The sequence below is a fragment of the Crinia signifera genome, chromosome 7, assembly GCF_055691185.1.
Source record: "Crinia signifera chromosome 7, ASM5569118v1, whole genome shotgun sequence".
Taxonomy (NCBI): Eukaryota; Metazoa; Chordata; class Amphibia; order Anura; family Myobatrachidae; genus Crinia; species Crinia signifera.
In genome coordinates, this window is record NC_139223.1 from 51,517,405 (window position 1) to 52,634,119 (window position 1,116,715).

The window sequence follows — 1,116,715 nt, forward strand, 5'->3', positions numbered from 1 at the left end:
CTGTATGTTCCCCACTCTGCACCCCTTCTCTTAATGTCCATCAGTGTCTCCATTCATTGTATGTACCCAAGCCTGACCCTCCTTCATTGTATGACTCCCATTCACTGTATAACCCCCATTCACTATGTTCCCCACTCTGCCCCATTCGCTGTATGTCCCCCAGCCTGCCCCTGCTCTCCCTTCTCTGAATGGCCATCACTGCCTCCATTCACTGTATGTCCCCCAGCCTGACCCTCCTTCACTGTATGTCCCCCACTCTGCCCCCTCCCTTCTCTGTATGTTTCCCAGACCCTTGTGTGAGCCAGAGGAAGGAGAGGCAAAGCAGGCACTGCAAGGACAGGAGATGCTTGGGCTCCTGCTGCTGCCCTCCTCCGCATGTTACGGGAGCAAGCTTCCCCCTTGCTGCACCCCCTCCCCAAACACTGCTGTCATTGTGATTGTGGAGTAAGGTGATATATGATTGCAGCAGCAGGGGTAGGACGCCAAACACATCTGACTGCAGCAGACAGCAAGGTAAAGGCGCGCTCGCAGGGGCCCCACCTTTAGTGTCCTGTGCTGTGCTTTCCACATCTGATGCACTGCCCGCTTCCAGCTGGAGGATGCGGGCCGCTTGAAATGACAGCACGGGCCGCAATTAGCCCCTGGGCCTGACTTTGGACATGCCTGCTGTAATGTATTACGCAGTACCTTGTGTAGTGTATTGTGATACTGTAGCTACTATGCACAAACATTGTTTAAAAACAATTACAATATCTCCCTACAGATTCACAATTTAACCCTTAAAATTCTGGAAACCAACTGCAGAGGCTCCAGAGAGGCTATATTTTTTTTATAAGTAAATTTAGTTTATTTTCTATAGCTTGAGTTACTATGTATTTTAATGTGTATGTGTATTATATGTGTTATTTATTTTTAATTACAGTTATGTTTAAAAAGGAGTTGATTGGCTGGTGAGTTATCACTTTCCACTTTATCTCATCTTTATCTCCACTTTTTCTCTTCATCATGCCCCCAATGAGAGGTATATTTTTTTATATCTACAGTGCCAGACTGGGGCATGAGGGCCCACTGGGGGAATACAGTGGTAGGGGCATATGTTTAAGGGTGTGGTTAGTGTCCAGAGAATGTGTGGTCTGGACCATTTTATAAATATATATAGTAACTATAACAGATTTCCCCTGTTCCAGGACACACCACAAATAGTATTTTAGTTTGTCATTGTTACTTCCAGTTGCTGAAGTAGTCACACTGTGTCTGTTTCACACTGGCTTTGTGTTCTGATTATTGTGTGCTAGATCTTAATGCTATAGATTTGTTTGTTAGTGCTCTGATTCAGACGCCCCAGATTGAGGTGGAATGCCAATTTCTCAAAAGAGGCAGGTGTTGAGATTGATTTGGCAGCCCCCTCCTTATCTTGTCACTCATTGTTTTACAGGGTTTAGTGGCTGATGTGTGTGTACAAGCAGATCCTGTATATTAAAGGGCCATTATAGCATCCTGATTGCAACAAGCTCTCTTCACAGCACTCACATCTCCTGGAACACCTTCACTAGTCACATCCGTTTCCTTAAAATAAGTAACACACACACACAAACACACACACACACAATACATACTAGCATATCCACAATTCACTGTAGCATGTACTTTTGAAAACTAGTTTGAGGTAGATTATAGTTGGTAGTAGAATTTTGCATAGCGCCCCATTGAGGGGACGTGTCATGCTCCACTTAAAGGGCGTGTCTAGTTCCATATATGGAGAAATTGTGAAAAGAGCTTGTGAACGTGGCAACTAGAAGTGTGGGTGTGTAATTTAAAAGGACTTATACCCAAATGTAGTTAATAAGAGCTACTATACTTGGTAAAGTGCTGGGAAATGGCGCTGATGATTCAATGTAAATGTATCTGTCTCTCATTCCTTTTTTCCCAAAAAATGTAACCGTGTAATGTGGGTTAGGGGACATGAGGGAGATTGCTAGACTAATGAGGGAGAGAGGGAGATTGCTGATATTTCAGGGAGTCTCCTGCAGAATGCAGGAGGGTAGGCAACTATGATGTAAAGTGCTTTTCTTATTGAACTTACATAAAAAAAACTGTCTACAATCTGCACTGAGCATACATTACGCACACAAACTGTATGTGGTATGATAAAGAAACACATACACTGGACTCCAATGAAGTCTTTGGTCTTTATTTTCAGTAGCAGGAAACAGTTTACCAGGTCAGTTTTCAGGCAAATATAGTTATAGCAAACAGCATACAGGTAATCACAGCATAATACATACTTTTCCAAAATGCTCCAGTTGTCCCTAGCCTAGCCCCATACCCCAGCCTATCACTTGGGCAGCTAATCCACCATCAGGAGCATTTACTCTCTGCCCTGGAAACTCTTATATCAGGAGATCACAGGTGCTGCTGATTGCACAACCTTGCTTCTGCTACTGCTCCAAAACCTGGTGTCACGGACCCACCGGTCGCCTGCTCCGATACGTCAATCTGAGCAGCTCCGGCCGTGACTGGGGTTCACTCAGGACACTCGGGTCCTTTCCTTGAGGTACACTGCCACCAGCCAAAACCTGATTTTAGCGCCTGAAACTGCGCAAGGGGCGGCTTGGCTCGCCCCTGACCACACAATACAAGATAACAATGGTAACGTTTTCCAGCCTTTCTCTCCTGAGGCTAATGAGTCTTAAGAACACAGAACCAGAACTGGGAATATGTATTATTTATTCCTAGAAATACTACAGAACTTTAAACAAAATGGTTACAAGACATTACAATGATTTTAAAAGTACACACAACGATTTTTAAATGCAAATTTCAGAAATAAAATAAAAAGGGAAAAAAGACAGAACCGTATCTTACAATCCTGAAGAGGGGGGGTTCTCCACAAGAAATCTCTCGTCGCCTAGAGCCTGATTGCTAGACCCCCAGGTAGTGACACTGACTATAGGGAGAAAGGTCTTAGTTATACCTTGCAGACTCCCTCATCCCTCCCACCCTTGGGATTTTTAACCATTCCCTTGCTGAGCCTAGTGAAGGTCCCTAGATATAGGATCTTTCCCATAAAGAATTTGTCCCTGCTTTGAAGTAGATTTTCTACATTCCTCAAGTGATAAGAGGTGATTTAGTGCAGGGCCAGAGCACCTTTTGGCCTGTTGGCTGGACACTATTGCTCTCCCCCCCAATCTGGTTTATGAGGGGTCTCAGATCTTATCTTACATCCTAACTCCAGAGGAGTCCACAGATGGCTACACTCCCTGGGTCACCAATAGTCCACACACATAATACATGACATGTTCTGATCTCCCACATAATAATCACAGGCGGCATGATTTTACCAAACATACCAGCCATACATTGATTGAACAGATAATCATAACAGGAGGCATACGTTAATTTGATCGATCACCTGATCTGATCGTTACACCTCCCCCTTTTAAAATGGCGCACAGAGGCGGTGACCCACGTCACCATCTCATCAGTGCGCTATTAACTACATCACCTGGACAGGTAGCAGTGGTCTCTGTGCTGAGACAGACTGCCACTGATTCTGCGGGATCTGTACTAACACTTCACTATACTTGACGTCTGTCATGGCACCACCTGACACCATAGCCGTGGCTAGGGTGGGCAATGGGCATAGTCCCTGTCCCTCTCGCAGGAGCTGGCAAACTAAAAGCACACAGGTGTCCTCGAACCCATAGTCTGTGAGCACACTGATATAGTGGGAGCTGTGTCCATCCCGGCTGATATTGACACAGCCCACCACAGCTGTGCGTCGTACTCCTGGGCACGGATTCTCCCCTGCAGCTGGCAGTTTGGCCTTACTCACTGAGATCAGTACCAGACCATTCCGCCACACCCCAAACACCCATCCCCCTGGGACTCGTAACTCAGCACGTTTAACTATACCACAGGTGTGGGGCATTCTCCCAGCACTATATACAGACTTAAAAATGTCTTCCCAGCACCTCTCCTGAGCTGACTGACCCCCCCTCCCCTTCACTGGGGGGAAGGTCCACTCACTCAACACCTCACACCTCATCCTTTTGTGAGGAGATTCGCCCTCTGTGTCTGTGTGTGTGAATTGTGAAGGGGGGCACGTTTCTGCAAGGGGGAATACCAGCAGGTCCTTGTCCCCTGTCTTGGGAACATCCCAGCTCAGCTTTTCTGAGGTTAATGGAGCTGAGTCTACCTGTGCTTCGCGGGCCCTCCCACCCTTCTGGTTGCACACAGCAGCTTCCCTACTAGCCACTGGCTCTATTCCTGAAACAACCCTCTCACTGTACCCAGGGGTATCTTTCCCACTTCCCAGGTATGGGGCAGCCTGTGCCGGGTTGATTCTCAGTTCTGCGTGGAAAGCCAAGCTTTCCATGTCAGTCCAGGACACCTTCCTGAGCCTGACCTTCTCTCCCAGACCCGCAGGTTCTGTGCCTGGGGTGGTGCCACTGAGGTTCTCAGGAGAGGCATCCGTTATCCAGTGATGCTGGAAAAATGCACTCTCTGGAGGATTCTCAGTGTCTGGAGGGAACCCCTGCTGTGTTCCTGTATCTGTTCTTGTGTGGCTACAGTAAGGAGGGGGGTTTGGGGGGAAAGCTGCAGTAAGGGACACTCTCTCCCTATCTGACAGGTCTACAGTGCACACAGGACCCACCGGGTCACTTATTATACCTGGTACCACATTTCCCACAGTAGCGCAAGACATCACATTATCAACAGTAACATCAATATCATAACCTGGGGAGACATCCTGCAATACCTGCAAATTAGCCTGTGCATCTTCCACAACACATGGGGCCCATCCTGCTGGCTTACAATTGCACCGTGGCAAAAACGCTATATCTGGATCCCATTGTCTCTGAGCAGGAATGGGGTTATCTGAGCATGTTGTCACCAGTAACTTATTGGCAGGTACATGCTCTGCCTGCAACCAACTCAGATCTGTCCCATTTGTGCAGTTAGCGTCCCCTGGCACGATGTCACAACCAGACATCACTGGAAGAACAGGGTTAACGTCTGGCACAGCAACCTTAATGACATCACCATCAGCACTCCTACCACTGATGAGTGAGGGTGTCTCATTCCCAACCAGATTAGGGCATTCGTTTAACCCCACAAACTGGCAAGGATTACCCACTATACCTGTCTCTAACTCACCCTCCACCGAAGGTACGGCACTATCACAGATCATCCCAGGGGCTTCACACAAAATAACAACATTGCAATGTTCCGCATGGTTACATACTACCTGAGATGCATCATATGGTTCAGAAGGGTTAGCGACAGATATGTGTGGAGTTAATAAAAGTCCCACATCAGTAGTCCCACACATACTTGTGTGCATACAGTCAGAAAGTCCCATTCCTATTTCCGACATAGTCTCTTCCCTGCATACTTTCACTATGCAGTCAGAATACTCACTGGGCTCTTCTGGTGCTGTAGGGGATTGGTACTCTGCAGTCTCCCTGACTGCCACACATCCTACAGTCTCCCTGGTGCTAGCAGAGATGTCAGCTCTCTGAGCATCGGCTGTAGTGTCCAGGGCCAGCTCATTACTCACAACCAAGCTGACACTCACTTGGCTTCCTCTGTCTGCTTCCAAGACAGGGAACTGTGCATGACACGGTCCGGTGAAATTCGCGTCAGCGGTGATTTGGGACCTCTGTCCCTTGTTAGGCTCCCCATGATTGATAACAGAGTCCACATCATGATCCAACACATTATTTACTTCCGCAGACAGTAAAAGTTCAGTACGAAGCCCATCTCCTGCTAACTCAGTAGCCACGGCAGATAAAGTCTCACGTAAAGGTTCGCCATCATGATGCCCTGTATCATCCTCCACTGGTTCACCAACAGCGATCAGCCCCCTGAGCCTCACCAGTTCCAACTGGTACTCACGCTCAGCCTGACGCTCTGCAGCCTCCCGTACGGCTTTGCGCTCCGCAGCCTCTCTGTCCACAGTGGCTTTGCGCTCCGCAGCCTCTCTGTCCACAGTGGCTTTGCGCTCCGCAGCCTCTCTGTCGACGATGCCTTGGCAGAACTGCACCATCTGCAAAGCGAATACGGGGTTCACATTCTTCAATTGCCTGCTAGCAGCTAGAAGGTCGCTCTGCAGTGTAGACTTGCTGGGTCCAGCAGAAGTGTCTGACCCTGGCACGGCATCGTTTGTACTGTCCAGTGCTGACTGAGCCCCTGGGGTAGGATTGTCCATGGACTGGTTTCCTCCAGCAGCTAGAGTCCGATCGGCATCCACTAGTGCCTGAATCATACGTTTTCTACTCTGGCCAGACCAAGGGATATTCCTCTGCACACACACGACCGCCAGGTCATCTCTCCTCATCTGCTGGTAATCAGCCATCCTGAGTCTCACACTTGTCAAATAAAATGATAGGAAAGAAAAACAAGAGAAGGGAGGGAACAGAAATTGCATCCACTGTGTGACTTTTAAAACTATAGTAAAGCTCTGAGTTCTGATTCTGGTGATGTGGGTATTTCTCACAAAATTCTACCCACACTCACTTAAGTTCTTAAAGAGAAAAATGAATTCTCCACCCCACTGCTTGCCACCAAATGTCACGGACCCACCGGTCGCCTGCTCCGATACGTCAATCTGAGCAGCTCCGGCCGTGACTGGGGTTCACTCAGGACACTCGGGTCCTTTCCTTGAGGTACACTGCCACCAGCCAAAACCTGATTTTAGCGCCTGAAACTGCGCAAGGGGCGGCTTGGCTCGCCCCTGACCACACAATACAAGATAACAATGGTAACGTTTTCCAGCCTTTCTCTCCTGAGGCTAATGAGTCTTAAGAACACAGAACCAGAACTGGGAATATGTATTATTTATTCCTAGAAATACTACAGAACTTTAAACAAAATGGTTACAAGACATTACAATGATTTTAAAAGTACACACAACGATTTTTAAATGCAAATTTCAGAAATAAAATAAAAAGGGAAAAAAGACAGAACCGTATCTTACAATCCTGAAGAGGGGGGGTTCTCCACAAGAAATCTCTCGTCGCCTAGAGCCTGATTGCTAGACCCCCAGGTAGTGACACTGACTATAGGGAGAAAGGTCTTAGTTATACCTTGCAGACTCCCTCATCCCTCCCACCCTTGGGATTTTTAACCATTCCCTTGCTGAGCCTAGTGAAGGTCCCTAGATATAGGATCTTTCCCATAAAGAATTTGTCCCTGCTTTGAAGTAGATTTTCTACATTCCTCAAGTGATAAGAGGTGATTTAGTGCAGGGCCAGAGCACCTTTTGGCCTGTTGGCTGGACACTATTGCTCTCCCCCCCAATCTGGTTTATGAGGGGTCTCAGATCTTATCTTACATCCTAACTCCAGAGGAGTCCACAGATGGCTACACTCCCTGGGTCACCAATAGTCCACACACATAATACATGACATGTTCTGATCTCCCACATAATAATCACAGGCGGCATGATTTTACCAAACATACCAGCCATACATTGATTGAACAGATAATCATAACAGGAGGCATACGTTAATTTGATCGATCACCTGATCTGATCGTTACACCTGGTCTGGATCCTCCACATTACTCTCTTGCCGAGAGATGCTGTCTCTGCCACAGTAGTTTCTATAAGTCGTTTCACACACCCCTGCCACGCACAGTGCCATGGCAAGATTCACAGCATTCTGCAGCAGTGGTTCGGGCCATAAATACGTGATTCGCTGCAAATGTGTCACTGGGCCACCAGTTTGCCCAGTTCCATGGGAAAGTGGTGCAAATCCAGGTGCTTCATTGCCACTAATACCCACTTTCTAGCCCCTCAAGTGAAAGTGTGGAGATGGCATCTTAGAAATTCCACAGTTGGAACCTGTATTAAGTACAAAAAGGATGTCTTCCTCATAGGCATCCTTTGTTTTGTGATAGACAGACTTGGTGGTGCCCCTCAAGATCCCAGCACCTGCCTAAAGCTGCCTAATGGTAGAGCCACCCCCGGGTTCAGGGCAATATGGACTGTACTATACATGAATCCAGGTTTTATTGTAATATCATGCTAGTAGGTCTACTGACTCCAGACAGACTGAAGATACCATGAGCTGTATTGACCACCGTCCAGCCACAATAATTATATTCGATACTGGTGTAGTTTAACTGCAGCAGTAAATTCGCATCACATCACATGCGATCCGATCGCATGCGATGCGATGGTACTTTTGTAGTTTCAAGTTCCCCTGCCCGCCGATCACATCGCATTGCATGTGATCACATCGCATGTGCGATCGGATCACATGTGCGATCTGATGCGATAAAGCACATTTACCACACCCCCACTATCCATGCCACCTCGAAGCGTGACGAGCGTAGCGAGCCCCGTGAGGGGACTTGTTCCTACCCCCACTATCCATGTCGAGTGCAGCAAGCCACCGAGCCCGAAGCGTGGCGAGGGGCCGCGGAATACAAGTCAAGTAATCCGCGTCCCCTCACGGGGCTCGCTGCACCCTTCGGGCTCGGTGGTGATGCGATTTCCCATGCGATATGAATCGATTTCCCTGCCACCGTGAAACTATACAAATGTTACGAACTGGAAGATGGCACTACCATCTCAGGAATTGGCTCGACCTAACACAGGGACGAGGAGTCTAAACGTGCCGTTGGTTTTCTGCCAGTGACCCCTCCAAGCGGGATTTGGGCTTTGGTGGTGCCTGACACATCGGTCGCGGTTCCCTGGTCAGGTTTCCCGTATGAGTTGGAAGTAGCAGTGGGAATATGGGAGAGTGGTCGGCTATCCGGGTCATCAACAAGCAAGCAGATAAGGTACTAAAGGACGGGACGGTCGGAGAGTCAAGTTCAGTCCGGGTCAATTCACAAGGAAGCATGGTGGAGGTACAGAAGGAGTTAAACGTAAGAGTGATCAGGAACTATCATGAGTCAGCAGTAATACACCAAATAACACTAGGAACACTTGAGTAGGCAATGTGAACCTACTAATTGGAAAAAAATGGGATATAGACAAACTGGCGCAGTGAAAATACTTGAAGATCTTCAAGTATTTTCACTGCGCCAGTTTGTCTATATCCCATTTTTTTTCCAATTTCCATGTTTTGAAGTAAGGGTGTATCTTCAGGGATTGTGATTTTTTAGGCAGCATTGCGCCACGTATTACCTGTCAATTCTTTTGTGCAATGTGAACCTACTGTATACTCTGGCAGGGATTGCCTGCCAGAGACTTCCTTTTATACTTGCAGGGTGACTATGTCACATCCTGCATGGCCCTTTAAATTCTTAACAGTGTGGCGTGTGTGCCCCTAGAGAAGCGTGCCCACCGACCCGGATGCCGCATGCCTGTCTGCACTCCACGCCGGTGCTGCAGGGAGACTCCTGCAGGCACCAGAGAAAGACGCCGCTCAGCCCTCCACTGCCCGGGACCGTCCAGACTTAGCCACTAACCTTCGAACCTGCCGCCCGGACCCCCAGCGCTGCCTCCCGCAGACTCCACGCCCCTGGACCCAGTAAGAGACTCAACTGGTCCTGGAGGTTGTGACAACAAGTACCTTATATTCCTTATTGCCATTGGATTTTCAATTGTGTCATGTTCTCTTTGGACAAAGGATATTACCTCCAACCTTAATTCTATCGGCCAAATTCAATTAGCAGTGAAATCACAGTCATTTTCTGCAATTCCTGTGTTTGCAGCTCTTGTGGCTTTTTTGCTGTGAAAATAGGCTTTCCACAGGTATGCACACTCCCACTATTGGCCTATTCAATTGCAAGGAGTACCTATAGACTGTAGAACAGGACTGGCCAACCTGTGGCTCTCCAGATGTTGTGAAACTACAAAGCACGCATACCCAGCATGCATTGCCACAAATTTAACACTACCTTATAGCAATCCTGGAATCACCAGATTCCCTGAGCTGGCACAGGATGGCAGAGAGACTTTCCATCTGATGGAAGCACACACCTTCCCATCAGCATGGCGCAGCATGGGGGCCGGGAGCAGTTTTCCTGCCTGTCTCCACTTCAGGGAGATGGGTAGGGAATGAGGGGAGCCGGTGGGGGCTGTGGGGAAGTTCAGGGGAACAACGGCCTGTGGTTGAGGGCTCCGACAGAATGGCGCGCGCAAGTGTCTCGTGGGATTCTATTGAAGATGGGATGTTGCTATGTGCAATCAATAAGATTATATCTATTATTTTTTAGATGAAGGTGCTAAATAAATAAGAATAATGTATAATCCTCTTAGTGAATAAACCCCACCATTGGCCGCACCATCGGCACTTATGCCAGCCCTGTGGAAGGGACAGTCACCAATGTGAGCAGTTCAGCATCTATGAATGCAATTGCTTTCCACGACACACTGGTGACATGCCTACACGGTCAGAGGGTTTTATATATAAATTTGTTTCTATCTTGATCTATAACAAGATAGAAACAAATTTATATATAAAACCCACTGACCACAATACACTTTCACCCGATTGGCACTGTATATTGTCTTCCATATTCCCAGTTCCTTAGAGCAAAATAATTGTCCGTAATCCAGTGTCTCTTGAGAAAATCCTCGATGAGATGTCTGAAAAGTTTTTGGTGCGGGGCTATTGACCTATTACTTTAAAAGCCGCTAGGTCTAAATTAGATCAAATTGATAGAAAACAAACCCTGATGCTATCTGTTAAAAAACTACCCATGATACTATACATTGGGTACAACAATTCAGCGTAGCCAATAAAAGTACACAACAGCAAACCAAACAACTATGGCCCATGATTACAACAGATAAGGACCAACACCAAAATGATGTCCAGTTACAAAAGGGGAAAGAACTTAAGGGATTGGTTAGTACGTACAGATATTACTGCTTTGGCCCAATATGATCCATTGGTACAACATAAGAGTCCTGGGTGTTATAAATGTACAGGCTGTACGACTTGTGGCCATATGATTGCATCCCGATGGTTCTTTCACCCTTATACAGGCAAGAGATTTCCAATCCGATATCCTTTAGGATGTGACAGCTCGTTTGTTGTATACATGGTCAAGTGCCCGTGTGGGCTTTGTTATATAGGGAAGACAGTCAGGGCCTTCAAAGAAAGGATGACCATGCACCGAACTTCAATCAGGTCTGCTTTAAAGGGAAAACCATCTGACCAACCGCTAGCCAGACATTTTTTCGAGGCAAAACATAATATGGCTAATTTTAGACATATAATAATTGACCACGTGCCTCCCAACAAAAGGAGAAGGAGATAGACACAAGCAGTTACTTCGCCTTGAATCCAAATGGATCTTCACCCTTGATACAGTCAAACCGAAAGGGCTGAATGATCACTTAAATTCAAATATCTTCCTTACATAAGTTAGATCAATGGATAGTATTATATGTAAAATACGTGATAATTGGTTTAGAATGATGCCTTTTTTAACAACTGTATATGATAAGGTATCATATTTCATATATTACACTTCTGATTCTGCTTTTATATCCTGGATGTTTTCCAAATGTACATATCTGTATTCTCATTTTATGTTTTCTTTGTTGGTTAGATAAGAACGGAAGTTGTAGCCGGTTTGCTATGGTGATGACAAGCCGTGCCGCTACCCGGAAGTAACTGACGGGGATTGCCCGGAAGTGCTCTGCGGTTCAGCGTCCGGAAGTCAAGCCTGCACCAGGCTGCATGCCGGCTTCACTTGTACGGTATTTAAGGTGAGCACCTTGTCAATGTGATTTGTATGTGTTTCTTGTATGCTGCCTGAAGAAGGGGAATAAAGTACACGAAAGCTTGCACAACATGGTGTTTGTGTGAAATTTTCTTTGCTAAAACCGATAGGTGCCGCCTATTGGACTTACCTATATATTTTTATACAGTTTATGCCAATACTTTTTTTCTGTACCACTTTTTAGCCATGCCCCTGATGAAGTCGTGCAGACGAAACGCGTTGGGCTTCTAATGAAGAATTGCTTTTATAATCGAGGTCTTCGTCGTCATTTTCAAATCTTTGAAATCTCTTTTGGAGTGGATACAAGTGGTGTTTGAACCACGTCGATTCGATACTACAAGTTTGTGGCTAGGTGGTATTACAAGAGCGCACTTTGGACACCCCCCTTTTTTTGCATATATAGTGATTAATAGCAAGTTTGGCACATCAACTGTCGTTCTGTGTTGGAGCTTTGAACACAGAATTTCTCCTGTTTCTTCTCTCCACTCTACTACCCTGTGGGTGTGGGTTAACCCTCTATCTACTGGGCTTTCCAAGGATGGAGCCCTCACCGGATACCCCAATACCAGAAGTCCTGGGCTTCAGCAATATCTCTCTACAAAAGGGAGAGATTGTCAACATCTCTGAGTCGGAGGCAGAAGAAATCCTCTGCAAAGAAAATTTGGCAACCGCTGCGGGAAGAGAATTACCTGATCATCTGTTCAACCAGCTATTAAAACTCAAAAAACGTGAACTGGACTTTCACCTCCATGCCATAACCCTGTCTGATTATTTTCGGAGTAAAATGATACCTAGGGGTTTCAGGGTTCGAAACATCCCCACAATTGGGCGGTATAACCCTGAGTTCTGCCACAAATGGGCAGGTGTGCTAAATAAGTGCTCCTTTGACTTACTTCTCCTGGTAGTGGCAGAATCCAGGAGAGAAAAGGATCTACTTACACAGCAAATAGCGGCATTCAAGAGTATACATGTCCCTACACTGCAGACTGATTCTAGCACAAATTGGTTGGAAAAATTAAGTGACCAAATGGATCGATATAAGACCGAATTGGTCAAATTTAAAAGATCCAAACTAGAGACGGTGACTAAAGACTACGCTGAGCAGAGAGTGTATAGCTGGGTGAACAACAAGAATGTACATATGGCACGGCAACAGAGAGCCCGCAAATTCAGGAAAACCCAATTTGAAACCGATACCTCTAGCGGAGCAGCCTCTAGTGCTAGTGACAATGAGTATAGAGGTGATAAGAGACCTGGCTCTTCCAAAAAAAACCCCGCAGGGGTGGCAACCAGAGCCCAGAAAGTCGGCACCCCCGTCCCTGCACCAGACGTGCAGGCCAAAACGAAAGGCAGAGGAAGAAGCAAGACAACTCAGTGAATTTGGTGTTTAATCTCTCAGACAGACATCTCTCTGTACATGAGCTGTCTGTTCTGAATAGAGGTTTAACTTTTGTACCTACGAATGTCACCAACTCCTTTAATGATAAAGTCGACATCTACAAATTCTGTCGACAACTCAGAATAAAAGAACATTTTGCTAACAGTACCACACTGACCGATGATTGCCCGAAACCTGTCTCGCTTGGAATATAAAGCTCTAAAAGATCAGCAAAGATCAGCAAAGATCAGAGTATTACAATTCGCCCCGCCGATAAAGGTGTGGGCATTGTAGTCCAGAATCTGGATGACTACACCAAGGAAGCCTACAAGCAATTGGAGGACCCAATGGTGTATGAAAAATTAAGTAAAGACCCCACTCGACGATTTAAATCGGAACTTGATGAAATCCTGATGAAAGCCAGCGAGAATAATCTCATCTCCAAAAAACCTATGACGCTCTGACTTCTGCCTTTCCTAGGATACCTGTGTTTTATTTGATCTCCAAATTGCATAAAGACCCCCTGAATCCCCCAGGGTGACCTATTATCGCCGCCAATGACTCTCTACTATGTGGTGTCACAGTTTCTGGATCATTATCTCCAACCAGTCATACAAATTAAACCAACCTTCCTAAAAGATACAGGTTCCCTGTTGGAAAAATTAAAAGCGATATCCACGTTTGAAGGTACCCTGCTTCTAGCCACTATCGATGTGGTTAGCCTTTATACTACAATACCCCATCAGAGAGGACTAGCTGCGACATTTCAACTATTATCCAACAATCCTGAGTACAAAGGACCGGATATTCAGCTGTTCATGTCCCTTTTAGAACTCACGCTCACCCGAAACTATTTCCTCTTTAATGGGGAGATATATACACAAAAGCAGGGGTGTGCGATGGGTTCTTGTGTAGCTCCTAGCTACGCTAATGCGTATATCTTTAGTGTTGAACAGTCCGTTTTCTTCTCCAACCCTAACATCGCCAAACATCTGAAGATGTTTTGTCAATATATCGACGATATTTGTATTGTGTGGTCTGGGGACCGGGCGACACTGGAAGACTTTTTATCCAACCTGAACGATAAAGACATGGACACCAAGTTTACCTTTGAACTCAGTGAGACTCAAGTGCACTTTATAGATGTACTTATTAGTATTGATAATTCAGAAATTAAAACTGCTCTGTATCACAAAAAAGTTGAGAGGAATACATTGTTACAAGGAGGTAGTCATCATCCCCCTGCACTTAAAAAGGGATTACCCTATTCTCAATTTTTGAGAATTTGGCAGATCTGCACTGACCCTAAAACAGCAGAGATTGAAATGGATGCTCTCATGACAAAATTCTTGCAAAGAGGCTACAGTAAAGTGAGTCTCTTACAGGCTTGAGATAAAATACGCTGCCTGTCTCTCACGAGTACAGCCACTAACAAGGGGTCAGATAAGCAAGAGAATAAAATTATTTTCCCTATACATTTTTCTACCAAGTCAGATCAATTGGTTAATAAAGCCAAATCTGTGTGGCCCATAGTCAGCACAGACTCTACCTTAAAAATCTTAAAAAATAAGAGAATTATGCCTGCTTACCGCAGGGGTAAAAACCTTAAACAATGGTTGGTACACACTGATATATCAAACTTCAAAATGATAAAAACACCGGCACACTTCCTCTCCCGCAAACCAGGCAATTATCGTTGTCTGGGTTGTATCACCTGTCATGTGATGGAGGTAGGAGATACGTTCACCCATCCCCACTCTGGCAAAAAATATTCTATTCGATACCCACTGACCTATACCAGTTATTGGTACTTGTGAGTTATCCGGGCTGCCGATTTTTTCATCGCGCCCGAAATCGTGGGCATCGCGTCGGTCGTGGCCGTTATAAGGAGCCGCGACGCGATGCCCACGATTTCCCATTAACAGTAATGTTAAAAGACACGATGGACCCGATTTCCGACCCGATTTCCCATAGACAGTAATGTTAAAAGACGCGATGGACCCGATTTCCCGTAGACAACAATGTTAAAATAAAATGACAATGTGAAATTGGCCAATATGGGCATTTCACATTGGAGTTATTTTGTGATATACTATTTAAAATGCCCCTGCGGCAAATTGTATGTGGGGAAAACAATCCGTACGTTCAAGGAACGTTTTGCCCTGCACAGATCAAACATCAGAAAAGCCTTAGAAGGCTCTACCAATGACCAACCAGTGGCCAGACACTGCAGGGAGTACAATCATTCCATTGCTTCCCTTAGATGTAAGATCATAGATTGGATACCACCTTCTGTAAGGGGAGGTGATCGCAATAAAATATTGCTACAACGCGAAGCCCAATGGATAGACAGGCTCCAAACTGTCCACCCTGGGGGGATGAATGAGCTCTTGTCTCTTAGATGTTTTTTGTAACACTGTGAGCCTATTACCATATGTATCTATTTTTCTTCATGTACGCATTCTGCTTTACTGTTGTTGATTGCCAAATTTAATTATTGATTCTTTTCATATATTGATACAATGTAAATGTAACATGAAGCAACTTCTTATAGTGTGTATTCGTTCTGTTTCAAGGTGGTTTCTATAGCCCCCGGGGCAGTCTGCTGACTGACAAAAGCGTGCTGCACTGTTATGATGTCAGCGGGACAACCGCCGTGAGCGGCGTGGACGCACGTGGGAGGTGACTGTGTGTCGGGTAAGCTATTTAATGTGTGGTTTTCTTTTGTACACTGTATGTCCTGACGAAAGAGGCACTAAATCGCCTCAGAAACCTTGACCACACCGGCCATGGTGTAGTGTCTTTATTTAATTGGTTGTGAGTCTCCTGAGTGCCGGCCTGGTCATATTCCATGACCCATTGTCCATATATATATATATATATACTGTATATATATATATATTGTAAAAAGTATCACATACACAGGGATTCATATGAAGTCTTTATTTTGCAAAGCAGGTCACAGCATACCAGATCAATTCCACAGGCAAGCATAGTACAGGCAGCAGCATACAGGTAATCACAGCATAGAACAGACTATTGCAAACGCCCCAGTTGTCCCTACCATAGCTCACACCCCGGTCTATCGCTTGGGAAGCTAATCCGCCATCAAGAGCATTTACCCTTTGCCCTGGAAACACTGATATCAGGAAATTGCTGCTGATTACACACCTGGCTTCTGCTAATGCTCCAAAACCTGGTCTGGATCCTCCACACTACTCTCATGGGGGAGATTCTCTAAGCTAAAAATGCGGTAAAAACCCCGTTATCGGGTTTTTACCGCATTTTGGGATACACTAAGCATCCCTCACCGGGTTACCGCGGTGGGGGGCATCGCCAGATTCACCGCAAAGGACAGCTCTTAATGCTCGAGCTGTCCTTTGCCATAATTGTCGCCAATGTTACAGCATATGAGATAATTATGAATGCGGTAGCCGGTGATAGAGGGCGGTAAGGGGGCGCGGATGTTAGAGCATTCCCCCCATGTGGAGATATACTGTCTCTGCCGATCCATAGATAGATAGATAGATAGATAGATAGATAGATAGATCACATCATCTGTATTTATTTAACTGTTACCATTTTCTCAATTTGTATTTTAACCGGTGTAGCTGTAACAGACATATGTTAAGTATAGTTAGATTAGTTAGATAGCATCTGACCTGTACTATAGAAAATAGTATGGTTTTGTGCTGTACATTTTTCTCTGTTTGTAGCATCACGCAGAACAATTCTCTAGGAGTTCATAGTGCACCGCGGCCAGGACAGGAATATTGTGTAATTAAATTTCCAAGATCTGGTATTGTATCTGGTACTAACTTGGATAGGTCACTGCAACTATTACCTACAATTACATCTCTATTATTCATGATTCGGGTCCCATTATCCTTTGTATTAATGTAATAATGTCAATTACTGGTATATTAGCATTACAAAAGACTTTCCGAATTACTACAGCAATCAGACTCAGCACAATTAACTCTTCAGTGCTGGCTAGGTAAGTTTTATGTGTTGTGTACTGTGCAAGTGCCTATTATTAGGTTTGCAGAATACTAAATTATCCCCTTTCTGATATGTTTCTACTTAGAACATCGGCAAAACAGTGACTCGAGTCTAACCCATCCAGAAAGACATGGATATTGCTGTTTGTGTGCAACATGACCCTCGCACTTGGTGATATAGTGAGAGGAAAACACTGTATATAATCAATTGTTGCCAATGTGAATGCTGGCAGACAGAGAGAAATAGCATATACTGTAATAGCAGTAACCATAAAACAAGCTGCACAGTGACAGGACTAGGGGTGGTGTCTTATTAAGGGGCTTATTCATCAATGTGAGAGAGAGATAAAGTACCATCCAATCAGCTCCTGATTGGTACAATCTGTGTTTGAAAAAGTAGCCGATTGGCTCACACATTAAAGCGGGGTACACACTAATAGATATATCTGCAAATCAATCCATCTGCAGATATATCTATGGCCGGACTTAGTGGTCAGGCCACCCACAGAGATAGAGACAGCAGCGGCACCCCTTATCCATTGCAGAACACATTGGTATGCTGGCTGCAGTGGCTGACTATTTCACCCCCCCGCAACCTCCACCCTCCCGCTCCCCACCAACAGGGCACCAACTGCAGCTGTGGAATATTAAGCCTGATCCATCCATGCCCATCACACAGAGCCGCGGCTGCAACACATACCGATTCTTCCTCAGTCCGCCTCAATACAATGCCAGCTCCTCAGTCAGGGCTTGTCACTTACAAATGAAGCCAACATTGAGCCCAGGTCACTGAGCAGGATCGCCAGTTATACTGATTGGCGCTCTGCTCTGGGGCTCCTTTACTGTCTCCATCAACACGCAATGGGGAACAATGGCTTACAGGCCTGGAGGAGCTTGGCACCAAATGACTCAGTTGTCTCCTGGTCTGACTGCTGCCCCTAATAGGTGCCGCCCCTAGGCCCGCGCCTTATGGGCCTAGTGACAAATCTGGCCCTGGATATATCTACAGATGGATCGGGCAGCATGTTCTTATACTTGCTGCTTGATCTGTCAAGACTGACATCACAAATGAACTGTCAGCACACCAGGTTCCAATCTCCTGATCTGACAGTTTATGTGCTCAAGGTGAGTGCACACTGGCCGATATATCGATGCACCATTGGCCAGTGTGTACAAGCGATATATCTGTGAACTGTGTCGTTCACAAATATATATCTAAACATATATCGGTGCATCATTCTTTGCGTATGGACGATCTGCCAACCGCCCGTACAGCCACGCTGGGAGCCGCCAGGGATTGACAGCTCAATTGTGATGTCAGTCTTGACAGATCGTGCAGCATGTATGGAGAACACGCTGCCCGATCCGTCTGTAGATATATCTCCCAGTGTGCACCCAGCTTAACTCTCCTGCATAAGCTTAAACCAATATTTGGGCCAATCAGTCATTTATCAGCTGATCTGCTTGATCATTTTGCATACAGTGCCTGACTATGCTGACTACCTAAAGTCAGTAAGCTTTGTGTCCACTATAGTCTAATGGGCAACAGTAAAATTGGGGTGGGGCCATTTTTATAAATTAACAGGTAGTTCTGAGCTTATAGATTTGCACCCCTCTTTCATGGACGTATTCTATAATGCATGATATCTTTTTTTGAATTCTAGATTTGTGATTTTATTTTTATTTTAAAAAACTGTATTTTATATTTCTATGGTTGACTTTTTCACAGTAGGTTCCACTGCAATTAGAAATATTGAAAGGTTGAACTTGACGGCCTTGTGTCTTATTTTCAATCTTTCCAACTTGGTAACTATATAGCGACGGGGGAAAAAAAGTTTGCTAATGTTCTAAAAGTACAAGTCTTCTTCCCTATAGAAGGAGTCCTACTGTTCCTCACTTGTATTAGCAGTTCCATTTACTTTCTAACGGAAGAAAAATAAATTGCAAATGTGAAAAGCTGCCAGAGCACATATAAAATATTCACCATTCTGAAGTATTCCACTGGGCTCTGCAGCGTTCCTGTGGCTCTGACGCGCGCCTGTGGAAAACACTGAGAGGGGAAGATACTCCGGTCGATTTTTAGACATGTGTGATTTTTTGGACATAAACATCCAAATTCACATGTTTTCTGAAAATCGCACATGTAATAATGTACAGATTGCAGTAAAATTTGCACTCTTTCATCTGTCTAAAAAATTGCACATTCGAAATCGCATCCAGATGTTTTCTCATAGAAAACATCAAAATTACAATTGTAATAGTGTGAGAACTTTGAACTTAAACTGACAAAAATCGCACAACAAATAGACCAGGTCTAGCCCGGCAAATTTCACAGAACCATGCACAGATAGATCAGTGAGATCTGTGTATGGCTCTGTCCAATAAAATGTTCTAAAGTTAAAATAAAAAAAAATAAAAAATTACATGGTGCCCCCCCTTCCGAGCATAACCAGCCCACTGAGTCAATCCTGGTTCCCCAAATAGAGAGAGAATTGTGGGGTTCCCCTGTATTTAAGAACCCTGCTTGGAACTAGCACCGGGCTCCAACAGCCAGAGGTGTCATGCCACGGCTGGGGAACACTTTTTAAACAAGTGTCGAAACATGATGATCGTGGCTGGTCAGCCCACAATAAAGGCCCCCCCCCAGGCTTTACCCACCCAGGGCTGAAGCCCGGGGCTGTCCCCAGAGTCCCTGAGCGGTGGATGCCAGGCTGATAAAATAAGTGTAAAAATTAGATTAAAAAATCATTGCTTTTTACATTAGGACTAGAAGTCCCAGTAGGCCTCCCCCGCAAGCTGGGACTTGGCGAACCACAAGGCCCCCTTAGATTTGTAGTTCATATGCAAAAATAATGTTCAAATAAAGACACACACCTAGAAAATGTACAACTTTATTACGTACATTTTACACCAATGAATTCACACATACATTACCCATCTTGGCTCCCACGAAGCTGGTCCTCCGTCACATCTCACCCAACACTGACAGCCGAGTGAGCCCTGACTGGCTGAAAGCATCTCCATAGAGACGTCTACAGCCAATCAGGGATCATCTCAGGGCTGGACATTGTAGCAGGGCCTGGTTGCGACACTGCCTCTGGAATGTGTTGAACATTCCTGAGAGTTTTTTATGTATTGTAAACTATTGGGGGGGAGGGGTTATGACAGTGTCAGGCTGCAGGAGGTACAGATAGAGCACCTCTCATTAGGCACCAGCAACTGCGAGATCCCCTGTGCTGGTGATCGCTCCATCTGACTGGGACGCGTGAGCATCTCACATGCACGTGTGGCCCAGTCACTTGGCGGCTGTGGACGAAAACCCGGCCTGACTCTGCTTCAAGAGACATGAAGGGTTGGGGGGTTCGGGGGACTGTGGGCACTGACGGGGGTGCGGTGGAGATCTCCGTGGGAAGGGGACGAGAGAGCATCTTGTGCACGCGTGTCCCATTCTGGCAGCTGGCGGGTCCTGGCGGTTGGCGATGGAATTGCCAGGACCTGCAAAGTGAGATTATAATAGTGTGCCAAGCAGAGCAAGGCACCGTGCCCAAAGTAACGCGACGTGATACACTTCTATGATGTCAATGTCAACTTTTGTTGACAGTCGGGATCCCGGCGTCGGGTAAACGACTGTCGGGATCCCGGCTGTCGGCAACCCGTCCGGCATGCCTATGACCCATACCAGCAGAGAATACTGGGTACCTCTGGAGTGGTGGCTCCTGTGGCACATCCTCTCTTTCTGGGGTCTCCATTGGGAGGAGCCATAAATGCTGCAGGGAATGCTGGGCAGAGGCGTAGCGAGCCCGGAGCCGGCGGAGCACACGCTCCGGGCGCAGGAACATAGCATGGTGCCGGAGCTGTGCCGCCAGCTCGCTCGCCCGCTCCCCTGCCTGCTGTGTGCGGGAGAGACGTCAGTGCTGCTATGTAACATTCATTCATAGCTCCCGCTGGACCGCTAGCCAATAGTTCTGTCCCCCTTGGCATCGAGCACGACGCCCTTTGGCATCGAGCATGAAGCCCCTTGAATTGAGCATGTAGGTAAGTGGCACTTATGTGTCAAATGTGTAATGGGCATTATGGTGTGTTATATAGTATGTCATGGGCATTGCGGAGTGTTATATGGTATGTCATGGGCATTGCGGAGTGTTATATAGTATGTCGTGGGCATTGCGAAGTGTTATATAGTATGTCGTGGGCATTGCGGAGTGTTATATAGTATGTCGTGGGCATCATGTGTGGGCTTATGCAAAGTTCACTAATGTGCAATGGGCATTACGGTGTGCGGTATAATGTTGGTCCGTGCCCACTTTTCACTGCGCAGGAGCCTCACCTACTACGGGACGGCGAACTAGCAGGGGTGTAGGTGTTTTCTGGGTGTGTTTATGACAACGCAGGCGTGCCACAGTGTTCCACTCTGACCTTAGTGATTACACTTGTCCAGCCGGATTGTTTAGCAGATAGTAAATGGCCTAGACTTACTCATATAGAAAAAACTGTTCAATGGTTTAGTTTCTGCCAATGGATCTGCAAATGCATTTTCAATTTTGCACAGGACGGTTATTCCCTCTATCTGGGCGGTGACTTTGTGATAGTAGGCAACAATAAGCAATCCATGCTGAATCAGGCCCATAAACACACTTGCATATGACAGGGATAGCAAGAACCCATTGCGCAGCCCACTAGCTGGATATATAATTTATTATCATGTAGAATGTATCATCACTGTGGTTCAATGGGAATTCAACCATTACAAAAAAAAAAGAATTATCAATATCTGGACCTTTGGGTCTCCAGGGTTTCCTGTGATTAAGTTGCACACAGCTCTTACACCCATATTGTGTGGAATGCATGTATACAGGCGTGTACCATCAATACTAGCCAATATCAATCCATGTCAATCAGTTTCCTAATTAAACAAGACGTGTCTGTTAAGTGTGTGGCGGTCCCTGTATACAGGGTTGGAGAAATGAATCAAGGTACACTGTGATTGGCGCACACAGAGACCCCTGGCCGGAATAATAGGTCTTCCAGTGGGCCTCTGTGCGTCCTTATGTATCTTGGGAATTGCATAAAAGCAAGAAACAATGGGATGTAATCTTAGCAAAACCCTTTTAATCTCGGAATCAATAATCCCATTAGAAACAACTTCTTGCAATATAACCCCAAGCTCCTGTAGGAACATCACAGTGGGTTCCTGCCTGAGCAAACCGTACGTCTCATCATCAGATAACAACCGGGTATATTCTGTTCTATATACAGTACATCAATGTCCACAATTACTATCAAACCCTCCTTAAGGTTTTTGTACACTAGATAAATATGTATTTATAGGACACAATGTAGGTTCATTGGTCCTAGTGATCTCATTGTAGAGTATTATAAAGTTGTTATTTCATTATTGATCTCACATCATGTTTATAGTCTACACAGTATCTTATATACAGAGTTGTGATTACTTATTAATATTATTGCTATGTTTAAGTGGTGGCCCGGACAATCTAGATTCTCTCCCCCTTATGTATCCAGTATTATGTGTATATACTGTATGTACACTTGTAAGTGAGCTTTGAAGCTGTGCTCCACTAGGCTTCCGGTTATTGTTCAGTACCTGCATTTACTGAGTTCTCCTATTTCTTCCTACAATACCAACTGCACTTCCTGGGAATCGCCTAGTGTTATCATTCTGGATTCAGGGGGGTTATTCAGACCTGATTGATGCTGCACAAAATAGCAGCGTCCTGTGATCAGTTCTCCGCCGCCCCACCAGAGTGTAATTCCGCCCCGTGCAAGTGTGCGAATGGCTTGTAAATATCGATGATAGCTGCACAGCTGCAAACCCATCCATCAAATGATTTTTCTACTGTGTGCAGTCTGTGCATAACTCTAACAGGCTGATCGAGGCCGGAGCTGACATCACTCGCCATCCTTGAAAACGACTGGGCATGCCTGCAGTTTTTCCTGACACACACACCCTGAAAATGGCCGATTACCACCCACAAATGCTGGCTTCCTGTCAATCAAACTGCAGCTAGGTTGTGAATAAAAAAAGTCACTGGTTTTAGTCGCCGTGTGCGCAGATGCATGCGAAGTCATTCGATAATCAGGTGTTGTGCGAATTCACACAACAGAGATCAGGTCTTAATATCCCCATCAGTCTGGTCAGCACTCCACTGTCATCATTCCAGAATCATCCCAGTCAGCACTACAGTTCCATTGCAGTTCACCATTGGTTCCAGTCCATTAATACTCTCCGTCGGTTCCAGTCTGATATCTCACCATCAGTTCCATTTCCATAGCTCAAGTCACCACCGGTTCCACTCCGATATACCTAGTCACCATTGGTTCGAGTATGACATTTCAATCTCCATCAGCTCTAGTTTATTACCACTCCTGATACCAGAAGTCCTGGTCTCCAGCCTCAGCCCCGGTGACCCAGTCCGAGGTCAGTAACCGGCCTACCGGGTGCAGTGAAACCCAAATCCCCTTGTGGGGTTCCCTGGAGAAAACCACCTATGGGGAAATATTCTGTTCTGGGTCTAGTCAAATACCTGGTGCTGGTGTTGGTACTCGGGTTATTCATCCTTTCATATCTTTTAGGTGCTACCTCAAGCTTTCAGTACAGCATTAGCTTAGTCGCAGGCACTCCTAACACAGGTCCGAAGACATCCACACCTCAAATCTATACAAGAGGATTGACCGGAACGAGGCATGAGAGCACAGGCAGGAGAGGCAGGAGTAGTAGTGAAAGGCATGAGAGGTATAGTAACAGAGATGAAGCATGAGAGGAGTAGTGAGAGGAATGTGGCATGAGAGAAGTAGAGGCAGCAGGAATGTGGCATGAGAGGAGTAGTGACAGAATATGTAGGCTGGGATGTAGTCTGGATCCTGGTAGTCACTTTATCCCACCAGATGCTAACGATGAGTATTAGGGGATGGTCAGGGTTATAATACTCACTAAAATTCATTGGGATTGCGACTATTCGAATTCCGCTGTCAAAATTCTACCAGTTAAGATTATGACCGCTGAGATGTCGCACAGAATCTGACAGGATAAAACTGTTCTAGATGGATGTGTATATTACTGTATACTCCTACTATTTATTCTACCTTGCTACTTGGGAGTCTAGCACTGGGCCAGAGTCTCCCAATCTCACACTTCTATACATTGCATCCAGACTGACTTCCATTATGACATTGACATCCCCATGTTTATTACTCGTAGTGGAGGCATTTCGTCAAGCTTGAATATGATCTCATTAGTCAGGTCTAGCTATAACAGAGGACAGTACTCATTAATCAGCAGAAATTCAATACCATTAATATTACATTCAATTATTATTATATATCTGCCAGTGCAGTCCAATTTAATAACTACTCCACATTAGAGAAGGATATTTGCTCGTTAGGAATGACACAGATAGGTGGATGGATTGATGTGTATCCCACCTATCTGTTCACATCCGTTTGCAGCCCAGTGTCGATAACATGCTGGCTGGTACAGACAGCTGGCTCTGGTTCAAAATGAGGGAACAGGTGTACTGTAGGTATTACACATACCAATACCATGTGAGAATGTTTATACCTAAACATAAAAAAAATGATAAAACAGTCATGAATTTCTCCAGTACAGTATATCCCCCAGCAATAAAAAAAATAGATTTTTCATAATTTGCTATCCCAGTTTATTCCATTATTGTTGTTGTTTCTTGTTCACCCACAGGCTGACCCCCTCTTACCTGGTGCTGGCTAACCCTCTTTGCCCAATATGTTACAAAGTAAGATAAAATCCACACATTACTGTGCGGTTCCAATCCCTTACAACATAACATGGGCTGATGCAGAGTTTGCATATTTTGGCACATTTGCCTCTTTGTCTTCTGCTAGTGCTTATTTTCAAACAATTGAGTTGCCCCCCGTACAGCGTTGTATTTCCATAAGTTGTACGATCAAAACTTGTACTAGCTCTATGGCGGGTTCTCCGTTTGAGCATAGCCTCCTAGAGATGGGTCGTTCGCGAACAAAGCGAATCATTGAGACGGATCTCATTCAAGAACGACTGAGCCGCCGATCCCAAAAAGGTGATCCGTCGTTCTTTTACTTTCAGTTTTGTTGTTAATTACAGATGTACTGACTCCGGAGACTGAGTTCAGTGCTGTGACTGCAAGTAAAAGAAAGATTAATAAGGCTGCTGCTGCTAGGGATGGCCATCGGTGCAGACGCCATCGATGGCGATTCTGCACCCAGCCATCGATCAGTGTTTTACTCGGTAATGTGTGTTCGGTACTTGTGTATTTTGGCGGCGCCCACGATGAGGATCGCGTCCATCGTGTGTGAAAAATCGGGTCCATCGCGTCCATCGCGTCGCGTCGTGTGCATTAACATGGCACACGACGCGACCGACGCGATGGACGCGATTTCTCCATAGGCTTCAATGTTAAAATATTTAAACATTGAAATCGTGTCGGTCGCGTCGGTCTTGTGCCATTATAATGGCACAAGATAAGATGGACTTGATAAAGTCCATTTTACATGGAATAAAATGGGAAATGGGCCAATATGGCCCATTTCTCATTGTATATGTCCCCGTCATGTCCAAATATAACTGCCCCCCCATTGTGAGCGGCACCCCAGTATTGACGTCAACCCGAAGCGTGGCGAGCGCAGCGAGCCCGCGAGGGGCGGCGGTGCGCGTCCTCCGACCTTTTCATACCCCTACTATCCACGTCGGCGTGGAGTTGAGAATAGAATAGTGTGGCGAGCGCAGCCCATTTCCCATTGTTTTCTATGTTAGATGGACTTTATCAACTACATTTGATCTTGTGCCATTATAATGGCACAAGTCCGACGCGACCGACAGTATTTCAATGTTAAAAATATTTTAACATTGAAGCCTATGGAGAAATCGTGTCGGTCGCGTCGGTCGCGTCGTGTGCCTTAACTTTAAGGCACACGACGCGACGCGATGGACCCGATTTCTCCATCGGGTTCAATGTTAAAAATATTTTAACATTGAACCCTATGGAGAAATCGCGTCCATCGCGTCGCGTCGTGTGCCTTAAAGTTAAGGCACACGATGCCCGCGACGGGCGCCGCCAAAATACACAAGTACCGTGTGTTCTTATTTGTTCAGCTCAATGTTTTTTTTTTTAAAGTAAAAAATAATGGGAATAAATGATTGTAAGACCAAAGTATGCTTCGTTATTAACAGATTACCCCTTCTTTTAAAGTGAACCGTCGACCCGCCTAAAAGATACGGATCTTTCACCGACTGATCTGCTGGATCCCAGCTCTCGCTAGTGACCCGTTTTGCCCATCTCAAGCCTCCTTTGTGAGTGACTGGGAGAGCCCGTGTCGACCTTGCCCCACCTCCTCTGGGTACGCCCAGTGAAATCCACAGACCCTTTCTGAGTGGTGACGGTCAGGACACATGCGCTGTGTGACTCATATGCATGAACAGATATACATCATTGGTTAGCTGAGTGCGGCAACCACACTGCAATGCTTCTGAGGAAGTTGTGGGAACTTTCCTCAATGAATCGGGTTAAGCTGCAGTAGTAGGCCCTCTGGTTACCATGTGGACCCTTTTGCATGTTCTTTCAGGACCAGTACTTTGATTCCAGCTCAGCAACCACTGTCCACTGCATTATTGTTGCAAAAACTTCTTTGTTTACAGACAGACATCCAGAGCGTTCACTTATCATTGCTGGGTATTACTATACTTCTGGGACTTTTATCAAACATTGGAGCAGATGTATTAAGCCTAGTGAAGAGATAAAGTGGAGATAAAGTGGAACGCACTAGTCAATCAGCTATGTTAGGAGTTGATTGGCTGGTGCGTTATCTCCTTCCACTTTATCTCCACTTTTTCTCTTCACAAGGCTTAATACATCTGCCTCATTATCCTGTGGAGTCTCATAAACTTTGACTCTCAGAGACCCCAATCCATGAGGTATCTTATTTATGCTATGAACATGTTTATTTTTTATTTACTTTTTATTTCTTATACTGTACTAGACCTATGCCCATTTTGTGCAGCTGATAAATTGTTCAACTTTTAAGCCAATCTGTATCTCGAAAGTTTTATGTAGTTTTTTTTACACAATTTGATATTGTATTGGGCTATAATAATACTATCACTCTTTGTATTGATGCACATCTAGCGCTGTTCATACTTTTATTTTGGTTTGCCTTGTATGTATTGGATTCCGACTCTGTCCCTGAACCAATATATGGTACTTGTTTCCTAGCACGGACACAATCGCGTCCATCGTGTACCTTAAAGTTAAGGTACACGATGGACGCGATGGACCCGATTTCCTTTGAAATCAGGTCCATTTTGCCGGCAAAGGCAAAATCTGGGACATCGCGTCGGTCGCGTGCATTAACATGGCCCCCGATGCGACCGACGCGATGGACACGATTTAGCCATAGGCTTCAATGTTAAAATATTTTTAACATTGAAATCGGGAGCATCGCGTCGGTCTTGTGCCATTATAATGGCACAAGATGAGATGGACTTGATTAAGTCCATTTTACATAGGAAACAATGTGAAATGGGCCAATATGACCCATTTCACATTGTATATGGCCCCGTCATGGTCAAAAAGTTACGCAACCCCATTGTGAGCGTCACCCCACAATTGACGCCAACTCGAAGCGTGGCGAGCGCAGCGAGCTCGCGAGGGGCGGCGGTGCGCGTCCTCCGACCTTTTCATACCCCTACTATAATAGTTGAGAAACTAAAGTGTGGGGAGCGCAGCGAGCCACCGAGCCCAAAGCGTGGCGTGCGCAGAGCGCCCCGCGAGGTGATGCGTATACCTGTGAAGTTATACGCGTCCCCGCGCGGGGCGCGCTGCGCTCGCCACGCTTCGGGCTCGGTGGCTCACTGCGCTTGCCACACTTTATATTCTCAACTCCACACCGACGTGGATAGTAGGGGTATGAAAAGGTCGGGGGACGCGCACCGCCGCCCCTCGTGGGCTCGCTGCGCTCGCCACGCTTCAGGTTGGCGTCAATCGTGGGGTGCCATTGAGGGGCTAAAATTGGGGGTCTGGGGAATACTTTACATTGAATCCAATGTAAAATAGGGCCCCAGGGGCCCTATTCACATTTGATTCAATGTAAAAATCGGGTCGATCGCGTCGGTCGCATCGCATGCGACTTGGTCGCATGCGATGCAACCGACGCGATTTTTCCGACACGATCACCCTGATACAAATTGGTGTGGCCGTGCTAGGAAACAAGTACCATATATATATATATATATATCCTAATATCTCGCTGTACAGATGGCGCCGGGCTTGTCTTTGCTGGGGATGGCGGAGGACTCGCCACCCGCCATCCCCCGCCCCGCGCCATCTGTATGTCGGAAGGGGACGCGCGTGCACGAGGTGCACTCGCGTCCCGTTCCGACGGTGCTTTTGCCCGGGTCCCCGCCGGCTTCCCCGGGTCCCCGCCGGTCCACACCGCCCCCCCGTAGCCCCCCGCAGCCCTGCCCGTCTCCCTGAAGCTGGAGACGGGCAGGACTGCACCCGCCGCGCCGCCTCGCCGCCCGGCTATTGAGACGCTCGTGCGTGGGAGACGCACGAGCGTCTCATTCAGCCAGAGCGCCAGATTGCTGGCGGATCGCCAGGGACACGGTCCTGGCGCTCCGCCAGCAATAATAAGGCCAGCTCCATCTGTATATATCAGTAAGTGAATTAGGCCGCCTTTTGTCCTACAGATTCCCTGTTGGTGGGACTCAAATGAAACTAGATGCACAAAAATGGAGGACAGGCGCCAATACGGCGGTCACTACTTAGTGGCCAATATGGGTCTGTTTAGAAAAACACATATAAAATTACAATAAAGTCCATTTATTAAAAGTCCATAAGAGAGTGTGGTTGTTACACTTCAGATTTTTAGAAGTCATTTTTCTTTATATTCAGTAAAACAGAATTGCAATGGTACAAGTACCCTGTACTACAACTGAGATTTAGTTTTACTGAATATGAAGAAAAATTATTCTGAAAATCTGAAGTGTAACAACCTCACTCTCTTATGGACTTTTAATAAATGGACTTAATTTTATATGTGTTTTTCTGAACAGTCCCATATTGGCCACTAAGTAGTGATTCAAACACTAGCCCCAGCCTGAATGAGATGTATCAGCATAAGTGGTGCAGTATAAGCCAATCACAAACTTTTCAACAGTGATGTCCTTATTGTTGTGTAATAGCACCTGCCCCCCAACTAGCTGAATATGGTACAGCTTTCACAGACATATGCTCGTCTTCCAGGGCCCATCTCCCGCACCGAAACTCTGTAAACCGCTCATACACAGTGATCCGGCACAGTGCTTCCTCGCCATAAGCAGCTCGCAGTCGCACAAACGCTCCTGCTGTAACATATCTCTCTTGGAGTTGGCTCTCCAATGGGCTTTTTTGAGCTCCCAAATGAGTACATGAAGGCAGTGAACATGCTGACTTCTGCGTTGTGCAGTGCTGCGTACATACAGGGCTGTGCCTTGGCATTACACAAGAACCAGACCTTCAGATTGTGTCTACTCTACCTAAGCACTGCAAATCCAGATATTTATCCCACACCCCATTATAATACACATATCACAGCTGGATTAACATGCTGAGGTTAAGTAAGGTTTCCTGCCATTGTAGCTGACTAACGTCTAACCTTAGGGAGATATATCACCTATATTCCCTTCAAAAATGAAACAGCACATGACGTTAATATTGCTAAGCAACGAAGGCAGAGTGAAGGCGCTCTGTAATCTGTGTCCAGTCTGATACAATGAATAATGTAGATAAAGGACAAGGTGAAAAGCACAAATGACTATTTTATCCGAAGACAGTTGAATTTTCATCATTTATACATAAATGGCAGAGCGTATGCACTGGTTTTCACGATATCTGAAACTATATTATACAGGGTATCCCAATATGTAAATAAGGGTATCCTTGCTCTGCGCAACATTCATTTGCATAATTTTGCACTTTTTGATCCAAAAATGATGTCATTATTAGTCAATTAATAATAATGAAAACATCTAACATATTATACCTTAAAATAGGGACTATTTACATGGCCTTATGCACTTCATGGCATAAGGCCATACCCTATTTCCTATACACCCACAAATGCTGGCATAACACTGTAATGCACTGATGCTAGGAGACGGACAGGTAGTAGGGTGCAGAGTGGGCAAAGCCAGGCTGAGCCATGGCAGTGTTTAGTGCAGCGTGGGGGCCCACAATATGTGGGAGCTCCTGGGAACTGCCCCATCCACCCTGGCGATTCACTGAACACTGCCTGCTCCTGTTCACACTGTTTCTAAACAGAGAGCGAGAATCAGGGGGACTCCCAACCAGAGAGCACTGCGGCCCAGAAGTGGTACAGCAGGACAGTGCCTGGTAAGTGGGACTGCCTGGCCAAAATGGGACAGTGAGTTCTATGTTCATCAGACCTCCTGGGGGAAATTTACTAAGAAGGTTGATTATGGCCAATCCCTTGTACGAACCGGTACGACTGGAATCAGCCGTAATCGGACAGAAAATATGAATGGAGAATACGCTAATTTACATAGCTGCTGGATTTGTATTTTCCGATGGTGAAGTGATACATATTTGGAGTTTCCCAGCAGCCAAATACGGTTGAGCACGATACATCGTGTCAGTCGTGTCGTGTCATGGATCAGTCAGGTCCATGCAATGCTTCTCTGTGTAAAAAAAAAATCTAAATAAATAAATAATAAAAAAAAAATGGCGTGGGGTTCCCCCCCCCCCACGAGCATAACTAGCCCTGGGCTCATTGAGCTGGTCTTGGTTGCAGAAATACAGGTCGAAATATGAAATGGGATCCCCCTTCTATAACCAGCACCAGGCTCTTGGCCCAGTTCTGGTTTCCAAATATGGGGGACAAAAGGAGTAGGGCCCCTCGTATTTGGGAAACCAGCACCCTGCTCAAACAGCCAGCAGTTTATGCCACAGCCGATGGACACTTTTCACATAAGGTCCCCCGGCCAAAGCATGAGCTTTTTTTTACACAATCAGCCTGACGTCCACCGCCCAGGGCTTCAGGCAGGGCCGGGGGTCCCCTGGAGTGGGGGACCCCATTATTAAAGGGTTCCCACTCCCCCAGCCGAGGCATAGTGCTTTGGCCGCGGGACCTTATATAATAAGTGTCCCACGGCTGTGGCATTACCCTAATGGCCGTTTGAGCCTTGTGCTGGTTTAAAAAATACAGGGGACCCCTACTCATTGTTGTCCCCCATATTTTGGGAACCATGACCATTCCATGAGCCTGGTGCTGGTTATAGAAATATAGGGGGACACCATTTAATTTTTACCCATGTATTTCTGCAACCAGGACCGGCTCAATGAGCCCGAGGCTGGTTATACTCGGGGAGGGGGACCCCACACTGCTATATTAATTTATTTATTTTTAATTACACAGAGAAGCATCGCACGTATCTGACTGATCCATACCGGCTTCAGCCAAATACGCCTGGGAAAATGAGGAGCATTTTCCAATCATATTTTCTACCGAATTACCGGCCAAATTCAGCCCTACGAATATTAGAAATCATGGCCATACACGGCCAAGTTCTTCCAATGGGGTATTCACCCGTAAACCAGAATTCGTCTGAGCTTCCCATAAATAAATCAGCCGAATTTGGATAATAGCAAATTAGCAGATGCTAAGTTACCAGCCGAAATTGACAGTGAATGGGTACGAATACGTTCATTCGTATCAATTCGATCTTAGTACCTCCCCCCCCCATGTATCTAAAATACAGTTTGAATGTAAAAATAAATCAGACTTAATAAATAAATAGAGCAAATATATAGCAGTATGAGATACTGTACAGGAATTTGTCTCTGTTTTTCGACTCTGTTGCTCATAAGGGTCGCTGTGACTTAATACCTTAGTGTTGACGCTGCTGAATAACCAGAGCATGCAATGAGAAGTGTACGTACTGCAGAAGGCCGCACCGGTCATGCAAATGCTCAGACCACCTGATGTGATGTGATATGATATTTAATGTGATGATTTACGGTCAGATCCCTACAAGGATTCTGTGGCTGATCCTGACACCTCTGACCAGTCAAACGGCAAATTACTTCGGAGACTATAAAACGTGTCTCCCATGTGAACAGTTCTGAGTTCCTGACGGCTCCCAACTTGAAAATTCATAATGAGACTTTTTTTCATCTTCATCTTTTCATTTGATCTCTTCCTCTCGCCATGATTGTAACCTTGGAGACTTTACTATAGAACGGTAATAGTCAACTTAGAGTTCTAGTTGTAGAACTACAAGACTCAGCATGCTCATCCAGCTTCCATTTTCTGTGGCCGGAATGTAATGGCAGGCTAGTAAGTAAGTCTCACACAAAACAGCTCTACAAAGTTCGACATACTGTAAATAGAGATGGTTTTTGGACACGTTTTCGGCAATGTTGAAAATCAATTCCAAGTACAGGTTGAGTATCCCGTATCCGAATATCCCTTATCCGAATTATTCCGAAAACCATACATTCCAGAAAGTGGGAAAATTTTTTTTTTTTTGCTAAAAACTCACTAGGGACATTTGTAACAGCATCACTGGGGACATGATATGTAACTGGCACTATATATGTACAAGAAAATGATTGCTTGGCATTCAAATTCAATATCTGAGATAGAACACAAATTTTGTTTCATGTTTTAAAACCTTGTTTTTTTTGAACAAATAAAATATATTTGTGTGCATTTCATGTGTTTGATGTGTTTATACAGCATAAATGCAAGATACATCAAAATACATAATTGAAATATTTAAATTTTCCAAAATACGGAATAATCCGTTATCCAAAATTCTCCAGGTCCCGAGCATTTTGGATACGGGATACTCAACCTGTACAAAATTAGAGAACATTTGTAACACATAAACATTTTAAAAATGATTTCTAACCTTAAAAATTAAATATATACTATCTGTGAAAATAGTTCATGTACTGTACATGTAATTTTCCATTTTCCCCCCATCAAATGCATCTTATGTGAATGCAAATCGGACGCACAAGCAGCTTCTGCTGATTAAAATATGCAGCTTTCAGATGGAGCGCCTCTCGTTCAGCGCCGGGGATTGGCAGACTGTCCCCGCTTGCGATCATCTGACTGGGATGCACAAGCATCTCACACGCATGCGCGTCCCTGTCTTTTGGCGGGGTGGGATGCAAGGAGACGGCAGGGCTGTCGGGGAATGGCAAGTAGGTGGCGGGGACCAACAGGGAGCTCCGCCGGAAAGGGACGCGTGAGCGTCTTGAGCGCACGCATTCCCTTTCGGCGGCTGGCGGTTGGCGATCTGACCGCCAGACCCCCGCTAGACGAGCTGCACCTCCATCTGTACTTATAGTCTGTGTTTATTTGCAACTGAATCTGCATAAAACATGTTATGCTACAGTGTTTCCAAGCAAACCAGTGGCGTAACTATAGCACCCATCCCCCGCAGGCTTACCTGTCCCGGCTCCCCTCCTGGCTTCAATCAATGCTATGGAGACGGACCACGATAAAATGGCCGCCCCATAAAGAAGACTGTTCTCTGAAACTGTCTGCGGTATGGGGGCGGCCATTTTATCGTGGTCCGTCTGCATAGAATTAATTGAAGCCAGGAGGGGAGCCGGGCAGCGCGGACAGGTAAGCATGCGACAATGGGGGGAGGAGGCACGGGGGGCACGGGCGGCCGGGCGGGGGGGCCCGGGCGGACGGGCGGGGAGAGGGGGGGGGTGCCCCAAACAAAGCTACGCCACTGAAGCAAACAGTTTAACATTATTTGGTGTGCAGACAGTTGCATACAATGATATATGGCTTGCCTATATTTTGTGCGCAATTGCGACTGTATCTGTATACCAAATTATATTACACTGTCCGGCTTTATAGAAATGTTTTGCGTCTGACTTCTAACTCAGCTCCCATTACATCGGCATAGCTGTACGTTTAACTTGGGCAAAACATCTGGATCTGACTTTTTTACTGGCCACACTTACTTGGTGACTAAAGCAACCAACTTTTATGCACTCGGAAGCTATTACATTTGCCCGACTTCTGCAGAGCACAAGAAGTACCACTGCCCGTGAATGTTTCTGCTGGAAGAAGTGCGGAAAGACCCTGGGGGCAAGTTTCTACTGGATAGAGGAGCACAGAAAGACCCTGGGGCCTTCTAAAAAAATACTGCATCATTCTGACTTTAAATGTCAAAATCTGAAATTAAGAGTCAAGATTTTCCGATGATTTACTTTGAATTCTTACTTAGTGACTTTTATCTCACAGTTCAGACCTTTAAAGTCAAATTTCTGACTCGTATCTCAGCCATATTTATTTTGTTGGGTGCTTCAGGACTTTAGCATTGCTTTCACTCGAAATGTGACAAGAGTGTTAAGTCAGATAAAAAGAAATAGTAACAACTGAGACATTTTAATCTCTGAATTTAAATTTTTTTTAATAAAAATCTTTTATCTCAGTTTTCTGATTTCAAGCCCTTTGCTGTTGAGATAGTCACTCCTTCGATGAGTGTAGTTACTCCTGTATCAGAATTTTAGCATATTTAGAAAGCATTTTTTTCGTATATCCATTAACTAAATGCAAAGCCCTTTATGAAAATGGGGCTATTATTGATAAGAACACATTTTACAGTAATATACTAACATAAAATGGGGAAACGGTCAAACAGGAAGGGGTTTTCATAAGCTTCCTAATAGCTGGAGAGCAGGGTTGTGGGCTCACTGGAACATATGACCTTATAGTGTTCACTCTAGAAATTTTTTAGGGTAGTTCCCCTAGTTCCCACCCGCTGCAGGGATTGTCTAGTTCTCATCTACTGCAGGGACTCCGCCGCTGATTGTCCATACGCTGCAGGGACCCCCTGCCCGCTGGCGCTGCCTGGACCCCGCTGCCCAGGCACCCAGGTACCACCTACTCTCCATCATTTGGCAATTTACTGTGCAGGGCGGCAAAAAATGGGCAGGTTGGAATTCGGCGGCTTTCAAAGGGGCAGGGCGCAGCGCAATGTGAAATAAGCCTAGCGGGAACACTAACCTTACAATCCCTTCCTTTATACCATGCAGCCCATTCACAGCACCATCCACCCTCCCTCAATCAGCATTTAGCTCCTGCTCACTTTACCAGGCTGTAAGTTATCGCCCTCTCCAGCCCTTCCTGCCCACCCCAAACCCCCTATGGGGTGTTGCACTCATCTGTGAGTGTGAAAGGGTGTAATGCACATCATGGCCATGCTGCCAGGGACCTGTGCTGTGATACACTACTGGAGTGAGAGGAGATGCATACTCTGCTATGATGGCAACTGCTTGTTCCTTATTGGTGTGAGTCTTCTACACAATGCACAACTATACATTGTTATGTCGCACTCACACGCAGGGAGGGCTTTCTGAGTACCTAGAAACGCATCTCTCTGCCAATATATTGTGCAGCCTCTGACAATCTTCTTCTTTTCCCCATTATGTGGATGGAGCTGACTATTTGGCAGTGTGTCACCCTGTGTGGCTACAGCAGCTGAGATGTACAGAGTAGGGATGGCCATCAACCATCGATGATTCCTAATCATCAATGGTTTATGGCTGATCTGGAATCGTTTTGCCATTGATGGGGGAGAACCAGATGGTTTCCCTTCATCGATGGCGAGCATAACCGAATAGTTTTTTTTTCTCCCCCAATGGGCTGGGACATGAAGTGCAGTTCCGCCTCTGGCACCCATGAAACCCCACCCCTAGGTTCTGATTGGCCCATAGGCCAATCAGTCAAATAAAATGTATGACCATCAATAGGTAAAACCATCGATGGTCATCCATTGCATACTATGCCACCATTGATGGCAACCATCGATGGCAATGACAACGATGGCAATCCCTAGCACAGAGAGGCTGGCTGCGGACATGAAGGGAGAGCAGCTTGCGTGGCTTTAGAGTTAGGGATGGCTATCAGATGGTTGCTATCAATAGCACCATTTATGGAGATCTTGAATGGCTTCACCAATCGATGGTCACCCCTGCTTTAATGTTCAGTGAATTGCGGACCAATTCTGGGGCGTAGTTTCACACATAGGTGTCTTATAGTTCCACAACATTACAAAATAGTTTAATCTTTTTTTTTGTACCATTTATCAGCCCTATGCCCACCGCCCAGGGTGCATTGAGGACAGCACCAGGCTTCAGCCTGGGCAGGGGTCACTCTGGAGGGGGGACCCCTTTATTGGGGGGTCCCCATTCCTCTAGAGTCCCTATCCAGGCTGATCAGCCACAGGAATCAATGCTTTGGCCAGGGGGAACAATCTTAAAAAGTTTCCCCCGGCAGTGGCATTAACGTGTTGGCTGTTTGGGCCCGGTGCTGGTTGCCAAAATACAGGGGACCCCTACTCATTTTGTCCACCGTATTATGCTGGTTTTAGAAATCCTGGGGATTCCCTATGTTTTTGCTCCCCTGAATTTCTAAAACCAGGACCTGTTCTTTAAGCCCTGGGCTGGTTATGTTTCCGGAAAATGTGCGATTTCAGAACCTTACTAAAAATCGCATCCCATTAACTATCACCCCACATGTGTTATGTCTACTAAATTAATGTTTGGCAAAGAGTTGATAGTCTCATACCTTTCTGTAGAGGTCTTCTCCCAATAGTAATGGAATTTCCTTCATAACAGCTGACAATTGGGGGGACTAAAAGTACAAATGTGCTGATCAAAGATGTTTATTAAACATTAAATAAAAAATAATCCAGCATATTTATTGAACTACTGCAGTATCTATTTGCTAATGCAACATACCGCAGTTTAATAAATGTAAAATGTTACGATGACAAGAACACTGTGATTGGCAAACTAGTAGGGGTTGGGGGTTATACTTTTACTTCAGGGCAGGTGGTATAACACAGGCAGATGAGAAGAGCAATTTCTGGGATTTTGGAACTAGGCAGAACAAAATGTAAATTGCATAGTCAAAATCGAATCACATCTTGTGTATGCCCCTTATGAAAGATGGCTACCATGAGTAAGCTTAGATTCCTGCTCAGAAACAAGCACTATTGAAGTGGTATCTGAAATAATGATGTAAGGTGAATTCCATTTGGATGAAACCACAGGTATCGGTGTCACCAGTACTATTTTTCGGGAAAAATAGGTCCAGAACTCCAGGTCTGTGGGTCGATCAATTAAATAAAAATTGTATTTAGAAATAAAGACACTCAAAGTCGACTTTAAAATAAAACTTATATTATGGAAAGTACATTTTTCAGTTCCTGATGGTGTCGTATTTAATTAGAGGTTCAGGAACTGAGTTCCTGCTGGTTCCTGCTGAAAAATAGCACTGGGTGTCACTCAAATAATGCCTAAACCTGAAACCACTGTTCTCCTACCATTCTCAATATGTCACCTTTCCTCAGGTAGCTGCTTTTCCATCCACCTCCGCTGTATAAAAGATGGTGCCTCCTCTTCTAATGGTTCTGGAGCTCCTGTGGCTTACAGTATTTGCCGATTAACTCACATTTGTACAGAGAACAGTGAAGCGGCACCAAATGTCAGCAGTCTAAGGTGAAGCTCTTTACCTTAGACTGCTGACATTTGGTGCCGCTTCACTGTCCTCTGTCCAAATGTGAGTTCTTTGCACCCCAGAGGATTGTGGGTACTGTAGTCTCCTGCATCATTGCAGCTCCCATACAAAAGTGATACCCTGCAACTGGGAGGTATCACAGATGTGATTTTATACAGATAAGAAATAATGAGGGAGATGTATGAAACCTTCTAAATGATGGAGAAGTGGTCAATCAGCCACTTTTACCCATCATTTTATAGAACCCAATCCGCTTTTACTCATCATTTTGTAGAACCATTTTCGCTTTTACCCATCATTTTGTAGAACCCAATACGCTTTTACCCATCATTTTATAGAACCCGATCCGCTTTTACCCCTCATTTTATAGAACCCAATCCGCTTTTACCCATCATTTTATAGAACCCGATCCGCTTTTACCCATCATTTTATAGAACCCAATCCGCTTTTACTCATCATTTTATAGAACCCAATCCACTTTTACCCATCATTTTATAGAACCCAATCCGCTTTTACTCATCATTTGTAGGACCCGATCCGCTTTTACTCATCATTTTATAGAACCCAATCTGCTTTTACTCATCATTTGTAGAACCCAATCCGCTTTTACTCATCATTTTATAGAACCCAATCCGCTTTTACCCATCATTTTATAGAACCCAATCCGCTTTTACCCATCATTTTATAGAACCCAATCCGCTTTTACTCATCATTTTGTAGAACCCGATCCGCTTTTACTCATCATTTTATGAAACCCAATCCGCTTTTACCCATCATTTTATAGAACCCAATCCGCTTTTACCCATCATTTTATAGAACCCAATCCGCTTTTACTCATCATTTTATAGAACCCAATCCGCTTTTACCCATCATTTTATAGAACCCAATCCGCTTTTACCCATCATTTTATAGAACCCAATCCGCTTTTACTCATCATTTTGTAGAACCCGATCCGCTTTTACTCATCATTTTATGAAACCCAATCCGCTTTTACTCATCATTTTTTTAGAACCAAATCAGCTGGGTGCTATAGGCAATGTCTCTACCTATACATTGCTTAGGAGGTTTATTACATCTCCCACAATGCTTTTGAAAACTATGGGCTTAATTCAGACCTGCTTGCATATATTTGCTGCCTAGTGAACAGGTAAACGCCGCTCACCACCCCTCCGAATGCCGCCCGCCGGCTGAATCCACTCATTAGCATGCAAGCGGATGCATGTGCATTCACATCCGCTCACATATGGCCACATGAAAGAAAAATCATACAATGGTCGCTCACCAAATAGAAGTCAGTCTAGAATGGTTTTTATTCAGGCCCCAAGCAGGCATCAACACGCCTGCATTTACAGGGGTACACCCAGCATTTCTATGGGCCTGCCCACCGTTTTTGTGGGCACGCCCATGAAACACAGAGTGGTCCTCTGCGCCCGCCCCCTGCGCAAACCCCAGCGATCAGACAAGGCAGCAAATTCGTCCCGCACTTAACGGTGTCTGAATGGCCCCCTATATCAGAATTTTAAAATTGCACAATAAAATCTCTTAATTACTTTAGCTCTTTTTAACAATTTTTTTATGCTTGTTTTTCTGTTTACTCTCCTTTTAAGTGTTTTCTCCCTCTTTCACAGTCTACTTTTCAGTGTCTTTGTGTCTCTCTGCTCTATGTACACCGAGGGAGTACAGCAGGCTACAGCTCTGCCGCATTTCACAGCATTATATGAATGCCATAATACTTTATTCCTTTGTTTTATTCCCTTGCTTTACATATCTCTGAATGTTCACCCACCACAACAAATCAACTCTCACTTTCTTGGGACCCAGCAAACCTGGTGCACTCTTTTATTACTGTGCCATTTGATTTCCCTAGACTGCAGTAAGTTTAATCTGAAACTTCCACCAATTCTGATTTCTCTTCCCATACAACTTCGACCATCCATACTGTTCAGTGGGAAAAATTGCCTATGCTTAGCCTTAAGGGGGTATAACCTTGCAAAGTTGGGTGTAGGGCTTTGTTTATCTAATTCTAGCCTACAGTAGTTGGATCTGAGTCTCCCTAACTCTCACTTGTGTCTGCTACAACCTGTCCTTGTCTTCCTCTCCAAGTGCACTAAATCTGCCTCCCCTCCCAAACAAGCCTTATCCTGGCTCCTTTTCCCCTTTATAAGTGAATTCAAGCTTCTGACAATCACTTACTATGCCAAGCCCTAACCCAATCTTCTCCTATGTATATTGTGACCTCCTCTCCATTGACATTCCTGCCTACTTTGCTCCACCCATGAATGCTGCCTCTCCTCCCAATTGATAACTTCCTCTCACTTGCGGTTCTAAGATCTCACCTGTTCAGCTCCTTACCTCTGGAACTCTCTCACTCACCTATCAGACTCCCACCTCTCTACAAAATGTCAAACAGGTTCTCAATACCCACTTCTTCATAAAAGCCTTCCATCTCTCACAATAACCCGCTGCTCCTTGTCACTGATTCGCCCTTCTGTGGCACTCTTCCATCATGTACTTTTATTCTTTCACTTATACCATCATCTCCTCCCCACTCCCCACTAATAATAATAATAAAGAGACCTCAGTGGAAATGTTAGAATGTAAAATGTATTGGTCTGTGCTGACCAGCAACTTAATAAAATCCAACAGTGGACAAGTTTCTTCAGCTTCACACTCTAGGATCTCTCCTGCTTCATGGACCACTGTGTTTCATGGCATCCTATAGAGTAGCATGCATATATCGTATCTTAAGGCCCAAACACACTGGGAGACTTTGAGCTGAAAACAGCTGAAAACAGCAAGTTTGAGTGGCTTTCAGCTCAAAGCCACCCAGTGTGTATGGTCCGGCGATGAGCGGTGAACGCCGGGAAAGCCGCTCATCTGCTGGTATTACCAGCAGATGAGCGGCTTTGAGGACGGCTTTGCATAGCTGTCCATACACAGGCATAATCGCCCAGTGTGTGTGTGTATGGACCTTTACTAAGTAGTCTAAAGATATAGAAGAAAAGAGAATATTCCATGGACATTAGTGTAAAGTGTGAAAACAGCTCAAACCGAATGGCAAATAATGATTGGAATTACCTGTATGTTGCAGTCTACAACCATTTAAATATGATAAAACCAAGGTATAGTAGTATCCATTCTAAAACTTATTTGTCTCAGGCCAGTCGTCTGACAAAGGAGCATTGAGGGTCCCCTCCCCCCCACCAGGGGATTGGTAACATGCAGGTACGGACCTCAGACATTAGAGATGATCAATCTTTGGGCATTTATAAAGGTGGCCTTTATTGCTCAGGTTTGATTCCCTGATACTTGACACACTCCATTGTGCCTTCCACAATGCTTTCCAGTGCCAGACTAATCACTTGGTATCTCCATAATGACATGTGTGACATTACTTACCTTTATGTTGAGTTATTCCTCAAAAAGGGACATTGGCCCATAATTGTAGCTAAAACTATAAACGCTCTCACAAGGAGTAAATCCCTGTTTCTACTAACACTTTAAGAAGTAATTAATCCATATTCTACAACCATATTTGATCCACTAGACCTCCATACACAGGTGTACCTTGAAGGACATGTGTTGTGGCCTGAAGTAACTGTGCACCTATTTGACCACCACCTTGAACAGCAAAATTGCTGATGCTGCATTCTTTTCTTGCATACTCACCATGCACACAAAATAATTTGATTCAAATTAGTGGTGGAATGTATCCCTTTATATTATGTACGTCATGGTTGCCTACCTGACCCTCTCCTTCAGGGAGCAAATGCTCTGTTCCTGGACTTCCCTGGAAATGTATGATTGCCATCACCTGTGGTGAGCCAGGTAATTGATAAGAAAGGTGCTTCACCACAGGTGCTGGCAATCATACATTACAAGGGACGTCCAGGAACAGAGCATTTTCTCCCTGAAGGAGAGGGTCAGGTAGACAACCCTGATGTACGTGGAGCATGACATGGCAGTGGTTAGGCCCACAGAACTCTCTAACCAGGCCGGAAAGTATGCAAGTTTCTTTGCAAAATGTCTAAGTATACTAGATAAAAGAGATTTATGTACGTTTGGGTGGATGTGCATAACACAACGTCTACACAGAATACCTGGCTCCTTGTCTTTGATGAATTAATAAAAGGCAGACAAACATGACCTCTTCCATCAAAAATATAAATCCCTGCTCCTGGACTACCCTCTTCATTTAGGATTGTCATCATCTGTGTTGAACTGTTTAAATCAGACATGTCCAAACTATGGCCCGCCAGCTGTTGTGAAACTACACATCCCAGCATGCCTTGCCATAGTATTAGCATTCCCTGATAGAAAAACTGTGGGATGTGTAGTTTCACACATTGGACATGCCTGGTTTAAATTATGCGAAAGGTGTTTCAACACAGGTGACAGCAATCATAAATTAAGAGGGAAGTCCAGCAGCAGAGCATTTTGTATTTGATGGAAGATGTTTGAACTAGGTGGCAACTTTTAGGCCTTTGGATTTTGTATGTATCTTTAATGGACAAAACCATGTGCACTGCAGGTGCGGCAGATGTAACATGTGCAGAGAGAATTAGATTTGGGTGAGTTATTTTGTGTCTGCACAGAGTAAATACTGGCTGCTTTATTCTTACACTGCAATACAGATTTCAGTTTGAACACACCCCACCCGAATGTAACTCTCTCTGCACGTTACATGATCATCAGCCCCACCTGTAGTGCAGCATGGTTTTGTCCATTACAGAAGGAGTTTGCTTTTGCAAACCAATCACACCCAAAGAAAGGAAGCCTGTGTCTGACAGATGCATTGAATTGAGCATGGGGCTGTTTGGTGCAAGTCCAGGAACTAATGATAGTTACAGCAGCCGAATAAAATCAATGCTTCATATGTGAAGAAATGCAGTATTATCCCTTATTGAGATTCATATTAGCAGGGCCACCGACAGAGGGGTGCCAGGGGTACAGCTGTCCCAGGCCCCGGCCTCTGGAGTGGCACGGCACCACCCCCCACACCCGCACAATGCATCCCCCACCCGGCGCTGGCGGCCAGGCACGCACAATACACAGTGCAGCCTGCAGAGCGCCGAGCCTAGGATGCAGAGGGGCTCAGAGCTCTGCAGGCTGCACTGTGCAGTGAGTGATCCGAGCCCTGAGTCCCGACTCCCGGAGGGAGAAGATGCTGCCCTGCCTCTGCTGAGCCTGGGAGATGTTGTGCCGCTGGAAAGTAATAGTAATGTGGAAAGGGGGTGCCGGCGTGTGCGAGGGGGGTGCCGCTGGGGGCCCAGGCTGAAGGTCAGTCCCGGGCCCCAACATTACTAGTGGCGGCCCTGCATATTAGCATACTGTATGTAAGTAAGGCTTCTGCGAGCGAGCATGTTTATTATATAAAATGATTCAGATTTGCCAAAGGAATAAGGTATTGGTGGTACGGGACACTGATGCAGATGTATTAAGTCTGGTGAAGTGATAAAGTGGAGATAAAGTAGAAAGTGATAGCACACCAGCCAATCATCTGTGTTTGAAAAATGATAGTTTTAGGAGTTGATTGGCTGGTGGTTTATCACCTTCCACTTTATCTACACTTGGGGCCTTATTCTGGTCGATGCGTAAATTTCCGAATTCTTTTGGATGGCGTTTTTTAGCCGTCTGCGCATGCGTGGGCAACGCTATGCGCATGTGCCACGCACGTTCTCCGTACTCGTTCTCACTAATACCGTACAGAAATGTGCACCGCATTTACTCGGGAAATATGGGCGTCATTCGGAACTACACCGGGGCGTAGTTTCAAAGTGGGCTAAACTGGGCGTAAACATGGGCGTACACGAGGGAGTGCACTAATTCTGGTAGATGTGCATTCGGACAGAACACCGACTGCAAACGAACCAACAGGCAGGAAATATGCGGTCTTCATAAGCAAGTTTCACTTTGCGGACACCACTCGGTCATGCGCTAGGCATTCGGATCGCCCAATTAGTACGGCCACACCTGAACCACTGTCAGCTGAACACAATACAATCCACTCCTCTACTCATTACTCATTAATTACACTCTTTTCATTGCTTCAATTGGAACCATTGCAGCCTAAATGGACCATTACTAAACACACAAATATATGCTGAAAGCACGGCTGCATTTTTTACACACATTTACACTGCAATTGATGACCAATAAAAACAATCCCTTTTTAATGAGGTAGCCTAATTGCATAAGTGTGTCATGTGTGTGATGTATGACTTCCGATGATAGTAGTATGTTTTGCGGAAATACACCGCATCGGTGCGTACGGGCAGGTTCCCGTCCATTCTGACGCTGTAAGACCGTGCAGACGCTGTAAGACCGTGCAGAATATGTGTGTGTCCACCGCACACGCAAGGTTTGGATGTCGTCCGTAAACACGCCCTCTTGTTAAAGAGTGAGTCCGTCCGAATGCGGAGGACCGGTGGGCGTTTCTTCGTACGATGTCCGCACAGCGTGGCGTGCGTTCCGCTCCGAGAGAATTCGGAAATTTACGCACCAACCAGAATAACCTCCTTGATCTCTTCACCAGGCTTAGTACATCTGCCCCATTGTTGGATACTGGCTGTGGTAAATATTCTTGTTAAAGTGTATCAGCTATAGTACCTACTCTGAGTAGTGGTGGTATCCATTAGAATGTAGAACATGTTATCGGTTCACATGTTATCATGTTTGACGGTTCATCGGTCATACAGGAATTCCAGTTAAGAACAATATTTTGTTCTATGCTTACTGATACAAATCGAAGTTGTGTATTTGACTGCGAGCCTACTCCCACTTGTTAATTTTGGTGTATTCTTGTTTATTTAAATTTGATGTGAAACAAAAAAACCCTGAAGTTGTGTCGTTATATAGAGTTACAACATATCTGCATTCAGATCCTACAGTTTTCTGCTTGCAAGTTGGCGGTTATATCCAGTTGTGCTCCTTGATACGAGAACTTGTGCCCAGGTGTTTAGTACAGTCAAAGTAAGAGTGTTTGTAGAATGGTAGAGGTTTGCCCAGGGCGAATGCGGGATGTGGGCGGAATAAGGACGTTACCAAGTAACGCTTGGTTATAGAAAAATTTGATTCGTTACCAAGTAAGTATGGAATGGGCACTCTGGTGCACCAACTTAGTACAACAACCAATCAAATATCGGATTTTTAGGGAGCAACGGGCAAATGGTGCTAACTGCTGTGCAGACTGTAGTATGGACAACTTCACTTATTAAAAGGGTTTGTGCTAATTGAGATGTTTCTTCTCATATTTTTTATGGGATTTACGGATATGTCCTAACTTGTAACAACATTTCATATACCAGCCATGTAAATGTCTGGCTGAAACGATGGGTAGATGAGGACATGTATGTATCCTGTGCTTCCATGTTGTACTTCAGACAATTACATTTTTGGAGCAATCAGAGCAATGTCCTTTAGAGCTTCACAGAATGGAAAATTCACATTGATATTAAAATGGTGCTGAAGCCGATGTTATGTGCCAGTAAGGCCATCGAGGTAGAACTCTAATCTATAATAGGTGACAGCAACATAAGTGGTTGAGGACAGTGGTAGGGAGTAGGACTTTCGTGAGACATTTATACTATTACACTCATCCTTTGAGAACTTCCAATGCAGGTGCATCTTGCTGTGTATTAGGTGGACTATACAGGTATGGGTCAACCAATATTAGGTTGACAAGCATTAGGTCCACCACAGAAGGTTGACATAGCTTAGGTCGACAAGGTTGGAAGGTCAACACAAGCATTAGGTTGACAATGGCTAGGTCGTCAGTCAAAAGGTCGACTTGAGTTTTTCAGGGTTTTTTTGTCCCAAATGTTGACATGGTCAACATAGACACCATCAAAGTGTACCGCTTCACTTGCCATGGGCATGGTGTCTCACCATTCTTTGGGCACGGTGCCTCGCTATGCTCGGCACACTGATCTATTCTCCCTCCACGCCCTAGTGCAGGCATGTCCAACGTTGGCCCTCCAGATGTTTTGAAACTACACATCCCAGCATGCTTTGCCACAGTTTTGCTAATAGAGAATTCTAAAACTATTGCAAAGCATGCTGGGATGTGTAGTTTCAAAACATCTGGAGGGCCAACGTTGGACATGACTGCCCTAGTGGATGGTAGGGCATTAAATACCTAATGACCGTATACCGATCATACGAATGCTAAACGTATGGACCTTTAAGCGCACATCCAGTAAATTCTGTAAATGAGCCCCAGAGACATAATGTAGTCTTCAATGAAGGTGAGACAGAAACGTTTGGTTCAATCTTTGAAGGGAGTTGCCCTTAATCCAGCACCACATTGAGTATATGGGAGGTGTTATAAATGTCAATTTCTAAACCCACCGACAGGAACTCCAACCCTGCTTATAGATTTGATGGATTGCAAAGCAACCCTTATATCAGCGCATAGATCACATAGCCCCGCGGCCTGCTCTGGCACCCTCTAGTGGCCACAACCATTGCATTTCCTGTAGTCCTTCAAGCCATTAATCCATCTACTACCTTAATGAGCCTTTCATTAAAAAAAAAAACCACACAGACAACAAAGCAGTTTTTTGTAAGAGTGTCATCTTTTCTTTTTCTCATTGCAGTTTGCCTCTTTCAGAAAACAGCCGTTCAGCGAAGAGATAAAGAAACCAACTCAGAAAACAACAAACATATAATTCATTTTTTTTTAAACAAAATAAAGTGAAATAATAAAAAACAACATTTTTTTGTTTCTAAAACCCAGGATTAAAACCTGATACAAACAGGGTATTTTTTATTTAACCCTTTAGCATTGACCGGTAAGATGTTTCGCAATGCACATCCCACAGGCTGAAAGGGGGTTAAGCTATTTTATATATATATATATATATATATATATATATATATATATATATATATATTTATATTTATTTATTTCATTTGTCTCTCTCTTTACAGCAAACGTTGCAAATATAGAAATTTGTATCTGTACAATGTAGTAGTGTGATCACAGTTTTGAATGCAGCTGTACGTGTTATATGAGAGCCTCCTTGTAGGCAAAGTCTGCACTGGAAGACTCAGTTAAAATACAAATTAACATTAACGAAAGGAATTATACCGTCTATTCCAGTCTTGTTGCTGTTTTATTTTGTTGTCCTGCAGTGATGGAGGGAAATAACAAAATTTCACACGAGTCAAACCACGCAAGTCAGAATATGAAATAACATGCAGTAATGCGTACACCGAGTTCAGGCCGCTCCCGGAATCCCACTCTTTTGCTCACGCTTTTTTTTTTAGTTTTTTCTCTTCTTTTGTTAAAAAATATTAATTCCTCTTCACAGTTTTAGCGTAATTTAGTTTTTTCGGATTTGGTGCATATGCTCATGTCTATGAGTTGTTTATTTATTTAGATTTTTTTTTAAGCAATTTTAGTTTTCTATGATATATATATATATTTTTTATATAATTCTCTTATTCATTCTTAAGACAGTTTTGAATAAAAATTAGCTGCTGCTAGTTTGAGTTTGGTCCTGTTAACCCTTTTTTTTCCCCGCTAAAGAGACCTGCAGAGTTTGTGCTGCCACAGTGCTCTGCTGGGTTCTCTGACTGGGACAGGGTCAAGGGTTATGAAAGGAAAAAGTTAAGTCATGAGGAACTGGAGGCAAAGGGAAGAGGTGAGGACTCAGGACTTGTGCTGGGCTGAGACGCCCTTCCAGTAGTCGAGGATGTCATGGAGATCCTCATCTTTGGCGAACTGGACCTTTTTACGCAGGGCGTGGCCGGCTGCCATGTAATCCTCCTCTTTGTGGCGTTTGCGGTGCAGTTTGAATCGCTCCCAGATGCTGTGGGAGGGTTTGCACGTGTACTCTGGGCTAGAGGTGTAGCTCAAGTTGTGGTAGTGAGGTGAGAGTTGGGAGTAAGCCAGTTCCCTAGGACGGGGCCGGGTTAAAGGTTCCAGTATGGAAGTTTTGCGTCCTCCCATATTATCGTGCTGAGGAAGTTGCTGCTGCTGCTGCTGCTCACCTTGATGTGAGCCTGGATAGGAATGCCGATGCTCTGTATACTGGCGAATCTTTTCAGCTTCTGCCCTTAATATGGCAGCAGCCGGGGTCACAGTGAGGATGGTGTCTGCAGTTGGGGAGGTCTTCTCAATGTATTTTGTTTCAGACTTGTGTGTCGACCCCTCAGAACGATAAGATCGCGGACTGCGGATAGACCCACTAGAAGATGTGCTAGAGCGTTTTGGGGGTACTTCCATGCTGTGGTGCCTCTGCAAGGGGTGGGTGTAACTCTCCTTATATACAGGGGAAAGGAAGCCATGTTTGCTGGGAATCTGCTCTGATATCAGTACCAGCTGGGGCTCTGCTGTAGACACAGCTCCTGACTTCACCCCCTGGAATGAAGTTGTCTCTGACTTCAAGGCATCTATACAATTGTTAATGATCTGGTTGACTTTGTCCACCTCCTTAGCAATAGTGGATATCTCAGCCACAGAACTCTGACTGTCTGGTTGCATGGAGAGCTCGCAATCTCTTCTCTCCTGTTGTTCTCCGGTTCGCACCTCCATGTAGTTCCCTTTAGTCGCTTTAGGAGTCTCACTAGTTTCTATCAGTTTATACTGTTCTACTTCCCCCACTGATGGCAAGTAGGGAATCCGTGATATTGACTCTGGACCCATCATCTGCCCTTGAGATAGCTGACTGATACTAGGTGTCTCCATTTCGGGACCATATTTTAGTTCAATGATTGTTTTCTTCATACTACCACCTGCTTTTTTGTGCTTTTCCTCTTTTTGGCGCTTTTTGCGCAGGCAGTAATACACAATACCAAGGATGATAACCATACCAAACAGGCAGCCAAGAATAGTCATTATATAGTGAGTGGCGGTAGATGGAGTAGGCACATGTTCTTGTTTGGTATGGCTGCGAGTGTAAAAGGCTATGCAGGTGTGATTGAACCTGAGAGAATTGCGAATAGAGGCAACACAGTAAGTATAATTTGTATTGGGTTTCAACCCATCCAACTTTATGGACTCTTTCTCTGCCTTCAGGTTCCGAATGTCAGTAAAGAAGCTATTATTGTATTGAACCAAGATGTACATCTTACTGTAAGGGTATGGTATTTCTGCCACTAGAACCGCATCTGAGTGTGTTTCTGTATTTAAGTTCACACTCAGGCTGACTTTGGAGTTGGCAGGAGGTGTGTAGACATTAATGAGAGGTGTAGTCCCATCTCCGGAAAAACAGTCTTCTTCTGAGCAAGGGCTTTCAGGAGGTCCCGTGGTGGCTTGGTACCTCGGCGACATCAAATGCGGCATCATTGTATAAGGCCCATCTGTGCAGAGAGAGGACAGCATGCCGAGAGCATTGCGATAGCTGGATCGGCCCTGACCTAGCAAAAAGTACCCAGTATAGTCCGGTGGAGAGTCGCATTGCATGCGGTCAAAAGTACGTGTCATATTGGTAAATATATCCAACCACTTTAGGAAGCCCAGAAGCTCGCATGAGCAATAAAAAGGGTTACTATACAGTTCACACACAGTCAGCTTACTGAGGCCCACAAATGTATTACTGTCCAGCCTCTGGATTCGGTTCATGGACAAGTCAATGTTCATAATGTTTGGGCACTCCCAAAAGGCATTAGGAGTCACAGTTTCAATGAGGTTTGCTTGGAGGTAGAGATACTCCAACTTGCCCAGTCCCCTAAGAATTCCCTCGGTGAGATTTCTTAACCTGTTGTAACCAAGCTGGAGCACCTGCAAATTAAACTGACCAGCAAAAGCTCCATCTTCGATGTAAGATACCTCATTCTTGGTGAGGTTGAGGTACGTCAGGTTGCCAAAACGGCTGAGTGATGAGTAGTGGACACTCTTTATCTTATTCTCATTGAGCCGCAGGTCCACTATGGTGCTATTGATGTGCTGTGGTATAGACTCGTATGGTGGCTGGTTCTGACTGCAGATAGCAAGCCACACAAACCCCTTGTCGCCTTCAATCAGCCAGCAGTCTGCCTGCACTTTGCCTGTGTAGAAAAGCGCAAACAGAACAAACATCCATAAGCAGAGAGCTGGCATGACTATTCCTCTGTGACCAGTCATGTTGAGCGATGCGCGGAGTGCTTGGTACGCTCTGGTATTATGAAATATAGTAAGTTATATTATGAAGGAGATACCTCCTTCTTTCACTTTTCTCCGCATGGGTACAACAAAAAGCGCTCTAAGCGCGGATTCCAAGTCTTTGCCAGGGGAAGACCTTGAAGAGTGGTTGAACAAGTCTACTCTGCGTAAGTGATGGAAGAAGATTCCTTGTGCATATTGTAGGGTGAATTCCGAGTCAGTGAAGATAAAGAAACGTCTGCTGGTCAAGTTTTCCTCCGAAGAACAAAAGTTACTCTCTGCTGTTCATTCCCAAGTTTTCATGTTTCTTATTAGTCGTTTAGGATATTGTAGGCTCCACAAGTTTTACTAAAGGCAAAAAAAGAACAAAAGAAATATATTAGGACAAATATACATATTATTTTTTTAATGTGTATGTGCTGTTTTTGAGCCTAATTCAGCATGGATTGCTAATCAGAAATATGACATTAGGCTGCGAGCAGAAAGCCGCGGCCCAGATGGAATTGAGAATGTATCGCAAATAGCGATGTACAGATGGAACGGGCTCCCTCTTGCTGGCGAATCGCCAGACTGTCTCCGCTGGCGATCCGCCAGCAGCCCGGAGCTCCATCTGACTGAGACGCGCGTGCGTGTTACGCGCGTCTCAGTTTTTGGGCGGCGGGGCAACGGGAACCTGTCTGTCTCCGCTTCAGGGAGACGGACAGGCTTGGGGGGGGGGGTGCGGGAGGCGGTGGGGACCCCGGGTGACTGCCGACCAGCCGGCGGGGACCCGGAGGAAGCGCCGTCGGAAGGGGACACACGTGCATCTCGTGCACGCGCATCCCCTTTGGCAGATACAGATGGCGGCTGGCGGGGGATGGCGGCTGACGATTCTGCCACCATCCCCTGCAAAGACAAGCCCGGCTCCATCTGTATTTGCAGATTCTTTTGCAAAAAAAGACAAACCATCGAACAATCTTTCCATCTGTGCCAGTCTAGGGCATCCACTGAAAAAATTAGGTTGGAAGAGGTCATCAGTGAACCTACAAAAATAAAATAATCTTTTCACGCCTGCGTTTTCACGAATGCACCCAGAAAATGCCATATATATGCCCCTAAATGTCAGCAAACTGTGACTACTCTAGGACATCTATATTTTTTTGCTTTTTGGTCCCGGGCATGCGCGATGCGAGCGCTGCACATGCACAGTCATCCGATACTTTTTGGATTTTTGAACTCTCTGATTAGTGATCGTTGCTGATTTAGGCCCCTTGTATGGTAAGATTTTGCATTTACTTTACAGCAATAACATTTCAAGCTAAAATTGTTCTCTCAGTTTTATTGATTTGAAATCACAGTGTGAAAAAAACATAGCACTACATCTCACTATGATATCTCTTACTAGATTCATGCATGTGTCCAGACCCTATGGTATAAATATTGAATATCTCGCTTCCAGTGTAGTAAAGCACAGGGTGTGAAACCACAGTAAGAACAAACAAGAAAAAGGTGCTTTACTGTATCTCAACCAACAGAATCAAATAACACAAAATGGCTTTTAGCTATAGACTTCAAACATAGATTTAAAACCTACAGTTCTGATGATAGTGCCCCTGTAAAGGTAAGCTAGCGGTAAAAGCTGTATTTATATACTGATAAAAGGTGTATTTATATAATGTAGAGCTTGCTGGCTGGTTGTTTTCATTGAAAGTAGATTTATTTCTGTAAACATTATTGGGGAGATTTATCAAAGCTGAGAGAAAGAGGCCAATTCAGACCCAGTAGCAAACGCAGGATTTTTAGATGGGGGGGGGGGGGGGGGGGAGAAAGTAAGAGTAAGGCCCTTATTCAGAGTAACGCCCTTATGCATTGGAGTAAGGCCCTTATTCAGATCTGATCACAGTACACATTTGTTCTCAAAATGGGCAAAAAAAATGTGCATTGCAGGTGGGGCACATGTAACATGTATAGAGAGAGAGTTAGATTTGGGTGAGTTATTTTGTTTCTGTGCAGGGTATATACCGGCTGCGTTATTTTAACACTGCGATTTAGATTTCAGTTTCAACACACCCCAACCAGATTTAACTCTCTCTGCATGTTATATCTGCCCCACCTGCAGTGCACATGGTTTTGCCCATTTTGAGAACAAAATTTGTACTGCAATCATATCTGAATAAGGGCCTAAGTACAGGAGTCTGGGGGAGCAGTAACAGCCCTGCAAATTGGTCTTTTTGTACACTGGATACAGTATGGAATACAGTATTAATATTTAACAGTACAAAATATAAAAAATGTATAGGGAGCGCACTATATTGATCTAGTATAATTTATTCAATATAAAAACATATACTGTATATATATGAACCAATTACATACACATAAAAATAATAGAAGTACTGTTTCAAAAGTTGCAATTAGTAATTCAATGGTTAATATAGGTCAACAGTATCCACTATTATCTAGATAATAGTGGATACTGTTGACCTATATTAACCATTGAATTAACCATTGAATTTTATATATATATATATATATATATATATATATATATATATATATATATGTTTTTATATTGAAGAAATTAAAATATATCAAATAGATCAATACAGTGCGCTCTCTATATATTTTTTATATTCTTTGGTCCAGATTTATTTCTGTTCTGGGAGCAGCATTACAGCTGTGTCTATCAATTATTACATTTTATTTTTTATAATTATCAGTTGCGCCTGATTATACTTTTCAAGTATTTTTTCCTTTTTTATTTAACAGTACAGATGGTCTATATAGTATAGGCTGTTTCAAACATTTAAATAAGATAAGTGGTCAGGAAAAGGTTAATCATATCATAATAAATAAATACACAAACATAATAGAACCAGTACTGCACTTTCTAAGCTCACAATCTCCCACTTCATGGTAAGGCTCCTGTCTCTTCCTCCTGGTAGCTACTCTCTGGTCTATTGCAATGTTTGCGGGCTCAGATCCACACATACAGTAAATGTGGAAGAAAAAGCTGCTTCTATTGGTCATGTGCAGCAGCTCTGCTCTGTCCCTTACACTGCATGATGTGGGGGCATCGCTGTTGATCATATTATATACAGTACCAGTGCTATTGTTGTTATCATTTAAAGCCAAGAGGAGGGGGTTTCCAGGCAACCAGACCCCCCCCCTCCTCTGCTTTGCCTATGAAACCTGCATGTGCAAACCCTGGGAACGAACGGCTTTGCCAAGTTTCACATTTGCTGAGTCGTTAGCTCAATATTGGGATGGCATGAGGTGGGCAAGGAGTGGGTGCAGTGAACCACCCAGCATTTCATGGGTGTATCTACAAAAACAGTATGTATATGTTGCTTATTGCATGATTGTCCCCAATCCTTGCTTAACATATGTAACCAAGCTATGCAATACACCTAATTCTGCGCTAAGGAAGCAGGTAGGTTTCAAAGCTGAGTCTGCAAATCAGAAATTAGGCAAGGCTCTGGCCCCTGGAAAGGGATAACTATGTACGCTGCATCCTGAATCTCACCAGAACATACATGAAACAGTGATAAGAGTGGGTGAGTGAGCCAGTGGAGAAGCTGCACATGGCAACCAATCAGCCGCTACATACAATTTTATAAAAAGTGCTTGATAAATTTTACTTCAAACCTGATTGGTTGCCATGGGCCACTTCTCCACTAGCACATTTCTCCACTTTTATCACTTCCTCATACTTCTCTCCTCCAGTGTGTTGTAGGGCTTGCTGTACCAGATCAATGAAGGCATTCGCCTTGTACCGTGTTTCCAGGATAATGTTACCCAGCCAATCTTGTTCAAAGGAACATTACTTTGCGGTCTGCCCTCACCCAGGGCCAGATTCTCTAAGCTTCAAAAGTGATAAAATGGAGAGTTATAAACAGCCAGCCAATCAGCTCCTACCTGCCATGTCCCAGCTTGTGTTTGAAAAATGTCCTTTCCATTCTTTGGATATTTATACAGCAGCACCTGATCGCCATCTAATCCCCATGGAAACCCCAAATATGAAAAAAAAAACCAGTATATTTTCATGGCTGGTGGTGAGCTTCAACTCTATTACCCCTCGGATCTATACCGCATGTGGATAATCCTGCCCTGCTCCATGGAATGAGGCAGGAGCTAATCACAATACTACAGTAGGCTTCCATAGTGGATTATGGAGCTTGTTAAAATGTTGGGTTGACTATGACCTATTTGTGTTTGCACAGGTCTGTTTCCTCATAACTGGCCCATCCCCAGATATCAACTACAATCATTGGAGTACTAAGGAAGCAGCAGTGATAGCAACTCCAACCACACCTTAATCAGGCCCCTGCTGACAGCGATGCTGGCCCCTTCTTTTCCCCATAAGGTACACGTGGAGAAGGATGAGCTTGAAGATGCTGAACTGGGGCAGGAGCATCTTCTCTGAGCCTCACTCTGGGAAGCACCTGCGTGTGAATGGGTAGTGCTATGCCTATGGTGATGCTACAGGTCCGTACAAACCCTGAAAGATGTTTTGGGACGGGATTCTCTGACAGAGGATTCCCATCCACCTGCTTTTCACCACTCTGCCCACCCTTGTGATGCCTCAACAACCAATGACTACCGGCTCAGGACAATATATGGAACCATGAACACTGTCTCGGGGGTTGCATTCAGGGCACATCTGTCTTACCAAAACATTTTTAGCCTGCTCTCTGCTCTATCAGTCTCTCATTTGGATGGCAGTATTGTACTGAATTCCATATAAAATACTTCTACTTACACATAAGCCAGTCCTAGGCTATTTTATTATTCCCGTGATTCAGGGATTGGCCTACTGACAGCGGAGAGGGTGGGCAGATGTGCGGGGGAAGGACGACCAAATGGAGTGGGCATACAGGGACCGGTGGGTGCGGTGGAGTGGGCAGGACCCAACAAAGGGACATGCAATAAAGAGGGCACGCCGGGGGGGGGGGGGGGGGGGGGTTGGGGGCACAGATGCAGCGGAGGGAATGGGCAGTTGCGTGCTTGAATGTTTTCCGGGTAGTGCCTGAGCAAGGTTCGGGATCCCACTGTTCCGAGAACTGATGTCCCTACCCGTACGGCTATTAAACAAACTAAAACAACTTACATCTCTTCCATTATCTGAAATTATCTTCTAGCTCAACCTCTCCGCTCTGCACAAGATCTTCTTCTCTCATCTAAACTCTATGTTAATGTTAATAAAGGTAAGAAATTAAATGGGTGGTCCACAGTTGATATTAAATAGGATTATTACGAAATATTGTTTCCTTTTTCTCCAATTTCCTATCAAAGACCACAATACAAAAATGCCTCTGCGCCTCTACACTTTAACGTGAGGACTACATGCATGCCCCTGTAACTGCATAGCAGGACAACAAGTGCTCTCAACCTTAGCAATGTTCTGCTCATAAATAACCCCACGCATTTTATGCTGGCATGATACAGTGCACATCTGGTAATACTTTATCTTAAAACCTTCCAGGGCCACCATTTATACAGCAGGACAGCCTATTTACTCCACCAGTTTATATAGTCAAGATCATTTTGTGTCTGTCCACAGCATTATAATTCCATCCATTGTACAGTCTCATGTGGGAAGTCTAGCACCTGGCACATTAAAATAAAATTACATTATACAGCATGTGGTTAATGAATAGCGAGCACTGAGCAGCTTGACCTTGGCAGTGACCTATAATGTTCCCTAAATGCATCTAATCCCTAACAGAACACGATTGAATTGGGCAGCTCGCCCATCTTTGCACCGCATTTCTCGTTTTCTCTTTCTCCCAAAATGACTTTTTTTTTTTCTTGTCATGAAGAGAACCGTAATAAACACGTTTTATCTGGACCAAAGTTTAATTTCGTCTCATTAGAGCAAAGCAATTTGATGGCTATTTGCTCTCCAAAGTGTGAATGAAACTGTGGAATTAAGAAAGAAGACACAGTTATTGGATGGATGTGGCATGTCTGGGGAGATGTGACATTGTTTCAGACCCAAGGATGTTTTTCTCATATTTCTGTTTTGTGGAGAAATAAATACATTCTGGAGAGCTTAAAGCCATTGTATGGGAAATCCAGGCAGCCAACAGCTCTCGCTGCTTCCACTGATGTAAACAGAGGAATACCACATGTAATCTCTTTAAGGCTGCATTCTGAAAGGGCGACAATGTATGCCAATTCAATATGCTGTTTATTATTTAAATGAGCATTCAGAGGTGGATAAGGCCATTGCTGGGATAAGGCCATTGGTGGAGTAGCCCCTTGAATTTGGGTGAGCCTGATGTCCCAGTATTAATTAAAGAAAACACGGGCCTAGGCCTAGCAGCATTTATCTACTCAATAATAATGTGCGAGGGCCGGATGTACTAAGTTTGAAAAGTGATAAAATGGAGAGTGATAAACGACCATCCAATCAGCTCTTACCTGCCATGTCACAGGCTGTGTTTGAAAAATAACAGGTAGGAGCTGATTCAGACCGGATCGCTGGGCAGCTATTTTTTTTGGAGGCCTGCTTTCAGGTATATGCCGCCCTGCCAGAGTAATATCCCGCCCCGTGCAAGCATGTGAATTGCTCAGCACAGCATGGCTTGTGGAAATTAGCTGGAGCTGCGATTAGCTGTAAAACTATTTGCAAGCCGCTCACCATGGAATGATCAGAGGCGTAACTATAGCACCGCAGCCCCCGTGGCCGCTGGGGGGGCGCTGTGCATGTGTGGGCGCCGGGGGGCTGTGGTGCTATAGTTAGCCCCCTCCCGTCCGCCCATCTGCCGCCCGCCAATCCGCCGCCCGCAGCCTTACCCGGCTCCCTTGCTGGCTTCATTCTTCTGCTAGTGAGACGGACCACAATAAAATGTCCGCCCCATATAGCAGACAGTTCTCTGAAACTGTCTGCTGTATGGGGGCGGACATTTTGTGTTGGTCCATCTCACTAGCAGAAGAATGAAGCCAGCAAGGGAGCCGGGACGGAACCAGCAAGACAGATATGGCTGCGGGCGGGGGGTGCGGCGGGGTGCGCCCCTCATTAACGGTGGGGGGGCGCCCAATTCGTAGTTACGCCACTGGGAATGATTGTCCACTGCGTGCTGTCTATGTGTAGCCCAGGACATACAGATGGAGCTGCTCCTGGCGATCAAATCGGCAACCTCCGCAAGGGGGGTGCGCACATGAGACGCTCCTGTGCCCTGTTCTGTTGAAGCCTTCCGCCGCCCACTGCAGCTGCCCGATGCCCCCAGCAGCTGCCCCCAACTCCCCCCAATCCCTTTTCGTCTCCCTGAAGCAGAGACGGCAGAGGCATTCCCCGCCGCCGTGTTGATGGGAACATGCGTGCGTGTGAGACAGTTGCGCATCTCCGTCAGATAGAGCGCCTCTCCACTGCCGATCGCCAGCTAAGGGAATCTGGAATTCCCAGCACTGGCTGAGAGGCGCTCCATCTGTACTTGTAATCGACAGCCAGAGCTGACGTCAAATGACTTTCCCTCAAATGCCTGGGCACTACTGTTCCCTAACACGTCCTAAAACAAATGCCCAGATGCCACCCCCAAACGCCAGATTTCTGTCAATCAACTTGCATACGGCCAGCAAACAAAAATTTAGCAGGATTTTATGTCAGGGTGTCCATGAATATGCGTACTACATTATGAGCCATATGTGTGCGCAGTCATCCGATAATCGCAACTGTGCAATCAGGTCTGATTTAGGGCCATAGACCAAAGCTAGCGCTATTCCATGCCATTGTGATGCAATAAATACAATGTACATATAATGTAAACAGCAGTTTTGTGAATTCGTTCATCATTCTCATGATGCTGCGTACCTAATGAATGTTAGCTTAGTGGTCAGCATTGCGTTCTCCCAGCACTGGTGTCATGAGCTTAATTCATGACCAAGGGCCTAACAGCTGGAAGCTTGTATGTTCTTCCCTACTCAGTGTGGGTCACTCCAGGGTGCTCCAGACTGCTCCCTCATTCCAAAAGCCATGTGGGGGTGTGTATGCTTGTATGATTGGGAATCCAATGAGGCACAAACCAATACAAATGTTAACTATTCTCTGAACAGGACTAGATAATTGGTGGCATTATATAAAGAACATTAATAATAGGCTGCATTCCGAGAATAATTATACATTCTCATCTCTACTAAAAGAATGTCTTTCTCCATTGTGTACAGAAAACAGGCATACAGTACCATAGGGGAACCCAGTTCCGGCAAATAAATCCCTACTGCAAATCTGTTACCCTTAGAACAGTTCTCAAACTCGGTCCTAGAGGACCCCACACCGTTCACGTTTTCCATGTCACCGACAGGTGCATTTATTACACAGTGGAACTAATTTATAACTATATAACTATTTTACTTGATTCTGTGTTGAGACCTGGAAAACATGCACTGTGTGGGCTCCCAAGGACCGAGTTTGAGAACCTGTGCCTTAGAAGGGTTACTTTCTTTTTGGTTCTTTATTTGCAAAAAGACAAAGTTGGGCTCGTCGCACTAGGTACTGATAATGTAAATATCAGAAGAGGCCCCCAGTATTTATTACGGTACTTATGTATTATCTGGGCTCCCATGTTAAATGCACCCCATTTTTTCATACCCCTACTATCCAACTACGCATGGAGTTGATTTTATATAGTGTGGCGAGCGCAGCGAGCCACCGTGCCCGAAGCGTGGTGAGCGCAGCGAGCCCCGCGAGGGGACGCGGTCTCATAAGAAAAACGGGAGCCCAGATATTACATAAGTACCTTTATTACACTTAAATCAGTGATATTGGCGGGGTGTGCTACCTTTTGACAAGAAATTTGAATACATCAAGGGGAGAAGGAAAGACTAGGCTTGTCGTTATTGTGGTGCACCGTAAGGAGGTATTTTATATAAAATATAACTTTTATTCAGTTATTCACTTAAAAAGCGACATATAAAACCAAAGACATACAAAATAGACAATTAACACAAAAGTTTTAAAATTGAGGAAAAGATTCCTCATGTAGTGAGACCCCAATGTCACAGTATCCTGTGGTTTTTGTTTGTCACAGCAGTGCGTCTTACTATATAGGGAGTAGTCTGCAGACCTGAACAGATCAGTGAATTCTACCCATGTGATAGTGTTATATTTGAGTAGCCTTTAAGTTACAATGATGAGTACTAATCCTCTAATTGCTAGGGTACTCCAACACTAGTTGTTTTAAATATGGTTATAGTGGGGAGATATAGTGATCTGATCGAGTTTTTAGAGGCAGTATTACATGTGTGCTAGATGGCAGTATAACTGTCTGGAGGGTAATCAGCTGGTGTGGTGAATATATCACCTTTTCAATTCACAGGTGCCACCCAGCTGACCTTCCAACTGACTGAGTTATAGATAAATCAAGAGATCCAAATTTGTAGCATATTCATGGTGCACATAGAATGAATTAGCATCAGAGGGGCTAAATGCTAATGGTCTCTCTGTATGGGTGATAGGTAGTGTTAGGTGATGATATAACTGTCTGGAGGGTAATCAGCTGGTGTGGTGAATATATCACCTTATCAATTCATAGGTGCCACCCAGCTGACCTTCCAACAGACTGAGTTATAGATAAATCAGAGATCCCAATTTTATAGCATATTCATGGTGCACATAGAATGAATTAGCATCATCAGGGTTAAATGCTTGCGGTCTCTCTATATAAGTGCACACTTGCAATACCCTAAACAATACTAGAATACTAGCCCTGTCACCCCCAAGTATTCACCATTTGTATCTGGACATAGGTGGAATGGGGGGAGGGGAGGCACAGTTTAACAATGAACCATGTGCCATTTACCGCCCACTGGACAGTGCCGGAGGGCTGCGCACACTGTTGTGACAAAACAATGTTCAATGACAAATCATAAAGGAGGACAATGGGGTGCAGTCACTAGGTGAACACGGTTAACGCGCGTGTCGCTGCTCGCTTCATCAGCACATGGTTCATTGTTAAACTGTGCCTCCCCTCCCCCCATTCCACCTATGTCCAGATACAAATGGTGAATACTTACCTAGTTCTGCAGATTAGGGACAGTTACACCCGCCATCAGACCGAAGGCGTTACCCTTCCTCCTCCTCCTCCTCCAGGACATCTGTCAGCATCAAGGGTGCGCTGTAATCCGGATCTGTCGGGGGTGACAGGGCTAGTATTCTAGTATTGTTTAGGGTATTGCAAGTGTGCACTTATATAGAGACCGCAAGCATTTAACCCCGATGATGCTAATTCATTCTATGTGCATCATGAATATGCTATAAAATTGGGATCTCTGATTTATCTATAACTCAGTCTGTTGGAAGGTCAGCTGGGTGGCACCTATGAATTGATAAGGTGATATATTCACCACACCAGCTGATTACCCTCCAGACAGTTATATCATCACCTAACACTACCTATCACCCATACAGAGAGACCATTAGCATTTAACCCCTCTGATGCTAATTCATTCTATGTGCACCATGAATATGATACAAATTTGGATCTCTTGATTTATCTATAACTCAGTCTGTTGGAAGGTCAGCTGGGTGGCACCTACAGTATGAATTGATAAGGTGATATATTCACCACACCAGCTGATTACCCTCCAGACAGTTATATCATCACCTAACACTACCTATCACCCATACAGAGAGACCATTAGCATTTAACCCCTCTGATGCTAATTCATTCTATGTGCACCATGAATATGCTACAAATTTGGATCTCTTGATTTATCTATAACTCAGTCAGTTGGAAGGTCAGCTGGGTGGCACCTGTGAATTGAAAAGGTGATATATTCACCACACCAGCTGATTACTCTCCAGACAGTTATACTGCCATCTAGCACACATGTAATACTGCCTCTAAAAACTCGGCAGACCTAGACCTATCAGATCACTATATCTCCCCACTATAACCATATTTAAAACAACTAGTGTTGGAGTACCCTAGCAATTAGAGGATTAGTACTCATCATTGTAACTTAAAGGCTACTCAGATATAACACTATCACATGGGTAGAATTCACTGATCTGTTCATGTCTGCAGACTACTCCCTATATAGTAAGACGCACTGCTGTGACAAACAAAAACCACAGGATACTGTGACATTGGGGTCTCACTACGTGAGGAATCTTTTCCTCAATTTTAAAACTTTTGTGTTAATTGTCTATTTTGTATGTCTTTGGTTTTATATGTCGCTTTTTAAGTGAATAATTGAATAAAAGTTATATTTTATATAAAATACCTCCTTACGGTGCACCACAATAACGACAAGCCTAGTCTTTCCTTCTCCCCTTGATGTATTCTTTATTTGCAAGTTTAGTCTGCAGAAATTCCCGTTCAGCAGGTGGATGGTTAATAATAAGCCCATTGCCTGACCCAGGCGCTGTTTGCCATTAGAAACAGAATTGTGGAGTCACCCAAGCAGAGTAACAGAGAAATTAAAATGATGAATTACAAATTATAAATGTTTAATCAGGCATAGACAAAGAGAGGGGATTTGTATATTGTTTTATTGGTACAAGGTACCAAATGTTAAAACGAGCACAGGCTATCCATTTGCCTGCAATAATTCAAGCAGACAGCTCTAAGATGGCACAGAAAACATTTATTAATGATTACATTTACCCAGAATGGCTCAGTGTACATTCATCAGCTGTCAGGTCCGAAGACAGGGGCTGGAATCTAGATTCAAAATAGGCTGTTGAAAATATGGAATGCTATTGTGCTGTCATTTGCCTTTAAACGTGATACCAACTATAATAAATTATTAACTTTAAGATTTGAATCTAAGCGTTTTTGCTCATCAAGCATCTAGCATCCTCAAAAACAGTCTGGTGTTAGGGGGCGGCCATTTTGTGAGGTCCATTTTTATTAACAGAAGCCTGAAAGGAGGAGAGCCGGGACCGAGACAAGAGACAAGTAGATCTGCAGTCCCGACGGCGGCGGTGAACAAAGGGGCCAAGTTGGACACGGGTCCCAGCGGCGACGGCGAACAGAGGGGAAAGGTTGGTCAGCAGTGCAGCGCATAATAGCCCCACAAATCCCCGGCGTCCACAGTTAATCAGAGCCTCCCCGTGACCGCGGGGTCTGCGGGGCTAGTGTTATGCCACTGCCTGCTGGGTGACTTGGAAAATGTACACTGTTGGCGGGTACTTGAGGACCAGGGTTGAGAACCATTGTACCATACATGCTACTTGACCCTCTCCATGAGGGAGAAAATGCTCTGTTCCTGGACTTCCTGTCTTGATCTAGATAATTGATAAGAAACGTGTTCACCACAGGTGATCGCAATCATACATTACCAGGAAAGTCCAGGAATAGAAGAGAGCAGAGGGTCAGGTAGGCAAGTATGCACTGTATTATATCATACCTCCCATGATAATAGCGAGACAGGCTTGCTAATTGGACACTGTCCCACCCGTGGGAAGCAGTGTCCCGTGGGTGGGGGAAGTGTTTGACCACATGCTGCTCTGCAAAGCAGTGAGTGATCCCAGAATAGATGCCATGTGCACGGTATCTATTTAGTGCAGGGAGGTGGGCGGAGGATGATAGGCACCACAATGCTAAAACCCAGTGTTGAGCTGCAAGGCCACATTATGCCACCTGATGCCCCACCTCCTCCCATTATAGGCCACACCTTCTTTTTGGTGTACACAGCTCCTGATTGGTAGCACAGCAAAAAAAAAAATCTGCACCCGGCTAAACCATTTTGCATAATTCCAGTCTTTTTCCTAAATGTAGAATCAGTGGTCTTCTCCCACAGGCATATATATAATATTAATACATACTGTATATATTTAGAAAAATCCTGTTTTTGTCCCTTAAGTAGTAGTAACAAATGGCAATATATTGTTTATGCCTCTTCAGAAAATCAATGGTGTCATCATAGTAAGAAAAATTGACAGCCTCCCTGTTTTTGGGCAGTTAAAGTCATCAGGCAAAGGCTGAAAGCTGCCAATGGGGAAAGGGCTCTCATCCAATGAGGATCTGGTAAATTTTGAGCCGATAACAGTAGCGAACGCTCAGGATAACACATGTGCCGTCAGGGCTTCTGGATTTTGTGCATGCCCAGAAGTAAGTAATCACTCAACTGCGTGACCATTGGTGTTGTGTGTGGTTTGCATCTGACCCATAGAGGCTGAAATGAGTAGAGTTGGGTAATGCAGTGCCTGGTATAATTGACTTTCAGACACTGCGCAGTAACTGGTACAGAATGAGTCTGTTACAACTCAAGATAACTTTTCAGGCTAATGATCTCTTGCTCAATGCACTTGGCCAAGATGTAGAGAGCTCAAGGAGTTATAAAGTATTTACTGACGACACTAAACATGGGCCCTTATTCTGATCAGTGCGGATATATCCGCGTGCGTTCGGCCCGCCGATGTTTTGTGTCTGCGCATGTGCAGAGGCGTCTCTGCGCATGTGCGAGCGGGGCGTACGGCCAAATCCCGCATGATATGTGAACACTCCGAACAGGGGGTGGAGAGGGGCGTGAAGGGCTATTTGGGCTCATTTCATATGCATACGCCCCGCGTTTCATGGGTGTTCCCATGAAAACGCTGGGCGTACGTATGGTAATGAGGCGGTGACGCACGTGTAGGGAGCGGATATATGACATCGCCGGATGTCAGCTGCCCGTCCAGATCCCTGCTTTTGCACGGAAAAATGTCCGTGTGGTCTGAGGTTGCGGGTGCTGGTGGAGCACTCGGTCCTGCATTCGATGGTCTGCGACCATCGAATGATGGGGGAGGTTCCCTTAGATGGAGGAGGCGTATTCCGTGAAAAATACACGTGCGGTCCGTTCGGACAGCTTCTTACCGCATACGGACGGAGTTGGCGATCCGTATGGAAGGCGGGGTTTCGCACGCACGGTCCTGGCCGCATAATCGGCTCCGGCCGCATGGATTAGAATAAGGCCCATGGTGATGAGATGTTCTGGAGTCCTCTAGATCAGGATGGCATATTGCTGTGTGTGAGAGTGGATTCGTCATCCTGAAACTGACATCCGCAAAGGCCGCCATAATTAGATTTACAGTACAGCATGTTACAACTTGTCACTGATTCCGTTTCCCCATCTTCCACTGTCATTATATACTCATCATCCAGTCATTTCACTGCCTACCAAAAAGTCACCCGTTGCTAATGGATTTCACAGCACATCACTATCCCATATCTCCTTTCAAATACAGTGCTATAGTGGAGGCGATTGCTGGGCCAAGGGCCCCCCAATTCCCATATTCCCCCAAGAGACTTCCAGTCCTAAAATATGAACTGTTGGGCCTGATTCAGACCTTATCGCTGCAGTGCAAATTTGCACAGCTGCCAATTTTCAATACACTGAGCATGCACAATGCCAGCAAGCGAAAAAATCCTGCTACTTTTTTTTTTTGACAGATCCACTCACATGCGCCCGCACAGAGGAAAAATCATTCAATCGTTATTCACCATCGAATTTTTTGTCCTCTGCTCGCTTTTGAAAGTAAGCCAGGACTTACTTTTTAGATGGACGGTCTTCGTCGAATTACCCACTTTTCTTGTGGACACATCCATGAAACACTGGGTGCCCACCCCGAATCACCCCCCCTCCCCCCGCGTGCCGCCTGTCAATCAGGCAGCCAGTCTCTCGGTAGATATCAATTCCACCAAAAGCGCACGCTGCGGGGGACTGCACGTGTGCAATAGCTCCTATACCAGGGGTGGGGAACCTTTTTTGTGCCAAGGGCCGTTTGTATGGAGAAAAACCCTTTGGGGGCCACGCTCCGGTGGCTGCCGCTAATAGGACTGACAGCCTCCCGCTGCTGTTGATTACGGGAAATCTTGCGAGAACTACCGACCTCTCACGAGGATTCCCCTGTACTTGACTCCCGGCAAAGCCACCGGGCAGGTGGGCGGGCCACTCAGAACGGCTACGGGGCCTGAGGTTCCCCACCCCTGGCCTATACAGTTCCCCACCATCGGGGATGGGGCCCCATTAGACAGGTTAAATGAAAGTACTGGCGACAGCACTGCTCACTCCCTGTTTATCACCCTGTTTGGAACAATCAGGCTGTTCAGCCCCCGACTACAGCCCAAACATAAAATAAATACAACTATAACTACAAGCTGTTTTTTTCTAGACATCTTTTTAAAACTACTGTAGCAATGTAAAATTACAGGGTATTAACGGACAGTCATAATACACGTGTAATAAGATGACGACAATCACACATATAATTTTATTTTGATGCAAATGTATTAATGATATTAGAACTGTCTCTCAGTTCCATATGAGAACATATTTTTGTGTGGAAAAGATCACAATATTTTGACAATGCATACTTAATTTCAGGCCTGCCTGGAAATTGTAATGGAATTTTTATGAAGCTTTTGGCAGGTATATGGAAATATATTAAATTCTTGGTAGGTTGCTGTAAAAATATATTTTTGTTTTTGCATTTCCTATGTCTGTTGCTATATTATTATGTTATTATATGCAAATTGTTTCACCGGCAAACCTGATTTAGAGTTGGAATATGGAAACAGAGCTTTGTAGATTTGTAAAGATTTTATTGAAAAGTTTGATGTGGGGTAAACCATCAGGTTTTAGGGTTGTCATCCATAAACAAGTTATTAAAAATATCCATTAAAATATTATGGATTTATATTTTAGCTTTATTATGGATTATTAAATATTATGGATTTATATTTTTAGCTTTCTGTATAAAGTACAGTAAGGGGTCTCTTATGTTTGCAGATAATTTTTTTGCAAATAATAAAAGGTTTTATTTGTAAATTGATTATTGTCTACCTTAATTATATCATAAAACTATAGTTATTGTAAGCATAGCACTACAGTAGACCAAAGCAAGCACAGAAAATGGTTGAGTCAAAGAGGTCTTAAGTGTTTTTACCCAACATCTTTCTCATCTGTGATTTTTTAAACAACTATATTTATTCCGTAACATTTAAAAAAAATTAGAAAAAAAAATGACTGATCCACCATGTGTGCAGCCCTCCTGTAATATACCCATATATTCAAGTCAAATTACAAATTGTCATTTGTGTCATTGTTCAAACAAGTGTTTTCCATAATTATGTGGACATAGTAGTATCAACCACACAAGTTACATTCTTGCCACTTGACCTAGGCGCCTTGTGACAGGATCTGCAAATAAATTAGGCCAAGATTGGTTCAGTGCAAGTGGTTGGATATCTCACAGATTCTTTGGGGCCTGCTAGTGGGGTTGAATAATGACCCTCAACACTAGTAGATTAACTTGTAGGCCTTTTTATGACTGCATTGGTAAGCTGTTTTGTGAGTACACTGGTAGGCCGTTTTATGACTACACTGGTTTCCCGTTTTACGACTACACTGGTAGGCCATTTTATGACTACACTGGTTTCCCATTTTACGACTACACTGGTAGGCCGGTTTATGACTGCACTGTTAGGCCGGTTTATGACTACACTGGTAGGCCGTTTTATGACTACACTGGTTTGCCATTTTATAACTACACTGGTTGGCCGGTTCATGAGTACACTGGTAGGCCATTTTATGACTAAACTGGTTTCCCGTTTTACGACTACACTGGTAGGCCGTTTTATGACTACACTGGTTTCCCGTTTTACGACTACACTGGTAGGCCATTTTATGACTACACTGGTTTGCCATTTTATGACTACAGTGGTAGGCTGTTTTATGACTACACTGGTAGGCCATTTTAGGACTATACTGGTAAAGCATTTTAGGACTACACTGGTAGGCTGTCATGATAATAACTTCATCAAATAATTTGATTTATTACTGCTCATTGTGGGCCTGAAAATGAGTGTACACTAATTCCAACAAAGCTGTTGATTCCATATGCTGTGGATGTGTGGAAAATTGCTAATGCTGTAGCCACTTGGAAATGTACTGAGACTCCCACAGTTGGCATTACAAATCCAAACAATGCAGTGGTGGTTGCAGATCCTTCATATCAACTCCCTCTATAGTAATGCTGCAAGGCAGAGGATATTAAGAGTGGACACTGGTACCATGTCTTGTGGAATCGCAGTTGAAGCCTGAGCCAGGTTCCCTTAAAAATGGTTGACCCATTTTCCCGCCACTTCCTGCTACTGCCCACAAATGGTCCCTGACTGTCATTCAATTTTAGAATGAATTGTCACATCAAATGAAGTTACCACAGTGCGACCAAGAGGCATGCACAGTTTACTGATAATCAGAAATATCAGCGTTACGTCCATGTCTTGATCAGACCCTGTTGGAGCATGTTGTTGAGATTGCCTACTTGCTTACTAAATTGCTAACATCGCAGAAAATCGCCATGTTAACTCTGAGATTGTTTTAATGTAAGTTTCAGTAATAGATGCATTACCAATGCTCACTTCGTAGCAGCGTTTTTCTCACAGGTGGGGGGAGATTTATATAGTAGAGGCTAACTCAGACATCCCATCCTAGCATCCAGAAATATCCATGTGCAGCAAATGTCTCCTAATCCCTAGATTAGTGGAGGTAATTAAATTTATAACCAAATGTTTATAATTCAGTATTAAAAGGGTAAAGCCATGTTTAATCCAAGATGCAGTGGTGTAATCTCTTTATATTAAATTTAAAGACTAATATTTAAGTTTCCTGAGGAAAATGTCAAGATACGTGGTCTTGTTTCTGCAACATTCTTATGGTGGCATACAAATGATGTTACATTTCCTCAGGTGCATTTCTGTATCTGTCAGAAATAAAGCTGCTTGTTCAGTAATGGAAGAAGAGACATTTTGATGTTAAGTTCACTCAGTAGTAGTAGTAGAGACAGCCATTTTGTAGAAGTCACATAACTAGGAAAAGGTGCTTCCACAATGTCATCGATTTCCATGACTTCTTTTCTTACATATTGATCATCCTTTATTTACATGGCGCCACAAGGATTCAGCAGCACTAAAACGAAATATTAGTTTAATATTTAAAGTTTATGTAATTTCCGGTGACCATCGAATGATCTTTCCACTGTTTGCAAATATAAGTCAGTCTTGACTATCTATATTTGCGTTGTCCGAGTACGAGAACAGGGCGGGCGCCTGCGTTCGCATAGGGATGCACAGCTTTTTCCTCGGTGTACACAGTGTTTTTGTGGGTACACCCAGGAAATGCTGGGCATCCCCATGCGAACGACCCCTGCCTGCCTCCATCCCACCCCCCATGCGAACAGCATGGTGACTGTGCAAGTCACCAAAGGCTTCCGCACAGCAGCACTGCACATGCTTTCGCAAGCCTCAAGACCATTCCGGAAGTGTAGGCAAGCATGGATCAAGGTTATATGACATCAGTGTGACCTGTGTATAGAGTGTATTAGAGTTTTTTAGGATAGAATGGCATGGATAGATAGAGTGCTGGGGGCTCTAAAACTATATTTTACCTACGTCATGTCCCTACTAAGCTTAAGCCCCATACACACTAGACCAGTGGTTCCCAACCTTGGGCTACAATTATACCCAACAGGTCATGTTTTCCAGATCTGCTTACAGAATCACAAGTGAAAAAATTAGCTCCACATGTGGATCATTTAAAATGAGTCAGTGAATAATGAGTGCACTTGTGCACCTGCCAGGTATCCTGAAAAACATGAACTGTTGGGGGTACTTAAGGAACCACTGAACTAGACAATCATGGCCGCAGCCAAATTGACTGCACACACACTGAACGATATCGGTAAACTATATTGTTCAGTGATGGCACTGGTACCCGCTGAACATGTGGTTCATTGGCTATACGGTATAGCCAACATCGACCCACAAGTTCAGTAGAAAGGATCGGTGGTTAATGATGCGCGGGAGCTCCAGCCAGTACCATCAGCGACACAGACACACACTGTTGACAATCCTTTCCGTTGAACATGAAAACCATAGAAAAGCTCAACACAGGCATTCACTGCACCTAACATAGGATAAATAAGAACTTTTGATGAATGTTCTCATGTGGCTCTGAAAAAAATGGAAGTGTTTGGTGTTTTTAAATTACACAGTAATAATGTTTCGTTCCTCAGTTTGAACACCTATAAAGCGTGCCTTTCTCAGTGGCAAACACCTGAAATATTCCACTAACACGTTGATATATTTTCAGCAGTGTGTTGCTCATTTCAGTGATAAAATGTTATTTAATATCTGTATGACGTGCCAAGAACATTTTGCTTGCAAGATCTATTGGAGGGAAAGCCATACTCGGCACAGATTTATAAAGTATTGCTATACGGGTATACAGGAAGAATTGATTTGCTGAGTCGCTAGCCCATCCTTGGTACCAAGCGCTGCCTTTAATAATTGCATCTCAGGTTTTCTAGCTGCTGTTGATATATCTTCCTATGCAGGTGTGCCTAATCAAAATGCTAATGAACATGCAAATTAAGTCAACTCAAATGCATATATTATGACAATATTCAGTACAGAGACTACTGAAATTATGCTATTTGCATCAAGCTGTTAAAAAAAATTAAATACACATTTCAATGCCCCCCCCCCCACCTCTAGGAAATATCGCTTATAGCGTGTCTGTCATCTACACACTATGAAGGTGCATAGCCATCCTCACCTACCAAGCTCTGATCCAAAACTGTTCTCACTATAATCTCCAAACTCATTTTAAGAAGCCCTTTGCAGGGCAGGATTAACAATGGGGCAGATGGAGATGCAGCTCCAGGACTCCACCTAAAAACAGGCCCATTATCATGGCAGTGTGATGATCACCAGCTGGCCACATGGTCTGCCATAAATCAGTGTATGGGTTCTAGCTGTCTACATGACATTGGCATCACCTCCTTCACTTAGACCCTTGAACATTTTGTATTCCAGGGCCATTAGGCCCTTATTATGGCCAAGCTTGGTAGTGTTCACTATTGATGGCAGGCAGTCATTGATTTTTAAACCACCGCCCATCACTAGTATTTGGGGACAGTGCTATGCAGGCCAGTCCAAGGGTAAAGTTAAACCTTGGACATCTTGCACTGGTGTAGTAAAAAATTGGCATCCTATGGGGAATAGAATAACCATTTGGTTTTCCACCAAAAAAACATCAAACATTGGCAAAACAATGGTTACTAACATTTGATGTCTGAAAACAATTCCCACCTCATTGACACCTACAGTCAATCTTACTCTTTCTCCAATCAGCTGTCACTTCCCACCACACGAATTACAGTACATCTATACACTCCTGCCTCTATGACTCCTCCCGTAACCTGGACATAGTTATGATGAAGTAGCCAATCTAGGACAAGCTAGTGACATCACTGAAGGATGAGGCATCCCATGGGTTTGGACTGAATGTTTGCATATACTGCAATGTGTTACCTGATTTGTCACCTGAAAAAATTGTCACGTATGATTAATGTGGGATTGGGGATACCTTCTGCAACCTTTTCTACCTGTCGACTTTTACCACTGTCTACCTCATCCATGTTCGCCTTTTGACCCATCTACCTAATGCACATTTACTATATGGGGTTGACCGAATGATTGTCTATCTAATTACTGTAGATTACATCAAAATATTTAATAAAGAAGGGTAAGGATGTCAGGGCCGTCCCTACCATGAGGCAGCTGTACAGGGGCTCCATAATCTGGGGGAGCGCCCCTGAGTATGACTATCACAAAGTAAAAAGGTGACACTGAGAGTGACATCATTGTTGAACCTAATGCAAACGGCAGGTTCTGAACGTCTAAAATGCTACCTCCACAACTGAGATTCTGGATAGTCAGTGTTGGTGTGTGGGTGGGAGTGGAAGCAGTAAGCTAAAGTTTTGCATAAGGTGCAGAAAAACCTATGATTTGGGTGCCCCCCCCCCCGCAACTAAAATGTGTGCATCCTCCCCCTTCTCACCTCCACCTCCCCTTCTCACCTCCGCCTCCCGGTCCATTGCTGGCCGCCGGGACCAGCAGATCCTCTTGTCTGCGGTCCCGGTGCTCCTCCTGTTAGAATGTCACCTGCAAAATGTCCGCCGTCTTAAAAAAGACCATTATTTAGGATGCAAGAGGAGATCGCAATTTTGCAAGTGACGATCCAACAGGAGGAGCGCCGGGACTGCCGTCCTCCCCCTCCTCACTGCTGCCCACCAGGACCAGCAGATCCTCCTGTCTGCAGTCCTGGCGCTCATCCTGTTGGATTGTCACTTGCAAATTGTCCTCCCTCTCACAGCAGACAGTTACTAAGGATGCTAGAGGAGGCGGCCAGTTTGCAAGTGACAATCCAACAGGAGGAGCACCGGTACTGCAGACCGGAGGATCTGCTGGTCCTGGCGGGCAGCAGTGAGAAGGGAGAGGGCGGCAGATTTGGCAGCAGTGGCAGCCCCAGCAATAGCTTCCACAGCCACCACGGGGTTGTTACGCCACTGACACCGGCAATGACCATTGTTGCATTAGTTAACAAAAAAGCCCCTTTGCGTGTTTCCAGTGTGCTGTCCCTTTAACAACAATCTGTTACATCGCCTTTTGCTTTCCTGAAATATGACGGTAGTACATCAAATGGGTTTTGTAGCAATTTTATGGAATTTTCCAAGATAATGTTTCTTAAATGTTCTACTAAGCTCTCTGTGTTAGGACAGTGCCAGGTTTTAGTCTCTATGCTTGTAAGGCATCTATTTATGGAACACAGTCAGCCGTCAGCAATGCTTCAACCTGTAACGGATTGTTTTTCCCTTACTGAAAAATGTTACCTTGGAAAAAGTTGGGCTTTTCTCTGAAGAAAGGTGAAATCAATGACACATTGTGAGAATTGTGCATTTTTACACAGCGTTTAAAAAGCTTTAAAAAGTCATATTTTTGTGCACAGTACTGATTCATTTCAAAGGCTCTGATTTAACGAACAGTGCCAAGTTTATGAATAAAGCACCAAGTTGCATGCATTTGGGAGTACAAAGGAGTTAGCTAGGATTTAAGAATAAAAGTACAATATTGGAGTGTTATTGTGCCATACAGTTCAAAAGGGATGATTCAGCCTGCAAATGAGGGGGCAAAAATGCTTAATTCATAGTTTGATTATTTTGCTGTCAAATCAACATATCCCCAAAGTGTATCTTATTATTATGTCTCACACAAATACACACACGGCCACATTCTAACACACTATTTTTAGATATGGGCAATATTGCAATGGAGTAGAAAAAGTAAGCAAGTAATAGCGCAGTTCAGTAGCTTGCATATTTAGTTTTAGATTTCAGCTACAAACTGTGCTAAACTCTAAATGTAACAAGTTTGCACCATGGCAAGACCACTTTTGTGCTGCAGGATGCAACAAAATCAGTTTGTACAGTATCACGAGATGCATAATGATGTGAAAATCAACCAAGACAAAGTTTGCTTTGTGTTTTGTTTCTTAACCCTTTGAGTATCAAGTGAATTTGTCAAAATTGGTGTGAAAATTGCCAAGCAAACATTTTTATTAATCATAATGACCTCTAAAGTTGTACCTTATATAGTAAATTTCCCCCAGAGAGTCTAAACCCCATACACATTAAGCAATATTATAAACTATATAATCTATATAAAGGCCATTGCTCAGTAGAGGATACTTGATAAGCAATATCATTAAAATATCACTTACTGTATAACCCTTTTACACTTAAAAGCCATGTCGCACCTGGGTTTTTGAATCTGGTTCCAACCCAAGTGCGACACAGCTTTTTTACCCCTTTTACAAGGCGTCCCCATCCGGCATAATGCTGGGCGGGTGACATCACCAGAGGTGGGGTCTGAGCCGGCGCTGGGAGATGACAGCATCTCCCAGTGGCAAATTTTCCATTGCAGTGAACGGGTCCCGGGTCGCATCGACCTGGTTACCCGTTTACACTACACCCCGATCCGGGTTGAACCCGTGTTCAACTTGGAACATTTGCCAGGTTGAAATCATGGGTCTCAAAGCCCAGTTTAGAGCGTTTACACCACCTGCAAACCCATATTTTTGCGCACTCCTATGCAAAAACCCAGGTTATTAGTCCTAGTGTGAAAGGGGTATTAATGTGTATGGGGTGTTAGACACAGCATGTGCACTGACTGATTTTCAGCAGTCTATTACACACTTCTACAATCAAATAGGAAGAACTTTAAGAAGAACAATATAAAAAACCAACTGAAACATAGAAACATAGAATTTGATGGCATTCAGAGGAAACCCATGCAAACATGGGTAGAATATTAAAACTGTAGACAGTAAGGGCCATGGATGGACTCAAACACATGGCCCCAGTTCTATGTGACATGGCTGGATAAAACCTTGAGGGTGCCTGGGGCATTTAAGACATGGAAAGGTGGTGGTTGTGTTGGGTTATGATAGATACTCTTGTATCTCTGCTGTCCTGTTAGCATTCTGACTGCCTGGTTCTGCTGCTGCATAAGAGAGATAGCTCATGATATCACTGTGCTCCAGCTGAGGGGCCCCCTGGCATCTAGGGGCCTAGGTACAGTATGCCCTGTGCCCCCTTAATCTGACTATGCCATGTAGTAATAATTAAAGAAGACATTTGTGCAAGTATTATTTTGGCCCGCCCCCTCCAGATAGGCCAGCAAATTGCAAGTTATGCTGTAAGGGGGCAGGGTTTAGCAAAATTGTGCTGTTCTCCCCCCCCCCCATCTACAACATGCTGCGGCTGTAGGTAGGGGAGTCTATGCTTGTATACAGTACATACAGTATATGATTCATAAAATCATATATGAATCATAATTAAAATAACAAAACAGCCTTGTATCACCAGTATAACATGCTTTTTAGCAGTGGCTGCTTGAGTAGGGTCAAGAACCTGTTACAGTACATTTATTACCATTTAGGGACACGCAGATATTTAAGAAATATTCTGGAAAAGGTTTAAATGCCCCGCAGTCCGGTGATTTTAACATGGAGAGCAGCACCAAGTATTTCAGCACAAATGACTCACTTTAACAGTAGCTGTGATAGTGAAGTGATCCATCTGTCAAAGGAAAATTGTGCTGTCAACTGCACATCAATATGTAATGAAGTTCCTTCATTGAATCTGTTCTACGTCAGATCCATTTTATTAGTAAATGTAAATAAGCTGAGAAATTGATACTCTTGATATTTTTACAGATTATAGAATAAATTAGAAAAATGCATAAGAAATGATTTCAGCAGTGAATAGTATTTAGTATCATTCAGGAAAATGAACAATAGGGCTTAATGGCGTAACAATAGTGCCGCAGACCCCGCGGGGGCTATTGTTACGCTGCCGCCTGCCAGGACCTGCCTTACCCCGCCGCTGTGTCTGTGGCCAGGAGTCGGGACCCGCATATCTGCTTGTCTGCTTCCCGGCGATCCTCCTGGCTCCTTATGAAAAATGTCCCTCCCAAAATGGCCACCCCCTTACAGCAGAAATGGTCTGCTGTAAGGGGGCGGCCATTTTGTGAGGGAAATTATTTCATAAGGAGCCAGGAGGAGCGCCGGGACGCAGAGAAGTAGATCTGCGGGTCCATGCCACAGATACGGAGGTCGGTAAGGCAGGGCGGGGGAGGTTCTTAACTTTACTGGAGGGGAGGGGGCACCGAAATTTGTGTGTGTGTGCAAAATTTGTCATTACGCCACTCATAATGTAGGCCTGATTCAGATCCCTTCGCTAGGCAGCGGATATTCTCTAAGTAGCCACCCCAACGAACACCCGCCCCCACAGCTCAAGCAGCCCGCAGGAGATGTGTACAAGAACACATCCCCTCGCATGCGGACAGATTCCCCCCCCCCCCTTCGTTTTCACACGGAGATTACCCTACAGCGGGCAGATGCTGACGTCATATGACGTCAGATGTATGCCCAACGCAGGCATCTGTCCGGCTGTGTTCCCAGGGGAACACCCAGCATTTTTATGGTGCCCATAAAACAATGGGTGTTCCCCTGCTCCGGCGTATGACTCGCCCAAGCTGTTTGCTCCAGGGGTCTGCTTATGCGCATAAACGCACATGCGCAAAACCCAAACATCAGGCAAGAGGCCAAATTTGTCCCGCTACGTGCAAGTCTAAATTGGCCCGAATGTAACCATAACACTTGTTTTAAAGATCAAAGAGCTACAAATACAGTTATTGTGTCCGGATAAATATTCACGTTTTAGGGTTTATTTACAAAACATATGTGGAATAACTCCGACATATTTTTTCCTTGGAGATTTCTTAAGGGCATATTGAAATACGAAGAAAAAAAGCCCGACACTTCTCTAGGGGGATCGAGTTTATCGTTAATAATCGACCGCTAAAAGGGTAACATCTGTTTTGGACAAATTGTAATGAGATTTAATCCCCAGGTGGGGAATACGATGTAGTAATGAATGAATTGCTCTGCATCTCAATAGTTTTAATTTTTGTTTTGGCAGAAATAGCTGCTTTTTTTTTCTCATCAGGAATCTTTTAGCCAGCTCACTTTGTTTAATGATCGCTATTAATTTCCAGAGTGGCAGATGGATTTAAGCCTAGACAAGTTGATAGAGACAATGTTAGCCTTAGGAAGCAATGACACTGATGTGAGTCTGATAGTCTGCTCTGGGTAAGCTTCTGGATGATGTATGCATTGGGATATGTGGTTGGCTGCTGAGCTATGTATAGCATCAGCCAATGTGGTCTCAGAGGTGGAAGGCAGTGGTCAATGACAGTGCAAGGTTCATTTGCCGTGGCTTGGAACTATTCCCTGCCCTTCTGACCATAGAAGACCATGAATGCTGGGTTAAATGAATGTAGTAGTAATGCATTTATACATTATCAGTTTGCGTCATAGGAATACTTGGACGGCTGATGGAGCAGGGGAGGCCAGGATTCAGGGCCTGTTTCAACCTGATCGCTAGGCTGTGTATACTCTTAGCCTAGGTAAGTGCCGCCACTCCGAACAACCGCCCACTGCCTGAACCGCCTCGTTGGCATGCGAAGGGATGTGCACGCGAAGACAACCCTTCACATGCGGCCACCTGGGAGAGAATTAATTTGATGATTGCTGACCATCGAATGATTTCTGCAGCCTTTGGTCTGAAAGGTAAGTCAATACTTACTTTTCATATTTAGGAGTCTGAATTTGGGGTGGGCGCTGACGTTCCTAGGAAACGAACAGCACTTTTATGTCAGGGGTTCCCATGCTGCTTCCCCATGCCCTACCGTTACTGTACAAATGCATTGGCCAGTGCAGTGGCGTAACTATAGAGGGTGCAGGGGATGCAGTTGCTATGGGGCCCGGCGGCTTGGGGGGCCCCAAGGGAACCCACTGCACCCTCTATAGTTGGGATCATCATCTGGCATGCTACTTATTGCACGGAGGTAGGAGGCGGAGCCGAAGCCCATGCATTGTGTGCAGAGTCAGACTCCAGTGTCCGGAAGCTACTGTAGCAGCAGTTGCGCTGCAGCGGTGCGAGTATGACAAACTATACAAGCACTGTCGGCACCCCTGCTAGTTTACGGACTCCGGAGTCTGCAGTCTGCACATGAAGTGGCTTTGGCTCCGTCCTTTATCCTTCGTCCCCCGTCCTTCATCTCCCAGTAAGTAACATGATGGGCTCACAGCTGGCTTGTATCAGCCGGGATGTGAGCCCTGTATTTTACTTACTGTGAGATGGTTCTGTGAATCTGTCAGAAATTAGGATGATTTCTGCCTGCAGTCCCCCTGTCATACTATGTTGTGTAGCACAGAAGCTCCTGCACGACACCAGGAAGAGTCAGCAATAACCTGTGACCCGTCCACAGAAGCCCCGCCCCCGCCCTAGCAAAGCACTTCCCTCCAGCCAGCTAGATCCTTCACAATCACATGGCTGTGGCTCTGCTCATGGTCGTTGGACAAGGGGCAGACACAAGTAGACGGAGTGTGATTACTGCTATACAGAAGGTGAGAGTGCTGTCAGTGCCAGGTGCAGGCTGATCTCCCTTTCCCCCTGGTTTTTCATTCTTCTTCCTCCTCCCAGGGCTTCCTCATGATAGTGTTTTGTTTTTTTACCAGGCACAGCACAATACTGCAGGCTGTACAGGGAGCTCAGATGATTGTATCTCTTTACCCCCCTCTCTTTCATCTATTGCCATTATACCACACAGTGTCTCTCTCCCCTCTCCATACCACCCTGTGTCTCATCATTCCCTCCCTGCCGCCCTGCGTCTCACCATCCCCTGCCTCCTGCATCTCTCCATCCCCTGCCTCCTGCCCTTCGTCTGTCCATCCCCTCCCTGCCACCCTGCGTCTCCCCATCTCCCCCCTACCATCCTGCATCTCCCCATCCCCTCCCTGCGTCTCACTATCCCCTCCCTGCCACCCTGCATCTCTCCATCCCCTGCCTCCTGCCACCCTGCGTCTCTCCACCACCTCCCTGCCACCCTGCATCTCTCCATCCCCTGCCTCCTGCCACCCTGCGTCTCTCCATCACCTCCCTGCCAACCTGCATCTCTCCATCCCCTGCCTCCTGCCACCCTGCGTCTCTCCATCACCTCCCTGCCACCCTGCATCTCTCCATCCCCTGCCTCCTGCCACCCTGCGTCTCTCCATCCCCTGCCTTCTGCCAACCTGCATCTCTCCATCCCCTGCCTCCTGCCACCCTGTGTCTCTCCATCCCCTGCCTCCTGCCCTGCATCCCCTCCCTGCTGCCCTGCGTCTCTTCATCCCCTGCCTCCTTCCCTGAGTCTCCTTATCCCCTCCCTGCCGCCCTGTGTATCTTTATCCCCTGCCCTGTGCCTCTCCATCCCCCCACTGCCACCCTGCATCTCCCTATCTCGTCCCTATCGCCCTGCGTCTCACTATCCCCTCCCTGCATCTCACTGTCACCTCCTTGCTGCTCTGCATCTTGCTATCCTCTCCCTGCTGCCCTGCTTCTCACTATCCCCTCCCTGCCACCCAGCGTCTCACTATCCCTGCCGCCCAGCATCTCTCTATCCCCTCCCTGCCACCCAGCATCTCACTATCCCCTCCCTGCCGCCCAGCTTCTCACTATCCCCTCCCTGCCGCCCTGCTTCTCACTATCCCCTCCCTGCCTCCCAGCGTCTCACTATCCCCTCCCTGCCTCCCAGCATCTCACTATCCCCTCCCTGCTGCCCTGCATCTTACTATCCCCTCCCTGTGTATCGTGATCTCCTCCCTGCCACCCTGAATCTTGCTATCCCCTCCTTGCAGCCCTGCGTCTCTCCATCCCCTCCCTGACGCCCTGCGTCTCTCCATCCCCTCCCTGCGTCTCTCCATCCCCTCCCTGCGTCTCTCCATCCCCTCCTTGCTGCCCTGCGTCTCTCCATCCCCTTCCTGCATCTCCCCATCCCCTCCCTACAGCCCTACATCTATCATTCTTTACTATCCCCTCCCTACATCTCCCCCTACTGCCCTGTGTATCTTTACTCCCTCCGTACCGCCCCGCACCTCCTTATCTATTTCAGCTAGTAAAACTTGCTGTGCACCACAGTGTGGGTTGAGTCTGCAGTGCTGAGTATAGTTTTTATTTTTAAGTGTAGGCCAATGTGTTTTCTCATGTTGGGGGGGCGGGGGGCCCTTCCAAGATTTTGCTATGGGGCCCTCAATCTTCTAGTTACGCCTCTGGGCCAGTGTTATACTCGCCGATGGTGTTTGCACAGGGGATTTGCTGATGTGCAGACCCCCCACCATCTAAAATGGGGACCCGTACTAATGGGTCTGAATTGGTCCCTAAATCAGCTGCATATCAACATTGACGGCACTAGTATAAACTGGTATGCAACTACTGTGCTATACACTAATGTGCTATACACTACTGTACTATACACTAATGTACTATTACACTACTGTACTATATACTACTGTACTATTACACTACTGTACTATACACTACTGTACTATTACACTACTGTACTATACACTAATGTACTATACACTACTGTACTATTACACTACTGTACTATACACTACACTCCAACCAGCACACCACTCGCCACCAATTGCCTGCCTATCTTACTGGACCCAAACCAGCCGTTACCAGAAATTCAACTTCAATCTCCTATCCGCACAATTGTTAATCCGTGGGGAATTCGCCTCACCAAGTGATGGACTTCGCAGAATTGCTTTCCTGAAAAGGATTAAAATCCACATTTGGACGGACCGGCGGTAAATATACATCCTAAGGAGACATTATTTGATATCTCTGGCTAAATACTCCTACGGCATACTAGGAATGGATCCAGTCTAAGCAGCTACAATTTGCATATAAATGGTGTTCCTGCTGGTTTCTTATTGTTGATTTTATTGTGTACCCCCCCTTTTTTTATATACAATTAAATTTTATAATTCAATTTCTAGCGCTACTATTGTATATTTTTTACACTACTGTACTATTACACTACTGTACTATACACTACTGTACTATTACACTACTGTACTATACACTAATGCACTATTACACTACTGTACTATACACTACTGTACTATTACACTACTGTACTATACACTAATGTACTATACACTACTGTACTATTACACTACTGTACTATACACTACTGTACTATTACACTACTGTACTATACACTAATGTACTATTACACTACTGTAATATACACTAATGTACTATTACACTACTGTACTATACACTACTGTACTATTACACTAATGTACTATTACACTACTGTACTATTACACTACTGTACTATATACTAATGTACTATTACACTAATGTACTGTACTATACACTACTGTACTATACACTAATGTACTATACACTACTGTACTATTACACTACTGTACTATACACTACTGTACTATTACACTACTGTACTATACACTACTGTACTATACACTTATGTACTATACACTACTGTACTATTACACTACTGTACTATACACTACTGTACTATTACACTACTGTACTATACACTAATGTACTATTAAACTACTGTACTATACACTACTGTACTATACACTACTGTACTATATACTAATGTACTATTACACTAATGTACTGTACTATACACTACTGTACTACACACTAATGTACTATACACTACTGTACTATTACACTACTGTACTATACAGATGGAGCACCTCTGATCCTTGGTGGGGGATCGCCAGCATGCCTGCGCTGGCGATCGCCGGCGCAGAGGCTCTCCATCTGACTGGGATGCGCGTGCGTCTCACACGCAAGTCCCAGTTTCAGGGTGGTGCCACGGCAGCATCCTGCCCGTCTCCTCCTCAGGGAGACAGGCAGGGATAGGGGAGATGGCGGGGTGGCGAGGTGCACCGGGGGAGGTGGCGGGCGGCCGAGCCAGCTCCATAGCCACGGAGCGCGTGCATGCCCCTGGCGAGAGCCGGCTGCTGCCCGCCTCTGCTCACCAGCCCCCACAAAGATGGAGCCTACGCCATCTGTATACTAATGTACTATACACTACTGTACTATTACACTACTGTACTATACAATAATGGCAGGCAACATGCAGTATTCCAGTTGCTGTGGAACTACACATCCCAGCATGCCCTTTCATCGCCTTAACATTCCCTAGCAGACAAATAGTGGAAAGTAGGTGTAGTCCTACAGCACTTGGGGGTGTCGCTCATTGCCTACCCCTGCTGTACTCTGCTATACGTGTGCTGTGCAGCCAGGATTCATATGATTTCCCGGTACTGGGGATGCCGGTGTTCAAAAGATCGAAACAGACATCCGATAACGGAGAATTCCAATATGGGCTCCATTAGTTACCTAACCCCTGCTCCACGCCGACTATACCTACCCTATGCCGAGGCCATCTGTTGGTCTGTATTACAGGCCGAGTGAACCGCGTTCCCTAGTCTCCTGCTAAGGAAAGTGGTCCCTCCCACCCCCCTGTGGAAATCACTGGGCGGGTGATAATCGTTAGTGTGTATGCAATAAGCCAGTTATTTTCATAACATCACTCATGGGCAGAAATGCCCAGTGTGTACACACCTTAGGAGGCACAGAAATCAAATGGGACCTATGTATGGTAAAAGCGCCTTTATGTACAGTTTATAGTGATTCTACTCTGATCCGACTTCTCAAGTTATCTCACTACTAAAAAACACAATGATTAAAACGTGCTCTGAGCTATGTACTGTAAGTGTTTGGTGACCTTAATTATTATGTCATCTTTATGGATTAACAAACATTTTCAGTTTACTTGGCCACTCTACTAACAGACAAGGCATGTCACTGATAGCGATGACGCCTTGTAACCCCATTAACCTAACAGCGATATGTGATGGGAAATGTGCTTTCTATGACACTGCTGCTGCTTTGCTCTGATAGGAAAGTATTTTTCAAAAACACTGCAAGGAAGACAGAATGGAGGGGTCCATAAATAAGCCAAGTCTTATGTAGGGTTCACACCAGAACGACCATGATCGTGCAACGATCATGAAACTATCGTACGATGGTCGCGCAATCTGTTGGAGCACACGGTCTGCACACGATCTGTATTCAATCCAATGGAGATGACAAATCTTTTCTTAAACAAAAAGTTATGCTGGGAAGGGTTTTGCTTGTGTAATATCATTGCCAAACGCAGGGGTTATAAGGATCTGATCCCAGGGTTTCTAATGTGCAGTGCCCTGCGATCATGTATAAGCCGCCCAGCCAGAGAGAAATCCAGCCCTGTGCAAGGCCTGCGATTAGCTGTCCATTCGCAATCCCTAACTATCGAATGATTTTTCCACTGTGTGCAGTCTGTCCATAGCCCAGGACTTACTCGGCGGCTGCAATAGAAACAGGCTGTTCGGGGCTGAAGCTGACGTGACGCACCCTCCTATCAAACGTCTGGCCACGCCCGCATTTTCCCTGACATTCCCAGGAAACGTCCAGGTGACACCCACAAATCTGTCTTTCTGTCAATCAGCTTGCAAACGGCCAGCGATAAAACAGTGGCAGGATTTTATCGCAGATTGGCCTTGCGCTTGCGTACTATGATCCGCACGCATGTGCAGTCTATTGATTATTGCCTGGCCTGCAATCAGGTCTCAATAACTACCACAAACCAAACAAGTGACCGTTCTCTGATCAGCACCATGGACAGCAGCATTAGCAGCTGCAACTCTGAGCAGCTGCCTGAGATGAGCACCATGGACAGCAGCATTAGCAGCTGCAACTCTGAGCAGCTGACTGAGATGAGCACCATGGACAGCAGCATTAGCAGCTGCAACTCTGAGCAGCTGACTGAGATGAGCACCATGGACCACAGCATTAACAGCTGCAACTCTGAGCAGCTGCCTGAGATGAGCACCATGGACAGCAGCATTAGCAGCTGCAACTCTGAGCAGCTGACTGAGATGAGCACCATGGACAGCAGCATTAACAGCTGCAACTCTGAGCAGCTGACTGAGATGAGCAGTAGCAGCTACTACTTTGGGTGCCCAGGGGGTCCTGTAAATCAGTCATTTGTTTAGATGTTCCAGTCAGCAGCGTCCTCACAAAGATGGCCAGGGCTCTGAGATGAGACAAAAGAGTTTCTGGAGAGTTACCTTAATATCCCGCCAGCCCTGGAAGAGCCAGAACACACAACCTCATTTGCGCTGTCCACAAGCTCTCCCCGAGGCAGAGAAAGCTGTGTGGGTTTGTTCAGTCACTCTCCTCTTTGGTCTCACTGAAATGATCAATGCCCGGCCTAGTCTGCAAGGTGACAGAAACACACGTGCAGGTAAAGTAATGTTAGCTACAGCCCTTTGTGCCATAATACACAGCCCTGGGTCTACCCTAAAACATAACTCAGTGACCTGTTCAGCAATTGACTAAAGGAGTATGTCAATTTTAGACACTGACATAACAAATACATGTATATTACATAAAGGGGCCTATGTATCATTCAACTCCTCTTGTATCTGCCATTGTCCCTCTATTTGCACCAGCAACCAACAAGGTTTGCCATTTGCCCCTTAATGGCATCCGCAGATGGCATTGATTGGCTGTAGCTTATAGGCTACAGATCGCATAAAACCCCCTGTATTGGCCACTACAAATGAACAGTCCATAGACTGTTTTCAGTGAGATCAGTGGAGGGCAAAGACAAGGTGGGTGGGGCAGAGGTCTGAGGCTAGGAATGGCATAATTGCATCCTCACCATCCATGATGTTTTGCTCCAATTCACTATACCTTGTGTTATCATTCACCTTGCCCCACCCACTTTATAGGAGTAGTGGACAGTAGGCAGTAGAGTTGCCCTGCTGGGAGTTGGGATGAACTCTCCCAAATTCTGGAGTCATGCTTACACACAGAAAATACAGCAAAAATTGTGTAACATATACATTGAGGCTAAAATAGGCAATAGCTTAGGAGACACAAAATAAAATGTAATGGAAGACTGTATGTTGGGCTTGGAGTTTTCACCTTTATGCCGTGTGCCTCTGAATATTTCCCTGCATCTTAGTAATGTACGGGGAGGCTAGGAGTGCACCTGTATATGTCCTGGGAGTACCATCCGGCCTCATCCATGCAAGACCAGCACAAATAACAGCCCCACACAAGCTGCATGTAAGAGAGTACATTATCAGGGACTAATTCTAGTTTTAATCCATAATTGAGTGGCCACTATCTACTGCCTTAATATATCCAATGCTTACGGCATTAATCATTTGACGTTGTTCCTTGCCTCAAAATCCACCCCCTAAAAACAAACCTCTTCTTCCCAGGACCAGATGGATGGGACTCCGCTGTGAGCTAGTACTGCTGCTGCAGCTCAAACATCTAACTTGCTGATACATTATGTCCTTGGCAGTGCTGTTATTGCAGCTATACTTTTTCTTAAAAAAAAAAAAACTGTCCCAAAGTATAAGCAGACACAGAAAACGCCTGTTTGCAAGGACTTTCCTATCTGCCCTGATAAGACCCCTGTGCCCAAGTAACATTGGTAATCACCTTTAATCTCTTGCTCCACGTGGCCCAGCCCCAGGTAAAGGCCGGATTACAATGTCTGAGCCTCTGTTATCACCTGCGTGTCACAAGAACAGTTGGCCAGAGGAGGGGGGTTTGCAGTAAGGGAGGAGGGAGAGAGGATGTTATTCTACAGCTAGAATAACTTGGACGTTGTAATTCTCCACTCTGCAAAATTTAGAAACATCGTTTTATTCCCTCTCAGAATTGATTTTCATTAGGCCTGTATTATTTTATATTAGGGGTATGGCTATCTGTGGGCCCTGCCTGTGCTAAAGTGCTTAATGCTGGATTATTATTGGAAAGGGTAATGGCAGCCATTCCTTACAATATCTCTCAGTACTAATTCGTCAATAGCAATCAGCCACAGCACTCAAGCACCCATATGTCCACTTTATTATGATGTATTTATTATATACATACATCAATAATACTGCACCCTAGCATTGCAGTTTAATAAAGTGCTGACTGTAACGGTTTTGCTGAGCAAATGGAAAATGTTCACCTGAAACAGCAGAGCAGTCATAGCTCTTTATGTCCAAGCGCCAGATCATACTGCAACAGTTCTACCGGAGTAATGTCCTGGATATATACTGTATGGCTGCGTGACTAGATGTGGACTGAGCACCGCCTGACAGGACGTAGATAAATGGTTTGTTTTCGGCAATCGGTTAAATGAAAATGCCTTACATTTAGTACTGGTTATTATCACTAATTAACTGATAATGATATAATGCATAGAAAACCCAGCTTGTGTTTCAGGCCTTGTCTATGGAAAAGTGAGACCCCATGGCAGCAGACAGTGTTTGACGCATCCGATCCGCACGCCAGTCACTAGAGAATGACCATTTAGCATTTCATTTGCCTATGCATTTACAACCGCACAGCACAGTATACAGCAGACATTACTGGAGTGATAGTGTCCATTAAATGGTTTTGCTTGGCAGTGAATGTTGTATGATAACTACTGCATACTTACCTAATTTCTATTATTCCCTCCAGGGGGAGTGACAGTGATAGCAACTCAGTGAAAGGAGGAGGGGTGAGGGGCAGGGCATTCACATCATTGTGGACCTGCCCTTAAGCTGCAATTCCCAGCATTTTACAGCAGGGGTGGGACATACATGTCACTGTTGACTAGGTGGGACTAAGATAACACGATTCAATGAGAATCCGTCAGTTGGGAATTGTGTGTGTGTGTATGTGTGTGTGCGTGTGGGGGAGCACTGGGATATTGCCCAGGAGAGCACCCTAAATTTGGGACTTTTGCAGACCTTTCTAAAGTGTTGACAATTACGCAACTACTGATTCCGAATAAGCACCAGGAAGAATCCCTCCTGCTGCTTGGATATGTGCCTGGTGCTCTACTGTCCATCGCTCCTCATTCAGTTTCAGTTGATAATAACCAAAAATCATTATTTTTGCCAACCTGCGAATGCGTGCACCCTAGAACGTGCATGAGCAAGCCCTGAAACTGCGGCTGCATTGCTAAAAATGTAACTGCTGTCTAAGGGATGGGGGCAGCAATGGACTGGGGACAGGGTGGTGATGCAGCGTTTTTGGGGTGCAGTCTGGACAACTCAGGCATTTCTAGTCTGTCTCGGGGGGGGGGGGGGTGTAATATCACATGTTGACAGCTGCAAACCAATAGATGCCGGTCCTGCGATTGGGTTCTGCACAGCCAGGGGGCTATTTTTATTGTCTGAGAGCTTTGCTAGATAGCTAAGCACTCACACAAAAGCAATGCGCCTACAAAGTCATGCAATCGCATCCAAATCCGGTATGTGGGACGGCCTTGTTGTTACACTACCGTTTAAAGGTTTGGAGTCACTTACAAAGTTTCTTATTTTTGAAAGAAAAGCACTGTTTGTTTTTTTTCCAATGAAGATAACATCAAATAAATTAAATATACACTCTATACATTGTTAATGTGGTAAATGACTATACTAGCTGCAAACATCTGGTTATTAAAGGAATATCGACATAGGTGTATAGAGGCCCATTTCCAGCATCCATCACTCCAGCGTTCTAATGGAACATTGAGTTTGCTAATCACGTTATAAGACTAATGGATGATTAGAAAACACTTGTGCAATTATGTTAGCACAGCTGAAAACAGGTTTGCTTGTTAGAGAAGCCGTAAAACTGGCCTTCCTTTGAGCTATTTGAGTATCTGGAGGTTCACATTTGTTGTTTGATTATACTCTCAAAATTGCCAGAAATGAAGGCTGTTCCATGTGAGAAATTGCCAAGAAACTGAACATTTCCTACAACGGTGTGCACTACTTCCTTCAGAGAACAGCACAAACAGGCTCTAACCAGAGTACAGGTTGAGTATCCCTTATCCAAATATCCGTTATCCAAAATATTCCAAAAACCATAGTTTCTAAAATGTACTTTTTTTTTTGCTAAAAAACAACTGGATACATCTGTAACTGGCATTACTGGGGAAATGTTATGTAACCGGCACTAAATATGTGCAAGAAAATAATTACTTGGCATTCAAATTCAGTGTCTGGGATTGTACACAAACTTTGTTTCATATTTAAAATTTTGTTTCATGCACAAATAAAATCTTTTTGTGTGCATTTCATGTGTTTAATGTCTTTATACAACATAAATGCAAGATACCTTTATTCAAATATAAAAATATTCCAAACTTCCAAATATTTCATTATCTAAAATGCTTCTGGTCCAGAGCATTTTGGATAAGCGATATCATTCAGTTTTGTGTAAAACTAAACGATATAGAGAGAGTTTTTTTCCCGGTGGCAATCCGTACTTTAAATACTTAGTGGGAATATTGAATTCACGTATAACCTTGTACTCTGAGGTCACTTTCTTTTATTGTCTTTTATTCTGTATTGCTCACACTTGAATTTCGTTAAATGTTCATTGTATGTGGGCATTTGATGATAATAAAGATATATTATTATTAATGAGGTATACTCAAACTGTAGAAAGAGAAGTGGGAGGCCCTGCTGCACAACTGAGCAAGAAGACAAGTACATTAGAGTCTCACAGGTCCTCAACTGGCAGCTTCATTAAATGGTACCTGCAAAATGCCAGTGTCAACGTCTACAGTGAAGAGGCGACTCTGGGAAGCTGGCCTTCTAGGCAGAGTGGCAAAGAAAAAGCCATATCTGAGACTAGCCAATAAAAGGAAAAGATTAATATAAGCAAAAGAACACAGACATTGGACAGAGGAAGTGTTATGGAAAGACGAATCAAAGTTTGAGGTGTTTGGATCACACAGAAGAACATTTGTGAGACACAAGAGTGCCTGACGCGATCTGTCAATCATGGTGGAGGTAATGTGATAATCTGGGGCTGCTTTGGTGCTGGAAAAGTGAGAGATTTGTACAAGGTTAAAGGGATTTTGAATAAGGAAGGCAATCACTCCATTTTGCAACGCCATGCCATACCCTTTGGATGGTGCTTGATTGAAGCTGATTGGAGCTAATTTCCTCCTCCAACAGGACACTGAGCCACAGCACACCTCCAAATTTTGCAAGAACTATTTAGGGAAGAAGCAGACAGCTGGTATTCTGTCTGTAATGGAGCGGCCAGCGCAGTCACCAGATCTCAACCCCATTCAGCTGTTGTGGGATCAGCTTGTCTGTATGGTACACAAGAAGTGCCCATCAAGCCAATCCAACTTGTGGGAGGTGCTTCAGGAAGGGTGGGGTGAAATTTCTTCAGATTACCTCTATAAATGAACAGCTAGAATCCCAAAGGTCTGCAATGCTGTAATTGCTGCAAAAGGAGCATTCTTTGACGAAAGCAAAGTTTGAGGGACAAAATTGTTATTACAAATAAAAATCATTATTTCTAACCTTGCCAATGTCTTCCCAATGTCTATATGCTTTATACCAGGCCTGTCCAACGTTGGCCCTCCAGATGTTGTGAAACTACACATCCCAGCATTCTTTGCAATAGTTTTAACATTCTCTAATAGCAAAACTGTGGCAAAGCATGCTGGGATGTGTAGTTTCAAAACATCTGGGGGGCCAACGTTGGACATGCCTGTTTTATACGCTCTACTGTATATGCCATGTCTATATGTGTCTACAGGTATATGTCCTATTCATTTTGCAGCTCATTTGATAAATAAAAGTACGTTTTCATGGAAAACACAAAATTGTCTGAGTGACCCCAAACTTTTGAACGGTAGTGTACATTTATTGGGAATACCTACCTTCATTTTTACACATCGGAGGAGCGCATTGAACAGTTTTTGTATAAATTGTAATAACCTGTAAATTATTACCTTAAATTGCAACATCAATGCTATATAAAGTTATTGCAGTTACTACTGGGAAACGGAATAAGCAATTATCAAACTGTGAGTAGGAGTCAGTATGGCAGGTATGAAAAGGTACCACTAGTACATTAGAATCAATCAAAGACCACCCACTGTGTATCCAGGCACAAACTACCATAAAATGCATCTTACCGGTAATAGTAACAAAACACACAATGCGCTAAAACATAACACTCAGAATTTTACTTACATTTCTAAGCATACTGTATATATCATTACCATATCATTACCATACAAATGTGCTCTTAAAATAAGTAGCGTGTCACAGCTGGACACAGTTGCTGATCCTTCTAAAGAAAGGATCTTTTCTATCACCATATAATATTGTAAAATAAGACTTTATCATTTATATTTAGAAATTAGTCAGACACTCATAAACCAATGGAGGAGACATAAATAAAAAAAAAATCAATATACAGTAATGCAGTTGAAAAAAAAAAGCATTTTGAAAGGAATAATCGCCTTTATAATAACAGTACTACTAATAGTTGTTTAGCTTGTTAAGTCAGGATTGACATTTAAATGGCATTTCCCAGAAGTCTGTTATCGCGAACAGGAGCGGTTTATTTGCATATTGACTCTAAAAAGTAACTTAAAGGAGAATTACATCTAAACTTACAATAATTGGTTTGTGTGCATTTCAATGTTATTCTTCAATACAGAATTGTAATTACGGGATGCAGTTCAAATCCCGGCGGTCGGAATCCCGGCGTTCAAAATCCTGACGCCGGAATCCCGACTGCCAAAATCCCGACATTTTCTCCCTCCGTGGGTGTCCACGGCACCCATAGAGGGAGAATAAATTAGTGTGCCGCAAGGGGGGGCGATCCACGTCCCCCTCTGTCGGGATTTCGGCGGTCGGGATTCCAGCGTCGGGATTTTGAACGCCGGGATTCCTACCGCTGGGATTTCATATCAATCCTGTAATTACACCTGGTCCAGCATTCTCACAGAAACAATAGGATTGACCAAGGTTCTAGTGCCCCCTCTCTCCTGCTGCTTGTGGTATTGATGCCCCTCATGTGTAAAATTTAGTATGCAGTTATGTTGCTGAATTTAATTCAGAATACTAATGTACGATGGTTCAGAATGATGAAATTCAAAATATTGCCAAATTTGTTCAGATTATGCTCTTAATATTTGTGCACGTCCAGTGGCGAAATAGACAGTGCTGCACCCTGCAGTGGCTTCAGCTTGCACATGTGCTGATGTCCCAATGACTCACCAATTAAACATCAATTACATCTTATTGTAGCTAATTGTGGCGATAATGAATCACTATTTTCAGCTGCTGCCTGCAAATAATATTTAATAGAGCTTTGAGTTTTTTTTTTTACTTAAAGATAAAATTGTGAGAGATAAAGTCCAGGCCAATCAGTTTCTGCCTTACACGTTACTAGTTGTTTTGAAAAATGAGATTTAGGAGCGGATTGATTGGTACATTATCTTTCACAGTCACTCTCCGAGCTTTGATAACCCCCAAAAACGCTTTATTATAATAATTAGTACATTTCCTTAAACCAACTTCTGCTGTCTTTTCTTTAAGACACAGCAGCAAAGCAGTAGATCACTATATATACACTTTGATCTGTTATCTCACATTCCAAGACTTTTCATTTCAAGGATCTTCAAAGGTGGTTTGTGAGCCAGCAGTGACTGTAGCTGATCTCTATAAAATGAGTGGAAAAAGATCTGTCCTAGTTCAGCTGCCCCACTAGGGCCACTTAACAGATGGAGCCCAGTGGCCACTGCCTCCAATGTCTCTGGGAGTTACATCACTGTGCACATCATTAATTGCAGTCTGTAAAGTGGTGCACACACTCAGATGTCTCCGGGAGATGCCTGGATACCATTGTTTCAGTCTGCTAGCCCAATCACTAAATTAATAACAAAAGGTTTTTTTTTTTTTTTGGGGGGGGGGGGGGGGGTAATGTTGGGAGCTATATGTCATTATGCTGAGAAAAACTTTATTGTTTTAAATTGATTGTACAAACAATGCTCATTTCCCCGCCACACATCCCTCCCACACTTTTTTCTCATTAAATTCTAGATGTTAGTTCGGAAGCTTAAACTTTTAAACTGAACACTTGACATTTTTTAATCCATCTTTCGCATGTTCCCTATTTTGACAGGTGGCGGAGGTGAGGCGGAAGCTCACGTAGAGAGCAAGCATTGATCTCTTGGGGGAGATGCACACGGCACCTTGCCAAAGAGGATGACAAAACCGTGATGGGAAGAAGTACAGTACAGCATGCTCCATTTTCCCTTGTCTGGGTTCCAGCCTACGCTTTGGTAAATGTGTGTGCACTGCATTGCTATCTCTCCATACAGATCAATGATGACAAAATACGGAACAGAAGACAGATGGGTTCTCTGACGCCGAATTGCACAAGGCAAAAGAAATAAAATAATTATCTCCATTTAATGCATCTTCTCTGGTTTTTATTTTACTATATGCAAAGCTGTTCTTTTAAGATAAATAAATATAGTGTTTTCTGCACATATATCAAATCTACAAGCATTGAGAGCTCAGATAAAGTCATTTTACAATATTAAAAAAATACATTACATATATATATATATATATCCTCACACATCATTACTGCACTCATGCCAAACAGTTCCTCCTGCCTGGCACACTAGTTCCCATGAGACACTGCTAGCACTGGCGTAAATGCCGAAAGTGCATTAGTCCCTATGCAATGATACTAGGATGCATTGGTGCCAGAGCTGAATTAAGGGGGGGCTCAGGGGGTAAGTACCCCTGGGCCCCCTCTAGCTAGGGCCCCCTGTGGTCGGCATTTATCGTAAAAAATATATATATAATTTTTAAGCTAAAGGCTTTGTGCATGGGAGTGGGGTAGTGCTGCAGCTACACCTATCTGCAAATGTGACAATGATTAATGGTGCTGAGCATCGGGAGCCAAGGTACACTGACTGCTCAAGTGTGCAGTGCATTACTGGGAGTTGACTAAGTCCCATGAGACTTTGCACAAGAGGTCAGAAGCTGAGAGGCTTGTGATGAGCTCTGATTGGTGGAATTCACAGCTTGCTTCTCATGCACATGGAGGACAGCAGCAGCATCATCGTCATGGGAGGGTTTTTAATCAGAGGCAGCACTCAATCTGTGAGGTCTCCTACAGAGTAAGATACAGAGGGACAAACACAGGATTTTCATATATATATATATATATATATATATATTTATGAATCCCCCCCCCCCCCCCCGCAGTTACCCATTCACTAAGTTTATAGTGGGAGGGGGCCCCCCTGTCTAAAGTGACCCGGGCCCCCCGAAGGCTTAATTCGGCCCTGGTCTGTGCACATTAACTTGACATTGACTTTTGTATATACAGTATGTGTGCAACTAAGTCTCACACAGTCTCCTGGTGCTTCCCAGTCACATCACATTGCGACCACAGCACATTTTTGCAAATAAGGACATCTAACACTTGCAGAGTTGTGCAGGACCTGGCAGCGCCCTCACATATAAGGCTAACTACTTTTCACCTCTATGAGGTGAAGTATTGCCAATAACCACTAGAGGCCACTCGACGGAGCAAATAAAGCAATTTTTGCAGGGACACTGATCTTTTTCAAACATGCTGGATATGGAGAGAGAGATGTGAAGACAGAGATTGGAGGTAGGAGCAGATATGGACTGGGGGTGGAGAAATTGTGGGCCAAAAACTGTCAAAGCTCAAAGTAAAAACTGTCACAGCTCAAAGTGAAAATAAATTGCAACAGCCGTAATTTTGACCGTCTTTTTACTCGTATACGTATAAATAATTAAAATAAATATATATGTAATTATGCATATGTATAAACACATACATGCTAGAAAATGGTAAACTTAGCCCAACCCCATTTAAGCTTTCTCTGCTATACTGAACCCCAGTTACTGACCGTCACAAGGGGGGGCTGGCGCGTGCCCACTGTGATTGCGCATGATGGAGATGGCACTGATCATAACGGAGTACTATAAAATTATACACACTTACCAATAGAACTCACATCGTCAGGGATGGGACTCATTTTGTTGATAATGAATCAATAAGAGATCCCAATTACAGCTTTATATCCATACAATGTATTGCTGACAATATATTACTCAACTACTGTATTGGTGAAAGGGTTACTCCATTCCAGAAGGAATGGACAGAAGGCGCCGTTTATGAAAAACAAATGTCCGCCATCTGTATTTAGAAACCGTTCTTGACTATTAGTTTCTGGAAACCACTTATTAGTGTCAGACTGGCAGCCCCTGTACTGTCTCAGTTCCAGTTTAAGGAAATTAGCTGCAGGGGGCATGTAAGACTTCAATCAATTAGGTTCAGTGTTGTTTATAATAGTCTAGAACCAGTGCTGCTTATTACTACATAGCTGTTAATTATATTGATACTGTAGATATGTAATAAGACAAAATAAGGACTTCTCCATAAAAAAAAATATGCAATAGCACTCTTATTTATAATGGCCGCCAGCATGATATCCACCAATTTGCCCTGTAAGGCGAATTGAATGACAGGTTCCGTCTGTGTCAGAATGCTAAATATCATCCAGCATCTCCGTCTATGTTCTATGTTTCACCCGATATGCCAAGGACCGCGCCATCTATGGTATGATGGGCAGTTGTCATCTCTCCGGCCTGCATTCTAAACACATGGCATCCCTTCTAATAAAGGCTAGAGGAGCGGGAACGGCTTACAGTGCGTAAAACACAGGAAGACGGGATGAATTCATTATAATTAAAAAGCTCAGACTCCAAGGAAATGAAGGGAGCCTGCCACAGGCCTTTAATAAATCAGGCCGCATAGATTTAATCAAGAATGTAAGAATACTTTTGCATGCAGGATGAGAAAATTAAATAGTCCCTGATATTTAAATGGATTGTAATTTATGGATATTTCAAAATGATTGGATGCAAAGGCTTGTAACACGATCCCCGGAATGCTGCTTGGGAAATGACAACAGCATTGATTGTGAGAAGGGACGCTGCTGTACTCGGCTGGATGTTAGCAAACAATCACTGTGCGCTGTTGCAGGCATGCTCAGGCAGATTCATGGGCAACAAGTGGATGTATGGTAGTAATGGAACCAACGGCTGTATACTGTAACAATGGTAAATCTAAGTGTTTCTCTCTGTGCATTGTAGAGCATTTGTACAGGTTTTATACCACTCCCAAGCACTGTGAATGTGAAAATACCAGTGCAGTGACCGGCAATGCTGGTCAGGGGCATGCATGCCGCCAGCCTGCGTGAGTACTTTGTCTCGATCAGCACAATGAGGGTGGCAGCAGGAACTTTGCGGCCCAACACCATCAAAGCATTCCTATAAAACGTACGGGTTCTAAATTACTGTGGTGCCGCTGCTTCTCTCTACTTCCTCCTCCTTCTCCGTCACCAATGTTACTCTGAGTTCACATACATGAAGGTTGTATCTAGGACAGTATAGTAGAAATAGGGGTGTGGTAAAGAACATCTACAGGTACCACATAGACAGTCAATAGGTCAGTGTCCAATGGTTGATAAGCATTCGGGTCAAAAGGGTCAAAATGTCATGAGGGTCAAAAAGTTGACAGGTAAAAGTTAAACAGTACAAAAGGCTAGTAGGGTCAAAAATACAACATGGAAATGGTAAACACAAAAATATTTAATAATGTCCTGTCTACCATTTACCTGTCAATATCTTGATTGTGCTGACCTTTTTACCTAATGCCTGTCAACCAGAAAATGCTGACCCACTGATTTTATGGGCGGAATGTAATGCCGCATGAGTACGGAGGCAGTTTGGGATGCAGGCTGAACTTGGGCGGTTTTTTAAAGGGGCAATCACTTACATGGCATGGTTTTGCCTTGTAAGTGATTGCCCCTTTTAAATAAGTCAGCGTTCGGCCAACATCTCGCACTGCCATCAAACTCGGGTGGCATTACATTCCGCCCATAAAACCAGTGGGTCAACATCATTTGGCCCTATATCTAGAGTGTGTCTATCCGTGATCCATAAAAAGATTACCTGGCCCACAGTATGTATGACGCTGCAGTGAGAAGGTTGATTTTCAATTGACACTCAAGTCAATTTACTAAGAAAACGTTAATCCTTGGCTTGCAGAGGCAAGGCTGACGGTAATACTGCGATAGCCAATTTAGATACATCAGGGCATGCTGGCTTTGTGACTTTACACACTTAACTGGCAGACTGGCTATAGTTCATTTTGTCGGCATCAGGAACAGCCATGCTTATGGTATTTGCCAAACTTTACTGTTCGTGTGAGAGAAAAGAAACACACATGAGCAAAATCTCCTATTTGTGCACAATGGGGGTTATTCTAGTTCATTCTTTCTGACAAAATCCTTCTTAGATGGACAAAACCATGTGCACTGCGGGTGGGGCAGATGTAACTTGTGCAGAGAGAATTAGATTTGGGTGGGGTTTTACTTCAAAGTGAGAGCTATATTGCAGTGTAAAATCATGCAGTCAGTATTTTCCCTGCACAGAAACAAAAAAATTAACCCAAATCTAATTCTCTCTGCACATGTTACATCTGCCCCCCTGCAGTGCACATGGTTTTGTCCATGTAAGAAGGATTTTGTCAGAAAGAATGAACTAGAATAAACCCCAATGTAACACAAACACAGAACATCCAGGACCAGGGGGCTTGTGTTGGGCACTTGCTAACAAGGCTCTGCTGATCAACATCAGAGGTAGGAAGAGCAAGGATCTTCAACGATGCTAACACAATGATAACAAACACAGATTTTTAAAGTTCAACCAATAAAATAAATCTATCCACATTTGACAAGGCATCATTAAATCCCATTATACTATAGGTCTAGATCAAGATTTAATGACATACAGTATCATGGTTCTGCATATAGGAAGATGACAGATTTCGATTGTCATCTTCATACAGAGGGCACCCTCTCCAGGATTAACGGCACCGAGCGGCCAGATGATGGGGCAGACCATTCTGCAAAGGGCTGCGTCATTTAATAACATAAAACAGAAGAATGTAAGTGATGAGGGTGAATGTGAAATTTAAAGGTTGCAAGTGACTCGCGGCCACAGGATAAGATCTTGTTCCATATTAAAAATGAATTACCCTGCTATACATTGGTGCCAGACAGGAACTCATCTAAACAGATTTATGGTAGATGGCCCCGTTATGGTGGTGATGTACAGTACCGGGGCGGCTATTAGAGAGTAGACATCTATTACCCATCAGGCATTGGCAGTATACTATTTTTTAAATGACACAGAAGCTAACAGTTAATATCCAGAGCCAATGAGAGTCGTGTGTTCCTCCTAAGGGGCCATATTGATTAATTTGTGTTCTCCACAACAACAGTAAACATTTAGCGATTGTTGCAATTTGCAGTAATAAGGAATCGTTATTTGCAGGAATGTATTATTTTTGAATTGGTGGAACAGGGAACCAATTGGTAAGATCGGTACCTTTAGGGGGTTAATATGGTCCATCCGCACAGATCAGAACATTCGCACGGGACCGATGGTGGGCGTATGCTCCTGCGCAGGGTCATTTCTGTGCATGTGCATATGCCAGGTGCGTGCGGCCATGGCGACAGACTGTTTGGTGGGTGCGCGCACCCAAGGCTGTGGCCGGGGGGCATGGGGCGGTAGCAGATAGTAGCGCCCATGAGAACGCCCAGCGTTTCATGGGTGTTCACATGTAAATGCTGGGCATTGCCATGGTAATCGGGCCGTGGCGTTGGTGCCCACCCACTGGTGACCTGAGAGTCACTTAGATATGCGTGCATGTTCCACATCATTTGATGGTAGGCGACCATCGAATAATGTGGGTGTTCACCCACAGCCTACAAATGGATGTTTATGTTAAAGCAGCCAGAATAAGCCCTTTACTCCCCTATGTGGCCCCTGCTGCTCTACTGCACATGCGTTTGTTAGCGGGCATGCAGACAGGCAGGCAGCACTAGGGAGGGATTCTTTACATCTCTGTCCTGGAAAACTCTGCAAACCATAGCCCATATGCTACAACGTCTATGGTCATCTTTAAAGTGTAAATGGTGCTACTGCAGCTCCAGAATGCGTTAGTCCAACAGCATAGCAGCTAGAGAACTATGAGGACTGCTTGGCAGTCAGAAGTGGAGGGACCACGGTAAAAGCCAGAGATACAGGTACAGGTATGCCGGATCTTACAAAGAAGTCCTGTACACTACAAATATATACATGTATGTATAATTCCCCATACCTTGACAAAAATGATTTGAGAGGGTGCTGATCCTTTGGTAGACAATGTCTAGGTTGACGGTCAATAAGTCAATAAGACTTTTGATCGACAGGCAGAAGGTCGACACATGATAAATGTCGACAGGCAGAAGGTTGACGGAGTCAAAAGGTCAAAATGGAAAAAGGTTGAAATTTGCGTTTGGATCGCTGCAACAATGAGCGGCGATACATCCGTACTAATTACGTTAACCTAAATTCAAGTTTCTGTTGTCTACCTCAATAATAGTTAAATAATTATTAATAATGTGTTTTGTTGCCATGATTGCAAATATTAAATAAATAAATAATCACAGTACTAACAGTAGCAGCTATTGCCAGACTGGGGACTGCAGTGGTATTGGCTCATGCTTAAGGGGGTGTGGTCATCAACCAGAGGATTGTGGTCAATCTTGGTGTCGTTTCTGTAGAAGTGCACCAAGAACCCACATTTATTAGAAGTCCTGTTCCGTTAGGTAACTGCCCCTCTGACAGAGGGAGGGTCCAGGGCTCTGGGTGCAAGCAGTCACTCAGTCGCTGACACGGATTGTCATCATCATCCTAAAGAGGTGTAAACACAAAGGGGTTTCTTTACTAAGATGGGGATCTTTTGAAGATAGGATGTTGCCCATAGCAACCACTCAGAATAAACTTCTTATTTATTTAGCACCTTCTAGAAGAAAATAGATAGAATCTTATTGGTTGATACGGGCCGCATCCCATCTTCAATAGAGCTCCCATCTTAGTATATAAACCGGAACATGTCTACAAATGGACATAGGGGTGAATGCAGAACAATTCTTGTGCACCCCAATGTCTGAATGTCTACTCCTTACAGTTACAGCTGCAACAAAATGATGCACCCTGGTCTCCCCATCACCTTAGGAGAATTAGGGGGTTATTCTGATTCACTCCTTCTGGCAAATTCCTTCTCAAATGGACAAAACCAGGTGCCCTGCAGGTGGGGTAGATGTTACTTGTACAGAGAGAGTTAGATAGAATCAAAATATCTCACCCAAATCTAATTCTCTCTGCACATTTTACATCTGCCCCCCTGCAGTAAACATGGTTTGGTCCATTTAAGAAGGAATTTGCCAGAAGGAGTGAACCATACTTACTGAATCTGATATGTATGAAACACAGGGTACCTATCCCCATCAAGTTATGTGCAAGGTGATAATGCACCAGCCAATAAGCTCCAATATGTAAATTGACAGTAAGGAGCTGATTGGCTGGAGCATTTTCACCTTGCACATAACATTCTTTATAGGGATAGATACCACTCCTCCAAGCTTCATACATTTACCCCACAGTGCAGTGTTCTGCTCATGTTGGCGAGCCCTAATGATGTGCCAGTGTAAGGGGAGAGACGGGTGCGCTATCGATTGCTGTCTCAAGCAGGATGAGTCGTTCCATCACTAAAACAATGCAGTTTTACTATTCCACATAACATTGGAGCTATATACTGTACTTTATGTGAAGATAAACTGTACTTTTAAATAGAAAATAAATGACTTTTAATAATTTACAGCCCATCATTCACCCATTTTACTGCTTATTTAATGTTTTACAGGCAAGAAGCAGCTTTAGCTGAGGGCTGCAGGAATGGGTTGCTTGCTGTTGCACATTCAGTGTGAGCAATATTAATTATATTACCACTCACATTTAATTTGGAGAACAGTCATTTCATACATTTAAGAGAATTGTAGAAAGAATTTCAGTCTGCTTAAATCAAAATTGGATTTAATTATGTATCATTTAGATTTAAATGTGACGTTTAAAAGAGCATCTATTTTATTGGTTTTGATTTTTTTGGGGATGAAGTTTTGTTCCGATGTCTTCTTACTGTTACACATACAGTATTGCACTTGTCAACTCTTGTCTTATCTCATATTAATTATTCCTTTCCAAGGGTTAATTTAGAACATTTGTGCCCGATTGGCTTGCCTTTTTAGCCTAAGTTTGACTTGTGGAGACTCCCTGAAATACTAGCGATCTCCCTAACTCCCTGAACAGTCTAACCATCTCCATGATTCCACCTTACTGTCATTATGTAGCGGTTATATCCTTGGAGGAAAAAAATAAATCAGAGATATACAGTATACAGATGGGTCAGGTCCCATCCTTGCTGGCAGGTCGCCATGGCGTCTGCGCTGGCGACCCGCCAGCAGCCACGCCAGCGAATGCACTGAGACGCGCGTGCGTCTCACGCGCACGCGCGTCTCAGTCTCCGTCGCCAGCGCGACGGAAACCCTGTCCGTCTCCGCCTCAGGGAGACGGACAGGGTTAGGGGGGGTTAGGGGGGGATGCGGGCAGGCGGCGGGGACCCCGGGTTACCGCCGGCAAGCCGGCGGGGACCCGGGGGAACGGATGGAAGCACCGTCGGAAGGGGACGCGCGCGCCTCTCGTGCGCGCGCGTCCCCTTCTCACCATCGCCATGGCGCTGGCGGGGGATGGCGGCTGGCGACGCCAGCGCCATCCCCTGCCAAGATGGGACAAGACCCATCTGTACACTTAAATGGGGTCATCAGCATAATGGAATAGATGTATTAACCCCTTCAGTGGCATGCCACATCTCCCAGGGTGGGTTTTTTTTTTGCCCCAGAAATACACACCTTTGTGGGGCTGCTGCTGCTTTCCTGCTGTTTCTACCCTGGTCGGGTGTTCGGGCGTGTTCAGGTGGTCAGGCACTCGTGTGTGTGTGTGTGTGTGTGGGGCCGTGCCATTTGCAGGGGAGGGATCAAAGGTGAAGGGAAGTGATGGAGGGGGAGCATCTTCACTTGGGTGGTGCTTCCAAATGGTGCACCACTGAAGGCACCACTGGCGCACACCTACAGTAGGTATCAGCGGCATGCATGTATATTTTCTGGGGTAACCAGCACCAGCAATACAGCTCAATTTTCAGGCATACTGTAGGACTGAAGGTGTTAAGCCTGGCAAAGTGATGGAACATGATAACTCACCAGCCAATCAATTCCTGTCATTTTTCAAACACAGCTGATTGGCTGTTGCGTTAGCACCTTCCACTTTAACACTTTTCCAGGCTTAATAAATCTGCCCCAGTGATACTTACGGCTACCTGCATTTTAAATAAGGTTTCGCATGGCCACTTATATGGAACCATGTGTAAAAAACAATACACGGGCGAGCCCTGAAAAGTATAGCTTTAGATCTTAGTATCTGCTCTGAGATATGGCAGTACACGTAGCATCTGATAGGTGTCATTTTTACACTCTCCCTAACATGCTTTCTCAAAAGTAGGCCTGTATGCTGATGCATTGCCGAAATAAAGGAGATCTGCTCTTTAGCTGCATCTAATACCACTGAGTAACATTCTGCTACAGAAACTCTGGAGCTGTATACAAAAAGTTTGATTACCCTTTGGAGTTGTGCTAGACACCAGTAACACGATGGCACTGCTGGGATCAGGGCAGCCGAGAGGAATGCCACGCCCCGGTAACATTTTGGGGGTGTGGCCTAAGTGTGGGAGGTGTGGCCACCTCCTTGCTTAGGCCACGCCCCCAAATTGTTTAGAGGGGTGAAAAGGGGGGGGGGGGGGCACGGGTTAGGTGTTGCTTATAGCCATCCTAGGTCATCTGATACTGTATCAAGCCATACCCCTCAGTGTGGCAGTATTATAATATTATGATAATTTAGAGTTATAAATATACGATAACCCCCCCCGCAGGGAATGGCCGTGCAAGTGTATAACCAGTACTATTTTTCTGGAAAAATAGGTCCAGGAACTCAGGAACTCCAGGTCTGGGGGTGGATCAATTAGTGTGACTGTGTCCTGTGATCCGTCCTACCCATAGTGCTGGCATCTTGGCCAGTAAATCCAGGCATTTCTTTACAAAACAGAGAGAATACAGTATCTGCACCACAGTTTTCCACCATTTATTTTTCAGAAATGGACCGAAAGGATTAAAAGAAAGGCAGAAATATTATGTCGACATTTGCTTTGTATAACAGTGATTAGAGAACAAAGTGTAGAACACATTATAATAGTTTTTTCAGATGAATAAAATATAAATACTGGTCCCTGTAGCGACTGTACTCCAAAAAGAATGATACTGTTACTAATACCCCTTTTACACCAAAAATCCTGCATCCGACCTGGCATTTGGAAGAAGGATCCAAGCCGGGTCAGATCTGGGATTAACTCCATTTACACTGCGGTGCCCACCCGCAGTGTAGACGGAGGCGGTGCTTGGAGATGACATCATCTCCAAGCGCCGGGACCGTGGTGATCCCCAACGGATACACCGATCGCTGTGCTGGAGGCAGCCCAGCACCAAGGTAAGCTGCTGGGCTACCCCCAGCCCCCGTGCACCCCCCCAGCCGCCATCCGAGAGGTGAATGGATGCCGCACACAGGCATCTATTCACCTCCTCCGCTGCCGCCGCTGCTGTCTGCAGGGTATAGCAGACAGCAGCGCAGCATGTCTGTGCCCCCCGTCCAACCTGCGGACGCTGCGGTCCGCAAGTTGGACGTCCCCCATTCATGTAAATGGGAACCGGGTCATCCGACTCGGTGTACCCATTTATACCGCCCTCTACCCAGTTCCTAGCCGTGTTCTACCCAGGTCAGGACCGGGTAGAAGTCCCGTGTAAAGGGACACGGCGTGACAGATTTACACTGCCTCTGACACGGGTCTGACCCGCTGAAGACCCAGAGTTTTGAGGCGGTGTAAAAGGGGTATAATATGGATACTATACACATACTTTTCAAACACAGCAGCTGTGATAATTGCTAAGTAAGTCTATGTAGAGCCAGACTCCATCTATACTCCTGGGCCTAGAAGTTGTATTGGCTATTAATTGGCTTGCTTGAGCCCGGTTCAACCGTAATTAGCCTCTAAACATAAAGAATTATTATTATGTATTCTAGATAATTTAATTTGCCTGGAAACCATTGTTTCACTTCCCTTACTTCACTAAATTGTATCTATCTGTGAAACTACAACCACGTGTCAGTTATTTAATTACTAAAAGATTATAGAGCAAAAATTTTTAATTATTGTCATCCTGTGATGTGTGTCCATATGTACAGCCTAATGGCTTTTTCCAATAGAATTTTAATCACTGAAGTATTCTTCATATTTTATTATTTTTGTGTTCTATTAGTATAAAGAATGCCTGAGGCTGTGATAATTAATTAAATAAGAGAAATAGTTAAACATATAAGACCAAATATAAGACACAAAGGCGCTGATTTTGCACCCAATAAATTAATTTGATCTTGACACTAAGGGCGGTATTCAATGCCGCCGGTGAGGTGGTTTGTGTGGCAAGGATCCTCGCCGTCAAACCCCCTTGCCGGCCACTTGCTGTATTCAGTGTTCCAGGGAAATCCTCGCCATCAGAGGATTTGTGTCGCTGCATTTGAGGCGAACCTCGCCGTTTAAGGGAATCCTCACCGTTTTGATGGCTGCACCTGCTGTTTCCACCTCGCTTAAAAGATCTAGCGAGATGGAAATGGCGAGTGAAGTGGGGTTTGTTGAATACTGATGGCAAGCTATGACGGCGAGCTATCGGCACTGCTCGCCATCAGGGCATTGAGTATATCCCCTAACTCAACCCCAAAGAGTCAAAATGCATACTTTGGCGTCCATCTTGTCAGAGTGCTCACTAGGAGACACATTTTTGAAAGAAACACAGCTATTACTTTCACTGACACGGTTATAATGGGCAGTAAAGTCCATAAACAACAATATCAATTTTATTAAAAAACTGTATATATATTTTTATCCAAACTTAATTTCCTATTCAGGATGAATTTGGTGGAAGCCATTATAGATCAAGGAAAGAGGGTTCAAATTTTTTTTCAAGTGTATGGGATTCCTACATTAACTCCCTCTGGCTCATAACACCCCAATAAATATACAACAGCCTCAAAAATACCATTTGATATTTAACTAGGATGGCGGCGCAAGATCATATTATATTGTCTTAGATTTGGAGTGGCCAACTACTGTTTATGCATTTGTGAAAAAAAAAAAAAAACATGTACATTATGTTAGATAGATTGCAGAGGATAACTAGTTTATCTGAAGCAACATAAGCTTACCAGCATGGGCATGTAACAAGGAATCATATACACTGGCATGTGGGGGTTGAGCTTTTAAGGGGAGGAACGTTGTGTGAAGGGAGTACTGATTTGATTGGTTGATGGAATATCAGGGGAGTGGCTCTACATCTGATATATGCCTATGATCTAGAAGGTTCCATCTCTTTTCAGTCAGATTCGTTGGAGGAGATAAGTGCAGTCTCTCAGACTCATATTCATCAGCTTTATCTGTACCTTATCCTTCTTTTCTCTCTCCATATTTCCCTTCTGTCTAGCTTCTTTTTCTCTCTGTTTTTCTCTCATAGTGATAGTCAGTCAGATGAGCTGGATGATATTCCTGAGTCATATTACTTTTACTATGTCTATCTTCCTTCTTTCATTTCTGGCCTTTATCTTTATTTGCTGTCCTTCTTTTCCCCCTTTATGCTGCCCCTTTTGTTCTGGTAATTTCAGGGGGCTTATGAATATTTGGTTATAGCAGGAGATATTTACTTCCCTCCCCCCCCTCTAACAGTGGGCTATAATGGTACAGGCCTCCATCCCAGTCAGCATTACATCCACCTGTTGTTTCCTTATTAGGCTATTGTGCCAGAAGCCCTGCTGCCATTGCCTCAGCTTACTACAGTCAGGATTATAGTGGCAGTACAGTGTAAGAGCTCAGCCAGCTCAGGTAGAGCTGCAGGGGATGGGCTGTTATGGGTACAAAGTGTAGGAGAGGTCAGCACCATTTTACCTCCAACCTCTAACAGTGGGCTATAATGGTACAGGCCTCCATCCCAGTCAGGATTTCACCCCCCTGTTGTTTCCTTATAGGCTGCTGCCACTGCCTCACCTTACTACAGTCAGGATTATAGTGGCAGTACAGTGTAAGAGCTCAGCCAGCTCAGGTAGAGCTGCAGGGGATGGGCTGTTATGGGTACAAAGTGTAGGAGAGGTCAGCACCATTTTACCTCCCCCCTCTAACAGTGGGCTATAATGGTACAGGCCTCCATCCCAGTCAGGATTTCACCCCCCTGTTGTTTCCTTATAGGCTGCTGCCACTGCCTCACCTTACTACAGTCAGGATTATAGTGGCCAGTACAGTGTCAGGGCTCAGCCAGCTCAGGTAGAGCTGCAGGGGATGGGCTGTTATGGGCATACAGTATAGGAGGCATCCTTATAGCTCCCTGGCTGCTTTGGCTGTTCAGGGATTTCAGAGTATAAAGTGATTCTTATATGTCCCCTGCTGGGAGCATGTGTAGGGATGGAAGCACAGCACTCCAAATCTAATTCCTATTATACTCAAGTATACCTGGCAATATAAAGCAATATTATTTATATACACCGAACAGATAGCTGTCAGTTCACCAACAGTACCGGTTTTGCTCACCCTTAGTGTATTATGTTAAAGGAAAATATGTGACAGTGATTATTTTTATTTATTAATTTATTAACAGCTATTATGTAGCGCACTTAACCCACGGCGCTTTGCGGGGAGTGGTGTAGCATTCACACCAGCCCTGAGCCAGTGTAGCTTGCAATCTACACACACACATTCATTCTAGGGTTAATATTGTTGGCATCGATTTTGCCTAATGTGTAGTTTTGCAGTGTGGGTGGAGTACCTGATTGCAAGGAGGTGGTACAGGCTTCGTACGTTGGAGCATTGTTTGTCGTCGGGCCCGTGATCTCAGTGCAATCAGTGTGATCTCAGAGCTCGGTTCCCTCTCTATATCTGCCATTCCTTTGTTCTGGGAACAGTAATCCATATTTATTTACTAGGGTACGCAATTATACCTGACAATTTGTAGCTGATTCTTATTGGTATTCATTTATATTTACTGTACAGTTATGTTTCAATAGAACAACAGTGCCTATTTTGCCCACTATTAGTACAGTTAGTGTTGGGTGACCAATTTCTATTAGTTAATTTCTTAGCAAATCTTAGAGCGCACTTTACTCACAACTTTACTTTGCAAGGATGCTTGTAACATTCACACAGTCCCTGTGCAAAGGTAGCTGGCACTCTACACACATATATTAGATCTAGGGTTAATATTTTTGAGATTGAACATATTTTGTACCGTGGGTTTCGTCATATGTAATCATATGTAATGACATCTGTCTGGTTCAAAGGCCTCGCAGCGCATTTCCCTCTTTAGATCGGCCCAGTTCCTAGTTTTCTAAGCACAGCAATCCAAACCTTTTTTCAAGTATACACAGGTATACCCATTTGAATTAACTGATTTTTATTATTAGTATTTGTTGTCAGTTAATTTTATAGCGCACACATGGTCCGCGCACTTTGCATAGATATGTTTGGGCATTCTTGTTGGGCCCTGCCCCAGTGGGGCCTGTAGGCTGTGTTCTCTGCCGTATGTCTACGCACACGTATTTCATTTGGGGTTTAGATTTGTTGGAAGCCAATTAACCTATCAGTGTATTTTAAAGCTGCATATATTTGCAAGGCACTTAATCCTTTAATTATTGTTATGGCCTTTTCAGCTATTTAGTTTTATTTATAAATTATATAATTATTTATAAATTATTGTTATCAGACAGGATATTTAGTTAATCACAGGCATTTTACAACCGTGCTCTTGGGTTTTTCGATGTATAGGTGGGGCCACGCTGTATGCAATTCGTGGGCATAGCTTCGCCGCACATCAGCATTTCATAGAAAGGGTTGTTGCCAGGACTGTTCATTTTTTGGAAGGAAGTGCGTGTTTTTGTGTCCCCTGTTTTTTTTTTTTTTTTTTTTTTTTTTTTTTTTTTCAGATGCTGTACACATGATGAAGAATAACAGACATTGGTGGTCGAGGTGATGGTCGCGGTCCGGATGGATGTATCAGCTTATGATCTCGATGGTTCTTCTCTTACTGCTAGGATGAAGGCAGAGTCCACGAATTGTAGATTCCCATTTGTTACCGATCCTGGTACCCAGTGAGGGGGAAATTTACACTGAGAATTTGTACGCTGTTTTGATTTATATTTCGGTTTTGGCACTCAAGGCGGCTAGTTACGTATAAGCATGTCAACTAATTATAATTTGTTTAATGAACAGGCTCAGTTACTTCTGCGGGCACAGAGTACGTAGCCCATAGTCGATAGAATGGCAGCGAGTCTTAAGCGGCTTCATTATAGTTGCCATATAGTCCTGGCAGATGTTTTCTTGGCATGCATGGTTGGGAGACATAACTCCTTCTTGGTCCTAATTTGAAACTATGTAGTTATATCTGGCCTATATATATATATATATATATATATATATATATATATATATATATATATCTGCGGGTTAGGAGGCACTCGCTAATCCAATCCACTTTTGCTGGGGTGTACACTCAGAAATTCATTGATGGAAACTATTATATACATGAGTACCGTAAGAGGCCTCCAGCCTGAAGATAATAAATCTGGGCTTTATTCAATCACGCTGCCACATCATAGGTCAACATTTCGGCTAGTATCAGAGCCTTTATTAAGACTTTTAGACAGCCAAAAGCATGTACATTAGTGCCATAACACCTCATGATGTCCACATGAAGTGCACGCCATACTATATATATGTATTTCCGATCCTAAGTTTAATTAATAAGCTAAGACAAGTTGTCTAATAGGCTCGATTATCACTATCACCTTGTGAGCCGAGTGTGTGGCATTTGCATTTTAGCGCATATGATGTTTGCGCGATAGTCTGCCGATGTTCTTTGCATGCATGGTCAAGAGGCATACCCTAGCTACGCAGTTATCTCTGGATTGCATATTGCGAGACTCTGCATGTTCACCGCTGGCGTACTGCAGCAATTGCCCTTAATAGTATCTTTGGAAATTGTTAAATAGATGCACCCTCTCCAAAGGAGCAATACACGTGGCGGGTTTATCATCCGTGTATATATGTGGGCGCATAGGTACATAGAGCCTGCTAGTGGGGTAGCATTCGGTCTTGCAGGAATTTTAGGCTCAGTTTCCCATTTGGAAAAAGCAAGCAGAGATAGTGGTGAGACTTACTTAATTCTGCTCTTGGGTGATACCCTTAATGCTGCTGGGAAATAGCACTCCTGCTTCTGACAGCTGTGGGTGCGCTTATCCTGATTATCAGTATTCACATGACAAAGAGCATTACCATGTCTTTCTTTTTCAGGATATCTACAGGGCTCTCCAAGATAGCTCCATCTTGCCTGGAGTAGGACTACCTGATGTCAGCCTTGTTGCTAAAATATATATTCCAAGGAGCATTTACTTTTTAGCCAGGCGTAGTTCGTCTTTTTGAGTGAACTCCGTTTTGGCTTTATATGGTACACTCAGGATGGGTGAGCTGCTGTCTAATTCTAGTACAGCAGCGTTGCCCATGTGGGCGTGCTTTGTCGTCGTTTGCCCCGTCGAATTGTTATGATGTTGGATGCAGCGTCCCGGGACTGGCATAGTTGGCGGGGGGGCATTGGGTCTGGAGGGGTCCCTGTCATGGGCGCCGAGTTTGTCTGGTGGTGATGGCTGGGGCTCATTTGGATTTGGTGTCCTTGTTTGCCATGGTGAACTCATTTCTTTAAATGGTTCACGTTTTGGTTACTAGTTCAATCAGGTTGGTTTCGGAGCGCGGCATCCGGCATCTGGGTCTTATACCGGATGACTGCTGGGCACACCCGTTTGTATTGTTGCTGTTTAGGTGACCGTGGCACGGGTTGGCCTTAAGTCGTAATCCGGTCACTGAGTAGCCGGAGGTCTGGTGCGTTTCTACGTTTCAGCGGACCTCCGTCTGTCAGTGTACCCCCTTGAGGAGTTATCCGCTCGTCGCAAACGCCTTTTGCCTTTGCGGGGGCCTTGAGGAATTTTTGGGTTACCGTCAGTTTTAAGTTTGGCTGGCGGAGCCTTTTTTGCCTTAAGTCAAGCTGGGTGACCCCCCCCCCCCTCATTCATCATGCAGGTTATAATTTTTACAATCCCCTTTTTATAAATGTTATCGTCAATACAAAATTCTAGCATGAGCGAGGGTTATGGCCGCTAACATTTTTGGGCTCATAGACCATCTATACATTGGTTGTTTATGGCCCTGGTATGCTCAATGTAACATCCTTAACAGAATTATGGCTTTTACGTGGATGGGTTGGTAGACCCTTCGTTTGCAATGAACTGCGGAACATTATGTATGCTTTATGGGAAATTTGAGTTCCCGTATTTTTGAATTTTCAATTACTGGGCAACGATACTATTGTTCAAATATTGGTTTAGGAGCAGTGATAGGTGAGGACAATACGTTTGATGGCCTATCTTGCTTTTTGATTGTATTTTCAATAGCTACGTTTAGGAGTTGCTGTTCTTTTTAAGTTAAGGTTTGGTTGTGGTGGCGGTGCAGGTTTTGAGGAACCTGGCAGTTGGCCGGTTCAGAATGGTTATATGTTTTGCTTATATTTAAAATATTGGTTGAAGGACAGTTTAGTCATATAAGTGGCTAGGCATGTATATCAGCTCACGAAGGTGGGCATCACCGGTCCAGGTGGGTCCACGCACCACTTTATGATTGACTGTCGTAATTATATGAATAGGGCAGTTGGCCCAATTATTATTCCCGTAGGCGGCAGAGTAATCAGCTTTGCCATTTGTGCCGTGGTCAGGGATAGTGGCAGATGGTCGATCCCTGACCATTGACGGGTAGTTGGCCCAATTATTGGGGTGGAGTAATCAGCTCTGCCATTACCGATTGGGTCATGGTCAGGGATAGTGGCAGATGGTCGATCCCTGACCATTGTGGGGCAGTTGGCCCATTAGTAGATTGAATTTAATGTTGGTGTTATTTTCTCGTTTGAAAAGGATAGTGGCAGAAGGCCGATCCTTAATTTTAGGGTGGCCAAGGATAGTGGCAGATGGTCAATCCTTGGCCATCAGGGCAGTTGGTCCCCCTTTTTCTTATTTGAATTATATAATCTTTTGCATAAATTTTTGTCCATATTTTAACCATTCTTCTCACCGCCACCTTAGTTTAGAGGAAGGGACCTTTTATTAAGAGTTAGTTATAAATAGGCCTTCCTCTTCAAATAAATAAAAAGCCGACCCCTTTCATGCCAAATGCAGTTGTCCGAGTCTTTATTTTTAGATAAGTGGGTATGAATGACGCGTGCATGCATCTGACTGTGTAACGCTTAAGATTGCAGAGGATAACTAGTTTATCTGAAGCAACATAAGCTTACCAGCATGGGCATGTAACAAGGAATCATATACACTGGCATGTGGGGGTTGAGCTTTTAAGGGGAGGAACGTTGTGTGAAGGGAGTACTGATTTGATTGGTTGATGGAATATCAGGGGAGTGGCTCTACATCTGATATATGCCTATGATCTAGAAGGTTCCATCTCTTTTCAGTCAGATTCGTTGCCCACCCTCCCGCCCTAAGTGGTTGGGTTTTTTACATTGGAATCATTGTGTCGGCTTTATTGGTGGCCGGTTCAGAATGGTTATATGTTTTGCTTATATTTAAAATATTGGTTGAAGGACAGTTTAGTCATATAAGTGGCTAGGCATGTATATCAGCTCACGAAGGTGGGCATCACCGGTCCAGGTGGGTCCACGCACCACTTTATGATTGACTGTCGTAATTATATGAATAGGGCAGTTGGCCCAATTATTATTCCCGTAGGCGGCAGAGTAATCAGCTTTGCCATTTGTGCCGTGGTCAGGGATAGTGGCAGATGGTCGATCCCTGACCATTGACGGGTAGTTGGCCCAATTATTGGGGTGGAGTAATCAGCTCTGCCATTACCGATTGGGTCATGGTCAGGGATAGTGGCAGATGGTCGATCCCTGACCATTGTGGGGCAGTTGGCCCATTAGTAGATTGAATTTAATGTTGGTGTTATTTTCTCGTTTGAAAAGGATAGTGGCAGAAGGCCGATCCTTAATTTTAGGGTGGCCAAGGATAGTGGCAGATGGTCAATCCTTGGCCATCAGGGCAGTTGGTCCCCCTTTTTCTTATTTGAATTATATAATCTTTTGCATAAATTTTTGTCCATATTTTAACCATTCTTCTCACCGCCACCTTAGTTTAGAGGAAGGGACCTTTTATTAAGAGTTAGTTATAAATAGGCCTTCCTCTTCAAATAAATAAAAAGCCGACCCCTTTCATGCCAAATGCAGTTGTCCGAGTCTTTATTTTTAGATAAGTGGGTATGAATGACGCGTGCATGCATCTGACTGTGTAACGCTTATTGTACAGTTACTTTTTTCCTGGAAGCTTCTGAAAGAATTACTCTGTAAAGGTAAACCACCGCGTCTCTTTATTCCTCAAAAACAAAAACAACAAAAAAAGACGTTCTGTCGCTTCCATTTCATGTTGCATTATTTTATTGGTCTTTTGTTCCCTGGATTACAAAGCCTTTTTGCCTTTGCTGGGAGGAGGTTGTGTTGCACTGACTGAGACAGTTGCACACTGCAGGCAGGGCACTACAGTGTACAGTTCAGAGCACAAGATGGCTTCTGTGGCATCAGGGACCTGTTCCCGTGGGGATCACATGTCAAAAGGAATTCTCAGGTACATAATGTGAAACATGAATGGTTTCAGGGAACGCTGCCTGTCTTCTACTGGAAAACAGCTCTTTTCATTAATTTCTTTTGCATTTTTCTGTATAGCAGGATGTGTAACCGATTCACCACCAAACACAAAAGACCTCACTGGGCACAAGAACTGAATAAAGGACAAAAAATACACTAATTGGCCAAATATATACTAGCTTTCAGTGGGTGAGAGCCCTTTCACTCCTGCATAATATACCTAAATATAAATCTGTGTGCAGTATGTGTGAAAGGGTTAGAGAACATATTTAAAACAATGTTGCTGACATTTTTATTGTGAACGTAACGCTATCACTGCTAAGTAACTATATTATATACTGTGTAAGAAATTATGTGTATCAATCAGTCTGCTTCCTATTTAAAGACTGTAAGGGAGGGGCCAACATGAAAACTGTTAGAAATTAGGGTTGAACATTGAAAGCCCACCATAAAATGATAGCTGGGCTTTCGCCATCTAATATTTTTGCGGCCACCGCTTACACAAGTAATGTTAGGCGCTACGTGAATCGCGATTGGCCCCTCGCTTCGCTCGCCACAACATTTCTAAAGGTAATAGATGGTGGTGTGGACACAGGAGGGTGGCGTGGACCACAAAAATAACCTTCACGGCTTGCTGTACACTACGTAAGTTCCGTAGCATAAGCGGTGGCCGTAAAGATGAGGAAGTACTGCACCAAAAATCCCTTTTTTGTGCTCATGTGCAACCATCTTCAGTGCAGCTACAGTATGCATGTGCAGAATCACTGCAGCGCGGCTGGCTGGGGGGCAGGACCACTGGAACACCATCAAATGTTTACCATTTGATGGCGGCAAACATCGGAATGCCGCCATCGAATGGTAAAATCACTACTATAAAAAAACAACATCGATAGTAGTGAAACATCGCAATGTGATATCCATCCCCAATATAAAGTACCATCTAATTAGCTGCCATTTTACAGGTTGTGTTTGAAAAATGAAAGGAGCCGATTGGTTGGTATTTTATTACACTCCACTTTATCAGGTTTAGTACACCTGGCCCTCAGGCTCAAGAGGAAAAAATCAATAAAGGAAGGTGCAGGGTGACCCAATTAAATACATAATTGTGGCCTTGTTCCCCACTGTGCTATGCTCATACCTTCCTTTGGAAGCGTGGCTGCATCTAAAAGGGGCGTGGCTACACATGAAAGGTCGACATGGAAAAAGGTCAACATGAGTTTTTTGGTATCTATGTCAACATAGGTCGTGGTATTAGTGTGTCCATTCGCATGGCTCTCTGCACTCGCCATGCTTCGGGCAATAATCATGAAAAAATCATGTAGACTTTTCCCAGGTCGACACTTTTCATGTCAACATTTTGCTGGTGTCTTTTTTATATGTCAGCCTTCTGCCTGTTGGCCAATAAGGATACTGTCGACCTAATGACCCATACCGCTGAATGTAATACAAACAGCAGGTGTTCTACTAAGATGCCACCTCCACACGTTTACCTGAGGTGATGGTAAATGGCAATGGTAACGGAAAGTCAGTATTGTGGTGTGTGGTGGTGGGGAGTAAGCTGAAGTTTGCCTAAAGTGACAAAAAACTTGCATCGGCCCTGGGAGGGGCAGTGACAGAGGGGGAAATGTACTAAACATGAATGGTGAGAAATTGGAGAGTGATAAACCACCAACAAACCAGCTCATAACGGGTGCCGGACGGGGTCCCGTCAGTCGGGATCCCGACAGTCATTAACCCGACGTCGGGATCCCGACTGTTAAAACACAGATGGCCGGGCTCCCGACGGCCGTCGGCTGTTTTCCCTTGTGGGGGCCCACGACCCCCATAGAGGGAGAATAGAATAGGTGGCAAGCATAGCTCGCCACCGAGCCCGCAAGGGGCTTTGTTGCGCTGGCCACGCTGTCTGAGACCAGGCAGTCGGGATCCCAACGTCGGGATAATGACTGGCGGGATCTCGACTGTCGGTGATTCATACCACACCCCTCATAACTGTCACTTTTAAAACACAGCCTGTAACATGGCAGTTAGATGCTGATTGGCTAGCACTTTATCACTCTTCATTTTATCCCTTTTCAAGCTAAGTACATCTGGACCAAAGTGATTTACATAGTTTCCATCATGAAGCCCCTAGGCTGGCCATTACATTGAGGAATTTGAGGTGTCCAAATGGCTGGTCTCAGAGGCCGAACTACATTGGTGCAGTGCACGGGGGCCCGTGAGGACTAAGGGGTCGACTGCTGCCTATATCATTCATTCCATCCACTGTTATTTTTTTCCTGTCACACTCCTGCTTTATCTCCCTGTCACCCACTGCTTGGGTTGGGGTAGAGGAGGGTACCCAAATAAGGGTTGCCTACCCTCCCGGAATGGCTGGAAGGATACCGGAAATGGGGTCCCCCTCCCAGACCCCCCGGAAAGAGGGGCAGCCCTCCCGGAAAGCCGCCTGCGACCCCCCACCAACTCTGCGTGGGTCAAATGACGTGAATCGCACCATTTTAGCCCCGCCCACTGCAGTGCAATGTCTTTAAAACAGCATAGCATGTTGGGGGCGTGGCTAAAACGGCACAATCACTCTGGCCATGCCCCAAAGCAAGTAGCCACTCATGTGGCTCCACCCCCGCCCCACCCCTTTTCACTCCTGGCGGCTCCCAAAAATGGCAGCCAGAAAGTAGGTAAGTATGGCCCAAATTATATTTTTGCCCCTGGGGTCGCCACTGGCTGGTCTGCTCTCTATGGAGTGCTGCAGTCTCCAACATTGTGGAGTCTCCCAGACATTCTATAAGAAACTATAATAAAGCTAGTGTATACACATTTTTTTTACAGCCTGCATGTTAAATGCCCAAATCTGACTTTGACAAGCGGGCGTCTTATAAAAGAAAGAACCCGGCATTTCTGTTACACCTCATTGACATATCCAGCTGCTGTAACACGTGGGACTGTTTAACTGTCATTACAAGTGTGCATGTGTGACAACGGCATATTTATCAGACATCCTCAGTTATGCACGTATGAAAGCGCTCTCAGTGAGACGTGATTACAAGGGAAGCACATCGTACATTATAGGCCCATTGAGCACTGGTTACTTATTAAGCTACAGTGCTCCGCTCTTTTGCTCGGTGTGTGTTTTATATTCTGCTATCATGGGTTTTTATTACAATGTTGTTTTTCACTTACATGCAATTGATTTCTCAATAGGATTACAAAAAAAACAAAACAAAAAAACAAAACAAGCCATTTGAACCAATCGATAAACCTACAGTAACTTCACATCAGGTAGGGCAATTAATCACACAGGTGCATTGTATGATGTCACATTACACCCAGCGTACTCCACAAGCTTTCTATTATTTCATGTACAATTTGAAGAATTATTTAATAAAAATGTTTCCTAACATCTAATGCCCTCTTGTGTATATATTTCTACAGTTATCCATGTGCATCTGTATACTCATACTATATACTGTATACTCATACTTACATTCCCTCCAGGAATGGCCGGGAGGGTCCCGAAAATAGGGACCCCCTCCCGGCCCACCAGAAGCATGGGCAAGCCTCCCACATTTAGCGGGGCTCCCGCATCATCAGCCCCCACACCCCCTCCCTCTGTCGGCCAATACTGCCAATCGCAGCTCTTTGAGGAGGGGGGGGGCTAAAATGATGTATATTGTGTTATTTAGTACAACCCCCTCCCTGAAGAGCCACGAATCACGGCATTTACATGAATGGGGGGGGCTTAATGACATCAAGCCCTGTTCCCCGGAAAATCTACAGAGAGTCTCCTCTCCAGGCTTCACTTAGGGTATTAGCTGGCACTTTGGGTTGTGTAGGGCATCACTGGGGGCCTATGCAAAGATAGGAGTAAATATAGGTAGATGCCGTGTTGTGCTGCACAGAGCATATTCAAAATGCACAGACAAGCTTAGAGTTGGGACGGGGCTCATCAATCCACAGATCTATAACACCGTACGGTATATAAATCAGCAGTGTTTGTGTGCAAGACAGATAGCATTCTCCCTGAAAGCAGAAATCCCATCCGCATCCCTGGAAATGCAACATGCTCTTTCTGGGTATAAATTTTCACCCCTTAAGTGGATTTACTCCTGTTTCTAAATGAGGAACTATATAAGCCAGAGAATGGATCAAATAACCTCAGACTGCAAACCTAATAACATCAGACCCTCCACCTGCCATTAGGTTAAACTCACTAAATTCATTACCATCCGCATGCCAATGTATTGTGAGAGGATGATCACATTTAAACATGTTTGGCAGTAGGACGTTGGGAAGAGATTGTGTGACATAGGATAAAAGGCCTTTTAGTGAATGCTGTGATTTCTAGAAGACTTAACCCTATCAAGCAGAGAGTCATGGATTCCTGCTCAGGGCCGGATTATAATGGGGGCACAAGGGGTCAGTGCCCCTGGGCCCCCTCTAGCTAGGGGCCCCCTGTGGTTGGCATGTATTTAAAAAAAAAAAAAAGATTAATGGTGCTGAGCATTGGGAGCCAAGTGTGCAGTGCATTACTGGGAGTTGACTCAAGTCCCATGACACTTTGCACCAGAGGGCAGAGACTGAGACGTTTGTGCTGAGCTCTGATTGGTGGAGCTCATTACATGCTTCTCAGGCCCATGGATAACAGCAGCAGCAGCCTAGTCATGGGAGGGTTTTTAATTAGAGGCAGCACTGGGACTGTGAGGTCTTCTACAGAGTAAGGTGCAGAGGGACAAACACAGGCTTTTCATGTGGTATGTATGTATGTATGTATGTATGTGTGTGTGTATGTGTGTATGTGTGTGTGTGTGTATATATATATATATATATATATATATATATATATATCCCCTGCAGTTACCCATTGACCAAGTTTATACTGCCTTTACTCTGTGTTTTGACAGTGTAATATTCCCCCATGCAGTTTGTGGCCAGTAATGACAAGTGCAAGGGGGCCCCCCAGTCTAAAGTGCCCCGGGCCCCCCGAAGGCTTAATCTGGCACTGTTCCTGCTGTGCTGCTTTATATGTTATGACTATGTTTTCACATCTTAACAAAAGCATATTTTGTGTGTGTGTGTCAATGAATATGTATAAACATACATCATCTTTTATGCACAAGCATTACATTTGAATTTTCCTCTCTTGAAGAAGCCCGGAGGGGAGAATCAGGTGGACAGTGAAGGGGGAGTGTCATTAGGCTCCACCCCTCATGGAAAAATGTCATGGGGGTGGGGTAAAATTATGCATTTAGAAATACATCAGCAGGCCCCACCCACTCTCCATGGACCAAAGATGCAACTTATTTATCTCCACCACCTAACCCACCTCATGGCTTTGCATAGAGCAGCGCTGTTTTGGGCCTTTGGGCCACTGTATGGGCCTTTACACAGGAATATTGTGACGGACTTATCAGACAATGTTAGTTTGGGGTCACTTTACATGAACTGTTTCAGATGTGCTGTTACCTGTTTCCCATTTATTGTCTGGCGTAAGTGCAATGCTATGTACGTCACATGCAGTATAAGAAGGAAAGGCTTATTGCTGCATACAGCCAGGTGTCACTGTACAGACAGTGCCCGATAGAGTTATAGGGCAAAGCCCTGCTGCTTGCTACGCACAATAGAACGCTACATATGTGCTGCATCCACTACGTTTCATACACAGCTGAGAACAGTTGTACAACATTGCTTCTGATTGACAAAAAGCCTTTGGCTTTGAATGCTGCACTGCTACAATAATGTCACAATAATGCTGGGAGGGGGGACGCAGCGAGCTGTGAATACAATTTGGGGATTTGAAGTCAGACAACAAACAATGAACCCGTTCTAGTTCCCTACTGCTCGTACTCTCAGGCAGCCCAGTGATATGAATGGAGGAGAACAAAAAGCCTGTGCTCCTATACCTTATCTGCCAATGGTATTTACCAAGCTCACACACTGTGCACCTCAGCCTGACTGTGACCCTGTACCCTGACTGTATGAGTAGGCCCATTAGGTTGATGGGTCGCCTGCTGTTGCAACTTGCCTGCTTGTTAACAGTGGCAGATCCGCTGCTGTCAGCTCTAGTGTTCTGATGCAAGAACAGGACAGCTGTAGGTTGGTGGGAAGTGGTACAGACAGTACATGTGGGTTATTGGAGTTGTGCGATTAATTCCCGCCCCATCCACCCAAGGGTCCGCCCCCTACAAACGAGTCCATTCCTTTCTTCCGACTTGCCAGTGGAGAAACGTTGGGAGGTAGTACAAAATAAGCTTAAAGGTTAAAGCTTTTACAATGACCTTCAGAAGGGGCCTTCATACAAAAGGAAATAAATAAAATACAAGAGGTATCTTTGAATAAACAAGACAGATCCACATTTGCAATGTTTTCATCTGTAAGAGGGCACAAGCTTATTTCCGCACATTTACCTGCAACCCCCTATTTATTAATCCGGTACAAAATTTCAAATCACTTTGGAACATTGGGTCTCAAACTCGGGAGTAGATTTATTAAACTCAGTGAAGTGATAAAGTAGCTGGTATTTTATCACCGGCCAATCAGCTGGGTTTGAAAAATTAAAGTTAGGACCTGATTGGCTGGTGATAAAGTACCAGACACATTACCACTTCACCGGGCTTAATAAGTCTGCCTCTCGGACCTCTGGGACCCTCACATTCCACGTTTTCCAGGTCACCTGGCAGGGGCACAGGTACATTTATTACTCACTGACATATTTTAAAAGATTCATTGGTGGAGCTGAGTATTCCACTTGTGGTTCTATGAGGAGACCTGTAAAACATGCACTGTCTGGGGTCCTGCGGACCGAGTTTGAGAACTTGGGTTTTAGGAACTCCCCTTTCAGCATTTCTCATGGTGGCCCTTCTCTGGGCAATAATTGTCTGTTTATGTTCCGTTTTGGAAGTTCCTCATATATCTTTGTACACACACTGTCAGTTCAGAGGCCGGATATGGGGGGTCATTCTGATCTGTTCGATCACCCCCATGGTGCCTATAATATTATGTTTATGACTGAGCTCCCAACTTGTTGATACAATACTCATATTATATGCAGACAACAGGAAGAATCTGTATCCAGCCACCTGCCCCTCTCTTCCACCCCAGCTTGTCTCCGCTGCTAAATTACTTCCATTTCGTGTCATTACTGAAGGAATCTCAGTAAACACAATTAATCCATTTAAAAACAAACTGATATGGAAAGGCCGTATTTAGAGCTGATATTTCCCCTCACTTGTGTGGTGCTTACAGTAGGGCCTAGATGTAGTTGCGCTGAGAAGACCAGATTGATGCCACTGACCTTTCACTGCTAAACATCAGAAGAAAAAATGTGAAAACAGATTAAAATGACATGGAACGTCTCTATTCCTGCTACTGATGATAAACAACGAAGCAGCTCTCTATACACATACATGCAGTCACAGTGCGCAATACAATACATACATACAGTCACAGTGCGCAATACAATACATACATACAGTCACAGTGCGCAATACAATACATACATACAGTCACAGTGCGCAAATATAAATGTATTTTATGCAAGCAGAAATTCAAATAAGAGACATAGGGGGAAATTTAATGTGAAGTAGAATACACATCTTAGTAAATTTCCCCGATAGAATTTGAGTTTCTCAATTAACCTACCAGTATATTTTTGTGTTGTAGGAGTAAACTTGGAGTACCTGGAACAAACCCGCGCAAGTATAGGGAGAATAGACCTTACTGTATTTTGAACACTTCACGCTCCCTTGCTTGTTTGCACAGTGGCGATGTTTAGCAACTGCATGTGCAGTCGCTTTGTGCATGCAGTACTTTGCATGAGGTCCTTTCACATATGATGTATTGCATGCGACTCCTGTTCCCCAATGGCAGGAGGGGGGTCCGATTCGGAAGTCAGTCCTGCATGCAGGTCATCACATGTTCATCACATGCTTCTCAGGCCCATGGAAGGCAGCAGCAGTGGCCTCATCATGGGAGGGTTTTTAATCAAAGGCAGCGCTGAGCCTGTGAGGTCTCCTACAGAGTAATGTACAGAGTTACAAACACAGGCTATTCATGTGGTATATATAAATATATATTAATACCCCACCCTGCAGTTACCCATTGACCAAGTTTATACTGCCTTTCCTATGTGTTTTGCCAGTGTAATATTCTCCCATGCAGTTTGAGACCAGTAATGACAAGTGGGAGGAGGCCCCCGTGTCTAAAGTGACTCGGGCCCACCAAATACTTAATCCGCCCCTGGTGCCGACACACAGTCTGCACATCCCTACTTATGGCCCTGTTATGCAGTCTACCCCAAATGTTTAACACCTCCTATGGAATTTGCATTGCTATGGATCACATTTGCCTGAGCTGCTATGAGCTGCTTTACAAATGTGATCCATACCGCATGAGGGCTTTAGTTTATATAGTTTCAGCAACATATAAAGAAGCAAATAAAAAAAATATATCTGCTCCATATCTCACTTGGCCCAAAGGTCGCAAAAAGAGGGGCCCAGTAAACGTTGAGGCTGAAAAGCAATAATCCTTGGCACCATGAGTGATAATCAAACAGTGGATGTTGAAGGCAACAACAAATTACCCCTACTAAAATATGGATCGGGATCAGGCAGTGCACATGGCAGAGATTTTGCAAGAAGACTCTTTTGGCTCTCCCTGTTCTGCGCTCCTAACAATCCCCAGAAGTAATCACCCATCTTGTTCAATTACACGGGAACAGCCTTTACAATGGCCTGAATTGCTCTATTCTGTATTTTTAAATCTGTCTTGTATTTATTTAAATGTAATAAAGGAATATGAGGTTTCTAGACTTTTACACATTTTATGGATCTAATTTGCATAGTGGAAGAGATTCAGCTTTTTAAATCAAATATCTTAAAATACTGTACAGTTTTTATCTCCTCCTTTACATCCCTCCTCCCTCCTGAGGCTGCCCAATCCCTGTAATGGAACCGATCCGATGGGCTGGGGGAATTCTGCTGATGGCAGGCAGAGCCTGAATGGAAATGTCGACGTAGGTTGACATGGACACCATATACTGTAAGTGTGCAGCGTCCGCTCGCTTCAGACGCTACTATATTCCCCTGCTTCCACGTCCACTGGGATGGTAAAGGAACAAGTCCTTTTTTTTTGGGGGGGGGGGGGGGACATGAATTTGATTTTAAACTCATGACGACCTTTTCATGTTAACCTTTTTCATGTTGACCATTTGCTTGTGTCGACCTTTGACCATACCGACCTAATGCATGTCTTTTTTAATGTGTCCACATTTTCGCTGTCAACCGATAGTGGTCCACCTTTTGACTGTCGATCTAACGGCATCATGGAGTTGGTTGAGATCAGCAGCCGGGCATTAGTCAGCATCTAAGAGCTTGGCTTAAAGTTCCCTGAGAATATGATTCAGGGCTCCTGGTCGTTGGTATAGAGTAAGGGTGCCAATATTAGGAGGGTCCACTGTTCCACTTACATTGGCCGTGGTTGAAGGGGAAACCCAGCTGTGATTGCTTTATTCTAAGGGCACTACCTGTAATTAGGGTGGCCAATCCCAAGATCGGTTGGCTCCCAGGATTTGAATTCTAGGATGGGAGTTTCCAATCCTGGGATTTCAGGATTAGATTGTGCATGCGCAGTCTGGTGCCAGGCACCGTCTGAACACTCGCTCAGACACTGACCGGCTGCTCCTGTCCCTGCTGTGCGGCTCTCCACAGCGTGACACGATCAGAGGTCGCGCTGCACAGCCCGCCGTCCGCACCCCTACATGGCCGCTCTTCAGTTACTGCCACTCTTCAGTTCCAGCCTCACAGTGGGGGATTCCCGGACCCTCTCGGATGTAAAATCACTTCCGAACACTCTGCACAGCTTAAAGCTAACCCCTCCCCCACACAGTCTAAACCTAACGATCAGCATGCTGGCAGTAAGAACTCTGGTGCAAGTTTTTTCTGGCCCCTAGTAGGGATGCTGGCATCGATTTTCTAATGGCTAGTATCCTGACCGCATCCAAATTGCAGGAATTTTTCAAAGTATCAATATGGAGTATACAGATGTGTCCCTGTACAGTGTTGCTGCGATGTTCAGTATATGCCTCGCAGCACAATGATCACGGCAAAGTCTACCGTAGCAGACTGCGAAGAGCCATGCCAGGCTGTATTGGCATGGGATCCCGCTACATCTGTATTTCTATATACGTCTGTGTGTAAGCTTATATACAGTATTATATGCATTATATCATATTTGCTGCATAATATATACACGCACAAACAAAGGAAATTTAACAGCTTGCTCTTTTGTTCCTTAGAATTTTTACCTATTGATATTGTCATGGAGTAAAAACATGAACTGCTGTTTGTGCAGCATGGGGTTAGTTTGTACAGAAATTCCCAGTTTCCATGAGTTAGATTGTAGCCCGAAAGGTTAAGCACACAGCGAGATCTACAGTATGAGAAGATCTTTAGCGCAGACTCTCCTGGCATACATTAAAGCAAATTATTATTTTTAAATGTCCCTTTGTCTGCGATTGGCTTGAGATAATTTGTTCTCTAGATGACAGAAGGAGCACAGTTGTGGCAGTACTGGCTTTTTTTTCCTACAGATTATTCTTGTCTTTGACTTCAATTTTTTTTTTCAAAGTAGAAATAATTATTTCACAGGAACACTGTGTTAGAGTCTATACCAAGTACAAAGCTGTTTCCCAGCATCCCCGCACATCCTAAATTCCCCTTTCACACCGCAAATACCTGGTCGCACACTGGATTTGTAAACGGGTCTGTCCCGGGAGTGACCCGGCAATTTGCCGTGTGAAAGCTAGCACAGCAACGGCAATAAGCCGACAGATTGGGCGAGGGAGGAGGCAGCTATTGGAGCTGCTTCAGCCATAGTGTGAACGGAACCTGGGTCGCTCAACTCGGGTTACCATTTCACACTGCACATGTTGTGGTTGTGACCAGGGTTACAATGCTGGGTTGCTCGACCCAGGAATTTGGTTAGTGGTGCTTTCACACCACAGATCAACCTGGGTTGACAGTGACACGGCAATAACCTGGGTTGCTTTGGCTGTGTGAAATGGGTATTAATTATATACATGATACACTAACCAACTACCAGATGTAGGCACATAATTTAGGTGTGTGTGTGTGCATGACCATTTATATAATTAGTAAAATATATTATGTGTATCATCTGAAACATGAGAGGTCCCTCCGCCTCTTTATAGACACATCCACCCACCTCTGTTTATCTCGGTACACACTGGCGGATATATCAGCCATTCAATTTAAAGGGCAATATATTGGTAGGTGTGTACCAGCGGGTGCTGGACGGGGTCCCGACAGGCATTTACCCGACGTCGGGATCCCGACTGACAAAACACAGACAGCCGGGTTCCCGACGGCCAACTGCTATTTTCCCTCGTGGGGGTCCACGACCCCCATAGAGGCAGAATAGAATAGGTGGCGAGCACAGCGAGCCCGCAAGGGGCTTTGTTGCGCTCACCATGCTGTCTGAGTCCGGCCAGTCGGGATCCCGACATCGGGGTAATGACTGTTGGGATCCCGACTGTCGGACCCCTATACCACACCCGTACCAGCTATATGTCTGTGTACAAGGTCGTTCACAAACATATCGCATCAGCACTGCTACACACTTTAACAATCATTTGCAATTGCATACGTACAAAAAGTTATGAAAATCCCTTCAACGCCGTGTTACACAAAGTGTATGCACAAAGATGTCACATACAGGTCAGACGGTATCGGGGAGGTGCTGGGAAAGTGGTGGGTATTCCTGGGTGGTGACAACATGCAAAATGGTCTGTTCAGTGGCTATATTGTGGGATATCTCCAGGGATGTCTATGGAAGCGGCTGCATTCCCTGATGCACAGTTACATGGCATTGCATGCCATAGAAACATTGCACTTACCATCGGGGCCATGGAGATTGGCCAGGTTATGGTACATTGTGGTGGAGGTGGCCTAATCACTGATGTGTTTACAGGGGGGTATCCCCAGAGGCAGGGGCTGATCAGGCAGAACAGTACTCTGCACTCAGCAGCCTCCCTGGACCCACTGCAGCCCACCATATAGCAAGGTGCACTGGGCTGGGAAGAGAGGCAGCTGTGGCTGGCTAACAAAGAAGAAGGAGGCTCAGCGTGGAAACTCTACCGAGACTGGGGAATTTATTATCCACCCCTGTGGTCAGGGAGATTCGGGGGGTTCAGACGGTATCCAGGAGGGTTTCTCACCTTTCTGGGGGGCGGGAGGGGGACCCTATTTTCTGGAACCTCCCAGCCATTCCGAGAGGAGAGGCAACCCTGAATTAGTGTATGACTCTGAGAAGCAGAAACATACAAAATATGTATTATAAAGGGTACAAACAATATTAATAGTATAGTAGGCCTTGGGCAAGGCAATCCCCTGTGGCCCCTGCCCACCCATTTAAGCGAACAAATTTACAAAAAGTAGATAGGATAGGGTTATTTATAGCTGATCTGAATATGAGTATGGAATATGATAATTTAGGTGCTTGGAAGCCTACCCACCCTCCCTTTCAGTTCCTGCTGATTTGGCTAATTATTTCAATTAGAAATTAATTTCATATTTTTGGCAGGAAGGCGCTTTTGACCAGCAGCCACATGGGGCTTAAGTGGTCGTTGAGGGGCACCCACCCTTTTCCAAGGACGGTTATTAAAACCTGCCCTCACGGGTGGCCGATGGGCATTTCTATTGGAAATGGTCACACAATGCCAGAGCATTTGTTATTGTTTTTCGTTCGTCCACCCACCTCCTTTTAGTCTGTTAACTCTTATGAGTAGGGCCCTCCTTCCTCACGTACTCACCCTACCTCTGAGTCACTGCCATAGGTAGTATCACCTTAACTGGCTAGAGCTGGTCATAAAGCGTTTTCCTTGCCATCCCTTACCAGAGGGGTCAGTCCAGGTAAATAAATGCTTAATGACCTTTTGAAAATTATGCAGTGATTGTCCGTGTGTTTATTTTGGTCTGTGTCCTTTATTATAGCAATATGGTATCTTAAAAATGGTTATTAAAGGGCTTCCGCAATAAATCAATAGGCAACTTATGCTGACATTCATACACTGTCTGGCTGCAGGCGGAGGCAGGTAGAGAATGGCTCACCCCTCAGCTTCCCAGTGTGCCGAAACATTAACATGGGCCTGAAAACCACCTCACAATTCAAATTCTAGTGATATTTACTAAAAAGCAGTTCATCACAATACACTTAATAGGTGACAACGATCCTTTTTTTTTATAGAATTTGCTGTGCCAGCACTGATAAATTGTTATGTATTCATTAGACAATCATTTCACATCGGTGCTGCTTTAAAAACAGAGAAGCCGCCGAAATGACATTTTTTAGATATTTTCCTGGATATTATTAGACCACTGATACACAGCCTTTGGTGTCTCCCGAGCTTATAAATGATGGTAACGGCTGTATGTGAGGGATGTAGCTATCAGGAAATCTCCAGCTAAATGGGACTGATGCTTTAGTCTACGCAGGCCGCCAAAGGAGGCGCAGACAGAAAATAATATTACATTCCAAATATGTACTGCAGCGCAGGCTGAATTTTAATTCCAGAAATTGCAGAATAACATCTGCAATACAAAGCAGCCACATTATACACACACACAATACACAGCAGTCACCATGTTTATTACAAAACGAGCAGTAATAATAGCACACAGTAATTATTTTAATATGGGGGAATATTCATAGATCCAGGTGCGGGCAGAAAGGCGTTGTGTACTTTTTACACTTGGGGGTCATTCTGTCATGATATCAGACACAACTGTTGTCGTAGTGGAAAGTCGGCTGCAAACATGAGAGTCATATATCCGTCAGCATAGACACAGCAAGTCATTGAATGACTAAGAAATCTAATTGAATCACCCCCCTTCTGGGAAACGTCCTTTCTTTCTAATGAAGTCTGTTTCTTCTCTTCCTTTGACCAAATGTTTTACAGCATCATCCTTCGGAACCATCCACCGCGGGTGTGTGTGCAGACAACTCGTATTAGTGGCTTTGCATGAGGTGTAACACCTATTATTATCCTCTGCTAATCTGTCATTCTCTTTGTATTCTATTAACTTCCCCACTTGCGCAATTACTTGACTTGAAAATTGTACGGTACAACGTTGTGCGAGAGCTCTGTCCACAGTTTTTTTTGCAAACAAAATAATAATTATGATAAGGCTGCTTTGCAATTTGTTTACATTTTCTTTGTAATTAAAATGTTCCTAGCATCAGCAATTAGTAAATATTATGATTATGTCCAATAGTCTGATCATGTTCACTCTGTTGCTATGTCTGTAGTGTTGTGATATGTTTGTACCGGCCGCGGTGGTATGGTTGAGTGAACGTACACAGCAGCGGATGCCCCCGTTCTTTACCAGTGAGATGGTTTATTGAAGTGGCAATGTGAATGTACAGCTGTACTCACTGTTATGCATTCGCAGAGGCGTAGCATGGAGCTAATTGGAAGATGTAACTGTGCCGCACATGTGCAGTAGTAGATTTCGTGGCCATTTTGGTTAGGGAATGAAGCCTCCCTATGGGAGCCAATATGGAGTATATATACTAAATCCAACATGTTAGAATATGTGGAGTATCAAGTTAGCAACCTGCACCAATTCAATTCAGCACCGTAGTAGATATACGCATACTAATGACTAGTCAATTATTACACAGTGAGTAAATATTATTAAGCACGAAGTAGCACTGTGATACACCTATTCAAGTCCAATACAATGGGCCTTATTTTGGTTCATTCTTTCTAACAAAATCCTTCTTAGATGGACAAAACCATGTGCACTGCAGGGGGGGCAGATGTAACATGTGCAGAGAGAATTAGATTTGGGTGAGTAATTTTGTTTCTGTGCAGGGAAAATACTGACTGCTTTATTTTTACACTGCAATATAGATCTCACTTTGAAGTAAAACCCCACCCAAATCTAATTCTCTCTGCACATGTTACATCTGCCCCACCTGCAGTGCACATGGTTTTGTCCATCTAAGAAGGATTTTGTCAGAAAGAATGAACCAAAATAAGGCCCAATGTCCGAGACAATCCAAAACTAAGTGTAAACTCAATCGGAATTAGTAATCGATTAAAACTACACGTATACTGTAACCACTTATTACGGAGTAATGCCTGCCTTAACCAACGTTACCATCCAGGGACATAGACAAACCCCGACACTGGAACCATGACTCCCCCCCACCTACTACTGAGAGGCCTGTTAGAGGGCCAAAATAGAGGGTGGCTAGACAGATAAAATGCTTGGGCCCCTCGACCGAATAAAATCTGTTTGAAATGATATGTATAAATGAATATAAAGTCTTGTAAAAAAAAGAATTGTAAATTGTATTACCTACATTTGATGTTGTTTTAAATGTTTGTATTGTTATTGTCTTTTGCCAAAAGTAAATAAAGATATAAAGAGCAAAAAAAAAAATCCAACATGTGCAAAGTGTAATAGTATTGTAATATGATCCGATCTGTGGGTAAAGGTGTCTGTGGATGGTGTAATACAATACTATTATTACCATGTACAGTGGCCAGGTCATGTTGGAGTTGGTAGTGTCCTATGCCTGAATAGAACAGTATTATTGTGTATTGTAGTGTAGTATAATAGGTTTTGTTATATGTAGTGTACCATGCCCGTGCAGACTGTAAGGCTACTGTAGAGTACTGTACTGTATACCTAGTTTAACTATTTTTAACTCTTTTTAACTATTCACCCAATATGTTTATAGGTTGTAAAGGCAAAATATACACTTTATCGAAAGAGCAATGACAATCGGATTCGGGGAATCAGGATGGTTATACATATTTTGTATTCCCGCTTCCCCAACCCAGCCACCAGGGGACGGGGAATTGCAGATGCACGGTGGCCTTAGTATGCGGAAAACCTTTCTGAAAACACCAGATGTCGATTTCCTAGAGAGACTAATCCAAAGAAGATGATACCATAGCTGAGCAATTGATCCAGGATATATTAGCACCTGTATAGCTATCATAACACTTGCAGGTGAAGTACAAATGGAATACTACTGTACTTATATTTGTCATATATGTCTTTTATATAATAAAATGCTCTAAGGCAAGACTTAAAGTTGTCCAGGAGAGGTGGTGGAACTCATTTCCACCCTGACAGACCTTAGCCAGAGGTGATGGGAAGGAGGCAGCAGTATGGAGCTGAAACAAGCATGGTCGAGGCAATGGAAGGTCCAAGGATACCAGGCTATTCCCGTCACTATACTAGTCATTTTATTATGTGGCTCCCCAGTTACAGTTATGGTTTGTTTTGCAGAATCTGCTTATCCAGATGAATGTTAGTTATTTTAGTATTGGGGGCTCGAACAAAAGCTGTAAAATAGGAGACATCTCAGCAATCCCACAGAACATTGTGATCCGGTCCAATTTGACAAGCTCTAAAAAAATTCTAAACAATTCCAAATAATATACTGCAATGGTCACGCTCTACTGACGTTACTAAAGATTTGGATATTATAAGTTGTACAACTGACTGTACAACTTACATGGTGGGCTGTGGCGGCGATGGGGCATGGGAACGTCCTCATGAAAATGCTGGGTGTCCCCATGCAAATGCGGGCGGGACGCAGTGTGCTGGGGGCAGGTGCTGATGTCACATGACGTCAGCCGCCCACTCTGTCTTAGTCCTGGATCCCGCAAATATAAGTCAGTCTCCACTGATTTATATTTGCGAGCCCAGGAGAAATTATTCGAACGTCATTGACCATTGAATGATTTCTCCTGCTGCGGGCACATGCAATGCGTTTTCTTAATACATCTCCTCACATGGTTGCTAGGGGAAATGGCGGCGGGGGGCCGTGTATTCTGCAGGGCGCCGTCACAAGGACACGGTAAGTTGCGAGCTTCGCAGCTCACTGAGTCAGTTAGAATTGGGCCCAGTATCTCAACGTATGCTGGTGCATAGTTTTGTACTTACATAAATATTAGCGGCCCTGTCTGTTTGCTAGCACTGTAATTTGGAACACTTTAGAATGACTTTAATATGGACAGTAACCACTAGTTTGTACATGCTGCTTTCTACTTCTCTCCCTACAGTATGTAATTTATATCTATAAATATTAGGCGCCACAGGCCTGATTCATGCTTGTAAGTAAAGAAAAAGAAAAAAAAGTATCTGTGTCTGAAGTTTCAATGCAAAGGGAACAAATACATGTATATTTTTTTCTGTGCAGGGCAAAAACGATCTGCTTTTGCCTGTAGCCACAAATTTTAACTTTATATTTACACTGTGATCTAGATTTCATGAACACACCCCACACACCTCCAAATCTCTCTGCCCCCCCCCCCCTGCAATGCAACATGGTTTTTCCCGGTTTTTTTTTTTTGCTTTACTACAAACATAAATAATGACTTAATGCTGCTACATTTGGGGCTGTATAACAATTCTGCAACTACATGGTTAGATACTGATGAGGCATGTAAGATCTGGTAGTTCTATAGCAGTTAAAGATCTGCAATAAATAATATTTGTATGTTACACAAACATAGAATCCCTATTTTGTAGAGGTCTATAATGCTGTTCCAATAACCAGGATACTGTAGGTTCCTCCATATCCTCCACTGATACAGACTACAATGTCTCCCCTTAATAACTTAGCCCACATGTACCGAATCATCGCCAATTTGGTTGCTGTGTTACACAAGCTAAAACAATGGGGATAATAATACATTGAATACAAAGCCATCGTCTTTCACCCTGGGAGAGCACAGCTTTTCCGCTAGCATAAAATGGATTTCTAAGCAGCATATTCTCTCAGCCTGCTGACTCGGTCAGATTACTCTAATTTGTCCTCTCCCGCTGCAATCTGAGCTCCTGTCTTAACTTTTTTTTATTCCTACCGGGGAGAGGAGGTCGCCCATGCTGTGTGTGTGTGTCATAGGCGTAAGGCGAGACGTTTGACTTTATTTTTTTCCAGACGTGCGTTCTGCAACTTAATGAGGCACAGGCGGCCGTGTGTTACAGTACGTAGTAGGGCTATCTTCAATGCAGAACATTGTATTATATCACCATCATTATGACTCCAATGATAACAATTCCACACTATCAGGCCTTCAAGTGTATGCAAACTCTGTTACGCGCTATTCTGCAGGCCTGCTGCCTGCTCTCCGACAAGCGATAAAGATTTATATTTGTAAATGTAGAAAATTCCTTTTGTTATTAACCTAGTGTACAGTTATTTATTTCACCAAACTTTCAAGGACAGCCATGGTCACAGTACAGATCAGTCCACTCTGGTGATTCGCAAACTTTCGTGATCATAGCGCCCTCAAGTATCAGCACATCTAGGATAAAACATTTATAAGTTATGTCGGTTATGATCAGTTACGTGGTAGTGCACCAGTGAGCTTCTGTTTGTCCGCAGGTTTTATGATTGGCAGACACTACTCTGAATTTGCATATTACTTTGACTATAAATAATTTGATTTGTTCTTGCACCACCAGTGGCAGCCACGGAGGTGGGGCTGAAGCACAGTCCAAAATTTAAATACGGGAGCCACACCAACTGCCACCCCAAACACCATATTAGCATTTTGGACTGTGCTCCTGTCCCACTTCTAGAGCCATATTCACAGTGCTATTTTTCAGCAGGAACCAGCAGGAACTCAGTTCCTGAACCACTAATTAAATATGACATCATCAGGAACTAAAAATGTACTTTTCATAAGATAAGTTTTATTTTAAAGTCACCTGTGAGTGCCTTTATTTCTAAACACAATATATACATCTATCTCTCCCTCACTCTTTATTATATATATTATTTTTTATTTCATTGATCCACCCCCAGACCTGGAGTTCCTGAACCTATTTTTCCAGAAAAATAGTACTGCATATTCATATTTTGGACTGTGCTCCTGCCCCACTTCTGGAGCCATATTAGAATTTTGGACATTGCTCCTGTCCCACTTCTGGAGCCATATTAGAATTTTGGACATTGCTCCTGTCCCACTTCTGGAGCCATATCAGAATTTTGGACTGTGTTGCTACCCCACTCTGGCACCATATTAGAATTTTGGACTGTGCTCCTGCCCCACTTCTGGAGCCATATGAGAATTTTGGACTGTGCTCCTGCCCCACTTCTGGAGCCATATCAGAATTTTGGACTGTGTTGCTACCCCACTCTGGCACCATATTAGAATTTTGGACTGTGCTCCTGCCCCACTTCTGGAGCCATATCAGAATTTTGGACTGTGTTGCTACCCCACTCTGGCACCATATTAGAATTTTGGACTGTGCTCCTGCACCACTTCTGGAGCCATATTAGAATTTTGGACTGTGCTCCTACACCACTTCTCGAGCCATATTAGAATTTTGGACTGTGCTCCTGCCCCACTTCTGGAGCCATATCAGAATTTTGGACTGTGTTGCTACCCCACTCTGGCACCATATTAGACTTTTGGCCTGTGCTCCTGCCCCACTTCTGGAGCCATATCAGAATTTTGGACTGTGTTGCTACCCCACTCTGGCACCATATTAGAATTTTGGACTGTGCTCCTGCACCACTTCTGGAGCCATATTAGAATTTTGGACTGTGCTCCTGCACCACTTCTCGAGCCATATTAGAATTTTGGATTGTGCTCCTGCCCACTTCTGGAGCCATATTCCAATTTTGGATTGTGCTCCGTCCCCACTTCAGGAGCCATATTAGCATTTTCGACTGTGTTCGGTCACCATTTCTGGGGCCATATCAGAATCTTCGACTGTGCTCCTGCCCCACTTTTGGAGCCACATTGGAATTTTGGACTGTGCTCCGTCCCCACTTCTGGATCTATATTAGAATTTTGGACTGTGTTGATGCCCAACTTCTGGAGCCATAGTTACAACTTCAATAATATAACAGTATAAAGGAGACTTTTTGTAAACAAAATTGTATGCATCATTAGGTCTCTGCTTATATAGCAATGTTCCGATATACTTTACATTGTGAATTAGCAAACAGCTGCTATTTGGATAGTTGTAAAGATGTTTTGTATCATACTTTGCAATCTATGATGAGGTCTATTGTTGTTATCATTTCGGCCAGCATTAAAGTCTTTTTTCCATGTATACTGTACTTTGACAGCTTTCAATCTCAGGGACCCCTATATCTACAATTAATTTGGGCTAATCTTTGTTTTCCATTGTCTGAGTTGGGTCATCGATATTTTGGATATCTTCAGTACACACAAATTTCAACCCCCCAAAAAGTCAGAATAGTTGATTCTGGGATTTTTGCCTAGGGGGTGAGGTGAGTCTTTGTGTCAGTAAAGGAGACGCTACAGTTGTCTACATCAAAAAGGACTAGATCCGAGTTTCCAGCATCTCCTGGACACCTTTCTCTCAGGTTAATCGATAATTGGTTATAATAAACCAATGGTGCTCTTAGTGTTAAGCTTATTATGCTTTGCAACAGAACCTGTCAGCCTGATTGGACAGATTAACTTTTAAGTGTGTACCCAGGTTCAGTACATTCTCCTGGTACTAAGAAATTTCTTACTTGCATCTCAATGGGACTAAGAAGCATTTTCAGGTAATAGTATGAAAAAAAGACACCAAGCAATAGAAATAACCATTTTTTACAATTATAAAGCCAATTAAATAGATAACTGTATTACGTGCAATTCTTGGGCCATAAAACAGTTGAGCTAAATATACTGTGGCTCTTTCTGCCCTCCAATTAAACCTTGCTATGATGCTAAAGGGACCAACCAAAGTGACATACGCTATCAGAAGCCCATTTGAGACTTTAAGGCTTCCAACCCAATTTCAATAACCAGGCTTGGCTACATCTGTCTCTTTGAAATCGGTTCCAAATGGCGAGTGTTCTAATCCTAAATCCTTTAATACGAGTACAACATGCGCTGGAATATTTCCTCTCTTGGTGTAAATAACCCTTCCTCTGATATAGGAATGTTCTTCCCAGGCTACGCTCCAGCATAAATCATAAGATAAATGGCTCTCCTATTTCTCTAGTCTTCTTTTAATGTGGTTTTGAGCGATCTCACTCGGAGAACGTGGGATGGGTTTACAAACAGACTATGCGTCTAGAATATGTTGTGCTCAGATTGGGAAGCTGATTCTCCATTGCAATTCTCAGCGGAATGAGTAACTTTGGGAGAATCTTTATTCTGAATTTAATATAGGACTAGTCATTTGTAACGTTCAGGAGGGGACGACTGTCCTTGGGCTTCGGCTTTAGAAATCCATCCATCTTTTCTTAAAGTACAGGGGTTCATAGAAAAGTCCCCCCCCCCCCATTGCGCACAAAATTGCTTTTTTTCTTTTTAATATATTTAACTATGTCCTGTATTTTTTAACCTCACCAGTTCTGAAATCTAAGGTAACAGAAAGCACATCCTTACTGTACACATCAATTTCCGGCAATTGTTAGCATGGTTCAGCATACGTGTTCATTAGCACATGAAACATCTACGCCAAATTTATCATTCTAAGAGGGATATTCAATCCCGGGTCATGACTGTCGGGCTGACCCTGTCCCATTCTCGGCTGGCTCGACAGGGATTCCACAGGTAGGAGTCAATGTCCCGCCTGCCAAGCAGCAAAAAGGGGGCGTGTCCACGAGAAACGGACGGAAAATGTCGAGTTGCGGCCGGGAGCTCGACAATTCCCGGCCGTTCTCGGCAGAATGGGCCCGACTGCTTGTAAAGTTGGGCTCGTTCAGCCGAGATCCCTGTTCAATGCTGTCAGGGAAGACAGCATTGAATAGGGCCCCACCGCTATTTCCCCCGTCAGGAATAGCAGCGGGAGATTGAATACCCCCCTATAAGTCTTCTGTGGTAATTGGCATTCAATTAATTGGAACAGCAACCCCAATTTAACAATTTGTCAAGGTTGTACCTGAACCAATGTGTTTATTTCTGAACAGTTATTTATATAGTATCCATATAATCTACAGTGCTTTACAGATATTTGATAATTCGGTACTTATGTAGTATCTGGGCTGCCGATTTTTTGATTGTATGCCTTAAGTTAAGGCATACAATCAGATGCGATGCGATGCGATATCCAGGGCTGGCGCTACCCACTCAGCAGCTCCTGCAAAGCAGGGAGGCGCCATGCTGAAAAGGCGCCGTCTCCCTCCATGCTCTGCTAAAGCTGCCTCAGTCCTCACTGTCAGTGCCTCCTGCATGCCGCCCGCAGCGCCTGTCTGACAGCGGGCGGCAGTATAAAGAGCTGCTCCCTGCACCGCGCACACACTGTCCTCCTCCTGCAACCTGCCCCCTCTTCCTCATGGACACTTGCGTGTAGCGCTGTCTGTGAATGCCTGGATAACATGTCATGTCCGGATCCGCCCCCTACCCATTGCTCCCTGTGCCTGTCAGCTGTCAATCAAATGACAAACAGGCAGCAGCGCCGCCTCCCCTTCCTTCCCTCTCCTCAGTGTGCTGTGCCAGTGCCACTGCCAGTCCTAAACACTCCGCCCACTCTATCTCTTCCCCTCTTTTTCCATATCCTCCTTCTCTCCCCTTCTTTCCCTCTCAGTCACGAGTGCTGCACATCCTTTGTACTGCTTTCGGATCACATCGCACACACATTGCATGCATGCCATGCGATGCGATCTAGCCCATAACGTATGCGATTCTCGCAGCGTGTATGGGCACCTTTAGTGCCTGCAACATTTTGCCGACACAGCACTGAGATGGTGTATGCATATATGTACATGTACCCGAGATCCTCCATAGGATCGCATGTTGCATACGCTCCCACAATCTGGCTGCAGCTTCTTGCATTGGCAATGTGAAAGGGCGCAAAATTTATGGTTTGCAGGAGGGCGCCGGACACCCTAGCACCGGCCCTGGCGATATCGCATCGCATCGCATACGACCATGCGATGCGATGCGATGCGATGACCCGATTTTTCCATAGGATTCAATGTTAAAATGGACTGAGTCCATTTTAACATGGAATTCAATGGGAAAAAGGGGTCCTTTTCATACCCCTACTATCCAAGTGGGCATGGAGTTGGATATAAACCTGTGGCGAGCGTAGCGAGCCACCGAGCCCGAAGCGTGGCGAGCGAAGCGAGCCCCGCGAGGGGACGGTATTCTGTGTCCCCTCGCGGGGCTCGCTACGCTCGCCACGCTTCGGGCTCGGTGGCTCGCTACGCTCGCCACAGGTTTATATCCAACTCCATGCCCACTTGGATAGTAGGGGTATGAAAAGGACCCCTTTTCCCATTGAATTCTATGTTAAAATGGACAGAGTCCATTTTAACATTGAATCCTATGGAAAAATCGGGTCCATCGCATCGCATCGCATCGCATGCGATATGGTCGGGTGCGATGCGATGCGATGGACCCGATTTCAAAATCGGCAGCCCAGTTACTACATAAGTACCGATAATTCACCTAAGGTGCTGCCACATGAAGCTTACAATCTACATTCTCTACCACACACCCAATATGATTCATTTTTATCAGCAGTCGGCAGGGATGTTGTACAGCCCTGGAATGTTAGTGTGCGTTAAGTGCTGTGTGACCATGGCTCATGGGGGCATGTTGGGAATCCTGGGGGCCTGGCTTCGTGGTGCACCTCCATCTATTTCTGTGGCATGCACAAGTGGGTGGTGAGGGTGGCACATAGAGATAAGGAAACTGTACTGCGCTTGCATGGCCAACCTGGTTCTCTGTGTGGCAGGACAGACCTAACAATCTATCGCTCTTTCTGCCATGTGCCATATGGCCATTCTGACCTTGGCAGCTGGTACAGAATGTGGGAGGAAACCCTTGCAAAGAACATATGGCTCCACTACTGTGGTGGCAGCAATGCTAAACACTGTCACAATGCTGAATATTACTTGTCCAGGACACTTTGGGCCCTGGTCACTGGGCTGCCACCCTACTCTGTGTGATAATTCGCAACTGCAGTAGGGCGATGCCGGATGATGGCCCAACAGTCGGGATCCCGACAGTCAGTATACCGACATCGGAATCCCGACTGTTTCAATGCCCGACAGTCGGGATCCTGACTGACAGGGGCTTTTCTCACTTGTGGGGCACTACAACCCCAATAGATGAATAACGGAGTGCCTGTATAGGCATGCAGAGGGTTAAACATCCATCAGCTGCGTGTCAGAGAGCAGGTGACTCGGGGACCCTATGGGAAAGGGAGGTTTGGTCAGAGGAAGAAGGATCATAGGGGCAGGAAGGGGAGGAGGCTTCCTCTTCTTCCTGCAGAATTTCCCGCCCGCCCTCCCCTTTTTTGGGTTTGGGTGGGGGACAGTGGTTGTTTAATCGCGTTAGCTGATAGGCGGGAAAGAACGGCAGTTTTTCAATAAATTAGTTAGATATCAGTTATTGAGTTTACGTACATGGCTTGTTTTCGGTGCACTCATCTCTCATTCATTTAGGCCTGTTGCTGTAACACCCGTGTCGGGGTCAGCAACCTCACCCGGAGGGGTGGGTAGTAAAGGGGGCGAGGTTGAGTTGGATACCGCTTGTTATGAGTTAGGCCTGTTACGTGGGTAGTTGGGTGGAGTTTAGTTAGTAGCCGTTCTTTCTTGGCCACCATTAATTAATAAATTAATAAAATAATAAAAATAAATAATCAAAAATTTTACAAAAATAAATCAGTTAACAAGTTCTGCCAAACCTAAGTCTCCGAGTCATTATTTCAGGTATTATATTAAGGAAATGTTTATATGTTTAAGTGACACACGCTGGAGAAGGACATGTAAGGTGATGGGATGTTTAGGAGAATAGAACCTATGGCGAGCGCAGCAAGCCACCAAGCCATCAAGGGGCTTCTTTTCGCTCACCCCCCTGTCAGAGTACTGGTGGTCAGAATGCCAATATGTGCTTGAATTATATTGGTCATCTAATACCGTTAGCCCAACACATATATTAATAGCCAAAATAAATGCATACCTTAACATATCAAATAACCAAATTACAGTACATGTGAACACAGACACATTTGCAAATTCACTAAAGCATCTAAAAATCAAAAGAGGTGATGTTGCACATAGAAACCAATCATATTCGTTCTATCAATTCTATATTGCATCCTAGAAAATGATAGACAGAATCTTATTGGTTGATTTTAGAAGCTTTACTAACTTTACCCATATGTGACAATCTTGCACCCAAGCAAAACATCCTAACATTGAATTCAGCTTGATGTAAACAGTCAGATAATATGCAATACTAAATAAATATCATAATAAAAGACACTAGCAGAATTCACCTAGTTAATGCCTAGTGAAAAGGCCTAGTGTAAATGTATGGTAATATTTACGGTCATCTAATATTATCAAACATTTAACCGTAAAGGCCCATACACACTGAGGCCCTTATTCTGATTGATGGCTGCATGTTCGGTCGGACGGCCGATGTATTGTGTTTGCACATGTGCAGAGGTGTTTCTGCGCATGTGCGGACGCCGTGCAGATCCGAATACGTCGTGAATTCCGTACAGAAAATTTTTGGTCAAAACAATCCAAGCAGGGGGTGGAGAGGGGCGTGAAGGGCTGCTTGGGCTCACTACCATATGCATATCCCCTGCGTTTCATTGGAGTTCCCATGAAAACGCTGGGCGTACAGCTGACATAGGCGTACAGTATGTCAGCTGGCCGCCCATATCCCTTCTTTCGCATGGAGAAATGTCCGAGTGGTCTGGAGCACTCTGAAGTTTGAGCGCTCGGTCCATCATTCGATGGTCGGCGACCATCGGAGGATGGGGAAGGTTCCCACAGATGGGGGAGTTGTTCACATGAAACATCCACTCGCGGACCGTTCACTCTGCGTCTTACCGCATTCAGATGGTGTGAGCGATCCGTACGGTAGGCGGAGCTAAGAACACTGGGTGGCCATCCAAAATACGCATCCGTCCGAGTCAACTAGAATAAGGGCCTGAGTGACTTTGAGCTGAAAGCCACTCAGTTTTGTTGTTTGAACTTTCAGCTCAAAAGCCGCCCAATGTGTACGGGGCAGTGCCCTCCCACACCACTGCTGGCCACCACCACTCATTTGCTGGTATTACCAGCAGATGAACGACAGGGTGGATAGCTTTCCATAGCATCCTGCTATGGAAAGTTTTCCACCCCCCTGTGAAAATCGTTGGCCAGGGAGAAAATCACTCAGTGTGTATGCAGTGAGCAATTTTCAGGCCAGTAGTTTTCCCATCATCGCTGTCCGCACTTGCTGGGCAAAATCGCCAAGTGTGTATGGACCTTTACTGTGATGTATATTAGGTGAATGTTCAGTAACTTTAGCAATCTAGTGATGGGAAGTAAAAGACACAAACTAGTGGGAATTACAGGATGTTCTGTTCTTGATTCATTCATTTTTTTGTATGAACTCTCATGTGGGATTTTTTTTTAACTTAAAATATATATTTTATCAGTAGTAACACAAATTTGTAAAAATATGTTTATTTTATAGTCCAGGAATAAAAGCTATTTGTTTAACCAAGCAAAATAATGCAGTGGGTTCAGGCTTGAATTTTAAACCTCCTGGGTCCAGAAAAAAGTCTAAGACCTCTTAAACCCAAGCCCTAAACCCAGGATACAGTAGTAGAATACCAGTGCACAGAATATAGTAGTGGTAGATCGCTCAAGCATATGGAAAAGTTGTAGAACACCTGAACTTAGGATATATCCCAAGTCCAAGATAAAGTGGTCGATCTCACAAGCCCAGGAAAGAGAAGATCTTTTTAGTCCAGAAAAACTGTCAGACCTGCTGATCCTATTATAGATTGGTAGGTCACCAAGATAGAGAAAAAGACCTCTTGAGCCGCGAATATAGTAGTAGACCTGCTAAGCCCAGGAAAGAGCCGGAAGACCTCTTCAGCCAATTAAACTTAAATTGGTAGAACTCTCTCTTCCCCATTATAGCATGTCAGACGTCTAAGTCCCATATGGGGTCTTAGGCTTCCTGAGTCCAAATAGAGTGATCGACTTCCTTAACTAGTGATAGAACATCAGTATATAGTAGTGGTAGATTGTCCAAGGCAGTCCACAGTAGATATTTCCCAAGCCCAAAATATAAAATTAGATATCCACAACCCAGACAAGTATAATAGACCTGTTGAGCCTATTTAGATGTATAGGGCTCACAAATCAAGGCTAGAGTGGTAGATATCCAAGTCCTGGGTAGGGTAATACACTTCCCTTGATCCCGGATTCAGTTTAACTACCCACATGTATATTCATAAGAATGCATATTTTTTAATGAGATATAGGGGGACATTTAATAGGGTGAGAGATTCAGAAAGTGAGATATTTGGTAAGATTTTGCAGTGTAAATGATTGCTGCTTTAAAAAACCTGGAGATTTCTTACCAAATCTCTCACTTTCTGCATCTCTCATCGTATTAAATTGCACCCATGCTGTCTATTTATAAATATCTAAAAGAACAACTAAGAATGTAGTTAAAATTCTCTTTTAATAGTCAGGATGGTTATAAACAAATAACTTGAAGTATTTTGGACCACTTAAAAATGTAATGAATGGCTGAAATTCAGTCCGGAGAGTAATTAAATTTAAGTTACTCACAATGGATAATTTTATGAATCCTGGTGCTGTGAAATTATTGTTATAGATCATTTAATTTCAAGTGTACAGAAAGAAGCCAGAATAAGACTCATTTTATGGGCAGCTTTTTTAAACACTTGTTTAACTGTTTGTTATATGCCTGATATTCCATTTACTACCATCAAGTGTTTATAATATATCATATCAGAAACTACTATTTAAATTGAACATGGGCCCTTATTCTGGTTGGTGCGGTAATATCCGCGTGCGTTCGTGCCGCCGATGTTTTGTGTCTGCGCATGTGCAGAGGCGTCTCTGCGCATGTGCGAGCGGGACGCACGGCCACATTCCGCATGAAATGTGTACACTACGAACAGGGGGTGGAGAGGGGAGTGAAGGGCTGTTTGGGCTCATTACCATATGTGTACACCCCACGTTTCATGGGCGTTCCCATGCAAACGCTGGGCGTACGTATGGTAATGCGGCCGTGACGCACGTGTAGGGGGCGGACATATGACATTGCCGGATGTCAGCTGCCCGCCCAGATCCCTGCTTTTGCACAGAGAAATGCCCGTGTGGTCTGAAGTTGCGGGAGCTGCCTGGCCACTCGGTCCTGCATTCGATGGTCTGCGACCATCGAATGATGGGGGAGCAGGTTCCCTGAGATGGAGGAGGTGTATTCATGAGAAATACACGTGCGGTCCGTTCGGACAGCTTCTTACCGCGTACGGACGGAGTTGGCGATCCGTATGGAAGGCGGGGTTTAGGAAGCACGGTGCTGGCCGCATATTCGGATCCGGCCGCACCGATCAGAATAAGGGCCATTATCCCAATGATACAATCATAATCTAAAAAGATAGATATTTTTCCAACAATTTCATAAAGGAGGCTTCTGTTAATAATAACTCAACCTTTATCTTTTCCAAAGTGCACCAGACACTGGGGCCTGTTAATGCTCAGGGTTTGAGAGAGACCATCTTTGCCCTTGGAGCTTCCATGGTCCTTCAGATCACAAGAAGTTTAAATAAGAATTGTTCTATTCTATAAATGGTTGCTGACTGAAATATGATTGTATGCAGCGCTGGATTTAGACCTCGTGGGGCCTTAGGCAAGATGCCAGTTTGGGGCACCACTCTTATCGGAGCTTACACTGTCCCCAACCCCCTTTCCTACCTTTGGGCTCATGCATCCTCCACCCTCAATGTTTTCTTATCCTCTGCAAGGTTGACGTATCCCTACTTCGAACACAGACTCCCTCCAAAGAACACTAGCCTGTTCAACAATGGAATCATCCCCCACAAGGCACTAGTGTACCTCCTTCTCAAAGATGGCCTGGTGCTTTTTGGAGAGCTAGTCCGTCTCTGCGACTACACATCCCAGCATGCCTTGTCATAGTTTTAGCATTCCCTAGTAGCAAAACTGCGGCAAGGCATGATGGGACTTGTAGTTTCACAACAGCTGGATGGCCATAGTTTGGCCATGCCTTGTTTAGACATTTTAACAAATCTACCACTACAGTATGGTTCATTTAAGGATTATTCAGAAAGCCGGGATCATGTATTACTGTTATAAGGGAGTGCATTCATGCTGAAAGAACTCCATTAACATATATGTGACAGGCTGAACAAATGCTGCTAAATGTGTAAAAAAATGTAAATTTATAAAAAAAAATTTTTTTTATAACACTCACCAAGAGATTCATCCCATTAAATCTGGGATTAACTGGAAATATTACAATTTTTTATACATTACTGGGATCAATAATGACTGTCAATGGAATAAAAAAATGTCACATTATACATAGTCAAAGACTGCGGCTATTTGACAAATCCTCGGCAATAGAGTCACAAAAAATGTATGCAGAAACCGTTTAACATGTCATGAAGAGGGAACAATCCACTGGAAATAAAACCAGATGGAAATACAGACTGTATGAATTCTTCATTGTGATTCTCCATCCCAGTTATGGGACCCCACCCTGCGCCGCTGCCTGTGCAAACACTGGGATAAGTAGTAGGTGGGTAGATGAACGGAACAAGTGATTTTCATTTGATGTTAAATGACAGGATGAGTTCTCCCTCCATTTACATATAATTCATATGCGTGTAAATCATGCAGGCACCATCCTTACATATTGAATGATTCTAAAGGAACCGCAGTGCAGATAAATATTTATGACTTCGTGCAATTGTACTGGATACTATGTTCAGTCATTAAGTCATGGATTCCCATTCCTTTTAAGCATTCAGCTCGCGATTGCAACGACTGGTTTTTCCCTATACATATTAAACCTGTACAAGTTTAAGAAGCAACTCATGCTATGTGCTTAGCAAGGTCTTAAGTTGTTACATTTAAACTTTAAAGGGACAAGTGAAGCAGTGCACTATATACAGTATAATTAATTATATATATTATATATATATATATATATATATATATATATATATATATATATATATACATACATACATACATACATACAGAGCCAGATTAAGGTCTAAATGGGCCTGGAGCTGAAAATGATCAAGGGCCTATTATGCGCAATAATAGGGGTTGCGGCCAGCACCTAATAATGTGGGTGGCATGACCAGTGTTCTGTTTATATATTTATATTATATTTATATAGCCTGGAAAAAGCAGGGGGCTGGCATAAGAAAAATGCAGGGAGATATATTGGCGGGTGCACTCCAAAGGTGCACCCGCAGGACGCCGATGTCCTAAGATACTTGCGGGGTGAAGTGGCACTCCAGTCATAAAACAATACTGAAAGCCGAAACTTGGTAGACAATATGTCAGCACCTTTTATGTGGTCACCTAAGTTTACCACACCATATACCCCTTACACAAATCATGCAACACAATAGTAACCCCTTATACTGTACTTGCTTCTTACACATTATGCCACATGGAATGAGACAAAATTCACACCGATTGAGCAAAAATTCACACTATGGCACACAGATTAAGGCAAAATTCACATTTTGCCATATGGATTGAGCCAAAATACACACTATACCAGGCATGTTGAAACAGTGGCCCTCCAGCTGTTGTGAACCTACACATCCCAGCATGCCTTGACATAGTTTTAGCATTCCCTAATTGCAAAACTGTGGCAATGCATGATGGGACTTGTAGTTTCACAGTTGGAGGGCCATAGTTTGGACATGCCTGCACTATACCAAACAGATTGAGCAATAATGCACAATATGCTTCATAAATAGGGGCATTGCGCGCCAAAGGCGCACATTAAAAATTTACACCATAATGCCCATTACATGTTAAGCCTCACACCATAATCTCCATTACGTATTATGCCAAACAACATAATGCCTATTAAAAATTATGCTACGTAAGTGTTGCATACCTACATGTTCATTGCCAGGGGTTCCATGTTCATTGCCATGGGTTCCATGCTCATTGCCAGGGGTTCCATGCTTGTTGCCATGTGGGATAACATGCTCATTGCCAAGGAGGAATACATGCTAGCGGTAACTGGGGGACAGTCGCCGCCGGGCAAAAATGACAGCCATTAACAGCCGGGCAGAGAGCAGGGGGCTGCCCGGCTGTAGTCAGAGCACTGCATGTCCCGGCTATTTGAAATAATACCTCTTTCATACCAGAAAATGCAGGGAATATGGTCCCAGGATCATGCAGGGACATTCTCGGACTGGCCCCTTTTACACCAGCCTAGTCCCTGCGTTTTCTGGTATGAGGGGGGACAGAAAACCACCTTGCCCCCTTTTAAACAACCAGCTATATCTTCGGAACCAATTGACCCATTTACATGTAGGCTTCGAATGATTTTGGTCCCGTGAAACTGGGCCGTTTGGTTCCAGAGAAATCTGTCCTCAAACAGCCATGAAATTACATTCCAGAAATGAAAAAAAAAAAAATAGTTTTACCTGCAATATCTCTAGAACCAATGAACCCATATGGACCAGGTATCAGATTGAAGGCCCAGCGATTTGGGTTTGACTGAGATCAACCTCGAGTTTCTGTGAAGCTGTAGGGGGAAATGGCAGCCGTTGGAACCGGATGGAGGTCGGAATTAGCGGGTCCCATGTTATCCTATGGGAAAAATGTTCCAGGTTTGCCTGGCGGTATCTCCGGTTCCCGGGGGGCTAGCGACGCAGGGCTGGTCTCGTTGGAAAGCCCTGGCCCTCAGCTACAAAATGGGTCTATTTGGAGAGTGGGCCTGGAGCTATAGCTCCATCAGGCCCATTGTTAATCCGGCTCTGCATACATACATACATACACACACACACACACACACACACACACACACACACACACATCATATGATGCAATATAATAGAGTTTTTTGATGGTTTTCATGATGACATGTTGGCAGAATGGTCAGCACCACTGTGGCTGAGCGTTTGGTCTTTCTCAGTGCTTCTTGGGTATTATATTATATGCTCCACTAGTGCAGACACCAATGGCGAATTTAGGGGTCAGGCCGCCCCTAGGCACAACATTTTTGTGTCCGCCCCCCCCCCCATCCCTTCTATTTTAATGTAATCATATATGTATATACATTGTTATTTATATATTTCATTAAAATTGAACTGAGTGTAGCCCACCTTAATATTTTTTTAAGCACTCTGGACTGCTCACTGTATGGAGGACCCGGAGGGAGGGAGGCACTTATTAGTACAGTGATTAGCACAGTGTCTCTGTCAGTCTCTCGCACTGTGACTGACTGAGCGCAGGGCGGATCTGCGCGCCGCTCTGCTCAGCTGCTGGATACACAGCAGCCAATAGACTGTGTGTGTGTGTATAGAGTAGCCAATGGGCGGGAGCCGGCAGCAGTGAGCCTGAGCCATTTCCGGACGCGCAGGGGGACCAACGGACCCAGCCACTAAGTGGTGATGTAATGTGCATGGCAGAGTGGGTGGGCAGTGGCGGGTGATGAGCGGCGCTGCCGCCAACATATGATAATTCATGTCTGCGGCGGCGACGCTCGTCACTTGCCGCTGCCCACCCGCTGTGCCATGCTGCTATTTAACAGAATGTCAGCCTGCCTGCCACCCTTAATTGGTGCCGCCCTGAGGCCGGTGCCTCATGGGCCTAGGCACAAATCCGGCCCTGGCAGACACTCATGTCTCTTGATACAAATCTCTGGTTGCACGGTGCTAAGGATTATGTTGGTGCTATAATTCATTGCATCCAGGGCCGGCACTAAAAATATTGGGGCCCGGGACTGACCTACAGTCTGGGCTCCCAGCGGCACAGCGCCATACCTCCGGCCGCACCCCCCCCGCGCACGCGCCCCGCCTCAGCCTGCCAGCACCCCGCCTCTCCCTACCCCGTCCCCATGACTTACTATCATGTCACTGCAAGGTCCTCCTGCTCCTTCAGATTCCCCTGTCAGGTCCGGAGCGCACACTGCACAGTGCAGCCTGCAGAGCGCCGAGCCCCTCTGTGTCCTAGGCTCGGTGCTCTGCAGGCTACACTGTGTATTGTGCCTGCCTGGCCGCCGGCGCCATGTGAGGGAGGCTGGGTGCAGGTGTGGGGGGGTGGGGATGTGGGCAGCTGCTCGGGGCCCTCCAGAGCCCGGGGCCTGGGACAGCTGTACCCAGGGCACCCCCCTGTCGGCAGCCCTGATTGCATCCCTACATTCAGTAGATAAATGTGATGGGAAGTTCTTGGCTATGACTAATACCCCTTTCACAGTGAACATCACATTAGGAATGAAGCAGTTCTACCCGGTAAATTTGTTCAGTGTGAAAGCGTCAACCCGGGACTTAAATTTTGCGACCCGGGTTGACCCTTTTCGCTCTGAAGAAAAACCCATGTAATTCAACAAATTACTTGGTTGACATTTTTAAACTGGTAATTTGCTACTCGGTGTGAAAGGAGGTCAGATTGCACCCGGCAAAATGACCCGGCACTCAAAATTGCCGGGTCGCATGTCTGAAAGTGGAAAGTGGTTCCCTTATGCACTTTGAATTGTATTAGATAGGTAGTAAACATATCTAAAACACAATATAGGTACTAGGTATTTTTTTTATGCCTTACCATGCATTGAATATTACAAACGTGTGCTTTTATCTTTTCTTATCAATTTTTAATCGCATTTTCTATTCAAAGGTTCCTCATAAATAAAATGCTCATCTAAATTAATTTATTTAATGCAGTTTAAATCTGTCACCACTGTCAGCACCAGTAAAATCGCAGGAGTCTGTAGGCTCAGATAGTTTGAGTGTCCTACTCCCATTCATATCCCACAGAACATCCTGTTAGCCATGCCTCTTTTCCACCCACTGCGCCATCGAGTTACTACATTGTGCCAATTTCTTCCATTGCTTTTTGATCCCCTTATTGAACTTCTGTAAAGTTCGTCCTTAAAGAGGACTGTCACATGGCTAGTATTGCTATGGTCCTATTAGTTGTGCATTAAGAGGCTCATTCGGATGCAGTCACGCAGCGGGTACCAGACGCACGTTGGTCAATGTTTTTATACTGCGCTTACATCTAAGCCACAGTGTCCACGTGCAGCTAATGAATTGTGATTACAAGTGCACTGAGGAATCAGGAGCAAATTGAGTGACAGGAAGACAGCATTTGGTGGTGGTAAAGGGGAGTAACTGGTCAGCGAAATGCAGGCGTGTCATGGTTGTTACCCAGAGTTTCTGGGTTGCATAAATTAGCAGTTGCAGTCTCACTTGCTACTGGATAGTTCTCAGCATCCCAGGAGACCAGCTCAGACTGCGCACCTAAACAGGCACTATAGACTCTCCAACAAGACCCAATGTGTGACGATGGTACCGGTCTATCAGCAATTATACACTGGTAGATGAAACTGATGCAATCTCAGTGGGAGCATCTGTTCATATTATAATACTGTATAATCACAATTGCATATGTCAAAAGATATCAACAGCAATCACAAGAACAGCAGCTCCTGAATAAAACCCTGAGTGTATTATTCAGCCTTGATTTTTTCAAGTATAGTTATTGTTTATTAGATATTAAAACTGCTTCTTCACCAGCTTTGCCTCGCAGCTCCAAGGTAAATATGCATGTACTATAGCTATGGCCATACCCATGTATGTTTTGAAAAAAAAAAAGCTGTTCGCTTGGTATTCTGGGAATAATATTATACAGCATGTGCTGAGGAACACATGCTGCGGACGCAGCTCAAGTGCACGGCCCTGGGAACAAGACCATTATGAAGTGCCATATCCACGGGCTCAGTAGCTGAATCTCGGTATTAGAGCACAGCCAGATACCACTATATGGCAATATTTTAACTTGCTTACATTTGAACACTCACAGCTGGTTTTAGTATAATTGTATAAATATGACTTTCCATGATTTAATAGACTCGCTGCACTTCCCTACCGTGCCATTTTAGTGAGGATACTCAAACACGCTGACAGCCATGAGGTTTAAACACAGCATTTTTATGTGGGGATGGAATAGTTTTGTAAAGAACTGTGCTGTGCTGAAAGCCTGGATCCACATACCACATACTTACCGACTTTTTTGAAGGAGCGGGAGGCCTGGTCGTTTCTCCAACAGTGAAATCCCGACTGTCAGGAGCCCGAGTGGCTAGTGTATTCAAGCACCTTGTGAGCTAGCTGGGGTCGCCACGCTGCAGGCTTGGTGGCTTACTGCGCTGGTCACCTATTCTATTCTCCCTCTATGGGGGTTGTGGACCTACATGACAAACGTTGGAGAATCATCCGGCACATGGTCATTGTATAGGGGCATGGCCAGCAGAAGGAGGACTGTTAGGGTGGTGTTGACACATGACTGAGCATTGTGGCTCTGCCCCCTTGCTGTGCAGTGCCGTAAAGACAGGCATTGTATAGCGGGGTGGGGCTATTCAGCGCGAATTGCATCATTGGGTCACTCTTGGTCCACCCACTTTTGCTCTATAAGGTGGTGCATGGGGATGCTGGAGACATGCCCAACTTACAGGGGGCTGGGAGCCTCAAGGGCCATCCTGCGACAGCTTCCATTGCTCCGCCTCTTGTTCCATCTGTCCATGAGTGATCATGGCTGCTTCTTCTAACCCAACAATTTTCATTCTCATTTCTAGAGGGCGTGATAGAAGATCTGTGATGTTGGTGGCTGCAATTTGCTAGTGTTCTAACAACACGTTTAACAAATCTCCTGCCATTGGATTTCCTCCAATATATGTTTTTGATCAGTTTTGTAACCTGGTGTTGGGGTTACTACATTACTGCGAGGTGTTGCATGCCTCCCTTGCATGCGATACCCCACTGACTGGCAACCTGGGAGCCTCTGATCCGATGCGCACTGTACTATCTATCGGATCAGAATCGGAGGTTAGGCAAATACTACTTGGACCCTTTTCACCTGTTTTTTGGCCCGATGTGTCAGTATCAGGTGAAAAGTGGCCAAATCGTATAAGTGTATTGGGGCCTTAACCCTCCATGAACATCTCTGTGAACTGTCTACTCTACACTCTTAACCTATAGCGCAACATCAATCAAGCTAATCCCTGTAGCCAGTTGGGTCCTTGCCTTCACTTGTCTTGTGTCAGCTCTGACTGGGTCCCGGTGGTCCGCTACAGCCCACTTGTGCCATTAGGATGTAAAAGATAATCTTGCCCAATTTTAAAATCTTTGTGTTCCATTTAAAATGTCAGTTTTGCATCCAAAGCCTTAAATCTGTCAGGTTTATGCATCTGGCTCTGCACAGATATTAGGCTAATGTGTACATTTGTTGTAGCTGGAATATTCACCTTCTATTACACTGACAAGAAATACTCACTTAATATGCTCCCTCTCTGACTGCATTGCAGGCTTGCACTGTCCCTCCCCGTACTTCTACATTGGCACTCGTCCTTGTTATATGGATCCCCTCTTATCTACAGTATGTTGTAAATCTCCAGATAGGGACATAAGGCCAGAAGTCCAATCTATACTAATGAAAAGAAGGAAACATGGTGTTTGAAGAATGTATGGATCTACAGTACCTCTGGCATTGAGGAAATGTTGGCTTGTCAGATGAACCAAGTCGTTTTACAGGCACAGAGGAACAGACCTGGCTGTTAATCCATACTCCTTCCTCTTAGCTGCAGAACTGTTATACACAGTGGAAGCTGGGTGGGTGGCCATGGGGGCATGTACCCCTACGTCTGTTCTATAGTAACTGTCTGGGACAAACTAAGCCATTTTGGATCCACACTGAACATTGGTGATTCACCATTTTGATTCGTAGCAGGTATAGGCTGGGCAGCATAGTCATTGCTGCAGTTTCTGGTGGTTTTACACTGATCCTCTCATTTCCATTGCTTCCTTCTTTCAATCAATCGAAATATTTTTTCTTTTTCATTCTTTTATTTTTTTGTCGATGTTGATCGACCTTAATCAATGTCATACTTCCAGGGCTAGAACACCAGTTACCAAAATTTAAAAATAAGCAAAATACATCAACAGTAAATGTGTCTTCTAGACCTGGAAGCTCAAAATCGATTAAGATCTATTTTCACCATTGACCAAAAATGACCTTTAGTAAATATACCCCTCAGCAGAGGCACCACTGGTTGCAGTGATCCCCGAAGCGCACTCTTCAATGTCACCCCATAGCTTGCCTTAAAAGGGGTGGTGCCTATTTCAAAGGGAAGTGGTCTTGCATATAACTCGCTTTCCCAACTCCGGGGGTGTGGCAGCATCCCCAGACATGCTGGCTGCTGACGGAGACAGGGCTGCCTTCAGTGGCAGCATTTTGGTGTCATCCCTTTCGAGGGTGACATCTGGGTTTGGACTGGAATGCCCCCCACCCCGCACCTGGGTAGCACCAGTTGGTGATGTATAAGGTTATTGGGTGTCTCTAGGTATAACGTGGTACACATCCATGTGCCACTGTGGAGCTTTAACACATGACTATATGGCATTGTACATGCACAGAAGACCAAATGGTGGCCATCTTGTAATGTACTGATGTCGTTCTAATGGAGCATCATGGAGCATTCTCATCCTTTCTTTTATCTTCCTCATCTGGGTTCCTATGGTAACTACTGTATATAACTGCCAGGAGAGAGGTGGTACATGTGTTGGGCCGGATATTACTATAATGTGGGGATGGTTGGGGAAAGGACATTATGGTCTTGATATAAATGTATATCATCACTTGTATTCAAAGTAGGCTGCAGCTATGCCCCATCCATACACTGGTGAAAGTAGCCATTACTATCATCATCATCATCATCATCATCATCTACATTTAAACCAGCCCCATCCTTGGCCTTGGGTATAAAATATCTGTCTGAAGCAGTGGTTCCCAAACCTTTTTGAATCACGGCACCCTAGAGCATCAAAATATTTTCAAGGCACCCCTAGGCCAAATGCTGCTTATCGAGAAATTCAGAAAAAAAATATATAAACGTAAGTACATTGTGTTTATATGTCACAGTTATCTGGTGAGGGACAGGATTTGCTTCTGTTTGTCCACATATATTATGGTTGGCAGCCACAAGCTGAATTGATCCTGGTCCACCAACCCAAGGCACCCCTGCAAGTGTCCTGGGGCACCCCAGGGTGCCTAGGCACACAGTTTGGGAACCACTGGTCTGAAGGATAGATATCTGCGTACTCTCACATCTGAATGGTCATGTCCACAACAAGTCCATGTCATACTTATCCTACGAAGGAACCTTCTATTGCCGCCCGGTTACACCTATTACACCTACATTTATTCAGTTTTAATGCTATTAATAAAATGTATGTGCTTCTTGGAGAGATGCTAGTTCTAAAACAAATTATATTGATTTAATCTTGGGGCTAGCTGGGGGGGGGGGTATGCATCACTATGTCAGTAATCAATACAGGTAACGTGTTATCTGTGGACATTTAACCTTTTTTTAAGTTATTATATTGATGTGGAGACTGCGGAACTAACATGCTAAACCCAGAAGGATACATAACTGTTAAACAGGAATGCTGGTGGTTTAATGTTGGGGGTGGTTGGGAGAAGGGAGTTGTGCATGAAGGGTCCACCATGGGAATGTAATCATACAGTGTTGGCAGCCAACTATCAGAGAGGGAGAGAGAGGTCCAATTTGTAAGGTAGTTCTGAGGTATTAGGTATATGACAGAAGTTTTGATTTATGTATACTATGCGGCTGTCTGCATACCTATTTAACCTATGGCTCTACAGAAATATTGGAAAGATATGAAGTGTTCTGTAGGTCCACACCTCTGAAGAACCAAAGGTGCTGTTATGAGTACATTCTCATTTATCGAAGGTTCACCCACCTTGCAGATTGTATTCTGGCCAGTCTGCTTCTTCTCTGTACCTTCTCCAGAGTAGTGAACGGGAGCAGGATCCATCCACGCGGGAAGCTTGTATTTCTATACAAAGTAAATATGGATATATGTCATTGCAAGTGGTAAATACAAAGAACTCCTGTTATGATCTGAACCAGTATTTAAGAGAATGTAACATATAACTTAGGTACTTCAAGGAGGCAGTCATGTTGTGGGCACATAGAACTTATGCCATACATGGGGCACCTGGAGGTATCTTATAGTATATGAGGGCATGTAGAGGAGTCTTATGGAATATAAGGGGCATGTGAAGGTATTTGATGGCATATAAGGGGCATGTGAAGGTGTCTAATGCTATATAAGGGGCATGTGAAGGTGTCTTTTGGCATATAAATGGCATGTGAAGGTGCCTAATGGCATATGAAGGTGTTCTATGGCATATACATGGCATGTGAAGGTGTATTATGGCATATAAGGGGCATGTGAAGGTGTCTGATGGCATATAAGGGGCATGTGAAGGTGCCTGATGGCAGAGGAGGGGCATGTGAAGGTGTCTGATGGCATATAAGGAGCATGTGAAGGTGTATGATGGCATATAAGGACATGTGAAGGTGTATGATGGCATATAAGGGGCATGTGAAGGTGCCTGATGGAAGATGAGTGGCATGTGAAGGTGTCTGATGGCATATAAGGGCATGCAAAGGTATCTGATGGCATATTAGGGGCATGTGTTGGTGTCTGATGGCATATAAGGGGAATATGAAGGTGTCTTATGGCATGTAAGGGGCATGTGAAGGTGTCTGATGGCATATAAGGGTCACGTGAAGGTGTCTGATGGCATATAAGGGTCACGTGAAGGTGTCTGATGGCATATAAGGGGCATTTGAATGAGTCAAATGACTTGCAGTATATTGGAAATATGCACAATTCAAATGATGGACACCAGAAATGAACACATAATATAACATAATGTGAATGCATGCCTATACAACAACAAGGTACATTTTTAGGATTGTTCCTTTATTTTCATTTGCAACAGTAATACAACAGAGATTTATTTTCAAATATTGTAATATTCTAGCCAAACTGATTGCTTCACATTAATTATTATAATGGTTATTGTAATGGTTAATAATAATGCAAACACTTAACACCATATAGAGGAGAATGAGCTACTGTATGCAGAGAGGAGAAAATATGGCAGATCATTAAAGTATGCATATGTGGGCGACAATAGAAGCAGCTCAGGATATTATCAGAGGATGCCAGGGAACAGAGATCAAATGGAGCGGGAGATTATTTTATGCCAAAACTCTTTACCAAGAAGCATGTAAAGTATGACAGTATAATTGTACTTTCTCTTCTTTAATACACCAAAATGTAAATCAAATCTGTTACAAGAAGCCTCAAGTATTATCCCATAGGTTATACCATCTGCAGGGGTTCCAATCTTTGCATGTCCTGATGGATGTATCTGGGCCATATTTTCCTACATCCAGGGTTAAAGTGTGTATGGTGTGTGTATGTGTATGTGTGTGTGGGGGTGGGAGGAATGGGGTGGAACTGAGATCTACCAACTGTAATGGTTCCAGGAACTCAGTTTCACCTCCACCACAGCCTTGCACGGAATTCCAACAGAAAAGCCTGTCCCGGAGACCTTTTTTTTCAGCTCATCATATGTGATGTCATGCCATCACAATTGCTGAAGTTAAGAAGAGAGGAGAGGAATCTGCTGGAGGGATAGACACAGTTATGTGTATAAAGGGCACTTACTGTGGATATTTTATGCAATAGGTACTACTGCTGTGGGTATTATGTGTATAAGCAATAATTATGCGGGCATAATGTGTATGCAACACTACTTTGTGGCATTCATTAATAAGGAGTACTACTGTGCAGTGTAACTTGAATAAGTGGCACTATTGTGTGTCATAACGTGAATAAGGGGCACAACTACTACTGAAGTTCAATGTGAATATCTTTGTGCTACTGTGAGGCATAATTCTAATTGGGGGTGAGACAACTGTCCCTTTATAAAGTAATGCACAAAATGTATAGTTTGCATGGGCTGCTGAAAGTCCAGGTTCTGTCCGGAGCTCCTCCTAGTGAAAAGAAAGGGGGGAGGGGGGATGAGATCCACCACCTCTCCAAGATCATTATAAGCCTTGCCTACTTTAGAATACTCCTCTTCCAAAGGAGCCCGGAAAGGATAGGCAGCAAGGGACAATGGCTGGCATGGCCGAACTTTTGTATCATTTGGCTATAATGATGGAATTCTCATGTTTATTTCAGACCTCTTCCATACAGAACTCAATTACCAGCATTATCTTCTTATCCTGCCCACTTCACTAGCAAGCAAGTGGGATGCAGCACGAGTACTCTTATGGGGGTCCAGGGCACTTCCCAAAAGTCTCCCACAATTTCCAGAAGAGTTGGCAGATCAAGTAATTATAGACTAAATCATAAGGAGACTCCACATCCTGACTTCCCGCATGAAGTGTGCTATGTAGGGGCAGTGATGATGCAATCTCATGCGGTTTGCAGCATTACAAGCCCTCCCACTGCTGTGCAATGTGGCAAATTATATCACTTTGCAGCTGCGGATCGGTGGCATAATGACACTAATTGTATCTCTAAATTTCCATACTTTCCCCTGGTCCTAAAAAGTAGACAAGAAAGAACTAAATGCACCTTAAATTGCATTCACAATTTAATTTTTTAACTGATTTCTCATTATAGATATTAAAATGATATGTATTAGGTGCATTTACAGGGCCATCACATTAGTTTTATTTTAGCTGTTGATGTTTTTTTTTTTCATGCACACAAATTGGAGCTTGGTTATTCCTCTTCTTCAGGCCAAAGGCCACACTGGACACCTTCAGTGGACTATCCTCCTGCGTTAAAAGCTGCCAGGCTGTTCCTGGATACAGTATGCAAACCAAAACAAGTTCCAATTCTACGACCATCAGGAGGCCACATGACCATGTACAATAATACTTTTGCCTCCTGCAAGTGTTCCTGTCACTCATATACTATAGAGAAGTACATTGGGGGTTATTCTGATTCACTCAGAAAGGCACAATCACTCTCTAGAGGACAAAACCATGCTGCACTGCAGGTGGGGCTGATGTAACATGTGCAGAGAGAGTTAGATTTGGGTGTTTTATTGTTTCTATGCAGGGTAAATACTGGCTGCTTTATTTTTACACTGCAATATAGATATCAATTTGAAGTACACCCCCCACCCAAATCTAACTTTCTCTGCACGTGGTACATCTGCCTCACCTGCAGTGCACATGGTATTGTCCATTACAAAGTGATTGTGCCTTTCCAAGTGAATCAGAATAACCCCCATTGTTGAGCATTTGATGTCAAGTGGTATTGTTGGTGTGTAAACCCTTTCATCTACCGGTCAAGATGATCGTAGATGAAGACACATTTTAACTGAGAATAGATTGATACATTATCCCCTATATCCACGAAGTAGGTTCTCCAAATAAATTGATAGATGTCTTATAGCATGCTCCTTAAAGATATTACCCAATGACTCATACTCGTACTGAGTTCCCCTGTTCTAAACTCCGGCCTACGCTGCACGGAATTAATGCCCACCCGCATTAACTTGAATCCTACGTGTTTTTTTGTGCAACCAGACCTTTCAGTAGTAGTTTTGCAGTCTTCTTCCACTAATTAGGTTTTGCAAAGCCTTAAGACTATGGGACATTTGCACACACATTACAAGGCAAAAGGTTGATTTCTATTACTTCAGCCAAACTCTGTTTTTGCAGGTTGACGTGAGTTTAATGAAGCGCGAGTTTCAGCAGGGATTGAGTTAGCTCAGAAAATTACAAAGGAAAAAGTCTACGAGAAAAGATTTCACATTTTCCTTCCGCAGAATAATGTCACACAGGAGAAATATTTGTCAGCAGTTCTTTAGACGCCCTATGCAGGGGCCACCTGTAATTACATTCCAATGCAAGGGCATTCCCTGAGCCCCTGCCCTTTCTCCCCGTACAGAGTAGTTATGTACCTATTCATACGCTGCAGTACGGATTGCTTCTGACATTGTAGAATACAGAGAATATCTATCACAGGGTGAAAAAAGCCATATTGCCAGCAAAACAGGTGACCAGTGACTGTTTGCCATGACTTTACATGGGGAACTCATTCATCAAGTGTTATGTCGGTACTTGTAATATCCTGCTCTACCAGTGGTGAAGCTAGGCTTTCCGTCATCGGAGGCAAAGATTCAGCTCGGTGATGCCTCACCCCAGCACTACTAGGCTTTCTGTCATCGGAGGCAAAGATTCAGCCCGGTGATGCCTCACCCCAGCTCTACTAGGCTTTCCGTCATCGGAGGCAAAGATTCAGCTCGCTGATGCCTCACCCCAGCACTACTAGGCTTTCCGTCATCGGAGGCAAAGATTCAGCTCGGTGATGCCTCACCCCAGCACTACTAGGCTTTCTGTCATCGGAGGCAGAGATTCAGCTCAGTGATGCCTCACCCCAGCGCTACTAGGCTTTCCATCATCGGAGGCAAAGATTCAGCTCGGTGATGCCTCACCCCAGCACTACTAGGCTTTCCATCATCGGAGGCAAAGATTCAGCTCGGTGATGCCTCACCCCAGCACTACTAGGCTTTCTGTCATCGGAGGCAAAGATTCAGCTCGGTGATGCCTCACCCCAGCGCTACCAGGCTTTCTGTCATCGGAGGCAAAGATTCAGCTCGGTAGTGCCTCACCCCAGCACTACTAGGCTTTCTGTCATCGGAGGCAAAGATTCAGCTCAGTAGTGCCTCACCCCAGCACTACTAGGCTTTCTGTCATCGGAGGCAAAGATTCAGCTCGGTGATGCCTCACCCCAGCGCTACTAGGCTTTCTGTCATCTGAGGCAAGGATTCAGCTCGGTGATGCCTCACCCCAGCGCTACTAGGCTTTCTGTCATCGGAGGCAAAGATTCAGCTCGGTGATGCCTCACCCCAGCACTGCTAGGCTCTCTGTCATCGGAGGCAAAGATTCAGCTTGCGATGCCTCACCCCAGCGCTGCTAGGCTTTCCGTCATCGGAGGCAAAGATTCAGCTCGGTGATACCTCACCCCGGCGCTACTAGGCTTTCTGTCATCGGAGGCAAAGATTCAGCTCGGTGATGCCTCACCGCAGCACTACTAGGCTTTCTGTCATCGGAGGCAAAGGTTCAGCTCGGTGATGCCTCACCCTGGCACTACTAGGCTTTCTGTCATTGGAGGCAAAGATTCAGCTCGGTGATGACTCAACCCGGCGCTACTAGGCTTTCTGTCATCGGAGGCAGAGATTCAGCTCAGTGATGCCTCACCCCAGCACTACTAGGCTTTTTTGTCATCGGAGGCAAAGATTCAGCTCGGTGATGACTCACCCCGGCACTACTAGGCTTTCTGTCATCGGAGGCAAAGATTCAGCTCGGTGATGCCTCATCCCAGCGCTACTAGGCTTTCTGTCATCGGAGGCAAAGATTCAGCTCGGTGATACCTCATCCCAGCACTGCTAGGCTTTCTGTCATCGGAGGCAAAGATTCAGCTCGGTAGTGCCTCACCCCAGCACTACTAGGCTTTCTGTCATCGGAGGCAAAGATTCAGCTCGGTAGTGCCTCACCCCAGCACTACTAGGCTTTCTGTCATCGGAGGCAAAGATTCAGCTCGGGGATACCTCACTCCAACAGTAAATAGTAGTCATCGTTGGCTTGTTTAAATACAGATGTCAAGATTCTAAATAGTGAAATGACTGTAGATTTTTTTTTCTCATTACATTAAGATTCCAGTGACTGCTTAATTTATTAAGTGGTATTGCAATGTCTTCCTTTTTGAATATAGCGTGCATGCTTTACTGTCTCAAGAAACAAAGGTAAGTGCCACTCAGGGCTACCACTATAAATGATGGGGCCGGGACTGATTTCTAGACTCAACCCCCCATGCCCCCTCACTCACCACCTGTCCCCCCCTTCCTCTGCACTGCCCCCGCTTAATCTCACTGCTCCCAAATTGCTTTTATAGGAGCACAGTCTTCTCCTCCCCCTCCAGACGCTGGTAGCCATCTAAAATATGGCGCTGAATTGTGAGCCAATCAGAGCTTGTGGCCAGGCAGCCAATCATAGCAGCTGGCGATATGCAAGCTCTGATTGGCTCACCAGTCAGTACCGCATTTTAAATTGCCGCCAGTATCCGTAGGTGAAGGAGAAGCACTCCAGGAGCAGTGGGCTTCAGTGGGGGCAGCTCAGCGGAGGCAGTTGGGCATGACTGTGGGGGTGCGGTGAGTGGAATGAGTGGCCCGGGCCCTTCTCCCTCTGTCAGAGTGGCCGGGCCTGGGACAGCTGTGCCCACAGTACCCCCTTGATGGTGGCCCTGGTGCCATTGCCTGTAATACAAACACTACCTCACCCACCACAGAGCATTGCAGTGACAGCCATACTATATACTGTAAAAGTGACTGCCATTTATGGCAGAGAACATCACAGTGACTGATATATAATACAGAGAACCATTACGGGATATGCTCAACATGTATAAATATATTAGGGGCCAATATAAGGAACTGTCAAACACCTTTTTTCTACTAGAAAGGAATCTAGGACGCGAGGACACGAGTTTAGATTAGAGGAAAAAAGATTTTGTTCATCTGTAAGAAAACATTTCTTTACAGTCAGAACAGTCAAACTTTGGAACTCTCTTCCTGGAGAAGTGGTGTCGGCAGACACTATAAATATGTTTAAAATAAGGTTGGATAAACATTTATTGGTTAAAAACATCCATGGGTACGAATAAGTAACATAATCTGTCTTTAAAATATCAGAACATACTATACAACAAGGGATAAGCTACTATAAACATACTGTAGGTTGAACTAGATGGACGCAAGTCTTTATTCAGCCTTATCTACTATGTAACTATGTAACTACAGTATGCAAATATTACAGAGATCCCCATATAAGAAACAGAACTTGACTGTGAACATCCTACAATACAGAGTGTATCACAATGTCCAGAATATAAACAGAGCATCACAGTGACCTCCATATAACTCACTGTGTATCAGTGACCATGACATCATACAGAAAGCATCAGTGAGAGACATATAATGCAGAGAGCATCAGTGAGTTCCATATAGTGCATAAAGCATTAGCGGCAGTGATGATGCAATCTCATGCAGTGCATTGACCACCATATGATAGAGAAGGCATCAGTGCCCACCATACAGTACATACTGTACAGTACCAACTCCTCAGAGGACAGGACTTCTCTCCTGTCCTCCCACAAACTCTACAAGACACTCACCCAGCCTCCCACGTTTCGCATGTGCCCTCAAAACCCAATTCTTCACCAAAACCTACCACCCCCTAAGCCTATATGTTCTGCATTGATCAACACCCAAATATGGATTGATAACAGGACCACCGCGGCACAATATGATAAATGAAATCGAATACTAATAGAATAGAAAGTGAAGTCATTTTAGCCCTTATTCAGTACCGCTCGCTAAGCAGCGGTCATTTGGTGCTTAGTGAGTGGCTTATCGTTGCAGGCCGAAGGGTAGAGAAATCATTCGATGGTCACCGACCATCGAATGATTTCTCTCCCCTTCGGAAATAAAAGTCAGTCTAAAGTCAGACTTTTATTTCCGTTGGAGTCTGCCGAAGAGGGGGGGCGGCTGACGTCATGTGACAATAGCCATCATGTGACGTGAGCTGCCTGCCTGCGTTCCCAGGGAAACACCAAACACTTTCAAGGGGGCGCCCATAAAACGCTGGGCCTTCCCCTGCTCCAGCATCTTCCCGCCCCCCTCCCACCCATACCAGTGCATATGCCTTGGTGACTGTGATAGTCGCCGAAGGCGTTCACACAGCGGCCCTGCACATGAGTATAATCAGCCATACGCATGTGAAGAGCCGCACCATTGGTCCCCAGGCCAGAGCGAATACGCCGGGGACCGATCCAAACAGAATCAGGCCCTTAATTCCACAGGCTGGGATATATGGAAGCTTGTACCGCCATAAACCACAGCTGTCTGTCCCAGCAAGCACGACCTGTATATTTTATATACTGTATGATCCATAAAACATACGCTTTTAATTAATAATATCTTAATTAGTAATTGTGCACCTAATGTTCTTCTCATGCTCGGCAGTCACATGTTTCTTTCTGTATGCCAAGTGTTAGTGACATGTGCTAGAACATGTATAATGTAATAAAGTAATAAGTACTGGCCTATAGCTGAAAGCTTATCTTACATGAGTGCTATTGTTATATAACTGCCTTAAGCTTGAATATACCAGTAAGGGAAATAGGCTAGTATTGTACATTGTTCTACACACACTGGGAAAATACTTAGAGGTCAATTCAATTAGCAGCAAATCGGGTCCTTCGCTCCTTTTCAAGTTAAAATGGTGCCATGGGTACTTGTTTCCTAGCACGGCGCCACTGATGTAGATTGTATGACATCGGGTGTGTAAAATCAGTCGCATTGCATGCGACCAGATGGCATGTGATGCGACCGATTTTACCAGATTTTTAATTGTACAGCCACCCTGATGGCTGATTTCAATGTTAAATGCCCCCCCAGAGCCGATTTTTAATTGTATACCGACCCTGTAATTACTATGTCAAATGCCCCCCCCCCCCATTGTTAACGGCACGCCATGATCAATGCCAACCCGAAGCGTGGTGAGTGCAGCGAGCCCGCGTGGGGTGGTGGTACAGGTCCTCCGACCTTTTCATACTCCCACTATCCACGTCGGCGTGGAGTTGATTTTATATAGTGTGGTGAGCGCAGCAAGCCACCTAGCCCAAAGCGTGGCGAGCGCAGCGAGCCCCGCGAGGGGACGCGCATTACTTCACATCACAAAACGTACCAGGAAAGACTAAAAGATCTTAATATGTATACTTTATAGCAGAGAAGGGAAAGGGGGGACATGATAGAAACTTTCAAATATATCAAGGGTTTTAACAAGGTACAGGTGGGAGACATTCTTCACAGTAAGAGGAGCAACAGAACATGAGGACATGCACTGAAACTAGAGGGAGAAAGATTTAGGGGAAATGTGAGGAAGAATTACTTCACAGAAAGAGTAGTAGATAAGTGGAATAGCCTACCATCAGAGGTGGTAGAGGCAAATACAGTAGTACAATTTAAATATGCTTGGGATAAGCATATTGATATCCTTACAAAAAAATAAGGATCAAATATGGTTTGAGGTAACATGTTTAAAAAAAGGGGCAGACTAGATGGGCCAAGTGGTTCTTATCTGCCGTCATATTCTATGTTTCTATGTATTCCACTCACCCCGCTTCGGGTTGGCGTTGATTGTGGCGTGGCGCTAAAAAAGGGGGGGCATTTGACATACTAATTAACCATCATGGTGGGTATACAATTAAAAATGGGGTCTGGGGGGCATTTTACATTGCAATCTGCCATCAGGGTGGCTGTACAATGTAAAATCGAGTTGGTCGCGTCGCATCGCATGCCATTGTAATGGCATGAGATGCGACCGATTTTAAAATTGTAGGGGAACGTCTTTAAACACCGAAAATCGGGTCAGTCGGGTCTGATCGGGTCCCATCGCATACCTTAAGTTATGGTATGCGATGGGACCCGACGGGCGCCGTGCTAGGAAACAAGTACCGTGCCATGATTTGCATTTGCGATTCAATTGCAGACATATTAAACTAATTTTCCCAGTAAATGTGTGGTTCCTGTGTGCACTCTTCAGCAGGCGTAGAAGGGAAATTGCTTGGAAATTGAGAACCGCTGGTATACCCCAACTAAAGAATAATAATGTAGGGAGGGGTTTAAATACAACTGGGCAATAAAGACGTATTTAAGAAATATCTCAGCATGCCTTGCCATAGGTTTAGTAATCCCTAATAGCAAAACTGTGGCAAGGCATGATGGGACTTGTAGTTTCACAACAGCTGGAGAGCCATAGTTTGGACATGACTGGTTTAAATGATGTAAGACAGGTATGTAAACAAGCAGGTGGGAGTTATAAGTGTTTTTTACAACATTTTCCAAGCTGGTATGAAAACACTGAAATGTAACAAGGGTGGGTCAGATTAAGGGCCATATGGGTTTGGGGTAAACATTTTCAAAGTCCTATACCGAGAAGAGGAGGATGAGATGGGACCAGTGATGTGTTGGCGTATTGTTGGGTGTGGTATGCGGCTCCGACAGTCGGGATTCCAACGGTCATTATACCAACATTGGAATCCCGACCGCCGGGATTCCGACATGGGGGCAAGTGCAGAGAATCCCTTGCGGGCTCGGTGGCTCGCCACAGGTTTTATTCTCCCTCTATGAAGGAGAATAGCCTGTGCAAGTCGGGATCCTGACTGTCGGGCATTTTACAGTTGGGATGCCAATGTCGGTTACTAACAGTCAAAATTTCAACTGTGGGATTTTCATCCAGCACCAGTATTGTTATGTGGATGCCTGGAGCTCCATCTGCCCCATTGTTAAATTGGAGAATTTTGCAGTCTATATGGCTGATAACCACAGAAACTGCTGTGGCGCAGCTGTGCTCAATCATACGAATGCCAAATGGGGTATATGAATATATGAAAATTTATTAAAACATAATAATAGACAAAAAATTCATATTCTCAAAGTGCACTTTGTAATAACACACAGACAAACAAGACTCACAACATATAACAATTAAAAATCACTGGCTTCAATGGCTAGGCTATGAGGCTAAAGATGGCTCATATTCCTTTGGGCATAGATGTGCAAATTTGTTGAGGTGTAAAACACCTTATAGTTACCAGTCCCGATCTTGGTGGATACTCCTTGGCACTTATTTATAATCCTTTAGATGGAAAGGTATTTGCCAGGTTTGCAGTTTCCCTTTACCAGAGTTGCACTCTGGACAGTTGTAATTTGGGAGGTACTCCTGCACCAATCAGAGTCCAGCAAGCCACACTTGGGTATTGTAATAGCGGTATTCTGGGCACAGATACAGTTCAAAACGCGTTTCTCCGCCTATGTAGAACACATCAGCGGCTGGCCCCATTGTTAATCTTCCCCTGGGCCCCTGTGTAGAGGAGCCTATGGATATTCTATCTTGCAGACCTTTATGTGATGTTTCATCCACTCTAAGACCATGCTGCGTGGACATAAACCTAATATTATGGCTACCCATCCCTATGTCCGAAAGTCTGGAGGGACTCTATTCCCCTGCTACCTTGACCCGCTGTCTTAAGGAGTTCCATAAAAAAGGTCCTTGCCTACATTTCCCATTTGCATACATTTAATTGAATTGACTCCTAGGTGGGACGTTTTACAGGGAAAAAGCATTAGTGACTGCTGGATAAATAACAAGAAAAAACATCTGTAGACATTTAATCTAAGAGTTAGCAATCTATAGAGCTTACAAAAAGCTATCTTGGAAATAGCCTGGGGAAGTGATAGATGCATGGATTCTACAATTGCATAGGAGCCTGCAGGAGTATCTCTCTGACCCTGACATACACCCCCACAAAAAAAAAAAACCCCTCTTTCTCTCCGTCTTTGCATTCTCAGCATCTGTCCCGCTGCATTTAGTCCATAAATTCTCTTCCTCTTGCACAGTACATAAAAAATCAATCTAATTATACAGGGAACATTAATTACAGCTGAAAGACCATTGAAAAGGATTGATTTTAAGGGAAAGGGAACTGGTGCCTGGCTCCATTCTACAGAATGACTGAATCATCATCTTTGTCAGGACAAGGGTGAGAGTTCATCCGCCTCTTTGGGACAATGAGGTGCTGTGTTCTATGGGGTCGCAGTATATTGTCACTTTGCTACAGAACATCACAGTCATGTTGCGGTTAAATCCCATCAGCCGTACTGTATCATCTATGTCAGGTTTTGTTTAGAGAGATGAGTAAAATCATTGAGATCTAGCACAAATCTAGTTTTGCATCGCAACATGCCGTGTCAACATTCTATGGGCAACCAACCAGAATCTACTTCTTATTTATTTACATTTATTTAGCACCTTCTAGAAGATAATAGATAGAATCTTATTGGTTGTCCATAGCCACATCCCGTCTTCAATAGAACTTCCATCTTATTAATCAAACCCCTATGTCTACTGTATGGTATGGTTGTGGCTGGAGCAGGAACGATTTTCACCCAGTTCCATTGGAGAACATGTTCCAGGCCGGATCTGGAAAGAATTTCACTGATCTGTAGCTGAGTGTATAATTTATATATGTGATGGGGAACAGGGGGCTTAGTGATCCTTCCACTGCGGTCCCCAGCTCCTGCACTCATTATTCCATTGGTCCCCTGTATTCCCAAGGGAATGGCCAGCATTTTCATGGGGACACCCAAAAAACACTGGGAATTCCCCTGAAGCCACCCCTGTGGGGTGGCGGGTACGCAAAAGTAGGGCAATGCAAATAAAACGTAAACTTCTTGGTCTTCTCTTTTTCAACAGAGTGGGGTTTATTTTAAAAGTTCCCAGTTCATCGCAGAATAATGTTCAGTTCCTTTTCTTCTTCACAAACACAATTCTAACATTGTTATACACGACCACAGCTCGTGCTCCCTCCAGCACAATGTATACGTCAATTACAGCAGTGCAGCAATTCGATTCCTTTACTTCAGTGGCAACAACAGCATGAACAATGGTGGGACAGTATCACATCACCTACCCCTACCTACCATGCACTTTTCTCTACAGTCTACTGGGATCTCTTCAAACATGGGGCCCTCAGGGCCAAATGTGGTTCCTCCACTCACCCACGCCATCCTGCTTCCCACAACTCACACCTCCCCCATTCTGTTGCTATGCTGCTACCTTTCTCATGCTGTGGCTGCTGCTGCTGTATTTACCCTGCAAATCCTGCTGCATACATCCCTATGACTCTGGTTGCTGCTGTGTCTGACTTTCCCTTTATCCATGGCTTGGGGCAGTGGACTGTTATCCACAGGCCTAGGACCCATAACTGGCCCATCTTGTCCTCTGAGTGTCTGTTATCCTTTGTTCTAAGGTTCTTTTTTCTGTCCTCAAATCCTCACATCCTGTCCATTCCCCTTACCTGTCCTCAAATCCTCACATCCTGTCCATTCCCCTTACCTGTCCTCAAATCCTCACATCCTGTCCATCCCTGTCAACCCCAGGAATGTGGTTCTGCAAGGTAATAAAACTCCCCCACTAACTGCTTTTTGGAACTTTCCAATATCTCTTAACCCCTGCAATCCCTGCAGCTCAGCCAAAAGCCTGAGCATCACACCTGATCAAACCCCCTCCCACCCCTACCCGTGCGAACACCTTGGCAAGTGTGATATTCGCCAAATGCATTCCCACAGGGGGTCTACACATGCACAAAAACACACTTCGGAATGGGGCCAAATTCAGACCCTTCCAATCAAACTTGAATAAGACCCTGTATTCTCTATACCAGACTTATACATCCCATACCTTCCTCAGCACACAGCACTAGTGCGAGGTGCCAGAAGGCAATCGGAGGTATTTTATTTTAGGAGTGTGAGGGAATTTGAGGGGTGCTTTGAAAGAAGTAGGGAGTTTGAGATTTAGGGAGGTTCTTTTGACAGTTCGATGGATGCATGCAGTCATTGAAGTGCATAAAATGACACATGACTGATTTATGTACTATTTCCAATGTAGAATGACCGAGAGGAAAAGTAGCCATCCCACTGACAGAGAGTGGGTAACCGTTTTACAAGCAACACAAAAATACGCACGTCTCTGAATCAGATCAGGTACATGTACTTATCGGACACAGTTTGACTTCCCATTTTCTTATAGCAAAAATAGTTTTAGCAAATGTATTCGCAGAACAACATTGCAAACATTTTTGTATGTTCTACTGAGGCACACTGTGTAAGACAGCTTGCTTTGTGAGCAAGAGTTAAAAAAGAAAATTGCATTTTGCAATTCTCTAGAAAAACATTTACAGCGCAGAACTTTTAATTTAAAGAAACCTTGTTTATTGGTGTTCCGCTATTAAAAAAATCTATGGGGTATTGACAGGCAAAATTCCCTCCACCTTTGCACTGGAGGGACTCCAAGAATTGCAAGAAGAATAGGCTCTGTTGGGTAAAATATAAATTTTACTTGCTTTCTTTTTGGAAACAACCTGCTGAAAATAAATTACTTTTGTGTCAAGTGCTAGCTAGTGTTTGCACTCATAGCCCTTTAAACCTGCATTAAAGATTATGTCTGGGTTTATAGTACACTTGATGTAATTCACCTTGTACAAGGTATATTCAATACTTGCACTTTATTAACATGTAAAGAGTCAATTTCTAGCAGCGGTAGTACACACTTACTGTCACTAAGCACAAATAACATCATGGGATGGGAATGTTCTGAATATTGAGCACATTCAAACAGATAAATAGTACAAGTAATACTTTTTTCCCCCTCATAGCCCTCAAAGACTTCTTCTGTACTGCTCCACACTAATGGAATTCCCTACACCAACTAACCAGGGTCTCCCCAGTCTGTTTTGAAATGCCTGTACAATTAAATAAGACCCCTAGAATCACTCTAGTGAGGTCTACCTACAACAACCACCCTTGGTTTCCTTATACGTACGACACACTCTGGTACTTCGGATGCCTCCAGGTCTTACAAAATACAACACAAAGGGTTTATGTACTTTAACTGGTGGGTGATGATCACTGTAAAGTAGCAGGAGCAGGTTAAGACTAAGATAATACTCATTGGAAAGGGTTTGATGATAAGTAACAGACTGGCACAGCAATGCATGATGGAACTCCTGCTGTGGTCACTAGTGGGAGAATGGAAAGGATAGGTGACCCCAGTAGCACAAAGAATTTATTTAACAAACAGGTGGTGAGTTGCCGCAGTGCATGGGGTGAACAGGACTTTCAAATGCCAAGAACACTGGAGGAAGCAGGTGAGGAGAAGCTCTAACAATCATGGCTAGGCAATATGCTGGAACTAAGGACTAGGGCTTCTGGGCTCACAAACAGGAGCAGGTAGCAATTGGCAAAGTGAAGCTAGTAGCAGGAAACTCTTACCTGCAACCCTGTGTGACACCCAACCAGTAACCAATGTAGAGCCCAGCCTCTTAATGAAAAATCTAATGCAGCTTAAGGATGCATGTACACATAGCAATGTCCCAGATGCTAGTCTACAGCTGGGACCAGGAACCAACACAGCCACCAAGATCCCTGGCTACCTAGCAACACCCGGGATCACAATACTTAGAAGCTGACATGATGCAGGATCTCAGTCGCCTAGCAATGGCTGGGACTGGTACAGAGATGAGCCATGGTAGTGGCTCATAACACAACCTGTAAGTTATTATTAAGTCCATTTTGAGTCCACAAAGAAGGGACAGGGCTTAAATGATGCAAGTCACAACATTTTAGACCCAGCGAATCACCATGTTTTCCCATGATAAAGCAGGGCCTTATTATAATAGATTCTTTCACCACCCTTCAGATCGATCTGCTGCATTTTCTCTCTGGGATTCTCCCAAAATGGAGTAAAAGAGAGTCGTCAAGTTTTCTATACAGTTGATGTGTGTTGAAACATCATATTTACAATTCCGAAAAGCTTGGCGTTGCTTGTGGTTGCATCAACACATCGGGGCTGATTCAGGCCTGATAGCACAGCTGCAAATCGCAGACAAGGTGATTATTGATAGACTGCACATGCGTACGGACCGTTGTACGAATGCGCGAGGCCATCCTGCAATAAAATCCTGCTCAATTTTTTATCGCTGGCCGTACGCAGGAAGCAGCATTTGTGGGTGTGTCTTCGTGTTGGCGGGGAAGTCATGTGTCAACCGCTCTGGGTCAGATCAGCCTCTTCCTATCGCAGACACCGAGTAAGTCCTGGGTTACGCAAAGACTGCCACACTAGGAAAAAACATTCCATGGTGAGCGGCTTGTGAATGGATTTGCAGCTACAGATGGAGCGCCTCTCAATCAGCACGGTGGCAGGGAGACGGGCAGGGTTATTGGGGGCTGTGGGCGGCAACGGAGAGCAGCGGGGAGCCGGTGGAGGTCTCACACGGAATGGGGCACGTGAAAATCTTGTGCGTGCACTCCCCCTTTCATTAGCTGGCGGCAGGTAGCAGGACCTGGCGAATGGTGTTAGAATCGCCAGCAGCAGCTCCAATGTGAGCTGCTCCATCTGTATATGCCAATTTTCGCATGCCGCGAACAATTCGAAGGCTTGCACAGGACGGAATTTCATGTGGCATATACATAGGTTCCAAAAATTAGCAGCCTGAATTAGGCCCATGCTCACTAACCTTTGCCTACTTGAGATCCCCCCATTAAAGCAGAGTAGCGCTTCTTGATTTATATGTAAGTATACATGGGACTGGAATGCAGGCACACCGAGTGAACTAAGGGCCTGATTCAGCAAGGCTCATTAAGTAGAGATTGTTCGCTCGCTAGCAATGTCGCTGAAGGGGAGATAAATCATAGGCCGATCATCAACTGATTTCCCTCCCCTTCGGAAATAAAAGTCCATCTAAAACTGAGGTACTTGTGTATTATCACGGCGCCCATCGCACATCGATGCGATGCGATTTAAGCCCCTATACGATGTTAAATTGTGAAAGCACCCTAATGGGTGTTTTTAAGCACCCTAATGGGTGCTTACAATGTTAAATTCACCCCCACACCACATATAGTGTGGCGAGCCCGAAGCATGGCGAGCGCAGCGAGCCCCGTGAGGGGACGCGTATTACTTTACATGTATTCCACGTTCCCTCGCGGGGCTCGCTGCGCTCGCCACGCTTCGGGCTCCACGTGGATAGTGGGGGTATGAAAAGGTCGGAGGACGCATACCGCCGCCCCTTACGGGCTTGCTGCGCTCGCCACGCTTCGGGTTAATGTTCACAGTGGGGGTGGCGTGGGGGTCCATTTAACATTGTAAGCCCCCATTAGGGTGCTTATACAATGTATAATCGCATCGCATTGTATGGCATTGTATACCATATACAATGCCATACAATTTTAACATTGTGTGACATCGGGGGACATCACGGAACATCGCGAAACATCGCGGAACATCGCAAAACATGCCTTATGGTCTGCGATGCGATGGGCGCCGTGATAATACACAAGTACCAAAACTGAATTTACTTTCCATCAGTGTCCGCTAAAGAGGGGGCCGGCATTGATGTCATGTGACATCTGCAGCCCGCCCCTGGCAGGACTCTCATAAAACGCTAAATGTTCCTCTGCTCCAGCCCCATTTCAGCTTGGCATCCATGATTCAAAGTAACAGCAGTGTACTGTAAATGTAAATTCATCAACGGTAAATTTGCAAGTACAGACCCAGTACAGAGCTGATGTTGCTTTTGTTATGAAACAATTTCTGAATCTGTTACTATAAATTCATTTTTTTTTCCAACAGTTGCAATGATTTGAATTTTAATATCTATTCAACATAGTGGAAGATTTGCAGCAGAGACAAAACTTTAAATAGGTATATTAGAGTCAGCTGAAATTTATCAAAATGGATATGAACAAAACAGTTCTTTGAAAAATAATCTCGTGGGTGACAGAAGCATTGAAATCACAACATCAATCAGATCAACCCACTTAAAAGGCCTGTGGAACAGAGTCCCAACGCTGGGCTTCCCACATAGCATCACACAGTGCAGGACTGGAGCATAAATAACAGGCAGTTGTTAGTGATGAAGTATAATGTGTAGTAACATTACAGAGGGATACAATCATTAGAGACCTCTATTAGACGGATATTATAGCTGTGTATATAACGTTATGATTATTAAGTCTTAGATAAGCTAGACAGTAGACACTGGGTTAAGAATTTAAGTATGGTTTGCCTGTCGCAGTCCCATGTGTATATTGTATTCAACGGATGGTGGAATTAGATATTTGTGGGTCCTGTGGCAAATTGGAAACAGTGATAGAAGTCGGACGTTCTAGACAGTCATAGCGATGAATAGATGCTGTGTGAGGTGAAAGCGGGCAGATGGACTGATAGGCCTGGCTAGCAGCTCACAGAGCACTGGGCTTGCCCTCAAAGTAACGGAAATGGATTTCCTGTGAGGCCACGCCCCCTCTGCCAAGGTCATACCCCTGTTTGGGAGTCCCACCTCGTCAGTTTGTATATATGTTTTATAATTTGTCCATTAATTGTTTTGAATTAATTTGTATCTGTTCTTGTTCTGGCAGCACTTTCAAAGACCCCCATATTCCCTTCTAGCCCCCTAACCTCCCTTTAATTATTATAGAGGAAGGTCCAAGCATGGATTTGACACCAGGATCCAGAATCCTCTGGGGGACCTGATTCTGGTTCACTCGCAAAAGCAAATTATCTCACTAATGGACAAAACCATGTGCACTGTAGAGGGGAGGGGAGGGGGCGGATGAAACGTGCATAGAGAGCTAGATCTGGGTGGGGTTTGTACTTCAAACTGATACCTATATTGCAGTGTAAAAATAAAGCAGCCAGTATTTACCCTGCACAGAAACAAAATAACACACAAATCTAAAGGGGTGTACAAATGCTTAGATTTTGAGAGGTTTTCGATTAGATTTTGCTACAGAAGCAAAATCAAATCAAAATCAAACTTTTTTTAGAAGCTTTTGATCCACATACGATTCGATGTGCGCTCCCATTTTCTCTATATCGAAAAGAAATATAGGGGGGGGGGGGTATTTAATCCCCCGCCGCTATTTCCGACAGGGGAGGCAGGAGCCTATTCAATGCTGTTTCCTGACAGCATTAAACAGGCATCTCGGTAAGGCAAGCCCGACTTTAAATAGTAGTTGGGCTCTTTTTGCCGAGAACAGACGCGATCTCGTCGACCCACAGCCGTTTCTCACGGCCACGCCCCCTTTTCGGCACTTGCATGCGGGACATTGAATCCCATCTGCCTAGATGCGGTTCGAGAACGGGACGGGGTAACAACTGGCCTGACAGTCGTGACCCAGGATTGAATACCGTCCATAGACTTGGCAGGCAAGGAAATATCGAATTTGATCCAATAAATCAAATGTGTACACTGTGCCTTAAATGCAAATCAAAATCTATACCGAATGCAAAAGTGCAGATTGAATATGAAACCGAGTGGAAAGCAAAGGCCAAATCGAAAGGTGGTGGAATTGGGGAAATCGAAGCAAATTGAATCGAAATCCAATCGAAAGTAAATCGATGCGTGTGTACACACCATAACTCTCTCTGCACATGTTACATCTGCCCCCCCCCCCCCCCCTGCAGTGCACATGGTTTGTCCCTTATAGAGAGAATTTGCTTTTGCAAGTGAACCAGAATCAGGCCCTGAATCCGGACTTCTCGTTTCCCATGAATAAACAGCCTAATAATGATCATTGGACTACATTATGATCAGCATTTTCAGAAACAAAAAAGCCTAATGTTTCCCATAAAATGTCATCTCGAGATTTGATACTAGCAAACAAAGCACTTTTAATAACCAGACGTGTTTGAGGTTTAATCATTTATCCTTGGAAATGATGTTATACTGAATTAATCTTTACAGAGCTAAACTATTATAATGCTATAAAGCAAATAGCGGCAATTAATTTGCATATCTCCAGCACTAAAATTGACAGGTAGGGAAAAAAATAAGTTTCCTTTTTATAGTTACTGTTTGTGTTCTCTACAATTCATGTTTAAAACCTCTAAAAAGTAAATTTTATAGTATGCGAGTCCATTAAAACAGTATTTCAGTCTGTTAGAAATGTTTTACTGTAATCCATTTGCTAAGGTTAAAAAGACATTCTAATTGAAATTTGTGTTATTGCCGGAGAGTTTAGCATGAATTAATTCTCTAATAAAGGAATTTCTTATAATATTTCTGCAGTTAAAGGTTCTGGGTTGGATTCAAAGGTGAAGGCTACTGCATCCGCAATAGCGGCCGGTTAGTGCAGCCTTCTCCTTGTGCACCAGTGTGCGGTGGAACGTACAAGCTCTGATACTGTATGTCCACTTTTAGGGTTCGCAGACAGTGCAACTGCATCAGTGTTTCTGAACCATGTGTGTCCACCATCAGCTCACCATCAGGTATCTTGCATGCTATACCGCCCAACTCAGCAGGATCGCATGTGATACTGTACATTGTATGCGGTCAGGGCCGCCACCAGGGAGGTGCTATGGGTACATTTGTCCCGGGCCCAGCCTCTCTGACGGAGAGGGAATGGCCCGGTCCACTCATTCTGCCCACTGCACCCCCATAACCTCACCGTCTACAGACTTACTGAGTGACACAGATCTTCCGGGATTAACCATGGGCGCAGCCGCCAGATAGAGTGTACTCCTCCGTAGCCAAACAGACCTGGTGTCAGACTTAGGCTCAGCCTCCGGAGACAGCATTCCTCCATGGCTGCGGTGGCACAAACTCGCTGGGAACAATTGCAGATGCAGCCGCTGGGGACAGTATATTCCCCGCGGCCATGGGCTTGCCCCTTTCTTCTGCAGCTGAAATCCACTTCTGGCACCATTTTCAGTGGTTGTCTCTCTCACACATTTCTCCTTTTCTCTTCCTGACACCCTCTCTCATTCTTTCTCTCTCCCTGTCTTTGCCCATTTCTCTCCATGACACTCTCACTTTCTTGCTCCCCTCTTTCTCTCTCCCTCCCTGATATTCTATCTCCCACTACTGCTCTCACCCCTCCCTCTTTCTCTCGCTACTCTTTCTCTCCTTCCCTTTTTTCCATGAAGCCCTCTTTTTCCCCCTAACCACCCCCAGTGCTTAAAGTGGCCCTGGTGAGGTGTTGGAACTCATATGCCATGGCCAGGGTGGGCGCTAGGGTGTTCGGCGCCCCCCTGCAAGCTCTATCTCACATACCCATGAAAAGAATAATGTGGACCACATAATGTCACCCAATGCAAATGATGCCCCACAGTGCAAAACAACCCAACCCCCCAAAAAACGGGACAGTGCCGACGGCGCGCCGCAAAAATTTAGGACATGGCTTTGTTGGACAGGGCATTATGCACACCGTAATGCCCATTACACATTATGCCACACACGGGTGTGGTACAGGGGTGCGATAGTCGGGATCCCGGCAGTCATTAGCCCGACGTCGGACCCAGATAGCATGGTGAGTGCAACTAAGCCCCTCGCTGCGCTCGCCATGCTGCGGGCACGGTGGCTTGCTAAGGGAGCCACTTATTCTATTCTGCCTCTATGGGGGTCGTGGACCCCCACGAGGAAAAATAGCAGGTGGCCGTCGGAAACCCGGCTGTTGGTGTTTTGACAGTCGGGATCCCGACGTCGGGTAAGTGCCTGTCGGGATCCTGACTGTCGGGACCCCGTCCAGCACCCGCCACACACATAATGGCCATTACACAATATGCCACACACAGTAATGCCCCTTACATATTATGCCACATAAGTGGCAATTACCTACATGCTCATTGCTAGGGTTTTCCTGCTTGATGCCAGGGGTTACTTGCTCGATGCCAGGGGTTTTTATGCACAGTACCAGGGGTAACATGCACAGTGCCAGGGGTAACCCCCCCTTCCCCGATATCTGCTGAGTTTGGCACTAATTGGACAGTAAAAAAAAAAAATTATATATACGTATATATACTTTCATTGTATTTTTATATTTTTTGTATTGTTAATTTTTTGGACTCATCTACCACTGGAAGCCTGAGAGCAAGTTCCAGGTGCGCACACGCGTCCTGCCAATGCTCCGAGGGACTCTGATTGGCTGGGCATGCGATACGCTACTGGACAATTATCACCGGGAATCTGAAGGTGACTCATCTGCTCTGATGATTCATTTTATCTTAAAAAAATTGCTCATTAGACACCTTAAAGTACCAGTTAAGATCCATTATAGTCCCTTTACCGCTCACAAGCAGCTACACTAATTAATCACAAGTATCTCCCAATCATAAAACAAGGCTCTTTCAACTATCAAGAGGCGTATCAAACTTTCATTAATAGGTCCGAAAATGAGGTTTATGTGTTCCATTTATACTTGTGTGATATCTTGTGCGATAATAACACAGCTGTCAGTTGTGAATGTGTGTGAGATCTGTCAGTTGTGAATTCGTCTGTGAATCACCTGTCTTAAATATTATATATAATGTTCCTTCTCTTCCTGGGAACATACTCATTGTATCAATGATCTTGCACATTCTGACAGGTGCTCCTCTGAGTTTGTCATAACCTCCTTTAAATTTATTTATATTTTCATTACTGATATATATATTTCATTTAAAACCCTCCACACAGAAGGAAAGTTATTTTGTTCCCATGGATTATGTGCGTTATATTTCTCAGGTTTTCAGATTTGGAAAAGATCAGCATGTGAAGCTCATCCCTAAAATCCTTACACATTGGCAGTGATGTCACAACACTGTATTATTCATGTTCCAAGTTCAGACTAGGTCACATCTATTAAAAATAGTGTTTTTCTCTGTAAGACAGTTATATTATTGCTGATGATGACTCTCTTGCCTGCATCAGCTATTGTGCTTTTCTAGACCATAAGAGTTATAATTAGTTTCTTCTTCATTAGATTTTAAGCTCTCATGAGTAGGGACAGCTCTATTCTTTCCTTTAAATGTCTGTGTTTGGGGCAGATTCCGCCCCTTCCCCAATATTTAGGGTTTGCGCATGAGCGTTTTGTGCCAGGACGTTTGCTCTAAAGGGGGCGGGCAGGGGCGGAGCTGGAGCAGGAGAACCCCCAGCTTTTTATTGGCTTCCCCTTGAAAACCCTGGGCGTTCACCTGGGTAGGCAGGCGGATCGATGGCTGCCCGGAGCTGGCGGCTGACGTCACACATGACAGTCCCCTCCGGCCACATGCGTGGGTATGTGTTTCTTAAGCTGGCCATACATCTACAGATCGATTGTCAGATTGGGCTGGTTGGAACAAAATCCTGGTAATGGATGAAAGCAGATGAGAGTTGACCATTTGCTTTGAAATGCTGAAAAACTGACAAAAACTGTCATTCAGAAAGTACCAGGTGTTTGGCCAGCTTAAGACACATCCCTTTGCAAGCTAGTAAGGGGATTGTGAGCTGTGGGGATGGTGGCCGGCGCTGACATGTTCACTAGACTGCGAGTATAGGCAGTATAGTGATCAGGTCTGAATCAGACCTTTAATGTCTACCTCGTATGTCCCCATTTTATATATAACGAGTTCTACCCACTGCACAGCCCTACCAAACAGTATGTAGTCATTAGGTCCACAGTGTCTAGATCGACAGTCAAAAGGTCAACCACTATTAGTCAACAGAGAAAGGTCGACTTATGAAAATGGTTGACATGCCTTAGGTCACCATAGTCAAAAGGCCAAAACAAGCAAAAGATCGACATGGAAAAGGGTCATCATGAGCTTTTTCACGATTTATTTTTAAAACCGACTTGTTCATACTTTACCTTCCAAGTGGGCAAAGAGGGAGAAGATATTAGTGTGTTTTTTTGCATTTAGGAAAGGGGCGTTGGTCAAGCCTGATGGGGGTGTGGCAAGAATCTCAGAGGTGTGGCCTTAATGCAACCATGGCAATGGGACCGTCCATCCTGGTCATTGGCCCTTCTGGCGTTTGCTTTGATGCCATTAAACTGGCATCTAAAATCATGTACCCGTGCAGAACAACACCAGAAGCAAAATATGTTGGGTTCATAGTAAGGGCGAGATGTACTAAGCTTGAAAAGTGATACAATGGAGAGTGATAAACAACCAGCCAATCAGCTACTACCTGACAATTTTCAAACACAGCCTATGAGATCACAGGTAGGAGCTAATTGGCTGGCTGTTTATCACTCTCCATTTGATCACTTTACAAGTTTAGTACATCTGGCCGTCTATGTTGAATGGCGTAACAGTAGTCAATGATTACATTTCTGCCCAGATGTCCAGTTTGCCCTGTCTCAGAAGAGAGAATGTGACTTATTTTGTCTTCATGACTAATTAATCCAGGCAGTTATGAGACCTGGAATATAATGAGGATGAAATGACTGTAGCTATAGTTCAGACTACAGTGCCAGATTGCTACTAATGCAATTAGTAATCAATAAATCTGCATTATTGGATAATATTGGGGTTGGAGCAGACATTCTGGTCAGTATAACTGTATGGTGGCGTGTAAGTGTAAGCTATGACAATCTAACTGGGATGTAGACATCTCTAGTGACACCGCATGTGACGGACACGGTTGTCAAAGGCTGAATAACTGATTTCACAAAGACTGGTTCCTTTTTCATACAGTATCTCCACCTTCCTCTGCCAGTCATCATTCCAACTGTACCACACAACCAGTAGCAGAAATGGCAGTCACCAATCGCTGGTTTACTGTTTTATTAGTGACTGGTTAGTGCTTTATAAATAAAGCATAATAATAATAATTATTATTATTATTAATATCCTTTATAAAGTACCAACATATTATGCAGCCCTGTACAATGAGTGGATCATGATATATATATATATATATATATATATATATATATATATATATATATATATATATATATATATATAGTTTTCATGCGGACGGCACATTTCCATGGGGATGCCACCCCCCCACCCCTGCGCTACCCATGCAAACACCTGGGCGAGTTTCATTCGCACAGGGGTCTACACATGTGCAAATACGAATTTGGCCCCTTCCGAGCCATACTGAATCACCCCCATACCTCCGAACTTCTTCCTCTGTTGAAGAGGGAAACTCGCACGACGGAAAGGAGGTGGGATCTATGCAAATGAGGGTGTGTCCTATGCAAATGAGGGCGCAATCTGGCCACATCCCCGATTCTCGCCCCCGCGTGGGTCACTGCCAGCCAGGGCGGTACACAGGACCATCCCAAAAAAACAGGACGGCCCCGCGAGAAATGGGACATTTGGGAGGTATGCACCTCCAAGGTTCACACAATTCTTGTAGGAGCTCACCTATAACCAGCATAGAGTTGCCTTGTTTACCTATGGGACAGGAAAACAGAGGCAGAATAATTACTTTTCAATCCGCCCTATTACATAACAATAGAGGTTCTTACTGCCAAATGGCTTAGCACTATATGTTCTAGTGAACTTTAACAGAAACTTGAAGCCCTTTGTGAATCTTTCATTTAAAAAAATAAAAAAAGGAAACGTCTTGCAAACCCACAAGTGGGTGCATCTGGGTAGTGCCCTTCTTAATCCTGAGGAAGCATGAAAAAAAAAAAAAAGTCATAATTTTAGTACCAGCTGGAGTGGTGACGTTTCTCTGCCCTCCCTCTTTACCGTCACAGCCTTAAATACCTAAATATCACTGCACAGTAAGAGAAGTGAACATAATTATATCCTAATTAATTTTAATGATGGGAATGCAGTTAGCTTACTGAGGGACGGCATTGGAAACAAGGTATGCAACTTCAAGAGGACATCTGGCAAAGCTAGCAAATAATACAGAATTCCAATTACACATAACGGCTAGTTTACAGTGTTGACAACATTAGAGCACTACAATTATAATATTATTGCTGGTAATGAAAAATAACAATAAGAGGACCGATAAGCAGAAGGCTACGTTTATGAAATTTTGAGTAAATAAATAATGGCATTGATAAAGTCGATAGAGCATCTCCAAAAATCGATGAAGAAAAGTTCTTATTTTGCCGTAAAATGTAAATGTAGCTCCGCCCAAGGGCATATCCAATATAGGTGCAGGCAGTACTGCTGGTATGGGGCCCAGTGTTAAGAGGGGCTTATGTTTCAAGTCAAAGTTACATGTGTTATATACATTTTCCCCATTAAGAAGTAAATAGGGTCTCTTACAAACTTTTGCCTTGGGGCCTGTAATATATTTAATTTTGTCCCTGGACCTGCTCATGTAATGTGGTACAAAATGAACTTGAGGGCAGTATAATGTGATATAATATACACTGGTACTTTGCGCATGTAAGGTCTTGTTCGGGTCATAAGACATAGAATGCAGAGAAGCAGCAGTGATTGACAGTCAGAGGAGGCAATGGTCGCTGTTTTTTAAACGGAGGGCTGTTGCTGCTGTTTAGGGGTAATAAGGGAATCTCCACCGTGTACGACAGAGACTTCCTGGTCTCTGTGACAGGTGGTTTGCATGGCACCTTGGGTGTTGTAAGCGTCCCAGTGGTTACAGAGTGATTCAGATGCTACGGTTGGTGTGGAGCAGCGCTCACATGGCTCCAAGTGTGTGTGTGTGTGGGGGGGGGGGGGGTGCTCCCATGTCGCCCTCCAGTGGCCGGCGCCCTAGGCAAATGCCTAAGGCTGCCTAGTGGTGGCGCCAGCCCTGATTAAGTCGAATATGAACTGGGGGCACAGTAATGTGACATATTGTAATATGAACTGGTGACACTGAGTGGGAAATTTACTAAGATGTGTATTCTACTTTACATGTGATGTTGCTATGGGCGACCAATCAGAATCTACTTCTTATTTATATAGCACCCTAATAGATAATAATAGACAGGATCTGATTTGTTGCCCTTAGCAACATCACATGTGAAGTAGAATACACATCTTAGTAAATTTTCCCCTGAATGTCATAATGTGAAATGAGGGTACTGTGTTGCATAATGTGTACTGGGAGCTCCACAGCGTGATATAATGTGAACAAGGGCATAACATCAACTAAGGAACTAAGGGGGGTATTCAATCTAGGATCATGGCTGTTGATCCCTGCCGACTGCCGTGATCCTGGCCCGTTTGCGGTCAGCCCGGCAGCTGAACAACAGACTGGATTCAAAGTCCTGCCTGCCGATTGACGCAAAGGGGATGTGGCCGTAAAAATGGCCATTGATTGCCGATCTGCGGCCGGGATCGCGACAATCCACAGCTGTTATCGGCAGAATGGGCCCGACAGCTTCAAAAGTTGGGCCCGTTCTGCAATGATCCCGCTTTAATGCTGTCGCTAAAGACAGCATTTAATAGGGAGCCGACGCTATTTCGCCCGTCGGAAATAGCGGTGGCACATTGAATTCCCCCTTATATGGTTCAGAAAATGTATTAGGATACTATTATGGGGCAAAAAACTAACACACGGCCACAGTGAAATGTATCTCTGTAGGATAGGGGCCCCTTCAGAATGTTGCTATGGGGCCCACTAAGTTCTGGCTCCACCTAAATTGCTACACAACAGATTGGATGACCAGTAACATACCATACTTCATAGTAAACATTGATGCCACTTTTGATGTTTCTCCCTGGCGCAACATTAATATAAACAGCGAACGGGCATATTGTTCTTTAGGTGGAAAACATTTGCAATCTTTATCCAACACGGCATGTTTGCAAAGCTTGCCTGCCAGCGACGGAGGGCACAGTCTGTTATGCCAATGTCCTGCTCTTCCGTGGGACTGCATCACTGTAACTTGGCAGAAAAGCTGTGGTATGGGCACTACATTATCTGTAACAGTGCTGCCAACATATATTTTTCTTAATTTGTTGTATCAATTTTACAATCTTACCTATGACAATAATCTTATACTAGAGTAAGTAATTTACCATATTCCTGCCAAGCTAGCTGCCCACGGGAAAGAGTGGGAAGGTTTGTTAGTTACTTACAGAATGAAATAAAACACAAATGAGATAAAATAGCTAACCGATTCATATTGCATTCAGACAGCAGTCCCACACAACTATCTCCTGAAATTGCAGGGAATGTAAGGCAATTTGCAATATAACATTGCTATGGTTATTTCATAGACCTGCTGTCTGGAAAAATTACGAAATCGAGCATTACACTTTTGCTTTGTGCCGGCTAAAAGCACACATGGACTGTTTGAGCGGCAGACAGCGAGATTAGAAGCCTACGTGTCCACGGGACAGCATTCTTCCAAAGGGAAAAATATACTTTTTTTTCAGCACAAAATCTTTGTCAAAGCTCAACACCTTTTAATTAGTGTGACTATGCTGAAAATAATGAATGAAATTCTAATGTCATTCGTGATGGGTCTCAAACAATGCTGCTGCAAAACGCTGGTGTTCCACTGTTAAAAAATACATATTGTGGTTTTCATTTTGATGAAGGCCTAAGTAACACCATCAGTGGCACCCCTCCCACCTGCCCTGAATGCTTTTAACTAGTATTGGACTGGCAGTCTGGATGCTGGCATTCAGTATACTGACATCGGGATCTCGACTGCGATGCGAAGAACGGAGCTGGAACTTTAAAAACATGAGGATGCCAACACCGGAATACCGACAGTCGGAATCCCAAATGTAAGCATGCCGGAGCGGGTAAGTGTCAAGACGGGTGGCGGTGTTAGGCACTAGTGCAAGGGGGGGGGGGGGGGGTTAGGGTTAGGATGTGGGGAGAGGGGTTTAGGTTGTGGGCTATGGGGGTAAGGAATATTTGGCGAAGTGTTGGAGGAAGGTTTAAGTAATAGTGGGGAGGGTTGCGAGTGGGCAGAGGGTTCGGCAGCTGCAAAGGAGGGTTTGGGTTAGGGGGGTAGGGGAAGAGAGTTAGGGTATGTAAGCAAGCGATCAGCATAATATGCCGGTCCTATCGATCCATATCACCCATTGTGTACAGGGCTTAAGGTACAGCACCTAGATGTTGGTTGGTGGTCTGGTATTTCCTGGCCAACAATATGCCAAGAACTGGTTCACTCGCAACGGCAAACTCCTTCTCAAATGGACAAAACCATATGCACTGCAGGTGCGGCAGATATAACATGTTCAGAGAGAATTATATTTACAGTAAATGGGGTTTTACTTCAAAGTGAGAAGTATTGCTGTGTAAAAATAAAGCAGTCAGTATTTTCCCTGCACAGAAACAAAATAACTCACCAAAATGTACTCTGCACATGTTACATCTGCCCCACCTGCAGTGCACATGGTTTTGTCCATTTGAGAAGGTATTTGCCTTTGTGAGTGAACCAGAGTAAGGGCCTCTAACATAATTCATAATCTAAAACTCACCTTATACTGAAAGTTGAAAACGTACACAGCATAACCTCTATGAGCATGTACTGCTCTGTTGAAAACCGTCCATAAATACTGTTAGAAAGGCTTTCTGTACCTTCCAGTGCTGTCTTAACGGCATTGTTGGCCCTAGGCAAAAAAATGCACAGGGGCCCCTACTTAAGAAAAGTCATAACTTCCATTGTCCACCCCTTGCTCTCAGCCATCCAGCAAATAGCATGCTTACAGCCAGTGACGGTTTGGCTGCAGGCCGGTAGAGAATGTTTTCCAGCAGCTCTGTGTAATTCACAACCAACTGGGCAGCAGTCTCTTCTAGCCTCTCAAGAAACTCCAAAGGAACCAGCAAACCCCTGCTCAAAGGCCCCTAGAATTGTGTCCCCAGTAAGCCCATGCGTGAAGATAGCCCAGGTACCTTCCTTGGTAGCAGTAAACAACCCATTTGAAGCACCTCCATTGTTCTAAAGCTCTATCCAGATAAGACTTCCCCTAAATCAGTGGTTCCTAAACATACTGTACTGTATGGGGACAAGTAGAAGTGAATTTGGTCCCTCACCACATAACTCACCCTAAAGATGGCATAGAGACTCATTTTATTTCTCAATAATAAACTTTTGTCATAGAGGTGCCATAAAAGAAATTATAATACTCTAGGGTGTCGTAATTCAAAAAAGTCTGGGAACCCCTGCCCTGAATGTTTGGAATGATTTCATTATTAGACATACATTTGGAATGGAGATAAAAATATACAGAACTCCTACTGTAGGCTCCCAAAAAAGTAGGCCAATTTCTCTGAGCCATTCACTTTCCCAGTCTAATGGGTGGTGCGGGAGCTTGATCACGCGAATTGTATCAACCCCTTGCTCCCTGCTGCAGTTCAGGACAGTGAGGGCGGGGCCCTGGTGATGTAATTAATTGTAACAAATATAACTCTCTCTGCACAAGTTGCATCTGCCCCACCCTGCCCTGCACATGGTTTTGTCCATTTGAGAAGGAATTTGCCTTTGCGAGTGAACAAGAATAAGGGCCTAGGTGTATCCACAGTGAAAAAACATAGAGCCCCTTTCATGAAACAGCAGCATTCCATCTGCATCTGAATCAGGTACCATGAGCTGACATTGGGTACACTGTCATTTCTTGTTGATCATAAATTCAATGGTGATCAATCCCAACCTGTTTTCCATAATTGATCAAACTGTGATTAGGAAGCGACAGGGGAGAATTATAGCTAGAAAGCACAATGGGTTTTTATTTATTAACATTAAACAGAGCAGTGATTTTCCTGCTAGAACTCTGGCTTTGGTTTAAAGTAATATGTAAAACTTCTATCATACCCTCCAATGGTCCATTCACTTCTAAATAAGAATTCAAACTGAGGTTTAGCAGCATGTACTCATCTGAGTCTGAGATGTTTCCATGACGACCACTAAGGATCAATTGAAAAAATATCCCCGCTTTCCCCTGGTTATACAAAATAAAAAGTTTTGGGAGTGATTTATTTTCATCACAAAGTTACCACCCCCCCCCCCCCCCCCCAAGCTACACAACTGAGGGAATTTAATGTACCGAATCAAGCTATTTCAGTCACCAAGTGCTTTTTCTTTAGCAAACCGCCAAGCACATTTTCATCAAATAGTTATTTTATAAAGCTGTCCTTTTCAAAGCATCATTGGAGGGCAGATAAGCATGGCTGTCAGTCATACAAACACAGGAAAAGGGGTAGAAAATGAAGATAAACCTAAATGGGTGTTCCAGTCTCTCTGTTCACTCTATCATGTGCCATGTAACTGTGGTTGCCATGGTAGTCTCATGACACTGTAGAAAATGGCAAAATTATAATTCGTCAATAGGCTGAAGAGGGGTAGAAGATTACGATAAACCTAAATGGATGTTTCAGTCTCTCTGTTCACTGCATCATGTTCCATGTACAGTAACTGTGGTTGCCATGATAGTCACATGACACTGTAGAAACTGCTAAATTATAATGAATCCATAAGCTGAAGAAATAAACAAAGGAAAAGTAAACAATTACGATTAACAATTTAATTATCCTATTGCGGTTTTAAGTAATACCTAAACAATTAATAATCTTTATTTCCCAGACTGCTCTTTTATATTTAATTTATAAAAGCACTAAATGATGAGTTTAATAAAGATAACAAAGAAATAAGAACAATAAACACTTCCTAGCAGGTGTCTTATAATGAGTATAGGTACAATCTATTTTTTTTACCCAAAATATTAAAATCAAATCTTTTCTTATCAAATCAATTTCAGAAAAATTCTAATTATCAGGAAAAGTCTTATTAGGTTTAGATTTAATTTATTTTGGATGTGAATGGGAATTATACAGTGGATTTTATGTAATGTAATTTTTAATTTCAAACTTATAGGAGCCGTACACTAATACAAGAAGAAAAGACCCAGGAACAATAACTATGGATAACTGAAATGAGTGGGAAAATTAGGTAAAAACTAGAATTGTTTGGAAGCCCTACACCCCCCCCCCCCCCCCTCACCTTCACCTGGACAGCCTTCCAGTAAATTACACCACCCCGCTCAGTTTCAGTAAAGCCAGATGAAGCCAATGAGTCTGCACTGGCTTCACTATGACTGTCAGTGACTTCCTATTGGAAGGCCTACCTGACAGTGAAAGACACTATGGGGGAAATTTACCAAAATGGATTCGTAAAAAATAGGTGTATTCGTAGGCAGAAATACACCTATTTTTTACACATTTGTATTTTTGGGATTTACAATCCCGAAAATACAACAATTCGTATTCCTAATGATGGGACATTCGTATTTGTATTTACAAATACGAATGTCTACACCATCGATAGAATACGACAGAAATCACCATTCAAAAGAATGGTGGTTCCTGATTTACTAAGCAGCCGTATTGATAATACGGCTGCTACTTGGTGTAAAACAGGCACCAAAATACGACAGGAAAATACACCTTGATGTTCCTGTCGTATTTGGCCTTAGCCTGCACGGATCAGTCGACTTTCCTGGCTCCTGATTGGCCGCTAGGCGGCTTCTGATTGGCCAGAATTCAGTCTTAGTCCAGACGCCGAGGAGGAAGGATCTCTGCGGCTCTGACAGTCGGGGAGCTTTGCTGGAGTCGCCGGCAGCGTGAATAAGAAGCCAGAAGATGGAAGAAGATGCAAGAAGCCCTGGACAACGTCGGACCAAGCCAGAAGGACTTCCATGGAGGACCTGGGTGAGTTGGATTTCCTTCCACAGGTCCACCATGGATTTCTTCGGACCCGGACCTGACGCCGACATGAAGATCGACATGATGAAGAATGACGACATGATCCGGAACCAGGACAAGGCACCGGATCAAGACTCTGGGACCTACCTACGGGATCAAGATAGGTAAGTATCAGTGTGTGTGTGATGTATGTATTAAACTTTTATTTTTAAGGTGTCAGTGTGTATTTATTTAACTATTTTTTTTACTGTGGAACTACAAGTGCCAGCGGGTCCTTTAATGCCCCGCAGGCTGGGACTTGTGGTTCTCCAAGTCCCAGCTTGCAGGGGAGGCTTGCTGGGACTCATAGTTCCACAGTTTAAAACAATAGTTTATTAATCTTTTTTTTACACCAAGATCAGCCCAGTGGCCACCACACAGGGCCACCGGGGACAGCACCAGGCTTCAGCCTGGTCAGGTAAGTCCTGGAGGGGGGGACCCCTTTATTGGGGGGGTCCCCACTCCCCCAGGGCCCCTGGCCAGGCTGACTGGTCGGTAGGGCTGAATGCTTTGGCCGGGGGGACTTGTATAAAAAGTCTCCCCCCGGCTGTGGCATTACCCTGCTGGCTGGTTTGGCCTGAGGCTGGTTCTTAAAATACGGGGGACCCCTAGTCATTTTGTCCCCCGTATTTTGGGAACCAGCCCCGGACCTGGAGCCTGGGGCTGGTTGTTAAAAATCGGGGAACCCCTATTTGTCGGGTTCCCTGATTTTTAATTACCGGCTCCGGCTCTTTCAGCCTGGTGCTGGTTTCAGCTGTGGGGGGGACCCCACGCCAGTTTTTTTTTTAATTTAATTTTCTATTTTTTTTAACACTCTGCAGCCTGCACGGATCTGACTGATCCGTGCAGACTGCCTACACTAATTCGTATTAGCGGCCGTATATATGGCCAGCTAATACGAATGGTTACACCATCGGAGGGTTACAAAGCAGTCGTATCTGACTGCTTTGTACATTCCCCTCCGGAACACGACTTTGCATACAACTGAAACAGTCGTATGCAGTCGTAGGGAAAATACTAATACGAAAAACTAGGTTTTTCATATTGGTAAATTTCCCCCTATGTTCACTCCCTCTGGCACTGCCAGTCCAGGCTGCTGTAAGCAAAGAGCTTGCTTCCTGTAGGAAGCCACTCCCTGGCTTTCATGTAGCCCAATTTGACTTCTGCAGGCTGCACATGTGCCGTCACACAGTGGTGACTACGCATGCACCAGCACTGACACCTGCCACAGATATTGCGCAGGTGCCAGCACCCAGCGGCTGTCTCCTCTCCAAGCGAGTAACAGGGGTCTCAATGACAACTAATGTGTCAATAAAAAAGTCACAAGAAAGTCTTAGAATTTTGGAACATGTATAGTACAGTTAGGGGCCACAACAAATCCAAAGTTGGATAGTCTGATAAAATAAAAGTCATCTATTTTCCTGGAACACTGTTATGCATCCTTGATATTCTAGAGTCCATTGCATTATTAGCGATTATATTACATTTAAAATATTCATGTTGTAATAAAATTTGCCCAGGAGCAACAAGTCGCTGTAGATATATTTCACTGCTTGTTTATTAAAACTGTTTAGTAAATGGAATTTTTACATACTCAACATTCTGTTCCTTATGAGTAGACACAATAATGGGCTAAGAAAATAATGGGGCCCAGGACAGAATGTACAGTATCAACATAGTGGTTTGCTGAATGAATCCTACATTTTCAATACGCTTATGTATAAATGCAGGCGTTATCTGGAGTACAGTGAAGATGAGTATGTGGTGTCATAAACAAGCACGGGAGACTCATCAGTCAACGCTGTCTAATTCCAGGAGGAATTCACTTTATTAAAAATAAACGCTGTGGGACAATTTGGCAAAGGCGCTTTGGTAAAGTTGCAAAATTTTTGGCGATTTTTCCAGGCGGTTTTAAAACTGTGATACTGTACCTGGTAACTCTGTGTGATGAGAAACAGACAGAGGCGGAACTACTATTGGTGCAGCAGGTGCATTGCACTGGGGCCCCGGTCAGGGCATATTGTGAACTTTGGTTGGAGTGGAGGAAGGGGGCCCAAATTATATTTTTGCACTTGGTCCACCCACTCACACAAGTTCCACCACTGTTAACAGGGTATTAATGTAGTGTTCCAATGAAAACCCACACCTTGATACGTTTACTGGTCAGACTTTTTCTGTGCAGTTTTGCCGTATTTTCGGGATAGTAAATGTCAAAAATAAGTGTATTTCTGGATACAAATACACCTATTTTTTTTACAAATTTCCTATAGTAAATTTCCCCCAAAGCCTCAAACGGTCATTCACTTGTATATACAAGGCTTATTTACCTCACAAGCAGACATTGGTGTTGAATTCACTACCATATGTTGCTCCCAGTTCCAGTACATGTGAAAAGTAAGTTCATAGGCAAGGGGAAAAAAAACTACGGTCTAAAAAAATGCAAATAGAAAGTACAAAGAGGAGGGGCCTCAACAACACAGCTGCCTGCAGTAATAACTAGAAAAGCAGCAGCTTCTCCCTGAGAGGAAGACAAGGAAGTAGCCAAAATGGTTTAAACCAGGGAAGGATATGTAGAGGTATTTGCGCACAGTTGCAAAAGGAATAATGGCAAAAGTCACACAGATGTAATTTGCTTTCTCCCACAAAAGTACCAGGAGATACCCAAAGCCTTGAAACTGAACCCACTTTTGTGGGGTATGGGTCATTGGTTTGACCAGATTTCAGCGACATGCATTGGGTTGACTAATGAAGGTCAACACCTGAAATAGGTTGACATGGCTAAGTTCAACAGGGTCGTAAGGTCAACACAAGCATTAGCTCGACAATTGGAAGGTCATCAGTCAGGTCGACATGTGTTTTTCACATTTTTTGTTCCGAATGTCGACACATGCCGCAATGGACACCGTCTAAGTGCACAGCGTCCCCTCGCATGGCTTGCTGCGCTCAGCACACTATTTTATTCTTCCACCACGCTGTAGTGTATGGTAGGTTATGAAATACCACCTGTCGGCACATGTCGGCTCCCCCCAAAAAAGTGAAAAACTCATGTCGACCTTTTGACTGTTGACCTTCCTATTGTTGACCTAATGCTTGTGTGCCAGAATGGACCATGGAAGATCAGGAATGTCATGGAGCAACACGGGCTCCCTTGGGTGGTGTGGGCGTAAAGCATTGAAGGGTTCACAAAACAGCACGGTCAATGTCACCGTACATGGAGGGCCAGAACGCAGTTTCACATGCCCTACGCTTGGTGGCCTCCAGGCCGGCATGGCCCTGGTGCATCTGCTGGGTGTAGGACATTTGAAGGACAGCCGGGATAACAAAGCAGTGACCCCGCAGGATGATACCATCAGACACGGTGAGCTCATCTCTCATACAGTAGAAGGGGCGAGGACAGTGCGGCAGTTCCTTAGAAGAGGATGGCCAGCCATTAAGGATCATGGCAGAGAGATGCTGGGAAATATCATCCGCAAGAGTGGCAGCAAACAGCTCTTCCAGCCGCTTGGTAGCTCCCTCCACAGCCATGACCTCATAGTCATCCTCTGCATTGTTCACGTCAGTAGTCAAAAGGAAGGCTCTAGATAAAGCATCAGCAACGTATATTTCCTTGCCTGGCTTGTATACAACATCCAGGTTGTATGGCTGCAGCTTGAACATCATGCCCTGAATACGGGAGGAGGCGGAGTGGATAGGCTTCTCCAGTATAGGGCTGATCAGTCAGTTTCCACTGTGACAGGACGGCCATAGATGAAGTCATGGAAAAGGTTGCAGGCGAACACCAGTGCCAACAATTTTTTCTCAATTAGTGCATAGTAAATTACAGGGATTCCTAACAGTGATTTAACCTGCTGATCCACAATGTGGAATAGCAAGTCAGCACCGGTAAACTGTATCTGTGCAGTACCCAGTGCGGTGATGATTTGGCCACCTTATGTTATCAAGTTGATCTTATCTTGTGGGTTTATCTGTGCAGTTGGATCTAGTTGTTTGTAGGACATGACATTGCACTTTGCTCCTGAGTCTATTTTGACTGTGGCCACCTTGTTCATATGCTTTGCTTTCAGCTTGATAAATATTTTGCCCTTCTCATCCAAGTAGTCTACACTGTCACAGACTGTCATGCGAATTGTGTCACACCCTGGCTCCGTTTCAACCTGGTTAATCGGCCGGGGTAGGCGGCTACAGCGTGACTCAGACTGTCGCTTTATGGAAGTTTGATCTTTGGAGTGGCAGCACCTTGCAATATGATTCCACTTGCCACATGCATTACATCATTTATCATATGAAGGCCAGCTTTGCCTGCCAGGAGGGTGCTGTGCAGTTCCCACATGTGGAGGATCGGTGTGGAACGGCCGCCATGACACACACCTCAGCATCCTTTTTTAGCTCCCTTGTGCCCTTTTCAGACTGTTCATGGAGCATACAGATGCTTATGGCAGTTTCTTAAGTGAGGCCCTTCTCCCGCAGCAGCTGTGCATGTACCTTGTCGCTGCGTATGCCGCGTACGATTCTGTCACGGATGAGCTCGTCTGTGAGGATACCGAAATTGCACTTCTTTGTCGGCAGCTTTAGCGTGGAAACGTAGGACTGTATAGTGTCATCACCCTTTTAGATTGTGCTGTTGAAGATCTGTCTGTCCATAATGACATTCTTTACAGGCATGCAGACCTCTTCAAACTTTGCAAGAAGGATGTCAGGATCATCTCTGTGTTCTCCATCATTGTATACAAAAGCATCTGACTTGCCACAGCATCGGTGCCTGCGAGGTTCAGCAGCGTGTATGCCTGGACTTTTTTTTATTTGTCTGAGAAACCGGCCATGCAGTACACGTGCCATTTCCTTTAAAACCTCAGCCAGTTGTCAGCAACGTTTTCATCAAATATCAGCGGATCTATTCTTCTCAGACCATGTGCCAAGTGAATCCCTCTTCTGACACCAAGTAGATGTGTATAGTAACAGAATCATGAGCACACCTGCAGCATAGATGTAACACAGGTCTTTCTTCCCCATGAGGCAGACACTAAGTGAAAGTACTGTAAGTGAGACTAACCAGGAAGTAAGTCCCCTCAGCATGACATCATCTCCCAGGATGCACAGCAGGCATTTACAATGTCAACCTACTTCAGGTGTTGTCCTAAGGCACATGTCGAATTTAATAGGTTAGACTTATTGTCCTTAACCCCTTTTGTGGACAAACAAAAATATCATAACGCTGGCTTGAACCCATATCAGTCATATCATTTACCCCTAATTTGGACAGTACAGATGGTATTCTCCCTGTACCTGCGTGGGTTTCCTCCGGGTACTCAGGTCTCCTCCCACAATCCAAAAATATACTGGTAGGCAAATTGGCTCCCAACAATTTAACCCTAGAATGTCTGTGTTCTGCGCTTCAGAATATGTAGGCGCTATATAAGAAACTGTTAATAATAATAATAACTTCCCTGACGACATGGGAACTCAAATTATCTGAAGTTTTCCGATAAATACATTTAAAAAAAAAAGGAGTCAGAATTTTATTCTCAGTGTCAAAACACTTATCTTATCTTTTGACAGTCACCTAGATTTTCCCTACCCGACACAATAAACATTCCACACGTTACTAGCATTTACTGTTTGCAGCTGCTGTCAAACAATTGTAATACTGTTATTCAGAGAAGAAATGAATCTCACTTAATCTAAAACAGCTACAGTACATATCTGTTGTCTCCCAAAGAGTAAAATGTACCCACGTCTATAAAGAGTATCTCTGCATGCTTAGTTATATAAATCCATTGCCAGAGAGGAGGGAGTCATTTCGCGAGGCAACCCCAGTTCTTTGCTGGCTGCTGCCTTGTAAGATTCTAGTTGTGTATGAGCAGATAGACAGGGTATACACAGAAGGGTAGCCAAACTTTGACACAGATACTCAGATTTTAGGTTCCCCGAGGAACCCCTGCCAAGATTTGCTCCTGACAAAGCATCCTTGGGGAACTAAAACATTGAGTAAACATCTTTAATGCTGGATTGAGGTCTAGTGTATACGTTACAGTAGGTTTCAGCTTTTCTGAACATGACTGTTAAAGGGCAACTAGATACAGAAATTGACATTTTTTGAATCAGCATTCCAACATGAGCCGAATCACCAATTTCCCTGTCCTGCGTTCCATCCTACGTATATATATATATATATTTTTCGGTACTTGTGTATTTTGGCGGCGCCCATCGCATCGCATACCATAAGGCATATGATGGTATGCGATGCGACGCGATATCGCGCGATATTGTACAATGCCATACAATTTTAAAATTGTATGACCTTGTATATGGCATACAATGCCATACAATGCGATGAGATGCGATTAAACATTGTATAAGCACCCTAATGGGTGCATACAATGTTAAATGCACCCCCACGCCACCCCCCCACTATAAACGTGAACCCGAAGCGTGGCGAGCGCAGCGAGCCCGCGAGGGGCGGTGGTACGCGTCCTCCGACCTTTTCATACCCCCACTATCCACGTCGGCGTGGAGTTGAGAATAGAAAGTGTGTGGCGAGCGCAGCGAGCCACCGAGCCCGAAGTGTGGCGAGCGCAGCGAGCCCCGCGAGGGGACGTGGATACCTTCACAGGTATCGGAGTCCCCTCGCGGGCTTCACAGGTATCCGCGTCCCCTCGCGGGGCACGCTGCGCTCGCCACGCTTCGGGCTCGGTGGCTCGCTGCGCTCGCTACACTTTCTATTCTCAACTCCACACCGACGTGGATAGTGGGGGTATGAAAAGGTCGGAGGACGCGTACCGCCGCCCCTCGCGGGCTCGCTGCGCTCGCCATGCTTCGGGTTCATGTTTATAGTGGGGGGGTGGCGTGGGGGTGCATTTAACATTGTAAGCACCCATTACGGTGCTTAAAAGCACCCTTTAGGGTGCTTATACAATCTTTCATCATATAGGGGCCAAAAATCGCATCGCATGCCATCGGGTGCATGGCATGCGATGCAACGTGATTAAAACATCGCGCGATGGAAATCGGGGGCGCCGCTATAATACACAAGTACCTATTTTTCTAATTGTTCCGTGCTGAAAATTTAGTCAAGGTACAAAGAAATTGAGAAAAACAAAAGTAGAGCCACTGGCATATCTATAATAAGTGCAAAGTGCACACAGGGCCCTGGAGGGCCCACACCACACTCCCTGCTGCCATTTATTTATGCTCACTTCTCCGCCGGACCGGTAGCGCAGCAGAAGAATCACTGGGAACTGGGACGCCATGTTCTTGGAGACCTGCACATGCTAAGTAAACTCTGGTACAATGCCAGGACAGGGCCTGCAAATGAGCCTCTCTTAAAGCGCTTCTGAGTAAAGCATTATGGGCCTAATTCTGGGTGACTTGATCCCCAGTATATACATGCGGGGGACCGATGTTGCAGGTCTGCGGATGCTAATGGGCGAAAATATGCATGTACAGACCCCATATGCGAGTGCCTTTGGTGAGTATTACACTCGCCGGGTGTTCATGTAAACTTACATATCTAAGGTGAAGATTTGGCAAAGCTTGAAGACAGATAAAGTACTAACTGGGCCCCCTTCTAGTTGTCATGTTACAGGCTGTGTGAATACTGACAGTTAGGAGCTGAGTGTTGGTACTTTATCTCTGCACTTTATCTCCCCCAAGGTTTGATAAATCTTGCCCTGTGGGTATTACTGATCACCTATAAAAACAATAGTAAGGATGTCAGAAAGGGACTGGAGGGTGGCTTCCTCATCCAGTCTGTTTTTGCTGTTCTGCGATTGGCTGTTCGGCAGCCATTCGAACTCTGACCTTTTTGTAAAGGAGCAATCATTTACAAAGGATCCAAAACAGTCACTGAACTCGGACTTCATTACATCATTCCCTATATTTGTATTTGCACCCTGGGGCCATATTTTGAGCTGGATAGCTGAAATCAATGATTCCTGTATAAATGTATAAATCTTTTGTTTTTCTAATCCCTTTAATTTGTTCAACACACACACACACACACACACACACACACACACACACACACACACACACACACACACACACATATATATTTATACATATTACTAGTCACAAGTGGTTACAAGTGGTTCTTTGACCAGTGTAAGGACATTGGGCCTGTGGCCTTGTGACTATACATGGTCACAGACAGGCTAAGGGCATTATTCATTCTGGGATTCCGACTGTTGGAACATCGTGACAGTCGAAATCACAGGCCATTTTCTCTCAGCTAAACAGGAACTCAACTGTTCTAAAGTCCTTATCTTTCTAAATTTCCTAATAAATACAAATATTTGTATCTATAGGAACTATTGTTTTAGCCCATGCTGGCAACAATCCATGTGGTTCCCACCAAATCTGGTGACCATTTCCGTTTGTTGGTCAATAAAGTTTTTGAACAATAAAGTTTTTTCCTCATAAAAAGAAAAAAACTAGCAGCAGAAAATCATCTTGAAAAAGTGCGCCACGCGCAAAATGCGTCGTTCCCGCTGCTTCTGTGGACTGCCTGTCATCCTCCAACCTGCCTGACTCCAAAGCCCTAGCTGCGGCTTGTGAGTTATGTCATCATCGGATGGATGGCGGGCGGACAGAGAAGAGGAAGAAGTGTCTTTTACACAGCTGCCGCCAGAACCTCCCGCTGCTCCCCGGTGTCTCCCCTTAATAGAGGTAAGGTTACAGGCCCATGGACTTTTAACCACTCTATTAAGAGTGTAAACATTATCATTTTTAACCCTTTTATTTTTTCAGATGCTTTCTCTACTCTTCTTTCCTTTCTCTTAGACTTCGCCTATATATACAAACTCTTTACTTAGTGCTCATTTTCAACTTTTATATAAAAAAGTGGGCATGTCTGTGAAAATGGCCGCAGATTGATGAAAAATGGCAGTGAATTTGAGAATCCACGGCCGTTTCCCACAAATCAGATCCGACTTGTTTTAAAGCCAGATCTGTTTTGTCGGAATCTGCCATCAATGTTGTTGAAAATGGCAGCATTGCATAGGTGGGGGCCGCTATATCTCCTGTCGGAAATAATGGCCGGCATTGAATAACCCCCTAAGGTTTCTAGGTGCCCCCCTCCCCCCAGACCCCCGCACCCTCTAGCTGCATAATGGTAGTTCCAGCATTGGTCACAGAATCATACCTGCCAACTGTCCCGCTGAACGCGGGAACGTCCCAGTTTTTGGGGATGTTCCCATGGCCGGCAGTGTCTCTCTGCGGGGGGGGGGGGGGGAGTTGGGAGTCCCCCCCAATCTGACAGAATAGGGTCGACAGCGTCCATTCAGCGGCACGGTGGATGAAAATGGGGGTGCGGCCTAATGTGCATACGCCACACCCTCATTTGCATATGCCAAGACCCTGAAAAAGTTGGGAGATATGCAGAATGCCTTTCTTTATCTGATATAGTTTCATTTATATGAGATCTGGGGGCTACACTATTCCACACATGATACTGTACCTACTACTCATGCATTATATCAAGTGATTTATTTTATATACTTATATTCCAATTATTTTGTTGGGAAGAAAGACACAACAAGACTTTTCAATGTAACAATCGAAGTCTGGCAATACTAATAGGTGGGATTTGTATATCAATCGCGCAGCTTGTTCTTAATGTGCCCTCCAAACAAAGATTCTGCACAAACCCCGCTCTAATTGGTTTACTATCCCGAGTTCCCTTTCACTTTTCTCCATCTGCTTTTATTTTTTATTTTTTCAAGGACCCAATTTGCCTGACGGTTTTGTTTGAAGTTCTGCAGGTCTTTCACTTACTCTATGTGGAACGTGTTCTCATAAGAAGAAACATAACCGGGATGCTATTAATTTGTTCTCTAGTGATTTTCTCAAAGGATTCTGGGATCAGTGTCATTGCTGTCTCTGGTCCCTATGTGAATAGACTGCTTATACTGGAGGATTAACAGAAAGAAGAAGAAAATGGTATTTTTGGATGTTTTGTTACATTTATGTCTTATTGGCAATGGATTTAGCAAGGATTAGAGCGTGGTTCTGCATAAGATTTCGGTTGAATATGTTATATTATAAATAAAGCTGGTAGAGAAACAAATTTGTGTTTAATTTGAATACTCTGCATGGTTCTGTAGAGGAAACGGTTTGTCATGCTCGTCTCAGACAGGTGCAAAAGGTAGAACTTTGAAGGGTATCTCTGATTGGGAGCAGCTGGTGTATTTTACAGTAAATGAAGACCTGAGTGACCCAAACATGTTCAGGCATTTTAATATGCTGGTAACTAGCAGTGCTCGGATTATCTGAACAACCTGTCATTGGCAATGGATCAAGACAATATGGATGTCAAAAGAATTTTCAAGTTATGCTTCTATTGAGTGAACCTAATTTTTTTCAGAAGTGATAGACGATATAGCACTCAGTTATAACCATGATATTGCTTCTAAAAGAAATTATAGGCACAAAAAAACAAATAAACATAGTCGTAAAATAGAGGCGCATAACCGGTATTTCATGGGAAGCATTGCATATGTCATAGGTATATAATCAGTGGCGGTTTTTACCTATGGGCTGCAGGGCTGCAGCCCCCCCAGGTAAAATCCGCCACTGTAGTGAAGCCAGATGCAGTCTGTGAGACTGCACTGGCTTCACTGTGACTGGCACTGACTTCCAATTGGAAGTCCGACCTCATAAAGGCAGTCCCATTGGGAGGTGTTCCCTCCCTCCAGGACGCCTTGCGGGTTGCCGTGCAAAAACAGCAATTGTGCATGCGCAGTACCTACATCGGTACTGCGCACGCACTGGTCCCGGTGCCTGTCATTTGTATTGAACAGGCGCCGGGACCAAGATAGCTTCTATGGGCTGTTGCCCAAGCAGCCCATAGAAGCTGGCCGCATGCGCAGTACACATGTTTGTACTGCGCATGCGCCAGTCATCACAGCACAGGCGCTGGGGACGGGACCAAAGGAAGCAGCGGCAGCGGCAACAGGGGGAGGGGGGTGCCTGAATCACGGTACCCCCGCTGCGGCCAGAGGCAGCCCCCCTCCCCCAATAAGGTACGAGCTGCCACTGTATATAGTATATACAGTTCTGTTCCACAGCATGGTAAATGGTATTTTAGCATGAAGCATGGCACACGGCATAGTAAATAGCATACTACATAGTTGCCTTCCCTCCTGCATTCTGCAGGAGACTCCCTGAAATAGCAGCAATCTCCCTCTCTCCCTCATTAGTCTAGCAATTTCCCTCATTTCACCTAGCCCATATTACACTGTTACATTTTTGGGGAAAAAGGAATAAGAGATAGATACATTTACATTGAATCATCAGCGCCATTTCCCAGCACTTTACCAAGTATAGTATCTCTAAAGGTGCCCACAGACGCATCAATTATCGAATGCGTTTTGTACTTTTTAAGTACAAAACGCATCTTATGTACAATTATCTGGTGGTGTTTATGGGCTGGTGCGATGCGATGCGCGTTCCCGGGAGCCCGATATTGTATGTCTAAAAAAGTACGTGCTGCACGTACTTTTTAGACTACATCTGAAATTTAACATTACAAACATGGGTTCATCACATCGCATCGCATGCATCCAAGTGCACATCGCATTGCAAGCTGGAAGAAAAATTGTATAGAACCATTGTACAGTCAAAAACGCATAGCACAGTAAAATTGATGCGTCTGTGGGCACCTTTACTAACTGTTTTGGGGCTTATCTAGTCCTTTTAGAAGATTCCTCGCAGATGTAGCAGTACACACAAAAATTCTGCTACCAACTATAATCTTCCTGAAACTAGTTTTCAAAAGTATGGCATACTAGCACACAGCATGGCACACGGGATGGTAAATGGCATGGCACACTGCAGCATGGCACATGGCATAGGGAATAGTATAACCATATATTGGTATGGTTGCCATAATATCCTATGAATCTGGGACACCTGTACACTGTTCTGTGGCTGATTAAAACCAGGTAAATGCAGGCTTAAAATTAGCATCACAGAACCTGTGTAATTCATGTGTGCAGGACAGAGCCAGATGATACATATGTTGATACAGGTGGTCGCCTAGGGCCCAATAGGACATAAGGTGGTCATACACTACTTTGATTTCTTCAGCAGTGTATGGTCATCTGATCCCCCTTAAGCCGCCCAGGGATCAGGAACCCATGCGATACGTGTATGCTCCCCATGCAGCAGGTGCAGCCGTTGATCTCCCATCTGATGTGCACGAGACCGGGCATCAGATCAGATTGGATGGCAAACACATATGATTTGGCCAGTTTTCACCCGATCCATCAGAATCGGGTGAAAAGTGTCCAAATGGGACTAGTGTATGGGGGCCTTTCAGCCCATCTGTCACTGAACAGGGGGGGTCTGGCAACAAGTGGAGGATAGTGGCAGAAGACCAAAAGCAGGGGAGAGGAGGTCTGAGAGAGAGGGGGTGACCATGAGTGCGTAAGTTGGCATAAGTGTAGGACCTGATTAAAGGTACCACGTGTCCTAGGGTCAGAGCCGGCCCTAGCCTAAATGATGCCCTAGGCAAGATTTTGGCTGGTGCCCCCTAGCACCGCCACTAGTTCCGCCTCTGACACTGCTCCCCTTTCCCAGCACCATCAACCCTCATCATAGCAGTCATCATTTTGGTGCTCCTACCTGCAATATTTTAAATAGAAACAGTGCACACATTTGGTGCGCAGCCCAAATAGGGGTGCGTTCTTGCTGGGAAGGGGCATGGCCACACAATTTTACCCCAAATTCAAATTATGCCACACAGTAGTGCAACTTTATTCACATTATATCATGTGAGAGTGTCCCTTATTCATGTTACATCACATTGTAGTACCACTTTACCTTATATACATTACTCATCAAATTATACCCTTAGAAAAAAATCCTGAGAAAATATTGTACTTTAACCACCTCCATGGCCACACTGCAACCCAGCACAAAGCAGTGTGTGCTGGGCAGAGGAGAAGAGCTGCAGCTGCTGCTGTCACTTAAGGGGAGGGGGCCCAGGGCCCCCACTGGGCCCTCCCATCAGGCTTTGGCCTGGGTAATTTGTACCCCCTACCCCTTTCTCTCGGCACCCCTGATAATACCACACAGTAATGCCCCTTACACATGACACACATTATTTATGTCCTTATAACCGTAATGCCCCTTACACATTATGCCAACCTTTATTAATGCCCTTCATACACATGACACACATAATGCCCCTTACACATATGTTTCACATTATTAATGCCCTTATACACATGACACACAAAATGCCCATTACACGTCGCACATTATTAATGCCCTTATACACATGACACACATAATGCTTGTTACACATATGTCGCACATTATTAATGCATTTATACATGACACACATAATGCCCCTTACGCATATGCCGAACACTATTGCACAACCAACCCACCCGCAGACAGCACTCGCACAGCCGCTAATACTGTGACCTCTGCCTCTGCTTGGATTCAGATGTTTCCTCATACATCTTGTCTCAATAGGCCATGCAGCTCCTGGCCCTTCTGCTAACGTTGGGTGCCTTTTTTGCTGAAAATTCGTCTTATTTGCATTGTTATGACCAGCACACACAAGGAGCTTCCGATGATTAAAATGATATGCGGCATGCCTATATTTTGTGTGCGACTGTGGCTGTACCTGCATACAGAATGCTATGTTACAGTGATTTCCATGAATACACTATTTCATATGCAGATACTGCCTCACTCACACAGAATATAGGCATGCTGCATATCATTTTAATCAGCAGAAGCTGCTGATGCCCCTAGGAATTCCAAATGCCCTAGGCAATTGCCTAGTGTGCCTATGCCTAAGGCCGGCCCTGCCTAGGGTAATACACATGTAGCTCCCCTTGAAATGCTGCTGAACACACATATATGGGCGCTCAGGGACTTGCCAGTCATACTGCCCATGTGCATGTAACGGAGGTTATACAACTGGCATGTAGGATCTAATTCTTGTGGCACACTATGACACACACACATTGGGGCCAATTCTGGATCACACATAGTGATACGAATTCGGACCCTGCCCCAATGGTCGAGGTTTGCGCATGTGCAAATCCCTACTGTGAATGACTGTGGGATGGGGGTGGACAGTGACGGATGGGCCGATGCCTGCCGTGGGCGGGCGGCTGATGTCACATGTCATCAGCCGCCCACACTGTCTTCATCCCGGCGGTCACAAATACTGTATAAGTCAATTGAGATTTACAGTATATTTGCAAAGGCAGGAGTAAATGGTATACTAGCACACACAGTAACCTAGTAAATGGCATACTGGTAATAGAAAGTCAGACGCACCTCAGACAATACAAACAGATATTGTATTACACTTTCATTTTAAGCATATGCTCTACGATGGATGAAAGTGGAAAAAACAGAATCCATATGGGTGGAACTCATGTTAGAGAGAATTCGCACCTATTTCACCCATCATTGAACTGCTTAAAAGAGCTATGGATTTTTTATGGCCATGCACCATCCCTGGGGATCAGGTTGTGAACATTTTAAACGATTCTTGTATTCAGCATCATAATTCTCATAGTGTGGGTTGGAAAGCGATTAAGCGCCTGATGCTGCACGCTACACCCTCTGAGAAAGATATATACGCATATATCTCGGTGATGCACCATATGCACAGAACCACAGCCTATAGCACGAAGCCTGCATCTACACATTTGTGTATGAAAACCCGGTAATAGCATTCCTTCACACCCGTGTAGGCAGATTTACATAGCTAATGTCATTTTTCTGCAGCCGAATGCTACCATGTGAGAAGCAAATTCATGTTCTTTCTGTAAAACAAATACATAATAAAAGCAGATGGCGGGGGTAAGTGTGACAATGAGAGCGCACAAGGGGCCTAATTCAGCACAGGGCAAGGCTGCCCAGCATGCAACCTCCCTTCCCATGATGCGATTGCAATGTACTTATGCAGAAATGTGATTGCATTGCAGTAGTGCGATGTGATCACATTTCTATAGTAGTTCCCCTCCTGTCTGGCTGGGAAGGCAGGCACAAGGCCACCATGTTTTGGCTTGCAGCATCTACGAGTGACATCGTGCAGCCGCACCGAACCACCCCTAAAATGGTCCGGACACTTTGACCAGTGCTGAAAAGGGTCCATTTGCAAAAAGGGTGTAAATGAGAAAATGAGGGTCTCAATTCGTCCTCCGAGTCCTGGCCCCAACACAACAATGCGTATTCATAAAATACTCTGTATAAGCAATGCCCCTCACTGCTTAGGTCTTACCCTTGACTTAGAACTGTCCTGTTCCCCAGAGCCCATTCATATCCATATCTTGCTATATACATCTAAGTACCTCTATAGAATACACACATACATAATACTGCAAAAAACTTTATTTCATCCACTTTTTGGGGGCGATTCGGGGGGAAGGTTCTACGTCTTTCATAACAGCAGATCTGAGCAGTTATGTAAATGTCTTACCTAAGTTCGGCGACTTGCATAATCAGTGTGCCGCCCACAAATTGGTAGGGATGGGGTGGGATGGAGGTGGGCAGGGGGTGGTCGCATGCGAACTAGGCATACCCACTTAATTTCCTAGGCATTTCCTAGGCATACCCACTAAAACGCTAAGTGCGACCAGAAATACACTGAGCGTCGCCATGCGAACGCAGGAGGGCAGCTGCCAGCTGGGGGCGGCCAGCTGACATTACAGGATGTGACACCTCAACCAATGCACTCTGCATATGGCCTTTGTCCCACCTGCACACACATTACCTGCTCCTATTACCTGCTACAGCACTTGTTGGGCTGCATCACTCCGAGGGTTTAGTCTCCAAACTTTCAAGTGTTCCCAGAACGTCACCTCTTCAGACATGCTTGTAAAATTCCTGAGCTTTCATTTACTCTCCCATACTATATTATCAGTTCACACACAGCTTATACTGAATGTATGCTTATTAAGTATTCAAACGATCCTATGACTCCCAGGCCAATATTTACTTATGAACAGATTTTTATATCACTCTCACATATTGTACAGCGCTTTACAGAGAATTCTTATTCATTAGCATAACTCCCTGTCCGAGTGGACCTTGTAAACCATTGGCCTAATAAGGGCTGCAACCAGGGAGGGGGCTGGGGGGTAAACATGCCCCTTATAAACCATTGGCCTAATAAGGGCTGCAACCAGGGGGGAGGGCTGGGGGGTACATATGCTGGATGCATAGCTGCCAACTTTGGTAATCCCCAAATGAAAAGCACGGGACAGTTGGGAGAGATGTGGATGTGATACCTAGAAGTGTTTGCAGGGGGAGAGGCTGCAAAAAGTAGCAGCCCAGAGATCAGGCCTGAATCAGACCCAAAAGGGGGAAATTGAGCCCATTAACAAACCAGTAGTCATAATATTAAGACCTACAGGCCAGGAGGGGCTCAATACAACTTGGCATTGTTCCATGGATATCCATCTGGATCATGATTCCCAATCAGAACTGCCCCAAATGCCCTCTGACCTCCCATGCGTCGTTCCTTACACTTTCCTTGTTCCCAGCTGGGGAACTCTGGGCACAGACAGACAGAGGAGCATTGCCCATCCCTGTGCATATCTGTAGTGGGACTGTTCAGCCAGGGGAATGATTTTTGCCTACTCTCACCCTTGGTAAATTTCTGGGAGTAAAGCCCATAGCCTGCTATAGGGTAACGCCAGCTAGCGTTACCATCCACAACGGAGCCCCGACTTGTAGTTTTGGGGCATACAGAAATGCAGTAAAAATCCCGAAAACTGGGGTTTTACCGCAGTTCTTCTCACCTTGTGGGAGCCAACGGGTTACAATAATAATCAATAATAAGCTGATTATTATTGTAACCCGTCAACTTCTGTAGTTATTAGTCTGGATGAGGTCCAGTTCTTTCCCATCATAGAGTAATGGGGCCTACACACGGAGCAATCTCAGCACTGTAGATTGCTCAGCAAAATCACACAGCGCTGCACAGCGATGTGTTCTAAACGATCTGTCAGGACCAGTGTTCTCCAGTGAGACTGGCGATCGGACTAGATTTATCTTGCATGCAGGATCTAAAACGCCTGGCGATAGTGACGCACTGTGATGCGCATCGCTGTGGTCCCTACACATGAAGCGATGTGGCTGAAATCACCCCATGTGTAGGCCCCCATAAGGAGCAGCTGCATTACTGAATAAACTCATCAAATGTGATTACCTGTACACAGTTCTAGGAAATTAAAACCTTCTGTTATCATGGGGCAAAAACCAATACTGTATAATATCTTCCATTCATTTACTTTCAATATTTTCCTTCCATGTTACCTGATACCATTGTGTTGTTTGTAATGTCAATCTTCTATATGTTATCGGAGGCGCTTCATTTGTCAGCGGAGCATCTAATCTTGTCTGAATCTTAATACTGTTTTTATGTATACTAAGCGGGTTATAAATGATGAGATCGTCTCAATGCTCCAGACAACTGAATGCAATGACTACTTAACAGAAGACCATAAATGACCAAAAAGACCAAGGTGTTCCTACAGTAATCTCCTGCTCGCGAAGCCATAATTCCTGTTTTTTTATTGCATTGCGCAAAATTACATTGAGACAGCTCTGAAATCATTCTGCAAAATACAGTAACCGAGGAAATAAGTAATAATAAAAAACTATAATTACATAGTGCATATGTGCTACCAGGGTAGGGAAATGTTAAATTAACCAGCTGGCGGGCATGCATGATTTAACCGTATTGAGGATTAAATCTGAAAGGGATTCAATACATTCTCTGCGACAGGACCAGTAGGGGGACAGAATGTGCCATGTGAATGAGGTGTGACTAATGAATAGAGAGCCAAGGTTTGTAAGCCTATTCCACTGCTACCGGCTCTAATGAGGTCATTCAAGACCTGCAGTTGAACTATTATTATAACCTGTTGTCTTGCTGGCTGGTTAGTGCTAATTGTGTTATAATTGATGAGCTGTGCTGCCATGTTAATCTTATAATTTAATATTTTGTTATACGAGAATGTTGTATATTCAAAGAACTTTGCCAGTAGGGTGTTTGACCCATCAAAGGAAGTCCTGAGGCTCTAGAACAGGCATGTCCGAACTATGGCCCTCCAACTGTTGTGAAACTACAAGTCACATCATGCCTTGCCACAGTTTTGCTATTAGGGAATGCTAAAACTATGGCATGGCATGCTGGGATGTGTAGTAGTTTCACAACAGCTGGAGGGCCATAGTTTGGGCATGCTTGCTCTAGAGCAGACTCATCATTGAACCCATGACCCGAGCGGAAGAGACAGCAATGCTAGCCTCTGTGCAACCCATTATCATTGTGCTAATTGCTACTGCTTTCTAGAATAAATCGGCCTCCAGCAGCCTAACCAATCCAATCATGCTTTGGAGAATATTGGATGATATTGATATTTCTGTTATTGACTACATTCCCACTGGTTGCTACAATGAACTATTAGCGCTAATACATTAATCTACAGCTATTGATACTTGGTCTACAGTTATTTGGCTTAAACACTTCTCGTATCTTTTATTTTTTATTGAAAAAATATATTTAGTAGTGTTAAAAAAACAATTTGTCTGTGCCAGGCTGCCATTAGAAATTGCCTATGCCAGGCTGCCATTAGAAATTGTGAAGCCCAGGACTGACCAAATAATTCCATACATTCTAAATGGGAATCTTAATGTCAAATCACAGGGAAAATTGCCAAGCAAACTTTTTTATTAAACCTTTGATTGCCAATGTTGCTGTGAGAGATCCTCAAAATGGGCGGGATGCACTAAAGGAAAAATTTGCTAAAAACTCGTTATCGGCAAAAGCTGGTGATACCCCACAGAAGCCTATAGGCTTGTTACCGCAACCCCTTACCCCTCCCTCACTTGAGTCCGGGCAGCACAGTGCTGTGCTGCCCAGACCAGTGTCCTCCTCCTCCCTAGCCCCTATGTCCCCTTCCGGGTGCAGGAAGGAGGAGGCGGAGTCCCTCTGAGCAGCAACAGCCCCGGGTAAGTGGGGAGGTGGAACTGCCGGGGAGCTGCTGCACATTGCAGGGTGCATCGCAAAGGGCAGCTCTTAATGCGAGAGCTGTCCTTTGCAGTAACATATGCGATAATTATCTATGCGGTCGCTGGCGATGTGCGGCAGTGAAGGACTGTGGATCTTAGTGCATCCTGCCCAATATCTGTTAAAAATGCGCATTTTTTTAAACTATTTTTTAGGGGTGCAATATTTAACTAAGCTTCAATTAATTGACTTGGCTATATTTTTATTTATTTATACAAAAAAAACAGTCGCTGTGAGAATGCTGGCCTTTTTAGCGGATATTTTGAGGTTCGCTCACTGCAATGTTGGCACTCAAAGGGTAAAAGTTGCCACATAATATGAGAGATATCCAATTTTAATTCTCTGGCAATTTGAAATGACAGGCCTGTGTTAGACCCTCCTCTGATTTTAACGATAATATCCGATGTATTTCTACTGCAATATTATCATTTCTTCCAACAAAGATCCATACAAGTAGAATCTTAACTGCTCAACAAAAAGGCTGTTTGATCAGATCTTTACATTGGCACAATGTGCCAATTATCAGTGGCCCAAGGCCTCCAGATTGGAGGTACAGATTGGGCACTGAATATAACCTGTGCTGGGGGCATATGTACTTGTGTAGAGGCCATACCAGTCTGCTGCTGCAATGTTGCACATGGTTTAGTTTTTATTTTTATTTTCTGTTTGGTAACTACTACTACTTTAGAGCAATGATATTCCACACACTATTCGTAGTACATATATGTGTTGGATCGTTTTCTATTGAAAGTACTTGCAAGTTTGTTCGATTGTTTATTGCGTAAACATTACTAATTTGCAAAACATTTTTGAACAGAAATAACTGCCGTGTGTTTGTGCTGCTGCTCTGTTGCTTAGGGCCTTATTCTAGTTCACTCTTTCTGACAAAATCCTTCTTAGATGGACAAAACCATGTGCACTGCAGGTGGGGCAGATGTTACTTGTGCAGAGAGAATTAGATTTGGGTGGGATTTTACTTCAAAATGAGATCTATATTGCAGTGTAAAAATAAAGCAGTCAGTATTTACCCTGCACAGAAACAAAATAACTCAAATCTAATTCTCTCTGCACATGTTACATCTGCCCCCCTGCAGTGCACATGGTTTTGTCCACCTAAGAAGGATTTTGTCAGAAAGAGTGAACTAGAATAAGGCCCTTAGTGTAGCCAGCCTGCCTGCCTGCATGCCTTTGGCCTATGTTGGTGAACAATATTGTTAGGTTGTCAAAATTGAGTAGAAATGACTGGAAATTAATGTCATTGAGGTTATTAACACTCTAGGAACAAAAAAAGCCTAGATTATGTGAAAAAAGCTTTTTTTTTTCAATACTGTGAAAAATACAAACCAAAATCAGTCACCGCTAAGATAATAACTGAGCGATGCGAAAACTGTGCAGTGCAAATCCCTACTTATAACATGAAATTGCTGATTAAGCACCAAATATACAGTATATACTGTAGGTGATTACAACACGTATGGACAGTTTTCAGCTATAATGAACAGGAGCCTACATTAATGCTGTTTTATGATAAAGTTTTGATTAATTAGGCCTGTGATACCAACTGTATATGAATGTCACCTGCTATGCTGTACCTGCTGATGAGAATAACCAATTATCATCTGAGACCCTGTGCTTGTGATCTTCATCACAATATATATATATATATATATATATATATATATATATATAGTCTAAGAAAAGCACATGAGGACAGAGGGCCCTGCTCGTGGGAGCCTACATTCTAAAGGGGAAAGTTCTAATCAAACACAAAGGGGAATACAGTATTTGAACGATGAAGCCCTCTGGAACAATTTGAAGGCAAGCTGCTATGATTTGTATGACCAGACTGGCAACAGGCCCAGTATGTGATTTCTTTGTTATCACCCACAGTCCTCTCTGGCAATAGGAGCTGTATGCAGAAATATAGCATTGTGAGTTCCAAACATTGTTTATTCTTTTGGAGATATCAAGAATGCTTGCAATTCATTTATACACTTTGCAAAGAGCCACACATTCTACATTTACCATGGCTGAGTAGAGTTTCTCAGTTATTCCCTAGTATAATTAATGCTTCTTGTGTTGAGCTGATGTAACTGTTGTCGCTATTATATTCGGTCTATTATTGTACGAAAGAAAAAGGTTAAACAGAAGACGTGAACTTCGATCCCTGGGATTAAGCAGCTGCAAGATGCTCTATAAAATCTTCATCATACCAATATGAGGAGCGGTAACACATAGGCGGGGGGCTGATCTCGCTGGGCTGTATTCATTTTTACATTATTCCTTTGGTGAGTAGGGATGCACAATTTATTAGTGCTGTCTGCACAGGTCAAACTGATTCACCCACACTTGTATGATATGTCTGCGTTATACTTGACTGGCTCTATTGCTTAAATTACTTGACCTTCATTGCAAAGCTAAGTATAGAAACTTCAGGCATCCTGTGAAACTACAATTACCAGCATTGCATGCATTTCCTATGCGGTCAGATTGCCACAAGTTGCCTGACCTTCGTTTGCTCCACCATCAAATTGGTGTTAGATTTACCTTGACTACATTATGGGTCAGATGTATCAAGCTTCAAATTGAAAAATGGACAGTGATAAACAACCAGCCAATCAGCTCCTGCCTGTCATGTTACAGTCTGGGTTTGAAAGATGACAGGTAGCAGCTGATTGGCTGGTTGTTTCTCACTCTCCATTTTCTCACTTTTTGAAGCTTGATACTGGCCCAATATCAGTTACAGGGATTTAGGTTGCCTGTGGTGTTTAGCCCCCTACATGGGCACACCAATATTCACTGTTCAAAGTATAACCAGTGGCTGGTTGTTTCTCACTCTCCATTTTCTCACTTTTTGAAGCTTGATACTGGCCCAATATCAGTTACAGGGATTTAGGTTGCCTGTGGTGTTTAGCCCCCTACATGGGCACACCAATATTCACTGTTCAAAGTATAACCAGTGGCAGAGTTAATGGGCAGGGCTGAGTACCGAGGGCAAGGGAGGGGATGTGACTTTGCCTGTTGGGGGAAGATGACTGCGGGGACTCCAGTCCCGGCCCAGACAGAAAGGAGGTCCTGAACTGGAGTTTATAAAGTATAATTTGTCATAAACAAAGTTCATATTTTCCTTGAAGAAATGTAAAGGTTGAGTAATGCAGCCAGTGCTGCAGACACAGGACCCAGGCATTCCTGGTGTTCGAGAAAGGGAAGGGAGGCCCTGCCTATTTGGAAGCCCCGGGCACCACAGTTTGTGATCGCAGCCCTGGTCAGGACTTATATACTGGCAGTACTGAATGGCTCCTTCAGCCTTGAGAAGTACAGGAGACCATTATAGGCCCGATTCTTGGTTGCATGTGGAACGTTGCTAATTTGCTAATGACATGCCAGTGCAGCTATTTCTTCGACTCCCAGCATTTGCATTTTGCTGCAAGCATGTTTTCTGCCAGCAGTTACACCTGCTATCACTAATATCAGGACTTACACCAACACAGGAGAGATCCGTCTGCGAGAGGCGTCCCCTCGGCATACACATGGGTCATAATAGGACAAGGTTCTGGCTACGTGGCCAGGAGGTGGTTCCCCCATGCATCCTCTGTGATCTAGCATTAGGATTGATTGTAAAATCGAGATGCTGCTGGAGATTTACTGATCTGAACACCACTAACTCCACTGCGCTTGCAAGACGCATCCTGACTCCTCCCACTGTGCATGTGAGCCACATCCTGACCCCTCCCACTGTGCATGTGAGACGCATCCAGACTCCTCCTAATCCTACATTATATACAGCACAAAGCTACTGTAAGAGGGCAAGACTGGAGAGAATGAGGATGAATGAATAAGAGGGGGCAGGACCAGCAGCCCCATCTCAGGTCCCTATTTACATCAGTGTGGGCCCCTGGGCAAAACATTGCACTGGGCACCTACTCACCCATTCATGGGAATTTTGAATACATTTTCTGTATTTTCTATGTCTTGTTAGCACCAAATAATTTGACATTTGTATAAAGTAACGCAATAAACTGCAAACAATGTAGGTGTAAAGCTTGGTACACACTGGCCGTTATATCATGGGGCATCGGTGGATATATACTGTACCAGTGATATGTTTCTGAACAATGTCGGTCACAAGCATATTGCATTGGACCCGCAGTAGAGCCAATGACCGATATTTCTGCAGATATATCATTGCATCGTCCGATGAGTGCGAGCCGTCAGCTGAAAGCCCATACACTTGCTACAGAGGCCGCTGGTGACTAAAATTACAACTGAGCAGGCAATGGTGCAGAGAGGGGGGGGGGGGTACTAATTATCTGGGCCCAGGTCTGATGGCCCCCACTACCTGGCAGCCGCTGCTTTTCTCACCCAAGCACATGCTCTTGTCTGCAGGGCTGCAGCGTGGCCAGGGAGGTGAAGTATTTTATTTTTCTGTATTTTATTTTTAAAAGTGCATGGCCACACCTCCCATGATTAGGCCCCACCCCCGGAAAAGTACCTGGTCCCGACCAGGCTCTTTACTGCCCTGTGTTAGAGGCACATCACATTGGGCCGATGATGATGATTGTAAGTGTGCATGTACTGCACATCCTGCACCTATTATAAATAACCCTGTGATCAGACAAATAGTACAGTCTAAGCAAGAACAACTCTTAAAGAGGGTGTATTCATCTGCTACCAATGCGGTATTGGCTAGTGGTAACTCTCAAGAAACCACGACCAGTCCTTGCTGTATTCTGCCTCATGAACTCTGATCAACTTTTAAATAACAGCTCAAATCTAGATGCATACCCTCCAACTGTACCGGATTTGCCGGTACAGTACCGTTTTTTAACGGTCTGTACCGGCAAATAAAACCTGTACCGAATGTACCGGTTTTTGTGCCCAAAGCCGCTGTCAGTGGTGCGCCAAGCACCCGACTCGCCCAGGCTTCCCAAGCACCCGTTCCCAAGGGTGCATTCATTGCGGGTACCGACTCCCGGACCAGCATGTGCGGCGTCGTCATCATGATGCACACAGGGGACACAGGACTCCGGCCGCGCGAAGTGCAGCAGAGATAGCTGCTTTAGGCTGAGGACTCCCGGACCAGCGTGTGGACGCGGCGCGTCATAACATCATGACGCGTCGCGCACAGGGGACAGGACCCAGGACTCCCTGAGCGAAGAGAAAGCTACTTCAATCAGCTATCACTGACTGCACACAGCGTGGAATACAACGGCCGCGGGACCCGGGTCATCAGGTGCAGCCAGCGGCGGCCGGAGGCTGGAGTTAATAGGTTAAACTTTTTTTTTTTAATTAATCTCTTCTCATTCTAGTTACGTGCTGCAGCTTAGTCCTATGACATGTGATGGCTGCTGACATATTAAATAATGCATTTATTTTCAATCTTCTGCCTACAATATTATGAATAATCTGAAATGTAAAAAAAAGATTATTCATAAGTTATTGTAGGCAGAACATTGAAAATAAATTCATTATTTAATATGCCAGCAGCCATCACATGTCATAGGACTGAGCTGCAGCGTCACATTAAAGGAATTTAAGTGCTCCTAAAGTTAAGAGTATCCCCTTATTAAAAAAAAAAAAAAAAAGCCCAGTACACATTTGGAACGGAGGCATGACCACACCCCCATTTACCCATGACCACGCCCCGTTTACATGTGGCCACACCCCCTTTCTAAATGTGTACCGATTTCTGCCCTTCAGATGTTGGAGGGTATGTAGATGTTGAATAATAATGTCATTAACATCACAGAAGCAGCTGTTGACTCTTATTTTCCGAAAACGATACTGTATATTGTACCCTTCACGCTGCACCGGCTTGCCTGCTGATCGCACATCCGCATTGTCAGCTAAGAACACCCTGTCTGTGCAGCAGAGCCGGGCATGTTCAGCCAAGCGTACCATCTATCAACTTTCACATCTTTAATGGCCAACATAAACCAAAAATAAGAGTGCTAATGTTCCAACATCTTCTCCAGCATCCTGTTACATCCCGTCATATACTATATGGATTGCATTAAGTTTATATAAGCTTTCTGTGCTAAATTTGCAAATCATTCCCACTGTGGCTATTAGGAACCCGATTTGCGCAATAAGGACAAACGTTCGAAGCCTACTCGTTCCATTTTTGAGCTAATAAAAATACATGGAGGCTATTTACAGGCAGAGAAATTTAAGAGACCAGGTTGAGCTATAAATATAGTTTAGATTTTGCTACGGCATTAAATTTTATACTTAATAGTTTCTTGCTGTGTGCCTTACCCCATTTGAAGCAAACGTAATAATGTTCATATATTAATCCACACTGACTTCCGCTGGCAGGATAAAGGATTAATGATGAAATTATAGAGAGGATTCAGAAGACCCTGAAGGAACAATATAGGAAATGTATTATATGTGTATGGGGAAGCAGCCATTTTTCGGAGGCGGCAGAAGAAAATGCGCCATCGGAGGACTCACAAAGACAAACTGCTTCCCCCGTGGCATTTTAAACCGCAATTCAAAATACAGTTATGCAAATAAGTATGTATTTGTAAATACTGCAAAAGGGAAGCGACATTATTTTAGCAGCAATTTTCCCTAGAGAGATTCCTAGCAATTATGAAACGTGTTTGCATTATCCAAAATAGCACGCACATTTAGTGTATATTAATCCCACTAATGGTCAGACTCCGTTATTCTAGTGAAATTGCTGTGTCAGCGTTGTCTGTGGTTCTAGTCTCAGGATACAGTAGTATTCTGTCCCGCTGCCAATTGGATGTAAGTGGCTGTTCCATAGATTTATTGTGTAACGCTTAATATTCTAGGGGAGTGTAACTGGGAAAGGGACAGACATTGTATACTAAGCATACGGTATGTAATATTTCTGCGGGGCTTACTGAACTCGGTTGCCCTGCTGAATCATACCTGGAGATATGATTGAAGCCTCTAATGAATCTTAGCACCTTGATAAGCACATCTACCGATTGATCCCTCTCTCTGGCCCTTATTCTGATCGGTGCGGATATTCCCGCATTCTTACGGTGCGGTCCGCACGCCACGGTGTTTTGCCGCGTGCGGCCATCGTCCGTAGAAACGCCCACGGGTCCTCCGCATTCGGACGGACTCACTCTTTAAGAACAGGGCGTGTTTACGGACGACATACAAAGCATGCGTGTGCGGGAGAAACACTCCGATTCGGCACGGTATTACAGAGTATTACAGAGTATGCTCGGGAATACCGCATCCGAACGGGAGCCAAGCGGTGCTACCGCACGTAAGCGGAGTATTTACGCCAAACAACCCACTATGAAGTATCTTCTGCTATACATCACATGACCCACTTATTCAATTACCTATCCTGATAAAAAAATGCTTATTTGGAATTGGAATCAATTAGATTCCAATATATCCTTACAAGCATGCCTAACACATGCATTGCACACATTAACCCTTACAGCAATTGAAGTGCAATGGTTTCAATTAAAGCACTGACAAGCGTCCTATTAGTGAGTAATGAGTAAAGGAGTCGATTCTATTGGGTTCAGGTGTTAATGCTTGTAGTCATTAGGCGTACGTTCGCCTACCGCATGAACGAGTGGTGTCCGCAAAGCAATAGTACACTTGTGGACACCGCACATTTCTGCCCTTTTTGATCGCGTGCATTCGGAGTGGTTTCCGAATGTACGCCCCCCAACATAAGTGTACTCCCCCGTGTCCGCCCATGTTTCCGCCCCGTTTTGCCCACTTTGAAACTACGCCCATGTGTCATTCCGCATGACGCCCATAATACGCCCCTATTTCCCGACTGATAGCGGTGAACAGTTTTGGACGGGATTTGCCCGACCTGGTACCGAGTCAAGGCGTGGCACATGCGCGTAGCGTTCTCCACGCATGCGCAGACGCCATAAAGACGCGATCCGTAAGTACGCGGTAAAGTCCGCGTCAATCAGAATAAGGGCCTCTGTAATCTGATCCTTCAGCAAAGAGCAGACCAACATTGTGTTTCATTTAGATCCCAACATTAGATAGCTGTGTGTGTAAGAGTCTGATAAAGCCTTAGGGTCAGCTTTCTGCAAGGGTTTTGTACAAATCCAAGCAGCCGGCAGTCACGCTGTCTATAATATTTTGAAAGATTTTAAATACGGTAAATCTTCTCTGGGCATTTTCTAGATCAATAGATTGTCATATAGAACTAAGTTACGATACCCACGCATGTTGAAAGACCAACTACAACATTTTATATCTAGTTTACCAGAAATAGCAGCAAAGAATATCTTCAATAAACTGTACCAAGGTGGGGACCACCCCCCATTTGTAAACAGTATCACCCATGTTAATGAAGGACTGTGGCTATTGAATTTATTTTAGTTATTTTGTTATTTGAGCCTGTCTGCATCCTTAAGGTGCCCATACACTAGTGCGATTTATCTGACCTTAAAGTCAGATAAAATGGGTGTGGTATGGGACTCCGACAGTGGGGATCCCGACAGTCATTATCCCGACTGGCCGGAGTCAGACAGCATGGCGAGCACAAAAAAACCCCTTGCGGGCTCGCTGCGCTCACCATGCTGCAGGCGCGGTGGCTCGCTACGCGAGCCACCTATTCTATTCTCCCTCTATGGGGGTCATGGACCCCCACGAGGGAAAATAGTGGGTGGCCGTCGGGCACCCAGCTGTCTGCGTTTTGACAGTCGGGATCCTGACGTCGGGTAAACGACTGTCGGGATCCCGACTGTCGGGAACCCGTCCGGCACCCGACAAAATATCCCTTGAAGTTTCCTTGCAGCTCTCCTGAAGGTTCATATCCGATTTGGCACTTGATGTGCCACTTTACACAAGTGTTTTGCATCGGCTAAATTGCATGCAAGTTATCCAATGCACATCGCATGTACCATCAGATTTATATCTTGTTTGGGTGGATGAGTGGGTGGGTCCAGGAATATGTCAGTCAAGTACATCAGATAAACTGCATGCAATTTATTTGATGTGCTTAAAATAGGCACCTGACGAGTACAATTCTGATCAATTTTATATGCAGCACGTTCAATCTGTTAGGTCCAATCTGATGTGCTCCGGAGCACGCATCAGATTGGATGTACTGTCAAACACATGCAATTTGGTCCAATTTATTGGCTCGATACATTGGAATCGGCCCAAATTGGACTAAATCGCACTAGTGTATGGGCACCTTTTGCTGCTAATTATTCTATTGCTGGCTGTTTAAATATATCATGGGTCTTCAAACTGCAGCCCTCCAGATGTCGTGGAACTACATGTCCCGGCATGCCCTGACAGTTTTGGCATGCTCTTATACGAAAAAATGTGGCAATGCATGTTGGAACATGTAGTTTCACAACATCTGGAGGGCCACAGTTTGAAGACCCATGATATATATGGTCGGTAATCATTATCTATGCTAAATCACTTTATTGGGAACAGCTTTGAGTGCAGTGGATAAGCCTCCGATTCACTTTGACAGTCTCCAATTGGCCAGTAACAAGTGGTAACATTGTTAATTTGACTTTGCCAATTCATGACAAAATTACATCTTATTCAACACCTTCTGCATCTGGTCCTGCAATAAAAGACTCTGAAGATGCATAAGGACTGATGTATAGTTTGTTCTTAATCAATTACCACCAAAGCATGCCTTTTTTACAACCACTTCAAAAAGGACACAATCAGTGGTAGATTTCACCCCCCACCACACACACACACACGTACACACAAACAGCCCCCTCAGCTAAGTGACAGTGAGCCAGATGCAGTCCTTGAGATTGCACATCTTGGCTGGTAGTGATTTCCTATTGGAAGCCCTATCTGCCAGTCACCCACATGACAGGTAGTCTTGTTAGGAGCTGTTTTCTCCATCTGGGACTGCCAGATCAGGCTGCGATAAGCAGAGAGTTGGCCTTCTGTATGAAGCCACTCCTTGCTTCATCGTCAGCTCTACCTGGCTTCTACGGGCTGCAGCTGATGCAATAAAATTGTGTAGATGCCAAAATCCTGTCAGTGGTGATCGCTTGGCAGTGGGGGCATGGTGCCAATGATCAGTGGCTGCCCACCTTCGGGACCGTAACGACTCAGTCTCCTTTGTCTTGAGCCCTTGGGGTGGCAAATGTCCAACACACCACACAATGGCAATGATACCAATGACAATGGCAATGATACCAACTGCTGAGCAACATTATTCTTATTGAATGTATCCCATTATATCTGCTATGGGAAGGATCACAGGTTCTTGATAAGGCTATACATACAGTACTGTATACAGTACTGTATATATGTATATAGAAAAAAGCAAGGAGATGACAGACAGTTTAGAATAATAAACTCTGGTTATTTGACAAAGAGGAAGAAGAATGTCCTGGGCCCTTATTCTGATTGACGCGTACTTTACCGCATACTTTCGGATCGCGTCTTTACGGCGTCTGCGCATGCGTGGCAAACGCCACGCGCATGTGCCACGCATTGACTCCGTACCTGTTCGGCCAAATCCCGTACAAAACTGTGCACCGCAATCAGTCGGGAAATATGGGCGTATTATGGGCGTCATGCGGAATGACACATGGGCGTAGTTTCAAAGTGGGCAAAACGGGGCGGAAACATGGGCGGACACGGGGGAGTACACTTATGTTGGGGGGCGTACATTCGGATAGCACTCCGAATGCACGCGAACAAAAAGGGAAGAAATGTGCGGTGTCCAAAAGGCCACTATTGCTTTGCGGACACCACTCGTTCCTGCGGGAGGCGAACGGACCGCCTAATGACTACAAGCATTAACACCTGAACCCAATAGAATCGACTCCTTTACTCATTACTCACTAATAGGACGCTTGTCAGTGCTTTAATTGAAACCATTGCTGCTTCAATTGCTGTAAGGGTTAATGTGTGCAATGCATGTGTTAGGCATGCTTGTAAGGATATATTGGCATCTAATTGATTCCAATTCCAAATAAGCAGTTTTTTATGAGGATAGGTAATTGAATAAGTGGGTCATGTGATGTATTGCAGAAGATACATAATAGTGGGTTGTTTGGCGTAAATACTCCGCTTACGGGCGGTAGCACCGCTTGGCTCCCGTTCGGATGCGGTATTCCCGAGCATACTCTGTAATACTCTGTAATACCGTGCAGAATCTGAGTGTTTCTCCCGCACACGCATGGTTTGTATGTCGTCCGTAAACACGCCCTGTTCTTAAAGAGTGAGTCCGTCCGAATGCGGAGGACACGTGGGCGTTTCTACGGACGATGGCCGCACGCGGCAAAACACCGTGGCGTGCGGACCGCTCCGTAAGAATGCGGGAATATCCGCACCGATCAGAAGAAGGGCCCTGGTGTGGTGCACCTTAGAAAGATTTCAAACTAATAAAAATTAACTTTTATTGACAATTTTAAGAGAGCGAAATATAAAAAAACACAAACAAGACATAAATGTGTTTAAAAAACGGCGGCTCTCCGACTCCACACTGTTTTTGACTGTGTATCAAATATAAAGATTAATGACTTTTTTACAGGTATTAATAGCCGACACTCTTAACCGTAATAGGTTTTATTTTAATATCCTGGTGTCATAATGGCTGAGTATCGCTATGCGTAAGTGCCAGAACCTGACAAGGGTGTGGTGGTTAGTGTGATTTGTCAAATTGTACATTTTTGTGTCCAGTGGTAGCACACCCCTGACAAACTTTACGTAGAAACACCTACAGTATACATTACCTGGGGGTCCACCCATCATCCTCAATATTTATGAGGGTCCTGTGCGAGTAGCAACCTTCTCTCTCTTCTTAAACTCTGGTTATACTAAGTTCCTACCAGATCTGTAGATGGTATACACCAATAGCTGTACATCTATAGCTGTTTATCAGCTTCTTGCCCCCCAACATAGGGTACTGTTTCCAATAAAAACAACACTGGCCCATGACCGCCAAGGCTTTCTAGTCAGTCATGGTACTTTTTAGTGTTTTGAAGGAGCAATATAAAATTGCAATAAAATTACAGTCTAACCATGTTTGCCCACATCAAAGAGCCTCCATCACACTGAGTTATCAATCTTAGTGTCCTTCGACTCATGCATAAACATTTATTGTCAGTTGTTGTAACAGTCCGAATTCTCATTACAGATCTGGAGATGCTGATGTGACTATAAAATCTACAAGCCCTAGCATGTTGCAGATGTAAATTGCCTCTGCTGTGGAATTAGCTTCACACCAGAGTCCAATAGAACATACAGAGCATAGTGTGTACAGTACATATACATATCTATGTAATAGATCTATTTGATACAAGGTTAGAATATCTTTAGAGCGCTTTAGAGAGGTCTTATGAGTGTGGGCGTATGGAAGAGATTTTATGTCTGATCCTCCATAGACTCTGGTTTATGTGGAGGTTATTCTCACAGCTCCTTTGTACATACGCAGATTGTGTTGCCATCTTCCCAGCTGTGTTTGTTCCTTCATCCTGAATAAGAGCTGGAAGCAGGGGCACAGTTTATGCAAGCACCCTTTCACCATAACCTTGGATAATCAATGACCAGCTACAATCAGAGTCAGACTGGCCCACATGGGCACTCGGGAAATCACTTGTGGGCCCATCTGCCTGAGGGCCCAACTCCTCCTCTAGATGTCAGACTGTGGACTTGAATGATACATTATTTCTAGAGGGTCAATTATCTAGCGGGATAGAACTACTGATAAATATGGATTATTGGTGTGTAATTGGCCTGAGCATTCTTTGTCACATTTGTGATTATACGGCTGCTCATTATCATTGGTTACTATAAGTGGCTTGTAGCTGCACCTGAGGGTAGGTCTGCAGGCCGCTAATAACTCCTTTACTATTTCCCCCGGTGTTAAGGTAACATGTCTCAGTGGTCAGTTTTTTATTTGCCTATTCATTGGCGTAACAATATCTCCGCGGCGACGGGGAAGGTGCTGAGTAAGTGTGGGCACCGTGGGCCTGTGGGGGCTATCGCTCCGCTGCTGCTTGCCTTACCCGTCTGTAACCAGGACACACAGATCTACTTGTCTGCAGTCCTGGCGCTCCTCCTGGATCGGCTCCTGCTGCAATAAAAAATTTCCCTCACAAAATGTACGCACCATTACAGCAGACCGTTTTTTAGGATGCTAGAGGAGGGGGCAGCCTCCTCTTGCAACTTTTCTTGGGGGTTGGCACTGCCAAAAATTCCCGGCGGGGTGTGTGTGTGCTATTTTTGTAGTTACGCCACTGTACCTATTAGTTAAGTAACTAAAGTATAACAATATGCCTCTTAGGCAATGTGAAGGTCTTTCACAATATAGATTATATAAAGATACTGTAGAAGCAAATGACGCATTATGGCATAGAAATTTTTTTTTTCAATTAAGTGAAAATCTATTCATAACTAATTAAAGATCTGCCACAAAACAGAATGGGGGCTCAACTGTCGTATGAGGTTTCCTGTTACTACGTAACACTACAACCATTGCTTTTATCACTTTAATTAACAGCTGCGTCACACATAATAACAAACAAAAGAACGGCAATAATATCAGTGACAAAAACATTTCATAAATATAAAACAATTTATGGTAATGTCGAATAGTATTGGAATCAAATTATACATGGTGGTTTTCTATAGAGAGAATAGAAATAAAATCATGTTTGCTAACTGAAATAATTACCATTAGAACAGCCCGGAGCGGACACATGTATACGAATACAAATATAGATAATGCTCCGCCATCCACTTTTATACGCACAGTAGCTGAATGCATTCCCTAGATTGACCTCTCTCTACGTTTTATTCTCGATCGTTCTTTTAAGCGATGAATATTTTCATATTCATTGAATTAAATATTTATTCATTGCTGAGTGCAAGAATGTGTTGAGTTCAATGGAGGCTATTATTGCCTGGTAATGAAATGATGTCAGAATATGGCAATGGCCTCACGCTTCTAACACCCAACCAAGTGCACGCAATTAGCCGAACAATGCTCAGTGCGTTCCTATAGAGAGATGGCATGAAAAGACTAATACACAATCCTGAGCATTAGTATGATCAACAAATAAGTACCTGAAAGGCAAAAAGAATTACTGCGAGCGACTGTGAAAAGCAAAATAATATTAACTTGAATTGAACAGACAGGTCTAGGGTCAAGAATAAATCTAATCTAGTACTCTATTTATTTCCAACATTACTAGTACTATTCGCACTATTTTACAGCTACATTCATTGTCCATAAAAGCTTCATTTGCTTATACAAAGCATTGTAGTCACGTGCAGTGACTGTAAGTATTTAGTGTACATTTGTAGAGCCTATTATCATTTATATTTTTTACACAGTATAATCTTTTTAGTTAGTATAATACCTCTTTACAATAGGGAACAAGCATAGTAATATACTAGACTGGGTCAAGGCAGGCTCTACCATTAGGCAGCTTTAGGAAGCTGCCTAGGACGCCAGGATCTTGGGGGGGGGGGGGGGGGGGGGGGGGGGGGGGTGCCACCAAGTCTGCACATCAAAAAATCAAGGATGTCCATGTGGATCTTTGTTGTACTTAATGCTAGTGGCTGCTGTTGAACATCTAAGGCCTCACCGCCATACTTGCCCTTGAGGCATACATCCCTTCTTTGCTGCCCCCTCCTCTTTGTACTCTGGATGGCAGTAGGTTGAATTTTTGCCTAAGGTGCTGAGAAGCCTTACACCGGCCCTGGACTGGGTATAAATAGCAGACCCCCCAACTGTACCGATTACCCAGTACAGTACCATTTTTTTACGGTCTATACTGGCTAAAAAAAAGTGTACCGATTGTATAGTGTTTATTTGTGGCTCCTCCTTCTTGGCCTGCAACAGGCGTTTGGGACGGATGGGTAGAGAGTCTGTAATCCGGCCCTTACACCTTTTTTGCACCTGTTCCCAGTGGTGCATTGCGGGTTCCGGCCAGCGGGCATCACGTCATGGATGGCATGTAAAAGTAAAGTGATCACAAAAAAGATTATCTCCGGCTTTGCAGGTGTGTTTGACTACTGTGCATGTGCTGCTATCTGATCGTGTGTGTGTGTGTGAATTCACAATGTTGGGAAGGGATTTCATGGGAAAACTATGTGGAATTTAAGCCCATAGGCTACAGTGGCAAATGTAGACTAAAGCTTCTAAAAAATGAAAAGAATTTATGTTGCCCAGAGAAACCAATCAGATACTGTCTATCATTTCTCTATTGCATCCTAGAAAATGATAGAATCTGATTGGGCAACATCACCTCTTTTCACTTGTATCAAGCTTGAAAAGGTGATAAAATGGATAGTGATAAACAGCCAGCCAATCAGCTCCAACCTGCCATGCTACTGCCTGGGTTTGAAAAACGACAGGTACAGTAGGAGCTGATTGGCTGGTTATTTGTCACTCTGCACTTTATCACTTTTTGAAGCTTGATACATTTGGCCCTTAGAAGCTTTATTAAATATACCACTAAGGCTCCTTGTTGCTTTACATATCCGACAAATTCAAAAAGGAAATGAATGCATTTGGTGTGTTTTTATTTTCTCAGCATAAACCGACATACAGTTTTGGAACCACAGAGCTAGAGCTCGATTCAGATTTGTACACAATGCCGATGTTCACGTGGCTTAGCATTTATCGGTAGACTGCGCACGCGCCAAAGATTCCATCTGCAATCAGCAGCAAAAATATAGTGCTATGGATTGTTTGAGGAGGACCCCAACCGGTAGGGCCCCATGTCTTTCCTCAGTCACTCATTCATATATTACATCTAAAAATGTGACTGAATTATTAATGTATTTAATGATATTGCAATGGTTGCTATGAAGCCAATGTATTAGTCCTCAGGCACGTTTCAACCCAATAAGGTCTATGGAAAGGAGAGGGAAAAAAACATTAATTATTGATTGCTTCGCCTGAAATGCCTGGAGATTTATTAAAAAGAGGTTTAACTTTTACTTATAACTTAGCATGAGGTGACCGCTGCATATACACCAGGAAAGGTCACGTCTAGTACTGCTACCGAGAATCAGAGGATAATAATAGGAAATTAAGTAACAGCTATGTAAGTGATGATAATAATGTGTTTAAGGGCTGTGTTTCTAATTGCCCTAAAGGGCACCCATTACCTGCATGCAGGGTAGGCAGCCATTTTGTGGCAGTATTAATGACAATATAACAATATACCAGGAGTAAAGGTAGTCATTAGAACACTTTCTGACCTATGTCCCGGAGACACTAATGGGGCCTACACACAGGGAGATGTGCTGCGAGAGAAATCTCCAGAAATAATTGCTCCGTTGGGCACAAATTATCACAAGATGCAAAACAGTAGAATTCCACCCTAATGGTGTGTACACACTTGTACAATCATGACTATATTACAATTTAGACTATCTGCATACAATTTAGACTATATAGTGCAGATCTGCACAATATAGTCTATGCAGCCAAGACTTTCTGGCTGCGATATGGGAGCGCGCATCGGGATCGCATCGGGACGCAATTGTACAATGTGCAAATCTCATGCACATTGTACAAGTGTGTACACACCATAAGAGTTACCAATAGTGCATGCCCAACACACCCACACCACCTCGCTGCCGCCATGTCTGGCCTCCAACCCACACACAATCTGTCCGCAGCGACCCCTCCAATGGTGCACCCCTAAGAAAATGGGCTGCGCACACCTGTGAGTGCATTTATGTGCTTAAGTGAAGAAAATACCTGCAAAATGTTATCAGCCGCTGGTGTATTATAGATGTTCTGCAGCAGATATCGGAGATTTCTGGACCATGGCCCTAGTGGCTAATGTAGTCTATAGGCTACAGGACACAAACTTTACAGGACTATGGAGACGCACATGCAGAATCACTTTACGTTACACATTGTAAGGAAAGTCTTGGTTCCTGTGCGTTATTATTAATACATTCCTGTGGTGCATAATGTTTTACTGCAGTGCATAGTGGAGATAACAAATGATAATGATCTAAAACACAATAACTAATATATATATAAAAACAGCAAATGGCTGGTGACCACCCACAAATGGTGAATTCCTGTCACTCAAACTGTGGCCGGTTTATGTTTTAAAAAAATTCACTGATTTTTGTCATTAATAGGTGTCTCGCATGCCTTTGATAATCGTTCGATAATCGATCGGCTTGCAAAAATGCACAACAGCGATCAGGTCTGAATAATTCCATTATTGCTGTCTTAGGTGCTCTGATTTTGTGAACACCGCCCACCCCAACTCAGAGGCTCCTAGAATTGTGAGGCTCTGGGCAGCTGCCCAGTGTGCCTATATGTTAAGATGTCCCGGGGTGGGTATAAAGATGCCCATCCACTAGTGCGAGTTGGGACTTTTTCTCACAATTTCGATGGATTGGAGAAAACCACGCAAAGAGTGTCAAATTGCACGTGTTTTACTTCTGAATAAGATCCAATGTGCAGACCAGGAGATCGTCATGGCTGCCACAAGGATTTCACACATCCCACAGCCATGACTGGGATTGCGTACGATCCACTGTATGCAAAAGGTGTATCCTGGGTGGTGTATCGCATGCAATCCTGCCACCCGGAAAGCTGCAGGTGAATTTAAGGGAATGTGACTTGAAGCCTCCAATAAGCCGCATTAGTAGATGGACACCTGAAGTGCTCCTGATAGTGATGCTGTGAATGGGAAAACAGGGGGCAGGCCGGGTTTCCCGCATGAAGGCAGATGGGTAATTAGCATAGATGGGCGACTTCTAGCATTAGCATACACACGCATAGAGGTCAGTAGCGCACGCAGGGGGGGTTCTGAGTACCCAGAAACCCCCCCAGGAGTCTGAGGGCCCTAGGCTGAAAGCTGAGGGTCCCCTCTTTCCATGGGTATAAGTATTTTAAAAATCGGCCCTTGGGAACCGGAGATATCTGACTTCAAAGCAGTGGTCCCCATCCAAACCTGTAATTTGCTCTTCCCAGTCAGATATTTTGGGTTCTGTCTGACTTAGAGTTTTTCTGAGGGTATATTCCAAAAGCTGGGACTCTCCCCCTTTGATGGGCACTAGTAGCTTGTCTCTACTGTGCCCAGAACCAGAGATATCTGCCTTCAAGCAGCTGGTTACTACTCCAGCTCCACACACCTGGTATGTAGTTTTATATTCTCGTTGGCAGATTGCTCTGCCTCCTGAACACTGATCCCCTAGTCCCCAATACCATTTGGTAGGTGTGATTCTCTAGTTTTTAATTCCACATCTTAGAAATCTATTTCTAGGAACTGGAGATATCTGCAGTCAAGCAAGCTTTCCTCTCACCAGAAAATTATGGATAATAAGACCACTACACTATACACCCCTTCTCTGCATATTAAACATCCTCCACCACCCTGGAAGTTATGTATCAGGGCCCCTTCATTCAGCCCAATGCCCCCTTCTCCCACCATCTGTGCAGTAAAGGGGTAATTAGTGGAAATTACTGATCCAGGCCCTACATGCTGAGCGGTTGATATAATACCCCCTACCACCCGGGGGACATCAAAGCTTCCCCCACCCCTACCGCTGGAGGATAGGTAGGGACCCCAATACACTGCTATGTCCAGGGGTCTACACTGCTGTTGATGCCCCTGTATGTGTATATATATGTATATATATATATGTGTGTGTGTGTGTGTGTGTATGTATATATATATATATATATATATATATAATTATTATTATTATTTATATACATTTGGTCTATCTATAATACTTTAACTGACCCGGCATATACTGGGTCACCTAAGTGTCCATCTCCGTGCTTTGCTCAGCCCCTCTGGAAACCCCCTTCTGAAAATCCTGCGTTTGCCACTGGAGGTGGCTCAGATTGCGGCCAATACATAAAAACCAGCCCCTAAAACTTCCCTTCTCTCAACTGCACTATTTGCTAATCTGGCCAATCTATTGTACAGAGTTATTTCTTCTTCAAAAACCAGTGCGTTCCGTGACAGCCTGAGTCCATCTATTTTAATTTGTGTTATTATCACCAGTTTGATATGTTTCTTGTTTCTCAATATAAACTCTATGACCGCCGGCGTTCTCAGCTCAAATCTATCCTCCAAAAATGTCAGGGTTTCACAAGCCGTATCTCTGATCTTCTTTCTAAAATCCTGAGGAGCAGATCGGCCGGCAAAGGCATTTTACTGCGGCAGGTGAGGCTATCACACCTGATGTTACAGTGCGCAGGAAAATGAGATTTCAGCCAAGTCCCCGAGCTCAGAGCGTACAGCGGGAATGTTAATTATTTTCTAGAACTCGCTTTCAGAAGCAGCCTGATGCTAAGTCCCGGCCTCGTCGTATCGGTCTTGAAACTGAATGAAGCGGAGGATCGTTTAACTACAGAGAGATGTACAAAAGTGTAGTTTGTTGTAGGACTGTACTGTCTTTGCATTGCAAGCTCCTATAGGCAAAATCTTTAGAAAAAGATCCCAGGATTTGGCCCCAAAATTGCCGGGATTTGAATCCCGGGATTGGAGCTTCCAATTCCGGGATTTCGGGATTAGACTAGTCTAATGCTGGGCAGCGTCTGAGCACTCGCTCAGACGCTGCCCGGCTGCTTCTGTCCCATGTGCAGCTCAGATGCGCAGTGTGATGTGGTCAGAGGTCACACTGCACCTCACACTGTGCAGCCAACTGAACAGGCCCCCGCACCGCCGCTTCCTACTACCGGAGGCTCTTCCCTGAGAAGAACTCCATGTCGCTGTGACCAGGTTAGGCGTGACTGTGTGGCCGGGACAGGTCGGGCAGCGAGCGAGTTGTGACATCGGAGGTGTAGCGCAGCTTGACCTAAGGGTCACACTGCGCAGGCCGCTGTACTGAACCCACTCGCCGCCTGACTTCTCCCGGCTGCACAGTCCTGTGACACACTAACCTCCCTCCGGCGTCACACCAGCAGCCTGCCTCCATTCTGCTGCCGCCTTCCCCGCTCAAAGTAAGGCAATGTGGGGGAGAGGGGGGTGGTTTTCTTTTAGGGATGCCAATCCCGGTATCCCGGTATCCCGGAAATCCTGGTATTGAGCATTTTTCAATCCCCATTCCCGGGATTGAAAGAATGCTCCGGGATTGGCACCCATACTCTGTACAGAAACAAAATAACTCACCCCAAATCTAACTCTCTCTGCACATGTTACATCTCTGCCCATCTGCAGTGCACATGGTTTTGTCATTGTATGGTTTACAAATATGGATGGTTCTACCTGTATCGTTAAGCAGTTACCATTTCATTTAATTCCAAGTTTTAGGCACTCAAAAAATGTTCTTATTGTTAGAATTAATGATGCATATGTGGAATGTGTGGACAGCATATTAAATCTTAAAGCATGAATTCCGTATAGAATGTCTGACGTAGGTGTGTGATTATGTGAACACGTTTGCAAGGGTTAAGAACCGATGTGCTGCTGCCTTGGTACACTGACAGGAAGGTAGGCAGCTGGAACATTACTTTATGCCGCTGTGAGAATCCCACTTGCCAAGCAGAAGGGCACCACTGCACGGAATCTAACTTTATTGGAAATTACCTGGGGCAGTCCCCATATTGTGCCGCTGTGAAGCTGTTCTCACTTCTCCTTAGCAGCAATTGATGGCATCCCTAAACTGGAAGGGTGAACAGCTGAATTATAAACTGGCACTGACTAGAAGCAGCTGAGGGGAAGCTCCGACGACGGAAATTTCACAAAGCACCAACTGTGCCCTGTGGTGGGAAAGCTGCAGCTCCTGGCACCTTTCAATCATGTTGATACAACCGATAAAACAGGATTATTTACCAGCGCAAGGCGGCGTATGAAGCGTATACTGGCATTACCAGGAATTCAGCTGAGAGCTGGCACAGAGAGCACCAACAAAACTAGCGCCAAGCAGATGCTCAGCAAGAGAATCTAGTAACACAAGTAAGATAGTAGAGGTTCTGCAGCTATCTGTGATACATGAGGCATTACACAATGAAGACACCTTTCTTTGTTCTATACACAATGGGCCTTATTCTAGTTCACTCTTTCTGACAAAATCCTTCTTAGATGGACAAAACCATGTGCACTGCAGGTGGGTCAGATGTTACTTGTGCAGAGAGAATTAGATTTGTGTGAGTTATTTTGTTTCTGTGCAGGGAAAATATTGACTGCTTTATTTTTACACTGCAATATACTGTAAAACTCCACCCAAATCTAATTCTCTCTGCACAAATGACATCTGCCCCACCCGCAGTGCACATGGTTTTGTCCATCTAAGAAGGATTTTGTCAGTAAGAGTGAACTAGAATAAGGCCCAATGTAACACACAACTCTGGAACTGTAAGGATGCAAGCCCATTAACACATGACACATACAAATAGTACACTGCTGGTAAATATACCGGAGATAAGTCTAATAACTTCCAGTTATTAAAAAATAGTAAATTACAGCAGATGGAATATTCCCATTTAAGGGGTAAATTTACTAAGATGGGAGTTCTGATGAAGATGGGATGTTGCCCGTAGCAACCAAATTCTATCTATTATCTTCTCGAAGTTGCTAAATAAATAAGTAGAATCGGATTGGTTGCAATGCAATGGTCCTGGGGCTTGTGGGAGGTTTGGTCACAGTGGTGGTTTTTACCTATGGTCTACAGGGCTGCAGTCCCCCCCCCCCCTCCCACCCCAGGTAAAATCCGCCACTGTGTGAAGCCAGATGCAGTATGTGAGACTGCACTGGCTTCACTGTGACTGGCAGTGACTTCCTATTGGAAGTCTAACCTGCCAGTCACCCATGGCAGACCCATTGGGAGGTGTTCCCTCCCTCCAGGATGCCTCTGGGTTACTGCTGAGCAGCCCATAAAAAACTGGTTCTGTGCATGTGCAGTATCGAGGATGATACTGCGCATGTGCCAGACCCGGGACCGTGAATATGCGTCTATGATCTGTTCCTGAAGCAGCCCATAAAGGTGGCAGGCCAGCACTTGAGCAGTTATGACGAAAGCTACTGCGCAGGCGCCGGTCCCTCAACGGGGGTCGTGAAAAGCAACGGGGACCAAAAGGTGGCAGGGAAGCATGGGGACCAGTAGCACCGAAAGAGGGGGGGGGGGGGTCCTCCATCGGGGCAGCCCCCTCCTCCAGAGAGGTAAGAGCCACCACTGATTGCTCACCCTTCCTGGGGGCCAGGAGGGGGACCCAATTTTTGCTACAGCAGTTCTCCATTAAGCCATCTTATTTGTTTCAGCCAGGTGTACGGTCATTGGGTCGACACATGATATAGATCAACATGCATTGTGTCGACATGGATGGAAGGTCGACACAAACATGGATACAATTTTGGCCACTAAGGGATTACTTTAGATGTGACTTACTCAAGTCAGTAGTTACAAGTCAAATAGGTTGAACTCGATGGACTAACGTCTTTTTTCATCCTTAATTACTATGTTGCTAAATTAATCCCTTAGGTCAACTATGGCTAGGTCGACATGGGTATTTCATGCCCTACCATCCACTAGGGTGTGGATGGAGAATAGAAAATTGTGTTGAGCGCAGCGGAGGGACCCGATACACCGATGTCCATGTTGACCATGTCGACATTCGATCCCAATAAAAAAGTCCTGTCGACCTTGTGACTTTTGACCTAGCCATTGTAGACCTTACACTTTTGTAGACCTTCCATCCAGCATACCGACCTATTTTGTGTGTCGACCTAAGCCATGTCGACCTTCAGGGTCAACCTAATATTGGTTGACACAATGACCCTTACCCATGAACACTTACATAGAAAGTCATTATTTACAGCAGATCTGACTCCTTCCAATACTCTGAAATGAATCTGTCCAAAGAAGTGATTGGATTGTATGATTGGCTGGTGGCATAATCCGTTCACCCAGTTATCATTAGAATGTACAGTGAGCTCCACCAGCACCGAATTAGCCCAATTCAGGCAAATCATTTTGGTTAAATTTTCTAATTCAATCACCACAAAGTGGCTGATCTGTAATTGCATTATTCACATTTTACAAAAGGTAGGGATAATGGCACTACTGGTCTGTCTGTTACTGGTCTGGCGATTCTCTGCAGAAGCCTATGGGCTTCTTACCGCAGCGCTGTGTGAGGGATCCGTCACGGATCCCTCCCAGCATGCCCTGCGGCCGGCGCCGTGCTCTGCACATGCGCAGATGAACTCCTGGGTCACATACAAAATGGTATGGGGAGGAGGGGATGGAGAGTCCATGAAGAAAAATCCAAAGATATTGTTTGGGTTAAATGCTGAGATCCAATATAGGATCAGCCTACACTACTTTCTTGTTATATTCTTATCCTCATTCACTGTAGGGATCTTACCTAAATTAAAAGTGACCCTTTGAACACTGTATTGGTCACAGACCTTTTCACATCGCGGCTTTTTCTTCCTCTCATCTTCTCTTCACACCACCTCGTTTTTTCATCATGGACTCTCCATCTCCTCCTCCCCATACCATTTTTTCTCATATTGGTTGACTAAAATGCATCCAAGGGACTTAGGAAGCACTAGAGCTATAATATTACCCTAAAAATTAAACCTGAATGATAACTTGACTTACGGCATATTATTTCATCATCCAGATCCATATCACCCCTGATGAAGTCCTAACGGATGAAACGCGTAGGGTTTGGTAACAAAGAAAATTGCTCTTTGATGTTGGATCGCCTTTTGGATCAGTTGATACTCATCTGAACAAAGTGTATCTAGATGTTGGATTACCCATTGAATTATGTACCAAGTCTTTATTAAATGAATTTTGTCTATGTAAAGAATCAATACAGAATAAATACAGTTTTTTATATACTTGTATTATTATTGAAATTTTAAAGTGGTGGAACCTATAGAGCGCACTTCTATTTCTTCCTCTTTTCATATATATATATATATATATATATATATATATATATATATATATATATATATATATATATATATATATATATATAGCGCGCAACATGGTTTTGCTAACAAAGCTGAAACAGGCCGTATGTACCGCTATAGAGCTTATTTAATAATAGCAGCAATGTATATGGCAGTGGAACCTTGAACTGTCACCCTCCTAGTGAAACAGTGAAACAAATCTAAACATATTCAATTCTACAGCAAAAAAAGATCTTCTAACCCCTTGTGACTGCACAGAAAAATATCTCTGAGATTATTAATTAGATTTTAAAGGCGTTTGGACAGTGCTGTGTACACAGTCAGCACTGTAGAATAAAGTACATTATTTACAACGATTCCCATAGCCATTAGAAATAGAAGGAGGCAGGAATGTAATGTAATAATGAATATATTCTGCAGCCCCTGTCATGCCACGCGCCCACTGGCATAGATCCACAGCCATACATCAAACAGAAATGAAAAGTTTGACTCTTGCAGATGAAGGCTAGACCGAAGAGCGCTGCCAAGGGGGCATTAATACGCAGAGAGACGTTTGGGATCTGCTCCAGGTGTATTGGCTACAGCCACGAGAAAATTTTATGCAGCGATTGTCAATGGAGAGTGAGGCGCTGCATACCAAAGACAACAGGCCCACATTGTGCACTATTATAGAGAAAAGAAAGATTCCTGGGTCTGTTCATCAAAATTCCTCATTATCTCTCTTTATAGAAAGAATATGGTGTTCTCTGAGATATTATAAAACTTACGCCCCATCGAAATAAATAGCAAGGCTTCTTATTTCCGTCACGTGACATATATACAAGCGGCTTTGAGAAAGGACCCCTACGTGTTTTTCAATCATGGGCTCAGTGGATTGCAGCACGGCAGGCAGAACATTTTATTTAAAAGCATGATTCACAAAGAGGAATAGAGGTATGTTAACAGTATTATTTTATATAGCAATTGTGTAGGAGATATCGGTCTGCGAGAGGGCCCTTATCTGCAGAATGCACCCTCTAAATACCAGCAGTGCCATTGTTCAAATAAATCAACCCTTATATACAGTAGGTTCACTTAAAGAGACGCTTTCAGTTTTGCAGAAATAGAGAACTACATTTTCAAATTTAATCTTTAAAAAAAAAAAATATTATATATATATATATATATATTTCCGATGTCGCCCGGCACTCCACGGAGGATATCTTGTGGTAATTACCCAGTGCCTTCCTCTCTGGACCCGTGGGTCCCGGTATGTAGGAGGTATAGATCAGGCGACACTCTCGGATTTTAGTGAAATCAGGAAACGTGGTTTATTACTCCAACATGTTTCGGGCTATTGCCCGTCCTCAGGGAATAGCCCGAAACATGTTGGAGTAATAAACCACGTTTCCTGATTTCACTAAAATCCGAGAGTGCCGCCTGATCTATACCTCATATATATATATATATATATAAATATATATATATATATATATATATATATATATATTTGGTACTTGTGTACTAGCACGGCGCCCACGATATTTGGTCGCACACCATATAATCGCATCGTGATGCGATTTAAAATTGTATAAGCCCCCTATACGATGTTTAATTGTATAAGCACCCTAATGGGGGCTTACAATGTTAAATGCACCCCCACGCCACCCCCACTATGAACGTGAACCCGAAGCGTGGCGATCGGCGGCGGTGCGCGTCCTCGACCTTTTCATACCCCACTATCCACGTCAGCGTGGAGTTGAATTCATATAGTATGGCGAGCGTAGCGAGCCTCCAAGCCTCAAGCCTGAAGCGTGGCGAGCGCACGCGTATTACTTTATATGTATTCCGCGTCCCGCTGCGCTCGCCATGCTTCAGGCACAGTGGCTCCCTGCACTCGCCACACTATATAAAATCAACTCCACACCGACGTGGATAATGGGGGTATGAAAAGGTCGGAGGACGCGTACCGCCGCCCTTTGCGGGCTCGCTTCGCTCGCCACGCTTCGGGTTCACTTTCATAGTGGGGGTGGCGTGGGGGTGCATTTAACATTGTAAGCCCCCATTAGGGTGCTTATACAATTTAAAATGCATCGCATATCATTGTATGCCATATACAATGGTATACAATTTTAAATTGTAGGTACTTGTTTCCTAGCACGGCCACAATCGCGGGCATCGTGTGTCATTTTTAGTGGTATACGACGCGACCGACGCGATGCCCCCGATTTTCCCATTGAAATGCATTGAAAACAGTGAAAATCGTGTCGGTCGCGTCGTATGCGGCTAAAAAAGGCTTAAATGGTGCAGACGCGATGCCCACGATTTCCCCATAGGAAACAATGTTAAATGGCTCAATGTACCCGCGATGCCCCCGATTTCCCATAGGGAACAATGTTAAATGACTCAATTTCACCAAATCATCATAGGGACCAATGGTAAATGGCCCAGAAACCCCCCAAAACACCCCTGAACAGTGAAATTTCCCCCCAAAAGTATTTTACGCCACCCCACGATCAACGCGAACCCGAAGCGTGGCGAGCGCAGCGAGCCCGCGAGGGGCGGCGGTATGCGTCCTCCGACCTTTTCATACCCCCACTATCCACGTCGGCGTGGAGTTGAGAATAGAATAGTGTGGCGAGCGCAGCGAGCCACCGAGCCCAAAGCGTGGCGAGCGTAGCGAGCCCCGCGAGGGGACGCGGATACCTTCACAGGTAAACGCGTCCCTTCGCGGGCTTCACAGGTATCCGCGTCCCCTCGCGGGGCGCTGCGCTCGCCACGCTTCGGGCTCGGTGGCTCGCTGCGCTCGCCACACTATTCTATTCTCAACTCCACGCCGACGTGGACAGTGGGGGTATGAAAAGGTCAGAGGACGCGTACCGCCACCGCTCGCCACGCTTCGGGTTCGCGTTGATCGTGGGGTGGCGTAAAATACTTTTGGGGGGACATTTCACTGTTCAGGGGTGTTTTGGGGGGTTTCTGGGCCATTTACCATTGTTTCCTATGGGAAATCGGGGGCATCGCGGCTAAATTGAGGCATTTAACATTGTTCCCTATGCGGAAATCGCGGGCATCGCGTCGCGGCCATCGCACCCGATTTTTTTAGTGCATGCGATGGCCGCGATGCCCACGATGCCCCCGATTTTCCCTTACGATGCCCACGATCATGATCGTTGTGGCCGTGCTAGGAAACAAGTACCAAATTGTATACCATCGGGTGCCAATCGCGTCGCATCGCATACCATCGCATGCCTTATGGTCGGCGATGCGATGGGCACTGTGATAGTACACAAGTACCATATATTTAATTGTCTCTGAAACACTGCCATCTGTTGGCAGCGAGTGAAACTATATCTCTTTCTCTCTCACACATGCACAAACACAGAGGCAATCACAAGGTAGCAGATTAGCTTTCAAAGCATTTGCTTTGAGCGGGTTCACTAGTATATATACTGTACATCTCCTTCTTCTGATGAAGTCCAGACCCACCTGGTGGGCACTTTAGAGACAAATCGTGTAGAGATATTATTGGCACTACCAACACTTTACTCCAATATTACTGCTGCTACATGTAAGCTATCTTTTTGTTATATTTTATTTGTGTGGTATTTATGTTAAATAAACTGCTGATTATTAATGCTTATGGGACTGTATGCATTTTTATACCCACATACTACATAAACGTCGGCGGGTGACCCGAGCTGACGAAAAGTAGACCAGACCATATGAAAATCTAAATTGCGGTATGCATATTTTTATCTTGTATAACTGACTATGAAGTTAATACACTAGAGAGCGCTGTTTTCTCATCATTTTAGACATACCCATCAAACACTACACAACAAGTTCTCTGCAGAACATTAGCTGCCCCATGTATCTGGGAAGTGTATTTGAGACCAAGTCGCAAAGCACGGACATAACACTTTAGCTGGACTAAAATACGGACTTGGGAACTGAAGCGCCACAACAGTACTTTTTATTCATATATTCATATATACGTTTGTCAGTGATGCAGGCAGAAAGGCCGGAGTCTACTGTGCTACCAGAGAGGAGAGGTCTCACACGGGAACTCTTCTCTCTTAAACTGCCCCTGGTAAGACGTTGGGGGAAGAAAATGGGTACTTGTGAGTTATCCGGGCTGCCGATTTTTTCATCGCGCCCGAAATCGTGGGCATCGCGTCGGTCGTGGCCGTTATAAGGAGCCGCGACGCGATGCCCACGATTTCCCATAGACAGTAATGTTAAAAGACACGATGGACCCGATTTCCGACCCGATTTCCCATAGACCGTAATGTTAAAAGACGCGATGGACCCGATTTCCCATAGACAGCAATGTTAAAATAAAATGACCATGTGAAATTGGCCAATATGGCCATTTCACATTGGATATGTTTTAAAAAAAAAGGTTTCATGGCCCCCCACCACCGTTAACGCCACCCCGCTATTGACGCCAACCCGAAGCGTGGCGAGCGCAGCGAGCCCGCGAGGGGCGGCGGTACGCGTCCTCCGACCTTTTCATACCCCTACTATCCACTAGGGCGTGGAGTGAGAATAGAATAGTGTGGCGAGCGCAGCGAGCCACCGAGCCCGAAGCGTAGCGAGCGCAGCGAGCCCGCGTGGGGACGCGGACACCTTCACAGGTATCCGCGTGCCCTTGCGGGCTTCACAGGTGTCACTGCGCTCGCCACACTATTCTATTCTCACTCCACGCCCTAGTGCATAGTAGGGCATGAAAAGGTCGGAGGACGCGTACCGCCGCCCCTCGCGGGCTCGCTGCGCTCGCCACGCTTCGGGTTGGCGTCAATAGCGGGGTGGCGTTAACGGTGGTGGGGGGCCATGAAACATTTTTTTTTAAAACATATTGGCCAATTTCACATGGTCATTTTATTTTAACATTGCTGTCTATGGGAAATCGGGTCCATCGCGTCTTTTAACATTACTGTCTATGGGAAATCGGGTCCATCGTGTCTTTTAACATTACTGTCTATGGGAAATCGTGGGCATCGCGTCGCGGCCCCTTATAACGGCCACGACCGACGCGATGCCCCCGATTTGGGGCTAAATCGCGGGCATCGCGTCGGTCGGGTGTCCTTAAGTTAACCAAACTTAAGGACAAAATCGGCAGCCCGGATAACTCACAAGTACCAGAAAATGGTTAATGGTGTTGCCCAGGGGCGCTGGAACGTTTTTAGGTTGGGGGGGGGCAAGATATAATCTCATTTTGGCGCCCCCTAAACTGCTATATGTTACCCCCGGGCACTATACACACTGGCAGCGGCATATACACGTGGGCATTATACACAGGGCAGCGGCATATATGCATGGGCATTATACACAGGGCAGCGGCATATATGCGTGGGCATTATACACAAGGCAGCGGCATTTACGCATGGGCATTATACACAGGGCAGCGGCATATACACGTGGGCATTATACACCGGGCAGCGGCATATACATGTGGCCAGAGACACCAGGACTGACATTAATCCAGGGGTTGTCATTTACTCGTAAAAAGTGGAAAAAGTGGCAGTGTCACCCCCAAACAGATTTATGTGATTATGTCTGATTATGATAATCAGACATAATTACATAAACCTGTTTGGGTGTGAATCCAGGGGTAAATGACAACCCCTGGATCTGTCAGTCACTGGGGAAGGGAGGGTGAGAGGAGCAGCATTTACCTTTAAGTTTTAGTTGTGGCAGCACAGCGTGATGGCTGCTGCTGCGGCTGTTGTAGGATGCTCCCGCGGCTCCCGCCCATGCACTGATCCACGCGACCAGTCTCCCTCCCTACGGCCCGCATCACGCCCGCCAATCACTGTGGACGCATCACATCCACAGCCACTGTGATTGGTGGGCGCTGGTTCTCAACATCTCCCCGCAGCAGTCATCCATGTGGGCGGACGGCTGCGAATAGGAATCGGATTCTTGCTCGGCGGGCGGCTGCGATTAATCAGTAATATAGGCGGACGGGCGGGAGGCTGGATCAAGCTTAATCAGCCCACCGCCCGCCCGCCTATATTACTGATTAATCAGCCGCCCGCCCGCCTATATTACTGATTAATCAGCCGCCCGCCCGCACAGCTATATTACTGCAGTAATATAGCCAGGCGGGCGGGCGGCTGTTAAACAATAAAATATGCAGCTGGACGGGTGGGCCGGACAAGCACCCCTGCTTTAGCGCCTCAGTAATTTTGGGGGGGGGGGGCAAGCTGCCCCCTCGCCCCCCCCGTTCCGGCGCCACTGGTGTTGCCCCTTCTGTACACCTCAGTTGCACCACTTGTAGACCCAGCTCCTCGTATCTTTTGGCATTGCCTTGCAGATATACAGTATTTCCCTGTTTCTGACAAGTTTGACATACTAACAATGAAGGTATGTCCTATTCACACAGCCCCGGCCGGGATGCAGTTAAAATCCCGGCGGTCGGGATCCCGGCGTTCAGAATCCCGACGCCGGAATCCCGACCGCCGAAATACCGACCGCTGAAATCCCGACACTTTCTCCCTCCGTGGGTGTCCATGACTCCCTGGAGGGAGAATAAATTAGTGTGCCGAGCGTAGCGAGGCACCGGGCCCGCTGCGTGGCGAGCGCAGCGAGCCCGCAAGGGGGGGGGCGATCCACGTCCCCCCCTTGTCGGGATTTTGGCGGTCGGGATTCCGGCGTCGGGATTTTGAACGCCGGGATCCCGACCGCCGGGATTTCATACTGAATCCCCCCGGCCTACTACTATGGATGCACCCAGCCATAGGCGTGCGCAGCCCATTGTCTTAGGGGGTGCACCATTGGATTGGTGTGTCCATCACCGCCTTCTGGGCGTGTCCATCACCGCCTTCTGGGCATGTCTATAAACATCTAATGGGCATCAATGCAAACAAAATAGAAGGCAACTTATTTATGTATATGCACTTCAGAATGAATTATACCCCTCAAATACACTAGAAATCTGGACAGTGCATGCCAAAAGCATGCTGCAAAAATGTACAATGTAATCTCCATTCCATATAATTCTATACACTGTAATGCCCATCACACATTAAAGCCCATCTCACATAATGCCGCACACCATGATGCTTATTCCAAATAGTACCACACATCATAATGCCCATTGCACATAATGCCGTACACAGTAATGCCCATTGCACATAATGCCACAAACCATAATGCCCATTCCACATAATGCCGCACCCCGTAATGCCCATTCCACATAATGCTCATTCCACATAATGCCGCACACCATAATGCCCATTCCACATAATGCTGCACCCCGTAATGCCCATTCCATATACTGACACACACCTTAATGCCCATCAAGCATAATGCCACCTACCATAATGTCCAAGAAATATTATACCACCCAATGAAATACCCATTACACATCATTCCACTCACTGTAATATCTTTGCAGATGGGACTTACATGTTGCTGCCAAGATGGGGAGGTGATACATGTTAGTTGCCCAGGGTGTTAATTTTTAAAAAGCAATCTTCCTCCACCTAGGATAGCACTGGCTGCAGCTGGCTCCTGTTGTGCTGGCACACTTGCAGGCAGAACTTGCAGGTCACGGAGAGGAGAAGTGACCTGACTCCGAGCAGGAGGGAGACCAGGCGGGTGGGAGGTGGGACGGTGCAGGTAGGAGACCAGGCGGGTTGGAGGTGGGACGGTGCAGGTAGGAGACCAGGCGGGAGACCAGGTGGGTGGGAGGTGGGACGGAGCAGGTGGGAGATTAGGCAGGCGGGAGGTGGGACAGAGCGGGTGTGCTGTGTGCGCCGTGAGCCCGTGACGTCTAAAGGTCAGAGCGCAGCAGCAATACCCGTTACGCACCCGGCCCCCGTGATCTATCTTTGTGTGCACTCATGTGGGGGGTGCCGGGCCGGCGGTCATTAGGAGGTGCCTGTGTACCCCTGGCACCCCCCGTGCGCACGCCTATGCACCCAGCAATGACTGTGAAGGGAAGAAGAAGGAACTATTGGGCAGGCTATTGCTATGCATGATCAGGGGTGAGGCCATGCTCTCCTTGCATAGTGGCCACACCCATAAGCGGCTTTCTTGAATTCCAAAGGTTGGAGTACAGGGCATACTAACATATGGGGCAAATGTCTCAAACATCTTAAAGAGAGAAAAAGTGGGCAAGTGCAGAAGTTGCCCATAGCAACCCATCATTTAGAGAATGTAAATGATAAATGCTTACTAGAAGCTGATTGCTATTGCACTCTTCCTCCAGATGGACAAGTTACTGCCTCCCACAAGATCTGCACTTTCACCTGAAATATTCTGTGCATTTTCAATGAACTACTGTCACTACCCACTCACTGCTCATAAATTAGTTTTAACTGCGCCACCACAATTTTTTTTTTTTTTTTTAAGTAAATATTCTGTGCTATTCACTTGTGTCTACCCTTATCGCTTAGAGTTAGGATCCTAACCAACCCCCCCCCCCCCCACCCCCATGAAGTGTATACAGGGAAAGTGTATCTAAACTTAGAGATAGAGTGATAAAGTAGAGAAGTTGCCCATAAGCCTCCCTTGAGCCACCACCCTGCAATGCAGCTGTCATTGTGGTCCAGTCTGCCAGCAGCAAAAATGTCCCTCCCGAAATGGCTGCCGCTTCATAGGAGATTATTATTATGGATACTAAATGGAGGTGGCAGCCATTTTGGGAGGGACATTGTTAATGGTGACAGACGTGATATACAGAGGTGGTAGAGGGAATCCCCCACAACTAGCAGGGGGGGGGAGAGTGACAAACTTTTGCTGTCGGAAGGGGGCATCCTATTTCAAATTACGCTACTGGCCTGGTGTAACACATCCATAGAGTATATGGAATATAATATTATAGCACTTATTACCCCGGACACAGAAACCTACATAAGGAAGACCTGAAGCTCGTCACTTCTATACGCAAATCAACAATACAAAAAAAAAAAAAAAGTACAGAATTGCTATAGCTTATGTATTGACTGTGAACAGAATCTGGGTCATGATTTAAAACTAGTGCTTTAGATATCCGACGAAGGAAACAAGGCTTATGTAATCCAACATGTATTAGTTCAGGGCAGATAAAGTGGTATGGACAGATCTAATTTGCGGCTCAGGAATGATGTAAGCTTGTTATGGCTAAGCCAGTCCGTCATGTGACATAGCTCTACACAAACAGTCACGATTATTTGCATTTCCTCCCTTGTACGTGTCTATCCTCTTTAAGCTGCATTTTATTGCCTAATGTTAATGTTTAATGCTTTAAGGTTACGATCGCGCAGCTGACATAAATTGTAATTAAATTAAAAGGCAAATGAGAAGCCAAAAACAGATTAAGATGATGGGCCTCCGGCATGAGGGAACTGAGGTGAAATGATTGGAGGAGTCTGGAACGCTAGACCCAAGACATAAGCAGAGATATATAGGATTCTGCAGCGCCGTAAAGCTCTAGTACAAACGTGCTGCAACCCAAAGGAACTATTACCAAATATTAGCTCTCATAGTAACATTTCAAAGACTGCTCAAAGTTAATATCTCATTGGCCGGTGTGAGTTACGGCAGTCTGGAGTGTAAGCTCATTAGGACGGGGAAGAACAGAACATTACAACAGAGTAGAATGGAGATGTCAAATATTACCACCTGTTAGCACATAACCTGAACGTCACTTTAACGAGCCAACAATGAGAGTGTCAATAATATATGATTCAGTAGCATTATACTGTAATAGTAGGGCTGAGAAATGAACACAGTTAAGGTGCATACACACTGTACAATATTTTGGACCAATTTCACTGAAAGACCTTGATGGCCAATTTCCCTTGAACCCAGTGTCCTGGATGAAAGATGTTGACGAAAGACGAAAGATCTAGCTACAGTTTATAGGCTTTTTTTGAAAGATATCCAAATATGCACAGTTGACGAACAACCATGATGAACACATCATCATTAGTCATTCCCTGCATTCACTCTGAAAGATATTTTGACCAATTTTGTTCAAAATGGCCGAAATGAACAAAATTGGTCAAAATAATTGTACAGTTTGTATGCACCTTTAGCATTGCTCTTGGATTTTTAGATGTAGCAGTGATACAAATAAAATGGTAATGCTACAGGAGGTACCAGAAATAAAAAGCCTCCTGCCGCGGCGATCATTGCACCCATGCCTTGGTATGGCCATTTTTAGAATGAGTCCTGACACAGAGATTATCCCTCTCACCGCCCAGCAGCCCCGGCACCTCCACCCTCCAGCAGCTGCACCGTGTGTGAGCATAAGCAGCGCTTGTCCTGCTTTCTTCTCCCACATGGGAGTAACTTCCCCATGCTTCCAGCCTGGCGGCCATCGCAGTTCATCCTGGATTCCCATTCAAGATTTCCCCTTTAGCCTCGGCCCCGCCCCCTGACATGTAGTATCAGGTCTCCTCTCCGGGCTTCTCCCAGGGAGGATAAAACAAAAGTAGGCAGTACATGTGCAGCCCCCCCCATGATCAGAGAAATATGCAAACCATCAGATTTGTGTAGTACTTCGGTGGAGGGTGCACCCCTGTCCAGTTGTTCTAGGTAGGTGGAACACGTCACATCGATACAAGCAATAATAGAATGTTATGCTCATGCCCGGGCAGTGGTCAGGCCATGTTGGGTAGGTCGTGTAGTGTCCTATGTCTGTATATACTGTAAATATTGTAAAATAATAGTATTATAAATTAAATCCAGTGATCAGGTCATGTACTGTACATGTTTACGTGTATACTAATGAGTATGGGTCATTGAGTCGACATGAAAAAGGTCAACATGCATTTGGCCAACATTGTCAAAAGGTCGACACAGGCAATATATCGACATGATATCGGGCATATGTAATGACCTAGGACCTGATTGGTGTTTGCAAGTAAAGCAAAAAAAGAAAGCAACTGAGCAAAAAAACATGTTGCACTGCAGGCGGGGCAGATGTAACGTGTGCAAACTGAAATCTGCTGCTCCCTCCTGTACCCAGTTACACTGCACTGCAGAAAAGGGCACTGGCATTGTTAATCTGAAGATCTCTCCTCCTGGGAACTGGAGACCTGAGCTACTCTAACACATCGAACCCCCCCCACGGAGTGAGGATGCTGGAGATCCGCCCTCTCCCCGCCGAGCAGACCCGGCACCTCCACCCTCCAGCAGCTGCACAGTGTGTGAGGAGAAGCAGTGCTTGTCCTGCCTCCTGCTCCCACATGGGGGTGACTTCCCCATGCTTACAGACTGTCGCCCATTGTATTTTGCAGCAGTTCATCCTGGATTCCCATTCAGGATGTGTGTGTGTGTGTGTGACCCCCTCAAACCCCAGTCATCCCTGCTGTATGCCCTATACCCCCTAACCCCATGTGTATTACACCTTGTTCTCCCTCTAAACTCTGGTGTGTGGCCCACAACACCTGTGTGTGCGTGAAGCCTTGTCCTCCCACTTCTTTCCTCTGTACAGTTGATGTTGGACCCCCTGTACTCCTATCCCTGTGTGAAACCTTGTCACCCCTAATCCCTAATCCACAGTGTGTGTGACAATCTGTATCCCCCTATCCCTATGTGGGACCCCCCCCCCATGTAGCCCACTACCCATGTGTGTGTCGCCCTGTTCAAGGGGTCACTTTTTACATGTTGCTATGGGGCCCAGAGAGTTCTAGTTATTCCCCTGATTGCAGTATAAAAATAAAGCTGTCTAACATCTGTGGGACACATTCAAAAGCAGTGATTATTTACACTGCACAGTAACAATATAAATGTATCTGCTCCTTTTGCATGGCAACATGGTTTGTTCCAGACACAAAGTTTTTGCTTTACTTGAATCAGGCCCTTATATCTATAGATACAACATAAAAATATGTAGGGGTTAATTTACTGAGACGGGAGGTCTATTGAAGATGGGATGTTGCTATTGGCAACCAATCAAATCTATTATCTTCTAGTAGATGCTAAATAAATAAGAGGTAGATTTTGATTGGTTGCTGTGGGCAACATCCCATCTTTAGCAGAACTTACATCTTAGAAAATAAATAATATTAACATCAAAGTATCCCTGGAAATGATTTACAAATATTGACTTCTATAAAGCAAAGGAATAATCGTCTTTTAGCAGTGGAAACGTAGGCTTTTTTTTAAAAATATATGCCTTCTGCCAAACTCATGTTTCCTCCATAATAATGTGTAATATGGGCCTAATTCTTTACGGGTCGGTCACCAGCATATTCACGCTGGGGACCGATGGTGCAGGGCTACGCGTGCACATATTTACACTTACCGCTGTATGAACGCCTATGGCGACTATCAAAGACTATCAAAGTGTTCGTGTACATCCCCTCGCATGTCACAGAGGGATTTGGTGTGTGTATGTGTGGGGCAGACGTTCGTCCGGCTGCGTTTCAGGGCTCGCTAAGCTGTGAACGGCCATTGCCTAGTGAGCCTTGCCTTGAATCAGGCCCTATGTTGTTACAATCACTGTTAAAGTTATTTCATTATTTTGACAAAATTGATTTTGCCTCCAACGTTTTTTTTCCAAGTTCCCAAATTGTCAAAGATGAATTAAAAAGAAAAATCCAGAACATTGACTGAACAGGTTTATCACAGTGATTGATATATAAAGGAGTCTATCGGTAAATGTGAACGCCACATAAATCACAGTATTACAAAACGGGACTAAATACATTGTGATGTTTTAATGCCTATTGGGAAATTGGATAAGCATAGAGAATGTTATGCACTTTTGAAATAGGATTTTTCTACATCACGTAAAGGGCGCAGGGAACATTGCAATCCTGGCCTTGCATGAGATGAGTGATGGATAAAGAAATGAGAAATTCCTCTTAGTGTGTGCTACATTCATACATATATACAACACTTGTTCCTTTGGGGAAAACAGCCGACAAATGTTGAATAAGCTACAGAGAGAGCAAACAAGCCAGAATCTCTGTTACACAAAAGTTAAACAGAATGGAAAACAAATAATTGAACAGATCAGGTAAAGGAGCTGTAATCTCTGACAGTGAATAATATTATAGGTTGTATTCCCCGGCAGAACAAAGAATGTGATTTGGTCTGTAGTACTCGGTACCCTAGAAGACCCACATAAAACCAGGGCATGCGGGATCAGATCTGAGGAGCTTATCTACTAGAATATCGCGTTGAATGTGCCCTTATATGCTGTTCCGAGAGAGCAAAAAAGAATAAAATGCAGCTAAATCATAATACAGTACACAATAGTACTGTGGTTCTCAAACTTTTTGAATCACGGGACCCTAGAGTATCAAAAAATTTTCACGCCACCCCCAGGTCAAATAAAATACAGAAAATGAATATAAAACTAAGTAGATTGCGTTTATATGTCATCCTTAGGGTTAGTTATTTTATGATTGGCAGCCACAAGCACTGGTTTTGTCTATAACATTGACCACAACATTTTTTGGTCCTGGACCACCAACCCAGGGCACCCCTGCAAGTGTTCCAGGGCCCCCAGGGTGCCACGGCACATGGTTTGGGAACCACTGCAATAGTAGAAATGTATAACTACAAGGAAAGTTATTATTACATTAAACTAGTTCTGCAATGTACTTTAACTCATAGTTGCTGCCTACTTTCTGGCTGTCTTTACCGGGAGAAAACGGTCAGTTCAGTGAGGGGGGGCACTGATAGGGTGGGAAAGGGTTTGGGCAGCTGATGGATCAGCCTGTATGGGATGTGGCCAGCGTGATTGCATCATGGCCACGCCTCCTCTTATGCAGTGCTGGAATTTCAGGCATTGCACAGCAGGGGTGTAGGGCTACAAAACAATGTTATTCGCAGCATTTGCTCCCACTAACCACCTGTCGGGAGAGGGACTCGATTTCCGGCTAGACAACCCTGCTTTAACTTTGAAAGTTGTTACTTTCACTTTGAGCTGTGACAGTTTGTAGCCCACAATCTCTCCACCCCACCTCCAGTCCCCATCTGCTCCTACCTCCAATCTCTGTCTTCCCAGCTTCCTTTCTCCATGTCCAGTTAGTTTGACACAGATCAGTCTCTGCAATAATTACTTTCCCTTTCTGTTATGACATATTTGAGCACACAAAGGAGTAATTTGGTCCGTCGAGTGGCCTCTAGTGGTCAGTGGCGGTAGTTGGCATTCTTATATATATAATAGATGAACTGAAGCATTTTTTTTGCTAGAAGCAGAGTCGAAATTTGTTAAACGGTAAGAAAAAAACACTCTAGAAAATATGCTGCACAGAACCTTTACTGGACAAATGCCCCATGATTGTCTCATGACATTATTAATGAAATCACATGACACAATGATGTTACTGATTACATCACATGACCATTATAACATAAGGGTGACAGAAACCTTACATGTAATTGCACAGTAGAAGCCCATGCCAACCCCCTCGCCCCCCGTCATTTTCTTCTGCCTCCTCCCCTGTCTCCCAACCTACCGACAGCTTACAACAGTGGCTCTCGGCCTCACGTTTTCCAGGAGCGCTGTGTATTACCAACTATCCCATTTTAAATATCTGCAGGTGACTGGAAAACATGAGTCTGAGAACCGGCGACTTAGACAAAGGCGCCGCTTCTCTTCCCTGCAGAGCTGATACCAGCACCACCAAAATCGGGACTATCCAACCTAAATCAGGATCTGTACGATTACAAAGGGACAGATCGGCAGTCTCTTTAAAGAGCAAGGTTCCCTCCTGTCTCAGAAGAGTTGTCTCTTATGCCTTCCAAGCAATTTAACATAAAAACCTAATAAGCACAACGTTCCATTTCAGTGCATAATAGTTTTAACAAAAAGCAGGAGTCTGGGTCTGTTCACAAAATCAGAAAAACACATTAAAATGTAATGTAATGATAAATTAAAAATAAGACAGATGTTTTTGTTTGGATATTCGGGGCTCGGCGGTACAATAAATCTCGCCATGCATTTAAAGATGTGCTGGTATAAAATGACTTCATATCGGGAACACAGTGGGGGAAGCTACTTTAGGTCCATCTGATAATTGTATTGTAAACAAAATATTGGACTTCGTGTCCAGCCAGCTATTCAGCCGCAGCTTGTTTGTCTCTCTGGCTGTTTTCCATTAAATGAAACATAATTGAAACAAACCTTAAGAACTGTGAATCTGCAACAATCACTTTTGTTTCAGTATTTTATCAGTCAAAAATTATCGTTCTGCATAATTCAGTGGCTGCGAGATCCTATCATCTAACCATGTATAAAGGATGTAAGGTTTTCGTTCATTATTGCAATTAACAAAATAGAGAAAAACCCCTTATGACTGTAATTGAAATAACCACACGGGCAGCAACTGTAGCTTTTATTAATTATGACCACATTAGAATTTCTCAAAGGTGGCTAGGAAAGGCGGCCCAAAATCCGCTCTGTCCGAATGATGAGAACTTTAGGTGATGGCCGGATACAATACTTCACTGTGGAGGTCTTCACCCATTCCCGACGGAACGGGAGGAGAAATTGGAACAGGTCCAATGCGTTTTCCCGTGTGTATCGGACCTAAGACAGAGGTTGGATCAGCATGCAGGTCCGACCTCGGACTTCTCTCCCGGCAGTGGGGAACAGGTGTTGTATGGGATCCATCACAAGTTAAAGGACCACATACAGTGGGCCGCATGCCACCCTCCCGCCCAGAAAGTCTCAGGCGTCTCGCGGGTGATCGGCATACACTGCTGCAAGAAATCGCAGTAGTGTATGCCCAGCTTAAGACTGGGTGCCTCCGCAAACAAAATCCCAGGTTGCTCTCCTATCTGTGCATAGGAGGGGGGCTGCCACTGACCACGTTGCCTGGTCTCTGCTGCCTTTGTCCCTGCCACCGGGCTATGTCTGGGTACCTGTACAATTCAACTAACAGGCGCTGGTTATGGTACTGCATATGTGCAAAAGCCTGGTTTTTATGAGCTGCATCTGCTGCAGCTCATAGCAGCCAGCTAGGGCTGCGTGAGAGGCATACCTACCGACTTTTTGAAACTCCTCTCTGGGAGAAGCCCGGAGAGGAGTGAAAGGGGGCGGGAAGAGGCTTCGTTTTGGGGGGCGGGGTGAGGCTGACGTCACCATGCCCCGCCACCATGACAGGCACCCAAATCAATTTGCAGGCCTGTGGATGGGGGGAGTGGCTAAAATGACACGGAATTATGCAAATTGCATCATTTTAGCCCCATCCCCTCCCCGCGGACCCGCAAAATTTTTAGTTTTATACCGCGGGGAAGGGGGGAGCAGGGACTGTGGGGAAAATGCAGGAGACTTGCCCACCTTCCCGGGGGGGGGCCAGGAGGGGGACCCGATTTGTGGGACCCTCCCGGCCATTCCGGGAGGGTAGGCAAGTATGGCAGGGAGTGGCTTCCCATAGGAAAAACCTCCCAATGGGACTGCCTGTTATGCGTGTAACCGGCAGGTTGGACTTCCAATAGGAAGTCACTGCCAGTCACAGAGAAGCCAGCCCAGTCTTACGGATAGCATCTGGCTTCATTAACGCGGATTGGCAGATTTTACTGTGCACAGCTACAGTCCTGTAGCCCATAGATTAAAACTGTAACTGGCTAAACCTACTAAGTTTATATAGGCCAACATGAATCAATAAAATTATATATATAATAATAAATCTACCTAGCAACTGGGTTCCTATCATCAGCCAATCACAAAAATTCAGGACTCTTATTTAGTGTCAAGCTTAAATAGCTCTCGTCTACCTTTAGGGTCAAGGACCATGGTACAAGAGAGCCTGCATGGCTCACACGCTGCACCCAGAACAGACGTACTCTGTGCCCTAATGACTTCACAGAGATGGTGAAGCCAGGCACAGGAGAAAGCAAAACCTCAGCCATTGCGGCTCTTTTTTTGGTGCTGCTGGCTTCAGGGTGGCCGAGGGGGGAGTTGGTGCACACCAGGCCCCACTTGTGTAACTAAAAATGCCTCTAGATCACAGAAGCCAATCTCTTTACTTTGATTGTTTTAAAAGTCTGATTATTTTTTTTAAAACAAGTTCCAGGAGCTTCCTTATCGGGATTTGTAAACTGTACTATCAGAATCCATTAAAGCTCCATAAAGAGACAAAAGATCACTCATTTAGTATTTTGAATTGTCCATTAGGGGCCAGACACTTTACAGCTGCTGACATAGAGAAGCGTCTTACATGCGAGGCTCCTAATACCCCTTCACACCAGAAAATGCAGGGACCCACCTGGGAATTCGGCCCAGGGATCATGCAGGGACATCCCTTGGTTGGCCCCTTTCACACCAGAAAAGTCCCTTCATTTTCTGGTGTAGGAAGGAGGCGGGGAGGAGGTCAAGAGGTGGGCAGGAGCTTGGATGGTGGCGTAGGCAGGTGAACAATACTCACCCTGGGTTGCTGGTCCTCTGTGCAGGCCAGTGGTCCACACAGGCGGCAGGCGCAGATGACAGGTCAGACGGCGGGTGAAGATGACGCAGCTGTGTCATCTTCAACCGCCGCCTATCCTGTCATCTGCGCCCGCCGCCTGACCACCCGCACTGTTGACCGGCAACCCGGGTTAGTACCCCCTACCCCTTTCACATCAGCCAGGACCCCAGGAACAACCCTGCTCCATAGCAGGGTTGACATCCTGGCAAATTTTCCTGGAATTTTGGCCCTGGAACCTTACAAACCAGCGCTAGTCACGGGTTGTTCCCAGGCCCAACCTGGGAAATTAGGCTGGTGTGAAAGGGGTATTACTGATGGCCGTGTACAGTGATAAAGTATTCAAGGTGGGTAGGCACCCTGGAGCTTCTGCCCGTCCTAACAGGTCTTTTATAGGCAGAGGCTTTTTCCTTAACTCAGAGAGGCACCTTCTGGCACTCAAGCTGTCATTTGCCCTAAGCCTGGCAAGGCCAAACTGTGGCCCCCCAGCTGTTGTGAAACTACAAATCCCAGCATGCCTTGCCATAGTTTTTGCATTCCCTAATAAAAAAACTGTGGCAAGACATGATGGGACTTGTAGTTTCCCAACAGCTGGAGGGCCATAGTTTGGTCATGCCTGCCCTAAGCTGTCATATGCCCCGAAATGCCCGGCAGCAGAACATTCTGAGACTTGTAGTTCCAAAGCATTTGGAGAGCCAAGAGATGAACCTCTACGATAAGTGCTTCCAGTTCCAGCCAAAGACTAGAGATTTCACCTTGCATGGCACACATTTTGTGTTGGGCTTCATTTTCTCCATTGCATTTTTATTTTCTGATCCATTTATTTTATATCCATGTTAAAATTTCATTGGCGCTGAACCACAAACCACATAAAATGCACTATTACCTCTCTTCTTTCCTGTCAGTACCTGATGATTTATTACAGATCTGGGTGATTGTTTCACAGAAAAAAATGCAGTTTAATCCTCTGATCTGCAAAGCACTAAAAATACTTTTATAATGAAAGAGTATTATTTATTTGACTGCATTACAGCTTGAGCTTGTCAGGTCTAGACTGGCAGTGTGGTGTCTGACTATGTAATTGTAGATAAGCGCCACACTTAGGGCCTTATTCTAGTTCACTCTTTCTGACAAAATCCTTCTTAGATGGACAAAACCATGTGCACTGCAGGGGGGCAGATGTAACATGTGCAGAGAGAATTAGATTTGGGAGGAGTTATTTTGTTTCTGTGCAGGGTAAATACTGTCTGCTTTATTTTTACACTGCAATATAGATCTCACTTTGAAGTAAAACCCCACCCAAATCTAATTCTCTCTGCACAAGTTACATCTGCCCCACCTGCAGTGCACATGGTTTTGTCCATCTAAGAAGGATTTTGTAAGAAAGAGGGAACTAGAATAAGGCCCTTAATGTAATACTGATAGTAGGTACATGCAGCCGGCAGTAACACATGTAACACTATGCTAATGCTAACCTCTCATCCTCTACAGGCCGGAGGCCAGCACATGATGCTGCCAAACTATTGGCACCTATGTCAACCAACTGGGTCTTTCATATGGCAGAGTCAACCTTGTAAAAGAACATATGTAAGTACTATACACAACTGGAAATTATAGTTAGACTGTATGGCACGAAATACATATGCGTGCGGCCAACCTGCAATAGAATAATTGACCGTACAAAAGTGTATTGGCAGGAAGCCGGCGTTTGGGGGTGGTAACCGGATGGTTTCTGGGCGTGTCAGGGAGTGTCAGTGTCCGGGCACAAACAGTGCATTTCTATCTACTGAGTAAGTCCTGGGATGCACACAAACAGCAAACACTGGGAAAATCATTTGAAGCAATACGCAGGCTTACACAGGGATTTCACTCTGGCGGGGCGGCGTATACCTGATCGCAGGGCTCCAAAAATTATCAGCCCAGCGATCATATCTGAATTAAGCCTATAGCTCATACATACAAAATATAACTGTAATAGAGTGTGACTTTTCGTTAACTTGGGGTTGTGCCCAGAGCTCCCCCAGCAGCTGGGCAGCCCATCTGGCTCCCTCCCTGCACTGAAGAGATCCCAGCTCCGACCCATGATCAAATCCCTGGTCTGACCCAGGATGTACACAATGCACCAGGTAGAGCTGCCTAGACACACTGCACCAGTATTACGCACACCGTAATGCCCATTACATATTATCACACACCGTAATGCCTATTACACATTGTCACACATTGTATTGTCAATTACACATACTGTAGTCACACAATGCAGTGCCCATTATACATTATGCCGCAAACCGTAATGCCCATTACACATTGTCACACCCAGCAGTGCCCATTACACATTATGCTGCACACCACAGTGCCCATTTCACATTATGCCACCCACCATAGTGCCCATTGAACATTGTACCACACACTCTAATGCCCATTACACATTATGCCACACACCAAATTGCACATCACATATTGGGTGAAATTAAACAGTTTATGATCATCACATCAACCAATCAAATCATGCTGGGTCTAAATTTTAACTGGGAGTCTGGGATTCTTTTGACTTGAAGAATTTATAAGGGTTGTTCTAGTATAAGCGGTGACTACTGTTACTCACTGCAAGAAAATCAGATCCACAGATCTCAATGTATTAAACAGACAATGTCACAAAGACCAGACAGACATGTCACCTCCACTGTACATTCATCTATTTGCATCAGTTGAACAGGTGCTTTACATCAATAGATTGTGCAGATAAAGAGATCCTGCTCCCTCCATTATCTCTCAGTCTGTGGCTTCTTGTATGTCCCCATTCTCCTCCACAGATCATGATACTTCCCCTGTCACAAACAGCCTCGTTATAACTAAAATTAAAGTACAGGATAGATAACTGGCTCCCACGGGATCGCACACTCACTGCCTCTGTCACTCCAAGCTGCTGTGAACATTTGGATACTTTGAATGGTGATGATGTAAAAATGTCAATGTTTAAATCAGCTAATAAACTGGTTAAATAATATGGAATGAAAACGGAAAAATACAAAAAAATATAAAGAGACGACTCTGACTTTTATTCCTGGTACAATATATACTGTAATAATCATACATAGAATGTTAGAGATTCCTGTAATGCAGAACCTAGCAACATGAACACATCACAAAAATATCTAGTGGTTACTTCATGAATACAAATTAAAGGCTTTTATATATAGTTACAGCAAATGTGCAAAATGTAGGGGCGGTTTGGGTTTGAAAACCAGTGAGGGAAATTTATTTAAGAAGACCTGATGATGGCGGAATTTGTTGATGGGTGGAGCATGTTGAGGGGCGGTGAATCTCGCTGTCTGAATGACAGCTGTTCTGGAATATATATATATATATATATATATATATATATATATATATATATATCAGGCTTGCCTACCCTCCCGGAATGGCCGGGAGCCTCCTGGAAATCGTGTCCTTCTCCCGGTTCCCCGGGAAGGTGGGCAATAGCCCCCGCTCCCCCCCATGCTTGCTGGTTTAATTACCGGAAATTGCGGGTCCACGGAGAGGGGACGGGGCCAAAATGACGCGCGCGCAGCATTTCGCGTCAATTAAGCCCTACCCCTCTCCGCGGCACGCAAATCACAGAGTTTTTCGGCATGGGGGCGGGGCCAAGTGATGTCAGACGATGAGGCAACACTCCAAGAAATTGCACAATGTACGCAGGGCAGAACAACGTTTCGGGGTATCTTTATTTCACCCCTTTATCAGGATACAAATATACATCACTTAACATCCATAGGGTAGCTCCTCAGTATCTTTGGCGCCAAGACAGCCGGTGAACATCCGCCAATGCATCCTCCTCCGTCATCACTGAGCGTCACACAGCCCAGGCAACCAAGGAAGCCAGAGACAGACAAGACGTCTGGCCCAGTTCACATGGCAACACCCAAGCTACCAGACTGCCCGGGCGTGATAGAGGGGAGCATGGAGAAGGGTCCTACAACAGGCATTCACTGACTGTTTTGGTGCCAAAGATGCTGGTGAGTTATTTATAGGGATGTTATGTGATGTATAGTTGTATCCTGATGAAGGGGTGAAAAAAAGATACCCCGAAACGTTGAAACTCCCCTGCGGACATTGTGCAATTTCTTTTGGAAAGCTACCTCATCGTCTCTGTATTTTGATCTCCCTTGTGAGTACCTGGAGGGCACCTGCTATTTGAATAAAGTTGTGCTACCCTCCACTGGACTCTATCTCTCTCTCACTCTGCCATTTTCCTTTAGCGATGCTCTACTGAATACCTGCCCCCCCTCCATGCCAATGCCCGCATCTGCATGTGAGGGGATGTTTACGCTCACACATCCCCTCACATTCGGCCACATGGGTGAAAAATCATTTGATCATTCGATGGTCGCTGACTGACTTGTATTTCAGACAGAGATGGTCGAAAAGGGGGCGGGCGCTGACGTCATGTGATATCAGCCTCCCACCCTGAGCAGGCGTTGAACCGCCCGCATTCCTAGGGGAACGCCCAGCATTTTCACGGGTACGCCCATAAAACGCTGGCCGTTCCCCTGCTCCAGCCCTCTGTCCGCCCCCTTCCCTCCCCAGCCCATGTGAACACCTCGGCAAGGTGTTGCTCACCGAAAGCATTCGCACAGGGGGGCGGCACATGCACATATTCGCCCATGCTCATGCACAGACCCGCACAATTCGGAAACGGGGCCAAATTTGTCCCTGACCGATTAAACCTGAATCAGGCCCTTTTTTAAACCGGTTGAGTTGTGGGTAGGTGGGTAGGATGTTCTGCCCCAGAAATACTCACCACTCAAGCTGCCGCCACTACCTTCTGCAAATAGTGCTGCAGCTAGAAGTAGCAGCTGCCCCGAGCGGCCACTCAGGAAAGTTCAGGCCCGTTCTGGGGGGTTGGGGGATCGTGCGCCCGAGCACACGAACGCCAGAGGGCTCCAGAGTGGCCATGTGCGACAATGGGGGGGGGGGCAAGGGATGTGTGTGTATCTGTGCGCCAGTGGTGCACAGCTGGAGGCACCACTGGTACACTCTTACAAGTCAGTGGCATGCCCGGAAATTTTCCGGTACAGCCGGATGCGGCAGCGCAGCTCAGCCTGGAATATTTCCGGGCATGCCACAGAAGAGGTTAATGTGCATTTATGTACAATAATCCTGAGGCCACAGGGGAAAAGAATATGTTTCTTTTATATATCTATGGTTTAGGACAGTGGTAGCCAACCCTAGCCCTCGAGAGCTACCAACAGTTCACATTTTCCAGACAACCTAGCTGCTGCACAGCTGCACTCATTAATCACTGACACATTTTAAAAGATACACAGATGGAGCTAATTAGCTCACTTGTGATTCTGTGAGGAGACCTGCAAAACATGCACTGTTGGTAGCTCTCGAGGACTAGGGTTGGCTACCCCAGGTTTAGGAAATGATATATCCAAGTGAGTAAGGTAGCATCTGTGAGATAGTAATGCTGGCTAGTTGTAGACACAGTTCCTTATCAATAAGTACATAATTAACTATGTTATTCAGCAAGCAATTCTATTTACCACCAGCTGGGTGGATTTTCAAGTTCTATAAAATAACTGCTTCTCAGATAAATCAATAGGCAGCCAATGTTAATATGCAAAAGTAGACACAAAACCAGGTTCCTTCAAGCAATCCAATAAATTGGATCTTATTACTAATGAAACAGCCACTCATTAGCAACCAGTGTGCAGTCTTACTTCTTTATTTATTACCAGCTATTTGTATAGCGCCAGCATATTCCATCACACTTCCAACACAACTGTTATGTGTTCCGAATATGAATAAAACTTTCCAGCCACTTTGCCATGGTAAATAAACAGCTTCACTATGTATACAGCAGCCAAAAAGCCCAGCAGAAGTCTGTTTCCCCAATATCCAAACTTACAGTACACAATTATGAAGACCTGTTTAAAAAGGCAATGTTGGCAATATCAGTACTGACGCGTTTCTCCTCCTCAGAGGAATTAGTCTCAGATATATAGTCATGGGCCTATTCCAAGAGATGCCTTTTATATTTTAAGCATATATACCCACTCTCATAGAATGTCCTGAAGATTCCACGGGCTTTATGGCAAAATTGTGTTGCAATTTGTATCAATGTGGGTCTGTAATGAAGGCCTTAGGCTGAGAACACATTTAAACAATGTGTACCTGGACGATCTATTGGGCAAAGGAACCCTTTATCGGCAAATGCGAACAAACTTGCACTATGCATGGACGATGTAGGCTGCAAGCATTTCAATGTACACAATATCTACTATGTGTATTGAACTGTGGCGCTATTTATTTGTAGTCTATTTTTGTTATTTATTCAATGTTATGCCAAGTTTTGTCTCCCTGTACTGTTCCTTTGTACGGCACTGCGAAACACTTGTGGCGCTTATAAATAAAATTATAATAATAATCTATTGCAGCACAACCAGGAAATATGGCATGGAGCACACAATTGAGCATAGAGAAATGACAAATCAGGCCGATATCATTTAAGTGTGTACTCACCCTAAGTGATCCCAGTCAGCAGACCGGATGTACTAAAGCAAAAAAAGCAGTAAAAACCGTGAAAACAGGGTTTTTCCGCATTTCTAAATGTACTAAAGCCCCAATGGTGGAGAGCCAATTGAGAGGGTAACGTCATCCATAGAACAATCTGATTGGATCCTTCCCAGTATGCCCTGCGGCCACCTGCGTAAGTCTGAGCATGTGCAGAGGGACTCCCAGGACACAAACTCATAAATCCTGGCACAGGAACTCTTATTGGGAGTGGTTCCCTTTGCGTTACTGTAAAGTAATTGTACAGTTATTATATTATAGCATAAAGAAGAGATGATGCTAGATAATTTAATAAAATAATAAAAGAGCCACTAACTATGACATTTTTTTTAAAAATTTTAACATGCATAGATATTTACTAAGGAGGATGGCTTACAAGGCATGTCCTCCGCGTTTGCTGGTACATTCTCAGCTTAGAGTACCAACACATGCATCCAAGTGCTGCCCTAGGCATGCGCCTCACGTGCCTAATGGGAAATTCCCTGCTAACTCCAGTAACTTCTTGAAGTTCCCCCAACAGATGCTTAGAAGAGAGTTTACAGTGATGTTCTACTACTGAAGGATGCATGGCCACAGCATACTGGGGAGAAAGTGTCTAATGCCTTAGAAGAGAGAAGTGTTAGGCCAGCCACTACTGTATGACTGGAGCGTGCAACGTTGGCACAATCAGAATCAGCTTTATTGGCCAGGTATCCTTGCATATACTAAGAATTTGTTTTCAGTTTGCTGTGCAACAGCCAGGATGGTAACAAGTAAACAGGCAAACAGTATACAATATAAACAATATAAACAGGTGGGGGAACACATACAGTCATACAGATATTCCATGGGAACACAGTGTTAAATTATGTGCAGAGAGTTATGGCGTAACTGGCGCGAGACGTTCCGGAGTTCACATGTCGGCAGGTGAACCGCTTGAGGGAGGAAACTTTTAGGCTTCTGGTGGACCTGATGGGAATGGCCCTGTAGCATCTGCCTGGTGGCAGTAGGTTAAACAAGCCATGGTGAGGATGTAGTTGGTCCATGGCTATCTTCGTTGCCTGCTTTTTTGCTCTGGACGGGTACAGGTCCTGAACAGAGGGAAGGTCCGCCCTGATGATCTTCTCCGCAGTTCTGACTACATTTTGTAGTCTGCATTTGACTCTCTCGCTGGCGGAGCCATACCAGACCAGTAGCGAGGAGCACAGCACAGACTCCAAAGAGGAGCAGAAACTTCTGTGAGAAGTTGAGCCTCCTCAGTTCCTAAGGAAGAACAGCCTCTGCTAACAATAGTATTAGCGTTGGGTAAGGTCCCAGGAGATTGTGGTCCCCAGATACTTGAAGGAGTTCACTAGCGACACGACACTAGGGCCCATACTTCCATACGTGTAATAACATACTGTCTTCTATTCTTACTGATTAGCAGGCAGAGGAGTAGAGTTGCAGAATTATTAATTTAAGACAAAACGAGTGGCCGAGAGCAGCATGAATTTTAAACACGGCGCTGCAAAGGTTCAGCAGGAATCAAGAGAAAATGAACCTTTAAGTAAATTTTATCATATAAGTCCTGTCGCCACAGTCATTTGAAATGATGAAATGACTTTGGCACCTTAGGGAGAAATCCGCATCTCTCAATTTTATTCTGAAACTAATAAATGTTTTTTATTCAGCAAGACAGAAAGATGGGGAGGGGGGCGCTGGTAATGTAACATTTCTGATTTTAGAAGGTGAAACTACTTTGAAGTTGAAGAGGGCATTGATTAGGGGAAAAGAGCGGAACTTGTCAGTAACTGGAACTACTCAGACCTTTAGTATTGATGTTTCAGCTCCGCATGTTGGGGGCTCCTACTGTTCTACCAGTGAGGCTGATGTTCTCAGAAATATGCACAGAGAAAAACTATTAAGAACACTGTTTTCCTGCTCGATATCTGCTCCTGCTGGATGGTAAATTCTGACAATAAGAGTATAAAGTCTATAAAGTTTTCCTCTGCTCATTAGAGTATTACACCAACTGGACCTGAGACACAACAAGCCCCCTCCACCCCATCACCCCGATCAATTATATTTTACACAAGACACCTCTGAAGTAATGAAGACACACAGCAGGAGCATGATAAATGAGATGCTGTCTCTCCCTTTGAAGCGGGACTGACTTTTTAGACACCAGTTTTAGAGACAGCCTCGGGTGTTACCCAGAATGCCCTGCACCAATTAAAATGTGAGTTCCTGCTTTATTTCGTACTGGGGAAGAAGATAGGAATTGACATTTTTCCGATCCAGACATATAAATTGAAAAGGCAGATCAGTGCAGCTCACTGTTCTTAACCTTTCAAACTTGTCTTAATGTCATATTCCGGTGTCTATTCAATTCTCGTCTTTAGAATATGCTCCATATTCAAAGATCTATGGCGGTCTCATAGGATACCGGGTGACATCTCAGTTCATGTTTCAAGGATACGGAGCACGTTACAGTCAGACAGCACAAGCAGGATTAAACTAAGGAAACATTGTAATGGCTAGATAAGCACAAGTCAGCATTACCATAGTCCGTGAAGTAAAATTAGACACCGACGTCTTTAGCGTATTCATTTGCGCATAAACTGATACGCCTACTTTTTTAATATTTAAATCCATTTTAACCTCATGAAATTATACCCTTAGTTGTTCCTGAGAGGGGAAAGCATATTCTAAGTATACATGTATTATGGCCCTTATTCAGATCTGATTGCAGTACAAAAGTTTTGGAAAATGGGCAAAACCATGTGCACTGCAGGTGGGGCAGATGTAACATGTGCAGAGAGAGTTCAATTTGGGTAGGGTGTGTTGAAACTGAAATCTAAATCGCAGTGTAAAAATAATGCAGCCAGTATTTACCCTGCACAGAAACAAACAAACTCACCCAAATCTAACTCTCTCTGCATATGTTATATTTGCCCCACCTGCAGTGCACATTCCACCACCTACTGCACAACAATTTGAATATCCATTGAAAATGTCAGCGTCGCTCACAGCGACTGTTTTTTTCCCCCGGTGCAATATTTAACTAATTTCAATAATTTGACTTGGCTGTATTTATATTTATTTATACTAAAAAAAAGGTACTTGTTTCTTAGCACGGCGCCCAGATTTTCTACGTACGGCACCATAAGGAAATCGCATCGCATCGCATGGTCATTGTAGCGGCATGCGATGCGATTTTTTCATGTATTTTTTCTCCTCATTTTACACCACAATATCGCATTGCATGTCCTGCAAAATCGCATGCGATCGCATGCGATTTTATAGGGTGTGCAATGCCATGACATTAAGTATACAATAATATTATTGTATGTCCCAAAAATAGATTTAACGCACCCCCCTCCCCCACTAACCACGCCAACCCGGAGCATGGCGAGCGGCGGCGGAATGCGTCCTCCGGCTTTTTCATTACCCCACTATCCACGTCGGCGTGGAGTTGATTTTACAAAGTGTGGCGAGCGGACGCGGATTACTTTACATGTATTGCGTGTCCCCTTTGGGGGCTCGCTGCGCTCGCCACGCTTCATGCTCGGTGGCGCGCTGCACTCGCCACACTATGTAAAATCAACTCCACGCCAACGTGGATAGTGGGGTAATGAAAAAGTCGGAGGACGCGTTCCGCCGCCACTCGCCACACTTCGGGGTCTCGTGGATAGTGGGGGGTGAGCACAATCATATTATTGTATACCTAATGTCATTGCATCACACACCCTATAAAATCACATGCGATCGCATGCGATTTTGCGGCGGAGATGCGATGTGATGGGATGGTCCGGGGCTGAGAGAGCAGTGAATAAATTACATAGGAAAATCGCATCGAATGGCCCATGCGATGTGATTTCACCATGCAGAATAACCCACTAAGCAAATTGCTTAGTGGGCGCCGTGCTAGGAAACAAGTACCAAAAAAACTGTAGCTGTGAGCGATGCTGGATATTTTAAGAATCTTGTTAAACCCTTATACACGTGGATAAGAAAGAAAAAAACACAATATCATACTTTCCAATTGTTCCATTTTTCGCGGGACCATCCCGTTTCTTTTGGGATGGCAGTGACCCGCTGTGGGAGGGGGGGGGGGTTGGGAGTCCCCCCCAGCCTGAAGGTTATAGATGCTGTGCGCATACGCACAGCATCTATTTAGTGCCGCAGAGGGTGAAAAACAGGGGTGTGGCCAGATGATGCCTTCATTTACATAGACCACGCCCTGCTTGCTTAGTCCACTCCCCTTTTCGTCGTGCGAGTGTCCCTCTTCAGAGGGTTCAGAAGTTGGAGGTATGCAATATGATTTATTTACTAAGATGGGAGTTGTTTCTTACTTAAACAATCAGTTTCTTCTATCTAGTATCATCTAGAAGGTGCTAAATAAATAAGGATAGGATTGGTTGCTATGGACAACATACCATCCTCAATAGAAGTCTTAACAGTAAATTTTCCCCAAGCTGTTTAATTGAATAATTTCTCAGATTTGAGCCATTTCTGGGATCACAAAACCAATTATTTTATTCATCGGCTGATTGAGACCAAATGCATATTAAAAGCACCAGCAGCAAATATAATTTAAATATACCGAGCCAGCTGCAGAAAATGACTGCAGTTACCAACAGAAGCTTAATGCACCCGCGGGTCTTCTATCCACTCGTGTTGTCCTTTACCCTAAGGCGTGATTAGCCGCCTCTGATTACATTATGAATGAGAACATCATATATTTTTCTTACTTCAATGCCCAGTTTAATAGAATGCAAATTAGTGTTATTCAGCTTTTTTTGCTATATTTTCTATAGAGAAACATATGGAAATGTTTAGATATCCTATTTACTTGTGAGCTGAAAACTGGGAGGATATTTAAGTTTTAAAAGTTAGCCTGAAGTTGAGAAGAAAACAACCGATATATATATATCTCAGATATATCGCTACATCTGCCAGTGTGGCTAACTGGCCATCTGACCTATTATGCTGGCGCTATAAACCATCGACAATGACATCACAAACTGGGTGGGCAAATATAAATGACATCACAACTTGGGGGACAAATATAAATCCCTGCCAGTAGTTATGATGTCTGGTCAGTAAGTGTGTGCTTACCAAATTGGTCAGCGGAACGGATGGATGGATGATGGATAATTGTTGTGTTGGTCGGTCATGTGTGTCCGTCATGGTGGGTACACACTAGACGATATATTCCTAATGATAGGGATGATTTTGTTATTGTTGACAATATAGCATGCATATCAGCCAGTGTGTACGCTCAATATCATTAATGAAGCATGCTCACATGCATCGTTAATGCCCCCCCCCCCCCATTGTCTGTACGTGCAGCTCAGTCTTGACTATCTAGTCAACGATTGCATGTACGGAGTGGGGGTGGGTGCATTATATCGTCACTCCAGCGGCAATGCCGATATGGTTAATAATATCGGCGGTGTCGGGAATCGCTGAGTGTGTACCCAGCATGTGGGCTCTTAGAACATGCTCTAGCATTGCTAACCTAAAAACCATGTAGGCAAAGGGAATGGTGATGAATGTCCATTTCATTTTGCTTCATGTCAATCCCGCCAATGCCTGCAGAACTGAGTAATGCTCAATAAAATTCTATGGCGTTCTATAGGTGCACTTCATTAAGTACATAGTACATTACGCTGCAGGGAGGTTTCAGACAGGTTAATCAATGTTCTGTAAGGCAAAGTACTACGTTTTTGTCTACTCCTCTATGTGTCACGTACGTGCCAGTAGCTGCACAGAAAGTGATGCTGTTACACCTTGTGTTCAACCACATGATGGCTTTATACTATGCAAAATATCTGCAATTCATTTTACTGCAGTATCAAATGGAGAACATCTATTTAAGTTAAACAATTTAAAATTGACCATTGGCGTATCTATAATTGGTGCACTGTGCACAGTGCACACAGGCCCCTAATCCGAGCTGGCCCACACCAAACACACTGTACCCATTTTTGTAATACATACCCTACGGAGTCCAGTGAGAAAGCTGCTGAAATCACTGGGAAAATGGTGCGGCGGCCATTTTTCAGGCGATCTGCACATGCGCAGTGTAGACTTTACAACGCAGTGGCGGCAGCAGCACTGGAAAAACCTCTGGAAACATGGCCACCGTGACTTTTTTTCAGAGGTTTTGCTCAGACCCTACTAATCCTAGCGCTGCTTCCGGGATGCATATAGGGATCCTCCACTCTTATGGGCTTGCATTCCTTATCCTGGGCAGTTATTTTTGTCCTTTTATACTGCAAACACATCAACTAATCCAGCCAGAAAGTTATTCTGCAAAATCACAAACTCTACTTTAAAGTAATACTTTGTCGGATTTCCCCCCAGAGTCTGTCATATTCAAAGCTACAATGTGTGACCTTTCATGACAGCTCTTGTACTGCATTGATACATGTTTCCCTCTGGCACTTCGCTGTACTCTTCAATGTGTCCAAAAATTAAAATGTCTATTTCTTTTGAACGGGTTTCGTGTTATGATTGTTATTTTCGTTAAAGTTGTTCCTGAGATTTGGGAGACGGAGTATTGGATGTCAATGGCCAAAACACGGGAAGCCGGAGCAGCTCCGCACTGTGAGCTCTCAGCTTCAAACATACAGTATGTGACCTCCACACACTCTGTGACCTAGTGACAGCTCCCCTCCCTGAACCAACACACCGGCCTCATCCTGGTAAAATCTATCTATCTATCTATCTATCTATCTATCTATCTATCTATCTATCTATCTATGTTACGGACTTGGCGGTTACCCACCGTGGAAACCCGGAGACAGTACGTGAGGATGCAGGAGGCAGGGAGCTGGAGATCAGGCGTGAGCCCGTAGCCGGGACCGCTGGTTAGAACGGCCACAGCGAAACCCTACACTGACTCTGTTGAGTCCCCCGGGCAGATGGAATACCCCTGCGGTAGTGCTAGGCTTCGCCTGTAGCCGCCGCGTTCGAAGGAGCCGGTTAAGCCTGCTCCGACCCCGATGCAGCCAGGTGTTATGTGGTGACAAGGGGTGAGCGATCGCCAGGGGGTATCTCAAAAGGCAGATCTAACTAACGGGCCTACCTGAAAAAACCCCTGACTAACCGGCACCAGGCCAAGGACGGGACAGCGCGACTGAGTCGCAAACACCAGTACAAAGCAACAATAGGGTGCCACCAAACCAAACACACGCCAACATAAAAATAGTACTCTTTAAGTGACGGTACCCCGAAACAGACGTAAACCCACAGTTGTGGGCCTCTCCGAACCACGGAGAGCAGAACCAGGATAATAATGATTATAACTAAGGAGGAAGGGCCGCTTGCCCGTAGGAATAAAGAATAAGGAACCAGGCTCCACTGGAGCACTTACGTGACCGGCCCAAGACTGGACACTGACCGCAGCAATCGGGCGGCTGGATAACGGCTGGACTACGGCTGCACAGTGACCGCAGTGAGACGGCAGCTGGACAATGGCTGCACCACGGCTGGAGGTCCCTGGACTAGGACAGCAAGGGGACAATGATATTTGATCCAGACTGCAGCAGGATAGGACACTTGACTGGACCCAGACGACACAGGACAAGACTGTAAACAGGACCCAGACTGAAGTGAGAAGGACTCCGACAGAATCCAGACTGAATGGAACAGGAGCAGGACCTAGGACCAGAGAGCAGTATATCTGCAGCTAACAGCAAGCTATCACTGGCACAGATCCCCAGGAGAGCATGGCTTATAAAGGCCTCAGGTGATTGAAACAGCTGGTGAATCTCCAGGCTGCTCCTGATTAACGAGCTAATACCTCACAGCCTGTGAATAATAGCTCAAAGAACACAGGGCTGTAATGGCAACAGACCTACCACTGGAGGCCACCAGTGAGTCAAAAGCCAAACAGAAACAAAACAGATAGAACCATAAAACCTGGCTCCTGACAGTACCCCCCCCCCCTTGAGGAGGGGTCAACAGACCCCAAAATCCAGACCTCCAAAAAATAATGAGCATCTGGACCCTGGAAAGAAGGGGCAAAAGCAAAACTAAAACAGACACAAGCTGTAACCACAGCTTTGACAGTGCCCTCCTGAGGGTGACCACAGGGCACAACAGAAAAAAAAAAAAAATGATCCAGGAGAAAGATTAATGTTTCTTTCTTCTCTTTTTCCTAGACTTCAAAGGAAAAAACAATTTCAGACCCCACACATTATCAGATCTGATGGTACCCTCTCCCAAGATACCGCTATGGGTTACCAAATCAGAATCAGAGTTGAAGTCTCGATCTGAGGAGATCATGAGAGTCTTTTTAACAGATGGAATCTCAGAAAGGGAAGAATGTCTTAATTGGCCATAGGCAGAACTCTTATTGGATTCCCTAGACCCAGAATTACGGGTACCAGATGTGTCCAAAAAATTTTTGTCAGGAGTCAGTGAGACAAAACCAATAGCTAAACTCCTGGATTCGGGACCAAGCGATGAGGCAGAAGAATGAACAAACAGAGACTGTGAGTCTCCAGAAGCCAGGTCCTTAAGCCCCTGGCTTATGCTGGGCACCACATTTCCAGGAGCTGGTGGAACCCCATCCTTCTTTTTGGGACTGAACTTCTTAATAACAGCATCACAAAAAGAGGAGAGATCCTGAAGGCAAGGGTCACAACACCTGATCAGCTTGTAAGCCCATGTCTGAGGTCTACCCCTAAAGGCAGAAATGAGGAGGTATATAATATTAGTCCAAGTGACCCCTGAAGCTGGTCCTGATTCAAAAAGGGAAGTATAGTGTTTAACCAGGGCAATAAAATGGGCAAGATCTCCATCAAAAATGATGGACGTAGGGACATCCACCTCTGGGACCTCAGAACTGGAATTCTCTATGGGAACAACAACCTTTGGGTCTAAGATTTCTGAAGCCTCCCGAGAAGCTGGCAAGACAGAAATGCTCACTGGGTTTGCGGCCCTCAAGAGCCTCGCTGAGGCTGTGGTCTTTGGGACCTCAGACAAGGATATGGCCACCCCTTCCGGGGACACAGCTTCTATGATACCACTTGAAACTAGATGGACTGAGCCCCCCTCAGGGCCCGGACTGACAGAGTCCCCTTCAGGGACCGGACTGGCAGAGTCCCCCTCAGGGACCGGACTGGCAGAGTCCCCCTCAGGGACCGGACTGACTTGCCCCCCTTCTGGGGCGAAACAGACTTGCCCCCCTTCTTGGGCGAAATAGACTTTTGGGCCCCCACTCGGGGCTACGGCCTTTGGGCCCCCACTCGGGGCTACGGCCTTTGGGCCCCCACTCGGGGCTAGGGCCTTTGGGCCCCCACTCGGGGCTACGGCCTTTGGGCCCCCACTCGGGGCTACGGCCTTTGGGCTGAACACTTTCCGCACGGTTTTTAGGAAACCTGGAAGATCCCTTAGGATGGGATCGTCAGCCTCTATGAGAGGTTTAACCCACTCCAAAGCTCCTCCTCTAAAGCATGATAAGAGATAACGGACAGCAGAAGCAGGAGTCATCTTCACATTATGTGAGAAGTCCATTCCAGCGAGGAATTGCTGAGCAATTGGTCGGAGCTGGGCCAAATCTCCATCGAAGTATGGAGTGTTAGGAGTATCATCAGACACGCCCGGCGGGCCTTGGGCATCAAATTGGCTCGACTTACCTCGAGCACCACAAACGTTCAATGAGCCCCAAGCGCCCTTGCGGCTAGATGAGCCCCCGGCATCGGACTCGCCTAAGGAGACCGGGACTCCTGGATCCACAACCTCAGAGGCAACTCCGAGAACCCCAAGATGGGGGAAGATGTCACTAGAAATCCCGGCTGAGACTGAGTTCAGGGATTCTTTTTTCGGAGTTATGCCTCCCAAGGCCTCATCAGGAGCAATGACCTCCATAACTCCATGTGGGGTTAAGTTCCCCAAGACCCTCTTAGGGGTGATGGCTTCAAGGACCCCCTCTGGGATTATGCCACTTGAAGCCCCTTTTGAGGGAAAAACCTGATACTCCTCTACGGGACTTAACAGTTCCAATGTTGAAAGAACGTTGATCTCCCTGACTGGAAGATTAGTATCTAACGTCTTTCTGTCTGGAATCTTTGTGGATGAATTCCACATTCCCGTCTGATTCCGTACCTCAACATGGGGCGCTCTAGTCTTAGGACCCCAGTTGTAAGTCGGAGCGTTACGTATGTGGGGTGTGTGGTCAGGCTCCTCCTGCTTAGAGGAGATAGGCATAGATGTAATCTCCTGATACCACTTGGATTGAGGAAAACCCTTCCCAGTACCACCACCAGGTCTGCGCAATTCGCAATACTGGAGAAAGTGGCCTGATTCCCCACAATACAGACATAGGTTAAAGTCTTTACGCCGTCGCCGCTCTTCTGGTGTGAGCCTTGGCCGTAAAAACTTCTATGTCCCTTCTGAATCTCCTGATCTGAAGTTTGACTGACTACCCCCTTAGCCAGGGTCTCCCTAGGAGCTGGTTGAGCCCCAAAAACCTCAGACAGATCCAGGAAAATTTGGGTTAACAGATCTTGCAATTGCAGAAATGACTGCTGCAGACCCTTAACCCGCTCAGGTTTTAATTCTGTAAAGGCCGTATTTAAGGCCATCAAGGAAGCTTGCAAGGCCTGCATGATTAAGTACAGCAATGAAACAAACAGACCAGACCAACTGGGCAAGCTGAATAAAGTAAAACCCCGTAACGGGCAAAATGCGGGAAGAAAAAAAAAATCTTAATATGGACAAATCTATAAGTCCCGCTACCAATCAAAAACACCCAAATCACCGTGAAACAAAATTTTATATATGCATGTATACCTATGACTACTGTGAACACATGCATATATCGGTATGGCCAGTGATAATGTTACGGACTTGGGGGTTACCCACCGTGGAAATCCGGAGACAGTACGTGAGGATGCAGGAGGCAGGGAGCTGGAGATCAGGCGTGAGCCCGTAGCCGGGACCGCTGGTTAGAACGGCCACAGCGAAACCCTACACTGACTCTGTTGAGTCCCCCGGGCAGATGGAATACCCCTGCGGTAGTGCTAGGCTTCGCCTGTAGCCGCCGCGTTCGAAGGAGCCGGTTAAGCCTGCTCCGACCCCGATGCAGCCAGGTGTTATGTGGTGACAAGGGGTGAGCGATCGCCAGGGGGTATCTCAAAAGGCAGATCTAACTAACGGGCCTACCTGAAAAAAACCCTGACTAACCGGCACCAGGCCAAGGACGGGACAGCGCGACCGAGTCGCAAACACCAGTACAAAGCAACAATAGGGTGCCACCAAACCAAACACACGCCAACATAAAAATAGTACTCTTAAAGTGACGGTACCCCAAAACAGACGTAAACCCACAGTTGTGGGCCTCTCCGAACCACGGAGAGCAGAACCAGGATAATAATGATTATAACTAAGGAGGAAGGGCCGCTTGCCCGTAGGAATAAAGAATAAGGAACCAGGCTCCACTGGAGCACTTACGTGACCGGCCCAAGACTGGACACTGACCGCAGCAATCGGGCGGCTGGATAACGGCTGGACTACGGCTGCACAGTGACCGCAGTGAGACGGCAGCTGGACAATGGCTGCACCACGGCTGGAGGTCCCTGGACTAGGACAGCAAGGGGACAATGATATTTGATCCAGACTGCAGCAGGATAGGACACTTCACTGGACCCAGACGACACAGGACAAGACTGTAAACAGGACCCAGACTGAAGTGAGAAGGACTCCGACAGAATCCAGACTGAATGGAACAGGAGCAGGACCTAGGACCAGAGAGCAGTATATCTGCAGCTAACAGCAAGCTATCACTGGCACAGATCCCCAGGAGAGCATGGCTTATAAAGGCCTCAGGTGATTGAAACAGCTGGTGAATCTCCAGGCTGCTCCTGATTAACGAGCTAATACCTCACAGCCTGTGAATAATAGCTCAAAGAACACAGGGCTGTAATGGCAACAGACCTACCACTGGAGGCTACCAGTGAGTCAAAAGCCAAACAGAAACAAAACAGATAGAACCATAAAACCTGGCTCCTGACATCTATCTATCTATCTATCTATCTATCTATCTATCTATCTATCATTATCTCTGTTGACAGTGTGATTACAGCATACTTGCCTACCCTCCCGGGTCCCCCTTTCCAGCCCCCCGGGAAGGTGGGCAAGTCTGCCGCATCACCGCTGCAGCCCCCGCACCCCCCTTCCCCGCTGCATAAAATGTCTAATTTCGAGGGTCCACGGGGAGGGGGCTGGGCTAAAATGATGTGGACCCGGGAATTGACGCTGGTGACTTTGACGGGGCGAGGTTGGTGATGTCAGACTCGCCCCACCCCCTGGCACTAGCCTCATCCCGCTCCCTCCCCCCGGCTCGAATTTGCACAAATATCAAGAGACTGCAAGGCAGTGCTGCCATGAAAACCTGCTGCTTTTATTTATTTTTTATTCTCTGCCTGTTCGCAAGATGATTGAAAGGAAGTAGACATCTGGGGTGGTAACTGGCCATTTCATGGGAGCGCCAAGAAAAATACCAGGCAACAGACCACATATGCCTGTATTCATCGTAGCCGCAGAGTAAGTCTCTGGCTACTGTAAAGGCCCATACACACTGGGCGACTTTGAGCTGAAAGCTTGAAAGCCGCCCAGTGTGTACGGGGCAGCGGTGATCGCTGATGCACAGTCCCACATCATCGCTGCCCAGGACACTCATCTGCCCAATGTAAAAAATGATTCAATGGTGAGCGGTTTACGAATGGTTTTGACCATATTTGCACGGCTGCGAATAGATTTGCAGCCGTACACATCTTTTTGCACAGCGATCACATTCATTCGCAAGGTGGGATTTCACCAGTGGCGTAGCTAGAGATTTCCCCCCCCCCCCCCCTGCCAAAAAAAATTCCGGCGCCCCCCCTCAAGAAGGGGTGAGGCGATGGACTACGGGTGCCGCTCATTCAATATGCACTGCACTTGGTCCACGCTCATTAGATATGTACAGGGCGGGACCAGCTCAGGGTGCCATAGTTACATATGCACGGGCAGGGACCCGCTCATTCAATATGCACTGCACTTGGTCCACGCTCATTAGATATGTACAGGGCGGGACCAGCTCAGGGCTCACTGCTGCCTGGGTCACCTGTCATTTCAGCCAGCGGCGCCCACCACAGACCCTGCTGGTGCTGCTCCCCCAAGCCACCGCAGGGTCTGCCACATATGTAGCTACACCACTGGATTTCGCTCAAGCAAGGCGGCATTTACCTGAACGCTGGCCACTGCATATTCGCAGCCTTGCGATCCGGTCTGAATTTCCCCTATATCAAGAGTGCAGTTCCATTATACATACATACACTATACTCGTGGTAGGAAGGTGGTTACTGCAACAATTTGAAGTCAGTTCTGGATTCAGACTTCGGATTCAGGAATCCCAAATGTGCTTATTCAAACGTTCATTCTAGAAGCAACAGTTCAGACATCATAGTGTCCTTTAACCTGCTTAATATATCAAACGCAAGCTGATTGGTTTGATCTTACTCGTCTAACTGAACCATAGTATATTGGACCAGCCAGGTTGAAATCCTAAAGATCTGATCATTATTGCTAGCGACTCTCATATTATTCTAGAAACGTTTTCCATGACACAATGCTTGCAATAAATCAAAGGGAAACAAACAGTAACATAATGTAAAAGTCTCGTTTTCATAATGTTTCTGCAAAACTAAAGCCAGCTCCTTGTATCTTGCTGCGCTTCGTATGCCCGGAAGCATAAAGCAATTGAGTCATCCGAATCAAGCTCGGTAAGATCATGTAATTGTGATCAATAAGTCCCGGCACTCCTGAGGCTGTTTAAGTTGAAGCGTCCAAGAAACTTGTACAGATTGTAGTTTTCAGCAAATATCAATTAACCCTCTTCTACATTTTGGAACCGGTTGTCAAACTTATTTAAATTTGACGTGGGACCAGAATGAGACAAGTTAAATTATTTGATTTTAAATTACTTTTAAAACCATTTAATTTAACTCTTCACAAGGGAAATGTAAATCATTGGTCACAAGTATATGGTAACCACCCAAACTGCCCTAGCAGATATTGTAGCGGCAATCTAACTGTACAAGTCGTTTTGCACTAACCTGTATTCATTTATTAGATCATTACATTTATTGGAAAACACATTTGAAGAAAGCAGGGCCAGATTAAGGGATTTCGGTGGCCCCTGGGGATCAAACTTGTGGGGGCCCTTTTCAAATACTACAGCAGGGCTGGCCATTTTGGTCCTCAAGATCTACTGAAAGTTCATATTGACCATACCACGTAGCTGGAGCACAGGTGAAGTCATTACTAACTGGTACAATTTCAAACATGTGCTGTATTCATTCCTAACCGACACATTTTACAGACCCACAGGACCAGCTTGGCCACCATTGCATTACAGTATATTATAGGGTTTATTGGTCCTCTCCCAGTCCCCAGTTCTCTATCCCCCTGCTGTCTGCAAAGGAAAGAGGGGGGGCACACTATCTGGCCCTGATAAAAAGTAGTCTCTTTCCCTTTCTGTGCCACCGGGTGGCTGGAGAGTGTGGTGACTATCTCGGTGGTCAGGTGGGCTCAGGACTTGCAGGAGCCTGGTGCCAGACGGCTGTAGCTCCCTAATGGGGGATCTGATGCCATGATGCAAGTCTCCAACGGCAGAAAGGAGAAGAGGTGGAAAGAAAGATGCGGGGCTTTCACCTTCATTGTACTGTTAATGCAGCTGGCACCATATTCACCACTAACAGATCTGATACTAAATTGAGAGTCTGGGTAACAGTGCTTGGGGGCTCCTAATGTGTGGGGGCCAGTCCCTGTTGCCCATCCTGTAATTCGTCCCTGGGTGTAAAGGTGGACTGGCCTTTAAAGTACAGATTTTTGGCCCAGTTGTGCAAGCGTAATATTTGTTGGAGGAGCAGCACTCTGCATACCTCCTATGCTGCATAAACTCAGAGCACTAGGACCCAGAGCCTGCAGGGAGGTGTGACCTCCGAAATCATATGCAAATGTACATAGATTGCAGCCATATTTACTGTGTAAGTCGAGTGTCACAGTATCTAGCTCCTGAGATTAGACACCCATTGGCTACAATACCATGTATTTGTTACCACTGCAGGTAACCCCTGCCTTACCACTGCATTCCAGCATTAACCCAGTACCTTCTGTTTACCAATAAACCTAGCAATCTGATTAAGGACTAAGTTGTTCCCCTATTGTTACCACCACCACCACCATAATAAGCTATATATCATTAATATCCCATGTAAATATGGGTAGCCATCTGTGGGGCATTTGTAAATGCACCTGCCCAATCACTGGGGGTAATTTACTAAGATGTGTATTCTACTTCACATGTGATGTTGCTATGGGCAACCAATCAGAATCTACTTATTTATTTAGCACCCTGAGTCTAGAAGATAGTAGACACGATCTCATTGGTTGCCCATAGCAACATCACATGTGAAGTAGAAAACACATCTTAGTAAATTTCCCCCACTGTCTATTATAAGGAGACTATGGGCCTGATTCAGTATCAGTTGCAGTTTTGATAAAATAGCAAAACTGCAACTGCTTTCTATTGCATGCTGGGGGCCCCCCAGAACAGGGCAATGCCAACCAGCATTCCAAGTTCCTGCCCGCAAAAATAATTGGAATCGCATCTCAGAAATGCGATGCATACACATATCAATGGTAGTCTCCTGCTTGTGCATGTTTTGGCTTGCAGTGGGTGCGTGTGACCACAATATGCCCCAAAATTGGTCTGGACAGCCACCTAGTGCCACGTTACTGTCTCCCCACTGTTGCTTAGACTGCGGTTGCATTGTTCCTGAATGCAGTTTGAGAATTTGCAATTTTTACACAATAGCTTGTCCTGCTGAATCAGCCTCTATATTCATTAAAGCTGGGAACAATGTTTTGGCAGGCGGCTCTTACCTGTTACTCGCAGCCTACAAGGACCTACAAATATTTTATTCATCATTAACACAAGGTAAACACAAATGGCCAGATGCACTAAGCTTCAAAAGTGATCAAATGGAGAGTGATAAACAGCCAACCAATCAGCTCCTACCTGACATCTCACAGACTGTGTTGAAAAATGTCAGACGAGCTGATTGGTTGATTGTTTATTACTCTCCATTTGATCACTTTTTGAAGCTTAGTGCATCTGGCCCAAAGCCTCTCAGTATTTCTGTGCTTTTTGCAAAAGCAGACACTCTTTTAGTTTACCTGCGTGCAAAATCATTAAATAAATGCATTCGTACCCATGGCAATGCAGAAAATTGGCTCTTTGGTTCTTTGGCTTTCCTCCTAACCATAAATGAGGCCCATAGTGACTCCAGATACCGTTGACTACAATTATATCACAAAAATAGTCTGCAACTAACACTATAAATCATATATCTGCAACTGGAGATGTCTGGATTTTGCAGAACCACATCTCCCCAATGCATCAGTAGCCAGAATGCCTTATGGCATATTATTGCTCATGATGCTGGACGTTGGGGGACATGTAGTTCAGTGAGAGGCTGCTGAGACCCTGCTCACTGGGTTACAGGAAGAATGCTTACCACAGAGGTATACAGAATGAAATAAAGAAAACTCAGGGCTTAATCAGATGTACTGTGGGATTTTGTGTCTGCACGGTTAGCACTGACATTTCCTGATTCACATGCCTGAATGCATAGCTCATTCTTAATCTGCTGGAAACCAAGGAAAGTCTCATGTTGGACACTTAGAGGATGTTGCATTTAAATGATGTGAAATTGCCCCTGTGTATCTAGGGGAGCCGGCAGTATTGGATGTGACAGAGATGTCACAGTGCTATGGAAAGCAGAGAAAGGGTCTCTGGGTAAATGTCAGGTTTGTGAATCTCCATCACACTCTGTTTCCTCGCGGGCTCGCTCGATGTCACTCCTCTTGCTCTCTTTTCCACTCTTTTTCATCTCCTCCTGACTTTTACCAGCAGTTTCTGCCATGTTTGTTTCCATGGATACGCGACTGATACCAGGACAGTGTTCTGTGGTCATGTATGGTATATATAATCTGGCAGACAGATAAAATGTATGCATATTCTGTAACATGCAGCATGACCATAGGGAAAATGTCTGATGGTGAGAGAGATATATTGCAAACACCCCGGGGCAGTTGGAATCAATGAACGACCTTGGGCCTTTGCACATGGAAATAGTTATTATTACTGCCTTAACCATTCTGCTTGCTGGCCACCTATAGCTAGGCAGACATACTGCATAGGAACGCAGCCTGACATTTCTGACAGGCATACCTACAGTATGTGCTAAAATTGGCAAAAAGAAATGACATGTAACCAATCAGTAATTCACATCCATTGTTATTGTCATGCATCATCGAGCAATGGCGATAAGTTATTTTCTGTATCGGAATCTATTGTCCGAATATATGGTGTGGAATAATGACCAATTTAAGGAATTTTCTGGGACAATCCCAATTTTTTGTGCCCCTGAAAATAGGGACCAAAGAATTTTATTTGTAAATGGTAGAAATGTTTTTGGAATGTAGGTTTATGAACAGTGGCATAACTACCTAACTACCTATGTGCGCCCGCCCCACCGCAAATTTTTTGCCCCCCCCCGCATTATGCCCATACCAGGCCTGCCGCATCTGTGGTCACGGTCCTGTCTCTCCCGGTGCCGGCTCCTGCTGCTATAATGAAAAGTGACACTTAGAAAATGGCTGCCCCCATACTGCAGACAGTTTTTGAGGATGCTAGAGGATACTGTCTGCAGTATGGGGGCAGCCATTTTCAAAGTGTCACTTTCCATTACAGCAGCAGGAGCCGGGAGAGACGGGACCGTGACGGCAGGCCAGGTACCGGCAGACAGCAGCGGGTAACTATAGCCCCGCAGACCCCCCGGCGCCCACACTTTCTCTGCGCCTCCCCGGGGGCTGCTGAGCTATAGTTATGCCACTGTTTATGTTAAGTATTGTTATTTATATTATTATTGATATTAATCTGTGTTTTACAGATACTAGGGGTCATTCAGACCTGTTCGCTAGGCTGCGTGTATTCACAACCTAGTGAGCAAGTAAGCTTAATTATTCAAATATATGCTAATTGTCTAATATTAGCCCTGTCTGTATGCTCAATTTGGCCAATTGCTTCATGTTCCTTGGGGGTGGGAAATAATGCCCCCCTGCTTATCCTCTCCTGGCAGAAGAAGAAAATGTAGGCAAGTATTATGCACCTTATTGCTTATTTTCTCTCAAACACACATCCTATATAATAGAAGGCTAATGCTGTTCCTCACCTCTATAGGAAGAATTAAAGTGTTTTGCGTGCCGGTGGCCACTAGCTGGTGCCCGACAGAGCAATTTAAATGTTACTCCGCTTGGGCGCGCACAGCTGTGGGCACAGATACGAGTGTTATTCTGCAAATAAAAAAATATATATAAAAAAGCTAATTTGCCACAGTGACGTAATTATATTGACTTAGTCGATATACAATATGAAAATAAAATTAAATAGAGTAGCAAAAATATTTAATATTAAATTAATTTATGAAAGAGCAGCAAATATACTTTTATGTTTTGCATTAATTATGTGCCTAGCAACAGCATAGAAAGGCGGCTAGCGTCTGCAAAAGGTTAAAGGAAAAGCAAACGTTCCGGTGTGGAAAACAAAACCTGCTATTGCATTAGAAACACTGAAGTGCGGTTCTTTTCTTCTGCTAGAAAATAACGGGTTTCTGAAGTGTCATGTTTAAAAATCTTTGTTGGTAACAGTCATGCTCCACTTTAGGAAATAAATGTTAAATAATACACCTATTATGCAATTATTATTCAGCAGAACGCTAAGAGAAGCACTACATTTGTAGGGCTCCTGGCTCATTCTTATGTAGACTACTCTTGGCGGCAGAAGAGACTTAAACAGGTATTAAAAAATTATAGCTTTAAAATATAAATATGTTCAAGACGCACAAATATCTCCTGACTTACAGCCATTGTACACATGTACTAATGGGTAGCCAGCCTATACATTTTTTTTTTACTATTGTATAAAATACCCCAAGTCCCCAAGACTCCTAGATCCTTTGTCCAGTTCTGATATAGAACTAGCTTATTAAGATCGCTCTGAAGCAATGTTCCCTCTAACTTTACGAAGGCTGTGTGCGGCAAAAGATTTTGGCTGTGCAACTTTTGAAGGAAATTTAAATTTTTGTGCGGCACATATATAACTGGAAAATTACGTTCAGCATTTGGGTTAACTTTACTTCAATATGATATTAAACATTTAAACACAGCACACAATGTAGTTAATGGGTGAAACAAACATTAATTGAGTCCACAACTGCAAAAAGGGACCACTGCTGCTTTGTGCGCTCTGTTGTAATGTCTGTGCGCATGATCGTCGAGTTGTGTGCGTGCGCACGCGCGCACAGCTTAGAGGGAACACTGCTCTGAAGCCATCCTCAACTGTTCTAATTACTGTGCTCAGTTTGTGTCATCAGCAAAGATGGAAACTTGGAGTATACCCACCCCATTATCGTTAATAAATATGTTAATTAAAAGGGGCCATAACACCGACCCCTGTGGCACTCCACTTAGTACTAGTATCATACTAAATACTGCACCGTTAAAAAACACTCTCTGTTTTCTATTGTGCAGCCAGTTCCCTACCCATCTACAAATTTTTACCCCTAGTCGCAAATCTTCCATTTTGTCAACCTCTTATGTGGCACCGTATCAAAATCCAGGAAGACCACATCTACAGCATTTCCATTATCAAGGTTGTTGCTGTCATCGTCATGAAAGCCTTATAAATATGTTTGGCATGAGCGATTTTTCACAAACCCATGTTGGTTAATAATGATTAAACTATGAAGCTCTAAATATTTTTGGATACCATCCCTTAAAAATCCCTCAAATAATTTACCCACTATTGATGTTAAGCTCACAGGTTCCAACTCGCAATGCACTAATTGAGTACATGGCATGGTTGTATCAAATACAACATGCAGGGACACTATCGGGGTATCATGAAAAATACCCTGATGCTGCGCTGTATTGCCCCCGTCAACATCGCCGTTCAGCTGCCTCTTTGCAGCATCACTTTACTGCACGTCAGCCATCACTGGAGCACCGATCCGGCGCATGCACAGTAACAGAATGTCTATGGCAAATGCAATAGACTAGTGTTACTGCAGGGAGAAGGATTCGCCAAGACAGGGCATTAATGCTAGCCAAGTCCCAGCACCCGAATGTTAATACGTTTAAGTGAGCAACTCCATTATTGCAATGCAAGTTGATTTTCTATTTACACTGCCTAAACACAATTAATTTCCGGATTTTAATAAATCGCCCCTATATGTTAGGAGGCAGTCTGCAAACAAGAAAGGCTGCAGATCAGTATTTTGAAGCAACTGGAAATGTGAGCTGAAATAAGTATCTCACCGATGAGAACTGCAGGCGGCTTCTCTAATACAGCACACTGTCTAACTGAGACAGGAACCCTGGGATAGTTTCCACCAGGTTCCATGTAGACAATAATTGAATTCTATTCCTGCTGATGGCCCTGGAAAGACGAATAGCTTGCTCTGTGAGTTTTATCCAGCAACAGTTGAGACTTGTCATTTATTTTAAAGGTAATTTAACACACATAAAGTGCATTCAAGTTTAGACAAATATCTCTCTGCAGTGATGGATTATTCTCAAAAACTTAAAGGTTCTGCTTTTGTTATTCCAGGATATAAACCGATCTTATTTTACCTATGGAGAGTGATATTATTTAACTATATACCTGTATCACGCATAGTTCCGGATGTAATATGATACAATAAAGGGGTTCTGCTTTAATATAATGACATTATACATTATGACATTATAGGTCATATGTAATGCAGTGCGTGTCGGACGGCTGTGCGGGATGTCGACAAAACTCAGAATTGGTTTTTTAACAAGGTATGGGTTTGCCTTGTACTGTATGTGACTGTCCCTTTAAAAAAAAAAAAAACCTCAGTTCAGATGGCATCCTGTATGGCTGGCCGACTCACACCGCATAATATCTGTCCCATAATGTCATAGATTCCATTAAAGTCGAACCCCTTTATTGCTTTGCAAAATTATTGTTTGGGGATTTATTGACGTAGCTACTGTAAAGTGTGTGCATGGGATGCCATTGCTATGGGGCCAAGGGGTTTAGAGGGCCATGGGCATATAGTTGTCTTCCAAGCTCCAAAGAATTGCCTGCTAAGCACCTGGTTCTGACCATTGTCTGGCTTGAATGGGATGACATTCCATTTTCAGTGCGCATCGGTGAGGTGGAACTTTAATGAGGCTTTATCTGAACTGGGCACTGTAATGTTTTACATTATATGAACTAGAGGAACTTTAATGTTGCACAGTATGAGCTGCACTAAAGTGAGACATAAAACTTTATGGAAGAACTACAATGTGGCATAATATAAACTGGGCAAATCTAATGGGGCATTACAGTAAGTGAGGGCACTACAATGTGGCATCTTATGAACTGGGGCAATAAAATGTGGTATATTATGAACTGGGGAAGTAGAATGTGGCATCTTATGAACTAGGGGCATTACAATGTGGCATAATATGTTCTGGGACAATATGGCTTGATGTGAATTAGGAGCACTGTGTGGTATAATATGTACTGGCAGCAGAACAATGTGGTATACCTTGGTTCATAAAATGAACAGCTGGTGTCCCCTCCTGCAGCCTAACCCTTACCCACCCCTCTGGCTGCCTAACCCTTACCCACCCTTCTGGCTGCCTAACCCATCCCTCTGGCTGCCTAACCCTAACCCATCCCACTGGCTGCCTAACCCTAACCCACCCCTCTGGCTGTCTAACCCTGACCCACCTCTCTGGCTGCCTAACTCACCCCTCTGGCTGCCTAACCCTAACCCACCCCTTTGGCTACCAAACCTTAACCCATGACTATGGCTGCCTAACCGTTACCCACCCTTCTGGCTGCCTAACCATAACCCACCCCTCTGACTACCTAACCCTAACCCATGCCTCTGGCTGCCTAAACGTTACCCACCCTTCTGGCTGCCTAACCCTAACCCATGGCTCTGGCTGCCTAATCTTTACCCACCCCTCTGGCTGCCTAACCCTAAGCCCCCCTCTGGCTGCCTAACCATAACCCATGCTTCTGGCTGCCTTACCCTAACCCATGCCTCTGGCTGCTCAATCGTAACCCACACCTCTGGATGCCTAACCCTAACCCACCCCTCTGGCTACCTAACCCTATCTCCAACCACATTCTAAATCCCCATGCACAACCCCTTTCTTAGCTTCACTCTAAAACATGGGCATCGGTGTAGAAGAGACAGACATGTAGGTTGGACAAGGTGGTTGGTGTTCAATCACGTCATCTAGTGGGTGAACTTATACATTGATCATCCACCTCTGCTCTCTGAAAAGGACAACTTAGCAAGAGCAAGGTGAACCTGTCACACCAGAGGCGGAAGTACCATTGGTGCAGCAGGTGACTGGAGGAGGAGGGCCCAAATTATGCACTTGGGCCCACAATTCACAAGTTTCCCCAATGTCTCACACTCTCTTGTAAGCCCAGTTCCTTTATCGGGATAGTCTTTGTATTATCCACTTGGCAACCCTCTCCGGGGGGCAAGTGCAAGTCGCCTGTAGGTAATGTTTTTGGTACCACATTTAAATGCACTACTAATATTGTTACAATAATGATCACAATATCAACAACTACTCAAGGTTCTAAGAGTTTGCAAATAATTAACTTTAAGTGGATGTAAGCCACAAATTTGGAAATCTGCTGGTTCGACACGTGTAAAGAAGAATACGGCTAACAGGAACAATAGGAAATAACATGTTGGAGAAAAAAAATAAACATCATGGGGCAAAAGAAGAAAAATGGGTATTTGTTTACCTCTTTTACGTTGCTCTGTTAGCAGATACTGTATTACAAAATAATACTTCCAATATTAAATATGATTCCTTCTGGCAATTATTAAAGTCTTCCTTTAAGAGTCTGTTGTTGTGTTGAGAAGTCTACAGTGTCTAAGAGCCTTCTCAGATAAAACTCCAACTCCAGAATGCCAACTACAAAATAAAACGAGACAAAAAACATAATCATGTCAGGGTATTAGCAAATCAAACTGTTCGCTAGGCTTAGGACAGCCATAATCACTGTTCTCTGCAGCGGTCTGCTAGCAGGAACTGCACAGGGCAATGGGGATTAGGCAGCTCCATAGAAGGGCAACTAAAGAGTAATGCAGAATAGTACATCCACATTAATACTATCAGACATCAAAACATCTAATCAGACAACAGGCAGATGGATCTGACAATAGGAGAGATAGCAGGCAACTAGGACAGTAGGTGCACTGCCAAGACGTAAGAAATAAATCAAAGAGATGGAAGAGATTTGAGGGACTCACTTCAAAACACTGAATTATACATCTGAGAATAGCATTTCTGATCTGGGACAGGTGTCAGAAAAAGGGCTGTATACTGATACACAGATGCCAGGAGACAGGACGATACAGGGATACACAGATGCCAGGAGAGAGTGTGATACAGTGATACACAGAATCCAGGAGATAGGGTGATACAGTGATACACAGGTGCCAGGAGACGGGATGATACAGTGATACACAGAAGCCAGGAGATAGGGTGATACAGTGATACACAGAAGCCAGGAGATAGGGTTATACAGTGATACACAGAAGCCAGGAGATGGGGTGATACAGTGATACACAGATGCCAGGAGACGGGGTGATACAGTGATACACAGATGTCAGGAGACGGGGTGATACAGTGATACACAGATGCCAGGAGAGAGGGTGATACAGTGATAAACAGATGCCAGGAGATGGGGTGATACAGTGATACACAGATGCCAGGAGACGGGGTGATACAGTGATACACAGATGCCAGGAGAGAGTTTGATACAGTGATAAACAGATGCCAGGAGACGGGGTGATACAGTGATACACAGATGCCAGGAGACGGGGTGATACAGTGATACACAGATGCCAGGAGAGAGGGTGATACAGTGATAAACAGATGCCAGGAGATGGGGTGATACAGTGATACACAGATGCCAGGAGACGGGGTGATACAGTGATACACAGATGCCAGGAGAGAGTTTGATACAGTGATAAACAGATGCCAGGAGACGGGGTGATACAGTGATACACAGAAGCCAGGAGACGGGGTGATACAGTGATGCACAGATGCCAGGAGACGGGGTGATACAGTGATACACAGATTCCAGGAGACGGGTGTGAATCAGTGATACACGGATGCTAGGAGAGATGACAATATAGTGATACACAGATACCAGGAGAGACAACAATATAGTGATACACAGATGACAGTAGAGGGGGCTATAAACTGATAAACGTTTGCCATATTTTTGATAAGTAACAATCACATCTGCTGTGCAGCTTAAGGTCCATATAAGCTGGGTGATTTTGCCCAGCGTGTATGGAAAGCGATGATCTTAAAATCGCCTGAAAATTGCTTAGTGCATACACAATGAGCGATTTTTTCTCCCCTGGCCAGGGATTTCACAGGGTGGATGACTTTCCATAGCAGGAAAGCTGGTACAGTTGAGTCTCCCTTATCTGTATGTCTTACTTACCTCGATCCCTGGTGTCCAAGGTGGCCAACGGAATCCTCTTCAGCGGCATCCCCGGTCCCAAGGATGCATTGCACGGGTGTGTCAGTGACGTCACCAGCGCACCCCCGCAATGCGTCCTTGGGACCAGGGATGCTGCTGGAGAGGATTCAGATGGCTGCCGTGGACACCAGGCGACACTGTGGATATTTTGGGGACCACTAGGCACTGCCAGGAGACCAGGTAGGTATTAAAAAAAGAATATTCCAAAATCTGCAAAAATCCCGTATCCAAAATGCTTGTGATCCCGAGCATTTTGGATAAGGGATACTCAACCTGTAAAACCAACAGATGAGCGGCACCGGTGGATGGCCATGATGCAGAAGCTGTACACACTGTACAATACCTTTGAGCTCAAAGTTGCCCATTGTGTATGGGCCTTTAATTTTGACTGTATCATAATCAAAAGAAGGGGGTGATTAAAAATTAGATGAGCCACCTGTCAGGGACATGCCCGAAGCCAGGTACAGGTAATTCAGGTACAGTATCACTATAGGATAAAATGAGAAGGTTCCTGCAGCAAAAGATGGGGGACAAGACTAGTACAAGCTAGACAAAACTGGTAACAATAACACGTTGTATTCAATACAGAATACCATCAAAAGTGAACACTGGTTCGGCTGTTCCCTACCTACAGTATTGCCGTTCTGCTCTTTCTATGCCCTAGACCTTGCAAAACTGTTTTTCCGATAATCTGATTTCCACATCGGCTGCCATTTGTTGTCTTGTAGAAGTGAGAGGATACATGTATTTGTAAATGCCTAAGGACTAGTCTCTGGAGTCTGCTCACACTTAAAGACCTATCTGTATAACATACCAGCTCCAAGAACTTTCGCAAAGGTTATTAAAAGACAATGTAAAGCAAATAACATTGTGCCCCAAGCATGCGCGTCATGAAGTTCTTCTGTTAAGTCAGAAGTCTCATGCAAGCATCGATCAAGAGGAAAGCGATGGACCCAGAACACTTCTTTCCTGCCTGAAAGTATTGAGTAGGTACCTGGGCTCTAGCACTGGGAGCAATGTACAGTCCAGAAATCCTCGGTCAATCAGAAATATATAGTTCAGCCATATAAATTAAGTGTTTTGTTTGGGTGATGTACTTCTTCAACTATCTCCTAATATTTAGTATATTGATAATTAACGTTCTTTAGATGCCTTTTGTATACGTGTTACCAGCAATGCGTGAAACTTCGGCGATGTATAAAATCCCTAGGCATTGTATCGAATGCCGAAGGTTTTTAGACAAGTGTGAAACTTGGGTTTTTGGCCCATTCCTTAAACACTTTACCTAGGCATTACATACAATACATAGGCATTGTAAAGAATTACAAGTAGAGAATACCTAGGACATGTGTTTAATGATCATCATATCATACTTTACCGACCGCTTTTAAGGCAATGTATACAATGCCTAGGTATTGTATACATTGACGACTTTCACACATTGCCGGTAACATATGCACTATTTTCATGGGTCCCCAGGAACATTGTATACATTGCAACTGATACTAAGTTGGAAGCAAAACAATACAACAAGTAATTGTGAGACCTGGAACAAACCATGTTGATATGCAAGGGGTCAGAATAGAAGCACATATGGATGACTGGCAGACGGGATGCCGGCAGTCAGAATACTGACGCCAGCATCCCAATAGATGGAATCCCAATGGGTCCGGTAAAATACTAGCTCCCCTTTGCCCACTCCTCTAACTCTAACCCTACCTATCCACAACCTAATCCCCCCCACCTACATCTTGATCCACCTCAAAATACTGTACATCCTAAACTGTCAATCAGGATTCTCCTAATTGATGTTGGGATAATGGCACCGGTCTTCATGGCGCAAGTCAGGATACTAGCATTGGTATTCTAACTGCCAGGGTCCCAACAGCCGACATCTTAACCATACAGTATCCCTGCAAATATATGCACCTTTTTGCATGCAGGGTAAATACTGGCTGCTTTTGCATGTAGCCCACACATGCTGAACAGTTTTTACACTGTTATTCAGATTTGATTTTGGAGACAAATCTCTAAACTATTCATCTGTGTATTTTAAATGTACCCCAACCCAAGGCAGCAGCAGTTGTACAGAGTACCCAGAAACCTTCACCGATGGGTGAAATCTTTTTTTTTTGGGGCGGGGGGGGGGGGGGGGGGGCAAGACGTGTCCTGCAGACTGCTATCAGTGCCTCACCACCTTACTGCTAATATTGGTGTGTCTGTGGGTAGGGAGTGTTGTTATTATGACAAGGTTCTTATACAAAGTGACATGCACGGTGGCACTGTGCCATTCCCCCTTTCAGTAAACACCATTACCGTCACCAAAAGACTAATCCCAATGCAAACAAAAAGTTCCAATAAATGATATACTGTTTCTCAAATATGTTTTCAGGATTCTTGCAAAGCCTCCTTTCATATCACCTTTTTTTTATTTTTTATTCTAATTTTCTTTCAAGATGTGTTTGTTTGAAGACACAGAGTGTGTTCCCTACGGTACCTGCGTCAGGAGAATTTATTGCTTCTTGGCTGTAAGTATATTAAAAGCCGTATAATAATTACTGTCATTACTAAAATGTATCCACAAAACACTAACAGAAAAATAACATAAAGGTAATTTTCTAAATGATGTTAAATACAGCTGTAAAATGTATTTGCTTTTATATATAAAACATTTTACAATAACAGCACTCAGCACCTCTATTACACGGATTTAAAGGTTCTGTAATGTACCTTTCAGGTCGGATGGAGTCTGGTATTTACAGGTTTCAACCAAGCAAAAAGTAGAATTTTGTTGCATGTTAAATTATATATTTTAGGCCCACAGTTGATTTACATATATATGGAAATTGTGTAGTGTGTACATAAAATGAAGTGTAGGCGCTGACGGCACTGTATTGTGGCACAATATAAAAGGGAAGTACTAGTGACATAATACTGTGGCATAATATGAATAAGGGGCACTGTAATATGTCATAACATGAGATGGGGATACTTTTGGGTTTATTTACCAAGATGGGAGTTCTATGGAAGATGGAATGTTGCCTATAGCACCCAATCAGAGTACACTTATTTATTTAGCATCTTCGAGAAGATAATAGATAGTTTCTAATTGGTTGCCCATAGCAACATCCTATTTGCAATATAACTCTCATTTTAGTAAATAATCTGCTTTGTGGCACAATGTGTACTGGGAACCCTACAATGTGACATAATAAACTAGGGCACTACTGTGGTTCATAAAATAAATTATGGCACTACTACGGGGCATAACACTATCTAAGGCACGACTATGGTTCAGAATGAACTAGGTCATTATCATGCGGTATAAAATAAACAACTGCTTCGGAGAGGTGTCTGTCTTGAAGCAATGAGCCAGGGGCTCCTTCAAAATGTTGCTAGGGTACCCACAACGTTCTGTTCATGCCCCTGCTGATGTCCATGGGATCTAGAGAACCCTAGCTACCGATAAGAAAAGCTGAGTGGGTGCTGCAATCACAGGTGCTGAGAACAGGAAGTTGGTTATCGGCTGCAGAGAGAAGTACAAGGAGTACGGCTACAGGGAGACGCTGATCAAAAACTTCATGAGGTGCGGAAACAAAATGGAATAGGTCTGTTCAGGTGTTATGCCCAGTGTAACTACTTATAGAGACACTCAGTCAATACTGAGTCTTCTAACATACAGTTGCCTACTAACCCCCACTTTTATGAGACTTAAGGTCTAGCCAGGAAGGACTCTGAGGTTAATCTATCATATATCAGGATTTATCTTGCAAAAGATTAGGAAACTGCATACCCTCCAACAATTTGCTAATTAAAAGCGTAGCAGGGGGTGTGGCCATGGTCATGGGGGCGTGTCCACTGGTATAAGGGGTGTGGACACTAATGTTCATCCAGCAGCAGCTCCTACAGTGAGTGAAGTGAAGGCAGTACTCGGGCCAGTGATGATAGACCCGGTGTGGGGAGTTTAATAGGATGCACGACCCCCAGCCCAGGTAGCGCTCCTCCTCCAGGTTTCCCTCACCTCCTTATAGCTCTGCCTCCATTCCCACACAACACAGCCACTGAGCGCAGACAGGGTGGGTGAAGGGGAACTGCTGCTATATAATGAAGGGGAGCCGCCTGCATCAAAAACCGGTACAATCGGTACAGTTGATTTTAGCCGGTACAGACCGTTAAAAAACGGTACTGTGCCGGCTAAATCGGTACAGTTGGAGCCTATGAAACTGTATGGCACTTATTGCACTTATAGCACTGCCAGATTTATATAGGGTACACACCAGAACGACCATGATCGTGCAATGATCATAAAACAACCGTAAGATGGTCGCACGATCTGTTGGAGTACACGATCTGCACACGATCTGTACCCAATCAAGTGTAGATGATAAATCTTTAGTGCAGCAGGTAAAGGGGGTTATACTGGTTGGTTTGCTAAAGCAAACTCCTTCTTTAATGGACAAAACCATGCAGCACTGCAGGTGGGGCAGATGTAACATGTGCAGACAGAGTTACATATGGGTGGGGTGTGTTCAAACTGAAAGTGTAAGAATAAAGCAGCCAGTATTTACTCTGCACAGAAACAAAATAACTCACCCAAATCTAACTCTCTCTGCACATGTTACATCTGCCCCACCTGCAGTGCATATGGTTTTGTCCAATAAAGGAGTTTTCTTTTGCAAACCAATCAGAATCACCCCCAAAATCTCCAAAGCGACCAAAAGGCCGGCGGGGACAGGCATTGGATCGAAATCGCATTGAAAACATGCACAATTCTGCTCTATTTACATACAATCGGTCATAAGATGTGTCAAAATTGGGGGAATTGAGCCCAAATTGTTCTGGTATGTACCCAGCATTACTGTGATTATTGTTTGCCTTACATTGCATTATTGTCTGTAAATGTTATTTAGGATATATTGTGAAATTTCTTGAATTATTACAATCACATGTATTTTTCGGTTATTACATGATAATGTAACAATTTACTGAAGAACTTACTGAAGTACCAGAAGTATCATTAAATACAATGGTATTACTGTGAAGTACAATGGTATTGAGCTCATTTAATAATATATTGAAGTGTTTACATGAAGTGTTCTTGACTAGAGATGGGTCGTTCGTGAACGAAACAGTTCTTTTGGACGGAGCCCATAAAAGAGTGAGTGAGCCGCCGATCCCAAAAAGGTGAACCGTCATTCTTTTACTTTCAGTTTCGTTTTTCATTACAATGCATTAGCCTGAGCTCAGCACTGCCACCTGTGGCAGCTGAGATGTACTAACTCTGAAGACTGAGCTCAGTGCTGGGACTTCAAGTGAAAGAAAGAATAACAAGGCTGCTACTGCTGCTAGGGATGGTCATCGGTGCCAACGCCATCGATGGTTACCATCGATGGCGATTCTTCACCCAACCACCGAGTGTTTTATGTATGTTCTTATTTGTTCAGCTCACTGTTAAAAAAAATAAATAAAAGTGTAAAAAAAATGATGATTTTACCGTTTATGGCAAAAATTGTTGTAAAACAAATTATGCTTTGTTATGATCAAATTACCCCTTTTTTCAAAGCAAGTTGATGATTCGTCTAAAAGATCCGGTTCTTTTCACGGATCGATCACTCGATCCCAGCTCTTTTTAGTGACCCGTTTTGCCCATCTCTATTCTTGACATTGCACTGTTTATTTGGAACAAGGGCCACTATCGTTGCCTGCAGCAATGGCCACGGTTTAAACCACTCTTGTATTATAGTTGACGTATTGTGTTCCAGCTTATTACGTCGTTTTCCACCATAACCTTTGAGTTCAAACGTTGCTTTGAGGGATACTCAAAATATCCACTAAAATGCCGGCGCCGCTCACAGAGACTGTTCTTTTTTTGGGGTGCAATATTTAACTAAACTTCAATTCATTGCCTTGGCTGTATTTGTATTTATTTGTACTAAGATCAGTTTATATTTTGATATTTTAAGAATCTCTCTCTTAAATACTTTTCCTGGTGTCTGCCTTGTGTTTTAGATTTGGGGGTTCTCGGTTCTTCTGTATATTTAACAAACCTTAGTTTTGTTCACTTTAAAGAATAAAATCGGATTATATAGGCAAAAGACCATTTTTAGTGCAGTGGTTTCTCCACAAGTCAAATTCTTCTGAACAGATAATGTTCAGAGGTTTTTTTTTATACATCTTTTTATTCTGATCTTTTTGGTAGCAATTGTATGAAAATACAATCCAGTAAAATCACTTCATAATACTGTAGAGGTCATGTTGGGCAGTGCGGTGTCCTATGGTCTGCGCAGCAGGCATGGTGTACTCTGGGTATGGAGTGCAGTGTCTTGACTCCCGGTAAGCTCTAGTTAATAATATCCATGCATATATGAATGCCCGCACCGGAGTACAATGAGAAGAGAACACTGAAATGTAACTAATTATCTCCTTCTGACATGAGATTTGAGGATACGCGCTGGGCACATAGCCACCGTTATCCCAAAGAAAATAATTACAGTAGATATTTTTCACTACAAAGTCAAGCCTAAAAAGTCACTTACTCCGGAGGCTCGATACTAGTATGTTACAGATCTATGGGAGACAGATAATCTCTGTATCAAGCACAATGCAACTTTACGTGCCTGGTGCCATGTTATCACTGACTTGTGTCCTTTGCTGCAAGAAAGCGGACAAGATTAGAAATCTACTCAGGAGTATAGAGAACATCATCAGCAGAGCCACAGTGGCATAAAGTACAGTAAAAAGTCTATGGCTTTATTCAATGGAGGAAAAGTTTTAACATTGTCCTTTCTACTCTATACTCTATAATCTTGCATCATAACGCCCTCTGATACTCTGTAATGTTACATCACCACTTCCTCCTATACTCTCTAAGGTACTCTTTACCTAGATGGGCGCCCGCGATTGAAATCGCGGGCGTCGGGGGTAAAAATCGCGGTCATCGCGGGCATCGCGGGTAAATCGCGGGTACATAAAAATCGGTACTTATGTAGTAACTGGGCTGCCGATTTTGAAATCGGGTCCATCGCATCGCATCGCACCCGACCATATCGCATGCGATGCGATGCGATGCGATGGACCCGATTTTTCCATAGGATTCAATGTTAAAATGGACTCTGTCCATTTTAACATAGAATTCAATGGGAAAAGGGGTCCTTTTCATACCCCTACTATCCAAGTGGGCATGGAGTTGGATATAAACCTGTGGCGAGCGTAGCGAGCCACCGAGCCCGAAGCGTGGCGAGCGTAGCGAGCCCCGCGAGGGGACACAGAATACCGTCCCCTCGCGGGGCTCGCTTCGCTCGCCACGCTTCGGGCTCGGTGGCTCGCTACGCTCGCCACAGGTTTATATCCAACTCCATGCCCACTTGGATAGTAGGGGTATGAAAAGGACCCCTTTTTCCCATTGAATTCCATGTTAAAATGGACTCAGTCCATTTTAACATTGAATCCTATGGTAAAATCGGGTCATCGCATCGCATCGCATCGCATGGTCGTATGCGATGCGATGCGATATCGCATCGCATCGCATCTGATTGTATGCCTTAACTTAAGGCATACAATCAAAAAATCGGCAGCCCAGATACTACATAAGTACCTAAAAATCTGCTACCCGCGATGACCGCGATTTTCCCATACGGAACAATGTTAAAAAGGCTGATTGAGCGCGATTTTCATGTAAAATGCCTCAATGCCCGCGATTTGCCCATAGGAATCAATGTTAAATGGGCTACAGAGCCCAAATAGGCACAATTAACCCTTAAATGTCCCCCCACATTTTTAACGCCACCCCGCGATCCACGCCAACCCGAAGCGTGGCGAGCGCAGCGAGCCCGCGAGGGGCGGCGGTACGCGTCCTCCGACCTTTTCATGCCCTACTATCCACTAGGGCGTGGAGTGAGAATAGAATAGTGTGGCGAGCGCAGCGAGCCACCGAGCCCGAAGCGTGGCGAGCGCAGCGAGCCCCGCGAGGGGACGCGGATACCTTCACAGGTAGACGCGTCCCCTCGCGGGCTTCACAGGTGTCTGCATCGCCACGGACACCTGTGAAGCCCGCGAGGGGACGCGTATAACTGTGAAAGTATCCGCGTCCCCTCGCGGGGCTCGCTGCGCTCGCCACGCTTCGGGCTCGGTGGCTTGCTGCGCTCGCCACACTATTCTATTCTCACTCCACGCCCTAGTGGATAGTAGGGCATGAAAAGGTCGGAGGACGCGTACCGCCGCCCCTCGCGGGCTCGCTGCGCTCGCCACGCTTCGGGTTGGCGTGGATCGTGGGGTGGCGTTAAAAATTTGGGGGGACATTTAAGGGTTAATTGTGCTTATTTGGGCTCTGTGGCCCATTTAACATTGATTCCTATGGCCAAATCGGGTCCATTGAGGCATTTAACAGTAAAATCGTGTCCATCGGGCCTTTTAACATTGATTCCTATGGCAAATCGGGAGCATCGCGTCGCGGGCATCGCGGGTACATTTATGGCCGGCCGCGACGCGACCGACACAATTTCCATGTTTAACATGGGTTTCAATGGGAAATCGCGGGCATCGCGTCGGTCGCGTCGCGGCCAGACATAAATGTACCCGCGATCACCACGACGGGCGCCCATCTAGGTAAAGAGTACCCTCTCTAACATTACATCACCACTTCCTCCTATACTCTCTAATGTTACATCACCACTTCCTCCTATACTCTAACGTTACATCACCACTTCCTCCTATACTCTCTAACGTTACATCACCACTTCCTCCTATATTCTGTAACGTTACATAAACACTTCCTCCTATACTCTAACGTTACATCACCACTTCCTCCTATATTCTGTAACGTTACATAAACACTTCCTCCTATACTCTGTAATGTTACATTACAGAGGAGAATAGGAGGAGGGAGAGGACTACTTTGTCCATTCTCTCTACCTGCTGCCTCATGTTCTGACCATCTCTGCCATGCTCACTTCTTGCCTCAGGTCTCCTTACCAGCACCTCATGTCACCTGTCTGTCATTCTGCAATGTTTCATCAATACATCCTTATATACTGTATTTTGTCACTTTACATCATTACCTCCTCTTATGTTCTATAACTTTACATTACCACTTCCACCCATATTCTGAACACTACGCTGATTCTGACAGGGACACTATGCTGACTACACTGGAAGGGGCGTAACTAGAACTTTGTGGGCCCCATAGCAAAAATTTATAATGGGCTCCCCCCCCCAACTCAGGTCTCTACAAGTGCGCACCAGTAGTGCGAACAGTAAAAATGTGCACCTCCAATAGATATTTTAAAAATAAAGAACGCACACATTTAAAAAAAAAAAAAAGGTGTGTGGCCCCACTTCAAAAGGAAATGTCCCTCACACATTATACCACACACCGCAAAGCCCATTACACATTATGCGACACACCCATTACACATTATGCGACACACCGCAAAGCCCATTACACGTTATGCAGCACACCGCAAAGCCCATTACACGTTACGTGACACACCGCAAAGCCCATTACACAATTTGGAACACACCGCACAGTCCATTAAACAATATGGAACACACCGGCAAGCACATTACACAATATGGAACACACCACAAAGCCCATTACACGTTATGCGACACACCCTACAGCGTCCTTCTGCCTCATAAAGCAATTACAAACTTACCCTTCTTCTTTCTTCTTCTGTTCCACACTGCTCCTCTCTGCTTCACAGATGCAGAATTACGAGAGGCCTGTGGACTATCGCGTTCCTGCTGGGCAGTACATGTGGGAGCATGGGAGTCCATTTACTCATGCAACAATAGCAGGAGTGGGGGGGGGCAGGCGGGCATGCTGCTGCAGGGCCACCATCAGGAGGTGGACAATTGAGACTGGTGTCTCAGGCCCAGGGCCGGACTGGGACCAAAAATCGGCCCTGGCATTTTGAGCACACAGGCCCACCATTAGTAGGCGGAACCCTTGCGCGGCGAAGCCGCGCAGTGAAAAGGGGGTGTGGCCTCATGGAAAGGAGGCGTGGCATCACAAAAAGGAGGCATTACACATTATGGAACAAACCGTTATGCCCATTACACATTATGGAACACACTATTATGCCATTACACATTGCTGCACACTATATTGCCCATTACATATTATGACACACACCTTAATGCCCATTACACATTATGCCACAGCTTGACAAATTTTTGTAAAATAGGGACAATGACAGTACGCGCCAAAACTTTACACCGCAATGCCTTTTACATGTCACACAGCCATAGTATACCACATGCCCTAATGCCCATTACACATTATACCACACACTGTAATGCCTCAAATCCTAATAAAAGGACCCCATATAAAGTATACTTAAACTAGGACCTGAAACTTTAAATGCAGAAATAGAATGCTTACTCTGAGAGCACAGCATCAGGCACTCTTGTCCTTGTCACCTTCCTCTGTTTCCAGGGCAGCGGGAGCAGTACTGAGTGTGTACTGTGCAAAGGCTGCTGTCTCTGCACCAACAGGCCAGCCAGATACAGACAGTGATCACAACAAACTGACAGCTCTTCCTCCCTCCATGGTCTGTTATGGTCTGCTCCCTCACAGAGCAGCCCACTGTGTCCAGCAGCAGCCCTACTGCGGTAGAGTGACTGACATTGACAGCCGGGAAGCAGGCAGAGGATCCTTCCCACAGTACAGCTACGGCCCCGGTGCTGCATAACAGCAATGACCTGCGGGCACTTGGCACTCTGCCCAGCCTGCCACTGTATGGAGGTGATGGACGGCGGGGGGAAGGAGCTCCTCGTGCGGCTGGGCAGAGGAGGAACAATGTATTAGCTGCCGCGCAGAGGGGCGGAAGGAGGCGCCGGGCAGTATCCGGGCAGCATCCGGCCAGCGTAGGGCAGGGGGCGGCGGCGCGTCATCAGTAGGTGCCTGTGCACCCCCGTGCGCACGCCTATGATGCCGTCAATATGCTAATGATGCGCGCGGGGGGGACGCCATGCAGCGCAGCGCACAGTGAAGCCCAGGAGGCTTCAGCAGCACTATGGCTACTGCAGTGCAGCTAAAATCGGCCCACAAGGCCATCGGCCCTTCTGGCATTTGCCAGAAGTGCCAGATGGCCAGTCCGGCCCTGCTCAGGCCCAAAGACAGGCATGGCAGGAGACTGTGGATCAATATATAAAGCTCCAGAGATGCAGGAGACTGCTGCTTCTAGGACTCTGAGACAGTCGAGCAGATTTGGGACTGGAAGCCAAACTTGTAGAGAAAGCGCAGTGGCATTTTGAATTTGCCGCTCTCCTGAAGCAAATCAGAGCTCTCACGGACCATCAGCCAATCAGGAGCGACTGCCGGTCAATGATTAGTATATAGATAGCGGCAAATTCAAAATGCAGCTGTGTTTTCTCTACAAGTTTACAAGGGGGCGGGGGTTATCTGCGGCAGCCGGTGGGGGGGTATCATCAGCAGGGGGCTGGGTTATCTGCGGCAGCCGGTGGGGGGTATCATCAGCAGAGGGCGGGGGGTATCATCATCAGCCAGCGGAGAGTATCTGTGGCAGCCGGCGGGGGCGGGGGGTATCTGCGGCAGCCAGCGGGGGGAGGGGGGTATCGAGGGGTATCATCGGCGGGGGTATCTGCGGCAGCTGACGGCGGGCTGTGCCTCTCTGGACACAGCCACCTCCGCGCACGTCACTGGTAGGAGTCTTCCCTTGCCGCACACTGCCGTGCCAAAGGTCAGAGACTCCCTCATAGCAGGCAGCGTGGGTGCATCTCTTTCATAGTCCCGGGCCTGCCTGGCACGGTGGACCCCCCACCCCCGCTCTCCAGGCTCTACTATCCCGCGAGCCTTCCTACAGGCTGCCGCGGCACTCTTACAAAATAAAATACTAAGCATGGTGCAGGGGTGTGCCTGCTGTCCGTCGGGCCCCCCTATCCGCCGGGCCCCATAGCAGCTGCACCCCCTGCACCCATGGTAGTTCCGCCACTGTACACTGGCTGCGGGAACACTACACTGAGTCTGACAGGGACACTACGCTGACTACACTGGCTGCGGGAACACTACACTGATTCTGACAGGGACACTACACTGACTACGTAACTGCCGCCGTGAAACTACACAAGTACCATATAAAGTTACAATGCCACGTCCTCCTATATTCTACAATGTGACATTTCAGCTTGTTGTTGTTAACACTTTAATACATCTCTTCACAGAATGCAGCCTAACATTTTTAACATTCCTTTTATGATGGAAACAGAATCCACATTACAAATAGTTGAAAACAGTCCTGGAGAAAATAGCAAACAGTTATAAAAAGTCTCAGTGTTTAAGAAAGCAGGGAGAAATGCCTTTGTAATCAGATAATGATTGTTGTAAATCCTCAGCAGATACAAGATGAACAGAATGGGGCCTTGTTCTATTTGAGACATTTTTAAGAACATTTTTCAATTTCTCCATTCTTGTAGGATCCCTCCCTAAGTGCTTGAACAATGTGTGTTTTCTATGATTTGGGATACGGAACATTAAACGTGTCTGCTCCTAATGGGAACTGTGCAATGATCCAATATGATGGAAATTCGCAGCAGTTATACTTATTAGTGACGGAACAAGGAGGCAACGCAAGTGTAGACAGAAACACCCACCAAAGTCAATGCATCGTGGGTACTTATGTAATATCTGGGCTCCCGTTTTTCTTATGAGACCGTGTCCCATCGCGGGGCTCGCTGCGCTCGCCACACTATATAAAATCAACTCCATGCGTAGTGGGATAGTAGGGGTATGAAAAAATTGGGTGCATTTAACATGGGAGTCCAGATAATACATAAGTACCGCATCGTGCTCAGCAACTGGGTACTTCACAGCAATTGCATCACAATTGCGAAGGACATTGTCTCCCTCAATGGCCGCACAGAATAGCTGGGAGCTGCGTTTCCGGCAACATGTTTCTGCATGTAAGATTTCAGTGGCACACCAAGACATGCTTCCAGGGCCGGTGTAAGGCTTCTCATCACCCTAGGCAAAACTACAACCTACTGCCACTCCCCCCCCCCCCCCCCCCCCCCATAATGCCACCAATAACCATATTCCAACATCAATGCATACTTGCCTAACATTCTGGAATGGCAGGGAGCCTCCCAAAATTGAGTGGTCTTCCCAGCCCCTCAGGTAGGTGGGAAAGACCCCTGCTTTCTCTGGAGGCCCCCAGCACCCTCCCCTTTGCCACCCACAACAGAGTACAGGAAGAGAAGGCAGCAAAATAGTAAAGTATGCCTCAAGAGGAAGTATGGAGGTGAGATCGTAGAGGTTCCACAGCAACCACCTGCATTAAGTACAACAAGGATCCTCACAGACATCCTTGATTTTTTGCTAGGCAGACTTGGTGGTGCCCCCCTAGATCCTGGTGCCCTAGGCAGCTGCCTAAAGCTGCCTAGTGGTAGAGCCGGCCCTGCATGCTTCCAAAACAGTCCCAACACTCCTACGTTTTTGCAGACACTTCACATTACCTTCCACCAAATGGCCTCTACCTGTCCATAACTCTGCATCTGATTCCTCACTGCAAGTGGCATTGCAAAGGTACCTTGGTGTGTCATGATACATGTGCAGTCTGATTATAATATCTTAGTTGCAATGCCATCAAAGTTGCGACCACATCTAAATTGGGCCCAGTGTGTACACAGCGCAGCACGGGACACTGCTGGCTGCAAGTGGGATGTGGGACATTCCCCAAAAACAGGACTGTCCATGAAAATTTGGACAGTTGGGAGGTATGCTGGGGACCCCCTTTTTTACCCACAAATTAATTAGGTCTTCTATCAAAAGACATGAAGATCTGCACAGGGGCAAACACAGGATTTTCAGAAGGGGGTTTCCAGAGGGGCGGAGCAAAGCACGGAGATGGACCCTTATGTGACCCAGTATATGCCGGGTCATTTAAAGTATTATAGATAGACCAAATGTATATAAATAATAATAATAATAAATATATATATATATATATATATATATACACACACACACATATATATATAATATATACATACAGGGGCATCAACAGCAGTGTAGACCCCTGGGCATAGTAATGTATTGGGGCACCTACCGATCCTCCAGCGGTAGGAGTGGGGGAAGCTTTGATGTCCCGCAGGTGGTAGGGGGTCAGGGGCGTAACTATAGCACCACAGCCCCCGCCACCGCGGGGGGGCGCTGTGCATGTGGGGGCGCCGGGGGCTGCGGTGGTATAGTTACCCCCCCCCCAATCCCCTGCAGACTTACGTAACTTGCTGGTCCCGTCGGCTCCGTTCTTCCGATGAGGACCACAACAAAATGGCCGCCCCCATATAGCAAACAGTTCTCTGAAACTGTCTGCTGTACGGGGGCGGCCATTTTGTGGTGGTCCTCAGCAGATGAACGGACGGAGCCGCCGGGACCAGCGCGATAGGTAAGACTGCGGGGGAGGGGGTTAGCATGGGCGGTGGGGGGGGGGGGGGGTGGGGGGGTGCTCGACGGGGCGGCGGGGGGTGGGTATGGGCGCCCCCCCGCCGTTAGGGCCCCTTTATTGGGGGAGTCCCCGCTCCTCCAGGTACCCCGTCCAAGGCTGACCAGCCACGGTGCTCATGGTACGGCCGGGGGACCTTATGTAAAAAGTGTCCCCCGCTTGTGGCATGACACTGCGGGCTGTTGGAGCCCGGTGCTGGTTTCAAAATACAGGGGACCCCCAGATTTTTTGTCTCCCGTATTTTTGGAACCAGGACTGGTCCAAGAGTCCGGGGCTGGTTTCAGAAATACGGGGGACCCCTACGCTTTTTGTCCCCCGTATTTCTGGAACCAGGTCCGGCTCAATGAGACCGGGGCTGGTTATGCTCAGGAGGGGGGACCCCACGCAATTTTTTTTATACAAACCCAAAATCGCACATAAGCTCAAATTCACACATTTTCCTACCGAAAATTCGCCCATTATCGCACTCAATCACACTTTTCTTGCCGGAACACGCACCTCATTAAATATGCGAATCCAAGGCAAAAATGCGATTTGAAAAAAGTGCGATAATGGGCGAAAAACTGACGTGCGAAAAACTCTCATCCCATAGAATGTTACCCGAAATATCTGACTGGGAAGAGCAATTAACAGGCTTGGATGGGGACCACTGCTTTGAAGTCAGATATCTCTGGTTCCCAAGGGCAGATTTTTTTAAAAAAATTCAGCCTAGGGTCCTTAGCCTCCTGGGGGGGGGGGGGGGGGGGGGTTCTGGGTACTCAGAAACCACCCCTGCGTGCGCTACTGTTGCATGTGCATGTGTTAATTTCTTGTGCAAAATCATGCAAGATAAGCTACACCAACTGGCAGAGTGCTCAATAGCGCAGCGCTATGCAAAGCAGTTCCCGAAGCCGTTCATCTGCTGGTAATACCATCAGGTGAGCGGCTTTCCCGGTGATGATGCGGGAGCGTGCACCACACTCACTGCTCATCACCGGGCTGTACACACTGGCGGCTTTGAGCTGAAAGCAGCTCAAACTGGGTGCTTTGAGAGGCTTTCAGCTCAAAATCGCCCAGTGTGTATGGGCCTTAAGTCTTTCCTCTCCAGGTGAAGCCTGTAGAGGAGACTCTCTGTTGCATTTTGAGGGAGGGGCCATCATCAAGCCCTGCCCCCAGTATATCAGCATTCAAAACAGTGGAGAAGTGGACCAATGGAATATCGGCTTCTACCTGTCATTATATAGAATTAACTTGATACATGCTTCCTCAAAGCTGATTGGTTATTATCAGGGCTGCTTTTCAGAAATTTTGGGGCCCAGGACTAACAAAATAGGCAGGGCCCTCCTTCCTTGCCAATCTTGTGTCTGCAGCACTGTCCGCACTACTCGACCTCTACATTGCTTTAAGGGAAGTGTGAACTTTGTTTATGAAAAATTACACTTTATAAACTGTAGTCCTGGGCCCCCTTTCCGTCTGGGTCCTTACCTGGAGTCCCCGCAGTCCCCTCCCCCCCTAATGGCTGGGGGGGGGGGGGACTAGTTGATATTTGATATGTCTCTTCCTCTGGCTGCCTCAGTCAGCCCCAATCCCCCACTAGTCACCAGGTTTATTCAGCCTTGTCGGTAACAGTAAATGTGAACTTATGCCGCAAACTACAGTAGAAATGGGTTCCCTAAGTATAACAATTTATCAAGTCGAATTACATCTATGTCATTGTAATAAAGGGAAAAAAAAATATTTTATAAGAACCAACCCATAACACAGTGCTTTCTGTTTACTATATAATGTGATATTAACAATTCAGTGTACCTCACGGTATTTAATATTCTTCATTTCATTGGCTAACCTCTGACTCTAGTAGAAGGTATTAGCATAGAATTTTAAGCAAACGCCATTCATCACGCCAGACTCTCAGCAATGGGCCTGATTCCTGTACTGCGCTGTACTACTGCTGCATTATACATTTGATGATGCAAATGTTATCATAAGCAGTGGAATAATTTACTGATATCTGTATGTAAATGCCTTGTGTGTTTGGTTTTGTCCTTCTGGTTCTGCAATCCTCTTCTATGATAAAACATCAATGCATCAGGTTTAAGCATCAGGTGTCGGTATGGATATCTCGTTGAATTTGAGATAGAAAAGTGAATTTTCCAGTAACTTGCTCTGGACACAAATTTATCAGGTGTGTCAGATTGTAATTCTACGGCAAACTGACTATGTTTTCTAATGTGCTTTCTGCAACCCACATCACTGATCAGCGGCATACAGTATGTACTGCTGGCTGCTCAGCAGTCCTGGGTCTGTGCACATGCCCAGCCAGGGGCAAACGCAGGATGGGGGAGGGGGGGGGGGGGTTCCGTTACATACACACACACACACACACACACACATACACACACACATACACACATTCTTCTGTACATACACCAGGGACGTGCTGTCTGGGTAGGCAGTGACTCTCCTGTCATTTATAAAATAACATAAAAAATACAAAGATGATATTTCTAACACATATACTGTGTTATAAATATCTTATTAGTATTTTTTTATTTACAGTGTATGGGGTGACATGCTGTGTGGGAGGGTGGGAGGCAGCGGGAGCTGTGCCTCCTGCTGACAATGAAAGTCTGTTAGCAGCAGGGGGTGTTGCTAATTGCGGGCACAAAAAGAGGCTGAAAAGCCCATTGAAAAATAATGGGGAAGCGGCACCTGCACATCTGCCTCAGTGACAGGGATGGGTCAGTCCACATCACTGAGACAGATGTGATAGGGTCAGGGTCGAAGGGAGGGCGGTTCTAGTAGAGCGTGAGCTCCAGGAGACGGGGGAGAGAGAGAACATTGCTGCCGCTGCTGCAGGTAGGCAGAGCCCCTGCTCTGGGACGTGGCAGCATGGAGGAGACCAGCAGGGATTAGTGTGCAGGCTGGCTGTCCGGCAGCGCGGAGGTGACCAGGGTGGATTTGCTCACCTTGCGCCATGCTGTGGGATGTTTCTGTGGGGAGTAGTGTGGAGGCTGCCCGGCTCTTGCTCGTCCTGAAATGCTGCCGATCAGTTCCATTGGTGTGCTGTGTTAGGTCGAGAGGCATTGTAAGTATGCTCCCGGCTTCTCTGGCGTGCAGCGACCATAGCATCCGGCAGTGGCGTAGCTAAGTTTTGGGCTCCCCCCACCCCCGCCCCGGCCAGGCACCACACCCCCCCCCCCGCGCCGCCCCGCCGCCCATGCAAACCCCCCCCCGCAGCCTTACCTATCGCTCTGGTCCCGGCGGTTCTGTTCTTCTGCTGAGGACCACCACAAAATGGTGGTCCTCAGCAGCAGACAGTTTCAGAGAGCAGTGTGCTATATGGGGCGGCCATTTTGTGGTGGTCCTCAGCAGAAGAACGGAGCCACTGAGACCAGCGAGATCGGTAAGTCTGCGGGGGATTGGGGGGGGGGGGGGGTGTAATTATAGCACCGCAGCCCCCGGCGCCCTCACATGCACAGCGCCCCCCTGCGGCGCTATAGTTACGCCGCTGGCATCCGGTCTGACTGTGCTGAGTTTACAGAGGCGTAGTCTGCTTTCTCTGCGTGTAACCAGGTCTAAACAGCTGCACAGTACTATGAATGGGGCCAGCCACAAACGAGCTGTTCGCTTTTGCAGCCGGAGGTACTTGTGGAGTATCACCGCTCCCACGACCTTGATCGTATGCTGATCGTATGCAAAAAAATCGCAACGCATCGCATACGATCAAATCGCATGCGATGCGATCGCACCCGATTTTGCACTGAAATGCATCAAAATGCATTGAAATGTGTAGTAAACATGTGAATTGGCCCCCAACTGTCATTTTTCACTGTGTACTACCCCCAATATCAACGCCAACCTGAAGCGTGGCGAGTGCAGCGAGGGGCGGCGGTACGCGTCCTACGACCTTTTTATACCCCCACTATACGCGTCCCCTCTCGGGCTTCACAGGTATCCGCTGCGCTCGCCACGCTTCGGGCTCGGTGGCTCGCTGCGCTCGCCACACTTTCTATTCTCAACTCCACGCCGACGTGGATAGTGGGGGTATGAAAAGGTCGTAGGACGCGTACCGCCGCCCCTCGCGGGCTCGCTGCGCTCGCCACGCTTCGGGTTGGCGTTGATATTGGGGGTGGTACACAGTGAAAAATGACAGTTGGGGGCCAATTAACATGTTTACTACACATTTCAATGCATTTTGATGCATTTCAGTGCAAAATGGGGTGCCATCAAAAATGCTCAAAAATCTGTAAAAATCGCATTGCATCGTATACCATCGTATGCCATCGTATGCCACTACATATGGCATACGATGCCATACGATGGGAGCCGTGATACTCCACAAGTACCCAGCCGGACCCTCCTGTCTCTCAAATATCAAATGCTAAAGACTAAGCTGTTTTCCAGCCTTCAGGATCCATGTGAGTGCCTGTCACTATGTCCCCCCGCTGTCACTGTCCCCGCATCCCTCTGTTGTCACTGTTCCAGAGTCCCCCCACTATCACTGTCCCCACCTCCTCCCTGCTGTCACTGTCCTGCGTCCCCTGCTGTCACTGTCCCCGCATCCCCCCACTGTCACTGTCCACGCATCCCCCCACTGTCCCTGTCCCCCCTGCTGTCACTGTCCCTACTGTCTCCAAAAGCAGCTGCCTCACCTGACACTAACCTCACTGCACGTCACTGACATACACACATATAGCATGCATACACACTGCAGACACAAACACACATACTATAGCAACATTCACACACATAGCATACATAAACAGCATGTACCCACAGATACACATAGCATACAAAAACACAGATACACATATATTACCTACACACAAGTACGCAGACACACATAGGCCCTTTTCTGGTTCACTCGTAAAGGCCAATTCCTTCTCAAACGGACAAAAACATGGGCACTGCAGGTGGGGCAGATGTAACATGTGCAGAGAGATTTAGATTTGCGGATTTACTTTAAAGTGAGCTCTATATTGCAGTGTAAAAATAAAGCAGTCAGTATTTTCCCTGCACAGAAACAAAATAACCCACCCAAATCTATCTCTCTGCACGTTACATCTGCCCCACCTGCAGTCAGGGCCGCCAAGAGAAATCTTGGGCCCCGGTACAACAACTTCCTGGGGCCCCCACAGACGGAGCTCCCCGCACACTCTGTTGACCCTTGTAAGTTCCACTTACCTAAATGCTCATTGCTATGGGCTTCATGCTTGATGCCAGGGGTTAACATTCTCTAACAGGGATTAACATGCTCGTTGCCATGGGATTAACCTGCTCTGACAGGGGTTACATGCTCTGTCCGGAGTTACATGCTCTGCCCGGAGTTACATGCTCTGCCAGGGGTTACATGCTCTACCCGGAGTTACATGCTCTGCCCAGAGTTACATGCTCTGCCAGGGGTTACATGCTCTGCCCGAAGTTACATGCTCTGCCAGGGGGTTAACATGCTCTTTGCCATGGGATTAACCTGCTCTGCCAGGGATTACCCTGCTCTGCCAGGGGTTACATGCTCTGCCAGGAGTAAACTCCCAAATCACGTGGTGGGCTCTCAGCAGGCCCTGGAGTCGGAGAGAAGAAGGACCTCTGTGATGCTGCTGCCCCCATGCCGGCCCACCTCTGCACTCTCAGTACTATATTATATTTCACTACAAAAAGCATGTCAAGTCCAGGTGCCAGAATAAAAGGTTAATACAGTATAATCCAAGGAATAGATATTGCAGTAAGAAAGTGCAATCAACATATGAGTTTACCTATTTGCAGAAGTTATGTTTCGGATCCGATGTGATCCTCTGCAAAAGGCAAGGCCAAATGATGGCCCTCCAGCTGTTGTGAAACTACAAGTCCCATCATGCCTTGCCACTGTTTTGCTATTAAGGAATGCTAAAATTGTGGCAAGGCATGCTGGGATGTGTAGTTTCACAACAGCTGGAGGGGCCACAGTTTGGCCATGGCTGCTCTACAGCTAAAGAATACAAACTTGGTTACTTTGAAAAAGCTTTTCAAGGAGATATTGAAAAAGTAAAACCCAAAGGCAATAGAAGAGAGGAGGAAGCCCGAATGCAGGGTCCGATCATGCCCCATTCTATACGATGGTGCACATAGAGAAAATGGTGACCGTGCCTTGTTCCCAGGGAGATTTCAATTGTGGAAAGTAGAAAATGGCCTCAAACACCATTTTTCCAGTGTCCATTTTGCAGCCAGTGCGGACAATGATGTACCGGTAAGTATAATTATCTGGGTGCAAGGTGCTGGGTGTGTGGGCCCCTGGCATATCTTGTACCCATCATAGACACACCAGTGGCAACACCTATACGATCTACTATATGGGGGTAATTCAGACCTTATTGCATGGTGATTATTGATACACTGCACATGTGTACAGCCCATAGTACACATTCATGAGGCAGTCCTGCGATTAAATCCTTCTACTGTTCTATTCGCTAGCCAATCGCAAGGTGAGTGAGAGGACGTAGGCATCTGGGGGTGGAATCTGGCTGTTTATTGGGAGTGTAAAGAAAAATGCAAGCGTGCCTAGGAAAATGCTGAGAGTGTCTGGGAAAGCTATAGGTGCGCCTGAGCGTTATAGGGCAGGGTGTGTGACCCCAGCTCCGGGCAGTATATGCCTTTTTGTATGGTACTGCCCAGTAAGTCCCTGGCTACATGGAGCCTGCAATGACTAGTGCCCAGTGGTTAGCCTGTTACCATGGGTTGTGGACATATTTGCACTGCTGCGAATGGATTTGTAGCCATAGTTACATATCCATTGGCACAGCAGGCACATTAATTCACAAGGCGGGATATCACTGTAGCGGGTTTAACCACGCCAATCCGCAGCCGTGCAGTCAGGTCTGATTCCACCCGTATGTTACATTGGACAGTGGACATGGACTGCGGCACCTGAGCTCAGTAACATCTACGTTGACGAAAAGACACTGAAACATTTCAGGGCTTCTTTATATAATGTGTTCTACTAACAAGTTCCATAGATGTAGCAAAGAGAAAACTTATTTGAAAATGCATAGGGATCATTGCCTTCTAACCAATGCAGGGAAATGGAACTGTTGATCCCATTTCATACTTGCCGGCTCGGGGGGCTCCTAAAAATTGTGTGGCACCCCCCCCCCCCGGCTTCCTGGAAGAGTGGGAAAGTCTGCCAGCCAAATATCACCCATCCGCAGGTCATTCCCTGCAGCCGCCAACAACCCACAATAGAAAGGTTCTACCAGGACTTGCAGTTATTTAAAGTTAAGTAGGAAATTAATTCAACATTATGGCCATAGATTTGAAAAAGGGCTAAATGATACCCCTTCCACATCGCAAAAATTACCAGAGTTGTTGTCAGGTTGACCCGGGTCTCTGTGCGATCTGAAAGGGCCTTTTTAAATTTTACCGGGTCCTGCAACTCGGCATTCCAATCTGGGTTAAAATAATGGTTAATCCTGGGTTGCTGTGCAGTGTGATTGGGTAACCTGGGTTGAGTGACTTTATGTCCCGTTAATGCTATGGAGGAGACAGAACTTGAAGACAGCATCAGCTCCAATCGCTGCCTTCTCCTCCACCCCTGATGTGCGCCGCCACACGTCAGTGACCCGGGTTTTTGCCGGGTTGCTGTGAGGAGCTTAACATTGGATGCGACCTGGCATTTGCAATGTGAAAGGGGTATGAGTTTCCCTGTCTTCTGATGCCGAGAAGGAGCCTAGGAAGCTTACACTATGGGCCTTATTCTAGTTCACTCTTTCTGACAAAATCCTTTTTAGATGGACAAAAGGGGGGCAGATGTAAAATGTGCAGAGAGAATCAGATTTGGGTGAGTTATTTTGTTTCTGTGCAGGGTAAATACTTGCTGCTTTATTTTTACACTGCAATATAGATCTCACTTTGAAGTAAAACCCCACCCAAATCTAATTCTCTCTGCACAAGTAACATCTGCCCCACCTGCAGTGCACATGGTTTTGTCCAACCCAGAAGGAATTTGTCAGGAAGAGTGAACCAAAATAACCCCTATGTGCTTTTCCTTGGCCAACTTCATTCATGACAAATTCAATAACTTGCAATTTTTATGCTCCCCTTCATATTTTGATAATACATGCTGGCCCCACTAAAATGAATCACTTGGACAGCGCTGAGTTAATGAGTTTTGTGCGCAGAGAGTTCCAGCCTTTACTTAGAATTCATTGGGGCATTTAGAGTGACAGCAAGAGTGCTTACATGGGAAAGCATGGCAAGAAAATTCATGGTCTTAAAGAGATGGGGCGAAGCCGGGTGACAGACAGAAATGACAATGTTTATGCACCACTTGCTCAAAGCGCACATGTCAATTTGCAAAAAACATAACCTTTTAAGCAGAAATAAGAGATGTCTTCCTTTCTGGACAAGAGATTCCTAAGATTGTCCAAGTGTTGTGAGCTACAACTGACAGCTGGTCAACAAAATTTCGGGATTTACTATTCCACGGATCTAAAAATATATGTTGTTTATATCAAGGAAACTCGCTGCATTGTTACCAGCCTGCATTGTCCACAGTATTCAACAGTTTTCTATTAGATAATGCCCCTTTCCCACTGCAGGTCTAAAACGGTAAATTGCCGATTTTTCAGCGCAATTTACCGTTTAAGGCTGCAGTGGGAAAGTGCCAGAGTTGAAATACCGGTTAAAGATAATCGGTATTTCAACCCGTTTTAAAAGCAGAGTCCTACACGGTTATATACCGTTTTTGAGGCAGTGGGAATGCCTCTGAAACGGTATTTAGTTAAAAAAAAAAAACGGTGTGGGGTCCCCTCCACTGTCGTAACCAGCACCAGGCTGAAGAGCCGGGGCTGGCATTAGAAAATCAGGAAACCCGACAAATAGGGCTTCACTGATTTTTTAAAACCAGCCCCAGGCTCAAGGGCCGGGGCTGGTTCCCAAAATACGGGGGACAAAATGAGTAGGGGTCCCCCGTATTTTAAGAACCAGCCCCAGGCACAACCAGCCAGCAGGGTAATGCCACAGCCGGGGGACACTTATTATATAAGGTCCCGCAGCCAAAGCATTAACCCTACCGACCAGTCAGCCTGGCCAGGGGTCCTGGGGGAGTGGGGACCCCCCCAATAAAGGGGTCCCCCCTCTCCAGGACTTACCTGACCAGGCTGAAGCCTGGTGCTGTCCCTGGTGGCCCTGTGCGGTGGCCACCGGGCTGATCATTGTGTAAAAAAATAGATGAAAAACCTATTGTTTTAAACTGTGGAACTATGAGTCCCAGCAAGCCTCCCCCGCAAGCTGGGACTTGGAGAACCACAAGTCCCAGCCTGCGGGGCATTAAAGGGCACGCTGGGTCTTGTAGTTCCACAGTAAAAAAATAGATAAATAAATTCACACTGACACATTATAAAAATAAAAGTTTAATACATACATTACACAAACACACTGATACTTACCTATCTTGAGCCCGTAGGTAGGTCCCAGGGTCCGGTCCGGTGCCTTGGTTCCGGGGCCTTGGTTCCGGGGCTGGTCCGGGTCCGGGGCTCCAGGGCTGAAGAGTCCGGGGTCCTGGATCCGTAGTAATCCAAAGGGGTACCTGGGGAAAGAAATCCTACTCACCTGTCCTCTGGCGTCCACCCTGGCATCTTCACTTCAAGACGCGCTGCTCCCGGCTGCTGGTACCCGCTCCGCTGTATACTAGAGACGCAGAGATCCTTCTTTCTCGGCGTCTCTGCTCAGAATGATTTCTGGCCAATCAGGAGCCGACTTTCTCTCGCAGAGGAAGAAGGATCTCTGCGTCTCTAGTGTATAGCGGAGCGGGTACCAGCAGCCGGGAGCAGCGCGTCTTGAAGTGAAGATGCCAGGGTGGACGCCAGAGGACAGGTGAGTAGGATTTCTTTCCCCAGGTACCCCTTTGGATTACTACGGACCCAGGACCCCGGACTCTTCAGCCCTGGAGCCCCGGACCCGGACCAGCCCCGGAACCAAGGCCCCGGAACCAAGGCACCGGACCGGACCCTGGGACCTACCTACGGGCTCAAGATAGGTAAGTATCAGTGTGTTTGTGTAATGTATGTATTAAACTTTTATTTTTATTATGTGTCAGTGTGTATTTATTTATCTATTTTTTTTACTGTGGAACTACAAGACCCAGCGGGCCCTTTAATGCCCCGCAGGCTGGGATTTGTGGTTCTTCAAGTCCCAGCTTGCGGGGGAGGCTTGCTGGGACTCATAGTTCCACAGTTTAAAACAATAGGTTTTTCATCTATTTTTTTACACAATGATCAGCCCGGTGGCCACCGCACAGGGCCACCGGGGACAGCACCAGGCTTCAGCCTGGTCAGGTAAGTCCTGGAGGGGGGGGACCCCTTTATTGGGGGGGGTCCCCACTCCCCCAGGGCCCCTGGCCAGGCTGACTGGTCGGTAGGGATGAATGCTTTGGCCGAGGGGACTTGTATAAAAAGTCTCCCCCCCCGGCTGTGGCATTACCCTGCTGGCTGGTTGTGCCTGGGGCTGGTTCTTAAAATACGGGGGACCCCTACTAATTTTGTCCCCCGTATTTTTGGAACTAGCCCCGGACCTGGAGCCTGGGGCTGGTTGTTAAAAATCGGGGAACCCCTATTTGTTGGGTTCCCTGATTTTTAATTACCGGCCCCGGCTCTTTCAGCCTGGTGCTGGTTACAGCTGTGGGGGGGACCCCACACTGTTTTTTTTTAATCCCCCCCTCATATTTTTTTATGGGTTAAACGGGTTTTTAAACGGCAGTGTGAATGTGCCAAAAACGGCTTTTAAACGGTAATTTACCGTTTAAAAGCTGCAGTGTGAAAGGGTCTTTATGGCTCTTGCCGTTTAAAAACCCGTTTAAAAAAAAAAACGGGTAATGACCCGTTTCAGCAGTGGGAAAGCAGCATGACTAACATAATCTGGCAAATTTAGTTTGTTTGGTACCACACAGTAGCTAACACAAACCTGATTCTAACAGCTGCATGTCTCATTTACAGGTCGCTGTTTATGTGGTGATGCAACAGCGGTCATAGCATTTGCAGAGTCTTATGATAGCGTCTTAAAATGTTGCTGGGTCATTTAAGTATAGGGCAAATGCAGCATCTGCCAAGAGCAGGAGCAGTTTAACTGAGGAGGGGGCGCCCTTGTATAGATTCCAGGTGGGCTCCCTTCTCTCTATGGCTGTTTGTTCCAGCATCTACTGTGCATGCTCAGGTCTCCAGAAACATGGCACCTAACATGGTCTGGGGACAAAATGTCTACTATTCATGTGAATTACGGCGCCGACTGAGCTTTAAGAAGAGTGTAACATTCTATAGGTAGCATTCACCTGTGTTGTGTGACCCAGTGGACAAAGTATTCACTGAAAGTCTGCAATGCAGGTGATACTTTTCAAAAGTCAGATATATCTTACTTATTGGCTTTCATGAATTCTAAACCAAGTACATTTGCTGTTGTCACTGAAATCCCAACATCAACCCAAGATATCACCTGAAATATACAACATTAGGGGAGGGTGTGTGACAGCTCCAGGCCATATAACTATATAACCCCAGCCCCATATCTCCCCTTTGCAGCCACCGCCTACACTGGAGTGAATATCATTACAAGGGTGTGACTGTTGGTGACTAGGTGAGTGGGCTGGACCACCATAACTGTGATGCTTTGTACAGCCTGCAGGGTGCAGGGCCGGTATGCCTGTATGATGGCACTGATTGCACGTCCTTCCTTACAGCCCGGTTTAGCCCAAAAACTAGTCTAATGATAAATCTTAGCCCCAAATCTTGGCCACATTATTTATACCATCATTTCTATCCCTAAAAGAGCTCCCCCACAGATCAACATTTACAGTAATGGTAACAAAATTAATATAGTTTGTGTTGTACACTGAGAGCAGAAAAGGGCAAGAATGTCAACTACTATTATTAACAATTAGTCACGGCTCCAGAGGTCCAAAATTCAAATACGGGAGCCACACCAACTGTCAGTCAGTCAGTTTGGAATGACAGTTGTTGACAGTTGCTGTGCCTCCCTTACTTGAATTTTGAACTGGGCTGCAGCCCCTCCTCTGCAGCCTTCCCTGCTCACAATTCAGTACAATTTATAGGTCCACTAGCAACAGACGCTTCTAGTTTAGTGCCACCAAGGATGTAACAATTATTGCCAGTTTGCGTTCAAGCCTGCCTGGTCGCCATATCTTTCTTACACATATTGGGAGTAATTCTGCAACAATCGGATGGGGGCCAAATGCGACCCCGTTCCGAAGGTGGGGGGTCTGTGCATGCATATGTTTGCACATGTGCAGACCCCGGGAGAGCGAACGGCTTTGGCGAGTTACACACAACGAATCAGTTTAGACTTTTATTTCCGAAAGGGAGAGAAATCATTCGATGATCAGTGGCCAAGTAAGGATTTCTTTCCCCTTTCGGCCACACGCAAGGGGGTGTGTTCATGTACATCCCCTCGCATGTTACCAAGGGGATTCGGCTGGGTGGCGGGCGGTATTTCAGGGCTCGCTAAGCAGCGAACGACCGTTCCTTTGCGAGCCTTGTTGAATCAGGCCCATTATTATACAATGTCTTCAAACAACGGGAAACGCTACATAATTTAAATAGCGGTATCTGTTTAAATCAGCACTTGTGCTAAAATTGAAAATAAAAATAAAACCAGCAGACCTTTTAATATACATAAAAGCGGACCTTTCAACATGCCAAAGCTGCCTGCGAGTGCTGCAATAAATCAAAATAAGTCCTCACTTGCATCACCGTGGAGCAGATTACGGAGAAGAGAGCGGGATGCATAAATATATATATGCTAAAGTCAAAGACGAATGAGGGAAGAAGAGAGGATAAAAATCAACCGTCGCTGAGACAAAACTGATATCGTACCAGATATAAGCGTGAGGGGGCGGATGTCAGAGGAATTGAATAAACACCAATCATTCCTCAAAAGATGGGTGCCCTAACTCTGTTTAGTAGCAAATTGCTACTTTCGATGTCATATTGAGTTATATGCTGATTTATACGTTATGCCTGTGGGGTTTTTATTTTTTTATCTTTTTTTATCACATCCTACCTTTTCTTGTAATGCTCAGAATTTATGAAACCAGCCATTTGCAATAAGAGATAGAGAGTAATCGTTTCATCACGCACCTCGCTTGAAAAAGAACTAGGCGAGAACAGAAAGGATTTCTTTTATTCAGATCTCTGAAAGAAAAACAATCATTTATTCTGTATTTAAGCTTCGCTGAACAGCTCTTTTAATTCCGGCATTCTCCTGGGCACAATCATTGTGGGAGAGTATTTAGATCCTTGTCGATGCACCAGTTAATACCGTGGGTGCAGAGAGACACCATGAAGGTAGATTTTCCGTAACTCCCAATACATCTACGTGGTCTTCTCGGAGCTGGGACACCTCTTGTTCCGCTTTGAGACATATTACCCGGCAATTAAAGTTCCCGGTCATTTTGCCGGTCCCAGCCTCACCCCCTTTCACACTGAACAGCAAATTACCGGGTTAAAAATGTAATCCCGGTAATTTGCTGAATTACAGGGGTATTTCTTATGTGTGAAAGGGTCAACATGGGCCATAAATCCCGGGTTCCTTGACCCTGGTAAGTTCCAGGGTCGGTGACCAAATTTGGTTTTCTGTGTGAAAGGTGTCAGTAAGATGGGAGGGATAGCCAATGTCATCATTAGGGCCCCTAAGTTCGATGACATGATAAAGAGCATTGTGCAAGTGTATGATGAAGCAGTCTGCACCATCCCACCTCCATCACTAAAAAGGCAACTATAAATTAGGCAACTAGGCTTTAAGGCTTACTGTAAATTAGAAAAAAATATATGTAAGACTTTAACAGAGTAGAACAATTGGGGGTATTAATGTGCCTAACATTACTCCTTATAGGGGCGCCTAATTCAGTATGGATCGCTAACCAGACAATTCACAATCTGTTGAATTATCAAATGACTGCACATCGGTAATTCGCAAATACATATACCGATGCATAGATGTCGCAGATAGCCACTGTTTAGCAGCAGAAACTTAGACAGGAAGCCGCCATTTAGTGGAGGAAACATTTACATTTGTGGGTGTGATTGTGAAATCACAGGCGTGCCCAGGCATTTTTTTGGGGTGGGTCTCCGATGTCAGTGATGACCACTTACAGCCTGGTTCTCAAGCAGATTTGAGGAAGCCCTAGACTAACGCAGATGAAAAACAATGTCCGATGGCTGTACAGAATTCCACCCTATACATGTTTTGACCATAGCTCTGGTAAAATTGTATTATATGCTACTGCTATTGTGGTCATGACTTCAGCCGCTGGTAAGGAAAAGGCAGCTTTCTAGACATATGACCCACCCAACCCCCCACCCCCCTTGTGTCTTCTGTAGTAAAAGTGCACCACCATAATTATCCACCAGGGGCACTGCGTCATTGAAGTTTGGTTGTAGGCTTGTAGCAATTTTGAGTTCCTAACAAAGATTTAAATTGAAAGAAGACAAGTTTTCTATTTGCAATGAGTTACTATATGTACACATGTCTGTGAAAGTGAAAATTAACTTTGTTTTGTAAAAATATGTTGTGACAAGGAATCACATACACTGGATAAGATAAAGTCTTGGTCTTTATTTTGTAGCAGATAAACAGCATACCAGGTAAACAGCACAGGCAAAGAAGGTCACAGCATTGCAGAATACAGATATCACAGCATAGTACAAACTCTTCGGTGGTACCTACCATGGCCCAAACCCTCGGCCTATCACCTGGGTAGCTATTTCACCATCAGAAACATTGACCTCCTGCCCTGACTTATATCAGGAAAGGACAGTTACTGCTAATCAGCATAACCCTGATCACATCAGTTAGGAAACCTGGACTGGATCTAATTGTCCTGCTCCTCTAAAGGGTGTTGTATTATGGGCCCCATACTGTACATCAGCAATCACAATTTATGGATTTCCAGATACAGGGATTTTTTGGCCAGATAAATGGATTTTACAATCTATCTGACTTTGCCCACACATTACAGATTTATTTCAGTGATCGGCAGATTTTTCCATCTAAAGATTGCATCTTCATATCTGGAAATTGCCCAATCGATTGTCATTTCAGCTGTTCATAATGTAAATAGATGAAGAAGACGAATTGGGAATGCCCACACATATAAAAAAGATCTGCAGATAATACCAGATTATTAAACATGTTTAAAAACCTGATTAAGCAATCGATTGGCGATTTTGATTGGGATTGCCAAAAGAGGGAGCCCACACATCTAAAATTAATTGTGGCAATCATCTCCATATCTGAAAATTGTCACAATTAATTGCTGATGTATGGGGCCCTTAACACACCGACAGTCGAGATTCCAACAGTCATTAGCCCAACGTCAGAATCCCAAGTGCACAGCGGGGGAGCGCAAGAAAGCCCCTTGCGGGCTCGCTGCGCTGGCCACACTGCGGGCACAGTGGCTCGCTGTGCTCGCCACCTATTTTATTCTCCCTCTATGGGGGTCGTGGACCCCCACGAGGGAGCAGTCGGGGTAATGACTGTCAGAATCCGGACTGTCGTGAGTCGTCCGGCACCCGCTCTAAAACCTGGTCTAGATTTTCCACATTATCCTCCTGTGGAAATATGCTGTATCTGCCACACTATGTTTTCTTTAAATATTTATTGCGTTACACTCCATGTGTGGGCTACAAATCATATACCAGTAATGAAGTAATAAAGGTTAATTTAGCGATATAGTAGACTACTGTGTGATCAATTAGTTACATTATTAAATGTATTAATCGTTGCAAGCTACAATAATAATGTGTGTTTACATACAGTGGCTCCCTACACAGTCTGACTTGTGACACCATCACGGTATTTATAGAACTGTTAAAACGCTGAGTGAGTCCAAGGAACATATACATGCAGATTAGTCTGCATTAACCCACGAGGGGCCCTAGATTAGCGCTCTCCTTGGCAATAGGATGATGTTTATGAGTCACAGCTGTTGGGCTGAAAATGAAATTAAATGTTTCTGGGTAAAAATAGTGCAAACAGTCTGTTACCTTACAACCTACATATGGCAAATAATGAAAGCGTCTGGATTTAATGATGTCTTCACTGTCTAATGAGGGAGGCAGAATGTGGTGTGCCGAATGCTGTCAAGTCCATCCTCAGCAAGCTAAGATAAAACTTCATGAGTGACATGTGAGTATCAAATGCTTACAAAATATGTTTTACTACTGTCTGTGAATTTCAATATTTATTCACTGAAACCAACTGTATTCTTCACCACAATCTTATACTCTAAATCAGTGAAATTCAAACTTTTCACCTTGCGGCACACTAAATAAGATTTTAAAATTGCCAAGGCACACCATGAGATCCCCACAGGGCAAAACACATTGCCAGCCATGAGGGGCAGCGGTACGCATCCTCCCAACCTTTTCATACCCCCACTATCCACGTCGGCATGGAGTTGATTTTATAAAGTGTGACGAGCGCAGCGAGCCACCGAGCCCGAAGCGTGGCGAGTGGATGCAGAATAAATGTGAAGTAATCTGCGTCCGCTCGCGGGGCTCGCGGGGCTCGCTGCGCTCACCACACTTTATAAAATCAACTCCACGCCGATGTGGATAGTGGGGGTATGAAAAGGTCGGGAGGATTCGTAACATGTCCCCTCGCGGGGCTCACCACACTTCAGGCTGGCGTGGATGGTGTAATAAACAAGGTTGACAATTATCACCAAGTGTCATTGTCGACCGCTTTAATAGTGTTTTTTACGCTGCACCCCTATGTACCCCTCTACCCAACAAAATTTAGACGCTAAAGTGTCTAAATTTAGATACACCATTGTTAGTGGTTTGCAGAGCGTCAAAATTTAGATGCTAGAACATCTAAATTTATATGCCCCCTTTGTTAGTGTCTAAATTAAGACGCTACAGCGTCTACATTTTGACAACCCCTTTGTTAGCGGTGTGCCGGGGTGTCTACTTTAGATGCCCCCTTTGTTAGCGGTGTGCCAGGCTGTATATTTCTCTGTGGAGCTACAAGTGTCACAATGACCTGTCACCGCAGGGCTGCCGCTGTGAAACTACACAAGAAAGCCAGCCTAAGAGCTACGCTGATAACGTGGCGTCAAATTAACTACCGAAGTGAGGCAGCCATTGGACTACGCTGATAACGTAGATTCAAACAAACTTAGCGTAGCGCTGCTGCCGGGGCAACCGTTGGCGTACAGCTGCTGGGATTCAAACTTAGTGTAGAGCTGCCGCCGTGAAACTACACAAGCACTCAAAAATAAAATGCATTGGCCCTTTACATGAAAACAAGAGACCAGTAAATAACAGTTGAACTGGTGGTGGCTATAATCTGGTTAGGGGGCACACTTGAGAACAGCTCAAGGCACACTAGTGTGCCACGGCACAGTGGTTGAGGTAGATTTCTCTAAATGTAGGTGTTTCTAAGCATTAGCAACGGCTAATAATATAGTCAGCAGGACCATATTAATAATGGGGCAAAAGAGCCTCAGCTAAAGGGATCCCCATAAAAACCAGGAGTACTTATGTAATATCTGGGCGCTCGATTTTTTCATTGTGTCGGAAAAATCAGTCGCATCGCATCGCATGCAACCAAATCGCATGTGAACAAATCGCATGCGACCAAATCGCATGCGAACAAATCGCATGCGACCAAATCGCATGCGATGTGATGGACCTGATTTTTACATAGGATCCAATGTCAAATGGTCCCTGAGACCCGATTTTTAATTGTATACCCACCCTGATGGTTAATCACTATCAAATGCCCCCCATTGTTAACACCACGGCAAGTGCGGCGAGTGCAGCGAGCCCGCGAGGGGCGGCGGTACGGGTCCTCCGACCTTTTCATACCCCCACTATCCACATCGGCGTGGAGTTGACTTTATACAGTGTGGCGAGCGCAGCGAGCCCCGTGCGGGGACACGGAATACGAGGCCGAAGCGTGGCAAGCGGCCGCAGATTACTTAACATGTATTCCGCGTCCCTTCACGGGGCTCGCTGCGCTCGCCACGCTTCGGCCTCGTATTAATCGTGCGCTCGCCATGCTTCGGGCTCGTATTCTGTGTTCCCTCGTGGGGCGCGCTGCGCTCGCCACGCTTCGGGCGCGCTGCGCTCGCCACACTATATAAAATCAGCTCCATGGCGACATCAGTCATGCCATATACACATCATTAGTGACTGCCATATAATAATGACAATATGACTGCCATATGCTACATACAGTATAACATTAGTGACCACCATTAAATGTAGGTACTGTAGCATTAGGGACTGCCATATACTACTCACAGCATTAGTGACCTCCACATACTAAAGACAGCATTGATGAATCCCACATATTATAGATGGAATTAGTGATAGTAATAAAGAATATTACTCTGCAAAACTCCTAATTACATCTCTCTGTATAATTAAATAGACCCTTAATCTAATTCTCCATTAAATTTTTAATCTTTATCCCCCCCTTATTCTGAGTATTATCTACCATCCACCAACTAGGGATGCCAATCCCGGGAAATGTTTTTTAATCAATTAAAAAATGCTCATTCCCGATATTCCCGGGATTGGCATCCCTAAAAGAAAAATGCCCCTGTCCAGAGCCAGATTAAGGTCTAAATGGGCCTGGAGCTGAAAATGATCAAGGGCCTATTATGCGCAATAATAGGGGTTGTGGCCAGCACCTAATAATGTGGGGGGCGTGACCAGTGTTCTGTTTGGGTGGTCTACTCATGGGTGTGTCTCTATTTGTGTAAATACTTTCAACTAGTTATATATGCCTGGAAAAGGCAGGGGGCTGGCATAGGAAAAATGCAGGGAGATATATTGGCGGGTGCACTCCAAAGGTGCACCCGCAGTACCCCGATGTCCTAACATACTTGCGGGGTGAGGTGGCACTCCAGTCATAAAAAAAATACTGAAAGCCGAAACTTTGTAGACAACATTTTAGCACCTTTTATGTGGTCACCTAAATTTACCACACCATATACCCCTTGTACAAATCATGCAACACAATAGTAACCCCCTTATACTGTACTTGCCTCTTACACATTATGCCACATGGAATGAGCCAAAATTCACACCGATTGAGCCAAAATTCACACAGATTGAGCCAAACTTCACACTATGGCACACAGATTGAGTCAAAATTCACGTTATGCCACACAGATTAAGGCAAAATTCACATTTTGCCACATGGATTGAGCCATACACACTATACCAGGCATGTCCAAATAGTGGCCCTCCAGCTGTTGTGAATCTACACGTCCCAGCATGCCTTGCCATAGTTTTAGAATTCTCTAATAGCAAAACTGTGTAAATGCATGATGGGACTTGTAGTTTCACAACAGCATGTCCATAGTTTGGACATGCCTGCACTATACCAAACAGATTGAGCAATAATGCACAATATGCTTCATAAATAGGGGCAACGGCACACATTAAAAATGTACACCATAATGCCCATTACATGTTAAGCCACACACCATAATCTCCATTCGGATTATACCAAACACCATAATGCCTATTAAAATTTATGCTACATAAGTGTTGCTTACCTACATGTTCATTGTCAGGGGTTCCATGTTTATTGCCAGGGGTTCCATGCTCATTGCCAGGGGTTCCATGCTCATTGCCATGTGGGATTACATGCTCATTACCAAGGGGGAATACATGCTCACGGTAACTGGGGGACAGCCACCGCCGGGCAGAAATGACAGCCATTGACAAACAGGCAGAGAGCAGGGGCTGCCCGGCTGTATTCAGAGCACGGCTATTTGAAATAATACCCCTTTCACTCCAGAAAATGCAGGGACTTACCCGGGAATATGGTCCCAGGATCATGCAGGGACCAGTGTTCCCTCTAAGCTGTGAGCACGTGCGCGCGCACACAACTCGACAAGTGTGCGCACAGACATTACAACAGAGCGCACAAAGCAGCAGTGGTCCCTTTTTGCAGTTGTGGACTCAATTAATGTGTGTTTCACCCATTAACTACATTGTGTGCTGTGTTTTGAATGTTTAATATCATTTTGAAGTAAAGTTATTACAAATGCTGAACGTCATTTTCCAGTTATATATAGAAGTGACGCACAAAAATGTTAATTTCCTTCCAAAGTTGCACAGCCAAAATCTTTTGCCGCACACAGCCTTCGTAAAATTAGAGGGAACATTGGCAGGGACATTCCCAGACTGGTCCCTTTTACACCAGCCTAGTCTCTGCATTTTCTGGTGTGAGGGGGAGAGAAAACCACCCCTGCCCCCCTTTAAACAACCAGCTATATCTTCGGAACCAACTGACAGATTTACATGTAGGCTTTGAATGATTTTCATCCCGTGAAACTGGGCCGTTTGGTTTCAGTGAAATCTGTCCTCAAACAACATGAACAGCCATGAAATTACATTTCAGGAAAAAAAAAATGGTTTACCCGCAATATCTCTAGAACCAATGAACCCATATAGACCATGTATCAGATTGAAGGCCCAGTGATTTGGGTTCGACTGAGATCAACCTCGAGCTTCTGTGATGCCGGAGGGGGAACTGGCAGCCGTTGGAACCAGGTGGAGGTCGGAATTAGTGGGTCCCATGTTATCCTATGCTCCAGCTTTGCCTGGCGGTATTTCCGGTTCCCGGGGGGCTAGCGTCGCGGGGCTGGGCTCGTTGGAAAGCCCTGGCCCTCAGCTACAAAATGGGCCTATTTGGAGAGTGGGCCTGGAGCTGTAGCTCCGTCAGGCCCATTGTTAATCCGGCCCTGCCCCTGTCCTCCACATTTACTTACTTGGTGGAGAGGTGCAGGTAGCGGCATTGCAGCAGAACCGCAAGGAGGGGCAGTCAGTGGGTGTTACGAGTGCCGGGATTGGTCATCGGGAGGCAGTCAGTAACTGTTGTGTGTTGTCGGGAGTGCTGGTCGGGAGGGGGAGTGTTCCAGTGACTGAGGTGGTCGGGGTCAAAATGACATTTTGAGGACAAATATATCTATATCCCTACAACCCCCCCTCCTCCCCCAATTACCATTGACACCTTCTACGCTCCGGCGTGCTCTAACTTACTGGTCTGAGTTTTGTTGCCTCAGTTGTTTGTAAACATGTGAATATAGACCCTTATTTACATTATAATTTGTGAGATACCAATGACATTTGTATTTTACATATTGTCATTGTCATAATTAACACATTGGGTGAAATGTAATAGGGTGAGAGAATCAGAAAGTGAGAGCTTTGGTAAGAAATCTCCAGTTTTTTTAAAGCGGCAATCATTTACACTGCAAAACCAATTTGATTTTGCAGTGTAAATGATTGCCGCTTTAAAAAAACTGGAGATTTCTTACCATATGTCTCACTTACTGAATCTCTCATCCTATTACATTTCACCCATTATTTATTTTACTTTAAGTGTTCTCATGCTTCATTTAAACAAACCCTACTACAAATCAACTGTTTAGTACTGTGTACTTAGTACTGCCTAAAGGTCTATACACACAGGGAGATTATGCCCAGCGTGTATGGACAGTGATGACCACTGTCATCGCTGGGAGGAAAGCTGCTGAGTGCATACACACTGAGCGGCTTTCCCCCTGCCCGGCGCTATCAGCGTGGGGGATGGGGTGCGGCTTTGCGTAGTGCAGCGGTATGCAAAGCCGTCCACAAAGCCACTCATCTGCTGGTAATACCAGCAGATGAGAGGCTTTCCCGGTGATGATGCAGGAGCGTGCATCACTGCTCATCACCGGTCTGCACACACTTGGGGGGAAATTTACTAAGAAAAATTCATGAAAAAAAATAGTATTTACAAATACGAATGATTACACCCTCGATAGAATAGGACACAAATCACCATTCAAAATAATTTATAGTAGACCTTATATAATAAATGTCCCCCGGCTGTGGCATTACCCTGCTCGCTGGTTGGGCCTGGGGCTGGTTCTTAAAATACAGGGGACCCCTACTCATTTTGTCCCCCGTATTTTGGGAACCAGCCCTGGCCCTGGGGCTGGTTTTAAAAAACAGGGAACCCCTATTTGCCGGGTTTCCTGATGTTTTATTACCGGCCCTGGCTCTTTCAGCCTGGTGCTGGTTACGACTGTGGGGGGGACCCCACGCCGTTTTTTAAATATATTTAACCATTTTTTTTTACACAATGCAGCCTGCACGGATCTGATTGATCCGTGCAGACTGCCTGTACGAATTCGTATTAGCGGCGGTATATACGGCCAGCTAATACGAATCATTACGCCATCGGAGGATTACAAAGCAGTTGTATTTTACTGCTTTGTAAATTCCCCTACGGAACACGACTTTGCATACGGCTGAAACAGCCGTATGCAGTTGTATTGATTCATATTAAGAATACGAATACGATTTTTTTGTATTCGTATTCTTAGTAAATTTCCCGTTTGGTGTTTTAAGCGGCTTTCAGCTCAAAATTGCCCAGTGTGTATGGGCCTAAAGCCTTGCTGTATAAATATAATATACTTTGCTGTGCCGCATAGATATGCATATACATACAGTATACATATATTTAGATATATTATACATTGCAAGGCAATACAATAGTTGTTTGTATAAGGCAGCATGAACTACCAACGTATCAAAGAACTAATCTAGCAGTCTCAATAAACATGTCTTGTCTAATATCTCAAGTATGTTATGCTTTATGTAATAATAACATGATACCTTATCTGCGTAGCTGGAATCTTTTCTCACCCGCAAAGAACATTTGTTCATAATCCAATCAGTTTAACATGTGCTCCGATCTATTTTACAGCACAGGAATGTGACAAGAGGGCAAAGCTCTGAATATATCCTGTAACCGCATTAAGCTATAATCCGTTCTAATGTTTGTTGTGATTTATACAAGATTACTCAATGTGTTTTATGACAAGTTAAATGGTACTGACTGCTGGGAGGATTTATTTTACTAAATTAGACAGGTATGCGGGGCACACATGACATTTCCCTAACCTTCTCATCAAATTGTGCAATTGTTGATTCACCGGCAAAGCCCAGAAATGTTTAATTCTTCCTGCTCCCTCCTCCTACGCATTGTACTAAAGAGTCCACCTCGGTGAGTCTAATCTCTTCTTGCCAATGGCACTGCCTGCACCTCTTCCTCCCACAAGAGAAATTAAAAGCATCAGTCTTCGTTACCTATTGCCATAGATGAATGCAAAACCCTTAATCAAATACTATGTTTGCCTGTATCTCCAAGGCTGGGTACCTATGGATGATGCATTGTACAGTATATGCATCTTAAACCTAAAACCATTTATTCTAGTAGCAAGACATGTGGAATAAACGCCAGCGGGTGTCAGGCTATGAGAAAAGAATGTAAACTAAAAAAAAAATATTTGTACTCATTTTAAACCACTTAATGGCTACTATTTTTCCCAACGCTCAGAAATTGTTGTATTTTTTATGATTGAATTAAGTTAAAAACGTATATTTGAAACAACTCTTGAAAAAGTTTCCGGTTGTCAAGGAGACGAAACGCGTTGACATGTCACTTCCGCCCATTTTTAGCCTGACTTCCGCCCATACTACCAGTGCAGTTGCCCTTCCAACTAACCAGCGCCTCTCTGTTCAGCGTTTGTCAGCGTTCCACCAGACCATCTACTGTGAGCTGCCAAACTAGTGTGTGCACCATGACCCCAAGGCCGCCATCCTTCACACAGCATGCTATCTTCAACATCCCCTTGGGATGGTGCGGGTCGCTTTATTCACAGTGCAACATAGCACACAAACCCCCTTGGGTGAGCTTTTCCATATACATCTGCTTACTGTCTGAGGTTCTTCTGCCCTAACATGAATAACTGTTGACATTATCAGGATATTGTTGCGTGTCCGCTTACATGCTAAATGGGCATGCTGCTGTTTGTTTCTTATTAACACAACTTTAATACAAATATTCTGCTGGCTATAGAGTGGGCTACTAACTTACACTGCAAAACCGCTGAATTGCTGGGACGCCAGCTAAATCCTTCTGCATAACGATGTCGGTGATCATGGCTATAATAGCTAGTTCATGCTACTAATTATTATTCAGTGATACAATTTCTGTATATATTTTTATTCTGTTGTTATGCTGTTTTTTCTTTTATTTAAGTGCAGCACTGTGTTATGGGACAGGGATGTATATTAGATTGTATATATTACATTTTAGGGGAGTGCAAGACAAGGATCTTTGACAGATGACATATTTTCTGGCCTCTTAGCGGTGGCGCACAGTTTGCGTGACCCCATGGGTCACACAGCCAGACGATGGTGTTGCAAGTGATCAATGCAGTGTCCTAGGATGCAGAACTGGATCACACATGCAAGCAGGAGGCTTCTGTTTATATATGACACCTGCATTGGATTCCAGATGGACAACATCTAGTCAGTCAATAGGTCGATGCTAAAAGTTAGACATGCATTAGTTAGACATTGACAAAAGTTAGACATGCATTAGTTAGACATTGACAAAAGTTAGACATGCATTAGTTAGACATTGACAAAGTTAGACATGCAACAGGTAGATATTGACAAAAGTTAGACATCTATTAGACATTGACAAAGTTAGACATGCATTAGTTAGACATTGACAAAAGTTAGACATGCAACAGCTAGACACTGACAAAGTTAGACATGCAATAGTTAGACACTGACAAAAGATAGACACGCATTAGTTAGACATTGGCAAAAGGTAGACATTCATTAGTTAGACATGCCAACGCACTCAATATCCTGACAACTGACTTTTTTTAAACCAACTTGTTCATACTTTACCATCCCAGTGGGCTTAGAGGGAGAATAGAATAGTATGCTGAGCGCAGCGAGCGAGGCACCGTGCCCAAAGCTTGTGTATATGGACATATGTGTCCATATACACATATTGATTTCCCATGTTAACATTTACTTGTGTCGTTACTTTTGTCAATGTGTAACTACTGCATTTTTAACTTTGCCCGTGTCTACCTAATGCAGGTCTAACTTTTGTCAATGTCTAATACATGTGTAACTTTTGTCAGTGTCTAACTAATATGCATGTCTAACTTTTGCCAATGTCTAACTTTTGGCAATGTCTAACTAATGCATGTCTAACTTTGTTAAAAATCGACCTTTTTTTTTTTTGCCGTTTTCTGAGGATAAACCAGAGTCCTATGTTCAGCAGTTGTTTCATTTCTGAGTTTGCTGTTTCACTTAACCAACAGCAGAAAGTATTGATTGTTCAAATGCAAAAGAAGTTGGATAAAGCAGCGGTGTCTCATCTATATTCAGTGAATAAGATCTGCCTACGCAACTATGAACTTTAGCACGCCAAGGACAGAACGTGACTTTCTGAGATTATGAGACATGCCCCTATGTGAAAGCACTATCTGAATAGGAGATGTTAGTAATAGGATTGGCATATGTTAATGTAACCCTAGTAAAAAATGGATACCCTAGCACTTACACCCACTTGGAGCATGGACAAGCCCCCTGATGTGGACTGGGCACAGAGCTGGCCCTAAACCAACTTGATGCACTATGAAATATTATCCCTTTAACCCCTTCCCGCCCGCGGACGTACCTGTACGTCACGGCAGCGGGGTAGTTCGCGCACCTTGCCGTACAGGTACGTCCCCGCTGTGTCATGTCGCCTTGTCAAGTGACAAGGCGACATAGTATAGATGGCTGCTGTCATCAACAGCAGCCGATCGTGTCAGTGCGCCCGCGGACCAATCAGAGTGGTCCCGCCCCGCCTATCGCTGTGATTGGTCAGTCAGTCCTGACTACACCAATCACAGCCTTTCTATTGTAAAAGGGGTGTTTTGCTTCTCTTCCCGGGCTCTAACCCTCTCACTGTGTTAGAGCCTTGGAAGGAGAAGCTGTGTCAGAGCTGTGGCAGAGTTTAGGCTGTGTTTAGGCTGTGTAAAATTGCGCTGATCACCACAATACCCCTGCCTATATCACCCTCCCTGTGGTCATCTGTGCAGGGATCACCCTCCCTGTGGTCACCCCTGCCTATATCACCCTCCCTGTGGTCATCTGTGCAGGGAGTAACCCCTGCCTATATCACCCTCCCTGTGGTCATCTGTGCAGGGATCACCCTCCCTGAGGTCACCCCTGCCTATATCACCCTCCCTGTGGTCATCTGTGCTGGGATCACCCTCCCTGTGGTCACCCCTGCCTATATCACCCTCCCTGTGGTCATCTGTGCAGGGATCACCCTCCCTGTGGTAACCCCTGCCTATATCACCCTCCCTGTGGTCATCTGTGCAGGGATCACCCTCCCTGTGGTCACCCCTGCCTATATCACCCTCCCTGTGGTCATCTGTGCAGGGATCACCCTCCCTGTGGTCATCTGTGCTGTGATCACCCTCCCTGTGGTCATCTGTGCTGGGATCACCCTCCCTGTGGTCATCTGTGCTGTGATCACCCTCCCTGTAGTCACCACCTAATTTTGTGTGTTGTGATCCGTATAATTTTTCTGTACCTTATCCGTACACCATAATTTTTCTGTGCGTTATTCGTACCCCATAATTTTTCGGTGCATTTGTACCCCATAATTTTTTATGTGCGTTACTCGTACCCCATAATTTTTCTGTGCATTTGTACCCCATAATTTTTTCTGTGCGTTATTCGTACCCCATAATTTTTCGATGCATTTGTACCCCATAATTTTTTCTGTGCGTTACTCGTACCCCATAATTTTTCGGTGCATTTGTACCCCATAATTTTTTCTGTGCGTTACTCGTACCCCATAATTTTTCGGTGCATTTGTACCCCATAATTTTTTCTGTGCGTTATTCGTACCCCATAATTTTTCGGTGCATTTGTACCCCATAATTTTTTCTGTGCGTTACTTGTACACCATAATTTTTCAGTGCATTTGTACCCCATAATTTTTCAGTGCATTCGCACACCATAATTTTTGCAGTGCATTTGCACATTGTCAGTGCTACAAAACCCCACACGTGTTGAAGCACCTCATAAATACATACACCAATAAAACTATGGCCCAACGAACATATACTGCCGAGGAGGCATACGCGTTTCTGGCCTCTGAAACTGAGTCTGCTAGCGAGGATGAGACAAATTTCCGTTTGTCATCCTCTTCATCATCTAGTGACTCTGATGAACCCCCGAGGAGGCAACGCAGGACTCCCACTGCAGTAGTCGAGTCCTCTGACCCCACATGGACAACCCCTGAAAACTACGTACCCCAGGTCCCTGAGTTCACAGGGAATCCAGGAATACAATTTAATTCAGCAGGGTTCAGAGAGCTGGACTTTTTTAAATTTTTTTTTAGTGATGATTTAGTTGATCTAATGGTCACCCAGACTAATGTTTATGCCCAACAATTTATTGAGCAAAACCCCACCTCTAATTATGCCCAGCCCCGCAAGTGGACCCCTGTACATAAAAATGAAATGGTTATATTTTGGGGCCTTGTACTGTGCATGGGGCTAGTGAAGAAGCCCACGATTAGGTCCTACTGGAGCACAGACATCTTATACAATACACCAATGTTCCGTGTGGCTATGTCAAGGACCCGCTTCGAAGCGATCCTTAGGTTTCTCCATTATAGGGATAATGCACAGTGCCCACCCTGGGATGACCCCAATTATGACCGGTTATATAAACTTAGACCCCTAATAGACCATTTTAGTACCAAGTTTGCCCAGGCATACATCCCCGAGAAGCACATTTCAATAGATGAGTCCCTGGTACATTTCAAAGGGAGGCTCCAATTCCGCCAGTACCTGCCAAGTAAGAGGGCAAGGTATGGCGTGAAGATGTACAAGCTGTGTGAGAGTACATCAGGGTACACACACAAATTTAGGATATATGAAGGTAGAGACACAAAAATAGACCCCCCACAATGCCCCCCCTTACTCGGAATTAGTGGGAAGATAGTGTGGGATTTGGTGCACCCACTGCTGGACCAGGGATACCACCTGTACCTGGATAATTTCTATACCAGCGTCCCACTATTCAAAAGCCTCGCTTCCAGAAGTACTGTGGCATGCGGCACTGCACGTAAAAATAATAGAAGCCTCCCTAGGTCGCTGCTTGGGCAAACACTTAGAAGGGGCGAGAGCAGGGCATTATGCAGCGACAATGTACTGTGTGTCAAGTATAGGGACAAGAGAGATGTCCTTATCTTGACAACAGTGCATGGCCATAGCAGCACCCCTGTCCCAGTGCGGGGCACAAGTACCGAAACTACAAAACCCAACTGCATTTTGGATTATAATAGGTACATGGGGGGGGTCGACCTGTCAGATCAAGTGCTGAAGCCTTACAGTGCTATGAGAAAAACAAGGTTCTGGTATAAAAAATTAGCTGTACACATAGTACAAATGGCACTGTACAACGCATTTGTACTACATCGATGTGCAGGCCAAAGGGGGACATTCCTGGAGTACCAAGAGGCAGTAATAAAGGCCCTTATTTTTGGCAACCAGGAACAGGGGGGCCCTAGTACTTCTGGAAGCGAGGCCTCGCGAATTGTACCAGGGCAACATTTTCCGAGTGAAGTCCCCCACACTGGAAAGAAAGGAAGGTCCCAGAAACGATGTAGAGTATGCTACAAAAAGGGGATAAGAAAGGACACAACTTACCATTGTGAAACCTGCCCCACACAACCAGGCTTGTGTATCAAAGATTGTTTTAAGATATATCACACTTCCCTTGAATTTTAATGTACTCCACACAGCTTGTACAAAGAGCCGCATGCCATTACCTTCCCTTCTGAGTCTTGCCATGTGTCCAAACAGAAATTTACAAACACATATATGCTATTGCCATACTCAGGAGAAAAAGCACCCCATAATATGTTACACAATTTCTCCTATTAACCCTTGTGAAAATGGCACATTTTGATCTAAAGTTACATATTAATGTAAAAAATTAGTTTTTTTTTTTATTTTCACAGCCCATAACAATTTGACAAAACACCAGTGGGGTCAAAATGCTCACTACGGCCGTAAGTGAGTTCCATGAGGGGGGCTAGTAACAAAAAGGTATCACTTGCTTGGGATTTCCACTGCACAGGTACAATATGGGCTCTGCAAATGCAAGATGGCGCCCGAAAACCATTCTAGCAAACTCTGTGATAAAATGGCACTCCTTCCCTTCTGAAGCCTGCTGTCTGCCCAAATAGCGTTTTACAACCATATATGGGGTATTGCCATACTCAGGAGAAATTGTGTAACAAATTTTGGGGTGTTTTTTCTACTATTGCCCTTTGTGGAAGTATAAAATTATGGGGTGAATCTACAAATTAATGGAAAAAATGACATTTTTCATTTTCAAGTATCGATGCCTAACAATTTGACAAAACACCAGTGGGGTCAAAGTACTCACTATACCCATAGATGAGTTCCTTGAGGGGTGTAGTTTACAAAATGGTATCACTTGTTGGGGTTTTTGACTGCTCTGATACAACAGGGGTTCTGCAAATGCAACATGGCGCATGAAAACCATTCCAGCAAAATCTGCGCCAAAAACGCCAAATGGTGCACCTTCCCTTCTGAAGCCTGCTGTCTGCCCAAATAGCGTTTTACAACCATATATGGGGTATTGCCATACTCAGGAGAAATTGTGTAACAAATTTTGGGGTGCTTTTTCTACTATTGCCCTTTGTGGAAGTATAAAATTATGGGGTGAATCTACAAATTAATGGAAAAAATGACATTTTTCATTTTCACGTATCGATGCCTAACAATTTGACAAAACACCAGTGGGGTCAAAGTACTCACTATACCCATAGATGAATTCCCTGAGGGGTGTAGTTTGCAAAATGGGGTCACTTGTGGGGGGTTCCACTGTATTGGTGCTTCGGGGGTCTTGCTAATGCGACATAGCACCCACCAACATTCCACCAGAATCTGAGCTGCAAAATCCAAAAATCACTCCTTCCCTTCTGAGTCCTGCCATGCACCCAACTGGTATTTTTTGGTCACATGTGAGGCATTGCCGTACTCGGGAGAAATTGGGGCACATATTTTGGGGTGCTTTGTCTCCTTCATTCCTTGTGAAAATGAAAATTTTTGAGCCAGAAGTACATTTTTGTGTAAAAAAATGTAATTTTTCATTTTCACTGCCCAGTTGTATCAAAATTGGTGAAACCCCTGGGGGTTTGAAATGTACACTATACCCCTAGATGAATTCCCTGAGGGGTGTACTTTGCAAAATGGGGTGACTTGTGGGGGGGTTCCACTGTATTGGTGCAACATAGCACCCACCATTCATTCCACCAAAATCTGTGCTGCAAAATCCAAAAATCACTCCTTCCCTTCTGAGTCCTGCCATGCACCCAACTGGTATTTTTTGGTCACATGTGAGGCATTGCCGTACTCTGGAGAAATGGGGGCACAGATTTTGGGGTGCTTTGTCTCCTTCATTCCTTGTGAAAATGAAAATTTTTGAGCCAGAAGTACATTTTTGTGTAAAAAAATGTAATTTTTCATTTTCACAGCCCAGTTGTACCAAAATTGGTGAAACCCCTGGGGGTTTGAAATGTACACTATACCCCTAGATGAATTCCCTGAGGGGTGTACTTTGCAAAATGGGGTGACTTGTGGGGGGGTTCCACTGTATTGGTGCTTTGGGAGTCTTGCTAATGCAACATGGCACCCACTATTCATTCCACCAAAATCTGTGCTGCCAAATCCAAAAATCACTCCTTCCCTTCTGAGTCCTGCCATGCACCCAACTGGTATTTTTTGGTCACATGTGAGGCATTGCCGTACACGGGAGAAATTGGGGCACAGATTTTGGGGTGCTTTGTCTCCTTCATTCCTTGTGAAAATGAAAAATTTTGAGCCAGAACTGCATTTTTGTGTAAAAAAATGTAATTTTTCATTTTCACTGCCCAGTTGTATCAAAATTGGTGAAACCCCTGGGGGTTTGAAATGTACACTATACCCCTAGATGAATTCCCTGAGGGGTGTACTTTGCAAAATGGGGTGACTTGTGGGGGGGTTCCACTGTATTGGTGCTTTGGGAGTCTTGCTAATGCAACATGGCACCCACCATTCATTCCACCAAAATCTGTGCTGCCAAATCCAAAAATCACTCCTTCCCTTCTGAGTCCTGCCATGCGCCCAACTGGTATTTTTTGGTCACATGTGAGGCATTGCCGTACTCGGGAGAATTGGGGGAATCAATTTTTAGTCACATTTCTCTAGTAAAATCTACTGTATTCGTTAGAAAAATGTATTAAAATTGAAACTCTGCAAAAAAAAAGAAATTTTGAAATTTCACCTACACTTTGTTTTAATTCCTGTGAAACACCTAAAGGGTTAACAAACTTCCAAAATGCTGTTTTGAATACTGTGAGGGGTGCAGTTTTTGAAATGGCATCATTTATGGGGGTGTCTCACATACAAGTCCCTCAAAGTCACATCAGAACTGAACTGGTCCCTAAAAAAATCAGTGTTTGAAATTTTCTTGAAAATTTGAGAATTTGCTATTCATATTGTAAGCCTCCTAGTGTCCAAAAAAATTAAAAGGAAGTTGAAATAATGATGGAAACATAAAGTAGACATATGGTCTATGTTAGTTATTAACTATTTTGAGTGGTATGATTATTTGTCTCACAAGCAGAAAATTTAACATTTTGCAAATTGCTAAATTTTCCATTTTTTTACGACATTTTGGTATTTTTCACAAAAAAACACAGACTGTATCGACCCAAATTTACCACTAATTTGAAGTACAATGTGTCACGAAAAAACAATCTCAAAATCACTGGGATAAGTAAAAGCAAAAAAAAGTTATCCCCACTTAAGTGAGACATGTCAGATTTGAAAAAAAGGGCTCTGTCATGAAGGCACAAACTGGCTCTGTCATGAAGGGGTTAAACAGTAGCCAATCACCAAGTCTTGTATTGCCTTCTGCATCTTCCCCATGCTCCATACATGGAGCAGAAACATCATAGGCATTCACCTATATGGCCTATGCCATTCACCTAAATGGCCTATGCCCTGGTGGGATCTGTATGGGAATGCTCACATTAATACTCAGACATACAGTACAGTAGCACAACATTACTGATTTTCCTGTCAACCTCTATGGGGTGCAAGGAAAACTGCTATTTAGGGTCTCGTGAGTTGTCGTCAAAATGGCAGAATATTGACAGATAGCCAACAATTACGTTCCTGTCCTGTCATGTCCAAATTTTCCTGGGGGCAAGGTACGCAAACTTTTACCTTGCTAAACTTTGCACCCAATTGAAATACTCTGTTACAGTACATTTTAGACCATGATTGACCTTATTGCTGTTCTCCAGAGATAACTGTTTCATGTTAAGCTGGACTTGTTTCTGAGTTACTGGTGGGATTTTGTTCATCTGAAATCTATCTGCAACAGGCTCTATCTCACAATGAAGGGAAGTAGCTTTTGCATGGAGAAGCCTATACACTTATATCCCACTTGTTTTTGCCGGTTTGAGTATGACATCCTGGACCCTTAACATGCCAATGGTCAGAATCCCATCGCTGGAATCCCAATGTGCAAAACGCAGATTAATTTTCAGATGTAATTGTAACCCTATTTGTAACCCTAACTTTCACCTCCTGCAGCCTATCCTCCTCCTCTCCCACAGTCTACCCCCAGTAGCGCACGCAGGGGGGGTTTCTGAGTACCCAAAAACCCGCCCAGTAATCTAAGGGCACTAGTCTGAATGCTGAGGGTCTCCTCTTTCCATGGGTACAAGAATTTTTTTTAAATCGGCCCCGGGGAACCAGAGATATCTGACTTCAAAGCAGTGGTCCCCGTCCAAGCCTGTTAATTGCTATTTCCAGTCAGATATTTCAGGTTCTGTCAGGCTTACAGTTTTTCTGAGGGTATATTCCAAAAGCTCGGGCTCTCCCCCTTTGATGGATACTAGCAGCTTGTCTCTACTATTCATAGAACCAGAGATATCAGCCTTCCAGCAGCTGGTTACTGCTCCAGCTCCACACACCTGGTATGTAGTTTTATATTCTCGTTGGCAGATTGCTCTGTCTCCTGAAATCTGATCCCCTAGTCGCCAGTACCATTTGGTAGGTGGGATTCTAGTTTTTAATTCCATTAAAATCTAAGAAATCTATTTCCGGGAACTGGAGATATCTGCAGTCAAGTAAGCTATCCTCCCACCAGAAAATTATGAATAATAAGCCCACTCCACTATTCACCCCTCCTCTGCGTATTAAACATCCTCTACCACCCTGGAAGTTATGTATCAGGGCCCTTAAATTCAGCCCAATGCCTCCTTCTCCCACCCCATCTCCCACCATGTGTGCAGTAAAGGGGTAATTAGTGGAAATTACTGATCCAGGCCCTACATGCTGAGCGGTTGATATAATATCCCCTACAACCCGCGGGACATCAAAGCTTCCCCCACCCCTACCGCTGGAGGATCGGTAGGGGCCCCAATACATTGCTATGCCCAGGGGTCTACACTTCTGTTAAATATAAATATATGTATATATATATATATATATATATATATATATATAGGGATTGGGTAACAGGGCGGCACTCCAATCATTTAAACAGTAGAATTCAGTGCCTGGTCCATAATAGTAATACAGTACACTTACCCCCCCACTGCGGAAGGAGTCCAAACCGGCACACGAGTAGTGAAGAAAAAAGATGTGGTTTATTCCATAAAGCGGGACCGCTGTTATAACTCTTGTACTTATGGAATAAACCACATCTTTTTTCTTCACTACTCGTGTGCCGGTTTGGACTCCTTCCGCAGTGGGGGGGGGGTAAGTGTACTATATATATATATATATTATATATTAATTATTATTATTTATATACATTTGGTCTATCTATAATACTTTAAATGACTCGGCATATACTGGGTCATCTAAGGGTCCATCTGCGTGCTTTGCGCCGCCCCTCTCTGGAAACCCCCTTCTGAAAATCCTGTGTTTGCCCCCGACCCCTATGTTGCCCTCTAGTGCCTAACCCTAATTACAATCTTTACTGTCTGCCAAGGTTTTGGAGTATTAAGATTCCACTGCTGGAATTCTGACCCTCCGCATGCTGACCACTGATCTATTGATACATACCATTATAATGAACTCAGACATTGTCCCCATTGATGTGACTAAGGTGGTAATTAATTTCTGATTGCATGTCTCTGACTTTGCAGAGCGACCAATTATCGAAAGACTGCACATCCATGACGATCATAGCGCGCATGCGTGAGGCCATTTTTGCAATACAATCCTGCTATTTTTTCAAATTGGTATATGGGTGTATTGATGTAACCTGGTCATTTTCTAGGAGTGTCAGGAAAAACACACAGGTATGTCCAGGCGCTTGATATGAGGGTCTGTGGCGTCAGCACTGGCCTCGATCCACTTCCGGCGGCTGGCAGGGGTTCCATCTGTAGATCGACCATGTTATGGTCAACCACGCTTAGTCAAACCCGTCTAGTTAGACGCCTAAAGATAGTCAACATTAACGGAAGTTGGATGTAAGCGTTATATCGACAGTAGCATACACGTATACAATGTCCACGGGGACCCCTGTGACCAGGGCTATTTTTCAGTAGGCTCCAGCAGGAACTGAGGCCCTTATTCTAGTTCACTCTTTCTGACAAAATATTTCTTAGATGGACAAAACCATGGCCCTTATTGTGATCGGTGCGGATTTTTCCGCATGCAGTCGGACCGCCGATGGTTTCCGACTGCGCATGTGCAGAGGTCACTCTGCGCATGTGCAGGCGGTTTCGCCGTACCTATTCTTTAGACGCCGCACAGGGGGCGGAGAGGGGCGTGAAGGGCTACTTAGCCTCATTACCCTATGCATACGCCCCGCGTTTCATGGGCGTTCCCATGCAAACGCAGGGCGTATGCATGGTAATGAAGCCGAGACGCATGTGTAGGGGGCGGGCATCTGACATCGCCGGATGTCAGCTGCCCGCCCCCATACATGATTTCATACGGACAAGTGTCCGTGTGGTCTAGGGTGGCGGGCGCTGGTGGAGCGTGCGGCCCTGCATTCGATGTTCGGCGACCATCGAATGCAGGGGCTACTCCCAAGATGGAGGAGGCGTATCCCCGTCCACTTTCATGCGGACCGCCACATATCCGCGTACGGACGGAGGTGGCGATCCGTATGGAAGGCGGGGATTCGCCTGCACGGTCCTGGCCGCATATTCTGATCTGGCCGCACAGATCAGAATAAGGGCCCATGTGCACTGCAGGTGAGGCAGGTGTTACTTGTGCAGAGATAATTAGATTTGGGTGGGGTTTTACACCTGCCTCACCTGCAGTGCACATGGGCCCTTATTCTGATTGATGCGGACTTTACCGCGTTCTTACGGATAGCGTCTTTACGGCGTCTGCGCATGCGTGGAGAACGCTACGCGCATGTGCCACGCCTTGACTCGGTACCAGTTCGGACAAAGCCCGTCCAAAACTGGTCCCCGCAATCAGTCGGGAAATAGGGGCGTATTATGGGCGTCATGCGGAATGACACATGGGCGTAGTTTCAAAGTGGGCAAAACGGGGCGGAAACATGGGCGGACACGGGGGAGTACACTTATGTTGGGGGGCGTACATTCGGAAACCACTCCGAATGCACGCGAGCAAAAAGGGCTGAAATGTGCGGTGTCCACAAGTGTACTATTGCTTTGCGGACACCACTCGTTCATGCGGTAGGCGAACGTACGCCTAATGACTACAACCATTAACACCTGAACCCAATACAATCTACTCCTTTACTCATTACTCACTAATAGGACGCTTGTCAGTGCTTTAATTGAAACCATTGCACTTCAATTGCTGTAAGGGTTAATGTGTGCAATGCATGTGTTAGGCATGCTTGTAAGGATATATTGGAATCTAATTGATTCCATTTCCAAATAAGCAGTTTTTTATGAGGATAGGTAATTGAATAAGTGGGTCATGTGATGTCTTGCAGAAGATACTTCATAGTGGGTTGTTTGGCGTAAATACTCCGCTTACGTGCGGTAGCACCGCTTGGCTCCCGGTCGGATGCGGTATTCCCGAGCATACTCTGTAATACTCTGTAATACCGTGCCGAATCGGAGTGTTTCTCCCGCACACGCATGGTTTGTATGTCGTCCGTAAACACGCCCTGTTCTTAAAGAGTGAGTCCGTCCGAATGCGGAGGACACGTGGGCGTTTCTACGGACGATGGCCGCACGCGGCAAAACACCGTGGCGTGCGGACCGCTCCGTAAGAATGCGGGAATTTCCGCACAGATCAGAATAAGGGCCCCGGTTTTGTCCATCTAAGAAATATTTTGTCAGAAAGAGTGAACTAGAATAAGGGCCACAGTTCCTGCTGGAGCCTACTGAAAAATAGCCCTGCCTGTGACATTCGGAACCAAAAAAACTTGAAAAACTCATGTTGATCATGTGATCATCAATCTAACGCTGGCGTTACTGTTGATCTAGACGCGGTCAACTACCTTTGGGCATCTTACTAGATGGGTCCGACTAAGGGTGGTCGACCATGACATGGTTGACCTAGACTGCGGACTGCATTGATCCGCTTTACCATAACCGCCTGAATAACCCCTTAAAGCCATGTGCCAACTTTCTAACCTTGTGTTGGCCTCGCCAGGAAGCCATTGGTAGAATTTCTCTCCCACTTTAACTTATTGGAAATACCCACGTACGAAAACCTTCCCAGTATGCACGTACAATATAAACACTGCAATGCATAGAACTCATTTTCTAGGTGAGTAATAAATCATGTTGTAATAGACTATTATATACTTTGTCTAAGGCTAGACAGAATGTAACATTATAATGACATTAAATAAATTTTAATGACATAAATGCCTGTGAGGATATAATCACAGCGATATGCTATCCATCCCCGCTTCTCCACAATAACTGTTGTAGTGACATTCGCTCTTCAGCGTGTTACAAAGAGAAATGTCTTTTCCAGTTCACTGATTAAACATTAAAACTTATTTTGTAGGCAGATATGCTGAACGTGTGACTGGAGTTAATAATACTTATTGGCAGATTCCCTAATTTTTACAGAAAAATGCTGAAAATGTAACACATGGGTAAATGGAAATGGAATAAAAAAAAAAAATTACGGATCGTGTTTTTTCCTATATACTAATCAAGCTGAAAGCATATGTCTATAGTCTTTATTCACATATGCATTTACTAAATAATTGGTTTGTTTAATGCCATTATCTGCCTGTTTAAAGTTTAGGGTTAGGCACTAGCAGGGAGGCTTAGGATCAGGCAGGTGGATGGTGTGTACATTCCTGAATTAGGCCCTATGCCTCCCCTTCCCCATCCGTTTTATACCCTGTCTGTAGATGTCCATGGGGCCTGATTCAGACCTGAGCTTTTTTCTGACACACCTGTGTTTTTTTTTAACACTCCCACTAAATGGCCGGTTTCCACCCCCAGATGCCTTTCTGTCAATGACCATGCGATTGGCTAGTGAAGGAAAAAGAGTAGCAGCCCATATGCAGGTGCAGTTTATTGATAATTAGGGGCTTGGTCACCTGCTGGGTGCCAGATGAGATTCCAGTGATTGTTTCTCCGCAGGGCTGGTGCAAGGCACCGGAGCGCCACAGGCGAGTCGGGGTGGGGGCGCCCCGGTGCCGGGAGGAAGGAGGGGGGGGGGGGGTGGTACCTGTATAAAAAATTGCTGCCCCGGCGTCCCTGCAGTGCTGGGGTGGTCAGGGGAGTCCGTGCCGTAGGGGTACCCCTACGGCACGGACACCCCTGACCGCCCCAGCACTGCAGGGACGCCGGGGCAGCAATTTTTTTACACAGTTCGCTGGGGGTGAGGGGCGAACTGCCGCCCTCCAGGTGCCGGCGCCCTAGGCAAATGCCTAGAGCTGCCTAGTGGTGGCGCCGGCCCTGTTTCTCCGATATCAGAATCCCAAATGTCAGTAGCCCGACATTCGGAATCCAGACTTCTTCTGTGTACACACAGTGAGATTTGACATTAGACTACATAGTCAAAATTGCATGCAGATTGCACAGGTTTTTTACCTTGCGATCCCGATGCGCGCTCCCGTGACAGCACAAATCGAAACCCAGACAGACAGGGCAGCAATGACTTTATAGTGCAAATCTAATGCTGATTGTATGAAGTGTATGTAAATAGTACAGAGTTAGCAAAGATTGCATAGCACTCAAATCTTAATGGTGTGTACACACGGTGAGATTCCCTTGCTATTCGAACTGTACACGCCATTAAGATTTGAGTGCTATGCAATCTTTGCTAACGCTGTACTATTTACATACAATTCATACAATATGCATTAGATTTGCACTATATAGTCATTGCTGCCCTGTCTATCTGGGTTTCCATTTGTGCTGTCACGGGATCGCAAGGTAAAAAACCCGTGCGATCTGCATACGATCTGCATGCGATTTTGACTATATAGTCAAAATCTCATTCTGGATTGTACCATGTGTACGCAGCATAAGTCAAATAGCAAGGGAATCTCACCGTGTGTACAAGGGCTATTTTTCTTCATGGGGGACCAGGACCCCAATAGAAGGACGATAGAATAAGTGGCGAGCACAACAAGCCCACAAGGGGCTTCCATGTGCTCACCCCCCTTTCAAGTTCCTGACAATCGGAATTTTGATGTCAGAGAAACCGACTGTCAGTAATTTATACTATACCCCACCTGGCTAGGTGCACCATGCAAGATGTGTGGCAGGAAGTGTTGCGCCAAGCTTTTTTTTTTTTTTTTTACTTTTTTATTGAGACATTCCGTGCACAGTACATAGTATACATGTTGTATGTGTTGTGCCAAGCTTAAGTTCTAAAGATGAGAACAGTTTTCTACAATACAATCGTAGCTTCCCAACAACATAGATTAAGCATATAATAACTCCGATTTAGGCAGCCTATAGTTGCTAGTTGTTCTCGAATCACCACCAATAGAGCGCTATAAATACTAATATCTTAACGCCAAGCTGAGAAAGCTAGGAATCTAATATTTCAACAATGCGAACAGAGTGATACTATAGTTTGTATTTAGAAAGTCGCACTTGCAGATCAATAACGGAGATATATCTCATGCCGCTTTCTGTAGAACTGTGAAGTCTGTGAAATGTATACTTCTATTACTTTTATTTTAACATATTCAGAGTTCCGTTTCTCAATTCTCGATTTTGCTAAAAAACCTTTTGCCATTCCAATTATACCTTTCAAAACAAAAGAAGTACAAAAAATATATAGCAAAATAAAAAAGAAACAAAATTACACTTTGAGAAGAAATAACGTATCTGATTAGTGGAAATGTTCGGCTCTCTGCGGCACAGACACCGGTCTTTGGTAAAGAGGACAATTATACAAAGGAATTCAAAAGGCTCTTTGAAATAATAAAGGAATATGTCTTATTGCTGATATACGTGCGTATGCTGGCAATGACTGGCATGCAATCATCATAGAACAGCACCGTTACTTAGCAGATAATGCTAGCGCTGCTGAAAGAGGATAAAAAAAAAAAGAAAATGAATTACGGCGCTTTAATTAACTTCTAATTAAATTAAGAATGGGTAGCATTTAAATACCTTGCACTAATAATGCTAAAGGTGCCTCTAAAAGATAATTTGAATAAACATGTGCAGATTATAAATAAAATGCCCAATATTTTACTCTGAATATTTTCTGGGGTATAAGGGTGATAAATGAAATCGCTTGATATAATATAACTATACCACCTTACAGTCATGGGTGATCAAAAATGGTTCAGACTCCTGCTAAAGGTATGTGGATTGCCAGGTCAGGGCCATAGCTAAGGTTATGTGAGAGGGGGCTCTGGAGGCAGTACCGGCCCTGCCTCACAGTCCCAGCATCGGGGACTGTCTGGAGCCTGATACTTAAAAGAAGAAGGCAGGCCCCAGGCAGTGGAACCCACAAGAGCTTTCCCTTGTACATCTGTGGGCCAGTGCAAACCTACTTTATATGATAAGTTAAATAGCCATCATAATTATAATGGCACAATTATACCAGACCTATTTTTATGTATGAGATGCCTCAGAAATCAGGCAGATCTCTGTATTCACACAGCTCGCCCAGCACACAGTTCCATGATGTTCACACACTCACTCTACTTAGCCTACATGAAAGCGACTTGCTTCCTCATGGATACACTATTGCAACTGAGACTTGTACTCAGGGCCGAATCTACCATAAAGGCTGCTGCCTAGAGTGCCGGGATCTGGGGGGACCACCGATTCTGCCTATCACAACATTAAGGATGTCTATGAGAAAGACAACCTTGTTGTACTTAATGCTGGTGGCGGCTGTTGTACTTCTAAGATGCCACCTCCACCTAAGTCTATGGTATATTGCCACCTTCTGTAGTTGTCCACTGACCGGATTGATAAAACACCCTACACATAGGGCGTTTTAACAGAGGAAAGGGCCTGTGTACGGGCTCTGGGTGGGGCCTCTCTCCACAGTTCAGTAAACTCTGGCATTGTTTGCATTTAGGGGTACACTATGTCAGAATACAATTTTGATAAGCTATGGGGGATTTTCTGTTGTAGGCCCCCGCCCTACTGTACATACTATTTTCATGGCCGTTGCCCACCAAAATATTCACACTTCTTCATAATTCCCTACTGAACTTGAGTTAATTTTGTATTTAATTAAAGCACAGAATAAGCCGCAGCTCCCTGGCGTTTTCCTACGCACTGCGAAGCTCATGTTCTAACAGAAACAAACGAGCATTAGCATCTTCCCAGATGTACTGGAATGCAGAGCTAGCACCACAAATGTCCCACATGCTCCTATGATAATATATCATTGAGAATATTCTGGGGATTTAATAGTTTTGCTGCTTTAGGCCAAATACTATCAACCTGACTTCTCCTTCACGCGTGGCAATTCCCTAGGTTGAGAGAGCATGCTATGCCAATAGCTGCCCAGTGGCGTAACTAGAATGTTGTGCACCCTGCCAAAAAAAAAAAAAAAATGTGGGTGCCCCATCCATACATTTATTACATTTTTTTTACCAAATGCTTGTTGCCAGGGGTATTAATCTCATTAACATGAGATACATGTTCATTGCCAGGGGGTTCCTGTTCATTGCCAGTAGTTTCATGCTCATTGTCAGGGGTTTCATGCTCATTGCCAGGGGTTCCATGCCGTTTGCCAGGGATTTCGTATTCATTGCCAGTGTTTTTTTGTTGTTACCAGGGGGTTACATGCTTATTGCCAGGGAGTTACATGGCCATTGCCAGGGGCTTACATGCTTGTTGCCAGGGGTTAACATGCTCATTGCCAGGGGAAAAATATATATTCCAGGGGCTATAAATATAAAATCCGTATCTTCCGGGTAGCAATATATGCTACCCAGTAGGACCTCTGGCATCTATCCATCTGTCCATTAGGACATCTAGCTTCTGTCTCCTTGAAGGCGGTTGTCAGTTTTGGAGGGACATTTTCAGCAGATACAACATTGACGACCCATTGAAATCTGCAGTGACCATGGGCCCCCACAGCGTTCCTAAGCCACCACCTGGGCTGCAGTGCCATTGTTACTTCAATGTAGTGGCCTCTTTAGCTTTACATGCTAAGCAGTGCAGGAGTGAACAGCTCATAGAAAGTGCAGCGATGAATACATAATCTCAACAGCGTGTCTTGACCAATAGAACCATTACACCACTCAAACAATGCTGTCACTAATACGGTAATTCAGTGGCGTAAGTTCATCCCAGTTGCCTGGATGGAAGATAAATATTGGTCGTCCACCCCCCACACACACACACATACCACCTTATATAAATATATCTTATGTACATTATGTTTAAAATGAATAGAGTGTGACATCTATGGTCCTGCTAATAGGGGGAGTCAGCCACAGAACCGTTATCAATGTATTTCAATTAAGTGATTCAAACTTGCAGGGCAGGAAAAGGTGCCCCCTTTGGAGCAGAAGCCTGGCGGCAGATGACTACATTGCCTCCTAGAGTTTTGTCTCTGCTGTAATTGCTGATTACTTCTGTCATTTAGATATACTGTACAGTAGTTATTTTTGTTTGGCTCTTGACCCATCTTTGTTGTCAGTCCCACTCTAAAGTCTCAGGCCCACTGGGGCTAATTCAGAGTTGGATGCTAATTGCACAGTAATGATAAATTATGCAGAAGCTGCAAGAGGCGTCTTGTGTAGATGGACACCCTCTCAGAGGCATCTCTATGTCTCCCTGTAACATCAGAAGCATGTGTGTGTCCAAAAAGGGTGTGTGGCCCTCAAGAATCCTGATGACATCACTCTAGGGGCAGCACGGCAATTCCGGAGACACTGGGCTTCCCTCAGAGACATGCCTGCCTTCACTGTCAGCTCCTCCTCTACAACAGGAGCCAGGTGCAGCAGGAAAATGTCACCCTGCAGCAACCAGCTTCTATCACTGTGGAGAGGCCGGCATTTTGGTGTCACGTCACTGGGCCCACTGCACACTTCTGTGATCTGCTGCTGTATCCAAAGATGCAGCATCTGATCAGCCAGCATGAACATTTGTCATTTAAGTATCCATCAGGTTACTCAGGATGTCCCACAAAACCACACTGCAGGAGCCAGTGGAGTTATGTCTAAGAAACCACTGGCTTTGGTACGCCCAGAAAACTGACATGACCCCCTTTTCTGTAACGCTCCTCATCGCTGCCCCCCAAGAAACTGATCTGCACATACGCCGTGCTGCTCCGTTGCATCTGCATACAAAAACATTGGAGATTTAAGTAATTATTGAATTTATGTCAGTCTCTGAATTAGGCCATCTATGTAGGTAAGAATTAACAGACAGACTCTGCATTATTGGTTCAGATAAACAGTTTTACCAATGTTACCAATGTTCTAAAACCACAAATAATTGTACTAAACATTGTGATTCGTAAACTCTGTGGCACAAAAAAAAATGTTTTTCACAACGTTAACATTTCTTTCACTATAAATTTGCTTTGTATTCCATACATTGGAGGTTTCCTGTTTTTTTTTTTTTTTTTGCTATTCATTTATTTTTATCTCCTTGACATTTAAATGTTATCTTTTCAAACTACGGCTAAGGTATGAATTACACTATTGGTCGTTTTCCAAGGAATTTGTATAATAGTATGGAGCAAAGGGCAATGGCATTTTTACTGCCATTTTCTGCTGCTTTTCATCTACTGTACCAACGTTTTTGTGGTACCCACAGAAAGATTCCTTTAAAGGAACAGAGTTAGTGAAACCAATACTGGGATTGGGATCAGTGGGATCTGTGGGATCCCAGAAATTTGTTCTAAAATCACTGGGATATGAATCCCGATATTCTTCTAATCCTGAGATTTCAGGATTGGTCGGAACACGTGTAATTTTACTTTTTTAACCCTTTGAGTGCCACATGAATTTGTTGAACTAGGTGTGAAAATTGCCAAGCAAATCTTTTCATTCATTATAATGACCTCAAATGTTTACCTTATATAGGAAATATAAACTTTTTTTTAAACAACATTATTTATTTGCATTGATATAACAAATCTGACTGACGCTGGCATTTTTAGCAGATATTTTGAACATCTTTCACAGAGATGTTGGCATTCAAAGGGTTAATGCCGGGCTGCGCTAAGCACCTGCAGTAAACGGCTCTGATGCTGCCTGTGACATGATGTCAGAGGTCACCCTGCACAGCCCGCTCACTCTACCACTCCTGCCCTCTGTACCGCTCCTGTTCGTCAACCCGCTCCAGCTGCCACACCACTCCCGTCGAAGAAGACGAAGAAAGGTCCTTTTACTGCCAGCCACCAGTGCCCAGCCCCATGTAAGTGATAGTGCAAAGTGAGGGGTTTGGGGACAGGTCGTTCCTCTTTTCATTGAGAAACTCAATCCCAGGTGTCCCACGAATCCCAGGATTGAGCAATTTGCAATCCTGAATCCCAGAATTGAAAAAATGCCCAGTATTGGCATCCCTATTCAGAGCTATTGTCCATCTATGAGACAGCTTGTGCCACTGTGCTTGCCAACGGCCGAGTGCAACTATGTTCAAAGTTTCAGCTGATCATTTTTTTACTGGCAGATTTTTTTCATTAAAAAAATGTGCGAGGAAGAGAAAGACAGAGAAGAAGCGGCTCCACGAACTGACAACAGGGATCTCAGAATGCTCAGGTTTATGATGACGTTTTTACGTACTGATTTTGTTGATGGGCAAACGTGATTGATTGAATGATTGATTGATTCATTAATTAATTATTTACTGACTGTCAGTTATTTTACTGATAGTTATCAACCATGAGTAAGAGGTTCTAAATTAATATTTTCTGAAATTCTGCCAGAAGTCTATTCTCTCAAAACCTTTTTTGTCCTAAGTGCTGGTGCTGAATAAAATGATCCCAGCCAGCATTCAGACAGATAGGGCTTGTTAGGGTTGCATTGTTAGGGTGGTTACTGCTGTCCTTAGGACAATACACGTAAAAGCACATGTGAAACGCATCACACATGTGGCATAATGTGTAATGGACATTACGGTGTGTGGCATAATGTGTAAGGGTGTGTGGCATAATGTGTAAGGGGCATTATGGCGTGTGCCATAATGTGTAAGGGGCATTAATAGAAGGAGAAAAATGACAAAAAAGGAAAAAGGTATAAGGTGGTCTTTTCCTGAAAGCCACACCCTTTGCAGTGAGGCCACACATCCTTATTGAAAATTATTTATTATTAAAATGCCAATGGCAGGGGGAGGGGGGGGTGTTACATTTTTACTCTGCACATGGGCTGCCCTATTGATTAGAAATATCCCTGTTGTTTTACCAAAATGCTATGCGGTGGGTGCTAAAAACTTTTTCAGTAGGGGGGGAGCAAAATTTATAGTTATGCCCCCTGTACTGCACACAGTTAAACTGGATAAGGATCAAATATTTTGATATGTAGAAATGAATTAATATAATCATATACTCAATTTAGCTGATCTACTCATAAGATCTCTCCCAAATTCTGGTGACAAAATCCAGAGAAGTTTGATGAAAGGGGAGGAGACTTTCTGACTTTATATACAGTACACAGGATAGTGGCAGGAGACAGGCGTAACACTATAACATTATGTGCAGCATCTGACTCCTTTCAGTGTATAGAAGCTGGAACTTGCAGCCATAGCTCACAGGGAGTCCCGCAAACATGAGTTGGGCCACGCGACCATGCCCCCTCCTGGTGAGGCCATGCCTCTCCTGATGAGATCACACCCCTTTTTATAAACACGCACCTTTGGGGCACCAGCTGTCACAGAGGCTAGTGAGGTCTCTGCCTTCAGTTCCTACTTGCTGTCTATGTTTTTCTCCAGTCTGGACCAGACAAGCCACTGGCTAAAGATGGGGCAGGGCCAGGTGCTAAAAATAATTAGGCCCTGCCCCCTAGCAGTTTAATTGCACAAACTGCAGGACTACAGGGAGAAGATGGGGTTAAAATACTGCAGTTCTTATAGAAATGTATCATATTGGTCTCGCCCCCTTCTCCTTGGATCCACAAATTGTGGCAATATGCCCCCCCCCCCCCCCCTCCCCCTTCACTAGGGACTCGACGGGGTCTGGGAGGGTCACCTATTCTTCCAGAAGGCCAGGAGATTAATGAAAGTTTGGGATTAGCTAAGTATAATTAAGTTAAAGTATTCAGGACTCTTACTTACAGTTGGTAAAAAAAAAACATTAGAAAAACCTCCTCGTCCCTTGAGAAACTAAAAGTAATCTAAAAAAAGAAACCAAAAAGGGTAGACAGCACGGACCTGAATTTTCAGTGTTATTTATTTCACCATGATATAAAAAAAACTGATATCCTGAATAAATGTCCTGCATTACGGTACACAAATACAGTAAGTTATAACCAGTATTTTATTTCTTTGAAATACTGTTACTACTGTCTCATTACTATGAGAAAATGTTAGTGGTACTGTCCTAAACAGCTGAAGGTCATGTGACCAAGTAAGTGGCCCTGGTCCATGATTTACTGCATGTAAAAGGACTCCCGGGAGCTGCCAGGGGAGGTCAAGGGAGTAAAAGTATCTCCAATTATCTAACCATGGGCCAGATTCTCTAAGCTTCAAATTGATAAAATGGAGAGTGATAAACAGCCAGCCAATCAGCTCCTGCCTGACATTTTTCAAACACAGTCTGTGAAATGGCAGGTAGGAGCTGATTGGCTGGCTGTTTATTACTCTCCATTTTATCACTTTTGAAGCTTAGAGAATCTGGCCCCATGCCTTTTGGTCAGCTAAATTGCCCTCCATATTGCAGGATATGGCATCTGTTGGCGAGTACGCTGCAGTCGTCCAAAATCTAAATAGCCAAGTTTCCAGGTGCCACACAGGACAATGAAAGGACTAAGCTGCATGGTATATAATATATTTCGTTTTGGGGCTTTCATATGGCAGAATATTTCTATGGCACAAATCATTTTTTGCAACAATGTCTTCCACACACGGCCATGAGATGTTCCTCCACTATTCCATCCTCTGACAACATAAATTGTGGGTTACATGGAAGACAAATGGGTCTCACCACCTACTCTTTTCATTGTTTGCACCACCTGCTAGTAGAGATTTATTAACAACCTTTCCGTACTAAGAAGACGTTCCTCTTTGATGTTCACACAATTTGTGTAATTTATCATGGACATAAATGATAGATTAATATTCAGTAGCCAGACAAAGAATCAACTTTAATTCCCTGATGAAAGAATGTTTTTAATTATCGGAATCTATTACAGAGGTTGCCAATATCACAATATGATGCTATAATAAATATATAATAATCAGCCCCATTGGTGACACTTTTTAAGTAATGACATTTTCCTTACGGCAGAACTAAGAGTTAAGCTTACATTATTAACCCTTTCAGTCCCAACATCTGTGAGAGATGTGCAAAATATCCACTAAAAATGACATTTGTTATACAAATTCAAATGAAACAATGTTGTGTATAAAAGACTATGGGGCAGATGTATTAAGCCTTAACAATAGATAAATGCAAGGGTGATAAAGAGAGATAAAGATCCAGCCGGATTCAGTATTGAATCCCGGCGGTCGGGATCCCGGCGTTCAGAATCCCGACAGCCGAAATGCCGACAAGGGGGGGACGTGGATCGCCCCCCCCTTGCGGGCTTGCTGCGCTCGCCACGCAGCGGGCCCGGTGCCTCGCTACGCTCGGCACACTAATTTATTCTCCCTCCAGGGGTGTCGTGGACACCCACGGAGGGAGAATGTGTCGGCATTTCGGCGGTCGGGATTCCGGCGTCGGGATTCTGAACGCCGGGATCCCGACCGCCGGGATTGTAACTGCATCCCATCCAGCCAATCACATCCTACCTGCCATGTGACAGGCTGAAACAAGTCAGTAAGGAGCTGATTTGCTGGACGTTTATCTCTCTTTATCACCCTTGCATTTATCTCTTGTTAAGGCTTAATACATCTGCCCCTATATTTCCTATATAAGGTAAACATTACAGGTCATTATGATAAATAAAACTGTTAGGCAATTTTCACGCCTATTTTGACAAATTCACTTGCCACTCAAGGGGTTAAAAGACCCCAAAGTCTACCTTCTCCTGACCCGTCCAGCTCCCACCCCTCTCTTTAACTGCTATGCACCCTCTGTCCTCTGCTCGACTGTCCCACTCCACTGCGAGGTGTCAGCGATGTGTGCCCTACAATCACCCCGTTTGTAGGCCCCAATAGACAGGACCTGGTACTACACATAATGAAATCTTTGTATACTCCATGCTGTTGCTATAGTTTTACCATGATCTATGACCTTCCTATGATCTGTGACCTTCCTACCTAGTAATCTACCTAGCAATCATCATTCAGAAGTTATGCAATCAGACAAAACTAATATTTTGCAACATCTTTACAAACTATTATGCTGTGTATACACGGTGAGATTCCCATGCTATTCAACTTAAGTTTCGAGTGCTATGCAATCTTTGCTAACTCTGTACTATTTACATACAATTCATACAATCTCCATTAGATTTGCACTATATAGTCATTGCAGCCCTGTCTGTCTGGGTTTCGATTTGTGCTGTCACGGGAGCGCGCATCGGGATGGCAAGGTCAAAAACCTGTGCGATCTGCATGCGATCTACATATTATCTGCATGCGATCTGCATATTATCTGCATGCGATTTTGATTATATAGTCAAAATCTAATGTCAAATCTCACCGTGTGTACACAGCATAAGAAGTGAGCTTCCCCCCTAACCTACCATCCTGCAGCCTTACCCTAACCTCTCTCTTCCTGCAGCCTTACCCTAAACTCTACCCTAACCTCCCCTCCTGCAGCCTTACCCTAACCTATCCCCTAACCTACCCTCCTGCAGCCTTACCATATCCTCTCACCTCCTGCAGCCTTACCCTAACCTCTTCCCTCCTGCAGCCTTACCTTAACCTCTCCCCTAACCTCCCCACCTGCAGCCTTACCCTAACATCTCCCCTAACCTCCCCACCTGCAGCCTTACCCTAACCTATCCCCTAACCTCTCTCCTAACCTCTAATCATGTAGCCTTACCCTAACTTATCCCCTAATCTCCCCACCTGCAGCCTTACCCTAACCTCTCCCCTAACCTCTCCCTTCCTGCAGCCTTACCCTAACCTCTCTCCTAACCTCTAATCATGCAGCCTTACCCTAACTTTCCCCTAACCTCCCCACCTGCAGCCTTACCCTAACCTCTCCCCTAACCTCTCCCTTCCTGCAGCCTTACCCTAACCTATCCCCTAACTTCCCCACCTGCAGCCTTACCCTAACCTCTCTCCTAACCTCTAATCATGCAGCCTTACCCTAACCTATCCCCTAACCTCCCCACCTGCAGCCTTACCCTAACCTCTCCCCTAACCACTCCCTTCCTGCAGCCTTACCCTAACCTATCCCCTAACTTCCCCACCTGCAGCCTTACCCTAACCTCTCCCCTAACCTCTCCCTTCCTGCAGCCTTACCCCAACCTCTTTTCTAACCTCTAATCCTGCAGCCTTACCCTAACATCTCCCCTAACCTCCCAACCTGCATCCTTACCCTAACCTCTCCCTTCCTGCAGCCTTACCTTAACCTCTTTTCTAACCTCTAATCCTGCAGCCTTACCCTAACCTCTCCCCTAACCTCTCCACCTGCAGCCTTACCCTAACCTCTCCCCTAACCTCCCCACCTGCATCCTTACCCTAACCTCTCCCTTCCTGCAGCCTTACCCCAACCTCTTTTCTAACCTCTAATCCTGTAGCCTTACCCTAACTTCTTACCTCCTGCAGCCTTACCATAACCTATCCCCTAACCTCCCATCCACTAGGGACACAGCAGTCAGCTCTTAGGAGCTTATGCACCAATACCAGCTAGCCAAATCAATAATATTGCTGAAAGGGCTGCCCACTGCACTATCTATCGATGACGTAGGCACCAACATTTATCTTGCCTCCGGGTGACTGGGACGAACTTACAGCACACGTGATTATGTTGTACCATATCATTTAAGGGCGGACACAAACCCAAGCTGAATGTTTGTAGCTATCACAACTGGTCAAAGAACTTGTCAGTGAAATGTCTTACATAACTAGAGAATGTCCTCCCAAGACTGTACTGTATATTGGCAACCCAGCGCACACAGTGTACCATGGTTCCTTCTTCAGTCATCTGTGTTGTGCTACTGAGTATTCTGGCACAGACGTAAAAGCGCCTCCTTTGTATAAGAGCCAAAAGATATGAACATACTATAGCCCATCAATTTATTTTTGGAAGCCAATCCGTATGTAATCCCATGACGCAGAATTGCTGAGCCTGTCACTTTTAAAAATAAATTGTAATAATAACGCCAAATTAATTGTATGATTTACTGTCTCCACGAGATGAAATTTAAATTGACACTTAAGGGACTAGTACAGGATCTGGAGAACCAGATTGCTGAATAAAGCACTCAGCATTTTGTTAGCTCACCCGATGAGAACAAATGGCTTAATGATCTTATCCACACATAAATATACACCTAGGCATCTCCGCCTGACCCAACGCTGTTCCCGCCGCTACATATGCAATGCGCCAGTTACTTATCGGCAGCAGCAAGTGACTTTCATGCTTATGGGCTCGTGTTTTCCAAATACAGCAATCTTAAAATTTCATTCCATTCATTCCTGAATTCTCAATGATTCATTTTATTTTATACTCGCTGCTCGTAGGACTGTGACAATTTCAGAGTCTCTTCAGAGTGAAATTGTCTGATGTTATCCTTGTGTTGTGCTTATAGGAATGCTAATTCTCCGTAGCCGGGCCGCGTGCTTTTGGCATCATCATTGACGGAAAGATGATTTCTCCACACAATAAGAAGGATGTATGTGATGATCGAAGTACTGACCTTGTAGGTGGGGCTGTGCGTAATAAGCTGTGCGAGCACATAACACAATTTCTAATGACAGAAGTCATTGAGTCGGCTGTAAGGCTGTCATACTAAATGGTGCAGCTGGAAAAAATGAGCCACTTTAAAAGAAATATGAAGCAAAAATTAGGAACCACATTGGTTCAGCTGATGGTAACGATCAGAAATAACCCTAGCGATGACAGATGACAGACATGCTCCGAAGCGTGTCTTAGTTGGGGTCTCGGCGGGATTGGCAAAGGCGCAGCTTGCGGCTTTTTTAAGCTTGGCTGGAGTATGCTGGTCAGCTTGCTGGGTTTTTTTTATATTCAGTGAGACTTTATGATTGGCCAAGATACTGGTCTGTTGGCCATTGTGACCCTCATTGAGATGAAGCAGCGCTAAAATGGTAATGCAGCAGGGAGTGTCACTCCTCCCATTTTTTTAAAACACTTCCCTCCCTTGATGACAGCAGCAACGCTGTGGAAATTGCCTGAAAAATATCCACCGTTCCATTTTCCTGGAGATCTGCTCATGAGCATAATGCTGTGTACACACCGTACGATTCAGTGTAATTTCCGATTCACTTTTGCAATATATAGCCCAAATCGAATCAAAAAATGACATTGAACCGCACTGTGGAATGCCCCGCAGCATGGGGATCGAAGTAGAAATAGACTTGGCAGGCAAGTCTATTTCTGCTTTGATATGCTCGATCGAAAGCAGTTCCATGCTGCTCAATGCAGCACTCCCTCTACCACCACCCCGCACGCCATCCTCCCGCTGACCCTCCCTCCTTTCTGGCCGATGCGTCAACCCGCCAAGTTGTCAATATCCAATCGGTATGGTCGGCCTATGGGTGTACACCCCATTAGAGTCTGTGCCTTCTAGTGCAAATGCCAGCAGAGTGGAGGGGTCCAGACAGGCACATGGGCCTCCACCCCTCTATTAAAACGCCTGTGGCTGTGTGGCACATGGCATTGCACATGCTGGCTGTCACATGACCTCTTTCCACTCCCACACAGCAGCGACATGTTACCACCCCTTCATGGGCACACAGTGGCCCTGATTCTAATCCATACGCTCCCCTGCACGTTCGCACAGGGGTGTGCTGGTTTGGGACTGCGCATGTGCATAGACATGTATGCGCATGTGCAGCCACTTGTTCTGAGTGTGTGCGGCAAATTGCTGGGCGTTCCCATGAAAATGCGCCCATGACATGGGTGTTGGGGGCGGGCAGCTGACGTCAGTGAGTGTCAGCTGCCCGCCTGCTTCATGCACAGGGATGCTGCAGATCTAGGACACCAGAGAGGTCTGCGAGCGCTGTACAAATCATTCAATGGTCGGTGACCATCGAATGATTTTGGCCATGCATGCAAGGCTGAGAATGGATGTTTATGCTTAACATCCATTCGCATGCATGCAGAAAATCAGGCATGCAAGGGGAAGCGGGCATTCATGCGGATGGCATGCGGCGTTCACCCGAATTCACAGCTTTGCGGGTCAACCAGAATACCCCCCACAGTGGTGCATGGATGGACATGCGCAGAAATGCGCATGTGTAGAATGGAAGCATTGCGCACCCATGCAAATTTGCATGGGTGCGCATCAATCAGAATAACCTCTGGTATGCGGATATCTGCAAAACCAATCCACGTTTCCACCTGCATCCAACCATATCAGGACTTTCGGTACTTGTTTCCTAGCATGGCCACAACGATCATAATCGCGGTCATTGGGGGTAAAATCGGGGCCATCGCGGGCATCGCATGCGCAAAAAAATCGGGTGCGATGGGCCAGACGCGATGCCCGCGATTTCCCCAGAGAGAACAATGTTAAATGCCTCAATTTACCCGCGATGACCACGATTTCCCATAGGAAACAATGTGAAATGGCTCAATTTACCCAAATTATCATAGGAACAATGGTAAATGGGCCAAAAACACCCCTGAACATTGAAATGTCCCCCCAAAAGTAGTTTACGCCACCACGTGATCAACGTGAACCCGAAGCGTGGCGAGTGCAGCATACCCGCGAGGGGCGGCGGTACGCGTCCTCCGACCTTTTCATACCCCTACTATCCAATAGGCCGTGGAGTGAGAATAGAATAGTGTGGCGAGCGCAGCGAGCCACCGAGCCCGAAGCGTGGCGAGCGCAGCGGATACCTGTGAAGCCCGCAAAGGGACGCGTTTACCTGTGAAGGTATCCGCGCTCGCCACGCTTCGGGCTCGGTGGCTCGCTGCGCTCGCCACACTATTCTATTCTCACTCCACGCCCTAGTGGATAGTGGGGGTATGAAAAGGTCGGAGGACGCGTACCGCCGCCCCTCGCGGACTCGCTGCGCTTACCACGCTTCGGGTTCACGTTCATCGCGGGGTGGCGTGAACTACTTTTGGGGGGACATTTCACTGGTCAGGGGGGTTTTTGGGGCTTTCTGGCCCATTTACCATTCTTCCCTATGATGATTTGGGTAAATTGACCCATTTAACATTGTTTCCTATGGGAAATCGGGGTCATCGCGGGTAAATTGAGGCATTTAACATTGTTCCCTATGGGGAAATCGCGGCCATCGCGGGTGGACCATTTAAGCATTTTTAGGCGCACACGACGCGACCGACCCGATTTTTCACTGTTTTCAATGCATTTCAATGGAAAAATCGGGGGCATCGCGTCGGTCGCGTCGCAGGCCACTAAAATTACCCCCGATGGCCAAGATTTGTGGCCGTGCTAGGAAACAAGTACCGGACTTTCATCTGTTACAGTGTTGCAATTGTGTTTATTACACAGATGTTAGTGGAAGAACTACAGCACAAGTATCGCAGAGACATTGAGAACAGAAATTGGTTTGTGTCATTTTTAAATGGACCTTATTCCTTTTTGCAAAGAATTGAGCAGTACAAATCATTAACATTGTAATGCAGCAGGTGGCATCTTTTGGAGATAGGCGCCTTATGTTAGCATTAGCGATGATCCGAGTGCTGCGTCCCTCTAAGACCCAGCCTTGGATCATCAGTCTGGAGTCCCGATGATTTTAGGCATTGACCAGCCTGCATAAGATCCAGAAACCTGGGTCCAGTAAGTCTGTGTCTGAAGACGCAGACCCTATTTTGCAGCATGGCCTTCATTAACAAAGCCCTCTGTTGTCTGTACATGCAGGACGAGAGAGGAGATCATTAACAACCCACGGGAGCAAAAGTTGTTAATAATATTGGGCCTGATTCAGACATGACTGCAAATTAGCATGGCGGTAGATTATCGATACACTGCGCATGGGCTGTGCTGTGATAAAAACCTGCTACTTTTACTAGTTGGAAACCGGACGTTTATTGGGAGTGCAAAAAAAAAAACTGCATGTGTGCTAGGCGTGTCTGGAAATAACGCTAGGCGTGTCTGAGCATTTTAGCGGAGGGTGTGTGACATCAGCTTCAGACTAGATACTGTATGCCTTTTTCTATCGCACTGCCAAGTGCTATATGGAGCCTGCAATGACTTGTGCCCAATGTAAAAATCAGTCGATGGTGAGCCTGTTATGAGTTTTGGACACATTCGCACGTCTGTTCGCAAATCTATTTAAAAAAAAAACATTTATTTGCAAGGTGGGATTTCACTCTAGCTTAACTGAATGCTGGCTGTGCGATCAGGTCTGAATTAGACCCATAGAGCGTACACAATAGACAATACAATATCGTTATCATGCATATACATAACTTTTATCATCTAGAGTGTATAAAGCTTTAGGCAGCTGTAATGGGTTATTCACTACAATAGATAAAGTTTAGGCATCTGCTGTTGGCTGGGATTGGTCCCTTTTATGGTATTATATGTTTTTTTATCGCTGTACCTACTTGAATAACTTGTTAAGATTCCATTTACTTTTTGAAAATTATTTTATAAAGTGACGGGAGTGAAATGGAGCAAAAAATGTGCCGTGAGTCATGTACTCTAAACATTTACACCCATTTACAGAGCCATTTTGAGTCATGTACAGTATATTAAAATGTTTGCTGATGAGGACAAATTAGCTCGGTTTATATTAACATTTTAATCAAAGCAATTTAAAAAAAAAAATTGGCATAGCTAATGGAAAAAAAAATACATAAAATGACACCAAAAATGATACTCCGTAATCACAGTGGCATTCACAGTTGAGAAAGTGATTAAAAAAATTATGTAATTTTTGTAAAATGTCAGAAAATTACGAAACTATGTTAAGCTTAAAACATTTTTATTATTAATAAAAATATTTAAACCAAATGTTTGTTATTCATTTTAAACTTATGTTGCACTTTTCTTTAATTAAAAAAAAAGTTTTAAATGCTAAAGTGTAAGTATTTTTTTTTATAGAATTTCACATATTTTTTGTCAGCCCAAAAATGTTATCTAAATTGATTATATGGAATGACCACCTTTGTTTCGATGGTTATTCTGTTACTGTATGCTTGTGTATGCTATATTCAGATAAAGCACACCAACTTTGAGAAGCTAGGCAGGCCCATGAGAAGACTTATGGGGTATTAAATTAATTGGCTCTTTTTCGGCTAATAGGCCCCCATGGTATTCAATAGAGGGCATTTTTAACCATTTTTCACCTGTGCTTTTTCACTTTTTGGGTGGAATGGGGGGGGGGGGGGGAATTGTCATGGGCGAAAAAGTCTATAAACTCTGTGGTCAAAAGCAGGTGGATCATGGCAAATATGCCAATTCACTTGGTGTAAGCCCGTACTGGATTTTTTCTAACAGTTGAATAGGGCATTGAATAGGGTGATTCCAATTTGCCCTAAAAACGGACTGAAATGTCCAATTTTTCGATCAGCGAAAAATCCGTAAATAATTGAATCCCCCCTTAGGGTTAAATTTACTAAGGCGTCTAAAAATTAAAAGAGGCCGTTAGCATCCAATTATATTCCGTCTATCATTTTGTATGGTGCAATCGAGAAATGATAGATAGAAATTGTTTGCTTGCTACAGGCAACACCACCTCTTTTAATTTTTAGAAGCTTTAGTAAAATTACCCCTCGGACACAAACAATCCAAAATTAAGAATACTTGAAAAAAAAAAAAAAACAACAACAGCTAAATAATAGTAATTAACACACATTAACCCTGTACTAGTATTGGGTCAGTGTGAGCTGAATATTCCAATCATGTGATCATTCAGAGCCAATGTACTGACAGCTAGCAACTTAATGAAATCCCTGGATATTAATATATTTGAAACACTCCTGTAGGCTTTTTAAAATATAATTAACAGCTATGTATATCCATAGCTGGCCAGAAGATGGGGAACTTTATGTTTTTATGTAAATATGTGAATGAAAAAGACACTATAAAAACAGCTAAAATCACTGAATTTGGGCGTGGTACATCTAAGAGTGGCACTGCAGCGGCAGACAGGATCAGATTTAAGGCTGCCATACATCTACAGATCGGTTGTCAGATTGGGCTGGTTGGAACAAAACCTGATAATGGACAGTTTTTCCAGCATTTCAAAGCAAATGGTCAACTGTCATTTACTCTCATCCATAACCAGGTTTTTGTTCCAACCAGCCCAATCTGACACTCGATCTGTAGATATATGGCAGCCTTATGCCTAAAAAAAAAGGTTCCAAAGAGAACATAATGCAAAGAAAAGAGGTGCAAGATGGAATTGTCCTTGGGCCATCCGACCCACCCTTATGTTGTATATACAGAACATACACACTTTAACAAACCAATATTTTTAATGATGGGAACTGCCACACTTGATGGCTGAAATGTTTAGTTTGTTTGGGCCCCCACTAAATAAGCTGCCAATTACCTTTCCCTTCACAAACTGTCTCTACAGGTATGATGTCGACATCATCCTATGATTCCTTATACCATCAGTGAATGGAATGATACGATGAACATAGCAGAACCCCTGGAATTATAGAGCAGACTTAGCAGCACCCCTGGTTTGACACGGCAGACTAAGCAGAACCCATGGAATTACAGAGCAGACTTAGCAGCACCCCTGGTTTGACACGGCAGACTAAGCAGTACCCCTGGAATTATACAGAAGACTTAGCAGCACCCCTTGACTGATACAGCAGACTTAGCAGCAGACTGCAGCACCTGCAGCACCTCTGGATTGATATGACAGATTTAACAGTACCCCTGGAATAATGCAGCAGACTTGGCAGCAACCCTTGACTGAGACGGCAGACTTAGCAGCACCCTTTGACTGAGACGGCAGACTTAGAAGCACTCCTGGAATGATACAGCAGACTTAGCAGCAGTGGCGGTTTTTACCTATGGGCTGCAGCCCCCCCAGGTAAAATCCGCCACTGTCTCTACCTAAATTAAGCCAGATGCATGTGAGACTGCTCTGGCTTCAATATGACTGTCAGTGACTTCCTATTGGAAGTCCGACCTGCCAGTCAATCAAGGCAGTCCCATTAGGAGGTATTCCCTCCCTCCGGGATGCCTCTCTGTGCTCAAATGTGGGGCAGCCCCCAAAACGGGTTCTGCGCATGCAAAGTACCGGGTATGACACTGCTCATGCGCTGGACCCGGGAACCTGATTAAGCCTCCGGGGGCTGCTGCAAAGGCAGACCATGGAGGCTTGGGCCAGCGCATGCGCAGTATGTATGAAGTTACTGCGCAGGACAGCAGGTATTTTTCAGTGTGCCCTGAGACCACTGGCTCTCCCAAGCCACAGCTGGGGCTGCCACACCTTAGTTACGTCACTGGCTACAAGTTCACAAAGTCAAGTAAAAGATTCAGGAGCTTATTGGAATTTAGGATATTTGAGATAAATCACAGAGGAGAACTTTTTTTCCTAGCCTTCCTGACAGTAATCTCAGTGAAGAACATGATCTTTTTTGATTTCCAGAAAATTGCTGATAACTGATAACAGTAACTCAACTGCACAACTGCTCAGCAAATGTAAAAAGAATGTCACAGTGGCATAACGACAAATTTTGCTCCCCCCGTCGGAAAATTCCGGTGCCCCCCCCCCACCCTGCCTTACCCCTCCATGTCTGGTCTGTGTCCCGGGTCACGCAGATCTACTAGTCTGTGTCCCGGCGCGCCTCCTGGCTACTTATGAGAAATAACCCTCACAAAATGGCCACCTCCTCATCTAGCATCCTCAAAAACTGTCTGCTGTAAGTGGGCTTCCATTTCGTGAAGGACATTTTTCATACAGAGTAGCGAGGAGCACCAGGATGCAGACTAGTAGATCTGCGTGTACCGACTACCGGCCACAGATGTGGCGGACAATAACCATGTGCATTGCAGGTGGGGCAGATGTATCATGTATAGAGAGAGTTAGATTTGTGTGAGTTATTTTGTTTCTGTGCAGAGTAAATAGTGGCTGCATTATTTTTAAACTGCAGTTTAGATTTCAGTTTGAATACACCCCCCCTAAATCTAACGCTCTCTGCACATGTTACATCTGCCCCACCTGCAGTGCACATGGTTTTGCCCATTTTGAGAACAAATTTGTACTGGGATCAGATCTAAATAAGGACCTTAGTCAGCGCCTCCCTGCCGTTGTGGGGTCTGCGGCGCTAGTGTTATGCCACTGGAATGTCAGCCATCCCCAGCTCTACCACAGTGGAAGACTTTACAGACTTTAAGATTCTGGGAGGGGGTTATTTACTAAGTTGGGAGTTCTATTGAAGATGGGATGTTTTCAATAGAAACCAATCAATCAGAATCTACTTCTTATTTATTTTGCACCTTCTAGAAGATAATAGAATCTGATTGGTTGCCGATAGCAACATCCCACCTTCAATAGAACTCCCATCTTTGTAAATATACCCCAGTGATTCTTTTAAAAACTTTAGTCGCAATTATAAATATAATAAAATATAATCTTATATAAGGAAAGACCGTGAAAGTATGGTGGCCCCAAAAGAACGGCCCAACAACGCAAGAGTAACACCTGCACACTCCGCATACCTATCTTCAAAATGGGAGGTAACCAGCCACCGTATTACCACGGCTAAGGTATCCTCCTCCCACACCAATGACACAACATGAGGCCCACGTTAGAATCAGTCTAAGCCATATATTGCGGGGAGAGCACCTCAAGTTGGGGAGACAGTGACTACAATAGTTTTCCTGCCACTACCAAAGTTCACATCAAATAAATAAACCAAGGAGCAAGGCAGGCAACAGGTGACCAGGATGTTATGGTCACAGAGCGCTGGCCCTGCCCCCAATGTGGGAGTGGCTTACATGAGCATCATTCCCACAGAGCGATGCCCCCTATTGAGGTCCAGATTCACAGAGCTGTAATGTCGGGAGGTATGCAGCGGTGTCTATTGGAAATCGGACGTAAACTCCTTCCCTTGGGTACATTCATGCGGCCAGGACTGAGGCGCTGAATGTTAACACCCAGGATTGGTGGCCATATATGCCACCATCGGTCGCACCATGGAAAACGGCATCATCCCTATGGCAGGTGCAGCCTCTCTGTCTGGCCATGGCCATGCTTGTGGCTGTGTGTCTGGAAACGCAGCTGCTTGCATTGTTAGGCCTGTGACACTCCCACAACACCCCACTGAACAGACCACAGCAATTTGTGCATACACTCAGGGCAGTCAGCAAGAAGAAGCAGGGGTCGGCCTGGTGGGCATGCCACAAAAGGGGTGGGACTGAAGGTGGAGCTAAACCACTGATCCTTGTGTGGGGGTGTGGCCATAACGATCGCATCATCATGGCCATGCACCCGCTGTGTAATACCAGAATTACAAGCATTACACAGCGGGAGTCATGATTAAGTGATTCACGCCATCTGGTCTCCACGATGGGGACTTGACCACCTTTCCAGGGGCCAGTAGACGGTCCTAATTTTCGGGAGCCACCTAGTTGCCTCCGTGAATATTAGTGTGCCCCCCCCCCCCCGCCCGCACACACACAAACACACACCACCTTATATAAATATATGAATGCATAACATACATACACACACACATGCATGTATGCATGTGTGTATATATGTTATGTATTTTTTTTCTAATAAAGAGAGTGTAATATCTATGGTCCTGCTAGGAGGAGGAGTCAGCCACTAATGCGATATCAACGGCATTCAAACTTGCAGGGGAGGAGAGGTGCCTCCTTGAGAGCAGGAGCCCGGCGGCAGATGACTCCATTGCCACCTAGAGTTACGCCTCTGGGTATACATAGCACCACTACTAATCACATATGTACTATCATATGTAATTAGTATTGCAAAAGACAGTAGTCCGATGGTTTTCAGAATCTCATCCCTGTACCAAATAACCACCATCACTAGGACCGGGTCTGAGAAATATCTATGTTTTTGTCCATTCTATGAAACGAGTCAGCGAAGGCATTGAGGAGACTCATCTCAGCTCCGCAGTCTCCAAGGCCTATTATAAAAACAGACAGGGCAACAATGTGGACTCTTTTTTACACTTTAATTTTTAACAACAGACTCTCAGATGGAAGTCAGAGCCGTTCTCTGGGTGATTTCTGTGCTCCATAAGCAGTAACTGGCCGGCAGAGACTATAAAAACTATATCAAGTATAATTTCATTAGGTTTCAGGTTTCTCATGCTAGCCCATAAAAACTCTTAAACTGCTGAGAATCATTTCTGCTCGGAACACATGCAACTTCTATTGATTTTAGCCCATTTTTGGCAAATGAGGTAGCTGGAGTATTAAAGAGATTGTGTCATTTAAAATATGTGTATTATATATACATCCCGCAGGATCTGTCAGATGCAGACTGACAGTAAATGGGTGCGTTCTGATTCATAACAGCATATACAGGACAGGGAAGGCAGCTGGCACAGATTGTTTTATTCATGCCATATATCTGATTCTCATCCCGAATAAAAGACATTGCAGTGGAGGCATAAAAAAACAACAACTTACATTATATTAAGAAAAACAACAATATTAATAGTTATATATATTTACGCACACACACACACACACACACACACACACACACACACACACACACACACACACACACACACACACACATATATATATATTTACACAGTACTTACATATATTCTGGGCTGGTCTGGCATTCCTAATAACAGAAAGCTGACTGCGGCCGGTGCCTTTACGGAAATAACATATAGTAGTTGGAGGTGCGGCACTAAACGCTATGAACATTGGATGTGATATACTGTAGCAACCTTTCAGTTATAATTAACTGTCTTCAGGTTATATAAACACCTGAAGACAGTTAATTATAACTGAAACTTTGCCAAATCACATTTAGTGTTATCTGACCTGTGTGCCGCACCTCCATCTACTATACAGATGGAGCAGATCTCATTCGAGCTACTCCTGGCGATTCTTTCGCCAATCGCCATCCGCCGTCCTCTGACAGAAGGGGTGCCTTGCACACGAGACGCTCTCACGTCCCGTTCTGCCAGAGCCATCCGTCTTCCTCCCTCCCTGCCTGTCCCTGCTCCCTGCCCATCTCCCTGAAGTGGAGATGGGCAGGAAAGCCACCAATCACATCTCCCCGATGTTCCCCAACATTTTACTGGGAAGCGCTAGTGAGTGAGACACTTGCGTGTGCCAGTCTACCGGTTTGCCAGCCTGCATGTGCTGGCATGCGTGGCAGGCTGGCTGACGGCGATTCCATATATATATATATATATATATATATATATATGTGTAGCAGGAGATTGAAGGAGGCAGTCTTCTTATATGCAGAAAAATATCTTTATTCCGACATCTTTCGGGAGGCGCACTCACGTCGCCAGGAGTGCAAGCTTACAATGTGTAACAGGTAATAGTTGCGGGGAAGATGGCCATACTGTAATCTAATTTTGCTTGATATTATTTTTCAGCCATTAGTTACTATGAGCACAGCTGCAATCATGTAACATTATTATATTACAAAAAAAAACAACCTAAAATGACGTGAAAGCAGCGATGACTACACATATCAATCATGCTATCGTAGCAGTAGGGTATACCAAACATATTTACATAATATGAACCATAATACTACCATAGGCGGCTGAACACTAAAACTAAATTAAATTAACAGTAGGATTAAACACAGGTGTTCTCCCATTTTTGGCTCGGAGGGGGGTAAAAGATCCATAGAGATTGTTTTCTAATCTTCTAAAATCTGTTTACAGAAGCCTGGAGTCTGGGAAAACTGAACATTGGGCGGCCGTACAATCCTTCACTGCTGGTTTAGATATGCAATATACAGGAAGGTAATGTATACAAGATGCATTTTTTTTTTTTAAAGGGACAATCATTTACTAAGCACTGTTTAGCCCTGTAAATAATTGCCCCTTTAAAAAAAAACTCAGATTTCGGCCAGCATCCTGGGATCCCATAAAGATATAATGGACATCCAAAATGCTCCCAGAGAAGCATTGCACGTCTACCGCGTGACATCACATGGACCCGCCCACGCTCTGATGTTCCCTTTGATGTTCTTTGATAGGATAAAATATGTTTGTAAAGTAAAGCAGGCATTAAGCCTACTTCCAAAAGACCTTAAGCCTAATTCAGATTTGTACGCAATGCCGATGTTATTTATTGGTAAACTGCGCACATGCCAAATTAATCTATTGATGCCGGCTGCATTTAGCAGCAACAATATAGTGCTATGGATGGTTGGAGGGAGGGCCCTGGAGCCCCATGAGATCTAAATCCACCTCTGGGGCAGATAGTTGCATAGGGGGTTGGGGACAGGGAGAGATGGAGAGAGTTGGGTACAGGGGGAGATGAGAGATGGGGGAGTTAGATAAATGCAGGGCAGATAGCAATGAGGAGTTGTGGAAAAGAGGGGGGAGGAGCTGGGGACAGGGAGAGATGAAGAGAGGGGGTTTGGATAAAGGCAGAGGCTTATAGTGAAGGGGTGTTCGAGAAAGGAGGAGGAAGTTGGGGACAGGGGAGATAAGAGGAGTTGGGTAAATGCAGTGGTAGATAGTTACTGGGGGAGTTGCGGAAAGGAGGGGGAGTTAGAGGCAAGGAGATATGAGATAGATTGGGAGAGTATGTGGCAGGGGGAGGTGAGAGAGTTGGGGGCAGTTAGTGGCATTGGGAGATGACAGAGATGGGCAGAGTTGGTGGCAGGGGGAGATGACAGAGATAGGAAGAGTTGGTGGCAGGGGGAGATGAGATAGATTGGGAGAGTTAGGGACATGGTGAGATGAGAGAGATTGGTAGAGTTGGTAGTAGGGGAGATGGGGAGAGTTGGTGGTCGGGGAGGTGAGAGAGATTGTGATAGTTGGTGGCAAAGGGAGATGAGAGAGATGGGGAGAGTTGGTGGCAAAGGGAGATGAGAGAGATGGGGAGAGTTGGTGGCCAGAGGAGATGAGCAAGATGGGGGAGTTAAGAGAGATGGGGAGGGTTGGTGGTAGGGAAAGATGAGAGAGATGGGGAGTTGAGATTACCTGAAGGATAAAAAAGAGGCAGACTAGATTGGCCAAATGGTTCTTATCTGCCGTCAAATTCTATGTTCCTATGTTCAAATTCTGTGTTGGTGGCAGGGGGAGATGAGAGAGATGGGTGAGTTGAGGGCACATGAAATTGAGGAGAGGTTAAGGACCTGGGGAAATTGAGAGATCAGAGAGGTTCTGAGTGCCTGGTCAGGTCCTGACGCCTAGAGTTAGAAGTAGGGTCCTTCTGGTGATTTCTCCAGCACACCTGTGGACATGTCTGACCCAAAGTATTTTCTACCTTCTTCCAAATATTGAGTAGCAGTAATAAAAACTTTTTAACTGGATTACATATGACTTAGCCATCATATAGTACACCTAATAACATGCATGGAAATCACAGAAGAAGCAGAATTCAGTTCACATTCTGCTGTTCCCTGCACTGGAGATGCCACAGAATTTGACATCTGTAACAACTACAACAAATATCAAAGTCATTCATTGGTGCCGGTTGACAAAACACATGAACTATTGCTTTCAATAAAGTCTGCTCCATCTGTGAAGCATAAACGGTAGTATGTTCAGTAAGACCAATAAACTGCCAGCATGCAGCAAGCTGGCAGAATTATCTGGGAGACACTGTACTCACCAGCTGGAGAAACAACATTGTCCACAGAGCAGCGATTAGTAAAAGTGATATTCTGAAGTGGAACTATATCTAAAATCCTGAAAGATTCTATTACCTGAATTCATTTCCAGATAGCGGCAAATATATCTATGGTATTTTGCCCAACAGGAAACTCATTGCCCTTATCTGAGAGTGTGAAGTTGTCTCATATATATCTTTCATCATGTGTATCCAGCAGCCTCAGAGCCTATTCGGGACTATTTATTGGATGATTATATGCTCCAAGATTTAAGGAGTATTGTTATCTTCAGGAAGCCGAGTTTTCAGATGCATTATTTATGATCTGGCTTCTAAATGAGATTGAGGCTGCAGAGGAACTAACACAATGGGACATATATTTCTAAGCCAGCATCCAGCATAGAGGAAGTAGAATGCCAATTGGTCCTTATTGCTGGGTATACTGGTACCTATAATGATGAAGGGGGGGGGGGGGGAAGCACTTGCAGTGTTGTACCACAAAGCGAGAAGGGTGTATTAATATATAAAGACGAATGGAGCATAAGTGAATAAATAGAGTGTACTGTATTATTCACTGGGAAGGTAGGATTACAGAACTGGAGATTATGCCTAATACACTTGTATCCCGTCTTCACCTGTTGGGATTTCCAGTTGTGATCTGAAAATGTAATTCCATGATAACTGCATAGTTGCCTACCCTCCTGCATTCTGCAGGAGACTCCCTGAAATAGCAGCAATCTCCCTCTCTCCCTCATTAGTCTAGCAATCTCCCTCATGTCACCTAGCCCACATTACACTGTTACATCAAAGTTACCTCTCCTCCTGCATTCGGCAGCAGACTCCCTGAAATAGCAATCTCCCTCTCTCCCTCATTAGTCTAGCAATCTCCATGATTTCACCTAACCCACATAATACTGTTACATTTTGGGGGGGGGGGGGAGGAATAAGAGATACAGTAGATACATGAATCATCAGCACCATTTCCCAGCACTTTACCAAGTATTGTAGCTCTTACTAACTGCTTTGGGGCTCATCTACATTTGGATATAAGTCATTTTAAAAGATTGCTCTCAGATGTAGTAGTACACATCTACAATCTCTTTTCATAATCTCTCCAAATATGGAACTAGACACGCCCTTTAATTGGAGCATGGCACGCCCCCTCAATGGGGCGCTGTGCAAAATTCTGCTGTCAACTATAATCTCCCTTAATCTAGTTTTCAAAAGTATGGATAACTGTCCCCCCCTGGAGGTTTGTGCTCATAAGAAATGCTAAAGCAGGGTTCACAGTCTATGTAAAAGTTTCTAAACATAATACTCTCTAACATGGTTCTTTATAAAGAGGGTATAAGTCTTTCATGAACGCGACACTTGATTATATTTTTTCAAATCTGATGTTTATAAAAAATAAACAATATACAGTATAGTAGGTTACACAATATAATCCTGACGCCTCATGAGAGAGATGGGGGTCCCCTTTCAGGTGGATGTCTGCCATGACAGTACGAATGGTATAATGGTTAGCATTACTGCCTCACAGCACTGAGGTCATGGGTTCCATTCCCACCATGGTGCAGAGTTTGTATATTCTCTCAGTACTTACGTGGGTTTCCTCTGGGTACTCCGGATTTCTCCCACAATTCAAAAATATACTGGTAGGCTAACAAAATTAACCCCAGAATGTCTGTGTGTGTGTATGTGACTGATGTGAATGTTAAAATATTCTCTGTAAAGTGCTGCTGAATATGTGTGCGCTATATAAGAAACTGGTAATAAAATAAATCATACTGTACATCTATTTTCCCTGCCAAAAAAAAGCCTACTTCTTAAAGTAACCAAATCTTTTTTTTCCACCACATTCATTAATGAGCCTCACATATTCTATAATAGTGTAAAAAAAAAAAAAAAGTAAAGTGCAGTCGACTGGGGTCAGATTCAATCTGCTATCTCTGGACAAGCAGGAGAAGCAGTGGGTAGGGTTGGAGCATCCTGTGGCCATTATGAGCATTAGAAGGTTAACAGCAGCACAGAGTGTCTCAGCTCATCTATTGCTGTCTGTTACTGTGTAGGCAAGTGTGAAGCTGGAAAATCTAGACTGGCAGATTGCCAATCCGACTATCGCAGATTAACATATTGAGGATCTTGTCATATTGTCATGGCAAGAATTCTATATACATCTGACTTGTATATTTATGCTTATTTATACTTATCTTGCTCATGATCCAGCAATTGTCAAGCACCCTGCTAATTCCCATACTCTAAGCATGTATGGCCACTGAATTAATAGGGCTGTGTGGGTGTTTATTGTACATCTTATATACTGTCATATGTTGATTGTTATACTGTACTGCAGGAAATTTGTCATTGTAATGAGCTATTGCACATTAGAGTCTATAAGACAGTCATAGATGTTGGAAATAGAATAAAGATAACTACTGTATATACAGCAGGTAAATATAATAAGTCATTTAATATTGTGAGGTGTCTTATAAATGGTGAGGGGGGTGTTAACTGGGGGGGGCATAATATTGATTTAATTACGTGATGTTATATGTTTGCATGCCAGGCTACCGTTTATGAATGTTTTTAAATTAACAGGGAAGATTATTTATTTCATATTTTAGATGTTTTTCCCAGTAGAATGTGCTCACAGTAATATGCATTGTATCAAGCACACCCCATATGATTCCCATAATTTGAATTGCCTTAGATTAACAAATGAAAAAGGTCGACATGGCTTTAGTTCGACGTGGTCATTAGGGTCAAAACAAGTATAAGGTCGATTTTTGGGAAGGTCGACAGTCAAATGGTTGACATGGGTTTTTCACTTTTTTTTGTCCCAGATGTCGACACGGACACCAAAAAAGTGCACCGTATCTACTTGCATGGCTCGTGGTTCTTTATCCACGGCATAGTGGAAGGTAGGGCTTGACATACCGTCTGTCGGCACATATCGGCTCAAAAAATGTGAAAACCCCATATCGACCTTTTGACTGTTGAGCTTCCCAATGTCAACATAATGTTTGGGTCGACCTAATGACCCTCTCGACCTAAAAAGATGTCAACTTTTTTCATGTGTCGACTTAAGGCCTGTTGACCTTCAGTGGTTGACCTGTCCAAGGTCTCCGAATGCCTCACGGCCATCTCAGCCTGGATGACCCAACGCTTCCTGAAACTAAACATGGCTAAACCTGAACTTCTAATCTTCTATCCCCCGAACATCCCCTCTTCTCCCACTATCTCCATCAGCATTGGTGAAACCGAGATCACCTCCACCGACCAAACGCGCTGCCTCGGTGTCATCATTGACTCCTCCCTCTCTTTCAGCCCCCACATTCGTGCTCTCTCACAGTCTTGCCGCTTTCACCTACGCAACATCTCACGCATCAGACCATTCCTCTCCACTGACGTGACCAAAATTCTCATTCACTCTCTTGTCATCTCCCGCATTGACTATTGCAACATCCTTCTCTCCAGGCTACCTCTCGCCCGCCTTTTCCAATCCATTCTTAACGCCACTGCTAGGCTCATCTTCCTCTCCCGCTGCTCTACCTCCGCCTCCCCCCTCTGTCTATCTCTTCACTGGCTCCCCATTCCTTTCCCAGTTCTCTGTAAACTCCTCACCACCACCTACAAGGCTCTCTCCTCCTCCACTGCTCCTTACCTCTCTTCACTGATCTCTATCCACACTGCCTCCCGTCCTCTTTGCTCAGCCGCCGACCGCCGCCTGAACTCTCACCTCATCACCTCCTCCAACTCCCGTGTCCAAGACTTCTCTCGCGCTGCCCCCCTGCACTGAAACAACCTCCCACCACCCATCAGGCTTTCTGATTCCCTTACCTCCTTCAAGCGCTCCCTCAAAACCCACTTCTTCTGACTAGCATATCCCTCCCCCTCCTCTTTTGCTCCTCCTATCCTGCCTACTCTACTCCTCCATCCATTCCCATCCGTTCCTACTTATCTTATTGTTTTTCATTCGTCCACCCACCTCCTTTTAGTCTGTTAACTCTTATGAGTAGGGTCCTCCTTCCTCACGTACTCACCCTACCTCTTTACCTCACCAGTGCTCCTGCCCTGTTCTTCCCTTCCTCTACTTCATCTTCAGTTTTGACAATTTCGACACCTACTTCTGAACTGATGCTGATTATAGTTCTACCAGCTATACCCCTATTTATGCTGTATTTTATCAAAACACCCTGTACGTTACCTTGTAATTTGTTTTTTATTTGCTATGTACGGCGCGGCGGACACCTTGTGGCACCTTATAAATAAACTAACTATTACTACTACTACTACTACTAATACATATCGACCTTTTGTATATCGACCTACTGGCCATATACCCATTGCTCAGTGTGTACTGTGTGCTCCAGCGGTTGCTAGCGATGGTCGCCATGTTTGATGTGCTGCAAACCTCACAATATCCCTAATGAACATGTTTACATTTATGAAGGATGGAACATGATCATTCCGTATTTCATAAAACACATTCTAACGTGTAAATAGAATCGGGGTAAAGGGTTCTGAGCTGCATCATCTCCCAGCGCTGGCTGTTTCATTGCTGTAAATGAGTTCTGGGTCATATTGATTTGGGTTACCCATTTACACTGCACCAAGAGCTTGAATCCATGTTCCACCCTACACCGGGCAATCTGCCGGTCGGGCCCTCTGCGGTGCCTACGTGACTTGGGAAAGCTTTGTTGTCTGTGAGGTGAATGGATGATGCACTCATGCGCACAGAGGGGGTTATTCAGGTTGAATTCGCAGCCTTGCGAGTCCACCAAACCCCGCCCGGCGAACGACCCCCCCCCCCCCCCCGCCACCCCCTCAAAGTGTGGCTTCGCCCGAACAGCTGCGAATGGATGTTTTGCATAAACATCCATTCGCATGGCTCGGATAACAGCCCACATCTTTAGATGGTCACCGACCATCGAATGATGTTTAGCGTGCACGCATATATAAGTGACTTTTCAGTTACTTACATTTGCGTGCACGCTGGTGTGGATATAGGCGGGCAGCTGACATCCGGTGATGTCAGCTACCCACCCCCCACACTCGCATCACTGCCTCATTACCATAAGAACGCCCAGCGTTCTCATGGGAACGCCCATGGAACGCTGGGCATTCCCATATGGTAATGGGGCAGCCCGGCGCCCCCCGCCCATCTCCGCCCCCCCCACGCCACCATGGGTGCGTGCACCCGGTGAACCGAAAAGTTGTGCATGTGCAGATACCCAGCCTGCGCATGCACAGACGCGCAGACATCTGAATGAGGCCCAGAATCCGTTCACCTTCTCCCTGACACCGCTGCTGTCTGCATAGTTGGATCACCCGTGTTACCCGATTACACGGCCCCTAAGCACATGTCCTATCCGTGTTCAAACCAGGACTTTCCTGGGATGGATTGCCGGATCTTTGGACCAGGGTTAGGGCCATTTACACTGAGGCTTGACCCGGGTTGACCCAGAATTAACCCAGGAAATTGCTTGATTTAAAAGGGGAATAACAGGGGCCCATGCTCAGGCGAGTCAGGGATCTGCACCATTTGTGAAATAATGATGCCCAGTTCCCTCCCCAGCTCCTAATCCGTGATCAGTTCCCCTGCTGGAGGAATCAGGGGAAATACAGTACTCTATGACATTTAGAAGTTTGACACTTCAGGTGTCGAGAGCACCGATTGGATAGCTGCCCAGCCAACCAATTAGCCCTCTCCCAAAAGGACAGCGCTGACATGTTTGTGCACCTGACTACAAACTTCTGTGCACATCTTGTTCCCATTGATTCCTCAGCATTGTGCTATAGGCCAGTTACAGTATATGGTTTACAACCTCTGTTCTGTGAAAAAGTAAAGCAGTCCTTATAAATAAGAAAGGGAGCTTCATAATGTTTTAGCATCACAAAATTGGATCCATGATATCACACGCATCTTCCACTTCACAGAATGTCCACGTTAAGTCTACTGCTTTTAGTTTCTGTAGAAAGTGAGAGATTCATCAATTTGGTGAGTAAATGAGCTGAATGCTGCATCAGAGGCTTAGGGAGTATAGGGCCCGGTTCTGGTTCACTTGCAAAAACAAATTCTCTCTCTAATGCACAAAACCCTGTGGGATGATGGGGGAAGCGGGGAGGGGGGGGGGGGGTATTGCAGATCTAATGTGCAGAGAGAGTTATATTTGGGTGGGGTTTGTACTTCAAAGTTCAAACTGATATCTATAATACAGTGTAAATATAAGTCAGCCAATATTTAGGAACAACACAGCCAACACAGGAACAAAAACACCCAAATCTAACTCTCTCTGCACATGTTACATCAGCACCACCTGCAGTGCACATGGTTTTGTCCGTTAGAGAGAGAATTTACGGTACTTGTTTCCTAGCACGGCCACAATCGCGGGCATCGTGTGCCTTAACTTTAAGGCACACGATGCCCGCGATGGCCGCAATTTCCTTTGAAAAAAGCACAACTCGGGTACATCGCGTCGGTCGTGTGCCTTAAGAAGGCACACGACGCGACCGACGCGATGCCCACGATTTCCCCATAGGCTTCAATGTTAAAATATTTTAACATTGAAGCCTATGCGCGCCCGACGCGATGCCCCCGATTTCTCCATAGGCTTCAATGTTAAAATATTTACCATTGAAGCCTATGCGATGGACCCGATTTGTCCATAGGCTTCAATGTTAAATTATTTTAACATTGAAACTGAGTCCATTTAACATAGGAAAAAATGGGAAAAGGCAGAATATGGGCCATTTCTCATTGGGTATGGCCCCGTCATGTGTGTAAAAAATAATGGCCCCCCATTGTGGCCGCCACCCCCACGATTGACGCAAACCCGAAGCGTGGCGAGCGCAGCGAGCCCGCGAGGGGCGGCGGTGCGCGTCCTCCGACCTTTTCATTCCCCTACTATCCACGTCGGCGTGGAGTTGAGAATAGATTAGTGTGGCGAGCGCAGCGAGCCTCCGAGCCCGAAGCGTGGCGAGCGCAGCGAGCCCCGCGACCTTGACAGGTCCCTCGCGGCCTTGACAGGTATCCGCGTCCCCTCGCGGGGTTTGCTGCGCTCGCCACGCTTCGGGCTCGGAGGCTCGCTGCGCTCGCCACACTAATCTATTCTCAACTCCACGCCGACGTGGATAGTAGGGGAATGAAAAGGTCGGAGGACGCGCACCGCCGTCCCTCGCGGGCTCGCTGCGCTCGCCACGCTTCGGGTTCGCGTCAATCGTGGGGGTGGCGGCCACAATGGGGGGCCATTATTTTTTACACACATGACGGGGCCATACCCAATGAGAAATGGCCCATATTGGCCCTTTTCCCATTTTTTACTATGTTAAATGGACTCAGTTTCAATGTTAAAATAATTTAACATTGAAGCCTATGGACACGATGGACCCGATTTCTCCATAGGCTTCAATGTTAAATTATTTTAACATTGAAGCCTATGGAGAAATCGGGTACATTGCGTCGGTCGCGTCGTGTGCGTTTTGGTATGCACCCGACGCGACCGACACGATTTTTTCCGACACGACCACCACGATAGAAATCGTGGTGGCCGTGCTAGGAAACAAGTACCGAATTTACTTTTGCGAGTGAACCAGAGTCAGGCCCATAGTTTGTTCAAGTGAATGTGCAACATAATTCTCCCTGTGTGTTTGTGTATGTGTGTGTGTGCATGCGTGCGTGTATAAATAAGGGGGCAGAGATAAAGTACCAACCAATAAGCTACTAATTGCCATGTTACAGACTGTGGCGCAGATGTATTATAGCGCCACTTATCACACCGCTATAATACTTCCTGCTTTGCCTCATTAACAAGGCAAAGCAGGAAATGACATCAACAAGATGTATTAACATCTTGCCTGCCAAAGCGGGGGAGCACAAACGGTACTGTTTTGATCGCAGGGCATTGTACGATGAAAAATCGCGTCACATCGCATTTTTAATTAAATGTCCAGATTTTTTATTGTATACCCACCCTCATGGGTCATGAGTATGTGAAATGCCCCCCATTGTTAACGCCACCCCACTATGAACGCCAACCCGAAGCGTGGCAAGCACAGATAGCCCGCGAGGGGCGGCGGTATGCATCCTCCGACCTTTTCATACCCCCACTATCCACGTCGGCGTGGAGTTGATTTTATAAAGTGTGGTGAGCGCAGCGAGCCACCGAGCCTGAAGCGTGGCGAGCGTAGCGTGGCGAGCGGATGCGTATACCTGTGAAGTAATGCGCGTCCGCTCGCCACGCTTCAGGCTCAGTGGCTCGCTGCGCTCGCCACACTTTATATAATCAACTCAACGCCGACAATGTGGGGGCATTTTACATATTTATTACCCATCAGGGTGGGTATACAATTGAAAATCGGGTCTGGGGGTGCCATTTAACATGGAACTCAATGGCAAATCACGTATCGCATCGCATGCCATTGTAATGGCATGCAATGTGACCCGATTTTAAAATTGTATACTCAGCCCGGGAAAAGGCTGAAATCGGGTCCATCGCATACCTTAATTAATGGTATGCGATAGGCGCCTTGATAATACACAAGTACCGCACAAACTCTCCCCTCCAGTGATGTCCCCTCTTGGAGACAGCGCATCAGTTTACAATGACACGCTGTCTCCTTCCCCCGGCCAGCTGAACTGGGCATGTGCGGGATCTCGCTACTCACGCTAGATCTCCAGCACAGCTCAGAGTCTGTCCCTGCTGTGGAGATAGGGCTTCGCCCCCCTGCTGCTGGCGAATCAGATAGCGGCAGTGGGCGGAACATTCAGCGCTGCTGACAGTTCATACATTCACCCTGTTATCATTTAGCATTTATGGACTATGCGCCCCTGTCATTTAGCGCTTACCGGCTGCTTCATACAAGGGCAAGAAGCGGTATCAATGCACATAACGTGCGCTGATACCCCTTCTCCCCCATAAGGACTCTTCATACATCTGCCCCTTTGTTTGAAAAAGGGCAGTTAGGAGCTGATTGAATGGTACTTCATCACTTCCCACTTATCTCTCTCCAAGGATAAATGGGCCTACACACGAGGCGGCACTGCTGAGCAATCTGAGCAATGTAGATTGCTCAGCAAGATCACTCAGCACACAGTGCTGCACAGCAATGTGCCAGCGCTGTGTGCTGAGTGATCTGTAACTAGATTTATCCTGCATTCTGGACATTAATCCCCAGGTGATAGCGACGCGCGGGGTCGCGCATCACTATCACTATGGTCCCTACACACAGAGCGATGTAGGGGCATTTTCTAAACGATCTAGTGAGCTTGTTTAAAAAAATGCCCTGTAAATGCCCCATTTATAGGCCCCATAATTAAATAGATCCCTAAATGTCAATCAGTATGATTGACAGCGATTGGACGGAAATGGATAATAAGCGGGGAGAATACATTGCTGGAGTGGACAGTTTGTATGGTCGGAATTGGTATGCTTTATTATAAGTTATCAGTTTCACAAATCTTTGCGTTTTTGTTCCTATTGATCAAAAGCTGTATGAAACAAATCTTCTGCGAGGATCATATCTGTCAGATGCAGGGAATTGACTTACTGTATTGTGTGTGCATTCTGATTAGTACAAATCTGTCTTAATCCAAGATAAACCTGACAACTTCAAATGAAAACTATAGAAGGATCTGGACTACAATGCAGAATGAAAGGAACGCTGTGACAACATAGAGAATAATCTTTTTAAGAATATATTTTGCAGGGTCACTGAAAAGGAAAAAATATATTATACAGACCAACAGAAAGCAAGAACATGTACTGTATATTGTTGGGAGGACTATGCCTGTGTGCCAACTCCAGGGGGCGCTGTAGGAGCCCTACTCTGATTATTTCCTAAACCGATAACAAGGTGAAACGGTATAATTATACAAATTATGTGACTAGATCCAGTCACACCCTACACTTATGAAGCAAGAGGATGACACCTTGTTGTAAACAGTATGACAGAAGAAGCCTTATAACACACATATATTTATAAATATAATATTTAACATTGAACATATAAATTATTGAGGACATTTAGGGTGGACACTAACAAGCCAGGATGAGAACCAAGAAGGAGATTGGCTAATTAGGAGGGGGTGGGTTGTTGATTGGTGAGTCACGAGGAGGACTGGGATAGAAATTGGTAAGAAATGTAATAGGGTGGAGACTGGTGACTGGGGAGAAGAACCATCATGAAGATTGCTGAGCCATGAGGAGGAGAATGATGGACATTATTAATTAGGAAGGAAGCCTAGGATGGAAAGTAAAGTGCTATGAGATGGATTGCAAGGTAAACTGGCATATCGGGAGGACATCTGCAATCAAGATTAGCTAGTATTGACAAGGATAGAGGAGATGGTTGGATAGCCAAGAGGACCAAGGTGAAGATGGACATCCTTGGATTTCCTGATCTAGAAGGTCAAACATTTAAATGCATCTTTATTCTGATAGAAACCTCTCAGACAGGAGATCCTGTTATACAGCTTTAGCTAAGTTACAGTATACTCCCTATAAAGGCAACATACCTGTTCCCTGCAACTAGGTGTCAAAAAGAAGTTAGTGCACATTTTTTTTATTTTACTAGTGATCTTTTTTTCATTTTGAGATTCAATTTAAAACTCTTTAAACATTAACAATTTAGTAAAATAGAAGACGCACTCTCTCATCCCTTGGTTGGAATGAAAAATAATTAAGGCGCTGTAGTGGGCATCAAGCCAGTACCGTATTTGGAAATATTTGTATGGCCACAGTCCTTCCTACTACAAATCTTGTCATATTCCTGATGACTACCGACCAGAATAGGTCATTTTAAGAATATGTAAAGGTTTTGAGGCCTTGAGGAAGGATGGGCTCATTAGACATCTTACAACAATAGTCTCCTCAGTCAGCACAGCATGAAATTAGATGGAAGAACATTCTGTCATACTGTAATTCAAGGGAACATGTTCATCCGACAAACCCAGATGATACATTTCTGGGGGAGTGAATCATGGGAAAGGAGAAGTCAGTGATGAAAACCGTAAAAGTGGATTTCCAGGAATATTACACAAGGGCACAGTCAGATCAGATGTAAAATAAATGTTTCTCATGACCACATCTGAAACACAAATCTGAGTTTAAAAAGCCCATTTGATACACTATTATTGGATTTCAGTTTGCTGCATGATCAAAGTGGATTTGGATCGACATATCCTTTGATAAGAGTAAGTAGCTGTATTTCTCTCGATAAAGTTTTCAATTCCCCTATTGCTAGGCCTGGAGTGGAATATGTTCAATAAAGTTTTTACACCAGCTACTGCTAGGCCTCGAGTGAATTAGTCTCAATAAAGTTTTTCTTACACCTATTGCTAGGGCCAAGTGGAACTGCATGAAGCATATGATATATATTCTATAATGTAGAATAATTTACTAAAAATATAACCTAATTCAGTGCTCAAAGTGGGCCGGTATACCATAGTATGGTATACCGGCATTTTACTTCAAGCACTGATTTTTTTTTCTCCCGATCATTGTGATCAGCAGTGATCAGAGGGACTGCGGGACCTGTTCTGCTCTATAGAGCGGTAGTCGCCTTTACTATGTCCCACTGACCCAAACCATGCACCCGGGGGCCCCCTTCTCACTTGCACTCTAAGTTGCCCGCAAAGGTTTGCCTGCTCCAGCCCCCTGCCCGTACCCTCACATTCTCATGCTGCAGGGCATCTGTATCTCCAATCCCCCTATGACGCCACCCGCCCATCGATGTTTGACTGCACCGACCTACAGCCCAACACCTGTACCCTCACCCCCTCACGCAGCCGGGCCTATGTGTCTCCAATCCCTTTATGCCACTCACCCATCTGCCGATGTCTGCCTGCACCAACCTCCACCCGGCACCTGTATCCTCATCCCCTAACATTCTCAAGCAGCCGGGCCTATGTGTCTCCAATCCCGGTATGCCCGCACACCTGCCCGCCGATGTCTGCCTGCACTAGTCTCCCCGGCCCCTGTTCCCTCACCGTTTAGCATGGCCTGGGATAAATATGAAAATTGCATTCTGTAAGATAAATAAAACTAGATTTTAAATATATATGCTTTATGTTTGGCTGTATGGCCAACTATGTATCTAGACATCTATTTTTATGTGGAGGCCTGGAACTACTCTGTCAATCTGGTTCTGTATTATCCCTCTTACACCGATATGCCGGGTCGTCACTTTCACTCTGAACCTGGGTTGCTCATTATACAGAAAGTGACCTGAGTCTAACCCTTCTAATAAAATTGTTGGAATTCCTGGGTTGGTCGACCCCTGCTTTTACACCTCACCTCGACCCATTTGAGTTGAGCAAGGAACGACTTCTGGGGAAATTTTGGGGTGTGGCATATATATCAGGGCTTGGCCTCACACCCTCGAGGCCACACGCCCATATTGCCCCTAAAGGTCAGCGGCTCTGTGAGCTGCTAGCCAAGCCCCCAGCCCCTCTGTCTCCGGGGGCACACAGCATCTTTTCACCGCTGCTCAGAGCAGCGGGTAGCAGAAGCAGAACTTTGGGAGGCAATGGAGTCATCAGCCGCCAAGCTCCTGTTCCCGAGGGGGGCACCTCTCATCCCTTGCAAGTTTAAATCAGTTCATTGAAAGCTGTCGATATCGCTTTTGTGGCTGATTCTTCCTCCATAGACATCACATTCTCTTTATTTTAAACATAATATACAGTACATAACATAAATACGTGCGTACACACATGCACATACATATATTTATATTAATGGCGGGGGCACCAATATTTATTTTGCCTCCGGGCAACTGGGAAGAACTTATGCCACTGGCGGGCAGCAGGGGGGACTCCCAACTGCCCCCCACGACATTGTTGGCCCTCAAAAGAACTGGGACGGTCCCGCGAAAATAGGGACAGTTGGGAGGTATGTACTACAACTGACTTTTCAACTGAAGGCAGTAACTTTTATGTCTCAAACTTCACGGGGACAGCGTGACCTCATCTCCGAGTTAGTGACTCAGCAATATTTGACTCAACCTCATATTAAATAAAAAAATTTACCAGCATGTCTGGAATTTGAACAAAAGCTGTCTCCGGGGCGCAGAAGTGGCTGGCTACACTACTTGCTATGAGGAATGTGTCTTCCACAGTATAATCCCTGAACTGCCGGACAGCCCAAACAAAGAACAAGCTTCTGACTGTCCAGCGTCCACTGACTAGACAGAGTAATCCGTATAGTGATCTAGTCTCCATTATTCCGAGTGCTTACAAATCTCTTTTATTTACTATATTTGCTTTATACAAAGCAAACAGCTGATGGATTGCTGTGGGCTAGAACACGGAGCTATTACTACCAATTATTTCCACAAGATAACTTCTTAAAGTGATGCTAGGCTGCTGTGAATGGCCTACTAACCTGTGCACAAGCACCGCCAATAGGATGACATTGCTAAGCATCGGAGATGAATGACATAAAATGGATGTTAAACATATGTTTATTGCACAGAATTCACATCAAGAACGATCTATAATTGCCCATCAACGCGTTCCACGGTTTATTGTGCAGTACACGTACACAATGCCAATTCCAGAAGGATAACACTCCATCACACAATAATTGTCCACAGACAAAGTTTAATGAACTTATTATAAGTCAAACTTATTGACTCCAGATTGGTAAATCCCAATTGCACCAATTATATTAGTCTGCGTAGGCATGACATTTGCTGTAAGTCATCTGATTTTCCCACTCTGCAATTAAGATAACATCTCAGTTTCCATTACCCGGAGTTTGATCATTCTCAACACAATTCTGCATTCCGACGAGGACCAATAGGAGCGTGCTTGTGGCAGAATGAGATGTTTATCCTGGAATACAATGTAACTACATGTATTGAATGATACAAGCTGGTAAAGGAGTCCCAAGTGTACCCATAGAGATGTTCATCTGCTGTATAAATGCCTATGGGTGATTACGGTCTGAGAATTAAGGGATTATAAGGACATCATAATGTGCAGAGCAGTTTGTTACATTATCAGGCTGAATGCATAGCATATAAAGCTGTCTTGTACATAGGGGTCATGGTCAGAGATGATCAACTACAGGAGAGTGTTATGGCACCGGCTCAGGGATTTTTTTAAGTAAAAGTGGACAGGTGATATAATGGGGGGTGGGGAGTGTATTTAGAGGGTACTTCTACACAAATCTTTTATTGGTAATATTAGTATACTAATTAAAATCCCATCAAAATTACGGTTGCTGCTGTGTACTTTTTGACCTGTGACAGTCATTACTTTCACTTTGAGCTGTGACAGTTTTAGACCACAATATCTCTACCCCACCCCCTGTCCCTGTCTGCTCCTACCTCCAATCTCTGTCTTCACAGCTCCCTTTCTCCATATCCAGCAACTTTGAAACAGATCAGTGTCCCTGCACAAATTGCTTTCATTTTCTGTTATGTCATCTTTTGACACACAAAGGGGTCATATGCTATGTTAAGTGGCCTCTAGTGGTCAGTGACGGTATTTCACCTCATAGAAGTGAGGAGTAGTTAGCCTTTTATATAACTAGAGATGGATGGAGCAGGGTATGTAAAATATGAATGCTCTCCTTTCTCGCTGGTCCGCATCTGTGGCCTCTATCAGGGTCTATCATTGGGATAAAAGCGGACCCCAGGAAACATGAACTACTTACTGCATTCCACCGTGTATAATGCTCACATCGCCGATGTTTATGAGCAATTCATGAAGAAGCCCAGCAGGGGGCAGCTTAACGGTGATACATTTTATTATGAATGCTGCATTAATTAAAGCAATTAAAACAATAAAACATTTGTATGGAGAAACCCTGTAGTTATTTTAGGTTTTCTTAGACTAATGCCCTGTTTCCCTTTTTTTATTCCATATCTAAGTTGTAAGTTGCCTGTTTTATGCTGTATAGCCTATTAAGATGGGGGTCACAGTAGGTGGGAAGCAAAATGTGGAAGTGACGCGGTGCACTTATACGGTTTCCATGACGACGTATGTCAACACAGACACCAAAAACCATGTAAACCTTTTCCATGTCAAGCTTTTCGTTGTGTCAACCTTTCGACTCTGTTGACCTAAGCCATGTCAGCCTTTTTCATATGTTGACCTTTGGCCTGTTGACCAATAGTGGTCGACCTATTGACTGTCCTTACATCCTTATCCTTATCATCTTACTGTCGACACTATGACCTATGACCTATACCAGCACACTGAATGACATCAGTAACCAGATTTAAATACTACAAGATAATAAAATTCAGATATCCGGGTTACATATATATTATTGCAAATATACAGATAAACCCGCAAGCTATCCGTCAAGACTTGTCTGAGTATTGGGGGTCCCTATTGCTATATCTAGGTGCAGGGTGCTGGACCTTTCCTAAATCATCATAAGCCAGAAAGCCCAGAGCAGCACACCAGTGAGAAAACGATAGTGTTAATAAGTGTAACATGGGGCCTGTGACTAGATTGCTTAGAAATGATTGCTCGATGTGTATGCCCCATAGTAATGTGCCATCCCACATGTCGCCAGCGCCCGCAGAGATAGATAGTGCAGCTCTATACTGCTAGATTGCACTGTTTTGCCTAGCACAAGTTATGCACCTGTGATGTGTGCTGAGCAATCTCTCTCTCTCAGCAGGCCACGCCCCTACGCGTTTCATCATGGACTTCGTCACTGACGAAGTCCATGACGAAACGTGTAGGGGTGTGTCCTAACTGACGCTATTCTGGAAGCAGGAGACGCGAGCTGACAAGCCGCGGTGCTGACCGCCGGATCCCTCTGTAAGTGCCGCTAGCGGGGGAGACTTTGCAGTGGTATCCGTGAGTGTTCTGCTGTCTAAAAGCGCATCTGTTCCTGCATTGTTGCCAGTGTGGATTGTTTTTATACCATGTGGTTTTAAGTCCACCACTGAGGACTTTTATGGTACGCTGAAAGTGATAGTGATATATCTCGCTTTTATTAAATAAATACACTGTCAATTTGACAGTACTGCACTATTAGGCGCCCCTCTTTCATCTTGTTATATATATATATATATATATATATATATATATATACAGACAATATACCAATCTGCGCAAAGTCCAAATGCAATAGGTTCCATCCAAAATGAGGTAATAAGGGCAGCTCAACTCCAATAGAGGCTAGCTCGTGCCTCACACAGCAAAGAACATGGAAGAAAAAATATTAGGAGCGCACCAGTAAGTATCACAGTTTGACTTTACTACAAGAAGGTAATACAAGCACATACATATAAGTAAAAGGTAATCAGCATATCCACCGTATCATATTGCACAAGCCATGTCTGGACAAGAGCAGCAGAGTTCCCGGCACGGGCGAGGTGGTCACAGCGTGTACCACAGATGGAAAGCAACCCGGCGGTGGAGCGGTGTCAGCGTGTCAAACAACAGGATGAAGACCGGACGGAACAGCTGATGGATTAGTAGACACGTCTGGAAACCACGCCCCAACGCTTTTCGTCACTACGGACACCATAAGTTCCACCCACATCTTTCCTACTGGGCAGGCAAAGAATGAATGCACAACTGAACCGAACCCCCAAAAAACTGCAACTATCCTTCTGCCCTGTCTTAAATGAATAGTCACAAAAATGAATGGTTCTTATATGGCTTTGTGCCTATGCAGCCCTCAGCCAGTTTTATGTTAGGAGGTTTTCCTAGATGGGCCTAATAATACTGTAGATATTGCGGTGTCCACATAACAGGAGAATCATTCTGTTGCTCCGACTGAACATACGACCTATCCCCATCTGACAATACAGCAGATATCTCCAGCAGGAGAATATGCAGCATTAGTATGAGGATCATGTAGGCACTTCTCTCTCTCTTTTCCTAAAGCTTTTTGTACAAGTACAGTTTGATCATTAAATATATCAAAATGTCATAATTTTCATGCAGGCCAAAGATTTAATAGAGATTAAAATAAGTTATTAAATGTAAAAGGTTGTATATAAATAAGGCAGAGCAGCGTCTGGTATGTAATGACAGGTTTCATAATACGTATAAATAATCCATTAATGACATGCTGTTACCTCATATAGCAGGGTGCAGCGAAGCAAGATCTAAGATATAATGTTATGCTATAAATATAATTAATTTTGAAGCCAAGAGGTAAATAATAATTTTAATAAAATTTTATGTTTTATATAAATAATTTACAATGATTAAATCTGCATATATATGCATGGGGAGTAGATGAGGGCAATATGGCTCCTATATGGCTCCAAGTGACCCCCAGCTATCAATAAACACAGAAATCTGTAGCACAGGAAAACTGATGTGAGTGTCAAATATACTCCCCACTAGTGAGGGGCTCCAGAGATGGGGCTGCAGCACAGTTCAAAATTCAAATAGGGAAGCCCCACCCACTGTAAGTGAGTCAGTTTCAATTGGCAGTTGGTGGCATTTGGTGTGGCTCCCCTATTTGAATTTTGAACTGTGCTTCAGCCCTTTTTCTGGAGTCGTCCCTGCTCCCTACCCTACAGCGACATCACAAGCAGACATGCCTTCCCATACAGGGCTGCCACCAGGAATTTTGGGGCCCTGGACTGATTTCCAGTCCGGACCCCGTGGGCCCCCCCCGCCACGGACCCCATCATCCTTCACTTACCACCCGACACAGCACGTCCCGAAGCACAGCGTAGCTTCTTCAAAACAGGATGCAGCGGCCAATTAAAATGCAGCACTGACGGGTGAGCCAATCAGAGCTCGTGTACCGGCAGCTGCTCTGATTGGCTAATGGTACACAAGCTCTGATTGGCTCAAAAGCTGAGGCAGCAATTTAATTGGCCGCTGCCTTTTTGTATTGAAGAAGCCAAGCTGTGCTTCGGGACCAGCTGAGGACCGAGCACATCACAGACAGCACACAGTGGAGGGTTGCTGTGCATAAAATGAGCTGCCCGGGCCCTTCCAGAGGCCGGGGCCCAGGACAGCTGTACAAACCGCACCCCCCTGATGGCAGCCCTGCTCCCATAAGTCCCCATCCATTTATGTGAAACCACACCCCTTTCCATGAAATGCGCCTGCACAGCTTGTCATTGGCCACAAGTGATGCCCCTGCCTCCCTCCATTCTTATAGTTGGTTTTCTGACATATCTTATTTTATTTCTCTTCTCAATTACTCTTAAAACTGCCCAGAAAATCTCTCAGATAAAACGCATAATAAACCGTCAGAGCAAACATATGGGAGAAAAACGATTTGTAGAGATTTCAATCTCACTAAGCTTTTTGGAAGTTTATAGACTGTTAATAAGGACTTGGAAACGACTGATACATAAATTAGGTTTGAAAAATAAAATGATTATTTAAGTAAGGCAAATAAACGTACAAGGATTTTCCATTAAATACACTTTAAGCCTACAGTTTATGCACAGGAAGATTGCATTTTATATTGTAATGTTCTCTTCCGTCTTCTGTAGCGACATAAATTGCGAGAAGGCCGGGAGGGGGCTGCGTTTATACGCAGTCCTTGTTCTGCTCTGAGAGTTATTGTAGGGGAGTCATTCTTTCCGCTAATTCTGTAGTGTAGGTTCCATTACATGGGAAGAACCTTCTATGGCATAGCAATAAAAATGTGTGTACAATTTGTAAATTATTACTTAGAAACAGCTCTACCACCTCTCTTATCTAATCCTCTCATTTAATTGCTTGTGTGAAAGATAGGGGTCATTTATTAATCTAATTGCATCGCCTTTCTTTGTCAATCAAAAAGACTGACAGTCAGCCAAGACCATGTATCTGCCTTGCTTCATGTTGGTCACCACTCTCACCATTACATAAATGACAGTAATTCACTTTGACCATGTATGACACAGAATCCCTTACAGCGTAGACGGGAAGTAAAAACCAGACAACAACAACAAAAAAACGTTACGTGACTTTGAATAAATATAAATGTTCAATAGGGACAAATGAAAGGAAACTGCGGAAATGAAAATAAACACTTTTATGGGTCAGACAAAAATCAGTCCCCGGTTCAGTAATTGGAAAACCTACAGTATTTTTTCAGGTTATATTTTCCTTTAGATATTCATAGAAAAACATGGGAAATGTAATGGTAAAAACATAAAATACTTTTTTTAAAAATATAGTAAAAGATGATGCGTAAATGTGCGTAAATTCATTAATTATGCTCCCTTTTCTCCAACCCCTTCATGCCAGCTCCCTTTGACCAGTAAAATGAAAACTCTATTTGATCAGTGCAACATTTAATTTTTAATTTTCTTAACAGAGATTCAGGCAGTTGCTGATGACAGCTCTAGCTATCTATCCTGTTACTAGAGGGGTTCTCAAGTGTACCCACCAGAGACTGAGGATGTAAAACAACAGTGGCCTTGAACTGTGGTCATGACGCAAGAGGGTATGGTCATGACTCAAGGGGGGCATGCCTCGAGTTGTGGGGGCCTGGCCTTGTGGCACGCACCTGTCTATCTGTATGCCGTGTGACCAAGCAGAGCCCAGAAATGTGCTATCAATACGAATACGAATTGCCGTATTTTCGGGATAGTAAATGTCAAAAATAAGTGTATTTCTAGATACAAATACACCTATTTTTTTTTTTTTTACAAATTTCCTTTAGTAAATTTCCCCCTTAATGTTTTTACATTTTTTTTTGTAGGGGCTACACCTTTCCTTATTTGGTAAAACCCCTCCCCCTAGTACCCAGGCCTGTCACCACTATCTATTTATCAAAGAATATTAGAAGCATATCCTCAGTTTTCAGGGTGTTCATGCAAATACTAAGGGTCTGCATATCTGCTGAGGTCCAGTCATTTCCAACAGCAGCTGCAACCCACATAGGTCTCTATGGAAGATACAAAGCTGGCATCATTACCAAGCACCAAAATGTGAAGCATTCTGCAGACTGGCCCCAGCAGCTAATGTCAACTGAAGATGGCATTATGGCATTAGCCTGTTGTAGCCTATTGGCTACAGAACACAGAAATTACTGGTAATCGCCACCACACGAATGAAAAATAATTAAACTGATTGCTTTTGCAGTTATTACACATCGCAAGGACGGGATCCCTACAGAGCCCCTCTATCTCAGTGGTCAGGGAACTCGGTCCTCATTACCCCACACAGTGCATGTTTTTCTGGTAACCCAGCAGGTGCACAGGTGTACTAATTACTCACAGACACATTTTATAAGGTCCGCAGGTGGAGTTAATTATTTCACTTGTGATTCTGTGAGGAGACCTGCAAAACATGCACTGCGTGGCGTAATGAGGACCGAGTTCCCTGACCACTGCTCTATCTGGATGTGATTAATAGTATTAATATGTGATTATTCTGGGTGATCTATAATTTCTTACTGTTGCCGCAGCATAGCACATACAGTAATAGATATTGGGTCTACACCCTATAACCAGTAAATATGTTCCATAGTATTGTTTATGGGCAGGATACAGAAAAATATACAAGTCATTATTTTGTGTACTTGCCATAATTAACAACAGATTTATGCCTATTACATACATCCATGCCCACTGTATACGACTCTGTGCCCAGAATAGGAGCCTGCATCCACAATAGTCCAGCACCTACTATATATAACAGAACAACTGCTAGACCAAGAACTACAGTAAATGCCCACAGCACTTTCTTTTGCCCACTCTACCAGCAAGTACTTCATACATTACTGCACCCACCATAATAGCAATTTACAGATTTAAAGATTGCTGCTAATATAAGAGGTTTGAGCGTGCAGTGTGCTGTCTTCGCACATACGCATTGCGAACGGTATGCATGAGCACTAGGAAACCGAACGCGGTCACAATCAATCCAACCAGAATAACCCCCTAAAGGAGGATGGTTGGCAACCTTATCATACTGTATATATGCCTTCCACCATAGATAGCGGTGCAAGTAGTAATTGTTTCTTACAGGTACAATAAAAAGGCACGGTCACAGGGGTGTGGTCATATGGCACTAGGGGTGTGGCCACACAACATGGCCCTTTTCTTTGAACTTTGGGGGCACATCAGGGCTGGATTAAGCCTTTGGGTGCCCGGGGCACTCTAGTCAGGGGGCCCCCTCCCACTTGTACTTACTGGCCGCAAACTGCATGGGAGAAGATTACACTGTTAAAACACAGAGTAAAGGCAGTATAAACTTGGCCAATGGGTAACTGCAGGGGGGATGAATACAAACCGCCAAGCAGAGCTCAGCACAAGCCTCTCAGCCTCTGGCCTCTTGTGCAAAGTCTTGTGGGACTCTTAAAGCAACTCCCAGTAATGCACGGCAAATGGTGTGCCTTGGCTTCCAATGCTCAGCACCATTAGTAATTGTCACATTGGCAGATAGGTAAAGCAGCAGCACTACCCCACTTCCATGCACGAAACCTTTAGCTAAAAATATATATTTTTTAAATACATGCCAACCACTGACCTCCTGTGCCCCCCCATTATTCCAGCCCTGGGGCACATACTGTGACCTCATACCCTCCAACAGAACAGATTTAGCCGGTACAGTACCGTTTTTTAACGGTACCGATTGTACCGGTTTTTAGCTGCACTGCAGCGCTTGATAGGCACCTCCTCCCTCCTTCACCCCTCTCTCAGCTGTCGAGGACGCGGGGACTCTGGGAGGTGTATGAGCAGGCTTTCTAAATGCCACTCTCTGTGGGTGGAGCCAGGCTGCGTAACATCACATGTCTTGAAGACAAGGGGGCTGGTCTCACAGCTCTGCAGGGTGAAGTGGAAGCGGGGATATGCATGGAGGAGTCGGGGAGTGCGTGAGCCAGGCAAGTCACAAGGATACTGGTGGGATGCATTGAATCGGTTTAGATGTGAATGGACTGTGTGTGCATTGTTGTTGTTTGGCTGCAGTGCAGAGCCGGCACAGAATCGGTGCTCACTGTCCTATGTCCCTGGTTCATGATCACTCCGCATTGCCTGATTACCTTTAATAGAGGTACTATTAGCCTGGGAGTTTGCACTGCAGTGCCAGGACTCCCCTTTAAATGCTCTGCTGCTGTGACCTCCACATTGAGCAGTCACTACTGGTCGGTCCCATTCACAGAGCAAGATCATGCTCAGCAGCATCACTGTGCAGGGTTGCCAATGTGCACTGTAATGATGAGCATGTTATTGCAGTCGTGTGTCACATTCCGATAGCCGGGTCACTAGCTGGTTTGTCATATGCAGGGAAACCATTGATGATTGTCACATACAATTGTCATATATGGAACTGACTGTACCATTGAAAGTATAGGAAAGGGGGGTTGGTCACGCCCCCTTTCCCAGTGGTCATGCCCCCTTTATGATTGTGTACCGATTTCTTCCCCTCAGATGTTGGAGGGTATGTGACCTGCTCTACAGTGCAGCTCAGACTGGCAGTAACTGAACTCTGTACCACCATACTTTTGTGACTTTTGTTCATAGTCATAAATATCACTATCAGACAGAGATACAGGATTACATAACAGTTCATTTCTTTCCCCAGAAATCATTAAAAATAATAAAAGCTGCATTTTCTGAAGGAAATGTTATTACTGTCAATTTTTTTGATTTGGATGACTATTGAATTCACTTATACATTGTTTTGCTATTTAATTTATTAACGCATTATTATTTTAAACAAGATAAATAAGAAAATTATAGAAAATGGTTTCAGTTGTTAATAATAAATGTCAGTCTTCCCATGATAAAATAACATCTAAAAATAGAGCTCTGTATTCTTTGGCTAGGCCCAAACATTAAATCCCGCATCTTGAAACACTATAATAAAATAAACATGTAATTATCAAATGAGCGATATCACTCATTGTGGCACTTCTGAGAAGTAGCTCATTATATCGCCCAGCTTATATGCCTGTACCGACGGATGATGTGCAGTCCTGTGGGTCATTAAAGATCCCCTCTGGCGCCTGTACCCCCACCTCAACCATCGCTCACCCCTGCTGGCATTGGCAAGTGTTTATGCACTTTCCAATGCCAGCACCCTGCTGGTTCACAGCTGCCGCCGGCAGGGATGCCGAGATGTATACCGGGCCCTGGTAAAAAAAACGGTGGGCTGCTGCTGCTGTCCAGGAGAGTTGGAGGTGGGTCAGACCAGAGCCCCCGCCAGGCCCCTCTAGCAAGCCTCGGCCCAGGTAATTATTACCCGCTCCCCCCCCTCTTGGAGGCCCTGGCCGCCAGTATCGGAGGTGGCGGGGATCGTATAGTGCTGGGGTAGCCAACCCTAGTCCTAGAGAGCTACCAATAGTGCATGTTTTGCAGGTCTCCTCACAGAATCACAAGTGAGCTAATTAGCTTCATCTGTGTATCTTTTAAAATGTTTCAGTGATTAATGAGTGCAGCTGTGCAGCAGCTACAGTAGGTTGCCTGGAAAATGTGAACTGTTGTTAGCTCTCGTAGGCTAGGTTTGGCTATCACTGGTATAGTGTGTATGGTGCTTGAGTTTGAATGCTTCTCATTACTTTAAGTCTTAATCTCTCTCTGAAAGTTTGAAGGGTTTATACACAACAGTAAAGCCAGGTCGGACAATATTTGTGAACAACTGGCGCAGGCACTGTGCCACACACTGACAGGAGTAGGATGGTGCAGCAGCTGCATGCCAGCAAAGGATGCAATGGAAAGTGTGACCAGCCCCCAGGCTCCTATGTGCACCAGTGGCGTAGCTACATTTTGGGCGCCCCCCGCCGTTAGGGGGGGCGCCCCCCCCCCCGTCGCCGCCCCGCCGAGCACCCCTACCCCGCCGAGCACCCCTACCCCGCCTCCCCGCCGCCCATGCAAACCCCCCCTCAATCCCCCACAGCCTTACCTATCGCGCTGGTCCCGGCGGCTCCGTTCTTCTGCTGAGGACCACCAGAAAATGGCCGCCCCCATACAGCAGGCAGTTTCAGAGAACTGTGTGCTATATGGGGGCGGCCATTTTGTGGTGGTCCTCAGAAGAAGAACGGAGCCGCCGGGACAAGCGCGATAGGTAAGTCAGCGGGGGATTGAGGGGGGGTTTAACTACAGCACCGCAGCCCCCGGCGCCCCCACATGCACAGCGCCCCCCCGCGGTTGCGGGGGCTGCGGTGCTATAGTTACGCCCCTGATGTGCACCTATGTGCACCGCACAGTGAAAGCAAAGACTCTGGCTATGTGCCAGTCTTTCCTTTCTAGTGCACATGCGCCATCTTCCTGAACATCTATTGGAAAACAAACACACCCATCTAAATGGCAGTCCCCTTGTAGAGTGTGCGGCCATGTGGATTATTATTTTTTTTTTTTTTATGGAAATGGATTAGGGGTCATGGACACAACCACTTTATAGGTCACACCCAATGTTCCCTCTAATTTTACGAAGGCTGTGTGTGGCACTCATTCCAGTACCGGGTACCCAACCTGGATCTCTACGCCCCTAACTTTTTTCACCCTATTCAGATTGTTGTTCATCCAAATTAACAGGAACAACAGGAAAAGGTTCTTACAGTATGTGCTGCAAGTTTATATTCTTTTGGTCACTTCTATGCCTGCATTTTCTCTACAAACATTAGACAATTTATTCCGGAAGTCTCTGGCGCATGCTGAAAGGTAGGTGTGTTGTAGCGACGCGATTCGCATTATCGTGGGCTCTGCTGCGTCATAACAACCTACCACTATATAATGAATGTATTTTAGGTATGTGTGTGTGTTGGGTTGTGGGCGTTGGTACAACATCGCCGCAGACCGCCACCTCTGTGTAATGATGCATTCTGGCTTAGAAGACAAGCATTTCGTGAATGAAAAAGTGAAAATAAATGGACTGTAATTTTCTTCCAATCTACTCCCCCATAGCATTAAGCATTGCTTCTAGTGCAGTAATAACATCACTAAGCCCACAGGACTCCTTATTCTCCGGTCTTTCTTATTCATATAGAAAGGAAAAAGGACTCAAAATGGCCGTAAAGAGATAGAACATGTTTCAAAGCAATATCAACTGAACGATAACATACTGTAAGACAATGTTTTATTTCTTTAATTGTTTTTAGCATTAATCTAATATATTAATATGTAGGATTTTTATACACAGCATCACCAATGCATTTGTCTGTTTAATAAATAATTCCCCTTGGCTTATTGTAAAAGCAAAAACTGGATGCTGTTGATAGATCTCACAATCTACACATTACTATGAACTAATAAAGGGATGCAGGAAATACTAATATTGTACTACTACATTATGGCTCTAGAGATGTAGGATGAGATATACTAAACTTTGAAAAGTGATAAAATCAGCTCCTACCTATCAATTTTCAAACACAGCCTGTGGCATGAAAGGTGGTAGCTTATTGGCTGGTGATTTATCACTCTCCATTTTATAACTTTTCAAGCTTAGTACATCTGGCTCTTATTGGACAGTACAGTACAAGCAGAAATAACCCCATTTTCTGCATACAGATAGAGTGCCTCTCAGTCAACACTGGGAATCAACAGATTCCCTTAGCTGGCATTTGCCAAACGGAGAGGCGCTACATCTGATGGGGACTCACGAGCATGTCACAAAGAAAGAATGGGAGGCATAATAGAGAGGAGAAAGAGAATGGAGGAAGTGTAAGAGAAAACATTGGGGAGAGAGAAAGAAAACAGAAATAATTGGGAGAGAAAAAAAGGGGGGGGGAGAGAAAAGAGGAGAAGAGAAGATGGGGTTGGCAAAGCGACAGGAAAAAAGAAGGGGGAAAGATAGATAGGGGGTAGACAATGTGAATCAAGGGAAGAGGAGCACAGGTAGAGAGTTATGGAAGAGATATAAGGTAAAGAGGGGGAGAGAGAAGAGAAACAGGGAAATATGTCAGAGATAGGGAGAGGGAGAATGTGACATAGAGATGGGGAGAAAGTTGGGGAGATGAAGACAGGGAGATGGTACGAGAGAGGATGAGAAGAGGCAAAGAGAATGGAGCAAGAGCACAGGTTCTCAAAGTCGGTCCTTGGGACCCCACACAGTGCATGTTTTGTACGTCTTCTCACAGAATCAAGTGAAATAATCAGCTCCACCTGTGAATCTTTTACAAAGTATCAGTGAGTAATGATTGAACCTCTGGGGTGACCTGGAAAACATAAACTGTGTAGGGTCCTGAGGACCAAGTTTGAGAACCACCAGGGAAGAGGGACAGATAAAAAGGGGTAGGGCTAAGAGGAAAATATCCAGCAATGCTGCTTAATAATGTAATGAAGAAACATAAGAACTAGTTATATATTTTTCTATGAAAATTAAATATATATATATATATATATATATATATATATATATATATATATATATATATATATATATAAAACATATGAATGACTGCACTAATGCATAATGCATAAGGAAAATAGCAGGTCACTGGGGACAGTTTCTGTGTAGGGAAAATATTGACTGCTTTATTTTTACACTGCAATATAGATCTCACTTTGAATTAACACCCCACACAATTCTAACTCTCTCTGCACATGTTACATCTGCCCTCCTGCAGTGCACATGTTTTTTTCAAATGAGCAGGAATTTGCCTCTGCGAGTGAACCAAAATAAGGACCTAAGTGTATTCCCCTGAGAGGGATGAAATCCTATGCCTCCCAGCACCTGCCACAGAGCATGCATCGTTTGCAGGTCCTACACTCAGAAATCCTTCTATTGCATATATATATAGGTCTTACTGGGAGAGATTTACTTCAAGCATAGATATGGCATTAATAAACGTTGTTATGCAACTCCCTAATTTTCTGCCCCTCCAGCAGGGAGTCAGGATGTGTGGCTGAGCAGGAAGGTGGTGTGGGTCCAGGATCCCATCATCGCGTGACTCTGTTACTCACTAGACAGTGCCAAAAAGCAGGCACTGTATAGCGGGATTTACGTGCTAAGTTGACGCAATTGAGCTCAAATCTCGTAAACAGGTGCCCCTCGGACCGCCCACTTTTATGTGGGTAGTCAAGGAGGGTGCAGGGGGCCTCTGGGAAAAGTGGTGGACTTGCCCACCTGAAGAACACTCCATTACCTTGCCACCCTATGTATTAATGCAGGAAGTACTTAGAATGACAAGATTGCAGACTATCACATACACTATGTGAGATTCATTATTCACTGTATTTCAGTGCTGATAATTATAATATCTAATTGGAGGACTGATGGCATTTGTAGACCTTATAAATCCTCCCTTAGGGCTTTGCTACAAGACGGTGCTAAATCTTCTCCTCCTCGCGTAATGTAAATATATCATTGGGGAGGGGGCATTAAGGTAAAAGCTGTTTGTAATCTCTATCACCTTTAAATTAAATGTGTGACCTTCTGCTAAATCCGCAGGTTATATCTAGCACTATATTGCTATTTTAAATAGTGTTAAACTAATGTCTTTAGTATAAGGTGTGTGCGTGTGTGTGTGTGTGTGTGTGTGTGGGTGTGTGTGTGTGTGTACAGATGGTGATAACAGCAGTTTTACTATTATTTTATAACACTGGTAAAATACATAAAAACTGCCTGATCCTAGAAACTCATTTTTCTAGACTCACTGATCTTTACACTGGGGTTATGGGTTATTGGGTGGACCAAATTATGGTCGACATGCATTGGATCCACGTCTTAGGGTCATTAGGGCTTAGGTCGACACATAAAAAGTCAACATGGCTAAGGTCGACAGAGTCGAAAGGTCGACACAAGCATTAGGTCAAAATTGGGAAGGTTTGGGACAGTCAAAATGTCGACATGTTGACCTTAAAAGTGTTGACCACGGTTATTAACCCTTGTATTACAGAAAGCATAGGGCTCTAGCCGCATACGTACACTCACCACTGCTTGGGCACTAGACTAGTGAAAACACTGGGGTTGTTTGTTAAGAGGGTGTTCTGACTTTAAAACCTATATAAAGTGCTTTTTCTACACAGTGTTTTTTGCATGATGATATACAATGGTGTCTACATTTTTTAATCCCCCCTGTCTGGAACTGGTAACACTAGCTTTCTCTATTACGGCTCCTTATGCACCTACCCACCAAATAATGCGTCTCAAGCCCATAACTCTGCCAATCATTCTCCAAGTATACCTCTCAGATATCCCTCTCCAAGTGTGCTCTGCCACTCCCTCTCCAAGTATACCACTCACAGATCCCTCCCCAAGTGTGCTCTGCCACTCCCTCTCCAAGTATACCGCTCACAGATCCCTCCCCAAGTGTGCTCTGCCACTCCCTCTCCAAGTATACCGCTCACAGATCCCTCCCCAAGTGTGCTCTGCCACTCCCTCTCCAAGTATACCGCTCACAGATCCCTCCCCAAGTGTGCTCTGCCACTCCCTCTCCAAGTATACCGCTCACAGATCCCTCCCCAAGTGTGCTCTGCCACTCCCTCTCCAAGTATACCGCTCACAGATCCCTCTCCAAGTGTGCTCTGCCACTCCCTCTCCAAGTATACCGCTCACAGATCCCTCCCCAAGTGTGCTCTGCCACTCCCTCTCCAAGGATACCACTCACAGATCCCTCCCCAAGTGTGCTCTGCCACTCCCTCTCCAAGTATACCACTCACAGATCCCTCCCCAAGTGTGCTCTGCCACTCCCTCTCCAAGTATACCACTCACAGATCCCTCTCCAAGTGTGCTTTGCCACTCCCTCTCCAAGTATACCTCTCAGATATCCCTCTCCAAGTGTGCTCTGCCACTCCCTCTCCAAGTATACCGCTCACATATCCCTCTCCAAGTGTGCTCTGCCACTCCCTCTCCAAGTATACCACTCACAGATCCCTCCCCAAGTGTGCTCTGCCACTCCCTCTCCAAGTATACCACTCACAGATCCCTCTCCAAGTGTGCTCTGCCACTCCCTCTCCAAGTATACCGCTCACATATCCCTCTCCAAGTGTGCTCTGCCACTCCCTCTCCAAGTATACCGCTCACAGATCCCTCCCCAAGTGTGCTCTGCCACTCCCTCTCCAAGTATACCACTCACAGATCCCTCCCCAAGTGTGCTCTGCCACTCCCTCTCCAAGTATACCACTCACAGATCCCTCTCCAAGTGTGCTCTGCCACTCCCTCTCCAAGTATACCGCTCACAGATCCCTCCCCAAGTGTGCTCTGCCACTCCCTCTCCAAGTATACCACTCACAGATCCCTCTCCAAGTGTGCTCTGCCACTCCCTCTCCAAGCATACCGCTCACATATCCCTCTCCAAGTGTGCTCTGCCACTCCCTCTCCAAGTATACCACTCACAGATCCCTCCCCAAGTGTGCTCTGCCACTCCCTCTCCAAGTATACCGCTCACAGATCCCTCCCCAAGTGTGCTCTGCCACTCCCTCTCCAAGTATACCGCTCACAGATCCCTCCCCAAGTGTGCTCTGCCACTCCCTCTCCAAATATACCACTCACAGATCCCTCCCCAAGTGTGCTCTGCCACTCCCTCTCCAAGTATACCGCTCACAGATCCCTCCCCAAGTGTGCTCTGCCGCTCCCTTTCCAAGTATACCGCTCACATATATATAATGTTCCATCGGGTGGCGATACTTAGTCCCATGGCTGGAGATATACACTTGCCGCATGTGGGACCTACATGAAATGATCTTATCGCAAGTAGGTAAGTGCGGTAATAACATCAGCAGAGCGCTGCATTAGCTCTTCAGGCCGGACAGAAAGTGAATTATTCCTACTGTATGTGTCCAAGAAGCTTTACCTTAAAGAGGTTAAAAAAATCTTAATTGCGTACTATGCTGATTAGTTTAGGCATTTAGCCAAAGGCCTTCTTTTAAACATTAGTTTCAGTGAGTGATCACAAATAAATGAAAGGTGAAGTGGGGATAGTTTTCTAGAGATATATTATCTAATATGGTTTCCAAAAGGGAAGTAAGAGCAGATTTTATGGCATGAGCAAAATTCACATTAAGGTCTCTCTAAATCTCTAAATCTTTGGGTGAGATTTAACATATTGTCTCGGATCACAGACAACAGAAGCCGGAACACATTTTTGTCCTGCCTTATGCCGATTTGGAAATATCAAAACCACCAGGCTACCTATAGTGTCGGACAGAAATCTCCCTAGCTCCGCCTTAAAACGCTATTGGTATCTCCTTCCTGGCTGTCTTACCCGCCTGTGCTTCCCAGCATCGGTTCCCAGAGTGCTATCTGTTGAGCCCTCTCTACTTGCTCCTTGCCACAGCTTTACTCCTTACTCCTTGCCACCGCTTTTTCTGAGATTGCTGCTCCACTCGGAGCACAATGGACGCCGGCGCCATCTTGAAGCTGGCTGGTGTATTCTGCGTGTGTGTATGTGATTCATTATTCATTCTTTTACATTTCTATATAGACTGCTCTACAAACCTATCTCACTAGCTCTGAACTAAACCGCACCGCCTGTATTGCTGACATAGCTGCCACCTTCCAGGGGGTCAGCAAGTATGTGTAGAGATGCACACCAATGTAATAGAAGGATGACAACACAACCCTGTGATGTCCAAGCCTCACAATAGCCTCCAAGGCCACATGGATGAACAATTTTATTTTGCAACTGTAGATGTGCAAAAAATCCTTCAAATGGTTTCAGACATGATGTGGAAAAGTCTTGAATGTTCTTGGGCAGTGACTAAGAGGTGGCCAAAAGTTCCTGCAGAAATGGTCTGTGACAGGGGCATGTTGGAAGTGGCTTCATTCCCAGACATACTGTAGGATGTCAGAGTCAGGGGCAGGGGTTAAAGTGAGGGGGAACGGGTGGGACTGAGTTCCACCACCTCTAATGGTGAGGTGGAACATTTTAACCTCCACATTGGCCCTGAACAGTAATTCTCACAAAAAAAGCATTGTAGTTTGCAGGGGGATGCCAAAACCCCTATCACTGGCCCTGTCTCTGCCTAATGGGGGGAGGGGATGTAATTAGGTGCCATAGAGAAATGAGTTCCCCCACCTCTGCATGGCCACTTTAAGCCCTGGTCAGGAGTAGGAAATGCAACTGTCATAGGGCTGAAGTGCCAATGGTGGCATCTAAAGATGCACCTGCTGCATTACAACATCCTCAGATGCTTAAAGTTGCACATTCAGATGCACTTGTGTGCACTTGGGGAAGGGCTGATACTGCAATTAGCAACTTCTCATATCTGCGACTCCATCAGCAAAAGCAGGTACAGAAGCATCCACCCATCTCTGACTCACGCCCCATGTCACATGATTTGCCCAGAAGACCAAATCAATCAACTTCTGAAATACACTGAAGTGTTTTGAACATTCTTTCCTACAGTTTGATCTGATTGGCTAATACATGGTGGATATTTTTTGGGGGGATGATCATGAAATGGATTCTGAATACTCTTACCGAAGTCAGATGCACCTTGAACATACAGTATGTTAAATATAAAGTAGTGCTATCATTTTGGAAAGCATCACACCCTAAGCCGTTGTGTTATCCCTCCTGGTATTATTCCTGGTTGACCTAACCACTAATGTCCGTAGCAAGAGTCTCACTGACACCCGGTGCTGATAAGTGCACAGCACATGACTCTTAGGTAGGGAGCTGGCCTGGTTTCACTCAGCTTAATGCAAAGAACGTCTCCGTAAAGAAGTGGTTAACCGGGACTCAAGTAAAGGCTGTACGAGGGATGAAACTGACACAAGACAGCTAAGAAGGGAACAGATGTTTGTGCTCTCCCCTGGTCCACACTGTTACACAAAATGGTGATGAGATTAAACTAATTCCTAGCATGTAGAGACATCTGAACATTTGGTTGGGGGTTGGAGCAGGTTGTTCCTGGTTTAGAATTTTACCTTAGGGTCTTCAAGCAAACTTTAGCAACATTCATAGGCTGGGTATAGAACACTGGTGATCACTCATATCAAGCATGGCTAAGTGATAGGTGCTTAGTGAGACATTAATATCATCATAAAGTCAGACATTCCCTATTACATCGTGTTACTGGCAAAAATGACCTGTAGTTGTGGAGCAGCATCTGCTGTAACAGGCTTAGGAGGGAGATTAGAGGAGAGGCAGGCATTGCTTGCCCAGCCTGAGTGGCAGCTGCACCCGCTGCAGCTTCTGTACTATGGCATACAGTGATGCAGATTATGCAGCTGTGCGGTACACTAACACTCCGATACTTCACTTTATATTCTTATTTGTGTGGTGCCCTGGGGTGGATTGGATGGGGCGGTTTGGGGTTGGCATGTGCCCCAGAGGTGAACCCCATAATGTTGGGGACCTGTCCGATAATGTTATTGATGAGCGATGCGAGGTGTGTTCCCGTGTGTATCGCATCGCAATCACAAATCTCCAGTGTTGGACTGGCCCACAGGGGTACAGGGGAAACCCCCGGTGGGCCCCACTGCTTGGGGGCCCACCTTCAATTATATGGTTAAGGTTCTAGACTGTGGACATGAATTATACATTATACATATGTTATATTATACTGCACAGCACTATGGTGTATTATGTACAGTACATTGCTGTATATAATTATACCCCCCGAACTGCGGCTGAAAGTCTCCTCTCCGGGCTTCTCCTGGAGAGGAGACTCTAAAAGTTGGCAACCCTGCATTAAAATGAGGGGAATCAAATTGGGTACACACAAAATCTCTTTTGTGCATATCTTTTGCCTTGATGGCATAGTCTGTACGGGGCTCAACTGTAAACAGTCTCATGAGTGTTTAGAATAATGTTTTCAGTATAACGAACGGATAGCCTTCCATCAGTGTGTACAGAGGCTATAGAGTGTTGCTTCATGTTATGGTGATTGATCCCCAGACAAAGGAGCCTACTTAGAAAGGGAACAGTAAGCTTTCAAACAAGAGTCTCTCCTTTACTTAAAGCGCGGGAAATGGGTTAAAAAAATATGAATTACATTAAGGGGAGGACGCTAACTTAAATTGTTGGACAGTCTTTTTTTAAATGATTGGTGCCATTTAACATATGTACCAATTCATGTAGCAAAACATACAACATACATCGACTTGCATTAAGTAAGTAGGTTAACTGTACTGTATATTAATATGTAAGGAGACTTTAAGATACAGTAAATAGCAATTTCATGACAAGTGCATGGAGGGGGCATGATATTTTGGGGGAGTAACTAAATCAGGAGCGTGGCATCACACTGTCAGGTGCTGACTGACCAAGCTATGTGCCATTGCAAGTCGACGTTCATAGGCAAACGCAAGGGGGGGGGGGGGGTTCTTGTTGCTCAGAAACCCCCCTCCTCTTGGCAAATGCCTTAAAGCTGCTGCACATGCCTAGTGTACCAGATTATTCTACCACATTTACTGTATGTGTGGATTTGAGCCCTAAAACATTGCAATGAACCAGAGAGCAGCTACCAGGAGGAAGAGACAGGAGCCTTACCATGAGGTGGGAGAATGTGAGCTTAGAAAGTACTAGTGTATTATGTTTGTGTATTTATATATTTATCATGATGGTTAACCTTTTCCTGACTGCTTATCTTATCTAAATATGTTTGATACAGCCTATACTAGAGACCATCTGTACTGTTAAATATTATTACTGTATTCTGTACACTATCCAGTGTATAAAAAGATCAATTTTATGGGCTTTTACCGCTCCCCCAGACTCCTTTACTTACTCCAATGTGCTGCAGAGTGGGAGATTTTGGGTTACATTTGGAAACCCCTATAAAATCCTGCGTTTGCCACTGGCGTTGTCCCCCTAATGGACATGGCCATGCCATCTTGTGAGTTGTGGCCCTACAGGGGCCGGGGCCCTGCTGCTATGTACATAAAGTAATGGTTCCATCAGTGATTTACATTGGCACAGCCATCTGGCAGTCATCTTAAGAACTTTACCCCCCACAGTACATCAGGACGAGCGATGGATAACAAGCACGGAATAAATATTCACATTGTTCATTGGCTGTCACCTGCAAGGCCACGCCCCCCAGTCCTGTTGCCCTAGGCTGCAGCCTAATCAGCCTATTGGTTAATCAGGCACTGGGACAGACACACCCAATAGCATGCAAACTTTGTTGTAATGGCCTGCCATATTATCAGTGGCTCCCCCCTGCCAAAAAATTTGTGCCCCCCCCCCCCCCGGGCTCCCCTCCAGCGTGTGACGTGATGTCATCACACGCATAACGGAGAAGCTGAAGCAGGATAGAGGAAGAGAGACCATCAGACACTGCTGCTTCCCTTGGCTCCGACGCATCCCAGCCTGCCCTAGCACGCCCATCCGCCCGCCCATCCTGTACAAAGTAGCCAATAGCCGGCTCAGTGTACAGTCAATTGAATCAGTGGGGGGATTTGTCGTCTCTGCCATGGCCACACCCGCACTGCAGCAGACTCGCCTCCGGTGCTCAGCCAGTGGGCAGCGGCAGACAGCAGCATGTCAGTGCGTTGAGCGGGTGCCGGCACCCACTCACTTGCTCCCCCAAGCGGCAGATGGGGCTGCCTTACAGTAGTTACGCCACTGCATATCATTTATTATATAATACTTTTATAGGTACTTGCAGCTTATATTTAGTACTGATCTTGATATTTATTGCCAAGCAAAAATAATGGCATGGTGCTTTGAACCAATGAAATATTTGATTGATAGCTGACACGTGATTAGTTGCCCTGGGCAACACTCATTTTTTATTACTTTGAGCTCGTTGTATAACTTGTTCCCTTCAATCGGCAGAGAGCAGGGTGACTGGCCTTGCCTTGTTATCACAGGTCATTACTGAGAGGGTGACACCACCTGAGGGAGGGATGTGTGGAAGAATCAGTTACACGTATGAGAATTGCCTGTCACGAGGACACACATCGCCTGCTCCGGGTAATTCCCAATGAGCAGCCTTTTAAGTGAAATGTTTGCACATTTATCCCTAGGACGTAGGCTGGTACACGCAGAAGAGAAATGTGACACTAGCATTACATAGACATACACCTGAATTACACAAGTGACCAATTACTGATGATTACAGGGGATTCTCTCCGTGTCTGCATTCACAGTACGAACAAGGCACATTTTATAATGCAAGTATCAATCCTCCATCTAATGATAGCCTGTGAATTGCTGATGTAACTGTAATATTGGTCAGAGCTATTTCCCATTTACCGTACTGCTGAGTCTGAGAATCTGTGAGCTAGACACACAATCACAAAACACCCACACAATTTCACACGTACGCATGCTGCAAGTCCCCCCCCCCTCCTTTTACCACCGCATATTGCGAGTCTGTAAATTGACCATTATTGCAATGGCTGATTCCTCCCGTCCCGCGGGACGTTAGAACATGATGAATGCCTGAATTAAGGTGCCCTGACAGTTCCCTTTTGCTCGATCAAGCTAATTACAGTCTCATGAGCAGCATAAGATGGGCCCTATTTGAACCTGTCTTAGGTAATGTGAACTTAGGCAACTGTTGCAAATTTAATATTTAATGTATTTAATTATCTCGGCATATGATGGACTGGTTAAATGATAGACCTCCAGTGCAATCGCCTTGTCTCATTTACAGTATAGCGCTCCGTTGGCCTTCTGTAGGTGGAACGAGATCTGCAACAGGCCCTACTGCCTTATCTGTCTGTTTATCCAATCAATCCTGTGTGGCCTAATGTTTATATCTTAAGCAGACGCAAAATGCCTGTCTGTAAATGACTATTAGTGCAGTCTATACACATACAGCTGCTAAAAGAACCTGTTAATTATGTTAACTCCTCTGCTGCCCTCTGTCAAATCTCAAACCTGTATAAAAGCCGTTTCTAACCTATCAGTAATTTTATGCAATGTTATCTCTCTCTCCCTTTTCTATGCAGAAATGAATACCAGCACATGGTTTGTGCACCAAAGTGTTAATGAAGAAGTCATTTGTGTGTCTAATTTGGTATATGAGTTGCTATACTGGATTATTCTGGTGCATACTTGCCTACTTTTGAAAACTAGTTTCAGGGAGATTATAGTTGGTAATAGAATTTTGCAAAGCACCCCATCGAGGGGGTGTGTCATGCTCCTCCCAAAGGGCGTGTGTAGTTCCAAATATGGAGAGATTGTGAATATGGCATCTAGAATCGTGGATGTGCACTGCTACATCTGAGAGGAATATTTTAAAATGACATATCCAAATGTAGATGAGCCCCAAAGCAGTTAGTAAGAGATACAATACTTGGTAAAGAGCTGGGAAATGGTGCTGATGATTCAATGTAAATGTATCTGTCTCTCATTCCTTTTTTACCCAAAAATGTAACTGTGTAATGTGGGCTAGGTGAAATGAGGGAGATTGCTAGACTAATGAGGGAGAGAGGGAGATTGCTGCTATTTCAGGGAGTCTCCTGCAGATTGCAGGAGGGTAGGCAACTATGTTCTGGTGGTGCCTGGTGCATGCTCTATTGCTGCTTCTGTTGTTCCTAACTTAACCCACAACATTGCTAAATATAGCAAGATGGTCCATGTTTTTTGTAACGATTTCCTAGCAATTATACCATTATAATAAATGTCATATCCTGAACATGGATATACCACATATTCAGTTATCCAAATTTTTAAATATTCTTATAGTATTGATGCAAAAAAAAAAACCCAGCGAGCTATCATCTTCAGTAAATCTTCCGAATATACATTACTATAACTGTATCATTCACCAAGTTTCTTAACCCTTTGAGCGCCAAGTGAATTTGTCAAAATAGGTGTGAAAATTGCCAAGCAAACAGTTTTATTCATCATAATGACCTGTAATGTTTATCTTATACAGGAAATATAATCTTTTTTTTACACAACATGTTTTATTTGAATTTATATAACAAATGTGAGCGACGCTGGAATTGTTTGCTGATATTTTGAACATAGAGATGTTGCCACTCAAAGGGTTGAGCCCCATACACAGTAAAATCAATACGGTAGTATTCAATCCTGCCCGACATTTTCGACAGTCGGAAATATCGGCTATTAGTATTCACTTATGCAGATTTTACTTTGTTAAAAGTCAAATCTTTTTACCCCTAAAAGTATAAGCACATAGTTTTTATTAACGTATATATTAATTGCCTTAAGTGCCACATAAATTGTGTTATCAGACATTTTGGAGACTAAGGGGGATAGTCAATCTCCCGCCACCATTCCCGATGGGTCAAATGTCAGCGGGCCCTACTCAATGCTGTCTTCCCCGACAGCATTGAACAGGGATCTCGGCAGAACGTGCCCGACTTCACAAGCAGTCAAGCACGTTCTGCCGAGAACTTCCAGGAATTGATGAGCTCCCGGCCGCAACTCGCCGATTTCCAGCCACTTCTCGTGGCCACACCCCCTTCTCGGGGCTCAGCAGGCGGGACATTGAATCCCGCCTGCATAATCCCTGTCGAGCCGGCCAGGAACGGGACAGGGTCACGGTTGTCGGGCCAGCCCGACAGTCGTGACAATACATTGAACACCCCTAAATCACTGTTCAGACTAACTAATTGGCTAGGAACTTCTGACATCTCTGAGGCATGAGGCATTTTGTGTCTCATGCATCAACGGTGCATTATCATAACGTACCTCAGACAATTATCAGCTAAATAAGAGAGCAAATAGAGAAGACGGGTTATATTAATAATATATATGGGGAGGAGTCACTGGCAAATGGGAGGGGGTAGATGCAAATGAGCAATGGTGATGTCACATGGGTGCATTGTAATGCTCTCATATTTCATATAGACAATCTTAACAATGGTTTTTGAAAACAGGAAATTGAAACAAAAATAATCATTCATAAACATAATTTTCTCTGTAGAGAACTTCTGATTGCAGTAACCCAGGACATGCCGTCTCATTCCAGCCAAGTCAGTATCCGCATGATGTTCACTAACTTGTTAGATGATGACTTCCTCTGCCATTGTGAAAAGAAATGATTCACTCTTGTCAGCTCCGAGTGGACGGAGGCCTGTGCCTGAAATAATTGGGTACTTTGTCATAGGTCTAAATAAAAGTCCTTCACCCATCGCAGCATTAACTCTCTTCTTATTGTCCTACAGGGTGTGAGAGAATTTCCTGGTGACTGATTGCAGACGCACGGAATAACTCCCGCTTGTACCGAGAGAGATGAGAGCTAGAGGCAGCCCGAGTTAATAGAACGTGTATCTCCATAGACCGACCGGGGATCAAAAATACCCAAAAAACATTTTTACAAAAACACCACACTTGGAAATGAAACCCGGCAGTTCCTCGGAAATGGTGACCAGGGTAGTTTAACCCATTCAGTGCTGGAGAGGCCTACAACGCCTTACAAAATAATGCATTGATGTCCACTCCAGCAGTGAAGGAGTTAATGGTCTGCTTCTGGGAGAGTTCCACCCCTTCTGCCTCCTCACACACCCGGCTCAAAAATATTAGTAACATTTGTTTTTTATTTATTTATTTTGGTCACTTCGGTCGTCGACGGTTGTTTGTTGTGGAGGCGGCCGCCTGTGGTCCAGCCTCCGGTTGTCCCAAAGTGGTTTGCAGCTGAAGTTCGTATCCCTGCACAGAATAATGCACAGCAGAACAGCCGCCGGATACTTCTTGGTCCAATCTTAGAGTAGAATTCAGATAATATTTGTATGTTCTCACATCTGGTCACTGATTCCCCACCCCCACAACCACCACCATGGCCACACCGGCCATCCTCCCTCCACTTCTTCCACGTTGAATCCTTTTTAACAGCGCAACAATACAATCTCAATTGCCCTCCATATTTGAAGTTGAAACACAATGCTTCGTATCTCCCCACTTAGACATTCGTTATCTCCTGTTCCTGACAGAGCAAGGATGTTACATAGCTGGAGTCAAGTTAAGATGTTAAGGAAACATTGGGTCACAGGGTGTGATAGTGAATTATGTGGAGAGAAGGTGACGTCAAGTGATCATGATGCTGGGCTGCAGAATATAAATACATATGAAATATGTAAGTAGTATGGGGTCATTAAGAAACTGGTGATGCTTATGCTTGAGATGTTAAGATGGATAAAGCAGGAATGGCGGCATTTAAACTATACCAAGTTTTTGTTACATTTTTTGGTAAAATCAGTTAACCAATGGTATCAGGAAACGCTGAAAGTTTCTTTAAAGTCTGAGTTCCAGGCAAGTTTGCTGTGGTAAATGTAATTCATACGTGTAAGATGCAGGGAACTCTTGATTCTTTGGCCATGAAAGAGTAACTGCATCTCCTGCCCTCCACCCGCTTCCTAGTGCAGCTGGCAGGATAATTAGATTATGCATGAATATGGGGTGTCCTATGGAGGGGGGACTCAATTTAGCATCATTTAACTGTTTAAGTATGCCGCATTGCATGCAGGGGACTAGGGGTCAGATGTACTAAGCTTAAGGGACAGAAGTATCAAGCTTCAAAAAGTGATAAAATGGAGAGTGATAAACAACCAGCGAATCAGCTCTTACCTGCCTTTTTTTAAAATCCAGCCTGTAACATGGCAGTTAGAGAGTGATAAAGGGGAAGGAGATAAAGTATCAGCCAATAAGCTCCAATCTGCCATGTTACAGACTTGAAACATGCCAGGAGCTGGTTTGTTGGTATTTTATGTCTACTTTATCTCTCTCCAAAACGTAGCACAGAGACCCCTAATGGTCTATTTCAGAGCGGCATGCAATGTTCAAGTTCACAGAGTTCAGCAACCTCTTGCTACAAAAACTCCCTTACAACTGTTACGGCGCATGTGTTACACAGTCGTGACCCTGTCCCGTTCTCGGCCGGCTTGACTAAGAATCGGCAGGCAGGATTCAAAGTCCCGCCTGCCGAACGCGGAAAAGGGGGCTTGGCCGCGACATACAGCCGGATCGCTGAGCTATGGCCAACAATCCACGGACGTTCTAGGCAGAATGGGCCCGACTGCTTCTAAAGTCGGGTCCGTTCTGCCGAGATCCCTGTTCAATGCTGTCGGGAAAGACAGCATTGAATAGGGCCCTGTCGGGAATAGCGGCGGGGAATTGAATATCCCTCATAGTGGGTGTCTCAGTCCTCACACAGTTAAACACACAGATGCACAACAGGTAAGGCATTTGCAGTTGCATTTGCATAAATGGCCCCATTCAGGTTTGTTCAGATGGGCACATGTATACAGCGGACCCTGAGCCTGTGCTCACAAGCCACTCACTGTTTGATTGACAGCGGGCAGCCATTTGGGGTATGCTGCCGGCATTTTCTTGATGTTCCCCAGAAAATGCAGGCGTTACCTGGCCGTTGGAATTGAGGGCCGCTGATGCTTTTCTCTCCCCAAGGCCTTCGCAGTGCTGAGTGAGTCCTGGCTCACTCAGCGCTGCAAGCAGGGGTAAAATCATATGATGGTAAATGATTTCCCCCCTGTGTGCAGAGATGTGCACGCTTGCAGCCATGCGTACGGGGAGGGGAAGGGCAGGGGGCGTGGCATCCGTTCAAACACTCTTAGGCCAGCAAGCAGGTCTTAATAGGGCTCAAAGTCTCAGGCAGCCACTCCAATGTGCGCCCAGCTTTAGTTAACTCAACAGATCTTTGCACCTGCCCCACTCCGCATAGCCCGCAGTTCCAGCTACACACACTCACAGACCTTGGCCTTGGATATTGGAATCCTGACTGCTGCTACTCTGACAGGGGGGGGGAGTTGCACACGGAATCCCCTTGCGGGCTCGGTGGCTCGCTGCACTGGCCACAGGATCTATTCTTGCTCTGATTCGGGGAGTCATGGACCCCTATGAGGGAGAATAGCCCCTGTCATTCAGGATCCCAACTGTCGGGCATTTACAGTCCAGGTCCCAATGCCGGTATACTGACCATCAGAATCCTGACTGTCGTGACAGCATTTGGCACCCTTTTGCCCCACTAGTATCTCAGTGTATTGGTCCCGTAGAGTTAAAGTTGTTTAAATCCTGACATATACCCCATGTTGTTACCTATCAGCTCTGTGATAGGTATGTTAAGGATTAACTGTCCGAGCCCATCAACAGCTGGAATGTCCTTTATTTTGTCATCGATACTTCCTGTATACTGTATTCATGCCTCCAGGCCTCTGTCTGCTGGCTGTGTCTGTAGAACTGGGAGGCTCACTGCTGTCTCTTTTCCCCTTTCTTAGGGTTTAAAAGGTGGATCGGAGACAGAGCCATGGAATATTTTCACACCTGGCTGAAACCAGGTCAGGCAGCTAATGTGTTTTCCAAGCTCAGCGGCTGCTTGTTGGAGACAGAGAAACACTGCTCAGCTATGGAAGCGCTGCAGGCACAAACCCCAACAGGAGTCATGTATGTTATACTATGCTGAGCGTGATATTATGCAAAGTACAAAAAATGGAGGTGAGGAAAGTAAGAGTTCAAAATATACGTGTAATATTATCACGTGTTACCTCTATTCGTAGCTGTGACGGTACACATCTAGCACATGTCAGGACATGTGACCTGACAGGCTGCATGATCTATAGCAGTATGCCTAATGTTGTGACTTGGTTGAGATGTATCAAACTTTGGAGAGAGATAAAGTAACCAGTCAGCCTCTCTGGGGTAAATGTACTAAGATGGGAGTTCCATTGAAGATGGGATGTTGTTCGCAGCAACCAATCAGATCCTACCTCTTATTTATTTAGCACCTTATAATATATAACCAATTTGATTAGGTTGCTATGGGCAACATCTCGTGGAGAGGTGACATTTAAAGTAGAAATAAGCAGTGTGCCTCGTGTGTTGTGGGACCATCAAATGATTTCTCTCCCCTTTCGGAAATAAAAGACAGTCTATACCAGTGATGGCTAACCTTGACACTCCAGTTGTTGTTGAACTACACATCCCAGCATGCCCCGCTACAGTTTTTCTATTTGGCTATGCTAAAACTGATGCAGGGCATGCTGGGATGTTTAGTTCAACAACAGCTGGAGTGTCAAGGTTAGCCACCACTGGCAGTGGCATAACTCTGAAAATCGCGCCCACTCACCGAAAATTTCGGCAGCGCCCCCAGTAAAGATAACAACACCATCACAAAATATCCGCCCCCATACAGCAGACAGTTTCAGAGAACTGTCTGCTGTATGGGGGCGGACATTTTATGATGGTCCGTTTTCATTTCAGCAGAAGCCAGGGCAGGACTGGAGCCGGGACCGCTGCGCAGACAGCTACATCTGTGGGTCCCGGCCGCAGCACAGCGGCATTACAATAGCCCTGCAGACCCCCGGCGCCTATACTTACACAGCACCTCCCCGTGACCGCAGGGTCTGTGGGGCTATTGTTACGCCACTGATCACTGGTCTATACTGACTTTCAATTCCGTCGGAGTCTGCCAAGAGGGGGTGGGCGATACCGTCATATGACTTCAGCTGTCCACCCCGAGCATGCATAACACTCAGCATTTTCATTGGGACGTGCATAAAACGCTGGGCATTCCTCTTCTCCGGGCCTGTGTCCACCCCTGCCTGGGCCCTCTTCATTCCATACATGTGCGAACACCTTGGCGAGTGCTTGGTGAACACATTCGCACATGATACAAATACGAGCCAAATTCGGCCCCCTACGATCACTACAGAATCAGCCCCTGTGTTTGATCTCTGGAAAAGTTTTTAAGTGCAAATAGTTCAACATTTCAGAAAATGTTAAAAGTTTTTTTTTTCCCCTTAATTCATTCATAACCAACGTAAGGAAAAAAAATATTAATTTGAATTTTTCATGAGATCAGACCTTGTGGAGGGGAGAACGCATTTTATGAAGAGTTTTACTCACTCATAGCTAAAAAAAACTCCTTGGTACATATTTCTATGAATTTTTTATGAGACCTTGGAGCATGCAGTTCCAATTTTAGGAAGTTATTTTCTATTTGTACATAACTATAAAATAAAGTTAAACATTAATTTGATTTTATTTTAGCTATGAGCTATAATTAATATTTTAAATATCAACGCAATTTATATTCTTTGAAGTATTGTATAATGCTATTTTAAGAATTTAGCTCTTTATATGTATATATATATATATATGTATATATATATATATATATATATATATATATATATATATATATATATATATATATATATATATATGAACAGGTAAGGTAGACGGCACTCTGGAGATTTGGTAGAAGCTGCACGGCGGCAGATCAAACAGTAAATCAAGAGGACAAAAGTCGGTCTGTGCGTCAACGTTTCGGGTATTCACCCTTTATCAAGACATTGACGCACAGACCGACTTTTGTCCTCTTGATTTACTGTTTGATCTGCCGCCGTGCAGCTTCTACCAAATCTCCAGAGTGCCGTCTACCTTACCTGTTCATATCTTTCCCCTCTCGTGGGAAAAAAATATGAACAGGTATATATATATATATATATATATATATATATATATATATATATATATATATATATATATATATATATATATATATAGTCAAATTTAGTTATTGATCAATATTAGTATTTGATGGTACTTAAAATGTGTCTGGACCAGGCTACTGATGAATCCCATCTTATAAGGTTGTGGTTCGGCCACCTTGATGGTAAGATGTAACATCACTTGTCTCACCTTCACTGAGCGCTCTCTTCTAGAGCAGGCAGGGAGCTTGGGAATACATCTCAACCAGTGGATTTTGAAACATGAGTGCAGCCTTGTGGGGGTAGGGATGGGGGGTTATGAAGGGTGTAAACTATGGGTGGTATTCAATCTGTGCCGCTATCTCCGCGGGCAGAAATATTCAGCCTTGAAGGCAGTCAGACCTGACCTTGTTTTTTTAAAGTTAGATCTGCTTTGTTGGAAACTGCCGCGGATTGTCGAATTTACTGGTGCTTTTCGCCAAACCGCAGCTGTTTTGGCCTATCCACGTACTTTCCGACACTGGACAGTCGGAACATTAAATTCCAAGAGTGTAGAGTTACTGTCAGATCAGACGGAAACAGCCCAGGTTGAATGCTCCCCTTCGAATCAAATGTCTCACCTAGGGTTGTTATGAGTTGAAGTATTGGAATACACGTACTGTAGTTGAACGGCAGAAGGGATGTCAGTGGTCAGAATACCAATGTTTTACCAATGTTACCAAAATATTTTCATCTATAGAATCCAACATCATCGATTATTTTTAATTTTTGGGGGAGGGTTCCTTCGGATCCCATTACCGTACATGCACAGTAACTTTTCCCGGCAATTTTTTATCTTTATAGGCAAAGCCTCTTATTGAATATATTTACTGGATAAAAAAAAATTATGGGTCATATTCTGCCAAAAATACACTAATAATCTGGCTCTAACTAAATTGAGATATATAACTGACGATTATATAAATGTGAACAGAGATGAACTGTATGAGAAGATAAATAGGTTTTTTTTGCAATCCCCATCCCTACTGCCAAGAAGGCTTTAAACGCCTTTATTCCTGAATATAAAATATTTCTGTCTGAAACTTGGAGATTGTATAGTGGGATTACAACTTCCCCTTCTCTGATCCTTCATAAGAGAAGCACTTACTAAACACTTGGTTTTGATGTCGTTCTCCACCTAGAGAAATCTATTTTCAGCGTTGCTCCTTAAAAAAGACTCATGTGTGCCATCTACTCTAAAGGGTACTAGAGAACGGTGAGATCAGACTCGAGAGAGCCCATCGGAGGTACCTGGCAGTATGTACTTTGTGGGGTTATGTTACAGTAGAATCCGTTTTAGAACAAGATATTAGCAGCTCACAGATCTCAGAATGAAAGATTTAACATTAGGGAATTGTGAGGGAAACACGCAAATCATTGAAACTTTATTTAGTATTTTATCATAGCTGTGTTATGGTAAGTAGCCTGTTATTTCATTACATAATCCTTCCCAGAATCAGCTAGCAAGCATGTATTGTGTATACCTGCTGTAAGTAACCTATGACGGGGCACGCTTGGAAAAGTAACATATGTTTTACAGAAGGAGCAAGCCTTGGGGGCCAATGACTCATCTTTAATGGGTCCGTTACACATCTGGAAATGCCAGTTCCTGCATATTTTACGTATCGGACCCATTCATCATTAGGGGCTGTGATGATAATTAGGATGGCGAGCACAGGGTTAGATTCACGGATGTGCGCAAATGCTGTACTCAGCGACTTTGTGAAAATTTATGGATGACACAGCTGCTGGGATTTGTATTGAGATGCCGAATGGAGGTGTCTGAGATCCATTCCTTGTGTATGAAGAAGACACAGACATTGGACACACACTGATCAGTGACACCCTTCTGTGTAACCCTATGGTCATGTATCATGGCATTCTATTAGTAATGTCTTAGAATAGAGCACTGGTTCTACTGCACTGAGATTGGATTGTATCGGGATCCAGCGCTTGGCATGACGGAGTCAGAAGACCGACACTCCAAGCGGCATTCCAATGGTCGGTATCCCTACACTTTTTAGGTAGTATGCTAACCCTCCCCACGTAACCCTAACCCTCCCCCTTAATGCCTAACCCTCCCTATCCCTCCTGCAGCCTTACCCTAAACCACGCTCCACCAACAGCAGCATAGCCCACTCTGTAGAGCCTAAACCTTCCCCCCAATCCTGAATGCTGGTATGTTAACTGGACCCCATTGGGGTACCCATGTGGTTCCTCTCACACAGGTGGGATGCATGAATGCGACATATGCCACCACTGGTCACGGTTTATTAATCCGTATGCATGGAGATTTTAGTAAAGGACAGCTCTCCCAATAAGAGCTGTACTTTGTGGTGTGCGGACTTCTACACATGGGTCATATGACGTAGACTCCCCTGAGGGATGATGGGAGGGATCTGCTTGGATACCTCTCTGTTCAAAATGTGAAAAGATGTCCAACTGGTGCATGTGCAAAATGTGGACAATCCACCAAAAATGGATTATCTGTGGTTTGACTGCAATAAAGTGCTTAAATGCATCATACCCATATTCTTGATCAAACAGCTTGTGCAAAATAATTAAAATGTGGCGTAAATCCATTTGTAAGTACTCACCATTAAATGGATTTCCGCCCACCATGTGCAGCAGCCGCGTAAACCAAGACTGACTCGGTGCTGTGATGGCCGTGGGGAGATCGGGGCCACTGATGTCAGCTGAGTTTGTCCGCCCACAATTGCCCGCCAACTGTCAATCAACTTGTGAACCACCAGCGACAGCAAGCCCTTGCTGACTTTGTTCGGAGGGGGACCTCGCACATGTGCACAGCGTACCGTGCACACGCACCGTCTTTTGATAATTCCCAGCCCTGCATACGGTTTCTGAATCAGCCCCTTAGTGTGAACCTGCATCTCCTCTCTTTTTTTCAGAGTAAGAGGGCACCTTAAGTTCTTATCTGCAAATCCATTCCCAGTATTTTTAATCCACCATCTCAATTTGGCTTTGACTGTATAAACACAAATAAAATCCAGTAAATAGCAAAATATAAGCTTTCATAGCTGCTAATTATTCAGTATAAAACTAGTTGCTGAGAAATAATGTACTCGTCAGTACCTGCCAATCACAGCCATTCCTCAGGGAACAGGTACTTGTAGTAAGACAAAACCATAGTGGAGGCAATGAAATTGTTTCAGGAAAAAAACTTTATTCCCTGTTGTCTCTTAGCTGTCATATCTACAGAGGAGAAATGGTTTGACAAGATCTAATACAGCATCTTTAGAAATAATTCAGCAAGTCATATCTCACTCAATAAATAATTAACAGTGTGACTGGCTTGTGTACGAGCAGAGTTACTTGCCGGTTTCTACTCAATATTGTGGGAATTTGATAATGCCCAGCTCCAACACATACAGTAGTGCTGACTATTTGTATACTGGGCCACAATGCACTAGATGGCAGCCAGTCTAGTTACATCAGGTACTTATATACTTGTGCAAGGAATCGCATACTAGCATCCAATGCAATAACCAGGCAAGTGACCCGGCAGCTCCCCTGTGGCTGGATCACACGCGATAAAACCGATGACCACCATATGCTATAAAAGGCATTGGTTACTACCATATAATAAAGACAGTATAGTGACTTCTATATACAACACACAGCATTAATGACTGCCATATAGTACAGACAGTATTAGTGACTGCTATATCCCACAGACAGCATAATGGCTACCATATAGTACAGACAGTATAGTGACTGTTATATCCTACAGAAAGCCTAGTGACTGCCATATACTACAGACAGCATTAGTGACTGCCATATAGTAAAGACAGTATTAGTGACTGCCATATCCTACAGACAGCATAATGACTGCCATATAGTACAGACAATATAGTGACTGCCATATACTACAGATTGCATTAGTGACCGCCATACACTACAGACAGTATTAGTGACTGACATATACTACAGACAGCATAATGACTGCCATATAGTACAGACAGTATAGTGAGTGCCATATACTACAGACAGTATTAGTGACTGCCATATACTCAGGGCTATTTTTGTGCAGGCTCCAGCAGGAACTGTGGCCCTTATTCAAGTTCACTCTTTCTGACAAAATATTTCTTAGATGGACAAAACCATGTGCACTGCAGGTGAGGCAGGTGTTACTTGTGCAGAGATAATTAGATTTGGGTGGGGTTTTACACCTGCCTCACCTGCAGTGCAAATGGTTTTGTCCATCTAAGAAATATTTTGTCAGAAAGAGTGAACTAGAATAAGGGCCACAGTTCCTGCTGGAGCCTGCACAAAAATAGCCCTGCATATACTACAGACAGCATTAGTGACTGCCATATAGTACAGACAGTATTAGTGACTGCTATATCCCACAGACAGCATAATGACTGCCCTATAGTACAGACAGTATAGTGACTGTTATATACTACAGACAGCCTAGTGACTGCCATATACTACAGATTGCATTAGTGACCGCCATACACTACAGACAGTATTAGTGACTGACATATACTACAGACAGCATAATGACTGCCATACAGTACAGACAGTATAGTGACTGCTATATACTACAGACATTATTAGTGACTGCCATATACTACAGACAGCCTAGTGACTGCCATATCCTACAGACAGCCTAGTGACTGCTATATACTACAGACAGCATTAGTGACTGCTATATACTGTACTACAGACAGCATAGTGACCACCATATACTACATACAGCATTAGTGACTGCTATATACTACAGACAACATAATGACTGCCATATTCTATAGACAGCATTAGTGACCGCCATATACTACATACAGAATTAGTGACTGCTTTATACTACAGACAGCTTAGTGACTGCCATATACTACAGACAGCATTAGTGACTGACATATACTACAGACAGCATAGTGCAGGGGTGTCAAACTTAAATTCATCGGGGGCCGCATCAGCAGTTTGGTCACCCTCAAAGGGCCGGTTGTAATCGTAGGTCCCCCTGTATAATTATAATGCCATGACACCACAGGCTGCTCCCCCTGTATATTATAAAATGAATGCCATGACACTACAGGCTGCTCCCCCTGTATAATAATAATGCCATGACACCACAGACTGCTCCCCCTGTATAATATAATAAAAGTAGTGCCATGACACATAAATGATTATACAGGAGGAGCAGCCTGTGGTGTCATGGCATTATTATTATTATTATACACGGGGACACCTCAGGAAACAGCAGATATATATATATATTTTTATTGTGAGTGTGATCCTCATCCTCACTTACTGTTTCTCCGTCTGTCCTGCAGCTGCTGCGGCTTCCAGCTTTTCTTCACTGCTTGCTGCGGCCACACTGTCCCCGACTCCCGGTCCAGCTTCCCTGCCTGCTCCTACTTCTCTACAGACGCATGGGCGGGCTGCGTCATCGTCATGACATCCCCACCCAGTGTCTGTCACTGCCGGGCATCAGAGGGAACAGGCGGCCGGGCCCTCCTCCACGTAGCCGTGGAGGCCGGCGGCAATGTTTCTGTAGCCGCATACATATGTGCCTACAGGAACATGGCCGCCGACAGTGGAGGAACAGGTAAGGCGGCCGCGGACGTGAACGCGGCCCGCAGCACTCCTGTTTTAGACACACTGCCCCTGCGTGCTATCTCCTCGCGCGGGCCACATGACGAGGTCCGGCGGGCCGGATTTGGCCCACGGGCCTTGTGTTTGACACCCGTGGCATAGTGACTGCCATATTCTACACAAAGTATAGTGAAGTGTGAAATACCATCAAATAATGTATATAAATACAAGGCTTCTTTGGCCGGAAGTATCCCATTGAACCTAAAATATAGTGAATCAGGAAAGATTGCTGTAAGATGGTTATACCTTTTTGTGACATTTTAATTACGCATTGAATATGACAAAAGTTACCCTAATGGTGCTCATGACAGTCCTTTCCCCTGCCTAGGCTCAGAGGCTCGGGACCTGTTAAGGATTTTGAGGGGGACATCATGCTCGGTTTTATCATTACAGTATGTCACACCTTTTTAAAAAGATGAATGAAAGGAAGGCTGCAAAAATCATACGTTTCATAGCGCTCTCCCGCTGTGGACACCCCCTTGTTGGATGAATCACTTCTGCGCTGCATCTGGTTTGGCAATACAATTAGTTATCTGCCTAGGGGGCCATGCAATATGAAGCAGAGATTTTTATGCTTTCATTATATTTTTTCCCTTTGATTTAAACTAGATACTTTTTATTTATTGTTTTTTTTTTTAATATTTATATCATTTTACAGGGCCCTTAAACAAGTTAATGATATATCGGCACAGACTTAAACAAATCGTCACAGAAAAAGGTAATTTTTGGGGCTTATTGGGAAACGTTTTATTTTGTTTTGTGTGTTCTAAAAATCTTACATTTGGACCCTATAGAAATCTTGTTTTTCCCTCCTGGGCAGCAGTGCAGCCTGCACAGCATCCTGCATCAGACATCCATGTATACAATCTTGCCATAAATTACAGCTGAGTAAGTAGCTCAGAAGTGGGGATTGTGAAGGATGGGAGGGTGGGGGGTGATCCGGAAAACACAGCAGCACTGAATGGGCACCAGGCACATCTGTCACACACCTTATTTGTCACAATGGCCCTTATTCTGGTTCACTCACAATGCAAATTCCTTCTCAAATGGACAGAACCATGTGCACTGCAGTGGGGAAGATATAACCTGTGCAGAGAGATTTAGATTTAAGTGAGTTATTTTATTTCTGTGCAGGGAAAATACTGGCTGCTTTCTTTTTACACTGCAATATAGATCTCACTTTGAAGTAAAACACTCAAATCTAACTCTCTCTTCACATGTTACATCTGCTCCCCCCTGCACCGCACATGTTTTGTCCATTTGAGAAGGAATTTGCCTTTGCGAGTGAACCAGAATAAGGGCCAATAATAATATTACAGACATTTGTATATATACATTATTGATGGTAAGCTGCAGGTAACCACTACTGCAGTGATGTGTATGCCCTTGGCAGGTGATGTCAAGACTCTGTGCTCCTTTTTTCTTTTACTAATAACTTTGTTTTTATACAATTTCCTTGACAATTTATCGTTTCTCAAAAATGTCCCAAAAAAAGAGCTGCACCTCTGGGAGTTTTTCCTGGTCTTCTAGGCGCCATTATACTACAGTGCTGGAAATTTGCATACAAGCGGACAGTCCTATTTCCCATGGACTGTCCCACCTGGTGGAGAAACATATATTTACAGTACATAGAGCCTGGGGCTGCCTAGCAACTCGGAGACAATTGGGCATGCCTCCTACAGTGACATGTACAGGGTCCATACTTGTTCTACAGAAGACAATGTTTTCCTCACTCAACACACATCGCAGGTGCACTGCATGTGTGCCGCGATGTGTGCGGAGCAATCTTACATAAGCAAAACGCTCAGCAAAAGCTCCCCCCCCCCCCCCCCCAGTGTATACGGGGCTTAACATAGCTGTACCAAAATACTGTACAATACCATACCTCCCAAATGTCCCGCTCTGGGCAGGACAGTCCTGTTTTCCAGGAACTGTCACACTGTCTCACCCACTGCGTACAGCCCAATACTGGCAGACAGTGGAGCAAAAAGGGGCGAGGCCTCATGCTTTTGGAGGCCTCGCCCTGTGTCATCCATGTTTTGTTGGTCTGGGGCAGGCATGGGGAACCTTTGGCCCTCCAGCTGTTGTTGAACTACATATCCTAGCATGCTTTGCAACAGTTTTAGCATGGCCAAATAGCAAAACTGTAGCAGGGCATGCTAAGATATGTAGTTCCCCCAGACCAACAAAACATGGATGATAAGAGGTCACGCCCCCTTCAGGAGCCTTCATACGCATGAGGCCTCGCCCCTTTTTGCTCCACTGTCCACCAATATTGGTCTGTATGCAGTACAGTACATACATTAAGTCTGATGCATTGCATGTTTATAATTATATAATCGTTCTCCTGCATTTGTGATTCTCCCTACATGATGCCTGGCGTTTACTGGCCAATTAAACAGTGATTTTGGATAGTGCAGTTAGCAGCTATTGTCAGTTTTCTGTGTCTGGGAATAAGCTTTTCAAAGTCTGTTATTGCTGTATGGCTATCTTTCTGTAATTGACACATAATGCATACTGCTCTTTTCAGAGTCTCAATAATAAAAAGCCCTTTATCTTTTAGCATTTTGCTCTAAATGTACTCTTAAATTTAATGGAAATCAAAGTCTAATTACTCACAATACAGTGCAGGCGAGCCATCTGCTCTGGAACATAAATGGGACTGTGTTAAGTCGTGTTGTCTTACAAATTGTTAAATACGAGAGACCTGGGTCTTTTGATTTCATTGGCTGCACTTTAGCACCTTTTCGGAGTAAACACCGGTATGTTAGTGCCAGTAGTTGTCATTTTTATGGCATTGTAACAAAGTTATTGGATTTAAATATCTTTTCTTCCAGGTCTGTCATTGCAGAAACAAACCTTTCATTTGATGCTTTACTGTATTTCAAGAGGAACTACTGTACTGTACATTGTTACATTTTAGGTCAAGTTAACTAACAATAAGGTGTATATTTTCTTGTTAACTCCAATTGACTCAAAACTTGTCAGCCAATCATTGAAATAAGCTTCCTTGAGTAGACGGCTCTGTTTAACAGAAGACCAATTAGCCATTGTAAAGTCTTGAACCTGCTGCTTCTTATTTGATGTTCTCAATACTGGCAGCTTTTTCTTCTGGAAAAATGGGGTTGTTTAACTTTTTATTTACACACAAGTCCCATACATGTACTGTTCTTACCATGCCATGCAAACACTTGGATCTTCATCAGTTTAGGTGCAGTGAATAATGTATAATTCAAGTGCGCAACCTGGAACCTGATCGCTGGAGGAGGCGGGCCTCCAGACAGGGGGGTTCACCTGGGGTTTTAGGGGTGCCCATGTGGGCCAGTCTGACCTAGTTTAGGTGCGGCTGAGGTATGGTTGTATTCGGATCATGGTTTTTAGATTCATGTATTATGATTTTGAGACAGATTGTATGTGGGGAACAAACGACAGTTCAGAGTCAAGGATGACACCTAGGCAGCGAGCATACTGGGGGAGGTGCACAGATTGCTGGGGGTTGCTCTGGTTGACACTGCTGCAGTGAGGCATCCTGCAAGCCAGATGCAGCAACAAAGGGGCAGTGCTCTATTGTGCTGATTCTGGTGGGATAAGTAAGCCACAAGGATCGCAGATTACCAAGCACCAGAGACGCCGCCTGCTGCCTGTCCGGTCACCACTCCCCACCCATGACGATTCCCCTCTTTAATGTATGAGGGGAAGTGTACCAAAAATACACACCCTTGCTTGTCCCCACAGCAGGAGAAATCATTTGATGGTCGAATGATTTCTCTTGCCTTCACAAATACTGTAAAAGTCAGCAGTATCTGACTTCTATTTGTGGCCACCGGGACGAAGACATCCTGTGACGTCAGTCATCCGCCCTCTGCAAGCATTGGCCTGCCCTCGTACCAAGAGAATGCTCAGCATTTTCATGGGGACACCCATAAAATGCTGGGTGTTCCCATGAGTGACCCCAGTCCCAGCTGCCGTCCACCCCTGGGCCGCCCTGATCCTTGTGAATGGCTTGACGACTATGCCAGTTGAAGGGGACCTGCACATGCACATAATATACCAAGCACATGCGCAGAGCCCCAAACATCGGAATGGGACGAATTTGGCCTCGTCCGATTAAACCACAATGCGGGCCTATGTGTAGTGTTACCTCTAGTTACATCCTTGCAAGCTCTGAATTTCCTAGTCCAAGTCCAACTTGCTTCTTACCTACAGATGGAGCAGCTCTAGATGCTTGCATGCCCTGTTCTGTCTGAGCCCGCCGCCACCCTTCCCTGGCAACACCCTGCTCCCCTGTAGCCCCCACAGCCCCAACTCACCCTGCCCATCTCCCAGAAGTGGAGATGGGCAGGGAATCCCCTCCCCGCCGTCGGGCTGACTGGGACACGTGAGCGTGTGAGATGCTGGCGCGTCCCAGTATGATGGAGCACCTGTCCTCCAGCCTGAGCCAGTTAAGGAGATCTGGCGATTCTTCAGGCTGGCTGACCGGCGCTCCATCTGTACCACCATATACATAAACAGATAATGGGATAATACATGTGGAACATGAGATACAGGAGACAGATAAGCAGTAAATAAAAAAAACAGCATTTATGGAACAGGTGATTACTGCTTGAATTCTCTTTTCTGGAAGCTTTAACTACAACCAGTGATCATTATTCCTCATGAAAGGATAACTTTAAGGCAAATTAGCATTAAAAGTACCAAATAGTTTTCCATTAAGGTGTCTAATGCTGTACATGACATATATGGGCCAGCGGCGTAACTATAGCACCGCAGCCCCCGCCACTGCGGGGGGCGCTGTGCATGTGGGGGCTCCGGGGGCTGCGGTGCTATAGTTAAACCCCCCCCCCCAATCCCCTGCAGACTTACCTATCTCGCTGGTCCCGGCGGCTCTGTTCTTCTGCTGAGGACCACCACAAAATGGCCACCCCCATATAGCACACAGTTCCCTGAAACTGTCTGCTGTATGGGGGTGGCCATTTTGTGGTGGTCCTCAGCAGAAGAACGGAGCCGCCGGGACCAGCGCGATAGGTAAGGCTGTGGGGGATTGGGGGGGGGTTTGCATAGGCGGCGAGGCGGCAGGGCAGGGGGGTAGTGGTGCTTGGCGGGGTAGCGGCGATGGGGGGCGCCCCCCTAACGGCGGGGGGGGGGCGCCCAAAACGTAGCTCTGCCACTGATATGGGCCATTCCATCAAGTAGATACACAAACTGAAAATTCGGGTCTTTCATCACTGTGCCCTAATATGTCTATTTGCTTGATACTAATGGATCTAATTATCAGGAGTCTGAATGACATCTCTATTTAACAAAATGCATACTATGGAGAAATGAGCAATGTACTGCAGAACTTACTATGGGGACAGTACATAGATCCCATGTATCTTACTGCTGCTAGGTAGAAATGATCAAACTGTGATTTATGTACTTTAGCTGTTTGTAACATAGTTGCTGACATTCCGGTTCCTTTTCCAGGAGCGTCCCCGGTCAGCGTAGCACAGCATGCTTTAAGTCAATGTGACTGGTTCAGGGGTGTGGTTTCTGTAATTGTGTCATTGTGGCCACTGTAAATGGCTGAGAATAAGGGCACAGTGGGGGAGTGGGTGTTGCATTGAAGGTAAGTAGTGGGGGCAGACAGATTCTCAGAGACTTGTCCACTTCTCCAGATGGCCAGGAGGGCCACATTATTTTTTGGGATTCCTGGAAAGTAGTTTTGTAATTCAAACCATAAGACCATTTCAGGATTTTACACATACACAGATGATGCACAGTACTTTAATAAATTGTGGCAGTACAACATTCTGTATGGATACAGCAAACAGAAATTCAAAATATCAAGTAAAATGGCAAACAATGGGGACAATGATAAATAGACCCCTTAGACTGAGCATATCCAAACTTTGGCCTTCCAGCTGTTGTGAATCTACACATCCCAGCATGCTTTGCCATAGTTTTAGCATTCCCTAATAGCAAAAATGTGGCAAGGCATGATGGGACTTGTAGGTTTATAACAGCTGGAGGGCCATCGTTTGGACATGCCTGCCTTAGGCAGAAAAAAACTACATTATCTGTTAGAAAAGTTTCCTGGAATACTACCAAAGTCCTGTACTTGCCCCTTGCGGGCCAGAAATACCCCAATTTGACAATCTCACTTTATTACCATGTTTTTTTGTCACTGTACATTCTGCCTCTACAGTATCTAAACATTTACACTGTGGGGCTGTTCTGTAGGCTGCTTGCATCACAGTAACTGCAACATTGCCCCATCCCAAACACTAGCGTTTCCCAAATGTGTTTTTTACAGTCCAGGTTTTCATATTTTATGCTTGAGCACAGGTGACTTAATCAGTACCCAAGCCATTTTGACTTAACCATCAGAACTTCAGCATTAAAAGGGGAATGCCAATGTGATAGTGCCTCTTTACAAGGCATTGGTGAGATCACACTTGGAATACTGTGTTCAGTTCTGTGCACCGCACCTTAAATAGGAAATAAATGAATTGGAACAGGTACAGAGAAGGGCGACTAAACTAGTAAAAAGTCTCGAATCACTAGAATACAAAGACCGATCTTTGTATTCTAGTGATTCAAGACTTTTTACTAGTTTAGTTCACTCTGTTTCTCCAGTGAAAACATATTCAGCCTGGTTAATGGATTAACCAGGCTGAATATGTTGTCACTGGAGAAACGGAGGTTTAGAGGTGATATGATTAGTATGTTCGAATACAGGATTGGGAATCATATGGAACTGGGAGATGATTGGTCACTAACAGGCCTATACTTAGGACACGCGGGCATGTACTGAGGCTCGAGGAAAAGAAATTCCGCACTGAAGTAAGAAGAGGATTCTTCACCATTAGAACAGTAACACTCTGGAACTCATTGCCGGTGCGGTGGTTACAGCAACTACTGTTAATTAATTTATATCAAAACTGGATGCATTCTTGACCACTAAGGGAATCCTATAGATATGACTTACATAACTCAGTAGTTACAAGTTAGATAAGTTCAACTCGATGGACTCACGTCTTTTTTCAGCCTTAATTACTATGATACTATGGATATCTTTAAAACCTGGACTGCAGTGGCATAATTTGGGAAATGCTGTATACATGTTTGTTATCGCTTGATTCTGCACTCAAATATCTCCAAGTGAATTAGGTCTTGTATGGAAAACAGCAGAGCACCTGTTGCCTAAAACAATGGAGGTAGTCATAGCAAGAATATAATCAATATTCATGAGGATGGCTGCCAATTCAGTCTTGGGGAATATTCATGAGGCATGACCAGTATTCAAGACATCCCTAGTGAATTAATAGACCGCATTCTCATGAATACTTTGTCATTGGCTGCATCCATCGTACGTAGGCGATGATGATGATGATGCTGATGAACAGTGCTTTGTAAAGCCATTGTCTTAAGTCTCCTAACTGCAAAATACAGCATCCGAAGCCACACAGAATCTCCCCGTTCACCCATCTCTCCTGTCTTCTGTCTCCGTCCCAACAGGCTTTATACTACTTGCTGACCCCCTCGAATCTGGCCTTCTGACAGTATTATACACTGCATTAGTTGTGTTTGCTATCCGCCTTTCTGAATGAGTAATACACCGGCACTCACATTTCTATTACTTATTCTGTACAAAAGCTATTGTCAAGCATTTTATAATGAAGTGTTGGCCACTAGTTTATTGGAGCTTATGGATGACATTTAATTTTGCCTTGGCGGAGCAATATAAGCAATGCAGTTTATATTAATAAAGACAAATACTGCTCGAAGAGAAGCCTTCTTTGCATCATACTGTTTTTTGCATACTAAAAACAAAGTCAAATTAAATAGGTTTTGCTGACAAGTGATTGGTGGATCTGTGACCCACCAGTTATTGTATATAGATGAACACTGACAAAAGAAGTATAAGGATAAATGTTGCCCAGCTGCAGTAAACTCTCCATAGAAAACACCAGCCAGGACATACTTTATGCAGACCATGGGCCTGATTCAGTTGTTACTCTGGTGTGTGCTGCATGGTACTGATGCTTGGTACTTTGCACATGTGCCTTAACCATTTTGCCTGTAGGCAGTGCTGTTCTACAATGTAGGATGCCCTGCGGCAGCAGACTTTCAGTGATTGGCTTATGCCATTTGGGAGCAGGGAAGCACCGCTGTTGTAGGAGAGTGTTGAGATCAGGATCTTCTTCAGAAGGCAGGGACATCCTGGCCTCTTTGTTGCAAATGGGCATCCCGACAAATACATAAGTGCACCAGTGTGCTGCAAACCCCACTCCCCCTCCACCAGGAGCCGCAACTGATGGAAATCAACATTATGGTTATTTGGAATTATATTGGTCATGTCCTGACAGGTGTGTATATATGGGAGTGGCTGTGGTGGCATATGATAATGTGCGGATCTATGGTGGACATTCAAGTGTTGTGTGCGCCTGACAGAACAATATTGTAAACTTGAGCCCTTTGCCTTATCATTTGTTTTTCCCAACACAAAAAATGAGCGAATGAAGTTGTGATCATGCTCATGTTTATCACACCCTTCCAAAGCTCTCATTTTTAAAGCAGGCACAATGAGTGCGGATTCGGTACTTATGAGTTATCTGGGCGCCCGATTTTTTGATTGTATGCCTTAAGTTAAGGCATACAATCAGATGCGATGCGATGCGATATCGCATCGCATGCGACCATCGGATGCGATGACCCGATTTTTCCATAGGAATCAATGTTAAAATGGACTGAGTCCATTTTAACATGGAATTCAATGGGAAAAGGGGTCCTTTTCATACCCCTACTATCCAAGTGGGCATGGAGTTGGATATAAACCTGTGGCGAGCGTAGCGAGCCACCGAGCCCGAAGCGTGGCGAGCGAAGCGAGCCCCGCGAGGGGACGGTATTCTGTGTCCCCTCGCGGGGCTCGCTACGCTCGCCACGCTTCGGGCTCGGTGGCTCGCTACGCTCGCCACAGGTTTATATCCAACTCCATGCCCACTTGGATAGTAGGGGTATGAAAAGGACCCCTTTTTCCCATTGAATTCCATGTTAAAATGGACTCAGTCCATTTTAACATTGATTCCTATGGAAAAATCGGGTCATCGCATCGCATCGCATCGCATCCGATGGTCGCATGCGATGCGATGCGATGTGCCCGATCCGACCCGATTTAGAAAACGGGCGCCCAGATAACTCACAAGTACCCGGATTCTATTTGGTAGCGCTAATGATGTGCAATTGTCTGTGAAACCATTAGAAATCTCTGCATATAAACACGTGCAAAATGCCAGAAAAAAAAAAAAACTAAAACTGGGGACATTTGATGCATCTGTCGTTCATTTGCAGACTCAGATCCACCTAACATCAGGTATGAGCAACCATTCAGAATAAATGCTGTTATGTGACTATGGAAGTATTACAGATGCATGCACCAGATTTTTCTCTTCTGTCTGCTTTCTGATAGGCTTAGACTCAGGGCCGTATTAAGAAGGTATGTGGGGGTCCTGGACGGAGGCAGCCAAACCTCCCTCCCCCGCACGGAGGCAGCCAAACCTCCCTCCCCCGCACGGAGGCAGCCAAACCTCCCTCCCCCGCACGGAGGCAGACATAAATTGTTTTGTTCATGCATTATATGCATGGAAATGTGTAACTCTGCCCACATGAAGTCATGAAAGTATCTTGTGGTGCATCCAACCCAGGGCCTGGTTAATCAAAAGGCTGACTAGTACCCCACTCACACCAGCCTTTTCACATGGGTTGGCCCTGGGAACAACACAGGTGTAGTACTGGTGTGAATGGGTCCAGGCCCAAAATCCAGGGAGCAATGCACCAGCATTAAAACTCTACTAGCTACCAGGATTGCTCCCGGGATCTTCCTGTAGCATGGTGCTGTGTGAACGGGTAACCGGGTCAAGTGACCCGGGTCCCATTCAAAGTATGGAGGAGGCAGTGCTGTCAGCTCCAAGCACTGCCTCCTTCCCCGCCCCTCGATGATGCACCATCGCTCCGCCCCCTGTGACATCACCAACCCCACTATAAGGCAGGTCACACAGGGAGCTTGCAGACCGCAAATGTGGGGGTCATTCTTGGAATGGATCCATGTTCTAATCCCGGGAGCGACCCCAGCATTTGCGGTGTGAATGGGGTATACTGTAGGCTGTAGCTTAGGGTGCCAGATTGGTTGGTTGTTTATCACTCTCCATTTTATCGCTTCTGAAGCTTAGTGCATCTGGCCCTATATTTGGTGTGCAAGATCTCCCTTAAATTGTGCTGATGTGTGCTTCCATCCAACCCTGCACACTCCTGTCAACAAGCCAGTACTGAACCGTGCCTGTGTGATAATACTCCATTACGGCCCTGTGCAACTCTCCAGTAGCAAGCGAAGATAATATTGCTTTCTAACTTACGCTCAGCTCCTATGCAAGCGTAATTCATAAACAGGTCCGATGTACTCCGCAAACTGGCGTCCATTTTACTCTGCCTCAGCCCCAGTGTACACAGTGTGGATATTGCCATATTCCTCTGCATACACAGTCACAGGCTGTCTGCTTTTGTAAACCATGATGATGAGGACGATAATAAACACTGAAGGTGTCGCGCTTTCCTAGATGTTTTTATGTGACGACTGGTCTAGCATTGCAAGAAAAGAAATGACTAATACAGACTAAGCCCAGCCTGTCCCATGGGACACGTCTGCGCGGGGGGATGTATGAAATATTAAACACAAGCTTTTCATTATATCACAGGATTCATTTCTCTGTAAAAAAAAAAAAAAAAACACATACACACACTCACAAAGAAACGCAGCCTGACATGAACTTCTCTGGAGCTTAGCGATTATTTTAAAGGTGAAGCTTTCCCACTCTCCTGCATGTAACCACACATAAGTGGGAATAATATGCAGCAACAAGAGTCACAGGAAAGGAAAATTCAAATGGAACATTGCATGATCTTAGAAAGAAAATTTATCATGGTGGTCAGAAAAAATAAAAATAGTAATATATATATATATATATATATATATATATATATATATATATATATATATATATATATATATATAGAACTCCAACACAGCAGCGGCACTCTGAGTCTTGTAAACGGTGAAAATCAGTGAAATGTTATTGTCTACATGTTTCGGGTACTTCCCCGTCTTCAGGAGTACCCCGAAACATGTAGACAATAAAATTTCACTGATTTTCACCGTTTACAAGTCTCAGAGTGACGCTGCTGTGTTGGAGTTCTATACATCGGGCAAATTGCTTGTACAGAAGGCACTTGAGCAGGGTAACCCCAAGGGGGGTCCGAGTGCCAGGTTCATGAGGCTACTATATATATATATATATATATATATATATATATATATATATATATATATATATATATATACACACACACACACATACACAGCCATACATGGTAATCATCATCATCATCATTATCAATGGCTGCCAGGCTGTGTGTGGTATATCCATTGATAATGTGACATTCAGGCAACTAGATTTATGTGTCTCATCTACACTCATTACTCGCTCCTATTCCTGATTGCAGGACTTCTGTGGAATGCTCTCCCACGCACAAGGAGTCTATCCTCCAGTCTCCAAACCTACAAGCGTTCCCTGAAAACTCACCACATCAGGCAAGCTTATCAAATTCCAGAACCAACCACTTCCTATCTAATCACATCCCCACTATACAGTCCACACATATCCACTCTCTTTCTTTTTCACATTTTCCATCCCCCTGACCCCTGGCCAAACTGCTGGGTCAGCTTGCGAACAGGGCCCTCATACCTTTGACTGTCTGTAAATACCCAGTTTGTTGTATCACTGTCTACACTGTTGTATTCTGCACTACATAAGACACAAAACTGTTAATAAATGAATAAACAAATAACTACTGTATTAGTGTCGGTATTTCAAGATGACATAGTGACAATCTGTGCAATGTTTTCCCCCCTGTACCGTGACAGGAGCCTATAACCAGGCAAAGAAACTCGGTGCCGCAGCGGCAGCACAGACTACAGCAACTAGTTGACTCTACTGAAGAAGCAGGCAGATTTGGAGGCAGGCCCCGGGGCATCACCCAGGTAAGCGTGTTATACATAAGGGCCTGATGCACTGCATCAGGTCCTTGTACACTACAGTACTGTAACACACACAGCCGGACATGCATATAGAATCTATATATAGATTCTATATGCAATTAAATGAAATTCCTGGGGGTAATGGATGGTTGTGTTACCGAGACACGGCCGGGCATGCATATAGATTCATATGCATGCCTGGCTGTGTCTCGGTAGTGTGACTGTCCATTACCCCCAGGAATTTCATTTTTACCCCACTGCCATAGGATGCTCAAATGGTAATACTACATTCAAAATGTAAATATTTATTATGGGGGAACGTATGCTACCAGTTGCAGTTGTGTATATTGTACTGGTCAAAGGTCAGTGTATGAAATCAGATGGAATATAGGTTATAAAGGAATGACAAACACATGTACAGTATTACAGGATGTTACATTTATTTGTATCCATTTTACCAGTGCACCTATTCATTCTTAAAGCCACATTGTAGCATTGTAACATTGACATCTTTACAAACTTAAACAGAAATTGTAAGCAACCAAAAACATCTAAGTTGAATGATACTGTATACAGAATCACATGCACACCACAATATTAGTATTACATATGACATCACCAAATGATTACACACCACACCAACACTAACACACTACAATCTCTGTATATTATTACACAAATCAACACCACACAGAATTACACAGTAACAAAGAATTATTACACACCACACCAACACTAACACACTACAATCTCTGTATATTATTACGCACATCAACACCACACAGAATTACACAGTAACAAATAATTATTACACACCATAATATTAGTATTACATATGACATCACCAAATGATTACACACCACACCAACACTAACACACTACAATCTCTGTATATTATTACACACCTCAACACCACAGAGAATTACACAGTAACAAAGAATTATTGCACACCACAATATCATAATCTTAATACACATCACAACATTATACAATATCACACACGACTACATCAGCAGCAGCAATAAATTACACAGCACAACCTAATAAGATATATTACACATCACAACATCATTGAAGTATTACGTAGAGCGTTGGACTGGCCCACAGTAGTACAGGGGAAACCCACAGTGGGCCCCACTGCCTGGGGCCCTACCTCCTCTTGACGCAATGGTGCATTCTTTACAGTGCATTTCCATTATTAATCTGGTACATTATTATGCATAAACTAGAAGTATTTAATATGTACTCATTGATATTACACTCTCTAATGATTTGCCAAACCTCTGTGGCAGCTGGTCACACCCCCTTTTGAGATCAGCCACACCCCTAAAGAGGGGCCACTAACACTGCATTTACTGGTGGGCCCTTTATGTCTCAGTCCAACACTGATTACATACCACAACACCAAGTTAATACACACAACAACAACAAATAGTCTCATAATTTTATTTAACCTCACAACATCATAGTGCCATTAGACACACAACATTTTAGACTTTTTCCACCCCACAAAATATATCTTTTACACATATAACCATAGCGTTAGTACCAATAACGACATCATAGTTATTACACAACACAGCAACGTACAACCCACTACAACATTGTAGAGTTCTCACACACCCAAACATCACAATGTTTATTGCAGACAAAGTTACAATGTTAGTGCACACTTCAGTATCATAGTGTTTTTACACCCATTGACTTCACAGAGTTAGTGCAATCACTACAACATCATAGAATCCTTATACACCACATCATCATAGCATTATTACACACCACACAACACTATTGAGGGATTACACACCATAACATTATCGTTATTACATGCACTACAACATTATAAAGGGCCTTATTCTACTTCACTCTTTCTGACAAAATCCTTCTTAGATGGACAAAACCATGTGCACTGCAGGGGGGGCAGATGTAAAATGTGCAGAGAGAATTAGATTTGGGTGAGTTATTTTGTTTCTGTGCAGGGTAAATACTGGCTGCTTTATGTTTACACTGCAATTTAGATCTCACTTTGAAGTAAAACCCCACCCAAATCGAATTCTCTCTGCACATTTTATATCTGTCCCACCTGCAGTGCACATGGTTTTGTCCATCTAAGAAGGATTTTGTCAGAAAGAGTGAACTAGAATAACCCCCAAAGTTATTACACACTACACAATATTATAGAGGGATTACACACCACAACATTATAGTTATTACACACCACACAACACTATAGAGGGATTAAACACCACTACATTATGCACTACCACATCAAACAGTTATTATACACCACACAACACTATAGAGGGATTACACACCACAACATTATGCACTACAACATCAAACCGTTATTATACACAGAGCCGGTGCTAGGGTGTTTGGCGCCCTCCTGCAGACTAAAAATGTGCTCCATCACTCCCATACCTTTGGCATGCACAGTGAAAGGAGTATGGCCACAGAATTTTTTAAATAACACTATACCATGCTTCCTAACTTAGAAACCATAGACAGAGGGACCCTTGTGCGTGTCAAAGGCGCGCAGCTGAAATTTGCTGCCACCCCCCCATTTTGCTGCTGTGGGGGCATAGTCAGCACTCTGAGAGCACCTGTCAGGGAAGAGGAGTCGAAGGAGTTGGGATGCTGTGGAAGTGAGGTGAGTGCCATGTGCCGGAAGTGGGAAGGAGATAGGGACGGTGAGTGGACGGTGGGGGGGAAGAGTGGGTGGGGGTGGTGCCATGAGGGGAAGAGAGAGAGGGTAGCCACTTTTCAAGCTGCCGGTGCTTCTGTGCTGTCATACAGTTTTACACTGACAGGCACAGAGCAGCCGGCAGCAACCACGGACCTGCAGCAGGGTCAGCAGAGCAGGTACGGCGCCTCTCCTAACCTGCGCCTTCCTGCTTTGCAGTCTCTGCTGAGCGCCTAGCGCCGGCTCTGATTATACACCACACAGCATTATAGAGGGATTACATACCACAACATTATAGTTATAACACACACGACAACACCACCACCACTATTACACACCACACAATATTATTACACACCAGAACATTATAGTTAATACACACCACAATAGTTATTACACAACACAATATTGTAGTTATTACACACCACAACATTAAAGCATTATTACACACAACATAACATTATCAAACCTCGCAACTGTCCCAATTACAGCAGGACAGTCCAGGTAATTGGAGACTGTACCGCTGTCCCTCCCACGGGTCGCAATGTCCCATGGGTGGGGGGCAGTTGTAGGGAGCCGGAGATCACCGCTGCAGTGATTGCTGAAGAGATGCTGTACACATGTGCATGGCATCTCTCCAGTGTAAGGAGGAAGCAGGGGAAGCTGTCTAGCTGCTCGGGGAGCAAATGGGTGGGACGACGCTAAGCTACGCCCCCTCTGCATGAGGTCACGCCCACACTGCCGGTAGATCATCCGCCCTTCTTGTGTAGGTCCCGATTTCCTAACAAGAAAGTTGGGAGGTACAGTATGCTTAGAAAATGCCCCATACATCGATACGTGTGTAGGCCCCGCACGTCGCTATTGCCGGGTAATCAATACCCTGCATGCTGGATAACTCTAGTCAGATCGCCCTTCAGGGCCAGTGTTCTCCCTGGAGAACACTGACCCTGACAGATTGCTCAGCACACATCACTGACACATCGCTGTGCAGTGCTCTCTGCTGAGTTATCTTGCTGTGCGATCTGAGTGATCTGGCATCACTCAGATTTCTCAACACAGTCGCTCCGTGTGTAGGCCCCATTAGATTCACTATAATTACAACGAGGATCATAAAACATTTAAAGATTTTTATCTGAGTCTCTAAGCTGTGAACTTGGTGATAATTGTGAGGACAGCTACAAGGTCACTTGCTGTGTATGGGATTATGAAAAGAAATCCATCATAGCCGTTAAATAAAGTATAAAATAAATATAATAAAATATAGTAACTCAAAAAATACTGAGATAAGCCAAATAACAAAAGGTTATATAAAGCTTTTCTAGTTCACCTAAAATGAATGAGAGCTGCTACTTCTAATGTACAAAGTAGTATAATGAAAGCCATGGTATTGTGAATGCACAGTAGTTGTGTGTGCAAATGTTAGCCAGGAATGCACATTGGCTTCTGCAGTTTTCATGGGCGGATGTTACTGCAGGTGCTGAAGAACCAAAAGTCTGATGTTGATATAGTGCCTGATTCAGGTTTGCTCGGTAAGCCGCAAACATCGCAGGAGACGCCACCCTGCTGAATGCCCAACCCCCCCCCCCGCGCTGATTCCCCCCGATTCCATGCGAGGGGATGTGTAACAAGAAACCCCCCCCCTTGCATGCCTCCGCACGTGCGCGGGCCGAGTTCTGATCACTGTGATCCAGAATCAGCCCCATAGTACAGTAGTTCAAATATCTATTAAAGGTCAGTTACAGAAGGGTAGAACATAAAATGTGATGGCAGAAAAGAATCGGGCCCACCTAGTCTGTCTGCCCATGTACATACTGTACACGCTAGGATTCAGTTAGGTTGGGATCCAGTTGTAGGAGGAAACCGGAGAAAACCCACTCAAGCACGGGGAGAATAAACAAACTCCAAACAGGTCCATGATGTGAATGGAACCCATGACCTCAGAGCTGGGAGGCAGTAGTGCAACCATTACACCATACAAACTTCCCAATAGCATATATATATATATATATATATATATATATATATATATATATATATATATATATATACACATTCTTATCAGTGGATACAAATGATTGTGTCCCCTAAACACTGGGTCTGATTCTGAGTCAGACAGTACAATAGCAGGGGGTTAACAGGTGGCTATAAGCATACACAGAGGTGTTGTGCTTTATGGCAATGTTGCATACCTGTACAATTTGGTTGTATGACAAGCTGCTTGTACCTTTTGCTTTTATACATTACAACAGTTCCAATCCACTGCAGAATGCACATTTTTACACTAAGTTAATTGCTTTTATAGACTCCATGAAAGATACATATGTGTAATAACTACACTAGCACATATCTCTCTGTGTGTAATTAACACATTTTTGCTTATGTCCGTCCTATACTAAGCAAAACGGAACATGGCCTGACCTGTCTAACCGTAAATAGGGAGTTTCAGGGTAAACTGGACAGTCACAATGCAATTCTACATATGCACCCTGACTTGTGGGGGTGTGTCATGGGAGTGTCATAGGCGTATTGTGGGTGAGTGGCTGTGTCATGGGTGTGTAGCTACTGCTCAGTACAATTCATGTGTAAGTGGAAGGAAAGCCAGTGTCTTATAGATCTCCTGCATCTACATGTGCTATAAATGATGGGCGACATACAATCCATGTACGGTGCTGGTTTCCCCTCTCACATGCACAATCCCCCGCATCAGCTAAACCGATGCTCAGAATGTTTCATCTGACTTAAGTCTGACTAAAATATAATTGGCTGCCCATGAGTTGTTTATATTATGTTAATAAATAAGCCCCCAAACCACACCATGTCACATATCCTTCATCTTCAGTCCTACAAGTTGCCGTTTGTTTGTGCGCTTACCTTTTTTAGCTGTCTTCTTCCTCTTCTTTGCTTGTTGACTCTCAAATTCACTTGACATTCTCTGGAAAAGGCAAGGAGGAGACAGGTTCAGTAAGAATTCCAATAGTATAAAAAACAAATACATATATATTCAAACACTTACAGGTACAAGTCAATACAAAAAAAAAAACGTCTGGTAAATTATTGCAACATATCTATTTTGAACCTTTAATCTGTTTCCTTAAGTAAAAAAAATGAACAAATGAAGCAGTAATCATTGGTTATTATAAGACTAAGAATGCCATGTGCTTATGGGTATAAGGTTCTAGTTTTACAACTGACTTTGCTAACTCTTCAGCTTGATAACTCTTCGGCAGGAAGTTGCCGTCATAACTCACCCTACTCTGTGTATGGTGCACATGTACATGTATTACCGTAAAATAAAATAAACAAGGCCTCCATCTTTCCACGCTTGAGTTGCCTGGTGTAGCCACATTTAAATAGCTTAGTTGCTGCTGACTTCACGAACCCCACAGCACCAGATGGCAGATGGGCTATACAGATTCCTAACACTGCCATAAATTGGGTTGTTCATCAGGGGAGTTAAAGTTCAGTTGCAGGTACTGAAGAAAAGCGACATGAATTATTGATCGCTTTCAACTGCAGATCCACACTTTTAATATCACCAAAGAGATCTAAAGTTTCAGGCCAAGTATCTTTCACCCCTCCGAGCTACTCCTGACCTAGAGGTTTTGCGTTTGATCTCATTGTTCATTGAAATCACACTCCCATCTCATGAAACAGGCATACTGGTCACGGTGCCATAAAGCAGTAATTGCCGGTAGTGCCTGGCTTTTAGGTTGATTACACCACAAAAGTGGCCAGATAGTTCCTGCGGAATCTAGGTGTACCGAATGCATTTTTGCTTTCTTGTCCATAAGAAAAAAACATAAATGACAGAATGAACAGCATAAAAAAAAAATATTCTTGCTAAATTACAATAAAAAAACTAAATAAATAACTAAATAAAATAATACAACACAATGACATAGAAAGTGGATACACATAACAGTTAATAAAAAAAAAACAATATCAAATAAATATATAAATAAATGAGAAATGGAAAAAACCCTGCGTTCATGATAGCATGAAACATGTATTGATTTGCCCGTACTGACATATTTTTCCATCAGTGATCATTGAATTTTTAACAGCAACCTCTGTCCTCCCTCCAATATTGTATTCATTAGATCTAGTCATCGATTTGGTATGCAGTGAAAGACCAGCGTATCTCATACCTAATAAACTGGTTCACATAGATGAGATCATCAGAATGGATTGAGGACTGTTACATGGGACATGCCGGAGAAGAAGTAAAATAGCTGACTCAATGAGATAAATTAATTAAGCCAACAGTAGCAATTAAGTAGCGCGCGCTTTGTTCATTTCAATAGTTTCACCCCGTAAATATGAGATTCCATTTTGTTGTGGCCTAAGTGACCTTTCGTGTAATTTATATATTGTGCTGGCAAAACTCAAGTCTAGCATTGGCAGCAGAAACGAAAATGTTGGGGCCACGCACCGCTTTCCAAATCAATATTATTTGCAGATGAACGTAATTGGCTAGGAATAATTTGTTAATATGTATTTATGAGATGCATCTGGTAAAGTGAAATAATCAGACTGGATGGAAATTGTGACTTAGATTAATCGGTCTGTAAATTAAATGTTGCATGCATGTGTGGGGAAATACAGTACACGTCACTGGATGTTACTTGTATACAGGGCTTAAAGTGGTCACGCAGAGGTGGGATGAACTCAATTCTCGATGCCACCTAATTATCCCCCCTCCCCTACCCCCATTAGGCAGAGACAGGGCCAACGGTAGGGTTTTTGGCATCTCCCTGCAGAATGCTTTTTGTGAGAATTACTGTTCAGGGCCAATGTGGAGGTAAAAATGTTCCACCTCACCATTCCCCCCATTCCCCCTCACTTTAACACCTGCTGGTATAACACATTTATACTTTCCATAGATTCCTGGATAAAGATAATATAAATCACAGTGGGGCAGATTATAGTTGATGACTGTCTGGCTTTCAGAGGGAGGAGTCAGCCAGGTTGGCCCAGAAGGGGGGTGGTGATTTATATAGGGGTGGGGCAGTGCAGGGTGTAATGCGGTGTAGAAGACTGTGTAGCGGTTGTTGTCGGATCTATTAAGGTCGACATCCATTGGTTGACCACTGAAGGTCAACGGTCTTAGGTCAACACATGAAAAGGGCGAAATGTCAAAGGTCGACATGGTCAAAAGGTCGATGCAAGCATTAGGTCAATATTGAGAAGGTAGACAGTTAAAAGGTCAACATAGGTTTTTCACTTTTTTTGGCCTGAGTGTCAACATGGACACCTTATCGATGCACCACGTCCCCTCGCATGGGGGCCTCTTGACCTTCAGTGGTCAACTTTAATAGTGGCAACCCAATGACCCATATCCCTCTGGTATACAGTGCTCAGATTATTGACATTGTAGAGTGGGTTATGGTTGCGATGATATATATCTGCATTGTCCCCTGCTGAGGTGGAGGCTGGATCCAATTCAGGAGACTTGTTCACTGTTCTGTATGGCGGGGAGCACCACATGATTTGTAGGTGCCTTCCTCCCATTCAGGGCATGTACACAAGTATTCAGCAGATTCAAGACTATTTTGCAGCCTGTGATTTGTAGCCAAGTGTAAGCATCTGTGGCAGTCACACGCCTCCCAGGCTCATCTCCACTTGAGTCTGCATGGGCATAACTGTATAGTAAGTGGAATGAGGGTGTGCTGGCCTGAGGGGTTGTAAAAGGAATGGTGGCTTAAGTAGGGTTGGAGACTAGTGCACATACTGTAGATCCATCTGATTTCAAGGATAGTAAGGACAGCGATGAAACTAACGGTTACATTTTCTAAAGCTTCTAAAAATGAAAAAGAGGTTATGTTGCCCCTAGCAACCAATCAGATTATGTCTATTTTTTTCTATATTGCATCCTAGAAAAAGATAGACAACATCTGATTGGTTTCTATAAGCAACATCACCTATATTTAGTTTTAGAAGCTTTAGAAAACTGACCTCTAAGTGTATGTATAGGAGTGCCAAGGCCGAATAGCGTTATATATATCTGGATATTGGCAAACTTCTGCAATAATTAAAATAAGGGACGTTTCAGAGATGTACACATTGTCAATGTTTTGGTGCCCACACACGCACCGATTTCAGTGCTATGCGTTTTTGGCTGTACAATGGTTCTTTACAATTTTTCTGCCAGAATTAAGCATGACCCGATGTGATGGTTATTTTGCTGTCTGCGATGCGATGCTGTGCTATTTAAGCACATTTTTTCACTGGCTTTTTCTGACCTTTATTTTGTTCGAGTTCACATGTTTTAAACCTGCAATAAAGTTGTTGATAACAATTTGTATGTAATTATTTCCCTCAAAAAAAAAAAAACCCCGTTGTATAGCATCGGCTCGTATGCCTGTATAATGCTGAGCCCGATGCTATGCGATAATGTCCAAAAAAGTACCTGCTGCACATACTTTTTTGGACATCTTAAATCGGCCCCCGGGAACGCGCATAGCACAGCATCGCATCGCACACGCCGCACGAATACACCCCGATAATTGTACGCACGATGCGTTTTGTACTTTAAAAGTACAAAACGCGTTCTAAAATCGATGCGTGTGTGGGCTGCATTAGAGAGGATCTGCCCACCCAGAGCTGCACTGCATTGAATTGCGAGTTTGCATACACAGAGGATTTATTGGCAAAGTGGGTGGCAGGTAGTCAGAGTTTACGGGAAGTGACATCGGGTGGCTCGTGAAATGCTAATGTGTTGGGGCTGTTTACTGGGTGTTTCCTTGTCAGCCACTGAGAATCCGACGTTTGAAGAGTCCTCAGCGGCTTTGGAAAACTGCACTGTTTGAGGCAGCCAAGACTTACTCAGAAGCTTGATGGCCGACCACAGTACATCCTGATATTTTCGCTTTTGGATGCAAGTGGAGGATGTGAGTGCCAGCAATGGGTGTCTCTGTACACAAGATGCCATCTGAGCCATAAGCCTTTTTTCCACAATTATGCAGCAAGCAAAATCTCATCCGCAATTTAATTCTGCACACATCTTTGAATCAGTAATTATGGTGTACACGATGCATGTATAATTGTGGACTACAACCGCAGAACTCTGAACAAATGCGCTAAGGGCCTAGTTGAGTCCTGATTGCAGAACAAATTTGTTCTCAAAATGGGTAAAACCATTGCTGCGCTGCAGGTGGGGCAGATGTGCAGAGAGAGTTAGATTTGGGTGAGTTATATTGTTTCTGTGTAGAGTAAATACTGGCTGCTTTAATTTTACACTGCAATTTAGATTTCAGTTGTAACACACCCCACCCAAATCTAACTTTCTCTGCACATCTGCCCCACCTGCAGTGCAGCATGATTTTGCCCATCTGCACTGAATTATGTCCTAAATACATTTCTTTCTATATTTTTTATTTTCCTTTTTTTTGAGGAGATCTTGTTTAATAGAACAGAGGCGTATGCACTACTGAGCCCTATGGACAGCCCTGTAATGCGACGGCCCTGTAATGCGACGGCCCTGTATGGTGATAGCCCTGCAATGTGACAGCCCTGCAACGTGACATGCTTCGCCGGCATCTGCTAGGAATACTAGCACAGTATTGTGTCATTCATTTCTCAGCCGAGTGTTCCAGAAGGTGGAATGGCTGTGGGCGGGGAACTGTCCTATCAATGAATGAAATAAATGAACTTTAGTACAATGATCTCCATAGCCTTCAAGTTATCGTGAGTCATAAAATGAGTCATCCGTTGATCACCTCTACAGCTTGTACTTCCACTTGTGTTTGATGTAGATCTCCCACAGCTCGACAAGCAATAGAACTAATAAAAAATAATCCGCACAACTGATTTCGATTCACAATTGCTCCATGCGAAGATGAACGAGAGCACACAAGGTCGGCAGGAACGAATAGAACAGACAAATCGCGGCACATTCTGTATCTGCTGTCAGTGTTAGCTGTAGCATGCTGGAATTACTTCTGGCTGACACACTCACAGATGAGTGTGAAACATTTGGACAGTTCCATAGTGGGGTGACTGTTACATTCTCAATTTTCAGGCACTGCCTAGGGGTTTAGGGCCCAATTATTTGCACTTGGCAAATTATCGCCCATGCATCTAAGTTGCATGTGCAGCATTGGTCTTGCGACGGCAGAGAGGATTGATTGGCAAACAGAATTGATATTCACATACCTTCCCAATACTCCGGGTACTCCGGTTTCCTCCCACATTCCAAAAATATACTGGTAGGTTAATTGGATTCGGTATGGAATCCCGGTGGTCGAAATCCTGACAAGGGGGGGACGTGGATCGCCCCCCTTGCGGGCTCGCTGTGCTTGCCACGCAGCAGGCCCGGTGCCTCGCTACGCTCGGCGTGCTAATTTATTTTCCCTCTATGGGTGTCGTGGACACCCATGGAGGGAGAAAGTGTCGGGATTTCAGCGGTCGGGATTCCAGCGTCGGGATTTTGGCCGCCGGGATTCCAACCACCAGGAAATTGACTGCATCCCGGTTAATTGGCTCCCAACAAAATTAACCCTAGAATGTCCGTGTGCATGTACATGTGATAGGGAACATAGATTGTAAGGTCCACTGGGGCAGGGACTGATGTGAATGTTCAAAATATTCTCTGTAAAGCGCTGCGGAATATGTGTGCGCTATATAAGAAACTGGTAATAAATAATCATAGAGCTATGTCTACACAGCATGTGGGACTTACAAACCCACCAGTGGACATGCTTGATGCAAATACAGGTGGCTGCAACATTAACATACCCTCCAACATCTGAAGGACAGAAACCGGTTCACATTCGAGAAGGGGGAGTGGTCACGGGTAAAGTAGGGCAGGGTCACAGGGAAGTCCTGGGGTGAGCTATTTCCCACCACCCAGACCATCTGTTAAGGTTGCGGACAGATGAAATGTTACACCCGTGACCAGACACTAGAGCCCCCGTAGTCAGCATCACGCAGCGGGAGCAACAGTGCACGTTGTTAAAACTCCGCTCCTTCTTTCTTTGACCCCAAGCACATGGGGCCGGACTCCGGAGACAATGGGGAAGTGACGACTCCATTGCCTCTGGCAGATGTGCCACGGGTACAATTGGTACTTCCGTTTTTAGCCCTTAAAAAACATTACTGTACCAGCTAAATCAGCACAGTTGGAGGGTATGCCTTAGCATATTTTTACAAGATTCCACATTCAAATTTTCAGCTGTGAATGCATTTGCTGACGTCTCTATCAGTTCCATAATACTTGATCTGGCTTCATCCTGCAAGTTCCTCCCCACCTGCATGACCTGTGTGGCTGCACAGTGTAATGCAACAGAATTTGCTACAACAAAGCACAACTGTGATGATTACAGAACTGGCTGTAATCTCTCCGTTATGAATAGCAGCGTGTCTCGTTGTCTCTGTAGGTGATTCTCTATCTCTAAGCAGTTTAGAAAAGACATCAGATTGGTATCTCCTGTGGTTCAGCGTCTCTGACCTTCATTAACAGCCGGCAGACTTCACCCTGATTGTAATGACTTCATTATTGTTTTTTGAAGAAGGTCAGATAGCAGCAACTGGGGTCTGTGGGTCGGCTGCTGCAATTATATTTGAAAGCAAAGATAACCCGATTTCAGCACTCTGTGGGTCTCTCTTAAGAGGAGCCTTTAAGCTGGTGTAAATGTGGATCGTTAGGTCACATGACAGCAATTAGCATATAAGGTAAGGCAAAAAGTAGTCCTGGTTTGTGAAAAACACATTTCCATTATCTAATTTACAGTAAGTGATCATATAAGTAAGTAGAAGGGACACTTTTCGGGTTTTGTGCTTTGGTTTTGGATCTGGATCTCTGTTCTTGTTTTGAATCTGGATTGGTTTGCCAAAACCACCCTTCCAGGATTTGGTTTTGGATCTGTAATTTTTGGGAAAAAATCATAAAAACTGCTAAAATCACAGAATTTATTTTTTTTGTTCCTACACTATTAATAACCTCAATAACATTAATTTCCACTTATTTCCACTCTATTCTGATCGCCTCACAGCTCAAAATATTGTTTTTAGGCCAAAAGGTTGCACAGATGTAGCTGGATGACTAAACTAATCGACACAAGTTGGTGGCACAGACACTGGACTGATACAGAACACTTAGTATCACCCCTGGACTGATATGGCACAGTTATCAGCAGCCCTGAACTGATACAGCACTCTTAGAAGCACCCCTGGACTGATACTGCGCACTTAGAGACACACCTTGACTGATACGGCATACTTAACAGCACTCTAGCAGTAAAAGGAAAAAAAAGTTTTTTCTTTTAATAAAAAAAGGGTAGCTCCCTGGACTGATACGGCACACATTCAGGATGGAATAATACTGCACACGTCAGCACCTGTGGAATTATATGGCACATACAGAATGGCGGCACCCCTGGACTGATACAGCACACATGGCGGGACCCCTGAAATTATATGGCACACATGATGGCAGCCCTGGAATTATATGGCGCACATGACGGAACCCCTGGAATTAAACGGCACACATGGCGGCACCCCTGGTCTGATAAGACATACTTAACAGCAATAAATACAATACAAAAAAGGTATGCTCCCCTGAACTGATACAGCACACATGGCGGCGCCTTTGGAATGATAAAGCAGCACACATGACGGCACCCCAGGATTTATACAGCAGACAACTGCAGGAAAACACTGAGAAAATGAAATATCCAGTATGCCATTTTCTCAGAGACCAGCGTATGCACAGTAGACTATGACACAGAGCAAGAGTCTCCTCACTGGTGCTATTGGCTAGAGAGGAGATGGAAAATCCTCCTTTATTTTGCAATTGTACATTTGTGGTGTCTTTATAGCATACTTGCCTACTTTTGAAAACTAGTTTCAGGCAGATTATGGTTGGTAGTAGAATTTTGCACAGCACCCATTGAGGGGGTGTGTCGTGCTCCACCCAAAGGGCGTGTCTAGTTCCATATTTGAAGATATTGTGAACGTGGCACCTAGAAGCGCGGGTGAGGTTTACTACATCTGAGAGGAATCTATTAAAATTACATATCCAAATGTAGATGATCCCCAAAGCAGTTAGTAAGAGCTACTATACTTGCTAAAGAAGAGTCACTAGTACGTGTCAGGGATTGTTCATCTACTGAGTTTTACAGGTGGTTCCATATAAATGGGCATAATACATGCGTGTAGCCATAGGGATCATTGTGTTTTATCACCAACGCTGGGAAATGGCGCTAATAATTCAATGTAAATGTATCTATCTATTGTTCCTTTTTTCGCCAAAAAATGTAACAGCTACATAATGTGGGCTATGTGAAATGAGGGAGATTGCTACACTAATCAGGGAGAGAGGGAGATGGCTGCTCTTTCAGGGAGTCTCCTGCAGAATGTAGGATAGAATGCAACTATGCTTTATAGGTTTTGTTATAAAGAAACATAAGACAAAAAAAAAAATAAAACAAATTCCCCATCTTTTATATTTTTATGTCATTAAATGGCAGAGTGGACAGTTTAATAAACTGTTCTGCACCATCCGGAGACAAATGGCCGGAGAGTAATTGATCAATTTTACCGATTGTCTTGAGGACGGAAGCAATGTGGATGTACGCGTCTTTATTTTGCCCAGTTCAGGCCTGTTAAATGGATCTATAAATAACACTTGTTGCCGATCTCATTCAGCATTCAGCATGCCTTGCTATGCAAAATCTAGCTTTATAAAACTGAAATTATCCACATCTCTGATACGCATAACTCAACATAACAAACACGCTTCAAGAAATAAACAAAATGCGTAAGCGCCGTTATTTCCCTTTCGGAGAATGACTTTAATAAGCCTAGGGTTTTTTTTTTCCACCCCCAGAATAAATGTTTGTCCTTCAAAGCGATAACTCCCCGTGACGTGAACGCAGACACCGTCTCGCAGATTTTAAAACCCACTGTCATTTGCTCAGAGAAAACAAAATAGGGTGTCATTAAAATCATCACACAGCCAGATATTTACGGTGAAGGGTCTGAAGATTTCAGGTTAAGGCACAGAGAAATGTACAAGTTGTTATTATTTCAATCAGACGGAGTGAGACTTGAATATGAGAAGAGATTTCTGCAGATTTATCTAATCACAAGCTCAGCGGCGGCGAATTGGAATGCCGGAGACTACCCCTTGAAAGCAGACAGCTGGGAATTGTCTTCTTCGGACCGGATCTCCTGACAGATAACAGGCAATGTGTAAATAGATTTTTTTTTTAAATATAATATAGACTTGGTGAGAGAGAGCATTTTCTAGCTTGCTAATGGTATTTATTAGGTAAGAGAAAATAGCAATTTTACCATCTGCCTGAACACAAAAAACAAATCCTCATTAAGCTTCTCCAATGTGCAGCTGCTGAGCAAAGTTCCTCAGATAAAATTCTGGTTCATTTAATGCTCAAAATGACAAGTAAAACCTTTTGTGTGTGGTTTTATGGGAGCGTCTGCAAACAAACTGCACTTTTTAATTGCAGGGGATCAATAATATGGCAGCCCAAATTCACCGTTCCCATGAATTAGAGAAGACAATTAGTTCATCACTAAAGAGCTTTTTTCCACGTATTTGAATTGGCAAAAACACTGCGGTTGTACACAGCTGGGTGTATTACTAGGTGGCACGCTGGCAGCATAGACCAATCACCCATTAGGAGCCATGGGCTTGGTCAGTCTGTGGTAAGGGATGACCATAGCTGCAATTGCCAATGATGGTTGTTATCGATGGCAATAGTGCAAACGGTCATTGATGGTTGCATACTATGTGATGAATGACCATCAATGGTTTTATCTGGGGGCATGGCTTCATGGGTGTTGGGGTTGGAGCTGTGTCCCCGCACCTTGGGGAAAATATAAACAAAACTATTCGGTTATGCTGAGCCATCGGCAGAGGGAAAGCAATCTGGTTCTCCCACATCGATGGCAAGACTACTATACATCGGTCAAAAATGATCAATAATTCTGAATCATGGATGGCCGATGGCCATACCTAGTCTGTGAGTCTCCGGCTGTTGTGAAACTACAAGTGCCACCATGCCCTAACACAGTTTTTTTGTTTTGTGACAAATGAGGATAGGAAACTATAAATGTGTGCCCTCCTATACCTTACAAAGAGACAGCATGAAGGTGCCCGATAAAAAAAGAGGGTATAATGCCCGTAGTAGTAGTGCCTCTTATACACATTGCACCAGCTAGAGCCCCTCAGACACATTGTGCCAGTTTGAGTCCCTTGGACTCACTGTGCCAGGACTATGCGCATCTTAATGTCTATTACACAATATGCCACACACCGCAGTGCCCATTACACATTATTCCACACACCATAATGCCCATTACACATTATGCCAGACACTGTAATGCCCATTACATATTATACCACACACCATATAATGGCCATTATATATTATACCACATAACATAATTCCCATGACATATTATACCATCAGACCGTAATACCCCACTATCCCTATTTATACACACAATACCCCCAGTAGTGCCAATGCCTCAAAAATTGCCACTTAGTCTATACCTCAAATGCTGCTCACCGTTCAGTCCAGTTCGGCATTTGTCGCCACCACTGTTGCTGAAGCCGCACACTGTTGCTGGAGCCCAGAGCACACTTAAGCTCCCCTCTAGATGAGTCTGGCGAACATTTCAAATATGTCATAGGCTTGAGAGTCAATCTGAGCTCGCGGTTTGGCAGACATTTGCTAACTGCGGATGCCGATCTGCAAGCTCTGATTGTCTGTCAGCCCACCCCATATTTCAAATATCTGTCATCCTTACTACACCAATAGCCCATGTTATGTCTCTGCTGCTTAAGCAGGCTGGCCGCACCCGCCCGCCCATCAGTGCAGCATCAGCATACCAGCTCACCGAACAGACTTCCGAGCTCTGGCAGTGGGGTCTGCGGGACCATGGCTACACCAGTGGAAGCAGCAGCAGCAGCTGTGCTTAGATGCATTAGACCCATCAGCTCCTCATTGCCTAGTGGAGGAAGGTCTTTTGGCATGAGTCATATGACTGGTAAATGGGAGGGAAAGTAGGGGAAGGTGAGCTGCTGCAGATTCACAAAGGCTTCTGTCTGCACGCATCAGTCAGTTATTGCTCAATGACCAATGGCAGTCCCTCCCCCCACTAGTAGCCCCTTTTTTTAAATGCACTGCAGCTTCACCTCTAAAGCCCCCGCAGATTGCCATAAACATGTGTCTAACAACACAGACTCAGGAGAACACTTACTTGACTGGGTTACATTGAACTTACCTTCCTCAATACAGGAAGGCCCCATAGATAATTGGCCAAAGAAGTTATTCTTTCTTAACCCCATGACCAGCAAAACACAAATGGCATTTATGAAGGCAATTCTTTTCCTGCAACTCTTGGAGTAAGCGTAGGACAGGCAGGGGTGCAGACCGGCTGAAGCATTTTACATTTTTAGAAACCCTGCTATCAATGATTAATATACTATTGAATCAGTTCTTATACCTGGTCTTCCTTCCTCAGTGGAGGCACAATGTCCATCTATATACAAAAACGAGCAGGATTAAGGGAAGGGTGACAGGGGGCAGCCATTCTGTAGCACCTACACCTTCTGGGACCTCCACATACTGTTGTTAGAATGTCCTTTGGAGGCCCAGCTGTTTATTAACAGCGGCCATCAAGGACCTCCTTCATCACTGTAGAGCAGACGCAGGCAGCTCAGGGGTAGTGTCTCACGGGATTTCACTTGACTACAACCTGAGAAATTGACCCTGAGTGGCCAACGTCTGCAGTCCCAGTATCCCTGGGGTGATGGCCAGGTCAGGGGTAAGCATGTATGTGTGTCAGGTAGTCAATCAATCACAGGCGGTGGTGGTGTTTGGCAGTGATTTTGCAACGCTATTGCCCCTGGGCCCCCACCAGCATTGATCCAGCCCTGATTGTTTAATATAACTGTCTAAACATGACCTGTGTTTGATCCTGAGGACTCAGTCAGAACCACAGCTCTAGACAACAAGCTCCAAAACCATCACTCACAGCCACAGTCATAAAGAAACACAGGTGAACACGGCAGATTACTGCCCTCATTAGTATGGCCTGGAATACAGAGTTTCATGGCAAGCCGGAAATGTATGATTGTTCTACAAACACCAATTCTGAAAACAATTGATTGCTGTGGTCCCCCATTTATAGATCTACCTAGCCTAATAAAGCATTGTTTATGAATATGCCATATCTGTAATGGTCTAACAATGTATTTGGTTCAGGGGATTCCTACACAGGAAAAATAGCAAGTCTTCATTTCCCAGCCTAGAAGCCTGGCTATGTTTAACCACAACACTAGAAAGGTCACCCACATCCCCACAGTAATACTTTAACACCGTTTCCCAACAATTACAATCCGTTTTATAGTCTTATGTAAACCTTCCTCGGCTTTTATTTTATAATTAACTGGCAAGTGTCCCTTTTTGTACGCCGACGACAGCTCTTCCTACAATATTTGCGTGCCCTCATTATATTTACTGTGACACCGCGGTGAATTAGAAACATGTTACCTTGGCAGACGCAGTTATATATAGACAATGTATAATTGTATCTAATGTAAATTGGGATCTGAAATTGCCATTTGCACTTACAGCAGAATATTTTTCCATATTGTAGGGAATGATATCTGTGATTAGACAAACATCATTGTAATTAAGATAATCTTGTAGGTATTTTTTTTTTCAAAGGTGCCACAAGGCTGTTTCCTGGTTTCCGAGTGAAAATAATATGTGGGTTACATTTAATTATTGCATTAACGAGATTTAAGAATAAACAAAGTCAGACTTTCAACTGAAGATAAAGGTGTTAATGTAAATAACTGTTTTCCCTTTGTACAAAGACTCCGGGCCAGATGTTTCAAGCTTCATAAAGTGATACAGTGGAGAGTGATAACCAACCAGCCAATCAGCCCATCACTGTAATTTTTCCCCCAAACCCAGCCGGTAACATGGCAGTTAGGGGCTTATTGGCCGTTTGTTTATGACTCCCCGTTTTATCATCTTTTGAAGCTCCTCCTTGCCTGCCACTGCTCTGCTCTGAGAGACAGAGGGGCTGGGGGCCTGGCCAGCAACTTACACTGTGCTGGCCATGCCTCCATAGTGACAAAAACCAGGGGGTTGTAAATCAGCCTCATTTTTGTTTTAGATGGTTGGGTACCAAAATCGTTTTGCACCTTTGACTTCATGTGGACTAGGTGCCTGATTATCCAATAGGCTCATTAGGCTGCAGTCTAGAGCACCAAGTCAAATGATCGTTACTGTGTGTAATATATTAGCATTTACTTTATATTGCTTTGATGTTACATTTGAACATGTCATAATATGGTTAATTCATAATCAACGAATGGTAGTATGATTAATGGTAATATGTTTATTCTAAAATGCAGTTGAAGTATTAAAATGATCCATTCCAACGTTAGTTGAAGCACTGTGTGAATCGTTTAAGATACGAGGTGGTTAGAAAAAAATAAAGCATTTTGGCTTCTGGATTTAATTGATATTGTAATTGTGAGGTGGCAACAGGAGTGACTATCATCTTACTACCATATACAAAAGCTGAAGAGTTCCTATTGTGTGACATAATGATTGGTGCAAGAGCATGAAAGGTTTACAGGTAAGATAGTCTAGAAAAGCAATATACTTTATCTCCAAAGGTTTAGCCGGTCACTTGTTTTCTATTTGATCAAACAATTGGGTTCTATTCCGGTCACCCAACGGCACAAAGACAGTTTTACAGCACAGATTCTTATGCTGCGTCTTTGTCAGTGTATAATGAAAAATGTGTAAAGTCTGAGATGCAAAAGTGCGGAGATGTCTTTTATTTTACAGATGGTTCCAACTTCCTCAGGATATGTTTAACGGCGTAATGGAGGAATTATACTTTTCTGCTGATATATTAACCAGCTATTTAGACACTAGTAATCAAATGTAACTGTAATAATTACTCATTATGCCCCATTCTAGAACCAGGGCGATGGTGCACTTAAGCCTTTCTCCCTAGCAATTGTGCCTTGACAGGCTACCGGCTGGATGCCCGGCCTTACCAGTTGTCTTTATAAGTATGGTTAATTTACATCAGGGGTGGCAAACCAGTTCTCGAAATCTACTAACAGTTCAGGTTTCCAGACCACATAGCTGGTGCACAGGTGCAGTCATTATTACCAACTGTCACAGTTTCCAACATGTGCTGTATTCATTCGTAACCAACACGTTCTACAGATCCACAGGTGGCCTGCAAAACATGAATTGGTGGATTTCTCATGGTTTGGCCACTCAATAAACACTAGCTATTGCATACATATAACTTGAATTTATTCCATAGTTATTTCCACTGATTAACAGCCATTTTTTTTTCTTTGTCCAAGGTAAAATTAAACAGTTGCGATAATTTCAATTAAATTAAACATACCCTTTAAAAATTAAAATGTACCCTTCGCCTACCCATAGTAGGGGCAGACATTTTTGGCTCAGGGACATTACCGAAGCAGCCATTTTGTGGGCTTCACCAATATATGTGAATTCAGTGTACTAACTTGACAGGAAAATGTGATAGCACTATGAGGCCGTTGTGTTGGTTGACCAAATATGTAAGATGAACGAAACCTACAAGCTCATTGTAGCCTGTAATATCAATTAGGAAGAAATATAACAGATATTCATGAGAACCAATTCACTAAATACCAACAGCAGTAGCAAGGAAGATGTTTTAAATGCTAAACGAGTGGTGAGTGTAAAAGATACACTAATGTAAATTAGGTAAATCAAAGTTTTCCAAACTCGACCAGGTTTTAACCATAACCATGCTTGAGCACAGGTGAAGGTGTAAGTTTTTTTTTTTTTTAACCATCTGGACCCAAGCATGGATATTTTTAAATCCTAGCTGGACTGTAATGGTGGCGTTTGGGAATTTCTGAGTTAACCGGTTTGGTTGATATTTCTGTTTTGTGCAAATCTAATTTCCTATCTCTAAATCATTAAGGGAAACTGCAAACTACCCCTCCAGACCTAATCTGACAGACAAAAATGAGGCCTCATACAATTTTAACCATCTTATGGGACCTATTTATTATTTACCTTAGTTTTTCCTAGATAAATAATGGATTCATTTGCATTGTTTAATGCAGATTGATCTTAGCTATTTAACCATGCTTGAATGCTCACTCAGGATTTTTGGGAGACTCACGAATATGGGGGATAGTAGGCACGCTCCCTGTATTCTGGCATTTTCCAGGTAAAGTCAGTAGGGCAAGGGACCTGATGATTAGATAATCTATAAATCGCATCATCGTGATCCCAATGACTTGAGATGACTCAATTTGCCACTCCCCCAACACACCCACCTGGACCTCTGTCTCCGGGAGTAGGACTTGCATGTGTTTAACGATACCTGCAATCCAGGATAACACATCTGAAAAGAGTCCACATAAAGCACTTTCCATTTGAAAAGTCTGTCACTGCTAGCCACTAGAGCAGGCATGTCCAAACTATGGCCCTCCAGATGTTGTAAAACTACAAGTCCCATCATGCCTTGCCACGGTTTGCTATTAGGGAATGCTAAAATGATTGCAAGGCATGCTGGGATGTGTAGTTTCACAACAGCTGGAGGGCCGCAGTTTGGACATGCCTGCACTAGAGACTTTACTCCCTGACAGACACTGCTGGGCGTTAAAGCGCCATTCACAAATGGAATAGTAAATCTCACTGTTGCCAAATGTCAAAATAACTTTTTCCATTTGAAGATGGTGGAGCTGCCTGATCTTGATAAGTTTGGTATCTGGTATACTTTTTTTTTTTTTTATTAACAGTTTCTTATATAGCGCACACATATTCCGCAGCGCTTTACAGAGAATATTTGAACATTCACACCGGTCCCTGCCCCAGTGGAGCTTCCCATCTATATTCCTCACCACATGTACAAGCACACAGACATTCTAGGGTTAATTTTGTTAGGAGCCAAACTACCTACCAGTATATTTTTGGATTGTGGGAGGAAACCCATGCAAACACGGGGAGGATATACAATCTCTCGCACAGCTAAGGTCATGGTGGGAATCAAACCCATGACCTCAGTGCTGTGAGGCAGTAATGCTAACCATTACACCATCCGCACTGCCTGATAATGCCGGTATATCTATACAGAGAACTTTGGGGATGTTCGTATTCATCGGTTTATATTTAAGTAATTGCAGAAATCAGTGATTTATCATTAGTAGGTATATTTATTAAAGCAAATTTATGGGATACCCCTGAAAACATCTGTAGTCACAAATTTGCAGGATCCCGCCTTGACAATACATGCCAATAATTGATAAACAGAATTCAATCTTGGTTGGCGTTAGTGTTAGAGGCCACTAATCTCGTTAACTATTGCAAATTAATTTGCTAATTTTACAAGTAACATTTTCATAGTGAATCTGTAACATTAGGCTCAGTATTCCTGTAATTACACTCTGCAGCCCACATATTAATCATACAGTATGGGAATACTAGCGTATATAATTGAAATTGTGTGTACAGTACAGTACACTGTACAAATCTGCTCCAAGCAATTCATATCACCTGTCATACAAAAACGATGGCTTATTGTGTCTATCTGCAATAATTAATGCACAATTCACTCATTTGTTTGTGTTATGTCTGTTTTATCTACCCGTTCAATTGAGATTTATCAATTCACAGTAGGCCTGCCAAAGCTTAGATGAAAGGGAAGGTTTTTTTGTGAATGCTTTGATTAGGGTTGAGGACATGGTGGAGTTGGACACTTGTGTCTAATGATCTGTGAAAGTTTGCCTGCTGTGACCGTCCTCTTTCGGAGTGTCTGTAGGAGAAGCTACATCAAGATCAGAGAGGGATGCAGATCATTTGGAATGATTGCACCAGAGCATGCAGCTTTTCTAAGAAGGAAACGGGAGAGTTTGTAATTCAAATGGGGGAATCGTATTTTCTTGGGTTTTAGTCAGTTAGCGATAGATGAAAGGAATAACACCGTAGGCCTCGAGAAGCACGGCGTTCATTATTTGGGCAATCAGAGACATCTTGATACATCTACTGCACTTGTATGACAGTGAAGCATAGAGGTTTTAGAAACCCTATAACAATATGTATCACGTCTACAAGAAATTTCGCCTTCCCACTAAGATGTTGTAAGAACACAAAATAATTGAAAGAAATCAAGACTCTTGATATGTACAAAGGGGCTACTGTCATTCAGTTCAATAAACCTACCCTTACTGTTACCACATATACCCCTTTCACATTGCAAAATGCAGGGTCGCACCGGGACTTTTAAATGGTTCAGTCCCAGTGTGACCCTGCATTTTGGTCTTTTCACATCCCCTCTGAGAACCAGCAATATTGTCATCCGGTAGCACGGCAGATCAGAGGAGCATTATCGGGGGCGGGGGAGGAGGCAGCACTTACAGCTGTAACTTCTCCAACCACTGCTTCCTCCATTGGCGTGAACGGAAAATGGGTCGCTCGACCTGATTAACTCGTTGACACCGCAAAGCAACACGTCATCGAACTGGTAAGAACCCTTTTTTACCGTTTGTATTGTTGCTATTGGTTTGTGGGACATTCTGTAGTTACGGCATATACAGAAGACAGAGGGGGCCAATAACGCCCAATGGGGGCCCGCTTCATTAACGATATACTGCATACGCACTATACGATATGCATGAAAATAATTGACAATATTGTTTTTGTGCATATCATTTTAAAAGAATAGTCTAATGTGTATCCAACTTTACTGAGCTGTATTGATCCCCACTACGCTGAAGCTTAGATCCATAAGAAACAGTTTGTTCACCACAGTGAGTACGAGTGAACCTGTTATACTTCAATAAACCAAACTCACTTGTTAAGTCAATAACTGGGCTGAAATAGTTCGAGTCATCCACTAGTGTGTGTATCTCCCAACAGCAACACCGGCACACACATCATACCCAACAGATATAACACCTATACGAACAAGGTAGCAATTGCACCTACAATCTCAGTCCAGCAACAGCAATCCACCGATTGCACAGTCAGCTGATGCGTTTTGTCCTATATGCTCAAAGAGCACTATCATCATGACTTCATCAGGGTAGCCCTCGTGAAGTTGTAACATTGTTTAATGATCTTATCGGACACATCTATTCTTAATACAAATATACTGTACCTGTTAGGATCATGCCTTAAGTCTGATCATGCTAAGTGCAGACGTGATTAATTTATAAACAACTCATAATCTTACACTTCTCATCATGATCATGGCAAGGCTTTGAGACCTTTTTTGTTGCAATGATGGAACTCTGCCTAACCTATCTACTTAACCTGCCCTCTGCCATGCACAACAACCATGGAATCTACCAGCCAATCAGAAACAAAGAGTAAGGAAACCTGTCTTCTGTCTACTCTTATTCCCACTTCAGTGGACTCCGACTCCAATTTTAAACAGTCCCTGATCTATGTGTTATAAATGTGAGCCCAGCTGAGGCTTGCCTGGGAGTACAGTATGTTTCTGAAGCACACGGGTTCCTTTGAGAGAATACACAACAAAAGTCATACGAGACAGTGATGAGTAAGGGGGAGGACTGTCTTTGGTGCAAGATATGACCCTGTTGCTGACATTGGTTGTTCTTAGTTGTTAATCCTGCTTTAGATGGATTTTAGCAGATCCCATTTAATCACTACATTCACCTCGTTTCCTCAGCCATGGCACACGGAGGAGGATGAATAATTTACAATCTTGTAGCAGGTATCAAATGAGACAATTAGACCATTGCTCTAAGACCTGGCACAGTGATTTGAATCTTACCAGTGAGTCAAGTTAATCAATATCATACAATAACATAAGGAAGTCTTGGGTGTCTCATCCACTTGGTACAGATTCCCGCTGTTAGTAAATAAAGTTATTATCAAATATTCACAGGCACAGAAGAGAGTAGGAACAGTGAAAAAATACCAGCAACAGAATAAACTGCTTTGTTTTCTATAACTCAAGTCTATGACATGAGGTAATGTTATACAGCTTATAACTGATAAGTTATATTGCCAGTGAGGTTGTATTTCAGCTGTTTACACAGTAGACAGAAAATACGTCATACATACAAGGAACAGTCAAAGCCATTGGGATGTTCTTTTAATAACTCCTTTATAGGCAATTCCAGAAACAAACTGATAATCAGATGAATGATCAATATACCTTAAAAGGGTGTATGAATCCCAAATTGGTACACTGGGAATGCCTACTGTCTTTTCCGCTGGAGGAGGAGGTAAGGGTTAGGCTGCGGGAGGAGGAGATTAGGGTTAGGCTGCATGAGGAGGAGGTTAGGTTAGGGTGCCGGAGGAGGAGGTTAGGGTTAGGCTGCGTAAGGAGGAGGAGGTTAGGGTTAGGCTGCGTGAGGAGGAGGTTAGGCTTAGGCTGCGTGAGGAGGAGGTTAGGGTTAGGCTACTGGAGGAGGAGGTTAGGCAGTAGGAGAAGGAGGTTAGGGCTAGGATGCGTGAGGAGGAGATTAGGTTAGGCTGCTGGAGGATGAGGTAAGGGTTAGGCTGCAGGAGAAGGAGGTTAGGGTGCTGGAGGAGGAGGTTAGAGTTAGGCTGCGTGAGGAGGAGGTTAGTTTAGGCTGCAGGAGAAGGAGGTTAGGGTTAGGGTGCTGGAGGATGAGGTTAGAGTTAGGCTGCAGGAGGAGGAGGTTAAGGTTAGGATGCGTGAGGAGGTTAGGTTAGGCTGCAGGAGAAGGAGGTTAGGATTAGGGTGCTGGAGGATGAGGTTACAGTTGGACTGCACGAGGAGGAAGTTAATTTAGGCTGCAGGAGAAGGAGGTTAGGGATAGGCTATGGGAGGGGTGGGTTAAAGTTATAATTAGGGTATTACAGCTATCTGTCTGCATTTTGGTCATCAGGATTCTGTTGTCCTTTTTCTGTCACGATTCTAACTGCCAGGATTTTGTACCCAACTTCATCCAAGGAATTTTAGCGAGTGGTGGAATCTGAAACTTGTATGGAAGTCGAGTTACACACACGCCATTTTAGGATAGTATGGCCGCCATTTTGGTTCGCAGAGTTGCGCAAATAAAGTTTCCATACCCGAGTATGCGTGGCAAAGTGGACCAGAAGAGTAGCCATACTATCACACATAAATTCATAAATACATACTGACACTAAGTAAAATATAGTTAAAGGTTTAGAACGCCACAAATAGCTTAGTTAGCCCTGCATACATCTGTCTGTATCGTGTTTAGTACCGTTCCGTTCAGTTCATTATGCGAAGTATTCCGGTCATTGCGAATATTTCGCAATATACACTGCCCGATAGTTATGGACATAATCCATAATCCAGGGACAGTTTCTGTTGAAAGAATGTAACAAAGAAATCCAGATGAAACCAGTTCTTATCACTGCTGACGCCGAAACCACCGAACAAAGGACTCTTAAAGTTCACTCCCCTGGACCTAGCCAAACCAGGTGTATCAGCTTACCCCCCAATCACAGCTGACCGGACATTCGACCCCTGACCAATGAGAACGGCCTTTGACCTGCCCTTTCTGACCCTATAAGATAGGCGACCCAGAGCAGCCAAAGTCTCTTCGGCACATCTACCTTTCCCTGACCTGACCACCGGACTATAGTTCATCCCTGAACGATAGTGAGCTCTGACCGGACTACACTTCGCATATTTGATGAGAACGGTAACGGTTGCATTAACGGTATTTATCCTTATTGTATTGATTGGCTGATTGTGTCTTGTATCTGTTTTCTTTCCCCTTAGCAGAGTCTGTTTAGTATTCATTGTTAGTATATTGTATTACTTGTTATACCTGTTTATTCTTATTTCTGTAACCCCCTTTTGTCCATTAGGGACTTAAATACAACCTTTTACGGAGTTCTTATCTCCTTATTTCTATACAGTGGTCGTGTCTGTTTATTCGCATAATAGCGACAAGGTATATTACGGACACTGTCCGATAAGGTATATTCGCAGTTTAGAGACAAAATACTGCGAAGGAATCTCTGATTAAGGTACTGGTTCTCTGTGTACATAATACAATAAAAGGTACACTACGCTGCGCTACGCTTTGTACGCACGTAGTTAGGTATAAAGGGTACGTTGGTTGCGGACTTATTACGTAACCTGCGCTTTTCACTTATTGTCTCTCTGGTCATATTTAATCAATTCCACAATTGGGGGCACGTCCGTCCGCTCCACATCCCAGAACTCAGTACCAGGCGTGCGACCCGACCTATACCAGCAAAAGGGTGGAAGTATTATCCATTGCTGGATAGGCCAGGTCCGCGGCGGTGCGGGGTTCGGGAAGTGCTAGCGCTGAACCCGGAGTACAATAAGTGAAAGCCACGTGTTTTAAAGTATATCATACCTAAGTGTTTAGTAAACTGTACTTCTGCCTGCCACAAGTAGTTTAACGGGGTATAGTGTCTTGGGTTGCTTGTTTATTACAGTATATGTACCACGTGCGATAAGGTTCGCACACGTGGAATCTGTGTTTATTATAGTACATAGAGGATCCCCTCTGTGCAAAACTATAACTTTTATTGTTAGTTACTGTAAAACCAGAGACTCCGCCACGTGGCGACAAGCCCTGGGCCTTTTGCAGTAACGTAAAGCGTCTATTGTGTATTACGCAAGGTGCGCGCGCACGTGCCCATATCGGGAAATTTTCGCATCTTTGTACGTGATTTACGGATTAAGTGTGGGATTTATTTCGCATCTTGATACGTAACTTTCGGACGGAGTTAAGGGATTTATTCCACATTTAGGCGCAATTACTGCGTATAGCGAAACCCGAGTGCAACCTTGCAAATACACTATAGAACACGTGGGTGGCCGATTCATCGGCGGCCTGGGAACAGCGCATGTACACACGTGGCTGTTCATTGGTACTGCACATGCAGCACACATAGGAACTCAAAGGTGAACAGTATTAAACCACTAGCCTTATTTAAAACAGTATAGTAATATACTGTGGATGGGGCGGTGATTTAATAAAGAGAAAAATAAGTTTTTTTTTTTCTTTTGTTCATTTTTTCATAAGCAAGCAACTCAAGCATTATTTTAATAGATTCCTATAGCGTATAATAAGGGATTTATACCTGCATAAGTATCTAGTGAAAAGCTACCGGCCTGGGAAGATTTTCTGTACAGAAATATTTCAAATATATGCATAAGACCAAGGTGTAACCAGCGCCCAGTGTGAAAAATAACTGAGGCGAACGGGTGTGTGACGACACGACTCAAGCGCAGTGTAGTCCAGTGTAGGACAGTCCAGGTAGGACAGGGTTCACGTGACGACGTGCCCATAGGAACTGCCCCTTCAGTGGAATTGATTCCGCTAGGAGGGTACAAGAAGATACATCGGAACGCACTTGTTTCCGATTAGCTACTTTAGAAATCCAATTTTTGGGGGTATAGGAAAACAAGTTTGTTATACCCTGGAAAAATTGTGCCGCACCAAGCAAGTTGGCTAGAAGTTCGCTGCTAGTTGAAAGACTTGGTGATTGAGTATCGTACCTCGTATCCTTCGCACCTGCTTGACTGTGGGATGTTCTAGGAAGCTGTAGAAGTGAGTGTTTGGGGAGCTCTCAGATAAGTAATAACCCACCGATATCTATTAAGCTGTGAACGTTTATTCCTGTAATTATGGGTAATAACGGGTCACGCTGTGATAACGTGCATGTTAGGGAGGAAGCAAGCCGGCCAAAAGGATCGGCTGCTTTTATTATGTGCAGGAAGCACGGTGAACTCGCAGTTGTTTACCAAAATAAATGGAGAAAAATGACACAAGGCAGCAAGTTAGAATTTCCCAGTGTTGGTAGCTTCGATCCGGAAATCTTATCGGCAGTAAAAGATGAAATATGCCTACTCTCCAGTCGTAAGGAGAGAGTGAAGCATATAGATATTCTTAAATTGTGGCAGAAGGAAGGACAGGAACAATGGGGAAGCAGAGGTCTGGCAATACCTGACACAATCAGCCAAAATATAAATGCAACCGCTGCCATAATAGAATCAGCTCCCCCACCCCCATATGTGCCGAAGGGGATAATGACTCATAAGAAAGGTATAAGTAATAATGTATCCGTTGCTAACCTGTACCCTGTCTTATCCCCTTACAAGGAAACCCGAGAGGAAAACGAGCAGCTGTTGGCACTGGCCGTCTCTCATGCAATTAATATGATTGAGGGAAAAGCTCAACCCGCTGTTGAGGCCCCAGCACAGGAGGAGGAGACGGCTGATGCCAACAGCATAGTATTGGACTCAGGTAATGATGCACCACACAGCACAGACACAAATGACTCCCAAGCAGGTCCCAGTAATGCGAATGTGGTACAAACATATCCTATGCGCACACTGGAGGTTCCCTATGGTAAGGCAGACAGAGAGGGTGTGATACCTACCAGAAAGATGACCATGCTCAACCCATGGACACGGTTAGAGCTGCGGTCCATCATTACAGATTTCCCTGACCCAAGGAAAGATCTGGCATTGTGCCGGAAATTTGTAAGGGATCTAGGAAACTCTGATGAGCCCACCAACAAGGATTGGAGAATCATGTTGAGGGCCTGTCTCCCCACTCACATTGACATCCCGAAATTCATTCAGGATAGTGGATTGAAAGTGGACAAGGAGATAAATGATGAGATCAACCAGGAGAATATACGCCTGATTAACTTACAGTTGGGAGTATATTTTCCTGCGGCAGTAGAATATAGCAAGATTTTCACCATCAAACAGAAAGATGGCGAAACTGCTGCTGATTATTTTACAAAGGCCTTACTGGAGGTATCAAAGTACACTGGTGTCTCCGAGCCTAAGGACGACCCCCACCTGAGGGAGATGATTGTCTCTGTGCTGGTGGAAGGGCTTAGGGAAAACCTGAGAGCCAGAGTCCAAACTTCTTTTCCAAATTGGCGTGGAATGACAGTGGATGCCCTACGGGAATCTGCTGTGGACCACGACCGCAACATTAAGAAGCACAGGGAACTGCAAACTGACAAACTGATGATGGTTAGCATCCAAGCCCTTACTAATGCCCCAAACAAAGCTGCATACCAACGAAACACCAGGGACACAGGTAGAAAGCCAATTATCTGTTACAACTGCAATAAGGAGGGACACATTGCAGCTCATTGTAGGTTAGGAAACCACAGGAGTTATCAGACACATAAGCGAGAATGGGAATCTCACAAAGGTGAGACACGGAGATACCCAGCCCCTAGACAATGGGAGGAGACAGACAGGTCACGCAACATGCCTCCTCCCCATCTGATGGCTGACACTGTGCTAAGGGCAACCCAGGTCAGACAATAGGAAACAGGTCATACCTGTATCCTACAGCCAGTTAGATTAACTCAACACCTTAGAGAGGAACCTCAGGTGAAGGTTGATATAGCTGGAGTAAGGCAAACCTTTTTGGTTGATACAGGGGCGGCCAGATCTGTTCTCAACACTCCTCTTCACTTGGGTTTCACTAACCAATCAGTAGCGGCAATTGGGGTAACAGGAAAAATACAACATTACCCACTGACGAAACCAGCGGAGGTTACAATCGGGCCTCTGCATACCAAACACTCTTTTCTGTTGGCTGCAGCGGCCCCGACTAACCTCCTAGGTAGAGATTTACTATGTAAAATGGGATGTGTCATCTATTGCACTCCCGATGGGGTATTCCTAGACACTCCTAAAAATCTTACACAAGAAGTGCAAGATATGCTGGACAGTCCTCAGAGGCTAATGTTGTACTATACTGTTGTAGAATCAAATCCATCTAGGGTAGCTGAAATTACAGCACAAATACCGGGTTCCCTTTGGACTAAAGATGGACAAGACGCTGGGCTAATGGCAAATGTAGCTCCAGTAGAAATCCGCTTAAAAGAAGGCAGGATAGCCCCAAAAATACCGCAGTACCCTTTAAAACCTGAAGTTGAGCTAGGAGTATTCCCAGTGATCCAACGATTGCTCCAACAGGAAATCCTAGTTAGAACTTCCAGCACGGCCAATAGTCCCATCTTTCCTGTGAAAAAGAGCGGGGGGAGGGGCTACAGACTAGTGCAGGATTTAAGAGGGGTAAACAAAGTAGTTGAGAGCCAATTCCCCGTAGTGCCAAACCCAGCTGTCATCCTAATGCAAATCCCACCTCACTGTACTCATTTCACAGTCATTGATTTGTGTTCAGCGTTCTTCTCCGTCCCTTTGCACCCTGACAGCCAGTATCTGTTCGCCTTTACTTACAGAGGAGTACAGTATACCTGGACACGACTCCCCCAAGGATTCATAGACAGCCCCAGCATCTTCTCCCAGGCCTTGCATGATTGTTTACAATCCTTTCAACCCATGATTTCGGTTCGATACTGATACAATATGTCGATGACTTATTGTTGTGTTCTGGGTCACTGGAGTCATCAGTGGATGACACTAGACAGCTACTGATGCATCTCTCAGAGACAGGACATAAAGTATCAAAGGATAAGCTGCAATTATGCCAGACCAGGGTTAAGTATCTGGGCCACTGCCTTACCCAAGGGCTGAGACACCTCACCGACGACAGAATCCAAGCGATTCAGAACATGGTACTGCCACAGACCCAGCATCAGATCCGTACGTTCCTAGGCATGTGTGGATACTGTCGCAATTGGATCCCAGGATTCTCTATTCTGGCATTACCATTGCAAGAGATGGTTTCCTCAACTAAGCCAGATCGGGTCTCTCATACTGAGGAATCTGAGCTGGCTTTCGAGGAACTAAAGGTGAGCCTAACAAAGGCCCCAGCACTGGGAATGCCAGATTATGGGAAACCCTTTGAACTGTACGGAACTGAATCAGGTGGGTGTGCGGCAGGAGTACTTGTACAAAAACATGGTGATGCCAACCGACCAATAGCGTACTACAGTGGCCAGCTGGACACAGTAGCACGCTCACTCCCAACTTGCTTACGAAGTGTGGCTGCAATAGCACAACTAGTAAGTAAGAGTGAGGACGTAGTGTTGGGACACGATTTAACTGTTCATGCTCCCCATGCTGTCTCTGCCCTCCTAAATTCTGCCCAAACACGTCATGTGTCCTCAGCACGGTTCACTAAGTGGGAACTGGCGCTGATGGCCCCAGTAAATATTACCATCAAAAGATGCAACACACTAAACCCAGCCACATTCCTTCCTCATGTGCCTTCCAAGGCACAAAGGGTGGAGGGTGATGGGAATGTTGCTGAATATGGTAAAGCAGAGTTTAGTGAGAGTGAGGACAAACATGATTGCATGTCCTACCTGAATCAGACCTTCACAGCACGTCCTGACATAAGCGACAGCCCATTAAGTGAGGTAGACATAACCTTATTCACAGATGGTAGCTGTCATAGACAGACGGACACGGGAGAGCTGTGCACAGGCTACGCGGTAGTAGATGGAGAAGGTATTGTGGAAGCTGAACCCTTGGGACCACCTCACTCAGCACAAGTAGCGGAACTGGTGGCACTGACCAGAGCATGTGAACTGGCCCAGGGAAAAGCAGTTAACATATATACCGACTCCAGATATGCTTTCGGAGTAGTCCATGATTTTGGAGCCCTATGGCGCCTCCGAAATTTCATGACGGCGGCTGGCACACCAGTGGCGCATGCGACATATATTAGGAGACTTCTGGGAGCTATTCAGCTTCCAGACAGAGTGGCTGTTATCAAGTGCAAAGCACACACATCAGAGAAGGACCCGGTGTCACTTGGTAACAGCCGCGCTGATGAGGCAGCGAAAAGGGCAGCATGCCCTGTAAATATTTTCACCCATCCTACCAACCTTTGTACACTGAACATAGTATCCACATCCAAACTGATAGACATGCAGAATTTGTGTTCCCCACAGGAAAGAGCAGTATGGAAGTCGAAGGGATGTGGCCAAGAGTCTACCGGACTTTGGAGAGATGGACACGGGAAACCAGTGGCCCCCAGAGCATACCTTCCTAGTCTAGCCGAGGCGGCCCATGGGCTGACACATCTTGGGAAGGAAGGTATGTGCAAGCTGGTAAAGGCCTACTGGTGTGCACCAGGGTTCGCTTCTCAAGCAGGTAGAGTGGCAATGTCATGCCTCACCTGTTTGAGGAAGAACGTTGGAAAAGCCATCCCAACAGAGCCATCCCACATCCCTCCTACAGAAGGCCCTTTCCAGGCAATACAAATCGACTTCATACAGTTACCACCCTGTAGAAATTTGAAATATGTATTAGTTTGTGTTGACATGTTTTCCAGCTGGGTGGAGGCTTTCCCCGCTGCCTCCAACACTGCTACCTTTACAGCAAAGAAAATATGTCAGGAGTTTGTCTGTAGGTATGGTATCCCAAAGGTCATTGAGAGTGACAGAGGCACTCATTTCACAGGAGAGGTCTTCCAAATCATGTGTAAACTCCTGGGGATTAATAGTAAACTTCATACTCCATATCGTCCCCAGGCGAGCGCCAAAGTTGAGAGAATGAATGGTACTATTAAGAACAAATTGGGTAAAGTTATGGCTGAAACAGGGTTGTTATGGCCAGAGGCACTGCCTATTGTGTTGTATAGCATTAGGACCACTCCCAGGACTCCGCTCAACTTGTCCCCCTTCGAGATATTGTTTGGTCGGCAGCCACACATTATGATAGACCCACAGGATGATCTCAAATGTAACAATGAGCTAACTGTACAGTATCTCCTAAAGCTAAACAAACAGCTAAGGGAGCAACAAAAGCAGCTGAAGTTACTGAACCCTGATATGCCTACAGAGAATTGTCATAATCTTAAACCAGGAGACTTTGTTATGATCCGAAATTTTTTACGCTCAGGTTGTTTGATAGACCGTTGGGAAGGACCGTACCAAGTTTTGTTGACCAGCACTACATCAATTAAAGTCGCAGAGAGAGAGACTTGGATACATTCGTCCCACTGCAAGAAAGCCAGTAACCCAGAATCCCAGTGTGCAGAGAGCGAAAGAGAAGAAGTGTCGCTAGAAGCATTGTTTCGGGAACACTGAGAAGCAGCCAAGGTCGAGCAACCTGAGCGAACAAAGGTCCCAGAGCAGAGCAAAATAAAAGTCTCCTGGGTAGAGATGATGGAAGGACTCCAAGCAACAGGTTCACAGTTATGCATATATTTCTTTGTCTTCTTTCTGTGTTCTTTTCTTCATCCCAAGATACTCGGTGGCTGCCACATTCTAGAGCGATCGGAGCGGAGTTCTGACAGTGTAATAATGGACCCAGATATGGGTGAGGTAGAATCCCTAAACCAGCTTGACACTTTGCCCATGACAGGAGAAGGTAAAAGGTATGAGGGAAACGTAGTTCAAGGGCTATGTGATGAGTTATTGTCTGGTGAGTACTGTGTCTGTAGATATTGTCAACCTAAAATGGAAGAAGAATGCATCCAGCGATGTCAGTCGACAAGTAAGGCAACTACCGGCCGACATCCCTTGAGTGATTACCACTCACTAGTGGGTAAGGTTTTAAACCAAACAGAATGCTGGGTGTGTTCACAAGTGCTACATAAAAGGAGTAGTGTAGGCCTAGTCCCATACCCGCTTAATATTTCAGAGATAAGCGTATTAAATAAGGGGAGGCCATTGGATAAGAGATACCTGTATACCAGGTCCCCTAGTCTTAGATTACACCCATACCAAGTGGATAAATCCCTGGTATGTATGAACTTCTCGAGTTCCAGAGCGATTGGTACTTGGGAAGTGACATGGCATAACCAGACAATAACTTACTCCCAGCGTCCAGATGGAGAGCCTATTGATAAAGAATTGTTGTTAAAAATCCGAACCAGTGGGAGACATTATAAATATGTCTACACGGTGAAGAGAAGTAAAATGATGGCCGGCAGAGTATCAGCCGGCTACTGTAATGTAACCCTACAGCCAGAAATCTGTGAGGAACAAGTCAGGGAACAGGGGACGGGGATGTTCTTATGGATAATGTGTGACAAGATCATGAAATACTCTGTCCCTTATTTTCTCCCTGACGATGTTTATTATATTTGTGGTAGAAGGGCGTACAAATGGCTCTCCATGGACTACGTTGGTATTTGTTATCTAGGCAGAGTGTTACCTGAAGTGATGACCCTCACACATGATGAGATGGTGGGCATACACAGAGGTATACCTCCTCCTTACACTCATACCCATTATGATCAAATCCATAAAAGGGATTTAACAATCAAGAAAGAACCCCTAGCTTCTGAAATGATACACGAGTCGTTCGGTATCCAAATCCTCATTGCTTTAGATATCACCCATACCGCCAGAGGAGTCATAAATTTTAAATATATACAAGCATTAGCTAGCTTGGTAGATAACATCACAGAGATTTATGATGACACCTTTAGATACACTGGGAAGGAGTTGCAAGCATATAAAAGAGAGCTAGTCCAACATCGGATGGTGCTGAACTATCTGACAGCTATGACAGGAGGATATTGTGTCACCCTCTCTACACAGTTTGGGGTGAAGTGTTGTACATATATCACCAACAATACTGAAGACCCAGAAGAAATCATCGATCATCGGATGGATGAGATTCTTCAGCTTAAATGGGAATTTAGAAGGGAACATAATATCAGCCTGGCAGAAATAGGTAACAAAGTTAGTGAATGGACCTCCTGGTTGAATCCAATGCACTGGTTCTCTGGTTTAGGAGAATGGGCGCAAGGGATCATAGCTAGCATAGGAAAACTACTTCTCTGTATCGGTGGTGCCATCATAGTCTTTGTGCTATTGTTCAAATGTTTAAAGGTGGTGACCCGGGGAAAGACAAAACGTACCGAAATCATGAGTGTAAGAACGAGAGATACAGAGGAAGACCAGGGTTTGGTATATGACCCTAAAATCGAAACCACCTCCCTTTAAAGAAACCATATTTGTGAACGTGTATATGTTGTAACCACCCCTGTTTTTATTTTTATCCCAAAATTGTACATTATCCTTCGTGACCCTGAGTAGGTTGTTCGATAAATGCGGCCCATCGTTTATCCATGATCCTGGATCGGCCGAGAGCAGATGGTTTACTCCCCTTATATGTTTAATTCATGTATCCCAATTTCTCTGTTAGGATTATGAATTTCTGTATTGTCGTGTGAAATGTTTTGTATTGTAACAGTTTTATAATTACTGTTAAAGGGTGGACTATGGAAGTCGAGTTACACACACGCCATTTTAGGATAGTATGGCCGCCATTTTGGTTCGCAGAGTTGCGCAAATAAAGTTTCCATACCCGAGTATGCGTGGCAAAGTGGACCAGAAGAGTAGCCATACTATCACACATAAATTCATAAATACATACTGACACTAAGTAAAATATAGTTAAAGGTTTAGAACGCCACACATAGCTTAGTTAGCCCTGCATACATCTGTCTGTATCGTGTTTAGTACCGTTCCGTTCAGTTCATTATGCGAAGTATTCCGGTCATTGCGAATATTTCGCAATATACACTGCCCGATAGTTATGGACATAATCCATAATCCAGGGACAGTTTCTGTTGAAAGAATGTAACAAAGAAATCCAGATGAAACCAGTTCTTATCACTGCTGACGCCGAAACCACCGAACAAAGGACTCTTAAAGTTCACTCCCCTGGACCTAGCCAAACCAGGTGTATCAGCTTACCCCCCAATCACAGCTGACCTGACATTCGACCCCTGACCAATGAGAACGGCCTTTGACCTCCCCTTTCTGACCCTATAAGATAGGCGACCCAGAGCAGCCAAAGTCTCTTCGGCACATCTACCTTTCCCTGACCTGACCACCGGACTATAGTTCATCCCTGAACGATAGTGAGCTCTGACCGGACTACACTTCGCATATTTGATGAGAACGGTAACGGTTGCATTAACGGTATTTATCCTTATTGTATTGATTGGCTGATTGTGTCTTGTATCTGTTTTCTTTCCCCTTAGCAGAGTCTGTTTAGTATTCATTGTTAGTATATTGTATTACTTGTTATACCTGTTTATTCTTATTTCTGTAACCCCCTTTTGTCCATTAGGGACTTAAATACAACCTTTTACGGAGTTCTTATCTCCTTATTTCTATACAGTGGTCGTGTCTGTTTATTCGCATAATAGCGACAAGGTATATTACGGACACTGTCCGATAAGGTATATTCGCAGTTTAGAGACAAAATACTGCGAAGGAATCTCTGATTAAGGTACTGGTTCTCTGTGTACATAATACAATAAAAGGTACACTACGCTGCGCTACGCTTTGTTCGCACGTAGTTAGGTATAAAGAGTACGTTGGTTGCGGACTTATTACGTAACCTGCGCTTTTCACTTATTGTCTCTCTGGTCATATTTAATCACCATTAACACTTGCAATTGAGTGTGCTCAGGAATCGAATTGCAAACTCATTGACATTGAAACATCAATGGTTGCCAACAACCAGTTCCCAACTAGGCCACCCCTAGTTTTACTACAGAACAGCAAGTGTAGAATTACAGCTGTTGTTGACTTGCAGATGTTTACTGCATACATTTTATCATATGTGCAGTGTTGCAATTGGGGTTGGCGACACCCACTATGGCCAACTGCCCCCCAAAAGGTGGCATGATCACAAGGGAAGGGGCCTTGTTTTGCAGAAAGTCAACCTCTGACATCACTACAGGAAGTGGCCTTGCAAGGTATCCACCTTTAACATAATTCCTGCTGCATGCCTAGCAACCCCAGCACATTCATGTCTACCCTCCTGGAAGATACGGTAGGCTCCCGGTTTTTGGGGAAGTCCCCCACAACCACGGAAGTGTAAGAATAAAACCAGTAAAGACTCGCTGGCTAAATGAAGGAGGCAGGGCTAAAAGACATGATCCTGCATTTTAGCCCCACTTCTTACCAGTGAACTCACAAATTGCAGACATGTTCCCATCTCTGGGCGAGGCCTGATGGCATCATTTGCCAACAATATATTCACCCATGGAACAATATTGGATATACAGTATGTCGTTTTTTATAGATAAAAATGTGACACTGCAACAAGCCTGTTGCGAACATTGAGACTCTGAGATCCGCTGTGCATTCTAGCACCTCCCCCATTTCTAATTAGGATACACGGTAACTAGCTGATCTTAAATAATTTGTGATGCTTTTAAGAGCCTAATGCTGTGATTGGCTTAATTAAACGTTCGGTACTTATGTATTATCTGGGCTCCCATGTTAAATGCACCCCATTTTTTCATACCCCTACTATCCAATTACGCATGGAGTTGATTTTATATAGTGTGGCGAGCGCAGCGAGCCACCGTGCCCGAAGCGTGGCGAGCGCAGCGAGCCCCGCGAGGGTACGCGGTGTCATAAGAAAAACGGGAGCCCAGATATTACATAAGTACCAAACGTTCTAACCCTGTCCTTTTAATTTTGTCTGCATGGGACCATTTTGTTTTGGGAAGAATGAATGCAATAAGCAGTTCAAATTATTTAAATTATTCATGTGTAAAACACCCTAAAGTGGACCTGTCAGCATGAATTAACTGTTTGTTTTTTTTAAACAATTTTGCAAAAGAATTGCCAATGCTTATAAATTGTTTTTCTTATTCGAATCCTAGTCCCAGCAGGAGGATGTATATTGTCTGTGCTTCAGTGGATTGAATGTTCTGCATTAGTCTCTCCTGGACAAGTTCAGTCAGCGGTTGTAAAATAAATACATTCCAAGCGGTAAGTGGATATGCTGTTTCTGTGCTTCCCTCGCCTCCGTAGTGATGTTTGGTCAGCAAGTCTTATAAATCACAACCAGAGCACGCAATATTCATTAATTCATTGCTCCGAAACCCCACAATCGCCACCCTTGCCCTCTCTCTGTGTATAAATAGACAGTAATTACATATTTGTGCAATTTATTTCCATTTTGTGTGAGCAAACAGACAGCGGCGAGAATTCGAAGTGTAACCGTAACATGACAGTATGGAAGTAGAGTGAAATATACAGGCTTATTGAGCCAGCCAGGAAGGAAAATCAGAGCAGTGGACGATTCCGAGGTTATCCAGTAAGTAGCTCAGGGTCAGATCTTTCAAGCTTCAACCTAATATTGCAGCCAGCTCAGGCGTTCCATAAACCAAGCTGGGGTCACGGAGGTTAAAATGTCTCCTCTCTCTCAGGGACTTTAAAAATGAGTTGCCATTGTGAGTTCTAGAATCTGTTCGACGCCCTGGCCCTGATCCCATTTTTCTGTCGCCAGCAACGGATTTTTAATTTCCCCCATTGAAAACCCAAGGCATTTGTCATGTTGTGTTTTCAGCAGAAAAGGCTTTTTAGTACATGAAGAATTCACGCTATGTAGTCTGTACAGCTACATAAGATGACACACAAAGTACAGCGAACGTAGTACAATGTACTGAGCGGGCAATTTTGATACAACGGGGGAAATTTATTATGATGGAAGATCCATTTCACTTGGGATGTTGCTATGGTGGTTATAGTGGATATTTTTTAGAATCTCTCAAAGAGATGTAGGGACTGAAAGGTTTAAGGGATTTTGGAACAGTTTTCTTGAAAAACTGCTCCAAACCCTGAATTTACTGTACATAGACTTTAAAAAACAAACAAACAAAAAAACACTGCAGTGAGCCCTGTGATAATAACACCATCTACAGATAGCTGCGTGGCTCCCAGTGCAATGCAGCTCACTTTACAACAGCCGGTGGCACAGCAATAAGAGGATCTGTTGACTGGCACCCCTCCCAGAGCACTGGTCACTGGTTCTTGAGTGGAGGTGAGTATGAGCAGCGGTGGGGGAGGTCACAACGTGTATATGTGTGTGTGATGTGGGGGGGGGGGGTAGTCGCAATGGGGGTATTGGTGGAAGATGATAAACAGGCTTGTATATCTTCTATTTCTTTTAAAATAAATTTACATTTGAAAGTAAATGTTGCAGAAATTTTAATTGTGCGCTAGCAGAAAACAAAGACGACAGCAGGAAAGCTTAGCATTAATAACATGAGGTTCACAGTTCTTGTTCCTCTTTAAGTTCTGTACAGCTGACATTTCCTGCAGGTGAGCCTTTCATTTGCCGCCAATACTTCTGCTGTGCAAAGCATTAAATATTTAGACCCTTGTCAAAATGTTGTGATGATTCTTTCCTCTAGCTCCCTCTATTAACTATGTTTCCAAAGGTCCATGCCGTTCTAGATGTTTCACCCTAAGTCCCCTGCCTGTTATGTTGTTCCTTTAGTCTTCCACAAACATGTCAGCTCTTAAGAGAAAGATAAGGCATAGGAAATTGACGGCTGATAAGCACACTGGGGCTCCCCTGATCTGCTTGTCACACAGACACTTATCTGCTGGTTGCTGCTGTGGAAGGTCAATGTTGTGATTGAAATATAGAGAGGCATATCAGGCATCTCCTGCATCATATCTGTGTGTCTGCTCTGTCAACCTTGTTTATATTTTGACTTATTTTTTTCTATCCTACGAGGAAAAACCATTCGATATCAATCCTGTTCCCCAACCGATCATTTATCCCCGGTGACTTTTTGTACCCGATGGTGGGAAAGGATATGGATCACTGGTTCAACCTATATTACGTCAACAGTCGATTGGTCGGTCCTCTATGGTTATCAGGAACTGGATCGAGAGGATCAAAAGTTCTACAGGATAGTTAGGCCGATATGTAATATGGTTGATGGGGACAAAAAAATCAACATCACAATGGTCGATACAAAAAAAAAAAATGGACCCACCAATTTTATGATTTATTATTTAAAAATCAATTTTTCACAGTGCAACTACCCCGATAATTGTACCGACTCTGCACGCAACAATCTGGGCGTGAGGCCTCTCTCTCCTATCGCAACGCAAGGGAAACATTATTATTCCCAATTCTAATGTGGATGTTAAAGTAAGGAAATAAAAAAAAAACACATAAAAAATTTGTGTCGGCCATTGTGATGTCGGCCATTTGCACCTGTCAATCCTTTGTGCCTGTCGACCTAAAATACAGTTGACCATTTAAATGTCAACCTCATTACCATTTTGACCTTTTGTACCTGTAGACCTTAGATACTGTTGACCTTTTATCTGTCGACCAAATGGCCATGTCGAGTTTTTCGTACCAATGTGTGTCAACCATATGGTGTCATCCTATTGACTGTCGGTCTAAGAGTATCGGTGGAAGAATAGTTGCGATGTGTCAATACAGTGTAAGCAGTGGCGTAAGTTTGTCCCAGTTGCCCGGAGGCAGGATAAATATTGGTGCCCCCAAATACCTCAATCAGTACGGTGTCTGTCACCTGTAAGACAGGTGACGGGTCTAAAAGAGGGTGTGACACTTGCAAAAATGATGTTTGGAGGGGAAGTCAGCCACAGAAGTGATATCAATAGCTTTCAATTAACTAATTCAGACTTTCAGGTCATGGGAGGTGCCCCCTTGGGGGCAGGAGCCCGGTGGAAGATGACTCCCTTGCCTCCCAGAGTTACGCCTCTGAGTGTAAGGTAATCCGGGTTCTCATACCCCACCTTGACATCCTCCCCTCTGTCTTATTCACTACAACAGAAAGGGTATGGATCATTATGTCGACAGTTTCGAGGTTGACAGTCAATAGGTCGACCAATATTGTTCGACAGGCAAAAGGTTGACGCATACAGATAGAGCCATCCTAATCTATCCCTTTAATAGGATTAAGGGATACAGAGCTGTCGGACTCAATCCTCTGCTAATCCCCTATTGTATTGTACTATGTATTGTATTGCAGATGAGAATAATAAATGATAATAAGCCATGGCTCTTCAGAGAAGGCTAGTTGAAGAAGGCTCCATCTGTAAATAAGGTCGACATGTAATAAGTCAAAAAGGGTAAAAACAAAAGGGGTTGACACACACAAAAGGTCAACATGGAAGTGGTCAACACAGGAAAAGGTTGAAATAAGTTTTTTGTTGTCAGAATTAGGATCAGAATCACTTTATTGGCAAGTATATCAATGTACAGCAGGCATGTCCAACGTTGGCCCTCCAGATGTTTTGAAACTACATATCCCAGCATGCTTTGCCACAGTTTTGCTATTAGAGAATGCTAAAACTATTGCAAAGCATGCTGGGATGTGTAGTTTCAAAACATCTGGAGGGCCAACGTTGGACATGCCTGATGTACAGCATACATAATACTCAATTCAGCCAATCAGCATCCGGCAAGTCTTTTTAAAGTCATTATCGCTTCCCGCCGCCAGGCAAATAGCGCTAGTAGGAGACGGAGTGAAAGCAAGCTGCCGCTACAGCGGCTACACCAGTCCCCGGACCCCCCGCTGCCAGTCCCCGGACCCCCGCTGGCTGCACACAGGTATGTTGTCAGCGGGGGGGGGTCGCCCAGCCTCCGGCGCCAGGGGCAAGGCGGTCATTTGGTCCGTCCCCCCCTGTCAGGGGAAGGGGGGGGGGGGGGGGGCGACCAAACGACTGCCTTGCCCCGGGCGCCGGAAACCCTAGTTTCGGCGCTGACATACATAACAGACCAATACAAAACAGGATCATTACATGGGGAGGGCATCAGGGTTGTATTTAGTTTCATATGTCGAGTGCTGAGATTAGCGCAATGGGGTGGAACCGCTGACCTTTTAACTTTGAGTTTATTATGGAAGTTGCTTGAGGAAAAAAACTGTTTTGTCTATGTCGAAATGGACCCCCAATGAGATGCTGCGCTCGCCATGCTTGGGGCTCACTATTATATTCTCCCTCTGTGCCAACATGGATGGAAAAGTAAGAACAAGTCAGTTACAAGAAATCCGGAACCACAACAGAACAGCTTGTTACTTTGTGGTGATGGTGTTGAAGCAGTTTGGAACAGCTGTACTATATTTAATATTTTTATGTTTCATCCATATATGCAGGGGCTCCGAAAGGTCAGCCTGGCCCTGGTAAAATGGAGGGGGTGTGGTCACTGGACGGAGGCGTGGCTACAGGAGGAGCAGAAAAAATCTTTAAACATTTGAAGATCATTTTATTAGTTATTATACTGCTGTGTCAGCATTTCCTAATATTGATCCTTTCATGTTCTATAACAAAAAGATCTTTATGAAATATGCTGCTCCGGAATGTGGCAAAGTATTGGTCTAATCTTGTGTAAAGTGTTTTTGTTTTTTTAAATTGAAAATAGTATTTACACAAGTACAAGTGATAATCTGGATCAGCTTAAAGCAGCTATTTACTGGCTATTCTAAGCTCTCTACAAGTGTGCTTACAAACAGTGTTTGTCTGGTCATATCTGCTGCAGCCTTGGAGTAAGATAAAGTGGAGAAAGGTAATGTACAAACCAGCTTCTGCCATGTTACAGGCTGTGTTTGAAAAATGAGGAATACAAAACAGAAAAAAACAGCGATCCAAAACAATATATATGACAAGTGTTTGATTATATGAAACACAATTTAATATCAACTTGCATATAATCTCAAGGGAAATATAAATAATAAACATAAAAACAATGCTTGGGACCCTAGTGGGGAGTGGGTGGTGGACCTGCACTTAATCGATGAATGGAATTCCCAATTGGTGGATTCCAATTTTTCGTAAGTCCACTTGGTGCTGTTGGAGGATTGCGGCCCCGGAGGGGAGGCTGTATGGCATCCAGTGAGTCCTCTCTAGTAGACGGCTAATGTCCAAGGTTGTGGATACTCCAGATGGAAATACATTGGGCAAGAGTCCAGAATAATAAGCAGGTAAGTGTCCCAATAGTACTGAAGTTTCCTGTGCAGAAGCATGGACCTCCGTAATACCTGGACTGTAAGGGTGCCTTAAGGACTGGGTTTGGGAACCACTGCTTTAATGGCTGTTGCATGTTAATAGCTAGCAAGCAATGTTCATTCCGCTCTCCTGTCTTCTCTCCTCTCATGCTGCCAAGCACTGCACTGTAATGATTGCAGGAAGGTGTTTAGGAGAAGCATGCCACCCAGTGCTCCTTCCACAATTAATTACTGCAGAAGCAGAGCACTGGAGGATGTGGGAAGATGCAGACCGTGGCCAGGAGGCAGGTTGAGAACATTCACTTGTGAATAATAAAAAGAAAAGTGTTCTTCCTGCAACATGCATATTACCAAATTGGATAATTAGCCTGGCCACAAAGGGGAAACCATCCCATCATGGGTGGTTAAAGGTTTTTGGTTTCACCTTCTCAAAAGAGTGTTAACCCTTCCCTTGTAATGCATAGTAATATGGGGGAGAAGGAGCCACTTCATCTGCCATACCTCCCAACTTTGCTTCATGACCCCCTGTTATCAGTGTTCACCAGCTGCTTTGCCGAGCAGGGAAGCGGTGACCACAGACTCCCGCTCCCTGCGAATTGATGCCCTAAAGATCAGACCTGTTTAAAAAAAAAAATCTGAGCATAAGCTGTCCAAGGACCAAGGCTATGACTGGCTGGTTGGGGGGTGTGGTGCTACCCCTCGACCGCCATGGGTGGTATGTGTATTATGCAGTATGCTAATATTGATCAAGATTCTAATGTATAATTATCATTATCCGGTAAATAAGCTAATGTACTAATTTACTGCTGAAACAGTGGATGACATCACATTTCTCACTTGTGGGTTTATCTTCCTTTTTTATCCCTATTTTAATTAAGCAACAGTCTCTAGTGAGTTAGTCTATTAACTATAAATTGCTATTGTGCTAAAGTAAGCTGGTTCTGCTGCTGTAAGAAATTGTCTCATCCGACTGAGTCAAACTGTTCTTCAGAATTAAGCTGTAGGAAATTCCTTGCCTGGCAACAGTATATATTCACATGTGGCAATTTGGGCTTTTCATTTACATGTGTGGCTGAATATGCGTTCAGTTGTCAAATGACTGCGTTGTGTAGATGAAGCAACAATGTAATGGGGTTGCTGGAGGCTATAGACATACTGTATATGAATGTACGATCCGCCCAGGATAGGTAAGGGCTAGATGACAAACAGACTGACTGGAAACACTGCAGATAAAGGCTTGGAGACACCGATGATATTACCAGGCCTCAGTGGAACATGAGCGATATCAGAAAACATGTGACAACTGCAGCTGCTAAGTTCTTATACTGTAGCTCATTTTGTGGTCATGGTATAAAATATATGTTTTTGCTCCCCTATGAAAATGCTCCTACTTGTCTAATGATAGGATATCTGTTATCAAACATTAATCTAAAAAAAAATACTGAATGTAATTTACTTATTATGGATAAGTAACATGGTTGCTATGAAGGTCTATGAAAAGCTTTGATATTTAGAATTGTTTCAATAGGGTGTCATTGTGAATGTGATGTCCATTGTATACCTTATTTTATTCAGGAGCATATGAAATTAAGAAACTTTGAAGTGAGCAGGGAAACATCTGCTTTCTATAGCCCATTGGTGCACATTTGAAGATTATCAAGACTAGTCCAACCTGCAGCCAATCAGAGCATTATAGGACTCACAAGACTAGTCCAACCTGCAGCCAATCAGAGCATTATAGGACTCACAAGACTAGTCCAACCTGCAGCCAATTAGAGCATTATAGGACTCACAAGACTAGTCCAACCTGCAGCCAATCAGAGCATTATAGGACTCACAAGACTAGTCCAACCTGCAGCCAATCAGAGCATTATAGGACTCACAAGACTAGACCAACCTGCAGCCAATCAGAGCATTATAGGACTCACAAGACTAGTCCAACCTGCAGCCAATCAGAGCATTATAGGACTCACAAGACTAGTCCAACCTGCAGCCAATCAGAGCATTATAGGACTCACAAGACTAGTCCAACCTGCAGCCAATCAGAGCATTATAGGACACACAGGACTAGTCTGACCTGCAACCAATTGGAGCTTTAAAAGGCTCACAGAACTAATACATCCTGCAGCCAATCCGAGCATTTTAGGACTCACAGGACTAGTCCATCCTGCAGCCGATCAGAGCATTATGGGGTTCATGGGACTAGTCCATCCTGCAGCTGTTCAGAGCATTATAGGGCTCACAGAACTAGTCTAAAGCTGCAGCCAATCAGAGCATTATAGGTCTCACCGGACTAGTCCATCCTGCAGCCAATCAGAGCACAGGTCTAGTCCATCAGAGCATTTGACGGTTAACAATCTTGCAACCAGTAACAGTATAGGTATTATAGGGCTAAAAGGACTAGTCCAATCAGTTACATATTAAAATCTTCACAACCTGCAGTGGTGAATCAAAACATTACAGTGTACACAGGACTAGTACAAGCATCAGCCAATCAGAACTAAAAAATGTACACAGGACTAGTGAAATATCTACAACCAGGATACTAAAGGGGGTTATTCAATTATGTGCCAGATTTTTTTAGGTCAATTTTACATTTGACCTACAGTATTCAAATAAAGTGGCCATTCTTCAACTGTCGAAAACTCTGGCACTGTCGATACAAGTGAGTTACTTGTGATCCACCTGTTTTTGTCAAACCTGCATCTGTTTTCAACTAAACTTTAGCCATATTTCGCCAATGCCATTTTGAATCTGCATAATCGAAACATCACTTAAAACCGTCCCAAAAGGGCCACAATTGAATAGGAAAGTGGAATAAAAACAACCAGACTAAATTAAATAACCCCTAAGACATTCAAACTCACTCTAGCACTTTTTTAGCACCTAAATTAATTTTTTTTCACACCGTTACTATTAACCTATGTAACACTCTATAAAAATAGCTGCTGCTTCCTTGTAACGTAAAGGCCCATACACACTGGGCGATTTTGAGCTGAAAGCATTTCACTTTTAGCGTATGCCCTGACAATGACCGGTGATCGCTGATGTGCGCTCTCGTATAATCACCTGCCGCCGTTCATCTGCTGGAGCATGCGGGGTGGTCGGCTTTCCATGTCGTCCTGCTTTGGAAAGTCATCCACCCTTGCGAAAATCGCTTGCACGGGCATGTGTGTATGTACTGAGCGATCTTCAGCCCCGCAATTAGACCTTAGAGAATGCCCCTACATTCTTTCTTTTTCTATATCCATCTATGATAAATAAACCCTGGTTATTATGGATAGGATCTCTACATAACTCTAGATCCCCGTAAAGTAAGGACAGAAAAATGCGTGTTACTAATATCACAGATATCATGAGCAAGAAAAAAAAGAAAACTTGGAATGAGAAATTAATGAAAGGGTTACATTTTATTGGGTATTTTAGAAGACAGATTAGGAAATTATTGCTATATAATGCTCTGCAAATTACATTTGTATTGCCATCAGGATAAAGGGTCCCATAATTTTTTTTATTCCAGTGCAGGTGAATGATGGAATATGAAATATTGGGAAGTGAAAGCTTTTAAATTAATCATTTGCAGATATTAAAGGCAGTCCATAACTCAAGAGCAATGTATTACAAGTTTCACATTATCCGGTCTGGGAGAACAGAGTTTCTATCAGCAGTGCTATTATACCATTCTCTATTTGTCATTATGTATTGTACAGGAAAATAGAGCCAGTGTTTAATCAAGCCCAGGAGAGTTAAAGGGACATTAAATGCATAATAGCACTTTTTTCCTTGAAATAAATGATTCACTCCCTTTTCAAAGTTTTAGTCTTCATGGGTTCTGGAATTTGGAAGCGGCGTTCTCCTGGTCAGTCTTTTAGCTGGTGTGTATATGCGCTATTTGGCTCATGAATCATTATATACTTTAACAATTGTATTTACAATTTTTGAAAGTCCGGCAATCATTAATAGGTTTAATATTTATTTGCATTATTTAACCCATTTCTCAATTCTGTAATGGTCATATAATCATAGAAACTTTGGTGTTAAGGTGGCCATACACATGCAGATTTATCTGCAGATCTGTCTGGTTGGAACAAAAACATGGTTATGGATGAGAGCAAATGACAGTTGACCATTTGCTTGGAAATGCTGGAAAACTGACAAACTGTCACTCATCCATAACCATGTTTTTGTTCCAACCAGCCAGATCTGCAAAACCTTACTAGTGTATGGGCACCTTAACAAGAGATAAATGCAAGGTTGATAAAGAGAGAAAAACGTCCAGCCAATCATATCCTAACTGCCATGTTACAGGCTGTGTTTGAAAAAAGTCAGTAAGGAGCTGATTGGCTGGACGTTTATCTCTCTTTATCACCCTTGCATTTATCTCTTGTTAAGGCTTAATACATCTGCCCCACAGACTGTAACATGGCAGTTAGGACAGGAGGTGATTGGCTGGTGCTTTATCTTCAGCCAATTTATATCCCACAAGGCTTTGTACATAGGGGTATAAAACTATCCTAATAAACTGTCCTAGTAAACTGTCCTGTCCTTTACTGTATATAGACAATATGTGCTAAAATGCATTCAATTACACTCATGAGTCATACTGTACATACCAATTTTTATTGACTAGGCCCTTAGGGTTTTGGCGCCATGTGACTTGGGGCCTATTTCTATTACTGTTTTAAAAAAATAGTTTTACTGTTTTTTTTCTGGAATTCTATGGTATGTTAGCCTTAGCCCAGGCTCCTCATCTGTCTGCTTCAGCACTTGCACTTGGGTCTTTCCTGATGGCTGATCCTTACCGCAGGCACTAGGCAATACCCTAATTATTCTATACATGTTGGGGATCAGCAGCTTGCCCTGACTCTCTTACTTTGCTGGGAACATAATTTGGCAGATGGTAGGATCTATTTATTTAAATTTGGGCTACAAATGTAATGGGGTTTGTGGTGGGGCTTATACAGTAATGCAATGTGCAGTCTATGTATTAAATATGAGGCTAGCACCCATCATGTACACGGCTTGGGTAACATAGGTTTATTTGTTAAATGTGTATAACATTGGGAGGGCAATATGCGTTCCACCAGCCGTCATTGAACTACACATCCCAGAGTGCTCTGCCACAATTTTAGCATTCCCTGATAGCAACACGGTGGCAGGACATGCTGGGATGTGTGGTCCACTTACTGGCCACCCTTAATCTACTAGTTGGCGGGTGCATTTTGTGTGTGTTTATGTTTAGGAAAACACTATTTAATGTGAAAAATTGTATAGTCTTCATACCTGGACAGACATATTTATTTGACTGCAGTATTATGTTTTGTACTATAGAAATAAATTGTTGAACCGGAGTAGTACTTTAGCTTTTGTTCCTAAAGATTTGGATACCCATAAAAAGACTGGACCCAGTTGTTGAGTGGTTGGGGCCCATGTTTAAAGGGGTGGCCCCCTACCACAGTGGCTCCCCAACCATTATAGAGGACGTAGTTTGCATACATGTATACAACAGCTCATGCTCTGTTCGTCTATGTTCGAGAGTCAGGTAAATGACTCTGTAATATGGTAGCAATGTATGATTCCAGTGTACTGTCTAAAACCTGACATTAGAAAAGGAGGAGAGCCCCTTGGCAGTGGGGGCCCACCAGGAAACTCCTCTGTACCCCTGTGGCCAATCTGACCCTTGTCCAGAATGATTGCTGAGCTTGGATCTGAGTCCAGTTTAGCTATAATTATGCCCAACCAGAATTGGAAACCAGACAGAAGGGGTGAGTTTATAAAAGCAAACTCCTTCTTTAATGGACAAAACCATGTGCCCTGCAGGTGGGGCTGATGTAACATGTACAAATAGAGTTACATATGGGTGAGTTATTTTGTTTCTGTGCAGGGTAAATACTGGCTGCTTTATTCTTACACTGCAATTTAGATTTCAGTTTGAAAACACCCCACCCAGACCCTAACTCTTTCTGCGCATGCTACATCTGCCCCACCTGCAGTGAACATGGTTTTGTCCATTAAAGGAGTTTGTTTTTGCAAACCAACCTGAATCACCCCCCGAGTGCTAGGTGAATGTACCTTTAAAAACCTTCCAAATGGTAATGCTGCATATGTGTATTGCTGACGTATGAATAAAAATCAGGTTTATGTACAAACATTTTTCATAGAAGGTGCACAACATTCTTTAGGACATCATTCAAGAATAATGACGCCCCGACTTGTGACAATGACCCTATTACTATTATTACTAGTGGACATAAAGTTTCCACGAAGATAAAATGTCATATTCCTTTTGTTATAAAATAATAGCTTTTACTCTGCTCTGCTCCGAACCATCAGCAGAATCAGATTTCACTCATTAGCGCCTGCAAAACCTTTGGATCTTGCCAATTCCTGAATGCTGCGCACATCAATATGATTAAAGTCTAGTGTCCACTTGCATCTTTTCCCATCTTTGATATTAGATAAAAAGCAGACAACGCTGACATGGCTTCCCTACTGTAGTGGAAATGTTAACTTCCGCAAGGGTTAGAAGAATATCAAAACCGTGTCGTATCCATGTGTTTATGTAGATCAAACTCATCTTACTGTATTTAGCTTTGTTAAATGTATTTGTTTTAAGGGTTTTTTTTTTACTTTTCTTTTATAACTGTATATGATTCATCTTGTTCTTTTAGTACATTTTGTATTGTGTAATATCATATCTGAATGTGTTATACCTCTATTGTATTCATTACTCATGCATTGTTAAGATGTTAAAAGAAAGATCTGAATGCGAGCAGATCAAACTCTTCTTACATCTATCTAATTTAAATTAGTTTAAAAATTTCCCCAGGCAAGAAGTATATTACTCGGAAAATGTCAACAGAATTTCATTTTTTTTTTACTGTTTAAATCTTTCTGTAACTATCTAGGGCAGAGATAATAAAGTATTTAGCTATAGCGGAACTACAAGGACTAGCAATCCCTGCCTGACAAGACATGTCTCTGATTCCAGAACAACTGGACATTTTTTATGGTAAACCACTTAACACAGGGGTGTGGAGCCTTCAGCCCTCCAGTTGTTGTTGAACTGCACATTCCAGCATGCCCTGCTACAATTTTGCTATTTGCCCATACTAAAACTGTTGCAGGGCATGCTGGGATGTGTAGTTTAACAACAGCTGGAGTGCCGGAGGTTCCCCATCCCTGCCTTAACAAAAACAAAATGATGATTAACTTTTTGTATACTAGTATGTCCCCTTTCACACCGCACCTCGGACCTGGGATATTGATGGGTTGCTGACATAACGAACCGAGCCAAGGTGTGGTGTGAAAGCACCAATCCTTATAACCTGGGTGGAGCAACCCAGCAATTTGACCCGGGGTATAAGAAGGGTTAAACCTGGGTCATGGGTGTTTGATATGAATGCACCGAACACAAGAAAAATGTCGCCAGTTTTTCACAATTTTTTTTTAAACCAACTTGTTTAGACTTCACGATCTATGTCAACAACTAGTGAGACCGGTAAAGGGCCAAATGTATTAGGGCGTGAGAATCAGAAAGTGAGAGATTTTGGGAGAGTTCTCCAATTTTTTTTAAAGCAGCAATCATTTACGTGAACAAATGAACCTGGTTTTTCAGTGTAAATGATTGCCGCTTTTAAAAGAAAATGGGAAAACGCTTCCAAAATCTCTCACTCTTTGATTCTCACTCCCTATTACATTTGGCCCTTTATCGTTCTCACTAGTAGTTGACACGGATTGTGAAGTTTCAACAAGTCGGTTAAAAGAAAAAATTTAGAAACTCACCTTTTCATATGTCAACCTTTCGCTTGTGTCAACCTTTTGCGAATGTTGACCTAGTGCATGTCAACCTTTTTCATGTTTCGGCTTTATTCATGTCCACCAATAGTGGTCAACCGATTGACTTTCGATCTAGACACTTTCGACCTATCAACCAGAACCAGCCGCAAACACTTGCCACTTGTGCATGCAGCATAACAAGGGTCATCAGAAAGTAAGGCGAGAGGGATGAGTGGAAGCCTTGTGCTTTCCATGCCAGGAACACCCCCTCTGTGATGCAGACAAGCCCCCTCCTCAACGTGGCAATGCCGATGATTTCAATTAGCTTATACCCTATGTTTTCTGATAAGATCTAGTTTTCTACTAACAACTAAAAACAACATTGTGAATTATGTCATGTACAAGTCCCTAATCTCATATCCATTTATTATCAAAATAATGCTGTTTAGAGACAGCAATAATCTTATTAAAAGAAGACGATTATTTATTTGCTGTCTATAGCATTTTGATAATGCAGAAATAAAATAACAACAATGAACTTTTTGGTTTGTGAAGTGTTCCTAGTCAGCCGCTGGCAGCCTTCAGAAGACAATGGTACAATCTCACAATGATTTTATCCCAGCTTAACCTACTCTTATAGCCGCAGCGTTTAGTTCCCGCAATATCATTCCTGGCCAGATACTAAAAGCTCCATTGACAAAGCATTGGTTTTCCAGAGTGCACTTTCTTATGCAAACACTAATTGCTGCGCTCCGTACGTCTAGTGCTTATTTAAATCGTTTCCCCTTAACAAACATGTCTAATAGGAACTGAGAAGGAGTTTTATTTTCTGGGAGTATGGTACTTACATTTAGTTGTGTTTCTATAGGCAAAGCTGCAATCAGGGTAGTCGAGAACTGCGACGGGCCTAGGCATAGGAAAACTAGGCGAATGCCTAGGGGCATGCAGCTCATACAACAGTGCCAGCAGCAGCAGGTGTGCCAGTGTGCGGAGCAGAAACAGTGGTGGCAGCAGTTGGCAGTCACAAAAATAGCCACCTTCCCTGTGCATGCCCAGCAACTGCCTTTATGCAGTCCATGAGTTTGCAATGACTAACTTTCTGCAACAAGCACAGGCTTCAATATATTATATACTTTGCAGAGTCTAGGCTGGGTGGATGCTGGGCAAAGTAGGGGGTATTGGGTTGTAATAATGTGTGGCATATGTGTAAGTGGCATTACTGTGTGACATTATGTGTATAAGAAGCACTACTGTGTGGCATAAAGTCTATAAAGGACTCTACTGTGTGGTGCACTGTGAATAAGGAGCAATACAGTGTGGTGTAATGTGAATAAGGAGCAATACAGTGTGGTTTAATGTAAATAAGGAACAATACAGTGTGGTTTAATGTAAATAAGGAACAATACAGTGTTGTTTAATGTGAATAAGGAGCAATGGGACAGGGGCAGAATTAGTGACAGGTGAATTAGTGACTATGGGGCACCAACCAAAATCTTGCCTAGGGCATCAAATTAGCTAGGTCAGCTCTGGGCCTGGGTACTAAAGAGTCTGTGGATAAATGTATTATTTATTAACAGTTTCTTATATAGCGCACACATATTCTGCAGCGCTGTACAGAGAATATTTGAACATTCGATCAGTCCCTGCCCCATGGAGTTTACAATCTATAATCCCTACCACATGTATACGCACACACACACACACACACACACACACACACACACACAGACATTCTAGGGTTAATTTGTTGTACCAGTATATTTTTGGATTGTAGGAGGAAACCGGAGTACCCAGAGGAAACCCACACAAGTACGGGGAGAATATACAAACTCCGCACAGTTAGGGCCAAGGTGGGAATCAAACCCATGACCTCAGCGCTGTGAGGCAGTAATGCTAATCATTACATCATCCGTACGGCCTCAATTCTGGGGAGACATGGCCATACACCCTTATAATAAAATAGAAGAATAACTTTCCTAACAGCAGGTACACAGGGGGATGTTTGTCCCCCTCAGCAGTGCTGTAGAGGGTATTATGTCGCCAGTAGCAGCTGGCTCTGGCCTGGCCTCTTTCTATGATAAATCATATCTGCCCCACCCTCTCGATGGCACTGACTCTACTATGTGCAGGGAAAATCCTTTTATTTTTCACATGGCAAATAGGAAGTAATTGGTGGACGGGTCTGTGGGGACCTGATGACATGAATTGCATCATCGTGGCTATGGCCCCCACATTGTACAATGCCTGTAAAACTGGCATTATACAGCGCAGGGGGGGGTGTCCATGATGGTGCAATCACAGTAGCCACAGCCCCACCCAATTGCTCTGGTATTGCGCTCCGACTCTTACACTCCCACCGGTCCCGCATCTTATTCCATATGCAACTTGTTGTTACATATGCCCCTAGAGAGAGATGTCCCTATGGGAATGGGGGGAGGGGGGATCCTACATGGAGGGGTTCATACCAAACTGCCATCTCCTTTGAAATGATAGGGAGCCAGGAGCTACACTGTGACATTCTCATGCAAACCCTGCTCCTGGCACTGCGGATGTCAGCTGTGCATCTGGGGAATGCAAAGCATGCACCTATAGTGAAGAAGGGGGTGTGGCACAGTGCAATACCCACTTCTCATGAGGCCAAACCCTGTTTCGCTGCAGGGGAGGGGCTATAATCTGTGCTCTGGATGTCACGAGACCCAGTGACCCTTCTTCCTTAGATTATGTTTTTTTTTTTTATTTCTGTGCAGATGAATCAGTAAATAAATGATCAGACTATAGATAGGTAAGGTTATTATCTCCTCTGCTCTTGTTGAAAATACTCACTAGAGCCCTGAGAAGACAAACAGCTATTAAACCCATTCATTTGTATTGTAGCAATGACAGGCAGGTACTTCCACGCATATGTCCTTAATTGCTGAACAGAGGAGAAATGACAAAGAGATTGATTCAATGGTATAATATTCATATAACTGACACTGATCAATTAGTTTCGTCTTTATTGTTTTAATAACAGTGCTGTATTTTAGCATGTCTGTGATCCTGGGAATATTATCTAAGGACTATATGGGCCAGTGGTATGGAACACAAATCTCATGACAATTAAGAGTCATTAAAAATAAAATACTGATTCTGCCACATACAATTTACTGGAGACGGCATCACAGCTGACATGGAACAATACAGGGAGTGAGTCACTGATAGCAAAAGCAGAACTGGTGCCAGCGTTTCAATGAGCTGATATATTACACATTATACACTTTATCATGTTGTACCACCCATGGGTAGAGTATATGGTTATACTGTATGTTATCTGACTCCATGTACTATGCGGCCGATTCATGATCTCTCACAGTGATGCGAATTCGCCCCCAGCCCTGATGGTTGGGGTTTATGCATGCACACAGCGACATAAATCAGCAACATTTTGATTGGTAGGAAGTCACGGTTTGTGGGTGGTAACCGCCCATAATCAGGGAGTGTCAGGAAAAATTCAGACGTGCCCAGGTGTTTTCATGGAGGGTGTGTGACGTATCTATCTCAGAGCTGCGGAAGGATAAGATTTATGCACAGGCTGGAGCAGCAATCAGCACTGGCGCTGAGAGGGGGAGGGTACTTTTTACCCGAGCCCGGGTCTGATGGAGGGTACCGGGTCCTGCTCCCCCCTCCCCTGTTGCAGGGAGCCAGGCAGTGGGGAGAGAGATGACAGGCTGCACAGCCTCTCCCCCCAGCTCAGCACACGCTGCTCAGTGCTGTGTGATGAGCTGGGGACAGACTCGGAGGCAGCTGCAGGGGCAGCCTGTCCTCGCTATCCCTCCTCCTCCCTGCACCGGTGGTGTGTGCATTCTCACCCACACCCCCACCAGCCCCCACCTGCCCGCAAAAACAAAGTGACCACGCCCCCTCCCACTGGAGGCTCCCAGAGGCTGCACTCCATTAAATTTACAGGGGCCCAGCCGACCTGTCGACGCCCCTGGCAATCAGCTCTGAATAACCCCCTATGAATAGCAGAGGCACATTCTCAAGAAATATTACAGCATTGTGACCTGGTGAGAACCCTCTCTCTAGACAAAGGTTAACTCCATACAGCATAATTTTCCTTTATTCCTCTTCATAATACACCTGCATTTGTCTTGCTCATGATTGCAGCAGCTTTGCTCTGATTTGTGATGTAGCATATAAATTCTCAATTGATTTTTAAAGTAATTTTCAAACCAATATACTAATGCATATTTCCACCCCATTGCTGGCAGAGAAAGTGATTGTATTTCTGCAGTCTCCTACCAGGGTGTGCAATCTGCAAAGCTGTAATTTAAGCAGTTAATATGGCATTATGCAGACATTAAAGATAGACATATAATAAACCAACGTACAAAGTGATATAATAACCATGCATTCGGGGGTAGAGCCAGAACTTTGTGGGCACCATAGTGACATTATGGAGGGGCCCCTGTCCCAAAGCTCTAGAGATACACCTCACTGCAGCAGGAACGCACAGTGCTGACAATGCGTATTATGATTCCACATCGCAGTGCCCCCCATTCATATTATGCCATATTACAGTGCTGCCCCCAGTTCATATTATGCCTCACTTTAGTTCTTTCACTTCATAGTGTGCCACATTACAGTGCCCCAGTTCATATTATGTAACATTATAATGCCCTCCAGCTTATGCTGTACCACATTACAATGAGCAAGTCCTAGGGCACATTTAGATATAATGTAGGCCCAAAAAGTTTGTAAGGGCCCCTATGCACCACAGAGTGGACCTAATAAGGAGGAGTATTATTTGTAGATTCCACACAGCCCTGAAGAAGAGTATTTGACTCAAAACACATTGTCAGCTTTTGGCTTTAACTTAACTGTATCACTGGGATGCAGTTAGTATCCCGGCGGTCGAAAACCCGACGCCGGAATCCCGACTGACAAAATCCCGGCACTTTGTCCATCTATGGGTGTCCACGACACCTATAGAGGGAGAATAAATTAGTGTGCCGAGCGTAGCGATCCACGTACCCCCCTTGTCGGGATTTCGGCGTCCTTGTCCTGATGACTTGGTATCCCCCTTTATCAAAGCGATTTGGTTTGGGTGGGGTGTGTTCAAACTGATATCTATATTGCAGTGTAAAAATAAAGCAGCCAGTATTTACCCTGCACAGAAACAAAATAACTCACCCAAATTTAACTCTCTCACATGGTTTTGCTCATTTTGATAACAAATTTGTCCTGAGATCAGGTCTGAATTAGGCACTTTGTTCTCATCTGGGACTGCTTATATGTACTGCCAGGGCTGCATACAGCCATTTATACGCAGAGCCGTACTGGCCATCTGCCCCTCTGCCCCTCCTGCAAATGCCAGAGGGACCAATGGCCAGGTGGCCAGATTTTTCACTCCAGGGTGGAGGCACCGCCTCCCAATCGGCACACAGAAAGAGCCCCCAGGCTCGTTGCGGGTTCTGCGGCTCTCTCTGTACACCGATCGGTTCCAGGAGAGAGGAATGCGGTTCTTCCCCTCTCTCCTGCAAGCTGGGATCAGCAGTGCACGCATGCCAAGAGTGTGCGTTCGCGAGCGTGCACAAATGCCAGGGCCGATTCAGCGGCCCAATCCGTCCCTGTTTATAAGTCTGTGTGGTAGATCAGTGGTTCTCAACCTCCGTCCTCAAGTACCCCCACACAGTGCATGTTTTCCAGGTCTCCACACAGAATCACAAATGAAATAATTAGCTCCACCTGTGGATCTTTTTAAATGTGTGAGTAATGAGTGCACCTGTGCACCAGCTGGGTGACCTGGAAAACGTGAACTGTCGGGGGTACTTCAGGACCGAGGTTGAGAACCACTGTGGTAGATCATAGCTATTAATTCAATCGGTTCTGAACTTAATCTGTAAAACCTCCATCTCTTGATATCACTATATTACATTTCACTGCAGCCAGTGCTGCAGAAACCATGCATTTGGCTGTCAGAAAGCGAGAGAGAATAGGACAGGAGAGTATAATGAGAAACGCAGGTCCTAACGAAGCTCGTTAGGACTCCTTGGATTTGCGGAACGCCAGAAAATAGGGTCCCTTTTGTTTACACAATCTACATATAATTGCACATTTCCAACCCTCTAGATACACATACCTCCATAATGTTACCATTGTTCTATAGTTCCCTACACGGATTTACATTTTCTATTACTAAATTATTTCACGCATTTCCCTTACTGTCTTAATTTATCTACAAATTAGTACATAAAAGCCTGAATTAAAATGTGATCTCTTTATAACTGGGCCTTTATTTAAAACATTCCTTTAAATATGCAATATATTTTAATTTGCTGTCGTCGTAACTGCTATTAATTAAAATTCTTTGTGGGAATTTCCATGTAACCTATGCGATGACTTGCAAACGTCTTTATACCAAATGATACATAAATTATTTAGGTCTTTTTCTGTACTATTGTTATTCTTAATTAATGTTATTAGCAGTTTTACAGTGATTAATAAATATTTTCTTCTTAGTTTAATCATTTTTTAATTTGGGTTAACTTAATTATTCGCAACTGAGCAGTGATATTAAATCTAGGCTTTTATATTAAACAATCTCGGACTTGATATTGTTACATAAAGGGAGAAATGTACTAATCCCTGGAAAGAGAGCCAACCAACCAGCTCCTGACATTTTCCAAATACAGCCTGTGGCATGACAGTTAGGAGCTGATTGGTTGGCACATTATCTCCCTCTACTATTTCTCTCCAAATTATAGTTTCAGTCAATCAGCTTCTGCCATGTTACACACACAATGTGCTTGAAAAATTACAGTTAAGAGCTGATTGGTTGGTAGTTTATCTCCCACCACTTTAACATACTTGCCTACCCTCCTGTAATGGCCGTGAGTATGCACTTTAACACTCACCAAGGTTTAGTACATCTGCCCCATAGAGGCAGTGGCGTCACTTGTTACCTAGTGTAGTAAGTCATGGTGTCAAACCCCCCCATCCCCCTCCCACGCCCCGAATCATACCACACGGAAACTTAGTAATTTTATGTTATGTTTTTGTACTGGTTTTATTTCCTGTATATCAAGATATGGAATGGCGCACAGACAATAGGCAACTTGGAGAGCGTTTTTATTTGCAGATTTAGCTGATCTGTCACAGCAGCTTCCAGGCAGAGCACAGAGGACAGTGCCCCCTACAGGGCCATCACCAGCACACAGACCACTCTTCCAGCAAGGGTACAGTAGGACACTACAGTGGTGAGATACCAGACCATTGCAATGGTGAGATGTAGACATTGCTTAGGGAAATCTGAACTTATCGGGGCCCACTGTGCTGTAGGAAATGGGTATGGTTGTATAAGGTATGATCTTGCTATGGGCCCAACACAGAAGCGGCCCCATCACCTGCCTTGTACACATTCCTGCATTACTTTTGTAATGAATGGCCTTGAGACCTCAGTTCTACAAATGTTTACATTTCGTTAAAATGAATAGACCCCAATAAGAGAACAGATCTATGAGGCACTGAACCGGGATCGTACCACAAAAATAAAACTTTTTTTAGTTAAGTAAAAAAAGAAGCATTTATTCTAATGGGCCCATATGCATGCAGCGATTTTGTGTCATTTTCTAAGCGATCTGACTTAGTTTGACTAGACCGTTTAGGAAATGCAGCTACATCGTTCCATGTGTAGGGGCCATAGCGATAGCAATGTGCGGCCTCACGCATCGCTATCCCCGGGCGATGTAGGTCATGCATCAGAATCAGCTTTATTGGCCAGGTATACTTGCGTATACTTGGAATTTGTTTTCGGTTTGCTGTGCAGCAGCCAGGTGGGTAACAAGTAAACAGCATACAGTATAAACAATATAAACAGGTGGGGGAACATGTACAGTCATATAGAAAGTTATTCCGAGGGGACACCGTGTTAGATTATGTACAAAGGGTTATGGCGTGACTAGACAGTGAGTAGTTCATGTGTCAACAGGTGAACCGCTTGAGGGAAGAAACTTTTTAGGCTTCTGGTGGACCTGGTGGGAATAGCCCTGTAGCGTCTGCCTGATGGCAGCAGGTTAAACAAGCCATGGCCAGGATGTCATTGATAAATCGAGCCAGACCGCCGGTGTTCTCACCGGAGCTTTCTGAGCGATCTAGCATCGCTCTGCAACATCGCCACATATGTATGCCCCTTAACATGCCAATGCCTGTCACTTGACAAGTGGATTCCAGATACAATGTAACATAAAATATGGTGTCTCTGATATTGTCTAATATTCACATCCTGGAACAGAAGTCATGATCTCTTGTGTCACGATCACTGATTATCTTGTGTCCATAGGACATCAGCTTGAGGCTCACACCTATTTCTCTTCAGTATCTCAGAACTGTCTGTTCCAGGCACAGACTGTTTGTGATGGAAATTCAATATTGTTTATGGATGTCATTATAAATGATGAAGTCAGTAATTAAATATATGGAGACATAAATGTGGAACACAAATACTGTAATAATTCCTCTACACAACATGGTCTAATGCTGTTAGAGAAATGTGTCGCTGTGTCCCGATGGATCATGGCCAACCCTTTAGCTGTCTATACTATATAATATATGGCTGCTGAAGCACTTGATGTGCTGTTCTATGTCATAATGCTTTTGTAAGCCAATCCTATGAGTTCTGAGCTACAAAATGCCTGTACAAACCTGATAGCAGAACTTCTTCAGAACGGCACTGGCAATCTCTGCAGTGATTGGCATTTTGATTGGCCGCCGCACAACAGGGAGCTGTGATTTGTGGAGGTAATCAATGCCAAAGGGTGGTTGATAAATTGTGGGTTCTGCAGAGTTGCTATAATAAAGAGTTTTTTTAGCCCATGTGTAGCAGTGGTGGGTGGGGAGTGTGTGGTGTAGGTACTCCAACCTATGAGCCTGTGTGCACCATATACCCTGCATCCTTAATATATACACCCATAGGGTTCCTCTTTTAAATATATGCTTTGCAGTTGGTGGTATTTTTGCAGCTTATGGCTGGTAATCGTGAGATCTATGGGCCTGATTCTGACCTGCTCGCTAGGCTGCGAGTGTTCGCAGTCCAGCAAGCGGGTTAACGCCACCCTGCCGCATGCACTCCTCCTGCCCCTGTCCACGGCTTCGAGCACGGGCACACCGGTAGAAGATCATTCACCATGGAATGGTTTTCCACCTGCTCGTGGCGCCAAGTAAGTCTAGACTCACTCGGTGCTGCGAAGGCCGCGGGGAGAAGGAGGCCTCCCTCTAAATGGCTATGGAATTCCTGCTTTTTAGGGGACACTCCCGGAAAACATTGGTGTAATGCTCGCTGCTTTTGGATGGATAGCTCACACTTGCATGCTGCGTACCGTGCGCATGCACGTCGTCCGACACTCGCAAATTCGCAGCCCAGCCAAAGTGTCTGAATCAGGTCCTATGTGCAGTATATGGCGGCCAAGTGAGTAAGTCTGTGCAGAATAAGGCTGGTAATAGGGGGTATGTGGGTAAGTTGTAGCTGCAATCAGTGGTGATTTCCCCATTAGTCACGTAAGGCACATGCCTAGGGGCGGCACTGGTTGCGAGACGGCACTTACCGGCTGACAGAAGTTGTCTATAGCTAATTGGGGTAAATTTACTAATATATTTATATTTCAGATGGGATGTTTCTATGGGCAACTAATCTGATTCTATCTATTATCTTCTAGAAGGTGCTAAATAAATTAATTGTAGATTCTGATTGGTTTCCCAAAGCAACATCCCATCTGGAACAGAACTCCCATCTTAGTAAATTTAGCCGGCTGTCTCTGGAACATACCGTGTAGCTATCCATTTGCTGGTTAGAAGATTGCCAGTTATTCTGTGCGGTGTTCATTGGCTGAGCAGAGACAGTGGGCAGGCAGGGCAATGACATCATCAAGCATTGTCCCCACCTAAGGAAAAAGCTACAAATCATGGGTCTGTTAGGCAAGGGGCGTGGCTATATGATGTGTTTGGTCACATTTTAGCCCCTCCCCATGCAAATGCTGGCGATCTGCCTGCTCTTCCCCAAAATTGGGGAACCTCCTGCAACTTTTGGGAGACTTGGCAAGTATGAGTTACATTTTTGGTGTCCTGATATAATGCAAATCAATAAAATATTGGTTTTAATTTGTTTTACTGTTAAAATAAATTATTTTAGTACTGTGGAAGAATATTAAAATATTTCTGATTAATACAATGGGGGATATTTATCCATGCTTGGGGACGTACGGTGGAGATAAAATACCAACGAATCAGCTCCTTCCATTTTTTCAAACACTGCCTGTAAAATGACAGTTAGATCCTCTATCCTTTGAAAACCAAAATAATTATTTGTATTACTGTGATGTATATGTTGAAACCAATGACAGCAATATCTAGTGTAAGCCCAAAAATGAGCTTGGGAATAGCATTTACATCATTTCTTTCCCTTTCATCCTTTCATGATTTATGGCCTAATATTGTCCAGTTTCAGCAACTTCCATACCCCCTGACAATCCTTGTTCAGCACACCCTGTATAATGGATGATAGTATAAAATGAGGGCTCATTTATCACAAAATGGACATAGAGACTGGAGAATTCATTTGTCCGATTCTGAGATCCAGGCGAATTTCAGAGACTCATTGTGGGCTAGTTCATTTGCGATTTATTCACAATGGAGAATTGGGCCAAGCTCAGTAAATGGAGGTACCGGTGGTGACATTGCTGCAACATTTGGTGGTGAATGAGTATTTTTCGTGGTCAAAGTGAAACAGGGCCTTATTCAGATCTGATCGCTGAGCTGCAAATCTTTGGAATCAGTTAAACGCTGCCCCGCCAGAGTGTCTCTCCCCGCCTCTGTGCCCAGCTGTGAATACAATCGCAACCATTCACATAGGGAGAAATCCATTCACAATCACTTACCATCAAAGGGATTTCCAAGTAGTCTACATTTACTTTGCACTGCGAAGGCCGTGGGGAGATCGGAACCGATGCTGACGTCAGCATCCCTCCATCCCAACAACCAGGCTCAACCAGAAAACGCAGGTGCGCAGCCCACAAATGCTGGCTGCATGTCAATCAAGTTGCAAACGTCCAGCAATGACAATCCCTCGCTGGCTTCGTTCCCATGGGCACTATGATCCATGCACAGTACGGTCATTTGATAATTGCGTTCAGACTCAACCTGACCCCATAATCTTTTCTTTGGCTTTTAGATTGGCTTGTAGATTAATCTCTGATAAATATATCTGATAGAAATTTGAGATACAGTATATTTAAAACTTACATCATGTCACCTTTACGTATTTGGCAAAACTTTAGCACATTTTTCTGGCAGAATTTGGAGCCGCAAACGGAGTTCCTACATCATACAGCCCATAAAATTAATTCTCATCAGTGGGTCGATTTTACCTATGGCTACCTCAGTCAAATCTTACCAGTATGCCCCCCAGTCTCCTAGTCTATGCACTTGCAGCTGGCAGGCTTCCCATTGGGAGCGATGTCTGTTAGTCACACACCAAACTTTTATTCCCAGGGGCGAAAATGTATCCCCCTGGGACTGCCAGTACAGATTGCCATTAGCAGAAAGCTCTTCCAATGGGAAGCCACTTCTGCATTTACATACCCTCCAACTGTACCGATTTTGCCGGTACAGTACCGTTTTTTAACAGTCTGTACCGGCAAAATCACTTTGTACCGAATGTACCTTTTTTTAGTGCTTGGCCCCGGCGCTGCTTGCTTGTGGTGCTTGCACTTGTGGTACTTGTGGTGCGCCGGCTCTCCCCTCCTAGGCTCCGTTCCCATGAGTGCATTGCGGCGGGCAGGCATTGCATGATGTCATAACGTCACGTGCCGCCAGCGCCGCTCCATGCCGCGCACTCAGGGGACGGATGAGAGACTCTGTCCTCACTGGCGCCAATCATGTGAGGCCAGAGAGGGTGCGGTGGCCAGCCGGGGCGCGCAAGAGGGGGGATCTCAACAGGAGGATGCAGCGGGTCCCGGTCCGGCGCCGCTGCCTGCCACACAGCTCGATCCGGATCATCCTCCAGAGAGCCAGTGACTCTACAGCAAGTAGGTGGCTGTGTAAATTTAATTATCACGCCAGCTGAGTGACTCTCATAGTATAATACAGCATCGTGTTCCTCCTGTTTTGTGCAGTGTTCATGTGACATGGCTTAGTAGTGGGCTGCTGGCATATTAAATCAGTATATTTAATATACTTATTTAAAAAATAAGTATATTAAATATATTGATTTAATATGCCAGCAGCCCATCAGCTTCCTTAGGTGCTCCGCCAGGGGGCAGGGTCAGTGCCATATGCCCCCCAGGGCCACTATATTACTTCACACTGTATTCAAGACTTCAAGGATAATGTGGGGGAAAAAATGCTCATTACACATTCGGAAAGGGGACGTGACACTCCCACTTTGCCCGTGGCCCCACCCACTTTACCCATGGCCACACCCACTTTGCCCGTGGCCACGCCCCCTTTCTAAATGTGTACCGATTTCTGCCCCTCAAATGTTGGAGGGTATGCATTTATTACGCCAGTGCTATCTGGCCTCTTGGGGCTGCAGCTGATGCAGTCATTAGAGCCTGAGTTTTGTGCACATTCCCTAATTCCTGTTTCTTCATGCATAATGGATGCACCCAACAGGTCAGCACCAAACATTCAACATGCATAAGATCGACATTGACAAAACGTTTACACAAGCATAAGATCAACAAGGAAAATGTTTACCTATTAAAGGTCGACATATGAAAAAGTCAACATGAATTTTTCATGATTTTTTGGTACTTGTTTCCTAGCACGGCCACACCGATTTACATCGGGGTTGTCGTGTCGGAAAAATCGCGTCGATCACATCGCATGCGATTTGGTTGCATGCGATGCGATCGACGCGACCGACCCGATTTTTTGATTGAATCCAATGTAAATCGGGTCCCTGGGACCCGATTTTACATTGGATTCAATGTAAAATATTCCCTAGACCCCCAAATTTTACGACGTAAACCCCACCCCACGATAGACGCCAACCCGAAGCGTGGCGAGCGAGCCCTCGAGGGCGGCGGTGCGCGTCCTCCGACCTTTTCATTCCCCTACTATCCATGTCGGCGTGGAGTCGAGAATATATAACTTCACAGGTATACGCGTTCCCTCGCGGGGCTCGCTGCGCTCGCCACACTATATATTCTCAACTCCACGCCGACGTGGACAGTAGGGGAATGAAAAGGTCGGAGGACGCGCACCGCCGCCCCTCGCGGGCTCGCTGCGCTCGCCACGCTTCGGTTTGGCGTCTATCGTGGGGTGACGACGGGGACATCTATAATGTGAAATGGGTCATATTGGCCCATTTCACATTTTTCACATTTTTTTCAATGTGAGATGGACTTAATCAAGTCCATCTCATCTTGTGCCATTATAATGGCACAAGACCGACGCGATCCTCACGATTTCAATGTTCAAAAATATTTTAACATTGAAGCCTATGGCAAAATCGGGGGCATCGCGTCGGTCGCGTCGGGACCAATGTTAATGGTCCCGACCGACGCGATGCCGCCAATTTTGTACCTTTGCCGGCAAAATGGACCTGATTTAAAAGGAAATCGGGTCCATCGTGTGGATCGTGTACCTTAACTTAAAAGTACACGATTCCCACGATTGTGGCCGTGCTAGGAAACAAGTACCGATTTTTTTTCTTCCCTTTTTGGACTTTTTCACACTTTATCATCCAAGTGGACTCTGATTGGGAGTGATAAAGTCTGCCGAACGCAGGTGTAGAAGATCCAGTCACCTGGTTCAAAGCATGGTGAGCTAAACAAGCCACATGAGGGAAAGCAGTACACTGTTTGTGAGTCCACATGTTCAGGTGTCGACATTGACACCAAGACAACGTGAAAAAAATCATGTACATGTCGACTTTTTGTTGACCTAGGCATTGTCTGTGAGCTTATACCACACCCCTGTTTAACAGCCTGAACTATTGCAAAACATTTAAAAGATGGGTATGGTCATTAGGAGTACCATTATTAGGTCGACATGCATTGAGTCAACCACTAAAGGTCGACATTGCTTAGGTCGACACATGAAATAGGTCGACATCACTACGGTCGACATGGCATTAGGTAGAGAATGGCAAGATCGACAGTCAAAAGGTCAACCTGATTTTTTTTTATTACCCAAATGTCGACGTACAGTAGTCGCCATGGACACCGTGTACCGTGTCCCCTCGCATGGCTCGCTACGCTTGCCATGCTTTAGGCACGGTGCCTGTCTATGCTTAGTACACTATTTTATTCTCCCACCACGCCCTTGTGGATGGTAGAGCATAAAATAATCCCTGTTGGCACATGTCGGCTGCAAAAAAAGTTAAAAATTCATGTCAACCTTTTGACTGTCGACCTAATGCATGCATCGACCTTCCAACCGTGTGGACATTAAGCGTGTCGACCTTTAGTTGTCAACTCAATGCATGTCGACCTTTCCGATCTAATGACGTATCCCTAAAAGATATACATAGAACAGTACAACAACTTGCTCATCTTTTCTCTATGCATAGAACTTGAACAACGTTCACAGAACATTTTTGGAAAATGAAATTGTATAAGTGTCTTTTTTTTAATTAGCTTCAATTCCATTCTAAAAGCAAATAATAAAAGAAAAACAGTAGCTGTAATGCTAATGTACTTTGGCACACACTGTTCCAATAAAGAACAAGCAATACTAAAAACGCTTCCTATAAATAATACTAATAAGTAGTATTTTTACTTTTCAGAACAAAAATATAAAAATAAATCTAAGAGAATATGCACATTCCGTATTTTATTATGTAAATGATCTCTACCCCTGCCTCGCAGCTGCTCACACCTTTGATTCATGCCACTAACATCATCACATATAATAACTACATAAGTAAAACTCTGTACAATCATTTCCCAGAGAGCAGATGGTCTTATAATCAACATTATTGCAGCATTTTCTTTAAATTATAATTAGATTTACTTATTATTTACTGGTGTTGTTTATAAAACTGGGGAAAACTGATTCAGCGTACGCAATAAAAGTTTTACAGAAGTAAATGTATTTTATGGTCCCATCACTACTTATTTATTTGTTTCGAGCTACGGTAAATAAATGAAAATGACCATTATATAATGCTCCGTTTGCTCTTGAAGTTGTGTTGTCCTCTGTCCATGATCTATCGGGTTAGGGTCTGGTTATTTGCCCGATGTCGGGATCCCGACTGCCCAGACAGCGGGGGGAGCGCAACAAAGCCCCTTACTCTGCGCTTGCCACGCTGCGGGCACAGTGGCTCGCTATGCTCGGCACCTATTCTATTCTCCCTCATCCCCCATGAGGGAGAATATCGTGGATCCCCATGAGGGAGAATAGGCAGTGGCCGTTGGGACCCCAATTGTCGGGGTTTTAACAGTAGGGATTCCAACATCGGTGTAATGACTGTCGGAAACCCGACTGTCAGTCATCCGGCACCCTTGGGGTATTGGTACAATTTTGTAAGAGGGCTGCAATATGTACCTCCATAGGTCTACAGTATGCCGTGGGGCAGAAGGGTACTAAGAGTGGCCCAGGAATATTTTGTATAAGTGACCCTACATGTGTAGAACCAGCAGTACTGTACAACATGCCATGTAGCCGTGGAAGGAACATTGGATGAGTTAGTGTACTGCGGAGATGGAATAACAGAATGAATGGGGACAATGCAGTGTCATGGGTATGATGGGGTGTCTCTGGGGGTGAGGTCACATTTCAGCAAAAAAAACAGGCCACAGATATACGTCAACCCACTGGGAGACTTTTCTGTTTGCCCTATGACCAATCCTACCCTGGTCTGCTGTTCCGTTCTGGAACGCAGAGACCAAACAAGGGCCGTTATTCTGATCCGTAGGCATGGATCAGAATCTTCGCAAGGGCATCAATGGTGGGCATTTGTGCATGCGCTCTCATGCTGTGCATTCTCATGCTAATGGGGGATGACGCTTGTGGGGGGGGGGGGTCCGCGAGGTCCGGTGATGTCAGCTGCCCACCCACCTTCAGAGTGCACACACACATCTAAGGTTGCTGTGTGCAACCTTAGATGTGCATGTGCCTTTTCACATCAATCGCAGCCTTGCGAATCAACCAGAATAATCCCCAAGGTTTCTATGATCCTGTGCATCTTCTGACCATCCAGCGTAGATGCAGCATGTCAGTAAAGCCCAATTTGGGTCTGTATTCTGGAGCAGAAAGTACACAATACAAAAATAATGCGATGGTAGGTTATTAAGGCAAGAATAGTAGCGCTGATGCATCTTAATCCAATTTATTATAAATAAAAACAGTGTAAGGGGTGGCGAATATCTATCCTGTATCTGCAATTCAAAGCATTGTTTGCCACGTCTGTTGACAGCCTTCCAATGAAATAACTTTAGACAACTTATTTTAAGAAACTGACTGTAAAGTTGGCATAGTAAGGAATACATGCGACTAGCCACTACAAAGGCACTTTATAAGCCTAAAAGGATTGACTGCCCCACAAATCACACACAAAAAAACATTATACTGTGAAGAGAAGAGCAATTAATCATAGACTAAGTGAAGTCGGTAACATAATACCAGACTGAAGCTGCTGACAAACAAGCTTTAATAAAGTTCCCGATTCAAGAAGAAAAAAAATCATACATTATATAAAAATCAAGTGATTTTGAAAATGGTCAAGTGCGTAGTACATGCGTGAAGGATTGGTCAAGGTCACCATAGTACAAAGTTCGAAATATCAGACCAACAAATAAAAGGCCTCGTACTTTCCTGTGGGAGAAACGCGTAAGTCCTGACACACCAGATGGCAGTTCCAAACTTACAATTGAATGTGTTAAACCTACAATTAAAATTGATGTCCCCAGTGATGATGATGATGAGGGTAATGAAGAGGATGTCCATATTGATCATTGTGTAACTGGAATTGCACAATGACAATTGGTCAGAGAAAAATTCCTGATTTTATATCTTTCAACATAACTGATGACAACATTGTGACATGGAGCATTTGGGCCAGGCAGTAAGATCCCTATTTCTAAGCAATATTGTTGGGTAAATACCAATGTGCTTTATAACACAGAGGCAGGAAGTATTATTATTGTGAAATACATCACGTAAAGCATTGCAAAGAAACTTATCACATATGTATTAAGACATGCTATATGTATCACAAAGGACAGCTCTTGCCAAAAGAGCTGCCCTATGCAAAGCCAACAGTGCCAGGTGAGATAGACTCCACAGGTCTACCTCACCTCTTAATTCCAGGAGCCTCCTGCTGTTGACGGCTGCAGTGACTCCTGGGTCCTCATCCTCCCTGCACAATTAGGTTGAATTCAGTGTTGCTAGGGAGGAGAAGGTAACTGGGTCTGGGGAGCACATATGGAGGTTTCCAGGTCATGAAGTTAGGGTGGCTGGTGTGGGTTGGCGGCAGGGCTTAAAGTTGTCCTGCAGAGGTGGTGGAACTCATTTCCACTGCCAGCTAATCCCCCCCCCTTCCCGCATTAGGCAGAACCATGGCCAGTGTTAGAGATTTCGGATGAAAGGTTTCCAAGGTTTGTGACCTACCTCCCATACTTTATAAAGGGATAATGGTCTCACAAGGAAGGGGCATGGTCACACAATAGTATGCCCAGTTCAAATTATGCCAGTATGCCCAGTTCAAATTATGCCACACAAGAGCAAAATCTTATTTACATTACACCACATATTATTGGCCCTTATTGACGTTACAACACTCAGCTGTGTCTCTTATTCCCATTATGCTACAGAGTAGTAACCCTTATACATATTATTCCACACAGTAGTGCCCCTTACCCAATGCCCAAAGCAGTAGTGCCCCTTATACACATAATACTCAAAGTAGTGCCCCTTATACACATTATGCCCAAAGTAGTACCCCTTATACACATAGGGCCTTATTCTGGTTGGAGCGGCCGGGCCGTACGCGTACGTCCCGGTTTTTTTTATGATCTGCGCATGCGTACATTCGCTAATGCGCAGGCGCGACCACTCACCAACGCTTACGGACGGGTCTCTACGTGCGAAAAAACCTGTACGCGAGTGTACGGGTATTGGGGGCGGCATAGGGGCGTGAAGAGGGGAGCGGCCGAAATAATGAGGGAAAATGGGCGTAAATATGGGCGTACACGGGGGTGTGCACCAAAAATGAGCGGTGCTACTACCGCACGATCGACTAAGGCACCGTTCATTTCGGACACAAAACAGGCGGCCGCCAACCGCCATCTCAAACCACCCCTACAGATACCGCATGCCAGCGTGCGCCTGAGTTTGCTAATTAACGCTGATTCCTACTCAAACACATACACCTGAATGTAATAAGCAATGCGGCAGTCTATTAAGTCCAAACCATGATTTCACTACCTGCAAGCCACACACAGCACTCAAACACATTGGAAGCTTATCTTTCTATACTTCTCTACATGTAAAGGTTTGTTTAATTTAAGGTAAGAATCTTTTTAAGACCTGCTTATATATGCTAAGGTAGGTATTTGCTAAACAGTTAGACACATTCACTACGTGCTTTCATAGACTTTACACAGTAGCACACTCAATCTACACAAGTCGACATGTGTCAACGTGTTCACTCTAATACAAACATAGGTTTTGTATTTAGGATACAATAACATAAACCACATCTAACACCTACAAAGGATGTTTCAGCAATGTTTTAAGCCCATTACCACTATTTTGCACATTAATTAATTCAATCAATTAATTAATTTTCATAATTATAGTTGAAAGGCAAGATTTGCAGGTCCATATATATGAAGGGTATGTTAGCGTACACGGACGTACGCTCACTCTCACGAGCGGTGACATAAGCTGACTTTTCTATTGAAAACAATAGGGACCCGTCCGTGCAAGCTGGCGTACGCTCAGATCTCCGCAAGAAGGCGGTGGGAAGACGGACGAGAGACGTCCGTAAACGGCGGCGTACGCTCAGTTGTACGCCAGTTGTCGGAGTGTAAGGGCTGGCCCGTCCGTGTACGTTGGTGTACGCTCATTTGTACGCCACTCCCCTTCTACGTTGTTTATGCCCGTACGTATGCGGCTGAGTTGTGGGTGGACTTAACCCCAACGGCCGCGTGCGGCTAGCGTACGTTAATAGCGAACGTACGCACGTTTGGCCGCTCCAACCAGAATAAGGCCCATAATGTCCACAGTAGCAGTGCATACACAGTGCCATAAAAAGAATACCATGGGGCAGGCTTTTCTGTTGCAATTATTTTGCAAGGTTGTGATGGAGGTGGAACTGAGTTCCACCTACCATTACTGGAGCTAGAACTCCACGTTCCACCCTATTCTCCCCCACCTAATTATTGGTCTGCGGAATGAGAAAAGAAGCACAGTAGGCTTCTATAGCGTAAAAAAAAAGGGAAAAATCTGGCGTTACCCTCTGCATCCAAAACTCAATGGCAGACAAATGATAAATTCGAAAATAATTTCAAACCCCCGAAATCTGTGTTTCTACCGCAGTTCTCATTCAGTAGCGCACGCAGGGGGGGTTTCTGAGTACCCAGAAACCCCCCCAGGAGTCTAAGGGCCCTGGGCTGAAAGCTGAGGGTCCCCTCTTTCCATAGGTACAAGAATTTTAAAAATCGGCCCTCGGGAACCGGAGATATCTGACTTCAAAGCAGTGGTCCCCATCCAAGCCTGTTAATTGCTCTGCCCAGTCAGATATTTCAGGGCCTGTCTGACTTAGAGTTTTTCTGAGGGTATATTCCAAACCTGGGACTCTCCCCCTTTGATGAACACTAGTAGCTTGTCTCTACTGTTCCCAGAACCAGAGATATCAGCCTTCCAGCAGCTGGTTACTGCTCCAGCTCCACACACCTGGTATGTAGTTTTATATACTCGTTGGCAGATTGCTCTGCCTCCTGAACTCTGATCCCCTAGTCCCCAACACCATTTGGTAGTTGGGATTCTCTAGTTTTTAATTCCATTAAAATCTAAGAAATCTATTTCTGGGAACTGGAGATATCTGCAGTCAAGCAAGCTAAAAATTATGAATAATAAGCCCACTCCACTATACACCCCTCCTCTGCGTATTAAACATCCTCTATCACCCTGGAAGTTATGTATCAGGGCCCCTTCATTCAGCCCAATGCCCCCTTCTCCCACCCCATCTCCCAACATCTGTGCATTAAAATTACTGATCCAGGCCCTACATGCTGAGCGGTTGATATAATACCCCCTACCACCCGTGGGACATCAAAGCTTCCCCCACCCCTACCGCTGGAGGATCGGTAGGTGCCCCAATACATTGCTATGCCCAGGGGTCTACACTGCTGTTGACACCCCTGTATGTATGTATGTATGTAATTATGTATATACATTTGGTCTATCTATAATACTTTAACTGACCCGGCATATACTCGGTCACCTAAGTGTCCATCTCCGTGCTTTGCTCCGCCCCTCTGGAAACCCCCTTCTGAAAATCCTGCGTTTGCCCCTGTCATTTAATACAACCCTTCCAGAATAGTACAGGCAACAAATACACATTATTAGACAGGGCCTGATGTTTATGTTATGAATGTTAGCACTTCGCAGTATGGTATCTGCTATATCTGAAAGTCAGTTGACATTTACACTAATTGTCTCCCTTTGGTGTTTTTATATATTAAATATGTATATACGATGTGCACCAACCTTTGTGCACAATTTCTTTTTAAGGATTCGGTAGTTAAACCATTAAACACATCAATGTCATTAATGTACTTCGGTTCTACAGCGGTTTGATCCGTCAAGCAGCTTTCACAAATGAGTGAATCATGCTCTCGTCAGCTGGCAGCAGGTGCATTTCGCAGATTAAATAGTGGATTTCTGGAGAGAAAAAAAAGCTTCCAAAAAATAAATAGCAAATTGGGCAATTTTATATTGGTGAAATGAAGAAGCAACTGATCTCTTCTAAGCATATTAGTCTGACATCCATTATACAGGATTGTTATTTTCTATATGATCCTTGTACTGTTGTTAAACTTGCCAATTCCTGAGGTGAAATATGAGTTCACCTCACTAATTACTGATGGAAGAGCTGTAGAAATAAACATTATTATTTACTGATATTAGAAGTGTACTGATACTGTCTATATTCATACAGCCATATATATATATATATATATATATATATATATATATATATATATATATGATAATTTGATAATTTTTGTGTGATTTTGTTGTCAGCACATTCAACTATGTAAAGAACAAAGTGTTTATATATATACACACAAACAATATCCTAATTTCTTGATAGTTTTAAGGCCCCCATACATTAGGCCGACTTGTCCTTAGGACAAGTCGGACCCAATTCTCCTGTGAGCCGCCCGGCAGCTCCCCGGGAGGCTCACCTACAATTTGGCACTTGATGAGCCAAATTTTACATGTGATAAATCGCTTGCTATTTATCACATGTAACTGGGAGCAGGAGGTGGGCGGTGAGGAGCAGGGGGCGGGCGGTGAGGGGCATGGGGCCGGCGGTGATCCTCTTCATGGGGAGCAGTGGGGCGGGCAGCGGGGGTACTGAGCGCTGACCTGGCCGGGTGGTGTGGTCAGCAGCAGCGCTCATCAGGGGGACGCCGGAGCAGGCAGCGGGTCCTGGCGGTTTAACTAGCTGGCGGCGCCGGTGTGTGATGACCTGGCCGGGCACTGTGATCATTCACAGATATCATTCAGCAGCGCTGTGGGACGGGGCCGGGCAGTGCAGTGGCGGACTGGCGGGTATTAGATTTTTAAAACACCTGTCAAATGACTAGCCGTTCTCTGATTGGCTGAGAGCTCTCAGCCAATCAGGGAATGGCTAGTCATTTGACAGGTGTTTTAAAAATCTAATACCCGCCACTGTACTGCCCGGCCCCATCCGTCCCGCAGCGCTGCTGAATGATATCTGTGAATGATCACAGTGCCCGGCCAGGTCATCACACACCGGCGCCGCCAGCTAGTTAAACCGTCAGGACCCGCTGCCCGCTCCGGCGTTGCCCTGATGAGCGCTGCTGCTGACCACACTGCCCGCCCAGGTCAGCACTCACCGGCGCCGCCAGCTAACAGGGAGGTCGGACGTGATCTTATGTGCTGACCGTCCGACCTCCCTGATCCGATGCGCACGGGACCGCGCATCGGATCGGATCAGATGTCACACTCCTGCGATTTTGGGCCGATTTCACCCGGTTATCGGCCCAAAGTGCCGAAATCGGATGAAATCGTCCCAAAATCGCATAGTGTATGGGGGCCTTTAGAAGTTAGTTTGTCAGTGTCTAATGTGTCATACAAATTCCCTTTTGGTAGGAATGAAACAAGCACAAATATACAACACTGAAGGACAGGCGCCAATAAAAAGGTTGCAACTTTGTGACCCGAATAGGTCTGTTCAGGAAAACACAAATGAGGTATCACTTGAATCCACTTATTAAAATTCCATAAAAGAGTGTAATTGTTACACGTCAAATTCCAAAGATTCTTCACAGTTGTACAAGTACTAACGCGTTTCATGGTTGGAAACATGATGATATCGTACCTTATGACAATTCAAACCAAGAAAAGTCCTACGGATACGGATTGCATGCGATGCGATGAGATGCAGTATGATGAACATCGTGGGCGCCGTGATAATACACAAGTACCATATATTGTTCCAAAGCTCTATATATACACATATATATATATATATATATATATATATATATATTTGTTAAGTATGTTGGATGTTCTAGAAACATTTTTCAGGTAGAGAATACGGTACTTGTGTAATATCTGGGCGCCCGATTCTTTTATCGCATGCCACTACTTATGGCATGCGATGCGATGAGACACAATTTTTTTTTTATAAATCGCATTGTATGCCATTGTATGACATACAATGCGATGCGATGCGATTTTTAATTTATTTCACCTAATTTTTGTTCCACCCTCTGCCACAGCTGGCAAAAAATTACTCAGAGGGTATTTATTGAAGACAGGAAAAAAAAATTAACTTTGAGGGTTTTCAGTGAGGAGAGAGAAAGTGTGAGTTGTTTGTTCTGAGAGGTGTTGCGAAGATATTGAATGATATTATGGCTACATCATCTATGGCTTCCATGTCGTCATCATTGATGTCTCTATTCACCTTGCCACAGACAGTGGAGGGAGCTATACAGTTTCTACAGGAAAATTCTTTGCTTCCTGCAATGGCCACATGCCTAAATGGGCATCCGTCTGTCGCTGAAGGAGCAGAAATGGCGGTGCTACATTAAAAGTTGCAGCAAGAAAGAAAGTCTGCGGGCTTCGCTGTTTAATCCGGGGTGCAGACTTCCCTTTGTTACTATTGTGATGTTTGTGTACTCCTGGAGTGAAGAGCTGACTTCAATTGATTTCTGTGATAAGGAGCTCAAAATCTCCAAAAAAACAGCCATCACATATAATGCGCTGATGCGGGAGGCATGTGACTAGATTTATTGGCCCAGCCACAACAACGCATTGGTGGTCCTGATAAAATTGTGGAGGTTGATAAAACTCTATTTGTACGCCGACAAGCAAATGCAGGCCGAATTCTCCCACAGAAGTGGGTGTTTGGGGGAATATGCCGCGAAACAGGCCAATGTTTTATGCTGCCAGTGGCACAAAGGGATGCAAGCACATTAATGTCAGCAATTGTGGACCACATTCAGCCTGGCACCACGATTATCAGTGACTGCTGGCGTGCGTACAACACAGCTGATTTGGAGCTGATGGGGTATATACATGCATGTGTAAACCACAAATATAATTTTGTGGACCCGGCAGTGGTGCACATACCCAAAATATTGAAAGGTTGTGGGGTTGTGCGAAGTGGCGGAATAATTGTCAACGGGGCACAGTTTGCCAAAATCTACAAAGCTACATGCAAGAATTTGTATGGCGAAAGTGCCTTGCAGGCGACAATGCATTTAGCCGAATATTACATGCCATAACTTTGCTAAATAAGTCATAATGTATCATTCTCATTATTTTGGTTATTGTGTTTCTTTAATTTGTATTATATGTCATCATTATGTTGTATATAATGTCTTTATTCATGTGTATTGTTCATTTTCTTCTTTCAAATAATACAGTTATACGTTAACTCCTGTTGCCATTAATGTCTCAGATATGAATGATGTTGGATGTTGTAAATGTGTCCACAGTGGTACACATTGGCCGACCTTTTCATACCCCCACTATCCAACTATGCATGGAGTTGATTTTATATAGTGTGGCGAGCGCAGCGAGCCACCGAGCCCGAAGCGTGGCGAGCGCAGCGAACACCACGAGGGGACACAGAATACATATAAAGTAATCTGCACCCCCTCGCGGGGCTCACTGCGCTCGCCACACTATATAAATTCAGCTCCATGCGTAGTTGGATAGTGGGGGTATGAAAAGGTTGGCCCATGTGTACTGCTGTCCCTTGCTGGATTGCTGCACTTGCATACTTTAGGTTGACATTGATAGTGGGGGTACTATAAAATATGGGGGTTGCATTTACTATGGTCATCACCCATGGGTGACTATACAATTTAAAATCAGGTCATAATAATGAAAAATCGCATCGCATGCATCGTATGCCCAAAAATTGCATGCGATGCGATGTAATACGACTAAAAAATCGGGCGCCCAGATATTAAACAAGTACCGAGAATACATATACAAAAGACAAATGAAATAAACACATCTATTGATTTCCCATTTAAAATCATAGGGAATACTTTCTGCTTCCACAGTCCAAAAGGAAAGGTCAATTTAGCCATCTGAGTCGAAGGCTGTAACTATCAATTAAGGATTGTCAGCTCAAGAGATCATTTTACACAATTAGCCAATCACAAGCTGTTACATAGTGCTGTTGACCATCACCATTGTGTATCACTGCACCAGCCCCCACAAAAGATACTACTCCTGACAGGTACTGCATATATAGAAAACTGAATATCTTCATATCCTGTAATGTGTACTCACTATATTGCTGATGATGCTCACTCTTGCACAACTGCGAATCCTCTGTTGTCTGTACATGCAAGACGGTGGAGGTCATTGCAAACATTGCTGATACCAGCTCCCTTGCCGTGTTCCCCACAGATCCCCACACCATGATGTGGCTGGATACACACATTGCGCAGTGTGTACCTATCATTATCCTTCTCATATGCACAGTCTCAGTCCTGCTTCCTTCAGGGTAACACAAACTCCAGACAGGAGCCCACGAGTGGTCTGTCTCAACATGGCAGCATACATAAGTCCCAGGCTGTCCTAACTGACTCTCTTCCGCAGCAGTTAGGTGTTCTCACACCTGCCTTATCTTACCTCGCAATTATGGGACCATCCCCATACTCTACTGGTTGTCTGTTTCCTTTGCCTGCTCTGTTGGAAATATGTGTGTAAAGGCTTGAAGATGTAACAGAGTTTCTGAACACAACAGCGGACAGCTTACAACAATAACATAACCAATTGTGTGGTATTACTGAAGATAAACAAGGTACAGCCGTACTCACTGTTATATATACTGGTAGAGACAGCAGAGCTTTAAGAGAAAGAGAGGGATGTTATACAGCTCACTAGCTGTATGTATGATGTGGGTAACGGCATAGGATGCTGAAACAGCATCTAAGGCAACAGGTAATCTCTTGTCTCACTATTGCCTAGTGGAAAACGACTGTCTTCCATCGTGCCACTCCAAGATGGCTACCCTCATGCTCACTAATAGCCTTGGTGGCCATTTTGGTGCACGGAATGAAGCTTCCATGGAGTCGTGTATTCCACTTTCAACCAGTTCAAGTGTTGGAAATGTAACTGTGGATGGGATGCAGGTGTTGTTCTGGATTCCTGGAATTACATACCAAGTCTCTTTGTGGGACTTTGTGGGACAATAGTCAAGTACGGCAAAAATGTAATAATAATAATAATAATAATAATAATAATATTAATAAGATAAAAAGAGAATCTTTCTGAACAACAGTTTATATGGTGCTGAATTACAGAAGAATAATTCTGCAATATCTGTACAGGGGTCTCCAGTGGAAAACTCCCATCTGATGGATAGGAACCTGCATGGTAAGCGTGCTGATAAGTATTTCATTTTGACGAGTACAGAAAGAAAATCATCTCTTTATGTTCACTCAGCTCCTCTGTTCGCTTTGGTCTGAGTTTGAGTAATGCTGCTCGCAATTCCCATTTGCTTCAGGCTTCTATTTTCTCAGGCTGCTGGTAGCATGCACCAGTGCATCCTCTATGATACATCATATTACAGCAAGCACTATTCACTTCAAGCTGAACGCCGCCTGAGTGACAAATATACTGTACAAGGGCTCTCTCCCCACGCTGATGCTATGCAGGTCACAGGAAGAGTTCATTAATAAACAGGTTTTGACTGCAATCGTTTCACTATGTAAAATGGGTTAAGAAATTTGTTTTGTGCAGATAATTAATTAATTAGTCATCATTGCGACCCTTTCACTTTTCCACAATTTCATAATTTTTATGTGTACGTGTGTGTCAGATATTCATCTGTCCATCCGTCCGTCCATCCTGTCTATCTCTTACCTAGCAGGGATCTGTTTCTGTGGACATGGAAATGAGTGCACAGTATACAGTATTAAACACTGTTCAGTATACACTATGAATGGCATGTTCTAGCTATAGGATACAATTCCTGGTTCTGTCTTTGATTGTGGCGGAGCATAGCGACTGTTGGGTGCTTTGCTGTATGGGCCCCATCCAGGATAAGGGTCAGATAGAATTCATGTCAGATTGACTGTAATCATGTGACATTCATAGTGTCAACATCACAATGTCAACATCCGAACTGTCGCTATGTGAAATTTTGACAGTCTGAGGATATTGATGGTTAGGGTTAGGTGCCAGTGACGGATTGGGGCAGGAAGGACCCAACAGGGTCAGTGATAGGGGCCCATGTTTAGGGGTGTCTACAGTGAGGGTCTGGACAGCTGCCACACAGGTTTGGCTAACCAACAGAGAGTACATAGTATAGTAATCTAGTCTTAAGGCCTGTCTGACAGACAGGTGAAAGTTTATGCAATTTTTGCTCCACCAACCCTTCCCAACCACAGTAGGGCAAAAGTTGCTGCAGCAGCCAGAGAAGGTCTTCAAGTATCCACCTACCCTAACTAACCACGGCAGAGCAACAGCTGCTGCAGCAGGCACAGCAAGTCTCCCAACTATTCACCTTTCCTTCCCAACCACAGCGGAGCAGAAACTGCTGCAGCAGGCACAGCAAGTCTCCAACTATTCACCTTTCCTTCCCAACCACAGCGGAGCAGAAACTGCTGCAGCAGGCACGGCAAGTCTCCCAACTATTCACCTTTCCTTCCCAACCACAGCGGAGCAGAAACTGCTGCAGCAGGCACGGCAAGTCTCCCAACTATTCACCTTTCCTTCCCAACCACAGCGGAGCAGAAACTGCTGCAGCAGGCACAGCAAGTCTCCAACTATTCGACTTCCCTTCCCAACCACAGCAGGGCAGAAGCTGCTGCAGCAGGCACAGCAAGTCTCCAACTATCCACCTACTCTTGCCAACAACAGTAGGGCAGGAACCGAAGATCCCGATAACCCTCAATGAATAAGCAATCAAAAGAAAAAAATAACTGACTGGGGATCGATCTCACATGGATTTCACAATGATATCTACAGTGTTGGATTCACAGACCACTCTGCCGATGAGTCGCTTATTCATTTCAGTTTGTCAAAAGTTTTGTAAAGTGAAAATGTTTTTCATTTAATGGACCCTTATAGGCATTTAAGGGTCCACTTAAGGAAGTCTGTTTATTGTGTTGTATTCAGAAAGTCATAAGCTTTCCAACAACATGTCACAATGCATGAAAACAACAGAAATAGCATGGACCCTTATGACAGCACACACACACACACACACACACACACACACACACACACACACACACACACACACACACATTGTTCAATTATACTTATGTAGATACTGCTAATGCATGTATTATAAGGTATCAGATTAATATAATTATAAGGTAACATATACTGTATATATAATGTGTAATTCAAGCACAGTCTGGAACCTCATCCCTAGAGGAAGAAGTGGGCCTCCAGACAGTGGGCCCCCCCAGGGGTTTCCCCCTGTTAGCCAGACCACCCTGTTAGGTGCCCTTGGGGGGGAGGGGGGGGGGGGGTTAGGGTTAGGTTGGGGGGGAAGGGGGGGTTAGGGTAAGGCACTAGGGGTAGGATAAGGATTTAGGATCAAGGATAGCACAGAGTATACTCAACAGAACATAGGTACCAGAACAAAGGTAAGATGTTGCCGCTGAATGACTGCAGCCAACAGGACAAGGGGAGACACAGCTAGAACACCATGGTTTGTATGTTGACAGTTCATCTTCCTAAAATATCATCCATGTAGATATGGTGAATATACACATGGTCATCATTTATCATGCTGAGCATGTCAACAGTCTGGCCAGTGGCGTAACAACAAATGGTGCGCCCCCCGCCGGAAAATGTCAGCGCCTCCCACCACCATAGCTGGGACAGACATAGGCAGGGGGAGGCAAGGTGTACCTGTCCTGGGCAGCATGAAGTGCAGGCACCCGAGTGCTGTGGGTGCAGCGGTGGGAACTGAAGGGTGCTGTAGGAACTGAAGCGCTGAGAGCAGTCACTGCGGACGGACAGCGGTGGCAGAGTTTGAAAATTCAAAAGATACGGCTGTGCGCGCTCTCTCTCAACCAATCAGCGGCCTCATCCGCCGCTGTCCATCCGCTCTCAGCGCTTCAGTTCCCGGACACTGCGGCACTGTATCTTCAGGCTGCCCAGGTACGGGGGGGAGGGGGGTGCGTAGCAATTGTGCCCGCAGACCCCAGCTCCCACACTTAGTCAGCGCTTCCCTGCTGTCGCGGGGTCTGTGGTGCTATAGTTACGTCACTGAGTCCGGCCATGTCAACATTGTCATATTGACATTTTTACATTGACATGATAACTGTTGACTAGTCATGCCTTTACTGCATGTACAGTATACATTCCCCTTACCCCAGTAGCTGTCAAGTTTGATGTCTGCATACTACAGATGGAGCGCCTCTCATTTAGTGGGGATCTGGCTGTCGGATCGCCAACCGCTCGAGCATCCCCTTCCAACGGAGCTCCCAGTCGGTCCCCGCCACCTACTCGCCATTCCTTGACAGTCCCTGCTGCCTCCCCGCACCCCCCCTAACCCTGCCCATCTCCCTGAAGTAGAGATGGGCAGGGTTCCCTTCCCCCACTGCAGCAAAACTGGGACACGCGTGCATGTGAGACACTCGCCCATCCCAGTCAGATGGAGCGCCACTCGGCTGGCAATTGCCAGCGGGGACATTCTGGCGATCCCCGGCGCTGAACGAGAGGCGCTCCATCTGTATAGTTGAGTCAACATGCACATGTTCTGTGTTATGTATTTTCCTCATGGTACAGTGCCCCTTATTCCATACCTCCCAACTTTGCAGCATCTTGAAGAGGGACACTGGCGCGTGGCCGAAAATTAGGGGGCGTGGGATATAATTGCATCTTCCCACGAGGCCATGCCCCCATTTTGTCACTGTGGGGGCATGGCCTAGAATCTCTGTGAGCCTCTAGCCATGCCCCCAGCCCCTGGGAAAAGACGCTGTGCGTTTATTAACCGCTGCTCACCAGCTGTCAGGGGGGACTCTCAACAGCCCCCCCCCCCCGCCATGAGACACTGCCGGCCTATTCTGCCAAGAGCCACTGCAGATGCCTGCTATAACCATAGTTTTGTCCTTGTTCCTACGTCTCAGATGAGCACTGTCACTCCAGCACTCTCTGCCCTAGTCAGCAGACCATTCCCATTCACACTGTTGCATTCAGATTGACTATAGCTGTTCAGTTAATTACACTCTATATTTTATCCCATTATCCTGGTAGAGAACATTACATTATTCTCCATGTGAGATAAGGCGGCTCTCACCGCTGCTATGCATGTCACGACCCTTCCACTCATTACAGCACACTTCGCATAAGCAGCTGTAAAACTTTGTGAAAGTTTTAATGAGCCAGTAACGGCAATGATTTTCTATTTGATCGTTTACTGGAACACTTCATTTTACTATCAACTGGCATCAATGCTGCCAGGTACAAGCAAGTTAGGACAGTGCTTATATCTTAGGTCTGTTTTGTACTAATACAATTCAACTGGAAGTCCTAATGCCTGGATGGTGCACACTCGGGGGGGGGGGGGGGGGGGGGGATTTACTAAGATAGGAGTTTTATTTTAGATGGGATGTTGCTATGGGCAACCAGTCAGTTTCTATTATCATCTAGAAGGTGCTAAATAAGTATTAGCAACATCCCATCTGCAATAGAGCTCCTATGTTAGTAATTGTACCCTTCAGATTGCAGCTGTCGGAATAGAAATGGGTCACCAGCGGATGGTATACCTGTGGTCAGAATACCGATAGAGGGAACACTGGCAGCCATCCAGTAAGTATATTTGCCTCCCCCCTGACCCTTCCTTCCCACAGCCCAAACTTCCCCCTTATGCAGCTTAATCTAAGTACCCCACTAGTGCCGAAACCTAACCGCCCCCAGCCTACGCTACATACTTACCATAAGGATGCCGACAGTCGGGATTCTGTCCTTGGCATCCTAATTGATGCCGGGACTCTGGTGCCGGTCTTGTGGCTGCAAGTTGGGATGCCGGTGTCTGTATTCTGACTGCCAGCATCATGCCCGCCTGGGATGTTCACCGAAACACGCATCCTTGACCTGAATGCAGGTGTTAGCTGTTGAATGGCTGCCACCTTCTCCTGAGGGGCTGTAAGGGATTAGTGGTCTAGAGTTGCAGTAGGCTAAAATTTTGGCTGGCCTTCGTTATGTTTGCCCGGTAGCATGGGGAAGCTGAAAACTAGGATACTGATGAGTAGGACAAAGTGGCATAAATAGGAATATTGCACCCCCAGCCCAAAAAGTGTCTGGCACCCCCCACCCAACATTAATTATAATTTTATTTTACCTACTTTATTATCCCCCCCCCCCCCCCCCTCATTGTCACTAGAATGGCCCTTAGGGGAGCAAGAGAGATAGTTAGGGTAATGAAAGACATAGATGATTTTAAGGGGAGACAGAGAGAGAAAGAGAGAGAGAGAGGAAGAGAGAGTGCAATGGGGGGGGGGGGGGGTGGTTCAGGGAGGGGGAAAGAGAGGTAGCACCAGGGCAAGAAAGAGAGACAGGGAGAGAGAGAGACAGTGTCAGGAAGAGACAATGAATAAGACAACAAAACAAGAGAGTGGCCAGGGAAGAGTGAGGGAAAGAATAAGAGGGGAGAGAGGGGAAGAGATAGCTTTTGGAGAGACACTGTCAGAGAGAAAGAGACAATGCCATGGGGGAGAGAGAGAGGGGCAAAGAAAGAAAGTGTCAGAAAGAGTGATGTAAAGAGACCTTAGGGAGAGAGTGCATCAGGGAGAAAAAGAAAGTGTTTGGGAGAGAGAGACTATGTCAGGGAGAGAGAGAGAGAGACAATGTCAGTGGGGTGTGATTTTTATCTTGTAGCACATGGACCCAAAATAAGTGTACTATGTTCCGTCACATGGCTCGCTTCACTCGTTCCTACTCATAGTCCACGTGGATGGTAAAGAATGGATAAGTTAAAAAAATAGAATAGAACTGTAAAAAACTAAGTTCATTTTCGACCAAATGTGTTGACCATTATCATATTGACCTTTTGACCATGTTGATCTAATGCATGTCGACCAATAGGGGTCAATCTGTTGACTGTCAACCTAGAATCTGGATACTGTCTGGACTCTGGATACGCATGAGAGTGTGTTACTTAAATCAGCCAACACACTGTGTAAATATTTTTCTTTCATTTATTTTGCACATTTTTCTGAAGCTCCTGTTTGTCCAGTTTCATTTAAGAAACCGCTAGCAGCAGATTACTGTAATTATGTACAATTCATTTTCAAGTCCTTTTGTACATTTACATATTGTTCCATTGTTGGGGGTGTAAGTACATAGTTTTGTGCAAGAATTGAGTGCACAGACAATTGTACCTTAAGGAATTTTAGGGTGAAGCAGGGTCTTCAGTCTGAGTGCCAGTAATTCAGTTTATTTTACAGGCCTTGCTAACATTTTTGTGACAGAAAATTGTGACAAACAAAACAAATGGAGTTTTCGGCTGTAACTTTCTATTGTAATTTAAAAAGAAAGTGGAAGCATACGCCTTATTGGTTACCACTGCCTATAACGGGTGAAAGGTATGCAGTGCACACAGGCCTGGGTCTATAGGGGCTCACATACCACACACCTTGCACCCATTTAATCACACTCATCTCTCCGTTAGTCCGACGCTAGCAGCGCAGCAGCAAAAATCACTGGAAAGATGTCAGAGGCAGCCATTTTACAGTGTCTTCATGGAGTCGGTGGCAGCCATTTTACGGTGTCTTCATGGTGTCAGTGGCAGCCATTTTACGTGTCTTCATGGTGTCGGTGGCAACCAATGAGGTGTATCTTTCCACTTTTTCTATTTATTTATTAACAGTATTTATGTAGCGCACATACTGTGCATTATGCAGAGCTTTACAGAGAATACTAGGTGATTCATTGTGCCCTACGGGCGCTCATCACACCGTTAAAATGACAACAAAATATTTGAAGGGACAGGCTCCTTTAGGAGCGGTATCCCTGCGGGCAGCAGGTTAAAGATTTTTGCAAAATGTTAGCATTTTACAATGCAATTGGAGGCATTGCAGGCCGGGCCTATGGGCATTTTGGGATGGGGATAGGCAATTGTAGGCTATGGCTACACATGGCAGTAGGCAAGGGGCAGTGCGGTGAGGGTGTTTTGAGGAAGTGGTGTGGCTGAGCGCGTAACGGCGCATACACAGAGGCCCATGCTCCGTGCATCGCAAGGAGAGGCTCCTTTAGGAGGCCTGTCCCTGCGTCCATCAGGTTACACATTGGTGCTCAATGTCTTGCTTTTACAAAGCAATTATGGGCGTTAATGGGGGCGGTGGTGGTGTGGTGTTGTGGGGTGGGGTTATGCAGTGTTATGGATGTTATTGCTGTGCTGTAAGTGTAGGTAGGTGTAAAGTGCATGGGGTGGTATAGTTGTGGCAAGAAAGTGTGTGTGTGTATTTGTGAGCATGAAGGGGTGTTACAGTGGAGTGTGAAAAGTACCTTTTATCCGTTGGTGGTATAGTGCTGACCTGGTGTTGGCAGACATGCAGTTTAGAGATGAGTGGCCTGTTGGTGTCCACGGCGGGCAATGGTGGCAGGCATCGGCCACAGTAGTTGTGAGGCAGGAGGGGGTGGTAGGCAGCTGGCTCAGGCGGCCGGTGGTGGCATGCATCGGCCAGAGTATTTTTGCATCAGAAGGGGGTGCCAGGCAGCAGGTGCAGGCAGCCGGTGGTGGCAGGCATCAGCCACAGTAGTTGTGCATGCGGAAGGTGTGCCAGGCGGCGTCTGCTGGCTAGCGGGGTGGCAGGCTGTGCTGGCAGGAGGGAGTGTGAGGCAGCGGGCGCAGGCTAAAGTCTGCTTGTGGGGCTGAGCGCAGGGTTGGCAGCAGGAGGCAACGGGCGCAGTGTAAAGTTGTCTTGCGGGGCTGAGCGCAGGGTTAGCAGCAGGAGTCAGCGGGCGCACGGCTTTCTCGGCACAGTGTGCAGAGCGTGTTCCCGTGAGAGTTTGATTGTGATGCGACACTGACTTCCCTGAGCGCAGGAGCCGGGGCACAGGGACCGGGACCGTGCTGGTGTTTTAAGGTGCATTGCTGGTGTTTGAAGGTGTGCATTATTGCGGGGGTTAGGTGGGCAAAGTTGTGTGGTGTGCAGGGTTCTCTCTTATATATTTGGCTACGATTTTGCAGGCTGGGTGATGTGTGACCCCGCCCAGCGTTAGAGACGCAGATGATTGACAGATGTAGCCAAATATATAAGAGATTACACATCATGCCCTGCTCTACATTCCCTACCGCATAGACATACACTCACAGGCAGGGCGTAACTAGAACTTTGATGGTCCCATAGTAAAGACAGTGTCTGAAAGGGAGATACAGTGTCAGGGAGAAAGAGACAGTGTTATGGAGAGAGGGATAGAGTGTGTTAGGGAGAGAGAGAGACACCAGTCATGAGAGACATTATCAGGGGAGATCGAGAGAGGTACAGCGTCATAAAAAGAGAGAGAGAGCTGGAGAGAGACAGTGTTAGATATAGAAAGACAGTGTCAAAGTAGGCAATAGTTAAAAGAGAAACAGTGTCAGGTAGATAGAGAGGGGAGAGGGGGAGAGAGTGTGTGCCAGGAAGTAAAAGAGAGAAAGACAGTGTTAGGGGGAGATAGGTGGAGAGAGGGAGAGAGAAAATGTCAGAGAGAGAGCTAAAGAAAGTAACAGGGAGGGAGAGAAAGGAAGAGAGAAATGTGGAGAAACAGCAATAGAGAGAGAGAGAGAGTGTCAGAAAGGGAGAGAGAGACAGTGTAAGAGAAAGACATTGTCAGGGAGAGACAGTGTAAGAGAGAGTGTGTTTTGAGGGGGAAGAGAGAATAACAGCATCACAGAGAAAGCAAGAGGAGCAAAAGCATATCAGAAAGAGAGAGAGGGGGAGAGAGGGAGGGAAGAAGCAGGTAGGAAACACATGTAAGATGCCCATACACAGTGCATTTTGCTGGTGCGATGCAATGATTGCTCCTGCACACATCCCATCGTACAGTTTCTTATTTAGCGCATACATATTCCGCAACACTTGCAATTTGTGTGCGATGCAATGCAATCTAGACCAAAATGCATGCAATGATGTGTATGGGCACCTTTATTACTACAGCACAGGTCTTTGATGAGAGTGGGCAGTTGGCTTTAGACCCCACCCCCTAAATATCCATGAATCACAGCACTGTACTGCCTGCTGCTGGGAGTTCCCAAGGAAGAGGCAGTGTGGGAGGCCAGGCTGGGGTAATTGCCACTTTATGCCCCTCACTACATCCTCCATAGCCAAGCCATTGGGGGAATTTTTTCTGTCCGACAGCCAGTGGTGAAGGGAGATTGGTGGGCTTTGTGTCAGGCCATGGCTGAGTGCAGGGGAAGCAGTCGCACCTAGAAGCAGCTTGGGCACCATAGCAGCTGCCCCCACAGTAGTTAAGCCAGTGCACATAGGGACAGACTGGCCATCTGGCACTCTTGTCTTAAGGCTCATGGGTTGTTTCAGTCCATAAGCCTGGCTAAGCAGCTCTGTCATCCAGCTTGTGAGAGATGGGGGGGGGGGGGGTGCCGCAAGGCCCCCTGGACACCCATGTACACTATATTTTTTAAGAAGCCAATTAACCTATCAGTATGTTTTTGGAATGTTGGGAGAAACCTGAGCAGGGATATGAGGCAGTCAGGCCCAACTAGCACACGGATATAAGGAACCTTTGAAATGAATGTCATTCCTGAGCTGCAGTACACTTTCCATCATGATTACATGCCGTATCTGGACAACGACAGCTATAACATCAATCGGTAATACACTTTACGTTCATCCAGAGATAAGCGCATTATAGATGAGCTATTATACACGACACTGCCTTTTCACAGTCATAGGAGCAGTCATATTTCCATGTTTGTAGCAGTGTCCTCTAATAACATAATTCAATAGACAACCTTTGGCGCAGTGACATTATTTAACGTTTCCGTCTGTGTCAGCGGATCTCCTCTGTGTACAGCAACCCGGGGTTAAGCACAATATCTGATAAAGACTTCTCTTCATTCTAGAAATGTGATTTAGCGAAACATTACTCAGAAAGCCCAGAGAAGTCTACAAAGTGCCCTCAGACCCCATCCTGCATTATAGCTCTTGAACTTTACAGAATCCAATTTTAGAAACATCACAAGACATTTCTCAAAACAGTCTCAAAAAAATGTACTTGTGTTCTCAACCGCAGAGGCAAAAAAGTTAAGCAGAATATAATACATTTAATGCCAAAGGGCCCAGTTGCTGCCCTCCTTTATCTGTGTAATATAGAGCAGTAGTGAGTATTACTTTTGCATAATATTAAGCGCATTTATGTTTGACATTAGATAGATGGTGATATTTTGATAAGTCGTTGGTAGATGTGCGCCTTTGTACCTGGAATAGACTCTAGCTTGTATTCTTTTATGCATTCAACCGTTAATGAACTAATGCCTGTAAGCTCCAATGACTTAGAACAAACCTTCTAAAATGGTCAATTATTGTAAAAGGGTTTCCCATAATATCGAAGCAGATTATAGTTATCACTTAACATGCATATAGTCGAAATGGTCAAAAAAGTTGACATGGCCAATTGTCAACACATATGGTTGACAACAGTGGCGTAACTATAGCCCCACAGCCCCCGCTGTGGCGGGGAGGCGCTGAGGGACTGTGGGTGCCGATCTGCGGGGCTATATACAACTTGTCTGTGGCCGGATCGGGGCATATCGGCAGCGCCGCCCCCCACTAGAAAAGTAAACTTACACATCCCCCTTACCCCTCCGCATGCCGCCGCCGCATTCAGGGTCCCGGCCGCAGCGCAGATCTTGTCCTGGCTCTGTCTCCTCCTGCAGTTCTAATGAAAAATAACTATCGGAAAATGGCTGCCCCCATACAGCAGACAGTTTTTTGGGATGCTAGAGGAGGCGCGGGCCTCCTCTAGCATCCTTAAAAACTGTCTGCGGTTAGGGGGCAACCATTTTGTGATGGCCATTATAGAACTGCAGGAGGAGACGGAGCCCGGAAGAAGATCAGCGCTGCGGGACCATGAATTAGGCGGCGGCATGCGGAGGGGTAAGGGGGGTGTTTAACTTCACTTGGGAAAGTGGGTGGGAGGGCTAGGGGGAGGGGGGCGGCGCTGCCGATATTGGCGGGGGGGGCGCAAAAATTCTAGTTACGCCACTGGTTGACAAGCCCCCTTTTTTAAACTTTTTTATACTTTACCATCCACATGGACTCTGATTGGAAATGGTAAAGTGTGCAGGGGCAGGGCTGGCGGACCCTGGTTTAACCCTTCTTATCAATCTGGTCGAAATTGCCGGATTGGTCGACTTGGGTTATAAACTGTGGAGACCTGGGTCCATACGGTACCAACCTGGCAATAACCTGGGTCCCAGGTGCGTTGTGAAAGGGGTATAAGTCTCAAGAAGCTGGTTGGTCATCAGGCTATGAGGTGATAATTGCTTAGTGTGTGATCTGTTCTTCAAACATCTAAGGAAATAAATAGTTGGCACTAATTCATTTCCCTAATTAATTGCAGCTATATATCTTGTTAAAGGAGCACTCCTGATTACACATAAAAGTTTAAAACTGCTTCAGGGTGCAGTTCCAGCGGCTACGCTTAGGGGAAGGAACAGATCGGTTAAGCTTTATCGCTTAGCTGTGAGTGTTCCATCACATGACTCTGGTGAGATTCTGCCACACAAAGCTTATGTCATCCAAACTCTAACTACAACCCGTATAACTAAGAAGCCACAAGGTGGCGCTTTACTTGTACTTACCTCCATAATCCACAATAACAGTTAGATAATTGCATTAGGAAATCTGCGTATTAAATGAAAGCGCTCATAAAAAACATGATATTCAAATATGCAGTGCTACACTTTAAAGGATCGTTAAACTTAAAAGACAATTTGCCTTAGGAGGAGCTGGGAACGGTTTCACAGAAATACTAGCAGCTTATCAGGATGGGAAAATATCAAAGATAAGGTTGTTATCATAGTGAAGGAGGAGAGAGGCAATTATGCAAACTTGTAGATTCATTCATTTCAATGATTTACCATCAGTGTGCTCAGTGCTGAGGAGAATCTATGAGAGCAGGGACTGCAATTACTAAACGGACGAGGCTCTGGCTTTTGCTGCTTCCGTCATGTCTGTACCTTTGGAGATTTTTCTGGTTGACTCGCAAATTTGCAGCCTTGCAAGTCCACCAGACGTCGCCTGCACGGCCGCTCCACCCTCCTCCTGTGCCCTGTCTTGTCAGCTCCTCCTCCTCCCTGCACCTGAAAGGAGAAGTATGTTGCTAGGCGGGAGGAGGTCACTGGTCCAGGTAGCACAGCCGATTCGGTATGGAATCCTGGCGGTCGGAATCCCGGCAGTCAAAATCCCGACGCCGAAATCCCAACAAGGGGGGGATGTGGATCGCACCCCCCCCCCCCTTGCGAGCTCACTGCGCTCACCACGCAGCGGGCCTGGTGCCTCGCTACGCCCGGTGCCTCCACCCACGGAGGGATAAAGTTTCGGGATTTCGGCGGTCGGGATTTCGGCAGTCGGGATTTTGACTGCTGGGATTCTGACCGCCAGGAAATTGACCGCATCCCAGCACAGCAGGCGGATGCCAGGACACAGGTGAGGGCGGGCTGCAGGCACCGCTGCAAGGTTGGGGGTTTTGCGATAAGAAGCCTATAGGCTTCTATGGGGTATCACCAGGTTTTGCTGGCAATACCCGCCATCATGGTTGTGAGGTTATCAGACTCACTGTAAATCTGTAATTACTATATTTTATTAGGTGTAGTAATTAATGTACTATTTGAGTCCGTCGGTACCCTCTTGTTCTCCATATATGTCTATATTCCCCATATCTGTGTGTACCATAGTATTAGACTGTGTATTGCCCCATATGATCAGACAGGAAATGTTCACAGGGGGTAATCAGGACATAACCAAATTACCTTAATTGTATTTACACTCCTTTGTGCCTTTCTGGACTCTAGTAGACTCTTTGGGGCCTGACCCAGCAGGGGGGCAGCAGCAGATGGCCAGCTGGATATTACCTGGGGGGATGTGTCTGACTCTTGAATCCACCAATCAAGATCCACTGCAAGCCCACTTTTGGTTTGTGAACCGTGGGAAATTGGAAGTTTTTAAAATGACTTGTACAACTGCCAGCTCAGTATGTTAGTCGCAATCCGGTCTCAGGGGTCCTACCCTTCACTGGATCTTGTGGAACACATCGTTTGCCCGGGAAGGGGGCATCCTACCAAGCTCTGGTGTGGAGCGTCTGTGTTGTGTGGATTTACACAGGTTTCGGCTATCACTGCTGTGTGGATTAAGTGATAGTTTTGTGCTTTGGACTGTGATGCTACAAGGACTTTGCTACCCGGATGTTTTTATGCTACCATTTGAATCTTTTTCCTGTCTTCATCTACATGTGTGTGCTGTGATAAAAATAAACCATATTTTGGTTTTATCTGCTCGGTGTCTGAGTGATTGAGGAACCTCGTATCTTCACATTTGGCGGCAGCAACAGTGGGATCATTCAGACACAAACCATCAAGCACAGAAAGCACAGAGGACAGAGGATCAGACCATATGAAAGGAAACGGAAAATGCAATAAGGTGATGTTCAGCAAGTGAGCAGGTGTCATTCCTGTGGAAAGGGAAAATGTTTCCAAGGAAAGAAAATCGATGCCTCAAGACCCCTGGAGCGGAGGAGCTCAGGGATGGAGGTTCTTCAGTGTATCGGCAGGCTGGGAAGCCGGATCTGTTATTTATTGTCAGGAAAATGCAGTATATCTGGGAGTACTGGCAAGAAGCTCAGCAGATGGTCAGCGGGTGGAGAGTATCCAGCATACAGGACAAGTTGTGTTACCTGGGGGATGCATTCCTGCACTGTAAAGGTCAGGCCACCTCATGGAATCTGCTGGGGGAGCCAGAGTTTGTAGAATTTACAGAGGAAGTGATTGCTACAGTTACCCAGATGCTACAAAGAGGACAATATTCTGAGGCTGAAGGACAAGTCCAGAATAAATTGATGCCCCAGATAGAACCAGAGGAAGGGTCTAGAAGGGGGCTACTGCAATCTGGGCAGACAACCGAGGGGTCTGCCACGGAATTAATTGTTACCGCAAGAGAAGGGTCGTTGTCAGGGGGGCCCCTAACTGCCCTTGAAGAAATGAGTATGGAGGAGCTGATAGCAGAATGTCAGCTGCGAGGTATACCCATCCAATCCTGCACTCGCGGGGAAATCCTTCAGCAGATCCTTCACGATCAGGGAGATCCTACAAAAGCATTTACCGATTATCGGGCATGTATCCTCCATTTCGGTGCACAGCTGAGTGTGTGGGAACAATTGGAGTGTCTGGAGGAGTGCTTTATTGTGGCAGAGGAAGAGGCGATTGATCGCGGGCTCCTGGATACCCCAGCATGGCAAGATCAGTGTCGCAGGGGGCGTGATGAAAGGCACCGTTTGCAACTGCTTCTCCCCCATCCTAGGGAGGAAGCTGCTCAGTGTTCTCTGCAGGGGGAGGTTATCCCCAAAGTGAAGGAGGTTATTCAGGAGGAGCTGCACTACAGCTTCCCTTTTGCTGAGATGGAAGATGAAGAGCTATTATCCTGCTGCCAGGGGATCTATGAGGACTGCGTCCAAGAGGAGATCACCGTGGTTAGAGGAGTATCCGACAACATCCAGGCCACAAGCATACCAGTCGCAGATGATGTCGTGCTTCAGGCTGCCCAGCATATTCAGCTGGGGAAGGAGGTGATCCTGGAGACTGAGGACTGCGCAGAGGAAGCGGCAGGTGAGACCCAGGCTTTTGAGGGGGTAGTACTGGCCGTGGACCAGCTTGCCCTGCAGCCACCAGCGGAATTGTTCCTGATGGAGGGTCCCTTCTCAGCCCTGGGCATTGAGACCAAACGCTGTACTGAAATTTGCCATGCCCCTAGTTTGGGTTTGAGGGAGGAAGGACTTGACAGAGTGGCGGAAGTGCCAGGGCCAGAGCTCCGATATTGGGCTGCCGTTGGGCAGATGTTCCTTGGGCAAGAGGGGGAGGTGGAAACTGCTCCCTGCCCCATTGTGCCAGAGGCAAAAGTATTAGCACACCCTATAGGTGTGCCCGGTGTGAAAGTTTACGATGTTGCAGAGGGGGGGTACCCAACATTTGAAGACGGGGGATTGCTAACTCACTTGTTAGTTAACATGCGTAACTTATATTGTGATATTGCCCTTGCTGATTCTGCAAACCAGCCGCCTCTTCCAAGATGGGTTTGGTATGATGTCACTCTGTGGGACTCAGGTGGTGCGCCTCTAGCCCAGATTCTCTGCTCTAAATCACACTACAGGTTGTTATTGGTCCCAGAACAGCTTGGTACCGGGACTACAATAGTAGGGGAAGGAATGTGAGGTTATCAGACTCACTGTAAATCTGTAATTACTATATTTTATTAGGTGTAGTAATTAATGTACTATTTGAGTCCGTCGGTACCCTCTTGTTCTCCATATATGTCTATATTCCCCATATCTGTGTGTACCATAGTATTAGACTGTGTATTGCCCCATATGATCAGACAGGAAATGTTCACAGGGGGTAATCAGGACATAACCAAATTACCTTAATTGTATTTACACTCCTTTGTGCCTTTCTGGACTCTAGTAGACTCTTTGGGGCCTGACCCAGCAGGGGGGCAGCAGCAGATGGCCAGCTGGATATTACCTGGGGGGATGTGTCTGACTCTTGAATCCACCAATCAAGATCCACTGCAAGCCCACTTTTGGTTTGTGAACCGTGGGAAATTGGAAGTTTTTAAAATGACTTGTACAACTGCCAGCTCAGTATGTTAGTCGCAATCCGGTCTCAGGGGTCCTACCCTTCACTGGATCTTGTGGAACACATCGTTTGCCCGGGAAGGGGGCATCCTACCAAGCTCTGGTGTGGAGCGTCTGTGTTGTGTGGATTTACACAGGTTTCGGCTATCACTGCTGTGTGGATTAAGTGATAGTTTTGTGCTTTGGACTGTGATGCTACAAGGACTTTGCTACCCGGATGTTTTTATGCTACCATTTGAATCTTTTTCTTGTCTTCATCTACATGTGTGTGCTGTGATAAAAATAAACCATATTTTGGTTTCATCTGCTCGGTGTCTGAGTGATTGAGGAACCTCGTATCTTCACAATGGTAACCCGGGGTTTTAGTTCATACCAATATGCATTTTTGCTTTAGTGCATCCCGTCCAAAAAGAGAAAATATAGGTGTACACTCTAACTACTAATCTAAGGTAATCAGAATGATAATAAACTCTACAATAGAACCCAGAGTAAATTTGAGGTTCTTTTATAATTTTGGGCCCACCAACTGCAATTATCTGGAGAATACCTAACACTAAGATCAAGCCCAGGGCACAAGATGCGCCAGGCCAGCACAAGCCAACTGCACCAAAGCACCCTTTGAGTGCCAACATCTGTGAGAGTTGTGCAAAATATCTGCTAAAAATGCCAACCCCACTCACATTTGTTATATAAATTCAAATAAATGATGTTGTGTAAAAAAATTATATATCCTATATAAGGTAAAAATGACAGGTCATTACGATGACTAAAAATGTTTGCTTGGCCATTTTCCACCTATTTTGACAAACTCACTCGGCACTCAAAGGGTTAAAGGCCCCCCATAACACTTTTGCAATTTGGGCCATGTGTTTGACAACCCATCCGATCCGATGCATGGCCCCGTGTGCATCGGATCCAGAGGTCGAACTTGCTCGCACATCAGACCTCCGAATCGGACACCCTCCTGGTGGCGGGAAACAGGGTTGCGTGTGATACATCACATGCAAAAGTAATGCATGTCCTGCCACCAGAGAAGGTTCCGGGCATCTCAAGGTGGGATCGGATGGCCATACACTGCTGCAAGAAGTCGCAGTAGAGTGTGGCCGCCTTATGTGTTAAAAGGTGTTACATTAGTAAGACGCAGCAAAGGTAGTAAGTGTTGGGAAGTGTTGCATTGGTTCACTTAAATACACCCAGCAGTTTAGGTTTGCAGAATTTCTTTTATCATGTGCAGACTCTACTTGCCCGGGCCAGTAATTATCTCACCTGTATCCACAGACAGCAATCCTCACAGCATGAGGACGGGCGGTAGGAAACACTGCGCAGGATTACAATAAACAGGAGAAGCGGACCTCTCCATTTAATCAGAAAATAAGCTTCAAACACTCTTATATTACATCTCAGAAATTCTAATAATATGTTGATGATTTATTTAATGGAAAAAGTAGATTATCACCAGTTGATTAAATCTAAGCCAGGCATAGCAGATAGTATTTATTTTAAAGTCATAGCCTACCATTGCAATTGCTTATCACTTATTTCAGCCAAGAAAATACACCAAAAGCAATGAAGCAGAGGCGTAACTGAGTCATCTGTCGTCGGGCTCCTGCTCCCAAGGGGGCACCTCTTCTCCTCCCTTGCAGGTTTGAAAGCCATTGATATTGCTTCTGTGGCTGACTCCGCCTACTAGCAGGACCGTAGACGTCATACTCTCTTTATTCTAAACATAACATATGTATATAACATACATACATGCATACATACAGTATATTTATATAAGGCGGTGCCTGTGGGAGGGCGGGGGACGACAACCAATATTTATCTAGCCTCCAAGATGAACTTAAGTAGTTGCTATGAACTATAATAAGGCCCATAAAGAAATAACAAAGTTACTGCTTGGGACCCGCTTGAAGATAATGTAAATATTTGGTAATTTTTCTTCACCGTTATTGTGTAAGGGGGCTGCACATCCACCCAGGGTATGCAGTGTACCCATCTAAATGTCAACCAGCGTTATATGGACCTGACAAAGACAGGTGCTGGGATGTTGCCAAGTGTAAAATTCTAGTTATAGCATAGCATGCTCCACTGGGATGTATTCACTATAGGGTAAGTGCCGCTAAATGACACTGGGGCAGAGAGAGATGGATGGGCCACCGTTCCCATGCCTGTGTCACTATGCAGGCCCAGCTGTGCAGGGGAGGTTCCTCTCAGTAATGCCACAACCACACCCCCACAGAGCACAAGCCACCAATCATGGAATTACATACCAGGACAGAATGTAGCACAACACCCTCCCTTGGCCAAGCCCAGGCCAATCCAATGTCTCTTTGGCCCTGTCTATATACACTATTTGAGCAATGTATTTACTGTCTGCACTTAAACAGGATGGAAAAAAAGTGCTTGGAGTGAGTATGCACAAAATATTTCTCATATGCTGGCCCAACTCATTATACATTAATAGTATATGGCTATATAATTAACCAAGAGCTTAAGTCCTATACCCAACCCAACTGACTAAAAATATATATTGGGTCTGATTCCAGTGGCAAACGCAGGATTTTCAGAAGGGGGTTTCCAGAGGTGCGGAGCAAAGCACGGAGATGGACACTTAGGTGACCCAGTATATGTATTATAGATAGACCAAATGTATATAAATAATAATAATAATAATAAATAATACACACACACATACACATACATAACAGCAATGTAGACCCCTGGGCATAGCAATGTATTGGGGCCCCTACCGATCCTCCAGGGGTAGGGGTGGGGGAAGCTTTGATGTCCTGCGGGTGGCAGGGGGTATTTTATCAACCGCTCAGCATGTAGGGCCTGGATCAGTAATTTCCACTAATTAACCCTTTACCGCACAGATGGTGGGAGATGGGATGGGAGAAGGGGGCATTGGGCTGAATGAAGGGGCCCTGATACATAACTTCCATGGTGGTAGAGGATGTTTAATATGCAGAGGAGGGGTGTATAGTGGAGTGGGCTTATTATTCATAATTTTCTGGTGGGAGGACAGCTTGCTTGACTGCAGATATCTCCAGTTCCCAGAAATAGATTTCTTAGATTTTAATGGATATAAAAACTAGAGAATCTCACCTACCAAATGGTATTGGGGACTAGGGGATCAGAATTCAGGAGGCAGAGCAATCTGCCAATGAGTACTGTATATAAAACTACATACCAGGTGTGTGGAGATGGAGCAGTAACCAGCTGCTGGAAGGCTGATATCTCTGGTTCTGGGAACAGTAGAGACAAGCTACTAGTGTCCATCAAAGGGGGAGAGTCCCAGCTTTTGGAATATACCCTCAGAGGGTAAGTCAGACAGAACCTGAAATATCTGACTGGGAAGAGCAATTAACAGGCTTGGATGGGGACCACTGTTTTGAAGTCAGATATCTCCGGTTCCCAAGGACCGATTTTTAAAATTCTTGTACCCATGGAAAGAGGGGACCCTCAGCTTTCATCATAGGGCCCTTAGAATTCTGGGGGGGTTTCTGGGTACTCAGAAACCCCCCCTGCGTGCGCTACTGGATTCAGTCGTGTCTGTGTCTTTTGAAGACAGGCTCTCACTGGTGGCCTCTGTGTTCTGCTGCTTATTTCCGAAGACACAGCCCACAAACCTCAGGAGACAACTGCGTTATCAATGTCTGATTAACCAATAGGCTGATTAGGCTGCAGCCTAGGGCACCAGGACTGGGGAGGCAGCTAAGGGCTAAAATTAGGGGCCTACTTTATTCCATGCTTGTTAGCCATCACCTGTCCCGATGTACTGTGGGGGGTAAAGTTCTTAAGGTGACTGTCAGGTGACTGTGCCAATGTAACTGATGGAACCATTACTTTATGTAGAGCCGCTGGCTGTCAATCACTGTCTACAAGCACTCAGTGACCACCATCGCAGAATATGTTCGGGTTGCGAAAGACTCAAAACTGCACCAACCTCCGTATCAGGCCCATTGTCCCACACCATATCCCACCCCACATTCTCAGATTTGTAATTACTTCTAAGTTATCCTACAACAAGATAACACAAAATAAACAGTATGTAAAACGGTTACTCCTTTGCTTTTGTAATAAATTGCGGGTAATTGTACTCAGCATTTCATTTTAATACGGTCGAATAAATATGAATTACAAAGCTGTATATTGCCCTATTCTCCAGTTACAGCAGTAAGTTGTCCTAATTACCATGTAGCCAATTCACATTAAGAGCGTGAATGCTGAGACAGCACTGTAATTGTTAGGATGGATCCTGTTTGATGTCCCTTGGATTGAGAACCCTGCTGTTCTAACATCCCTCTGTCCCTGTGTTCGCTCTATGAGTGGTTGTAATCAGAGCAAATGTATTCAGAGCAATCTTAATGCAATGGACGACTACATGAAGCCGTTGTACGTGACCGTGGTACCATATGCAGCCTAAGCAAGAGAGGAATTAGTCTTGTTCTTAAGTTACAAAAACAGTACAGGATACCCCTACCCTTATACATACTGTTCCGACAATGCCAGTGTATCATTTGTCAGTGAGTGCATAGTATACAGTATCTCTAAAAAGCAAAATGATTATTAGCTTTTAAAGCCATATTACTGTCTATGTGCATGACAATGCCTAAGTGGCGTTGAAACGTGCTACAGGCAGAATAAATTGTTAACCGGACCCCCGTGACTGGAGTTTATTTTGGAGTGCCGCACCATATACAGGGACAAATATATATATATATCTGTTGGCAGCGAGTGAATCTACATCTCTTTCTCTCTCACACATGCACAAACAAAAAGGCAATCACAAGGTAGCAGACTAGCTTTCGAAGCATTTGCTTTGAGCGGGCTTACTAGTATATATATATATATATATATATATATATATATATATATTTATATATATTTACATCTCCACAAGAGAGTAAAGTGGAGGATCCAGACCAGGGTTTGGAGCAATAGCAGAAGCAAGGTTGGTTAATCAGCAGCACCTGTGATCTCCTGATATAAGTGTTTCCAGGGCAAAGGGTAAATGCTCTTGATGGTGGATCAGCTGCACAAGCAATAGGCCTGGGTGAGGGCTATGGTAGGGACCACTGGAGAGTTTGCAAGAGTCTGTTCTATGCTGTGATTACCTGCATGCTGCTGCCTGTACTATGCCTGCCAGGGCCGCCAAGAGAAATCCTGGGCCCCGGTACAACAACTTCCTGGGGCCCCCATGGACGGAGATCCCCGCACACTCTGCGGACCCGGTGTTACACCACTGCTTCCAAGGTGGATACATGTGCAAAAATTTACACTGTAATATCTATTACACATGTCACACACCCATTACATATTATACCACATGCCATAATGCTCATTACACGTTATGCCACACACCGTAATGCTCATTGCATATTAAGAAGTTAACATGCTCTACCAGGGGTTAACATTCTGTGCCAGGGATTAACCTGTCTGCCCTGATTTACATGCTCTGCCAGGCATTACATGCTCTTTGCAAAGGATTTACACATACCCTCCAACATGGCCCATTTCATTAGGTACAAAATGCTCTGTTCCTGGACTTCCTTACCAGTGGCAATTACAGATGTGAGCCTGCAGCACAGTCCAATATTCAAAAGGGGGGGGGGGTCACATATACTGCCACCCCAAGCATCACTGTCCTGGACACACTGGCAGTTGATGTGACACCCCTCTTTGAATTTTGGACTGTGCTGGAGTCCAACCTCTGTAACTACCACTGGCAGGGAAGTCCAGGAACAGAGCATTTTGTACCTAATGGAATGGGTCATGTTGGGGGTACCTGCCACCAAATAAAAAAAAAACCTGTGTGTCCAGACCAGGGCCCCCCTGACAGGCCTGGGCCCGGGTAAATTGTACCTGCTCCCCCCCTCTCTCGGCACCCCTGATGCCTGCCTGTGGAATTAATCTGGTATGCTGTGACCTGCTGTACAAAATAAAGATCAAAGTCTTCCTTGGAATCCCTGTGTACTGTATGTGATCCTTCTCACAATATGCATTAGAATGTATGTCACTAGAATTAAGTGTAATGTATAGCTGTCACAACAAAGGTTTCTACATTGTACATAAGTCACAAAAAAATGTTCTCTGTATTGTAGAGGTTACCACATTTGCATAGAAGTTCCTAAAATGATCTGTATTGTACAGTATGTATGTCACTGGAGTGGCTTCTAAATTAAATAGAAGTTTCTAGAATGCTCTCTGTGTTGTATATACAGTATGCCACTATATTGGTACTGGCATTGCATAAAGGTTACTAAAATGCTATCTGTATTGTATAGGTTTCTACATTATTTATAGGGCACTAGAATGTTCACTGTATTGTCTGTTTCACTAGTGTAGGCTGTGCATTGAATACTGCTCAGAGGGGCTGTGTTGTGTCTGAGTATTGTGCTTTGAAATAAATAAGTTCTATCATCTCATCAGCTACTCAAAGGAAAAACGTGGGGGTTGCCTGGATAACTTAGTCTACCCTGTGGCTCTGCTGTGGGCCATGCCATTGAGGTAACTTGCTAAGAACACGCTGGATCTTTTATGTGATTTCCTGTACTCTTGATCTTATTGCATTACTTCTAAAGCTTGGAAGCCATTCTTCCTGTTATCTTTAGGACTTGATGTATCTGACATACTGGACTCCTATTATACTGTAGTCCTGATTTATATCATGTCCTGAACTTCTATGGTATTATATTCATGATTTGTCTGACAGAATTGTATGGTGCTGCTGGTTCTTGGTACTTATGATCTTTGAATATCCTTTTATGTGCCCTCTCACTGAGGATGCCTACTGAATGAATAAGGAAAACATCTGCATGATAAAAGCAATATCTAGAAATCAAATGTTAGCTGCAAATGAATCTAACAAAAGCTTCAGCAAATTGCTTTCAAGTTACTTCCATGACCTGGTCCCAAATGTAGCCACAGCTAAGATTATTCTGGCCTTTACCCTATAGAAGTCTATGGGCTTCTTTCCGCATACCGCTGCCCCACGCCACTCATTCCACCCGCCCCTACGTCACGTCCTATCCTGACAGCCGTTGTGCTCCCAGGATGCAGTGACCTCCTCCTCCCTAGCAACAGCTACTTCACCTTCTGGGTGCAGGTAGGAAGAGGAGGAGTCTGGGAGTCACTTCAGCCATCGGCAGCAGGAAGCTCCCGGGCATAGGAGGTGGGGGAGACCCCCCTACACCCTCTAACCCAGCAGTGGCAAAGGGCAGCTCTTTTCGGAAGAGCTGTCCTTAGTGTTACCTATGTATTTCTAACTGTTAATACATCCCAGCCAAAATATTTTAGTCTACTTTATTTGGATTCGGAATGCTTGCCGCCAGTCTCTGCATGCATACCGTTGTCAAGTAACACTGAATGCATGAAGAATTTGGCAAAGGACGGCTCTTGCCATAAGAACTGTCCTATGAATGATAGGTCTTCCCGGTTCTGATGAAATATAAGACGATACTGTAGATTAATCAACGTATATCTGCTAAAAGTTAACAGCATTAAGGAATTCAATATTAACAAATACATGGACATGTTATGAGAAAGTTATTAATAACTGGATCCATGAATGCAGTATAAACCCAGCGGTCAGAACGTCTATATAACATAATGTTTTAACGTTATGTCATTTTATTGAGAAGATATTGGCATATATTGGACATTTCATTTATAGATTTTGATTTGATTTATTAAAAGTTTATTGAAAAATTATATATTATTCCAAACAACGCCAATTCATTCTTTTTTCCACCACAGCTAATTGAATATTAAGGGTTGGGTACTCCCTTGGGAGTGGTAGATGATTGGAATAATTTAGGTTATTAGATCAACATTCAATCACCACATTCAAATCCCGGTCAAAAATGCCCTAAATCCCAGGAACCAGCCGATCCAGATCGCGGGATTGCCTTCCCTAGTGGAAAGGGATCAAGGATCTCCATCATAGGACAGAGATTTTCCGGCCCGTGCGTATACTGCGTATATATGTGTATGCCCATATACTGGATACTGTATTTGCAGAGTTTGCAAATAAATTGTTTATTAATATTTTGGTCAAGTGAAGTAATCCTGCTGTGCTGCCATAATTACAATGATCCCATATGGCAGGAGAACAACATAGAAAACATATGGAATGTTACGTTAAAATACAAGAATAACAATGTACTTGAAGATAAGCAAAATGTTACTATATGCTGTAACAAGTAACAAGAACCGGACAGATCAGTAAAATGCTGCTACAGTATATAACAATGGAGGATCATGTAAGATGAGTAGCCTGATACTACAGTATATAACAATGGAGGATCATGTAAGATGAGTAGCCTGGTACTACAGTATATAACAATGGAGGATCATGTAAGATGAGTAGCCTGATACTACAGTATATAACAATGGAGGATCATGTAAGATGAGTAGCCTGATACTACAGTATATAACAATGGAGGATCATGTAAGATGAGTAGCCTGATACTACAGTATATAACAATGGAGGATCATGTAAGATGAGTAGCCTGGTACTAAAGTATATAACAATGGAGGATCATGTAAGATGAGCAGCCTGGTACTAAAGTATATAACAATGGAGGATCATGTAAGATGAGCAGCCTGGTACTAAAGTATATAACAATGGAGGACCATGTAAGATGAGCAGCCTGATACTACAGTATATAACAAGAGGAGAATCTGGAACAACAAGAAAATGTTGTAACGTAACAAGAGCAAGGGCGTAACTAACTACAATAGGTGCTGGGAGGACAGCTGCTATGGGGCCCAGAGCTCAAAGGGGCCCACCTTCCCTGTCAAAGATACATGCTATATATATAGTTTCAACATTGGATGGTACATGGGGGCCCTTACAAACATATGCTATGGGGACTACAGATATCTAATAAGAGAATATAATGGCACATCAGTTGAATGTTATAACAAGAAAATAACCTGGCAAATCAGTACAATAATATAGTTGAGCCTTTGAGAGGCAACGTTGCGGTGAGAGATCTTCAAAATATCCGCTAAAAATGGCAGCGCCGTTCACAGCTTTTTTTGGGTAAAATATTTAACTAAACTTCAATTAATTGACATGGCTGTATTTGTATTTATACTAAAAGGACAGTCACTATGGATTATGGCAACACACACACACACACACACACACACACACACACACACATATACATACTTCAGGAAAAACGGGCAATCAGGGGCTCCAATCAGCAGTGTAGCAAGACCAAACTTTATTCAAACATTGGTCTATCTAGTCAATGTTTCGGGGGCCGGACCTCCGTCGTCAGGACAAAGTTGCGAAACGTTGATTGGATAGACCAATGTTTGAATAACGTTTGGTCTTGCTACACCGCTGATTGGAGTTCCTGTGTGCCCGTTTTTCCTGAAGTATATGTTGTGGGCTGTGTGGAGACGCTGCCCTCATTGGTTGGCACCACGGCAAGATATTGACTTTCTGCAGCTATCATAAGTCCTGAATGACGGTTCTCTCTCTGCAATATATATATATATATATATATATATATATATATATATATATATTTATATATATATATATAGACAAACTCCGACACTCGCTTCTGATAAAAAACTCACAGGCTCAGGTTTTTGCATTATTGCAACATTTCGGACCCGTTTATTGTGGTCTGTCGTCAGGCAGTACAGTATCCTATCCTGTACTGCCTGACGAAGGGCCGCAATAAACGGGCCCGAAATGTTGCAATAATGCAAAAACCTGAGCCTGTGAGTTTTTTTATCAGAAGCAAGTGCTGGGGTTTGTCTATATATTTACAAGATTGTCTTGTCCGCTCCACCGCCACGTTGAAAAAAGTGAGTGCAAGTGCCAATTATTCGCATTATATATATATATATATATATATATATATATATATATATATATATATATATATATATATATAAAATGTTTTTATGGGTTAAGAGACGCTTTGAAGGAAATTGTTTCTCAGATCATTTACATAACCAGAGTAGCAGCAGTTTAACTGCACACATCTAGCATAAAGAGCTCGCTAAGTGGCTGACTGGTGCGTTACCCCAGGAGGCTATTATATAGCACAGCAAGAGGTTACTTGGATGTTGGTTGTGGAATAACAAAGTTAGCCAGGTAGCGTAAAAGCAAAGTATTTCCACAAACTGGGAACAATGCACATATGGCTGCATAAATCTTACACTGATCACAGTATGTAAACCAACATCACAACATGGTCCTCATTTAAGTTTTAGTATGGGTGAGTAGCAATGGGGTTTCCCACAAAGTACAAATAAATACTGTATAACTTATTTCTCTCAAGGATTTGTTTATGGTTTTTTGTTAGAATAAATATATAAATGCATAAATAAGTGGAATACATTACAGGATAAGAAGTGCTGTGCCTGATTTTATGCCGGAAGGCAAAGCAGTCGCACATATTTATTTATTACCAGTTACGTATATAGCGCACACATATTCTGCAGCGCTTTACAGAGAATAATTGACCATTCACATCAGTCCCTGCCCCAGTGGAGTTTACAATCTATATTCCCTACCACATGTACACGGGCAAACATTCATTTAACGGTTCATTTTGTAGGAGACAATCAACTTACCAGTATATTTTTGGCACCTGGAGGAAACCCACGCAAATATGGGAAGAATATACAAACTCTGCACAGTTATGGCCATGATGGGAATCGTACTCATGAACTTAGTGCATAATGCAGTAATGCATTGCTAACATTACACTGTCCGTGCTGCCCTAGCATGCAATTACTACCTTATGCTAACGCAGGTTTCCTTACATTTGATGCATACAGTTACACTGCCCACTGTTTCAGCACTTAAGGTCCATACACACTGGGCGATTTTGCCCAGCGTGTATGATGACTGATGATGGGGAAAATCACTGGGCTGTAAGACACACAGTACATACACACTGAGCGGTTTTTGCCCATTTTAGCGATTTTCCCCCAGGTGGATGACTTTCCGTAGCAGGACACTGAGGAAAGCCGTCCACCCCGTCGCTCACCTGCTGGTAATACCAGCAGATAAGCGGCCGGAACATCGATGATGTGGGAGCACGCATCAGCACCTACCGCTGCCACATACACACTGAAAGCAGCTCAAACTAGTAAACTGAGCTACTTTTAGCTCAAACACACCCAGTGTGTATGCGACTGTACTCCTAGCCCTTATCTATAGGCGTGTGAGCATTGCCATTCTCCAGGGTGCGTGGCACCGCTGCAGAACCGCTGCTGCCCAATGGTAACACTATTTGGCTTGCAGGATGCGTAGAATCACCAGAAGATGTCACCATGCTTCAAAATGATCTTGCAATTCTAGATGAGTGGGCTAAAAAATGGAAGATGAGGTTCAATGTAGATAAATGTAAGGTTATGCACCTTGGGAGACACAACCAGTGTGCAAGTTACAACCTTAGCGGAGAGGAACTGGGTAATTCCATACTTGAAAAGGATCTAGGAGTCCAAATAGACAGCAATCTAGGATGTAGTGCCCATTGTAATGTAGCTACAAAAAAGGCCAACAAAATTCTGGCATGTATCAAGAGGGGAATTGAAACTAGGGACTCAAGGGTAATTATGCCACTATATAAAGCATTGGTGAGACCTCACCTAGAGTATGGAGTACAGTTCTGCGCCCCACACTATAAAAAGGACATCATAGAATTAGAAAAAGTCCAAAGGCGAGCAACAAAGCTTATTAGGGGAATGGAGAATTTAAGCTACGGGGAGAGATTAAGCAATTTGGGACTATTTACATTAGAAAAGAGACGTTTAAGGGGGGACATGCTCAACATGTACAAGTATATCAAGGGCCAATATAAGGAACTGTCACACACCCTCTTTTCTACTAGAACGGAATCTAGGACGCGAGGGCATGAGTATAGATTAGAAGAAAAAAGATTTCATTCAGCTAGTAGAAAGAATTTCTTTACGGTCAGAACAGTCAAACTCTGGAACTCTCTTCCCAGAGAGGTGGTAGCGGCTGGCTCATTAAATGCGTTCAAGGCAAAGTTGGACAAACATTTACTGGAGAAAAACATCCATGGGTACAAATAAGAAATATAATTTGTCTGTAAAATACCAGAACCTACCAAATCAGCAATGGATATCTATACCAGGTTGAACTAGATGGACGCAAGTCTTTTTTCAGCCTTACCTACTATGTAACTATGTAATGGTATATGGGATCATTTAGGATGGATGGTGTAATAGTCAGTACCTCACAGCACTGAGGTCCTGGGTTCAATTCCCCGCACAGCCCTTACTGTGTGTAGTATATGTAGTCTCCTCATGCTTGCATGAATTTCTTCTAGATCAGTGGTTCTCAACCTCGGTCCTCAGGACCGCCCAACAGTGCACATTTTCCAGGTCACCCGGGAGGTGCACAGGTGCACTCAATACTCACTGACACATTTTAAAAGATCCACAGGTGAAGCTAATTATTTCACTTGTGATTCTGTGTGGAGACCTGGAAAACCAGGGCTGTGGAGTCGGTAGATAAATGTTCCGACCCCGACTCCGACTCCTCGTACTTCTGACCCCGACTCCTCGACTCCGACTCCTCTGTATTAATATGCGAATGTATTTGATACATTCCTTGAAGGAAAGAAAGGCAACATACATATTATTACTACAGAAACTAGAGGCTGGGAAGCTTCTTTACCGAATCGTTACTGGCGTAGAAAAATGGTGCCTGTACATCAATATGAACCAGCGTAAGGAATGGCTTAGCCAAAGTAAACAAACGACCCCGCGCATGAAACAAGATCTTCATCCGCGCAAAAAGATGTTGTGCGTATGGTGGGAGAGCTTGGTTGAATGTATTTTTCGAGTCTACACCAGGTGATTTCTACCAACGAGGTATTGAAAACCTTATTGAACATTGGAAATAAGTTGTAAACTACAAGGGAGAATACATTTATAAGTATTGGGGCTCCGAATTGTGCGTTGCGTGCCATATAGTGAAGCACATGAAAAGCATGCTTTTTCATGGTCACTTAACGTGTTCGTTTTGAGGTTACGTGAGGCACTGCATGCATTGGTCTTTATTCTTACAGTAGAGAAGTCATTAATTATAATTTTCGGAGTCGGTGCATTGTTTGCTGACTCCGACTCCAGGTACTCGAAATTTCCTCCGACTCCACAGCCCTGTGGAAAACGTGCACTGTTGGGGGGGGTCCTGAGGACCGAGGCTGAGAACCACTGTTCTAGGTCTTCTGATTTTCTCCCACACTCCAAAAAATACAGTGGAATATCTATGCGCAATATAAATAATATATGAATATATGTATGTAATAATAATATAAAAAAACAAACCTAAAATAAAAATTACATATATCAAAAGAAAAAGCAGCATCACTCAGAGCCTATATAATTGTTCAATACATATACTTGCATGAGCAAAATAGGTAAACAGATCTTTCGAGGTTCACAGACCCCTTTTTCAAGGTGCTTAAACCATATACATATGTAACATACACATACTCCATTGCATTGCAAGTATGTCGTTACAGTACTACTTGACCAGAAAAATCTCTCTTTTTTTTATCAATTGACTCAATTGCAATGTAGCTTTCAGCCGTACAGTGAGAGAGCTGGCATTAGTGGATTATTCAGTAGAATGTAGTCATTTCTCTGCCACAAAGGGTTTTTTCTCAGCAATACATTATTTTCTGACTTTTGTATCATCCTAAATTACACATTTAACTTTCATGTTGGGGTTTCTGCCAGGCGGATATTAAAAAGTCTCCTATCTGAGTCAGGCTGTAGAAGGGATAACTGACAGGACATTATGAAATTCTGATCTAGAATTTCCTGCCAATTGTTGGATTTCCTCTACTGCTGTTCTTCCAGTGAAAGCTGTATTAAATGAGAGAATATGCAGCACTATAATTCTTCATAATCTTTTGTATGTTTTGTGGTGAGTTATTACAAAGTCCATTCAATGGCCCTATATTTTCCTTCATGTACTGTCTCCGTGAATTAACCTTACCGTATTAAAAGTATTATACTTGCGATGGCAGATATTTAAATATGACAATATTTAAATATGTAATAAAAAAAGAAAAAGAAAAAGGAACGTAGCAGTTTGACAGGAGAATAATAAATGATTTTGAATGATCAAAAATTACTTCATTTTGAAATCATTTACATTCATTTTACTGTAGGAATGAAGCACTTACTGTATCTCTTCTTACATTTCAGTTTGTCTTCAGGAGAAACTAGCCTATGGTTACTATGGTTACTATGCTGGCCCACATGTCCCTTATCAAGGCAACATTGGACAGAACCAGATACTGTACTTGCTGGATGAGTGTGGTTGACCAAAGGAAGGTCGGCATCGTTAGCATACCCTCCAACATGACCCATTCCATTAGGTACAAAGGGGCAGATGTGCCTTACCAAGAGATAAATGCAAGTGTGATAAGGAGAGATAAACGTTTAGCCAATCACCTGCTAACTTCCATGTTACAGGCTGTGGTTGAAAAAAGTCAGTAAGGAGCTGATTGGCTGGACGTTTATCTCTCCTTATCACCCTTACATTTATCTCTTGTTAAGGCTTAATACATCTGCCCCAAAATGCTCTGTTGCTGGACTTCCCTGCCAGTGCCAGTTGCAGATGTGAGCCTGCAGCATAGTCCAATATTCAAAAAGGGGAGCCACAGCTAATGCCACCCCAAACATCACTGTCCTGGACTCATTGACAGTTGATGTGACCCCCCCTCTTTGAATTTTGGACAGTGCTGAGTCCAACCTCTGTAACTGCCACTGGCAGGGAAGTCCAGGAACAGAGCATTTTGTACCTAATGGAATGGGCCATGTTGGAGGGTATGCATTAGGTTGACATGTATTTATGTCGACATGGTCATTAGGTCAACACACTCATTCAGTCAACATTGAGATAATGCATGTCGACCTTTTGACTGTTAACCTAGTGTCTGTATACCGACTCCATTAGTCACAGCCAATGTGTCTGTTTTATGCTTGTGCATTGCCGACAGTTCTAGAATAGCCTCCAACCCGCCGAATAGTCAACACAACACTTATAGTAACATTCACCCTCGGATATAATTAATGGATGTTAGCAGCCAACGTATAGGCACACTAAAACAAAAATCAGGAGTACTTCCCTTCCATATATTTCAATGGGTAAAAGGTAAGTGTATCGGTCCCTTTTCGATGAATAGTTCTGAGAATGTGAAATCCGTTCTCTTCATACGTATCTCAGAGTGGTTATGAAAATGAAAAAAACATACATAGTGTAAACAAGTGAAATGTAATAATAAAGTGATTCAGGGCCTTATTTTGGTTCATTATTTCTGACAAAATCCTTCTTAGATGGGCAAAACCATGTGCACTGCAGGGGGGCAGATGTAACATGTGCAAAGAGAATTAGATTTGGGTGAGTAATTTTGTTTCTGTGCAGGGAAAATACTGGCTGCTTTATTTTTACACTGCAATATAGATCTCACTTTGAAGTAAAACCCCACCCAAATCTAATTCTCTCTGCACATGTTACATCTGCCCCACCTGCAGTGCACATGGTTTTGCCCATCTAAGAAGGATTTTGTCAGAAAGAATTAACCAAAATAAGGCCCTCAGTTCGAAAGTGCTTTGAAGTTGGGGTGTTCTTTTTTTGCACAGGTGTCTATGGGCGATTTGCTTGTCCCTGGTTATGTATTTAACAGGAAGTCTGCTCCGGAAGCATACCTCCACTCACATAAAAATTATATGTTGTAATCCCATAAAGGTTTCTTTTTGTTATTAAGGCCCCTTCTATTGGTTTAGTCAGGAAGGACTTTTTCATTTTTTATTTTTATCCATTTTTTACCTTGAATGTTTTTTATCCAATTTTATATGAGATCCAAACTCCCCTTTTTTGAAAAATATAAAGGCCTGTTTGGATATCCGAAAGAAACCTTGATGCGTCTGGCTCCATTCTGAAACTCTGTGAGTGTGGTACGCCATTCCTTATCAAAAAAACATCTTGAATTAATTACAGAAAGATACCTTTATGTGTTTCCATCCACCTGGATGTGAGTAGGGGTACGCCAACATAAAATTCATTGTTTGAAGTATAACTTTGAAAAAACCTCTACAAAAGATACCTTGATGAGAGTTACCCCACCTAGTAACCAGTGAGTGGGGGTACGCTTATCTATCCTTCCTGTCTAAACCAATAGAAGGGGCCTTAATAACAAAAATAAACCTTTATGGGATTACAACATATAATTTTTATGTGAGTGGAGGTACGCTTCCGGAGCAGTCTTCCTGTTAGATACATAACCAGGGACAAGCAAATCGCCCATAGACACCTGTGCAAAAAAAGAACACCCCAACTTCAAAGCACTTTCGAACTGAATCACTTTATTATTACATTTCACTTGTTTACACTATGTATGTTTTTTTCATTTTCATAACCACTCTGAGATACGTATGAAGAGAACGGATTTCACATTCTAAGAACTATTCATCGAAAAGGGACCGATACACTTAACTTTTACCCATTGAAATATATGGAAGGGAAGTACTCCTGATTTTTGATTTTTTGTGCACATTGATTTGTCCACTATTGATTTTGTATTTTAGTTCTAGTGCTGTGTACTGTTTCTGGATCTCAAAACTTCTTTTCCATTTGTCCAATTCTAAGGACCTCTCGTGTAGGTCCTATTAAGTTCCAGAGACCATTCACAGCTGCTTTCAGCGCAAACTTTCAGTCACGCACAAATTTTTTTTTTCACTGTATAGGCACACTAGGCAGCTGCCTAGGATCCCACCATTCTAGAGGCCTTCAATCAGGGTCAGCTGTTGCCTCCAGTGTTCATGGGATGCAGGTAGAGAATGCTGATCAGTCACTCTGATTGTGAATTACACAAAGGACCTTATTCAGATCTGTTCGCTCGCATGCGAGTTCGATGTTTTGTAAATGCGCATGTGCATGCACGCACCCAACATTGCGGCCAGTGGGTGTACGGCGATGGGCCGGGGGACTCGCAAATGGGAACGCCCAGCATTTTATGGGCGTTCCCATGAAAAAGCTGGGCGTTCCCATGGAAATCACCCAGTGATGCGGGCACCAGGGGCGGGTAGCTGACCTCACCAGATGTCAGCTGCCTGCCCACTTCCTTCAGAATGCCCACGCACATCTAAGGGTGCTCTGAGCAACCTTAGATGTGCGTGTGCCTTCCACATCATTCGATGGTCGGCGACCCCATCGAATGAATAAAATGGGTATACCCATGGAAAGAGGGGACCCTCAGCTTTCAGCCTAGGTCCCTTAGACTCCTGGGGGGGGGGTTCTGGGTACTCAGAAACCCCCCCTGCGTGCGCTACTGAGGACGACGGGTAATTTATGTTTTTTGTTTTCATTTATTTCCGTGAAGGGGGGGCGGGGGGGTAGTAGCTCCAATTCATTTCTTTACCCGGGGCCCTACAATACTGTTACTACAGCCCTGTCGGCTGCTACCGTATCCGCTCTGTGACTGTCCAATAAACCCTTTTATTGCCTGCCAAATGTTTATCGACACAGGCATCTGCATATGAAATGAAAATCCCAGCCTAAGCCTGGGATCCATAGATCACTGCATGCGGATTACTGATACTAATACGCCTGCTTCCAGTGACTCGGAGAAGAAAGAGAGGCCTGTTCTACCGCCGTAGCCACAAACCTGATTTTGATGGAGGATATTAAGAAGTTACATCTGCAATTATTGATAAAGACATTTCGGATGTGGATATTACTAAAACATGTTGTTGTTTGTGTTGTTTTTCCTTCAGCCAGCAAAGTATAGTAACCATGTTTATTCTGCTGTACTTAATGCATGCTCCCAGTACAGACGAGAAGACTGATGAAAAATTCAGTGGGGAGCGTTGCGTTCAGTAGAGCACCGCACCACGTGACAATCGCATGTATTCAGAGAAATGTTTGTAGCCTGTAAACTGTTGGCTTAATTTTAGATCACAGAGCAAAAGGACGCATATGGGTATTGGACGCACGAAGCCAGCGTCAGCGTGTACGTTATCTGCTGGATTACATCCTCTTATGTACTATTCCTATGTACAAAAGGATTACTTAAGTCACTGGCAGCATTCCAGACCTGTCAAAGCCTATTTCCCTGCAATGCTTCTAAGTAGTATACACAGTAACAAGGGATAAAGCAGGCAGCTGGTTATTACTTGCAAGATGGAAATATCTCTCCGGATGTTATCGCACACATGCTCTTTACATCTGCAGCCATCACCAGTGGCCGGGAGTCTCTGCCGCAGACGTAGTGGCCACATAGGGAGGAGGGGTTATGTCACTTGCGTCATGCAACTGGTGACCTGTGGTTCTCCCCCCAACACTACATACAGTACAGGCAGTCTGGAGTTAGGTCAGATAGAAGTCACATGGAGCTTTGGTAAGCAGACATGCAGACAATGACATAAGGTGAAGGTTATTTGCTGGACAGTCATTGCTGTCTGCAGGCACAAAATACACATTACATTGTGTGCAGCACAGCTTGCAGAGTGGTTAGCAGTGCTCCCTCACAGCCCCACGGTCATCTTGATCAAGGAACTGTGGGGGTCAATCTGATTTGTTCGGATGGGTCCGTATCTGGCCCTGTTCCGATGGTTGATGGACTGTTCATGCGCCAGGACTTTTGTGCGCATGTGCAGGTCCACTGTGCGAGTGGCCGCAGCGATTTACAATGTCGCTGGGCCGTTCACATAGAGCGATGCGAGGTGGGGGGGGGGGGGGGGTCTGCAGCAGGAGGGATGGGTGTTGCCTATGGAAAACCCCAGTGTTTCATGGGCACCCCCATGGTTAGTGACCATCAAATGATTTTTCTGGCTGCAGGCACATGCGGGGGGCTGTGTCTTCCTGACACAACCCCTCGCTTGGTTGCGAGGGGATATGACTGTGCGCATGTGGGGGGGGGAGTATAGTCGGCAGGGCCATGTTACAAGGACTCTGTAAGCTGCAAGCTTCGCAGCTTACTGAGTCAATCAGAATCAAGGCCTGTGTGCATGGAGTTTGTATGTTCTCTTCATCATGATTCTGCAGTTCCTCCCGAGTCCTCCTTTTCCCTCCAACACTTTAAAAACATTCTAGTAGATGGACTGGCTTGTGACCAAGACTAATTAACCCTAGTGTCTATGGGCCTGATGCAGGGATGGAGGGAAATCCTGTTGCAATTTCTAATTCCTGTGGTATCCTGATGGAAGATGCTGATAGCAGTAAATAGACAGTGATTGGTTGACACAAAATGGTTAACAGTAAATAGGTCAATAGGATCGACGTGGACTCACATCCACAGGTTCAAAGGGTCGACAAAGTCAAAAGGGTCAAATGGTTGTCACTGAAAGTGTTCTCATGATTTTTAGGGTTAGGATTTGGCATAAGGGGGGTGGGTTAGGCTGCTGGAGGGGATGGTTAGTGTTAGGCACTAGGAGGAAGGTTAAAGTTAGGCACCCAGGGGAGCTGATTGGTTGGTACTTTATCTCTCTCCAAGTTTTCATAAATCTTCCCCATGAAAGCACCAGCCTTGTCTACCTACTATTCATTCAGGGGGTGTAACTCTGGGAGGCAATGGAGTCATCTGCCACCTCTCCTCCCCTGTGAGATTTATTTATTAACAGTTTCTTATATAGCGCACACATATCCTGCAGCGCTGTACAGAGAATAGTTGAACAATCACATCAGTCCCTGCCCCAGTGGAGCTTACAGTCTATATTCCCTACCACATGTACACGCACACACAGACATTCAAGGTTCATTTTGTTGGAAGCCAATCACCTACCAGTATATATGTGGATTGTGGGAAGAAACCGGAGTAATCCCACGCAAGCACAGGGAGAAAATACAAACTCCACACAGTTAGGGCCGTGCTGTGAGTCCGGTAACGCTAACCATTACAACATCCGTGCTGCCCGATATCTTACTGATTGAGCTTTTTGCTCCCGCATAGAAAGCATGTGAATTCTAGCTATATGACGTTACTACACCTAACAATACATAGTCAGAATCTGCATACTTAATGTGTAGGAGCAAATATCAGCTAGGTGTCTGCCCCCAGTGAGAAGGGTCACAGGTTCTAATCCTGGGTATGAATATATTTGTTTCAAAGAATTGATAATGTTATGTATTTGGACGAAATTTCATAGTACATAAGTATAATGGCCTACATGCAGATTATTGGGCCTGTTACCATCAAATAAAAAAACCCTCCAGAGCTCTATTCTTAGAAGAAATCTACTAACTTCATCTGCCATGGTTGCAATTGCTTTTCCTGTTACTAACCAGTCTGTAAATTATTCAGCAAGGAGGGAGAACAATAGGCTGTTACTTAATGGGTTTCTAACATCAGTCCTGCCGTTCCTCACAGTTAAACAATAATGAAAGGTTCAGTGAACCAAACGGACTAGTTGGGCTAATATATAAATGCATCTAGTAGCATTCACAAACAAGTACTGTACTTGTGATGTCTACGTTGAGACATTGGACCGAGTGGATTTGTTTATGCTGCCCTTTGGAGTATATGGTAATGCATGGTGGCATCACTTGCAGCTAAACCGTGTTAGAGTGGTACTGTATTAAATGCACACCCGGCCAGCTAACCAAATGCACTCTGCCCATTCTGTTACAATGCAGTGTGACACCAACTCATGTTAACTGCTGTAACTTAATTATTGATACTGGTGATGGGCACCATTTAATCCCATCCGTAAAAGAATGTATAGGAGAAAGTATCGCTCTTGTAAAATATTAACAGACCTACTTTCCTCGCCTCCACTTTACACTGAATGAGGTAAGGCTGCGAGCACACAATTACCAATGTACTCCGTGAACCTCACAATGCTGACAAGTGATACTTGTGTCCATCTGATCTGTAATGACAAGTGACACCACCCTGCTTTTTGCTGTGTACAATGGAACATTAGGTCAGATTCCCCATCTTTACAGATCACTTACAAAGGGCTGCTTAATTTACTGATCAGTGACAATTACTTCTTTATTTAGAGAAAGCTACCTGGCAAGCAGGCCTCCACCAAAGACTTTAGCATCAGGTTCTTTGTTGTTCTTTGAATTTGGACAGTGCCGTATTCAGCAATTAGACAGGATTAGGTCATTTACTTCAGCATTTTAATCAGGTGACATTTCAATGTCAATTGGATTGAACCAGTAATGTTTCTTACATGTGTCTAATCTTCCAGGGCTGCCATGCTGGGTGAGTTTCACTAGTGCCAACACTGTAAACATCTGGTACCCAACTGTCTTGTAGGTAACTAGGTGAATACTTCTGTCTCCAAATCATGATATGCTGCACATTGAATTCATGATTTACTGACCTACTGTATATAAAGGAACTGTAGGGGTTTGGCTTCAAGGGATAGCACCCATGGATTATGGCATAGCGGACTGACCTGTCGAGATAGACCATATTATGGTCGAACATGCATAGTTGAACCCATATAGTTAGACGCATAAAGATAATCGACCGCGTCTAGATCAACAGTAACGGAAGTTAGACACCAGCGTTAGTGCCACCGGAGGAGCGTGGTCGATGGTCACATGAGTTTTTCATGTTTTTTTAGTGGCGAATGTCACATGGGTCCCTGTGGATACTATATATGTGCACAATATCGCCATGCTTCGGGCACACTATTATAAACGCACTCACTTGGATAGTTACGTATGAACCAAGTTGACCTGTGACATTCGGCACCAAAAAAAACGTGAAAAAAACTCATGTCGACAGTGTGAGTGTCGACCACAGCGCCTCAGCTGTGTGTGTAGTGAGGAAATCGGGAGACACAGCTGAATCATTCTGTGCTCCGATATCAGGACCAGCGGATATGTGGGGCCCCTGGGACGACTGCCCCTGTCGCCCCTCCTTGGATCCGCCATGAATACTCAAATATGCAGAATTACTGCATCACTGACTTTACTCTGCAGGCTGCTTACAGGCTTTTCCATTGCCAGGCTCATATATACATGAGTACAGGCATCTCTGTGTGTCATATAATCTATGAATTCCACACATTGATCGGGGTGTTCTGTGCTGACTTCTGGACACCACCTTTATATCCTATGCATTCCGACAGCCCGTGAGAGGCTTGATGGACAAGGTTTGTAATTATGTTGCTCTTCTACAATAGAAGAAAAAATAAATGTGTTGGATTTCTTGTAGCTTATATCTCGCCTGCCTCTAATCCCAGCTTAATTTATTTGCATTGGTTATTTACATTGTAGAGCGACAATCAAGGGGGCCAAGTAATGTGACAGTGAATATAAGCTTGCATCGTGGCATGAATTATTTTGGTTATTCTTTGATCCGTTCTGTGTGTTCAAAGTATTACTCATTAGCAATTTACGAAACTCTGCTGTTTTTTCTCACTTACAGTATGTCAAAGCCATGCATTTCAGTGGTTTATCCATCACCTTTTGAAGCCCCATTGAAATGAATAAGCCATTGGAATATATTTTGGCACTAATGTGCTCTGTAGCATCAACAGAGATTTAAATAATCTTTATAAATGTTTGATTAAAGCAGGTGGTCCCTAGGACTTCCCAGTTCCTGCTAGCCAATCACAAGAGACCAACACGGGAATCCCTTATGACTGGATGATCACCTAATTATGTTTATTAATTAAATGAGGTCACTGTCATTAAGGAGCCAGGTTTGTGTTGAGCAATTTGAAATGCTATGGCTTTTAATTTGTCATTCCAATATATACTGTAAGTGAAGATCCCATAGGATTACCTACAGTATACACACATTCCAAAGATCCCAAATTTACCCAGTTCCTCTGCACACACAGTCCAAGAGGTCTGGGCAAGCCCCAACACTTTTGTGTATGGCTGGTAGTCAGTGTTTGAGGGAAGTCATTTTTGTATGCAGTCCCCTTTCCTACAGCGAATGTAGGAATATGTACACTTCTCAATTTTTTAATCACTTATCATCAAAGTTTCCAATTAATTTAAATGGAAAATTCATTACAATTTTATATGCATTGAAATGAATGGGCTATTTAAATAAATGGGACATTTTGATAAAACAGTACTGCATTTTCAAACGCACGTGAATGCCCCAAGCATAGTAACCACATATAAACTGCCATACATTCTTTTTGGACACACATAGAGGCTGATACCGATATAACTGCCAGTTCACGCATCTTCCGTGTATCTTGCGTAGATTGACATTGCACACGCTCATAAGGTGAGTACATTTGCACCTAAGCAGACTTCATTAGAAGGCATATCTATTACACCTGAAGCAGATGAGGAGGGGTTTGCAACAAAATATTCCCCATGACATTTATGTGTCTTTTATAAATGCAGTAAACAGTGGCGATTTTGATGCAAATACGTTCTCAGTGTACATTTGAAGGGGCCCTACAGTTCATATTTCTCTGTCTATTGCACCACTACTGTAGGTGATTCTTTGCAAGTTAATTGGTTGCAATAAGCAACTACTTAACTTTATTTCTTTAACTGGTTTGATACAGATGTACAGTAGCCACGTACATTTATCCTACGGCACCTACACAAGTGCAGGGGCATGCCTCAGGTGCAACTAAGTACGCCGGGCTGCAACTATTCATAGCCCCATGTATTCCAATGGAACCTGCGTGCATACACACATAGTTATGGGCACACTAGCTATGCCAGCTCTGCAATGACTAGGGCGCACTGCGGCAAATCTGAGCATGGCTACATCTGTACATCTCCTGTTATATATGTAAATTAATTATCACCTAATTTTTGGAGGAGAATAGAAATTGAAGTTTGAATACTTCTGATCATGCTGTGATGATGCTGGGTGTATTTTATGTGCAACCCTGGAACTGTAGTCCCATGCACCCCACTGATAAACTGGTCCTGTCCGTTACGCCAATTTCAGTCAGTACTGCATATACATGCTTACAGCTTATCCATGCAATGGTTCTATATCTGAAACTAGTTGCTATGTAGCCTTACAGTAAACTACTCAGCTTCTACGGCAAGAAATGGTCAATGTTTAAACTTCGTTTCAAGAAAGTGACATAATTGCAACTCTTATCCACATGAGACGGCGGTAATGCTGTATAGTTTTTCCCTGCTGGATTACTTAGCAAGGCCAAGATCATGTTGTCTTCCCGAGCACAGGCTCTATGTATTTCGATTCATCTTTTTGTCTAAAGCTTTCCTTTTTTTCAAACTCATCAAGCAAACGACGGACTGGAGCGGGAATCTAAACAGTTTTCAATAACTCCTTTCCTTTATGTCCTTATAACCATACCACAGAGAAATCGCTAACAAAAGCCATAAAATGTAAAAATAAAAAGTAAAAAGGGCTTAATGGACATTTGAATTTTCACTGCAGCCAACAAATATTTGATTTGTCCTGATGCTTTGAAGCTAGAATTGGCTTCTGCTCTCCTCGATGAACACATGTGCCTTGTGCTGTACCCGCGAACAAGCTGAAGGATACTTTGCAGAAAGCAGGATGGGATGTGCTGTAGCTGCTTGCAGTACACAGGACTGAGCAATTTTTATCAATCCATCCAGATTTTTTTTTCTTTTGAGCAGAAACTGCACTGTAGTGTTAAATGAAGATACAGCCAGCTAGAAAACAAAATCAATTCCTCTTGGGAGCTCTTTGAGTCTCTGCTGTTTCCTTTAGTTTAACATTATAATGAGATCTCACTTTAAAAATCAGGCCAATGTGATGATCAAGGGGAGGTCTTGTGTGTTTCATGTTAATTTTTCTTTAAAAAAAAAATGCTAACCAAGAATTTTTTTTCAAACCACCCAAACATACGTGATTACCAGGCCTGCATAGACCCACAGTTATACAACAACTTTCCTCTGATGAGCCCCAAAGGGGATCATTTGGAATGCTGCATTTCCCCAAGTGACAATACTCAACAGATTTTAATTTAATGATGACCATTAATAATGTGAGATAAGGAGGATGTCTTTTGGGAAACTGAAATCTGGCTTGTTTTGAAAACTGATATTCAGCTTCTACTAATTTTCTACGGAAAATGCCGTCATAGGCATTGAAACGTTGCCTTTGTGCTATTAAATTGTTCATGTCTACGTGAATGGTGTGCCGCATCTTCCCTACCAGTCTATATATATATATATATATATATATATATATATATATATATATATACATATATATATATATACAATATAGGAAGAACCCCAATCCGCGTTCCAACAGTTTGAAGCAGCACCTCTGAAGGATCCCGTTAGATGGAATCCAGTATTTAGGTATGAAAAGAAAAAAGTTTTGGAGGGCGCTAAAGTATTGAACAATGGCAATATTCAAGGATGTTTAATACATTCAGATAGGAGCAGCACATCCTCAACTGCTAGTGTAATAGCGTGGTTCCATCCATAACCCTCTCGAGGAATCAGACATGTGGAACAGACGGCGGCACTCATCAAAAAAGGACCATGACAACAGCAGGTAGGTCAACGTTTCGAACCACTTTACTCGGGTTCTTCTTCAGGACGATATATTTATATACATATTACATTAATTATGTAATAGGAATTTTAATGGCCCTAAGATCTTACAATTTTAATTGCTCTTTTTTTTCTAATGTACAATTTCCCAGAAATAAACAGAGACAAACAAAAATATGTAGCGCTTGGCAACAGGAACTATCTTTGTGCCCCAGTTAGGTTGCCCATTTTGCAATCTGTTTTATACATTTGACTAATTTAGACTTTTGGCTAGAGTTACCGCTCAGTGGAACCATGTGCACAGAGCTTTATTTTATATTCATTTTATCTTACTTTTCAGTAGAGGCACTGCCATTATACAGTACTTGGCCATTTATACTTTAAATACAACAGAGCATTGGGGGTAATTCAGACCAGATCTCATGGCTGTGAATTAGCATGGTGGCTAAATAATCCTACAATAAATCCTGCAATTTTTTTATGCTCACACACCGTGCGCAAGGTGATTGTCAGGAATTAGGCAACTGCGGGTGGAAATGCTGGGAGTATCTGGGAAAATGCTAGGCATGCCTGAGCGTTTTGGGGTAGTGTGTGTGTCCTCCGAGCTGGATATGCCTTTTTCCATCACACCGCCGAGTAAGTTCCTGACTACTCTGAGGACCTTCTTCAGGTCCATTTGCTGGCCTGCGTGCGTTCGCACAGACCCATGTTTACGCTATGTGCATTTCCGCGCATGTCCATGCTCTCGGTGCATACACCCACACCGAACAAACTGTTCGCTAGGTTCATCCTTGCGGCTGCTGGGCGCACAGCGGGGTGGGGGGGGGGGGCATGGGGCGGCAGGGCAGTCTATTAGCATATGGGAACGCCAAGCATTTCACGGGCGTTCCATGAGAATGCTGGGTGTTCTCATGCCAATGGAGCTGTGATGGGCATGCGGGAGGTGGGCAGCTGACAGCAACAGATGTGAGCTGCCGGGCCACTTGGTGTACCATCATTCGGAAGGCTGAGATAGGTGGACTCACAAGGATGCAAATTTGCAGCCTTGTGAATCAACCAGAATAACCCCCTGAGTCTGCGATGACTGGTGCCATGTGTAGAAATCATTCAATGGTGCTTATTATAATGTTATTATAATTGCTCAGCTGCAAATAGATTTGTAGCTGTGCACATCTAGCAGGGCGGCAGCTTAACTGAACGCTGGCCGCTGTGAGTTTGCGGCCATGTATCAGGTCTGAATTGGCCCTATTGTATTTGTATTCAATGGGGGTCATCAGCCACGCCCTCTTTTTTAAAATAAACTGCAGCTCCCATCTCACCATGCAATAAGGAATGTGGGCTAATTACAGTATGAAGGGATTTGTAGTGTTATCAAAAGCTGAATGTTACTTACAAGGATTATTTTGTCATAGTGGTGGTGGCTTGGGGCAAAAATATAAGGGGGGCCAATCAATGCTCTACAGTACCGGCAGGCACTACAACCTGTGGGGCTTTTACAGCTTGTGGGGCAGCACGGATGTGTAATGGTTAGCATTACTGCCTCACAGCACTGAGTTTGATTCCCACCATGGCTCTAACTTTGTATATTCTCCCCATACTTGGGTGGGTTTCCTCCCACATTCCAAAAATATACTGGTAGGTTGGTAGGTTATTTGGCTGCAAACAAAAATTAACCCTAGAATGTCTGTGTGTGTGTGCATGTGGTAGGGAATATAGATTGTAAGCTCCACCGGGGCAGGGACTGATGTGAATGTTCAAATATTCTCTGTAAAGCGCTGCGGAATATGTGTGCGCTATATAAGAATATGTTAATACATAAATAAAATAATAAATAGTCCATCATGGGTCTTGCGCTACTGCATATGTGAGGTCCTTCCATAGGTCTCTCTACCTGCATCTATTAGCCACAAATGCTCTTCTGCAAACCCCTATTGCCCTCACAGTGAGCTTAGACCCTGACGGTACATTCTGCACCAGACATGTTACAGTTCCAGGCAAACCCTGTACAGTAAAGGCTGTTACTGTACAGCACCTGCTGGTGGGTTCCCTGCATAGCTACTGTTTAATCCCTGCATCAGGCAGGCGGTGCTGCAGGTGACGCCAGCTGCCCCTGAGGGGGTCATCTTCAACAATTTAGCGGTGCCACAATGATATCTTAACCCACCCCCACAACCTAAAACTATTTTTCTGCCCCTGGAAAGGGTGTTATTAGGCATTATAAAAAAATACATAATGAGGAAATGTTACAAAATATTGTTTTTGATAAGTGGATAATAATATAATCTGTTTAACCCAATCATCATCTCCCATCAGAAAATGGACCGCCCCCCAACCACCACTACCACCACCAGTCCACAACCACCTCCAGCTACTCCTGCAGACCATCACCTGGACGTGAAATCTATATGCAATGCCTAAAAATGTGCTTAATCCTGCAAAACCAGGCACATAACCTCACCAGACATCTTTTCTGCTCTAAGCCAACAATCACCTGCACATTATTTCAATACAAGTATTGGAAAAAAAGAAAGATGAATGCAAATAACCAGAAAATTGTCCGAACCTCCAGCTCGAGGGCTGTCAGTCAACGCTTCATAGTTCTGTTGAACCTGCTAAAAATACCCTGAAACTTTGCCGCATTTTTTAACTTTTGACTCTTATTGAAATTCAAAGCCAGTCTAGCATCGATCCCTGCGCAGAGTAACTGCTTCTGTGCACAGCGAATTACGCCTCTCACATCGAGATCTATTTTCTCATTAAAAATGAAGGGAATTCTTGCAGCTCATCATCATAAAGACATAGGCTGCGGAGTCAGAAAAGAATCCCAAGTATTAAAGGAGAAAGGCAATATATTACCCCCGTGCTCACATTAGGGAGAGTGAGATTGAGATAGCCGAATCATTTGAGAAATGTATATTAATTAACCCTAATGAACTTACTTGGCTTTTAAAAGCAGGAGTTCTTTTTTCTTAACGCAGAAATAAGATGCCTTTTCTATTCTCTCCTAGAAATGATAGTTATAGAGTGAATAAATTATTGCTCCATAGAGATTAGAAACCAGATTACAGACACAGAGGACCCGGTTAAGCGTACAATAAAGCTGTTCTCCTCTGAAAGGTTCTAAAGAAAACTATTATAAAAAAAACAATGGACATGTGATCGGTAAATATAAAACTTTACCTTTTATAATGTGTTTGGCGGTAGAGTTTCACGGTTGGACTCTGAATAAACTAGCCCATTCACACGATAAATGCGCAAACCCAAAATGTGTTTCAGATAACAGTCCATTTACAACGGTTATACTGTAGGTCCACAGCGATCATTTCACAAAGTCAAAAGAAAATGATATAAGATAAGAAAGGCTGACTAAGGCAATAAAGAAATACTGTAGGCGCATTGTAAGAAGTAAATAAGGGCACAAGGAATCACATGTGTCAAAGACGGGAGTAAAAGCAATCATTTTTTGCAGGAATAAGTAACAAATCTACAGTATGAACAGTATCTATCTATCTATCTATCTATCTATCAAAGACGGGAGTAGAAAGTAATAATTTTCTGCAGGAATAAGTAACAAATCTATCTACAGTATGTACAGTATTTATCTCCTTAATCTATCTATCTATCTATCTATCTATCTATCGATCTATCTATCTATCTATCTATTGTCCGCAAGTTTTAGGGAGTTCAAGGAAAGTCATAGGTGACATTGTATCGTTTGCATGTGGTCTAGTAGTGTGTACCTGGGATTAGACGTGGCAGTAACACAATCAGCTCAGAGATGAGCTATTGAAGGAGATGAGATATTAAGGGGGGGGGGGGGGATTATACGGGCATATTCAATTATTCTTCAAGGTGAAAGCCTAGTACATATGTATGTTCCACACAGAGATGTCAAGCAGTGATGGATCAGATATGTGGGAGGAAGGGCGAGACCACGCCCCCCAATATTTAGGAAGGGGCTAGTGTGTACCCCTTGGACAGAGATAAGACTTGCAGGCAGAGAGAGAAGCCTGCTGATCATTGGCAGCAGCCTCGCTGGACCGTCTGCAGCCAGACTACAGAACCGTGTGCAGGGTAGAGCAGTGGAACGCTCCTCTATGTCCATGCCTGATGTGCTACTGACATGGGCCCCTCCAGATGCCCTGAGTGAGTAATACACGCTCTTGATCACTTTTCAAGCTTAGTGCATCTAGCCCACAGCCTGTAACATGGCAGTTAGGAGATGATTGGTTGGTAATTTATCTCTGTCCACTATCTCCATCCAAGGCTTAATAATTGAGTACCGATTATGGCTGAAGAATAAATACAGTTCAAATTATAATTTTGAACTGTACAGCTGGTAGAAGTTTAAGTTTAAACTTGGGAAATAGTTCTGAGTTACCTTTCCACTCTAGTGTTACAAGTAAATACAGATGTTTTCTTTACTCAGTGTTCACTAATGTCTCAAAGTGATTCGGCCTCTGGTGACCTCTGCACTCTCAGCCCTATGTCAGGTCATATACAGATGAGATCAATTAGCTGGGAGATGGAAGGGATTCAGTGACTCCCATTGCATAGCTCACAGAGCACACGCCTACCTTACTGTAACCGCTAATAGAGGGTATTCTGCAATACTGTCAGGAAGGGTCTCCTAAGTTCCGTGACTTGTCATGTCTGAATGCGTTGTATAAACAGGCTATGGCAAAAGAAGAAATAAGTGCTAAGGAAAAGAATATTGAAAAGAAGTATGTCTAGCTTACAGTTAAAAGAAAGCTAAGGTCTTCAAATAACATATTCCCATTCAACAGTACATTACTGTAAGATGTGATACTGTTGTGTTGGCCATTTGTGCTTAGATGTCTTCAACAGTGTTACTGTATCTTCAATGTTGTTCCTTGTCGGAAATGAGAGCATATGGTCAGGCCTGCCGAGAGTCATTACGAGCCCAGCAGTAAGGAGGAGGATGGCAGAGTATGTGGGAGTGTTTCTATGCCCTTTTTTAAATATCGGTGTAAATGGCCACAATGCCAATGATGCATGAGTGGCGATGCCAACTTGTAGGATTGGCTGTGGCTCCATAGCCCCCCCCCCCAAATAATGTGTACTCAATCATCCACTTTTACATTCTGACATAGGCGGAGATGTATCTATACTTCTAAAGAGATCAAGGGGGGTATTCAATACGGGATTCCGACTGTTGGAACATCCCGACAGCCAGGACTTTTTCGCTCCGCTCGAAAGATACTCAACAGACGGAATTCAATGTTCCCATCTGTTGAATGTTGAACAGTGGGCGTGTCAGCGAAAACGGCCGCGGGTTGTCGAAAAAACAGCCGTGAATTCAACAATCCAAGACTGTTTTTGACAAAACAGATCCGACTTGCTTTATCTGTTTTGTCGGAATCCGCCTTCAATGCTGTCAGATACGGCAGCATTGAATAGGCAGCGGACGCTATTTCCCCTGTCGGAAATAGCTGCCAAGATTAAATAACCTTCTTAATGGACAAGTTGTTTATGGCATCCAATCAGCTTCTACATACCGGTTATGTATTCTAATACATTCTGTAAAAGGCAGTGCTTTACAATTGGGAACAAACAGGAATAGGACAAACTGGGTATTTAAAGACAGACATAGATCGAGCCGCGTTTGCTGTTGCGACCAACGCGACAGACGCTCTTATCTGGCGGCTGGTGCACCGGTGAGCGTAGACGTGCAAGTGTCTCACTCGCTGCAACATCCCATTGTTAGGAATGGAGTGTGCGAGCATCAGAGACGCACATGCACCAGAGTCAACGGCGGGCCTCGGCGATGGCAAACATGAGTATGGCTCCTACCGTAGAGCTAGGAGGGTCCTACTCGCAAGCTGGAAATAGACATTGACGCACATGATGTCTTTTACATAATGGTCCACCATATTGCAGTGGTTCTTGGTGGCATGTGTGATCCAATCATGCAACAGAGTTTGACCAGGGTCAGGAGGATGTAGAAGTGAAGAAAGAGAAAATACACTAGGTAACGTTCTGTGTGGAATGTGTAGACGGGATGTAACCGGGCAGGATTAAACCCATATTTTTAATGAATGAGGATTTTTATTTCCCGTTTAACCTCCGATATAGCATAACCTGGCAATATGACCTATAAAAATGAAATAACTATGATGTACAGTAGGGTACTGTTCTGCAGCGTCCACAAATATTATGTGTGTGCGCATGTGAGTGTGTGTGTGTATATGCTGTACACATGCACACATGCCTATACAGTACACAAAGACAACATTTGCTGTATTTCAGCAATACCACACTATTCTATCCATGTTCTGTTCAGATACCGGCTATTGTCAGCCCTATGAAAACATCCGATTTTCAGCTGCTACGCATTGTTGTTGACTTCTTAGGAAAAGGAAATTACCAGCTTGCAGCCAGAAGAAGGGCTGAGAATCCATTGTGTAGAAATGCACTTCAGTACGACAGCCATGCCATGAGGAACGGGGGGACCCTCATTCGCCTATTGTAGCATACAGCTACTGCTCTGAGAGATGTCAGGTCAGTGTTTGTGAGGCTGCTTCTATGCACAGAGAATGTAAATGTGCTTTAGGCTGAAACCTTCGAGGGAATTGACAGCAATCGCTAACATAGATATATGCTAAATATCAAAATGGGTCTCTAGTATCTTTTTCTACATACATTCCGCTGCATTAGCCCATAAGTTATTATTGTTAAGATGCAATGAGGAAATTGTTCAGCAACATTCTACAAATGGTAGCTGTTATTCTAAGAAATACTGGATTATCATTGACTCTTCCCAAGTCCCTACGGGGACTATTTATCATGCGTTATTTGCCTTATATCACACACTCAGGTTTTCAAGGAGTGTCTGCAAATTTCAGGTATCCGCTAAGTGTACTGTACAATTCCCCAATTTTAGTCGCAAAAGATGCCCCCATATTAACCTATGTGGGTGCTTAATTGCTGAATGTTCCAATTTTGGCCTCCCCGTAGCTACTGTAATGCCATATTCATGTGTGGTTAGCCGGGACTCAGACTGAGCAAATGCACAGTAGTGAGATTCATTGGCTCCTAATAATTAATAATATGCCCTTATGTGATAATGGGGCAGATGTATGAATCTGCCTATAACGTTTTGCACATAACGAGTCCCGCTTCTCCAGCATAACGTGGAGAAGTGGGCAAACGTTATAGGCAGATGTATTAACCCCCCCAAATCAGATAAGGAGAGCCGTTATGCCCAGCATGAACGGCTATCCTTAGCGGCTCCCCTGCCGCCCCGCACATGCGCACTCGAAGCCCCCCCCCCTTCCCGGCTTTCTGGGCATGCACGAGATCTCTCTAAAACCGCAAGATCTCCAGTGCAGCCAGAGCCAGAAGCAGGGCTAGCATTGTCCCCACAGGGTATAGGACAACGCTAGCCCTGAGTGGCCTGGGGCGAATTAACGCCTTGAAGGCTGTTAATACATCGCCCCGGCAGCTAATCACTGAGGGGGATTGCAGGGGACAGCCCTGCCGAGCGTAACTCACACGTTAGGTGCGCTAGTGATACATTGGGGTAAACGTAATCCCCCCCAGTTAACCAGCGTTAAGTGCATTTCTGCACTTACCGCTGGTTCATACATCTGCCCCAATGTTCCCCAGCTGCGTTATGTCAATGATCTGCTCCTGACTATTAGCAGCACACCCTATTAAATTCATTCATGTAGAGCTCTTCCTTGTGGGCAACCAATTAGATATCAGCATTTAGCCACCTGGTGTAGTCTGAAACTAATATCTGGTTGCTATGCGTTATATCACATCTTTTTATACTATCTACTATAACAAGTTAATACTGTATAGAATCTAAAACAGAACAGAATCATTCATTTAAACCTAAAGCACTTGCAAATCATCACTACTATATATATATATATATATATATATATACATACAATACACTGTGTTCATAGGCACAGCAAGCACTTCTCCTGCTTTATGAAGATTTGCAATAAAAAAAATGCAGACTTAAGCTTCCTATTGGTGAGTGTTCCTGCTTTCATGGTTATCCAAAAGCATTCCCCTAGTGGTGCACCCCAGTGACTCAAGGCTCTTGGATGTGAGTGTGGGACTCTCTCACAGTTAAGACGGTCTCAGTTGTGGTGCTCCCATCAGGCACATACCAATAGTATGGTCCAATTTCCACAGTCCAAATGAACTAGGGCACTCGCCGAAAGTATTTATTCAGACAAGCTGTTGGGTGAGTGCCCTAGTTCATTTGGACTGTACAGTATATATCCCATCAAAATGACAGCTTCTGGATCTCTCCCCCCCACCCCCAGTCCCTATCTGCTCCTACATCCAATCTCTGTCTTCACAGCTCCCTCTCTCTATATCCAGCAAGTTTGACACAGATCAGTGTCCCTGCAAAAATTGCTTTCACTTTAGTAATTTGGTCCGTAGTGAGGCCACTGGCGATACTTCATCTCATAGAGTTGAGGGCTAGTTAGCTTTTTATCTATATAGAGTACTCACTACATTGTTGCTTTTTTACTATCCAACTATAGGAAAGAAAGAAACAAGTGTAACCAGTCCCATAGGGCATAGAAGTTAATTCTAGGTCTTGTTGGTACCGATGTGATCACTGCCACACATAACTGTAACTGTACCTTTATACAGTTAATAGTCTCGTTTCTAGGGTAAAATGAGTCCCAGAGTTAAATGCTTTGGCAAATACAATGCATCTGCTCAGTGAGAACCATCATGAATGTATATCATTGTGGCCTGCGTACTATTGCTGCTAAGGCACGTGCTAGATTTGCATTGAGGGACTGTATAGTATAGTGTAAAACAATAGCACTGATTACTTTGCTAGGATTAAGTCAGTTTAATTCTCTTTCATCAAAGATTTTGCAACGGTTCTTGTTAACCCATGAGTTCCAAAAAGAGTTCCTGCAGACAGTAGGGCTCATTTACTTATCATTTAGTGGCAATATTTTCAATCAATCATAGACTTGCTTTCACTTTCCAATACAAAGGAGACAAAAAAAGAGATGTGACAATTGGGGGTTCTGTACAAGTTTGTACCAAAGGTTCAAATTAAAAAGTGTAGAAATTGCTATTCACCATGACTGCAATTTAAATTGCGACAGGGTGATTATGATGGGGCGGCAATGTACCACGGGGGACGGGCCTGTGTGATTTCTGGGAGTGGCCTGGAAAATGCAGTCGCGTCCGAGCTTCTGCAACGGCCTTCGCAACTAGGCTGCACAGGGTTTTATAGATGTGCCTGTAAATTTTTGAATTTAGTCCCTGCAGTTTTTGGTGTGAGGGGGGAGAGACACCCCCCTCTGCCAGCTCCATGTCACCCCAGCATTACTCCATGTCAACCCAGTACTGCCCCCAGCCAGACACCCTCATGTCTCAGGCACCAGCGGGCTGCGGCGGGAGAGGTGGCACACAGCAGCTCCATGCTCACCAGTCACCCGGTGGCTTCTTCCAGCGGCGGGAGAGGTGGCACGCAGCAACTTTATCCACAGCAGTCACTCGGTGGCTTCCCCCAGCGGCAGGAGAGGTGGCACGCAACAACTTTATCCCCAGCAGTCACTCAGTGGCTTCCCCCAGTGGCAGGAGTGGGGAAAACAGCAGATTTGTTCCCAGCAGTCACTCGTTGGCTTCCCCCATCGGCAGGAGTTGGGGAAGACAGCAGCTTTGTCCCCAGCAGTCACTCAGTGGCTTCCCCCAGTGGCAGGAGTGGGGAAAACAGCAGATTTGTTCCTAGCAGTCACTCGTTGGCTTCCCCCAGCGGCAGGAGTGGGGGAAGACAGCAGCTTTGTCCCCAGCAGTCACTCAACGGCTTCCCCCAGCAGTGGGGGGGGGGGGTCGTCTATGCATGCAAGCACATATTTGCACATGTGCAGACCCTGGAAAGAAATGGCTTCAGCGAGTTACACACTTGTTGGGCTGTTAATTGCAAGGAGGAAGGGCCGGAGACAGACGGGGGTGGAAACGGAGCTCGCCCATAGGAATGCCCAGCGTTTTATGGGCATCCCCATGAAAATGCTGAGCATCCCATGGGAATGCAGGTGGGCCGATGCCTGCCAGGGGCGGAGGGGCGTCAGCACCTGGCCCCTCTTAGGTGGATACCGAATGATCTAAAACTCAGTTGAGACTGACTTTTATTTCCGAAGGCAGGAGAAACCATTCGATGGTCGGTAACCATTAAATTATTTATTCTGCAAGCAGAAGAATGCGAGGGGATGTGTTAGCAAACACATACCCTTGCATGGTACCGAGGGGATTCAATGGCGTGGAGGGGGGTGTTCTGCGGGGAGGCGGCCGGCGTTTCAACGCTCAGTAAGCAGCGATTATTACTATTATTTTCAAGGAGCAAGGGGACGGGAGCAGAACAGGAACATTGGCCTAAGAGGACCAAAAATGTACAGTTGAACCTGTCAGTCAGTTGAATTTGCATCAATGAATGGAAAGCCAAAGAAATGTCAAACACTCCAAGATAAATCGGAGCCTGTTGATACCGATGTTTAGTCTTTTAGAATGTAGAAAGTTGCAAATGTTCCTTAATGGAATGCATAAATATTTCTGAAAAGGGATCTAATGGCTCTGAAGGATGAACCCATATGCTCTAATACAGATATATTATTATATGGTGGAAGGGGCTAGTACCAGGAGACAGCAGAGACCACCCCAGCTGTAATCAGCACAATACATTTTATATACTCTTCCTGGAAAACGTAATTGTGGAGATCAGAGGGTGGCCCACTGCCCCCATCAGTGGCGTAACTATAAATTTAGCTCCCCCTGCCAAAAAGTATGTGGCGCCCCCCCCCCTTCACCCCCCCCCCCCCCGGGCTCCTCTCCAGCGTGTTTCCCCAGCGTGTGATGATGACGTCACATGCATATGGGAGAAGCTGAAGCAGGAGAGAGGAAGAGAGACCAGCAGACACTGCTGCTTCCCTTGGCTCCGATGCATCCCAGGCTGCCCTAGCACGCCCATCCGCCCACCCATCCTGTACACAGTAGCCAATAACCGGCTCTGTGTACAGTCAATTGAATCATTGGGGGGGGATTTGTCATCTCTGCCATGGCCGCACCCGTGCTGTGGCTGACTCGCCTCCAGTGCTCAGTCAGTGAGCAGCGGCAGGCAGCAGCATGTCAGTGCGTTGTGCGGGTGCCGGCGCACACACAGACCCTGCTGCTGCTTGCTCCCCCAAGCGGCTGCTGGGGCTGCCTTACAGTAGTTACGCCACTGGCACATCTAGATACAGTATGAGTCTCATCACATATCTCTACTGTACAATGATTTATGTGCTTAGAACCTGCCAATAAAGTCTCAAATTCTCTCATTTCTGAGAATATCAACGTTAAATGTTTTTTTCCTATTATAACTAAATAGACCCAATTTGTTGCTCAGCAAACACTACAACGGCACATAGGAAATGCTGGGAGCTGGCTAATCTGGCATATAATCATATGGATTTATTTATGCCGGTCCATTCCTTTGAGAATTTCTTTGAGCAATAAAATTGGAATATCTACATTTAGTTTTAGTCTGAGATATGAAAACACCGGCTATACAGATTGGGATGATACTGGCAAATGGGGACCAAAACACTGGAATGATATTAATGAGGCTGATTCCAAATAGAGATTAATACAAAAATAATAGAGAAAGTAGCTTTATATTTGGAACAAATCATGTGGAAATTATGTTATATGATTTGCATGCAGTATTTATAATGGCTGCTCTTGCATGCAGCCCATAAATGTTGGCAGCTTTAGTTGTACACTGCAATTTTGATTTTCATCCAAATCTAAATCACTCTGCAGATGTTACATCTGCCCCAGCTGCAAGGCAATATGGGGGGTAATTCAGACTGGATTGTACAGCCGTGAATTTGCGCATTTGATTATCGATACACTGCACATGTATGCGGCTCGTAGTATGCATGCCCGAGACTATCCTGCAATGAAATACTGTTTTTATTCTATTCACAAGCTGATTGCAAGGTGATTGACAGGAAGTAGGCATCTGGGGGTGGAAACCGGCCGTTCAGTGGGAGTGTCTAGGAAAACGCTGGCAGTGTCCAGGAAAATGGAGGCGTGTCTGAGCGTATTAGGGGAGGGTGTGTGACCAGCTCCAGCCCGGATACGCCTTTTTCCATCGAACCACTGAGGAAGTCTGAGTGGTTACTCTGAGCCTGCGATGACTTGTGCCTAGTGTAGAAATCATTCAATGAGGAGCCGGTTACGATGGGATTTGGATGAATTCACTCAGCTGCGAATAGATTTGTAGCCGTACAAATCCATTCGCACATTGATCACATTCATCTGCAAGGCGGGATTCACTCTAGCGGGCGGCAGCTTAACTGAACGCTGGCCTCTGTGAATTTGCGGCCCTGCTGTCTGAATCGGCCCTATGGTTGCTTGCTGTTGTTTGCGCAGCTCAAATTCAGCCTCTACAACACAATTTATACAAACTGAAATAAAAATGAAATAATAAAAAAATTATTCAACAAAATAAATGTCAAGTGCGCAGCATTATCAGTGCAGGTTTCCCTTGTGAAATACCATCATGATGTACAGTAACTGATCTAATGTAGGGTACACACCAGGACGACCCGCTCACGATGCACATCGTGAGCGGGTCGTCAGTGGCTCATCCGACCCGCTCTTGGTGACGCGGGGGGGGGCACGACCCGCTCACGATGTGCACCGTGAGCAGGTCCGATCCGATGGCGACCCGCACCCGGCTGTATGGTCGTCATTGAGATCCTACCTGCAGCAGGTAGGATCTCAATAACGACCGACCGACCCGCGGGACCGCGCATCGGATCGGTATCGGTCCACACCAGGACAGAAAAGGGCCCAATCAGCACACAATCTACATCCAATTGGTCGGAATTGGATCTAGATTGAGGGGATCGGGCCCTAGTCGTCCTGGTGTGTACCCAGCATTACACAATGACTCACAAATCTAACACATCCATTTACATGTCTATGACCATACACGTGTTTTGTGCTGCATTGCTAATGGGCAACAAAAGATATTTGGAATTTGCATTGAGCTGATGTAGGTAGGGATACACTTTAATATGCTATTTATGTTTGTCGCACTTAGGAACAATTGAGCAAGTAGAAAGAGCCAATTGAATGCTGTTTTTCTATAATGGATGTGTTTCTCCCTGCATGAGAGTGCTGAAACAATAGGGTTGATTGGTCTGGCAGAATTACACAGTCTCTTTTGTCAAGTTCTGTATGTATTTCTCTATAAATAAATAGATACATAAATGAGAATTGAGCAGAAGGGGTCCTAGATATTAATGTTATCTCGCTGGTGGTTCTCCTAAACTGTCAACGGCAGGATCACATTTTCAAATAAGATATCTGGGTTTTTATGAATATGTTTGAAAGATACAACCTCTGCTTGGCTTTTCCATCAACATGCAGCCACAACCGGAACAGCGAATGCGAGTCATCATGGGTGACATTTATTATATGCCCAAGGATATATAGTACTTGCAGATGAAGTACTTGAAATACCATTTAAAGTAGCTGTTCTTGTTTAGACACAAAGGTGGTTATTCTGGTTGATTCGCAAGCAGAGGTTAAAGTGAGGGGGAACGGGGTGGAACTGAGTTCCACCACCTCTGATGGTTTGGTTGAACATTTTAATCTCCACATTGGCCCTGCACAGTCATTCTAACAGAAAAGCATTCTAGTCTCCAGTCGGATGCCAAAAACCCTATCACTGGCCCTGTCTCTGCCTAATGGGGGGAGCGGAGGGGTGTAATTAGGTGGCATAGAGAAATGAGTTCCCCCACCTCTGCATAACCACTTTATGCCCTGTTCGCAAGGCTGCGAATTTCGCAGCCTTGCAAGTCCACCAAACCCCGCCTTGCAAATGGTTGGCTGGCACCACCCATTCACAAGGGCCACTCACTCGCAGGGGCTTGCGAAAGGAGGTTACACAGTAACTTTCGATGGTCGCCGAGCATCTGCACTGAGCAGCCTTACATATTCGTGCACGCTAGGAAGGAAATGGGCAGGCAGCTGACATCCGGTGTTGTCAGCTGCCCGCCACCCGCACCTGCGACATGGCCTCATTAACACGAGAATGCCCAGCGTCCTCATGGGAATGCCCAATGGGGCCGCTAATGCTAATGGGGCCGCCCAACGCCGCTCTCCACCCCCAGCCAGCTGTCCTGGGTGCGTGCACCTGGCGAACAATCTGTTCGCCGTGGGTGCTCGCACCCTGCATACGCACATGCGCAGAAATCCGCATGCGCAATACAAAAACATTGGTCCCCGGCCCAGAATAACCCACAAGTGCGCAAAATATATCTTTCTGTTTATTGGGAGTTGCTATTAATATTATTATTATTATGCTTTATTTATATGGTGCCATAAGGGTACTGCAGCACATAACAAAGGGCCTCATTCAGACTATTTGCAGCCTAGCGAGCAGGCAATCAGAAGGGGGTGACGGAGATGGGGCAGACAGCACAAGTGTTACTCAGAAGACTGTCAGGACATTCTTTTTTTTTCTGTCCCTTGGTTTTAGGTCTAGTTAATCACCTGTAGGGAACAGAACATTTGCCATCTGGTTGGCCTGTGACTAAGAGCTGTGCTGTATCATGTTCCACTGGTTTTCTCATTTTATGCATATTTTGGCAATACGGTACAGTAATGTGTTACACTCTTTGTGATTTGCTGTATTTCATTTATGCTTGTAAACAGCTTCCCGCAAAAAAAATTGCCCCCTTACCACACCTGAGCATCTGCAGCTCCCACATTCATATGTGACCAAGGTGACTACTGCGACATGCAAACTCTCCCCTATGGTTCTGTCAGGAAACTTTGACACACTGCTCCTTTACATCTGCTTCTAAATGTACAGTGGCCTCTACTACTAGCAGCATGCAATGGCCACATCCCTGTAAATGATGTAGAACAGGGGAGGCCAAACCTGTCCAACAGTTCCTGTGTCTCAGGCAACCTGTGGATCTATATTAGGAATGAATGCAGCAGGTTTGAAAATGTGACAGTTAGTAAGGACTACAGCTGTGCACCAGCTAGGGGATTTGAAAAACATGGACCGGTGGTAGACCTTGAGGACCGGTTTAGCCACCCCTGATGTAGAAGAACCATCTAAGATGAGAGGAATCTCGGCATATGCTCAAATCAGAATAGATTGCAATTCTGTCTACACATCCACAACAAAACCTCAGAACACATAGCAAATGTCCGCTTGGCACCCAGTGACCCCAGTAGAGTTGTGCATAGCTCCAAATCATTCTTAACTGCTCACATTTGCCTCTGCTTTGGAGCATGCGCAGTGTGGAAAAGAACGGAGTTATGCGCAACTCGGAATCACCTCCATAGTACATAGGGAATTGTCTGTGTGTGGACTTTCTCTGCCTGCAAACACTTCCCATTCATATTAGACAATGGCACAGTCTACATCTTTCCTCATAGAAATCATTTATGTAGATGCAACACAAACCCATCTGGTACACAAAAATCAATTTATATTAATGGCCTGTTTATTCACCACTGCAAACGCCTAAATATTTAATATAGTGCAAACAGGCGATGAGAAGCATAAACCTAACAGGGCGATGTGAGCTCTTGTTTCATATAATATATCTACAAGTGGATCTGAAGGCGCATAATTACAGAAAGAGCAAGCTAACTCCGCTCTAAAGGAGACTTAGTGGAAAGGTCATTTACGTCTGTCTTTCTTGTTATTCCTCCCCAGCTGGGGAATCCTGTTGATATTAGAAATTGAAAACCTGATAAAAACAACTTTTTATGACTGTGGAAATGCAGAAGTGGCCATGACTCGGGCTGGGAACTGAAGCGGAGGAGCCCCCTTATGAGCACTTCATGCTGGTGGTAAACGAATGCTCTATTGGAGAATCGTGATCACACATAACTGAGACTTGTCTAAGCTACTTCTCGTTTGGAAATGATATAGTGTAATCAGGACAGCATCCTTAAGAGCTGGTGCTGGGCGGGAGCCAAGAAGCAGTGTATGCATTAAGTCTTCCAGGAAAATGCATCTGCTCAGGTGCGAGGATTAGAAGAACAGCATTTCTCCCTGCCTTGTCTAATACATTATATAAGGGCCATTTGGGTGTGATCTAAGAACACAGGGCCTTATTCTAGTTCACTCTTTCTGACAAAATCCTTCTTAGATGGACAAAACCATGTGCACTGCAGGGGGACAGATGTAAAATGTGCAGAGAGAATTAGATTTGGGTGAGTTATTTTGTTTCTGTGCAGGGTAAATACTGGCTGCTTTATTTTTACACTGCAATATAGATCTCACTTTGAAGTAAATCCCCACCCAAATCTAATTCTCTCTGCACATGTTTCATCTGCCCCACCTGCAGTGCACATGGTTTTGTCCATCTAAGAAGGAATTTGTCAGAAAGAGTGAACCAAAATATCCCCCACAATGAGATACACAATGAGATACACAATGAGATACACAATGAGATACACAATGAGATACACAATGAGATATTTGCCATACCTTAGTGCCATTGCTTTAACTATATGAATGAAAATGAATTGAACTATATTATAGGATTTTTATTGTATACCTGTCAGGGCCAGATTAAGGTTCTTTGGGGCCCCATATCCAAGTTGAAGGGGCCCCTACCAATAAAATTGTCAATGAAATATGTCTTAAAAATGTACAAAGCGTAATAGATATATAAAAATATATATTTATACAGCGCAAGTCGGACCGGCACAATGTATAAATAGTTGCTTTGGTGTCCTCTGAATATAATATTGTATTTCCTGGTGTCTCAAGTAGCATACACAGCAATCTACCACAGCCGCCACCCTTTACCTGAGAACCTCTGTCTTAAGTGCCCCAGCCCTCAGGCCCACGCAAGCCTTAATGCAGCCCCGGTGCCAAAATCCAACATACTGTAGGGGGAAAAGATCTCTATTTCAGGATTACAGCCACAAAAAGCATAAAAACTTTTAGTTAAAAAAGTCTAAATTCACCAAAATCAGAGTTATCTAATAAACTCTATGTTTACATATTTAACTATTATCACAGCATGGTGGCTCGGTGGTTAGCATTCCCTTTTTCGCAGTACGTATGGTGTAATGGTTAGCATTACTGCTTCACAGCACTGAGGTCATGGGTTAGATTCCCACCATGGCCCTAACTGTGTGGAGTTTGTATATTCTTCCCTTGCTTGCATGGGTTTCCTCCGGGTACTCCGGTTTCCTCCCACAATCCAAAAATATACTGGTAGGCTAATAAACCCAAGATTGTCTGTGTGTGCATGTACATGTTGTAGGGAATATAGATTGTAAGCTCCACTGGGGCAGGGACTGATGTAAATGTTACAAATATTCTCTGTAAGGCACTGTGGTATATGTGTGTGCTATAGAAGAAACTGTTAATAAATAAATAAATGGACCTTAATATTCACAAAAACGCATTTCTCCATTCTTCCGATAGACTCTTTTAAAAAAAAATTGCATTCTTCAACCCCCTCCAACCCCCCTTTGGCTATTAACAGATCCAAAAATGTCCAGTTCTTTTTCAATACCTGATACAACACAGAACTATGTTGTCTGCAGTATTTAGTCCCTCCATCTCCCCCAGATACAAATCCATATGTATCTACAGTATAGATTGGTAACTACATTTATCAGCTACAGTACATTTATTACATTGTCATCTACTGTACCATGTACATTTGCACTTGTCTTATGAAAGATTCACCAGTGAATCCAAATATCGTCCAATACAGATCTAAGTACTTGTATCTGTATGTACCCACTTGCTCCTATAGACAGGACTTTTACTGTACTGTATCAGACATTTATCAGTGCATTGTCTCTTACATTAGTGTATGCCCCTCTCTTACCTAGAACAGAACCCTCAGTTCTCCTGTTCCAGTCAGAATGATAATCCCACAGTTGTGTGACACTTACTTCATAACTTTGTCATTTTATCAGTCGTTATCTGTATGGCGCATTCTATTTACAGGGAAATCATGGTGACTCTGTCGGATCAGTCTTATGTAGGGTACACACCAGATCGACCATGATCGTGTGACAATCGTGAAACGATTTCCTGATATTGTACAATGGTCGTACGATGGATTGGAGTACACAATCTGCACACAATCGGTACCCAATCCAATGTGGATGACAAATCTTTAGTGCAGCTGGTAAAATCTCCAAAGCGACAAAATGACCGGCGGAGATGCACATCGGTTCGGGATCACATTGAAAACATGCACAATTCTGCTCTTTTTGAATACAATCGGTTCTTAGACCCGTCGCGATTGGGGGAATTGAGCCCAAATAATTTTCTGGTGTGTACCCAGCATAACAGTGTGTAGGACACTTGCAGAAAATAGACTTCATAGTCCAAGTTCAAAAGGAACATCTAAATGTGTATGCCTTGACTTTAATCCCAGTTAACAACCATCCTAGCCTAATAAACATACACCAAACCATGGCGTCATCCCCTGGTGGACAAGGTCTAATTGCGATGATCAAATGGTTCTGTACAATGCAAACTGTCCGGTGACTGTACCTCAAGCAGTTTAATAGAAGGCCATTAGAATTCCATGCTGAGAGGTGCATCTGCGTGATGTAATTTACTACCTAAAGATATTAGTAGTCTCCAAACAGTTCTGCAAGTATGTAAAGTTGAAGACACATAGAGACATCTCAATTGACATTAATTAGCCATAATAATAAGAGTAACATACAACACAAGTGTGCGTGCCTACACATGAGTGCGTGTGTGTGTGCATGCATAAAGTATCATACATACAATATATAGGGCTTTTATATACACAGATGCTGGCTACAATACTGGACTGCAGGGATTTCTTGAACATAAGTAGTCATACTGCATAGTCAATAGGTTGATAGAACGACAAAATCCATCTAGATGGATCTAGAACAATGAGGTTGCTACATTAAGTAACCAGGAAGCAAAGTTGTTATATTCAGATGCTCCATGAATGAGTTCTACAGGCAGAGAAAGCAGAAACGCAACCGGAATGTAAAAAAAATAATAAAAAAATACAAAACTCAACACAGTAATAACACATTTAACACTCAAATCCCTCTTGAGCTGTTCGACTGATGGATTACCTACATGACCCTGCCCTTATTGTGCAAATACTATTACTGTCATTAAGAATCTTCCCACTTCTTAATAAGACTATAAGGTAAGACAAGGTAATGATATTGATTAGGATTCATGAATAATACATTTTAAAAACTGTAACTGTTCTGGGGTGCTATAAACAATAACCGGTTTGCACATTGGGAGCAATGTAAAGCATCAAAACATGTGAATATAATTTACTCTAAACTCTGAGCTATAAAAAGAAAGATAAGTCGCGTGTTTCACACTGCATATGTGTCACCTACCATTGGTGGAGTGTCACTCGCTAGAGATACTGTGTGACTGATGTGTATTATTGCATTCATTGTGTTATGAAGAACCCTTAATTCATATCCTCGAAAACAGTCAAAGAAGCCAATTTTATAAAATGTCCTAATCTTGAGTATTATATGATAGTACTTATTGGGACTTAATATATTTAGTTTTTAATTAGAATATAATATCAGTAACTATGGTGCAATGGTTAGCATTACTGCCTCACAGCACTGAGGTCATGGGTTCGATTCCCACCATGGCCCTAACTGTGTGACATTAGTATAATCTCCCCGTACTTGCGTGGGTTTCCTCCGGGTACTCCGGTTTCCTCCCACAATCCAAAAAATATTGGTAGGTTAATTGTCTCCCAACAAATTAACCCTACAATGTGTGTGTGTACATGTGGTAGGGAATAATGATTGTAAGCTCCACTGGGGCAGGGACTGTTGTGAATTTTCAAAATTCCTCTGTAAAGCGCTGCGGAATATGTGCGCGCTATATAGGAAACTGTTAATAAATTAACTAAATCAGTCAGATAAAGCATTTTACAAACTCTTACTAACTCTAAGTATATTTGCTGAGAGATGCCAACTAAGGGCAGTACTAGAGGTACAACATTTTACCTATAAGACTCTAAAACAACACGTAAATAAAAATATACAGTATAAAAAAATGAAAATAAATAAATAAATAAAACGATCTAAAGAACAAACTTAATTATAAAAGTTAACGTTCAATATACCAAACACAGCCATTTGGAAATATACATTTTTGCATCTCCGCATAATTATCACATCCTTATTTCTGATAGGGCAGGGGAAAAGCTGTTAGAAGTTACATTCTAGATAACAGAAAATAGGAAGAGACAACGCTACCTGCGCTCTTATGATACATTAAATATGCATATAACAACCGCATAATTGTGCAGGATTCAAAACCCTACAACTCAAGCTTAGCAAGAATCCACTGGTGCCACAAATATTAACAGATTGTTCAAATTACCCAGGACAATGGCTACATAAATAGATTCATTAGAGAATTCAAACTAATAATGCAATAGATAAGAGATGGCAAGGACAAGTGGTTAATGAAGGATAGGTCATTAATCTTTGGACACATGTACGACTCCCTCCTGCAGAGACAACCTAATCATATGCAGTTGGTTCCCTATATTAACCTGTCCTCTGTGTTGGGATAGGTCCTGCCTGCCCTGGACATGTGGGATATTATTTTCGCTTCATTAAAATCCAATCAAGATGCTTTGGCAACTGAATTTGCCGCTAAACAATAGTCTTTCTGATTGGCAAGCTATTTCATTCCCCATGCCTATCATTAATTCTGTTACTCAAATGGAAACTACAGCAGCATCTGTCATTATAATTGAGGCTGCAATGCATCAAGTGGATGGTGCAGACATTGCCTTTGCAACCTAAACTGCAAAAAGTAAATAAAACTGGGAACAAAATATCTCTACATTAAAGAGTGGTGCTAGGCATTGCAGATGTCCGACTATATGGTACAGTATTCTTGCTTCATTTCTGGTCCCTGGAAAATAAACCTTGAATTCTACACATTGGCAATAAAATAACTCGATGAGCTTCCAACCGTTGTAAATGGCAAAGTGACTAGTAAAAAAAGTGACTGCGTTTAAATTCCTGGCAATTGTGATTTTAATTATTACCCAGGCAGAATAACAGTTGTAATCTAAAAATGAATTCATGTTTACAGTTAAATCAGCTTGTCAGTTTGAAAATCAATCTCTCTTCTCATGTAAATACACCGTACTTTCAAATGTCACACAAATAGCACATGCTCCCAGCACCGCTGTTATGAATATTGTAAATTCATGCGGATAACCGCCAAAAGGATTGGACATAATCAGTGGTTACCTAAGCAAGGGAAACCCTAGTCTGGAGGGGAATCCCATGATGACCTCACATGTGACATCACAGTTGGTGGTATGTCATTGACCAGGTCCAGGTTTAGCATGTGGCTGCATTATCTCCATCGGGATGCTACCAAACATTTTGACTTGTTACTGGCGCTGAATTGACTTCCCCAAGCTCTACGTTGGTACATATGACTTTGATACTGTGATGACCCTTGAGGCCATCGAACCATTGATGAGCACTATACTATACCATGTGCCTTGTCCATAAAAATCTGATCAAGGGACATTGGATTCAATTTGCAACAGTACAGTCTGTGTTATGGTCCGTTGCTCATATTTGTTAAAGCAACAATGCCATGCTTCATTAACTATATTAAAGTGACATGCTAAGCTCCACAGGGGATTCTTATTAAAGCAGCGCAACAATCTGCTGTACATAAGCCAAGTATTACACGGACAGAGTTGAGCATGCCTGTCTAAACATGGAATATGCACAAGGTCCATACGCCACTTATAACATCTGAATAATAGGATACAATGGTCTTGGATGACAGAATTAATAAATAAGAGTAAAGCAATGAATATATGTATCTACTGGATACAATGGCTAGACACTTTCGGTGGTGTGAAGCTGTAAGCATAGCTTAGCGACAGTACTGCTGAAAAATTAAGTTTTTTTTATGGATGTGGAGAAATTCTGGTTTACAACCCTGTCCAGCTGCTACACAGTACTTTAAGCCTCCTAGACATGATTAGTAAATGAGTCAATGGAACTAAAGCGTCCCATACTGTATATAACATTTTACTACATACAGTTTTTCGCTGAAAGGAACACAACACAACAACCAAATACTAAATATAAAAACAAATATATTAAGCCAAAACCAAGCAATAAAACCAGTTTTTCTAGAGGTAGTGGTAAGTAGATCTATATAGTGCATCTCTATGTAGCTGTCAGGGACACACAATTCTCTTCCGTAAGTGCACATAGAAGCAATGTTTATTGAAAAACTACTGGTATGCGAAAAGGGACTCATCCCAACAACTACCGTACATTGCTACTCTCTTTCAGTACCTATACGTACCCGAGACGACTTGCACAAAATGTAAAAGTAGAATTAACACAGCAAATTAAGCCAAATTGATTGTCTTTTTTTTTTTTCAAAGTAGCCTGAATAAAGATGAGGCACAGTTTAGTATTCAGTATCAGCAGGCGGCGGATTCCATTCTCCAGAGGACCGTTTGCAATCAAGGCCATTACTCATTTTCGACAAGTTCTAAACTGATCAGCAAACAGCTTAATCTGTGCAACAAAAAAAAAAAACCCTAAAGATTGGCTAGACTGGGTCACTGGCATGTTATAGGCTATACAGTACATCCCACAGCTCTACAGAAAAATACATAAAGGGGCTACAGCCTACAGGAATCTCAGATCTCTCTCTATCTCACATACTCTCAGCAGCTTTTGGAACAGACAATGAAAATGCGTAGATTCTAAATTGCAACAGTTGTATTAACCCTCCTAGTGGCTGCATATCACAGAGCTGGGGTTTAAGGCAATGTTCTATATATAGAAGCATTGCTGGATCTCGTAAGAAAACATAAATACAGTTTGAGAAGCGGATCACAGATTTGGCTTTTTAAAATATATTTTATCATCTCTAATGGCATGTGCAGGCAATAGATATGCTGCTTATTACAATATATAGATGCTTACAGTCTACATTTCTTACTGATAAGTGAAGTAAGTACCTGATGACAGCCCAGCAGGGGACAGGCGGTGGGGAAGCTCCTGGCTGTGAGTTGGGTCATGTAGGGGAGACCTGCTGGACAGCTCCAGGGCTGAGATCTGGATACAGGACGCCAGCTGATTCCTTAGGAGCTGTCCGCCATCCGATGGTGCTGAAACCTTCTCTCGCTGTAGCTCTGTCACCTCTCAGGACTCCAGAGATAAAGTCGGGAGTATCCACATCGCACAACAGTCCATGGGTCCCTCTTGGGAAATAAAATAATAAAAATAAAAGTAAGGGTACGCTCTGAGCCAACAGCTGTCCCCCAACACCCAGCAAACTGCCCTGGCTACTACCTCTCAGTCTAGGGCAGAGGATGGGGCTCGGATGAATGACGGATCCTTGTTAAAGTTCTAGGAGGCCACCAGCCTCCAATGCGCCCGTGGCTGGAGCAGGGCAGCGAGGCAGTGAGGAGTGCGCAAGAAGAGATGCGCTGCGCAAAACTAGCGCCAAGTGCCGTGATGATCAAACAGCAATTGGGTCACAGCTGGACTGTTACTTGCAGGAATATTTGGCCAAAAATAACACGAAAAAAATAAATAAATATATATTATAAAAAGAAATAAAAAATAACAGAGGAGAAATAATACAGTGATTCTCCCAATAATTTCCGGGATGATGCTAGATGTCTCTCCCCGTGTGTCTGTGCGTCTGTGTATGATGTGTGTGCGTGTGTGATGTGTTGGGAGCGCAGGTTGTGCCCCCCTCTCACCCTACAGTAACTGGGATAATAGCATTACAGAACTCACCAATCCACTGGCTAATAAGGATCCAGGAGTTGGGCTGTTGGATGGAGAAGTCTAGAGATCCCCTTACAGACTATAATCATGTCATGTCCCCTCTATCTCCTGGCATCATCCCCTGCACAGTCAGGCTGCATCTCCTCTCACATCTGGAGCCACAGATGCGAGAGGAAGACTTAACCCCCTGGCTGCCGGGCTAGCTGGCAGCCCCCCCTGGACTGGATATTAAAGACGAGAGCGCTTGCTGCCCCCTTATGCACACAGCTGATTGCAGCCCTGGCAGGAGAATGGCTTCAGCAGACATCCACATGCAGTGAGATAGGAGCAGGCAGAGAGGGGCTGATGCATAACACAGATGCATTGCAATTACTGGATGCCATGTAGTAGTGTACTGCGGCAGGGGAGACTCACTTACCTGCTGCTGCAGACATCCAGGCTGCTCCCAGTGGCGTGCAGGTCCCCTTAGGACATCGGCTCCCTGTGCATTCCTCAGCAGCTCCCTTATGGAGACTGCTCCTTCCTCCTAGACAGATCCAAGGGCTGGACTCGGCCTGAGAGCAGATCCGCAGCTCCTCACTGCGTCAAGTGGAAGGACCTCCAAGATCCGTGCGAGGCGAGGTGATGCATGCAGAGCAAGTCCTGGTGGAGAGCTGCCGGCTGGATCCCGGGGGCCGGTGCCATGCAGCTCAGGAGGAGGCAGTTCTCAGCCAGTAGCACCGTCCTCCCTGGGTTACTGTGGGGAGTCCTGGAGGAAGAGGGGAGGGCTGTGTAACTTAAACAGAAACAGCATGTTGATCCAATGGTGCGTAATAGGAACTTAAAGCATAGTGCTCCTAATCAGATTGCCTGGCAGAGACTGAGGGATGCTGAATAAATAGATGTGCATTGTAGAAATGTCCCTCCACCCACTCTCCCGCTGTACAGCCGCTGCTCCCTCTTCATCCGCTGCCTAGATGTCATTTAACTAAACATTGTCACTATTCTGTTCTGTTATGCAGCATGCCCCCTCATTGCCTGTCTCCTACCTAGCCACCCCGCTTCTGTCTACCAGCTTACCCCTGCTACTGTACTGTATGTTGCATACACTCCCCAACACTTTGTATTACTGATGTACTATTTACAGGGTTATTGCATTATTCCAGTATAACTGATGCATTGATTCAGACCCCAAAGGCACCCTCACCTGTTCACTTTTATTTTACCTCTCTGCATTTTTTGTTACTATACTACTGTACCCCCCCCCCCCCCACCCAACACACACTGTACCCCTTCCCCTCTCTTTATATTGTCACTCAGTTATTTCTGCATTATCTGCCTTTTCCTCCCCAGTTTTGATCCACATTCCCTGTCTTTGCTAAACCAGTCTATATACCCTAGGTCTCTCCCATCCAAACCAGATTATACCCTATGTCTCTCCCACCCAAACCAGTTTATACCCTATGTCTCTCCCACCCAAACCAGTCTATGCCCTATGTCTCTCCCACCCAAACCAGTCTATGCCCTATGTCTCTCCCACCCAAACCAGTCTATGCCCTATGTACCTCCCACCCAAACCAGTCTATGCCCTATGTCTATCCCACCCAAACCAGTCTATACCCTATGTCTCTCCCACCCAAACCAGTCTATACCCTATGTCTCTCCCACCCAAACCAGTTTATAGCCTACGTCTCTCCCACCCAAACCAGTCTATACCCTATGTCTCTCCCACCCAAACCAGTTTATACTCTATGACTCTCCCACCCAAACCAGTCTATACCCTATGTCTCTCCCACCCAAACCAGTCTATACCCTTTGTCTCTCCCACCCAAACCAGTCTATACCCTATGTCTCTCCCAATCAAAAAAACAGTTTATACCCTATGTCTCTCCCACCTAAACCGGTCTATACCGTATGTCTCTCCCGCCCAAACCAGTTTATACCCTATGACTCTCCCACCCAAACCGGTCTATACCCTACATCTCTCCCACCCAAACCAGTCTATACCCTATGTCTCTCCCACCCAAACCAGTCTATACCCTACATCTCTCCCACCCAAACCAGTCTATACCCTATGTCTCTCCCACAAAAACCAGTCTATACCCTATGTCTCTCCCACCCAAACCAGTCTATAGCCTACGTCTCTCCCACCCAAACCAGTCTATACCCTATGTCTCTCTCACCCAGCCCAGTCTATACCCCATGTCTCTCCCACCCAAACCACTCTATAGCCTATGTCTCTCCCACCCAAACTAGTTTATACCCTATGTCTCTCCCACTCAGCCCAGTCTATAGCCTATGTCTCTCCCACCCAAACTAGTCTATAGCCTATGTCTCTCCCACCCAAACCAGTCTATAGCCTATGTCTCTCCCACCAAACCAGTCTATAGCCCATGTCTCTCCCACCCAAGTCAGTCTATTGTCTATGTCTCTCCCACCCAAACCAGTCTATACCCTATGTCTCTCCAATCCAAACCAGTCACTCCCACTCAAACCAGTCTATACCCTGTGTCTCTCCCACTCAAGTCAGCCTATAGCCTATGTCTCTCAGACTGCAAATAGACTGTTCCTTGGGCGCACACACCCAAGACTGTGGGCAGGGGGCGAGGGGCGGTGATGGATAGTCGCACCCATGGGAATGCCCAATAGTTAATGAAAACGCTGGGTGTTCCCATGGTAATCTACCAGTGACGTGGGTGCCGGAGACAGGCAGTTGATGTCACCGGGTGTCAGCTGCCCACCCACTTCCTGGCAAATGTGCACGCTTTTTTAAGGTGACCTGAGAGTCACTTTAGATATGCGTGCACTCACCACATCATTCGATGGTCGGTGACCATCGAATGATGTGGGTGTTTCCACATAGCCTGTGAATGGATGTTAAACATCCATTTGCAGACAGTGCTAACTGAAGTGCCATGCGAGGGGGGGGGGGGCGGACCAGCATTCAGCGGGGGACACATTTTCAGCCTTAAGAATCAACCAGATTACCCCCTCAGTTCAGATCAGCATACAACTAGATGTGATGTTAATGTCCCAATGTGCTCTGTATTATATCAAGATATGCTGGTTTGCAAGGAAAAATGATATGGTTGCTGAGTGCCCTAGCCTTTTACAACACATTGCTCCTAATTGGATTGTCCCCTAATATACATCCTTCACTCTTTTGCCAACTCCGTCCTAGCAACCAGCCGACTCCTCCCTCTTCCCCAACATCAGTTCAACCGCACCAGCTGGATTATAAAGCGGACTCCTACTCAATAACTCTCACTCAAAAATAATGTTCCCCGCTTACATATCTATTTGCAGTGGCAGTAAAGTTTATTCCAAATCTATATCCTAATAAAGTTACCACATAACCCAGGCAGGTGTTAGCAATTTAGATATGAATGAATATAAGGCATTCCATTTTATAATAATAATATGGTGGCAGAAATTGGCCATTACCTTCTATACATTAAACCTCTACATCCATAATATGATATTTTAAGCTGCCTCTTTTGCCTGAGTAATAGATGGTAAGCATACTGTACATTTATATAAGAGCAACTCGGTTCGCCTGCCAATTATAGTAACCTGATGCATTAAGCAAACCATGCATTATTATAACAATACATTATTCAGGCTACAGATTTTACTTGAGAAAGTCATTAGAGTTCATCACGTGCACAGAAGCCCTGCTTAAGAGGATGCTAATTAATTTTAGTGGGAAATGGAATTAGTTCAAGCGAGATGAAACGGTTAATCAATGAAATCATCTGAAAAAACAGTAGGAGTATTCATGTGGAGACAACTGCAGGGAACAGAAAGATGTCCTCACGAAATCAAGAGCCACAAAGGTTCACTGTCTGACTAGATCTTCCTAACACTACGGGACTGTCTTTATGAGTCTGTTGAAGCTAAGCAGCTAAGGTAAATGGGGCTAAATACAGTTCCCAGGGCTAATGCATAAAAGTCAGTCTGATCATGTATCTCCTGCACCTGTTCAGTGCTGGAGAGTCAAGTTGCCACCTCTAAGGTGCATGGAAATGTTTACTACTGTGCTGGCGGGTATGGACAGACAGATGGTCGACAGTCATTAGGTCAACACCACTAGGTCGATATACTGCAAGGTCGACGGGTCTAGGTTGACATGGCACAAGGTCGACATAAGGTTTTTCACTTTTTTTTACCTGAATGTAGACAGTCGACATGGACACAGTTTTCAGTGCACCGCATCCCCTCGCATGGCTAGCTGTGCTCACCATGCTTCAGGAGCGGTGCCTTGCTGCACCGCTCCTGCTGTTCTCCCACCACGCCCTAGTGGATGGTAGGGCATGAAATACCGCCTGTCGGCACATGTTGGCTCTCAAAAAACTGTGAAAAAACCCATGTCGAACTTTTAACTGTCGACCTAATGACCTGTCGACCTTGCAGTATGTCGACCTAGTGGTGTCGACCTAATAACGGTCGACCATCTTTAGGTACCGTATCCCGTGCTGGCAGGTGGATGCAAATTATAATCCCTTAACCCTTTCAGTGCTAACATCTCTGTGAGAGATGTTCAAAATAGCTGCGAAAAATTCCAGCTTCGCTCACATTTGTTATATAAATTCAAGTAAAAAATGTTGGGTACTTGTGAGTTATCCGGACTGCTGATTTTTTCATCGCGCCCGAAAAATCGTGGGCATCGCGTCAATCCCGGCCATTATAAGGGGCCGCGACGCGACCGACCTGATGACCGCGATTTCCCATAGACAGTAATGTTAAAAGACGCGATGGACCCGATTTCCCATAGACAGCAATGTTAAAATGATTACAGTAATGTTAAATGATGTGCAAAATAAAATGACAATGTGAAATGGGCCAATATGGCCATTTCACATTGGATATGTTTTAAAAAAAAAAGTTTCATGGCCCCGTTAACGCCAACCCGAAGCGTGGTGAGCGCAGCGAGCGCAGCGAGCCCGCGAGGGGCGGCGGTACGCGTCCTCCGACCTTTTCATACCCCTACTATCCACGTCGGCGTGGAGTTGAGAATAGAAAGTGTGGCGAGCGTAGCGAGCCACCGAGCCCGAAGCGTGGCGAGCGCAGCGAGCCCCACGAGGGGACGCGGACACCTGTGAAGCCCGCGAGGGGACGCGGATACCTGTGAAGGTATCTGCGTCCCCTCGCGGGGCTCGCAGCGCTCGCCACGCTTCGGGCTCGGTGGCTCGCTGTGCTCGCCACACATTCTATTCTCAACTCCACACCGACGTGGATAGTAGGGGTATGAAAAGGTCGGAGGACGCGTACCCCTTGGAGGTTGGCGGAGGTTGGCGTCAATAGCGGGGTGGCGTTAACAGTGGTGGGGGGCCATGAAACATTTTTTTTAAAAACATATCCAATGTGAAATGGCCATATTGGCCCATTTCACATTGTCATTTTTTTTGCACATCATTTAACATTACTGTAATAATTTTAACATTGCTGTCTATGGAAAATCGGGTCCATCGCGTCTTTTAACATTACTGTCTATGGGAAATCGTGGGCATCGCGTCGGTCGGGTGTCCTTAAATTAACTAAACTTAAGGACAAAATCGGCAGCCCGGATAATTCACAAGTACCAAATGTTGTGTAAAAAAAAGACTATATATTCTATATAAATGTGAACATTACAGGTCATTATGATGAATAAAACTGTTTGTTTTGCAATTTTTACACCTACTTTGACAAATTCACTTGTCACTCAAAGGGTTAAGCCCCAAACCGGTGTTTATGACCTCACACTGTGGTCATCTGTATTCTGTTTTTGACAACAACACCATACTGTAGATCACTGTACAACGTGTTAATAAAAGTGCAAAGACAGAAATACATAACCATGCTTTAAAGACCATTATGTTGTCAATTTATTTAGATCAATATAGATATACTGTATAGTTCTGCTAGCAGTTATTTTTCTTATGGGAAAGGGATATCATTGACTTGAATAATGCTACCATTATAGAGAACTTTATTTATTGTACTAATAAGTTGCAGGACAATTTATTTTGTACCTCTCTGGAGATCTGCAGAACATTGCAACAAACCCTTTCCAATTTGCAGTGATACAGGTTGGTGTGCAGCATTAAATACTTATAGACCATCAGTCTGAAATTCCCAGTGGGATTATATATCTGCAAAATAAATGATTGCCCAAAAGGTGATCTCAGCCAACACCACCCGTATTCACCCAATTGCAGATAAAGGACAACTTTTACTAAAGATCATCTAGTGGTTTTCAAACTGCCGGATTTACTAAAGGCCAAAGCACTCTAAAAAACATCATAAAATTACAGATTTATAAAACACTACAAAATACATTGCCATCTTCATCTTTTGTTACACTGTAAGAACAATTTATCAGTCAGCGGGTCAACAAAGCATTAGAAATGTTAGGTAGCGGCTGGATGCTATAATACTGAGGCCACTGTTGAGCTAGAGGAAGCACAATAAATTTATTCATTGTGAGGACAAACATTATTAAGGAGGCCAAAAAAAGTTATAATAGTTACAGTCTCGTAGAGGCAGGTAAATGCTGCCAGCCCAACTGTCCAACTCCCCGCCCCCCGGCGCCCAAGTCCCACCGCTAGCATGCGAGGGGATCGCATGTGGCTAACCGGGAGAGAAATCAATCGATGGTCGTATACCATCGAATGATTTCTCTCCCCTTCGGTAATAAGAGTCAGTCTAAACAGACTTTTATTTACTCTGGTCGCAGACCGCCGAAAAGGGGGCGGGCGATGACGTCCGCTGATGCCACGTGCTTATGCCACGTGTGTTAATAAGCGCAATGCACTTTCCCTTGTATTCGGAACTGGCAGCTCAGTCAGGAGGGTTTACTGTAAGTTCTGTCTAGAATTTGTCTAGGACTACTCTGTGAGGTGCAGTTTCCTTGGCCTCTCAGGCCGCCCTGTTACAGACAGCCTGAGTAAGGTCAGACCTCCAGTACTCAGGCTGCAGTCGCAGATGATGTTCCTCTATCATTGTGATGCAGTTTTCAGCGACCACAGATGCAGGCAGGTGGTGGTATGCACCTCCTCCTGCATCCAGTTGCATCAGGTACGCCGACAGGGAGATGCTATGGTTACAACTGGCCCTGGCCCGGACACTCTGACAGAGGGTAGGGCCCGGGCAGCAGTCCACCAGCACACTCATTCACTGCAGCCGCCCTCCCCCACTACAAAGCAGTGGGACGCGGGTCCTCCGCAGCATGCCACACATGCGCAGTCCCCAGGCCTGGCCAGATCCTCCTGCTGCCTGCTGTCCGGGGACATACACAGGCAGTGCAGCAGGCAGCAGGAATGCTGGGCATCCGCACTGTAAGCCACGCAATGACATCACAGCACATGCGAGCCTGAGGAGCCGAAGCCGATACCACCGCCACCATAGGTATCATTCTAATACACGGGCATGGGATTTTGTCAGTCCCGGGCTCCACAATTTCTGATGGGAGCCCTGAGTGGCATCGAAGGGGGGGGTGTAAGTATTGTACTCTCTGCTGGAGAGGCCTGGGTGCCGCGCCTCCAATACAGTGAGCCGGGCAGGGAGATGACAGGCTGCCGCCACAGCACAGCTTCTCTTCCCAGCTTAGCACACGCTGCATAGTATTGTGTGCCAAGCTGGGGAGAGAGGCAGCTGCAGCAGAAGCCTGTCCTCTCTGTCCGTGAGCGGGTGTCCCATTCATTTTTTTACAGGGGCCTTGCCATGCCCTCCCATTGGCCATACCCCTTTTTTTTTACTGGGGCCTGGCAATGCTGTCAAATGCGATCCATACTATTTCAGGCCCATGATAAACTGCTGCGGAGATTATCATGTGCGATCGATGCTGAATCAGGCCCATAGTCATTGGTCTGTTTTAATAGAATGTTGGATTGAATTCTATGTTGTCTCCAGATTGCCATTACCACAAATTCCGTAACTGGCTCCCCAACGTTTCAGCATATTAATCATAGCCTATATTTGCACAAGAGCTGCAAAGGCAGTAGTAATAAAAGAACAAGACATTATTATATACTGAGTAAACATTTAATATGGTGTGCAATGTTCAGCACATTAAATTGTAACAGCTGCAACTACGGTCTAAAGCACGATGGTCAAAGCAAAGTAGCACTGAAGGTGATTTATTAAAAGCCTTGGATTCGTTGACACATCTGCCACTGAGAGAAAAGAATGAAGGAGGATTATATTATCTTCTGTTGCCTTTGTACTGGTGGAAAGTGCAAATGCCACATTAAGACAAAGAAAAAAATAAAATGAAAAAGCTAACAATGAAAAGAAATGAATATATTTCAATTGTATGCATAACATTTTATGTCTCTTTTCTGCAAAGTTATTTTTTTTTCACTCTAAATTTTGTAAAACAGACATAAAGCTAATTTGCTTGGCAAAAGTAAACCTTTACTGGAGTCATAGAACTCTAAAGCTGGGTACACACTAATAGATATTAAAAAATTACAAAAAAAAAAGCTTAAACAAATTACAAAATACAATAATACAAAAATTCAACAAATACAAAAAAATACAAAAAATGCAATAAATTACAAAATAAATACAAAAACACTTCTAAAAAATTAAAAATACAAAAAAGTGCAAAAAATAAATGACAAAAAATTACAGAAAATACAAAAACTACAAAATGCAAAAAATGACAAAACATGCAAAATACAAAAAATACAAAAATATAAAAAAAATACTTAAAAAATATCACAAAAAAACAAAAAATGACAAAAAAATGACAAAAATAATTAAAAATATCAAAATTACACTAAAATAATGTATAAAAATGCAAAACTAAAATACATTACACAAAAAAATGAATTAACAAAAATTACACAGAAAAAAAACAATAGTTAAGCATAGCACAGAATAGCATGGTCTCCCCTTCTACCCTCACCCTCAATAGTCCCACCCCCTCCACCCACCTGATAAGGTCACCTTGACATGGTAGGTGGGCTCACAGTTTTGTGCTAAGTACCTCAATGTCCCCCATGTTAATGTTATTGGTCTCTGTGCTTAGTGTGCATACAGTAGGTGTGTCTATATAACAAACTGTAAATAATAATAAATAAATATATATATATATACTGTATATATAGACATATGGGTCTGTGAGTTTCTTTGTTGAATAGAAGTCCACCACCTCTAGGGCCCTCCTCCCCCGTCGCTTCCCCCTTCTGCTCCAACCTATCCGCTCCGGCGATCGTACGCCGGAGCTCCTCTGACCTCTGCCGCTTCCGCCAAGTGTGTAAACTCACCCTGGCAACAAGAATGAAACCCCTTGCAAGAAGCATGTAACACCTGGCATTGAGCAAGAAACCTCTGGCAACAAGCATATAACTCCTGGCAACGAGCATGTAGGTAAGCGGCACTTATGTAGAATAATATATAATAGGCATTACATTGGGTGGTAAAATATGTAATGAACATTACGGCGTATGGTATATGTATGTCAACACAAGCCTAAGGTCAATATGGGGAAGGTCGACAATGTTTGACAATGGGTTTTTTCACTTTTTTTGAGCTGACATGTGTCAACAGGCGGTATTTTATGCCCTACCATCCATTAGGGTGTGGCGGGAGAATAAAATAGTGTGCCGAGCGCAGTGAGGCACACTGCACAAAGCACGGGGAGCGCAGCGAGCCATTTGAGGGGCAATGTTGTAGTGTCCATGCCTCCGCTATCAAATAAATTGTGTCAGAAAAACATGGGACGTTTTGGAATTTGCCGTTATTTGTCTCACAACATAAATTATCCCTACAATGAATGTGTTTGCGTTCAATACATGTGGTAAGGGAATATGGATAATAAGATCCACTGGAGCAGTGACTGATGTGAACGTACAACTTGTCTTTGTAAAGCGCTGCAGAATATGTGTGCACTATATAAATAACTGGTAATGAATAAAAATAAATAAATATGACATATCCCTAGGAGAGTCCAAGTGGGGTAAGACTTTGGCGCTTATTTAGATCGGATTGCAGTACAAATTTGTTCTCAAAATGGGTAAAACCATGTGCACTGCAGGTGGGGCAGATGTAACACAAGTTCCACGTTGCTTCTCTTGTTATGTCCACCGCACGCTACTCGGGGCCTAGTTTTAAAACTGCCATCCTGTCTGTCACTGCAGTGCCACTGCTAGATGTGCCAGGTTTTTGTGGGGCTTATATAACAGACTTAGCAGCACCCCAGGGCTTATACAACAGACTTAGTAGCACCCCTAGACTTATACACCAGACTAAGCAGCACCCCTGGGCTTACACAACAGACTTAGTAGCACCCCTGGGCTCATACGCCAGACTAAGCAGCACCCCTGGGCTTGTACAACAGACTTAGCAGCACCCCTGGGCTTATACAACAGACATAGCAACTTTTTTGTGTGGGGCCTAAACAGACAAATTATTTCAGCCACAGTTATGGCAGACCCTGTTACTGAAATTATTTGTTAAACTGTGCATGTCCTGTTTATGTAGGACAATTCCATCTTGCACCTCTTTTTTTGGTGGGGGTCCAAACGAATGAATTATTTCAGACACAGTTGTGGCAGACCCTGTCGCTGAAATGATAGGTTTGCTAAACTGTGCATGTCCTGTTAATACAACATAAGGGTGGGTGGGAGGCCCCAAGCACAATTCCACCTTGCACCTATTTTCTTTGCATTGTGTGCTCTTTGGAGCATTTTTTGGCAAGTTTGTAAAACTGCCATCCTGTCTGCCGCTGCAGTGCCACTCCTAGATGGGCCACGTGTTTGTGCCGCCCACTTGTGTTGCTTAGTATAGTCATGCAGCTACATTGGTTCAATATTTTGGCCTAAAAACAACATTGTGAGGTGTGACGTGTTCAGGATAGACTAGAAATGAGTGGAAATTAATGTTATTGTGGTTAATAATAGTGTAGGAACAAGAAAAAAAAACAAATTCTGATTTTACCTGTTTTTTTTTTTGTTTTTTTTTTAAAATACAGATCCAAAACCAAAACCTGAAAGGTTGTTTTGACAAAACCAATCCAGATCCAAATCACAGGGAGATTCAGATCCAAAACAGAAAACACGAAAAATGCCTGGTGCACACCCCTAGTTAATGGTGTTATTATATTATTATTATGACAATAAATGTACATAATTCCTTTGATATGAGACTTTTATTTTCAAGTAGGTTTTATGAAGGATTGTGAAACGTGGATTAGAATTGACAAGTGGCTGAACGTCTCTGTGAGCCTGAGAAATGGGTATAGCCATTATTAACTTGCAAGTGGGAGAAGCTGCCAGCTCACCACAAGTTACTAACTCTGCATACTTAATATAACAGCTTGTTATTGTAAGCATGTAGGTGTTTGTGCTGGACCAAATACTATTTAGCTGTGTTTGACCCGGAGGTCAAGAGTTGCCAGCAATCTCCCGATCATGGAAGTTTAGGCCTGAAGACTAATTGGGTGCTTGAGCGTGCAATAATTTTCAGCAACTCATTGCATCTTCTACACTGGAAACTTTCAATACTGTAATTAATTAGATTGTACACACTAGCGGGGAAGTAAAGTTAGGCTACTGTGGGGGGGGGGGGGTGTTAGGTTTAGGCTGCAGGGAGGGACAGTATCTACTTAGAAGCGGGTTTAGGATTAGGCTGCGGGGAGGGAGTGGATATGTGAGAGGCTTGCCCACCCTTCCAGGGGGGTTTGGAAGGGGGTCCCAATTTTCTGGAGCCTCCCGGCCATTCCGGGAAGGAAGGCAAGAATGACTATACTGGAGAATGACAGGTGAGGCCCTACTTCTTCTGCCTACCCTGAGAGCACATCACTGGTGAGGAGAAGGAAGCATAAGCGGAAGTAAGCAACTTTCAGAGATTTATGAAAATGTCATCACAACACGCATCAGCTGTAGGAAAATATGCAAATGTTGCAGCCACTGGGATTTGTACTGAGAGACCTTTCAGATCTGTCATTTGTGTATGAAGACGCAGACATTGGACACACATCATTTGATAATCGACCCAATGGGCCTGCAGCATGGCTGTAAGAAGCAAGACATACTGTATACTGTATGTCACTGCTGCAAGCTGTGACATCTAGCCAAAATGATATAGCAAAACAAGTGTTTGTGGAGCAGCACAGCGCAATTAATTAAGTAGGGTGCAGCTTGTCAAACATAAAAAGAAGGTACACCACCTTCTGAGGTTTGAACTCTACAAAGCAAAAAATGTTTGAACTGAGCGCAACCCCCTTAAAAAGATGTTAGGTACACAATCAATATTTGAAATTGATTTATTGAGACAAACAAATTAATAGGATAAAACAAAACAAATGCTGGAATTTTTTACATTACTTCCACCATAAGGAACATGGACTGGTTAGTTTCATCAGGCACAAAATGATATGAAGACTTTATCTCACCATAGAAGGAGATTGCGATGGGCTATGCTTCAATTGAAGGTCTGCGGCACCACCGCAGATGGCGTGCTATGGAAAAGTCCTTAGTTGTAAAGTGCTGGTGCGTCCATAAAGTGTCCAGTGTCCAAAGTGCAAAGTGTAAGGTGCACTACAGGTGACAATAGATAGCTGCAACGCGTTTTGGAGATACTGAAGTCTCCTTTTTCAAGCTGGGTATCAGTTATGTGTAAATGTACACATCTGCTCGAACCTTACCGAGGGGATCCGGTGGGGTGGTTTGCCTTCGGCAGGGCACAGTTAACCTGCTTGCTAGGCAGTGTATATACACTGCCTAGCATAGCGAGTAGGTCTGAATTGGGCCCCTAGAGCCTTAAGGATCGCTTTATCATTTTTTTTTTCTTACAATAATCTTATATGACCTAGGTTAAAATAGAGATAATTTGAAAAATGCTGGAGGGGGGTCACTAGTGAAGCTATATAAGTTCACTTATTGGGTCACTACCAGTGGCGGTTTTTACCTATGGGCTGCAGAGCTGCAGCCCTCCCCCCCCAGGTAGAATCTGCCACTGTAGTGAAGCCAGATGCAGCCTGTGAGACTGCACTGGCTTCTCTGTGACTGCCAGTGACTTCCTATTGGAAATCAGACCTGCCAGTCATCCAAGGCAGTCCAATTGGGAGGTATTTCCTCTCTCCAGGGCTGCTTCTTTAGCTTCTATGGGCTGCAGCTGAAGAAGCACATAGAACCTAGAACAAGGCCAATACTGTGCAAGCGCTGGTCCTGGTGCCTGTCATCTGCATTTTACAGGCCCTGGGACTGCGGCAGAGAGCAGCGGGGTGGGGGGGTGGCCACATGGCAGACTTCGGCAGGAAGTAGGAGGTAGGAACCTCCTCTGGTCACTACATGTGTCTTATGATCAGTGTTGTGCCAAAAACATCAACTTCTCACCAAGTAGACATGGCTCTCGGAGAAGTGTTGTATAAATCCTTTTACATCTCTTGTCTACACTTTCCCCGACCATGTTTTTTTTTTTTTAAACTTTCTTTATTGAAAATTTTTCAACTTAAAGACAATAATGTTAGATCATCATATTATATAATATTACATCATACAATGTGTCTCGGTAATTATTTCCATTACATTTTGTATCAACAATATTCATTAACAGTGTATATAAACATTTCACTTTTCTGATTAATTCAGTTTTTTATACAATCTAGTTGGATTCCTGTTAATTTCTATACCTACATAGATATTTATCACACGACAACACTGGTATAACATGTAGACCTAACCAGACAAACACATGACAAAGACAAGAGAAGGGGAAAGAGGGGAATTGTATTTTGGGTTAAGACAGACTATGGCCCTTATTCAGATTCGCGCGGTACGGCCCGCGTGCGGCCGTACCGCCGATGTTTTCCGTCTGCACATGCGCAGAGGTCAATCTGCGCATGTGCAGGCGAATTCGCCGCACATAAATTTACTACGCCGCAAAGGGGGCGTATAGGGGCGTGAGGGGCTTCATGCCCTCATTTCCCTATGTATACGCCCCGCGTTTCATGGGCGTTCCCATGCAAACGCGGGGCGTATGCATGCTAATCAGGGTATGACGCCCCTGATGGGGGCGGAAAGCTGACATCGCCGGATGTCAGCTCTCCGCCCAAATACAAGCTTTCACACGGACGATTGTCCGTGTGCTATAAGCTTGCGTGAGCGGGGGGAGCGTGCGGCCCTGCCTTCGATGGTCGTCGACCATCGAATGCAGGGGGCAGCTCCCAACATGGTGGAGGCGTACGCCCCGCCATTTTCATGCGGATCGGCAGCCGTCCGTGTACGGACGGCCGTGCCGATCCGTCTTGTAGGCGGGGATTCGTCTGGTGCGGTCGGAGCCGCATATGCGGCTCGACCGCACCAACCAGAATAAGGGCCTATGTAAGGTAAGGAAGTAAGGATTGCGGAGGGTATAAAGAAGTCTATCAAGGGAGAAAAGGATGAAAAAAGGGGGGGGGGAGGGGGGGGGGAAGTGATTCAGCAGCATACAAAACTTTCTTTCAATTCAATCTAAAATGCATTTTAATTATGTTTTGTCTATACTTATTATAGCAAATTACACTAAAACTACATTCACAAGATAATGCTTCAAGAACGGTATTGCAAGTGTAATATATTGAGGGAGTCCACCTTTACTCTGGTTTCTTAACATTGTGGGATTCACAATCCCAAAGAGAGTAGAAAGGAAGTAAAAGAAATACAAAAGGAGTGAAGAGAGGGAAAAAAAAAAAGTTATCAAGCAGATTCAAAGACTGACATAACATGCGATTTTTCTACAGGGTCTAGTGAATTTATAAAAAGTGACCATTTTCTAAAAAATCTGTCTGACCCATGCTTCAGGTCCAACTTTGCATATCTCCTATCAAAATAGAGTATGTGTAGCAGCTTTTGTTTAACATCAGCTAGTTGTGGTGCTGTTTTAACCGTCCAGTGGGTGAGTATGCATTTCCTAGCAATTGTTAGAATTAGTATCAGCAGTGGCAAATCTTTGCTTGTGATTCCATCCAATTGCCATTTGTCAAAAGATAGACCCATAATGGCCAGTGGTTCAACGTGAAGACGAATATGAAACACATGGAATAGAAAGTTGATCACTTTATGCCAGAACCTATTTATCTTGTAACATTGCCACATGCAGTGTGCAAAGTCTGCTTTAACAACCCTGCATTTGGGGCATTCACCTGTCTCCTCTGCAATCATGTACTTTCGCCTGTGGGGAGTTATATATGCTCTATGTAGAGTACGTATATGAACCTCCTGTAAATATGTCGACTGTAATGCTTCAAAGGAGGTTTCACATAGCCCAGTCAGTTCATTTATCTGAGTAATATAGGGTATATCAGTGGCCCATTTATCTCTCAGTATTCTCCATTGAACGTGTTCTGTGCAACGTTTCTTTACCAAGAGCATATATAAATATTTTACCCTATAACTTTTAGATTGCACAAAGTTCAAAAGCAAATCGATTGAGATGATCTGTGAGGGAAAGTTGACTTGAAATGTGTTTGGAGGGGGAGCCTTAATTGAAGTCAAGAAATGTCTCACTTGGAAATACATGAAGTGATGTGACTTGGGTAGGGAATATTTTTGCATCAAGTCTAAAAAGGTAGATATGGAGCCTCCTGGGTCAAAAATCTTGTTTGATGTCTCTAACCCCTTCTTTCGCCATGTATTGAATGAAGTGTTGATCAACGAGGGGGGGAAGGAAGGATTACCCCATATAGATATGAATTGGGATATAAGTGGATTTCTATTAGATGTCTTATTCATACTTATCCAATTTTGATACGTGTCATGGAATAAAATGTGTGATTTCAGTTCTGTGGGTATGTCTTTATATTTTGCTTGTATCAGTGCACCTGGGGCGTAAGGGTAAAAAACAGCTCGATCTAGATCCAGGTCGGTGTACGTGGATTTGTTCAGGATCCAGTCACTAATGTATCTAAAAAAGATGGCGGAGGAGTAACTTTCTAAATCCGGGAGGCCTAGGCCTCCTTCGCTTCTGGGTGTTTGTAGTTTTAATTTGGCAATCCTAGGGCGTTTTCCCTGCCATATGAACTTTGAAAATAATGCATCTAATCGAACTATGTCTGATTTTTGCAATTTGATGGGAAGCATTTGCATAAAATAAAAAAGCTTGGGAAAGATTATTGAGTTAATTATGGCTACCCTGCCTAGTAGGGAAATAGGCAGGTCCTTCCAGGCCAATAATTTTGTCGACAGTTTGTTAATAACTTGTGAAAAATTTAATGGGTAAAGATTAGATAAATTGGCACTTATTTGGATTCCCAAATATTTAAAATGAGAGCTTATGAAAGAAAACGGGATGTCCAGGTGTCGCAGATTCTGTTGATAAGATTTTCCCAACAGTAATATTTCCGATTTAGAGAGATTTACCTTGTACCCCGAGACCTGTCCGAAGGAGCCGATGAGGTGCAACAACGCCGGGATGGAGACCGATGGATTTGATATAAATATTAAAGTGTCGTCTGCGAATAGGGCAATCTTAAGTTCTTCCGAGTTAATCTTAATACCATGAACTAGTGGTGAGGATCTAATCGCCACCGCCAGGGGTTCTATCGCAATTGCGAAAAGCAAGGGCGAAAGAGGACATCCCTGGCGGGTGCCTCTTCCCAATTGAAATTCAGGTGATGTTATTCCGTTACATGATATAGTCGATTTCGGGGCTGTGTATATCATTTTTATTAGCTGTATAAATTTTAAGGGGAAACCAAATTGATGTAGAGTTTTAAACATGTGTGGCCATAGTACAAGATCAAATGCCTTCTCGGCGTCCAGCGTTAAAACCATCTGCTGTTCGCTCAGGGACGATGAGAAGGCAACTGAGCGCTGAATAGCCGCCAAGACTCTGCGGACATTTGAGACCGAGTGTCTGCCAGCTATAAAGCCGGTCTGGTCTTTGTGTATTATCCACGGTAAAACTTGCTTCAATCTCTCTGCTAATATTTTTGCAAATAATTTATAGTCAATATTAAGCAGAGAGATTGGGCGGTATGAACCAGCCAGGTTTAAATTTCGGCCTTCCTTTGGTAGTACTTTTATAATGGCGTCTGAAAAATATGACGGAAGGGTTTCGCTCTCCATTATGTGATTAAAACACGCCGTCAATGGTTCGGCTATGTGTTGTTCCATAAATTTGAAAAATTCATTCGCAAACCCATCCGGGCCTGGAGCCTTTGCCAATTTTAATTTTTTAATGGAAGTCGTCACCTCTTCCAGTGTAATGGGGGAAATCAAAATATTTTTAAGATCCTCCGGAACCTGTAAGAAGGAGAGGGTGCTCCAAAAGGAATTCATATGTGGCCGACCCTCGGTCCCAATAGGGGGCATCCCTGCAGTCATCGGCTCCTCTACAACCTCTTGTGGGGGTGTATACAATTTCTCGTAAAAGGCTCTTAGCACTTCAGCAGTTTGTGTGTCTGTTTTTGTAAGGGAACCATCCTCTGTAACCAGAGGGTGGACCGTGATTTTTTTCCTCGAGCCTTGTAATAAATTTGTTAGCATAGAGCCTATTTTATTTCCAAACCTAAAGAATTTGGAGTTAATGTTAAAAAGATATTTATCACTTTGTGTCTTTAGGTATTCCTCATAATGGATTTTTGCGGCCTGGTATTCCCGCTTTGTTTCCTCAGTGGGGCCCTGTTTAAAATTTTGGTATTTTTCCGAGAGGTTATTTTGTATTTCTGTATATTTTACATTATGTGTTTTTTTTTCTGCTGATATATATGCTATAATCTCTCCTCTTATGACAACCTTTGCCGCCTGCCAAAATAAGGTAGGGTTAGAAGTTTTTGTTTGAGCATTAGCAGCTGCATACATTTGCCATGCTTTAAGTAGTGCGTCGCGTAGCCCTTTGGATTGTATAAGGTGCGATGGAAATTTCCAACTGGGTTTGACATTGCTAACTTTCGTGAGTTCAAGCTCAATGGACACCATGCCGTGGTCAGAAAGGACTGGGGATGTTATTTTTGCGTTTTTAACTTTTGGAAGTAAGGGTTCTGCTATTAATATATAATCAATCCTTGAACAAGTTTTATGCGTCAAAGAGACACAAGTGAATTCCCTTTCTATCGGATTTAGAGCTCTCCATGAATCTATCATATTTAAAGATTTTAATATATAGGGGATGCCTATTTTAGGAAGGGGTTTCTGAGTTTTTTGGGGAGGGGATCTGTCCAAGTAGTTTGAGGAAATGAGATTTAAATCTCCACACAATATTAGGTTGGTTGGGTCGAATAAGTGAAGTTTGGCCAATAATTCAGTGAAAAAAGACTTTTTATATTGAGTTGGGGCATAAATGTTTCCGATGTTTAAAGTGTGGTTCTCAATTGTCACCTTTGTAAATTCATAACGACCTTTAGGGTCAGATACAACAGACATAGCCTTGAATCTCAGAGATTTTCTAGCTAAGGTAATTACGCCACATGATTTTGTATTAAATGATGCTGAACCCAAGACTTCCCAACCAAGCATTCCTAATTTCTTGACCTCCTCTGGCATTAAATGTGTCTCTTGTAAACAAATCAAGTCAACCTTCTGCTTCTTCAGATATATCAATAGTTTACGCCGTTTACTAGGGGTGTGTATGCCCCTAATATTCAGACTACTAACCTTTATAGACATTATGTAACATTTTTAGATGCCTCCATTTAAACTGCTGTTGTAATCCTGGGGAGATACATGAGGGATGACACATGAGGGAAACATAGAACACAAAGACACGGACAGGGGGGATAAAAAACTTATTTACATATGCAGCTCTAATAACCTTTGCCTCAAGGGACTTCCGGCAATGCATTGCCAAGTGCAGATGTAATTGCACAAAGCAATATTTTATGAGCAACAATAGTATAAGGTGAAAACTGTAAAACATGTAAAACATATAGCGTCATTGCCTCCGTCCTCGGCAGCTCTTATTATAACAATAAAACATGTTTTTAACTCAGCAACCAGAACAATGATAATCTAAGTATTTTGTTACCATACTAAAATTTCCAGGTGGGGTAGGGGAGGAGGGAAGATAACTCCAACACCTCTCCACCTATACGCCCAGATTCTCTTATTTATATCAGGAATGTGGGCATTTCTATTGTATTTTGCATTTTGCAACCAGCACTTATAATAATTATACTCAGCCAGGTTTCTTGGAGGAGTTCCCTTTAGGGGGGTCTTGGCGGGTAATTATACGCTTCTTGATAAGGAAAGTTTCTGCTTCTTTAACTTCTGTGAAGTCGTGGGTCCCAGAGTCCGTGAAAACTCGTAGGCATGCAGGGAACAACATGGAAAATTTGCAGTCGGCTTTTATCAACTCTGTGCAAATATGTGAGAATGCCCGTCTGGCTTTGGACACCTCACTGGAGAAGTCCTGAAAAATTCTTATTAAATGTCCTTCCCACTTCAGCGGTTGCACTTTCCTTGATGCATTCCAGATTATTTGTCTATGCAGAAAATTAAGCACCTTCATTATCACCACTCTCGGCCTTGATTGGTCCTGGGTTGTTGGGGCACCCACTCTGTGTATTCTTTCAATTACCATGTCGGCACAAGCCATTTCAATCTTCAACAGGTTAAGAAGAGTGGTACGGACAAAACCTTCTAGTTGGGGGCCTTTTATAGATTCTGGTATCCCTGCAATCCTTATATTATTCCGTCGCGCCCTGTTTTCGACATTTTCTAAGCGATCATTGAGCTGCTTATTGCTTATCTTCAGGCTTTTCACTGTTTGTTGTAATGATTGGATATCATCCATATTTATACTGATTTGACCTTCGGCTTCTGTCATTCTGTCACTGAGTCTATCAATCTGAGCCGCTATGTCAGTCACCACCTTTTGTAGTAGTGGGGCCATAGATGCCTGTATTATTGATATTAGGTCACCTTGAACAGCACTGGCCGAGTTTAGCATTATATGAGTGCCTGAGTCCAATGTCACCGATTCTATTATTGTTTTTTTTGCTGCAGGGCTCCCCTGAGCTTTATCTGGAGTTGTTGGAGTGTTTTGCTCCACACGCCTTTTTTCTTGGCGCTGGGGCTGTGGCTGGGTTGGGGGTGTCTGTTTGCCCGGTGGTTGGGATTCAGGAATGGTTTCCATGTCCCCAGTATTTCTCCTGGGTGAGCGGGATCGAGGCCTGTGTGGTGCTGACAGGGTTGCCGTCAAGTGGTTTTCTGTGAACAAGTGAAAATCCCTATGCAATGCTGAGTGATTATAGGTCAAACTAAGCTTGTCCCTGTGGGGTCAGTAGAGATCGTTATAAAGTTTAAGGCCAATATGTCTGTTTTGTAGTGGTTAGAATGCCTTCTGCACCACTGCTGAATATATAGTGCAGAAAAGGAGGGGGGGTCGGCAGGCTGGCTGCAGTATAGTTCTGAGTACTGTGCTGCGGTTATTGCCTTTTCTTTTTCACTAGGCTCCGTTAAACAAGTTGTGTGGGCTAGGACTGGGGCGTGTTAGCGTGGTATGTACCTTTGGAGATCTCCGTTCCGTCTGCTGCGAACTGCTCGAGCAGCCGGCTCTCCTGGATTAATTCCTTCACCGCCCTGTGCTCTCCGTCCCTCCGCCGCCACTCCGTCAGTGTCTGCTGCGCATTTATGATACTGCGACGTGTGCCCGCTTCTGGACGGTGCAGGCCCCGCTTGTCCGGCTTGATGTTGTGCCGCCGACCGCCGCGCTGATCTTTCGCAGCGGGGGGGAATATATGCCTGCACTCTGCCCAGGTCGTGGTGAGTTGGAGGGAATATTTTCCTTTTATTCTGGTGTTGTTTTGTCTGGAACGAGCTGCCGGGAGACGGAGCACGAGGAGATGCTGCCTACTCCTCCATGACGCACCCCGGAAGTCCTTCCCCGACCATGTTACCAGCGCCGTTTCTCGCACTATCTTCCAATGAGTCTTGTCCTTGCAATTTAATATCTTTTTAGAATGCCTGATTATATTTCTAAATGCATTTTAGTTTATTGCGTGCTTCTAAATCCTTTTAATGGTTTTTCAATTGAGTCATGGGCTGCTAACAAAATATCTCCTTCGGAAGTATAATATAGTCCATACGATGTGACTCAAGCAGTAAATTATACATCTCTAGCTAAAGTACTTTGAACTAAGCCACACTAAGTGGCTCAAGAAACAGGATTAGACCTACTTTCAACAATAACATAACTGGAAAGAATCATTCCCGTTATGCTGAATACTAAATAAAGTTATAAACGAGGAAGGGTTGCACAATGAAAGGGTCTGGGATCGTTACCAGAGTATAGAAATGGGGCGAGGATCACCAGGAAAAAAATAAATATAAAGTACTGTAGGCCTGATGCACTAAGCTTCAAAAGTGATAAAAGGGAGAGTGATAAACAGCCAATCAGCTCCTACCCAGGGCCGGTGCAAGGTTTCTCGCCACTCTAGGAAATCTGTCAGCCCAACCACCACTACCAGCCCCACCCCCGGCCCAAATACCCTCAGGTGAAAAAGTATGAACACAGCACCTTGTAAGTTTCACAGCCACCAGCAGCTTGTGTTAGGGTATTAGAGTTAGTTTGGTGTACTGAGTTGGGGTATTAGGTTAGGGATAGGATATTATGGTTGATTTAACAGTGTGGCTTAAGGTGTTATGGTTAGAAGTTAGCAGCCTGCTAAAACACGCTGCCCAAGCTGTCACTGCATTAATTGATGCCATGCAGCAAGCATCCCGATTGGTGAGTATGGGTTAGGTTGCAGGGAGGGCAAGTTTGGCAATTAGAACAGGGATTTAGGCATTTGCAGGCTGTGGGATAGGGGGTTAGGTTTAAACAGAGGGGAACGGGGCTAGGCAGGGGGTGGGAGACATGTATAGGCAGGGCCATAAATAATACTGGGGCCTGGTACACTAATATCTGTAGAGCCCCCTCAACCTTGGCATACAGATATATTTATATAATAGAGACAAGACAGTACTTCAGCAGGTGTATACAGTATGTGTGTGTATATATATATATATATATATATATATATATATACACACACATACACACACACACACACATGCATACAGTATGTACATATATGCCTGCAAAATTGGCACAGTCTGTCACAGTGGGTGCCACGGCCTGTCTAGAGGGGCGGCGCTGGGGTACCAGTATCATACAGTATCATACAGGTCTTTATAGGATTCAGGGGCCTATTCAACATTATATATTTATCTAACATTTCATGTCCATTTGTCATTTATAAATTACATACTGTAGATATTCATTAAGCATGTAAAGCAAGATAAATTACTGGTATCTACTGGTTACAATTTTTTATATTATGGGGTTGTAGAAATTATATTGTTCATAAAGTTCACAAAAAATATGTTCACAAGCTGCCATTTACATGCTTGTGCAGGAGAGGGTTCTTTCGCATCCCTCTCCACTGTATTCTTCCTGCCTGCAGCATTTAGCTGCACCTCCATTCTACCTCCCCTACAAAGCACCCACCTTATTTTTAGTTCTATACAGGCTTTTTTTAATTAAAAAAAAGTCAGCCACTTGGCACCTTCCTGGTCCTCCCTGATCCTCAACTGGCACGCTCGGCATCCCGTCAGCACGGCAGCGGGGAGTGGAATAAAACATAGTTTTAAAATAAACATAGTTAAAATATTTACATGGGGGAAATTTTTCTTTTTAATTCAGTGGTTCTCAAATCCAGGCCTCAAGCTTCCACAGACAGAAATCCATAAAACATGACCTGTTGGAGGTACTTGATAGTGTTACAGAAGACCCTGCTGGAGGTGTCAGGTGGTGGAGCCAGGCTTTATCATCACTAGGCTCCACCCCAACCCAAGAAAATAATTTGTGGATCTGTGGGTGAGGGTGGGACAAATGCCACAATTTGCATCTGTTAGCCACTGCACAGCGCCACAACTTCGATGACTTTCTCCCCATCCAGGAAACAGGTTGGATGCCTATTCTACCATCGGTCATGGGTATGGAAGACTACCGGAAAAAAAAATGGGAGCCTCCTGCAACTTCCTGGACAGCAGGCAAATACTGTACACCTCAAAGCAGAAGTGAAAGGACTGCTTTTTATATGTTTTGCTAAATTATTTTAAAATTAAAAATATACCTGACTCACTTAAAAAACAAAAACAAAAAAAACTGATGTTGTACAGTTGCAGGACAAAAATATCAGGCGTCCGTTCCCTGGGATTACCTTCATACATTATTTTTGTAGTTGATTTATGTTACATGATATTGTTCATAACCACTTTCGTGTGCTTATTTATTATACATGACTACTACCTGCTGTTATAAAGAAAGATAAACCTGATGTAGAACCATTTATACATACAAGAGAAGCCAGGAATCTAGGAACTACCGGGGAGAAGATAATATCCAACTGTTGCCTATTACAGTCTATAGCACACAAAATAACATAATGGCTATAACCATTAACACATTATCATTTTACTCATGTGTCTGTTATTTCCACTAGATGGAGTTTTCAGCTTGCAGTCAATAACATAATCACAGTATTGTTTGTGCAATATGAAAATAACCACAGGAAACTGGCCAGATTAATAAGCACCACACTTCTGTGTTATGTTTTCTGCAATGGATTATGATATGCTAGCATAATGGGTCTAATATAAAAGCAATATTTGGCAATGTGTTGGGAAGGAATTTATCATATATGGTTATTTACAAACCAAAAGCAATGTTCCAGCACAACAGCAAAATCTGACATGGTCAAGGTGATAGATCTGATCCTGTACATAAATCAGGGTTGCCGACTTTAATATTCTCCTATCCGGGAGAAGACCGGAGAGGAGAGTTTCAGCAGAGGCTCGGATGGGCGGGGCTTGAGCGTGACATCACTAAGCCCCGCCCCCATGATGTTAAACAGGTGAATTAGCTGATCTCCGTGGAGGGGGCGGGGCTAAAATGGCGCGATTTCCCATTTTAGCCCCGCCCCCTCCTCTGAGACCCGCAGATTGCGGCATTTAAATGCCGTGATTGGGGGCGCAGCGGGGGTCCCCCTGAATCTGGGAGGGTTGCCCACCCTTCCGGGGGGCCGGGAGGGGGACCCGATTTTTGGGAGACTCCCGGCCATTCCGGGAGGGAAGGCAACCCTGACATAAATGTAGGAAAGAACGTGTTTTAGCTCAGCAAATGGCATATGTACATCAAAGGACAGATAACAATGAAGTACAACATAGCCTTATAGGGCTGGCCAAACCGGTCCTCGAGGTCTACCAACAGTTTTCCAGACCACCTAGCAGGTGCACAGGTGCAGTCATTACTAACTGCCACATTTTTTATATGTGTGCTGCATCCATTCCTAATGGATACATTCTACATTTCCACAGGTGGTCTGGAAAACATGAACTGGTGCAGATCTCAAGGACCAGTTTGGCCACCCCTGCTCTAACATGAACTGTTCCTGGACTTCCTTCCTGTGGCAGTTGCAGAGGTGGGGCTGCAGCATAGTCCAAAAGCCAAATAGGGGAGCTGCATCAACTGCACCCCAAACGCCGTGCAGTTGGTGGCTGAATCTCACTGGTGGTTGGTGAGGCTTCAAAATTTGCATATTGGACTGTGCTACAGCCCTTACCTCTGTAATGCCATTGGCACGAAGTCCAGGAACAGAGCTAGGGTGGCTAATCCCGGGATCGGGATCAGCGGGATCCTGGGATTATGGTATAAAATCATCAGGATTTGAATCCCGGGATTGGAATTTCCAATTCTGATTAGTAGCCCGTGCAAAACCCAATTTTGTTTTAAAGTGGAGCAGCACTGAGCACCTTACAATATGGCTCAGATACTGCCCGGTGCCACTGTTTGGGACAATGTGCTGTGCTGACAGACACAGCGGCACCCAAGCTACGCAGCATGACCCCTGACATCACATCACGATGTGCAGCCCGGCCGCCATTATTATACCTGTCAGCAAAGATACTCTGTCCCGAACCCGGATGCCTGGTCACATGCCCGCCGTGCCACTCCCGGGATTGAACAAATGCCCCGGGATTAACATCCCTAAACAGAGCATTTTGTATCTAATTGAATGGGTCATGTTGGGAGGAATGTTACTACTGTCTGCCTGGCATAATCTTTAGTTGTTTCAGTCTGATACAATTTAGGAATATACTTCAGTACAAGTCAACCACAAATTGATTCACTCACTCCTTTTAATATGCATATCCAGGGCCGCCGACAGGGGGGGTCTGGGGGTACTTGAGTCCCGGGCCCCGCCTCTCTGACAGAGGGTAGGGCCCGGGCAGCTCTATCCCCAGCACAGCACCCCCGCCCCTTCACTTGCCTTCGGTTCCAACACAGCCGCACGCACGCACATTCTGTGACTGCACACTGCGCTGTCTTACCTGGCTGCAGGAACAAGCCGGGACTCGGAGCCTCCACACAGGAAGCCTGCACCGAGGTGGGGAGAGAGAGGAGCAGGAGCTGCCACCTGTGTCAGGCACTGACAGGCAGCACAGTACACCTCAGCCGGCCCGGCCCGCCCTTGCATGGACTGGTGAGGGTGACTGCCATTTGAGAAGGTACTAAAACTTAAAATCAATATTACTATACATGGACGAGGGGGGGGGGATCGGGGGGAGTGGTGTATTTGTATCGAGTCTGTGTTTGGCTGTACGGTATGCTTTATGCTGTGTGTTGTGTAGTTTGTGTGTGTGTGTGTGTGTATGAATGTATGCTGTGTGTGTTTTGTATGTATCCATGCAGTGTGTTTTGTGTGTGTGTGTGTTATGTATGCTGTGTGTGTATGTATGTATTATGTATGAAGTGTGTGTCCATGTAATGATGTATGTTCTGTGTGTGTGTGTGTGTGTGTGTGTGTGTGTTATGTATGCTGTGTGTGTATGTATGTATTATGTATGAAGTGTGTGTCCATGTAATGATGTATGTTCTGTGTGTGTGTGTGTGTGTGTGTGTGTGTGTGTGTGTGTGTGTGTGTGTGTGTGTGAGTGAATACTGTATTTATGTATGCACAGTGTGTGGAGATATATATATATATATATAATAAATATGCAGAGTTGGGTGATAAATGAGGGGAGGGGGGCCGGACTAGAAATCAGTCCCGGGCCCCACAATTTCTAACATGCAGGCATCAGATCACTGTAACACCATAGGATAACTTGCGGCCACCAAGCTTGTAAGAGGCCAGGAAATCTCCATCAAAAACAGTGATCCAGGCCTCTTCCCTCCCCCAACAAAGAGAAAACCTCTTTTTACAAATGGAGGCCATCGCACCCCCAAAACATCACCAGACTGTCAATCACTCACAGCTTGATGAAGTCACAGTAGACCCTATAGATTGTAAGCTTGCAGCAGGGTCCTCTAACCCCCAAGTCTGTCTGTTGTTACCCAGTTTGTTGCAACGGAATCTGCTGCGCTATATAAGAAACTGTAAATAAATAAATAAATCCCTGCATTTGCAGAATGGGTCCTGCACGTAGACAACAGCAACTCCCTCCACATCCCAATCACCCACACTGGGCATGCAAGGCAGTCAAGCAAAAAAATATTGCAAATAAATGGCCCATGGACTATTACACCACCCAGAATGCTTTGCTTAGTTATTCACAGCCCCCATAGAAACCTGCTGGTGAACATACAGTATTTGCTGTAAATTCTTCATAGTACATCTGGGAGGGACTAATTATTTCCAAGTACCCCATGAAACTGGCTGTTTTTAGAGAATGCTCTGCAAATATTTCATAATAAATAACTAATTTGTATGCTGCTGCCAATAGAATAGCCTACCAATTACAGACATACTAAAATAGTATTATAAATCTGCCCTGGTTCCTGCCAGACTAGAGAAATTATTTGAGGACACTGAGCTACACATGACCTATTTATCGACTAAGCCCTTTGACCCAGGACCACCTCAACACCACCACCCAACAGCGAGCATCCCCTAAGCGGCTACTGAAGCCCGGGCAGCAAGACATAAAGGATGGCAAGGTAAGGTAAGCAGCAACCAGCATCCTTGTGTGGAGAACTGCAGACTGCCCTCTAAAAATGGCATACATCAGGATTAAGGCATTGGCTGTAATGCACCTATACCACATTTTGGTGTGTCCAAACATTTGCTACTTATTATGCCATTCATACAGGATATTTGGTACTTTTTCATCTTTGCGGCTACCGCTATGCCAGGTACGTTAGCCGCTTCTTAACCGCCACTTAAATATTAGCAGCACCATTGTCCCCTCGTGGGCTTGCTTCACTCACCACACTTTGGGCTCGATGGCTCGCTTCGCGTGACACAACTTTACTAAAGGTAATAGATGGTGGTGTGGACACAGGAGGGTGGCGTGGACCCAGGGTGGTGGCTACGTAAGTTTCGCATCATAAGCGGTGGCCGCAAAGATGAGGAAGAACCGGATATTTATATTCACCTGAATGATATAAAAGCACTGGTCTGCTAAAACGCACCCATGTACTTTTGGACTCATATCCAAATATTACAAAAGGAAAAATAGCAAGAATTATCAGAATATAACCTTAAGGACTAGGTAATGCAATTACTGTGCATGCTATTTTATATATGTTTTTTAAATTTTGATTAGATACCCCCTGGGAAGCCTCATTTGTGTTTGTATTTTTCTGTATTTATTTGTATCTTGTACATTTGATTTATGATGTACATTAACTTGTGAAGTTTTATCAAATTGTTTCCTATTGAGCGCAACACGATTTGTTTGTTGTTTTAGAGGAATGTCCTAGCAGTTTCCGTTAAGTTCCATCAATATAAAACTATTCTTACATTTATGAATCTATATTTAAAAGTTCTAACAATATGACAGATCTTAAGATGTTTGAAATGATAATCAACCACATCAGTCATATGAATTACAATTCCATGGCTAATGCAGTAATCTATAAATGCCTCTTTAAATTATAATAAATTCCACTCATACAGGGAAGTAGTGTTATATAGAAGAATACCATTTCCCAGTGGCGTAGCTATGTTTTGGGAGCCCCCCCGCCGTTAGGGGGGGGGGGCGCCCATACCCACCCCCCGCCGCCGCCCCGTCGAGCACCCTCCCGCGCCGCCCCGCCGCCTATGCTAACCCCCTCCCCCGCAGTCTTACCTTACGCGCTGGTCCCGGCGGCTCCGTCCGTTCATTCATCTGCTGAGGACCACCACAAAATGGCCGCCCCCGTACAGCAGACAGTTTCAGAGAACTGTTTGCTATATGGGGGCGGCCATTTTGTTGTGGTCCTCATCAGAAAAACAGAGCCGCCGGGACCAGCAAGATACGTAAGTCTGCGGGGGATTGGGGGGTAGGTAACTATAGCACCGCAGCCCCCGGCGCCCCCACATGCACAGCGCCCCCCCGCGGTGGCGGGGGCTGCGGTGCTATAGTTACGCCCCTGCCATTTCCTTTATTCATTATATACTGGTCAATTGGCAAAATAGAACATACAGTAGATATTAGATTCCATGGAATCCAAACCGCTCCGAACATTGCCGGCCCGACGGCCCGCGAGCTGCGTTCGCGAGTTTCTGGCTTTGTTCGGAAACCCGAGCATGGCCGAACGCGGGAATCTGGAGTAGGATTCTCGTGAGACGACGAGTCTATAAAAGCTCGACATCCAGAGAATTTGGTGCCATTTCACACTCACGCTTCCAGCTGCGCACAGCTCTTCTCGTGCCCGGAGTGTCTAGTTGTGCAGGAGCCTGGGAGGTTGAACTTGAATCATCAATCACTTGTCACATCAATCATTAGTGTGCAGAGGGGTGTTGTGCAGAGGGGTGAAGGGCAGAGTGCAGACAGAGGGGTGTTGTGCAGTGCAGACTGCAGAGGGGGTTGTGCCGTGCAGACTCAGAGGGGTGTTGTGCAGTACAGAGGGGTGTTGTGCAGTGCAGACTAGAGGGGTTTGTGCAGTTTGTAGAGGGGTGTTGTGTAGTGCAAATGGGTTTGTGCTGTGCAGAGGGGTTTGTTGCAGTGCAGTGCACTCAGCAGAGGAGTTTGTGCAGTACAGAGGGGTTTGTGCTGTGCAGACTGCAGAGGGGTTTGTTTGCAGGGTTATATATTAGTATATATAATATACTTAATTATATTGTAGTAATTGTACTGGTCGTGTGTTAGGCAGGCTGTCAGTCAGTGCAGTGGGGGTACACAGGCAGGCTTTCAGTCAGTTTTTCATTGTTAATTTTTTTTTCATTGTGGTGTGTGGTCACTGTGGTGTGCTGCAGTGCAATCCAATACACCATACATATATACTACTGTCAGAAGCAGAACAATTTCCGTGTGTGATTGTTCTGCCTCCACGGTCCACGAAGTGTTATCCAAAGCCCGTCCATAAAAAAAAATACAGTATAAAAATACATTTTGCTGTTCTTTATTTTTTGCTGTATACTGCACCCCAATAGTATACACCACAAGTTCCATGTGTCATTGTTCTGCATCCTTGCAGCATTATACAAGCTGTGCATTAAAAATAATTAAAGTAAAAAAATCCAAATCAATTTTTCCCTTCATTATTCATTGTTTGTGTGTACTGCACCCATAGTATACTGTCAGAAGGTGCGTGTGTGATTGTTCGGCCTTCACGCAGCATTATACAAGCTGCGCATTAAAACAAATTTAATCAATTAAAGTAAAAAAATCCAAATCAATTTCTCTCTTCTATATTCATTTTTTGTGTGTACTGCACCCATAGTATAGTGTCAAAAGGTCCGTGTGTGATTGTTTGGCCTCCACGCAACATTATACAAGCTGTGCATTCTTTATATTTTGAGTGTGCTGCACCCCAATACACCATACTGATACTGTCAGAAGTTCCGTGTGTTAATAATCAGCCAGCTTGCTGCAAATCTTCGGCCCCAGCGCTCATCTCTAGTAGATATATCCCAATTTTCTTAGAAAGTAATAGCTCATTTAAACTGTGGGGGTGATTCACGTTGACTCGGAAGTGGATGAATTAGGCCCAGTTCCGATGGTGGGGGGTCTGCACGTGTGAGTATATGCGCATGCAAACTCCTTCAGCGAGTATCAAACTCATGTTGACTCGGAAGTGGCCAAATTCGTCCACTTTCTGATGTTCGCACAAGTAGGGGAGGGAGTGGGGCATGCAGAGGGCAGTTGGTGGGGAACGTCCAGCGTTTTATGTGTCCGACCCCCTCTTTGGCAGACATCTGAAGGAAATAAAAGCCAGTTAAGACTGACTTTTATTTCCGAAAGGTAGAGAAATTATTTGATGGGCGGCTACCATTGAATGATTTCTCTCCCCTTTCGGCCGCATGCAAGGGGATGTGTTTGTGTACATCCCCTCAGGATTCGGCAGCAGGGGGGGGGGAGGCAGCCATTCTGCCAAGCGGCATAGTTGCTCGCTAATCAGTGAACAATCGCTGCTTAGCGAACGGTCCTGAATCACCCTCTGTAAACTTTCCTTACCACCACGCTGTATAGCTAATGCAAGACTATTACAATTTAATACATAAAACAAAACATTAGAGGTGCTGTGATGATTTCACAGTGATTATTCAAAAAACAAAAACTGTACAAAAAGTAATTAATAACTAAAATAAAAACAGTCAAAATACAGTAGACTGTGTTTGGCTACTTCTCTCTTCTATATTGTATTGTATCTACAGTAGCCCCTTCTTAAATATGTTCATAGTATCTGCCAGCACTACCTCCTCTGGCAGGGAGTTTCAAACTTCCACTGCCCGTACTGTAAAGAACCCCCTCCCCTCGAGTCTATGAGGATGTCTTCTTGTCCTGTTCTCAGACCTCAAGCTGAAGAGGCCTGACAAATCTCTTTATTGCCCCCTGGTATATTTGTACATGCTAATCATGTCTCCTCTTATTTTTTTCAAGCGTAAATAGTTCTAGTTTGGCACCAATCTTAATCAATGTTTGCATTTCAGGGCTAGAACACGCACTAACTTTTTAAACGGATTATAAAAAATGCTTAATATAAATAGATTAGCTATTGGGGAAAACAATATCAGTTATCATCGACCAGAAGTAACCATTACTAAATATACCCCTATGTATGGTATTTTTGATATATCTCTTTCAAAAATTGGTTAAACTGTTCCTAAGTGTTACATTTATTGTTGTCATAAATAAAATTATTACACAAAATCAAATTAAAAAACAGTCAGTCTTTTCTTGATTTTGTGTAATAATTAATTTAACTTAATAACATCAGGTCCCTCCCACAGTACATTCAGTATGTCTTGACTTGACATGGTCAATTTTCAGAGAGATGCCATGTTTTTGTCAGTACTTCTAGTACAATATAAAGAAACTAGCAGAAAATGGTCGAACATACTTACTTTAGTTTTATACTTATGGAGGCCAGATCTGTACATGTCCATTAGATCTCTAAACCCATGTCTTCCTATAACCACAGACCTTGAACTTTTCAAAGTCTGTTGCTGATTCTATGCAAATGATTTAAGCCAATTCTTCCTTATCAGTTTTTTTTTTGGCTAGAGCTAGTAAAATTCTTAATATCAAGGATATAATAATAAAAAAAAAAAATTAATATCAATGTATTATTAAATGTATTATTAAAAATGATTAGTATTATTAGTATTAATAACACTTTTTTTTATCTCTTTTTGGTATCTTCCCAAATAAACAGAATATCATATTTCTGGAACTGCAATGGGGACAATTTTTGCTCCACTTTAGAAAAAATAGAAAGCCTGGAAAAAGATCAAATTATACAGCAATAATCTTGATTTTGTTTTTCCCACATAAAACTGTACAAACGCTATAAACATTATATCATTGCCAAGTGGAGTGGAAGAAAAGCAGAATTCAATTATTCCAAATGCTTCCTTAATACAAATGACTTAAATCTAATTTTGCTTCATCTGAGTTTACATCTGAGATTACATTTTCAGACATACTGTATACAAGTGATTTTGAAATTTTCAAATAAGATCAGGAAATATTAAAATATTGGTACAGTAGTAATAGCTATCTTTATTTCTGCATTTGTCATGAAAAATATTACCGTTTTGACAGCTTTCTACTCACTGATGGAAATGTAGCGATATTAAGATGTGTAATAAACAGTATGTGTATCTGGAAAAGCTTTAAAATAGTAGCTATCTTCTTTGTCTTTTAGAAAAGAGCATTTGAAAAATATATTCAGTGCAATCAGTGCAGTTGTAAATCAGTGCACTGTGTACAAATGTTGCCACATGAAAGCTCAAATCAGTGCAGGAATAAATCAGTGCACTGTGTACAAATGTTGCCACATGAAAGCTCAAATCAGTGCAGGAATAAATCAGTGCACTGTGTACAAATGTTGCCACATGAAAGCTCACATCAGTGCAGGAATAAATCAGTGCACAGTGTACAAATTCTGCCACATAAAAGCTCAAATGTTTAAAACTGTTAATAATACATTAAATATTTAGATTTACATACAGGCCATCATTCTAGTTGACTCGGTAAGCTGCGAAACTCGGATCTTTCCAAGTCCCAGAGAGCCCTCTCTGTCAACCAGCCAAATCGCCACCCCTCCCCCGCCGCCATATCCCCTTGCAATGATGCGAGGGGATGTGTCATGAAGACAGATCCCTTCGCATGAGCCCGCTGCCTGAGAAATCATTCGATGGTCACTTACCATCGAATGATTTCTCCAGGGCTCGCAAGTATAAATCAGACTGACTTATATTTGCGTGTATCTGGCTGAAGACATGTGACACCAGCCACCCACCGCGACACTCTGTATCCCACCCGAATTCCCATGAGTGCAACCCGAGTCTGCCTCCCATGCCCCTGGGCTGCATCGTTACGCACGAACGGCTCGGCGCCTATGCAAGTCGCCATTCGCCTAAAAATCCGGCACATGCTCAAAAAACATTATTCGCATGCACAGTAGGAAAACATCGGCCCCCCGTGTGAACGTGTGGGGGACTGAATAAACAAGAATGACCTTCTGTATTTGTTAAATTGAGAAAGACATTCTTCATTCATTTTACTTGAATGTGGATGTAGTAATAAAGCTGTAGGTAATTTAAAAGATTCTTTGGTACTTGTGTATTTTCACGGCGCCCGATATATCGGTTGTGATATCGGCCGATATATCGGATGCGATATTGGTCGATATATCGATGCGATCTGAACCGATTTTTGACCTGTTCATAACCCCACTATCTACTACGCATGGAGTTGATTTTATATAGTGTGGCGAGTGCAGCGAGCCACCGAGCCCAAAGCGTGGCGAGCGTAGTGAGCCCTGCGAGGGGACGCGGATTACTGCACTCGCCACACTATATGAAATCATTATGAACAGGTCAAAAATCAGTTTGGATCGCATCAATATATCTGGCGATATCGCATCCGATATATCGGGCGCCGTGAAAATACATAAGTACCGATTCTTTAAATTAAGAATTTGAAAATGTCTTTGCTAATTACAGCATACCTCCCAACATAGGGGTATGGTTTCATCAAAAGGGGGGGGCTTTTTGGGAACGATGTTCCTGGCAGTCAAGCTTTCCGGTTTTTGCCCCATGAGAGTATTGCCAGTGTGTTGTGATGCCCTGACTTGTCTGGCTCCTTCACCCACCTCCCAGATCCTCTTCAGACTGCATTGCTTTGTCATTTCTTAACATGCACAATGCTTAAAGGTGTAGCAGTTCAGGTGCATGTGAAGTATAAATGTGTGCAAAACGTTGTCTTTTGGTTTTGTCAAAAACACCCTTTGTGTTCTGGGAAGCGGTACATCTATCAGAATGAACTTAGGTCTACAGTCATTAGGTCGACCCCACTAGGTCGACTGGCAGGAAGGTCGACCTGACTTAAGGTCGACATGGGCCAAGGTCGACATGACTTAAGGTCGAATTTGCATAAAGGTCGACATGCGGAAGGTCGACTGGTCATAAGGTCGACATGGGTTTTTCACTTTTTTTTATCCGAATGTCGACACAGTCGACATGGACACAGTTGGCAATGAGAATCGTGGATGGTAGGGCATGAAATACCGCCTGTCGCCACATGTCGGCTCAAAAAACAGTGAAAAAACCCATGTCGACCTTATGACCAGTCGACCTTCCTCATGTCGACCTTTATGCAAATTCGACCTTAAGTCATGTCGACCTTGGCCCATGTCGACCTTAAGTCAGGTCGACCTTCCTGCCAGTCGACCTAGTGGGGTCGACCTAATGACTGTAGACCTAAGTTCATTCTAATAGATGACCGCTTCCCGTGTTCTGGGTTTGTTTTATTTCTGATGTTGTTGTTTTTTGTTTTTTTTTTATGTTTATTTGCGATTTGGACCTGTTTTTGTTCCTATAGTATGATTATCATCTATAACATACTGTACATTTTCAGTCAATTTTGCCTACGGTATTGACACCTAAAACAAACTCCAAAATGCAATCTAAAACAGGAAATTTGGATTTAAAATCCAAGAGCCGACACTACAGGAAGATCCAAAACTTAATCCAACTCAGAATCCCAAAAGATCTCAGACTGAATTGGGGCCACCTACATTCTGGTGGGGTCAGATTTTTAAAAAAAGCAACCTCATATCTCTACTCCGAAGACTGGATCACTTGCCAGTGCTTCAGTGAGAGATCCATTTTGGGTTTGCAAGCATTTGATCAGCTATTAGCGATGGGTGGCAGGTATTTGAGGCCCCATGAGAGAGAGGAAGTGCCATACATGCCCTTGTATTCTACCTTAATCCAAATGTGGGTGCATGTTATTCCCCACTGGGTGAGTGCCATTGATTTCAATTGGAAATTATGGCAGGGACAGCATCTTTGCACATGAAAGTAATGTGGAAGATCCAGTCCAGGTTTTAGAGCAACAGCAGCAGCAAAAAAAAAACTGATGTGACCAAGGTTGGGCTAATTAGCAGCACCTGTGGCTTCCTAATAAAAGTGTTTTCAGGTCATTGCTCATGCCTCAAGATGGTCGAATAGCTACCCAAGTGATAGGCCAGGGTGTGGGTTATGGTAGGGACCACTGGAGCATGAGTATGTGTGTGTCCAAATCAGCCGGCACTCGATGCAACAAAGCAACTGGCTTCCGGTGCCCAAGAAAAATACATACAAATCCAGAAATAATGGCGCTCCAGAAGCAGCTAACAGTTTTAAATCACATGGGTGTATTCAATCTAGCTTTTAGGGTTTGACCCCCTTAATCAGGATATACACTTATAGCAGGCTTGCTGTATGTGTATATCCTGATGAAGGGGGTCAAACCCCAAAAGCTAGATTGAATACACCTGTGTGATTTAAAACTATAAGCTGCATCTGGAGCGCCATTATTTCTGGATTTTTGTATACATACACACACACAGACACAACAAGTGTTTGGCCACAGCTTCACTCACTTAGATGTCTTATTGCTCAGCAGAATACAAGTAGTGCCCTCTAATGTTGTTACATTGCCATAAAGATGGTAGCGTATAACATTGATGCAGTCTTGATCGCTGGAATATGGTCTACCGGGTGATAATATGATACAGTTGTTATTATACAATACACAAATGATACAAAAAGCAGGTACAGAGGGGCAGTTCTAATAGATTTACTAAAGAGAAATGAACATTAGCAGCCCTTGCAATGTCTGTCACCTTGTGCCATTATATGCTGGGAGAGTTCTGGGTGACTCTGTAATAGCTTGATATGATTAGGTACAGGGCTGGGCAACACCGGCCCTCCAGATGTTGATGAACTACACATCCCAGCATGCCTTGCATCAGTTTCAGCATGGCCACATAGCACAACTAATGCAAAGCATCCTGGGATGTGTAGTTTAACATCTGGAGGGCCGGTGTTGCCCAGCCCTGATTAGGTAGTTGGTAAATTTTTTCTATGACATAAAGTAATGTTTCTGCAATACACCATGGGGGAGATGTATCTAACCTTAAAGATTATACATTGTTTGGTTGACACTTTCTTTCTGCTTTATCTCTCACTGCTTTGTTCTGCCTGGCATTACAAAGTGCTTCTATCCTGCTGTGTCTTGAGATGGATTCTGCAAGATTTCAAGCTCTGATGAGCTATGCTGTTCTGAAGTTGAGAGGAGACAGGGAGAGGGTTCAGCAAAGGAGAAGAGAGAGAGATCATGATGGACGAGGGCCTGGCTGCTGCAAAGGCCTGAGCACTCCTACATGCCCCTCCTGGCTCATATCCGCGACTCCTGAGGTCTTCAAAAACTTTCTGCGGATGGATGACCTTCCAGGAATTGGTGGTTCTGGTGACCCTCTATATTGAGAAGCGGGAGACCAGATGGAGGGTTCCAATCTCGCCTCAGGTGAGGCTCGTGGCTACCCTGTGGTTCCTGGCTACTGGCCAGTCCTTTGAGGACCTGAATTATGGGACACGCATCTCTGCGCAGGCTTTGGGACACATCATCCCTGAAACCTGCAAGGCCATTACCAAGGTTTTACAGTACAAGTATTGTAAGGTAAGAAAATCACACCATTGCCATTTTAGCAAAAAGTTTTATTGAAAAACTGAATGTAAAAGTTTTTTTTTTTTTTTTAGCTTTAAAACAACACTTTTTAAAATGTGTCATGGCTGAGAAGCCCAAACATGTGAAAACACGACAGCACTTTATATCTTTAAAAGGTTATGTGTCATTTAGTAGCATAAACTATCGCAATCTACATAAAGTGCAACATCAATTATAAATACTAGATGTGGTGCAGACTGCGGCAGTGGCGTTGTGACTTCGCTTTCTGGTGTGCATTGCACACATGCAGCTTGGGTCAAGAAGATGGTTCCCCGCTACCATCTACCTTCCCCAAGCTGCATGTGTGCATTGTCTGCCTGAAAGCGGCAGAATGCACCACATCTGCTGGAAAATATCAGCTACATGCCTTGAACTGGGTCTGATTATCCTAAAAACACATGTTAAATATACGGCCAAAATGGACCAATTTTTTAAAACGTCTCAAAAAGATAATGTGCACATTATGTTGCTGTGGAATATATTTAAATCAACCAAGATTAAATAGACTTTGCTCCTCCACCTCATCCTCATCTGCCAACAAAGATGAGTATATTGCTGAGTTGACGGTGGATGTGTGGCTGGTTCGGGGTGGGTAGCTGGTTTGTGGGGGAGATTGGATTTGAGGAGAAGACTGCATAGTGGTGGAAGGGTGGGTGGATGGGGGTGGGTGATGGCGGAAACAAGTAGGGTGGTTGATGTGAGGAGGGGTGTGAGGAGGCGGTTGGTAAGTGGAGGCCGTTGATTGGGCATAACGCAAATGGTACATGGGCTGTTGATGAGGATGGGTACTGGAGGAAGGGTAGGTGGCAGGTGGCATGGTATAAGTGAAAGGGACATGCGGAGCAGGTGCTTGGGGTGGTGGGCCATTGAGGTTCCATTCTGGTGTCACTTGGCCTGTGAGTGTCTTGTACAAAACCTTGTTCATCAAGCGCTGGCACTCTACTTGCTGCTGCGGTGTGAGTTTGGGCATGGTTTTCACTACGTACGATGCTAAGTTTTCAAATGCGTCATGTTTACGGAGCAGGTGACACCGTGCCTGCTGTAGTAGTGGGTCTTCAGCAAATTTGCTTCTGCGAGGCTTCCTCCTGGTACCCTGTTGTGGTTGCGACGTTGTCTCCTCCATAGATTGTTTATTAAGATCAGGGGTATGAGCAAGGTCTTCGGGTGATTGAAATAGATCTTGTGACTGTAGTGAAAAAAAACGTCATTTAAATGTCATTTAAAACAGTTCCCTACAACCGTTGAAGAATGGCAAGGCATCGCAGAGGAATTTGACAGACACTGGAATTTCCCAAACTGCGGGGCGGCCATAGATGGGAAACATGTGCGCATCACCAAACCCACCAACAACGGCTCTGACTACAGTACTTTAATTATAAGGGCTACTTCAGCGTTGTTCTTATGGCGGTGGTCAAAGCCAACTATAAATTTATTTTCCTGGATGTGGGGAAAAATGGCCGATGCTCAGATGGCAGGTCCCTAAGGAATACCCGCTTCTATGATCAGCTGACCACCAACTCCATTCACCTGCCACCTCCTGAGCAAACCAAAAATGGCCTGGGATTTGCAGAAGCCCTACACACAAAGAGTCCTGAACCACGAGAGGCGCATATTCAATTACCGCCTTTCTAGGGCTCGCAGGGTTGTGGAGAATGCATTTGGAACTCTCAGCAACTGGTTCAGGATCTTCCACCGACCCATTAACATGTGGCTGGACAAAATCAACTATGCAGTAACAGCATGTTGTCTACTGCACAACATGCTCTGACACAAGGCCAGCAACAGAATGCCATTGCTCCCAGCAGGACCCGAAGACCCAAACCAGCCAGCGGACCTAGCGCAGATTTATGTCAGCTCCTGCAGTTTGCTTTCATGGCTCTGCTAGGGCCAAACAGGTCCGGGAAAGCTACAATGCTTATTTCAATGGGGAGGCATTGGGGAATCTATTAAATGTTCAAAAAACTTATCAACTTACCCCACTCTCCTCCTCTGCATCCTGACTTCCCTCCTTGGACTCTGCCATCACTACAAACGACTCCCTTGGTGACTGCTTCTCCAAAAGGAAGTTGAACTCCTTAAATTACCACAGCTGCAGAACGTACACCTTGTCTGCACCCGCCCCAGACCTCTTGGACTCCTCGATCTTCCTGTTTTCTTTAACAAACACTGTGTGAATGTTTGTAATTTTTTTGCGCACCAATGTCACCGAGGTGGCAAAGTATGTGGGCTTGGAGTACTCCACCAGGTGGTTGTAGGCAGCCTCCTGCTTCTGTTTATTGCTGTAGTCAGGGGATGACGTCAGCCATAAACACTCCTCCTCGCGAATTAAGGCTGATAAAGCCAAAAAGGAAGTCCCGCGTTTCATCTGCAGAATAAAAAATAAAAAACAGATGTAAATATTGTTGAAAAATAAAGTTTGTGTATATAGTTGCATTTATTATACTGTTGATATTTAAAGTTTGTATTATAGTTGGTGTTGTTGGTGAGGTGTTTCTGATAATACATTAACGTGCGGGGTGCTGCAACAAATGGTGTGCACACGGGCAGTGGGGCAGTATAAAACAGTGTGCAAATGGGCCTGCTGCAGCATAATGGTGGTCAGTGGGGCAGTATAAAACAGTGTGCACATGGGCCTCCTGCAGCATAATGGTGGGCATTGGGGCAGTATAATGCTGGCAAGTGGGGCAGTATAATACTGGCAAGTGGGGCAGTATAATGGTGGGCAGTATAATGGTGTGCACATGGGCCTGCGTGGCCAGCAACTTACAGTGGTGCAGCATTAAAGTATACAGTATAAATGGTGTGCAATGTTGATTACAAAGTATTAAAAAAATTGGTGGTCAGCGGTGTAGCCTGCTTACCTTTTCCCCTGCAGCCTGGGAGCCCAGCAGCGTGCATCCAGTCTCCTCTCCAGTCATGTGCACTGTGGGTGTAAGAGGAGTGGCCAGGAAGTGACCAGAACTCCTCAAGAATCGCATGTCACAGTTTAGAAAAATCGCATGTGCACAAAACAGCATTCGATCGCACTACAATTTGAGAAATATTTTGTGCAGCACATAAGACCGCGAGATGCGACATTCGAGCAGCATGCCCACGCATCGCGTCGAATGGTACACATTTTGTGCATACAATCATTCGATTTCTCGGCAAGATGAGGTCGAAATCGAAGGATTGTATACAATATCTCACAAGTGTATGGGCAGCATAATATGTGATACATCTCTCTCCATGTGTATGTCCAGTCTAGTTGTCAGTTAAATTCTAGTTGTCTCTTCTTCTCTCTGGAGCTCCACGTCTCTGTGTAAAGGAAACAGGACTATTGAGCTACAGATGGCGCCGGGCTTGTCGTTGCTGGGGATGGCGGAGGACTCGCCACCCGCCATCCCCCGCCCCTCGCCATCTGTATGTCGGAAGGGGACGCGCGTGCACGAGGTGCACGCGCGTCCCGTTCCGACGGTGCCTTTCCCCGGGTCCCCGCCGGCTTCCCCGGGTCCCCGCCGGTCCACACCGCCCCCCCGCAGCCCCCCGCAGCCCTGCCCGTCTCCCTGAAGCTTTAGACGGGCAGGACTGCACCCGCCGCGCCGCCTCGCCGCCCGGCTATTGAGACGCTCGTGCGTGGGAAACGCACGAGCGTCTCATTCAGCCAGAGCGCCAGATTGCTGGCGGATCGCCAGGGACACGGTCCTGGCGCTCCGTCAGCAATAATAAGCCCGGCTCCATCTGTACCTGCGTATGCCATTATTTTCTTCAGCAGAGCAATACGCAGACACTGGCAAGCATCAAAGTCTTCTAGAGACAGTAAATAATGAGATTGTGCAGAAATGGTCATGTCCATGAGCTCTCTGTGTGCTTATACCATTCCCTGAACATATATAATTGCTCTTTTTCTATGTAGCCTACACCAAATTTGAAGGCCTTTGTGTAGAATATCATACTGTACATTACTTAATTGTTCTCCAGTATGAGTCATCTGCTAACAAGGAGCTTACCGCAGTGGCAGATAGGTCAGGCTTGCTAGCTTCACAAAAGACATTCTTCTTTCTTTGGTATGTTTATATCTTTTTATGCCAAGTCATCTCTGTAGATGTCATTAAAGTTAATGGATTTACAACAGAATGACATCCAAGTTATACCAAGACAATACAAAGAGTGAACTTTGGGGGTGCCAGCTGATTATCATACTTGGGAGTGTGTGCAGAATCCAGCTAAAACATTTTACTATGCAACATATTGTACTCATATTAAATGAATATTAATCTTGGTAACTAGAATAACAATTTTGTTCTTAGAATTGATATAATGTACAGCTAGGTCCAGATTTTGTTCATAGTCCATGTAGATCATGCTATGTGGGGCAGCTTATTGTATTTTATTGATAATGATTTTTTTGGGTGAAATTTAATAGGAGAGATTCAGAAAGTGAGAGACTTGGAAAGAAATCTCTAGTTTTTAAAGAGGGAATCATTTACACTTCAAAATCAACCCCATGAGTGGCCACACCCCCTTTTCCAGAGCGCGTGTGCCCATCCTCTCCACTATCATGGTGCCCACCCCTGTCATTTTCTCCTGGATCTGCCCCTGACAACAGATATCAGAAGATCCCCATGGCGCTTGATCTAATAGACTCTTTTTCTTCTCCAAAAGTTTTTCTTTTGAGGTGGAAAAGCTCAGAAAGAAAAAATAAATAAAACACAATATTGTAACACTGTAACACTTTCTGTTATTAATATAATTCACTGCAAAGATGAAACTTGTACCAGAATAATAGTTCTACAAGCAAAGTAGACATAAACACTCATTGAGGGACATTCACGTCACCTTATGCTTCACCTTTCTCCTGCTCAGAACCCAACCACATAAAATTTTGTCCACAGAAAATGTAGACAAAATGAGCATGTTACATACCTCCCAACTGTCCCGCTAAACACGGGAACGTCCTGGTTTTTGGGGACGTTCCCGCGTCCCACCTGCGGCCGGCGGTGTCCTGCTGCGGGGGGGGGGGGGCAGTTGGGAGTCCCCCCAATCTGACAGCATGCGCACAGCGTCTAATCAGAGCCGCAGCGGGTGAAAACAGGGGACGCTGCCCTCATTTGCATATGCTGCACCCTCATTTACATAAACCACACCCCGTTTTCAGGCGCTGTGCGAGTGTCCCTATTCTTGATATGGTAAAGTTGGGAGGTATAATGTTGTAAAAGTCAAACAGGCGGCCCTGGAGTGCTTCTATATGGATAGGGTCCTGAAGATCTGCCTGTGTTATCCACAGCTGACTGGTTTCAATATTATACAATATCTTGCCTTGAAAAAGATAATTGGGGCAGATGTATTAAGCCTGGAGAAGAGATAAACTGGAGATAAAGTGGAGAAAAAGTTGAAGGAGATAACATACCAGCCAATCAACTTCCAGCTGTCATATTTCAAACACAGCTGATTGGCTGGGGCGTTACCTCCACTTTATCTCTTCGCCAAGCTTAATACATCTGCCCCATTGTATTATATAAGATATCGTGGATAACAGAGGCGGATCTTCAGGACTACAACCTGCTTATTTATCTACATTTTCTTTGGACAAAATTTTATGTGGTTGGAATCCGAAGAGGAGAAAGGAGAAGCATAAGGTGGCGTGAATGTCCCTCAATGAGCATTTACTGGTGGAATGCTTGTCTGCCATCCTGCACGATCGCCACGTTTCTTGAGTTGGCACAGGTTGGCCGACAAGAGCTCCATCTGACAGGGACACGTGAGCATCTCACACACTCGAGCGTCCCCATCAGCACAGCATCGGGGAGCGGCTTCCCTGCCCGTATCTGCTTCAGGGAGACAGGCAGAGTGAGTGCGGGCTGCGGGGGCTATGGGGGAGCAGTGGGGAGCCGGCGGAGGGCAGCGAGCTCCAAACAAGGCGCTCAAGCATCTCGTGCATGCGGGCCCACTTCTGTTGGATGGCACAGAGCGGCAATTGGCCATTCTATATAATAACAGAAAGTGTTACGGTGTTACATTACTGTGTTTTTTTTTCTTGTTTTTTTTTCTTTACGAACTTTTTCACCTCAACAGAAAAACTTTTTGAGAAGAAAAAGAGTCTATAAGATCAAGCGCCCAGGGGACCTTCTGATATCTGTTGTGGTGCTGCAAGAGAGGGTTAGGGTGAATGGGGTAGGGGGAGAGGGTTAAGTTCCTAATGGAGCCCCTGTGGGGATTCACCTTATCGAGATGCTGGGGTCAGTCTTTCCATACATAACGGGTCAGTAGTTTGGGAGATACTCAGGAATATGAGACGCTCACACCTATTCATAGTTATAATCTTTAAGCATGCACAGACTCTGTAGAGATGCTGAAAAGTACACAAAAAAAAACAGATACATTTTTGGATTATTGTTCAACATTTTGGGACATTTGAAATCAATGGTCACTATTTCCATTAATATTAGTGTTTTGGAATATTTTTATTTTTAAAAACTATATTAATAATAATTATGGTACTTGTGTAATATCTGGGCGCCCAATTTTTGATCGGGTCGGAAAAATCGCGCCGATCGCATCGCGACCAAATCGCATGCGATGCGATGGACTCGATTTTTTATAGGATTCAATGTTAAAATGGTCCTGTTCATTTCCCCACTATCCAAGTGGGCATGGAGTTGATTTTATATAGCGTGGCGAGCCCGAAGCGTGGCGAGCGCAGCGAGACCCGCGGGGGGCCACCAAATACATTTTAAGTAATCCGCGTCCCCTCGCAGGGCTCGCTACGCTTGCCACGCTACTGTATGTAAAATCAACTCTATGCCCACTTGGATAGTGGGGAAATGAACAGGACCATTTTAACATTGAATCCTATGGAAAATCGCGTCCATCGCATCGCATGCGATTTGGTCGCGATGCGATTGACGCGATTTTACCGGAAAATCGCGTCCATTGCATCTGATTGTATGCCTTAAGTTAAGGCATACAATCAATCGCATCGGGCGCCCAGATATTACACAAGTACCATAATTATTACTACGGTGCATACACTGACAGACAAGGGCACATGTGCAAGCCAGAGCCATTGGGAGGGAGATGGGGCACCACTGCTTGTTTCGCCTCCGGTACACCTTGCTCTAGACCAGACATGTCCAAACTGTGTCACTCCAGCTGTGGTGAAACTACACATCCCAGCATGCCTTGCCATAGTTTTAGCATTCCCTAATTGCAAAACTGTGGCAAGGCATGATGGTTTCACAACAGCTACAGGGCCATAGTTTGGACATGCCTGCTCTAGACGTTATCAAAAGCTGTTCCTCTAGATTTCTATAGGGACTGGGAAAAAACTATAATCTATAGTTCCGCAGCCCTCGCGGTGGTGGGGAGGCGCTGAGAGGGTGTGAGCACCGGGGGGTCTGCGGGGCTATAGTTACCCGCTGCCGTCTGCCCCTGCCAGTGCCGCCGGCCAGTACCTCCTGCCGCTGGCGCTTCTGTCGGGTCCCGGCTCCCGCAGCTATTAAAAATCAGAAAATGGCTGCCCCCATACAGCAGACATGGTTGGTAAACTTGAAAAACTTGAAAAATTGAATTACGCCACTGCTGTTAGCTAATGCCTTTGTAGCCTTTAGGTCGACTTTGTAGTCTTTAGGGGTTTTTTTGCTCCAAATGTTGACATAGTCAACTTGGACATTGTCTAAGTGCACCGCATCCCCTTGCATGGCTCTCTGCACTCGCCATGCTTCGGGCATGGTACCTCACTGAGCTTAGCACACCGCAGTGGATGGTAGGGTATGAAATACCACCTGTTGGCACATGTTGGCTACAAAAAAAAAAAACATGAAAAACTCATGTCAACCTTTTGACTGTCGACCTTCCCATTGTCCACCTGATGCTTGTGTCGATCTTCTGACCCTGTCAATCTTAGCCATATTGACCTATTTCAGGTGTCAACTAAGCCCTGTTGACCTTCAGCGGTCGACCCAATGTATGTCGACCTTAATTGAGTCGACCCGGTGAGCGTATCCCATTAACCAGATGCGGTTAAACATCTCCCTCACATTCAGTCTTTCAATTACACAAACGTACCATAGGTCTTTGTCTGGCATTAATTATAAAATGCATATTAAGTGATAACTTTTAAAATAATGGAGTAATCACAATGCACACCAACAGTGCGAACAATGAGTCATGTTTAACAGGATGCGCTTAGAAGTCTTGTAAAACAGATATTAGAACACTGCGGAATACATTGCTTTGAAGATTGACCTGGCTGATATTGTTACTGTAATAACTAGCTGCTGCTCACTACTGTGAGGGAGGCCTGAATGTGCAGTGGTTCACGTAATGAACAATGCGATGGAATGGAAGCTTATTTCTTGTTCACAATGGAGAGTGATAAACAGCCAGCCAATCAGCTCCTACCTCTGACACTTGCAGGGGTGCCCCGGGTTCTTGGTCCAGGACCAATTCCAATTATTTATGGTTAGTTATTTATGGGCAAAACCAGTGCTGATGGCTGCCAATCATAGAATGTGTACAAACAGAAGCAAATCCTGCCCTTTACCACACAACTGACCCCAGGGCTATTTTTGAGCAGGCTCTAGCAGGAACTGTGGCCCTTATTCTAGTTCACTCTTTCTGACAAAATATTTCTTAGATGGACAAAACCATGTGCACTGCAGATGAGGCAGGTGTTACTTGAGATAATTAGATTTGGGTGGGGTTTTACACCTGCCTCACCTGCAGTGCACATGGTTTTGTCCATCTAAGAAATATTTTGTCAGAAAGAGTGAACTAGAATAAGGGCCACAGTTCCTGCTAGATCCTGCACAAAAATAGCCCTGACTGACCCTAAGAATCACATATAAATCCAATCTACTTAATGTTATACAGTGTGTATGGTATTCTGTTTTTTTTGTTTGGCCTAGGGGTGCCGTGATTCAAAAAAGATTGGGAACCCCTGGGCTAGGGTCTAGAGACGAGACTTATCTCTGGTGCTGATAAAAGTGGCGGCTCTAGAGAGGGGGGAGGGGGACTGGTGAAGCAGCCAGTGCATATTGATTCTAACATTTCAGGGTTAGGCAGAACATTCGTCAGGACACACAGGTGGTACAAAAAACTTGAACTGTTGGTAGATCTTGAGGATCAGTTTAGCCACCCCTTGGTGTAATGGTTAGCAGTACTGCCTCACAGGGTCTGGATGGAGGGTGATGTAGATGAAAAAGTGAGGGCATCACAAAGGAGAAATGATGGAATTATTGTGTTTAGTACTGTCACTTTGTAAAGTGAAATGAAAGAATTCTAGATTTGCTTGCAAATAGTTATACAGTAGGTGGAAAGTTTAAAGGGGATGTGGAAGGAAGTGGGCATGTCTGAGTGGCATATGGGAAGGTCTGAGTGGCAGGGTGGGTGGTTTGAGTGTTACATCAGGAGCATGTGAGGAAGTCCAAGTGCATGTGTGTGGCATGTGCTGTGCTCTAACTGGCATGTGAGGGGATGTCTGTATGTTTGAGTGCTATGTTGCATGCATGTGAGCATGGATGGTGTAATGGTCAGAATTGCTGCTTCTCAGCACTGAGGTCATGGGTTTGAGTCTCACCATGGATGGCCCTAAGGGTGTGGAGTTTATATATTGTCCCTGTGCTTGCGTTGATTTCCCTCTGGTGTTCTGGTTTCATCCCACACTCCATACTAATAGGTTAATTGGCAATCAACAAAAATGAACCCTGGCATGGAAGTGTTTGCATATACTCTACGCGTGGTACGGCAGACTAGATGGGCCAAATTATTATCTGCCATCCAAATCTAATTTCATGGAGCTAGATGACAATTGTCTATGCTGCAAATATCTGTTGTTATTAAGAAAGTAATCATCTGAAAATAAAGCTGGTTCTGGAAGGTAAGTTATCCTGGTCTGCAGCAGCAGCTACTTATGGTTGGCGAATGTGACGCCCACCTTTAGCACCTGTTCATGTTGTAATCCAGATTAGTGCCTGCTCAAGCGCCAGCATCGGTCATATCATCATTATGGCAGGTGCAGTTTCTCCATCTGACCACAGCCTCCTATGCCTGCAGCTGTGTGTTCGGTAATGCAGTTTATTATATTGATACGGCCATCAAACTACCATAACAGGCCCAGCATACACTCCCATAACAGGCCCACCACACACCCATAACAGGCCCACCACACACCCATAACAGGCCCAGCACACACTCCCATAACAGGCCCACCATACACCCATAACAGGCCCACCACTCTCCCATAACAGGCCCAGCACACACTCCCAAAACAGGCCCACCACACTCCCATAACAGGCCCACCCCACGCTCCCATAACAGGCCTACCACACACTCCCATAACAGGCCCACCACACACTCCCATAACAGGCCCACCCCACACTCCCATAACAGGCCCACCACACACTCCCATAACAGGCCAACCCCACACTCCCACCACACACTCACATAACATGACTACACCACTCTCCCATAACAGGCCCACCACTCTCCCATAACAGGCCCACCACACTCGCATAACAGGCCCACCACACTCCCATAACAGGCCCACCACACACTCCCATAACAGGCCTACCCCACACTCCCATAACACGACCACCTCTTTGTCACCACACAGGATGGCTATATAGATACGTCTATCCCAATGGCGATAGCAGCTTTGTGTGTCCTCTCTGTTCAACACATCTGCCATAGGAATCATTAGAAACCTTTGTGCAAGTGAAGAAAAACTTTTGGTGGCTCTCAACCAGGTCCATGATCTGAATCAACATTTAAAATGTCCCATTATAAGCTAACCACATCAGCTTCATTCTTTAAATTGTAGCACCGTGCTTCGCAAACGGGAAAATTCTCTGGATAATTATAAAAACCCTTTTCTAAAAATAAATAAAAAAATAACTCTATGATTTGAGCCTGGCCGACTAAAGAACTGTCTGATGCTTCTAATATTTAGGAAATCTATAACAAAAAATCTGCGGAAATCTAAATGAAAGAGTCATCAAATCAGTGGCATATTCCCTTCAGCGCTAGCTAATAATGATAACACTGAGGCATCGCTGGTTCTGCATAATGAATGATCTGCTGATGGCTGGAGATAAAAGTTAAGGTGTTCTCCTAACACCTCATACCTCATGACCTTTCTACTGCTGACCAAGATGTTTTAATAATGTGTCTGAAATAATATTGTAAACTTGACTGCATGATACTCAAATGGCTGAAATCCTACTTGACAGGCAGCTAACACATGGTCTTATTAGGGAGATATTCCTGTACACTAATGCCACTGTCATATGGCCTAGCAGATGGTTCTTCTTTATCCCCTAGTGATGTCTGCCGTATATGTGTGGTGACTGGGGAATATAATCCAGTACAGAGGCCTATAATACTTATTTTATAAGGGGTGTCAATTTCTAAAGGGTTTCATTCCAAAATGAATTACTTGTATGGTTGGAATAGTGAAGACAATTTTTGAACCATGAAAAATACAATCTAGCGATGTGTTTTGGTTCTAACTTTCATCATTGGTTCAGCTTAAAATCAATAATAATATCAATAACCATTAAAATCATGTCCTTTATTTAATCTAAAACTCAAAACTCATGGGAAGATCAGACCTGGGACTTGGTTTGGATGAGAACTCCTCTGGGGACAGTGGCAGCTGGGGAGTTTGACAAGGGTACACACCTGCCAAGCTGTAGCACAGGTGTCCTTAAGCGAGGTCTGGGAGGACAGAAACCTCCCCTGGATCCAAACTGAGTTTTAGTTCGGTTTGGAGCCACAAAATTTGGATGGATTCAGATCTCTTGAGAACCAAACTGCACATCTCTACGTCAATTCTTGGATAGAGATAGGGGAAAAGTGGGGTTAGGGTTAGGCTGCGGGAGGAGGATTAGGGGTTAGTATACTCATCACTGAACACCGCTGAGACAGATGACACTGCTGGAACTCTGCATCAACTGACACGGCCATGCTGACAGGCGCTCCACTGAATGAGCCGAACGGGGACAAGTTATCACCATACTGCCAGGACCCGCTGTTTGTACAACAATCTGAGAAAGTGAAAATAACATCAGTGGGCACATGCAAAGGTCGATTTTAACTGACTTTGAAAGTTGGGTTTCCAGGGTTTAAAGTTTTAGGGCCAGATGCACTAAGCTTCAAAAGTGATAAAATGGAGAGTGATAAACAGACAGCCAATCAGCTCCTACCCATAGGCGAATCTAGAATTATGGTAATGGGTGGTCCCAGATCTAGACATAAAAGCAGGGGGACCTTTGCGCGGCGCAGCCGCGCCGCAAAAATGGGGTGTGGCCTCATGGGAAGGAGGCGTGGCATCATAAAAAGGGGTGTGATATTACACTTTAGACCATACACAGTAATGCCCATTACACATTTTAGCAAACTCCGTAATACCCATTACACATAAAGCCACACGCCATAATGCCAATTACACATAAGGCCACACACCATAATGCCCATTACACATTGGGCCACACATCATGATGCCCATTACATACGATATAACAAACCATAATGCCCATTACATATTTGCCACATAAGTGCTGCTTACCTATGTGCTCATTGCTAGGGGGTTCTTGCTTGATGGCACCATAGTAGGTCATTGGTACGACCTCACCTAGAGTATTGTGTTCAGTTCTGGAGGCCATATCTCCAGAAGGATATAAATACATTAGAGACTGTACAAAGAAGAGCAACTAAAATGGTGCATGGCCTACATCACAAAACGTACCAGGAAAGACTAAAAGATCTTAATATGTATACTTTAGAGCAGAGAAGGGAAAGGGGGGACATGATAGAAACTTTCAAATATATCAAGGGCTTTAACAAGGTACAGGTGGGAGACATTCTTCACAGGAAGAGGAGCAACAGAACACGAGGACATGCACTGAAACTAGAGGGAGGAAGATTCAGGGGAAATGTGAGGAAGAATTTTTTCACAGAAAGAGTAGTAGATAAGTGGAATAGCCTCCCAACAGAGGTGGTAGACGCAAATACAGTAGTACAATTTAAACATGCTTGGGATAAGCATATTGATATCCTTACATAAAAATAAGGATCAAATATGGTTTGAGGTAACATGTTTAAAAAAAGGGGCAGACTAGATGGGCCAAGTGGTTCTTATCTGCCGTCAAATTCTATGTTTCTATGTTTCTATAGTACCCATTACACATGATGCCGCACATCATAGTACCCATTACACATGATGCCGCACACCATAGTACCCATTACACATGATGCCGCACACCATAGTACCCATTACACATGATGCCGCGCACCATAGTACCCATTACACATGATGCTGCACACATAATGTCCCTTACACATGATGCTGCACACATAATGTCCCTTACACATGATGCTGCACACCATAATGCCCCTTACAAATGATGCTGCACACCATAATGCCCCTTACACATTAAGCCACACATTATGCGTAATACTGCCACTTGTAGCGTCCCTTAAGCAATGCCCCCAAAAGTGCCACTTACTGTAAAATTTTATATGAGCCTTCGCTGCTGCTGCAGGGAGAGATGGAGAGCGGTGCAGCTGCTTCTATGGGGAGAGGAGCAGAGCACAGCGCAGAGCACGCTCCCACTCCCCTCCTGGTGTCCCCTCTAGCCGAGTGGACATTTGAAATATTGTGCGCGCTGTTGTTGTGCGTGGCGTCGGGGGAGCACGCCGGGCGCCGGCACCACATGATTAAAGGGGGGGCGGGCTGAGGTGAAAAAGCGGGGAGAAGAATTGGAGCGGAAGCTGCAGGGGTGACAGTCATTGACAGCTGGGCAGAGAGCAGGGGGCTGCCCGGCTGTATTCAGAGCACTGCAGGTGACGGCTGTTTGAAATAATACCCCTTTCACAACAGAAAATGCAGGGATTTACCCGGGAATATGGTCCCAGGATCATGCAGGGACATTCCCAGGCTGACCCCTTATACACCAGCCTAGTCCTTGCATTTTCTGGTTTGAGGGGGAGAGACAACCACTCCCCTCTCCCTACCCCCCTTTAACTAACCAGCTATATCTTTGGAACCAACTGACCCATTTACATGAGACCAGTATCATATTGAAAAACTTTTGAGTTGGCTTTGAATAATTTTGGTACCGTGAAACTGGGCTGTTTGGTTGCAGAGAAATCTGCCCTCAAAGAACATAAACAGTCATTAAATTACATTTAAGAAATTAAAAAAAAAAAAAAACGGTTTAACCTCAATATCCCTGGAACCAATTAACCCATATGGATCCAGCCTGGTATCAGATTGAAGGCCCAGCGATTTGGGTTTGACTGAGATCAACCTCAAGCTTCAGTGATGCTGAAGGGGGAACTGGCAGCCGTTGAACTGGGTGGGGGTCGGAATTAGCGGGTCCCATGTTATCCTATAGGGAAAACTTTCCAGCTTTGCCTGGCAGTATCTCCGGTCCCCAGTGGGCTAGAGACACGAGGCTGGGCTCGTTGGAAAGCCCCATCCCTCAGCTACAAAATGGGCTAATGGGTGGTCCTGTGCACCCCCGGACCACCCCCTAGATTCGCCTATGCTCCTACCTGCCATGTCACAGACTGTGTTTGAAAAATGTCAGGTAGGAGCTGATTGGCTGGCTATTTATCACTCTCCATCTTATCACTTTTGAAGCTTAGTGAATCTGGCACTTAGTTATTCTGAAATTGATCAAAATGAATCCACATTTAGTATATACAGTATATAGTCCTAAATAAGTTTAAGGGGCCCATTTATCAAACCATATTTGCGGCTAAATCCCCGAAAACAAATACTAAGTATCCCCTAAATGTATCATAGGGGGACCGAAGCAGGAATCTCTGATCCCTGCTGCGATCCCCCCTGCAGCGCCGCCGGCTGCATCCCCCATAGGTTTCTATGGGGGATGCAAAGCTGCCCGGCTTCGCACCCCTGGGCTATCGCCATTCTGATATGGCGATAGCCCATTGTAGCCTGCTCGGGCAGTGCGGTAAGAGGGGTCGGCGGGGGTCAGCGCATAACCGCGCATGCGCTGACCCCCCGGCTTCCGGGTCAGGGCTTCGCAGTGACAGGCTCCTTTCGGAGCCCTGTCCCTGCAGTGATCTGATCGCATTTTACAATGCGATCCTGGGCATTAATATTCCGCCCAGATTACATTGTAAATGCGATCATGATAAATGTCCCCCTTAACGAGGACAAGTGGGGAAGTTGATAGAAACCAGTAAAAATAAATTGAAACATGAAAGCTGATTGTTTGCTATAACAACTTCTCCCCCATCCTCTCTATGATTGCCATATGAACTACTGTTATCTGGTCGACCTGCCCAATATTGTTAGATACTATAAATTAGTACTATAAATGGTGAAAAAGTTGAAAAACAAAATATGTGTCAATTATGTGACCCTACCCAACTTTAGTAGCTGTCCACCTTAAGCACTGTCTACATTTTGCAGTACATGCCAACCTTTTGACCTTGTCGGCCAGAATTTTTATGACAATTTATTTATATAGCGCCCACATATTCAGCATATATTTATGGTTTGTGGGCAGAAACTGGAATACCAGGACGAAACCCAAGCAAATATGTGGAGTATATACAAACTCCACCCAGTTTGGGCCGTGGTGCGAATTGAACTCATGACCTCAGTGCTGTGCTGTGGGATCAGGTCTGTGCTGTGGGATCAGGTCTGTGCTGTGGGATCAGGTCCATCTGTCCACAACTCAGTGGCACAGCTATTTAAAAAATCAGGCAGAGGCAGCTCCGATTGGCTCGCGAGTCACGAGCCGGGGGCATCATTTTAAATAGCCGAGCCATGGAGTTGCAGATGGATGGACCAGCTCTAAGAGAGAAAGTCGGGTTTCCACCGCTCTGCCCGGCTGTCTCCTCTATAGCAAAGCAGGCTGCAGGCAGGGACAGACACAGCGGGGCAAGGTGACAGGACGAAGGCGGAACTGTTCCACCTCCAATATGGAACTGACAGAATGCAGTTCCGCCCCGTTCCGGCTCACTTTAACCCCTGTTGTTGTGTAATTCCAGTCCTGTGGGAGAGGGGTGCTGCTGTAAATTTTTAATTGTTTTACTGACGAGTGACAACACACTGGAGAGTTATCCAGGCACTGTAGGAGAAAGGTGGTGCTGTATTAGATAGTAAATTGCAATGAAGTGTAGATACTGGAGTAAAACAAAGGTAGTTTGTGTGGAAGGCTCAACTGCTGAAATATTGCAGCTTTTTCCTGCCAATATATTACATGATTGTAAGCTAGAACAAGAAAGGGACTACCCTAAGGTGGTCCGAGGGCGCTGTCAATGGGGTGTGTGTCAAGAGAAAGCTGCTACTTAAAGGGACTGAGTGGGTCCCTGAAAAAAGAAGATAAATGGAGAAATGAAGTAGCGCTTACCAATGAGGGATAATCAATGTAAAAAACATTTAATATGCATAGAATAATAAAAATTACATGTACATATACATATGAATAATAAAATGGGGAATAATAATAAACTCTCTCAAAGGCCCTCTGTATGTGCCACTGTATTTGATAGGATCCGCTCCTATTAGTGCCGTCTTGGTGAAAAGGTCCCAAATGGAACGATGCAGTTCTTTGAACTGGGGGTACAAATGGCTATCCACTGGATTCAATGAACACAATAGGAGATGGGTATAGTTACCGCTGGATGTCCCTTTGGAGACTTGTATCCGTGTAGGACTGCTGTTTCAAGCTGTGATCTCCGTTTGAAGGGAAAAGGTGGATAAATCTGTTTCTCCTGTGTAAGAATCACGATGGTGTGGAGAGCAGGTGGAAATGTCCCGAACATGCAATAGCTCCAAATGTGGAGGTGAAGACGGCTGGTTGGATCCTGATGAGCACAATGTAGCGATGGCAGTGGGGGGCCTTGAGAGAATTAGATTTAGGTGGGGTTTTACTTCAAACTGATATCTATATTGCAGTGTAAAAATAAAACAGTCAGTATTTCCCCTGCACAGATACAAAATAACTCACCCAAATCTAATTCTCTCTGCACATGTTACATCTGCCCCACCTGCAGTGCATATGGTTTTGTCCATTTGAGAAGGAATCTGCCTCTGAGAGTGAACCAGAATAAGACCCATAATGAGTAATTCGTTTTTGTAACATCTTTATTTTATTCTGTGTGGATACCTATGCAGTATACATTTAGTTATTAAAATGCTTTCATTCTTTTTAACTTTTTTTTTCTGGCAGATTTGCATCACAGATACTCCAGAAATTGTGAATGGAAAAATGCAAATCCCTCAGTTATTTTTCTCGGGCCCATAATGCATGCAGCATCCACAGTTTGACAGCTTAGATACAAACAGATATGTAAAGCCAGACATCACTCTAGCAGACAGCTCTTTTCATGCAAATAGGGGGGACATTTACCAAAATGGATTCGTAGAAAAAAGGTGTATTCGTAGGGAGAAATACACCTTTTTTTTACGAATTTGTATTTTCGGGATTTACAATCCCAAAAATACAACAATTCGTAGTCCTAAAGATGGAACATTCGTATTTGTATTTACAAATACGAATGTCTACACCATCGATAGGATACGACAGAAATCACCATTCAAAGAATGGTGGTTTCTGATTTACTAAGCAGCCGTACTGACAATACGGCTGCTTAGTGGTGTGAAACACCCACGCAAATACGACAGGAAAATAGAACACCATTTTCCTGTTCTATTTGCTTTAAGCCTGCACGGATCAGTCAGATCCGTGCAGGCTTCAGTGTAAAAAAATAGAAAAAAAAATAAATTAAAAAAAAAAACGGCGTGGGGTCCCCCCCACAGCCGAAACCAGCACCAGGCTGACGGAGCCTGGAGCCGGTAATTAAAAATCAGGGAACCCGACAAATAGGGGTTCCCCGATTTTTAACAACCAGCCCCAGGCTCCTGCTCTGGGGCTGGTTCCCAAAATACGGGGGACAAAATGACTAGGGGTCCCCCGTATTTCAAGAACCAGCCCCAGGCAAAACCAGCCAGCGGGTAATGCCACAGCCGGGGGGAGACTTTTTATGCAAGTCCCCCCGGCCAAAGCATTAACCCTACCGACCAGTCAGCCTGGCCAGGGGCCCTGGGGGAGTGGGGACCCCCCCAATAAAGGGGTCCCCCCCCTCCAGGACTTACCTGACCAGGCTGAAGCCTGGTGCTGTCCTCGATGCCCCTGGGCGGTGGGCATCGAGCTGATGGTTTTGTGTAAAAAATAGAATAAAAACCATTGTCTTTTACTGGTGAACTATGAGTCCCAGCAAGCCTCCCCCGCAAGCTGGGACTTGGAGAACCACAAGTCCCAGCCTGCGGGGCATTAAAGGGCCCGCTGGGTCTTGTAGTGCCACAGTAAAAGAAAGAGTTAAATAAACACACTGACACACGTGAAAAATAAAAGTTTAATACACACATTACATACTGATACTTACCTTTCTTGATCCCGTAGGTAGCCCTGGTCCTGATGTCCTGTGTCGTCCATGTCGGCTGTCTGCGTCGTCCTCCAGGTCCATGTCGACGGTCCGTGTCGTCCTCCAGGTCCATGGCGGTGTCCGGGTCCGAAGAAATCCATGTTGGAGCTGTGGAAGGAAATCCTACTCACCTGTTCCTGCGCTGAAGAAGTCTTGTCTTGATCCGACGTAGTCCAGGTAATCTTCCTGCTGTCGCCGGTCCCCGCTGTCTGCGCTGTCCGTGCATCGCGCTGAGGAGAGATGCTGAAGTTTCATATTCGCCGCCTCTCCTCAGACTGAATACTATTGGCCGCCTAGCAGGCCAATCAGGAGCCGAGAAAGTCGGCTCCTGATTGGCCTGCTAGGCGGCCAATAGAATTCAGTCTGAGGAGAGGCGGCGAATATGAAACTTCAGCATCTCTCCTCAGCGCGATGCACGGACAGCGCAGACAGCGGGGACCGGCGACAGCAGGAAGATTACCTGGACTACGTCGGATCAAGACAAGACTTCTTCAGCGCAGGAACAGGTGAGTAGGATTTCCTTCCACAGCTCCAACATGGATTTCTTCGGACCCGGACACCGCCATGGACCTGGAGGACGACACGGACCGTCGACATGGACCTGGAGGACGACGCAGACAGCCGACATGGACGACACAGGACATCAGGACCAGGGCTACCTACGGGATCAAGAAAGGTAAGTATCAGTATGTAATGTGTGTATTAAACTTTTATTTTTCACGTGTGTCAGTGTGTTTATTTAACTCTTTCTTTTACTGTGGCACTACAAGACCCAGCGGGCCCTTTAATGCCCCGCAGGCTGGGACTTGTGGTTCTCCAAGTCCCAGCTTGCGGGGGAGGCTTGCTGGGACTCATAGTTCACCAGTAAAAGACAATGGTTTTTATTCTATTTTTTACACAAAACCATCAGCTCGATGCCCACCGCCCAGGGGCATCGAGGACAGCACCAGGCTTCAGCCTGGTCAGGTAAGTCCTGGAGGGGGGGGACCCCTTTATTGGGGGGGTCCCCACTCCCCCAGGGCCCCTGGCCAGGCTGACTGGTCGGTAGGGTTAATGCTTTGGCCGGGGGGACTTGCATAAAAAGTCTCCCCCCGGCTGTGGCATTACCCGCTGGCTGGTTTTGCCTGGGGCTGGTTCTTGAAATACGGGGGACCCCTAGTCATTTTGTCCCCCGTATTTTGGGAACCAGCCCCAGAGCAGGAGCCTGGGGCTGGTTGTTAAAAATCGGGGAACCCCTATTTGTCGGGTTCCCTGATTTTTAATTACCGGCTCCAGGCTCCGTCAGCCTGGTGCTGGTTTCGGCTGTGGGGGGGACCCCACGCCGGTTTTTTTTTAATTTATTTTTTTTTTCTATTTTTTTTACACCATGCAGCCTGCACGGATCTGACTGATCCGTGCAGACTGCTAGAAATAATTCGTATTAGCAGCCGTATATACGGCCGCTAATACGAATCATTACACCATCGGAGGGTTACAAAGCAGTCGTATATGACTGCTTTGTAACTGATCCTCCGGAACACGACTTTGCATACGACTTAAACAGTCGTATGCAGTCGTAGGGAAAATACCAATACGAAAAACTAGGTTTTTCATATTGGTAAATTTCCCCCTAGATGTCATCCGTGCAAGATAAAAAAAAGGTTATGGAGTGAAAAAGTGCAGAGCAAATACCGTCATGTCACGTTACATGCCTATTTATGGACAAAGGCCGCAGTTTTATAAGCACGCTCTCTGATTTACAGACAAGACTGCCGCATTTGTGGGGGATGGCATCATTTACGTCCTCTTTCCAACACAGATATCGCACAGGTCCCCCATTCACTAGTTATGGCCCACATACACTAGGTCGATTTGGCCTGTTTTCGTCAGATTCAAATGGATCTGACAGACCGATCTAAAGAAAAAGGCCAGATCAGATCAGATGTGCGGCTGAGTCTCAGATCCATCTGACAAACAAATCTTTGGTGCTGCACCAAAGATCCATCTGATCTGAAGCTGCCAGGGGTCCATTATAGGTCTGATCAGATTTATCTGAAGTGAATAGAGTGAAAATTTAGCCCAGGGCCAGATCAGATTTGTAGCTTCATATATGTCTGTGTAATGGATGGGGGGCTTAGTCCTGGGCAGGGCCTGGTTCGAGGTGCCCTAGGCTAATGGTACACATATAGCTCAGGGACTCGCCAGTCATAGTGCCTACGTGCATGTAACGTGGCACAGTGGCGTAAGTTCAGTTCTTCCCAGTTGCCCGGAGGCAAGATGTATATTGGTGCCGCCCCCCCCCCCCCCCCCCCCCACACACACACACAACCTTTTATAAGATATGTATATGTCTGTTATGAATTATATATCTAGAGAGAGAGAAAAAGAAAACACATAAATTTCAGAACTCTGCCACGGAATATCGTTGGCTTTCAATTAATGGATTTAAACTTGCAGGTTCACTTAGAAATCCTGGTTGGCACCAGGAGCAGGGCTGCCATTAGAAACTGTAGGGACCGGGACTGACATAATAGGAACCCCCCTTAGCCCCATCCTTCTTAAACCCCCATTGTGCCTGGTGCACATATGCATTAGGTCGACATTGCCAAAAATTCAACATTCATTAGGTCCAATTGTCATGTTACAGTCTGGGTTTGATGACAAGAGCTGATTGAGTGGTTGTTTATCACTCTCCACTTTATCTTTTCTTGAAGCTTGGTGCAACTACTGTACTTCCTTTCTGTACTTCCTTACTGTACTTCATTAAACCCTCACACAAAAGCATAATATATGGTTGACCAATGAAGGCAGAACCAATCAGCATCAGCTAATCACAACCTCTTCAATTGGTCTGGTGACTGTTATATCGCCCCTTGATCACCCTGTGTTATATTCAGTATTGCTATCTTTGTCATTCTATAAATAAAATATCCAGTCAATTAAGAACAAGTCATTGGATATTTCTACTATGCTGCCCATTCTAGATCAGACCTTATCCAGGTGTGATTGTGATGGATAAAATACTTCTCTACCTTGAGAAAGAAGAGAATCTCCGAGACATCGCTGATGAAGCTTGGTATGTTTTGACATGTTATTATGAGACCTGTGAGTGCCTCTATGCATTATCCTTTCCTAATGGATTTTTTGCCAGTGTAGCAGCATCTGTGCAAAAACATATGAGGTGCGAAAACAACTTTTTTGTTTTGTATTGAACAGAAAACTTTATTCAGATTCATTTTGTATCCGTGCTCTGTGCTCAATAAAATATTAAAATGTTCTACTGAATTCATAGAACTCATCAATTCGGCGCTCATGTAGAATATATAAATAGACAATCTATATTATCCTATACGTATTGGAAGGGAACAGAAGCCTCTTCACACATGTCAAAGTGGATACTCTGTACATCCAGCTGTATCGATCATGGAATCATTACAGGCGGACTGACCACCAGCTTCCATTCAGGAGTCAAGAGTACCTCTGTCAACCTTAAGCTAGCAGTCATTTTCCTATAATAGGCAAGGTAAGGTGGAAACTGGTTAATAAAACATACTTTACTGCGATGTGACAGCTACTGGTTGCATCTTGTCATAGGTCCCGTCCTAGGACACCACATCCGTGCTTTCAAGGCAATTAAACTAGACTGAGTTGTATAAGTGGATGTACCGTATATGCTGGTGCAGTGGATTTTAAAGGATTAATTGACAAGCGCCACATATCACTGCACACTGCTCATTAAGCCTGCCTCTTCTTTTACCCTTAGCACATGGGGGATGCGCTCGGCAAGTCCATTTGAAAATGAATGGAGACAAATTTATGCTTTCTGATGCAAAACACTCAATAAATTACCTCCAAAAATACCGCAGTACGCTCTCTGTCCCTGCTTAATTGAACGTACACAGTTCGCAGGTTTGTTTTCGAAATGTGAATCTTTTACATTTTTTTTCCTTCTAGCACTTTCGGGGAAGGGTTAATAATATGGCAGGGAAATAGTAAATGCAATATGTGTTGAAATGAGCAGTATAACTATGGTCTAGCTAAAATAGGCAGCCTTTTACTCTACTATGGCCCTTGTTCTGATTGAGTCGGATGGCTGCGTGTTCGGTCGGATGATGTATTGTGTTTGCGAATGTGCAGGGCCGTTTCTGCGCATGTGCGAATGCTGCGCACGTCCGAATATGGCGTGAATTTTGTACAGAAAACGATCGGTTGGAACAATCCGAGCAGGGGGTGGAGAGGGGTGTGAAGGTCTGCTTGGGCTTATTACCATGTGCGTATGTCCCACGTTTCATTGGTGTTCCCATGAAAACGCTGGGCGTACGTATGGTAATCCGGCCATGACGCACGAGTGGGGGCCGGACAGCTGACATAGCCGGATGACAACTGCCCGCCCATATCCCTTGTTTCTCTGGAGCACTCGGAGCTGTCTGACCGCTCGGTCCATCATTCGGAGGTTCCCACAGATGGGGGAGTTGTTCACATGAAACATCCACTCACGGTCCTTTCGCTCGGCGTCTTACCGCATTCGGACGGTGTGAGTGATCCGTATGGTAGGCGGGGCTAAGAACACTCGGTGGCCGTCCGAAAATACGCATCCGTCCGAGTGAACTAGAATAAGAGAGGAGTTCTATTTCACATGAGATGTTGCTATGGGCAACCAATCAGATACTATCTATTATCTTCTAGAATGTGCTAAAAAAATAAGTAGATTCTGATTGGTTGCCCATAGCAACATCTCATGTGAAATAGATCTCCTCTTAGTAAATTTCCCCCTGTGAATGCTATAAAACATGCCCTACTAGCCAGACCATCCTGGGGATAGTAGTTCAACAAAAGCTGATGAGCCAGTTTGGAAAAGACTGTGACAAGGGCATGACATTACAGTACATCATAGAATGACAGAACACATCAGATTATTATGCTTACACAGGAGGTCATTCCTAAGTGCAAGAGACACTCAATAAAACTAATTTAGCTCCTAATGAGCGCCTCAAATCGAGCAGGCTTTAGGTATAGGCAAGACAGGCAAATGCCTAGGGGCACCTGAACAGCCTAGGGGCATCTGGGCAGGCTGGACATCTAGAAACAAAGATGGTTTAGAGATCTCTGCGCTGCTTATCCTCTCAATTGCGATGGTCAATATTGTTGTCTCAAACAAAGGTTTTTCTGTGTTCACCAAAGATGTTACTTCTTGGGTATAAAGCTGAGTCTCCACATAGGGGGCAGGAAAGAGAAACAGCAAAAACAAGCTATCAGGCACAATTCTTCGTGTAAACAATAAATGGAATAATATTCCAGAGGGGGATCCCAAAAAGTGCTTACAGGAATGTGTGACAATCCTATCTGGGTATCTTTTTATGGGACCACCAGCTAGTGCTCAAATCGATGTTAGCTTACATGTGCTTACATGCAGAATGCTTAGGGTACACATAAAAAGGTATCTTTGCTGACTCCAAAAAAACAATGCTCACACTGTCTTACGTGATGGATAACGGAGCCAAACATACAAAGGTATCTTTCTCTTTATCTTTGCTCAGGGCAGGTGAGATGTCATACAGTATGTAATAAAGAAATCATCTCCTCATGGTGCAGATATGATATAAACACAAGGCTTTATTTACAAAACAAAGTATTAAAATGACAGGCCAAGCCTCGTACCGTAGGTCAGGGATATAACAGCAGGGAAATGAATGGAAACCCGGGTAGCTCCTGCTGTAGTCTCGACCTGGTCCTCTGTAACGTGGGTGGCCTTCTAAAAACACTCCTCCAACATGTTTTGACGCTCCAGGCGTCTTTTTCAAGGTGGAGTGTAAGTGTGTGCATCCAAGGTATTTATCCCCCTTACTACCGGAAATGGTAATAACCCGGAAGTAAATGCGGGGACGGTGCATATAATCTAAAATATAACCATAAATATGGTCACTAACAAGGAGCCCAATGTATACAATAGCTGCCGTTTGAAGTATAACCTCAGCGCGTCCCGCTTAACACTTTTGAGCTGTAGCCTTACTGCAGCCGCTGTAGCTGAATTGCTTTGGCGATGGTCGGTGCATTAGACGCAGCACTGTTTGGGCAGGAAGAGCAGAGGAGCTGCCAGACAGCCAGCAGTGGGTGTGCGGAGACACAAGGGGGTGGAGACAGGAAGCACAGCATACTGGTTGACGGAGAGCATACCACCTTAAGCCTAGGCCCTTCTGTGCCACCATGCCCCTTTTCACAAGAATATGCCATTTTTGCATGTACGTGCGCATGGGGTACCAGACTACAACTTACAGTACCTAGGGTACCAAATTGGTAAGGGACGTCTCTGATTAGTAGGAATACTTAGCGTAATAGAGCAATATATTTGAAAGGCCTGAAGAAGGTGCATTTTTCAGTGTATTCCTTGCTCTCAAAGCCATGGTCATTTAATTTCAATTATGTACAAGTTCAGAGCTGCATACCTCCCAACCTCTTCACTGTATGAAGCAGGGAAAGGGGGTGTGGCATATGCAAATGCAGACGGTTCAGACGCAAATTACGTCACCGCCGGGTCACTCCCCCTTTTCACCCTCTGCGTCACTGAGTAGACGCTGTGCGCATGCTCACAGCGTCTATTTCTTCATGCTGGGGGGACTCCCAACTGCCCCTCCCTCCATCCCATCGTGGGACACTGCCAGCCCTGGGGTGGGGGGCGGGACCATCCCATTCGGTCCAGCCAAAAATGGGACTGTTGGGCGGTATGGAGCTGCTTTTCTATGATCTTTACTCAAGGGGGCTGAAAGTACCCGGCCTAGGCTGTAAAGCGACACAGTCATGACCCTCAAGTCTAACAATGTAATAGTGTCCGAATTCATTAAAAGGTTGATGCGTTTTGCCCATGGTAAATATACAGCACGGCCGATGGAATGGAGTCTGAGTTAGAAAGTTGGACCCAATACATCAATAATAACTGTTGCACAACAGGTTAGCATGGCTGCAACGCACACTTGTCCATCGAGAGAGAAAGCAGGTGACTCCTGGAGGAATAATAACTGTTGCACAACAGGTTAGCATGGCTGCAACGCACACTTGTCCATCGAGAGAGATAGCAGGTGACTCCTGGAGGAATAATAACTGTTGCACAACAGGTTAGCATGGCTGCAACGCGCACTTGTCCATCGAGAGAGATAGCAGGTGACCTTGGGGAAAGGTGTGAACCCATGTGTGAACCATCAATGTTTCAAAGCAACAATGGTTCTCTGGTTATGGTTGCCTGTGATCAGGGCTGGTGGCAAAGAGAATGCTGGTGAGGACTATAAATTATGACCCTATCACCAAGATATATTTTGGGCACACACATGTACAGTACGTACAGTACACTGCTTTCCTGAGCAAGACCCAAGTACTTAACAGGATCTATACTAACACAGTTTATAACTTTGCAGACGAGCTAAGAATTAGTGCAGAAAATGATTGTATCAGTGTGTTCTGTGCAAATAACTAGGTCAGTGACTTTTTCTGCCCATAAAACAGCAAATAATGAACAATTTAAAAAAAAATACTTCAATTATGGTGATTTGGAGAACCTGATATTTAGATGATCACAAGTTTTGGATTTGGCAGACTTGGCAGCGGGCCCTTTTATATATTATATATGAGACCAGGGCTGTGTTGTTATCTTTTGTCTTGAGCTGGTATTATAATTTTATTTTCAATGGGGGAGCCTGTGTTCCCCTAGGTACACACAATAGCGCTTGGCATGCATTTGTGCCCATTGGAAAGCTATATAATTAAACGATTGAAAATTAAAAGCTAAAGCATTTACCAGACACAGTCCATTTCCTGATGTAATTAATAAAACAACAAGAGTCAAATAAGCGGCTAAAGATCAGTACTTTGTGAAAATTGCTTCACTTGGGGAATGGGCCAAATAAACCTATGTAGGCAGCACGTCAATATGACTGCACATTAACAGTATAAAGAGACTTTATAAACTTTGGTGATGTGCGTAGGTCAAGAATATGAACTGAATTATAAAGGAGGTATTGGAGGTAAAATTACTAATTTAGATTATGTCTATTATTTCTCTACTGCATCCTAGAATATGAATGGTTGCTAAGGGAAACATCAACTATTTTCAGTTTTAGAACACCCCTCTTTAACATGCAAAGAGATGTGTACCCTAGTCCCTAACACAACCCTTATCACCCTATGCAAACCCCGACCATAAGGAAAGGTGCTGAATTCGGACCCTAACGAATCTGCTTCCATGTCCATTGACTCCAAATATTATGTAACAGCATATAAAATATACTATGCTCTTGACTTAAATAAAACACAGCAACAATATAGTTATTGGCTGGCATCCATTTTTTTTTTAATCGAAGACTGCAAGACAACCTGACAACTTGATCCCACCTTACACTGATACCCCTTTCACACCAGAAAATGCAGGGACCCACCCGGGCATATGGCTCCTTTCACACTAGAAAAGTCCCTGCATTTTCTGGTGTGGGAAGTAGGCGGGCAGAAGGCGGGGAGGACTCAGGCAGCAGGCAGGAGGTGGGATGGCGGAGGAGACGGTGGACAGTACTCACCCGGGGTTGCCGGTCCTTGGTGTAGGTCGGGGATTTAAACAAGCGGCAGGCGCAGATGACAGGTCAGACGCGGGCGCAGATGACACAGCACTCCGGCTGCAGTGAGGGCTCCAGAGAGCTGCGTCATCATCATCCGCCACCTGTCCTGTCATCTGCGCCTGCCGCCTGTATGGATCCCCGGCCTGACCGCCAGCACCATGGACGGGAATAACCCTGCTCCCTTGAAGGGCTGAAATCCCAGCAAAATTACCCGGGATTTAAGGCTGGTGTGAAAGGGGTATGAGTAATATAATAAACCATATTCTAACCAGAGACCATTTAGGGGCACATTTAACAAGGAGGGACATTTTTGTTATCACTCATAATGTTGGGTAAATGGTGCACCAGCCAATCAGCTTTTGTAATATTTCAACACGACAGTTTTTTAATCTGGTTTTGAATAACTGATGGAATGCCCTCTCTGTGATTACCAGCAAGCCAATTTTAAAATACTCGGTTACAAATTAACTTTATCACTCATATAAACTTTCCAAAGTGAAGGTGTCTATACACTATTATTAGCAAATTTAGAAATGCACAAATTAAGTTTCCTCCTACACCTCTCTGCAGGCTTCAGCCGGTAGTTTTCTAGTCATCAGAGACTTGGCAACATTTCCGACAAAATAAAAGCAGCATTGGAGAACATAGTAACAAGGAATGCCAAATACTTTTTCATTAACAGAATCGGCTCGCTAGTTTTGTTTTGTTTCACAAATGACTACAGGACTGTTCAACAAGGTCCAGTTCCATTACAATTGTGGCACTAATTCCACTCTCTGCATCACTCTTCTCTTCCATTTAATAAAAACTTTTCAATCCTTTAAGTTGGAACAAACTGTAGAAAGATAGTTGAAAGCCCTTGAATCTAGCCAGAGGGCAAAGCAACTATAACTGAAGTAAGAAAATCGGTGATGGCTACAATAAAATATGGTCTTTACTGAGCCTACTTGATCTCCCTCTACCGTTCCATTTCGCACAACGGACTGCGTACATTGGGTTTGATTCAGAGTTGATTGTTGATTTGCGAATTCGCAGAATTGCACTTGTACACATGCATGCAGGAGCCCAAACATCAAGAGAAATAGCATATGGATCATCATCACAATCCCCTCACAGTTTGATTGACAGGAAGGAGGTGTTTGAGGGTGGTAACAGTCTCTTTTCTGGGAGTGTCTGAAATACACAGGTGTGCCTGGGCAGCGGCGTAACTATAGCACCGCAGCCCCCGCCACCGCGGGGGGGCGCTGTGCATGTGGGAGCGCCGGGGGCTGCGGTGCTATAGTTAACCCCCCCAATCCCCTGCAGACTTACCTATCTCGCTGGTCCCGGCGGCTCCGTTCTTCTGCTGAGGACCACCACAAAATGGCCACCCCCATATAGCACACAGTTCTCTGAAACTGTCTGCTGTATGGGGGCGGCCATTTTGTGGTGGTCCTCAGCAGAAGAACGGAGCCCCCGGGACCAGCGCGATAGGTAAGGCTGTGGGGGATTGGGGGGGGTTTGCATAGGCGGCGGGGCAGGGGGGTAGGGGTGCTTGGCGGGGCGGCGGTGAGGGGGGGTGCCCCCCTTAACAGCGGGGGGGCGCCCAAAACGTAGCTACGCCACTGTGCCTGGGCCTTTTATGGGAGGGAGTGTGACGTCAGAGTCTCGATCAGTCTGTGTCTGTCGCAGATGACCGGTAGAGTCAGGATTACTCTGAGCCTAATTTGTGTATGGATTTGTGTAGTGGATAGCAATATTTTTGCAATTCACTTGCAAATTTACACAGGGTGGGTTTTCATACTGTCTTGGCGGGGGCTCTCTATTTACAGTGACCAGCAACTTTGCAGAACAGGGATCAGGTCTGAATTAGGCCCATAGAGGCAGCTGAAAAGGCATTTGCTACAACTTTGAGTTAGGTACTAAGGGAGTGATTCAAGGTTCAAGGTTGATCGGACGGGTCCGAATTCAGCTCCGTTCTGATGGTGGGGGGGGGGGGGGGGGTTGTTCTGTGCATGCGCATATTTGCATCACACTCACCGAGGCGTCAGCCTGAAAATGCTGGGCATTCCCATGGGCATGGCTTTCCCTGCTCAGGGTGGGGGGCTGACGTAAAATGACTGACTTCTATATACCAAGGGGAGACGGTCAGCGACCATTACATTATCTCTCTCCCATTTAGCCGCATGCAAGGATTCTCGGACACATCCCCTCGCATGTTACCGAGGGGATGCGGGCGATGCTGGTGGTGGGGGGGTTTCTGTGGGGTAGTGCTTACCCGCTCGTTAGGCAGCTGCAGAACGCTGCTTAGCAAGTGCTTCTGAATCAGGTCCCAAATCAGCTTTTTGGTGTCCCACTCCTGAAAAACAAGATGGGTCACCTCAGTGTCTGCCCACTTAGCAGGGGTTAAAGTGAGGGGTGTGGTATGTGGTCCGGACAGTCGGGATCCTGACAGTCATTAGCCCGATGTCAGGATTCCGACTGGCCGGACTCAGACAGCGGGGCAAGAGCAACAAAGCCCCTTGCGGGCTCGCTGCGCTCACCATGCTGCGGGCACGGTGGCTCGCTGCGCTTGCCACCTATTCTATTCTCCCTCTATGGGGGTCATCGACCCCCACGAGGGAGGATAGCACAATTACTCACGCACAAATCTAATTGAACAATCCCTCACTTTTTGTGAGGCACTGGATCACACAGAAATTATATACAATAGTTTCTCTGAAATCATACACGATGATCAAGATGATCACTACACAGTAAAAACGCACAGGGCGGTATTCAATGAGGCTGATTCGCCAGGTTTTTATGGCGATTTTGTGCTGTAAGGCGAATTTCTGACTAAAACGGTGAATCACCCTATTCAATGACCAGATGGCGAATACATTTCAAGGTTTTTTTCGCCATGATTCACCGAGTAGCAATCGCTATCTTTTTATGGTGAAGTGGAAGGTGAACTTTTAAAATAAAGTGTTTTTTACAATTGGTGTCAAAAAAATCTGGAATTTTATTCTGAGGAGGGGCATGCTATTTTTATTCATGTGCTGTAAGCACATGAATATATATTTAATTTAAAAAAAAAATATATATATATTTTTTTTTTTTTTACACAGACCAGCCACCAGGGGGCCGGAGCCGAGCCGCTCATTAGATATTCATATATTCACTTCACCCGATCATTACATATGCATGATCGGGTGTAGTGAATATACCCGGTCCCCTGCTGGCACCCCCGGGGGCAGCCTGTGCTGCCTGGCACCCGGGGAGCCCACCTCTCCCCCACAAACGTTCTGGGGCAGGCAGGGAGACTTCCATCTCCCTGCCTGCCACCGTCCTCAGGCTCCCTGCGGTGTCCGCCGCAGGAGCTCAAATTCGCCGGTCAGGGGCAGCGAGCCCCTGACTCGTTGAATACCGGAGCCGGCGAGGCTCCGGAACGCAGCGAGCAGTGGCGAATGTGCAGCGAATCCTAAACAGGATTCGCTGCACGTCGTCAGTATTCACATTGAATACTGCCCACAATGGTAAATGCCAAAATCCACTCCTTTTTTTATTTTATATTTTTTATACACAAGAGTTTCCACTGGAAAGGTCTACAATTACTCACGCACAAATCTAATTTACCAATCCCCCACTTTTTGGGAGGCACTGGATCACACAGAAATTTTATACAAAAGTTTCTTTGAAATTATACACGATGATTAAGACGAACACGATCAAATGCTACATAGAAATCCACTTTTTCTTTCCCTCCTTCTCCTATTCCTTTAAATACAGGCTTAGGGCAGTATTCAATATGAAAGTTCTCCGTGCATGGAGAGCGTTTTATTTCGCTCTCCATGCACTCTCCATGTTCCGGAGCCTCCTGCTCCCTCTATTCAATGTTTTAAAGACTCGCCGCCACTCACGGCGAGTCTTAACCCCTGCAGCGTCCGCGGCAGGGAGCTTTCAGGGAGCTGGGACACGGAAGCAGCCAGTGAGATTAAAGTCTCCCTGGCTGCTCCAGAGGACTGTGGAGGGGAGGGGGGCTCTCCGGAACCCAGGCAGCACAGGCTGCCCCCCCCCCTATAGCCAGCGGGGGACCCAGTATTCACTGCACCCGAACGTGCATATTAACTATCGGGTGCAGTGAATATATGAATATCTAATGAGCGGCTCGAGCGCTCGGGCCCCCTGCTGGCTGCACTGTGTAAAAAAAAAAAAAAAAATTCTAGAAAAATATTTTTTTTTATTAAATATATATTCATGTGCTATAAGCACATGAATAATAATAACATGCCCCTTCACAGGAAAAAAAAAAAAAGATTTTTTGACACCAAAATTTAAAAAAAAAAACCTTTACGTTCAAAAGTTCACATTCCAGCTCTCCATCAAAAGATGGAGAATTGCTACACGGAGAGAGACGGAGAAAATCACTTAAAAAGATGGAGAATATTTCACATTGAATAGGGTTGCTCGCTTTTGGAGAGCAAAATGCTCCGTCCAAGGCGAACAAAGCACAAATTCTCCACAAAACACGGAGAACTTTTCTCATTGAATACTGCCCTTACACAGAAATCCTATACACTGGTATTGCATAAGGGGTAAACTATTAGGGGAGAATATCCTTTTATTGTAAGGTCAGTCGTTGTCCTTTGAAGCCTGTCTCCATGGAGCTATCGCTATTAGAGAAATGTATTGTTATATGCACATTGCTGATTGTAATTTAATTTATCTAATTTATTTTCTTTTTTCTGTAAAAAAAAAAAAAATCAATAAAGAGATATATAATAAAAAAAAAAAAGAGAGAGAATAGCCGGTGACCGTCGGGACCCAGAGTGTCGGGGTTTTGACTTTTGGGAACCCGACGTCGGGGTAATGACTGTCAGAATCCTGACTGTCGGAAACTCTCCGGCACCCAAAACTAGGGGGAACAGGGTGGAACTGAGTTCCATTAACTCTAATGGTAGGGGGAACTGAGTTTCACTTCCACAAAGGCCCTGAACAGTAATAACAGCAGGAAAGCCTGTCCCAGCAGCTTCTTCTTCTGACACGGCGTGTGTGATGTCATGCCATCACCGCCGCTGAAGTGAAGAAGAGCCACTAAGAGGAGCAGGCTCTGTGCTTGCTGAAGACAGGGTGAGAGGTGGCTGAAGGAACTCAGAGGTGGGGAAGCTGCCTGAGGGACACTGGGTAAGCAGCTGCTGAGGGACATGGACAGAGAGCTGCTGCAGTGACAGAGACAGATGTGTATAAGCAGCACAACTGTGGATATTATGTGTATAAGGGGCACTACTGTGTGATTTAATATGAATCAAGGGCACTACATTTAGTGTAATGTGTACATGATTGTGCTACTATGTGTTGTAATTTTAACTGACGTTAATATTGTGTGACCACAACCCTTCCTTGTGGGACCATTATCCCTTTATGGGAGGTAGGGCACAAATTCCCTGGCACTGGTTTAGGCTCTGCCTAATGAGGAAAGGGGGAGGGAGGGGGCAGTGTTAGGGAAAAGGAGTTTCATTAACTCTTCAGGTTGGGCTGGACACTGCCCGAAAACACTCTGTCTTTGGGATTAGATGAATGGGGGTATTATCAGCCCCAAAACTAGTAAACTATCAATACTTTTGGAATAATACCTCTATTTGATTTTTACAACCAATTGAACTTATTTGATTATATGAATAGTGTTCAATCCCTTGCACAAACATATTGGGGAACCTGGACTATGTTTATGGTCACACATAATAACCTTTTTTGAACACCCCAATGTTGTCAAGTGTGAGTGCAGTCTGATTCTGACATATATATATATATATAGGGAAGAAGGAGCGCACACATGAGCTGAATATTGAGTATTTACTAAAAGAGAATAAACATATAAGCTCAAACATATAAAAATAGATCAAGCCAGCATGAGAATAGTCACCGACAATATGGCACGCTAATAGGTACGGGATCTGGGGACTCCAGGCAATTCCGACCACGATGTAAGCGGCAGCAGTGTTCTCGCATATAGGAGACGTTATGGCACGGGATCTGGGTACTCCAGCAACTTCCGACCAGTGATGGATACAGTGTCGGAACTTACGAGTGGTTGGCCCAGGTGCAAATCTACATTTTTGGGCCCTCCTCTTCCACTCCAAACCAAGTTCACAATATGCCACATAGCAGTGGGTGGCAGAAGTGGGCCCCTTAGTCTTCAGGGGCCCCGGTGCAATGCACCTGCTGCACCAATGGTAGTTCCGCCTCTGGATGGATAGATTGGTGACACAGCTCGAAGCACAGCACGCTGACGGACCGGGACCTGGGGACTCCAGACTCTCCGACCTTGATGGAGCAGCGGCGGCGTTCTCAGCACGGCACAGAGCAGACAGACGGGAATCAGCAGCAGTGATTGGACACGTCAGGAAAGGCACGCCCCAACGCGTTTCGTCGTGGGACTTCGTCAGGAGGCGTGTCTGAGGTAAGTATGGTCTGGGTTTAAATAGCCAGCTGATTAGCGTAAACATCAAACAGCCTATGCTCGTTCACAAATTTGGCAGGCTCAATCACAATGTGCAGAGGATACAAAGATTAAGAGGATTTTTAACAGATTACAACCAACGGAATAAACATCGCTGGTTGAAGTTACAGCATAAATATACATAAAATAAAAACGCTCTAACCTCAGTTAGATTATATCTTAATAAAGAATAATGATACAAATATACATACACTAAAAAGAATATAAAAGCTATATCCAAGTTTAACTGCATATGGCAGTATAATTAAGTCGCTAATCTATTAGATCCATACAACATGATTAACAGTATAAATAAATGACCATATGGGTATACCACTATACTAAATGTCTGTGTGATCTGAGATGAGAAGAAAATCGGAAAAGAGAAAAAGAGAAAAAGAGAAAAAAGAAAAAGAGAAAAAGAGAAAAAGAAACATATATTAGAATACATAAATGAATAAAATATCACAATATATAAAATATCAGCATATAAATAAATATATTGCAAAAATGAATGCAGGAAGAATGGACATTGATCTACACCATGAACCAGCAAGGGCATAACCACTATAGGGAAAGTGCAGGAGTAAAAACTCAACAACAACACACTCCCAGTAGCCATGACCCGACCGATACATTAACCGTGCAGAAAAGGGACAATATCCACCCCCTCGTTGAGACCAAAAGGAGCCAGCATGTTAAGGGTATATATCCAGAAGGTTTCTCTCTTGCTTAACTTAGTCAAGATATCACCACCCCTTTCGTCCATAATAATATGTTCAATGGCTTTAAATGTAAAATTACTATCAATATCAGAGGAGCAGCAAGAGGCAAAGTTCCGTCTAACACTATGCGCTAGTACCCGCTTTTTTATACTCCTGGTATGTTCAAGGATTCAGAGTTTTAATATACGCTTGGTCTTTCCAATATAATTCTTTCCACATTTGCAAGATAACATGTAGATAACATGTGTAGTGAGACAGGTCATGCGACTCTTTACGCTCCAAGAGTTAGTGCGATCAGAATTCCAAAATGTGGCTCTTTCTCTGTCAGCAAACTTGCAAATTTTACATTTTCCGCAGGGTATAAAAGCCATTGAGAGTCTTTAACCATCCCTCATCTTTGTCATGAAGCGTTCTTAACATGCTAGGGGCCAGTGATGATTTCAAAGATGCGGCTTTTTTAAAAATCACTTGTGGTCTAGATGGCAATATGTTCTTCAGTATGGGATCTAGCAAAAGTATGTCCCAATGTTTGGATAATATTTGTCTAATTTTGTGACTACTGTTGTTAAATTGAGTCACAAAAGGAACCACATTTTTCTGTTCATTCACTCCACTCTTGTAGCGCAAAAGCTCATTTCTGTTTTTTAACCAATTCAAGAGGGTAATCCTTTTCAAGAAACCTTTCACTGTATATATCAGATTGTTCCTCGAATTTTATATTATTCGCACAATTTCTACGTACTCTCACAAATTGTGAGTACGGAATATTATTTATCCATTTTTTGTGATGGCAACTGTTGAAGTGGACATATGAGTTGCTATCAACCTTTTTAATGTAAGTGCTGGTTTCAATCCGTGGATTCTCAACTGACCAGTCTGTGGTGTCTAAAAGTAGATCAAGGAACTCAATCTTATTGGTATCTGTTTTAGAGGTAAACCTTAAATTAAAACTGTTTGTATTAATACAGGTCATAAAGTCATTAAACAAGGTTTCTTCACCGTCCCAAACTATAATAATATCGTCGATAAAACGATGATAACTGACGATGTTCTTTTTAAAAATTTGGGTGATCTCGATATTGCACTCCTCCCACTGGCCTAAGTATAGATTGGCCAGGCTGGGAGCATATGGCGTGCCCATAGCAACACCACAGCGTTGGGCAAAAAATTCACCCTGGAATACGAATACATTATTGGTCATTACGATTTTAATACTATCGATGAGAGAGAGAGAGAGAGAGCGTAGGTGCGGCACTCTCGACATAATAAAGAGTCAAAAGACGATTCCTTTAAATCAACGTTTCAATTTCATTTTATGAAATTTTCATCAGGATAAAATTTCACAAAAGGAAATATAAATGTTATTCTCTTCTGTTAAGGCACCGGCTAAGTATACTTTTTTCATCTGGACATATACTGCAGGCATTCCCAACCACGGTCCTCAAGGCACACCGACAGTGCAGGTTTTAGTGATATCCAGGCTTCAGTACAGATGGTTTAATCAGAATCCCTCAGGTACTAATTAAGTCATCTGGGCTTAAGCCTGGATATCACTAAAACCTGCACTGTTGGTGTGCCTTGAGGACCGTGGTTGTGAATGCCTGATATACTGTATACATCTCTTATATATTTGGCTACATCTGTCACTCAAAGTGTGTCTGGAGCTGTAACGCTGGGTTGTGGACTTCCATCTCTTAATTTATGATTGTCATCACCTGTTTTAAACAGGGTAATTGATAAGAAAGGTGTTTAAGCACAGGTGATGGTAATCCATAAATTAAGAAGAAAGTCCAGAAACAGAGCAATGTGTCCCTCCTGGAGAGGGTCATGTTGGGAGGTATGCACCTCCCCCCCCCCCCCCCCCCCATTCACGGCATCCCCACGATTAAATGGCACATGCAAAACACTGACATGGCTATGGTCGACAATGAAAAAGGTTGACAAGATTTATTTTTCACTTTTTCAATGTTTTCATATTCATTCTCATGTGTCGACATGGACACCAATAAAGTGCCACACTTATGTCAACATTTACATGTGTTGACCTTTCTGTGTTGATTTTTTCTTGTGGCGATTCGCGGCACCCCCCGCGACCCCCTCCCGCGATTTGCAGCACACCCCCCGCAATTCGCGGCACCCCCGGTGACTCCCGCGATTCGCGGCCCCACCCCGTGACACCCCCCCTCCTGCGATTCGCGGCACCCCGCGACCCCCCCTCCCACAATTCGCTCCAACCCCCCGGGCCCCCCCTCCCGTGGTTCACGGTGCCCCCCACGACCCCCCCTACCGCGATTCCCCACCCCTGACCCCCCCCTCCTGTCATTGCGGCAACCCCCCACCCCCGCGACCCACCCTCCCGCAATCCACTGCAACCCCCGCGCCCCCCCCCTCCCACAATTCGCGGCACCCACACCCCCCCCCCCCGCGACCCCCCCTCCTGCAATTCACGACATCCACCCACGACCCCTCCTCCCGTGATTCGCGGACACCCCTCACCTCCTCCCTCCCCCCCCCCACCCCCGCGCGCGATTCACGGCAACCCCAGGATTAAATGGCACATGCAAAACACTGGCACGGCTATGGTCGACAATGAAAAAGGTTGACATGAGTTTTTGAAGATTTTTTTTTCTTTTTTTGAATGTTTTCATATTCATTCTCATGTGTCGACATGGACACCGATGAAGTGCCACACTTATGTCAACATTTACATGTGTTGAACTTTCTGTGTTGATTTTTTCTTGTAGCAATTTTTTTCCAGTGACAACTATGAACTATGTGCACGTCAACCTACACATCATCAACCAATTCTTTGTATAATATATAACACCTGTTCTGTTTTACTGTAGGTGTTTTAAGTCAGACCTTTTACTGCTACTATTACTGTTTATGTAAATGCATTCTGAATGACAGCAACATCCTACCATCCTTCTACAAGAATATATAACCAACTAGGTGATTCATCGCGCCCCGTGCCCCTCACTCCCGCAATTCACGGACCCCCCGCGCACCCCCCTCCCGCGATTCGCAACCCCCCCTCGCGCAATTCACGCCCCACCCATGCTTTGCAGACCCCCGCCCCCTCTCCCGCGATTCGCCGACACCTGCGCCCCCCCTCCCTTGATTCACGGCACCCCCGCGCCCCTCCCGCAATTCACGGCACCCCTAAGCCCCTCTTTAGTCCCCCGTATACTCACACACCCCTATCACTACCCAGCTTCCTGCTCTCCTGAACCGTAACTTCCACCACTGGGGAGTCGCTGACGCTGTTTTGCCCACATGCCCCTATCATGCCTCATAGCCCAGCCTCCTGCTCTCATGCACCCGAACTCCCACCCAGTAGGAGGAGACACTGACTAAGGGCCACTATCCTGTACTCCTGTACTGCCACGCTGGACCCTCACCCACTGGCAGAAGCTGCACAGTATCTCCCACCCTCCTCTTTAGTCCCCCTTATGCCCACACACCCCTATCACTACCCAGCCTCCTGTTTTCCTGTGTCGTGACCTCCGCCAGTGGGGAGCCGCTGACTCAGAAACACCCTACTATACTATTGCACACACACACCTAAACAACATGCACACACAGCCCCCCCACCACACCCACAAATGTCACTGTACCATCCACACTATCAATGTACATCTTACTCTGTAACCGCTTTTTAATTAAACAAAACAATACACATCCCCTTCCACATCATATGCTCTCTATTTAACACATTTCACCTATAACTCAAGTTGCAATACAGGGCATCTTTCATACAATTCTAACCATCTTTCTCATATGCAAATGTTCACAAATTAAGGGGGCGCAGCCCCTTACGACGGTGTGAAGAGCGCCCGTAGGGCGCGATGAATCACCTAGTATATATATATACATATATATATATATATATATATATATATACACAAACATACAAACATATATATATATATATATATATATAATGTTTAAAAGTACTGACTTACTGTTACTGATGGGGCAGATGGGCTGTGCAACCCTAACTGGAGAGAGACCCTGCATCTTCTTCCTATCTCGTAGAGCAGCATGCTCTTCTCCCTGCAGCCTGCTTGCTCAGCTAGTCACTGAGCTGTAGGCTGCTGTTTCTGATACAATTGGACAGGCGCCGTTGCCCACCACAGACCCCACTGGTGGTCGCTCCTCCAAGCTGCCACGGGGTCTGCTGCACGGTGGCTATGCCACTTCCCATTGCCCTGTGATTTTACATAAGACTGCTTTACCTACCTGGGGAGAATTCTGGGAGTCTTTGTGTAGTGTGTATCCTTGCGGGTTGACACAGCTGTGCTGATTAGAACTCAGAACAGATGCTTCCTGTCTATACTGTATGTTACTTTTACACCTGTGTTTTTTTATATTATGTTCTGACATAACATAGTTGAGGGATACAGTATAGGAAGCCACAGCCTACTATCCACAGTATGTTTCACAGCAAGGAAAGCAATGTATTTTTGCTGAATGGCTGTGTCGGGAGTACAGAAACCAAAGGGGTTAGGACAGTGTGTGTCACAAATATGGCCCTCAAGGCAACCCAACAGTTCTGGTTTTAGCAATATCCCTGCTAGTGCACAAATGGTATAATCAAGCTGACTGAGATACTAATTAAGTCACCTGTGCCTAAACTCGACCTCCCAACTGCCCCGACTTTCGCAGGCCCCTCCTGTTTTTGGGGGAGGTCCAGTGTCCCGCCAGGGGCTGGGAGTGTCCCACAGTTGGGGAGGGGGGGCAGTTGGGAGTTGCCAGTTGAGCAGAGCAGCAGGGAATAGAACTAGGGCTCATATAACCAGCATTAAGTCTAGGGCAGGCTGGGTAATATAGGGAGCAAATCACAATCAGGATGGCTGCGAAAGGACAATCCTCCTGAAACACACATTAACTGCAGCTGGGCAGCCAGACACATAGAGGTAAACTGCTAATTATGCAGCAGCTGGGACTGAAGACAGGGATCATGCAGGAGTCAGGAAGCTAGAGTGTATTTATACAGACCAACCACAGGTGGCTGGTAACAGAATGTAGTAGATAGCTAATGTTTTAGGCTATGGAGGAGAGCCAGTGGCTGTCTTATAGCTATTACAGAGGTCCTTAAGGGAGGTTAATCATCTGCCAGAGCAAAGCAGAATACCGAAGGGTGTCCCACTAAGAACTAGGGTTAGTTAGATCCGCTCTGTGCAAGCCTGCAAATTGCTTAGCGTGGCAAAATTGCTAGCTGGATCGACGAATCCCTGCAAATTCATTCATTTTTTCTAGTGTTTGCAGCCTGTGCGTAGCCCAGGACTTACTCAGCAGCTGCAATAGAAGCATTTGGATTGGGACCGGAGGTGATGTCACATGACTTCCCCTCAAACACCTGGGCATGCCTGCATTTTCCCAGAATACAACCGGTTACCACCCATAAACTCTGGTTTTCTGTCAATCAACATGTGTATGGCCAGCGATGAAATAGGTAGCAGGATTTTATTGCATGATGGCCTTGCGCATGCGCTCTACAATCCGTACGCATGGGCAATCTATTGATAATTGCCCGGCCCGCAAATTCACAGCCGTGCGATCAGATCTGAATAACCCCCATTATGATAATCATGGCTTGGAAGGGGAGATGTTAGATGAGAAAAAATAAGTTTAGGAAACTACAAATGAGGTATGGATCTAATCTTACTTTCAACTATCTCATCTACTACAAAAGTTCTAAAAAACAAAAATAACAAAAACAAAATACAATATAAAACAGACCATTACATAAAATTGCTTCATAATCTGATAAGAAAACACTCCATAGGATAATAGATTTCTGTTGTCTCTGACAAGGCGTGTTACACAGGAGGATCATCCGTTACCTCTAATTGAAAAATTCCGTTATATATTTTCCTTTATCAAAATCTAGAAGAAAAAAACAATGCTATATTTATTTTCTGTGGAAACCTGAGTTAAATCTGAAACATTAGGAAGATGTAACCATTTCTAGCATGCAACCAAGTATACTTCCAATTTAAGTAGGTGGAGAAATTGTCTCTACTGTCACAGCCCAGAACAAATTAAAAGCCACATTGACACAACAATTTAAATATTTAATGACCTACATATTGATAAGGGGAGAAGCTGTGATCAGTGCTGTGTGGGTGTGGTCAGAACCATGTGGGCGTGTACTCCCCCAACACTATCAGCCCCAATGTCTTCATAAATAACTAAAAAGTTGCATAATTTTGTTAGAAAACTAGTAAACCAATTTTAATGCTTAGTATTTATTGTGTATGGCAGTTAGGCAACTGCTCAGAGGCGTAACTCTGGGAGGCAATGGAGCAGTTCCTGCGGTGCAGGGAGGCGCAGGGCTGAAGAGGCGTTCTCCCAGCACTGCCTCTCTGAGGGCAAGGTGCAGCAAACTATTATTAGGAGGAAGGAGGAAATGGAACGTGGGGCAGGGTTCCCCCGGCTGACTCTCCTGCTCTCCGTCCGCAGCCCCGCCACCCTGTCCTGTTGCTGTAGGCTGTCCGGGAGGTGGACGTGGGACTGAGCTCTCCCTGGGGAGGGCGGCGGGAAGGGGACAGGCTGTGCTGCCTGAGGCACGGACTCCGCGCTCAGTAAAGAAGGAGAAGCTGGCAGGGGAAGGGGAGCTGGTGGAGGGGCTGAGGCTCAGGATGAATAAGTGGCTGCTGGAGGCCAGACCTGATGGGGAGGAAGAGGAGGAGACCCCTGGCTACAGTAGCTATGAGCTATCCACCAGTATCTCAGGTAGGGGCTGCTTCTGCCAAGGATGGGGTCACCTGGGGACATATAGTACTATGTCACACATTGGGAGGATAACCCCCTGCCCTCTTTTTTAAGTGAAATATTAACTTCTGTAACCATAATTAACTTTTGATCTATGGAGGTGCATTCGCTGTAACAAATGGTGATATAACATTTACAGCCTCCTGGGAACTGCCTGTCACTCCCCTCACTGGCCTTCTATGCACTGTGTTACAATGTAGGGATGAAATAATCTTGTCTGCATACATAGAGAGCCCATTTATTAAGGATCGCATATACAATGCGATCCGCCCAGGATCACATTGTAATATATGATTCTATCGCGTGGATGTATCACCCAGCACAAGCTCAGCCGGGGGTCTGCACATGCGCAGTCAGCACTGACCCATCACCGACCCTGCTGACCGCACTGCCCTGGTGGCAGTGCAGTCCGTAGCTCATAGGTACCCTATTTCAGAATGGTGGTAGCCTGGGGACCCGAAGCAACGGTGTGGGCATTATGTATAAGCAGTGCTACTACTGTCACTAACTGGTGTGGACGTTATTTATAAGTAGCGCTACTACTCTCAGCAACTGGTGTGGGCATTATATATAAACAGCGCTACTACTGTTGCCAACTGTCGACGTAATATATATATATATATATATATATATATATATATATATATATATATATATATATATATATATATGATCAACCAGAAGAATTAGAGGTGCGCTAGCTTTTAGCCTGCCAAATAAGAAACCTGCTCAAGCCTTTTGGTTTCAGTCCGCAATGCGCATTTCACAGTCCAGGGTATTATGCACTAGATCTTTTTCTCTCCAAGGGCAGGATGTACTAAAGGGAAAATGCGGTAAAACGGGGGTTTTACCGCATTTTCCTATGTACCATTAGCTGTCCGCCCCATCTCCGCCTGGCAGGGTATCGCCACCCAGAGCCTATGTGCTTCTATCACCGCCCGCCATCCGTGCGCTCCCGTCCTCCTTTGATCTCCTCCTCCCCCAGCAGGTGCCACAGCCGGGAGGACATCCGGCTGCAGGGGGAAAGAGACGCAGGGGGACACTGGCAGCCGCCGGGATGTGACTGAGACCCCCGCACACCACATCACAGGTATCGTTAGTACATATGCGGCAGCATCGCGGCGGCTGTCAGGCGAAGGGCAGCGATGTATATTAATACATCCCGCCCCAAGACTGATTCTTTCCAGCCTTTAGTTGTGGGAATCCCGGGACCCCACGGGATTAGGACAGATCTGGGAGAGAAGAAGGAAGGAAGCGCTTCATAGTGCAAGTATTGCTTTTACTTAAAGGCATCAATCGCTTATAAAAATCACTTAAAAATGTACAACTCGTACCCTGCTTTTCAGCAGCGTGGGCTGAAATACCACGTGATTTTATATTACCGCATGCACAGTCAGTATCTCCTTATTGCGATATAGAGGTATGGCTGCCGCGCCCTGTGTCACTCCAACACACCGGGATTGCTGGCACACTTACAGTATATATATATATATATATATATATATATAGAGAGAGAGAGAGAGAGAGAGAGAGAGAGAGAGAGCAAGAAACAAAGTGCGCCCCTAATCGGAATTATCCACCAACAAAATCGTAGATAGTAAAAAACAAATCACTGTTCAACAGTTTTATTACAAAATCTTGGTACTTATGTAATATCTGGACTCCCGTTTTTCTTATGAGACCGCGTCCCCTCGCGGGGCTCGCTGCGCTCACCACGCTTCGGGCACGGTGGCTCGCTGCGCTCGCCACACTATATAAAATCAACTCCATGCGTAGTTGGATAGTGGGGGTATGAAAAAATGGGGTGCATTTAACATGGGAGTCCAGATAATACATAAGTACCAAAATCTCTTAAAAAATACAATAAAACACTTTTTTTCATCTGTGCGGAGTCATTAATTCAATTTCGGTCAACGCGTTTCGTCATTAAACGACTTCCTCAGGGGCAACTATCTAGGTGGTAGAAGAAAGCCATATTACTTTCTAAAATCAATATACCTGGAGGCTTTATAGGTACTAAGCTTTTAAAGGTACATACCCGTAGGTAACTTAACCTTGAATAAGGGTGTTTAACTCCAGATGTCATAGGACTTTCATTAGACCCAGTATGAATAGTGTGAGAGTGGATCCTTTGGAGATCTCAATCTTGATGCATGACTGCATCTAAAACATAGTCTAAAAACATATATATGGCATGTTAGGAGGAGAGCAAGTTATGTGGATGGGTGATAGAGTATATAGATGGAATTTGCACATACCATTTTCCATATAGAACCCTTTTTTTTAGAAAACAGGGAAAAGGGGAATGTCCTGAAAGGGTTCAGGCAGATTCCTATAGTATCAACAGGTTCCTACAATATCAATAAAGACCATAAGTGGTAAATAGAGACCATTAAACAAGTTATACATTTTTACAAAGTAGATGTCAAAGAAAGAAGAGAAAGACACAGTGTCTCAGACAGGTACAAGCAAATGGACATATGGGCAAAATAGTACATAATGGATATAAAAAATCCAATGAAAGTTTTCAGAGGGTATACCAAATACCTTGTATATAACCAAGGAAGCCAAGTGTATTTACAAGCCATAATAAAATTTGAAGAAAAAAACAGTCCTTACATACCTCAAACAACAGTGCTAAGCAGTCATATACAGTAGTGGACCAATCTGCAGGTAACTGACCTGAAGTGAGGTGGGGGTATATATAGTAGACTAATGGTGACATCACTTCCTGTGAGGAAAATGTTGCCAATCAGGCAATAAAAGTACTAAATTGCTATTGTGAGCAATGATATAACTATACATAGTATCTGCAATGGCGGAATCTTTTCAAGGGAAGATGTTTTAACGGTAAAGAAAGGATAAAGAGCTATTTGTTAGCCTCTATCAGCCTCGCGGTCCCCTGCGTGCGTTCCAATGTGCGTTCCACACACATTCACTTCCGTGACTGTGCTTCCGCTCCAGGGTGTAGCATAATGAATACTCCCGCTTGCATACCAATTGGTGTCACGTCACTTCCACTTGCGTTCCAATTGGCGTCACGTCACTTCCGTGACAGCATCTCCGCCATAGAAACATCGGATCTATTACATGGTTTTTAATTCATGCATTTACACATAATTATGTGAGGACAATCCTGTGTGATTGTCCTCGTTTATGTTTGGTATATATTACCCAAATCTAGGGATTAACCCGTGTTAAAGGTATTCCCGTGCGTTCCACAATGTCAAAATTACGTGACATCATATCCGGTGTTCACACTGTTAGAGACCTGTAGGGGTTAAGTGCATCTAAGGGATGCTAAATACATATGATTCGATTTTACCAAATCTCCGGATGTTATTACATGATATTAGATGAGTTCCTAATCACATAAGTTAGAATGTATGTTTTGGCTGTATATGGGATACATGTTAGATATAGGTATAGAGGCGTACTGGACTGAGTTTTTTCTCCAATTACACAAACGATGGTACACATATACTTCATTTATCAGGGACTATGTCATAGCACCTACATAATAGCAATTTAAAGCTGGATTTGGAACTACTGGCATATTGTAAGTTACACATAATGATACAATTCATATTAGGAAAGCACCTACAAAGTTACAATTTAAAGCTGGATTCAGAACCACCAGCATACTATATGTTACACATAATGATACAGTTCATATTGCAGGAGCATCAGCACTCATTGGAAATAATGCTAGTACAATTTAGTTCAGATTCTTATGGGACAATTATTGTGTTTATTTTTTAACAATTCCACCAATTAACGTGACATATTACACCCACAGCCATTTTCTACTACATCAACACTCAAACGAGTAGAGTAAACAACAATTCAAGATGTTTATCCAGAAGTGTGTCAAAAAGACAGGAATAATTTGTGATATATCATAAAGAGAGATAGAGTAGTGGCTCTATTAGTGGCTTTATATCATAAAGAGAGATAAAGTAGTGGCTCTATAAGAATAAAAGATAAAAAGGTATAAATTTATGATCCTAACGGGTGTAGTGAAGAATATATTAGGTCATCCTAAAAAAGATACTGGGCCAAATGTAATAGGGTGAGAGTTTCAGAAAGTGAGAGATTTGGGGAGAGTTTTCCCATGTTTTTTAAAGCAGCAATCAATTACATGGCAAAATCAACCTGTGTTTGCAGTGTAATTGATTGCTGCTTTAAAAAACATGGGAAAACTCTCCCAAAATCTCTCACTTTCTGAAACTCTCACCCTATTACATTTGGCCCATTATGTCCACGTTTTCATTAAGACCTTGTGGGTGCAGGGAATTCAGTGAGTAGATCCAGAAGGTTTCTCTTCTTGACAGAGTGAGATCTCTGTCACCACCTCTGGGGTTTTCCAAGATTTGTTCCAAAACAGTGAATGAAAAATTGTGGGTGTCCACCATAGAATTGTGGATCTCTAAGAAATGTCTAGGTAGACTGTGAGTGAGAAGTTTGTTTTTAATATTACGGATGTGTTCTTGAATTCTTATCTTCAGCTGGCGTTTTGTTTTCCCGATGTAGGTTTTTCCACAGTTACAGGTAATTTTGTATATCACATAAGTGGAGTTGCATGTCGTAGCTGAATTCGCAGTGTAATCTTTTTTGTCGATGGTGCACTTAAATGCCTTTTTCTCCACAAATTCACAACAGATGCATCTGTTGCAAGGGTTGCATCTTTTGACTTTCTCTAGAAAATTTCCCTTTTCGCTTCTTTTTGGAATGGTTCTCAATTTACTCGGTGCGATGATGCTTTTGAGGTTATTAGCCCTTCTGAAGACTATATCTGGTTTCAGGGAAAGGTGTGGGCCCAAAATCTGATCTTTGAGCAGTATATCCCAATGTTTAGTTAGAATTTTTCTAATCACATTACTTTCTTTAGTATATTGCGTGATGAAAGGTCTTTTCATTTGTACTGATGTCTCACTTGAGGTAGAAGGTGTTTTGGTAAGGATTTCCTCTCTTCTCTTAGTACCTGCTCGTTGGCGTGCAGTTTCAGTTTTTAATAGGTCATATTCTTTCTCTAAGAACCGTCCAGAAAGTATAAACGATTGTTCGTTGTAGTCTTCCAAGCTGCTGCAATTACGTCTGATACGATTGAACTGTGAATAAGGGACATCATTCTTCCATCGCGGGTGATGACAGCTACTATAAGGTATGAAACTATTGGTGTCAACTTTCTTGAAAAAGGTTTTCATGCTAATATATTCACCAATGTTTCCAGTCAGTTCCAAATCCAAGTATTCAATACTTCTGTTGTTCGCTTGATGAGTAAATTTCAGATTATAATCATTCTGTTGCAGATGTTCCATAAATCTCTCAATACTGGTAGAAAGAGATTCTAACAAACAAAGATAAGATCATCTATGTATCTTTGATACAGTTTGATGTGATGTTTAAACTCAGACTCGTAGATGAACTTTCCTCCCATACTCCCATCAGGAGGTTCGCGTAGGAGGGGGCGAATTTTGTCCCCATCGCCGTTCCGTTTGTTTGTAAGTGGTATTTACCCTCAAATTCGAAATAATTATGGGTAAGGATGTATTTTATACTGTCCAGTACGAAGTCAATTTCATCCGATGTGTGATCCGTATATTTCGACATAATAATTGAAACTGCCTCAATCCCTTTTTCATGGGGTATGGAGGAGTACAGTGCCTGTACATCCACTGTAAGCCATATGTAGTTTTCTTCCCACGTAAATTCAATTAGTTTGTTCAAGAGTGAAGTGGAATCCTTAAGGTGTGACTTATTCCTTGAGACATAGGGTTGGAGTAATAGATCCACAAAATGGTATAAATTACTGCTTAGAGATTGAATACCCGCAACTATTGGGCGTCCCGATGGGATTTTGTCATTTTTATGGATTTTTGGCATATGGTAAAATATTGGGACCAATGGATGTTTAACATATATGTATTCCAATTCTTTACTGCTGATCAAATATTTAGTTTTAGCATTCATTAATAGGTTATATAGATCTTCCTGGAATTTTTCTGTCGGATTATCCGGCAGTTCGTGAATCCATCGAACAAGAGTTTGGTTGCTTCTTGAAGATATGCCGACTTGGACTGTACCACTACCGCCCCTCCTTTGTCGGCATTCCTTATAGCTAGTCGTCTTTCTTTAACGTTTGCAGTGCCTTTTTTTCTTGTGGATTTAGATTTCCACGGTATTTGGTATTTGTTGGTTTCATTTTTTTGAATTCATCATTGAAGAGACTGTAGAATATGTCCAAATTACTGCCTTTCAATTCAATCGGGTAACATTTAGAGGGATTGGATACCCGAGGTATATTCTTCTCATTTGGTTCTACAGGGTTTTTTTTTTTTTAAATGTCTCTGGAGTGTCAGGTTTCTCACATATTTGTTTAAATCTATAAATAGATTAAATTTGTCCATATGGTTATCCAGAGCAAATTTTAATCCTTTATTTAATAGTGCGATCTTGGAAAACCCCAGAGGTGGTGACAGAGATCTCACTCTGTCAAGAAGGGAAACCTTCTGGATCTACTCACTGAATTCCCTGCACCCACAAGGTCTTAATGAAAACGTGGACATAGTATCTTTTTTAGGATGACCTAATATATTCTTCACTACACCCGTTAGGATCATAAATTTATAAATTTTTATCTTTTATTCTTATAGAGCCACTACTTTATCTCTCTTTATGATATATCACAAATTATTCTTGTCTTTTTGACACACTTCTGGATAAACATCTTGAATTGTTGTTTACTCTACTCGTTTGAGTGTTGATGTGGTAGAAAATGGCTGTAGGTGTAATATGTCACTTTGGGCCTTATTTTGGTTCATTCTTTCTGACAAAATCCTTCTTAGATGGACAAAACCATGTGCACTGCAGGGGGGGCAGATGTAACATGTGCAGAGAGAATTAGATTTGGGTGAGTAATTTTGTTTCTGTGCAGGTAAAATACTGACTGCTTTATTTTTACACTGCAATATAGATCTCACTTTGAAGTAAAACCCCACCCAAATCTAATTCTCTCTGCACAAGTAACACCTGCCTCACCTGCAGTGCACATGGTTTTGCCCATCTAAGAAGGATTTTGTCAGAAAGAATGAACCAAAATAAGGCCCTTTAATTGGTGGAATTGTTAAAAATAAGCACAATAATTGTCCCATAAGAATCTGAACTAAATTGTACTAGCATTATTTCCAATGAGTGCTGATGCTCCTGCAATATGAACTGTATCATTATGTGTAACATATAGTATGCTGGTAGTTCTGAATACAGCTTTAAATTGTAACTTTGTAGGTGCTTTCCTAATATGAATTGTATCATTATGTGTAACTTACAATATGCCAGTAGTTCCAAATCCAGCTTTAAATTGCTATTATGTAGGTGCTATGACATAGTCCCTGATAAATGAAGTATATGTGTACCATCGTTTGTGTAATTGGAGAAAAAACTCAGTCCAGTACGCCTCTATACCTATATCTAACATGTATCCCATATACAGCAAAAACATACATTCTAACTTATGTGATTAGGGGCGGGATGCTATATAGCAGAAATGCGGTAAAAACCCCGTTTTCGGGGTTTCTACCGCATTTCTATATGCTATATGGCGCCTCCGCAGTGTCAGCGCTGCGGAGGGAATCGCCAGCTAAAGCTGGCGAATCCCTGCAGAAGCCTATGGGCTTCTTACCGCAGCGCTGTTTGAGGGATCCGTCACGGATCCCTCCCAGCGTGCCCTGCGGCCGGCGCCGGGGTCTGCGCATGCGCAGATGGACTCCCGGGTCACAGACCCGGAAGTCCAGCGCCGGCACCGCATCGCAAGGGACAGCTCTTACCGCAAGAGCTGTCCCTTGCATGAATAACGGCATATGTTATAGCATATGCCGTTATTAAAAATGCGATGTCCGGCGATAATGGGCGCGGATGTTACAACATCCCGCCCTAGGAACTCATCTAATATCATGTAATAACATCCGGCGATTAGGTAATATCGAATGATATGTATTTAGCATCCCTTAGATGCACTTAACCCCTACAGGTCTCTAACAGTGTGAACACCGGATATGGGCCCTTATTCTGATCGGTGCGGATATTCCCGAATTCTTACGGTGCGGGCCGCACGCCACGCTGTGCGGCAGCGTGCGGGCATCGTCCGTAGAAACGCCCACGTGTCCTCCGCATTCGGACGGACTCACTCTTTAAGAACAGGGCGTGTGTACGGACGACATACAAACCATGCGTGTGCGGGGGAAACACTCCGATTCTGCACGGTTTGACCGCGTATGCACGGCCTTCCCGCGTCAGAACGGACGCGAACCGGCCACTACGCACAGATGCGGTGTACTTACGCAAACAACAAGACTACTGTTATCTGAGTTCCCAAATAGATCACATGACACACTTATGCAATTATCAAACCACTTTGAGAACAGATTGTTGCTCCTGGTCATCTGTTATTTAGCTAATTGATCCTTAAACACTTACAAGCACTATACATTAACCCTAACATTCCCTATGTGGATAAAAATGTTATCTACCCTTTTGCTGTGTACATATCTAAACATCCACATGTTTGTGTTTTAAATGCTTTTTATACTTTTAATGTTAAATACTAAAATAACACACAGACAACTTCTTAAACAACGGCAAACTTTTATTCAAACAAATAAAACAAATGGACCACCATCACTCGTCCAGCAGCAGGACACAGAGGTCCTCCACATGAGCGGTCATCCGCCTCAGGTCCTCCCTTAAGCTCATGAGAGCCCCTCTTACTCCCTGGGGTGGCTCCTGGTAATCTGTGTGCATGAGAAAGGGGGTACAACATTAATTATGCTACTCACGTACACCTTGTACAGTCAATCCTAAGTACCTACACCACAGGTCTTCAACCTGTGGCCCTCCAGATGTTGTGGAACTACATGTCCCAGCATGCCCTGAGGTTTTTTGGCATGCTCTTATAGGAAAAAATGTGGCAATGCATGTTGGAACATGTAGTTTCACAACATCTGGAGGGCCAAAGGTTGAAGACCCATGACCTACACCATGAGAAATCATACATACAAAAAAAGCCTTATCCACTCTTGTATGTTATGTCATCAAATATATGATCATGATGCTGCCACCACACACAGGGCAGCCGAGAGGAATGCCGGGCCCCGGTAAAATTTTGGGGGTGTGGCCTAAGTGTGTGTGGTGTGGGCACCTCCCACACTTAGGCCACACCCCCAAAATGTTTAGAGGTGGGTAAAAGAAAACTCTAAAACCTGTAATCTCAGACGCAGCACACACCTACAGTATGTGCTGTGCTGACAGCAGGCTCAGCATGACCTCTCACGCTGTCAGTGAGACACTCATGCTGAGCCTGCTGTCAGAACAGCACATGCTGTAGAAGTGTGTGCTACTGGTGATACCCGGGAGGGACGGAGGGGGAAGGGAGGGGTCGAACCAGGGCCCCTGCGGGGCCCCTTCAGCAAGCCTGGGCCCGGGTAATTAGTACCTGCTCCCCCCCTCTCTCGGCTCCCCTGACCACACACACACACTTGTGTGACATATACATTTCACAATCTATATATCAAAAACAGAACCACACTTGAGGATCACTCACACTTCTCCTGGCCAAAGACTCCTCACTCAACTCAAAACATACACCCACTACAACATGCCACATTGACCCATACATATATACCTGCATGTTACTGCTTAATAGCTAAACTGCATGATAGATATATCGAATAGATAGAATAGATACCACAGGAAAATGCTAGGCTACTCCCTCTTCCCATTACTTCATGATTCCTTGTCACATTTGCCACATAGGTGAAAGTGCAGCACTAATCCGCTTCCATACACCAAACAATTTCTAAGGTCAATCCATCATACATAATACCTTACAAAAATACATGACAACAACACGGGCACACTGGCTAGAGGGGGGCCCATGCAAACTGCCCACATGGGACTCCAGTATAAATCAGGCCTGCCCATATTCCATTGATGTTTTATTGTTGCTTCTATACAAAGAGCATCCATAAATTAAGACTCATCACCTACATGAGCATCCAGATTGCACGTTTGCAGCATGGGCCTATAAGACCAAAGTGTGTCTGTTGTTTTCCATTTTTTGGGACTACTCTTTACTATATTATAGGAAAATTGAATCAGCTGTGCGACATAACAACCTGTACCTAACTCAGTAATGAAGCATTATGTCTACTTACCCCTGCCAGGCAGCTCCACCAGGTCCTCATCCTCCACATTGGGAGGTGGTGGCACATCGTCCAGGGGTAGGGGCACCTCCTCCTCCTCCACTTCGACCTCCTGGCCGACCTCCTGTGCCTCCTCCGTGTCCTCCTCTGTCACGTAACTGTGGGCCTGTGACTCCTCCTCAATGGCCACCTCCTGTCTGGCCTCCTCAATGGGCACCTCCTGGGAGTCCTCCTCATTGCCCACCTCCTGTCTGGCCTCCGCACTGCCCACCTCCTGGGCCTCCTGACGGGCCTGTCTGGCTCTCTCCCGCGCTGTGGGTTAAACAAACAAAATGGGTGAGTGTCATTTCACATTTAAATTACTCTAACAAGTACATATCATAACCACATTATATATGTGTTATATATCACACATATAGTATATGGCTTTTCTATGTCATAAACACCCAATTGACCTCATGTAATATTAATATTAAATAATGTTAAAATGCAAACACTCACTGGCCTAGATGCACTAGCCTTCAAAAGTGATACAATGTAGAGTGATAAACACGCAGCCAATCAGATCCTTCCTGTCATGTCACAGACTGTAGTTGTAAAATGCCAGGTAGGAGCTGATTGGCTGCCTGTTTGTTACTCTCCATTTTAACACTTTTGAAGCAGACCGAATCCTGGCCACTGTAATTTATAGGTATTTGGCGAAAATACTTACAGCGTTGCAGACGCCGCCTCAGAGCCTGCAGACGATCCGGCTCCCGCCTCCGCAGGTCGGACCATCGCCTCTCCAGTTGGGCGATGGTCCTCCGCACATGAGTGCGGGCGAATATGCGGCGCCGGGCCGCAACATATGCCCGGCGCTTATCCCTATTGGAGATGAAGGGGCCTGCCTGCCCCAGTCTCCGCTCCATCACTCCCACCAGCGCCAGTAGCTCCGCAGTGGAGAAGGGTTCTGCACGCTGGTAGGCAGCCATTTTAGGAGTGGCACTAATCAAACAATCATGTGCTGTCATTGGTTGGTTAGAGTGATATTTGGTATTAGCTTTATTGTTCATTTTTACACTAACAGCGTGTATGCGCCCGAACATACGGCTAACCCATTGCATCGCACCCCCATCCTAAACACACAGTCTAAACTAAGATGTAAACACATTATATATAATCTATAACATTCACCAAACATGGATATAAGCACCAGGTGAAATAGTCTGCAGCACTAGACACTTACACCTAACTCAACAAGGTACTAAACAGCTATTTTATAATGAAAGCTATGCAACAGAAACATAGCAAATAGTGGCAGACCTTTTCCCAAAATTACGCCATGGTGCCATGTGTACACTTACCTTCTACTGGGCCATACTACAGAGGTGGAATGAAAAGTAGCTAGCATCCAGCCTGAATTTGGAGTGCTTTCACATGTGATTTGGATGCTAGCACTGATTACTTGTGGCTAAGTGGTGGACTGGATTGACATATGGAATGGGTAGTGTCAGTTGTACTACATAGCAAACAAGTGCACAGTACAGAAGTACATTCAAATATACATGTCATGTCTGACCTCAGTTGTATTTGGTCATTGGTGTTGGAATCTGCATTTAGCTAATAAATCAGACTTACTGAGTTTGCCAGGTTTTTTGTAAATATTTTTCAACACCAAGGGGCGGCCCGTATGCGCCGCACGGTTGACGCTGGCGTACGGAACGCAGGTTGCAGCTGATTAACGCCAATTACAGAAATAGTATTTAAAGTAGTCCTAGAAAGGCAAACACTTGTTGCAAACATGCCAGGCTCAGAGTCAGAGGAAGACCAGGTGGTGCAGAATCTGTTGTCCCGCATGGAGGCCAACACCACCTATGTCCCCCTCAACCCAGAGGACCCAGATGGCCCATCAACATCAGGCCAATCAGCAGCTGGGCCATCCTCAGCTTCAGCAGAATCATTGGGAACACAGCAGGTGGCTTCCCAACAGAGTAGCCAGCCCAGCACTTCAGGTACAGCAACCGGTGGCCGTGGCCGTGGCAGTGCCAGTGCCCGTGCCCGTGGCCGCAGTGGGGCAACACGGGAACCAACAACACGAAACATGGCATATGAACCGCGGGAGCTTGACGTCCTGGTGACCCGGGCACGTGATTTAATTGAGTGTCCAGCGGTGAAGTTGACACACACAAGGAGATGGAAGATCTGGGAGGAGATAACGGCGGAGATTAATGCAGTGGCTCCACAAGTTCGTCAGACGGAGCATGTTAAGAAGAGGCAAGTACATGTGTGTTACATTAGAGTATTACAAGTCCAGTAATGTTTACATTCAATATTAGATGGAGTTGGGCAATGGGTGTTCACGTTGCTTGGAGGCACAGACATGTTGGCCATGACATTGAATTGATAGTTATTGGAGGGTGACTGTTTTTGTATCTTCTAAGGGTTGGTATGAAAAATGAATATAATGTAAGTTTGGTGTCAGTAGGCACATGTTGTATTATGTTTCAGATTGCAATGGGTGCTACAGCAAACATGAGGAGTTACATGTATTAATATGTACACTTTGATTGCAGGTGGCACGACTTCAAAGGCAACCTCAAGAAGAAATTGACCGAGCGGTGGCAACACAGCCAGACCTCTGGGGCTGGCCCCATGCCATCCAAGCTGGAGCTCACCCCCCTGGAAGAGATGGCCCAGTGCTGTATTGCAGTGGAGGAGGTCCGGGGGGTGAGCACTATAGACAGCGAGTCCCCAGCGGAAGTGATGGCTTCTACTCTTAAAGGTAATTATTTGCCAGGCCATAAGTAGATGTTTTAAATTTGGCATGGAATGTGTGGTAATTGGTAATTTCTCGTTCAACAGCATCGCCACCGCTTGGTCAAGATTCTCTTGAGGAGGTTGTGGAGTCTGTGCCACCTGGCCCCAGTAGCAGGCCCGTGCAGCAGCAGCCGGGATTGTCCCCGGCTGAATTGTCCATGTGGGGCCGTGTGCTGGATAGTATTGTGCAGCAGGGAGAGTCGGCATTCGAGCGGGTGCGTAGGGCCGAGGAGGTGCTGCAGGGTTTGACCACCAGCCAGCAGAGTATTGCTGAGAGCCTGCAGGCTATGAGTGCCAGCCAGCAAGCTATGGCTGCCAGCCACCAAGCTATTGCTGGTAGCCTGCAGGTGCTGGCTGATCAAGCCCTGCAGCAAAACGACCTCCTCCTCCGCCATAATGAACTTATGGTGGAGCTAGTTAACAGCAATAGGGCCCTAATGTCACCCGCTTCGGGTGCATTACCAACCTCATCACTCCCTGCTGCCAGAGGGGGAAGAAGATCCACCCCCTCACCAGCATGTGCTCCACATGAGCCACCATCGGACTCTGGCCGTGGACGAGGCAGAAGAGCTGCTGCACGTGGCAAGGAGCCTGCCAGGGGCAAATGTGCTCGCAAATGAACTTGTGTCCCCATTAATCTCCTCCGTTATGTCTTCCCATATCTTCCATTGAGCTGTGTGTGTCAGCATCCTGTGTCCAAATCCGTGCCCAGGGTCACCACTTTTGCCCGCGGTTCAAATGTCATGTTTGGTTCACCTGTTGCCCTGTTTCGGCTACCATTACTGTGTGCTGTACTTGAAGTGTTGGTGCTGTACTTTTGTTGTGAAGCCACCTGATGTGTTCCCAATGATTCTGCTGTGGCTATTTATTATATATTATGTCATTTTTGTCCTGGTATGGTACCATTTGTTTTGTTATGGTTTTGAAATTTGTACCAAAGTTTCTTTAATAAATTTTATGTTGGCCCCCCAAATGTCTGTATTAATTAATACATGCACAAGTGCCATGTGTATTAGTATTATTAATATTAAGTTGTGTGCATTATTTGCAGTGTAAAAGTGTGTGACAAGTGCAGCATGTAAAGTTCCCTTTAAGCTGCAATGCTTCCAATTGTAGCAGTGAGAAGCGTGTAATTAACAAGTAATGGGTAAAGTATGTGATTGTATTGTGTTCAGGTGACATTGGTTGAGGTGCGTTCGTCCTGATTAGGCGTTCCGATTGCCTAGCGCATGACCGAGTGGTGTCCGCAAAGCAAGAGTAACCTTTTGGACACCGCACATTTCTTCCCCTTTTGCTCGCGTGCATTCGGCGTGCTGTCCGAATGCACGCCTACCAAAATGTGTGTACTCCCCCGTGTCCGCCCATGTTTCCGCCCAATTTAGCCCACTTTGAAACTACGCCCCTGTGTCATTCCGCATGACGCCCATAACACACCCATATTGGCCGAATGATTGCGGTGCACATTTCTGTACGGTATTAGTGAGAACAAGTACGGAGACCATGCGTGGCACATGCGCGTAGCGTTCTCCACGCATGCGCAGACGGCTAAAAAACGCCATCCGAAAGAATTCGGGAATATCCGCACCGATCAGAATAAGGGCCATGATGTCACGTAATTTTGACATTGTGGAACGCACGGGAATACCTTTAACACGGGTTAATCCCTAGATTTGGGTAATATATACCAAACATAAACGAGGACAATCACACAGGATTGTCCTCACATAATTATGTGTAAATGCATGAATTAAAAACTATGTAATAGATCCAATGTTTCTATGGCGGAGACGCTGTCACGGAAGTGACGTGACGCCAATTGGAACGCAAGTGGAAGTGACGTGACGCCAATTGGTACGCAAGCGGGAGTATTCATTATGATACACCCTGGAGCGGAAGCACAGTCACGGAAGTGAATGTGTGTGGAACGCACATTGGAACGCACGCGGGGGACCGCGAGGCTGATAGAGGCTAACAAATAGATCTTTATCCTTTCTTTACCGTTAAAACATCTTCCCCTGCAAATATTCCGCCATTTCAGATACTATGTATGGTTATGTCATTGCTCACAATAGCAATTTAGTACTTTTATTGCCTGATTGGCAACATTTTCCTCACAGGAAGTGATGTCACCATTAGTCTACTATATATACCCCCACCTCACTTCAGGTCAGTTACCTGCAGATTGGTCCACTATATGACTGCTTAGCACTGTTGTTTGAGGTATGTAAGGACTGTTTTTTTCTTCAAATTTTATTATGGCTTGTAAATACACTTGGCTTCCTTGGTTATATACAAGGTATTTGGTATACCCTCTGAAAACATTAATTGGATTTTTGATATCCATTATGTACTACTTTGCCCATATGTCCATTTGCTTGTACCTGTCTGAGACACTGTGTCTCTCTCTTCTTTCTTTGACATCTACTTTGTAAAAATGAATAACTAGTTTAATGGTCTCTATTTACCACTTATGGTCTTTATTGATATTGTAGGAACCTGTTGATACTATAGGAATCTGCCTGAACCCGTTCAGGACATTCCCCTTTTCCCTGTTTTCTAAAAAAAAGGGTTCTATATGGAAAATGGTATGTGCAAATTCCATCTATATACTCTATCACCCATCCACATAACTTGCTCTCCTCCTAACATGCCATATATATGTTTTTAGACTATATTTTAGATGCAGTCATGCATCAAGATTGAGATCTCCAAAGGATCCACTCTAACACTTTTCATACTGGGTCTAATGAAAGTCCTATGACATCTGGAGTTAAACACCCTTATTCAAGGTTAAGTTACCTACGGGTATGTACCTTTAAAAGCTTAGTACCTATAAAGCCTCCAGATATATTGATTTTAGAAAGTAATATGGCTTTCTTCTACCACCTAGATAGTTGCCCCTGAGGAAGTCGTTTAACGACGAAACGCGTTGGTTTTCCTTATATTTGACCGAAATTGAATTAATGACTCCGCACAGATGAAAAAAAGTGTTTTATTGTATTTTTAAAGAGATTTTGTATTAAAACTGTTGAACAGTGATTTGTTTGTTACTATCTACGATTTTGGTGGTGGATAATTCCGATTAGGGGCGCACTTTTATTCTTGCTATCTATTCCTTCCCCATCTCCCCCACTAACAGGGGGGACTAACTTAGTTGCTGCCCACTCACTATATTACAGCGCATTGAAAGGGTATCCCCTCTTCTGGTGTTTAGCTTAATGTGTAATGGGCATTATGACGGTGTTTAGCATAATGTGTTATGGGCATTCTGGTGTTGTTGGTATATTTATATGGCCACGCCCCTTACCCATGAAGCCACAATGCTACATTTTTGGCGCGCACACTCTCTCTATTTTTCTGTGGTGGTGGGGCAGTCACCAATTCCTTTTCTGGCACAGGGCACCAAAATGGCTAGTTACGACACTGGTGCTGTAAGATGAATAACATTGTGCTACTGTGTGGTGTAATTTGGGATTTTAGTACTATTGTGTGGCGACGGCCCTTCCTTGTGAGACCACACATGTTACTTCTGGTGTGTGCTGTCCCTTTGTGAAGTATGGGAGGACGCAAATTTATTTTTTGCAGGACGGCGCCAAACACCCTAGCACCGGTCCTGCAATGGAGTCATCTGCTGCCGGGCTCCTGCTCCCAAGGGGAGTAAGTTAAATGAAAGACATCGATATCACGTCTGTGGCTGACTCAAATAGACAAAACATTGTCTTTATTCTAAACATAGGGCCTAATTCATGCCTGATCGGAAGGGGCCGAATTGGGCTTGTTCTGATGGTGGAACGTTCCTTGCTCGGGGGGGCAGGCACAGACGTGACTTCAGTGCCTGCCCCATTTTCGGCGATCTCCGACGGAATTAAAAGTGAGTTCAGACTTTCTGCGGGAATTCTGCAGGGCGGGGCTGACCTGTTTGCTATGGGAACGCAGCCTAGCGATCTGGAATGAATTAATGAATTACACCCTGTATTAGAACCCATGGTCTGTTTCACTAGAAGCAGATACATTACTGATGAAGGCAGAGTAAGCCTGAGCATTCTAACTACTGTATATGAAGCTACTACATTACATAGCTCTGCCTTATAGTAATTGATGTGAACTAACTATAATGCAAATAGCGCTAAAAGTGTTCACATGGGATATCTGAGATCTCATTGGCACCACTACTTGTCTTTTTTTAGAAACTTTAGTATATCCATCCCTGGTTCTCTTCATACAGACTGCTGGCCATATGTACTAAGCTTGAAAAGTGATAAAATGGAGAGTGATAAACCACCAGCCAATCAGCTCCTACATTTTTCAACACAGCCTGTAACATGGCAGGTAAGAGCTGATTGGCTGGTGGTTTATCACTCTCCATTTCATCACTTTTCAAGCTTAGTACATCTGGCCGTACATCAGACAATGAGGAGAATGTCACGCTCAGCTCCTCAGAGAACGTGCAGTGACCTTCTGGTCTAATGCGGGCAGCAGGATATTAAATCTGCAATGTAAACTCGTGAACAGGCTGACCAGATGCTGCGGCATCAGAACCTAATAAATCATGAAAATTACGATAATCATCATCAACAGTAGCGGTTTGCTAGGACACTGCATAATTCTCCATTCTTAGAAATCTCCCTATGACACTGATTCCTTTAAAAAATATAGGAGTTGGGTACCTCAAGCATCCTAAAGAGTGGAGAAGAGCTTAAAAAGCAACCAATCATCTTGTACAGTACTGTAGCTAATATTATTAAGGTACATTCTATAAAATGATTTGGAGAAGCTGATTAGTTGTTCAACTTGCCCCCTCTTGGGGAGGAGTGATACATCTGCCCCATGCATACAACTTTGTAGAAGCAGGTTTCAAAGAACATCTCGATCCTATTGATCATATGCCTCCTTTTCTTCCCCTTGCCCAATCAGGTGCTGGCAGCACAGGGAAAAGCTGCCACTGTCACTCAGATCCATAGGCAAATGCCCAGAAACCCCCTTCTCTTGGCAAGTGTCTTAAATTATGAAAACATTAGCACTGGTATAAAATATGATCAATAGAGCTGCCACCACATCATGCAGTGTAAGGGACAAAGCAGAGCTGCTGCACATGCCTAGTGTACCAGCTTCTTCTACCACATTTACTGTATGTGTGGATCTGAGCCTTCAAACATCGCAATGGAACAGAGAGCAGGTGCCAAGAGGAAGAGACAGGAGCCTTATCATGAAGTGGGAGATTGTGAGCTTAGGAAGTGTAGTACTGGTTCTTTTGTGTTTGTGTATTTATTATAGTGTGTTTTCCTGACCACTTATCTTATTAAATATTTGAAACAGCCTGTACTATAGACTATCTGCACTGATAAATAGTAATACTGTACTCCATACAGTATCCAGTGTATAAAAAGACCAATTTTCAGGGCTGTTACCACTCTCCTAGACTCCCGTATTTGCGCTGCAGAGTGGGAGATTGTGGATTACATTTGAAAAGCCCCCTCTAAAAATCCTGCGTTTGCCACTGAGATCCCAACCACTGCTTTTTGCTCTGCAAGAAACTCATCGCCTTCTGCATATACTTCCAATCAGAACAAGACTGTCCATTAGATGATCTAGGCTCTCCATATATTGTAGGGCATGGAGGGACACAGATCATTGCTACTTGGTGCCTCAAACCAGTACACATTCAAGAGATCTTAACTAAACTCTGAAAGTAGCACTTCCTCCAAATGCAATAAAATTTATAGTCAACCATTGTGCCCTCATCTTTTCCCACATACAGGGAGTAGTGAGGAGTACACAGAGTGTGGGGGGGGGGGGGGCAGAACTGAGTTCCACCACCTGTAATGGTTGTGGAACCATTAGTCCTACAGAGTAATCTCAACAGAAAAGACAGCCTCATCAATCACATCAGTCGATGATGCAGGTGGTGCTAGGGCCACTGACAAGCTGCAGCCCCCTCCCCCTTCCTCAGGTCCTGGTGGATCCATAGTTCTCCACCTGAAGCTGCCTCTACTTGTATTCAGATGGCGTGAGTTCCACCACCTCTCCAGGAACATCTACCTGGATGTACAGTATCAATACTTTGAGAGGTATAAAGTGGAGAATCAACCATAGAAACCAATCAACTTCTAGATCAGTCAATAAAATTACACTTACAAGCGGTTTCTTTTCTTCTTCCCTGCAATATGAGTACCTTCTGCATCAAATGTACGCGGCACCCTGGGCTTATTTCTCATTAAGGGAATAAAGCTGTAAAACAAAATCACGGGACGGGACCTTGTTGGGTTGTTTATTACACATCTCGATACAAATATCTGTGTACTTTTCTTGGTTTGTACGACTACAGTAGGTTATATTATCATTGTAGTTAATTAACACAGCCATGCCTGGGGAGTAGACCCCCATAATGAGATTACCTAATTGGCTCAACACTGCAGGGTACCATTGCAAAACCTGCACAATATATTTTTTAAGACACTACACTGCACAACATTAATAGACAGGAATAATATCAATGGTTACACTGAGAGAAGATAACAGTTTGCTGAATATCAATTAGATTTTTTTCCCGCACCACACATATGGTGTTTCTCCGTAATCAGATCATCATACAGCAAATCTTAGTAAATTCTGGAAGTCAGAGTAAATTATGCAAATGTTTCATTAATTTTCAGGCAGTGAGATGAGCATTTATCTGCGTGAACCAATGACAATCAAGGAGCATGAGATACTGGTGCGGCTAGAGATAAAGGCTGAAGCCTAACACACTTTACACGGACTCAGAAACAGAACCTTTGAGGCTTTGCAATTCATCACCCGTAAGCCTTGCTTAACAGCATCAGTTCTGAGCAGCTAAGAGCACATTGTCCAGAGCTAAAGGCTTTATTGTATTTGTTATTAAACTGTGAAATAGGCTGTTGCTATTTGAATGCACAAAAGAGGTTAAGCCTCATCATAGCGAACAGTAGAATTAAACATGAAAATGCAAAATAGAGCATATATTAAATCCCAAAATATATTCACTCTACAGAATAAAAATAATGTTAAAAAAAAAGAGATTAAAACTTCTCTGAGATCTTCTGTAGTTCATAGACTTTAGGTTGCCCATACCTATGATCTAGGATGACAACCGCATAATACATAGTCACCGTCCGCACGCATAGATGCACAATAAGCAGAAACCAAATGAAGTATAAAGTCACATTAAATGCTAAAGAATCATCAAAGACATTGTTTTGGTCCTACAGGAATTAGGAATATGGAGACAATAGCAGGCAGTCACTCCTGGACACAAGCCCTGAAGGGGGCACACTGACTTTCTCTATTGCTCCAGGTTCCGCTATGTGTGCCCCAGAGCAGAAATAAGCAGGGAACTCAGTGGGCGTGTGCCATGGTACTCCCGCTCCATGTGCTGCTAGGGTTGTGGACATGAATTTTGCGGGTGATTGTGCATGTGAGCTGCAGGAGGCATGGCTCCTCCCACAGCAGCCGGCGGGGAAAGGCTTCCTCTTGAGTGCACACTCCATCCTCACTAATGTCCCCTCCTTCTTACAGTTGTACAGGGTGGCGCAGAGCTACCCCTTTAGCAGTTGACCTGAGCTAAGCCCCTAAAATAAACCTGAGCCCAGGCGATTGGTACCCACACCATCTTGTAACCGCTGGAGATAATGTGCATCTGGGTGTTACTGGGGCTTGGTGTTGGTAGTGAATGTGAGTGGAGGGGGTGGCACCAACAACTATCTTGCCTCTGGGCTCCTAATGTGAACTTACATACCTGGTACTAAGTTAACACATTTACAGAATATAGTGTATGAAATACCTGAAAACTAAATTAATACACTTCTTTTGGGTGTCAGTAGTCCAACATTGGAATCCCAACTGCCGGTACTCCGATAGGGACATGAATGCAGAAAAGCCCATTCCGGGCTCGGTGGCTCGCTGCAGGTACTGTGTTCCCTCTATGAGGGTTTTGGACCCCCACAAGGGAGAATAGCCCCTGTAAGTTGGGATCCAGACTGTTGGGCTATTAACAGACGGGATTCCGACGTTTGGTCTTCTGACCGTCGGAATCCCAACTTTTGGGAGGTCATCTGGCAACCATTTTTTTATTATCTATATTAGTATTGGAACGCTGATGTCCTGGATTAGTGATTGCAATAACGGTGGCGCAGAGACTACCAAACCCCCGGTCTTCATCCGGGACCTCCGCTGTTTCAGAGTCATAAATAAACAAGTAGTAGAATCGCCAAGACTGAAGTCATATACACACATACAAGAAACAGAAGCTGAGTAATGCTTGAGTATAGATAATGCCTAAAATACTCTGGTGCAGAACTATAAGCACAAAGCAGAATTAAACAGGTTGTGTTCTCAGCACTGTGCAATCATGTGACCATCCCTTCATCTGCAGAACCAACTCCTATAGTATTGGGCTTGCAGTACGGACAGCGTAATGGTTAGCATTACTGCCTCACATCACTGAGGTCCTGGGTTCGATTCCTACCATGGCCCTAACTGTGCGGAGTTTGTATATTATCCCTGTACTTGCGTGGGTTTCCTCCGGGTACTCCGGTTTCCTCCCACACTCCAAAAAAATACACTGGCAGGTTTGGCTCCCAACAAATTAACCCTAGAATGTCTGTGGTGTGTGTGTGTACATGTGGTAGGACATATAGATTGTAAGCTCCACTGGGGCAGGGACTGATGTCAATGTTCAACTATACTCTTTGTAAGGCGCTGAGGAATATGTGTGCGCTATATAAAAAAACTGTTAAATAAATAATAAGACTTTAGAGTCTGATTTATCAACATCCGCATCCAGGTCCTGTGGTCATATCAGCCCAATACCCAATGAGATCAATAATTACATTGCATGACATATTATTGCATGCAGGGACAGAGCTGTCCCTGCGATGCCAGCCCTGGGTTTATAGACTGTGAGTAGTTTATGTATCCATCGGACATCAGCTGATCAACTGATCACACTGTCCAGCTTTCTCTGCCTAGGACCTGGGTAGGGGATTCACAGTGAGCGCTGTGAATTTGCCATCTGAAGTTTGCATTGTTATCACAAGGCTCACTGCAGGGTTTTTTTAACAATATTTTCTTGTAAATTTGGCCAGATTGTATTTCAAATGATAAATATGGGAAATGTCATCTGCTTAATTAAAGTAATGTGAATTAAAAGGGTTTGGAACAGTTTTTCAGCAGTTTTGTTCCTTGTAGCCATTTGTATTGAGCCAATCCCCGCGTATATTCGGCTCCTGCCTGGGATTTTTCAGCAGTGGAAAAGGGGATAAGACAAAAAGAATACATTCACAATTTCATCTACTAATGATTATCATATTGTACTCTCTTCTATTACTCACCACCTAGATCTTGTATGGAACTCTCATTACCACTCAAACAGAACAGGAGTAAGAGTTAGTAACTTGCATATTAATTGACCCAAAGGAGTAAGTGGGACTCACAGCACTGCAGGTGCAAGCAAACAGGCATATCTCGTGATGAGTAGATCCCATGAAGCCAGAAACAGCAAGCAGAGACAGCAAACATAATGCTTTATTTGCACAATGATTTAAATTGGTAGCTTCTAGAATTATATGATCAGTCTGCTTTAGCCAGGGCCGGCGCCACCACTAGGCAGCATTAGGCAATTGCCTAGGGCGCCAATGGAGGACGGCATGAAGGGAGCTGGGATGGGGGTAATGCAGCGGCGTTGTGGTGTGAGGATGACCTCACTCCCCCCTGGAGTAGATGTTAACTGAGTAACAGCTGCCGGGTGGCTGCCCACACCCTCCCTCGGCGGTAACCACACCTCCCCCCCCCCTCGCTGGAGCCTGTGCCTCACCCCCCACGGAGAAACTGAGCTGCCGGGCGGCTGCCCGCACCCCCCAAACCTGGAGCCTGTAAGCGGTGGATCTGCTGCACACACCCCCCCCCCCTTCATGGAGCAAATGAGCAGCGCGACGGCGGCCCGCACCCTGGACGCTTGAGCAGTTGGGCAGCAGGTCAGCCCCTCCCCAGGTGAGCGGCGCACGGACCCCCCCCCCCCATTTTGCCTGGGGCGGTGAAAATGCTTGCACCGGCACTGGCTTTAGGGATGCCAATCCCAGGGCATTTTTTCAATCATTTTTTTCAAAACATTTTTTTGAAAAATGTTCAATCCCAGGATTCCCGGGATTTCAGGATTGCCATCCCTAAAAGAAAAATGGCCCCGTCCCCCACATTTGCTTACATGTGGGAGCAGGGTATGAAGTAACATTTCAGCGGAGCCGCCAGGAGGAGGCAGTCGGCGGCTGTTTCGGCCACCAGGAGTAGTCGGCGGGTGTTGTGTGCTGCCGGGAGTGCTGGTTGGGAGGTGGAGGGTTCCGGCGGTGGAGTGTGGCCTGCGCAGCGTGACCGATGACCAAGTCAAGGCCGAACGCGGGGGGTTGGGAACAGCCGGGCAGCGTCTGAGCGAGTGCTTAGACCAGGCCTGGCCAACCTGTGGTTCTCTAGTTGTTGTGAAAGTACAGATTCGAGCATGCCATGCCACAGTTTTAACACTCCCTTATAGCAAAACTGTGACAAGGCATGATGGGATTTGTAGTTTCACTGCATCTGGATAGCCACAGGTTGGCCAGGCCTGGCTTATACACTGCCCGGCATTACAACACAAATGGAGTATTCAATGTGATAGTCCTGCGCAATAGGTTTCGAGCAGCTAGTGGAAAGTTCAATCCAGAAGATAAGGTGTCCTCACGCCTATAGACAAATGGATAGGAAGGTGTGTATCCGAGATACAAATCGGATGAATACCACCACCAGCGCTAATTGGAAGATATCTACCACATCCCCTTTGGGGTAATCCTCTTCTCCAAAATGGAAACGCTAAGTGGATATTAATTCATGTATGTTCCTCCATCAATATGGATGATGAATTCCATGGAGTGAGAGGGCTGGCATATAGTATAACACCATTAATGTATTTTGTGTTCTACTATATGCCATTTTTTTTAAATTACATATGCCGACCCTCCCACTCTGGGAGCGTGTGTATATTTTTGTATATATGCATACGCAGTCTAATCCCAAAATTGAAATCTGGTACATTTTGGGGCCAAGATCCCGATCCAAGGATTGGTCACCCTAGTCTGCTTCCAGCTACAGCACAAAAGACTTTTCATTAAAGAGAATCTCACAAGGGGAGATTGGTATAGGAACATATGTGACAAGAGAGCCTAGTTATTAATTATCCAATTTAGGCCACATACAGTAACAGTATTATTTCTTATTGCTGCTAATTCCAGCACTAAGAGAGTATATACTGTACAGATGCCAGAACATTCACAACCAGGGACTAAGACTCTGACAGGACCCTTCCCTACCAGAGTAAAGTAATGTGATCAGATCACAAATACGATTGCTGTACACTCAGATGTTGGGGCTGCATTTTCCAGAGCTTGGTAAATTCTCCATTTAAGCAGCCCCCATTCAGGAAATTAAATTAATTGCCCCCACATTTAATAAAATAAGACTCATTAAATGAATAGACTCATCTGCTGATACATTCCGTGAATAGGCCTAATGTCAAAATAATAGACCCTACCAGCTCTCACATAACATATAAAGTTGGGATGATTCTGAGTTACGTGCAAAAGTGCATGCAGCAGTGTCTATTGGTGGTCGCTGGTCTTTTGGAGTTACCCTGGGCCCCCCAATTTTTAGGGGGCCCCCATGCAGACAGAGACTCACGCCACATGATCAGAGCACAGTGTCTCCTCCATACTTGCCTACTTTTGAAAACTAGTTTCAGGGAGATTATAGTTGGTAATAGAATTTTGCACAGCGCCCCATTGAGGGTGTGTGTCATGCCCCAACCAAAGGGTGTGTCTAGTTCCATATATGGAGAGATTGTGAAAAGATATTGTGAACGTGGCACCTAGAAGTGTGGGTTTATAGTGCTACATCTGAGAGGAATCTTTTATAATGACTTATATCCAAATGTAGATGAGCCCCAAAGCAGTTAGTAAGAGTTACTATACTTGGTAAAGTGCTGGGAAATGGCGCTGATGATTCAATGTAAATTTATCTATCTCTCATTCCTTTTTTCCCCAAAAATGTAACAGTGTAATGTGGGCTAGGTGAAATGAGGGAGATTGCTAGACTAATGAGGGAGAGAGGGAGATTGCTCTTATTTCAGGGAGTCTCCTGTAGAATGCAGTAGGGTAGGCAGCTATGGTCTCCTCACAGGTATGGTGATTGTTATAGTCCAATCGCCATACATACATGCAAACATACAAATATGCAGCATGCATACATACATACATACATATATACACAATACACTGCATATATACAACATATACACACACAGCCAGTGTGTGGCATACATACATACATACACACATACAGTATACACATATATATTTAAACATATACACACTGCATGCATACATACATACATACATACATACATACATACATACATACACAGAAACACATATTATTATTATTATTATTATTATTATTATTATTATTATTATAATTTTATTTATAAGGCACCACAAGTGTTTCGCAGCGCCGTACAAAGGAACAATACAGGTAGACAAAGCTTGGCATAACATTGAATAAATAACAAAAATACAGTACAAATGAAGAGCGCCACAGTTCAATACACATTACAGCTTAAATGTAAGTAGTGAGGACTCAATCAACATACAACTAGAGGCTTGATGCCAATGATGGAGACGAGTATGCAGACAAAGATGGTCACTGAGTGTTGCAGTATATATATATACACACACACACAGAAAACACAAACATGCATGCATACAGACATACACACATAAATACACTGCATACATACATTCATACAAGCAAGCATGCACACACGCTACGTACGTACGTACGTACGTACATACATACATACATACATACACAGCACACTGCATATATACAAACATATACACATGCACAGCCAGTGTCAGACTATGATGGCAAGGGCCCACTGGCAGGTCTGCATGTGACGTCATGATGTGGGTTCAGTATTTGATGTCATGCCTCCTCTGGGAAAGGAGTCTTAGAAAGCCTTGCTCGAAGCCTATAGCGGCCACCGCCGCTGGGTCATTCATCCGCTACTGACTGCCCATTTAAGGTTTGCATCAGGGCCTGCCCACTAAAAAGTGTGTAATCAATCACTGGGTTCCCCGTCGGGCCAGTCTGAGCCTGCACACAGCATACACACATACATCACACAGCACTAACCAACAAATGACAGGAGAATAGAGGCTAAATCACTGCTAGAGCTGCTACTGCTACTGCTGCTGGGAATCTACTAGAGATGAGCGGGTCCGGATTCCCGAGATCCGAGAGATCCGAATATCGGGGATCCGGGCCAGATCCGAGCCGGCTCGGGAGTTCCCGCCTGAATTCCGGACCAATAACGAGGCCGAACGTCATCATCGCGCTGTCGGATTCTCGCGGGAGCGGGATCTTATAAAAGACGCACGCGCGCCCCGCCATCTTCACTCCAATCTTGGAGAGGGAAGAGGGTGGTTGGGAAGCTCCGTGTGCTCCGTGCTGTGCTCTGTGCCATGTGCTCCGTGACCTGACCTGTGCTCTCACTGCCCTGTGCTGTGCTCCGTGCCATGTGCTCCGTGCTGTGCTCCGTGACCTTCCCTCACTGCCCTGTGCTGTGCTCCGTGCTGTGCTGTGCTCCGTGACCTGCCCTCACTGCCCTGTGTTGTAGACTTGAGAGTCAGTGACTGTTTATAGGCCTGAGCCCTGTAGTGTGATTTAACTAACTAGGGCCCTTATTCTGATCGGTGCGTACTTTTCCGTATTCTTTCGGATGGCGTTTTTTAGCCGTCTGCGCATGCGTGGCGAACGCGACGCGCATGTGCCACGCATGGTCTCCGTACTTGTTCTCATTAATACCGTACAGAAATGTGCACCGCAATCACTCGGGCAATATGGGTGTGTTATGGGCGTCATGCTGAGCTAAACTTAGTGGGCTAAACTGGGCGGAAACATGGGCGGACACGGGGGAGTACACATATTTTGGTAGGCGTGCATTCGGACAGCACGCCGAATGCACGCGAACAAAAAGGGAAGAAATGTGCGGTGTCCAAAAGGCTACTCTTGCTTTGCGGACACCACTCGGTCATGCGCTAGGCAATCGGAACGCCTAATCAGGACGGACGCACCTCAACCAATGTCACCTGAACCCAATACAATCACATACTTTACCCATTACTTGTTAATTACACGCTTCTCACTGCTACAATTGGAAGCATTGCAGCTTAAAGGGAACATTACATGCTGCACTTGTCACACACTTTTACACTGCAAATAATGCACACAACTTAATATTAATAATACTAATACACATGGCACTTCTGCATGTATCAATTAATACAGACATTTGTGGGGCCAAAATAACATTTATTAAAGAAACTTTTGAAAAAATTTCAAAAACATCACAAAACAAATGGGACCATAACAGGACAAAAAAGAAATAATATAGAATAAATAGCCACAGCAGAATCATTAGGAACACATCAGGTGGCTTCACAAAAAAAGTACAGCACCAACACTTCAAGTACAGCACACAGTAATGCTAGCCGAAACAGGGCAACAGGGGAACCAAACATGACATTTGAACCGCGGGCAAAAGTGGTGACCCTGGGCACGGATTTGGACACAGGATGCTGACACACACAGCTCAATGGAAGATTTGGGAAGACATAACGGTGGAGATTAATGGGGACACAAGTTCATTTGCGGGCACGTTTGCCCCTGGCAGGCTCCTTGCCACGTGCAGCAGCTCTTCGGCCTCGTCCACGGCCAGAGTCAGATGGTGGCTCATGTGGAGCACATGCTGGTGAGGGGGTGGATGTTCTTCCCCCTCTGGCAGCAGGGAGTGATAATGTTGGTAATGCACCCGAAGCGGGTGACATTAGGGCCCTATTGCTGGTAACTAGCTCCACCATAAGTTCATTATGGCGGAGGAGGAGGTCATTTTGCCGCAGGGCTTGATCAGCCAGCACCTGCAGGCTAGCAGCAATAGCTTGGTGGCTGGCACTCATAGCTTGCTGGCTGGCAATACTCTGCTGGCTGGTGGTCAAACCCTGCAGCACCTCCTCGGCCCTACGCACCCGCTCGAATGCCGACTCTCCCTGCTGCACAATACTATCCAGCACACGGCCCCACATGGACAATTCAGCCGCGGACAATCCCGGCTGCTGCACGGGCCTGCTACTGGGGCCAGGTGGCACAGACTCCACAACCTCCTCAAGAGAATCTTGACCAAGCGGTGGGGATGCTGTTGAACGAGAAATTACCAATTACCACACATTCCATGCCAAATTTTAAACATCTACTTATGGCCTGGCAAATAATTACCTTCAAGCGTAGAAGCCATCACTTCCGCTGGGGACTCGCTGTCTATAGTGCTCACCCCCCGGACCTCCTCCACTGCAATACAGCACTGGGCCATCTCTTCCAGGGGGGTGAGCTCCAGCTTGGATGGCATAGGGCCAGCCCCAGAGGTGTGGCTGTGTTCCCACCGCTGGGTCAATTTCTTCTTGAGGTTGCCTTTGAAGTCGTGCCACCTGCAATCAAAGTAACTCCTCATGTTTGCTGTAGCACCCATTGCAATCTGAAACATAATACAACATGTGCCTACTGACACCAAACTTACATTATATTCATTTTTCAAACCAACCCTTAGAAGATACAAAAACAGTCACCCTCCAATAACTATCAATTCAATGTCATGGCCAACATGTCTGTGCCTCCAAGCAACGTGAGCACCCATTGCCCAACTCCATCTAATATTGAATGTTAACATTACTGGACTTGTACTACTCAAATGTAACACACATGTACTTGCCTCTTCTTAACATGCTCCGTCTGACGAACTTGTGGAGCCACTGCATTAATCTCCGCCGTTATCTCCTCCCAGATCTTCCATCTCCTTGTGTGTGTCAACTTTACCGCTGGGCACTCTATTAAATCACGTGCCCGGGTCACCAGGATGTCAAGCTCCCGCGGTTCATATGCCATGTTTCTTGTGGTTGGTTCCTCTGTTGCCCCACTGCGGCCACGGGCACGGGCACGGCCACTGGCACGGGCACTGCCACTGCCACGGCCACCGGTTGCTGTACCTGAAGTGCTGGGCTGGCTACTCTGTTGGGAAGCCACCTGCTGTGTTCCCAATGATTCTGCTGATGCTGAGGATGGCCCAGCTGCTGATTGGCCTGATGTTGATGGGCCATCTGGGTGCTCTGGGTTGAGTGGGACATAGGTGGTGTTGGCCTCCATGCGGGACAAGAGATTCTGCACCACCTGGTCTTCCTCTGACTCTGAGCCTGCCATGTTTGCAACAAGTGTTTGCCTTTCTAGGACAACTTTAAATACTATTTCTGTAATTGGCGTTAATCAGCTGCAACCTGCGTTCCGTACGGCCGCGTCCCGTACGCCAGCGTCAACCGTGCGGCGCATACGGACCGCCCCTTGGTGTTGAAAAATATTTCAAAAAAACCTGGCAAACTCAGTAAGTCTGATTTATTAGCTACATGCAGATTCCAACACCAATGACCAAATAAAACTGAGGTCAGACATGACATGTATATTTGAATGTACTTCTGTACTGTGCACTTGTTTGCTATGTAGTACAACTGACACTACCCATTCCATATGTCAATCCAGTCCACCACTTAGCCACAAGTAATCAGTGCTAGCATCCAAATCACATGTGAAACCACTCCAAATTCAGCTTAGATGCTAGCTACTTTTCATTCCACCTCTGTAGTATGGCCCAGTAGAAGGTAAGTGTACACATGGCAGCATGGCCTAATTTTGGGAAAAGGTCTGCCACTATTTGCTATGTTTCTGCTGCATAGCTTTCATTATAAAATAGCTGTTTAGTACCTTGTTGAGTTAGGTGTAAGTGTCTAGTGATGCACACTATTTCACCTGTTGCTTATACCCATGTTTGGTGAATGTTATAGATTAGATAGAATGTGTTTCCATCTTATTTTACACTGTCTGTTTAGGATGGGTGTGCGATGCAATGGGTTAGCCGTCTGTTCGGGCGCATACACGCTGTTAGTGTAAAAATGAACAATAAAGTTAATACCAAATATCACTCTGATCAACCAATGACAGCACATGATTGTTTGATTTGTGCCATTGCTAAGATGGCGGCTTATGGCAGAGCAGCACCGTTTTCGCCTGCAGAGCTGAGGACACTGGTCTCCGTTATGGAGACCAGGCTGGGGCGGGCGGGCCCCTTCATAACGAACAGGCAGAAACGCTCTGCCTATGCGGTGGCCCGCCGGCGGATATACGCACGCACCCAGGTGCGGCGGACCATCGCTCAGCTGGAGCGGCGGTGGTCCGACTTCCGGCGCAGGGAGCCAGAGAGGCTTCAATCAATAAGGGCCAGCATTGCTAGATGTGAGTATTTAAACAGTAAATGTGGATTTGGACATGATTGATTACCTGACATTATTTAATCCACTAAGGTCACCAGCCTGATCATGAGTTAAACATGGCATACAATATATGAGTGCTACTTCCTGTTTGACACCCTGTAATGGTCATAAAATATGTTATTGGGGAGGATTAATGCTTGTGATGCTTACAATGGCCCAAATGTCACAGCATACCTGCCATGTTACAGGCTGTGTTTTGTAAAGGCCACTGAGGAGCTGTTTGCCTGTACAATTATCTGTACTTATAACCTTTGCATTTATAGGTTGATAAGGCTTAATACAAATTACCACTAATTGGCACTTTTTTTACTTTTCCCAAACACAGCCCGTGATCGAGCAAGACAGGCACGGGAGCAGGCAGAGGCGTCCTAGGCCCAGGAGGAGGGCACTGCCGAGATGGCCGAGGAGGTGGTGCCAGAGGAGGAGGAGGTGGTGCCACAGGAGGAGGAGGTGGTGCCACAGGAGGAGGAGGTTGTGGAGGAAGAGATGGTGCCACAGGAGGAGGAGCTGGTGGAGGAAGAGGTGGTACCAGCTGAAGAGGAGGATGAGGAGGCCTGTGAGGTGGCGCAGGCGGAGGAAAGTGGTATGTATACATAAAGATTAATTATTCCTTTAGTCATCTTCTATTTGCTTTGTAGCACTGGTGATTCAATTGTTTTTTGCAATACTATAAAGTGATAAAACCACCTGGATAGCAACAGACACACTTTGGGGTTAGATAGGGTGGCCAAACCATCCCTTTCATCCTGGACACATATAAATGACACAGGTTATGCGGATGGCTGTCAGGTCGATATTAAGTGCCACTGAACCTGTGTAGTTAATCTGTATCCTGGAAGAAAGTGATGACTTGCTCATGTAAGGGTTACATGTCCCTGCTGCTTGCATACAATCTGTAGCCTCATATAGGTGAGTAGAGTTTACTGGTGATTGATCTGTGTAAACTAGATTCAGTATGGCATAAATGGAGTATGGCCAGGCGTGGCTTAGACTGGAGTAACAAGTGGTCAGTGCCCCTGGGCCCTCCTCTAGCTAACCACCCCCTGCGGTCTGCATGTATGTTTTGCACCATAATTGTGTGTGGATTTGGTCTTAGTAATGCTTTTGAGCATGGGAGTGGGTTAGTGCTGCAGCTTCCCCTAACTGGCATTATGACAATGATTTCTGGAGCAGACCATCAGCAGGCAAGCCATGCTTGATTGCACAAATGTACTGAGCATTTCTGAGAGTTGTGTAACTCCCCTGCCAGGCTCCATCATATAACAGACACTGAACTTTGTTTGCAGAATTGTGATTGGTGCAGCGCGTGGCATGCTTCTCAGAGTTTAGTCATGGGTGGGTTTGGATTGAGAAGGAGCAGTATGACTGTGAGGTGTTCTACAGAGTAAAGGGTAGAGGGCCAAAATCAGGCTTTCCATGTAGTATGTATGCATGTATGTATAGGTGTATGTCTCATATATATAGTTAGATATGTGTGTATATATATATATATATATATATACAGTGGTCGAAGTGGGGCGGTATACGGGGGTATGGCATACCCCCACTTTAATCTGAAGATAAAAAAAAAAAGTTTCCCCCCCCTCAGGATGCTCTCTGATCACTCAGCAGCACATATTGTGCTTTTGTAATACCCCTGTACAACGGGGCAGTCTGGCAGGGGATGTTGATGGACAGGGGGGTGTCCGAAGGTGCGCACTATATTCACTCTTTACTTTTCCATACCCCCACTTCAAAATTTCCATACCCCCACTTCAAAATTTCCACTTCGACCACTGTATATATATATATATATATATATATATATATATTTATATATAGAGATAGATATATATATATATATATATATATATATATATATATATATATATACACCTGTCAGAATGCATGTTTAAAATGTAGGTTTGACTATGTTAAATGTATGCATGAATATCATTAGTCATTTTTAAATTTGAATTTCCTCCACAGATGAGCCTGCCCAAGCAGAGGAGGGTCGCCGTGGGGCCCTCCTTCGTCTACGAGGCCTGATGCGGCAAATGACGAGCCTCATTGAAAGCATAATTGATGCTGAAAATTAATTTTCATTTTTGTTAATATTGTTTGTGAATAAATATTTATTTAAAGTTCAAAGTTGTCAGTGTTTTTTCCTAACATGCTAAAGTATATGTGTAAGTTGTTTAAAATGTTTAAAATAAGCAAAATGTACATAGTGTATATAGATGTATGATAGGGTCACATGCTGTAAGGGTTAATGTGTGTCATGAATGAAGTAGGAATGTGGGTTAGTATAGATGAGCATTTAATTGATTGAAATTGATAACAATCCCTTTTTCAGGAGGTTGCCTAATAGCCTAAGTGGGTCATGTGATCGCTGTGTGTACTCAGTACAAAAGTGTTGGATTGTGCGTAAATACTCCGCATCGGGGCGTACGGACAGCTTCCCGTACGTTCTGACGCGGTAAGACCGTGCTTGTGCGGGAAGACCGTGCAAGAATCTGTACGTTTCCACCGCACACGCACGGTTTGTATGTCGCCCGTACACACGCCCTGTTCTTAAAGAGTGAGTCCGTCCGAATGCGGAGGACACGTGGGCGTTTCTACGGACGATGCCCGCACGCCGCCGCACAGCGTGGCGTGCGGACCGCACCGTAAGAATTCGGGAATATCCGCACCGATCAGAATAAGGGCCTAGGTGCTGCAGTGCTCACACGCAGGGGCTGCAGTGTCCACTGTCCAGGGGCTGTCCTGTGGCCCGTGCCCTGTTGTGATTTATTTAGCCCTAAGCCCTGTGTTGTGATTTATTTAGCCCTGAACCCTGTGATTTTTGTGATTTAACTAACTAACTCAGTGCTGCAGTGCTCACACGCAGGGGCTGCAGTGCTGCTGAGTAGTACACTGTGAACAGGGGCTGCAGTAATACAAGGGGCTGTGTCCAGTGTGACGGCCTATATCTTATCCATTGTCCAGTGTCACGAGTCACTCACGACATATATCCTGTGTCCTGTCCTGTGTGACGACTGACGACATATCCTGTGTCCAGTGCATACCTCCCAACAGTCCCGATTTTATTGGGACAGTCCCGATTGTCAGGGCCTGTCCCGCTGTCCCACCCGCGGGCGGCAGTGTCCCGCGGTGTGGGGGGGCTGTTGGGAGTCCCCCCTGTCAGCTGCTATGCAGCGGGGAATAAACGCTGTGCGCATGCGCACAGCGTCTATTCCCGCAGCCAGGGGGCTGGGGGCATGGCTAGAGGCTCACAGAGCCTCTGGGTCATGCCCCCATAGCGGCAAAATGGGGGCGTGGCCTCACGGGGGGGAGCCGTGAGTATAGGCCACGCCCCCAAATTAGGTCACGCCCCCCAATTTCGGCACGCCTTCAGCGCGCAGCAGCAGCGTCCCGCCTTCAGGACTACCAGAGTTGGGAGGTATGGTCCAGTGTGACGACATATATCCTGTGTCCAGTGTGACGACATATATCCTGTGTCCAGCGTGACGACATATATCCTGTGTCCACTGTGACGACATATATCCAGTGTCCAGTGTGACGACATATATCCTGTGTCCAGTGTGACGACATATATCCTGTGTCCTGTGTGACGACATATATCCTGTGTCCAGTGTGACGACATATATCCTGTGTCCAGTGTGACGACATATATCCTGTGTCCACTGTGACGACATATATCCATTGTCCAGTGTGACCACATATATCCAGTGTCCAGTGTGACGACATATATCCAGTCTCCAGTGTGACGACATATATCCAGTCTCCAGTGTGACGACATATATCCTGTGTTCAGTGTAACGACATATATCCTGTGTCCACTGTGACGACATATATCCAGTGTCCAGTGTGACGACATATATCCTGTGTCCAGTGTGACGACATATATCCTGTGTCCAGTGTGACGACATATATCCAGTGGCCAGTGTGACATCTAACCATTGTGTGACGGCATATATCCAGTGTCCAGCGTGACATATATCTATTGTCCAGTGTACAGGAGCTGTGTCCAGGGGCGGTGTCCAGAGGCTGTGTCCAGTGTCCAAGGGGCTGTGTCCAGTGTGACAGGCTGTGTCCAGTGTAAAGTAAGAAAAATAAATAAAAGTAATAAATAAAATAAAAACACTTCGCTGTGCTACTTCCGGGTTCTACGCTCACCACAAACTATGTTAAAAAAAGTAACTTAACTCCATGCCAACATGGATAGTTCATACCCCCACTATCCATGTTGGCATGGAGTTGATTTTAAATAGCGTGGCGAGCCACCGAGCCCGCAGCATGGGCGAGCGAAGCAAGCCCCGCAAGGGGACTCAGACGCACGGCGCCATACTGGCGCCGTGAAACTATACAAGTACCAACACATTTTGGAGGATGATGGAGGAGGAAATAGTGGGAGTGCTGAAGCTGCTACCACCAGTCATGACAAGGCCGATACCTCTTTGTATTTGCTGTTTGGAGCATTTCTCTTTTTTTGGGATAGTTTATTAAACTGCCACCCTGTCTGCCCCTGCAGTGCCGCTCTGCCAGGTTGGAAGTGTAAGGTCCACATGTATGTGATGCCGACTGCTGTCGCTTAGCTTAGTCATCCAGCTACCTCGGTATACCCTTTTGGCCCAACTACAGTAAATGAAAACAATTTTGTAAGCTGTGAAGTGATCAAAATTGACTAGAAATGAGTGGAAACTGATGTTATTGAGGTCAATAATACTTTAGGGGCAAAAACAGGCCCAAATCCTGTTATTTTAGCCATTTTTAGCATTTTTTCATAAAAATCCAGATCCAAAACCAAAACCCACAAGGGTGGTTTTACCAAAACCAATCCAGATCCAAAACACGAAGGGAGATCCAGATCCAAAACCAAAACCCGAAAAAGTGGCCGCCGCACATCTCTAGAATCTACATGGGTGCTCGGTACAATAGCTCCCTCTGCTGGTGCCTGTGTTATGTAGAGAGATACTGCAAGGAGCTGCAACAGTGCGGGTGGCCCTGGCCAGCGATGGGGGCCCTTAAGAGACAGGTGGGCCCAAGATAATGTACCACCTGGGCCCCTCCCTTAATCCTGCTCTGATTATATGGGGTCACTGATGCTCTGTATATATGGTGTGTGTGTGTGTGTGGGAGGGGGGGAAGGGGTCATGTTATTGCTCTCCATAAGGTGCTGCACTAGCTCTAACCTCCATGCAAATAGCCACACCTATGGTACAGGCTAAACTCCCAATGTAGATAACACCTCACATCACTAGCCACCCCTCCTGTGGGATTATACAATTGAGATGTAACAGTTTACTCTTCCTGAGGTGTTCTTACAGTGAGGACAAGATGTATCAAGCTTCAAAAGTGATAAAATGGAGAGTGATAAGCAACCAGCCAATCAGCTCCGGTTATTTTTCAAACCCAGCCTGTGACATGACAGGAAGGATCTGATTTGCGTGGATCAGGTCCTCTTCTTTATTTGAAGATATTGTGAACATGGGACCTAGAAGCATGGGTGTGTTTTACTACATCTGAGAGGAGTCTTTTAAAATCTGCATTCTTTAACATTCATAGGGCCACTCAAATTACCTACTGTAACTCTCCCACAAATGGCAAACACTGTGGGCTAGATTCTCTAAGCTTCAAAAGTAATAAAATGTAGAGTGATAAACAGCCAGCCAATCAGCTCCTACCTGCCATGTCACAGACTGTGTTTGAAAAATGTCAGACAGGAGCTGATTGGCTGGCTGTTTATCACTCTCCATTTTATCACTTTTGAAGCTTAGATAATCTGGCCCTGTATGAGCCACAGGGGGTGCAGTAGCCGGCACTTAACAGTTTTAATTACTATCACCTGTAGCTTCGATGCACGGCATCGCCTGGCCATCAGTCCATGTCTCCTTTCCCCACCAATTCCATCTGTAATCACTGTACAACAATCATCAACCCAACTAGAGAACTCTTCGCCACCCTGTCACACTGCCCCGTATTCAAGATGCCGATTCACCAGGGACTCAAACTCACCACCTATGGCACTGCAGCCAGACATTCTATTCATTGGCTGCACGCTACTTAGATCTGCTCAATTACAATGCTGATTATTTTTCACAAAGTAAACGCAGCTTCATATTATTCAAAATCTCAAAGTTCTTATGCAGGATCAAACAGCTCAATGACTAGGGCGTTTAACTGGAACATTCCTGAGCATGGCAGCACATGGGTGTTCTATAAAAAATGGGAATTGTATCTGAACAACAAAGAGCTGTTTTTTGGGGTGCACCAATCCTCATTCTGGGACAGGGCACCAAAAAAGTCTAGTTACAGCTCTGCATTAATGTAACATACTGCATAGCAACTGTGCTACCGACAGCCATCAAAATGCTAAAAAGCTGCTAGTATGCAAAATGAAATGATAGAGAAACTATAATTAAGAGCATTTGGGGTAAAAAACACTAGTTAGGGGTACATTAGGGGTAAAAAAATGCTATTTTCAGTAGTGAAACGAGAAATATTACAAGTAGGAGCTACAAATAAGAGCCATAATCAGGCAAAGATATCACAGCGCTGAAAAAAAGCTGCCGACTCTAGAAAAGAGCTGATCAGCCAACCAATATTATACTTATTTTTTTAAATTTATTACAAGTTTCTTATATACAGTAGCGCACACATATTCCACAGCGGTTTACAGAGAATAGTTGAACAGTCACATCAGTCCCTGCCCCAGTGGAACTTACAATCTATATTCCCTACCACATGTACACACACACAGACATTCTATGGTTAATTTTGTTGGGAGCCAATTAACCCACCAGTATATTTTTGGATTGTGGGAGGAAACAGAGTACCCGGAGGAAACCCACGCAAGTACAGGAAGAATATACAAGCTCTGCACAGTTAGAGCAATGGTGGGAATTGAACCCATGACCTCAGTGCTGTGAGGCATTAATGCTAACCATTACACCATCCGTGCTGCCCGTACTTTTGAAAACTAGTTTCAGGCAGATTATGGTTGGTAGTAGAATTTTGCACAGCACCCATTGAGGGGGTGTGTCATGCTCCACCCAAAGGGCATGTCTAGTTCCATATTTGAAAATATTGTGAACGTGGCACCTAGAAGCGTGGGTGAGGTTTACTACATCTGAGAGGAATCTTTTAAAATTACATATCCAAATGTAGATGAGCCCCGAAGCAGTTAGTAAGAGCTACTATACTTGGTAAAGAAGAGTCACTTGTACGTGTCAGGGATTGTTCATCTACTGAGTTTTACAGGTGGTTCCATATAAATGGCCACAATACATGCGTGTAGCCATAGGGATCATTGTGTCTTTTCACCAACGCTGGGAAATGGCGCTGATAATTCAATGTAAATGTATCTGTCTCTCGTTCCTTTTTTCCCCAAAAATGTAATAGCTACATAATGTGGGCTATGTGAAATGAGGGAGATTGGTAGACTAATCAGGGAGAGAGGGAGATGGCTGCTATTTCAGGGAGTCCCCCCCCCCCCCCCCCGCCCTCGACTGTGGCATCATCCTCCTGGCTGGTTGGGCCTGCTGCTGGTTCTTGAAATACAGGGACCCCTATTCGTTTTGTTCCCCGTATTTTGGGAACCAGGACCGGCCCTTGAGCCTGGTCCTGGTTTTAAAAAATACAGGGATCCCCTGTTTAATTTGTTCCCTGATTTTTTTAAACCAGGTCCGGCTTTGAGTCTAGGGCTAGTTATGCCCGTGGGGGTGGACCCCACACCATTTTTTAATTTTTTTAAATTTATTTATTTATTTATTTTACACTGCAGCCTGCACGGATCTGACTGATCCATGCAGGCTGCCGATACAAATTCGTATTTAGCGGCCGTTTATACGACATCGGAAAATACGAATCAGCCAAATACGACTGCTTTGTAAATTTCCCTCCGGTATACGAATTTGTAAATGAAATACGACACCGATAACAGATGTATACATTCGTATTGAGAATACGAACACAAATGTTCATATTCTTAGCAAATTTTGCCATGTGTGTGTGTCTACATGTCATATGTCAACAAACCATCAATGTCAACATTCAGACCATGTGAGCATTCTGGTGTCAACATTCAGAATGTCTGAGTGAATATCACACCCCTACAAAATACTAAAGTACAATTTCTGTTTGAGCACATGAGATTTGAGAGTGTATCAGATAATCTGATTTACCAGCCAATCCTATGTCCAGCTGGTGCCGAGTAGCAGTCTACACAGCTAAGACCGAGCCTAAACCATACGCTTTATTTATTGAGACCACGGAGATTGATGATTTGTCCTGCCAGACCTGTATCCTCCTGGGGTCACAGCATTGACAGTGTTAAGACCAATCTAACAACATCCATTCAATTTTCAAAGGATGCTTTTCAAAGTCCTCTAGCCCTAATTACCATTTTAATTTGACTTCTAATGATCATTGTATATTTGCCTCACATTTTAATAGCCTTGTAGAACAGAGACCTGTTTGAGTTGACATTCACTGACGCTCACGTGCACGTTGTTTAAAAAATAGTTGATGGATGTTTGTTTATTACTGGGATTTACTGCGCAGTGGGATAATGGCTGTGTAAAAAATTAAGAGAGCCTCCAAGCATCTCTCTCCATCTGTGAAACGGCAAATCATCCGGCACGGCTGCAGCACCGCCATAAACTATCTACTAAAGCTTCATTGCCGTTTGGCCAATCTAGAGGTAAGACTTGGCATGAGCTGCATTGCGTGCAGACAGATAACCGTATATAGCAGTATTATTATGATATACAGTAATAATAATGGGCTGTGTTTTTTCACTAAGGGTTAAATAATCCTCACAGGACAAGACATTACTTATATATTATTCTAGGGTAAATTAGGTAGAGCTAGGAAATTAGACACAAGGGAAAGGTCTCAGACTCTGCAGAACCTCTTGAAAGGAAGAGCTGTCAATCATTGTGTCTGTTATAACAGTTTCGGGAATTAAAAAAAAATTGTTGTGAGATTGTTATTAAGAATGCGAAGGAGTTTATGCAGTTACGTACTTCTTCTACTGTATGACATACTCTCTGTTCAGATGTTACGACCTCTCTTGCTTGAAATTGGTGCAAGATTAAAGGACACCTTGATAAAGCTGCCAGTGAGAACAGCGAAATGCGTTGGTGCCGTTTGGTGCAATTTGGACTCATGCTTGAGACTGTTTTTCACCCATGATAGAGGATTGCGCTTTACCTGCGTATTCATCTGGTCCCAGCCCCATCCATCTGGAATTTCTTCCTGGACATTATTATACACAGCAGCGAGGTTCCCCGGATCTGGCCATCTGGCATCCATTACCATCAGGGGAAAGACCTCAACTTTTAACCAGGACAGTTCAAGTGTCTTTAAGGATTCTACTATTGGACTTATGTATCGATCAGGTTATTATATATATCCAAGGAGTGACACGTAATATTGCATTGGGTCCACCAATATTTTTAGCATTGTTTTCTTATTGATTTTATGTGTTTGTTTATGTATCATTGACTGACTAGTAACTGTAGTGGCATCATTTATATAAGGTGTCCATTCATGCATTGCAATTACCATAATAACCAGGGTGAAAGTGAGGGGGAATGGGGTGGAACTGAGTTCCGCCACCTCTCATGATGGACCAGATGCACTAAGCATCAAAAGTGATAAAATGGAGAGCGATAACCAGACAGCTCCCCATTATCACTCCCCATTTTATCACTTTTGAAGCTTAGTGCATCTGGCCCTGAGTGAGGTTGTTGGGAGGGGAGGGGAGGGGAGGTGAGAGGGGTGCTGTGCTGAGAGGGTTGTGAGGGGTGCTCTTGCTGTGAGGGGTTCTGTGCTTAATAAGGTATTGTAAATGGGGACATTTTTAGTGCTGGTGGTGGGGGGAATGAAGGATATAGTAGGTGGTAGGGTAGTGAAGAGGGTAGTAAATTGTACTGTGAGGTTGGCAGATGGGCTCTGTGTGTTGGGAGGAGTAAGAGATGCATGACCTAAGGGGCGCCAAAATCTATATAGGCTTCCAAAACTATTATGCTCGGGTCAGCTATGTTTTCCCAAGGGGTTGAAGCAAATTGGTTCTTGCAGTGGTAGCATGCCACAAACACAGTGGAAGGAGCTGCCAATGAGAAGACTGGACCTCTCCAGACTTGGGAAGCCAATCCTGGGCTAATTTTTTAAATCCCTGGATTCAAGATTGTAATCCTGGCACTTTTGGGGCCTGAATCCCAGGATCCTGACCATTCCGGTATTGGCGTCCCTATCCAAACAGGTATATACTGGCTGTTTATTCATTAGTATCACAGTGATACTAAATTAAATATGCCTTCGGCAAAGTCATTAAGTGGATCACCGAGTCTCCCAAGATAGCGTTATGTGAATGAAGAATAACAGCTGTGGAATGGTCCCTCATTGCGCACACATGGAAAATTAATATAAAAAAATACACTGTACTGCTTCCCTCAGTAGATCACCTGTCATCAATGCAAGGTGCCAATCATGTATCAATGCAAAATATCCATGTTTTGATTGTCCATCCTTACTGGACACTGTAGACAAGGTTATATAGAGAATTGGCATTTTAACCCACGCCACCCATTCTCAGCACCAGGGATGGATTGCCATTGATTACAGGGAAGATTCCTGGGAGACTGTCCTGTGAGGTCAGCCAGTACCCAATGCTGCAAATACTCATCTTAGGCAGGACCCCTTCTGTATCCATTGAGATATCTGTTAAAGAAACAAAAATACTATAAATCAGGCTTATAGTGTGTACACATGGTAAGATATGGATTCCGATGTTCCCGATATAGTGAACATCGGAAGCCATATCTCATGCAAATCGCATGCGCGCTCACGTGAGAGAGCAAAATTGCCTGCCCTCTCAGATAGAGAGGGCAGGCAAGACTATATAGTGCAGATCTGCACTATATAATGTAAATTGTGCCCCTCTAGCATGCTGTGAGATGCGAGTCCCGATGCGATACAGGTACCAGTAGATTGTTCTCTATTTTTTATTTCCTTTATGTTGGCAGAATGGATGTTAGATGCAGTTTATATGGGAGACAAGTCTCTGTGTATATATTTACCATCCGTGATCCACTTTTAGCTTTGGATACTAATTCTCCTTATTAACTCAGTGGTCCCTCATGTTAGTAAATAATGTCCCAATATCTGTGTAATGTTCGTCTGCACCTCCCCTTTGGAGGGAGCCCTTTTTCTGGGGGGCTTTATCGCATGCACTAGGGATTATTATAGGCAGGGTGTCCGCCGTATGGACAGAAGACTCTGCTCCCCAGAATGCGGCAGGCCGCACTTGATCCACAATGCAATGGACAAGATTGGAGTCGCAGCTGACACCCTCCTTCAGGTCACTCGTTCACCGTGGCATCCTGACCGAGAGGGGATGCTCAGTGGGGCGGTTGAGGCGGGGTCTCAACTTGCGGTCCTGCACAGATAGACACACACAATGGCAGACGAGCGGGCAGTCCGGGAACAAACTGAACCAAGGTGACCATTCAATAGGATTAACCCTTCTTGTACTTGACGCGTTTCTCCGCTATATTAACTCTGCGGTTTCCTCAGAAGACCTTCATTTTTAATTCTGGACACATATTAATTTCCCAGGTTCCGTGGCTGGTGAAACGGAGTCTTGACGTTCTGTAGGCCAGCCACAGAACCTGTGTAATTAATATGTGTCCAGAAGTAAAGGGATGAGGTGTTAACCCTAACTGGCATCATAACCATAGGTCATTAGGTCGACAAATATTATGTTGACATGCATTGGGTCAACCACTGATGGTTGACATGGCTTAGGTCAACACATGAAATAGGTTGACATGGTTAAGGTCGACAGGGTTGGAAGGTTGGCACAAGCATTAGGTTGACAACGGCAAGGTTGACGGTCAAAAAGGTCGACAAGAGTTTTTCACGTTTTTTTAGAGCATACCAGCAGTATTTCACGATCTGCCATCCACTAGGGCATAGTGTGCCAAGCATAGCGAGGCACCATGCTGGGAGCACTTTGACAATGTCCATGTCGACTATGTCGACATTTGGGACAAAAAAAAACCCTGAAAACCCCAGGTCGACCTTTTGACTGTGAAACCTAGCCATTGTCGACCTAATGTTTGTGTCGACCTTCCAACCCTGTCAACCTTAGCTATGTTGACCTATATCATGAGTCAACCTAAGCAATGTCAACCTTCTGTGTTGGGTCAACCCAAGGACCCATACCCTGCTGGGCAGAAATGGACAGATACAGTGTATGGCGCATATGCAGAAGATACAGTAGCAAGGATGCCGACACTGTACCAGAGTTACTGTTACAGTATATTCTGCACATGTACTGGCACCGTATTCCAGGGTGGAGTGGGGCCACACAATAACTTGCACAAGAGCCCCCTCATTTGTTAAAAACGCCATTGAACACTTAGCAGGTACCTTACCATAGGTCTGCCTTGGGAAAATAAAGAACTGTCTCACTGCAGTCTTACCTGGTAAATAAGAGAGAGCGAGGGCTGCCTAGGCATGAGGGAATATAAGAGTCTGTGCAGTTTGGGATGGTATGACAAAGATAGAAATCAGAGTGTCACTTACCCATAGAGGTGCAGTGTAGATGGGGTAGCCAATCAGGTGTAGAAGGGGTGGTAGCTTAGGTGGAGGTATATAAGAGGTAGTCAGGTGATCCATTTTCCTCTTGAGTCTGGATTCCCACCCTCCCTCCCTTGTGCTAACCTACCACATGGCCTTTCGGCCGTCACCCAAATTTGGCTCTCATCAATTTAAATATTAATTGGCGGGAGGGCGCTCTCGATCAGCAGTCCAGTTTGAAGTACAGGAGGTCACTGTGAGGTATTGCCACCCTCTGCCAGGAAGGCTGGTGAGTTCTGCCCCCGAGGGGGGACGCAGGACACTTTTAGAACTGTCCTCATCATGCCCTAGGAGGGGCGGCAAGACAGTCACAGCGCAGGCTGGCTTTGAATCCAATGGGGGCGGTTCATCGCCCTGGTTACAAGTTGTAGTCGCCGCCATTGCTAACGTTTATGACTGGCTGGTCTCCAAGCGCTCTCTAGGCCATCCCTTTCAATAGGGTCATACCACAATAAATACCCTTTACCTTTTAAACTTATGCAGTGGTTGTCCGTGTCGTTATTTCAGGTCACGTGTCCGTGTGAGTTATTTCAGGTCATGTGTCCGTGTGATTTACTTCTAGGGGTAATCAAGGTTTAAGTTGAAAGAAAAGGTTCATCTCAATAATGCATTAGACGCCTTATTCAGGATCATTAGGAATTTGAGCATTACATGTAATGAAAATAAAGACAGGGCATTAAAATTCACAAGCACCGATGTAATTAGAATGGTAAAAGTTTGGGAAGAAATTGCCCACACTGTAATTAATTTAGGACATTCATTTGTGTGGTTCACATCAGTGCAGCTCATATTTGTGCTGACAAATTTCAATATGAAGATAAGTGAATCTCTTTCCAGTGAATAGCTGCATGCACATGTGTTTAACTGAGCATTACAGAGCGCCCAGCGCCCGCACACACAGCCATTTCTGACATTAGGAAAGCTGAGTGACTCAGATGGCATATTGTAGAGGCTGCTAGCTTAGCTTAGCATTCATTAGGAAACACTGTATTATTATTTTATTCGTACACCTAACTTTTTATCCTCTGTCTGCAGCCCCTAACATTCATAGTCACTGGGGTAAATTTACTAAGAAGAGCAGATGGGATGTTGCCCATAACAACCAATCAGATCCTACAATTATCTTCTAGAAGGTGCTAAATAAATAGGAAGTCAAATTTGATTGGTTGCTATGGGCAACATCCCATCTTCAATAGAACTCCCATCTTGGTAAATTGACCCCACTGCACCCCACTGAAGCAGGATTAGGTGAGGGCGGATTAGTCAAGGACCTCTTTCAGCTGTTCTCTCCTTTAGCATCACAATAAGCAATAACAGGAAACCAAGGTCACACTTGGCACAATGCGAAAAATGTTGCCTGGTCTAAGGGCCGGACTACCAATGCCAGGAATAGCATGATGGACTGGTCTGGCATTGCAGAGAGACCAGGGCTGGCCAAGCACTCTGCTTTGCTGCCCAGCACAAATAGATGGGCTGGCCAGGAAGTTCTGCCTCGTGGTGCTCTGCTCGCTCATGAAGGTGTGCCGCAAGGCTTGGGTCACAGTGACTCGCAAGGCACCCCTCTGAGCCGTGGCCACAGTCTCTCATGTGCATGTTCTGCACAATGCCAAGGCTGTCAGGCAGTCCTAGGGCCAGATGCACTAAGCTTCAAAAGTGATACAATGGAGAGTGATAAACAACCAACCAATCAGCTCCTGTCTGACATTTTTCAAACACAGTCTGTGACATGGCAGGTAGGTGCTGATGGGTTGGCTGTTTATCACTATCCCTTTTATCGCTTTTGAAGCTTAGAGAATCTGGCCCCCAGTCTGTCCCTACCTACTCTGATGAGCTAATTGATGCAGTATATGAATATAGCCATGCAAGGGCGTAACTAATATAGGAGGAGGGTAGCAGCTGTTATGGGGCCCAAAGCTGAGTGGTGCCCATGATCTCTGTGTGTTACATGTGTCATATACATTTCTCACCATTGTTTGGTACAATGGAGCCTTACAAACTTTTGCTATGGGGCCTACAAATATATAGTTACACCCTAACCCCATGTGTGGAGGGGGGCAAAAGATTAAATGTCTCTCTTGTCTACAGCAATCCTTTCTCCTGATAGGCTGCCCATAGTGGTGTCAGGTTTACAAGTAGCATTGCACTGTCCACAGGCAGATAGTGGACTTAATGTGGTAGTCAAATTGGCAAGAGACAGTGATATGGGCAAAATTAATTTTGCTTCTACTTTTGGGTAAGCAAAACCCCAAGAAAATCACAAGTTGTACTTTAGTGGGTTCTGTGCACCTTACCATATTCAGTTTAAGGATGGCAATTAACGATGGACAATAGAATTGTTATTGACCATCTATGGAGGAACGATAATTTTAGCAGCCACTGCTGTTTGCTGAGGCTCCTGTCCTCACTACATTATCCCTGCCATCAGCACATAGGATTGTGTTCTACCATTGCTCATGAAACCACTGGAGCTTGTTTGCCTGTTGGTGGCCATTAATGGTGTCATTATCAATGGCCATACCTGATTGAGTGCTTGTCTGGGATGACCTCAGGTTGGAAGTAGTTTGGGAGAGAATAAGCTGAAGCCAACAGGTCATCAAACTGCTGTCATTAACAAGTGATAAGTGTGCCGATCCCGTGGGCAGCTATGACCTTAACAATTGGGTCAGGGCTTCATTTGACAGTATCCCAATGTGAGGAAGCGGGAAACCGCAGAGTGAAAGTTAACTCATGGAAGGAGCAGGGTACTCAGCAGCACACACAGAGTCGTGATGTGTGGCTCATGTCAATTAAGAGCAGGAAAATGATGTCAGGCGCACCTCTCTGAAAAGTTTATACATTAAACTTCTTTTACTATTGAGAATTCGCAGACTTGTGAGTTACTGCCAAATATTCCATAGCCGGTCTTAAAGATAGGGGAGGAAAGGGAATTGAGAAATGCTCAGGACAGGCATCATATTACTCTAAATATAAATGAGGTCAAGGGTCAAATATTCTTCAGGTATAAAATAGATAATAAAAAAAAAAAGACTGACTGAAGGAATCAGGTGGATATTGCATGCTGGGAAATCATATCCAAGTCAGTGGCGGTCTGTCAGGGAAGACAAAATAGTTATTTTATTTACTTTGTACATTTTTATGGTGCGGTTATGATTGTCCATTGCTCCTCAGAGGTTCATTATTAACAAAACAATATTAAACCCTCTCCCAGCTTCAGTATAGAAATAATGGCACATCTGTAACTATAAAAGCGCCTCAATAGACTTTATATTGCGTCAGGCGGCAGATACAGCCTCGGGCAAAGGAAAATGGAACACCAGAGAGGTAGAAGCAAGTTGGCCTCCAAAACTGTAATATCGAGAGATGGTGTTAGAATCTATCTTATGGTTTTTCTATTACTTTAATTGGAGCTTATTTAAAAAGAAGAAGATTGTCTATATAGAGAAACCTATAGATGTAAAAACTGAATTTTCCATCAACATTCAAATCATAAAACGACAAAGTATAGCAGATCTGACTTGACTATATCACTTCTACTTATCAAATGTCCTTCTTTATTAGAATCTATAAAAACACAGTTACAGTTCTTTATATGGGATAATTATTAGCGTACGCAATGCAATTATCAATTAACGCAATCAGAATGTATACCAAAATGCACATTCCACATTCTCTTCATCTCCACTTCTCTACACAGACACCATTCACTTCTTATGCATTAAAGTGGCTGCTTCATTTAAGGTTTCTCCCTGGTCTTCAACTATGTGACCGGCCAGAGGCTTAACTCTGGGAGTCAATGGAGTCATCTGCCGCCGGGCTCCAGCTCCCAAGGGGGCACCTCTCCTCCCCTGAAAGTTTAAATCAGTTCATTGAAAGCCAATGATATCGCTTCTGTAGCTGTCTCCCCCTCCTAGCAGGACTATAGACATCACACTCTTTATTTTAAACATAATATATATAACATACATACATACATACAGGCATATATATATATATATATATATATATATAGAGAGAGAGAGAGAGAGACAATGGAAGAAGGGCACTCAGGGACTGGTATTGCTGGTGAACGTAGGACAACTTTTATTGTCTGAAGGTCTACGTTTCGGGGTCTCCCCCGTCGTCAGGACAAAACAATGAAGTTGTTTTCAAATCCACTATGTTATATAAAAACATTCCAAGAGATCTTTTCATTTAATCCTACAGGTGCCATCCTATTTCTGACAAAGTGTGTCCACATGATTTAAAGTGCTTGGCGACCATCATGTGGACACACTATATCAGAAATGCGATGTATGATCATTGACCATGTCCCCCCACTGGCACGGGGAGGAGACAGGCAAAAAATCTTGAATCAACGCGAATCTGAATGGATTTTTAAATTGAACACCATGGCACCTGTAGGATTAAATGAAAAGATCTCTTGGAATGTTTTTATATAACATAGTGGATTTGAAATTGTAAAATTTGGACGTTACCTTTTCCTTGTTTTTTCCCTCTATACATATAATAATACATATTAGTGTGTTAAACTATAATCCACACTGCTTTGATATCAGTAGTGTGTATTACAATAGGGAAAACACTCAAATAACGGAGCTTATGAACAGGAGCTTAAAATGCTATTTAATGTATTAATATATTTTGTGTCTTTTGTTCCTTAAATGTCTAGAGCACAATATAGTAATAGTAGCCACATAGGAGTTAATTTGTATGCACATGTCACTTTATCCAGTAACACACATTTTAGATTACTGGTCCTACATTACGATTTCTCACACACAGGATCCCCGGAACAGTAGTTGAGCGCAAGCTTCCACAGTTGCTGAGCAACGGCCTAGACGCAAGGAAGGTGGAGTAACAGCAGCCGGAAGCTGCGCTCACAGACGCCGGGTCTCCCACGATACACTACAGAGACACACGCTACTTAAGGTAAGGACTTACATGTCTTGGGTCTTCTGCACAGCACTTTATTTTTTAGCTACACGCCCTGATGAAAAGACGAATGTCTTGAAACGTAGGCAATGGCTTATTGAAATAAATATTGCACTTTTTTGAATCTACACGTTGGAGTGGCACCTACCTTATTGGAGCTGCTTTGTCAGTAACAGTGGAACTATTTGACATTATTAATAATCTGCAGGAAGGCACCACGGACCATCACCTATTTATCTTGCCTCCGGGCAACTGGATCGAACTTACACCACTGTTACCGGCTGCCTCTGCATACTGTATATTGCTTCTGTAGTACGGTAGTAAGCACGTCCAGTACAGGCATGATATCAAATCTGTTAATTGCAAAACAGGTAGTTGGCATATTACAAAGACAAAAGCTTTATATTGAAAAAGTGCTAATCAAATAGTTTAAAATCTAGAGGATTACTGTATATCTATCTTGGATCAGAAGTGGAAGATGGAAATTCACAAGTTCATAATACTCAAGGAAGTCTATATGTACTAAGCTTTGAAGTGCCATAATACAGGCTATGTTTGAAAAATGACAGTTGGGAACTGGTTGGTTGGTCCGTCCACTTTCTCCGAAGCTTAGTACATACTGGCAGATTTATTAAACCTGGTGAAGTGATAAAGTGGAAGGCCATAACACATCAGTCAATCAGCTCCTATCTGTCATTTTTCAAACCCAGCCTGTAACTTGACAGTTAGAAACTGATTGGCTGGAACATTATCACTAACCACATTATCACTTCACCATGCTTAAGAAATCTGGACCACAGAACCCAAGATCTTGTATAATTTTTACTCTTCAAATTAGATACATAATAGTTTGCAACAATTGACACTTATCTATAGAGGTAGAAGACAACCTAACTTGTGAATGACGCTCGGAGAAGTGGTATCTGTCCCCATAAAGAACAGTATGTGCAAGGTGATATTGCACCAGCCAATCAGCTACAATAAGTACAGATGGAGCAGCTCACATTGGAGCTTCTGGCGGTTCTATCGCTATTCGCCAGGCCCCGCTACCCGCCCCCAGCCGACGGGAGGGGGCTCACGTGCCCCCTTCCATCGGAGCCCTCCGCGGGCTCTCCACTGCTCCCCCTTGCAGCCCCCCCACAGCTCCCACTAACCCTGCCCGTCTACCTGAAGCGGAGATGGGCAAGGAATCTTCTCCCCGCCACCATGCTGGCGGGGACACTCGTGCATCCCTGTCAAATGGAGCGCCTGTCCGCCAACCTGCGCCAGCTCAGGACATTTAGAGGTCCTGCAGGCTGGCTGGGAGGCGCTCCATCTGCACATTGGCAGTTAGGAGCTGATTGGCTGGTGCATTATCTCCTTGCACATAATTTTTATGGGAATAGACACCACTTCTCCAAGCTTCATACATTTACCCCAAACTACATAAACATAAATGAGATGTTGATCAAAATACCACTGATATTACATTATATCTCTCATGACATTGTTCCCCCTTATGCTTGGTATCTATTGCCCCTAACAATATATAGGCCTCTGTGTGGTGGGAAATATTGGATCAGCAAAGACAAACAATTAATGAACGTTAAACTTTAGCATCCACCAGAAGTGGACAGATGCTTACAGTAATTCTGTTTGACTTGCTAAATGTAATGCATCTACTTACAGCTACTGTACCTGATATAGATTGTAATTCAATCAGCTCATGTGAATAGTTGCCAGAAAGAGCCTAGATGTAGCCAAAGAATGAATTCTAAAGCTTCAGATATCTGCAAATTAAAATAAAACGTTGCCAGGCATTATTTGGGAAACCTATATAGCAGTTAAGGTTGGTTCTACCTTTAGGCAGCTGCCTAGGGGCTCCAGAAACTAGGGGGTATGCTTGAGTCTGGTTATCACAAATTATGGTTGACTTTGAGAGAAGGATCCTTGTTGATTTTAATGCAAATGGGGGGAGTTGAACTTCTAAGACACCACCTCCACACGTTCACCTGAAATACTGGAAAGTCGGTATTGGTGTGGGAGGTGGCAGGAGCAGTAAGATGAAGTTTTGCCTAGGGGGCCAAAAAATAGGGCTACCACCTGTCCGGGATTACTTCGGACAGTCCAGTAATCAAGACCGGCATCCGGAGTTCGTAGGGGTGGCATTCCCAGTCTATACAATGCCCGGGATGTCAGCTCCCGGGTTTGGGGGTTGCGACTGCGGAAGGCCGGTGCACGGAGGATGCACACTGCACTTCCGCCCAGCACCGCCGATCACCCGCTGACCACTTCCGCCCGGCGGGGTGACGCGGCTTCCTGCTCTCGGCGTTCCCCTGCAGCTGCAGGGAGGTTGCTGAGCAACAGGGGACGCCGTGAGCAACACGCTCGGCCACCTGAGGACAATTTTGAGCAGGGGGCTGGGTCCAGCGGCAGCGCCCGCTGATTGGCAGTACTATCCCTTTTAAGGGATCCACGGATGGAAGATGGTGCCGGTTATAGCTACTACTTGCTGTATCTGGTCCTGGGTCCTGTCCTTGCCGTCTGCATTGCCTCCGTGGATCCATCTGGTATTCGTCCATCAGTTGTCCCTTCCTAGGGTCACGTAAGTGCTCCACTTGGAGCCTGATCTTTTTCCATTTTCTTTATTTCAATTTGTACCGGCAGTTTGCCGTATCTTCTTTTTGTCTTTTGGCAGCATTGCCTTACTCTTCAGTTGGTTGGCGGTTCGCCATTTATTTTTTATTTGTCCCAACCATTCTCCCCCAGTAGTCAGCCTGTATTTTGTTTCTCCCCTCTTTCTCCCGGTTCATTACCATAGTTCTTTTAGGCAGGGAGGTGCTCATTTTCTTTATAGGTCTGTTTTGGTGTTCGCTGATTGGTTCCCCATTCTTTGGTTACTGGAGACCCCCAGTTGGTTGGTCATATTGTGTTTGCGACTGGGTCGCATTCCCGTCTTGGCCTGGTGCCGGCAGTTAGGGTGTCATTTCAGTTAGGCCCTTCAGTTTAGTTTATCCTCTTGGTTTACCTCTGACGATCGCAAGCTCTTTGTCACCTCCCAAGACCTGGTTGCATCGGGTTGGAACGGGCCTAACTTGCTCCTTCGGACGCGAAGACTAAAGGTGAACACTAGCTTTCGCAGGGGTCTGTCATCTGCCAGAGGTCACCAACAGAGTCAGCGTAGGGTTTGTCGTGGCCATCCTAAACAGCGGTCACGGCTGCGGGCTCACGCCTGGTTTTTATTACCGTACTATTTTGCGTTACACAGGAACTGCCTATTCCCGGACATTGTATAGTCCGGGTAACGCCGGGTAGCGCCACCCCTCGGACTCCGGTCTTAATTACCGAACTGTCCGGAGTCATCCTGGATGGGTGGTGGTAACCCTAACAAAAAGCCTTGCACCAACTGTGATAGCAGTGGTTTTCCCAAACATAGTTCTCAAGGCACCAAAGGTCCAGGTTTTAAGGGTGTCCTCTGATGACCAAAGACGCCTATATCAAAATGACTGAGGTACTAATTATTCACCTTAGGGAAAAATGTGATGCCTTAACTTTAACCCCTTCACGACATTTGACGTATATATACGTCATGGCCGGGAAGTACTTCCCGACCGTTGACGTATATATACGTCATGGCTTAAAACTGTCACTGCGTCTAGAGACGCAGTGACAGAGGGACGATGTCTGCTGTCCCTGACAGCAGACATGTCCGTGCATGCCCAGGGGGGGCGGCGATGCCGCCCCCCCGTCGGCGATCGCTGTGATTGGCTGTTCATTGTGAACAGCCATTCACAGCGTTTTCTGTGTCACCGGCGAATAACGTTCGCCGGTGACACGGGATCGGAGGTGATTGGTGCTGTAAAGTACAGCACCAATCACCGCGGGGTGTAAGGGTGACACTGGTGTCACCCCACCTCACCCCTCCCGCCCCCAAAGGCCGTGATTGGTTCGTCGGACCGACGGACCAATCACAGCCATTGAGGGGGGTTTAAACTAACGGTGACTGCACTGCAGACGCCATTCCGGTCTGGAATAGCGTGCAGTGCGGTCACCGTGCCCAGCTGCCGCCTATACTGACCAGAACCCATCCAAAATACTTACCTGATCATTGATATTGCTTATGCTTGTGACATCTTGTGACATCCTGTGACATCTTGTGCTGCTGCGATTTATTAGATAGAGAGAGAGTTAGAGAGAGAGAGATAGAGAGAGATAGAGAGGCCTAGTGCTATATTTTGTGCTGCTGCAGTGTGATAGAGCTATAGATAGAGAGATAGAGAGAGATAGAGAGAGAGAGATAGAGAGAGAGATAGTGACAGATTGTGCTATATATTTTTTATATAACTGAAAGAGATAGAGAGAGATAGAGAGAGATAGAGAGGCCTAGTGCTATATTTTGTGCTGCTGCAGTGTGATAGAGCTATAGATAGATAGAGAGAGATAGAGAGAGAGAGATAGAGAGATAGTGACAGATTGTGCTATATATTTTTTTTATAACTGACTGCTGCCCCCCCTTTTGTGCTGATCAGTATAAATTAACTGATCAGCAACTTTTTGGGGGCGCAGGTTTTTTTTTTATATATAGATATACCTGTCAGTGCTGCTGCTGCAGTGTCATAGAGTGATAGATAGTGAGAGATAGAGAGATAGAGAGAGATAGTGACAGAGAGTGATAGAGAGTGCTAAATTTTGTGTCTGCTGCCCCCGCCTTTTGTGCTGATCACTATATCTGAGGTGATCAGCAACTTTTTAGGGGTGCAGAGGTTTTTTTTTTTATATATACCTGTCAGTACCACCAAAGGTTGTGCACCTGCTGCCCCTCACTGGTAATCAGTGTCGCATCACTGATCACCTTTTTTTATTTTTTGTGAGTGCTGTGGGGTCTTTTTTACATTTTTTTTTTACACACACTGTGATTTTGTGTGTGTCCTGTGGCCACTGTGCGCTGATCAGTGACGTACATCACTGATCAGCTTTTTCGGCACAGGGTTGATCTATTTTATTTTTTTTTTGATCAAATTCCTGTTGCCTTTGAGCGCTGTTCAGTGACGGACGTTACTGACCAACATCTGTGCTCAATTTTTGGCGCAGGACCTTTTTTTTTTTTAACCCCTTCCATTTTTTTTTTTTTAACCCCTTCCATTTTTTTTTAACCCCTTCCATTTTTTTTTTTAACCCCTTCCATTTTTTTTTTTTTTGAACCCTTCAATTTTTTTATTTTTGTATTTTTTTTTTCTGCACTACATACATACACACTACATACCCCCCGGGTTGAAATAAAGTTTGTACCCCCCCCTACACTATACACGTGTTGAAACATTTCACTACCAGTAACACAAAAATATAAATGGCATCCCAAATGTCATCCCAAATGTCGTCCCAGTCATCCAGGAGAATGTATTCGGTGGAGGAGGCATATGCCATGCTTGCCTCTGACTCTGACACAGCCAGTGAGGCAAGCGGGGAATTTGAAGGATTTGTCTTAAGCTCCTCTTCCTCCTCTGATGATGAGGGACCCCCTCAAAGACGCCCCCGTAGAGCAGCTGAGACCCCCCCCCCAATAATTGATCTCGTATGGACCCCACCACCAGACAATTTTGAGCCCCAGGTTCCTGAGTTTTTGGCCATCCCAGGAATCCAATTTGATTCAACAGGTCTCAGAGAAATTGACATTTTTAAATTATTTTTCTCTGATGATTTTATAAATTTAATGGTGGACCAAACTAATTTATATGCCCAGCAGTTTATTGCTCAAAACCCCACGTCATCATTTGCTAGGTGGACCCCTGTAGATGCAGTAGAGATGATGACGTTTTGGGGTCTGGTGTTACATATGGGCATAGTAAAAAAGCCACAAATTAGGCAAAAATCACTCCTTCCCTTCTGAGTCCTGCCATGCACCCAACTGGTATTTTTTGGTCACATGTGAGGCATTGCCGTACTCTGGAGAAATGGGGGCACAGATTTTGGGGTGCTTTGTCTCCTTCATTCCTTGTGAAAATGAAAAATTTTGAGCCAGAAGTAAATTTTTGTGTAAAAAAATGTATTTTTTTCATTTTCACTGCCCAGTTGTACCAAAATTGATGAAACCCCTGGGGGTTTGAAATGTACACTATACCCCTAGATGAATTCCCTGAGGGGTGTAGTTTGCAAAATGGGGTCACTTGTGGGGGGGTTCCACTGTATTGGTAATGCAACATAGCACCCACCATTCATTCCACCAAAATCTGTGCTGCAAAATCCAAAAATCACTCCTTCCCTTCTGAGTCCTGCCATGCACCCAACTGGTATTTTTTGGTCACATGTGAGGCATTGCCGTACTCTGGAGAAATGGGGGCACAGATTTTGGGGTGCTTTGTCTCCTTCATTCCTTGTGAAAATGAAAAATTTTGAGCCAGAAGTACATTTTTGTGTAAAAAAATGTATTTTTTTCATTTTCACTGCCCAGTTGTACCAAAATTGATGAAACCCCTGGGGGTTTGAAATGTACACTATACCCCTAGATGAATTCCCTGAGGGGTGTAGTTTGCAAAATGGGGTCACTTGTGGGGGGGTTCCACTGTATTGGTAATGCAACATAGCACCCACCATTCATTCCACCAAAATCTGTGCTGCAAAATCCAAAAATCACTCCTTCCCTTCTGAGTCCTGTCATGCACCCAACTGGTATTTTTTGGTCACATGTGAGGCATTGCCGTACTCTGGAGAAATGGGGGCACAGATTTTGGGGTGCTTTGTCTCCTTCATTCCTTGTGAAAATGAAAAATTTTGAGCCAGAAGTACATTTTTGTGTAAAAAAATGTAATTTTCCATTTTCACATCCCAGTTGTACCAAAATTGGTGAAACCCCTGGGGGTTTGAAATGTACACTATACCCCTAGATGAATTCCCTGAGGGGTGTACTTTGCAAAATGGGGTGACTTGTGGGGGGGTTCCACTGTATTGGTGCTTTGGGAGTCTTGCTAATGCAACATAGCACCCACCATTCATTCCACCAAAATCTTTGCTGCAAAATCCAAAAATCACTCCTTCCCTTCTGAGTCCTGCCATGCACCCAACTGGTATTTTTTGGTCACATGTGAGGCATTGCCGTACTCGGGAGAAATTGGGGCACAGATTTTGGGGTGCTTTGTCTCCTTCATTCCTTGTGAAAATGAAAAATTTTGAGCCAGAACTGCATGTTTGTGTAAAAAAATGTAATTTTCCATTTTCACATCCCAGTTGTACCAAAATTGGTGAAACCCCTGGGGGTTTGAAATGTACACTATACCCCTAGATGAATTCCCTGAGGGGTGTACTTTGCAAAATGGGGTGACTTGTGGGGGGGTTCCACTGTATTGGTGCTTTGGGAGTCTTGCTAATGCAACATAGCACCCACCATTCATTCCACCAAAATCTTTGCTGCAAAATCCAAAAATCACTCCTTCCCTTCTGAGTCCTGCCATGCACCCAACTGGTATTTTTTGGTCACATGTGAGGCATTGCCGTACTCGGGAGAAATTGGGGCACAGATTTTGGGGTGCTTTGTCTCCTTCATTCCTTGTGAAAATGAAAAATTTTGAGCCAGAACTGCATGTTTGTGTAAAAAAATGTAATTTTCCATTTTCACATCCCAGTTGTACCAAAATTGGTGAAACCCCTGGGGGTTTGAAATGTACACTATACCCCTAGATGAATTCCCTGAGGGGTGTACTTTGCAAAATGGGGTGACTTGTGGGGGGGTTCCACTGTATTGGTGCTTTGGGAGTCTTGCTAATGCAACATAGCACCCACCATTCATTCCACCAAAATCTTTGCTGCAAAATCCAAAAATCACTCCTTCCCTTCTGAGTCCTGCCATGCACCCAACTGGTATTTTTTGGTCACATGTGAGGCATTGCCGTACTCGGGAGAAATTGGGGCACAGATTTTGGGGTGCTTTGTCTCCTTCATTCCTTGTGAAAATGAAAAATTTTGAGCCAGAACTGCATGTTTGTGTAAAAAAATGTAATTTTCCATTTTCACATCCCAGTTGTACCAAAATTGGTGAAACCCCTGGGGGTTTGAAATGTACACTATACCCCTAGATGAATTCCCTGAGGGGTGTACTTTGCAAAATGGGGTGACTTGTGGGGGGGTTCCACTGTATTGGTGCTTTGGGAGTCTTGCTAATGCAACATAGCACCCACCATTCATTCCACCAAAATCTTTGCTGCAAAATCCAAAAATCACTCCTTCCCTTCTAAGTCCTGCCATGCACCCAACTGGTATTTTTTGGTCACATGTGAGGCATTGCCGTACTCGGGAGAAATTGGGGCACAGATTTTGGGGTGCTTTGTCTCCTTCATTCCTTGTGAAAATGAAAAATTTTGAGCCAGAACTGCATGTTTGTGTAAAAAAATGTAATTTTCCATTTTCACATCCCAGTTGTACCAAAATTGGTGAAACCCCTGGGGGTTTGAAATGTACACTATACCCCTAGATGAATTCCCTGAGGGGTGTACTTTGCAAAATGGGGTGACTTGTGGGGGGGTTCCACTGTATTGGTGCTTTGGGAGTCTTGCTAATGCAACATAGCACCCACCATTCCACCAAAATCTTTGCTGCAAAATCCAAAAATCACTCCTTCCCTTCTGAGTCCTGCCATGCACCCAACTGGTATTTTTTGGTCACATGTGAGGCATTGCCGTACTCGGGAGAAATTGGGGCACAGATTTTGGGGTGCTTTGTCTCCTTCATTCCTTGTGAAAATGAAAAATTTTGAGCCAGAACTGCATGTTTGTGTAAAAAAATGTAATTTTCCATTTTCACATCCCAGTTGTACCAAAATTGGTGAAACCCCTGGGGGTTTGAAATGTACACTATACCCCTAGATGAATTCCCTGAGGGGTGTACTTTGCAAAATGGGGTGACTTGTGGGGGGGTTCCACTGTATTGGTGCTTTGGGAGTCTTGCTAATGCAACATAGCACCCACCATTCATTCCACCAAAATCTTTGCTGCAAAATCCAAAAATCACTCCTTCCCTTCTAAGTCCTGCCATGCACCCAACTGGTATTTTTTGGTCACATGTGAGGCATTGCCGTACTCGGGAGAAATTGGGGCACAGATTTTGGGGTGCTTTGTCTCCTTCATTCCTTGTGAAAATGAAAAATTTTGAGCCAGAACTGCATGTTTGTGTAAAAAAATGTAATTTTCCATTTTCACATCCCAGTTGTACCAAAATTGGTGAAACCCCTGGGGGTTTGAAATGTACACTATACCCCTAGATGAATTCCCTGAGGGGTGTAGATTGCAAAATGGGGTGACTTGTGGGGGAGGTTCCTAACTTTTAGCACTTATGGTGCCTAGAAACCTACATGGTGCCTAAAAAAAAATCTCATAAAAAGGAGGCTCCAAAATCAAGTAGGTGCTCCTTCTATTATGAAGCCTGTGGTTTGGTCAACGTGCACACTAGGGCCACATATAGGATATTTTTGAAAACAAAAGAATTGGGGGAATCAATTTTTAGTCACATTTCTCTAGTAAAATCTACTGTATTCGTTAGAAAAATGTATTAAAATTGAAACTCTGCAAAAAAAAAGAAATTTTGAAATTTCACCTACACTTTGTTTTAATTCCTGTGAAACACCTAAAGGGTTAACAAACTTCCAAAATGCTGTTTTGAATACTGTGAGGGGTGCAGTTTTTGAAATGGCATCATTTATGGGGGTGTCTCACATACAAGTCCCTCAAAGTCACATCAGAACTGAACTGGTCCCTAAAAAAATCAGTGTTTGAAATTTTCATGAAAATTTGAGAATTTGCTATTCATATTGTAAGCCTCCTAGTGTCCAAAAAAATTAAAAGGAAGTTGAAATAATGATGGAAACATAAAGTAGACATATGGTCTATGTTAGTTATTAACTATTTTGAGTGGTATGATTATTTGTCTCACAAGCAGAAAATTTAACATTTTGCAAATTGCTAAATTTTCCATTTTTTCACGATATTTTGGTATTTTTCACAAAAAAACACAGACTGTATCGACGAAAATTTACCACTAACTTGAAGTACAATGTGTCACGAGAAAACAATCTCAAAATCACTGGGATAAGTAAAAGCAAAAAAAAGTTATCCCCACTTAAGTGAGACATGTCAGATTTGAAAAAAAGGGCTCTGTCATGAAGGCACAAACTGGCTCTGTCATGAAGGGGTTAAGAAAAATGTAAATAACTGTGATACTAAAAGCCTTTTTGAATTATTCCAAACATAATTAAGCCAGTTTACACCTCCTTTCACAATGGATAGAATGATGGATGCAGTCAAACATGTCTTCAGTGCCTCACTTCATATCTTTACATTTGCAGAAAAACAATAATGATTCCCCACCTGTGTCAATAACATGTTGACAAAGTGACATCTCACTCAATAGATTTGCACCTCCATCTTCTTAGGAAATGCCACAAGTCATGCAAAGGGTTTCTAGATCCCCAGAGGAGTTGTGTCATATCACAAACAATCAAGTGCAGATCTACCAGGCTGTTAAATGACATTTAACTGACCTACCCGATGTCTGCTGCTATTACTTTCTCATTTAATGTCCGTGTGTACAGTGCAGGCTTTATGTGCAATTGAGCTGAATGTGAACAGAGCTCAGATGTTTATATTCAGAGGGGGAGATGCAAAAATATAGAACCCTACAGGCCATAGTGATGCTTTCTCATCACTATAAATACAGTCGGCATCTACAGACACGTCTGATTCATGTTCTAGGAAATCTGCATTTAGAATGTTTAAAGGTGAAATGGATCTTGGTGGCTGTAAAATAAACTCCATGCAAATGAGCCAATTTTTGGGTAAATTAGTAATGGTCACACCCCTCGATGATTACCAACAGTGGTTTCATTGCACTGATTTTAGATAGCAACTGTTGTGCCCCATGTGACCACTGGCAAGCGCCAACAGAAAATGGGCTGTAACAATTGTTTCATAAAGTCATAAACACCTTAGATCAGGACTGCACCATCTAAAGTGGTACAGTTGGGATTATGTTTCAGTTCAGGGTACTACATAATGGCTATGGAAATATCCCTTTACTGCAAACAAGGGCACAGCTGCCATTGGTTCAAAGTGTACAGCTGCTGTGGGGCCCAGAGCTGGAGGGGCCACCTTTCATGTCACAGTTACATGTGCTATTTACATTTTCACCATTGGGTGATACACAGGGTCCCATGCCTACGTATACCACTTGACCTGCTTATTGTGATGTGATATTAACTTAACTGGGGCACTGTAATGTAGCACAAAATAAAGTTGAGGCATAATGTGGTATTATATGAGCTGACATTTTTCAAACCCTGACTGTAATGTGGCAGTTAGGAGCCGTTTGGAACTTTTTGAAGCTTGATACATCTGGCCCTACAGTATATGTAAGATATGAACTGGGGAATTATTATGGGGTGAGTGATTAGGGCAGAACTGCTAAGCCTTGGAGAGTAATAAAGTGGAGAGAGGGACTGAATAGCCACCTACTAGGAACTACCCAGGAATGCTCTGCACATTGCCACTACAGTTCTGATATGTCTAGCTCAATTGCTGTATTACTCTGTATACACTTACACACACACACACACACACACACACACACTAACAGAGTAACACATGTGCCGCATGCGCAGAAGAAATATGGCGCAACACTGTGTGCATGGGCATTGTGTGTGGCTCAGATTCAGGCCTTACATAATCAGTAACCTGTTTTTCTTCCCATCATAGTAAATCATTTACAGTAGTAAGTAATAGACACATACACAGAATCTAACGCTTGGAGGAAGCGCCAACTGCACTCTTGTATTTACAGGATATTAAATGGTTTTTAACCTTCGGATAACTCATTTATTGGCTTTATGCGATATGTTAGCTGACTGGATCGTTACCACTGCCCTTACTAGAGGAGATACCTGATACCATGGATATTTTTCGTAGATGTTGTCTTCCAGAGTTGCAGTTATCAAGAGAGAGTTGATTTGAATGGAGACAAAGCGGACGGTGAAACTATCTTTTGTCGTCATTACATAGAATGAACTCCGTCTGTTGTTCAAAATGAGTTTTTCCCAATCAAGTAGCATGTAAAAGATATCATTCGCATGCATGTAATGAAGGGATGTAGTCACCATGCTAGTGATCAGGATGCCTGAGGTCGAAATCCCTGTGCCGGAGTCCCAACAGGTGGCCACAACAATGTGCCGGAACCCTGACATCACTGAAGATGCCGCCACCAGAATCCCTGCAGCTGCCATGTTTTTTGGGGGGAGGTTGCAGTGAGTGAGGGCTGCAGTGAGTGAGGGCTAAGCACTATAACGGGGGTTGGGCATTAACAAAGATGGTTAGGGATAGGCTGTGGGAGGGGGGAGGGGTTAGGGCTAGACATTAGGTAGAGGGAGTTGGGAGGGGGGGGGGGTAGGGTAATTATTCTTACCTAGCCCTTGTCAGGATACTGGTGATCAGGATCCAACTCCCTTCTCATATTCTCTGACTCTCTCATGCGGCAGGTTCTTGGCAAACAACGACAGCATACAGTACATTTTGCTTGGTGGGGTTTAGTGTGATAAATGTTTTTTTTTTTTCACGCAAATCTTTTCTTTCCAGGATATGAGATCTAATAAGAGCCCATCCAGACAGGGAGTTGAAAGCAGCAGGGACAGCATGAAACTATACCGCTGCTTCCTGGTTCGGGTCCCTGTCAGCCAGTGCCCATGTACATGCATCCTCGGGGGACTGGTGGAGAGAATGTCACAACTACTATCAAAGAAGGTGTTGTCCTATAGGGGGCAAACTCCGGAATGCTTTTGGAAATCAGCTATGGGGGCTGCTTCTGCTGGAAGGACCACAGCAGTGATGTGTCTCTATGGTATAGTCTGAGGAAACATACTATTTGCAGATGCTCACCTAAAGTAAATTCATATAGGAACTGTTGTAGGTCCTGTGACCAGGTGAATAAAATAGCAAGGGTGGGATGTACTAAAATACATCGCTGCCCCTTGCCGCGCTGCCGCAGCGATGCTAGCGCATATGTATTAACATATGTGCCTAGCATCGCAAAGCGGAGTGATGTGGTGTACGGGGGGTCTCCATCACATCCCCAGCTCAGCGGCTGTCCCCGGTGCCTCCTCCTCCCCCCTGCAGCCGGAAGGACATCTGGCTGTGACATACTGCTAGGAGGATAAGGAGTTTGATGGAGGATGGGGAGGGGGGTAGGCGTCTGTGTCGGGCAGTGAGTTGACGATAGAAGCCCATAGGCTTCTATAGCGTATCGCCACCCATAGGTGGCGATACCCTGCCCTGTGATGACGTGGTGGCTGGGTATTAATACATTTGAAAATGCGGTAAAATCCCTGAAAACAGGGGTTTTACTTAATTTTTCCCTTAGTACATCCCGCCCCTAGAATGGAGGAATCTAGCAAGTTCCAGACAATAGTGTTAAAATACACTGCCTCATATTTGGCTGGAAAATGAATTAGCCTAAACACAAAATTGTCACACAATCCCTTGTCTGGAATAAGTTTTACGAGTACCCAGTAAAAGTAACTCCCGGGGGACCCTTAGCAATAAAATTGCCAATAGGATATTAAGAATAGAGATGTGCAGGCTCGGATTTACCCAGATTTACTTGGATCTCAATGCAGATTCTTATTGACTATCAGCTGTCACATGTTTTTGATAGCCAATAAGAACAGTGTGGCTAAATCCAAAGTTGCGCTAATTTGGAGGCAACAACCGAGTAAATCCGAAACTGCATCTCTCACCTGTTTCAAACTATGCGGCTCACCTTACACTCAAGGGTAAATATACTAAGATGGGAGTTCCATTGAAAATGGGATGTGGCCCATAGCAACCAATTAGATTCTACTTTTTATTTAATTAGCACCTTTTAGAAGATAATAGATGTAATCAGATTGGTTGCTACAGTATGGGCAACATCTGTCTTCAATAGAGATGACAAACATATTTTTAAATGAGTTTTCCTCCTGCTTACATCGAAAACTAAAAGTTTGTAAAGCGAAATGTTGAAATAGAACCAATTAACCCTCCGTCGGGCGCACCTCTGGGACTCCCGGGTTCAGGCGCAGTGCGCCTGACAGGCGCCTGTTAGAAAATCGTCATTAGCACCTAATTAACTAAATTCTACAGCTCTTAAAGTGATCAGTGACCTTCAAAGAGAGAATGTTTGAAATCTGATAAAAAAAAACTAATTTAATAACCTCAAAGCAAGTAAAACAAAAAATACTGAAATTTTAGACCCGCCACCAAGTTGCCTTCAGTTTTCATGACAAATAACCAAATGAACATTCAAGTTATGAACAAAACTGGTATATAGGCGCAGTAGAGTCAGCCTCTCTCGGAATCCCTGTTGGAAAGTCCAGCAGTAGAGATGCATTGGTACAGAGAAGTGCAAGGTTGGCAGACCATATTTGCATGGGGCAGGCAGATCGCTTTGTCACATGTATGGCATTCATAATTCGACATCCTTCTGTGACCCATTTCTGCAGGACAGATAATGCATCTACATCTTTTTGGAGGTGGGGGTGGGGGGGGGGGGTTCTCTCAATCATCACTTGGACGCAGTGTGCCTGAGAAGCCAAACCTACATATTTCTACAAATATCCACAGACTTTGTAATTTTAATTCACATAATGAGCAAATGAATCAATTGTGATGAAAATGAAAGGGAAATCGTAACCCTCAAAAGTCGGATGAGTTCAGGCACAATGGGCCTGAGAGACCAGGAGGGTCAGTGCAGCACTCTACGCAGGCGGTGGGAAAACTGACTAGGGGGGGTTTCGAACAGCACCTAGAGATAAGAAGGTGCAGTACTAGGAGGGACAGGCCCCTGCTCCCCCTTGTGGCGGAGAGGGGAGCGAGAACAGCTTTACCGCGCCTGTCAGGCCAGCTGCGCCTGACTAAGTGTTAAAAGAGAAAAATAAATAGAGAAAATAACTGAACTGACCCTAGAGAAAATCACTCTAGTTCTTAGACATCATCTTCTTCAAGTGCATCTGAGCAGGGACCAGAGCTGTACCACCAGTGCTGCTGAGCCTTGGTATAAACACAGACTGGCAGATGTGGGCACACTCCAGTGAATAACTAGATACACTCTTACACCTTATGCTACCCTTAATAAATAACCCTAAATTCTGTCTAGCTAAGTGGCGCATAGTATTTAAGCTGCAGTTCAGTAAAAACTCTTCAGCTGTGGTTATCCAGACGTCCCTATTGGCAACAATGCAATAATGTAATGCGCACAGGAGAGAGAGAAGTTTATTAGGGATTCTGTACATTTAAAAAAGTGACTTCTGTAGCTGCAATTTAGGGAAGAGAATGGCAATAACAACCACAAAACTACAACAATGCGCAGACTTGGAAGAGTAGAGAGAGAGATTACTTGCTTCTAGACTTTTATATGCCAAGATGTCTTGAGGTGACATCTTCCAGGACCCGTGTCGAAATATGCATGCATGAATGATTAACCATTTACATGTTAACATTTTATTCATCCTTCTAGGTTAAAGGTTATCTTCGGAAAATATTCCCCAGAAGTCAAGTGGCTTCATCTAAAGGTCGCCGTAGAGAAAATGCAAATGTTAACAAAGTCATTGAATATGCGCAGCGGCCAGAAGTCTCAGCAGCTGTTTGGTGCGTGGTCTGTCCTGAGCGGAAATGTAGGTAGAGGAACAATTCCCGGCAAGACAGTTTGGTTGTTGTACCTTTAAATGCGTTCTGTTGTCTGCAAAGTCTTATTGTGCAGCACCTATAATTAGCTATGATCTATCTTTGTATAAAAAGTGTTTTGTTTATTGTTCCTCCTTGATTATCTCCCTTCATTGCAAATGACATCTGTGTACACGACTTGTCAAATCAGTTGCTGTCGTTGTTCGCTTACGAGTTGATTAGACGAGTACTTGTCTATTGTCATCCTTGCCGGCATCATTTCTTAGTCTTTCTTCTTGTGCTTAGCAATGATCTTCAGGTGACCTCACATTATCATATCATGATTTGTGTGGTTTGCAAAACTTCAAACACAAGCCACTTTAGCAGGAAAACACTGGCCTGTTAACATACTTGCCTACTTTTGAAAACCAGTTTCAGGGGGATTATAGTTGGTAATAGAATTTTGCAAAGCGCCCCATTGAGGGGGCGTGTCATGCTCCTCCCAAAGGGCGTGGCTAGTTCCATGTATGGAGAGATTGAGAGAAGGGATTGTGAACATGGCACCTAGAAGCGTGGTGTGTACTGCTACATCTGCAAGGAATCTTTTAAAATGACTTATATCCAAATGTAGATGATCCCCAAAGCAGTTACTAAGAGATACTATACGACGTGGTAAAGTGCTGGGAAATGGTGCTGATGATTCAATGTAAATGTATCTATCACTCATTCCTTTTTTCCCCCAAAATGTAACAATGTAATTGAGCTAGGGGAAATGAGGAAGATTGCTAGACTAATGAGGGAGAGAGGAAGATTTCTGCTATTTCAGGGAGTCTCCTGCAGAATGATAGAGGGCAGGCAGCTATGCCTGTTACCATTATTCCACATTTACATTAATGCAGTAACAAGTCACCTGCTCATTCTCAACTGGCTGAAATCTGTGGTCTGTCTGCCCAGCAGAACTCGTGTGCAGGTTTGTTTTGGGGTTTTTGGCAAGCTTTCCAATCAACCCGCTTATACACAGTGAAATAGTGGTAGTCATGAACTCATGGAACAACCAAACCTGTGAGCCAATCAGCTTCATGAATTTAGAGCAAAATTGTACACATCCTGTTGTACACTTGTACATGCCATACACTGCTTCTTCCAGGTTAGCCATTAAGCTCAAAAAGCATTAATAAGGAATTGATGAAAGACCTGATATTGATTAGGACAGAATATGTATATTCTGTTTATATTTAAGTTTCAGAGGGTGCAGGGGATTTTTATATTTCATATAGGGTTACATTGTATATCATCCTTGCCTATCCTGAAAGCTGCAGAAGGTACTCGATTTTTATGAATAGACTGCATCATTTATCCCCTTCCCCTTACTGCATACTGACTGGTGTTTCCCTATGTTGGGGGTGTGGTCTAATAACAAGACCATACACCCCCGCAGTGTCTTCTCTCCGTGCTTCTCCCATAGAGGAGACTTACCAAGTAGGTAAGTATGTTGTATACTGATCAGGTGGAGCCACTATGCATTGTATATTCATTTATTGGGACAGATGGGGCAACAGAGTATACTGGTAGTAGAGCTGCGTTTTATTTTGTGCCAAGATCTGTGATTAGCTGGACAGGACCCAATACTTGAATATGACTGGAGGCCAAATAATGAAAACCTGGTTTTTCCACACGTAAGTATTGGTACTGGTTGATACTGGTAGAATGATTAGGGCACAATGTAACAGTCACTGATTACCAAGAGGCTGGGGAAATAAAAATGGGCCCAGCATAGATTAAGCATAAAGAGTCTCTGAGGATAAAGTGCAGTGCCCAGCTCTGCAGCCAGCCACAGCTCTCAGGGCCGCCAATAAGGGGGTGCTTTGGGTACAGCTGTCCTGGGCCACGGTCTTTGGAAGGGCCTGAGCAGCTCATATTGACCACTGCAACCCCCCTCTGCTGCGCTGAACAAAGCAGGTCATATGGCGTAGGCTTTTTCAACCCAGGACACCGCGGCCAATTAAAATGCTGCACCGGCTTTTGAGCCAATCAGAGCTCACGTACTGGCAGCCAATCAGATTGGCTGCTGGTACGCAAGCTCTGATTGGCTCATAAGCTGGTACTGCATTTTAATTGGCCGCCGGCATCCTGGGTTTAAGAAGCATGCTCTCTGAGACCTCCTAGCTGCAGCTCAGCCGAAGAGGAGATGGGGGAGCAGAAACCTGGTTACTGGAAATGAGTCGGGCCCAAAAATTCCTGATGGCGGGCCTGACAGCTCTGGTCTGGGTGTCAGCCACTCATTACTCTGCAAATGCATCTGACAGGAGACTGGAGGGAGTGCTCAGTAATAGTCAGCACAATAGGAACACACTGGAAACCAAGTGAGCTATCAAAAGTAGTGACAAGTGCTGGATGTATCTCATGAACATCACAGAAGATTGTGGATAGAGCTTAGCAGTATGACACCAGCAGATGGAGCAGACTGAACTGTGGAGCCAATCTGTGGAAACTGCAGAGTGGAACTTGGAAGCAGGTTACAGCAGATGTTGTACTGTCAATGAATAATGGCCAGGGAGAGACTTACAGTATATAGGGCTCACTGACTGCTGATATGTCACTGGAGCCATGTGTAGGGTATCAGGGCTAGGATTGATAGAATACTAGGATTCATTCAGGAAACAAATAAATGCGCCAAGGCCTGAATATTTTTAGGTTAACCTGGCAATGCTGCCCTTCGTACAACTGAAATATGTCACCTCCAAAAATAATGTTCTCATCAGGCACTGGAGCAACATCATCATCTACTTGGAACAGTGAGACCACCAGGGTGCAAATAACAGGAAAAAATAGAAAGCACCTAGATTTAGGGCAATAAATGCTTAAAGGGCAGGAAACTAGGGGAACTAGACTCACCCATGCTCCAACCTGCTCCAACCTGCGCAACAGTAATAAATATGAGCACATTGAGTGAATGAAAACCTATAGTACAGGCAATACTACCGTGCTCTTTTCAAAGCCTCTGCATATTTGGTGGATTAAAGGGGCAATTATATTACATGCAAAACCAGACGTATTGCAAGGTAAATTTACTTCCAAAAATGTAAACATTTTGCAACCCCACAGATAAAGCCATTGTGACATATGATAATAAATATATTCCCCACTATAGATCTCCGACTTCTTCCAAAAATACCCACAGCATTGTCATTTCCCCAAAACGCTCTTTCCAGTAGTACTGAATGATAAATTTACTGTTTCCTAACCAAGTAGTATCCGTCTCAGGATCCTATGCAGTGCTTAACAGTGAATATGTTTATTATCTATTATATATACAGTATACGGAACAGATATTCAGCAATGTTAGACGAAATCGCTAATACAATTCCTTTCAATTTGGCTTAATGAAATAAGTCGCAGGGGTCATTTGTATGTTTAGTTTACCTTTTATGCTATTTTATACATAAACGTTACTCTTTTATGTCTTCCTGATAGGTCTAGAATGGTGTTCTGATGTTTAAAATATGTTATTAACAGATCCTCATACACTCCTGGTAGGTGCTTGCTTGCGCAGGCTCCCACACTGAGCGGTTCAATGAAGCACCGGGATGCTGCCGTTTCTGATCTGCACAAGAGGCCAAACTCCGAGTCTATAGGACTGTAAGATCAAAGGGAGAAAAAAAACGTACATCTAGTAGAACTCTCCTGGCAGAGGTGGAAGAAGTTAATATATTAAGAGACTTCAAAATCACTTGTGCTAGACATGTTCGACCAAATAAAAAGGAGATCAAACGACACCAAAGGATTTAGAACCGGCTCTAAAGTGGGGCAAGCCAGAGGCTGAATGCCGCTTGTCTAGTAAACAAAAGCCATGCTTAACGAGAGCCTGAAAACCATTCCTGCTTTTCACACGTTCTTACTTTCACGTAACCTGAAAACATATTGCTCTACATTAGAGGAAATATGGATTTTAGACCAAATACCAGGCAACGGTGCTGGGCTGAAACGGTTTGGTATTTGTTTTATGCCCACATGGTCGTGTTCTATTTTATTTTGTCTTGTTTTTTGGCAATCCTGCTTAATAAACCTACGATTCTGAAGTATAATAGTAGCTGTTACACTTATGTCAGTAAAAAGGCAGCAGTTCTGCAAATGAAAGGACATGATTGCCCTCTAAACTACTCACTATTATAGATGAAATGAAATGGGAACGGTAGATTGTGAATAGATGAAGTGCGGAACAATGCAGTACTGTATTTATATAGTGTGGCAGGGACAGCATAAGTTCAAATTAAGCGAATGAGAACTATCCAGACCAGGGTTTAGAGCAGCAGAAGGATGATTAGATCCAGTCCAGCTTTTCCCAGAGGTGATCAAGGTTTGGCTGATTTAGCAGCACCTGTGGCTTCCTGTTCAATCTGTGCCCAGGGCAAAGAGTAATGGATCCTTATGGTGGAATAGCTGCCCAGGTGATAAGATGGGGGTGCGGGCTACAGTAGGGGCCATTGTAATGCTGTTAGAAGTTTTCTGAACTATGCTGCTGACACCTGTATGGTGCAGTACTGTAACCCTGTGAACATACGGGAATGCTGTTGCCTGCTACAAATAAAGACTCAGACTCCATCTGTGTCCAGTGTATGTAATTCCGTGTCACAATAGTGATTTGTATAAGGCAGAGAGCAGACTTTTAACCCAGTGGGAATCTCTCATCTTCTCCAGTCATGCCCTTAGGGCATACAGTGCTTGTCTACTCTCCAAGATCTTACAAGATACACCCATTATTTTATTATTATTTATTTATTTTATTTATTTTTGGGGGGGGGGGGGGGGGTAGTCCAGTGTGCACCCAGTGTGCACCTTTCTTGAATTCTGTCCACTTCCTAATGAAGTGGGGCTGAATGGGGAGCTAAATGTAGTTAGCTTGCAATTAGAGGGAGCAGGGCCTAATTACTTTATTCTATGCCAGTTGTCTCAATATAGCACTGTGCTAATTCACTCCAATCATGTTGTTTTAGGCATGTCCTTGTAACAAAATTAGCCCTGCCCCAGCCCAGCCAACCTTTTTCTCCTCTCCAGGCATTTTCCGAAGAGGAAACCCTTCATATTGGCATGCATGTCTTAGGGATTAATTGTATACACCTGTTGTATATTGTTAGTTTTAACATTTCATTTTTCAGTCAGCAGTCTGGCCGATCCATAAATATCTGTCAGGAAAGGACAGATAATCTTATAGGGTATGCCCAACATAAGACTAAAAGAATGAACATGCATTTTATTGGTTGACAATGGTCCAATGATACATGGGGGTATATTTTACTAAAAGGCGATGTCAGAGGCAGAACTCTGGGAGGCAATGGAGTCATCTGCCGCCGGGCTCCTGCTCTCAAGAGGTGCCCCCTTGAGAGCAGGAGCCCGGCGGCAGATGACTCCATTGCCTCCCAGAGTTCTGCCTCTGACATCGCCTTTTAGTAAAATATACCCCCATGTATCATTGGACCATTGTCAACCAATAAAATGCATGTTCATTATTTTAGTCTTATGTTGGGCATACCCTATAAGATTATCTGTCCTTTCCTGACAGATATTTATGGATCGGCCAGACTGCTGACTGAAAAATGAAATGTTAAAACTAACAATATACAACAGGTGTAAACAATTGATCCCTAAGACATGGATGCCAATATGAAGGGTTTCCTCTTCGGGAAATGCCTGGAGAGGAGAAAAAGGTTGGCTGGGCTGGGGCAGGGCTAATTTTGCTACAAGGACATGCCTAAAACAACATGATTTCTGAAATATATGTGTGTTCTCCCTCTGAAATATATGTGTGTTCTCCCTCTCTTTCTGTATATACATACAGTATGTATATATATATATATATATATATATATATATATATATATATATATATATATATAGATAGATTTTTTTCTTTTTGGCTCAAAATGGTGGTGTGCTGGTTCTTGTGCTCTAATACCAGTAATGGATTGGATCTCTGAATATATAATTATTATATGCTCCAGCACCTGCAACCCTTTATGTTATCTAAAAGTGTGCGGTTTTTCCAGAATACTTGTGTGTACATACAGTATATAATATATATTTCATAACAGACTATATATATATTTGGAATAACGTTGTGTGTGTGTGGAGGGGCACCAATATTCATCTTGCCTCCGGGCAACTGGGACAAACTTACGCCACTGGGCGGTGTTGCTTTACGGCTGTATTGTGGTGTTACATAGAAACATAGAATTTGATGGTAGATATAAACCATTCAGCACTTCTGTTCTGCCCAATTTTTATCTATGTTGTTACCTCAAACCCTAATTGATCCTTATGTCTTTGTAAGGATATTCTTATGTCTATTCCATTTATGTTTAAATTGCTGTACTCTCTTACCCTCTCTACCACCTCTGATGGGATGCTATTCCAATTGTCCACTACCCTTTCTGTAAAGTAATTTTTCCTCATACAGTATTTCCCCTAAACCTCCCTCCAGTGTCAGTGCGTATCTTCGTCCCTCCTGGACTTAAATAAAACCCTTCATATACTACTCCAAACTATACATATTGAGATTGTTTTAGCCTTACTGGGTAAGGAGTGTGATGCACAGATGGAACCGGCCTCATTTTTGCAGGGGCTGGCCAGGGGTGCGCGTGCACGAGACAGTTGCGCACCCCGTGGCTACGGAGCTGGCTACGGGTCCCCGCTGCCTCCCCCGGTGCCCCTCACCACCCCGCAGACCCCCTATCCCTGCCCATCTCCCTGAAGTGGAGATGGGAAGGGACCCGCAGTGGCGCCGTCCTCAAACTGGCACGCGCGTGTGAGACGCACGCTTGTCCCAGTCAGATGGAGCGCCTCTGCACCGGGGATTGCCAGCGAGGACATTCCGGCGATCCCCGGCCAAAGAAGAGAGGCACTCCATCAGTAGGCCATGTTCCATTTTAGTTGCCCTTCTTTGTACCTTTTCTAATGTATTTATATCCTTCTAGAGATATGGCCTCCATGACTGTACACAGTACTCTAGATGTGGCCATATCAATGACCTATACAGTGGCATTGTTACTTCTTTCTTTCTACTGCTGATTCCTCTCCCTATGCAACCAAGCATCTGACTTGCCTTCCTTATTGTTTTGTTACATTTCTTAGCTGCCATTACGTCACCTGAAATAGTGACATCTAGATCCCTCTCCTCCTCAGTAGTTTCCATTATAGTGCCATTTATACTATATTTAGCCTTTGGGTTTTTGCCATGCCCTTGACCATTCCTCTAATCTACCTAGATCATCAACTATTTGTTTTGCACCTCCTGATGTGTCTACCCTGTTGCATACATTTGTGTCATCTGCCAAAAAGGCATAATTTCCCTTCAATACCATATGCAATGTCACCAATAAAGATATTAAAAAGCTTTGGTCCAAGTACAGATCTGTGGGGTTCTCCACTGGTAACATTATCCTCCTGTGAGTGCACGTCAATTAGTATAACTCTATTTTCTATCCTGCAACCAAGATCTTATCCTTATAACTATCTTGGGCACCGGATGACTAACTACCATGTCGGGATCCCAACGGTCAGTATACTAAGGTTGAAATCCCAGCCACTGGACAGCCACTGACTTTTTGTTGTCAGGAGATGACGAAATGCGTTAGGTCACACTCCTGTTGTCTGACCTTGGGACCTATTATATTCAGCCTGTCTTGGACCAGCTCCCCTCTTCAACCATCAACTCCTCAGTCCTCCACTTTATGGTTTATCTGTAACAAAATCTCTTGGGACACCACCACCTGCTCAATCTTAGGACTCCAACTTGGGTAGAGCCAAACTCCAGACTCTGGAACTAAAATATAGGCTGCAACCCAGCACATTTCAACCTTGGACATATAATTTGGGGATCAACACCTTTGCTAAGGGAGCATCATAGGAACAAGCGGGACTGCATTTCAGTATACCACCCTTTTCCCCAAGTCTTTCAATAGTCAACTTAATGAAGTCTTTCTTAATGATTTGATGTTATCATTATATTGTATATGCATCAATTATAACTCTTTTATTAATATTTTTATTGAATATTTTATACAATAAACATTTGTTTACTTATTAATGTCATACCCAATTGATCAAATTCTTTTTTTAGCGCTCCACCCTTATCTTCTTCGACTTTTTCTTTTTAACATGTACCCATGATGCCTTGTAGCATCATGAAATCTTACCTAAATACAATAGTTGTTTAAGATGATAATCCTGCTGAAAGGTCTAGGTCCAAATCTGGTTCACCTCCAAAACTAAATCACTATTCGCCTTCAGCCACATCAGCTACACACTTGTCTAAAATGTCACCACAACCCCACACAACATGCATACATGCTTACTCTACTTGTTACACAGTTATTACATCTACTTACAAAAAACCTAACCTTAATTAGATTTGTAGGCAATGCTGAGGATCAATTATTGGTAGACAGCACATGTGCTGTGATTGCACCATGCATGCACCAAAGTACTTTTTGTCATTCCGCCTGCAATCAGGGATAAAAATATAGTGCTATGGATTGTTTAACCCCTTCAGTGGTGGGTTTTGCTGGGGCAGGACAAACCTACTAAGGCCCCAGCAAAACCCACCAAAGATCATTAGATCTCCCCCCCCCCTCACCTTCGCTCCGGCGTTAGTACTCCGGAGCTCCCCTGCCGCTGCTTCCCCCTGCCACCTGTCAGTCATCACACAGGCGGCAGGCTCAGGGATGTTTTGCAGCGACTCGGGAGGACTCGGGCGCCTGAGTGCTCCCGATTCCCCCCGAGCCGCCCCGAACATCACTGCTACATAATGACTGGCGGCTGGCTGCTACAGGCTGGGGGAGCGGCAGGGGTTAGAACAGCTCCGGCGTACGATCGCCGGAGCACAGGTGATTGGGGGGGCTGGGGGATGCAACGGGGAGGGGGCTCAAGAGGTGGTGCGCCAGTCGTGCACCCCTGGACACCACTGGCGCACACCTATTTCATATTTGTGGACAGCCCGCTGCGGCAGCGCAGCGGAGCTAAGAAAACTTCCGGGCATACCACTCAAGAGGTTAAGGGAGGAGGGCCCTAAACCAGCATTTAGTCTAGGGCCTGATGAGTTCTACATCCTTCTCTGCTGTGAGGAGCTGGGACCTTTCTTATTGCCTTGTATGGATAGTACTGACTGTATGACAGATATTGGTCTGTGGTCATCCTGGCAATATAAACATTAGTGCACAAATTCACAATAATGTATACATTACACACACACACATTAATCAGCCCCCTGAGCCATTGAGATACCAGGAAAGCTCCTAGGGAATCCTACAGTGTGGACCGCTTGCCCTTGGCTGTATAACATTTACAGCGGAAACCGCAGCTGCAGTTGATCCTCTACCTCTCTACTTTGCCTTGTAAGGGGTTAAGGAAATAATTGTTCCTTTGCTTTTGGGAATAAAGAGGCAGCAATTTAATAATTGTGTAAATTTCCTTGTACACCGTTTAGCCTTTGGAAACAAAGACATTTAAAAGATTCATAATTGTGGTTTTAAGTATCAGAGAGCGACCAGCCTCCTGAACACTAAAGTTTAGAAGTGGGCTGACTAATTTGAACAAAAGATTCCTTCTCTCAGAAGCTCGCCAGGTTTGCCTTTGATCTCCCACCCCCAAATCACCCGGGACATCTCCAGTATTAAGCAATACGCAGCTCTGGATATTTTCTCCAGCCTAAGAATAGAAGTCTGTTTACTGCTTTGCATTTGTGGCAAAGGGCTGAAGGGTAGCATCTCATTCCTGAGGTACACCAGATCAATACATTATGCACGCTTTGCGGTAATGATGTGCTGTGCATGAAATGATAAAATGTCAGTTCATGTCGAAACAAAAAAGTGGCCTTCAGGCATTTTTGGGAGTGAGATGTTCCTCAATGAAGAGGTCCTGTCGGAAAGGAGATAGACTGCTAAGCATCGTAGGCAAATCTGAATTCTCGCAACATATGCTGCATGAATTATTGTAGAGGGGAAAAAAAAGAGCTTCTCTGCTCATCTCTTTCCACTCTCAAAAGTCCCCTTTCTGGTAATATTTACACAGGATTAATAATAGCTCATTATTAGATAGTGATTATAGCGCCACTTCCAAGCAATAAAAATGCTATAGTACTGTGCTCGGAGCAGTAATTCAGCTAATGTTTAACATGAAAAGCTCACACTCTAATAGAGTATTACCCAGACAATTACACTGTACAGCGCTGTGTGAAGAGAAATATTGTATCATTCTAAAAATAGCAGTACATTTATATGGATCTGGTTGTTCAGTTCAGTAATACCCCTTTTACACCACCGCAAAAACCTGGGTTTTTCACTTGTGGACCCGGGTCAGCGGCGGTGTAAAAGGGGTCTACCCGTGTCACATTTACACAGGGCTTCCATCCAGGTCCTGACCAGGGTGGAACATACACAGGACCTGGGTAGTGGGCAATGTAAATGGGTATGCCCAGTCATCTGACCCAGCTCCCGTTTACAGCAATGGGGATACCCAACCTCCGGACCGCAGCATCCTGCAGTCAGTGTGGAGGTTGGGCTGGGGGCGCACACAGTCTCCACTGCTGTCATCTCCCAGCGCCACTCCCGTTTACACTGTGGGTTGGCACTGCAGTGTAAAGGGTGCATATCCCGTATCCAAATTGGCTTTAAACTGTGTTTCAAATAACAGGTCAGATCCAGGATTTTGGTGTAAAAGGGGTATAAGTAATCTGATAATGCAAACATAGTTGTGTACACACATCGTGCAGATGGGAAATGCTTAGCACATATACACATGTACATGTTGTGATGTATGTATTATATGTGCTGGTTGGTTACACTGGGGAACGTAGTTGAGCGATGTGTATGCATAAATTTGCTGTTACAATCAGGACAGATGTAACTAGAAAAGGGGTGGATAAGTGGGTGTTTCTGGGTGGTGACCAGCAGGTACAGTAATTACTAGTGAATGCAAAAATTTGTTCGTCGGGAGGCTTGCCACCTAGCAACAGCTGGTGGGTTATGGTGTAAGCCTCCCGACATACGATGAAATGGTATAGTGAAATACAATTTTCACTTACCTTACCACAGCCAGGGGAGTACGGAGCTTAGCTGCTGATGCATGACATGTGCACAGGCAGTGCACATACACTGCAGGTCATGCAGGTGCACTCTAGTCACATGCTCCTGCTGTATATAAGGCTAAGCCCCGCCCCCTGAGGTCAGATTTTACCTCAGCGCTGAAGGATGGAGGAAGCTGTGTCTGCTACAGACAGACTAATAAAATCCGCCTCTTCAGCAAAACAGACAGCCCTCCAAACATTACATGGCTGTGGCTGCTTATACCTCCTCATCCTCTCAGAATGAGGTATTATTTAAAAGGAGAAAGTTATTTAACCCTGTCAGGTCGAAAGACAGCAGGGAAATTTCTGTGGAGAAAGGAGAGCCCAGTCAGGCAGAGTCTCCTCCTCCCCCTGCCTATTCTCACAGTGTTGTGGAAAGGCACAAAAAGAAACAAACAAACAGTTCATGTTTCTTCAAGAGATGCCTGTTCAGGCAATAACATCTCTTTACCAGGTAAGTCACCAATATGTTTTATTACTCAGAAAACGACGCAATTAAAATAAAGACTCGGACACAAATAACTGGACTCGTAGACAATAAATAATGACTCAGACAACTGTATAAATTAGAAAATAAAGCTCACAGCCAGAATTTATTAAATCGAATGGCTGGATTGAATTAATTAATTAAAAAGTGGCCAAGCAGCATGGCCCCTCGGTAATAGCTTATGCAATAACTAAATAAATGGGCGTGGCCTCGACCACGCCCTGCGTGACCATTACTGAGTAGCTCCATTTCCCCTAAATTGGCCTAGCCTTTGCCCATCCCTCAGATGTTGACCTGGTCCCCCCCTAAGGTAGTGACCGACTCGCCACTGTCACAGGGAAATGCTAGTCAATTTCTGTCACGCTAATCTCTTTTAAACCGAGGAGCCATGCTCTCCGCCTTCCACACCTTACATGCAAGGCCCTAAGCCTTTGCACTTCTCCTTTTCACCTTGCTCTCCCTCCTTGCAAGGCCCTAAGCCTTTGCAATTCTCTCTTGACCCTCTTGCTCCTTACTTGCCAGGCCCTCAGCCTTTACAAGCCTCAACATGAACTTACACAACCAACATCTTTTCTTACTTCGGGTGGGTGGGTGGGAATCCGAAAAATTCAGCAAGAGGAATAATTTACCTCAGCCAGCTCTTAAATAAACTCCTAAACCCCTCCCCCTGCTCTGCTATCACTGGCTGGCTGCTCTACTCCCAACCAATAGCTATCCCTGACTGAAACACCAATCAACTATCAGCTAACTAATTCTTCATACAAAAACAGGGTGCTTATCTAATCTCAAGCTCAGGTAAGCTTTCGATTCTATTAAGTCACCCATATGTTTTATTACTCAGAAAACGACGCAATTGAAATAAAGACTCGGACACAAATAACTGGACTCGTAGACAATAAATAATGACTCAGACAACTGTATAAATTGGAAAATAAAGCTCACAGCCAGAATTTATTAAATCGAATGGCTGGATTGAATTAATTAATTAAAAAGTGGCCAAGCAGCATGGCCCCTTGGTAATAGCTTATGCAATAACTAAATAAATGGGCGTGGCCTCGACCACGCCCTGCGTGACCATTACTGAGTAGCTCCATTTCCCCTAAATTGGCCTAGCCTTTGCCCATCCCTCAGATGTTGACCTGGTCCCCCCCTAAGGTAGTGACCGACTCGCCACTGTCACAGGGAAATGCTAGTCAATTTCTGTCATGCTAATCTCTTTTAAACCGAGGAGCCATGCTCTCCGCCAAAACAAGGCCGCCAAAGAAGGCCGAAGTCCGCCACTTTAAACCAAAACACCCTCCCCTATCTAGCACCCCCCAGCAAGGCTGTGACAAACAGCTTCATCCCCTCTCTATTCAAATGCACTCCATCTGCTCTATAGAGCTCCACGGCCTCAAATTTTATTCCTGGGTGCCTGATCACCACACCTCCAATGCTCCACATAAATTTGGACACTGCTGCATTAATCTTCCTCCTTACCCTGTCCAAAGCAGCTCCTCCTTGTGTCCCTCTCCATACCCTCCTCGGAATTATTTCCGACCAGCACAATCTCACGTCTGGCCATCTTTCTCTCATGCCTTGGAGGTCAACTGTTATTGCTATAATCAATTCAACGCCCTTGCATGACCCTAAGTCATTGCCTCCGGCGTGAATAACTAGCACATCAGGAACACCCCATTTTTTCTCTGAGGCCAACAATAAGTCCCAAATCCTAAACCAGGAAAGACCCCTAATTCCAATCCATCTCACCTTACTATTTCCTGACTTAATCTCATGCTTTCCTGCCCAATACACATATGAATGTCCCACAATCCACACCCTACCCACCACATCAGCCGAACCTATAACAAAATTATGTAAAATAGCATTAGAACTCGTTCTTAATTAACTTATGCTAAAGCAACTAGCCAAGGAAAGGTAAACTCAGTTTTTTAGGCGACCCAGATGGATGTGAACAACACAAAACCTCAGATTTTAAGAGGAAAAAAGTGAAACGCCATCCAATCCCCCTTTATAAAAGGCAGGCGGCTTACGGCCCTGGGTTACCTAAAGAACAAACTCGCCAGGAGCGCACTCTTTATAACCTATCTTCCCTAATGTAAGACTTAAATGCAGCGGATTTCCAACGCCCTAAGCGCTTTATCGCCTCTTCTGAAACGCCTGCTGCTGCCGCGCAAGTAGCTGCACCTATCCTAAAAGAATGCGACCCATACTCCTCCTCCGGCAAACCTAAAGCCACTAAACACTTATTAAGCACACTACAGAATTGAAATTTGGTCAGCGGCGTCCTGTCCCTATGTACTAACCACTGAGCTCCCCCAATCGGCCTAACCGACTCAAACTTCCTCGCCATTTCTACTGGGCATATCTCCTTCTTCTCTTCTGCCTTTATAGAAATCCACCGCCCTCTTCCCAGCTGGTCTGTCTTTGACCTCTGAATCTTAACTAAAATAAGGTCTTCCTTTATTAAAACATTCTCCCTCAAGATTCCCGATGTCAAACAAGCCTTACTCCTAGCAACTAACTCCCCTACCCTGAATGCCCCGAAAAAGGCTAAAACAAAAGCCAGACTGAACAAGGCTGCCTCGAAACCATCCAACGCTATCCCCGATACTGCTTTAACTAAGTCCTGAAGCAGACCCGGATCTATTGGCCTTCTCAAATCCCCTACCCCCTTTTGCTCCTTCGCCCAACCCTTCAATGCCTTAGACAACATGAAAGATTTAGTTGGGTCCTTCAGTCCCTTTAGTTTTGAAAAATAAGCAATCCCTGCTAAAATACCTGACATTGCCGCTCTAGACCTTCCTTCTTCATGACATGACCAAACAAATTCCAACATGGCCTCCTCTTGACACTTACCCTCACCCAATTTTGCAGAAAAAACCGACCATTCGTTCCAAGCCGCTGAATACGTTCTCAGCGTACCTGGTGCCAATGCCTTCAGAGCTAAACCTTCGATGCCGGCTCTATGATCTGCCATAAATGAACAGGACAAATCACGCCCTCTGCATCTGCTGTTGGTGCCAACCCCCTAAATCTATCCCATTGAAATCTAGATAAAGCATCTGCAATCTCATTTCTCACCCCTGGAACATGCCTAGCAGTAAAGGAAATGTTTTCCTGCAAACAACGCAAAATGAGATGTCTAAGCAAGCGCATCACCTCCGGGCAAACTGACCTCTGGTTATTGATCGAGTGAACGACCCCTAAGTTGTCACACCAAAAGACAATACTATTATTTGAAATCCTCCCTGCCCACAATTCTACAGCCACAATAATCGGGAACAATTCCAAAAGTAATAAATTGCCCGTAAACCCCCTCAACCTCCACGAATCCGGCCACGGTTCTGCACACCAATGCCCTTTAAAATATGCCCCGAATCCCTTTGCTCCTGATGCATCTGTAAACAACTGCAATTCCTCATTCTTTACAGGCTTCTGCCAAATCCTGACCCCATTAAAATCCTGCACAAAGCAAAGCCACACCCTCAAATCCTCTTTCAATTCCCCCGAAATTCTGACTAGATGATGGGGCTTTTTAGCCCCTACTGTGGCCCTTTCCAGTCTTCTACAAAAAACCCGCTCCATAGGAATAACCCTACAGGCAAAATTCATCAAACCTAACAATGATTGCAATTGCCTCAACGAGACCCTTTTAACCCCTAAAAATGACTCTAACTGCTCTTTCAACCTATCCACCTTGTCCCTTGGAAGCCTGCACATCCCCTTTCGCGTATCTATTTCAATACCTAAATAAGATATCTTTTCAGCTGGGCCTTCTGTTTTTTCCTCCGCTATGGGCACACCTAAAACCCTAAATAAGGCCTTTGTTGAAAAAAGCAACTCTGCACACACCTCCGTACCAGCAGGACCTATTAGCAAAAAGTCATCAAGATAATGAGTCACTCCCTGCTGCCTACACCCCGCCTTAATGCACCACTGCAAGAAGGTGCTGAAACACTCAAAGAAAGAACAGGAAACCGAACAACCCATCGGTAAACATCTATCAATATAATACCTGCCCCTTAACTTAAAACCCATATACCTAAAAGAATCCGGGTGTAATGGCAAAATCCTGAACGCGGATTCTATATCCACCTTAGCCATAAGGGCTCCCTGCCCATAACTCCGCACTAGGACCAACGCTTGATCAAATAATTCATAGCTCACGCTACAAACCCTTTGATCTAACGCTTCATTCACTGATCCCCCTTCCGGGTAAGATAGGTGTTGTATTAACCTATACTTCCCCGGTTCCCTCTTAGGAACCACCCCTAGCGGAGAGATGCATAGGCCCGCTATTGGTGGCTCCTCGAAAGGCCCTACCATCCTGCCCAACTTCACTTCGTTCTCCACCTTTTTCTCCACCACCTCTGGGAAATCTCTAGCCGACTTTAAATTTCTAGCTGCTGATGCCATCACCCTATCCACTATTGGTAAACGAAAACCTAATGAAAAACCATCTAATAAAAAGGCTGCCTCCTCCCTAAGAGGATAGAGCCTCAACCACTTCTCCAACTCCTTGATCCTAATTGGAGATTCCGCTTTGCCTAACGTTGGGTCTAGCCTCCCCTCTTCCCGCTGCTTGCCCTCCCCTTAAACAGTCTTTTGCTGGATGACCCCCTCCGCAGAGTAAGCATACATGCCTGTATCTGCAGGCTGCTCCTCTGACGCACTGTGTATTGTTAAATGCGTAGCACTTTCCTTTTCCGGGTACATTGTACCCGGGTCTACCAAGAAAAGGCTGCTTCCTTACTGCACCCGACTCGAACACACCCCTCGTCTGCTGGGTAACTTCCAGCCACACCTCCACGTCTTTGTAACCAAAACTATAAACCTTCAACCCATCCTGCTTTTTCCTAAACAGCTCGTCATACTGCCTCCATGCATTCAGCTTACCCGACACATACATGCTATGGATTAAATGGAAGTATTTAAACATGTTTAAATGCTCCGCAGGTCTAGACTCCGTGTAACATGCAGCAAATATGTAAGCCCCCGCCAACCAGTTAGCGTATGATCTCCTGGCCTCCTCCGCAGCCGGGCCCTTAGCCTTTGCCGCATCCAAAGCCTTCTTCGCCTCATGTGTTATGGAAAACATATCCACAAATCTTCCCCTCCTAATCTTGTCCCTGATTTTTGATCTCAAACCCCTCAAAATAGCCGTATTAGAGCAGTGAACCGCATCACCTGAAGCATCTGGGCCTACCCTGGCTGCGCTACTGGCTACACTCCTAGAACCTCCTGTCTCTTTCTTCTTTCCTCTAATCTTCTGCGCAAAATACTTCATAAGCTTACGCGGCCTACCATCCGAGCTGGATGAATCAGTAGAGCTGTCAGAATGAGAACCTGCCACATGCAGCTGCGCCGCTTGCGCATTCTCACCTGCTCCCGCTGACGAAGGCCCCGCCTGCTCTTCTGCAGCGACTGATGGTCCCGCGTCGCACGGTGCGCCCACCGCGACTTGACTCGCTGACTCCAAAGCCTCTGAAACACTACCCGGTCCTGCCGAAACAACCTGTAAAGGAATGCTGACAAAGGCAGTGTTAACCACATTTTCCCTTACTACACTTGACACCGGCACCTCTCCGCTCCCTGCCGCTCCCCCATTCTGCTCATTGCCCTGCACCACTTGCTGCGCCTCTGCTGCCGGACTAGGAGGCCTAGCCCCTATAGAATGGGTTGGGGGAGGGGGTGGAAATTGATAAACTCCCTGCTGACCCCCAATGGGCACACCTTGCTGCCCGCTACCCCCATAAAAACCCACAGGTACCTGAGCATAGCCCGAATTTACCCATAGCTGCTGCCCTTGCATACTGGGGGCCACGCCCCTCCATGCCTGATTCGGGGGCTGGTAAACTATCTGCTGCGGATTGCACCACTGAGGGCCACCCAACAACTGACCCTGCATGCCTTGCTGGACCGTAGCCGCATTAAAATACGGGGACCAGCTCCCGAACTGAACAGCCTGTAATGACGGCTGATTAATTGGAACCCCACTAAACCCTTGGGGCCCTGTGGGAGGAGCGACTGGCAACGGTCCCTGCCCTAATACAGGGGTAGCCGATGTTTGTGCAAACACAGCTAGTGGGGAGGATCTGACCCTCACCAAGGGAGAAAACGCTCCCCTCCCCGAATGAGGAGACTGTCAGTCGCATACTCTGACCTCTGTCTGGCTGCGCGCAGGGGACAGGTTCGCTGCCTGAACCTGCTGCTGCATATCTCCAGCCCCTGAGGCTGTGAGAATGCCCCTTGCTGCATTGTAGTCCACAGTGGACAAAATGTCCGCCGGTGATAAGGGGGCGGGGCTAACCGCCACCTCTGTACCCCCACTCATAGATATATCTCCTCTGAATTGCGGGCTCCCCTCCCTGCTGGGCGCCCTGCTGCCCTGCGCCCCCCTAGCCAGCCAGGCCTGTAAGCCAGACGGCGAGGGAGCCGCACCCAGCGACGCCACAGGCGCGGCCGCCATTACCGCGTCATGCCCGCCGGCCGAGCGAGCAGCCGCCCGCCCAGCCGATGCACTGCGCCCACGCGCCCTCCCTCTAGCCCCCGCTGAAGTACTTGCGGGAGTTGGGGCTGGACGCGAACCCCCCGCCGCTGCCGCCGCCATGCGCGCTCCCCTAGCCGCCTGCGATGACGCGGCTGCCAGTAACGGCCTTGCCGCCTCCGCCAGACGCCGGGGAGGGGGAGCACTGCGACAAGGACGCGACATCACCCTACCTACAGAAAATTATATCCCTACACTACCCAACGTAAACCCGCGCAGCTATGAGGCCGCAAGGCGCAAACAGGCCGCACTGTGACAGCGCTCCCTGACAGAAAAAGTTGTCAGAAATAATTAGGAAAGCTTGAAAAAGAAGTTGTAAGATTAGGGACAGACCAGGAAAGTAATAAAAGGTTGAATAATAGAGAAATAATAAATTAAAGAAACACTTAGCCTTATCAGACACCAGGGAACAGCAGTCTCCAGGAATCCGAAAAATTCAGCAAGAGGAATAATTTACCTCAGCCAGCTCTTAAATAAACTCCTAAACCCCTCCCCCTGCTCTGCTATCACTGGCTGGCTGCTCTACTCCCAACCAATAGCTATCCCTGACTGAAACACCAATCAACTATCAGCTAACTAATTCTTCATACAAAAACAGGGTGCTTATCTAATCTCAAGCTCAGGTAAGCTTTCGATTCTATTATTGCCTGCAGTAGGAATACCTGAGAGGTCTGTAACAGAACAACCTCTCTTGCCCATGGCCGGCACATTTTCCTGCCTGTGACTGGCAGTATGCTCAACAACAAGCTCATAACAGGGACTAGTGCTCAGAAAAGGGAATAGTCACCACAGTACACAGTCCCCAGGTAACTCATACAGATAGTGGCTTGGGAGTTGGAGGATGTAACAAGATCCAGTGAATCCTCTCACAGGGGTGAATATAGTGATTTGCAAATTACCTGAGTGGCATTGGCAAGTGAAATGCCCCATTTATGCTATACACAGCACTGCCCTGCCCTAAACAAGTGCTTGAGGTGTATTAATTCACCCAGCTGGCTTTTGCAGCCCCTAACACATGGGCATTCCTGAAATCCCTGCCCTTTCTACCCTAGAGATTGTCCCTGCTTTCTCAGTACAAGTGGGGGAAAAAGTGCAAAAAATAAATAAATAAATAAATAAATAAATAAATAAATCAAGTTCAAAGTAACTGACACTGTGGGCCAGTATTATTTGCCCTGGATAAGGCAGAGTAAGAAGGGTTCCAGTGGACTTCCTAGATTCCCTGCTTCCAAATGGCCCTATTGAAAGCTGTTAATAGAGCTACCCTGATGATTGGCCATGCATTTAATTCTATTTCAAATGCCCGCAGAACTGCCAGCAAGCAAGTGCAGATCTCATTAATGTTGCTCCTGCATCAGTGGATGTCCCAAACCTAATTCTGATCTTTCAGTCCTGACTTCATACACAAGGTTAAATTCTGCTAAAGTCCCCAGCCCTTCAAGGGGCCGGTTTGCTAGGAGGGTCATTCTGTTGGAGCCAGCAGTTTGAACCTATAGCAATGTGATAGCCACAGAGTGTGCAAAGGAGGCTTCTCCCAGACACAGGTCACGAGAGGTGAAGTGAATATCATTCTAATAAAGACAGGATTCCTCTCTGTCTTTCTAGAGCATTGGCCTCCTGTAGGCAGACTACCATGGACAGGTGGGGGAGGGGGCATATTCCCCTTGTTCCTTTTCTTAACCAGATATGCTCCCATCCAGGGAACACTAGTTCTGGATGCTGGATGAATAATGTTCCTGGCCCTTTAACAGGGCTAGATCGAGTCGGCAGACAATTTCAAATAGGTTGGGTCAGCTACCATTTCCCTGTAAGGAAACAGGACCATTCATATAGGCCAGTACTGAATATATATGAAACCTTGGTCTTTCCATATGGAGGGTTTAGCAGATATACCCTTTAGCCTGGCCTGAGCTGACCATTGTATCTAAACAGACCTGAAGGAGGCCTTTAACATGATACTGGAACATCCAAATCATAGGGAGATTGTTAAGTTCCCTGTGGAGAGACGTTCCATACAACTGGACTGTTATGGATTTCGGACTGTCCAATGCCCCTTACATACTCATATGCATCATGAAGGCAGCAATTACACACCTCAGACAGTAAAGGGTTCACTGTTATTATCTACCTAGGTAATCTCCTGGTAGTGCATGCAGAACAATAGTCCCCTTTTTCTCCCAGGTATCTTATCCTGTCGGTCCTCTATCTAGGTTTTCATAAGAACCTTGAGAAATTTGTATTAATACCTTCCCAATCTGTTGTCTTTCTGGGGTATTTGATAGATTCCTCTTCTTTATCAATAGCAGTTCCCTCAGACAAGTGGAACACCATACAAGTCTATGTTTCTCAGGTGCTCAGTTTTCACTGAGAGACTTGGCTAGGCTGATAAGGAAAATGAGAGCCTCAGATCTGTTAGGGACTCAGGAGATCTCGCCAACCCTAACTCCGTTGTCACCTATTGGAGTTGGCGGATGCGTGCTAAGCTAACCTTCACCAATAATAGCCGCGTTCGTGGGAGCCCGTTAGTCAGGCTCCCACCCCGATGCCACCTGGTCTTACTAGTGACAACGCAGCCGCCAAAGCCAGAGGTACACAAGGGGAAAGCTAACTAAGAAACAAGAGGCGAGAACTACCCTTGCCCTACGGAGGAGGGTGTCAGTAGATAACCCTCTAGGCAGGAACCCCTTAGGCAAATGCTGTAGCCTATAGGTGTAACAATACACAATAGCTGATCCAATAAACCAAACTGACGGGTGTAACAATACACAGGATGGACCCAATAGGAAAAGCTGACAGGTGTAACAATACACAGTATGCTGACACAATACTATAAATTCTGACGGGTGTAACAATACACAAGATGAACCTAATAAGTTTAAACTGACAGGTGTAACAATACACAGTATGATGGTATAATAAGGAAATGATAAGCAATGAGACAGGGAGTGGGAAAACTCCCAACTTATCTGAGAACGGAGGAATCTGCAACCAACAAGGAACAAGGATCCTGGAGGCAGGCTGGAGCAAGGCCACTGGAGACAGGAACAAACGCTGTACAGAGACCTGGGACCGGAAACACTCAAAGACACGAAATCAAGAACTATAGCCGGCGTCTGAGTGCGCTGGCTATGCAGTTTAAATAGCGCGCCAGAGTGCTAACCTGACGCTGCGTGTGACGTCACGTACACCCCTTCCTCCGTGCGGCCGCCAGGCGTCCTCCGTCGCCTAGGCAACCGCTGCGGCAGGGGAGGAAGGGGTTGTCTCCATGTTGCCGGGCGCCCGTCTCCGTCCACCGGAAGTATCCGGCTGATGACGCGACGGCGTCCTGGCAACGCGGCAACCGCCGGGACCTCCGAGGAGACTGCCGGGCGAGCGCAGGTGCTGCCCGTGCAGCTCCTAACAGTACCCCCCCCTTGAGGAGGGGTCACCGAACCCTTAGATCCGGGTTTGAACGGGAAAGTTTTAAAAAACTCTGCTTTGAGATTGGGTGCATGTAAAAATCGCTCAGGTACCCAGGACCTCTCTTTTTCTCCGAAGCCCTTCCAATGGACCAAAAATTTGAGTTGACCCCGAACGACCTTCGAATCTAATATCTGTTCCACTATGAATTCCTTGTGGCCCTGAACGAGGACTGGTTTACGCTTCTGAGCAGGCCCTGATTGAGAAGCCATCGAGACTGGTTTGAGAAGAGAACAGTGGAAGACATTATTGATTCGCAGCGCTCTGGGGAGCTGCAACCTAAATGCCATCGGGTTAATCTGAGCAGTGATCAGAAATGGACCGATGAACCTAGGTCCCAATTTCGGGCATCTCTGACGAAGCTTGATGTGACGGGTTGACAACCACACCTTTTGCCCCACTCGGAATACACATGGTTTCCTATGTTTGTCAAAAAAAACTTTTGAACGTGCAGAAGATTGTCTCAGGGCAAAATGCACCTTTCGCCATGATCTCCTAAGGAGGGATACCATGGAGAAGGGCGACCGAGAAGACTCCCTAGAAACAAAAAAGGAGTTGCACTTGGGATGGAACCCGAAATTGCACAAAAAAGGCGAACTCTTGGAAGCTACGTGGTAGGAGTTATTATAAGCAAACTCGGCCAGGGGTACCAGCTCAGCCCAATTGCTCTGACATTTGGAGACAAAACAGGGTAAATATTGTTCCAAGGCCTGATTGACCCTTTCGGTCTGTCCGTTGGACTGTGGGTGATATCCAGAAGAAAGACTCACCTGTATTCCTAACCCAGAACAAAAACTTCTCCAGAACCTGGCTACAAACTGCGACCCCCTGTCCGAAACTATATCCAAGGGAAGGCCGTGGAGTCTGAAAACATGAGTAATAAAGAGCTGTGCCAATTCTTTGGCTGTGGGAAGCTTACGCAAAGGTATAAAATGTGCCATCTTGCTAAAGCGGTCCACACTGACCCAAATGGTGGTGAAGCGGGAAGATGGAGGAAGGTCGACAATAAAATCCATAGAAATATGGGACCATGGCCTTTATGGAATGGACAATGGCAGGAGTGTACCCACTGGTGATAATCTGGAAGACTTATGTCGAGCACAAACAGGACAAGAAGAGATAAAATGAGTGACATCTTGTTTCATGGTGGGCCACCAAACAGCTCTGGACAAGTGTTCAAGGGTCTTAGTAACGCCAGTATGACCCGTGACCCTACTGGAATGGAAGTCCTTGAGGACCAATTCTCTAAGATGTTTAGGGACAAACAAGCGATTATGAGGAGTCCCCTGAGGGGCTGAAGGCTGGGAAGCCAGAACACGGGAGGCCAAATCCTGAGTAAGACCAGCAAAAATGACAGAAGACGGGACAATGGGTGCCTCATCCAGTTCAGCACTCTGACAAGTCTGAAAACTACGAGATAGGGCATCAGCCTTGATATTCTTGGGCCCAGGTCTGAATGTAATGATAAACTGAAACCTGGTAAAAAACAATGCCCACCGAGCTTGTCGTGGGTTTAGCCGTTTGGCCGACTCAATGTAGGCTAAGTTTTTGTGGTCGTGATCACGGTGATGACGTGTTTGGCCCCTTCAAGCCAATGACGCCATTCCTCGAAAGCCCACTTAATGGCCAACAATTCCCGATTACCGACATCATAGTTCTTTTCGGCTGTGGAGAACTTACGGGAGAAGAAGGCGCACGGATGAATCTTCTGATCATGAATGTCCTTCTGGGAAAGGACAGCTCAGGCCCCTACATCCGAGGCGTCAACCTCCACAAGAAAAGGAATTCTGGGGTCTGGGTGATGTAAGACGGGAGCCGAACAAAAGGCTTTCTTTAATTTATGAAAAGATTCGATGGCCTGTGGGGACCAAACTTCCGGATTGGCTCCTTTACGAGTCAATTCAACAATGGGGGCAACAATGTCAGAAAAAGAACGGATGAATCTCCGATAATAATTAGAGAATCCTAAAAATCTTTGGATCGCTTTGAGGTTGGTAGGACGAGCCCAAGACATGATGGCCTGAACCTTACTGGGGTCCATAGAAAAGCCCTTGGGGGAAATGACATAGCCCAGGAAAGAGACTTGAGAAATTTCGAACTCGCACTTTTCGAGCTTGGCGTATAGTTGATTCTCACGCAACTTCTGAAGAATCATGCGGACATGTTGCCGATGCTCAGGAAGTGACTTGGAAAAAATTAAAATGTCATCTAGGTAAACAACGGCAAATAACCCCAGGTAAGGCCGGAGGACCTCATTTATAAAATCCTGAAAGACCGCAGGAGCATTGGCCAAGCCAAACGGCATTACAAGATATTCGTAGTGGCCCGAGTGCGTATTAAAGGCCGTCTTCCACTCATCTCCTTTTCTAATCCTAATGAGGTTGTATGCTCCTCTAAGGTCGATTTTGGAAAAAACTCTTGCCTCCCGGATTTGGTAGAATAGAACAGAGATGAGCGGTAATGGGTAGGAATTTTTTTATGGTAATTTTGTTCAAGGCCCGAAAATCTATACAGGGACGCAACGATCCGTCCTTTTTTTCTACAAAAAAAAACCCTGCGCCCACGGGCGACTTAGATGGACGAATGAACCCTTTTTCAAGACTCTCACTAATGTATGAATCCATGGCCTGGGATTCAGGTGCTGAAAGGGCGTATAGACGTCCCTTGGGCAATCTGGCATCGGGGACTAGGTCTATGGCACAATCAAAGGGGCGGTGAGGGGGCAACGTATCGGCTTCCTTTTTGGAAAACACATCGGCAAAATCTCTGTAGGGTACAGGTAGGGAAGAAGAAAAAACGGGAAGAACAAGACGAAGAGGAAGAGAGAGACAATGATCCGAACAGGAGGAGCCCCAACGTGTGATTTCTCCTGAGGTCCAATCAATACTGGGATTATGTTTTCTAAGCCATGGTAACCCCAGGACAAGTGGCGTGAGTGGACAGTGGAACAAAAAGAAGGAAATCTCTTCAGAATGAAGAGCCCCTACCGAAAGCTGAAGAGAAGGGGTGCATGCAGTAACACTGCCGTTGGAGAGTGACTGCCCATCAAGGCCACAAACCGACAATGAATTGACCAGGGGAATGGGCTCGAGCCCCAACGAATGAACCAGACCCCTGTCAATAAAATTGCCGGCTGCGCCGCAATCAACAAAGGCAGTGGTACTGATGGTGTGGTTTTTACAGGAGAGAGAAACCTGAATAATTATCGAGTCTAGGGGAGAAAAATATGATAGGCCCAAGTGAGTTTCCCCAAAAACACTTAGGCCCTGTCTTTTCCCGCCTTCAACGGGCAGACTATCGCACTGTGGCCCTGACCCCCACAATACAGACAGAGACCCTTCAGCCTCCTACGATTCTTTTCTGAGGCTGACAAACGCGTGGCCCCAATCTGCATGGGTTCGTCACACGAAACCTCCGAAGTCTCCCCCAGTGAGGATGAGGGAAATATCCCGGACTCCTTCTCTCTCTGACGCTCCCGAAACCTCCGATCTACCTTGATGGCTAATTCCATAATCTCATCAAGGGAGGTCGGGGTAGGGTAGTGAACCAATGCATGTTTTAGAGTTTCTGACAGACCAATTCTAAACTGACTGCGGAGTGCTGGGTCATTCCAACCCGAATCAATGGCCCACCTCCTAAACTGGGTACAATAAGCCTCAGCATTACCCTGACCCTGCCGTAGTGCCCTCAGGTTGGCTTCAGCTGAGGCATCACGGTCCGGGTCATCGTACAGCAACCCCATGGTCGAAAAGAACGCATTCACAGAGGTAAGGGCCTCAGAGCCTGCGGGGAGGCCGAAAGCCCAGGTCTGTGGGTCCCCCTGTAATAGGGAGATAACCATTCCCACCCGCTGGGATTCTAAGCCCGAGGAGGCCGGGCGAAGTTTGAAGTAAAGCTTACATGACTCCCTAAAATTAAAAAACAGGGAGCGCTCCCCGGAAAACCGGTCCGGGAGACTCAACTTGGGTTCAGGGTTTCTGGATGAGGACAAGACCCCTTGTACCCGTTCCTCTTGTGAGTTAACCCGGAGGGTCAATTTCTGGAGCTCCTGTGTCAGGGTATGCATCTGTCCTGCCAAGGCATGACTGGCAGCCTGCTGGGCCGGATCCATGACAGCAGAACTAAAGCCAAGGAAGTAGTGGTGAAGTATGGGCCGGCTATAATGTTAGGGACTCGGGAGATCTCGCCAACCCTAACTCCGTTGTCACCTATTGGAGTTGGCGGATGCGTGCTAAGCTAACCTTCACCAATAATAGCCGCGTTCGTGAGAGCCCGTTAGTCAGGCTCCCACCCCGATGCCACCTGGTCTTACTAGTGACAACGCAGCCGCCAAAGCCAGAGGTACACAAGGGGAAAGCTAACTAAGAAACAAGAGGCGAGAACTACCCTTGCCCTACGGAGGAGGGTGTCAGTAGATAACCCTCTACGCAGGAACCCCTTAGGCAAATGCTGTAGTCTATAGGTGTAACAATACACAATAGCTGATCCAATAAACCAAACTGACGGGTGTAACAATACACAGGATGGACCCAATAGGAAAAGCTGACAGGTGTAACAATACACAGTATGCTGACACAATACTATAAATTCTGACGGGTGTAACAATACACAAGATGAACCCAATAAGTTTAAACTGACAGGTGTAACAATACACAGTATGATGGTATAATAAGGAAATGATAAGCAATGAGACAGGGAGTGGGAAAACTCCCAACTTATCTGAGAACGGAGGAATCTGCAACCAACAAGGAACAAGGATCCTGGAGGCAGGCTGGAGCAAGGCCACTGGAGACAGGAACAAACGCTGTACAGAGACCTGGGACCGGAAACACTCAAAGACACGAAATCCAGAACTATAGCCGGCGTCTGAGTGCGCTGGCTATGCAGTTTAAATAGCGCGCCAGAGTGCTAACCTGACGCTGTGTGTGACGTCACGTACACCCCTTCCTCCGTGCGGCCACCAGGCGTCCCCCGTCGCCTAGGCAACCGCTGCGGCAGGGGAGGAAGGGGTTGTCTCCATGTTGCCGGGCGCCCGTCTCCGTCCGCCGGAAGTATCCGGCTGATGACGCGACGGCGTCCTGGCAACGCGGCAACCGCCGGGACCTCCGAGGAGACTGCCGGGCGAGCGCAGGTGCTGCCCGTGCAGCTCCTAACAAGATCCTGGGTTTTCTCCATGTTCCTCTCATATGCAGACAATTTCAGAACCTCCTATCATCCCTTATTTGACAGGATTTGGACAGGACAGACAAAATGATAATATCTCCTACAGTCCACAGGGAGATTCACAGTTGGATAACATTTCCTCTTCCAGATCTCCTCTACCTCCCACTCCAGACATAGTCATCACATCAGATGCATCCCTCATGGGCTGGGGGGCATTTGCTCAGTGCAATACAGTAGGAGGGAAGTGGACCGCTTGAGATTCTAAAGCCCATATCAATCTCTTAGAGCTAAGAGCTGCCAGATTTGGCTATATCCTCTGTATTTCCCTCAGACCCACGGGATAATTCAGTTCAGCTCTGTTTGGACAACAGAACCACTGTTTATCTACCTCAAAAGAATGAGAGGCACTTTATCTTGCATTCTCTGTCAGCAGGCAATAAATGCCTGGAAGTGGGCAGTACAGCGGTCCATTCTCCTGTTTGCTACATGCATACAAGAAGAGTTAAACAAGCTAGCCATTTCCTTATACATAACTAGTCATACTGTGGATTGAGCGTCTCTTCAGTTCCTTCGGAGGTGTAGATTTAGATCCCACTGCCGCCATACACACACCAGAGATCTTTCTCAGAATTACAAAGACCTTGGGTCACCCACAGGTGGATTCGTTTGCAACACCATCAAACGTACAAGTTCTGACATTCATATCCATAATTCGGACTCAAGGGACTCTCCACATTGACGCTATGTCCTTTTCTTGGGCTGACATTCCACTTCCATATGCCTTTTTCCCTCTGGCTCTGCGGTTGTGGGTCCTCCACAAAATCAAAACAGACGTGTCCAAAATACCCAAATATTTCTGGCATACTCTGTCTGTCCCCCCCAGAGTTTTGTTCCCTTTATCAACCTTTTTCACAAAGTTCCGGGTGTCCTCTAGGTTCATCTACAGACTGCTTCCAGGGCAGCACAGACCTACTGAAACATCTTCCACATTGCATGTGGATTACAACATTACTAGGTTGCAGACCATTCCCAACCTCTCAGCCTTTTCCACACCTTGCCTGTTTTAGGCCTAGAATAAGATCCGGATATCAATCCATAACTGATGAATTTTTGGCCTTACAGTCCTCTAACCTTCCTTATTCAGGCCCCTTTTCCGAGCCTAGCTTAACTCTGGACTTCCTTGCCACCACGTTCGAAACAGGTTTGGCTTATGCCAAGATATGCTCATATGGCTTGACTGTAGCTCTCCTTATCCCAGGCCTCAGAGAATAAGATTACTTAAAGGATTATTTCTAGCTAGACCACCATGTCTATGGCATTCTACCTGGTGGGACATTAATCCCTTTTTTTACTTCTTGGCTACTATACTACCATCTGCAGATATCTTTGGCCTTTCAAAGAAGTTAGCTTCACTGTTAGCCTTTGCCTTTGCAGCCAGAGGGGCTGAGTTTTCGTCAAACCACATATCTTAACCTTGGACACACCTCTGGTGGAATCTGATCTGGTCAGAGACCAGTCAGATTCAGATCTTGGTATAGTTGATTGCCAATCCACTTACTTACCCCTCACGGTACCTGTAAGGAGAGACATCATCCTGCCAGACCTTTTTACGACCAGGGAGTGTATAGTTTCCACCATGCAGAGTTCTGGAATAGACACTCCACTTCAGAGGCCATCCCCTTCACTGTGACGCAGTTACTTCAATGGCTGCTAGAGGCTTACCATTACAGCCTGTATTGCAAGCTGTACATTGGTCATCCTCTTGGACTTTCTTTAGACATTACTGGAGGCCTTCTGGTACTCAAAGAATAGCGTTCCTTAGAGCAACCACCAGGTGTGTGGTAGTCTACCCACCAGCTGTTGCTAGGTGGCAAGCCTCCCGACGAACAAACACTAGTTTGCAGGAATCTATGATCCGCAAACTCTCTTTGTTCTAGGGAATAGGATTGCCACCTAGCAACAGCTCCCACCCTTCCCACCCAGTACCTTGCTAGGTCTGCTGCTTGTACTCTCTAAGGTTTGGTTATATACCTAACTTATCCTTTGATTCAAGGCACTCCAAATGCCTAGAAGCAACAAGTGCAGCCACCTAAAGATCAGAAATTAATTATTTCCTCTTCTCTGCTATACTCACAAGTTTGCCTCAGTTTATAACATGCCTGGCTACAGTACAGCATGGCAGTTATTTCAGTTGATGGTTGCTAGTCCAACCCAGTTTCATTCTTACTCCTTGCAGTAGAGTTTCTCAAATCTGATTTACGTTTGTTATGAATGTTCTAGTTAACATTTCTTTTTGCATACAATGGTCTTTGCATGCAATGGTATTTCTCTCTTGTTCAATCTTAGGATTGCCATCTGTAAGCTTCTGTAAAATCTGACCTCAGGGGGCGGGGCTTAGCCTTATATACAGCAGGAGCATGTGACTAGAGTGCACCTGCATGACCTGCAGTGTATGTGCTCTGCCTGTGCACATGTCATGCATCAGCAGCTAAGCTCCCTACTCCCCTGGCTGTGGTAAGGTAAGTGAAAATTTTATTTCACTATACCATTCCAGCGTATGTCGGGAGGCTTACACCATAACCCACCAGCTGTTGCTAGGTGGCAATCCTATTCCCTAAAACAAAGAGAGTTTGCAGATCATAGATTCCTGTAAACTAGTGTTTTTCCTTTCAGTGGGGTATTATGGGAGTGCTGTGGGAGGAGGCGGATTAGCCATAGAGCTTAAAGGGAAGATTCCTGGAAGGCAGAGACACCTGTGAGGCAGCCTTTCTGCCAGTGACTTTTGTTTTAGATGTCGACCTGCCCCGAGTAGTGGCTCCGCCCCCTTCCTGTCTCACACACAAAAAACTTCTCATCTAACTTAAGCTCCCATCCATATTCATTGTAACATCTGCTATGGGGACGGGAATGGGTGCTATCTGTGGGTGTAACCATTTCTGGGGTGTTTCTGAGCTCCACTGGGGGAGGTGTGGGCACATATGTGATATTCAGGGGATTATGGTAATGAGCTTTTGCTCTGTTTAATAGATATTTGGGGTCTGTGGTCAGTCTCAGTGGGTGTAGATTGGGTATTATGGGACACGTGGAGGTTTGTGGTTAGTCACAGCAGCCTTAAGGTCTGGGGCCACTAGACTGGCTTTTATATTGAAACCAACAGCTTCAACACAGGTGTAGTGATGTATTAATCCCGCCTATTTTGTTGTTGGTTCAGCTCTGATTTAGTGCCGCTCATGTGGGTATTGGAAAGATAACAGGAAGTTAAGTTAGTAGGAGGGAAGACCTGATCAGGCAGAGAGCTGGTAGCATTGGGGTAATAAGTGAGTATTGAGCAATGGATGTTGGGGAAAAGTCTTATAGAACAAGGGAAAGTGTTCTATACCAGTGGTTCCCAACCCTGGTCCTCAAGTACCCCCAACAGTGCACATTTTCCAGGTCTCCACACAGAATCACAGGCATAATAATTAGCTTCACCTGTGGATCTTTTCAAATGTGCCTGAATAATGAGTGCACCTGCTGGGTGACCTGGAAAACGTGCACTGTTGGGGGTACTTGAGGACCAGGGTTGGGAACCACTGTACTATACAGTAGGTTAGGACAGCACAGGAGAAGTCTTGGAGGTAGAAGTGAGAGTAATCAGTGCAGAGGACTGGTGATGGTCACAGATTTGCTGGAGAGAACATACATATAGATAATGGCAGGTAATACCGGGAGGGGTAATACCGAGTAAGTAACAATACATGGTTTCCCCCAGCTTACTGAATGGTATTAGTAACCAGTCCAGAACACTACATGATACTAGAAATCAGAGAGATTGGTTACCTATATTTTGTGCAAAATTATGTGTATGCCCCCAAGCCAACGTGAAGGTTTCTCTGTATATTGGGGGTCCCTAGCACCCCAAAAAAAACAGCATAATCTAGAAAGCCCAGAGTAGCACACCAGTGAATATACTAAAGTGTGAATAGACATTAGTGAGAGGAAGCCGAAGCTATAGAAAGCGAGAGAGGAAAATAAATGTATACAAAATTTTAAAAATGAAATGTCATTAATTAATTTAATCACATTTCATATATTTTCTTTATCTCTATTAACACTTTAGTATATTCACTGATGTGGTACTCTGGGCTTTCTAGCTTATGCTGTTTTTTTGGGGTGCCGCACCGAGAGAGAGAGACAGAGAGAGAGTTAGGCCCTGAGTCCATTCACCTCAGCAGTTGTTGAAGCCTGGATATTGTAATAGGTGCCAGTGGAGCTCTCATGGTTAATATGTATAAATGCAAATATAAAATAACACATGAAGTATACTGTATACAGAAAGCAATTGAATGCCAGTGTTCAGCAACAAAGTGGTTAATATGAATGTTAGCCTGATTATTGCCAGACAGGTAGCGGCACCTTCATTTATCTGCAATGACGCCTGGAAAGTGTTGTACGGCGTATGAAGGCTGTTTATACTGAACTCTAGTTTTATTAACTCAATAAATTGTAGTTTAAATCTTCTCGTCTTTCAAGACCTGTCATATTACAGCTTATTGCTACAGTGCAGTAAATGAATTGATCTACAATACGCTTTTCACATAAAAGCACAAGCAGGGCGTATAATTATATATACCAATATTTTATTACATATACAAAGCCCTTAAGGGAAATTGAAGTGCGCATCTATTAAGACGGAACGCTAACAATATTTATAATGGAACAGACTTAAAAGAGAATCAAGATCACAGGCATTGTGGTAAATATATTGCGCAGGATGTCGTTCCCCGAAATTTGTCTTAAATTATTAATAAGTAATTACTAGTGTTTTCTTATCAAAGAAGCCTCATTTCATTATTTTGACAGATTAATATAATGAATAATAAATATGTATATATTAGAGATGTGCAGACTCGGATTCCGGAGATCCGAGCCCTCACGGACGTCATCATTCTGAGCCCGGTTCCGAGCAGCGCTCGGAGATTCCCGCCTGACTCGGGTCCATCCACGTGGTCAGAACGTCATCTCCCGGCGCCGGATTTCACGAGGCTTTAAATAGCGGCTGCTGCGCCCGCAATCTTCACTCCAGTCTAGTAGTGGGTTGGGAGAGGGTGTGTTGGTGCTGCTGCTGGGGCTTAAACTTGAGCTTGACCTTGAACGCAATATTTTTTAATCGCTGGGGCTGTCTCTCAGTGCTGCTGTGTAGTCTAACTGTGTACTTGTAGTACTACTGTCTCCTCTGTGCGGTCTACCTCTGGTGTGCTGTGCTGTAATTATTTTATTCGCTGGGGCTGTCTCCCTCAGTGCTGCTGTGTACTCTGTTCTCCTCTCTGCTTAGGAGAACAGTCTAACTGTGTACCTGTAATACTACTGTCTCCTCTGTGCTGGGGCCTACCTCTGGTGCTGTGCTGTGCCTGTAATATTATATATTATATATTAATAATTTATTAATTATATAATAGATATATAGTCCACTGGTGCTGCCTGCACTGAATCTGCCAGTATTATTTAGTTACTCAGTCCACTGTTGCCACTGGCAGTGCTACTGCCTAAGTGTACCTATCTAGTACATACTAGGCTGCTATATCTAATTTAATCAAAAAAAAATACTTGTGCTGTGTGGGACTGTAAAAAATAATTCCATGCTGCTGGTGCACTGACGTGTGCCATTGAGTGCCACTGCCAAGCAGTACCTAATATAAAATTAATTATTATAAATTCTGCTGGTGCACTGCATAAAGCTACTGGTGATGTGTAATATAATAACTACCTTTTGTGGTGACCACTGGCAGTGCTACTGCCTGACTGCCTGCCTGCCTACCTACCTAGTAGTTTATTTTCTCTACCTACTAGGCTGCTATATTATTAATAATTAATTGAATTATATATAGTCCACTGGTGCTGCCTGCCTGCACTGAATACTGTGAATAGAGGTTGCCAGTATTATTTACTAAGTCCACTGTTGCCACTGGCGGTGTTACTGCCTTAGTGTACCTACCTAGTAGTACAAGTACATACTAGGCTGCTATATCTAATTTAATAAAAATAATACTTGTGCTGTGTGGGACTGTAAAAAATAATTCCATGCTGTTTGTGCACTGACGTGTGCCACTGAGTGCCACTGCCAAGCAGTACCTAATAATAAAATTAATTATTATAAATTCTGCTGGTGCACAATACTAGTATTGCTGACGTATCTACCTGTCTTGTGCCTAGTACTGTCTTATCTACCTGTCTGGTGCCTAGTACTGCCATATCTACCATCTGGTCTGGGGCTTACTGCCTAATACTGGCGTATCTCTACCTGTCTGGTCTGGGGCTCACTGCCTAATACTGCCGTATCTACCGTCTGTTTTGGGGCTCACTGCCTAATACTGCTGTATCTACCGTCTGGTCTGGGGCTCACTGCCTAATACTGCCGTGTCTACCTGTCTGGTCTGGGGCTCACAGCCTAATACTGCCGTATCTACCATCTGGTCTGGGGCTCACTGCCTAATACTTCCGTATCTACCGTCTGGTCTGGGGCTCACTGCCTAATACTGCCGTATCTTCCTGTGTGGTCTGGGGCTCACAGTCTAATACTGCCGTATCTACTGTCTGGTCTGGGGCTCACTGCCTAATACTGCCATATCTACCTGTCCACTCTGGTCTGGGGCTCACTGCCTAATACTGCCGTATCTACCTGTCTGGTCTGGGGCTCACTGCCTAATACTGCCGTATCTACCTGTCTGGTCTGGGGCTCACTGCCTAATACTGCCGTATCTACCTGTCTGGTCTGGGGCTCACTGCCTAATACTGCCGTGTCTACCTGTCTGGTCTGGGGCTCACAGCCTAATACTGCCGTATCTACCATCTGGTCTGGGGCTCACTGCCTAAAACTGCCGTATCTACCGTCTGGTCTGGGGCTCACTGCCTAATACTGCCGTATCTACCTGTGTGGTCTGGGGCTCACAGTCTAATACTGCCGTATCTACTGTCTGGTCTGGGGCTCACTGCCTAATACTGCCATATCTACCTGTCCACTCTGGTCTGGGGCTCACTGCCTAATACTGCCGTATCTACCTGTCTGGTCTGGGGCTCACTGCCTTATACTGCTGTATCTACCTGTCTGGTCTTGGGCTCACTGCCTAATACTGCCGTATCTACCTGTCTGGTCTGGGGCCCACTGCCTAATACTGCCAAATCTACCTGTCTGTTCTGGGGCTCACTGCCTAATACTGCCGTATCTACCATCTGTTTTGGGGCTCACTGCCTAATACTGCCGTGTCTACCTGTCTGGTCTGGGGCTCACTGCCTAATACTGCCGTATCTACCTGTCTGGTCTGGGGCTCACTGCCTAATACTGCCGTATCTACCGTCTGGTCTGGGGCTCACTGCCTAATACTGCCGTATCTACCTGTGTGGTCTGGGGCTCACTGCCTAATACTGCCGTATCTACCGTCTGGTCTGTGGCTCACTGCCTAATACTGGCGTATCTACCTGTCTGGTCTGGGGCCCACTGCCTAATACTGCCGTATCTACCTGTCTGGTCTGGGGCCCACTGCCTAATACTGCCATATCTACCTGTCTGGTCTGGGGCTCACTGCCTAATACTGCCATATCTACCTGTCTGGTCTGGGGCTCACTGCCTAATACTGCCGTATCTACCATCTGTTTTGGGGCTCACTGCCTAATACTGCCATACCTACCTGTCCACTCTGGTCTGAGGCTCACTGCCTAATACTGCCGTGTCTACCTGTCTGGTCTGGGGCTCACTGCCTAATACTGCCGTATCTACCTGTCTGGTCTGGGGCTCACTGCCTAATACTGCCGTATCTACCGTCTGGTCTGGGGCTCACTGCCTAATACTGCCGTATCTACCTGTCTGGTCTGGGGCTCACTGCCTAATACTGCCGTATCTACCTGTCTGGTCTGGGGCTCACTGCCTAATACTGCCGTATCTACCGTCTGGTCTGGGGCCCACTGCCTAATACTGGCGTATCTACCTGTCCACTCTGGTCTGGGGCCCACTGCCTAATACTGCCGTATCTACCTGTCTGGTCTGGGGCTCACTGCCTAATATCCGTATCTACCATCTGTTTTGGGGCTCACTGCCTAATACTGCCGTATCTACCGTCTGGTCTGGGGCTCACTGCCTAATACTGCTGTATCTGTAATAATAACTGCCTGCTGGTGCATACTTACTGACATATTAATTGCACTCCAGTGGCGCTGTCCTGTACATAACTCCACAAAAATAATGGAGATGAAGGAAAGATGAAGATCCACTTCCTCATAGATCTGAAGCTGCTGCCACTAGTCATGACATAGACGATGAAATGCCAACAACGTCGTCTGCCACGGCCGATGCCCAGTGTGAAAGCAGAGGGCATGTACAATCAAAACCAAAATTCCGTATAAGGAATCAAAATATGAAATGTAAATCGTTGGAAGAGAAACATATCCCAAATCCCCACGGAGAGTCCTAGGGTGGCAGTGGTTGTGATGCCAGACCTTCCCATCACTGTGCGTGAAGAGGTGGCTCCTTCCACCATTTGCAGTACGCCCTCTGTATATGCTGGAAGGATCACCCACAGTCTAGGTCCAGATTTTATTGGTGAAGGTGATGTTGTACACCAGGAGGAGGATATTGATGTAGCTGGCACTGAGGAGGAAGTTGACAAGGAGGATGGAGAGATGGTTTGCTTAAATGACGCATCAGGAGGGAATGAGGCACCTGTGGGGGAAAAAGTTGTTGTCCATGGGATGAAAAAGCCCATCGTCATGCCTGGACAATCCGGATAGGGGGGAGTCCTGCAGTCCATCTCACCTGCATGAATGACTCCATAGATTCCTCCGGAGGATCCTGCAGCGCTACGCCTACTACTACTGCCGCTGCTGCTGTTGCTGCTCCTGGAAGTCAGTCATCATCCCAGAGGGGAAGTCGTAAGACCGCTATGTCTTTCACTAAGCAATTGACCGTCTAACAGTCGTTTTCCATGAGGATGAAATACGACAGCAGTCATCCTATGGCAAAGCGGATAACTGCGGCCTTGACAGCTATGTTTGTGTTAGACGTGCGTCCGGTGTCCGCCATCAATGGAGTGGGATTTAAACGGTTGATGGAGGTATTATGTCCCCGGTACCAAATCCCGTCTAGATTCCACTTCACTAGGCAGGCGATACCCGCAATGTACATGGACGTCAGAAAAAGTGTCCTCAGTGCCCTGAAAAATGCGGCTGTACCCACTGTACACTTAACTAGGGACATGTGGACAAGTGGATCAGGGCAAACTAAGGACTATATGACTGTGACAGCCCACTGGGTAGATTCTGCAGCAACAGCAGCAGCAGCATCTCCTGCACGCCAGCTCCTTCCAAGGCAGGCTACGCTGTGTATCACCGGTTTCAAGAAGAGGCCCAACGCCAACAACCTCTTAGAGAAACTGAGGGAAATCATCTCCCTGTGGCTTACCCCCCTTAGACTCTCCTGGGGATTTGTGGTGTCGGACAACGCCAGTAACATTGTGCGGCTATTAAACATGGGCAATTTCCAGCACGTGCCCACACAATAAATTTGGTGGTGCAGCATTTCTTAAAAAATGACAGGAGTGTGCAGGAAATGCTTGCGGTGGCACGCAAAATTTGCGGACACTTTCGGCATTCTGCCACTGCCTGCCGAAGGCTGGAGCGGGAGCAAAAACTCAGCAACCTGCCCTGCCATCAGCTTAAACAAGAGGTGGTGACGCGCTGGAACTCCACCTTCTATATGCTGCAGAGGATGGAGGAGCAGCAAAAGGCCATTCAAGCCTACAAGTCCACCTACGACATAGGCAGAGGAGCGGGGCTGCACCTGACTCAAGCGCAGTGGAGGCTGATTTCCGTGTTGTGCAAGGTTCTCCAGCTGTTTAAACTAGCCACACGTGAAGTCAGTTCCGACACTGCCTGCATTAGTCAGGTGATTCCCCTGATAAGGCTGTTGCAAAAGCAGCTGGAAAAAGTGAAGGAGGAGCTAAAGCGTAGCGATTCCGCAAAGCATGTTGCTATTGTGGATGAAGCCCTCCATACGCTTTGCCAGGATACGAGGGTGGTCAGTCTGTTAAAGTCAGAGGAATACATTTTGGCCACAGTGCTCGATCCTCGGTTTAAAGGGTATGTTGTGTCTCTGTTTCCAGTGGACACAAGTCTACAAAAGGTGCAAAGACCTGCTGGTCAGGAGATTGTCATCTGAAGGAACTGTGACATGGACCCGGCTCCTCCTTCATTTTCTCCCCCACCTGTGCCTGTGAGGAAACAGCTGCGATTTCCCGCACAACCCACTGGCGAGGATGCAGGGCAGGCAGGAGGGAGTTTGGACATCTGCTCCGGACTCAAGGACCTGCCAACAATTGCTGACATGTCTACTGTCGGTGCATTGGATGCTGTCAACATTGAAAAAATGGTGGAGGATTACTTTGGTGACAGCATCCAAGTAGACATGTCAGACAGTCCTTACCTGTCCTGGCAGGAAAAAAAGGCAGTTTGGAAACCCCTGTACAAACTGGCTCTATTTTACCTGAGTTGTCCCCCCTCCAGTGTGTACTCCGAAAGAGTATTCAGTGCAGCGGGGAACCTGGTCAGTGAGCGGCGAAGGAGGTTGCTTCCGAAAAATGTTGAGAAAATGATGTTTATAAAAATGAATTATCAATTATTCAATGAAGACCAGGAATTGCCTCCAGAGATTATAACGGGACCTGTAATTGTCCAGCGGGGACGAATTGATAATCTCTGAGAATGAGGAAGTACACACTGAAGGGGGCGAGGAATCAGAGGAGGAGGAGGAGGAGGATGATGAGTGACGATGACATCTTGTTGCTGTAGAGCCAGTTTATACAGGGAGATATTATGAATTGTTTTTTTGGTGTGGGGGCCCAAACAAACCAATCATTTTAGCCACAGTTTTGTAGGCCGTCGCTAAAATGTTTGGTTTGTTAAAGTGTGCATGTCCTATTTTCGCAACATAAGGGTGGGTGGGAGGGCCCAAGGACAATTCCATCTTGCATCACCATTCATTATTCCTAATGCTGAGAGTCATTCATATGTGGGACTTGTCTTTTCAATGCATACAACTGTTTGCATTCCACTAATGAGAGTAATTGATTGCTGCACCAATCGCCCACTGCCCACTGCTGGTTGCAGCTCTCACCCTGCATTAATTTGGGAGTCTGCCACTGCAGCCTTTTTTTTTGGAGCCTTGAGACTTTTAGGGATGCTGTACTAGCCAACACCTTTAGGTGGACTCTGGTTTGTCTTGTATCAAGCACAGTGGTCTCGTGTGCATGAGATTGTTCTCTGTCCTCTTCTAGAATTCTGTCACCATCACCATCTTCATTCTTGGTGAGAATGTGATCTCCCTGACCATTCTGGTCGGAACAGCTCTCCCTCTCCAGCTCATCCAGTACCTGTACTTCTTTAGAATCTGCATTCCAGTATCCCAGCAGCTGGCAAGTTCGGTAATTTCTCTTAGTTTTGACTCTGCTCATCATCAATCGTATCTTCTCAGTCAACGAGGTATTGCTCAGAATAAGTCCATTCACATTTTTAGAAATATGGCTATCCACAGGTTGTTCAGTCTGCCATTTGAGATTGGGATCTTTTAGCACAGAGGCAAAGTGCACATCAGGGTCAGGATCAGACAAGGTGTTAAATGGGGTTTCTACCATGAATCAATCACATCATTAAATTAATTAATAATCAATCATAATCAAGACAGATAGGGGTCTTGTTAAATATTAAACTGACCAAAACAGATACACACTCACAGAACAAATCAGTGCGGCACGAATTAATAATCAGTGCGGCACGAATTAATAATCATAAAATGAATCAATCACATCATTAAATTAATGAATTATCAATCAATCAATCAATCATAATCACAATCAAGACAGATAGGGGTCTTATTAAATATTAAACTGACCAAAATAGATACACACTCACAGAACAAATCAGTGCGGCACGAAATATTAATCATAAAATGAATCAATCACATTATTAAATTAATAATCAATCATTCAATCAATCATAATCACAATCAAGACAGATAGGGGTCTTGTTAAATATTAAACTGACCAAAACAGATACACACTCGCAGAACAAATCAGTGCCGCACAAAATAATAATCATAAAATGAATCAATCACATCATTAAATTAATTAATAATCAATCAATCATAATCACAATCAAGACAGATAGGGGCCTTGGTACTTGTTTTGAGGTTGTAACAGGGGAGTGCAGCTATTTGTAAAACCTTGAACGAAGATCAGTACTTCTCTACCGGAAAAGGGCATCCTAATCGACCAAGCGCGCAGCTTCGGTAGGGACGCACATGAAGCAGTGATGAAAGGGAACACCCGCCTAGCCAGCCAGATAGCTGAATCCACCCTAGAGATCAATTGAGTGACACAAGTAGCAGCCAGATAGCCCTCACATACCAGATAGGGGTCTTGTTGGCTGCTTACCCGTACATGTACGGTTAAGTGGTAAGACACCGGTTGCTGAAAGCTATACATCTCCAACCCAGGGGTCCTAGAGAGGTGGAGGAACTCTTCCATCTGCCACCTTAAAATTGATTAGCCCCCTCCTCTACACCCATTAGGCAATGATTTAAGAGATGAAAAGAGGGGTTTTGAGTGGTGCGCTATCACTAAGCAGCCGGCACTGGGTTGTCAAGCCCAAAGAATCGTAGAAATCGTTCATGGGACGGAGCGGCGTCATGCTATGCGTCGTCACCTTGTGTGTGACGCGTCACTCTGGCACGCCCGTTCCTAAGCAACGCGACGGACGCGGTGCGGGCTGCCTACAGGGATCTCCCCGCTCTTACCGCTGATACCGGCAATCGGCGGCGGGCGGGGGCACCCTCGGGCATCCCGCGCCACACTGAGAAAATCGGGACCCAAAAATGTAAGGTAAAAACCACACCATACAAAGATTATTCATTCTGATTCCAAGTTCCAGGTCATGTGATTAAACAAATATGTATGACCAGCATAATAAATTATGTTTTTTATGTTTAAAATGTCTTTCTACCAGTTCTGTCTGCCTCCTGGACTGATAGAAACTAATAGTAATACTCAACGGTTGTTTTATTTTGTATATTTTTAAATTTTATATACATACTTAACTGTGGAAAAACGTCAGTGCACCACAACAGGTGTCTAATCAATACAGGTGTAGCAATTAAACACCAATCAAGAAACAAACCTAACTGCTATTTAAACTGGGCTGGGAATACCAGTCCACACTTGCTCCTGAGGAAGCCGGCCACTGACACAGCCGGGGAAATGCGTTGAGCCTGTTTAATCCTATATCTGGACTCCCCATCCATTCTACAAGTGACCAGTCCTACTCCCGACGACGATAAGAGCCTCATTCTAAACTGGACCTCATCTGGGATAGACGCCATATTCCTAATCCAGCAAACAACAAGAGGACATCGCCAAATAGGGAGCCTTATCCATCAAGGCAAGGAGATTCTGGAGTCACCCTTCCTGGATCATCTCCATATCCAGGCAACACTAACAAGGATGGTAACAATATTTCTTACTATGGAGTCCTAGACTTTTCACTGTGCAATATTGCTATATACCAAAACCTACAGCATTGCTAATCCACAGCCCCAAGTGAATCTTCTTTTATCATTCCCAATTTTTATTATTAATGTATGCATGCATACTTGTGTTTTATTGAAAAATATGTTTAGATGGGATGCGGTCATTTGGTCTACTGCATTATGGTCGACAGTCATTAGGTCGAATCCATTAGGTCGACATGCTAAAAGGTCGACATGACTCTAGGTCGACATGGGAAAAGGTCTACATGATTCTAGTTCGAAAGGTCATTAGTTCGACAGGTCATTAGTTCGACAAGGTCATTAGTTCGACATTGTCTATGTCGACATTCACAAGGTCGACATGGAGTTTTTCACTGTTTTTTGAGCCAACATGTGCCGACAGGCGGTATTTCATGCCCTACCATCCACTAGGGTGTGGTGGGAGAATAAAATAGTGTGCCGAGCGTAGCGAGGCACCGTGCCCGACGCATAGCGAGCGCAGCGAGCGATGCGAGGGGATGCAGTGCACTTTAAACTGTGTCCATGTCGACTGTGTTGACATTCAGGTAAAAAAACAGTGAAAAACCCCATGTCGACCTTGTGAATGTCGACATAGACAATGTCGAACTAATGACCTTGTCGAACTAATGACCTGTCGAACTAATGACCTTTCGACCTAGAATTATGTCGACCTTTTCCCATGTCGACCTAGAGTCATGTCGACCTTTTAGCATGTCGACCTAATGGATTCGACCTAATGACTTTCGACCATAATGCAATAGACCAAATGATCCCAACCCGTTTAGATTATTATGGTAAAATAAAATTATACTTTTTCAAAACCGTTGAGTTTAATTTATTGAAGCAGACAGCGCCGGCACACTCCCCCAATGATTTAAGAGATGACTACTAATGAATAATAATCAAAAGATTAAACAATCAGATCAAATTAATTAATAATAATCATAATCACACTGGTAATAAATGAATAATAATCATAAAATGAAACAATCAGATCATTCAATTAATTAATAATAATCATAATCACAATCAAGCCAGATAGGGGTCTTGTTGGATATGAAACTGATCGAAACAGTTACACACTTGCAGACAAACAAAGACAAACAAAGGAGATGCTTGCGGTGGGCCGCAAAATTTGCGGACACTTTAGGCATTCTGCCACTGCCTGCCGAAGGCTGGAGCGGCAGCAAAAACTCATCAACCTGCCCCGCAATCAGCTTAAAGAGGTGGTGACGTGCTGGAACTCCACCCTCTATATGCTGTAGAGGATGGAGGAGCAGCAAAAGGCCATTGAAGCCTACACGGCCACCGACGACATAGGCAGAGGAGCAGGGCTGCACCTGACGCATGTGAAGCGGTGAGGGAGGAAAGGAAACACCCGACTAGCGAGCCAGATAGCTGAATCCACCCTAGAGATCAATTGAGTGACAGAAGTAGCAGCCAGATAGCCCTCACATACCAGATAGGGGTCTTGTTGGCTGCTTACCCGTACATGTACGGTTAGGTAGTAAGACACCGGTTGCTGAAAGCGATACATCTCCAACCCAGGGGTCCTAAAATTAAACAATCAGATTACATTAATTAATAATAATCATAATCCCACAATCAAGCCAGATAGGGGTCTTGTTGGATGTTAAACTGATCGAAACACCCACCGCTCCATGGCTGCACATGGTAAACACGATCAAGCCAGATAGGGGTCTTGTTGGCTGCTTAACTGTACATGTACGGTTAGGTAGGAAGCCACCGGTTGCTAAAACCCAGGGGTCCTAGAGAGGTGGAGGAACTCTTCCATCTGCCACCTAGTAATTGATTAGTCCCCTCCCCTCCACCCATTAGGCAATGATTTAAGAGACGACTGGTAATAAATTAATAATAAGCACAAAATGAAACAAGCAGATTACATTAATTAATAAGAATCATAATCACACAATCAAGCAAGATAGGGGTCTTGTTGGATGTTAAACTGATCGAAACAGTTACACACTTGCAGACAAACTCTGTGCGTTTCGCCCACCGCTCCTTGGCTGCACATGGTAAACACGATCAAACCAGATAGAGGTCTTTTGGGGCCTAGTTTTTTAAACTGCCATCCTGTCTGCCGCTGCAGTGCCACTCTTACATGAGCCACGTGTTTGTGCCGCACACTTGTGTGGCTTAGCATAGTTATCCAGCTACCTCGGTGCAACCTTTTGCCCTAAAAACAATATTGTGAGGTGTGAGGTGTTCAGAATAGACTGGAAATGAGTGGAAATGAATGTTATTCAGGTTAATATAGCGTAGGAAAAAAAAAAAAAAAGCCGTTTTTATGCCAAATTTTTTACGCCACCCCACGATCCACGCCAACCCGAAGCGTGGCGAGCGCAGCGAGCCCGCGAGGGGCGGCGGTACGCGTCCTCCGACCTTTTCATGCCCTACTATCCACTAGGGCGTGGTGTGAGAATATAATAGTGTGGCGAGCGCAGCGAGCCACCGAGCCCGAAGCGTGGCGAGCGCAGCGAGCCCCGCGAGGGGACGCGGATACCTTCACAGGTAGACGCGTCCCCTCGCGGGCTTCACAGGTGTCCGCCTCGCCACGGACACCTGTGAAGCCCGCGAGGGGACGCGCATAACTGTGAAGGTATCTGCGTCCCCTCGCGGGGCTCGCTGCGCTCGCCACGCTTCGGGCTCGGTGGCTCGCTGCGCTCGCCACACTATTATATTCTCACACCACGCCCTAGTGGATAGTAGGGCATGAAAAGGTCGGAGGACGCGTACCGCCGCCCCTCGCGGGCTCGCTGCGCTCGCCACGCTTCGGGTTGGCGTGGATCGTGGGGTGGCGTTAAAAATTTGGGGGGACATTTAAGGGTTAATGGGCTCTGTGGCCCATTTAACATTGATTCCTATGGCCAAATCGGGTGGATTGAGGCATTTAACAGTAAAATCGTGGCCATCGCGCCTTTTAACATTGATTCCTATGGGAAATCGGGAGCATCGCGTCGCGGGCATCGCGGGTACATTTATGGCCGGCCGCGACGCGACCGACACGATTTTCATGTTTAACATTGGTTTCAATGGGAAATCGCGGGCATCGCGTCGGTCGCGTCGCGGCCATACATAAATGTACCCGCGATGCCCGCGACGGGCGCCCAGATAGGAAACAAGTACCCAATGTTGGGGTAAATTTGCTAAGATTGAGTTCTATTAAAGTTGGGATGTTGCCCATAGCAACCTATCAGATACTACTTATTATTTAGCACCTTCTAGAAGATCATAGATTGAATATGATAACTTACTGTGGGCAACATCCCATCTTCAATAGAACTCCAATCTTAGTAAATTGACCCTGTAGAGCAGGCATTCCCAACCTTGGTCCTCAAGACACACTAGAGCTGTGTACACATGGGGGCGATAGGGGCTGAAATCACTGGTAATATGGTCGCTGGCGACCATATTGCCAGTGATGGAAGTGTGCCCCAGCGATAAATCGCCAGGTGCGCGCTCCCGTTTTCAGCCCCATTCTAATCGCTGGTCGCAGGAGCTTGCTCCTGCGACCAGCTAATTACCTCTGCGGCACCCCCCGGCAGAGGTTCCTTTTCATCAGCGACCATCTCTGGTCGCTGATAAAAGGAGACACTGGGCAATATATTGCTCAGCAATGTATTGCTAGCAATATATTGCTGAGCAATATATCTCCCCCGTGTGTACGGGGCTTAACAGTGCAGGTTATAGTGATATCCAGGCTTGAGCACAGGTGACTTAATTAGTACCTGAGTTAATCATCTGTGCTGAAGCCTGGATATTACTTAAGCCCTGTACACACGAGGGAGATATATTGATCAGCCATATATTGCTAGCATAAGGGGGCTAAAAACGGGAGCGCGCACCCGTCGATTTATCACTGGTGTGCACTCCAATCACTGGCAATATGGTCGCCAGCGACCATATTTCCAGCGATTTCAGCACCTATCGCCCCCGTGTGTACACAGCTTAACAGTGCAGGTTATAGTGATATCCAGGCTTGAGTACAGGTGACTTAATTAGTACCCGAGTTAATCATCTGTCTATATTGATCAGCCATATATTGCTAGCATTATATGGCTGAGCACATCCCTAGTATATATGTGTGTGTGTGTGTGTGTGTGTGTGTGTGTGTGTGTGTTTATAGGTCTCATTATGTCATTGTCTATTCATATGTCCATGATCATTAAATTATGTTTATATTAGATAGAGAGAGAGGGAGTGAGAGAGAGTGTGTGTGTGTGTGTGTGTGTGTGTGTGTGTGTGTGTGTGTGTGTGTGTGTGTGTGTGTGTGTGTGTGTGTGTGTGTGTGTGTGTGTGAGAGAGAGAGAGAGTTATATGTTTACAGTTAGATGGAGATAACCTCCCAACATTGTGCAGCCTTAGAGAGGGACTCCTTGAGTGCCAAATTTCTGGGGGCGTTTTCGCCACTGTGGGGACATGGCTAGCGGCACTGAGCTGCTGGCTATGTCCCCAGCCCCTGTATAAAAAGCAGGACATTCCCGCAAAAGCGGGACAGTTGGGAGGTATGCAAAATAACAACTCGGCATACACAGCATACTGAACCTCGCATGCGTCTGCACCGGCGAAAATCCATTCAATAGTTGCTGTCATCATCATCAAATGATTTTTTGCCGCTCGCAGATAAAAGTCAGTCTAAACTGATTTTTATTATGGCCGGAGATGGCCTGATTCGGGGCGGGTGCTGACGGTCATGTGATGTCAGTCGCCAGCTCTGAGCAGGTATCGACCTGCCTGCATGCACAGGGGAACGCCCAGTGTTTTCATGGGGACGCACCACCCCGCCGTCCGCCCCTTCCCTCTCCTGCCCCTGCGAATTCCTCGGTAAGTGTGATACTTACCGGAAAGAGGATCTGCACATTCGCATATTCGCCCATGTGCAGACATCCACACATTCGCATATTCGCCCATGCGCAGACATCCACACATTCGCATATTCGCCCATGCGCAGACATCCACACATTCGCATATTCGCCCATGCGCAGACCCGCACCATCGGAATCGGAGACAAATTCGGCCCGACCGAGTGGGTCTGAATGAGGCCCTTAGATACGGAAACCAAATACCAGGGAAGTGATTATCTTTCCCGTAAGAGGACACCACGTAGTGTGGTTATAATGATTTAGACCAGGCATGTCCAACGTTGGCCCCCCAGATGTTTTGAAACTACACATCCCAGCATGCTTTGCCACAGTTTTGCTATTAGAGAATGCTAAAACTATTGCAAAGCATGCTGGGATGTGTAGTTTCACAACATCTGGATGGCCAACGTTGGACAAGCCTGATTTAGACTATACAGTATACGCTGTATTCTACTGGCTATGTTCTCGCATTTTATCATGTATAGCCTTGAATTCAAACCTGTGTCTACATCAATATAATCAGCGCACAAGAAACAAATGCCCATCGGCAAGGTTAGATAAAATGTTAGTCTTAAAATGGCAAGTTTGTAAAAACCCACGTTACACACCACTACAAACATAGGAAACTGTATGACGGCTCTAAGCTAATACTGAACATTCCGGGGAGATGTACCAAGCCTTGGAGAGAGGACAAGTGGAGAATTTGGCTAAAGCAAGCTCCTATCATTTCATAGACTAGATGCTAGATAAAAATGACTGTTAGCTGATTGGTTGATTTGGGCAACTTCTCTTTATCTCTCTCCAAGGATTGATACATCCCCATCTAGGATTTGGGAATAGAAGAGGAGTACAGTACATGGGTCAGGGAAAATGTCATATATAGGAAGGACTAATAGAAGATAGCTTAAAGCGAATGTGTTTTTAGAACGCAGTACACTCCTGCATGCATGCTGGCCAACAGGACCCAGGGGGGGGGGGGGGGGGGGACTGTCCACCAATCCGATGCACCATGTGACTGCAACATCTTGTAGACCCTTCCTTGGTTCAGAAGTCATGTATAATACTGTGTAAGAAGTGACATGGTGAGTTTCAGAAAGACCCAAGTGATTACCTGTATAAAGCTGTCATTTCTGTCTTAAATGAGCCACATCTAAAGAAAACTGAGGGCTGATTAAGCAAGAGGTGACATAAACCACTGAAGGCATCTGAGCTGTCTGCACTTTAGGCTGTTTTGCTAGGGGTTATGACTAGGGATGTGCACCGGCCACTTTTCGGGTTTTGGGTTTTGGGTTCTGATTACCTTGAGGTTTTGGGTTCTAATGGGTTTTGCCAAAACACCTCCTAAGTGTTTTGTGTTTGGATTTCTTGGGTTTTGGGTTCTGATTTTTTTTGTTAAAAAAGCATAAAAACTGCTAAAATCGCATGAATTTTTTTTTTGTTGTTGCTCCTACGCTATATTAACCTCAATAACATTCATTTCCACTCATTTCCAGTCTATTCTGAACACCTCACACCTCACAATATTGTTTTTAGGGCAAAAGGTTGCACCGAGGTAGCTGGATAACTATGCTAAGCCACACAAATGTGCGGCACAAACATGTGGTAGACACGGCAGTATTATGCACTGGGCCCCAGACCAGACAGCTAGATACGGCAGTATTAGGCAGTGGGCCCCAGACCAGACAGGTAGATACAACAGTATTAGACAGTGAGCCCCAGACGAGACGGTAGTTATGGCAGTATTAGGCAATGAGCCCCAGACCAGACGGTAGATACGGCAGTATTAGGAAGTGAGCCCCAAAACAGACGGTAGATACGGCAGAATTAGGCAGTGAGCCCCAAAACAGACGGTAGATACGGCAGTATTAGGCAGTGAGCCCCAAAACAGATGGTAGATGCGGCAGTATTAGGCAGTGAGCCCCAGACCAGACGGTAGATACGGCAGTATTAGGCAGTGGGCCCCAGACCAGAGGGTATATACAGCAGTATTAGCCAGTGAGCCCCAAAACAGATGGTAGATACGGCAGTATTAGGCAGTGAGCCCCAGACCAGACGGTAGATACGGCAGTATTAGGCAGTGGGCCCCAGACCAGACGGTATATACGGCAGTATTAGGCAGTGAGCCCCAAAACAGACGGTAGATACGGCGGTATTAGGCAGTGAGCACCAGACCAGACGGTAGACAGATACGGCAGTATTAGGCAGTGAGCCCCAGACCAGACGGTAGATATGGCAGTACTAGGCACAAGACAGGTAGATACGTCAGCAATACTAGTATTGTGCACCAGCAGAATTTATAATAATTAATTTTATTATTAGGTACTGCTTGGCAGTGGCACTCAGTGGCACACGTCACTGCACCAGCAGCATGGAGTTATTTTCTACAGTCCCACACAGCACAAGTATTATTTTTTAATTAAATTAGATATAGCAGCCTAGTATGTAGTACTAGGTAGGTACACTAGGTAGGCAGTAGCACTGCCAGTGGCAACAGTGGACTGAGTAACTAAATAATACTGGCAGATTCAGTGCAGCCAGTACCAGTGGACTATATATAATATAATTATTTATTCATATAATATATATTACAGCACAGCACCAGACGTAGGCCCCAGCACAGAGGAGACAGTAGTACTACAGGTACACAGTTAGACTGTCCTCCTTACTAGGGAGAGCCCACCCTAAGCAGAGAGGAGAACAGAGTACACAGCAGCACTGAGGGAGACAGCCCCAGCGAATCAAATAATTACAGCACAGCACACCAGAGGTAGACCGCACAGAGGAGACAGTAGTACTACAAGTACACAGTTAGACTACACAGCAGCACTGAGAGACAGCCCCAGCGAATAAAAAATATTGCGTTCAAGGTCAAGCTGAAGTTTAAGCCCCAGCAGCAGCACTGACACACCCTCTCCCAACCCACTACTAGACTGGAGTGAAGATGGCGGGGGCGCAGCAGCCACTATTTAAAGCCTCGCGAAATCCGGCACCAGGAGATGACGTTCTGACCACGCGGACGGACCCGAGTCAGGCGGGAATCTCCGAGCGCTGCTCGGAACCGGGCTCGGAATGATGACGTCCGTGGGGGCTCGGATCTCTGGAATCCGAGTCTGCACATCTCTAGTTATGACAAGATCAGTGTTAGCCAATTAGGGATCAAGGGAGGAGTTCCTTGAGCTAGGAGTAGTCAGGAAGTCAGGTGATCTGCCTCTCTCTGGTCGGAGTTTCCTCCCAAACTTTCTTTTCTTGGCGGCGGTAAAGAACGGTCCTTGTTTAAATGAATATCGTATGAAGATAGTGGGGTGCACTCTACCAACATCGATATGTCGCTAGCCCATGCCCCTTGGACAGGGGATGGGTTGCACCATCCGCACAGGTGGGTCGGAGGGGACAGTTGGACACCAACGATGTATTAATGGTGTGTTGTGATCTTACCCCTCTCTCTTTTCTATGACCATTCGGTACTCTTTACCTAGAACGGCGCCCGTCGCGGGCATCGCGGGTACATTTATGCCTGCCCGCGACGCGACCGACGCGATGCCCGCGATTTTCCCATTGAAAACCATGTTAAATCTGAAAAATCGCGTCGGTCGCGTCGCGGCCGGCCATAAATGTACCCGCGATGCCCGCGACGCGATGCTACCGATTTCCCATAGAAATCAATGTTAAAAGGCGCGATGGACCCGATTTTAGCGTTAAATGCCTCAATGCCCGCGATTTGGCCATAGAAATCAATGTTAAATGGGCCACAGAGCCCATTAACCCTTAAATGGCCCCCAAAATTTTTAACGCCACCCCTTGATCAACGTGAACCCGAAGCGTGGCGAGCGCAGCGAGCCCGCGAGGGGCGGCGGTACGCGTCCTACGACCTTTTCATGCCCTACTATCCACGTCGGCGTGGAGTTGAGAATAGAATAGTGTGGCGAGCGCAGCGAGCCACCGAGCCCGAAGCGTGGCGAGCGCAGCGAGCCCCGCGAGGGGACGCGGATACCTTCACAGGTAAACGCGTCCCCTCGCGGGCTTCACAGATGTCCGTGGCGACGCGGACACCTGTGAAGCCCGCGAAGGGACGCGTTTACCTGTGAAGGTATCCGCGTCCCCTCGCGGGGCTCGCTGCGCTCGCCACGCTTCGGGCTCGGTGGCTCGCTGCGCTCGCCACACTATTCTATTCTCAACTCCACGCCGACGTGGATAGTAGGGCATGAAAAGGTCGTAGGACGCGTACCGCCGCCCCTCGCGGGCTCGCTGCGCTCGCCACGCTTCGGGTTCACGTTGATTGTGGGGTGGCGTTAAAAATTTTGGGGGCCATTTAAGACTTCAGGGGGACTATTAGGGCTCTGTGGCCCATTTAACATTGTTTCCTATGTAAAAATCGCGGGCATTGAGGCATTTAACGGTAAAATCGCGGTCAATCTGCCTTTTTAACATTGTTCCCTATGGGAAAATCGCGGTAATCGCGGGTACCCGATTTTGATGTACCCGCGATTTACCCGCGATGCCCGCGATTACCGCGATTTTACCCGCGATGCCCGCGATTTCAATCGTGGGCGCCGTTCTAGGTAAAGAGTACCGACCATTCTTTAGGGCCGCCACCCTTTAAGTTATAGCTGTCAATTAATACATTTAACATCATATTTTGAAACGCCAGCACTTGTGTCTGTCTCGTTATTTTAGTGTTAAGTTAGTTAAGGTTTTAGATAAGTTTATCAAAGTGTGGGGCATAAAAATTGCCGATGGTGAGTTTAATGCTGGTTGCATTTAAGGAAAGACCAGGAAGCAGTGACCACGACGGCTATTGCGGCTCCAGCACACACCGCGTTCTGTGTTATCTCCTCTTCACTTGATAATAGATTCTTGCCAGCCCCTATCCTGCTCACAAATTATCATTAACTGGCAATACCTGGCTTGGAATTTTTTTTCGTTTTATATAAAGTGACCCGTGATTAAAATCCTAAATACCACTACCCAGACCTTGGTATCACACTAGGATATATGAGGATCACACTGCTCACATATTTAACCACATTTCCGCAGCTATAACATCGAATGCCTGACAGTATCTACCAATATATTTTTGCAAGCGCCACTAAAGTACAAGGAATATGAACTCTATACTATATATTAATAATACCCAGTTTTTAACACTTGCAATACAGGCTAGTCTAATGTCTGTGATATAAGGGTGCCCCCACCCAGAGTATTTCTTTCTTTTATAATCCTTTTTTGGAACAAGTGCATACTGTATATTTTGTGTACTCAGGGGTGCACCACTGGCAGTCCAGTAAAAAGACACGTGATTAATCAACAACTTAAGTGTTCAGGACCTATTTATCCGAATTACGGTCTCTTGCCAGTTATCACAGACTCTGCTATCATTTTTGCTAAATATCACTTATAAAATCACAGTGGTCCTTCACCACTGACCAGTGTGGTTAACACTCTCAAAAACCTTCCCCTCGCTATAATGCATTTAAGGAAATGCAGAAAGCCCCTGCTCCTAGATGATACCTCCCAACTGTCCCGATTTTTGTGGGACAGTCCTGTTTCTTTGGGACTGTCCTGCGTCCCACCCAGGGCCAGCAGTGATGAAATGGGGCGTGGCCTTGCTGGAGTAATGAGAGCGTAGGCCACATCCCCTACTTTTAGGTGTCCCTTCTTACTGCCACCAATGTTTGGAGGTATGTCCTAGACTAAACTTCCTCCAGGAAATATAGTGCAGCAGGATGCCATTAATAATATCGGCAGAGGTGTAAGTTCATCCAGGTTGCCCGGAGGCAAGTTGGAGTGTGTGCTTGTGTGTGTATAAAACATGCACGACTTACAGAATGATATAGATAGCACTCCCAGTCAGTCTACAAGGACCAGAGCCTGCAGTTACAGTAATTGGGAGTGCTCCAGCTCCATAGTGTGACAACGATGGTTGGGTCAGGGACAGACGCCGGCTCCTAAACCCGTAAGTCATCTTCGCAAAGGACGGGACTTAAGGCAATAGCCATCCGGGTGTGGTTTTCCCGGGCCGACAGTCGGAATTGGAATTGGAATGAGTACCGGTACTTTGAAAGAGGGGCAAGCATAAAGAAGCCCCTTGCAGGCTTGGTTGCATTCTTGGTTGCTTTCTTGGTTTTATTCTCCCACAGTGGGAGTCATGGACCCCACGTGGGAGAAAAGCCCCTGTCAGTCTGAATCCCGACTGTGTGGCATTTAACAGTCGGGATTCTGATGTCGGTATGTTGCCAGTCAGAATCCCGAATGTTGGGAGTTCATCCGGCACCCTAGCCATCCATTGCTAAAATCTTCATGCATGTGGTATTAATAAACGTTGTTATGGATACGGAGGGTTCCGTAGAGCTGGAGACAGGGGGGTCAAAGGGGACACCTATACTGAGCCTTGACCTAGTGAAGGGCCCCAAGGTTCTGAATGATTCAGCGGCTGTAAGCTTTGCTGCAGCAGTGAAGCACTTAGTAATGGTTAATAAAGGCGCCGGTTGCCCACCTGCCTTGATTTCTAGAAGGGAACTTACTCGGACCCCACTCCGGTAATTTGCATGGGTCAAGTCACTTGTTCAGCTCCAAATACTACAGAGTTTAGTGACATCTTGCGATGCACTGGGCAACGCACAATGCTGCTTCCTACCACCTTCACTTCCCCGTTCTGTCCCTGCAGTAGCAACAGTCTATCCCCCTAGCCGGAAAAACACAGGCAGCGTGGACTGGATCCTGGACAGGGGAACCGGTGGTACAGTAGCGGTGCGTTGGTAAAAGTGGCAGTGTGGAAGTGCTGTCACTCAGTCTCATTAATGAAAAGGCAGTTGTTAATTATAAAATAACACAGATAATTAAATATTCACTATGCAATGTAAATATAATACAAATGTGCAGATGCTATTATGGCCCACTGTGCTCAGCAGATGTTTATTGCATTGCAAAATGAAAATCACTTATCTGTGTTTCTTTTCAATAATACAAATATCCATTCAATATGCACTATAATAAAAAAATATGATGCTGAAGGGGGGGGGGCAGGGATATCAGTGTACTGGGCCCCATATTCTCTGTTGCTGGCTCGGGAGTATTGGGATGTATTACAAGCAGAATGCAATGCTTACAGGGCCTGGTTAAGGGCATAAAGGACCAGGAGCTGGAAATGTTCAAGGGCCTATTATGAGAAGTGGAGGAGGTGGTGCCAATGTCATGTAGGTATACAGAACCCATACACAGGGCCGGATTAAGCACTTGGGGGCCCAGGTCAATATAGACGGGGGGACCCCTCCCACTTTCATTACTGGCCGCAGACTGCACGGGAGAATATTACACTGTCAAAACACAGAGTAATGGCAGTATTAACTTGGTCAATGGGTTACTGCGGGTGGGGTGGTGTTTCAAAAGCTCATGTTTGTCCCTCTGTACCGTACTCTGTAGGAGACCTCACAGGCTCAGCACTGCCTCTGATTAAAAGCCCTCCCATGATGAGGCCGCTACTGCTGTCCTCCATGGACCAGAGAAGCATGTGATGAACTCCACCATCACAAGCCTCTCAGCCACTGACCTCTTGTGCAGTCTCATAGGAATTTTTGTTTTTAATTCATGCCAACCACAGGGGGGTCCTAGATAGAGGGGGGCCCAGGGTTGCTGACCCCCCCCCCAAGCCTCTCCTTAATCCGCCCCTGCCCATAATATATAAAAGTACAAAACTTAAATGAATGTGTAAAATAGAAATGCAATTTTAACGCTTATGATTTACGGACAACCATGTGGCCATCTGGTGTCTATCTTGTGATCATCATGGTGTCATGACGATGGACCTATTTTTATGAGGGGGCCTGGAGCTGCAGCTCCATTCACCCCTTTGTTAATCTGGCTCAGCATGCTTCCTGTCACTAATGTGTGAGACTGAAAAACAAAGAAGTACTTGGAGACATTTTTCATTTTCTATATTAAAGTATGTGAACTTTTTGACAACAAACTTGCAGCAGTCCTGTGGGGATGTAAAACTTCTTATTTTATGTGAATAATTTAAAATAAATGCAGTTTTGTTGTATGGAAATATCAATATTTCTCCAAGGGTGTTATTTCCTTTTTTTAAATGACTGCACAATATTGTTTCAAGATTTGAGAAATGAGAATGGGAAGCTTAAATAGGATGGCTGCTGGACATGGAAAATAAAGTGATTTAATATAAAGTGCTCTTATAGTTATGTAATTAAACCAATAAAATATTACATTGGCAGTACAAGAGGCACCACCTTGTATAGTGCGATATCTCAGTCTAAAGGTCCATACACACTGGGCGATTTTGCCAAGCGCGTATGGACAGCGATGATGTGAACATCAATAGCCTGAAAATAGCTCAGTGCATACACAATATTATTATCCTTTATTTATATGGCGCCACAAGGGTTCCGCAGCGCCCAGTTACAGAGTAGACATAATCAAACAGTGACTTACAGTTGAGAACAATACAGGACAAATACAGGGTAAATGATTATAGGAACATCAGCAGATTACTGCAACATAAGTATCCAGGTGGTAGCAGAAAGAATGCTTTGGTGCAGTCGAAGACTACTGAAGTAAGAAAGGATAAGCACATGTGGTAAGAGGAGGGACAGACAGACAGGGGTGACACTGGAGGGGCAGAAAGGGCGAGGAACAGAAGGTTAGGAGGACAGTTTGCTGGGTTTGGTGAAGGAGTGGGTCTTAAGAGCCCTTTTGAAGTTCTGTATAGAAGTGGAGAGTCTGAGGGGGAGAGGTAGAGAATTCCAGAGTAAGGGAGCAGCACGTGAAAAATCTTGGAGGTAGGAGAAGGAGGAGGTAATAAATCGGCAGGAGAGCCGGCGGGTGTTAGCCGAGTGAAGGGGACGAGTGGGAGTGTAAAGGGATATAAGGCCAGAGATGTAAATGGGAGAGGAGTGGGTGACGGCTTTGTAAGCGAGTGTGAGAAGTTTGAATTGACTTCTGAAAGGGAAGGGAAGCCAGTGAAGGGCTTGTAGAAGAGGGGAGGTGGAGGTAGTGCGTTTGGTGAGGAAGATGAGCCGGGCTGCAGCATTGAGGATAGATTGGAGTGGAGACAGGCATTTGTCAGGGATACCAGTTAGGAGGAGATTGCAGTAGTCCAGCCTGGATATGATCAGTGAGTGGATAATGGTCTTAGTGGCATCCTGAGTGAGAAAAGGTCCAATTCTGGAAATATTTTTGAGATAAAAATGGCAGGTTTGTGAGAGGTTCTGAATATGTGGTTTGAAGGAGAGAGAGGAGTCAAGGATTACTCCAAGACAGCGTACTTGGGAGCTAGAGGTGATAGTCGTGCCATCAATAGATAATGAGATTGTGGGATGTGAGGTTGTGCGGGAGGGTGGGAAGATGATTATCTCAGTCTTGGACATGTTAAGTTTGAGAAAGCGCTGGGACATCCAGGAAGAGATTGCAGAGAGACAGTTGGAGATACGAGTGAGGAGGAGATGGTGGTCCACAGTGTCAAATGCAGCAGAGAGGTCAAGAAGAATAAGCAAGAAAGTAGTGGCCCTTAGATTTGGCAGCATGAAGATCATTGCAGACTTTAGTTAGGGCAGTTTCAGTGGAGTGGAGAGGACGGAAGCCAGATTGGAATGGATCAAGCAGAGAGTGGGAGGAGAGAAAGTCAATGAGGCGGTTGTAGACAACACGCTCAAAGAGTTTGAGTGTAAAAGGGAGGAGAGAGATGGGTCAGTAGTTGAAGAGGGTGTTAGGATCAAGGGTAGGGTTTTTAAGAATAGGGGAGACAATAGCATGCTTGAAGGAAGAGGGGACAGTGCCTGATGAGAGGGAGAGATTGAGAAGGTGGGCAAGATGGGAACAGGCAGAAGGAGAGAGCGGAGGAGGTGGGAAGGGATAGGGTCAAGTGGGGAGGTGGTGGTGGGGGAGGAATGGATGAGGGCCATGACTTCCTCACCAGAAATATGGGAGAAAAATGTCAGAGTTGGTGAGAGGGAAGGGGAGGAGTGGTAAGGGATAGGAGGTGGCTGGTTGCTGGCGTTCTGGTGGGATACAATGTCTTGAAGTATGGAGTCAATCTTGGATGTGAAATAAGTGGCAAAGTCAAGAGCAGACAGCGAGGAAGGGAGAGGAGGTGGTGGGCAGAGGAGGGAGTTGACAGTGGAAAAGAGGCGTCGGGGGTTGGAAGACTGGGAGGAGATGAGAATTTTTAAGTAAGATTCTTTAGCGAGGGAAAGAGCAGCACTGTAGGATGAGAGCATACGTTTGAATTGGAGGAAGTCTGCCTTAGAGCGTGATTTCCTCCACTGTCGCTCGGCAGTGCATGAGCATTTTTGAAGGTATCTGGTGCATTTGGTATGCCATGGTTGAGGTGTTGATTTGCGAGGGTGAATTGTGGTCGGTGAGGTGACATTGTCAAGTGCAGAGGTAAGAGATGAATTGTAGAGGGAAGTAGCTTGTTCAGGGCATGAGAGAGAATAGGAGAGAGAAGTGAGTCAATAGGGAGGACAAGGATGAGGTGTCGATAGCCTCAATGTTACGTTTGGTGATGGTAGCCTTAGGACAGGGCTGGGCAACACCGGCCCTCCAGATGTTAATGAACTACACATCCCAGGATGCTTTGCATTAGTTTTGCTATGTGGCCATGCTGAAACTGATGCAAGGCATGCTGGGATGTGTAGTTCATCAACATCTGGAGGGCCGGTGTTGCCCAGCCCTGCCTTAGGATGAGTGAAAACCAGATCCAGTGAGTTCCCATTCACATGGGAGGGTGAGGTGGTCCACTGGGAGAGACCAAGTGAAGATGTGAGATTAAGGAGTTTAGAGGCAGGTGATTTTGAGGGGTAATCAATAGGGATGTTGAAATCACATAGGATAATAGCGGGAATGTCAGAAGAGAGGAAGTGAGGAAGCCAGGAAGCAAAGTTGTCAAGGAATTTGGAGGACATGCCAGGGAGACGATAAATGACAGCAACTTGAAGATTGACAGGTTGGTAGAGGCGTATGGCATGGACCTCAAATGTAGAGACTGTAGGGGATGGTTCTGGAGGAATGAGTTGATAGGAGTAGCTAGAGGGTAAAAGGACCCCAACACCACCACCACCATGGTGACCTCCAGGTCGAGGTGTGTGTGAGAATGTGAGGCCCCCAGCAGAGAGAGCAGCAGGAGAAGTAGTGTCAGAGTAGGTAATCCAGGTGTCAGTAATGGCTAGGAGATGCAGGGAGTTGGAAATGAAAAGGTCATGAGTGGGAACCAGTTTGTTGCTAACAGATCTGGCATCCAGAGGGCACAGGATAGGGGGTTATGTGTTAGTGGTTGGGATGTGAATGAGATTATCAGGATTGCTATAGCGTTGAGGTGATATTAATTTAGAAGGCAGAGATGTAGATGGTGTAATGATTGTGCTGACTCCTGGGCTAGTAAGGGAAACTGTAGGAGGAATGAGGGAGCAGGGCTGAGTGGTGGAGTAGTGATGGGGTAGAAGTGAGTGCAAGTGGGGTAACAGGAGAGGAGGGGAAGGGTAACAAAGGGGAGGTGGTACCAGGGGGCAAAGTAAAGTATTAGGTAGACAAGGAGTGTTGGGGGGGGGGGGGGTGTGGATAAGGAAAATAGGGTTTAAGAATGGAAAAGAGGAGCGGTAGCAGAATGAGAGATAAAGCAGCAGAATTGCAGTGTTGCAGATAATAGTAATACCAATGTAATTCCCTGGTTAATAGTAAAGTAGAAATTAAGCTAATGAAAGCAGAAAAGTGACACAGTGTTTGTTGATGCAAACACCAATATTTCTAACAGTTGATTACAATGTCAAACAAATGATAGCATTAGAACAACGTTTAAACAAGAGTTGGTTGTATAGTGAGGTGAATGGTGAGGAGTGCACTCACATTTGTTAAAGTTGGTCTACAGTTTTATGAGTTTTGATAGAGTGGTTTCCTTCACTTTCACTTCGGTGTAACGCTGTAGTTATGATTCAGTTTTCCCACTTTAATAACGGCCCACTTCTATGTAGGCCCACAGCTAAACTATGGCCACAGCCGTATGCAATGAGCAGTGGTGTAGTTAGGTGCCATGGCGCCCGGAGCAAGGGCATGTTTTGCGCCCCCCCTCCCCCCAATATGTCATAGGTGAGGCTCCTGCGCAGTGAAAAGTTGGCACAGACCAACATTATACCACACACCGTAATGCCCATTGCACATTTTAGTGAACTTTGTAATTCCAATTACACATAAGCCCACACATGATGCCCATGACATACTATATAACACTCCGCAATGCCCATGACATACTATATAACACACCGCAATGCCCATGACATACTAGATAACACTCCGCAATGCCCATGACATACTATATTACACTCCGCAATGCCCATGACATACTATATAACACTCCGCAATGCCCATGACATACTATATAACACTCTGCAATGCCCATGACATACTATATAACACTCCGCAATGCCCATGACATACTATATAACACTCTGCAATGCCCATGACATACTATATAACACTCCGCAATGCCCATGACATACTATATAACACTCTGCAATGCCCATGACATACTATATAACACTCCGCAATGCCCATTGCATACTATATAACACACCATAATGCCCATTACACATTTGACACATAAGTGCCACTTACCTAGATGCTCAATGCCAGGGGCTTCATGCTCAATGCCAAGGGGCTTCATGCTCGATGCCAAGGGGGACTGAATTTGCTCGTTGCCCAGGGGTGCAGAACTGTGCAGCGGCCCGCTCCCGGCCGCTGTGCAGCAAGGTGGGAGGATGGGTGCAGCAGGGTGGTAGGGTCGGTGGGTGGGTGCAGCAGGCTGTGAGGGTTGGTGTCGCAGGGTGAGTGGGTGCAGCAGGGTGGGATGGTTGGTGGGTGCAGCAGGGTGGGTGGGTGTGTGCTTGCAGCAGGGTGGGTGGGTTAGTGCAGCAGGGTGGGTGGGTGCAACAGGGTGGGTGGGTGCAGCAGGGTGGGCGGGTTGTTGGGTTGGTGCCGCAGGGTGGGTGGGTGCAGCAGGGAGGGACGGTTGGTGGGTGGGTGCAGCAGGGTGGGTGGGTGTGTGCTTGCAGCAGGGTGGGTGGGTTTGTTCAGCAGGGTGGGTGGGTGGCTGCTTGCAGCAGGGTGGGTGAGTTTGTGCAGCAGGGTGGGGTTGTGCAGCTGGGTGGGTGGTTGCAGCAGGGTGGGTGGGTGGTTGCAGCAGGGTGGGTGGGTTTGTGCAGGTGGGTGGGTGGGTTTGTGCAGCATTTGGGTTTGTGCAGCAGGGTGGGTGGGTGGCTGCTTGCAGCAGGGTGGGTGGGTTTGTGCAGCAGGGTGGGTTTGTGCAGCTGGGTGGGTGGGTGTTTGGTTGCAGCAGGGTGGGTGGGTTTGTGCAGCAGGGTGGGTGGGTGCGCGGGTGATGCAGGGTGGATGCAGCAGGGTGGGAGGGTGCACCTTACCTCACCCCTCCCCCTGCTGTGCTGTGCTGCGCTGCATCGCGTCCACCCCTCCCTCCTCCTGGCTCCCCGCTGTGTCCGGGAGAGAGACGCGCACTGCTGCTATGTAATATTCATATCTCCCGCTGGACTGCTAGCCAATAGGCGCTCGCGGTCCAGCAGCCACCAGTTGATTGGCTTTTGGACCGCAAGCGCCCATTGGCTAGCGGTCCAGTGTGCGGGAGACGTGTTGTGAATTTTACATAGCCGCCGCAGCAGCACGTCTCTCGCAGGGGAGCGGGCAGGGCAACGGCGGAGGCAGGCGAGCGAGCTGGCGGTGCCAGCACAGCTCCGGCGCCAGGCTAGCTTCCTGCTCCCGGAGCGTGTGCTCCGCCGGCCCTGGGCTCGCTACGCCTCTGGCAATGAGAACTAAAATACTCTAACAAAGATTGGGTTCACAATTCCCAATAATTGGAATCCACTCACTGCAACACATAGCAATAAATGTGGCTTAGAAAAACCATTGTAGCATTTCAGGATACTATGGGCGAAATTTAATAGGGTGCCATTTTCGGGCATTTTCTGAAAATCGCATATTTTATAGGGTGCGATTTTCGGAAAAAAATTGCATTTTTCCCGTGAATTCGCACATTTTAAAGGTGCGATTTTTAGTTAAACTAAAAATCGCATCCAGATGTTTTCCCATTAAAAAATATACAAATCAGCTATTTAATGGGATGCGATTTTTAGAAAAATTGCTAAAATAAATAGACCAGGTTCTGACTGGCGAGTTTGTCAGAAACATGCACAGATCATTGAGTTCATGGTTCTGGTGTAAAAAAAAAGGTCTAAAACAAAAAAGTGTAAAAAAAATGGCGTGGGGTCCCCCCTCTAGAGCATAACCAGCCCCGGGCTCAAAGAGCCGTTCCTGGTTTCATAAAATCACGGGCAGAACAAATAGAGGTCCCCTGGATTTTACAAAACCAGCACCAGGCTCAAGGGCTGGTCCTGGTTCCCAAAATACAGGGGACAAAATGAGTAGGGGTCCCCCGTATTTCATGAACCAGCATCGGGCCCAACCAGCCAGCAGGTTAATGCCACAGCCGGGGGGAGACTTTTACACAAGTCCCCCCAGACTTTTACACAAGTCCCCCTAGCCAAAGCATTCATCCCCCTGACCGGTCAGCATGGGCAGGGGTCCTGCGGAAGTGGGGACCCCCCCCAAAGAAGGGGTCCCCCCCCTCCAGAACTCACCTGCCCGTGCTGAAGCCCGGGGCTGTCCTCGGGCTGTGGGCATCGAGCTGATTCTGTGTAAAAAATACATGAAAAACTATTCTCTTATACTGTGGAACTATGAGTCCCAGCAAGCCTCCCCCACATGCTGGGACTTGGAGGCCCGCTGGCACTTGTAGTTCCACAGAAAAAGAAAGTTAAATAAACACACTGACACCCATTAAAAATAAAACTTTAATACATCCAAAGCCCACACATACTGATACTTACCTATCTTGAGCCCGTAGGTCGGTCCCTGGATCCGGGGTCCGGTGCTCCTGGGTCCGAGGCTCCAGGGCTGTAGAGTCCGGGGCTGGTCCGGGGCTCCAGGGCTGAAGAGTCCGGGGTCCAGGATCCGAAGAAATCCATAGGGGGACCTGTGGAAGAAAATCCTACTCACCAAGGTGAGTAGGACGAAGATCTGTCCTCTTGATCCGACGTAGTCCAGGTCTTCTTTAAAAAAAAAATGCGTCTACTCCCGCTGGTACCCGTCTGGCGAACTAGCCGGAGAGATGCTGATGCTCCATCTTCAGCGTCTCTCCTCGGAATGTTTCTATTGGCCGCCTAGCGGCCAATCAGGAGCCGAGTTTGAGCCCGGGGCTGGTTATGCTATGGAGGGGGGACCCCACGCCGTTTTCTAAAAATGTGCCGATTTTCATGACTGAAAATCGCACATTTTCATGACTAAAAATCACACTATATCGCACTTTATCACGCTATTTTGCCACGAATTCGCATCTCATTAAATATGCAAAAATCGGCCAAATAATGCGATTTTAAAAAGTGTGATTTTGTGAGATTTTTAAACATGCCTGAAAATCGCCCCCTATTAAATTTCGCACTATATATAATTTATAATAAAAATAATTTCCTCCCTACACTCAGGCTAGGTACTGTTGTGATTTACACAGAGGTGATGTTCAGTGTTTTTATCTAGAAATACAAATCAATCCCACACAATAGGTATAAAGCTCTGCAGTACAGAGGAGATGTTCAGTGTTTTTACCTAGAAATACAAATCAATCCCACACAATTGGTATAACGCTCTGCAGTACAGAGGAGATGTTCAGTGTTTTTACCTGTTGGAGACGAGAGGATGAGTCAGATTAATCAAAATAAGCTGAAGATCTGTCCAATAAAAGCTGGTATAACGCTGTAGTTATGATTCAGTTTTCCCACTTTAATAACGGCCCACTTCAATTTATGCCCACAACTAAACTATGGCCACAGCCGTATGCAATGTGAATTAAAATACTCATAAGCGATTTTCCCCCTAGCCAGCAATTTTCACAGGTGGTGGACGACTTTTTATAGCAGGACGCTATGGAAAGCCATATACCCCGTCGCTCATCTGCTGGTACTACCAGCAGATGAGCAGCAATGATGCGGGAGCGCCGCTCATTGCTGGCCTGTACACACTGGGCAACTTTTGTATAAAATATGGGAACATCCTAAGTAGGAAGCAGTGATACATCAAATGCATATTGGTCAGATGCGGATCTAGACTTTTCATGTAGGAGGATTTAACAATTAATCCTGACTCACAGCACAGCAGCCATTGCCCAGGGGTCTCAGAGTGCCCAGGCTCATCAGCAGGTTGGCACTCAATAAATCTAGACTGTAGCAGACAGCATAATCAATGAGCGAGTGTTGTTGAATGCCAGTACCATAAGAAGCGGTGTCTTCTCACCAATGTCGATGGGCAAAAGGACAAGGAACCCCAAACTCACAATAAAACCAAAAAAATATCACCACACGTGTGGACGGTTATTTCTGAATTTTTATTACACTGGATAGTTGTAGTTCAACGCTAGGGGCAAATTTGGCTAAGCAAGGTGATACGGCATGAATGGCACAACACTATGCAAAATGACAGGCAGTGTATGACATCACTGAATGGCAGAATACAAGTAAATGATACAATATGGAATATTGTGCGATAAATGACAAAGGTTAAGCAATAGATAGCACGGTAAAGCTGGTAATGCAATTAATGGCATAAAATGCATAGAATACAGGGAAATACAATGAGTTCAAATGTCCTTAACTGAATAGGTAATTCAGTCCCTAAATTGCGCAATTTAGCATTAGGGTAAAGGTACCTTAAGTTATTATGTGCACAGTCAATGTACTTCACTGGTAGTAGCGAGCTCCTGGTTTTAGTTAGTATTCCTGCACATCCAGATAAATGAGGAATCCGGAATAATCGTCCCTATATAGAATGGGGTTTCAATATTAGAGTCTTCCTTAAGGTTGCATGTAAGTTTTTTTTTTTTTTTTTTTTTTTTTTAATATATATTTATTGGGTTTTAACAACATATTCTTTCCAATAACATTTGAAAATAACACAATTAACAGAATTAACAGTGTACATTTGGATATACCATTGCATGGTATATGCTGAGAAAATAAACAATATTTTGTATATTTTGTATGCCGGCAAAAACATAGGAGAACGGTAGGAATCGATTGGTTGTCCAACTTCTCACATTCATTTTGCGGGAAGACATATCAGATTGTTTGCTCTCACATCATCATGACACCCAAGGAAGGGATGTCGCGATTAGTGGGATATGATTGGGGTGTTGCCACCCTCCATCTATGAGGGTCGGACCGGAAAGCCAGTGTCAAGTAGTGGGCTTCTGCCCCTGTATGGGTCATTTGTTACACTGAGGCTTTAAGATGGTTTTTCTCGCTACTATTTGCTGTGCATTTGGAATGAACACTTCCAATCTATAGATTAACATTCTACTTTAACATTTTTAAAGAATAGATATATAAAGATAAAGAAAGAATAAGAAAGAAAAGGAAAGGAAGAAGAAGAAAAAGAAGAAAGGGGGGGGGGGGGGGAAAGACTGAGGGGAGGGGGGGGAAAGGGAAGTGACCTTTTTTAGTTAGCTTTTTAAGACACATTTCACTGTAGGAGCTGAGTCTCTTAGTAGACTGACTTTAGCTTATGCAACCGATGGTGTGTCCTTACATTTCCTCTAAGTATCCGCCCAGCCCTGGGGCCTTCACATGTTTCGGGGACATTAGCTCAGGCGTTATTTTCAGCTTCCATGAGTGGGCCCCATCTTTCGCTGAGTTTTGTGGATGAGATCGACTGCAGCTGGGCATCATATATTTCATACCTCATTAGGTGTTGTAGGTAGTGTATCAGAGAGTTTAGGGTAGGTGAGGTCCTGATAATCCAATGTTTCATGATAAGTTTTTTCGCTGCCGTGACCACCATGGTCAGAAAAGGGATAAGGTGTGTAGTCTGTGCGGGCAAGTCCCACACATCAAAATTAGCAAAGAGTAGTGGGAACGGATGCAGCGTAACTCTAATGTCCAACGTGGTGGCGATGTAGTTAGTCACCCTGTTCCAAAATCTTTTTATGTGTCCACATGACCACACATTATGGAAAAAGGAGGCTGAGGACATGGCGCATTTTTTACAAGATCCTGTTTCGTCTGAAACAAAATGTTTCCTTTGTGTCGGGGAGAGATATGCCCTTTGTAGTATCCTGACGTGAGTCTCCTGCAATACAGATGACCTCACTATCTTCAATGTTGTATCGTAATATTTGAACAGTGTATCACCGGGTGTCAATAAAGGCAAGTCTCCAAGCCATTTCGTTCTTGTTTGTTCTGTTAATTTACTGGTTGCGTGTGTTATTAATTCATTGTATATTTTTTTAATTTTAAAGTTTGGTTTTTCAAAACTATTTACTAGTGTGTATAATTTCTGCATCTGAGGGGTTGGTACTAGGTCTTCCTTAATGGATGAGGCAAAGTGCAGCAGTTGTATCAGCGGGAATGTACAGAGATCATTCAGGTTATATTGCGCCTTCAATTGATTCGCAGATAACATCTGTCCCCCCGGGTCAAAAGTTTGGGAGGCGAGTTTCAGGCCTCTCAAATATAGGTGTTTAAAATTTGAATTCTCCATGCCCGGGGAAAATCTGGGATTTCCCCATATGGGCATCCATTTGGTCCCTTGAGGTGAGATTTGTATCTGTTTGCATAAAACCCCCCAAGCTGCATATGTGTCTCTAAACATTAGGTTTTGAAGTATAGTTTTTGGGATAAGAGCTTTGGGGGTGTGCAACAGGGCTCCAGGCGAATATGGGTAGAAAGTAGCACAGTCTAGTGGGTATATTGTAAATTTATTGGATTCCAGCAAACAATCCATGGTGTATCTTCACAGTAGTGCAGTAGAGTATCGGGTTAAATCTGTCAGTCCTAGTCCTCCCATGTTTTTTGGGAGTTGTATTTTGGCCAAGGCGATACGTGGTTTGCCGGATTTCCATATAAATTTAGTAAATAGCTTCATTAGTAGTTTAACGTCTTGTTTTGTAATGCTCAATGGTAATAGTTGCAGGAGGTATAGCAATCTGGGTATTATAACAGTCTTTATCACTTCAATCCTACCTAACATTGACAAAGGTAAATCATGCCATTTTTCCATGGCTTGTTTTGCTTTAGCGATGGCTGGGGTAAAATTTAATTTATAAAGCTGTTGCGGGGTGTTAGGTATTTGAACCCCTAAATATTTAATGTGTGAGGGCTGCAGTTTGATTGTGCTAAGGTCTGGATCTGTTTCAAAGACGGGTTTTGGGCCTCTTAAAAGGAGGAGCTCCGACTTACTGACGCTAACCTTGTAGCCAGAAAAAGTACCGAAGTTTTTTATAATTTTCATTGCCACCGGTAATGAGTGGGACGGGTGTGATAGAAATAGCAACATGTCATCCGCGAACAGGGCGACCCTCATGTCCACTCCCCTTATGTTTATACCCTGGTATAGCGGAGATTCGCGAAGCGACACCGCCAGGGGTTCAAGTGCCAGTGCAAATAGGAGCGGGGACATGGGGCAGCCCTGTCTGGTTCCTCTGAGGATAAAGAACGGGTCTGAAATGGATCCATTGCACAGAATCCTGGACGAGGACTCCTTGTACAATATCTCCAGCCACTTTATGAAGAGGTCTGGGAATCCGAAACTTCGCAATGTGTAAAATAGGTGATCCCAGTGCACCATGTCAAAGGCCTTCTCTGCGTCTAAAGATAAGATAGGTGTTGGTACATTCGACATGGCGCACTGGGAGTCACACAACACCGACAGGACCCTTCTAATATTCATGACTGACTGTCTCCCCATTACAAAGCCCGTTTGGTCCTCATGGACAATACTGGGTACTATTTTTTTGAGGCGTTCCGCTAGTATTTTGGTTAACATTTTATAGTCTATATTAAGTAATGATATAGGCCTATACGATGCAGGGTCTGACAGATCTCTACCCGGCTTGGGCAACACTCTAATGTTAGCCATGTTAAAACCGTCAGGGACTGAGGGGGAGCTTAGGATTTTGTTGAAGACTGCCACTAAGCATGGCGTGATTGTAGTTTGTAACAATTTATAGAATTCAGACGTGTAGCCGTCGGGGCCAGGGGCCTTACCCGGCTTCAAAGATGATATTGCATCATTCACCTCCTCATGTGTTATCTCGGCTATGAGCCTGTCTCCCATTTCTGATTGTATCTGGGGGAGGGGAAGGTTATTCCAGAAGTCCTCTCTCTGTGCTACATTGGATGTGGGTTGGGCATATAGTGTCTCATAAAATTTATGTAATTCTATCGCTATTTTCTTATTATTCGCAGTTATTGAGGCATCTTGTCTTTTAAGAGGATGTATGATAGAGGGGGGTCTCTGTCCCTGCAGTAGGTTGGAGAGCAACTTACTGGACTTATTCCCGAACTTATGGAAGCGGGAGTCCCTCCTGAATGAGTACCACTCTTCCATTTGGGCCAATATGGTCTCATGGGTGGACCGGGCAGTATTATATTTAACCCTCGATTCAGGGGAAGGATGGGATTTAAATTCATTGAACGAGTCCGTCAGAGCCGATTGGGAGTCTATATATCTTTTGGTTAGTTTACGTTTGTGTGATGCTGTAAATGAGATGATTTCTCCCCTTACTGTGGCTTTTGCAGCTTGCCAGTATAGGACCGGGTCTGATTCTAGAGTGGCGCAATTATTTTCGTGATAGGATTCCCATGTTGATCTTATCTTCTCTTTAAGTTTTAGTGATGTGGCCAGTGAGGCGGGGCACCGCCATGTTATGTATGATGATCTCTCCTGGGATAGTTTAAATTGAAACCAGACCACAGCATGGTCTGATAGCGTAATGGACTCTATTTTGATTTCTTCTACTTTAGGGAGGAGGGTCTGGGACAACAATATATAGTCAATTCTTGATAGTTGACCTGTAGAGGCGGAAAGACAAGTGAAATCTCTGTCTGTGGGATTCAATGTCCTCCACAGGTCAACTAATTGAATTCTTGCCGCCATTTCCCTTATTCCAAATTTAGGTAGTTTTTGTCTCTTTTTGTTTGGGATTTGTCTATCTAATGCTGGTGACGTGATCAGATTGAGATCACCTCCTAAGATTATTGGTAGATGCATATGCGGTGTAAGTAAGGTTATTATTTTTAACAGAAATGGCTTGGAGTATGCGTTAGGTGCGTACACTGTCATACATACAAATGTCTGTGCATCCACAGTAATATAGCACAGCAGATATCTGCCCTCTGGATCTGCCACCACGTTGGACACTGTTAAAGTCAGCTGTGACCTTGCCAGAACGGCCAGACCCCTAGCCTTTGAGGTATATGGGGCTGCCGCTATCACCTTCCATCCCATGGTGCCCAATTTAGCAGTCTCTGTGGCTGTAAGATGTGTCTCTTGTAAAAGAGCCACATCTAGTTTCAGCTTTTTTAGATAAATCAAAATATTCTTACGTTTTTTGGGGGAGTTGATGCCCCCAACGTTCCAGCTACCCATTTTTAAGGACATCATCTCTTCTTATTCGTGTGAGGAAGACGCCAGCTGCAGTCGGATCTCTGCAAATAAAAGCTATACATAGGACAACATTGGTGAGAGATTAGTGACTTTGTGTCTATTAGATACTCAAGATCAGTTACATCAGGGGTGGGGTGTGGGAGGTCCGAGGGGAAAAGAGGGGGGGGAAAGGGGGAAAACCAAATTATTATTGCTATAACATACTTCCGAAATAACTCCATGAATCCTAGGTTCATGGTTACTAAATCTATACACGGGAGAATGAGCTCCTAAGGCCCACCGCCCTAACTTTATCAACATTGTGCTTACGCATTTCGCGGTTAGCATTGCCCGCAATACTATATCGGTAATCTTTGTTCTGGTCAAGACATGTATATCAACTTCGCATAAAGGTAAAAGGATATCTGTCCACCACAAGAGGGCAGTATTGGTGCAGGAAACATTAATACTGTGAGTTTTTCACATATAATAATGATGACGGGGAGGGGTGAGGGGGGGATTAAATATATCAGCTGTAAAAAAGCTTGAAGGTCATACCACCTAGGGAGGGGTCATGCTTTGGCGTGGAAGGGGGTAAAGTCCACGTGAGTTTAGTAGATTAGTGTCCTCTGTCTTGCAAAAGTTCCCTGGAGAGGTGGCAGTAGAAAGTTCTTATTTTCTGTTCACACTGTCTCTGGTGAGGATCTTTGCTCTGGTATAGGGGGCCCTCTGGTGGTGTTATAGAAAATGACTTTTAGCCATTTGGCAGCACTTTAATCACAATCAGACATACTTCTGGGGTCCCGGGTTGCCATCTGGGATTCTTTCAAGTAATTCTCTGCATCTTGTACTCTTAGGAAATCTTTGTAGCTTGATCCCTCAAATATTCTGAGTCTAGCAGGATAGAGCAGGGCAAATTTCTGGCCGTCTCTTATTAGGGCAGAGCACACGGGGGAAAAGTCTTTCCTTGCTTTTGTCAATTCTGCGGAATAATCCTGAAATATAAGGATCTTGTGGTCGTCCCATACCAGGTCTCTTTTCTTGCGAGATGCAGACCAAAACAGTTCTTTATGCAAGTAGTTCAACGTTTTAAATATGACTGCACGTGGCCTCGCTCCCTCCTGTGTTCTCTGGGGACCCAATCTGTGGGCGCGCTCAATCACTAGATCATTACACCTGTCCTGTATATTAAGGAGTTTGGGTAGTGTAATTTTTATGAAGTCGTAGAGGTCTTGACCTTTGATAGCTTCAGGTAACCCAATAATGCGGAGGTTGTTCCTCCTAGACCTGTTCTCCAGGTCTTGAACTTTGTTCTGTAGCTGTTGGATATATTTTGTGTGATCAGCGGTCACCTGTTTTAATTCGCACACCTCCCCAAATGTTTCTCCTACTCTCTGTTCAGTTTCAGTCATCTGGTGCTGCAATTGTGCTATCTGTTTGTTTATGTGCTAAGTCTGAGTGGCTAGTAGTGGGCTAATGGCCGCCCTCACCGCTGCCACCAAGCCTCCATATAGCACAGGTGTGAGAGGGTCAGGAGTCTCTGTTGCGGACACAGTCTGGGGAGCAGGGGGATTGTGTGCAGGGTTTACCTGTCTGCCTCTTGGCCGGTCTTCATCTGATGCGTTGTGACTGCGGGTGGGAGACGCCGGCAGGGACACGCTGTATGATTCTTGCGCCGCCATCTTGGAAGTGCGGTCCTGCTTGCTTTTGTCACGCTGGGAGCGGGAGCGAGAGCCGGGCATCGCCGTGCGACGCTGTTCTTTGTAGCGGGGTAGTCGCTAGATGCTTTGCGGTGTCTGAAGCCGCGGTATGGAGGCTTAAAAGCCGTGTAATAGCTATGTAGGGCGGGGGTTGGAGCGGAGCTGTCTCCCTCAGCTGCCTCCCATACAGCCGCCGGAACCGGAAGTCTCTTGCATGTAAGTTTATTGCTGCAGATAAGTTTATAACTCTTCAAGGCAGACAGTCATTTACAGTGAATGATGACTGAACTCTGACTTCCAGAAATTTCAGGTGGTTTCTTCTGCGCTTCCCTTTGTGTATACAAGTCTCTGGGTTTCCAACTGGCAGTCAGGGCTTTACAATGATAACACGCCTGATATGCAAGCTTATGGTGAGGAATCTCCCCTTTCCAAGGCTCAATATTAGTTGACGAGAGGGCAAACAGTTTTGTTATGAGTGGAGGCTCCTCTCTTATGCAGTGACTAGCTGGTGGAGGCAAGTAACTTCAGGGCTGCCATCAGGAATTTTGGGGCCTGTGACTCATTTCAAGTCCCCGCTCCTCCTCCTCACTTGACTTACCGTAGCCCGGCTCCTGCTCCACCATCTCCTCATCCGCTGAGCTGCAGCCCAGAGGTCCCGGAGTGCAGGAGTCTTCAACCGAGGATGCCGGCGGAACATTAAAATGCAGCACCGGCTGGTGAGCCAGTCAGAGCTTGTGTACCGGCAGTCGCTCTGATTGACTGCCGGTATGCAAGCTCTAATGGGCTCAAAAGTCAGTGCAGCATTTTAATTGGCCGCCGGCATCCTGGGTTGAATAAGCCTGCACTCCGGGACCTGCTTTCAGTGCTTTGTTCAGCGCACTGAGCGCAGCGGAGGTAGTCAGGGGGCTGCAGTGGGTGGGCAAAATGAGCTGCTCTGGCCCTTCCAGAAGCCCGGGCCCGGGATAGCTCTACCCACAGCACCCTCCTATTGGCGGCACTGAGTAACTTAACTTGCTAACGGTCTATATTTTAGCCTCCTGAACACAAAGTTGGCTTTTAGGCTGTGGGGTGCAGGGTAGGTGAGAAAAGGACAAAAACTTCCTTAGCTGACAGTCTGTCACATTAGCCTTCCACAAAAATCAGCTTTTTATGCCATAATCAGTGAGCAGGATCTAACAGGATGGGCTCTGGGCTGAGAAGGTAGTCTTCTGGGTCTGTGAGGCGGTAGGTAACTTATTGATCGGGCCTTGTACCCTATGCAAGACAATAATAAGGCCAAGTCTCTCCGTGTGATCGGTAAGGCACACTTTATATGTTTTGCCTCTGCGGGGTCTGCTGAGAAAGTCTATCAATAGTGGCACTGTAAGGGCAGTTCCTTGTTTTAGCGTAACCCCTGATGGGGCAGAGGGGTCACTAGTGTGAAATGTCCTAGCGGTGCAAGTCAGTGCTGGGAATCAATCTATAGGTGGATTGGTCTGAATAATGATACTTGACTGCAACCGCTGCCAGCTCCTGTGGGTCACCGCTCTATGCTCTGTTCAATTCACTGCTCTCCTTGCGGATCCCATGCTCTACAGCAGCCTCTCTCTGTGCCGCCTGGGATAACTTCTACATGGCCGTGATCAGCTGTCATCCGGCGGTCATCTCAATCGCCATCTCGCCCACCGGTACAGGGGTATCTGGCACTACGCTCCCCTTCTGCATCTTCCTGCACTGCTCCGGCCCTTCACACCAGTGCACTCTGTCTCTGCTGAACCTCTCAGCACATCATCCTCCTCCGACCACGGTTCACTCAACACTGTCTCCTAGCCCAAAACCTGCTCCACCTCCGTGACTTGGTGCCTCTTTTCCTACAATCACCAGCGGATCCTGGCCTTCCCACTTTCCATGGAACTGACCATGACGCTGGGTCCTAGAGCCTGTCGTGTGGTGACGGCTGCTGCAGGGTGGTTGCCTAACAACCTCCAGAGGTAATGTATTCAGTTTGGCTGCACTGGCCACCAATGTAACTCTAAAGCGCAGTAGGGGGTACCCTAATAGCCGGGTACCACAAACTTTGAACCTGGCAAAACTGACATTTAAAGGAATAGAAAAAGCAGGGGAGAGTGATCACACCCACACAATGCTAGAGGGGGGCAATCGCCCCAATCCCCCCCCCCCCCGATCCACTCTTGAATTTGGCATTTATCAACATTTTATTCAGCAAAGGACAGCTCTCTTGACCCCTGTGTGGTGGCTTATTATACACTAGTAAGCCCGCTCGAACGAAATGTTTCGAAACCTAGTACATGTACAGACATTTTACTTGCTGCCAACAGATGGAAATGTAAGCCTGCTCAATGTAAATGCTTCCAAAGCTAGTAGAAGTAGTTTTACTCGCTGCCAACAGATGGCAATGTTTTGGAGACACACTAGACATAGATGATGTGTTTTGTGTTTAATACATGTGTTTTTAGTGAATAAAATATAAGCAATTCATCATACAGTATGTGCTTTTGTCTTTTTTATGTATCCTTGGAATACAGTGTAAAATTTCCATTGTTCATGAATCAAGTGGAATTATTGATGTACAGATACTGCACCAAAGGTTTCATAGTGTAAGGAGAACACCGATGGAGTCTGTGGATACTTCTTTTGCAAAGGCTTGAGGGATCTATCATCACTACTCCTCTATTATTTACCCTACACTTGAGGGCATTCGAGCTGTTACTGGCTATGCTACAGTATGTTTATATTTTTTGTTTCCTTTTATACGTCACCATAAATACATGTAATCAGCAGGAGCACAAGGGTTGAATCACTTTCATCTACCTATTTTAGACATCAGAGAGTAAATATATTACATACTGATAGTGCACGCATGATACCGTACCAGAGTAATAACAGCAAGGCACTCCACTTACTACACCATAGTCCCCGCAATGCAATATAATGCAACGATTCCTTCCAAGTGTATAGGACAGTTTGTAAGTATGTACAATAATGAATATATAATATATGTATGATAATAAAGCGCCTGTTGATCAACCCATCTATATATACTATATTAATTATTTATTTATTCCAGTTATTTATATAGCGCACACATATTCCGCAGCGCTTGACAGAGAATATTTGACCATTCACATCAGTCCCTGCCCCAGTGGTGCTTACAATCTATATTCCCTACCACATGTACACACACACACACAGACATTCTAGGGTTAATTTGTCGGGAGCCAATTAGCCTACCAGTATATTGTTGGATTGTGGGAGGAAACCGGAGTACCCAGAGGAAACCCACGCAAGCACGGGGAGAATATACAAACTCTGCACAGTTAGGGTCATGGTGGGAATCCAGCCCATGACCTCAGCGCTGTGAGGCAGTAATGCTAACCATTACACCATCCGTGCTGTAATAATGCACTGTACATGTGATAGGGGACCCTCGTTCTAACCAGTAATCAGAATCGCTGTATTGCATTCAGTGCAACTCAATACACAACAAACGTGGAATTTGTTTCCGACCACGACTGCTCCTAGACATACATAACAAGTGATAGCAAGTAATACAAGTAACAAGTAATATGACAGTGACAATATGGGTGGGGGAATCACGTTGGAATATGGGTAGCATTTAATATTATGTTTGTTTGGGGAAAAAAACTGTTCCTGTGCCTGACTGTCCTCACTGGTTGCGAGCTGTACCTCCTCCCGGACGGCAACCTTTTGAACAAGTCATGAGCATGGTGTAGATGGTCAATGATAATCCTCCCTGCCCGCTTAGTGACTCTTGACCTGTAGATGTCCTCAATCGCCGGGAGATCTGAACCGATGATTTTTTTCTGCTACTCTCACAATTCACTGTAATCTATTACTATCATGAGCAGAGGCCGAACCATACCAGACTATCATCGATGAACAGATCACAGATTGGATGATTGCGTAATAGAAGAGCACCAGTAGTTCCCGCCGCAGTTTGAAGTTCCTAAGTTGGCTTAGGAAGAACAGTCTCTGCTGGGCTTTTCCCACAATGCCGTCGATGTTGGCCCTTTACTTCAGGTCCTTCGTGATCGCAGTGCTTAGGAATCTGTAGGAATCCACTACCGCCACCGCACTGCCGTCGATTGTTAGATGTGGGAGAGTAGGGGGGTTCTTCCTGAAGTCAATGATCATTTCCACGGTCTTTGACGCATTCAGCTGCAGGTTATTAGTTCTGCACCAGGTAACCAGCCTCTCACCCTCCCATCTGTAGGCAGACGCAGTACCCTCCGAGATGAGGCCAATTAGAGTGGTGTTGTCCGCGAATTTAGGGAGTTTCCCCGACGTGTCATCGGAGACACAGTCATTTGTATGCAGGTTGAAGAGGAAATGGGAGAGGACACACCCTTGTGCAGCTCCTGTGCTGGTGAGCCTTGATCCCGAGGTGAAAAGGCACAATACAGATGGCGCCACCGTTGTTCATCCTGCACACCATGTTTTTCTGTCTCAGTGCGCCGTTCCCCGAGAATGGGAGGCGCGTCCACATCTCACCGAGGCGGAAGGACATGGCGCGCCCCCAAAATGAACGAAGGTGGCTCCATCTGTACATGTTTATGCAAAAAAATGAAACGAACTAACTTACCACTGGGATGACTGGTAGGTTAGTGAATGAGTGTAAAACTAAAACATATTAGCGCATAAGCAGACCCTAAACATCGGGGAAGGGGCCGAAAAATTGCAAGAGTGATTATCACATGGGGCCAGATGCATCAATCTTCAAAAAGTGATAAAGAAGAGAGTCATATACAACCAGCCAATCAGCACCTTACTACCAATATTTCAAACCCAACCTGTAACATGGCAGTTGGGAGCTGATTGGCTGGTTGTTTATCACTCTTCACTTCTTGAAGCTTGATACATCTGGCCCATGGAGTGTACTGTAGATGTTGCTCAGGAGTCACAGCTTTGATTTTAAGGGGAAAATACAGAAGAGTTCTGTAGATGGTTCTAAGGCACAGGAAAGCTAGAATTTGACTCTAAACTTTCTAGATTCCTATTGTAAGTGCACTTCTAGCTTGTAGATGCATCTCTTGAGACTGGAATATACAGTAGCCAGCTGGAGACTAAAGCAATTTGCAGTGCGCATCCAGAGAGCTGGGTAAATGCTCTTCACCTCCGTATCTGACAGGTGCACTTTAAGTCACAGAACTGACGTTCTCTTCCTTACAGCTTAATGATCGAGTGTGTTTTTTTGAGATTTAAAAATGTGATTCTATAAATTAAATGGAAATCATCCAGGCCAGGGAGAAGCTGACGGAATACAAATGATTTGTACACAGACGCAACTGTGGCGTACGCGGCACTGCAGCTGTTCCTCCTGCTTAGAGGTTTAATTAAGGAATGTGACTGGCACTTCCATACCACCTTACCCGTGCAGACAATCAGAAATGTGAGCTGCTGAGCAAAGCACTAAATATCTGTCCTGAAATATAGTATATATAATATATAATTACATTTACAAGCATATGTTTATGTGTACTGCCATCATCCCGTAGAATAACATCTCGGAACCCTATACCTACACTGATAATACTCCATGATTGCCAAAATGCCAACTAACTAGGCATAAAAGGAATGTGGTTTGTATTGCTAGCAGGTCCCCCTCAGCTTTTCATAGTAATAGTAGAAGTGGGGGCCATTGAGGGTAAGCCGCCGCAGCTGGCTGTCCCGGAAAATTTCAGGGCATACTGTACCACCAGTAGGTAGATGTGCCCTAGTGGTGCCTCCAGCTGTGCATCACCTCTAGCGGCACCCTCCCATTGACCCCCCCCCCATCAGTGACCAGGTGGCAGGCCCCGCTCAGGGAGGTTGGTGGCGGCCCGGGGGGGGGACTCGGGAGCGCTCAGGAGTTTTGGCACCCGAGTCCCCCCGAACCTCTCCGAGCGTGGCCTGCCACCTGGTCACTGCTGCAGTGCTAATAGCAGTGTGGAACTCCGGTGTAAGATCGCAGGAGGGATGAGGTCAGGAACGGGGGGAGCGACAGGAGGGGGCAGTCAGGACTGGCTGCTGCCCTTGAGTGGTGAGTATTGCTGGGGCAGGACAAACCTGCCCAGGTAGGTTTGTACTGCCCCAGCAAATCCCACCACTCAAGGGGTTAATAATAATATACTACTTTAAAAGCTAAAAAATGGGTGATACGGAGATGCTGCTGTTAAGTGCAACTGTGTTCAATCACATCAGTTAATGCCCAATTAATGCCCAGTTAATGCCATGTGTTCCTGGTAGAAGAGGGTGTTATACCGTACCTCCCAACTTTTTATGCCCTGCAAGTGGCAGTTGCTGCACCTTAGGCGTGACCGCTCCGCCCAAAAAACATGAGTCTGTAGCAGGAGGCCTCGTGTTTAAGGGGTGTGTCTAGTGATGCAATCAGAGGTGGAACTACCATTGGTGCAGCAGATGCATTACACACTGGGGCCCCTGATGACTAAGGGGCCCACTGCTGAGTGGCATATTGTGAACTTGGTTTGGAATGGAGGGGGGCCCAAATTATATTTTTGCACCTGGGCCAAACACTCACTAATTCCGTAGACTGGTTGCAACCCCTGCCTATGTCATTACAGGGGCATGCCCTGCCCTCCCCAAGCAGTTGGGCAGAGACCGGTTCCCCTCCCTGCACTGATAAATGTCATTTGTATGTACATGGCATATATTCAGTGATCACGGAATCGGGAGGTGTGGTTATACTTTTAGATGTGAGATGATATCATGGCACAATCAATCAGTAATCTCCCATTCAAGGAGCCTCCCACATCTTTAGACTCTCTCAGCTGTATGATTTCCAGTGCCACCCCTTTAAATATTCACCTTGCACAATGCAGATGAAATAAATACATACTAATAAATATGTAGATAAATACAAACTAATACATCAGCACAAATGCACGGCAGATTCTATATACTGTATCATCACAGTTCCCTGGTACTACCCTTTTGGCATAGAAAGGGTTATCAATACTTACTTACCATTCCCCTTTGTTAATTAAACGGGAACATTGCCTGGTGCCCCGGAACCCTCACACACAGCTCAATATAGATACATCTGACTCTCTGTTTTGCTGCTCTGGTAAAATTAAGAGCAGAAAACTAATAAGAAGCTAATGAGAATATATTACAGCAGGGAGTCAGCAAATTAAAACCAGAATTCAGAGAGAAGTCGTGAATCACATCTGGATTGAAATTCTGCTAAAGGATATCACCTCATCTAAAAATATGTATGGGTGGTTATATGTACGGTATTTCGATGACTTTACAAAGCTCACAAGCGAGAATGTCCAGAATAAAGGATTCTGCTTAATGAACTAGTTTATGCTCTATATAGTGAAATCACTACTTGCTTTAACGGAGCCTCCCATATGGACCAATCAAACACTGCAGAACCAGTAATTAATAAAATCAGTAATGACGGGCCATCTGTGCACAGATTTCTTTTATTCTCTCTTCTCCAGGAGGACTTTATGGCCATCATTAGGTATTCATGGTCTGTGTTCCCCCAATGGCAGTACGCTATAGACCTCTGAATCACCTAGAGGGTGATAAAATGGCTCATACGGGGGGGGGGGGGGGGGGGGGGGGGGGGGGGGTGTGTAATGTTGCATTGACCAAAACCATACAGCAGCTGAGCAGACTGTAGTGTGATATAAAACGAAAACATACCCTTTATTATTTATAATGTAGAACTAAAAATAAATGAAAACCATTATTTTAAAAGCTTAACATATAAAATATATTATACAGTAGGTACATGCAAGTGTAAAAGATTTCTAGAAAAGTTAGAGATGTTTGTTTTGGTTTTGCAAAAAATCCGAACCCACCTGAATGTTTCGGTTCCGTTTTGAGTCCTGGTTCGGATCGCTTGGGATTCTGAGTCTATCTAAGTCCCGGTTTTGTATCTTCCCATAATGTCGGATTGCACATTTTAAATTTCATGTTTTGGATTGCATTTTTCAGGTGCCATTTCGGTGGGCAAAATTGAGTGGAAATAACTGAAAATGAATGTTACCGATATTAATAATACCATAGGAACAAAAACTGGTTCAAATCACATTTAAGTTATTTGAAAATATTTTCAAAAACACAAATCGGTTTACTTACTAAGAAGGGAGTTGTTCTGAAGATGGGCTGTTGCTATGGGAAACCAATCAGATTGTACCTATTATTTTCTAGAACAGGCATGTCCAAACTATGGCCCTCCAGCTGTTGTGAAACTACAACTCCCATCATGCCTTGCCACAGTTTTACTATTAGGGAATGCTAAAAATATGGCAAGGCATGCTGGGATGTGTAGTTTCACAACAGCTGGAGGGCCACAGTTTGGACATGCCTGTTCTAGAATGTGCTAAATAAATAAGATGTAGATTCTGATTGGTTGCTATGGGCAACATCCCATCTTCAAAAGAATTCCCATCTTAGTAAATCAACCCCAAAGTATCCACTTACATCTCTCATGAAAATTGGAAAGCTTTACTTAAATTGTGTTTATTGTTGAATCTGTTCCCCATTGGTTTCCAGATGGCTGATGTTAAAGGTCGATAAGCGTTTTATTGGGACTATGTAAAAAAAAAAGTGTAATTCTTCCTATTTTGCCATCCCCATCGACTCTTATCAGGAATGGCAAAGTGTGCCCAGCATGGTGGTTAACTGAGATAGGTTTCTTGCCTGAGGCATGACGAGGAGACAAAGTACACTGATTGGGGGTCTACATGCTCAGGTATCAACGTTGACACCAAAAAGAGTGAAAACGCATGTTGACCTTTTATCAATAACGAATGTGAAAGGTTCCACTTGAAGCCAAAGTACTGGATCCTCGACCATGGTTGAAGCCAGTGGCGGAACTCCCGGAGTCATCTGCTGCCGGGCACCAGGCTTAAAGGGGCACCTGCCGCACTTATCTTATTCAGCGGCATGCGGCTATATTATGCAGCACAGCACGGGCAGGCCCCCCTCCCCGTACTCTTGTGTGCAGGGGTGCGGGTGTGTGGGCGCCCCCCCCTCCCCCGTAGCCTTGTGTGTAGTGGCCACGGCGCTGCTCCTCCCTGTCACCTGGCTGCTTGCTGGGACGGAAGTCAGCCTGAGGCTGAGCAAGTCAGCCAAGAGTATCACTGTCAGACAGTGATATAAAGCCGGCAGTCAGGCGGGAGACAGTCCATTCCATACAGCCAGTGTGTGGGTGTGACTATCACTGAAGCAGGCAGGCGGCAGCTGGCAACTAAAAGCCGGGAGCTGGGTGGGAGATGCTGCAGCGGCAGAAAGTGAGGGTGAGTCTCCCTGACACTCTTTCTTTCTCCATGACCCTCTTGTTTCTCTCTTTCTCCATAATTCCTTATCTCAATCTCTCCCTATCTCTCATTCTCCCTCTCTCTAGCTATCTGTCTATGGGGAGGGGCACCAACTTTTATCTTGCCTCCAGGCGACATGGATGAGCTTATGCCACTGGTTTAAGCCCAGGCATTTTTGACCTGGGTGGACCCTTTCATACAGAGAAAGGATCCTGGATTAGCCATCTTGCCCCAGAAAAATTCTGGTCAAAATTTCTGTGAGTAAAGGACATAATAGGTATATTTCCTGTTTACCTTACCTTTTTGCCCCAGGAAAGTGGTTGTTTTTCTGGGGTATTAGGCCATAAAGTAATCCTACTCTTTCAGCGGAGTAGCTTCTTTTGTCTACAATTTAGAACCAAGTGGTCTGCCTGCCCCTACAGATTATATTCATCTCTGCCATGGCAGATCCAGAAAAATAGGACAGAAAAGGCAACACAATACAAAAAAAAACAGCTGGAAAACAGCAAATGTAGTCCCACTGCACAAAAGTGGAAGCAAGGAAGAGGTAAGCAACTATCGACCAGAGAGCTTTACATCCGTAGTAGGGAAATTGATGAAAACACTCTTAAAACAAAGAGTTGTGGAATATCTCAAAACCAGCAATTTACAGGATCCGAAACAGCATGGGTTTACTGGAGGAAGATCATTTCAAACAAATCTTATTGACTTTTTTGACTGGGTGACTAAAGTAATAGATCAAGGTGGGGCTGTAGATGTACCTTATCTAGACTTTAGTAAGGCTTTTGACACTGTCCCATGTTGCAGACTGTTAAATAAACTTGAAAGCTTGGGATTGGATTCTAAAGCTGGGTACACATATTTACAATTGTCGGGCCGTTCTTCCGTTCTGGGTCGGACAGCCGTTCAATTGTATAGGTGTGTACACTGTCCCTACCGACCGATAAACGGCAAAAAAACTGTCTTGACCGTCCATACTCGGTCGGTCGATGGTTCTTTGCAGTTTAATTTTCATCCGACAGGACGGCCCCATATCGGTACAAAAGTGCAGTGTGTACGCACGTCCGACCGATATGCTGCCGTCCTTGCGACTATACTGACAAAGCTGGAACGCCCATGTGGGCGTTCTAGCTTTGACTAAAAAAAAAAAAACGGCGTGGGGTCCCCCCCACAGCCGTAACCAGCACCAGGCTGAAGGAACCGGGGCTGGTATTAAAAAATCAGGAAACCCGACAAATAGGGCTTCGCTGATTTTTTAAAACCAGCCCCAGGCTCCAGGTCTGGGTCTGGTTCCCAAAATACGGGGGACAAAATGACTAGGGGTCCCCCGTATTTTAAGAACCAGCCCCAGGCACAACCAGCCAGCAGGGTAATGCCACAGCCGGGGGACACTTATGATATAAGTTCCCGCGGCCAAAGCATTCATCCCTACTGACCAGTCAGCCTGGCCAGGGGCCCTGGGGGAGTGGGGACCCCCCCAATGAAGGGGTCCCCCCCCTCCAAGACTTACCTGACCAGGCTGAAGCCTGGTACTGTCCCCGATGCCCCTGGGCGGTGGGCATCGGGCTGAAGGAATGGTGTAAAAAAAATAGAATAAAAACTATTGTTTTTTCCTGTGGAACTATAAGTCCCAGCAAGCCTCCCCCGCATGCTGGGACTTGGAGAACCACAAGTCCCAGCATGCGGGGCATTAAAGGGCCCGCTGGCACTTGTAGTTCCACAGAAAAAAAATAGTTAAATAAATACACACTGACACATATGAAAAATAAAGTAAATAAAATAGTTTAATACATACATACATTACACAAACACACTGATACTTACCTATCTTGATCCCGTAGGTAGGTCCCTGGGTCTGGTCCACTGGCTTGGTTCCGGGGATAGTCCGAGTCCGGGGTCCTGGATCCGTAGTAATCCAGATGGGTACCTGGGGAAGGAACTCCAACTCACCTGTCTTCTGGCGACCACCCCAGCATCTGCTGTTCAAGACGCGCTGCTCCCGGCTTCTGTGGTACCCGCTCTGCCTCCGCTGTATACTAGAGATGCAGAGGTCCTTCTCCCTCGGCGTCTCTGCTCAGAATGATTTCTGGCCAATCAGGAGCCGAGAAAGTCGGCTCCTGATTGGCCAGAAATCATTCTGAGGAGAGACGCCGAGGGAGAAGGACCTCTGCATCTCTAGTATACAGCGGAGGCAGAGCGGTACCACAGAAGCCGGGAGCAGCGCGTCTTGAAGTGAAGATGCCGGGGTGGACAGGACAGGTGAGTAGGATTTGCTTCCCCAGGTACCCCTTTGGAGTACTATGGATCCAGGACCCCGGACTCTTCAGCCCTGGAGCCCCGGACCCTGGGACCTACCTACGGGATCAAGATAGGTAAGTATCAGTATGTGTGTGTGTAATGTTTGTATTAAAGTTTTATTTTTCTGTGTTGTCAGTGTGTGTTTATTTAACTCTTTCTTTTACTGTAGAACTACAAGTGCCAGCGGGCCCTTTAATGCCCCGCAGGCTGGGACTTGTGGTTCTCCAAGTCCCAGCCTGCGGGGGAGGCTTGCTGGGACTTATAGTTCCACAGGAAAAGACAATAGTTTTTATTCTTTTTTTTTACACCATTCCATCAGCCCGATGCCCACCGTCCAGGGGCATCGGGGACAGTACCAGGCATTAGCCTGGTCAGGTAAGTCCTGGAGGGGGGGGACCCCTTTATTGGGGGGGGGTCCCCACTCCCCCAGGACCCCTGGCCAGGCTGACCGGTCACAGGTATGAATGCTTTGGCTGGGGGGACTTAATTTATAAAAAGTCTCCCCCCGGCTGTGGCATTACCCTGCTGGCTGGTTTCGCCTGGGGCTGGTTCTTAAAATACGGGGGACCCCTAGTCATTTTATCCCCCGTATTTTGGGAACCAGCCCCGGACCTGGAGCTTGGGGCTGGTTTTAAAAAATCAGTGAAGCCCTATCTGGTTGGTTTCCTGATTTTTTAATACCAGCCCCGGCTCTTTCAGCCTGGTGCTGGTTACGGCAGTGGGGGGGACCCCACGTCGTTTTTTTTTTAACTAGTAAAAGGGTGACTAAAATGTAGACGCAGTAACCGGTCTATATAGAACTTTAGTCAGCCTGCCGGCTGACTAAAGTTCTATATAGACGGGTTAGCGTCAAAATTTTAGTCAGCCGGCAGGGTGCCTAAAATTTAGACGCAAACCCATCTATATAGAACTATAGTCACCCTGCCGGCTGACTAAAATTTAGGTGCAAACACGTCTATATAGAACTTTAGTCAGCCGGCAGGGTGACTAAAGTTCTATATAGACCAGTTACTGCGTCTACATTTTAGCAGCGCGTCTTGAACAGCAGATGCCGGGGTGGTCGCCAGAAGACAGGTGAGTTGGATTTCCTTCCCCGGGTACCCATTTGGATTACTACGGATCCAGGACCCCGGACTCTTCAGCCCTGGAGCCCCGGACCCGGACCAGCCCCGGAACCAAGCCAGTGGACCGGACCCAGGGACCTACCTACGGGATCAAGATAGGTAAGTATCAGTGTGTTTGTGTAATGTATGTATGTATTAAACTTTTATTTTTCATATGTGTCAGTGTGTATTTATTTAACTATTTTTTTTTCTGTGGAACTACAAGTGCCAGCGGGCCCTTTAATGCCCCGCATGCTGGGACTTGTGGTTCTCCAAGTCCCAGCATGCGGGGGAGGCTTGCTGGGACTCATAGTTCCACAGGAATAAACAATAGTTTTTATTCTATTTTTTTTACACCATTCCATCAGCCCGATGCCCACCGCCCAGGGGCATCGGGGACAGTACCAGGCTTCAGCCTGGTCAGGTAAGTCCTGGAGGGGGGGACCCCTTCATTGGGGGGGTCCCCACTCCCCCAGGGCCCCTGGCCAGGCTTTTTTTATACCCCTAATTATAGTCTGCATAGGTATACGTACAATTTCACTTAGGGACCCCCACAGGGAGTGTACCCTTGAAAGTGTTATAAAAGCATATTTTGGGATATTTGTAGAGAACCTACCCCTGGACACGTACAGTACCGCTACAGGCAAACCAATACGGGGTCTCCAAATAGATATAATCTGGAAGACTATAGTGGGGAATCCACCCCTTAATTCTCATAGACTTTATCTAGGGGATGCGTATGGGGAATATACCCCATTTGATGACTTAAAGGGAATTTCACCCCTAATAATTATCAATATTGTTGCTAAAACCCGTATGGGGAATCTGCCCCTGAAAAACCCGACCGACTTTGCGTGGACATACACGCCAAGTATCCTCCAACACAGAAATCTAGGAACCGACCAACTCATATAGGTGAATATTTATTAGACACCCTGACTGTCTGGAAGATACACCAATTTGTGACGGTCTGGCAAAATCCTAGTGGGGAATTTACCCCTAATTTATATAAAACATACTGTGCTGGGGACACTTGTGGGGATTTTACCCCCCAGAAAAGAACATTCTCTGTAAACACAGGTTGGGTTTATATATCGTTGCGGTGTATGGGGAATCTACCCCTTAATTTTCACTAACGGTGTCCAGGGACTTTTCTCTCCCTTCTTTTGTGTATTACACAAGTATCTCACAAAATATCTAAACCATCATACCTGGGAAAGCCCTTATTAAATCAACAAACACGCGTGGAAAATAATCTTTATTGGTACAGATTCATAAATATATGTAAGGACTAAAGTGGGGAATATACCCCAAACCCCTGTCGAAATACTATCACCAACATTCGTGTCTACCTACACTTTTAAAATTCTTTAATCACATTTTTCTCATCTATAAACACTGTATGTTGTTTAAATGTAAAAAATCCTTTTAACCTCTTATTTCGCTACATGTGGCGGTATCCGTATCCATCTAGATCCTATTAAAGATAAAAGGAACCCCCACATTTTTTTAAAAATGAAAAGGAATTAAATCCAACAAAACCCCGGTTTTTGATTGTCCACTAAGGAGTGCATCCATACAAACCCTTCCTCTTTTGTGTCTTTGTATGCCAATGTTTGGGATAGCACCCCCACTGTTGTGAAACAACACACAGTGGTACACTGCCCGTTAAATAGAGGGCATCAATCTTTATCTTTTTGTGTGCAGAACCCCCCAAACCCCTATCCCCTGGCCAGGCTGACTGGTCAGTAGGGATGAATGCTTTGGCCGCGGGAACTTATATCATAAGTGTCCCCCGGCTGTGGCATTACCCTGCTGGCTGGTTGTGCCTGGGGCTGGTTCTTAAAATACGGGGGACCCCTAGTCATTTTGTCCCCCGTATTTTGGGAACCAGCCCCGGACCTGGAGCCTGGGGCTGGTTTTAAAAAATCAGCGAAGCCCTATTTGTCGGGTTTCCTGATTTTTTAATACCAGCCCGGCTCCTTCAGCCTGGTGCTGGTTACGGCTGTGGGGGGGACCCCACGCCGTTTTTTTTTTTAATAGGTAAAAGGGTGACTGCTGCCCTAACTCAGCCCATTATTATAATTTTGGTCACATGTGAATTGTGAATAGCCCAAATCGGGAGAGTGTGTACGGTGGTACAATCCTTTTCTTGCGACTGTTTGGACGGGAGTACATCAGACGTCGCAAGTAAATTGTACAGGTGTGTACGCGCGTGTCGGCTGTTGTTTGCGGACGGTCCGACGGGAGTACGGTCGGCCGAACGCTTGCAAAAAAAAAGGATTGTATAGATGTGTACCCAGCTTTAGATAGTTGAATGGATAAGATTGTGGTTACAGGACAGAAAATAGAGAGTTGTAGTAAACAGAGTACAGATAAAGGAGGGAAAGGTTACAAGTGGAGTACCCCAGGGACCTGTACTTGGACCAATGCTATTTAATATCTTTATTTGTTATATTGCAAATGGAATTGAGGGTAAAATGTGCCTTTTTGCAGATGACACAAAGGTATGCAACAGGGTAGACACACCAGGAGGGGTAAAACAAATGATTGATGATCTAGGTAGATTAGAGGAATGGTCAAGAGCATGGCAACTACAGTTTAATGCCAAAAAATGCAAAATCATGCACTTGGGTCTCAATAATCCAAAGACTAAATATAGTATAAAAGGCACTATAATGGAAACTACTGAGGAAGAGAGGGATCTAGGTGTCACTATTTCAGGGGACTTAAAGGGACGTAGGCAATGTAACAAAGCAACGAAGAAGGCAAGTCAGATGCTTGGTTACATAGGTAGAGGTGTCCGCAGTAGAAAGAAAGTGTCACAGTCTCCCGGACCGCGGGAGTCTCTTACCGGGTCCGGGGACGTGCGTTCTGCGGACGGCAGGCTGGGCATGGCGGGCGGCAGGCTGAGACGTCCAGGCAGCGGGCGGTTCAGCCCGGGTATCGCCGTTCTGACGCGGGCGATAGCCAACAAGTTAGCAGGCTGCTGGGGTCTCCCTCTGTCGGAGCTCCGGCGGCGTGTGTCCGGCTTCCGGGTACGCGGGCGCACGCTCACTAGGGACGCGCGCGCCGCACGTTCTAAGATTTAAAGGCACAGGCAGGAAATTAAGCAGCAGCCTGCAGGGAATAAAAGGAAGTCCCTGGCAGGGGAACTCTGTCAGAGTATAGGCTCACACCTACTCCAGCGTTACTGTGCCTTGTACCTTATCTCCATTGCCACTGTTTTGACCCGGCTTGTTCCAGACGATTCTCCCGCTTGACCCCTTGTACTCCACTTGTGACCTCTCCGTGTATGACCCCAGCTTGCTCCCGACTATCCCAGTGTACCGCTAAACAGTGTCTCCCGTGTATGACGCGGCTTGTTTTGGACCTTCTTTGCCTCTCCCCTGGCCTCCTAACTGACCGCATAGATACCGACCCGGCTAGACGACCGCCTCTCCATATTACCTACTCCCGGCCTCCAGCTCATAAAGGCAAACCTAACCAGAGGACCGCGACCGACGTGTCGAGTGCCGCAGAAGCCCAAATCCCAATGGGAGGGGTCACTGGCAGAAAACCCTCGGCACGGTTAGACTCCGCACCTCTGTGTTAGGTCTAGCCAATTCCCGAGCTGAATAGGCAGGTAGTCCAGTACAACTTGTGACAGAATACTCTGGCCCATAAATATGGATCCAGCGGCCGGTCCGTCTCCAATGGAGCTTCTGGAGCATCTGCTAACCAGGGTGAACAAGCAGGAACAGGATCAGGCACAGATCATGCAATGTCTGCAGACCTTGATGCAACGTATTGAAGCCCCCCCCGGCTCCACCACCTCCGGCACCACTTCCCCCGGTGGTCGCAGCAAGTGCTCCTTCGCTTCGCATTCCGAACCCAGCTAAATTCGATGGGAATCCTAAGGAGTGTCGGGGATTTCTAAATCAGTGCCTTATCCAATTTGAAATACAGGCGGCATCCTTCCCGTCAGATAGAGCGAAGGTAGCCTACATGATTTCGCTACTCTCGGGTTCAAGCTCTGTCCTGGGCCTCTCCACTATGGGAGAAGGATCACGCAGTGATTAATAACATCACTGAATTCATCACCGAGTTCCGTAAGGTGTTTGATGAACCGGGCCGGGTGACGTCCGCCACTTCAGCCATTCTCCGGCTGAGACAAGGAACCCAGACTGTGGGACAATACACGGTTCAGTTCAGGACCCTCGCATCTGAGTTAGGGTGGAACGAAGAGGCTCTGATGGCCACCTTAACACAGGGGTTATCTGAGAAGATTAAGGATGAGTTGGCAGGTTGGGAGCCGTCGACTTCTTTGGACGACCTCATTTCCTTATGTACACGGGTGGACCTCCGTTACCAAAAGAGGGATAAGGAGAGGGAACAATCCCGGAAGTACAGTTTCAAGTTGGCACTCCGATTTATTCCTCCAACTAGCCCACCGTCGGCATCAGCTTCCGTGGCAAGTCAGCAATTGGAGGAACCCATGCAGATTGGGAAAGTTCGCCTTCCTTTCGCAGAAAGAGAGCGAAGATTTAAAAATCGATTGTGTCTGTACTGGGGGGAGTCAGGTCATCTTCTCTCTGCTTGTCCTAAGCGCCCGGGAAACGACAAGGCCTAACTGATTATAAGGGGGTCAGGTTAGGCACACTATCATATACCTCTTCTCGAGTGTCCGCAATTGGGTTCACCATCGATGTAACCCTAACTTATGGGAACTCTTCCTTGGTCTTCAAAGCGTTCCTAGACTCCGGCGCGGATGGTAACTTTATCACCGCAGACACAGCTAAACGCTTGGGAGTTCCGTGTCACGGACTGACGAATCCCCTACACATCATAGGAGTTGATGGCAATAAGCATCCGTTCCAATACTTCAGCAGTACAGATGAAAGTAGGGATTCTTCATTAAGAGTCCATCTCCTTCTTCGTGCTCCCTTCAGCAGAGAATCCCGTCATTTTGGGATTGCCATGGCTGCAATTGCATTCACCTGTACTGGATTGGAAGCGTCCTCAAGTATTGGCATAGGGGCAGGAGTGTCAGGGGCAATGCCTTGAACAGGTCAAACGACATTCCTGTTCTATATCTTCCTCCAAACTGGGGACCGGGCCCAAGCTTCCAATCGCTTATCAAGCCTTTGCGGATGTGTTCAGCAAGAAATAAGCTGAGAAGCTACCAGCCCATAGGATTTGGGATTGTGCCATAGATTTAGTTTCTGGGAAATGTCCTCCTCGGGGTCGAGTGTTTCCATTGTCCATGGCGGAGTCCCAGGCAGTCTCAGAGTATATCAAGGATAATTTAGAGCGGGGTTTTATCAGGGAGTCCAAGTCACCAGCGGGAGCGGGTCTGTTTTTTGTCAAAAAAAAAGATGGGGGCCTCAGGCCTTGTATTGATTATAGGGGTCTCAATGCCATTACGGTGAAGGACCGTTTTCCTCTTCCTCTCATCTCTGAACTCTTTGACAAAATCAAAGGGGCACGTTTTTTCACAAAACTGGATCTCCGCAGGGCATATAATTTGATCCGAATTAGGTCAGGTGATGAGTGGAAGACAGCCTTCAACACGCGAGATGGACACTTTGAGTACTTGGTGATGCCTTTCGGTTTGAGCAACGCTCCGGCAGTTTTCCAGAGATACATGAACCATATCTTCCAAGATCTCTTGAACAAATTTGTAATTGTCTACCTGGACGACATCTTAATTTTTTCAGGGAACCTTCATGCACATCAGCAGCATGTTCAAGAAGTTCTAGTTCGTCTTCGTAAGCACCGGTTGTACTGCAAACTAGAGAAATGCTAATTCGAACAACAAGAGATGCCTTTCTTGGGGTTCATTGTCACCGGTTCAGAGTTACGGATGGACCCAAAAAAATTGTCTGCAATCTCTGACTGGCCACAACCGGTAGGATTAAAGTCCATTCAACGCTTTTTGGGTTTTTGCAACTTTTACAGACAGTTTATAAAAGATTACTCTTCTGTGGTAGCTCCTATAACCAAGCTAACTCGCAAAGGCGAAAATACCAAGGAGTGGTCTTCTGAGGCTAAGCAAGCCTTTTCGTTACTCAAGCAACTCCTTGTTTCCGCACCCATCTTAAGGCGGCCTGATCCTGACAAACCCTTCTTTGTGGAAGTAGATGCATCTTCAGTAGGGGTGGGAGCAGTTCTTTCTCAAAAAGATGAAGCTAACAAATGATACGCCTTTGGTTTCTTCTCCAAGAAATTTCAACCTGCAGAAAGAAATTACGCAGTAGGAGATAAAGAGCTGTTAGCCATTAAATTGGCTTTACAAGAATGGCGTCATATCTTGGAGGGCGCAAGATTCCAAGTAACAGTCTATACTGACCACAGAAACCTGATGTACCTTAAGACGTCTCATTGCCTAAATTATAGACAGGCTAGATGGTCCTTATTTTTTGACCGATTCAATCTGGTGCTAACTTATCGTCCAGGAGACAAAAACATTAAGGCAGATGCACTTTCACAAGTCTTTGGGCCAGCTGCTTCAGAAGAGTTAAATGACCAGAAGCCCATCTTAAAGTCATCTTGTTTCATTGCATTCTCTAAGAGGATTAAAGTCCCTGTAGGGAAGACGTTTGTGCCATTAAAGTCCCGAACTAAACTTCTACGTTGGTTCCACTCTTCTCACTTCACCGGACACGCTGGTGTCAAGAAGACTAAAGAGATCATTGGTCGTAGTTACTGGTGGCCATCAGTCAAAATAGACGTTAAGAACTTTGTAGCCGCTTGCGATACGTGTGCTCAACACAAGTCTATACCACAAGCTCCAGTTGGGTTACTTCAGCCCCTTCCAGTCCCAAGTCACCCCTGGGTTGATATTTCGATGGATTTCATCACTGAGCTTCCTGTTAGCCAGGGTTTTAATACTATCTGGGCGGTGGTGGATCGGTTTTCCAAGGCGGCTCACTTCATTCCTCTCAAGGGCCTTCCATCTGCTTCTCAGCTGGCCGAGAGTTTTAAAAAGAATATCTTTAAATTGCACGGATTTCCTCAAAGTATTGTGTCAGATAGAGGAGTCCAATTCACTTCCAAGTTTTGGCGAGCTTTATGCTCTTCATTTAATATCAAACTCAACTTCTCTTCGGCTTACCACCCCCAGAGCAATGGGCAGACCGAAAGGGTTAACCAAGACCTCGAGAAGTTTTTAAGGATTTACGTGTCAGCCAATCAGGATGATTGGGCGTCTCTGCTCCCTTGGGCAGAGTTTGCCCACAACAATCTGTACCATGAGTCCACCGGTCAGTCTCCATTCTTCATTCAAAATGGATTTCATCCTAATCTTCCTGAAATTTTTTCCAAGTCTTCTAGTACTCTGCCAGCCGTCCAACACACGGTCAAAAAATTTCTGAACATCTGGTCTGAGGTGAGAAAAAACCTTACTAAAACCTCTGATTGCTACAGACGCTTTGCCAATTATAAAAGGAAAGAGGCTCCTCAATTTAAACCTGGAGATAGAGTATGGCTCTCCACGAGACATTTAAGGCTCAAAGTCCCGTCTATGAAATTAGCCCAAAAGTTCATCGGTCCCTTTTATGTCCTTCAAGTGGTTAATCCAGTGGCGGTAAGACTCAAACTTCCTAGATCCTTTAGGATTCCCAACGTCTTTCATGTGTCACTTCTGAAACCGCTCATTCTCAATAGGTTTTCTTCCCTCAGACGGCCTTATACACCCCTCTTGGTAGGAGGGCATGAGGAATATGAAATAAGACAGATATTGGATTCAAGAGTTTCCAGGGGTCGTGTTCAATTCCTCATCGACTGGAAAGGATTCGGTCCTGAAGAGCATTGCTGGGTTAAGGCCTCTTAAATTCACGCCCCACAGTTACTCCGCAAGTTCCATCAGAAATACCCCAAGAAACCTTTCATAGGGTGTTCGGTGCCCACCCCTAGGGTGGGGGGTAATGTCACAGTCTCCCGGACCGCGGGAGTCTCTTACCGGGTCCGGGGACGTGCGTTCTGCGGGCGGCAGGCTGGGCATGGCGGGCGGCAGGCTGAGACGTCCAGGCAGCGGGCGGTTCAGCCCGGGTATCGGGAGATGTATTAGACATTCGAGAGCTATAAATTGTAGTGGTTGCCTATATCAACCTATCTGTAATTTCATATACTGTAATATGCAAGATAAATGTTACCTACAAGCCAACTGGTTTCTCTGGGAAACTTCTCCATTTTTCTTGATAGTTAGCTACCTCTCACCAGGGCTTTAATCGGTCTTGGAGAGGTATTTATCCCCAGAAAAAAGGAAGATGCTGGGACTTGAGGTGGTATAATAGTCACAGCGGGAGAGATTTAATAGAGTGCTATTTTTACCCAAAAAACTGCAGAATTCGCAAGTTTTACACAAATAAGTACGCGAGTATGCTTTCCTTCCACAGGTAACCCATACAGATTTTCTTCAGGACCAGGGGACGGAGGATACCTACCTACGTGTCAAGGTAGGTAAGTATCTGTGTGGATGGGCTGCGGATGTAATAAAGTTATACTTTACTGGCTTGTGTGTGTTTTTAGTTCACTATTTGTACTGGTGTACTTTAATGCCGCACATGTTGTGATTCACCAAATCCTTGCATGTGGTGCAGGCTTGCTGGGACTCATAGTTCCACAGCAATACACAATAGTTATTTCGATCTTTACACATTTAGCAGCCCGATGCCCACTGCCCAAGGGTCATCGGGGACAGCCCCGGGCTTCAGTCTGGGCAGGTAAATTCCAGAGGGGGGGACCACTTCATTGGGGGGATCCCCACTTCTCAGGCTCCCTGCCCAGGCTGACCAGTCAGGGGATAAATGCTTTGGCCGGGGGAATTGTATAAAAAGTCTCCCCCCGGCTGTATCATTACCCTGCTGGCTGGTTGGACCTGGTGCTGGTTCTTAAAATAATGGGGACCCCTACTCATTTTGTCCCCCGTATTTTGGGAACCAGGACCAGCCCTTGAGCCTAGTGCTAGTTATAAAAAATCCGGGGGACCCCAGTCGGTTTGCCCCATGATTTTTTTAGAACCGGCTCTTTGAGGTTATATATTATTATTTATAGTACCGGTGCTTAAAGGTTTCAAATAATAAGCGGTATATGAACTGAAATGCTTTTCTAGCCCAGAGGAATGTATCCCTCCAGTCTACTCGTCTCTTTTCCATGAGCAGCTCTGGATGGTTCAGCTCATGGAACAGAACTGGTTCTTTGGAATGGCTCACAGCTCACTGGCCACCGAGCTGTTTCCATCATATAGCAGCGCCCTCACCCGACTCCAGAAGCTGTGTCTAAAAAGTCATACACTGTCGGCCCTAGCAGGGTCCCAGTTACCCGGATCGTGGGCCAGATGCATCAAGCTTCAAAAAGTTATAAAAAAGAGAGTGATAAACAGCCAGCCAATCAGATCCTACTTACCATGTTATAGGCTGGGCTTGAAATATAACAGGAAGGAGCTGATTGGCTGGCCGTTTATTACTCTCCACTCTATCACTTTTTGAAGCTTGTTACATCTGGCCCTGGGAGTGTAAGGGGAGATTGTAGCGGCGGCCGTGGGACAGCTGCATATGACACTTGTTCCTCTGCTGCTGTAAAGAGACTGGAAGTGGCGGCAGCAGACGGTGACAGTCTAGTAATAGGTGCAGGTGGTGGAGTTGGCAGAACATGTAGGGGTTGAGGCCGTGTATCAGATGAGGGAGGGTGTAAGCCACACAGCAACCAGCCAGTTCTACGCAGCAGCGCCAGGAGCCTCGCAAGTCAAACAAGCTCACAAGCGCTCATTACTTGTGGTGCATGGGTGAGCCCACTCATGGCTTATAGTATAGAATACACAGACAGCGGGCGGGGTAGTAACTACCAGTGACTGGCGGCTTAGGACACCAGTCACCGGTCCAGGAGTAGGAGGTGTGACTGTCGGCAAGGTGTGCCAGTCACAGACCAGATCACCTCTGTGTGACTCATGGTCAGTGAGCAGTGAGCGAAGGTTCCTGGAGCAAGATGGTTCTTTTCCAATTACTGTCAACGCAGCCTGACCGGACACCCGCCACCAAATTCCCTCGGTTACATGTGAGAGGATGTACGCAAACACATTCCCTCACTTGCGGCCAAAAGGGAAAGAAATCATTTGATGGTCACCGACCATCTAATGATTTCTCTCCCCAGTCTAGACTGATTTTTATTTCCTTCAGGTGCTGATGTCCTGTGATGTCAACGGTGGTAGGAAATGGCCCACAGCGTTCCCTGGGGATCGTCCAGAGTTTTCCTCGGGATGCCCATAAAATGCTGGGAGTTCCCCTGCTCCAGCACTGTTACCTCCCCCGTCTGCAGCCAGCCCACCCTCCCTGCGAGTGTATAACTCGTCAAAGCAGTTCGGTGCCGGGGTTTGCACAAGCGCAGAAATGCTCATGCGCAAACATCGGGCTGAGGCTGATTTCAGATCACATGTAGTTATCCCGAATCAGCCCCAATCTTGCTTTTCCCTGCTATCTTGAGCCACACAGCCATGAATGCAGGGCTGGATTAAGCCTTTGGGGGGCCCGGGTCGTTTTAGACAGGGGGGCCCCCTCCCACTTGTTATTACTGACCGCAAATTGCACAGGAGAATATTACACTGTCAAAACACAGAGTAAAGGCAGTATAAACTTGGTCAATGAGTAACTGCAGGGTGTATATATATATATATATATATATATATATATATACCACATGAAAAGCCTGTGGTTGTCCCTCTGTACATTACTCTATAGGAGACCTCACAGGCTGAGCACGGCCTCTGATTAAAACCCTCCCATGACAAGGCCGCTGCTGCTTTCTTCCATGGGCCTGAGCTCCATCAATCAGAGCTCAGCACAAGATTCTCAGCCTCTGCCCTCTTACGCAAACTCTCTGACCACAGGGGGCTGAGGGATACTGATCCCCTGTGCTCCTCCTTAATACGGCCCTGCATGAATGGAATATATTAGCCTCTTAAGTGGTATGCCCGGATATTTTCCGGGCTCAGCTGCGCTGCCGCAGCGGGCTGTCCCGGAAAATTTCCGGGCATACCACAAATATGAAATAGGTCTGCACCAGTGGTGTCCAGGTGTGCACCACTGGCGCAGCACCTCTAGAGCCCCCGTTGCATCCCCCAGCCCCCCCCAATAACCTGTGCTCCCGCGATCGTACGCCGGAGCTGTTCTAACCCCTGCTGCTCCCCCAGCCTGTAGCTGCCAGTTATTATGTAGCAGTGACGTAGGTGGCAGGCTCGGAGATGTTCGGGGTGGCTCGGGGGGACTCGGGAGCACTCAGGCTCCCAAGTCCTCCAGAGCCGCGGCGAAACATCCCCGAGCCTGCCGCCTGTGTGATGACTGACAGGCGGCAGGGGAAAGCGGCAGCAGGGGAGCTCCGGCGTACTAACGTCGGAGCGAAGGTGAGGGGGAGGGGGGGGCAGCTAATGATCTGTGGTAGGTTTTGCTGGGGCAGGACGAACCTGCCCTGGTAGGTTTGTCCTGCCCCAGCAAAATCCACCACTGAAGGGGATAAAGCACTCATGCAAAAAAATTTATATGACATAATTTTAAAGTTCTGTCAACATATTTTGTGTAATAGCTGTACTACAATAACAGTGCCAGTGTGGGGGTAATAACTAAGTACTGGCAGAACCAGCTCGGAACCCAGTTTATCATACTAGAATAATCAGTCGCCGGTATCTCTCTTCCATATACTTCGTTCTCGATTCACCCCTGTAGCTTTTACTGTGTCTCTGCTCCATTAGCCATTACATCCAGTTCTGTTGCACACTACACTTTACAAATGATACATTCAAACAAGTCAATAAACCACAGAAAATAATCTATTCGCATCCACAGAACTGCAGCCAAGCCAAGTGCACAATTAAGCTGAAGTGGTTTTCTATGCAGGTCTGTCATAGAGGCACCACGGGGTGTCCTCACAGGCAGCGTAAGAGAACCTTCACTGGGATAATATCACCGCATCCTGTATTATTGAATGGGGTTAATTCATAGGAGTGTCTACAATAATTTACCACCCAATGCCTTATAGAACCCATAGAATAATAAAGACAAATTGATATGATGTAATGGGGGACTTAAAAAAATAAATAAATAAAACGGTTTGATTAATATCTCCCAACACTTGTTTAATAGTGTGATTTGTCAGTGCTGTAAAAGCTAAATTACTTGGACTTAACATAGAAGAAGAATATTACATCATAAAGCCTGGAGGAAGGATGGATTTACCTGTCTGATCACTCTTATTGCCAATCATTTCAAGGACGCAGAGGACAAAGCACTACCTATTAGATGGCACTTACTTGGCACTCCCAGACAAGCAAATATAAAGTCATCATGAATTTGAGATCATAGACAATCAATACATTATTATTTCCAGTTATTTATACAGCGCAGACACATTCCACAGTGCTTTAAAGATATTTGTCCCTTCACATCATTCCCTGTCCCAGTGGAGCTTACAATCTATATTCGCCCCCACATGTACATGCACACATATTCACACAGACTAATTTTGTTGGGAGCCAACCAATAATACAATACGGCCAAGGTTTAAATCAAACCCGTGACATCGGTGCTGCGAGTCAGTAATATGAATACCTCCAACATGTCCCGATTACAGCAGGACAGTCCCACTATTTGGAGAAAGTCCCACTGTCCCTCAGTGGATGGCATTGTCCCATGGGCGAGGGGTGACTGGAGATCACCGCTGTTATGCTCTGCACAGCAGCCGGTGATCCCTGAAGAGATGACATCTCTTCAGTGCAGGGAGAGAGGGGGCGGGGCAGGGAGGTAGCCAGGGGCACACACACAAAAATTATGAAAACAGGGGTTGCCCCTTTACCTGAGGCCATGCCCACTCACCCCTTAGCTACGCCTCTTTTTTGGACAGGGCACACCTTTGGCGCGGCAGATCCCAATCTCGAAATAGCAAAAGTTGGGAGGTATGGTAATGCTTACCCTTACGCCATCCGTCACCTAAATTCTTCCCCCTAAAGCTGTGCTGTTGGTGGTGTTACCCTAACCCAGCCGTCATTTAAAATATATGCATGGGTTTGTTTCATTTTAGCAGCAACTGTACTAACAAACCCATTCTATCCACGAAATGACAGCTTCCGCAATGTACTTTCACAGTGGAGGCTAGTGATTGGTGGCGGTACTTCACCTCATTGAGGTGAGGAGTAGTTGGCCAACCTTTTTTTTTTGCACTACTTGAAACTCTCTCTGAGGAAGCCGCCGATGCCCACAGTTGACGGGGAAACGCCTTAGGACTTACCATCCTTCATATTGCATGCTAAAAGTGACATCTTGTACCTGTAGAGACCTGTCTATCATCAGTTGGTGTTATACTCCAGATAGGCACAAGGGAATTCCCACTCTACAGTACAATTTTAAGGTACCTTTTTTCTGTTTGTCTGGCCAGACATGAACTGAAAATGCATGGCTAAGCAAGGTAACCCTAAAAGGCTTGTTACTACTTTTGCACAAAGCCTACAATATTCTATTAACAAATCACATAAGGATAAGATTGTCACCGTTGTGACTGTTTGGACTGCTTGGAAACATCTTAAGCACTAAAACTTACTAACAACTAACTTATGCTATTAACCCTTAAACTGTCTATCTGATCATTTTGGCTGGGTACAAACGGCACCAAACTATCTGCCCTGAGTGACTATTGAAAGTAATTTTTTTTGGTACTTGTTTCCTAGCAGGGCGCCCAGGTTTTCTACGTACGGCACCGTAGTGAAATCGGATCGCATCGCATCGTATGCCCTTAATGGCATCCAATCAGATGAGATCCAATTTATTATCTTATCCTATCTTTTTAATGGGCTAAGTCAGAGAATACATTAAAAAGATAGAAATCGGATCGCATCGCATCGTATGCCCTTAATGGCATCCAATCAGATGAGATCCAATTTATTATCTTATCCTATCTTTTTAATGGGCTAAGTCAGAGAATACATTAAAAAGATAGGATAAGATAAAAAAATCGTATGCCATACAATGAGATGGGATCCAATTTTTTTTATCTTATCCTATCTTTTTAATGGTGAAAGCGCCTAAATGCATGTGAAAGATAGGATGCCCCCCACTATCCACGCCACCCCGTAGCGTGGCGAGCACGGTTGACGCCACCCCGCCATCAACGTGAACCCGAAGCGTGGCGAGCGCAGCGGTACTCGTCCTCCGACCTTTTCATGCCCTACTATCCACTAGGGCGTGGAGTGAGAATAGAATAGTGTGGCGAGCGCAGCGAGCCACCGAGCCCGAAGCGTGGCGAGCGCTGCGAGCCCCGCGAGGGGACGCGGATACCTTCACAGTTATACGCGTCCCCTCGCGGGCTTCCCAGGTGTCCATGGCGACGCGGACACCTGGGAAGCCCGCGAAGGGACAAGTTTACCTGTGAAGGTATCCGCGTCCCCTCGCGGGGCTCGCTGCGCTCGCCACGCTTCGGGCTCGGTGGCTCGCTGCGCTCGCCACACTATTCTATTCTCACTCCACGCCCTAGTGGATAGTAGGGCATGAAAAGGTCGGAGGACGCGTACCGCCGCCCCTCGCGGGCTCGCTGCGCTCGCCACGCTTCGGGTTCACGTTGATGGCGGGGTGGTGTCAACCGTGCTCGCCACGCTACGGGGTGGCGTGGATAGTGGGGGGCATCCTATCTTTCACATGTATTTAGGCGCTTTCACCATTAAAAAGATAGGATAAGATAAAAAAAATTGGATCCCATCTCATTGTATGCCATACGATTTTTTTATCTTATCCTATCTTTTTAATGTATTCTCTGACTTAGCCCATTAAAAAGATAGGATAAGATAATAAATTGGATCTCATCTGATTGGATGCCATTAAGGGCATACGATGCGATGCGATCCAATTTCCTTACCCTGAATAGCCCACTACGTAAATAGAGTAGTGGGCGCCCTGCTAGGAAACAAGTACCTTTTTTTTTTTACTTTCCATTAGGTTGTCTTGCTGTATGTTTTATATTTGTTTTATGATTGTGGCCACAACTCTATTTTATAGTATAGTAAAACTGATTTTTATGATATTAATAAATTGCGCAGTTTTGTTTTCCCCATTGTTTTTTGCTCAAATTGGGGCTTTGAGAGCAGCCCTTCACTAAACAGCGGCATTGTTGGGAATACCGAAACTATATGAATATATAATTGTTGTCTGAGAACGCCAACATTGTTTTAGCGCTGGACTTTTTCTCTTTTTCCAGTTATGACAACAATAGCACTGGTATATAATATGATCAGTAGAGCTGCCACCGCTTCATGCAGTGTAAAGGACAGAGCAGAGCTGCTGCACATGCCTAGTGTACCAGCTTCTTCTACCACATGTATGTGTGGATCTGAGCCCTCAAACATTGCAATGGACCAGAGAGTAGCTGCCAGGAGGAAGAGACAGAAGCTTTTACATGAGGTGGGAGAATGTGAGCTTAGAAAGTGCAGTACTGGTTCTATTATGTTTGTGTATTTATTTATTTATTAGGGCATGTTTAACCTTTTCCTGACCACTTATCTTATTTAAATGTTTTAAACAGCCTTTACTATAGACCAGTGGTAGCCAACTCCAGTCCAAGAGCTACCAACAGTTCACATTTTCCAGCCCACCCAGCCGGTGCACAGGTGAACTCATTACTCACTAACACATTTTAAAAGAGCCACAGGTGGAGCTAATTACTTCACTTGTGATTCTGTGAGGAGATCTGGAAAACATTAACTGTCGGTAGCTCTCGAGGACCGGAGTTGGCTACCCCAGCTATAGACCAACTGTACTGTTAATAATCAATGCTGTATTCCATACAGTGTATAAAAAGACCAATTTTCAGGGCTGTTACCACTTCCCCAGACTCGCGTACTTGCTCCAATGTTCTACAGAGTGGGAGATTTAGGATTACATTTGGAAACCCCTCTAAAAATCCTGCGTTTGCCACTTCTCATTACTGATGTTGTCTCTATGTACAGTATCAGATGAGCTGTCTCTAGTAGCAGCTCCATTAAAATGGCATTGCCCATTTTCCTTTGCTGTATCCAGACCACTGAAAGTTATTGCCTTCCTTCATGTATCTACATCCCATTCATTTTCCTAGCACAGTTACCAGCTTCACTGCAATGTGCCTCTAATCCTGATGTCTATTGCTTGGTATCTTCTTAAATATGTTATATTATTCACCAATTAGTGGCGGTTTTTACCTATGGGCTGCAGGGCTGCAGCCCCCCCAGGTAAAATCCGCCACTGTTTCTGCCTAAATTGAAGCCAGATGCAGTCTGGGAGACTGCTCTGGCTTCAATGTGACTGGCAGTGACTTCCTATTGGAAGTCCGACCTGCCAGTCACTGAAGGCATCCCATTGGGAGGTTTTCCCTCCCTCTGGGATGCCTCTATGTGCTCAAATCCGCAGCAGCCCCCAAAATGGGTTCTGCGCATGCGCATTGCCGCGGACCTTACTGCCCATGCGCCGGACCCGGGACTCCAATTAAGCCTCCGGGGGCTGCTGCAAAGGCAGCCCATGGAGGCTTGGGCCAGCGCATGCACAGTTTGTATAAATTTACTGTGCATGTGCTGGCCTCGTGCAGGGAATCGGCGGCCGCGACCGGACCTGAATGTGTGGGAACTCAGAGGCAGCGAGAGGCAGAGGCAGCGGAGGGGGCGCATTGCGGCAGTCCCCCTCCTCATAAAGGGTAAGAGCCGCCACTGTTCACCATGCACCTACTATAAACTGCACTGGCTGGCTGTATCTGGGTACATTGCTACAAGGGCCCCTGAGGGAATACAGAGTAACCAGTCCCATACCTAATAGAATGGGACAGGAGGTAACCCTGTCAGCTCATGGTTCATAACAAATTATTAGATACAGGGAGCAGCTGTGTTACAGTATGTGTCACGACATGGGGATACAGCCAAGGCCTTATTATAGTTATTATACTGCTGGTTTGTCCCTTTGTTTGACATTAACCAGAGGAGAAAGGCAATGTGTTTCACACCAGTGTCAATAATTCCACTTTTAATCTTTTACGTATATTGGTTTTCCAAGCACATATCTGTTGACATTCGCCACATGCAAACAGCAGCCCATTGAAATGCCATCTTAATGGCACCACCTTGAAAATAGCTTTGTGACACATCAAGGGAATCTGTCCAAGTGTGCTTCCAGTTGTCTTTCAGTTTATTTAAAGAATTTGTCCAATTAAGACAAAAGAAAAATAACTGGGTACAGTCTGCGGGCGGAGCGTGGGGAAATGGTATGACTGCTCTGATGCCTACAGTGGTGTGTTCAAGCACTAATGCCTCTCTGTCCTCGTCATTGTACCCTCTCCATACAAAATAATCCATTGCAAGGCATGTATAGCTCCCAGTGTGTTCTGTATTCTGCTTCCTAGTGTATTCTCAGATCAAGTTTGTCTGAAGTTCTTCCTTCCTGCTTCTATGGACTACACTCCAGTACACCAGTCTCACTACCTGCCTTCTGTTCGTCCAGCATTCACCAGTCCTTTACACAAGACCCCAGCCAAAGGGCTGTAACTTGCTTATCTTGCACAGCAAAGCCCAAATCAACTTGCGTCGGACCCTGGTAAAATCCACCAATACATTAGACTTTGTGCCTCTGCTCAGGATAATAGCAAATCCTACAAGTATGGCCACACCATTACTGAAGTTGTGACATTATGGGCTGTATTCAATTGTCATATTGCGCCCGATCTTCTGTCGTGGGGTGATATGCAGTTTATATTTTATTTTGCACTTATCAAGGTTATTAAGGCCAGGTTTAACCGGGCATAGGTAATGGCTTTCATAAAAAATATGTACAGTACATTCACATCAAATGTGCTTACATCAAGGCCCTCATTCTGGTTGACTTACAAAGCTGCGGATTTCACAGCTTTGCGAGCCAATTGTAGACAAATAAAGCAGATTATAGTCACATATGTAGATGTCACATAGAATTTTTTATTTTCCAGGGATTTCCAGCAAATGGTTTCATTATAATTGGTTTAGACCAGCAATTAACAGTATCAAAAATGATAGTCATGGACGAGTGATATTATGCAACTACATACTCCAGTTCCATAAAACGATCCCACCCACCACTAGCTCATCACACAGGAACACTTCTTTCTCCACCACAGTACATACACAGATGTGTCCTTATTTCATATTTATTTCGTATTTATTTAGCACCTTCTAGAAAAGGGGTGGACAATAAGCGCCCCCCCCCCCCCCCCCCCAGATGTTGTAGAAATACACATCCCATCATGCCCTGCAAAAAATTATGGCAGGGCATACTGGGATGTGTAGCTTTACAACATCTGATTGGTCAATATGGACAACATCCCATCTGCAAGAGAAATCACATTGTAGTAATTTTACTCCTAATAAAGGAAACATTTACCCTTGATTAGCGACACTGACTTGGTGATAAACATGATAAATTACATTTTAAATCCCTTGCTCTACCACAGACTAAGTTGGGCCATGTAAACCCAACTCCTTTGTAAACCCGAGACCCGAGACTGGGTTATCGGTTCTGCTGATGTTCTAAGAGGGGCACATCCAAAGAAAGGGAGAGAGTTCAATGATAAGGATGAGAGACAGACACGTGTGCTGCTGTAAATGACCACCAAGGTACGCCTAACAATAACATGGGCTGCCAGTGGAGTTCTTCGGGGTGTAGTGGCTTGTATAGCAATAATGCTATGTATGGACAGAACATTATATACCGAGCTTTAAACTTTCCAGTAGGGTTCAGTAAACTGAAGCAAAAATGAAAGGTACCATCTAAACAAGTAGAAGTAGGGTGTATGTACGTTGTTTTGCATCAATGACTTATTCCTGAGAAATGCATGTGTCTGTATATAGACCTTGTGTGGCCACATCTGCAGATCTCTTACAGGCATTGGAGTGTTGGGGCAACAGTACCCAATGATAATGATGACTAATAGTAGTACTGTCTGGCTGACCTCCCTTATTATCAGGGTCACAGCCATATAATATTAAATTAGGGACTTTCTTTCCATTTATTCATTTCAATTTTCATTTGGGCCAGGAAAATATTTTGCATTGAATTTCAAAGGCTTAAGCAACAGATCATATAGATTTTTTATAGAAGGTGATTTTTTTTTGGTGACATCCCTTTTTTCTCCCTTCATACTTGAGGTACTACAGTATGTTAAAAATTAAGTTCTCCGCTTCTGATGAATTGTTAATTTATAATTGCAGATTGTACAGTTAAATAGCACTGGTACATGACCACGAGACCGCTGTGCAGTTTTACCCCCCCCCCCCCCCCACCTAATAGCTTAAACAGAGCCCACTCAGCTAACTATTGCTCCTGCAGCTCAGCCTTGCTGCAGGGCGCATGCACGCGACACGCGGCTCCAGTTGGAGGCCGGCCACTGACACCGCCTCCCGTCCGGCAGCAGAGCCCTGGAGCTCTGTGCAGCTTCAGCAGAATGAGCGTGCGCGGAACTTAGTACAAGCCGGAGAACTGTCCGCCCATGCCACATCACTGTTTACAAAGCCATGCCTGGGGACTAGGATGTTGCTATGGGCAACCAATAAGATACTATATTTTATATTTTAGAATGTGCTTAATAAATAAGTAGATACTGATTGGTTTCCCATAGCAACATCCCATGTGAAATAGAACTCCCATTTTAGTCCGTTTTAGTCCGTTTCCCCCCTAATATCACCTCAGTTATGCTTCATTCAATAAAGGAATTAACATAAATCCATCTGTATATTAGATAAGGGCTTCTCTTGGAGCAAGGCTTACACTTTTGCACAGAGAATCTCTTTATTTGTCCCGACTCTTCTTGATGTTTAAATCAGGTGACCAACAGTATCAGTGAATGGATATATTTAGTATAGTTTCGTTTTTTACAAGACACCAGCCCTACTGTACTACTGCAGACTAAGTACATTAATAATGGGTGATAGAGTTTTAATTGACATGGAACTCTGAATGCAACTGGGACATTGTTTCTCAGCAAAGTGCATGAGCTGTAATAAGTTTTCTCCAAGGAGAATTCACTATCTCAGATCCCTGCTAGAGAAAACATTGGAAATCATGACACACAAGCTGTGTCCTGCCTGCAAATTGAGGAAATAGATGTGTTTCTAAGCGAAAATGACTCTTTTTCATACAGGTGCTCCTACCGAGGGGAGATTAATCAGGGTAAAAGATCTTTGAGATTGTTTTGATGAAAAGCAAAGACTCATTATAGTGTTAAGGCACAAGATTGATCAGCTCTCTTCCCTGCGTAATTGGAGGAAACACAGGAAGAGGATTTGTCGTCACAACGAAATAATCAGAACTCCTCGGCTAACCGTAACTAAGGCCGATAGATAACATAATGACGACAGTCTGAGGGTGAATTACTAATTAAGGAGTAATGCTCAGTAACATACAATAACCAAACGGACAACAGCAGTTTGCATCAGACCAATCAAATTGGTCTCATGCAGGATCAACATGTCTGCCAAGATATCTATCATCCAGGCATTTATCCTAACGCCATACTTGCCTACTTTTGAAAACTCATTTCAGGGAGATTATAGTTGGTAGTAGAAGTTTGCACAGTGCCCCATTGAGGGGGGCGTGTCACGCTCCATCCAAAGGGCGTGTCTAGTTCCATATATGGAGAGATTGTGAAAAGAGATTGTGAAAGTGGCACCTAGAAGCGTGGGTGTGTACTGCTACATCTGAGGGGAATCTTTTAAAATGACTGATATCCAAATGTAGATGAGCCCAAAAGCAGTTAGTAAGAGCTACTATACTTGGTAAAGTGCTGGGAAATGGTGCTGATGATTCAATGTAAATGTATCTGTCTCTCATTCCTTTTTTTCCCAAAAATGTAACACATGAAAAGGATCGACATACCTTAGTTAGACATGGTTAAAATGTCGACATGTGCAATAGGTCAACATGGGAAAGGTGGACATGGAACAAAAGGTTGACATGAGTTTTTTTGGTACTTGTGTAGTTTCACGGCGACAGTATGGCGCCGTGCCTCTGAGTCCCCTTGCGGGGCTCGCTTTGCTCGCCCATGCTGCGGGCTCGGTGGCTCGCTATGCTCGCCACGCTATTTAAAATCAACTCCATGCCAACATGTATAGTGGAGGTATGAACTATCCATGTTGGCATGGAGTTAAGTTACTTTTTTTAACATAGTTTGTGGCGAGCGTAGAACCCGGAAGTAGCACGGCGCCATGCCGGCGCCGTGAAACTACACAAGTACTGTTTTTTTTTAAAAATTTCAAAACAGGTGGTTTTTCATATTTTACTATCCAATTTGACATATAGAGATCAATTCTAATAGTGTGTCGAGCGTAGTGTGTCGACCTTTTTCAAGTCAATCTTTCCTATTGACTTTCAACCTTCTTACTGTCAACCCTAACCCATACTAGCCTGTGGTACATGGACCAGCGCTTGGTCAGAGTTAAGACGATCTCCATGTATAAGGAAATGAGAAACTTATAATGTAATAACCTAAAATTAAAACAAATACACTAAACAGTTTCATAAACATATTACATGTATTCATTAAGACGCTATTCCTCAGCTGAGATGTATTATGTCGTGGTTACATTTTGTGGCCATTGTCAGGAAATAATACAGCTTCGTCACAATAGATTCTGCTGTTCCATATTGTATCTTCTGCTCTCCAACTTTGATACATCTTCCCACCAATAAGATACACCTACGAGCAATAATCACAATTGAGTGTGGGTGATTTATTAAACAATAACAAGATGAATACAGTTTTCATAATAAGGTAATTATATAAATATGATTACCTTAACAATCTCTCACCATTATAATTCACTTACAGTGCACTGAGATTACACATAAAGATTAAATTAAGATATCATAACAATAAATAAATTGATTAACATCAATAAAGGCCCCTGTACATCAGTGATCTGTAATTCATGATTTGATGTTTTTGCAATTTGTTCCACCATTGCACAAATTCTCAATCTTGCAATCTGAGCCAATACACCACAGACTTCTTTTTTACCAATGATTTTAGCTATTTTTGATCTCACTTTGGATCTTCAAATCTGAAAATGCCCTTACACCACCTAATTGTAATTTCTCTACCAGTGATTGTCAGCAGTGAAAGAATTGTATGATTGTCACAAAAAGCACAAAAGAGCGATCTCCACGAAACACAAGCATCGCAGATTGACCAACATGTTGGTCAATCTGAAATGGTGATTGTGATTACTTTTTGATTGCAATCGTCAATTGAGGAAGCCCATGCATCAGCAATGGCTTTTGGCAATCATCACAAACTAGTCAATATGCCCCAATCCATTGCTGATCCAAGTAGAGTAACAATCATCCACCGCGAAGCTATTTATAAACAATTACCCAAGTTCCAGTCATCCTACCCACTCCTTTCATCTCACATTCTAATATGCATTACATAATCCCACAGAGCCTATACTTTCAAGGTGTACAATAGTGGGCAGTCTTATGTTGGTGCACTTTTCAAAGCTGCTGGACCAGTTGATAACTACAAAAGCCATGACCTTCCTGCTAACATAAAGAACAGTTCTTAAATAAAGTCTCACATTAGCGACTCTCATTTACAGTTTACAATATTATCCTGTCTCTGTTTCATTCATGCTTCTTCCAGAAGAGTGTTTATTTAGTCTCTCAGATGTGACTCTAGTGCAAGGTATACCAATGCATTTTTATGAAATAAGCTTGAAAGACGTATACTGGACAGCCCCAGCCAGTCATTTCTCTGGCAAGTAAGTTGATAGGTTATACATTTAGCACTTAGCTCCCTTTAATAATTATACACATCAGTCACATAGATGGACAGGTTACTGCCTCTAACAAGATTGTTGTACTCCAGCAGCTCGGAATATTCTAATGTTCTACAGGAAAAGAAGATTCTAATACTAGTCAAAGCATCTTAAAGAGGATTATTGGGAAATATGTAGAGCTGGGAATTCTCATATTCTGTACAAAGAATGGTTTCAGAAAACACTACACAGTATTATATACAGTAGTATATACAGATGGAGTGCCTCTCCGCCAGCGTTGGGAATCGCCAGATTAGCTGGTCCATCTGACAGGGAGGCATGAGCATCTCACATTCACGCACATCCCCATCAACACGGCGGCGGGCAGCGCTTTTCCCTGCCCATTTCTCCTTCAGGGAGACAAGCAGGGATCAGGGGGAACAGGGGTGGCTGTGGGAAAGCTGCAGAGGGCGGCGGAGGACTCCGTCGGAATGGGGCACACAAGCGTCTCTTGCACGTGCCACCCCGGGGCGGATGGCAGCGGCTGGTGACAGGAGCTACTCCATCTGTAGTACTGTAATATAAGTGTTATTTCATAGTCAGTGGCTCAGGGTCTGATTAAAGCTGGCCATATATCAAAACGACTTGCATACAACCGGATCATATGCAGCTCGTAAGAGCGGGCGAACGAGTGATTGTATGTGCTTTAAATGATTCAGGCGTGCAGCACGTATGATCTGAGGGCCAACCTCTCGCCCTGCGGGACTATGCAACGTACCGATATTCCTCACTATGTGCACACAATCCATCACATGACTTGTCCGAATTGTACGTTCAGGCCTGATATCGTTCAGGTGTATGGCCAGTTTAAGGGTTCTAGCTGCCCTAGACTAATACAGCAGTGGCCAATTGCAGAATCAAGCAGTGAGGTCAGATTATGATAATGCAATTTGCCATGATAAGCATCAATGCACATGAGTCCCAAGGATCCAGGGCGGTGAGCTACTATGCTTGTAGTCCATGGTAATCCACTGAAATCAGAATGAGATGAACTGGGAATCAATAACGCTGAGATGTATCCAAATCAAGGATGCCGGAGAGCGGAAACTCCCTCTGTGCGAGACCCAAAATGGTCAGCCCCTCCTTGCCAGGCCATGCGTGACATCTTGCAAACATCTAGAGATTTAGTGTGCATTCTTCACCCCCCTGAACTTGCTACAGTATGTCCACATACCAGCAGGTGATCCTGCCGATAAACTACAAATGTGCTCTTATTTTTACTAATATCTAAAAGATTTTCCCATTGCCATGCAATAATATGGTAACGGTGAAATTGTTAGCTGTCTAATGGCGACATGGAGAGTGATCTTTCTTCTTTTATACATACTGGTGTTCATTGTGCCAATGAGCACTGGTTATAGCGCATTTGGCAGTTGCCACCTTTTATTACATCTCCCTTATAATTTTAAAGACTGTACCTTACAAGCTAAATTGTGTGTCTGTATAGCTCACATGCAGTCAGCTTATTGGTCGGGTGAGGTCAGAACCATAGTCACATGATCTACATTAAGACATAGGCCCTGAGTCTGTGAGGGATGCATCTTTTTTTCTGCAGTTGCGACTTTATGCTAATGCCACTATCAGCCCTTTCCCTGGTGTATAAGTGTGTGTTTGATTGTGTGCACTATGTGCTTCATTAGATGCAACAGTCCCGCTCAGTGTGTCACTAGATGCAGCCATTGCATCATCATAATTGCCCCAACCCCATTCTAGGTACAGAATCTTTGTCATGTATGGCCCCCATATAGGTTATGTGCCCACACACTCTGATAGAATGCCCATCTGATGGAAATGCCACCTCCCAGTTACCAGGCCCAAAAGCCATCATTCTGAATCTATAACTTCCCTTTAAATAGAAAGTTTCAGCAATGCTTCAACTAGAAGAAAGGAAATGTGTTAACCCGGCCTGCGATTCCCTCCCACCTCTTCATAACTTTTTGTTTTACTGCTGGGAGAGTTGCGAAGGTGCTAAAATCCAGTAATTTGCAGAGATGCTACTGTTATGGGAAAGGAAGCAGGTGGCACATAAGACAAAATATCACAGTACATCAATACTAACTAAATCACACAATGAAACATTTTAACTGTTTCTTTTTCCTTATGTAACGGCTCATACTTTCTATTTATGGGATAATATACTTCACGTTGTGAATAATGTGGATATTAGATGTTCCCAAAGTGTTATGTTACCATATGCACAATATGGGTCACTAAAACCAGGGCCTGCTAATATTCAGAGATGTGACGTTAATAACTCCGACACTTATTCTCTCAAACAGCAGCTACTGCATACTTGTCTACCCTACCGGAATGGCCGTGAAGCTGGCTAAAATCGTAAGCAAGTCTTCCAAAGCACCCCGCACCCCCTTCCTCCGCCGCAAACTTATACTGTTATAAGTGGGCAGTCTAAGGGGGCCCCATGATGCAATTTGTGCTAAATACCATCTCTGTGGCCCACACCACAACCCCACCGCTGTACAATGCATGTAAAATCGGCGACGCGATTGTGAGTGCTATGCCCCCTGTACCTCCTATATACTGGGCCCCACCCAATATGCTGCATCATGCCCCCTCCTTCCCCTTTTCTACGCTGAGCTGGCTTTCCTCTCCCAGAATATTCAGCCAGAAAGTTAGCAACCCTGACCTACTGCTTGGAATATGACATGGCTGACTGCAGTAGCCTTTAAATATTAGTTAATAGTCTTTTACAAACATGGCTCACTGAGCAGTGGTGCTTCAACCTTAAGGTGGCCATACACTACAGCAACTTCTCCCCTTGGAGAAGTCAACAGCGATCCCCCCACTGAGCTGCCTGGGAACTTCCGCAGCGGCAGAATCACATGCGATCCTTTTGCATTCCAAATATCGCATGCGATCCCAGCCAAGCCTGCCTGGCTCAGAAGCAATCCAAGAGATTGCTTGTGCAGCCGGGGTGAACTATGAGGGTTTATAAAAAATACTAGGACATTACTATGGGACATGATATTAACTAGGGCACTACTATGGTTCTGAACATAAACAAGGGCACTATTATATAGTATAAAATGAAAAACCACTGCGCAGGGGCAGTGGTGTAACTAGGTGCCCGGAGCAGGGGCATGTTTGCGTGCCCCCTTCCCCCCCCCCCCCATTTGTAGTAGGTGGGGCTCTTGCGGGCAGGGCTCCACACACCATAATGCCCATTACATATAATACAACACACCGTAATGATCATTACATATTATGCCACATAAGTGGCACTTACCTACATGCTCGTTACTACGGGTTTCATGCTCAATGCCAGGGGTTTCAATGTTTCATACTCGATGCCAGGGATCGCAAGCTCTCTGCCAGGGGTCGCATGCTCTCTGTCAGGGACTGCATGCTGTATGCCAGAAAGACTCCAAAGTCCAGCAAAAAGAGTTTAATCTAAGCAATATAGATAAAGTATTACTCCCAGCAGCAGGATAAAATATCAGTGGGGAGCCACAGCTGCCTCAGGAGTGCAATGCCTGTGCACAGGGATGCCAGAGGCAAATATGAGAGCCCCCCTATCAAAAGCACAATATGAGGGCAGTGACAGCCAGATACCTCGGTATAGAAGATTTCTCCGGAGGCCTCCGGGAACTAAAGGCAGAGGTTCCCGTGGACAGGGCACCAGAGTCTCCTACCCGCCCCAATAAAGATGGCACCGGCGTCCAGCAAGTAGAACCCACCGCTGCGTCAGTGCCGCATCAGGAGACGCGCGGCTCCACTCCACCCCGACGCACCAGTAACAGAGCCTGCAGCAAAGAAGCACAGGAGGAGTGTTCCAACAGCAAGCCCGGCCACTGTTCAGGCACACAACCGGCCAAACCCACAGGAAAGGCCCCGCTGCCGCGGCGCCATGATGTCACTGCGCAAACCTGCGCATGCGCAGTGACATGCTCCAGCCGGCCACAGCAATTGACGGAACAAGGAGCGGGAGAGCTGGGGGAGCCGGTGGCAGAGTGCATGGCTCCGGCGCCCTGTGATATTCCGGCGCCTGGAGCTTGTGCTCCACCGGCTCCATCCTAGCTACACCGCTGCGCAGGGGTGTCTCTCAATAAGCATTAGGCCACTTCAATAAGTTGCTGTGGGGCCTAAAAAGTTCTTCATAGCAAGGATATCAGAGTGCGCCATTTATGTAAATAGGTACAATTTGCCCTCAGCATATGTACAAGACCATAAGGGCAGGATGCAGCCAATACAGTCAGAATTCCATTGGTCAAAATATCAACCACATTCAAAATAGGATTATTCATTATGCCAACATGGTAAAAAAGCCGACACTGTCAAAATAGCGCCATTTAAAATGTTGACAGATCAAAAATTCGACATCCGTTTTTCATGATTGTTTTCTTTAAAACCAATTTGTTCATACTTTACCATCCCAGTAGACGTGGAGGGGGCATATAATAGTGTGCCGAGTGTCGAACACTTATACGGTGTCCATGCAGCCTATGTCAACAAAAAACAATTAAAATTCTTGGTTATTTTTTTGACCTGTTGACATTTTGACCATTTCAGTATTTTGACTATCAGCCAATGGTGGAAGGTATTTTGACCATTTTAAATGTAGGTAAATAATAGTGAACTCATTAGGGATGGTGTGTTGAGACAGCGGCCCATGTTTTGTGATAATTACAGTATTGATTAATCCATGAAACCAGTGGCATAACATAACCGTGGTCGCGGGGAGGCGCTGTGTAAGTGCGGGCACCGGGGGGGCTGCAGGGCTATTGTAATGCCCCCCCATTTCCCGCAGCTTTACCTGGTTTCGCTACGGTGGTCCCGGCTCCCCTCCTGGCTTCATACTGATGTTATGGAGACGGGCTATCATAAAATGTCCGCCCCCATATAGCAGACTGTTCTCTGAAACTGTCTGCTGTATGGGGGCGGACATTTTGTGATGGTCCGTTTTTCATAGCATCAGAATGAAGCAGGGAGGGGAGCCAGGACCACCGCAGCGAATACAGGTAAATCTGCGGGGATAGGGGGGGCATGGGCGGCCAGGTTAACAGGGATGCGGTCAAATGCCCTGTGGTCGGAATCCCGGCGGTCAAAATCCTGACGCCGGAATCCCAAAACTTTCTCCCTCCGTGGGTGTCCACGATACCCATAGAGGGAGAATAAATTAGCTCGGCACCAGCGTAGCGAGGCACCGGGCCCGCTGCATGGCAAGCACAGTGAGCCCGCAAGGGAGGGGGGGCGATCCACGTCCCCCCCTTGTCGGGATTTCAGCGTTGGGATTTTGACCGCCGGGATTCCGACCGCCGGGAATCCATACCAAATCCGGTTAAAAAATTAAAGATATTTGCAGCCCCCATAGTTTCACAGGGGGTCCTAAACCTATGTGGATAACCCCTGAAAACATGTGGATGTTTTGGGGGGTTATCTTAGAACAGGGGTGGCCAAACCGGTCCTCGAGATCTACCAACAGTCAGTGTTTTCCATATCACCTAGCTGGTGCACAGCTCTAGTCATTACTAACTGTCACATTTTCAAACCTGCTGCATTCATTCCTACTATAGATCCACAGGTTGCCTGAAATACATGAACTGTTGGTAGATCTTGAGGACAGATTTGGCCACCCCTGTCTTAGAACATTAATTGAAAAAAAGGGTCCTATAATAGGTCTGGAAATGTCGAGGCACAAGTAAATGCAGGAGTACTGCATTAAAGTTTTGTCTATGTATCACGGTGGGTGAGTGTATTCAGAGTTGATGCTACCATTAGGCAGAATTATGGCGGTTCCCTGGTGGGTAAACATTTTTTATGCACTTTTAACAAAAAACACCTTTTGTTACCCAGGCGCTCTATACCTTAATTATGCACATTAGTGGGAATGTACATAGAAATATAACTAAACATTGTGTGTAGAGACAAGCTGCAGATACGTATAGCGGTATGCCTTTAAAAGCATACTGTACATAGATACCTTAAAAAAGGACACAACTGAAAACCATGATATAATCATTTCTGCACCAGGTAGTATGAAGATGTATGAAAGCCTTGGAGAGTGACAATGTGGATAGAGATAAAGGGGCCAATTCAGGATCGCTTGTAGCCCCAATGGTCGCCGGGCCAATTGCTGCAGGGAGGGCTGGCAGTGGACTGAGGATGCAGGCGAGGTGTTCCCTGCCTGTGGCGCACAGCTGACATCACATGACGTTAGCACACACCACCCCCCCACCCCCCCCCCCCACCCCCTCTTCAGCGGATTCCTGCAGAACTAAAAGTCGGATTAGACTGACTTTTATTTCGGAAGGGGACCATCTTTTATTTCTGGTTGGCGTCTCTCCCCTTTGGCCGCATGGTGCCGAGGGGATTTGGCGGTGGCGAGGGGGGGGTGGCGGGTAGATGTTCGGCCCGGCTGCGTTTAAGCAAGCCTTGCTGAATGAGGCCCAAAGTACCAACCACTCACTCCCAAATGGCACTTTTAAACACAACCTGAAATGTGACAGTCAGTAACTGATTGGTTGGAACTTTATATATATATATATATATATATATATATATATATATCACTATCTGTATTCATTATATAAATTTGATTTCTGAGCAAATCGGTCAGATTGGAAGCTATGGGAATATGCCGGCAATGGCAGCTAAAGAAATTAAAAATATCATCAAACCCGGAGCTATACCTGCGACTTGTACGTGAAGATGGTTGATAGCTGGTGTTTAGCAGTTTGACTTGTGTCGGTATGAGGCCGGCCTTCTGCTTTATCTGTGGCATTGAAGCAGTGACATCCTTGTACTGATGGTGTAAACTTCCTCTGGCTCTCTACAAGTAACCGGGAGGGGAAGAGGCATCAGATTAATGGATCACTCAGTATAAACTCATTTGTCTCTGATGCCCCGAAAGTTGACAGAGAGAAAGCAATTTTGACCTTTACACCTCCCGTTATCTCTGATCGATGGATGGCAAATGGACCTCCAAGCCTCACTGCGGGCCTCATACTAAGTGCAGCTGGTGCTCTAGATGTCAATGCAGAATAACAAGTAAATAAGACAGAATAAAACAGAAGACTGTAAATATGAGAGACATACGTGACCCAGCTGTAAGGGGGGGGGGGGGGGGGAGTTAACTCTTCCAGCTGGATGATTATTTAACTGTAAAGTGTTTAATAAGGATTCGTTTCTTATGCTGTGGATTTGCACTATGACATAGAGGAGCTGATTCAGAGTTGCACCCAAATCAGCCACAATTTAATTTGCATTGTCTGCACAAAAGTAAATCTAGATATTTGCTCATATTAATAGTTGTACTCATCTTTATGCAGCCACCACACCACCCCCGATCGGGAACCAAAACGCCGGACCGGACATGTTCCATTCATCAAACTCTGCATTCCTGGGCTTGTAGGGTCTGGGGGGTACCTGTAATAGCTGTCACTGGGGGCATGGGGAAGTGGATACATACAGCTGCCCCATATGGTCTGGACCATTTCAGTTTTTACTACTTCCCGAACGATACGGGGAGCCTTGCCCTTTATTATCTCCCTCCTCCTCTCCCTTGTGACGTGTCACAGGCAGCCCCACCTGATGGTACACCCCACGGACAGGCACCCCCTGGACTGGACACTACATACTCCGGAATGATAGAGATTAATGAATGGAGCCGTCCCGCTCTCCAGGGTGCTGTCCGGTTCTGGTTTATACCCCCCCCCCAGGCACTTATGGAAGCAAACGTAATAACTTTCAGCACGTCCTTGCACCAGCCTTATACACGATGCATAATAGCCATCTAAAATCAGATGCATATGCTCAGCATAGCCTGCAGTTCCACATACCTGGTAATAAAATGCCATAGGAGCTCCTAAGCCGCATGCAAATTCCCCATTGCTGCCCAGTAATGCCAATTGCACCATAAATGGACATGTAACTGATTTGTCAGTGGATCAGAATGTACTATAGTTGTTTATGTTCAGTGCTAGAATGTTTTATGCAATTTACCAAAATACTAAACTACTCAGAGATCTGACAGCGGAATCTCTACTTAATCCCTAGACGTACCGCGATGTACTTCAGTAACTCTATCTGTAGCATCATTAAGGCAATTTTTTGAGTACTGATATATGAGGACTGTCATACAGCCCCAAGATCCTTTGCAGGTGGTGCAGGGTCAAAGGTGTGGCACTGCCCCATCCTGAAGAGGTATAGTAGGTGTCTCCAAGATACACAGCATAATAATATTAGTTTTCATAAATATACAGTCCCAGGAGTAATATAGCAGGGTTGCCGACTTTATTATTCTCCTCTCCGGGAGAACCCCGGAGAGGAGAGTCTTCAGCAGCCGCTCAGGGGGCGGGGCTTAAGTGTGACATCACTAAGCCCGCGCCCCCATGATGGTAAACCAGCTAATTCACAGATCTGCGTGGAGGGGGCGGGGCTAAAATGACGCGATTGTGTCATTTTAGCTCTGCCCCCTCCTCTGAGACCCGAGGATTGCGGCATTTTAATGCCGCGATCCGGGGGACAGCGGGGGTCCCCCCTGTATCTGGAAGGGTTGTCCATCCTTCCGGGGGGGGGCCGGGAGGGGGACCTGATTTTCGAAATTCCGGGAGGGTCGGCAACCCTGTAATATAGTAGTAGCAGTGCATAGTAAATAGAGATAAGTAGTACGGTTCTCCAGAAATCCAAATTCACCCGAATCTTGTGAATCCAAACCAAAACTAAACTAGGACTTGGTTCCACTTGAAAACCAAAATGATTTTGAACTGGTTCTCAATTCGTCTCGAAACCCCTAAGTTCAGCTGTGTTTGTGTTACAGTACATCAAAGTCAAACCATAAATCTCACGATAAAACTAGAGATAATTCCCAGTAATATGCCAGGGCAGTAGTAGGGCATAATATTATACTAAATGTAGCAATAATGCCATGTAATATTCAAAGAGTAGTAGTAGTAATATGGTAGCAGTAATGCCCAGAAATTACCAGTAATATGCCGATAGTAGTAGTAATGTATGGTACTTGTGTAGTTTCATGGCGTCAGCTAACGCCGTCAGCATAGCGTACCTGTCAGAATCAGCGTAGTGTTCCTGCGCCCAGCGTAGTTAGCGTAGTCAGTTAGAAGTAGCGTAGCGTCTCTGGCTGCGTTACTTGAGTAGTTTCATGGCGGCAGCGTAAGCTACGTTATTAATGTAGGCTGGCACCATGAAAGTACACAAGTAAATACCATACTGTTGGCGGGAACAGCATCTCTGTCCCCGGCATCCCTGATAAGCCTAGTCAGGGCCTCTCTCACACCGGCAGCGCCATTATGATCCCCTCTCTTTGGCAGAGAGGGGATTATGCTGGGGTCGGCGGAAAGGGATTATGCTGGGGCCGGCGGAGAGGCGGTCCATCTGTTTGACATGCAGACGCTCCATCAATGATACGCTCCTGCGTCTGAGTATCTATTGCTGAAATCTATGATATGGCACGTGTGAATGTGTTCCTGAAACCCCCCACTATCCATGGCAGCCCGAAACGTGGCGAGGGGACGCATTACGCATCCTCCCGACCTTTTCATACCCCCACTATCCACGTCAGCGTGGAGTTGATTTTATATAGTGTGGCGAGCACAGTGAGCCACAAAGCCCGAAGCGTGGTGAGCAGACGCAGATTACATATAAAGTAATCCACGTCCCCTCATTAGGATTAACAGACTGGACCCGGCAGTAACGATATAGGCACCATGTGAGTGTACGTAACAGCTTGCAGCTGAAGGCAGATACACGCCTTGAACATTTACATGCCACACCTGCATTTTTGTAGCCACTCCCCGTTACCTCCCCCAAACTGTCCATACTGTCCAATCACTTAGCAAATAAATCATCATTGGAAGCAGAATTGCAGTGGCACCTTGATGCATGCGCAGTGCGATCGCTAAATATGCGCAGTTCACCAAAAACTGCTCAGAAGTATAAAACATTGGTTTTATGTCCATCCATGAACCGGGCCCAGTGTCCAGTAATAACTGTACTCAGTACTATTTTTCTGGAAAAATAGGTCCAGGAACTCTGGATCTGGGGGTGGATTGATTAATAAAAATAGATAGATACTGTAGATAGATAGATGTATATATTTTTTTTATAAACAAAGGCACTCACAGGTGCTTTAAAATAAAACGTATCTTATGGAAAGTACATTTTGGCCCAGAACAGGTTCAGGAAGCCAGTTACTGATGATGTCATATTTAATCAGAGGTTCAGGAACTGAGGGGCAGATTTATTAAGCTTGGAGAAGAGATAAACTGGAGATAAAGCGGAGAAAAGGTAAAAGGAGATAAAGCACCAGCCAATCAGCTGTGTTTGAAAAAGACAGTTGGGAGTTGATTGGCTGGTGCTTAATCTCCTTTTACCTTTTCTCCGCTTTATCTCCAGTTTATCTCTTCTCCAAGTTCCTGCTGGTTCCTGCTGAAAAATAGCCCTGACTGTACTTTTTAAAATGGCGCAGCCTAGACTTGCTTAAAACATCCCTTTTGGCAAGTTTCAGAGTTGCTAGATTGCCAGTCTGGTGCCTGTTTTAACTTATGATCATAATGCTTTGTGCGCTTACAAATACCAGCTGCCGCTACGATTATTTTCAACAGAGCAAAAGGGATTAGACACAGAGTTTCTGGAACCAGAATACTCTTTTTATCGTGCTAAACTGAACTTCTTCATCATCCTAACTCAATTACAGAGAAATCTGGCAGTCTTCTTTATCTGTCGAACAAAACAGAGTCGCTGCAAACTAAACACCGAACTATGCGTCTGCACCGTATCAAAAGAGGCGAGCGCTCACACCGAGCGAGACAAATTATCATAAGTAATGGTTTGCATTAAACACACATATTACTCGGAGATTCTACATGCTTCCGACCACTAGAAATTCAATAAGATACAGAACAGACGGCATGAACAGAATGAAAATAATGACAAATAAACTACGAGAGTTGTATCATTCCGTGCTGAAACTTAATAACACTTGTAATGCTTCTCTGTTATTTGCCGTTCATAACAGAAAACTCGTGTTTTAGATGGAAGCTTTGCCTTAGAAAGAGCATAAAATCGTAGAGACGATAAATCAGTTTATTAGGAAACTGCATCAATGTCAAATAAATTAAGTGCCGGGGATTTGGTAATACCAATATTTATATATTGGGGATGCTTCTCAATTCCTAAAAATAGAAAGATGGAAATTGGATAAAAGATGTTGGAACGCAACCACTATGCAAAGGATTGATTTTCAGGAATTTTATACATGGGAAAAAGTTTTCTTAGAACACTTCTCAGAAGTGGGTGGGTGGGTATGGAAAAGGGGGAATTCAACAGCAGTACAGGGATGGCCATCAACCATTGATGTATCAAAATCATCAATGGTTTATGGTTGATGAATACTAATATTTATGTATAGAACCACACTATTATTCTGTATTCTTTTTTTTTTTTTCTACAAAAATCCAGGACACGCAGAGCTCCGGCACCAAAACTCTCAAAACCCAACACCTAGGTTCTGATTGGCCGATGAGTTAGTCAGTGAAAGGACTGGGATGACATCACTGATGATGGTCACTCATAGAATACTGTAATTTACAACCATTGATGGTTTGCCATTTGCCATTACAGGCCCTGACCTACAGCAAGCACTAATTCATTTGTCTGTGGCATCAAATACATAAAGCCACAAGCTCATTGGCTAAGCTTGAATCTATACCGATTCAAGCTGGCCAATACTAAACAGCAGCAGATACTTGCCCTGTACGCTGACTGGGCATATTATTGATCATGGCATATAGTCAAATACCCTTTTCAGACCGGAAATGCCAGGTCGCACTATGGATTAGGACACAGGTCCATCCCAGGAGCAACCCAGCATTTGCAGTATGTAAGCTCTGCACCCGACCCTGCTTATCACTGCAACGCTAACATCACACAGGGTGGGGCGCAGCGGCAGGGCATCATCATTAGGAGGCAGCATTTGGAGCTGACAACGCTGCCTCCTCCATACTGTGAATGGAACCCGGGTCGCTCGACCTGGGATACATATTCACGCTGCTCCTTGACTCATGTCAAAACCGTGTTCAACCCTGTCGTGACCAGGGTTGAAATCCTGGATTGATTCACCTGGGGCGGTGCTTTCACACCACACCTTGACCCGGGCTGGTGACGTAACGACCCGGCAATAGAGTGTGATCTGAAAGGGATATAATCTAGATGGTGCCAATTATCTTTACAATGCCTTGTGTACATGGCTATAACAGCACTTGGCATTATATGAACATGAAATATTCCTTCCCACAGACTGGCTGGAGAGACATTGTGTAGATGACCAGACTACAGATGTAAATATACTGCACTGAGGATAACATGTCGAGACCCCTGCTATACCCAGCTTTTGGCAATATCAGTAAGAGCCCCAACAGACACTGAGAGATCACAGCTTTCAGCACATTCTGTACAATCTGCAGTTTTTTTTTGCTGAAAAACGTGGATCATTTTTCAATGTGATAGATAGCAGGTGAGGAAAATCTATTTGTAACAGATAGTACAGGTCACTGCAAGACACAACGACCCGAGTCCCATAATCTTCCCTCTTCTGATTGGGGCTGTAGATGTCATTAGGTAGAAGGAATGTCACAAAGTCCAGCTTTCAGCTTATTTACGTTTTCAATTTCTGCAAAACCGTTCTACAAAAAGGTGAATAGATTAGCTGCAGACAATTGACTTCTGCATATTAAAATGTGGGGTAAAAGACTTAAAGCACCTCCGAAGTCATATCTCAGTTTCAAACCACGTCCCAAGATAATATTAAATCAATTAGCTTGGTAATTGGCTTAAAAAAAGATAATCAGAACGTTTTTTAAACCATCTCCAAAGGTGTCAGAGCAATTTATAACTCTACTGCATAATAACAAGCCAAAGAGAAGCGGTGAATGACTAAATATAGATAATGAAATAAATGAAGGTGAAACATAGGCCCAGTGTCCACTTACTGTAGGTGAGAACATACTGTAGGTGTCTGCATGTTACACCCACTGAGTGCAGTAGACATGGATGTTTCTTATCTTCAGCTAAGAACCTATCTATGTTCAGCACAGCACACAGACAAGATTCATACCTCCGAACTTATCTGATTAGTGGGACAGTCCTCCTATGTGGACACTGTCCTACTGCCCCACACGTGGTTTGCAGTGTCACAACATATATATATATATCTGTGTGGCGGCCCGGCACTCACCCCTCCTGTTCAACTGCCCGGGTGCCTGTTCAGGTTAATGGACAAACGGAAGAGTGGAAAGAAACTGGCACTCCTGGGACTAGTGCAAAAACTTTGTATTTCAAAAGTACATGGTACAACAACCAACGTTTCGGGGCAGATGCCCCTTTGTCAAGGTGTAGGTGACACCTACACCTTGACAAAGGGGCATCTGCCCCGAAACGTTGGTTGTTGTACCATGTACTTTTGAAATACAAAGTTTTTGCACTAGTCCCAGGAGTGCCAGTTTCTTTCCACTCTTCCGTATATATATATATATATATATATATATATATATATATATATATATATATATATATACAGGGCTATTTTTGTGCAGGCTCTAGCAGGAACTGTGGCCCTTATTCTAGTTCACTCTTTCTGACAAAATATTTCTTAGATGGACAAAACCATGAGCACTGCAGGTGAGGCAGGTGTAAAACCCCACCCAAATCTAATTATCTCTGCACAAGTAACACCTGCCTCACCTGCAGTGCACATGGTTTTGTCCATCTAAGAAATATTTTGTCAAAAAGAGTGAACTAGAATAAGGGCCACAGTTCCTGCTAGAGCCTGCACAAAAATAGCCCTGTATATATATATATATATATATATATATATATATATATATATATATATATATATATATACATATATATATATATATATTACACAAAATCCCTTAGACCACGCTATTATCACATTTTTTCAGGTGGTCGCCAATAACACTTGACCCCCTACTAGTGGGGTCCCCAAACAACAATACACCAAAAATGTTTAAGAAGAATTCCCAATTAAGTTATACTTTCAATTTTGGCTGCAAATCTGATAAATACAGGTGAAATAAATATACATAGTTATAATAAGATTATACTATGACCTTAACCCTACATTATCTGACTTTTTGAAGAGCTTATATATATATTATCTACTATTACTATAGGAATCCATCTAAGTAGGTGAAAATTTCACCACAGAAGTAGACATCCACCATATCCTGCAGCAAACTAAAGGAAACCATTCTTGCACAATTCTATAAATAGAATACCTTATAAAGTCTATCAAAGGTATGGTATTAGCCCTTTTCTAATAATACTTTACGGTTAAAAAATATGTAATGATTTTCAAAAATGGTAACAAGGCTGACCGCCTTTAAGGTCACGCAGAAAAGTATCCTCAATTTTATAATTGTTTGAATCCATTTTTTGTACTCTCAGTATTGACAAAACATAGCATTATATCAATTATTCATCCATTCCCCATCTGTTTCTGTCATTATTATTATTATTATTATTACTTTTATTGTATTAGTCCATTGTATAAATATGTATATGCATGGAAATGTCTCTCCTTTTGTAAATACTTACTATCATGTTTTACTCCTTGTAGATTATTAAACATTTGTACCCCTGATGAAGTCTCATAAAGAGACGAAACGCGTTGGAACATGTTTTGACTACAAGTCCTAAGAAATCTGTATCCATGAAAAGAAATTGATTTGAAAACCCTGCTTTTTACTATATTTTTAATAAATGTTTTATGTATAAAAAGTGAATTTGTGTACATGGATCTGTGAATAAGGAGAGACAAATAGGAATAATCACCTATATTTGTGAGGTGCCGAAATAACACTATTGTTGGTATATATATATATATATATATAAACGCTGGTAACCTGCCCAGTGCCTTCCTCTGGAGCTAACTGACAGCGCAGAACATTGGCCCCAAAGGGGCTTAAACGAATCATTGGGGCTCCATTGCTTCTTATAACATGGAATAGTATATGGGCAGGTAGAACCCACTTAGTACCAATTAGATCAATGAAGAATATACTCCTGTGAACATTATGTTCATTCAGACAACAGCTCCTTTAAGGATAATTAATATCCTCAAGGTATCCTGGATAAGATAAGAAAGGCTTCCACGGCTTAGGTTTTGTTACCATTAGCCCAACAAAAGGTAAGAATTATTTTTGCTAATAGCACAATTACATATATTGTGGATCATGCACTGTATGTTTTAAACGTATGGGTTGTTTATGTACACAGGTTGCCGGGCAACGGAGGCAGCCAGATGACATCACTTCCGGGCGACCTGGGTCTCCACCGGGAAGCAGGAAGGAGGTAGAGGCGCCTACAACACCGTACCTGGTCCTTATAAATGGTGAGTTCCCACATCTTTTTGTCTTATATGCTGTTCTTAATAAAAAAAATGGCAGCGGGCGTTGAAATGTTGAACCAGACAACGTCTCCTGAGTACCATATATACTCGAGTATAAGCCTACTTTTTCAGAACAGTTTTTATGCTGAAAAAGCCCCCCTCGGCTTATACTTGAGTGAGGGTCCCACTTGAGTCAATACGTTTTCCCAGTTTTTTAGTTGTAAAATTAGGTGCCTCGGCTTATATTCGGGTCAACTTATACTCGAGTATATACGGTAGGTCTCCTGAGTAGTTCTTTTGCCGCAAGTCCCAAGTGCCGCCGATTTCCAGTGCTATGGAATGTTCCTAATATGGTGGTAGAATAAAATTGTGTGCCTAGTGCAGCGAATCATGCGAGGGGACGGTACACTTTGACACTGTCCATGTCAACTATGTCGACATTCGGGATAAAAACATGAAAAACGCACGTCGACCTTTTGACTGTCGACCTTCCTATTGTCGACCTAATGCTTGTGTCAACCTTCCAACCCTGTCAACAACAAATGGGTTTGGAAATAATACCGTGCCTCAAGACTGCAGCACAGAAAATACCCTAAGGGATTACCACATTGCTTCCAACCCTGTCGTCATAGCCATGTCAAACTATTTCCAGGGGATTTGGTCCCCCTCCCGTCCCCCCAGAAAGAGGGGCAAGTCTCCCGGAATGCTGGTCTTCTTCCGTCGGCGGGGGTCTGTGGGACCGAATGATGCATATCATGTAATTTGCAATACCTGCATTGCACGGCGGGGGGTGTGGCCCACCCCTTTCTTATCCTTTCAGTGGCCCCGCCCCCATGCCTGCAGGAACTGTCTGCCCTCTCCCGGAGAGGGCAGCCAGAAAGTAGGCAACCCTGGTCCCAAGAGGCATTACAGGTAAGGGGCAGAGGCACACTACAACTACAAGTGATGTCTACAGACGCATTCAATCCTTAGGTCTTGAGCAAACTCCTCGACCTTATTATGAAATGTAGGCAATAGACCACATGCAATAACGTTCTATCTCTGCAGCAGGTCTTCAGGGTAGTAAAAAGGTTTGCAGATGTATATATTCTGGTTGGTAGCTTTGCGCGCATCACTAAACATAGGGACCAATGTTCCCTCTAATTTTACGAAGGCTGTGTGCGGCAAAAGATTTTGGCTGTGCAACTTTGGAAGGAAATTTTAATTTTTGTGCGTCACTTATATATAACTGGAAAATGACGTTCAGCATTTGTGTTAACTTTACTTCAAAATTATATTAAACATTTAAACATTCAAAACACAGCACACAATGTAGTTAATGGGTGAAACACACATTAATTGAGTCCACCACTGCAAAAAGGGACCACTGCTGCTTTGTGCGCTCTGTTGTAATGTCTGTGCGCACGCTCGTCGAGCTGTGTGCGCGCGCACGTGCGCACAGCTTAGAGGGAACACTGATAGGGACTATACCCCTCCTACAGCTGAAAGTTGTCTCAAGCATAGGAAAGACTAAAAAAGAACATGTCATCACAGACCTTGTTAGCGCAGAGCCTTCATTTCTGCCGTTGTCTCCTAACTCATTCTGCCACTTATAAAGGACTCAGCTCATCAGTAACTCGTGAAGATAAATAATTCACTTGCTGCCGGCTTGTAAAATATTTTTAGACATAAGAAGATGTATAACTTCAAAAAGTGCACGTGACACCTCCGTGAGACGCTATCCAGAGGAAAGGCTGGGGATATGCAGAGGAATTTGGAAATGTTTTAAGGCTGAAATCTTGATGTACTGCGAGAAATATCTAAACTGGAGAAAGCAGATTATCTATATTTGGTATCATCCGTTTCCACATGGCGTCTTAAGTGTACATACTGTAGCGCCTTCAAAGACGTTATTTATGTATGATGCTGCTATAACTAGACAGGGAATCAGGTGCAGAAAACAAACATCTCCTGTCTGTTGCAAATGACACAGAAAAAAAACAGAACTATATATGAGGAAGAAATTCACATGCATTATACATGCGGAGTAGAGCTTATTGATGTAAATGATGCACCAAGCCAAAATAATGGTACTTGTGAATTATCCGGCTGCCGATTTTGTCCTTAAGTTTAGTTAACTTAAGGACACCCGAACGGCGCGATGCCCACGATTTACCCCCAAATCGCGGGCATCGCGTCGGTTGCGGCCGTTATAAGGGGACGCGACCGACGCGATGCCCGCGATTTCCCATAGACAGTAATGTTAAAAGACGCGATGGACCCGATTTCCCATAGACAGCAATGTTAAAATTATTACAGTAATGTTAAATGATGTGCAAAATAAAATGACAATGTGAAATGGGCCAATATGCCCGCGATTTTTCGGGCGCGATGAAAAAATTGGCAGCCCGGATAATTCACAAGTACCAAAATAATTGTTCTGCAAATAACGGACATGTTACAGACCTGTTCTCTAGGCTGCTTATTTGAGCAATTTGGTGTGTGCAATTGGAGCCACGCTCATCGTTGCCGTCGCTGGGGTGCCAATCGCTTAGGCCCACTGGACACTCTGGCGCGCTCTCACGCCCCACTCCCGGCAATTCATGCGCGAGCATGTGAAACGCTCATACGTCCACGTGTACTGACGCACCAGCCACCAGATAGAGCCAGCGGGTACAACAAATGCGGCTCTATCTGTACATTGCAAATCACATGCGTGACCTAACCCCAACCAGGCCATACAATTTGAGATCCTAACATTCAAAGCAATAAGGTTCTAACTCCACACACCACGATGATAGAGCCACCTACTCAACCCAAATGTTTGCAACCACCCAACACTTCCACAAAAGACTTCCAATCAACAGTCCTCTTCAGTTGGTATATATACAGCCATGTTAGGAGAACTGCCTAATTATTCCTCCTTGTAGTATATTTTCCCATATATTAATCTTTGTTGTTTATATTTGCATATGTTAAAGCCATGTTGGCACAGTTTGAAGGGAAAAAAGGTACTTGTGTAATATCTGGGCGCCTGATTTTGTGATTGTATGCCTTACTTTAAGGCATACAATCAGATGCGATGCGACGCGATTTTCGTCAAAATCGAATTGAATCGCATCCAAATTGCATGCGATGCAATGCGATCGACGCGATTTTCCATAGGATTCAATGTTAAAAGGGTCCTGTTAATTTCCCCACTATCCAAGTGGGCATAGAGTTGAGCCCGAAGCGTGGCGGGCGCAGCAAGCCCCGCGAGGGGACGCGGATTACTTAAAATGTATTCTGCGTCCGCTCGCCACGCTTCGGGCTCGGTGGCTCGCTGCGCTCACCACGCTATATAAAATCAACTCTATGCCCACTTGGATAGTGGGGAAATGAACAGGACCCTTTTAACATTGATCCCTATGGAAAATCGCGTCGATTTCGATGCGATTCGATGTGATTTTCCGACCCGATATTAAAATCGGACGCCCAGTTATTACACAAGTATCGAAAAAATATCTTCCTTAAAAAAAAAAACTCTGGAGAGTTAACTAAACTGGTGTGGTGTGTATTTCTTTAAAATCTGGTTCTGCAGCACCTTGATGATGGCCTTGCGCGTCTCAGTGATGATATGCCGCAGTGCCTGAATAGAGATGAGGGCCCCCAACTTAAGATCCTCCAGCGACTGCCCTGTAGCCAGGAAGATCAGGGTAGCCACCAGCCTCTCCTCATTAGGGATGGCCCTCCGCAGCTTGTTGTCTTGCCTTTCAAAGTAGGGAGCAACCAGGCCGAACAACTCCTGGAAAATAGCTTTGTCCATTAGCTGGTAGTTGCTATAGTCCTCGGAGTTGTTGTCTTTAATTTCAGTCAGGAGCGACATGTGAGGGAGAGAAACCCTCTTCAGCAGCCATTCCTTGGTCCAGCAGGTCCTCACCTGCTTCTTTTGCAGAGCACTTACACATCTCAACGTCATGAAGCTATAGCCTTTGTGGCAGAAACAGCATCTTTTCACATGTAAGTAATGTAGAAGATCCAGTCCAGGTTTTAGAGCAGCAGCTGTGATCAGGGTTGGGCTAAGCATCACCTGTGGCTTCCTAGTTAAAGAGTTTCCAGGACAGAGGGTCATTGCTCTTGATGGTGGAAAAGCTGCCCAAGTGATAGGCTGGGGTCTGGGCTATGGTAGGGACCACTGAATCTTTCTGAAGAGTTTGTCCCATGCTGTGACACCTGTATGCTACAATGCTGTAACCATTCTTGCTTATGCTGATTACCTGGTGCTGTTTTGCCTGCTACAAAACAAAACAAAGTCCAAGACTGTGTCACACCTTGCAAAAAGTAACAGCGATAAGAATCCATCACAGAATAGGGTAGAATGCACTTTATTTAGACAAACCAAACAAAGTATAGCATGTTAGCTATGTGGATTACTCAACAGGTATACTTTAACCCAGCCTCAATATTTACAAAGAAGAGGTCTGCCCAGTTTTAAAATGGCTCCTGTTTTTCATCACTATCTGTGCCACCCCCACCAGCACCCATCCCAGCAAAATATTGATGGTACATGCAATCTGCATTATATAAATCACATGCGGTTTTTTTTTCATCGCACTTGATTTGTCTAATACAAATTGCATGTAAAAAAATGGCACATCAAGTGCAAAATCGGAAGACTCCCAGGGAGATGCATGAAAACGTCAGGAGAAATTGTGTCCGACTTGAAGGTCAGACAAATTGCCTACTGTATGGGCACCTTTACACGTCAAAAGCAGACACAAGCATAAGGAAGAGTTAAGAGATTTTTAGCCTTACAGCATTTATCAGCACAACAGTTGCCCACTCACATTATGCTGTCTATTTTGGCACATCAAATGGTGTTTAGTGATATTTGTTTATATTCCTTCAGCGTATAATACAATGGCACCAGCAAATTGCATTCAGCATTCACTATCTTACTGACTGACCTCAGCAGACATGTACAGTAATAAGCAAGTTGTAGACTCTACTAGAAGTTATTAATATTAATATGTATTAAACTGTGTGCATTCCTTCAAAAATTATTGTAAAAAAACACATTTGTGTGTGGAAAAACAGGAGAGGTGTTTATCTCTCCTATTCTTTGGGGCATATTCACTTATTATCGGGTCCGAAACCAGATAATTATAATTTGCTATAACCGCTATTTGCAGTAATAAAAAATTAAGAGAAGATCACATTGGTGTTACCTTTACTTGCACACTACTGCGCATGCGCGAACAGCTATCATGAAGACACAAGTGGAAAATGTCAGGGAAGGATCATACAGATCCCTCTCCCAGTATTTTTTTTGTGATTTGTATCCTTTAGGATACAATTGATGTCTTCTTCAGATGACGTTGGCTGCCAAGGCCAAGCATTCAAGAGCTTGATGAATTCAGCAAAAACATCCCTTACACAAAACTATGGGCACTGATTTTGCATCCAATATTTGGGGGGATTTCCCACTAATAATAACTGATAAATTGGGCACTTTACGTGACAAAAGTTTCAGCCAGGAATAGGTTTTATATCCCATGCTCCTCCTTGATCAAGCTCACTTGATCTCTAGATGACTTGTATGTCACATTCTCTTGACTGCTGTGCAAAGTTCCACCCAATGTCACCCATAAGCCACCGTAAACACTAGACAAGATCGTAAAAGATATCGCTCAGTAGGGCCCTTTTGAGCGATATCTTAACTATCTCGTCTAGTGTGTGAATGCAGTATCGTTAATGATGCATGCCCCCCGTGCATCGCTAACATCCTCCTCCCTTGTCCTGCATATACAGACAAGGGTGGTGGTGTTAATGATGACCATGCAGCATCACGGCCCCCACTCCACCATTGCTCCCCCCCCCCGTCACTCCCCTCACCGCCAGCATGTGTGTATGCATTTGCCGATGCCAGCACCCCACCAACACCAATGTCAGTGTCAGCTGGGAAATTCTAGTGTGTATGGGGCTATAGAAAACTCAAGACAATACCCTCACACAAATGTATACTAGACAGTTGCGGATCCACCAAGGGGCAATTAGGGGCAGTCGCCCTGGGGCCCCACACATCAGGGGCCCCCACACTCCAGGTGGGTGGTGGGTGGGTGGTAGGCAGTGGGGTCCGGGCAGCACGTCCCTGTGGTGCCTGGACAGTCAGCGACCTGTTCTCTTGTCCCACTGTCCACGGGGGGGACCTACCCCGCTCTCCCCACCTGATCACCAGGCGCCATGAAGCGGCCGTGCCTGTGCAGCATCTCCAACAGGCAGGGAGAATAACAACTCTGCTGAGTGCTGCCGGGGGAAGGGGGGGGGGGTGAAAAGAGGAGGCCCCACAATTTTTGTTGTCCAGGGCCCCCACAGACCTTAATCTGGCCCTGACACTAGGGGTTAACTTACTAAAGCTTCTTAAAATGAAAAAAGGTGATGTTGCCCATAGCAACCAATTAGATTCTGTCTATCATTTCTCTAATGTTTTTAGTACCTAGTACCCTTGGAACTGTGAATAATCAATACCTGACCAGCTTTTAACATCAGCCAAATTGCAAAGCTAGATGCCCGATTGCTCCAGCATCATTTCAGCTGGGTATGTCTCCACCCCCTCAGATGTACACTAAACCACAGAGCCCCCTGCTGGCTAGACTCCGTGCAAATGTGATCATCTATACATATGTCTAGTGTCCGTGTGGCTCCGAAACACTGCCATCTGCTGGCAGTGAGTGAAACTACATCCCTTTCTCTCACAGATGCAAGTAAAACTACATCTACTAGCTTTCAAAGCATTAGCTTCGAGCGAGCTTACTAGTTTACACATATGCTGATGAAAACATTGTTACTCCTATTACTATTTAATGCATCATTTAGGAATTATCAGCAATTTTTTACTAACAAGGGAAAGATCTAAATGTTTCTATAGACAGTAATTACTTCTGGAGGCTAAAATTAGGTTTTGTACACCATTGAGAAAAATCATATGCAGATAAATTAATAATCATATACAGCAATTACGCATTATTTTCTAATTATGTGCTTAACACAGTTCATTTACATCTAATTTAATAAAACATTTAAAGAAAAATGATTTTTATGATACCATCTCTTTAATGGAAGAATGCAGCGCTATTTAGCTTCCAGAGCATCATGGGAAATGTAGTTCAGCCGTATCATTTGATGTTGCTTATCACTAAGCAGTAATGTCTCTTGCTTTTCTGGCCCAGTTCAAAACTTTCTGTTACCAGATAAACACTTCTCAAGGGTCAATTAAGATGTCTACAGATGATTAGAGTCTGCCACTGATGAAACTGAGATGCAATTAGCAAATTAAAAAAAAAAATCTTTTGATTAGTACTCAGCATAATTCCTTCCAATTATTCAAAGTTCATGACTACAGGGGGTGAAACGTTTCCAAGACAGTGTATTTATATCTTTATCTCTTCATCATCATTGTGAAAATTGTTGATCACCAAGATCAGCGCTTGTTAAGGTGAATGATAGTTTGGTATCTGCCATTTTGAACAGTACAAATAAATCAAACAACTGCAATCAATCGGAAAGGAAAGGTCGCTGGAGGCCACTTACAAAGCACAAAACAACTTAGGGCATCAGCGGTGGTCCTATCGTGTGTCCTAATTTTTGGAATTATTCTTAGACCAAGTGAAATTTTGCGAAGAAGCAGGATGAGGCCTTGGAGTTGGAATATATGAGGGCATTCCTTGCTAAGCACTGTCCTGGTTTTTGCGGAATTGTCCCAGTTTTTGGGATGGTCCTGTATCCCGCCAGGGGCCAGCAGTGTACCGTGGTGGTGGTTGGGGGGGGGGCAATTGGGAGCATGTTCACAGCATCTATTCCCGGAGACCGAGGGGTTGGGTTCACTGCCAGCAGCTCCCAGAGCCACTGACCATGCCCCCAGAGTAGTAAAAATGGGGGAATGGCTTGAACCCCCAAATTTCAGACGTGCACCACAGAAGTTCTGATTTGAAGAACACAAATGTTGGGAGGTAAATGTGCCTGTTTTTGCGGAAAATTCTTGATAAAACTATATATAGATGGAGAGGGTGTATTTTAGTGTGTCTCTGCTTTGTGGTTGCCCTTATACTGATATTTTCTGGTGAATCGCTTATTTTAGGGGAGTTTTCCGGAATCACAGGTGAGTCAACAACCATTTTTCCACTTCACTCCAGTGAAGTGTGTCATCAAGATCGGCAAATACAATATCTACATTTAAATTAGGGTTAGACAAGTATTTATTGGATAAAAACATTCAGGGATATAACTGGTAGTCAAAGGTTGAACTCGTTGGACGTAAGTCGTTTTTTCAACCTAAACTACTATGTAATTATGTAAAGTCCAACCACCTGCGATTCATTGCTCTCCAAGGGTGACATTTGTGGTGCGGTATTGCAGCTCCTCCCACCTGGAAATCAAGCTTCCAGCTCTAGATTCCAAAAAAAAAAAAAACAAGCTTGATATTCAAAAAGACCACGAAAAATAAAAAAAGCAATAAATAAAATATTGCTGCATTTTAAATTATCTATATAAAAGACTAACTCTCCTCACCTCTATGGGATGCAGTTATTATCCCGGTGGTCGGAATCCCGACGTTCAAAATCCCGACGCCAGAATCCCGACTGCCGAAACCCCAACACTTTCTCCCGCTATGGGTGTCCACGACACCCATAGAGGGAGAATAAATTAGTGTGCCCGCTGCGTGGCAAGCGGGGGGGGGGGGGGGCGATTTACGTTGGTTCTCATTTCGGCGGTCGGGATTCCGGCATCGGGATTTTGATTCCGTATCAAACCCACCTCTATGAGTTGAAGTACCACCACTCACCATTAAAGGCCACTCGACAGACCAAATTACTCCATTTGTGTGCTAAAATATGTCATAATAGAAAGTGCAAGCAATTTTTGCAGGGACACTGATCTGTTTCAAACTTGCTGAATATGGAGAGTGTGAGCTGTGAATATAGAGATTGGATTTAAGAGCAGATAGGGACTGGGGGTGAGGTGGAGAGTTTGTGGGCTAAAAACTGTTTCAGCTCAAAAGTGAAGGTAAAAACTGTCACAGCTCAAAGTGAAAGTACATTGCAGAATCTGTCATTTTGACTGGCTTTTAACTAGTCTACATAATATTGTGTAACTTCCGCACATGTCCCAACAACTCCCACTTCCAGCACAACAGAAAAGACCTTAGCCTAGCAGAAGAGGAGAAGAATAAAGGCCAGGGTCTGGAAAAAATTAGAAATGGGCGCCGGGGCCGAAGATTTGGATTTGGATTTGTCGCCGGGAATTGGATTTGTCATGCGGCGGTGAAAGGCTTTGGATTTGAATTTGGATTTGAATTTTTTTCAAAGATGGTCAAAAAACACCCAGATCACATAAGTTTTGCGTTTTTTTTGTCCCTAGAGTAATATTGACCTCAATAACATTAATTTCCACCCTGTTCCATACAATTTTGACCACTTTACAGCTGACAATGTTGTTTTCATTTAAAATAGGCCAAGGTTTATATATATATATATTTTTTTTTTTGAGGACGCAGCTTGTCCAACACTGCGTGGAGGCAGAACAATCACACATGGAACTTCTGACAGTATCTCACTATGGTGTATTGGCGTGCAGTACACACAAACAATAAACAGGAGCAAAATAAAAAAAAATTAGTTTATTTTTTTTTGCCAGGAACGGGGCTTGTCCAGCACTGCATGGAGGCAGAACAATCACACAAGGAACTTCTGACAGTAATTTTCACTATCGTGTATTCGGGTGCAGTGCACATAAACAATAAAGAGCAAAATAAAAAAAAAAAACATTTTTTTGAGGATGCCGCTTGTCCAACACTGTGCGGAGGCAGAACAATCAAACACGGAACTTCTGACAGTATCTCAATATGGTGTATTGGGGTGCAGTGCACACAAACAATAAAGAGTACAACATTTTTTTTTGTTAAGGACGCAGCTTGTCTAACACTGCGTGGAGGCAGAACAATCACACAGGGAACTTCTGACAGAATCTCACTATGGTGTATTGGGGTGCAGTCTCTGCCCTCTGCGCACTGACACACTGACTGACACATCCTGCCTAACATGAGTACACTGACTGACACAGCCTACTCACTATACTGATTAGTGTCAGTGATGATGACAACCCAGCACAAACCCAGCACAACACCCAATGCAGAGCTGTGCGCTGCTCCTAAACATGAGACAAATATCGTTGAATTTGAGCGACTCAATGTCTTGCAAGAATCCGTCGGGTTTCCGAACATAGCCGGAAACTTGTGAGACAGAGAGTCGGGTTGTGTTCGGAGCAGTTTGAATTCCACGGAACCCGAACCGCTCATCTCTAGTAAGAATGGGAATGGGATTTAGTTATTTAGCCGAGGGAGGAGGGACACAGGGGTAGATGTATGAAGCAGTCAGGGACGTGCGGTGAGGTAAATGGCTGAGGAGTCCCTGGCAAGTAACAGAGCCAGATTTGCAAACAATTTATTAGCCATGGGGGTACATGTGGGCATTATACACATGAGCAGCAGTATATACTGCTGGAGATTCACTGAATGTTTACAAGATATGTGCAGAAAAGATAGCCAGGTGAGGAAGACTTTTTACTCCAGAGTTTTGACTATAAAAATTATTAGAATAATAAAAATATGATTTTTTATATATTTTCTTTGTATTTTTGACATACTTTATATACTCAAATCTCCAGCACTGGAAACAGTGATAAGTCAGAAGAAGAGAACCAAAGGAGCAGTGGCCCATGGCAACCAATCAGCACCGAAGTAACATCTAGAATTTGCGTAATATAAAATCATACAGAGCAGCTGATTGGTTGCCATGGGCCACTGCTCCCCCTTTATTTATAATTAGATTATCCTATGGGTATCCTTGGACATCTCATACTCACCAGCAAGGGAAGTACTTTATATACTAGACAGAAGCCCACAAACCTGGGCAGAACTTGGACTCAATGCTTGTGATAAATAGATATTTTAGCATGCTGCTTAAACTACTGCTTTTCTCTACCCTAAATCTGCTTCAGCCGCTCCTCGCTGAAAACCGCTTGCAGCACGTGTGCTGTCTTGTCTGTGCACATTTAGTGATGAAGCACCTTAGGGAGGGCTGCAAGCCAGCTAATCAGTCACACCTTTTGTTGCCAGAGGGAAAAACAGGATCATTGATGAATTGTCAGTATATGAAGAGATGGGGAGTGAGTCAGATAAAACAATAAAGATGAAAGGAAATGTCTATACGGAAGATCTCTTCCTATGTCCCATCCCTCCTGTCACGTCACAAACCAGGCAACATGGGGCTTTATGTGACTAGAGCTTATAGTTTTTCAAACTTGTCAGAAATGTGTCACAGAACAGAATACGTGGCAGCAGATAAAGGGGTATTTATAATTTACCAAACGCAGTTTGCAAAAGTCCCATATTCTCAGCATGTTTGAGAAGGAAAATTTACAATGCCGATACTATTGAAAGCAAATCACATCCACCTGTCATTCCACATTCATGGCAAGAGTAATATGGCAACTCACAAAAAGAAAAGAAAAGTATAAGAGAGTTACTGGTGATGCCATGGGCAGTATTCAAGGTGGGGGTGAGCGGTCAGCGAGGGGGTTAAACGGCAGGGATCGCAGAAAACCAGCGATCCTCACTGTTTAACCCCCACGCTGGCTTCTAGATGTATTCAATGTTCCGGGGGAAGATTCCCCCAAACAGGGAGGCTCGTGGCCATTTTTGAGCACACAGGCCCACCAGCAGTGGCCTCACAGAAAGGAGGCGTGGCATCACAAAAAGTAGCATTACACATTATGGAACACACCGTAATGCCCATTACACCTTATGGCACACACCGTTATGGCCATTACAGAATATGACACAATACTTATGCCCATTACACATTGTGGCACACACCGTAATGCCCATTACACATTGTGGCACACACACCAACACCGTAATGCCCAGCACAGAATATGACACACACCATATGCCCCCAATAGTGCCTGGTATGCCCCCACTAATACCAGGTATGCCCCCACTAATGCCAGATATGCCCCCAATAGTGCCAGATATGCCCCCAATAGTGCCAGGTATGCCCCCAATAGTGCCAGGTATGCCCCCAATAGTGCCAGGTATAGAAACTTAGAAATGCCCCCAATAGTGCCAGCACTCACCATTGTTGCTCTGAGAATCTGATGTCCATCTGGTGTGGCTGCTGCCTGCTACCCTTCTTCCGAGGACAGGAGAGCAGCACAGCACATCATCACACAGCACAGCGTCTCTACTTCAGTTCCCTGTGACTGAGCCATCAGCAAATCAAAGCTTACGGGCCAGCTCCTGATTGGCTGCCGGCCCGCAAGCTCTGATTGGCTGATGGCGGCACAGGAATACACACTGAGAGGAAAGAGAGACGTGCGATTCGCTCTCCTCCCCTCAGATCTAGCGGTGGCGGCAATCAATGGGGGGAGGGAGGGAGGCAGGGACGGACGTCGGCGTCATGACGTCAGTATGTAAATGATGCGGCGGCCAGTATGACGGACTGGGAGGGCGGCAGCGGGGCGGACACAACATTAACATTTACTGCAGCACAATATCAGCCCACAGGTCCATCGGCCCTTCTGGCATTTGCCAGAAGTGCCAGATGGCCAGTCCGGCCCTGCTCGTGGCTAATGCAGGGAGCCAGCTGCATTTAGCCGCGAGACTCGCTGCTTCTGCAGCCACATTCGCAGATTCCCCCTCGCTCCAAAAACAGAGCGAGGGGGTCAGTTGAATACTGACTGGGTGACAGGGGTGGATTGGCCCACAGTGAAATCAGGCCATTTCCCAGTGGGCCGGTGTAGATTTCCATCTGGCAGCACTGCTCGCTGTCGTCGCTTGCCCCCGGCTTTGAATACACCCCATGTCTTGGGCTACCTCAATCTACATGGGATGTCACCCAGTTGTAAGAATACACTAGAAATTCCCAACCACGGTCCTCAAGGCACAATAACAGTGCAGGTTTTGTAATATCCAGGCTTCAGCACTTATGGTTAAATTAATGTAGATGAGTGGAAGATGTATTCAGCCTGGTGAAGTGATGAAGTGGAAGGTGATAAAACACCAGCCAATCAGATGTGTTTAAAAATGATAGGAGTTGGCCACTTTATCACTTCACCAGGCTTAATACTTCTGCCGTGAAGTACTAATTAAATCACCTGTGCTCAAGCTGGAATATCACTAAAACCTGCACTGTTAATGTGGAATGCTTGGAATACAACATGAGCATCCAAACATATTATTATACTATTAAGCCCACTCAAAGCAAGTGTTTCGAAAGCTAGTCTGCTACCTTGTGATTGCCTCTGTGTTTGTGCATGTGTGAGAGAGAAAGAGATGTAGTTTCCCACACTGCCAACAGATGGCAGTGTTTTGGAGACACACAGACACTAGACATATATATATATAGATCATTGGTTCCCAACCCTGGTCTTCAAGTACCCCCAACAGAGCACGTTTTCCAGGTCACCCAGCAGGTGCACAAGTGCACTCATTATTCAGACAAATTTTAAAAGATTCACAGGTGGAGCTAATTATGTCACTTGTGATTCTGTGTGGACACCTGGAAAACGTGCACTGTTGGGGGTACTTGAGGACCAGGGTTAGGAACCACTGATATAGATGATTAGACATAGCACCAGATGGAATGTAGTAAATGCAGTGAACAGGCGAACACAACATTTCTTATCACAGTTAGCCTCCCAGCCGTTGGGAAAGAATTCTAAGCTGAGTAAACAGGTTCCGGACGGGGTCCCGACAGTTGGGATCCCGACAGTCATTTACCCGACGTCGGTATCCCGACTGTTAAAACATCGACAGCCGGGTTCCCGACGGCCACTGGCTATTCTCCCTCGTGGGGGTCCACGACTCCCATAGAGGGAGAATAAAATAGGTGGTGAGCATAGCGAGCCACCGTGCCTGCAGCGTGGGGAGCGCAGCGAGCAATCAAGGGGCTTTGTTGCACTCACCATGCTGTCGGAGTCTGGCCAGTCGGGATCCCGTCATCGGGCTAATGACTGTCGGGATCCCGACTGTCGGAACCATATACCACACCCGAGTAAATAGACATACTTTTCATTAATTTTGATTAATTGATTTCGATTTTAGGGTTAATTTCCACACACCGAAATGAGACACTGTATTAATGCGAACAATGGAATTGTGACTTGCCTTACAATAATGCCACACAGTAGTGCTCCCTATTCATAATATGCCACACAAAAGTGCCTCAGATTCATAAGCCACAAAGCAGTGCTCCAAATCCATAAGCCACCACATTAGTGCCTCAAACTATGTTACACAGCAATGTATCATATACAATATGCATATTATATTTCAATACAAGTGTGTACCTCACACAGGTTTTTATGAAATGCAGATTTGACTGCTGACCGTGGTGCTGAAATTACAGTGATTCTGAAATTGCCTCATATGGTGGAATCATTGGTGCATGATGTGGCCCAACTCCCTTATCTCTCCCAATAATACAGGAGGCAAAAATTGCACTTAATTGACCTAAGGCTGGCACATCGAGCATGTGACATTAGTTTGCTGCAGCCTGAAGACTGAAGTTTGAACGCTTCTGGTCTACGCATTTATAATACCTAGTATTTAATATAGATAAAGCCACATCATTTGTCACCAGCGGTGGCTCTAGATGGAGGGAGCCGAAGCACAGTTAAAAATTCAAACTGGGGATTTACTTCAATGCCATTTCAAACTGTAGCAAGAACTTTCCAACTTCTGGCAATAGACCCACCCTGATCATTTGGCACCTTCCACACTGGTATAAATATCTCCACCAGCACCAGTCTCTTTCCAGCCTTGAAAAAGATAGCTTGGCTATTGAAACGCGTTGGTGGAGAAGGGCTGTGCTTTTTATACACCTGTATACTGTCTTCTTTTGGTTACCAGGGCCAGCGGCTATTGGCCATACACTGCGTCCTCAGGTACCCATTTTGATATCCAGTCTTGCACCTCAGGTGTTTATGCATGACCAGCCTTTGTTATCTTATGAAAATACATTTTTCCCCTCTGAAAATCACTCTTCTGAACCCACAGTGACTTTTTCTTTTCCTTTGTTTTTCTTTCCCCTTTTATGAGCGTCTACTCAGAAGAGACTGCTATTAAAGGCATCAGTGGGCATACAGACTTCCAGCGCCCAGGTCAACATTATACCTTTTGGCCTGATTTGTCTTCTGGAGGACTGTTGCGGTGGCCCTCATTTAAATTTTTGGGAGGAAGTAGTGTTTGTGCTTTGGGACTATTTCCAATTTTGTTGGTGTTATATGCCATTTCAAACTGACTCCGCTGACAGGATACAGTTAAAGAGAGATAGATGGGGAAATTTACTAAGATGTGTATTTTACTTCACATGTGATGTTTCTATGGGCAACCAATCAGATCCTGTCTACTATCTTCTAGAGCATGTTAAATAAATAAGAAGGAGATTCTGATTGGTTGCCCATAGCATGTGAAGTAGAACATACTTGCCAACTTTTCTGTTGTCCTCTCCGGGAGAAGCCCGGAGAGGAGACCCGATAATGGTATGTCAGGGGGGCGGGGAGAGGCGGACGTCTCAAGCCCGGCCCCCATGGCAGTCAAAGAAAGCAATTTGTGGGTCTGCGAATTGGGTGAGGGGCTAAAATGGCGCAAAATAACACGATTTGCGTCATTTTAGCCCCACCCCTTGCCTTGGACCTGCGAAAACCAGGTATTTTACCAATTTTAGTACAACATGCAAGGGGGGTGCGGAGGCTGCGTGGACAATGCGGGAGGAGGGGGGGGGGGCATTTTTCGGGAGCCTCCCGCCAATTCCGGAAGGGTAGGCAAGCCTGAAGTAGAATACACATCTAAAGTAATTTTCCATAGTTTACCTTAGCCTGGAATGGATCATTAGACCAGACAATGTTATAGAAGGCTTCTTATTGCTTGTCAGTTTGAGTCTCTTATTTAATGCAATCTATTTGTCTTTCCCGCTTCACATATCCGCTGGCTCTCTCTGTGCTAGATAAGATTCAATTCTCACTAAATTGTGTTAGGGTCTTATTTCTCAATGTAAGAGATCTTCACATAGCAAATGCCCACGTATCGCTTCTCAAACCCCCATGGGTCCCTTGTCAAAGGCACTGTATTCCGGTACTGATGGGGTTAAACCTTTGTTTATTAAAAAGTCAAACTGCTAGGTGATTTCCAATGACAGAAACTGTTCAACAGGAGCCATCATCTGTGAAATGGAACTGCTCGCTGAGTGCTAGAATCAGCCTGTACCTAGAAGATGCTGCATTGGAAAGGTCAGACGTCTAGCACTGGGATGAAATTAACTCGGGAGGCCTTGAAAGTTGTAGAAGAGAATAAAAGTAAAAAATATCGGAACGGTGCCCATTTCTGGACAGATTTTACAATCTCTTGCGCTAAGGTGTAAGATTACTTTTAACCCTTTGTAGCAATTAATGCATTAAATGGATAGAAATACTTGTAACGGAACTGAATACAAATTGCTAGAAATCTAGAGGCTGGTGCAGACTTGGTCCTGAATCGCAGGGGCAATTTGCAACCTTTAAAAAAACCTGACAGATCAGGGTTACACTGAACCAGGGATGAAGCTTTCCATCACTTGAAGGAATCCACCCCCGACAGATATAAGTCACAACTGGTTTTCTTAAATGCAGACATCAATAATGTAAAGAATTAAATGTTCTAAGGAAAAATACAAATTTAGCAGCATTGCATTAAGGTGGCAGTGTCCGCTGCATTTATTCTGGAATTCTGGGTGTATTCACTTTTTAATATTGCATGCAAGCTCCATTGTCTCAAAGACTGCAACGGAATCTGCTGCGCTATATAAGAAACTGTAAATAAATAAATAAATAAATAAATAAATAAATAAAGGTAAGTAACACTAATTGTGTTACACTACCTGTAATGCAGAGAACATCACAGGGACCACCATATAATGTAGAGAACAATACAGGGACCACCATATAATGTAGAGAACATCACAAGGACCACTATATAATGTAGAGAATATCACAGGAACCACCATATACTGTAATGTAGAGAACATCACAAGGACCACTATATAATGTAGAGAACATCACAAGGGCCACTATATAATGTAGAGAACATCAGAGGGACCTCCATATAATGTAGAAAACAATACAGGGACCACCATATAATGTAGAGAACATCACAGGGACCTCCATATAATGTAGAGAACAATACAGGGACCACCATATAATGTAGAGAACATCACAGGGACCTCCATATAATGTAGAGAACGACCATATAATCCACATATAATGAAGAAAACATTGCAGGGACTACCATATAATGCAGAGAACATAGCAGGGACCTCCATATAATGTAGAGAACATCACAGAAGGGTCACTTCTCCCTGCTTATCCTTTTGGACCTATCTGCTGCCTTTGACACTGTGGATCACCCTCTCCTCCTCCACACACTCCAAAACATTGGCCTCTCTGGCACAGTCTTCAACTGGTTTTCCTCTTACCTCTTCAACCGTTCCTTCTCAGTCTCTGCCTCTGGCTCTACCTCACCACCTTCTATCCTTCCTGTCGGGGTCCCTCAGGGTTCCGTCCTTGGCCCCATTCTGTTCTCTCTGTACACCTCCTCTCTGGGTGCACTCATTAACTCCTTTGGCTTCCAATATCACCTCTATGCAGATGACACCCAAATCTACCTCTCCTCTCCTGATCTGTCCCCCACTGTTTTCTCTCAAGTTTCCAACTGCCTCGCTGCCATCTCTACCTGGATGTCTGAGCGATTTCTGAAGCTGAATATGGACAAAACCGAACTTATTATCTTTCCCCCACCCAGAGCTATGCCCCCTACTAATATCTCTATCACTGTTAACAACACCATCATCTCTCCTGTTCCCCAACTCCGCTGCCTGGGTGTCACTCTTGACTCCTCCCTCTCCTTTGCACCCCACATCCAAGCCCTGGCCCATTCTTGCCGGTTCCAGTTACGCAACATTGCTCGCATCAGGCCCTTTCTCTCACAGAGTGCAACTAAGCTGATCATCCACTCATTAGTCATCTCACGGCTTGACTACTGTAATGCTCTTCTCACTGGCCTCGCTCAATCCCAACTAGCTCCTCTCCAATCTGTCCTCAATGCTGCAGCCAGGCTTATCTTCCTCTCCCACCGCTCTAACTCTGCTACTCCCCTTCAACAAAATCTGCACTGGCTTCCATTCCCCTACAGAATCCTCTTCAAACACCTCACACTCACATACAGGGCCATCTCTAATTCCATTGCTCCAAATATCTCTAACCTCATCTCCATTCATACACCCTCCCGCCCTCTACGGTCAGCTGACGACTGTCGTCTCTCCTCCACCCTGATCACTGCTTCCCATGCTAGAGTACAGGACTTTGCCCGTGCTGCACCCCTTCAGTGGAACGCACTTCCTCGCTCCATTAGACTCTCCCCGACCTTGCAAAGCTTCAAACGGGCACTGAAAACTCACCTATTCATCAAAGCGTACCCTTCCACTGCATAAACCAGCTGGTTCTCCGACCCCTTGCCTGTTTACATCCTGCTATCTAACCACCACCCCCTCGCTTGCACCTCTTGTAATCTGTCTGTCTCCCCTTCCTACTAGATTGTAAGCTCCTCCGAGTAGGGCCCTCTTCCCTCCTGTTGTCAAAGCCCACTTCTCTTCACATTTCACTCACAGCTCTCCTTTACTCCAACACTCAGTGACCATCTTCATACTCATCTCCATCATTGGCCTCAAGCCTCTAGTTGTATGTTGATTGGGTCCTCACTACTTACATTTAAGCTGTAATGTGTATTGAACTGTGGTGCTCTTTATTTGTACTGTATTTTTGTTATTTATTCAATGTTATGCCAAGTTTTGTCTCCCTGTATTGTTCCTATGTACGGCGCTGCGAAACACTTGTGGCGCCTTATAAATAAAATTATAATAATAATAATAATAATCACAGGGACAGCCATATCATGTAGAGAACGTCCCAGGGACCACCATATAATGTAGAGAATAAGCCATTATTACTTGCCTCAATAACAAAAATTGCCTTAATTAACCCCATTAAAGCATTACTCCCTTACTCTTTACCTGTCACTTGTTAAGCCCTGTCCTGCCTCTGCTCTGTCTCACCACTCCCCGCTCCCTATCCACTGCTTGGCCCCCACGTTTACTCGGCCCACACGTTTCTCTGTCCCACTCCACAACCTGATCTGTCCCACCCAACACCACTTGCCTTAGGCTGCAGGCGTGGGGGAGTTTTACAGTTAGGCACTTGGGGGCAGACAGTTAGGTTTAGTCCCAAATTGGGACTCCCAATAAGATGGGGCGGATACGTGTAGGCTGTCAGAGAGCATGGTTAGGTTAAGGGGATGGGCAGGGGAGGAGGAAGGTACTTTCGCCTGCTGGGCCTAGTGCATGTGGCCGTTAAGAACATATAAACTTACAAGTGAAGATGTATGTAATATATGTGCTGGTAGTGTATCTGGGATCGGTAGTGATGCTGTAACCACAGCCACTGCGTAGAACCCAGGAAACAGCATTAAGCTTCACTCTCCTAAGCCCATCAACAGACTATCATTGGTTAGCTTCACAGGAGCCTGGAGTCGGGTATAGGAGAGTGAAGCGTGATGATGGGTCCTGGGTTCTGCAGGACTTCCACCAAGAAAGTCTGAATTATTGTATCTTCCACTGCAGTGTCATTATCGCTCAAACATATGGAAAAAAAATATATATATATATATATATCAAAAATACAATACTTTATTATCTCAATGTTAGAATGCCTCATGCACCAGAGTGAAGAAAAGACAGCACCTGGCTAGAAATTGTGTATTATACCCTTTGGAATTACTTACTAAACTGCATGACACTAATTAGTCTTTCTGGGATGGATAATTCTGTTCTTTCTTTTCGATCTCTCATCTATGAGTCAACCATTAAAAGATGAGAAGAGCTTCCAGTAGTGCATGAATTGCATAAAACTTCATGAATGAATTACAAGCACACATCATCAATTTACACTGTATTACAGTAAAATAAATCATGGGTGTTAGTGATTAGCTCCAGTGGACTGTAAGAGCCTGTAAGACCACATTGGATGGTGGTCCCAGACCTCTCCAGACCTGGTGAAAAACACTCACTCTGCAGCTGCCCAGCAGACCGGTTTCTTACACGTGACTAGGGTACTTTATTTTAACTTTATTTTAACTGTAAACTGCAGTTAGTACAAAGCTAGGAAATCATACTTGCCTACTTTTGAAAACTAGTTTCAGGGAGATTATAATTGGTAATAGAATTTTGCAAGGCACCCCATTGAGGGACGTGTCATGCTCCAACCAGAGGGCGTGTCTAGTTCCATATATGGAGAGACTGTAAAAAAGAGATTGTGAACGTGGCACCTAGAAGCGTGGGTGTGTTCTGCTACATCTGAGAAGAATATTTTAAAATGACTTATATCCAAATGTAGATGAGCCCCAAAGCAGTTAGTAAGAGCTACTATACTTGGTAAAGTGTTGGCTGATGAGCAAATGTAAATGTATCTGTCTCTCATTCCTTTTTTCCCAAAAAATATAATAGTGTAATGTGGACTAGGTAAAATGAGGGAGATTTCTAGACTAATGAGGGAGAGAGGGAGTTTGCTGTTATTTCAGGGAGTCTCCTGCAGAATGCAGGAGGGTAGGAAACTATGTAGGAAATGCTCCTCGCAACTCTAAATCTCTGCACATTTGAAATTTGCCCCACATGCAGTGCAGGATGGTTTTTTCAAGGTAGACATTTGCCCCTTATTCCTGGTTTGCTCAAACTCCAAGTCCGATTGTGTTTTAGAAAACAGGATTTGTTTTTAAATCTCAACAAGTACCTTTGTTGTGTATTTTAATTAAGAAACCTGCAGGAACATAGGGGGGAATTTAATAGGATGAGAGATTCAGAAAGTGAGAGATTTGGTAAAAAAAATCTCCAGTTTTATTAAAGCGGCAATCATTTACACTGCAAAACCAGGTTCATTTTGCAGTGTAAATGATTGCCGCTTTAAAAAAAACCTGGAGATTTCTTACCAAATCTCTCACTCATCCTATTACATTTCACTGAATATAGTGTTCTTCAATTTTATTGAAGCACAGAAGCACACACACCTAAAAATGCTATAAGAAACCTCTGCAGGTCCAGATGGAAAAACACATGGTGGTAAGAGCAAAATTGTCAATTTAAACTTGAATGAGAGGTCATCGGAACTATTGTGCTGCTGAATGTTTAAGCTTTTACTACCCTAGTATAAATGTGTCCTTGAAAATAACACTACGTCCCATTTACTGCATACGGCAAGGGCTTAAAAAAAAAATTCCAATAATTAAAAAAGGCACATATTCCATGCCTTAATCTAATTTTATGTTTTAAATTAGAGATGTGCGGGCTCGGATTCCCAGATCCGAGCCCGCATGGACGTCATCAATCCAGGCCCGGATACGAGCAGCGCTCGGCTCTTCCCGCCTGAGTCGAATCCGGGCACACGGGCAAAACGTCATCGCCCGGCGTCGGATTCTCGCGAGATCACGGAACCCTTAAATTCCGCAACCTCGCGCCGCCATCTTCACCCCAATCTCGGAGAAGGGTAGGGAAGGGTGTGCTGCTGCTGTGTGTGGTCTCTGCTGGGGCCCGTGCTGCTGTGTACTGTGTCTCTGCTCAGTGATCAAGACATCACCATTGCAAGGATGACTGGTGCTGTGTTCTGTCTCTCCTTTGTGCTGGGGCCTGCCTCTGCTGAGTCTGCTCCTGTATAGTCAGTCACAGTGTGATAGTCCACTGGTGCTTCTAGTGCCACTGCCTGCCCTGCACTGCCTAGTGTCTGCTGCAGTCTGCTCTCTGCTGTTGCCACTGGCTAGTGCCTACCAGTACCTATTGCAGTATATAATTCCAGTGTGCTGTTGCCCCTGGCTACCAGTACCTATCACAGTATATAATTCCAGTTTGCTGTTGCCACTGGCAGTGGCTACCAGTATTTTATTTATTGCAGTATATAATTCTAGTCTGCTGTTGCCACTGGCTACCAGTATTTATCGCAGTATATAATTCCAGTCTGCTGTTGCCGCTGGCTACCAGTATTATTTATCACAGTATATAAAAATCCAGTCTGCTGTTTCCACTGGCTACCAGTATTTATCGCAGTATATAATTCCAGTCTGTTGCCACTGGCTACCAGTATTTATTGCAGTATATAATTCCAATCTACTGTTTCCACTGGCTACCAGTACTATCAGTCAAGGGGTGCCCACATGTGTGCTGTATCCATCCAGGGGTGCCCACATGTGTGCTGTATTTGTCCAGGGGTGCCCCCATGTGTCCTGTATCAGTCCTGGGGTGCCCGCATGTGTGCCGCATAATTCCAGGGGTGCCCCATGTGTCTCATATCAGACCAGGGGAGCTGCCCTTTTTTTTAATGAAAATAAAATTAAGGTGTTTTTTTTTTTTTTTTACTGCAAGGGCTGTGAAATGCGCTGTAGTCCAGGGGTGAGCCAAGAGTGCTGTATAATTCATGGGGTGTTGCTAAGTAAGGTGTGCTGCTCTTTTTATAATTAAAAGAATACACATTTTTATTTTTACTGCAGGAATTTGTCTGCCGTATAATTCCATGCCTGCCACCATGTGTGCCGTAACAGTCCAGGGGTGCCGCCATCTGTGCCGTATAATTCCATGTGTGCTGTATCAGGTCAGGGGTGCCACCATCTGTGCCGTATAATTCCTGGGGTAAGCCAAGTCTGCCGTATAATTCATGGGGTGCTGCCAAGTGTGCTGTATTAGACCAGGGGTGATGCTAAGCGTGCCATATCAGTCCAGGGGTGATGCTAGGTGTGCCGTATCAGACTAGGGGGGATGCTAAGTGTGCCATATCAGTCCAGGGGTGATGCTAAATGTGCCGTATCAGTCCAGGGGTGATGCTCCCTGTGCCATATCAGTCCAGGGGTGATGCTAGGTGTGCCGTATCAGACTAGGGGGGATGCTAAGTGTGCCATATCAGTCCAGGGGTGATGCTAAATGTGCCGTATCAGTCCAGGGGTGATGCTACCTGTGCCATATCAGTCCAGGGGTAATTCTAGGTGTGCAGTATCAGCCTAGAGGGGATGCTAAGTGTGCCATATCAGTCTAGTGTTTGTGCCGCACACTTGTGTGGCTTATCATAGTTATCCAGCTACCTCGGTGCAACCTTTTGCCCTAAAAACAATATTGTAAGGTGTGAGCTGTTCAGAATAGACTGTAAATGAGTGGAAATGAATGTTATTGAGGTTAATATAGCGTAGGAGCAAAAAAAAAAAAATATTCTGCGATTTTAGCACTTTTTATGCTTTTTTAACAAAAAAATCAGAACCCAAAACCCAAGAAATCCAAACACAAAACACTTAGGAGGTGTTTTGGCAAAACCCATTAGAACCCAAAACCTCAAGGTAATCAGAACCCAAAACCCAAAACCCGAAAAGTGGCCGGTGCACATCTCTATTTTAAATATACATTTGTATATGATAATTGACCCCTTGAGTGGTGAGTTTTGCTGAGGCAGGACAAACCTACTAGGACTGGTTTGTCCTGCCCCAGCAAAACCCACCACAGGAAGTTGGAAGCCCCCCTCAGTCACCTCCGCTCCGGCGTTAGTTCCCTGCCGCCGCTGTCCCGCCTGTCATATTCAGTAGTGACGTCGGCGGCAGGTTGGCGGATGTTTGCGACAGCTCGGGAGGACTCAGGAGGACTCGGGTGCCTGAGCACTCCCGAGTCCCCCTGAGCCGCGTCGACCATACCCGAGCCATGCCGCTGATGTCACTGTAAAATGAGTGGCGGGTCAGGGGAGCTCCGGCGTACCGATCGCCGGAGCAAAGGTGATGAAGGGGGGGGGGGCTGGGGGGACTGGAAGGGTGTGGTGGTGGGGGTGGCTCTAGAGGTGCTGCGCCAGTGGTGCACACCTGGACACCACTGGCGCGCACCTATTCTATAGAATAGAAATTTTCCGGCACAGCCCGCTTCCGGGCATACCACCCAAGGGGCTAATGAGGCACGTAGGTGTGCATCACTTCCAGCTCTTCCCTTTAGCACATATAGGGGGTGATTCTGGTTGACTCGTAATTGTGCGAGTTCGGCCCCGTCCCGATGTTTTGGGGATGGAGCATGTGCTATTATGTGCATGTGCAGCCTTCCCTGTTGTGCGAATGGCTTTGGTGACTTGCATAATCGCCAAGCCATACGCAAGCATTGGGGCGGACCGGGGGTGGATGGCGGCTCACCCATGGGAATGCCCAGCATTTAATGAGCATCCCCGGGTACGCGGGTGGGCCAATGCCCGCCGGCGGCGGGCGGCTGATGTCACATGATGTCAGCCCACCCCGAATTTGGACTTCTACGACCAGAATAATAGTCAGTCAAAATCATTTTTCTCCTGGGCAGCCACATGCGAGCGGATGCCTATGCTAGTGAGCGGAATCGGGCGGCGGGGTGGCAGGTGTGCAGGGGGGCAGTGGGCGAGATACAGTGGGTATACGCAGCCTAGAGAGCAGGTCTGAATCAGGCCTCTAGGTATTCTGCTGAAAAATTCCGAGCTGCACTTTCGAGCCTTTGTAAATGACCCAATGCTTGGGGGACACCATTGAGTAATTTGGCTATTAGCTGCTCTGCTCACTCATTCTTCTCCTCCTGCCCTTAAACAACTCATGTTTTCTGCATAAAATTCAATACTGTAGCTCATAAAATGATTTGCCATAGAGCTGCCAACTTCTCATATATCCTTCCAGAAAGAAGCCAGTAAGAAGAATGTGCATTCATTTTTAATAAAGAGCCATTTGCAATGTATCATTATGCTAGATACAGTTCTTTAACCAAGTTGGGCTGTATTATCGATATGTTATGACTACAGAGGATGACAATTATTATTTTTTTAGGGATATTGGTTCCCCTGCACTAAAAGCTCATTTGTATTTTATAGGATTGTCCAGGGATCTATGTTCACAGGATGGTCGCAGTTTTCTGCAACCAGAGTATGTAATTTGGCTATTGGAGAATCGAGAAGGAAGAGATTGCTCTCGCAATATGACACTTGTACCAAAATACATAGGGAAAACCAGTAGGAATCTGAAAATGAGGATGGCAGAACATGTACAAAACATAAGAAAAGGCTCAGAGATACATTCAGTATCCTATTTTAAAAGACACACCAATATAAGGAAACTGGCATATAGGGATATTGAAACCAGATTATTTCAGGCTGAGGTTACCGGTAAATGGATTTATTTATTGAAAACCTTATCCCCAAAAGGACTCAATGAGGATTTTCAGCTAAAATGCTTTTTAAAGGGTTAATCATTTTTAACGTATTTTATTGTTAGCTTTTTACAGAAAAATGCATCATTTAAATAATTGTACTAATTATTGTATTTTATGTTTTCTGTTTTATGATAGATAACTACACCCAAGTGGATGACGCTAAATTGTGAATAAAAAAATTGTGAATAAATAATGTGGAATCATCCTCTATAAAATCCTTGTTTTCCAGGATAACAATGCGTGGAAATGAGCTGAAATGCATCTGGAACACAAGAAGGCTTACCCCTGGGTTCCTCCGCCCAACTTCCGTTTGCATCTGCTTCCAGGATGACGATTTACAGCGGAAGTGGATGGCGATGCCTTGGAATTCCAGTCAGTGCTGTGTTTGGCACCATTCACACCATCCACTGGGGGTTGAGTAACCATCTCCCTTGGGGTATAAATAAGAGACTATAATGCAGTGTTATAATACAGTACTTCTGATGAAGAACCTGTCAAGGTTCGAAACGTGTTAAAAACACTGTACTATTCATCTGGACCAGCTTGCTGAATCGCTGCACCGGAACCTACCTGGGGACTCTGGAAAATAATTTCCTTATATGGTGGACAGCTGCTATACAGCCTGGTTTCTGGACATTCTTCAGTGCCACCTGAGTGTTAGATATGCTATGTTTTTTAACCAAATTGTGAGTGCATTTATAAAATAAATTTAATCTTGTTTAAAAGGTAATGCACCAGTAGTGCTATCTGTGCTTCCCTCTTCGGTATTCCATCATTGGAGATCCAAATGAATTGGCAGCCAGATTATGGAAAACTAAATATTCTTCAATAAAACCAATTACCCGATTGGACTTTTATTACTGTAAGCAATTTTTTGTTCATGGTTTTTTCGGGTAAATGTATTTTGGTACAAGCGCCATATTGTGAGAGCATTCCATTCCTTTGCTGATTCTTAGGGGTCTTGAAGACCTTCTTGCTCTGTCTTTGTGCTGCTAGTTAGCAATTCACTGTGCATTTGCATAATTACTTTGTTTATGTAGTTTATTGGAGAATCGAAGACGTGGCTAGGTCGGTCGTTGACATGACTGAGTGGGTCAGGAAATGGTTGAGCAAATCAGAGACATGGCTTGGTGGATCAGGAATATGACTGGGTGGATCAGAGACATGACTAGGAGGTTCAGCATGGATGGGTGGATCAGAGAGATGACTGGCTGGATCTTTGACATACTGTAGCTGGTTGGATCAGAGACATTGATTGGCAAAAAGACATGGAGAGCCACAGGTTGGCCTGGCCTGGCTTGGTGGATCAGAAACGCGAATGGATAGATCAGAGACATAGTTAGGAGGCTCAGCATTATGGCTGGACAAGTCAAAAACATGACTGGGTGGGTCAAAAAAATCAGAGACATGGCTGATTGGATCAGAGATATGGTTGGTTGGCTCAAAAACAAGGATGGTTGGATCAGAGACATAGCTGGGCAGATTAAAAGCGTAGCTGGTTGGATCAGTGAAATCTGTATTTATTATGATTGTCCATTAAATATATTCACAGGATGGTCACAGTTTTTTGCAACCAAAAAGTGTTTGATGGATTTGAGACGTGGCTGGGCAGATCAGAGGCATGGCTAGGTGGCTCAGGGACATGGTTGGGCAGATCAGAGGCATGGCTAGGTGGATCAGGGACATGGCTGAGCAGATCGAGGATATGGCTGGAAGGATCAGAGAAATGGCTGGGGGGATCAAAGAAATGGTTGGACAAGTCAAATACATGGTTGGAAAGATCAAGGACATGTCTAATTTGTGGCATGAAATGTTGTCAGCCTGCTAGCAATCTGTTTTCTAATTCAATGGGTAATAAATATATCATGTCATAATATGCATAAAATCACTGTATGCGCATAAATAAATATTTTCCTATGATTAGAGAATTTATCACAAAATACCAAGGGCTGATATATAGCTGAATGCTAGCCGACTGGAATAACACCCTCATTTCATGCATGGAACATTATGTAGATCTTTGTATATAATCTGAGCTGCAGATTTGTACATGTTTGCCCTTATATATATGTTGGGTTTAATAACTGTAATCACTATCAATGTGCGCCTATATCCACCCTATCCTATGTACATGAGATCCATCATACACACAAATAACATACACACAAATAAAATTACACCCAAATAAGCTTAACTTGATATGACTTAGAATCCCATGACATGCTTTTGCTAAATGTAGCTAGAATGCAAACACATGTTGCCACCCACTTCCGTTCCTTTAATTGGAAAGGGAGATGTATATAGAAAACCAAACCCACCTGAACTTTACTTTAATGTCGACAAGCATTAGGTCGACATGGGGTAGATCGACAGTCAAAAGGTTGACATGGGGATTTCACTTTTTTTGTTCCGGATGTCGACATGGACACTAAAACGTATAACATTATCCCCTCGCATGGCTCGCTGAGCTTGCCATGCTTCGGGCACACTATTTTATTCTCCCACCACGCCCTAGTGGATGGTAGGGCATAAAATACCGCCTGTCGGCACATATCGGCTCCATAAAAAAGTGAAAAACCCCATGTCGACCTTTTGACTGTCACCTTTCACCATATCAACCTAATGCTTTTCTGCATGTTGACCTAGTGGTGTCGACCTAATGCTTGTCGACCTAGTGACCGTATGCCATTTGGTATCAGCAACCCAAAAGCTTTTATAATCGTTGTCCTCTTTCCATGTTATGCCGAGTGAGCTGTCACTGCAGACTCAGTGGTCTAATTCTAAGATCAAATGTATATTGGATTTTCTGTTTTGAACCAGACAAGCCAGGGTGTAAACTGAACAGACCATTACCTATTTCATTAGATTCTTAACATGATAGCATTAGGTGTTTGTTGTCAGGCTTTATAAAGTGGCGTACTTATCCTACGTACAATATATGTATTGTTCCATTCCATCAGGAAGTCAGAGGCCTTATCAGGACTGATTAGCATTCTAGAGAGCTGTCCTCTCATTTGATAGATGTGACTACGACTAATCCGGCTGGTGTGTCTGTGCACCACACATGTGCATACTATCATCATAATGTATATGTGGCTTATTGAGTGTTTAAAGCAAACACCGGTATGATATTGTGACCTTTTTGTTTAGTACAGATTCCACTATAAGAATTATTCAGTGTGGCTGGAAATGTTTGTTTCAATTAATTTCATATTCATATCTGTATTTGTCTAGTTTCTATTTACAAAGATGTCCAGTTAGCTGCCGATGGACGGATAGGATGGTTTGTTTAGAAAAGACAATTAAACTTAAATGATGGACCAACAGATCAATCTGCGATTGCTATAATACAGTCATTGGTGCTATATGAGATATTTGGACTTTTGCGATTTTTTTTTTAGCCAAAAAACATCCAAATTCACACATTTTGGACAAATGTAATAGTGTGCGAATTGTGCTGTACATCGCATTTTTTCTCTGTCAATTCGCATGAATACTGTTGGTTTGCATTTGCACTTATACAAGTATACAAATCAGACTTCCAGTTCTGGGTAGGGATGGCCATCGTTGCCATTGCCATCGATGGTTGCCATCGATGGCAATTCTGCAACAGGCCATCGATATATCGATGGTCATCCATTGTGTTTGATTGATTGGCCTGTGGGCCAATCAAAACATGGGGGCAGGGCTTCACGGGGGCCGGGGGCGGAGCTATGCTCCGTATCCCGGTACTTTGAAGAAAAAAAAGCAAAACATCGTTTTGCTGTTCCATCGATGGAGGGAAACCATCTGGTTCTCGCCCATCGATGGCAAAAGTATTCGACATCGGCCATGAACCATCGATGATTTCGAATCATCGATGGTCGATGGCCAACCCTAGTTCTGGGTATATGGAGTGAGGCAGCAGGCGCTCAAGCTCCATCCCGTCTTGCCCGACAGTACCTTCTATAGGCTGCATCCAGCCTCCCTGGGTCTCCGAACCTGCTACAGATATCCATGCCGCCCGCTGCTCCTCTGATGAACAGGTTTGTGACTGTCCCGGCGCCGCTGCCTTACCACCACGGCAGGAGAAACGCAGGGCGGATCCCAACATGGCGCCATTAGGAATACTATGGCACCCCTGCTCCAGCAAGCAGGATCCCATGATATAAAGGGCCTAAAACATTCTGTTAAGGATCTCACCACGGAAAATTTTCATATATGGAATAAACTTGACGATTTCGAAAATAGAGCGAGAAGGAACAACATCCGATTGGTCGGTCTCCCAGAATCGGTGAAAGAACCCTCCCTGACCCACTTAATTTGTAACACACTACCATTTATCCTTGGGATTGAACAAGAATGCAGGGATATGGTTATAGAAAGAGCCCACAGGGTGGGCCCCATTCCATCCCCGAATAAGCCAAGACCAAGGGTCACACTGTTTAAATGCTTAAATTATCTACACAAGTAGGTCATTTGGACCACCTCTCGTCGCCTCAAAGAAATTAAATGGCAAGGGAATAGACTGTACATTTTTCAGGACTAATCCGTGGAGCTGACTAAGGCTCGTAAAGCTTTCTCCCCTGTGTGCTCCCGACTTGTTGCTGAGGGCCGTAAATTTGGCTTGTTGTATCCAGCACGTTTAAGAATTTATGAAGGTACTTTCCACAAAGATTTCCTTTCCCCCAAAGATGCCAAGGCATACCTACGCGAGTGTGATGGACATCAAGATCAAGATATCAGTGACCCGGCTCCACCCTCAGCGTCCACTGTTTCCACTGTTGCTGACACAAAGCTCTCGATGATTCACTCCATGTGTCCGATGTTTAGTTCTACTACCTATGTTGTCATCCCCCCCCCCCCCATCAAGATGTGCAAGACAGAGGCATAGCTCTCTCATGGGACATTTGTATGACATTATTTTCGCTGCTAATGCCTCCTCTACATAATGCTCCCTATTTCCTAGTTTAAATCCTCAGACAGACATGTTTGTATTCTCTGTTTATTGTTATATTGGTACCCACTACTGTGACCACATCAGCCTAGAATATCTCCTCTTTTTACTTGCTGATATATACTCCTTGTACTCCAGCCGTCTGGCCCAGTTACTCCCCTCAATTGACCCCTGGTTTTAATTGTACAATGTTGGCGGGCGGAATGGAGTACCTCTGCCTTCTCGATACCCCTCGCCCCCGATTATTTAAACGTTTTGCCCAGGACAATTAACCTGTATTAGTGACATTGCATATTTTTGGTGAGCACCCCGGAAGTTAGCTGCCCTAACATGTTAAGAAAGATATGTTCCGTACCCCACCAACATGGGCAGCCAGATCCTTTCAATCATTTTCTTGTGTACAGTATATGTTGTTGTGTGTTCCCCTTCCCTTGTAGGTGATCTCCCTCCCCCTTTTCTCCTCACTCCTGTCCAATGTTCCCCAATGTCTGTGTTCATCTAATGCCGGTATCAACTCCCCTGGAAAAAGACGGAAGATTCTCCTGTGTCTGAATAATCGTGGAATACAATTGGCATGTCTGCAGGAGACACGCCTGGCTCCTGCTGAGATCCAGAAGTTGAACATGCTTGGTTGGAAGGTCATTGGTTCTAGCCCCTATAATTCGAAGGCACGTGGTGTAGTCACCCTTATAAAATCTACTATCCCTCACAAGGTCCTAAACACAATCACAGACCCTGAAGGTTGATTCCTAATCCTTACTTTAAATATAGCCTCGGAATCCTATATCATATGTAACATCTACGCTCCTAATAAATACTCTAAGAACTTCTTTCAGAGACTAATTGCCCTCTTGCCCCTACCTCACTCATTATTTGCAGAGACTTTAATCTGATCTCCTCCCCCTTATTAGACCGTTCTTCACCCCGCCCCTATGCACCTACACTACCTAAGTTAGGTATTCCAGCTTTCTCTGACAGCTTACAGGTAGTCGACGCCCCCCCCCCCCCGCCCCCTTTAGCTGCTGCCCGCAGCTGGCACCGGAAACAATTCATAGCCAGGCAGAGAGCATTGAGCTGTCTGGCTGTATTCAGTGTCGGAGAGCACTGCAGCAGCCCTAGTTCCCGTGTCCCGGATATTTATGTCTCGCCCTGCCAATAGGTGCGAGACTTGCGGTCTGGGCAAAGACATAGGGTGCTGGCTGGATCTGGACACCTACGACAAGCTGTACAGGGAGGACACCTGTGATCCTGCTTTATTGCCCAGAACAGGAACAAGGAGGATTGTAAGCTTGCAGCAGGGCTCTCCTACCTCCAAATCTGTCTGTTGTTACCCAGTTTGTTTTACCACTGTCTTCTATTGTAAAGCGCAACGGAATCTGCTGCGCTATATAAGACACTGTAAATAAATCAGGGTTGCCGACCCTTCCGAAATTTCCGGGAGTCTCCCGAAAATCGGGGCTCCCTCCCGGCCCCCCGGAAGGGTGGGCAACCCTCCCGGATTCAGGGGGGACCCCCGCTGTCCCCCGGATCGCGGCATTAAAATGCCGCAATCCTCGGGTCTCAGAGGAGGGGGCGGAGCTAAAATGACACAATCGCGTCATTTTAGCCCCGCCCCCTCCACGGAGATCACTGAATTTGCTGGTTTACCAGCATGGGGGCGGGGCTTAGTGATGTCACGCTTAAGCCCCGCCCCCTGAACGGCTACTGAATCTCTCCTCTCCGGGCTTCTCCCGGAGAGGAGAATGAGAAAGTCGGCAACCCTGAAATAAATATGCCCTCATCACACCCACGGCTGTGAGTAAATTGAAAGGTGGAAAACCCCGATTTTATTACCACATATTTGGTTACACGCAAAAATATATTATACACTGTGAGTGTGAGTAAAAAGGGGACAAACCCAGATATACAGATTTCCACCTGAAAAATATAAAACAAGCATATCGTGTCAGTATTACACCAGGAGTTTTGTTTTCTTCTTTTCTATATGTTACTTCAAAGAAAAGAATAAAAGAAGACATTGACTACAGCTTCCATGTACCAGGGGAGTAATACACATGTATAGCACCAATCACAGGGTTATAGGGGTCTCTTTTTTCTTCACGAGCGATCTCCAATTGGCTCGCGGCCGTAGCAGCGCAAGATTTAAAATAGCCGGGAGTCGGGACCTAGGGCTGCTGCAGTACTCTGAGAGACTGACACTGACTGAATACAGCCGGGCAGCTCGCCGCTCTCTGCACGGCTGTGAAGACGCTAGCACAGGGGCAAGCACCCTGCCTGACCTCCCCTATTGAAGGGAAGGTCGGGCCCGGTGACAATAGAAAGGTCCACAGTTAATAGGTCGCTGGTCTATAGGTCTACCTATGATAAAGATCGACATGGTCAAAAGGTCAAAACATTCAATAGGTCGACATGGTCAATGTCGACGTGAAAAAGGCTGAGCGTAGCTTACTGGAGCTTTCACATCGTGTAAGGGAGCTGAGCTGCTGCACATGTCCAGTGGCTGCAGCTTCTTCTATCAAGTTTGCTGTGTGTGTGTGTGGATCTGAGTCCACAATCAATGCACTTGACCGGAGAGCAGCTGCCAGGAGGAAGAAACTAGAGCATTACCATGAGGTGGGAGAATGTGTGCTTTGAAAATGTAGTCATGTTTCAATTATGTTTGTATATTTATTTATTATGGTATGTTTAACCTTTTCCTGACCACTTACCTTAATTAGATGTTTGATACAGCCTATACTATGGTATAGACATATACAAGATACTGTATAGTGTTAAATATTAATAATGAATTCCATACAGTATCATGTGTTAATTAATATCCAGGGTCGTTATTAGGTTCTTCTAGCTCTTCTCCAGACTCCCACTCTTGCTCCAATGTTCCAGTGGAAAATCTGTGTCCTGCATTTGGAAACCCTCTTCTAGAAATCCTGGGTTTGCCACTGCTGTAAATCGGATACTCTAGAACAGAATCCCTTGTTTTCATCTGCATCCCTTTACCTGGAGTGCATAGACCGTATTCAGGTCTGTTCGCAGCAGCGCTACATTTGCGCAGGGACCAATGTTGTCTTACTGCGCATGCGCATTTCCGCACATTTCTTGCAGTCTGTGCGCCGGGTGCACGCAAACAGGACAGCGGGCGGGGGAGCGGAGAGGGGCGTGGGGCGGCGGCCGGCACCATTAGCATATGGGAATGCCCCGCATATGGGAACACTGGGCGTTCTCATGTTGATGAGGCCATGACACAGGATGGACGGATGTCAGCTGCCCGCCCATTTCCTACCCAGCGTGCACGCATATGCAAGGTTGCTCAGAGCAACCTTACATATGCATGCACGTTCCACTTCTTTCGATGGTCGGTGACCATTGAAAGATGTGGGAGGTTCCCCTGGCCTGCAAATGGATGTTACTGTGTAACAGCCATTTGGGTACTTCTGTAGTTTCACGGCGCCAGCAGATCGCATGCGATATTGCATGCGATTTGACATCCGATATCGCATGCGATTTACTATCCATTTCATTACCCCTCTATCCACTAGGGCATGGAGTTGATTTTATATAGTGTTGCAAACGCAGCGAACCACCAAGCCCGAAGTATGGCGAGCGCAGCGTGCCCCGCGAGGGGCCAAGGAATGTATTTGACAGAATTGCATGCAAATGGCATGCAATATCGTGAGTCGCTTTGAAACAACATCCGTGTCTGCTCGCCACACTATATAAAATCAACTCCACGCCCAAGTGGATAGTGGGGTAATGAAATGGATAGTAAATCGCATGCGATATCGCATCCAATATCGCATGCGATATCGGATGCGATCTACTGGCGCCGTGAAACTACACAAGTACCGCCATTTGCATACCCTGCATGCGAATCGCACTTGCAAATGGGTGGTGGCAGCCACCCATTTGCAAGGCTGGGTTTGGATGATTCGCAAGGGTGCAAATTCACATCCGAACTAATCAACCAGAATAAGCCCCCATGTGTATTCCTGTATCAATTACAATTTGCTTTCTAATCTGGCTGCATTATAAAGGCCAGACCGGAGTCTTGTAAGAAGCACTTTACTAGCTGCTACTGCTGTATATAATAACTAGTAATCTGTTCCCAGTCTTCATCTCATGCCTGTCGCCATTGAGGTGGACAGAGACAGAACAACCTGACAGATACAACCATCAGAAGGACAGAAAGTTCAAAGCATCACAAAAGATTTGATGAATGTACTTCTCTTGTTCTGTAAGTGAGATTAGTGTCCGGACGTGAGGAAGGGAATAGAGTGGAGAAAAAATTCTCAGACTGACATTACTTATACATCCAATTAATATGTAACAACGCATACAATCTATGTAATGTTATTTGACTTCCCTGCCCTACTTACAATTTTCTATGCCTGAGATAAGTACTGGGGTGCATCCTTTTCCCCAAACCTGACAGGTCCAGTGCATGTTGCAGGCACGTTGATTGGCTGAGAGCCTTGACAGATAGCTCTCTCAGCCAATCAGCAGCTGCCCATTGATTTTTTTTTGTATTTTGAGAGATGCAGGCCACCCACCGCTGCCTGTTCCCTCTGCTTTTCTTCTCCTGGGTGCCACTCTCTCCTCAGCAGCTGCAGAATGCAGAGCGGGGAGAGCGTATCTTCTGCCCAGGTCTTCCCTGCTCAGCAGACATGAGGGGGGGGGGGGATTCAGGTTGGTTTGCAAAAGCAATCTTCTTTAATGGACACAACCGTGTGCACTGCAGGTGGTGTGTTCAAACTGAAATCCAAATTGCAGTGTAAAAATAAACAGCCAGTATTTATTCTGCACAGAAGCAAAATAACTCACCCAAATGTAACTCTCTCTACACTGCCATGTTACATCTGCCCCGCCTGCAGTGCACATGATTTTGGCCATTAAAGAAGGAGTTTGCTTTTGCAAACCAACCTGAATCACCCCCTAGGTGTGTGCCAGCGGGTGCGCCCACTGTGCATATTTATTTTATGCAACCAATCAGTCGTGCGGACTTATGTGTTTCTGCAGCAGTTATTGAAGAAAAAGGGCTTCGTTATCCATGAAGAGTGAGGGCATCATGGCTCATAGGATAGCCCCAGGTAAGTCAATTAGCTGCAGTAAATTAGCACAGCTAATTAAATACCTCCATATGTCTAAGACACTGAACAGTGTTATGTGATGACTGCTGATGACTCTAGTCAGACTATTGACTGTTGCATGGGCGATTGAGACATTTAAGGTATGAGTATGTAGAAAAACTTCAAGAAGGGACAGTTACAGGAATGGCTATAAGCAACCCTGATTGTCCGGTATGTGATCCCAACTGCCTTCCCCAAATCAGCAACTAAAGCTGGGGCACCATTATTGTCAGTGCACATAGATTTGTGTGTTGTCTAAATTCTGGTATTTTATGACATTAATGACAATTTTACAAGGATGACCCAAATGATATGCAAAATGTGTACTACAATAATTTAGATTTCTTTAAGCGGGGGGGGCGTCATATGTAGTTAGATAGTTAATTTCTACATGTTGTCTCTTAACTGTCTGAGTAAATATTATCAACCAAACTTAAAGGTCAGACTCCAGGTGCAGGACTTGTTTACATGCTTCTATAAAAAAAAGTATCAAGTCTGTCACTAAGTTACTGGAATGCCACAGTGCTGTACAACACTAAGCCTGAGAGAGATTTAACCTTAGCATATTGAATGCTGTTGTCTACTATTGCATGTGCCCTGCTATTTTAAATAAATTAATAAACTGGTTTGGAATAAATGGGTGGACTAAACTCTTTGCTCACCTCTGCAATACACCTACCAGCTTGTAGGCACATGTCCATAACACTTTTATTTCAAACACGACTAATTACAAGTCAGACCTGATTGTCCCGGCAGCTCCCCGGGAAGGATCACATGCGATTAGGCACTTGATGTGCTAAGTGCTCCCACTGGCGCTGCCCGGCAGTGGCTTCTCCTGCATGGCTCACTGGTTCCCTCCGCCGCCCACCCTGCTCCCTCCACCCGGCTCTCTGGTAGCCGGCATTCCCCACCCGCTGCTGTAACCCGCACGGATCCGGGCTACACATAAGATTTAGCAAATCTTATGTGCAGCCAGGCTGACCTCCTGAGTACAATCCAATGCGCACGGGACCGCGCATCAGGTTGGACAGGATGTCTACATGTGCGATTTGGGCCAATTTCAGAGCCCGATTCATCTGAATCGGGTGAAATCGTGCCCAGATCGCATAGTATATGGGGCCTTTAGCCTTCATTTACCAACAACATCCCAGCATGTACCAATCACCCTTCCACATTCACCAACAACAACCAGCCCGGAATCACCCATCTCATCTTCCACCAACACCCCTGCAGCACCCACCTGCAAACAACTACACTACTTATTACTACTCATTTATAACCTACCACAACTAATACAAGGGACATTAAGAATCATGGGTATGAAAATCCTGTTCAAGTTTACAATTAATTAAAATGCAATGAAGTGAATCCATTTAAATATGAACTTCTCATTACCGAGGTCCATAAAATATTGCGGAGTGATGTGACCTTATGACAATATTAACATATGCTAGGTTGACATTGCAAATGTCGCCATTATGGATGGACGTGCGCTGTGTCAACATGGAGTACCTCTCAACATTCTGGAGATTACATTAGGATTGTAGACATATTATATATAAACTGGATAAACTGAGAGATCATCAAAGGTAGCTGACAATGGAGCTACAGTGGGTCTCCAGCAGTCTCCCAGTATAATTGCCATTATCCAGTGACAGACTACTTTTCCAGGTATAAAGGGCCCGATTCTGGTTCACTCGGAGTAAACCGAATTCGGCTCCTGCCCTAATGGTCGGGGTTTGCTCATGCCCTTACTGCGGGCGGCCGCTGCAATTTGCAATGTCTCCAGGCCGTCCTCACTGAGTGGTGCAGGTCAGGGGCGTGTGGCGGCAGGCGCGGGTGTTGCCATGGAAATGCTGGCCGTTCCCATGGGACTGCAGGTTGGACGAGGTGTGCCGGCCAGTCTCCACTGACTTATATTTGCGACGGCAGGGGAAATCGTTCGATGGTCACGGACCATCAAATTATTTCTCCACTAGCGGGCACATGTGAGGGGATGTGACACATCCCCTCACATGGTTGTGAGCGGGAATGGCGGTGGGGGGCGTTCAATCGCCGGGGCGGCATCAGACTAGGTAAGCTGCTAGTTTCGCAGCTTACCAAAGCAACTAGAATCACCCCCAATATGTACTATTCTATCTGTCGCAGTCAGCAGAACATACTATAATATAACAGATCTGCAGTGCATTTATTCATCTTCCCGTACTTCTTCTCATCATCCACCTGCTGCAATGTAACCATTATATACAGTTATACTAACTGCATTATATTTAGGAAAAGCTACTAGAGCCCCAGCTGTCTCTCTCCCTCATGATGAACGTATGGATAAATCCATAGAAAATCCCTGCAGACCTGCATGAATAGTGGGTTTGTGTAGTACATTTGCAGCAGCTAAAAAATGGAAACCCCTGTCTCATTTTCATTAAAATGTCATTATCTGGAGAAGGCAACCCTGGGGGATCGAGTGAGTGATTCCATCCTCGCTGAATGGCTTTCTAAACCTTGCAAATCCATTTTTCATTGGACTCTTACATCCATATTAGGAGCATTCATCACGTCCAACACAGAGGTTTCCATCTATTTTTTTTTTTGTATTCTGATTTAATCATATATAAAGAGAGCTTTGTATAGCTACAGTACTTGTATTCTCTACAATGGGCAGTCAGGGTGTGGTGCCTGCTTTGCACTCACTCCATAGCAGAGACTATTAACAGCTTAAGATGGATTTGCATCCAGCTACATGTAAATCTAGAAAAAATTAAAGCAAATGAAAAAAACTTCTTAATGGCAATATATGCATATATGTAAATATTATCTATATATAAATAGCAAAATACCCCACGCCTCTGATGTGAAGTACCACCAGTGGCCACTAGAGGCCATTCGACAGTTCAAATTAATATTTTACAGAAAGTGAAAGCAAAATGATCTGTTTTTAAACTTGCTGTATATGGACAGAGGGAGCTGTGATGGCAGAGATTGGAAGTAGGAGCAGATTGGGTCTATGCCGTCATTTTGTACTCATTTCCATGGGCAGATTTAGGACTCTGGCCACCCCAAGGCACAACATTATTACCCCCCCCCCCCCCATGAAATGTAAATAATAATACATTTTTGTTTTTGCGCGCCCCCCCCCCCCCCCCCCCCGCCCATAGAATGGAATGTGACTCCTGATAGAATAGAATATAATGTACCTCTCCTTCCCTATATTGGAGTATAATGTGCCTTCCCCTCCCCAAAGTATACAATGTAATGGGCCTCCCCCTCCTTTAGTGGGAATTGGAGCCCCACACTCCCTTTAGATGCCATGCATTGTGTGTACGATGGACTCGGTCAGTGTGATTAGCGGTGTGTGTCCAATGGACTAAGCCAGTGTGATCAGCTGTGTGTCTGATAGACCCAGCTACTGTGATCAGCTATGTGTGTCTGATGGACTCTGCCAGTGTGATCAGCTATGTGTATCCTACTGTATGTACCCGGCCAGTGTGATCAGATATGGGTGTCTCATGTAGTCGGCCAGTGTGATCAGCTATGCGTGTCCAATGAACTCGGCTAGTGTGATCAGCTATGTGTGTCTGATGGACTCTGCCAGTGTGATCAGCTGTGTGTATCCTACTGTATGTACTCGGCCAGTGTGATCAGATATGGGTGTCTCATGTAGTCGGCCAGTGTGATCAGCTATGCGTGTCCAATGAACTCGGCTAGTGTGATCAGCTATGTGTGTCTGATGGACAAAAAATTCATACTCACCTACCCAGGGTTTAGTGATCAGTGGTCCGATGAGGGCTCATGGTCATCGTGGTTCTCTAGTCAGTTATAGTAGAACCAGTAAGGTCATATATGTTGCATTTAATGATGGTTCTCATATGTTCTGGTTTTCGTAGGAGTATCTAGATCTTGCTCAAATTCTCCTGATACAACCAGGCTAATAGTATTAGTGGCTATTGACAGCTACATATAACTGTTTTAGAGCATGCGGAACTCATTGCCGTGCAAGCTTTCACTTTAAGTAAATTGAAGCCAAGCATTGTGTACATAAACCCTGAACTGACTTTCACCATGGCCATTGATTTTGGTAGCAATACAGAAATAATGTAATATACTGTAGTACATAAATAAGACCATGGCAGTGAGGATCGCCTTACCTTGCAAACACATTTTTCCTATTAATTCAGTATGTAAAATAAATCTTTTGTAGGTTTTATTGAATAATATTTGTGCATTATTTGAAGCTTAGATTCATAGCTTGTGTTCCAAGTAAACACATTTGTTTGAATTAATCAATATGGCCTCCGGCCAAATGACTGGTGCATCATAGCAGTTTCTCTAAAACTCCGCTATCTTCCTTCATATAATAAACTGCATACTTTACAAAGAAACCTACAGTAGATGCAATAGTCCATAGCAGTCATCGCAACATTGCTCCACTTACAAGTAAATATTTGAAGGCTCACAGAAATGATCAGGAATTTAAAGAGATAAAAAGAAAAAAAAATTTCAGAATCGCCGGATGCTTCCGATGGCACAGGGCCAATCAATGATTTCAGAGCTGAGTGCAGGCCGCCCGCTACTTTGATATAGATATATACATATATGAATCAGTCCAAGGAACAGGCAGAGGCACTCAGGAGGTCTTTTCAAAAAACTTTAAATAGTGGCAAAGTGGCTTCCAATGTTTTGGGGTTAACAAACCCCTTTATCAAGGTGTAACCAGTGCAAATAAAACAACATACCTTTATACCTGTGTCAAGTGAAGTGGGGAGCTCCCCGGCTTCGGAGAGGATGTCTGAAGTCATGTCCGGGATCGGAGGTCATTAGTGACACGTTTCATGTCTAGGCGTCCCGGTTGCTTGGTGACTGGGCCGGCCGAGACATTCTCCTTTGGCTGTGAGTTAGCGTCTCTGTTGCCGGGTAACCACTCATGTGTCAGTGGAAGCCCTTCAGGCTCCGGAGGCGGGGTTCCCTGGTGATACAAACACACTGATATATAATATACAATAAATAGCGATAAATACATGAATAAATAATTCTAAAGCGCTTACAAGAAGCTGAAAATACGTACAGCTAAGGTGATGTGAAATAATAAAGTTAAAAAAGAGATAATAACATAAAGTCCAGTGCAATTCTCCTTTCACAGGGACATGTGAGCGAGCGCAGTGGTCCCTAGGGCCACCAGAGCCCTTTGGCCGATTGTCTCGTCGGATAAAAAATGGCCCTGTTACAGAAATACCGTCCCTGTGACGAAGTCCATGTGACGAAACGCGTAGGGACGTGGCTCAGTGACGGTCAAGGAAGCCGGAGTCTCGAGGAGTGCAACCATCTCCACCCTGTCCGACGCTGTGCGCTGACTGTTTGTGCTTTTAATGTGTGGCACTGGGAGCCCCCAATCTCGGTAAAGTGATCCATTAAATGATTTAATAAAAATTTATATAAAACTATTATAAAAGTTCTTTAATTTGTTTGAAGTCTGTCAATCATTTCAATTGACAACGAAAACACCCAACACGTTTCGCCATAACGACTTCTTCAGGGGTAACGTTCCATAAGATGATGTATAGTGGATATAAATACAGGTGTGTCACCTTCTGGTAAGTATAAGCATAGGAGGACCTCATACGAGTCCTAATTTTAATGCGCAATTAAACGGCATCAATTTCCATAAAATATTTTTTCAAATCAACTGGTGTGGAAGGGGGACTGATTAGGGGGACTGATTAGGTCTTCCAAAAAGTGCCTCAGATAGAGTCGAACAGGTTAGTCTATCACAAGCTGCAGGTCCTGCAGCTTGTGATAGACTAACCTGTTTGACTCTATCTGAGGCACTTTTTGGAAGACCTAATCAGTCCCCCTTCCAGACCAGTTGATTTTAAGAAATATTTTATGGAAATTGATGCCGTTTGATTGCGCATTAAAATTATGACTCCTATGAGGTCCTCCTATCTTATTTATATCCACTAAAACAAATGATACGACTTTGTTATAAAATCAAGGTATAGTTTTGTTCCAATTGGAGTTTTAGATCACTTAGGGATCATTTGTAATCCAACATGCCCTGACGTTTCGGTCCTTTGAACATGGACCTTTATCAAGGAGCCTAATTACACATATAAAAATGCAAAACAGCTTAATACATGTACTAATATTCTAAGTACAACAAGCATCAATACAAATAAAATATTACATTACTTGGTATCGTTGGAGAATCAGCAATCAACGTGGTGTAGAGCTAAACCTCATGGTGGATGGAATCAGCATACAACTAAGGCTGCCCGGGCCCGGCATTTATACCCCTGAGACTAATGGGCGTCACTTTGCATTTGGCGCCGGTTTCCCGGCGCTAGAGCCGTGCTGACGAATTTCAGTTCAAAACCGGAAGTGCGGCGTCCGGATTTGTTGATCCGTGAACCGCATAGTGGAGAACAAGGTGTCCGGAAGCCGGTAGTGTGGCGACCGAATCTGTTGGTCAGTGGAGCGCATTGGAACACACAGCTTCCGGATTCACCGGAACTGTCTATTATTCCCATATGGGCATTAAAGAATTTTTTTTTTCCTGGCATAGAGTTATTAATCTCTGGTGGAGATATTTGCATACAGTATATTATTCTATGTTTATGTCTATTATTTACTACTTATTCAGGGTAATGCCAGGGCCCGTTACATATGTCAGTACTTGTGTAGTTTCACAGCGGCAGCTACGTAGTCAGCGTAGCGTCCCTGTCAGAATCAGTGTAGTGTTCCTGCGGCCAGCGTAGTCAGCGTCCCTGTCAGTATCAGCGTTGTGTTCCTGCCCGTTCGCGGCTAGCCGGAGCTTATGTAGTTAGAGGAGTCAGTCAGCGTTATGCAGTTAGCGTAGTCAGTCAGCGCTTATTACATTCTGTGGAAACCATTGACCATTTTAACCTGCCTGACATGACAGGTGTGAATGTGTTCCCCAAACACCCCACTATCCACGCCAGCCCGAAGCGTGGTCCTGCATCCTGCATCTCAGACAGATGGAGTGCCTCTCGGCCGGTGCCCGCATGATCCCCTCTCCTCCGGTGTCCGCCAGTGAAGGGGATCTGGTGGTTACTGGCGCTGTGTGAGAGGCGCTTACTAGGCTTGCCAGGGACACCAGGGACAGAGCTGCATCTCCCAGGGACAGTATGGTGACTAGCTGCCTGACGAGGACACTACGCTGACTACACAGGATTGCCGCGGAGTCACTATGCTGACTACGCTAGGCAACAACATAGCTCAGCCTATGCTGAGAATGTAGCGTAGCCTGCTAGTAATTGGAATTATACATATGTCATTAAGCAAGTACCGATATGTCTATATGAAATAAATGCTGCACAATGTATTATACGTTAAATATGATGTTCCACTATTGGTGGATATCGGGTTTTCATTAGGAAAATGTCTAATGGAATTGGCTAAATATATGTATATCGATGTCATGTTATATTTGGATCTTATTAAAAAATAAAGATAAAAAATAATACACAAAGGAGGTATCTTAGCAACGCGGCAACGCATCTTCCTCGACGTCACTTCCGGGAGGCGGTTCCGGATATTGCCGGGCACCAGCCCCCGGCATGGATGCCACTTGGTGATGGGATCTTCACTGTTCTCTCTCCAAGATTTAATGTAGGAGTCCTATTGTATGCACTTACGCTTGTTCTACACCTTGAGAAGGCACCATAACCCCGAAACGTCAGATCTATTCTTTGCACCATGTTGATTGGATAAAGTTTTTGTTATTGCACAAGACCAAGTCTCTGAGTGCAACTGATTTCTATCTCAATCTAAGTCTCCGTAGGGGAGATATATCAAGCCTTGGAGCATGCTCGCTGACTTCATGATTTCCTCTCAGGTAGCTGCCCGGAGAAGATGGGTGAGAGGCAACAGGGGTGGTGCTGGGATAATCGCTGGGCTAAAAGAAAACAGAAGATGCAGGATACATATGACTGGCAGTGAGGAGACTGGTGTTAGGGTAAAGCTGTGGGGTGGGAGGGGATTAGGCTGAGATGTGGTGGTTTTGGTTTAGGTGGTAGTATATGGAGGATAGGGCTGGGCGCTAGCTGTGATGGAATAGGTTCCAGGCTGGGCAAGAGGAAGGTAAGTATACTTACTTGACCTCTGTGAGGATGTCCTTCATGTGCCTAACCCTACCGCCCACAGCCAGAGGCATAACTCGGGGGCAATGGAGTCATCTGCTGCCGGGCTTCTGCTCCCAAGGGGGAACCTCTCCTCCCCTGCAAGTTTAAATCAGTTACTTGAAAGCCATTGATATCACCTCTGTGGCTGACTCCACCCCTCCAGGACAATAGACGTCACACTCTCTTTATTCTAAACATAATTTTAGAAAGTGTCACATACTGTATATCATGCATGTTCAAACTGTGGCCCTCCAGCTGTTGTAAAACTACACATCCCAACACGCTTTGCCATAGTTTTACCATACCCTAATAGCAAAACTGTGGCAAGGCATGATGGGACTTGTAGTTTCCCAACAGCTGGAGGGCCATAGTTTGGACATGCCTGCTGTATATGGTCTGTGTACTGAAATATGTGATCTTACCTCCACTGCCCACCTAGTGCCTAAACCTATACCCCCCACTTTTCCCGACCTAACCCGCCTCGTTTACTTATGTTGGCATTCCGGAAGTCTGGAATCTGGCGTTGGCAGTCTCTTGGCAATAGTCGGGATGCTGATGTTGGTATTGTGAACGCTGGCAACCCTACTGCCATGATGCTCAAAGCATCCTGATGTTGCTGTCCGAAACCAAAGACGGCTGCTATAGGGTACCCCTTGGTGTATAACAATACAGACAGGAGCACAATTTATAAAACATTGCATTACTGCACCTAACGTACAGTGTAATTCACAGCATTGATCAAAATATAGAATGCAGAAGGAAAATCCTTGGCAAATCTGCAATCAAGGAAAAGGAATTTTGTCAGCATATACGGCAAGAAGAAGTTTAACCGGTGTCACAGTACAGAGAAGGGTTCTCTGCTACGCACTTCTGAAGTAGCTGCATCTGTACTGAGAAAGCGGTTGTTCCTGAATATAGATTCTGAGATAAATTGCCTTCCAGATATCTTGGACCTTGATTTGCCAAAGACTTTTAAGTACTTCCATTTGATACATAATTCTGTGACTGACTCTCTAAGGAGCATATTTGGGATTACTGCAAAAAATGAATATATCCAGCTCTTATTGGGAAAAAAAATCACCAAGTATCACTCGGTGGTACTTGACTAGTGTAAGGTTACTGCTTTGCAAACTATCTTTTTGATTTAAATGTTTAACCCTTTGAGGGTCAACATCTCTGTGAGAGATGTTCAAAATATACACTAAAAATGCCAGCGTTGCTCACATTTATATATAAACTCAAATAAAAAATGTTTTGTGTAAAAAAAAGATTATATTTCCTGTATAAGGTAAACATCACAGTCCATTATGATGGATAAAAATGTTTGCTTGCCAGTTTTCACACCTATTTTGACAAATTCACTTGGCACTCAAAGGGTTAAAACTAGATCAAATTAATTTTACCTAAAAATCTATATTTTTTTTAACATAACAACATTTTCCTAAATGTTTATTCCAGGAAGAATATATTTTATAATGCTTTCCAAGTGCTGCCGCGATACTATAGGTTAAATCAGGGCTGGGCACCTGCGGCCCTCCGGATGTTGATGAACTACACATCCCAGGATGCTTTGCATTATGGCCCCCACATACAGCACGATATTCAGGCATTTTCTGAGCGATTCTAACAAATCGCTCAGAAAATGCCTGAAGATGCATGTAAATCGCTGTGTATATAGCCCACACAGCGATTTACATGCGCGCACCCGCCGTTCTGAATCTGTCCAAGATTCAGAACGGACGGGCTGTACAATTCAGAGCAGTCGCTCAGAAAGCTCCTGCTCATCTCCCGCATGTGTGGCTGCGGGCAGATGAGCAGGACTGAGCGACTGCGGACGCCGCAGACCCGCCGCACCCCGCACCGCAGAACCGCCGCACCCCGCACCGCCGCCACCCCTGACCTCCCTCCCTCACCAGCAGGAGCACCCATCGCCACCCCCACCTCACCTCTCCTCTCGGCGGCAGCATCGGGACGGGTCACGGAGATGTTAAAAAAAAAAAAAATTCAAATTTCAAAATGGCCGCGGCCAGCCAATCACGGCTCGCCGCGTCATTGCCCCGCCCCCTAGAGCTGGCTATATTAGCCAGCTCGAGACAGGGTCGGGGCAGTCAGTCCGACGGCGGAGGAGGAGTGAAGAGCTCCTGAAGTCCTGGGAGGCGCGGCCAATGCAAAAGAGCTTAAAAGGCCGCCGCCCCCCGGGTGAAGAACACAGATGAAGAGGCAGAAGCCCTGGGAGGCGGCGGCCATGCAAAAGAGCTTAAAAGGCCGCCGCCCCCCAGGTGAAGAACACAGATGAAGAGGCAGAAGCCCTGGGAGGCGGCGGCCATGCAAAAGAGCTTAGGGGGCCGCTGCCCCCAGGTGAAGACCAGATGCAGTTTAATAAAATACTAAAAACTCTGTGTTTGTGTTTTTATTAAATAAAACATTTAAAACCAGTGTTTGTTGTTTTATTTTAATATTTCCTTTACAGGGGGGCTATAGGTACCGGCGGGCCTTTAATGCCCCACATGCTGGTACCTGTGGTTCTCCCAAGTGCCCACATGTGGGGCAGGCTTGCTGGGACCTGTAGTCCTACTGTAAAAGACAATATTACTGTTAAATAAGCTATCAACCCTGCACCCACCACCCAGGGGTGCAGGGGATAGCCCCGGGCTGCAGCCCAGGCCTGGGGTGCCCTGGAGAGGGGGGACCCCCTTATTTGGGGGGTCCCCACCTCCCCAAAAACTCCCGGCCTGGGCTGACTAGTTAGGGTGGGTAATGCTTTGGCCACGGGACACCATCAAGCGTGTCCCCTGGCTATGGCATTACACCCCCTGCTAGTTGAGCCTGGTGCTGGTCTCCAAAATATGGGGGACCCCTATTCATTTTGTCCCCCGTATTTTGGAAACCAGGGCCAGCTCAAGAGCCTGGTGCTGGTCCCCAAAATCTGGGGGACCCCACGCACTTTGTCCTCTGGATTTTGGGAACCAGGACCACTCAAAAAGCCCGGGGCTGGTCAGGCCTGGGGGGGGGACCCCATGCCATTTTTTTTTACAAAATTATTGTCTGTATGACAGCGGATGAGACGCTGGACCCCGGACTTGGTAAGTATTTTTTTGTCAGCTCCCACTGTACCACCAACGTTTAATAGTTTGCATATGGGTTTGCATTCTGTTCAGGGGGAACCACTAGCCACCATGATTTAATTTTTTTTTTGGGGGGGGGGTAGCATATTAGGGGAAGTGAAAGAATACTTATTAAAGAAGACGTGTTCAGTAATAATAACATTTTTGTGATGAAGTGCAGTGTTTTTACTTCACTTTCTGTGACAGATTTGAAATCTCCCATGCTGGATCTCCCATTATGAATCTCTGACACAAATCTCTCTGTATGTGGCTCATTGTCTGAAATGAGTCACAAGAGTGAAATCTCTTGTGCTGAATCTCCCGTTATGTATCTCTGGCACACATCTCTGCGTATGAAGGGGCCTTTAGCTTTGCTATGTGGCCATGCTAAAACTGATGCAAGGCATGCTGGGATGTTTAGTTCATCAACATCTGGAGGGCCGCAATTGCCCAGCCCTGGGTTAAATAAACCTTCACTGGCGAAAATCGGTGATCCTTGTTGCGCGTAACACCCTTCTTGTACTGCGTGAAGCGTAATGACAACTATGGACGGCAACTCTCACAGTTTTTTTTGTTTAGCCCTTCATCCCTTGAGAAATATGGCCCTGGGTATGATATTGCAATTACTGTATCTTTCTTATATTCTAATCACATCCCTCCTTTGTGTCTATTTTATACTGCTTTGTAGATATAAACGTATCTAGACCTCAGCTTATCTGTCATATCCAAGGACAATCAGAATAAACTAATCTACATAGACAAATGAATTCACTGAAGGTGGCCTTCCCATTGAACAAACGCTCATTCCCTTAACATGCTAATTAATTATGCTTAATATATGTGCCTGTTTGATTCTGAGCAGTTTATAGTGCTATTCGTTAATTAGGCATTTTGAACATGTTGTTGTAGCTGGTTTAGCGATTTTTTGGATCAACTTTATTTGTGTTTATTTACATAACAAGCCAGTCTGCATATGATGAATTTAGATTTTTTTCCCCATCATATCTCATGGGCTTTGGTATGAAATGCTGGCCGTCTCATTAATGAGCATACTGTATGTTTTTTAAGATACATGGTGAAATGCAATTAATGTGTAGTTGTACTGGGGTTATTTCTTTACCCTTAATGAATCCATCTTATCCTTCAGTAACTCATTAGTCTATGAAGAAGAGAGTTGTAGACAGCCAGTGTAGGGGCAATCAAGGAGTTTTTACATATTTTTCACCACTGCTCGATGTAGTTAATAAATTAGTTAAACAGGGGTAGAACAGTACATCCTGAAAAAATTTGCAGAAGGACCTTGGCATTGCCAGATCATCCATAAGGCTCCTGCTAAGGTCCCATTGACCACTGATGGTCCAAGGTTCTCCTAATTCCTGATAGAATACCGAGAACATTAGCCTGACAGTCAGAATCCCAATGCATTGCAGTATTTTTACCCAACCCAAAAACTTACCTCTTACCAGCCCCTCCTGCAGCCTAACACTTACATCCTCATACCTCAGTCTAACCCTAACCACCCCCTCCCACAGCCTAACCCTAATCCCCCTCAGCCTAATCTTAAAAACTACACCCCATAGCCAAACCCCAAGACCAGTACTTAACTTTGGGATCCGTCTGTCGGTATTCCAATTGTTGAGATCCTGATTGCATACCTTTAATGTATGTGGTTATATTTTGGAGAGGTTTTGATAAACTTTGACAGAAAGGGGTGCAAACCAATTTGTTGCCTAGAGCTGCATGGGGTTAAGGGGTCTGATAATTCCCAACCAGCCCCCTGAGACCTTACTGTTTATTTCAGAAGAGCCTCTTTGTGACTACAGGGGTGATGCACTAAAAGGAAAATGCAGTAAAAAATATATCAGGTTTTTACTGCATTTCCCCATGCACTAAAACCCGATCGCTGGGTTTTCACAATATAGAGTAATGCCGGCGTTACTCTATAGAAGCCTATGGGCTTCTCTCCGCTGCGGTGTTGAGGAATCCGTCAAGGATCTCATCCAGCATGCTCCGCGGCCAGTGCTGTCACCCTGTGCATGCGCAGAGGGACTCCTGGGTCTCAGTCCCGGAAGTCCAGCGCTGGAGCTGCTTCATAAAGGACAGTTCTTATTGCAAGAGCTGTCCTTTGAGTTAATAATAGCAATTATCAATGAGGTAGCAGGTGAATTTTGGTGATGTGGGGTAGTAGATGTTAGTGAATCACTATTCCCCCTATGAAGGCTAGCAAAATTCCCAATGAAGTCCTAACAAATTTTTGCCAAATGTAGTCATGGAATACATTTTGGTTAGCTAATAAATGATAATAATAATAATAATAATAATAATAATAAGATTGTGGGGAATGCAAATCAGACCCACCACAATGTGTCAAAGTCTTCCCTACTATATATGGTTGTCCATTGGGCCATAGATCTCATTACTCAATAACTATACACCTCTTGTAATTGGAAGATATCTGTAAAATACTGCAGGTTTTTTTGTCTAGCAGGATATATACTTGTTTTATACTAACATATCTTTTTACATGTACTGTATTGGGGCTTTAATTTCTTGACCATATGCAAATAAGCGCATACAGCTTTAAATCTCTAATCAGGAATGTTTAAATATTCTAGATGGCTATACTTCTAGCTCAGTGACTAATGGGAGAACACCACACCTCTTCTGCTCGCTCCCAGAGAGGGAGGGATTATGTCATGAGCACAGGTGCTGCTACTTAGGGAGTTTCAGTGCTCTCAGTGTGATTGGTACAGTGCTTCTCAGCTGAAATGCTACAATGAGGCACAAAATGAGTCCCTTAAAATACATAAGATGAGACCCAAAGATCTTTTATTATTTATTTCTTAATTACCAGTTATTTATATAGCGCACACATATTCTGCAGCGCTGTAAAGAGAATAGTTGAACAATCACACCAGTCCCTGCCCCAATGGAGCTTACCATCTATATTCCATACCACATGTACACGCACATACATTCATTCTAGGGTTAATTTTGTTGGGAGTCAATTATTCTACCAGTATATATTGGGATTTTGGGAGGAAACTGGAGTACCGGGAGGAAACCCACAGTAAGAATGGGCATTCAACTCTCTTTAAGGCATGGAACACCTATAAAAACATGTTTTCTTTCCATTGGAATAGATAAAAATCGTAACAGTCAGAACCCCGGAACGTCAGTCCAGATTCTAGCTGCATTATTAGCCACTGTGGAGATAGTAGAGCGCTGTCCTTATCTGGGGGGGGGGGGGGGGGTCCCGTCGGGGAGGATGCATGTGACAACAGTCACTAGGGTACAGGGGAGAGATGTACTAAGCCTTGAAAAATGATAAAATGGAGAGTTATAAACAAACAACCAATCAGCTCCTACCTGTCATTTTTCAAACACAGCCTGTGACATGGCAGTTATGAGCTGATTGGCTTTCAGTTTTTATTTTATCACTTTTCTAGCTTAGTACATCTGGTCCAGGGAGAGAGAGATTACAGCTTCACTGTATTGTCTGGACCGTTTCAGTATTTTGCCATATCCCTGGATCCAATAGTAAGGCTTTAAACTCTCCCTCCCTGTCGCATGCAACCCCCGGCTTACCGGAAAGGACACCCCCTGGACAGGAAGGGGCTAGGAAGTGCTATATAATTTCAACAGTGGAAAAAGTGGGAATGTGAAGTAGCGCTGGGTTTCACTGAGAGAAAGAAATATAAACTTATATAATAAAATTATATTTAATAAAATGATATTTAATAAAATATATGCAAAATTGATAAAATGCAGAATAAGATACAAAATAAAATAAGTATTGAGCTCAAATAATCATAATTAAAAAAATCTTAGGCCTGCTGGCCAGTAAGACGTGGTGCAGTATACTCTCAGTTGAGACTGATGTATAATCCTGATAGGAGTCCTGGGATTTTTGGTTTTAGATTCGAGTGTGATAAGAATAAGGCACTTTCTGCTTGATATATAAGAAAAAAAGTTCCGGTATATAACCCAACTTGATGGTTATTTGTGGATATCTTAGGGCTGGATGGATGGTAGTCCATCTTGAATCAGTCCGTTGTATTAGAAATTAGCAGTTTGCAAGCGATTTAACGTTGACGGCAGAATCCAGATAATAATGGTATCTTGTGCTGGTCCGGAACAGTGGGGTGAGTGGTAGTAGGCTCAGCGCGTTTTGGTGTCAAAACACTTTCTTCAGGAGCAGTGGTGGCTACATTAGCAGCCAGACTTTGGTCCAGCATTACAGGATCTGGATCATTCTGGTATTTACCTAATCCCCCTTCTCCTTAATCTCAGTTTATTAATTATGCTCCTAGACATACCACTGTGCCTACTCTGTGTACAAACAGGTCGGAACCTGCCCTATTATACCAAGATTGCCGACTTTAAGAATCTCCTCTCTGGGAGAAACCCGGAGAGGAGACTTTCAGCAGCAGTTCTGGGTGCGGGGCTTGAGTGTGGCGTCATTAAACCCTGCCCCTAGGAAGCAAAATAGCCAAATTCACAGATCTCTGTGGAGGGGGTGGGGCTAACATGATGCGATTGTGACATTTTAGCTCCACCCCCTCCTCTGAGACCAGCGGATTGCGGCATGTAGATGCCGAGGTTGGGGGAAGACGCCCGCGATCGGGGGGGTGCAGTGGGGTCCACCTTTCCAGGGGGCCGGGAGGGGGACCCAATTTTCAGAAGACTCCCGGCCATTCCGGGAGGGTAGGCAACCCTGTATTATACATGTACATACTCATCTGCAAATATATGCTCCTCCACTAACCAACCCCATCACAAACCCTTGTACTGTGAGGGCAAGCTTGGTACAATTTAGAAGGACACAAATCTGGCTTTGCATCGGAAATGTAAAGACCTCCGCTTCGTAAATAAGCTTTTCCCTGTGCTAGATATGTCAGCCTGTTTCCTTACACATATATTTCATTGTTTTTTTTTTTTATTTCTTTTTTTAATCTATTGATTTTTATTCAGTTTGTGTTCTATAAAATATTTGCGAATGTATAATGTTGCACACAAAAAAAAATCCAATTGAAAAATGTACCTGTTTAAAATGTACCGGAGTTATGCCGAAAGGATAGAAAAAAAAAACGTGTCTCAATGAAATACATTTTCCATTTTCTCAGCTGAAAAGCTGCTCTATGCCTCTTGCTTCCACTAAGAGTTTGCCTCTGACAAATAATTTAGATGAGGACAGGAAAGGTTTGTTTCCTATCGCACTGGTGCGAGAGTTATGTTCCTTCACAGCTGGAGTCAGTGTATAGTAAACTTTCTACAGTACTTCGTCATATAGATCCCAAGTCACATCTTGTGTCTTGTCCCTCGCTTACCCTACTGATACATTTATATTTTAGCTTTAATGCCGCCAGCGTGAAAGAAGGAACGACAGTGACATTGCAATAAATAATATTTACCCGATTAGCTTACAATTGAACACCGCATTGATCCCAAACGCCCTTTTAACCAACATAAATTCTACTTATTTGTGTACATATAAACATACTGTCCCTTCTGGCCACAATGTTAGAGGTTGCGTCTCTGAAAGCAGTTTCCGATAATCATTTACTGTGACATAGACGTAATATTGTGGGGAATTTGCATTACCTGTTTAGACATTTTTGCTAGTCATTTGTTTATAACGTTTGGTTAACGTAATAGTTTGATAACGTTTGGTATGGGAGTTTTGGCAAAGTTTTGGTGATGACTTTAGGACAATTCATTTACGTTTTGAATGTAAACAGTACACATGTGTCTATATTTCAGCACTATGAAGGCCCATACACACTAGGTGATTTTACACACCTGGCTTTTGGAACAAGTGCGAGCAAGCCTCCCCTGCATGCAGGGGCTTGGAGAACCACAAAAATATAAACCGTATACTGGGGGTTATTCTAGTTCACTTGCAAAGGCACAATCACTCTCTAATGGACAGAACCATGTGCACTGCAGGTGGGGCTAATGTAACATGTGCAGAGAGAGTTAGATTTGGGTGTTTTAATGTTTCTGTGCAGGGTAAATACTGGCTGCTTTATTTTTACACTGCAATATAGATATCAGTTTGAAGTACAAACCCCACCCAGATCAAACTCTCTCTGCACATGTTACATCAGCCCCACCTGCAGTGCACATGGTTTTGTCTATTAGAGAGTGATTGTGCCTTTGCGACTGAACTAGAATAACCCCCACTGTCACCAGCGGACTGAGGAGCCGGAACTGTGTTGACACTTGAAGCCCCTACCCAAGTATGATGTCACCGGCTATTCCCTCAGCCAATCAGGAGCGGGCCCTGGGGGGGAGCACTGCACCTGATAGGCTCTGCGCGGCTCCATAGAAACTTAACATGAACTTTTACGGTGGAACCCGGCAACTTAGGCGGACCGCAAGTGCCCCCCAAACACCTCTATAATAGCATTCTGCGCCTAGTTTTTGGAGAAATCTATCTTTCCATATTTATGTGTTGGGACTATTACTGAGATATGACTATAAACATTCCAGCTATTTCATGCATATTATTCAGCTCGATGGCACGCAGCCTTTGATATTTATTAATGTCAAATCATTTTACATGCTCTTTAAACTGTTATTTATTAAGCTAATTAGGTATCCGCTCACCGCTCTTTTGCTCGTTGCCGGAGATGCAAATGTAAATGCCGGATTTTTATTTTCTATAAATTTGCAAAACAGATTGTAGATGCATTTTATAATCGCCCACTTTGTTTCTCACATTGTCCTATAAGATTCTGTACACGCCGGGATTGCTGGACAAGTAAATTGGATAAAGAAAAAAAACAGCAACTATTGTAATTTGTACGGCAATGTAAACTCTATTACAGCAACACTAACAAATACATATACAGCCTCTCCAATATTAAACAGAAAATTGTTCAGTATTAGTCTGCAGTGTGCTGTAAGCAACATTAATCAGAAAATCCTGATGGTTTCTATTTAATTTGTTCCTCCCTATTTCAGATATCTTTTCCTATCAGGCAGCAAAGTGGAGCGTCAACAGATCCTAAGAAATTATCCGGCTTCCTCTCACCGATAGAGTTTACGATACAGCAAAATCTTTGCCAAGTGTGTTGCAGAGGACGCTGATTCTGCCTCTACTTTCTGACTCTCGTGCTGTCCCGTCACACGTCGGATAGACAGTGAGTGACAGGCACAGAGAGACCTGAGATATTTAAGGAGAAGACACCAGGGAGACAAAATGCGACCATATTTCAAGAGCTATATCTCCACTGTCCTCTTCTTATAAATTGGTTTGTCGTGCTCAGATGATTACACTGCTTCTGTCTGACCCAGAGGAGAAAAATGCATCTTTTATCTACCTTATAGCAGATTGGGAGCTGGGAACAATGCAGAGAGATGAGGCAGAATAGGAGAACCCAGAGGGGAAAGAAGGGAGAGAGTCTCTCTGGAAGGAAGAATGGAAGGATGAGGCTTGAAGGAGATGGTATACGTGATAAGAGGAATGTAGCAGAGAAAACAGAAGAGAGGTAAACTTGCACAGGTTACTATATAATATTCATTCTAGCACCCGCCATATTTGAAAACCCATGCAGTTCCTCTTCCCTGCCTGGGGCGTCACTGTCTGCTCTGGTGTTTCTAGCCAGGGCCGGCGCTACCCACTCAGCAGAGGATGCAAAGCAGGTAGGCGCCGGGCAGGAGAGGCGCCCTCCCTGCTGTACATCCTCTGCTGTGCTGCGTGCCTGCCGGCTGCTGCTGCGCCTGTCACACTTCATCACAGGCAGCAGCGCTGGAGGCACAGAGATCCCTTCTGGCTCATTATCAGCTGGTCATCGGCAGGGGCCGAAAGGGGGCGGAGCTACACTGTTGGAGGGCGTGGCTACACTGACCAGAAGGGGCGGAGCTACAAGGGAGCAAGACTGACTGAAGACACCAGGAAACAGGAGAGGTTGAGCTGCCACCATTGTAAAGTGTGAGTGTACTAAAGTCAGCAACTGATGTGGGCATGTGTGTAGGCAGCGCTACTAATGTCAGCAACTGGTGTAGGCAGCACTACTAATGTCGGCAACTGGTGTGGGCACATGTGTAGGCAGCGCTACTAATGTCGGCAACTGGTGTGGGCACATATATAGGCAGCGCTGCTAATGTCGGCAACTGGTGTGGGCACATGTGTAGGTAGCGCTACTAATGTTGGCAACTGGTGTGGGCACGTATATAGGCAGCGCTGCTAATGTCGGCAACTGGTGTGGGCATGCATATAGGCAACGCTACTAATGTCGGCAGCTGATGTGGGCACTTGTATAGGCAGCACTACTAACGTTGGCAACTGGTGTGGGCACGTGTATAGGCAGCACTACTAACGTCGGCAACTGGTGTGGGCACGTGTATAGGCAGCGCTACTAATGTCGGCAACTGGTGTGGGCACGTCTATATGCAGCGCTACTAATGTCGGCAACTGGTGTGGGCATGTCTGTAGGCAGCGGTACTACTGTCGGCAACTGGTGTGAGCACGTGTGTAGGCAGCACTACTAATATCGGCAACTGGTGTGGGCACGTGTGTAGGCAGCACTACTAATGTCGGCAACTGGTGTAGGCACGTGTAGAGGCAGCACTACTAATGTCGGCAACTGGTGTAGGCACGTGTAGAGGCAGCACTACTAATGTCGGCAACTGGTGTGGACACGTGTAGAGGCAGTGCTACTAATGTCGGCAACTGGTGTGGGCATATGGTTACACAGTGCTACTACTGTCGGCAACTGGTGTGGGCACTACGTATAAGCAGAGGTACTACTTTCAGGCAACTGGTGTGGTCACGTGTATAAGCAGAGCAACTACTTTTGGCAACTGGTGTGGGTGTTATGTATAAGCAGAGGTACTACTGTCAGCATCTGGTGTGGGTATATGGTTACGCAGTGCTACTAATGTCGGCAACTGGTGTGGGCTTACATATAGGCAGCGCTACTACTGTCGGCAACTGGTGTGGGCACTACTTGTAAGCAGAGCAACTACTTTTTGCAACTGGTGTGGGTGTTATGAATAAGCAACGCTACAAATATGGGCATATGCAGGAGTACTCGGGGCATTATGTGTAGCATAATGTGTGTCAATGTCATATGGGCATTATAGTGCATGGCATATTATGTAAGGGGAATTACAGTGTGTGGCATAATGTGTAATGGGCATTATGGTGTTCTGCATATTGTGCAAGGGGCATCATGATGTGTGGCATTAGGAATAATGTGCATTACTGTGTGTAGTTACTATAATGTGTTATAGGCTTTGAGGTGTGAAGCATAATGTGTTATGGGGATTATGGCGTTATTGGTACTTTTATGTGACCACACCAATTCCCCATGAAGCCTCGCTTCTACAATTTTGCACGCGCCTCCGGCGCGCACTATCCCTATTTTTTCACACATGGCACCAAAATGGCTTGTTATGGCACTGGTGCTGTGTTAGGTGAATAAGATTGTGCTACTGTGTGGTGTCATTTGGAGTGGGAGCATTATTGTGTGGCCACACCCTCCCTTTGTAAAGTTTGGGTGGGCGCAAATTTATAGTTTGCAGGAGGGCGCCGAACCCCCTAGCACCGGCCCTGTTTCTAGCACAGGTGTCGTTTGCATATCAGTGCTGACATACAGACCACACTGTGCTAGAAGCACTACAGCAGACAGCGACACCCCCAGGCAGGGAAGAGGAACTGCATGGGTTTTCAAATATGGCGGGTGCTAGAGTGAACACTACTATAGATGGGATGTACTATGGGTCTGATTCAGGTTGGCTCGTTTCCCAGCGTATTTGCTCTGGGGACTGGTGGTGCGGCTCTGCGCTTGCGTATTAAAGGGCGGGTGACTAAGTCAGCGCCAGCCCCATTCTCGCCCATTTACAAGCCAAATAAAACTAACTGACTTTTATTTGCGAATGCCTAAAAAATAATTAGATGGTCGCGTGTGAATGGATGTGTGAGCGTACACATCGATTCATATGCCGCCACATATATTCGCGGGCGTGGGGGGGGAGCGGTTATTCATAAGGCTGGCAGGTGGCGTTAACTTGCTCGCTAAGCAGCATACGACCTCTGCTTAGATAGTGAACCTGAATCAGGCCCTATGGGTATAATATGGCCAAAACTCCCCAAAATTAGGGTTTTGGAGGTTTTACCGTGGGGCTGATTTATCGATGCATTTTATCCAACACAATGAGTTTTACAACTCATTGCATATGATTAATGGTGCTCCAGCCAACCAGCTCCTAGTTGTCATGACAGTTGTGAGCTGATTGGCTGGAGCACCATTTATTACTTGCAATGTGTTTAAAACTACTTGCGTATGATAAAACATGTTCATAAATCAGCTATGTTCCTAGTGGTTTCTCTACTCTGCATGCGCATATAGGCAGGAATTTGGTGGCTGCAAACATTTCCCAGGAAATAAGTATACGGTATGGAGCTTTCCTACTGTCACCGGAACTGAGGACTTGTAATTCAAGACCCACAAGAACTAGCAGGAGCTGCTGCAAATGCCAGACTCTGCAGCACCCTATCTCATCCCATTCAGTGCTCCCAGGGCAGATCAGCATGGAGACAGAGGCAATTCTCTATGGTGCACACACACACGAAAACAGGGGTAGATGTATGAAGCAGCAATAAAAGAGAAGTGAGCCAGCGGAGAAGTGACCCATGGCAACCAATCAGCACTGAAGTAACATATATAATTTGCATAATATAAATTATACAGAGCAGCTGATTGGTTACCATGGGCTACTTCTCCTCTGGCTCACTTATCACTACTTCATACCTCTACCCCTCAGTTCGGCTGTAGAGATGGACAAGTCTGGCAGAAGGGTTGCTAGGTGACCTCTGTGCATACCTGGGGTGCAAGATAAGGTGCTCAGGATGATCAAAAAAGTATGGCTACCGTCATCTACTGAACACTATAGGAATGACCCTTGTTGGATCGCACTCATCAAGGGCATTTAATCATTTTGCATGTGCTGAGAAATATTTGGCACTGTGCCAGCATCTTATGTGGGTATCGCTGAGTAAATGTAAAGTATACCATTTTTCTCTTCTTTTATCTACTGCGCGCATGCATATCTATGGGAAAATGGCACTAGCGTAATTTTCCCAGTGATCTTTGCAGCGCTGGCTGAATGGTATAGTCAACGGCTGCAGGGATGCTACAAGCAGTAAGTACTGTTTTCATAAATTCCTGTTGGAAGATTTGCTGTAGGGAATACAGAGTAGGTATCACTTGAGTGACAGGCACCAAAAAAAAAAAAAAAAAAGGACAATCTGATTAATTCCCTGGATCAATTATCCCCTGGATGCTCTCTGCTAATTATAGCTACAGTCACCATTCCTGGAAAGGAAAGCCGCCAGAATTGTAATAAATTTGCCAGCATCACCTCCTGTGGTAAAGACCTCCACATCTTAACCACTTTTACAGAAAAGACTCTTAAGATAATAACCATGCTTTTAATTACCCTGCTGTGCCACAAATTAAGTATCTTTACAATATATAATAAATAGGAAATAGAGTTATTTGTACAAAATGATCATGTTAAGCCCTTAAGGCCCATACACACTGGGCAACTTTGAGCTGAAAGCAGCTCAGTTTTGTCCTTTGACCTGCTTGCAGCTCAAAACCCGCCCAGTGTGTACCGAGCAGCAATGAGCAGCAAGCGCTGATGCGCGCTCCTGTATCATCACTGGCTCCGCTGCTCATTTACTGGTAGCGTCCTGCTATGGAAAGTCAGCCACCCCTGGGAATAATGCTCAGAACGGTCAAAAACCATTCAGTGTGTATGCACTGAGCAATTTTCAGCCAAGCGATTTCCCCCATAATCGTTGTCCATACACCCGGGGGCAAAATCTCCCAGTGTATAAGGACCTTTATCTTTTCTAACGCTTGTGCTGAGCCTGTTTTCAGCTCATCATATTACAACACCAATTTCTGTCATTTCTTTTTTTAGCAACCGCCAAAAGGGGGTTATTCTGGATGATTCGTAGCAGGACTGCCTTCACACGGGAACAGATGTTTTTGTACTGCGCATGTGCATTTCTGCGCATGTGCATACACAGGGTGCGTGCACACATGACGAACAGACTGTTCGCCGGGTGCACGCACCCTGGACAGTGGGCGGGGGGTGCGGAGAGGGGCGTCCGGTGGCGTGCAGCCCTGTTAGCATATGAACCCTGGGCGTTCTCACGCTAATGATGCCATGACATGGGTTCAGGAGGTGGCCAGCTGACAACACCGGATGTAAGCTGCCCGCCCACTTCCTCCTGGGCGTCCATGCATATGTAAATGACTTCAGAGTCACTTTAATATGCGCGCACCTTCACCATCATTCGATGGTCGCCGACCATCAAATGATGTGGGTGGATCCCACTAGGCTGCAAATGGATGTTACTGTGTGCCCTGCCTGCGAATCGTTGTTGCGAATGGGTGGTGCCAGCCAACCATTCGCGCGGGGGGTTTGATGGACTCGCAAGGTGACAGCTGAGGAATAAAATAAAGGCCTCAATTATTCCATGCTTATCAGCTGTCACCTGCCCCGACGTACTGTGGGTGATGAAGTTCTTAAGGCGACTACAAGATGGCAGTGCCAATGTGACTTACTGATGGAACCATTACTTTATGTATACCATGCTACAGCGCCAGCTGGGTAGCGTAAAGCCAAAGTCTCCTTCACACACCACTAGCATTAGATTATACATGCCAGTTGTATACCCTTTGTTACATGCACATGGGCAGTATGACTGGCGAGTCCCTGAGCGCCCCTACATGTGTGTTCAGCGGCATCACAAGTGGAGCTGCATATGTATTAACCTAGGGCACCTGGTACCTTTAAGGCCTTGCTGTCACCCACTATCTTCCTGTCACTCCAGCCTCCCAGTCACCCACTATCTCCCTATCACTCCAGCCTCCCATTCACCCACTATCTCCCTATCACTCCAGCCTCCCAGTCAATTGCTATCTCCCTATCACCCCAGCATCCAAAGTCACTTGCTATCTTCACCCCAGCCTCTGCAATCACTTGCAATTCCCTGTCACCCGCTATTTCCCTGTGGCCACGCCCCTTCCTTGCAAGACTACACCCCTTGTTTATGGCACGCCTTTGGTACTGTCCCTTTACGATTTTGGAGCAACAAAACAATGAAGTTTGGGCTGGTCCAGCCTGTCTTCCTCCCCGTGTACCATCACATAATATGCAAGGGCTCTGAGAACCTGTGTCTGGCAGAAATGTCTGTTTTCTATACAAAGAAATTTTGGAAAGGAGATAATTATTATGTATGGAATTGGTGCATTATTATAATCAGCTAGCTATAATAAATTTGTTTTTGTTGCAACTCTTAAAGAATTGTAAAGTGGAAAAAAGTATATAATAGTTTAATGGAAGCAAGCAAAGGTCACGTCAAGTCTGCTATGTTGAATTGCCATATGAACAGTATGGCTGCTCAAATCAAATGAGAACTATATTACCAGTCCAAGTTCATGATTAGTTATAAACACTGTCAGTTTCTTGCTATAATGCACAAATAAATGTGACCTTTTGAAAATATCGGATTTGAGGCACTGATGATTACTGTAATACTGTTTGTTTAATAGGGATGCAACCAACCCTACAATTTGTTTCCACTAGAGCTGTGTCTCCTCGTAGCTACTGTCAGATTCTGAGGACTTCTCCTGCCGGATCTATATATGTAGTCTTCCCAGTCAGCAGCTGAGGGAGTCAGCGCCTTGGGACTCAGCAAATTCTGGAGAACAACTAAGAAACATCAACAAATAGCAGAAAAGAGCAGTTATATGAGGAAATTGGTCCAGAAAAAAGGGTATTTTGAATATGGAAATGAATGTTTCCGTGTCTTGCAGAATATTCTTAAAACACTTCCTATATAATTTATGTTATAGATAAATAAGATGAATGGGACACTCCACCTGTATAAATGCACCTCAGCTCTACATTTAAAAGTTTTAAATTACATTGATATGTATGTATGTGTGCAAGTATTGTATGCGTCCTGTCGAGCAAGGATGGGGAACCTTTTGCCCTCCAGCTGTTGTTTAACTACACATCGCAGCATGTTTTGCTCTTTGGCCATGACAACTGCTGCAGTGTATGCTGGGATGCGTAGTACAACACCAGCTGGAGGACCAAAGGTCCCCCATCCCTGCTGCAGGATATAGCGTGCAGCTGCCTTGTGCAAAATAGTGCTACATTATAAGAATTAGCAGATATACAAGTTTTGGACTATCAAGTACATATAAAGTAATTTTTTAAAGGGCAGATGTAAGGCTTATTGGCATCCAAGGCAGAACTTCAATCTACTGTCGTCGTCCTCCAAACCCCAGACTGCCACCAATACCCACTCTCCAGACCCTCAAGTGAAAGCGTGGAGGTGGCATCTTAGAAGTTCCACAGCTGCCACCTTTATTAAGTACCACAAAGATAATTTACTAATAGACAGACTAATTTTGTTATAGGCAGGTTCAATGGTGCCAATTCACAGCCTAAAGATGGCTCAATTACGATTGGATGGTTTAGACGGGTTTGAAAACCAAACTGAACAATCCAGACCATTTTCCAGCTGTTTCCGGGCTGTGGGCGATTACAGTTCTTGTCCATAAACCTTACAATAATCGTACTAGTACCTAGATGTATACTGTATTTGGTTGCTTAAGATGCAGTGTACGGCAAGCTTAAAGGAAAATACTGTGGCCAGATTACAGTTCCAGTTCCTTCTGATCACTGGACAAGTCTTCCTGGGCCAATGCTTATTCATTGACGACATGATTTCACTGATTTTGTCTGGTCCATAGAATTAGTTATAAGAATTAAGAAATGATGCCAGAGTAGGCTCTAGAACTATGTACCCCTGACTACCATCGGAAAACAAGCTCTGGCTCTGTAATTCACTTATCCCCAGTGGTTGCCAATTGTCAGTGTCACTGTTACATACATCCAATTACTTTTCTGCTTATAAAGAGCAACATGGCAATCATCACTAGTAAGAGGAAGTAGTTCTCCTTATGGAATGTACACTTGTCAAGGGATTGATTATTGTAATTCTGCATTCAGTACATGCAAAGGTGGACTGGCCCACAGGAGAAATTTCCGGTTGGTCCCACTGCCTAAGAGCCCACCCCCTCATGTTCAATTGTTACTCTTATTGAGGGGCAGTAATAAGCATGGGTTCTTGGTCCACTTCTATATACCCATTTACCATTACCATTTCTACCCATTTTTCATTCATGTTGAATAAAACATTTTTATTACTGTATGATATTATTTTATGTATTTCATAACATAAACAGAATGAATGAGTCATACATTTTAGTTATATACTGTATATATGGATACAAATGCACTTACTGTGTGATTATTATCACGTGATAAGGTAAATAATTTTTTAGTAAAATCAAGCTATGGTTTATTTAACATGTGCACTCCTTAGAGCATTTGCAGTGTGGATCTATTACAGGCAGCAGTACTCCTTCCTGCATTGAGGCCCAATGGTGGGGCACAACATAAAGTGTGACCGTGAAAAGGGTTGTGACCTCGTTTGTATGGGGTGTGGCTTTGCAGCACGATACCTCGTTTCCTTTCTCTGGTGGTACCGAAGATGCAGGCTGCCCACAGAGATCAGTGTGAGTGCAGTGCCGTCTCCTTACACTGTGACATGATCATTTACACTCATTACCAATCATTAACAAACAGATACGCTAACATGATTGCTGCTGCAGTCCTAAATGGGAAGTCTTAAAGAATTAAATCATCCTTAGTACATTAGGTGTACATGTCATTAGGTGTACATGTGAACTTATTTCTATTCACAAGACATGCTATCAGTGGCGTAACTTGTGGGTGTGAGCTCAGGTGCAAAAATATCATTTAGGCCTGGCTCCTCCACCTCAACCCAAGTTCAGGGAGGCAGAGGGTGACAGGGAAAAACAGCGGGAGACAGGAAGAGGGTGACAGGGGCAGCATTGCACTGCACTTGCTGCACCAGTAGTAGTTTCGCCTCCTCATGTTATGATGGTGGGCACATCAGTAGTTTGCCATCCTTCAAAATAGAAGAGGGGCAACTTCTTCCATAGTTGGCCAAGCAAGAACATCTGAAATCCAAACACAGTATATAGCAGCTTTTAGATTAAACCAAATCTCTTAAATGAGAAAACAAGTTATTCAGAATGATTTATAAAAATGGGACAAATCTTATTAGGAGAAAACCAGAAAAGTATAATTAATAAGGAGGTAATACAGATTGAACGTTTGATTTAACGTCAACACACAGTCAGGAAAGGAACGTGCTGCTTTTGCTTGCCTGGTACTGAAGGCAACAAACATGCAGTTGTTTGTTTTTAAAAAAAGGTGCGAATGTTTCTTGAGTTGTGTTCCCCCAAGAACATTTCTGTCACTGCCTTACCTGATGCCACCGAAGAGTTACTTCCAGAGCACTGCCATGCTTTCCCATGTACAACATGTCATTATACTTTCCTAGCACGTGAGGCTACATATACCCCCTGGAAATAAGATGTCTTAGTCTATAAATAATTTGCAATGCATTGAATTAATTCATTAATTCCATGATTATTTAAATGCCTTTAATTATGTACTGATTACATTTTTGGAATTAATAAAGATGTAACCAGTCTGAGTTTTTTTTTTTTGAGGTGGCAGGAGATCTCCTGGTGATATGGACACCATGGTGTGAGCTAGCTTCTCCCGTGTAATTTATTCATGTGAAGCCTCTGACTAATACATGTTAAGAAAATGTGTGTACAGAAGCAGAAAAGAAGGGCTCTTTGCCCAAAGTGGACGTCATTACCACCGCTCCACGGTCACCCACAGGAAGTGCAATGAGGCCGCGGTGTACAGAGTTAATTTGTACAGGGCGGGAAAGTGTGTGCATTGTGGGGTTCAGCAGGATTTCCCAAGAGCAGGATGGATATGGGTCATAGGGACAGCGTCTATTCCCAGCTGACAGTGGAAGGCAGGGGGGACCCCCAACTGCTCCCCCCCCCCCACCATGGGTCACTGCTGTCCTGGGTGGACTTGGGACGGTCCCTCAGGACAGTGTTTTCCAGTGTTTCCACTACCAGTGTTTTCCTAGGCACTCCCAGCATTTTCCCCGACACTTCCAGTGTTTTCCTAGGCACTCCCAGCGTTTTCCCTGACACTTCCAGTGTTTTTCCTGATACTACTAGTGTTTTCCTAGGCACTCCCAGCGTTTTCCCGGACACGCCCAGCATTTTCCCAGACACTTCCAACATTTTCCCATTCATTCCCAGCGTTTTCCTGGATACTCCCAGCATTTTTCCATTCACTTCCAGCGTTTTCCCCGACACTTCCAGTGTTTTCCTAGGCACTCCCAGCGTTTTCCCTGACACTTCCAGTGTTTTTCCCGATACTACTAGTGTTTTCCTAGGCACTCCCAGCGTTTTCCCGGACACGCCCAGCATTTTCCCAGACACTTCCAACATTTTCCCATTCATTCCCAGCGTTTTCCCGGATACTCCCAGCATTTTTCCATTCACTTCCAGCGTTTTCCCGGACACTCCCTGCATTTTCCCAGACACTTCCAACATTTTCCCATTCATTCCCAGCGGTTTCCCGGATACTCCCAGCATTTTCCCATTCACTCCCAGTGTTTTCCCAGACACGCCCAGCATTTTTTCCTTCACTCCCAGCGTTTTCCCAGACACTCCCAGCGTTTTCCCAGACACTCCCAGCATTTTTCCCAGGCACTACCAGCATTTTCCCGGACACTACCAGCATTTTCCCGGACACTCCCACTAAACGGCCGGTTTCCACCCCAGACGCCTACTTCATGCTAATCACCTTACGTGTGTATAGAAATAGTTGTAGGATTTCATTGCAGCATGGCCTCAGGCACGCGTACTGCGAATCATACACATGCGCATTCTATCATTAATCTGTCGCCATGTGATCAAATCTGAATCGGGGCTAATATAGAATGCACTTTACCTGTTTGGGTTGTTGTGTTACCATGATGAAAAATTTGTATCAATAACAAAATAAGATGTATGGATGTTGTAACCAATTAGAGGAACATTAAAGAGCCATTAATTCCAGCAGGTGATTAAGAGATAAAACATCCATGGACCTCGTCAATATACAGGCGCACTCCGAATACAAACTGCACCTGGAGGAGATTGCATTATCTTGATACATAGCTGCCTACACTCATAAAGGTTATTGGACAGATTTGTCAGGGTGTGATGTGTTTTAATCAGAGGATTCACAATATTCCCCAGCTACAACAACGCAGGTTTAGTACTGTATGTGCTATTAACAATTCAAGCACTTAAATACGTAAAACACAACAAAGCAGTCCGGCTCAGGGTAACATGAAGTATTGGGTATAAGATGGTAATACTGTATTAGCCGGTGATTGTAATATCTAATATACTGTACCTTTTCCACCAAAATCCGTTTTCGACCCAGGACAGGCCCTGCTCTCACTGTGGTTCCGACCTGGGTTAGTCCCCGGTCTGTGGCGTTTGTCTTTTGCTGGAACTTGGAGATGACATCATACCTCCCAACATTTTAGATGGCCTTAGGCAATGCTACCTCATTGATCCTGTTTTTGGGGCCCTTATTCTGGTTGACTCGCTCAGGCACGTATTTGTTCACAGACAGTTTTTTTGCTCACTGCGCATGTGTACCATTCGCAAGGCGCATGTGCAGGTTTGGGCAACTGTGCACGCTTGAGACCTTACAAGTAGAAATACCCTAGCAGACAAACTCGTGCAGAGTAGGTGTAATGGATGGGCGTAGGCACAAAACTGGGCGGTAACGAGGGTGTTTACTGGGGTGGTGGCTACATGTGCTGGGCGGCGGCTTTGCTTCACTGTGCGAGCTCCCTAAATGATCGAGCTCCAAATCACTCGCTCCGTAAAAGTAAGTTTCACGCCTCGCAGGCCAGCCGCTTCTCGGCCCCACATTTGCATGCGCGATTAACACCCACAACTGATAAACTACTTGCACCTGTGCACTATACACTCCCATGCAGCATACAAGTGTCTCTCATTAATCAATTAACTAACAAAGTGGCAGATGTATTAAGCTTTAACAAGAGATAAATCCAAGGGTGATAAAGAGAGATAAACGTCCAGCCAATCACTTGCTAACTGCCATGTTACAGCCTGTGTTTGAAAAAAGTCAGTAAGGAGCTGATTGGCTGGACGTTTATCTCTCCTTATCACCCTTGCATTTATCTCTTGCCCCATACATCTGCCCCATATGACAGCCACACGGGTTCAACTTTAACCACTTACAGGTCTCTGCATTCATATCTCTTATATATTTTATTGTTTTTACACACAATTGAGAGTTACTTAGGAAAGTTGCACATTCAGAACACAAGAAAGACACATGTAATAAGGGTTAATGATACCCCTTTAAGACCAAAACGCCGGGTCGCACCCGGCTTTTTGGACCCTGGTTGAAGCCGGGTGCGACCCGGCGTTTAGGGGCATTTACACCGGACGGGCTTAAACGCCCGCACCCCCCTCCCGCCCCTTCCCGGCGCTTGAAGATGACAGCGCGATGTCATCTTCAAGCGCCGATCGACGCTGCTGTACCCGGAACGCTGCTGGGGGCAGCCCAGCACTAAGGTAAGCTGCTAGGCTGCCCCCAGTCCCTGCGTGCACCCCCCCGCCATTGGACAGGAGGTGAATGGATGCCGCACACAGGCAGAGACAAAGTATTTTCTAACGGCCTGAACTTTGATACATATTTTTAGGAAAAAACGTCAAACACAAAACGCAGGAAGCCAAAAATAAAGCAGGATAATCTGCTGTAAAGGGCACCACACTGAGTACCCTCACTTAGCCGCACCTTTACTATCCACTACATGGCAATTTTCCATCTGCCGCTGGCACTTTATCCTGCTTTCCTTCCCCGGTAGCTTATTAGGTTTGTCCTTTACAGGTTTGACAATGATCCCACTCTGTGCTTCTTCTCATTCCATGCAGTCCCTGTTTTTATCTCCCTGTGCAATGGCCATTTCACCCTTAACAATCATCACAGGGTTACTCAGCAATTCTTTGAGCACAGGGGATTAACATGCATGAATGTCACGTCTAGCCCTCTGGGCGCTGCCGCAGATGATGATAGCAATGAAAATATTCATCTTCAATTCCGGATTTGAAAGACTGGGATTAATATTATTCAGCACTGAAAGTCGTCCACAACACTTTATTTGTCTTTTCTGAAGTTCTGGTATCTCTGAATATCTGAAACATAAAGGGATGTGTGACTATTTCATGCATGTCAATGCAAAGCTAATATTCAGTTGTATGAACCTATATAAAAATCATTGGTTTGTTTGTGAGTCTGTCTGTCTGTGAGTGTAGGCATTCGGGCATCCCTGCACTGATCGGGAATAAACCAATGCGAGGTGGTCCATTTGGCTTCTGTCCAGGTTTTAGGGGGTTAGGGTTGCGGTTGGACTTCCTTTTGATGTACACTCGGCAGAACTATGGGCCTTATTCTAGTTCACTCTTTCTGACAAAATCCTTCTTAGATGGACAAAACCATGTGCACTGCAGGTGGGGCAGATGTAACAGGTGCAGAGAGAGTTAGATTTGGGTGGGGTTTTTCTTCAAAGTGAGATCTATATTGCAGTGTAAAAATAAAGCAGTCAGTATTTTCCTTGCACAGAAACAAAATAACTCACCCAAATCTAATTCTCTCTGCACATGTTAACATCTGCCCCACCTGCAGTGCACATGGTTTTGTCCATCTGAGAAGGAATTTGCCTCTAAGAGTGAACTAGAATAAGGCCCTATGTCCCAAGAGCCTGTTCTGTGCCTTCCATTGGATGGATTTGGATGAAAATTTCTCAGACTGGTAACATTGGATCCCAGATGACATAGAGGAGTATTCAATCTTGGCCCAGTTTTTCAGCAGGTAAAAAAATGGCAAAGATTCGCCTTTCAGTATTGAATCACAGCCATTTTTCGTCCAGTGTTTAGTACATTTTCGCCCATGCCATTTTACTTTTTTGAGGAGGTAAATCGGCATGGGTGAAAAAGGCTGCAAAAATGAGCTAAAAATGGTCACAAATTCACCAAAACCAAGTAAATTTGCACTAATTTCAACAATACACGCCGTTTTCACAGATGCTGGATTTTTCACCCAGCTCCTACCTGCCATGTCACAGACTGTGTTTGAAAAATATCAGGCAGGAGCTGATTGGCTGGTTGTTCATCTCTCCATTTTATCACTTTTGAAGCTTCGTGCATCTGGCCCTGTATATTTTAGAAAAAGTTATCTCAGTAGTGGTGCCCATATAATTGAATAACATATATTTTGAATTATAACTGTCATTATTTTAGTTATCTATGACAAGTGCCAATATGATGTGTTTAAACAGCCTGATCTGAGGGGGTTGGGATCGTTTGGTCTACAGCAAGTTGGTCGACAATCATTAGGTCGACACCATTAGGTCGACATAGCGAAAGGTCGACATGGTTCTAGGTTGGCGTGGGACAAGGTCGACATGGGTGTAGGTCGACAGGTCAATAGGTCAACACAAGCATTACGTCGACAGTCAAAAGGTCGACACGGGGCTTTAACCCGTTTTTTTACCCAAATGTTGACACAGTCGACATGGACAAAGTTTACAGTGCACCGCATCCCCTCGCATCACTCGCTTCTCTCGCGATGCTTCAGGCACACTATATTATTCTCCCACCTCGTCCTAGTGGATGGTAGAGTATGAAATACCGCCTGTCGGCACATGTCGGCTCAAAAAACAGTGAAAAACCCTATGTCGACCTTTTGACTCTCGACCTAGACACTGTCAACCTACTGCTTGTGTCAACCTAATGACCTGTCGATCTTAACCCATGTCGACCTAGACCCATGTAGACCTTGACCCATGTCGACCTAGAACCATGTCGACTTATGGTGTTGACCTAATGCTTGTCGACCAACATGCTGTAGACCACGGGTGTCAAACACAAGGCCCGCGGGCCAAATCCGGCCCGACAGACCTCGTCATGTGGCCCGCGCAGCCGCCGCCAGCCTTCACCTTTTATTCTCTTTTTTTAGATCTTTTTTGAGAGTTTTTTTTTTGCACTGCCGGCGGCCATGTTCCTGTGGTCTTTTAAGATGTCTGCGGCCACAGGAACATGGCCGCCGGCCTCCACGGCTACGTGGAGGAGGGCCCGGCAGCCTTTTCCCTCTTATCGAGGCAGTGGCAGACTGCCACTGCCACTGCCACAGTGGCATGACACCACAGGCTGCTCCCTCTGTATAATAATAATGCAATGACACCACAGGCTGCTCCCCCTGTATAATAATTTGTGTCATGGCATTACTATTGTTATATTATACAGCGGGAGCAGCCTGTGCTGTCATTGCATTATTATTATACAGCGGGAGCAGCCTGTGGTGTCATTGCATTATTATTATACAGCGGGAGCAGCCTGTGGTGTCATTGCATTATTATTATACAGCGGCCCTTTGAGGGTGACCAAACTGCTGATGTGGCCCCCGATAAATTTGAGTTTGACACCCCTGCTGTAGACCAAGTGACCGTATCCCATCTGGGGTTACACAAGGAATACGGTCTTACCACACTGAATATGAGGACCTGCGACCTGCGATTATAACAGGGCTGAAAACGGGAGCGCGCACCCAGCGATTTATCGCTGGAGCACACTCCCATCACTGGCAATATCGTCACCAGCGACCATATTTCCAGCGATTTCAGCCCCTATCGCCCCCGTGTGTACACAGCTTATGGGTGAAATTTAACGGGAGGAGAGATTCAGAAAGTGAGAGATTCGGTCAGAAATCTCCAGTGTTTTTAAAGCGCCAATCATTTACACTGCAAAACCAAACTGTTTTGATTTTATATATGCGACTGTCATGTGACATGTTCCACATACTACTCTAACACCTAAACAAATGAAAGTATATTAATAATGTCGTGTTACCCATTGACCTTCTAGCCGCCTGTTTTATCATATTTCCTTTCTTAATTAACATCTTTAATCCATGGAACAAAGCAGAGCTGAAATAAAGGAAAGAAATCAATAACCCTTTTGCTGTTATGTTGAAGGTTTATCTCAATAGAATTAATTGTTAGCAGGGGTTTAGAATTCATCTATTTTATATCAGTACAATTAAAGTTGCTCAAACCTGCAAATGAAGAGTCATTTCAGGGAGTCAGGTGTGTAAGTATTCAGTCAATGACTTTGTTCCCCCTGGAGAACAAAGGTGAGATGACAAACTACAGGAACATGAACCGGCAGACCAGATAGTAGGCACTAATAAGAGGCAAGCTGCCTGTCTGGTGGAACCATTACTCACAAGTGCTGGGAAGTATACTGTATGAGATTTGTTTTGTGACACAGAACCCTATAGGGTACAACATAGTTTGCGCTGTAGTCATAATATATCACATTTAATCTTATTAAAGTGATACCTGAACAGGAATAATGGCAGATAGAGCTACTGAGAAGCATTTATCAGTATGGAAGTAGACCAATCGCCTAAGCAAGTTGCCATGCTGTGCGCTGATCAGCTCTCCAGAGCTGAAGTTTGATACATCCCATGCAATAGACCTATTCTTCCTTAAAGGTCCCAATAAAGGACACAACCATCCTAGGAAACTATGGGCCTGAATCTGGTTCACATGCAGCGATGCGAATGTGGGATTTTTAATGCAGCCCGCCGCTCGTCCAGCCCCCCCCCCCCCCCCCCCCCCCGCTTGCCATGTTCCCAAATTGTTTTAATGTTTACCCCCAGCAGCTGCCTCACTGCCAAATTTCATGGGAACACCCATAAAACACTGGGCGTTCCCATGGGCACATCCACCCGCTGCCTGGCTGGTGATACGCCAGCAACGATGGGGCTGGCCCCATCTGTAGATGTGATAGAAAATGCTGTGTTTGTGCCACTGCTCTGTTGCTTAGTAACCAGTCAGCTCGCTGCAGCCTTTGGATGAAAACAATATTATAAGCTGTGAGGTGGTCAAACTGAGGATGTTTTTTCACTTGATTGGATTATCGGTAAACTATGCTTCCACATGCTTTACACTTCATGTGCGGCAGAGTCTAATAGCAATACCAATCACAGTGCTTACCTTCATGCAAAGACATTGATCAATTGGGGGTGTTGACGGGAGAGTGATGTCAAAAACACAGGTGTGGCTATTTTTGGCTATTTTTTTCATGGCTCCTATGAATCTGTACTCAAAGAACATGGTTCTGGCATCTCTGTTTAGGCTGCTACTCAGCCTGGCAGTGGATTTACTTGAACTACCAATTGATAGGATCGGTGTGAGTGCTGGGAATTTTTACCTAGTTGTTGTGCCTTTGTTATTGCTCAGCAGGGCATTGCTGTACTTTTCAGATTGTTGCGATCTTCAGAGTCTGTCAATGAATGAGGCCAGACGTTAATAATGCTGTTGGATCAAAAATAGGTCCAAATTACATAATTTTAGCTGTTTTTAAAAGAAGTCAAGAAACACTTGTGGATCTGATCACATCTCTGGTAAAAAGGAACCCAACCAGAGATCGCTGCTAAGATTTTGGACTGTCCATCCCCAAACTGGCACAGCCAGCCAGTCAGGGGGCACTGCTTCTGATGATGCACATAAGCAGAACAGGTCCTGCACAGGTCCTGTTCCAACAGTTCTACTGGGCTCCGGTAAAATAAGGGGGCTTGGCCAATTAGGGTAGTGTGGAGTTTTTTCTTATGCTCAAGGGCGGTACCAGAGGAGGGGCTGCAGGACATTCAAAGTTCAAATAGGGGAGCCACACCCACTGCAAGTTAGTCAGTTTGGAATGTCAGTTGGTGGCAGTGGGTGTGCCCCCCCCCCCCCCCCACCACCACCCTATTTGAATATTGAACTGTGCTGCCAGCTCCGGAGTCTTCCCTGCTTATGTTGGTATCGTATCCAAAATATGTTGACTGTCTGCAGCAGAATTCTAGATAACGCAGGGCAGTTTCATTACCCTAAACACAGGCTAACAGGTTTTCACACATATCAATCAAATAAATTCAATGTAATTTTTCATAAAAGATTTACTTTCAGACATATATTTGCAATTGCCTTTTAAATTCTCTTCCAGTAGAGGAATGTGGTGCCAACATTGATGGGTGATTTCATGTTGTCCAATTTGCTTTGCAGTCCACTTGTGGTCTAATAGTTACTTTTACAGCATTTTGAACACGGCAGTTAGCAATATTGTCACGTTATATATTTTTGGATGTCCATTTGTTTTGTGCAATGAATGTTTTCCCTGGGAAAATAACAGAAATTATTTATAATGTGCCACAATAATGGGAGGTCTAGTACATACCTCTGTATTTTTTTTTTTAATACGCTACTTCTTCCAAGAAAGAACAGTCGATCGGTACACGCTTTACACTTGTGACTCACCGCAGAGAAATAAAGTGGAATTACACAGTAAAAATATCTATCTTGGGAATGAAAAGCTGGATGCTGTAGTGATTCTGGAATGTGGTTAGCGCTACTCAAAAGAAGCGTCTTTTATTTATGGAAGGAACCTGAATATTTTCACTTCAGGGGGCCAGTAGTTTAAGCCTTTGACTGCTGAACTGTGAGCGCAGAGAACGGCATGGCGGAGAATTCAGAGGAAATAAATAACATCTTTTTCTTTAGTTGCTGTAAATCTGAGATGCAGTATGACGGTGCAAATACATCTCGGGAATAGGGGAATTGTTTTATTAATTTATAATGTATTATTGCAAGTTATTTATATAGTGTCATCATATTGCGCAGTGCCTCACAAGTATTATTTAATCCTCTACAATGTTCCCTATCCCAGTTGGAGCTTTCAAGAAGCGAAAAATCGCAGATCGCAAAAATATGCGATCGCAGTCCAAAGGTGGCGAATATGCACATGACTGAGATTTGTGGGGTGACACCATGTTTTAGAGGCGTGGTCCAGACAACTCTGGATCATTTGGGGGAGGGGCCGGGGAGTCTTTTCCTGTGCCAGAATCCTCTCAAAATTGCAACTCATGCTAAATGAGAGCCTAAATTATCTTCCACACAAACTTATACATCTTATGGGTTCAGTTCTGTTGGCAGCCATATACACAAGCTCTACACCAGGGGTGGCCAAAGCTGTCCTCAAGCTCTACCAACAGTTCATGTTTTTTTAGGTAACCTGTGCATCTAGTAGGAATGAATGCAGCAGGTTTGAAATGTGACAGTTAGTAATGACTACAGCTGTGCACCTGCTAGGTGATTTGGGTCATGTGACAGATAGTAATGACTACAGATGTGCACCCGCTAGGTTATTTGGGTCATGTGACAGTTAGTAATGACTACAGCTGTGCTCCAGCTAGGTGATCTGAGTCATGTGACAGTTAGTTATGACTACAGCTGTGCTCCAGCTAGGTGATTTGAGTCATGTGACAGTTAGTAATGAATACAGCTGTGCTGCAGCTAGGTGATTTGGAAAAAGTGGGCTGTTGGTATATCTCAAGGACCTGTTTGGCCAGCCCTGCTCTACACAAACTTGGCCATGGTTATATTATCATTCAGATTTTGACTGTAGTGTCATCATACAGCAACACTGACTATTGAGGTAAGCCATCAGTTTGTCCTATCTTACAGTAAAGTGCATGTAAATTACTGCGAATTGCTGCAGAGGTTCAATAACCAATGATTTATGTGCTTTCATTCTCTAACATGCATTAGATTTTGCAAAGCAATATTGTGACTGGTTGCAAAGGGTTATAATGTAGGTGTAGTTTGTTAGGAAATACCGATAACAGTGAGTCTGATTCTAAGTAGGAGGAAGGGCCACATGTGGATGGATCCTGCAGATATGTGCAGTCAGTGCACGGGACACAGAAAGCGAGTGGAGACTTTGCACGTGCCGTACCACATGCAGAGGAAGAAAGTGTGGATGGGTAGATTATCTGCAATATGGACGTTTCTGAGCAGCTACCATACGATCAGATGGAACTGATACATCTCAGAGTGTCATGGGTGTGTAAGCCAGACTTCCATGCTTGTTTGTGGGGTGCTTGCGAGGGGATGTGTTCTCGTACACATCCCCTCAGGGGATGGGGACGGTGGGGGGGCTGTGAATCCTCGGCACCACCCCACCAGAGTTCCCTCCGCTCCTGTGCACAGCTGCAAATACGTTCACAGCCGTACACACAAGAGGAAAACCCTTCGCAATCACTCACCACCAAATGATCTCCCCCCTCCAGTCCAGAATTACACTGTGCTTCGATGGCTGTGGGGAGAAGAAGGCCACTGCTGTCAGGCAATGCCTGCGTTTTCTGTTGCACTCCCAGAAAATGTTGGCATGCCACCCCCAAACGCCCATTGCCTATCACTAAACTCGTGCTCTTGTACTAATGCTAGGTACTCACTTGGCCAATGGATCGGCCATCTGGCCCAATTGCCCACAAATCAAATAATTGATAAGGTTAATGCACAATCTTGTACATAGACAACTGATATGTCTGGCCAGCTAGGCCATTTGCATATGCCTGCCTATCTCTTGTGATGTCATATTCAATGGATTCTGCAGTTGATATATTGTTCAGTGAGCGGGTCGCCAATCCACACAAGCATATCTGCATGATATATATCGTCATAGGCCAAGCTGCAGGACTGACCTATCTGCTGACCAATAGTCCAGCCAATATATCACTCATAGGCTGCATGAATGTTATATATGCAAGTGTGTTCACAGCTTTAGGTTGTAACAGTGCAAGCAACAATGCAGTAGTCCCAGCAGCCTGCCATGTTTCTTTTGCATATACAGATAGTACATACCCTCCAACTGTACCTTTTTGGACGTTTAAAGTACTATTTTTTATAGCCTGTACCTGCCAAAAAGGGCTTTGTACCGGGTTTCTGGGTCTACAACTGTCCATTACAAGTACAGAAAAGGGAGCATAGCCACACACCCTTTACCCTTGGCCTCGCCCCTTTCCGAATTTGTATTGATTTCTGCTCTTCAGATGTTGGCGGGTAGTATAATAAGATGCAAGGGTTAGTATGGGCTGAGTGAGGTCAAGGTCCCAAATTAACTTTTTAAAATGTAATGTCTACATGGAAGTAGAGAAGTTAGAAATACTTTAATATTGGTGGCAGTAGCAAATAATAGCTTATTTTTCCACTGGCAGCAGAAGTTCAGGAAAATATTTTGCAAATCAAAGGGAAATATTTATTTTGAAGACTGCAATATAATTACGCTGTTTAGAATTATTTTAAATGATTTTTTTATTATTTTGTTTATTACTAAAAGGTCAAGAGTTCTAAATATGCTGTTTTCCAAATCACTTCACTCTCCCTGCCATCCTGAAATTGTGATGATTTCCACGCATCTTCCGATATACAGTCAACCAATTACACTTTCTCTAAGCAGCCTGTCAACTTGAATGAAAATCCAACAACGTTACAAGAAAATAGTCTTCATTATTTTAATGACTGCATTTCTAATACAACACACTAACTAAAGGACTGATTCTGAGTCAGACACTAACGTGGTCTTCTTTGAGGTAAATTTATGGGATGGGAATCCTATAGAATGTTGCCCCTAGCAACCAATCAGTCGATCCGGTTTCTTTGGGACTGTCCCACATTCCGCCCAGGGCCGGTAGTGTCCCATAGGGGGGAGGGCAGTTAGGAGTCCCCTCTGTCTGCCTCTGCTCTGAACAGAACAGTGGGGAATAGACACACATTCTATATTTAGAGAGGCAAAGGGGCTGTAGGAATGGCCAGCAGCTTACACAGCGATGGAAAAAGGGGGTGTGGCCTGCAGCTACAGTAGCTCTGCGAGGCCACTCCCCTTTTAGATAGGCTTTTTCCCCTTTTGCAGAATGGTCCTGCGATCCCATAGTGATCTGTTAGAAGTTGTCGTGTGGCACTCCAGCTGTTGCCTGGTGACCAGGATGCTGCGTCGCTTCAGGGTTCAGCGGATGACAGCGTCCGTTTGGCATCTGACAGTGCAGACACTGCAGCATCAGATAGCTTTGCAACTGGAATGCTATTCTCCTTTGCTGGGCTGCTGATTGAGCAGGTGTTTACCTCAGGGTGTGCAGCGAGACAGCTGCACACCATTTACTCATTAAGCAGGTACTTTTTGGATTGGTTGCTCTCTCTGTTAAAAATATTTCCTGTGCACAGAAACTTTGCTGGTGATAATCTTTTTATGTCCTGAATATCTCCAGTCCTCTGTGTGGAATAATCTGCCTTGCTGAGACCCAGTCCTATTGCCCATTTATTCACCTGTGATCAGGTGTACTCTTTTTATTATTATTTCTATCCCTTCACTGACCTGGCTTTCCTTAGTGTTTGTCTTTATTATTAAATAACTGTATTTTGTCTTTAGTTTCCCTTACTGCTAGTATTTGCTTACAACTTATTACTCTGTTTGTACCGCATTCCATCATTTCATATACCTTGCAGTGTTGTCATTGTCTTGTATTTATAATATACTCATATTTCTTGCAGTTCTGCCATTTTTTATATGTGGTCTTATATATATATATATATATATATATACACAGCTTCCTGAGGAGGCACTCCGACAGGCTTGAGGAGTAGGATTAAATGAACAGCTGGTGCCTTCCAATGAAGGAGCGGTGTCCCGGTCCTAAATATACAGGTTGATGGGGGCGGCGGCACTCAGCAGGAATAAAACACAGAAAACCAGCAAGTGACTTGCCAACGTTTCAAAGCCGTGTGGCTTCTTTATCAAGGCATATGCCTTGATAAAGAAGCCACACGGCTTTGAAACGTTGGCAAGTCACTTGCTGGTTTTCCGTGTTTTATTCCTGCTGAGTGCCGCCGCCCCCATCAACCTGTATATATATATATATATTACCGGCAGAAGCTGGATTACTTTCAGGAGGGCCCCGGAGCTATATTATCTGCATTCACCTGAACATACAAGTGATTTACCTAGGAGTGCCTCCTTAACATTGCATATATTTTGGTGAGTGCCTCCGCTTTTCATTAAGCACCTGCATTTATATATATATATATATATATATATATATATATATATATATATATATATATATATATATATATAGTGCTCATAAGTTTACATACCCGCGCAGAATGTCTGATTTTCTGGCCATTTCTCAGAGAATATGAATGATTACTCACAAACTTTTCTTTCACTCATGGTTAGTGGTTGGGTGAAGCGATTTACTGTCAAACAACTGTGTTTACTCTTTTTAAATCATAATGACAACAGAAACTACCCAAATGACCCTGATCAAAAGTTTATATATCCTGGAGATTTTGGCCTGATAACATGCGCACAAGTTGACACAAATGGTTTTGAACGGCTAATAAAGGTAACCATCCTCACCTGTGATCTGTTTGCTTGGAATCAGTGTGTGTGTGTGTGTGTGTGTGTGTGTGTGTGTGTGTGTTCTGGTATTTATCACATTGTGGGGACCGGAATCTGTTTACACAGTCACGTTGTGGGGACCTTGTTCGGTTTGAGGACCAAAAACCCGGTCCCCAGAAGGGAAAGCTTTACAAATGATTACAGGGGGTACTCGGAAGGTGCTAACGTGATTTTTAGCATTGGCCCATAATGCATGTTTATTAGTGAGTGTGTGTGTGTGTGTGTTGCTTCATTGCGCCCCCTTATAGTTTCTGGTTGGTAATGCACTCACTGCCTCCCACACACACATATTCCAAATATGGTCATGTACCACCCACTTCCTGGTCCCCGCTTCAACTGCAATATATGTTTTCTGTGTTAAAGGTGGTTGCAAAAGGTTTTTTTTTTTTTTTTACAGAAGTTGCCTGCTAAAGAACTAAAATGTATACAATTTAACAAAAGTGGAAGACATGATAGGTACATTTGTATAACAAACCAATATAATCAGCGTTCAGCCTTTAAATTAAGTTAATTAGCTTTAATTATTTAGCAGGATAGCTAATTAGCAAGCTAGGTGCATGCAATTCATTGATAAAGGAGTATACTTTTGGAGGGGATATGATCACTAGGTCGACAAGGGGAAGGTTGATATGCATAGGGTCGACATGTCTGAAGATCGACATGAGGTTAGATTAACAGGGATATTAGGTCGACATGGGCTAAATCAACAGTCAAAAGGCCGACATGGTTGGTTTTTTTAGCCGACATGTGCCGACAGATGGTATTTCATGCCCTACCATCCACTAGGGAGTGGTGGGGGAATAGAATAGTGTGCCGAGCGTAGCGAGGCACCGTGCCCGAAGCATGGTGAGCGCAGAGAGTCATGCAAAGGGATGCGGTGCACTTTTTTAGTGTCCATGTCAACTGTGTTGACATTCGGGATAAAAAAGGTGAAAATCCTCGTGTCGACCTAATGACCCCGTGGACCTAACCCCATGTCGACATTCAGACATGTCAACCTTAATGCATGGCAACCTTCAGTGGTCAACCCAATGCATGTCGACCATCTTCTTGTCGACCCTATAACCCATACTCCTTTTGGAAGATATGTGGTGAAATTGAGTGTTAATATTTTGCTTTAATGTATGATTTTAATTTTACCAGAACTAAATATATATTGCAGTTAGAGGAGTTGGCACACTCCTTACAGCAATCCATAAGTGCCTGGGGTGTCCATCCAATGGTTTGTCAGGCCAAATACATAAACAGCAGGTAGGGAAGAATGCACTTTTATTCTCTCATGTTAGTCGCAGCGACATCCTTTGGTCATGTGTCAACGTTTCGACCGCGCACAAGGCGGCTTTTTTGAAGACACCACCACAGTATCGCCTCCCACAAGCAAAAACTTGCTTGTATGTATATATAGATAGATAGATATAGTAATGGGCAAAATATGACATAGTTGAGTCCCGTCGCCCCCCCCCCCCCCCCCCCCCCGAAACAACCTACCTTTAAATAATGTAACCAGGTAACCAAAGTGAGACAGATAGGAGTTTATTTGTGCTCTCCCTAGTAATAATTAGAGCAATTGAAAAATGTGAGTAGGTACTGTATGTGTTCACTTAAGGATTATGCATAAATGTACATCATTGAAAAGTACTGATGCCATACTATATGGCTACATTATTTCTGAGATTTGAAGTGCTTCACAACATGGGGCACACATATATATATATATATATATATATATATATATATATATATATATATATATATATCTGGAAAAATAGTCTTGTCACTCCAGGGGACTTTGTTCAGCAGTTTTTTATGTAGAATACAAGGCAAAGTTACATGATATCAGTCAATATATATATACCTTAATATACAGAAATCTAGATTTCAGCATTGTTTGCAAATAGTTATCATTGAAAGTGGGCATAACCATGGAGATATACAGAAAAGCAAGCACAAACAAAAAAAGTACTCTAATGTTGCAGTATGCAGTATATTTTAACCCCTTCCTGACAGAGCCAGTTTTTGCGTTCCTGACAGAGCCCTTTTTTTCAAATCTGACATGTCTCACTTAAGTGGGGATAACTTTTTTTTGCTTTTACTTATCCCAGTGATTTTGAGATTGTTTTTTCGTGACATATTGTACTTCAAATTAGTGGTAAATTTGGGTCGATACAGTCTGTGTTTTTTTGTGAAAAATACCAAAATGTCGTAAAAAAATGGAAAATTTAGCAATTTGCAAAATGTTAAATTTTCTGCTTGTGAGACAAATAATCATAGTACTCAAAATAGTTAATAACTAACATAGACCATATGTCTACTTTATGTTGACATCATTATTTCAACTTCCTTTTAATTTTTTTTGGACACTAGGAGGCTTACAATATGAATAGCAAATTCTCAAATTTTCAAGAAAATTTCAAACACTGATTTTTTTAGGGACCAGTTCAGTTCTGATGTGACTTTGAGGGACTTGTATGTGAGACACCCCCATAAATGATACCATTTCAAAAACTGCACCCCTCACAGTATTCAAAACAGCATTTTGGAAGTTTGTTAACCCTTTAGGTGTTTCACAGGAATTAAAACAAAGTGTAGGTGAAATTTCAAAATTTCATTTTTTTTGCAGATTTGCAATTTTAATACATTTTTCTAAGGAACACAGTACATTTTACTAGAGAAATGTGACTAAAAATTGATTCCCCCAATTCTTTTGTTTTCATAAATATCCTATATGTGGCCCTAGTGTGCACGTTGACCAAACCACAGGCTTCATAATAGAAGGAGCACCTACTTGATTTTGGAGCCTCCTTTTTATGAGATTATTTTTTAGGCACCATGTAGGTTTCTAGGCACCATAAGATGCTAAAAGTTAGGAACCCCCCCACAAGTGACCCCATTTTGCAAACTACACCCCTCAGGGAATTCATCTAGGGGTATAGTGTACATTTCAAACCCCCAGGGGTTTCACCAATTTTGATACAAGTGGGCAGTGAAAATGAAAAATTACATTTTTTTACACAAAAATGCAGTTCTGGCTCAAAATTTTTCATTTTCAGAAGGTATGAAGGAGAAAAAGCACCCCAAAATATGTGCCCCAATTTCTCCCGAGTACGGCAATGCCTCACATGTGACCAAAAAATACCAGTTGGGTGCATGGCAGGACTCAGAAGGGAAGGAGTGATTTTTGGATTTTGCAGCTCAGATTCTGGTGGAATTTTGGTGGGTGCTATGTCGCTTTAGCAAGACCCCCCAAGCACCAATACAGTGGAACCCCCCCACAAGTGACCCCATTTTGCAAACTACACCCCTCAGGGAATTCATCTAGGGGTATAGTGTACATTTCAAACCCCCAGGGGTTTCACCAATTTTGATACAACTGGGCAGTGAAAATGAAAAATTACATTTTTTTACACAAAAATGCAGTTCTGGCTCAAAATTTTTCATTTTCAGAAGGTATGAAGGAGAAAAAGCACCCCAAAATCTGTGCCCCAATTTCTCCCGAGTACGGCAATGCCTCACATGTGACCAAAAAATACCAGTTGGGTGCATGGCAGGACTCAGAAGGGAAGGAGTGATTTTTGGATTTTGCAGCTCAGATTCTGGTGGAATTTTGGTGGGTGCTATGTCGCATTAGCAAGACCCCCCAAGCACCAATACAGTGGAACCCCCCCACAAGTGACCCCATTTTGCAAACTACACCCCTCAGGGAATTCATCTAGGGGTATAGTGTACATTTCAAACCCCCAGGGGTTTCACCAATTTTGATACAAGTGGGCAGTGAAAATGAAAAATTACATTTTTTCACACAAAAATGCAGTTCTGGCTCAAAATTTTTCATTTTCAGAAGGTATGAAGGAGAAAAAGCACCCCAAAATCTGTGCCCCAATTTCTCCCGAGTACGGCAATGCCTCACATGTGACCAAAAAATACCAGTTGGGTGCATGGCAGGACTCAGAAGGGAAGGAGTGATTTTTGGATTTTGCAGCACAGATTTTGGTGGAATGAATGGTGGGTGCTATGTTGCACCAATACAGTGGAACCCCCCCACAAGTCACCCCATTTTGCAAACTACACCCCTCAGGGAATTGATCTAGGGGTATAGTGTACATTTCAAACCCCCAGGGGTTTCACCAATTTTGATACAAGTGGGCAGTGAAAATGAAAAATTACATTTTTTTACACAAAAATGCAGTTCTGGCTCAAAATTTTTCATTTTCAGAAGGTATGAAGGAGAAAAAGCACCCCAAAATCTGTGCCCCAATTTCTCCCGAGTACGGCAATGCCTCACATGTGACCAAAAAATACCAGTTGGGTGCATGGCAGGACTCAGAAGGGAAGGAGTGATTTTTGGATTTTGCAGCACAGATTTTGGTGGAATGAATGGTGGGTGCTATGTTGCACCAATACAGTGGAACCCCCCCACAAGTCACCCCATTTTGCAAAGTACACCCCTCAGGGAATTCATCTAGGGGTATAGTGTACATTTCAAACCCCCAGGGGTTTCACCAATTTTGATACAAGTGGGCAGTGAAAATGAAAAATTACATTTTTTTACACAAAAATGCAGTTCTGGCTCAAAATTTTTCATTTTCAGAAGGAATGAAGGAGACAAAGCACTCCAAAATGTGCCCCAATTTCTCCCGAGTACGGCAATGCCTCATGTGTGACCAAAAAGTGGCAGGACTCAGAAGGGAAGGAGTGATATTTGGATTTTGCAGCACAAATTCTGGTGGAATGATGGTGGGTGCTATGTCGCATTAGCAAGACCCCCAAAGCACCAATACAGTGGAACCCCCCCACAAGTGACCCCATTTTGCAAACTACACCCCTCAGGGAATTCATCTAGGGGTATAGTGTACATTTCAAACCCCCAGGGGTTTCACCAATTTTGATACAACTGGGCAGTGAAAATGAAAAATTACATTTTTTTACACAAAAATGCAGTTCTGGCTCAACATTTTTCATTTTCATAAGGTATGAAGGAGAAAAAGCACCCCAAAATCTGTGCCCCAATTTCTCCCGAGTATGGCAATGCCTCATATGTGACCAAAAAATACCAGTTGGGTGCATGGCAGGACTCAGAAAGGAAGGAGTGATTTTTGGATTTTGCAGCTCAGATTCTGGTGGAATGTTGGTGGGTGCTATGTGGCATTAGCAAGACCCCCGAAGCACGGTGAAATGATGAACCTAATAATCCATAGATGTGTGGTATATTTTAAAACACTCCTTTATACATAGGCCGGGTTTGTCGGGGCAAGTTTCACAGTGGAAAATAGTTTCCTTTCTTATTCCCTTTTTATAGCAAACTTTGCACCTTTTTTGTGTCCTGCCCTTTCTTGCAGTGGAGGGGATTTCGTTCGGAAAATGCTGCCCTGGTACAATACGGGGGCCAGTACTAGAAGTACTGGGGCCCTCTGCCTGCTGGTTCCCAAATACTAGGCCCTTTATGACTTCCTCTTGAAAGTGCATAAATGTCCCCCTCTGGCCGGTAGAACGGAATAGCACGTAAGCGTTATACAGTGCCATCTGGATGATATACACGGCCAGCTTCTTGTACCAGATTTTTGTTTTCCGCAGGGCACTGTACGGCTTCAGTACCTGATCTGAAAGATCCACTCCGCCCATGTACCTATTGTAATCCAGGATACAATTAGGTTTGGAGGTGTGGGTACTGGTACCTCGTACAGGGACGGAGGTGGTACTGTCTCCGTGAATTGTTGTCAGTATAAGGACATCCCTCTTGTCCTTATATTTGACCAACAACATATTTTCGGTGCATATTCCCCTGCTTTCACCCCTTCTCATTACTTGGGCAATGTGCGTTTTTGGGAGGCCTCTTTGGTTCTTGCGCACAGTACCGCAAGCTGCTGTACCTCTTGAACCAAGGGCCTTAAACAGGGGGATGCTAGTGTAAAAGTTATCCACATAGAGGTGATAACCTTTATCCAGGAAGGGGTGCACTAAATCCCAGACAATTTTTCCACTAACACCTACGAGGGAGGGGGGGCATTCTGGCGGTTCAATTCTTGAATCCTTCCCTTCATATACCCTAAACCTGTGAGTGTACCCTGTGGTGCTTTCACACAGCTTATACATTTTTATGCCATACCTTGCCCTCTTACTGGGAAGGTACTGGCGGAATTTAACCCTTCCTTTAAAATGTATAAGGGACTCGTCTATGCAAATGAATTTATCTGGGATGTACATCTCTTCAAATTTGGCACTGAAATGATCAATGACCGGCCTGACTTTGAATAGCCGGTCAAAGGTGGGATCATCTCTGGGTGGGCACTGTGCATTATCGTTGTAATGCAAAAATTTAAGGATCGTCTCAAATCGAGCCCGGGGCATGGCCATACGGTAAAATGGGGTGCTGTACAGAACATCTGTACTCCAATATTGCCTAATTTCTGGCTTTTTTACTATGCCCATATGAAACACCAGACCCCAAAACGTCATCATCTCTACTGCATCTACAGGGGTCCACCTAGCAAATGATGACGTGGGGTTTTGAGCAATAAACTGCTGGGCATATAAATTAGTTTGGTCCACCATTAAATTTATAAAATCATCAGAGAAAAATAATTTGAAAAAGTCAATTTCTCTGAGACCTGTGGAATCAAATTGGATTCCTGGCATGGCCAAAAACTCAGGAACCTGGGGCTCAAAATTGTCTGGTGGTGGGGTCCATACGAGATCAATTATTGGGGGGGGGGTCTCAGCTGCTCTACGGGGGCGTCTTTGAGGGGGTCCCTCATCACCAGAGGAGGAAGAGGAGCTTAAGGCGAATCCTTCAAATTCCCCGCTTGCATCACTGGCTGTGTCAGAGTCAGAAGCAAGCATGGCATATGCCTCCTCCACTGAATACATTCTTCTGGATGACTGGGATGACATTTGGGATGACATTTGGGATGACATTTGGGATGCCATTTTTATTTTTGTGTTACTGGTAGTGAAATGTTTCAACACGTGTATAGTGTAGGGGGGGGTACAAACTTTATTTCAACCAGGGGGGTATGTAGTGTGTAGTGTGTATGTAGTGCAGAAAAAAAAAATACTTTATACAAAAAAAAAAATTGAAGGGGTTAAAAAAAAAAAAACTGAAGGGGTTAAAAAAAAAAAAAAAAAGGTCCTGCGCCAAAAATTGAGCACAGATGTTGGTCAGTAACGTCCGTCACTGAACAGCGCTCAAAGGCAACAGGAATTTGATAAAAAAAAAAAAAAAATAGATCAACCCTGTGCCGAAAAAGATGATCAGTGATGTACGTCACTGATCAGCGCACAGCGGCCACAGGACACCCCCAAAATCACAGTGTGTGTAAAAAAAAAATTAAAAAAAGACCCCACAGCACACACACACAAAAAAAAGGTGATCAGTGATGCAACACTGATTACCAGTGAGGGGCAGCAGGTGCACAACCTTTGGTGCAACTGACAGTGCAACTGGCAGGTATATATAAAAAAAAAAAACCTCTGCACCCCTAAAAAGTTGCTGATCACCTCAGATATAGTGATCAGCACAAAAGGCGGGGGTAGCAGACACAAAATTTAGCACTCTCTATCACTCTCTGTCACTATCTCTCTCTATCTCTCTATCTCTCACTATCTATCACTCTATGACACTGCAGCAGCAGCACTGACAGTTATATATATGAAAAATAACCCCTGCACCCCCAAAAAGTTGCTGGGGGTGCACAAAAGGGGGGCAGCAGACACAAAATATAGCAGTCTCTATCACTCTCTGTCTCTATCTCTCTATCTCTCTATCTCTCACTATCTATCACTCTATGACACTGCAGCAGCAGCACTGACAGGTATATATATATAAAAAATACCCTGCGCCCCCAAAAAGTTGCTGATCAGTTAATTTATACTGATCAGCACAAAAGGGGGGGCAGCAGTCAGTTATATAAAAAATATATAGCACGATCTGTCACTATCTCTCTATCTCTCTCTATCTCTCTCTCTCTCTCTCTATCTATAACTCTATTACACTGCAGCAGCACAAAATATAGCACTCTCTGTCACTAGGCCTCTCTATCTCTCTCTCTCTATCTCTCTCTCTCTAACTCGATGACACTGCAGCAGCACAACACAGCACAACACAGCACAGGATGTCACAAGATGAAGCAAGATCCCAAGCAGTGATCAGGTAAGTATTGAGCAAGGTTCTGGTCAGTAAATGGCGACAGCTGGGCACGGTGACCGCACTGCACGCTATTCCAGACCGTAATGGCGTCTGCAGTGTAGTCCCCGTTAGTTTAAACCCCCCTCCATGGCTGTGATTGGTCCGTCGGTCCGACGGACCAATCACGGCCTTTGGGGGCGGGCGGGGTGAGGTGGGGTGACACCAGTGTCACCCTTACACCCCGCGGTGATTGGTGCTGTACTTTACAGCACCAATCACCTCCGATCCCGTGTCACCGGCGAACGTTATTCGCCGGTGACACAGAAAACGCTGTAATTGGCTGTTCACACTGAACAGCCAATCACAGCGATCGCCGACGGGGGGGCTGCATCGCAGCCCCCCCTGGGCATGCAGGGACATGTCTGCTGTCAGGGACAGCAGACATTGTCCCTCTGTCACTGCGTCTCTAGACGCAGTGACAGTTAGAAGTCATGACGTATATATACGTCATGTGTCGGGAAGTACTTCCCGGCCATGACGTATATATACGTCAAATGTCGGGAAGGGGTTAAGCCACATTTAGAGGCTACTACTGTAAGTGCAACGGAATCTGCTACACTATACGGTATAAGTAACTGTAAATAAATAAATATAGTACCAGAGGTGCGATTGCACTTGGCCAATGGTGAGGCCAGTGTGTGTGTGTTTTCTGGTAATTATCACATTGTGGGGACCGGCATCTGTTTACACAGTCACGTTGTGGGGACCGGCATCTGTTTACACAGTCACATTGTGGGGACCGGCATCTGTTTACACAGTCACATTGTGGGGACCGGCATCTGTTTACACAGTCACATTGTGGGGACCGGCATCTGTTTACACAGTCACATTGTGGGGACCGGCATCTGTTTACACAGTCACATTGTGGGGACCGGCATCTGTTTACACAGTCACATTGTGGGGACCGGCATCTGTTTACACAGTCACATTGTGGGGACCAAGAATCTGAGCCCCCTAAAGGAAACCTTTTCAAATGAATACAGGGGGTATTCTTAATGTGCCATTGTGATTTTTAGCAGGTCTACTAGTCAGTTTGTTTGTGTAAGTGTGTTGCTTCATTGTGCCCCCTTATACAGTAGCTTCTGCCTGCATAGTGTGCATGTGCAGGGTCCACTGTTAATGCAAGTTAAAAATTAAAAAAAGAAAAAATTACATTTTTATTTTCTTTTTCTTACTGCACACCATGGTAACTGTGGATTGTGGATGTAATTGAAGATAATAATAATAATAATAATAATAATAATAATATTAATAATTGTATCTATTTTTAAGATTTTTTTTTATAATGCAGAACTAAAACCAGAAACACTCTCTCAAGTGCACTATTGTAGGTGAGAGGTTGTGATTGAATCAACAAATAACATGTCTGGTCAGTGCTGGTGTAATGACAGTCTGCTGCTACTGTTTGTGTGTATATACAAGCTGACCAGACACCCCCTGCAGTGAAGCTTCCAGAGTGGCTTCATCACAGAAGTATGTATATAGTATAGATGAGCGCAGGGGCGGATTGGGGACTAAAAGTGGTCCTGGAAAATTTCTGAAAGTGGCCTCATGTGGGCGGCAACAAATCAATAAAGGGTGGAGCCAACATAACACTAGGTTGGATTATTACATCACTATACTTAGATACATAATTGACAGGCAAAACTAATGCCACACACTGTAATGCACATTACACATCATGTCACGGCTTTACAAATTTTTGTAAAACAGGGACAACAGGGAGAGTTCGTGCCGCAGGCGCGCGCCAAAAATTCACACCATAATGCCTATCACACGTCACACACCCATTACATAGTATACCACATGCAACGATGGCCTGCCAGGCTTGCTGGTGCCGGCCCCCCAACTAACAACTACACTACAGCACTATGGCTAGTGCCGTACAAGAACCGTTGTTAGTGTTACCTATGATTTTAATGCTAGCCCACAAAGCAACTTACTGAAGACTTTTTTTGAACCGTAATCCTGTATTAAAACATACATCGCTCTCATACATACTCCGCCACTCTCATACATACACCGCCACTCTCATACATACACCAATCTCATACATACACCGCTGTCTTACATACAACACCGCCACTCTCATACATACATACACCACTGTCTTACGTACAACAATGCCACTCTCATACATACACAAACCTTAATCATGTATTAAAACATACATCGCTCTCATACATACTCCACCGCTCTCATACATACATACATACACCGCCACTCTCATACATACATACATACATACATACACCGCCACTCTTATACATACATACACCGCCACTCTCATACATACACCACTGTCTTACATATAACACCGCCACTCTCATACATACTACATGCATACACTGTTCCATTCATCCCATCCCTCCCTTACACTAGTGCACGCACCGTAATCCTGTATTAAAACATACAAGCAGCCCTGGGAGAGAGGCAATCATTTTGCATATTCAGTGATGCTGGGCTGCTGGCAGTGTTGCTTGCAGTTAGTTGATGCCACAGCCACTGGACTGCTGAGAGCAGTCTTCTGCTGCTGTGAGAGAACTCGGAGCAGGACAGCAGGAGCCACGAATGAGGACTCCAACTTCTGCGCAACACAGGCTTCTCCTGTTCTCCTCCCACCCTGCCCCAGCACAGTTTGCACCTCTTGTAATGTGCGCGGTGAAGTCTAATGCCGTCCCAACGCACATACAATCACAGACTCAGACTGAGACTGTCACTCCAGAGTCCGCTGCCCCGCCTCCTTCCAGTGCACTCCCCGGCGAACAGTGCCCTGCCTGCTACTGGATGCGGCCTCTCTCCAAGCAGCTACTGTCCTGCCTCCTCTCCAGGCCATGTATGTTACATAAAATAAAAATGAGTCCCTGGCTATTGCCGACCAGCGGTCGTCCACGCCGCACGCAGCAGCGCTATCCACTGCACTGGCCCCTCCAGAGGCGGAACAAGCGAGTTGTGGGCCCAGGTTCAAAATATGGTTTGGCCCCCAAACACACAAAAAAAAACCACATTGTGGCTTGTTTTGTTTACTTCAAATTTAAAGCCCATTACACATTCACACACTGTAATGCCCATTACACATTCACACACAATGATGCCCATTATACCGCACAATGTAATGCTATTACACATTATACCACACACAAAAATGCCCCTTACATATGATACAACATGCTATAATGCCCATTACACATTATACCATACACTGTAATGCTCATCACATATTATGCCACATAAGTGCCACTTACCTACATGCTCGTTACTAGGGGCTACATATGCAATGTTAGGGGTTGCATGCTTGTTGCCAGGATATACATCCTCATTCCCAGGGGATTACATGATTGTTGTCAGGGGATTTATACTCCTTGCCATGGGGGGGGGGGGGGGTGTTACATGCTTGTTGCCCAGCTCTGTGGTCTGGGCTTGGTGTTCTGTGGTGGAGACTGGATATAGGAGGGTGGTGGCTGACTGACTCCGCAGAGGCACAGGGGAGTAGAAGTTGCTGCGGCTTGGCATACGCTGCAGCCTTCCTCTATGACCAGCAGACATTTTTGTAAGGGGCATCCCAAGGCCGTAACTAAAACTTTTCGGGCCCCATAGCAATGTTTTGAAGGGGCCCCCATCTGCAGAGACAGGAGATATAGGGCATATAGGTATTTTGCACTCTCCTCTGACTCTAACACCCACAGTAATGATAATTGGCCCAGGCCCTATCAAAGGAAAACATTTTGGAATATACAGTATGAGTGGGGAACCTCAGTGGTGTTTCCCACTATGCTTCACCACAAGACTTACAGGCATACTCAGCATATCTCATGACCCACTTAGCCTGCTTCCCGAGTTCCCACCCAGAGGCCTCCTAGAGCTGGTTGCATAGAGAGACTTATGATGTGATGACATCATCATTTCACGAGACAGAGCTCTGCATCAGCGACTTCCAGAACGAAGTTTAAACACGTTTAAACATGTTACCTCAAACCATATTTGATCCTTATTTTTTTGTAAGGATATCAATATGCCTATCCCAAGCATGTTTAAATTGTACTACTGTATTTGCCTCTACCACCTCTGGTGGGAGGCTATTCCACTTATCTACTACTCTTTCTGTGAAGTAATACCTGTACTTCCTCAAATTCCCCCTGAATCTTCCTTCCCCTAGTTTCAGTGCATGTCCTTGTGTTCTGCACCAGGTTTGAGAAGTATGAATGTATGCAAGTAAGCAGGTGGATGCTGAGACTTACAAAATTTAAGTTGAGGTATTTATCTAACGTATAATGTCCAACATCTGAGATTGAATATATCCACCCCAAGTATGTAGGAAATGCTGTATAAAAATGTTATTTATTATTAACAGTTATTTATATAGAGCACAAATATAATATATTCCCTACCACATGTACACGCACACACATTAATTCTAGGGTTAGGTTAACTTTATTTGGAGCCAAATAACCTACCAGTATATTTTTGGATTGTGGGAGGAAACCCACGCAAGTACGGGGACAATATACAAACTCCACACAGTAAGAGCCATGGTGGGAATGGAACTGTTACGTAGTAATGCTAACCATTACACCATCCGTACTGCCCCTTACTTGTGTAGAGAGGTATCTATCCAAGCCTTTCTGAAAATGAAGAATAGCTTTTCTTTGACAATATTTATGGTGGGAGAATATTTACTGATGCAAGAGGTGTCTGAATTAATGCGAGCGGAGGAATAAATGATCCCCAAAAGCACCCAAGAGAGTGAAAGGGGAAAACTATGAAGCAATAGCTCATACTCCCTCACCTGTGTTCGAAAACCTTTTGATCAATGAGCATACCCAGAGGCAGAGAAATAGTGTAGCTGGGAAATATAGAACATTTGGATCATGATGGTGTCTCCGATATTCCGATCGCATTTGCCCATGATGGGAATATATATATATATATATATATATATATATATATATATATATATATATATATGTATGTATGTATGTATGTATGTATGTATGTATATATGTGTGTGTGTGTGTGTATGTATATATATATATATATATATATATATATATAAGCTTATAGCTTCTCTATATCTGGTGATGGGCATTGGAGAGAGTAGGATAGCGCTACCAGTACGTTGAATACCCAAAGGTGTGTTTAAACTAGAGAAAAAGAAGACTCATGTGTGGGGGCACTCGTAAATTATATACAAATATACCTGTATTGTATCTCAAATGTAAAAGGAAAATATGCTGAAAAGGTGGTGTGGCAATTACTAGAGGCCCAAAGGTGGTGTTGCAATTACTAGAGGCCCAAAGGTGTGGCAATTACTAGAAATCAACGTTGAATGAGTTCCACTTCATCAACAATATCACCAAATGAAGTAAGATTACATCAACAAAATCTTTCATATATGCCTCCTTTCCAATAACTGCCATTTTTGGCTATAATGGGCACTTTAGTGCAAAAATAGAAAAGGGGATTTTTGTAAGAATTTACCGTTCGAACTCCTTTCTCTGAGTCCAGTCCGGTGACACAGCTTCACCTTGGGATGTAGGAGGGTCCGCAGGAGCCAGGCACCTATGCTGAAATCTTTCCTCTGGTTGCAGGCTCCTCCCCTTTCACATCCCATTATGCCTCAGTTCACTTTCTAAAGCACACTAGGATACACAACTCAGTGCAATGCCCGACATCTTATATGCACAATCATATAACCATAACATGATACACATGAATGGTATGACTTACTGAGCGTAGGGGAGGGATCGCTGTGTCACCGGACTGGACTCAGAGAAAGGGGTTCGAAAGGTAAGTTATTACATTCATACAAATCCCCTTTTCTCTTTCATCCAGTCCGGTGACACAGCTTAACCTTGGGACGTTCACGAGCCGGTATTATGGGAGGGTACGCTCAGACTGCCAGTTCTCATCACTGCCCGTCCAAATGAAGCGTCCTCCTTCGCAAACTCATGGAACCTGTAACATTTTGTAAAGGTGTGAACAGAGGACCAAGTGGCAGCCCTGCACAACTGCTCTGCTGTAGCTCCATGACGCACAGCCCATGAGGAAGCAACTGACCTAGTGGTGCGTGCATTAATCTGAGAGGGAACAGGTCTACTGACCTTGGTGTAAGCAAAGGCAATGACTGACCTTAAACACCTGGCAATCATCTGCTTAGACGCAGGCCATCCTCTCTTATGCACATCATACAAAACCAACAACAGGTCTGTTTTGCGGATGTCCTTTACCCTTTTGACAAAAATTTGCAAGGCGCGAACTACGTCCAAATTCCTTAATTTGTCCCTATTTTTTGCCCCTTCTGGTGGGGAAAACACCAGGAGCACAATTTCCTGGTTTAAATGAAAAGAAGAAACCACTTTTGGTAAAAACGTAGATACTGTTCGAAGCACAGCCCTATCTTCATGAAAAATTAAATGTGGAGATTTACAGAACAAAGCTCCTAACTCTGAAACACACTTAGTCGAAGCAATGGCTAACAGAAAAGTCAATTTCCAAGAAACATATTTTTGGTCAGCCAACCTTAAGGGTTCAAAGGGAGGGTTCTGCAGAACTGACAGAACCAACGATAAATCCCAAAGCGCCACCGGCTGCCTATATGGTTTTTTTTACCTGGTAACATAAGCCAGGCCTCCAAACTGAGCCGAGCTAGGTCCAGGTGCAGAAATGGCCCTTGTCTTAGAAGGTCCTGACGAAGAGGAAGGGGCCAAGATTCCGCTGATAACTTCAGAATGTCCGAATACCACAACCTCTTGGGCCAGTCTGGTGCAATCAGAATTGCCTGCACTTGTTGAGACTTTACCCTTCTCAATACCCACGGTATCATTGGGAACAGAGGAAAAATGTATACCAGGTGAAACTTCCACGGAACCATCATGGCATCCACCGCCCAAGTGGTTGGGTCCCTGATCAAGTCCTCTCTGCTGAGAAAATCCGCCTCAAAATTCCGGATCCCCGGAATGAAGACCGCAGACAGAACTGGAATTTTTATCTCTGCCCATCTGAAAATTTTCGAGACTTCCTGCATTGCCATGCTGCTGCGAGTCCCGCCCTGATGATTCCGGTAAGCCACTGCCATGGCGTTGTCTGACTGAACCCTGATCGGAAGGCCTATCAGACAATCCTCCGCTTGTTGGAGGGTTTTCCACACTGCACGAAGTTCCAAAATATTTCCAAATATTTATTGGAAATCTGGATTACTGTTTGGACCACAGGCCCTGCAACCGAAGGTGAAGAGCAACCGCCCCCCCCAACCCCTGAGACTAGCGTTGGTCGTTATGACCACCCAGTCCCAAGAACGGAGTGACCATCCCAGCTGCGAGGTTTCTATGTCCGTCCACCATAGTAAGGACTCCTTTGTCTCCTGAGAAAGAAGTAACCTTTCTTGTTCATGGTTTTCGCATTCCCTGACTAACAGGAGAGGATGTTCCACTGAAGAGTTGTGGAATGAAACCTGGCAAACTGTAGTGTCTCTAAGGTCGCCACCATTTTGCCAAGGAGCTTCACCTCTTACCAAACTGTAGGCCTTGACGCCTGCAGTAACAGTAATACCAGCTGACAAATGTCGTAACAGTAATACCAGCTGACAAATGTCCCTCGGTTTGGACTCTGGTAGAAAAACCCTGTGCAAGTGGGTGTCCAATATTACTCCCAGATACAGCAGTTTCTGTGAAGGCATTAAATGGGATTAAGGTAGATTGAGTACCCAACCCATGTCTCTCAAGAACTGTGTTGCCACCGACAGGTGTTCCTGCAACTTGCTCTCTGACTCTACTTTGAATAGCAGATTGTCCAGGTAGGAAATAATCACTATTCCCCTGAGTGTCGCTGCCATGACAGCCATCAGCTTTGTGAATACCCTCAGTGTTGTAGCCAGCTCAAAGGGAAGAGCCTGGAACTGCAAGTGAGTCTCCCCTATCGCAAAGCAAAGTAAGGATTGATGCTCTGTTCATATGGGTATATGAAGATATGCATCCTGAATATTTACTGATGCCAAAAATTCCCCAAGCTCTATACTGCCAAGCACTGAGCGCAGAGACTCCATGCAGAAGTGATCCACCCAAAGGTATTGGTTTAAGGACTTCAAATTTAGTATAGGTCTAACTGACCCGTCTGGTTTGGGTACCAAGAAAAGGATTGAGTAAAAACCTTTCTTGCGTTTCTCCTGAGGAACCGCCGGGACCAAAAACCCCTTTTCCCTGAGAGCCAATGCCGCCCCCAAAAAGGCCGTGTGCAAACTGGCTTCTCTTGGCAAAGGGGTTGGGAGAAATCTCTGTGGAGGATTCCCCCTGAGATTTATCCGATAACCTCTTGAGACAATTGAAAGAACCCAAGGGTCTGAGGTTGGAATATTCCATTTGTCCCGAAACTGCAGGAGGCGACCCCCTACTCTGAAGGTAGAACAGGGAGCCTCCACCCTTTCCTCTCCTTTAGACACCTGCTTCTTTCCAAAGGCTCCAAATCTGGATTTGGAAGCTTTTCCTTTACCAGCCGGGAATCTACCTTTTTCCGCCTGTCCTTTGCTGGGCGCTCCCCCTCGAAAGGATGAGCGAAAAGCAGGTTTGAAAGCTCCAAATTTTGAACCTGAAGCTTTAGTAGTGGTAGGAAGAAAGGTACTCTTCCCCCCTGTGGCCTGCTTTATGATGGACTCTAGTTCAGAACCAAAAAGCAGTTCCCCTTTAAAGGCCAAGGACTCAAGGGATTCGCTATCTGCATCCCAGGCCTTAAGCCAGAGGGCTTGCCTTGCAGATACCGACGTGGTGGAAACCTTAGACGCCATTTTAGCGCCTTTTTCACCAGCCTCAGTGATGTACTCTGCAGCACATCTGAGCTTCTCAATTAAGAGAAAAGCCTCAGAATCAGGTTGCAACTGATCTCCAAAAGCCTCAGCCCACTTAATCATTGCTTTGGTTACCCAGGCTGAAGCAATAATGGGAAGGAGTGTATAGCCCACTCCATCAAAGACTGCCTTAAGGCATCCTTCCACTTTTTTATCTACTGGGTCCCTGAAGGCCGCGCCACCCTGGACCGGTAAGGCTGTGGCTTTTGACAATCTAGCCACAGGAGTGTCCACTAAGGGAACTTTCTCCCACAACATTACATGCTCCTCAGGCATGGGGTACATATTTGCAAACCTTTTAGACATAGTCACTTTCTTATCTGGAAACTTCCAGGCTTCTCCCAACAGGGAGACCATACTTTTTTTAGAAGGGAATGTAACAGACTCTTTACGCATTCTATTAAAAACACAATGCGCCTGAACCCGGTCTTCTTCAGATAGGTCCAAAGCCTGTTTCACGGCAAGGATTTAATCCTCAATGTATCGGGACAGAAGCATCAGCCTCTACCCTTTGCTCCCAACGTAAATCATCACGAACACCATCCTTGCAACCAGTCTAATATATATTGCATAAAGACAGATTGCGTAAATGTGGTATTCCCAATCCTCCCTCCGCCTTTCTAGCATACAATTTAAATCTAGATATATGAGGTTTTTATCAAGCCAAAGGAACCTGAAAAAGGCAGACATTACCTTTTTGGTGTCAGATTTGGATAATTTAATAAGAAGCATTGGTACTTGTTTCCTAGAACGGCCACAATCGTGAGTGATCGTGGCTCTTAATTAAGGGACACGATCCTCACGATGTGGCCGATTTTTTACAATTTTTTCCCTTTGAATGACAGAAATCGGGTCAATCGGTCGGTCGCGACCAATTAAAATCGGCCGCGATGCGACCGACCGATTCACCCGATTTTTCCATAGACTTCAATGTTAAAAAATCTTTTAACATTGAAATCGGGAGGATCGCGTCGGTCTTGTGCCATTATAATGGCACAAGATTAGATGGACTTGATTAAGTCCATCTCACATAGGGAAAAATGATAAAAAAGGTGAAATGGGCCAATATGACCCATTTCACATTTTTTATGTGCCCGCCATGACCCCACGATAGACGTCAACCCGAAGCGTGGCGAGCGCAGCGAGCCCGCGAGGGGCGGCGGTACGCGTCCTCCGACCTTTTCATTCCCCTACTATCCACGTCGGCGTGGAGTTGAGAATATATAGTGTGGCGAGCGCAGCGAGCCACCGAGCCCGAAGCGTGGCGAGCGCAGCGAGCCCCGCGAGGGGACGCGTATACCTGTGAAGTTATACGCGTCCCCTCGCGGGGCTCGCTGCGCTCGCCACGCTTCGGGCTCGGTGGCTCGCTGCGCTCGCCACACTATATATTCTCAACTCCACGCCGACGTGGATAGTAGGGGAATGAAAAGGTCGGAGGACGCGCACCGCCGCCCCTCGCGGGCTCGCTGCGCTCGCCACGCTTCGGGTTGACGTCTATCGTGGGGTCTAGCCCACTTAGTAACATTTGGGGGGGCAATTGAAACAAATCTGGTGAAAAAAAAAAAAAAATCGGGTGAAAAATCGGTCGGTCGGATCGGTCGCATCGTATGCGACCAAATCGCATGCGATGCGATCGATCCGATTTTTTATCTTACGACCACAACGATCTAAATCGTTGTGGCCGTGCTAGGAAACAAGTACCGAAGCATTTGTATCCAATACGATAGCTTAGGGAATACTGTAGACTGCAAAACTGCCGCCCTTCCTAGCAGCGAGAGGGGGAGAGATTTCCATGTCTCCAACTGCCGTATAACGCTAGTTATAATATGGTCAAAGTTACATTTATACAACTGGACTAATTTGCTGGGAATGTTGATCCCAAGATATTTAATGACGTGTTTGTTAATTTTGAAGTGTGAGAGGGACGGGATCTCTGAATTACGAGAGGCATCCGGGGGTACTATAAGAGCCTCGATTTGTTAAGGTTGACACTGAATCCTGCAAAGGATCCAAACTCTTCAATCAGGGTAAGGAGCGCGGGAATGGAAGTAGGTAAATCTGATGTGAACAGTAACATATCATCCGCAAACAGACAAAGTTCCACAGTGTTAGACCCCACTCTGATTCCTTTAAACAAAGGGTGAGAACGTATGGCTATTGCAGGGGGCTCTAGGGCCAGGGCAAATAACAATGGTGACAGGGGGCACTCCTTTCTAGTCCCCTTTTGTATCGGGAAATAGGAGGAAATATATCCATTACAAGCCACCTGGGTTTGAGGTTCATGGTACAGCAACCGAAGCAGCGACCCAAACTCCCTGGAGAATCCGAATCGATCCAAACAAGTGGTCCCAGGTGACAAAGTCGAATGCTTTTTCAGCATCCATCGACAATATAACATGAACACCTGAACCACCCATCCGCTCCAGCCACTGCCAAAACTTTACGGACATTAATAACTGAATGTCTCCCATGGATAAACCCAGTTTGGTCCTTAGATATGACTGTGGGTAAAATATATTTTAGCCTCTCGGACAAAATTTTGTCAACAACTTATAGTCACTGTTGAGGAGGGAGATAGGATGATAGGACCCTGGGTCTTCCCTATCCCTGCCTGGTTTCGGTAGCAGTGTAGGGTAAGTATCAGAGATACTAATGGGGTTGATCCTCACAGCAGGTAGCACCTTTACCACTGCAGAATTAAAATAGAACGGCAGAGGTTTACCCTGCAATATAGCATTAAACACCTCAACCAGGGGATTACTCATTTTGTCGACCAACCAGAATTTTATAAAACTTCCCAAAAAAAACATCCGGGCCCGGGGCCTTCAGAGGTTTGAGTTGTTTAATCGTCCGAGATACCTCCTCAACATCTATTGGTCTGATCAAACCAGTCTGGGCTGATTCTGAAATCTGTGGGACTTCAATAGAGGCCCAAATGTTTTTTTTTTTAAATTTCCGTGTCAATCGGCCCTTGTGAATATAGTTTCTTATAAAACTCTCTGAAGATATCTAAAATACCCATGCCCCCATGTGACCTAGTCTCTTGCTGTGTTTTTTCAGGGCCGTCACTATAGCAGAAGGCCGTGAGCCCCTTATTAAATTAGACAATAAACGGCCATTTTTATTCCCATGCGTGTAAAATGCTTTAAAGTCGGTGCCTCACTATATGTTCGGCACATAATGTTCTCTCTCCACATTCTAGTGGATAGTAGGGCATGAAATACCACATGTCGGCACAAAAAAATGTGAAAAACACATGTTGACCTTTTGACTGTTTGTGTTGACTTTTGTGACCCTGTCGATCTTAGCCATTTTATTTATTTTATGGTTTCTTATATAGCGCAGCAGATTCCGTTACAGTGTCTTATATAGCGCAGCAGATTCCGTTACAGTGTCTTATATAGAGCAGCAGATTCCATTACAGCGTCTTATATAGCGCAGCAGATTCAGTTACAGCGTCTTATATAGCGCAGCAGATTCCGTTACAGTGTCTTACATAGCGCAGCAGATTCCGTTACAGTGTGTTACATAGCGCAGCAGATTCCGTTACAGTGTCTTATATAGCGCAGCAGATTCCGTTACAGTGTCTTATATAGCACAGCAGATTCCGTTACAGTGTCTTATATAGCGCAGCAGATTCTGTTACAGTGTCTTATATAGAGCAGCAGATTCTGTTACAGGGTCTTATATAGAGCAGCAGATTCCGTTACAGGGTCTTATATAGAGCAGCAGATTCCGTTACAGGGTCTTATATAGAGCAGCAGATTCCGTTACAGGGTCTTATATAGCGCAGCAGATTCTGTTATAGTGTCTTGTATAGTGCAGCATATCCCGTTACAGCGTCTTTTATAGCGCAGCAGATTCCGTTACAGCGTCTTATATAGTGCAGCAGATTCCGTTACAGTGTCTTATATAGCGCAGCAGATTCCTTTACAGCGTCTTATATAGCGCAGCATATACCGTTACAGTGTCTTATATAGCGCAGCAGATTCCGTTACAGCGTCTTATATAGCGCAGCAGATTCCGTTACAGCGTCTTATATAGCGCAGCAGATTCCGTTACAGTGTCTTATATAGCGCAGCAGATTCCGTTACAGTGTCTTATATAGCGCAGCAGAATCCGTTACAGTGTGTTATATAGCGCAGCAGAATCCGTTACAGTGTGTTATATAGCGCAGCAGATTCCGTTACCGTGTCTTATATAGCGCAGCAGATTCCGTTACAGTGTCTTATATAGCGCAGCAGATTCTGTTACAGTGTCTTATATAACGCAGCAGATTCCGTTAGTGTCTTATATAGCGCAGCAGAATCCGTTACAGTGTGTTATATAGCGCAGCAGAATCCGTTACAGTGTCTTATATAGCGCAGCAGATTCCGTTACAGTGTCTTATATAGCGCAGCAGATTCCGTTACAGTGTCTTATATAGCGCAGCTGATTCTGTTACAGTGTCTTATATAGCGCAGCAGATTCCGTTACAGTGTCTTATATAGCACAGCAGATTCCGTTACAGTGTCTTATATAGCATCCCTATAGATTGTAAGCTTGCAGCAGGGCTTTTCTACCTCCAAGTCTGTCTGTTACCCAGTTTGTTTTTTCACTGTCTACTATTGTAAAGCGCAACGGAATCTGCTGCGCTATATAAGACACTGTAACGGAATCTGCTGTGCTATATAAGACGCTGTAACGGAATCTGCTGCACTATATAAGACACTGTAACGGAATCTGCTGCGCTATATAAGACACTGTAACGGAATCTGCTGCGCTATATAAGACACTGTAACGGAATCTGCTGCGCTATATAAGACACTGTAACGGAATCTGCTGCGCTATATAAGACACTGTAACGGCATCTGCTGCGCTATATAAGACACTGTAACGGAATCTGCTGCGCTATATAAGAAACTGTAACGGAATCTGCTGCGCTATATAAGACACTGTAACGGAATCTGCTGCGCTATATAAGACGCTGTAACGGAATCTGCTGCGCTATATAAGACACTGTAACGGAATCTGCTGTGCTATATAAGACGCTGTAACGGAATCTGCTGCGCTATATAAGACACTGTAACGGAATCTGCTGCGCTATATAAGACACTGTAAATAAAGAAATAAATATAGCACAGCAGATTCCGTTACAGCGTCTTATATAGCCCAGCAGATTCCGTTACAGTGTCTTATATAGCGCAGCAGATTCCGTTACAGTGTCTTATATAGCGCAGCAGATTCTGTTGCGCGTTACAATGGTAGACAGTGATAAAACAAACTGGGTAAGAACAGACAGACTTGGAGGTAGGAGGGCCCTGCTGCAACCTTACAATCTACAGGGATATAGGAGGGAAACACAAGGACAGGCATCAGTAATAGCATAGCAGTCCCACCAAGTTACAAGTCCAGAAGGGAAGCTATATAATACATAAGTGCCTCAGAGCCATGCCAACCTAAGACCTGTTGACCTTCAGTGGTCGACCCAATGCAAGTCGACCTTAATACTGTCAACCTAAATGACCGAATACTGCATCCGATAGCTATGATCTGAAGTGAATAGAGTAAAATTTTAGACCAGGGTCAGGTCAGATTTCTGGGAGAGTTTAAGAGAAATCTTAAGAGATTTGGAGCTTCAGATATATCTACGTAGTAAATCTGGGATATTTTATTTATTTATATATTAACAGTTTCTTATATAGAGCAGCATATTCCATTGCTCTTTACAAAATGAGACCGTGATACAACAAACTGAGTATTTATTTACAGACAGTCAAAAGGTAGAATACATATATATATATACATCTGTGTTCACACTTTTTGCTTTTGGTGGGAGGTCTACAGAGGGTCTGCATATTCTATTTAATCAGGATATAGTTTACACTGTGAAATGTGTTAGAAAATGTTCATTAGGACAGAACAGGACTTCAAGACCCCCTGGACTGATACAGCATTCCTTGATGGCTTTGGCTGGCTTGCGGGGGAGGGGGTATGGTGTTGCAAAGTACAGTTTGTTACAGTGGAAGGGGGAAGGGTATTGCTAGACTATCCACAAATTTGCCTCACATTTGCAGTAAAATATATACAGTATTATTGCACTATAGCTTTCTTAAGAATACCACTAGCATAACAAAAGCAAAAAAATTTAGGTGGGGTGTGTTGAAACTGAAATCTAAATTGCAGTGTAAAAATAATGTAGCCAGTTTGTACCCTGCACAGAAACAAAATAACTCACCCAAATCTAACTCTCCCTGCAAGTTACATCTGCCCCACTTGCAGCACAGCATGGTTTTGTCTATTTTGAGTACAAATTTGTACTGCGATCAGGTCTGAATAATGGTGCCCACACACGCACCGATTTCAGTGCTATGCGTTTTTGGCTGTACAATGGTTCTTTACAATTTTTCTGGCAGAATTAAGCATGACCCGATGTGATGGTTATTTTGCTGTCTGCGATGCGATGCTGTGCGATTTAAGCACATTTTTTCACTGGCTTTTTCTGACCTTTATTTTGTTCGAGTTCACATGTTTCAAACCTGCAATAAAGTTGTTGATACCAATTTGTATGTAATTATTTCCAAAAAAAAAAAAAAACCCATCGTATAGCATCGGCTCGTATGCCTGTATAATGCTGAGCCCGATGCTATGCGATAATGTCCTAAAAAGTACCTGCTGCACATACTTTTTTGGACATCTAAAATCGGCCCCCGGGAACGCGCATAGCACAGCATCGCGTCGCACACGCCGCGCTAATACAACACGATAATCGTACGCGCGATGCGTTTTGTACTTTAAAAGTACAAAACGCATTCTTAAATCGATGCGTGTGTGGGCTGCATTAGGGCCAAAATGCAACAGTTCACAGAAAAGCCTCATTACCTTTTCACTAGTAATGTCCTACCAACCTTCATTAAACCAGGACAATAGCATATATGGAGTTAAGCTGATTATATTTTTCGCAACCTTATATGAATTTAGTAATGTTTTTGAAATCTATAAATTAAAAAAAACATACTATTGTTTATTGCAGCATAATGCGCTTTAACGTATTTAACTGTTAATATATTGGCTTATCTTTTGCATAATTATATGCTGTAATGTAGACCAATCATGTTCCCAGCATAGGGGAAGCAAAACTATTTTTCAGACCAATTCATGTTTAAAATAAACTGCCACAAAATACTGCACCTAAAGAACAGAGCGTAATGCATTGTTTACTGAACTAAAGGCCCATACACACTAGACGATTTCAGCTGAAAATCACTCAAAACAGCCGTTTTGACCAATTTTCACTTGAAAGTCGCCTAGTGTGTATGCCCCAGTGACAGCCAACTAGCAATGATGCGTGCTCCCGCATCATTGCCAGCGAGGCGGGCCGTCAGCTGGTTTTACCAGCACATCTAGCGATGATGGCTGTTTTTTCATGGAATCCAAAATGGCGTGACCGATTTTGATTAAATTGTCAGGCAATCTTCAGATTAGCCCAGCGAGTGTTCCTTTGAAGTTTGGTATTTTTTGGCAAATTTTACCAAAGTTGTGCAACGGAACCAGATTGACCATCAAAAAATTGTCACCAAATTTAATCGAGGCAAAAATCATCTGTGGCAAATTCAAAGGTGAATACGTACTGATTCCACGCATAACTATGATTTCCAATGATTTACCATTCAAATTCAAGCGGCTCCAGTTCCCTTTGCGTCTTGCCTTTGCTATTACCATCAACAAAGCACAAGGCCAATCGTTGACTATTGCTTGCTTAAATTTGGAAAATTCATGTTTTTTACACAGCCAGTTGTATGTGGCTTGCTCCCGTGTTGGCACACCGAAAAATTTATATGTTTTTACTCCAAATAAAAAAACAAAAAACATTGTCTATCTGCTGCCCTTAAGATCAATTAATACTTGTTTAGTTTCACAATGGCAGCTGTATGCTACGCTATGCTTGAATCTTGGCAGCACACCAATGGCTGCTGCCAAGATTCGTTATCAGCGTAGTGCCAGCAGGAGTGCTACTTTAAGATCAGGTCAACGGCTGTCGGGGAGAGGCTTGGAGGAGCATGGAGTAACAGCTGCATGCTGCATGCTGTACCTCCCACCAAATATCCGTGCATGTAGTCCAGATTCACATGACTTTGTATCCCCCCCTAGCAGATCATAGCCGGCGGACAAATGAGCACAAATAGATTGCCTACTTGCAGGCTTGGTGCGGGAGAACCCCGAGGACGGAACCGACGAGTGGGTACAATTAAGAAGCCGGGAGGTACTTCCCCGGCCACGCAGTACTTCCGGCCGAGTACACGTGTGGAGGAGAGAATGGCAGCTAAGGTGGAGGACTGGCTCTACAGCACGGAATAATGTGCTAATGGACATTAATTAACAGATTGCATCCCATGAAAGGGGAATATAATTAATAAACAGCATTTCGGATATTGAACTGACTCTTTGCAGTGGAGTAGGAGTATCTTGGACATCGGGCCCTAAAGCACAAGCTGTTCATCCTATAAAGTCCATCACTATACCTCTTGAAAGGGAGGGGAGGTGGAAAGGTGAAAAAATGGGAAAAACTTCAGCAGCAGTGGCTGCGGATAAATTAGGAAGATTCACACGCAACCCACAAACCTGCCCCACAAAGCGTTCTCCCTCCTCTCACTCAGAAATGGATACATCAATAACGGAGCCACTGCAGTCAACACAACAGATTCTGCAGGCAATAAATGCATCTGAGCAGCCGGTAACAGAGAAGATTAGTCAAGTACAAGTAGATGTCTCTTTATTAAGACATGATCTACAAAACATCAGAGAGATGCATTGCATGCATCTTATGTGTTTGTGCGGCATAAGATGCATGAGATGATGCCTCCTTTCCCCCTCAGTCACCAGTGCTGCACATACTTTTTGTACTGCTTTCGGATCACATCCCACACACATTGCATGCATGCCGTGCGATGCGATCTAGCCCATAAGGTATGCGATTCTCGCAGCGTGTATGGGCACCTTTAGTGCCTGCAACATTTTGCGGACACAGCACTGAGATGGTGTATGCATACATGTACATGAACCCGAGATCCTCCATAGGATCGCATGTTGCATATACTCCCACAATCGGGCTACAGCTTGTTGCAATGGCAATGTGAAAGGGCGCAAAATGTATGGTTTGCAGGAGGGCGCCGGACACCCTAGCACCGGCCCTGGATAGAACCCATGACCTCAGTGCTGTGAGGCAGTAATGCTAACCATTACACCATCCGTACTGCCCCGTATATATAACACATGGTGGGGATAGAACCAATGACCTCAGAGCTATGAAGCAGTGAAGCTAACCATTACACCATCCGTACTGCCCCGTATATATAACACATGGTGGGGATAGAACCCATGACCTCAGCACTGTGAGGCAGTATTGCTAACCATTACACCATCCGTACTGCCCAAAATTAACTACCTGTTGCCAGATCCGGATTAATGGGGAGTTACAGGAGATACGTACCACCGGAGACCCAGGGGCGAATTTAGGGGTCAGGCCGCCCCTAGGCACAAAAATGCCCTCACCCCCCCCCCCCTATTTTAACATATTCATTATATATATATATATATATAAAATTATATACAGCAGCAGAAGGAGCAGTTACCTGGGAGGTATGCTGTAGGAGGCCACATTATCTATTCAGCCGGGCAGAAGCTTTCCACAAACACACGGGGGGGCCCACGTGGCTCTCACCCACATTAGACTGCAGCCTTGAGCGGGGGGGGGGGGGGGCGACTGTAGCCGCAGGCAAGAGAGGAGTGGGGGGAAGAGTCAGACTGTATCCCGAGGATGGAGGTTCGGGTGCAGAAGCGCATTGCCTGGCCCCCCTGCACACCCAGTCAAACAGCTGTATACTGTATTTCTATGGGCGCCGGGCAGGGCGGAAGTGGCTTTTGAGCCAGTGAACCGAGCGGAGCATCAGCCGGACGCGCAGGGGGACCATAGTACTAAGGAGATAGCCGATGAGCTGATGATTTACTGTGCATTGCAGAGCAGGTGGGCAGCGGTGGGTGACGAGGAGTGCTGCCGCCAACATATGATAAATCAGGTCGGCGGCGGCGCCGCTTGTCACTTGCCGCTGTCCACCAGCTCTGCCATGACAGCCAATGCTTTAAATAGCTGTCATGCCTGCCGTGCCGCCCTCGATTGGTGCCGCCCTGAGGCCCGTGCCTCACGGGCCTAGGCACAAATCCGGCCCTGCGGAGACCCTGTCTGAACGCCCCCCCACCACAGATCAGACATTCATCTACAATCTGCAGCCCTGTGACAACCAGCACTAATAGCTGTCATACTGACAGCGCTGTGCTCGGCTGCCACCACCAGCGGCATCCACTGTGCTAAGCATGATAGCTGAATGCCTGTGACTGGGCTGCAGCCCATAGAACCTGGGTTAGCACCTGCAAAGTATCAAGGCCAATACTGCACATGCACCAGTCCTGGTGCCTGTCATCTCTATTGTACAGGCACAAGAACCATGATTTAACTTCTATGGGCTACAGCCGAAGCAGCCCATAGAATCTGGGTGGATGCTCAGTACTACGCATGTGCTGGTGCCTGTCATCTCTATTGTACAGGCACAAGAACCATGATTTAACTTCTATGGGCTACAGCCGAAGCAGCCCATAGAATCTGGGTGGATGCTCAGTACTACGCATGTGCTGGTGCCTGTCATCTGCCTTGTACAGGTGCCGGGACCATGGAGGCAAGTGAGGGGTGCCGGCAATGTGGCCAGTGGCAGCCCTCCTCCTACTATCTGGTAGGAGCAGCCACTGCTACTGAGGCATAAATATACCTGCATATACTGATGGGCACTAGAAATGACTCACTAGAAAGTGTGAAGAATCACGATAATTTACAGACATATATACTGTACATATATAAATTAATGTGTAATAAGTTATAGCACAGGTTCTCAAACTCGGTCCTTAGGACCCCACACAGTGGATGTTTTGTAGGTTTCCTCACAGAATCACTAGTGAAATAATTAGCTCCACCTGTGGATCTTTTAAAATGTGTATCCGAGTAATAAGTACACCTGTGCACCTGCCGGGTGACCTGGAAAACGTGAACTGTGTGGGGTCCTTAGGACCGAATTTGAGAACCCCTGAGTTATAGCATAAGGTCATGGGTTCTATCCCCACCATGTGTTATATATACAGGGCAGTACGGACGGTGTAATGGTTACATTACTACCTCACAGCACTGAGGTCATGGGTTCTATTCCCACCATGTGTTATATATATACGGGGCAGTATGTATGGTGTAATGGTTAGCATTACTGCCTCACAGCGCTGAGGTCATGGGTTCTATCCCCACCATGTGTTATATATACGGGGCAGTACGGATGGTGTAATGGTTACATTACTGCCTCACAGCACTGAGGTCATGGGTTCTATCCCCACCATGTGTTATATATATACGGGGCAGTACGTATGGTGTAATGGTTAGCATTACTGCCTCACAGCGCTGAGGTCATGGGTTCTATCCCCACCATGTGTTATATATACAGGGCAGTACGGACGGTGTAATGGTTACATTACTACCTCACAGCACTGAGGTCATGGGTTCTATTCCCACCATGTGTTATATATATACGGGGCAGTACGTATGGTGTAATGGTTAGCATTACTGCCTCACAGCGCTGAAGTCATGGGTTCTATCCCCACCATGTGTTATATATATACGGGGCAGTACGGACGGTGTAATGGTGAGCATTACTACCTCACAGCGCTGAGGTCATGGGTTCTATTCCCACCATGTGTTATATATACGGGGCAGTACGGATGGTGTAATGGTTACATTACTGCCTCACAGCGCTGAGGTCAAGGGTTCTATCCCCACCATGTGTTATATATATGGGGCAGTACGGATGGTGTAATGGTTAGCATTACTGCCTCACAGTGCTGAGGTCATGGGTTCTATCCCCACCATGTGTTATATATACGGGGCAGTACGGACAGTGTAATGGTTAGCCTCCATACTGCCCCATATATATATATAACACATGGTGCCTCACAGCACTGAGGTCATGGGTTCTATTCCCACCATGGCTCTAACTGTGCAGAGTTTGTATATTCTCCCCGTACTTCACCTCCCACAATCCAAAAATATACTGGTATATTTGGTAATTGGCTCCTAACAAAATTAACCCTAGAATGTCTGTGCGTGTACATGTGGATGTTGTATGGAATATAGATTGTAAGCTCCACTGGGGCAGGGACTGATGTGAATGTTCAAATCTTCTCTGTAAAGCGCTGCGGAATATGTATGCGCTATATAAGAAACTGTTAATAAATATATAATAATTAAATAAGGAAAAGAAATGGGGGCACAATCAGTATCAATTAAAAATCAGCTGATTGGCTTAGAGCTCAGTCAATCAGCGGCCGCCCAGTTTTTGAATAAGATTTTTTTTCTATGCTCCCGCCGTTCGCCACTGCTGACTTTGCTCTCCGGTTCCCCCCCTGCCACGGACCCTGCTCTCCTGCTGCTCCCCGGGTCTACATCTGATAAATCGAGCCGATTTATCACATGTGAAAAATGGCACATCAAGTGCCAAATCTTATCAAGCTCTCCCGGGGAGCTTCCGGGAGAGCTCAGGGGAAGTCGGGGCCGACTTGTCCTTAGGACAAGTCGGCCAAATGTATGGGGGCCTTAACAGCTAATACCGGTATACATATACATAAGGACAAACATAAAAGAGTCCAATGCAAATGCAAACCAGGTGCAGCTTAATTAGCTGTTAGAAAAGATATTTTAGGATAATTGGAGTGATTTGAAATAAACGAGTACCTGTTTCCAGGGTCTTCCATCCTGAGGAAGCCTTGCTGGCGAAACTAGTCGATGTTTGTGGAGATCCCGCCAATGCCGTTTGCGCAATACGGCACTGACGGGTAAGTCTGCCGGCAGACCCCCTGTACCCTGGAAACAGGTACTCGTTTACTTCAAACCACTCCAACTATCCTAAAAGACTTCCCAACAGCTAATTAAGCTGCACCTGATTTGCATTTGCATTGGACTCTTTTATGTTTGTCTTGTGACCCCCAGTACTTATGTATATGTATACCGGTATTAGCTGTTACATTTATATAGTGTAGTACTGTAGCATACTGCTAGCATACTATCCTATATAATCATTTTTATCGTATTATTATAAATACTATTTGCATTGCTTTTATAATAAATATCCACTTTTATTTTCACTAAACCACTGTGTACGTAATATTTTTCATATTGGAAGTATAGCGCAGGGTGTACATCCCCCTTGTTTCCCTATTGCTCACAACTTTGGGTATTTGTAGTGTACCCACACACCCAGCCGCTGTCTACCAGTATTATTGGTCTGTGGCACAGTCTTCTCTCCCCTCTCACCCAGATCATGGGTTGATATGCCAGATTGATCAACCCGGGATATTTAAAAGTGGCAATATATTGCTAGCAATATATTGCTCAGCAATCATATTGCCCCGTGTCCCGTTTTCATCTGCAACCAGAGGTGGTCGCAGATGAAAATTTAAACACTGCTGGGTGAAGAGGCAGGGGATGTCGCTGGTCAGAGGAGCATGTTCCTCCGACCAGCGACCATTCAGGGGCTGAAAACGGGAGCGCGCACCCGGCGATTTATCGCTGGTGCACACTCCAATCACTGGCAATATGGTCGCTCAGCGACCATATTTCCAGCAATTTCAGCCCCTATCGCCCCCGTGTGTACACAGCATTAGACTTCTCCACAACCCGGGTTGAGTCACCTAAACCCGGCAATAACCCAGGGTATTTTGCCGCCTTGAAAGGGGTATAAATAAGAACACCTACATACACACAGCAACAGTAATATAAGACCCTATACATAGCCCCAATGGACAGAGAACACAATTATAATTACGCATAGTGTATCACAGTATGCATATCACCCCTATTACACAGCCCCTAAGATAGTACACTTATACATTACCATACCCTCCAACATCTAAAGGGCAGAAATTGGTACAAATTGGGGGTGGGGGCATTGCCATGGGTAAAGGGTGTGTGGCCAGCACACAGTGATTATGCTGATGGTTACACAAATCCTGTGTGCAGCAGCCCTGCATCTTTCTGCTCTGCCTCCCCTACATGTGCTGCTTCCACCTGCCGGACTGTGCCGCTTTGATAGGGGCAATTTAAGCCCCATTTCTAAGCCATCTCACTAGATGGCTTAGAAATGTGCATGGAACGCTCCGTATGCTTATGTACACCCTATAGCGATGGTGATGCACGGTCCAACATGCTGCCATAACCGGCAGGGATAGACAGTGCATGCATTGTCTATCCTGCTTAGAACGCAAGGTTATGCCTATTACCATAAGCAATACCCTGCTCAGCACAGATGGCTCAGCACACATCGCGGGTGCATCACATGTGATCTGTGCTTCAGCACCTTGTTCAGAACGGGGCACCCATCTCCCCATGTGTACACAGCTTAAATAAGAGATGAAAAGACACATGAAAGGAGATATTCGGAATATGGTCATTAAGTCAACCCTAATTAGGTTGACATTTATTGGGTTGACCACTGAAAGTCAACCAGGCTTAGGTCGACGGGTTGGATGGTCAACACAAGTATTAGGTCAGCATGGGTTTTTTTCACATTATTTTGAGTGGACATGTGCCCACAGCTGGTATTTCATACCGTACCATCCACTACAGGTTGGTGGGAGTATAATAGTGTGCTGAGTGCAGTGTGGCACTGTGCCCGAAGCATGGCAAGTGCAGTGGTACACTTAGATGGTGTCCATGTCAACGATGTCGACATTCGGGTAAAAAAACATGGAAAACTCATGTCACCATGTCACCTATTTCAAGTGTCAATCTAAGCCCTGTCGACCTTCAGGTCACCCCCAGACTAATACAGCACAGCACTGCACCACTGAACTGTACTAGATCTGAGTTTATTGGGAACAGCTGCGCTCGGATCCCGTCTCAGATCGTGAAGTTCAGGTATGTTCGGATCTCGGAGATCCGAATACGCTCATGCCTACTATATACACACTTCTGTGATGAAGCCACTCCTGAAGCTTCACTGCAGGGGGTGTCTGGTCAGCTTCTATATACACACAAACAGTAGCAGCAGACTGTCATTACACCAGCACTGACCAGACATGTTATTTGTTGATTCAATCACAACCTCTCACCTACAATAGTGCACTTGTGAGAATGTGTTTCTGGTTTTAGTTCTGTATTATAAATTTTTATTTTATTTATTATTATCCTAAATTACATTCCCAGTCCACAGTCACCATGGTGTGCAGTAAGAAAAAGAAAATATTTACATTTTTTTTCTTTATCTTTCTAACTAATGTTAACAGTGGACCCTGCACATACTATAACGGGGTGCAATGAAGCAACACACACACAAACTGACTAGTAGACCTGCATTATGGGCCAATGCTAAAAATCACATTGATACCTTCAGAATACTTCAGTATTTATTTGAGAAGCTTTCCCTTATAGGGACCACATTTTTGGTCCCCAAACCACACGAGGTCCCCACTATGTGACTGTGTAAACAGATGCAGGTCCCCACAATGTGATAATTACCAGAAAACACACACACACGTGTGGACCCGGCGTATAAACACTGGCCTCACCATTGGCCAAGTGCGATCTATTTACAGTTACTTATATAGCGCAGCAGATTCCGTTGCGCTTACAGTAGTATAAATGCGGTTTAAAGTATACTGTATACTGCAACATTAGAGTACTTCTTTTGTTTGTGATAGCCTGTCTGTATATCTCCATGGTTATGCCCACATTCAATGATAAGTATTTGCAAACAATGCTGGAAATCTAGATTTCTGTATATTAATATATACATATATGTGCCTCATGTTTATCAAGCAAACCAGATTTCAGAAATAATGTATGCATATATATAAGTATTAATGGTACTTGTTTCCTAGCGGGGTGACCACTAAGCTATTTGCTTAGTGGGCTATTCTGCGTAGTGAAATCGCATCGCACATCGCATTGCTTGGCTTTTTGTGCCGTGTGATGCGATGAGATCTCAGTAGTTAATTTATTCACTGCACCCTGAGTGGAATGGCATCGCACAACGCATCTCATGGCCCTTTTTTGTGGCATGAGATGTGAAATGTGAGATGCGATCTCAATAGTTAATATGGTAAAACACCACCACTCTCCACGTCACCTCGAAGCGTAGCGTGCGCTTTCATACCCCCACTATCCACGTTGGTGTGGAGTTGATGTTATATAGTGTGGCAAGCACAGCGAGCTACCGAGCCCGAAGCGTGGCGAGCGGACGCGGATTACCTTACATGTATTAGTAAATTCTTAAATATTGTGAAAATGACTACAGGGTACAAAGCATTAGGGTTCTATACATGTGATTTTGTTATTGATGTCCAGGTAATGAATCATTCAATTCTTAAATGTAGATTCACTTTTAAAATCCTTTTTGTAACAAATAATCTAAGCATTTACTTGATAAAGATGCTGTCATATGTCATTAGTAATGTACTTGTTGCAAGGTCCCCACTAGTCAAAGGTGAATGTGTGTGAACTATGCAAATAAAATGGAAATGAGGTCCCCATTAGCCATGTTCACTTGGGTTTTTTCAGGTCCCCACTAAGCATGGTCAGAACATTACTTCATAAATTTAGATAATTGAAGTTGTGTATAAGTTAGTAAAGCTATGGATACAGTTACTGATTTTTTTCATACTTCTAGAATGTAAGCAAAAAAATTGTCAAAGGATCTGCAGGAAAAGGTAATTAAACTGTATAAAACAGGAAAGGGATATAAAAAGATATCCAAGCAATTGAGAATGCCAATCAGCAGTGTTCAAACTTTAATTAAGAAGTGGAAAATGAGGGATTCTGTGGAAACCTAATCATATTCAGGTAGACTAACAAAAATTTCAGCCACAATTGCCAGGAAAATTGTTCGGAATGCAAAGAAGAATCCACAAATAAGTTCAGCTGAAATACAGGAATCTCTGAAAAAAAGTGGTGTGGTTGTTTCAAGATGCACAATAAGGAGGCATTTGAAGAAAAATAGGCTTCATGGTCGAGTCGCCAGAAGAAAGCCATTACTATGCAAATGCTACAAAGCATCCCGCTTACAATACTCCAAACAGCACAGAGACAAGCCTCAAAACTTCTGGAACAAAGTCATTTGGAGGGATGAGACCAAAATTGAACATTTTGGCCACAACCATAAACGTTACATTTGGAGAGGAATCAACAAGGCCTATGATGAAAGCAGTGGCGTAAATATTAATTTTGCTCCCCCCAGCCAAAAAATTTGTGGCGCCCCTCTCCAGCGTGTTTCCCTAGTTTGTGATGTGATGACGTCACATGCATAACGGAGAAGCTGAAGCAGGATAGAGGAAGAGAGACCAGCAGACATTGCTGCTTCCCTTGGCTCCGACGCATCCCAGGCCACCCTAGCATGTCCATCCGCCCGACCATCCTGTAAACAGTAGCCAATAGCCGGCTCTGTGTACAGTCAATTGAATCAGTGGAGGATTTGTCATCTCTGCCATGGCCGCACCGGCGCTGTGGCTGACTAGCCACTGGTGTTCAGCCAGTGGGCAGCGACAGGCAGCAGTATATCAGTGCGTTGAGCGGGTGCCGGCACCCACACAGACCCCACTGTGGCCTGCTCCCCCAAGCGGCAGCTGGGGCTGCCTTACAGTAGTTTCGCCACTGGATGAAAGGTACACCATTCCTACTGTGAAACACAGAGGTGGATTGCTGATGTTTTGGGGATGTGCGAGCTACAAAGGCACTGGAAACTATACATATACTGTATGTATGTATGTATGTATGTATGTGTGTTTTGCAGCACTACCATTTTCACACTCTGTCTCTTATATGTGCTATTCTGGCAGTTTAGCGATTGCTACCTATTGCCTAATTTACATATCTAGTGGTAGTTATTCTTGTACACATTGTAATTCCTTTATTATAGTACATTGCCTATTTATATGTTCTATTACCTTGCCTCCAATTCACACTATGTATTGTTTTAGTGTAGTATTTTTCTATTCCTTATCTTTCTTCCTGATTACCGATCTATACCGACAGTGGCCCTGGTCATTTGGGGGTAACTCGCACTGGCACCTGTGGCATAAGTCCTGGTGGCATCAAAGTACCAGTAGGCATATAAAGTCTCATGGGAACTTGGCTAATTTATAGACTGATGTTAGACCCACATTCTTCTTCAAGGCACTGATTCTGTCTCTAAGGAACGCTTTGTATATATGCGAAACAACACCAGCTCTAAATTTGGCAAGATATGGACTCCGTGGCTTAACTCTGTACATTCCACTCCTGACCTGTCTATTTAATCTCTCCTCAATCTAACTTCATATTTTAGGATATGCAGATACTTCTTGTGAGGTGGCTGTAGAGAACAGATGCTGCATTATACCCCTTGTTTTTTTGTTTTTTTTATGGCGCCACGCTTTATTGTTATTGCTTGTTCTGTATTTTTTGTTTTGTTTTGTTTTTTGTTTATCGCATTTTGATAGTGGTTGTTTTAGTTGATAAGAGTAGTCTTGTTTAAAACAATCCAATCCCCTTTCCTGCAAGGGCATCAAAATGTCTACTTACATTTCTGAGAGGTGGACAGGGTGGCGGCAGAACTCGTTCCCCACCCCCAGAGGTATTGTGCCTAAATCTATGGATTTTGGGATGCTGGTGGTAGCGCAGTGATTCCCTTTGTCCCACTTTCTTCTATCAGTAGGATGGGAGAAAGTTACCCTCTTTCACAAAGTTAGTAAACTCTTTTCCAAAATTAAAGATTCCCGTAGAGAGTGGGCAAATATGTTTTCTGGTATGGCCTGTATGAGGAAGGGGTGGAAATGTGCATGCCACTGGTGCACGTTGCAGGGGAAAGAAAAGAGAAACTGCTGATTTGGTTCCTACAGTATAGCTCATTATTTCATTGCCTTTTAAAAAAATGCTTAGTATATCTAAATGGTAAATAAATGATTCTTGGCAGACAATCCAGAATAACGTTGTGTTTTCTCTAATTAGAATAGTGTTCCTATTTTAAGGTGTTTAATGTGAGTTACTGGATTAGCAGGTTGACAAATTCTTTTTAGCTCTCGGTAAGGGCATGAAGCAAATTGAACACAACTTGGCTGCATATGTCTTAGCTTTGCATGCATGCAAAAAATTACCCATACACAATACCCGTCAATATGCAGAGTTCTATGCACTGTCTACTCATCTGTCTGACACTAGGCCGTATATAGTACCCCGTATTGCCATAGATGCGACCTCCAACCTTGACCAAGTGTGCTACTGTGCATGTGCGGTTTTCTCACTTCCGTCATGTACATAAGTGGACGTGTTCCTAAGCTTCTCTTGAATGGGGACTGTACTGTATATTACAATGAGAACCATCTTTTGCTACCACTGTGTCACCACCACTTGCTATATGATATACATTGTACCCCATTGCCACTACTGGTTATACATACATATAGGTGTGTGTTACACCACCTGCATTTACCACACATATGGGTGGATCTAAAATGATGTGATTTGTAACATTTTAACTCCGCCGCCACCCCGAACAGCCACGAATGCCAGTATTTGCCTGACAGAAGAGAGGAATGCAGGGAGGGGTGGTTGTACAGAGGCATGCAGGAGGCTTGTTCACCTTTCAAGGGGGCTGGGCAATCAATTTTCTGGGAGCCTCCCGGCAATTCCGGAACGGTAGTCAAGAATTGAAGAATTGTCGGTACTTGTTTCCTAGCACGGCGCCAGTGATTAAAATTGTATCCATCGGGACCCCCCGAAATAGCATTGATCGCATCGCATGCAACCAAATCGCATGCGATGCGATCGACGCAATTTTTACATTGGAATCAATGTAAAATGGTCCCTGAGACCCGATTTTACATTGGCCCCAATGTTAAATGGCCCCCCAGACCCCAATTTTTATTGTTTTCCAACCATGATGGGTCAAATGCCCCCCCATTGTTAACGCCACCCCACGATCAACACCAACCCGAAGCGTGGCGAGCGCAGCGAGCCCACGAGGGGTGGCGGTACGCGTCCTCCGACCTTTTCATAGCCCCACTATCCACGTCGGCGTGGAGTTGATTTTATATAGAGGGGATGCGCATTACTTCACAGGTATTATGCGTCCGCTCGCCACGCTTCGGGCTCGGTGGCTCGCTGCGCTCGCCACACTATTTAGGATCAACTCCACGCCGATGTGGATAGTATGAAAAGGTGGGAGGACGCGTACCGCCATCACTCGTGGGGTGGCGTTAACAATGGGGGGGAATTTGTCATGTAAAATACGTTGTATACCCACCATAAGGGTGGGTATACAATGAAAAATCGGGTCCATTGGCCCATTGGTGGTGATCCAATTTGCTCTCGGTCGCATCGCATGCCTTAACTTAAGGCATGCGATGGACGCTATTTTTTAATTTTCGGGGTAAAGGCTGAAAATAGCCCTAAAATCGCGTCGGTCGCGTCCATCGCATATACCTTAACTTAAGGTATGCGATCACCTATGACGGGCGCCATGCTAGGAAACAAGTACTGAATTGTCTTATCATGGTGCAAACGATTCCTGTGAAAACAGGAGTATCTTCACAAATGTACAACTAAAAATAGCACACCGATCAGAATCTACGTATAGTTGTGTCTTGCAAGTTACTAGAAAACCATCTGCAAAACTGACTTGCATTCAATTCTGTGTCGGCCCTAATCAAGATACCGTTTCCTCTCTTGCATCAAATATCCAATTTTTTTGCATTTGGGCAAATTATTATAATTTCAGTAAGGAATGTCCGCATCCATGTGGTTCCTCCAATACAGAGAAGAATACTCCGTCTTATACCGGGAGCATACCCATCAAGATTGGAGCAATAAAAAAAATTTGAACCTAATACAAAAAAGAGCAGCACTTGTACTGCACACCCACAGGTGACCTTTATAGGCAGGGTCTTCCTGTGGCGACTCCTGATTGGCTGCCGGTCCGCAACCTTTAATTGGCATGACTTCAAAATGCCGCCAGAGCTTTCTCTATGGTCGCCTGCCCATGCGCCCTCTGCAATGAGTTCACAGCCTTGCACCAACCCAGGTATGGGGCCCCTCGCTGGAGTCCTGGCAGTCCCTCATCCCACACCCCAATGGAGACCCTGGCCTCCAACATGGGTTGGCAATTGGTCACATGATAATAAACCCTACTTGTAACTTTCTTGTATCACAGTTATATTATCAAAACTGCACAATATTTGCATGAGCAGTAATTTGAACACAGCATCTATCAGTCATGGGAATACCTGTGCCTTACTCAGGGAAACATAGGATGGAGCTTACAAATGAATTCTTAATTCGCATTTTGTATTGACGATGCCTCTATTTCCTATAGGGAAATATACCACTAATTACTTCTATGCTGATATATTTTTAATAAATTGTTATGAAACATTTCCTCTGATGTAAATAAAATTTAAAGAAAGAGGAAAGGCCGTCAGTTTAGTAAAATGAAGATTAATTTTAGGGCTGCTTGTGAATCGCACAGAAGGCTGGGTCACATTACATATTGATGTGTTTTTCAGTACCATCCTCTTTAAAATGGACAATTATGGGAGCCCCAAATGACAAAAAACCTTTTGAATCCCAGGTACACTGTACCAAACACGTGATAAAAATGATGAAGAAGAGAGACGGCCAGGAGGAAGAGGTGGGAGGAAGGGGGATGTATAATGAGGAAAATCCTGCAGGGAATCAAGTTCCGGCTGAATGTGTAGACAGGGCTGGCAGGCGAATGAAAGACCAGGTTAACAAGTGGAGTATGATTGATGGTCCTATGAATACAAGATATAAGACATCAACCATGCTGGCACATTAGCTTAATCTCTGGGCAGTAATATACCTTTGTCCCACCCCTATCATATAACAACATGTTATAAAGGCAATATAGGAGATGTAGACATTTACATTGTCAATATTTCCAATGTCAACACTACAATGCAGACAGTTATGATGTTCATGTGAAAAAACTGACATGTGAAAAGTCAACACTGTCAGAAGGTTATGGTTAGGCTGGGTGGGTGGGAGAGACAGGAGCCCGGGGATGGTTATTGATAGGCTGGCTGGGTGAAAGGGTTAGGCATTAAGGAAATGTTTTGGTTAGGCTGGGTGAGTGGGAGACACATGAGCTAGAGGCAGGCGCTAGTGAATGGTTATTGATAGGCTAGCTGGGTGTGAGGGTTAGGCACTAAGGAAATGTTATGGTTAGGCTTGGTGGATGGTTGGGAGGATTATGCACTAGGGGAAAGTTAGGATAAGGCTGGGCGTGGGCGGGATATGCACTCGGGGGAAGTCATAGCGAGGCTGTGTGGGAGATTTAGGCATAAGGGGATGGTTAAAGTGTGTGGGGAGGTAAGGTACTAGGGGAGGTTAGGGTTAGTCTGTGGGTGGGAGGTTGGGTTATACACTAGTGGAAAGATATAGCTAGGCTGGGTGGCAGGGTTAGGCATTAGGGGGAGGTTAAGGTTAGGCCGTGGGTGGGAAGGTTTGGCATTAGGTGGAGGTTATAGTTCGGCTGGGTGGGTAAGTGGGTGGGAGGTTTACCACTATTGGGAGGTTAGGGTTAGGCTGTGGGTGGGAGGGTTAGGCAGTAGATGAAAGATATAGCTAGGCAGGGTTAGGCATTAGGGGGAGGTTAAGGATAGGCTGAGGGGGGAAGGTTAGGCAGTAGGTGGAGGTTATAGTTAGGCTGGGTGGGTAAGTGGATGGGAGGTTTACCACTAGTGGGATGTTAGGGTTAGGCTGTGGGTGGGAGGGTTAGGCAGTAGGTGGAGGTTATAGTAAGGCTTGGGTAAGTTGTTGGTAGGGTTAACACTAGGTGGAGGTTAGGGTGAGGTTAGCGTGGTGGCGTAACAAAAAACTTGGCAAAACCACCAGATAAGTTTCAGGTACCCTCCTTATGGTACCTGCTTGTTGTTAGGTTATCACCGCCAGGCTACATGCCCTACTTATTGTCAGGGGATCCCCAACCCCCCCCGGCCACTGCCACCATCTATCGCTTCTGCTCCTATTAAAAATGTCCCTCCTAAAATGGCCACTGCCTACTCTAGAATTCTTATAGCATGTCACCTGTAGGGAGGGTCATTTTGGTAGAGACATTTTCAATGGGGGCAGGTGCGAAGGGACTCGACAAGTATCTTGCGTTCCCAGCACAGTTGTAGCAATAGCCCCCGCAGGACCACAGTGCCCACAAACCACCCATTGCCTCCAAGCTGATTCAGGGTCTACGGGGGATATTGCTTTGCCACTAAATTAGGGTTGGGCTGCAGGTGGATGGGTTAGGCAATAGGGGAAAGTTTGGATTGGCTGTGGGTGGGAGAGAGGGTTAGGCACTAGGTGGAGTTTAGGTAGACTGGGGGTGGTAAGGTTAGGCACTAGATGGAGAATAAGTTTAGGTTTCCATTAGAATGGTTAGGCACTGGGGGAAATTAGGGTTCAGCACTAGGGGTAGGTTAGGGTTAGACACTTGGGGAGGTTAGGGTAAGACTGCTAATGGGAAGTTAGGGTTAGGCACCAGGGGGAGGTTAGGGTTAGCCTATGGTGAGGGGCATTACAAGGAGGGTAAGTGGTATGGATTAGGACTAGTAATAATTACTAGTAATAATAATCTGTGTCAAATCCGTCACCCAGTGCTTGAAGAGAATCTCATAGGCTACACGTTTTGGAGTGGATCAGTCATGCCTGGCATCTCACGTCGTATGGAGTATAGACGATGATTATGAGGACACATCTGTACTGTTATAGACCTGGTGAAAAATTACATGGCAACAGGCAAGCGTAAGGTACCAGATCTGAGTTTGGATGACTATTGCCGGTACCATTTTGACAAATAAAAACATTGCTTTTATTTCAGATTTTCTTGAAAACCAAATTTAGAAAAGTCTTTTCTGTGTCAAGCATAGAGTACATTTTCACAATTTATTTCTACAGTGTCTTAAAAGTGACATTTTTAATTTATCTCAGAAATTAGAGTAGCACCTTATCTTGAAGTGTCATATTGGGTCTTTGAACATTTGATTTAGAAACAGTTACTTTAACAACATGTTTTTTAACACCGTTTCCTCTTAAACTGGCTTTTGAGACTACAGGCCTCAAAATTCATGAAGTGGAGAGGGGAAATATAGCTGTGATTCACTGGGGCCTGATAAATTGTGAAAGTCATTATCACTGGATAATAGACATTTATGGGAGATGCCATAACATTGCACATTTATGAATTGGGCTAATTCAATTGAAAACTATTAAATAAAACTACCAACAGCACCAGCTGTTCTTTACTAAATTTAAGAGAAGTGTCTGATAGTTGTATTGGGAATTCTTAGGCTTGAAATATTCAGGAATTATGCGCAAGAGATGTTCTCTACCGTTGCAAGTGAAGTACCACAGCTGTCTTTATTATGGTTTAAATCACAAACCATCAATCAAAAACATTGTTTCTGAAGGAAACCAACCTGTAGTTAAATTCACTAACATCTCATACCACAACCATTTTCATTCCGTGTGACATTCCCAGTTTGAGGAATTTGTTCTGCAGTCACGATTGGGACTGCACTGTCCCGATCGTTTGGAGAGTTGAAATCTATCTTGATCACCGGTGAATGGGCATTGCGCTCATTAATAGGGTGATGGTACGTAGTGGACCAGAGTTATGTGTTGGGAAGACCCTGGTGGTGGCCACAACCCCCTCTATGACATGTTTTATCTCCTTCTGAGCACGCCTACTGTTCTATTCAGCATATTTCAATTGTTGGGGAAAAATGCCAAAGTTATCCTTTGTAATACACTGATATAGAAGTCCCTTTAACAGTTAAGTATATAATTATATACATGCATTATGTCATTTGTAACTATCCGATATCTAAGGTATTACACACACACACATATATATATATATATATACACACACACATTATTATTCATAGATTTAATTATTTAAAACCTATAATTTATATGTGCGGGTTTAGCAGTTTATGGGCGTCCCCATGAAACCGCTGGGTGTTCCCCTGGGAACACAGGTGGGCAGATGCATTGGTGGGGTGGGCGGTTGATGTCACATGACGTCAGCGCCCTCCCCCTTTTTGGCGGATAGCGACTGTAATGAAAGTCAGTTTAGACTGAATTTATTAATGAAGACAGGAGAAATCATTCGATGTTGAGTGACCATCAAATGATTACTCCTGCTAGTGGCCACATGCGAGGGGGCATACCCCAATGGTCCCCCAACATCCTCGGTGTCCCCTGGTGTCCACAGCGGCCTCCAGGATCCTTTTCAACGGCATCTCCGGTCCCAGGGGTGCATTGCGCGCGCCAGTGATGTCACCGGTGCGCCCGTGTATCGGAGATGCCAGTGGCCGCCGTGGACATCGGGGGATGAGGCAAGTATGAAAAAAGGTGGATGAGGGGAAAAAAACAACAAAAAAAAACCAACATATTCTGAAAAACCACAGTTTTGTGAATATTTTGGTTTTCGGAATACATGGATAAGGGAGACCCGACCTGTAGTTTGTCTCTGAAAAAAACAAGCCCAATGTAAGATAAGGCTAGAGTGCCTAATAAAGCATGTCCACTGTTCCCCAGCTTATGTTTATTTGAAGCTGTGTTTGATGGCAATTCAATCAGCATATCAGGGAAAATAGAAATGTTTAACTGTTTGAAAGATGTAGTTAATAGTTGGACGCAGTTCTAGTTGCTCGTGGGTGAACTTGGCCATACATCCTGCTGAAATGTTGAAAAATGACTCCCTTTGAAACATACTTTTTAAAAGAGGTCCATAGTGTTCTGAATTACACCCAGAGATTGCTAATGTAGCAATGTTTCCACTGGCAAAGTCTCTTAAATAATTTCTATCTGGGATTTAAAGATTGGTCCCAGACAGCAGAATGATTTAATCCCATAACTGTAGACAGGAGGAGATATTTATGGCTCCCTTAGTCATTAATCACAAGGCAAAACTGCTGTATAACCAAAATCACTTTTATCTCAATGCATCATCACTAAAAATAGCCAGCGACAAACAAAAAAAGATGATTCAATCAAAAAGAAATTTGAGCAAAATTCTAAAAATAACAAGCGGCATCTATAAAGTCAATTAAAAAATATTGGTTTTAGTTGAATCTAGCTAATATAATTAGTGGAGCACGCAGGGTGGGTTTCTGAATACCCACTAACACCCCTGACACTGACTTTTTTTTTCCACTAAGGGGAGTATTCAGTTTCGGGACAATATATCCACCAGGTGGTAATATCATCTGTTTCCGACAACATTAGTGTCACAAGTGGAGGACTGGGAGGGTTCGTGTGGTGCTCTAGGACTAGCAGAGGTAGGGTTAAATTGTGCTAGTTTAATTATGGAAGGTTTCATAAAGAATACACAAATAAGATAGTGTCCCTTTAAGAGATAACTTGAAACGCAACAGTACTCAAATACTTCTTTGAGCTGGACAAGAATAAACTGAAAGTCTTTAAACGAAAAGTCCTTAACTCAGGATCACGCCCTTTGCGTATAATTGAGGAAGAAGTCTCTGAGGAGCTGGGGGAGAGCTTGACCGATGATTGATGCTGGAAAAGAATGTACTTGCGGATGGACGGACTGGATTACTGAAAAGAGGTTGAAATGATGGTAGTACTGAGGCATCCAAACTTGAGAAACTGAAAGACGTGATGGATGACAGAGATGATGGAGCTTCAAAGAATTGATGAGAATGGAGCAGGAGTCTGATTGGCCCAGCAAGCAGGATGGTGGCGGACAATCGGAGGGTACTGGCGTGACACCCAGCAGGTAGGCAGGCCGGACCGAGCACGTTGACAGGCCTGGACTGCAGAGGCTGTGAATATGATTGGAAGATCCCAGGAATGGCAAGGACTACCAGGAAAGGAAGCAGGAAATGAGCCGCAGTAAGCCAGGAGTCTCCAGCTGTGGCAAGCTAGGAAAACTTTTTGCACTGACACCGGTCTGCTCTAGACAGCCTCCCTAAATTCCTAGGGAGCAACTGCCATTGGCTGACCAGCCCAGAGAGGTGGAAACTAACCTGGCTGGCCCAATGGAGATTTTGCCCCCATCCAAGATGGCGGTGTCGGCCTTGCGTTGGTGCCAGAGTCACTACTGCCGCCGGGACCTGCAGCTCCCACTGAGCCTTCCAGCCACAGTCCTGCCGCTGTTAGCCTGCCGCCCGATGTATAAAAAAAAAAAATCCAGATGGTAAAGCAGCTCTCAAAATTGTTGCAAGTTGTACCCTTAAAACTGTTGGTTAAGCGGGGAAAAATAAAAAGCTGAATAATTAGTGATTACGGGTGATGTAGCTCATTTTATAAATTGTTCAACACTTACCTAATCCTCCGTCAGTGATTCAGATGCTCCAATATCAGCTCAATTGCAAGAATGAATCTACTTCTGCCATCCCGGTCATCGCCCATTAGATGTACCAAGGTATCTGCACTGGAAAATAATGGAACACATGTTCTTTTAGAAGTTTTTTGTTAACCTTTTTTTATGTGTGCATGCACCTGTCCCCGTGAGAGGGAGGAGGGGGGTACAATTAGGGCCTGATTCAGACCCAATCAGTGTTTCCAACTGTGCGGGTCTGCTCATGCGCAAGGGGCGAATATTCGCATGTGCTGACCCACTGTGCAAATGCCTTTGGTGGCTCTGAAGCATTCCCGCATGCAGGGGAGGGAAGGGACCGGTAGCACTGGAATCGCAGCATTTTATGTTCCATTTTATATTCCCCTTGTGAATGCAGGCTGGTCGATGTCTGCTCAGGCATGACGTCAGTGCCCACCCCCTTTTCTACCCTCTTTTTGGCGACCATCGAATGATTTTTCACATTTGGTTTACTACAAACCCCACTGCAAGGAACGCACACTCACTGAGCCTAAAACTTCACAAGAAACTAGTGTCCCTTACCGCACACATTAATAAACCATACACAAAAAAATTGGGAGGGTCGGAAAACAAAGAGGCAAATCTTCTGCTTCACGCCACAGCTAGCTCCAAACACTCCTTCCCGCTAACTACTATTGGCTGTTAAAGTTAGTTAGACTACCTTAAAGGGGAAACTAACAGCACATTGTTAAAGGGGAAACACTCAAACCCCTCAAGGCAGGATGTCTCTCAGGGTTTATGGTGTCAGCCTTTGGTGGATATATATATATATATTTAGGTTGTGAAGAAATATGAAGCGGCACTCCAGGTCTTTAGTGAAATAAAGGTGATTCTTTATTCAAGCATCATTCTACGTTTCGGTCTGTTGCCAGACCGTCATCAGGAATGACATACACAAGAATAGAGGTTACATTTATAGTTACAGGCAAACAGTGAAAAAAACGTGCAAACACCCGCCCCCAGTGCTTCTGTGACGTCATCAGTGTTGGACTGGTCCATTTCTGTGACCAAATTTACAGAGCTTCATATTTCTTCACAACCTACGTATTTGCAGTAGAGGGCACCGGGCAACTTATATACATTTGGCGGGAGTGCCGGATTCAAATCCAAATATATATATATATATATTTATATATTTCTAGAAAAAGACAAAGGCGGAGCGCTCCATAGTGCAAGTATTGTTTTTATTAATTGGATAAAAAGTGGTAGACTTTCACATGCAGATAAAATAAATCACGTACCACAGCAGGCGGTTATAACATACCGCAGATGTATTTCGCTTAAGCCTCAGGCAGCAAGGTAGGAGAGGTTACACTCACTCATCCAGGAACGATCAGTGCCAGGCCACGCCCCTACGCATTTCGTCACGTGGACTTCGTCAGAGGGCTGGCCCGGCACTGGTCAGCACTCATTAAGTAGCGTCACCCTGACATCATGTGACCGAAAAATGCAAATTTCAGTTTACCAATTCTAAAGCCGGCTATTCCATATATATAATGAGACCATCTGTTCGCCAAAGCCGGGATATTTATTTCAGCTGATTAATCGCTGACTATCTCATTCAATATTCAATCACTAGATGTCAGTAGGTGGCGCCATCCCATGCACGCATGGGAAAAACAGCCCATATACACTAATTTCCACATACACAGTAATGTTACAATTTCACAATTTAAAAAACACCATATATATAAAAAAAATTTGCAAAAAACCATATAAAACAATTATTTTATACATGTATAACACATTAAGAACACATTAAGATCGTTTCTAAAATCTTTATACAAACATGTCATGTTTGAAGCTTCTTATTTCGGTGAGCTAATCCAACTTAATTGATAGCAGCAATTTTGTATGCACTCCACTCCGATTGTATTGGGGGAAACCACATTGAAAGCACAAATTGGTGTGCACACACATCAACACATTATACCGATTTTCTAGAAGAATCAGATCAAGAATATGTCAGAAATACATTTAAAAATACATTGAAAAACATTTAAAAGAATTTTTATGTTTCAAGTATGGTTAGAGAGTAAACATTTCATTCCAACATGGACTCACATTGTTCGTGAGACCATTGGACAAAGAGAATTTTAATAAAGAGGATTTTTATGAAAAAAGAGGGAAATTTTCTCATGAAAAAATCATGAAAAAAGAATCTCATAAAAGGAGTCATACATACATAATATTAAACACATAATATTAAACAAAGCAGAAAGCAATGTGACAAGAAAGGGGTTGGACTACATTACGTCAGGAACGGGGTGATTTCCAGTCCCTCATTTAACCCGTTGGGTACAAGGGTATTCAAGGTTACGATCCAGAAGGATTCTCTTTTGGCAAGCATATGGTCTCTGTTACCTTTTCTTATATCTAGTTTAATGTTCTCAAACCAAAAAACGTCATCCCCTGGGGGTTACTGCCTTGGCATGTTTTAAAATGCCTAGGAACACTATGGTTTTCAATGCAATTTTTGATGTTCCTATAGTGTTCTAGTATAAGACATCGCTTGGTTTTTCCTACATAAGTTTTGCCGCATTTACATCTTAAAACATAAACGACATAAGAGGTGTTACAGTTTATTAGGCTGTTAATTATTATTTCTTTTCCCGTCTCAGTCTTAAAATTTTTTAAACCGGACTGTCCATGTACACACATCTTGCATCACCCGCAGGTGAAAAACCCTTTGCAGTTTTAATGAATCAAAAACCATTCCCGTGTTGCTTTCTGTTACTATTGGCAACATACTCGGTGCAGGCTTGTTTTTAAGAGTAGCGGCTCGTTTAAATACTAGTTCTGGATGAGGGCAGTGGCGTAACTAGGTTTTGGGCGCCCCGCCGTTAAAGGGAGGGCGCCCGGCGCCTGCCCCGCCGCACCAACCCCCACTCCGCCGCCCATGCAAACCCCCCCCCCATCCCCCGCAGTCTTACCTACGTTCAGTACGCGCTGGTCCCGGCTCCCTTCTTCTGCTATGAGGACCACCACAAAATGTCCGCCCCCATACAGCAGACAGTTTCAGAGAACTGTCTGCTAAATGGGGGCAGACATTTTGTGGTGGTCCTCATAGCAGAAGAAGGGAGCCGGGACCAGCGCATACTGAAGACAGGTAAAGACTGCGGAGGATGTCGGCGGGGCGGCGGGGTGTAACTATAGCACTGCAGCCCCCGGCGCCCGCACATGCACATCGCCCCCCCGCGGTCGCGGGGGCTGCGGTGCTATAGTTACGCCACTGGATGAGGGGTAATCTTCTCTTTCAAGATAGGATCCATGGTAACAATATGCCAATACTTATTAAGAATATGTCTGATACTTTCATTTTGTACATTATATTGCGTAACAAAGGGGCAGAACGGGGCGCTCCTGTTACTTTGTACAGCTTCACTTTTATACTCCAGCAGTTTGTCTCTATCAAGGTTTCTAGCTCTATCCAGAGCTGACATGATAGTACCATTTGGATAACCTTTTTCCCTAAATCTTTCTAGGTATACTGTCGCTTTATCAGGGTACTACAATTACGCTTCAGGCGATACAGTTGTGAATAAGGAAGATTTTGTTTCCATTTGGAATAATGACAACTTCTATAATCTAAATAATTATTGCTGTCAACAGGCTTGAAATATGTGAATGTCTACACATTTATAGCCTGTACATTCTGCGGAGTTTTCAGGGTCAAATCTAAAAATTCAATCTCTTCCCCGTTAAATTTTGAAGTGAAACTCAAATTAAATTCCTCGTTATGCATGTATCAGACAAATTCATTAAATGTATCCTCCTCCCCCTTCCAAATTAGTATTATATCGTCTATATAGCGCTTATAAAGCATATATATATATATATATATATATATATATATATATATATAGTCAGAAAAGGGGTTATTTTCATAAATGTGGGACATCTCCCAAACCCCCAGGAACAGATTTGCTTACCACGGTGTGCAAATCGTCCCCATCGCTGTCCCATTTTTCTGTATAAAAAACTCCCCGCCCTCTTTGTCCCCTTCTTCTCTGTAGAGACCCTACAGATAACTTTTTGGTAGAATTGAGAGACTTGTTGGAGAAAGGAAGAAAATCGTCATTTCTATCCAAAGATGAATTTGATTACATCTGGAATGAGCAACCTAGAGTTGCAATTATATATCATCTGCCCAAGATCCATAAAGGACTAACCCCCCCCCCAGGGTGCCCGATTGTTTCGGGGATAGATCCTCTGACAGAACGCCTGTCGGAGTTTGTAGACTGTAATTTGAAAAAATATGTTCCTCTGTTAAAGTCATATATAAAGGATTCTACTGCAGTATTACAAATGGTGGAAGATATACGGTGGGAACCCAATTTTAAATGGGGTACCATCAATATTAATTCGCTATATACCTCAATTCCACACCGTAAGGGTATTGAATGTATACTGTCAGTATTAATGAAAGATCCTGATATGGTAGCTGAGAAAGCGTCTTTTATTTGTGATTGTCTTAAATTTGTGCTGGAGCATAATTATTTTTCTTTTTTGGGGGAGTTTTTTATACAGAAAAATGGGACAGCGATGGGGACGATTTGCGCCCCGGGGTACGCAAATCTGTTCCTGGGGGTTTGGGAGATGTCCCACATTTATGAAAATAACCCCTTTTCTGACTATATAGTGCTTTATAAGCGCTATATAGATGATATAATACTAATTTGGAAGGGGGAGGAGGATACATTTAATGAATTTGTCCGATACATGCATAATGAGGAATTTAATTTGAGTTTCACTTCAAAATTTAATGGGGAAGAGATTGAATTTTTAGATTTGACCCTGAAAACTCTGCAGAATGTACAGGCTATGAATGTGGAGACATTCACATATTTTAAGCCTGTTGACAGCAATAATTATTTAGATTATAGAAGTTGTCATTATTCCAAAATCTTCCTTATTCACAACTGTATCGCCTGAAGCGTAATTGTAGTACCCTGATAAAGTTTAAAGAACAAGCGACAGTATACCTAGAAAGATTTAGGGAAAAAGGTTATCCAAATGGTACTATCATGTCAGCTCTGGATAGAGCTAAAAACCTTGATAGAGACAAACTGCTGGAGTATAAAAGTGAAGCTGTACAAAGTAACAGGAGCGCCCCGTTCTGCCCCTTTGTTACGCAATATAATGTACAAAATGAAAGTATGAGACATATTCTTAATAAGTATTGGCATATTGTTACCATGGATCCTATCTTGAAAGAGAAGATTACCCCTCATCCAGAAGTAGTATTTAAACGAGCCGCTACTCTTAAAAACAAGCTTGCACCGAGTATGTTGTCAATAGTAACAGAAAGCTACACGGGAATAGTTTTTGATTCATTAAAACCGCAAGGGTTTTTCACCTACGGGAGATGCAAGATGTGTGTACATGGACAGTCCAGTTTAAAAAAATTTAAGACTGAGACAGGAAAATAAATAATAATTAACAGCCTAATAAACTGTAACACCTCTTATGTCGTTTATGTTTTAAGATGTAAATTCGGCAAAACTTATGTAGGAAAAACCAAGCGATGTCTTAAAATCCGAATACTAGAACACTATAGGAACATCAAAAGTTGCATTGAAAACCATAGTGTTCCTAGGCATTTTAAAACATGCCAAGGCAGTAACCCCCAGGGGATGACGTTTTTTGGTTTGGAGAACATTAAACTAGATATAAGAAAAGGTAACAGAGACCATAGGCTTGCCAAAAGAGAATCCTTCTGGATCGTAACCTTGAATACCCTTGTACCCAACGGGTTAAATGAGGGACTGGAAATCACCCCGTTCCTGACGTAATGTAGTCCAACCCCTTTCTTGTCACATTGCTTTCTGCTTTGTTTAATATTATGTGTTTAATATTATGTATTTATGACTCCTTTTATGAGATTCTTTTTTCATGATTTTTTCATGAGAAAATTTCCCTCTTTTTTCATAAAAGTCCTCTTTATTAAAATTCTCTTTGTCCAATGGTCTCACGAACAATGTGAGTCCATGTTGGAATGAAATGTTTACTCTCTAACCATACTTGAAACATAAAAATTCTTTTAAATGTTTTTCAATGTATTTTTAAATGTATTTCTGACATATTCTTGATCCGATTCTTCTAGAAAATCGGTATAATGTGTTGATGTGTGTGCACCAATTTGTGCTTTCTATGTGGTTTCCCCCAATACAATCGGAGTGGAGTGGATACAATATTGCTGCTATCAATTAAGTTGGATTACTTCACCGAAATAAGAAGCTTCAAACATGACATGTCTGTTTAAAGATTTTAGAAACGATCTTAATGTGTTCTTAATGTGTTATACATGTTTAAAATAATTTTTTTACATGGTGTTTTGCAAAAATGTTTTTTATATATATGGTGTTTTTTAAATTGTGAAATTGTAACATTACTGTGTATGTAGAAATTAGTGTATATGGGCTGTTTTTCCCATGCGAGCATTGGATGGCGCCACTAACTGACATCTAGTGATTGAATATTGAATGAGATAGTCAGCGATTAATCAGCTGAAATAAATATCCCGGCTTTGGCGAACAGATGGTCTCATTATATATATGGAATAGCCGGCTTTAGAATTGGTAAACTGAAATTTGCATATTTTGGTCACATGATGTCAGGGTGACGCTACTTAATGAGTGCTGACCAGTGCCGGGCCAGCCCTCAGACGAAGTCCACGTGACGAAATGCGTAGGGGCGTGGCCTGGCACTGATCGTTCCTGGACGAGTGAGTATAACTTCTCCTACCTTGCCGCCTGAGGCTTAAGCGAAATACATCTGCGGTATGTTATAACCGCCTGCTGTGGTACGTGATTCATTTTATCTGCATGTGAAAGTCTACCTCTTTTTATCCAATTAATAAAAACAATACTTGCACTATGGAGCGCTCCGCCTTTGTCTTTTTCTAGAAATATTGTGACCTGCGGATCCAGGTATTGCGGGAGCTGCCGGTTGAAAGCATGAAACCTAAAGTGCATTTGGAAGTTACTTCTGGGACTTGTAGTTCCTCAATAGAGAATGAGGACTTGCGCACAGGATATTGGTGATTTATATATATATATATATATATATATATATATATCCATCCTAGTGAGAGACCTCCCGCCCCACTCATCCCTATCCACTGCTACACCCTGCGCTGTCTTCCACCACCCTATCCTTTGTCTCGCTCAGTGCAACCTAGTAGTTAACTTGACTTATTACATTGGCAAAGTCTTATGCAAAATTTCAGATCCTTATCAATGATTTGTCATAGCTGTTAAAATAAAATGAATGTATTGTTGTTCTTACCCATTTGCTGTATCTATTTACTCATTCCAAAGGATTTTCATGAATCATTTTTAGCAGACAAGTTAAGAAAGGAGATTATTATTTGTTTTAGAGAGGTATTTAATCTTTATTTTAGAATTCCAACAAAACCTGATGTATTTTACAAAACATGTTCCCAAATACCAAACCAAACAGTATACCGTGCTTAGAACGCCACCGGTCACAAGACTGATGTTGGCATCCCAACGCTAAGAATCCCTAGACCTGCTGAGTATGTTTACTAATCCTCCCCCATCCTCAACCACCCCTTCTCAGTGCCTTACCTAATACACCCCACACCCCTCTGAAGCCTATTCCTAACCCTCTCCCCTCATAGCCTAACCCTATTCTCTGGCATACAGTACTTTGGTTTGGTTATGTCGACTGTCTGGATTTTGATCATTCTAAGTGTTGGGATGCTAGCTATATCTCCATTGGGGTCTACAATTCTAACCTAATTGTAGTGTATGGGCACATAAAGACCATTTCTGGAACATTTGAGGAACAACACAGTACAAAATGGTCAATTGGAAAATATTTCCAGAAAAGACCAGGAGTATTACACAGAATCATGTGTCTGTCATACAGTGCCAGATTAAGCCTTCGGGGGGCCCGGGGCATTTTAGACAGGGGGGCCCCCCTTGCACTTGTTATTACTGGCCGCAAACTGCATGGGAGAATATTGCACTGTCAAAACATAGAGTAAAGGCAGTATAAACAGTATATATATATATACATACATACCACATGAAAAGCCTGTGTTTGTCCCTCTGCACCTTACTCTGTAGGACTGTAGGAGACCTCACAGTCCTAGTGTTGCCTATGGGAGGGGGGCCCCTAGCTAGAGGAGGGCCCAGGGGTACTGACCCCCCTTGCCCCTGCTTTAATCCGGCCCTGCTGTCATGGCAATCACAGTCACATAGCACATGAACTTAGCCTGCAGTTTAAGATCCTCCCCTACCCTACTCCCCCCGCCTTCACATGATTTACATGCTATATAAGTTTGTACGTTTTCCTGAAGGCAATACTTGTCTACACTCCAGAGAGATTTTGGAAAGGAGATACTGACTGAAGGTGATCAGCACAGTAAAATGATAATGAGATTTATGCTAAAAAATAGTACTTTACTTGCTGTTTCCAGAGTATGTGGGATTGCTTATTTAATGAGCAAAAGTAGAGACATCAACATAGCTTTGTTTTTAATAATTGAGGTAATGAGGTTTTTGATCTTCAGAGAACAATATAATTATTTCAGATGAGGTACACGGTCTGGGCCACTTGCCATCTACCACCTGAAGTTGGAAGATGTCAATCTAGGAGGAAAGAGATCGATTGCTTCATTATGTGGGCTGCTGATGATAGGAGAAGTCACATAATAGTCTGTACAGCTACAATAGGCTAGAACTGTAATGCCTAAGACTATTATACTGTAGGTCTTTCTATTGCATAATACATGGTATATCAGGCTAACTGGCACATTGCTAATGCATGATTATGTTGGGGATTCCCAGGCCTCCATTATGCTTGTGTTTGTGATTATTCTGTTCTAATATTACCCAATAATGGTAATTATACTATTCAGAAAGCTCTAAGAACAGGCCTGGGGATAAACACTGATTAGACACTAACGTTATGTAGCAGTGTTGGAAGCAGAATTGTTTTTCCAGCATTTGCACAACCTGAATAAAATCATAAAACTATCTTTAGTTTTGTGAAGACGATTAAGTAGCTAGATAGGTAAGGGTACGGCTCGTATTGACAACCTGACTTAGGTCGACAGTCATTAGGTCGACACTGTTGGGTCGACAGGCAGCAAGGTCGACAGGGTTCTAGGTCGACATGGGTGAGGGTCAACAGGTGTCTAGGTCGACATGGGACACGGTCGACATGGTTTTAGGTCGACAAATGCGTTAGGTCGACATGAGTTAGGTCGACAGGTCGCAAGGTCGACATGGATTTTTTCACTGTTTTTTTACCCGAATGTCGACACAGTCAACATGGACACAGTTGGAAGTCATCCGCAGCCCCTTGCATCGCTTGCAATGCTTTGGGCTCGGTGCCTCGCTACGCTCGGCACACTATTTTATTCTCCCACCACGCCCTAGTGGATGGTAGGGCATAAAATACCGCCTGTCGGCACATGTCGGCTCAAACAACAGTGAACAAACCCATGTCGACCTCGCAACCTGTCGACCTAACACATTTGTCGACCTAAAACCATGTCAACCTTGTCCCATGTCGACCAAGACACCTGTCAACCTTGTTGCCTGTCGACCCAACAGTGTCCACCTAATGACTATCGGCCTAAGTCGGGTCGACAATACGACCGTATCCCATAGGTAAAGACTCGTTTGGATTTGTCAGATTACATTTCAGTTGAAGTCTGCAGTGATTTCAGTGATGATTATTAGACAATTTAATACATTTTGAAAACCACAATTGCAGTTACAGTATATTTATTTATTTATTTATTTTCATTTTCTTATATAGCGCAGCATATTCTGTTGCGCTTTACAATTGGAAACAACAGCGGTAAAACAAACTCCATAGTAACAAACCGACATAGAGGTAGTAGGGCCCTGCTCGCAAGCTTACAATCTATAGGTAACATAGTCATTTAACATAGTAACATTCAATTTAGGTTGAAAAAAGGCTTCAGTCCATTGAGCTCAACCTATTTAACTAGCCGAGGGTACACACGGTGAGATATACACTATTTTTCTATTCGATTTTGCTTACAGAAGCAAAATCGAATCGAAATAAAATAGAAAATCGAATCGGCATTGAATGGTTTTTCTACATTCGATGCAGATTCGATCCCAATGTGCACTCCCGTGTAGTGTAATTTGAATAGAAAAATAGTCTTGGCAGGCAAGACTACATAGTACAGATTTGTACTACATAGTCAAAATTGAATGTGAACACTTTAACCAACCCAGATCCAGACACAGACCCAGATCGAATAGGGGTCGATTTACTTTCGATACATTATTGATTCGATTTGCTTTCAATTTCCCCAATTCCACCCCCTTTCGATTTGTTTTCCATTCCATTTCACATTTCATCTGCACTTTGGCATTCAATATCGATTTCGATGTGCATTCAGGGCACAGTGTACACATTTGATTTACTAGATCGAATTTGATATTTCCTTGCCTGAACAGTCTATTTTACTTTCCGATATAGAGAAAACGCATAAAATCCAATGGGGATCGAAAGTGTGTTAAAAACCGTTAGATTTCGATTCGATTTTGCTTCTAGAAGCAAAATCGAATCGAAAAACCTGTCAAAATCGCACCATATGTGCCCACTAAAAGTCATAACTATATGATTCCCTTTATGACCAAGAATTTATCCAGTTTTAATTTAAAGTCATTTACTGTTACCAGAACTTAACTGCTCTTATGGTGAATAAACCCTTTCTTAATTCCATACGGAATTGAGGTATATGGTCATTTGCTTAAAGCACAATAATAAGTGATTAAGTATATTGTAATGTTATTGAGATGACTGTCATCATCCTATTAATGGGCACTACTGCCAGGGGCACAGCAGGCAGTTGGTCAATCATTAAGAAGAAGAAAAACTAGCAGCACTAATAAATTCAAAAGATTACAAAATTCAACGATTGGATTGTCTTTACATAAAATAATGATACTATTTTTAATAATGCATGATTTTAAAATGAAATAAGAAAAAACATATAGGGGGAAATTTACTAAAGGAAATTTGTAAAAAAAAATTGGTGTATTTTTATCCAGAAATACAATTATTTTTGACATTTAATATCCCGAAAATACGGCAATTCGTAGTCGTATTGATGTGCTATCAATACGAATAAGAATTGCCGTATTTTCGGGATATTAAATGTCAAAAATAACTGTATTTCTGGATACAAATACACCTATTTTTTACAAATTTCCTTTAGTAAATTTCCCCCATAATGTCACAAAACAGAAATAAATTGCATATGGTATTAGACCCACTGAATATAATGGCCTGGAGAGTCCGTTCCTATAAATGCCCCAATAAGCAATAAGTAGTAATAGTTACCACCCCATTGGTACTGGCAGGCGTCCTGATCCGTTAGAGCTCCATGTGGTTGGACCAAAACAGGTAGAATCACCGAATATCCACTGGGGCCACGTTAGGAATTGGTATAGCGCCTGAGTCTTTTGTAAGTCCTTGAAAGATTCAGCAAGAGGGGTGGATATCGCAAAATCCAATTTAATTGGTTCCAAATAAGAGTTGGTGTTTGTCCAGCAGGTACCTGATGCGTTTTGCCACACCTGGTGGCTTTATCAAAGGTGAGTTGGTCAATCATCAACTGGTAAGGCTTAAGGGATCCAGTTGATAGGTTGACAGTCAAAAGGTCAACATATGGTTGACATACACAAGCAAAAGATTGACACAAGCAAAAGCTTGACATGGCTATTGTCAACAGGTGAAAAGTTCGACCAGAGTTTTTCAGGATTTTTTAAAAACGTTGGTACTTTTTCACACTTCACCTTCCATGTTGACTCCGATTGGGCCCCTGGCCCGAAGCAAGGTGAGAAAGCAATGCAAGGGGACACTTTACACTAATTGGGGGTCCACATGCTCTTTTGTTGACCTTTATTTAGTGTCAGCTTGTGCATGTTGACATATTGGGTTCGACTTAGATAATGTCAACCCAACTACTACTGACCCGATGATCCACAACTGGGACTAAACGGTCTATGGGGGGTGGTTCCAAGTCTGTTATTTATGCAGAAAACCTCTAGCTCTCTGCTATCGATGGCAAAACCACAGCTCATTTGTATTTAACCATCAATGCTTGTTATCGATAGTCGTTGGCTACCTCTAAGCCTGTCATAGTATAGGGCTGGCTGTGGCTTATTGTGGGGATTCAATGCTGTCCACCTGCCTAAACTTCCACAATGAGTTTGGGCTATGAGCTCTGGAGATGGAAGGAGTCTGGCAATGGAAAGAGGGGTTGGTTGGAGAGGGTCAATAATTCTAGCTGTTGACAGGTTCTTCATCAGCCCCCGTGTGATTATCCCTGTTGTTTGAGTACCGAATATACCGCTTATACACTAGTACCTTGTGACATCACTGAGACATGACATCTTATCCACCAGGTACATAAAGACAAACTATGCTTTACTTAATGAGTCATGTAATTGAAGTACAACATAATGTTTAAAACACATTAGCAGCAAGCCTGTATGAATGCTTTATGATTAACGCATGCACAATGGCCAAGCAATCATACTCATGGTCAACCATAGCGTTCAATAATAATTCAAAGCACATTTCTGTTTCTCCATTGTGTGCTGTGGAAGAGCTGGCTATATAATACATAGTGGTATCATAATAATAGAATCTACTAAACATCTTTTGCCCAGCGCTATCATTATGATTATCAGCATTATTATTTTGGACTTATTTTTATTGAAGCAATATGCATAATATAATAGCTACAGTACAATAAAGATGATAAAATAGATTCAATGCTCAATAACAATATAGAGATCTGGCAGCGACCAAACACACAAACAATATAAAGAGAAAAAGACAATACTTTAAGCATGACATCCAGTGCTCAATACAATGTCAAGTAGAATAGGTGCATTACACCAATAAAGGCAATAGAATAATCGGTACCGTTTCGGAGATATCAAGTGCATTGCATTATTAAGCTACAGATAGAATATGTATAAGAGATATATTAAAGTAAATAACATCAAATTAGCAATGTACTAATTGTAAAGTAAACATAAAATAAAGCTTGGTTCCCCATCCTCCCCCCTCCTAGATAGAATGGTGAAAGCAGTATATCCTGATACAAACCACAGACCACAGTATATATATATAAAATGGGGTTTAGGGAAGACACTGATGTGTTTGGTGTCTCATAGTAGATGACAGGAGTGTTCCTCGATATGTCGGAGGAAAGTGTTATTCTCAGTGTTTGGGGCCCAACAGATGTCATATGACATGTGATTAGGGAGTTTTGAGTCTCTGCCACTCTCTGGAATACCTACAGTACATACATAAAGTTGTTCCTCATCAGCCAGCTTTCCAAATCTTGGATTGAAAATCCTGAATGAAACCTGACTAGGTATCAATCAAAGCACGGATGTGGTCTTAGGAGGTCCAAGTCACAAAAGGTCAAGCATGCCAGCAAGTCTCAGCAGAGCTCAGAGGCAGACAGTCCTGCCAGTCACAGGGATGAGCAGACCAGAAGAAGGATGCCAAGCTAAGATTGATAACTTTGATCGAGTGGCCCCACGGCAGAGCCCATATAACAGTCAGCAGCAGTAAACGACCCATAACTATGGAGGCTATAAGGTTGTGGAGGTCATGAAGACCCACGGTGCACCACCTCCACCTGATACAGATGGAGCCATCCTCATATAGCCCTTTAATAGGATTAAATATTAGGATTACTCAAATAATCCCCTACTGTATTGTTCTATGTATTGTATTGCAGCTGAGAAAAATAGGCCTTGGATAGCCATAGCCCACCATGACTATCCAGAGACGGCTAGATGAGGATGACTCAATCTGTACCTTTCCCTGCGGAGAGGAAAGTGCAGAGACTGCAGAGCTGTTAACAGTGCAGGAGGCAGAGATTAGTGGTCCACAGAACCATTGCATCAATGACGTGTCAGCATTCGCATAGGTCATCCAAAGTGATAGCAGCATTCCAGTAAATCTCAGTTACTGGGTGTTAGAAAGTTGTCCTCAAATTATGTTTCTAAGTTTCTACATTCAGCAGAAGCAGGTGGAAGTCTTGGAGCTAGAATTATCCCACAACAGGGACCAACCTTTCAGAGGCAACTCAAAGTTCTGAAGAGGCAACTGCATGTACAGCAGTACCTGTGTAGTTCACAGCGGTCCCCAAGTGTGACCACTGGTCTTCCCATCGAGCTCGGAGGTGCACCTGCTGCAGAGTTGATTGGCAGCATCTCAGGATCCCTGCTAACACCTGCAATAGATTACAGGAAGGTTCCTGCCTTGTACTGTAGCCAGCACTGGTGCTCCTGTCACTGCTGCAGGGCTGTGAGATGAGACCCACCGGTGAACCCAGATTCTGAATGCCGCAGATGGCTGAATCGCATGCATACATATACAGACATACACACCTTTTTTTTTTTTTTTTTTTTTTTTTAGGGGAATGGGGGCACATCGAAAATCAACTTGACTCCGGGCAACTGGGATGAACTTACGCCTCTGGTCCACGCAGCATTAGAAGAAACGAGGATTAAGGTAGAATCCCCTCAAGCCCACAGGAGTATTATTAAAATGCTGCCATTTTAATAGTCAAAATCTCCTAGAAGGTTAGTCAAAATCTCCCTATTTTTCTCCTGCTTAGTCAATATTGTCTATCATAGATTGCTTAGCCTAGATAGACTGGCAGGCAAGGCAATTTTTACAATGTTTTAATTGCAATGTCAAAAAAAAAACTCATCTTACTGACAATATGGATGGGAATCTGTGGTTCATCCCTTTTGTTGTGGTGCACAGTGGTAAACCGAGTGCCAGACGCATTCCCGACAGTTGAGATCCCGACAGTCATTTACCCGACGTCAGGATCCTGACTGTCAAAACGCCGACAGCCGGGTGCCCGACGGCCACCCGCTATTTTCCGTCATGGGGGTCCATGACCCCCATAGAGGGAGAATAGGTGGCTCGCGTAGCCCCACCATGCCCGCAGCATGGCGAGCGCAGCGAGCCCGCAAGTGGTTTTTTTGCGCTCGCCATGCTGTCTGAGTACGGGCAAGCGGGATCCCGACGTTGGGCTAATGACTTTCGGGATCACGACATGTCAGAGCCCCATACCACACCCGGTAAACCCACATCTGGTTATTTGCTTGTGAGCCTGTGGGAACACGCGTAACCAGGAAATCAGATGCAGGATTACATGGGGAGAAATTAGTAACAAACGTATTTGGTCAAGATTATATTCTCATGGCTCAAGGCACACACAGGTGTGAGAACAGGAACAGAACTAGATGGCCAAATACACAAATAAAAGTCAATAGAATCCTGTTTAAACCACAATAGAACACTGAGCAAACCCGAACCAAAATAGAAGACTCCAATTGTGAGCTACATGTTCTGTAGTAGTCTGCACAGATCTGTGCAGTGTTATAATGGAATAGTGGAATTAAATGGCTAAAAATTGGAAACCAAAAGTCCTAGAAAAATGTGGAATAACCACCTGTGGTCCACTGCATTTCCAGTAACCAACAGCAGGAGGTAATGCTAGAGCAGGGGGAAATGCTTCATTGGGTGCCCCTGGCAAAACATTAGCCTACTCCCAAGTAGTCAGCCCTAGCTGGGAACTGGGAAAGTTGAGCCCCCCAAAAAAGCATTCCGCCTTCTCCGCAGGCCTGTGCTGAAGTCTTGGGTTTCCCTTGCACCCTTGGTGGCAGTAGGTGTGATGGTGATTGGGGTGGATCCTATTATACAGGATACCACTGGTGTGTACCATCGTGGCAGTGGCTGCACTTTACCCTTTAATTTGCCCAAACGTGCACATACCGGCACTTTGAGAATCACAAGTGCCAGCATGTCAGGGTACCTGTAGTCACTCTTTACCTGACCTCCATTGTTGGGGAGGTTTAATGGAGATGTGGGTCTGCCTCCCCTTAACAGGGAGTGGCACATTGGGCAGAGAGAAAGGGCAGATAGCCGCTGCTCAGTAACAACAATCTCTCTTCCCAGTCCAACACGTTGCTGTGTGCTGGGCTGCGGAGGGTCCAGGGAGGCTGCAGCTGCAGCTGAGTCCTCTCTCTCCCTGCATGATGTGTGTGTGCGCGTGGGGGAGATGATGACACTGATCCCCCCCTTCCCCCCACCCAGCCTGAATCTTCTGCCCCTGGGCTGATCAGCACTCGGCACTGAACTGTGCAGTGTGGTTCAACGCACATACTGTTTTTAAAAATATAAATTGTCAGTAATTAGGCCCATCACCGATCGTGACGGCCCTGTGCTTAGGGCATCTTCAGTGATATTCCAGCTCTGACACGGAATCCCAGTCATTTCATTTTATGTAGTGGGTTCTCTCATTGTAGTGATTCCAGAAAATCAGTCCTCTATTCTTATGCTATTAATCTATGCGGACATCCCTGTAAATAAAACATTTCATAAACTGCTTGGATTTTTTTTGCAATCGACATGCCAAAATCAGAAGGAAGGAAAGGTCACCGTGTGTAATTGCCTTGATAAATCTCACTCGATCAGAAGCACGCTGAGGAAGGAGTCTCCTTCCAGATGGAGAACCCGTCAGTCCGACAGAGACTACTTCATAAGCACTCGTTTGGGATCCGTGCTTGTGAGGCGACACTTAGCAAAGTCTGGCACATATATAGGACACACATCCAATTAAATTAACCTCCAACTGATCAACACAACTAAGCAAATTAAGACAGGGCCTGAACAAGATTAAGAAGGCTGGAACCGGCCAGGATCATTTGGCGGGAAAGTAAATTCTTTATAACAAGTTTTTTTAACCTAATCCCCAGTGTTCCTCTCTGCTCCTGGGCCAAATTCTATCCCAAGCCTCTTCTGGTTCCTGAGAGAGAAGGATCACTTTGCATTAGAGACGACGGCAGGCAGAGCCTACAGATATAAGGCACGAAGCGTATAATTACACACAGCGAAGGAAAAGGGCTTTTATGTAGAGGAAAGGAAGAGGAGACATCAGCCGGTGATCTGCGAGACAGCCAGATGGAATCTAATACCCAATCAAACTCCAGTGGTTCAGCGTTGTGTAACACACACAGCATTGCAATATCCAGGTGCACTGTGAGAAGGTTTAACATTCATTTGGCAAACTTTTGGAAGGCGCATTTACTGGAGCACAGAGGAAAATGTACAGCAATCATTTGTTTCAGTAGATTAACATTTGCCTGGCTGTCGTTTACATTAACCAAGACAGAAACAAGGGCCCTGATTCAGGTTGTCTGGGAAAGCTGCAAACATCGCATCTTAACGAGCACCTGAGATGCTGCCTCGCCGAATGAAAGCCCCCCCCCCCCGCCGCCGCCACCGCCACCGCCGCCGCCGATTCACCTCGGTACAATGAGAGGGAATGTGTCGAATGATTTCTCCTGCCTTCGCAAATGGAAGTCAGTGAAAACTAACATTTATTTAAGAGCACAACGATCCGGTGGGGACATCCATAAAATGCTAGGCGATCCCATGGGCGAGTCCCGTCACCGCCCCTGTCCAACCCTGGCCCTCCTTCCCCGCAACAAACAGCCCGGCAAGTGTGTATTTCACCAAGGCCTTTTGTTGCCGGGGTCTGCACATACACAAATGCGCAGGCCCCCCAAACATCGGAACATGGCCTATTCATAAGCTGACTTGCAACCTGTAGTACGTCACTTGTTGCGGAACTACGTATCCCAGCATGCCCTTGGCCATGTGGCGCTGATCTCTGTGGTGAAGAATACAAACTTACATTTCAAATCCTCTATCCAAATGCATACCCTGTGTGAACACTAAAGGCCCATACACACTTGAAGATTTTCAAAAGACTTTGCCAAAATCTGTGATAGATACAGCTATCACCAAAGTAGTGCGTACACACTGAGCTATTTTCCCCAAAGAGCGAGAGATTTTCAGGAGGCGAAAGACTTTGCTGAAAATCTTTCATTATAAGGCTATTTACATAATGGGCGGGGTTAGAATTCCAAGGGTGGGAGCAGGGGCCATTTTATTCCTGTTCTGTGTACCTGCGCTGTCAGCGCATTTTGGGGGGGCTGTTTGGTGGCGACGGCTAGGGGGGGGCTGTTTGGCGGCAGTGGCGAGGGGCAGCAGAATTTTTATGGAGGGGGGGAGCTATAATTGTACTACTGCCTGGTGGGCAGTGGTGCCAATAATATATACATTGCTGGCCCGTGGCAGCAATGCATATATTACTGGCATATAAATAACATTGGTGGGCAGTGATGACAATAATATATACATTGTTGGCATGTTGCCAGCAATGTATATATTACTGGCTAATTAATAATCATTGGTGCACAGTGGTGCCAGTAATATATACATTGCTGACTTGTGCCAGCAATGTATATATTAACTGGCTAATTAATAATCATTGGTGCACAGTGGTGCCAGTAATATATACATTGCTGACCTGTGCCAGCAATGTATATATTACTGACTTAACATTGGTGGCCAGTGGTGTGCTCCGTTTTGAGCAAGGCGGGGGGCGGGGCCAGCAGCGCTTTGTGTTCTGGCCGGGTGATCAGCGGGGGAGCAGGGGCTGCAGGGCTTTGCAGCAGCAGCCAGCCGGCCAGGAGATGATGAGCGGGGCGGCGCGGTGTGCAGTCGGACCACAGCAGGGTGAGTATATGACACTGGCGAGGGGGCGGGGGGAGGCAGCGGGGCGGGCCGCCGGGCTGAAAGTGGTTAATCTTTCAGCCCGGGGCAGCGTACACACATGGCGATGATGGATGAAAAACCATCCATCATCGCCACATCTGCTGGTAAAACCAGCAGATGAACCACTTAACTAGCGATGATGCGGGAGCGCGCATCATCGCTAGTCGCCAATCTGGGGGGCATACACACTGGGCGATTTTCATCTGAAAATCGGTCAAAACTGCTGTTTTGACCGATTTTCAGCTGAAAATCGTTAAGTGTGTATGGGCCTTTACATACAGCAAAGGACTAATGTATTGCAATCAATTAAAATGTAATTATCGTCTATTTAATAGTGTTCTATAGGTTTTCCTGTGCCCCAGTTTTATGACTGGACCTTGGCCCTTATTCTGGTTCACTCGCAAAGGCATATTCCTTCTCAAATGGACAAAACCATGCGCACTGCAGGTGGGGCAGATGTAACGTGTGCAGAGAGAATTAGATTTGCTTCAAAGTGAGATCTCTATTGCAGTGTAAATATAAAGCAGTCAGTATTTTCCCTGCACAGAAACAAAATAACTCACACAAATCTAACTCTCTCTGGACATGTTACATCTGCCCCACCTGCACCGCACATGTTTTTGTCCATTTGAGAAGGAATTTACCTTTGCGAGTGAAGGGTTTTTCCATGATTGTGGAGAATTAGAATGTGAAAACTTCTGTGAACATCATCTTATTACAAATAACCACGGATAAATGTTCACCCATCATACACATGTAAGCGGGGCGTCCGGTGCCGGGCTCTGTACTTCGGTCAAGGAAAGAGGCTCAATCTTTTTTTAGCAAATCCTGACGAAGAAAAATATTTCACAGACTGCTCCTATCTTCTGCAGCACCGATCCTACGCTAGGGAACACAATCAGTGAGCACATTCTAATCTTCTTTTGCCTTCTCCCCTCCAGTCATTGTTGGACTACAATTCTCATCACCTGCTGGGATGATGAATCTTGTATCTCAGCGATGGCCAGAAGCAAAATGTCTGATGAATTTTTCTGCTACACGAAAGGCTGAGTATACAAAGCATTGATCGGGTGGAATGCTGTCGGTAGACAGTTTACTTTAACCATAGGATACATGTTCTTTCCAGCAAGACCTTTGCACCTATTGTCTCCAGTTATATCCAAGCATTGAAACAATCTCCCCTCTGTGTAATGCTGGGTCATACTGTATGTTTGTGTTTCATTAATAGGCGGAAATACTCAGGTCAGTACAGGGCCAGGACCATGTTTTGGTTCCCTGCACAAGACTGATCCTTGTGTCCGGGTGCAGGGGAGTTATCAGGACCGTGGTTCTTCATGGCCTGAAGGGGAGAGGGGGCTGCACCAGGTAAGAGATCCAGCTACACCTGCAGGGCAGCAGATACCACACTGCCTGCCATCCCTCCCAGGTGGGCTACTTTACCGCTCTTTCCCACCTCCTCAGCTCTGCACCCAACATCTAGACATAGATGCCATAGAACAGTGATGGCTAACCTTGACACTCCAGCTGTTGTTGAACTACACATCCTAGCATGCCTTGCGTCAGTTTTAGCATGGCCAAATAGTAAAATTGTAGCAGAGCATGCTGGGATGTGTAGTTCAACAACAGCTGGAGTGTCAAGGTTAGCCATCACTGTCATAGAATGTGACAGCAGATAACAACCACTTGGCCCATCTAGTCTGCCCTACAAATATGCACATGCACACACTAGGGTTAATTTATGTCGGGAGCCACAGAATCTGTTGTCATTATTATTATTATTATTATTATTATTATTATTAATATGTGTCAGGGACAGCATCTTTACACATGAAAGTAATGTGGAAGATCCATTCCAGGTTTTAGAGCAGCAGCAGCAGGGAAATTGATGTGCTCAAGGTTGGGCTGATTAGCAGCACCTGTTCTCTCCTGATATAAGTGTTTCCGGGACAGAGGGTCAAAGTTCCTGATGGTGGAATAGCCAACCAGGTGATAGGCTGGTGGTGTGGACTATGGTAGGGACCACTGGAACATTGGTCATTATTCTAGTTCACTCTTAGAGGCAAATTCCTTCTCAGATGGACAAAACCATGTGCACTGTAGATATAACAGGTGCAGATAGAATTAGATTTGAGTGAGTTATTTTGTTTCTGTGCAGGGAAAATACTGACTGCTTTATTTTTACACTGCAATATTGATCTCACTTTGAAGAAAAACCTCACCCAAATCTAACTCTCTCTGCACATGTTATATCTGCCCCACCTGCGGTGCACATGGTTTTGTCCATTTGAGAAGGAATTTGCCTCTAAGAGTGAACTAGAATAAGGCCCATTGTGAGGAGCTTGAACTATGCTGTCCTGTATGCTGCAATGCTGTAAATGTGCTTGCCCATGCTGATAACCTGGTATGCTGTTAACCTACTACAAAATCAAGACCAGGACTTCTTCTTATCCAGTGTATGTGATTTTTTGTCACAAATAATAATAATAATAATTGAAAATATATAGATGGAGGGGTGCCAGATCATGCTCAGCCACTTACCCATTGTGACACGGTATATCTCTCAATGTGTCAACAATTTAAACTTGTTATCAGAAGTACAAAATAGACAGAGTCCCAAAACAGAATGTCTTATACAAATGTCCATTTTTATTGGACTTTGTCTCTCCAAAAGCAATGACAAGTAGATGTCAGCTAAGCTTCTTAATTGCAGAACTGTGAATGAATGAAGTGCTATCAGTGGGAGGGGCTGTCCACAAACATCCAATCAGACGCAGCTAGACAGTGCTGCTGCTGAAACCCGTCCATGATCACCAAGACATTCCCGTCCCCCTGACAGATGCATCACTGTCTGCGTTCGTTCCTTCCTTCCTGAGAGTCGCTCTGACTGGATTCAGCCTATGCTTGCTCTTCTTTCCAGGCACCAGGAGTCGGCATATGCATACTGAGTTTCTGTGTGTATGTGCAGTTAGACAATGCGTAACCTATGCAAAAATCCAGATGTGTCCCACATTAACTGAGCCCCTAAGTGTTTAGAGAACACAAAATAAATTAGTTGCTGGAATATGCCGTGATTGATTGTCTGGTGAAATCATAGCCCTCAAGGACTCGCTTGTACAATTAAGAGGACCATGATCCAAATCCCTAAGGTAATGTTACCCTTTTAGATGAACCAGAATGAATCAAATGCAATTTGAGCTGAATATTCTTTGTGCCTATCTATATCAGGAGTAGGTGGCCTGCGGCATTTGGCATCTCATTTAGGAAGATGGATTATAATTCACCAGTTTGAGAAACAGGTATAAAACCTCTGGCTGTAAAGCAATTATTATTATTACTATTACAATTATTATCATTTATGTGTGTAGGATTGACTTTAAAAGGCTTGCTGGAGACCCACGTTCTAATCCTGGGGTCATTTCATTGGGGCTCGGAGCATGTCATGTTATCTTTCTGTGTCCTCAGCACCAAAACTTAGATGTAAAGCTGTACGGGGCCGGGGGTCAGTGTATTTTATTTAATAAGCATCCTCATTTTTGGCCGTTAAAACCTCATCCGAGCAAAACTTCAGAATTATATCTTTTTAATGGCTATTATTTTAGTTGTAGTCAAATCAGTAAGTTCGTGGTATCCGGTCGGTGGGTTGATAAGCAGGGGCGTAACTATAGCACCGCAGCCCCCGCCACCGCGGGGGGCGCTGTGCATGTGGGGGCGCCGGGGGCTGCGGTGCTATAGTTACCTACCCCCCAATCCCCCGCAGACTTACGTATCTTGCTGGTCCCGGCGGCTCCGTTCTTCTGATGAGGACCACAACAAAATGGCCGCCCCCATATAGCAAACAGTTCTCTGAAACTGTCTGCTGTACGGGGGCGACCATTTTGTGGTGGTCCTCAGCAGATGAACGGACGGAGCCGCCGGGACCAGCGCGATAGGTAAGACTGCGGGGGATTGGGGGTTAGCATAGGCGGCGGGGCGACGGGGCGGCCGGGGGGGGGGTGCTCGACGGGGCGGCGGCGGGGGGTGGGTATGGGCGCCCCCCCCCTAACGGCGGGGGGCGCCCAAAACGTAGCTACGCCACTGTTGACAAGTGTCTAGGTCGATAGTCAATAGGTGGGTATACGGTCATTACACTTTGATGGTGTCCATGACTGTGTCGACGTTCAGGCCAAAAAAACTCACGTCGACCTTTTGACTGTCGACCTAGCCATTGTTGATCTAATGCTTGTGTCGACCTTCTAACCATGTCAACCTTAGTCCTGTCGACCTATTTCATGAGTTGACCTAAGCCATGTTGACATTCTGTGGTCGACCCAATGCATGTCGACCTAATACTGGTCGACCCAATGACCCGTACCCAATAGGTCGACCACTATTGGTTGCCAGGTAAAATGTTGACACAGGGAAAAGGTCAACATACAATAAGACAGCATAGACACCAAAGACGCTAAAAACTTATGTCAACATTTACATGTGTTGACCACTGCCATGTCGACAGTTTTCTTGTTTCAACCTTTTGTCAGTGTCGACCTAGTGCATGTTGACCTTGTCAAAAGTGGTTGACCTATTGAATGTCTATCTAGATACTGGAAAACTTGTAATCCAGAACCATTCACATAACAAAGATGATTTGGGTTCTAAAGTTAACTACATGTTGCATATGGGCTGTAGAATATGGGCTGTCAACATAAGACCCCGTGTGCAGTGCAAAAAGAGGTGGGGGGTTCAGGTACTAATAATCTGGGCTCCAGCTTCCTAGAGGGGCCCGGGTCTGCAGCTGCTGTCCCAGGTCTGCTGCAGTCTTCCTTATTTTGTGAGGGGGCGCGGTCATGCCTTCTCAAATTTTCTACCATTAGCATACCTCCCAACTTTGGTCGTGTAGTAGGCGGGACGCTGCTGCTGCGCTCCGTAGGCGCGTTGAAATTTCCAGGGCGTGACCTAATGGGGGCGTGGCCTATGCTTGCGGCTCTTCCGCGAGGCCACGCCCCCATTTCGCCGCTATGGGGGCAGGCCCTGACAATCGGGACTGTCCCGATAAAATCGGGACTGTTGGGAGGTATGCATTAGTACCTGGGCTGGAGGAAGTTTTCACCAGTCTTGCCCTTGGGGGTTATTCTAATTGACATGTTCCACTGTGTGTGTGCACAGGGGAACGATATTGAGCATCTGCGCATGCGTATTTATGCACATTTATGCTCATGTGCAGACGCTGAGCACGAGCGGGCATGGTGAACTGCTAGTTTGCCATCCTGTTTGCACCTAGCAGTACGGGTGGGGCAGTGGCAAGGGGTCGTGACCATGGCAACGCCCAGCATTTCTATGGTAATTGTGCTGGGGGTGGGCAGCTGACATCTGGTGCGTCCTGCACAGGGCGGTCACCAGAGAGGTGTCTTACATCTGCAAGCGCTGGAGAAATCATTCGATAGTCGGCGACCATCAAATGATTTCGCCTCCACACCCAAGGCTGCAAATGGATGTTTATGCTAAACGTCCATTCACGAGGGGGGCGTTCATGCAGACAGCATTACAGCCACACGCAACGCTGCGAATTTCACAGCATTGTGTGTGGACTAGAATAAGGTCCCATGTGCGCAAACTGTGGTCATCTTATGGCCAGTGATCGGATGTTTATAACTTACAATAATGTCAGACACATTGTAGAGTGGTCGGACAGATTGGTCAAAAATCCCTCACGTTGGGACTGTAGTTGCAGGCACCCATGAAGCCTAATTTATTCACCTTGTGCTGTTGCAAGTACCCGATCAACTAACGCCATGTGTAAGTGGAAACCTTTACCGCCCATCGATTTTACACCGGTCGCCAAAACTGTTATCCTTAGTGTCTACTCTTTGCACCAGCTCCATATGAGAACCATCAGAAGCAGGCTTCTCTTCCCCATATACACAGGTGGTTGTAGAACAACACAAATGGGCGCTGTGGTGGGTTGTGATGTGGAGCAGCTACTAGAGGGGGATTGAGAGTCCCCTGGGAAAGACAAAAGTATTTACAAAAAATAGTAGCGCTAGACCATATAAAAATATTTTCACATTTAATATATAAAGTGCACAAACAATTTAAAAATGTACAAATTCATAAACAAATGCACCAGAACCTCAAAGAATTAATTGCCTGAAAGTAGGGTCCATTCCTATATATGCCGCCTATTTCCGGAAAGAAAGAGTCTCCTTGTATTAAGGGTTAGAATGATAGTTACCGCAGGTAGTCCCAAAAGTGGTTTAAATCCTTCTTAGGATGGCATGATAGCAAGGTCCAACAATTGGTAGTGAGGAAATTGACCTCAAAACTCCATATAAGCGGTCTGGTTTAGAGATGGTAAACTCCGGTGGCGGCTGGTCTGGATCCCCGAAAGATGGTGGATGGCAGGTGTTAGTTGGTGATGGGTGGCTGGTGCAGTGGTTCCTGGCGCGTTTCGCTTGATGCCAGACAGTGAGGCAGGCTGCAGCATAGAGAAGAAAGTGAAACGCACAGGCAGGAAGTAGGTGGAACATACACCTGCTCCTGATTGGCCGCTAGGCCACAAGGCGGCCAATAGCGGCATTCGGGGGCGGAGCCGCACAATGTACACAAACACCGTGCGGCTCCTGCTGTCCGGCTGGTTTCGGGTGTCGGTTTGTTTTTTTGCCAAGACCCTTACCTGGACTACGTCGCCCCGGGACAGGTGAGTATGGTTTCCTTCCACAGCTTCCACATGGATTTCGTCGGACTCCGGACGCCATCGCCGACAGCGACGTCGACTTGAAGAAGGACGTCGACATGAAGAACGCCAACACAGGACTGCAGGACATCAGGACCAGGGCTACCTACGGAAAGAAGATAGGTAAGTATTAGTATGTGTGGGCTTTGTATGTATTAAAGTTTTATTTTAAGTATGTGTCAGTGTGTTTTATTGTACTATTATTAATACTGTGGCACTACAAGACCCAGCGGGCCCTTTAATGCCCCGCAGGCTGGGACTTGTGGTTCTCCAAGTCCCAGCTTGCGGGGGAGGCTTGCTGGGACTCATAGTGCCCCAGTATTAGACAATAGTTTAATCTTTTTTTTACACCACTATCAGCTCGATGCCCACGGCCCAGGGGCATCGGGGACAGTACCAGGCTTCAGCCTGGTCAGGTAAGTCCTGGAGGGGGGGGGGGGCCTTCATTGGGGGGTCCCCACTCCCCCAGGGCCCCTGGCCAGGCTGACTGGTCGGTAGGGTTAATGTTTTGGCCGCGGGACCTTATATCATAAGTGTCCCCCGGCTGTGACATTACCCTGCTGGCTGGTTTGGCCTGGGGCTGGTTCTTAAAATACGGGGGACCCCTAGTCATTTTGTCACCCGTATTTTGGGAACCAGCCCCGGACCTGGAGCCTGGGGCTGGTTGTTAAAAATCGGGGAACCCCTATTTGTCGGGTTCCCTGATTTTTAATTACCGGCCCCGGCTCCTTCAGCCTGGTGCTGGTTACAGCTGTGGGGGGGACCCCACGCTGGTTTTTTATTTATTTATTTAATTTTTCTATTTTTTTACACCTTGCAGCCTGCACGGATCTGACTGATCCATGCAGACTGCCTGTACGAATTCGTATTAGCGGCCGTATATATGTGCCGCTAATACGAATGGTTACATCATCGGAGGGTTACAAAGCAGTCGTATATGACTGCTTTGTAATTTCCCCTCCGGAACACGACTTTGCATAGGACTGAAACAGTCGTATGCAGTCGGAGGGGAAATACCAATACGAAAAACTAGGTTTTTCATATTGGTAAATTTCCCCCTTGAGGTCAATTTCCTCACTACCAATTGTTGGACCTTGCTATCATGCCATCCTAAGAAGGATTAAAACCACTTTTGGGACTACCTGCGCGAAACGCGTCAGGCACCACTGCACCAGCCACCCATCACCAACTAACACCTGCCATCCACCATCTTTCGGGGATCCAGACCAGCCGCCACCGGAGTTTACCATCTCTAAACCAGACCGCTTATATGGAGTTTTGAGGTCAATTTCCTCACTACCAATTGTTGGACCTTGCTATCATGCCATCCTAAGAAGGATTAAAACCACTTTTGGGACTACCTGCGGTAACTATCATTCTAACCCTTAATACAAGGAGTCTCTTTCTTTCCGGAAATAGGCGGCATATATAGGAATGGACCCTACTTTCAGGCAATTAATTCTTTGAGGTGCTGGTGCATTTGTTTATGAATTTGTACATTTTTAAATTGTTTGTGCACTTTATATATTAAATGTGAAAATATTTTTATATGGTCTAGCGCTACTATTTTTTTTTGTAAATACTTTTCTCTTCCCCATACTCACAAATCTCTATTCACAACACTCCCATTAGTCAGGATGGCTACGTGGAATTGCATTGTCTCTGCCTAGTAAATGCCCCAAAATTCCATTTACATCCAAGACCAGAGATCCCACTATGTCACGGGTTGTCAAAGTGGGTTCTCAGGACCCCACATAGTGCATGTTTTGCAGGTCTCCTCACAGAATTACAAGTGAAATAATTAGCTCCATCTGTGGAGCTTTTAATATGTGTCAGTGAGTAAAGTGTACACCTGTGCACCAGCCAGGTGACCCGAAAAATGTGAACTGTGTGAAGTCCTGGGGATTGAGTTTGAGAACCACTGCACTATGTGATGCAATGGCTTTGATCTCTGGTTCAGGACACATTGGGCGGTATTCAGAGTCAGCGAAGGGGGATTGTATGGCAAGGATGGCTTTTTTTAGCAAGGAGAAGCCATCTTCGCCATCCAGCCCCCTCGCCAGCCTCTCGCCCTATTCTATGTTCAAGAGAAATCCTCGCCGTCAGAAGGCGGCGAGGATTCCCTGGAACAGCGCGGATCGCGCAAATGCAGGAAGCCTGCTGCATATAGCGGCGATCGTTGCCATTTTGTCTACCCTATTCGCCATTTCAACCTCACTAGAGGGAGCAGGGAAATGGTGAGTGAGGGGGGAGCTCGCCGTATAGCTCGACATCAGCCGCTAACACGCCCATGCATGGAATATACCCTATCTCCAGTCACTGAATGACTCAAATCTGTCTTGTTTATTATGTGTCATTTTCAGTCTTTGTTGGTAATCGACTCTCTGGTGGCCTCCAATGGTGAGCCTGTGCCATTTCAGCCCAGTCATCTATAGATAATTTATGCACAAGTGTGATCTCGTTATCCTTGCTGGGCTGGAGGTCACAGCTGTGTTGATTACCTGAGCCCTTGAAAAGGCATCCTGGCTTGTAACACATCGCCATTTATAGTCCCTAGTTCCCTGTCCTGTGTGCTAGTCTGTTGGTCTGAGCTCCTATTTCCTAGGGGAGTTCTTGCTAGCCTTTTCTAAGCCTTGTTGGCATCCTGTTACAGTCTGGTGTACTCCAGCTAGCGCTCCTGCTGAGCGTCCTGGACCCTGCCTTGCACGTGTCTCAGTGGTGTGTTCCTGGTTCCTGTCAAGAATTCCCCAGTCCTTTGGTTTCAGTGCCTGTGCTGCTGTAGTTGGAGATCTCATCGGGGATTCTACTGTTTCCCAGATAAGTCAGGGGTTCTCCGTGCAGTCTACTTTTATATTGTGTATTATACCACTTTTGTGCATTGTTGCATTTGCATTTATTTATATAGCACCTTTGTGCATTGTTGCATTCACATTTATTCATATACCACCTCTGTGCATTGTTGCATTTACACCGGGTTAACACCATCACTGTGTATAACTGTTACTAGTTGTTGTTTCCCAGATACGCAACAGAACCTAGTGTGGGTCCTCCCACCTCGGCCTTCCCAGGGTGGTTCCAGCCGATCTGAATTGGGGTTAGTTAGCTTTTCCTCTAGCGCCCAGTCCGCCTTGGTGAACATGTTGTCCCTCCTAAGACCTGAATGCAACGGAGTCTGGGTGGACCTAATTAGCCCTTACAGCCGGGGCGGTTACAGGTGAAGCCTAGCACTGCACGTGTTCATTGACACCGGTCCAGGGCAACAGTCAGAGGGCATGTCCGGTTCCGCCTCTGCTGGCCCTTACACTGGCATAATTATAGAGGATGCAAGGTGTGCGCTTGCTATGGGGCGTGGGATAGTTAGGAGGCCCAATTGTCCCAGCAAGCAACCTACTGCACTGCCCTTTCCCTTTTTTAACACTCCACTCTGTTAACACTCTGGGTGGGTGCCACTGAGACTTTCGTTCACTGTGTTGGTGGCCAGCTCCACAGACTAGTTAAGAGACAGACTCACCAGATTGATGACATCATCATCACACTAGACTTCTGTCTCACCACTAGACTCATCTCATTAGCACAGTGAGTGATACAGTATCTCTGCAGCGGCATGACGGGCAGGCGGTTGGAGGCAAGGAACCGGTGCGTCAAACACTAATGTAACTTGCTAAGGAAATGATATTGGCAGCATAGTTAAAATAATGACTGATTGGTAGGCTGGGCAATTAACAAAAATGTTAAAAAAATTTAATGAAAGCCCTCAATTTGCCCTCGTAACAAAATAATGAAAAGGCCAGCAGACCAGGAGACCTATCCATGATCTAGATTGTTCCCAAGGCCAGGGCCGGACTGGCCATCTGGCACTTCTGGCAAATGCCAGAAGGGCCGATGGACTTGTGGGCCGATATTGTGCTGCAGTAATAATAATAATTGCGGCTGCCGCGGCCGTTATTTACATACTGACGCCATGACGCCGCAGCGTCATGACGTAGGGGCCGCTATTGAGACCTCCCAGCTATTTACAGCTCCATCCCTGTACATTATTGTGGCTGTCGCGGCCGTCATTTGTATACTGACGCCATGACGCCGCCGCCGCGTCATGACGTAGCTGCCTCTATTGACACCTCCCGCTATTTACACTATTTCCAGGAAGCCCGGCTGGCCGCCGTACAGTCCGCGCCGCCCCTTCTTTACTAACCAATTGCTGCATCATGACGCCGCCGCGTCATGACGTCTTCACGCGGCGGCATTATTGAGGCCGCCGGCACCCTGCTGTAAGTCTGCACAGTGCAGCGTCCGGCGTCCCCCATTACCAATAGCCCACGTCATAACACGGCGGGCGCTAGTGAGCCTGCCCCGCTGCCTCGTATCTTGGCCGCACTCTAGGCTGCCCCGTCCGGCATTAACAGTTTTACATCATGACGCCTCTGCGTTATGACGTCAGGACCCCAGGACGCCGGCCCCACTTGACCAGGAAGAGATGGAGTGGACTCAGGGCAGGTGAGTCAGACAAGTCACGACCCCACCACCTTGCATTATTTAAGGGAGTGCCATTTAAGCAGAGAGTGGTGGCTATAGGAGGATTCCGTCCATGCTGTGCTGAGTTCCTGCAGTGTCACACAGTCCAAGGAAGCAGAGATAGTAAAGGTGCCCACACACTAGAAAGATCTGCGATCAAGTGTTTTTTGGTTTCTGACTGAGTGACTACTACTAGTCTAGTCCTTATTTCCTGTCTGTAAATTTGCACCCAGGCTCAGCCAGCAGAAATAATTTCCATTATTTTATTTAGTTAAAGTAAACCACTGACTGTGACAGACTGCCTGCTAGCTTGTAATAACCTATAGGGGTCACTTGTAGTTCTGTGGTGGGCAAAGAAAGTTTAATTTTTATTCTATGGACTGAGTGACAGTGATTGTGTGATGGCCAGCTAAAGTGTTAATCAGGAGCCCCAGGAGGGCCCTGAATGACTGATCATGTGCTAAGCATATTTCCATTCCTGGTCCAGGGCGGACTTACTACATAAGTAGATGCACAAATGTGAATGGGCATAACAGTGTGTGCTACAATGTGTAATGGACATAACGGTGTGTGCTACAATCTGTAATGGGCATAACGATGTGTGCCACAATGTGTAATGGGCATAACAGTGTGTGCTACAATGTGTAATGGACATAACGGTGTGTGCTACAATGTGTAATGGGCATAACGATGTGTGCCACAATGTGTAATGGGCATAACGGTGTGTACCACAATGTGTAATGGGCATAGCGGTGTGTTCCATAATGTGTAATGAGCAGTGTAATGCCTCCTTTTTGTGATGCCAAGCCTCCTTTCCATCAGGCCACACCCCCTTTTTGCTGCGCGGCTTGGCCGCGCAAAGGTCCCTCCTCCTTCAGGTGGGCCTGTGTGCTCTAAAAATGCCAGGGCCGATTTTTGGTCCCAGTCCGGCCCTGCCCAAGGCACAGTACACCTGGGACACAGAGACTGTGCTCATTTCTGATGACAGGATAACTACACTCAATATTGATTTTTTTATGAAAATAAAAGCTGCACAGGTCCCTGTACCTTGTTGGAATAGCTCCTGGTGTCCTGAAATCACCTGAAACTCCAAGACAGTTACTATAACTTGGCAGGTTGTTAATTCCAAACCTTCCACAGCAACATCTATAACCATTAAATCAAATGGAGGTTTTCATCGATTCTATTCATATCTGTCAAATTGTGTGTTTTCACGATATACTCAGTCATAAGTTAGTAACATAAGTAATTTTTTTTAGTATCAGGTGTTATCCTAGTATGCACTCTCTTTTTTGAATGCACAATCTATCTTGCAAATTGTATTACCACTTCTTCATTGCTCCCAACATGCTCTGTTCCTGGACTTCTCTCTTAATTTATGATTGCCATCACCTGTGGTGAAACATCTTTCTTTTCAATTAACCTGTTTAAAACACAGAAAGGAACCCCCTGCACCGTGGTTTTTTTTTTTTTTTTCGCACCACCGCAAGTGTTCAAAGCCCTGGCAGAACTGGCATCTAGAAGAGACACTGCCCTTTCTGCCATGGCCCCACCCCTACAAACACACACTACTCCCTGGCAGGGATGCCAGTGGCAGCAGGATAAACACAGCCGCTGCTTACAACCGCTCCTTCCACCTCCAGTGGCTAAATAAAAAAGTAAGGGAAGCAATAGGGAATAAGAAAAGAGCGTTTCAATTATACAAAGCTACCCAGGACTACAGAGTTAGATAAGATTTGTAAAAAGGAAATTAAAGCAGCCAAAAGGGAAACATAGAAACTAATAGTCATAGAAAGCAAAGCAAAAAAGTTCTTTAAATACAACAATAACAAACGGTTAAAAAAAGAGAACATAGGCAGTGGCGTAACTATAGCTCCGCAGACCCCCGCAGTGGCTTGGAGGTACTGGATAAGTTTGGGTGCCACGGGGTCTGCGGAAGCTATTGCTGGTAATGGGGCCGCAGCGTCTGTTGCTGCCGGCTTGCCGAGACCAGCAGAGACTCTTGTCTGCAGTCCTGGCGCAAATACCCCTCACAAAATGGCCGCTCCCTCACAGCAGACTGTTATTAAAGATGTTATAGAAGGAGGCGGCCTAAATAACTGTCTGCTGTAAGGCGGCCACCATTTTGCAAGTGATATTTGAAATGTAACAGGAGAAGCACCGGGACCGCAGACAGGATGATTTGCTGGTCCCGGCTGGCCAGCAGTGGCACATCATGCAGTGGTGAGGGGGTAAGAAGAGGGGGGGTGTACAAATCTTAGTGGTGGGGGGGGCGCAAAAATGTTAGTTACGCCACATAGGCCCGTTAAGCAAGGCTAATGGATTCAGCATTACTGAGGATCAGGGGTTAAAGTAAGGGGGAACTGGGGGGAACGGAGTTCCACCACCTCTAATGGTAGGGGGAACTGAGTTCCACCACCTCTAATGGTAGGGGCAACTACTTCCACCTCCAGCACAGACCTGCACAGTAATTCCAACAGAAAATACTGTCCCAGCAGCTTTCTTCTCTGGCACAGCATATGAGATTTCAAGCTGTCACATGGTACTATTGCTGTGGGCATTATGTGTAAGGAGCTGTACTACTATGGGCATTGTGTATAAGCAAAGCTACTGTGTTGCATACATGTATAAAGAGTACTACTGTGCAGCGTAACATAAAAAGTGAGTAAGGGGCATTGCATGAGGTGTAATGTGTATGCGATTGTGCTACTGTGTGAAATCATTTAAATTGGGGGTACAATTGTATGACCACTGTCCCTTCATAAAGAAGGGGAGGTAGGACATAAACTTATAGTTGCAGGTGGTGCCAAAAACTCTGGTACTGGCTCAAGTTTGCCTAAATTGGGAGGGGGGGGGGGTGGTTGATGTCAGGGGAAAGGAGTTCCACCACCTCTCAATTACCACTTTAAGCCCTGCTGAGGATAAAGATAAAGCAGAACTATTAAATGCATTTTTCTCATTGGCTTTTACCATGGAAGAGCAGTCAGTGGAACATACAGGTACCTCAAAAGGGATGAGCCCGCTAGAAGTAAATATAAAATATATTTACCATTGGCCTTTCAAAAGGATTTACTGTTAGGTACTGTTCCTCAGATTGGGCACCATGAATAGCTGGAAATGAATAGGCATCCAGTGGACTACATGAGGACAATTGGCAAAGCAGTCGGTGCTGGTGTGTGCTGGAAGGCTCCTTAGGTACAAACTTTCAAGGAAATACTCACAGGGCGGGTTTAGACAGTCTTTCATTATTGAAGTTCAGATATAAGTAGTGGGGTGATCTCACTGATGCGTTTCACTCTATGGTACAGCTTTATCAAAGGTCGATCAGCCTGTTTCTGTCATAGAGTTGTGGAAGGGTCAGACTAAAGCATATACACACAGGGCAATTCTAGCCCCATACACAAAAGGTAATTCTAGCATGTACGGGGCAACTGTCACCGAGAGTTTCGCTGGGCCCCGTTAAAATTTGGGGGCGTGATCTAATAGCGGGAGGCCCCCTAATGTTTAGAGGGGGTGAAAAAAATACTCTAAAGTCGCGGCGGACGGGGGGGGGGGGGGTACTGAGCCTGCTCTCAGCACAGAACATGCTGAAGAGGTGTGTGCTGCTGCTGCCGGGAGGGATGGAGGGGGAAGAGGGAAGTGGGGTCAGACCAGGGCCCCTCCAGCAAGCCTGGGCCTGGGTAATTAGTACCCACCCACCCTCTGGGCAGCCCTGCCCCCGACCAGCTCAGGGGTGGTCACTGGTCGGGGGACCATGCGCCTGCGATCAGCTGTTTCCCCTGGCAGTGTCTCCTTTTTATCAGCGGCCATCTCTGGTCGCCAATGAAAACGGGACAGAGCAATATACTGCTCCGTGGGTGCGGAGCTTTACTCACATTTGCACAGACTGGGAAAATCATTCAGTGGCGAGTGAATTGTGTTTGGATGTGTGACAGGATAGCAGATAGCGATATTTTCACAATTCACTCGCAGACTGAAACAGGACGTGCTTTCTTTCTGTCTGGGCGGCGGTCATCTGCAACTTCGCAAATGAGCGATCAGGTCTGAACTATGCCCTATATCCACAGAACAGATGATTCATAGGAAACAGCAGGACAATGGCTGATATGTGTTATTCTCTGGCAACCATGGTCCTTCCTTGGGTTCACTAAAAGAATGCGTACCTTGGTCATAGCTGGCAAAGGGATCAGCAATCCTTATTTCAAATTCCTTTATGCCACATTCACTTAGAGGCCAACTACAGCTCAGGCATAATGGGCGAAATGTAATAGGGTGTGATTTTTTAGACATGTGCGATTTTTGGTCAAAAACGGCCGAAATCGCACATTTTCCGAAAATCGCACATTTAATAGGTTGAAAATCGCGGTAAAAAATCGCACTTTTTACCGCGAAATCGCACTTTTCTAAGTGCGATTTTTAGTCACATTTCAATTCGCATCCAGATGTTTTCCCATTATAAAGTATACAACTCGCAAATGTAATAGGGTGCGATTTTTGGTCAATGTTACCAAAAATCGCAAAAAAAATAGACCAGGTTCTGACAGGCGATTTTGACAGAACCATGCACAGATCATTGAGATCTGTGCATGGTTCTGTTAATAAAAATGTGTAAAAGTGTTTTTATAAAAAAAAAACGGCGTGGGGTCCCCCCTCCTAAGCATAACCAGCCCCGGGCTCATTGAGCCGGACCTGGTTCCAAAAATACGGGGGGACAAAAAGCATAGGGGTCCCCCGTATTTCTGAAACCAGCCCCGGACTCTTGGACCGGTCCTGGTTCCAAAAATACGGGGGACAAAAAATCTGGGGGTCCCCCGTATTTTGAAACCAGCACCGGGCTCCAACAGCCCGCGGTGTCATGCCACAGCCGGGGGACACTTTTTATACAAGGTCCCCCGGCCAAAACATGAGCACCGTGGCTGGTCAGCCTTGGACGGGGTACCTGGAGGAGTGGGGACCCCCCCAATAAAGGGGTCCCCCCCCCCCCAGGCTTCACCCGTCCAGGGCTGAAGCCCGGGGCTGTCACCGGCGTCCGTGGCCAGTGGACGCCGGCCTGATAGGGTTAAATTCATCATACATATCATTACATTGCTTTTTACCGGCGAACTACAAGTGCCAGCAGACCTCCCCCGCATGCTGGGACTTGGAGAACCACAAGTCCCAGCATGCGGGGCATTAATGGGCCCGCTGGGACTTGTAGTCCACCTGTAAAAAGAATGTTTATAAAAAACACACACACAGAGAAGTACAAGTTTATTACACACACACACCTCAATTTTACACCAGCGTTACTTACCATTCCTGGATCCAGCGCTGGTCTGGCTGCTTTACAGCCGCCTCCCCCCGAACTGACAGGCAGCGGGGAGAAGCGGCTGTCTCCGTCGCTTCTAACAGCCTCTGTAGCGCTGTCCGAGTGCTACAGAGGCTGAGAGCGTGATTGGCTGAGCTACAGTATGCGTCTCCATGGAGACGCATAGCTCAGTCCTGATTGGCTGAGCTATGCGTCTCCATGGAGACGCATACTGTAGCTCAGCCAATCACGCTCTCAGCCTCTGTAGCACTCGGACAGCGCTACAGAGGCTGTTAGAAGCGACGGAGACAGCCGCTTCTCCCCGCTGCCTGTCAGTTCGGGGGGAGGCGGCTGTAAAGCAGCCAGACCAGCGCTGGATCCAGGAATGGTAAGTAACGCTGGTGTAAAATTGAGGTGTGTGTGTGTAATAAACTTGTACTTCTCTGTGTGTGTGTTTTTTATAAACATTCTTTTTACAGGTGGACTACAAGTCCCAGCGGGCCCATTAATGCCCCGCATGCTGGGACTTGTGGTTCTCCAAGTCCCAGCATGCGGGGGAGGTCTGCTGGCACTTGTAGTTCGCCGGTAAAAAGCAATGTAATGATATGTATGATGAATTTAACCCTATCAGGCCGGCGTCCACTGGCCACGGACGCCGGTGACAGCCCCGGGCTTCAGCCCTGGACGGGTGAAGCCTGGGGGGGGGGGGACCCCTTTATTGGGGGGGTCCCCACTCCTCCAGGTACCCCGTCCAAGGCTGACCAGCCACGGTGCTCATGTTTTGGCCGGGGGACCTTGTATAAAAAGTGTCCCCCGGCTGTGGCATGACACCGCGGGCTGTTGGAGCCCGGTGCTGGTTTCAAAATACGGGGGACCCCCAGATTTTTTGTCCCCCGTATTTTTGGAACCAGGACCGGTCCAAGAGTCCGGGGCTGGTTTCAGAAATACGGGGGACCCCTATGCTTTTTGTCCCCCCGTATTTTTGGAACCAGGTCCGGCTCAATGAGCCCGGGGCTGGTTATGCTTAGGAGGGGGGACCCCACGCCATTTTTTTTTTTACTTTTTTTTTTTAGCACAAAATCGCATTTATGAAAATGCGCACATTTTCATGACTGAAAATGCGCACATTTTCATGACTAAAAATCGCGGCAAATCGCGGCAAATCGCATTTTTTGCCGCTAATTCGCATCTCATTACATATGCGAATTCGCGGCAAAAAACGCGATTTTTAAAGGTGCGATTTGGTGCGATTTTTTTTTAGTCTAAAAAAACGCACCCTATTACATTTCGCCCAATGTGTCATGGCAGCATGGCAGTCACCGTGTCTTTACAGTCTTACATTAATAAACAGTTAAGAACAGTTGGTAAATGCTCTCACTAACATCATCTACCTGCTGGTAACCTAGGACACAGTGAGAATATTGATTACACCCAAATCACGCCCCAGGCTGGCTAATAATCTAATAGAAATGTAGAGTAGGTCTGGTTTTCTCTTATGATGCTATACTGCCATCTTGTGGATAAATTATTATCTACAATGAACTCTAGCAATGTCCGATAAACAACATTGACATCCTTAAGGTTGTTTTCATTTTGTACAATCATAAGAATATGGAAATACATATGAATACAGCGTATGAGAGGGATAAGCTGCTACACCTTACAATACTAGCCAAAAGAAAAATAAAATGATATATTGATCTTATAGAACTACAGACACGTGGTGCTTTTTCACATAAATAAATAAATAAAAGTATGGGGACTTCACTATAAGACAGTGGTGCACACAGGGGGGGTTTCTGGCTGCACAGAAATCACCCTGATAGCCAAAGTATTTTTGTGGGCTGCTAAAGTCCTGCCGCAGCAGCTTCTGAGTCCTCAGCAGGACAGCTTTTCAGATGCACTGGGCACCGAGCAGAGCAGCAGCGGGAGCCCAGAGTTACTTCTTTACAAAGGAAGTGACAATGGCAGGCAGGGACAGCGCAAGGAGTTAAACTGTGTTGAAATCACCGGGCGCCGATCTACAGTACAGCGGTACAGCGCTCCAGTCCCAACTCCTCTCTCACATACTAGAAGCCGCCGGGGCTGTTGAGAAGTGCTGGGCAGCGGCTGCACTGACTCCTAATACTGATGAAAGTTTCAGCCTGGTGCACTGCTTGCACAGCTGCACAATACCTGTAAGTATACGGGGCATGGACTTTCATGCAGGGAACTGCACACAGTCAGTGACTGTACGGAGCATGCTGCCCTGGACACGCTGGCCAGTAGCTGCACACGGTAGCTGCTCTCACTCTACAGGGACCGCAGGTCCTCCCAGCTTTTTATGTTCACAGGGTGGAACGGACCTGGGGGGGGGGGGGTTAGGCCCATGCACAGCCTAACCCTCCCCTCCGCAAAATGACCCGATCGAACCGAAGCATAACCCTCCCTTCCAGAAACTAACTCTCTCACAGCGTAACCCTCCCCTCCTCAATCTAACGCTCCTGCAGCCTAACCCTCCCCTCCGCAAACTATTGTGTCTGCATAGTGAATGCCGGCATCCTAGCTGCATCACATTTGGAAACCCCCCTTTAGAAATCCTGTAAGAAACCATAAAATAAAAAAACTTTGGTACAATGGGTGCTTACAATGGTTAAATGCACCCCCACGCCACCCCCCAAGTATAAACGTGAACCCGAAGCGTGGCGAGCGCAGCGAGCCCGCGAGGGGCGGCGGTACTCGTCCTATGACCTTTTCATACCCCCACTATCCACGTCGGCGTGGAGTTGAGAATAGAAAGTGTGGCGAGCGCAGCGAGCCACCGAGCCCGAAGTGTGGCAAGGGGACACGGATACCTGTGAAGCCCGCGAGGGGACGCGGATACCTGTGAAGGTATCCGCGGGGCTCGCTGTGCTCGCCAAGCTTCGGGCACGGTGGCTCGCTGCGCTCGCCACACTTTCTATTCTCAACTCCACGCCGAAGTGGATAGTGGGGGTATGAAAAGGTCGTAGGACGCGTACCGCCACCGCTCGCCAAGCTTCGGGTTCACGTTTATACTTGGGGGGTGGCGTGGGGGTGCATTTAACCATTGTAAGCACCCATTAGGGTGCTTATACAATTTAATATCGAATATGAGTTAAAATCGCATCGCATCGCATGCCATCGGGTGTATGGCATGCGATGCGATTAAAAAATCGTGCGATTAATTATCGGGGCGCTGTGCTAGGACACAAGTACCAAAACTTTGAATATTATTATGTTAGATCAGATATATTTATATGTATCTGACAATGTATGTTGTTTGCTGTCTTGGTTTTGATTTAAATGCAAACCTTCTGAGAAAGACTGAGCCATTGAAAACTTCTAAACATTGCAGGAGTGCATGGCATAGGCTACTGTAGGGATGACCATCAATCAATGTCAATCACTATCGGATGATGGTTATGCCATTGATGATGGAGATTAAACAAATATATTTTGCCAGGACACGGAGCCTAGCTCCACCCCTGATGTGACCCTCAGAGCCACAACCCCACCTAATTGGCTCGCTGCCTGGGAAGTAATAGAGCAGGTTTGATCATTTATGGGCAAAATTATCAATAGTTCCCATTGAAGATTTCATACCATTGATGAAATTCGCCAAGACACTACTCCTTTCCTCCTGCCATCATTTAAATCATAGATGGGGGTATGGGTCATTGTGTCGACCCATATTAGGTCAACATGCATTGAGTTGAGCACTTAAGGTCGACATAGCTTAGGTCAACACATAAAATAGGTTCGACATGGCTAAGGTTGACAGGGTTGGAAGGTCAACACAAGCATTAGGGCAACCACGCCCCCCTTTTGAGCCCCCCCCCCCCCCCCTCCCCTCCTTATGATGGGTCCCTACTGCAGGAGTAGTTGAATCTGGGACCGCCCATTACCATATGTCCAGTTTCGCTAGTGTGTGGCTATAGAGAAGCCTATGTGTGTGGGGGGGTTACTATGGGGCAGTGTGCATGGATATAGAGCAATGTATGTGAGTGTGGTGTGGCTACGGGGCAGCATGTGTGGGTGTAGCAGAGTGTGAGTGTGTGGCTATTGGGCTACGTGTGTGTGGCTATGGGGCTATGTATGTATGTATGGCTTTGGGCAGCTTGTGAGTGTGGCTATGGGGCAGCATGTGTGTGTGTGTGTGTGTGTGACTATTGGGAAGTGTGTGTGTATGTGTGTAGCTGTTGGGCTATGTGTGTGTGGCTATGGGGCTATGTATGTGTGTGTGTGTGTGTGTGTGTGGCTATTGGGCAGTGTGTGTGTGTGTGTGTGTGTGTGTGTGTCTATGTAGCAGCATGTGTGTGTATCATCCTGTCCTCCTCCACACTATGGGCCTTATTCTAGTTCACTCTTAGAGGCAAATTCCTTCTTAGCTGGACAAAACCATGTGCACTGCAGGGGCAGATGTAACATGTGCAGAGAGATTTAGCTTTGGGTGAGTTTTTTTGTTTCTGTGCAGGGAAAATACTGACAAATCTAATTCTCTCTGCACATGTTATATCTTACCCACCTGCAGTGCACATGGTTTTGTCCAGCTAAGAAGGAATTTGCCTCTAAGAGTGAACTAGAATAAGGCCCTATACTCTCTAGTGCTGTTCTGGCTTGATTCACCTCTTACCTCGCTTTCTTCATTTGCTTTCAGCTAAACCTCATCCCCTTCCATCTACCCAGTTGGTTCCCCCCAGGGTTCTGCCTGTACACCTCTTCGCTGGGTGTGATTATATGTTCTTTTGGCTTTCAATACCACCTCTATGTGTGAAATGGGTACTTGTGTATCAGGGCGCCCAATTAGCATACGTACGCTAGCGTAGGGAAATTGCATCGTCCCGTTTTAGTGCCATGCGATGCGATTTTCCTATGTAATTTATTCACTGCTCTCTTGCCACGGGTGGATAGCATCGCATTGTATCGCATGCGATCTCACCGCACGCAAAATCGCATGCGATTTTATAGGGTGTGATGCCATTTACTTTTCTATACACTTCTATGAGATGCAATGAGACTTAGGCACCCCCCCCACACACACACACACACACAATCCACGCCACCCCGAAGCGTGGCAAGTGCAGCAAGCCCCGCGAGGGTCGGCGGAATGTGTCCTCCCGACCTTTTCATACCCCCACTATCCACGTCGGCGTGGCGTTGATATTGGTACATGTGTACTTTCACGGCGCCAGCATGGGGCCATGCATCTGAGTCCCCTTGCGGGGCTCAGTGGCTCGCTACGCTCGCCATGCTATCTAAAATCAACTCCATGCCAACGTGGATAGTGGGGGTATGAACTATCCACGTTGGCGTGGAGTTTACAGCAATGCAGGTGGACACAGACACTCGGCGCCATGCTGGTGCTGTAAAACTACACAAGTACCTTGATTTTATATAGTGTGGCGAGCGCAGCGAGCCTCCGAGCCCGAAGCACGGCCAGCGGTTGTGGATTACATTACAAGTATTCCGCACCCCCTCGCGGGGCTCGCTGCACTCGCCACGCTTCAGGCTCGGTGGCTCGCTGCGCTCGCCACACTATATAAAATCAACTCCACGCCGACGTGGATAGAGGGGGTATGAAAAGGTCAGGACAATACGTTCCGCCACCGCTCGCCACGCTTCTGGGTGGCATGGATAGTGGGGGGTGCCTAAATCTCATTGCATCTCATAGAAGTGTATGGTAAAGTAAATGGCATCGCACCCTATAAAATCGCATGCGATTTTGTGTGCGGTGCGATCGCATGCGATGCGATGCTATATGCCCGCGGCAAGAGAGCAGTGAATAAATTACATAGGAAAATCACATTGCATCGCATGGCACTAAAATGCGATTTTCTTACGCAGAATCACCCACTAAGCAATTTGCTTAGTGGGCGCCCTGCTAATACATAAGTACCGTGAAATGTTTAGGATTATTACATTGGGACTAGTTTTCAGACAAGTAGCCCTGTTCCAAAAAGAGGTGTGTGGTCCTGGTAAAGGGGTGTGGCTTCATGACAATTCTGCTATTGCAGGCCACATCCCATTTGCTGGCACTATGGCACTTATTCAGATCTAATTGCAGTACAAATTTGTTTGGAAAATGGGCAAAACCATGTGCACTGCAGGTGGGGCAGATGTAACATGTGAAGAGATAGTAAAGGTGTGTACACGCGGTCAGATTTGCCGGGGACAACCTCACGGGGACAACCTCAAGTGGAGCTATCCCGGATATGTGAGTGACATTGACTGTGCCTCCCTCCCCCCATATATATATTGTCCGTGGAGTCAAATATTAACAGGATCCACATACAAACAGGATCAGTGAGGTGCAACATCAAAAAATTATTTTGCCCATAATCAAAGTGGAGATTTAACAACCTGCAATTTTGCACCATTTGCTTGCCATTGAACGGTATTTTAGTATTATTTTTATGAATTTATGTATACATGAATCATATTTATGATAATTTTATTCTCTCTTATTGATTAATAAATTGTTAAAAAAAATTGATGTGTTTAAATTTCTTCCTCAAATAGCGCAGTTATCAAACTTTCTTTCTGTTTATGTACTGGGGACTGACTATCCCTAACTTATAACTGCTGCTTGATTTGAAAAGAGGGACCTATGCAGCGCCTGGAAATTACCCTAGTGGTATTACATAACTGTATTCTTTTGCTGCTCAGCAGCCCATGTAAAGGCGTCCCGGAAGGAGGGAACACCTCCCAATGGGACTGCCTTGGGTGACTGGTAGGTTGGACTTGCAATAGGAAGTCACTGCCATTCACAGTGCCAGTGCCAGAGCACAGATAAGCGGCAGAGAACAGTAGCAGTTTTTACCTGGGAGGGCTGCAGCATTGCATCCCATAGGTAAAAACCACCACTGGTTCTATGGGGGATTTTTTTTAAGTGGGAGTTAATGTGATTTTTTGTTCATGTGGGGTCCAATGCATTTTATTTTTGTTTCTTTTGACCATCGCCTCTCCCCTACCCAGGTCAGTGCATCCCATGAGCAAATCCAAGATTTTGCCTATACTGCCCTCATAACTGGTTTATAAGCTCAGTTGTACATTGAGGGGTATGTGTACAATGTGCACGTGATTTATTTAATATTATTTACATATAAATTCTGTGGCAACACCACTGACAATCTTTAGCTGCAAATACTGTATTCCCCTAGATATTTACAAGTTTTCTATTCCATACTAAAAGTATACTGTTTTTATTCCCATAAATGAATGATAACTAGTCACTTTTACCAGATCAATATTTTTTTTTATGAGATTACAGGGGATATGTCAGATTATGTAATCATTACTTTAAAAAATGAATGTATTAAATGACAACAAAACTGTTAAATTAATGTGTTGTTAGAACCAAAATGATATATGTAGTAGAGTAAACATGGAAACATTAATCAAATTAATTATGTGCAGTGTGGCGACAAAAGTTCATATTAGCATTAGCAATTACAGCGTAAATGAAATAGGAGGGCGGAGCCAGTGGAGCATGAGCTCTGGGCGCCAGATGGGTGCAGGGCGGCGCTCAAAGCAAACTGTCTCCCGGAACTCGATCTCCCTGTTGCTGGCCACCCCGGCTGCCTGCCCGCGGCCGCCACCCGAAGTCTGTGTCCTGACTCCACAGCTACGCCCCCCGCCTTCTGCTGTGAAGCTATCAGTGCACTCCCTCCCAGGCTCCCTGTACTCCCCCTCCCTCAGCACTCCCAAGTGCACGATGTGCTTAAGGGGGGTTAGGAGAGAGAGGGAGCCGGGTAACGTTATACAGTGCTGCTGCCTGCCTGAGGCTGGCAGAAAGGTTAGTTTTATAGACACAAATTGGCCATTTAATAATAGTAATCATTGATGGGGGGGCGGGGGTTGGTGGGGGTGTCACTAAATAAATCTATATGTAATGGGAAAGTGGGTGTTGGGTATTTATATAATTAATAACAATATAAATTACTTCTATAATAAATAAGTACATTTATATTAAGGGTCCCATTTATTAGGGATCGCCTATACAATGCAATCTGGGCAGAATATTACCGCATTGTAATATGTGTATATCTCGGGGATGTATCATCCTGCACTTGCAGGGACAGGGCTCCAAAAGGAACCCATCCCTGCGATGCGCTCAGCCATATGCCGGGGGGTGTGCACATATATGGTCAGTGCTGATCCCCCACTAACTGCACTGCCCCGGCTACAATAGGCTACCGCCAACTCAGAATGGCGGCAGCCTAGGGACCCAAAGCGATGCAGTCCAATGTTGATACATCGGGCAGCTTTGCATCCCCCAGCGTAACCTATGGGGGATGCGGTGCAGGAGGGATTGTGGCAGATTCCTGCTGCGGTCACTCCTGATACATTCAGGTTATACTTCATATTTGTGGCTAACTCCTGAAAATCTGTGTTTTTGCGGATTTAGCCGCAAATATTAAATGATAAATGGGCCCCTAAATGTCCTATGTGTATTTCAAAGATTTTTTATTTTCAAATGTAACATGCCACCACATGTTAGCCACGCTCCCAATTCATGACCAGGGGGGGGGGGGGGGCGCGGAACATACCCTTGCTCTGGGAATCATGGCATCTAGCTACACCACTGGGTGGGGACCAAAGCCAGCCAACAAGGCAGTGTAATACCCACCATTGAAATTTGACACACACACACACATGGCAAATGTAATAGGATGAGAGAATCAAAAAGTGAGAGATATGGTAAGAAATCTCCAGTTTTTTAAAGGCGGCAATCATTTACACTGCTATACCAGTTTTATTTTGCAGTGTAAATAATTGCTGCTTTATAATTTGAAGATTTCTTACCAAATCTATCACTTTCTGATTCTCTCATCCTATTACATCCCCCCCCCCCCCCCCCAGTCTTCAAAAGCAATGGTTTTATATGTGGGTATAGCCATGCCACCAAGTCTTGCTCTCTCTAAGCATTCTGGGAGTGGCCGCGTGGGACAGAAGCTGGCAGGGTCGTTATTAGGGGTGCCAGGGGTACACTTGTCCTGGGTCCTGCCTCTCTGAAGAGAGGGGAGGGCCCAGTCCGCTCTACTAATCACACCAGCCGAGCTGCACACATAATCAGCGGTGGGCTGCCTGCCACCCCTGCTGCACAATGAAGCCTCCTGTTAGAGGCAGGTAGCAGGTGGGGATGCAGAGGAAGGGACAGACGCTGGAGGTGCGCCCGCATCTCTAGCATCTGCAAGCAGCCAGTGCGTAGAGCGCCCAATGCTACCTGGAAGTGCAGATTCCGCGAGCGCTGGTGTGGAGTATGCACACCCCTCTGCATACAGCATGTGACCCTTACTGCAGTGCGCACCCCTGGGCAAGGAGCATGTAAATCCCCCGGGGCAAGGAACATGTAAGTCCCCCAGGGCAATGATCAAGTAAGTCCACCTGGGCAACAAGCAAGTAAGTCCCCCATGGCAAAGATCATTTAACCCCCTCCTGGCAAGCAGCATGAAATCACTGGCAACTTGGCAAGTAGCATGAAACCCATGGTAAAGAGCATGTAACCCACTGGCAACCTGCATTTCACACCCCCCCCCCCCCCCCCCAACCCTGAGGCAACAAGCATGAAACCTGTGGCAAGGAGGACACAACCCCCAGGCAACAAGATGTAGCCCCCTGACAACAGGCATGTAAACCCGTGTCAAACCTGGCCACATCAGCAAGAAAGGTCAGCTGTTCAGAAGCAGCATACTCTCTCTCTCCCCCTCTACCTCCCTCTACTCTCTCTCCCTCAACTCTCTCACCCCCTCTATCTCCCTCAACTCCCTCACCCCTCTACCTCCCTCAACTCCCTCACCCCTCTACCTCCCTCAACTCCCTCACCCCTCTACCTCCCTCAACTCCCTCACCCCTCTACCTCCCTCAACTCCCTCACCCCCTCTACCTCCCTCAACTCTCTCTCCCCCCGTACCTCCCTCTACTCTCCTCCCTCTACTCCCCCCCCCCCCACCCCCACCTCTACTCGCTCTCTACCCCTCATACTCGCTCCCCCGCTGGTTCTCCCTCTATCTTTCCATCTCTCACACCCTCTCTTCCTCTACATCCCTCCTCTCTCTCCCCCTCTATCTTTCCCTCTCTCACACCCTCTATCTCTCCAAATCCTAACAACCTACATGTGTGGTATGTATGTCCTGTGAGACCATGGACCTTACTCAGGTCGCTTTGCACCACATGCATTCACATGGGGGCTGTATGTGCAGCCGCATTTCTGCACGTGTGCATACGCCGGGTGCGTGCAGCCACGGTGAACAGTCTATTCATTGGGTGCACGCACCCAAGACAGCGGGCGGGGAGAATGGGGAGGCGGTGGCAGATGGGAACGCCCAGGATTCCCTTGGGATTCGATGTGGGTGCATCACTGGATGTCCGCTGTCCGCCTACTTCCTGCCAAATGGCCACGCATATCTAAGGTTACCTGAGAGTAACCTTCGATAGAGGACGACCATTGAATGATGTGGGTGTTGATCCACAGCCTGCGGGCATACCGGGGCCGGGCATACCAGCATTCGGCGGGCGGCATCTGGTGGCTCGACCCTATCATGGGGCCCATTTTATTATGGATCTGCCCCTGTATATACACCTATACAGATAGATAGACAGATAGATAGATAGATAGATAGATAGATAAATAGATAGTGTTAAGAAAAGAAGAAGGAGCGAGATTGTCACTTAAAGGGTTCGACAATAAGGGAATGCTCGTACTAAGCATAATAACTCTGTGGGCTGTTTACCACACAACTCATACATATGTTGTTACCAATCGCACACTCTGTCCATAGTCCAGACACTGGATGAGAAGCCCTGGCAGACCGAAGCGAGCTAAGCCCTGCACTAAAGCTTTGTCAGAGTCTACAGGGATGTACACACATATATATATATATATATATATATATATATATATATTTGTTTTGGAAAAGAGGCGCCACTTGTGCTGAATTAAGGTGACTCACAATAATATTCCCTTATGTTATGAAGGTGTCAGCCTATCTCTTAGTAAAAGTAATAGTACGTTACTTATAGGTTTATGGAGAACAATGTAAAAAGATATTGGCGACCAATTATTGTGGTTTTAAAAGATATATATAAAAAGTATTTATTGGGATGACAATAAAAGGATAAGACAATGATGCAAAAGGACAATTATGCATAAATGGACATATCAATTGTATACTAAAAGGACAATAGTACAGGTATAAAAGTATATAAAAAATGTATAATAGTGGGGGGAATTAGATAAAAAAAATGACACATATATCTAAAAATTGGAGGAACTATATATAAGAACGGTTTAGATATATATAAAAAAGGTTTAGATATAAAAATCCTTAACTTATGAGGTAGTAGGTTCCTCAAGACCACTGACATAGCAACTCAAAACACAGAAAACGCATAAGTGAAGTGCAAAACAGAAAAACAGATTGTAGTAACACAGTGCATTTATATAGGAGAGCACTTACGTGATGCCACAGCAGTGTTGAGCGCGGGAGACGGCTGATTACAGCGTGCACGATCACCTGGCTGCAGACATCAGTTTGTTGTCATGGTGACCAGGGTAGCGTCCGTCCCTGCGTGTGGACGGAAGCAGTGAGGAATCAGTGTTATATTACGAGCGCTTTAACCCATATAGGGAATGCGCATCTTAGTGAGTGACTGGTACAATTTAAAGTGAATATAATCAAGTGAAAAAGCGATAAAAACATGTTAAAAAACATGTTAAAAAACAGGGTAGCGTCCGTCCACACGCGTCAGCTCCGAAACCGTTGACCATACAAAACTGACAGTTTTTTTCACTATTATGTTTTGAATACAAGTTATCCACGTTTTTTTGAGTGCCGCCTCCTGTCTTCAATTATTTGAAAATCGTCCCCCTATATATATATATATATATATATATCAGGGTTGCCGACTTTTTCTGTCTCCTCTCCGGGAGAAGCCCGGAGAGGAGACTTCCAGTTGCAGTTCGGGGGCGGGGCTTGAGCGTTACATCATTAAGCCCCGCCCCCAGTATGTAAAACCCCCAATTCTCGGATCTCTGTGGAGGGGGTGGGGCTAAAATGACGGCGATTGTGGATATTTTAGCTCCGCCCCCTCCTCTGAGACCCTTTGGATTGCCGCATTTAAGCCCAGAGGTAAGGGGGAACACGCTGCAATCGGGGGGTGGTGTAGGGGTCGCCCAGAATCCGGGAGGGTTGCCTACATTTCCGGGGGACCGGGAGGAGGACCCGATTTTCGGGAACCTCCCGGACATTCCGGGAGGGTAGGCAACCCTGATATATAAATATATATACAAAATAGGAATCTGCGCAAACTCAGGATTTCAGATAGGTATCTGTCTCATATAATGTAGTGCAGCTCACTCCAATGAGGCCTGTCTCAGCCTCAACACCAGAGAACATGTAACAAAGAGATAAGAAGGAGCGCAAACGTGAGCAGAATATAAGACAAGTTTACTAAATAGTGTATAAGCTCACATACATATCAGTAAAAAATAGTCGGCATGTGGGATATTCACCGCTCACAAAGCACACAGTGACGCGGGGACTAGATGAAACTCCAGCGAATCCGGCACAGGGGCGACGGCGGCGGCGTTCTCCACACAGCAACAACGAGACGGACCATCATACAAAGATCTCGTATGTCTGGAGACCAACGCGTTTCGTCACACGACTTCGTCAAGTCGCTAAGTCGCAGCTGCCCGCCTGCATTCACATGGGGACACACAGAGTTTTCGTGGGCGCACCCAGCGGTTTCGTGGTTACGCCCAGGAAACGCAGGGCATCCCCATTCGCATGCCCCCTGCCCGCCTCGATCCGCTCCCCCTGTGCGAATGCCTCAGTGACTATGCAAGTGGCGGAAGGCATCCACACAGCAGCCCTGCACATGTGAACATGCGCAGAGAGCAAACATCAGTCCCGGTGCAATTACAAACCAGATCAGAATGACCCCCCAAATCCCTATTTTGACCATAATTTTTGAGCACTCCCCAAAATATTGCCCTAGGGACTGACCATGCTGTATTCTGCCCTTGAGCATACCCCTTGTTGCATTATCCATCAATTAAATTGTCTATTTATTCAAGAAAATCCTGTGTTACTCAACTACACTGTGTGATGTGCAGTCACCAACCTACATCCTTTATTTGTGCAGAGCACATACTGTATTTACATTTACATGGATTTACATTTATTCACGCCACAAATAAAACACCTGTAAGGGATCTCCAGCTGCAGATAAAACATAATCGTACATCACTGCTTGACTAAACATAGAGCTGTAAGCAGGGCTATTTTTGTGCAGGCTCCAGCAGGAACTGAGGCCCTTATTCTAATTCACTCTTTCAGACAAAATATTTCTCAGATGGACAAAACCATGTGCACTGCAGGTGAGGCAGGTGTAAAACCCCACCCAAATCTAATTATCTCTGCACAAGTAACACCTGCCTCACCTGCAGTGCACATGGTTTTGTCCATCTAAGAAATATTTTGTCTGAAAGAGTGAACTAGAATAAGGGCCTCAGTTCCTGCTGGAGCCTGCACAAAAATAGCCCTGGCTGTAAGGTTGGAGGTGATGCACCCTCTGGAAACTGTAACTAGCCTCCTGTAAACTGACACAAACAAGATGCAGGCTGGTGGGTCCATACTCAGTTCTTCCTTCCTCTGCCAGCAGATGGCAGCAGAGCCACATACATTACAGAGGGAGGCACCAAATGTTTTCTCTGACACGTTGTCAATAAAGCGCGTGTTGAATGCTCAACGTGGAGGTTTCTGGGAATTGTAGTCCTTTAGCTTCCGCTTTACCTGGTGAGCTGCAGGCAGTACCCACTGTCCAGAGGCCGAGCCTAGGAGGGACCCGCGACCGGCGGCGGCGGCGGCGGCGGCGGCGTCAGAAAGGCGGGACAGCAGGTGATGTACGAAGCCGTGAGCTGGGCTCGCTTCTGACGCCACGTTGGGCCCGGGGCCTGGCATGTAACACGTGTGTGCGTGACCTGACCCAAGATCTGTGGTGTCACAGTGTGTGTCCCATATAGGTTAGAGAGCCTATGATTCATAGCAGCACATATGATATATTGTGGGTCTGACTCTGCAATTTGTCCTAGTTGGTTTGATTGGTCATTATTAGTATTATTATGAAGTGCAGTCAAACGAATGCAGGGATCGGTAATGGGTCTACACACAGGGCGATTTCAGGGCATTTTCTAAGCAATCTGACTAGATCTCTTAGAAAATGCCCCTACGTTTTTCAGTGTGTAGGGCAGTCATGTCCAAACTATGGCCCTTCAGCTGTTGTGACCCTACAAGTCCCATCATGCCTTGACCGTTTTGCTATTAGGGAATGCTAAAACTATGGGATCAGTGCCAGATTAAGGACCTCATGGGCCTGGAGATGAGTTCTGCAGGGCCTATTGTGGCCGCTGCAGTGGAATGACCATCGATGATTTGAAATCATCGATGGTTTATGGCTGATGCCGAATACTTTTGCCATCGATGGGGGGAAACAAGATGGTTTCCCTACATCGATGGCATAGCAAAACCGATTGTTTTTCTTTTTGTTCTTCAAAGTGCCGGGACACGGAGCATAGCTCAAACACTCGTGAAGCTCTGCCAGCGTGTTTTGATTTGGCCCGCAGGCCAATCACTCAAACATAATAGATGACCATCGATATGTAAAAATTGATGGTCACCCATTGCCTAGTTTTACACTATCGATGGCCAGTTGCACTTTGGCCATCCCTACAGCGGATGTGACCAGAATGGTGGGAGTGTGGTTACTGAAATTAGGATTTGACCAGTGTGGAGGGGGTGTGGCCAGCATCATAGAGGGCATATCTACACACCAACCTTAAACCAGTGATGTTCAGTTAGGTGTTTTGACTATAAAAATAAGAAAAATACATCTAATAATTTCATCAAAACTCTGGAGTAACTAGTGTATGACAGGTGAGGCAAACAGGACCATCAATGGCGCTGCTTCACCACACAGAATACCAATGCTAGGAACCCGGCTAGTAGGCAGACTAGCGCTGTGTGTATGTGGTGCAGGGAGGGCTAGGAAATCTGTGCCACCATCCCTGTCCTATGCAGATTTTTGATTGACTGGCGCCACAGCTGGCGGAAGGAGGTGGTCTCTCGAGTGGTAATGTCAGAGGGGACGGGGCCACAGATACTGGAAGGAGTAGAAAAAAAAACAGGCTGTGGGCCTGTTTTTGGAGGCTGGGCCTGGAGTTGCAGCTCCATCAGGCCCAATGTTAATCCGGCCCTGGCTGGGATGTGTAGTTTCACAACAGCTGGAGGGCCACAGTTTGGACATGCCTGGTGTAGGGGCCGTAGCGATGTGCAGCACATGCGCTGCTATGGCCCCTGGCACATCGCTGTACAGGGCTGAGCGATCTACATTGCTCAGCACTGTACCCCCGTGTGTAGGCCTCTTTACAGTTCATATTTAGTGTCCATTACATTATGTCAACGTTAGACAGAACTTTGTTGGCAGATAAGAACCACTTAGCCTATATCATCTGCCCTATAACCTATGTACACACTTCTACACAAGGCACCCTATAGTTTCAGAACTGTGGGGGGAGCATACACACTAACCGATGCAGGGAGCGACGGCCATGCTGCATCGATGATCTATGACCAATGGTGACTACTTTTACATCAATGGGGGAGAACCATGTGGTTTACCGCCATCCCTGATACAGAGCTCCAAACATTTTATTCCTCCAAGGGGTTGGATCATGGCACAGAGCTCCTATTGACCCACACAGCTCACTCAATATAAAAGCTGATGTGACCATCACTGTGCAAAACTATCAATGGTTTCCACATAGATGCCTCCACACCATGAAGGTTATCTATCATTCATTGGACAAGCCACCGATCCCTACCGCTTTCTGTTTGCCAAAGTTAGAGTCTGAACTATAATCTTATTTGTGCGTCTTCATTTAGATAGACTTGTATCTCTTTCTTAGGTCTCTCCTCTCCGATCCAATGTGACCTCACAGTTCTATTCCAGTAAAGCTCCCTGATGCTTTGGGAACAGTTGTCCCCTATGAGTGCTGCAGATACTTTCTATTCCCTTTTGTTTTGGATGTAACATATGCATGGTGACAAGTAGAACACTATAAGACATGGCTGGCCAGACTTTGGTGACCTGGGACCTACTTTCATTTCACGTGATTAGCAGAGATCTACCATTGTCAATGGGCCTGACACAGAGCTGGCCCATATACTGATATTTGTTAGTTGTGCAATTTTCTTTTGCTATTCTGCGGACGCGAGATGGTGACTGCATATTTTTGCTTCACACAACAGGTTTTGTTTTGCCGATTGCTCTTACATACACACAACACACACACACACACACAAACAAACACACACAGTTGCTTTCAATTTGCAACCTCTTACATCCCCCCCATACAGTAAACTTGTCATATACTATACACTCTGCACAAGAATACAAGCGATTGTTTTATTGAAAAACATAAATAAATGAGGGGGGAGTTGTGTACTTGCCAGGTAGTACAGTACATTGTACTATGCCTTCTGTAAAAGACAAATTGGCATGGTTATAGGACCTATTAGTCATTCATCAGCTGATAACAGGGACACCAGCATGGAACCATGTACTTGGGTGGCATATTTACACTGCAGGAGGTGGCTGTGCTCCAGCAGCATCACCTGACAGCCTCTGTACCAACCATATCCGACAATTAAACCCCACACACTACGTCCAGGAGCCGCTCAGGATGTACTTGGCGCTGTGAGGAGCCAGTGACATGCAGTGGTGGCTGTGCACACAGAGGCACTGCCACTTCTGCGAACAACACCCAACCCACACACACACACCCCGCCCTGCTGTCCAATCACAGCAGCCTCTCTCAATGAGGCACTTCTAGAAGTGTTGCTTTTGCCATATTTATTTATTTATTTTTTAAATGGGCTTTTTTTAGTCCCAGATGTCAGTTCAAGTGTATTTTTGGTCATGATCTACCAGCAGATGCCCCGAGATCTACTGTTCTTCCCAGGGTTACATTTTTGAGCAGTCTGGCCGGCAATAGACACCTGCTGCCCAGTATTCGCTCACTACCCTGATCCCTGATGGAAAGATGTGACTGACACAGCCGACTTCAGCATCACATGATCTTCCCATCGGGCACTTCCGCCTAGTTCTAATTGGTGAGAGTGCCGGGTTCATAAGTGTGCACGGGGGGATCACTTTGCGCGGTCTTAGCACTCTGTGACTGACTGTGAATTGCCTGACTGCCCAGAGCCGCTACACCTGTCACTGCACCTCCCACATCACTGGGTAGTGAGTGAATCACTTAGCCCGCCTTCCCTAGTCTCCTTCATATAGCGCTAGCGGTAGGAATGAGGGGACGCAGTGACATCATCTGTCTCTCCTGCTGTATGCAGGGGAGTTTCCTGGACACTATAAGGAGTGAGGACTGATAAAGGACCCACATCTGGTGTAGGACAAGTAGCCCAATTGGTAGAAAAACTCGACATATATAATTATATTTTACAGACAAACACTGCCCAGCCAACTAGTGGAAGCATTCTATGGCAGGGCAGTAATTGTGTACGTGACCGACTAGTTGCGCACATTATCATTGCGAAGACACCCGGCTGATCTACCTTTTTGTCAGGTCTGCTATAAGGTATCTGCCTGAATCCAAACGGTGTGACGAAGCAAACCAGTTTCAATACAAGGCCACATACACTTCATATATATGCTACTTGGCCTCATTCCTTACACACGCCTGTTTGTACAGACTATGTAGCTATTGTACAGCTCATATGAACCATTAGTCAAACTGCATCCATGAACATTGCACATGAGAATAATATGTCAGAGGGAACCGTGTTTATTCTGTGCTTCGCAGGCAGTTCTTATTCAGGCTCATCGCATAGATTTAGTCTTGGGCAGAACTGAACCTTCTTTCCTTCTGTGATCTTCTCATGAAACAGAACGAACGCATAAACTATGGACGTAAAGCCAGCGGTGGTCTCTAAGCAAGCCGAGGAAGTGATCAATGGAATCGTCACCCAAGTGGTCTGTTCTGCGTTCAGCGACCACATTATGGTCGTAGTGACCCAGTATGGGAAAATGGGGACTCTGGTGTCTGTCACCCCCAACGTGGTGTCTGGAGACCTCGGGAAGCCCATGTTGACTACCAAAGTCCTGCTCGGATGTGATGAGGTAAGCCCACGATACTGTAACAATAGTACTCACCTTGGATCGGAACCTCCATCCATCACTTATATTCCAAGCGCAGAGTTTTGTGGTTTCCCCATGTTACATAATAAAATGCAAGCTTTAGTTTATGTGCTGTTGCAATGTTTTCCTTCAGGTGGTCTATCACTTTCCTCCTGTTCTTATATGGGTTTGTAAGTGTAAAGGTGCCCACATGCAATTTTTTTATGTCCAATTGGTCAATTTTCGACCAATCAGAAGATTTTAATGCAAATTGTTTGCATATGTGAACGAGCACAATTCAATGCTCACTCCCGCGGATCTTTAGCTGTATCTTTTTGATCTTACATGCTGCAGGGAAGATCATCAGAAGATGCAGCTAACGATCTGTGGGACTTGGGAATTTGTGCGTTCGGGTATTTGGGAGTTGGGACGCTCAGTCATTCGGGTGCGTTCCGGAGCGTGCGGCTGCATTGGCGAGTTAGGACGCTCAGGGATTCGGGTGCCTTCCCGCACGGTCTAGTGAGTTCAGAAGCTCATTGATTCGGGTGTTCGGGCGCGTTTGAACGCTCCGGTATTTGTGCAATTGGACGCGTTCAGACATGTTTGGACGCTCGGCTGTTTTGGTGGTCGGGTATTCCAACATACTTGTGTGCTCAGGGATTGGGGAGATTTTGGCGCGTTCGGCGATCAGCAGGGTAGTGGCGTGTGTGTGGGGGAGTGACGACGATGATGGTGCACACCTACATGTCAGTGGCATGCACGGAAATCTTCCGTGGGATCCTGCGCCAGAAGCGCAGATCAGCCTGGAAAATGTCCAGGCATACCAATGAAGGGGTTCAAATTTTTCTGAAATATTAACATTAAGGTGCCCATACACCGTGCAATGTACATTGTTTGTTTTAAATTAGATCGCATCACATCTGGTTCAAAACACATGCGATGTGCAAAAGCACCGTGTGCATCTAATTCAAATAGTACGGACAGCACAGACTTTGTGCTGTGTGCTGGGATGTGCTGACCGGCAACGTGTACTCTTTTTACAAAACCTTTTGTCCAGGACTGACGCGGTGTGGTATAGGGGTCCGACAGTCGGGATCCCGACAGTCATTATCCCGACTGGCCGGACCCAGACAGCATGGCAAGCACAACAAAGCCCCTTGCGGGCTTGCTGCGCTCGCCACGCTGCAGGCACCACCTATTCTATTCTCCCTCTATGGGGGTCGTGGACCCCCACAAGAGAAAATAGCCGACGGCCGTCGGGAACCCGGCTGTCTGTGTTTTGACAGTCGGGAGAATGCCTGTCGGGATCCTATCCAGCACCCGACTGACGGGGAGTCCAAATGAAATCTTAAGATAAAAATTAAGATCACAGATCTTTTTAGAGTGTGGGCACCTTGGGACCAGTGTCCTAATGGAGCGTAAAGGTATAGAACTAAATGAACCATTCTGGACCATATCTACGCATCATCATCATCAACTGTGAGATTGGCATTATTGCTTGACCACTTAAATTAATTAGTGTCCATTGGGTCTGATTCAGACCTGATCGCTCATCTGAAAATGTGTAGATGACTGTTAGTAGTTAGCCGCCACCTAGTCAGACAGAAGCCCCGCCCTGTGCACATCCATTGTGAAAATTTCGCTATCCGTATCCTGTCGCACATACGCACCCAATTTACAAACCATCAAGTGATTTTTATCCTGTCTGTGTGAATGTGAGTGTTTGACCCTTCCAACACTCTGCGACAGACACCAGCTGAGCAAGGCCGGCGCTGATGTCACACACCCTCCCTTAAAACACCTGGGCGCACCTGCGTTTTTCTGACACTTCCAGAAAACAGCCAGTTACCACCCCCCAAATGCCGACTTGCTGTCTGTCAAATTGCGACAAAATTGTGATTCGATCCTTTCACTATTTGTCGCAATTTTGGCTTGCGTATGCACGCTACTAGCCATATGCACATGCAATCATTCGGTAATCGAACAGATTGTGAATTCGCACGCCAAAGTCAGTGTCTGATCAGCGGGGTGCTTGGGCCAGCACCTGTGCGACTCGGCCAGCACAAGCCTGCTTTTTCACATAACTATGCAAAAACATACAAGCAGACTAATTGATATGGGGCATGCCTATGTTCTCTGTGACTGCAGCTGTACGTGCATATGAAAACACTGTAACCTAGCATTCCGTATGTAGATACAAAGTGGAAAATATTGTATTATAGCATTCATATGCAAATCTAGTCGCAGTCGCACATAGACTTTAGGCATACCATATATCTATTTAATCAGCAAATGCTGATTGTGCATCCTACCTGCAATGCTTTGCAAATAAGACATATTTTAATGGCAAGTCACAACATGGCATGACTATAAGGGCTAATCAACAAGCAAAGAGGCTTGATGTATGTGGACACATCTGTACATTTATCCTATACTACTGATATCTATTTATCCAGCATGTGGCAGACAAGGTCAAGAGGTCCCATGCTCTACAACAGTGGTTTCAAACTCATGGCCCGTCAGCTGTTGTGGAACTACACGTCCCAGCATGCCCTGCCACATATTTTATATAATGGATTAAGAAAACTGTAGCAAGGCATGCTGGAACGTGTAGTTCCACAGCACCTGGAGGGCCATGAGTGTGACACCACTGCTCTACAATAAGTGTTTTTTTATGGTCTGTACGGGCAAACACCCCAGTACCTTTTTGTACTGGGTCACAGGAGCAGCATCTGTATTTCTTAGTGCTGCTGGGACACCCCCTGTCTTTCTGTGGCTGCCTGCATGCTGCGCACTGACTGGCACTAACTTAATGCCACCGCTCCAGTCATGAGATGCTGTTGTGTAATAGTAATCGGCCAGCGCCGGCTGTCCCATCTTTCTGTGTCATGGAACTTCTCAGTCCAGCAGCACCAGCAAAGCAGGTGAGAGAAATGGGTACGGGTAATGGGGTCAACACTATGAAGGATGACCACTAAAGGTCAAAGGGCTTAGGTTGACATTGGGAAGGTCGCCAGTCAAAAGGTCGACATGAGTGTTTGACCTTCCTTTTTTTTTTTTTTTACCGCTCGGCAGACTATTATATTCTCCCTCGCACGCCCTAGTAGATAGTAGGGTTTTTGTGAAAAACTCCTGTCAACCTAATGCTTGTATAGACCTTCCGACCTTGTTGACCTTTAGTGGTCGACCTAATGTATGTCGACCTTCATAGTGTCGACCTAGCAACAGTATCCCAGAGAAATAAGTCCTATGGTAAAAATGAGGGATGACATGGCACAGAGGGCTGATATGACTCAATGATGTTGTGAATATGAGATTAAGAAAAGACACTACCCATTGGTGGGGCAAGACACGCCTCCTCTAGCTGACACGCCCCTGGGTGGTAAAGACACACCTTCTCTAGCTGACACGCCCCTGGCTGGTAAAGACACGCCTCCTCTAGCTGACTTGCCCCTGGCTGGTAAAGACACGCCTCCTCTAGCTGACTTGCCCCTGGCTGGTAAAGACACGCCTCCTCTAGCTGACTTGCCCCTGGCTGGTAAAGACACGCCTCCTCCAGCTGACTTGCCCCCGCTGGTAAAGACACGCCTCCTCCAGCTGACTTGCCCCTGGCTGGTAAAGACACGCCTCCTCCAGCTGACTTGCCCCTGGCTGGTAAAGACACGCCTCCTCTAGCTGACACGCCCCTAGGTGGTAAAGACACGCCTCTGGTGTTTCAGTTGTACCCTCTTCTAGCTGTAAAATGTTGGAGGTTATGTGGTTCTAATCTGCCTTAAATGGATATGGATATTGGTAACACTGTAATGACCCAGTTTATTATTGGTCATGGGACTCACTAATTTCCCTCTTTGCAACCACATGAATATTGGGTCATCTCTAAAAATAACAGATTATGTGAAATATTTATTTTATTATGGAACACGCGTCACGTCTGAAACCTTTTAAGGCCATTGTCATTGTTGGCTGAAATTCAGATTTTATTATCCATCTCCTCATTATTGCCCATTATTATATGCCTGATTTATTCTAGCCTGTTAAACGTGTGTGTTTTTTCTTCTTTCTTCCTCACAGCCTATTATACACGTCTGTGCAAAGAACCTGGTGAGCTTTGTGTCGCAGGAGTCTAAGAACAAGCCAATCATTCTGTCGGTTGCATTAAAGGACAAAAGTGCGGACTGCATTAATACACTGAAAGGTGTGATAAAGAGCTGCCAGGTCTGGTGATCTGAGCAATGCTTTCTGATTAGGATATTACCAGTCATTCCTGTTCTTGCTGGTAGAACCTGGATATTGTCCTCGCTGTACATAGATCTGCTTTATAATAAATATTTTTATACCTGTTGCGCTATTGATTATTTTCATTTATATTGCATCTATTGCAGTAAGTTATGTTGGTGCCAACCCCCCCCCCCCCCCCCCCCCCCCCCCCGAATGGAGGGGAGGAGCAGAGTTCTTATATAAGATTCATTGCATACACATACTACTTAGATTTATGGTCCAAGGTCCAAATCACCACCATTGAATTGCCTGCTTCTGACACACGAGTAAGGGCTCATACACAGGGAGCGACTTGGTGTGCTGAGCGTTCTAGGCTAGTCAGATCGCACAGCACACATGGCTTGCTAGATCACCAATACGCACGTAGCGGTGTGTGTATGGGAGATCTTTGGTAACCAGTGTTTTCTGATTACAACACTGGCAATTTGGCTAGTTCTTGACTACATGTTAGTACAGTACATGCTAGTTCATAGCCAAAACCATCTGTAAAGAGTTTGTACACATTCCAAACCACTATTACCCTCCCAGGAGTGGTTAACCAACAAAGATCACACCTAGAGCAAGGCATCTAATAGTTTGCAAGGTCACAAAGGAACCCGCGGTAAACGCTAAGCAAATTAATTTTTCATATTAGCTAATGTTATTGAGGCCACCAAAAGAAGGACACTGAACCATGGTGTGCATGGCAGGATTGCAAAGAGAAATCTGCTGTTCCCCAAAAAGAAAGTTGCTTCCTGCCTGGTCCCCCTACACGAGACAGAAGGCTATTGGAACAATGTTTTGTGGACAGATTAGATGAAAATAGAGCTTTCTGGTTTAAATGAGAAGTGTTATGTTTGGAGGATAATACTGCATTCCAGACATAAAACCATCATACCATCTGTGAAACCCTGTAGTGCCACGGTGTGTACCTGTTTTGCTGCATCTGGCCCTGGACAATCATTAATTAATGGGACAATTCTATCTGAATTATACCAGAATATGCTAAAGTAAAACGCCAGGATATCTGTCCATGGCCTGCATCCAATGTGGGTCATGCAGCAAGACCCAACTACCCAAATCACACCAGTAATTCAACCAAAGGATGGTTACAGAAGAATATATTATTTAAAGTTTTGGAATGGCCCAGTCATAGTCCTGACCTTAATCTAATCGATTTTGTGGAAGGATCTGAAGTTCATGGCATTTATGTGATGCCCGACTTCTCCACTACTGTCTATATTGAATCCTAGCTCCATACTTTGCAGTTACATTTGAGTCTGCTGAAAAGCTACAGCCTTGTGAGAACTAGGCAGGGAACCTTATGGATATTTAAATCAAGGTCCTCCTACTTTTGTCGGTATTGAACCCAGACTCTATAACTGCAGGTATATTGGAATGCTATTTGGAAGCTATAGACCTATGAGACTTATGTAGGGAATTTAATAGAGAATAAGGGAAAGCATGATAAAAGTATAACAAATCCATTGATGTACTTAAATTGGAGTATGTACTTATCTATAAGGAATCTATCTATCTTATACTAAGGGACTCTCATTGACTCCAGTCACTAATAGACCCCCTGCGCTGGTTTCTTACTAACAGGGGTGACATGTGAGACTAGGAGAACAACAGCAGATCCCTATTTTTACTTCCTTCTATTTGCTCTCATTATTTTGGTCTCAAATTGGTATCACCCTCTCATTCTGTCCGTTCACTGTCCCAGAGATACACGGCAGAACAGTAGGAATGATCTGAAACCAAAGAGAACAACTTGTTTCATTCTCTTATCTTACCCTAAAATGTAGATACAGTGTGTGCAATTATGATGCTTCGTATTTAAATATGTATTAAACGCTGTATTAAGAGAAGCCAAGCCAACCAGTACCACAGAAATATACACTGTTGGTACACATATCCCCTGTGACAGCTACCCTAACATCATACATATTTCACCATATTCTTATGGTCCCAGATTATAAGAATAATTTATATTTTTACTCATCATATTAAATAATTTCACATATTGAATATATTTATTTATTATTTTTCTTTGATACGTTTATTCAAAAAATTAAAAATCAGCCAGGCTATCATTATGCCTCATGGGATGATATCCCTTTATTGAGAACATGTTTGACCCAAGCTGATACAAATACCACCAAAATTAAAATCATTCTTTTGACTTGGTACGTCATACACTTTTCGGCTGATACTGTTATACACAGATTGTCTATTAGTCACCATATCAATTCTCTTCTTCCACATTTTTTTCCTTTTCTGTCCTTCTCCTCCCTTTTACAAAAAACAATATAAAATATAAGTGTGTTGGTGGTTGGATAGAGAATCCCAATACAAAATCTTTTAATGTATATTAATAAAATTTAAGTATTTTAAAAAAAGTTGTGCCCCAACAAAGAGAGTCATCTGTTTCCTTTTCTCTTTGTATATTATACCATGACTCATGGGAGCACCACCAACAAATAAAAATGTGTTAGGACACTAAGAGGTCATAAATTAACATTATAGTTGGTCATACTGTAGATTGCAGTAATACTACAATCGTCTGTGCTAGTCTTTACCTTCTCCCCCCATCCCCTCCTTAAACGTAACAGACAATTCAACAGATTTTTCAGACTCCTTGAATCACTGACTGAGATCAAAAAAGTAATCTGATGGTCAGCAACATGGAGTCGCGACCCCATGCTGAAAAGGTTGGGACCCACTTTTGAGAACCGCTGCATTCGAACATATGCATGACGATATCGCTTTTGTGCATATCATTTGCAAAAATCTCAGTGTGTACCCAGCTTTTAGATGGATAAAGGTGTGAATTGTTTCTAAAGCAATTCTAGAAATACTAGTAAGCCCACTCGAAGCCAATGCTTCGAAAGCTAGTCGGCCATCTTGTGATTGCCTCTGTGTTTGTGCATGTGTGAGAGACAAAGAGATGTAGTTTCACTCGCTGCCAACAGATGGTAGTGTTTCAGAGACACACAAATGGGCACTAGACATATACTGGATATAGATGATGGTACCGGGAAAAATGTATACACGCAGATATCACAGAAGTTATTTCAGATCAATGTAGAGTTAAGAGTTTTTCTGTAGATCTTTCAACATAAATCAGGAAATAACATTTTACTTGCTTGGTTATTTGGATGATGATTCTTTCCAATTACACATTTATATATTTTTCAATTCTGTTTATCTACAGGGGACACAAGAACTTATTTCATTCCAGACAGTAAATAGGATACACAACCCGAATGATGAACCAAATCAATGGAAATGATATCAGTAGAAGACAAATGAACTGAAAGTAAAACCTCTGCGAGTAATAATGTAAAATGAGGTTTCAGGATTTGGTAATTTCACTGTAAGCTTGTGATAAGTGAGAGTCATCTAACATTGATGGGCTTTACTAAGAAAAATACATGTGCACACAGCAGCTGCAAAGAATAATGAACTTTTACAGTAATGGTTTTCGTTTCCCAAGAAACTGTGCAATGAAATATACAAAAATGAAAGAACTTGTTTTCACACTTGAAATAACTTTTTATTTGTTAAATTGCAATAGTGCTACTTATTGTATTTTGGGGTATATGAAATAAGGGAATTGGTTTGAAATCCTGGCGGTCAAAATCCCGATGCTGGAGTCCCGACCGCCAAAATCCCGACAAGGGGGGCGTGCATCGCCCCCACCCCCGCCTCTGCGGGCTCGCTGTGCTCTCCACGCTACGCTCGACACACTCATTTATTCTCCCTCTATGGGTGTCGTGGACATCCACAGAGGGACAAAGTGACGGGATTTTGGTGGTCGGGATTCCCACCGCTGGGATTTCGCCCGCCGGGATTTCAACTGCATCCCGAAATAAGTGTTCAATTTAAAGATACCCTGGGCTATATTTACAAAGTGGTGGATTTTATGATATCCAGATTGATTGACTCTAGGTTGACCACTATTGGTCAACCGTCCAAAGGTCGACAGGGTCAAAAGGTCAACAGGTTCAAAAGGTGGACATGGAAAAGGTCAACATGAGTGTTTTTACGAAAATTTGAGCTGACGTGCCAACAGGCGGTATTTCATGCCCTACCATCCACTGTGGCAGGCATTCCCAACCACGGTCCGCAACACGTACCAACAGTGCAGATTTTAGAGGTATCCAGACTTGACCACAGGTGACATAATTAGTACCGCAGTTATTTTGATTTAACCATCTGTGCTGAAGCCTGGACTGTTGGTGTGCCTTGAGTACCGTGGCTGGGAATGCCTGCACTATGGCGTGGAGGGAGAATATAATAGAGTGCCTGAAGCATACCGACCTATACCAACTTATTGTTATTTGTATTTTCTTAGAATTAGCGCACCAAAGATTCAATGGTGCATTCCAAGAAAATACTACAAAAGTAAGGGATTAATAGGTAAAATGATTTCAGTCTGACAATGAATCTGATTTATCCCAAAAAATAGCTAATAATGGTATTTCCCTCTATATTATAGCTGCACTATTACATCATCTGAATACTAAATACAGTGTATATATAGAAGTAGTCCACCTTTGATAAAGCTGCTGTGGCGGCGAAACGCGTCACTAAGTGCTGTTGCCCACTTGCCACCCTCTCAATTTTGGATTACAGTCCGGACCAGCCCAGGGGACTACCATCGTTCCTCCCTACTATCTTGGGACACCCCCAACTTGGAACATTACCGCTCATCACCACATGTTTTAAGGTACCTGAGGGTCACCAATTGATTGTCCTAGACCTATCTCCAGTGGACTTCGGTTATTTCTGCCAACTTGGGCCGACCACGTGGACTTCAGGACATCCCAAAACCACCACATTGTGGAGCGGTAACTATACACCTTCCCCCCTATTGGGCAAACTAGGAACGGACTCTCCCACTGCTGTTCTATTGTGGACTTGGGCCTACATTCACTTGTTTTTATATATGTCATTTTTAAATTTGTATGTTTACATGTTCATGTGCTAATGTCATTATTCTGTATTACTCAGTAAACTTTATTCTTTAAAGATCATCCAATTTTCCATATATATCATTTTTTTCATTTTAGCGCTGCTACCACTCTTTTTTTGTAGTCCATCTCATCACTGCTTCTATATAATACCCCTTTCACACTCGCAGAGCCAAGTCATACCCGGGAATGTGTTCCCGGATGCTTCCCGGGACTCAACCCAGGAATGTACCCTTTCACACTGAGCTCAGGCCTGGGATAGACCTGGGACAGCCCCATTTACACTGATCCCGTGAAATCCCATTCACGCTGACCGCATCCCAGGTCGATTCCAGAATCTACCCATGTTCATCCCGGGATATTCTTTCAAGACCCTTTCACACTGAGCTAAATCCTGGGTTGATGCGCGTTCATGTGCAAAAACCTGGGATATTTTTGCAAGTGTGAAAGGGTTATCATAGACTAGTTAAAAGCCCATCAAAATGAAGGCTTAAGGCCCCCATACACTATGCGATTTGGGCACGATTTCCCCCAATTCGGATGAATCGGCCCATTAAATCGTCCCAAATCGCACATGTAGACATCCCGTCTGACCCCATGCGCGGTCCCGTGCGCATAAGATCGGAGTCGGGAGGTCAGATTTACTAAATCTTATGTGCAGCCCAAAGCTGGGTGGGGGACGGCAGCGGGCGAGGGATGCCGGCTACCAGAGAGCCGGGCAGAGGGAGCAGGGGGGCTGTGGAGGGAACCAGGCAGCCGTGCAGCATGCAGGGGAACGTGGGCTGGAGCCCATACAAAATGAATAGGAAGCCTCAGTCAGAGGTCTCAGCCAATCAGTTGCTGGCCACTAATTTTCATAGGTTGTTTTTGATTTGCAAGTGCTGCCCCCCCCCCCCCCCCAACCCGAAGCTCCAACCGCGTGCACCCGTCCTCCATTCCCCACCCCCTGCTGCCGCCCCCCGCTCTTTGGTCCCCTTGCCGGCATCCACCGACCCCCTGCTCCCTCCACATGCCAGCACCGGGACAATCAGGTCCGACTTGTCCTTAGGGCTAATGTATGGGGCATTTAGTCCCTATCTGCTCCTACCTCCAATCTCTGTCTTCACAGCTCCCTCTCTCCTTATCCAGCAAGTTTGAAACAGATGATTTTGCTTTCATTTTCTGTTCAGGAGTAATACAGTCCATCGAGTGGCCTCTAGTGGCCACCGGTGGTACTTCGCCTCAGAGGTGAGGAGTATTTAGCCTATAGATATAGAAGGCCCCTGTGCTGTGCCATGCATCCAGGTGCAGGCTGGTGTAGGTGTCAGAATCCTGCGTCATGCATCATACAGTATGATAATGTACACCCAGACTCTGTTCAAAATAATATACCGATTGTGGCATAGTATAAGGATAAAAGGCCTGGGGTGGGCGCAGTGTAGACAACAGTGGTGTCTTTGTATATAACAGCTATGTGTAAATATGCTAATGATGCAGGAGATGTCATATGTAAATAGTCGCTCCTGTAAGCTTCTGGGATTCTCTGCTGTACCCACCATTTACACAGGATGGTTTGTGTTTTCACTCTGCAGAGCCAGGAAATCCGCATTAAAGATGCAGACCCTGACCTCGGCATGTCTACAAAAGGCCTGCCTGCGTCCCCAGGTGAACACCCAGCGTTTTTATGGGGACGCCCAGAGGGGCCCTGACTGGAAATCAGTCCCGGGCCCAAAAATTCCTAGTGGCAGCCCTGCCCATAGGCATGCACAGTCGTACCATCGGTCCCCAATGCGAATAAGCTGGGGACTGAATAATGCTAAATCACCCCCTAAGTGCAATGACACAGGACACCTGCCATTGGTGTTTTATGAAACTGATCCAGTTTACTAGCAAAACTCAAATCAGTTCTGAAAAATCATCAGTAAAATCACAGTGTATATCACTTCAAAGTCATCTAAAAAAACACTCAGAATCTTATGGCAGCTACTTTAGCAGTCATTTGGGGCAGCAGAAATCACAGTATAACGAACGCCTCATCGATCACACACCAAAATAAATAGGCATAGAGCATGTAGTGAGTGAACAAAGCTCCCCTTACTTATTAAGATTACTAGTCCCAAGTAGAACTTTGCAGCAACAAAATTAGCACTTTCTAATAATGCTTCCCTTCATTAACAGCTCACCATTTAGAAGTTATTCGGTACGCACTGCCATATTTTCTGAATGCATCCACATGCTTGTCACATAGCTGGTTTAGTAAATAAACAGTCAGGTGTGCACTGCAGCAATCATTGCTGCAGTTACCTTATGTTACAGGTGATATATTACAGATAGTATTACCCTGAAACACTACTACACAATTCCAGAAGTTGTAGCCTTTTTTTGTTTTTTAGGTCCCAGATCAGTAATGATACATTGTCTTGTAACACTCTTCTATCACACGATACATTGCCTTGAATCACTCTTCCATTGTCTTTTTCTATGCACAGTAAAGTGTTGCAATTAAATCTAGGGATTCCTGGAAACAATGGTAGCGACAGTCAGCGCAGGCTCTCTGGGATAGGCAGCAGGTACAGCCCGGGGAGGGCTCGGCCAAAGTCCTGTATAGCAGGTGTAGCAGAATAGGAGGAGATTCCACCTGCCAGAGGCGGGCACAGGACACACAGGAAGGGGGAAGCTTCTCTCAGTTCGGATCCCTGGAGAGTCTATACCCAGCACTCACACCAGCCCAGGGGAAACTTTGCCACCGTGACACTGCCTATGAGTTTGCCCCCCCTCCTGCAAGGAATCACACTGCCACTACTAATACTGCTGCATAGAGGTACAGTATATTATATATACACCACTTATCCTCATATCCTGCTCAGCAAAGCAGATTACCCCTGATCTACAGTATTATCCCACTGACACCTGTCCTACTGGGCTCTGTGGACAAACAGGAGCGTCCTATCTATCTATCTATCATATAAATATATATGTCACCCTCTGCCTCTTTATGTGTGTTATGATTATGAATCCTGTGGCTGTACAACTTTTGATAGAACTACAAGTTCCAGCATTTTTGCTGGAAACTTTACACTTGCCTTGTGTATACAAATCTTCCATAATGATAGCATTACAATGTTGTTGTTGTTGTTGTTGTTGTTGTTGTTGTTGTTGTTGTTGTTGTTGTTGTTGTTGTTGTTGTTGTTGTTGTTGTTGTTGTTGTTGTTGTTGTTGTTGTTGTTGTTGTTGTTATGATGATGTGTTGTTTATCTGAATTCACCTGAGTCGGGTTACCTGTTAGGTACCTGGGAAGCGTGTGGGAAGTAACAGACAGGGGTAGGACAATGCCAGCCTGCTCTGTGTGTTTGATGTTACACCTTGTGCTATTGATGTGTGCATCATTGGGGCATTCTGGCTTTCATGTAAGCTGGTGCATTGTTTAGGGAGATTTGGGACAAGCAATGTTCCTCACATCAGACATCAGTCAGGCTTCCCCAGCATTCCTACTGAATTATTTGGCATTCGAATAGGGCCGCAGTATAAATTCTCATTTATTTTATGCACTATTGAATAACGATGATAAAGTGTATGCCGTCTGTGTCGTATTAAGCTGAAAAACGACTGGATTCCTTGGAAAAGCTATGTGTAGTAGCAGGTACAGTTCATGTACTAACATTATTCATTGAAACTAACATAACACTGATTTTTATCATGTAATATTTAAAGGGGATATACATGCTGGGTAATATATACAGCAGTTATTGTGTCTGGTCTCGGTGTTATCATGATAAAATTATAATAAGTTTCACGATTACCACTATTTAAAAGGCATTTGTATGTATTTAATATGTTTACCTTTCAAACATGTTACTTATAAATTGACTTTATTATTAGCTGTATTTTTTTTTTTTTTATTTGTGTGTCAAAATCAGTACAGTATAATCCATTTTATCAGAAATATGCAGTGGTTCCCCACCCTGGTCCGAAAATACCCCAACCCCCCTCCACCCCCCAACAGTTCACTTTTTCCCCAAAAAATCACAAATTAAATAATTAGCTCCACATGTGGGTCTGTTAAAATGTGTCGGTGAGTAATGAGTGCACCTGCCGGGTGACCTGGAAAACGTGTACTATTGAGGGTACTGCGTTTGAGAACCACTGCTATAAACCATGGTGTGTATTTACTGGGTGGGTACAATTCATTTATTTCCCTTCTCCTCCCGGGGACTAATGTATATTTATACTGCTGTATTTTGGCTTTCAACTTTCACTACACAGAGAGTAAACCGCGGCCATATTACCAGCTGATTACAATACAGTAGGTACTATTGTACATGTATTTTTGGATTGACCATAATTGTGATTATTCATACAACCGCTCCCTCCCATATAATCCAGGTCCCACTTTAAAATACCGTACCTGTGTCGTTTCTGAACAGGCCTCACATACTGTACTTTTACCATGCCTGCTTTAAAGACATTTAACAAAGTATGGCCCTCCAGCTGTTGTGAAACTACAAGAACCATCATTCCTTGCCACCGTTTTTGCTATTAGGGAATGCTAAAACTATTACAAGGGATGCTGGGATGTGTAGTTTCGCAACAGCTGGAGGCCATGGTTTGGCCATGCCTGCTTTATGGGGACTACTATGGCAGTCAACATAAAGACCTCCATAAATGTATACATGTGAGGCATGCACATCATAGCTGCCTACCCTCCTGCATCCTGCAGGAGACTCCCTGAAATAGCAGCAATCTCCCTCTCTCCCTCATTAGTCTAGCAATCTCCCTCATTTCACCTAGCCCACATTACACTGTTACATTTTTTGGGGACAAAGGAATGAGAGAAAGATACAGTTACATTGAATCATCAGCACCATTTCCCAGCTCTTTACCAAGTGTAGTAGCTCTTACTCACTGCTTTGGGGCTCATCTACATTTGGATATAAGTCATTTTAAAAGATTCCCCTCAGATGTAGCAGTACACCCCCACGCTTCTAGGTGCCATGTTCACATTCTCTTTTCACAATCTCTCCATATATGGAACTAGACACGCCCTTTGGGTAGAGTATGACACGCCTCCTCAATGGTTGCGCTGTGTACAATTATATTACCAACTATAATCTCCCTGAAACTATTTTTTTAAAGTAGGCAAGTGCGATGCACATTCCCTGAGCTCCGTAAATAATGCAATATTTTACCTGCATATTATGGCGGCACTATCTTGTTGTTGTTGTTAGTCAGTGTTTTGTAAGTGTAAATAAAGCTGTGTTTGTTTGTTAACTATCCTACAATGTCAGCCACATTTTTAATATGCAGCCCATCACCAGCACAATGTAATATATGCCGTATGAATGGCTGTTGTCTTTTTACACGAGTGTCCATCCCTCACTACAGCGTTTTGTGTCAGACAGGCCTTACATTCCTACCACTCTTTAACCCCTAGCCAAACACCGCAGTGTTTACAAACTACGCTCACTTACGTATCCTGTTAACACTCTTTTTCCACACAAGCCCCTGTGTGTGAGTTGGTGTCATGCTTATTGGAGCATTTTACTGGAAATACATTTCTCACTTTCCCCTTTTTCAGCAAAACATGACTGAGGCCGTCGCACACTCCACACTTCAAATTCACACTTTAACTAAAACCACTGCAAATATTGCCAGCTCCTCTGTATTGACAGAAATCCGGACGCTGTTCAAATATAGGTTATTTCTTTTAAAACCCTTCTTTGACAAGTTACTGTCCGCATATATATGTGCTCCACTATTTGTCCAAGAGGAGCTCTGCAGAGTCAAAACTAATATAATGTCTCAATACGAGACTAAAATCCTATTCTTGAGTCATTCCTGTGACGGGACTACAGTGGGTTATAGCACCAGGGAATAAACCAGTGACAATTATTTATTTATTTATTTATTTATTTACAGTTTCTTATATAGCGCAGCATATTCCGATGTGCTACACAATTGGAAACAACAGTGAATAAACAAACTGGGTAGAAACAAACCGAGATAGAGGTAGGAGGGCCCTGCTCGCAAGCTTACAATCTATATATAGAATATACTAATGCGGTGCTGCAGCATTATAGTGATAATAGTTTAATGGACCAGGCCTATGCCGAATAACATCTGTTTCTTAGCTCTACCCGACTCTGGCTAGCACCGCCCCCTGTGATGTCATCCACCTTCTCCCCGTTGTAAAGTCAGTCGCGCCCTGACTTTACTACACTCCCTTGTACTAGTAGTGGGTGCGATTCAGGTTTACACTTTGAGAAGGCGGAACAATTCCACAATTTATTAGATATATGGGTCTATGTACTAAACTTTGGAGAGAGATAAAGTGGATAGAGATAATGTACCAGTCGTTTGGCTCCAAACTGTCGATTTGCAGGCTGTGTTGAAAAATATTAGGAGCTGATGTGCTTGTACTTTGGGGACTATTTACTTATTCTTGGAGAGAGATAAAGTAGAGCGAAAGAGATAAACTACCAGCCAGTCAGATGTTGTCTTTTTTTTTTTTTTTTTTTACAAAGGGCCTAATTCAGACCTGCTCGCTAGGCTGCGTTTATTCGTAGCCTAGCAAGCAGGTTAAAGCCCATGAAACGCTAGGTGACCACCCCAGAATGCCCCCTGCCTGTCAATCAGGTAGCGTGTGTATGAATATTTTGCCGAAGCCGCGTGGTGCGGGGGGACTGCCTGAATCGTGCCCCAAATTCTGATTGGTTGTTATGTTATCTCTATTTACTCTACTTCTCTCCAATGCCTAGTAAATGGAGCCCATTTATCTCCATCCACTCTATTTCTCCCAAGGCTAAGTACATAGACCCCATAGACAGGGCCGTTGATAGAGAGGAGGGGCCCAGACGGGAAATCAGTCCCGGGCCCCAAAATTCCTAGTAGCAGCCCTGCCCATAGAGAGGTGAAATCTCAGTGAGAGCTGAAGACTCTGTTATGACTCCACATATCACATGAGCACCAAATAAACACTAGTATCAAGAGTAAACTAAACTTTATTAAGCTTTATTAAAACTGACAATATAAACAATCTCCGCATAGCCTCCAACATGACCCATCCCATTAGGTACAAAATGCTCTGTTCCTGGACTTCCCTGCCAGTGACAGTTACAGATGTGAGCCTACAGCACAGTCCAATATTCAAAGAGGGGGGGACACATCAACTCTCAGTGATGTTTGGGATGGCAGCTGGTGTGGCTCCCCTTTTTGAATATTGGACTGTGCTGCAGGCTCACATCTGTAACTGCCACTGGCAGGGAAGTCCAGGAACAGAGCATTTTGTACCTAATGGAATGGGTCATGTTGGAGGGTATGTCTCCGTTAGTTCTTTGGCAACCATTCCATATTATATACAGAGCTTGTACTGTTGGAAATATACCTGCATAATAATGTGATATGGTAAATATGCCACTGTTTCATCAATCAAACAGGGTTAGGTAAATAGTTAAAGATTAATTCAAATGTAGGTATACCTACCTGTGAATATTTATACTTTCATCAAAACCAGTATTGCGGCTCAAATGTATTAATTAAAAGATAAAATTTGACATAATTTTATTTCATGATGTGTTTGAGGGTCCGTAGATGGCGCGTCAGAAAAATACAGTGAATAAGTATCTTACCTACCTATACGTGCATTGTACTTTTATGTAAAACAGATCTGTCTATAGTTTGCCGTTAAGCTTTGAACTGCATTGCAAGTATAAATGGATCAGGCCGGGCGTCGATGTGAGTGAAGGTGAATGGGCACAGGAGACTTGCTGGGAATGTACAAATCTATTGACAGCGGGGTATTCAATGTTTGTGTCTTCCCAATTTACTGTATTTGACAGTGCGAAATGTCATCCACTCTTCTAAATGTACATCGGAGCCTACCCAATCTATAAATGCCTTGCTAGATACTGAACACAATAGAAAACCATTAGAAGTGTCTCTGTGTGTGTGGTTAGTGCATCAGCTAAATACCTTCTACATTGATCAAGTCACCCGGCAGTCTGACACACAATCAATAGCCAGATCTCCCGTTTATATGGACACACATTGTATGGGCCTGTATTGTTCAGGGCTACTTTATCTGTAGGGGCAGATAGGCACTGAAATCATAAGGTGTGGTATAGCTCACAGACCATGTCCGCATTGACAGTCATTAGGTCAACTTCAAAATATTCAACATGCACAAGGTTAACCTACTGTAGGTCAAATGTCAACATTTTTTGTGTCAGTGTCGACACGTGAGTATGTGGACCCCCAATTAGTGTGACACTCGATTAACTCGCCATTCTTTGGGCTAGACGCATGTTGTGCATATTGACCTGTTAGTGTCGACGTATACATTGCCTGTCAGCAATATGGATACTAAAGTGCTATAGGGTAGAAATGGAAATATATTTGAACTACAACTCCCAGAATTCCTAGAGCTTCTTAGACAGATCATGTTTTGTAGTGGCGGTACTATTTTGTTGGGCCTAGATCTTATGGAGGGGCACAGTGGGGCCCTTGTTATCTAGCACCAACAGCTGAAGCAGCTCTTTTCGACCCAGCACATGCTGCTGTTTGCTGGGCTGCAGTGTGGCCAGAGAGATGCTTAAAGTACTGTTTTTCCTGTATTAATGGCCACGCCTTCTGTGATTAGGCCACGCCCTCTGAAAAGTAGCTGGGCCCAGCCAGGCTCTCTACTGCCCTGCTTCTTCCGGCATAAACTTTGGTAATGTCACACAGGATAATCTGAAAATAACTACCCTGCTGTAACCTGACTAATGCAATGGATTTCTATCTGACTCACTACCCTTATTATGATTCCTAATATAATTATTATTATTATTATTATTATTATTTTTTTAGTTGACTGAAAGAGTTTTACTGAAATCTTTTTATTGCTTATAAAGGTGTGCCGGTAGTGCCGCTGTGCCCTGGTAAAAAAGAAAGAAAAAGGGGGCATGGCCACCCCTAGTAAAAACCTTAGCAGGGGCTGCAGGTGGGCTGACACCCTTCAGGGATAGAGAGAGGACAGGAAGCTGCTGCTGCCTCTCTCCCCCACTCAGCACAAGGCACTGAGCAGTGTGTGATGGGCTGAGGAGAGAGGCTGTGCTGCAGCAGCAGTCTGTCCACTCTACACCCACTGACCGTCTCTCTGCAGCAGGGAAGGGGGGAGCCGGACCTGCGAACCTCCATCAGACCAGGGCCTGTGTAAAAAGGAACTGCTCCCCCTCCAGGGCCGGCTCTACCACTAGGCAGCTTTAGGCAGCTGCCTAGGGCGCCGGGATCTGGGGGGGCGCCATCAAGTCTACAAATCAATAAATCAAGGATGTCTATGAGGATCCTTGTTGTCCTTAATGCAGGGGGTGGCTGTGGAACTTCTGAGACCTCTATACTTTCCCTTGAGTCATACTTCCTACATTGCTGCCCCCTCCTCCTTCTACTCTGTTGTGGGTGGCAAAGGGGAGGGTGCAGAGGACCTCCAGGGAAAGCATGGGCTTGGCCGCCTTCCTGGGGGGGGGGGGGGGGGGGGGAATTGGAGGACCACATGATATAAAAAACAAAAACATTTGGGGGGGGGGGGTAGGGGGGAGTAAGTTGAGGTTTTGCTTAGAAGCCTTACACCGGCCCTGCTCCCCTCCCTCTTGGTGCAATTGCCTGGAGACACTTGTAAGTTCTTCACAAAGCCAGGTATTTCAGGTTAATCTTATTCCAAATATATATATATCTGGTTCTTCCTGCAGATAATTTCAGGGATATTGGTTTCCTTAGTCTGGCTTCTGGTTAACCACTTCACAGTCTATCACCCAATGTAGGTCTATTTATGTCATGTCAGGCCATTTTCTGAGCGGTTACTTAATTTAACTACATTACTCAAAAAAATGCCCCTACATCACTAAGGTGATTAATATCCAACACGCTGGATAAAACTAGTTAATTGCTGTGGTCAGGGCAACCCTGGCCCTGACAGATCGCTTACCGGCACATCACTGTGTGTATAGGCCCCATTAGGGTGGTGTGTGTGTGTGTGTGTGTGTGTGTGTGTGTGATATTTGTGTTCAAATTGTCAAGTTGTATCTCTTAACAATCCAAGCGTACTCTAGTGTCAAACTGAACAAGTAATATTTTATAAGTGAGTTTAATTTCTTATTTTCTATCTAGGTAGTGAATTTAGAAGGTTATTTTAAATTGTACATTATTTTCTAGTTTTATTACCGAATTGATATTAATTAGCTTGTTCTGCTATTAACAAATTTGTGGTGAAGATTCTTACCTGAAAATTTCTGCAGAATTGTTCCAGAAAATAAAGAATGAAATTTCCATTTATGTTTGATACAGTAAAATATTGGCCTGATTGAGCTTTGTTTGCAAGGCGAAAAAGTACGCAAATGTGCAAAACAATGAGAGAGAGTTAAGGTGGCCATACCATACACTTATATGATATGACCCTTTTTTTATGCAATTTTAAACCCATTAGGCCGATCTTGTGAAAAGTGCCATATTGCCCGATCCGATGCTGGATCCCATGCGTATTGGATCGGATCCGGAGATTGACATAGCTGACACAAGGATATCCTGCAACATTCAACAGAATTGCATACGATACATCATATACATAAAGAGCGCACCCGGTATATCGTATGCGGTCCTGCCGTCAATAAGTCTTGCGGATACTTGGCAGGGTATCGAATATGAGGCACGCATGCAATACTTCGTAGGAATGTATGGGGGCCTTTAGATTTGGGTAGGGTATGTTCAAACTGAATCTAAATTGCAGTGTAAAAAATAATGCTGTCCAATATTTGTAGGCTACATGCAAAAACAGCCCGTATTTACCCTGCATACAAACATTTATTGTTTAAAACATCCATGGGTACGAATAAGTAACATAATTTGTCTTTAAAATATCAGAACATACTATACAACAAGGGATAAACTGTTATAAACATAGGTTGAACTAGATTGACGCAAGTCTTTATTCAGCCTCTCCTACTATGTAACTATGTAATATCAATGTATTAGTAAACCTTCTAAAGAGTAAAGATGTTATCCATATAAACTAATAAGATTCTAGCTAGCATTTATCACCTGCTTTCTATAAAATGATAGGTAGAAGCTGATTGGTTGCCATGGGCAACTGCTCCACTCATCCTCTGGTTGTCTAATGAAGACAAACAACCAATCGGCTTCTATCTATAATTTTATAGACTGTACTTGATAAATAGCTAGAAGCTGATTTTTAGTTTGTACAGAACAACTTCTCCCATACCTCCCAACTTTTGAATGCACAAAGAGGGACAATAGGCATGCGTCAAAATTTTTGGGGCGGTGCTGCTGCGAGGCCACGCCCCATGTTCGTCACTGTGGGGGTAAGTTCAGCAGCTCCGTGAGCTGCTGACTATGCCCCCAGCCCTTCCGGCTGCAGGAATAGACGCTGTGCAGCATCACTTCATATGTGACGGGGGACTTCCAACTGCCCGCTCTGGGAGGGACGCAGGAACATCCCATAAAAAGGGACGTTCCCGCGATAAATGGGACAGTTGGGAGGTATGCTTCTTCACATGTCCTCTTTAGAAGGTTTGATACATCTCAACCCAATGTTGTATCCCCTCATTTGCTAAAGGACTAGTAAGGACAGCTGCAGGGCCTGGGAACAGAAGGGGGTGTGTCCAAATCAACGCCCCATATGGATAAAATGATGGTGCTGCACGATGGATATTTGCCCTCCTCAGCGGTTTCCCACCACTATGTCCCCCCACCCACCCCTTCTCGGTGCCCCTGGATGTACTGCATATATTGAAACAAGTCAGTGAATTATTTTATATTGGACAGAAGTTAACATTCTCAACACTCATGGAGAAAATGATAGCTGACGCGTTACAGACAGAGGGTATTCAATTATTTAGGAGACCAACCTTAAGAAGAACAGTTGTTCAAACATTCATGAAGCTTATCTGTGCAGTTTAGTGCATAAGACAGGAAAGATGAACAACCCGGGCTTATACTGCTGCCATTTATCAGGCCAGTTATATGTAAATGTTTGTGCATTGTGGTATAGTCCAGGTTACTGTACATAAAGAGCTGTAATCCTGTTTACAACTCGAGAGAACACTTATCTCTTACATTGTTTTTCATTGTAGTTTGTTCTTGTGGTTTGTTCAACAAGATCGTTTCATTGTGAAAAGAGTTCCAGAACCTGATGACACTATACAAACAGATAAAGGACCTGATTCTAATTGCTTCAGTCCCAGACAGCGTGTTTGCACCGGGGACCAATGTTTCTGCCCTGCGCATGTGCAGAGCTTCTGTGCGGGCACCTTCGGCAACTGGCATAGTCGCCGTAGCGATCACACGGAGGGGGGGCTGCGAACTCGGGGACTCGGACACCGCAACCCTAAGTCAGCGCAGACTGAGTTCGATTTTTGACCAAGGAAAAAAATCATTGGTCGCCGACCGTTGAATGATTTTGCCCCCCCTACGCTACCCTGCAAACGGATGTTTATGCAAAATATCCATTCGTAAATCGGCAGGAATGTGCGGACCGTGGCGGCGTGCACGTCCAGCAGGCGGCGTAAGAAGGGCTGCTCAGAATCAGGCCTCAAGTGTAACAGTAGTTACTAATATTAGTATATCCATGTTGGATGTATGCAGAAAGAATTACATTCTGCAAAATACGTTGCATCTGTTCTAGTTACTGACATGACATATATCATACTAGCGATTGCTAGATAGTGCTTCATTATGCTAGTTTTGCTAATTTGACATCAGGGCACTACAACGCTCCAGTATTGCACATTACTCATGTGTTATGGCTAATTTAATATCATCAGAGGCCTATTTATCAATATTGGATTGGGCAGAAAGATTTTCTATAACTGTTCACCTCAGTGATAGAAAAAAAAAATTGGGCGCACACTTTACCTATAAAACATCACCGGGGAGCTGAGCAGGGGTAAGAAGCAAATTGCCGTTTTGTCAGGGTGACCGACTGCACAGTTTCACAGATGTGGGGGGATAAATGTAATGGGGTTTTAGTTGCTGGACATGGGGGACTTTGGGAGTGAATGCCCGTATTTTTAAAGTGGCAATCATTTACAAGGCAAAACCAGGTTGGTTTTGTCTTGTAAATAATTTCTGCTTTCAAATCATGGGCATTTTCAGAAGTCTGGCAACTCAGACCCTGTTAGATTTACTTTTTGGGCTTCTCATAGCAGATACTCCACAAACCCCTTAACAACAAAAGAAAAAAATTAACCCTTTGAGTGGCAACATCTCTGTGAGAGATGTTAGAAATATCTGCTAAAAATGGCAGCGCCTCTCCCAACTTTTTTTGGGGGGGGGGGGGAGGGGGGGTGCATTATTTAACTAAGCTTCAATTAATTGACTTGGCTATATTAGTCAGGGTTGCCGACCCTCCCGGAATTTCCGGGAGTCTCCCGAAAATCGGGACCCCCTCCCGGCCCCCCGGAAGGGTGGGCAACCCTCCCGGATTCAGGGGAACCCCCGCTGTCCCCCGGATCGTGTCATTAAAATGCTGCAATCCTCGGGTCTCAGAGGAGGGGGCGGAGCTAAAACGGCACAATCGCGTCATTTTAGCCCCGCCCCCTCCACAGAGATCTGTAAATTCCCTGCTTTCCCAGCATGGGGGCGGGGCTTAGTGATGTCACTCGTAAGCCCCGCCCCCTGACCGACTGCTGAAACTCTCCTCTCCGGGCTTCTCCCGGAGAGGAGAATCTTAAAGTCGGCAACCCTGATATTAGTATTTATTTATACTAAAAGAACAGTCGCTGTGACACTGGCATTTTTAGAGGATATTTTGACAGCAACGTTGGCACTCAAAGGGTTAAACACCAAAATGAGTAGATTTAGCCCCTATTCTCTGGGTAGGGGGGGTCGAGTTCGCCAATACCCTCCTCACATGTCAGCAGAGCTGAAATTTATTTTTTAAAACCTAGATTTACATGTGAGGGCGTAGTCATTTCTGCAACAATTAGGCCACATCTCAAATATTACCTTTGCCTGCCACAGCTCTCTACACTCCTGGACCCGTACAGACCACACCTTCCTGAGAGCATGGTATCACGTTCTTGGCTGGGACGCCCAGATCTCTTCCCAGGAGGATGAATAGCAATATTTGCTTCTCTGATGACCCTATAGGTTTCTTGCCTCCTTGATATGATATACAGTACAGATGTCCTCATACACCATGGAGCTCATTCTGGTTCACAGGTAAAGCTGCATGTCCTTTAAACGCTGCCCGAACTAATGCCGACCATTTAATGATTTCTACAGTACACGCAGATCTAAGACACTCTGTTTTAGATCTGGGGGCTCCCAGTACGGGAAGAGGGTGGGCAGCTGACATCCGCTGCTTGCCCCCCAAAACCACGTAATGGTCAAACCACCATGGGAACGATGACGGCCTGCTGCCCCCCAACCCCCGCGCCTGCAGTGATGTGTGCGAGCGGCCGGCGAATAAGCAATTTGCCATGCCTGCTCACACCAAGCGGCTGCACATGTGCATAAATGTGTATGCACAGTCTCAAAACATCGCTCACCATTGTGAATTCGCAATGGTGTGTGATAACCAGAATGACCTTCCAAATCTCAAAACACTGGCACGGCGGCAACTGAGCCTCAGCGAGCGGTGACTGGCTTTTTCTTTTAAGTTTTGTATCTTATTTGCATTGCAGTCTAGGAGAACCACAACTCAAGGTGTACTGGGCTGTGACTTTAACCTCACAGGAATTAGTATTAAACATGTACAAAGTTGCAGATGAAGCACGTTGGAACTTGGCGTGTGAAAACACAGCAGCCACTGAATTGTATCGCTCAGTCGGACTCAGTCGCACAGAGATGTACAGACCTTGCACAGCCGTGTGACTAAGTGATTCTGTATTCTCCAGTAGTTATACTTGTGAGAATATGAGGCACATTTCAGTGAATGAGACACTCCACGTGGCCGCCCATAATGCACAAGACCTGGGGCACCAAAAGGTTCTGTTTGGCTCAACTTTGGCTCAAATTTTTATATAGAGGGAGCATTCCTGAGGAGCAAATAATTAAGTGTATTTAATTAGCAGCGCTGGCCCAAATGACTGTCTCTATTGATGTGGAGGTGGTAAATGTGTACTTATTTTTTCACACTTGGTTTCTTCATGTTAGTTTCTTTCTTTTCCTCAATACATCATGACATAATGAAATTTGGTATTTGTCATGTTAGATTGATCATGTTTTGTTTGACTAAAGACCCAAAAACACTGGGGCGACTTTCAGCTGAATGCCGCTCAGTTTACTTGTTTGAGAGGCTTTCAGCACAAAAGCCGCCCAGCGATGAGCGTTGATGCGCGCTCCCGCATCATCACCGGCCCGGCCATTCATCTGCTGGTATTACCAGCAGATGAACGAAGGAGTGGACGGTTCTCCATAGTGTCCCGCTATGGAAAGCCGTGCACCCCGGGGAAAACCGCTAAAACAGGTGAAAAACACATAATGTGTATGCAACAAGCGTTTTTCAGCCCATTTATTGTCCCCATAATCGTTATCCGTACACGCTGGGCAAAAACGCCCAGTGTGTATAGACCTTATGCATTGATTAGAAGTATGACCTGAAAAAACGTTTTAAAAAGAGGGATTTAAATCCATTCAACTGTGATTGGAAACTGATAAGTATAATTAATGGCCTTGCATTTTAGATGCAGATGTATCTTTAACAGACCGGTCTTCAGTAGCTGAATATATTGCTCTGCTGACGGTATTACCTTACACAAACATGCCTTGGATGGTGTTCATAGCACTTGTATCCATAAACACTGAAATATGACATTGCGGCTTCTGCAGCAGTAATATGGGTTGTCCTGCCTTGGGCTTGTACTGTACTGAAGTGGAACCCCAGCAGGGGAGATAGTTGTATACTGATTGTTGAATTGTTACAATTGTAATAGAAAAAGAATCCTCTAATGGGGTCTACACACGGGGAAATTTCATGGCATTTTCTAAGAGATCTAAAAAAGTCCCAATATCGCTCAGTGTGTAGGGGCCATAGTGATAGCAATGTGCAGCGATTTACAGCCAGCATGCTGGATAAATCTAGTTACATCGCCGGTCAGGGCCAATGTTTTCACCGGAGAACTCTGGCCCAGACAGATCGCTCAGCACACAGCACTGTGCAGCGCTTTATGATCTACGTCGCTCAGTAGTGTTGCCCCATGTGTAGTCCCCCTTAAGTCAGGTGGAAAGCCAGATAGGTAAATATTTGCACTGTAATAAAATATCACTTAGACGTGTTATATAATGTTAGCGATGATAAGCATTCTACAATTCGATGGGGGGGGAGGGGGGAACTTTTTGTTTTTTACTTGTTATTGTGCGGATCACCGGTTCTTGGAGAATCGGGGTATAGAAGTACGGCCACCTTTACTTTGTGGTGGCTGGGCCATGATGAAGTTGCAACCCCTGCACGTGACACCTGGCCCCCCTGGGGGGGGGGGGGGGGGTCCCGAAACCCGGCAAGCATGCACTTTTACTAAAACCAGAGGGATCTCCAACTATTAAGGGATGGCCAAAGGGCGAAGGATAACTAGTAATGGTAAATAAAAAAGACACTATTTGTGTTCTGTCTGGCAATCAACAAATATACTCCACAGTCTGCCTTCTCTACATACAACCGTCCTTTACTGTATATTAATATATCTGCCTGCCGGGATCCTGGAGGTATAACTTGGGTTAATATCAGGACAATGACCTGGACGGTGGTTAAACATTAACAGTAAATGCTCCTGGTCATTGCTGCCACCTTTTGCTGTTTGTGTCTGAACAGTATACGTGTGACAGGTTGGGAATAAAATATCAGTTGTACTGTGTTTAGCTGAAGCCTTATGATGACATTGGGACACCACTCCAACCTGTTCCTCAGGTCAAAAATCTAAAGAAACACACTTTTAAGTCCACTCATCACTTGTGCAAAATAATTACATATCTCATTTCCCTTTCTTACTTATCTGCTTTATTGTCTAGCAAATTCTAAGGCCCATAGTTGTGTGGTATTGTGGTTGTTTTGTGGTATTGTTAAAGCATATTTTGCCCTTTCTTCATTGAGTTTAGTAAGGATAAACAGAGTGTATTTTTAATGCTTAAACAAGCCACCATTCCCCTGCCTGTGGGCATTGTGATAGTGAGTTATAGGAACTCCAGAGCAGAGTGAGTCTTCTCAACTTGTGGAGATTCCCACGTCTGATGCAAGGAGAAGTTCTTTCCTGAATGGGAGTTAGTGACACAGTGGAGAGCCTTAGACTAGTAGTGGCCTTTTCACTGCAGCCTGTGCAGACCCTTCTGGGAGTGATGCTGGTGCCAAACAAATGGGGATGATATCGTTGTAGTAAATTAGTAAAGTATACAAAATGAGAGTTCTGTACATTTCCATGATATATACCAACAGGCTAACACTTTTCCCTGATAAAATATGCTTTTCCAGAGACAAATACAAGCTGATTTCATACCTCCCAACTTGTGAGTCCCGCAAAGAGGGACCATGCTCTTTGAAGGCACGTGCCCCTAATTTTGGGACGTGGCCTAGCCGCAAGAGGCATTATCTATGCTTGCAGTGTTCCCACAAGGCCATGCCCCACCCTGTCTTCATCGCTGTGGGGCCTGTCTTCATCAACGTACCGACTGTCAAGTGTCGGAAAACTGCTGTGAATTGGAAAATCCGCAGCCGTGTCCGACAAAACAGATCCAACTTGGAAAAAGTCGGATCTGATAACCTTTAATGCTGTCAGTATTGGCAGCATTGAATAAGTGAGTGATGATATATCCCCTGCCGGGAAATATCAGCACAGATTGAATACCCCCACAGTGGCAAACGCAGGATTTTCAGAAGGGGGTTTCCAGAGGGGCGGAGCAAAGCACGGATATGGATACTTAGGTGACCCAGTATATGCCGGGTCAGTTAAAGTACTATACATAGACCAAATGTATATAAATAATAATAATAATAATAATATATATATATATATATATATATATACACATACATACCATACATATACATACAGGGGCGTCAACAGCAGTGTACACCCCTAGGCATAGCAATGTATTGGGGCACCTACCGATCCTCCAGCGGTAGGGGTGGGGGAAGCTTTGATGTCCCGCGGGTGGTAGAGGGTATTATATCAACCACTCAGCATGTAGGGCCTGGATCAGTAATTTCCACTAATTACCCCTTTACTGCACAGATGGTGGGAGATGAGGTGGGAGAAGGGGGCATTGGGCTGAATGAAGGGGCCCTGATACATAACTTCCAGGGTGGTAGAGGATGTTTAATATGCAGAGGAGGGGTGTATAGTGGAGTGGGCTTATTATTAATAATTTTCTGGTGGGAGGACAGATTGCTTGACTGCAGATATCTCCAGTTCCCAGAAATAGATTTCTAAGATTTTAATGGAATTTAAAACTAGAGAATCCCACCTACCAAATGTTACTGGGGACTAGGGGATCAGAGTTCAGGAGGCAGAGCAATCTGCCAACGAGTATATAAAACTACATACCAGGTGTGTGGAGCTGGAGCAGTAACCAGCTGCTGGAAGGCTAATATCTCTGGTTCTGGGAACAGTAGAGACAAGCTACTAGTGTCCTTCAAAGGGGGAGAGTCCCAGCTTTTGGAATATACCCTCAGAAAAACTCTGTCAGAGAGAACCTGAAATATCTCTCTGGGAATAGCAATTAACAGGCTTGGATGGGGACCACTGCTTTGAAGTCAGATATCTCCGGTTCCCAAGGGCCGATTTTTAAAATTCTTGTACTCATGGAAAGAGGGGACCCTCAGCTTTCAGACTAGGAACCTTAGACTCCTGGGGGGGTTTCTGGGTACTCAGAAACCCCCCCTGCGTGCGCTACTGCCCCCATAATGTTCCAAAAAACACCAAGCTATGGAATCTATGTACTAAGCCTTGGATGGCGATAAAGCACCAACCAATAACCTGTTATGGTGCAGGCTGTGTCTGTAAAATGACAGATGCTGGTTGGCTAGTACTAGGGAAGCCAATCCCGGGGCATTTTTTTCAATCCCAGAATTCGGTATTGAAAAATGCTCAATCCCCGGATTCCCGGGATTGGCTTTCCTAATAAAAAAAAATGCCCCAGCCACCCCGCATATTTTACCTTCATGGCTGGGTGCTGGCGAGAGCGGCGGGGCACCTGGGAGCCGGGCTGGAGAGTGTTGATGCTCTGCTAGAGGCGCATCTCGGTGCCGGGCGAGCAGCTGGTGCCTGGCCAGGGAGCGATGTACAGTGCCGCTGTGGGCGGGTGGAGAGATTGTTCTGCCTGCGCAGTGTGACCTCTGACCGTCACGCTGCGCAGAGTCGCAGGCCTGGCATCAGCAACAGCCAGGTAGCGTCTGAGCGAGTGTTCAGATACTACCCGAGAGAATCCCGGGATTGAAATCCCTACGTTTTGGGGGCCAAATCCCAGGATCCCGCCCATCCTGATCCCGGGATTGGCCACCCTAGCTAGTACTATGGCTCTCACCAAGGCTTAGTACATAGACCCCCCTATCTCTGTCTATGTTATCTCTTTGTAAAGTTTAGTACATAGACCCCCAAAATCTTTTTAACACTATAAAATGCCTAATTAAATAATTGAGCCTTTTAAAAGATAAAGCTTGTTCTAAAGGTACCTATACACTAGGGCAATTCACATGCGATTGCATTGATAAATGGCATGAAAAGCATCCAAATCGCATGTGATTGACCTCAGGTCCCATGCGCATCACACCGGCTGCAGGAGAGACATGTCGGATGGGACTCAGGCAGGCTTGGCTGGGAACATGTGCGATATATTGTATGCATAAGAACCACGGTGGTCATTGTGGACTGCTCGTTATTTAGTGAGCTTGGCCCCGTCCCAATGTTTTGGGTACTACCCATGGTCTGCTATGCACATGTGAATCTCCCCTTTGCGAATGGTTTCGATGACTTGCATAGTTGCCAAGCCCTTCACAAACATCTGGGTGGGGCGGTGGGGACACGGATCACCCATGGGAATGCCCAGCGTTTTATGGCCATTCCCATGGGTACGCGGCAGGACAATGTCTGCCGGAGGCGGCCGGCTGACGTCTTCATGCCAATGCTTGCAAATAACAGTCAGTTCCCAGTCAGCGACCATATAATGATTTCTCCTTCTGCGGAGACCTCCGAGGGGATGTGTCCTCATTACGCAATATGTCTGTGAAGAACGTTCATAGACCTATCTGGTGTATACAGCTGCCGACCCAGTCACAATATACTGTCCGTTTGCTTAAACAGGATCCATTGCCCAGTGTGTAGCCTCTCTTATATATATATACGAGGGGATGAGTTTGCTAATACTTTCCCTCACATGTGGCCGAACGAAAGAGAAATCATTCGCACACCATCAAATGATTTTTCTGATGTCATGTGACATCAGCCACCCGCCCTGAGCAGGCTTTGCCACGCCTGCATTCTCAGAGGAATGACCAGCATTTTTATGGGGATGCCCATAAAACGCTAGGCATTCCCTTGCCCGCCCCCCGCCCTCCCTTCCCACTCACCAAGCACAAACGCAAAATCGCACATATGCAAACCCCGAACATGACCGGGGCCGAATTCAGACCCAAACGAACTGGTCTGAATCGGCCCCATAGAGTACTCTGTGCCCCAAGCAGTAGCCTGGCAATTGCAGCCGCATGGCGGGTTCGCAGCCTATGGGGAAACACCCACATCATCCTATGGTCCCCAACCATCAAATGATGTGGAGGGTGCACGCATATGTAAGTGACTCTCAGGTCACTTAGATTTGCGTGCACACTCGACAGGAAATGGGCGGGCAGCTAACACCCGGTGATGTCAGCTGCCCGTCCCCCCGCACCACCGGGTAATTTCCCTGGGAATGCCCAGCGTTTTCATGGGAACGCCCATGAAACACTGGGCGTTCCCATGGGCGAATCTCCCGGTCCTCCGCCCCACGCCTCCAATCTTGGGTGAGTACGCCCGGCGAACACTCTGTTCACCATGGCCGCATGTACCCTATGTCTGCACATGCGCAGAAATGCATCTGCGCATGCGCAGACACAAAACATCGGTCCCCTGTGAGAACTCAGTGGGGACAGAACAAATTAGAATAACCCCCACTGTTTGTAAGTGATAATTGCATCTTTTACCTACGTCTTCAGTTTTATACATATGATCATAACCTATAGGTTATCTGTGTAAATTACCTCCTATATGGACCTTTTTACTTTAGATAATATATAATTGTTCAGTATTGTTTAGCTTATTGCCACTAGATTCACCTGTATACTACACTGCACCATCCTCCTCCTCTGCTCTTTGTCTTCATGTTGCGAAACATCTCTTGGGGGTTTATTCTAGTTCATTCTTTCTGACAAAATCCTTCTTAGATGGACAAAACCATGTGCACTGCAGGGGGGCAGATGTAACATGTGCAGAGAGAATTAGATTTGGGTGAGTTATTTTGTTTCTGTGCAGGGAAAATACTGACTGCATGATTTTACACTTGAATATAGATCTCACTTTGAAGAAAAACCCCACCCAAATCTAATTCTCTCTGCACAAGTTACATCTGCCCCACCCGCAGTGCACATGGTTTTGTCCATCTAAGAAGGATTTTGTCAGAAAGAATGGACTAGAATAACCCCCTTGGTCTTTATTTGGCGTAATTAATGGTAGTTGGTGAAATTTGGCTAGAAAAGGGAGAACATCAACTATCAGGCTGTTATGTCACTTTATCAGTACTTGTGTATGTTCCGTCTGCTGCCTCGGGGAGGTGTTCTGCCAGGTCCACACGTCAGGGGCGTGGCATAGCCATAGAGCGGCTCTGCAAGGGTGGGGAGGTGCCATTACAGCCCTGCACCCCCCCCCCCCCCCTCTTAGTTTTCAGCTCGGATTACTGGTATTGTAAAGTGGGGGTGGGGCTAAAATGGTGCGATTTTCTGGTTCCAACCAGATGTTTCAATAGAGTAGGGGGTAAATTTACTAAAGCTTCTAAAAATGAAAAGGTGATGTTGCCCATAGCAGCCAATCAGATTTTGGCCAGAATTCAATGCTCTGGATTCACCGCTGGGTACTTGTGTATTATCACGGCGCCCATCGCATCGCATACCACTAATTAAGGTATGGGACACGATTTGAGCCTTTCCCCGGGCTGAGTATACAATTTTATATATATAGCGTCGCATCGCGATCATGCCCAATTTGGGCTTATTCCCATGTTAAATGCCCCCCCCCAGACCCAATTTTTAATTGTATACCCACCCTGATGGGTAATGAGTATGTTAAATACCCCCCCATTGTTAACGCCACCCCAGTATCAACGCCAACCCGAAGCGTGGCGAGTGCAGCGGTACGCGTCCTCCGACCTTTTCATACCCCCACTATCCACGTCGGCCTGGAGTTCATTTTATATAGTGTGGCGAGCGCACGCAGAATTTATGTGAAGTCATCCGCGTCCCCTCGCTGTGCTCGCCACACTATATAAAATCAACTCCACACCGACGTGGATAGTGGGGATATGAAAAGGTCAGAGGATGCATACCGCCGCCCCTCGCGGACTCGCTGCGCTCGCCACGCTTCGGGTTGGCGTTGATAGTGGGGTGGCGTTAACAATAGGGGGGGGGGGCGCTTAAAAAAATCATTACCCATCAGGGTGGTTGTACAATCAAAAATCGGGTCTGGGGGGGCATTTAACATAGGAATCAGGCATCTGGGTGCCTGTACAATTAAAAATCGGGTCCAATCGCATTGCATGCGATGCGATGCGATTTTTGGTCGTACAAAGCCCTACGATGGAAATTGAGGGCGCCGTGATAATACACAAGTACCCACCGCTGTTTTCACTCCTTGCGGTGAAACTTTTTACTGAAAATCTGATTCACCCTATTCAACCATCACTATTCGCCGGCCAGTTATCCGTTTCATGCTCCCTGCAATTCGCTGGTGTAATTCAATGGGGTTTTCACTGTGATTCGCCGAGAGTGTATTCAATGCTAGGATGGAGAACTACTTTCACCATGATTTTCGCCAAGATTCACCGTTTTGCAATCGACACCTTTTTAAGGTGAACTGTAATGAGTTTTTTTTGTTTGTTTTTTTGGTGTCAAAAAATCATTAATTTAATTATTTGAAGGGTCTTGCTATTTGGATTCATGTCCTTATAGCACATGAATATATATTTAATCTTACTTTTTTTTTTCAGATGATGTCAGCAGGGGGCGGGGAGCCACTCATTAATGATCACTGCGCTAGGTCCCGCTCATTACATATGCACGAGTGGGACCAGCGCTGCGCTCCCTCCACCTCCCCACCTGCCCATTTTCCTCGGGGAGGCAGCTTCTGCTGCCTGTGTCACGCCAGCCCTCCTTCTCCACCCTGCTGCTCTGTGCAGCGTGCGGCGCAGGCAGGGAGGCTTCCATCTCCCTGCCTTCCGCCGGCTCCCAGCGGCATTCACCGGGGTGGGGTGTACAAATTTGCCGTCAGGGTCAGCGAGCCCCTGACTGCCTTGAATAGGAGGAGAGGGTGGGCTGGTGGCGGACGGAGAATGCCGTCGAATGTGCAGCGAATCCTAAACAGGACTTGCTGCACATAGTGAAAATTTTCATTGAATACTGCCCTTGGTCTATCATTTATTTAAGTAGACTGTGTTGTGCAACCCTCCCTATTCTGCAATGAGCATTGTGTCATTTATACAGCACCGGCTGCCCATGTCTCATGGTGTCTCTCTGACTTTACCTTTTGCTCTCTGCTCCTGATATACACAGATGAACAATACAGCGATGGAGGCAAATCTATCACATTCTACTGTGAATCCCACCCCAGGTCAGACCACTCTTGGCAGCCTCATAGACTTATTGAATGTTGACGCTGATGCTGGGTCTCAGCGGTCGGTTTCCAATACTTCTGCAGATGGAGATCAGTTATTCCTGACAACAGCTGCAGCCAAAGGAATCTCGGGAGTGTTTGTTTGGACCGCTCTGTTGTTAACATGTCACCAGGTATGAAAAGTTTTCATTGATAGTAGCTGTATACATGAAATGTAAAAAAAAAGTGCCTTTTATTGTGGTAAAAAGTTAGATAAATGACTATCTGAAAGCTCTCTCACTTTCTACTGGACTAAAGCCCCTCCCAGCAGGGCTTTGCTGTGGGGGGTTACACCAGATCCCTCCCAGCATGCACAGCGGGGATCACAAAGGGCAACTCTTTTCGGGAGAGCTGCACTTTGCGTTGCTCATCACGTATGTCAGTACATATGCGATGAGCATCGGTGCAATGGGCGGCAGGATGTACCACCGCTGCTTGGTACATCCCACCCATAATGCTGCTATTTATAATCAGTAGATTTAAGCAATGAAGCACTGTCACATTTAAAGTATTTTCTCACAGAGGGGTATAAAGAAGGTGGGGGGATTTACACTTTCGTATTCCGGAGCATAATTTACACAGGTGCCGTATTTTTGAGATTCATAGTTTTCAATGTCGTATGGGGTCATATTCATATTTTAATACAAATATGAGTTGGCAGCCTCAGGGTTCAGTGTAAAAAAAAAAAGTTTAGTATTTCTATACGACTGCCTAAGAATATGCCAAATTGGTGATATGCTATGGGCAAGATCTCCACCGCTAAAAAACTGTTCAACATTGGCCCCTATCATGCTGGTGGCGCTGTCGGTGGTCATCTTAACTGTAGCACAGCTAGATTTTCAAACCTATATGGAGTTTTATCTAATTATATTGCAGTGCTTTAGAAAGTTGCATCACTTGGTCATCAGTTGATAAGTGTTCAATTAACAATATAAATACAGGGATACCCTGATTTATAGTGTTTAATCTTATCTCTTCTTAATGTATGGTCATTTTATCAACACAAAGTTTTCAAGTTTTTTTCTAAAACAGAGGGTATTACATACTAGGGCGTGGAGGGAGAATATAATGGTGTGCTGAGTGCACTAAGGTGTCCATGTTGACTTACATTGAAATTCGGGGCAAAAATCCCTATACAACCTCCTGGCTGTATGTAAAATATAACTAAGATTGTTGGAAGGAAAATCTGATTAACATCTGATTGTTTTACAGTTTGCTGTATTTTCCATCATAAAGGCTGATTCTATTCAGATGTACTGTATATGAGTACACTCAATAGATCAACCCCATAGAGTGCTTTTCCAGAATGATTCAAGTTGACGTCACTAATCACCGGTTCTGAGGATACATAGTATTTAAATGTATGCTGCCCTTCACTACTATAGCTGAGGCATATTTACCTTTCCATGATGCATACATTAAGAATGCAGAGAAGATGCCAGAGATAACGGCTGACCCGAGGTTTTGAGTCATGACCGCATTATGGTGACAGTTCCCATCTAATCATTAGCTGTACATATGCAATAATGCGGAATCACTCCGATCACATGCTCTATTGCCTACTGCTCTTTCCTGACGAGGGCTGTCCTATACACAGTGATATCTCCATCTGTCACAGGACCAAATGATATTTGATCAGGGAGCTGACCCTTGTACTGTGCTCGCTGACAGCTTAGTATCTGCCTCCGCATATCGATTGGTCTCAGTCTGAGAATTACAGATAATGAACAATAAACGGTCAGGGACGTTTCCAGCACACCTAGCTAACGGTCATGTGTAATCCGGGGCATATAAAAATAACTCCGGTTAGTCATTAACTTTTTTTCCCCCTATAATTTATTTTCTGCTCTCACTCTCTCAGATCTACCTTCATCTCCGAAATTACACCGTTCCCAATGAGCAGCGGTACATCATCCGGATCCTGTTCATTGTGCCGATTTACTCCTTCGACTCCTGGCTAAGCCTCTTACTCATTGGCAGTGACCAGTACTATGTGTATTTTGACTCAGTCAGGGATTGTTATGAAGGTGAGCATACAGTAGTTTAACAAATAATAGCTAATACTCTGATCATCAATGGCAGCCTTCACCGCCCCTGATGCTTTCTCACTGCTAAGGGCTTCTCTCCGCAGCACTATGTGAGGGTTCTGTCACGGATCCCTCCCAGCATGCCCCACTGCCGGTGCCATCACTCTGCCGCATTGCAAAGGTCAGCTCTGTCCTTTTGCGTTACTCATCGCATATGTTAGTGCATATGTGTTTAGAATGGCTGCCTTAGCTGGCGACGTGGGCTGGAGAGGGGTGGCGGATGTTAGAACAGCCCGTCCAGTGTCTTGCAGGATTTCACTTCACTGTCCTGCAAGACTGACACGAAGGAGCCACTTGGTGGCCACTGTTAATGAACAGTTCAGTTACTGGAGGGAAACTGCTCCGAAACAAAACGCATGCGCGTGGGGCCCGGAACCACCGCTCCTGTTGCCCCTCCCGTAATCAGTCTCTGAGAATAACACTGGTTCAGGAAAGACTTCAGATATAAATTATTATTACTGATTTTGAATGTGCTCTGCAGGGTATATGGTCGTTAGATCAACACATGAAATGGGTCGACATGGTTGGAAGTTCGACACTAGGGCGGGCAGGGAGAACAGAATAGTGTGCTGACCATAGTGAGGCACCGTGCCCGAAGCATGGCAAGTGTGGGGATGTGGTACACTTAGACAGTGTCAATGACGACATTTGGGACAGAAAAAAGTGAAAAACCCATGTCAAACTTTTAAATGTCCAGGTCATGTCCATGCAGGTCATCCCAGTGACCCCATACCCCTCTGCAGCACCAGGCAATACGGAAAATAGAACATACTGTACATAAAATAAGGACAGAATCAGAAGTATTGCGGACCATACTGCGCATGCTTCGGAACCCAATCAAGCCTCCGGGGGCTGCTGCAAAGGCAGCCCCCGGAGCCTTTGGCCAGTGCATTCGCAGTATGTATGAAGGTACTGCACATGCGCTGGCCCCGTGCAGGGGACAGGGGTGCGTGCCTGCGCGGACTTCCGGGGACGGCGACGGTGGCTGGAGACGGCGATGGTAGTGGAAGGGGAGGGTGCATTGCGGCAGCCCCCCTCCTTTATAATGGTAAGAGCCGCCACTGGACAGAATACATGAAGTTGCCCTAATTGTAAAAGAAAAACACAGGTCAACAATCTCTGTCCAATGTATATGCATTTCACACTAGGTTTTCAGTGGCTGTAACTAGCCGAATATTCTTGTTTCATAGAAGTTGAAATAGTCCAGTAAATAACTTGTTTAACTGGCAGCTGGTCTGGAATGTAGTCAAGTTGCCGATTGACAGAATCCCCACAACCAAATGGCGATCGACAATATACACACCACCGACCATCAAAATACATGTAAAACATTGACACAACCACAGTTCTGACAGCTAAAATAATGACGCAAATAATGCCGAATAGAGTTTTTCATGTTTTTTTTTTTATCAAAAACCGACTTGGCCATAGGTATTTACACCACGTCGGTGTAGTAATTGTTGGTAATTCAGTTGTAGGTAAATTAATTCTGATCCCTCTAGTCTACCTCTTAATACTATTAAATAGACTGTCTTTTTTATTAGATAACAACAGGATAATTTAATAGGCGAGTGCACAAATATGTTGTAACCCATAGCAACCAATCAGTTGGTGTCTTTCATATACTAAACACAGCTACAAAAATGACCGCTGTAATGTGATTGGCTAAAATGTAATACAAGCATTCAGCCCATTGCACCATGTTATTACATAAGCCACATGGCTTGAGGATTTAAGATGTTTTCTTACCCTTTGTTTCCAATATTTTTTCCGACAGCATTTGTCATATACAGTTTTCTCAGCCTCTGCTTCGAGTATCTCGGCGGGGAGAGTGCAATTATGACAGAGATTCGGGGAAAGCCTGTGAAGTAAGAGCCACGATTCATTATACGTTCTGTGTGCATCTTTCCTGAGTCATGACCTTGCCTTACGGTATATCTCATCCCATTAGATCCAGCTGTTTCTACGGCACCTGCTGTCTCCAAGGAATGTCCTATTCCATTGGCTTTCTCCGGTTCTGCAAACAGGTTGGTAGCGCCATCTGGGCCAGAGCTAGTAGGAGTACACTGATTGTATAGAATTCTTACAATATGTAGATTCAAATTCCAGAACTTGATACCGAAACAGAACAGAACATTGAAGTAACTGTGGGCCAGATGTATCAAGCTTCAAAAAGTGATAAAATGCAGAGTGATAAACAACCAGCCAATCAGCTGCTACCTGTCATTTTTCAAACAATGGGCAGGATTCACTAAAGTGAAAATGTGGTAAAAACCCCTAATTGGAGTTTTGCGCATTTTGAAATGCAATAAAGCCCTTCCACTGGGGCACCGCTGCGGAGGGAATCGCCAGCAAAAGCTGTCAATACCCTATAGAAGCCTATGGGCTTCGCTCCACTACGGGATCCCTTCCAGCATGCCGAGTGTCAGACCCGGAAGTCCAGCACCAGAGTTGCTTCGCAAAGGAGAGTTCTTAATAGTCACATATCTTAGTGCATACACGATTATTATGCTGTAAGTGGTGATGTGGGGCAGCAGATGTTAGTGCCCCCCAGACTGTAACATTTGCACCCCCCTCCCAGACTGTAAAGGGATAAACAGCCAGCTGATTGGCTGCCCATTTATCACTCCATTTTATAACTTTTTGAAGCTTGATACGTCTGGCCCTATGGGGGAAGAGAATACAGTGATTCTTTCTATTTGATCAATAATGGTGTCTTCCTCATTCCACAGGCGACCCTGCAGTTCTGCATAATAAAACCAATCATGGCGGTTGTCACAATTATCCTGCAAGCTTTTGGGAAATATCATGATGGGGATTTTAAGTAAGAGCATTATTTTGACAGTATTGCTTTTAAATATTTTAATTTGTGTATGTAAACTGAAGGAAAGCCCCCAGGTGGTCATGGGCACTGACATGATGTCTGGGCCTTGGTTAAATGAAGGGGTGTGGGCACCGTGAGAGGGCGTGGTCACACCCTGTGTAAAGAAAAATTACTTGTGGCATGCAGGTAGGTGCCAGAGGAGGTGCCGGTGGGATCAATAGGAGAGAGAGAGGACAGACTACCGCTGCAGCTGCCTCTCTCCCCAGCTCAGCACACAGCACTGAACTGTGCTGGGGAGAGAAGCTGCTGCAGTGGCAGCCTGTCACTGCCCGTCTCCCTGCAATGCGGGAGGGGGGAGAGGGCCCCGGGCCCCTCCATCAGACCCAGTAAAATTAACCACCCCCCTCTTGGCCCCACTGCATGTAGTTAGTGCTCTATACAAACTCTATGATGAGGGTTACGTTAAAGAAATATATTTCCATCCCAGGTCTTTTTTTTATTTCTAATGCTATTTTCAAAGTAAAAATCCTCAGCAAGCTAAATGGCTGATATCTCACCCACCCACATAATCTGCACACACAGAAGTTTGAACAGAAATGTATATGACAATTGTGATGAAAATAAGTAGAGTACAAACTGTATTCAGACCGCTTTTAGCTATGGATTGCTGGGACAGATGTACTGAGCCTTGAAAAAGGCGAACTGTCATTTTTCAAACCCAGCCTGTAATGACTCCACTTTATCTCTTTCAAGGCTTAGTATATCTGGCCCATTATCTTTTATTTATAAGGATCCAGAAGTTGTCTGCAGTACCATACAAGAGGAACATAACAATAAAGGCCCCCATACATTAGGCTGACCTGTCCGAAGGATTTCCCCGACAGCTCCCCGGGAGGGGTCACACACGAGTTGCCACTTGTGTGTTAATAGTTTTGCATGTGATAAATCACATGCGATTTATCACATGCAACTCCCGGGGAGCTGCAGGCAGATGGAGCCGGGAGCCGGGTGGAGGATAGTGGAGGGCAGGGGGAGCCAGGAGCTGGGTGACAAGCTGAAATAAATCCTCCATACAAATGAATGGGAAGGCGCTGATTAGCTGAGAGCTCTCTCAGCCAATCACTGGCTGCCCATTCATTTCTATTTCAGATGTTTCTGACTACCGGAAACATCGGCACCAATTGACTACTCCCCTAAGAAGTGACCCGACAGTGCTTATTATTGATATTATTTCGTCATCACCACTGTGTATTAATGGGTTATGGTATAGCAAATCTACGGTACCTACATTGACCATATTATGGGCGACCACTTTTAGTCAAACCCGTCTAGATAGACGCCTAAAGGTAGTCGACCGTGTCTAGATCTTCAGAAATGAAAGTTAGGCTCAAGCGTTAGATCGACAAGAGCATGGTCGACGGTCACATGGTTGACATAAGTTTTTCCCGTATTTTGGGTGGCTATGTGGACATCGGTCGACAGTGACACTCTAGAAGTGCAGTTTCCGCTGGCCATGCTTCGGGTACTGTGTGGGGTCATGAGGACCGAGTTTGGGAACCACTGCACTAGAATGTGTATCTGCGGATTCATACATGTCTAATTAGGTGAACCTGGACACTTGGCCTCTCCCAGGTGTAAGGCGACAATACGGTAATGGGGTTCATACAGCTACGGGTTAGACTACCTGTTCTACTGACAACGTTCCAATGAGCCGATCAAAACACAGATCAGCAGAAATCAGTTATTGGTGATCTGTGATCGGGGAAATTCATCATGTAAAGAATTGATAAATCAGTGATTTCCAATGTGTTCGATTTCACCTATCCCCCAAACCAGGAATCGGCACAACAGCTAATCACCACAATCATTTGCAGATCTATGGGCCGCAAAGGTTAATGATAAGCGACAGCCTACATATGAACATAAACACACACATACATTATGCAACATAAACTCTAAATGAGACCCCGAAATGAAGGGTGTGGTATAGCATTAGCCCGACGTCGGAATCCCGACTGCCCGGACTCAGACAGCGGGTGGAGCGAAACGAAGCCCCTTAAAGGCTCGCTGTGCTCGGCACGCTGCAGGCACAGAGGCTCACTACGCTGTCCACCTATTCTATTCTCCCTCTATGGGGGTCGTGGACCCCCACGAGGGAGAATAGCCAGTGGCCGTCGGAATCCCGAGTGTCTTGGTTTTAACAGCCGGATTTCCGACGTCGGTGTAATAACTGTCGGAATCCCGACTGTCTGTCAGTCATCCAGCACCAGAAATGAAGACCTGGTGACCACCTATTAAAACTACTGTACCTGACCTTTGTCTCTCATTGCAGCGTTCAGAGTGGCTACCTGTACATAACAATCATCTACAACTTCTCCGTCAGCACGGCTCTGTACGCTCTGTTTCTCTTCTACTTTGCAACCAAGGAATTGCTGCATCCGTTCGAGCCTGTACTAAAGTTCCTCACTATAAAAGCTGTCATCTTCCTATCATTTTGGCAAGGTTGGTATAATTGCTCCAGGTCCACCAGCTATTAGTACAATTAGTGACCGATAAAGCTAATTGAAAGTTTCCACTTAGCGTTATTAGTCCTTGGTGGGTGCCGGGGTGTTAGATCAAGGCCCTGTTAGTTTTTCTAAAATCAAAAGAAATAAACCACACTCACTCTGGAGGTGCATGAAAAAAAACACTGATTAGAAATCACCGCATCCCATAGTGTGTCCCTTAATTGAATACCAATAAACTTCCCACAAACAATTTAATTTTCTTCTATCAACTTTTTTTTCTTTTTAATTCAATTATCTAAATACTTAGTTTGGGACTGGGTACATCCTTATATGCTGTGGGTATCCGGACTGATCATAGACTGACTCATGATAGACAGTCATATGGTCGACCACTAATGGTCGACAGGGTTTAAAGGTTGACACACAATAGGTTGACAGGGTCTAATGGTCGACATGGAAAAGGTAGACCTGCCTTTTTTACAAAATTTTCAGCCGACATGTGCCGACAGGTGGTATTTCATGCCCTACCATCCACTAGGGTGCGGAGGGAGAATAAATTAGTGTGCTGACCGACCGAGCCCGAATCATGGCGAGAGCAGCGGTACACTTAGACAGTGCCCATTAAAAACTCATGTCGACCTTTTTTCATTTCGACACTTTAACCATATCGACCTTGCACCTGTTGACCTTTTCACCCTCTCGACGTTGTGACTGTCTACCATTAGTGGTTGACCATATGACTGTCTATCGTGAGTCAGTCTATGTGTTATACCATAACCGTGCTATGCACCATTTAGCTTTACCCTGATTGGTTTTCAATGAGCAAATAGCGCCACCTAATTTCACATAACATTTACAGGCAATAACTTAAATAAAGGGCAGACACCCGGGGCGATTTCAGCCCCATTTCTAAGTGATCTGACTAGGCTTTACATTACCACCCAAAATTCCCCAACACACACTTTCAATTCATACACAAAACCTCACTTATATGTGTACCAAAGTCTGACAGTGGGGAGAGTCATTTTTCATATACGTATCCTCTATAAATGTATTACAATTTGTTGCAGAACTAGAGCCCTTAATATGCCCGCTCAGTCACACCCATCAACACCGTTTTCCAATTCACATTATTATTAGTATTTATTAACTTCTCCCGTTCATCAACCATAAACCCATACAAGTATCCATCAGTCTAGCGGTTCTCAAACTCAGAACACCAAAAAATGTATCTTTAAAGGTCACCTGGCAGGTGCACTCATTTCCCTGAGGTATACTTGCCTACCCCTCTGAAATGGCCGGAAGGCTCCCAAAAATCTGGTGGCTCTCCTCGGCCCACCATAAAGGTGGGCAAGCTTCCTAGAACCCACTAACACATTCATCTATACTGTCAGGACCCATTAATGTCCCACCACCAGGAAGCCATTTCTCCATGCACCACCATCACTCATTAACTAATTCTTCTGTAAGATTCCATTAATAACTTCACCCTCCCAACCCCCATTAACTCATTCATCCATTCTACTGCACCCATTAATCAATTCGTAAACTCAGCACTCTTACCTTTCCCTCTAACCTCGAGGATCAACTCACCCTCACAGTGCCCATTATCACATTCGCCCACACTATCAGCACCCCTTATCCCCTACACCTGTTAATCCATTCACCCTGAAAACTCATTACCCCCCTTACTGCAAAACCTATCCCCCACCCCCACTCAGCACCTATTAATTAATTCACTTTCAGCACCCCTTTTCTGCTGCCACCCAGCAACTTTACCCCATTCAACCCGAGCACTCCTTAACCCCCCACCTCATTCTTTCACAGCACACAATAACGCCTTTCACAGCACCCAATAACCTCGGTCACACGCCATGACATTAAGATTTTATTTTCCTGCCTGGTACCTGCTGCGCAGCCAGCTCCTCATTCTTGGTGTACAGCCTGGGAGCTATAATTGGCTATGGAAGAGGGAAGGGGAGGAGAACGGCCAGAGGAACAGGCTGCAGCTGGCAGTGTCTGGTTCAGCTGCAGACAAGGCTGCCACCAGCAGTAAGCATATAAAGAATGTTGGAGAATGACCTTACGATACCTAGAATGTAAATTCTGCATAACTTTACTGGATAATAGCTCAAAGAAACCTGTTTATTTAAAGGTGATCTTCATATATAGGTTTCTTTCTGCCACATTTGGTTATCTTGCCTAACAAATGAGCTAATGTAGAAGGAGCCTATGCAGTATGTTGAGTTCACATGGCATGTCGGAGATCCCTAGTAAGCTATTTTGAGGACCATGCTTCATTGACGAGAAGAACCCAGAATCTTCTAATATGCCAGTCAGAAAAAGAAGCCAGATTATCAAATCACTTTTGTTTTTTACATTAATTTAATGCAATGTAGCCGATTGTAAATCATCTCTGCACATTTGTAACTCCAGATGCAGCTGGACAAACCACTAAACACCTTTCATTTATTCCTGGTAGGAATGCTCCTGGCAATACTGGAGAGATGCGGTGCAATTCCAGAGGTTCAGATCATTAATGGCAAACCAGTAGGTGCCGGTACGGTGGCTGCTGGCTATCAGAACTTCATCATTTGCATAGAAATGCTGTTTGCAGCCATTTCCCTCCGTTATGCCTTCACCTGCCAGGTTTACCGGGAGAAAAAGGAGAACTCAACAGGTACAGAAATAACTTTAGGGTATAATGACTACCGGCTAGACTAATAATTTATCGCATTGGTTTATTAAAGACATTGGTTAGTGATGTCTGAGTGAAAGTATCTGCATAAACATTAGTATTTAATGACCTGTATATTACCTAACAAAACTACAATAACATAAACTAATAATAAAACTGTGTCATCTAAACTGTAGACATTGAATACATTTGAGATAGAAGCTTTCTCTAAAGATCCCCTAAACCTTATTGCTTTCAACTAACAAAGCAGAATGCGGCCATTGTACTGAGTCTCCCACAATTCCCTGAAATTAGTGTGTTGTGGGGCTTCAAAATGAGCATTGGTGCCATTAGCCTGGTGGGTTTGTCCTATAAGAAACTGTAAATAAATAAATAAATGTCACTGGTGCTTAGTATTAAGGAATGCAGAAGTAAATCAGTGACTTGTAATTGGACAACAATGGTTCCATTCTGTGGAGCTTTTGAGCTGTGGCTGGAGACCTAACTGCCCATTACATTCCTCCGACAGAATGGTTAATAAAGCATGAACTTCGTTTAAATTTAAACGATGAACGCTGACTCTGTCATATGGAAATGCTGAGCGCGGATGGACCTAGAAGTAGGTGTTGCCAAACCTATATACAGTATATATGAACAGTGATGCTCAACCTTAATTGGTCAACGCATTGTTGTTTTTGGACTGAAAAGAGACCGCTCCTTCTAGATTGTATTGTATAATCATAATGAGGGATTCCTGGCTTTGGTCGCCATTGTTTTAGAAGATCCAGCTTCATGCTTCAGTGTTCCTTCTCGTTGTCTGCCCTTGTAAGATTCCATGTCCTCCAACTCAGCCATCACTGGGTTTAGCGAGGTATCCCATTGTCTGTGCAATATGGCATAAACAGTAAGGACTGGCATGGAAGCCCGGGTATGGCTCATTGGACAGACAGAAACTAGGTCGACATGCAGGAAGGTCGACATGGGTTAGATGGACAGGGTCATTAGGTCGACATGGGGAAGGTCAACAGTCAAAAGGTTGACATGGTTTTTTTTTTTTCTCCCCCAAATGTAGGCATGGACACTGAAACGTAGCACCTTGCATGGCTCGCTGAGCTCACTATGCTTCGGGCACTGTTTTATGCTCCCACCACGCCCTAGTGGATAATAGGGAATGAAATACCGTCTGTCAGCACATGTCTGCTCCATACCTCCCAACATGACCCTCTCCAGGAGGGACACATTGCTCTGCTCCTGCACTTCCCTGGTCATTTATAATTGCCATCACCTGTGGGGAAACACCTTTCTTACCAATTTACCTGTTCAACACAGATGAGGGTAATCCATAACATACATTACCAGGAAAGTCCTGGAGCAGAGCATTGTGTCCCTCCTGGAGAGGGTCATGTTGGGTGGTATGCGGCTCCCAAAAAAAGTGAAAAACCCCATGTGGACCTTTTGACTGTGGGCCATCCCCATGGCGACCTAATGACCCTGCTGACCTAACCCATGTCGACCTTCAGTCATGTCGACCTAGTGCTTATCGACCTAGTGACCGTATCCTGGTTTTCTCTATCAGCATAATACAATTGTCTCAGATCTATAGATATTATATTTCACCCCCTGCTTTGTGTCCCAATCCCAACTCTTATTCTTTTTTTCTCTATATCTTCCCTTATTGGGAACCTATACAGAGGTTTCCATAAGTTGCTGCATGGGACATAGAACAGGTGGTGAAAAAGCATAAACATCTAGTAAGCATCTTCCAAACTGACCGATTTCTAAGCACCTTTACGCCATTTACATTTCTTTTGGTTGCTTGTCAAAGTCACTGTAATCCTGTTTAGTTTCCCTACTCATTTGGCTTATGTCATTGTGAGGAGATTAAAGCAGAGTACTATTCAATAGAAAAGATATTTAAAAAAAAAATAAAACTGAATGTAACTACACTTGGTAACCTTCTCAGCCAATGCTGTAGGGTGCCGAGTGTGTCACAGGCTACTGCCAAAATGTTTACCCACAGATACCTCTACCCTCCAACTGTACCGAATTTGCCTGTACAGTACCGTTTTTTAACAGTCTGTACCGGCAAATCCAGTATGTACCGAATGTACCGATTTTTCAATCACAGCGGGTGCGCCATGAAATCATTCCTGGAGCTCCCGGGCCCCACTCCGGCGTGTGCTGCTTGGTCTGCCGGCTCTCCCCTCTCCCCCTCCCGTTCCCATGAGTGCATTGCGGGCCGGGCCGTGCGTCATGACGTCACGCGCCGGCACCACGCACTCAGAGTCAGGGGAAAGGCGGCAGGCCGTCTCTGCCCTCACTGTTTGTCTGGACACCAATCTCTGTGGGGGAGAGGGGTGCGGTGGGTAGCTGAGCCGCGGCAAGCATGAGGGGGTATCCATCCCACAGATCCGACTTCACAGCGGACCGTCCAAAGCCTCAGCCGGTGCCACACATCACCTACAGCGCAAAGCAAGTAGGTGGCTCTGCTCAGCAGGCTGCACTTTGAAAATCACTCCAGTCTTGTCTATCCAGGCCTGCAGCTCATGTCACATGTGGTTTGGTGGGCTGCTGGCATATTAAATAAGTATACTTATTTAATATGCCAGCAGCCCACCAAACCACATGTGACATGAGCTGCATCAGGTGCTGTGCCAGGGTGGCTGAGGACATGACCACGCCCACTTTTACTCAAGGACACACCCACTTTACCTATGGCCACGCCCCTTCATAAATGTGTACCGATTTCTGCCCTTCAAATGTTGGAAGGTATGTAGACTGTTTTACCCTTCTTAAGGCTCACCCATGAAGGATAGTGTTATCTACTTTGGGGTTGGTGCATCAAGCAGGGAAAAGAGTGGAGGAGTTGCCCATAGCAACCAGTCGGTTTTAAGTCTACATTTATCAAGCACATTCTAAAAATGATAGGTAGAAGCCGATTGATTGCTATGGGAAACATCACTCTTTTCTCCGCTTGATACATCACCTCCATAAGCTCTACTAAGACCACCCTATTAAAAGGTTTATGGGCAGATGTATCAGACCTTCTAAAGAGGATAGTTGGAGGTGTTGCCCAAAGCAACCAAACAGATTCTAGCAATTCTTTTATAAAATTTATTATGTAAATGATAGACGGAATCTCATTGGTTGCCATGGGCAACACTTTCTCCTGTCTCTTTAAAAGATCTCCACCCCCCCCCCCCCCCTTCCTTAGTATGAGGACATAGGCCCTTTTTCTGGTTGACTCACTCTTGCACGAATTCGCAAGGTGGACTGATGTTTTGCATATGCGTAGCAGCATTTCTGCGCTTGTGTATACACTGAACTCAGCAAAAATATTGCTTTGCTGGGTGCACCCTTCCTGCCTTTCGTGCAGGGGGTGGAGAGGGGCGTGGGGTGGCGGGCAAGCCTATTAGCATATGTGAATGCCCAGCATTTCAAGGGCGTTCCCATGAAAATGATGGGCGTACACATGCTAATACGTTCGGGGGGGGGGGAGGGGGGGCAGACAGCTGACATAACCGGATGTCAGCTGCCCTCCAAATTCCCTGGAAATCTACAGGCATATGTACGAGTGGTCTGAACCACTGCGTGCCCCTTCAACATCATTCGATGTTCGGCAACCATCGAAATACTGGCATGCGAATGAATGTTTATGTTGAAAATCCAGTTGCATGCCAGGCGAACGAACCTGGCATGCGAAGGGGGGGCGGGCGTACCACCATTCGCAGGGTGGATTCTGGTTGATTCGCAAGGGTGCGAATTAGCGCCCGAGCGAGTCAACCAGAATATGGGCCATTGTATAACAGCGGTTCCCTTGAATTGGAGTGATCAATGTTTGATTTGTTTTCCCACAGAGAGCCATTCTTTTTGTCTCTGTCCTATAATCATTCTACTTTATATCCTATTATTACCCATCGCCTAGTGATGATGGAAATGTACTGCGTAGTGATCTCTCATCCTTTTCTATCTCTCTCAGCAAACGTGGCTCCCATGCAGAGCATCTCCAGTGGTTTAAAGGAGACCATGAGCCCCCATGACATTGTACAAGACGCCATCCACAACTTCTCACCAGCCTACCAGCAGTACACCCAACAGTCCATGCAGGACTCCGGGCGTAAAGCACAAGGACCGAACGGGCACACAGCAGCCAGCAATGGGCACTCCAGCAAAAAGAAGAAACAGAATGAGAAAATGATGCTCATCCTATCAGACGACGAGCTGGAGCCTTAGAGCCTGCTAAATACACAAACCTTTCTCTGCCCAGTTATTTGCAACTGGTTTTGTTTACAGATAGTTCAAGCGTTTGGATTTTGTAAAGGACCCATTCAGCAAGTGGGATACACGTCCACCCAAGCTGCACTTCTGCCATGGACGGCGCAACCTGTTTATAGTACCACCTGTAGCCAAATGTCTTTTGTTCATTTCTGAGGTGTATTGCATTGCGCCGAGCAGACCATTTATATGGTTGTCATTTTTGTGTATATTTTTAATAATTTTTAATGCCAAAAACTTATTAGAGCGTTTGTATAAAAAAAAAAATTGGATTGATTTTTCTTCTGCAATCCAAAAGCAGAGATTTGAAGCCCAATGTGACCTTATTTGTGTTATCATTGAATCTACGTCCAAGGTTAGTTCCACTGCTGGAGTCGTCATTAACAGTTTACATTGAGATTCTCCTCACACTTAACAATAACAGATGCAGAATCGTAATGGGACAATGCGTCAAAGTCATTTCATGTCATCTAGTACTCATAACACTGGATGCTTCACAGGAGATTGATACGAGGAGTTCATGGCGAATTTTGTAGCTTCACAACAACTTTTTTGTCTTCTGGACTGTTGGATAGTTGATTAAACCAAAACAGAGGGAGTGATTGGTTGTAAAGTTCCTTTGGAATGCTACTGGACCCCAGTAAAGATGCTCAACTGTTTTTTAATAATCAGTCATTAACTTGTGTTTTTGTGTCATTGATAACCCTGTGTGAGCAGCGTGAGACTAATTGGTGGTTTTGCATTACAGGAGGGTTGGAAATGCTAAATACTGATTTCATTGCACCAGCTAAGAACCATTTTGCACTATCCAGTAGATCACATGGGTGGGGTGCATTAAAAATAAACAAAAAAAATGCATACTGTATTTATGTAATTACATAGAGTGCTACCTTTTGACTTTAATCAGACTATTTGTATTTGGTATATAAGCTTACAGTGTGTACATCGCATTATATGAAAATGCCTGGCTTAGAGAAAAATATGTAAGTCACACGGCTCTGCAAATTGGGCCAGTGCTTGTATTGCTACATCCTGTCCTGATTTTCGAGGGACAGTCTCTAATTTTTGTGATTGTCCTGATGTGTTCCACCCATGGGCAGTAGTGTCCTGCCATGGGGGTGGGGGCAGTTGGGAGACCCACTGTCCGACGCTCCATGTGCACAGCATCTATTCACGGAGACAGAGTGACTGGGGGCATGCCCCCGTAATAATGGGAAATGGGCGTGGCATCAGCACAAGACCATGCCCTTTTAGCAGGGGCCACCCCTCTTTTCAGGAGTCTTGATTATCCCAAGGAAAATGTTGGGAGGCATGCTACAGGGTTATTTTTCTTATTAGTTCTTATTATTGCCATGAATACTTGTAAATAACCCATTTTGCTTATCTAATTGTTAAATATTAATCTTTTTATTTGTTGGCTTGTAATGTCAGGAAGTGACAAAAAAACCACAATATCTTTGGTGTTCATTTTAGAACATACTTCTACCTATAAAGTATCATCTATATCTATATATGTCTAGTGTCCGAATTGGTGTCTCCGTAACACAGCCATCTGTTGGCAGTGAGTGAAACTACATCTCTCTCACACATGCACAAACACAGAGGTAATCAAAAGGTAACAGGCTAGCTTTCGAAGCATTTTGTCCGAGCTGGCTTACTAGTATTCACATTTTTAAAAGGAATGAATTAGTTTTTGGATAGATCGCACAGCATCCTTACATAGAAACATACAACTGAACCACTTGGACTAACTAGTCTGTTCCTTTCTCTCTCTCTCTCTCCCTCCTGCTAAAATACTTGAGCCAGCGGTTACGTTGCAGGAAGCAGTCGCCAAAGGTTGTCTATCTAGTATAGTCATCGCCCTAGCATCCAGCCCCCTTGTTTCTCATACCCTAGGCACAAGTGGTTAAACGATAGGATCCTCTGACTAAATATTTCTGTGAAAGCTTATTTTTCTATACAGAGCATATTTAAACAAATATACCAAAACATAATTTAATAATAAAGGTAAAAAAATGTTTTTGTTATGTGTGATTTATTTGTCAAAAAGTACCACTGACCGAAACGTAATCAACTGCTACACACTGTGCATCCAGGACTTTATTTTAATATTTTGGAAGATCACTAGTAGAGCCGTCATGAGGTGTTTTTAAATATTTGACAAAGGACGAGCTAGAATATTTGTTTTACTGTTGGGAAAACAGGTTCCAGCTGGCCCTTTAACCCCTTCCCGCCGCAGCCTGTTTTTGCCTTCCTGACAGAGCCCTTTTTTTCAAATCTGACAGGTATCACTTAAGTGGGGATAACTTTTTTTTGCTTTTACTTATCCCAGTGATTTTGAGATTGTTTTCTCGTGACACATTGTACTTCAAGTTAGTGGTAAATTTGGGTCGATACAGTCTGTGTTTTTTTGTGAAAAATACCAAAATGTCGTAAAAAAATGGAAAATTTTGCAATTTTCAAAATGTTAAATTTTCTGCTTGTGAGACAAATAATCATACCACTCAAAATAGTTATTAACTAACATAGACCATATGTCTACTTTATGTTGCCATCATTATTTCAACTTCCTTTTAATTTTTTTGGACACTAGGAGGCTTAAAATATGAATAGCAAATTCTCAAATTTTCAAGAAAATTTCAAACACTGATTTTTTTAGGGACCAGTTCAGTTCTGATGTGACTTTGAGGGACTTGTATGTGAGACACCCCCATAAATGATGCCATTTCAAAAACTGCACCCCTCACAGTATTCAAAACAGCATTTTGGAAGTTTGTTAACCCTTTAGGTGTTTCACAGGAATTAAAACAAAGTGTAGGTGACATTTCAAAATTTCATTTTTTTTGCAGATTTGCAATTTTAATACATTTTTCTAAGGAACACAGTAGATTTTACTAGAGAAATGTGACTAAAAATTGATTCCCCCAATTCTTTTGTTTTCATAAATATCCTATATGTGGCCCTAGTGTGCACGTTGACCAAACCACAGGCTTCATAATAGAAGGAGCACCTACTTGATTTTGGAGCCTCCTTTTTATGAGATTATTTTTTAGGCACCATGTAGGTTTCTAGGCACCATAAGATGCTAAAAGTTAGGAACCCCCCCACAAGTGACCCCATTTTGCAAACTACACCCCTCAGGGAATTCATCTAGGGGTATAATGTACATTTCAAACCCCCAGGGGTTTCACCAATTGTGGTACAACTTGGCAGTGAAAATGAAAAATTAATTTTTTTACACAAAAATGCAGTTCTGGCTCAAAATTTTTCAATTTCATAAGGTATGAAGGAGAAAAAGCACCCCAAAATCTGTGCCCCAATTTCTCCCGAGTATGGCAATGCCTCACATGTGACCAAAAAATACTAGTTGGGTGCATGGCAGGACTCAGAAGGGAAGGAGTGATTTTTGGATTTTGCAGCTCAGATTCTGGTGGAATTTTGGTGGGTGCTATGTCGCATTAGCAAGACCCCCAAAGCACCAATACAGTGGAAGCCCCCCACAAGTGACCCCATTTTGCAAACTACACCCCTCAGGGAATTCATCTAGGGGTATAGTGTACATTTCAAACCCCCAGGGGTTTCACCAATTTTGATACAACTGGGCTGTGCAAATGAAAAATTACATTTTTTTACACAAAAATGCAGTTCTGGCTCAAAATTTTTCATTTTCATAAGGTATGAAGGAGAAAAAGCACCCCAAAATCTGTGCCCCAATTTCTCCCGAGTATGGCAATGCCTCACATGTGACCAAAAAATACCAGTTGGGTGCATGGCAGGACTCAGAAGGGAAGGAGTGATTTTTGGATTTTGCAGCTCAGATTCTGGTGGAATTTTGGTGGGTGCTATGTCGCATTAGCAAGACCCCCGAAGCACCAATACAGTGGAAGCCCCCCACAAGTGACCCCATTTTGCAAACTACACCCCTCTGGGAATTCATCTAGGGGTATAGTGTACATTTCAAACCCCCAGGGGTTTCACCAATTTTGATACAACTGGGCTGTGCAAATGAAAAATTACATTTTTTTTACACAAAAATGCAGTTCTGGCTCAAAATTTTTCATTTTCATAAGGTATGAAGGAGAAAAAGCACCCCAAAATCTGTGCCCCAATTTCTCCCGAGTATGGCAATGCCTCACGTGACCAAAAAATACCAGTTGGGTGCATGGCAGGACTCAGAAGGGAAGGAGTGATTTTTGGATTTTGCAGCTCAGATTCTGGTGGAATTTTGGTGGGTGCTATGTCGCATTAGCAAGACCCCCGAAGCACCAATACAGTGGAAGCCCCCCACAAGTGACCCCATTTTGCAAACTACACCCCTCTGGGAATTCATCTAGGGGTATAATGTACATTTCAAACCCCCAGGGGTTTCACCAATTGTGGTACAACTGGGCAGTGAAAATGAAAAATTAAATTTTTTACACAAAAATGCAGTTCTGGCTCAAAATTTTTCATTTTCACAAGGAATGAAGGAGACAAAGCACCCCAAAATCTGTGCCCCAATTTCTCCCGAGTACGGCAATGCTTCATGTGTGACCAAAAAATGGCAGGACTCAGAAGGGAAGGAGTGATATTTGGATTTTGCAGCACAGATTCTGGTGGAATGTTGGTGGGTGCTATGTCGCATTAGCAAGACCCCCAAAGCACCAATACAGTGGAACCCCCCCACAAGTGACCCCATTTTGCAAACTACACCCCTCAGGGAATTCATCTAGGGGTATAGTGTACATTTCAAACCCCCAGGGGTTTCACCAATTTTGATACAACTGGGCTGTGCAAATGAAAAATTACATTTTTTTACACAAAAATGCAGTTCTGGCTCAAAATTTTTCATTTTCATAAGGTATGAAGGAGAAAAAGCACCCCAAAATCTGTTCCCCAATTTCTCCCGAGTACGGCAATGCCTCACATGTGACCAAAAAATACCAGTTGGGTGCATGGCAGGACTCAGAAGGGAAGGAGTGATTTTTGGATTTTGCAGCACAGATTCTGGTGGAATGTTGGTGGGTGCTATGTCGCATTAGCAAGACCCCCAAAGCACCAATACAGTGGAACCCCCCCACAAGTGACCCCATTTTGCAAACTACACCCCTCAGGGAATTCATCTAGGGGTATAGTGTACATTTCAAACCCCCAGGGGTTTCACCAATTTTGATACAACTGGGCTGTGCAAATGAAAAATTACATTTTTTTACACAAAAATGCAGTTCTGGCTCAAAATTTTTCATTTTCATAAGGTATGAAGGAGAAAAAGCACCCCAAAATCTGTGCCCCAATTTCTCCCGAGTACGGCAATGCCTCACATGTGACCAAAAAATACCAGTTGGGTGCATGGCAGGACTCAGAAGGGAAGGAGTGATTTTTGGATTTTGCGGCTCAGATTCTGGTGGAATGAATGGTGGGTGCTATGTGGCATTAGCAAGACCCCCGAAGCACGGTGAAATGATGAACCTAATAATCCATAGATGTGTGGTATATTTTAAAACACTCCTTTATACATAGGCCGGGTTTGTCGGGGCAAGTGTCACACTGGAAAATAGTTTGCTTTCTTATTCCCTTTTTATAGCAAACTTTGCACCTTTTTTGTGTCCTGCCCTTTTTTCCAGTGGAGGGGATTTCATCAGGAAAATGCTGCCCTGGTACAATACGGGGGCCAGTACTAGAAGTACTGGGGCCCTCTGCCTGCTGGTTCCCAAATATTAGGCTCTTTATGACTTCCTCTTGAAAGTGCATAAATGTCCCCCTCTGGCTGGTAGAACGGAATAGCACGTAAGCGTTATACAGTGCCATCTGGATGATATACACGGCCAGCTTCTTGTACCAGATTTTTGTTTTCCGCAGGGCACTGTACGGCTTCAGTACCTGATCTGAAAGATCCACTCCGCCCATGTACTTATTGTAATCCAGGATACAATTAGGTTTTGAGGTGTGGGTACTGGTACCTCGTACAGGGACGGAGGTGGTACTGTCTCCGTGAATTGTTGTCAGTATAAGGACATCCCTCTTATCCTTATATTTGACCAACAACATATTTTCGGTGGATTGTGCCCTGCTTTCACCCCTTCTCATTACTTGGGCAATGTGCGTTTTTGGGAGGCCTCTTTGGTTCTTGCGCACAGTACCGCAAGCTGCTGTACCTCTTGAACCAAGGGCCTTAAACAGGGGGATGCTAGTGTAAAAGTTATCCACATAGAGGTGATAACCTTTATCCAGGAAGGGGTGCACTAAATCCCAGACAATTTTTCCACTAACACCTACGAGGGAGGGGGGGCATTCTGGCGGTTCAATTCTTGAATCCTTCCCTTCATATACCCTAAACCTGTGAGTGTACCCTGAGGTGCTTTCACACAGCTTATACATTTTTATGCCATACCTTGCCCTCTTATTGGGAAGGTACTGGCGGAATTTAACCCTTCCTTTAAAATGTATAAGGGACTCGTCTATGCAAATGAATTTATCTGGGATGTACATCTCTTCAAATTTGGCACTGAAATGATCAATGACCGGCCTGACTTTGAATAGCCGGTCAAAGGTGGGATCATCTCTGGGTGGGCACTGTGCATTATCGTTGTAATGCAAAAATTTAAGGATTAACTCAAAACGAGTCCGGGTCATGGCCATACGGTAAAGTGGGGTGCTGTACAGAACATCTGTACTCCAATATTGCCTAATTTCTGGCTTTTTTACTATGCCCATATGAAACACCAGACCCCAAAACGTCATCATCTCTACTGCATCTACAGGGGTCCACCTAGCAAATGATGACGTGGGGTTTTGAGCAATAAACTGCTGGGCATATAAATTAGTTTGGTCCACCATTAAATTTATAAAATCATCAGAGAAAAATAATTTGAAAAAGTCAATTTCTCTGAGACCTGTGGAATCAAATTGGATTCCTGGGATGGCCAAAAAGTCAGGAACCTGGGGCTCAAAATTGTCTGGTGGTGGGGTCCATACGAGATCAATTATTGGGGGGGGGGTCTCAGCTGCTCTACGGGGGCATCTTTGAGGGGGTCCCTCATCACTAGAGGAGGAAGAGGAGCTTAAGATGAATCCTTCAAATTCCCCGCTTGCCTCACTGGCTGTGTCAGAGTCAGAGGCAAGCATGGCATATGCCTCCTCCGCTGAATACATTCTTCTGGATGACTGGGATGACATTTGGGATGCCATTTTTATTTTTGTGTTTCTGGTAGTGAAATGTTTCAACACGTGTATAGTGTAGGGGAGGTACAAACTTTATTTCAATCCGGGGGGGTATGTAGTGTGTAGTGTGTAGTGTGTATGTAGTGCAGAAAAAAAAAAAAAGGTCCTGCGCCAAAAATTGAGCACAGATGTTGGTCAGTAACGTCCGTCACTGAACAGCGCTCAAAGGCAACAGGAATTTGATAAAAAAAAAAAAAAATAGATCAACCCTGTGCCGAAAAAGCTGATCAGTGATGTACGTCACTGATCAGCGCACAGTGGCCACAGGACACCCACAAAATCACAGTGTGTGTAAAAAAAAAAATTAAAAAAAGACCCCACAGCACCCTCAAAAAAAAAAAGGTGATCACTGATGCGACACTGATTACCAGTGAGGGGCAGCAGGTGCACAACCTTCGGTGCAACTGACAGTGCAACTGGCAGCAACTGACAGGTATATATATATATAAAAAAAAAAAAAACCCTGCACCCCCAAAAAGTTGCTGATCAGCACAGATATACTGATCAGCACAAAAGGGGGGGTAGCAGACACAAAATATAGCACTCTCTATCACTCTCTGTCACTATCTCTCACTATCTATCACTCTATGACACTGCAGCAGCAGCACTGACAGTTATATATATATATATATATATATATATATATATAAAAAACCCTGCACCCCCCAAAAGGGGGGGTAGCAGACACAAAATATAGCACTCTCTATCACTCTCTGTCACTATCTCTCTCTATCTCTCACTATCTATCACTCTATGACACTGCAGCAGCAGCACTGACAGTTATATATATATAAAAAAAAACCTGCACCCCCAAAAAGGGGGGTAGCAGACACAAAATATAGCACTCTCTATCACTCTCTGTCACTATCTCTCTCTATCTCTCTATCTATCACTATCTATCACTATCTATCACTCTATGACACTGCAGCAGCAGCACTGACAGTTATATATATAAAAAAAAAACCTGCACCCCCAAAAAGGGGGGGTAGCAGACACAAAATATAGCACTCTCTGTCACTATCTCTCTCTATCTCTCTCTATCTCTCTATCTATAACTCTATCACACTGCAGCAGCAGCAGGAAGTCACAAGAAGTCAGATCCAGGAAGCATCCAGCACGCTACAAGCAGTGATCAGGTGATCAGGTAAGTATTTGCAAGGATCAGGTCAGTATATCACGGCAGATAGGCACGGTGACCGCACTGCACGCAATTCCAGACCGGAATGGCGTCTGCAGTGCAGTCACCGTTAGTTTAAATCACCCTCCATGGCTGTGATTGGTCCGTCGGTCCGACCATCCAATCACGGCCTTTGGGGGCGGGTGGGGTGACACCAGTGTCACCCTTACACCCCGTGGTGATTGGTGCTGTACTTTAAAGCACCAATCACCACCGATCCCTGTGTCACCGGCGAACGTTATTCGCCGGTACACAGAAAACGCTGTAATTGGCTGTTCACATTTGAACAGCCAATCACAGCGATCGCCGACGGGGGGGAGGCATCGCCACCCCCCCTGGGCATGCAGGGACATGTCTGCTGTCAGGGACAGCAGACATGTTTAAACTGTCACCGCGTCTATAGACGCGGTGACAGTTTAAAGCCATGACGTACATTTATGCCATGCGTCGGGAAGTACATCCCGGCCATGACGTAAATGTACGTCAAATGTCGGGAAGGGGTTAATGTCTTGCATGCTAGTACTTGTGGTTCTCCAAGTACAAGCTTGTGGGGGAGGATTGCTGGGACAATATTAAATCAATTTTTTACACTATAAAGCTATGAACTTGCAATGAGAACAGCTGGATGATAAGATGCATGGGGACCGTACACAATTGTTTTTTTTTTACAACCAGGACTGGCTCAAAAAGCCCGGGACTGGTTTCGCTTTTTTTTGCAGTGTTAATTTTCACAGGCGGAAGTTTGCACGCTGATCTGTTGATGCGTCTGTCAAAACTTGCACGTTGTAACGAAATTCACATTACAATGTGCGAGTTTGCATATGAGAAAACTTGTACACAATGTATGAGAGAAATACAGAAATGTCTTATGGTTTGTACACAAATTGCCCAAAAAGTTGACCTACAGGAGTTGGTAATAGACCCAGCCAAATTGTTGGCTCGTAAATTACATTTGCAAAAGGGATTAAACATTTTTTCTCCTAGTGGAGGCAAGATTGCTAATCCACCAGATATAGCAAATCAGTTTGCCAATTACTGTATCCAACTATATAATCTATTATCTGACCCCTCCACTACTCAACCATTCACTTCTATCGACTGTAAGCCTACCCTCCGTAAGTGATGAATAACTAGAAGTATTGACTGTCCCTTGGATTTCCTTAAAAGTAGATGCTGCAATTAAGTCACTTCCACAAGGCAAAGCTCCTGGCAGCGTCTGTTTATTGATTACTTTTATACTTCCTTTTTATGCACATTTAACTCCTACAAAGACATCCTTTTTTGACTAGGTGACTAACTTGGATGAAATTTCTGGGACAAATGTTAGAAGCTATATATAGCGCAAGGGACTCCCAATACACAGAGAAGTCTTTATGATGTCTTGGGGGCTACGCTAGTCTGCTGCCCGCCCTCTTCCAGCACCCGATGTGCCATCAGGTGCTGGAAGAGGACACTTTTTGCACCACAAGATGCGATCAGATGGGACGGGACATATAACAATGGCCATACACGAAGTGTACGGCCAGCGTTACTGTATATTTACTAAATTTAAAAACTGGCTTACTGTCTTCTGAAAATGTGTTGTTTAAGCTATCCTCTAGAACAGTGGTTCTCAAGTATTTTTGAATCGCAGGGCACTAGCGTGAAAAAAATTCTAATACTGTAGGGCGCCATGATTCAAAAAAGTTTGGGAACCACTGCCCTAGGCCAAATTTTTCATATTGTGAAATTTATTATAAATAAATATTAATGTAAATTGTGTTTATAGGTCATCCTTAGGGTCAGTTATGTGGTAAGAGACAGACTTTGCTTTGATTTGTCCACACGTTATGCTTTATGGCCACCAGCACTGATTTTGAGGTTAAATTGACCATAAATAATGGAAATTGTTCCTGGACCACCAACCAAAGGCAAGTGCTCTGAAGCAATAACAAAGGAAGAGAAGAAATACTGTTATGTGCGTGATGCACTGTTAGCACAAGAAAAATTAATAAAATTTAACCTTTAATTGTTTATTTTAAGATTTGCGACATATAAATACAAATTAGCAAATTTGCCTAAAAGGTATTTTTGACAATACAATACTAAAAGAACTAGACAAACTTGGAGTTTGTACAGACATATGTTTAAAAACACATTTTGAATAGATTTGTAAATGCATACTAAATAATATGTATAAATGTATCTCAGGTTAGATTTGTTTTCACTTGAGTTTAAACGAACAACTGTGTACTCAATTGATCTAGACCCACTTAAGGTGTTTACACATGCTTCATTGATTCGATGTTCAATTCAAATTTCCATTAGATCTTTCTATTCAATTTGGAATTAGTTCTGTACTTTTGTATTCGATTTCACACTGTAGTCACAGTGTACACATCCGATCTACTATATTGTATTCGATAAAATCTTGTCTGCAGTTTATTTTTCTACTTAATTTAGACCAGTGGTTCCCAACCCTAGTCCCAAGTACCCCCAACAGTGCATGTTTTCCAGGTCTCTACAAAGAATCACAAGTGACATAAATAGCTCCACCTGTGGATCTTTTAAAATGTGTCTGAATAATGAGTGCACCTGCTGGGTGACCTGGAAAACGTGCACTGTTGGGGGTACCAGGGTTTGGAACCACTGATTTAGACTAATCTCGAGCAAGCATAGCATTGAATGCTGATCGATCGTGTCTAAAACCCATTCAATTTCGCTTCTAGAAGCTAAATAGAAGAATATTTACACTCCATATATTTATGTATTATTCCCTTCACACTGCATCATTGACCTGGGTCCCATTCATACTATGGCGAAGGCAGCGCTTGGAGCCATCGTCCGCTCCAAATGCTACCACCTCTTCCAACCCTGATAATTGCTGCCGCTCCACTTCACCCCCAACTGACATCAGCGACCCAGCTTAATGCAGGGTCACTGTGGGAGCTAAAGCCTCTCAAATGCAGTGTCACTCCAAGGATGGACCCATGCCCAAATCCTGGTTACGACCCAGCATTTGTGATGTAAAAGGGGTATTAATGATGTATAACAGTAGAAAGCAATTCTATATATATACAGTCACATTCTCAATACACCATGTGTTAGATGGCAAGAGTGAGCAAGGCGCCAAGTCTTATACAACTCTCACAGCAGGCACCAATGTACTGCAACTAGAACACACAAGGAGACTGTGCAGATGTATTTGATAGCATGCATGTATACTGTGTGTGATGGAGTCTGTAGCCGGAACAGAACTTGTATTGGAAATAAACTGCAGCAGCTACAGTGTAGCACTTCATATAAAGATCCACAGACATACAAGTGTCAGATCCCATTAACCACTTTGGCGGTATGCCCAGAAATTTGCAGGGCTCAGCTGCACTGCTGCAAGCAGGCTGTCCCAGAAAATGTCCGGGCATAACACCAGTAGGTAGGTGTGCCTCCAGCTGTTCACCACCACTGGCACACCACCTCTAGTGGCACACTCCCATTGCTCCCCAACGTCTGTCGCTCCCCCCCTAACCTCCGTGCTCCTGCATATGGCCGAGCTCCCCTGCCACCACTCCCACTGCATCAGTGACCAAGTGAGGTTTGGGGTGGCTCGTGGGGGAATCAGGAGCGTTCGGGAGTGTGGGCGCCTGAGTCCCCCCGAACCTCCCCGAGTGGCCTGCCACCTGGCCACTGCTGCAGTGTGAATGGGGCAGAGGTCAGGAACACAGGGGGACAGACAGGAGGGGAGTTGTCGGGACTGTCTGCTTCCCTTAAATCAGGGCTGGGCAATTGCGGACCTCCAGATGTTGATGAACTACACATCCCAGGATGCTTTGCATTAGTTTTGCTATGTGGCCATGCTGAAACTGATGCAAGGCATGCTGGGATGTGTAGTTCATCAACATCTGGAGGGCCGCAATTGCCCAGCCCTGCCTTAAATGGTGAGTATTGATGGGGCAGGACAAACCTGCCCTGGTAGGTTTGTCCTGCACAAACAAATCCCACCACTAATCAGCATCATAGTGGCATTGCGCTGCGACCCGGCATGCCAAGTGGGGCTGTTTGGTGTAACTGCAGCAATGATGTACGAGGACATTTCTGTATATTAATAATGATTTCCAATGATAAAATATATGTTTGGGTATCTCCCCAATGTGTCACTAATAAGAATACACACTGAGGTGTTTTCACTTTCTGGTCATTCTACAAGACATCGTTATCACTGCCCTCTCCTGGTAGAATACTTCATGGCCACTATAATCCACATTTTGTATGGTATGTCAGGTCCGGCCCCTTCAGACATGTAATAATTCACTACCTCCTAACTTTCTGCAATGTGTTACAGCTGATTTTTCATTGTAGGTAGTATTGGGAATCTTTGTAAACATTTCAAATAAGAATATTCACAAACCCAAATCTTGTAACTACAAGATGTAGACAATAACTCAAAAGTCACCTGATGTTCATAAACTTTCACCTACTTATGGTAAAGCCCTATACACGTGGTGACATAAATCACTCCGTGAGCATGTCAGCGACCAGCTGATAAAAATGACACTGCCGGGGGAAACCGCTGGTCGCAGGAGTATGCTCCTGTGGCCGCTTCAAGGCTGGTCACACGAGCGAGCTCCTGGCGACCGGTACACATGGGGACATGGTCACTCAGCGTCCACATCCCAGGTGATACTGGCTAGAATTGCCCCATGTGTATGGGGCTTAAGTCTTTAGATTCTCATTCTTATGGAACTATACTTTGAATCAGTGCTATTAGGAGCAAATGCAACATTTCTGGAGTTGGATTTCCAAATGTATGATTCTACAACACATTAGACATGTAGTTCCAATGATCACATTAAGCGACTTACGAGATTCTCTATGGTGCAATAATGAAGCACTCATATCAGGATGCAGTCAGCTTCCCGCTCTTGGTGATCCAGTATACCAAGGCCAGCACCCTGACTTCAGAAACTTCAGAAAAGCAGCGCTGGCTATTTGATAGAATCAGGAAGCCAACGCTGGAATACCAGGGACGTGCAGTCAGGGGAGGCAGTGCCTCACCTGTCATAAATGATAAAAAAAAAAATACAAAGATATTTAACACACATATAGTGTGCAATAAAGTACGGATTATTACCTGTTAGTACGATTTCCTCTACTCCTCCATGGCAGCCAACCTCTGGGTTCTCTCCCTATAGGTAGTTATCTGGAAAGGAACAAAAAAGACACCTCCCCTATATAAGGACTGCCCCTTCCTAGGCTCAGTGTCTTTTCAATTATACAGCTTAAACATAACACAAATATACATAAACTTTTTTTTTTTTTTTAAGTTGCTCATGGGCGGGAATAATGCTGCCATGGAGGAGTAGAGGAAATCGTACTAACAGGTAATAATCCGTACTTTCCTCTACCTCCATGGCAGCCAACCTCTGGGTAATACCCTAGCAGTTATTTCACTGGGCGGGTTTCAACTTAATAATAAATAATAACTTGTATGTTACAATATATATCCATAACAATATGTAAACAGGACCATCAAATGAAAAAAGGATACGAGGTTTTCTTCACCTCCTTTTCCTTGTCATTAGTTTTCTTCTCTTTTTTCTTTTCTTATAGCGCCACTGCGCTAAGGATCTTTCTCCCAAACTTTGCATCACTTGATGACCCTACATCTACTCTGTAGTGTTTGGTGAAAGTGTGTGCTGAGGCCCAACATGCCGCCTTGCACAGTTCTTCCATTGAGGCCGCGCCCCTTTCTGCCCATGACGCCGCTACTGCCCTTGTAGAGTGCGCCTTGATGCCTTCGGGCGGATTTATCTCTTTAATCCTGTATGCCTCTGCTATGCATGACTTGATCCACCTGGCTATAGTTGTCTTGGTGGCTCCCAAGCCCTTGTTTTTCCCCTCTGATATTACAAAAAGTCTCTTGGTCTTCCTCCATGATTCCACCCTCTTCAGGTATATCAGTATAGCCCGTTTGACATCCAATTTATGCAACCTAGCCTCCTTTTCATTCGCCGGTTTGTCACAAAAGGTGGGTAGTACTATCTCCTGATTCACGTGGAATCGCGACACTACTTTTGGTAAGAAGTTAGGGTTAGTCCTTAGGACCACCTTGTCGTTGAACACATTCAGAAACGGCTCCTCAGCCCAAAGAGCCTGCAACTCTGACACCCGCCTTGCGGATGTTATTGCCACCAAGAATGCCACCTTCAGGGACAACAACCTGGTGGACACTTGCTCCAATGGCTCGAATGGTTCTTCTGTCAGTACATTCAACACCATGTTTAGATCCCATGGCGCCATGGGTCTGTGAAATGAAGGCCTTATTCTCTTCGAGGCTTGTAGAAACCTCTGAACATACTTGTTATCTGCCAGTCTAATGTCCATCATAGCTCCTAGAGCTGCCACTTGTACCTTTAAAGAGCTCACTGAAAGGTTCCTTTCTAACCCTCTTTGCAGGAAGTCCAGTACCGAAGTGACCAGCTTATGGTCTTTATCTTCCCTTCTGCAGAGCTCTGTATATGCCTTCCATATCCGATAATACGTCTTAGACGTCGAGTATTTTCTAGCCCTTAATAGGGTATCCACGACTTTTCTGGAAAAGCCCCTTGCTACCAAGTTTCTTGTCTCAGTAGCCACGCCGTCAGATTCCAGTGGTCGGGCTGCCTCTGTACGTGAGGCCCCTGTCATATCAGACCTTCTATGTTCGGTAGTTCCCAGGGGGTATCCACCGCCATCCTGACCACCTTGGCAAACCAGGCTCGCCTCGGCCAGTAGGGCAGGATTGCTATGACAGTCATCCGTTCCTGTTGGATTTTGTTCAACAGTCTCGGTATCACTGGGAATGGGGGAAAGACGTATGCCAGGCCTGTTCCCCAACTGGCGGTTAGGGCGTCCGCCTGCCATGCCCCTTGCTCCCAGTGCCTTGATATAAATTTTTTGGCCTTTGCGTTGTACTTGGTGGCCATTAGGTCCACCTGCGGGACTCCCCAGTAGTTTGTCAACATGTCGAATATTTGTGGGGACAATTCCTACTCTCCTGGTCTTATTGCCCACCTGCTTAGGGCATCTGCTCGCTGGTTTTCCTTCCCTGCGATAAACACTGCAGACAGGCTTTGGACATGTCTTTCTGCCCACTGGAGTATGTTTGCCGTCTCCTTCATCAGTTCTCGGCTCCTTGTACCTCCTTGGTGGTTCACATACGCCACTACAGCTCTGTTGTCCGACCGAATTACAACTTCCTTTTGCCACAGTTGCACCTGAAATGCCCGGCATGCCATAAGCACTGCCCTCATCTCTCTTACATTTGAGTGTGCCCTTGACTCGGCTTGACTCCATTGACCTTGTGCTGTTCTCATGCCGCACACAGCTCCCCATCCCGACTGGCTGGCGTCGGTGGTGACTAATATCTGCTCCCCTTTTGCGAATGATCTTCCTTGCCGCAACCTGTTTGTGTCCATCCACCACCTTAGGTCTTCTTTCGCTTGTTTTGACAAGGAAATCCTTTGCATGGGGTTCTTCCCGTCGCCATCCCATTGGGATAGAAAGCACCCTTGTAGGTTTCTTGTATGAAAACGGGCCCATTTGATAGTATCTAGCGCTGCCGACATGAGACCTAAAACCTTTAGGCAGTCTCCCGCGCACACTAGCCTTTTTCTCAGAAGCTTGATTACTTCCAACCTTAGTTTCTCCTGCCTTTCTGGTGTCAATCTGACCCTCATGGCTTCTGTATCTATCACAACACCTAGATACTTTGCTGCTCTTGTTGGTTCCAAGTGGCTTTTCTCCTTGTTTATGAGCCACCCGTGATGCTTCAGATATTTCATCACCTTCTCTGTATGATCTCTTGCCATTGCTTCTGTCTTCGCCATAATTAGTAGGTCGTCCAAGTATGGCCATATTGTCACCCCCTCTTTTCTTAAGTTTGCTATAAGCACCACCAGAACCTTTGTGAAGGTTCTCGGGGATGTGGATAGGCCGAACGGCAGAGCCGTAAATTGGTAGGTAATTCCTTTGATTTTGAATCTTAGGAATCTTTGGTGTTGTTGACATATGGGAATATGTAAGTAAGCGTCTTTTAAGTCTATTGTTGTCAGAAAAGACCCCTGCTTGATGTCTGGTAGGATAGACCTTACCGACTCCATTTTGAAGTTTTGTGTCTTGACGTATGTATTGAGTCTTCTCAGGTCCAGGATGGTCCTGAAGCCACCTGTTGCCTTTTTTACCACGAAGAATCTGGAGTGCCAACCTTGGCCTTCTTGATTCTTGGGTACTATGACTACGACCCCCTGGGAGATCATAGTCTGCAAGCTGCTCATTAGCGCCTCCTTCTCCTTCGGGCATTTTGGCACTGGGGACTCTTCCATCCAGCTTCCGGGTGTCATTATGAATTCTATTTTGTACCCGGTGGAGACCACTTCTTGGACCCACCGGTCCTCCGTGGATCGGAGCCAGGCCTGCTTGTACTCCAATAGCCTGCCTCCGACCTTGTCCCTGGCGTCATTGTGATGACTGCCTGAACGAGAACCTTCCTTCTTTGTTCCTTTGGCCTCGAAAGGAACTCCGATTTCCAAACCACGGCCGCCTGTAGTTTCTTCCTGGCCTGTAAGTTCTCGCCTCTCTAAATTCTGATTGCTGAAACCTCTGAGACTTATTGAAGGGCTTCTTTGCGCCCCTGTCTTGCGGTAGCCACACTGATTTTCCTCCCGACACCTTTGTGATGATGTCATCGAGTTTTTTCCCGAATAAATACTCTCCCTGAAACGGTAGCGATACAAGTTTATTTTTTGATTGGGCGTCTGCCGCCCATGGTTTCAGCCACAGGGCCCTTCTCACTACTGTCGCATTAGCGTTGACTCTTGCTGCCAACCTGACTGCGTCCAGTGAGGCATCGCACACGAACTCTATGGCCACCTGCATATTCTGGACAATCTTCAGAAGGTCCGCCCTTTTTATGCCGTCAATCATGTCTGACTCTAGGTCCTGACACCACGACCTGAGCACTCTGGAAGTGATTGCAATCGCTGAAGACGCTTTGATCGCAGCCCCTGATGTTACGTGTTGTTTACGCAACCCCATCTCCATTTTACGCTCCATGGAGTCTTTGAATATATTGGCGTCCTCCAATGGCAGCGTCGTTTTCCGGGATATACGTGCGATGGCAGCGTCTACCTTGGGCGGTTCCTCCCACATTTTTACCTCCTGTGGTTCAAAAGGATACATTTTGTTAACCCTTAGTGGCACCGCCACCTTTTTATCCGGGTGTGCCCACTCATCTTCTACTACTTCCTTAAGTGCCAAAGACAGCGGGAATGTCTTGGACTTTTTCTTTTTGTCTCTGAAAAGCAAATCTTGCAGTTTGCCTTCCTCTTGCACCACATCAATATTAAGAGACTTGTTCACAAGCGTAAAGAGATTATCCAGCAGGTCTGGATTAAATTCCAGTTCTGCCTTCTCCTGCATCACTTCTCCTTCCTCAACTTCCTCCTCTGCAGCAGGAGCAGGACCTTCTTCTGAATCCTCTGAATTAGCGGAATCAATCTCCCTAGGCCTCTTAGCCGACATCTTTGCCAGGTCTTCCTTTGTCACAAAGGTATCCGCCAATGCCGTCCTAAGCTTTGCCACCAACTCTGTCATTTGTGAAGGCGCCAGCAGCTGAGAGCCTTTGCAGTTATCACAGACAGACCCTGTGCATTTGTCAGGAAGCGTCTTGTCACAGAGCGTGCACTTAGCCAGATGCATCTTTTTATGCTTGGCCTTTCCTTCTGACTTTTCCTTGCTTGTCTCGGACCTGCCGAAGTATACAAACTATGAGTGCCTGACTATCCACATTAAGCACCAGCAAAACCATCCAAAGATAAGCAAATGACAAATAAATAAATAAAATAAATAAAATAAAATAAAATATACTAACTGCCTTTCCTGCTTACCCTGACTTTGCAGGCTGCTTTCTTTCTTCCTCCATAGCTTTACACTGTCTAACAGTATCTGCACAAGGATACACAGTATAAGCACATGTATAAGGCACCATAATCAGCCCTGGCTAAAAAGCCTAGGGCCTTACCTTCCACAAGAAATCGCCTCCTGCAGCTTCCTTCTGGAGAAGCAGTGGCCAGAAATTCACCCCCGGGTTCCTATGTCTCGTTGTGCCGGCGTTATACAACAATGGCGCCTTCCATGCGCCCCTGTCGCGCTTAAATGACGCTCGCGTCACCCCCGTGACGCGGCGTCCATATGTGTGGCTCAGGGATTCACCCTGTCATACTGGGCGTCTGCGTGCCGCGTCACTACGCCGGAGGGACGCGCCTACTGACGCGCCCTCCTGTGACACCCGCGGCGTCACCACCACGCGCTCAGTGTCTCTCTCCTTATACCGGCGCCCTGATGACGCGCGTGGCACCACGTGCAACAGACGTCGCCTGATGGCGCGCCTCCTATACTCCGCGTCCATGCCGCCCAGCGCTTGTTCCAACTCTGTGCCCGCCAGAACCCGGGGTAAGTTCCTTAACTGCGCTTGGCAGCAGGATATCCATGCCGTCGCCCTTCCACTCTGGGTGGTGGGAGAAGCCTAAGTCTCACAACACAGCCTAGACCCCAACTGCACTAGGCAGCGGAGAAGGCAGCAGCCAAGCTCAGGGTAAGCACTCACTACCTGGAAAGGAAAAAAAAGACACTGAGCCTAGGAAGGGGCAGTCCTTATATAGGGGAGGTGTCTTTTTTGTTCCTTTCCAGATAACTACCTATAGGGAGAGAACCCAGAGGTTGGCTGCCATGGAGGTAGAGGAAATATCTTATTTGTATTTTTTTTTTATATAAATTATGTGGTGGGACACTGTGGGGAGGCATCGGGACCTGTGCCTCCTGCTGACAATGTAAAATTGCCAGCAGCGGGGGGGCGGATCTAAGGACGGGCACAAAAAGTGGCTGAAATTCCCATTAGAAACCAATGGGGAAACGGCACATACACATCTGCCTCAGTGACAGGGCTGTCACTGAGACAGATGTGATAGGACAGCAAATACAGGCTGTCATACACTGACAGCATGTATCTGCTCTCAGAGCCAGCCCTATCTGCCGGGATCAGAGCGTGCAGCAGCAGCTGGACCAGCTGGGGGACACTAAGTACCAGACACCCCCTCCCCAGAAGCTATTACCTGCAAGGGTCGGGCACTGGCAGCGGGCATCTGCGGTGGCAGGTATCGGCGCAGGCAGCACCGGCGGTAGTGGGCGGCGGGAGCGGGACTCGTTCACAGTGCAGGGGCCAGGACGGTAGTGTTCCTTGTGCTGTGTGCAGGGAGCCAGGTAATGTGCTCCTGCAGCCGCACACGTGAAAGCCTGTGTCCTGTCCCCGTAGCTGCCGCTGAGAAACACAGTAGAAGAACCAGTGGCTGCAGCAGGGGGTCTGTGAACGGGTGTCCGTTGGGAGAGGAGGGTGAGTGCATACACCGGGAGAGCAGGGCACGGAGAGGCAGCCCTTCCCGCTGCGTGACAAGAGGGAGCACCCTTCTCCTGGTCCTGGCTGGGGGGTGGCTGCTGGTACACACAGACCGCCCGACCCCAGATGTCTGCTTTATCTTCCAGCCTCAGACTCCGGGGGCCGGCCTGTGTGCTAGCAGCTTGGGGGAGCACAGCATCGGGTGCATACATCACTGTGTAAGGTGACTTCCAGCACACATACATATATAGCACACATACATACATATATATATATATATATATATATATATATATATATATATATACACACAACCTGCATTCTAATCTGTAAGTATACAGGCTGGGTAAGGCTTGAGGTGATGATAGGTTTAAGCACTAGAGGGGGATGGTTAGGCTGCAGGGAGGGGAAGGCAGGCTAGGGAGTTTAAGCAGTGGTGGTTAGGTTTAGTCAGTAGTGTGAAGGGCTTCTAGAAGAGAGGGTTAGGGTTAAGGGGTGACAGGGGAGGAGATGTATAGTTACCTGACCTGTTGGGTTTCCAGTGTCTGTATTCTGGCGTCTCGACCGCGGGTCATCCATATATATCCCCTCATACCCACACCTGGCAGGAAAATTTGCAGCAGCTTCAAAAGTGATAAAATGGAGAGCGATAAACAGCCAGCCAATCAGCTCCTACCTGTCATTTTTGAAACCCAGCCTGTGACATGACAGGCAGGAGCTGGGTTTTTTTTTTATCACTCTCCATTTTATCACTTTTTGAAGTTTGGTTCAACTGGCCCTATGCAATTAATACTGTATGTAGTGGCCGCTGGCGAAACTGTGAAGGGGAGTTTCCAGGCAACTGGAAGGCCAGTGGTTAAAAAATAAAAACAAAACCAAACACTGAGGTAAAACTCTTTTATGAGACTATTTACCAGAGGGGAAAAAAGAAGAACAAACATAATGTGCTACTTTTCTCAAAATTATGATCAGCATTGTGTAATGGTTTCTATAAATAACAACAATAAAAAATAGTTGGCTCCTATCTTATTATTTTGGCCTGTATGGTCAACTTGCTCTTTAGGCACTCCTATTGTTTGGCCGCTCAACATGTCAGTCAGGATACCCAGCTTGGCAAGCATTTCATTTGTATTGCCTGCCCAGTTATAAAACCCACCTCACTCCACCCAATGCTGGAAATACATCTGACTATATATAACCCATTACCTGACGCGGTATGTCTGAACAACAATGTTCACAGACACTGTGGTACACACCTGCCAATAGGCTCTCGATATATTGGCAGTTTGAGCCAATATATATGATGTGTACTCAGCTTAACTCAGTCTGGCCTGCTCATTTCATGTCGATAACTGAAACATGCAGCTCTGTCATCACTAACATATTTGTTGTATATAGGCCACTCATCTCCTACTATCTATGTTGTTGTAAGCACTCCCATTACAGGTTAACAATTACCACCTCCCATCTGGATGTGGTATGGCGGTCCGTTAATTGGGATCCCGACTGCCGGTGCTCTGACAGGGGGTAAAGCGCAAAGAAGCCCCTTGCGGGTTCGCTTTGCTCACCGCAGGTTCTATTCTCCCTCTATGTGGGTTATGGACCCCCACAAGGGAGAACAACCCATCAGTCGGGATCCCGACTGCCGGGCATTTAAACAGCCGGAATTCAGATGTCTGAGCACTGACCGTTGGAATCCCGAATGTCTGTCAGTCATCCGGCACCCCTCCCATCCACCCCCACAAAATAACTGTATAACGGAGTACACAGATCGTGCCGCGAAACAAACGATCCACGGGCCATACACTGGATGATATAATTCAGGGACGTCACTGGGTCAATTGCCGAACATGCAGTCAATTACGATATCGTCAGATTTGACTGCATGTTCAGACAATAGATGTTTCTCGGTAGCGCACATCTTTAACACTATAGTGGATGCACACTGAATGATATGCACGATGATATCATAAACTATACCGTGCATATCGGTAACAGAAATTGGATAGTACGTACCCTCCTAAAGAAAAAAAAGTGAGTTAATAATGATCATTCTATACAACTTTGTTTTTCCATCTTTGCAGATTATGCATCAACCATACCGAGTATAAATGACCTTTTAGCGTACAATTCGGTATCGACTGCTATTGGAAGGAATTATGGTTAAATGTAATCCAGTTAATTCACAGAGACTTCAATGAGAACTGTTTATTGGAAAGGTACAAAACCAGTCACAGCAGTATTATATACAGCAATAAATTACTTTGTGGCTGTCAGATAAGGAGAAATTGGTGCACACATACATTACACAGGATTACGGTCTTGACATACAAACATAAATCCACGATTAACTTGGATATATCCCAATAATTTATTTTTTTTATATTTATATATGTATAAAAAAAAAGCAGCACAGGAAAAAAATAAATATTGAAATTAGCCTACTGAAAATCCACAGAGAAATCAGGAGGCAATGAACTCTACAAATGATCTCTATTCTTATTGACAGAAAAGCAATATGAACTTCCTTGTGGTGGGTTTTTACCCAAGATACAAAATATAGACAGGAGGAAATAAAATCACATTTGTAAAGAGCATTAAAAACAAAATAAAAGATATTGGTATGACAAACTGTTAAATCATGTTCACATCCAAGGGTTTTGCACAATTTCACCGCTTGAGAACATTTTATATATTATCAAATATAAAAAGGGTGAGGGGGTAGCAATTATGAGGTGCATTCACTCTTACAGACATGTGCAATATAACATTGTAGATGCTCTTCCACCGTACAATCACTTTTTCACTTGAAATACCAACATTTTGAAAATTGTTTAAGGGGTTAAGAACAGAAAGAAAAGCCACGGTGAAGGGTGATTATTGAGTTAGGTTCTGAACAACCTAATTCTCATTATACGTCGTGAGGATTTTTATTTACCACAAACACCCAGCACCAGATGGACAAAATACCAAAAGGAGTGGCTGTCTAATAAGAGAGACAGCCATATGAATAGGTCTCCAAATTATAACCCACTACCCTAAAAACAAAAAATAAATAAAAAAATAAAATAAAACTTAAATTACAATAATTGATTTTTTTTTTTAAAACACTCAACAGCAGCATCTTAGCATTTACCAAAATTGTACCAACAACTACTACACTAATACAGCATTTGGGTACGTTTGATTAAATATGTACTTTAAGGCGAATGTAACATTTACTAGATCCAAAATGATATTAGCAGACTCCATATTTTAGACATTACTGGATGTTCTGTGGCTTTTCCTAAATGGAAATGTAACTTTCTTTTGGCAATCATTTTACTTTAAATACACAACTTTAAAATAAAAATAAAAGAAACGGACTAGAAGGAAACACCACAGTATGATTTTGATGTTTGAAGATCATCATTTGTGGAAAGTATACAATTTGTCGACCCCTACGAGCCTCGTGATATGATTGGACATGGAGATATTCTCACGTGACAACATCTGAAGGCATCATTGTAGATACATATATAATAAATACCTGGAACCCCTAAATTATCATCAGTTAGGAAGAAAATGCAGCATTTTACCCCAAGACAATGTTACAGAACGACATAAAAACAAGCATAGACAAATTCAACTGATCATTCACAACCCGGATCAGAGGATGAACATTGCATTGGGCCACAGACTTCCATGTACTCATTAGCAATGTGTACAGACAACAAGAAAGTGCTGTAGATTAGACGTGGGAATAGGAAAGTACAACGGGATGACAAGACTAGGTTTATACAATTATTTATCAAGGATTCATGGAACTGGGACAATGGGCATCTGCTTCTCTCAAAGCCACCTTAACAGTCAACGTCTATTTAGATATCCATTCCCAATAGCTCATAATTAAGTAGTACATGTATGATAAGGCAACCTTGGACGTGGGTTAATACTGCATGTGCAATTGGTTCTTTAAAGTGGGTCTCCACCTTTAGAGGACTATTAGCATGTATACCCCTCTTGCACCTTCTATGATGCTTAATCTTTTCTGCACATTTCAAGCATGGTTTTAGATTGTGAAGTAGTTCATGAGTCATGGGCACAGATGTGCCTGGATAGAGCGGTTTAAAATTCAAATATCAAAATGATGTCTTCAGCACAATAAAAATATATAAATACAATGATAAGGATGAAAAAAAGGAAGGAAGGCAGAAAGATGAAGCAACGAAAACCGTTACAGGAGGGCACATATAGGGGGCAATTCAGGACAACTCGCTAAGCAGCGGTCGTTCAGCCACTCGGGGAAAGCCCAGTGTTTTCATGGAGATGCCCATAAAACACTTGGCATTCCCCTTTAGCAGCCCCCCTGTCCCGCCACTCCCTTCCCCTGCACGTGCAAACACCTCAGCGAGTTTGATACTCGTCAAAGGCATTTACACAGGAAGCAGACCCGCCATCGGAATGGGTCCGAATTTGGCCCCTTCCGAGTCAACATGAATCACCCCCATAATTCAATAAATACCATTTTTCTTTAGGTTTTTAGTCCTTTTTTTATTTTTAGATTGTTGGTATTCACATTAGCAGTCAACTAGACTGATTTGTTTTGCTCTTCTAGCGGTAAGCTTTCCTCTACTAGCGGTGGGTCTGCGTAAATAATGAAGAACGAGGGGAAATGACATTCTAGGTAGCCCAAGTATTTGCACCACACTGAATTTTAACACCGCTGCTACCATCATTAACGCTCTACCACTAGACCACGTTAACATTTTGAGAGAAACCCCAATGTTGTAACTGGCAATAATTTATGAAATGTATAAAGAATAAAGAGGCATGTTTTTATAAACCGTTAAGATGGAACGGTTATATGTACAAGGGGATAATACTATGGAAAATGGGGTAAACAAGGACTTTATGGCATTCAACAGATAAGCCCGAGCAAATTACTTGGACAATACAATGATGAAAAGTGTGGTGGGGACATGGAAGAATTCAATATCACAAAACAATACAAAAATCATTAAGTCTTTAACATAGCATAGCATAACAAACATTAAACTATTCAACGAATCACTTGTACAGCAAGAATGAATAGAGGAACATTAACCCATTGAACACTGCAACGGCCCAGGTTCAGTCTTCAATGGCAGGCTGTTGCAGTATGCAAGAGGTTAGGATACACTTTTTCCAAACAATTTAGGATTTTGACGTCAATTCCGGCTGGCTTATAGAGATCAAGGGGGAGAACTTTGTATCCTCTTACCCTGAAAAATATCTTCACAGTAACCCATATTTGCATTGTCGTCCAATAAAGAACTGCATAATTAAACTTCAAAAGAAACAATTAGATTTTCTCCCCGTAAAAAAAAAAAAAAAATACATCTGTACGATAAAACTTTTTAAATCTCTTTAAATATTCCCATTATGTTCCTTATGGATATCCAATATGGATTACCTACCATTACCATGGTATCGACAGCATAATGACGTCAAGGTCCCTGTTCTCCCTTTTATTTAGTTTCACTTTCCACCTGAACCCACCCCTGTAGGCAAGGAGGAAAGGAGTCACTGTTCCGGGCTAGAAATTTCGTAGCCAAAATCATTTGGCACACGTCAAATAAATAGTATTTGAAACAAAAAAAAATAAAACAAAACACAATTTGTGTAATATACTATAGAATATATATATATATGTATTTCATAAAAATGGTTTGAAGACCTTCTGTGGCCACTAACCCTAAATGCTAGGGTGGACTGGCATGGCTCCGTGACACAAGATACTGAAAGCGTAGGACAGATGACAGGATTTTACCCACTAACAAGCATGTTTCATGTCTTTTAAAGCCCCACATTATGTTTCTGGAACTATGAAGCCTTGTCATATTATCCAGGGAATTTGACGGACTACATTTAATGGGATAGAACTCAAGACGCCTTCACAAACAAACCCTGCCCCCACAGAGCTAAAAACAAAAATTGGAATATGATGAATGAGGTGTACTGTGGAGAAGAGAACACAAACACTTGTACTGTATGTTTCCAGGAAGCAGAGTAGAATGTTACGCATAGAAGAGGTTGTAGACACGTAGAGATGCTAAAGACAACATCTTATGGATTAAGAGCAGAAGACCCTTAAATACAATAGTTTAGAACACAGGACCCCACACAGTTCATGATTTCCATGATTTCGTAAATGTAGCAGTCGCTCCTGCCGGGTGACCTGAAAACATAACTTGTGTGGGGTCCCGAGAACAGAGTTGAAGAACCACTGCCATTATAATAACAGTCAAACAAGTTTGGATTTGAAAAGGGGACACTTGTGTAATCTTTTAAAACTAAGCCACTGGCTTATTCATATATTTAATATAGCTTTTTCATCTTTGCATAGCCAGTAGCAATTGCCTAATCAATTCAATAAGGATGCGATTAGATACCTTTTTGCAACATAAGAAAAGATACAAACCATTTAGATGATGAAAAAAAAAAAAAAAAAGTAAAACCGAATTGAGACTCCTGGCAAAATGAGAAAAAAAAAAAAAAAAAAAAAAAATCGCTAATCAACCATACGGTGGTGATTCAATTCTATAGGATGACCACAAAATGCTTTTGTAACAATTGGGTGAGAAACCTCGCTTATTCTCCCTCACACTGAGGAAAGTTTGACTGCCGTAATATACGGTGATGTGCACAGCGGGTCATTGTTGAGAACTGAATCTCCACATATACTTCTAAACAGGATTATATAAATTATATTTTCAAATGATAGGCTATCCCTTTCTTACAAGAGGCATGCAAAAAAAGATTAAGGCTATTAAACAGCAAAACGATGAGAAAGGACAACCCTGGAAGTTCTGAATATCTTCTAATGGCAGAATACAGCGTACAAACATAAGTCCTACTAACTTTACAAGATTTATAGCACATTCTTAAATCGCCTGCCTTATTAATCCCTCTGCTTCCTCCTTCATTCACTTTCTCCCACCTGTCCAACATAACAGACACATGCTCAGGAATTCTTCATACCATTCTAAGGTGGCAGGCAAGAAGGCATTCCTCTCGCCCCTTCCAAAAACCGACCCATCAGTGCACTGCATGCAACCTATCACCATTAGGACAGAAAACACAAAATGTGCAGCAACTAAACCAGTGCCCTAAATGATCCTGCCTTGTGCCTCAGTATGCCTCATGATAGACACCTCCGCACAAACTGATTGTAAACAAAAGCCACTGATCTCAATTTATATACGCTCTGGATTATTAATGTTTAAACTTCAGGCATTCTTTTGTAGAAGTCACCTTTATACTAGTTGCATCCTTTGTTAAGAGAATTTACATTTCTCTAATCTGAAACCTTTAACATTTTTTTATTTTTCCCTTGAAAGCTATACTTTATGGAACCAAACTTCCCAGTGAGAGAGCTAACCTTTACAACATACTTTTCCAATATCATGCCTGCCATTGGAGGAACCCAGGGTTCATGCCAAAGGGGGGTATTCAATGTGGGATTCCGGACTGTCGGAATGTCCCGACATTGGAAACCCGGGCCGTTTCCGGTCGGCTTGGCTGCAACTAGACAGGTGAAATTCACTTTTCCGCCTGTAGAGTTGCGAAAAGTGAGCGTGTCGACGAGAAAGGCCGCAGATTGTCGAGAAACTAGTCAATCCACGGCCGTTTCAGACAAAACAGAGCTAACTTATTTTAAAGTCGGTTCAGTTTTGTCGAACCCCACCTTCAACGCTGTTGGAAATGACAGCATTGAATAGGTGGTGGCTATTTTTCCTGATGTAAATAGCGCCCAACATTGAATACCGGCCATAGTCTTAAAAAAAAAATTAAAAAAGAAACAGTTCTACCAACACTAAGTGCCAATGAATAACCTTCAAGAAGTCTACTTTACTCAGTCTATGAAAACACGTTACCAATGACTTTCTTCATTGCATTCAGCACTGGGTATTCAGTTCTAACCAACACTAACGCTTAAAAAAAACATATAAAACCAACTACAAAGTCACCTACAGCACAATACACATCTTTCCAAAGTCACAAAATCTGCTCACCATAAAGAGACACTTACTGAAACCATCAAATAAAATCTGCCTTTGCATTTAGCTGTTATCCTACAATCTGGCGTTAGGATACCTCATTTCCAGGTATAAAGTTTAATCACTTTAATATTCGGTGTATAAACCCTAAAATTGATGAATGTTCAAGTGGAAAAAAGGAAATAATTGAAAGTCGCATGGTAACTTCAAGTATTTACAATTTAAGACGCACAATTTGAGACCTTTTGTTTTTCACTGAGCAGAGAAATTATATTGCGGTCTATATAGATTTGACGTGGTTGTTTATAAAGCAGAGCAAACCAATCAGTACAAATGCACTAGAATTTACCTGTACATAAACAGGAATTTAAGTTCAGCGTTCGGGACATCCGTTCAGATAATAAGAATGGTATAATTGCAAACCAGTTATAACAGCATAATGAACGTCATTTCTTAAAGAAAGCCTGAGTTTCAATAGAAAATCCATTTTGGAACGCTTAAAATTAAAAAAAAAAAATCCAATTTTTTTTTTTGCTCAGGTAAATCATAGCTCAACAAAACATCTAAGGGGCAGTGTGTACTCCCCCTACTGACAGGACCACGTGCCCACATGTAAATCAATACATTTTTATTTTTCCCCCTGTAAATTTTACAGGTTAATAGGGTTTTTTTTGCACTTTAAAAATATAAATAAATAAATTAAAAATTTGTGTTTAAGCTCCGTAACTTTCTTAAACTTCTGTTTATGAAGGGTCCGAGGATATCCGTGAATTTAGCATGAGGCTAGATTAATAGTTACATTAAAACAATTAACCTCATCCAAAAGTAATGAGTCAAATTCCCTGGTACAAATGCAAGGCCATAAGCGCTCAGATCTTGTGTGTTGTTGCTTCTATGCATCATGTTGGGGTCGGGCAATGGAATAAAAGGCAATGCCTAACATTTGTATAGGCAAAAAAGGAACCAAGAAACAATGAATCTCACAATGTCCCTATTAGAAAAGGCTGCTAGTTCTCGCCTTTCTTGGATACTAGGATGCTGCAGAGAATGGTATGGATGCAGATATGTCAGCAGACTTCACAATAGTGATGACACTGGTGGTGGCAACCTTGGTCGGGGTGATGGGGCCCCTGGCGACCGTGCGGGCAAAGGTCTGGAGGGCTTCGTATTTGGAACGTAGAGCATCTAACTCGAGCTTCATGCTGGAGTTCTCCCGTGCAAGCTTATCTACTTCGTGTTGCAACTCCACTCGCTGCCTCTCCAGCTCTTCCTTCTGGGTAACACGTTTTACTCGGCAGCTGGCAGCGTAGCCACGGTTCTTGAGTGTACGTCTACGCTGCTTTAAGCGGATGATATCCTCTTTTGAGAGACCTCGGAGGTGCTGGTTTAGCTCCCGCACAGACATGGACACGAGTTCATCGTCACTTAACACTGGGGCGTTCTCTCCCACCTCCTTCTTTACCTGTACAGGGTAAGCCACAGATTACTAAAATTGTCAGGGAAACCTATTTATCATTCTCCTAACATGGACATATTTTAAAGTGCTGCAACCAAAGATCATTCTAATGGTTTTAGTATAATACCTTTACAAAACAGACAAGAAAATACATAAAACAAACAAACAAACAAACATGAAAGCAAAAGTAAAAGAGTTACCACAATAATTGTTAAAGATTACTGTAATACAATGCAAAATAAAACTTTGTGAAGAGATCAGGCCCAGAGAGGTAATTATACTTTCCCCAATAATATATACAAAGAAAAAATATTAACATGCCAAAAAAACAAAAGATAAAATGCTCATATTATAAAACCTTCAACCAAAACTGCTTGTGCAGGAAAAGAAAAAAACAAAGAAAAGAAAAGGAGAAGACATTTTAACGATTTAGGGAACTTTCACACCTATTCATTTTGTGCTTTTCATACGTTAATTCATACATAAGGAACTATACCAACTAAGCCAACAATTCTACTCACACAATTGATCTCTCATAATAGAACAGGATTAAGCAGTGACTATTCCTCATGCATTGCTGCACTGTACCAGCACTATATATGTTAAATATATAAATAAAGGTGCACACCTGCTAAGGTGCACGTTAGTTTTCACACATTTCACACTGTGCGTGTGAGCCAGTCCTTTGGTTCAATCCTGAGACATATTTAAATAAATAACAGCTTGCACAATAGGTGTATATGATGTATGAAAATTTATGCGAACAAAATCCTAGAAAGGGTATTAGGATGATAGATGTACAGTGTCTAGGTCAGTATGATAATGGCTGACAACTTCTTCCCAATTTTTTTAAGACTTTTATGCTTGACAAGCCACGTGGACTAGGACTGGGAATGGTCAAGTGTGCCGAGCGCAGCAAGCCCCCATTGCCGAAGCATGGCGAGTGAAGTGACTCATGAAAGGGTACGTGCTACACAAATTGGGGGTTTATGTCAACAGGTGTCTACATTGACACAGTAAAAAGAGAAAACTGCATGTTGCCCTTTTGGCGTTGACCTTTTCCATGTTGACTTCGTCAATGACGACTTTTCCATCCACAACCCCCTAGAAAAGTTTTTTCTCTTTTTAAAAAAAATAAAAATCAAGCAAAATCCTGTGCCCTGTAATAACAGTGAGGCCGGTGGAGCTCCCGGGGGCATGTTTAACAAACAAAATAAGGAGTAGAAGGGAGGCATCTGTATCTAAGTACTATTCTTGGGGAGCAAGGGGTTTAGGATCATTGACACTTAAAGTGCAAACGACGGTACTTGTGGATTATCACGGCTCCCATCGCATGCCATATATAGTGGCATGCGATTTTTACAGATTTTTGCAGTTTTTGTCAAAATCGCATCGCATGCGATTTGATCGCATGCGATTTGATCGCATACGATTTTTCACTGAAAAGCATCCAAATGCATTGAAATTAGTATGAAACATGTTCAATGGCCCCCAAATGGCATTTTTGAGGCTGTACCACCACCATCAACGCGAACCCGAAGCGTGGCGAGCAGGCGGCGGTGCGCGTCCTACGACCTTTTCATACCCCCATTATCCACGTCGGCGTGGAGTTGAGAATAGAAAGTGCGCCATGCAAGCCTATGTGATCTCCCTAACCCAAGCATCCAAGTATGAGAGCAGCGGTTATCATTCGCGACAGCACGCACACGCGCACACACACACACACACCCCAAACCCCATGATTGGTACAGATGATGTGGCCCAATGCTAAAGGTCCATATACACTGATCGATTTTGCCCAGTGTGTATGCTGACTGATGATGGGGAAGAAAAATAAAAATAAATGCTGGGCTGAAAAACACTCAATGCATACACACTGAGCGTTTTTTGCCCGTCTTAGCGATTATCCCAGGGATGGACGACTCTGGACGCTATGGAAAGCCGCCCACCCAGTCGCTCATCTCTGCCCCGTACACACTAGGTGGCTTTCGAACTGAGAGACGCTCAAATAAAGTGAGCTGCTTTCAGCTCAAAGTCTCCCAGTGTGTGTCCGTGCCTTTACACATCACAGAGATCAGGCCACAACTGTGGCTATAGGCCCACAGGACCCTTTTCATGTGTGATTGCTACCTAGTAATGCACATGTAGCAGTTGATGAGAGGTGACTGACATGCGTATGGCTCAGAACGGCTCCCGGCTACTCCAAGGTACGTATGCTTGCTTTTATGCACTTTGGTAAGAGTGCTAAGATGAGGCTGCATTTGGACTTGCATGCAACAAAGTCACTGTAAATACAACCCCAAAATCATAGTGTTATTGAAAGTATTTGTGAAAATCCAGGTGCTTTCTACATCTATCTTCGGCCTAGACAGAGGCCCTTATTCAGATCTGATCGCAGTACAATACAAATTTGTTATCAAAATGGGCAAAACCATGTGCACTGCAGGTGGGGCAGATGTAACATGTGCAGAGAGTTAGATTTGTGCGAGTTATTTTGTTTCTGTGCAGGGTAAATACTGGCTGCATTACTTTTACACTGCAATTTAGATTTCAGTTTCAACACCCCACCCGAATTTAACTCTCTCTGCACAGGTTACATCTGCCCCACCTGCAGTGCACATGGTTTTGCCCATTTTGAGAACAAATTTGTACTGCGATCAGATCTGAATAAGGGCCAGAGCCTGGGCCATTACCAGTAACGGTGCAAACGCTGCGCTTTTCTGACAAGGCTCACTGACACTGAAGTGTAATATTAACAGGATATGGCTTCCGACAAATATCAAGGATATGTTTTATGCAAATGATAGGATTGATTCAAGGTCAATATGGGCCAACATTAACATAAAAATAAGAGGTGGTATGTACTTTAACTTTTTCTAAATGAAAATATAGATGTGTTCAGATACACTGTTGCAGCAATGTTCAGGTTTGTGTGTGTGTGTGTGTGTGTGTGTGTACGCACACCTTTGCAACCTACAAGCACTGAATGGGAAAGCCATGTGAGCTAGGAGCTTCATAGCAGTGCCTCAATTGCCTCTTTCACTGAGCAAATGCCAGGTCACCACCCTGCATTTGCGATAAATCATGCTTTGTCAGCAACCGGCATATTGCCGGGCGTGGACGTCAGGTTGGGGGCCGGGCGGAGCTTCGTGCGGGGCGGGGGAAGAGGCAGCACCAATGCTTCTGCCTCCTCCATAGCAGTGAACGGGATTGCTCGACCCGTAAGACCCTGCTTTTACCCCGGGTTCGGATTGCCGGGTTGCTGGACCAGGGGTATGGAAACTGGCCACACGCTCATCTGGGTGGATTGGGAAAAAAAACCCGGGGTCCACCTGGGATATTTGTGCGGTATGTAAGGGGTAAATGTGTATGCCCCTGCGCAACAGAGCAACAATGTATCTGGGCACATCCGTACATCTAGCAGAACACGCTTTGTAATACAACAACAAAATGCACCAGAAATGAGTTTTACCTTACCTTTAATGCCTTGTTTGGTTTGAGATTAGTCGTCATAACCTGTAAACAATCACCAGGACAGAATGGTGCAGAAAAAGCAACTAAAAAACACAAAACAGGACAAAAAAAAAAAGAAAAAAGAAAAAAAAAAAAAGTCTAGTTAAAGTTCAATTTTTTTTATGTGTGTTTCTTTTTTAAATAAATACCTAAGAGATGATATCTATATATATAATATGTATATGATCTTACACACATACAGCATCAATGTGTATTGTCTAGATTGGCAGGAAGAAGACCCAATGCCACAGTAATTAAAATCGACTTACCATGGAGCTAAAACAATTAATATTGGATAACACACAATGAGAAAAGCTTAGGAAAATGGAAGTCAACCTAAAGCTGAAAACAGCAGGCAGAGGTGTGGAGATCCAGAAACCTGTCCAGTAAGCGTGGTAACAGAAAACCTGCAGCTGCTTGCAGCAGGTGCCAAATCAGAAAGCGCACAGTTGCAGAATCACAGGTCGGGAACCACCCCCCACCCCACTACAATCATACAAACAGCACCGGAACCGGATTAATGTCTGCTCGCAATATGACAAATGCCACACTGCTTATAACAAACCCGGCATTTAAATCATTGATGAAAAGAAAATGCAATGAAGACGCTACAGATTTCCCAAGGATGGTTGCCATGGAAACCATCAAAAACCAGCCAACTTGGAGACTGTAACCATGGAGACAAAAGAAGAAGGGGAAAGAAGGAGAAAAAAAAAAAAAAAAGGAGAGAGAGAAGAGTCCAAGTGTGCGGATGACTAGAGGGCAAGCGCAACAAAGAGGATGAAGGGAAGGAGCAAACTATGACATTGTTAGCCCAGAGAAGGGTGTGTGAGGAAGCAAAACACTGAAAAGATAAAAGAACACAGTCTGAGAAGGTCACAAACATACCATAACACAAAACTAGAAGTGGAAGAAAGAACATGATTGATACACTATACCACAGTATCTCAAACTCGGTCCTCACACAGGGCATGTTTTGCAGGTCTCCTCACAGAATCACAAGTGAAATAATTAGCTCCACCTGTGGATCTTTTAAAATGAGTGCACCTGCTGGGTGACCTGGAAAACGTGAGCTGTGTGGGGTCCTGAGGACCGAGTTTGAGAGCCCCTGCGCTATACAGTGGCAACTTTGCTGAGTAAGGTGCTGATCCTTTATATTATTAACGTCCTTTAGTGCCTTGATTCAACACTCGCTCCCTTTGTGCTGCTGTCTGAATCTGATAATCCAGAGGATTAGACTGGCACAGAATTCCAAGTGCTATAGGATTCAGAAATTCATATATACACAACCCTGGACTTGAAAAGATGAAGAAAAGTCATTACGGATGACACGCGACGCTCACAGCTGGCTAGTTGCTGACATCTCCTAATGAAAGGGAAAGTGCCACAAGCGTGATTACAACCAAACGGGACTGGCTTTAATTAGCAGCTAGATAACAGCGTGGTCTTCTGTCACAGAGAGATATAGTCCGTTTCATTGATCGCTCGAGATATTTGCTGTGACATCACTCCGACAAAGGTGCTGTAACAATCTACTCACTATTACCACATATTGTAAAAAAAGGTTTCAAAAGGAGAAATCTATAGTGTTATCTTTCTGATACATAGGTATGTGTTCGCATTCCACGAGCTGTAATCATCAGCCACCTGTAGTCACACTCCTCTAGGGGAGTAGCAGCAATGGGTGGTTACGGTAGAAAAAGCTCATGAATCCTGCATGGAAAACATAGGAGGACGATTTCCTGCCACTTGTTACACTTGTATATCACCCTAGCTCAGTTTATGGAGCGCCTGTACTTTGGGTAATACACGTATAGAGGCAAGCATCTATGTATCCAATATACACTGAAAAAGGAAAATCCGTTTAGATTTCCCTGCTGTCAAACTGAAAACACTACCGCTATCAATTCACTGCAGGGGACTAGATATCGTGGTGATTGGTTAGCAGTTGGAGGAAGTTGCCGGGAATATGAGAAAGGCTCATAGGATTCTGAATTTCTAATTCAAATGTTAAAGTTGTCCTAATATAACGTTAAAAATAAATAACAAAAAAAACACAAGCGCCCCCCCCCCCCCCAAACACACAAATACATACATACATACATACATACATACATACTGGTGTAAGGCCTGCAGGAATTTGCCAATTCAGCTTTCCTTACTCCCTTGGAGATCAAACAAGTAAATTCCAAGCGTGTCCCGAATTTAGCACTGCAAGTGCCTGAGTCCTCACCTGGTATGGAGATTGTGCCCTGGCGCGGTGCGCAAAGTGTAAATAAGCTGGAGGCCCCGTTCCCTGTAAAGACATTGCATGAGTGCATCCACTGGCTTACACAGAAGGAAGCCACACAGAGGGAGGCCCTGCAATCACTGTGTGACATAGCAATGCTCTGACTCATCGCCTGTTTACAGGCTCTGCAGAGCTCACATTCCCACAGAGCAGACCAACACTCCCCTCTCCCACGTGTTTGTGGCTGCACACTATAGTAATACATAAGGAAGTTCCTCTGCCTACGCATTTACACAGAGACTTATTGCATATGGTAGCACACAGAAAGGACACTTACTATAAGGTTTCCTGCCGTAAATAAACGGAGCAGAGCAGCCAGATCCCAGCCATTACACCACTGCTGTGCTGGGGGACTCTCATATAAGAGCTAACGCATTCCAGTCACACTGGGGGAAGTAGTTCCGAGTATTGCAGAAACACAGAGATCCTGCAAGTCATGCTTCTTCATGATTACATGTGCTTGGGAGAAATGGCATCTACTATTTGCTAACATAATAAAAGGGGCACTGACCTAAAATGTGCTGTTTGGCTAATCCAGCTATAGCCTATATCAGCCCCATAATGTAAGTTTTCAAACCCAGCCTGTAACTTGACAGTTAGGAGCCAATTGGCCGGTGATAAAGTGCCGGCCACATTATCACTTCACTAGGCTTAATAAATCTGCACCAGAGAACTGGATGAATTTATTACAGCAAGTTCCAACAAAGAAAGGTTTTTGAGGCTTAAGTCACAATAAATACCCAATACAATACCCAGATCCTGCTGCAGCAGCCTGGAGTGTTCGCACACACGGTCCCAGTAGAAACTGAGGGGCAGATGTATTAATCCTGCTTAAGGGCATTTTTGGCCCTAGGAGAAGCAATGTACTGGGGCTGCTACTTAAGTAAAAAAAAAAAAAAATCAAATTCCTGCTCTCCGGCTGCTTTCAGCTACCCAGCAATTAGCATTAGCTTAAGGGGTGTACACACGGGCTGGAATAAATGACAATTTATGAATACTAATGGTCGACATCTTGAAAGAGTCGACAATCTACAGATCTGGATGACTTGAATTTTTTATGTTTTTTTTTATACTTAACCATGAAAGTGGTCAGAGAGGGAATATAATAGTATGCCAAATGCAGCGAGGCACCATGTGCGCTTGCCATGTGAGGGGACACAGTACACATTTATGTGTACTTGCCGACAGAAACAACAAAAACTATGAAAATCTCATGTCGACCTTATCCATGTCAACCAAGTCTGCGTCAACTTTTTGTCAATGTCAACCTTGGGTATATCGAACCTTTTCAAGGTATCAACCTAGACATTCTCTACCATTTATAGCAGCGGTGGGGAACCTCCCGCCCGCGGGCCGTAAACGGCCCCCGTAGGCAGCGTCCATGGCCCTCCCTCCCGCCCGACATCTTGCTCGGGCTTCAAGGAAGAGGGAGTTATCGCGAGAGGTCAGGAGATCTTGCAAGAGCAGTCTTCAGCAGCAGCGGCCGGAGCTCAGCAGTAGCCGTAGCATGGGGTGATGCTGCCAGCCGGTGCCTGGGATAATATGCATATGGCCCCTGAAGGTTTGTTACATACTGTAAATGGCCCTTCTAATGAAAAAGGTTCCCCACCCCTGCTTTATAGCGTAAGCCTGGGAATGAGAAAGCAAGTTCCCCTAACTGTACTGAATGGTGAGCTCTGCAAACAAACTTTCAGACCAAAACCTGCTTCGACCCTGTGCTTCTTTTTGGGTTACTGTACACGATTGGACTGGGTCACAGCTACTGCACTCCCTTTCACACAGCACCAATGTCCTGGGTTATTCCAAGGTTGACCCCTTTTACATGTATCTGCCCTGAATGCCACTGTAGATAGTCCCTTGAGGCGGACCTCCAGATACACAGCCAATCAGCAGCTTTGAAAGGTAAGCAAACCGGGACTGACCTGGGAATAACCCTAGAAGCAACTAGAGTTCAGCAGTCGGCAATTTGGACCAGAGTACACCATTTCACATAGAAAGAACCCAGCAATGTCTCAGTTCCAAACACTCGGCCAGATGTATCAAGCTTTAAAAAGTGATAAAATGGAGAGTGCTAAACAGCCAGCCAATCAGCTCCTACCTGCTATGTTACAGTCTCATAGTGTGTACACACGGTGAGATATGCCTTTTGATGTTGTTGATATAGTCAACATCGTGTCGGCATCGCATGCAGATCGCAAGGGTTTTAACCCTTGCGATCCCGATGTGCGTTCACGTATCGCAAGGCAGATAGTCTTGGCTTCCTTGACTATATAGTGCTGATCTGCACTATATAGTCAAATTCGTGCCATTACATGCATGCCGTGCAATGCGAGTCCCGATGCGATCTGATCGCATCGGAACTCGCATAGCACGGCATATCTCACCGTGCGTACACACCGTCAGTTTGAAAAATGACAGGTAGAAGCTGGTTGTTTATCAATCTTCATTTATCACTTTTGAAGCTTGATACATCTGACCCAATATCTCTAAAGTGCGCTTGTCCGCAGGTTGTGAAAAAGTCAAGATAAAATGATTAAAAATGCAAAGTAAATACAGTATGTGGAATGGCTTTACATGACAGAGCTCAAGGTAAGGCATAATGCTAATCTCCAAACTATAGTATATTGACTGTAAGAAACCTTAGGAAGGGGATGGGGGCAAATAACTTGTTTAATGGGTGCCCATAATTGGATAGGCCTATAATACTGCTAATCCCGACTAAAGTAAAGGTGCAGTGCAAAACGTGCCTTTTGGATGCCCAAACAGGTCACTATTCGCACATTTCTGCTCGCCATCTGAGAGGACTGCAGACAGAAATTCCGGTGCCGGCAGCTGTTCACAACCATGTGGGCAACAATGAAAGTGCTCCATCAGGCACCCGGTACCGATTCAGTTACCGCATAGGATATGTCAAAATCATAAATATCTGACAAAGGGAATAAATTACCCCAAAACCTTGCAATGCATTGGAAATAGAACACTCTCTTACAAAGAGAAAAGAAAAAATCTGCTTATTTAGACAGAAACATTCTGACAGCTCCGGAGGAAACTCTGTGACATACTTCTCATCTGAGTCACTGCTGGACCGGCCAACAATCATATGCTGGCTGGCTGGAGTAAGAGGCATGGAAAGGAAAACATTGCAATGCAATGAGCAGAACTGGAGAAAAAAAGACATAAAAAGCAAGGTAGATAACTAACACAGGATGATTCCTATGGCCAATATTCCATGTCCAAATGCAGTCAGGTAAGTGGTTACACAGAGTATACTATCCTACGTAACAAACGTGTACTGTGCAGATAGTTTTCCTGTGTACTGACCCTGCACCCAACGAGAAGGCCAATACCACTTTCACACAGAGATCCTGGGTCAGACACTGTTTAAGCAACATGTTGCATCTATTCATACCCTTTCTACACCAGGCAAGGACCTGTGGGGTAAATGTATGAAGCTTGGTATCTATTCCCATAAATAAATGATGTGCTAGGTGATAATGATCCAGCCAATTAGCTCTGAACTGTCAATTTACATATTGGAGCTGATTGGCTGGTGCATTATCCCTTTGCACATAATGGGGGTAGATGTATGAAGCAGTGATAAGGGAGAAGTGATAAAGTGACTGGTACTTTATCACCGGCCAGTCAGCTCTTGACTAAAGGTGCGTACCCACGGTACGATTTATGTTCCGTAAGATATCATATACAATTCCCCAGAAAAGTCCTGGTGGTTAAAAAGCATAAGATTTGTGCTTAAAATAAGGTACGATGTGCATAAGATATAGCAAACGATCTGACGTCACAGCTATACTACACTATACTATCTTATGCTTTCTATACAGAATTGGGTTGCATGTTCACCCAATCAGCTCCCTCCCATACGACCTGCGGGAGCGCGCATCGTATGTCGGATAGTGCATACACACGGTAAGATATAGTGCACTATCTAGCATGCTATTCGAAACTGGCTAGATAGTGTGCTAGATTGTGCACTATATCTTACCGTGGGTACGCAGCTTTAAGTTACAGGCTGGGTTTAAAAAGGGACAGTTAAAGTACCAGGCACTATATCACTTCTCCTCCCTTATCACTGCTTCATACATTTACCCAGTCACACAAGCAGAGATGAACCCGGTGTGACTTTGGGGTTTATTCTAGTTCATTCTTTCTGACAAAATCCTTCTTAGATGGACAAAACCATTTGCACTGCAGGGGGCAGATGTAACATGTGCAGAGAGAATTAGATTTGGGTGAGTTATTTTGTTTCTGTGCAGGGAAAATACTGACTGCATGATTTTACACTTCAATATAGATCTCACTTTGAAGAAAAACCCCACCCAAATCTAATTCTCTCTGCACAAGTTACATCTGCCCCACCTGCAGTGCAAATGGTTTTGTCCATCTAAGAAGGATTTTGTCAGAAAGAATGGACTAGAATAACCCCCTTTATCCGACGTCCTTTTCTTTGTGTGAAAAGTGCATACGTTTACACCAATGTGTACAATGTAAGGTATATTTCCATATCCCTTTAAACCGAATATTACCAATTTATAAATAATTAGTAAAAACTACCATTAGGTTGGTAACCCAGGACAGCAACAGCCTGATGTAGGATTACATCCCTACGGCAATACAGATTGGTACCATGGAGTATATACCCAGGCCAATGTACAAATAGTGACTACAACCACGCCAGTATACTTAGGGGTGAGATGGGAGTTCTACTTTAGATGGGATGTTGCTATGGGCAACCAATCACAATCTACTACTTATTTATTTAGAACCTTCTAGAAGATAATAGACAGAATCTGATTGGTCGCCCAAAACTGCCAGGGGTGTCACCCTCTGCTGTGGTTCCTATTTCAGCATTAATATTCAGACTAGACAGAAGCTCCACAGCAGAAAGCGACACCACAGGCAGGGAAGAGGAACTGCACATGTTTTGAAAAGTGCAGGGTGCTAGAATGAACACTAATACTGTATGCCCAAATGCCATTAAGAAATAAATTAGATGTCCAAGTCATTTTGACCACCCGGTGTTCTAAAAAAAAACACACACACACACACACACACACACACACACACACACACACTATACAAAAGCAGATTAATAAGTAGGAAACATTTATATGACCTTTAAATTCACCTACACTGACTACTATGAGCATAAAGGAAAAGCATGGGTGTGGTGCAGAGATGTGACTTCGGGTTATATACAAAAAAAGCAACTCGTCAGTCGGTGTCCACACCTCTGCCCAAGCATTACGCAGAAAACTAAAACGAATTCTAAAAAAAGATGCCTTACTTTCTATAGCAAGTGGATGTAGTGATCAACGCCAGCTCAGAGTGCGACCTTTACACATGGAAAAGCTTATTAGCGCACTCTGTTGTGTAGCGGTGAGTCTGATTACAGTGTGGGTGATTAGCTCACATCAACCTCTTTAATTTAGACTAAAAAAAATGGGGATACGTAAAAATTCATATCAATATTAATAAACAAGTCTGTTAAATTAGTTCCCGGCAGTCAGTGGCAACAACTTATTAACAAAGCGATTTCGACTAAGCCCATGGGCTATTTTGACTAGGCTTATTTGGCCAAATACACTGTATGTGCGGTTTAAGGTCCATAAACACTGGGCGATTTTGCCCAGCGTGTATGGACAGCGATGGGGGGAAAGCCGCTCAGTGCTTACACACTGAGCGGCTTTCCCCTGCCCGGCACCGTCAGCGGGGGGAGGACGGCTTTGCATAGCGCTGTAATACCAGCAGATCAGCGGCTTTCCCGGCAATGTTGCAGGAGTACGCAGCAGCGCTCACCACCGGGCCATACACACTGGGTGGTTTTGAGCTGAAAGCAACTCAAACTTGCTGTTTTAAGCGGCTTTCAGCTCAAAGTCGCCTAGTGTGTATGGGCCTTTAGTCAAAGTTGCCTTGCCTGCACAGTCTACTTAGTCGGGTGATAGTGACGCTACACATTGTTATCACCTGCAGAGCACACACGGCGCAATTCTGGCTAACCTTGCGAGACAATTTTGACTATCTAGTCAAAAATGCCTATAGCATCACGCTGTGTGTACACACAGAAGGACTGCACAGATCTCACTGATGCATCCTTCATGTACAGGAGGGATATGGATTGAAAGGTCAACAGTTAGACAGTCAATAGGTCCACAACAAAAGGGCAACACAGGATTAAAGGTTATACTTGCTTAATAGCTAAAGTGGTTATTCCTATATCCCTAACAACCAGTACCATCTGTACCTTACCCCATTTTTTATAAGTCTTATGGAAAATAAAACTCACATTTTATCATTTGACATTATGAGTGGCTGTCCTTAAAGATACCTTTATAGGTATCTTGGGGCAGAACGGACGGTGTAGTGGTTCGCATTACTGCCTCACAGCGCTGAGGTCATGGGTTCAACTCCCACCATGGCCCCAACTGTGCGTTTGTATATGGGTTTACTGCGGGTTCTTCGGTTTCCTCCCCAATCCAAATATATACTGGTAGGCTAATTGGCTCCCAAAAAATTTAACCCAAGAGTGAATGTGTGTGCGTACATGTGGTAGGGAATATAGGTTGTAAGCTTCACTGGGACAAATATTCTCTGTTAAGCGCTGTGGAATACGTATGTGTATAATAACTGGTAATAATAGTCTCTGTACAGCGCCGCGGAATATGTGTGCGCTATATAAATAACTGACAAGAAAATAAATATAGGAGTCGACTAATACATCACACAGTGAGTACGGGTACGACCACCTCATATTTGAGATCTAAAAATACGATGATGTGCTTGGTACGCAGTCTAATTCAAGACAGAGTAAACACTCCTATGAAGTTTCCAACTGCCATTACATCCATGCATGTTCTTCTTTCTCCCCCCTATATATACATGATCTGAGACTATTGGGGAGGACCCTCCTTGAGCACACAGAGTTGCCCCAATACCATTCATATATGACAGTATTAAAAAAAAAAAAAAAAAAAAAAAAAACTACACATTTCAAAATCTCTCAGGCTCTCTCGTTAATCATGGTCTGCAAACACCTTCACAAATCACTCACAAGAGCTAATTAATCTCTAACTGTGGGCGGGACTTTCTAACATCCGCTGCCCATTTTCGCCCCCTTTGCCGGCCACCACATTCTTAATAATCGCTTATGCTCTAACATATGCGATTATTAACGCAAGGGACAGCTCTTGCGATAAGAGCTGTCCCTTGCGATGCAGTGCCGGCACTGGACTTTCGGGTCAGAGACGGGGACGGCGGAGGGCATGCTGGGAGGGATCCGTGACAGATCCCTCCCAGTAGCGCTGCGGTAAGAAACCCATAGGCTTCAACAGGGAATCGCCAGCTTTTGCTGGCGATTCCTTCTGCAGCGCAGTTACTGCGGAGGGCCATTGGAGCATACAGAAATGTGGTAAAAACCCAGATAACGGGGTTTTTACCGCATTTCTGCTTTAGAGAATCTCCCTCTGTGCCACATACAGTAAGCATACTTTAATCACAGTAAGCATACTTTAATCCCATTAATTATAAACAACAGCAGGGTTATACCCCTTTAACATCGCACCTAATTACCGGGTACAAACCGGTTTCTTGACTGTTTGACCCGGTAATTAGTGCTATGTAAAAGGGGTTACCGGGTCCCGCAAACGGGTATCAACACGGCAATACGAATCTTGAAAAAGAAGGGTTCTTACCAGTTCGTTGCCATGTTGCTGTGCAGTGTGAACAGGTTAACAGGTCGAGCGACCCATTTCCTGTTCACACTATGGAGGAGGCAGTTCTTGGAGCAGCGCCAGCTCTAATGAGCACCCCTGAAGATGCGCCAACGCTCCCCCTGATGACATCAAGGAACTGGCAATATATCCGGTTCCCTGTTGCAGTGTGAAGAGACCGCACATGCAGGGTCACACCAGGACTAAGAAATAAAATCACTGGTGGGTGAAAGTGGGTGCCAATAGAATGAGGTGTTGTGTCAGCTGCTCACTCACAAGGGAAGGTCACTCCCCAACAAAAGCATAAATAGAAACTTAGAAGTGGAGCGCTCAAAATTAAGAAAACTAATTCAGATCAATTGGGTATCACATTAGTATGTAAACACTGTTTTACTGTATAAAATGTTCAATTTGTTAAAAAAGCATCTATCAGTGACGCCTAAGAAATATAATAAACAAAATCATACCGTATAATAAAATCCATTGAATTACTAATGATTATTGAGAGACTTAGGAAAACAAAAAAAAGAAAATTAGGGTAAACTTATTGCCGTCCCGCTTGTTCCTATAACGCTTTCATAATGTTATTATAATCCAGAATGTACTGTCCAAATTAAAGGTGCTTTATAAAAAGATGGCAGAATTATTTCCTGATTGATATGAAAAGAGGATACCACTTTCGGAAGAAATTGAGGATTAGTTCTAAGTACCGATCTCTCCTGGGCCCATAGCGCCTGAAGCTCACTAACTCTTTGAGCCGAAGTGAGTGTAACCAGGAACACAATTTTCCATGTTAGGAATTTCAACTTGATCCTATCCAACGGCTCAAGTGGTGGTGACATAAGGACATTTAATACCAAGTTGAGGTCCCATTGGGAAACAATTGATCTGACTTGAGGCCTCATCCTCTTAATAGCCTGACAGAACCTCTTTATGAGTTCATGGTCTACCAATCTTTTATCCAAAAATACACTAAGAGCTGAGATGTGCACTTTAAGCGTGGCTACCGCCAATCCTTTTGAGAATCCATTACATAAAAACTGCAGAATATGTGGAATACCAGCCATAGGAGCATGACATTTATCTTCTGCCCATCTAGAAAAAAAAATCCCAAATTCTATAGTACACTTTTGAAGATACCTTCTTCCTGGCTTGTAATAGAACCTCCACTACTTCTGGTGACAACCCCTTTGTTCTTTCATATTCTCCTTTCAACTTCAAAGCCGTCAAATTTAGTTTTTTTTTTTAACTCTTTATTTAGACTTGTAGAGCTAAGTGAACAATTTGCATAATAGAACAGTGATAGCTATACGCAGATAGCTCAAACATTTTGATGTCAAATTTAGTTTCTGAGGTTCCGGGTAATGGAGCGGCCCCTGATGAATCATCCCTGGATGAACTGGCAATTACATTGGATCCTCCACTATCATTCTCTGCACAAGAGGAAACCAAGGTCTTCGTGGCCAATATGGAAGTATAATCACAACCTGGGCTTTCTCCTCCCTGTTCTTTTTGAGAACTCTGGGAATTAGAGCAAACGGAGGGAATATGTATGCTAAATTGAAATCCCATCTCTGGGACAGAGCATCTACTTCTGCGGACCCCTGCATTTTGTCCTTTGAGAAGAACTGTGGAAGCTTCTTGTTGTCGGAAGATGCCATCAAATCTACTTCTGATGTGCCAAACCTCCGGGCTACTTGATGGATTAAGGACTCACTCCTCCAGCTCCCATTCTCCCAGTAAAACTTGGTTTCTGCTTAAGAAATCTGCTAGAATGTTGTCATTTCCCGGAACGTAGAAGGCGGACAGACTTCAGATGACCTTCTGCCCAATTCATTATATTTTCCATCTCTTTTAGAAGTACACGGCTTCTTGTGCTTGTTTATGTATGCAACCATGGCTACATTGTCTGAAAATATTCTTAGATAGGAGTTTGAAATTTGTGTATGGAATTGACGTATTGCTAGCCACACGGTTCTTAATTCTCTTTGATTGGAAGACATACGACTTTCTATTAGAGACCAAATTCGGTACTTGTTTCCTATCTGGGCGCCCACTAAGTTAATTGAGCACCATGCTATTCTCCGTAGTGAAATCTGATCGCATCGCATCGTACACATACACGATATTGAACGATGCGATGCGATGCGATGCGATTCGATTTCCCATAGGAAACAATGTTAAATGGCTCAATTTAGCCAAATTATCATAGGAACAATAGTAAATGGGCCAAAAACACCCCTGAACATTGAAATGTCCCCCCAAAAGTAGTTGACGCCACCCCGCCATCAACGTGAACCCGAAGCGTGGCGAGCGCAGCGAGCCCGCGAGGGGCGGCGGTACGCGTCCTCCGACCTTTTCATGCCCTACTATCCACTAGGGCGTGGAGTGAGAATAGAATAGTGTGGCGAGCGCAGCGAGCCACCGAGCCCGAAGCGTGGCGAGCGCAGCGAGCCCCGCGAGGGGACGCGGATACCTTCACAGGTAAACGCGTCCCTTTGCGGGCTTCCCAGGTGTCCGCGTCGCCATGGACACCTGGGAAGCCCGCGAGGGGACGCGTATAACTGTGAAGGTATCCGCGTGCGCTCGCCACGCTTCGGGCTCGGTGGCTCGCTGCGCTCGCCACACTATTCTATTCTCACTCCACGCCCTAGTGGATAGTAGGGCATGAAAAGGTCGGAGGACGCGTACCGCCGCCCCTCGCGGGCTCGCTGCGCTCGCCACGCTTCGGGTTCACGTTGATGGCGGGGTGGCGTCAACTACTTTTGGGGGGACATTTCAATGTTCAGGGGTGTTTTTGGCCCATTTACTATTGTTCCTATGATAATTTGGCTAAATTGAGCCATTTAACATTGTTTCCTATGGGAAATCGGATCGCATCGCATCGTTCAATATCGTGTATGTGTACGATGCGATGCGATCCGATTTCAGTACGGTGCCGTACGTAGAAAACCTGGGCGCCCAGATAGGAAACAAGTACCCCAAATTCCTTTGACAGGATTTTGTCTGCAGATGAACCCCCATCCGAACGAACTTGCATCTGTCGTGAGAATTAGAAATTGTGGATTTTCAAATGATGTAGCCCTCAAAGGCAAGCCCTTGCTGGCCCACCAATTTAGGGACTCTTTTACTCCTTGCGAAACTTACACCTAATAGGAAATTTATTCAGGGCATACTATATAATTTCCATCTCGCCCAAGGCACTATGTCTATAGTTGAAGACATCATTCCTAACAAACTTGATGCCGTTCTTAACTGTATTTAATCTTGAGACTGGACCATCGAGATCAACATTGGAATTTTCTTGCATCTTTCCTTGGACAATGAGATCTGTAATTTTCTTGAATCCAAGAGTACCCCTAGAAACTGAACCATCTGCGATGGATCTAGATGACTTTTCTTCCAGTTGATTAACCACCCATGGTCTTGCAGGCATTGGCTTACACTTTCTTATGCCGCCAAAGCCTCTTCTTTAGAGCTTCCAGTAATCAGTAAATCGTCTAGGTAGGCCCATACTGCTATACCTCTTTTCCTGAGATATGCCAAAAGTGTCACCAGTACTTTGGTAAACACCCTTGGTGATGACCTAAGACCGAATGGGAGAAAGGTGAATTGGAAATGAACGCCCCCTCATGCAAAACCTGAGGTATTTTCTGTCTGTTATTCTATAGAAATGTGGAAATGTGTCTTTCAGGTCGACTGAGACTAAATAATCTCCCCTCTTTATTCCTAAGAGAATGGTTTTAAATTGTCTCCATATGTAATTTTCTCTTCCATATCCTGCTGTTTAAATCTCTTAGGTCTAGAATAGTACAGAATCAACCAGTTGCTTTTGGTACAACAAAAATACGGGAGTAAAAACCAGTTCCTTCTTCCGATCTTAGAAGTCTTTCCACTGCCTCGGAATTGACCAGCTCCCTTATGCTCTGATCCAGAGCTAAACTTTCTTCCAGAAACATTGGAACTCTTGAAATTAAAAATCTGTTTGCGGTTGGCTTGACCACAAACTAACTGGTTACCCGAAGGTAACTACTTCCAGTGCCCACTTGTCTTGAATTATGTGGGCCCAGGTTGTTGCAAACTTCCTGATTCTTCCTGCCACAGGAACCGTTACCCCGGTTTGAACACCGTCACTGTCTTTGGGACCAACTTCTCCCAGATTGGTGAAAAAATGCCCTTGATCCGGAAAATAATCTATCTCTAAACAGATGCCCTGGTCTGTAGCTTCTTGCTTGTCTAAAATATCGTCTAGAAGAATATTCCGGGAATTTACCCCTCTACCAGGCAGTCTGACTGATTTACCACCAGAAACTTTTTGTATAAGGGCATCTAGTTTTCCTCCAAACAAAAATGCACCTTCAAAACGGCAAGGTTACCAATCGGTTTTTAGAGTATCTGCTGCCCAGGCTTTCACCCATAACGCTCTTCTAGCTAGAATACCGGATGTCATTGATTTTGCCGAAAACTCAAACATATCTAGAGAGGCCTCACACATGTAGTCAATGGCCACTTAAATAGAACCCAGATTTTTACTAATCTGCTCTGTAGAGACTCTCTCACAAACATCCTCCTGTAAGGACAAACACCATAATCGGAGTGCCCTGGATACAGAGCCAATTGCTACGCCAGATTTTAATGCTATAGAACTAGAAATGTGAAGCCTCTTGAATGCACTCTCCATCTTTTTGTCCATAGCGTCCTTAATGGATGCCCCATCTTCTACAGGAATGGTTGTCTTTGTAGTTATTTTGGCTACTGCCGCATCAACTTTAGGGATAGAGCACCACTTAAGGAACTCCTCATCCTTAATGGGTACATCCTATCCACTCTCTTGAAGCTGCCAACACGTTTATCTGCATTAATCCATTCCTTTTGTAATACTTCCTTCACTACTTTGTGTACAGGAAAGCATGTACCCTTCAAACAAGGTATCTTTATCCGCCTCTTTATAATTGATAGTTTTATACAACTTTAAGACCATTTCAACCAAATCAAGCTAAATGAATGGTCTTCTTCCAGAATTTCTTCTGACTCAGTATCAGAAATAGACTTCAGACAAATACTGTGGAATAAGTATCCAGGTCATGATCAATACTGGTTTGAGATCTAGACCTCTTTCCACTGTTAAGAAATTCCTCCTTAGAAAGGAAAGTCTTTTTCATCCAATTCATTAAATCAGATATTTGTAAGGGTGCATCCAGTCCAGGATTAATATCCTTAGAACACTCCTTGCAGACATTCTCTCCCTCTATAGCTATAAACACTTTATCACATGAAAGGCAAGTTTCAGAAGAATGTTCTTGCTTAGCAAGTTTTTTCTTAGGGCCGGGTGGCACACTAAAATAAAACAGACAAAAACTACTAACTGAAATAAAAGTACAATAAGTAAAAACCGAGTCCTCAGAGAGGACCTACCTGGACAGCAGTCTTACTCTTAGCAGCAGAGGCAACTTCCCTTTCCACCAACATGTCTCAGGACTGCAGCCACAAACAACTCCCATGTGCCTAAATAGCACACAGGACGCCGTCGGAGGTGCTTCATGTGGAACGCATGCAGCTGCTGAGTGAACCGCACATGTTAGGACACACAGTCCACCGTCACACCGGAAATGCGTCAAGTGGAGCGTCAAGTGGAGCCCAACGTTACCTGCTGAACATCCGGAAATGCCCGTCACGCGTGTCCAGCTCCTGCATACCTCTCCCGGCCGGCCTCTGCTCCACTACCATCCCGGTAGAATGAAAGAGGGAGACCGCAGCACAGGTTCCAAATCCACAAGCCCAAACTCCAGGCAGGGCTGACAAACTGGTTAAGGCGCCGCCAACCCCATCTACTGTCCAGCCACAGCAGCAACTTGCCTACCGTGAGTAAGAAGAACAAATCTATACCTAGCTCTCCAGAGGAGACAGGAAAAATACTGAGGGTAACAGGGTGGAGCATGCTTATATAAGTGGTGAGGGTGGATCCTAGGCAAAAAAATGTACCTGTCTAGAAGGAGGAGGGGTTAAAACTCAATGTTATGGCTGCCATGAAGTAGGAAGAAGTAAAGACTTTAAAGTGGAAAGAGGCTACATGTATGTGGACACATCTGCACTTCAGGCAAAAGTATTTATTTTTTTAAATAGAGGCGTCACTCCGGGACTTGTGAAAGCAAATGTGATTTATTAGCTTCTAAATGGTCAACGCCGTTTCGGGAGTTAACCCTTCGTCAGGACCAGAAGACAGTCAAACGTATTTTTTTTACAGAAGTCACAAAATAGATACAAGTAGGTGTGGCCATAACAAACTGATGGTTGGAAGTAATCAATGTCTCAGTTACAATGCCTTGGCCATTCGATGCCAGTGATTACAATGGTTCCTACCATCACATGCTTTTTGCTTTTTTTGATGGCTGTCAATGTCACTCCTGCTGTGTACACCAGGAAGCAGAAACTGTCACCTTAGAAGTTCTCCTTTCCAAAAACTACAGCTGTCCACTGCACATGCAAACTAGCATTCCATTCAATAGTTAATGGATAGCAAAAACATTTAATGGCTCCTTACTGATGGCCATACTGTACCTTAATATAAAAACAAATTACTGCAGGTAAGGAGTACACAAAAGTTGCAGAGAATTATATATATTTATTTACCATCTTTACTATGCATTATATGAGGTAAGGCATGTGTCTAGAGAAAATCAAGTAGAGAGATAGACGTGAAGCCAACCTCATCCCAATTCTCTCTGGCTGCCTATAGGACACAGCCCGCCCTCACCCCGGCGGAGGAAGAAAAACAGGCACCGGGGCCACCAGTCCCCCAGATTCTATTTAGAAATCACATTGGTTGGATAGCCACCAATGGTACCGATGATTTCCCCACCAATTGTCATCTCTGTTCTACTACTAATCAGACGTAGAGCTTTGTGGGCCAAGGGACCTAGGATGCATGTCACAGCACCAAGTAGATGGGATAAAGACAATAGAACAATGAATCTACATCTGCAAGCTCTATATAGAGGGTACAAAACCATTGGCTCTACAATATTTTGTAGCCATCAATGGTCTATGGCCATCCTAATTCATCTTCATTACACTGCTGATATCAGAGATACAGATGTGATTTTACCCATAACTATAAATAACAGGGTACTAGAATATTCAGCTTGTAACAGGAAGTGTCAAAACTAAAGGCCCCCATACATCGAGGTGATTTGGTCTGATTTCGGCCAATTGCGAACAATCGGCCTGTTAAATCGGACCAAATCGCCTCCTCCTGACATGCCGCCGGGTCCGATGCGCGGTCCCGTGCGTGTCCGACCACCCGTTCCTCCAGACGGCAAGGCGGGCGGGAAGCAGGGACGCATGCAACCCATCACAACGGATCGCATGTGTCCCTGCCGCCGGGAAGGTCTGTCGGGTGTCCGTACACTGCTGCGAGATGTCGCAGGCAGTGTATGGGCACCTTAAGCTTCAATTCTCAATTCCCAAAGTGCACAGAGGTATAACACACACACACTATATATATATATATATATATATATATATACATGCATATACACACACACACACACACACACACATACACACGCAAGGGGGGGGGGGCTGGATGGCAGGCATTGTAAAAAATGGGAAGAAAAATAAATAGAGCTCCGCACAATAGCTAGCAACCCAAACCCGGTGAATGACTGCGTTGGGTGTATTCATGAAGGAGTGAAAAAAAGAGTGGAGACGCAAACCAGTGAAGTAGTTGCCCATGGCAACCAAACAGCTTTAACGTAACATTTATCAAGTGCATGGTGTAAAATTATACAGAGCAGATGATTGGTTGTCACATGTAAATTCTTCATTCTTTACATTGATTCAATTCCCAAACACAATCTTAAACGAATAAGCATTACTGGCAGGTCCTCATAGCCTGGTCTCAGATTCCTGCTGCTGCTGGCTGTGTGACCTAGAGACTCGGATGATAGTACATGTGGTCTACAGCTGCCCAGCACTGGAAACCACATGTGACTGCCCAGCTGTTGTGGAACCACAAGTGAAAGCATGCCCTGTTCCACAGCAGCTTTCAGGTCACCCTGGGCCTTCTGCCACCAGTGACAGGAGCGGTGTGACCCAGCTGTGCTCCGGTATGTCACCGATGCCCCTACGTCACAGCCCGCAGAGACACGTGTGTGATACTCTGGTGTTGACTGTATCGTATCGAGTCCCGGGGCCTGCTCGCTGGTGGTAACCGCGGCCACCGGCCGCTAACTCACGATACCAGTGCCCTCTGACTAGCCCCGAGGTCACCCGCCAGTCCCCGCTCAGCGCTTACCTGCAGTGCCGCGGTGGGCTGCGCGGGGATGGACGCGGTGCCGGGGACGCACCTGGGACTTCCGCCAACAACACAAGAACCGCCGCCGCCACCCGCAGCTCCACTGAGCGCACTCGGCTTCCGGGTGTCGGGCGTCACTGCTGACCTCACTGCACGTCACGCCTCCCCCCTGCGCTCGCCATTCATTCAGGTGACACCTCGTGGCGGGAAAGCGTCATTGTGAAGGGGCATAGAGCAGGTGCAGTGCACCCGCTGACCCTCACACACAACCACGGCTGCTGCTGCCTCTCCCTGGGGGCTTCTGTTTACTAGTGTCATTCTCATGTGCCCGGATTATATTGTCATAAGCAATCATCACCTGATAATTTGCAGACCTCCCAACATGACCCATTAAAAGATTGGTTACTTCCTCCTCTTTGTGGCCACCGCTTGCGATATGGTACTTACGTAGCGCACGATGAGTCACAAGGGTTATTTTCAAGTGCGCCTCCCTCCTGTGCCCACTCCACCATCTATTACCTTCAGTAATGTGGTGAGTGATCCACCAAGCCCAAAGCGAGCCCGAAAGGGTACAATCGCGATTCACGTAGCGGCTAACGTAACTGGCGTAAGCAGTGGGCGCAAAAATAAGATAGTATGAAAGATTGCGTGTGCTGGGGAAGCTGACCATCGCATCAAAATAATTTGATAAAAAAATTAATATACTGTGCACCTGCGCAAAAAAAGGCCTGTTTTCGCATGTGCAACCAGTGATTTTCAACCTCTTTAAACTTGTGGCACACTGAAGAAGATTTCAAAATGACCAGGGCACACCATAATTTTTCATGGGACGTTGAGTATGCCGACATATATGCCCGGTGTGTACCCAGTTTAAGGTTACATGTGGGCATAACTCCTCTCACTTCAAAGATGCCTACAGTACATCTACAAGGACACCAAAGAATTAGGGCAGCCTTGATCTATGAGTCAGCACAGGTCACACCGCCCGTGCCGTTCAGCAAAGCACCCGGTGCTGCTAGATCCCCTTCACCAGGATGACAAGGCAAGTACCCCACAGGCAGCAGTGGCTGGACTCAATTTGTCTGGTGGGCAGCGCAGCACACCTCGTAAATTCAGTGCTGCGGCACAACAGTTGAAAAATCACTGAAGTTGGGCTTGCAGTAAAATGGGGTCCTGTGATGTGGGCTGCAAGCAGGTATGGACTGGTGTCGGGCTGCGCATTTCTCGTGGCACACCAGACCACCGCTGATGGCACACTAGTGTTCCGCCGCACAGCGGTTGGGAACTGCGGATCTACAGCATGGCCGTTCATGCACAGAACCTCCTGCAGCATGGCTGGCTGGGGATGGAACTGGGTGTAGGACTTGTTGGCTGGTTGGAATGATAATCTGGCAGTGTGTACATACCTCCTTCTGAGCGAGATGTTTTACTTTCTCATCTAGTGTGTGCACTCGGTATCGTTAACGTTGCGCACTACCAAACATCGTTAAGGACTCCCTTCTCTGTGCAGTACAGACATGGGAGGATCTCCGCTGCCGCTAATATCGGCGTGGGTCACCTAATGTGTACGAAACTTAACAATGGGTCACATATTCATGTGTTTCTAAATTGACAGTCAACTTAAGCCCCATACACACTAGACATTAGGGGCCGCGTACGATACAGTTAAACATATCGGCCGCGCTGCGGGCGGCTGATATTGTGCATATGCACTTAACAATCTAGGCTGCTGATATCGTTCAGTGATGTGACTGGGGACGGCTGCCAAATTGACCGGCATGTTTGGAAGACATCAATGATATTGTGAACAATATCGCTCAGAAGCCCCTTTCTGCGCAATGTAGTGTGTATGGGATTTACATGAAGGCACCCAAGATCCTGCATGATGGGAGTACAAGGATCAACAGTCTCCATCTAACAATCACATACATCATACGTGCCTCTTAAAACAGCACTACACAGAATGGAAGTTGCTCAGAATCAACTTATTGGCCTATTACAGACACAAACATAACACAAATTCTGTTTTATAAGAAATGCATGGGATCAGCAGCTGGAGCGAATGCTGGCGGCAGCCAATCCGCACTAGTGATGTGTCACAATCTGGGTGATTAAACAGACATTCTTACCATTGAAGTGTTTGTGCAGACTGTCCCTGCGTCTCAAGCCAGGGTACTGTCAGTGCTCTGTGTGCAGTGCGGCTGCTCTGCAGTCATCACCGTGTTCACCCAGCGCCACTGAGTCTGCGGCTGTACAGCATGTCTCCCCTCTTACGCTGGCTGGCAGTTCTCAGCTCCCTGCATTCTCCCAGTCCTCCCTTATTGCCTGCCCCTGCCCACAAGCATGGTGTGTACTTTCCCGCCATAGCCCGATATAGAGGCTGATATGTTGGGTCCATAAAAACATAGAAACAGAATTTGATGGCAGATAAGAACCACTTGGCCCATCTAGTCTGCCCTATCCAGTCACCTGTTCTTCCATTCCTCCCAACTGTTCCGCTTAACGCGGGAACGTCCACAGCAATGTCCCGCTGCAGGGGGGCAGTTGGAGTCACCCCTGTCACTCTGAATAGATGCTGTTCCTGCAGCCGGAGGGGCTGGGGGCATAACCAGCAGCTCACAGAGCTCCTGGGCATGCCCCCACAGTGCCAAAAACAGGGCATGGACGGGGGAGTCGTGTGTATAGGCCACGCCCCATTCCTGAGTTGTCAATGTTCTGCCACTGTTCCTGAGTTGTCCATGTTCCACCATAGTTCCTGAGTTACTGATGTTCTAATCATCTCTCCCAAGCTTCTGATGTTCTAATCATCGCTTCCATGCTTCAGATGTTCTAAGCATCGCTCCCAAGTTTTTGATGATCTAACCATCGTTCTGGTATCATCTTCTGCAACACCAAGTAACATACTTTTTGCATCTGTTATGTTTAGCGGCTAGAGCCGCTAAACATAACAGATGCCTCTACCCGTAACCAAGAACTGCATAAGTGCTCTTCACTGCACCTTTTTCATCATTGCTGCATTACAGTCATTGTCTTGCCAATTACTGCTTGTGTGCCTATGTTACCTTTTGCAAGTTGCTGAGTACAATCTCCACTGCTGTAACCATCAGGTGAGCATTAATAAAGTGATTGTATTTTTACCAATTGTTTCCTCCATACTGGTCCTGCCTCTGAGCTTACTCCAGTGTCAAACCTTGGGTTATGTACAAAAGACTAATCAAGCCTCCCCGATACATTCATCGGTCTGAGTCTTCATCATTTCGACTCAGATCCCAGAAGTGACATGAAGTTTTCCATCAGGTCTGCATTCTCAGCCAATCAGCGGTCAGCCCACTGATTTCAGTGGGCTTTGAAACATTCCCAAATCCCTACATTCTTGTCCATCCAGTGATTTTGTCTGGGTGACCGACAGGGTCCCGACAGTCGGGATCCCGACAGGCATTTAAACGACTTTGGGATCCCGACTGTCAAAACACCGACAGCCGGGTTCCCGACGGCCACCTGCTATTTTCCCTAGTGGGGGTTTCACGACCCCTATAGAGGGAGAATAGAATAGGTGGCTCGCTTAGCGAGCCACCGTGCCTGCAGCGTGGTGAGAGCAGCGAGCCCACAAGGGGCTTAGTTGCGCTCATCATGCTGTCTGTGTCTGGCCAGTCAGGATCCCGACGTCAGGCTAATGACTGTCAGGATCCCGACTGTCGGACCCCTGTACCACACCCTCTTGTCCACCCAGCCACAGTTCTTGGCACACATACGGCAGGCTCTAGGATAGTTATGTATACATTGACTGCAGGCTATAAACTAAAGTTTGCTCCCCCAAGCCAAAATAGTTTTTGGCGCCCCCCCCCCCCATAATGCCCCTTACTCATTACCCCACACGCCGTAATGCCACAAGCCATAATGCCACTTACACAACACACCACAATGCCCAGTACACATTATGCCAAACACCATAATGCCCTTCACACTATGTCAGACCGTAACGCCCCTCACACAATGGGTGACATTTAATAGAGATCGATGTTGTGTTTTTTGCGAGTTTTATCGCAAAAACGGCCGTTATCGCATTTTTTTCCAAATCGACTACTTAAGGGGTTGCGATTTGCGGCATAAATCGCACTTTTTGCCGCTAATTCGCACTTTCTAAAGTGGCGATTTCCAACATCGCATCCAGATGTTTTCCCATTGAAAAAGATAAAAATCGCTAATTTAATGGCTGCCGCATTTGGAAATCGCCAGCAAAAAGCGAATTTTTCTAAAAAAAAAATAGACCAAGTAGAGGGTGGTGATTTCCTCAAAATCGCCAGCGTTTGAGCATAGAAAAGGTTAAATCTCTCACAGGTGACCCACATAGCAATTACTAAGTCCCCTACATATACCCCCACATGATTATGGACACCTGTGAGGCTGTTTGAGATGGAGATGTTGCAGAGTGGACTGGAGGTGCTAGTGTGTGAGCTGGGGCGTTTTGAGGAGCTACGCAGGAGGGATGCTGCTGCCCACCAAATCCAGGTACCTCGACCACTCCGTGCTTGTCGTCAGTACCGTGCTAGGGTGTACCTGGACTCCCTCTCTGATCAACAGGTGGTGGACATGTTTAGGTTGAACCGACAGAACCTGTTGAACTTATATGAGCAGGTGAGAGATGATTTGGACCCTTGTGGGGGGGCCAACTATGCAGTGTCTGGGCTACAGAAATTAATGTGTGCCCTCCACTTCTTTGCCACAGGCTCCACTCAGGCTGTGAGCTCATGGGCCTTGGGGGTGTCACAAGCCACTTTCTCTAAACATTTATCTCAAGTGTTAAATGCATTAAAGAAGCTGTGGCGCACATATATCACATTCCCACGTTGTGAGTCCGAGTGGCAGGACCTGAAAGTGGCATTCTATCGTCTCTCAGCATTTCCAAATGTGCTGGGAGCCATGGACTGCACCCACATTGGGATTCGGGCCCCGCACGTGAGGGAGCATGTCTATGTAAATCGCAGGGGCAGACATTCCCTCAATGTGCAGGTGGTCTGCGAGGAATTCTCAGTGTGGTTGCAGGCTATCCCGTGAACTGCTATGATGCCTATATCCTGCGGCACTCAGCTCTCTGGGACCGTTTCCACAACCACACCATGCCAGAGGGCTGGCTACTTGGTAAGTCACTTACCACTGTTTACATGATGTTTGCTAACCTATGTCTTTCCCTTTAACCCTATATTAAAGACTAATTTCTGTTGTAATTGTTTAAACCAGCTCAAACAATATAGTATAAGCTGCTACTATTATGTGCAAATTACCCAAACAAGTGGCGGCTACATACAGTATGCAATTCCCAATGCTTATCCCCCTCAAATTTCACTATTTCCTGACAATTCCATGACAAATAAGCACACACAACCCAAAGTCCCGTGTCTGCTAAAATGTCACTATTTGACACTACATAAAAGAACAGTGTGGGTAATCATTTGTAAAGAATGACAACAAGTTTGCTGGATGCAAATAATTTTTACTTGCTGAAACATTTAGGCATAGCCCATACCATATAAAAATTTCACATGAACATTCACTGCATGAGTGTTGGAAAAAAAACAGCACATGATACACATGTAAATGCACATAACATTAATCATTTTTGGCTAGCGCACGGGTATTAGCACCCTTACCACTAGTGGCACCACCACCCCTAGTACGGATACTACGCCGTGGGGGAGTAGTGGGGGACACACTCATGGGTGTGGAGGACACACTACTACTTTGCGTAGATGTGGTTTGGTGCTGACCTAACAAACTAGTTGCACTGAGGCTGAGTTGCGTTTGTAGGGACATCAACGCAGTTGTTTGGCCATTAATAGCTTGGGTCTGTTCAACCATATTGGCATTTAGTGCTCTAAAATTAGTAGTTTGGCCCTGAATGGCTTGGCCAATTTCTGATAAGCGTGTGTCTAATGTGGAGACAAGACGAATTTGTGTCCCTACATTAGCACGCACACTTTGGGAAATTCGTCTCATTTGCAGAGCTATGTTACGCACATACCCCTTAATGCTTTCTTTCTAGTTGGGTGGTCTGCACCTCCATAAAAGATATTTGTTTCCCCTTGAAAAGATGGATGGATTGCGCCAACTCCTCCGCCCTAGTGGGAGTGTTGGTGGCTGCAATGATTGGGGGCTGCTGCCTTTGTGACTGCGTATAGGGGGCCTCATTGACTGGGTGTGATTGGTTTTGTGAAGGTTCCAACGATGGCACCGTCTCTAGGATGATTTCACTCATGTCGTCCATATTTTGCATGGGATCCGTGGGTTCTGGCATCGGTTGTGAAGGTCCTACAAATGAGATAACAGTGGTAAGTATGCTATGCAGATTGGTGTATGTTGGGTCATGATACCTTAGTTGGAATGGTGAGGTGTTGCTCATGCATTATGCATGCATTGGCACAGGCTACTGTGGTGGGGCCAGCCATGTGTGAAATGTGCAATATGTTTGTGTAACAGTATGATATCTCACCTGCAGACTGGACATTGTGAACAATCGGATGTGGCTGATGTCGATCAACAGCAGGCTGGGACTCCAGAGATGGAGCTGTTTGAAAGAAGAAGACATTTTCCATTATGAACATTTGCACCTAACTGGCACTTTTTCAAATATGCAGATAAAAACTTTACCAAAAACAACATTGTTTCCTCTGATATGATTACATAAGGAATTTGATGATTTTGAACTGAAGTGGTTATTTCAGTATTATGACTGTGAACTATATTTTTCATCCACTTGCAAATAACAGGAAAGACCATCAGATTACACATGTAAAAGTGACTGTGAAGTGCTTTTCCAACTACCCAGAGGATTGATATGGATTAACAATCAAATACACTGCAGGCCTACAGTGATTAGGACAGCACACATTGGCCCTTATTCTGATTGATGCGTACTTTTCCGAATACTTTCGGATAGCGTATTTACGGCGTCTGCGCATGCGTGGGGAACGCAAGGCGCATGTGCCAAGCCTTGACTCCGTACCTGTTCGTGCTAATCCCGTACAAAACTGTGCACCGCAATCACTCGGGAAATATGGGCGTATTATGGGCGTCATGCGGAATGACACATGGGCGTAGTTTCAAAGTGGGCAAAACTGGGTGGAAACATGGGCGGACACGGGGGAGTACACTTATGTTGGGGGGCGTGCATTCGGATAGCACTCCGAATGCACGCGAACAAAACCGATAGAAATGTGCGGTGTCCATAAGCAAGTATTGCTTTGCGGAAACCACTCGGTCCTGCGGTAGGCGAACGGAACGCCTAATGACTACAAGCATTAACAGCTGAACCCAATACAATCGACTCCTTTACTCATTACTCACTAATGGCACGCTTGTCAGTGCTTTAATTGAAACCATTGCTGCTTCAAGGAACCTTTACTAAACACACACATATGCTGTACTTGTCACACACTTTGAAACTGCTAAGAATGGACATCACTGAATATTAATACTATCAATACACATGTGTATTCTACATGTACTAATTAAACCACACAATTTTGTTGAAATAAATAAATAAATTTATTTCAATACATTTCACAGACACTGACACTGTGAAGCAATAAAAAACAAAAAAAAAAAAATACCAAAAAGCATGGCAGGAATGTACATAAATAAATTATAATAGAAAATAAATCTAATTGCACACATTCATAACCACAGCAGAATCATTTGGAACACAAAGGGACTTAGCAACATCACTTCAAGTACAGCAGACAGTAATGGCAGGCAAAAGAGGGCAACAGGGGAACCAAAAATGACATATGAAGCAAGGGCTAATCTGGTTACCCTCAGCACGTGATTGGACACAAGAAGCTGACACACACAGCACAATGAAAGAGTTGGGACCACATAACGGTGGAGATTAATGCAGCCACAAGTTCATTTGCGGCCACGTTTGCCCTTGGTAGGCTCCTTGGCCTGTGCAGCAGCTCTTCGGCCACGGACAGATGCTGGCCCAGGTGGAGCAGATGCTGGTGAGGGGGTGGATGGTCTACCCCTCCTGCCAGCAGGGAGTGTTGCTGGTGGTAATGCACCAGAAACGGATGACATTAGGACCCTATTGCTGTCAACTAGCTCCACCATAAGCTCATTATGGTGGAGGAGGAGATCATTTTGATGCGTGGCTTGCTCGGCCAGCACCTGAACACTTGCAGCCATGGCCTGATGCGCCTCAGCCATGGCCTGCATGCTCACAGCGATGGACTGCTGGGTGCTGACCAAGCTCGCCATGATCTCCTCTGTCCTACGCATCCGTTCTGATGCCAACTCTCCCTGCTGGTTAATGTCTCCAAGCATCTGGGCCAAGCTGGCATAATCGGCTTGGACCGATGCCTGCTGCTGCACAGGCCTACCACTGGGGCCAGGTGGCACGGACTCCTCCACCTCCTGAGCAGATTCTTCACCAAACGGTGGGGTGTCTGTTGAAAATGATAAACACAATTAGGACACATTCTAAGATAATTACTTCCACAAGCTTATGGCATGACAAATATTTACCTTCCACAAAAGACGCAAACACTTCAGCTGGGGCCTCGCTATCCATGGTGCTCACCCCCCTGACCTCCTCAACTGCAACACAGCACTCGGCCATCAACTCCAGGGGGGTGAACTGTAGCCCTGATGGCATGGGCCCGGCCCCAGATCTCTGGCTGTGTTCCCACCGCTTGGTCATCTTCCTCTTCAGGTTGGTTTTGAAGTCGTGCCACCTGCAATGTCAGTTGACATATTAATACATGTCACTCCAGATGTTTGCTGTTGCAGCCATTGCTATGTGCTACATATTACGACATGTGCTTAATGTCAAAAACATAACATTACATTCAACTATGATATCAACCCTTACAAAATCGTACCAACCTCACCGGCCATTTGCCCAATCCATCTAAGCATGAATTCAAACATTACTTGTCTATTACTGGGCACATGTAACACAAAACAACTTGCCTCTTCTTGACGTGCTCCGTCTCACGAACTTGTGGCGCCACTTCATTAATCTCTGCAGTTATGTCTTCCCAAATCTTCCATCTGCGTGTGTGTGTCAGCCTCTCCGGTGGACACTCAATCCAATCACGTGCTCGCGGAACCAGGATGGCAAGCTCCTGTGCTTCATATGCCTTATTTCTGGAACTTGGTTCCTCTGTTGCCCTCTTTTTCCCCTGGCCACGCCCACGCCTACTGGCACGTGTCGCTGTACTTGAAGTGCTGGCCATGGTAGTATCTTGTGAAGTCCCCGGTTGTGTTCCAAATGATTCTGCTGAGGCTGCATATGAGGCAGCTGCAGGTTGCCCTGCTGATGAAGGGCCAGCTGCAGGTTGCCCTGCTGATGAAGGGCCAGCTACAGGTTGCCCTGCTGTTGAAGGGCCAGCTGCAGGTTGCCCTGCTGTTGAAGGGCCAGCAGCCTCATCATTTCCCACAGCCTGCCTGTGCAGTGGCACATAGGAGGTGCTGGAGTCCATCCTGGCAAACAGTTGCTGCAACTCCTGGTCCACCTCAGATTGCGATCCAGCCATGTTACCAGCAACTTTGTCACATTCTAATACACCTTTATATACTGTTTGTGTATCCTGTTTGGCGTACATCAGCGGCAGCTGCGTTCCGTGCGCGAGCGTAACGGCCGCCTGCGTACGGCGCGTTTTTTTCGCGCCGCATACGCCACGCCCATAGTTGCGGAAATTCCATTGTGTAAAACCTGGCGTAACTTCTACATTAAATATCGGTCACCAATTCGAACATTGCATAGAATCTTCTGATACACCTGTGAGTATCGCACAATATACATGCTATTTGGGATTGTTCATGACTACTGTGGTATTGTTGAGTTTGATTGAAATCTAAAAGTAACCCAATCCCTTAGAAAATCCATGCCACAAGTCATGCAATACTTATCACTAATGTTATAGACAACACATGTGAGAGGCCTATAAATAGTGGATTGCTGCTAGAATCATTTGTCTCCAGATCTGTAGTTGTCAGGGTCTAAGGTAAGCTCTTCCATGGTCCTTGTAGATATGCTATCCATTAACAATGTAAGTGTATTAATGTATGCACCATTGCCTCACTGACTACAGATTGTTGGGCCAGCAAAGGCTTTGTAGCATTATTGCAACATGTCACATGTTCACTATTTCACTCACAGGTGTTAAACCTGTGTGTGTCCATCTATTGCAGGACAACATGTCCCAGCAATAGGTGAAATGTCTCATAGTACATGATGTCGGCAACAAATGCAGACACCTATGATACTCAAGTAGTGTTTAGTAGTTAGATGTTGTAAGCATCTGTGTGTTTAGGATGGTGTGTATTGAGTTCATATTATTGTTACATCATTATAGAGTCAAATGGATATTCGTGATTTCACGGGGCGGCCATCTATTGTACGTATTGAAGCCTACAAATCTATTTGTTGTCGGATATGGCCATTATGTGCATAGGTGCATCATTATTTATGTTCATTTATTTATAGGTTGCTGAAGCAATGATGGCTTTCATGGCTAGGAGGCTAAGGGCACTTGCGGCTCTCCCCACTCGTCGCCCAAGGAGGCCAGGACGTGCTAGAATCTATCGCACACGGGTGACTCTGTTTGGTATGCCCGATGATGAGGTACTTACTAGGTACCGGTTACCACCACATGTCATTCTGGATCTTCTCTCGTTAATTGAGAGTGATCTGGAACCTCTTCACGGGATCACGACAGCAATTCCGCCTCACACACAGCTGCTGGCGGTGTTGCATTTCTGCGCCTCAGGATCATTCCAACAAGTAGTGGCAGTACTTGCTGGAATATCTCAGCCGGCCTTCTGCCGAATCCTGAGGCGTGTGACGTCGGCCATGTTTAGGCGCAAGGGGCACTTCATGGCCATGACATTTGCCACCGAGACCCTTCGCAGAAGCCAGCAGGCCTTCCATCAAATTGCTGGCTTCCCTAATGTGATAGGGGCTGTGGATGGCACCCATGTACCATTTGTGCCTCCATCACGAAGTGAGAAGATCTATAGGAACCGGAAATTGTTCCACTCACTCAACGTGATGGTGGTATGTGGCCCATCCATGGAAATTCTCGCCTTCAACTCGAAGTTTCCCGGAAGTGCCCATGACTCTCATGTTATCCGACAAACCGGGATTTGGAAAAGACTACAAGAGCTGGAAGGCCGTGATGCGTGGGTTCTGGGTGACTCCGGTTACCCATGTACGCCCTGGCTACTTACGCCGTACAGCTCCCCAGCACCGGGCCCACAGGAGGCATTCAATCGGGCGCATGTTGCCACCAGGCAAGTGGTGGAGCGCTCAATTGGCCTTTTAAAGGGTCGATTTAGAGTGCTCCACCGCACTGGTGGTGACTTACAGTATGCGCCTGAAATGGTGTCGAGGATCGTGGGCCTGTGTGTATGTTTTCATAACATTGCTGTGCGGCGTGAGATACCCTTTGATGAGTGGGAGGTTCCATCTGAGCCGCAAGATCCGCCCATGCGCCCATCCCGCGCCCCTGAATGCCGGAGGGGATACCAGCTGCGGGACTCTGTGGTGCAAAGATTCTTCAGGTAAATTTTATATAGTTGACCAGAACACACCAATTGTAGTAAAAATCACACCTTCAAATAAGTACAGTGTGTTAGTTGTCAGTCTTACAAAACGACAATTAGCCAGCCTGCCCTCCTAATGGCAAAGAAATAGGCGATATTTATCATATGTGCTTAGTTTTGGTGGAAGTACAATATAGGTGCTCATTATTATACCTTCTGCAAGGGATCTTATGTGTTTGTTATATCTTCATTATTGTAGTTGATACTATCACTGATGTCTGGTGAGTACATTGATTTATTCTCTTATGTGGTGGTGACTTTTTTCTGTGTTGATGTATGATTTGTTTGCAGATATATATATATATATGATATTTGAATTTATTAACATGTTTAGACATTTCAAGTAGGAGGCAGGCAGGCAGGCAGGCAGGCAGGCAGCGCTGGTGTATAATGGTGGACTCAGGATACCTGCACGTATGTGTATGTGTCTTTTAAACATAAATGTACGCATACACATAGATGCATAGAGTAAGTAATGCGAAGTACAGCTATGCGTTGCCAAGCTATAGCACGCGTTGCTTGGCGGTGCAATGCGTTATTCGATTTGCTAAGTGCATACAAACTGTGTTTTATATATATTAGATTTGTTCATTGCCATACATCAGCACTACCGTTTTTAAGGCATGCGAATTTTTCGCCATTTGGGTTGGCGCAGAGACGCTGTTCATGTAAAGATGAACAATAAAGTTATTAACACAAATAACTGTGATAAACCAATTACAGCACATGATTGGTTGATTGATGCCAGTGCTAACATGGCGGAGACACGCAGAGCAGAGCCATTTTCACCTGCGGAGCTTCGGGCACTGGTCTCCGTCATGGAGACAAGGCTGGGCCGTGCAGGGCCCTTTATTACTAATGGGCAAAAGCGGCGAGCCTATGCTGCGGCAGGGCGCCGTATTTACGCCCGCACCCGGGTGCGGAGGAGCATCGGCCAATTAGAGAGGCGCTGGTCAGACCTCCGCAGGCGCCAGCCAGAGCTACTGCAGGAGATTCGGAGGGAAAAAGCTGTTTGTGAGTATTTTCGCTATGAAATTTCGCACTTACATCATAGCATATATAAACAATAAAAATTGTAGAATGTTAAGTGGGTGTCCATGGGTTTCAAAGTCCATAGACTGTTATGTGTGCTTCTTCCTGGTTAACATGCAGTCATGTGCCTTTTATATGTAATTACATAGCATTATTGATTCTGATGCATACAATGTGCCTGATGTAATATGTGTTAACCATTGATAAATGCAAGGGTTGTAATGATTTAACAAATTACTAACAATCACATAATAACTTAAATGTCAGATTTTGGAGTCCATTAACAGTAAGGAGCAACTTTCAAGCATCGTTTTCGATCATTATCACCCTTCCATGTATCTCTTGTTATGGATTAATACATGTGCCCCAATGACCCTACATTGACAATGATGTTTGTTTTCTAACACACAGCACGAGCCCGAGCACGACAGGCACGGGAAGAGGCCGAGGCAGCCCAGGCCGAGGAGGAGGTGCCTGAGGAGATGCAACAGGCTGATGAGGAGGTGCCGGAGGTGGTGGAGGAGGAGGATGTGGTTGTGGAGGAGGAGGAGCAAGTGCAGGAGGAGGTGGTGGAGGAGGAGTATGTTGTGGAGGAGGAGGAGCAAGTGCAGGAGGAGGTGGTGGAGGAGGAGTATGTTGTGGAGGAGGAGGAGCAAGTGGTGGAGGAGGTGGTGGAGGAGGAGGAGGTGCCTGAGGAGGTGGTGGTGGAGGATGTGGAGGAGGTGTTGGTTGCGGAGGAGGATGTGGAGGAGGTGTTGGTTGCGGAGGAGGATGTGGAGGAGGTGTTGGTGGCGGAGGAGGTGGCTGAGGAGATGTTGGTGGCGGAGGAGGATGTGGAGGAGGTGGCTGAGGCGGTCAAGCCGATTGAGGAGGCCAGGATTGTCCCGGAGTCGGCCGATTCAGAGGGGGAAGAGGCGTGTGAGGCGGTGGAGGCAGAACAGATCGGTATGTATACATAATGCATCATTCATAAATTAGTTGTACTGGTATTTGTTATGTAGCACTGGTGATGAAAAATTTTGTTACAATACTATTAATACATAACACAAAGGGCCTTATTCTGGTTGGAGCGGCCGGGCCGTACGCGTACGTCCCGGGGTTTTTCATGATCTGCGCATGTGCAGATACGCTAATGCGCCGGCGCGAACACTCCACAACGCTTACGGCCGGGCTCTCAACGTGCGAAAAAACCTGTACGCGAGTGTACGGGTAATGGGGCGGCATAGGGGCGTGTTGATGGGAGCGGCCGAAATAATGAGGGAAAATGGGCGTAAATATGGGCGTACACGGGGGTGTGCACCAAAAATGAGCGGTGCTACTACCGCACGATCGACTAAGGCACCGTTCATTTCGGACACCAAACAGGCGGCCGCCAACCGCCATCTCAAACCACCCCTACAGATACCGCATGCCAGCGTGCGCCTGAGTTGGCTAATTAACGCTGATTACTACTCAAACACATACACCTGAATGTAATAAGCAATGCTGCAGTCTATTAAGTCCAAACCATGATTTCACTACCTGCAAGCCACACATACAGCACGCAAACACATTGGAAGCTTATGTTTCTATACTTCTCCACATTTAAAAGTTTGTTTAATTTAAGGTAAGAATCTTTTTATACGCTAAGGTAGGTATTTGCTAAACAGTTAGACACCTTCACTACGTGCTTTCATAGACTTTACGCAGTAGCACACTCAATCTACACAAGTCGACATGTGTCAACGTGTTCACTCTAATACTAACATAGGTTTTGTATTTAGGATACAATAACATAAACCACATCTAACACCTACAAAGGATGTTTCAGCAATGTTTTAAGCCCATGACCACTATTTTGCACATTAATTAATTCAATCAATTAATTAATTTTCATAATTATAGTTGAAAGGCAAGATTTGCAGGTCCATATATATGAAGGGTATGTCAGCGTACACGGACGTACGCTCACTCTCACGAGCGGTGACATAAGCTGACATTTCTATTGAAAACAATAGGGACCCGTCCGTGCAAGCTGGCGTACGCTCAGATCTCCGCAAGAAGGCGGTGGGAAGACGGACGAGAGACGTCCGTAAACGGCGGCGTACGCTCATTTGTACGCCAGTTGTCGGAGTGTAAGGGCTGGGCCGTCCGCGTACGTTGCCGTACGCTCATTTGTACGCCACTCCCCTTCTACGGTATTTCTGCCCGTACGTAAGCGGCTGATTTGTGGGTGGACTTAACCCTAACGGCCGCGTACGGCTAGCGTGCGGTAATGGCGAACGTACGCACGTTTGGCCGCTCCGATCAGAATAACCTCCAAAGTGGGTAGCTACAGATACAGGTACGGGTTAGATGGGGTGTCCAAGGCATCCCTTTCATCCAGGACACATCTTAATTACACAGGTTTGTGGGATGGCTTTGAGCTCCATTTTGACTGCCACATAACCGTTGTAGTTAAACAGGATCCTGGAGTAAAGGGATGAGTTTATCATTTTTGGTTTAAATTCACCTGCTGCAAGCGTAGATTCTGTCCCATCATATAGCTGAATATATGTTTTAGGTGAATGATATTTATAAACTATATGATGTATGCTATAAATGGAGTATGGCCAGGCCTACCTTGGAATGGAGTCACAAGTTGACAGTGTCCCTGGAGCCTCCTCTACCTAAACACCCCCTGTGGTTCAGATTGTTTTTTTCCCCTCACAGAATTGTAGGTTGGTTTAGAATGAATTATGATTTTGAGGATGTGTACTGTGCATTCCTGACATTTGCATAACTCCCATGCCACGAACCATCACTGAACTTAGAATGAGGAGATTGTGACAAGTTGTTATTGACGGAGGACATGACATGCTTGTCATTGGTTAGTCATGGGTGGGTTGTGAATCAGAAGAAACACTATGACTGTTATGTCTTCTGCAGAGTAAAGGGTAGAGGGACAAAAACACAGTATTAATTAAATAAGTTTGCATGTATGTATATATGTATGTGTCATATATATTTATCTATGTGTGTCTCTATCTCTCTACATATATATATATATATATATATATATATATACATACATGTCACCTTGCATTTCTGCGATTTATGTAGCAGTATGTGAAATGTATGCATGAATATCATGACTAATTTTTGCCCCTTTGACATGCCCACAGATGCCACAACACAAGCAGATGAGGGTGTTCGTGGGGCCCTCATGCGGATGGGCCACCATTTGCAGCTGCTAATTGCAGACCTGCAGGACCTTAGGGACTTGCTACTTTAATGTTATTTTTTGTTTTGTTTTATATTTAAATGTTTAACTGTTGTCTAAATAAATATTTTATGCAAGTTCGAAGTTGTTGGTTTTCTTTGCACATTAAACAGTATATGTGTAGATTGTTTAGAATATTTTACACAGGGACAAATAAAAACCATTGCACTTCAATTGATGTAAGGGTTAATGTGTGCAATGGATGTGTTAGGCATGGTTGTAAGGATATATTGGCATGTAATTGATTCCAATTACAAATAAACTTTTTTTTATGAGGATAGGTAATTGAATAAGTGGGTCATGTGATGTATTGCAGAATAGACATAACAGTGGGTAGTTTTGCGTAAATACACCGCTTCCGTGCGGACGCCCCGCTTACCATCCATTCGGATGCGGTATCACCGTGCATACTCTGTAATACCGTGCAGAATCTGAGTGTGTCCACCGCACACGCATGGTTTGTATGTCGTCCGTAAACACGCCCTGTTCTTAAAGAGTGAGTCCGTCCGAATGCGGAGGACACGTGGGCGTTTCTACGGACGATGGCCGCACGCTGCCGCACAGCGTGGCGTGCGGACCGCACCGTAAGAATTCGGGAATATCCGCACCGATCAGAATAAGGGCCAATATTATTTGGATCTGTGGAACTACATAACCCAGCAAAATGCACAGTCCATTATTTAACAATGAAACCTAGCAAAATGTGTTTTTGCTGGGATATGTAGTTCCACACACAGCAATCTATTGGACACATAAAGCATTCCACCATAATTGCATGCGCACATGACATAGCAAAATGTGAAGTTGACATGTGTGGACACTTACCAGTTGGCGGTGGAGTGGGGGGCCTGTCTGTGTCAGCAATGTGGATGCTGGGAAGCACCTCCGGTGGGATGATTCGGCATAGCAGTCTCATAGGCCTTAACCCCTTCATGACAGAGCCAGTTTGTGCCTTCATGACAGAGCCCTTTTTTTCAAATCTGACATGTCTCACTTAAGTGGGGATAACTTTTTTTTGCTTTTACTTATCCCAGTGATTTTGAGATTGTTTTCTCGTGACACATTGTACTTCAAGTTAGTGGTAAATTTTCGTCGATACAGTCTGTGTTTTTTTGTGAAAAATACCAAAATATCGTGAAAAAATGGAAAATTTAGCAATTTGCAAAATGTTAAATTTTCTGCTTGTGAGACAAATAATCATACCACTCAAAATAGTTAATAACTAACATAGACCATATGTCTACTTTATGTTTCCATCATTATTTTAACTTCCTTTTAATTTTTTTGGACACTAGGAGGCTTACAATATGAATAGCAAATTCTCAAATTTTCATGAAAATTTCAAACACTGATTTTTTTAGGGACCAGTTCAGTTCTGATGTGACTTTGAGGGACTTGTATGTGAGACACCCCCATAAATGATGCCATTTCAAAAACTGCACCCCTCACAGTATTCAAAACAGCATTTTGGAAGTTTGTTAACCCTTTAGGTGTTTCACAGGAATTAAAACAAAGTGTAGGTGAAATTTCAAAATTTCTTTTTTTTTGCAGAGTTTCAATTTTAATACATTTTTCTAACGAATACAGTAGATTTTACTAGAGAAATGTGACTAAAAATTGATTCCCCCAATTCTTTTGTTTTCAAAAATATCCTATATGTGGCCCTAGTGTGCACGTTGACCAAACCACAGGCTTCATAATAGAAGGAGCACCTACTTGATTTTGGAGCCTCCTTTTTATGAGATTTTTTTTTAGGCACCATGTAGGTTTCTAGGCACCATAAGTGCTAAAAGTTAGGAACCTCCCCCACAAGTCACCCCATTTTGCAATCTACACCCCTCAGGGAATTCATCTAGGGGTATAGTGTACATTTCAAACCCCCAGGGGTTTCACCAATTTTGGTACAACTGGGATGTGAAAATGGAAAATTACATTTTTTTACACAAACATGCAGTTCTGGCTCAAAATTTTTCATTTTCACAAGGAATGAAGGAGACAAAGCACCCCAAAATCTGTGCCCCAATTTCTCCCGAGTACGGCAATGCCTCACATGTGACCAAAAAATACCAGTTGGGTGCATGGCAGGACTTAGAAGGGAAGGAGTGATTTTTGGATTTTGCAGCTCAGATTCTGGTGGAATTTTGGTGGGTGCTATGTCGCATCAGCAAGACCCCCCAAGCACCAATACAGTGGAACCCCCCCACAAGTGACCCCATTTTGCAAACTACACCCCTCAGGGAATTCATCTAGGGGTATAGTGTACATTTCAAACCCCCAGGGGTTTCACCAATTTTGGTATAACTGGGATGTGAAAATGGAAAATTACATTTTTTTACACAAACATGCAGTTCTGGCTCAAAATTTTTCATTTTCACAAGGAATGAAGGAGACAAAGCACCCCAAAATCTGTGCCCCAATTTCTCCCGAGTACGGCAATGCCTCACATGTGACCAAAAAATACCAGTTGGGTGCATGGCAGGACTCAGAAGGGAAGGAGTGATTTTTGGATTTTGCAGCAAAGATTTTGGTGGAATGAATGGTGGGTGCTATGTTGCATTAGCAAGACTCCCCAAGCACCAATACAGTGGAACCCCCCCACAAGTCACCCCATTTTGCAAAGTACACCCCTCAGGGAATTCATCTAGGGGTATAGTGTACATTTCAAACCCCCAGGGGTTTCACCAATTTTGGTACAACTGGGATGTGAAAATGGAAAATTACATTTTTTTACACAAACATGCAGTTCTGGCTCAAAATTTGTCATTTTCACAAGGAATGAAGGAGACAAAGCACCCCAAAATCTGTGCCCCAATTTCTCCCGAGTACGGCAATGCCTCACATGTGACCAAAAAATACCAGTTGGGTGCATGGCAGGACTCAGAAGGGAAGGAGTGATTTTTGGATTTTGCAGCAAAGATTTTGGTGGAATGAATGGTGGGTGCTATGTTGCATTAGCAAGACTCCCAAAGCACCAATACAGTGGAACCCCCCCACAAGTCACCCCATTTTGCAAAGTACACCCCTCAGGGAATTCATCTAGGGGTATAGTGTACATTTCAAACCCCCAGGGGTTTCACCAATTTTGGTACAACTGGGATGTGAAAATGGAAAATTACATTTTTTTACACAAACATGCAGTTCTGGCTCAAAATTTTTCATTTTCACAAGGAATGAAGGAGACAAAGCACCCCAAAATCTGTGCCCCAATTTCTCCCGAGTACGGCAATGCCTCACATGTGACCAAAAAATACCAGTTGGGTGCATGGCAGGACTTAGAAGGGAAGGAGTGATTTTTGGATTTTGCAGCTCAGATTCTGGTGGAATTTTGGTGGGTGCTATGTCGCATTAGCAAGACCCCCCAAGCACCAATACAGTGGAACCCCCCCACAAGTGACCCCATTTTGCAAACTACACCCCTCAGGGAATTCATCTAGGGGTATAGTGTACATTTCAAACCCCCAGGGGTTTCACCAATTTTGGTATAACTGGGATGTGAAAATGAAAAAAATACATTTTTTTACACAAAAATGTACTTCTGGCTCAAAATTTTTCATTTTCACAAGGAATGAAGGAGACAAAGCACCCCAAAATCTGTGCCCCCATTTCTCCAGAGTACGGCAATGCCTCACATGTGACCAAAAAATACCAGTTGGGTGCATGGCAGGACTCAGAAGGGAAGGAGTGATTTTTGGATTTTGCAGCAAAGATTTTGGTGGAATGAATGGTGGGTGCTATGTTGCATTAGCAAGACTCCCAAAGCACCAATACAGTGGAACCCCCCCACAAGTCACCCCATTTTGCAAAGTACACCCCTCAGGGAATTCATCTAGGGGTATAGTGTACATTTCAAACCCCCAGGGGTTTCACCAATTTTGGTCCAACTGGGATGTGAAAATGGAAAATTAAATTTTTTTACACAAACATGCAGTTCTGGCTCAAAATTTTTCATTTTCACAAGGAATGAAGGAGACAAAGCACCCCAAAATCTGTGCCCCAATTTCTCCCGAGTACGGCAATGCCTCACATGTGACCAAAAAATACCAGTTGGGTGCATGGCAGGACTTAGAAGGGAAGGAGTGATTTTTGGATTTTGCAGCTCAGATTCTGGTGGAATTTTGGTGGGTGCTATGTCGCATTAGCAAGACCCCCCAAGCACCAATACAGTGGAACCCCCCACAAGTGACCCCATTTTGCAAACTACACCCCTCAGGGAATTCATCTAGGGGTATAGTGTACATTTCAAACCCCCAGGGGTTTCACCAATTTTGGTATAACTGGGATGTGAAAATGAAAAAAATACATTTTTTTACACAAAAATGTACTTCTGGCTCAAAATTTTTCATTTTCACAAGGAATGGAGACAAAGCACCCCAAAATCTGTGCCCCCATTTCTCCAGAGTACGGCAATGCCTCACATGTGACAAAAAAATACCAGTTGGGTGCATGGCAGGACTCAGAAGGGAAGGAGTGATTTTTGGATTTTGCAGCACAGATTTTGGTGGAATGAATGGTGGGTGCTATGTTGCATTACCAATACAGTGGAACCCCCCCACAAGTGACCCCATTTTGCAAACTACACCCCTCAGGGAATTCATCTAGGGGTATAGTGTACATTTCAAACCCCCAGGGGTTTCATCAATTTTGGTACAACTGGGCAGTGAAAATGAAAAAAATACATTTTTTTACACAAAAATGTACTTCTGGCTCAAAATTTTTCATTTTCACAAGGAATGAAGGAGACAAAGCACCCCAAAATCTGTGCCCCCATTTCTCCAGAGTACGGCAATGCCTCACATGTGACCAAAAAATACCAGTTGGGTGCATGGCAGGACTCAGAAGGGAAGGAGTGATTTTTGGATTTTGCAGCACAGATTTTGGTGGAATGAATGGTGGGTGCTATGTTGCATTACCAATACAGTGGAACCCCCCCACAAGTGACCCCATTTTGCAAACTACACCCCTCAGGGAATTCATCTAGGGGTATAGTGTACATTTCAAACCCCCAGGGGTTTCATCAATTTTGGTACAACTGGGCAGTGAAAATGAAAAAAATACATTTTTTTACACAAAAATGTACTTCTGGCTCAAAATTTTTCATTTTCACAAGGAATGAAGGAGACAAAGCACCCCAAAATCTGTGCCCCAATTTCTCCAGAGTACGGCAATGCCTCACATGTGACCAAAAAATACCAGTTGGGTGCATGGCAGGACTCAGAAGGGAAGGAGTGATTTTTGGTTTTTGCAGCTCAGATTCTGGTGGAATGAATGGTGGGTGCTATGTGGCATTAGCAAGACCCCCGAAGCACGGTGAAATGATGAACCTAATAATCCATAGATGTGTGGTATATTTTGAAACACTCCTTTATACATAGGCCGGGTTTGTCGGGGCAAGTTTCACAGTGGAAAATAGTTTCCTTTCTTATTCCCTTTTTATAGCAAACTTTGCACCTTTTTTGTGTCCTGCCCTTTCTTGCAGTGGAGGGGATTTCGTTGGGAAAATGCTGCCCTGGTACAATACGGGGGCCAGTACTAGAAGTACTGGGGCCCTCTGCCTGCTGATTCCCAAATGTTAGGCTCTTTATGACTTCCTCTTGAAAGTGCATAAATGTCCCCCTCTGGCCGGTAGAACGGAATAGCACGTAAGCGTTATACAGTGCCATCTGGATGATATACACGGCCAGCTTCTTGTACCAGATATTTGTTTTCCGCAGGGCACTGTACGGCTTCAGTACCTGATCTGAAAGATCCACTCCGCCCATGTACTTATTGTAATCTAGGATACAATTTGGTTTTGAGGTGTGGGTACTGGTACCTCGTACAGGGATGGAGGTGGTACTGTCTCCATGAATTGTTGTCAGTATAAGGACATCCCTCTTGTCCTTATATTTGACCAACAACATATTTTCGGTGCATATTCCCCTGCTTTCACCCCTTCTCATTACTTGGGCAATGTGCGTTTTGGGGAGGCCTCTTTGGTTCTTGCGCACAGTACCGCAAGCTGCTGTACCTCTTGAACCAAGGGCCTTAAACAGGGGGATGCTGGTGTAAAAGTTATCCACATAGAGGTGATAACCCTTATCCAGGAAGGGGTGCATTAAATCCCAGACAATTTTTCCACTAACACCTACGAGGGAGGGGGGGCATTCTGGTGGTTCAATTCTTGAATCCTTCCCTTCATATACCCTAAACTTGTGGGTGTACCCTGTGGTGCTTTCACACAGCTTATACATTTTTAGGCCATACCTTGCCCTCTTACTGGGAAGGTACTGGCGGAATTTAACCCTTCCTTTAAAATGTATAAGGGACTCGTCGATACTAATACATTTATCAGGGATGTATAGCTCTGCAAATTTGGCACTGAAATGATCAATGACCGGCCTGACTTTGAATAGCCTGTCAAAGGTGGGATCATCTCTGGGTGGGCACTGTGCATTATCGGTGTAATGTATAAATTTATGGATTGCCTCAAAACGAGCCCGGGGCATGGCCATACGGTGAAATGGGGTGCTGTACAGAACATCTGTACTCCAATATTGCCTAATTTGTGGCTTTTTTACTATGCCCATATGTAACACCAGACCCCAAAACGTCATCATCTCTACTGCATCTACAGGGGTCCACCTAGCAAATGATGACGTGGGGTTTTGAGCAATAAACTGCTGGGCATATAAATTAGTTTGGTCCACCATTAAATTTATAAAATCATCAGAGAAAAATAATTTGAAAAAGTCAATTTCTCTGAGACCTGTTGAATCAAATTGGATTCCTGGGATGGCCAAAAACTCAGGAACCTGGGGCTCAAAATTGTCTGGTGGTGGGGTCCATACGAGATCAATTATTGGGGGGGGGGGGTCTCAGCTGCTCTACGGGGGCGTCTTTGAGGGGGTCCCTCATCATCAGAGGAGGAAGAGGAGCTTAAGACAAATCCTTCAAATTCCCCGCTTGCCTCACTGGCTGTGTCAGAGTCAGAGGCAAGCATGGCATATGCCTCCTCCACCGAATACATTCTCCTGGATGACTGGGACGACATTTGGGATGACATTTGGGATGCCATTTATATTTTTGTGTTACTGGTAGTGAAATGTTTCAACACGTGTATAGTGTAGGGGGGGGTACAAACTTTATTTCAACCCGGGGGGTATGTAGTGTGTAGTGTGTATGTAGTGCAGAAAAAAAAAAATACAAAAAAAAAAAAATTGAAGGGTTCAAAAAAAAAAAAAATGGAAGGGGTTAAAAAAAAAAATGGAAGGGGTTAAAAAAAAAAAATGGAAGGGGTTAAAAAAAAAAAAATGGAAGGGGTTAAAAAAAAAAAAGGTCCTGCGCCAAAAATTGAGCACAGATGTTGGTCAGTAACGTCCGTCACTGAACAGCGCTCAAAGGCAACAGGAATTTGATCCAAAAAAAAAAAAAAATAGATCAACCCTGTGCCGAAAAAGCTGATCAGTGATGTACGTCACTGATCAGCGCACAGTGGCCACAGGACACACACAAAATCACAGTGTGTGTAAAAAAAAAATGTAAAAAAGACCCCACAGCACTCACAAAAAATAAAAAAAGGTGATCAGTCATGCGACACTGATTACCAGTGAGGGGCAGCAGGTGCACAACCTTTGGTGGTACTGACAGGTATATATAAAAAAAAAAACCTCTGTACCCCCAAAAAGTTGCTGATTACCTCAGATATAGTGATCAGCACAAAAGGCGGGGGCAGCAGACACAAAATTTAGCACTCTCTATCACTCTCTGTCACTATCTCTCTCTATCTCTCTATCTCTCACTATCTATCACTCTATGACACTGCAGCAGCAGCACTGACAGGTATATCTATATATAAAAAAAAACCTGCGCCCCCAAAAAGTTGCTGATCAGTTAATTTATACTGATCAGCACAAAAGGGGGGGCAGCAGTCAGTTATATAAAAAATATATAGCACAATCTGTCACTATCTCTCTATCTCTCTCTCTCTATCTCTCTCTATCTCTCTCTATCTATCTATAGCTCTATCACACTGCAGCAGCACAAAATATAGCACTAGGCCTCTCTATCTCTCTCTATCTCTTTCAGTTATATAAAAAATATATAGCACAATCTGTCACTATCTCTCTCTCTATCTCTCTCTCTCTATCTCTCTCTATCTCTCTCTATCTCTCTATCTATAGCTCTATCACACTGCAGCAGCACAAAATATAGCACTAGGCCTCTCTATCTCTCTCTATCTCTCTCTCTCTAACTCTCTCTCTATCTAATAAATCGCAGCAGCACAAGATGTCACAGGATGTCACAAGATGTCACAAGCATAAGCAATATCAATGATCAGGTAAGTATTTTGGATGGGTTCTGGTCAGTATAGGCGGCAGCTGGGCACGGTGACCGCACTGCACGCTATTCCAGACCGGAATGGCGTCTGCAGTGCAGTCACCGTTAGTTTAAACCCCCCTCCATGGCTGTGATTGGTCCGTCGGTCCGACGAACCAATCACGGCCTTTGGGGGCGGGAGGGGTGAGGTGGGGTGACACCAGTGTCACCCTTACACCCCGCGGTGATTGGTGCTGTACTTTACAGCACCAATCACCTCCGATCCCGTGTCACCGGCGAACGTTATTCGCCGGTGACACAGAAAACGCTGTGAATGGCTGTTCACAATGAACAGCCAATCACAGCGATCGCCGACGGGGGGGCGGCATCGCCGCCCCCCCTGGGCATGCACGGACATGTCTGCTGTCAGGGACAGCAGACATCGTCCCTCTGTCACTGCGTCTCTAGACGCAGTGACAGTTTTAAGCCATGACGTATATATACGTCAACGGTCGGGAAGTACTTCCCGGCCATGACGTATATATACATCAAATGTCGTGAAGGGGTTAAAGCTGACTTGCTGCCTAGGTCCACCTCCTGTACGACAGGCCTCTTTCTTCTCCAGGGCAAGCTTGGCTTTGAGGAGGCGCTTGATGTCATTATATCGCGCACACTCCTCTTGTGTGTGCTGACTGCATTTACCGCGGAGGTGATATTGTCCCACATCCCCTTCTTTCTTGCCACACTTGTGCGGTGATGGTGATGGTGAGGACCAAGTAGGCGGTCATACAGGGGCAAGAGTGCACGCACCAGGGCCATATTCTCCTCATATGAGAACCTGACTTTCCTCCCACTAGCTGTACGAGCTTCATCATCCTCCTCCACATTTTCAGGCTCACCCTCCTCCTCCTCCTGTCCTGCTTCTTCCCCCAGCACCTCCAAGTCTGCTTAATCTTCCTCCTGCAGAGGCCAGTCCACCTCTGAAAAATCACCCTCTTGCAGCTCCTCCTCTGTGTGCCTGGCACTCTGTTCCTCCTGTGAGGACACATGGCTTGTGCCTGCTTCCTCCTCATCCTCCATAGCCACCTGCTTAGCTTCCACCATGTGGCCTCTCCCTGGCGCAGCTCCTGCTGGGAGCATGCTGCCTCTCCCTGTCCTGCCTCTCACACCCCTACCTCTCCCAGTGGAGAAATTTTCGGGGGGGGGGTGGCCTAATTTGGGGGCGTGGCCTATACTCGCGGCTCTCCCGCAAGGCCACGCCCCCATTTTGCCGCTATGGGGGCATGACCCAGAGGCTCTGTGAGCCTCTAGCCATGCCCCCAGCCCCCTGGCTGCGGGAATAGACGCTGTGTGCATGCGCACAGCGTTTATTCCCCGCTGCTTAGCAGCTGACAGGGGGGACTCCCAACAGCCCTCCCACACCGCGGGACACTGCCGCCCGCGGGTGGGACAGCGGGACAGGCCCTGATAATCGGGACTGTCTCGCTAAAATCGGGACTCTTGGGAGGTATGGTATTTGGGCCCAAGCTGGCTGTCCCTCTGCCTCCTCTGCACCTTATCACTGCTCCTCTCCTCTCCATCTCAAACGCCTTACTCCCTTTCAAAGGGTAAAATGGCGCCTGCGCCCCTTTTTATAGGGGGTGTGATGTGTATTGCAAGGGACTAAGGTGGGCCAATAGGTTAGCATGTTGTATGGGCTGATCAGGTGTATTGGTGTAAATCGCATTCCGGTTGGCCGCAAATACGCACATGACCTAACCCGGAAATCACACTTTTATGGCGTATTATATCGACTCAATTCGCACCATATCGCCGCATATCGCACTTTCCATGCGGCATTACGCCAGCCATTAAATACGCGATTTCTGTAAAAAAAATGCGAAATAAAAAAACGGCGATATAGGGACTCGGAAGTGACGTCGGTGTGTTCCACCGGTCTGTCACTTCCGGGTCCCGTAGTTCCGGGCTGAGCACCCGTTCTGCACTGCTGTAATATGCCGGAGTTAAGGGGAAGTGACAGACCGGTGGAACGCACCGACGTCACTTTCGGGTCCCGTAGTTCCGGGCTGAGCACCCGTTCTGCACTGCTGTAATATGCCAGAGTTAAGGGGAAGTATCAGCAGCCACAGGTATTGTAGTTGAGCCTTGTAGGCTCCCGTTATTGTGCATAATCAAGTCTTACACAGCTGTCATTTATGAGTGAAATTAGTGACCTTTATTAGGGGCGCCCCAGGCACAGCACACCACACTGCCTCCTGCACTGTTGCTGAGCTGTTGGGTTGCATTGATGCCTGTCTTTATAAAGGACTGTGTCCAGTCCGAAACGTCGACCTATTGTATGCTGTGATGGTGATGTATTAAACTACTTATCTCTGTTGAACTATTGGAGTGTGCTCTCTCGGCTGGTTTATCTCACGATTGGCCCTCAGACTTATATATGGTACACGCGTGGTACCTTAAGTGAAGCACCCCACTGTTGCTTATTATCCTGATTGGGAGTGCGGACCTGCCTGCTTTATATATATATATATATACATAGAGATCTAAATCTGCCGGCACTCCAAACGTAATAAACAGCAGGCCCCGGTGCCCAGAGTAAAGCAATACACCAGATCCAAATAATGGCACTCGAGAGGCAGTTTTTGGTGAAAAAAAGGATGTGTATTAAATGCCAAGCTTTCGGGGTGTAACCCCCTTCATCAGGACACAATCCTACAGCAAATAACCAATGCACCAAACAACATTTAAATACCTAACCAAGTGACACTTACCATGCCTCCACGCTGAGGTCGGGCGGACCGCACTGACCGGAAGCTGTCATCCGGCAATGCACATCCGGGAACGCAGCGCTCCAGGGTTGCTAAGCAACCACTGTGCTTGCGTGCCACGGCAGCCATTACCCGGAACATCCGTGTCAGGCGCATCTACCCATACAACAGCACCGGCACGGGAGACCGATATGGCACGGCATATGGCAGGTCATCTACACCATCCGGGCATACACCACTGCTTCAAACGGGCTCAAGTACCGCAAGCGTTCACATATAGCCTGAGATCTGCGGCGGATGTAAGCGCGCTACACCGTATCTAACAGGCTCAAGTGTTGCTAGGCAACGACCTATAGTCTGTATTCTACGTTGAGTGCAACCCGGACAGTGTGTACCACGCCAAGCCATGCTCACAGCAGCCTGTGAAAGAACATGAAAAAAATAACAACATACAGGGGTTTTACCTGGCAGACCCGTTTTTGGAAACGTTTTCAAATACAGGGTCAAAGCCACTTATGCGGTCTGAAAGCAGCAGAACTAGCTCACCACAGGTGATGGCAATCATACATTACCAGGGAAGTCCAGGAACAGAGCAGTTTCTTCCTGCCTGAAGGAGAGGGTCAGGTAGGCAACCCTGCTTTAAATTGTGATGCGTCTTCTACAACATACTTTCTCTTTCAATGGTCCTGGTGACACAGCTCAACATTGGGATGTAGGAGGGTCCGTAGGAGCCAGGCACCTATCCTAAAGCTTTAGAGGGTAGGCTTTTCCCCTACTGCATCCCAGACTCCTCAGTTCGTGTTAGGTGCCCACTGGAGTGGGTGCTATTCTAAAGGGCTGCGGAAGCAGCCGAAGGATTAGAGTAGTTAGGGTTTTTTATTATTTTATTAACTTTTCACTCTAGCTAGGTAGGCACAGTGTGAGGATTCTCATTAGTGAATCCTCACACTGCTAGCGCAGCAGGAGCTGACAGAAGCGCGTCCTGTCAGCTCGCTGTGCACAGGGGAGACGCTGTCTGGCCTCCCTGTGCAGCGCTTACCGCTTCTTTTAAGAAGCTGCCTGGGCTCCGGAGCGCTCTGAAACCGGCTTCACGCTAGGTGGGGATCATGGGGGACAGGCGCTCCGTGATGGCGGCGGCCATTTTCTGTGGAGCTTACACACTGAGCTCCTATATGAGAGGACAGCAGTGTGTTACAGGCATGTTCCAAGTGGTCCCCAGCTGAGGGGGAGATACTGGAACTAGGAGATCCTACTAAGGGAGCGGCTGTCTGGGGGTGGTTGGCGCCAAAAGTCACGGACCCTGCAGCAGCAGGGACTTGGTCTCTTCCCTCACTCTGTTTTGGTGCCATTCGGAACGCTTGCAGCGGAGCTGAGCTGGCTGACAGATCCTGACAGAGTGATTGGATTTCCTGGGCATCGCTTTCCCTATTCTGAAGACTACAGACAGCTAAGTGACTGAGTACATTGGCTTTGTGTAAACGCCTGTACATTTTGCGCTGTGACTGTGTTATTTGTGAACATTATGTCTGTGCATCAGTCTGTGGTTTTGGGGGAGGGAGCCCCTGATACATTGAGCGCTTGCAGTGTTTGTACACTGAAATTTGTCCCTGAGCAGATGGCCAAGAGGGGCTTGTGTATTGCTTGCGCTGCTGTGAAACCCATGGGGAGTGAACCCCAGAGGGTAGAGCAAATGGAACCCGCGTGGGCCAGTGCCCTGGGCAGGTCGGTTAATGCTTTAGTGCAATTGCTGGACAGACAGAGTGATGTCTTGGTAGATTCTCAGAGACCTATGTCATCATCTCAGCAGTCCTCTGGCTCCTTGCCTCTTACCCAGGCAGATCCTGCTTTCCTACAGGTGATGCAGGATACTGCAAAGGGGATTAACAGGTTTAGTGATTTGCTAGTCAAGATTGATGTGGAGGCTGTGGGGACCCCTAAAAGGTCTTACTCAGTGCCTTTAATGGTTGATGAGGAAGAAGGAGCATATGCAGACATTCCCTGGGAGCAGGGTGATGATTCTGAGGATTCCTCAGCCGCAGGGGTGGAGGATTTGATTACTGCTGTTAAACAGGCTTTGAATTTGTCTGTGGAAGATAAAACTCCTGCAAAAGGTGTATTTAAACGGCAGCGTAAGGAAGCTGTTACCTTCCCTTCAGATGAGGGTTTACAGGATTTATTGGAAGGGGCTTGGAAAACGCCCGATAAAAGGCTGCAGATGCCTAAGAGATTCTTAAGTCTGTACCCCATGCCTGAGTCTCATGCGGATCTCTGGGAGAAAGTTCCAGTGGTTGATGCTTCTGTGGCACGTTTGTCAAAAGCTACTGTTTTACCAGTGCAAGGGGGGAGCAGCTTTTAAGGACCCCGTAGACAAAAAGCTGGAGGGTAACCTCAAAGCAATATTTGAAGGGGTGGGATACACCCTACGTCCTCTGATTGCTTCAGCCTGGGTCTCAAAGGCCATGATTGTATGGGCCAATGATTTATGCACTATTTTACATGCTGACCCTTGTGTGTTATTGCTTGCGGAGAAGCTGAAAGCAGCAGCAAAGTATGTGCTAGAGGCTGAGGAGGAAGTTCTCAAAATGGCTGCTAGAGTTTCCACAGTGTCTGTCAATGCCAGGAGAGTGCTCTGGCTTAAGGCTTGGGAGGCAGATAACGAGTCTAAGAAGGCCTTAGAAGCATTAGCTTTTAAAGGAAAGCTCTTATTTGGCTCTGAACTGGAAGAGATTATTAAGCAGGCCACAGGTGGCAAAAGTACTTTCCTGCCTGCCCCTGCAGCCAAGCAGACATCCAGATTTTCTGCTTTCAGGCCGTCCTTTCGGCCCTCCCCTAGAGGAGGTGCGTCCTTTCGAGGACAGTCTTTTAGGGGAAAGTTTCAGTCCTCCAGGGGTAAGGCCCCAAAGTCAAAATTTGGTTCCTTTCATAAGAAACCAAACACCAAAGGAGAGGACAAACCCTCCGCATGACTGCCAGGGGATTTGCCCGGCGGTGGTCAAGGTGGGGGGGCGTCTGTCACAGTTCAGGGACGCATGGGCAATGTTAGACCAGGATTCCTGGGTATTAGATATTATATCCAAGGTTTACTGAATTCCCTTTAAAGGTCTTCCTCCGAGAAGATTCATTCCCACACCACTAACAAAGGAGGCTCGGCTCCGTACAGCTCTCTTAGGAGCGGCTCACTCTCTTTTAGAGAAGGGTGTGGTGATCCCGGTCCCCAGAGCGGAGTGGAAAATAGGCTTTTATTCCACTCTGTTTCTGGTGCCCAAACCAGACGGGTCTTTCAGACCAATTCTGAATTTAAAGTCACTGAATGTCCATTTGTGTGTAGACCATTTCAAAATGGAGTCTCTACGGTCAGTGCTGCTAAGCCTGGACCAGGGAGAATTTTTGGCGTCCATGGATGTCCAGGACGCGTACCTTCATGTTCCTATACACCCAGAACATCAGGCTCTATTGAGGTTTGCGATAGGAGACCT

General features: G+C 44.8%; 4 protein-coding genes and 2 long non-coding RNA genes across 15 annotated transcripts; 2 read left to right on the plus strand and 4 right to left on the minus strand.

Moving 5' to 3' along the window:
* Nucleotides 1-45,816: 45,816 nt before the first annotated feature.
* On the minus strand, nucleotides 45,817-553,536 carry ELFN1 (extracellular leucine rich repeat and fibronectin type III domain containing 1). 4 transcript variants are annotated; one of them, XM_083153062.1, is made up of 6 exons: nucleotides 552,988-553,536; nucleotides 551,792-552,034; nucleotides 416,152-416,212; nucleotides 270,228-270,400; nucleotides 148,437-148,532; nucleotides 45,817-50,092 (listed from the first exon to the last, which is right to left on the minus strand). In XM_083153062.1, the coding sequence occupies exon 6, from the start codon at nucleotides 49,724-49,726 to the stop codon at nucleotides 47,312-47,314; it is 2,415 nt and encodes an 804-aa protein (XP_083009188.1). In that variant the 5' UTR covers nucleotides 49,727-50,092; nucleotides 148,437-148,532; nucleotides 270,228-270,400; nucleotides 416,152-416,212; nucleotides 551,792-552,034; nucleotides 552,988-553,536; the 3' UTR covers nucleotides 45,817-47,311. The 4 variants fall into 4 exon arrangements, with proteins under 4 accessions (XP_083009188.1, XP_083009189.1, XP_083009190.1 ...); XM_083153063.1 differs by lacking the exon at nucleotides 552,988-553,536 and adding an exon at nucleotides 552,579-552,813; XM_083153064.1 differs by lacking the exon at nucleotides 552,988-553,536 and adding an exon at nucleotides 552,126-552,497.
* Nucleotides 553,537-638,479: 84,943 nt separating this feature from the next.
* On the minus strand, nucleotides 638,480-641,780 carry LOC146019444 (uncharacterized). The gene is made up of 3 exons (XR_014450545.1): nucleotides 641,456-641,780; nucleotides 640,125-640,424; nucleotides 638,480-638,702 (listed from the first exon to the last, which is right to left on the minus strand). It is a non-coding gene; the product is annotated as an uncharacterized LOC146019444 (long non-coding RNA).
* Nucleotides 641,781-801,877: 160,097 nt separating this feature from the next.
* On the minus strand, nucleotides 801,878-853,103 carry LOC146019445 (uncharacterized). Its single transcript, XR_014450546.1, has 3 exons — nucleotides 853,009-853,103; nucleotides 804,148-804,287; nucleotides 801,878-801,958 (listed from the first exon to the last, which is right to left on the minus strand). It is a non-coding gene; the product is annotated as an uncharacterized LOC146019445 (long non-coding RNA).
* A 130,184-nt stretch (nucleotides 853,104-983,287) lies between these two features.
* On the plus strand, nucleotides 983,288-997,059 carry PSMG3 (proteasome assembly chaperone 3). 3 transcript variants are annotated; one of them, XM_083153066.1, is made up of 4 exons: nucleotides 983,288-983,466; nucleotides 987,532-987,763; nucleotides 991,832-991,955; nucleotides 995,235-997,059. In XM_083153066.1, exons 2-4 carry the CDS (start codon nucleotides 987,548-987,550, stop codon nucleotides 995,270-995,272), a joined length of 378 nt encoding a protein of 125 aa, XP_083009192.1. In that variant the 5' UTR covers nucleotides 983,288-983,466; nucleotides 987,532-987,547; the 3' UTR covers nucleotides 995,273-997,059. The 3 variants fall into 3 exon arrangements, with proteins under 3 accessions (XP_083009192.1, XP_083009194.1, XP_083009193.1); XM_083153067.1 differs by having other exon boundaries at nucleotides 983,453-983,591; XM_083153068.1 differs by lacking the exon at nucleotides 995,235-997,059 and having other exon boundaries at nucleotides 983,293-983,466; nucleotides 991,832-992,101.
* Nucleotides 997,060-999,482: 2,423 nt separating this feature from the next.
* Nucleotides 999,483-1,037,235, plus strand: TMEM184A (transmembrane protein 184A). Its single transcript, XM_083153070.1, has 9 exons — nucleotides 999,483-999,796; nucleotides 1,020,746-1,020,979; nucleotides 1,022,707-1,022,872; nucleotides 1,024,710-1,024,800; nucleotides 1,024,884-1,024,959; nucleotides 1,025,665-1,025,756; nucleotides 1,028,089-1,028,258; nucleotides 1,030,746-1,030,943; nucleotides 1,034,920-1,037,235. The coding sequence occupies exons 2-9, from the start codon at nucleotides 1,020,746-1,020,748 to the stop codon at nucleotides 1,035,171-1,035,173; spliced, it is 1,281 nt and encodes a 426-aa protein (XP_083009196.1). The 5' UTR covers nucleotides 999,483-999,796; the 3' UTR covers nucleotides 1,035,174-1,037,235.
* Nucleotides 1,037,236-1,057,192: 19,957 nt separating this feature from the next.
* Nucleotides 1,057,193-1,086,455, minus strand: MAFK (MAF bZIP transcription factor K). Of its 5 annotated transcripts, none has more exons than XM_083153075.1 (3): nucleotides 1,086,300-1,086,455; nucleotides 1,067,954-1,068,033; nucleotides 1,057,193-1,064,482 (listed from the first exon to the last, which is right to left on the minus strand). In XM_083153075.1, exons 2-3 carry the CDS (start codon nucleotides 1,067,987-1,067,989, stop codon nucleotides 1,064,051-1,064,053), a joined length of 468 nt encoding a protein of 155 aa, XP_083009201.1. In that variant the 5' UTR covers nucleotides 1,067,990-1,068,033; nucleotides 1,086,300-1,086,455; the 3' UTR covers nucleotides 1,057,193-1,064,050. The 5 variants fall into 5 exon arrangements, with proteins under 5 accessions (XP_083009201.1, XP_083009197.1, XP_083009198.1 ...); XM_083153071.1 differs by lacking the exon at nucleotides 1,086,300-1,086,455 and adding an exon at nucleotides 1,070,109-1,070,389; XM_083153072.1 differs by lacking the exon at nucleotides 1,086,300-1,086,455 and adding an exon at nucleotides 1,070,223-1,070,388.
* Nucleotides 1,086,456-1,116,715: the final 30,260 nt, after the last annotated feature.

Bases quoted from the DNA above. Each gene is read 5' to 3' on its own strand.
- TMEM184A (XM_083153070.1), top strand. From the start codon at position 1,020,746: ATGAACAATACAGCGATGGAGGCAAATCTATCACATTCTACTGTGAAT. The intron at 1,020,980-1,022,706 runs GTATGAAAAGTT...TCACTCTCTCAG, and splicing joins TGTTGTTAACATGTCACCAG to ATCTACCTTCATCTCCGAAA. The intron at 1,022,873-1,024,709 runs GTGAGCATACAG...TTTTTCCGACAG, and splicing joins AGTCAGGGATTGTTATGAAG to CATTTGTCATATACAGTTTT.
- PSMG3 (XM_083153066.1), top strand. From the start codon at position 987,548: ATGGACGTAAAGCCAGCGGTGGTCTCTAAGCAAGCCGAGGAAGTGATC. The intron at 987,764-991,831 runs GTAAGCCCACGA...TCTTCCTCACAG, and splicing joins TCCTGCTCGGATGTGATGAG to CCTATTATACACGTCTGTGC. The intron at 991,956-995,234 runs GTGTGATAAAGA...GTTTATCTACAG, and splicing joins CTGCATTAATACACTGAAAG to GGGACACAAGAACTTATTTC.
- ELFN1 (XM_083153065.1), bottom strand. From the start codon at position 49,726: ATGACTGGTCACAGAGGAATAGTCATGCCAGCTCTCTGCTTATGGATG.
- MAFK (XM_083153071.1), bottom strand. From the start codon at position 1,070,388: ATGAGTCAGAGCATTGCTATGTCACACAGTGATTGCAGGGCCTCCCTC. The intron at 1,068,034-1,070,108 runs GTATGTATGTAT...TGTGTTTTTTAG, and splicing joins TTCCTGCAGGCCTTACACCA to TTGCTTTTTCTGCACCATTC. The intron at 1,064,483-1,067,953 runs GTAAGGTAAAAC...TACCCTGTACAG, and splicing joins AACCAAACAAGGCATTAAAG to GTAAAGAAGGAGGTGGGAGA.